The following is a 962,650-nucleotide window of genomic DNA, read 5'->3' on the forward strand; positions in this document are numbered from 1 at the left end:
CAGGACTAGATGTAACATCTAGGGTCGCTTGAATTTTAGAAAACACGAAGTAAAAATCAGTGGAAAAAGAGAGAATTGGCTTCCAGATTGACCAAAACGCAACTACTTCTGACTTTAAAACACTAATATTAAGACCAGGACTAGATGTAACATCTAGGGTCGCTTGAATTTGGAAAACACGAAGTAAAAATCAGTGGAAAAAGAGAGAATTGGCTTCCAGATTGACCAAAACGCAACTACTTCTGTCTTAAGAACTAATATTAAGACCAGGACTAGATGTAACATCTAGGGTCGCTTGAATTTGGAAAACACGAAGTAAAAATCAGTGGAAAAAGAGAGAATTGGCTTCCAGATTGACAAAACGCAACTACTTCTGTCTTTAAGAACTAATATTAAGACCAGGACTAGATGTAACATCTAGGGTCGCTTGAATTTGGAAAACACGAAGTAAAAATCAGTGAAAAAGAGAGAATTGGCTTCCAGATTGACCAAAACGCAACTACTTCTGTCTTTAAGAACTAATATTAAGACCAGGACTAGATGTAACATCTAGGGTCGCTTGAATTTGGAAAACACGAAGTAAAAATCAGTGGAAAAAGAGAGAATTGGCTTCCTGATTGACCAAAACGCAACTACTTCTGTCTTTAAGAACTAATATTAAGACCAGGACTAGATGTAACATCTAGGGTCGCTTGAATTTGGAAAACACGAAGTAAAAATCAGTGGAAAAAGAGAGAATGGCTTCCAGATTGACCAAAACGCAACTACTTCTGTCTTTAAGAACTAATATTAAGACCAGGACTAGATGTAACATCTAGGGTCGCTTGAATTTGGAAAACACGAAGTAAAAATCAGTGGAAAAAGAGAGAATTGGCTTCCAGATTGACCAAACGCAACTACTTCTGTCTTTAAAGAACTAATATTAAGACCAGGACTAGATGTAACATCTAGGGTCGCTTGAATTTGGAAAACACGAAGTAAAAATCAGTGGAAAAAGAGAGAATTGGCTTCCAGATTGACCAAAACGCAACTACTTCTGTCTTTAAGAACTAATATTAAGACCAGGACTAGAATGTAACATCTAAGGGTCGCTGGAATTTGGAAAATAGAAAGTAAAAATCAGTGGAAAAAGAGAGAATTGGCTTCCAGATTGAACAAAACGCAACTACTTCTGTCTTTAAGAACTAATATTAAGACCAGGACTAGATGTAACATCTAGGGTCGCTTGAATTTGGAAAACACGAAGTAAAAATCAGTGGAAAAAGAGAGAATTGGCTTCCAGATTGACCAAAACGCAACTACTTCTGTCTTTAAGAACTAATATTAAGACCAGGACTAGATGTAACATCTAGGGTCGCTGGAATTTGGAAAATAGAAAGTAAAAATCAGTGGAAAAAGAGAGAATTGGCTTCCAGATTGACCAAAACGCAACTACTTCTGTCTTTAAGAACTAATATTAAGACCAGGACTAGATGTAACATCTAAGGTCGCTGGAATTTGGAAAATAGAAAGTAAAAATCAGTGGAAAAAGAGAATTGGCTTCCAGATTGACCAAAACGCAACTACTTCAGTCTTTAAGAACTAATATTAAGGTCAGGACTAGATGTAACATCTAGGGTCGCTGGAATTTGGAAAACACGAAGTAAAAATCAGTGGAAAAAGAGAGAATTGGCTTCCAGATTGACCAAAACGCAACTACTTCTGTCTTTAAGAACTAATATTAAGACCAGGACTAGATGTAACATCTAGGGTCGCTTGAATTGGAAAACACGAAGTAAAAATCAGTGGAAAAAGAGAGAATTGGCTTCCAGATTGACCAAAACGCAAACTACTTCTGTCTTTAAGAACTAATATTAAGACCAGGACTAGGTGTACATCTAGGGTCGCTGGAATTTGGAAAATAGAAAGTAAAAATCAGTGGAAAAAGAGAGAATTGGCTTCCAGATTGACCAAAACGCAACTACTTCTGTCTTTAAGAACTAATATTAAGACCAGGACTAGATGTAACATCTAGGGTCGCTTGAATTTGGAAAACACGAAGTAAAAATCAGTGGAAAAAGAGAGAATTGGCTTCCAGATTGACCAAAACGCAACTACTTCTGTCTTTAAGAACTAATATTAAGACCAGGACTAGATGTAACATCTAGGGTCGCTGGAATTTGGAAAATAGAAAGTAAAAATCAGTGGAAAAGAGAGAATTGGCTTCCAGATTGACCAAAACGCAACTACTTCTGTCTTTAAGAACTAATATTAAGACCAGGACTAGATGTAACATCTAGGGTCGCTTGAATTTGGAAAACACGAAGTAAAAATCAGTGGAAAAAGAGAGAATTGGCTTCCAGATTGACCAAAACGCAACTACTTCTGTCTTTAAGAACTAATATTAAGACCAGGACTAGATGTAACATCTAGGGTCGCTGGAATTTGGAAAATAGAAAGTAAAAATCAGTGGAAAGAGAGAATTGGCTTCCAGATTGACCAAAACGCAACTACTTCTGTCTTTAAGAACTAATATTAAGACCAGGACTAGATGTAACATCTAGGGTCGCTTGAATTTGGAAAACACGAAGTAAAAATCAGTGGAAAAAGAGAGAATTGGCTTCCAGATTGACCAAAACGCAACTACTTCTGTCTTTAAGAACTAATATTAAGACCAGGACTAGATGTAACATCTAGGGTCGCTGGAATTTGGAAAATAGAAAGTAAAAATCAGTGAAAAAGAGAGAATTGGCTTCCAGATTGACCAAAACGCAACTACTTCTGTCTTTAAGAACTAATATTAAGACCAGGACTAGATGTAACATCTAGGGTCGCTGGAATTTGGAAAATAGAAAGTAAAAATCAGTGGAAAAGAGAGAATTGGCTTCCAGATTGACCAAAACGCAACTACTTCTGTCTTTAAGAACTAATATTAAGACCAGGACTAGATGTAACATCTAGGGTCGCTGGAATTTGGAAAATAGAAAGTAAAAATTAGTGGAAAAAGAGAGAATTGGCTTCCAGATTGACCAAAACGCAACTACTTCTGTCTTTAAGAGCTAATATTAAGGCCAGGACTAGATGTAACATCTAGGGTCGCTTGAATTTGGAAAACAGAAAGTAAAAATCAATGGAAAAAGAGAGAATTGGCTTCCAGATTGACCAAAACGCAACTACTTCAGTCTTTAAGAACTAATATTAAGGCCAGGACTAGATGTAACATCTAGGGTCGCTTGAATTTGGAAAACACGAAGTAAAAATCAGTGGAAAAAGAGAGAATTGGCTTCCAGATTGACCAAAACGCAACTACTTCTGTCTTTAAGAACTAATATTAAGACCAGGACTAGATGTAACATCTAGGGTCGCTTGAATTTGGAAAACACGAAGTAAAAATCAGTGGAAAAAGAGAGAATTGGCTTCCAGATTGACCAAAACGCAACTACTTCTGTCTTTAGAACTAATATTAAGACCAGGACTAGATGTAACATCTAGGGTCGCTTGAATTTGGAAAACACGAAGTAAAAATCAGTGGAAAAAGAGAGAATTGGCTTCCAGATTGACCAAAACGCAACTACTTCTGTCTTTAAGAACTAATATTAAGACCAGGACTAGATGTAACATCTAGGTCGCTTGAATTTGGAAAACACGAAGTAAAAATCAGTGGAAAAAGAGAGAATTGGCTTCCAGATTGACCAAAACGCAACTACTTCTGTCTTTAAGAACTAATATTAAGACCAGGACTAGATGTAACATCTAGGGTCGCTGGAATTTGGAAAATAGAAAGTAAAAATCAGTGGAAAAAGAGAGAATTGGCTTCCTGATTGACCAAAACGCAACTACTTCTGTCTTTAAGAACTAATATTAAGACCAGGACTAGATGTAACATCTAGGGTCGCTTGAATTTGGAAAACACGAAGTAAAAATCAGTGGAAAAAGAGAGAATTGGCTTCCAGATTGACCAAAACGCAACTACTTCAGTCTTTAAGAACTATTATTAAGACCAGGACTAGATGTAACATCTAGGGTCGCTTGAATTTGGAAAACACGAAGTAAAAATCAGTGGAAAAAGAGAGAATTGGCTTCCAGATTGACCAAAACGCAACTACTTCTGTCTTTAAGAACTAATATTAAGACCAGGACTAGATGTAACATCTAGGGTCGCTTGAATTTGGAAAACACGAAGTAAAAATCAGTGGAAAAAGAGAGAATTGGCTTCCAGATTGACCAAAACGCAACTACTTCTGTCTTTAAGAACTAATATTAAGACAGGAATAGATGTAACATCTAGGGTCGCTGGAATTTGGAAAATAGAAAGTAAAAATCAGTGGAAAAAGAGAGAATTGGCTTCCAGATTGACCAAAACGCAACTACTTCTGTCTTTAAGAACTAATATTAAGACCAGGACTAGATGTAACATCTAGGGTCGCTTGAATTTGGAAAACACGAAGTAAAAATCAGTGGAAAAAGAGAGAATTGGCTTCCAGATTGACCAAAACGCAACTACTTCTGTCTTTAAGAACTAATATTAAGACCAGGACTAGATGTAACATCTAGGGTCGCTGGAATTTGGAAAATAGAAAGTAAAAATCAGTGGAAAAAGAGAGAATTGGCTTCCAGATTGACCAAAACGCAACTACTTCTGTCTTTAAGAACTAATATTAAGACCAGGACTAGATGTAACATCTAGGGTCGCTGGAATTTGGAAAATAGAAAGTAAAAATCAGTGGAAAAAGAGAATTGGCTTCCAGATTGACCAAAACGCAACTACTTCAGTCTTTAAGAACTAATATTAAGGTCAGGACTAGATGTAACATCTAGGGGTCGCTGGAATTTGGAAAACACGAAGTAAAAATCAGTGGAAAAAGAGAGAATTGGCTTCCAGATTGACCAAAACGCAACTACTTCTGTCTTTAAGAACTAATATTAAGACCAGGACTAGATGTAACATCTAGGGTCGCTTGAATTTGGAAAACACGAAGTAAAAATCAGTGGAAAAAGAGAGAATTGGCTTCCAGATTGACCAAAACGCAACTACTTCTGTCTTTAAGAACTAATATTAAGACCAGGACTAGATGTAACATCTAGGGTCGCTGGAATTTGGAAAATAGAAAGTAAAAATCAGTGGAAAAAGAGAGAATTGGCTTCCAGATTGACCAAAACGCAACTACTTCTGTCTTTAAGAACTATATTAAGACCAGGACTAGATGTAACATCTAGGGTCGCTTGAATTTGGAAAACACGAAGTAAAAATCAGTGGAAAAAGAGAGAATTGGCTTCCAGATTGACCAAAACGCAACTACTTCTGTCTTTAAGAACTAATATTAAGACCAGGACTAGATGTAACATCTAGGGTCGCTGGAATTTGGAAAATAGAAAGTAAAAATCAGTGGAAAAAGAGAGAATTGGCTTCCAGATTGACCAAAACGCAACTACTTCTGTCTTTAAGAACTAATATTAAGACCAGGACTAGATGTAACATCTAGGGTCGCTTGAATTTGGAAAACACGAAGTAAAAATCAGTGGAAAAAGAGAGAATTGGCTTCCAGATTGACCAAAACGCAACTACTTCTGTCTTTAAGAACTAATATTAAGACCAGGACTAGATGTAACATCTAGGGTCGCTGGAATTTGGAAAATAGAAAGTAAAAATCAGTGGGAAAAGAGAGAATTGGCTTCCAGATTGACCAAAACGCAACTACTTCTGTCTTTAAGAACTAATATTAAGACCAGGACTAGATGTAACATCTAGGGTCGCTTGAATTTGGAAAACACGAAGTAAAAATCAGTGGAAAAAGAGAGAATTGGCTTCCAGATTGACCAAAACGCAACTACTTCTGTCTTTAAGAACTAATATTAAGACCAGGACTAGATGTAACATCTAGGGTCGCTGGAATTTGGAAAATAGAAAGTAAAAATCAGTGGAAAAAGAGAGAATTGGCTTCCAGATTGACCAAAACGCAACTACTTCTGTCTTTAAGAACTAATATTAAGACCAGGACTAGATGTAACATCTAGGGTCGCTGGAATTTGGAAAATAGAAAGTAAAACTCAGTGGAAAAAGAGAGAATTGGCTTCCAGATTGACCAAAACGCAACTACTTCTGTCTTTAAGAACTAATATTAAGACCAGGACTAGGTGTAACATCTAGGGTCGCTGGAATTTGGAAATAGAAAGTAAAAATCAGTGGAAAAGAGAGAATTGGCTTCCAGATTGACCAAAACGCAACTACTTCTGTCTTTAAGAACTAATATTAAGACCAGACTAGATGTAACATCTAGGGGTCGCTGGAATTTGGAAAATAGAAAGTAAAAATCAGTGGAAAAAGAGAGAATTGGCTTCCAGATTGACCAAAACGCAACTACTTCTGTCTTTAAGAACTAATATTAAGACCAGGACTAGATGTAACATCTAGGGTCGCTTGAATTTGGAAAACACGAAGTAAAAATCAGTGGAAAAAGAGAGAATTGGCTTCCAGATTGACCAAAACGCAACTACTTCTGTCTTTAAGAACTAATATTAAGACCAGGACTAGGTGTAACATCTAGGGTCGCTGGAATTTGGAAAATAGAAAGTAAAAATCAGTGGAAAAAGAGAGAATTGGCTTCCAGATTGACCAAAACGCAACTACTTCTGTCTTTAAGAATAATATTAAGACCAGGACTAGATGTAACATCTAGGGTCGCTGGAATTTGGAAAATAGAAAGTAAAAATCAGTGGAAAAAGAGAGAATTGGCTTCCAGATTGACCAAAACGCAACTACTTCTGTCTTTAAGAACTAATATTAAGACCAGGACTAGATGTAACATCTAGGGTAGCTTGAATTTGGAAAACACGAAGTAAAAATCAGTGGAAAAAGAGAGAATTGGCTTCCAGATTGACCAAAACGCAACTACTTCTGTCTTTAAGAACTAATATTAAGACCAGGACTAGATGTAACATCTAGGGTCGCTGGAATTTGGAAAATAGAAAGTAAAAATCAGTGGAAAAAGAGAGAATTGGCTTCAGATTGACCAAAACGCAACTACTTCTGTCTTTAAGAACTAATATTAAGACCAGGACTAGATGTAACATCTAGGGTCGCTGAGAATTTGGAAAATAGAAAGTAAAACTCAGTGGAAAAAGAGAGAATTGGCTTCCAGATTGACCAAAACGCAACTACTTCTGTCTTTAAGAACTAATATTAAGACCAGGACTAGATGTAACATCTAGGTCGCTGGAATTTGGAAAACACGAAGTAAAAATCAGTGGAAAAAGAGAGAATTGGCTTCCAGATTGACCAAAACGCAACTACTTCTGTCTTTAAGAACTAATATTAAGACCAGGACTAGATGTAACATCTAGGGTCGCTGGAATTTGGAAAATAGAAAGTAAAAATCAGTGGAAAAAGAGAGAATTGGCTTCCAGATTGACCAAAACGCAACTACTTCTGTCTTTAAGAACTAATATTAAGACCAGGACTAGATGTAACATCTAGGGTCGCTTGAATTTGGAAAACACGAAGTAAAAATCAGTGGAAAAAGAGAGAATTGGCTTCCAGATTGACCAAAACGCAACTACTTCTGTCTTTAAGAACTAATATTAAGACCAGGACTAGATGTAACATCTAGGGTCGCTGGAATTTGGAAAATAGAAAGTAAAAATCAGTGGAAAAAGAGAGAATTGGCTTCCAGATTGACCAAAACGCAACTACTTCTGTCTTTAAGAACTAATATTAAGACCAGGACTAGATGTAACATCTAGGGTCGCTTGAATTTGGAAAACACGAAGTAAAAATCAGTGGAAAAAGAGAGAATTGGCTTCCAGATTGACCAAAACGCAACTACTTCTGTCTTTAAGAACTAATATTAAGACCAGGACTAGATGTAACATCTAGGGTCGCTGGAATTTGGAAAATAGAAAGTAAAAATCAGTGGAAAAAGAGAGAATTGGCTTCCAGATTGACCAAAACGCAACTACTTCTGTCTTTAAGAACTAATATTAAGACCAGGACTAGATGTAACATCTAGGGTCGCTGGAATTTGGAAAATAGAAAGTAAAAATCAGTGGAAAAAGAGAATTGGCTTCCAGATTGACCAAAACGCAACTACTTCAGTCTTTAAGAACTAATATTAAGGTCAGGACTAGATGTAACATCTAGGGTCGCTGGAATTTGGAAAATAGAAAGTAAAAATTAGTGGAAAAAGAGAGAATTGGCTTCCAGATTGACCAAAACGCAACTACTTCTGTCTTTAAGAGCTAATATTAAGGCCAGGACTAGATGTAACATCTAGGGTCGCTTGAATTTGGAAAACAGAAAGTAAAAATCAATGGAAAAAGAGAGAATTGGCTTCCAGATTGACCAAAACGCAACTACTTCAGTCTTTAAGAACTAATATTAAGGCCAGGACTAGATGTAACATCTAGGGTCGCTTGAATTTGGAAAACACGAAGTAAAAATCAGTGGAAAAAGAGAGAATTGGCTTCCAGATTGACCAAAACGCAACTACTTCTGTCTTTAAGAACTAATATTAAGACCAGGACTAGATGTAACATCTAGGGTCGCTTGAATTTGGAAAACACGAAGTAAAAATCAGTGGAAAAAGAGAGAATTGGCTTCCAGATTGACCAAAACGCAACTACTTCTGTCTTTAAGAACTAATATTAAGACCAGGACTAGATGTAACATCTAGGGTCGCTTGAATTTGGAAAACACGAAGTAAAAATCAGTGGAAAAAGAGAGAATTGGCTTCCAGATTGACCAAAACGCAACTACTTCTGTCTTTAAGAACTAATATTAAGACCAGGACTAGATGTAACATCTAGGGTCGCTTGAATTTGGAAAACACGAAGTAAAAATCAGTGGAAAAAGAGAGAATTGGCTTCCAGATTGACCAAAACGCAACTACTTCTGTCTTTAAGAACTAATATTAAGACCAGGACTAGATGTAACATCTAGGGTCGCTGGAATTTGGAAAATAGAAAGTAAAAATCAGTGGAAAAAGAGAGAATTGGCTTCCTGATTGACCAAAACGCAACTACTTCTGTCTTTAAGAACTAATATTAAGACCAGGACTAGATGTAACATCTAGGGTCGCTTGAATTTGGAAAACACGAAGTAAAAATCAGTGGAAAAAGAGAGAATTGGCTTCCAGATTGACCAAAACGCAACTACTTCAGTCTTTAAGAACTAATATTAAGACCAGGACTAGATGTAACATCTAGGGTCGCTTGAATTTGGAAAACACGAAGTAAAAATCAGTGGAAAAAGAGAGAATTGGCTTCCAGATTGACCAAAACGCAACTACTTCTGTCTTTAAGAACTAATATTAAGACCAGGACTAGATGTAACATCTAGGGTCGCTTGAATTTGGAAAACACGAAGTAAAAATCAGTGGAAAAAGAGAGAATTGGCTTCCAGATTGACCAAAACGCAACTACTTCTGTCTTTAAGAACTAATATTAAGACCAGGACTAGATGTAACATCTAGGGTCGCTGGAATTTGGAAAATAGAAAGTAAAAATCAGTGGAAAAAGAGAGAATTGGCTTCCAGATTGACCAAAACGCAACTACTTCTGTCTTTAAGAACTAATATTAAGACCAGGACTAGATGTAACATCTAGGGTCGCTTGAATTTGGAAAACACGAAGTAAAAATCAGTGGAAAAAGAGAGAATTGGCTTCCAGATTGACCAAAACGCAACTACTTCTGTCTTTAAGAACTAATATTAAGACCAGGACTAGATGTAACATCTAGGGTCGCTGGAATTTGGAAAATAGAAAGTAAAAATCGGTGGAAAAAGAGAGAATTGGCTTCCAGATTGACCAAAACGCAACTACTTCTGTCTTTAAGAACTAATATTAAGACCAGGACTAGATGTAACATCTAGGGTCGCTGGAATTTGGAAAATAGAAAGTAAAAATCAGTGGAAAAAGAGAATTGGCTTCCAGATTGACCAAAACGCAACTACTTCAGTCTTTAAGAACTAATATTAAGGTCAGGACTAGATGTAACATCTAGGGTCGCTGGAATTTGGAAAATAGAAAGTAAAAATCAGTGGAAAAAGAGAGAATTGGCTTCCAGATTGACCAAAACGCAACTACTTCTGTCTTTAAGAACTAATATTAAGACCAGGACTAGATGTAACATCTAGGGTCGCTGGAATTTGGAAAATAGAAAGTAAAAATCAGTGGAAAAAGAGAGAATTGGCTTCCAGATTGACCAAAACGCAACTACTTCTGTCTTTAAGAACTAATATTAAGACCAGGACTAGATGTAACATCTAGGGTCGCTGGAATTTGGAAAACAGAAAGTAAAAATCGGTGGAAAAAGAGAGAATACTTCGTCACAAAATTTTTCCACATCTTGCAAGAAATGTATTATAATTTATTCAAGTTATTGAATTGAAGAAGAAATGATTGAACCTAATTTGGATACATTGCAGGGTTTTTATGATCTATTTAGAGCTAGCTATACGAAGGTATTCTCAGAATGGTCATGGTGATTGTAGTGAAAGACAAAATGAAATTGTCTCCAACTTTGGTACTTCTTTTGAAGTTATGTCGCGTCTTTCTTTTGAAAGATAAGAATTTTCCGCTACATTATATTTAGTAATGAAAAGAAAATATCTAAACAGTGGAAATGTTGCCGTCTTTTTTTTTTTCACAAAACAGTTTTCCTATTGAATAACAAAGGGGCTTATCTTATTACTTTATAAAGTGGCAAAAATACAGAGACGAGAAAAGTTAAAGAGAGCCAGATAACAGTGGAAAGTTGACAATTTAAGGCTTGTCAGGTGTGGGTGTGTGTGAATAATGCACGGTGTGAACAGACTGTGGAAGGGCATAACCCTTTTGAGCCCAGATTAGAGGCTTTCACTTGTCTATGTCCAGCCCCTTTTATACTCTTTTTACCCTTCAACAGTAGAACTTGGCAGAAGGAAAGCTCTTTTCCAAACTTTTAACACAAGAATCAACTTAATTAAGAGTCAGTTGGCCTATGCGGGTGTTCATTACACTATCTTCTTTTACATTTATAAAACATACAAAGAAAATTCCCAAAATATATTTGTACAACCATATGTTTGCGAGGTTACTGAAATATAACGTTATATTTTCTTAAATTATTTTATAATAAAAGATAAAAGAGATTGAAAAAATGTGAGAAAGAAGAGAAACAACCTTGAAACTTTCTCTTACTGGATTTATTAAAGTTCTAATTTCTAAAGATTATGAAAGCTGATACAACGGATTGGTGATAATCCATGGCCATCTTAAAAATCCACTGAGACTCCCCTATGAGGCTGAATATGATCATTAACTCTTTGGTAAACCCCATGGTCAACTGTTCCTAGGTCCAAGTTTAACTTAGCAGCATGAGAAAACATCGTCCTATGATCGGGATTATGGAAATCGCCCCCAATCTTGCATCACTTCACGTTGCGGTTGAGAGAAGTAGGCGCCACGGTTGAGGTATGGCCCGCAAAGGTAAGATTTATTGTGGTACTGGGTTTGATTCGAGGTCTAAGCCTTGGATTTTATTTAATTGTTAATATAAGAACTTTATTGTAAAGTATGTTTGCTAGCTGGCTTCGCCCGCGACATCTAATTAGATAGATGGGACTTAGAGCCCTTCCTGGCGTAACATAAGCATTACTTTACTTTACTTGATATTGCTAGAAATACGCTAAAAAACCTGAGAGTACACTCGTATAGCTAGCTCTAAATGCATCATAAATGCCCTGCAATGTATTCAAATTAGGTTCAATCGTTCCTCTTCTATTTATTAAGTCGAATAAATTATAATACATTTCTTGCAAGATATGGAAAAATTAAGTGACTAAATATTCTCTCTTTTTCTAGTAGTTTTAACCTGCTCATTTCCAAATTAAAAGCAAAAGGACAACAGGCCAAGCATGGACTCAAGAAGCGATGCAATCACTGGAAGCTGAGTATTTCTACAGTTTTCAGCGCCTGTGCGTTCTCCAGAGATTAATGCTGGAGCGTTGTTGGCGATGAGCAAGTGTACCAGTTAATTTGGTGTAGTAAGTGTTTTCAAAGATCACTGTACTGAACTGTGCGTTCAGTTAGGCGCTGGCATCAACTAAGCCACTTGAACGTGGCATAAAATCAGTCTTATAAGCGATTTAAACGATTTGTAGACGTTTAAATACTTACCGCAACGGTTTAAAACAAAATCAGTCACCCAAATAGTTTGTGTTTACCATCAAATGATTTCCAATTAAATTTGAACAATGGTGGATGGTTAATTTAATATAATCACAGATTAATGTTTAAGCCAACCGGAAATTGAGATAATCTTGTCTTTGCGTCCACAGATATCCTATTGACAACAATGAAGTAATGCTGGGGAACAGATCAAAGATGCTTTGATAACCAGAATACCGGAATTAGATAAGCAGCAGTCTCTCTCTGGTTCGAGATAAAATCTTCAGAGAATGATAGCTTCACTTTGTACGGTACGGTGCATGTATTAATTTTGTCTTTGCTGCAAATGATAATTTTGTGCTTTTAAAGTAGCTCCAGTGCAATCGTAGTTTATCAAATTTGTAAGAATTGCCAGAGACTAAACAAGACCATGTTTCTGATGCTAATCCAATCAAAAGATTGGTGTACATCTAGAAAGACAGTGTAGCAACATTCTTTTCCATCAAGAAAGGAAGCGATGGAGTCTTTAGCACCATCTTATACTTACGCGATGGTATTCATTTTTTTTTAAATATATTTGTGTATGCCATGAGCTTCCCCACGTGACAATGTGCCGTCCTGTTCTGACCCTACCAGGGGCAGTATTTTTAATAAGTGAGATAAATCGCAATGTTACGCTTGGATAATTAATAAATATGTGGACGATCAATGCGAGCCATGAAGCGTGACTCTGATGAGCCGGTCATGTCAACAAGCTAGCACGAATTCGCCACTCTACTTCCTCTGGTGGAGTTCTTTAAAAATAATGATAGATACAACGTCAGCAGCCGAATTAAATGGACACAACCTGGCCCTTGTTAAAGGGACCATTTTCAGCTGTTTCATTCCACAGGACCGATCCCTGTCTCTCTCTGCTCCCAATCAGTTAATGCTGAATGAATTAGAATTAAATAGAAACTGATGGGCGGCCAGTGTAGGTGAACTTAGTGATGAACAACTGTTGCCTGTTGGCTACGCTAGGTAATCTAATTTGTCAAGAGTTACGGAGGAAGGAAGGGTGGTACAAAGTGGTCTACCAAGTGATGATTTGCATCGCGACCGGCCAAACAACATATGTACACGCCCCTGCTGCATGCGGCGACATGTGCTTCTAGAGATCCCTATCGCCAAACAGAGCAATCATATGGCACACGACTTCATGGTCGCTTTATCTAAATTGTCTGCCAGTCGACCGTGTCTTCTATACATACACTTCATTTTTTAGTTTGTTTTTTTTTTCGTTTTTACATTTTACGTTTTCTGTACGCCAGTAGCCACGCGATTTTCTCTCTTCTGAAGAGAGTAGATCTCTCCTGGAGACGACTAAGGGAGTATTGTCACTGGGTAACTTCTTCCCACAATTAGTGAGTTTGTAGTGGTGTCAGTTATTGTCATTGTTACTTATAGTGTATCTAGCGCTGGTGTAACTTAACAAATAGGTTTTAAAAAAATTTAGGATGGAAGATTTGAGAAGAATCGGTCAAATAAAACAACTCGTCTTTTTGCCAACGTTTCTACAAATATATTGTCCTCTTCAGGGCCTGGATATTACAAATACAAAACAATTTACAGAGTCAGTAACATAGAAAAACAGTAATAATCAGTAATACAAAAATAAACAGTTTTTTCTATGTTACTGACTCTGTAAATTGTTTTGTATTTGTAATATCCAGGCCCTGAAGAGGACAATATATTTGTCGAAACGTTGGCAAAGAGACGAGTTTGTTTTTATTTGACCGATTCCTCGCTAATCTTAAATCCTAAGTTTAACAATTTACGGTCTATGAAACCTATATATTCATATTTACAAAAAATAGTTCTCTGCAGATGACTCCTTATAATGTCTAGAAATTAAACATTCTGGACCAAACAGGAGAAACAGGACAAAAAAAAAAGGACTATTTGTTCCCTTAAAAACCCAACATTAGATCTGAACGGCGGGACGAGACCCATGCCCCACGGCACCGCAGCCACCAAGAGGCTTATTGTGCCTTCCCTCTAAGTCTAGTAGATGGAACCTCCTCTTCTAAGAAGGTTGAGGGCTTTCCCTACCAGTTCCTTCTGCGCCTATAACCTCCTTTGGTCTCAAGGTACCAAAGATATCGTAGAGCAGTCTCTAGATTTTTTTTTTTTCACTTGTCATATTTACACCTACAACAAATGTTGCATCGAGTAAATTTGATGAAACTGGTTAAATTTTCACATGAAAGACACATGTAAGAGTAACCACCCATTGATGGAACTCATTCTCAGTGGATTGCACTCACAACAGTAGGTCCCTAGGCCACCTCCGCTTCAAGCGACGGGGAGGATTGTCTGGAAGGTGAGGAGAGGAGAGTTATTGTACAAGAGGATTAGGATGGAGAGCTAGGAGGCTGTGAAAGTTGTGGTAGCGAGACTTTATTAGATCGGTGACTAAAGGGATATGGAGGTCAGTGTGAGGTTAGAGATGTAGTAAGGAGCATTCAGGATTTTCCGTAGGATTTTAGACTCTGTAGTGGTCTGCAGGCGCTTTTGGAGTTAGAGAGAGTTTGCTTGAGCCCCACACTTCTGCTCTGTATATCCATATGGGTTTTAAACAGTGTCTTGTAAATTGTCAGTTTGTGATTCAAGTCGAGTTTGGATCTGGCGGTCAAGTAGTCTACTAAGTAGCTTGTAGTGTCTGGTTCACGTCTTGTCGTTTCAGTCGAGCATGTGGGTTCCAGGTGAGTCTCTTTCCAACATTAGTTTAAAAGATGTCAGTTAAAGTCGTTTCATTGTTCAGATTATATAGGGCTCTCAATATATCGTTCTAAATTCATCAGATCATTATGAAATTCTAAACATTTGTTGCCGATATGGGTCTCCCATAAACGATAGTAATATAAACCCAAATGATGAAGTAGTTTAGGTGATAATTGATGCTAAACTTTTTATACTTCTTATCATTTTCTAAATTTTATGTCTCAATATCTCGTTTCACAGTGGACGAACGACCAAATCGGCTAACCTGACGATAACGCGCCTGTTGAATAACCATAACTTTTTAAATACCTAAAAAAAAAATTTAATGACCTAATAAAATCTGTTCAAAAACAATAAAAATATACGAAAGATCATAAAATATAAAAGAAGAAGCCCAATTTTTTTTAAAAATCTATTTATGACTAATATGACCAACCATTCAGTTAATAAAGTTATAGGTTAATGTGACTAAATTGAAGATGAAAATAATTACTAACTGAAAATTAGTTGTTAACGTGCGGTAGGTCTCTTCTTTGGGACCTCCCATGTACTTATAATTTTGATTATTACAGGAGATACAGGATCGCCTGAAGGATGGAATGCTCCTGTAATATGGGACACAACTATTTACTTAATTCTATTAAGGAGAGAGAGAGAGAGAGAGAGAGAGAGAGAGAGAGAGAGGCTTTAATTATGACCTTATTACTGAATGCTGCTTGTAATTATGTAATTAGAGATTAGTTATTCTCTACATTTAGAAACTACCACCAAGGTAAGTAGCTGATTAAGTGAATATGTTCGGTTAAGAAGTAAGTCCGAGTGGAGGAAGTATTAAGTCATAATTTGTTTTAAGAAAAGCCAGAAATGAAAGAAGATTTCGATTTCCAAGCGGACTGCGCAGCATCCCAGCTCCAAAAATCTGAAACACACATAGGCTTTCTGTTCACCATGATTCTCACAGAATTTGAAACAAAAATTTTGTACAGTCCTTTTTTTTCAAGAAGATAATAAACTTGTTGATTATAAAAAAATGATTTTTTTGGAGAGAATCGATTCATCCCTCCTCCTAATCGAAATTTTCCCGTTTCAAATAAAACTTGTAGATCTACATTATACGAGGTGTGGCTATTAAAATAACGAGACTATCGCTATAAAACATTTTATTTTAAATTTAAACATATTTAGTTATTATCACCTTCAATATACACCCCTCCCCTATCCCTATAACGCTCCATGCGAATTTACCATTGTTCGAAACCATTGCCAGTCTTTTTCTGCGAGCTCCAGAATTACGCGTCAGCCGCTTTTTCTTTCACAGCTTCAACTGGACTGAAATCGTGTTCCTTTTAATGCAGATTTGACTTTGGGGAACAGATAAATGGGGCCAGGTAAGGTGAATGAGGCGGTTGGCCAAAAACTGGGATGTTGTACTTAGCTAGAAACGTCTTCTTGACACGACAATGCAGTGTGAGCTGGCGCGTTGTCTTGATGGAGAACCCCGTGACTTGTACTTCCACAAATCGGGTCCGTTTTTTTCCTTACTCTTTCATGGAGTTGAGCAAGCAGCTCACGGTAGTGATGTAGATTATAATCGATATTTTCATCCGTTTTGGACGTGGAATGGCGACCTGGGCGGTCATCATCTCCGACGTCTTCTCGGCCATCTTGGAATAGCTTGGATCACTCAAAAACTCGCGCACGTAATTAACATTCATCACCATAAATCATTCTTTTAATAAAAGATAAGTTTCAGTGGCAGTTTTATCAAGTTTTGATGTGAAATTTCACGACAATTCGTTGCTCTACTACATGTGTAGTATCGATGTTTTCGGCAAAACGAAACTAACACCTCTTACACAAACGACGGTTCCGGTCAGACAGATCTCTCTACTAACACGCATGAGACGCTGCAATCGAATTAGAAGGCTTTACGCTGCACAGCTGTCGCGGTCGTTAAGATTTGGCGCATGCATAGTTTTTCTGTAGCAGTATCAGTCCTCGTTATTTAATAGCCACACCTCGTATTCAGCTAATGCAACATGTTCAAAGGAAAAACTTTAAAGCCACTTCAGAGAAAATTCTATGAAGAAAAAAACTGAAAAATTTGACAAACAGTGAAATGGTAAATCCGATTAATCGAAACATTACGTTTGTGACTTCCTCTGACCGCACCTGATGAAATTTCAAATTTAAATTTTTAGCTTTTGAGTTGTGGTGGATAAAAATAAACGCACATACAAACTGATTTTTGGGGAAAACTAATTTTTCCGAATACTGGAGATCTCAAAACGGATATTTCGAGCGAAAAAAAAAAAATAGAAAATCCGCCCAATTACAGTATCTTCTTTTACACTTATTTGGGGGAAGAGAAAACAACAAGTGAATACTTGGAGGATGGTTGAATAAAATTAAGGTAATAAATAGACGCTAAATAAGGATAATGAAGAAATAAAAAAAAAAGAAGGATAATACTAAGTGAGGCTGTAAAAGAATTATGTTATTGGTAACTATCAATAATTACTTAGCCGTGATTGTAACACACGCACACACTGTCAGCCCTGAGAATGTGTGCATGCTAGAATTGCTACTATAATTGGGAGCAGCCCACCTGGGACAGCAAAGAGAGAGAGGGAGCACCCAGTCTGGGTAGCCACTTAACCTTACCACCTTGTCACTAAGCTCAACACCTTCGGTTAACCAAGATTTCACCAGATACTCTATTATTAGATGGACCATCCTCACTACCCCACTATTCTGATCTTAAGAACTAGTTTAACAAAATAGTTAATAGTTGATGATATACTGAGTTATCTTCTTTTTTCTTTTTGTTTTTATTAACCAAGGAGTAACAGTAAGGGTATTTCTGTATTTATTACCTCAAACTACGAAAGTAGGCCCCAATCATAAATCTTAATCACAAACTTGAAATTATTACCTACATTTGATAAGCATACTTAACATAATTGGTTGTAAATGTGGTTAGGTCCGCATTGATAGATAATATCGCCGATTTTATACGAATAAAGCAAAAAAAAAAATCAGTCAGCAAGCGTAATGCGTGACGGTGACGTAAGTGAAGTCGAAACCTCTAGCCCAGGGATTGGCAACCTATTTTAAGTAGAGAGCCATATTTCCTTAAATAATTTTAATAAATCTTACCAAGAGCCGCAAGTATGATAGAGTGTAAACAAACTCTGTAGATCATTTGTATTCACAAATAATTATTTTATGATATTCAATAACATTTAATTGTTTTATATATTTATTTTCACTTATTACAAAGTAAATAAATAAATAATAACTTAAGGAATGAAAAGGCGGCAGTCTTACAAGTACTTTATTTAGATATTGTATAATTCTATTCAATTTCGAACCTATCACATTTAAAATTATTTTGAAAAAGTACCTTTAACCTTCCAGCGGGCGCGCGTATCTCACAGATAAACTTTGGTATTTTTAATTTTTTCTCTCAATAGAAGAAATGAAATTAATTAAATAACTCTATAATTATTAATAATTGAAATAACAAATAAAAAAAGACTCAGAAAACGACAGTACTTTTTATTTTTTACAAGCCAATAAGTGTAATTTTACAATCACCATGTTCAGCCACTAGACTGTCTAAAAGTGTTCGCAGTTATTTCCTCCTCGTATCTGAGATATACAATGTCTTTTTCTGTCAGTAGGAAACAATATTCTTATAAACAATGTTGAAAATAGTTCAATTTGATGAACACGTATAAAAGAAAAAATATAAATAATTGGTAAATCTGGAAACTTACTCGAATGGTCGCGAGTATATGTCAGGCACGGATCGGCAATTGCAAAGAAATGTACAACCCCCAAACAAGATAACATTTTTACTGAAGGAAACTAGTCATGAGAGTGTAGCATTGCTTAAAGGACTGCATCCTCCGCCGCTCCGTCTCTAAACTGCGATTATTTTAGTCTAAGCTTGTATCTGTGAGATACGCCCGCCCGCTGGAAGGTTAATAAACGGAATTTTCATTCGTTTCAATAAAATTAAAATATACAATATATTTTGGGCAGGCTGAAGAGCCACACAATTTGGTTAAAAGAGCCGCGGGTTGCCGTCCCCTGCACTACCCCAAACTGATCATTCTACCTCTGATAATGGCTGAAAGCTCGAAGCCGGTCAGAGATACAATGAGCATGCGCACTTCGATCGGATAAAATCAAAGGTACTATCCAGCAGTGTGGATCTAACCGACTAATTCTTCAATTATTAAACCTTTCTTAATAGAACATCTTTGATTAGATAAAAACTTTTTCTTTTTTTTCAGCGCACAGCCAGCCTCCGGATAGAGTTCTGTACCCAGACGAAGAGCTGTAAGAAGCTGGAGAAGAAAAATCTAGGAGCTGGATTCAAACCTGGGTGTTCTCCGCTGAACACAGTTGGAAAAAAATTAATTTCAAAAAATGTGCACGATTACAATATCTGGAGTTAACTCCAGTAGTTTAAGAGAAAGTCTAACTTAACTTAAACTAACTTTAGTGGTATCCAAAAGAACTAGGAACTGTATAGAATAGAATAAACTTTATTTAACAATTGAAGGTATATACCGAATTTTATCAAAATCGGGCCAAGATTTACAGAGTATTAGTAATAATAATTTTGGAGAGGGCTTTACATAAAGGGGGCTAACTTCTCTCCTATTTGATGTACAGCATCGAGACCCCCAAAAGGCACATCTACATAAAATTCCGAATCGAATGACATCTCATTCATGAAAATCGGTTCACGCGTTTAGGCGCTACGCAGTTTACAAAAAAGGTAACAACAAGAAGAAGAAGAAGAAGAAGAACATTTTTTGAAAAAGCCGTTTTTGCTCATTTTCGGCAACTTTTTTCTCGAAACCTATTAGATCTGGGTGGTTGCAAAAAAATTACAGCTATAAAGAAGGGTTTGCCCTTTATTTTAAAGAAAATTTGGGACTTTTATCTTACATAGAAAAAGAGAAAAAAAAAAATGGTCAAAGTTGGGTGTTTTTCAATGTTACGCTTTTTCGTGCAGTTTTTGACGATCAACCCTTATACAACTGTCCTACCTGGACAGTTTTAATGCAAATGTATATAAGGAGTTCCAGTATAAATACTATAACCTCCAGCTAATTACATAAGTTGTTACTATAGAATAAAAGTAAGTATGAGGGGAAAAACAAAGAAAAACCCTCAGCCTCCAAGGAAGGTTTTACTTCAGGGAGTCGCTTAACTCTTCTGTGCACCGTGTCCAAACTATAGTCCCCTATTAGTCTGCATAGGTGGGCTGTGACTTGATTCACACTTACTGAAGAAACCAGTAGCGAGGTACTTGATGTAGTGTTCTACATAGTCCATGTTGGTGTTAAGAGTTTGTCTATAATACGCGTGTAGCGGGGGGGGGGGAGTTGTCACAAGCCTGAGGAATTTATTTTGTATGATCTGCTGCAGCGAGGCGATATTAGAGCGACATGTCCAGACTCCAGGAGGGACAAACATAAAGTAACATGGGTCTAACCACTACCTTAGGATCTGTATTGTGGCTTATAAAAAGAGAAAGAGAAGAAATGTGGCTTTAAAGTGGAGAAGAAATAACTTTAAACTAGGTCACCACAATTAGTTTACAAAATGTGATAAATAACTTTTCAATAAAAATTCATGTAAATTGAAATGAGGAAACTAACAAGTATGTATCTTTTTTATTTAAGAAAAAAAAAAAAAAAATGAATCCAGAAAATTCGATATTCCCAGATAGAGGTTGCTTCCTCGCCCCCAGTAGGCACCCAGGATAAGAACATGTCATTAGTAGCGTCCCAATGTTTTTTTGGTCTTCAAGACAATCTTGGGCCGGCTCAGAATAAATTAGAAGGTAACGTTAAACAGATACACTAAGTATAACCTTTGGACATTACTAACTACCATGGACTGGATAGACAGGATCCCTCCTAACTACTTTCCTGGCTTAAAAGCCCCTCTCCACTTCATACAAAAAAAAAAAAAAAAATATTCTAATTATATTTTAATTCTATAACTGAAGCGCCTAATCCTTCAAATCATGTTAATACGCCCCTCTTAAGGCAAAACAAGAACTGCCTAATAATAACAACCTTGGCATAACTTTTAATTTTATGAGATATCAGAAAATAAGAGATACGTAACCTTAATAAGATGATTTGATTGAAAATTTAATAATTATGTAGACTTGGAGAGAGACAATTAACACCTAACAAGGCTTCGTTTAAAAAATACCAATTTTTGTTTTTCCCCACCTGGTTCACACCTTTAAAAATTAGAGTTACGTGTGTAGATTCGTTTGTCCGTCTGATTCGAAACCCAGATCACTTCGTGTGTGTGTGTGTGTGTGTGTGTTTCTGCTTTTGTCAAACATCTACGACTTCTAGAATCTTCTAAAGGTCGAGCGGTTATAGGCTAGACCCGCAATGCTAACATGTATTGTTGGTTTAGTGGGTTCGATTCTCTCGGTCTAGGCTTTGGATTTTATTTAATGGTTAATATGAGAACTTTATAGTAAAGTAAGTTAGGCGGTTATAGGCTAGACCCGCAATGCTAAGATGTATTGTTGGTTTAGTGGGTTCGATTCTCTCGGTCTAGGCTTTGGATTTTATTTAATGGTTAATATGAGAAATTTATAGTAAAGTATGTTTGCTAGTCGCTTCCGTCCACGACACCTAATTGGTGGTTGGACGTAAATAATAATAATAATTTTTTTTCTTTTTTTTTTTAATGAAAGGAGGTGAAATGCTTTTTACGCACGGAGTGCCAAACTCCCAACAAAATGGCCTACCGGCTAAAACACCCCCCCTTCATCCCTGGACCTAGCCTGGATTCACTTATGCAGCATTACATCAGGCTAGGCCCCCCAACCTGACCCTAATTAGGGATTCGCTTCCTCCTCATCCAACTCCCTTTTTTTACCCATTAAAACTTCTCTGGCAAAAGTGGTGACCGCACTCCAATTCGCTCTGCTTGTGAGCACTATACTTTGGAATCGGTCAGGAGTCCACCGGCCGACGCTCCCCTCCAAATCCCTTCTGAGACGACCCCACCTTTCACACTCAAAAAAGGTGTGATGGGCATCGTCTCTCATCCCTATACAATGGGGGCCGTCCCCTTCCGGCCTCTTGCCCATTTTCCGCAGATAGTCTCGGAAGTAGCCGTGACCAGTGAGGAGCTGGGTGAGATAGTAATCTACGTCACCGAAAGACCGTCCGGTCCAGCTATTCACGTCTGAGACTAACTCTGCAGTCCACCTTCCTCTGGTCTCCTCCAGCCACGCAGCCTGCCATTCCGACATAGTACGCAGCCGCTCCTCTCGAGTAACTACTGCCTTGTCCACTTCCCTCCTTCTCCCGAAGATTCTCTTTCGTTCGGAGGCGAGAAATGAAATAGGAATGACCCCCGCAATCACCATCACAGCTCGCTCCGAAACAGTCCGGTAAGCAGAGGCTATCCGGAGAGCACCGAGCCTCTGCACCCGCGCTAATCGTTTCCTATATGTATCTCTGTTTAGGGCGTCCCCCCAAACTTCTGCCCCATACAGCAATATTGAGTATGCAACACTTATCAGAACTTTGCGGGTGCGGGCCCTAGGTCCCCCGACGTTGCTCATCAGCCTGCTTAACCTTCCCACGGTTGTAGGCGCTTTTTCCGCGGCCCTCTGAATATGCTTACCAAAATTTAGCTTGGCGTCGATCGTCACTCCCAGGTACTTAACTGCCTTCGTAGAAACTATTGTCTCCTGCCCAAACTTCCATGGCATGCACACATCTATACGTTTTTTGTGAGCATTAAAATCTCCGTCTTTGCCAGCGCCAGGGTTAAACCGTGTGCAGTCATCCACTGTTTACCTTCCGCATAACCTGGTTTAATTTTATTTGGGCTAATAATAATAATAATAATAATAATATTTATTTTTTTTTATAAGTGAGGAAAACCTTCCTAAAGGTACCAATGCGAAAGGTTATGTGGGATTCCTACCCACTAAAAAACCTCACTTCCTCGTTTTCCTTGATGGACCCAGCCCGGGACAGATACTTCCTGAAGCAGCCATGACTTGTTAGAAACTGAGTCAAGTAGAAATTTACTTGACCATGTTTCCTATCATACCATCCTTCAATCCTGGGAATCATTAATAATAATAATAATAATAATAATAATAATATATAGTGAAGGGGTTAGCTATGAGGTTAGTATACTGGACTACCAGCTGACCCTTAGATTTTCTTTTCCTAGGAGCTTCTTACAGCTCACTGTCCGGAGGCCGGCAGTGCACTGAAAAAAGCTCCGGGCGCCAATAACTTTAGATGTTGACGCGTCTTAAATCATTAAAAATAAAAAATAATAATAATAATAATAAATAAGCAATTGGAATATTCAAATAATTTAAAAAAAATACCCTACCGACTCGCATCCCAAAAATTCAGCATCAACTAGTTTTGACACAAGTCACACATTGAAGACATAGATAGATACATCAATCTTTGTTATTTAACTGTCATATAGAAATTATTCAGTAGCCTGTGTAGTACGATTAGGTACTTGTAGATGGCGCACACGTGGCACAATGGCTTGCTTGATTGCCAACATTATGCTATAACCAACTAATACGGTAATTGCTATACCATGGGTATAGAGTTACCCATATCCGTGGGAGATATTTAGAATAATGATGATCCAAGTAACTCTAGACTAGTTATTGTCTATAAGGTTTACCAGACGGTAATAGATTGATTATAAGTTCCGTGGGATAATAATTGTAGATTTTGTTTTTTTATTGGCTATGCTTAAAGCGTTTTTCCTCCCGCTTTGTTAATTTTTTTATAACAAGTTTATGCATTTTAAGGGTTACTTTGGGCTATGGGTTAAACAACTTATCTTTTTTCTTTCTCTTACCTCACTAAGTATACTTGGTAAGTTAAAAATTGTTTTTCGTGAAATATTTTGTTGTGAGCATTTATGAGTAAGTAAAGTAATGCCTATTTTTTCAGGCGGGCTTTACATCCAATTACCAAATTAGGTGTCGTAGACGGAGGCGACTAGCAAACATACTTTACTGCAAAATTTCTTTTATTAACCATTAAATAAAATCCAAAGCCTAGACCCCGGGGAATCGAACCCATTAAACCAACAATACATCTTAGCATTGCGGGTCTAGCCTATAACCGTTCGGCTATCGTGGCGTCTAAGGGTGAGCATTTATGAAACGCATGACTAAGCTTGCACAAAGCTTTCGAATATTTTTTTATAAATACACCGATCATGCTTTCCCTTTTAACATGACATTCTATGGAGTAACTTGTTATAAGCCCTCAAAAACATTGGATAAGTTCCCATTGGATATAAAACAATTTTGTGGCCAGTACCCAGTTTATCTAATTCAACCAAATGTAAACAATAACCATCCATCATATCTACTTAAAAAAAATTGTTAACAGAGAACAATATTGGACAGATCAATAACCATCGGAAGAAGGACATCATTGCCGTACGTTTTTACCAACATAATAAAAACAAACTTGCACTGATATCAACAGCCATCACTGGATATTGACCGAGAACTTGCCTATTTCTCTTCTTCCTTGTACTTTGCAAGCGGCTAAGGAGCTTAGAGCTAATGTTGATTGTAACTGGGGTATCCACAGGAACTCCTTGAAGATCCCTTAAGTCCACTTCCCCTAAGACTTACCTAGGTCTTGGTAAGTCTGGATTCTGTTTCAATTGTTTGACTAGAAAAGCCCAAGAAAAGTTTAGCAATTCCACAATCGTAAGAGCATTTATTTAAAGTTGATTTATAATCTTCTTTTTTTTAATTTCTAGCTACACAAAACTAATAAAAACAGAACCTGATTATCGAAAAATCTTAATCTAATTCTCTGATTCAGCATAAAAGGTGAAAGACCATCTAATTAATGTTTTTTTTTATATATATATATAAACACCTACTCGCATAATCAATTCAAATAAAACAAAATTATTATTAAGATTGCATAATACAATGCATAAATCACGTACACAAAGAGAAAACGAGGGAGATATTATGTTAAAAAATAAATAATGCATAAATAATATCCCCTTTGACAAAAAGTTTTATCTAATCAATTTTTTATTGTTAACTTTATTATTTTTTAAAAAAATCTATCGTTAAATTTTTTTATCGATTATTACTGCTTTATCGATACTTACTGCCGACAGTTTTAAACTAAAAAGAAATGTATTGTAAACAATATAGCTGTAGACAGTAATAAATCCATAAATATAAATTTATACTTATTTAGTAATAAAATACTTTTATTAGAAGTCTCGACCGCAGATTTATTACCCATGCTGACATAGTGAATGTTTAACAGGAATAAACAAAACAAAATTCAGTGGTGGGGAGGGAAACACACACAAAAAAAAAATCGAACGTCAAATTCGATTGTATTTTATTTATTTTGTCAACAATAAATAACTCAACTAAATGTGTGTGTTTTTTTTAAATGAATAAATTGTGTGTGTTTAAAGATTTATTTGTTTCGATATTCTCTGAGTTCGAAAAAAGATTTTAGAAAATGATCTGCATGTATAAGGAACAGTGTAGCTCAATAAACTCAACTCAAAAAGTGGATATTTCTTTTGAGTACTCGTTTAAGAGCTGACAGTAACTTAGTGATGAAAATTCCAGTACCGCAAGTACGAGGCTTGTTTTTTTTTTAAGTAAGCACCTACTTGAAATAATAGAAAAACAAGTACACTTTTCTTAATAATTTTACTTTTTACTTTGATCTGCTTTCCCACATGATCGCCACACTAATATTGCCGACCGCACGAGTTGCAACTGAATATATTACAACTGAAGGGAACTATAATATTTGGAGTTGATTATAGTCATCGAAGTGCGAAAAACTCTCGCAAAGTGAGCTTACAATGCTTAGGGCATTCCATTGATTTAATGCTCTGATATTGATCCTTTTATAATTGTAAATACTATAGTTAAGGGCTAAAGGTGTAAATAGTTACTCCAGACAAAAAAAAAATGTATATTTGTACAGATATTTGAACAGAATGTACTATTCAAATAATTTGATAGATCATTTGCAGTATCTTGCGAAGACCTAAAATGACGAAGAAAAAGAAAATAAAAAATATATCCACTGTTATAGGCAGAACATTTATGCTGCAACTCTTAGCTACATTTCTTGACGACAAATCGTCATTGTTCAAATTCATGTTCATTCAACTTAGTCGCGAGAGCTGGAACTATATTTTCTCATTAGTTTGAATAAATGCCGCTATATATCTTAGGCCTGCATATACTTAAGACCACGTATTCAGTACTCCATTGCATTGCATTGTCAAACGGGGGTCGTGCACTGACATTTTACAAAACGGGGAGAGTGGTCGGCAATGTGTTAAGGCACTTATCGTATCGTACACATACCTTTTGAATCACATCCTCATAGAAGTCTGCTGAATGACGTTAACACGATTGTTTTGGTCCTCATCATCGTCGATGTGGCGCTGACCATCCAGTATGCATCTTCAAATGCAAAAACTGGGCGCTAGATCGGGACTATACGGAGGGTGATCCGATGAGATCATTCCGGAACCAAGAGTGAACAAAACTTTCGATAATTTAGGCGACCGGTTGCAATTTCCACTAATAATAACTCACTCATCGTATTTTACAATCAACTTTTGAATCACATCCTCATAGAAGTCTGCTGCATGATTTTGACAATGACTGCAACTCGGTTGTTTTTGCCCTCATCATCGTCAACGTGGCGCTGGCCACCCAGATGCATCTTCAATTGCAGAAACTGGGTGCTAGATCGGGACTACTATATGGAGTGTGATCCCAGCCAAATGGTACACTTCTTGACACTTGACTAAACTCATTTGATGCCGATGAAATCATACAAGCTTTTTCTTTTTTCTTTTTTTCCTAACTCAGGGAACTTCATCAAAACATGGGTTCCCGTGGAAAACTCAATTGGTAGCAAATTTATAATATGATCTTAGCAAAAGAAAATACTAACATTCTATTACATCAGTTTAATTGCTGTAATTTACCAAAAAACTTATAACACATAATAAACGTGTAGAATGCCGCAAGGCCAAAATAAAACTATTTTAGCCACCTTGAAGGCTTGTTCGAAAAATAATTACAGTTTGCGATTCTTGCACCTGCCAGTGTGTGTTTTATTTTTGTCTTTGCAAAATTAAGGTTTAATATTTAGAAAAAAATTAATTTGCCTGGTTGATGTAAAATAAGTTGTTAACAGACGTAAGGAATTATAATTTACGACATATCGATGTATATATATTTAATATTTTAGTGTTAATTAAATACACATGCAGGTAAAAACAAAAGACAATGTATCTGTCTGGAAAAGCGTAGTCAAATTAAATTGTGAATCATTACCTGAGCAATTCACAGAATCGAGTTAGGCAACTAAATTGCATTAAAGGCCAAGAAATTACTATATTTAGATGGCAAATTAATCGTAAAATGCAAATTCATCTTAAATTTACGATATAGTATGATTGCCAAGGATAAACTACCTAGTCCTGATGCTCTAGCAGATCACGTAAGGATGCTGAGGCAATCTTAGTGACCTCTAAAGTTTAAGAAACAACGAGTGTGGGTGTGCATGATGTCTTTTGGGTTCGCTAAACCCAAAATAGTTGAACCCAATTACTGGGCACCTTACATAACTCCGTTGAAAAAAAGAATTTATTGAAATTTGGGTATTCAAGTTGAAAGCGGTAGCATGGCTAGAAGCTCAACAATTTCATCTGATTTTGTTTAATTACAGTAATCATAACTATTTTATAACACTATTCATCGCAGAACCGAAACATTTTGATTCATCTATTTTCTTTGTGAGCATGTTAAATTGTTGAAATTCAGTTTTTTTACCAAAAATGGATCTTTTGAGTCCTTCTGAATTTAAAAAAAATTTCTCCTAGTAAGAAACATTTCTTAGTTAATATTTGTGCTGCTTTCAATCTTTCAGTTTCCTGGTTTGCTGGGAGTTCCAGGATTTTAGAAGACGAATATGCTGGATTTGGCACAGGAAGGGGCTTAGGTGCCACAATCACACTTCAGTCAGTTTACCGCTGTATCCTGCCAGCGTTGCGGAACAGAGGTTTTCGAATTCAGGAAGAATACCCACAATGATGGTGAAAGCTCTTGAGGACAACTTTGCTTTACTTTTAACATCCCAATTAATCCAGGTGTTGAGTGGACTCTTCTTACCCAGTCCTGAGTCTGCCTTAGGTAAGCTTAAATAAAACTACACGCTACTTTGTTGCACTAGATTATAACGCTTATTTTAGAAACAGAGTGCTGTTCTTCTGAAAGCTGAAGATCTCCCTTCTTGTGATAGTCTGATATTAGTTTAGATTAGATTAGACTAAGGCGGCCTCAAGGCCTACGTTCCTGCGACCCCTTTGTATCTATTGTGGCCCCCCTCACTCTAAAGCTCGCCCTCCAGGCCCGTCCTTTTGATCAGACTCCTAATACTGGAGAGCGGCTGTTGGGTAAAGCTCACCAGGCCTTGGTTTTTTCCTCCTCGAGAAGTAACATCCTCACACTGTCACAAGCTTGCAGTGCCGTTTCCTCCTCCTCTTCCTGACAGAACCTACAGAGGCTATCATCTGCCAGTCCCATGCGATGCATATGTTTTCTGAGCCTGCAGTGGCCGGGTTAATTAGGCCTACAATTATCCTTATAGCCCCACGCGGCCTTGACGGATTAATTCTGCAGTCAGCCTCGGCGAATAGCCTCTAATGAACACCTTCGCCTGTCTCTATCCATTGGTAGCAAGCCATCAACCACTCTATCTCTGATACACACAATGATGGTGAAAGCTCTTGAGGACAACTTTGCTTTACTTTTAACATCCCAATTAATCCAGGTGTTGAGTGGTTCGCCACGTCTTCTAATATGTTTTTAATAGTCTTAAGATGCGGTCATTTCACCTTCAGCATTTTATGGCTGGACCATTCTTCTTGACCTTTTTGAATCCTTTTTTTTGATGTGTAGGATGGAGGGGAATTCATCACCTGTGTTCCTTTCCTAAAAAGAGCCAGTGCACTGCAATGTAAGTCCTATGTAAGCCCTAAGTGTATTATGTGACTGTAAGAAGTGTCCAGCTGTTAATGTTGTTCATGTTGTTTAGACTCGAATACCCCGCAGGGACGTCAAGCTCCTTGAAGAAGTGGCTAGTCCACTTCCTTCCTACAGGATATTAGAAATAAGGGAGAAAAAAAATGTTCTCCACAGCTTTGACTTCACAGTAAATTAAACGCAACTTTATGTTACCATAATTTTGGTGTATTCCACATAATTTATGATGCATTAACAATAAAAATTAATCGAAAATGATAAAAATCTTAACTTTTTTCTTTTTTTGTTAACACTATTAAAGTTAGCTGTCAAGTTGAACTGCATAAATATGCAGTTTTACAGCATGTAAATCGACCATATGTTACCACAGTAAAAGGTCATCCAAAACACGTAAACTTTTCAAGCATATGGTACATACGCACACGCCCAAAAATAAGTACGCATACCATAATTATTACATATATAGCACAAGATAGGACAATTGACCGTCAATTGTTGACCAGAGGTAAGGGTCAGAGGAGGGGGGACGGAGTGTATTTTTTTAATTGTTGATTCATTGTTTTAAGTGGTTCCGACACGCTGCAGATGACATGCTCATCTTATATCTAAGTGTGGGTGTGTGTGTATGTATACATACATTACAACATTATCATTTATATCTGAACATCACAGCTAGCCGTCCCTTTTCTGAAGTACCAGAGTGACTGCACTGTGTTAGGGTTTAGTGGTCACCCCTTCTGCTTATCCAGATCTTACTAAGATACTAATCAAGCTTTATAATTCATTCCTATTTTTGCAGCAGCTTATTGATCCAAAACTATAGCCACAATAACTCTTCTCCAATAGTTTTTTTTAGAAAAATATCAAAACTGTCCGGTAGGTTGCACTTTGACAATTTTTTACTCTTTTTCTATAAAAGATAAAATTACCAAATTTTCTTTAAATTGTAGGGCAAACCCTCCTTTATAACTGTAATTTTTTTTTGCAACAACCCAGATCTAATAGGTTTCGGGATTGAAGCATTTTCAGAAAATGTTCTTGTTGTTGTTCTTCTTCTTCTTGTTACCTTTTTTGTAAACAACGTATTAAATTAATTATTAGTTTAATAAAAAAAAAAACTTTGTTATTGTTGAAACAAACAATAATTTCATCTGATTTTGTTTAATTACAGTAGTTATACCTGTTTTTTAACACTATTCATCGTGAAACGGAAACATAAATGCTGATTTTGAGTCATCTATTTGCTTTGTGAGTATGGGTAAAGTATTGAAATTCAGTTTTTTACCAAAAATGCATGTTTTGAGACCTGGAATTAGAAAACAAGAAGATAGTTCGCCATTTAGGTGTATTAAAACTGATCGGTAGGTCACTTGCATGAAGGTTGATCGTCGAAAACTGTACTGTATTTAGATTTAACATCTCCGAACACTTTTCTTGTAAAATTTCAGGTAGCAAGTTTTCAAAGGGAATCCTTAGGTTCTGAAAAAAGTTGGTTTTCAGAAAATGATGTTCGTAACTACACTATCAATGCTTCAAAGTAAATCGCAGGATGCTCAAACTCGAGAAAGTTAACAGCCAAAAAGCTCTCTACCGTAAGTAGAACTTAACTGAAGGAATTTTCCCTGGAATTAAGGAATGTTCCTTAATTTGACACACAGTGATCCATACTTTTACTATAATTAATACTTTTTATATATATATATATATATATAAATTCTCGTTTCTAGATAATTCTCGAGGAGAATGAAGACATCCTTAGAGATTACTTCAGTGTCATGTACAATTTTATAGACTATAACTTCAGTAAGCTAAGTAGACTGCGTTGGGCAGGACATCTAGCTAGGATGAGTGAAGATGAGATTCCTAAGAAGGTGCTGGAAGGAAGGAGCTGCAAGGATCCAGGAGGGTAGGCAGACCAAAGTAGCGCTGGCGAAGGATGCTGCACGTACATATGTTGGGACTTCGAAATTGGAGGGCGGCTGCGCAGGAAAGAGACGCCTGGCGGGCACGTCTTGAGGAGGCCAAGACTCTGCATGAGTTGTAGCGCCATTTAAGAAGAAGAAGAAGATAACTTTAGTCAGAATTGAATATTTTATCCAAATATTCGGGATTTGAAGACACGTTTTATGCGGGAGAAGGACCTTGAGAATAGTAAAACCAGAAAGCAGTGTTAGTGTTTCAAAGCTCTGGGTTTTTGAGCATAAAAGCTACAATAGGCTTAGGCCCCTGGGTCTTTAAGCACGCCATTAATTCTGATTGTAATACGGGAGGTGCAAGTTGGTAGCTTCATTATTCTATCCTCAGTAATACAATTTTAAACAGTGTTTAGTTATAATCGGTAATGTACTACAGCTTACTTAGTAATAGAATAACATGGAATTATTTACAGTTTTCTCTTTTCCGTACTGCACCATATGCTTTAGGCAAAGCCCGATGTACAGTAGGTATACTGTTTATGCAAATTAGTTGGTACACTAAGTCAAACAACCACATAGAATCTCCCCTATCCAAGATCGTTCTACTGAACTAATCGGTAGCTAACATTCGAATAGACCAGCCCGAACTTTAACTATGTCAATATTATTTTTACATTTTCAACACTTGTACTTTGAAAAAAATAATAGTAAAAAGGTTTAGAGGGGGTTAACCGGTCGACTGCGTAATGGTTAACTGAATAAATACTATTAACTGAATCAGTTAACCAGTTAAGCTGATCATACAAAGCTTGCTTTCTTTTTAATCGTCTCATTTTACTAATTGATACATTTGTTTCTACTTTATTCAATAAAGGCTTTAATGTATGTCATTCTGTTGTAGGATTAATGAAGATTTTAACCCGCAAGGAAGAGTGATTGTTGCCGACAATGAAGGGACTAGGTCATCTTCAGGGCTTATGCTTGGTTTTAACATCAAAGATTGGCGTGTCTTCTCTCCTGACTGTCTAGGACAGGAAAATTTAAAACGTTTTATTATTATTGTTAAGTAATGCGTGTTGAATAAATGAGAAAAAAAAATTACTTCATCCTAATTGGTAACAATAAAAATGAAGATAGAAAAGGCCCATCAAACAGAAGTTAGGTCAAACATCAGCCATAGTGTAAACCGAGTGCAGAAGATAAAGAAAATTTTAACTAAATCACAATGATGACAATATGATGGTCACGTGTGTCAATCACCATCAAGCGTTTTATCTGCTGGCTGCTTAAAGTAAGTACCAGACGCAATCAGTGTCTAGTGATCGCTCATCATCATCATCATCAACAACAATCAGTTAAAAACCCTCTAGAATCCTGGCTGGTCGCCCGTTTTATAGAAATGATCGTCCGCCGGGCTAGAGAAATGACAAGTCATGTGAGGCCAATGAGGCGTGAGCTATGGGAAACGTAGTGGTTAGCATAGTTCGTGTGAACCTCTTCACAAGCGCTTTAAAAGCTGTCCTGCCGGAGGGGGCCCCATAGAGTTTCTGATCCTTATCTTCCTTGGGCAGCACAACGTTGCACCAATATTGCGGCTACCCTCTTACCTAATTTCTGGGTTCCTGTAAGCCCAGGGGGTGGCGGGCAATATGATCGTAAACTAACTTCAAATTCATCTGTTCTTGTGCAGGGAACATTGTCAAGATATTTATCTAAATTTATTATGTCCCATTACGGGTTTATCATAAAGATCAATACTTTTACTTAAGTAATCAATATGAAATGTTTAAAGTATTTAATACTTTAAACAGATATATTCCACTTCCTGTAAAGGTCGTTAAATTCTTTCAACAATTCAAGGTTAAATTATGTAGGTTTTGTAAACCGTTAAAATTTCAAACCTCTATATCTCTCTCCGTATTGATCAGAATTCAAAGATTTCTTTACCCAATTGTAGAGAATAGTAAGCTCTATAGCTTAAATAAGTCGCAATGTTTTGATCATAATAGTTATCGAGATATAGAAGGTTAAATTTTGTAGGTTTTGTAAACCGTTAAAATTTCAAACCGCAATATCTCTCTTCCTATTAATCAGAATTCAATGATTTCTTTACCCAATCGTAGAGAATAGTTAGCTCTACAGATGATAAAAAGCGCAATGTTTTAGTCATAACAGTAAATGAGATATAGAAGGTTAAATTTTGAAGGTTTCGTAAACCGTACAATTTTCCAACCTCTATATCTCTCTTCCTGTTGATCAGAATTCAATGATTTCTTTACCGAATTGTAGAGAAAAGGCTGCTCTATAACTGGTATAAACAGCGTTGTGTTAGTGTTTATAGTTATTGAAAAATAGAAGGTTAAATTTTGGTGGTTTTGCTAACCGTTCAAATTTCTAACTGCTATATCTCTCTTCCTATTGATCAGAATTCAATGATTTCTTTACCCAATCGTAGAGAATAGTTAGCTCTACAGATGATAAAAAGCGCAATGTTTTAGTCATAACAGTAAATGAGATATAGAAGGTTAAATTTTGAAGGTTTCGTAAACCGTACAATTTTCCAACCTCTATATCTCTCTTCCTGTTGATCAGAATTCAATGATTTCTTTACCGAATTGTAGAGAAAAGGCTGCTCTATAACTGGTATAAACAGCGTTGTGTTAGTGTTTATAGTTATTGAAAAATAGAAGGTTAAATTTTGGTGGTTTTGCTAACCGTTCAAATTTCTAACTGCTATATCTCTCTTCCTATTGATCAGAATTCAATGATTTCTTTACCCAATCGTAGAGAATAGTTAGCTCTACAGATGATAAAAAGCGCAATGTTTTAGTCATAACAGTAAATGAGATATAGAAGGTTAAATTTTGAAGGTTTCGTAAACCGTACAATTTTCCAACCTCTATATCTCTCTTCCTGTTGATCAGAATTCAATGATTTCTTTACCGAATTGTAGAGAAAAGGCTGCTCTATAACTGGTATAAACAGCGTTGTGTTAGTGTTTATAGTTATTGAAAAATAGAAGGTTAAATTTTGGTGGTTTTGCTAACCGTTCAAATTTCTAACTGCTATATCTCTCTTCCTATTGATCAGAATTCAATGATTTCTTTACCCAATCGTAGAGAATAGTTAGCTCTACAGCTGATAAGAAGCGCAATGTTTTAGTCATAATAGTTATCGAGATATAGAAGGTTTAATTTTGGTGGTTTTGTAAAGCGTTCAAATTTCTACCTGCTATATCTTTCTTCGTATTGTTTCGATTTCAATGAATTCTTTACCGAATTTGAGACAAAAGGCTGCTCTATAACTGGTATAAACAGTGTTTTTTAAGTCATAACAGTTGTATAGAAATAGAAGGTTAGATTGTCTGTGATTTTAACTGTTTGAAATGTTGGGTACTTGCTGATTTGTGCACCTTTTGGCGTTTAATCAACCCTTACACTTGACTATTTAAACTGTAAGTTTTTGTTAAGGAGATAATTAAGTAATGTTCGAGCTGAATTTCAAGCAGGAAGAATAACATTTCACCGGAAATGCTACACTAAACTGCACTTCAAACACGTTGGACCAAAATCTGACACGATTACAGTACTTTCTGTTCCTAAATAAAATTTATCTGACATAGATAATTTACGTTGAGACATCCTAGGTTATGTTAAACACGAGTTCCACCTCGTGAATCCAGTATCTCCACTCTGGAAAGGCTGGAGAGAGACGTGTCCTCCTTAAATTGGACTTAATTGATATTAAATTATAGAATGGTTTACAGTTCGGCGATGATGATTCATCAAGTAATCAGTCTGGAGAAGGTCCTCTGTCGGGTGTTATAGTATTAAATTGGTTGTAATACTCTCTCTCAACAGCAGATATGTTGAGGGTGAAGGATACTAGTACGGTGGGAACTATCTTCTATAGTTAACTATGGTATAACTATTGAAGCCAATGAATGGATCTCCATATAAGTAAGTGACCATGCTTAACTATCATGCCACTTTAATATTATACTATTGTCGCTTCCATCTTATTACATTTATTAGCTAATAATGGACTACTCGAAGAAATATTGTAACTTGGAAAAAAAGAAATTGACCATTTTTTTTTGGTTTGGTTCCCAACCAATGATTTTAATTTCTTAACTTCCTGGTATAATAAGCGGTTTCCTGGACTGTCAAAGTGTAATTGAATTAATTTTCATTAATTAAGCAAAAAGAAAAAGACTGGTGACTTAAAAATAGTTTTGGAAATGGTTCCACGAAAAGAAAAATATCGTGTGAACTTTACCATGACATTCTTTTCCTCTTTTTTTGGTTTAGAACTTAACAATCTGGGGAGTTGAGAACACAGGAAGTAAATGAGATGAATAGCAGATGTCTGTTAGACGTGAGTAGCAGGAGGAGAGAAACTACCCATGGGTAGCACTCTCGACTTGGATCACCATTTTGCTGATCAGTCTCGAAGGAGATCTCAGGCCGCTTCAGTCGACGTGGAGGATTGTTTGGGATCGTGAGAGAGACTGTACGAAAGGATTAGGCCAGTGATGGCGAACCTATGACCCGCGGGTCAGACACTGTCCCGCGCAAGCTTTTTCACTGACCCACAATTGCTAGGCAACCATTTGTTTGTTTACGCGGGTTGATTTAGATTTTCTAATTGTGTGGATAATTTATATTCTATCTGTATTTTTTTCAATCACGTATTGACACAAAAGCAATTTAAATGCTATCTACAACCTTTAGTTTGATCATTACAGTTCTAAAACGCAAATGACGACAAATGCTTTTGTAGTATTTGAAATAAAGCAAAAATGTTTACAAAATATCAAATAAAATATATAATTTTACTCATATTTTGTTTGTTAAAAAAAATCGACAACCCAAAGCAAATAACCATATTTAGATTTTTCTTAAGATAAAACACACTTTTGTAAGCTTTTGTTCAGTTATGTTTGTAAAAAGAGAGACTTCCATAGTACTTGTTTCGTCCCGTTTTACCCGTTAACTCAACTGAATTTTAAAGATGTTTAGTTTTGAAAATATTCAGTTTAAAATTTTTAAACTTAACTCTTGTGCCAAATGGGCATTAGTGACCCAAGAGCTAGTACTAAAAAAAAATGAGCAAAATTTGACCCACGTTTCAAAAAGGTTCGCCATCCCTGGTTTAGGGCAATGAGAGAGTGTAGTAAGGTATTTCCGGTATTTTTCATCAGCCAGCTGCTTTACGAAAGGAATGTCCAAAATCAGTGTGTAGTGTCAAGTCGGTGACGTAGAACCGGGCTACCTTCAATATAGATTGAAATGTCTGCATCCAACCGGTCTCTTTCAGCGGCTTTTTTCAGCTTTGGAAAAAGCAGCAAGTCACTTGGAGCATCAAGCACTACGAGCACCATGCCCGTAGTGTAGAAAGACTGATGAAGCTAAAGTGTGTTGACAGACGGCCAGGGCTGTTGGTGTATTTTTAGTGAAGCTGTAGGCTATACCAGAATGTGTTGTAGGGTGTTTGGGTTATGAGTGTGCATGGTGATGAGCTCGAGTTTGGCCTGTGGGTTCGCTAAATCCAAATAGTTGGCACACATCAACTACCTCTGCAGGCATTCCAAGTGTTGGGGATGTAAACGTAAAGTAAAGTCTGGGATACCCGCAGAGACGGTAAAGTCCTTGAAGAAATGGCTAATCCACTACTCCCAAAGGGATGCATGGCCAGTAAACCCTTTAAAGAATGACCGGGTACATTATCTTGATGCAGCATCTACGACGACAAAGTCAAGCGTTGTCTGACTCCAGTGGCGTGGCTCTGGATCACAAGTACGATCAAGACGCCGGAAATTGCTCTACCCTCCCCGAAATGCCTCGTAATAATTTCTGGCTTTTCCCCACAGCTGAAAATGCCCCCGAAAATAGGATTAGATTTCAGACCAGAGAATCCAAGCTATTCAATGACGTTTTGCTTTCGTGGTTGCGCCATTTTCAAGATGCAGCTTCTTACGTCCTGCTTTTTAATCTAAAAAAAAAAAAAAAAAACACTTTTTGCTTAGTGCATTTTCATATTTTCACGCTTTTCTTATTCTGAATATCATAATTTAGCTAGATTAATTTATGGAATGAAATATCATAGCTAACAGCAAACAACATCCTACCATTTATCTAAACATCTATAAACGTTATGATCATAAAACACACCGTAGGAGGAAATAGCATGGTGCACGTCACCGGAAGTCTGCAGAGACACACCCCAATAGTACTTAAGCGCATTTATTAAACTTTCAATTGATCCTGTCGTCATCCCCTTTACTTAGAGAGAAAAAATAAATAAAAGTTCTCCGCGCTTTGTAACGAATTCTAATAGATTACAAGCGCTTCTCTTGAATTGTCTCCCAATTAACGTTCCCTCTTTCTTATTAACATAACAATCAATAAACGTTAATTGATAGTCTTAATTAATAACGTTGAATTAACATCGATAATAAACAATTTAACTTATATAGGTTTTAATAAAGATTATATTAGAGAGGATGGTAATTGGAATGGGGATGCTGCAGTGGAAAGAGCTGGAGGCGATCTTTGAGCAATGGATTTTAAGCATAGGAACGAGGGGGAAAAACCGCTTCAGGGATCACCGACGGGAATCCTGCGCTAATCCCTCTTCCTCCTTAAATCTAAAACCCCAACATCTAAAAAAAAAGAATCGTATCAGGAAAAGCTAGAAAATAGAAAAAAATAAATAATCAAAATTTATATATTTAAATACTAAAATTTAATGCATGATCGCCATTTATTTTAAAAACGCATAATTTTAAACATTTTTATCACAAAGAACATAAAAATTTTAACAAACCAAATTAATAATTCATTAACAAATATTTATCCCTGTAAATAACTAATAATTATTCCTTCAGCACTTTTAATTGGCAGATTCAATATTTATTTATTTATTTATTTTACTCCTTTATTTTGTTTTATTTTTATTTTTTTAAAAAATACCTCAAGAATCAAGGTCAGATTTTGTTTTTCAAGGGAGGGAATCTTATTTACGGCGACTCAGATTCTTTGATTTTAGTAAAAATGTTGATTATTAATTAAGAATGCCAAAAAAAAATGTATAATATATTTAAATGAATCCATTGAACATGACATTTAAATTAATTAGGAACATAATTTAGATTTGGGTACACATTTTTTTTGGTAGCCTCTAAAGGTCCCTGGGTAGTTAGTTGATCTTGTTTAAAGCGCGAAGTTCATGGAAAGATACGTACAAAAATATGTCCTGAAACTTACACGACTTCGCATACCGTTTTCGGTATCTGTTCGCCAGGTTTTGACTGAACAGTCAATACTTCCTGAATAGTCAGGAAACAAAACACAATAAAGCTTTAAGGTTTTTCAACAACCAAAATCTACAAAAAGTCGAAATTATTTTAGGTATTAAAATAAATATAATGGCGCCACTGTAGCTGAGCGGTTAGAGGCGAGACCCGCAATGCTAAGATGTATTGTTGGTTTAGTGGTTTCGATTCCCACTGGTCTAGGCCTTGCATTTTATTTAATAGTTAATAAAAGAAATTTACAGTAAAATATGTTAGGCGGTTATAGGCTAGACCCGCAATGCTGAGATGTATTGTTGGTTTAGTGGGTTCGATTCCCGGTCTTGGGCCTTGGATTTTATTTAATGGTTAATAAAAGAAATTTACAGTAAAGTATGTTTGCTAGTCGCCTCCGTCCACGACACCTAATTGGTAGTTGGACATTAAGCCCCGCCTGAAAAAATAGGCGATTACTTTACTTTACAAAATATTATAATAAAGAAAATTTTAACCAAAATTGGGAAATAATTTTTCTTCCTTCCAGTTTTATCCAGTCGTAGCAGCCATGTTTATTGTAACTATATCCGGTTCCGGGTTTCCATCCGCCCCCCCCCCCAATGGTACATTAATTAGTTTGGTGTAGAGAGTTTGACGTCATTTATGTCTACGTCTAGCATTACACTTGCTGGCCGGAAAGTGCGAGACGGATTACAAAACTGAATTTAAATTCTGTACACCAAACTGACTAATCTCTATCTCTGATGATGGGCAGAAGTCCGAAACCATTCAGGGATACAACAAGCAGATGTGCCTTCGACGGATAGAATGGAAGGTAGCCAATAAAAAAAAATATATATACAGTACATACCTACTCTGTATATTTATTAATTTATTTTTGAATCAATATCTAGATACCAACTTTTAACGATCTATCAACACGGACCTGCTGATCTCAAGTTAAGAAACCATGGACTTAACGAAGAAAATCATTCAACCCAAAAGCAACCAACTTAACTAAGTTTCATGTAATTACGGCATCTTGAGAATTGTCGTAATGTAAAGTCCTTGAGAGTTTTTACCTAAGATTTGCTGTTCGGGCAATTTGTTGAACCATGACGTGTGTGCATATAAGTACACATAGAGAATTTGGACCAATAACGAACTTTCAGATTACCGTTGCCAAAATGAATGATGGACATTTATGAATGAATCTAATAATGAATGAATAAAGTAAACAAATCGACTAACAAACTGGGAAATATGTCAGAAAAGTGTCAAAAGTGGGTGCTAGTGTAGTGAGAGGGCGGACTGGAGGAGAGAACTGACAGAAGAGATCAGAAGATGAGTGCGTGGGCGTGTGCCAAGTGTGACCCACCAGGAGGAGGACACAGATGTTGGATGTCAACTGAGATGAACGATTGGCTGCTGAGTATATTATTGTGCCCTGGTTGTTACACAATCTGTATGCAATCGGGCTGGTCATGGGAAGTGAACAGCTAAGGGTTCTTTGTTCTAAAGTGTTGGTAAACAACTCTTAGCTACTGTGTACCGTACATATGCTTTCTGTGATTCAAGGGCTCCACATCGAATGTACAGAGTGGTGTGTCGAAGATGGTAAACCACGCTAGAGCTGGTATTTATTTGTGGTTCATCTTTCTATGAAGCTAAAATAAGAAAAAAAATCAGGGAACCATTAATTTGATATTCGATTAAGGTACCACCAGAGGATGCGACAATCAAATATTGACTAAAATCAGACAAAACAGAAGTTTCAGTTTTTCTGAATACATTTCCAAAAAAATTAAAACGATTTTCCTTTAACTTTGTACTATCTCTTTGCATTTTCATCATTAAAATTCAATATTCCAAGCGCCCTTTTTCATAAATTCTAATTAAGATCGTTTAAATGCAAAAGTTAGGCGCCACGATAGCCGAGCGGTTTTAGAGGCTAGACCCGCAATGCTAAGGTGTATTGTTGGTTTAGTGGGTTCGATTCCCCGGGGTCTAGGCCTTGGATTTTATTTAATGGTTAATATGACAACTTTGTAGTAAAGTATGTTTGGCGGTTATAGGCTAGACCCGCAATGCTAAGATGTATTGTTGGTTTAGTCGGTTCGATTCCCAGGGTCTAGGTCTTGGATTTTATTTAATGGTTAATATGAGAAATTTATAATAAAGTATGTTAGGCGGTTATAGGCTAGACCCGCAATGCTAAGGTGTATTGTTGGTTTAGTGGGTTCGATTCCCAGGGTCCAGGCCTTGGATTTTATTTAATGGTTAATAAAAACATTAACAGTAAAGTATGTTTGCTGCTAGTCGCCTCCGTCCACGACACCTAATTGGTAGTTGGACGTAAAGCCCGCCTGAAAAAATAGGCATTACTTTACTTTAAATGAAAAAGTTTACGACAGATTTTATAAACTTTAGGGTTATTTGTAAAATTAGCTTTTTAATTTTCTTTAGAAATGCACTTAAGCTCCAGTAAGTGCTATCTTATGAAGTAAAGTCCTAAGTTTCCGAAAAACGTATTGGTCCAGTTCCCGTGATCTAATTTCCAATAATTTTTGTCGAGATTATGCAGAACCTCATTATTATTAAAGAGTTGTTGATATTTATAATTTTCCTCTCACAGAATCACTTATTAACCCTCCTTAAACATTTTTTTTTTAATTCAGTAATAAATTTAAACGCATAATAAATAGCCTATTCACAAGCTATTGGATATGCCGTAGAAAAAACAAACAAATACAAAAAGACAAAAGGAGCGTCGGCAGGAGTGTGTCTGTTATGGTATCAAATGACACCAGGGTCTCCAATAATGACCATCATCGTCTTTCTAGAACAATAGAAAGTAGTGTTGGAAGGGTAGCCGGGCTAGAGCGGGCGGTAGGCCCTTTCTGGTGACTTCCCTCACCACCAGTTACTGACCTATTCATTAGTTTAATAGGCTAGAGAGAGATGGACAGGACAGTTACGGCGCTTAGAGTGAGCAAGAGTGATTGCAGGAGAGGGTAACACCCCCCACCCACATGGTCGAGCGGTACGTCAGACCTCATTCAACAAAGTACGCCGCCAATACAAAACGGCTCTGCTTCTTTCATAAAACAAAGTATCTCTAGTAAGAGAGTGGTCCTTCGAGGTCGCGTGGCGTGGAGTGGCCGTTTTGTTTTTGTTTTTTGGACTTCACGCTGGTCATTGGGCAGGCTCGTGGGATTTAAAAGAGTGATTTATAATCGGCTCTTCACTCCCACTACCACCAGCAGCACACGCTCTGGAGAAACCGGCTACTGTCAGAACGGATGTGGGTCACAGGGACTAAAAATCTTTCCTTCAACTTGTTCAATTCTCTTCCTGGGCTTTCATGGACCTTCGTCACCCGACGACTTTCTCTTACTTCTCCAGTTTCTAATTCCAGGACATTGTTTCGAAATGCTTTAATCTTTCGCTTACAGATTGTAAACAAAAACTGCACTTTACACCCAGAATGGTATGTTATAAATGGGAGCAAATCCGTCCAAAGAATTTCCCGAAAAAGAATTTTGCTAGAAACATTCAAATTAAAGTTATTGAAGGCGCCACGGTAGCCGAGCGGTTAAGAGACTAGACCCGCAATGCTAAGATTTATTGTTGGTTTAGTGGGTTCGATTCCCATGGACTAGGCCTTGGATTTTATTTAATGTTTAATATGAGAAATTTATAGTAAAGTATGTTAGGAAGTTATAGGCTAGACCCGCAATGCTAAGATGTATTGTTGGTTTAGTGGGTTCGATTCCCGAAGTCTAGGCTTTGGATTTTTATTTAATGTTTAATATGAGAACTTTGTAGTAAAGTATGTTAGGCGGTTATAGGCTAGACCCGCAATGCTAAGATGTATTGTTGGTTTAGTGGGTTCGATTCCCGAAGTCTAGGCTTTGGATTTTTATTTAATGTTTAATATGAGAAATTTACAGTAAAGTATGTTTGCTAGTCGCCTTCGTCCAGGACACCTAATTTGGTAGTTGGACGTAAAGATGGCCTGAAAAAATATAGGAATTATTTTTACTTTACTTAAAGTTATTGATCTCAGGTTTCGAACTTTCATGTATTATCAGAGGTTAATTGATCAGTGAGATGATCAATGAAAGTTGGAAACACGTCAGGGACACGATAAACATGCTGGAATATAATCAAACATAACTTGGATTAGTTTGTGTTTCTGATTGTATCCAGATTGGAATTCCTGCTACAAGAAAAGACTGTGCTTAGACTTACTCGCTACCATCTGGACTCACAACAGACTTAAATTGTATAGAACGACAATCAAGCCTAAATAATGCCCAAAATCCATCAATCAATAGTCATCCTTCGATCAAACACTGATTGCAAATCCTATTTGTTTCTCTCTTTACTCAATTCAAGTTCCCACAGGAAGGAAACAATATATTTCAGCTTTCTGTTAATTTTTCACACTCACACATACTTACAGAAACCATTTTCTTACGACTTCAAAACTTATTCTTACTCGTGAGGATTCAATTACTAATTTCTGCCTTTGTTCAAGGAATACTTTTGCTTACATTAAATGGATTATGAAGGCAGTGGAAGATCTTAAATAACGAGGACGGACGTGTGCTGTGACTTCCACTTCTTCCCTCCAAATATTATCGACTAAATGTTCAATGTGGCAGAACCTACTCACTTACCCAGCTGTAAGCTTCAGGTGCACGCTAAAAATATGCTAGGAACTGAAGCATAAAAAGTTAAGCGTAGCCCATCACTATTTAACAACAAATACTACATAAACCGGAAATATAGAAATACACACACACACTTTGAGCACACAATGTGTGGTAGAGGTGGTCACAATGCATATGTTTACTTAAAGACTTGTGCCACTCAAATGGTATACAATAAGTAGCCGATCTAAATGGCATATGGTTAGAGCCACGTTCTGCTGCACATTGCACAGTCCACATTGACATCTTCTGAGGGTTTATTTACAATATAAAACCAAGCCAATGGCCGGTGCCACTTTACAATCCACGTTTTGGGACTATTATCAAATTATTGCTGATTTCAAATGAATCTGTTCCCCCTCTTTTTGGCGGGGAGAGTGCTGGGCGATCTTCCTCGGCGCACAAAGTCCTACTTTCCGTTCCATCTGTCATATACTGCTAAGATTTCATTCTTAAAATTTAAGGGCATACTTTTCAGTATGTAAACGCATCTATTTTTGGAAATCTATTCTGTCTTTCAAAAGCCTAGATAATCGTGCTTTAGAATGCTCATCATCAAATGCTTTTCTGTAAATTTCAACTCTTTACTCGTAGATTTATAATTTCACTTTTATTATTTTTTCCTCGAAGAAGAATTGAAGTGGACTTTTCTGAAAGATTCAGTATTATGTCCTGTTATAAACTATACAGTGTTGCTAACAATTATATATAAGTTCAAAAGGCTGTGATTTGAGAGTAGTAGTAAGGAAACTAAGGATTCAAAATTGGCGAGGAATTGGTCCAAATAAAAACAACAACTCGTCTATGAAATTGTTTGTATTTGTAATATCCAGGCCCTGAAGAAGGCAACAATATGTTTGTCGAAACGTTGGCCAAAAAAGACGAGTTGTTGTTTATTTGGACCGATTCCACGCCAATTTTTGAATCCTTAATTTAATAATTTACGGTCATGAAACCAATATACAATATTCATAGTTTTAAGGAAAATTAGTTGATTCTTTAAATTGATGAGATTCGATTCTAAAATTCATACGCAGTTATGAGGGTGGAGCTCTGTGGTTAGCGTTCGAATCTAGCTGCTGATTTTTTTTCCTTTTTAGCTTCTTTACGGAGCTTCTTGCAGCTTACTGTCCGCTCGCGCATTAAAAAAATAAATAAGTAAATCAGTTGCAGTATAAAATTAAAGGAAGAAAGATAAATAAGAAAAGAAGTGATTGCATTTTTCTTGAGGTTTAAGTAATGCATCTGATCTGTATAGAATTGTGTGTGTTTGAGAATGATTAGGATTGGGTGGGTGGCAGCATCTTTGGGATAAGGAAAACATCAGCAAACGGCCGCACAAAGACTGGTGTGTAGTCTGTGTGCGTTTGGGGGTTGTTATGGATTTCTGTGTGATAAGCGAGATCAGTGTGGTGGTGTCCTCCCCCCCCAAAATCAGATAATGGAATCCCCCAGAACAGGGAGAAGATAGATAGATAGTGTGTGTGTGTGTGTGTGTGTGTGTAAGGATAGGGAGGTTAGAAGGAATGGACCAACCAGTTTTGTATTGTCTGTACGTAATCATTGGCTGACTAACGAGCACGCGCGCTATTCATACGCACGAAGGCACACAGCTTGGAACGGTGGCTGCTCGGTACCTCTTGTCTCTACCTCCAACCCCCCTTTTAAAACTCATCCCTTCCCGATCCCTTTTGGAAAACTAGTGTATTTTCCCTCTCTCATCTGTTCTCTAGCCAAGGGAAGGAAGAAGAAGGGCTTTTTGCAGGTACTTTGATCAATTAAAGGGTCGCTCTTTTGCTTTTTGGGGGGTGCCTCAGTGTGCAGTTCAAACATTGATCTTTGTTATTTCACTTCTTATCGTAGATTTGTGTCGTTTAAGGGGGGGTGGGGGAAATTGCTCTGTGTTATAAGTGAGAGGCAGTGAGTAATTGAGGAACAAGAGAGGAACAAGAGAGAGAATGGAAATGAACGTGATTAGAACAAGAAAGGAGGGAACCAGGAGAACAAAACCAGGAGATCTGTTTGTGTAAATTTTCCCATTCAAAGTAATTAGCAGAGATTCGACTTGTCACTCAATTAGTAAAGAGAGTTGTCCGTTCTCTCTCTTCTACTCGCTCGTTCATCTCTCTCCTGCTCTCTCACTTACCTCGTACTTTATTTGTGCGTCAGTACTTCATCTGTACAACTCGTTCTGTATTTAACTCGAACCCTTTTGTTCGCGACAGTAGTCTGTCCGTTCATGTTTGCCTTAAAGAGCTCTCTTTCTCTCTCCATTATTATTGCCACTACAAACTGTACTCACAAACTGTACTCACTTCTAGAACTAAACTCTAAACTAAACTCCTCCTCTCTTTCACTGATATTCCCTCTTTTTTTTAAATAAAAAAAAACCTTGTAGTGGTTTGTTTTGTTCTATCACGAGACTCAAAAACCACTTCATCTTGTTTTAACAACATCAGCATCGCCATTAGTGAAGTACACCTCTGGAAATGTCATCATTAAGCTCAAATCTTTAATTTTAAAAAGAATAAAATTAACAAAGAAATGAAGTTAGGGTGCTTATATCGTATGACTATGAGTGACAATAAGAAGCTGAAGATTGACAGTGGGTTCGCTGAATCCAAATAGTTGTACATAACTATCTCTGTTAAGGACCCTAAATGAGTTTAGTGTGGATTGTTGGGAGAGACAGAGTCAGGGATACTCCGAGCCTTAGATACCTGGAAGAAGTGGCCTAATTTCCCTAATCATAATGGGTGAGAGGAGGTATCCCTAGCCTAACTAGCCTCCTACTTGCCATCCAACACACTTAACTTTCAGGAACATTTGGAAACCACATAATGCTCCCATGACACTCCTGTTACACTTTCGAAACAAGCAACAAAAGATCTGCACTCTTAATCTAAAACCAGCGTTTCCCAACCTTTATTTTGGCTCGCCACTACCACTTGGTAGTACATCATGCTAAATTGTACCACTTCGTGAAAATGATTTCGTGAAATTTGTTATTCTGTGTTATTTTTTTTTAATGATTTAAGGCGCGTCAACATCTAAGGTTATTGAGCGCCCGCAGCTTTTTTTTCAATGCACTGCCGGCCTCCGAACAGTGTTCTCTCGTTACAGACAACACTGTCCATCACCGGACAGTGAGCTATAAGAAGCTCCTAGGAAGAGAAAATCTAAGGGTCAACAGCTGGATTCGAACCCGGGACCTCCGCGTGGGAGTCCAGTACAATAATCGCATAGCTAATCCCTTCCCTTGTTTTATGTATCTGTTACAAAACAGTTCAAGTTCATGTTCACTTTATAAACTTTGTAAAGTGTAAGATCTCAGTTTTAAAACATTTTTTAAATAATTAAACATATTTTTCTCTTCAAAATTATTAATTAATTTACAAAGTTCTTCCTTTAGGATTATTATATTTGTGCCTAAAATCTTCTAAATTAATTTCTTTTAAGCATTCAACTACCTGTAAGTACCAATTAAATTTAATGCTGCTTGGATAGAAGCTTACTCATTACAATCAGTCTCTTTAAGCAGATATTTACACAGTTATCATTTAAGTTCTGTCACATGATAATTCTATTAAATTTTCTTTATCTTTTTATCGATAATGATGTAGCTTTTCCACAAATTTTCTTTATAGAAAGGGGGTTTGAAATCCAATTATCATTTGTGTTTTCGGATTTTGGGAAAATACTCCATGAAAGAGAATTTTAATCCTTGATAAATGTGCTATTATATTTTCTCGTATATCTTGAGACAGACTAACCTTATTACTGTGTACATATTAACAACTTTACTGCTGTAATATTATTAATTAAAATAACGATTTTATGATATTTTTATGCTTTTTTTTTTAAGGTCCACCATTATTGATTATTTTTCGTGTACCACCGACCATCAACTGGCGTACCTTAGGTTGGGAAACGCTGCTCTCGACAATAGGGAATTTGGAAAGATTTAAAATTCAATGTAACACATTCTAATCAATATTAAATAATCAATTTAATTAGTATTAATTTTTATGGTCAGTGATTTCAATCAAAACTGGATTAACTGTTATTAAGGACAATCAAACATATGGCATTCTTAATCCGAACTAAATTCTAAGAGTCACGAATGATTTGGGGCTAAACTCATTAGAATGGCGCTTTAAGTTGATAAATCAGTTTGAATTTAATGAAATCCTTATTGCAGTAACTAATCTTACTTTATTGTTTTGGGAAATATTTATTACTTTCTCTTACTTCTAGAAGAGAAATCTGGAGTAAATGCTCAGAGTTTAAGCTGACGAAACTCTCACAGAAGAACTACATCTGCTCTAAGTGATAAATCTAATAATGAACGGATTTCCTCTATTCTTTTTACCTCGACCAATAACTACAATTACTTCCTTGGCTGGTCAAACACAAAAATTGTGTACTGACCTAGAAGACTCCTAGATACGGAGTCAATATTGATCCCGGAATGAAGATAGCTAGTTGTAACTGTAATATAGGGTAGATTCCTAGGGGAGGTCCCATTATTCCTGGGCTAGAATTCTGCGGGCTACAAGAAGTTGGTTAAAAGAGTGGCTGGCTGGCCTGGGAAACCTTGTCCTCTCTGCCCGTTAGTCAAGGTTACCACCCGGGGTACCCTTCTACTATTACAAAAATAATGATTAGTGCTATTTAAATATAAGGGGGGTACAAAAAAAAACGCCTGGGTTAGTAGGGGGGTGGTTTAAAAGCGGGGCCGTGTGGGAACACCCCCACTTGAAAGTAGCAATGGCCGGACAATTAACCACTGTTTGGGACAGGGGATGTTCCTATTGTCTGGCACTAAACTTAACGCAGACTCTTCCTCTGTGTGTGTGTGGGGGGGGGGGACTCCTCTGTTACTCTGTACAAACACGCGTATTAAGAAACGTACGCACCAAATCGTCCGGAAATGTTTAGACACCGTCATTGTTACATATCTGTTTGCTTTTTATTTTCTATTTAAAATAAAAAAATATTGATTGCCATGACTTCCGCTTTTAACCCGGATCATTGATCACACGTGATTTTTCACTTCCGTCTACTTCCTACTTGGAAAGGTTGCAATCTTTCTATGTACTTCAGTTACCGAAGTCTGTTTACATGAAATGTAAAACAAATTATAATTGTTAATATGTGTAAGCCCTGCAGATAACCTAAGTCCACAAGTAGAAAGCTTGCCATTAAATCAAATAAAGGAATTAAGACTGAATGAGCAATAATCTTTCTTCCCTATTTGGATCAGCCTCCAAATTAGGTGAACAATTCCTAGACTAGAAATAATGACTAGAAATATTAATTATTTGTGAGGCACCACGGTAGCCGAGCGGTTAACAGGCTAGACCCGCAATGCTAAGATGTACGAGGTGTGTTCAAAAAATAAGGTGAATTTTCATTTTTCTCAAAAAATATTTATTTATTAATCGATTTTTATTTGGTCTCCTTCAAAGTAGTCTCTCTCAGATATAATAGATTTGTGCCAGCGTTTTTTCCAATCCTCGAAACAGTTCTGATATGCACTTTTTGGTATGTCCTTGAGCTCTCTCAGCGATTCGGTTTTTATCTCCTCAATCGTCGCAAAACGCCGTCCTTTCATGGGTCTCTTCAATCTTGGGAACAGGAAAAAGTCACAGGGCGCCAAATCTGGTGAATACGGTGGCTGAGACATGATAATGTCATTCAACAATTCCTGAGCGATGCTCATGCGACGGTTTTTTTTTTTTTTTATCAAAATTCAGCAATTTTGGAACGAACTTCGCTGCCACACGCTTCATGCCCAAAATTTCAGAAAAAATTGCATGACATGTGCCAACCGATATGCCGACATCCTCAGCAACTTCTCTAATTGTGATTCGACGAGTCTTCATAACAATTTTCTTTACTTTCTTAACATTTTCATCGGTTGTTGATGTACTGGGGCGTCCAGGGCGAGCGTCGTCATTCGCATCTTTTCGACCTTCTGTGAAAAGCTTGTAACACTTGTAAACCTTTTTTTGACCCAGAGTACTCTCACCGTACGCCACTGTCAACATTTCAAGTGTTTTTGAGCACTTAATTCCATTTTTTACATAAAATTTGATGCAAATTCGTTGATCCATTTTTGTCGACAGAAGAAAATCGCCGAACTCGCAAAACACTTGCCTTATTTATGCCTCTCACAAACAAACTAAACATGCTATATAGCTACAACTTTGAAAATATGTTCGAGACAAGTGTACCAACATAAAAAAAAAAACATTCGTAATTCGAATGTACGTAGCCCGCGAAATTTGAAAATTCACCTTATTTATTGAACACACCTCGTATTGTTGGTTTAGTGGATTCGATTCCCAGTGGTCTAGGCCTTAATATGAGAAATTTATAGTAAAGTATGTTAGACGGTTATAGGTTAGACCCGCAATGCTAAGGTGTATTGTTGGTTTAGTGGGTTCGATTCCCCCAGTATAGGCCTTGGCTTTTATTTAATGGTTAATATGAGAAATTTATAGTAAAGTATGTTAGGCGGTTATAGGCTAGACCCGCAATGCCAAGATGTATTGTTGGTTTAGTGGGTTCGATTCCCAGGGGTCTAGGCCTTGGCTTTTATTTAATGGTTAATATGAGAAATTTAAAGTAAAGTATGTTAGGCGGTTATAGGCTAGACCCGCAATGCTAAGATGTATTGTTGGTTTAGTGGGTTCGATTCCCCTCGTCTAGGCATTGGATTTTATTTAATGGTTAATATGAGGAAGTTTGCTGTAAAGTATGTTTGCTAGTCGCCTCCGTCCACGACACCTAATTGGTAGTTGGACGTTAAGCCCCGCCTGAAAAAAAAGGCGATTACTTTACTTTACTTTACTTACTTTTAATTACTTGTGAATAACTTGTTTAAATAATTCATTAAGTGAGATCAATGTTAATTACGGTTAAATCCGCCGCAATCTCAAATCTCATCTCCGCTTCGTAGATAAAGTTTAAAGTAATAATAATAATAATAATAATAATAATAGGCCATAAAACAGAATGAAGCCAAATCTCAAAACATTACCTTCACTTTTCGTCGCGTCAATCCTGTCCTGTCTTTTGCAATGCAAGTCTTCAACTAGTAGTCAGCGTAGTCCGCTACCTTGAGTTATACCTGGACAAAAGGCTTACAATTGAATCCTCATGAACCACGACTTAAGAGAACAGAACTCATCAGACGCTTACAACAATTGAAAAGACTACTCGACAACCCATCATAATCCACTCTGGACAACAAAAGACTTATCTATGTAAGCGCTATAAAGACATCGAGCCGTGTGGTTCTAAAGTCCTTGCAGTTCGAAATTCTTTGCTCTAAAATTGACCCCTCTCGTGTCCCACGTTTCCCCAACAAAATCATTCACACAGACCTTATCATCCTCTATTTTTTTGCCACTCGATGTTCCTGAAACCCGTCACCGGACTTTTCTATCCAGGACACTTCAAGATTAACAAAAAAAGACGCCCTGATTCATGAATTCAATAATAAATCACAATCCCACGACTTACAACCTGTTGAAGCTGTAGAATTCCAGTAAAAGTAATCAGTTTTGTCAAAATTTAATTTAATAAATAATTAAAAAATAAAATAAAATGCATAATACTTCCAAAGTATTTAATTATTACGAAACTGCCCATAACTTATAAATAATGAACATTAAAACTTAGAAAGAGAGAGCCAATGAGAGAGAAATGCACTATAGTAAATCACATGCAGTTAATGAGATATATATCTCAGTTAGCCCCTTAATATTATAAATACATATATATATATATATATATATATATATATAATGCACTACATAAAACTGTTTTTCACTGGGCTAAACTTAACTATTCTACATGTAAGACCGCCCTTCACAGCCGCCTCTCGGCGTACTAATACTATTACTGCCCAACTTACAAGTTGGTAAACCTGACGACCTCCTGTTGACTGTTTGCTTCTTGTATTAAACTTTCTTTCGACTAACTGTTTATATATGATCATATAATTTTAGATCGTATCTTTTTATTTAATTTATATTTATATTCCAACAATATTTATTTCATAAAGTTTCTTTCTATAGCCTTTATTATTTTTTTTTTCTCTTTATTTATTTATTTATTTATTTAATATCATTTCTACAACATTCCTTTGTATTAATATTATTATATGTATATTTTTTTTTTGTACTTGTCGTACATATACTTCTTAACATTAATATCCATTATTCGTAGTGTTAACATTAATTTCTCTTTTGTTTCCATTTAGAGAATCTGTAATCTCAAAAGTAGCAGTGGAGGAAAGGTGGACTGTCTAAAGATGATTGGATTTAGTGATGAAAAAATATAAGCTAATGAAGTTGTATGGAATTAAGGAATAGTGTGAGAAGGAAAAGAAGTAAGAACTGGAACTTAGTTCTGGATGTTTGGTTGGACACTACGTAGCAGGGGGGATGGAGAGATCTAGAATGAATGAGAGAAATTAAGAGAATGAAGAAGAAGAAGAGCGATTCGTGAAGAATACAAAGGAAAACAAAGAAGAAAAAGCTGAAGATGCAGAAATAGATCAGCAAAAAAGATGAACGAAATGATGATGAAGAAGAATTGGGAGAAAGACAACAAGCAAATGATGAAGAAGATAATAAGTACATGATGCCAGGCGCCACGGTAGCCGAGCGGTTAGAGGCTAGACCCGCAATGCTAAGATGTATTGTTGGTTAGTAGATTCGATTCCCGGGGTCTAAGCCTTGGATTTTATTTCATGGTTAATATTAGAAAATTTACAGTAAAGTATGTTTGCCAGTCGCCTTCGTCCATGACACCTAATTTGGTAGTTGGACGTAAAACCCCGCCTGAAAAAATAGGCAATTACTTTACTTTACTTTTAATAAGTACATGATGAAGATAGCGGACAAGTAAGTGGACGAGGTTAGGAGAAGGTAAACCAAGAAGTTGTTGAACTTTGTTGAATATATGTGCCACCATTAAAAGGGTTTCGTTAGTAAAGTAATCGCCTATTTTTTCAGGCGGGCTTTATGTCCAACTAACAATTAGGTATCGAGGAAGGAGGCGACTAGCAAACATACTTTACTATAAATTTCTCATATTAACCATTAAATAAAATCCAAGGCTTAGACCCCGGGGAATCGAATCCACTAAACCAAGAATACATCTAAGCATTGCGGGTCTAGCCTATAACCACTCACCTACCGTGGCGCCTCCAAAGTTGTTTGGCGATCTTTTTTTTTTTATTGTAAGAAAAGGCTGCTTCTTATTTCTTCAATTTTGAGAAGAAATGGACGTCAAGACTGTAATCGTACTTTTCTTGTAGATGAAGAATAAAAAAGAAGAATCTTAGTTAAGTTAAGTAAAGCCATCAATTCAAAAAAATAAAAAATAACAGTTTTAAAATATATATATATATGTAATTATCTAGTTTGAATAATAATAACGGTAAAAAAAAGAAACAGTCTGAAATAGTTACGCTGTCAAGTTTGTAGGTTCAATCAATCGTCTGATCAGTCGAAAAGTATTTCTTCCTTTTTATCAATCATTACTACGTATCTCTACCATTAAGAAAAATACCAGAAAGAAATTTACGTATATACATACACACACAAACATACATACCAAAAACAAAAAAAAAAGAAACACGCACAAATCATTCATAAATTATATTGTCAATTATGTTAATGAGACAACAATTTCACTTCCATTTCAATATATATATATATTATTAAGATTGTGGTGATTAAAAAGAAATAGAAAAGAGATTTCATCCCGTTCACTTATAACTATATTATAGTTCTTGATAATGTGTGTAATTCTTTTTTAATTTTCAGTCTTGCCACTCTTTGTAACTTTATTTTTTTAAATTCTTGGAGCTTCTTTATCTTCTTTTTTGATTTCTGTTTATTAGAAATAAGTTCGCCCAGATTTACCTCATTTAACTGTAACTTTAATAAAATATTCTTTAAATCAGATATAGACATAAAAATGAATTTCTCTTTAAATACGAAATTTAAAAAATGAAATTAAAAAAATTAAAATATTTAATGGGAAGAAAATAAATCATGTTCCAAATGCTCTAACATCATTTCAGTAATAATTTACATAATTCTACAGTTTGCATTATTTATAAATGTACACACACACAAAAAACAAAATAAAGTTAGAATAGCGGTCAGCCAAGATTGATAATCTATGCCAGTTTCAAGGTAGGGTGACGACAAGATCATGATTTCGATAATCAACCATTTCGATGCAGTTAATCGGCGTAAAAGAGGATTTGAGTTCAGTCCAGAAGGTTTCGATATGGTCTGACAGTCAATAAAGTAAAGTGATTGCCTAATTTTTTTTGGGCGGGCGGAGGCCTCTAGCAAACATTCTTTGCTGCAAATTTCTCATATTAACCATTAAATAAAATCCAAGGCTTAGACCGGGGGAATCGAACCCACTAAACCAACAATACGTCTTAGCATTGCGGGTCTAGCCTATAACCGCCTTACATACTTTACTACAAAGTTCCCATATTAAACATTAAATAAAATCCAAGGCCTAGGCCTCGGGGAATCGAACCCACTAAACCAACAATACATCTTAGCATTGCGGGTCTTCTTCTAACCGCTCGGCTACCGTGGCGCCTGACAGTCAACACTTATATAGTCATTTCTCTGATTATTCAAAACAGAATTGTACTAAAAAAAAAAAGTCAGAATAAAATTGGATAAAGAAAAATGTATAGAATAAAATTCTTCATAGTGTCTCCTTCCAACAAGCAGCCATTTCTGCCATCCTGAGCATAAATTATCACTGGTCCTTCCACTTTTATGCCTTCCATGAAGATGTCAATTAAAGTTTTAGAAGCCATCAAGGCTTTCAATCAATTCTTTCTGAAACTGATGCTTTTTCAATCAAGGGCGGTTTTTCTTTAACCACCTTTCCCAAAATACTACTTTCAAGGGATTTGTGGTACTTCGTAATATATCTAACAGTGTCATCCCTTTTGTTCCGTATACTTTTCATTCGATCATTCCTTCCTTCACATTCTATACATTCCTTCTATACATTCATACATTCATTCTATACATTCCTTCATTCGATCTATATCGATTCTTCAATCTGTTACTAGACTTGCCAACTTCCTTGTGGGAATTCACCGAAAATCAACGTTCTCAGAGCTCAAAATTACTTTCAAATAAAATCGATGAATTTAATAAAACCAGGATACCAAGAATGCGCCATTTGACCTTATAATCTTCAAGGTTAAAAATAAGTCTCTGTAGATCTAATTTTCTCCTCCTCAGAGTTATTTTTATAAAAAAATAAATAAATTGTTTAACAATTCGATCTGATAAATAAACTCAGATGTAATTTTTATTTTTATTTTTTAATCGTAATTCTAAACAATAATTATTGTTCTATAACACTGTAATAATTTCTAATTATATCAAAGATTATAGACATTAGAAGTACGGTTTTCTCGCTTCTGTTTTCAAATTCTTTTTTTGATCATAAATAATACATTTGTTTCTTTGAAGTTTCCTTGCATTCTAAAATTGCGATTTCCTTATTCAAATACAAATAGCATTTATTTTATAAAGTCAGTACTTTGATGTTTCTAGAAGCAAACAAGTTTTATTGAAGAATTTAAAATGTCAATTATTTTAAAATTGCCAACTTTACAGTTTACGAAGTGTGTTGATGAGGTAGAGTTAGCTTACATTTTATATACCAAGCTCTGGTATTGATTGATATCGTTGCTGAGTGCAAAAATACTGTACATTCTACACTGTAACACTACAATGTAACACTTTTTCCTTCGTTTTTTGAAGTTCTAGTTCAAAATCAGGGCGACCCAGTAAGTATATTCTAGCTCTGGTATTGATATCGTCGCTGAGTGCCCAAATACTGTAATTTACAGGCCATTCTAGCTAATATTTTCCACTTTTTCCTTCGTTTTTTGAAGTTCTTGTTGAAAATCAGGGCGACCCAGTAAGTATATTCTAGCTCTGGTATTGATATCGATGCTCATTGCCAAAATACTGTAATTTACTGACCATTCTAGCTAATATTTTCCACTTTTTCCTTCGTTTTTTGAAGTTCTAGTTCAAAATCAGGGCGACCCAGTAAGTATATTCTAGCTCTGGTATTGATATCGTCGCTGAGTGCCCAAATACTGTAATTTACAGGCCATTCTAGCTAATATTTTCCACTTTTTCCTTCGTTTTTTGAAGTTGTAGTTCAAAATCAGGGCGACCCAGTAAGTATATTCTAGCTCTGGTATTGATATCGTCGCTGAGTGCCCAAATACTGTAATTTGCTGGCCATTCTAGCTAATATTTTCCACTTTTTACTTCTTTTTTTGAAGTTCTTCTTCAAAATCTGACTAATCGTATTTGGATAAGTAGCCTTGGTTCTTGCTATTCTTAATGGGAATCAGTTTTCTGGTCCATTGTTTGAGAATTTCTTTAATAAGCAAATTTAGTGATAAGAAGATTTGAAGATTAAATTTAGTATTTACCAAATTTAGTGTACTAAAAAACAACAGCAACTGCAGCAGTTGCAACCATACCAACAACATTTCTAGCTTGCGTATATCTTTGCGACAAACAGAGAGAAATACTACAATCACACATAATCCACCATACTGTGACGTCACTTTGCCCTTGCCCTACCACTCACTCTGTACTCTTTAGCAGAGAGAGAGTGAGAGAGAGCACAGTCGCACAATATCCACCGCATAGCTTGATTAGAGGCTTTCATGTCCTGGGAACCCAACCAAATTGTGGCAGTCTCTCTCTTCTAATTAGTTGAAAAATATTTGTTTCCAGTTTGTTTGTCAGTCGTCAGTCGCAAACAGTTAAAAGGGGAATACAATAGATCCCATCAGGACGAGGACGAGCGGATGGGTTAAAGTGTTAGCGCTAACAGGGCGAAAGGAAGTGGTAGGTCCAACACAAAAGATCAACTCAAAGTAAGAAGTAACAGGCAACTCAACTAACTTATATACTCCTTGCTTTAAGATTAAACGTTAAGATTAAACAGTTAAGAAAGATTTTGTAACAATGAAAAAAGAAAACGGATAAATAAAATAAAATGAATTAAAATTGAAATGATGCCAAATCGATATCTTTACGGATCGATTACTGTTATTAAAAGTGATAGGAAATGCCCAGTTAGTAGTATTACTTCATTTTCAACGTCTTAACATTATAAAGAACTAACAATAAATTGACCAGAAAATTTAGATCCAATTTACCCGATAATTCAACAATCTAAATGAGCTGCTGTTTTATAACAAAATTTTTGTTCTTAGAGTAATCATAAACGCAATCAGCGATTTAAAAAAATAAAATCTTTATAGATACCTTTTTCTTTTGGTTAGAATTAAAGATTTAATCTTAATTATATTATTGTTTGTGTATAGAATTAATTATAATTATAGTTCTCTATTAGCAAACACATTCGCCCTCTCTCCCTTTCTCTCACAGACATAACCACAGAGAATAATAATCTAGTTCATGATGCAGTTTCAAATATGATGACATCATGTATTTAATCATAATTGTATTTGTAATATTATTTTCAAGTAAAACAAAAAAAAAAGAAAAAAGAAAAGTACAACAACCAGCTGAAAATTTGCAAAAATGATTCTCAAAAACGATTCTGAACAAGTGTAAAGTATAAATTAAATTATTGCCTCATTTTTTAGGTGAGCTGTACATACTTTACTATAAAGTTCTCATATTAACCATTAAATAAAATCCAAGGCCTAGACCAGTTGGAATCGAACCCACTGAACCAACAATACATCTTAGTATTGCGGGTCTAGCCTATAATCGCCAGACATACTTTACTATAAATTTCTCATATTAACCATTAAATAAAATCCAAGGCCTAGACCAGTGGAAATCGAACCCACTAAACCAACAATACATCTTAGCATCGCGGGTCTAGCCTATAACCGCCAAACATACTTTACTACAAAGTTTTGATATTAACCATTAAATAAAATCCAAGGCCTAGACCAGTTGGAATCGAACCCACTGAACCAACAATACATCTTAGCATCGCGGGTCTAGCCTATAACCGCCAAACATACTTTACTACAAAGTTTTGATATTAACCATTAAATAAAATCCAAGGCCTAGACCAGTTGGAATCGAACCCACTGAACCAACAATACATCTTAGTATTGCGGGTCTAGCCTATAATCGCCAGACATACTTTACTATAAATTTCTCATATTAACCATTAAATAAAATCCAAGGCCTAGACCAGGAATCGAACCCACTAAACCAACAATACATCTTAGCATTGCGGGTCTAGCCTCTAACCGCTCGGCTATCGTGGCGCCTTATAAAAAAAAAATTAAACCAACTATTCCGCAATACATGTGTTGTTAGCTGTAGATTAGGTTGTTGTCGATGAGTATAGCCTCGAAAGGCAGCAGCTAGGTAGTGGCTAGCTTTAACACTAACTTAGGAACAAACGTAAATTCCAAAAACTAACTTGGCTAAAATAAATATAAATTATTTCTAAAAGAATTAGTTAAACTGGATGACGAATAGAGTAATGCAGTAAAAAGAGACTAAGAATGATCAGATTAAAATAAAATTAAATCTGAATTGGAACAAATTTAATTGGACCTCTTCGAACAATTTTAATATAAAACATTGAACCACTTTAAACAAATCTAAGAAGTGAAAAAGAAACAAAAAAAAGTCTATGATAAAAATAACTACCACTCTGAAAAACTATAGAATCTTTAAAAATAAAACATCCTAAAGAAAAATATATGCTTATAGACTAACTGACAGTTTGGACAAGATAAAAGCAACTCATAACACTTTCAAGAATTAAGGTATTAAAAGAAAACAAAAAAAAAAAAATAACCTAACCTCTAAGTACTAATTTTTAAAAGAGGTAACTGATGTTAATTTGTGAAGAGAAGTGTGAAGAAATTAGAAAGGAAAATGAGGATAAGAAGAAGAAGAAGAAGTAGGATAATATTTTTTGGGAGATGTTGATGTGGTCAAAGAGTTCAAAGAGTTGTTATCGATAATTATCTACCTGAATTACTTTCAACAGGTAACTATGTGTGGCCATTCAGAACATTTTTTTCTTAATTATACTTAAGTAGTTGTACATTAAGTATATTATGTGCCTTAAGTATGAAGAGAACCGTTAGATGTCGCTAGAAATTGGATCAGTGGCAATAATGCTTGTGGATAAATGGCATTTATAGCGATTAATAGAATCGATTTCAAGCTTGCAAGGCAGGATTAAACATGTTTGCTTTTTAAGACGTTTTTCAGAATGAAATATATTCTTACTCCTCAATAAAAAAAAAAACTTGCAGTTTAAAAAAGTTATGTAATAAAGGATGATCAAACGACTGAACAAATATTTTTTATAATGAATATGGGCTAGCATTAATCGGTCTTTGACATTTAATAAATTCTAAACTATATTAATGAAAATTTAATGCAGTAAATCATATCAATTTGAGTAAAACACACAAGCTTTTCCGTACGTTTCTAAATGGCTGAAATTTACGAGCTGAAATATGAATGAAATGTTGGGTGTACCAGCTGATTTGTGTACCTTTTGCCTTTTAAGCAACCCTTATCCTTAACGTTTTAAACTTTAAGTTTTTTGTTAAGAAGATTTTTGAACCCTTTTGGATACACTTTTTTTTGTTCCACGATTTGAACTACTGTAAATAAATGATAGATAAATATTAGGATGTCTAGGAATAATTAGGCTGATTTACGATTGCAATAAATCCCCTGCAAAAATTCTTCTTCCTACCAAATTTTATGTAATCATATGTAAAATTCTTCTCTTAACTAAAAAGACTTCACCCGAACATAAATTTCACTCATGAATATATAAGTAAGAACGAGAAAACTCTTAACTTCCTGGATATCACACTTACAATAAGAAGCGTCAGCTATCTGTCGCGGGTAGTTTTGATTGGAATTGCATGAGGATTAGAGCAAGTAGAGAGAGCAGTATGGAACTAGTGATATTTCGTCACGGCGAGATGGTCTATGACGGGAATGTTGAGGTCTTTGTGAAGAGTGAGGTTAGTCACGTAGAAAGGAGCGTCAGCTATCTGTCGGTGGTAGTTTTGATTGGAATTGCGAGAAGATTAGAGCAAGTAGAGAGAGCAGTGATATTTCGCTTTGGCGAGTTGGTCTATGATGGGAATGTTGAGGTCTTTGTGAAGAGTGAGGTTAGTCACGTAGAAAGGAGCGTCAGCTATCTGTCGGTGGTAGTTTTGATTGGAATTGCGAGAAGATTAGAGCAAGTAGAGAGAGCAGTGATATTTCGCTTTGGCGAGTTGGTCTACGAAGGGAATGTTAAGGTCATGGTGAAGAGTGAGGTTAATCACGTAGAAAGGAGCGTCAGCTATCTGTCGGTGGTAATATTGATTGGAATTGCGAGAAGATTAGAGCAAGTAGAAAGAGCAGTGATCTAGACACCCATGGTTTAAGGGAACTGTCACTAATAAATGGGTTGTTACGACAATAAGCAGGCTGAGAGCGAACCACGCGGTGTGCGGATCGTATCTACACAGGATCAACAAAAGGTCCTCTCCTCTTTGCGTAGATTGCAATGAGGAGGAGGATTTCAAACATGTAATAATGATATGTCCACGTTATGTGGTAGAAAGGAAACGCATGTTTGACGATATATACAGGTATTTAGATGCACCATTTCGCTACGAAGACATTATATTCTCCACCAACATTTATGTGCTTAAGTCGATAGCAGAGCTAGCAATGAAATATGAATGTATTTAAAAGTGATAGCCGAATTAGTATGAATGGAAGAAAATGCTTAGAGAAGGATTACGTGATTTTAATTTTGGTTAAGCTCGTAGAAGGATGGTAGGAGCACAGAGTGCTGCTCCATCCATTAGCAGTAGTTTATGTAAATAGCGGTATATAGTAGAATGATGAATGTGTGAAGCGAATGTATCTATAAGTAAGAATGGAGAGTGAGTGATATTCTAGTGATAAGCACCTAGACGATGCTGGCTGTATGGCGGAAGCCAATGCCAAAAAATAAAAATAAAAAAAAAAAAAAAAAAAGAGCAGTGATATTTCGCTTTGGCGAGTTGGTCTACGAAGGGAATGTTGAGGTCTTGGTGAAGAGTGAGGTTAGTCACCGTAGAAAGGAGCGTCAACTATCTGTCGGAGTAGTTTTGATAGGAATTGCAATAGGACTAGAACAAGTAGAGAGAGTAGCAATATTTCGTCTTGGCGAGTTGCTGTACGAATGGTATGTTGAGGACGTTGAGAAGAATGAGGTTAGTGACCGTAGTAAGGAGCATCAACTATCTGTCGCGAGAAGTTTTGATTGTAATTTCCAGTTCTGTCCGTATGTTTCTAGGTTTTGCTGAACCCCATAACTCTAGTCCGTAAGTTTGTGAGAATATTATCAATAGTTTCGAGTTCTCTAGGCAATTTTGGGGCGTCGTCCTAGTAGTCTGTAAAGAAGTTTCGCAAATGTGAATGACCTCTCCAAAAAAAAGAAGTTCCGCCATGTGGTATACCGCCACTTTTCTTAGAAATCCCGCCAATAATAAGCAGCTTCATATTACCAACATAAATTCATTTTAAAAACAATTTATCGTATCCATTTTCTCATTAAGTAATTCGCTAAGAATTTCATCGAAAATGGGATATTTATTTACTTATTTATTTACTTATTTATTTATTTATTTTTTTAACCATAAAAAGTAGTAAGTATATTTTGGTTAAAGGAATTATTGAATATTTTGTTTTGATTTATAGAATCAATATTGTTCTTTGAAAACTACAAATAGGAACAAAAAACAAAATACTAAATAAAAATCGTGATCAATCGATAACATTTTCATGAAACGATTCATGAAATCTGATAAAATTGAACGGAAATGGTGAGATTATGTTATCAAGGGAAAATTCCATACGATCAGGAAAAACATAACTGATATATTTTACTAGAATTTCACTAATCACGTTTTCTTAATTTTGCAGAATTTCCTTTTTTACCAGCACGTTTATCCTATTAATCGATTGAATGGTAATATCAAGGTCTTGTTGTCCAAGTGGCATTGGCATGATTGAAATCGGATAGCCGATGGAAAAATTTATGAAAGAAAATTTCTGAACAAAAATTTTCTTCAAGCTTCCACTAATTTTACCTCTTTCCTGGTTGGGAAAAGCTGATGTGACCCAAGAATTAATTTAGAAGTTCATTAAAATTCCTGTGGACTATCGAGGGTAGAATGAATGTCCCTGGAATGAAGATTGGATGAACGAATCCCTAGAAAAATTAATCTCTCTCTAAAAAACCAATTTCATGAGGAAATCCTTACAGGTTTTCCATCTGATTAGGAGGCGGTAAAAGGAAATCTATGGACAAGCGGAAGAGGGATTCTACAAACTCACTCAAAAAAAAAAAATCCTATTTCATCTTCAGGAAATCTGCAGGCAACGCACCCTATAACTCTCATAAACACAGCCTTCAATACTATTAACTTCCCTAAATATTTCCTTCTCCCTCCCCCCCACCACCCAAAAAAGAACGCCCACAGGGATGCAATTTATTTTTATGGTTTAGCCAATCAACTGGTCGACTGTTGCTTAAATTATATCGAAGTGTCATGCAACGACAACAAAAATAATATCTATTTTAAAAATAACAATTTTTTCGTTTCAATCTTTAAGGTTTAATAAAATGTTAAATTTATACTTTTCTTTTTGGGATTTGTTTCCGAATTTAATGTTAAATGACATTAAATATAATACTTTGATATTTAAATTAAAAAAAAAAAAAATAGCACAAGGAGTTTAAGTTTTATTAATATATTTTTCATGAAAGGAAGCAATCTTGATATCTACTAAATTTAGGACAAATTGCTGCAATTTCCGTTTGTTTACTTAAGTTACGAGAAATATTCTCATCTGTAAACATCCTGTACAATCTTTTAAATGTTGTACACTTTTTGTTTGTTTTGTTTTTATTCATTTCCGTTTCCTTTAATAATTCTATTGGCTTAAGCTTTTCATGTTTAATCATCAAGTTCTTCACAAAGTTCTTGTGTATTTCTATAGTAAAGTTGTTCCAAATGAGGAAACACCTCATCATGCCTAAATCAAGTTCCTATTTCATACACTCGAACACTAGTAGTGTTTGTGTGCTTCTCCAATGTGGAAGACTTGGTTGAACCCTATAGTTCAGCTCGTTAATTCCAGAGTTAGGACGTATAATTCCTGGTTTGTTTTTTTTTTGTATTGTAGGGATTACAATGTAGCCAAAGTTATAGCTATAATCCCTGAAAATGTATTGGGATTTCAGTGCGATTACACTTCTCCTTTAAAGTAATGGGAGAAAATGAAGCATTTACATCTAGCAAAAATACAACGTATTTATTTATCATTTAGTCTTTCATATGGATATCTGTATGTACTTAGGCTGTGTTATAACTATATATTAAACGCCCGGAAGTGAGTTTAGAACGGATGTCCCGCATGGCAGCTAAAACATAACTGACACGCGTTCATGCAAGGCTCGTTTATTGAATACTCAATATCAACGCGCTTAATCTATTAAAATTTACACCTGGAATATAATTGTTTATTTTTCTACTAGAATAAAGCACAGTTCATAGTTTGTGAAAATGGCTTTTCTCTGGACAATAAAGGGAACTATTTTCACTTTTCCTGTACTAGATTAGAGGAGGTATTCGGATCAAATTTTTTGACATCACGTTTGAGGTTCTCCGAAGTCTTAAAAAAGAAGGATTGGTAATTAGAGAATTGTGCGTAGGTATGTGAAGTTTTTGATGTTCCAAACAGGATAAAGAGCAGGACATCGAGTCAGTCAATTTTGGGGATTATTCCTCAAAAATGGATTAAACGGTTCCTTAAAACCTGTGCTTATTTTTCACAGTGATAAAGCTGCACAACATTCAACTGAAACATTCAAGGAGGTACCCCTTGTAGTCGCCTCTTACGACAGGCGGGGGGGATACCGTGGTGCTATTCTATCCCGACACCACATGGGAACTTCCAACAATGGCTATGATCTTCAGAATTTGCAATGATGAACAATTTACAACAAAACGAGGATTCTTTTTTTTTTTTTTTTTTTTTCAAGGAATCTCCCACAAAGCAGCTGAGAGATTTAAATCAGCATCACGTACAAAGACGGAAAGATATTTTGGTTGATCGATTCTCTGGATCGATTAATGGAGTTCTTCGCAGGGGGGAAAAAAAACAGGCACGAATTCATACATTCAACTCAATATTTTCTAGACCACGAACTTGGGCGGATGTTTCCCACTTTTCCTTGTAAATAAAACCTGTACATGTGAACTTAATGTAGAAACTATAGGCTAAGTTCATTACGGAGAAAAACCTTAGAACTGGAAAAACGAAAAGAGAAAAGTTGCACTTTCCACTGAAAAAAAAAAAAAAAAAAAAAATTAGCGTACAATTAGCGGCGTGATAAGAAATTTGAACTATTAGCAATTATTGTGTTCACACGCACATTATGACGAAATATTGTGCTAGCGGACATTGGGTGGTACCTGTTTTGTTTTCGTATTCACTATTTTCGGTTCAGAAAATCTAATTCTCGCAAAATTTGGCCAACCTCAAAAGGTTTCCCCTCTTACTGTAAATCAGGAGAAAAAAATCTAATAGATGGTTACACAGTTATAAATTACAGTAGTCGCTAACTACCAATTAAGTGTTGTGGACGGGGGGGGGGGAAGCTCATACTTTTTCTATAAACAATTTTTTTTCTAACAAATAAAAAGTAGCCATACACGGGATTTGAACCAGCGATCTCCCACACACAAAGCCATTCTCTTGACCACTAGACCAACACCCAACAGTTATAGTTCGACTTAATCCATGGTGATATAAGGATGGATTTCTGAAATCTAATTTAATATAATAATCAATTTTTTTTTTTTACATGATAATAGTGCACAGTAATTAAAAAAAAAGGTACATTAATTGCTTTTCCACCTACAATAATTGATTTACATAAAATTGCACGTGCGCACGTATTGAATTTCATATTGTTTATAAAATTTTTCATTTTTGTTTCTTAATTTTTTTTTTTTTTGTTAACAACAATAGAAAATAATTTTCTCATATCGTCTGATTAGCAGAAAAATATTGATAATCTTCGTAAGAAATTATCAGATTGTTTATATTTTTATTATCTTTTTCATTTTTAGCTCATTTAGCTAACTGTTTTCGGAAAAAAAAAGAATCATTTTTTTTGTCAATTAATGCTATTAATTAATTAGTGCTGTCCTTGTTGCTGAATCAGGTGTTCTTGAAAACAAAGTGGCACGTAGAAGTTGTAATGTATACGAGTAAGTAAAATAAAAAGAAAAAAGTATTTGATTTGGTTGTTTATCTTATTAAAATATTATTTTATATAGTCATTACTTTTTCGACTCTTTCGTCTCTGCTAAGTTGGGGAAGTTGCTGAAATTGTGCAGCATTACCATTTACAGTATTCACCGGAAGTCTCTGTTTTAAGGTCCTCTAAGTTCGAAAAAGTGGTTTTTATGAATCATTCTCTCATTTTTTGTTCATCCTCTCCTTCTCCTTCTCTCTGAGCTTCGTGTGTGTTTGTGCATCCACTGAATCTCAAATATAATACAAGAAAAAATGAAAATACAAATTTGCATAAAGTTCAACTTTTAATATTTCGCTTAAGTGCTAACAGAGAGCGCTGCAATGAGCTTTTAGTCGAATTTTCATATCAGTTGTAAATGGTTATGTAAAAAAAAGGAAGCTTTGATTATCTAGCTTTTTAGGGATTTTAGAGTGTTTTTAGGTTGAGATGCGCGAAGTAAGTTTCTCCCTTTGGCAGTCACCGCATAGTTTCAGCTTTCTCAACAGTTGAAAGCACCACACGATTGTCGATTGTATGCAAGTAGTATTGTTATACTTTGTCTCTTTCTAAGAAATTTAGGAAATATTTAAAAAAATCTATGTTGTATTCATCTTCTAAAAGTATTAGTTATTTATTTCATTTATTTTATTATATTATTATCATTATTTTTTGGTTTTTCTTTCTTTTTCACTTTTTATAATGTAATTAAATTGTTTTCATTTTGTAATATGTATACAGATTTCATTATTTCGTTATTTCATTTATTTTAATTTTATTGTATTATTATTTCTCTTTCTTTTTCATTTTTTTAAATGTTAGAAGTTAAATTGCATTCATTTTTAATGTCCGCTACATAGACTCCTCCGACGATCAATTGATCAGAGATAAAATCTTTATTATTACATTATATAATGCATATTTATTTTAATTATTGTAATTTATTTGTTAAATAAAGTCTACTACTACTACTACTACTTTGTCTCTTAATACGAGCTGCATATGCCACCTCCTACAATATGTGATTACATTCAAGCTGGACTTTAAAACAAGAATTATGGCCGCCAAATAACTAGGTGCTATTTTGGCCTAGTAAAGTACATCAAAAGCAAGCTTATCTCCCGCAGCAAGAAAATTCAAATGTTTAAGACGTTGATCCGGCCAGTGCTTATGTACGGCTCCGAAGTATGGACCATGTTTCAAAAGTAGATGAGAGGGTCCTTGGGCGGTATTCGAGCGGGAAGGTTCTCCGTAGAATTTATGGCCCTGCTGTACATGATGGACAGAACTGGGAGAATCAAGGAAAAACCGAAGAGGTATATGCTTTTGTTCAAGGAACCGGATATCGTCAAAATTCAGAAGACTGTGATGGGCAGGGCACGACCGGCAAGTATGGGGGGATGAAGAAATACCCCCAAAAAAAATTATGGATGGTAGCGGAACTGGGTCCCCCCCCCCAGGAGGGTAAGCAGACCAAGAACTCGATGGCAGGACTGTGTGGCAAGAGAGTGCTTTGGCAATGCTTGGGATTCCGTAACTGGAGGGTGGCTGCGCAGGAAAGAGACGTGCCTGGCGGGCACGTCTTGAGGACTCTTCATGTGTTGTAGCGCCATTTAAGAAGAAGAAGAAGATTCAAGCTGGACTACCTGAAGATGAACAAGTAAATCGAGGGAACATTCTGCGGGAAGTGCAAGAAACAAGTAGATTAGATTAGATTAAATTAGGGTGGCCTCAAGGCCTGCGATCCCTATGGATCTATTGTGGCTCCCCCGGCTTTAGAGCTCACCCTCCAGACCCGTCCGTTTAATCAGACTCTTAATTCTGGAGAGTGGCTCCTGGGTAAAGCTCTCAGGCCTTGGTTTTTCTTCCCTGAGAAGTAACATCCTTAGCCACCAGACAAGCCCCTCACACTGACACAACACGCGCAGTGCCGTTTCCTCCACCTCTTCCCTGACAGAACCTAAAGAGGCTATCATCTGCCAGCCCCAGCCGATGCATGTGTTTTCTGAGCCTACAGTGGCCGGGTTAATAGGCCTACAATTATCCTTACAGCCCCACGCGGATTTGACGGATTAATTCTGCAGTCAGCCTCGGCGAAACCCTTAATAATGGCTACCTGAAACTTCCCTGGCGAGCCTGGATCTCCTTAATTTAGGACTTGATATGAAGGTTGCAATGTTTTGTACATTGATATTTCGTATATTTATTTATTTATTTTTTTGTACATATTTATTGTAATAAAGATTTATTCTATTCTCTTCTATAAAGCATTAAGTGCAATGCCGTTTACAAGTAGATGCTTTTTAATTAAAAAAAAAAAAAGCTAAAAGTTCCTATCTTTCGAAAGACAAATTTTATAAAAACACGTATCACAAATAAATTATTTGATAAAGCCGAACTGAAAAACATGTTGAACTTGGAAAACATTAACTTTTAATAATAATTATCAACAAAAAAATTGATGACCTTCAAATTTATTAATCTTACCAAAAAAAAAACTGTTAATTTATTACAAATATATGTATAATACAAAACATTCTGGGATCTACTATTGATAATAAATAAATGTGCAAAAGAGACGATTTCTTTTTTGATCGGTTAGAGGGAGAAGAGGGTGGTATTATGCGGGCCCAATCACCAGACTGGCGGGAATCTACTTAGAAAATCTTTTTAACCCAATAGTTCGCCTCAAACAAAACTCTGGAACGTGAATTTTCCCACATTGACAATCAATTTTTTTTTGCTTTCCATTCCTTTTTAACAAAGTAAAAATAAAAGGTCAATGAAAATCGCCAGAGTGGGCGGGTAGAAGAAATTTTGTAAACACACGTAATTTTTATCGTAAATGTTTTTACTTTTCTCTGTTAGCCGGTTATCAGTTTTCCACAATTATGTGGCCGTGTATAACAGTGGAAAATTAATTGCTTGGTTGGTGTCCAATCCAAATATGTATTATTCCAAAAAAATATTGAAGGGAATTGGCACAGTCAGCTGCTGTAAAAACTGAGCACATAATGTAGCTTTGTGTCGCTGTACATTACAGTGAACTTTTATTTTATTTAAAAAAATATTAAACATACCTTTAAATATTAGTTAGGCGCCACGGTAGCCGAGCGGTTATAGGCTAGACCCGCAATGCTAAGATGTATTGTTGGTTTAGTGGGTTCGATTTCCCTGGTCTAGGCCTTGGATTTTATTTAATGGTTAATATGAGGAATTTATAGTAAAGTATGTTAGGCGGTTATAGGCTAGACCCGCAATGCTAAGATGTATTGTTGGTTTAATGGGTTCCATTCCCGGGGTCTAGGCCTTGGATTTTATTTAATGGTTAATATGAGGAATTTATAGCAAAGTATGTTAGGCGGTTATAGGCTAGACCCGCAATGCTAAAATGTATTGTTGGTTTAATGGGTTCGATTATCTAGTCTAGGCGTTGTATTTTATTTAATGGTTAATATGAGAACTTTATAGTAAAGTATGTTCGCTAGTCGCCACCGACCAAGACACCTAATTTGGTAGATGGATATTAAAGCCTGCCTAAAAAATAGGCAATTACTTTACTTTACTAAACTCTTAGTTGCACAATCGATTACCGGTAGATCCTGCCATCAACTCCTTCATCTGATCTTTCCATGTCCCTTCCTAGGTCTTCCTATTCCTTCTTCACCGTCCGCTACTATCCTAAATTATCTTCCCAGAAATCCTCTTCACGTGTCCGTCCAAACCATGCTAGGAGCTTCACTTAAAGAAATTTTTGCTGGATTCTCTGCCAAGTTACTTTGTAAAAGTGATGCACAGCGCTTTTAGTCTTCTCCCTAATTAACAATGAGGGTATCTTGAAATCCAACTACTGTTCAGTTATCGTGAAACACGTGGCGAACAGCTAACACATAATTTACTATAAATTTCTCATATTAACTCTTCAAATAATAAAAAAAAAAAACCTAGGTTGACAGAGAATCAAACTCATTTAATAATTTGTCCTACAAATAGGATCTACCTAAAACGGAACAATTGGGTAACCCACATCGTTTCTTAATAAGGTGTTCGGCCTACTACAATATATTCTTTTTGTTAGAAATCTAATCTTTTTTTTGTTTTTAAAGATATCCCATAAATTTCATATTTGCCAAATGTGGGACTTCATTAAATAAGACTATAGCAGACTGAATTAGCAACCAATTAATCACAGCTCAATTAAACTAATTTAATAAATTCAATGTATAAACACCTTTTTAAAAAAAACCAAAAACACTGAACTCTCAAAAGGAATGTACTTTTATTGTAATCACTTAACGTTAACTGTTTAAATTAGCCAAAAACCAAAAACACCATCGGTAACCTAGCAACCATAAAAAACAAACACCTTTAAACAGCTGTGTACTACTTAAATCAAAAAACTGTCTTCAACTCGTAACATACAAATTAATAACAACTGCTTAACTCAAGTGGATTTCTTTAAAAAAGATTAAAATTAGTTAATAAAAAAATTCTATGTACAAAATGTTCACCTTTCCTTTAGGAAGCTACAGAAACCTAAAAAAAAATCTTTAAAATTACATTTTTAATGGGAAAAATATGTTGAAAGTGTGGTTTTAAGTCCGCAGTGTGGGGATAATATGCCTCTTAGCAGGGATATTCATGATATCCTCTTTCGGCTTCGAACTTTCATCCATTATCAGAGTTTGGTGTAGAGATTTCCTACTTCATTTATGTTTTTGACTCATTTGAATCGCATTCTCTACACTAATCTGATCAATCTATGTCCAATGATGAAATTAAGTCCAAAAAAAGGTCAACGTTTCGAATAAAAAACATTTGAATTGTGAGCAATGTTTGTTAAACAAAATCTAGTTCAAGAACCAGAAACCGGTTATTGTGATTTATAGCTGTTTTTCTTTTGGCTTTTCTATTTTCATAATTTTCTGCGAAAAAAAAAGCACAAAAATAAAGCTTTACGTTATTAATATACACACCCACGTACTGTAAAAGTAAGTAAAAGTAAAGTAAAGTAAAGCCTATTTTTTCAGGCGGGGCTTAACGTCCAACTACCATTTACTAGGTGTCGTGGACGGAGGCGACTAGCTAAACGTACTTTACTATTTCTCATATTAAACATTAAATGAAATCCAAGGCTTAGACTAGGGGGAATCGAACCCACTAAACCAACAATACATCTGAGCATTGCGGGTCTAGCCTATAACCGCCTAACATACTATACAATTAAATTCTCATATTAAATATTAAATAAAATCCAAGGCATAGAACAGAAGAATCGAACCCACTAAACCAACAATACATCTTAGCATTGCGGGTCTAGCCTATAACCGCTCGGCTATCGTGGCGTATGCTGATTTTTCTTTTGACGAAATATTAATTTCCGGCGGATGCTGTCACTTTGAAAATGTGAAATTACTTTCAAACTTACTTTCTATTAACAGGAAAATAAAGAAATATCCTAAATTTATCAACTTACCTTCATAAAAATACTAAAAAAAAAAAAAACTACATTGAGAAAAACAAATGTACGAGAGTATCAAAATTACGAAATTAAATCTTAATTCACTTGTTTTTCTTTGCTATTATTAAGTAATAACTTGCAATAATATTAAATAATATCTTATTCTGCAAAATATGTGTTTTGAAGGTCAATTATTCATAAACGTAACTCCTTTCAATGGTACGTACATATTTGCTTTTATAATAATCTTCTTTTTTTTTTCTTTTTTTTTTTGATTGGAATATTTGATTGATAGATTGATTGGTTATAAATTTTTATCAATGGGGGCAACAAACCGTTTTTTATTATTTAATCACGTTACGTGAATATTTACATAAATTAATCGATTCAAGCAAAAATAAAAAATTAAATAAAAAAAAAATTGAATCAAACCGGAATTTCAAGGGATGTTTTTTTATTCAAATAAATAAATAAATAAACAAATAAATAAATAAATAAAAAGTTTATCTAATGTTTTTTTGGAGTTAAAATGGAATCCAGTTCTTGTCAGCTAAGATGAATGAAATTTTGGTCGAACGATAAACTATGGATTCAATCTGGCTTGAACACACGCCCCAGTTCGTATTATTGCACTTTACATAATTTATTTTTTTTTAAACCTGGAGTTTTATATTTCATTATATTACAAATATATAATTATATTGCAGGAAGAAGAATGACCTAGCAGCTATCCCGTTTTAAAATCGATGTTTAATATGAAAATAAATGTCAATTCGAAAATCCTGACAAGTCTTGCACAGATTATGAAACTTGTGGTGCACAATAACTGAATGATAAGGGTACTAGAAGGTAGCTGAATCGCCGACTACCCAGACCATTCAGGTCGCCATCTAAAAGGTTTGGAAGCGCACTGTGCCAGTTCGAAGATCTTCGACGAATGATGCAAAGAATTGGAGGCCCTAGCGAATCACAACAGTCTAAGGACAAGTTGGGTGAAAGGGTACAAAGGTGAAGGTGAAGAGAGAAGCAAGAAAGGCTGGTCAAGCTAGGAACCTTGCGGGGACCCTTTCAGGCCCTTGAAGAATGGCTAATATCTATGCTATCTAGTTGGAGAAGTGTGACGAAGATGAGGCATTCCAAAATGTTTCTGTCCAGTCAAAGTCCCGCTCACATTGACTTCTTGGAAAGTCGAACTGAAACTGATTAATGAGAGCCTGAGTCTGTGGACCATTGTTTGAGAAAAGTCTAGATTGGTCTAGAAGGGTACGAAGAGTGGACAAGACAAAGATACGAAGCAGCAGTGATTTATAGAAGAAGACGAAGAAGCGCTCGCGTACCCATCATTAAGATGTTTTTCACGAAAAGTAGAGGATATTAGAATACAAAAGATTGATCGACGAATGAAGTGGTTACTGAAAATGATCGAGTTAAAGAGAGAGAAAATAATGATAATAATAAATATTTATTATTTAAAAATTTAAGGACGTCCGAATAACGTTGTAATTTTTTTGTAACTCTCATTTTAAAATAACTTGACGTTCATTATAAACCTTACTTAGTAAGTTACAGATTACTTAGTAAGTTAAAGCATAAATCAATTATTTCGTCGGCAGAGGACCTCAAATCATGTAAAGTAATATCTTATATTTCAGGCGGGCTTTACATCCGACTATCTAATTAGGAGTCATACACAAAGGCGACTAGCTTGCAATACTTTACTATAAATTTCTCATATTAAGCACATTAAATAAAATACAAGACATAGACCAGGGGAATCGAACCCACTAAACCAACAATACATCTTTAGCATTGCGGGTCTATTCTCTTAACCGCTCGGCTATCGTGGCGCCTACCACAAAATTTGTATTTCACTATTATTATACGTGAAAGGGTGTTCAAAAAAAAGAGTAATAATATTAATTTAGATTCTACTACAACGGTGAAATTTTAAAGATAGCTTTTTTTTAATTTCCAGTTTGTCTGAAGTAATTTAGATATATTGTAATCGGTTCTGGAATATTTAATTTCTTAATCCATAATTCTGATCCTGTTTAGTATTTATTAATAAAATAAAATAATTAATGAAACACGTATGATCCATCAAGTGTGACTCTAAGGTACTGAAGAGTTTTTTTAATTTTTCTTTTTTCATTCACTATTATCGGACAGCCAAGGGTGGAGCTGGAGAACAATTGTCCCGTTCTGGTAGTGGGGTAACTAATAAAGCACCCGGGGGTGGTATTCCATCCAATGAACGTCCTGATCTTCCTTCATTGGATGTTAGCTAGGTAAAGTGGGAGGCGTTGTACATAGAGTTGTCCTTGACTCCCTCTTTTTTTGACAATAACCCCTCAGTCCAACCCCGGCAGTCTGTATGACCGGATGTCTCTATAGTTCGCTGTAACCTTTTATCCTTTCTTGCGTTACTTTTATAAGACTACGTTAATATTTATTTTTTATTTTTTACTGGTGGACATTTACAGCTAACGACAGGGCCTGTTTGTTCTACAATTACTATATTTACAGAGTTTCTGGATATGGTCGTTATATTGTAAGTAAAATTTAAATTTATTTAAATAATTAAATAATTTAATGTCATTAATAGAGTACTTAAATCCATAAATTACAATTAAAAGAAAACTTTACGAGTAAACTCTTTCTTATCTTTAAACTAAGCATTTTTACTAAGCATTTTTACTAAACATTTACTTCACATTTTCAACAAGAAAAACGCGGATAATTTGAAGAGAGAATAGTTGACGTAATAATTAATAGTTCTTGTTGATGATCTTTTAGGGAAAGTCAGTTTTCCAGGAAGTCGCTCTAATTACGTCATATCCTGAAATCTTTCTAGCCCCAATCGGATGATGCAAAGTTTTTTTTTTTCTTTTAAAGAAAAATCTTCTGATTATTTTTCTTGAGAAATAAATAATTAAAAGATGAAATATGATCAATAAATACTCCGGAAAAAGTCTTAGCTTTAATTGAGATCAATTTGTTTCCATCCTCGTATCGTAGATAATCTTCGAATCGCATCCTGTTTGGTGGTACTTTACCCTCCCCCCTCACTTGATAATGTCCAAGAGCTTTTTTGCAGTGTAATTCATCTTTTTTTTAAAAAATGATCCTATTGATAAATGATCTTACATTACGTACATCGAAATTTAAAACCTAACCTAAATTAGGAAATGCGTCATTCAAAATTCAGCAGAATCTAAAAAGCAATATCATTGTGTGCGCGCAAATGATATATCCGTTTTATTGTAGTAGATAAGAATACGAAAATGTTATAATAGATATAATAGAAGTTAAAAAAATCTGTTAACTAATATTTGAAGCTCTTTCGCTGATATTCTTCCGCTTTCACGTTTGAACGCTCACACTGTTCATGGAAATATTTATTGTCCGCCGGAAATTGATTCCGCGTGACGTCTGGGAAAATCTGTGAAATTCTATGGCAAATTTATATCTTTAATGCATTTTTTTTTTAATTTCAATTTTCTTTAACAAATTTTGAAGATAATTTTTAAGTTAGAATCATTAAAATGTTTAAAATTAGGTTCTAAAAAAAAAAAAAAAAATTGATATATTATTTTAAGACATAATTTGTCTCTGTTATCAAATAATACGCACAAAAATAAAGATACAAACATACGAGCATTAAATTCATAATTTGTGCAGAACAGATCTTTTAGTGACCTGAATGCCTGTTAAGATGTGATATTTTTCTTATCAACTATTCTTTTTTTTCCCCATTGAAAAACTACTTCTTATTAATTTGTTACTCTGAGAGAGTTGAGTTTAAAAAAAAATTAATCAATATAAAACTGTTACCTAAGTGGTTAGCCAAGTGAATTTCCCACCAGCTGCTGGCCCTTAAATTTTCCCTTCCTGTCCGATAATGGAAAGTGTAACAGACCGGAGGCCAACGGTGAACTGAAAAAGGGCTCCAAGCTCCATTCACTTATAGAGTCTCGCGTCTTAAATTTACATACAATTATGCTTAAATTTAAATATAGAATAAAAAAGCGGGTTTAATTTCAGGAATGCTGAACAGGGAAGACAGTAATCCACTTACATTTTAAGCTACACGGGAATATACAAAAAAATTGTTGTCTATTCATAATTAAAGTATAAATAAATTACTAGTGAAATTCGATTATGTAATCGATATAAAATTCCTGTACAAAAAAAAAAAGAGTCGAATATTTGTTTGGATCCGGTAATGTGAAAAATATAATTATTTTTACTGTGTCATAGTGAGCTTGTGTTCGGTCATTCAGTTGTTCAAGTTGATTGTCATTAATTTTGAGTTGATAATAGATAATCTATTATTGGTATTCAAATTTATTTTACAACCCTGAAGATGGATGTAAATTCGATATCGGACTGAAATAAGGGCATATACGTGAGGGCTTCTTTTACTTAATAAGGTTAAAATCAATGTCTTGTGAGTGGGAGATGTTTTTTTATTTTTTTCTTTAATAAAGTTGAATAATCACAAGGCCTAGACCGGGGGGAATCGAATCCACTAACCAACAATACATCTTAGCATTGCGGGTCTAGCCTATAACTGCCTAACATACTTTACTACAAAATTTCTCATATTAACCATTAAATAAAATCCAAAGCCTAGAGACCAGGGAATCGAACCCACTAAACCAACAATACATCTTAGCATTGCGGGTCTAGCCTATAACCGCTCGGCTATCGTGGCGTCTAAATTTTTAGTTCAATTAAAACACTAGGCAGTTACAGTTTATTAATTTGAACAGTTTAAATGACAAGAAATTTAAAATTTGCGCTGGATAAAATAAATGTACAAAACAAAAGAAGCAATTCAAAAATAACTATCTTGAAAAATCTGCAACAAGAATACCTTCTCGTACACGCGCAACAATGCCAATTAAAGTGCAGTTTTGCACTTCTACACACATCTTTGCGATCACTAACCTACCTGAATGCATGAGGTCCATCCTTAGAGAGAGATAGAGACAGTGTGTGAGATGGATGCTCTGTGTTCTTGTCTTCACTAACAGACAACTGACCATGTGTATGCATAAAAACCGGAATGTACCAGTTTTAGTTTTGGTTTTATTCCATATGTGTTGTTTTCAACTTTTATTTTCTTATTGTGTAAGGTTAGGCGCGTGCCACGCGGACTGATGCCCTACACAAACCGGTTCCCCTCCATTTTTCCAATCAGGTTGAATTTTTTTTGTTGAGGTGGACGTTATTTTGTTCTATTTTTTGGGCAGACATTCTTTTTATTTTTTTAAATTTACGAATGACCACAGTTATAATTAGTAATAGTCGAGTGAGGAGGGAAACCCTAAGCTATCCAAAGCCATTCTGGATCATTATAGCTAAAGCAACCGATTTAGGAGCCATCTAAGAATCAATCACACAGCTGCCCCTAACATCTTGATGAGAGACACCCAAAGATCGTTAATCTATTCAGGCCAAAGATGCTAAATCTAGCCTGCTCACACCATCAACTATTCGTCTGTAACGAGAGAACACTGTTCGGAAGCACTGAAAAAAGCTCTGGGTGCCTAAGGCCTCATACGTAGATGAGCCTTAAATAAATTTAAAAAAACACACATATCTTAAAGCATTACTTTTCCTCTCCGCCGCATCGCTCATCCTCCGATCTACCACGATTCAATTCTCCATTCCTCCTGCCAATGTCCGTTACCTATTTACCTATTTTTTCAGGCGAGCTTTGCGGCCAGCTACCAATTAGGTGTCGTGGACGGAGGCGACTAGCAAACACTTTACTGTAAATTTCTTTTATTACCCTCTAAATAAAATGTAAGGCCTAAGACCAGGAATCGAACCCAGTACCACAATGCATATTAGCTTTGCAGGTCTCGCCTCTTAACCGCTCAGCTACCGTCACGCTTCTCGGCCTTTTGGCTAAAATCAAAGTGTATGTCCGTTATCCTGGAGCTGTTTTTAGAACAAAAGATTGACTTGAAACCAGCAATCATAACTTAAACATGGTGAAGTTAACAGGTGCTATCAACTACTTATAAGACTACTAGACCAACGATCTGATCTTTCATTTAATAACAAACGACTAATATGCACTTCTATACTAAAACCCACCTGGACGTACAGGTATTGAACTGTATGGGGTTCAACGGAACGCTCCAATCTTTAAAGAATTTAATCTCTTCTGCCGTAAATTCTCCGCACTATCGTTAGCGCTCTATTCTTAGCTTTCAAATCTAATCCATCCACAGAAATTCCGATTGTAAATCCTTGAACTCGCTATAAAAAAATCTTATATCAGAACTTACAGTCTCAGGCGCCACAATAGCCGAGCGGTTGAGAGGCGAGACCCGCAATGCAAAGATGTATTGTTGGTTTAGTTGGTTCGATTCCCCGGGGTCTAGGCCTTGGATTTTATTTAATGCGGTTAATATGAGAAATTTTGTAGTAAAGTATGTTAGGCGGTTATAGGCTAGACCCGCAATGCTAAGATGTATTGTTGGTTTAGTGGGTTCGATTCCCCGGGGTCTAGGCCTTGGATTTTATTTAATGCGGTTAATATGAGAAGTTTTGTAGTAAAGTATGTTAGGCGGTTATAGGCTAGACCCGCAATGCTAAGATGTATTGTTGGTTTAGTGGGTTCGATTCCCGGTGTTTAGGTCTTGTATTTTATTTAATGCGGTTAATATGAGAAATTTTGTAGTAAAGTAAACAGGCGGTTATAGGCTAGACCCGCAATGCTAAGATGAATTGTTGGTTTAGTGGGTTCGATTCCCGGTGTTTAGGTCTTGTATTTTATTTAATGCGGTTATGAGAAATTTTGTAGTAAAGTAAACAGGCGCATCACCTTCCAGATCATCCTTCTAGGCGATTGATTGTCATTGTTACTAATAAGTTCATCTAGCGGCTGGTCTTACTTTCAAAATTAATAAATAAAATAAAACTCGACTCCATTAGAATTATAATTCTAAACTTAATTTGATTTGTTAAAAAGAAGACTTTCACGCTTAAAAGTAAGACAAGAAATGGCCTTAGATTGTAGATTTAGAAAGAAGAAACATTGAACATTTAGGAGAGAGTGATTTCGAAACTAAGTCAGCTACTTTTTTTTTTTTTTAAATTCTTATAAAAGCGGTCATATCTCCTAAAGTTAGGAAGTCCAAAGTATATAAGTGTATATGAAAGAGTTGTGTGTTTGTGAGACCGTTATAAATCTTCTTTTTTTTTATTGGATAGATCAGAGGGGGATTCCTATTGGTTACTTAAATTTTACGTAATAAATAAATTTTGGTTTTTTTAATTTATTTTGTTTCCCGCGTTTCTTTTTATCTTAATTTTTATTAAAGACGATCTTTAACATTTCATATATTTTATTAAGATAAATATTTATAAATAAATTAGAATCTTTATTAAAATTTATCGATCTTTAAATATTAAAGATTTATTTTTTGAGTTCAATAAGTTAAAAACTAGAGATGACTTTTTTTTTTTTTAAAAAAACAAAATTATAATAAAAAATAAATAAAAATATTTGTTTTAAACAGTTACCAGACTTTCTCTTAATTCAAATTATTAAAATAAAATTTCTTTGGACTTGGAATGTTTACTAAATCTTTGTGTTTAAAAACCGAATATTTAAACGTTTAATTACTTTAATATACAAATTGATTAAGCACAATTTATGGACAAGATTTTTGTTCCACTTTGTATTAAAATCATAAAAAAAATTTATCAGCTTTTTTTTTAAATAGTTGTTTCAGCGGAAAATACATTTTTTCCGGAAAAATATAATACCGGGAAATAATGCCATTTATATGAAATTGTTCCCTGGAATTTCTGTTTTTTTTTTTTGCGGGAAGGTTCTTTGGAATTCCGCTTTGTTAAACTATCCTTTAACTCTTTGAGGCGCACGATTTTAAAGAAAATAAAAGCCCTAGTTGCACAGAATTTCTTTTATTATAAAATAATGGAAATGAACATTCATTTCCGTTATTTTACATATGTAATCATCCGTCTCAAACAATCATCACTCTCGAAATAAGAAAAAAAGAAAAGAAAAAATTAATACCATTTCAATAGTCCTTTTTTAGTGTGGGGCGCTGGTATTGTATAATACCACTGTGCAACTAATGCTTTATATGATGTTCATTCAAACATAACTTTTTACCAAAACAAAGCGGGAACTTTGCGGACAGTACAGCACTGTCCTTCAGCGCACTATTCCTTGAAATGTTTTAGTTCCATGTTTTGACCCAATTGTTTATAAACAATGTATGAATTAACAACAGCTGCATCTAAGTTATAGAACAGTATGCGGTGCCACCATATTTTTACTATCAGTCAAGTTTATAATAAATATAAAAATTATTTCACTTATTTACGCATTTACCATTGGTGCATAGCACTGCCAACTAAATGGAAAACTTTAAATAACATATTAAGCTGTATGTATGAATAACTTCAACTTTTCGAAGTGGGTTAAAATATATCCCACCGTGCAGCAAAAGCTAAGCAAAAGGTGGGACAGTTTTTAACCCACCTAGCCGCAAAGAGTTAAGTCATAATTTTTAACTAGTTCTTGCTAAGACTATGACTCAGGGTCCAGGACACCATCTTCAGGGCTTATGCTTGCTGAAAATCACAATAGTTTTAACAGCAAAACTTGTTGGGTCTTCTGTTCTGACTGTTATGGTACTGAAAATAGTACTGAAATAGTTTTAGGTTTAGAAGAGTACCTAAACAGTCAAGGTTGAAAAATACACTTATTTTTAATGTTAAAAATGTAAAAAAAAAAAATTTATGATTTTCAGCAAGTGTAAGCTCTGAAGGTGATGTGGCAGTCCTTGAAGAATAGAATAGAATAACTGAAGTCGAAATCTCTACAGCTAAGTCCGGAACTGGTACAGGATCCTATAAACATTCGAGCTATAGACCAATAAAATCAAAGAGATTATCCAGCATTTTGGTGCCTTATCACTTCTTCATAATTTGTTCAATTAAAGGAGTTTACACCAAAACTTGTCAGTTCTTCATTAGAAGTATGGAACTCCATACTGAACACTGAACTTCTCAATCATGTTCTTTGAGATTTTAAGTTCACACTTAAAATGTGTAACATTATAATAAGTTCCTATTCATGCTGATATATTGTCGTAGTAACAAGCCGAAGTATTTACTAATTGTCGCATGTTTAAATTAGTATGGTTTGTAGATTGATTGTAGATTGTATTAAAAGGGCGGTTCCTCCAAAAAAAAAAAAAAAAAAAGGACAAGGAAAGCAGGCAATCCTAAATGCCCATTGTTCCCTCGCCACACACTTCATCTCATGAGAGATACCGGGTCTTCAAGACCAATAAATCCGGATAAGAGTTTCCAGATAGCAGTACAATAAACTAATAAAATAGTGACAGGACACTAGGGAGCATGGCGACTCAATCGCCCAGTGCACTGGAATAAACCTAGAGAGTTCTGGGGTAAAGATTACCAGATCTCCGGGAGAGGAAACATTTAACCTCCTCCGAAAACGAGGAATCTAGTTTTAGAATAAACGGGGCAAGTCAATAAAGTAAAGTAGTTGCCTATTTTTTCAGGCGCGCTTTACGTCCAACTATCAAATTAGGTGTGGTGGACGAAGGCGACTAACAAACATACTTTACTATAAAGTTCTTGTATTAACCATTAAATAAAATCCAACGCCTAGACCCAGGGGAATCGAACCCACTAAACCTTAGCATTGCGGGTCTAGCCCTATAACCGCTTGGCTATCTTGGCGCCTGGGACAAGTGAGTATGGTTGGTGTTATGTGTTGTCAGGATTGGGATATCCAAAGGGACGCCAAGATTTCTGAATAAGAGTAGCTGGTCCACGTCTCCCTAAGGGTTTGATGAAGTTGATGAGCGCTTTTCCTGTTCTCTAGTTCCAATATTTAAGGTATAACCGGAAGCCAATGCTGACTGGAGTAAGCCTCTCTAGAATACAATACATCTTCCAGGATATTCAAGCACAAATTTATATTACGTACAACTTAAAAAAAATTAATCTCAAAAAATAATTTGTGAAATAAGATGGAGTTAAATGGAGCGACAAGCGCGTAAAGTTCCGTTAGATTTGATTGTGTATATTAAAAAAGAAAAAGAAAAAAGAAGAATGAATTATCTTTATCTGTGTAGGCAGATGACATATGTTTTTTTTCTGAGACAAGATGGTTTAAATAGATAGATAGATCCTTGTAAAAGAACTGCAGCCAAACAAAGCAGGTGCAAGACCAGTGTGTGTGGTATATTGGTATAAAGTACCAAATCGGCCTGCTGTCCAAGAAGTTCTGTGTAGGCAGTCATCTCCTGCAGAATACTAATATGCCCACCTGAAGAAAGGCAGGTGTGCAACATCCACGCTGTGCCGTACATTGAATACACCACGATCGACAACTCCCTTTCGGTTGCTGTGGTGACAAAAAAATCGCATCACGCGCTAATCCTTTCACATGCCTCCTTTTTATTCCTGTAGAAAGCCGGGTGTGATCGTAATGTTCATAAAAGGGACAAGCAATAATCATGTCTTTACTTGTGAGCTTCAAACTTCATGTTCTATTTAACTTATTGCTTTATTACTATACTAGGTAAAGCGAGTTTTGGTGTAATGGTCACGAATGTGGATTTGAAAGTGCAAGATCACCAGTTCGAATCCCGCATTGTGTGTCAGCACCATTAGAAACAGCAAAAAATCTCAGAAATACTTCAAATTAATTTAGGTACCACTATCAGACCCGAGACTAAACTTTAGATCGATTTACTCTCGTGAAGTATCACTTTATTGAATCGATTTTACTCCTACAATATTCTTTATAACTTAATAGGCCTCTCCAAAATACTGAGTAACTAGCCACAGGTGAGCATTCGGGCCTAAATACCCCGTAATTTAAAGTTAACTCAACCCCGTAACGTTAACCTTAAAAAACTCAACATAAAGTGGATATTACCCTCTTTTAGTTTATATATAGGTATATTTAACTATCAAATTAGGTGTCGCGGATGGAGGCGACTAGCAAACATACTTTACTATAAATATCTCATATTAACCATTAAATAAATCCAAGGCGTAGACCGGCAATCGAACCCACTAAACCAACAATACATCTTAGCATTGCGGGTCTAGCCTCTTACCGCCTAACATACTTTACTACAAAGTTCTTTATATTAAACATTAAATAAAATCCAACGCCAAGACCAGGGAATCGAAACCACAAAGCCAACAATACATCTTAGCATTGCGGGTCTATATATTATAAATTAACGATCAAAAATGAAAACTACAATAGGAACAAAATACTCTGCAAAACCCTGATTGGTTAACACAGTGAAAGTAGCCATGCTTGTATAGATGAAAGGGTAAAGAGGCAGGGTTGCTAAGCAACAAATTAGCTTGCCAAGTCTAACTTTAATGGGCTTTACAAACTGTTCAGTTTTGTTCCCTAAGCTTATCTTTTTTATCTTTACATTTGAAATTTATCCAACTTTATTATAAGATTGTCTGTATCAATTACTTTAAAATAAAGACTGAAATATAAGTTTGAAAAGAATGTTTTGTTTTTGATTTTATTTATTAGCAACTTTTATTTATTTAACTCACTTCCGGATTCCACGCGTATCTTCGAAAAAACTATTGTAAAATTGACGCCTTGTTTAACGAATTTATGGGCATAAATAGCGTAGTGTCGAGCTCTGTCTGCTTGAAGGACTTGCCTTTTTTTGTTACCGATTGATTAAGTTACATTAATTATATCATTACTTGTTATTTGTTTAAATTTTTTTCAACGTAATCAGTACAAAGAATTCCTTTTGCAACCTTAAAAGCACTTCGATTATTACTTTCTGTCAGATAATGATGGATCCACTTTTCACCAACGATAAACACAAATCGATATATTAAATCAAATTTTCTTTCCTCAGATAAGTCCATGGGGCTGTGTAACATCTCGTAAAACCTATAAACGCTAATTTTCCAATTCCGTATTGTCCATCTTATCGATGTTTTTCCTCTGTGGTTCTAGTTTCGGGCCGCTCTTTACGTGGATCATCAACAAGAGAAATACGACCATGTTTACTTTTATTACGGTAGAAACCAGGAGACGCCCTTATTAAACCTGCATCAACTTCGGATGAGTTTCCTTTCTATAAAAAAACCTCTTTCAATGAACAAAACTTTAAAAATTCGAATAAAACTATTCATCAGATTCAAAGTAAATCCTATGTTTTAGACAGACTTTACGTCCAACAACCAAATTAGGTGCCGTGGAAGGAGGCGACTAGCAAACATACTTTACTACAAAGTTCTCATATTAACCACATTAAATAAAATCCAAGGCCTAGACCAGGGGAATCGAACACACTAAACCAACAATACATCTTATCATTGCGGGTCTAGCCTATAATCGCCTAACATACTTTACTACAAAATTTCTCATATTAACCATTAAATAAAATCCAAGGCCCTAGACCGGGGAATCGAACCCACTAAACCAACAATACATCTTAGCATTGCGGGTCTAGCCTCCTAACCGCTCGGCTATCGTGGCATCCCACTTGGTCCACACTAAAAACCATGAACATAATTTTGAACATTTTCTTTCATTATTTTCTCTTAATATTCAGATTGGGAAAGTTATCAATTAAAATTGATAATTTGAAAAAGATAAAATTTTTTAAAGATTTTTATGATAGAAGTTCGATTGTTGTGACCAGCCAGTATAAGATGTATTGCTTGTAAACTGAGTTGTTTTTTAAAGTTGCTGAGTCTGTAATTTATTACTAGCTACAGCTAAATTCATTATTTGACAAGTTAATTATGTTAGTAGTAACAGATTTTTTGTTTTTTCAATAACGGAACTTCCTTCAAATAGTTACGTCACCTATCAAACAAGTTATTTATGACTACTGTAGAAATATAAAGCTTGTAAACTACGTCACCCAAAGATCCTAAACTGAATTTTTTTAATTTTTTTCTTTTGGAAAATTTTTTTGAAATAAACGTAAATGTTGATCATGGATGGTAATGGCACGTTAGAGAAAATTAACTTTCTCTCCTATGAAAATGCTTCTACTAAAGCTATTTAAACAAAAAGGTAACAGATCTACGTGCATTTACTTAATCTAAAATTATCTTTTTTCACAATAATATTTGCTAATTGTATTAAATAATCACAATAAAAATTTTACTATATAACTTACGAATATGGTAAATCTGTAGGTAAATAAAGAATGAAATGTTAAAACAATAATTGTTAAGACTTTATTCTCTTTTAATTTCTGTTGTAAAAAAAAAAAACAAACGTGTTTAAGTTATTGTTTTTACCTTTTACACTTTACCATATTTGTAACTTATATTTACAACATATGAACGTTACAAAAATTTTATTTTGATGTACTGCGTAATGATTTTTTTTTTAAACGTGACAACAATCAATAAATATTGATGTTAAATCTATTAACTAAACTAGTCCGATTATCCGAAAAATTAAAATTGAATTAGCATTGCGGGTCTAGCCAATAACCGCTCCGGCTATCGTGGCGTCCCACTTAGTCCAATTATCTGCTTTCAAAAAGTAATATTTTATCACACTAAAAAACCATGAACATAATTTTGAAAATTTTCTTTCATTATTTTCTCTTAATATTCAGATTTGAGAAAGTTATCAATCAAAAATTGACAATTTGAAAAAGATTGTGATAGAAGTTCGATTGTTGTGACCAGCCGTCTGCTGGTCTGTAATTGTTAAAATATATGAGTAAAATACTAAATTTTAAGATAAATCAGTTGAAAGCAAAAAGTGCCACAGTATTGAACCAATTTTGTGGTTATTAATTCGATTGTTTTGCACAAAAATGATTTTACCATTAAGTCAATAAATTATTTCTAAGATTTAGAAAAATTAGGAGTTAGGAGGGGATATTTTAAATTAGGAATAAATTATTTGATTATAGGAAATTGTTTCTTCAATATTTATGAATAAATATTTCAAAATAACAAAATATATTTCTCACGATCAATAAAATAATTATGACATCCAATAAAATTAACTTTTTATTTATGTATTTTTATTTTAAGTAAAAAAAGATCTATCTTCTTTTTTTCTTTTCTTTGACATTGATTAATGGAGTTTTAAAACGGTTTCGTATTTTTATTTTTACGATGTCAGTATTAAATAATAATTTAGATTTTCCTCGTCACATATAAATTTTGATTATTAACAGTTCAAAAACAATATTATTTAAATTAAATTATTGTTTTATTGTTACGTATAAGGAAAGATTTTCAAAAACTGAACATTGTTTAGAAATACGTATAAAATCATTCACAAAGATTTAAGTTATACGCTTCAGTAGACAAAAATGTATGGCTAATGAAGACAAATAGCTGAACGCTTATCTCGAAGTCTAACCTTAATTTGATGACTTAAATTCATTTTTACAAGGGACTAATGTTTCTTTAATTAAGGCGGCAAGCTGTAATTATGTCAGTTCCTATGTTTCTATTATTCTGTTCAAAATTTTATACCGTCTACTGATCAAATGAAAGATATAATTGCGAGTATAGATTCCATTACATTAAAAAAGTAAGGGCTATAGTTTCTTTTTTGATAAATGTCGAGTTTTTTCCGAGAAAATTGCCGGAAACTTGGTCAAAATCTTTCACGTTTCCGGTCAAGTTATTTACTTTAATATTGTCAATAACTCATTTAATCGAGTTTAATATTGAAAATAAGGTAGATTGCTAGATGGACATATTCGAAATGTGTTTTAAGATATTTTCAAGAAAATCGCTGGAAACTGGAAAAAAAATTTGCCCTACGTATTTTTTGAAAACTTTCCACCGAGGATTTCTAGGAATAGTGAGGAAATTGTATCCAGCTTCTTGTTTCCCATGGACCGTTCTACATAACGAGTCTCCTCTCAGATATTAACTCAAAATTTGGTAACCTAAAATTAAAAGATTGGGGATGTTCTAAGAGCTACATGAGAAGTAAGTTGTTGGACAGAGCAACCAAGCTAAGAATTTATAAAACTCTTAATTCGCCCTGTCCTGGATGTATGCCTCTGAAACCTCGGAGCATATCACGAAAGCAGACATCGCCTTTTAATATTCGAAAGGAAAATACTGCATAAGATCTTCGGCCAAAGACGTGAGAAAACACGACTTTGGCTTCGCAGAATTCATCAGAGAGCTGTATGCTCTGAAGAAAGAGACGCGAATATTATAGCGTTGCTTAAAGCTAATCAAGCTTAGAATAGGGCTGGACATGTCGCAAGAATGGACCAGAAAGAGTCAGGAAGTCCCTGACCGCAAAAGGTGAGTTGGAAGATCAAAGCTAAGATGGTTTGACGATGTGACGCAGGATGGCAGATGGTAGGCAGCTATTGCGTACTAGAAACTGGGATGGCGGCTGCAAGAGACAGGAAGTGAGGAGGCCAGGACCCTTACTAACTGGGTTGAAGTGCCATTGAGAAAGAGAGAGGGATGTTCTAAGAAGGATATACACCCCTCCATATCCTGGTAACCAGCCAGGGAAATTCCACAGATTAGGAAGCCAAATAGATTGGATAAAATATGGAATATCACACCTTAAAGTCAAATGTTACTTTACCTTTCTGTTTTGGGCGAGAATTACCTCTATTTCGGATACAGAATCAGCTGACTTTGTTAGCCTGCGTCCAGAAGTGGACATCCGGGAATAAGAGATAAAACTGTCACCCATTAAAAAGCTTCGGTTAGTTTCCACTAAGGTTATTGGCCAATTCGTTCGTACTTAGAAGTCTATGTCCAGATTCCAACCGTAGGCGCCACAACATAAATGCTGTCCTATCTTCGGGCCAGATATTTCAGCCCAGAAGGGCTTTAGAAGAACCGCAGAACTTCTTGCTTCTCTCTCCATCTTCTTTGAAGACAAACTAGTATTAGTTTTACAAAAATATGGAACTACCAATGAATAAATAAACTTTAATAATAAAACCAAAACAAACTAGAGCACCACCAATACATAAATGTTATTTATTAATTAGCAGTTTGGATGAACGTATCTATATTAGGTAAAATGTATTTAGGCACATATATGGTAGAACTTAATTGGTAGCCAGAGATATGTAATTATTGGAAGGATGAGATATTTCCGCAATCAGTAAAGTTAAAAAACAGTAGTGGTCTCTCTTATAAAACCGGAAAAAGGTAAGTCAGCATTGCCTAGCGGATGGACTTAATTACTACGATTTAAATAAGGCTTGTCAAAGAAACAATTTTTGTTTCTATTATATTAGCAATCGAATATAATCAGTTATAAAGTAAACAAACCATTTATTAAAAAAATAAATAAATAAATAAATTATTGTTCCCTGTATTGTTGGAAAAGGAGGGCGGATTTATAATTTTGTGGTAATAAATATGTAATCTACAATTAATAAGATTTGAATTTTTTAAAGTCCCAGGGAGTTAAATTTACAACTGGGAGCCACAAATTATTGAATGTCCGTCCAGTGAATTCTCCTACTTGTTTAAAAGTAAGTAGAGATTAGATTAGGGCGGCCTAAAGGCCTATGCCACTGCGACCCCTCTAGGGATCTATTGTGGCTCCCCCAACTTTAGAGCTCGCCCTCCAGACCCGTCCTTTTAATCGGAACTCTTAATTCTGGAGAGCGACTCCCCGCTGGTTTAAATTCTGTTTTTTTTTTTTTCCTCCCCGAGAAGTAACATTCTTAGCCCTAGACAAGCCCCTCACACTGATACAACACGCGCAGTGCCGTTAAAAGTAAGTCAGAAGAGTAAAGTAAAGTAGTAAAGTAAAGTAATCGCCTATTTTTGCAGGCGGGGCTTAACGCCCAACTACCAATTAGGTGTCAACTAGCAAACATACTTTACTGTAAATTTCTTTTATTAACCATTAAATAAAATCCAAGACCTAGACCCCGGGGAATCGTCACCCACTAAACCTACAATACAGCTTAGCATTGCGGGTCTAGCGTATAACCGCTCGGCTACCGTGGCGCCTAAGTAAGTCAGAAGATGCGATCATTGTGAGCCCCAGAATCTGTAGAACACGAAATTTCCTGATCAAACTATTTATTAATCCAACCTGGGATAGAATTAGCTCTAGTGGTTAGCGTACTACTGGGTTCTAAGAGGCTGGGTTCGAATCCAGCTGCTGTCCCTTAGATTTTCTCTTCTTAACAGCTTCTTACAGCTCTTTAATACTCGTCCAGTAACGAGAGAACACTGTCCGAAGGCTGACATTGCACTGAAACTTCAGACTTTTGTTTTACAATAAAATAATCACTACCAATGTTTTTTTACTCATGTACACTTTCATATTTCCATTAAATAATACAAAACATTTACTCACACGATCCGTAACATTTCCGTAACTCAGATTAGGTAACAGTATTTTAAATAGATAATAAATATTTATGGATAAACTATATTTGAAGTGTATAACAAGTGAATGTGATGGAAATAAATAAATAAGAATTTATTACTTATAATTCAGCACAAAGAAAGGTTGTAAGTTCGATTCCCAATCAATTATACAAAAAAATAACTTTAAATTATTGAATTTATAAAACACAAACATGAGAAATTGTTAAAAAGAAAATTGACATTTGATTTTTAATATCATTTAAATGATATTTAAATTTATGGTAATTTCAAAGTACATAACTTATTTATGTAGTCGATACTATGTTGTATTCGTAGAAATATTGAAACAAAAAAGGAAGTAGTATTGTGATCGAGTCTAAAGTTTTGGAATTCAGTATTAAAACGGAAATGATGTTTTATTGAATTTTTTTCTAAGTTAGATCAGATTGATTGCAGAGTTCTTTAGGTGCTGGAGCCCTCAAAAAAAGAAGTTTAACCCCTTATTAATTCTGGAAGGAGAAACCTCTCCTTATTGCAAGAACCAGGGCCTCTTATTTGGCTTGCATCTGTTTATCATTGTCAGACTGCGTGCCGAATTCTTGTTCTTCTTCTCCAGTCTGGGCGTCAAAGTATTAAAGAGATTAGACTTCTTCTATTAAAGATATTCTTCTAGCCGGGAAGACGAGTCACATGGGGGATTTCGAGTAACTTTGCTGGAGAACAGGCTGACCAAATGTGTAAACCAGCTTACGGGTGAGGACAACCTGGCAGCATATGGATGAGCTCAGTGGGCTATTGGCTGGCTAAAATGCCGATTCCAGGTAGTTCCAGGGATTAAAGTGAGACGTTGTTGGATCTAAATGGAAGTCCTCTAATTGGTTTTGCATCCTAGGCGTTGTGATTTAAGGAAACACCTTTGAAAAAAACGATGCCAGGTCACTTACAGAAGGAACCACAAATTCACCCTCGACAGAATATTTTGAAAAGAGAGGAAATCACGTCCAATAAATTCGGTGGGAACAGGTTGACCCTGTACGAGCTTAGGTTGTTTACAGGGTTCGAGTTCTCCAGACAGCTTTATTTATCTCAAGTCCAGGACCGAATTTTCGACTCAGACCAATTATTTTTAAAGTGGCTATTACTGTCCTGAGATACCAACAGTAATGTCCCAGCTACATCTTGGGACCTACAAATTTCTTACCCAGAAATGGTTTTAGAATATAGAATTTCATTGGCAACCAGGATTGAAAGATATAAAAACAGGAGAGTAGTCTGTTCAAGTAATCCTCGGTGAAGAAGCGTTAAGTAACAAATCCAACTTGAAGAAATGTTAATTCTAAATAGTAACTAAATTTTATTGTACATAAGATGAGTTCTCAATTCGCCTAAAAATATTAAAATGTAGTCATGATAAAAATCATTATATAGATCCAGTAACAGAGGCGCATGAATATCAAATAGCTGAATTTAAAATTTAGGAACAATTTTGCCAATGATAAATATTGTAAAATGTTTAATAACATATTTCAAAATAACTTGTAAAGTCTGTAACTATTGGTTTGTTGATAATAGGGTGTAGCCCTTAGATTGGGTTTATTGATCAATTTGGGTACTATAAAGAAATCACAGGGTCCAATAAATGGTCAGAACAAAATGGATTGTAATGATTCTGTTCTGATAACTTGTTTTATAACCTTGGCTCCAGCCGCAGATTGGTTTTATTAGTAAGATATCTTTTGAAGTTTTTTTTTATTGTAAGACTGCTTCCTTTTGATTGGGTTATAATTAGAGATTTGAAGGAAGTAGATGCTTTATACTAACTTGATTGGTGTACTGCTTATTAAATAACAGTACAAGTTCTTCGTGATCTTTTCATTTATAATACTGGCTCTATCTGACAGGAAAAGGAAATACTGTGATCGTATTCAACTTTTAAATTGAGTTTTACCGGAAATAAACCTTTTAAAGACCCATGACAACGAAAATCTGTGACGACACTAAATTTATTTAAATCGTAATCTGTTACAGGAAATATGTTCCACATTACTGAAGATGACCTAGTCTCTCTCGGGCGGAAGCTTGGCAAATAAATAAATATAGCTGAAATTGGCAATAATCGTTCTTCCTTTTCAAATATATTGCTTACATTTTAAATACAGTTTGTAAATTAATTCCATTGCTTCTTTTTTTTTTTTAAGGAATGAGTCCGAGTCCCCTGGAATGAACTACTCCAGGCTTCCTAGACATCACGACTGGGACATCAACGACTCTAACGTACCTCGAGTAAGTTGATAATATAGTATTATAGTATTTTGTGTTTAGTTTATTTTTAATCAATGGCAACATCTTAGTAGTTGAGCGTTTATAGGCTAGACCCCGCAATACTAAGATGTATTGTTGGTTTAGTGGGTTCGATTCCCCTGGGTCTAGGCCTTGGATTTTATTTAATGGTTTAATATGAGAAATTTTGTAGTAAAGTATGTTAGACGGTTATAGGCTAGACCCGCAATGCTTAGATGTATCGTTGGTTTAGTGGGTTCAATTCCCGGGGTCTAGCCCTTGGATTTTATTTAATGGTTAAAATGAGAACTTTGTAGTAAAGTATGTTAGGCGGTTATAGGCTAGACCCGCAATGCTAAGATGTATTGTTGGTTTAGTGGGTTCGATTCCCCGGGGTCTAAGCCTTGGATTTTATTTAATGGTTAAAATGAGAACTTTGCAGTAAGGTATGTTAGGTGGTTATAGGTTAGACCCGCAATGCTAAGATGTATTGTTAATTTAGTGGGTTCGATTCCCGGGGTCTAGGCATTGGATTTTATTTAATGGTTAATGTTAGAAATTAATAGTAAAGTATGTTTGCTAGTCGCCTCCGTCCACGACACCTAATTACTACAATTGGACGTAAAGCTCGGCTGAAAAAATAGGCTTTACTTTAAGGGCGTCATTTGGGGGGGGGGGTGAATAAATTTCCATTTTCTGTGGAAAAATATTTAATTATAGTTCAAAAATATTTACATCAGTGAAACTTCAATTTAAAAAAAAAAACAGCAATTCTACAACAAAGAGATAAACTTTGTAAAAACAAAATACAAAAGTGGGGGGGGGCAATAAGTACGGACGTCTTTTGAGTGAATGAATTGCCGCTGGAATGGTAGTGACCAATCTTCCAATTAAGTAATGAGTAATTGTGTTGTAGCGTATATGAGGACTTTAAAAAGTTGTAGTAGTGGAGAAGTAATATGTTACTTTTGCCATATGTAGGGGTAAAAAAAATAGGCTCCCCCCCACCCATTACTTCTTTTAATGATCCCAATTAAACAATATATAATATAAGCCGGACAAATGCAACGTAACCAAGTGTTAATATGGGAAGAATAAACTAAACATTCTTTTGACAATTTATTTCTTATTTAATTCTTTTATTTCTTTTTGAGCTTTAATTTCTCTGTTAGTTTATTTTAGAGTAGTTTAAGTTATTCTCCTTTTACTCTCCTTCTTGGACGGCAAAATTGTAAGCACTAATCGCAATTCCTTAAGACAGTCCATAGCCTTTTAATATAGGCGACCTAGGCAGAGACCTAGAAATGAAAGTATAATACATGATGAATATAAAATAATATACTCGTACATCCGTGTAGTAAAGAGCCAAGAGGTAAATATATATATATATATATATATATATATCGCTCCAAATTTAAGGTAGGCGTGTTTAAGCGCTTGTATATTTACATGTGAACATGAGAGGTTAAGTCAAACTTAGTATTATATACAGCCTTAGGCTGCATGAAGAATAATATCTACATGTGGTGAAGTTGTCACTTTTTGAGAAAGAAGTACTCTCCAAAGAGTATTGATTTCTCTTTTTTTCTCTTATGCTTTCTCTTTTCTCCTTTCTTGCACGAGTATTTACAAATAATTAATATTTATAACAATTAAAAATATCTCGAAACAAATTTCAGATACATTTCAAGTCAACAACATATTTTTACTTTATTAAAATTAATTTTTTTTTACCTTTTTTAAAAAAAAGAGTTGTTTTTTTTGGAAGTGTTCTCGAAAACAGGCGAACAAAGAAGCGCTGATAGTGAGAGTGCCCCAAAATGAATCTCAATTTCCGGAAATTTCACGTAATGTCTCGAATGCTAGAGCAAGATGGCCAACATGATAAACATAACTCAGCGCATACTTTTTGACAGTTTTAGAAGTTAGGATTCATTAATGTACTCGTATATTGTACTTACCTAATATGTAGAAAAAAATTTCGACACATACATTCGCTGCAGCACGCAGTATGTAACTATCATACAATTTTTTTGTTGAGACGATAATGTTTTTATTCTCAGAGTTAATTAATAACGCTTTGACGCAGACCAAAATAAACTCACTGTTCATCACTTGTGAGGTCACGCAGCGCCGTCGGACGACATTACCGGTTAAATTTCGGCTGTTGGCCATCTCTCCCGATTGGCCATCTCACCTTAGACTTTACCCTACTTTGCAAATAACAAATAAAAATCATGTTCTTGTTCTTGTTCACTCTACGTACATTATTGTGACCACTTTGCGCGCGGATGGATCCATTTAGATATGAAAATGTTCAATTGATCCTCATCAAAAAAAAAAGTTTGGTAGGCAGAGCTTAAAGCAGGGGGTCCCCCAAACTTTTTACACTGGGGGGGGGGCCAGTTCACTATCCCTCAGACAGTTGGAGGGCAGGACTATAAAACAAACTATTTCAAAGTAAAAGAAACAAAACGGGAACAAATAGGAATATTTCAAATAAAGAACAAGTAAATTTAAATCACCAAACTGCCTAGTATTTCTGTGGCAATTATGGACCTGCTTTTGGCTAATGAGATGGTCCAATGTCCGGTTTAGTTATAGTGCTTTCCTCTTTCTTCCTACTTCTGCTGTTATTTTACACTGTTTTCGGAGCCCGTGACGCGCGTCATCGGAAGTAGTACTGTACTTGAGCGTAGCAGCGCTTTGGCGGCACCGCCACATATTGGTGCTCCTCTCACTGACCACCAATGAAAGAGATGCCCCTTCCGGAAGTGTGACGGGGGCCGGATAAATGTCTTCAGGGGGCCGCCGCATGTGGCCCGCGGGCCGTAGTTTGGGGACCCCTGACTTAAAAGTATCATTGTTATTGGAAAAAACAAAAATGTTATCTTCGGAAACGGTCAAACTGATTTCTTTTTTTGGCTCTCAAAGTATTTTGATGAATTGTTTCATCGCCAGGGATGCTGTAGAATCTCACCTGGCTCTAATTAACGAGACAATAGATTTAATTAAATTAAGCAGGACAGAGTACTCCGTCAAAAAGAAGTATACTATAAACATATAACATGCGTTGCATTTCATAAACTAAGCATTTAAAGTTAGCCAGTAAAACATCGAAAAACGTCAAAATTGCCGAACGAACCCGCTAAAAATCTAAATCTAAAGAATGTTACCCCCCCTCAAAAAAAATAAAATCAATCTAAAATATTTATATTACCTGTAGAGTCATTAAAAACGAGACAAGTTTAGAATAATTTAAAAAGCGATTTGATTTGATGAGAACAATACAGTAATATTTTGCCAGCCTGTAAAGCACCAGTTGGGACGTTTAACGGAACAAGTTTTTTTTTTGTTCTTTTTTTGTGTTCCATCAGGTTTGTCTTTGTGTATAACAAATCTGCCAATTAGGTTCCTCCAATTCATTGAAGCTGTACGTGAGTGAAATCTTTAAAACGTTTGATTGGCTTTAAAAATGTTTATTGGCACACATTTATTTATTTAATAAAAAAATTGTCCACCGCTCAAAAATATTCCAATAACAATTAGAATTGAATGAATTACTTTTTTAATTGTTACATTTATTTAAAATTAATTTATGTAAGAACCTTCAAATTTAAACATTCTTTATTACGGATTTTGTAATGACGTTTGCGATATTACGTCATAATGAAAGAGCACTCTTTTTCTACTGATGTTGTTAATATATACTGAAATCGGAGCCACCAAGGAACCGGGGGTCTTCTTGGAGAAGATAGCCTTTTACAGTTAACCAGCAGCCTTAGGAGGGCATTTCCGCCTTTGTAGAAAACGGATGCTGGATGGGATATAGCTTTCTTGGGGGGGGGGATTTAAAGCTTCAGGAAGTGATACGGCTCCCCGAATTCAATTATTTCCTTAGAGAGCACCGTATTTTCCTAAGAAAATTCCTAGTCACATAATTTAGGTGCGATTATTGGAAAATATGAGTGGAAGACTTTGCACGAGGAGGTTTCATGTATTAGGGAGATTATTATCGATTCCTCTCTCTCTTTTCTAGAACTTCCTTGGCTAGCTATGGTTCCTTTAAATCTGGGAAAGCTATCCCTTAAATCCTCTGTGAAGGGTTTGAGTTGAGGTGTGCGTGGTTACCCCATATCTAAAATCCTCTTTAGAGAGTTTTCTTCAACAGGTTCAAAGAGGGCAATAGAAAGGAAGGTGATTTAGCTCGGAGAATGATTATCCTATGCTGTTGGTTCCCACTTTTCCTCCCTGAACTTCCCTAGAATACTTGGATGAATGGTTCTATCTCCAAGGATGCTGCAGAGTCTCTACTCTGGTTTTAATGACAAGACGATAGATCTAATTCGAAACAGCCTAACAAAAAAGTAGGAAAAATAAGTGTTCCTTAATTTGTGGAAACACTCTGACAGCCCTCAAGTACAAGTACCCCTGAGGATGAAAATCCTTCCAGACAACTTTAGAAAAGATAAAAAAGAAAAACCCTACTAAAAAAATTGTACTCCTGATTTTTATAATATTACAGACCATTCGTTTCTACTGGGAAATTTTTTCGTCTTTTTGCGCAGAACTCGAAAAAAAAATATTCCGTTTCCGGTAAGACAGGAAATACTGAAAAATCATTATTTCGTTTCCTATCTATTCGTCCAAAATTTATAGAATACATAAAACTAGATAGATAATTTATTTGTCATTGTGTTCTGTATTAGGTATTCTTTAACTTTTTTTTTTAATTTGTTTAAATGTCTGGGTGGTATATATACATATATAATTATGTATTTATTACGTATGCTCAACATATGGTTAATTTATTAACCTATTTTATTGTAAACTGACTCTCTGCCTTGTCTTGGTTTTTATTAATGAAAGTGGAGGTTGAACATTTATGAATTAACAAATAGATTTACTATTATTTTGAATAGAAATAATTTAATTGGTAAATTTAGTATCCTTTTCTGAAGCGGACGTACTGATTGGCCCAGTAGTGGGCAATCTCATACGATTTTTCCTGGGCAGCAATTAATACAGATTATGATTATCAAAATAAATGCTGAAGTTGTAAGAAAATTCGGAGGATATTTCCCTCTTCTTCGTTATTCTCTCTCCGTAGATTTCTGTTCCATCTACTCATTTCCTTAGAATACCTCAAGCTTAAGCATGTTAATACTTGCTGCTGATGATGAAGTAATTTGGAATTACACAGCATGTTGCTACTGATGATGATGAAGTAATCTGGAATTACACAACATGTTGCCACTGATGATGAAGTAATTTGGAATAACATAGCATGTTGCTACTGATGATAAAGTAATTTGGAATAACACAACATTTTGCTACTGATGATGAAGTAATTTGGAATAACCCAGCACGTTGCTACTGATGATGAAGTAATTTATGATAGAAATTTGGGTAGGCTTCACTATAAGGGTACATTTTAGTATAATGTACAGTTTTCACCAACTGTACTGTTGTTGAGAATTAATATGGGTCACAATTTTATTCAACATGGACTAGATTATAGACTATGTTAATCTCTATGACTGAACTTGTCTTTTGATTATAGTCTATTTGCTTTGCCTTTGAGGTGGGTGTTAAATAGCTTTGGCAGAAAGTTTTCATCATAAAGCTTACCTTAAGGACTTTATAAGCAACGCATTCCTGGCTCCTTGATCCTCCTTTTTTTTCAATTACATTTTGATGAAATCATTTGAGTACCCTTAATTTTGCTAGCCGAGCGGTTATAGGCTAGACTCGCAATGCTAAGATGTATTGTTGGTTTAGTGGGTTCGATTCCCCCGGTCTAGGCCTTGGATTTTATTTAATGGTTAATATGAGAACTTTGTAGTAAAGTATATTTGCTAGTCGCCTCCGCCCACCACACCTAATTGGTAGTTGGACGTTAAGCCCCGCCTGAAAAAATAGGCGATTACTTTACTTTACTTCATTTTACCTTAACTTTGCATTAGATCAAAACGAATCATTATTATTGCATCAATAATGGACCACTACCGGGTTTCAGTTCAAAGAAATATTGATCAAACTGCTGGTAAAATATTGATCAAATTTCTATGAAATCATCAATACTTTTGACTTTACTTTAGCTTTATCTTGATTTTGATAATAATATTGACCTCGCAGATCCTGCTATTTGTCCTAAGAATACCCTGCTATCTTAGAATATCTGTCACTGAAATTGTGTTCTTATCTAATATTATTGAAGGTACTAAACATCCAAATGGATATTTTATTGTATTTATCCTGTTTATTTGTAAGTATTGTTAATCTTTTGTTCTTTTTCTTTTTAACTCTCTCCCTCTTGTCCAGGTAGTTGAATACAATCGTTGGGAAGAATGGGCGGACGGACATTGTCGTCTAGTATATCCGCCGGAAAGTGAAGAAGCTAAACGACACGCTTCCGGCTGGGCGATGCGAAACACCAACAATCATAATGTGCACATATTGAAGAAATCCTGTCTTGGCGTGCTAGTCTGTTCTAGAAGATGTGTCCTGCCGAACGGTGAGACGGTGCACCTGAGGCCGGCCATCTGTGACAAAGCGAGGAAGAAACAGCAAGGTACGTCTACACGTACGTAATAAAAGATTATTTCCTTTGAACGTAGTGAACGTATTTTTACTAATTTTTGTTTTTTGGTATGACGGATCGTGATTTTGAACTAAGTTATGTTCCAAATAGTGAGAGAGAGGGGGGGAGTTCGAGTCACGTCAATGGGTGGGGTTAACACAATCAATCAATCTGCTAGAAATAAGTCAATAGATTGGAAATCGTTTCTGTCACTAAACGCTAAGCATGACCATATCGATTTATCATTTTTATTTTTATTTTTTCTTTCCGATTTTTTTTTAATTTTCGATTTCTTTTTATTTATCTTTGAAATCTCCCGTAGATTTATCTTCATTCACATGTTTAATAGCTTCAATTCTGAAAATAAATTAAGAACATTTTTATGAATTATTCAAATCATTCCAAAGATAAATATCTGAAAGGAATTCTTTTTTGAAGTCTGGCAGTTTATGAAGCTCTGCAACAACCACTAACATAGTTTACTTCCATGGGTCTTTTTGTTAAACTTACAAAACTTACAGTTATAGAAGCTTCTTTTTGATGCCCGTCAAAATTAGACTTAGGAGTTTTAGAAGTTAGGAGTTATCTGTTCTTAGATAATTGTGTCACAGAATTGGGAAATCCAATGAGATGGAAAAAAGATGGCTGAGAAAGATTTAAAGGGTTAAAGCCCAGGTAGGGCTCAGAGCAGTAGAAGCTGTCCAAGTATCAGAGTGTATAAGGACTCCAGACCTCCGCTCGGGACATTCAATTGCATTCAGGGCATTGCATTCACTCACTGAGGATTCATTCTTACACTCTCTTCACGACCTTAACAAAAATTACTCCTGTCCAGCGATATTCAACTTAGTTCGAGTATTCAACCACTTAACTGGGTACAAACTCTCTTGCGTTTCAGTTCGAAGAACAGGTACAGATTTCCGTACAAGTCTCATACTGGTCTCTTGGATTAACCAGGAAAAGAAACAATAGTACGGAGCCATAAACTACCTTTGGTCCTTAGAGTTTAGTCCACAGATGTTGCAGCTTCATAAATTTAATTTCCCTTTGTCAGAAGAAGAGGATGGACTAGCCATTTCTTCAGGTAACTTGGCGTAATCCACGAACATCCCTTTCATTGACATCCCAAATACCCTAAACCATGTACTTAAGGGCCAGATAGATAAATGGGCTCAAAGCCCTAAGGGAAACTCTTGCTCATCACGCACTCGTTAACACGTTAGATAGATGCTCACATTCTAGGTACAGTTGATACTTAAGGAAGCTATCAGCTCTTTTAGGTCGCAATGGATTTAGACTTTGTTAGATCGCACTTAACATGGTTTATGGTTCTAATAACTTGTGCCAACAAGTCCCCTCAAATTCGACCTCAAATTTAAATGTTTCTCCGGTGCAAGTTTACTAACAAAACAAGAGTTAATGTATAAGAGAACTAATAATTTATTAAATCGATTATTAAATTTTTAGGTAAACCATGTCCAAATCGACTTTGTAGCGGTCGGCTGGAAATTCTTCCATGTAGAGGTCATTGTGGTTATCCAGTCACACATTTCTGGAGGCATACAGAGCACGCCATCTTTTTCCAGGTAATAATAATTTCTATAAACTGTTAAGAAATCATTTTAAAAGCAATGGTAATCAGCTGGACTTAATCCTGACTCAACGGAGGAAATCTAAAGGAGCTTCACTTCCTCTAGATTCTAACAAAAAAAAATAAAACTTCTATTTCCTGTTTTCTTAAACTTCAAAACAGCTGATTTGTCCCTTTCAATTAGATTAAATAAAACATCTGATTTTAAATAAAAGATTTTAGACGAATGTAGCACAGTTCGGTACTTCCTTCTAAAAATTGTAGCTTTCTTTCAGGCAAAAGGTGTACACGATCATCAAAGACCTGAAGCTAAATCCACATCAGAGGCAAGGAGAAGTCTAGGAGCTGGCCGAAGAGTTCGAGGTCTTGCAGTAATGTTAGCCAAAGAAGCTTCCCTTGGAAATAAGGTAAGAAACAAAAAAAGAAATGTAGTTTCGAAACTAGATAAGTGCCAGACTTCCGGGTTTAATAGATATAAAAACTAAACTGTCGTTGTATGGAAAGCATAGTTCGTAGATGTAAATTGGGGGGAGGAAACAAATCTTTAAACTTATAATCTTATATGAGCAGTTACGTTTAATATTAAGCTTAAGATAGAGACTTCCGGTATTACGCGAAATCCAGAAAACTTGCAGTTTTTCCGAAAATTTTTTTGTTTTGTTGAAGAGATTTCCATCAAAGTAGTTATTTCTTCCTAGTAGACCTCGATAGAACGTTAGAACGTTGGATATGAGGGTCTAAAAGCACCTATCCAATGTAGTTCTGAGTTACCAGTGATATTTCAAACAATATCAACAGATATTTGACTCTGACACATTATTCGCTTTTAAAGATAAAGTTAAAAAAGATGCACGAAATAAAAACTTATAAAATACTTCGAAAACTTCTTAACGCACCGTTCTAACCTCACTACCCATAATGTCCTCAAAATCCCTTTCATTACAGATCTTGCTAAAACTCGTTTTCTTAAAATTTCATTCCTTTACAGCAGCTCATCCTAATCCTTTAATTGAACACCTAGCCTCTTCCACATTACCAGGTAATCCTGCTAAGGAGATTGAAGAGTAGATGGCCCCGCGATCTACTCTCCTCATAAGAGTATAATAGTCCACGTTAATGGAGTGTAGCCACTGGGTGCCTTCTCCAATCTTCAATCAAGACCCTATATTACATCACATTTGCTTGTTGCAACAACCGTTGCAGTCGCAAATTTCAATACAAGATTTAAATAAATAAATAAAATAGAAATACATAATACATAATTTTTTTTTTTTTAATGATTTAAGGCGCGTCAACATGTAAGGTTATTGGCGCCCGGAGCTTTTTTCAGTTCACTGCCGGCCTCCGGACAGTGTTCTCTCGTTACAGACAACACTGTCCATCACCGGACAGAGAGCTGTAAGAAGCTCCTAGGAAAAGAAAATCTAAGAGGTCAGCAGCTGGATTCGAACCCGGGACCTCCGCGTGGGAACTCGTGGGGGTCCAGTACGCTAACCAATCCCTTCCCTAATACATAAATTGATTAATCAATTAAATATTTATTAGGAAAAACGCCATTACGACGTGCATTTTACGGTGAAAATGCACTAGAAGTACGTACTTGAGCGTAATAATCTGAACATAGAGCTGTTTATACACGGGCGACTTGAGTACATAGAGTGAGCACCCTCGAACCAGGTGGTCCTACATAAATCAATTAACCTGATAGGCTGTGATTTAGTCGGCTGTGCGGTAGAGGAAGTAGAACTGAGAGAAAGAGAGAGAGAGTGAGAACGCGGTACTGGAGATCGAGAGGAGTGTATCATCCCACGTTTCTATGCCAACAACATCCAAATAATCACTGCAGACTCGCCGGCCCCTACTCCATCATTCCCAGCATCCACGCCCCATTCATCTATTATTATCTTTATCAAACAATAAAACTCGAGTCTCATTAATAAACACATCCTGCTAGTCTTTTTTATCTTTTTTAATTTCATTTTATTGATAAATCTCCAAATTTATAAAAGCTTAAATTTTATTTGTAAACCTGGGGATAAAATCAAGCTATTTTATCTCCTATCATAAATCGTGCTATAATGAAACTTGTCAGCTACTTGCCAATGCTTGAAATAAACATTTAGTTGACTTATTAATAATTGCTTTACTTCAAAGCAGGGCTGTCAACGTTGGCGGCCCCCGAGGTAATTTTTTGTAGCCCACGATGTTCTAAAATAAAGTGATAATATAAAAAAGTAGTTTCGAAGAAAATAGCGCTTAGTGGAATTCCTTGTTAACCCTTTAACTACCGAAGACAATAAATGTGGCCCATTGCCTTTAATCGGGGGGGCCTGTGGAGGACTACTTCCGGTAACGTTTAGAGACTCACTGGATTAAGATGTTGTGGATCATACCTATCAAATCTTCTTCTTCTTCTTAAATGGCGCTACAACTCATGAAGAGTCTTGGCCTCCTCAAGACGTGCCCGCCAGGCGTCTCCGTCCTGCGCAGCCGCCTTCCAGTTATGGAATCCAAGCAATACCAAAGCATCTCTTGCCACACAGTCCTGCCATCGCGTTCTTGGTCTGCCTACCCTCCTGGGACCTTGTACGCTACCATCCATAATTTTTTTTGGGCATTTCTTCATCCCATCACAGTCTTCCGAGTTTTACAATTTTGACGATATCCGGTTCCTTGAACAAAGCATATGCCTCCCGGTTTTTCCTGATCCTCCAGTTCTGCCCATCACGTGTACAGGGGCCATAAATTCTACAGAGAACCTTCCGCTCGAATATCGCCAAGGACTTCTCATCTACTTTTGACATGGTCCATGCTTCTGAGCCGTACATAAGCACTGGCCGGATCAACGTCTTATACATTTGAATTTTCGTGCTGCGGGAGATAAGCTTGCACCTATCAAATCAAATTTGTAAATTTAATGAGGCTTGCGTGAATCTTGCCTGTTGCACCTGATTGCTCGTCTTTTAAATGATTTTTTGACAACCCATGTCTAGATTTCCACTTTTTCTGCCTTTGACACCTACTTTTATGGCCAGGGCTAAAATAAACAGAAAGGGTAGACTTAATTTGGAGAATGTAAGGTAAAATACCACGAAAAAATACAGAATTGGGTTCCAGTTCGTCTAGATTTCTACTAGTTTTATCTCTATTATCTAGTTTTGAGACCAAAGCTAAAACATGCACAAAGGGTAGACTTAATTTGGAGAATGTAAGGTAAAATACCACAGAAAAATACAGAATTGGGTTCCAGTTCGTCTAGATTTCTACTAGTTTTCTTTCTGTTATCTATTTTTGAGACCAATGCTAAAACATGCACAAAGGGTAGACTTAATTTGGAGAATGTAAGGTAAAATACCACGGAAAAATACAGAATTGGGCTCCAGTTCGTCTAAATTTCTACTAGTTTTATCTCTATTATCTAGTTTTGAGACCAAAGCTAAAACATGCACAAAGGGTAGACTTAATTTGGAGAATGTAAGGTAAAATACCACGGAAAAATACAGAATTGGGCTCCAGTTCGTCTAAATTTCTACTAGTTTTATCTCTATTATCTAGTTTTGAGACCAAAGCTAAAACATGCACAAAGGGTAGACTTAATTTGGAGAATGTAAGGTAAAATACCACGGAAAAATACAGAATTGGGTTCCAGTTCGTCTAGATTTCTACTAGTTTTCTTTCTGTTATCTAGTTTTGAAACCAAAGCTAAAACATGCACAAAGGGTAGACTTAATTTGGAGAATGTAAGGTAAAATACCACAGAAAAATACAGAATTGGGTTCCAGTTCGTCTAGATTTCTACTAGTTTTCTTTCTGTTATCTAGTTTTGAAACCAAAGCTAAAACATGCACAAAGGGTAGACTTAATTTGGAGAATGTAAGGTAAAATACCACGGAAAAATACAGAATTGGGTTCCAGTTCGTCTAGATTTCTACTAGTTTTCTTTCTGTTATCTAGTTTTGAAACCAAAGCTAAAACATGCACAAAGGGTAGACTTAATTTGGAGAATGTAAGGTAAAATACCACGGAAAAATACAGAATTGGGTTCCAGTTCGTCTAGATTTCTACTAGTTTTCTTTCTGTTATCTAGTTTTGAAACCAAAGCTAAAACATGCACAAAGGGTAGACTTAATTTGGAGAATGTAAGGTAAAATACCACAGAAAAATACAGAATTGGGTTCCAGTTCGTCTAGATTTCTACTAGTTTTCTTTCTGTTATCTAGTTTTGAAACCAAAGCTAAAACATGCACAAAGGGTAGACTTAATTTGGAGAATGTAAGGTAAAATACCACGGAAAAATACAGAATTGGGCTCCAGTTCGTCTAAATTTCTACTAGTTTTATCTCTATTATCTAGTTTTGAGACCAAAGCTAAAACATGCACAAAGGGTAGACTTAATTTGGAGAATGTAAGGTAAAATACCACGGAAAAATACAGAATTGGGCTCCAGTTCGTCTAAATTTCTACTAGTTTTATCTCTATTATCTAGTTTTGAGACCAAAGCTAAAACATGCACAAAGGGTAGACTTAATTTGGAGAATGTAAGGTAAAATACCACGGAAAAATACAGAATTGGGCTCCAGTTCGTCTAAATTTCTACTAGTTTTCTTTCTGTTATCTATTTTTGAGACCAATGCTAAAACATGCACAAAGGGTAGACTTAATTTGGAGAATGTAAGGTAAAATACCACGAAAAAATACAGAATTGGGTTCCAGTTCGTCTAGATTTCTACTAGTTTTCTTTCTGTTATCTATTTTTGAGACCAATGCTAAAACATGCACAAAGGGTAGACTTAATTTGGAGAATGTAAGGTAAAATACCACGGAAAAATACAGAATTGGGTTCCAGTTCGTCTAGATTTCTACTAGTTTTCTTTCTGTTATCTATTTTTGAGACCAATGCTAAAACATGCACAAAGGGTAGACTTAATTTGGAGAATGTAAGGTAAAATACCACGAAAAAATACAGAATTGGGTTCCAGTTCGTCTAGATTTCTACTAGTTTTATCTCTATTATCTAGTTTTGAGACCAAAGCCATGCACAAAGGGTAGACTTAATTTGGAGAATGTAAGGTAAAATACCACGAAAAAATACAGAATTGGGTTCCAGTTCGTCTAGATTTCGACTAGTTTTCTTTCTGTTATCTATTTTTGAGGCCAAAGCGAAGACATACATATAGGTTAGCCTTCTATTGGAATATTAATGGTAAAATACAAGGGAAAATTACCGTTCCTTTAACAGATGTTCTACAGTTAAGATGATGTAGTTTAACATGAAACTCCACAAATTTTACAATACCCTGAATTTACCGAAACGTTGGTTATGAAGAAACAAAAATTATTTGTGAATTTATTGACCGTACCTCAATATTCCCCAAAATCACCTAATATAATGTTAACAGTATTCTTTAAGAACGGCAATTTTTCAATATTAAAAGAAAAACCATATTGAATAAATGCTACCATAAATTCTTATGATTAAATGGATGTATGTATCCAAAAGTTACTTATAAATTAGTAAGAAAGGAATGGGGCAGTGATTTAGAGCCTAAGGCCGTGGCTTCCACCTCCTATTGTTCGTTCAGATCGTATTCCAGATTTAGTCAATAGTTGTAGTTTTCGGCCAGTCTCGGGTACTATTCGGGTAGCACCGGCTACAAAAAAAAAACTTCGGGTCCTTAACTTTTTGAAACTATTCCTCAAATTATTTAAATGGATTCTTTGAATAAATATTTAATGGATAACATCCATATATTCCAATCTGTAAGGATTGAACTGGATAAAAAGAAGAAATATGAATACCACACACTACATTCAGTATTTGCATATTTAAAGTGGGATGTCCTGAAACAAAAAATTTCGATAGAGATTAATGGCTTCTAATATTTACTAACGGAAGTATGGTTATTGTTTTTAATTGTTTCAAAAAAGCAGGAAGTAATTTATTTCCTAACTTTAAGAAAGTCCTCTTCATTGTAAATTTACTTATCTGAGGAAGCAATTCAATCTCCATTTATTGTAATTCACGTAAAAGTTTGCCAAAAACACTCACACGACTTCCTTTAGCTATGATTCACCGTAAGTTTCCTTCAAATAAAGAGTTTTTATTGTAAAAGTTAATTAACTTCAACGTTGGTTTAAAGATAATTCAATTTTACAATCAAAATTTTTAAAAAAAGAGTTACAGGATGTTAACATCCTTTAATTAAAAGAGAAAGGGATATGAAAAACTAGTAAAAATTCCTGTTTTTTTTTTCTTTCAATAATAATATATCCGGTTTTAATAATTTACTCCAAACTGGCCGCCAGCGATGATTTCTTGTAAATATTCTTTTCCTTATTACAATAACTGAATTCCAAATTATATTTTGTATTCTTCGAACTAGTGACCTTTCAAAAGTATTGTTACCTCTGGACAAGTGCTGTCTTACCTGTACCTTTCACTTACAATATTGTAGTTTTATTTGCCTATCGAGTTGTAATATTAATAATTTAAATCAAATGTGAGACACAAGAATTTATAGATGGGCAAAAGTAATGCTTACATTTTTGAGGGGTAGATTAACGTGAGAGTTTTTTTAGGTATTACAATATTTTAATTTAAACTGAAAAGTTTAATAAAAAAAAAAAAAGGAAAAGCAGTTGAAAGGTTTTCATTATTTATTGGATTAATTGTAAATTTTTTAAGGCGCCACGATAGCCGAGCGGTTAAGAGACTAGACCCGCAATGCTAAGATGTATTGTTGGTTTAGTGGGTTCGATTCCCCCGGTCTAGGCCTTGAATTTTATTCAATAAGAGAACTTTATAGTAAAGTATGTTAGGTGTTATAGGCTAGACCCGCAATGCTAAGATGTATTGTTGGTTTAGTGGGTTCGATTCCCTGGTCTCTAGGCCTTGTATTTTATTTAATGGTTAATATGAGAAATTTATAGTAAATTGTGTTTGCTAGTCGCCTCCGTCCACGACACCTAATTTGGTAGTTGGACGTTAAGCCCCGCCTTAAGAAAAATAGGCATTACTTTATTTCGTATAATTAAAAAAACCAAAAAAATAAACGAAACAATCTTTCGACGCTTCGCTGACCTCTACTATCCAGCCATAGAAATTACCACGACCATAAAAAAATAGCTCTCGCCAAAACCATTTACCGCAAAGCTTAGCCAATCTTTTTTCAAACGATTTCCTGTTGAAACAAGATTAATGTGAAACAATTTTTCCCAAAACTTATTGTTTCACATATCGTTTAAAATCATGAGAAGTTCACCTTGGAATATTCAGCTCAGGTATTTACAAATAGATATGTTTTATGTTTTCATTAAACATAAAGATCGTGAATCGTTTCAGTTTTTTTTTTTTTTTTTTTTTTTTTTGAGCTAGCCTAATATGTCTCAAAAATTGCAACATTCTAATAATTTCATGCACGTGCAAATGTAAACAATGATGGTATTTTATTTTTCAAGTTTTGTAGTCATAGAATTAGGTTAAATTATTCACATGTATGCGCAGGCTATAATCAATTTTGATAATTATATATTTAGACGAGAAATTTATTCACTTAAAATGATGTATTAAAGAATAAGAACGTTAGATGTATTCTGATTGAATAATGTAGGATAATAATTTTTTTCGTTTTTTTGATGTTTCGTTCGTTCAAGTTTATTAGATTACATAAGTTTAAGTTTTTGTTTACTTTCTCTCAATCAATTTAGTTGATTGTTATCGTGCAGATTTTCGACTTCAAGTTTACACCAGAAATATCCGGTTTAGATGTTCCCTGAACACGGATTTTTTTTGGGGGGGAAATTCCTCATCAATCTCTCTCTCTCTCTCTCTCTCTCTCTCTCTCTCTCTCTCTCTCTCTCTCCTTGTGCATGTGTTGCGTAAGCAACCGCCTGACTCAAAAAATCGATAAACTTGTACGAAGTTCAAATTTGATCAGTTCATTTGCCACACAATCAGATTTAGGTCGAAATTTGTCAAAACATAAAATATAAATAAATATTCACGTTTAGTTGCAAAATGTCAATGTGAAATTGAACATGCGAGGTCTGTAAATTAAGTAATGAGACTAATTTTTTTAATTTTTTTTATTCAAAAAGAATTGCAATTCTATATTGTCACCTTCAAAATAATCTGAAGCCACACAACGCTGGAGACCTTTCTTCCACTCCTCATAGCAGTGCTCGAACTCCCTATACTGGAATAGCCCTCAGCTGGTCTCGGTTACAGCCGTTTGAATGTTTTCGACTGTCCCAAAATGAGTTCCATTGAGGTGATTTTTCCAACTTCGGGAAGAGAAAAAAGTCACAAGGGCTCAGGTCAGACGAATAAGGAGGCTGAGGAACCACAGGAATGTTCTTTTTTTTTTAATGGCCAAAAAACTCCGTTTATTGAAATTGGCGAAGGATGGTGAAGTCGAAGATCAAATGCATGCTGATTTGTTTTCTTCGATATACAAAGAGTTTCTACCACAAGGTCAAACGGTCAATCAACACTTTTACCGAGAGAGGTTCTTGAAAAACTTCTCGAAAAAGGGTCATTCATGTGAGACCAAGAACATCAAGAACAAGTGGGTGTTGCATCACGATAATGCTCCTTGTCACACAGCAATTTCAATAAACGAGTTTTTGGCCAGTAAAAACATTCCTGTAAAACAGGACTACTTACGATTCAACGAAATAACTATTAATGGGACGGTCTATTTCTGATAGTTGTGTGTGTGTATGTATAAACTGAGTACTTTCTAAAGAATACTTGGTTTACTGTTTAAGTACTTCCGTCCAATTTGATTGAAAGACCAGTTGAAATCCTTCGACCATAAATGTGGCTTTTACGCATGCGCACACAATAATTTTTTGCTAAATACTCAATGAATGAAAATAAAAACAGGTTAATCGAAAGTTTGAATTTAATCAATCTCTTGTAAAAAGTGAAAAAAAAAAGGTAAAGTAATCGCCTATTTTTTTCAGGCGGGACTTAACGTCCAACTACCATTTACTAGGTGTCGTGGACGGAGGCGACTAGCAAACATACTTTACTATTCCTCTTATTAACCATTAAATAAAATCCAAGGCTTAGACCAGGGGAATCGAACCCACTAAACCAACAATACATCTTAGCATTGCGGGTCTAGCCTATATCTGCCTAACATACTTTACTGTAAAGTTCTCATATTAACCATTAAATAAAATCCAAGGCCTAGACCAGAGGGAATCGAAGCCACTAAACCAACAATACATCTTAGCATTGCGGGTCTAGCCTATAACCGCTCGCTATCGTGGCGCCTAATCGGAAGTTCGAATTTAATCAAACTTTGTATATTTTTTTTTATATCCTGAAAACTGTATTTCTAATAAATATATTTTGGATGTAATTTACGAAAAATTTTAATTGGAAATATTAAAAAATTAAATGATTTTTTTCAAATTTATTATTTTAAGTAATCAATTTTTTTTGTTTTAGCTTTTATCGTTGCGAGATGTAAAAAGGCCAGCTTGCGACTTAGATCTCATGCAAAACCAAAGATCCATGCCTCCTCCATTAATTCCGGATGATAAAGGTAAGTAATGAGAGATAACAGTACGGATCTAGTTTTTTTTAATAACGATGTATAATACAGTCTAAATATTTTTTATTCTAAATTCCAGGTTATTCTTGTTCCTGTCCACCTTTTGAATGCATGTGCCACCATCACACACATCCGGTGCTCGCCAATACCACCAACATGGTCGCTACTGTTGGCCACCAAGTAACAACAGTATCGCCACCACTTCCGCTCTTACCACCAAACGTACACAACAACAATGACAACAACATGTACCTACCAGAGGTGGTGGATCCATCAACGACAGCCGGAAATGAATGGTACACACCACCACCGCCAGAACAATCCTACATCCCGGATCTATCATCGGCCGCCTATGAGACAATGCCCAGCCTGGGCGGTGATCTTTTCCAGCCGGAAGAGATGTTCGCAGAACCGTCCGGTTCACCGCCTACCCTACTAGATCTTGGCAGTGGAACAATTCATCGGCCGCCAATTACCGAAGCACAGCAGCAACAGCAACAACAACAACAACAACAACACCACCATCATCATCATCATCATCAAATTAAATCTGAAAATGAATGGTGCAGTCTAGCTGGACAAACGGATCCGTTAAGACATCACCAACAACCAATTGCTCAATATTCGGGTGATTGGTACTGTCCAGATCCGTTGTCAGAATTGGATGCTTTGACCGGTGATTCCTCACAAGAAAGTTCTCTTAATGATTTTAAACAAAATGAACTATACTTTAGTAATCAATTCTCTTACAATTACTATCAACCGATATCTTCGTAAAAACGGTGCCCTGGAAATATTAATTTACGCAAAATATTTTGTATATACTCGCACAAATTGTAAAAAAAAAATATTTAAAAAAAAAGGAAATGTTGGAAACGAACAAACTTGCCTCGTTTTAGTGGCATATAATAATAATTATTTGAAATTAAAAGAATTAAAAGAACAATTACAAAAGACATTAAGTTTTGAGTTATAAAAAAAAATAGCAACTACGTCAGACCCAAATTATGACGCAATTCCCAAATTAGGCACCATCTTTCGAAGAAAATGTACAATTGTTCATCTGCAACAAAGCCCTGAAGTTAATTTAATACTTTTCATAAAAAATCTCAACACTTTCATTCAATAATAAGTCTTCAATGTACCAAAGTAATAATTACGGATTTAATTTTACCATTAGTTCATTCAAATATATTAGTTATTTTTTTCATATCTCTCCAAACTTACTGAATGAACAATGAAATTCATTAAAGAATAATGCAACTAAAAATATTCTAAAAATATCAAAACACACCTGAAGTATTTTAAAAACAGAATTCAAATATGCGTTAACTGTTGATGGCCACACTAAAGCCAAGAATATTGTTTTGCTCTGATTGATGTAGTGGTCAAATGGACCAAAACTATGAAAGAAGCTATTTAAGTCAAGTCACAATAATTTGCCAAAAATAAATAAATAAATAAAAATAATTTTTAAACAAAAAATATTACTATTTCATTGAGAATATTTCATACCAGAATTATCAGTATAATAAAAATGCCATTCATTCTTTTAAATTTTAAAAATGAATGAATAAAGTAAAAAATAAATAAATAAAAATTATTACTATTTCATTGAGAATATTTCATACCAGAATTAAACAGTATAATAAAAATGCCATTCATTCTATTAAATTTTAAAAATGAATGAATAAAGTAAAAAATAAATAAATAAAAATTATTACTATTTCATTGAGAATATTTCATACCAGAATTAAACAGTATAATAAAAATGCCATTCATTCTATTAAATTTTAAAAATGAATGAATAAAGTAAAAAATAAATAAATAAAAATTATTAATATTTCATTGAGAATATTTCATACCAGAATTAAACAGTATAATAAGAATGCCATTCATTCTTTTAAATTTTAAAAATGAATGAATAAAGTAAAAAATAAATAAATAAAAATTATTACTATTTCATTGAGAATATTTCATACCAGAATTAAACAGTATAATAAAAATGCCATTCATTCTTTTAAATTTTAAAAATGAATGAATAAAGTAAAAAATAAATAAATAAAAATTATTACTATTTCATTGAGAATATTTCATACCAGAATTAAACAGTATAATAAAAATGCCATTCATTCTTTTAAATTTTAAAAATGAATGAATAAAGTAAAAAATAAATAAATAAAAATTATTACTATTTCATTGAGAATATTTCATACCAGAATTAAACAGTATAATAAAAATGCCATTCATTCTTTTAAATTTTAAAAATGAATGAATAAAGTAAAAAATAAATAAATAAAAATTATTACTATTTCATTGAGAATATTTCATACCAGAATTAAACAGTATAATAAAAATGCCATTCATTCTTTTAAATTTTAAAAATGAATGAATAAAGTAAAAAATAAATAAATAAAAATTATTACTATTTCATTGAGAATATTTCATACCAGAATTAAACAGTATAATAAAAATGCCATTCATTCTATTAAATTTTAAAAATGAATGAATAAAGTAAAAAATAAATAAATAAAAATTATTACTATTTCATTGAGAATATTTCATACCAGAATTAAACAGTATAATAAAAATGCCATTCATTCTTTTAAATTTTAAAAATGAATGAATAAGGTAAAAAATAAATAAATAAAAATTATTACTATTTCATTGAGAATATTTCATACCAGAATTAAACAGTATAATAAAAATGCCATTCATTCTTTTAAATTTTAAAAATGAATGAATAAAGTAAAAAATAAATAAATAAAAATTATTACTATTTCATTGAGAATATTTCATACCAGAATTAAACAGTATAATAAAAATGCCATTCATTCTTTTAAATTTTAAAAATGAATGAATAAAGTAAAAAATAAATAAATAAAAATTATTACTATTTCATTGAGAATATTTCATACCAGAATTAAACAGTATAATAAAAATGCCATTCATTCTTTTAAATTTTAAAAATGAATGAATAAAGTAAAAAATAAATAAATAAAAATTATTACTATTTCATTGAGAATATTTCATACCAGAATTAAACAGTATAATAAAAATGCCATTCATTCTTTTAAATTTTAAAAATGAATGAATAAAATATATTCATAATAACCAGATCATTATTAGATCATTGTAATTTTATTCTAATTGAATTTGGAATTAATTATTCGTTGTAATTTTTATTTTTATTTATTTTTTTGAACCTGAATTTATTTATTTATTTATTTTTTTGAGTGAAATTGTGGCTTGATTGACTTTTAATAACATCTTTAATGAACACTCTAATAACATACACTATTATACGCAACCCTATTGTAAAAAGTTTTTTATTAAACGAAAAGAAAAGAAAACTTTTAAGAAGGCTGAGGTATTTTTTTTTTTGTTTGTTTGTTTGTATGTCTAGTCTTTATTTGCTGTTATCTTTTTTTTTTTTTAAGTTATAAATTTCGCCAAGACAATTATCTAATTTTTTTGCACCTTGTTTTTAATATTTAGTTTTATCTCACTAAAGTGAACAAGGTTATCTTTTTTTTAATTGATTATTTGCAAAATTTGAGTCAAATTGATACTTTTGTCTATCTCTATCTCTCTCTCTCTCCCGCTCTCTCTCTTAGATAAATAAGGATTTCTCATGGCGCACCATAAATTTATGGTATTGGGAAAAGATTCGCTTATGAAATACTTTGCTTTTTTACCAATGAAATAAACTTCTTGATAAGGGCAACAAGTGGTATTCAAATAGTAGAACAATATATGATGGTCAACTCTTCGGATTTTCACCAAAGATCTCATCATCTTAGATTGCTCATCTTGAACCTGAGTCAAGGATGAGAAATCTCCGGACCACCATCATCTCAGTGAGATTCCTGAGCCGGCCGTATACAAAGCTGCTAAAGCAAAATTTTAATGAATGATGAATTTCTTAAAATATTTTCACAATAGCTGAAAACTATTGGAATCCTGAAATTTTTCAGCGTTCAGAATTCCGTGTTAAGCTAATTTTTATTTGTTACAAAAGAGAAAAAGAAAAAAGTATTAATAGTAAAGTATGTGTGCTTTCGCCCCCCGTCTAACTTGGCAACCAATAATTCTTAAAATATATTGGTAATGATAGATTTGAAGGTCACACTGAAATAGCTCTCGAAGCGGAAGCTAATCCCTCCACTCATCCACCTGTAAGAGTTCTATAATACATTTTGCCAGGAAAACATTTAAAAAAAATAAGTGTTATAGATCTTCAAGAATGTATTAATACATTTGGTAGACTCAATGGTGTTGGCTACAACAACCACCTAAATCATTTTTGGTAGCTCTCCCTTTAAGTTTTCAAAAAAAAAAGCGTCTTGTAAAAAAACAGTTCTAATGTGGGTATAGTAGTGAACTAGAGTTTGATCCCAGTGGGGTACGCTATAATTATTCCAACTAGTTGTAGTAGAAGTCGGTAGAAGTATTTGTGGTTTTGTATTGTTAGGGGCCTAGGGTGGCCGCAGGGGGGAAGGGCCAAGATCCCTGAAGAAGTGGCTAGTCCATTTCTCTCCCACACCCCTACGGTTGGTGTTATGCATTATTTAAAGGAAAATTTGTAGCAGACATCTACAAGAAATGTTGACTACAAAAAGGGCTACTTTGTGCATTAAACTAAGGATACTCAATCTATAAAGGTGCATAAAAACTATGTTAACCAAAATTTGTTTTAAGAATACTATGAAAATTACAAACTTCTTTGGGTTTCACCATCGCTTAACACCCAACCATTGAAGAGTTGACCTCCGTTCTACAACAGTTTTTTTAAGAAATCCACAGTGACCATTGCTAAAGAACAAATAACCTTCTCCTGTAATTTAATGCCTAACGATTTAGAATTTAATTACCAATATATATTCTCCTACATAAAACATAATTGTTCTATTTATGTGTTTAAATAACTTTTTTCGCCAAAAATTACTCATAATTTTTGGCGAAAAATCAGTGAAGACTTTTAAAGTACTTAAAAAAAATTTAATTGTAATTCTAATTAGATCAGTAAAGAGAATTAAAAAAAAAACAATTAGTATTTTATAAAAAAAATATTATTAAAATTAAAAAAAATAAATTTTCAAAACTTATTTAAAAAAAAAAAAGAAGTACTGACTGAAATTTATTCGATTGATTTATTTCGATTGTAATTTAAGCTTATAATCACGAAAAAACGTTGATTGATATTTACACTTTATACAACTAGTTAAATAAAATGAATAAAAAAATTTAAAGGAAAGCAAAAAAACTTGTTACAGAACACTAGCATAGAGACTTCGTTACTGGATTACCCAAAAAATACTTTAAATTTACATTGCTGTTAAATGAACAATATTATATGCTAAAAACAAAAAAAAGAATAGTGTAAATAAAGATAAAGATAAATTAAAAGAAACTTATATATACATATATATAGATTATATTTATTGTAAATTATAATAGGTTCGTGTGATAATCGAACCTTTCGCACTTGTAAATGTAAGCAAAATTTTATTGTAAATAGTGAACAAATTTTGGCTTGAATATTGTTATTTATTTAATTTTTTTTTTTTGCATTTTGTTCCCCCCCCCCGCCTAAAATATAGATAATTGACATGAACAATAGAGGAAAATTATAGAGTCTATATGTTGGACTTCAAGAATATATGACTACATAAAAGTCTGTGATAGAAAGAAGTCGCCACGGTAGCCTACCGGTTAAGAGACTAGACCCGCAATGCTAAGATGTATTGTTGGTTTAGTGGGTTCGAGGTCTTAGGCATTGGATTTTATTTAATGGTTAATATGAGAAATTTGTAGTAAAGTATGTTAGTCGGTTATAGGCTAGACCCGCAATGCTAAGATGTATTGTTGATTTAGTGGGTTCGAGGTCTTGGGCCTTGGATTTTATTTAATGGTTAATATGAGAAATTTGTAGTAAAGTATGTTAGGCGGTTATAGGCTAGACCCGTAATGCTAAGATGTATTGTTGGTTTAGTGGGTTCGAGGTCTTAGGCCTTGGATTTTATTTATTGGTTAATATGAGAAATTTGTAGTAAAGTATGTTTGCTAGTCGCCTCCGTCCACGACACCTAATTTAGTAGTTGGATGTAAAGCCCCACCTTAAATAATAGGCGATTACTTTACTTCTTTTACTATGACAGAAAGGGATTTCTAGGCGCCACGATAGCGGAGCGGTTTAAGGAAATGCTCGCTTAGCGCTGTTGAACTGGGTTCGATTCCCCCGGTCTAAAGCATTGGGTTTTATTCTTTTCTTTATTTCTTAATTTTGAAATGTATATCTGTATTAATGTATGCAATTTAGAAAATATGATGATTATGCATCAAATGTCATGTACAACATGAAGCCGTCCAATGGTGATTCTCTCCTACTCAAACAAACTCATGATGTTGTTTACAGATTTTTCCAGTAAAGCACACAAGTTAGATGCCTCCATCAACGACATCATGCACTAGCTGGACCAAAAAAAATAGGCGAGTAGTGAAAGAAAAAGATGAATAATAGTCAAATGAAGTAGAGAAAAAAATGAACAAATATTAAATGATTCTATGTCAGAAGAAACTGACAATATGGATAAAGGAAATTCCACTTCATAAAGGAGTATTCCTTTTTCCAGATACAACTACGAATTTTCCAAAGCAGGGAAGACGAATTGATTTTAAGAAATTATAATTTTAAAAATAATTTCCAAATTATAATTCAATTTTAGAAAATAAAAAGTTGAACGATTGCTCGAAAAAAGATGATTAAGTATTTTTTTTTGTTTATAATATATCTTATAAAACCATTATTTAAGTTTTATTACTATAATAAATAAATACAATTTAATGAACAATAAAATAACAACAATAAAGTTGAATTTTGCCACAATTAGTTGAGGGAATAAGTTTGAAATAATCCCTGTAGGTAGCAACACTATGCAGCACAACATGGAGCGTCACTTTACCATACAGCAGTAAAGTAATTGATTTGCGTTTAAAATCTACTGAATATTTAATAAAGGCTTATTTGACCTGAGTTCCAAGAATGGATTACTAAATAATTAAACGTTTTCTTTAACAGCGCAATTTTGATTCCTAGAACAGATCTATTCAAAGATTTTTTTCTTGATAGACTTCACTTTTAGAAGGGGGAAATCAAATTCAGATCCAGCTATTTACCAGTTTCCAGGATTATTTTTTGAACAGAGAATGGAACAGAACGGAATATTTTAATTAAGGAATTCTAGGATAATTCACTTGAAATATGTCCAGGGTTTTCCTGGATATTTGGAAACTTAACATGACTTTCTCTGATTTTGGATTAAGAGTACACCTAGACGCCACGGTAGCCGAACAATTAGAGGTTAGAACCAGCAATGCTAAGATGTATTGTTGGTTTAGTGGGTTCGATTTCCCTGTTCTATGCCTTGGATTTTATTTAATGGTTAATAAAAGAAATTTACAGTAAAGTATGTTAGGCGGTTATAGACTTGACCCGCAATGCTAAGATGTATTGTTGGTTTAGTGGGTTCAATTCCCAGATCTCTAGGCCTTGGATTTTATTTAATGATTAATCTGAGAACTTTACAGTAAAGTATGTTAGGCGGTTATAGGCTAGACCCGCAATGCTAAGATATATTGTTGGTTTAGTGGATTCGATTCCCATCTCTTTGCTTTGGATTTTATTTAATGGTTAATATGAGAACTTTATAGTAAAGTATGTTATGCGGTTGTAGGCTAGACCCGCAATGCTAAGATGTATTGTTGGTTTAGTGGGTTCGATTCCCTATCTACTAGCCCTTGGATTTTATTTAATGGTTAATATGAGAACTTTACAGTAAAGTATGTTATGCGGTTGTAGGCTAGACCCGCAATGCTAAGATGTATTGTTGGTTTAGTGGGTTCGATTCCCTATCTACTAGCCCTTGGATTTTATTTAATGGTTAATATGAGAACTTTATAGTAAAGTATGTTAGGCGGTTATAGACTAGACCTGCAATGCTAAGATGTATTGTTGGTTTAGTGGGTTCGATTCCCCTGTCTTAAGCCTTGGATTTTATTTAATGGTTAATATGAGAACTTTACAGTAAAGTATGTTAGGCGGTTATAGGCTAGACCCGCAATGCTAAGATGTATTGTTGGTTTAGTGGGTTCGATTCCCCTGTCTTAAGCCTTGGATTTTATTTAATGTGAGAAATTTACAGTAAAATATGTTTGCTAGTTGGAACCATCCAAGACACCCAAGTTGGTAGTGGGATGTAAAGCCAGCCTGAAAAAAAAAAATAGCCAATTACTTTACTATATTGTTTACCCAGGTAATCCTACCGACCATAGATTAATTTTTCCAGACTCAGACCACCGGGAAATTCCCTCATCTCACCTTGTAAGTAACCATTTAATAAAGAGTTAGATTTTTAAAGCTCCTATTTATAACGTTATTAATAATAATCACCTAACCAACAGTGATACAAAATCTTTTTTAAAAGAAATATAAAACTTTTCAACCTCAGTTCAAAGAAACGCCGCTAGATAGTAGGGCAATGCAACTTTCTATTGAATGCAACTGCAACTGACCTTGATTCCAGTCCCCCAACAGACCGGCTTGCACGTACATTAAACCTGCATCATTGCGTAAGACGATTAGAATATAAATTGCTGTTTGAAATTACTTCTGGTATTTTTTTTTTTTTTTTTTTGTTTTCTTTTTTTGGCATTGGCTTCCGCCATACAGCCAACATCGTCTAGAATCTGGTATTTCAAATTTTAATTGAATAATCACTGAAATATAATGCAGGTTTTCTCAACTGAAAAAATCAAAGTTCATTCAGTCCTCAGGTTGCATTTTTTCTTTCTCACACGCTAAAGTGCCAAGTTAAAGTATTGTATCCGAATATGTTGACATACCATGTATCAAAACTCTACGGTAGGATAATTTTAAGGGTTGTTTGTCAAAAATTAATTCACGAGGATGTTAACAAAGCATTGTTATATTAAAATGGTATTATCGGAGTTATGGGGCATTCAATGTCTGGAGGTATTGGAAAAAAGTCAAATTGGTTTTTTTAAATCTCTGTTAAAGCTTCCAATTACCACCCCAAGCGCATACGTTAGATTAGAAGTGGGGCGGGTTCAGCTTAAGTATAAAATATTTAAAAAAATGCTGAATTGGTGGGCCAAACTATTGTCAATGTCGATGGATAGGATCCCCAAGTTATGTTATTTGCGTTTATTAGATTTTGTAAATGACTGTAATATACCCTTTAACTGGGTTTCCGAGCTTAGAAACTGCTTTTATTTGTTGGGTGCTGACAATGTTTGGTCGGAACAGAATCCTGCTCTTTTTAAGAAATATAAAAGCGACATTTTGTCTAGAATGAGAAACCATTTGGTCAGTACAGACATTGAATTTGTGTTGAACTCCTCTTATAATCCATGGTACAGGAATCTTTCTTCCTTTGGTTTACCTGAGAGTTATTTGGCATTAAAATGTCACATAAATAAAATCAGACTAATTAGCCAGATCAGGTTAGCGTATAAGAGGCACTCTCGAGTTATTTGTGGTGAAATGTGGTACACATTTTCTGAAGAGAAACCTTGCGAACTCTGCCAGGCCGATCAGCCAGATACCTTACTCCACTTTCTTTTCCACTGTACGGGTCTATCTGCGCTCAGATCAAAATATATTTCTAAGAATATATTACATGTAACTGAGGCAGAAAATTTAGAAAATCTGATATCCTCTGTCACTCTGAATGAAATGAATAATATATATCTTTTTGTTATGAGCAGCCTGAAATGTAAATTATATAATAGTGTATGATTTTTATTTTTTGAAGTTTTGAAATGTATCTGTAAAATATTACTTACTTTATTATTAATATAAATCCATATTTATGTATATAACTTTCACTTAATTATTATTATTATTTTTTCTTTCTTTTGACGCGAATTTATAATTAGATAATTTTTTAGTTCTGTATGCTTTGTATTTTTGTTTTGTATTTTTTTTGTATTTTTTTTGTTGTTTTGTATTTTATTTATTATTATTATTTTTCTGTGCGAACTGAAACACAACTCCTTGCTTATGAGTTGACTTGTAAAAGCAATAAAGATTATTATATTATTATATTAAAATGGTATACTATTTGTTTAAGTAAGTCGGTAAGTATAGAGTACGGTAAAGTTCTGTGAGTGAAAGTCAAACTTTACAAACGCTGTTGATGGTTGAAAATCTGAAACTGGTTAGAACATGTTTGCTTAAATGTAAAAGACATAATAATATAGCAATAGGTTGAACTTTAAATTGTGGCGCCACGTTAGCTGAGCGGTTGTAGGCTAGACCCTCAATGCTAAGATGTATTGTTGGTTTAGTGGGTACAATTCCCAGATCTCTAGGCCTTGGATTTTATTTAATGGTTAATATGAGAAATTTATAGTAAAGTATGTTAGGCGGTTATAGGCTAGACCCGTAATGCTAAGATATATTGTTGGTTTAGTGGATTCGATTCCCATCTCTTTGCTTTGGATTTTATTTAATGGTTAATATGAGAACTTTATAGTAAAGTATGTTATGCGGTTATAGGCTAGACCCGCAATGCTAAGATGTATTGTTGGTTTAGTGGATTCGATTCCCATCTCTTTGCTTTGGATTTTATTTAATGGTTAATATGAGAACTTTATAGTAAAGTATGTTATGCGGTTATAGGCTAGACCCGCAATGCTAAGATATATTGTTGGTTTAGTGGATTCGATTCCCATCTCTTTGCTTTGGATTTTATTTAATGGTTAATATGAGAACTTTATAGTAAAGTATGTTATGCGGTTATAGGCTAGACCCGCAATGCTAAGATGTATTGTTGGTTTAGTGGATTCGATTCCCATCTCTTTGCTTTGGATTTTATTTAATGGTTAATATGAGAACTTTATAGTGAAGTATGTTATGCGGTTATAGGCTAGACCCGCAATGCTAAGATATATTGTTGGTTTAGTGGATTCGATTCCCATCTCTTTGCTTTGGATTTTTTTAATGGTTAATATGAGAACTTTATAGTGAAGTATGTTTGCTAATCGCCTCCATCCACGACACCTAATTCGGTAGTTGGACGGAAAACTCGCCTGAAAAAATAGGTATTACTTTATTTTTTTTTTTACTTATTATTAGATTTAGATTCTCTAATAGCTCTTTAAATGTTAGACCAATACTTTGCAATCTACTTATTTAATTTCTAAATGAACCACCCATAAAGATTAAGGCGGCAAGAATGGTTTTTTTAAGAGAAAGTATATTGTAGATTAGTTTAGACAACTGATGCTGTCTAGATTAATTTATTCAACTGGAACTGTCCCTTTTAACTTTAAACAATCCATCATATTTCCTCTCTTCAAGAAGGGGGAGATAAGTGATGTCAACAATTATAGAGGGCTATCTTTTCTAAATTGTATGGGTAAATTATTTTGTGGCCTTTCGGATAGATTAACATCATTTGTTCAAAAAAATGGAATTCTCAATGAATGTCAGGCCGGATTCAGAAAAAATTATTCAACAATAGATTGCTTATTTGTTCTGTATAATATTATCAAATTAAGATTAAATAATAAAGGTAATAAAGTATATGCATTCTTCGTTGATCTGAGATCCGCATTTGATACCATCAATCGTCAGTCCCTTTATTTAAAATTGCTTAATGCGGGCGTTTCTTCCCGATTTGTAAACGTGCTGCGGAATATCTACTCTGGATCTGTCTCTTCTATCTGGACACCTGGCGGAAAATCCGAGTCGTTTGGAGTGCAAAGTGGCGTGAGGCAAGGGTGTGTTCTAAGTCCACTATTGTTTTCGTTATATATTAACGATATTGTAGATGAATTTGAGTTTGGTGTAAATGTGGGAAATGAATTAATCAAAGCCCTACTTTACGCGGACGATTTGGTCTTGATCGCTAGAAATCCCCAGGGCTACTGTGAGAAATGGAGTCTTGAGGTTAACTTGGAAAAATCCAAGATCATGATATTCCGAAATGGTGGTCGCCTTAGATCAAATGAAAAGTGGTTTTACGGATCACGGAAAATAGATACTGTTAACCAGTACAAGTATTTGGGGGTAATATTTACTTCGCAATTATCGCTACAGCCCCACTTCCAGAATAAAGTAGCCTCTTCTAAACAGGCTTTGAATGTTGTGTGGAGAAGATTGATCAGTGACCCTCTGGTAAATTTAAGCTCAAAGCTACAGGTTTTTAATGCTGTCTCGCGGTCCATTCTTTGTTATGGCGCACAGGTATGGGGTTCAGACGAATTTGAGAGCGTTGAAAGGGTTCTTTGGTTTTTTGTTAGGAAGTTGTTCCAGCTTCCTAATTATTCTCCTTCGTATATTTTACACTTGGAGACGGGACTAAACCCTCTTTTTGTACATACCTTTGAACTTCATGCCCGGTACATAGGAAAAGTTCTGAGTATGGACCTTCATAGATATCCCCGGATAGTTGCTGAGGAAGTTATAAAAGAAGGTATCCCCTGGGCTGGTAGATGGAGGGATTTGGCTGGTAAATATGAAGTGTCAATTAATTTTAGCACAACTGATGGCGCCACCCTCAGTTCTCAGATTGGGAGCTTGGTAGACCAAGTGAGGTTGAACGCAAAAAATAAATTTAAGGAAAGAGCAAGCTCCACTCATAGATTTACAATTTATAAATTGTTAGATCATGACGTGAGATGTGCTAATTTACTCAGTGAGGGGGTAGACACTCTCAATAGTTTATCTTCTGTACGTTGGGCTCTCAAGCTGAGAGGAGAACTGATGAGACTTAATTATAAGCCCTAAGACCAACAACAGTCTGGAGTAGAATGCCCTCTATGTGATCTTGAGGAGAAGGAAGACACTTTCCACTTTGTTGCTACCTGCCTTGCCCTGTCGCCTATTCGTTTGGCAGTTTTTGGAGAGAGATATCTCTCTCTAGAAAGATTTTTAAGTTTGTTGAATGGTATAGATTGGCCTCAGCTCATCCATTACGCAACTCATTCTTGGAAGTTTAGAGGAAAAGTCCTCAATGAGCCTGTTTCCTGATTTTGCAATCATCTGAGAGGAGCTTTTGTAAATTCATGAAAGTGAATGAACTTTTGAAAATTCATATATTTTCTCTCTTTTTGTTTTTTTTTTTAGTCAAACCTGTATTTAAAATGTTTTTTATTTATATATTTACGTAAAATTATTAATTTCAACTTTTTTTCCCCCCAATTGTGTAAATAATATACGTGTCAAACTCCGGTAGACGGTAGAAACCATGCCGTTTAAAGTTTGTTTTTTGTTCTGTCTCAAAAATATTATACCTTGTATTTTGTTTTTCCATTTAAATAAACTTTATTACTACTACTAGTTTAGACAGAGGTACAGTGGCCACCGGATTATCTGGCTGATATGGATTACGAGACAAAACTTTTGCAGAAGTTTACAGACTAACTGGGTAGCAAGACGATGCAAAATCTACATCTGCAGTGGGCGTAGAACTAAAAAAAATTAGACGAAACTCCCATTTTCGTATTGCCAGCATACTTCCGGTGGCAATTCAAAATCGAATAATATGTCCAAACTAAAAAGCGACATACTCTCTAAATTACACGAATATTTTGCAATAAAAACTAGTTAATTTTCCATTCATTATTCTCTTTGTTAAAGGACAATTTGACAATTGTTAAAAATGATCACTGTCATTTTTCTGTAATTCTCACGTTAGTTTAAGTGGCCATAGTTAGTTCTAACTACGTGTGGACGAGCCGAAAAGAAAAGGAGAACAGCTGCAGGACGAACAACAGACAGAACTGTCGGTGAGTCAGTCAGTGCGTTTGTATACGTAACTACAGGGCATATCCTGTCTGTAATCACGGACGAGCACATTCTCGCCACGCTAGGATTCAAGGAGCAGTGTAGCGCCGCCAGCTCCCCTCCAGATCTCACTGAACTAATCTTTTCGTTTAGCGTGTTCCTATAAAACAGGTCGTGTCAAGTCATAGTACATTGTCTTGATTGGCTATAAATATCTATTTAATCTCATTTGGAGAGTTATGATTCTGAGCTAATCTGATGAATCTTTAATCTCCTAATATATGTACTAAGTTTGATTTAATGATATTTTGTTTGCTTTTCCTCTTTCTCCTATTTTTGCTTTCGACCTATTCGGACCAACTGGACAATTGGTGTGGGGTTCCTCTAAGCTTTTCGACCAGTACCAAATCCAATTCTTACAATCCAAAGGGTTGAACTAGATCAGAATGAGGAAAGAGAAGGGCTATTTCACTTGAGTTGGAAAATCGGACATCTACAGAAAGAAAAGAATAGAGCCAAAAGAAACAGCCTCGCTACGGATGTAAAGAAGAATATGTCGCATCTTTATTAAAAGAAAAGCATTTATTCGAATGACATAACGAGAATAAAATAAAAGGACAAAGGTAGTAGATGCGAAAGAATTTGTTTAAGCTTTCTCAGTTTAAACCCCGGGGGACAATCATGAAGCTAGAGACAGAACGTTTAATTTAATTACAATTTTATAGCAACATGTGCATCATTCAACATTAAGGCGCCACGGTAGCCGAGCGGTTTGAGGCTAGACCCGCAATGCTAAGATGTATTGTTGGTTTAGTGGGTTCAATTCCCAGATCTCTAGGCGTTGGATTTTATTTAATGGTTAATATGAGAAATTTATAGTAAAGTATGTTATGCGGTTATAGGCTAGACCCGCAATGCTAAGATGTATTGTTGGTTTAGTGGGTTCGATTCCCCTGGTCTAGGTCTTGGATTTTATTTAATGGTTAATATGAGAAATTTATGAGTAAAGTATGTTTGCTTAATCACCTCCGTGCACTACACCTAATTTGGTAGTTGGACGTAAAGCTTGTTAGAATAATAGGCATTATTTTACCTAATCTGTGTAGTTTTCTGTTCAATTAATTTTACAGTATACAAATAAAATGCAGAAAATAATAAACAGATGTTCACATTTTAACTTTTATAATAAAACGACCATGAATTAATAGGCTGTCTTGGAAATGTTATTAATGCTGCTTTGTAACAACCAGCAATGACATTAACACAATCATTGTCGCTCTTAGTTCCTGGTTTCTGCATAAAAGGTCACACACTTGATGACGTCTACGATTAGACGTAAATGGTGGGGATGTAGAAGAGATGCAGTCACGTGACTCACTGAATAGAAAGATTTACGACCTCTTTTATGGTTTTCTTTTTGTTACTTTCACTTACTGCAAAAAGGAAGTTACTGCATTCGTATTGTTTTTTATATTAATTTTTTTTTTCAGTTGGAGGTTGAAAGAGTTCGAAAAATGTACTAACCGATCTGTCTGGTTATATTGACTGGATGTTTGTATGTAGTTAACTACCCATTCTATTTAGGGAGTCCAGAAACAACTGGGGGAGTTCCCGGAGGAGATATCCTTCATAGAATCCTCTTCAACATTTGGAGTGTTCTCTTTTAATATAGACTCGAGGGGCAACGGGCGAGATTATCCCTGTCAGCAGGCTACAACGCTAGCAAAACTTCTTTGGGAAGACTGGACTCGTGCAGTAGAATTTGAACATCTTGGGGTTAGTGGAAAGGATTTATTGATTGGCACAAATCCCTAGGGTCCCTATGGAACCTGAGCGTGTGGTTTCATCACTCTCGATATGCTATAGGATGAGTAGTCTTATGATTGTACAGATCTATTTTGGTCGTAGTGCATGCAGAAGTCTTCGTTATTAAGAAACAATACAAAAACCGGTGAAAGAGGGAAGGAAATAAGCACGGATGCCACCCCACTCTGTTAATAAAACAGAATAAAATTTCCCTACTAAGAAAGCAATATGTCCATAAATGCAACAAAAAAAATACCTCTTCAATGCCGCTACCAATTATTTGAGGGAAACTAAACGTTTGAAGAAACACTATCATAAATAGATTAATGTAACAGCACAAAGTCTTATGATTTTAAGCTAGATTTTTTTTTTTCTTTTAGTTTATTAAAGCTGCTTTAACGAATCGATTCCATATCGATAATTCAAGGAAATTCGAGCAAGAAAAGAAGCACAAAAGTGGGTACGGGTAATGACCCGTATCGGACCTTAGCGTACATGACAACTACCTAACTTGTCCAAGCAGGTATACAGGGACAAGAATTCACGTTTCGTTCTCAACAAAACTTAATTTCAACATAATATTTTATTCTCGACGAATATTTGTCGTTCGCAATTTAATTTATTTATTAAACACCTAAACCGGAAATGCCAATTTAATAATGGGTGTTTTTACGTCGTTTATATAACGATATCAAGTATTCAATTTGTTTTTTTAATTTATTTGTATTTTAATGTTTTGGTTTTCCGCGATTGAAAAGTTTTGGTTTTCCGCGATTGTCTCGAAAAATATTTAAGCGGGACGCGTATTAAGTGAATTTTTCGCACCTTCTCAGATGGTGGGTTAGAGCCCGTCTTATCCACTGCAACGTGTTCCGCATTGTCTTTATTATACATAATTGAAAACTTTTGAACCAGTCGTCTCTTTCTTTGTTCATAATAATTTTCGCATCTCCTTGCATTTTTTAAGTTGTTTAATTGACACTAACGATACGTTTACAGAGGGAGGGGATCAGCTGGGTGATTACTAGTAGCTTATGTGCTGATAAAGATATATGTGGTAAGGGGCCGTACTTAAATTACGTAACGAACGCAAGGGGGGAGGGGGGTAAGGCTCGATTGTTACCATTCGTTATGGTTCGGGGGAGGGGTTTTTTTTAATGCTTGTACGTAATTTTTCCAATTGAATCTATAATTTTTTGGTCATTAATGGAAAAATACTAACGATATTTTTCGCGCCAAATTCTACTATAGCCAACCTTCATACTAAGTGATAATGTAATTAAATAAGTAATAAATAAAAAATATATGTTTGATTTTAATTAAATACTATGCAATGACGATATTCCATAACAAAAAATTACGTACATTAGGCTAGGGGGGAGGGGAGGTTGACATTTTGTTACGATCTGTTACATCGGGGGGGGGAGGGATTAAAAAGCTCTTTAAATTGCGTTACGTAATTTAAGTACGGCCCCTAACTTACTTCAAGTTCGGCGTGGATAGAAACTGCCCTTCCTTAAAGCATTCTATTTTTTTCAGGCGTGCTTTACGTCCAACTACCAATTAGGTGTTGTGGACGGAGGCGACTAGCAAACATACTTTACTACAAAGTTCTCATATTAACCATTAAATAAAATCCAACGCTTAGAACAGGGAATCGAACCCACTAAACCAACAATACATCTTAGCATTGCGGGTCTAGCCTATAACCGCCTAACATACTTTACTATAAATTTCTCATATTAACCATTAAATAAAATACAAGGCCTAGACCCAGGGGAATCGAATCCACTAAACCAACAATACATCTTAGCATTGCGGGTCTAGCCTATAACCGCTCGGCTATCGTGGCGCCAACATTTCTTGAATCATTTAATACAAAAACTACTTAGACTAAAACATTGAAATTGGCAATCATTTGCGAGAAAATTAATCTAAGGTTTTTCAGTTAGGTGATATGAATTAGGGCTTCCCTCTAACGTGTCATATCTGGAAATTCTGCTGTTTTACCATGTCACCAAGAATTAAAAAATATGTACCATTATACTATTACTTACTACTGCAAGAATTGGCAGCACTAAAACTCATGCAGCATTTCACAGCAGGTAAATAATCTTTGTGTAGATATTCTATATAGAAAAATATAGGAACTGCTCAGTTTAGAAGTTAGGTCTGTGAACCACTAGTTCCCTTGGATAGTTTTTTGGCCGTACAGAGGTCCAAGGACGGACTCCCCTCCACAGTCCGGGTGCAAGAGCTCCTTCCTTATTCCATAGGCCATCATAGTATCTACACCCTCTACACAGAAGGGTGGGTGACTTATTATGTTGTTGGGTGCCATGTGCAATGGTTTGGTGTTGTTTTCCATTTTAGTTTTAAGTTTATAATTTTGTTTTTTTGAGGGGGGGTTCTTCAATATTTTGCAAGTAAGTATTTTTTTATTTTACTTGATTATTTTTATTTTCTTCTATATGGTGTCCTCTGAGTTCGAAAGAATTATTATTATTATTTTTCTTTCCGTGCACAAATTGCAGGAAGTTAAAATCGGGCAAATGGAATGGAAACGCCACAAACCGGGCTAATCTATTTAATGCCATTTTGAAGGAATGTTTTTTTTTTTATTATCCCGACTTTAACCTATAAGTTCCCAGTTACCAAGGAGTGGGAAACCGGGTTACTGGTTACTAATCAGAGCATAAACTAACATCTCTCATCCGGGTCTTTCTATTTTCCAGTCTCAAGCTCCACTAGACAGAATTACAAAGAATAATATTAACTTTTTTTTTTTTTTTTTATTGAATTACGAGCAAGTTTGAACCTGTAAATGTTTGTATACAGGGAATGCTCATGGTACTTCCGGGTTAATAAATAGATACAAGCACGTGCATAGGTACTAGCCTAACTATTCAAAAACTATTATTTTTTTTCACAAAATATTTTTTGGTAGCAATGAAAAGATAAAACTAGTTGAAGGTAGGGTAAGCCCTAAATGCACCTGAACAAGTAGAGGGTATGTGCGTGTTTAGTTTGCCCTAAAAAGGAATACTATTTCCGTTATAAGAATGAATGGAATGAATGTTTTGAATAGCAGCTGGTGGAATCTGTAATCTGCCATTTTGTAACCTTCTCTATGAGTCCTGTTTTGAGGGGACGATATTCAGAGTTTTTGGGTCATAGCGGCTTTATCGCAAAGGGGTTACATTACGGGACGGTGTTTTGGGCTAATATCATTGGGTTTTACAGTAGGCAGATTCAATGATGAATATCCACTTAGTTTTGATAATCTTGTCCATCATATCACTTATCTACAACAGAGATATGTTCGACCGCATTTTCCGCATCTTTCCTACGCCGATTTTGTCATTTTTCTGGTTTTTACCTAACAGATTCCGGGATATTTCCTTTTGCTAATGGCTCCGTCCAGCTCAATGTCCGGATATCCTGTGATGGATCTACAACAAGAGAACACTGTCCCACAGGACTACGCTCTGAACAAAGAAATCTCTGGACGCTAATGAACACATCTATGTTGGTGGACGTGCCTTACAAATAAATATGCACGCACATACACAAAGTTTTTATGAATAGATAATCTCACAGCCAATGGGAATTGTGGTTTTATGAAGGGGGTAAAAGATATATAATAAAGTTGTTCTTTGTACTAAAATAATTCTTATTTTAAATTCATGTTTAACTTACATTTTTATGAGGTTAATATATTATTTTAGTCTATTTTATGTGAAATCATCTACCACATGTTTATTTTTAACGAAGTATTACACGAAAAATTTAAATTATTCAATTTAATAAATAAATTTAAAATAAAATCTCGAGAGGAACACTCCTACTAAATTTCATGAATCTAAATTCTAACTTATGTATTTTTAACCAATTTTTTTAAAATTTATTTATTTTGCAACTGTACGCAGTACAATAAGCAAAAGAGATGAGTGATAAGGATACCGCAAATACACATGTATAATATACAGGGTGTCCATTTTAAGACGGCTCAAATGCTTAAACAGTTGATCTGAGCAAAAAATGGTAGAGGAAAAATTAATTGCTAGTCACCTCTAGTTTCAGAATATGTGACTTGATTTTAGATTTCTGCCTGCATACGCGGCTGCCGCGCGACCAAAAGTGAGGGTTTGCAGTTGACCCCCATTTTCATGTACACAGTTTTAAAGAGTATAAAAAGTTATAAAAGAAACCGGAAACCGCAATTCGATATCTTTAAAATTAAAGGTGCTAGGCCATTTCAAAATCTGGTATTTATTAATCATATTTCAATTTTTTTAACTTGTTATCAAAGAGAAAGAAGAGCACGCGATAGGTTATTTTTATGTATTTTTTCATCCCCTTTCTAATAAAAATATTGCCAAGGCAGTAAAGCTAGTATTTTTCTCAATATCGGGAAGTAAGTCGTTTTCCGAGTGATTTTTCTAAGAAAAATCAAATGTTAAGAGCTTTAGATGTTCTCAAGCATACACAAAATGGCTAAAAAATAATTTTACATCTGTTACAAACAAGGTTTAATAATTTTTTGGTGATTTTGGGAGAGTTGGGATTAATTACCCAAAAAAAATTGGAAACCTCCTGCCACATATTTAAGTGATCAATATCTTTCATGTAAAGGATCAAACTTATTCCTTAATTTATCAAATAATGCACTTTACTCAACTTGTGAAGCTTGTGCTGTGCCTTTAAAAGTGCCTCCTCTGGCTCGCAAGCCAGGTTAGCCAGGAGGTTATCAGCTGTTCTCTGTATCTGAGAAGGCACAGTAAAAATGTATGATTTTTCTGAAAAATCAATGTTGATTTCCAGCTTTTGAGAAACAAATTTAACATCAGCACTTCCAGAATATTCTGCTGAGAGAATCTAATGATTTAGATAGAAAAGAGGGGGGTAAGGACAATTTCAGCGAGAGAATCGCCCCCCCCCCCCATGTGATTGTAGAAAAACGAACAAACACCCTTCATTTTTTGTTACAGATTTTAACGCCCTGCTCTAAATATAGAAACCCAATATGCTAAATAGCCGTGCCAGTTGGTCACACTTCCATTCACCGTGGTAAGAACACATTCTTCGTTGACCCCCCCCCCCCCCCGAGTATTTACAGCAGTATTTACACTAAATGATGTCCCTATCTAAGACTTCCCTCTTGTAGCCCAAGGTTATAATAGGGACTCGTGTAGTCTCCCCCTCCCTTCTCGCTCTATCTCTATCGCTCTCTCTCGTTTACATTTTGCATGATCTCTCATCGTCTGCAAGATCATCATCCCCTCTTTAACGCCTCTATCAGTCTGTCGGTCCACTACATCTCTAACGCGTTTAGAATTCCTCTTTTAATTCTTCACCATCCGCGGAGTTTTTCTTTTTGTTTTCTTCTTAATTTAATTTTAGTTTTAGAAATCAGTGTTTTTTTGTGTTATTTACAGTTTTTATGTGTGTGTGCATTTTTTACAGGAGCTCACAACAACAATATGCTGTTCAAACAATTGTGAGTACAATCATTTTTTTTTTTTTTTTGACACCCAATTAAATTGCTGAATTAGTAAAATAGTTAATTTCATTTTCAAAGAAAAAACGCTTTTTTGGGGGGAGTGATATCTTACAATTTAAAGTATAGACTGGGTCTAACTTCTCAGCAAAGCTAAGATAGTAGAGAAAATTAGTTAATACAATTTAAGTGCTAGAAAAATCATGAAACAATAATACAAAAAGAGAAAACCCAAAAAAAAGAAATTATTTTCTTTTAAAACAATTTTCGGATGAACAAAAAAAAAATTCTTACTAATTTTAAAAAGTAAAAGCAGAGGAAAAAGGAAAAACAAAAAAGAACATGAACATAGTTCAATATTATTATGTATGATAATGATATGCAAAAATAATGATAATGAGTGAATCATAAACAACAAGCAAATCATTATTATGTATATTTCAGTATGTGACAGTAATATTTTACCAAATGTTGACAATTTCTGGAATTCTAAAAAAAACCCTCCCCCATCAATTGGTAGCATTGTGGCGCCGATATTCTTTCATGCCTTTAACAAAAAGAAGCTGTGATAGGCGCCACAGTAGTCACGAGCGGTTATAGGCTAGACCCGCAATGCTGAGATGTATTGTTGGTTTAGTGGGTTCGATCCCCTGGGGTCTAGGCCTTGGATTCTATTTAATGGTTAATATGAGAAATTTACAGTAAAGTATGTTAGGCGGTTATAGGCTAGACCCGCAATGCTAAGATGTATTGTTGGTTTAGTGGCTTCGATTCCCCGGGGTCTAGGCTTTGGATTTTTATTTAATGGCTAATATGAGAAATTAGTAGTAAAGTATGTCAGGCGGTTATAGGCTAGACCCGCAATACTAAGATGTATTGTTGGTTTAGTGGATTCGATTCCCTCTGGTCTAGGCCTTGGATTTTATTTAATGTTTAATATGAGAAATTTTGTAGTAAAGTATGTTAGGCGTTTATAGGCTAGACCCGCAATGCTAAGATGTATTGTTGGTTTAGTGGATTCGATTCCCCGGGGTCTAGGCTTTGGATTTTTATTTAATGGCTAATATGAGAAATTAGTAGTAAAGTATGTCAGGCGGTTATAGGCTAGACCCGCAATGCTAAGATGTATTGTTGGTTTAGTGGGTTCGATTCCCTTGGTCTAGGCCTTGGATTTTATTTAATGGTTAATATGAGAAATTTACAGTAAAGTATGTTTGCTAGCCGCCTCCGTCCACTAATTGGTAGTTGGACGTAAAGCCCATCTGAAAAAAATAGGCAATTACTTTACTTATTTACTTTTAATCATCCAATCATATTCAAAGAAACTGGTTAAAATCCTTTTTTCGTGAATAACTATTCAAAAGAATTTATCATTTTCATGAAAAATTCGTTTTAGGACGATTTTCGGGTATGAATTAGGTATTGGCTTCTATTCTAATTTGTGAAGAAACTTTACGAGTTAAAACTTGTATGCGTGACAGGAAGTCATGTGAGTATATACAGCTGATTTTCTTTTAATAATTGGAGTTTTTCATTTTTACAAAAATATTTGCTAGAAATATTTGTAAATAGATTTGAGAATAACAAGATTGCTGTTTTTTTTTTGTATATAAATGATAACATCTGATTTGCCAAATCACGTCAGCTGTGATAACTCCAATCAGCTTCTTTTTGATAATGAGATTATGCAACCAGTAAGAGGAAACAAATAATAAAATTCTTAACTAAAAAGAGAGAGAAAAAAATTAAATACCGAGGCCCAAAAGGGCCAACTGAAGTCAAGTTATGTCCTTGAAGGATGTGATTTATTTGCAAAATAAAATCCCCCTTTATAGTGTGTTTTTCTTTTTAATTTCTCTTACTCTGTAAGAGGCGGTGGGCTAGCCACTTTTTAGCTTATCTTGTGGCTAATAAAGTGGCTCAGGCGTGTGGCTAGTTTCTACTAGCCACTCCAGCCACCCCTGCCACTCCTTTCTTAGTTAGTTGCCACAATAAAAGAATTCCGTGGCCTGCTAAAAAAAATTCAAGAGAAACCCTCCCCCCGTAGTTTTTCCTGAAATTTCAAGAGAACCCTGACTTTGCAAGACTTTGTTTACTAAATATCACTTCCTCCTGAACACTAAAAGGAAGGAGGTTTTAAAACTGGCGGCCCCTTAGGTAATTTTTTTGTGGTCCTCCCTCAATGTTCTGAAATAGAATGAAAAAAAAAATTGTTATGAAGAAAATATCGCTTAGGTGGGGCGGGGCCATCAAGGCAATACCGCACACAACAATTCCCTTCCATTGTTAACCCTTTTTAGCTACTGAAGAAGACGAGTATTCACTTGGCCCCTGAGTGCCTTCTTACCTGGACGCTTCCCGGCCGTGTACAAAACACGTTCGCTCAGTTCTGGCGATGTTTGGAGAAGCGATATGTCTGCCATTCTCAAGTGGAATTCCAGAATAATTCGGTTTTAAAAGGCAAAAAGAAGTAGGAATTCCCAAAATATTTTCTTAAGTTCTCAGGCTTTGAACCCCAGATATAGCAAAACTTACACAAGAAAATCGCTGGCCAAGTTTCGGGTGAAAAAAAGGGTAATTTTAGTTTTATAAATACCAATTATGGTGCTTTGATAATCCCATCCATATTCCAGAATCCTCACTACAGAATATAAATTTAACAAAAATTTGTAAATGTGATGTGTGGCCCACGTGAATCTTGCTTGTAGCAAGAATTGGCTCCTTGCTTTTGACACCCCTGACATAAGGCCCTTTACAAAGGAAGTTGACATGTCTGTTCAGAGGATTCAATTTGTAAATTAGAAAAAGTTATTATGAGCGAATTACCTGTTCCGTTATCTCTTTCTTACGCCATTAAATGAATTTCTTTTTCAAGCAACAGGCCATTCCATTTTATCTCGCCTCATTCGAGCACTCCAGTTCGGCAATTCCTTCTACACACACCATTTTAACCATCTACTCTTGGTCTTAAATTGTTCTAATTAGTTCCCTAATTTAATAATTATGATTATATCTTGAGTTAATGCTAGCAATTAAAATTCCTAATTATTATTTTTAACTTTTACTCTATTTAGACGTTCAGCTTTCCTAATTGAAATCCTAAATTAACCATTTCTGCCTACTAATTGTTAGCTACCTTTATTCCATTTCTACGTGGTTATTACTAATATCGTTTAGCTCATCCACTGCGACATCACAGCCTCTGTGATGCCTATTTTTCAGGCGGGCTTTACTTCCAATTACCAAATTAGGTATCGTGGACGGAGGCGACTAGTAAACATATTTTACTATAAATTTCTCGTATTAAACATTAAATAAAATCCAAGGCCTAGACCCCGGGAATCGAACCCACTAAACCAACAGTACATCTTAGCATTGCGGGTCTAGCCTATAACCGCCTAACATACTGTACTACAAAGTTCTCATATTAACCATTAAATAAAATCCAAGGCCTAGACCCCGGGAATTGAACCCACTAAACCAACAATACATCTTAGCATTGCGGGTCTAGCCTATAACTGCCTAACATACTGTACTACAAAGTTCTCATATTAACCATTAAATAAAATCCAAGGCCTAGACCCCGGGAATTGAACCCACTAAACCAACAATACATCTTAGCATTGCGGGTCTAGCCTATAACCGCCTAACATACTGTACTACAAAGTTCTCATATTAACCATTAAATAAAATCCAAGGCCTAGACCCCGGGAATTGAATCCACTAAACCAACAATACATCTTAGCATTGCGGGTCTAGCCTATAACCGCCTAACATACTTTACTGTAAATTTCTAATATTAACCATTCAATAAAATCCAAGTCTTAGACCGGAGGAATAGAACCCACTAAACCAACAATACATCTTAGCATTGCGGATCTAGCCTCTTAACCGCTCGGCTATCGTGACGCCTACATGATTGGATGATAAGTATCAATTATGACTCAAATTTCCGGAGTTTGAAGTAACTATGTGAGTTAGAAACTTGAGAATAGTAAGAGGATGTCGCATGCGTGTATTCTGGGATCCCAGAAACATGTACTTCCGGCTTAAAGATAATTTCAAAGATTTGATACTAATTCTTACTTGATTTTAAAAAGAATAAATTTAAATTTGCACGATACAACAATAATAATTTGAAATACTAAAATAATTTAGCATTAAAAATTCTCACGACAAAAAAGCAACTACATATGTCTGTCTGTAGGATAACTCAGGTAATAGTTGTGGTAAAATCAAGGTCAGATACAAAGTATGCAAAGTTTCCTCCTAGAAGGGGGAAAGGGAGTAGACTGTCTAAACAGCACACGTGACTAAAAGCTAACGTCCTGATGTTCATCTCTTTGTGACCACCTGTTTCCTTTGTGGGTGTCCAATGTCCAGAAATCCTTGGTATTTCCGTTAGTACTCACTCCACTGGATGTTATTAAACCGGGCAAAGTTGTTAAGGTCAAAGATGTTACTGGGTTTTTCTTTTTACAAAATATGAGTAAAGTTAGGCCAGGAAAAGTATGGTAATATCCTCTTTCCTCGAGGAGCTAAACACAAATACTTCCGGTGATATCTAAATTTTTTAAAAAAAAATAAATCATATCATCCCAAAAAAACTCACTTCAGGCACAATATTATTTCTCCTCAAAAAAAAAGAAAAAAAAAAGTTACGCTTTTTGTAGACATTTTTGACTTCCTGTTTTAAGTACGAGAAGGAAGTGCCATCGAATCAAATAACAGTTAATACGTTTACACCGGAAATACGTTTTTTTGGGACTTCCCATTTGTAACAAGGTTAGTAGTATGTGTACGCAAACTCTAGCTCAAAATAACTAAAATCACCACTAAACGGAAGGTTCCAACTTTAGTATACTTTTACGTATAAAGTACCACCTGCATGTGACATCCTAAATTTAACTTAATGAAGACAAACTGTGCGATACTTGTTCCGATTCCTGGCCGAGCCCTTTTGATTTTATTTTAGGACTATATCGTGAGAAATTGAAAAAAATAGGAAGTACGGCAGTAAAACCTAATTTGATGGTTTCATTAAAAGCCCAGCTGAAAAAAAAGCAAATAGACACTACTTTGTTTACAAGTTGAAAGCTTAATGAAACAAAGTCGCGTTAAGCATCCAATCCTAACTAAATCCTTGGTGCTAGATTAAAAAATAAAATTAAAAATATTTAAAAAAAAGGAAAAAGTGGCATGTGAAATTATTTTCAAGAATTAGGAGATGTGCTATCTAAAGATTGCCCAATGTCGCATCCAGGAAGTACTTACTACCAACCTAACAACTAAAATTCCCATGATCTAACCGGAACGTCTAGAAATAGACGAAGTACGTTGTCTCACTTCCAACAGTGACCACAGAGATAAATTAACTGTTCTGGTATTTTCCACTTAATATATCTATAATAAATAGATTGCTTTGACCTAAAATTTCCATGATAGTTCCTAAATATCTGTATGTAGTTTTACATTATTTACAAAACTAGGAAAAAAATGTAGAAATTATTTTCTATGAAAAATCTTTGTAGAACCTGCATTCTTTGTGGTAGAATTTTATTAATAGAACTAGGTGGTAGAAATTTAAATTATACTGAAGAGGTACTTTAGAGGACATCAACGTTTTTATGAAAAATATTACATTTAAATGTATGAACATTGGACAAGTAGTAAGTAGTTTACAAAAAACAAAAACAATAAAGTCGTGTCATTTTAAAACAAAATAAACGTTTTATCAGATGGAAAATAGAAAATTCTTTTTATAAGTAAGAATTATTAAATTGTTTACATCAATTTTACGTAATATTTTTTTCAAATTTATTATTTCTATTATAAATTGGAATAAGAACGTCAGACGAAGATGAACGTGGTCAGCTGCTGTGCTATCTTTTAATAGCGAATTAGGCCACCTACTACAACAATTATTCCCATCCTAAGACGCAGTAAAAATGACGTACATGACGTAGGCATGTTTGCTGACAGTAGAGTGCACTTAACATTCTGCATGTTTAACAAGAGTGATGTAATAAACATCTTGTGCAATTAGCATTCGTAAGTATGTTTATCGCATTAGAAAATCTATAGTGCAACTATTCGTTACACTGAATAAGAAATAGTATTTAACTAATATAGACAAAAATGTGGAAGATTACTGGAGGTAAATTTTGATGGGTTAAGGTCAAGATGGAGGTCAGGATACTGTAGGTGATCTCTGGGATTGAGGTCTGAAGGCATGGAAAAAATAAGGATATAAAATAAGGATATAAATAAAAAAGTAAGGGTAGCTGATTAACATTTCACTTCCGTTACCTTAATGGTGACGTCACAATGTGATAGCAGGGACTTAGTATTTAGAGGAAATAGGTTTTTTGTCTAAGGGGCAAAGACACTTGATTTAGAACCGATGTGGGAGATCTCTTGGGAATTGGCTTCCAGTTTGAGAAGAACGCACCTACTTCCGTCTTTAAGAACTAATATTAAGGGCAGGACTAGATGTATCATCTAGGGTCGCTGGAATTTGGAAAATAGAAAGTAAAAATCAGTAGAAATAGAGAGAATTGGGTTCCAGTATGACCAAAACACAACTACTTCAGTCTTTAAGACAGTGATGTGGGAGACCTCTTGGGAAGTGGTAGGAAATCCGGCAAGAACCTGACGGCTGTTTCCGAGAGGAATCTCCTCCTCCTTTCCACTAGTAGCCCCTTGGAGCATTTGAACTGGAGAGGTAGTTTCTTGGGGATAATGTGGGTCATACAAGTTCTTCCCGGGATAGCCACTGCTGGACAGTGCGGACGGAACTCTTCAAAGTGGTCTTAATCTGGTCTTATGCATTCTTCAAAAGCACGACAGATCGGAGAGCAACTCCAGTGGGTATTTGCCACTGTAGATGGCTTCTGCCACTGTGGAGACTTAAGCAGAAAGAGAGAAAACGTCTTCTATACTCGGTCAGATTGCACAGTAATCGCTTCTTTGCGATAAGAAGTATCTGCACTCGGCCAGCACCAAAAGAGATAATACACCAAAAAATCTGGTAAAAAAAGGCTAAGTTAGCCACTTTCTGTTCATGCTAGGCTTGATTAAACAAGATCTTCTGTGCAGATTGAGTCTAGGAAGTTGAGGAAGTTAAGCTGCTTAAATGAAGGCGATGTAAATTGCTGCTCCATTGGAATAAGATCTCTGGCAAGTTTGAGATGAGAGCAAAACAAAAAAAAACGACTAGTTGGTTGAATCCTGGAGAGAGGTAGCTCTGTATCGGTTCAGACTATTCAAGCCACTGGAACAATAAGCCTCCAAGACAGCAGAGCTTTGGTGTACAGGAACGGACTCTTACTTCTTAAGAAGCTATCCGAGTAATCAGTAACTTACGGTTACCCTAGTGATTTGGTAACTCTCTCCTTCTCTTCCCATGATAAGGAAGTAAGAGGAAGTAGAAAAGAAAAAAGGGTCACTACCTTCCTCTTTGATATCCAGCAAAAGTACATCCGGTTTAAGTACAAAGTTTAGAAGTTGTTGGAGAAGAAAAACAGGAAACAGGAAAGTTTCCTAATTTTGTAAAGACATAACCTTAACAGTTTAGCTAGTTCATAAACCGGAAGTTTAAATTTCTTAATTAGATTTTTTTTTGTCCTGTTCTTATAGTATAACGCCAGCAAAATAATAAGATCTTAGGAGAAGAAAGAAGAAGAGAAACTTTTAGTGAAGAAGAAAACACACAATGTATCCCCAGGGAGCACACCGTTGCAGGTATCGATCATCTTGCTCTAATTACGTGTAGCAAACAATGTAGGGATCAAATGTATTATCTCCCAAAAAAAAGAGACACACCTTTCCCAGCCACCCTCTTAAAAATAACTTTGACAGTTACTTTTACATTCTCTTTAGTAAGTAAGAGAAGTTGTGGTAATCTTGCAGATTTGCACCGGAAATCTAATAATTTTGATACTCCTGATTACAAAAAAAAAGATAAAAAAAAGAAGGTTTATTTCACAACTTAATCTTCTAACTTAACTCTCTCTTTCTTCAATTTAAAACTACCTATTGGCAACAAGTAATTCTGATTACGTAAAATACATAAATAGAATAAAGTACAAGAATCGAATGAGGGCTATCCAACGATGACCAACATTAAAAGGCTAACATAGGAGGAACCGATAAAGTGAAGTTTGGAAAGCTATCGATGCTTCAGCCTTCGAGGAAGATTAGAGCGAAGAAGTAGTTGTATATGAACGGAAGTGCGCTGGGAAAGTCTGGACCATAAAAAAAAACACCAGGAAAACAGAGAATTGCACTAAACTTTGACCAAACAGCTGTTTTTGCCGTCGCTTTTCTGAGGAAAACTGACGTGAATTTCCATCTAGTCTAGACAAAGACTACTAATTCTGTTTTTTTTTTACTCCTAATATTTGAAGACAAAACTACATAGATCAAGAACTGTCACATTAATTGGGAAAATAGAACGTAAAGAAGTACTAGAAAAACAAGAAATTGCCTTCAGATCCAGACCAGAAAGCTGATTCTGTGGTCTATGAAAGCTAATAATTATCCCATTCAGTTAAGAACAAATATTAAGGCCAGGACTATATGTAACATCTAGCGTGGCTTGAATTTGGGAAACCGAAAGTAAAAATCAGTGGCAAAAGAGAGAATTGGCTTCCAGTTTGACAAGAACGCTCCTACTTCTGTCTTTAAGAACTAATATTAAGGCCAGGACTAGATGTAACATCTAGGGTCGCTTTAAATTGGGAGACCGAAAGTAAAAATCAGTGGAAAAAGAGAGAATTGGGTTCCAGTTTGACAAGAACGCACCTACTTCAGTCTTTAAGAACTAATATTAAGGCCAGGACTAGATGTATCATCTAGGGTCGCTTGAATTTGGGAAACTGAAAGCAAAAAACACTGGAAAAAGAGAGAATTGGCTTCCAGTTTGACCAAAACGCACTCACTTCTGTCTTTTAAAATTTTTGAAAGAAAATGAAGAAAATTAAGCCGAACATCCGGGAAATAACTCCATGTAACTAGGCTGCAGTATAGTACAGGAAAAGCGACTAATTTAATTGTTACCCTAGCGGAAAACTTTTGAAGAGGTTCCGACTGTTTGGGTGCAGAAAAGCAATTAAAGTAATCAATGCGAAAAACTGATTTATTGTACAATTATTCTCAATAAACCTTTTCAACTACAAAAATACTGTTGAAGTCGAAAAGTCGACGGAAAGGTCCCATATTTATTTGAATGGTTGAAAGTTCAGCCCTCTATTCACCAGTGCCCTTATCACCAGTCCTATAATTGGTTGAATGATTAGTGCCCTAGTATTGATCTACTATAAACCAGCTGCCACAAAAGCTAGTCCTTCCTTAACCAATCCATTTGTCCCTACGTAAATTTTGTACGTAAACATACATATTTTGAAGTAAAAAATCACACTACTTTTTGTTACTTAGTATATTCAAGTTTCCGACTTGTAAAGTTACTTTTAAACTCAAGAACCTTTGAGTCATGTTTACCTCTTACCAACATTAGGTATACGAGGGTCGTTTGAAAAGTCCGTGCAAAGTCAGAGAGATAGCACTACTGGCGCGTATCGAGGTTATGTTTAGTTAGTAGCATCTCTTGGAAGAACACACACCAAGATTCAGCCAGATCGGTCTATTTCTTTGTGTTTGGCATTCGTTTGAATCGAGGAAGTCAAGTGATTTTCAAAAAATGGACGAAAAAGAATTTCGTGTGTTGATTAAACACTACTTTATGAAAGGCAAAACGCCTCGAATGAACAGGTACATAATATTTTGCATCAACATTTGGACATGACAAAGCTATCCGCAAGATGGGTGCCGCGATTGCTCACGCTTGACCAAAAACTAAATCGAGTGAAGTGTTGCAAGGACGGTTAGCAGCTGTTCCAGAAGAATCCGCATGACTTTAAGCGTCGTTTCGTCACTGTGGATGAAACATGGATACATCACTACACTCCTGAGACCAAAGAACAATCTAAACAATGGGTTACCAAGAGGAAATTAATTGAAATAGGGTTCCAACTCATTTCACATGCCCCCTATTCTCCACACTTGGCTCCCTCGGACTACTATTTGTTCCCCAATATGAAGAAATGGCTGGCGGGAAAAAGATTTTATTCAAACGAGGAGGTGATTGCAGAAACGAATGGCTATTTTTCAGACTTGGACAAATCCTATTATTCGGAAGGGATCAACAAACTAGAGCAGCGTTGGACGAAGTGTATAAGCCTAAAAGGAGACTATGTTGAAAAATAAAAAAGGTTTACCCCAAAAAATTAAGTAGTTTTTATTTTTGCACGGACTTTTCAAACGACCCTCGTACAGTGTAAACCCTTAAGTTACACTGATAATGTTAACTTAGAGGAAAGCCAACTCTACAATAATTTTCTATGAAAAATGATAAAATTATTAAAAAACGTTGAATTAAGAGAAAACTGAAAGTGATATTTTATTATTCTAATTTTTCTTTCGTCAACATCTTAAGTTATTGGCACCCGGTGCTTTTTTCAGTGCACTACCGTCCTCCGGACAGTGTTCTCTTGTTGCAAACAATATTGTCTATGACCGGAAAGCGAGCTGTAAGAAGCTCCTAGGAAGAAAAAAAAATCTGAGGGTCAGCCGCTGGATTCGAACCCGGGTCCTCCGCGTGGGAATCCAATACGTTAAACATATAGCTTAGCCCTTCCCTGAGATATTTTATTGTTTATCATACTGTGTGGTTAACCATAACATCAATTTCCAATATGATCCAATATAAACTAAGTAAATGAAACAATGAAAATTCAAAATGTAATTACAGGTTAGGCTGAACTACCAGACAAGGTAGTTGTTGGTAGCAGTTGTTGTTACCTTTCAGGTCAGATGTGAAAGAGAAGAAGAAGGACAATCTCTTTATCCACCCCAATAGTACACTTACGACGTTAACCTTCCGAAAGTTAGAGATCTCTGTATAAAAACCAAAGAAAAAGAAAAGGAAAAAAACCCTTTTTCATTTTAGAAAGGAATCTGTCTGGTGCGGTCAGGGACTTAACTACAAAGTCAAGTTGATGGGAGGGGGGGAGGAGGAGAAAAAAAGAACTAACACAAAGTCTGGCCTATTGGATAGCCGCACTGCCACAGACTGGTGTTCATTTCAGAACTGCCCCCCGCACATGAAATATTATATCTGCAATAAGAAAACTCTCTAGAGGCCTTTTTTAAGAATTTTATATTTTATCTACAAGGTAATCAAGTTTTTTAATTTTTTATACAGATTTAATTCAATATTAACAACAATCAATTGTTAATGTTAAATATCTCACGAACTATAATCACTAAAACGCTGCCATTTGTACTACGTATACAGCTAACTTTTCTCTATATTTTGGTAATAGAATCACTCAAATCTGATCAATAGAAACCGAGGTATAAGTGATTGAAGTTTGTACGAAGTCGAAAACCTCTAAAATTTAACCTCAGATATCTCTTAAAGTATTACGTCTACAACAATGCAATCTATACCACTTATAAAGCTCTCTATACTCTACAATGCGGTAAAGAAATCGTTCAATTCTGAAAAATATGAAAAGAGATATAAACGTTTAAAATTGGGAACGAATTCGAAACGTATTAAAAACGTCGAAAATTCAATCTCGAATATCTCACGAACTATTAACACTAAAACGCTGCCATTTGTACTACGTATACAGCTAACTTTTCTCCATATTTTGGTAATAGAATCACTCAAATCTGATCAATAGGAAAAAAGGTATAAGTGACGGAATTTTGAACAAAGTCGTAAACCACTAAAATTTAACCTCAGATATCTCTTAAAGTATTACGTCTATAACAATGCAATTTATAAAGCTCTCTATACTCTACAATGCGGTAAAGAAATCGTTCAAATTCTGATAAATATGAAAAGAGATATAAACGTTTAAAATTGGGAACGAATTCGAAACGTATTAAAAACGTCAAAAATTTAATGTTACATATCTCACGAACTATTATCACTAAAACACTGCCATTTGTACTACGTATACAGCTAACTTTTCTCTATATTTTGGTAATAGAATCTCTCAAATCTGATCAATAGAAACAGAGGTATAAGAGATTGAAGTTCTAACGTAGTCGAAAACACCCAAAATTTAACCTAGATATCTCTTAAAGTATTACGTCTAAAACTACGCAATTTATACCACTTATAACGCTCACTATAGTCTACAATGCGGTAAAGAAATAATTCAATTCTGATAAATATGAAAAGAGATATAAAAGTTTGAAATTGGGAACGAATTCGAAACAAATTCAAAACGTCGAAAATTTAATTTTGAATATCTCACGAACTATAATCACTAAAACACTGCCATTTGTACTACGTATACAGCTAACTTTTCTCTATATTTTGGTAATAGAATCAATCAAATCTGATCAATAGAAACAGAGGTATAAAAGATTGAAGTTCTAACGTAGTCGAAAACACCCAAAATTTAACCTTAGATATCCCTTAAAGTATTACGTCTAAAACAATGCGATCTATACCACTTATAAAGCTCACTATACTCTACAATGCGGTAAAGAAATCATTCAATTCTGATAAAAATTAAAAGAGATATAAACGTTTGTAATTGGGAACGAATTCGAAACAAAATAAAAACGTCGATAATTCAATCTCGAATATCTCAAGAACTATTATCAATAAAACACTACCATTTGTACTACGTATACAGCTAACTTTTCTCTATATTTTGGTAATAGAATCACTCAAATCTGATCAATAGAAACAGAGGTATAAGAGATTGAAGTTCTAAATTAGTCGAAAACACCCAAAATTTAACCTTAGATATCTCTTAAAGTATTACGTCTAAAACAATGCGATCTATACAACCTATAAAGCTCACTATATTCTACAATGCGGTAAAGAAATCATTCAATTCTGATAAAAATTAAAAGAGATATAAACGTTTGTAATTGGGATCGAATTCGAAACAAAATAAAAACGTCGATAATTCAATCTCGAATATCTCACGAACTATAATCACTAAAAGACTGCCATTTGTACTACTTATACAGCTAACTTTTCTCTATATTTTGGTAATAGAATCACTCAAATCTGATCAATAGAATCAGAGGTATAAAAGATTGAAGTTCTAACGTAGTCGAAAACACCCAAAATTTAACCTTAGATATCTCTTAAAGTATTACGTCTAAAACAATGCGATCTATACCACTTATAAAGCTCACTATACTCTACAATGCGGTAAAGAAATCATTCAATTCTGATAAAAATTAAAAGAAATATTAACGTTTGAAATAGGGAACCAATTCGAAACCAATTAGTAAACGTTGAAAATTTAATCTTGGATATCTCTCGAACTATTATCACTAAAACACTGCCATTTGTACTACGTATACAGCTAACTTTTCTCTATATTTTGGTAATAGAATCACTCAAATCTGATCAATAGAAACAGAGGTATAAAAGATTGAAGTTCTAGCGTAGTCGAAAACACCCAAAATTTAACCTTAGATATCTCTTAAAGTATTACGTCTAAAACTATGCAATTTATACCACTTATAAAGCTCACTATAGTCTACAATGCGGTAAAGAAATCATTCAATTCTGATAAAAATTAAAAGAGATATAAACGTTTGAAATTGGGAACGAATTCGAAACAAATTCAAAACGTCGAAAATTTAATTTTGAATATCTCACGAACTACAATCACTAAAACACTGCCATTGGTACTACGTATACAGCTAACTTTTCTCTATATTTTGGTAATAGAATCAATCAAATCTGATCAATAGAAACAGAGGTATAAAAGATTGAAGTTCTAACGTAGTCGAAAACACCCAAAATTTAACCTTAGATATCCCTTAAAGTATTACGTCTAAAACAATGCGATCTATACCACTTTAAAGCTCACTATACTCTACAATGCGGTAAAGAAATCATTCAATTCTGATAAAAATTAAAAGAGATATTAACGTTTGTAATTGGGAACGAATTCGAAACCAATTAGAAAACGTTGAAAATTTAATCTTGGATATCTCTCGAACTATTATCACTAAAACACTGCCATTTGTACTACGTATACAGCTAACTTTTCTCTATATTTTGGTAATAGAATCACTCAAATCTGATCAATAGAAACAGAGGTATAAAAGATTGAAGTTCTAGCGTAGTCGAAAACACCCAAAATTTAACCTTAGATATCTCTTAAAGTATTACGTCTAAAACTATGCAATTTATACCACTTATAAAGCTCACTATAGTCTACAATGCGGTAAAGAAATCATTCAATTCTGATAAAAATTAAAAGAGATATAAACGTTTGAAATTGGGAACGAATTCGAAACAAATTCAAAACGTCGAAAATTTAATTTTGAATATCTCACGAACTACAATCACTAAAACACTGCCATTGGTACTACGTATACAGCTAACTTTTCTCTATATTTTGGTAATAGAATCAATCAAATCTGATCAATAGAAACAGAGGTATAAAAGATTGAAGTTCTAACGTAGTCGAAAACACCCAAAATTTAACCTTAGATATCCCTTAAAGTATTACGTCTAAAACAATGCGATCTATACCACTTTAAAGCTCACTATACTCTACAATGCGGTAAAGAAATCATTCAATTCTGATAAAAATTAAAAGAGATATTAACGTTTGTAATTGGGAACGAATTCGAAACAAAATAAAAACGTCGATAATTCAATCTCGAATGTCTCAAGAACTATTATCAATAAAACACTGCCATTTGTACTACGTATACAGCTAACTTTTCTCTATATTTTGGTAATAGAATCACTCAAATCTGATCAATAGAAACAGAGGTTTAAAAGATTGAAGTTCTAACGTAGTCGAAAACACCCAAAATTTAACCTTAGATATCTCTTAAAGTATTACGTCTAAAACTATGCAATTTATACCACTTATAAAGCTCACTATAGTCTATAATGCGGAAAAGAAATCATTCAATTCTGATAAAAATTAAAAGAGATATAAACGTTTGAAATAGGGAACGAATTCGAAACCAATTAGAAAACGTTGAAAATTTAATCTTGGATATCTCTCGAACTATTATCACTAAAACACTGCCATTTGTACTACGTTTACAGCTAACTTTTCTCTATATTTTGGTAATAGAATCACTCAAATCTGATCAATAGAAACAGAGGTATAAAAGATTGAAGTTCTAACGTAGTCGAAAAGACCCAAAATTTAACCTTAGATATCTCTTAAAGTATTACGTCTAACACAATGCGATCTATAGCACTTATAAAGCTCACTATACTTTACAATGCGGTAAAGAAATCATTCAATTCTGATAAAAATTAAAAGAGATATAAACGTTTGAAATAAGGAACGAATTCGAAACCAATTAGAAAACGTTGAAAATTTAATTTTGAATATCTCTCGAACTATTATCACTAAAACACTGCCATTTGTACTACGTATACAGCTAACTTTTCTCTATATTTTGGTAATAGAATCACTTAAATCTGATCAATAGGAACAGTGGTATAACAGATTTAAGTTCTAACGTAGTCGAAAACACCCAAAATTTAACCTTAGATATCTCTTAAAGTATTACGTCTAAAACAATGCGATCTATACCACTTATTAAGCTCACTATACTCTACAATGCGGTAAAGAAATCATTCAATTCTGATAAATATGAAAAGAGATATAAACGTTTGAATTTGGGAACGAATTCGAAACAAATTAAATACGTCGAAAATTTAATCTTGAATATCTCTCGAACTATTATCACTAAAACGCTGCCATTTGTACTACGTATACAGCTAACCTTTCTCTACATTTTGGTAACAGAATCCGTGAAATCAGATCAATAGAAACACAGTTATAAGAGATTGAAGTTCTTACGTAGTCGAAAACACCCATAATTTAGATATCTCTTAAAGTAATACGTCTAAAACTATGCAATTTATACCACTTATAAAGCTCACTATAGTCTACAATGCGGTAAAGAAATCATTCAATTCTGATAAAAATTAAAAGAGATATAAACGTTTGAAATTGGGAACGAATTCGAAACAAATTAAATACGTCGAAAATTTAATCTTGAATATCTCTTGAACTATTATCACTAAAACACTGCCATTTGTACTACGTATACAGCTAACTTTTCTCTATATTTTGGTAATAGAATCTCTCAAATCTGATCAATAGAAACACAGTTATAAGAGATTGAAGTTCTTACGTAGTCGAAAACACCCAAAATTTAACCTTAGATATCTCTTAAAGTAATACGTCTAAAACTATGCAATTTATACCACTTATAAAGCTCACTATAGTCTACAATGCGGTAAAGAAATCATTCAATTCTGATAAAAATTAAAAGAGATATAAACGTTTGAAATTGGGAACGAATTCGAAACAAATTCAATACGTCGAAAATTTAATTTTGAATATCTCACGAACTATAATCACTAAAACACTGCCATTTGTACTACGTATACAGCTAACTTTTCTCTATATTTTGGTAATAGAATCTCTCAAATCTGATCAATAGAAACAGAGGTATAAGAGATTGAAGTTCTAACGTAGTCGAAAACACCCAAAATTTAACCTAGATATCTCTTAAAGTATTACGTCTAAAACTACGCAATTTATACCACTTATAACGCTCACTATAGTCTACAATGCGGTAAAGAAATAATTCAATTCTGATAAATATGAAAAGAGATATAAAAGTTTGAAATTGGGAACGAATTCGAAACAAATTCAAAACGTCGAAAATTTAATTTTGAATATCTCACGAACTATAATCACTAAAACACTGCCATTTGTACTACGTATACAGCTAACTTTTCTCTATATTTTGGTAATAGAATCTCTCAAATCTGATCAATAGAAACACAGTTATAAGAGATTGAAGTTCTAGCGTAGTCGAAAACACCCAAAATTTAACCTTAGATATCTCTTAAAGTATTACGTCTAAAACTATGCAATTTATACCACTTATAAAGCTCACTATAGTCTACAATGCGGTAAAGAAATCATTCAATTCTGATAAAAATTAAAAGAGATATAAACGTTTGAAATTGGGAACGAATTCGAAACAAATTCAAAACGTCGAAAATTTAATTTTGAATATCTCACGAACTACAATCACTAAAACACTGCCATTTGTACTACGTATACAGCTAACTTTTCTCTATATTTTGGTAATAGAATCAATCAAATCTGATCAATAGAAACAGAGGTATAAAAGATTGAAGTTCTAACGTAGTCGAAAACACCCAAAATTTAACCTTAGATATCCCTTAAAGTATTACGTCTAAAACAATGCGATCTATACCACTTATAAAGCTCACTATACTCTACAATGCGGTAAAGAAATCATTCAATTCTGATAAAAATTAAAAGAGATATAAACGTTTGTAATTGGGAACGAATTCGAAACAAAATAAAAACGTCGATAATTCAATCTCGAATATCTCAAGAACTATTATCAATAAAACACTACCATTTGTACTACGTATACAGCTAACTTTTCTCTATATTTTGGTAATAGAATCACTCAAATCTGATCAATAGAAACAGAGGTGTAAGAGATTGAAGTTCTAATTTAGTCGAAAACACCCAAAATTTAACCTTAGATATCTCTTAAAGTATTACGTCTAAAACAATGCGATCTATACAACCTATAAAGCTCACTATATTCTACAATGCGGTAAAGAAATCATTCAATTCTGATAAAAGTTAAAAGAGATATAAACGTTTGTAATTGGGATCGAATTCGAAACAAAATAAAAACGTCGATAATTCAATCTCGAATATCTCACGAACTATAATCACTAAAAGACTGCCATTTGTACTACTTATACAGCTAACTTTTCTCTATATTTTGGTAATAGAATCACTCAAATCTGATCAATAGAAACAGAGGTATAAGAGATTGAAGTTCTAAATTAGTCGAAAACACCCAAAATTTAACCTTAGATATCTCTTAAAGTATTACGTCTAAAACAATGCGATCTATACAACCTATAAAGCTCACTATATTCTACAATGCGGTAAAGAAATCATTCAATTCTGATAAAAATTAAAAGAGATATAAACGTTTGTAATTGGGATCGAATTCGAAACAAAATAAAAACGTCGATAATTCAATCTCGAATATCTCACGAACTATAATCACTAAAAGACTGCCATTTGTACTACTTATACAGCTAACTTTTCTCTATATTTTGGTAATAGAATCACTCAAATCTGATCAATAGAATCAGAGGTATAAAAGATTGAAGTTCTAACGTAGTCGAAAACACCCAAAATTTAACCTTAGATATCTCTTAAAGTATTACGTCTAAAACAATGAGATCTATACCACTTATAAAGCTCACTATACTCTACAATGCGGTAAAGAAATCATTCAATTCTGATAAAAATTAAAAGAAATATTAACGTTTGAAATAGGGAACGAATTCGAAACCAATTAGAAAACGTTGAAAATTTAATCTTGGATATCTCTCGAACTATTATCAATAAAACACTACCATTTGTACTACGTATACAGCTAACTTTTCTCTATATTTTGGTAATAGAATCACTCAAATCTGATCAATAGAAACAGAGGTATAAGAGATTGAAGTTCTAAATTAGTCGAAAACACCCAAAATTTAACCTTAGATATCTCTTAAAGTATTACGTCTAAAACAATGCGATCTATACAACCTATAAAGCTCACTATATTCTACAATGCGGTAAAGAAATCATTCAATTCTGATGAAAATTAAAAGAGATATAAACGTTTGTAATTGGGATCGAATTCGAAACAAAATAAAAACGTCGATAATTCAATCTCGAATATCTCACGAACTATAATCACTAAAAGACTGCCATTTGTACTACTTATACAGCTAACTTTTCTCTATATTTTGGTAATAGAATCACTCAAATCTGATCAATAGAATCAGAGGTATAAAAGATTGAAGTTCTAACGTAGTCGAAAACACCCAAAATTTAACCTTAGATATCTCTTAAAGTATTACGTCTAAAACTACGCAATTTATACCACTTATAAAGCTCACTATACTCTACAATGCGGTAAAGAAATCATTCAATTCTGATAAAAATTAAAAGAAATATTAACGTTTGAAATAGGGAACCAATTCGAAACCAATTAGAAAACGTTGAAAATTTAATCTTGGATATCTCTCGAACTATTATCACTAAAACACTGCCATTTGTACTACGTATACAGCTAACTTTTCTCTATATTTTGGTAATAGAATCACTCAAATCTGATCAATAGAAACAGAGGTATAAAAGATTGAAGTTCTAGCGTAGTCGAAAACACCCAAAATTTAACCTTAGATATCTCTTAAAGTATTACGTCTAAAACTATGCAATTTATACCACTTATAAAGCTCACTATAGTCTACAATGCGGTAAAGAAATCATTCAATTCTGATAAAAATTAAAAGAGATATAAACGTTTGAAATTGGGAACGAATTCGAAACAAATTCAAAACGTCGAAAATTTAATTTTGAATATCTCACGAACTACAATCACTAAAACACTGCCATTGGTACTACGTATACAGCTAACTTTTCTCTATATTTTGGTAATAGAATCAATCAAATCTGATCAATAGAAACAGAGGTATAAAAGATTGAAGTTCTAACGTAGTCGAAAACACCCAAAATTTAACCTTAGATATCCCTTAAAGTATTACGTCTAAAACAATGCGATCTATACCACTTTAAAGCTCACTATACTCTACAATGCGGTAAAGAAATCATTCAATTCTGATAAAAATTAAAAGAGATATTAACGTTTGTAATTGGGAACGAATTCGAAACAAAATAAAAACGTCGATAATTCAATCTCGAATATCTCAAGAACTATTATCAATAAAACACTGCCATTTGTACTACGTATACAGCTAACTTTTCTCTATATTTTGGTAATAGAATCACTCAAATCTGATCAATAGAAACAGAGGTTTAAAAGATTGAAGTTCTAACGTAGTCGAAAACACCCAAAATTTAACCTTAGATATCCCTTAAAGTATTACGTCTAAAACAATGCAATTTATACCACTTATAAAGCTCACTATAGTCTATAATGCGGAAAAGAAATCATTCAATTCTGATAAAAATTAAAAGAGATATAAACGTTTGAAATAGGGAACGAATTCGAAACCAATTAGAAAACGTTGAAAATTTAATCTTGGATATCTCTCGAACTATTATCACTAAAACACTGCCATTTGTACTACGTTTACAGCTAACTTTTCTCTATATTTTGGTAATAGAATCACTCAAATCTGATCAATAGAAACAGAGGTATAAAAGATTGAAGTTCTAAAGTAGTCGAAAAGACCTAAAATTTAACCTTAGATATCTCTTAAAGTATTACGTCTAACACAATGCGATCTATAGCACTTATAAAGCTCACTATACTTTACAATGCGGTAAAGAAATCATTCAATTCTGATAAAAATTAAAAGAGATATAAACGTTTGAAATAAGGAACGAATTCGAAACCAATTAGAAAACGTTGAAAATTTAATTTTGAATATCTCTCGAACTATTATCACTAAAACACTGCCATTTGTACTACGTATACAGCTAACTTTTCTCTATATTTTGGTAATAGAATCACTTAAATCTGATCAATAGGAACAGTGGTATAACAGATTTAAGTTCTAACGTAGTCGAAAACACCCAAAATTTAACCTTAGATATCTCTTAAAGTATTACGTCTAAAACAATGCGATCTATACCACTTATTAAGCTCAATATACTCTACAATGCGGTAAAGAAATCATTCAATTCTGATAAATATGAAAAGAGATATAAACGTTTGAATTTGGGAACGAATTCGAAACAAATTAAATACGTCGAAAATTTAATCTTGAATATCTCTCGAACTATTATCACTAAAACGCTGCCATTTGTACTACGTATACAGCTAACCTTTCTCTACATTTTGGTAACAGAATCCGTGAAATCAGATCAATAGGAACAGAGGTATAAGAGATTGAAGTTCTAACGTAGTCGAAAACACCCATAATTTAGATATCTCTTAATGTATTACGTCTAATACAATGCGATCTATACCACTTATAAACCTCACTATACTCTACAATGCGGTAAAGAGATCATTCAATTCTGATTAATTTGAAAAGAGATATAAACGTTTGAATTTGGGAACGAATTCGAAACAAATTAAATACGTCGAAAATTTAATCTTGAATATCTCTCGAACTATTATCACTAAAACACTGCCATTTGTACTACGTATACAGCTAACTTTTCTCTATATTTTGGTAATAGAATCTCTCAAATCTGATCAATAGAAACACAGTTATAAGAGATTGAAGTTCTTACGTAGTCGAAAACACCCAAAATTTAACCTAGATATCTCTTAAAGTAATACGTCTAAAACTATGCAGTTTATACCACTTATAAAGCTCACTATAGTCTACAATGCGGTAAAGAAATCATTCAATTCTGATAAAAATTAAAAGAGATATAAACGTTTGAAATTGGGAACGAATTCGAAACAAATTCAAAACGTCGAAAATTTAATTTTGAATATCTCACGAACTATAATCACTAAAACACTGCCATTTGTACTACGTATACAGCTAACTTTTCTCTATATTTTGGTAATAGAATCTCTCAAATCTGATCAATAGAAACAGAGGTATAAGAGATTGAAGTTCTAACGTAGTCGAAAACACCCAAAATTTAACCTAGATATCTCTTAAAGTATTACGTCTAAAACTACGCAATTTATACCACTTATAACGCTCACTATAGTCTACAATGCGGTAAAGAAATAATTCAATTCTGATAAATATGAAAAGAGATATAAAAGTTTGAAATTGGGAACGAATTCGAAACAAATTCAAAACGTCGAAAATTTAATTTTGAATATCTCACGAACTATAATCACTAAAACACTGCCATTTGTACTACGTATACAGCTAACTTTTCTCTATATTTTGGTAATAGAATCTCTCAAATCTGATCAATAGAAACACAGTTATAAGAGATTGAAGTTCTAGCGTAGTCGAAAACACCCAAAATTTAACCTTAGATATCTCTTAAAGTATTACGTCTAAAACTATGCAATTTATACCACTTATAAAGCTCACTATAGTCTACAATGCGGTAAAGAAATCATTCAATTCTGATAAAAATTAAAAGAGATATAAACGTTTGAAATTGGGAACGAATTCGAAACAAATTCAAAACGTCGAAAATTTAATTTTGAATATCTCACGAACTACAATCACTAAAACACTGCCATTTTTACTACGTATACAGCTAACTTTTCTCTATATTTTGGTAATAGAATCAATCAAATCTGATCAATAGAAACAGAGGTATAAAAGATTGAAGTTCTAACGTAGTCGAAAACACCCAAAATTTAACCTTAGATATCCCTTAAAGTATTACGTCTAAAACAATGCGATCTATACCACTTATAAAGCTCACTATACTCTACAATGCGGTAAAGAAATCATTCAATTCTGATAAAAATTAAAAGAGATATAAACGTTTGTAATTGGGAACGAATTCGAAACAAAATAAAAACGTCGATAATTCAATCTCGAATATCTCAAGAACTATTATCAATAAAACACTACCATTTGTACTACGTATACAGCTAACTTTTCTCTATATTTTGGTAATAGAATCACTCAAATCTGATCAATAGAAACAGAGGTATAAGAGATTGAAGTTCTAAATTAGTCGAAAACACCCAAAATTTAACCTTAGATATCTCTTAAAGTATTACGTCTAAAACAATGCGATCTATACAATTTATAAAGCTCACTATATTCTACAATGCGGTAAAGAAATCATTCAATTCTGATAAAAATTAAAAGAGATATAAACGTTTGTAATTGGGATCGAATTCGAAACAAAATAAAAACGTCGATAATTCAATCTCGAATATCTCACGAACTATAATCACTAAAAGACTGCCATTTGTACTACTTATACAGCTAACTTTTCTCTATATTTTGGTAATAGAATCACTCAAATCTGATCAATAGAATCAGAGGTATAAAAGATTGAAGTTCTAACGTAGTCGAAAACACCCAAAATTTAACCTTAGATATCTCTTAAAGTATTACGTCTAAAACAATGCGATCTATACCACTTATAAAGCTCACTATACTCTACAATGCGGTAAAGAAATCATTCAATTCTGATAAAAATTAAAAGAAATATTAACGTTTGAAATAGGGAACCAATTCGAAACCAATTAGTAAACGTTGAAAATTTAATCTTGGATATCTCTCGAACTATTATCACTAAAACACTGCCATTTGTACTACGTATACAGCTAACTTTTCTCTATATTTTGGTAATAGAATCACTCAAATCTGATCAATAGAAACAGAGGTATAAAAGATTGAAGTTCTAGCGTAGTCGAAAACACCCAAAATTTAACCTTAGATATCTCTTAAAGTATTACGTCTAAAACTATGCAATTTATACCACTTATAAAGCTCACTATAGTCTACAATGCGGTAAAGAAATCATTCAATTCTGATAAAAATTAAAAGAGATATAAACGTTTGAAATTGGGAACGAATTCGAAACAAATTCAAAACGTCGAAAATTTAATTTTGAATATCTCACGAACTACAATCACTAAAACACTGCCATTGGTACTACGTATACAGCTAACTTTTCTCTATATTTTGGTAATAGAATCAATCAAATCTGATCAATAGAAACAGAGGTATAAAAGATTGAAGTTCTAACGTAGTCGAAAACACCCAAAATTTAACCTTAGATATCCCTTAAAGTATTACGTCTAAAACAATGCGATCTATACCACTTTAAAGCTCACTATACTCTACAATGCGGTAAAGAAATCATTCAATTCTGATAAAAATTAAAAGAGATATTAACGTTTGTAATTGGGAACGAATTCGAAACCAATTAGAAAACGTTGAAAATTTAATCTTGGATATCTCTCGAACTATTATCACTAAAACACTGCCATTTGTACTACGTATACAGCTAACTTTTCTCTATATTTTGGTAATAGAATCACTCAAATCTGATCAATAGAAACAGAGGTATAAAAGATTGAAGTTCTAGCGTAGTCGAAAACACCCAAAATTTAACCTTAGATATCTCTTAAAGTATTACGTCTAAAACTATGCAATTTATACCACTTATAAAGCTCACTATAGTCTACAATGCGGTAAAGAAATCATTCAATTCTGATAAAAATTAAAAGAGATATAAACGTTTGAAATTGGGAACGAATTCGAAACAAATTCAAAACGTCGAAAATTTAATTTTGAATATCTCACGAACTACAATCACTAAAACACTGCCATTGGTACTACGTATACAGCTAACTTTTCTCTATATTTTGGTAATAGAATCAATCAAATCTGATCAATAGAAACACAGTTATAAGAGATTGAAGTTCTTACGTAGTCGAAAACACCCAAAATTTAACCTTAGATATCTCTTAAAGTAATACGTCTAAAACTATGCAGTTTATACCACTTATAAAGCTCACTATAGTCTACAATGCGGTAAAGAAATCATTCAATTCTGATAAAAATTAAAAGAGATATAAACGTTTGAAATTGGGAACGAATTCGAAACAAATTCAAAACGTCGAAAATTTAATTTTGAATATCTCACGAACTATAATCACTAAAACACTGCCATTTGTACTACGTATACAGCTAACTTTTCTCTATATTTTGGTAATAGAATCTCTCAAATCTGATCAATAGAAACAGAGGTATAAGAGATTGAAGTTCTAACGTAGTCGAAAACACCCAAAATTTAACCTAGATATCTCTTAAAGTATTACGTCTAAAACTACGCAATTTATACCACTTATAACGCTCACTATAGTCTACAATGCGGTAAAGAAATAATTCAATTCTGATAAATATGAAAAGAGATATAAACGTTTGAAATTGGGAACGAATTCGAAACAAATTCAAAACGTCGAAAATTTAATTTTGAATATCTCACGAACTATAATCACTAAAACACTGCCATTTGTACTACGTATACAGCTAACTTTTCTCTATATTTTGGTAATAGAATCTCTCAAATCTGATCAATAGAAACACAGTTATAAGAGATTGAAGTTCTAGCGTAGTCGAAAACACCCAAAATTTAACCTTAGATATCTCTTAAAGTATTACGTCTAAAACTATGCAATTTATACCACTTATAAAGCTCACTATAGTCTACAATGCGGTAAAGAAATCATTCAATTCTGATAAAAATTAAAAGAGATATAAACGTTTGAAATTGGGAACGAATTCGAAACAAATTCAAAACGTCGAAAATTTAATTTTGAATATCTCACGAACTACAATCACTAAAACACTGCCATTTTTACTACGTATACAGCTAACTTTTCTCTATATTTTGGTAATAGAATCAATCAAATCTGATCAATAGAAACAGAGGTATAAAAGATTGAAGTTCTAACGTAGTCGAAAACACCCAAAATTTAACCTTAGATATCCCTTAAAGTATTACGTCTAAAACAATGCGATCTATACCACTTATAAAGCTCACTATACTCTACAATGCGGTAAAGAAATCATTCAATTCTGATAAAAATTAAAAGAGATATAAACGTTTGTAATTGGGAACGAATTCGAAACAAAATAAAAACGTCGATAATTCAATCTCGAATATCTCAAGAACTATTATCAATAAAACACTACCATTTGTACTACGTATACAGCTAACTTTTCTCTATATTTTGGTAATAGAATCACTCAAATCTGATCAATAGAAACAGAGGTATAAGAGATTGAAGTTCTAAATTAGTCGAAAACACCCAAAATTTAACCTTAGATATCTCTTAAAGTATTACGTCTAAAACAATGCGATCTATACAACCTATAAAGCTCACTATATTCTACAATGCGGTAAAGAAATCATTCAATTCTGATAAAAATTAAAAGAGATATAAACGTTTGTAATTGGGATCGAATTCGAAACAAAATAAAAACCTCGATAATTCAATCTCGAATATCTCACGAACTATAATCACTAAAAGACTGCCATTTGTACTACTTATACAGCTAACTTTTCTCTATATTTTGGTAATAGAATCACTCAAATCTGATCAATAGAATCAGAGGTATAAAAGATTGAAGTTCTAACGTAGTCGAAAACACCCAAAATTTAACCTTAGATATCTCTTAAAGTATTACGTCTAAAACAATGCGATCTATACCACTTATAAAGCTCACTATACTCTACAATGCGGTAAAGAAATCATTCAATTCTGATAAAAATTAAAAGAAATATTAACGTTTGAAATAGGGAACCAATTCGAAACCAATTAGAAAACGTTGAAAATTTAATCTTGGATATCTCTCGAACTATTATCACTAAAACACTGCCATTTGTACTACGTATACAGCTAACTTTTCTCTATATTTTGGTAATAGAATCACTCAAATCTGATCAATAGAAACAGAGGTATAAAAGATTGAAGTTCTAGCGTAGTCGAAAACACCCAAAATTTAACCTTAGATATCTCTTAAAGTATTACGTCTAAAACTATGCAATTTATACCACTTATAAAGCTCACTATAGTCTACAATGCGGTAAAGAAATCATTCAATTCTGATAAAAAATAAAAGAGATATAAACGTTTGAAATTGGGAACGAATTCGAAACAAATTCAAAACGTCGAAAATTTAATTTTGAATATCTCACGAACTACAATCACTAAAACACTGCCATTGGTACTACGTATACAGCTAACTTTTCTCTATATTTTGGTAATAGAATCAATCAAATCTGATCAATAGAAACAGAGGTATAAAAGATTGAAGTTCTAACGTAGTCGAAAACACCCAAAATTTAACCTTAGATATCCCTTAAAGTATTACGTCTAAAACAATGCGATCTATACCACTTTAAAGCTCACTATACTCTACAATGCGGTAAAGAAATCATTCAATTCTGATAAAAATTAAAAGAGATATTAACGTTTGAAATTGGGAACGAATTCGAAACAAATTCAAAACGTCGAAAATTTAATTTTGAATATCTCACGAACTACAATCACTAAAACACTGCCATTTTTACTACGTATACAGCTAACTTTTCTCTACATTTTGGTAATAGAATCAATCAAATCTGATCAATAGAAACAGAGGTATAAAAGATTGAAGTTCTAACGTAGTCGAAAACACCCAAAATTTAACCTTAGATATCCCTTAAAGTATTACGTCTAAAACAATGCGATCTATACCACTTATAAAGCTCACTATACTCTACAATGCGGTAAAGAAATCATTCAATTCTGATAAAAATTAAAAGAGATATAAACGTTTGTAATTGGGAACGAATTCGAAACAAAATAAAAACGTCGATAATTCAATCTCGAATATCTCAAGAACTATTATCAATAAAACACTACCATTTGTACTACGTATACAGCTAACTTTTCTCTATATTTTGGTAATAGAATCACTCAAATCTGATCAATAGAAACAGAGGTATAAGAGATTGAAGTTCTAAATTAGTCGAAAACACCCAAAATTTAACCTTAGATATCTCTTAAAGTATTACGTCTAAAACAATGCGATCTATACAACCTATAAAGCTCACTATATTCTACAATGCGGTAAAGAAATCATTCAATTCTGATAAAAATTAAAAGAGATATAAACGTTTGTAATTGGGATCGAATTCGAAACAAAATAAAAACGTCGATAATTCAATCTCGAATATCTCACGAACTATAATCACTAAAAGACTGCCATTTGTACTACTTATACAGCTAACTTTTCTCTATATTTTGGTAATAGAATCACTCAAATCTGATCAATAGAATCAGAGGTATAAAAGATTGAAGTTCTAACGTAGTCGAAAACACCCAAAATTTAACCTTAGATATCTCTTAAAGTATTACGTCTAAAACAATGCGATCTATACCACTTATAAAGCTCACTATACTCTACAATGCGGTAAAGAAATCATTCAATTCTGATAAAAATTAAAAGAAATATTAACGTTTGAAATAGGGAACCAATTCGAAACCAATTAGAAAACGTTGAAAATTTAATCTTGGATATCTCTCGAACTATTATCACTAAAACACTGCCATTTGTACTACGTATACAGCTAACTTTTCTCTATATTTTGGTAATAGAATCACTCAAATCTGATCAATAGAAACAGAGGTATAAAAGATTGAAGTTCTAGCGTAGTCGAAAACACCCAAAATTTAACCTTAGATATCTCTTAAAGTATTACGTCTAAAACTATGCAATTTATACCACTTATAAAGCTCACTATAGTCTACAATGCGGTAAAGAAATCATTCAATTCTGATAAAAATTAAAAGAGATATAAACGTTTGAAATTGGGAACGAATTCGAAACAAATTCAAAACGTCGAAAATTTAATTTTGAATATCTCACGAACTACAATCACTAAAACACTGCCATTGGTACTACGTATACAGCTAACTTTTCTCTATATTTTGGTAATAGAATCAATCAAATCTGATCAATAGAAACAGAGGTATAAAAGATTGAAGTTCTAACGTAGTCGAAAACACCCAAAATTTAACCTTAGATATCCCTTAAAGTATTACGTCTAAAACAATGCGATCTATACCACTTTAAAGCTCACTATACTCTACAATGCGGTAAAGAAATCATTCAATTCTGATTAATTTGAAAAGAGATATAAACGTTTGAATTTGGGAACGAATTCGAAACAAATTAAATACGTCGAAAATTTAATCTTGAATATCTCTCGAACTATTATCACTAAAACGCTGCCATTTGTACTACGTATACAGCTAACCTTTCTCTACATTTTGGTAACAGAATCCGTGAAATCAGATCAATAGGAACAGAGGTATAAGAGATTGAAGTTCTAACGTAGTCGAAAACACCCATAATTTAGATATCTCTTAATGTATTACGTCTAATACAATGCGATCTATACCACTTATAAACCTCACTATACTCTACAATGCGGTAAAGAGATCATTCAATTCTGATTAATTTGAAAAGAGATATAAACGTTTGAATTTGGGAACGAATTCGAAACAAATTAAATACGTCGAAAATTTAATCTTGAATATCTCTCGAACTATTATCACTAAAACACTGCCATTTGTACTACGTATACAGCTAACTTTTCTCTATATTTTGGTAATAGAATCAATCAAATCTGATCAATAGAAACAGAGGTATAAAAGATTGAAGTTCTAACGTAGTCGAAAACACCCAAAATTTAACCTTAGATATCCCTTAAAGTATTACGTCTAAAACAATGCGATCTATACCAGTTATAAAGCTCACTATACTCTACAATGCGGTAAAGAAATCATTCAATTCTGATAAAAATTAAAAGAGATATAAACGTTTGTAATTGGGAACGAATTCGAAACAAAATAAAAACGTCGATAATTCAATCTCGAATATCTCAAGAACTATTATCAATAAAACACTACCATTTGTACTACGTATACAGCTAACTTTTCTCTATATTTTGGTAATAGAATCACTCAAATCTGATCAATAGAAACAGAGGTATAAGAGATTGAAGTTCTAAATTAGTCGAAAACACCCAAAATTTAACCTTAGATATCTCTTAAAGTATTACGTCTAAAACAATGCGATCTATACAACCTATAAAGCTCACTATATTCTACAATGCGGTAAAGAAATCATTCAATTCTGATAAAAATTAAAAGAGATATAAACGTTTGTAATTGGGATCGAATTCGAAACAAAATAAAAACCTCGATAATTCAATCTCGAATATCTCACGAACTATAATCACTAAAAGACTGCCATTTGTACTACTTATACAGCTAACTTTTCTCTATATTTTGGTAATAGAATCACTCAAATCTGATCAATAGAATCAGAGGTATAAAAGATTGAAGTTCTAACGTAGTCGAAAACACCCAAAATTTAACCTTAGATATCTCTTAAAGTATTACGTCTAAAACAATGCGATCTATACCACTTATAAAGCTCACTATACTCTACAATGCGGTAAAGAAATCATTCAATTCTGATAAAAATTAAAAGAAATATTAACGTTTGAAATTGGGAACGAATTCGAAACAAATTCAAAACGTCGAAAATTTAATTTTGAATATCTCACGAACTACAATCACTAAAACACTGCCATTTTTACTACGTATACAGCTAACTTTTCTCTACATTTTGGTAATAGAATCAATCAAATCTGATCAATAGAAACAGAGGTATAAAAGATTGAAGTTCTAACGTAGTCGAAAACACCCAAAATTTAACCTTAGATATCCCTTAAAGTATTACGTCTAAAACAATGCGATCTATACCACTTATAAAGCTCACTATACTCTACAATGCGGTAAAGAAATCATTCAATTCTGATAAAAATTAAAAGAGATATAAACGTTTGTAATTGGGAACGAATTCGAAACAAAATAAAAACGTCGATAATTCAATCTCGAATATCTCAAGAACTATTATCAATAAAACACTACCATTTGTACTACGTATACAGCTAACTTTTCTCTATATTTTGGTAATAGAATCACTCAAATCTGATCAATAGAAACAGAGGTATAAGAGATTGAAGTTCTAAATTAGTCGAAAACACCCAAAATTTAACCTTAGATATCTCTTAAAGTATTACGTCTAAAACAATGCGATCTATACAACCTATAAAGCTCACTATATTCTACAATGCGGTAAAGAAATCATTCAATTCTGATAAAAATTAAAAGAGATATAAACGTTTGTAATTGGGATCGAATTCGAAACAAAATAAAAACGTCGATAATTCAATCTCGAATATCTCACGAACTATAATCACTAAAAGACTGCCATTTGTACTACTTATACAGCTAACTTTTCTCTATATTTTGGTAATAGAATCACTCAAATCTGATCAATAGAATCAGAGGTATAAAAGATTGAAGTTCTAACGTAGTCGAAAACACCCAAAATTTAACCTTAGATATCTCTTAAAGTATTACGTCTAAAACAATGCGATCTATACCACTTATAAAGCTCACTATACTCTACAATGCGGTAAAGAAATCATTCAATTCTGATAAAAATTAAAAGAAATATTAACGTTTGAAATAGGGAACCAATTCGAAACCAATTAGAAAACGTTGAAAATTTAATCTTGGATATCTCTCGAACTATTATCACTAAAACACTGCCATTTGTACTACGTATACAGCTAACTTTTCTCTATATTTTGGTAATAGAATCACTCAAATCTGATCAATAGAAACAGAGGTATAAAAGATTGAAGTTCTAGCGTAGTCGAAAACACCCAAAATTTAACCTTAGATATCTCTTAAAGTATTACGTCTAAAACTATGCAATTTATACCACTTATAAAGCTCACTATAGTCTACAATGCGGTAAAGAAATCATTCAATTCTGATAAAAATTAAAAGAGATATAAACGTTTGAAATTGGGAACGAATTCGAAACAAATTCAAAACGTCGAAAATTTAATTTTGAATATCTCACGAACTACAATCACTAAAACACTGCCATTGGTACTACGTATACAGCTAACTTTTCTCTATATTTTGGTAATAGAATCAATCAAATCTGATCAATAGAAACAGAGGTATAAAAGATTGAAGTTCTAACGTAGTCGAAAACACCCAAAATTTAACCTTAGATATCCCTTAAAGTATTACGTCTAAAACAATGCGATCTATACCACTTTAAAGCTCACTATACTCTACAATGCGGTAAAGAAATCATTCAATTCTGATTAATTTGAAAAGAGATATAAACGTTTGAATTTGGGAACGAATTCGAAACAAATTAAATACGTCGAAAATTTAATCTTGAATATCTCTCGAACTATTATCACTAAAACGCTGCCATTTGTACTACGTATACAGCTAACCTTTCTCTACATTTTGGTAACAGAATCCGTGAAATCAGATCAATAGGAACAGAGGTATAAGAGATTGAAGTTCTAACGTAGTCGAAAACACCCATAATTTAGATATCTCTTAATGTATTACGTCTAATACAATGCGATCTATACCACTTATAAACCTCACTATACTCTACAATGCGGTAAAGAGATCATTCAATTCTGATTAATTTGAAAAGAGATATAAACGTTTGAATTTGGGAACGAATTCGAAACAAATTAAATACGTCGAAAATTTAATCTTGAATATCTCTCGAACTATTATCACTAAAACACTGCCATTTGTACTACGTATACAGCTAACTTTTCTCTATATTTTGGTAATAGAATCTCTCAAATCTGATCAATAGAAACACAGTTATAAGAGATTGAAGTTCTTACGTAGTCGAAAACACCCAAAATTTAACCTTAGATATCTCTTAAAGTAATACGTCTAAAACTATGCAGTTTATACCACTTATAAAGCTCACTATAGTCTACAATGCGGTAAAGAAATCATTCAATTCTGATAAAAATTAAAAGAGATATAAACGTTTGAAATTGGGAACGAATTCGAAACAAATTCAAAACGTCGAAAATTTAATTTTGAATATCTCACGAACTATAATCACTAAAACACTGCCATTTGTACTACGTATACAGCTAACTTTTCTCTATATTTTGGTAATAGAATCTCTCAAATCTGATCAATAGAAACAGAGGTATAAGAGATTGAAGTTCTAACGTAGTCGAAAACACCCAAAATTTAACCTAGATATCTCTTAAAGTATTACGTCTAAAACTACGCAATTTATACCACTTATAACGCTCACTATAGTCTACAATGCGGTAAAGAAATAATTCAATTCTGATAAATATGAAAAGAGATATAAAAGTTTGAAATTGGGAACGAATTCGAAACAAATTCAAAACGTCGAAAATTTAATTTTGAATATCTCACGAACTATAATCACTAAAACACTGCCATTTGTACTACGTATACAGCTAACTTTTCTCTATATTTTGGTAATAGAATCTCTCAAATCTGATCAATAGAAACACAGTTATAAGAGATTGAAGTTCTAGCGTAGTCGAAAACACCCAAAATTTAACCTTAGATATCTCTTAAAGTATTACGTCTAAAACTATGCAATTTATACCACTTATAAAGCTCACTATAGTCTACAATGCGGTAAAGAAATCATTCAATTCTGATAAAAATTAAAAGAGATATAAACGTTTGAAATTGGGAACGAATTCGAAACAAATTCAAAACGTCGAAAATTTAATTTTGAATATCTCACGAACTACAATCACTAAAACACTGCCATTTTTACTACGTATACAGCTAACTTTTCTCTATATTTTGGTAATAGAATCAATCAAATCTGATCAATAGAAACAGAGGTATAAAAGATTGAAGTTCTAACGTAGTCGAAAACACCCAAAATTTAACCTTAGATATCCCTTAAAGTATTACGTCTAAAACAATGCGATCTATACCACTTATAAAGCTCACTATACTCTACAATGCGGTAAAGAAATCATTCAATTCTGATAAAAATTAAAAGAGATATAAACGTTTGTAATTGGGAACGAATTCGAAACAAAATAAAAACGTCGATAATTCAATCTCGAATATCTCAAGAACTATTATCAATAAAACACTACCATTTGTACTACGTATACAGCTAACTTTTCTCTATATTTTGGTAATAGAATCACTCAAATCTGATCAATAGAAACAGAGGTATAAGAGATTGAAGTTCTAAATTAGTCGAAAACACCCAAAATTTAACCTTAGATATCTCTTAAAGTATTACGTCTAAAACAATGCGATCTATACAACCTATAAAGCTCACTATATTCTACAATGCGGTAAAGAAATCATTCAATTCTGATAAAAATTAAAAGAGATATAAACGTTTGTAATTGGGATCGAATTCGAAACAAAATAAAAACCTCGATAATTCAATCTCGAATATCTCACGAACTATAATCACTAAAAGACTGCCATTTGTACTACTTATACAGCTAACTTTTCTCTATATTTTGGTAATAGAATCACTCAAATCTGATCAATAGAATCAGAGGTATAAAAGATTGAAGTTCTAACGTAGTCGAAAACACCCAAAATTTAACCTTAGATATCTCTTAAAGTATTACGTCTAAAACAATGCGATCTATACCACTTATAAAGCTCACTATACTCTACAATGCGGTAAAGAAATCATTCAATTCTGATAAAAATTAAAAGAAATATTAACGTTTGAAATAGGGAACCAATTCGAAACCAATTAGAAAACGTTGAAAATTTAATCTTGGATATCTCTCGAACTATTATCACTAAAACACTGCCATTTGTACTACGTATACAGCTAACTTTTCTCTATATTTTGGTAATAGAATCACTCAAATCTGATCAATAGAAACAGAGGTATAAAAGATTGAAGTTCTAGCGTAGTCGAAAACACCCAAAATTTAACCTTAGATATCTCTTAAAGTATTACGTCTAAAACTATGCAATTTATACCACTTATAAAGCTCACTATAGTCTACAATGCGGTAAAGAAATCATTCAATTCTGATAAAAATTAAAAGAGATATAAACGTTTGAAATTGGGAACGAATTCGAAACAAATTCAAAACGTCGAAAATTTAATTTTGAATATCTCACGAACTACAATCACTAAAACACTGCCATTGGTACTACGTATACAGCTAACTTTTCTCTATATTTTGGTAATAGAATCAATCAAATCTGATCAATAGAAACAGAGGTATAAAAGATTGAAGTTCTAACGTAGTCGAAAACACCCAAAATTTAACCTTAGATATCCCTTAAAGTATTACGTCTAAAACAATGCGATCTATACCACTTTAAAGCTCACTATACTCTACAATGCGGTAAAGAAATCATTCAATTCTGATAAAAATTAAAAGAGATATTAACGTTTGTAATTGGGAACGAATTCGAAACAAAATAAAAACGTCGATAATTCAATCTCGAATATCTCAAGAACTATTATCAATAAAACACTGCCATTTGTACTACGTATACAGCTAACTTTTCTCTATATTTTGGTAATAGAATCACTCAAATCTGATCAATAGAAACAGAGGTTTAAAAGATTGAAGTTCTAACGTAGTCGAAAACACCCAAAATTTAACCTTAGATATCTCTTAAAGTATTACGTCTAAAACTATGCAATTTATACCACTTATAAAGCTCACTATAGTCTATAATGCGGAAAAGAAATCATTCAATTCTGATAAAAATTAAAAGAGATATAAACGTTTGAAATAGGGAACGAATTCGAAACCAATTAGAAAACGTTGAAAATTTAATCTTGGATATCTCTCGAACTATTATCACTAAAACACTGCCATTTGTACTACGTTTACAGCTAACTTTTCTCTATATTTTGGTAATAGAATCACTTAAATCTGATCAATAGGAACAGTGGTATAACAGATTTAAGTTCTAACGTAGTCGAAAACACCCAAAATTTAACCTTAGATATCTCTTAAAGTATTACGTCTAAAACAATGCGATCTATACCACTTATTAAGCTCACTATACTCTACAATGCGGTAAAGAAATCATTCAATTCTGATAAATATGAAAAGAGATATAAACGTTTGAATTTGGGAACGAATTCGAAACAAATTAAATACGTCGAAAATTTAATCTTGAATATCTCTCGAACTATTATCACTAAAACGCTGCCATTTGTACTACGTATACAGCTAACCTTTCTCTACATTTTGGTAACAGAATCCGTGAAATCAGATCAATAGGAACAGAGGTATAAGAGATTGAAGTTCTAACGTAGTCGAAAACACCCATAATTTAGATATCTCTTAATGTATTACGTCTAATACAATGCGATCTATACCACTTATAAACCTCACTATACTCTACAATGCGGTAAAGAGATCATTCAATTCTGATTAATTTGAAAAGAGATATAAACGTTTGAAATTGGGAAAAAATTCGAAACAAATTAAAAACGTCGAAAATTACTGTAATAAGGTTAGTTAAGATGAACTTAAACTCCTTTGTAACAGATACATTGTATCTCTATACCATTAAACGCATTAGCAATATAAAGACACACTCGTAATAACAAATTTCAGGAAATAAAATCATTTTTACGAAGTAGTACAGTTTAGTATGATCTACTACCAAGTGGTACGCGTGCCATAATAATGTTTGGATACGCTGCACTAAACCAACAATACATCTTAGCGTTGCGGGTCCTCTAACCGCTCGACTACCATGGCTAAAAAGTATGGATTTTTAAATTTTATAAATTGCCTAAAAAAAGTTTCTCTAAACAATTTAAAGTGCCAATAATTAAATTGGCAAGAACATGAGGAAAATATAAATATAAAAACCTCAGACATTACACTGTATTTGTTAATATTCGACCTACTTTAGCAATAATATAGAGTTTAGAAAGTGTAATATTGAATGTTGTAATATGGATGAAGGTGTGCCATCTATGGAGCGGAAATTGAGTTAGTTTTAATATATATATATATAATGTATATATTGAGTGAGGCTGAAGGTAAATAGATTATATACAGAGACCAGCTAAACATGTGTATGAGAAGTGTAGAACTAGATGGTAGAACAAACAGCTTTTCTACAATCTCACCTTGTTATTTTTAAGGCGCGTCAATATTTGAGGTTATTGGCGCCCGTAGTTACAGACGTTACTTCCAGCCTCCAGACAGTGTTCTAGACAACACTGTCCATTACAGTGTGTTGTAAGGATGGAGACAATCCGAGGGCCAACAGTCTGATCACTAGTAAAAAGTAGTAATTGCCTATTAGGTGTCCTGGACGGAGGCGACTAGCAAACATACTTTACTGTAAATTTCTTTTATTAACCATTAAATAAAATCCAAGGCCTAGACCAGTGGAAATCAAATCCACTAAACCAACAATACAACTTAGCATTGCGGGTCTAGCCTATAACCGCTCCGGCTACCGTGGCGCCTTACCTGTGATCACCAGTATTCAGTATCGCAGCTAATTATTGGTTGGCAATAAATCAGCTAGTAGATAATGGTAAGCTAATGACTTGGGAACGGATTAGCTGTGTGGTTAGCGAAGATCCAACGCGAAGAACACAGGTTCGAATCCAACTGTTGCGCGCTTAGATTTTTTTCTCTTCTTATGGGCTTTTTATAGCTCATTGTCTTCTAACTGGGTTGTCTGTAACGAGCGAGAGAGAGAACACTATCTTGCAGGCAGGCAGTGCATTGAAAAAAAAATAGCCGTCAATATTAACCTCAGATATTGACGCGCCTTAAATACTAAAATAAGAATAAGCTATACAATGAACAGTGTAATGGTACTTTTAGAGGAAAACCTAATTAGCTGCCCCCTCTCTTGAAAAGTGTCCTTTATCGATTTTCATGGAAAAACATTTTTAATTTTAATTTTACAGATCTAAATATTAGCACAATAAGATTAAAGGAAATCGTTGGAGCCGTTTATTTGAGAAAATCGTTTTTAAAAAAAACTGGAAAATCTATTGCGAGAAAACGTTCACTTCCGGTGGACCGATTTCGACCTAGACTTTATTGTTGCATCATTTTTTTTTTACACTTTTGGGCTAAATATTCAATTTTAACTATCTGCGATTCGCCGATACTACGACAGACTCCACACTCACCAATTTTTCACAAAAAAATTCGAACTCAAAACACTACAAAACCGAAAATTTTCCAATGAAAACTAAAAAACTTAATTCGATAATCTGCTCAATACCCAATAACAGCAGCGAAAGATAAATTGTAAAAATGCATATTTATTTGCTAAGAGAATTATTATGTAAAAATTTCAGCCCAAGTAAAACCAGGCCGCTGCCACATATATATTACTACAATTTAAATACATGGATAGATGAATAGGAAAAAAGATGATCAGTGATTTTTAGAACAAAGCTCTTTCCTGTTTATGAGCTTATCTCCACACCATGCGAGAGCTACTTCGCACTTAATTACTGCCATCTAGAAACTCATATCGATCATTTTATTTATGATTAGTCATTTATTTGTTGATTTCTATTGACAATCAACTTCTGTCATTTTTTTTTTTTTTAATCAATATTTTGCTGACTTTCTTGGTACTCATTATTTATTACTTTTTAATCACGACAATTTTGAGATTTCACCAGTTTTGAGGTCGCCTTGAGTACCAAATAAGTGGTTTTTACAAAAATTGTATGTGCCTATATGTATTCGCACCAATTGAGCCAACAAAAATCGAGTAAAACTCATATTTAATATTAAACATAAGTACATGGCAATAAAGTTATGCTCAAAATTTTCATCCGGAAGCACATCAGATTAGATTGAACTAGGGCGGCCACAAGGCCTACGCCCTTTCGATCTATTGTGGTTCCCCTCACTCTAAAGCTCGCCCTTCAGACCTGTCCTTTTGATCAGTCACTTAATTTTGGAGAGCGGCTCTTGGGTAAAGCTCCTCAGGCCTTGGTTTTTCTTTCCCGACAAGCCCCTTACCCTGACACAACACGTGCAGTGCCCGTTTCCTTCTCCACTTCCTGACAGAACCTACAGAGTCTGTCTCATCTGCCAGGCCCCCATACGATGCATGTGTTTTCTGAGCCTGCAGTGGCCGGTTTAATAGGCCAACAATTATCCTTATAGCCCCCACGACCTTGGCGGATTAATTCTGCAGTCAGCCTTGGCGAATAGCCTCTAATGAACTCCTGGATGGCAAGCCACCACACCTGAGATCTACTCTGCACCCATAGTAAAAAAAGTAAAAGTAAAATAATCGCCTATTTTTACAGGCGGGGTTTAACGTCCAACTACCAAATTAGGTGTCGTGGACGGAGCCAAATAGCAAACATACTTTACTGTAAATTTCTTTTATTAACCATTAAATAAAATCCAAGGCCGAAAGACCGGGAATCGAACCCAGTTCCACAATACATATTAGCTTTGCAGGTCTCGCCTCTATCCGCTCGGCTACCATGGCGCCTTACTCTGCACCCGTAGGTTAATGGCCGCAGTATTAAGACACTTGGAGACCCCCAAAATAGGGCTCTGGGCCAACGAAGTGTCCCGCAGAGCCTTCCCTGGCCAATAAATCTGCCACTTCGTTCCCCCTTATGTCCTGAATGACCAAGCACCCACACTAGAAAGACACCATATTTTGGTCACTAATTTCCTTCAGGGCACCCAGACAGTCTCTGAACCAGCCTTGTCCCTTATTCCTTGTCCAACTATCTCGGCACCATAGAACCTTAGCTCAGCAGCGCGATTACTTCTGTGGTCATTGGCGCCCTGTGCTTTTTTCAATGCTTTGCCGGCCGTACCGGATATGGTCACTCCACGTTACATCAAAATGGACAATGTCACGTGCATTTATTCAGTTGACACATTTTACGGACAAACACTAGAATTTTTCACTCCTAAAGACGTGCTTACGATGATCTCATGTTATGGGCATACACGTGATTCACAATAAACAGGTACTTGATGGTTGATTGATTGGCTGGTTATCTACCAATCAGCGATTGTCTAATCTCTAACACTCTTTCATTCAATGCTTCCTAGAATCTCAATTAGGCATTAATTTTCATTGCAAAAAGATTAGATAAAAATATACATAAAAAAAATATACGTATATTTGTTAAACAATATTATGTAGATGAATTTTCATTGCTAGAATAACATTAGAAAATTAATTTGAACCAAAATTAAAAAATGAAATTGTATGCCAAAATATGGGCCTTGCCAAGTTATGGGTCATCCCAAAATAGATCAACCGGAAGTACCCCCTTCCTGAACAGTTTTTCCAATTTTTAAGATCGTTTTTATCGGATTGGCTAGAACGATTTTCTTTAACTTTGTGCACTAATAGTATATTTGTAGATTTATAACTATTATTTGAAAATATTTTTTTGTTTTTCTTCGGAAAATTCATTTAAAGGGCTCTTCCGGGGAAAACGGTTGGGTAGATTTTGTCTAATGTACCACTTTCCGGTAAAAATGCTGCATTCCTAAATCTTGCGTACTGTTAAAGCGGTAAATTTGTTGCCCCAAATGGATTTTAAAGAAAAGTCCTCAATCAGGTTTCCGTCAGGCTTCCGTCAGCCTGAGGATTGAGGCTTCCGACGACGGTGAAATTCGCTCTGAGATTCGTTTTCTCTGTGTTAGCACTCAGTGTTAGAGGCGTGAAAACGGCTGAAATTCATCTCTGAGATCAGTGACGTTTTTATAAAAAAAAACACATCTGGAATGGGTACGAAAATGGGTTTGTGCTTTATTAAAGATGGCCGCATGAATGTCCATGATGAGGAAATCAAGATCTCATCGGATAATTTTGACTGGGAATAACTTGATTACCCTGCCGTAAAGTCCCAGATTTACCGCACGAGCTTTTGCAATTGAAGATGCATTCTGGGTAGTCAGCGCCACGACGACGATGATGAGGTCAAAACGACCGTGTTGCCAGTGTTTACCAAATCATGAGACTTCTATGAGGATGTGATTCAAAAGGTGGGTGGTTGTACGAGAAGATAAGTGCCTTAATATTAGTGTGGCGATCATGTGGGAAAGCAGATGAAGATATAAAGTAAAATTGTTAAGAAAAGTGTACATGTTTTTCTTTTACTTAAAATCGGTACTTACTTAAAAGTCACGTCTCTTATGACTTCAATGTTCAAAGTTGGAGACAATTTTGTGAGTTGAAACCTGAAGAGGAAGTCGTGTGAGTGGTCATACCAGATTATTTTATAGTTAGTGACACCAGAATTATATAGACAATGGATATAACTTCATCCGTTATTATAGCTACGTATTATAAAGTTACCAGTTGGTGTACGGAGCTACCAGCTGTTCATGATGAACTCCCTCCTCTCTCCTGTTCTACGTCGTTCACTCTCTCTCTCTCTCCCTTCTCCTCCTCTCTCTCTCAAACACACACCCCCCAACACAGCACGACAACTATGCCTCAACAGTCCGGCAGAGTATGATTTGTAGGGGACCAAGATTAATGCATTTTAATGCATCAGCTGGCCCTGTCAATATTGAATGCATTCTCATTGCATTAGTTTGTCCAATATAAGCCATATTACCACTATCTAAATATACGAGCAGAAAATTATCAATTTTTTTGCTTTCATCATAACGAACAATATACATTGTGAAAATCTCTTTAACAAAAACTTACAGTTTAAAATGTTAAGTATAAGGGTTGATTAAACGCCAAAAGGTACACAAATCAGCAAGTACCCAACATTTCATTCATGCTTAGCTGATATAATTTAAGTAATTTTGCTGCATTAACTTTTTCTTCACATTTTTTTAGAAATTATTAGATGTCACAGACCCTTATGCTGGCCATTTTCATCTACAAAATATTTGTTCAAGTAGCACTGTAGATTGACTGTAATATCTAGTTATTTATAATAATCAAACTATTAATTACAGGTGAAAAAGAAAAACGTTATAAAAAATAAAAAAAAATTATGAGGCTAAAAAATTCAAAACCTTTTTTTAAAAAATGCTTATATCAACATACATCAATGATTTTGTTTATTTTATTTTATTTATTTTTTTAAATCGTCGGTTTAAGTTCATTCTTCGATTAAAGTAATTGTTATTTTATGTAGTAGTCAAACGTTTATAATAATAGGTAATAATTACCTGGCTTTATCGCAAATAATATAGTTTTCTTCAATTACATTCTCAATGTAGCTGTTCTTCTCACAATGTTGAATACATGTAATATAAAATAAATAAGATATGCATATTTTTAGGGCAGCTAATTATTCCAGTATTTTACTATAAGTAAAATTAGGGAGACTAAATTAAATTACAATTTATTGAGAAATGAATAATTGTTGAATAATCTACTTGTTATTAACTGTGAGTTATTTGTGCTCACGAATATTTCGGTAAGACGAATTCAAGACTGAAATATTCTGTTAAATCCGTGATTCAAATTTAAACAGTAGCCGACTCTAACTTTGTTTTTCTCTACTTTAACATGAATGTATATGTGACTACTAAAAATAAAGGGCATATTAAAGATAAATCCAAAGAATAATTTGAAATGGAGTTAAAATAAAGTACCTATATTTAAAAACGAAGATATAATATACATTTTATCATGATTATAACAAAATAATATTATGAATGATCTAGCCAGCATAAGGGTCTGTGACATCTAATAATTTCTAAAAAAATGTGAAGAAAAAGTTAATGCAGCAAAATTACTTAAATTATATCAGCTAAGCATGAATGAAATGTTGGGTACTTGCTGATTTGTGTACCTTTTGGCGTTTAATCAACCCTTATACTTAACATTTTAAACTGTAAGTTTTTGTTAAAGAGATTTTTGTACCTTTTGGATAGATTTTCATTTTTGTCTATTTTACAAAGTTACTTATCTGTTTCACAGATTTTTTTTAAAATTTAGAATAAGCAATTCTATCATTATAACCTGATAAGGTGTTAAGTCGGAACTGTAACTACCATTGGAGAGATCTTTTTAAAGAATGATTATAGTTGCCATCCTCAATAACAATTTTTTTGAGAAAGCGTTTTGAATAAAATAGGAAGGTATTTGTACGTAAAAAGCAAAATTAAACGGCGATTTCAGTACTTCCTCTTAAGAGGAGTAAGAAAAATAAACTGCGATTACAGTACTTCTCCCTAAAAGGCAAAGATTTACAATTCATTAATGTAAATAGGTTCACCCATTGATAATTTTAACGATTGCAGTACTTCCTCTTAGTAGGTGCAAGAGCTTGATGGCCCTGCACAGCCAAGTAGAGGAGCTTTAACAACTTATTCGAGCTGAATTTTATCAAAATCGGACTAAGCGTTATAGAAATATTGGTAATAATAGTTTTAGAAAGGGCCTTACTTGGGTGGGGCAAACTCCCCTCCTTATGAGGCACAGCGTTCAGACTTTTAAAGTGCAAATCTGTACAAAATTTCGATTCGAATGACACTTCATTCATGACAATCGGTTCACGTGTCGATAATTTGAAACGATTGCTATACTTTCCCTTAACAAGTGTAAGAGCTGATCGCCGCTTTAATGTTACGTAGAGGAGCCCTAACTCTATCATCCTACCAAATTATATCAAAATCGGGCTAAGATTTACAGAGTAATTAGTAATAATAATTTTGGAGGGGGCCTTACATAAAGGGGGCTAACTCCTCTCCTATTCTATGTACAGCGTTGAGACCCCCAAAAGGCACATCTACATAAAATTCTGAATCGAATGACACCTCATTCATGAAAATCGGTTCACGCGTTTAGGCGCTACGCAGTTTACAAAAAAGGTAACAACAACAACAACAACAACAACAACAACAACAACAAGAAGAAGAAGAAGAAGAAGAACAACAACAATTTCTGAAATTGCAGTTTTTGCTCATTTTCGGCAACTTTTTTCTCAAAACCTATTAGATCTGGGTTGTTGCAAAAAAATTACACTTATGAAGGAGGGTTTGGAGTAAGATTTAAAGAAAATTTGGGAATTTTATCTTTTATAGAAAAAGAGAAAAAAATTGTCAAAGTTGGGTGTTTTTCAACGTTACGCTTTTTCGTGCACTTTTTGACGATCAACCCTTATACAACTGTCCTACCGGACAGTTTTAATGTAGATTCACACGATTTCTATTTCGATGTAATTCATAATCTTTTAATTTTATTTTAAATTATTAATTTATTTATCGTTTGTTAAAGTTCTTCTTTCCCTCTCTCTCTCTCTCTCTCTCTCTCTCTCTCTCTCTGCTTTCTCTTACAACTTAGCAGTAACAGGAAATGTGGAGATCGTACAGCAAACAGTGAAAATCCTTCAACTAAATACTATTTGACGTGGGCGCCACGCTAGCCGAGCGGTTATCGGCTAGACCCGCAATGCTAAGATGTATTGTTGGTTTAGTGGCTTCGATTCCCGCTAGTCTAGACCTTGGATTTTATGTATTGGTTAATATGAGGAATTTACGGTAAAGTACTTTAGGCGGTTATCGGCTAGACCCGCAATGCTAAGATGTATTGTTGGTTTAGTGGGTTCGATTCCCCCGGTCTAGACCTTGGATTTTATGTATTGGTTAATATGAGGAATTTACGGTAAAGTACTTTAGGCGGTTATTGGCTAGACCCGCAATGCTAAGATGTATTGTTGGTTTAGTGGGTTCGATTCCCAGTCTCTAGGCCTTGGATTTTATTTAATGTTTAATAAGAGAAATTTGTAGTAAAGTATGTTTGCTAGTCGCCTCCGTCCACGACACCTAGTTTGGTAGTTGGACGTAAAGCCCGCCTGAAAAAAAAAATAGGCAATTACTATACTTTTTACTATTTGACGACCGGATAATTTGTTTACTTTTACACCGGGTACGAGGGTGTCTAGGAAGAGGAAATCTAAGGGCAGCCAATTGAACCATTATTCCCACGAGAAAATCCCTTGCGCCTTGAATCTAATCCTTTCCCTTGAATACATATATTACTCCAAAATTTAATTAAATTAAAGAAATTACATTAGCTCCCCAACTCCAAAGAAATAAATGTACTTTCAAGTTCGGGAAATGACCACTAGAAATTGTTAGCGGTGTTGCTCTTAAACTAATGCAGATGAATCTAAAACAAATACTTTGAATACATAAAATATATAACACTTTTTACGGAAAAACCCCTTTTTAGAACAGCTTTCAGGAAATTGTTCCCACATTCCCACAGAATGTAGTTTTTCTAGCAATAACCAGTTTTATAAACTATATAATTTCAATCACGCCATTATTATCGAACTATTTAATGTTTGGAATAAAAGTTACTTAAGAATGCTGCAGAATTTAAATGTGATATTTAAATTTTAAAATTATAAAATATTTATCTTAAAAAGTCGTTGTAGTGTTTCAGATAGAATATTATATAGAATATTATATATTATATCATATGATACATAATAATGTGAAACACATTCCACGCCCGTTAGAGACAATATGCGATAACAGTTCCGTTACAGCTGTTTGCTGTTAACTCGTTACTAATGTCATCTAGATAACAGAAAAGTTTTATTTACTTTCTTAATCTTCTATTTTTTCAATTTATTATCAATAAATTATGTATTTAGAATATTTTAAATTGGAAAGGTGTTTCATATCATCGTATGTAAATGAAATTTTAAAAAAATTTATCCAATCACTGACTAGATCTTTAAAATGCTTTATTTATTTAAACTGGTGGGGATATATTAAGGAAATTTAAATTTCTTACTGGTAAGTAAAGGGACTATATGTTATCTATAGAACTGTGTGCAATATGTGATTGATCTTATCAGTAAGTTTCAAGGATTTTTCCCTCTTACTACTCTTAAAGTAGGAGAAAGAAGAGCGATCAATGTCAAATGGATTCTTGATCAAATTTTCATTGATTCATTTTTGAGATTCTACAAATTTTAGGGGGGGAAATCAAAATTACAAAATTTGTGTGTGATTGTATATTTATCAGTGTACCATATGGCTAACTTAAAAACTGGATTAATTTCCTTTATTTTACTCTTTTTTTTTTATCAAGGAGAAAATGACTGAACAATTAATCTGTAGTAGATACACCACACGAGGCGTCACGGTAGCCGAGCCGTTAAGAGGCGAGACCCGCAATGCTAAGATGTATTGTTGGTTTAGTGGGTTCGATTCCCCCCCTGGTCTAGGCCTTGGATTTTATTTAATGGTTAATATGAGAACTTTGTAGTAAAGTATGTCAGGCGGTTATAGGCTAGACCCGCAATGCTAAGATTTATTGTTGGTTAGTGGGCTCGATTCCCTTGGTCTAGGCCTTGGATTTTATTTAATGTTTAATTAAAAAAATTTGCAGTAAAGTATGTTTGCTAGTCGCCTCCGTCCACGGCACCTAATTGGTAGTTGGATGTTAAGTCACGCCTGTAAAGTAAATAGGCAATTTACTTTACTACTTCTTTACTACTCCACATGATCTACTCTTGGCGCAAATCACTTAATTGAACGTTACAATTTTGTACTAAAAACGTTAATTGACTTAAGTTGTCAATAAACAGAACTTAACTTTCTGGAAAACTTCTCCCTCCACTCTCAAGAAAAATCATTTTCAGGGGGATAAAAGTTTTAAATAAAAGTTTATCTGCATTTACGTGTATAAACACGTCAGTGTTTATACCGCAGTACCGGAAGAAGGTGAAAAATCTATTAAAATTTTTTTTTTTTTGAAAAAACGAATTCCTATAGTACTAAGCATATGGTATTTAATAAATAAATAAATAAAAAATCATTAAAAAAAGGGGAAAAAAAAGAAAAAAGAAAAAGTATGAGCAGAATTGACGGTTGTACACGCTGGTATTCGGGAGGCGTGGATCAATAGACGGCAAAGTGGGGAGAGGCCGGTAGCGGCACTCCGTCGAGTCGGAATACTGTTTGATACAAGTTGGGGGGGGGGAGCCTGTGGCTATGGTTTAACGTTTGAAACGTGCGTGAGCCTACTCAGTGTTTCTTAGCTATTCACTCCGACATCGTGTACACGTTTTCTAACTTATTGTGTGTGTGCTTCAAATAAGATAATAAAAAAAATAATCGTGTCTTTCTTAACAAGTATTTTAGGTGTTTGGTTTTCTTTTCTTGGTTTTCAATAAAATTAAAATAATTTATTTTTATTAATTTTTTAAGAAAAGAACAGATTGTTTTAATATGTTCTTCAACAATTGACACGTCAAGACACAATTTTTTGAAAACATTATCTTCTAAAAGTGAGTACTTTTAAAAATTTATTATGTTTTTTTTTAAGATATTATAAGAAAAAGAAACATAACAAAATTATGTTTAAAAAACATCGCCCAATTAACAGCATTTCATTTGTTTTTATCTGTTATGGATAACTAAAACTGAGTAATAAATATAAAATAGAACATTGCAACATCAAAGAGATCCCCCCCCCCCATTAAAATGCACTTTTAACAGAAATAACAGACAGCTGCACATATGTTATGTTTCAAGTAAAATAACGCTGAAGCAAAGATGTTTTAAAATAAAATAATGTGTTCTCTTAAAATTAACAAAAGGGGGGGGGGGAAATACAGGTTCTTCAGAAAAATGTGCTTTATTAAGAAAAAAATAAAACACAGAATAGTATTTGTGAATATCCATTAACTTCTCCCTCAAAGTAGTCTTCTTCTCCTGGACTGGAATTCCCCAAAATGCAAAATAAGGAAACAAAAAAGAAGATTTACAGAACTACATACAAACACGTTTATGGTGGAAAACAAATCTTTGATTTCATGAATAAGAACTCCCCCCAACTTTTCCTTACACAAAAAGAAGGAAAAAAGTAAAACTATTCAGGTTAACCTGTTTTTCTACCGATTTACCAGATTTTCTACGAAAACATTTCTTAATGTTTAGGTGCTACCTAAATTTAGATTGAATTGATCTAAAATGATTTCCTATTAAAAAAAAAAAAACCGTGGCCAATAAGATCTTTTAAACTTCCGGTAAGAAGTCGTAATTTCAAGTAAAAAAAAAAAATCGATTGAAAATACGAATTTATAAAGTTTTTGTCGACCTAAAAACCTAATTTCAGGGTTTTCATAAAATGTCCTTTTCTAAACGAAATATCAAATTCAAATTCCCTTTGGTATAATTTGTTTTCCATAGGATGAACAAATTAATGCCAGTTTCAGTCATTATAAACTTGATTATGCCGGAGCTTTCTACCTAGGGACTAGGTCTCATCTTCAGAGCTAATTTACAATATACTGTTTTAATCATTAGAGGATTGGGTGTGTCTTCTGTCTTGTCTGTTCATCGACCGAATGTGATCGGTTTGTGTGTGATGGATTCAGTCCATGGACAGACAAGACAGAAGACACATCCAATCCTTTAATGGGGTAAAACAGTACATTGTAAATTAGCCCTGAAGATGACCCAGTCCCTAGGTCGAAAGCTCCGGCACAATAAACATATATCATGACTGAAACTGGCAGTTTATTTTTCCATCCTATTGAAACTATGAATCAGTCACCACAAATAATGAACAATAATAATTTCTTTTCTTTTCTTGTGTTACACTCTCTACACCGTAGACCAATATCAAAAAATTACTTTTCTGTAATTAGGGCAGTATAAAACCTTTAAATAAACAGAGGAGAGGAGATCTCTAACCTTTAACTGAGATCTTTCGTCTGGTAACCTGTAAGAAAAATGAAGAAATCTACTGATAGCAAGTTTCCATGAACTTTACACTAAATTCAGATAGACGCCACGATAGCCGAGCGGTTATAGGCTAGACCCGCAATGCTAAGATGTATTGTTGGTTTAGTGGGTTCGATTCCCCTGGTCTAGGGTCTTGTATTTTATTTAATGGTTAATATGAGAACTTTATAGTAAAGTATAGTTTGGCGGTTATAGGCTAGACCCGCAATGCTAAGATGTATTGTTGGTTTAGTGGGTTCCATTCCCGCTAGTCTAGGTCTTGGATTTTATTTAATGGTTAATATGAGAAATTTACAGTAAAGTATGTTAGGCGGTTATAGGCTAGACCCGCAATGCTAAGATGTATTGTTGGTTTAGTGGGTTCGATTCTCCCTGGTCTAGGTCTTGGATTTTATTTAATGGTTAATATGAGAAATTTGTAGTGAAGTATGTTTACTAGTTGCCTCAGTGTATGACACCTAATTCTTGGAACTTCTTCGAAATTCGAACATATGTAAGAAATCTTAGAATCTGGATTGTTTCTGGGTTTGATTCTAGGGTATTTTCTCCTTCAACACCTGGTGATAACTGCTACCAAAGTTGATGAATTTTAATGAATCTCATCCATCAACTTACAGAATCGATAGTTTTTAACATTTGCAAGATCCAGCTTTCTTTTTTTTTTTTTTTAAGGTATCTATTGAGTATGCAGTGCTGCAAGTGAAAATAAGCTTATTCTTATCAAAATCACTGAAGCACGCTTACCTAGAGAGGTTGGTTACTCCCTGGGTATGCTTGATTTTCTCCTCAAAGGAGACCAATCTAAAGTATAGCCTAATTTTGCTGGGGTGCTTTACGCTGAACCACCGAATTAGGTGTTAGGAGAATTGAAGGTTGTCATACTAAATCATGCTACAGGGTGACATAAATACATCTGTTACCCACTCTGAAAACAGCTGCTCAAAAAATGCATGGTTTTTGAGCAAGGCTTGTTTTGTAGAACAGATGTAGACCATCAATACTTCCGGATATGACAGACCGACAAACACAGGGATTGACACAATACCACTCTCTTTTTTTTCTTTTTAAATTTAGAGAAATTAAAATAACAATTGCCAACAAAATAAATATTTATTAACTGAGACGTATTTAAATAATAGAAATACGTACTTTTTGAAATTAAAATTAAGATTTAAAATCGTTCTGATTTGAAAAAAAAACAAACATATTTACATCCTGTTTGCATTTTCTATCTCTCTTCGTCCCAGCTCTAACTCTAGTTAACCTCAAGTTTAAGGAACATCCCTTACTTCTATTGTTTGCTAGTTTTAAGGTTCATAGAAAAAAGGTTGAACATGTGCAAAGGATTGTCCCTAATTTTTTCTTTGAAAGGTCCCATTGTGTGAGAGCATGTCAGTAGGTTGTTCTACGTAGGGCTTAAATATCTGTTATTACGTTCTTCAAGGGCTGTTGATGAAGTTCTAAAGGGAGTGTGTTTGAATATTTATAAAGAACGATATTCATATTCTAAGAGAAACAGATTCAACTAAGGTCAGGACGAGAGTGGTTATTATGACTCACAAAACCCACTACAGACATAACTTCAAACTGGTTTCATAGATGAGAAATATCTCTATTCTACTGTAAGTTGTTGAAATGAAGAATTCTATATTGAATTTATATTCATTATTGACTCCCAATGTGACAAGCACACTTCCACATCTGTCCCTGTCATAAAATATCAAGGTCAGAGCAAGATAAAAAAAATACAGACCTGAAGAATTGGCTTCCAGATGGACCAGAACGCACCTACTTCTGCCTTTAAGAACTAAAATTAAGGCCAGGTCTAGATGTAACATCTAGGGTCGCTGGAATTTGGGAAACAGAAAGTAAAAATCAGTGGAAAAAGAGAGAATTGGCTTCCAGATTGACCAAAACGCAACTACTTCTGTCTTTAAGAGCTAATATTAAGGCCAGGACTAGATGTAACATCTAGGGTCGCTTGAATTTGGAAAACAGAAAGTAAAAATCAGTGGAAAAAGAGAGAATTGGCTTCCAGATTGACCAAAACGCAACTACTTCAGTCTTTAAGAACTAATATTAAGGCCAGGACTAGATGTAACATCTAGGGTCGCTTGAATTTGGAAAATAGAAAGTAAAAATCAGTAGAAATAGAGAGAATTGGCTTCCAGATTGACCAAAACGCAACTACTTCAGTCTTTAAGAACTAATATTAAGGCCAGGACTAGATGTAACATCTAGGGTCGCTTGAATTTGGAAAATAGAAAGTAAAAATCAGTAGAAATAGAGAGAATTGGCTTCCAGATTGACCAAAACGCAACTACTTCAGTCTTTAAGAACTAATATTAAGGCCAGGACTAGATGTAACATCTAGGGTCGCTTGAATTTGGAAAATAGAAAGTAAAAATCAGTAGAAATAGAGAGAATTGGCTTCCAGATTGGCCAAAACGCACCTACTTCTGTCTTTAAGAACTAATATTAAGGCCAGGACTAGATGTAACATCTAGGGTCGCTTGAATTTGGAAAACAGAAAGTAAAAATCAGTGGAAAAAGAGAGAATTGGCTTCCAGATTGACCAAAACGCAACTACTTCAGTCTTTAAGAACTAATATTAAGGCCAGGACTAGATGTAACATCTAGGGTCGCTTGAATTTGGAAAACACGAAGTAAAAATCAGTGGAAAAAGAGAGAATTGGCTTCCAGATTGACCAAAACGCACCTACTTCTGTCTTTAAGAACTAATATTAAGGCCAGGGCTAGATGTAACATCTAGGGTCGCTTGTATTTGGAAAACACGAAGTAAAAATCAGTGGAAAAAGAGAGAATTGGCTTCCAGATTGACCAAAACGCACCTACTTCTGTCTTTAAGAACTAATATTAAGGCCAGGACTAGATGTAACATCTAGGGTCGCTTGAATTTGGAAAACACGAAGTAAAAATCAGTGGAAAAAGAGAGAATTGGCTTCCAGATTGACCAAAACGCACCTACTTCTGTCTTTAAGAACTAATATTAAGGCCAGGGCTAGATGTAACATCTAGGGTCGCTTGTATTTGGAAAACACGAAGTAAAAATCAGTAGAAATAGAGAGAATTGGCTTCCAGATTGACCAAAACGCAACTACTTCTGTCTTTAAGAACTAATATTAAGGCCAGGACTAAATGGAAGTTGTAGGGACGCTTTAATCTGGAAATGAGCTGGTTAAAACTACTGGAAAAAGGGAATACTTAGTCACAAAATTTTTCTATATCACGCAAGAGATGTATTATAATTTATTCAAGTTATTAAATAGAAGAGGAAACAATTGTAACTAATTTGAATACACTGCAGGGCATTTATGATCTATTTAGAGCTAGGTGTATACTATACTATTTTAAAGTGAATTCTCTCCTGGGAGCTTTGCAAGAGCTTTATTATAATACTTAAACTTTATGGCTTCATTTAGCTTTTTCTGATGTAATTTTTCGTGTGTGCTCTGAATTATTTAGCATTGTAAATTTTGTTGTTCTAATTTAAGAGAAAACTTTTTAATACACTTTTATTTAATAGGAAAAAATCATTCATGTGAAAAGCTTCTTGTGGGAAAAGGAAAACTTAATTTTCATTATATACATATATTTGTTGAAAATGTGCTTTTATTTTTCTCAATAATGGGGGTGGTATTGCCCTGAGCTTTGATGGATATCGCTTGCAGGAAAAGGCAAGGACATAAAGCTGGAATAAGAAGCTTAAGTAATTACGAAAGTAATTAGTGTATCAAGGTTAGCCTTGTTCCCGCCTTGTATCTAGCCACGCCAGTTAAGTAGACGAACATAAGAAGCTGATAAAATATGTAAGTAAAAGCTCGTGGTAGACTAAGACTAGTAATCGTCTTCATCGCTTACCTGAAGAACGCTTAATTAGTTCTCCACATCAAGATGAAGCCATGTTTCCTTTGCTTTATATCTGCTACCCTATATTACATCTTACATCTTATAACTATTTCTCACGACATTATAAATAAATATAGATCGTTAAAAAAAATAAATTTCTATTTTGAAAGTGCTGCATTTAATTCATATCACTGAAGGGTGGGCTAATGAGGGTGAGTGGAAAATCCGGATGTTCCTAGAGTGGATGTTCGTCGAGACTTCCGCAGCTTTTGGAAGTTTTTAGGCTAATGTGGTTAAATTAACTTAACTAATGTAGCTCGCAGGCATGCGAGCTTGGCCTTTAAAGCTAGCCAAGTCCTACAGGCATTGCCTAATTGCAGATCTAAAACCTAAGGCCCGAAGTCAGGTCTACAGAAGACAGTTTTGGGTCCACTAGGATGATGTGTATCTAGTAGACTGCAAAAATGAGGCCAAGGAAATGGGTCAAATAAATCTTGTCTGATTGCAGTATCAGAGACTTTTGATCGACTTTGAGGCTGGTAGAATAATTATGGGGGAAAATGATTGCTAGTAAAACCCCCGGGACCTTATAAAAGAAGAAGAAGAAGAAGAACAGTTTTCTTCTGATTGCAATTACAAAAAAGTCGCCCTTCTAAGCCACTTTCCGTTGCATCGCTTGGTGGCCACCCCCTTTCTAATTTAGCTCTCTAAAAGTATCGATACTTATCTACGGAAAACCATAGTCGGTTACCCGTCCTTCGTAGTCTGGACAATTATTTACAGCTCTTTGCTCCTTATTATTACTGTAATTTCGAATTTAACTCCTAACTACTGTTGCAGTATTTTGGCATATAATATCATAACGATTCAGGTAATCCAAACCAGATGATAGATCCCAGTGCGAACTTGATAATATCATCAATTTAAAGGCGTCATTCTCCCCCCCCTGCACACCTAATCCTTTCAGCTATTTCTACTAGGTACGCTGAATGGCCATCACAGATTCCCTCCAAAAAAAAATGACTTATCCTGAACCCAACAAATATTCTGTAATCCTGTGGTCCTAACTACGTCAAGTACTTCGGCTTTAACTTTGGGATCACTAACTGACCTCTAACCTCGTTCAGGACAACTCCGGTAAACTGGCTACAAGACTTCTTTTCCCACCATTTCGTCGGGTCACGAGATGACTGTGTTGTCAGAACAAACTCCTCCTATACAAAGTTGAAGTACATCAGGCCTTTTGTTACTTCTACGCCCGCCTGGAGCCTCTGCCTGACCTAAGGCTTATCTTGGACCCCCATCAATGGAATTCTCTACGGCATTTTCGATGGCGTAAAGTCACTTTTGGCTGCGGTGCCGTGGTGTACAGATCCCGTCCCGCTATTGAAATCCTCCTAATCTTTGATGGCGTAACTCTATTGGTTAAAGAGAATGCAACAAAATGGTTATCCGCTAGCTACAGCTTAATAGCTTCGAAACCGTATGAAACTTCTGCTCTCCAAACAATGTTCTTTGCTAAAGCTTAATAGCTTCAAAACCGGATGAAACTTCTGCTCTCCGAACAATATTCTTTGCTACAGCTTAATAGCTTCGAGAACTGGATGAAACTTCTGCTTTCCGAATAATATTCTTTGCTACAGCTTAATAGCTTCAAAACCGGATGAAACTTTTGCTCTCTAAACAATGTTCTTTGCTACAGCTTAATAGCTTCGAGAACTGGATGAAACTTCTGCTTTCCGAACAATATTCTTTGCTACAGCTTAATAGCTTCAAAACCGGATGAAACTTTTGCTCTCTAAACAATGTTCTTTGCTACAGCTTAATAGCTTCAAAACCGGATGAAACTTCTGCTCACCGAACAATAAGCTTAATAGCTTCAAAACCGGATGAAACTTCTGCTCACCGAACAATAAGCTTAATAGCTTCAAAACCGGATGAAACTTCTGCTCTCCGAACAATATTCTTTGCTACAGCTTAATAGCTTCGAGAACTGGATGAAACTTCTGCTTTCCGAACAATATTCTTTGCTACAGCTTAATAGCTTCGAGAACTGGATGAAACTTCTGCTTTCCGAACAATATTCTTTGCTACAGCTTAATAGCTTCAAAACCGGATGAAACTTCTGCTCTCCGAACAATATTCTTTGCTACAGCTTAATAGCTTCAAAACCGGATGAAACTTCTGCTCTCCAAACAATGTTCCTTTTTTTACGAACTGTACTGTTCTTCACCGGAAATTAGCTGTAATAGACTCGTAACGAAAAATCAAATGAATAATAAAAAATTATTATTAATAACAAGAACATAAAAGACAAGAACCTCTACATTCATTAATAATCGTAATAATTGTTACTATTTATTACTTTAATTTTTCCTTGAAACCAGTTGATAAGTAACAAAAATATTTACATTTTTTTTGGTTAATTCTAACCGTAAGAAATGTTATCATACTAAGGAGGGAACGAAAAATTATCTAAAACTGATTATTTTAACTGACATTGAATTATTTTCAACGAATCGGTATCGAAACTGTTTCGGTGTCGTTTGAAACTAATACTTTTTTTTTTGTGAGCATTATTTTTATCGCTAGATTATTGCGAAGGAAATATTGAGTGGTGTTAAAATTAATTGAGTTTTCGTGTAAGAAAATTGAGTATTTTTTTCTTTTTTTTTTTTGAGTGTTCAATGGATTTTCTACTTAAGATTTTCTTCGATTATCTTTTTTTTTTTTTAAATACGTTTTAAATTTTCTCTAAACTTTGAATTTATTTAAATAATTTTTTTGAGTAAATTCCCAAATTCTTTTTAGGCATTTCGAGATGGATCAATTTGGATATCTCTATCCATTAGCAGCAGGCGTTCCTCAAAGTTTCTATCATCCTGTTCATCACGTACAGGATTTTAATCTTCATAAAACTGTTAATTAGGGGAGGGATTAGCTATGTGGTTAGCGTACTCGATTCCCACGCGGAGGTCCCGGGTTCGAATCCAGCTGCTAACCCTTAGATTTTCTCTTTCTAGGAGCTTCTTACAGCTCACTGTCCGGTGATGGACAGTGTTGTCTGTAACGAGAGAACACTGTCCGGAGGCCGGCAGTGCACTGGATAAAGCTCCGGGCGCCAATAACCATAGATGTTGACGCGCCTTAAATCATAAAAAAAAAAATAAAACTGTTAAAATATCTTGTCCCGTTCGCTGATGACGTGGCTTTGAAGAAGACATCATGTAGAATCGAAACTACAACAGTCTTACTTTAGTAACAGATGGTTTTTGTTTGTTTTTTTTACCGTTGTTGATAGATGATTTTTTGGTAATATCGAGGTGCAGTCATCAATAAAAACAACTTTTTTGCTTTATACCAACGTTTCGGTAATTTTTACTACCTTCTTCAGGGTATTATACAAAAAGTTTGTGAAGTTTAATATAGAGCTACATCTGTTGAACAGTTATAGTTATGATGATATAGCTCAACATTAAACTTCACAAAGTTTTTGTATAATACCCTGAAGAAGGTAGTCAAAATTAACCGAAACGTTAGGTATAAAGCAAAAAAGTTGTTTTTATTGATGACCTCACCTCGATATTACCCAAAAATCTTTTAGTAACAGTCTAACTGACTGAATACTTTTACCCAAATGGAAGATCAAACCACGAGAAGACTAACGCCATACTCTTTACTACAAGTACGAGACCCTTTCTCAACAGACAAATTAGACCCAACAATATTCTAGGATCCTGTGGTCTAACTACTTCAGCTATAACTTTGGAACCATTTGAACTGTTGAACAGTTTTTGAACTGACCTTTAACCTCGTTCAGGACAAAGTGAAAACTCCGGCAAAACTGACTACAAGAACTACTTTTCCCCCCATTTCTCGGGTCACGACACTTGAAGATTACAGTACAGAACAAACTCTTCTACAAAGTTGGAGTACATCTGGCAAGGTTGTTACTCCTACGCCCGCCTGAAGCTCTTGCCTGACCTGTTGTTGTTGTAATAATAACATCACAATACTCCAGCAGACATGATAGAACAGTTTTTCCCAAATTTGTCATCCTAAAGCGCTCTCCCGCGAAATTGCACACCATTCCCTACAGGGCACAAAACAAAACCCATTCCTAAGTTTCTCCTTCAGCTCCAAGAGATCTTTATCCTCTTTGCTATCCTTTCCTTTCGGCAAATGATATTCTTATACCATTTTTAAGCGTTCCCTAAACTATGCAATAAAGGTTGTAATGTAATGAAATTGGAACTTGTTATTTTTGTAATGTACATTTTTTGTAATAAAATTTATATATGTTATATAAATGCATAAGTCTTCATAGATATCCCCGCATAGTTGCTGAGGAAGTTATAAAAGAAGGTATAAGGAAAATTCATGTATTTTCTCTCTTTTCCTGTTTTTCTTAGTCAAATCTATATTTAAAATGTTTTTATTTTATTTTATTTATTTACGTAAAATTATTAATTTCAACTTTTTTCCCCCAAAATTGTGTAAATAATACGAGGGTCGTTTGAAAAGTCCGTGCAAAAATAAAAACTACTTAATTTTTTGGGGTAAACCTTTTTTATTTTTCAACATAGTCTCCTTTTAGGCTTATACACTTCGTCCAACGCTGCTCTAGTCTGTTGATCCCTTCCGAATAATAGGATTTATCCAAGTCTGAAAAATAGCCATTCGTTTCTGCAATCACCTCCTCGTTTGAATAAAATCTTTTTCCCGCCAGCCATTTCTTCATATTGGGGAAGGGAGCCAAGTCTGGAGAATAGGGGGGATGTGAAACGAGTTGGAACCCTATTTCCATTAATTTTGCGACCACAACTGCTGAGGTGTGAGCTGGTGCGTTGTCGTGATGGAAAAGGACTTTTTTGTGGGCCAATCGTGGGCGTTTTTCTTGCAGCTCGCGTTTCAAACGGTCCAATAACGATGAATAATATGCACCTGTAATAGTTTTACCCTTTTCCAGATATTCGATGAGGATTATTCCTTGCGAATCCCAAAAGACAGTCGCCATAATCTTTCCGGCCGAAGGAACGGTCTTCGCCTTTTTTGGCGCAGATTCTCCCCTTGGTAACCCATTGTTTAGATTGTTCTTTGGTCTCAGGAGTGTAGTGATGTATCCATGTTTCATCCACAGTGACGAAACGACGCTTAAAGTCCTGCGGATTCTTCTGGAACAGCTGCAAACCGTCCTTGCAACACTTCACACGATTTCGTTTTTGGTCAAGCGTGAGCAATCGCGGCACCCATCTTGCGGATAGCTTTGTCATGTCCAAATGTTGATGCAAAATATTATGTACCCGGTTCATTCGAGATGCCCACAGCACTAGCAATCTCACGCACCTTCCACTCTTCTGTCATCCATCACCATATCATGGATTTTATCAATGATTTCTGGAGTAGTAACCTCAACAGGGCGTCCAGAACGTTCAGCGTCACTTGTGCCCATATGGCCACTCCGAAAATTTTGAAACCACTTATAAACTGTTCTAATCGAAGGTGCAGAGTCACCATAATGTTTATCAAGCTTCTCTTTAGTCTCCTGAGGCGTTTTGCCTTTCATAAAGTAGTGTTTAATCAACACACGAAACTCTTTTTCGTCCATTTTTTGAAAATCACTCGACTTCCTCGATTCAAACGAATGCCAAACACAAAGAAATAGACCGATCTGGCTGAAACTTGGTGTGTGTTCTTCCAAGAGATGCTACTAACTAAACATAACCTCGATACGCGCCTGTGGTGCTATCTCTCTGACTTTGCACGGACTTTTCAAACGACCCTCGTATATGTTTCGAACTCCGGCAGACGGTAGATACCATGCCGTTTAAAGTTTGTTTTTTGTTCTGTTTCAAAAAATCTTGTACCTTGTATTTTGTTTTTTTCATTTTAATAAACTTTATTACTACTACTAAATCCATAAGTCAACAATTTAAGAATTTTAGTAAGATGCTGGTCCTTAAAAGTTGTCCTTAAAGTGGTCCTTAAAAGCAACCCAGATTTGTTATTCTCAAAATTAATTAAAAAATTAATTCACCTTTCAGTTTCATTCATTCATATTCAATCAAAGGACGAATCAAAGGATTCACTCACAACCTTTCTTTCTAATTTCCAGTAGACATCGTCTACGATCTCTTTTAGACCTTAGAATAGAATGGGAGGTCAGTTGAAAACAACGAGGGGAGAAGGTTCCAAGAGTTCGTTCACCCGAAGTGGGGCAGTTGATGTCATCTCTTATTCTCTGTCTCGCTCTCCCTACTACTTTCGACGCGGCGCCCCCCCCCCCCACAAATACGATATGGGATATCCTTACACACATGATCGGTCTGACACACTCATAAAAAGTATACAAACGCGCACCATGCAGAGTGAATGTGTTGTGCATGACTCATACACTCTCCATGGTATCGGCCAATTCTACGATACGCGTACATGTGGTGCGTACAAATTATGTTCTTCTTACTTTGGTTATTATTGCTTTATATAATTTTTTTTTTTAAATATTTATTTTAATGTTGGAATTAATAATTTTTCTACTTTCAATACTACTCCCTAATAATTTGGAAGTCAAGGACTTCCACCGGAAAAGAAACCTTAGTTTTCCGGAATTCACAAAAACAAAAAAATTGTCTTCAGCCCTTGATCTGTTCGTATGTATGTTTGTATGTGCAAATGAGAATGAATATTTCAGCTACTGAAAACTCAAACTTTAATTTAAATCCGTTCTGGTATTATTATTACTTCCGGTATTTACGTTTAGACTGTCATTCAACACCAAGAAGTGAAATGTTTTTCCTGATATCCGTAAAACAACTTTCTTTAAATGTTGTCCCACCATTTCACAATCTTAACGCCTGCTATTATAGTTTATTATTTTACATTTTCTCAGAGAAAGTTTTGAGTCTCAGAACTTAAAACTTTTAAGCTCCCCTGAGAAAGCGGCACTTTAATATAATATACCGTTTCTACACTAAGATAACAAAAACAAAACATCGCCAGATTATCAAATTCTGTAAAACCTGGGAAGTAGGACTTTACCTAACAAGTTTTTATTATCTCTTAGCAATGTTACGGAAAGTATTTCGTTCGAGATCCAATTCTGGATATCGAGTATGCAGCATTTAAGTCCTTAAAAAAAAATCTATTTTATTAAATTCAAATTTTAAATCACTATACGCCCAGGAAACTTTACAGAAACTTAGCGAACAAAATTGATGAAGACTGTGGACTTAATTTTAGGCCAGGAATCATGGTTTCGAAAGCCCTGAAGTCCGTAAATTTGAGCTCTTGTAAAGTTAAGGTAAACTTAAGTACGCGTCCATTATTTTAGAATCTGTAAGCTGCCGCCGAAATAAAGCGGTTTAGTCCGCTTTCTCAGATGCTGAAGGCAGTGCAAAGACGACGAGGTTGAATTCCTTTTGAATGCAGCTTCTTCTGCTCAGATAGGATCTGCGTATTTGTTTTCAAGATTCTAAAATAAAAGAATCACAGCCTCTCTCCAGTTTCACACTTCTCTGAACTTCTCCGTTAATAAAATACTCATTATCGTAGCCTCTAATCTTCAGCAAATAGAAGAGTATTTGTTTGTAAAAATTTTCCAGCATCTTAATCTGTATTCGTTTGTAAAAAACCACACTTTCCACACGTGTTCAATAAAATGAAAAACAAAGTATTTTTACAATTCGTAGAACTGAAGAGCGTTCTAGTAAACTCGCGCAGCTGAAGGACATTTCTTTTCCCCTCTATTATAACGTTACGTAGTTCCTAACCTCTTCCAGCTGAACATACGGCGGAATGTGCTCAGACCACGTGGTCACTTTTATACCCAATAATACCTATAGTTTCTACCTTGAATTGATGATTAATTTTATTAAACAGGTATCAGAATCTGAACATCTTTTAAGAAAATGCTTCGGTGTTTCGCGACATTTCTTTTTACTCCTTCTATATTATCTCGTAAATTGCACTAAGAAGTTTGATGTAGATGTATTTAAAATTTGTGGATATTGTATAACATATTTTTTTTGAAGTAAAAGTAAATTTACTATAAAGTTCTCATTTTAGCCATTAAATAAAATCCAAGGCCTAGGGTCAGGGAATAGAACCCACTAAACCTACAATACATCTTACCATTGCGGGTCTAGCCTATAACCGCCAAACATACTTTACTATAAAGTTCTCATTTTAAATATTAAATAGAATCCAAGGCCCTAGACAAGGGAATCGAACCCACTAACCAACAATACATCTTAGCATTGCGGGTCTAGTCTCTCTAACCGCTCGGCTACCGTGGCGCCCTCAATATTTTTTATATTTGGACACACTCGCTGATGAGTGACGTCATTCACCCTGTTCCGCCAATGAAGGCCAACGAACTCAACCACAAAACTTCCGGTCTGCTTAATTACCCATTCATTTCCAGTGTCTCATTTCATAGACCACATATCTGGTTGCAATTGTGGATTGTTGTTAAAGAAAGTGTAGATGTTGTGGTGGTTTTTCTTTGTTGCTAATGATCTTTTGGAATGTTGATGAGGTTTTTCCGTTTTTTTTTTGTTTTTTTTACTACCAGAAACTCTTTCTCTCTTTTGTTCTCTCGTACGAAAAATTTGTATCTTGGGTTTTCCCAGCAAGTTTACCTCTATCGTTAAGATATTCACAAGATACATATTTATTAAAAATGCAGTTAGGTTTAAGCGGTTGGATACTATCTGTGATTTTTTATCTATCATAGCTTGCCCGAATAGATAAAGCGGTCTCTGCTGGTGGATGAAAGCACGAAATCGGTCAGGAATGCAATAAAAATGCATGTTACGACGGATATTATCAAACAGATTATTGTTATTCATAAGTTTAAGCCCTGAAGATTACCTAGGCATTAAACGAGAGCAAACAATTGTGACTTCTTTCCCTTGTATATATAATTCCAAAATACAGAATTTCCTGTATATAAAACGGAAAGAGAAGTTACGATGAACTACAATAGTTAACAGTACATGAGCACAAGGATATTGTTTTACCAGTTTCTACAATAGAGTAGATTAGATTAGATTAGACTATCGGGGTGGGACCTATGCCCCACGACACCGCAGCCAAAAGAGGCTTATTGTGCCCTCCCCTGCGGATCTAGTAAATGAAACCTCCCCTACTAAAGAGGTTGAGGACTTTCTCTACCAAGTTCTTTTTGTGCTACTATCTCCTTTGGTTTCAAAGATCCAAAGGTTTCATAACGCAATAACTCGTTTGCAATGCAATCGAACAGCCAGTGAGTGGCCGTTTCCTTCTCATCCTGACACAATCCTGCACCACGGTTTCGAACTAATAAGCCCCCCTATCCTTGTACCGATGACTATGCTCTATGTGTACTGTGTAATTGTATTGGGGGGTGTAAAAGTCTATGTTGCTCATGTTCATGTTGTTAGGCTGGAATACCGGGCAGGGTCGCCAAAATCCCTGAAGAAGTGGCTAATCCACTTCCCCCTACGGGAATACACCCAATTAGATTAGATTATCGGGGTGGGACCTGTGTCCCAAGGCACCGCTGCCAAAAGAGGCCTTTTCTTTTGGATCTAGTAGATGAAACCACTCCTACAAAAGGAGGTTGAGGACTTCCCCTACTAGTTCTTTTTGAGCTACTATCTTCTTTGGTCTCAAAGTTCCAAAATCTTTCATAGCGCAATGCAATCGAACAGCAGGTGAGAGGCCGTTTCCTCCTCATCCTGACACAACAGTTCCGAGCTAATAAGCCCCCCCCCCCACCTTGTACAGATGACTATGCTCCATGTGTACTGTGTAATTGTATTGGGGTATGTAAAAGTCTATGTTGCTCATGTTCATGTTATTAGGCTGGAATACCGGGCAGGGACGCTAAAATCCCTGAAGAAGTGACTAATCCACTTCCCCCCCCGCCATGGTTCTACGTGATGCTGAAACCTATAAAACTCTATAGAAGTATGACGTAATTAGATTAGATTATCGGGCTGGGAACTATGCCCTACGGCCCCGCAGCCAAAAGAGGCTTTTATTGTGCCATCCCCTTTCGATCTAGTAGACGAAACCTCCCCTACTGAAGAGGTTGAGGACTTTCCCTACTTTACGCTACTACCTCCTTTGGTCTCGAAAGTTCCAATGGTTTCATAGCGCAATCGAACAGCCAATGAGAGACCGTTTCCTCCTGATCCTGACCACAATCCTGCACAACGGTTCCGAGCTAATAAGCCTCCCCTCCTTATAAAGATGACTGTGCCCTATGTGTACTGTTGTGTAAATTTATTGGTGTGTAACACACTATATGTTGCTCATGATCATGTTGTTAGGCTGGGAAACCCGCAGGAACGTCAAGAACCCTGAAGAAGTGGCTAGTCCACTTCCTGCTACGGGCAATTTCTATAATAACTAGCCATTTATTATTCATTTACATAGAACCATAGAACAAAGATAACCGACAAGGATGCTGAGCAGTTAACGAGATAATGAACTTCATTGAAAGATAAAGGCATTTAGAAAAACTTGTATTTTTATTTCATTTTTCAGTCAGCTCTCTGTTCTCTTCTTGTTGTGTACGTAATGCACGTAATTTTGGATGGAATAATTTTGTTGTTAGAATGTGTGTTCACATGCTCTAAATGTAGTGGAAGAACGTTTTTCTGTAATTACGATTACGTTAAGAAACTAGAGGCATTGTTAGTTTTAGTTCTATCTGTCAATATTCATAAGTAAATTTAAGTTGTTTTTTTAGAAAAAAATCGCCATTATATCAAATCTTTATTTTGTTTTTTAAAGTCTTTAAAGTAGGCACGTGCTAGATACTTAAGTCGGTAGTAATCTTAGAGGAAATCAAAACGACTGATGTACAAAACTTTTTCTTTTTTTTAAATATAAAAGTAGTAATTGCATTTTATAAAGCAACTTGTGGTTTTAAGGTTATAAAGGTTTATTGTAAAGAATTTGTTGTAAGAAAACAAAAAAAAACATTTTTATTTACAACCTTCTTTTTTTATAACCCTTTAATATCGTCCGCGACCTAAGGTCGTCATAAAAAAAAAGTAGCTCTTAAGATGGTCTGTCTGACCCCGCAGTCTCACTCGTTTCCTCTCCCACAAGCTGGTAATGATCTGGCCATCTGATGGACAGTTTTCTCGATGTTCCACCATTAAGCCAGCTATCTAACCAGGTTTTAACCGCTTCCAAATAGTCCAATCTGTCTTGTTAAGAATCGATCCTTCAGTTTGTTGCTGTGCATCACATCATCCAATCTAAAGTTTCTCAATTCTGTTAACAATATCGCTGAACGTTTTTCAAAATAAAAATGTCTAAAATTTCTATAATACGACTGATGCACTTATCTCTGAAGTTCAATCAAAAGTTGTGCTTTAATCGAGACAGATTTATAGAAAAACTGTGAAGCATTGCGGGAGCTAATCGATTGTAAAATAGGCCTCCATCGATTTTTTTAACTAAAAAACAAAATGGAAATGAGAAAAGACAAAAACAGAACGAAGCAGAAAGATCAAGGAAGTTGTACAGATCAAAACTAATAGTGAGTTAGTGAACTAAAATAGTTGATACCCTTACTGTTCACCACAGATAAACTACTCATATCTTTAAAGCTCACAGCCATACTATCCTCAAGTTCAAGCTCATCATCAGCCTCTCACAGATTACAACCAAACTTGGACCTTATAAAATCTTACGTAAAAAAGAGTGGAGAGTCAAAATGGAACCGGCAAAAATTCTAACATTACTTCCCGGAAGGAGCAAATGTTCTCCAGTTCTCCAGTACAGTAACAGTCCTCTGCCTTGTGCAGACTTAATGCGCTACCTTGGGTTTTTCATGGACAAACGACTAACATGGTGGAACTCATTCACATCCAATTTGACTTCTCGGAAGAGGAGTACAAAATTAACAACGGAACTGAAGATTCTTAACTTATACAGTATAATTATTACGTACATAGAGACTACAGCTGTGTGGGGTTCAACAAAATTGACGTAACGTACGTGCTGTACAGACGTTTTAAACTTAAGTTACTCCGACAGATAGTTAATGCACCTTTTTCTCTTGATACTGATCTCAGCATCCCTGACTTAGATAGATTAAACTAGGGCGGCCTCAAGGCCTACGCCACTGCGACCCCTTTTGATCTATTGTGGCTCCCTTCACCCTCCAGGCCTGTCCTTTTAATCAGACTCTTGATGCTGGAGAGCGGCTCCCTGGGTTAAGCTCACCGGCCTTGGTTTTTTCCTCCCCGAGAAGTAACATCCTTAGCCATACGAGCCCCTCGCACTGTCACAACACGTGCAGTGCCGTTTCCTCTTCCTCCTCCTGACAGAACCTGCAAAGGCTATCATCTGCCAGGCGCCCATGTGATGCATGTGTTTTCTGAGCCTGCAGTGGCCCAGTTATAGGCCTACAATCATCCTTATAGCCCCACGGCCTTGATACGAGATTAATTCTGCAGTCAGCCTCGGCGAATAGCCTCTTTAATGAACTCCTTCGGCTGTCTCTGCCCAGTGGTGGCGCAAGCCACCACTCCTGAGACCTACTCTGCACCCATAAGTTAATGGCCGCAGTCTTCACACACTTCGGAACCCCAAAACAGGGCTCCGGGCCAACTAAGTGTCCCGCAGAGCCTTCCGGGGCCAATAAATCTGCCACTTCTTTTCCTTTATGACATGATTGACAAGTTTACCCAAACCAGAAAGACCTTACATACTCCGGCGGAACTCTTGTCCTGCAGCCTTCCACAGTAACAGTCCTCTGCCTTCTGCAGACTTGGTGCACTACCTTGGATTTTTCATGGACAAACGACTAACATAAATATCCAACTGACTTCTCGGAAGAGGAGATCAAAATTACTTGGCGGAAGTAAAATTCTATAACTCGTACACTAGGCAAGCGATCAAAATTTGTTAAAAATCCTCGGTTTTTCTAAATGTACATATTGAACAAACAATTTTAGAATAGAATATTTGAAGTGCAATGGCTACGAGTAAAAATTTGATTATGTATTTACCAGAGTTACGCAATAAGGGTAATTGCGTAATACTAATTACGTAATTCTAATGGGTCAGTTTACAAATACATGAGATAACCGTGGGTCAAACGAAAAATCAAAGTCGGAAAAGCTATTTAGCGTGAAAATTATACAGTTAACACATTTATTAAGATTATCAGGAGATGATAAGCTATCAAAGGAGAACATTTTTTTACACATTGCTGAAGTTAAAAATCAATATAAACATATCGCATAATAATCTCTTTTTTAAAAATAAAACTGATACGACCAGTTAATGTGAAAATGAAGTGCCCTCTCTCTTCATCAATTTCCCATTACTAAGCTTAAACTGATGAGAGAATTCTGATATAGGGTTTATGCTTAATTTCAAACTAACGTAAAAGATAAAGAAGAAACCATTCTCAAAAGAAAATAAAAACGCCATGAAATCAATAAATAAGAAAGAATCCAAGTTGTAGAGACATCGATTTTGTAATTACTGTAGCATCGAGAATCGATCAGACTTTGAACATCTCGAAATGGAGACAACCCAACGGCGTCTATTCCACTATTATCGATGGTGTAAATTTTAAAAAAAAAACAGCAACATTTAATTTAAAAAACGACGACCTAGTTTGTGGCGGCCCCCCCCTCATAAATATTAATCAGTTACTGGGCTTCCATGATTTAAGTAATCGTCTAGCTTCGTAGAGTAGTGAAAGTCTGAAAGAGTTGATGATTTAATGGTTTTGGGATGGCCAATAAGAGTCTTGGTGAGAGAGAGAGTGAAAGAGAGTCTTTTTTTTTGCGGCGATCGAGATATGAAATTGATAGTCTGAGGAAGAAATTTGTTTTCGATTTCTCTTAAACGATAAGATGATCTCAAAAGTAGATTTTACAGCCGTAAATTTGAATGTAGGTTGTCTGAAGTAGTAAAAAACCAAATCTATTGCAATCTAAAAGATTTAATCTATACTGTTTGCCTAGGTTTGTGTGCAAGGAATAATAGATTAGCTAGAGTTCAGTTATAACTAAAACCTAAGCAGTTTGTAAACACCCAACTTTCTACATAAATCCACCTAAGTGTATTGTAAAAATGTTGAAGATAAGGGTGAGTAAATGATGTTCGTATTGTTAAGACTGGGGATACCCGCAGGGACACCAAGATCCCTGAAGAAGTGGCTAGTCTACTTCCCTCTACTTATAAAAAAAAAAAACCGAAAACTCTTTTGGTACGAATAGCCTGCTTTAAAAATAAAAAATGTAGTGACGTCATGTGAGGTTTTTTTTCCTTAGGGTGCATGTAAATGATAACGCCAGTGGGTTCCTAAATAAATGTAGGTACATAAAACAATCTTCTGCAAGCCCTATGTGTTTTGTGGTGTTAAGCGTTAAGGCTGCTGGTATTGGAGTGTTGTTCGTGTTGTTAAGACTGGGGATACCCGCAGGGACGCCAAGATCGCTGAAGAAGTGGCTAGTCTACTTCCCTCTCCTATGGGTATTATCTAAAAAACTTTACATAAAATCAAGAACTTGTTTTAAAAAATAAACTAAAAAAACTAATTGAATTGAATAACAAGAACATTTAAAACAACTTTTTGCAGAAGTTTACTTGAAGTTATTTATACCATTCCAATGTTAATAAATAACTTCTAGAATTTATGATTAAATCTAAAACATGACTGATGGAAAAATAAAATTATGCACGAATAAATATCCATAATTTCCTCATATGATTTCCTCTGGAGCTGCTGTTTAGAAATACTAAAATAATAAATTATATTTTAGTCCTCGTTGCTGTGAGTTTACACTTATTTTTATTTAATCCGTAGTTAATTTTTTTTGTGTATAAAAGTTGTTCACAATGGAAGAAGAAATGAACACGGATTATAATGAATTCGTTGCCTCTAAAAAATCCATCTAGGTTTTGACTGAGCACTGACAACGAGGCTACAGAATCTACCTATCATTCTTTAAAAGTCAAGTGACGAATCTCATACAGGGTTTTACGCTCAACTACCAAAGGCAAACGAAGGCGACAAGCAAACATATTGTTCTACAAAATTTCTTATATTAACAGTTAAATAAATCCAAGGCCCAGGAATCGAATCCACTAACCAACAATACATCTCAGCATTGCGGGTCTAGCATATCGTATAACTGCCTAACATACTTTACTACAAAGCTCTCATATTAACCATTAAATAAAATCCAAAAGGCCTAGACCAGGGGGAATCGAACCCACTAAACCAACAATACATCTCAGCATTGCGGGTCTAGCCTATAACCGCCAAACATTCTTTACTGTAAATTTCTCATATTAAATAAAATCCAAAAGGCCTAGAGCAGGGGGAATCGAACCCACTAAACCAACAATACATCTTAGTATTGCGGGTCTAGCCTATAACCGCCAAACATACTTTACATATTAACCATTAAATAAAATCCAAAAGACCTATACCAGGGAAAATCGAACCCACTAAACCAATAATACATCTTAGCATTGCGGGTCTAGCTTCTTCTAACCGCTCGGCTACCGTGATGGCTTAGGTACTGCACACTAATTCTTGTCTATTCTTCTATTAACTTGCAGATGAACGTAATACCAAGTTAACTTCTTGTTACAATTAGTGAAGAGAATGAAGCAATTAATAAATTGCTTCATTACCATGAAGAATGAATAATCTTCTCTCAAACCTAGTTTGCTCTTCATTTGGAATTCATCCAAACGCCTAGGAGAATATTCAATTTGGCTCAAACTACTACGTGGCAGTTTTCAAATAGATCTGTCCAAAGAGAATGTTCCAGAATATACATATTTTTTTTACGTCTTCTACATGTTATTGTTAGTTAGTTTGTTTTTTTTTTTTTTTGTACGTCTATTAAAAAGAGGTATTGAAATCGCGTAAAATCATTTATTTAACGTTTTTATAGGTAACATACTATTTATATGTGTTAGTGTGAAAGATTGTGAACATTATCACAAAAATAATTCAACAATAAACAAAATCATCGGAAGTTAAAACTTAGATTCGTTCGAGTACTTCCGTAGAACCTTAACAAATTATTCAGCCATGAAAATCCCTATACCTACAGGAAATACTGCTTTTGACAAGAGGATTTCCACCCCCCACTTTTGCTTGTAACGTTTTCTATGAAAATAGATTTTAGAAGGATTCTGCAATTAGAAGAAGTATCTAGACATTCTTCCAAAAATACGATAGCTCATACTCGTAATGCTGCGATTTGTACCGCCTAATGTGAAATAATGTTAACTGAAGTGAAATGAAAATTTGTATGGATTTTAATGAAGTTGCGAAGAGTATGAATTAGTTTTAAAAGAGGAAGTCGCATGTAACTTGCTAACGAGATGTTTTTTAAGAGAATTTCACAGAGTTATAATTTATTGATTGAACTGGCATTGATTGATATTTTTAAATGCCAAAAAAAAAATACATCAACTTAGATTATTTATAAAAAAGACAATTAATACAGTTTAAGCATCAATTAAGTCCCTTTATTTATTTACACGCTCTTCACATAAAATAAAGATAATAATTAAAAGATTTATTACGAAATATGATGGCACAGGCTGTAATAAAGAAGCTGTAACAGTCTTAGAAGATGATGATTCTTTATTTAGGTCATTCAATTAAGGGTGAGAATTAGGCCTGGAGTTCTTAAAATAATTCTTATTTATATAAAAAAAAAGCGTCCATCTTGGTTTTATTAATTAGGTTATTGGTAGTCTTTTTTAATTAAAATACAGTCAAAATTAATTTGGGAACATTTTTTATTACCCACAATACACTTAGGCACTTTCTACGTATACTGTTAGCAGGAAATTAGAAATATTGATTTTTTTTTTTTGGAATCGATTGATCGAAATCTCTCGAAAAAAAAATCTGATGTGAACACTCACACGACTTTCACTTCCTGTTTTGTCTTGAGGATTTCACTCACAGTTTTCCTTAGATCTCCAAATTATGGACATTACTTACTGATACACCCTGTATACTGCATTTGTAGTTAGATAACACATAGCGATGAAAAAAACCTTTATTACATTTTATTATTGCTTAGAAAAATCACTTGGAAAACTACTTATTTCCCGATATTAAGAAAACTACTAGCTTTACGGCCTTGGCAATGTTTGCAGTAGAAAGGGGTTGAAAAAATACATAAAAATGACCAATCGCGTGCTCTTCTTTCTCTTTGATAAGAAGTTAAAAAATATGATTAATAAATACTAGATTTTGAAATGGCCTAGCACCTTTAATTTTAAAGATATGAAATTGCTGTTTCCGGTTTCTTTCATAACTTTTTATGCCCTTTAAAACTGTTTATATGAAAATGGGGGTCAACTGCTAATCCTCACATTTTGTCGCGCATCTGCCGCGTATGCGGGCAGGAATCTAAAATCAAGTCACATTTTCTGAAACTAGAGGTGATGGGCAACAAATTTTACCTCTACCATTTTTTGCTCAGATTAATCGTTTAAGCATGAAATGCATTTGAGCCGTATATTGAAAGTGAATTATAATTACACCTAATTATCACAAGCAATAATATCTTAAATTCATTAAAAAAATTATTGATGTAATATTTTTATGAGGTTAGTATCGATAGATGATACGGCTCCATTACTGCATTAAACCTTTCCTTTTATTCTACACGCGTTACCTTCCACAAATCGATAGTTGGCGTTAAAATAGCTACTTTGTGTTTTAAAAGGAAAACTGGTCTACGTTGGTAATCAATGCTTTTCTTTGGTCTTCATTTTCTGTTGCATTGCTTTTTTTTACTTTTTCATATCAAAGAGGAAGTAGTGCAATCGTGTAGCTATTTTTATTCACCGGAAATAACACACAGTCCACAGTTAGCGTATCTCAAAAGCGGAACATCACAGATATTTCGAAGCGCAAGTCTACTAAATCATATATTTCAATTTTCTCTTTTTTTTTTGCGATGTTCTCTCGACAATAGTTCTAATGATTTTTTTATTTTATCTCAATTAGATAAGGAACTACCGTCAGGGGGGCCTGCAGTATCACCGGAAATGGTCACAATAGTTTTTATCACAGACGCGAAGCACTCTACAACCGTAATGGTCATGAATGCTAGTTTTTCTTGAAAGAAAAACAAAGCAAAACAAATGAAATTTCCAAGGTCATTTTACTAAGACAATTTATGGATGACGTAGAAAATAAAATAATCTTTACGTATAATTAACTACAGTTAGCAGTGGTGCAATTAACTGCCACAATAGGTTCTTATTGTGCAACGAGTGAGACAGATATATAGACTGTTTTACTTTAGATCCATTTACCTACCTGAGGGATCCCATTAATCAGAAGTATTGTGCAATTATGCATTGTTTATTGAATACTAGCACCTCTTATAGAATCTACTTCTGTGCTATTTATTGTTACTTTAGGGGCATACATTTAGCTCAAGAATTCTTCACTTAATATGGTGAAGAAAGTGATCAACTTATAATCATCGCTGGGCCTCATATGGATTAGATAAAGATGAAGAATGTGATCTTCAATAATATTAGGCGCCACGGTAGCCGAGCGGTTATAGGCTAGACCCGCAATGCTAAGATGTATTGTTGGTTTAGTGGGTTTGATTCCCTGGTCTAAGCCTTGGATTTTATTTAATGGTTAATATGAGAAATTTACAGTAAAGTATGTTTGCTAGTCGCCTCCGTCCACGACATCTAGTTTGGTAGTTGGACGTAAAGCCCGCCTGAAAAAATAGGCAATTACTTTACTTTACTTTTTACCTCCAATAAAATAACCTAGTTTTTATTTCTTTTGGTTACTTGAAATAGTAAAGTAAAGTTATTGCCTACTTTATCTGGCCGAGCTTAACGTCTAAGTACCAAGTTAGGGGTCTTGGACGAGAACGGAAGCTAATAGTTAGGGGTCTTGGACGAGAACGGAAGCTAATAGTTTCGTATTAACATTATTTTCTAACAGATAAAAAGTAGCTACACACAGAATTCGAACTGGAGATCTCCTACCGAAATCTACGCTTCATAATCACTGCACCAACATCCTTTGAAATAATTTGAATAAAAAAAAAAATCCTTTATTCCCAAGAAAGTAAACTATTTCCTCTAATTTCCTTTTAAATAATAGCCAACTCTATCCTGGAGAAAACCTGTATTAATTTTTGCAGGAGTTGGGAGGAGAATATTTATAACCTATCCTCCTTCCTGCGCTTCCTCCTTCTGGAACGGATACCTCCTCCTGCGCGGGAGTTTCATTCCAGAATATTGAGATAGGACAATGGAAAGGAGTGGTGAGTTGATTTCAGGGGAATAGTTTTCTCAGCTTGTCTGCTCGCCTATTCCTCTTTAGAAATTACGCAGAATACCAAGATGAGTTATTTTACGAGTGGGAGGCTGACTTGGACCCGCTAATAGTCGAGGGAACTGTAGATCTAATTAGCAGTTGCAGGATAGAATCCTCGGTGCCAGTTTGTGACGTAATATTACCTCTTACTATAAATAAATAAATGAAAAATCTAATTAATTTAATACAATTCACAAAACGTAACTCTAAATAGGGTAAAAATGTAACAGCAGTTAATTTTTTTTAATTAACCTTATTCAGGTGTAATTAAGAGAATGATATAGTCTCATTACAGGTAAATAACTGTCAGCTGGCAATATAAATTACAGCCCTCACTGTAATTAGAAACTTAATCTAAGGAAGGAATTAACGCTTACTGGATTCCCACGTGAAGATTCCGGTTTTAAATCCATTTGCCGGCTCTTAGATTTTCTGTTTTGAATTTCTGTATGGCTGGAGTTTTTTATAACCCATATAAAAACGAATAAGGCGCCAGGTTAGCCGAGCGGTTATAGGCTGGACCCGCAATGCTAAGATGTATTATTGGTTTAGTGGGTTCGATTCCCTAGTCTGCGCCTTGGATTTTATTAAATGGATAATATGAGAAATTTACAGAAAGTATGTTAGGCGGTTATAGGCTAGACCCGCAATGCTAAGATGTATTGTTGGTTTAGTGAGTTCGATTCCCTCTGGTCTAGGCCTTGGATTTCATTTAATGGTTAATACGAGAAATTTATAGAAAATACGAGTATGTTTGCTAGTCGCCACCGTCCACGACACCTAATTTGGTAGTTGGAGGTAAAGCCTACCTGAAAAAATAGGCTATTACTTTACTCTTTTCAATTAAATTAAAGTTTTGTTATATAACTATGATATACAGAAATTTTATATTCTATATTCTATAAAATTGAGACCATTTTGTGGCATTCATACTTTAACTGCAACAAAATTTAAGTAACTTAAAACAATGTGGTTATAGGAGTAAATTCATTTTTATTGGCTCATTTAAATTCAAAACATAACGAGTACGTGGCTAGTGTTTTTAACTCCGGAGTTCTTACTTAATTTCCATTGAAAATCAACGTTTTTTTATTTTATTTTATTTTTTTTTCTTCTCTTCAGTTTTGTTAGAAGTTAGGTTCTTCATCTTTTTTTTATTTGCTTGTTACTTGGAAACAGCTGTGGACTTTGTGGCGCCTTTATCATTAGTCTAATTCAGATAGTAAATTTATTTAAATTTCAATGTTGGAATAAAGGGGAAAAAAGTACCAAAAATAACTAGTTTAGATTATACATTCCAAAATGAACATTCCATCTTCAAAAAGTAAATTTATTAGATATATTTGTGAGCAAAACCAACCAGAAATAGAAGAATCGATGGGATCACTATTCATCGATGTTATTTTTAAATCGATAAATATATTAGATATTTGAAGAAATTTTTTTTAAAAAAGTAGTTTTATTAACGTGATATTTCTATTTGATGGATTTCAGCCGATAACTATCTATAGAATGGGATAATAGTATGAAAAAGTTTCTAAAGTTTATGGGTTCGAATCCAGCTGCTGGCTCTTAAAACATTTTTTCATCCTTAGGAGCCCTCTTACAGTTCATTGACTTCATTTGGATGGAAGTCAATGGTCCTAAACTCATGGTGATAGTATGCTGCAAAAAAACAAAAAAACATGAACTGGCGATAAGCCTGTACACTGGATCATAGCCTGAACATGGCTAGGCTTATCTTCAAAGTAGTGTCCTTAAAACCACTAGAGATGGAGCTTGCAGAAACCCTTGAAAGAAGACTTTTACTACATTATGATAAGATTCATCCGCCTTACTAATCAAAAATATGAAAGAAGTCTGCAGATTATAAGTTCAATTCGTAATTAGACGAAAATTGATAAAGGCACCATTTTGAGAGCATTTTATAATGTAAAAAACTTTAATTAAAACGAGTTATCTGTTTCCTGCTATCCTGTGCCTAGGGTTTTTTTTTTTTTTTTTTAAATCAAAGGCTATTGATTAGAAGGAATATGGAGGAACTGGGACATCAGTAAGTTTGGTAAAGTTTGAAATTTTATAAACTGCACTCAGTTAGAACAATGTGAGCGTTTCATAGCAGACTTTTAAATATATATATATATATATTTATACTTGATAAATAATCGCTATCACCACCGGCACCACACGCTGTACACACAAGTAGCAGACAGCTGGCTATTTACATTGTACATTCTGCCTGTTAATGTAGTGAGAGGGCTGTGACCTCACCGTGCGGCTTGCTTACCCTCTTACAGAACCGGTTCTCGTCACATAGAGATAGCTCTCAATCCAGCACATAGAGGGGAAGGCTGGAAGACGACAGAAATAACTTCTCCCCTATTCAGGTTAATTTTCATCGAACTATCGTTTTGCTATTTAAATTTTTTTTTTTGCTTCCCAACTATTATTAGAATAATTTTAATATTATACTAAAATTAAATGAAAATTTATTACACTCTGAGAGCTCTACACCATTTGGCGAATTATCTTAACAGTGGAGAGGAGTTAGTTAGTTTAAGTTTTGTTCGCGTTGTTTGATTGGACTACACGACGTAGGAAGTTGTAAGATCCCTGAGGTTAGTCTACTTCTTTGTCTAGGACAGTGAATGGCGAACCTATGACCCACGGGTCAGACACTGACCCGTGCAAGCTTTTTCACTGACCCACAATTTCTAGGCAACCATTTGTTTGTTTACGCGGGTTGATTTAGATTTTCTAATTGTTGTGGATAATTTATATTCTATCTGTATTTTTTTCAATCATGCATTGACACAAAAGCAATTTAAATGCTATCTATAACCTTTAGTTTGATCATTACAGTTCTAAAAAACGCAAATGACGACAAATGTTTTTTGTAGTATTTGAAATAAAGCAAAAAGTGTTTACAAAATATCAAATAAAATGTATAATTTTACTCATATTTTGTTTGTTAAAAAAATCGACAACCCAAAGCAAATAACCATATTTAGATTTTTCTTCAGATAAAACACACTTTTGTAAGGTTTTTTTCAGGTTATGTTTGTAAAACGAGAGACTTCCATATCACTTGTTTCGTCCCGTTTTACCCCGTTAAGCCAACTGAATTTTAAAGATGTTTAGTTTTTAAAATTTTTAAACTTAACTCTTGTGCAAATGGGCATTAGTGACCCAAGAACTAGTACTTAAAAAAAAAATGAACAAAATTTGACCCCCGTCTCAAAAAGGTTTGCCATCCCTGGTCTAGAATAACGCTGGGATTTCTGGGCTACACAAATAGATTGTAACAATTAAAAAAAGACAATTGAATTTTAATAGATATCAAAATATTACCTTTGCTGGGTGATCTATTGATTATCAATAGATTGAATCGGTAAAAAAAAACCTCCATTAATAATTAATTAAATTAAACAAGAGGAAGAAAAATCTTTACCTCAATAAAAGTGATAACGTCTGACCACAAAGAAAGCAAGGAGACAACAAAGACAACAAAAGGAAGTCCTGTAAAAGAAGAAAGACCAAGCGCGACAAAAAAAAACAAGAAAGGAATAAAAAGGAACAGGTTTATAGAGGGAATTCATAAATATGAAACAGTTGGTCTGACGGGAGAACTGCGGGCAAACACGAACGGAGGGAGCCACCATGTGTAACGATCAGTCCCAGGGCAGTTCTGCTTTCTATTTTATTATAATATTGTTCTATGTTGAAGATTTTATTATATTTAATGGGTTTATTGTATTTGTATTTGTAGTGTATTTTTGTTTTATGTTTTAAGCATTTTTTTATTAATGTCCTGTTAGTCCGAAAATAAGGATTGAAAAACTTACATACTCTCTCTAGACTTTAAGGACTAGAACTAAACAGTCGCTTTCAACAATTTAAAAAACTCTTAGCTGATAAATCGAAACTGTCTCAAGACAACAAAAACTCTAATCTACATATATCTATTTTAAAACCCATCTGGGCGCATGAAATAGTCCTATGGGGAATAACCAAACGTACCATATAATCCAATCTCTACGTACAATCTAAAATACTTCGGTGAACGCTCCTTTTTACGTCTTTACTGATAAAACTGATACAGGAAAACTCCTCCTCAGCCTGCAACCACTCGCAAATCCTCTAGCTCTTTCTTCTAGAAGATAAGAAATGCCTACTTTTTCAAGCAGACTTTACGTCCAACTACCAAACTAGGTGTTGTGGACGGAGGCGACTAGCTAACATACTTTTCTATAAAGTTCTCATATTAATCATTAAATAAAATACAAGGCCTAGACCAGGGGAATCGAACCCCTAAACCAACAATACATCTTAGCATTGCGGGTCTAGCCTATAACCGCTCTGCTATCGTGGCGTCTCTTTCTTTAAGAACTCTATTCCAAAAAGAAGTCTAACGAAATCTTTCTTCCATTTACAACCCAAGATTCTTTTTAAACTTATTGCTATTTCAAACTTGCAAGCCTCCCCACAAAGAAATGCGTATTTCCTTAACAAAAAATTAATATCCAATGTCTTACCACAATCGATAACAGCCGCACTTGATAATTAGTAAAAGGAAATAATATTTTATTATTCACAAATTTTTTTTTTAGATAATTTACAAAATAATAATAATAATATCTTTGTTTACACATACAGACAAGCATCAGTCAATGAGTCAGCTGATATTAAATTTGCGCCATAAGAAACAGCTGATGTCAAATTATTGAAGTGCCTGCCTAAAATTGCACTTGAATGCAAGTTCGTATTTATTGCTATTCATTAATTAGGAACAACAAAATAACTCCCGCACAAGTACGGTAATTAAGCTGAAAATCTTAGTAAATGGATATTTTGTGAATAGATCACAATTTTCTTAGGTGTCGTGGACGGAGGTGACTAGTAAATATACTTTACTATAAATTCCTCATATTAACCATTAAATAAAATCCAAGGCCTAAACCGAGGGAATCGAAACCACTAACCAACAAAATCTTAGGAAAATCTTGCGAAAACTCATTTTTTCTTATTCGATCCAAGGGCTAACTTACAGATTTTGTTTTCTTAGAAGGTCCTCCTCGATCGTCTGGATTCTTGGTAGCTCTTCTGCATCTTTTCACCTTTAATAGTTTAGAATCAGCTTTCGACGGTGTCCACGTCCAGCCAACTCATTCGAGGACTCCCATGCTTCGTACCTTCATCCGGGTGAACTAGCAAGAGTCTTTCAACTATTCTTTCATTTTCTAAGCGTTCCAAATGCCCTAGCCCTTTCAGTCTGCTATTTATAACAAGGCTTATCAAGTCCTTATTAGCGTGTAGATTCTTGACTTCTCTGTTGTTCCATTTCCTTCATTTTCTCATCTCCTTCTCGACTGGGGTCATAAGTTCTTCTCAAGAATATAGTAAATATGGCATTTTTAAATTCCACTTAATATGATGCCACTGATCAGAACGTACATTGCATCTAAATGGGTACTTCAGTGAGAAGCCACCTTAATATTATAAAAAAAAAAAATATAGAACCGTACATATTACTAAAGATTGCAGTCAAGTGAGAAGGTCTGCCCTCATCCGCCACTCTGTAGAAGTAAGAACAAGTAAATCCAAAGAGTTCTAGATACCCTAAATTTCCCTTTAAAGTACACAATGCCCGTTGGTATAACTCCCTAGCCCTTTATAGTAGTTCTACTATAAAGTTTTCCCAAAGTAGTGCATTATACTCCTTCTCAACCTTAGATGAGCATATTGGCGGCGGAAAATAGTAAAACTTAGAATGTTTAGTTTTCCAAATTATTGGGTCTGGATTCAACTTTAAAACTTTACTTCTTTTTTTCAAACTTTTCAAGTAAGAGGAAGTTTTGCGTCATGGAAAATTTTCAAATCAGGAAATGACGTTGAATTCGAAAGAAAATCTTTTTATCCATTGTTCTCTTTGGATATACAGGGTGAACCAGTAAGTATTGTCCATAGGCCCAGCGTGTTTAGTACATCTAAAGTGGAGTTCAATGACGTATTGGCCAACTTCATATTTTCTACTGTTCTTGAGTAACGTCACTTAATTTTATTTTTTTTCTAAAATCATTACTTTTTTGCAATAAAAATGTTATTACTCAGAAAGTTTTAGTCCTAATTCGATTCTGATGACACGGTTAGAAAGACAGATAATCCTAAAAATTGACACTATTTTGAAGCATAAGTTATTCTCCAAACTGCCTCAATCTTCCTCCTGGATACTGGGAAAAAATAAAAGTAATCGAAATTTTTAAGAAAAAACTCATTAGGCCCTTATGTGAACATTATCAGACCCAGGTGCTGGCACTTTTTATAAAAGTTTCCTTGTTTAATGGGCTTTCAAATGGTATATCATTTTCCAGAATACCTTTTATCTTCGTATGAGAAATTACGTTTGTTTTACAAGAAAACGTGTTCACGAGCAGTCAACAGTGTTAGTTATCAAGTTGTTTAATTCATTGAAAACCCTTTTAGATGGACCAGTAGTCAATTTTTAAAGTAGATTGTCCTAAAATAAGGAAGTCAAAGGTTACAAATTGCACTGTAAACATTTATTTCTGATAAATCTGAAATATTTGAGAAAATATTAGGAAATAGAATCAAATTAGGACTAAAACTTTCCAAGTGATAACATTTTTATCGTAAGAAAATATGAAGTTGGCCAATACGTCATTGAACTCCACATTAGATGTACTACACACAGTAGGCCTATGGACAATACTTACTGGTTCACCCTGTATATGCGTGAACATACATATTTCCGCTTCAAAAAACTGAATTAGTTACCTCAAATTGACGGCTCCTTCTAGAACCTGGATATGAGGTCCCCGATCCCCCCCGAGGGTGGGTGCTGCAGTCTGAATGATCTCACCTGTGACTCTAAATGTGGGGCAAAGCACATTAGATTTAAAGAAAGATTCGCAAGAATGATTCCGGCTGGTAAATTTTCCGGATCTGTAAAAAAAAACTTAAATTCACAAAACCCTAAAACTTGAACTTCCGGTGAAAATACTCAATTTTCATTGAGTAACACGATTAGCACACTTCCTCTTTATCAATAAGACATTTTCTTTGAATGAAATACTTAAATTTATAGTAAATTTAAGATCGAAGAATTCTTTTTTTGTGAATGAAAATTTGCATGAATGGGAAATTAGCCATTATTCTCTCAGCTTCCCAGATAGATGTAATGGTGCTATCTACGGTTTTAAAATAGATCAGCTACACACACACACACACACACACACACATAATATACTTATGTTATTCGACTGCCAGTTTGGTTGTTTTGAATTTCAAACCAGCATCCGTTGAGTTGGCAATTTGACCTCACCAGTTTCCCTTAAATAGCCAATAGAAATCAATGCCACACATACCTCCGCCTTCAATGCATTAAAAATTTATCATTTTAAAGGTCAAAGATGGAAAATCTCTCTCAAATTTCAGAGATTACCTCCTCTTAAGTGGAACAAGAGAATGAAATTGACCACAAAGCAAGAGAAATGCTTCTCTTTGAAGTCAAGAAAAATTTTCAGAGATATTTACTCTATACACGGTCATTAAGCGATCAAAACGTTTAATAGTTTCTAACACAAGAAAAGCATGAATGGTATTTTTCTTTCTCTCTCTCTTATTTTTCCTTTTTCCTTTTCTCTTTTCATTCACAATTAAAAATGGCCTTATGTGAGAAGTTCTCCATAGTTTGCAATTTTTCATTAAAAAGAACGGTCAAAAGAATTATAGTGTTTCTCTTTTATAGTGAGATGCAAACATCAACAAACTATTGGCAAGCGATGTTACAGAAGATATTATTGGATTTCTGATTCAACGCCTCCCTTATTTTATAATCAAGTTTTGAAGTAATGAAGCTTTATTTGGCCTAGATCATAGCTTTCATTTTTAGCCTTTAACTTTCACTGTGAAAAGGGCGCCACAATATAGCCGAGCGGTTATAGGCTAGACCCGCAATGCTAAGATGTATTGTTGGTTTAGTGGATTCGATTCCCCCAGTCTAGGCCTTGGATTTTATTTAATGTTTAATATTAGAAATTTATAGTAAAGTATGTTAGATAGTCGCCTCCATCCACGACACCTAATTGGTAGTTGGACGTTAAGCCCCGCCTGAAAAAATAGGCGATTACTTTACTTACTTACTTACTACTATCACCGTAAAATGTTTTGTCTTAAGCCAATGGTGGACCAATAAAACTTGCTGAATGAAAAAAACCAAAATAAAACTTCAAATTCGAATTTATTGTCTACTTCTTTGCTGTAAATATTTCTTTAAGTAAACCTCATTATAAGGCAAGGCTCTTTTTCATAAAGAACTTGAAGGAATCTCTAAGAACAAAAGGTATATAAGTAGCTTAAGAAAAATAAAGAACTGAGATATCATAAATTTCTATATAAAATATTTAGAGCCCTTTTTATTTTTACATTGAGAGAAATATTTTTAAATTCACGTACCGAGAGGGGTTGCAACATCGCCGCTACTCTCCTACCAATGCTCCGCACAAAACGTAACCCACTCAATAAGGCTTCCGGTGGGGATATGTGCGTAAAATATTGGAAATCTCTTTTCATCATCTGCTGTCACAGTTGTACCAACTTCTTGTTTTTTTTTGCAGTTATTTTTATTATAAAACACTTTTTAGAGGTCTACCTTTGTTGGAACTCTGACAGAAACTATTTATGGAAACTGCAATTGCTTAGTGGAATACGTGCCAAACGCGGAATTGGATGATTTTTGTACTTATACACGTGTTTGCCTTCTCTCACTTTTTGTTTTATATAAAATATATTAATATTTAATTTATGGTATTTTTTTTAAAGTACCTTGTAATAATTCTAATCATTTAGTAACTACTTAGTACTAAGACGCCACGGTAGCAGAGCGGTTAACAGACTAGACCCGCAATGCTAAGATGTATTGTTGGTTTAGTGGGTTCGATTCCCTGGTCTTGGATTTTATTTAATGGTTAATATGAGAAATTTGTAGTAAAGTAGTTGAACGTAAAGCCCGCCTGAAAAAAAATAGGCATTATTTTTCTTTTACTTTAGTGGATACCCAACGGAATAGATGTTCCAATAAGACTGAATGACTAGTTCAGTTAAGGCATTATGGTTCTAGAAATTATAGTGGACCTGCTGACTTGTCACTGCAGGCTCAGAAAAGATACAAGCCTTCTCGATCTGGCTATGGTAGTCTCAGCTTTTGCTGAGAAAGAGACACTGCTCCAAGTTCTCTGCTTCTGCAAAATTCTCCCCTCCCCCTCCTACGCAAAAAAGGGGAGTTGAAACCCTACGGCAGTGAGCCATTAAATCTGTTAGTGGCCATTAAACTTGCTTAAGTGTTTTAACGACGTACCTGTCAGCCTGAGTAAAGATAAAAATTCTATCGAACTGGGCATTATGGAGTAAGAGATGGATCTAGAATGTGAACAGCATTTGCAGTCACTGTGTAGGGAGATAAAGGTAAGCCTAATCCTTCTCCTTCAGTGACTGCAATACCATCTTATCCAAGGAAGATTCAGACACCTGCGGAATTGCCTGAGGAGGTATATACTCTTAGAGTACTCTCAGAGATTTGTTTTGTAATTTACAATCTGTATAAATATATACAATAAGTAAATAGGAGGTGAATGAGATGAACTGGTGCGGGAAGAGCAGGAGGAGACAAGCTACCCAGCGGTAGCACTCTCTATATGAGAGAGGAGAATGTGAAGAGGAGAATATTAGTGGGAGAGAGAAGAGATTTAGTTCTTCAGACTGTAAGGAAGTCGCGGGGCCACTGGCGATTCAGTCGGCGAGTAGGATTGTTAGGATGTCAGAGGAGGCGAGAGAGACTGTACAAGAGGATTTGAGCAAGTAGAGAGAGCAGTATGGAATTTTTGATATTTAGTCTTGGCGAGTTGGTCTATGAAAGGGAATGTTGAGGTCGTTGTGAAGATTGAGGTTAGTCACCGTAGAAAGGAGCGTCAGCTATCTGTCGGAAGAGTTTTGACTGAAATGTCCTGTACTGTCCGTATGTTTGTAGGTTTGGCTGAACCCCACAGCTCTAGTCCTGTAAGTCCACATAGGTTTAAAGGATAGTATTGTATAGTAATCGTTTGAGTTCAATGGGTAATTTGGAGCGTCGTCCTAGAAGTCTGTAAAGAAGTTTCGCACGTTTCGTCATTGCTTGTCTTTTAAATCTAGTGTGTGGGTTCCACGTGAGTCGTTTGTCTATATAGAGCCCAAGATAGCGCCCCAAAATGAAAATCCACAAATTTTTTTTTACAAAAATTAATACACCAAGGATATTTAACCAATTGCTGCCATACGTGCTTTGCAATCATGAAAGAGTACATGTCAATGATTAGACCTTAACATTTTCGTTCAATGCAGAAGATTACGAGGTCACTTTGCAGGCGTTTTTCAATGGTCCGCCATATTGTTTAATTACTTTGTCAAGGTGATAACTGTAAAAAAAAAATTATCTTTGAATCACTTTCAATTACAATATGCACCTGGAGTAAAGCAATTTATAGGTGGAAAAAAAAAATTAGTTGTCCTTGAGACGTTTCCCACGGAGTTTTATTAATTTTTATTATTGCAGTTAATCAAAATTATTAATAAAAACTCACACATATGATTATCTTGCCAAAATTTAAATAATGAAATTTTCTATTTAAACGATTTGAGCTTACAATAAAAATTGCTAAAAGCAATAAAAATTAATGCAATAAAATAACATTTCCGCCCAAACCAATTTCATTAGAATAGAATAGAATAAATATTTATTTCAATAAAAAACTTGTAACCTTCATAACAGTGCTAATTGGAAAGGTTAAGATGAGCAGGATAAGAATGCTGGGAAAAAAAGAAAAGGAAAAACCAGCAGCTAGTGTAGAGAGTTGAGAGGAGTATCTGTTTTACTCTTTTGTAGGATGTAGAAGGATCTGCAGGAGGCTATGTCGCCGCAGAGTGGATTGGGATGGCAGTCTAGGATGGAAAGGAGTTTGAGCAGACGATTTTGGATATAGGAGTGTACCTTTCTCCGTGGAGTGAGTCAACTTTAGTGCGTCGGGGGAGAGTCAGTCGCCAAGTCTCAGAAATTTGTTCTGCGTTGTCCTGGAGTTTCTTGATGTGACCAACTACAAGTCCTGGCTCCAAAGCGGAGCAGGCCTAATAGAGCAACATCGGCCTAAAATTTCATTTGGATTTAGAATTTCATTCATGGGTTTACTAAATAATTGATTTCTTAGTGTTATTTAGGTAATTACACTTATATGGATGGCTCATTAAATAAATACTTAACTCCAAATTCTTTCCCAAAAATTGGGGGAAAAAATATTACAAGTAATCGTTACTACTGTTATTTAGGTAATTACACTTATATGGCTCTTTAAATGGATACCTAACTCCAAAATCTTTCCCAAAATTTGGGGAAAAAATATTACAAGTAATCGTTACTACTGTTATTTAGGTAATTACACTTATATGGCTCTTTAAATGGATACCTAACTCCAAATTCTTTCCCAAAAATTGGGGAAAAAATATTACAAGTAATCGTTACTACTGTTATTTAGGTAATTACACTTATATGGCTCTTTAAATGGATACCTAACTCCAAAATCTTTCCCAAAATTTGGGGAAAAAATATTACAAGTAATCGTTACTACTGTTATTTAGGTAATTACACTTATATGGCTCTTTAAATGGATACCTAACTCCAAAATCTTTCCCAAAATTTGGGGAAAAAATATTACAAGTAATCGTTACTACTGTTATTTAGGTAATTACACTTATATGGCTCTTTAAATGGATACCTAACTCCAAATTCTTTCCCAAAAATTGGGGAAAAAATATTACAAGTAATCGTTACTACTGTTATTTAGGTAATTACACTTATATGGCTCTTTAAATGGATACCTAACTCCAAATTCTTTCCCAAAAATTGGGGAAAAAATATTACAAGTAATCGTTACTACTGTTATTTAGGTAATTACACTTATATGGCTCTTTAAATGGATACCTAACTCCAAAATCTTTCCCAAAATTTGGGGAAAAAATATTACAAGTAATCGTTACTACTGTTATTTAGGTAATTACACTTATATGGCTCTTTAAATGGATACCTAACTCCAAAATCTTTCCCAAAATTTGGGGAAAAAATATTACAAGTAATCGTTACTACTGTTATTTAGGTAATTACACTTATATGGCTCTTTAAATGGATACCTAACTCCAAATTCTTTCCCAAAAATTGGGGGAAAAATATTACAAGTAATCGTTACTACTGTTATTTAGGTAATTACACTTATATGGCTCTTTAAATGGATACCTAACTCCAAAATCTTTCCCAAAATTTGGGGAAAAAATATTACAAGTAATCGTTACAGTGCTTTTAATTTACTAGCGCACGAAATGTTAACCAAAATCTTTGGAACTGTTTTCAGTAAAATTGAGTCAGAAAAGTGACAACATCTCGCAAGATGTCCTCCAATATTACGTATCTTTGGCTCCAGATTATCTAACGCTCACTGTTGCCAATATTTTTTTAATTTAAAAAAAAAAATGTAAAAAATGTATATGAAGGTACAACGGCTAAAAATGTTCATTAAAGTATAAGACAGATTATGCAATGGACTGGTATTTTTAGAAATTTGGCAACAAATAATGTTTTTTAAAAAAATAAATAAATAAATAAGATACCAAAAATGTTAAAAATATGATTTTCCATTGGAAATGCAGAATCGATGTTTGCGTAATTATTACGGAAGTGCGGAAGTGAACTTTTTTCTGTTTTTTGCAGAAGTTAAGCGCCCAACCACACGAGTAATAATAAATCACTTCCGCTTTCTCTCTTGAAGAGAAAAGCGATTAAGCTTTTCCACTCGAGCTTGTTAATAAGAAGGAAATATGTATAATCTAAAAAGTACAAACATTTACAGATTATCTTTGATTTTCAAATTATGCTTTTACTAAGATTAACGGATGCTATTTTCTTTGGAAAGGTAGACCTGTTTTCTTGCTTTTTCTGCATAGTGTATTCATAATATGACAGAGGGATAGATTGTAATACATATACATCAAGCTTTAGGTAAAAATTCATGGTTGGATCAAAATTATTAGAGGAATATGAATTTTTTAGTGTGTGTTTATTTGTGCTACAATCAGCGCGTTGGTGCTATAAGTAACCCAGTGGTAACACTCCCAAAACATTAAGACTATTAGTCTCATTCTCTTCACTACAGAGGAGATCACGAGGTGACACTGTCTTTTAAGACGTCTTGGCGTCGGGTTTACTACAATGTTAGAAACAGAAATTATGGAAATTCCAGCAACACTAATGAAGATTTTGTAATTTTCCTTATTTTCTGAACTACTGCGCCCGTAAATAGTCGTCCTAATGTGTATAATCCACGCTTGGCATTAAACTACAATGTTAGAAACAGAAATTATGGAAATTCCAGCAAAACTAATGAAGATTTTGTATTTTTCCTTATTTTCTGAACTACTGCGCCCGTAAATAGTCGTCCTAATGTGTATAATCCACGCTTGGCATTAAACTACAATGTTAGAAACAGAAATTATAGAAATTCCAGCAAAACTAATGAAGATTTTGTATTTTTCCTTATTTTCTGAACTACTGCGTCCATAAATAGTCGTCGTAATGTGTATAATCCACGCTTGGCATTAAACTACAATGTTAGAAACAGAAATTATGGAAATTCCAGCAACACTAATGAAGATTTTGTATTTTTCCTTATTTTCTGAACTACTGCGCCCGTAAATAGTCGTCCTAATGTGTATAATCCACGCTTGGCATTAAACTACAATGTTAGAAACAGAAATTATGGAAATTCCAGCAACACTAATGAAGATTTTGTAATTTTCCTTATTTTCTGAACTACTGCGTCCATAAATAGTCGTCCTAATGTGTATAATCCACGCTTGGCATTAAACTACAACGTTAGAAACAGAAATTATGGAAATTCCAGCAACACTAATGAAGATTTTGTATTTTTCCTTATTTTCTGAACTACTGCGCCCGTAAATAGTCGTCCTAATGAGTATAATCCACGCTTGGCATTAAACTACAATGTTAGAAACAGAAATTATGAAAATTCCAGCAAAACTAATGAAGATTTTGTATTTTTCCTTATTTTCTGAACTACTGCGTCCATAAATAGTCGTCCTAATGTGTATAATCCACGCTTGACATTAAACTACAATGTTAGAAACAGAAATTATGGAAATTCCAGCAAAACTAATGAAGATTTTGTATTTTTCCTTATTTTCTGAACTACTGCGCCCGTAAATAGTCGTCCTAATGTGTATAATCCACGCTTGGCATTAAACTACAATGTTAGAAACAGAAATTATGGAAATTCCAGCAAGACTAATGAAGATTTTGTATTTTTTCCTATTTTCTGAAGTATTAGATCCAAAAATAATCGTCCTAATGTGTATAATCCACGCTTGGCATTAAACTACAATGTTAGAAACAGAAATTGTGGAAATTCTAGCAAAACTAATGAAGATTTTATCAGGAAGAGTTCTTAAAAATGATTTTGAGCTAAAGGGATTTATATGAGATTGCAGGTTGTAAATGAAGTTTTCTGTATCGTGTTTTCAGCAACTTGTGCGATAAAAGGAATGTTAAAGTCAGTGTGTATAGTCCAGGTTGGGAGACATAAAATGGAGCGTTTACAAATAGTTTGAAGTATTTTAGATTGAAGTGATTGAATCCTTTAGAGATTGGTGCGTTTGGTTGAACCCTACATCTTCTATTCCGTACGCTCATATGGGAATAAGAGTAAGTTTTTTGTGTGTTTACTTGTTTTAAGATCGTTTATCGATCATAAATGATGATAACATGACGATTGGTGGTGATAGATTAAGAAGTTAAAGGGTTAGCGTACTTGATTCCCTACGCGGAGATCCCCAAGTACAAATCCAGCAGCTGGTCCTTAGATTTCTTCTTTTCATAGAAGCTTCGTACAGCTCACTCTGTCAGGTGATGGTCTGTAACGAGAGCACACTGTCCTGAGGCTGGCAAAAGTGTAGAATAGCATAAAGAAGAAGTAGATGATAGAGAGAGAAGATGGAATAAAAAATCTTTACAACGATCTACAATCATTCTATGACTTGATGGAATTTCATAATTTCCGTTCCTTAAAATTAAATTTTGAAAAAATAAACAAAAGACAAAAGAAATGTGAATTGAAAAAGATTGTTAAGATTGCTACTAGATAAGATGAAATTACTACATTTATAAGATTTTATGTGCAAACATGTGCTACAATGATGGATTGAATCAGGGGAGCGGAGAAAAGCGTAATTTATTCAACCAGCTGGTCGTGAGCGTTGCTACCTAGATATATTGTCGTCACTGTATGCGCCGAGAACAGATGTATTGAACGGATATGGCGGCACTATTCTCCCTCCTTTTTTACTTCTTTTTTGTATCTTCTGTTTGATATGATTCAAAGCAATAGAAGATAGATATTTTAAGAATAACAAGAAAACCAGATAAAAAAACGTTAGGTGTGAAATATTCACACAAATTGTGTCTTGTCACCATTCTCAAGATATCGGTGACAAATTTACTTCACAACTTCTACGCTAAAAAAACCATTTGGCTTTTACATTTATTATTTAGGTTCACGATAATCAAACAATACAGTTGAATGCAGGGTACATTTATCGTGAACATCGTTCTAAAGATCTTACGTGATAATCTCTAATTACTATTCTCGAAGTTCTAACTAAAAACGTTTCTTTTCCCAAAATCGGAATTTTATAACTCATTTCACCCACCTCACCCCCCACCACTAAGATCATTGGAAAACTATTTGAATAAAACTTATATATCTACGTTTATGTAGGACATAAATAGTTTAGAGAAAATTCTAAGTGTATTTTTCCCTACTTTCTGAACTACTGCGTCCAAAAATAGCCGACCTAATGTGTATAATATACGCTTGGCATTAAACTACAATGTTGGAAACAGAAATTATGGAAATTCCAGCAAAACTAATGAAGTTTTTGTATTTTTCCCTATTTTCTGAACTACTGCGTCCCAAAAATAGCCGACCTAATGTGTATAATATACGCTTGGCATTAAACTACAATGTTAGAAACAGAAATTATGGAAATTCCAGCAAAACTAATGAAGTTTTTGTATTTTTCCCTATTTTCTGAACTACTGCGTCCCAAAAATAGCCGACCTAATGTGTATAATATACGCGTGACGCGTACACGAGAGAGCCAACTTATAAAATGCCAAAAGGAAGATTTAGGTATTTAAGTTTATAGCTTATTATCTTCCAATCTGGGGTTAAATCCTACTTTGACTGGGCTATATGTATATGTATATTGAGCGACTGTTAAGAGGAGTCAGCGTAAGTGTGGTTAGGCTAGGGTACCCGCAGGGACGCCAAGATCCCTGAAGAAGTGGCTAGTCCACTTTTCCCGTACGGGGATTCCATGTTAGCATAAAATAGATGAATTTGTGAGTATCTAAACAGATCAATTTGTGGACTATGTCTACATAAACATGCAGACACACCAGCTGACCTTCGTGTATGGAAAAACTACTATTTCCTTCTTTACTTGTGAAAAAGAGGAAAATTATGATTGTGACAAATTTTGCGGAATGGAGTTTTCACCAGAAGTATAAAGGGTGGAAAGCTAAAGATCGGAAGATTTTTCCCTTTCTTTCCGCAGCTCGAAAAAAAAACTATAGAAATTTTCATGTGAAAAACTGTTTAAATGAAATTGATAGTCCTGGATGTTTGAGTAAATTTAAGAAATATTGTAAAGCAAATTATTATTTATTTATTTATTTATATTTAAATTACATAAAACTGAAAAAGCCCATTTAAAAGGATAACTCGGAGTTCCGGTATATAACTTGTGGGGCCGAAATCTATCATACCGGAACTATTTGATATTTTTTGGGGAATTTAATTTCCTTCTTTCTGGTGGAAAATTGAAAAGTAGACTTGATCGGAAAGCTCTCTTCCTAAGAGGAGTAAAAGGATGTTAAACTTTAGGATGTTTTACTGAACTACTGGCTCATTAACTACAATCAAGTACAATTACATCAGAAATCACATCTTTGTGAAAAGATATAATTTAAAAATTACAAGAATTTTCGTAAAATTATTGATTTAAAAGGAAACTATGTTCTAGCTCACCAGAGATTAGTTATCCTACTATATTCCTAAAGCCTTCTTATTTCCTAAAATAGTAACAACAACTGTACAGGGTGTCAGTCGGTTCAATGGCACCAAGTTCACACGAGTTCAAGGCTAGAGTTTGTTATAGTATACCTGTAGAATACTATCAACAGTATTTTTGGCTTCCGTCCAGCCCTACTATATGCCCTATCCGGTCTCGCTATTGCGTTAAGTTAAATAACACAAGCGTAAAATATGATTGCATGTTTTATGTAAAGTAGAGTAATGCCTTTTATTTCGTGGGCGGAAGCGACTAGCAAACATACTTTACTGTAAATTTCTCATATTAACTATTAAATAAAATCCAATGCCTTGACCGAGGGAATCGAACCTACTAAACCAACAATACATCTTAGCTTTGCGGGTCTAGCCTATAACCGCCTGACATACTTTACTACAAAGTTCTCATATTAACCATTAAATAATATGCAAGGCCTCTAGACCAGGGGAATCGAATCCACTAAACCAACAATACATCTTAGCATTGCGGGTCTAGCCTATAACCGCCTGACATACTTTACTACAAAGTTCTCATATTAACCATTAAATAATATGCAAGGCCTCTAGACCAGGGGAATCGAATCCACTAAACCAACAATACATCTTAGCATTGCGGGTCTATAACCTATAACCTAGCCAATAACCGCTCAGCTACCTTGGCACCTTCTATGTATTGATTATTGAATCGAACTGTATGTTGAATTATTGAAATTCTTCTTGTGAACTGTCTGTTTGCCTGGATGAAGAATCAATAGAAGAGTATCAAATACGAATAGTGTTAAAGAAATTCCTTCTTGAAATAAATTTAATTACATAAATGCAGTAAGAGAAAGTTTTGCGGGAGAAACAAATCTTGAATAATAGATTTTTCCCGCATTTGTTAGTGCCTCCATGTCTCATATTCTAGGTCAGACCGTGTTATCAGTACCAACGAAGGCCAACGTGGTTGCTGTTCCTGTCAGGCTTCACTGAACGGCGGAGGAGGAGTCTGTTGAAGAGAGAGAGAGAGAGAGATCTATTCTAACTAGAGGAAGTGGCATGTCAGCCATCTCGGCTGTCAATAAGCAGAACAAACGCACACAATGTAAGCGCCTAATGCATGAACGCTTTATTCAGTTTCCCAGGTTGCGCTGCAATCTGTTCGCCACACTTTACATCCTCCTAGTTTTGGAGAGTGTCGACCAAGCTTTCGCTATTGTTCCATTCAATTGTTACCACTCCTCTACTAAATATGATGTCGGAGTCTGTCTCGCCACACACTTTTTAGAAAAAGTATTGACATCTCGTAGTTTTTGGTCACAGTTAGAGTGACTGCGAGATTGTCGAGTTGGTTTCTATTGTAGTTATGATTTAATTTTATTGTTAAATCCCAAAATCGATTCCCTTCCAACCAATCACCTTATAAGGATTGTTGCGGTGTACAGGATAGGCAGAGTACAGGATATTTGATGGCTATTTCTCCTTAATTATGCAGCTCGATTTGTTCGGACCACAGTAAATATATCTCAGCTGGCATAAACACAGGGGTCTGGAACTTATTACAAACTCGCGACTATGGCTAGTTATAATTGGCTCTGAGTGGGCTTTAGATGACTTACCGCTAAATATAAGAACAATAAGAATATACTTTAAGATTCATGACAGCTTTTTTCGGCTAGAAAACTGCTTTAAAATGTTTGCAATTTAAGCTTTAAAATGAAAACAGTGCACCAAAAACCTAATTACTACGATTAGCTTTACTTTGTAGTTTATTTCACAAAGTAAGCCAGAACTACCAAAAGAACTGGTTACTTAAATTGTTGTCTCACTTAATTGTTAACTTTAAAAACAGTTTAACTGTACTTATTTCAAAGTACTTGTCAGTTAAATTAGCTAACATAGCCTGAACTTAACTAGAAAGTAATTAACATCAGTTAATAATTTAAAAGAACAAATTAACTTCAACGTTAACTTAGTTTTCTGTTTTAGGAAGTCGAAAAAATGTAATGAAATATACGTCTTTATTTTGGGCAGGAAAAAAAGAAAAATTTATAAAAACTCCCAGAAATAAATTTTTCATATTATCAATTCTCAATTATTTTTGAGAAATTGGTCTTCATTTTTATTTATTGCTACACGTTTACCCCCTCTCTCCTTTAAAAAAAAAAATCATTGATTAAAAGAGAATCAAAATTTTTTGATCAAAAAGATGATGTCAAATTTATAATGATTTTTACAAGCGTGTTCTTAATTTGAGACCTTAAAAAGCTAAATATAATTTTCAAAATGTGAAACAACTACATCTCGCACTATCTTTATCTCATTTTGAGCAATTAGCTTTCGAATCCTGTTAAATATTCGTCAATTTATTTAAATGATGAAATAAAAAGTAAAAAAGTAAAGTAAAGTAATCGCCTATTTTTTCAGGTGGGGCTTAACGTCCAACTACCTATTAGTGTCGTGGACGGAGGCGACTAGCAAACATACTTTACTGTAAATTTCTTTTATTAACCATTAAATAAAATCCAAGGCCTAGACCAGGGGCATTGAACCCACTAAACCAACAATACATCTTAGCATTGCGGGTCTAGCCTATAACCGCCTAACATTACTATAAATTTCTTTTATTAGCCATTAAATAAAATCCAAGGCCTAGACCAAGGGAATCGAATCCACTAACCAACAATACATCTTAGCATTGCGGGTCTAGCCTATAACCGCTCGGCTACCGTGGCGCCTAAATGATGAAATATCGATTAGAAGTTACGCCTTGAATAATTAATTTAATTTGATAAACAATTTTATGAATGATATGAGCCAATAATAGATGGCATAGCAATGATCGCTGGGTATTCAATGGAAATGTAGGAAATCAAATGGCAATTGGTTTGGGTTTTTGACGTAAGAATTTTTTAATTGACGTCATCATTTGATGCACTGTCAGTCATTAGTTTAAACTAAGAGTAAACTTTTGTTTTTTTTCTAAGTTCAGTACGTATCTGATTTTATTTATTCTCAGTTTTTTTTCTCGGGAAAATATTACGATAATCTAACATTCGGAGCTTTAACCAGAAATATTGAAGTTAACTACATTTTCCTACAAATTAAAGTTTCAAGAAAAGTTAATTAAGTAAACGACGGAAGTGAAAAATCAGATCTATGTTCATCCAGACTTTTTTTTTTTATTTTTGTTTAATTTATACCTGTCCCCTTTTTGGGATTGAGCCCACACATTCCACTAATTAATTTCCTCAGAGTTATTAATTATAAAATAATGAAGGAGTTAAAAAAAGGAAGTACTAAGCAAGGGGGAAAAATTGGCTTTCATATTCTTTGAACTGATTGGGTTTATTTATAAGTAAGGAAAAAAAAAAAAACAGAAATCTAGGGGAATTGAATAAACCGACGTCATTTCCTCAGTGGGGGGCCACGTCTTCCCGCCGTTATGATTATATTCAGCTGGCACACGTGCCATCTTGGCTCTCTATGTGGGCATCTTGGCTATGGGAAATACGAGGAAAATCTTAAATTTATATTATATGGTTTAGCAGTTCAGAATATAAAAACATTTGATTTTCAGATCGTCTTTACTGTCGGTATATAGAGAAAATATTGTTATTGTGCAGATTTCAATTTTGGAAATTTCACCGTGTTTAATATCTGAAAAAGTTGTATTTTTACAAAAGACGCCACGATAGTCGAGCGGTTAAGAGGCTAGACCCGCAATGCTAAGATGTATTGTTGGTTTAGTGGGTTCGATTCCCCTGGTCAACCCCTTGGATTTTATTTAATAATTAATATGAGAAATTTATATTAAAGTATGTTTGCTTGGTACACGACCCCTAATTTGATAGTTGGAACAGAAAGCCCACCAGAAGGAAAAGGCTTTACTTTACAAAATGGTTTGTTTCAGATTGTGTCTGTCTGCATATTGGTCCATATCTACTGCAATTTAAAAACAGAATATCGTAGAATAGTGTTATTGTGCTTAAATGCTAACAGAGAAATTACAATAAAGTTTTCTTAAAATCAGTTAGCCGAAAGTAGATTTAATTAAAAGTTCAGTTTTTAATTTTCTCAAAAAAGGCTCTGTTTTTCTAAATTTAATGCACCAATTGCATACATGTAGATCTATTATAATTTTTGGTTGTAACATTAACATTAGACGCCACGATAGCTGAGCGGTTATAGGCTAGACCCGCAATGCTAAGATGTATTGTTGGTTTAGTGGGTTCGATTCCCACTGGTCTAGGGCCTTGGATTTTATTTAATGGTTAATATGAGAAATTTATAGTAAAGTATGTTTGCTAGTCGCCTCCGTACACGACACCTAATTACTTTACTTTAGTTGTAAAATTTTTCCAAGAAAGCTCCATTAAGGGCATTTCTGGGGGAATAGTTAGATTTTCCCTTTAAAAAAAACGCAGAAGGTGAAAATTTGAGACTTTAAATTGGTGCCACCTTAAGCTCATATTGACAAAATTTCTGTAAGAAACAGTCATGAGAGTGGTGAAAACAAATATCTAACTGTTTATTTGAAGTTCATTATTTAAGAAATAAAAATGACAATTTTTATTAACGTAGTAAGTGTAGTAATTTGTAGTAATAGCTGTTAGTAATATTACTATGGTACCACAGTACTATTATAGTAGTACGTATTTCGCATGTTGCTTATCAGAGATTCAGTTTTTCATAATGTCCAAGGACTCTTGTAAAAAGGGGGTGGGAAACCAAGGTCGATTTCTTTGTCGATTAATGTCAACTATGCTAATTTATCCTTTCATAAGAATATTGAACACTTTGCAGAAAACCACCACCAAAAAAATACAGGATCAGTATTATCCCTCAGGAGTTACAAAGCAAAAACGAAAAATCAAATCCTTACAGTTTCTAAAAAAAAAAAAAAAAAAATGGGTCAAATCTGATCTGAATCTACAAACTTTATTTCTAACTTGATAGATTTTTTTTTTTTTTCTAAGTTATGTGCATATTTGTGAATGATACTTTTACAGGAAGATGGTCATCTTCGGTGGCTGTGGAACATATTTTTTTGCAGAAACATTGATTTCGTGGCGTAAAAAATAGTATACAATTAAGTAAAGTAATTGCCTATTTTTTCAGGCAGGCTTTACGTCCAATCAACTCTAATTAGGTGTCGTGGAAGGAGGTGTCTAGCAAACATACTTTACTACAAAGTTCTCATATTAACCACTAAATAAAATCCAAGGCCTAGACCAGGGAAACAAACCCACTAAACCAACAATACATCTTAGCATTGCGGGTCTAGCAGCTAACCGTTTCACAATACTTTACTGTAAATTTCTCATATTAAACATTAAATAAAATCCAAGGCCTAGACCAGGGAAACAAACCCACTAAACCAACAATACATCTTAGCATTGCGGGTCTAGCCTATAACCGCCTAACATACTTTACTGTAAATTTCTCATATTAAACATTAAATAAAATCCAAGGCCTAGACCAGGGAAACAAACCCACTAAACCAACAATACATCTTAGCATTGCGGGTCTAGCAGCTAACCGTTTCACAATACTTTACTGTAAATTTCTCATATTAAACATTAAATAAAATCCAAGGCCTAGACCAGGGAAACAAACCCACTAAACCAACAATACATCTTAGCATTGCGGGTCTAGCAGCTAACCGTTTCACAATACTTTACTGTAAATTTCTCATATTAAACATTAAATAAAATCCAAGGCATAGGACCAGGGGAATCGAACCCACTAAACCAACAATACTATACAATACTAGGGTCTAGCCTATAACCGCTCGGCTACCTTGGTGCCACAGTTAAGTTTACAATTATTTAACTTATATTTATGGACAACTGTGATATGTATTACATTGTGGGTGTTTGCCTTAAAGGTTGGTGTGACTTAAGTCTTGGCTGCTGACTTGTTTGCTTAACTTGGAAAGTTTACATAAATGTGTATACGTATGTCATGAACATACGATATATGTTGGGTACATAACCCAAAAAAAAACACCCAGCTTCAATGCCTGTTTGTTAATAGGTGGGTGATTTAAGTCTCAAAATTTTGGTTCTTAGCATCAATTTAACATCATTATATCTCAATTTTCCTAAATTATACAATTATAGAAAATTAATCAACTTAATTTTTCTCCCAACAATTGAATGTTCACTTGATGTTTTGGTGTTCTTAAATATTGTTAGAAGGTGGGAAAAACCATACTTAGACTTCATGTTTGTTCACAGCAAATAGCACCAGAATGGGATTGATTACATTGCCCACCAGGCTGAGCCTCTATCGATTCTCAACACTTGAGTTCACATAGAACTTTCAGATTCTATCCTATGTTGTGCTCAATATTCAACTAGTTTGTGTGTGTGTGTGTTTGTATAAATAGAAATAGAAATTCACGATTCAAGAAAATTCTAGTGTGAAACAATCACACACTATACACAATTAATGTTATAAGAATTCATTGAATTCAAAAGAACATTTCAATTCTTATTAATGGGTGGATCTTATTGTGGTCAAATGACGCTTACTGTGAACCTTTTTTTGTAGATGAACAAGGACAAAAAACCTCCGTTTATCGTAAAGTTCAGAATTTTCAAGATTCTGCTCAGTATTTCTTCTGATCTCCATCTCCTGGTGCCGGAGATTTCATTTCGAGAAGTAGCGGATTGCAATGTAATTAGACAGGACAAAAAAAAAAAAAGAACGGCTGCTCTCCTCCAATTACAGTCTGCATGAGTAAGGAACACCCTGAGGGGATGTAACCCTGTAAAAAAAAGTTAAGGGCCCATCTCTATAGCCTTTAAAAGGTTTAACTATTGCCAGACTTCCTAATGGGAAGGAATTGATGAATGCGCAGCCTGTCCCTAATAATATGCCTCTTCAGCTAAAAAAAAAAAAAACTCCTAATAGCCTTTGCGAAAAACCTAGTGTCCCCCAGGAACATCTTCCAGGTTTTCGCCACTGGGTCAGCCTGAAATTTTAGGCAGCAAGCATCTCAGGCTAAAAACATCTAGCCCCTTAAATCTTAGCGTCACACCATTCAAATAATTTTTTTTCTTTTTAATTTATTTTGTAATTTACAATTTGCATACATTGTATACAATCAGTAAATGAGAAGAGTATGATGAACTGGTGCGGGAGGAGAGCAGGAGGAGAGAAACTACCCAGCGGTAGCACTCTCTATAGGAGAGAGGAAAATATGAGGAGGAGAGTGTGTGGAGGAGAGTGTGAGGAGGAGAGTGTGAGGAGGAGAATGTGAGGATGAGAGTGTGAGGAGGAGAATGTGAGGAGGAGAATGTGAGGAGGAGAGTGTGAGGAGGAGATTACTGGCGTTTAGTTCTTTAGACTACAAGGAAGTCGCGGGGCCACTGGCGATTCAGTCGCCGAGGAGTATTAGGGATGCCAGAAGAAGTGAGAGACAGTACAAGAGGATTAGAGCTAGTCGAGAGAGTAGTGTGGAATTTTTGGTATTAAGTCTTGGCGAGTTGGTCTATGAAGGGAATGTTGAGGTCGTTGTGAAGAGTGAGGTTAGTCACCGTAGAAAGGAGCGTCAGCTATCTGTCGGCAGTAGTTTTGACTGAAATGTCCTGTTCTGTCCGTATGTTTTTAGGTTTGGCTGAACCTCACAGCTCTAGTCCTGTACGTCCACATAGGATTGAGCATAGTGTTGTATGTTAAACGTTTGAGTTCAATGGGTAATTTGGAGCTTCGTCCAAGTAGTCTGTAGAGCAGTTTTCGCACGTTTTGTCATTGCTTGTCTTTTAAGTCTAGTGTGTGGGTTCCACGTGAGTCATTTGTTCAAATAAATAAAAAGCGAAAACTTAAGAACGGAAAAGCTAACCATTTCCCGTTTAATTCAGGCAGTTCTCCTATTTCCTATTTTCTTTTTCCAAATTTTTGACAGACTCGCAATTCTTTACTTACAGAAGTTGAAAAGAGATAGTAGTATCCAAAGTAAATAATAAAAATTTACGATTACTTTTATTGCGAAAAAGAAGAAGTCAAATTCAGTTGGCCTGATTTGTTGTAAATACTTGTGTAAATTCTACAGGTAGAACAAAATAAAATAAAACAAGGCATTATTTACACAATTACTTTACAATTTGATAAAACAACATTTATAACAAGGTTTTATAACAAACAGAAATAAATTAAATAAAAAAAATAAACAAAAAGTAAATGTTTTGTACCTTGGCAGAGGTTATCAAATTTCTAGATATGCTGTTTGCATATGATAATTTCTTTTCTTGTTTCTTACATCACCTTCATTTCTTTAAAAAAGATGTGATAGTTTATAGTTGAATATGTGTGGAGATGAGCATGTACTACCCCCGTAAGTAATTTACTCGTATAATCTCGTTAACTTTTAGACACTTGGGAAAAGATTAGATGAGAGTTTAGCGGACACAGAGTTCGTAGGTTCGAATCCAGCCTGCTGGCCCCTTAGGTTTCTTTTTACATTTTTAGAAGCTTTTTTTTTTTTGCAGCTCACTGACACCGGTGATGGTAAGATAAGATAAGATTCTAAGAATAGGGCGGCCCTTGAGGCCTACGCCACTGGATTTATTGTGACTCCCACTACTTTAGAGCTCGCCCTTCAGACCCGTCCGTTTAACCAGACTCTTAATTCTGGAGAGCGGCTCTTGGGTAAAGCTCCTCAGGCCTTGGTTTTTCACTCCCCGAGAAGTAACATCCTTAGCCAGCCAAGCCTCTTACACTGACACAACACGTGTAGAGTGCCGTTTCCTCCTCCTCCTGATAGAACCCACAAAGGTTATCATCTGCCAGGCCCCCATGCGATGCATGTGTTTTCTGCAGCCTGCAGTGGCCCAGTTAATAGGCCTAAAATTAACCTTATAGCCAACGGATTAATTCTGCAGCCAGCCTCGGCGAATAGCCTCTAATGAACTCATTCGCCTGTCTCTGCCCAGTGGTAGCAAGCCACCACTCCTGAATGACAGATAGTACAAGACAGAACAAGTAGAGAGTAGTGTGATATTTCTGGACTTGGCAACATTGGGAATGGGATGTTGAGGTCGTCGTGAAGAGTGAAGTTTGGTCACGTAGAAAGGTGTATCAACTATCTGTCGAAGTAGTTTTGATTGGAATTGCGAGAGGATTAGAGCAAGTAGAGAGAGCAGTATGGAACTAGCGATATTTCGTCTTGGCTAGTTGGTCAATGAAGGGAATGTTGAGGTCGCCGTGAAGAGTGAGGTTGGTCACGTAGAAAGGAGCATCAACTATCTGTCGGAGTAGTTTTGATTGGAATTGCGAGAGGATTAGAGCAAGTGGAGAGAGCAGTATGGAACTAGCGATATTTCGACTTGGCTAGTTGGTCAATGAAGGGAATGTTGAGGTCGTCGTGAAGAGTGAAGTTTGGTCACGTAGAAAGGTGTATCAACTATCTGTCGAAGTAGTTTTGATTGGAATTGCGAGAGGATTAGAGCAAGTAGAGAGAGCAGTATGGAACTAGCGATATTTCGTCTTGGCTAGTTGGTCAATGAAGGGAATGTTGAGGTCGTCGTGAAGAGTGAGGTTGGTCACGTAGAAAGGAGCATCAACTATCTGTCGGAGTAGTTTTGATTGGAACGTCCAGTTCAGAACCCCCATCTTTTTGTAGTTTAGGTTGAAACCTACAATTCTAGTCTAGTGAAACCTAGGAAGTACTCATAAGTTTAAGGTTAGTATTGTAGAATTATCGTTTCGAATTGTATGGGTAATTTGGAGCGTTGTTCTAGTATCTTCAAATAGTCTTTCCTTTTAAGTTTTCTAAATTTCATTCAGAAAAATTGATATTTCCGGGTAACGAAATTTTGATCGATCACTAAAAGTTGCTGTTTTACAACAAATCCCAAATCTAAAGCTTCACCCACTTCCAATTCTTCTTTTATGAGGAGAAAAACCAAACTTTTTCGGGACTCTAGAGTCCTAAAAATGAGCACTTCTGGGGAAAATGACGATAGCAAAAAAAATTAACAGTTCTTCTTACATGGTAATAAGAGGGAGGCAAGAAAAATAATAATAATGACTCAGTTGCCGGAAAATAACCACGTTTTTCCTGGAAGCAATAAAAAATAAAAACAGCTGAATGCATTTCCCAGTGAAAAGCGTTGGAAGATAATATAGAAAATTCTGACGGAAAATACGAACAAACACACTTACATTCATAAAAAATGAATCTCCTATTTGAATAATAACGTTGTGAAGGACTACGTTTATGAATAGTTGATAAATATGGGAGGTGTCAACTGGATGATATCCAGCCATTCTACATTAAAAATCTAAAAATAAACCTCGCAGGAGCAAGTGTCATTCAAATATAACACCGTCCTGTAGATATATGGCCACCTTTATCTATAATTCATGTCACGACTGTTTGTCAGTTCGTAACGAAACTTTTAACAATATCCAACCAACCAGTAAATCCCATTCATCTGATTCGTGGAAATCTGTTTCTTTTGTATTTTTTTTGTTTTTATTTAATACTTTTTCCTTCCTCCAGGAAGTAGAAGTTGTCGAAATTTCTGACCGGAAATTCTATCAGTGACGCAGGTTTTATGGTCTCTCTATGGAAGCCGGAAATCAATGTTTATTATAAGAGAGAGAAAAAACTAATCATGCGTATAAACGATACCATTTCGGGATTCGGGATTTAAGGAGCATCAACATCATTTGACGCCCGAAGGTTCCGCCACATAGTGCACTTCCGACTTCTAGACAATATTTTTCTTGTTACCAACAACAAACCGGTTACCATCACCGGTTTCTTGATTTTCTCGGACAGCCAGGCAGCTCTGCGAGCTATCGACTCATACCAGGTCAACTCAAGGCTGGTAATGGGACTGTCTGGGTGCCCTGAAGGAAATTAGTGACCAAATTAAGGTGTCTTTCTGGTTTTGGGTAACCTGGTCATTCTGGACATAAGGGGAAACGAAGTGGCAGATTTATTGAGCCCGGGAAGGCTCTGCGGGACACTTAGTTGGCCCGGAGCCTTGTTTTGGGGTTCCGAAGTGTGTGAAGACTGCGGCCATTAACTTATGGGTGCAGAGTAGGTCACCCACTGCAGGTAGATCCAGTACGCCGGCTGCATCTTCAATGGCTACCCGGGACTTTCTTGACACCTCAAGATGATCATCTTCATCGATTTCCTGTAGAGTGAGCTGGGTAGTTTCTCTCTTCCTGCTCTTCACGTACCGTATATACCTGTTGTGTATTGACTATACATATTTCTCACCTATGTTACTCCTATTACCTATATTTTAGGAAATAAGAGAATGCGAAGAGAATCAAAGGCACCTGCAGGGTAATGTTTGAAAGAATGGATTAGGAAATATGAGTATTCACTTATTGCATATAATTTATGTACAGATTGTAAATTAATAAATAAAATAAGATGTACACATCAATTTTCTTTGAACCATTGGTACACCCATTACTCCAATGAGGATCTAATTTGACTCACGTTTCCATGAAAAGCTTACTAAGTAAAAAAATTGACTCAACAGATTAAAAATCGATTTACATCGATTTTAGTTTTACTTCAGTTCGATTTAATTAAATCTAGTGGTTTAAAAAAAAACTAGAAAATGCAAACTAAAATGGGCTAGAAAGAGATTCAAAACATCGTTCGGTGACTTTAAAATTAATCGTGACTAAAATATGCTAGTAAAAACTCTCTTGAATTTTAATTTATGAGTAGGATGGTTAATTGACTGTAATTGAACTTAATTGACAATGAAACCACGTTTAGGGTAACAACACTGTAATTGAACGTGTTAAAGAAATTCATCTTCTTGTTGTTTTTACAAAGAACAAATATGGTAGGGGAAATAGTTAATTTTTAGAAAAATAGTTGGATAGAATTTAGTAAAATAGTGTCTCAGATATTTGGGCAACTTTCTAATGATTTCTTTTTGGCCTTCTTATCCATGAAAATTAGTTTTTAAGGAGCCATTGTGGGTCCGCCATTTTCCCTCCAAAGTTCTTATATAATGAAAACTACGATTTTTGATGAAAACTCCGGAAATTCTTTTAAAAAGAGGAAGTTCTAAAGAATGTTTCACAACATTTAGTTTTAAAATAAATTTGTAAATGTATTGTCAGAGAAAGGAATTTTGTATGTCCAATGGCCCTCTTCTTTTTAGGGGAATAAAGGAACTGAATAGTGAAATCGGGATAACAGTTAAAGATCTCTAAGGAATACAAAATGATACCTTCTAATATACGTGCATATTCATGCGAATAAGTGGTCCAATAAGACAATTCAAGCTAATGATGATGAAACCAAGATTAGCTTTATGGTTGAACAGTTCAATCCAAATTGAAGATTAAAATTAGCAATTCAAAACACTTCGTACATTGTGTTAAGTAGTGTATGAGGGGTCAACATGAGGGTAAAAAGGTCATCGTATCATCATCCTTATTGGCTAATTCTCTAGGACGTACTCAACATTGTCCAATAAAATAACTTGCCCTTGACTTTAGTGGCCGACTCTAGAAGGTCAACAACAATTTAAGACGCTGTAGAAGTAGCAAAAAAAAAATTGAAGTCACAGACGTTTGAGTTCAAAAGACTCATTCAGGGTCTTGTAAAAGAATTTCTTCATTAAATCTTAAACTCATATTACTTTCACTACTTTGTGAATAGTTTTTAGGAAGTTATGATTTTCTCAAGTTTTTGACATCGAAAATATCTTTTCGAAGATCATTTGAAACGGGGGAAAAAAGTGGCTTTCACACATTATTCTGGACAAATAACGCATAACTCTAAAATAATGGTGAGTCCCAATATTTCGAAAGAATGGATTAGGAAATACGAGAATTAGAAGAGAATCAAAGGCACCTGCAGGGTAGTGTTTGAAAGAATGGATTAGGAATTAAGAGTATTCGAAGGGAATCAAAGACACCTGCAGGGTAGTGTTTGAAAGAATGGATTAGGAATTAAGAGTATTCGAAGGGAATCAAAGACACCTGCAGGGTAGTGTTTGAAAGAATGGATTAGGAATTAAGAGTATTCGAAGGGAATCAAAGGCACCTGCAGGGTAATGTTTGAAAGAATTGATTAGGAAATACGAGAATTCGAAGAGTATCAAAGGCACCTGCAGGGTAATGTTTGAAAGAATGGATTAGGTAATACGAGAATTCGAAGGGAGTTAAAGGCACCTGCAGGGTAATGTTTGAAAGAATGGATTAGGAAATACGAGTATTCGAAGGGAATCAAAGACACCTGCAGGGTAATGTTTGAAAGAATTGATTAGGAAATACGAGTATTCGAAGAGAATCAAAGACACCTGCAGAGATTCAAAGGCACCTGCAGGATAATGCTTGAAAGAATGGATGAGGAATTAAGAGTATTCGAAGAGAATCAAAGGCGCCGCAGAGAATCAAAGGATTTCAGCATACCCACTCATTCTCTGAAGGATTCCTTTTTCTGTACAGTGAGCACCAAGTCGAAGTTTAATCACGACTTAAGTTCTCCCCACTACTGTCGAATAGATATCCAGGTTGATCAAAGATATTCGAACCCACAAAATACCAAAATCAAATCAGTATACAACATCTTAGCCTGCGCGGAAGGATCGGCTATGATGTCACTTCAAAATTGAGGCAACAGAGACACTTCCTCCAAAAATAAATAAATAAATACTGTAACTTCATTTTAAGTACTTTTAAGGTATAAAATAATTTTTATTGCATTTCTGAGGACACGCATTTACCCCACTTAAGTGTCATATCGATGAAATTTACACTTTTACAATCTTAGTTCTGGATAATGTTGATTAAAATTAAATAGGATTTTAAAAAAAATTGCAGTTTAAACTGAAAATAATAATTGAGTACCTTGTTTAAGAACTGAAAATCGCTTGGATACTCCAATCAGATTGTTTACGAACAAAATGGTAACCTAAATAAACTAAAACAATTTTTGATTAAAAAAAATAACGGTGCATTTCATTTCTGTGGGTGCACTTGATTGTTGTGTGGGCTACTTGAATGTGTTGATTATCATTACAATTTCTTGCAAGAGATTATGAAATGATATCGTTATCATAAAATAACATGTTGTCCCACATGATTTCCTGTTCTTTATGTATATAATAGATATACTTTTCATTGGAACTCGCTGTTTTAAGGGAAAAAAATGCGCATTTTCTTGCTGTAAATAAATTTAATATGAAGGTCACATTTTTGTTTTCGAAATCAGTTGTATTTTTGTTTAAATTGAAATTATTACTTATTTTGTTTACTTAAATTAATTGGATTGAATGATGTATCAGAATATTGGTGTTTTCCTGGTGCAAAAATAAAGTACGTTATTTTTATTTATCTATAAATCTTCATTCCGTCGGATATAATTAACCATTTCTTGCAGTTAACTGGGCTTAACAAGAAATAACACCAATCTATCAAACTAATTCCCTGATAGTTCTTATCACAATAAATGAATAATTGTAACAAAGTGATTTTAGAGTTGATTAGAGTTACATTTATTTGGTTTTTGGTATCAAAAAAAACTGGGCCACTTAACAAAGTTTTTAAACTCATGAGTTTGTTTCTAATTAACATTACACAGTTTGTAAAGCTAGAAATTACACTGTAATTACACTTCTGAAGAAAGTAACTCACCTATTTCTCGAATTTACAACTGTTGCTCTTCTAGTGAAGGTATTAAGTAACCACCAAATAAATCAATCCTATCTATTTCCCGTGAACAGTATCCAAAATCAACACTAGTTCACTGTTGTAGCTTAAATAAGGGTCACATTGGTTTCTGTCAGGCGCCACGATAGCCGAGTGGTTAAGAGAGACTAGACCCCTCAATGCTAAGATGTATTGTTGGTTTAGTGGGTTCGATTCCCCTGGTTCTCTAGGCCTTGCATTTTATTTAATGTTTAACATGAGAACTTTGTAGTAAAGTATGTTAGGCGGTTTTAGGCTAGACCCGCATTGCTAACATGTATTGTTGGTTTAGTAGGTTCGATTCCCAGTGTCTAGGCCTTGCATTTTATTTAATGTTTAACATGAGAACTTCGTAGTAAAGTATGTTTGGTGGTTATAGGCTAGACCCGCAATGCTAAGATGTATTGTTGGTTTAGTGGGTTCGATTCCCCTGGTTCTCTAGGCCTTGCATTTTATTTAATGTTTAACATGAGAACTTCGTAGTAAAGTATGTTTGGTGGTTATAGGCTAGACCCACAATGCTAAGATGTATTGTTGGTTTAGTAGGTTCGATTCCCCTGGTTTTCTAGGCCTTGCATTTTATTTAATGTTTAACATGAGAACTTCGTAGTAAAGTATGTTTGGTGGTTATAGGCTAGACCCGCAATGCTAAGATGTATTGTTGGTTTAGTGGGTTCGATTTCCCAGGTATATGCCTTGGATTTTATTTAATAGTTTAATAAGAGAAATTTTGTAATAAAGTAGGTTTGCTAGTCGCCTCTGTCTACGGCACCTAATTTGGTAGTTGGACGTTAAGCCCCGCCTGAAAAAATAGGCATCACCTTACTTTACATAAAACAAATCATCATACTTTAAGCTTGTGTTATTTAAAGCAATAGTGAAACCGAGAAGTAAATTGCAAAATATACTGTCCCAACTTAAAATTCAAACCTTCGGAAACTGCTTGGAAATTTGCAGGTAAAAGCTGTGACACCTGTCTAGGTAGACTACCTGACTTCCACAACTCGTAATTTTGGCTGTTCAACTACTAATAAATATTACGAGCGTGAGAACAGTCCAATAAATTACTTTTTAGGTGGAAGAGCGCAACTACAAAATCTTTGGAGTTGTTTTCGAGAAAAAATAAAGTTTTGAGTAAATATTGGGAAAAAAATGTGATACAATCCACATATGGTTTATGTGATTAAGTTTCAAATAAAATCGATTGAATGTCGATAATCAATTCTAACCAATAGTTTAAATCGAAAGCTTATTATCAGGGACCCAGGATGGTAACTAAACTTAAATAACTAAACTCTAACTTTCTGCATAGACCACATTGAAAATCCACTTTTACTAAGTTTATCCGGTGATAACTTAAAACCGGAAATCCATACGTTTAATGGGAAAGTAAAATAAGTTTCTATTTATTTAATTTTAAAACAAAATTATCATTTAATACAATATTAATTCAAAGTATAAGTAGTTCATATAATTTCATTTATCACATGGCAATTCAATGACTAGTTTTATATTTTTATCCACGTCATGGAGTTTATCAGTTGTATTAAATAATTTAATTATTGATAAAAATAATAATCAATTCTACTGATTGATTCTGGTTAAAGTTGAAAATTATCTTTCATTCGTAAAAAGTATGAGTGTTACATCTTTAATTATATTTTTTGTTTTCTTTTTTAAAAAAGAATTTTTGAAATAAATTATTCTTGAAGTAGTGAAATTTGGTTTCGAATTGAAACCCTTGAAATTTGAAACTAATCTAATACTCTTTCTTATGATTTCAATTATAATTATTTTTCGGCCTTCCGATTTCAGTTCTTGGTTATATTTAGTGCTGCACGAGAAACAAGACAAATCTCGGTCTCGGTCTCGGTCTCGCTACCGAGACCGAGACCGAGACCGAGACGAGACTTGAGCAACCGAGACCGAGATCGAGACATGATATATATCTCGTCGAGAAATCTCGGTCTCGTCTCGGTTTTTCAAATATTAATTTTTAGCTACAAAATTATAAAATTGTGTTCTTTATTAATAAATAATCATTACGGGTATTGAATTAATTATTAAAAGATACGATTTTATTATATATGTTCAATATTACTACATCTATTTGACTTCGAATTACATAAATAAAGTAAGCAAAGTAAAGTAATCGCCTATTTTTTCAGGCGGGGCTTTACGTCCAACTACCAATTAGGTGTCGCGGACGGAGGCGACTAGCAAACATACTTTACTGTAAATTTCTCGTATTAACCATTAAATAAAATCCAAGGCCTAGACCAGGTGAATCGAACCCACTAACCAACATTGCGGGTCTAGTCTCTTAACCGCTCGGCTATCGTGGCGCCTTCATCACAACATAATGTATGGTTTTAAATAAAAACTGGAAAAAGTTATTAAGAATTATGTTTTAAAATGCAGAATTTGAACAAATTTATGAAGTTAGAAGATCGAGAATAATAGTGAAAGGAAGTCGAGTGAGTGTGAAAAACTTAGTACTTGACAAGACAATGCAGTGTGAGCCGGCGCGTTGTCTTGATGGAGAACCTATGACTGGTTCTTCCACAAATCGGGTCGTTTTTTTTTTCCTTACTCTTTCACGGAGTTGAGCAAGCACCTCACGGTAGTAATGTTGATTAATTATAATCGATATTTTCATCCGTTTTGGACTTGGAAGGGCGACCCAGGCGGTCATCATCTCCGATGGTCTTCTCGGCCATCTTGGAAACGCTTGAACCACTCAAAAACTCGCGCACGTGGTTAACATTCATCACCATAAAGTTCTTTTAATAAAAGATAAGTTTCAGTAGCGGTTTTACCAAGTTTTTATGTGAAATTTCACGACATTTTCGTTGCTCTACTACATGTATAGTATCATGTTTTCGGCAAAACGAAATTAACACCTCTTACACAAACGACGGTTCCGGTCAGGCAGATTTCTCTACAAACACGTGAGACGCTGCAATCGAAAGAGAAGGCTTTACGCTGCACATCTGTCGGTCGTTAGGATTTGGCGCATTCTTCTGACTTCTGTAGCAGCATCAGTCCTCGTTATTTAATAGCCACACCTCGTATATTTGAGGTGAAAGTTACCACGATCTGTTGCATCCGAATACTTATTGATACAAAACTTGGCATTCGAATTTATTGTTATTGTGTTAAATCCTTTACAAATATTTTGAATGTTGTTTACATTCGCCACCAGTTGCCCTAAATTGAACTGAGAAGATTCATTTTTTCTAAAAGCATCTCTATTCTTATAAACAATTAGCGTGTTGATATTCACAATAAAAGAAACAAGTTTATTCCTGTCCAAAATTAACAGTTATTGTGATAATGACGCTACGAAGTGGTAGGGGTCGCGGAGAGAGTGAAAATAAAAAAAAAACAAATAATATCATTAGAGACAGTAGTAAATTCACTAAAACTCAATTCTCAGTTTGCCATCACGTCATCATATTAAAGGCATTAATACGTAAGTACTAAATAAGCCAATTAAAATCCTTTGTATAACAGGAAAGATCAGTGCATGTACTTCCCAATGATTAGATCATTAAACCTCATTAAAATTAGTTACACACACGTTTTGGAACATTAAATAAAATCATTTTTAAAACAATGAACTTTTAAGAAAATTACAAAGTTAGAGGGAAACAACAAAAACAACAAATACTGTAATTTAAGTTGTACCAAGAATTCAGTAAGATTCTTTTCCATAATCCTGGGGTTTCCCTTGTAATGAAAGGGGGAAAAGAAGTCAAGCTTGGGGATTCAGAAACTCTCCTTATTTCCTTGACTGTATAAATATTGGGATCACCTGTTATTTCTCTCCAGAGGATCTTGACTGTAAAGTTATGTATTACTTTCGTAGTTTTATAAAACTCTTTTCTCGTTGAGTGTTTGGTGTGACGTAATGTATTTAATAATATCTTGAAAAGTATTCCAGCATTTACCTATTCTTTTCTTTTGTTTTTTTGTGAGTGTAATATTTGTGTTTTATTATATTTTAAAAGGAACGGATTGATTTCCGGGAAAGACTGAGGAAATGAGGTGATTATTTATTGGTTTATTGTGGTTGGACAATTTACTAATTTTCATTTCTTATGAGGAAAAGAAAAAAAATCAAGAAAATTACCATGGAATACGCGCTACTCTTGGTATAAGATTCCAGCTTCGTTGAAACTTTTTACAGCTTGGACATTGCTATCTTATAGCAAGAGGAAACCGTCCGAAGTCCGACAGTTCCCTGAGAAGCCTTTGAGCGACAATCGCCTTAGTGTTGAATGCTTTAAATTAAAAAAAAAAAACTTTCGGACACCTATCCATTGACCAAAAAAAAAGATGAACTTTCGGACACTATCCATTGACCCAAAAAAAAAAGAGAAGAACTTTCGGACACCTATCCATTAACCCCCCAAAAAAATGAACTTTCGGACACTATCCATTGACCAAAAAAAAAGATGAACTTTCGGACACTATCCATTGACCCAAAAAAAAAAAAAGAGAAGAACTTTCGGACACCTATCCATTAACCCCCCCAAAAAATGAACTTTCGGACACTATCCATTGGCACAAAAAAAATGAACGTTCCGACACCTATCCATTGATCCATAAAAAAAAAGAGAAGAACTTTCGGACACCTATCCATTGATCCATAAAAAAAGATGAACTTTCGGACACTATCCTCTGACACTCAATAGAAAGAACTTTCGGGCACTATCCATTGACCCAAAAAAAAAAAGAAAGAACTTTCGGACAGTATCCATTGACCCAAAAGATTACTCTAGTCTCTTCGAAAGCTTAGCAAGAAATAAAAAAAAAAAAACAATGTCTGAAATTGGCAATCATCTTTCTTCTCTTTAGATTAATGAAATCAGTTACCAAAAAAATCAATGAACAATATTCTACAAGATATATTTTCATTCAATTATACATAATTAGGTCAAATTATGTAATATATAGCTACTCATCATTAAATGAATTTATGTGATTATGTAAAACAGCAGTTACAATAACAGCTGCTTTTGTTACCATTTTTCTATTCAATTGATGCACATTCACCTTCTTCTTCTATTTTGTCGTCACTTAGAAAGTAGGTCAAACTGTTGAACACGACTCGCATTTCACTTCGTGGCTTAGAGAGTGTATTGTAATTCATCACTCTTTGGATACAATGGCTTTTTAAACAATTAAACTTTACTTTGCTCTGGATTCAAAGAGTTACAAAGTATCTGTTCTTCTTGTACCAGGATACCTTCATGGGTCTTACATTGTTTACTGCAATTGGGCGCACAGATTATTCAGTAGCGTAGTGTGTTTATTTTGATTGGCTCCGCTTCAATATTAGTAAAACATCTCTTACGACTTCTCCAAATATTGGGACCTTGACCGTGTCATAAAATTCAAGACATAAGAACTTATGAGAAGTCGAGAAATAGAATACACACACATACACAGTAAAGGAAGAAAACGCTTGATACGCTTGTTCTGGGTTGTTGAACGAATTTAAATGACTGGCCACTGGACAAATAACAGAGAACCTCCGTCGAGACTGGAGTCAATGGTCAAAAAGGTTGAAGAGAGAAGATGTGCTCCATACTACTTCTGGTGGAAGCTGTAAAGGATGCAGCGAGGGATGAGGAGGAGGTGCCATCCGAGCACCTGACGAGACGGCGCTAATGACCAAGATGTCGATGCGCCGAATTAAAAAAAAAAATAACAGAGCATTTAAATTCAATTTTTTCAAGAATCCTGCAATTATCCCTACCTAGAAAAGCCAAGAAAGAACTAAACAGGTAGAGGATGCCTTGGGAGAGGTTCCAAGACTCTCACAAATCACAAAGAACTGCGCAGAAAGCCTTATGCAATCTACTTTGGTTTAGTTAACCCAAAATGGGCCAACTCTAGCTCATCAACACACCAAAAACTCCTTTACTTATTTAAATAAATTAAAGAAGCCAAAACAATCTATGAACATAATAATATTCTTAGCAAAATATCATTGTAATTTGTATTTCATTTTTGTTACAGACCTTGGGCAATGGACACTTCGTCAGGTGACGATGAAGCTCCTAAAGATCCTGGAGCCCATCAAGCCCATCTTCAGGGATACACAGAGCTTGATTTTCAAGGTAACTTACAAGAAAGATGTTTTTTTTTAGAGCTTTTTTTTCACTGGTTTTATCCAGGGCGCTTTTATTTAACGAGCTTTCAACCAATTTTTCCTTTTAATTTTTATTTTGCTAATCTTTCCCCACAAGACACAAAAAAAAAAACTTCCTGTTTTGTCGCTTCCTAACTTCCAGCCTCTTCCGGAAGTGATATTAAACCACTAATGATCGTTAGGATTAAATTAGATTGTATGCTTTACTTCCAAAATTACTGCTTAGGAAAAGCTCACTCGAGGATATTTTTAAAGTTATGTAGTAAATGGAAAAACTAAATAAGTTTTATTTATTTATAATCTTAAGAACTTTTAGTACGAATCAGAACGCGGAAATGATGCTGATTTCCGTATTTGCTAGACTAGTTGATTTTAGCACTACATCAAATATCCAAATGATGTTTACAGACACTAATTATTCCAGTTCACTTGTAACCATAGGAACTATAGTAGTTGATTAGAGAGCCCAACACGGTTACCAGTTACCACGGTAACTTAATATAATTCAACCTCTTTGATTAAAGACTTGCAAACTTTTTCTTTCAAAATAGAGAGAGATTGAATTATTTGTTTATTTAAGGATTCTTTTCAACCTACTACGTACTTATAAATTTGTTTTCTATGAATAAAATATTAAATAGGATTTAAGGAGGGGTGAAGAAGCCATAGATAAACTAAAACTTCCAACGACTTCGAAAAACATCTGAATGTAAGTTCTATGTGAATCATTATAGAAAAGTACGAATGAAGTTGTCTTCTGGTAAAGCTAGACTTTGGCTAAGGATTTGCTTAACCCAACTAGTACAACAGATAAAACTATTACTACAGGACCTATTTCATGTGTATTATGTACATAGCTTCAGGCAGTTAATGTAAGGGCTGGTTCTATAATTATGCTTGCAGGTCGCCAAGATCTTGAAGAAGAGAATAGTTTAGCAGATCTAGAATTTACATATTAGGATGTTCAGATTTTGAACATGAACTTCCAAAATTAAGGAGAAAGAGGGATATATTACTTAGAATGTCCAGCAAATTGGGGTATTTGGGCACTCAGCATCGTTATCAATACCAGAGCTAAAATATACTTACTGGGTCGCCCTGATTTTCAACAAGAACTTCAAAAACGAAGGAAAAAGTGGAAAATATTAGCTAGAATGGCCAACAAATTACAGTATTTTGGCACTCAGCATCGATATCAATACCAGAGGTAGAATATACTTACTGGGTCACCCTGATTTTGAACTAGAACTTCAAAAATGAAGGAAAAAGTGGAAAATATTAGCTAGAATGGCCAACAAATTACAGTATTTGGGCACTCAGCATCGATATCAATACCAGAGCTAGAATATACTTATTGGATCGCCCCGATTTTCAACAAGAACTTCAAAAACGAAGGAAAAAGTGAAAAATATTAGCTAGAATGGCCAGCAAAATACAGTATTTGGGCACTCAGCATCGTTATCAATACCAGAGCTAAAATATACTTACTGGGTCGCCCTGATTTTCAACAAGAACTTCAAAAACGAAGGAAAAAGTGGAAAATATTAGCTAGAATGGCCAGTAAATTACGGTATTTGGGCACTCAGCATCGATATCAATACCAGAGCTAGAATATACTTATTGGATCGCCCCGATTTTCAACAAGAACTTCAAAAACGAAGGAAAAAGTGGAAAATATTAGCTAGAATGGCCAGCAAAATACAGTATTTGGGCACTCAGCATCGTTATCAATACCAGAGCTAAAATATACTTACTGGGTCGCCCTGATTTTCAACAAGAACTTCAAAAACGAAGGAAAAAGTGGAAAATATTAGCTAGAATGGCCAACAAATTACAGTATTTGGGCACTCAGCATCGATATCAATACCAGAGGTAGAATATACTTACTGGGTCACCCTGATTTTGAACTAGAACTTCAAAAATGAAGGAAAAAGTGGAAAATATTAGCTAGAATGGCCAGCAAATTACAGTATTTGGGCACTCAGCATCGATATCAATACCAGAGGTAGAATATACTTACTGGGTCACCCTGATTTTGAACTAGAACTTCAAAAATGAAGGAAAAAGTGGAAAATATTAGCTAGAATGGCCAACAAATTACAGTATTTGGGCACTCAGCATCGATATCAATACCAGAGCTAGAATATACTTATTGGATCGCCCCGATTTTCAACAAGAACTTCAAAAACGAAGGAAAAAGTGGAAAATATTAGCTAGAATGGCCAGCAAAATACAGTATTTGGGCACTCAGCATCGTTATCAATACCAGAGGTAGAATATACTTACTGGGTCACCCTGATTTTGAACTAGAACTTCAAAAATGAAGGAAAAAGTGGAAAATATTAGCTAGAATGGCCAACAAATTACAGTATTTGGGCACTCAGCATCGATATCAATACCAGAGCTAGAATATACTTATTGGATCGCCCCGATTTTCAACAAGAACTTCAAAAACGAAGGAAAAAGTGGAAAATATTAGCTAGAATGGCCAGCAAAATACAGTATTTGGGCACTCAGCATCGATATCAATACCAAAGCTAGAATATACTTACTGATATTTATTGTAAAACAGGTACACTTTTGTGATGTAGTCATGAATGGTTAAAGTTCTAAATCTTTGAGAAACTAATCTAAATATGTAAATATGAATAATTTATAAGTTAAAATGGATTTTATGCTAAACTTTAGCTTAATAATTTGAATCAGTAATGTTTATTACAAAACCAGTGCGCCTATTAAATAGCCGGGTGCATCTAGACTGACAAGTGAATTTAATCAAGACAATGGTTGTCAAGAGCATTTCATCGGCAGTGCATTGAAAATTGCATTTAAGAAAATAGACTATTTTCATTGTTTGATCTAAATGAATTTTCAGTATTTATAATTAGTTTTTAGACAAAATAACATAATTATAACAAGGATCAATTTCGTTAATGTAATGCCTATTTTTTCAGGCAGGCTTTACTAACGTCCAACTACCCAATCAGGTACCGTGAACGGAGGCGACTAGCAAACATATTTTACTACAAAGTTCTCATATTAACCATTAAATAAAATCCAAGGCCTAGACTCCCGGAATCGAACCCACTAAACCAACAATACATCTTAGCATTGCGGGTCTAGTCTCTTAACCGCTCGGCTACCGTGGCGCCTTCATCACAACATAATGTTTGGTTTTAAATAAAAACTGGAAAAAGTTATTAAGAATTAATTATGTTTTAAAATGCAGAATTAGAACAAATTTATGAAGTTAGAAGATCGAGAATAATAGTGAAAGGAAGTCGAGTGAGTGTGCACAGCAGGTTTTTATGAAACAGAAGGACGTAAAACGGTGTATTGGGTTTCAAAATCCGCGGGATTTAGCAGGTGTGGTGATCTGTCTCTGCTCTAATCTAATCTATTTTAGGCTAACCAGGAAGGCAGACACATGCGCAGAAGAACTAGCTGATCATTAATACACATTTGGAGGCTGAGATTCCTTTTTCCATTGCCATGGTGACATCCGAACTCATTTTTCAATTCTATCACTGTCCAAACGGAAGCATAAATATCTTTAAAATGCTCTTTTAAGTAAAACCAAAAATAAAAAAAACTAATGAATACTATCATGTCAGCCTTGACTTCGATAAAAAAAAAAGAGTGTAGACTTAGCTCAACTTATTCTCAGTTTATACTTAAGATCAAGTCCTGCTTTAAGTAAGACTGGAGACCAAACTATTCCAAGATAAAACTGTAAACGCCCTTTTTTTAAGTGAACTTACGACTAAATACTAACTGGATAACTCACACATCAAGGGATACATTTGGCTCATAGATGGTTCTGTTAAGACAATGGGATGAAGCCAGAAAGACCTTTGTTGAAAGATCTCGCTTGATACACAGTCTTCCAGTCAGGCAATTACTAAGCTGTGAAACCATGCACTGAGGAAACCTGAGAATGTTCCTTAATAAAGATAAGAAGCTGTTAATTTTCTGGGACATCTAGGCTGCGCCCAAAGTGCTAGAAATTTGTAAAACAATCTCATCCCTTGTTTGGGAATGAAGCAAGTTCCTATGAGCGGTTCTTTCCCGGTGCCATTAGGTAGTCCTTGAGTGGTTGCTTGATCTAGTTGGCATTAGGAGTAACGAAGTTGTTGATCACCCAGTCCACTCTGGGTTATCCACTCTGTTCATTGGTCCAGATTCTGCTCTTTGTATTACAAAACGCACTGTGAGCGAACTACTCTCAGAAGTGGTTCAGGAATTGTTCAGGAGTGAACAAGACAAATCCTGGAAAGCTGTTCCAGAAAATTAACCATAGAAAAAAGGAAAAAGTGCCAGTAAAATCAGAATCTGTTAGGTAGGAATCTGATTATTCTGGAGACTGGTCTGAATTACTGGGCACCGGAAGGTTTTTTTAGAAAATACCTTCCGGTGCCCAGGACCTAGGGTAGGTTTTATTTCTATAACCCGGAACCTGAGTGCATGCTTTTACCAGGATGGTAGAGAAACAAATTCTCATATCCTGTACGATAGCGGTGCCACCGTAAGGATACGTTATGAGGTATTTGGCTCTCTATGGCCAGAGGAGTTCATATCGCTACAAACACAGGTAGGGAAGATTCTGATCCTTGTAAGGAGAGGAGGACATTACTTATGGACTATATAGGAATGGTACTTTAAGCCACTGTGGCTGTATAGAAAAGGTGAAACGTTAAGATTGGCTAGATTTCTCTATTGCGGAACTCATTAGCTCTAAAACATTTGAAATGGAGCGCCATTATCTTATCACTCAATAGTTTATAAATTGAATCTACTTTAATTCCAGCTCATAAATTTTTCTTAATCTTACCAACCGCTACAAGAATCTTAAGGTTATTTTATTTTTACAGCCACCATTCTTCTGCTAGCTCTTGGTTTCCATTTATAATAAAGTGGTATTTATGGTAAATTGATATTAACAGGAACATAAATTTTTTACTGTCTCTTACGTAAGAGGAAGTATTTCATATTTGTGATTTTTATCGGAAATTCCTTGATTTCGAGCCCGATGTGTTCGAAATGGGTAAGGAATATGATACGTGAAAGGGATTGTTTAGTTATTGAGTATCATCTGTGAAGTTATTTTGATCTGGGATACACGCAGGGACAGGCCAAGTACTCTGGAAAAGTAGTTATTCCCCTGTAGTGAAATTGCATTGTTAAGTATCGCTTTAAAGTTTCAACTTAACCAGTTAAGCCTGTTTGACGTATGAATATACACGTCAAACTAAATCTCTATTACGGTGCGTTCGACGTGTATACTCATTGTGAAAAATATAAAATTGCCATTAACTATAAAAACTCGAAATTTTAATAGAATACAATAAGAATATTATTTGGTGGGTTGTTTCCTTTATCTTACCAATAGAACTGCCAAGTATTTTATACGGAGGGGGGTGGAGGGAGCCAGTCAAATGATAAGTGGTTGGTACTTGTTTGGTCTCCGCATTAGAGATTGGGGAATTATGCACACAAATAGAAGCTCTCAACCCTTGTGCAATGCCGTTTTTTACCTTAGATAGAGGTTCAGACCTCAGTACGAGCATGATTTCATTCAGAGCTCTTTTCTTCCTTGTAAAAGCTCTTGCGTCTCTAGTTAACTGGGAGCAATGCATACGTGAAGCGGTGCAAGATTTTGAATGAGCACTGAATACTCTGGTAATCTCAAGCCCCAGAGATTGCAGAAAAAGTCGCTCGAAGTGACTATTATAACGTAAAAGCTTTTGGTTGTTTTGCCCTGCGTTCGACGTGTATACTTTGTCATTGTCTGATTTTAATTCCGCACACTGTGGGGGGTGGGGGTTAAAATTATATTCCACACTTAACTGGTTATTAAGAAATATTATGGTTATTTAATTGCTAGAATTACAAAATTGGGGGGAAATCGTAGAACTTAAATCAAAGTTCTGATATATACATTTTTCCCCTTCAAAACATGTCGCAGCGATTATTTGCCATCACTATTACCAATCCCTGAGGCTCGTTCCATTCCCTAAGGAACTCTTGTCAATGAGTCTGGTTGTATCATGGCCCTTTTGCTGGGGGTCCAGAAACGTCCCCCAGTAGTCTACGTTGTGAAATGATTTCCTCTGACCACAGTGGGCTAAATGTCTCGTATAAAACCGGATATGAGAATTCGTTTTCTCCTTTTACGCTCCAAGAAAGATATTTCCTGATTCTCTATCAAGCCATTTTTTTTAGAAGGCTAGTAACCAGAAAATAATCTGACATCTCCCTAACTTACTTAAGGGTCACACCTACATTCTGGAGTTACCACAGATCGGGAGGTAAGCTTCTTTTTTTTTACTACGTTTAGTTCCAAGAATAACCTTCCAGGATTTGTGAAGCCTCTCTCCAAAGTTGTTGTTGTCTAAGAGTTGTTATTCGCAAAATGTTCTTGCTAAATGCTCCAGTCTCTTCTGGGGGAGTCTGAAATAGATCTGATATTCAATTTTCTAGGCAGCTCATCACTCCTGATGCTATACCAGTTACAGGAACCTTGTTGTTCCTGGAACCAGGAAAGCCACCACGCAGGATATTCCCAACGTTCCCAAACTAAGAATAAGCTTCTAGGCCGTAACTGTCTAAGTTTTTTAAATTGCTAGAAAGAGAAGTTCTTTTGCTTTAAAGAACAACTTTGCAGGCTTAGCAAATATTTCCTTCAATAAGAATTGGTATTGGTAGGAGAAACATTTGTTAATTGAGAGTATTATTATAATTAAAAAATAGAAAGACAGTCCTGTTAAGTGTATTACATCTTACTTTGTGTCTGTTTTAATCATTCATCACTTGACGTACAAATATAAATACTTTATCATTATTATCAGACAGAATTGTACTCGTAAAGCTTGTAAGATAAACTACAACCGCATTACAAAACCTGATTTGTATTTCAAAGATAAGCTAACGCTCTAATTTACCTCTAATCAAGAAAAGGAAATCGTGAAGAGTCTTATCTAAATAGATAACCTAAATGCAAGTTTGATGCAACGTTAAATGCTTGAAAATAATTTTCTCTTAAAAATAAAATTTAAAGAAAAATCTCTAGTTATTTTCTTTTTAGTCCAGTTTTCATGTTTCTAAATCTATTTTGGAAATTTTGATGGAACAGTTTTGAAGGAATCTTCAAAAAAAAAGAAAAAAAACTGTAAAAATTCTTCTTGACGTGTTAACTTCAACATTTCGCGATTATCACTACAGCAAAATGCTGCCCTTGAAGCCTAGCTTAATAACGTCATAGCTCTCCCAAAACCTACAATTATCAATATTCTCATTCCATTCCGAAAAACAAAAAAAAGACCCAAACAGCAATGACGTATAAGTGTTCAGACAAGGTGTACGGACGACGCTTTTATAGGAAAGAAGTCCTTAAAAACTAAGACTGAGTGAAATCTAAACTTATAGACCTTAGGAATACCACTCTTATTGTAAGTTACTTGTCTAATTTCCATCTAAAGTTGAAATTTTGATGAGGCACCTCAAGATAATATAGTGAATTAGAATTTAATCAAGTTAACCATTAGTTTGACGGCCGCTCATATAGTGTTAAGTTGATCACGAGAGCTTGGTGCTTGGCCCAAAATAGAATAGGTTTCTAGGTCAGTTGCATCATCCACCTTGGCTTGTGAGTAAGTTTCAATATTTCCAAAAGGGGTTGAATTAAAGTAAGTTGTAATCTTCAACTATTACTTTCTCTTCGAACTTTTGAAGGACTCGAAAAAACTTCTGAATGTAAGTTCCATATTGAATGCTTATTTTGTAAGTAAGAATATGGATGTCTTTTAGTATAGCTAGAGTTTCGCTTTGGATTTGCTTACCCCAAATAGTTGTACACAAAGAACTATTATTTACAGTATTATATAGCTTCACACTGTTAATGTAAGGTCTGGTTCTGTTGTTATGCTTGAATACTTGCAAGGCCGGCAAGAAGTAGCAGATCTAAGAATATACTTACTGGGTCGCCCTGATTTTGAACTAGAACTTCAAAAACTAAGGAAGAAGTGGAAAATATTAGTTAGAATGACCAGTAAATTACAGTATTTTGGCACTCAGCGAAGATATCAATACCAGAGCTAGAATATACTTACTGGTTCGCCCTAATTTTGAACTAGAACTTCAAAAACGAAGTAAAAAGTGGAAAATATTAACTAGAATGGCCAATAAATTACAGAATTTTGGTACTCAGCATCGATATCAATACCAGAGCTAGAATATACTTACTGGGTCGCCCAGATTTTGGACAAAAACTTCAAAAACGAAGTAAAAAGTGGAAGTCAAGCAGATGGACTGCTGTCCATGCTTTTGTGTAAATATGTTTTGTTGGTTATAAGATTATGTACATATTAATTCAAAATAAAACACTTAATTATTATTATTATTATTAAGCGGAAAAGATTAGCTAGAATGACCAGTAAATTACAGTATTTTGGCACTCAGCGACGATATCAATACCAGAGCTAGAATATACTTACTGGGTTGCCCTGATTTTCAACAAGAACTTCAAAAACGAAAGAATAAGTAGAAATATTAGCTAGAATGACCAGCAAATTACAGTATTTTGGCACTCAGCGACGATATCAATACCAGAGCTAGAATATACTTACTGGGTTGCCCTGATTTTCAACAAGAACTTCAAAAACGAAGGAATAAGTAGAAATATTAGCTAGAATGACCAGTAAATTACAGTATTTTGGCACTCAGCGACGATATCAATACCAGAGCTAGAATATACTTACTGGGTTGCCCTGATTTTCAACAAGAACTTAAAAAACGAAGGAATAAGTAGAAATATTAGCTAGAATGACCAGTAAATTACAGTATTTTGGCACTCAGCGACGATATCAATACCAGAGCTAGAATATACTTACTGGGTTGCCCTGATTTTCAACAAGAACTTCAAAAACGAAGGAATAAGTAGAAATATCAGCTAGAATGACCAGTAAATTACAGTATTTTGGCACTCAGCGACGATATCAATACCAGAGCTAGAATATACTTACTGGGTTGCCCTGATTTTCAACAAGAACTTCAAAAACGAAGGAATAAGTAGAAATATTAGCTAGAATGACCAGTAAATTACAGTATTTTGGCACTCAGTAACGATATCAATACCAGAGCTAGAATATACTTACTGGGTCGCCCTGATTTTGAACAGGAACTTCAAAAACGAAGGAAAAAGTGGAAAATATTAGTTAGAATGGCCAGCAAATTACAGTATTTTGGTACTCAGCGACGATATCAATATACTTACTGGGTCGCCCTGATTTTGCAAAAGAATTTCAAATAAAAAGAAAAAAATTAACAAAGAAAATTCTTCTTGAAACTTTTAAGAAAAGATACATTTTCTTATTTAGCAAACTCTCTCTCTCACTTCAACTTTCTCTCTCTTTCTCTGACATATTTTCCTTGTTCTGAAATATTATGACCTAGAATTGTCCTTGACGTCATACTGCATAATATTAGGTCAGTTTGTGCAGCAATTCACAACACGTTTTTTTTTGTTCTTAATATATTTTGTTAGAGGATAGTTTTATAGTTTTTTTTGTTTTTTTTAATCTTTATTTATAGATTGCACAGCTGGAATGAAAGCGAGATGTCCTTAATTCTAGAAAGCACATAAAAGATACCCCACCTGTTTGTTTGCTTTTTGGAATACACATATATGAAAACGGGGTCAAAATCCCACTTTCGACAGACATACATATACACATGTTTATGCAACCAACTGACAACAATCCCACATCATTATTAAACTTAACAGTAATTGGGGAGCAGAGCCCTTGCAACCTGTTGATTTTTTTTTTTAATCATTATTTATTTAGGTCATATTTTATGTATCATAATTATTTTTATAAGTATACATTACTAAGTTTAAATTTAAATATTGCAAAATACGCAAATTATGTATCATTACTTTCACTTAATCAACAAGTAACTAGGGAACACTGTCCGGAGACTGGCAGTGCACTAAAATAAGCTCCTTAATACCAATGACGCGCCTAAGATAAAAAAAAAACTATATTGGATAAATTGAGAAATACATATAAGAAAATATTAGAATAGATTTTAATGTTGCGAATTAATGAACGAATAGTCAATTATAGGAATCATTGGGGTAAAAAACTAGAAGAGGGTACGGAAGGAACTATTACCAAGACAAATAATGAAAGATTAAATCAGATTTTAAAAGAAGATAAAGTAAACCTAGAAAAAGGTGGAAAGCGTAACCACTTCATGAGAGAGAAGGATCAAGCAACTAATCCCTGGAGCTGGAAAAACAAGACGGAGAAGACTATATTGGTTTAAAAAAGTTAAAGAATGTTAAGCTGGGACCTTTTTTTAGAAAGTTGGTGCTTCATCTATTGGGTAATCCTGTTTTTCTAAGTGGTTTAATAAAGTTTGAAGCACGTGGGTTCAATTTTTTTTTGGAGTTAAATATAAGTCGTCTGAAAAAAACGAATCGAAGAAGTAGAAAACATCATCTTAATTGTTTACTACGAAGCACCGTTTTGCTAAAAAGTAAAAAAAAAAGTACAAGTAAAGTAATTGCCTATTTTCTCAGGCGGGCTTTACGTCCAACTACCAAATTAAGTGTCGTGGACGGAGGCGACTAGCTAACAGTACTTTAGTACAAATTTCTCATATTAACCATTAAATAGAATCCAAGGCCTAGACCAGGAACCGAACCGACTAAACCAACTATACATCTTAGCTTTGCAGGTCTAGCCTATAACCGCCTAACATACTTTACTATAAATTTCTCATATTAACCATTAAATAGAATCCAAGGCCTAGACCAGGGAATCGAACCCACTAAACCAACAATACATCTTAGCTTTGCGGGTCTAGCCTATAACCGCCTAACATACTTTACTATAAATTTCTCATATTAACCATTAAATAAAAATCTAGACCCCGGGAATCGAATCCACTAACCAACAATACATCTTAGCATTGCGGGTCTAGCCTATAACCGCCTAACATACTTTACTATAAATTTCTCATATTAACCATTAAATAAAAATCTAGACCCCGGGAATCGAATCCACTAACCAACAATACATCTTAGCATTGCGGGTCTAGCCTATAACCGCCTAACATACTTTACTATAAATTTCTCATATTAACCATTAAATAAAAATCTAGACCCCGGGAATCGAATCCACTAACCAACAATACATCTTAGCATTGCGGGTCTAGCCTATAACCGCCTAACATACTTTACTATAAATTTCTCATATTAACCATTAAATAAAAATCTAGACCCCGGGAATCGAATCCACTAACCAACAATAGATCTTAGCATTGCGGGTCTAGCCTATAACCGCCTAACATACTTTACTATAAATTTCTCATATTAACCATTAAATAAAAATCTAGACCCCGGGAATCGAATCCACTAACCAACAATACATCTTAGCATTGCGGGTCTAGCCTATAACCGCCTAACATACTTTACTATAAATTTCTCATATTAACCATTAAATAAAAATCTAGACCCCGGGAATCGAATCCACTAACCAACAATACATCTTAGCATTGCGGGTCTAGCCTATAACCGCCTAACATACTTTACTATAAATTTCTCATATTAACCATTAAATAAAAATCTAGACCCCGGGAATCGAATCCACTAACCAACAATACATCTTAGCATTGCGGGTCTAGCCTATAACCGCCTAACATACTTTACTATAAATTTCTCATATTAACCATTAAATAAAAATCTAGACCCCGGGAATCGAATCCACTAACCAACAATAGATCTTAGCATTGCGGGTCTAGCCTATAACCGCCTAACATACTTTACTATAAATTTCTCATATTAACCATTAAATAAAAATCTAGACCCCGGGAATCGAACCCACTAACCAACAATACATCTTAGCATTGCGGGTCTAGCCTATAACCGCCTAACATACTTTACTATAAATTTCTCATATTAACCATTAAATAAAAATCTAGACCCCGGGAATCGAACCCACTAACCAACAATACATCTTAGCATTGCGGGTCTAGCCTATAACCGCCTAACATACTTTACTATAAATTTCTCATATTAACCATTAAATAAAAATCTAGACCCCGGGAATCGAACCCACTAACCAACAATACATCTTAGCATTGCGGGTCTAGCCTATAACCGCCTAACATACTTTACTATAAATTTCTCATATTAACCATTAAATAAAAATCTAGACCCCGGGAATCGAATCCACTAACCAACAATACATCTTAGCATTGCGGGTCTAGCCTATAACCGCCTAACATACTTTACTATAAATTTCTCATATTAACCATTAAATAAAAATCTAGACCCCGGGAATCGAATCCACTAACCAACAATACATCTTAGCATTGCGGGTCTAGCCTATAACCGCCTAACATACTTTACTATAAATTTCTCATATTAACCATTAAATAAAAATCTAGACCCCGGGAATCGAACCCACTAACCAACAATACATCTTAGCATTGCGGGTCTAGCCTATAACCGCTCGGCTATCGTGGCGCTCACAGTTTTGCTAAAGCATCAATCATTAAACAGTTTCTTTCGGTTTTACTGTAAACTGTACCATAGTGAACAGGACACTCACTGAAAAACCGAAAAGTTTCTAAAGGAGAAAAACCTGTTCCTATTTAATCCTGTGATTCCCAGAAATAATGCAGTTTTGGTTTGTCGATGTATCCCCACGTTACGTAGAAACCAGCTTCATCACTTCATAACCAAATTGTTTTTATCTTTGGCTAGTTCTTGAAATCGGATGGCGTATAGGAAGCAGAATAGTAAAATCTGGTGAAGTGATTCGCTGGTGATGCTTAAATGAGCAAGTGCAACGACAGGTGCAGTCAGATTAAATCCTCAGCTTCCGTCCCGGAGATTCGCCCTCTGATCCAGTTCTTTTCCATCTGGCGATTAGGTTATGCATCATGTTATCGCAAGCGGATTACTTGTTGCTGATAATTTGGAAGGATTGATCTTTTTTACTGGAATATAAGTCGTTGGACTTAATCCAGGTAAAGCTCTACAACCTATAAAACAAAACTTTTTTTTTTTTAAGCCCCTCGAGCCTTTTAGTGGCCACCCTATAAGGTTGTAATTTTGGAAAAGACGACAACTTTATCACCTTCCCATTTCCAGAAAAGCTAATTATCTTTAACATCATCAATTCTCTTTCTCTTGATATGTCATCTATCTTAAATAAGGGCAAAATGTGCCTATTTCCAGGGAGTTTGGGAGTGTTAAAATTGCTATAGTAACTGACTTAACCTTTTTTTTTTTTTGTTAATCCTTCATCTCTCCTCTTTTCTCCAAAATAATCATTCATATCCCGGAAGCAATCTGTTTTTCTCACACCACAGTCTGCAGTTTCATTTCCTCCTAATCTTCTTGGCCCAACTGGATTTCCGTTTTTTATTTATTTATTTATTTATTTATTTTTAAGCTTACAAAGGCTCCAATTAAGATGGTGCTCATATCCTCAAGGATTATGGTCAGAGAAAAATCTCTGCTAATTAAGAGTGTTTTTAACCATAATGTTCTTCTTTGTTGGCCACCCTGGAGAGTCCATTCAACTGGATCTTGGCCCTTTGCCAGTGCACATCGCCTGGTTCCGCCCATTTAGCAGAACCTCTATCATTTCTTCTAAACTGGTCCCAGGACAATTTTCTCCTTCATAACATTTTTTCTTTTCTTTTTTTTTTACAAGCAAATCTGACTTCCTGTTAATTTGTCATGCTCATGTTTTAATTTATAAGCCTAATGTTAACTAACTTTCAGTTAAACGGAGTGCCCCTCTAAAAAACATTTCAATAACCAGGATCTTGTATTCCTTGGCGACCCAAACCCAGTAAACCTGGTTTTGACGAAATGGCATCTCTGACGTGATGTTTTCCCAAAATCCTTCCATGTACAATTCTGATACTCAAGTGGATTAACTAACCGACTTTCCCTTTTCTGGCTACCCTTCTTGCATCTTCAGCTTCTCCCAGTTTGAATTCTTTTATAATAATTTTAGCCACTAAGTTTCATTCTTAATCACAGGGGAGAACAGAAGGAGTTTTCTTCTGATCCTGCAAAATCCGTACTATGGAGAAAGGGAGTACTTATTTACTCTGGTTTCTCTTCAAAAGCCCTTTCATCACCTCTTTGCCATTCCTTCTTCAGCAACTTCTAGAGAGAGCACCTAGCGTGATTAAAAAGAAAGAGCAGAAATCATAACAGTCGCAGGTCCTAAAAAGCTTTACACTTATTAACCCATTTGCATATCTTTTATGAGAAACAATTGGATTAGATTGGATTAAAACGTAGGATGAGTTCTAATCCATCCCCCCAAAAGTGTACTGCCTTCAAATGAAGATTCACGCTGTGCCAATCCCACAAGGGCCTAGAAGATGAAAACTTCCTTTTATAAAAAGGGCCAGAGAATATTACCCACTAGTTGTACTAAGATCTCCTTTGATCTCAAGATGTCCAAAGAACTCGATATCACAAACCTCCAGGAATTGCAGTGCCTACAGGAAGTTAAAAGAAAAAAAAAACCTCTCTTCTCTTATCTTAGTCTACATAGAGGCTGCTCAAGAATAAGAAGTCAACGTCCCTTGCCCCAGATAATACAATCTGCTGCCCCCCAAAAAAAGATGAGAACTTCTCCCCTCTAAACCTTTTAATTAAACCTTTTTCTCACTTAAACTTAAACCAATCAATACTCTCAAACCTTAAAATATTACTACCTCTGGTAGTTACATCCTTTTAATTGGATAATTCATCTATCCTGATTATCTAACATTAAGTTTATTGTCAGTTGGTACACATCAAAGCAATAAAACTAATTTCCGTTATCCAATAAAACTGACGTACATCGTTATTCTATTCCTTTATTGACAGTTATAATTTTATAATCCTGTGCACAAAATGCATTTTAAAAGCATATAAAATTTCATTAAACTAAAAACATATAAAATCTTCTATCCTGATAGAAAACAAATCAATGTTAATCTAAATGGTAGGTAACAGGATTCTAGCAAAATAACCTTCCTCTTTGTTTACGTTAATCTCTTCTCTCTTTTTTTAACTACTTAGTAAACTCAATTTTATTGGGTACGAAGTAGTCATTTATTGGATTCTCATTAATATGCAATATCCTTGTAAATCGCTAATTTATGAGGGGGGAGGGGCCAGGGACTTTGTTTCCATTTGAAGTTAATTTTCGTTACCTCCTTTTCATGTTAAGCTCCTGTTTCGTTTATAAGGTAATGAGTATCCGCTTCTTTTTTTATATACTAGGATTAGCTTTAATTAGTTTTTGATTATAGAAGTTCAGCGAGCTTTTAAAGGGATAGGTGCCCTTATAAGGTCTAGGTAAGGCGATACGACAGCCGAGCGGTTATAGGCTAGGCAATGCTAAGTTGTATTGTTGGTTTAGTGGGTTCGATTCCCGGTCTATTTTATTTAATGGTTAATAAAAGAGATTTACAGTAAAGTATGTTTGCTAGTCGCCTCCGTCCACAACACCTAATTTGGTAGTTGGACGTAAAGCCGACCTGAAAAAATAGGCAATTACTTTAATTTACTTTACTAATCGAGTTTTAGGGAAAAATTTGACTTAGTCACAATAAACTAAAATTAAAAACTGTTTTTTAATAATTTTACAAAAATACGAACTTAATAAATAATAATGATACATCTGTATCAAGGGCTACAGAGTTTGAACACAATTCACCGTTGACAGACAAACTTACAAAATTGTAAGATGCGAAGGCACCTACACCTAGAAGCGGAAGACGCGAGAATTTTAGAGAGGGTTAATCTCTAGTGCCCTTAGTGCGTAAGCCCCACCACCTCGTCAAGATTGGACACCAAGTGGGGTCAAGGCCTGAAGGGCCAGGGCCTTAAAGAGGGCAAACAAAAGACACCAAGATAACCCTTGCAGATGTAGATGGAGCAAAACTGATGCTGAAGAGAAGAATATGTAATGTAAATGATACAGGAAGGCGGTTGTGCTCCCTCTTCTTGCCGATGAACGAGGTACACTGTAGACTAGAAAGAACAGAAATGAAAACAGCAAAGGTTATAAGATGGGAGGCTACAGAATTTTGGCGGGAAACAGAAACGCGGGAAAAAGCATGGCGGGAAAGTTAAAAGGGCCGCCAAAAAAGTTGTGTACGACTGAACAATCGGAAATGGTCATTCTAAGGAAATAACAGCAAAATAATATCATTATGGTTTACCTAATCACAAATTTAATGATGCACTATATTTCTATTTTGCAATACATAAGCGTAGATTTATTTATTACATTCTCTACAAATACCTTGAAAATAGATTGCGTGAATATTAGCACTATTTTTGTGGACTAGTGTGGTAGCCAGATTGTCTAGCTAAATATTTGGCACATGTACTAGTGAATAGTGGGTAACATAACTTGGGGGAATTTCAACAATGCAGTGTGTGTCTGGGTTTGTGTGCGGACACAAGAGTGTGAGCAGTTATTCAACGTAATGTGATCTCCGGGATAACAATACATCTCCCTCGCCAGCATTCGGTCTCCAGACTGAAATGCTTTGAATGCCGATGGTCGTTAACGTTATCAATACTTACCGAATTATACCAAACATTATAGTATTTTTTTTCTAATCCAATTAAAGTCGTAAATTAGTTTTAATCAAACCAAGCTAACATCTGGACCTTCGTTTTTAGAATTCTTTTTAATAATAATTACGTAAGCCGTACTTTGCTTTCTAAGAAAAATATTGAAATATTTTATCGATTTTGGAAAATGGATTAAATGGCCAAAATTTTCTAGATTTTTTTTTCTTCTAACTAAGAAAATTTAGTGTGTTTGAAAAGCATAATCTACTTGTAGGCGCGCGAAGACGCCTACACCCAGAAGCGGAAAACGCGATAGTTTTAGAGAGGGTTAATCTCTAGTGCCCTTAGTGCGTAAGCCCCACCACCTCGACAAGGTTGGACACCAAGTGGGGTCAAGGCCTGAAGGGCCAGGGCCATAAAGAGGGCAAACAAAAGACACCGAGATAACCCTGCAGTTGTAAATGGAGAAAAGCTGATGCTAAAGAGAAGTGTGATGTAAAGGATACAGGAAGGCGGTTGTTGCTCCTTCTTCTTGCCGGTGACGAGATGCACTGTAGCCTGAAAGAAGAGAAGTGAAAACACTATGAAGGTTACAAGATGCGAGGCTACAGAAGTTTGGCGGGGACCAAAACGCGGGAAAAGCATGGCGCGAAATTTAAAAGGATGGGGGCGCCGCGAAAATATGAGTTCGACTGAACACTACTGCTGCTTTAAAGTCCTAGAGTCCGCACAGGTGGCTCTAGCCTAATCCAGCCTAGGAAAGAGGCTAACTGTAACAACCTTCTACAATTCTAGTAAAAGCTCACCTACTCGTATTTACAAGATACAGATTCTTATCATTCAGAACCTCAGGAGAAAGAGCCGGCCCTAAGATCTCCAAAAATGATCTCCGACTTTGGCTCAATATTAGTAATTAGCAAGCGTCTAAGACTCGTATAATTTCTATAACCTAATCCTTGCTACCTTCTCAAGACAACATAAATAAATGAAGAAACTGAAACGAGGATATTGAATTTGTGATTAGGCCCATAGTAATATCGTTGATTTTAGCCATCGTAGTGCGCATAAGTTGATTGCGCATCCCTTTTGGCCGATTGCAGCTACTTTTATCCATCAACAGAAGTACATTTAGTTTACAAAACCATTTTCCGACCTGTAGTAACCTGTGGCTGTGAAGGCCTGGGTAATGACCATGGATAATAAGTGCCTTCTAAATATTTGGGGAAGAAAGATCTTAAGAACGATGTTTGGTCCAGTAAAAGTGGATAATATTTGGAAAATCAGAACAAACAATGTGCTTCGGGACTCATTTGGCGAACCAGATCTGGTCTGTTTCATTAAAGCGGCCAGAAACATAGTGGAGCGGCGAGCAAAGCGACGAAAACAAACACTCTCTATAGATAGAGTTGCTCTATCTTCGCTTTGCTCTCCACTATGCGCGGTACCATATGTTAAACTTGTGTTTGTTTTCGCCGCTTTGCTCGCCGCTCCACTATGTTTCCAGCCTTAGGGATGCTAGAAACAAGAATTCCATAACAAACAAAAAAAAACTATGGAACTCCAGGTGGAAGAATAAAAAGAGTACGTCCTCGCTTGAGATGGGTGAACGATATAGAATAGAAACAGATATAGAAGGCATGGAGTCAGAAAATGGGGTATCCGTGCTTTGGACATGGACGAGCGGAATGCGGTGCTGAAGGAGGCCAAGGTTCTTACAGGATCGTAGTTTCCGTATAGTAAGTAAGTATCAGAAGTAGAGTAATCAATTTGGTGTAGAACCTCAGCAAGTCAACAAGTTCAAAGACGGAAACGCTATTAACGTCAATCTCTCTGAACCAAGCTGATGAAAAAACCTTTGACGATTTATTAAAGTCCAAAACCGGGTCAGGGGGTACAAAAAAAACAAGCGAGCTATGGCGAATAGAATCAGCGCTACATAAGAGAAAATAATACCTACTTCCCGTCGCTGGAATCAAGAACCGTTGCTTCCGAAATTAAAAACAAAGTAGTACATCAAGAAAAGAACAAAGAAAAAATACTTTTTTTCCTCTTTTTAAAATAAAAACTGCTTAATTTAGCCTTGCTTACTCATATTTTGCACGCTTAAACGGCGCCGAGAATTTCTAGATGTAAACGACCTGAGCCAGCAGATTATTGTTTACAGTCCCCAACCTTGATTGCATTCGTAGACTAAACTGAACGGGCACCAATCTTCTATATCCTTCCTACAGTCATTTAAATACTAAAATTAAAGAAGTCTAATTATAGTCTGTCTCATCTCTGTTCTGTTCGTAAATTTTTAAAAAATTTGAACAAGAAAATATATAGTTTTTAAATATAATAGTAATTTTTATTTGCGTAAAACTATTAGCAATTTGACGAGAATATTTGGCAGTAAAAAAAGAGAATTATCACTGGCAAAGCGGCCAAATTTGTCTGGTGCCAAATCGATTTTACAAATACGATACTTGTACACTATTTGTAAAATCGAAATTAATTTTAAAAGAATTCTAGATTGTGCAACAAAAGTTTTTTGACTTTTATCCAAATGCAGTTTTCATGCAAGCAATTTAGCTCCCTCACCTCACCTTCCATCTCTATTGCACTTTTCACAACTTCCAATTGACAAATTGCAAAAAAAAAAAAAATTGAATAAGCTGAAGCCAAGATTTTGAGTCTAACTTTAAGCTTGGTTACCGTACTTATATATAACTTGACTTTAGTTTTGTTTGATTTAAAAATAAGGTAACTAAAACCCCGTTTAGTTTGAATGATACAACACTGCTTTAACGAAACCACGACATCTGCTGCCTCTGAGAACATAGGAATTCAATCTCTTTTTTCTAGGGATGAAGAAAAGAATCTTTTGATGACACCCTATTATAGAACTGAACAGGCAACACTGGTTTTTGGTAGTTGAGGTTACTTTGGGGTTACCATCTATCGTGAGATGATAATATTCAGGTTCTAACTACAGGTTTCTACTTTTTGAGAGAGTGGCAATGAATTCGGGTTTTTGATCATCCTCAAAGGGTTAGGTAGATGGTCTTCAAAAGAAGATTGGTTCAAGATTGGCGTGATAGATGTGACAATTCAAGTTTAGGTTTCAGTATGGATGCAAGCTACTTTGTGTTTTAAAAGGAAAACTGGTCTACGTTAGTAATCAATGCTTTTCTTTTGTCTTCATTTTCTGTTGCTTTGCTTTTTTTTTTTTACTTCCTAATAACAAAGAGGAAGTAGTGTAATCGTGTAGCTTTTTTTATTCACCGGAAATAACACACAGTCCACAGTTAGCATAACTCAAAAGCGGAACATCACAGATATTTCGAAGCGCAAGTCTACTCAATCATATATTTCAATTTTCTCTTCTTTTTTTTTGCGATGTTCTCTCGACTATAGGTCCAATAACGATGAATAATATGCACCTGTAATAGTTTTACCCTTTTCCAGATAGTCGATGAGGATTATTCCTTCCGAATCCCAAAAGGCAGTCGCCATAATCTTTCCGGCCGAAGGAACGGTCTTCGCCTTTTTTGGCGCAAATTCCCCCTTGGTAACCCATTGTTTAGATTGTTCTTTGGTCTCAGAAGTGTAGTGATGTATCCATGTTTCATCCACAGTGACGAAACGACGCTTAAAGTCCTGCGGATTCTTCTGGAACAGCTGCAAACCGTCCTTGCAACACTTCACACGATTTCGTTTTTGGTCAAGCGTGAGCAATCGCGGCACCCATCTTGCGGATAGCTTTGTCATGTCCAAATGTTGATGCAAAATATTATGTACCCGTTCATTCGAGATGCCCACAGCACTAGCAATCTCACGCACCTTCACTCTTCTGCCATCCATCACCATATCATGGATTTTATCAATGATTTCTGGAGTAGTAACCTCAACAGGGCGTCCAGAACGTTCAGCGTCACTTGTGCCCATATGGCCACTCCGAAAATTTTGAAACCACTTATAAACTGTTCTAATCGAAGGTGCAGAGTCACCATAATGTTTATCAAGCTTCTCTTTAGTCTCCTGAGGCGTTTTGCCTTTCATAAAGTAGTGTTTAATCAACACACGAAATTCTTTTTCGTCCATTTTTTGAAAATCACTCGACTTCCTCGATTCAAACGAATGCCAAACACAAAGAAATAGACCGATCTGGTTGAAACTTGGTGTGTGTTCTTCCAAGAGATGCTACTAACTAAACATAACCTCAATACGCGCCAGTGGTGCTATCTCTCTGACTTTGCACGGACTTTTCAAACGACTCTCGTATCTTCTACTAAGTAAACTGAATCTGCTTGGGTGATTAGAAAGGGCTGAAATCACCTAGGTTCTTGTATCTTCATCTCGATATTGGTGCTGGAATGTTCCAGTGTGGAGGAAGTTTCTTCTAGTCCAGAACGGTCTTCTGGTTTGGATGTTTCGAGGAATGAGGAGGTCTTTAAGTAGCCAAAATTAGGTGCCTCTTCTTCTTTTATGGTCCTGCCGGTATTCAAAGATAGTTGGAGACACATACACCAAAAGAAGCATCGCAGAAGAAATTATCTTTGGTGATTTGGTGGAGGCTACAACAATGAATTCAGTTCACAGCACAAGTCTTGCTCTGAGTTTATTCATTGTAAAGTTATTGTAAAGAAGAAGAATCGATAAGATCAACGCTCTCTACTCATCACCCCACCAAAACTAGGCGAACAAACTCAATAACAATTAAAAAGTAATAGAAAATTTAAATTATCCATTTCCAGCCTTGAACACGCATTCAGTCAAGTGTCTAAACGTCAATTAATTAAGTGGAAGTAAACTGAAAGCTGACGCAACTAAAAACCCTAGAATTGGACATCATCCTTGTTAAACCATTATCACAGAGTTTGAGAATTCCACGTTCTCTATTCCAGAGTGTTATCGATGAATATAATCGAAAATTTGCACCATTACAATTAAAACAGCTGATTCATTGTAAACAAAGTTCCCCCCCCCCAAAAAATAGTGACAGAATTCATGACAGTGAAATTTTTGAAATCTCTTGACAATGGTTTCTTTAGAACAGATAACTAAACATATTGATTTTAATTTCATCATATCAAATACTCTATTGAATATGTCGTTGTAATTTATGCAATTGAATTACTAAATCAAGAAGCGGTTCCTTTTATGGATGAATCGAGAATATTCATTCAGTAGTATTGGTACACCTGTGTTTTTAACCAATCAATCGTAAATAATTTATCACGCAGAATAAAGAATCTAGGTTATCTATCTCTTGAATTTATTTTTACGCAGAGTAAGTTCCAATATTTATCAATTCGTGACGTAAGTATTGTGTACAATGTGCAATACAAATATCCAAACTACTTGCTGTATTTACTGTTCATATACTTCTATTAAAACATATTGGTAAGTTTCAAATGATTTAAGATATAACGTACAAATTATTTTTCGTAATTTAATTCTATTTTTTAGGTTCACTTTATCCGTCTAATTAGAGTGTGCGATTAAGTTGTGTGCCAACAACAACTTAAAAAAAATGGGTGATGCTCTCAGTAAGTCCCAAAGATGTTATTTGGTTTAAGGAATGCAATAATAAGTTTCTGGTGGAAAAAAAACAACAAAATTTCTGGAATTTAGTGTCATTTTTGCGACATAATTATGGTTAGCATCCAAGTGGAATATCAAAGTTGAAGTTACAGGGATATCCAGACAATTTGTGAAGACTCCTGGCCATGTACAGGTAACCTTAAAACAGATATTGTATTTCCCGTTTGGAAAATCAAAAACTCGGAATGTAAAAGCCACTCGATTGCAATACTACCTCTAAAAGTATATCAGGAGCAAGTAAAAACGTTTGTTCAATCATTCAGTGGAATAAAAAAAGCTCCACAATAGCGTGTCTAAAAGCGGACAATACCTGTCCCCGAGGAGTAACCAAAGTATTATTACCCATTGTTGACCGATGTCTATCCTATAAATAAGTTAGAGCTTTAAAAAAAAACCTTGAATAAATACTTCTTTATCGGGATTATTATAGAAAGGGATGAGATTTATCATTTCTCTGCCACTGCCATTGTTATAGGATTCTTTTTTTCCTTAAGGGATGAGAATGCTTGTTATTCCTCAGTCCAGAACACCCTCCACCCGCCGCTTCAACAGTCTTCTGTTTGCTCAAATCCAATAAATAACACAGATTTTTTTTTTTCTCTCATTTTCCAGTTATGTTTATTTTATTTAAGGAATTTTTTTTCTGTAACTATACTCCAAGAGAAAAGTTTGTTATGCGTAGATTTTCATTTTTCAATGTTCACTGGGCTGGAAAATATGCTTCAGTCCTTATCTTTCTAACCAGTTACTTTCAAGAAATGGTTGGATCTTCTTCTCGAGATTCCTTTCCGAAGGGCTGAAGGGCTGGTGTACCTCAAGGGAGCATCTTAGGCCCTATTCTATACTTAGAGTACACAGCAGGCTTCCCAACAACCCGATAAACTCTGTAACTCTGCAGACAACTCTGCTGTACTCCACTCTGATTCTGAACCAATTGTTTCCCACAAAAAAGTATTCAGAACCATCGCAAATCTTTTGGACCAATAGTTTAAATAATTTGGGATTAAGTTAAGCGGAAGTAAAGGTCAGCACGTTATTTTTACACTCAGAAGATTGACTTAACCTCCTGTTATTTTTACACTCACAAGAGTGAGTTAACCTCCTCGTTATTTTTACACCCAGAAGAATGACTTAACCTCCTCGTTATTTTTACACTCAGAAGAATGACTTTACCTCCTCGTTATATTTACATTCAGAAGATTGACTTAACCCCTCGTTATTTTTACACTCAAAAGATTGACTTAACCTCCTCGTTATTTGAACCAAATCTTTTGTTTTCCTGCCTCGGTTGAAAGCTCGCTGCCTTGGGGATCTACATGAAACCCTTCACTCGACGAAACAGACAGCAAATGAACACTAGCTACATACACTAACAAATACTCATAGACAACAGTTCCAGAATTTTTTTTTTTTTAAATATAATAATAATAAACGTGCACTAATTAATATTCCCTTGAATGAGAAAAACAAAAAGGGAAAACTTTTCTTGAATGAAATTCTCATTTCAACACGTGTGACCCAAAGGCATAAAAATATCCGCACGTGCTCCACATCCACCGACCGCCGCGCTTCATTCATATTACTGTTCAGGAATGGAGATTACCAATTTACCGTTTTGGTTATATTGTGGTTAATTAGGTCAAATACTGGAATGAAGAAATTGTTTTTTTTAATTAGTCTCTTGCAATTGATTTTAATTGCAACTTTAATTGCGACTTGGTAGTTTTTTATTCATTCGCTTTACCCCGACACACATCTGGCATCCGTTTAAAACTGAACTCGTTTCCTTTTCATCATTCTCAATTTCTCTCAACTTGTTAACTTATTAACGAATCGAATATTCTAAGAAGGACTTTCATTAGAATTTCAAAAGCACTCAGAAGGTCTTGGTAAGTTCGCATAGATAGTTTTATACTTCCGGACAGATAATACATTATATTCTCTCATTAAACTGCTACTCAAATTTTCTCCTTGGAGCAAATAATTATCTTACGAATAAAACTTATAATTAATTATTCTTAATAACGTTTATTTTTAGTCTAAGGTGAAGTCAAGCCCATAGTCTACTTTCATTTTGCAATAATTAATTATGAACTGAATACGTTTTAAGGTGTTGGTACCCAATCGTTTGATTATAGTATCTAATTATAGTACATTTGTTTAAATATAGATTTAAAGATTTAACATGACCTCGCTCTGGAAAAAAAAAAAAATTATTCAGCTTAGATACAGTCAGGTGTTTTCCTTCCAGTTTTTAGGTCATTGAAAAATAGAATATGCTGTGTAAACTCTTACGATTTCCCCAACAAAGATGACGTCATTAAATTTTTCTTGAAACTTACAATATGTACTAAAAGGTATTTGATTTATATTTTACGTGTACCTTTAAACTGTGACAGCCATTCGCGAAAAAATAGTCAACAAAAATAACGATATTGGTACTATATAATGGCAATTTTTGAGGCGCCACTGTAGCCGAGCGGTTAGAAGCAAGACCTGTAAAGGCTGATATGTATTGTTGGTTTAGTGGGTTCGATTCTCTGGTCCCTGGTGGGATTTTATTTATTGGTTAATAAAAGAAATTTACAGTAAAGTATGTTTGCTAGTCGCCGCTGTCCACGATACCTAATTTGGTAGTTAGACGTAAAGCATCTGAAAAAAAATAGGCATTACTTTACTACTAATGGCCATTTTTGGTCAGCAGACAATTGTAACCAAAATTTGGAATTTTGGTTACATATTTTTTAAAAAAAGGGTACACATTACACTTGAAATAGCATTGTATATGGAAAGCGCATACCATCACTTTTGCGTAGAAGTGTCCTTAAATGAAATTTCCAGTAAGAGTTTTCAAAATGAGCTTGGTACTTAAGGGCAATAATTACACTAAGTTTACGGAAAATCTCAGGAGGCGGTTTTTTTTTTTTTTGAGGAAAAATCTTCGGTGACAGGAAAATCTACTCAGTTAACTGATACTCCTGTTTGTCCAAAATTTTGTATTCAAAAAACGGGTTCGATGGTGTTAAATAAAACGGACATCAGCGTTGAAGTTTCTGTAATGATCCTGTTTTTGGGCTCTTACTGACCCCTGACTCCACAGAAAAGGCAGCCAATCAAAACGTCAATGGTAATATAATACAAGAAAGCCACTGATGAAAGCACACTTTCATGCTGAAATTTTGGGCAAATAGAGAGAGAGAGAGAGAGAGAGAGAGAACTGTATTCAATGACTCATACCCAAAATAAATGAAGGGTTCAAAACCAAAAAGAAGCAAGAGAAACGGATCAAGGAAAATTGAACTACCCACATATTCAACCCAGTAAATTGCAGTTAAAAAAGTCGTGTGAGTCAGTTCAAAGTAAACGTCATTTTTTTAATTTTGTGTGCGCATTTAATAAAAAAAACACTGTGCCATTTATATGGTTAATAATAAAAGGAACCGGTTGTCGTTTTTATAATAATTTTAAATGCCAGCAATAAAAAAAATGCTTTCATTTATTTTCTTCCTTTGTGCAGTTTTAATTAATTTTCTTTTCATTTTTTTAATTATTTATCACCTTGATAAAATTTTGTGTTATTAAAAAGATAAGTTCTTTCTCTTTTATGAATTTTAAAGTAAAAACTTCGTCTAATTTACTATTTTGTGGCAAGTGAAAGATTTCAGAGTCAAAAACGATTACCAGGTTATCTGAAAGCAAGTTCAAATCGCTACTGAAAGTACTTATCTGTCTGAATGACTATTTCCCCGTTAATTTTTAGAATTTTTGTCGAAAGCGGTTCCCTTAATATTCTTCAGATTTTGTTATTAAATGTGATTGTGGACTCAATCACACAGGTCTATCACATTTATATAGGCAATATTTTTTTTTGTCTTTTTTGGGAAAATCTATTTTTGAGTGATAATAGAATTTAGAGATAGAATCGTTAGTTTTTCCAAAAATTCCACTTCATCTGTACGTTTTGTAAGCTATATATTAATAATAATAACAATAAAACAGCGGAAAATTCAAAAGTTTGAGTAAAGAAAATTGCTTGAACAAGAAAAAGGCGTTTCAAAAAATGTTTTATGGTTTTTTGTGTGCGAAATCTTTGAAATTCAACAGTAAGAGATACCAGTAAGAGATGATAATTGGCTCTTTCAAGGCCAGAGTAGATCACTTTCATAATAATGTCTGTGAGAGAAGAGATTATCTCAGTGGTTAGTAAAACTAAAATCCCACACCGGAGAATCCAACTACTACACCTTTGGTTTTTCTCTACCTAGGAGCTCCTTTATAGCTCACTGTCCGGCGATGGACCGAGAGAAACTGCCAGAAAGCTGGCAGTATACTGGAAAAAAAAAAAGCTCAGAGAGCCCACAATGTTAAGGCGCCTTAAATTACAACAACAAAGTCAGGAAGCAAAGTTTCTGGAACTTGTAAAATCCGAGGATTTATACACCTAGGAGAACTTAAAGGAAATGGCACAGTAAGCCTTTGTAGGAGGAACCAGTGCTGTGCGGAATAGAATCCGACATATGTTTTTAAAAATATTAAGTCATATTTTAGTACGCTAAAACTTCGTGAAGTACCATTTGTAATCATTTGACAAACTGTACTTAGCTTAGACTGCCTGACTATACTTTTTTTTTTGGTACTTCTTATTATACAGAAGTCCGAAGTCTTCACTTCCAAACTAGGCTAGCCAATTCAACAGATTAGGGAGCTCCTGCTACCTATTGGGAGAATTCGGTACTACATTTTGTCACGCCAGGTTATGAAGTTTTAGAACATCACCAATTTATTTGTGTTCCTAGCTACAGTACTTTGTGTTTAATAACATTGTTTAGCTTCATTAATATGCTAAAACTTCGTGAATGTACGTTTCGAAATTATTATGCAAATTGCCCTGAGACTGAGTCTACCAATTCTATTTCTCAATGAGTTTTAGAAAATATTCTTTATGACTTTAAGTAAAGAACATGGATAATTAAATTCTGCGAAAATGGATCCTTCAATTAAGGTAAATTTTTATCTATTTAAAATCGCTAGAAGAGTTAAAATTCCGGAAAACAAACAGTTTGTGAAGTATTCGAATAATAAATTTGACACCTTTGGTCCAAGATTCAAATACGCAAAACATGAACTAGCTTTGCGTAAAAACCAGAATTTCAAATTCTAGATCCTGCAAAAGTTCTATAACATTGAGGCATTGTGTTGCCCTTTTAGGGTACTTAGGTTCTGTAGGCTAAGGAATCTATAAATAGGCCCAAACAAGCGAACTAGGCTGTAAAACTTGGTTTGACGAACGTTATTTTGAAGAAAGAAAAAGAACTAGTGTTTTTTACCAACAACATAAATGTGTAACCGCTTAGTTTGTTTTAAATTTACTAAATAATAAGTAAGAGTAAGTGAATAAATGATTATATGTACAATGATGATTGTTACTAATAAGGAAAAAAACGAAGAAAAATAAATAATATTCTTCCAATTTCTTCCTTCAAAATATAATTAAAAATTTAATCATTTTCTAATTTTATGTTCTTTTTAGGTCACCGAGCCCATTCCATGTACGTCGGAGTACACCTTCCAGGGAAGAAACGTCACAGAAGGCATAAACATCATCACAAATTACCGTCAACCAAAGGCGGTCCGACGGAAAATGAAGTTCCAAGTAAGTTTGACTTTGTTTTTTTTCAATCTTCTTCTACTCCAACTTGATAATATTTTAATAATGATAAGAAAACAAAACAAAAAAAATGGAAAAATAATAATTTTTTGGTGTTCTTGTGTGGTACTTTTACTCATTGATTAAAAATTCTTAGTTTCAATATCTGTGTGTCAGGTTTCTTCAGTTTTGGTCATTGTGCAAACTCATTAATATGAATTATTAATACCTATTTTGGGTTCCCCAAGAAAAGCATTTTACATCCGCGTCATATTTTCAAATTCTTGCCTCCGCACTGTTGCTAAGACATACTAATCCCATAAAAAAAAAGTTGGTATCTTTCTATAACTCTGCAATAATTGTATAAAGCCATGTGACAGCTCACCCATTAGTCTTTGTATTTATTGAAGCTATCGAATGAATAAGTACTACATTAATCAAACTATAATTTTGGTAACAGTCTGGTGAGTGGAACTCTATTATTCATAGTGGCACGTGAGTATGAGTAAATTAAGCGGCGACAGATTGAGTAATTGAAATGATATAGTGAGTATGAACCCACTTGTTTGATTGAATCAATTGGTTATGTTGAAAGATTTGATTTAACTTGAATCAACCAAGATGCAGTTAGCTGTAATGGCTAGTTTTTCGCACTTTCTTTTTCATTTTCTCTCTCTTTAGAACGGGAAATTTTAATGTCGAGTTTCCCATTAGAGATCCCATAAATCCCCCCCAAAAAAGGGTTTTCTGTCAATGGTTTTTCATGTACTTATGGTACGAAAAGCATTAATTTTAATAGATTAGCGCAAAATTCGTCGCGGATGGTTATTTGTTTTTAAATTAGCTGCGTGAGCATGTTCTAATTTTATTGTGATAAACACAGCATCTAAAGTGAAATCATGGTGAATGAGTCACAGATAAGCTTCAAAAGCGAGTGCTCAGGATGCTGGAATGGGTAGAGCGTGACGTAATCATTATATCGACTCCGGGAGTTTGATGAAGAGAAGTCTCTAGTGATTGACAAAAATGGAAAAACGCAATAGTTTTCAAAAAAAGCTTGAATAGTTAATTTTCTGCAATACTACGTTATTTGAAGGTGTGGCTGCTGAATGAGATTTTATTATTCAAGTCTCAAATTGGGTATTCAAATTGACTATACCGGTAATGCAAGAATAAGGATGTTTTCTCGTTGTTTCCATCAACATTTAATTAATTCAAGGTCAAGATCTGGTGCATCTAAAACTGTAATAGAATAATTGAGACAACACAAGCAAAAAAGTTTGCAACAGAACGATTATGTGATTGCTTTCAGCGAAATATGCTCTATAAATTGCATTTAGTGAAAGCAATGCTGTGATACCTAAATAAACCAACTTGAATGACCTTGTTTAAACATTATTTGAAAGTAGGTCTTATTTCGTAAAACAATTATAGAATGGGTACAAAGTCGATTAAACCTGTTTGTATTTTCAACAGCTGTTCAGATTATGTAAAAGTGACATATGAAGCCTAAATCATAATAAACTATGTAACGTCTTAAATTCCATTATTTCCTCTTTATTCTCTAAAAGAGAAAGTATTGCATTCTTATGGATTATAGAAGTTAAGTTTTCAAACCAATAACTGTAGAACTATGAGTAAGCAAAAGTAGAGGTTACAAATTGATCGATATTTGCGAGCTATTGCGATCAGCAGTCATTACTTCGGAATATCAGTATTCATCATTTTCGCAACGTTTAAATTTAAAGATCACTTCCACATCTCCAATTAAAACCATTATCTTAACGTGTAAATATGAATATATAGGTTTCGTGACCGTAAATTGTTAAGCTTAGGATTCAAGATTGGCAAGGAATCGGTCAAGTAAAAAACAAACTCGTCTTCTTGCCAACGTTTCGACAAATATACTTCAGGGCGTGGCTATGCGGGTTGGTTGAGTTACAGAAACTGTATTTGTCGAAACGTTGGCAAGAAGACGAGTTTGTTTTTTATATGACCGATTCCTCGCTAATCTTGAATCCTAAGCTTAACGTGTAAACTAAATATGCGTACGGTGACTCTAAAAGGCTAAGAGTTGTAATAAGTGTTGAGGTTCAATCCAATGAACTATGCCTTTAAAGCGAAGAAAGAAAATGGCTAAGTGCAAGCCATAAAAGCAATCATCTTTTTTAAGTTGAGCGGCATTGCCAAATAGGCATCTATAAGGGGATTGGATTGGTCACTTCTTGAAGGATCATGGGTGGTTGTGGCCATTCTAGTCATAACGCACAATACTGACAAACAATATACATATTACGCGTAAAAAAAAATAGTTGATAAACACAGGAACTATTTGGGAAACTCGAAGGCTAACTGTAGCTCAGACTAACCTAGGTGTTAAGGGACTTTGCCAAAGAATAGATGGCACTGGGGTAACTATATTGAGAAAGGAGTCTCTGAGACACTAGGAGGCCTCTCAGAGTGTATAGCCTTTTTTTGGGGCTAACGTGGGCTTTGGGTGGTGACTTACACAAGAGGCCTACGTCATGCGATAGTTGAGGATTTATTCGCTCTTGCTAGGGATAGCGCTTAAACATGGTGTGATTATCCCAAACTTAACCACGTGGATTGTTGAAAGCATTAAGTAACATTAAAATGGTAATGCTTGCGTTATAAAACAAGAAAGAAAATCGTTTAACTATAATATTTTCCTCTTTACAAAAAAAAGTTTACTTTTTCTTCAAATTTTCTCGATATTGGCTTAAACCATTTTCATCCAAATCTTAACAAAGCAGACTGCTTACGTAAATAATCAATCATTTTCCTCGGTACAAAATATCTTAGAAGATTTCTTGTATAATAATTAAATGATTCGTGAAAACATCATTTCGAATTTAATATTGACGCTCCTTGTGGTGGATGTTCACTCTACATAATAAATAATAAATTTTGCCAAATAACGCTATCAAAATTGAAAATTGAATTTTTCAATCATCTTTGGACGAAGTAATGGCCTAAAAAGGTGATTTCTAACTGAAAAATAAATAGTTAGAATAGTTCTAAATATTTAAAATAGAAATTTAGGTTTATTAAAAAATAATAAATACAAATTAGAAACATTATCTGTTAGAACGGACTCTGTTCTGTTTTGAAAACATTCGTATAAAATACTTTTGATAGATACTTGTTAGATAACTTCAGTTTAACTAGTGCTTATCCCACAATTCACTCGTTGGTTTGTGATAATTCGCACTCTGAATTTAGTTACCAAGCTTATCTTTATTTAAGCTTGCATTTGTTCTAGTCAAAATATTTTTAATAAATTATTTTATTGATCATGAGTGATTTTAAAAAGAAATTAATTGGCAACGGAATAAAAGAACGGATGGTTGTGAACGTTTTTTAAAAATTGAAGTTTTTTTGAAAGAGTTAATCAGTGTAATGAGTTTAAGATGATAATGTATTTATCGCCTCCGAAGCCTAGATTATCAAGTATTATTGTGGGTATGTAACATTTTGTTTAATAATTGATTAAGAATATTATTTCACTGATTAGCAAGTTTAATTTACGGAATTTAGTGTTATAATTATTCGCTAGAGGTCATGATCGAAGCTCTTGAAGGTAGCGCTTTCTACTGTTTCACATTTGAAACATTAATGGGTTAGTGTGGAATGTAGTTGGCTTTGAAAGAAACAATACTTATATTATTACTATAATTTACAGTGAACCTTGAAGAAAGAATGAGTGTAACCAAGGTGCAGTATAACTTTAATTGGTTTCGTGACCGTAAATTATTAAATTAAGGATTCAAAATTGGGGGGGGGGGGAATCGGTCAAGTAAAAACAATCAAAACTCGTCAAATAAAGACGAGTTTTTATTTGACCGATTCCTCGCCAATTTTGAATCCTTAATTTAATATTGTTATTATTTTTATTTATTTATTTAACGAAGTAAACGTACCAAGTTAAAAAAAAGGTAACATTTGCTATCATATAACACTTCTGTGCTATCACATTCAAACTTCTAAGATTTCTTTGTTTATAACAATTATAAATTTGGTTCAAGGTAGCTTAAGACGTTTGGAAGAATATTTGATTCCTATACCAATCGAAAGAGGATTAAAAAATGAATACCAGAAAGATCAGAGTAAGAAGTACTCGCAGACCGGAATATAGCCAAATTTAGACAGCTCAAAGCATGTCAAAAAGAAAGCGATCAAATAAAATGTTTAAATTGGAAGAAATCGTAAAAAGAAAATGAATGAGGAAGCACTCAAAGAAGGGAAAAAGAAAAACAGGTGATAAAGTTGAAGTAAAGGATGAATGTTAGGGATGAAATCAACAATAGAATTTTTTTTAAATATTTATTGTCCTTACTGAGTTGTATGGTTTCATGTTTTAAGGTTTATGAAGCAAAATTAGCTGTTTGTCCTGATAATGATGTTTACCATCAAAACTTGAGCCTTATTGGTAAAATTTTAATTTTAGAGAAATTACAGTTTTCTTTAAGGAAAAACGAACTAAGAAATATATTTTTCCTCCTTGCTCGTAGCACTAATGTGTAATCATTTTTAGAGGAATGTGCTAAAATACTTATATCCTCGGTTTTAGAAAAATCATTGTTATACTATTGCCTTCATAAAAAATTCTTATTATTGTAGGCTCTTGAGGTCCTAAACTTACCTTTTATTAATTTAAATCATTTTAGCTAAATAAGTTAACTAATAATCTTTTCATTTTTTATAGTATCTGGATGAAATGAACATAGTATATACTTTAAGGCTCATGTTTTTGATCTTAAACATGAATTATGGTGAACAGGTATGCCCATACATATTCAACATTCAAACGGTGATATCACAAATCTTTCGCTTACCCTAACACTGACTAAAGGTAAAAAAATAAATTAATTAACAAATAATCTTTATTATCAATATCAGTGAATCTACAATCTTCATTAAAATAATAAGTATTAAAGAAAGTTTACAATATAAAAACAAAGCTAAACGAGCAACCTCAAAATTAATTGTACATTTAGGTCAGTTTATTGACCATATTATTATCAAAATTATCATTAAATTTAACTTTTTTAAAGCTTCTTCTCTTTTCACTTTCTCTGCACACTAACAAATCAGATAGAATTTGATTTTATACATACATACACTGGGCCAAAAAAGTCTGTGAACACTAACCTAAATTTTATTACTTTTATTATTATCTTATTAGAAACTTCTTTTATTTTCAAATGAAATATACTATTCGATAGAGAGAAACCAGAATTTTTCATTTTATATTCAATCTTTTATTTTTGTTCAACAGGAATATCACAATTAAATGTTTAACAAAACAACACCCCAAACGAATGCAAAAAAAGTCTGTGAACACTTTGCAGAAATAAATCATTCTTACACATTGTACGTGAATTATAAATTTTAAAAACTTGTAGGACCTCCTATGTTCCTAATCACTTCCAACAAGCGAGCTTTCATCGATCCTAATAATTTTGTGGTCGTCAATGTTGGAATTTTATCCCTTCTCTTCTAAAATAGCGTTTTTTAGTTGTTCACGGTTTCTTATTCCTCGTTTATTTATTTCGCGGCTGATTTCATCCCACAAATGTTCTATTGGGTTAAGGTCTGGCAATTGTGGAGGGGTGTTTAGGCGCCAGAGTGTATTATTTAAAAGCCATTCCCGAGTTTTTAGTGCGGTATGTTTCGGGTCATTGTCTTGTTGAAAGACAAACGTTCCCTCCAACCCTAATTTTTTTGAATTTTCTTTTAAATTGCGTCTTAATATATCCACATACACATATTGGTCCATCATACCATTAATTAGATCTAACTTGCCCACTCCTTTAGCACTCATGCACCCCACACCAGAATGTTGCCTCCCCCATGCTTAAAAGTAGGCTTCATATTTTTCATTTTCATAGCTTCATTTCTTTTTCGCCACACTTTTTGTCGTCAATCAGACCCACATACATTGAATTTCGACTCATCTGAAAAGATTACGGTTTCCCAGAAACTAGAAAGCTTAGAAACATATTCTTTCGCGAAATCCAATCGGCGGTTACTATTTATTTTATTGATTAAAGGTTTTTTCCTCGGGACTCGACCGCAATAATCGTATTCATGTAATTTATTTCTAATTGTCTGTGGTGTTACGCTTACACATAACCACTTGATAATTCTTGACTGATTTTTTGAGCGCTTGTCCTGGGTTCTTCTCGAACAGACTTCAGAATTTGCAGTTTATGAAAGGAATTAAGTTTTGGTGGCCGTCCACTGCGTGGCCTACTAATCACATTTCCGTACTTTTTAATTATATTATGCACCGTTGAAGGGTTTTTTTGAACTATCTTCCCTATTTCTCGAATACTTTTTCTTTCATTTCGCAACGTCACAATAAGTTCTCGAATTGGTCTGGGAACTTCCATATTAGTGGTTAAATATGTACTAATTAGATTATTTATTCACAAAACTGACTGTAGTGGTTTCTACAATACAATAGAGAACTTTGAAACTTTATTCAATCGTTTTTCTGTTTGTTATCTTAATGTTTTTACATATTTATACAGCTGTTCACAGACTTTTTTTGCATTCGTTTGGGGTGTTGTTTTGTTAAACATTTAATTGTGATATTCCTGCTGAACAATAAATAAAAGATTGAATATAAAATGAAAAACTCTGGTTTCTCTCTATCGAATAGTATATTTCATTTGAAAATAAAAGAAGTTTCTAATAAGATAATAATAAAAGTAATAAAATTTAGGTTAGTGTTCACAGACTTTTTTGGCCCAGTGTACATATGTAAACAAATTTTTAACCTTCGTTACGCTGTGAAACATTGAAATAATTTTTAAAATTTCCCGGTATTATGTGATTTATAAAAAGTTAACTCCATAACTGTAAATTTGTTTACATATATCAAAATAGAGAAGTTTTTACTAGTTTTATTCCAAGGAAGTTAAAAGTAATCTAATTTCCTAAGTATAAACTGATATGAAGTATTTAATTTTTACAATTGTTGGTTATACTCTTGTTCTGCAGTTGTTTACTTGTTTTTATTCATAACCTCTCTCAATATTTCTATTTGGTAAGGTCTTCAAAGTCATATCTGAGATTAAGCTCTGATCATCCTTCTATTAATCATATCCATTTTTAACAGTTAATTTCAAGTGTTCAGTGCACAAAATAAATTACAATATAATTACAAATGTTGCTAACCTTTGCAGAGATTTGCTGTGGTTATCCAATATTAAAGAAACATTGTTTTTAGATTGAACTTGAACAATTTTCTTCAAATAAGATTAACAATCGCTTCTTTCCATTTCGTCCAGTCGATAATTTCTTATACTTAGCTAATTAAGCAACTACTTTTGAGTGATACCTGAAGTTTCTATTAAGTTATTAAAATGAGATTATCATGACGAGATTTATCAGCTAGAAAAAGTCAGGTATTTATAACTAACAACTAATTATAATTATTTTTTTTTATTATCAAAGAGTTTAAAATCTCTTATTCCATTAATTCCGGATTAGATCGTTTGTTTGTGTATAAAATGTTGTTTCTTCTGATTTAATAAAGGGGGTGTTCTTTATAAAAGTAGTCTTATGCTTAAGATTTACTTTTAGAACCTCTTTCTGGAAAGTTTAAAGTAAAACCTAACTTAGTTTTCCTCTTTTTTTTTTTAATGTGGATGATTTGCAGTTGACATTTTTCTTATGAGCAGCCCTTTCATATTATTAATTTATTTTCTCTATTAATTTGTATAATGATCCGGGCGAGCTTCCATCAGTTTTGTCATGGAAACCTCTTACAGTATGAAGCTGATAAATTTTTCAGGGTCGAGAAAAAAAATCTTCACATTTAATCATTGTACTGAGGGATTCATTGTGAGTGTTTCGAAATAGATTTAAACAATGTTGAACCTGTGAGACGACTAAAGAATGACTGTTAGTTAATCAATTCAAAGCTATCTGGTGTTTGATTACCTCTTGCCAATATTTATATATAAAGTTATATGTGCATTGTTCAGCTCAATTTACTAATAGCATTAGTAGTGTTTTGGTGCTTACAATGGAAGAAGTGCCTCGAGTTTCAGTTTACGATCATAGCCTTCCGAATAGGAGAATTTCTGACGGACATTTCGAAGATGTTTACATCCGATTTACTATTAAAAGTAAGAATGATCCTTTAATAAATCATTATAATTAGATAATTTCGTTCTAGGGTCTGAGAATTTAAGTTTTGGGCTTTCTTCTCAGATTTCATTAGATTAAATAGAATTAGAAGTGCATTTAATACGCACGTTTAGGGCCTATGAATTAGCACAACTGCCCAGTATCCTTTTGGTTCTTATAATGGTTCTAAATTGTTATTATAAATTTCATTATGTGGTTATTATTGTTAGAATAATAGAGCTCCTCTGTTATTGTTATGGTTTAGTTCAATTTTTCCAAAGCTTTCTGTTATGTTTGGGTAAAGTAAGTAATTTTAGATTGAGACGAAACTTCTAATAACTATAATTATTGTTTATTGATTGGTTGAATAAAATTCTCATATAATTAGTTCAACGAACTGTTTTATGTGTTATTTTCTCCGATATTCTACTTTGGTCATTTATTACAGATTATTTGATCTTCAATCTTTAATATATGTATAACAAACAATTAGGGAAGGGATTAGCTATGAGGTTAGCATACTGGACTCCCACGCGGAGGTCCTGGGTTCGAATCCAGCAGCTGACCCTTGGATTTTCTCTTCCTAGGAGCTTCTTACAGCTCACTGTCCGGTGATGGACAGTGTTGTCTGTAACAAGAGAACACTGTCCGGAGGCCGGCAGTGCACTTAAAAAAGCTCCGAGCGCTAATAACCTCAGCTGTTGATGCGCTTAAAAAAAAAAAAAAGTTTATACTGAATAAGTGAAATTATTATTGTTATTTTTACGTGCAATTAATGAAAGTTCTTCTTCCCTCCAAATAATTGAAGATCCAATTGTGTTTCTATAGAAAAGGTTATTTGATGTTTGAAATTAGATAGACAGTGATTGCAGTTTGTGATTGTATTGTTATTGTTTGAGATGAGATGTCTGAAAGGTAGTAGGACAGATTTATGTATATAAATATAAGCAGGTCAATCTGGCAGACTTTGCCCAGTTGGCAACTGTTTAGTACACAGTGCATTGTTAAAATTGCTTCACCTTACTGGAATTTACATTACCTTCAATTTCGAAACTCGTAGTTTCATTAAATGATACTCTTAACAATTAGCAATCAACATTCAATCTTCCTTCTTTAAAAATACTTTTTCTTAACAAGGTTTTGGTGAAATTAGAGTTGGGTAGTATTGTGATCGTGTTGTTTTTGGTATCGGTTAATCGTTTTCACAGGAAATATACGTTTAAGTGTCTCCTGAGTCAGAAAACGGTCTCCTTTTTTTACAATAATAGAAATGGTGTTTGTTTGAATGATTTAACACAAAACTGCGAAATATATCGGTTAGGTGTGTGCTTGAGTTTACGACACCGTGGTGTTGATGTAAGGAACTTATTCTTTGCACTTTCTCTACGTTTGACTATAGCGTCTTTAATTACATGCTAACTACAGTAAAATTGGCAAAGTTTTAAATTCCCTTATTTATTTTCTGACTGTGGGTTCTTTTTCCCAGATTCATCCGCGCGCTACCAAGCTCATTCCACCGGTTACTAATTTTTGAATCAGCTAGCTAAGATTATTTCCGATTAAAAGTAGTTCTTGACAACAGGTGACGCTGACAGTGTCTTCACAACTCAAGAAGCCATTCTGCCAGTGGGTGTGTAGGCCTGAATAACTTTGGACGGCTGTTATCTAAGGGAAGAAAATCTCAGCTAGGAAAACCCTGAACCTTTGGGCTGGGGTTTCGGCGTTGGGTTTACCCTGAAAAATCCTATCCTTACAAAACTTAAAGGGAAGAAAACAAAATCAGACTGATAGTAGGAAAAAAATACAAAAGACTGCATGGAAAAGGTATATTATGATATGAAAATCACGATCTGGAATTTATGTTCCTAATGTGGGAACGTCCTAAGGAACCTATTTTGATTGTTCTGTCAAAAGTTAATATAAAACCCATTCCCCAAGGACAAGATTAGGCAGCAGTTGGGTTAGCCCAAGGAAGCAGTGAAGTTAGGGACGTTGAAAAGTTGACCCAAGGGTGAAAGGGAGTCCAGGACCCGGGAACTGGACACATTAGTTTAATTCCTTTGCTCTGTTGTGGAATACAGGGTTTTTAATTGACTTATATGATTCTTTAAGGATTTTTTTAGACGCGAAGAAAACGTATTAACCGAAGTTAGTTCTGGCCTTCATATAGGTCTACTAAGTAAAGTAATTGCCTATTCTTTCAGGCGGGCTTTACGTCCAATTACCAAATTAGGTGTCGTGGACGGAGGCGACTAGCAAATGTACTTTACTGTAAATTTCTTTTATTAACCATTAAATAAAATCCAAGGCCTAAGACCGGGATTCAAACCCAGTACCACAATACATATTAGCTTTACATGTCTCGCCTCTAACCGCTCAGCTAACGTGGCGCCTATATATAGGTCTACTATAGGATGTGCAAACTATATCCTCGACCTATCTTGGAAGATCGTTCTTGAATTCTTCGCAACAGAGGCGACAGTAGTTGCCGCTAGACTTGCTTTTTAGGGAAAATTAACCAATCTTTTTACATGATGAGTGAGTAAAAAAAAGTTTTCATTACAGATAATTTCCTTCAAAGAAAAGAAAATCAAAAAAGAAAAAGTAAACTGAAGTAGCACAATTTGTTACTGTGAAGGGTAGTCTAACGAGACAGTTGTTATTAAAGGATAGAAACTGGCCATTAACACTTCTAAATCACTGGGCTGAGATCAAAGGAAAGCTTGGATATTGCCAGTCTTCGTCATAAATAGACAGCATATCATCAAGTAAAGTACCCATTTTCATTTTATTGTATTATTATCTCAGAAATAGTTATTCTTTTTTGGAACCAAACATACGCCAGTCAATAGTTTCTTTCTTATTTTTCTTTCGTTTATATTATTTTCTTCTTGGATCTATACTCTTTGAATGTATCTTGACTGAATGTTCATAAAAATATTTTTCAAGAATCATTTTTCTTAGAAATTTTGACCAAAAAGAACTGATAAAGGAGAAACCATTGTAAGATTGAATTTTCTACTGAAATTTTTAGTTTTTAATTTAATTTAATTTTAATGTACTACTGAAAAAAATGACTCAAAAAACATTTGTTGGCGCATTCAGGGGATTACAAAATATATTTTGAGAAAGCACGATCACAGTACTTGCTCTCGTTTAACTTCTATATTGTCTTATATTGTTTGTGTAACTTTTAAATAAGTTTAATATATTATATTAAAGTTTGTATTAAGTTATATTAAGTTGTATTATTAGTATTAAGTTTATATTAATATTTGTATATTATACAAAGAACTTTTATTGATCTATAAAATGTATGAACGTATATATTAGTAAAACTTGGGATTCAAGATTAGCGAGGAATCGGTCAAATAAAAAACAAACTCGGTCTACTTGCTAACGTTTCGACAAATATATTGTCTTCTTCAGAGCCTGGATAGTACAAATACACAAATACAAACAATTCAGTAACACAGAAAATCAGTAAAAAAAACAGTAATATAATAATAAAAAAACTAAAAGTACAATAAATTCAGAATATTGCTGGTTTTTTTTACTGATTTTCTGTGTTACTGAATTATTTGTATTTGTGTATTTGTACTATCCAGGCTCTGAAGAGGACAATATATTTGTCGAAACGTTTGGCAAGAAGACCGAGTTTGTTTTTTATTTGACCGATTCCTCGCCAATCTTGAATTCTAAGTTTAACGATTTACGGTCACGAAACCTATATATTCGTATATATAGTGTGGGATATGTATTGTCTTTATTTAAAATAAGTTTTTACATACCAAAACTTAATACCTATGGTCTTTTATAAAGACATAATGTGACTTGACTGATTGTAGAAACTAAAAGTTTTTCAGGGGGGCTTGAGATAAACATCATGAATACAATTAACTGATTGGATGAAAAATCTGAAATCCCACAAAAGTTGAAAAGAGGGAAGAAACATTCCTGAGATATAAATATCAAACGATTTAATACCCTTCTATAATTTTAAACATTTGGTTTTTATTAAATATTTTTTAAAAAAAAAAAAAAAGATGGTATTTGTAATTTTATCATTAAATACTTTATTAATGGCTAAGGGATATGAGTTAAGCACAATGACCTTTAGATTTATAATTTCAGTACATATTCTATAGTTTTACTATAGATACAGGACTATGTTTGTGATATGTCTACCAGGCCTGCTAGGTCTGGCTAAAGGGAGACGTCGAAGTAGGAGCTACAGTATTAGTGAAGATGGAAGCGAAATATGTAAGTGTCTTATTTGAAAAATGGTACACTTTGGATTATAGAGCTATCATTAGTTCATTCATAACAATTCGCTTAACAAAAAAGCTTCATCACTTTAAAAGTCCCTAACTCCTCTTCACTCAAAGGACCAACTTATATCTCCTTATATCTCTTTTAATAATAGCGTTAGAACGGTGCAACTTTGCATAATTGTAGAGGTAAACGAGTACTATAATTGTACATAGTTCCGCAGAGATAACACCAATACAACAGGAGTTTCAGCAAATCGAAATTTGAAGCATACGTAAAACCTTCCTAACTTCATCACCATATATCTCCTTTTATAATGGCGATAGAAAACTGCAACTTTGCACAATTGTACTATAATTGTACATAGTTTCGCAGAGATAACACCAACACAACAGGAGTTTCAGCAAATCGAAATTTGAAGCATACGTAAAACCTTCCTAACTTTATCTCCTTTAATAATGGCGATAGAAAACTGCAACTTTGCATAATTGTAGAGGTAAACGAGCACTATAATTGTACATAGTTTCCCAGAGATAACACCAATACAATAGGAGTTACGGCAATTCGAAATATGGAGCATATGTAAAACCCTCCAAACTTCATCACCATATATCTCCCTTAATAATGGCGATAGAACGCTGCAACTTTGCATAATATTAGAGGTAAACGAGCATTATAATTGTACAAAGATAACACCAATTCAAGAGGTGTTACAGCAAATCGAAATTTGAAGCATATGTAAAACTACCAAACTTTATCACCTTATATCTCCTTTAATAATGGCGATAGAACGCTGCAACTTTGCATAATTATAGAGGTAAAGTAGTACTATAATTGTACATAGTTTCGCAGAGATAACACCAATACAACAGGAGTTACAGCAAATCGAAATTTGAAGCATATGTAAAACTACCAAACTTTATCACCTTATATCTCCTTTAATAATGGCGATAGAACGCTGCAACTTTGCATAATTATAGAGGTAAAGTAGTACTATAATTGTACATAGTTTCGCAGAGATAACACCAATACAACAGGAGTTACAGCAAATCGAAATTTGAAGCATATGTAAAACTACCAAACTTTATCACCTTATATCTCCTTTAATAATGGCGATAGAACGCTGCAACTTTGCATAATTATAGAGGTAAAGTAGTACTATAATTGTACATAGTTTCGCAGACATAACACCAATTCTAGAGGAGTTACAGCAAATCGAAATTTAAAGCATTTGTAAAACTATCAAACTTTATCACCTTATATCTCCTTTAATAATGGCGATAGAACGCTGCAACTTTGCATAATTATAGAGGTAAAGTAGTACTATAATTGTACATAGTTTCGCAGAGATAACACCAATACAACAGGAGTTACAGCAAATCGAAATTTGAAGCATATGTAAAACTACCAAACTTTATCACCTTATATCTCCTTTAATAATGGCGATAGAACGCTGCAACTTTGCATAATTATAGAGGTAAAGTAGTACTATAATTGTACATAGTTTCGCAGAGATAACACCAATACAACAGGAGTTACAGCAAATCGAAATTTGAAGCATATGTAAAACTACCAAACTTTATCACCTTATATCTCCTTTAATAATGGCGATAGAACGCTGCAACTTTGCATAATTATATAGGTAAACTGGTACTATAACTGTACACAGTTTCGCAGAGATAACACTAATAAAACAGGAGTTACAGCAACTCGAAATTTGAAGCATACGTAAAACTACCAAACTTTTATCACCTTATATCTCCTTTAATAATGGCGATAGAACGCTGCAACTTTGCATAATTATAGAGGTAAAGTAGTACTATAATTGTACATAGTTTCGCAGAGATAACACCAATACAACAGGAGTTACAGCAAATCGAAATTTGAAGCATATGTAAAACTACCAAACTTTATCACCTTATATCTCCTTTAATAATGGCGATAGAACGCTGCAACTTTGCATAATTATAGAGGTAAAGTAGTACTATAATTGTACATAGTTTCGCAGACATAACACCAATTCTAGAGGAGTTACAGCAAATCGAAATTTAAAGCATTTGTAAAACTATCAAACTTTATCACCTTTAGTAATGGCGATAGAACGGTGCAACTTTGCATAATTATATAGGTAAACTGGTACTATAACTGTACACAGTTTCGCAGAGATAACACTAATAAAACAGGAGTTACAGCAACTCGAAATTTGAAGCATACGTAAAACTACCAAACTTTATCACCTTATATCTCCTTTAATAATGGCGATAGAAAGCTGCAACTTTGCATAATTATAGAGGTAAAGTAGTACTATAACTGTACACAGTTTCGCAGAGATAACACCAATACAACAGGAGTTACAGCAAATCGAAATTTGAAGCATATGTAAAACTACCAAACTTTATCACCTTATATCTCCTTTAATAATGGCGATAGAACGCTGCAACTTTGCATAATTATAGAGGTAAAGTAGTACTATAACTGTACACAGTTTCGCAGAGATAACACTAATAAAACAGGAGTTACAGCAACTCGAAATTTGAAGCATACGTAAAACTACCAAACTTTATCACCTTATATCTCCTTTAATAATGGCGATAGAAAGCTGCAACTTTGCATAATATTAGAGGTAAACGAGCACTAATTGTACAAAGATAACACCAATTCAAGAGGTGTTACAGCAAATCGAAATTTGAAGCATATGTAAAACTACCAAACTTTATCACCTTATATCTCCTTTAATAATGGCGATAGAACGCTGCAACTTTGCATAATTATAGAGGTAAAGTAGTACTATAATTGTACATAGTTTCGCAGAGATAACACCAATACAACAGGAGTTACAGCAAATCGAAATTTGAAGCATATGTAAAACTACCAAACTTTATCACCTTATATCTCCTTTAATAATGGCGATAGAACGCTGCAACTTTGCATAATTATAGAGGTAAAGTAGTACTATAATTGTACATAGTTTCGCAGACATAACACTAATTCTAGAGGAGTTACAGCAAATCGAAATTTAAAGCATTTGTAAAACTATCAAACTTTATCACCTTTAGTAATGGCGATAGAACGGTGCAACTTTGCATAATTATATAGGTAAACTGGTACTATAACTGTACACAGTTTCGCAGAGATAACACTAATAAAACAGGAGTTACAGCAACTCGAAATTTGAAGCATACGTAAAACTACCAAACTTTATCACCTTATATCTCCTTTAATAATGGCGATAGAACGCTGCAACTTTGCATAATTATAGAGGTAAAGTAGTACTATAATTGTACATAGTTTCGCAGAGATAACACCAATACAACAAGAGTTACAGCAAATCGAAATTTGAAGCATATGTAAAACTACCAAACTTTATCACCTTATATCTCCTTTAATAATGGCGATAGAACGCTGCAACTTTGCATAATTATAGAGGTAAAGTAGTACTATAATTGTACATAGTTTCGCAGACATAACACCAATTCTAGAGGAGTTACAGCAAATCGAAATTTAAAGCATTTGTAAAACTATCATACTTTATCACCTTTAGTAATGGCGATAGAACGGTGCAACTTTGCATAATTATATAGGTAAACTGGTACTATAACTGTACACAGTTTCGCAGAGATAACACTAATAAAACAGGAGTTACAGCAACTCGAAATTTGAAGCATACGTAAAACTACCAAACTTTATCACCTTATATCTCCTTTAATAATGGCGATAGAAAGCTGCAACTTTGCATAATTATAGAGGTAAAGTAGTACTATAATTGTACATAGTTTCGCAGAGATAACACCAATACAACAGGAGTTACAGCAAATCGAAATTTGAAGCATATGTAAAACTACCAAACTTTATCACCTTATATCTCCTTTAATAATGGCGATAGAACGCTGCAACTTTGCATAATTATAGAGGTAAAGTAGTACTATAATTGTACATAGTTTCGCAGACATAACACCAATTCTAGAGGAGTTACAGCAAATCGAAATTTAAAGCATTTGTAAAACTATCAAACTTTATCACCTTTAGTAATGGCGATAGAACGGTGCAACTTTGCATAATTATATAGGTAAACTGGTACTATAACTGTACACAGTTTCGCAGAGATAACACTAATAAAACAGGAGTTACAGCAACTCGAAATTTGAAGCATACGTAAAAATACCAAAATTTATCACCTTATATCTCCTTTAATAATGGCGATAGAAAGCTGCAACTTTGCATAATTATAGAGGTAAAGTAGTACTATAACTGTACACAGTTTCGCAGAAATAACACCAATACAACAGGAGTTACAGCAAATCGAAATTTGAAGCATATGTAAAACTACCAAACTTTATCACCTTATATCTCCTTTAATAATGGCGATAGAACGCTGCAACTTTGCATAATTATAGAGGTAAAGTAGTACTATAATTGTACATAGTTTCGCAGACATAACACCAATTCTAGAGGAGTTACAGCAAATCGAAATTTAAAGCATTTGTAAAACTATCAAACTTTATCACCTTTAGTAATGGCGATAGAACGGTGCAACTTTGCATAATTATATAGGTAAACTGGTACTATAACTGTACACAGTTTCGCAGAGATAACACTAATAAAACAGGAGTTACAGCAACTCGAAATTTGAAGCATACGTAAAACTACCAAACTTTATCACCTTATATCTCCTTTAATAATGGCGATAGAAAGCTGCAACTTTGCATAATTATAGAGGTAAAGTAGTACTATAACTGTACACAGTTTCGCAGAGATAACACCAATAAAACAGGAGTTACAGCAAATCGAAATTTGAAGCATATGTAAAACTACCAAACTTTATCACCTTATATCTCCTTTAATAATGGCGATAGAACGCTGCAACTTTGCATAATTATAGAGGTAAAGTAGTACTATAACTGTACACAGTTTCGCAGAGATAACACTAATAAAACAGGAGTTACAGCAACTCGAAATTTGAAGCATACGTAAAACTACCAAACTTTATCACCTTATATCTCCTTTAATAATGGCGATAGAAAGCTGCAACTTTGCATAATATTAGAGGTAAACGAGCACTATAATTGTACAAAGATAACACCAATTCAAGAGGTGTTACAGCAAATCGAAATTTGAAGCATATGTAAAACTACCAAACTTTATCACCTTATATCTCCTTTAATAATGGCGATAGAACGCTGCAACTTTGCATAATTATAGAGGTAAAGTAGTACTATAATTGTACATAGTTTCGCAGAGATAACACCAATACAACAGGAGTTACAGCAAATCGAAATTTGAAGCATATGTAAAACTACCAAACTTTATCACCTTATATCTCCTTTAATAATGGCGATAGAACGCTGCAACTTTGCATAATTATAGAGGTAAAGTAGTACTATAATTGTACATAGTTTCGCAGACATAACACCAATTCTAGAGGAGTTACAGCAAATCGAAATTTAAAGCATTTGTAAAACTATCAAACTTCATCACCTTTAGTAATGGCGATAGAACGGTGCAACTTTGCATAATTATATAGGTAAACTGGTACTATAACTGTACACAGTTTCGCAGAGATAACACTAATAAAACAGGAGTTACAGCAACTCGAAATTTGAAGCATACGTAAAACTACCAAACTTTATCACCTTATATCTCCTTTAATAATGGCGATAGAACGCTGCAACTTTGCATAATTATATAGGTAAACTGGTACTATAACTGTACACAGTTTCGCAGAGATAACACTAATAAAACAGGAGTTACAGCAACTCGAAATTTGAAGCATACGTAAAACTACCAAACTTTATCACCTTATATCTCCTTTAATAATGGCGATAGAAAGCTGCAACTTTGCATAATTATAGAGGTAAAGTAGTACTATAATTGTACATAGTTTCGCAGAGATAACACCAATACAACAGGAGTTACAGCAAATCGAAATTTGAAGCATATGTAAAACTACCAAACTTTATCACCTTATATCTCCTTTAATAATGGCGATAGAACGCTGCAACTTTGCATAATTGTACTTTGTAAACGAGTACCATAATTGTACGTAGCTTCGCAGAGATAACACCAATACAACAAGAGTTACAGCAAATCGAAATTTGAAGCATACGTAAAACCTTCCAAAAATTATCACCTTATATCTCCTTTAATAATGGCGATAGAACGCTGCTACATTGCACAATTTTAGAGGTAAACGAGTACTATAACTGTACGCAGTTTCGCAGAGATAACACCAATACAACAGGAGTTACAACAAATCGAAATTTGAAGCAAATGTAAAACCTTCCAAACTTCAACACCTTATATCTCGTTTAATAATGGCGATAGAAAGCTGCAACTTTGCATAATTAGAGAGGTAAGCTAGTACTATAATTGTACATAGTTTCGCAGAGATAACACCAACACAACAGGAGTTACAGCAAATCGAAATTTGAAGCATATGTAAAACTACCAAACTTTATCACCTTATATCTCCTTTAATAATGGCGATAGAACGCTGCAACTTTGCATAATTATAGAGATAAAGTAGTACTATAATTGTGCATAGTTTCGCAGAGATAACACCAATACAACAGGAGTTACAGCAAATCGAAATTTGAAGCATATGTAAAACTACCAAACTTTATCACCTTATATCTCCTTTAATAATGGCGATAGAACGCTGCAACTTTGCATAATTATAGAGGTAAAGTAGTACTATAATTGTACATAGTTTCGCAGACATAACACCAATTCTAGAGGAGTTACAGCAAATCGAAATTTAAAGCATTTGTAAAACTATCAAACTTTATCACCTTTAGTAATGGCGATAGAACGGTGCAACTTTGCATAATTATATAGGTAAACTGGTACTATAACTGTACACAGTTTCGCAGAGATAACACCAATACAACAGGAGTTACAGCAACTCGAAATTTGAAGCATACGTAAAACTACCAAACTTTATCACCTTATATCTCCTTTAATAATGGCGATAGAAAGCTGCAACTTTGCATAATATTAGAGGTAAACGAGCACTATAATTGTACAAAGATAACACCAATTCAAGAGGTGTTACAGCAAATCGAAATTTGAAGCATATGTAAAACTACCAAATTTTATCACCTTATATCTCCTTTAATAATGGCGATAGAACGCTGCAACTTTGCATAATTATAGAGGTAAAGTAGTACTATAATTGTACATAGTTTCGCAGAGATAACACCAATACAACAGGAGTTACAGCAAATCGAAATTTGAAGCATATGTAAAACTACCAAACTTTATCACCTTATATCTCCTTTAATAATGGCGATAGAACGCTGCAACTTTGCATAATTATAGAGGTAAAGTAGTACTATAATTGTACATAGTTTCGCAGAGATAACACCAATACAACAGGAGTTACAGCAAACCGAAATTTGAAGCATATGTAAAACTGCCAAACTTTATCACCTTATATCTCCTTTAATAATGGCGATAGAACGCTGCAACTTTGCATAATTATAGAGGTAAAGTAGTACTATAATTGTACATAGTTTCGCAGAGATAACACCAATACAACAGGAGTTACAGCAAATCGAAATTTGAAGCATATGTAAAACTACCAAATTTTATCACCTTATATCTCCTTTAATAATGGCGATAGAACGCTGCAACTTCGCATAATTATAGAGGTAAAAAGTAGTACTATAATTGTACATAGTTTCGCAGAGATAACACCAATACAACAGGAGTTACAGCAAATCGAAATTTGAAGCATATGTAAAACTACCAAACTTTATCACCTTATATCTCCTTTAATAATGGCGATAGAACGCTGCAACTTTGCATAATTATAGAGGTAAAGTAGTACTATAATTGTACATAGTTTCGCAGAGATAACACCAATACAACTGGAGTTACAGCAAACCGAAATTTGAAGCATATGTAAAACTACCAAACTTTATCACCTTATATCTCCTTTAATAATGGCGATAGAACGCTGCAACTTTGCATAATTATAGAGGTAAAGTAGTACTATAATTGTACATAGTTTCGCAGAGATAACACCAATACAACAGGAGTTACAGCAAACCGAAATTTGAAGCATATGTAAAACTACCAAACTTTATCACCTTATATCTCCTTTAATAATGGCGATAGAACGCTGCAACTTTGCATAATTATAGAGGTAAAGTAGTACTATAATTGTACATAGTTTCGCAGAGATAACACCAATACAACAGGAGTTACAGCAAATCGAAATTTGAAGCATATGTAAAACTACCAAACTTTATCACCTTATATCTCCTTTAATAATGGCGATAGAACGCTGCAACATTGCATAATTATAGAGGTAAAGTAGTACTATAATTGTACATAGTTTCGCAGAGATAACACCAATACAACAGGAGTTACAGCAAACCGAAATTTGAAGCATATGTAAAACTACCAAACTTTATCACCTTATATCTCCTTTAATAATGGCGATAGAACGCTGCAACTTTGCATAATTATAGAGGTAAAGTAGTACTATAATTGTACATAGTTTCGCAGACATAACACCAATTCTAGAGGAGTTACAGCAAATCGAAATTTAAAGCATTTGTAAAACTATCAAACTTTATCACCTTTAGTAATGGCGATAGAACGGTGCAACTTTGCATAATTATATAGGTAAACTGGTACTGTAACTGTACACAGTTTCGCAGAGATAACACTAATAAAACAGGAGTTACAGCAACTCGAAATTTGAAGCATACGTAAAACTACCAAACTTTATCACCTTATATCTCCTTTAATAATGGCGATAGAAAGCTGCAACTTTGCATAATTATAGAGGTAAAGTAGTACTATAATTGTACATAGTTTCGCAGAGATAACACCAATACAACAGGAGTTACAGCAAATCGAAATTTGAAGCATATGTAAAACTACCAAACTTTATCACCTTATATCTCCTTTAATAATGGCGATAGAACGCTGCAACTTTGCATAATTGTACTTTGTAAACGAGTACCATAATTGTACATAGTTTCGCAGAGATAACACCAATACAACAGGAGTTACAGCAAATCGAAATTTGAAGCATATGTAAAACTACCAAACTTTATCACCTTATATCTCCTTTAATAATGGCGATAGAACGCTGCAACTTTGCATAATTGTACTTTGTAAACGAGTACCATAATTGTACGTAGCTTCGCAGAGATAACACCAATACAACAGGAGTTACAGCAAATCGAAATTTGAAGCATACGTAAAACCTTCCAAAAATTATCACCTTATATCTCCTTTAATAATGGCGATAGAACGCTGCTACATTGCACAATTTTAGAGGTAAACGAGTACTATAACTGTACGCAGTTTCGCAGAGATAACACCAATACAACAGGAGTTACAACAAATCGAAATTTGAAGCAAATGTAAAACCTTCCAAACTTCAACACCTTATATCTCGTTTAATAATGGCGATAGAAAGCTGCAACTTTGCATAATTATAGAGGTAAAGTAGTACTATAATTGTACATAGTTTCGCTGAGATAACACCAATTCAAGAGGTGTTACAGCAAATCGAAATTTGAAGCATATGTAAAACTACCAAACTTTATCACCTTATATCTCCTTTAATAATGGCGATAGAACGCTGCAACTTTGCATAATTATAGAGGTAAAGTAGTACTATAATTGTACATAGTTTCGCAGAGATAACACCAATACAACAGGAGTTACAGCAAATCGAAATTTGAAGCATATGTAAAACTACCAAACTTTATCACCTTATATCTCCTTTAATAATGGCGATAGAACGCTGCAACTTTGCATAATTATAGAGGTAAAGTAGTACTATAATTGTACATAGTTTCGCAGAGATAACACCAATACAACAGGAGTTAGAGCAAATCGAAATTTGAAGCATACGTAAAACCTTCCAAAAATTATCACCTTATATCTCCTTTAATAATGGCGATAGAACGCTGCTACATTGCACAATTTTAGAGGTAAACGAGTACTATAACTGTACGCAGTTTCGCAGAGATAACACCAATACAACAGGAGTTACAGCAAATCGAAATTTGAAGCATATGTAAAACTACCAAACTTTATCACCTTATATCTCCTTTAATAATGGCGATAGAACGCTGCAACTTTGCATAATTATAGAGGTAAAGTAGTACTATAATTGTACATAGTTTCGCAGAGATAACACCAATACAACAGGAGTTACAGCAAATCGAAATTTGAAGCATATGTAAAACTACCAAACTTTATCACCTTATATCTCCTTTAATAATGGCGATAGAACGCTGCAACTTTGCATAATTATAGAGGTAAAGTAGTACTATAATTGTACATAGTTTCGCAGAGATAACACCAATACAACAGGAGTTACAGCAAACCGAAATTTGAAGCATATGTAAAACTACCAAACTTTATCACCTTATATCTCCTTTAATAATGGCGATAGAACGCTGCAACTTTGCATAATTATAGAGGTAAAGTAGTACTATAATTGTACATAGTTTCGCAGAGATAACACCAATACAACAGGAGTTACAGCAAACCGAAATTTGAAGCATATGTAAAACTACCAAACTTTATCACCTTATATCTCCTTTAATAATGGCGATAGAACGCTGCAACTTTGCATAATTATAGAGGTAAAGTAGTACTATAATTGTACATAGTTTCGCAGAGATAACACCAATACAACAGGAGTTACAGCAAATCGAAATTTGAAGCATATGTAAAACTACCAAACTTTATCACCTTATATCTCCTTTAATAATGGCGATAGAACGCTGCAACTTTGCATAATTATAGAGGTAAAGTAGTACTATAATGTACATAGTTTCGCAGAGATAACACCAATACAACAGGAGTTACAGCAAATCGAAATTTGAAGCATATGTAAAACTACCAAACTTTATCACCTTATATCTCCTTTAATAATGGCGATAGAACGCTGCAACTTTGCATAATTATAGAGGTAAAGTAGTACTATAATTGTACATAGTTTCGCAGAGATAACACCAATACAACAGGAGTTACAGCAAACCGAAATTTGAAGCATATGTAAAACTACCAAACTTTATCACCTTATATCTCCTTTAATAATGGCGATAGAACGCTGCAACTTTGCATAATTATAGAGGTAAAGTAGTACTATAATTGTACATAGTTTCGCAGACATAACACCAATTCTAGAGGAGTTACAGCAAATCGAAATTTAAAGCATTTGTAAAACTATCAAACTTTATCACCTTTAGTAATGGCGATAGAACGGTGCAACTTTGCATAATTATATAGGTAAACTGGTATTATAACTGTACACAGTTTCGCAGAGATAACACTAATAAAACAGGAGTTACAGCAACTCGAAATTTGAAGCATACGTAAAACTACCAAACTTTATCACCTTATATCTCCTTTAATAATGGCGATAGAATGCTGCAACTTTGCATAATTATAGAGGTAAAGTAGTACTATAATTGTACATAGTTTCGCAGAGATAACACCAATACAACAGGAGTTACAGCAAATCGAAATTTGAAGCATATGTAAAACTACCAAACTTTATCATCTTATATCTCCTTTAATAATGGCGATAGAACGCTGCAACTTTGCATAATTATAGAGGTAAAGTAGTACTATAATTGTACATAGTTTCGCAGACATAACACCAATTCTAGAGGAGTTACAGCAAATCGAAATTTAAAGCATTTGTAAAACTATCAAACTTTATCACCTTTAGTAATGGCGATAGAACGGTGCAACTTTGCATAATTATATTGGTAAACTGGTACTATAACTGTACATAGTTTCGCAGAGATAACACTAATAAAACAGGAGTTACAGCAACTCGAAATTTGAAGCATACGTAAAACTACCAAACTTTATCACCTTATATCTCCTTTAATAATGGCGATAGAAAGCTGCAACTTTGCATAATTATAGAGGTAAAGTAGTACTATAATTGTACATAGTTTCGCAGAGATAACACCAATACAACAGGAGTTACAGCAAATCGAAATTTGAAGCATATGTAAAACTACCAAACTTTATCACCTTATATCTCCTTTAATAATGGCGATAGAACGCTGCAACTTTGCATAATTGTACTTTGTAAACGATTACCATAATTGTACGTAGCTTCGCAGAGATAACACCAATACAACAGGAGTTACAGCAAATCGAAATTTGAAGCATACGTAAAACCTTCCAAAAATTATCACCTTATATCTCCTTTAATAATGGCGATAGAACGCTGCTACATTGCACAATTTTAGAGGTAAACGAGTACTATAACTGTACGCAGTTTCGCAGAGATAACACCAATACAACAGGAGTTACAACAAATCGAAATTTGAAGCAAATGTAAAACCTTCCAAACTTCAACACCTTATATCTCGTTTAATAATGGCGATAGAAAGCTGCAACTTTGCATAATTATAGAGGTAAAGTAGTACTATAATTGTACATAGTTTCGCAGAGATAACACCAATTCAAGAGGTGTTACAGCAAATCGAAATTTGAAGCATATGTAAAACTACCAAACTTTATCACCTTATATCTCCTTTAATAATGGCGATAGAACGCTGCAACTTTGCATAATTATAGAGGTAAAGTAGTACTATAATTGTACATAGTTTCGCAGAGATAACACCAATACAACAGGAGTTACAGCAAATCGAAATTTGAAGCATATGTAAAACTACCAAACTTTATCACCTTATATCTCCTTTAATAATGGCGATAGAACGCTGCAACTTTGCATAATTGTACTTTGTAAACGAGTACCATAATTGTACGTAGCTTCGCAGAGATAACACCAATACAACAGGAGTTACAGCAAATCGAAATTTGAAGCATACGTAAAACCTTCCAAAAATTATCACCTTATATCTCCTTTAATAATGGCGATAGAACGCTGCTACATTGCACAATTTTAGAGGTAAACGAGTACTATAACTGTACGCAGTTTCGCAGAGATAACACCAATACAACAGGAGTTACAACAAATCGAAATTTGAAGCAAATGTAAAACCTTCCAAACTTCAACACCTTATATCTCGTTTAATAATGGCGATAGAAAGCTGCAACTTTGCATAATTATAGAGGTAAAGTAGTACTATAATTGTACATAGTTTCGCTGAGATAACACCAATTCAAGAGGTGTTACAGCAAATCGAAATTTGAAGCATATGTAAAACTACCAAACTTTATCACCTTATATCTCCTTTAATAATGGCGATAGAACGCTGCAACTTTGCATAATTATAGAGGTAAAGTAGTACTATAATTGTACATAGTTTCGCAGAGATAACACCAATACAACAGGAGTTACAGCAAATCGAAATTTGAAGCATATGTAAAACTACCAAACTTTATCACCTTATATCTCCTTTAATAATGGCGATAGAACGCTGCAACTTTGCATAATTATAGAGGTAAAGTAGTACTATAATTGTACATAGTTTCGCAGAGATAACACCAATACAACAGGAGTTACAGCAAATCGAAATTTGAAGCATACGTAAAACCTTCCAAAAATTATCACCTTATATCTCCTTTAATAATGGCGATAGAACGCTGCTACATTGCACAATTTTAGAGGTAAACGAGTACTATAACTGTACGCAGTTTCGCAGAGATAACACCAATACAACAGGAGTTACAGCAAATCGAAATTTGAAGCATATGTAAAACTACCAAACTTTATCACCTTATATCTCCTTTAATAATGGCGATAGAACGCTGCAACTTTGCATAATTATAGAGGTAAAGTAGTACTATAATTGTACATAGTTTCGCAGAGATAACACCAATACAACAGGAGTTACAGCAAATCGAAATTTGAAGCATATGTAAAACTACCAAACTTTATCACCTTATATCTCCTTTAATAATGGCGATAGAACGCTGCAACTTTGCATAATTATAGAGGTAAAGTAGTACTATAATTGTACATAGTTTCGCAGAGATAACACCAATACAACAGGAGTTACAGCAAACCGAAATTTGAAGCATATGTAAAACTACCAAACTTTATCACCTTATATCTCCTTTAATAATGGCGATAGAACGCTGCAACTTTGCATAATTATAGAGGTAAAGTAGTACTATAATTGTACATAGTTTCGCAGAGATAACACCAATACAACAGGAGTTACAGCAAACCGAAATTTGAAGCATATGTAAAACTACCAAACTTTATCACCTTATATCTCCTTTAATAATGGCGATAGAACGCTGCAACTTTGCATAATTATAGAGGTAAAGTAGTACTATAATTGTACATAGTTTCGCAGAGATAACACCAATACAACAGGAGTTACAGCAAATCGAAATTTGAAGCATATGTAAAACTACCAAACTTTATCACCTTATATCTCCTTTAATAATGGCGATAGAACGCTGCAACTTTGCATAATTATAGAGGTAAAGTAGTACTATAATGTACATAGTTTCGCAGAGATAACACCAATACAACAGGAGTTACAGCAAATCGAAATTTGAAGCATATGTAAAACTACCAAACTTTATCACCTTATATCTCCTTTAATAATGGCGATAGAACGCTGCAACTTTGCATAATTATAGAGGTAAAGTAGTACTATAATTGTACATAGTTTCGCAGAGATAACACCAATACAACAGGAGTTACAGCAAACCGAAATTTGAAGCATATGTAAAACTACCAAACTTTATCACCTTATATCTCCTTTAATAATGGCGATAGAACGCTGCAACTTTGCATAATTATAGAGGTAAAGTAGTACTATAATTGTACATAGTTTCGCAGACATAACACCAATTCTAGAGGAGTTACAGCAAATCGAAATTTAAAGCATTTGTAAAACTATCAAACTTTATCACCTTTAGTAATGGCGATAGAACGGTGCAACTTTGCATAATTATATAGGTAAACTGGTATTATAACTGTACACAGTTTCGCAGAGATAACACTAATAAAACAGGAGTTACAGCAACTCGAAATTTGAAGCATACGTAAAACTACCAAACTTTATCACCTTATATCTCCTTTAATAATGGCGATAGAATGCTGCAACTTTGCATAATTATAGAGGTAAAGTAGTACTATAATTGTACATAGTTTCGCAGAGATAACACCAATACAACAGGAGTTACAGCAAATCGAAATTTGAAGCATATGTAAAACTACCAAACTTTATCACCTTATATCTCCTTTAATAATGGCGATAGAACGCTGCAACTTTGCATAATTATAGAGGTAAAGTAGTACTATAATTGTACATAGTTTCGCAGACATAACACCAATTCTAGAGGAGTTACAGCAAATCGAAATTTAAAGCATTTGTAAAACTATCAAACTTTATCACCTTTAGTAATGGCGATAGAACGGTGCAACTTTGCATAATTATATAGGTAAACTGGTACTATAACTGTACATAGTTTCGCAGAGATAACACTAATAAAACAGGAGTTACAGCAACTCGAAATTTGAAGCATACGTAAAACTACCAAACTTTATCACCTTATATCTCCTTTAATAATGGCGATAGAAAGCTGCAACTTTGCATAATTATAGAGGTAAAGTAGTACTATAATTGTACATAGTTTCGCAGAGATAACACCAATACAACAGGAGTTACAGCAAATCGAAATTTGAAGCATATGTAAAACTACCAAACTTTATCACCTTATATCTCCTTTAATAATGGCGATAGAACGCTGCAACTTTGCATAATTGTACTTTGTAAACGATTACCATAATTGTACGTAGCTTCGCAGAGATAACACCAATACAACAGGAGTTACAGCAAATCGAAATTTGAAGCATACGTAAAACCTTCCAAAAATTATCACCTTATATCTCCTTTAATAATGGCGATAGAACGCTGCTACATTGCACAATTTTAGAGGTAAACGAGTACTATAACTGTACGCAGTTTCGCAGAGATAACACCAATACAACAGGAGTTACAACAAATCGAAATTTGAAGCAAATGTAAAACCTTCCAAACTTCAACACCTTATATCTCGTTTAATAATGGCGATAGAAAGCTGCAACTTTGCATAATTATAGAGGTAAAGTAGTACTATAATTGTACATAGTTTCGCAGAGATAACACCAATTCAAGAGGTGTTACAGCAAATCGAAATTTGAAGCATATGTAAAACTACCAAACTTTATCACCTTATATCTCCTTTAATAATGGCGATAGAACGCTGCAACTTTGCATAATTATAGAGGTAAAGTAGTACTATAATTGTACATAGTTTCGCAGAGATAACACCAATACAACAGGAGTTACAGCAAATCGAAATTTGAAGCATATGTAAAACTACCAAACTTTATCACCTTATATCTCCTTTAATAATGGCGATAGAACGCTGCAACTTTGCATAATTGTACTTTGTAAACGAGTACCATAATTGTACGTAGTTTCGCAGAGATAACACCAATACAACAGGAGTTACAGCAAATCGAAATTTGAAGCATACGTAAAACCTTCCAAAAATTATCACCTTATATCTCCTTTAATAATGGCGATAGAACGCTGCTACATTGCACAATTTTAGAGGTAAACGAGTACTATAACTGTACGCAGTTTCGCAGAGATAACACCAATACAACAGGAGTTACAACAAATCGAAATTTGAAGCAAATGTAAAACCTTCCAAACTTCAACACCTTATATCTCGTTTAATAATGGCGATAGAAAGCTGCAACTTTGCATAATTATAGAGGTAAAGTAGTACTATAATTGTACATAGTTTCGCAGAGATAACACCAATTCAAGAGGTGTTACAGCAAATCGAAATTTGAAGCATATGTAAAACTACCAAACTTTATCACCTTATATCTCCTTTAATAATGGCGATAGAACGCTGCAACTTTGCATAATTATAGAGGTAAAGTAGTACTATAATTGTACATAGTTTCGCAGAGATAACACCAATACAACAGGAGTTACAGCAAATCGAAATTTGAAGCATACGTAAAACCTTCCAAAAATTATCACCTTATATCTCCTTTAATAATGGCGATAGAACGCTGCTACATTGCACAATTTTAGAGGTAAACGAGTACTATAACTGTACGCAGTTTCGCAGAGATAACACCAATACAACAGGAGTTACAACAAATCGAAATTTGAAGCAAATGTAAAACCTTCCAAACTTCATCACCTTATATCTCGTTTAATAATGGCGATAGAAAGCTGCAACTTTGCATAATTATAGAGGTAAAGTAGTACTATAATTGTACATAGTTTCGCAGAGATAACACCAATACAACAGGAGTTACAGCAAATCGAAATTTGAAGCATATAACACCAATATCAATATTGCTTACCTTTGAACCTTCTTATTTAGTGATAACTTTTGTTGGGTCCATTTGAAGTCTTTAATTTGAGACTGTTAAAAATTGCCTACACACATCTTCGCCTGACGCTATCATTTTAGATTTATTTTTCTTATTGTTTCCTGCGATTAGTAAGAATATGTTTTATGTCTCTATGTGATTTTAATGTACATTTTTTATTTAATCCAAAGCGTACCATTTGGTAGGATTCGCTGCAGTAGGTCTCACGACACAGCAATCAGCATCACGGAGTTCACAATTTTTTTGACAGGGCTTTGCATGATTCTGCTCGTACTAGATTAGCATGTAAATTTAATAAAGTTATTTCGATGCTGCTTTTTCAGCATGGTAAGTGTAAAAAAAAATAATCAATGCCGTAGGAATAAGCTTTTACTTAAAATAAGTTATGGCAATAAGTATAATCATTTAGGTTTAAGTAGACGCTGTTTTTTTTTTGTTTTTTTTTAAAGAACAGATATGGTTAACTGAGTTTAACTGAGAGTATTTTATTTAATAATATGTACGTTTTCTAGGGTTTTTGGCTTCTGTTTTTATTTTTAGATAAGCTTGTGTAAGTTAAGTTGCCTTAGGCACTTGGTCACTGCTTAAACTTATGTTCTATTTAATAATGATTTTAATAACCACTTAAATCCACGCATAATTTCCTTCATTTTTGTGTTCTTAAGAGGTTGGAAGAAAGTCGAAGAAACTGACAGTATTTGGAACCGAGAGCGCTATATCTTGTTGTTAATCAGATTAACCTCTGCGTTAGTTTTCATCCCAAGTTAGAACGAAGACCTAGTGCCATTTATCGTTTCAAAGCAATTAGAAAGTACATACTTTTGTTTTGTCGAGCCCGAGGCTGCTGGCTGTTTTCATAAATCGTGTACTGCCTGTTACCGCGATATCTCTTTAGGCAGGGTTATCTCCCAGAACTGGGTTAATAATGCAAGAAAAGGTTTGAGGTCACCCTAATCAATGATCATTCGAGTGGATCTCTCTTCCGAATTAGTTCCTTCTACTACTGTGATTTCTGTACGGTCACGATGATGAAGGGAGGTATTTTGGCCACGAAATCGTAGTTAGTTTCTGCCAGTTATTAGTAGGAGATATTTAACTGGAAGCTGCAAGGTATTTGTTCGATCTGGATTTTAAAAAAGAGGTTTGAAGTTCTGGTGGCTATGATAACTGAGCATGCTATTGAGGCTAATCACTTGATACAATCACAGGGAGATCATCAGCCATATCTGTTCTGGTATGAGGTGTGGAATATTGAGTATCCATTATCTGGCAGAGTACCTTCACTATCTAAGGTTTAGGTAATGGCTAGTGATTAAGCGAGGAACTTGAACACTTGAAGGGAAGTTTTTTTTTAAAGAAAACTTAAGTCCTCCAAACTTGGGGATTCTATCAATCTCAATTCTTGTAACTTTACAATCTTTCCGACCAAAGCCTTTGTCCATCAAACCACCAAAGCACTCAATATTACACTGCAAAAGTACTAATAAATTTTCCTGTAATTCTTCTGGTATATATATATATACACTTTTATTTTTATTTGTTACAATTAAATTTTTAATTTAATTACAATTTGCTTTATATGTACATCTTCTGCCGCAGAAATATTTCAGAAACTGCTAGTTGAACATTTTTCAATTAAAACTTGATCAAAATTGATTATTTTATTAATTATACTTATTAAAAAATTGTAGATTACAAATATGAATATATAGGTTTCGTGACCGTAAATTATTAAACTAAGGATTCTAGGTTAGCGAGGAATCGGTCAAATAAAATACAACTCTGTAACTCAGCTAGTTTCTGTAACTCAACCAACCCGCATAGCCACGCCCTGAAGAGGACCAAATATTTGTCGAAACGTTGGCAAAGAGACGAGTTTGTTTTTTATTTGACCGATTCCTCGCTAACCTAGAATTCCAAATTGTAGATTACCTTCGGTTTCGAAATTTAGTTTTTAGGGAAGAGATGTAGAATTTGGGTTAGACTTCCTTAATCCAGTTTTTTTTATGTTCGGTTATAAAGAATCTTTAAAAATTCAATCTAGCATAATTTGCTGTTTTTTTCCTCAACAAATGTTTTGTCCAACCGAGGAGTTATATTCATTTTACGTTGAACGATTGAAGAAGAACGAAACAACTCAAATGTATGATGTAAGACATCGTGATTAAAAATAAATAAATACATGAACAGATATTTTTAGAAGATTTATTGTTGAAGGTTCGAATTACTCCGAAAAAAAGATTTTTCTTTTGTTTTTTTTATAATTAATTTAAATGACTTCACTGGGGAATATAGGAAGATGTACATTTTTTTAGTTAATGTAGTAATTAATTTCCTAATAAATCTATTTAAAAAAATTCACACTATAATAAATTATGTGTGGATTTATTTTTGAAGAGAAACTAATCCGAAAATTGTATGTTACAGTTACTCCACCAGCACAAAGGGTACAATTTATTCTTGGAGAAGATGCAGATGATACAACACATGAGAGTCATCCACTTTTCTCCGAAATGGAAGAACTGGTACAGGTGGAAGGTGATGAGGTTCCAGTTTGGAAGGAAACTGCTAGGTGAGGTTGCTGGAAAGCAATGGAAAATAATTTTTTCAAACCAATGTTGAATTTAAAATAACATTTTATAGGATTCGATTGGGAAATTTTTGTGAAAAATAAAGAACTAGATCTTAAAAAAAAATCATTGAAACGTGAAAGATTTCTGTAACTTTTGCATTTTATTTTTTTAAAAAAAGATAAAATTAGTTTTCTTAGGCGTTGGCCAATTATTCCAATGGCCCCCTCGTTACTCAAATATTTTATTGCGGCACTAAATTCCAGTTCTGTCATTTTGATTGGCTTAGAAGACTATTCTTCTATAGACTTAAGAGCGAGTCTTAGGCAAAGCTAAGAAGACAAGAGTTGGTTTGTTCCGAAGAATCGAACTCTTAGTCTCATACATTCCTTAACATAATTATTTAATAACTACAACTGATGATTGCCTTATCTTTCTGAAAGAAACCTGCACAGGGTATCCATGCAGGGATGACGCGATCATATGCTCCATTAGCCTGCTGTCTCTGAAAAGCCATATTGTGGTATTATTGGAGTAATTACAGATTTATTTCGGGCTAAACTGCGAGTAACTTACCGTTGAACGTTCTCCCTCTTTGCCCTGCGATTTCTACACAACAATCTTGTGACTTCTTCGAAAAGAAGGAATTGTTATTTTTGCTATGATGACCTACACCTATCAGACTCAGAATGGTTCAATTAAATGAAGCCTCAAACGGTAATTTGCTTCCACTTTATCTGTTCGCTCTGAGAGCAGATATGGACATCCATTTTATCTCTCTCTCACTCACTCTCTCTTTAAAATTACCTTGAGTACTCCTGCAAATGTCTAAGCAATCTTCACAAAACAATAGATTAAATTTACGTTTCAGACAAACTGTCAAGGACTGATCTAGCCATTGTCTGATCGTTCAACATTTAAATGACAATTAGACAGCTTGGAAACAGTCATGTAAAACGTGAAGCGAATTGATATCCTCAGAAAGATAGTCTGCGAATCAATAGCTCTCTCTCTTCAATCGTCTTTGTGCAAAGTCTGTTAGAAACTAAATTTATAAGGAACAACGAAGATCTGGATGCAATACAAAATTTCATTTTAAACTTAGGCGTCAGCTACTCAATTTAAATTAAAATTTGTACATAGTTGAGAGAACCAATTAGTATTCTTTGGTAAGCCTTTAAAAAAATTTACAATTCAATAATTAGGGAAAACGTGATTTTACATCCAAAATAGAACTGAAAATGGATCATCTACATAATATGGAGCGTTTGTTTATATTTATCAATGGAATGCAATTAGTGAATTATCTACGTAGTATTTTGTTTTTTGTTATTCTCCTACGTAATGTGAAATATGAAAAAGATCTCATTCAGTCAAATGCAAGTATTATAATTAATTTATGGAAGTTATGATTTTTAATTTATCGATTAATAATTGCTATTATTTGTAATACATCAAGTTTTAGTTCTGAAGCAAACGTAAAAAATACTCATAAAAACAGTTAACTTTATCTATATTATTAAAAATTAAGTATAACCCTGAGAAGGGATCGTTCGTCATCTCGTTAAGTACAAAGTACTTAAGTCTTTAAAGACTTAAGTTATTAAACAATTACGGACAATATGTTGCTAGAATTTCAAATTCTTTTTTACTCAATTGATATTTCATGGTTCTATTTATGTTATAAAGTTTTTTTAGCTTGAAAAATTCTCAACAACTGTCGAATATCACATATAAACCTGGTTTTACTAAAATGAGGTATAAATTTAAGGGATCGTTAAAATTCCCAAAAATAGGAGTAGATCGGTAAATTGAGCTATATTTTGAGTTGGTGGCACCAATTTATTCAAGCTTGAGCTTTACTGAATTTAAATTTTTATCTGGCCACAAGTTGTTCAGCACTAACCACTAACCAGCAAGAGACGGCAAGGATGTTACTCTACGTCTGTCCTGTAGTTACTACTCAAAGAAACTCCAGAGAACCTAGAGGCGACTCTCTCTTCCTTGGGGAACAGCTTCCATAATCCCTGGATGCTCCTTTATCGTCAAAATTGTCAGCTGAATTTTCTGACCCACTCTGGGCCGCGAAATAGCCACCTACCATCCTTCCATTCCCTCCAGACACTAAATACTTAAACACGTCCTTCAACTAACTTTCTTCACTCGCTGCAGGTTTTTTTTTCTATCCTTTTTCTTTGCAAATAAAAATTAAGTTACGTAAAGTAATGGCTAGTTTTTTTAGGCAGGCTTTACGTCCAACTACCGAATTAGGTGTCTTGGACGGAGGCGGCTAGCAAACATACTTTACTATAAATTTCTTCTTCTTTTTTTTTTATTTTTAATAGCATTTTTATAAATACATTTATGTACAAAATACAGAATACAAATAACAATACTATACATCTTGGATTACTCCGTCAGCCGGGGTCGATACCCAAGTACATAACTGAATTTAGGATAAACGCTGGTAAAAAATTGAATTTTAACATTAAATAAATGTTTACAATATAATAAACGAACAGAACATAATAAAAGAAACTAAACATTTTTGTTTTTACTGTAAATTTCTTTTATTAACCATTAAATAACATTCTCGTTCGTAATGTGAAAGATGAAAAAGATCTCATTCAGTCATTGCAAGTATTATAATTTTAATATGTAGTAAACCGGGAATCGAACCCAGTACCACAATACATAATTAGCTTTACAGATCTTTGCAAATGATATTCTTAACGCATCCAAAGCGTTCCCTAAAGTAGGTTGAAAAAAGACTAAAAATTAAACTAATTTTTAATATAAGAAAAACCAAAATGACATTTATTGCTTTTAACCTTTTGTATTTGTAATTAGTTATTAACTTTCATTAAACAAAAACAAAAAATATCTTTATTTGTGACAATTTACTTTTTGAAACTAATAATCTTAAAAACAATAAACTTCCAGGTGGATAAAATTTGAAGAAGATGTAGAAGAAGGTGGTAATAGATGGTCTAAACCCCATGTGGCTACTTTATCATTACATTCGCTTTTTGAATTAAGAAGTCTACTACTTAACGGCACAGTACTTCTTGATATGGAAGCTTCCAGTCTAGAACAAGTTGCAGATCTTTTCCTCGATAATATGGTTAATGCTGGCAATCTCTCTTTTGATACTAGAGAAAAGGTAAATAGATAGAAACGGAAGGTTTTTATATTTTTCTTCCTTTTCGAGAATGAAAGCATTTTAATCGTACAGATTTTCATTTTGACTTTTCACCAAGAATTGATTGAATCCAAAAATATTGAGTGTAATTTAAATTTAATTACGCACTTTCTTTGCGTAATTCATTAAGGTTGAATTCATAGTGTTTAAAGTAATTTACTTAAATTCTAAAATCAAGAATATTACATTGAATACTTGAGAATTAATTAACTTTATTTAGCAACCTTGATATTAAATTTCCAGCGCCATCTTGACAGGAATATTACACTTAACTGTCACTATTCTGTCTCTGAACAGAAGAAAAGAGAGGAATACCAAGTTTTCTTTCCGGCTCTACGTCTTTCTCTAATGATCTTTGTACTATGTGAAGAATTTTGTGATTGATATTAAACATTCTTAAGACAGTTATAAGATTCCCACACTTCATACGATATCATACGATCTGCATTACAACATTCTGTTCTGGTTTAGTATACTGAACTTTTGTAGCAACTTGTACAGCACAGTGTACAACCTTTGCAGTACGATTTGATCGTTCTGCAGTTTGGAATTCCATAAAATCTGTCAAAACGATGAATTGTTGATGTGTTGAGGGAGGCCAGGTTTGTTATTGGTAGTTTCTGATGTGGCGTTCATGTTAGTATAGGTTTTGTCTATCTTGTTTTTCTCAAATAAAAGCATAATTTAAATTTAATTAAGTTCAAAATAATTAATTTTTGAATTATGAAATTAGATTTAAAAAAAAAAACTAGATGCTTTATGTCAAAAACGGCTATAGTTAGTTTTAGCAGGTCCCGGTTCCGCCAGTTGGGTCAGGTGTACCAGTAGACATGCGAATTTAGCGTACCCAGCTTTTACAAATGCGGCCTTACCCAGTCTCGCCAATTTGCGCTGGCTGTGGTGAGTCCAATGAGACTGTGCGGCACTTTGTAGTGGTGTGTCCAGTTTATTCTAAAACTTTGATTTCTCGTCTTCGGAAGGTCAAATGTCTCTCCCTACCGGAGATTGTGGCATCTGGTAATCTTTACTCCAGAACTTTCTAGGTTTATTCCAGTGTACTGGGCGATTGAGTCGCCATGCACCCTAGTGTCCTGTTACTACTTTATTAATTTATTGTATTGGCATCTGGCAAACTTTAGCCGGATTTGTTGTTTTAAAGCCTCGGTATCTCTCATGAGATGAGTGGTGGGCGGGGAACAATGGGCATTTTGTATACAGTTTTTCATTCAGACCATTTTTTGGATTTTCTTTCGAACATCAGAGGTAAGATTAATAAGTTTGCCTGCAGTGTACGAGGTATGTTCAAAAAATAAGGTGAATTTTCAAATTTCGCGGGCTACGTACATTCGAATTTCGATTGTTTTTTTTTTTTATGTTGGTACACTTGTCTCGAACATATTTTCAAAGTTGTAGCTATATAGCATGTTTAGTTTGTATGTTAGAGGCATAAATAAGACAAGTGTTTTGCGAGTTCGGCGATTTTCTTCTGTCGAAAAAAATGGATCAACGAATTTGCATGAAATTTTGTGTAAAAAATGGAATTAAGTGCTCAAAAACACTTGAAATGTTGAGAGTGGCGTTCGGTGAGAGTACACTGAGTCAAAAAAATGTTTACAAGTGGTACAAGCTTTTCACAGAAGGTCGAGAAGATGTGAATGACGACGCACATCCAGCACATCAACAGCCGATGAAAATGTTGAGAAGAATCGTCGAATCACAATTAGAGAAGTTGCTGAGGTTGTCGGCATATCGGTTGGCACATGTCCTGCAATTTTTTCGGAAATTTTGGGCATGAAGCGTGTGGCAGCGAAGTTCGTTCCAAAATTGCTGAATTTTGATAAAAAAAAAAAACCGTCGCATGAGCATCGCTCAGAAATTGTTGAATGACATTATCATGCCTCAGCCACCGTATTCACCAGATTTGGCACCCTGCGACTTTTTCCTGTTACCAAGATTGAAGAGACCCACGAAAGGACGGCGTTTTGCGACGATTGAGGAGATAAAAACCGAATCGCTGAGAGAGCTCAAGGACATACCAAAAAGTGCATATCAGAACTGTTTCGAGGATTGGAAAAAACGCTGGCACAAATGTATTATATCTGAGGGGGACTACTTTGAAGGAGACAAAATAAAAATCGATGAATAAATAAATCTTTTTTGAGAAAAATGAAAATTCACCTTATTTTTTGAACACACCTCGTACATGTGTAGCTTGAGACGGAAAAACTTGGTTCAAATCGAATTCTCTACACTAAACTGGTTAATCTACTTCTAATGATGGGTGAAAGTTCGAAACTGGGCGGGAATATAAATAAACATGAGATACAACGAGTAAAAAGAATGTATTTATTAAATGATTTACAAAATTCAGAGAATGAACCTTGTGAAATTTGTGATTGTATTATAAATATCAGTTTTGTATTTTATTATTTATTTTTTGCTCCTTAGGTAAAGGAAGCTTTACTAAGGCGTCACAGGCATCAGCATGAAAAAAGGAAAGATAACCAAATGTCCCGTCTTCCAATTATACGTTCCCTAGCGGATATAGGACGAAATCACTCTTCTTCCAAAAGTCAGTATTTCATGTTAATAAATTAAGAAGTATCCATAATATTGTAAACTATTTTTAGATATAAAACAAAAACATTTTTGTACAATATACAAAAATTGCTGCATGCCAACATAAAAACAAGAAATTGTGCAATTTTTTACAAAACAAAAAATTTGTTGTATTTTTGGTTTTCTTTAATTATTTGTATTCCCTATATAGATGATTCACTACAAAATATTGTTGGGATCACAACTTGGTTTACGTTGTGCCAGATAGTTCAAGGTTTGAACGTGCAATAAGAATATTTATGCATACGACTTTTCTTATTATGTATAATTATTTAATTTATTTATTCTATATTAGAATAAGAATAATGCATAAAACTGTACTCTTTCTCTATTATTCTCTTGTAAATAATAATTATGGATACAAAAATTTTTTCTTGGTGTCTCTCTAAATAAAGTTTTCTCTGAATGAAAATGAGATTTCTCTAATCGAATCTTTTTAAAATGAGAAAACTATCCAGGCATGAAGTTTTCTTTTTCTCTTTTTTGTTAATAATGAGAATTTTCTATTAAATCTTTTAAACTATATTCTTAATTTAATGTTTCAGTTTTTTGGGTCTCATTATATTTTCCCTGTCTGAAACCCCCCAGTAAACATTTTTTTGGTGTTTCATTGAATGTATGAATTTTGAATTTGATTAATTTGCAAATTATCTAAATATTATTTTGTTTGCATGTTGAAAGAAAAATACAACTTTTAGTAACTCTTTTTTTTTAAAAAAAATAACTCGTATCAGTCCATAACTATTTGTCTAGACCAGGGGTTGGCAACTTATTTTAAGAAGAGAGCCATTTCTCCTTAAATAATTTTAATAAATCTTACCAAGAGCCGCAAGGATGATAAGAGGGTCGTTTGAAAAGTCCGTGCAAAAATAAAAACTACTTAATTTAGTATGGATGCAAGCTACTTTGTGTTTTAAAAGGAAAACTGGTCTACGTTAGTAATCAATGCTTTTCTTTTGTCTTCATTTTCTGTTGCTTTGCTTTTTTTTCACTTCCTCATAACAAAGAGGAAGTAGTGTAATCGTGTAGCTTTTTTTATTCACCGGAAATAACACACAGTCCACAGTTAGCATAACTCAAAAGCGGAACATCACAGATATTTCGAAGCGCAAGTCTACTAAATCATATATTTCAATTTTCTCTTTTTTTTTGCGATGTTCTCTCGACAATAGTTCTAATGATTTTTATTTTATCTCACTTGATAAGGAACTACCGTTAGGGGGGGCCTGCAGTATCACCGGAAGTGGTCACAATAGTTTTATCGCAGACGCGAAGCACTCTACAGCCATAATGGACATGAATGCTAGTTTTTCTTAAAGCTCTGGTGTTGCTGAACATTTTTAAGAAGGATCTTTGTCGTATTGCGGATGAGCTGGTACGTAATTTACGAGGGTCGTTTGAAAAGTCCGTGCAAAAATAAAAACAAGGAGTTGTCGCCAATTTGCGCTGGCTGTGGTGAGTCCAATGAGACTGTGCGGCACTTTGTAGTGGTGTGTCCAGTTTATTCTAAAACTTTGATTTCTCGTCTTCGGAAGGTCAAATGTCTCTCCCTACCGGAGATTGTGGCATCTGGTAATCTTTACTCCAGAACTTTCTAGGTTTATTCCAGTGTACTGGGCGATTGAGTCGCCATGCATTCTAGTGTCCTGTTACTACTTTATTAATTTATAGAGTGTAAACAAACTCTGTAGATCATTTCTATTCACAAATTGTTATTTTATGATATTCAATAATATTTAATTGTTATTTATATTTATTTCCACATATTGCAAAGTAAATAGACAAGATCGTTTAATTTTTAATAAATCTTTCTTTAATTAATGGAATTTTCATTCGTTTCAATAAAAAATTAAACTGTACAATGTATTTTACTGAAGCCACAAGGCTGAAGAGCCACAAAATTTGGATATCAAAGAGCCTCATGCGGCTCGTGAGCCGCGGGTTGCCGACCCCTGGTCTAGACCAATTTTCCTCACAAGAAATTATTAAAAAAATTTCACCCCAATTTCATTTCGTTCCCATCCCAGTAATTGAATTTTTACTTTTTTACCATTGTAAACCAAAAAAAATGTAACAAATTAACTTTTTGTTTTTTTTTACATAAACAAAATTTGTGCGTTGGGTGTGTATTAACATTTACAGCTACAGAGATGCCTTACAAATGAAAATAATTTTTCTCTTTTTTACTCTCTTTCTCTTTTTCTCGTAGAAAATGTGTGTGTAGTAGATCAGAGAATTGTAACGCTTTAAAGTTTAATTTTAAGTTATTTTCAGTCTGTTTTGGAACAAAAAAAAGTAAATGCTCAAATTTCGTGTTTCGCTTAGAGTTTTTGTTATTATTATTTTGGTTCACTAAATTTAAAAATTTTTTGATGCTCTAAGACAGCGTTTCCCAACCTTTTTTGGCTCACCGTACCACTTGGTAGTACGAGGTGCATTCAAGTTATAACACCTCCGAATTTTTTTCTCAGAACTGTTTCCAGATAAAAACATGCAGTTTGTTTTAAAATAAGCGAGCACTCTTTGTTAATGCGTGAAAGAAATGGCAGCACTGTACGGCACACAGAACCCTAGCCGCAGCGTCCGAGAGTAAGGACTGTTTTTTATACTAAAAAATGGCGACGTTTTCTTTACACGATCAGCGTGTAATCATTCGATTTCTCCATTTGCGTGGTGTGACACCAATTGAAATTCATGGCCAGTTGAGTGAGACATGTGGTGATGGTGCAATGGTTGTGTCAAATGTGCGTTCCTGGGTGCGACAGTTTAAAGAAGGAAGAACGTCGTGGGAAAACAAACCAAGACAATCTCGGCCTCGTACCAGTCGGTCTGTTGACTCGATCGACCGAGTGGAAAAAGTTGTTTTGGAGGATCGCCGAAAGAGTGTGCAACAGATCGCTTCCGAAGTTGGCGTTTCCGTGGGATCTGCGCACACAATCCTTCATGATGACTTGAAAATGCGAAAAGTGTCCTCCAGGTGGGTGCCACGAATGAAGACTTTGAAGTGATTGCTCAAGCTCCCTACTCGCCTGATCTTGCTCCTAGCGACTTTTGGCTCTTTCCAACAATGAAAGACACTCTCCGTGGCCGCACATTCACCAGCCAGTTATTGCATCAGCGATTTTCCAGTGGTCAAAACAGACTCCTAAAGGAGCGTTCGCAGCGGCCATGGAAACTTGGCGGCGACGTTGTGAAAAATGTGTGAGGCTACATGGAGATTATGTCGAGAAGTGACAAAAGTTCCAAATTTTTGGTGTGATTGGTTAATGAGAAAAAAATTCGGAGGCGTTATAACTTGAATGCACCTCGTACATCATTCTAAATTGTACCACTTCGTAAAAATGATTGTATTTCGTGCATATTTGTTATTCCGAGTGTGTTATTTTACTATTATTATCTTTATTTGTTTAGAGATACAATGTATCTGTGAGTTCATGTTCTTGTTCACCTTATAAACTTTGTGAAGTATAAGATCTTAGTTTTAACCCTTTTTATTTTAAATAATTAAAAATTGTGTACATATTTTTCTCTTCAAGGTTATTATTAATTTACAAAGTTCTTCTTTAGGATTATTATATTTGTGCCCAAATCTTCTAAATTAATTTCTTTTAAGCATTCCAACTGCCTGTAAGTACCAATTGAATTTAATGTTGCTTGGATAGGAGCTTACTCACTTACAATCCAGTCTCTCTTTAAGCAGATTTTTTTACATAGTTATCGTTTAAGTTCTGTCATATGATAATTCTATTAAATTTTCTTTATCTTTTATTGATAATGATGTAGCTTTTCCTAAATTTTGTTAATAGAAGGGGTCAATTATCATTTGTGATTTCGGGTTTTGGGAAAATACTCCGTGAAAGATAATTTTAATCCTGTTAAATGTGCTATTATTTATTCTCGTATATCTTGAGTCAGACCAACCCTTATTACTGTGCATATTAACAACTTTACTGTATAGTATTATTAATTAAAATAATTTTCATGTATTTTAGGAGAAACCGTTTCTATGATATTTTAATTATTTATTTATTTATTTTAATTTTTATGCCCGCCATTATTAATTATTTTTTGCTTATACCACAGGTTGGGAAACGCTGCTCTAAGATATTAATTTTCAACTGGATCTTTTAAGTAAAGTATCCTCAATTACATTCAGAGATCATATTAGGTACTGCGGTAGTTGGATAGGTAACCTAAGGTTTACCTATCCAAAACAGAAATTGGTCCTGAATAAGTAAATCGAATACTTGTCACAAAGCGTTAAAAAAAGACCACTTTTCAAAAATATCTGCGACATTTTGCAAAGTACAAATTTTTTAATTAGAATTCTCTGATGTTCTACCTGAAGTTCGTGGAGTATGGTAATATTTAAAATTATGCTCATTGAACCTAACATTTAAAAAAACAAAAGAAAACAATTGTCTTATTTCTTCTTCTTTTTGTTTCTGTTTATTCTCTCTTTCTTCTTCTTCTCTTCCCTTCTTCCTACTTTGGGTGGGTGCTCTCATCATAGTGGAGGAGACCCAACAAGGCTGCCCTTCCAACAAGCAGGAGATGGGAAAATATCTCTCTATACCATCAAGTGGTAAACTTAATAAAATTAAAAGAAACAAATATTTTAATATTAGGCGAAGGTTTTTTTTTTTAATATATTTATTGTTTTGTTTGGCCGATGTACCAAAATATAATTTAACCCTGGGTATCTTGCTTGTGTGCTTTTCATAATTTTTATTTTTAATTTTTATTGGAGGTGATCCTATTTAATTATATTGGAAATTTAATTTTTCCTCCTTAAATCCTTCAGGATTTTTTTGGTTTTAGTAAAATTTCACTTTCAATATGGTGCAGGTAAAGTTGTTCACTGATAATGTTTCTTTGAAATAAAGTACTACTTCCGCGTGTACGATTGCTGTTACTGATTTCCCTTTAAAACGTCTTTGATCCAGAAAGAAAACAGCTCAGTACATCAATTAATTCATTTATTGTTTGTTTTACTGTGCCTTATAGTACAAATTAATAAATAAACATAATAATTGCAAAACATAAATACCAAAAATTAAAATAATCTTTTCCGGAAGATACTACCAATTATAGGTAACAAATTCAGAAGGCGAGATCTTCTGACTTCTGTACCTAGCTTTTATTATTATTCAAAACGCGTAGCGTCTAAGGCAAGGGAACTAGGTCACGCAGTGGGCGCCTTATTCTAAGCGCTGAGAAACCCTAATTCTCACATTGAATTTTAACACGGGTAAAACCAGCTTTGTTACTAATAACTTTTCAAATCCATCATAGGTATGTTTATAAACTTATCCCACTAGGTTATCTCCACTCTAAAGACGCTCAGTGTCACATTCTCCAAGACAGAGCCGTCACCTTCTCTGTGCTCTCTTCACTTTTACACTGATGACGTACTGCCTGCGGGAATTACCTTCATATTGAACATGTGAAGTACCAATAAGTGCATACCCAGAAGTCAGTCACTATGTTTCTCTGATATTTCCTGTTCCTTTTAGTAATCTCAAGAGGAGCCATAGGCTTAAGATAATTTAAGAGATTTATACAACACCATTTCATGTCCATTTTTTATAGTTCCCACTCTGTGGCAGCCCAAAAAGCAGCTATTGATCCACAATAAGGGCTCTTAGGCGTACTTAAGGTTGAGAAGAACTCAACTTCTCCTACTCATCAGTCTTTACGTCAGTATTCTTTAATGTCCTGAAAAGATTCACTGATTTCTTCTCACCTAATTCATGAAATCTTTTTCTACATTTCTTTACCAACTTTGATGAAGAAAGGATTTCACTAGAGTTTTTTTTCCAAGGTAGCCCGACTACCCGAGAAAATTCTTATTGCATTAACCCTGTTTACTCGCTAGTTATTTTCAGCTATGATTCTAGAATCACCATCTCCTTTAAAAATCTAATAAGAAAAATATTGTCCTCATTCGCGGGTAATCTGGAGAAGGAAGCTTAAAGCGACTCAACGGTCTCTTCAGTACATGTCTGGCATTGCTTATACATTTATGGATGGATCCTGCTGTAAACATTTTTATATCTTAGATGATTTAGTAAGCTTCAAATCATTCGGAAGCTTTTTTTCTTTTACGGAAATAGCTTAGAAAGAAAATCACTAGCAGAAGCTTTATGATTAGACAATTTTACCAGCAACCAGAGTTTGTCAGCGAATTTTATTACTAGAAATTTATGTTATAAATTAGGTTGATCATTAAACCTTAATTTAAAAGTTACCTAATTTATTAAAAGTAATTAATATCCTATTATATGATCACCTCTTGATATTTTGTTCATAATCATACATAATATGAGGTTTTGGTAAATATACAATTGTTCCAGAATGAACAAAACAACATTCAAGAATATATCAAATTTTATAAATTTTTTTTGGGGCATACATCCACATGTTTTGTTACCTATAATATTAGTGTAGTCATTTGTGCTTTTATCGTGTGCATGATTATAGATTTACTCTCTCTTTAGATATCTTTTTTCCCATTTAATAAACAATCAGTTTAATAAAATTTTTAATTTTCTCAATCATACAAAATGATTTCCAACTGTTTATTCAAAGAAAGACAAATTCCTTTGTTTACAAAATTTTATTTATCTGTATTTAATGAACTTATTACTCTTTGAAAAATGTTATACTCTTTAGGCATTTTGTTGCATTCAAAGGTTTGTACTGCATAAGCTTTGTACGTTAAAAATTATTTCTATAATCCCTTAATATTATTTTAAATATTGCTTAAAACAACTCCAATCTTTGTTTAGATATTAGATTTTAGTTGATTAGAGATTAATTTTTAGAGTTGGTTAAATCGAAATAGCGAATCTAATTAGTATTTAATTATGATCTCTCAAAACTATTACATTCTATGTCAAAATTTAATCTTTCAAGTTTTATTAGGTAATATTAGTGGAATGGATAAAAAAAAAAATACTTATTTTTAAAGTCACCCATTTAAAAGTTTAGATTATTCCAATTGTTCACTTAATTTTAATAAAAGTTGTAAATGTTTCCTCCAACCTAGCCGAAGTTAGAAGCTTATGGGTAAAGTTCTTAAGTTCGATATAAGTGTCCTGGAAAGAAATTTAAGGAGTTCGAAATACATTACTTAGATTGCCAACTTTAACTTCTTCTTGAGATTATGCCCCGTACAAATCCGATTTAAGCCTGTTATCGAGAAACAGCTTTTGTAATGATCAGTTATTACCATTAACTGGGATAGTCCTTTTTACTGACCAAATCTGGCATTTTGTGGCTGTGACGATATTCTTGGATCCGTCTTCTGCTCAGGATGGACCGTCCTGCCGTCTTGGGCGTATCCAAGTATAGGAGCGTAGAAAAACAAAAATAATGATTTTTATTTTATGAACTCAGTTTATTTTATCTAAAATACATGTTCCATTGAAAATGTGGATAGGACCGCAAGGCTGAATAATCTCATTGATTTCATCTCTGACCAGTTTCGGACTTTGATGGATCAGAAGTAGATTAATCAGTTTAGCGTAGAGATTTCGACTTCACTTATGTTTCAGTCTCGCACTACTCCTGCTTACTTGTGAAGTTCACAAGACGAGACTATTAAGAAATCTTAATAAAAATAGAATACTGCAATCTTAAAGAAATACTTTATATTATTACCAAATCTTTCGTCTGTTTTGATGTGAGATTACTCTAAAGAAAACAAATCTCTCAGTAATTTCACCCTTGTGAAGAAACTGGGTATTCCTGTGCCCTTAAGCCTGCCTCAAAACAGGAGCACGCATCCTGCAAAATTGCTGATATTAATGGATTAATTAATTCGTCGGCACGGTAGCCCAGCGGTTAGTTGTGCACGGCCCGCTAAACTAAGATGTATTTTGATACTGAGTTGGCCTAGAATTTTACTTAATTGGATTAAAAATTAATTTTCAGTAAGGTACATATGTCAGTTATCAATCTCCATGCATGTGACATCTACTCAGTAGTTGGGCAAAAAGTCTGCCTAAAATGATAGGCATTACTTTACTTATGTCATCTTAGATTTTATATGGATTCGTTTTTTTCATTTTATAAATTGAAATTTACATGAACATCTTACCTTCTTGGTAGTTTGACGCAACGCCCCATCTGTTGAAAAAACGATTATGGTTAAACGTACAATATTTTTTTTTTTTTTAGGACTTGAACCATATATTTAAATTGTCACACTCCAATCTGAAGCGAATTCAAAACCTCTGCCATTTCATCGCTTGTCCATACTAAGTTTCCAGCCTTTCAATCCACATTGATCACAACGATTCCATTCTCCTTATACTATCCATATCCTGTAACAGATTTCACTCCAGATTCTAAGCTACTTATACCCTTTATTAAGACACTTCTAATGCCTTCCCTGAAAGTCGATGGATTGTCCAAGACAATTAGGCTATTTACTCACTTATAATGAACATATTTAGTATTGTATTCAATACAAAACCGTTTTAATTTTCAAAAAATAAAAAAAATTAGGTCAATATTTTACTATTAGTTAATTTTATTGCAAATTACTTTTTTAGAGGGCACGATTATTTATACAAATATTCTGATAAGGAGATAACCTAATTAAATATAATTATAAAGTTTATTTTGTTAATCACTTTCGTGATTGACTATGATTCTCTCTTATCTCTCTCTTTTGTCAATGTAATTGGGCTTTGTGCAGTTGTCGGAACAATTTATGATGCTTTTGTCTAAGTTGGAAATACATTAATAACTTTAATAGTCATTTTAAATTTAAATTTTCTTATTTTCTATTGGATAGTTGGTGAATAAACGGTATCAGGACACCGAAGCAATAAATTTTAAATTCCAGAAAATAAAATAAGGGAATATGTAATTGACTGCATGTACCTTGTGACTTCTGTTCTCATGTTTAGTTTCTATTTACTATCAATTATTGTAATGAAGTATTTTTATGTAGATGAAATGTGATACTTGAACTTTTAAGTCTCTATCCTATTGCATTCGTCGTGCATTACAAAAATAAAAATGAATTATTTCTATTTATGTTTGTTTAACATTGTATCGCATTTTATTTAAAGATGTATTTTAAATCTATTTAATGAAAGTTAGTAATATGAAATATTCTCACTTTTCAATCAAATGTATACATTTTTAATTCAAATTAAATTAAAACCTAAAATCAAATTCAGAAAAGATTTGTGAATTTCTGATAGCAATTTGCCTTTTTTTTTTCTTTTTTCTCAACAAAGAGAAATATGTTTGATAATATCAGAGGTTTTGAACACTCAATAGCGTTTTAAGTAAGAGCGTTTTCAAACATGGTTAAGAGAGTCAGTCATTTCTAGAATAATCGCGAGAAATAATCATGAAGGTCAATGGCAAATAAGTGGCTTTAGGTATAGTTTGATAACGGTACACGATATACCAGGATATTAAATTATTTTTATTACATTGCCGGGTCTAAAATTATTAACGTCGTGCTTTTTAATTTTTAATACGCTGTTTCCTTGAAGAACATCACAACCATCTGCTGTCCAGATTAAGAATCTTCGGCTAATTGGGAGAATTTGACTTTTAAATGATGAACATAATAAACTAAGTAGGCTGTAGTCTGATCACTTAATGAAGATTTTTTTTTTTTTTTTTATTCGATAAGAAACAACAGTATTTCAAGATGCTAGAGGTTGATAGGGCTAAAGTTATTTTAAATTTAACAAAAAGCAATAAAGCTGAAAGGAATCGGCTTTAAATACTTCTTTTTGTAATTGTAATTTTGTACGTCCAAATTTGAGGTCTTTGAGAACTTTTTTCATTGCTCTGGACAGTGTTCTCTAGTTACAGCAACATTGTTATCAATGTTCAGTGAGCTGTAAGAAGAGAAAATATAAGGTCCGGCAGCTGGATTCGAATCCGCGATTTCCATGTGGGGAAATCCAGTGCGCTAAACCTCTTTACAGACGTTTTTAAACTTAATTTTTTTTTTTTATGAGTAAATCGTAGATTATGTAAGCAAGTAAAAGAACATGGTATCAGTTTGCTAGTAGCTGGAAAAATTGAAAACGTTCATTCATTATAAAGTTTTCATAAAAATAATAGAAGTTGAACAATTTTGAACTTGATGTAGACCTGAATTTTGATAAAGACCCTAAAATCACAAATACTTATTCTTCCCTTTACTTTCATCTTATTTTTATTATAAAAGTATTTAATTTACTGGATATTAGAAGTGAGAAGATTTGTTACTATATAATTTTGGTACTTGTATCACTTGCATTAAAGAAGTATCTTATTAATTTTTTATCTTAAGTTATTTAGATTTATGAAATGTTTGTTTGTTTAAGATATTTATAATTGTTTTATTTGTCTAGGTGGGCCACAAATTGAAGTTATGGAAAGGAGTCCTAGTGCAGTATCGATGTCAAGAAATCATAGTGCCGGAGAACTGAATGGTGATCATAAGGTGCTTAAGAGTTCACTTAAACATTGTTGGAGACAATATTATGAGCTTTAAATAAGCAAGAGTATTTTAATTAGTATCTCGGTTCTTATCATTTTTATTTCTATGTAGAAAAAGTCTAAAGTATATTTCCTTTTGTCTACTTTACTCGTTTTATACTGGAACAACTTATACATGTTTGTTCTCTGTCTTAATTTATTGTTCGTTCTGTGACAGGCAAATCTTCACTTCATGAGGAAGATACCTCCAGGAGCTGAAGCGTCTAACATTCTAGTTGGTGAAGTAGAATTCCTTGACAAACCTTTATCCGCATTTATACGTCTCAACCAGGGTACATACTTCGGCGATCTAACCGAAGTACCTGTGCCTACAAGATTTCTTTTTGTCCTGTTGGGGCCTACGGTAATAATATTCCTTTTTTTTTTTTTTTTCTGTGTTCTTTTAAAAAGCAACTGTGAGGAGCAAAATTTTGTTTTGCCCTTTGATATAAAATGATGATATTAGAAAACCAAAAAATGAACCATGATGAATTTGGTTACATTGTTAGGGAGGAATTTCCAGTTTCCACGAGATTGGTAGAGCTATGGCTACGCTAATGTCTGATGAGGTATTTCACGAGGTTGCGTATAGAGCTAGAAATAGACAGCATCTTTTAGCTGCTATTGATGAATTTCTGGATGCTGTGACGGTTTTACCACCAGGAGAGTGGGATCCTGCGATTAGAATAGAACCTCCTGCGGCAATACCTTCACAAGTAAGTATTTAATATCTTTGATTTTATCCAACCTAACAAAATTCGTATTTATATCTTTATTAATAAGATTACAGCTGTTCATAGTTCATACTCGTATGTAGACGTTATTCTGTAAATGATAAATTTTAAAAACTCTTTTACTTTTCCTCGTTTTTTTTCTAACACTTTGCAGCAGTTCTCCTAACCAACCACAATTGCCACACAATTCTCTCCTCTTGTAGCGGAATTTGCCTAGAAATATTTGATATGAGTTATCACAAAATCAAAGAGTCCCGGCCACAGGGGGAGATTCCTTTAAAAGGCATACAAAGTTATACCTACCTCATCACATATACTTATTACATCTTTAGTTTGTAGTGGTAAATCTACAAATACGAGCCAATAAACAATATTGTAACTCCTTTTACTAATTTTGTTTTTTGTTTTTTTCACATTAGTTGAATCAAAACTTAATAACTTCATAAAATAAATCCTTGGTAAAAGATAGTTATTGTTCTATGTGATTGTCCAGGATCCAAGAAAAAGACCACCGGAGAAGCCTAAAGAAGATTTAGATCCTGAAAAAGAAGAGCAAAAGCTTAGAGAAGAATCTGGGTTATCACGTTCTGGTAGATTATTTGGAGGCCTAATTAATGATATTAAAAGAAAAGGTCCTTGGTAAGTGCTGGGGTTGAATTTTTTAAAAATATTTATTTGGTGAATGAATAAAATAGTGGTCCAGTTTTCATGAAAGTGACTTGGAAACATTACAGTTCTTGGTTTAAATTTATTTATTTATAAATGTAATTCCTTAACACTAAACCTACCGCCATTTATGCATAACTATTCCTACCGTGACCGGTCAAATGACCGCACTTTAAAATCACTTAAATTTCTTATTTTAGAATGAAGATAATAATTATTTAACTACGAAAAAGCATAGTTTCTTTTGATTAAAAATAAATCTCGTAGAATTTACTCTTTTATGCATCATTTTTTAAAATTATAGGCTTCTCAATTGCCAATTTCCCGCTTACTTACTTTTTACATTTTAAACAGCATTTTTTAGTCTTATTGCCTTTGCAGTATCTTATTTGGCTATTTTCCGACCATTTGTTCGTGTACTAATATATTTGTCATGCTTTTGCAATGGTAACACAAATTTTGCCTTGAAATTTCGCTTCCGGTAGTTTTTTATACAAAATCCATGGATTTATCCCGGGGGCTAAGTCTAGGATATTGAAAACTATTAGTTGAGACCATCTCCGAGATTTTCCACGGTTATATTTCTTCCACGAGCTGTGTACATTTCTGCTAATTTCAGAGCGACAAACTCCCCAAGCGGAACTGAAGGTTCTCTGCTTTCACGTTTTCCCAAAAATGGAAAGCCTTTTATTGCATCGAACGCTAGCCAAGATTTGATACCAAATTTGTCCGGTTTATTTGGCAAGTACTGAGTAAATCTGCATCTTGACTTTGTTAAGAACAAATGTCCTTGGAAGAGATATATGCTCTTGGTTATAACAGTTTTGACTGTTATCAACGAATTTGTTCCAAAACTTAGAAATCAAAGCAAATTTATCGGTTTGTAAACGATTATTTCTTTGATCCACTCGAATAAACCTCAAAATTTCCGTCTATACATTTCTGCTCACAGTGTTTGAGAAGAATGCTCGTCCCTATTTTTGTTCCAGTGAAAAGGGCAATATCGTACATTTTTCGCCTCATATGCACCACATGCAAACAATAATCCGATAAATGCATCATCAAATTGACTTTTCGAGAGAATTCTGTTACAAAAATAAATAAATAAATAAAATATTAAATAATTAAATAATAAGTAAATAAAATGAAAATATTCAGCCGGTCAAATGATGACTGGTCGCGGTAGTTAAGACGGACTACAAATTTTTCTCAAAAATCAAATATTAGGAAAAGAAGTGAATATTAAAAAAACAATTGTATACATATTTTAGGAAAAGTCGTGAAGTTTAATGGCGGTATGATAACGCTGTAATTAGAAAATTTAAATCAAATTTAAAAAACAGTCAATTGACCGGTCGTGGTAGGTTTAGTGTTATATTGTTTAAAGTAATTAAATACTAAAATACAAAATGATATGAAAACAGCACTTAGATTCAGGGAAGGTTAAAAAAGGTTATACATATAAAGGAGTGCAGGTTGTGTTAGTTAATGGATGGTAATTCTGTGCAGTTTACAGAGGAACATGTATGTGTTAATATTACTTCGAGTTATTACCGCAAGGCATTATTTTGTAAGTATTTTTGGGTCATCCTAAAGTTTAAAAGCCTCTCAAAATAAGTATGATTGTATCTCAGAAAAGTTGTTCTAAATTTATCTGAAATTCGTTCAAACGATAACTTCGTCAACTCTCCATAAAACTACATCTAAATAAGCCAAATAACTTACACTTTAATTTTAATAAGTAACTAGATGTGTTAATAGAAGTAAATTTATATTTAAAAAAAAAAAAATGACGTAGTGAGATAGTAATGGGTTTTTCTTTTCAAAACAGTTATAACTTCTTTCTAGTTTTAACTATTACATTAATGAGTTTCTGATCACTTCCTTTATTTTGTGCTAATAAGTTCTATTTTTGCGAAATAATTATGGAAAATTTGAATCAACAATATCGTTCATCGTTCAATTTCAATCGTTGTCAGATGTGTCAATGTAATTGCTTACCAAGTTTGAAGGTATATCTAAGAAAAAATCTTTTTTAAATATCTAAGACTGTTAAAATAATGTATCAAAGCTAAAAAAAATAAATGCGTTTTTCAAATCGGAATAAATATATATTTATGTATTTTATTGAGAAGATTACTTCAAAACTAACTAACCCTAAATATTTAGGGGCCCATCCTTCAGAGATTAAATTTAAAAAAAACAATCATAATTTCTTTGTTATAACAGGTATTGGTCAGATTTCAAAGATGCATTGGCTATGCAGTGTATCGCATCTTGGATTTTCCTGTATTTCGCCTGTCTCTCACCTATCATCACATTTGGCGGCCTCCTCAGCGTGGCTACTAGTAAAAATATGGCAGCTATGGAGAGTCTTGTTTCTGGATTCGTCTGTGGTATCGGATATGGCCTTTTTTCAGGACAGCCTTTAACAATCCTTGGATCTACGGGACCAGTATTGGTTTTCGAAACCATCGTACATGATTTTTGCAAGTGAGTTATTATGTCGATTAACTTATAGTTTCTTTATTGATTAGTTAAATCTGTAGGAATAAAGTTGACTAAAAGTGAATTATATAAAACATTTTATCACTCACAAAAGGCAGTTATGGTTTAGATAATACATTTTCGTTTAATTATTTTCATTGCATTGCATACCTAAGCAGGTTATGGAAATCTATACGAGAGTTATTGATGAAATTTTATAATTAAACCTTAACATTTCTGTCGCCGAGCATGCCCTAAAATCAGTTTTAAAGAAAAAAAAAATTATTACACATGCAGCTAGTATGTACATTATCTACTTTCTCATCTCCTTATCTATACATTCTTTTTGTATAGGAAGTGGTTTTTTTAAGAAAGGTATAAACTAGAAATTAGGCAATTTTGAGGACTAGATTAGATTAATTTCTAAGTCAAAGAATTGATTAATGTTAAATCCCTACAACTTATAAGTTCCATTGTTGCTCTCGTTAGTGTCAAGGTTTAGAATGAAGTTGTAGATTATGTGTGAATTCGTCCTGAAATCTGGGCTTAAGAATTGGAATCTGTTCAACCTTAATTTCTAAAATATGTCTCCTAGCTTCCTAAAAACTAAACTGATTTTCTGGTTAATCTTGAATGTGCAATTCATAACGTGCTTCATGAAATAGATAATATAACATATGTTATATAAATATTTTATCCTCAAAACGGGATGGTTGTTGGTTTTGGTGGTTTGGGTTCGGATTTTTTTCTCAATTTTCAGTGATTGATGTATCCATGTCTGTGTCATTACTGACAATTATTATGTGAACTAAGACATAAACTTTTGAAGTGAGAGTCTTAAAGTCTTTATAACAAACTTGCGCCTTACTCTGCAGATGTAGAAAATTCAAAATCCGGCCAGATTAGACAAAAATAAATAAATTAATTAATAAAAATAGAAATATGTGACATATTTTTATAATTGCTTTACAATGATTTTTCCCTAGGGACCAAGGATGGGATTATATGTCATTTAGACTGTGGATTGGCCTTTGGATAGCATTTATACTTTTTATACTTGTTGCGGTCGATGCAAGTGCTCTTGTATGCTATATCACGAGGTTTACTGAAGAAAATTTTGCTACACTTATCGCTTTTATATTCATTGTCAAGGTAAATGAATTTATTAGATCAGGCTTTATCATATACATTTTTTTTTTTTTTCAAATATTTAGTAGTTTAATGCTAATTCTCTATTTTTCTTTTGCAGGCTGTGGAAAATGTTATAAAAATCGGAGAGAGAAACCCAATAAACCCTTTAGGATATAAAAATGTTTGTCACTGTATTCCTCCTGTCAATGCCAATCTCACCGAAAACTGGGATCCTTTGAACGAAACTTATTGCACGGTGAGAATTTTTTGGTTCATTAAACTAGGATTATTGTTGAAGTTCTTTTTCTACTTTAAACGCTGATCGGGATCTAGAGATTGTGATGTAAAAAAAAAATCAGCTCACTGGTTTGAAAAGTAATTCTATTTCGGCGAGATACTGGCGGATTTGGTCGGCGAAGAAATAGGGATTAATCCTTAAAATGAGAACAAAATCCTTGCTACTGTTCATGTTCTAGTTGTTACTACTATTTTCTACTTTATAAGTTTGGAGGAACAGGGACTTGTCAGATTTACTGGCGTTACTTTAGGTCTGAAGACACTTTTCGTATCAAATTCAAGGTGTTATGTTAGTTAGATTTAAACTACCTTAAATGTCGAAGCAGCTGAGGTTGCCGACAATAGAATTCCTCTTCATTTTAAGATATTACCGATATGTCGAGGGCACAAGGTTGAGGTAATTTCTTGAAAGTTTTCCGACCTTTACCCAAAGGCTTCATTTTGAGTTGTTGCTCAGTGATTTTGTCTATTTCCATTTCGACGAACTGTAAAAACAAAACGCAACAGAAATAAACACAACTGGCACAGTACGCACACCTCGACATTCAGACCGAATACGGACGGCTCATTGGCTCTTAGGACTCTCGAGGAGTGAAGTTTAAATCTTACGTGACTGTATAATTAATAGGTTACGATATTGACAGTAGCACTTCAGATTTGACATAGTGTTCCGTGGCCAACGTAGAGCACTCGACTTAAACTCAAGGTTGTTAGCAACAGAGCTAAGTAATTTAATTTTACTTTTATTTAAGAACTATTTTTCGAGAGCACTGGCAATGCGTAAATTACATTTTTCTAGTTCTAATTATACATCCGAGTAAAACAGCTGTATTTCAGTTGTACTTATAAACTTTATTATATTTTTCACTTATTATCAAGGTCGGCTTAAGGTTTTGATTTTGTTTAATTACAGGATATTGGTGGAACATTCCAGACAGAGATGTGTGCATCTACAGCTTCAGTACCAGATGTATTTTTGATGTCAATTGTCTTATTTCTGGGTACATTTCTCATCTCTGTACATTTAAAGGATTTCAAGAATGCTTCTTTCTTTCCATCTAAGGTAAAAATTAAAGTTTTTCAGAGTAAAAGAATATTTTTATTTGGACGTTGATTAAGTTCTCGCTGTTTGCCAAAAGTGGGCACCACTGTACAACGAAAGTTGCAGTTGTGAGATGGGGACTCAATCTATTAGGAGGTGATGTAACTAGTCTTAAATTTAAGTGTAAGTTATTGAGCCCTCAAGGGTAAACAGCTTGTTTCAATACTTAATTAAACATGTCGAATTTCGATGCTTGCATTAGAAAGAATACTTCTTCAGTTACTAGTTTGCAGTTTAAACTTGACTCTTTACTAGTTTAGGTTGATTGCTTAACGAATGAGAAAAACGTTTTTGAAAGTAAGGTTTCTGAGTTACAGTCAACTGTTGTGTTACTCAAACAGGCAACACGAAGCAAAACAGTAGAAATACATAATATACCACATTTGCAAGAATAAAATTCAGTCGATTATTGAGTAAAATAGGCACTACTCCACTAAGAGTGAAGTGGATGTAGTGTATAGAATAAAGGCCCATGTCGAGTTAGTACGCCTCCTAAAAAATTTTTTCTTGATTTTATTATCATTAACCTTTCCTTATAAAATCCCAATTCTTCAGAAAAAGTAAGCAGAGAGTGCTGTGTGATCATTTCAGGTCTGATTTTCCCGATATTGGAAAAAATAAGCAAATTTCTGATTAAACGATTCACACTTTTTTTCTCCTTTTCCAGGTGAGGCAATTTATTAGTGATTTTGCTGTCATTATTGCAATTGTTTCAATGACATTACTGGATTATTTATCAAATATTGAAACGCCAAAATTGGAGGTATGAGGAAAAATTTTACTATGAAAATTATCTGTGGTAATGCCTCTAGAAATTTGTAATGAGAAATTAATTTTTGTTTTTTGTTTTTGTCCTTCCTCGTAGGTTCCAGCAGAATTTAAGCCTACTTTACCAGATCGAGGATGGATAATCTCCCCATTTATGAACAAAGTATGGACCATACCTTTGGCTATAATACCTGCACTTTTAGGTACTATATTGATTTTCATGGACCAACAAATTACAGCCGTTATTGTCAATAGGAAAGAAAATAAATTAAAGGTAACGAATGGTTTTTTTGTGATCAGTCTGTACTTGTATCAAAACTTATTTTACAGAAGGTATAAACTCGGGTGCAAAAACGTGTATAAATTTCGTAAATAAATAAAGTAAATTAGTCCCCTAATTTTGTTTTTTTAGTTTTATTTTTTAACACGTGTTTTGTAATAAAATGAAAATTGCCAGGCAGGGCCGGATTTAGATGAAAAGAGGCCCTAGGCTATTCCACTTATGAGGCCCTTTCGCCTCCCATTTTTAAGTTTGTAAATTACATGAGAAATAATAAAATACATCACTTCTGTGATATACGTATATCAATATGTTAAATGAAACATGTTGTTATTGGTACTGTTTTTAGAATAGTGTAATTTTAATTTTGCTAACAATTTGAATGTAGGCCCCTCTTGATCTTGAGGCCCTGATGCCTAGGTTAGGCTATAGGAAAATCCGGCCCTGATGCCAGGCTTGTAGAATTTAGTGTGCCGAAACAGGTAAAAGTTTGCGGAATTTGGTGCTATGGTAAGAGACGTTTAACAACATACTGATACTCTACGATACTGATACCTTCGTCAACCTAAGTAACACCTTTTTGTCCGAACTCCATTAACTTCTTAACCAGTTAAGCGTGTTTGACGTGTATACTTGTTGTGAAAAATATAAAATTGCCATTAACTATAAAAACTCGAAATTTTAATAAAATACAATAAGAATATTATTTGGTGGGATGTTCCCTTTACCTTACCAATAGAACTACCAAGTATTTTTTACGGAGGGAGGTGGTGGGAGTCAACCAAATGATAAGTGGTTGGTACATGTTTGGTCTCCGCATTAGAGATTGGGAATTACGCACACAAATAGAAGCTCTCAACCCTTGTGCTATGCCGTTTTTATCTTAGATACTGGTTCAGACCTCAGTACGAGCATGATTTCATTTTGTACAGAATTCAAAGCTCTTTTCTTCCTTGTAAAAGCTCTAGTTAACTGCAATGCATACGTAAAGCGATGCAAGACTTTGAATTAGCACAGAATGCCTTGTCTGTAATCTCAAGCCTCAGAAATTGCAGAAAAAGTGTGCTTGCAGTGACTATTATGACGTTGTAAACTTATGGTTGTTTTGTCCTGCGTTCGACTTGTTTACACGTCATTGTCTGATTTTAATTTTAAGCACACTGTGGGTTTTTTTGTTAAAACTAAATTCCACGCTTAACTGGTTAAAGGTGTTGAGATTGATTGGTAAAGCTCTGTCTGAAATTAATGTTTAACAAATTTTTCTTCGGCTATCTATTCTCCTTAAATCCCGCACTCTGTTTCTGTAAGATACAAAATATTCATTATATAAATGGTCCAATTAGAGAAAAGCTTAACCAGCCCTCCAGCCCAGATGTGCCCTTAATGGAATTTTCCGGGGGAAAAATGTTGGGTTACGTGGAAAATCGTTAGAGTCATTTTAGAAAAAATCTCCAAAAAGTAAAAAAAATCCTTCAGTAAAGTGGTACGTCTTGTTAAAGGATCTTGGTGCACAAGGTTGCAGCCAAGGCTCCCTGGTAGGATCCTATCTGAATATGAAGTTTCAGCTTCGTCCGATTTTTTTTTTCAACTTTTGGGATATTTATGTTTTCTTACACACATCTCCACACTTAAAACGAATAGAATATTTGAAAGCGAAAAAGGTTTGATAGGATCGGTAATTCTTTTCTTACCTAAGTAAGAGAGAGTAAAAGTAAATTTGAAAAATCGTTTAATTGTCGTATCTCATGTAACCAGATTATAACCTTCTTTTTTTGTTGTTTTTTATTTTTGCACCCGAGCGACTATTAATTTTTCCTAATTCATTCAATCAAGATGGTATACAAATCATTGAAGATGAATTTAATTTAGTAAACAAATATATTTTATAACTTGTATATAGAAAGGCTGTGGTTACCATCTGGATCTGTTTGTGCTCGCCATTCTTATAGTTATCTGCTCCTTGATGGGACTCCCTTGGTTTGTAGCTGCCACCGTACTATCCATAAATCATGTGAATTCTCTAAAACTAGAATCTGAGTGTGCAGCACCAGGAGAAAAACCACAATTTTTGGGAGTAAGGTAGGTGTTTAATTTTTCTTTTTTTTTTCTTTTCTTTTCGTTTATATCTAAGTTGCTGTTTGTGTGCTGGTTAATAACCTGGTATTTTATTTATCTTTGTTTTTATTTATAATTTATGTTTTTTTCCTTTATTTTCTTGTTTATATTTTAAATTAGTTTTTATAGTTTAATGTTTTTCTCAACATTAGTTTATATTTAATTCAAAGAAAAGATAGATCATTCATCTTCACATCTTCTTCTTTGACATCAATTACTGTAATACAGCTGTCTTTTATTTATTAAAAACTCTAAGTTTAATTAGTGGTGATGTACTTCATACCGTGAATGCCTTTTGAACGAAGTATTTTAATTTAAAGCCTCCTGCTTTTCTTTTACTTCCTCGTACCGTAATAGTAAGAGAAAGTGTGTAATCGTTCAGATTTCTTATTCTGAGTTTATATTACCGAAAATATCCGTATTGAGGTCTCCTAAGTACGAAAAAAAGTGATTTTTACAAATTTTTAAGTGTGTTCATGCAACCCATAAATGAAAAATCTTAGAACTTTCTATATTTCGCTTAAGGGCCAGTAGAGGTTGCTTACAGAGATCTACTTGGTAGATCTAATAAGTTTTGTTTGGAACATTCTAAAAGTTTGATTTCGGAAACTTTTGTGAAGGGTTAGATAGATTCGTTCTGGGCTGGAATTATGTTATTACACGATTGTAACACTTACTGTTTTTCTCTACCGAAAACACTTCCAAATGGATTGTTTATTCAAAAATGGCCTCTAAACTTTGTTTAAACTCCCGTCTATACTCAACATACTCTCCTAAATGTATCTCTTTATCTTATTTATGTTTTAATCATTTAATATTTCTTCCAGAGAGCAGAGAGTAACGCATGTACTTATATTCTTAATGATAGGCCTGTCAGTATTAATCACGCCGGTACTGAGGAATATCCCCATGCCGGTTCTGTTTGGTGTATTCCTATATATGGGTGTGGCTTCACTTAAGGGACTACAATTTTTTGATAGGATGTTGATAATGTTTATGCCCGCCAAATATCAACCGGATTATATGTTCCTGAGACAGGTAATTTCATTTTATAAATGTCTTAAATTTTGTTTTATAAATTAAAAATTAAGAGCTAGTTTTTCAATGCATACAAAGCATTATGACTGTCAATACTACTGAGAAGTGATTAATCTTAGTAGTGGTTGCGTAATGGATTTTGCTCTATATTTCCCATAATAATTGTTCGTCTTACCTTTTTTCTTCTTTTTTCTCACTTAACTGTTCTAATTTTTTGTATATTTATCGATTTACAGGTGCCAATAAGAAGAGTTCATATGTTTACATTAATACAGCTCGCTTGCCTTATCATGCTTTGGCTTATCAAATCTTTTGGAAAAACTTCAATACTTTTCCCGCTTATGGTGAGTAATTTTAATTGTGTGTAAAATTCTAAAAAATAATAATAATAATTGTTAATAATTCTGCCCTAATTATTATTATATTTATTATATATTATTATATTAATATATTTATTGTTTGCAATTATGAGATTAATTTCGTCTATAAACAGTAAAAATAAGTATTGGAAAGGAATTAACTCATCCTTTTGCGTTCTGGATTCTCTGGAAGAGATTTCAGTCCATTAAGATAAAGCTCAATCTTCTTTGAGTTCCCACATATAAGTAGATAGATAGATAGATAGATAAAGTCTTTTATTTAAATATGTACATAAATTTCAAAATTAACAGATCAACTTATTCAATAATTATCAAATAAAGGACATACGCTTGGTACAAAACCATCAGCGGGGGTGCTAGCTAGCAAATACAAAATAAATGTTCTTTAATAATATACAATTCCCAATAAAGGACAAATAATAAATAAATAATATATAAATATACATAATATATCAATAATAAATCATATATATAAATAAATATTCTTAACTAAATAAGTATGGAAAACATTGTATACGAGTAAATAATATGTATTTTAGTAAATCGATAATAAACTAAAAGAAATACTTTTTATATTAAATAAAATGAATTCTTTATTTTACACTAATAGATTAATTATGTATCTTTTCATATCGTAAGATCCAAGCACGCTTGGTGTAATTCAATAAAGAAATCCAATCACCATTTAGATACTGTATTAATTCTTGTTGGGACAATATAATCTTATTTAAAAACTTCAATCGGAGATCTCTATAAGCAGGGCAAATACAAATGAAGTGAATGATATTTTCTATTTCTTCCCTACTGCATAGCGAACAGACTTGTGATTCATTACTATTGTATCTTTTATAATTTAGATTCAATAGTTCTCCTCTTATTTTAATTATCCAACTAATATTGTCAGTTGTATATTTATCGCAGAAATAGAATGATTCATCACCGAAACTGAAATTTAGATATTTATAAATTATACTAAACTGAGAATTTTGTGCTCTAATTATGCATGCTTCTATATGATTTCTGTGAATTTGTTCTCTTAATAAATTTAACTCCTTTTTACAATCATCTACATTATCAAAATTGATTTTTATTATTGAGCCATTTTCAGAATTTACATTACAAAGATCCTTATACCAATAAATTTGTCTTTTAATTGTCTCTAATGCTACTATCTTAGGGTACCTATAATTTGGCATACTTAGTACTTTTATAATGTAATTATGGTGTAACTGCAATGTATGGATGTACAATGGAGGCATATTTGTTTCCAAGGTGATAATGTAATTTGGAGTGTTCCTAGGCAATCTTAATAACTTTTTAATAAAGTACGTGAATAACTGTTCTCCTTGCCTATAAGACTTTCCACCCCAAACTTGCGCGCCATAGCACATGATTGCACGAGAAACAGCGTTGAACATTTCTAACTTGGCCGAAACAGGAATTTTGCTATTTGCTATAAATGATTTCCAAACGGAATTTAGACCTATTTTTGCCTTTAATAATTTATCATTTAAATGTTTATTTAAATTTAACTGAGGAGTTATGCGCAATCCAAGATATTTGTAACAATTAACTATTTCTATATTTTCATTACCTAAAGACCAACGCTCTTTATTAGACGGTCTTCCGCCGTTTCGACATACCATTACTTTTGATTTATTTGTGTTAATCTTTAGGTTCCATTTGAGGCAATACTTTTCTAAAACATGAATATTATATTGTAACTCAACAGGATCCAATGCAATCACCGCTATGTCGTCAGCAAAGGCTAACAATTTAATTTTATTTCGGTTAATATTAATTCCTCCTATAAGATCATCTTCAATATCATTAATAAAAAGAGTAAACAATAAAGGGCTCAACAATGCCCCCTGTTTTACACCCATTGTTGTCTCAAATTTATCAGAATATTCATTTCTATACCATACCATTGCTTCTGTATTCTCGAAAAGTTCCCTTATAATACGCACTATTTTTGTAGAAATTCCGCCCACATATAAGTATAAGTACTTGGTCTTATTTTCATTAATAAACAGTCCTACTTTTTCATTTGCTAAAATCCACTTTAAAGCATCCTTCGAATCCTTGAATGAAAAGAAAGTCTTTAAAGGAAATGATTTATTTTCTTTAAAAGATGGGCGACTCACTAAAAAGTATTTTGTGAAAATTGCATTTATTTCTTTTCAATTATAATGTATAATGATAGTGGTTATTTTCAATTACAATAGTTAATTAAAGGCAAAATTGTAGGTGATTCGATATCTTTATTATATATAGACTAAAAACATATAACTAACTTGAATGTATTTCTTGACTTTCTAAATGTTCAATTTGATTTATTTTATTGCAGTTGGTTGTAATGATTGGAATAAGGAAAAGTTTAGATTTTATTTTCACCCAAAGGGAACTGAAAATATTGGACGATGTTATGCCAGAAACAATCAAAAGAGGTGAAGAAGATGAGGAATCGTTAGGAAATGAGGTAATGATGAGATTTCTTTATTTTGCCTTGTACGCGGATGCTGTAGTTCGTTTCTGTGTGGTGTCCTCCTGGAAATTGTAGGAATTTTTAATCCGTACGGCTAGATGATCCAGTTCTCTTCTGCTTTGGGGGTCCTCGCATTATAATTAGCGTTTGTAAAAGAGCAATGAGGAAACATAGTTCGAATCAATGGCCTTTCTCAAGACTAAAATTAGGAATCTCTTTCAGAATACTATTCTGGAACGCTGCAGGATTATTAAAATGGGAAAAGGTTGTTGATGTTGCTTGGTATTGCAAAGGAGGGAATCTTGTATGGCTAACTTTGAACTTCGATAAGTGAACACTTATCAGTCCCTTTCTGTAGAAAATTGGAGCCAAATAATCCAATCTTCTGTATTGCAGCATTTGCTTTAAAACTCGCCTACAGGGCGCTGTATGACTGATTCTGTTTTTAAGGGGTTAATTTCTTTGTGGAAAGGTCTTTTAATTGCATTCAATAATAGGAGGGACTTCAACGCCAGTAAACCAGTTGCAGCGATTACAGTTCTATCTTCTACGTTAGTGTAACACACAAGTTACATCATGACCTTCTATAGGTCAGACTAAATTTTATCTGTGGCGGATTTTCAAGAATTTAAGAAGCCAAGGATAGCAAATTATAGAAAATTCAGCCACTTTTTTTAAAGAGATGTTGCGTAGTTTACATGTGATTAAGATTAAACACGAGTTCAACCAAATGCCATTACTATGAAATGGAAAGGTTTCTGCTTGCAATAGCTTGCGCAGCCTGAATGGCGAATATCTGCAAAAAGATATTTTTAAAACACGGCCGCCAGGAAAATGATGCCCACAATGCTTTTTATAAAAAACTTTCATTTACAATTATATATCTTTACTAATTCTTATTCCTAAATTTATTTTTTTTATAATTGTAATAAGTTCTTATTTTAGGACAAAAGTAGTGAAGGTGGAGGAGTTGGAAATCTCCAGATACCACTTGCGAATGGTAATATAATTAAAATTCCATTGGCCTCAATAAATATATCAGAAGAAATGAATAAGACTGGAATTTGGAAACAAGTCAATAATGAAAAAACTGATAAAAAGAAATCGCCCGGTAAATCCATGTAAGTATTAAATTATAAAAATAATTAAATCCATAATGAGTTGAAATATTCAAAAAGATCTAGAAATCCGAGAAATACACTGATTCTCTTTCTCTAATTCACTTATCAGCTATACACAACGTACTCTGCACGCCTTAAAGGTTTTTTTTTAAAGTTTGTTTGATAAAAAAAAATTAAAAGTATTTAATTAGTTCAATTTCATAAAGTTTTGTTTTGGCTTTTTAAAAAGTTAGACTAAGTTATAATACATATTAAAAGAAATTAGTTTAATGCCATCACTTTTAATTAGGTACTTCGTAAGAGAAAAAAATGTTCATTATCATTTTGTAATGCTCAATTCAGGAGTGCGATTTTTTCAATATACATCTACTATATGTATATTTATAACGTAATAGGCTAAGTAATATTTATAATTTTTTTAATTATATTAAAAATTTATTTTATTTAAAAAAAATGTTAGTGGCGCCCACGATTTTTTCTTGTGAGGAAGTTGCCTCCCTGTTTGGAAACAATTGCTGTAACCTTCCTTTAATTTCATCGGGATGTGCACTTAAGTTCAATCCAATGATAATAACTTGTGTTCCACATTGATTGGTTTCGTTTTTCTTGTTATTAATTTATGTAATATCCCACTTAATCTTAAAATCTTTCTTTTCTTTTTTTTTGTAATTTTTAAGTTTTCGCAAGAATTTTTTTTTTGCAACCTAATTCTGGTTAAATATTTGTGATATAATTGAAGTTATCCTAATCTTTGAAAGACAAAGGAGTGCGAAATTATTAGAAATGAATTACTTGCCACTCAACACTTTTAATTTAGTTTCAGTTTCATTATTTGAAAGTGTTTTATAAGATGCTCTTGAATGTTCTTATTTTGTTACGAAGATGTGGTAAGGAAAACTTGAATGTTACTACATATTCCATAGTATTAATCTAATGGTAAAAATGAGCAGTATTTTAATGATCACTAAAAGTTTATGGGATATTAGTAGTTTTATTTTGTACTATGAAAAGTTTAATGAATTCACTGCCTATTTTTGATATCAATACTTTTATAAATATTTATTTAACTTAGCTTTTATGTTTTCTTTCAATTAAGATATAATGTTAAGGTAGTAATAATACAAGATAAAAGATATATTTTTTTTAATGTATTTTTTAAAGTAAATGAAAGATATAATTTGTCCTTAACATATATGTCACATGTAAAAAGACATAATTGTTTTAATTTTTTTAAAATAAATTCTTGAAATAAATTTAATATTAGAAAAACGTATGTAATATTGTTTTAAACTCTTTGTCCCCCGTAGTATTGTTTAAAAAGCAATCTGCATTTGTTACGTTTCTACAATTCTCTTGAAATCAGATTTTTGGCTAATGTCAAACAAAAAATATGTTAATCGTTTTTTTGTAATTTTTTGCTTATTTTTACTATTAGATGACTCGTTTACATCATTCCCTTGGTGCTGCAGATATTTCTGTCAAGACTGAATTTACATAATTACCTATATCTTTTACCTTACAAGAAATAATTTTTTGTGATTGTCAAGTATGTAGTGCATTTTAATCAGAACGGTTTTCAGCATCATTCTCATGCCTAATTTAATTCCCTACGGAGTTCTGTGATGGATATTAATGGTTATTTTCTCCTTCAGTACGTAGTAATAAAAAAAGAAAGGATATCTCGTCAAAAGGAAGCCAAATAATCATAAAGGATCATTTGTAAATAACTTTAGTTTAATACCGGAGTGATTCAAATACTACTTACTAGTCTTAAGTTTGCTTTTAAAAGTCAAATATTGGTCTCAAGGTATTTTGTTATAGTTTTCAATTCAACTGCGATTCCCATGCATTTTAAAGGTAAGAGTTTGTAATAAATAGCTTTGGGAATGTTTTTTAAGGGTGGTCTGGATTTATAAAAGCTTCTCCAATGTAGTTCGTCTTCTTTGGGGAAATTCTTCGATTCAGAAGTAGATTTTGCTCAGGTTAGTATAGTTTCGTATCTCATTTTCCAGTCTAGGGTAACATCTGATTAGGTTACAAATCTCTGATCACGTTTATTCGCCTCTTTTTCGAATTCTTCCCATACATGAATGTGTCAGGGCCGTTTGCCAAGATCTGTCTATTGTTTTCACTATTCTTTACAGCTTTTATTGTTCCTTACACTATTCTTTGTGCCAGCAAAATTAACCAAACTGTATTCCAAGAGGAGAACCCTTTTTTCTTTAACCAATCTTGAAGCAAAATTGTATAACACTAGTTTTTTTTTTTTTGTGATGTTTTAGGATGAAAGTGATGAAACGTGGTAAGCACAAGGATGCAATAAGCGAGGACGAGAAAGCCCGCCTGTCGACAATGGCAGAAGAGGAAGAGGAACATGATCAGCCGGTCACAATAAAGGTGGGCACCCCACCAGCGCAGACTGACAGCAACCGCTCTCTACCAAGTCCTGTCTCGTTATAACCCTCTCACCCGCTCGTTATCTCTATAGGTTCCTGTAAGTAGCTAATTAAATTGTTCGGCCAACGATAATTGACACAATGTCCAACTGTAACGCATCAAAACTACCTCTACCTCTTCTTCTACAACTACTGTCAGTTTCCATACAGAATTTCTGCCGACCTTTTTGAATTTTTACGAAATTGTCGATTTCTTAAAAACATTCCATTGCCTTTTTTTTTTTTAAATCTTCAGATATGTTTTGTAGATAGTATTATAACTAAATTTTCAACATGTATCTGAATAAAAATTAATTTTTGGAGCATTGTAGCGAGTATATACTTGTAGTATAGTATATACGCACAATGCCCTTAGCGTAATGTTCGTGGTAAAATACACATTGCGGTTCTATTTGTTAAGTATCAGTTTCATTTTTTTTATTTTATTCGTCATATTACTTATTTTTTTCTTCCAACTTTAAGAAGATACGTAAAGTGTGTACTGTAGTTGGAACATTTTGTTTTCTATTTTAGGAGTAATACAAATTAAACTCATGTACCTTTTTTTTAAATAGAAACGAAGTAATGAGAATTACTGGAAATTCTGTGTGGAAATGCATTTTCTGAAGAAAATGCCAGTTCGGAGCTGCTTCGACCAGGGAATGTGTGGTACCTTGCATGAAACAGTTCTTTAGTTTGCATATACAAGTTTTGCTCTGGGCATGCTCTTTTTACTTTCCTCTGACTGTTCCTCTTGGGGAAGAAAACGCTAAATAGCAGATAATTCAAATTATAGAGATAATCGTTTGTTTAATTATAATAGGTTTTGGGCAAACGCAATTACTGGCTCGGATTTTTCATTTCTTTTTTGTTGTATGTTTTTAAAAGAACACTAGCGATTTTCCTTAAATTAAAAGTAATTAATTGAAAATAAAGTGAATGACAGTTATGGGAAAGCAAGTAGTTTGGGGTTTTCTTTCTGAATTGCTGGTTCTTGACTTGAAAAGTGAGTTGCAGATCGGTACGATAAAACTATAGTTAACGTCTTAAGACCTACGCGCTTAATATTGTTCTTTAAGGGATACACCTTTCCCTTTAAACAGGGGGAGTTAACAGGAAGTCGTCTTGGGCTTTTTTTAAAAATTAAATTCTTTAATGCAAACAGCTTTGCTTTTTCTAGCTTTAATTGTTTAGCTTCGTAATAAAATTAATATTATCTTTATTGAATTTAATAATATTGAAATCTATTTAACGAAAGTTATTTCTACTATTTCAACAGATAGATAGCAGGAGAGGCATAGCGGAATGTAGACTTATACCGGAAGGAGGCGCCTGTGATAGAGGACCTGGTACACAAGTCTAAAAAAATTCTGCACCATTTTCTAGTAAAAACAAAAAAAACAACAGACTGATTTGATAAAAGAAGAATTGATAAAAATGGACACCAAAAAAGAAGAAAAGAAAAAAAATAAGGATTTCATTTGTAATATCTCCTCAGAGAGCCCCCTCTCACCCTGTTTTTATTTTTAAATGATGAGAGAGTTAATTTTGTTTTTAAAATTAATTTTGAATTGTATAGTCTATGTTGCTGTATAAAAAAAAAAAAAGTATTAAAGAATAAACAAAAGAAAGTTCAATTATTTTTATCTAATAAGATTATTTTCAGGATTAAATGCTGCATAGTGCATACTCCAGTTCAAAAACTGATTAAAAGAAATTCGATCTTAACTATTTGCGAGTTAAAGGTAATTATTGACAGCCGTTATTAAATCTGGTAATACTTATGACGTTAAGAGATGTATGAGCGGTTAAGAGGCGAGACCTGCAAAGCTAATATGCATTGTGGTACTGGGTTCGATTCCCGGTCTTGGCCTAGGATTTTATTTAATGGTTAAATGAGAAATAGTAAAGTACGTTTGCTAGTCGCCTCCGTCCACGACACCTAATTTGGTAGTTGTACGTTAAGCCCCGCCTGAAAAAAATAGGCAATTACTTTACTTCTTTTTTTTATATGATGTTCTCTTGCTACTATTTTCAAGGTTATTACTCACTAATTTTCCTTCCAGTATTGGAATTTACATAATTTTTTTTCTGGGCAAGACAACAATTCAAACAAAAAAAGAAAAATTGAAACTAATTCTAGAGGTTTTGGTTGTTAAGGATAAACTCAATATGATGGCTTAAGTAACATTCTTTCTACAGTCTCAAGCTAATGAGATCAGCAACAGGACAACTTTAATCCTGGAATATGTATCATTTTACTCGTCTACTTACCAAGGAAACCACTTTAGATGCTAAAACTGTGATTGACAACAAACGATATTTAATTAAAGTACTGAATCTGTTAAAAAAAGGATTGTAAGTGGAGAGGACTCCATTTGGATGGTAATTCTCGTTTTTCTTCACCCAATTAGCCTCCATGTAAGTCGAAGAATGTTATATTTTTTATATAGACATGATAAATTGCACATACTACTCACATCTTCCAAGGTATATTTGACATAGTATACACAAAACTTATCAAAGAAATCAACTAAGGTTAGAATGAGGTACATATTTGTGGCAAATTATGAAAAGTTATCCTTACGAGATCTTCAGTATTAAGAAAAAAGAAAACACTTATCTTGGCAAAACTTTTATTGAAATTAAACATCACTATTACAAAAACTGACTTAAAATGGCAACATCAAGACAATACAATTTGTAAATATGTATGTTTACTATATTGGTAATACTAGATCTTGGTTCTCAACTTCACGCAGTTCTTCATTAATGCACTCTACTGCATTACACCCCTGACACCAACAGGTTTTGGATCTACATCTCAATATAAAGCGACAAAAAGAGGGTTCTCGGTTTTTACTTGATTTAAAAACTACTTCCTGCTTGTTAAATACACACATTATTTTTTTAACTGACTCTTTTATTATTGCGTGCACTAAAATGATTGAATGTATTAATATCAAAACATAACCAAAATTAGCATTTAGTTTATTGAAGTTGAAGGTAGGTAAATTTTAAAAGTAAGTTTTTATATAGCACCCCTTTCAAAAAACAACTCCAACTTAAATTATCCTAGTATAAAACAAACGTTCGTTAAAAGCAATAGATTTACTCACATAATATGTTCATAAATGCATTAAAAAAAAAAAAATTGTTGATCAAAGTAATCTTTACTTGTTTAAATAAGTGCCAACTGAAAATATATGTACGTATTTACTACGGTAAATGCATCCTCTAAAAGGACAAATTGAAAGACATTTTTCTCAGGTTTTCCATATTTTAACATTTAAAACTTTATTAAGGAATGTCACAAATTTACCAATATTAATTTTACGAAATTTTCTACAAGAAATGAACTTGGTATAATTCAGTATTTTGTACTTCCATAAAGCGCCCCCCCCCTTATGTAAAATACAATTCTAAAACATTATTTACCTGTGAAACGAAAATATACAAGAGTTAAAATTTAACTCTTTTAATTAAATTTAATTATTTAATAAATACTTAGTTTAATTAATTTTTAACTATTTTTCAAAAAATGTTTTGCAGTCCATTGACATTTTAAACATTACACACACACATGTGATATCTTATAACCACGTGTGTAACCTCCCTCATTAAGTCTGCAGTTGTAGTGTGAGTTAGGGACGTTGTTAAAGTAGACTTCACCAACCAATGTATATCTTACATGTATACTGATAATTCGTTGACTGATGGTGGACTGAAACCTTTAAGGGATGCAACAGTGTACTGCGATGGACAAAATATGTAAGTGATACTACATTTTACTGGCGAAATAAATGTTCATGCTAGTTATATTTCAAAATAAGCATGTTTTGAGGTATTATTAAAAAATAATAGTGATACTAGATCATCGGTATGGACCCCTAACGGATTAACTAATAAGTTTAAAACTCTAAATGGGCTTAAACAAGGATGTTTATTATCGCCGTTATTATTTTCATTGTACTTCTATTATATCGAACATTGTTTGGGAGGTGGTATACGTGTGGCCAGTGTAACTGTAAAATGTTTGTTATACGCCGGTGATGTCGTGATTGTGGCTAGTGACCCAATAATCCTTCAGAGTATGATTAATAGATTGTCCACTTAAAACGAATCTTGGAAATCTTGCGAAACTTGGAATTTGTCGGTTAATCTTGATAAGTCGAAGGTTATGGTTTCAGACGAGGAGGGAAATTAGCCAGGAATGAGAAGTGGTACTTCAATGGAACGGAAATAGAAGTAGTCAAACAATATAAATATTTGGGTATTTGGTTAACTCCACAATTAGCTTTCCGAAACCACTTTGAAGATCGACTTCGAGCGGCTAAAGCAAGTACATACTATGGCGAATTGCAGTAACGTATTCAATGAAAATGGTATACCGGTATTTATGTAGTAATGTAGGTTTATGTAGTAAAAAGAAAAAACTGTGTTTTCAAAGATGAAAAATATCTGTATTAATGAATAATTTTTGTAAGTGAGGTCAACCTCTGCAGACGGACATTATGTCCATGCATTGTGTAGCAGCCTAGTATTGCTCAGCTTTCATCAGGAAATGATTACCTCTATGGCTCTTCTTTACATTCAGCTGCATGCCCATAATATTATTGGTGATTCTTATTATGTCTGATATGGAGTATTGGAAGTAAAGGATATGTACTTACTACTCTGGGGCTATGTTGGACTGTTCTTCAGGTATGTTATCTATTTTTATTTAAACGTTCTGAGTATTACAACATTAACTAAAACCTTTTTCTCTGATAATGTTATCCTTTAATCAAAATCTGAATACTGGCGAATGCTGCAGCATTTTCAGTAAAATGAAATCATTCTTCAGCCAGATTAAATCTTTTTCAAAAATAATCATTCCGTATCCGATCAAACTATATTAAAAAATAAATTTTCAAAAAAGATGACAATTAGCCATTTTTATTGAAAACAATATAGAGTGGTTTATTTTGGTTTCTAGTACTTGAACTGTTTGATAAGATATTAAGTTTAACAGAAAAATGCTTTGATTTCTAAAACCTTATCCTAGATGTGAATTATGTTCTAATTATTAATGTAATATTCTTTTCCATTATCTTGTATTCATCTATGGCCATGCATCTATGTGCAACAGTACGCTGGGAAATATAAGTTATTCACATCCGTTCTATTCCGGAGCATAAAAAGTAAAGGAAATCTACCTACCAATACGCCTGTGGAACTGTTTTTCAGGTAGTCTTATCTATTATTTCATATCTATTATAGCAGAAACTAAAACTTTTTTTCAGATAAATTAAATTTTCCATTGGATCTGAAAAAAAGATGTTTTAATTTTTGCTGAAAGAATGTTTGAATGAAAAATTCAACTTTAAAGTGTATATGAATTATGAATATTTTTTCAATTAAATTAATCTTAATTGCTTATGATATAGCAATGAAATGAAATATGAATGAACAGGTTTAGGTTCTTTAAAAAATTATTTTAATCTACATATCACTGCTTTAGTTGAATTTTTATGAATAATGTTTTCCCATAGTTGTAGATGTTGTATGTATTTCTATTGCATTTATGATTAAAATTAAATATTTTGAACGTCTATCCTGGAAATTAAATGAAAATGGTTTATTTCTGTTGTAACAAACTAAGTAAACCAATGGTTTAAATTTATGGCAATAAGTGTAACTTGACTAGAACAAGTTTAATATCAAAGTAAAATTGAATCATAGAAGTAATTTAAGTTCAATTAATTTGCTGTCTCAATATTTTAAAATGCAACGAGTTGCATTCTAAAAGGCTGGTCCGTTTTAAGATTTAAACATTTATCTTTTTTTTCAATTTATTAGTTTATTCCTGTAAGATAAAACTGTATCTTTGAAAAAACAGTTAATATTTGTAGAATCATTGAATAGAACGCTTTTTTATTTAAGATTAACTCTTATAAACATTATTTCATTGAATAATGATTTTCAGATTGAAAAGAGCTAATACTGTGAATACTATCTGCAAAACCGTCCATCAACTGAAGTGGAAATGAAAAAGACGTTGAGAAAACATCAATCAAATGAGTAAGTACAAACAACTTTTGTTATGAATCAATTACTGTACCATTTAGGTGTACGTAATTTGCATGATTGTATCACAGTATTATTTATTATATGATGTTTTTACTTTCGTTTAAAAAAAAAAAAATGTATTAGGAGAATAAATAAAAATCTTTAATTAACAAAAAAATCTATTTATTTGCAAACATATTTTGTTTTTACATAGACTTAGTATTTTACAATCTATTATTAGTATAGATGTTTTAGTAAACATGTATATTAATGAATAAAGTACAATAAGAATAGCTAAAAAACGTTTAAACTTAACATAGAAGCTTAAAATAATAAAGAAATTAAGGTAAAGAACAAAAATAAAAAATTAGTTCCAAAAAAATCCGTCAGAGGGCGCCACTTATCAAACAGGTGAGAGAATAGTTCCAAAAAATTCCGCCAGAGGGCGCCACTTAACAGACAGGTGTTAAAATAGTTTCAGAAATAGCCACCAGGTAGCAGTGCTGTAACCTTCCACTATATAAACGGCAACAGAATAAATTCTCGTCAGTACGACTTGAGTGATGCAGGGGAGTAGATCGCTCGTCGCTCTCAAACATATCTATCTTATCTAGTCTAACATCCATCACCTCTCTCTAATAGAATCATGATGGTAGGGAGATGTTGTCGCTTCGACGGTTCTCCCCACCCTGCCCCGCCCTTCCAACGAACTTAGTTATATACCCACCCAGAGCAAGATGGCGGACAGTTCACTCACCTGATCCACTGGCCACTAGATCGCTCCAGCTGTCTATTGCTCTTGCACACTCTCACGACTGCTGCCAGCCATCTTTAACCTTCCTCTTTGGTTATCTTTTTTACTTCTACCACTCTCTAGACTCTGTAACCTTCCTTTTAGGTTATCCTTTTTATTTTTTCGCATTTTCTACATAATTTTGAAATATTAATCAAATATTTTCAATTTTTTTTTACTTTTTCATATTCATTAACAAATTAAATGGAAAATAATTTTTTTTTTTAAAGACTAATTTTTTTAACATGCAACTCTTAATTTTGATGAAATCATGCATTTCACGTATAATAATTACTTACTCTTTTTTTATAGATTCCTATCCAATGTTTGTTGGTACATTCATATTGGATTGATCTTTTACATCTTTATCACTTTGGCTTCCATGGATGACGGTTTTGCAAGCAGTACTCTGGGTATCACCAGTATTGATTCTGAAAATTATTATTTTTTGGAAATTTAAATTAAATTAATATGTTTAGTAAGTTGTACCTAGCATTAAGAAATTTATTTATAACACTTTATGTATATTATGAAGATTAAATAAAGGCTGGAATTGAACTAAAAAATGGATATTTTTTTTTTAACCGAAACCTTTTTGGAAAAATATAACACACCTAATCCACTAACATTATTATTATAAAATTATTTTTATGAAAATGAACTGAAAAATTATTAGCTCAACTAAAATAAGTTGTTGTATTTTTCAATTAAAACTTTATCCACAATCAATAAAAATTAAAACTATTTTTTCAGTAATAAAAAAAAGTATAATATGAAAAAAAGTTTTAGTTTTTGTTGTATTACTCTGAACATAATAAATAATAAGATAAGACTTACCTGGATGCGAATCACTTTATATTTATGACAGTGCTGCTGAAATTATAGAAGGACCCTTAAAAATTCATCTCAGGTAAAAGCTGAGCTTAACGTGGCTGCAAGTTGACAAAAGGCCCATTGATGTTCAGCATGAACTGAAAAAATACAGCGTAATTTATTAATACTAATTATTTGTCTATTTCTTTTGTGTCAATCTGTCTACTAGACATTTCTCTATTTATTATGATGTGCTAATGTAACAGGCATCTGTCCAATAAGTGTTCTTTGAACACACACCAACAAGCACCAAATATATTCGTATTAACAAATATTATTTGTATATTTTGAGTGAAATTATGAAAAAGTCAACAATACAAAGCCCTTATTTATAATAATTCTAAATCAGTGAAATGTCTAAGAAAAATTTTGGAATGCAATTGGTACGATTTACAATAAAACCTTACTTTTAAAAAAATAATTACTATTTCATTGTTACAATTACTTTCAACTTATCTTTTATTCAATATATAATTTATGCATATATTTAAGTTACCTAAAGTACGAAACATTAATGCTGAAATAATAACAAGGTTTCTTTGAAATAAATTCTACATACCCATGCGATCTAGCGGAAGAACTGAGAACTAAAAATTGCTGAGTAGTTCTCGACCTTGCCAGTAGAGCGCTCTTAACAGCAGTTTTTGTCACTTTTTCAAGTTGGAATTGACTACATACCTCTGCAATCATTAATATTCAAAATAACAGTGGTGAGCATTAGTTGGCAGTTTAAACTGCTGCATTCAGATCTACTTCAAATACAGCTGAACTATAAAAATCATTTTAAAAGAATATTACAATATTTTATAAAACAGTACCCCGGAGGTACCCAACACTATGTCACATTTTAAATTTTTTACAGGAGAGCAAGTGAAAGAGTTTTTTCTTACTTATAAGCCCACGGGAGTTATTTTGCTTCAGTCTTTGGTCGATAATAAGTAACAAAGATGCACCATCTAAGTGATGGTTGGGTAATAAAAAATAAATTTTGAAAAAATGGACTTAGTGTTGTGTACCTCCGGGGTACTGAAATAAATTAAATATTAATACCTACAAAATTAATACCTTACTGAAATGTATGAAGTCCAAATGTTGTTAGGCCCGCAATTCTGGATAATAACTTTGATTTTATCCAACATAGCACGCGTGTTTATTGTATCTATTCATTTTCTTCATCACTTCGAAATATTATTAATTTTATTTATATGCTTTTTTTTTTACTTTTTATTAATTTTTTTAACATGCAACTCTTAATTTGGATAAAATCATGCATATTACGTATAATAACTACTTACTTTTTTTCTTCCCGACCTGATTCCCAACCTGATTTGTTGGAATATTGACATTGGATTGATGTTTTACGTCTTTTTTACTTGGGTTTCCATTGATGAACAGTTTTGCAGGCAATACTCTGGGAATCATCAGTATTGATTCTAAAACACATTATTATTTATTGTAATTTAAATAATTAAAATGTTTACTAAGTTTTACCTAGCATAAAAAGCTATAGAAACACATCTGTGACAATTTTTGTACATTATAAAAATTAAAGAAGACTGTAATTAAACTAAAGATTTTTTTTTTTTTTAACTAAAATCTTTTTATTCAATGATAATGAAATATATTTCCAAAAACCACACTTATTCCTACGGAAAAAATTAATTTGATTGGAAAAATATAACACACATAAACATGCATATTACTTACAGTAACTTCCTACTTGTTTTACGAATTGATTTCTAACAAAAATTGCGAATGTTCATTTGATCTAAATAAATCTAAATAATTAAAATGCTTACACTGTTATATCTTGAATTAAAAACTAGAGAGAATCACCTAACAATTTATAAAAATTAATGTGACTTTAATTAAACCAAAGCATTGTTATATACATTTAAATCATTTTTTAAATGGCCTAAACCTGTTTATTTAAAGAGAATAATCTAAATTTCCAAAAAAATACACATTTTATCAATAAGACTAAATTGATTAAAAAAAACAATTAATTTAATCTTATTTTTGAATCTATTCAACACAAGATATTTCTAAAATTTCAGATTTGTATAATACCAAAGCGTAAAAAATGTATCATTTGGAAGTTAATAATTGAGATAAAGGAGATTTAATCAAACTAAGTTTGTATTATATTATTATTGAGAATTAATACATACTTATTCTAATTTCTAGAAGACTATTCCCCAAATTCCCTTAATTGAATCTTCGAAACTTTTTTTTTTTAAACGATCTGAACCAATTTATTAAACGATTAACAATGTAAAATGTGTTAGTATATACGTAAAGTATATTAAAGGGTTTTAATATAATAAAATGTAATAAGGGCTTTAGCCATAAAACATGACACAATAAACTAATACTTCAATAATAAAACTATAAATAAAATATGAAATTCATAATTACTTGAAGAATAAACAAGGTTGAAATTTTTTATTGCTGTAAAGAAATAAAATAAAGGTAAAAAATAGAACTTTCAAAGTAAGAAAAAAGTATAACCTTGAATTATTTATTTATTTAATACATTTTATTGCAAAGTATGCAATAACACTTAACTAGCTAATATTCTAATTTCCATGCATTAATTAATTAACATGCATAAAAGCATAAAAGACTACCTGAAAAACCGTTGTTCCACAGGCCAGGTGGTAGATTCTATTCTAGCATCCCTTTGGTTAGTTCATTATCAAAAATAGTATGTATACGAATCACATCATATTCGTGCTGCTGGAAGTATAGTGGGACCCTTAATAACAATCATTTCTTGTGAATGCTGAGTTGCAAAGCAAGTTAACAAAAGAGTAAAAGCCCAAAAGACTAATAGATATTTCTATAGTAATATAATGAATTTGGTTGAAATAAACCTTCAGAGTTGTACTACTAAATAAATGTTTAAAAACTTTTTTATCAATAAAATTGAATTCAATCTTCAAAAAATTACCCTTATTTTATTGTCAATTATGTTTATAGGTCTAAAAAATGAAAATTAAAAAAAAATGGATTTCAATAAAGAAATAATGTCATCGAAAAAAGGTATAAATTGGCTAACAAATAGTTTCACTTGATGCAACAGCATTTACATATGTACTCGTTTAAATTTTTTCGGTTGATGTTAAAGTTTTATCAAGCAGTTTAAGTACACGTAGCTAGCGAAATGAAACCATTCAATCAATTTTTCAAGTTAAATTTGGTTCAAAATGATAACCTACTTCTACTTCAGCACTGATCCCACCACGAACTAACCTTGCAGAATGAGGAAGGTTACACATGGATCATGTGACTTAATAAGTAAATCGTAAAATTTTTTGTAAAAATAAATAAAAATTAATGAAACTTAGTATTTATTAAAGGGTTCTGTATGTTTAGTGTATTTTTAATTTTTTAAAACGTAAAATTAGAGTTTTATATCATACGGGAGGGGGGTGCGAATTTAAGTAAACAACTGGTAGCTATGGGAAATTATTTTTAAATGAAATGATTTATATATGATTTGAATAATATAGCAAGGGCATAAATGAATTAACTCTAAATAAGAAAACCATAAAGAGCGTGCAACATAAATGCTTTTTTGGGGGACGTAGGAGTTGGCCTATGTAAATCTCTTAATCGAATACAATATCTATTAATATGTATCCACCGCATTGTACGTAGAACATCGCTGACAGTAAATCATTTTATTGGAAATACAATTTAATTTTCAAGGATATAAATTTTATTTCGTTGTTAATCGGGTAACTGTGACAGAAAAATAAAATATCACCTTTTATATTGGCATTTTTAATTAGTTTCAACCACAGAAATTACATTTAAAAATATTTAAACAAACTAGCAAGCAATAATTAATGGATAAGAGTACCTGCAGATCAGCGCCTTAAAACAGCGTGGAGATACGTTTGATTTCCTTGATAATTTATTGACCGTAAAGATGGATTGCGAATCACCTAAACTTTACGCATTGCTGGAGAAAAAAAAAAGAAGCGTCAAACTAAGTGGCATGTCGATGAAGGAGAAAAAGGATTCTTAATGAAAAATAACACACAGACCTAAAAATGATCTAGGTTTAATGATTAAAAAATAACAAACGCAATCTCTAATAATTTTCTGCCTTCACAGATAATTAATTAGAATGGTGAGATGGGTACATACTGAGGAAGTTATGGCGAGGTATAAGTAAATTCTAGTCTTACCAAAATGATAATTGACCCATTAAAAAAAGTTTGTTTTTATTACATAAACTGAACAAATAAATTAATTACTGTATAAATATACACACGTAGATATATATTATATATATATATGAACAATGGGAAGCTAGATTTCATTTAATCTGTACATTTAATCATTTTGTTTGTTTAGGTGAGTAGTTTACCAGTTACAATTTCATATATCATTTTTTGCCTAATCTCTGGCATATCTTTTTGTAAAAATGTAAACTTGGCTCGTCGTGAAAGAAATTCAGCAAATGTACAACAGAATACTCCACAATCGCTTCCATTCATCTGCTGGGGTATATCCTATGAAAAAAATAAAGAAAAAAAATCTTTTTACAAATATTCAAAGTCAACCTGTTAATAATTTGATTAGTTATTTATTTAAAAATGATTGCTATATATCGATACAGACGTAGCAGGCATAAAACAAAGATTTTTTTTTTTTTCAGATAGATATGTGAGAGAATCGATATCTAACGATGAGTGATAGAAGGTTATGTTAGCAGGATACGTTTCAAAAGGTTCTAATTACTTTGTGCGGGAAACACTTATTTACAAGGAAAGAAAGTAAAATAATGGTGTGCAAGATTTTATTGGGTGTTTTTAATTGAACCTCTTATTGGCTAGATATTTGTGTTTGTTTTGAGATTTACTACTATATATATATAATATTTTCTATATACATAGAAGTAGAAATGCACTAATTATTCAAACATCAAACAATCTAAACAAAAACCCAATTATTCAATCTCAGAAGATGGAGGAAAATCCAAGAACAGACCGGCAAGGATACACGGACGAACTCATCTAGCCCAGAAAGGGAGGTCTCCGAGGGCAAGTCGAATCTAAACCTCCCAATTACTTCCTTAAAATTTAACTGTAGTGGAAAAAAAAAAGAAGCAAAACTCCTTTAATAACTGTGGTAACACTTAATGTAAGGACTTTGATGAAGATAGATATATTGAACTTGAAAATGCTTTGGATGAAACGAAAATAAATATTTTAAGAATCTGTGAAATTAGACGAGGATCGGGAAATAGTTTATAAAAAATCAGGATATATTTTCCTTCATTACGATTGTACTGATGGTGTTACAGCTATTGGATTCCTAGTAAGAGAATATTTAATGCATAATATAGAAAGGTTTCACAGCGTAACAGACAGAATTGGGCTTCTAAAAATTACATAAGAACAAAATAGAAATATAACTATAATTCAAGTTTACACCTACAGCACTTCTAGAAAATGCGAAGAGGAAAGCGATCGTTTCTATAATGAGTTGGCCAACATCTTGAATGGACAAAAAAAAAAAAAAACCGACTATAGGATAAGGAATGTTGAAAGAAAGAGAAAACGTTGCTTAGAAGATAGTGCAATTTGCAGAAATCTCGTGGTCCAAACATATTCAAGACATACAAAAGTGTCTTATCATTGGGAGAGGCCTTTGCTCGCTACGTGCCTGGTTTCAAGCTGAGTGACTTTAGTTTCTTTTTTATTTTTCGGCTTTCTATTCTAAAAGGGTAGTTTTTGTCTAGTAAAAATGCGATATATTTAACTTATAATGAAATTATGCATGAATAATTTATTTAATTATTTTATTGAAACCAATAAAGGCCCAAGAATCTGTTAGTGTTAGTTTCGTGTTTAATTATGTTCCTTGTACACATCGCCAAAATCCAAGAATCTAAACAAAAGCCTAATTCTCCAATCTCAGAAGATGGAAGAAAATCCAAAAACAGATCGATGATAGAAAATAAGCTTAGCGAAATTATTGATTGTGCAGTGGCTAACTCTGCGAATCCAACCACTTGTAGGACTCCAATAAAATGATTTCTGACCTAAAATGTTGAAAGACAGAGAAAATATTTAGAATTTGAAAAACAGAAACCTTAAGGATGACAGATAAAGAAAGAAAATGGGAAAATTCGTTTACATCAGAATTTTTTTTTTTCCCAAAGAAAAACCTGATAAAATTAATAATGGTTTCTACAATAACATGAAACTCCACCCATACCTTAACGTTATTCTTGCTCCAGGCCTCCATGTTGAACTGTTCACCTTTTTTATCTTTGTATTCTTCAATTATATACTCCTCAAGTTTCTGAAATTAAAAAAAAGAAAAAAAAAAGACCTACATTATTATCACTACTAAATTCTGTCAATAGAATTCTCAGAGATGACGGAAGCTTTATGAGGCTGGCTGAAAGCTAGATTAGTAATTATATCTGATATACGCAAATTGTTAACTTAAGAAATGCAGCTAGTATAAAAGCAGATAATGCATCTTAAAAGGCCTTTATAAAGTTTCTGCCAGCTTTAACTCATTTTCTTGAAAGAGGTTAACTTTATTTACTAGGTAAGAGAGTTAAATTTTCTATTTATTCCGTTTTCATAGATAACTGCCATTTTGAGGCCCCCCTGAGTGTTTTTTTTAAAAAAATAAATTGGTATCTATATAATATACAATTAGTGTATTAAGACTCTAGAGGGAAATCTGTTTCTCCTCAAAAAGAATTCTGCTAAACAATTATTCGAATAGAAACTTAAAAGTCAACGAGCATGGTAAGTAAATATAATTAGGTACTAAAGGAATAATTAAAGATTATTGCCAATTCCAAAGTTACTAAACATTCAGGACAAACAAACCCCGAAGCTTATTGTGAACAATGTTTTATTAGTCCCGAAGATGAACTGGTCCTTTAGGAGGAAAGCTTGGTGGTAATAATAGTTCTTTCCTTTGGAATAACGATGAGATAATTTACTCCTTATTTAAACAGTACCATTAAACACTATTTTGTTCAGAGCAGATGTAATAAAATGTTTTCGATACTATTACAAAATCTTTTTAATGTTACGTTTAATTGATACAACGTTCTTTGTTCCCAAATCTTCTAAATTTATTTCTTTTAAACAATCCATTAATTGTGACCTAACTATTTAAATGCTTCGGCGGAAACTATGCTTTCAAATTAATACGATTTTAGTCCCTTCCCTACAAACAGTTATTAGAATTGCTTTACTGAAGCTGGTAAAAATCTAATTCGTGGTACCAATAGCCTAAAACATTTTAAAATTTACTTTTCTTTTCTACTTTTTCACAACTTTTTTGCAGTTAAGTATAAGAGAATTTGTACAGAAATTTTTTGAAACATAAAAAACAATCATGCAATGGACGATTAATTAATTAAACAAAAAAAAAATGTAAGACACTTACATTTAAACACTGATCGTTGGTAGTTCCCATACTGTCATAATAATTTATGGTACGATTAACGAAATCTATTGCTGCTAAACACCAATGCATTTTAAGATGCACAGGAATCAATATAAGATCATGTGCAAATATATCGATCTATAAAAGAAATATAAATTAAACTTACTTTATGGTATTGGATTTGGATATTAATCATAAAGAAAGTAAGCATTTAAAGAATGAAGGTGACTTGAACTTGCCAATCGAGTTGTGGACAATGCACTAAAAATGGCAAGCGAGATTTGTCGACTACAGAGGGTTTAATAAAGTTGTAATAAACATACAAAACAAAAATCCAAAAAAATGTTTGAATATGGATTGAAATAATAATAATTATGTTCATAACTACCAATTAATTTTTTTATGATAACTCACTTTTCTTGTCCACCGTCTAACTCCAGAGTATCCAGAATTTAACAGCCTTAAGTAGAAGAAAGTACTGAAACTGTAGCATTTTGGAAGACTGGAATTTTCTTTGGACCTCTCCGTGATTAACGTTATATAAAAGTTGATAACCTGAATCACACAGAATAACAAAAATCTATGATTTGTTTGTTGTTGTTTTTTTTACTCCATTTAATTGAATAAATTGTGTTAAACATCTTTATATTGTAGTTTCACCAGGTGGTTGGTTACACGACAGACCTTCACTCTTCAGTAACTAACAGTAGTACATAACTGAGTTTACACTGTAGAAGCAGCTGATTCCTCCAACATGAGGCTAATGCTAAGTCAATTTTTTTTCCCTCGTAGTATTGTTTTAAAAATTTATGAGAAGATGTGGGCTTTTGTAAAAATAAGACTAAACGACGATTAAGAACACTTTTGAGGAAAAATGTGCTTTTTTCCGTGTTGTACAGTCTAATTACAATTGAATTGGGATTAAATTTTCAATTTCACTACAGAAAAACAAGTAAAAGCAGGTTTTTCATATTATATTTGTATTCTCTGCCTCCAAAGTACCTACGTGGTACCAAAGAAGAAATAAATTCCTGCCATAATCGGAAAATATTTTTCCGTACTTTTTTCTTGTATACAGTTACTATGATTTTATTTAAACGGCAATGTGATTACAATAAAAAAAAAAAATCTACAACTTATATTAGCAAAATTCATTTCAGAAAATTCGAATTGAATTGAAATTGAAAGAAAAATTCAAAAACTATTTCTTATTTTCCTTTTTCTGAAAGGGACTACTCTATCTCTTGTGTACTGTTAAGGACAGTTAAATATTTTACAAACATTAAATGTTAATGTTAATAATCATAATTACAATATTAATTAATATTAGTCAAATATTCCGATTTCGAAAAATATTAATGAATAGAAACTTGAGAATAGTAAAGTATAAAAGAGGAATGAGCGTTTACGGAAGTCGATTAGTTTCTGAGGTATTTTACTTTGCAGAAATCAAATCAACTTTGATTCAACTTCAGCCTAAAATTTTCTCTTTCAAATTGAATACAAATTTTGCCACCATTTTTATAAACTAATTTATAAGAGTATTAATAAAAAAAATTTACCTCGTCATTCAGCCAATTTAAGCCAGTAAGTGTGTGCACATCCGCCCGCTTAATGTTATAATTGTATTTACTAATCAGAACTTCATTAGCCGGGTCTTTTCTTGTTGCTTTTTTCACAACGCACTGAAAAATTTATTTAAAGATAAATAAATAATCTGATGAAAAGTCCACTTATTGACAATAATTAAGTTTTGGAAAATAAATATATCATATTACAAAAATTAAAAATACAATACCAGCATTTCTTGGGTAAGCTGAGGTAGAGCTTCATCAAGAACTGATTCTGTGATTTCTAGATGCCTTGACAATAGTCTAACTGTGTAATCATTAAAGTTGTTTCTATTCCTTTCTGAGGCGATTTTCAATTCCATGGAGAGCATTTTTATCATTTCTTCCATTTCTGCTTTTTTATCTTCATATTGACGCATGCTGAAAGAAAATTGCAGGGAATGAGTTTAATTTACTAAGTTTTGGTTTCACTTGTAAAGTTGTGTAAAACCTTAAAAAGAGTTACAGTCTGTAAGATATAACTCTGTTTAAGATTAGTAAATTGTATTTCATAACCAAAAACTTCTAACCCTTCATTTTCATGTATGTAATTACGAAGAGATAACAGATTGGGCGACAAGCCTGGCTTGCCGGTAGTTATGAGTGAACTAGAAACGAAAAGGCTCCGACGAAAGATGGACGACTTAGGGTACGTTTACAACGGAGCTGTGAACATAGATGATAGCAGTGATGGTAGCAGTGAGGCATCAGCGCTTAAAGAAAAACATAATACATTCAAATGTGAGCGTGCACAACGAAGCTGCGACTAGTAGACTCATACGCGCTGGTATAAACGAGCATAGATGATAGAATTAAATTTTTCATTTTTCTGCTAGCTGAACTCCAGTATCGGAGCTTCAAAATGGACGTAGAAAAATTAATTAGTGCTGTATTTACTCATTATTTTTTGTTAATATTTTATTATTTACTTTTAAACAATATTTTGTTTTTTAAATCGTGCTTACATTTATTTTTATGTGTATTTATTTGTTTTTTCTCAATAAAACCATTACTTACCAGAGTAAACACTAGTTTTACTCCTGTGGTTATAGGATTTCCATGACAATTTTTCCAAAGTTTTCTTAATTTTGACCTTATTTTTTCTAAAATATAGTCGAATGTGGGTGGACCCAACCTCACATATTCAAAAAAACGATCCGGATAATTTCTAAGTTCCTTATATAAATAGTGAAATTCACCCAGAGTACTTCGTTTTTTATTTATGGGATGTACATGATATTTTATAAAGCGTTTTTTCTTTAAAATATACCATTTCGTTGCTGCTGAACATAAAACCTCTTCTTCACTACTCGACATGTTGCATGTATCACAGCTCCGTTGTGCACACTAATCAGCGATTATATTTTACTCTATCAGTTATCATCTCTGCTATCATCTATACTCACAGCTCCGTTGTAAACGTACCCTTAGGCTGGAAACATGGAGCGGTGAGCAAAGCGGCGATGATAGCGAAAAGCAAAGCGGCGACGATAGTGAAGAGCAAAGCGGAGAAAACAAATACTCTCTATAGATAGCGCTGCTCTATCTTCGCTTTGCTCTCCGTTATGCGCGGTCCCATATGTTAACTTGTGTTTGATTTCGCCGCTTTGCTCGCCGCTCCACTAAGTTTCCAGCCTTAGGTGGAGAGTACTCCTGTACACCTGCTATCTGTGGAGCTTTTGGGCTTAAGATAGTTAACTACATGAAGAATCAATCTATCGTTGCTAGCCAGGCCATATGGCAAATCCGCATTCAAAGATTGTTAAAACGAAGATAGTAATCCAAGAAAAGAATTTGTGATAAAGGCCTGGTTAACAAAGCTGTATGTCTCAAGAGACAGAAATGCTAGACTTATTAAAGCAAACCAAAACAGGATATACTGGGCCAAGAGAAATAATCCCGTGAGCAAGCAATCTGAAGCAGGCCACACCGTCCTTTCTTGTCAGGTTAGGTGGCATTCGTCCACCAGGTTCAATCAATATTTGCCATCGTTTGCTTACTGGCAGCACTTCACTTCTGAACGGAGACGTACAGCAGAACTCAAAAAATACGAACGGGGAAATTAGTTGCCCTCTTCAAGAAGTTGGGCTCAATGTACAATACTTTAAAACAAAAGTCAATACTTACATATCTGAAGTCCAATCTTGATCAGCAACTAAGCTCTTTGCTTTTATTTTATCTTCTAAGGAATTTACTTTTGGTACTGAAGGAGTTTTGATAAATTGTACAGAATCATCGTCATCCTCTTCATCATCATCATCATCATCATCTAAAATTTTGGAAAAATTAAAAAAAAATGAATTAAAAATCTACGTACATGAAATTTAAATCAAAAATTAGGAAAACCGTAGGAATTTCATTCGAGTGAAACCACTTTCGAATAAACTAAAAAATTGAATCATCCTCTTGATGAAAGTTTTACTTCAGGGCGAGGGAATGGTTTGCTCGGTTTATCGAAGTACAAAGTTTTTAGCTTTTTAAGATTTTTGTTTTGTTTTTGAAAAATTTTTAGTCATACAAACTGTAAAGCTCCTGCTTTTCGTATCAGAAAGAGCATTAATTCAGTAATTTGATTTTCAGGGTTAGTTTTGTATTTTGGTTTCATTACTTTATTTTAGAATTAGCGTTATGTAAATATGTAAGTCAAATTAAGTTGTTTTAAGATTTATGAATTGGGAAAAGTTAAATAAAATTTTCTCAAGGAGGAAAATGAATAAATGAATTACTGTACTGGTCAGCGGACTAAAGGTGTGGGAACCGCTGAGTCGACACCGTATATAAAACTGGGCTACTGCCCCGCCAGGGCCTCACTTGTTTTTCGGAGGGGCCAGTTTTCTTGCGGAGGAGCCCGTGGTCTTGCGAAGGAGCTCAGTTGTTTTTCGGCGGAAGGAAGACCCATGCTGCCGAAGGGGTTCGTCGGCTGGCTGGTGGCAGTGAGTTGTAGCCCAGTAGTATTTTAATTGTGGTATTTGTTGAGCCCCAGAGTGGTCGACTCAGTGGTTGCAAGGACGGAATTGGTAACTTGTGTGTGTATGATTGCAATTTTAACTTATTGATGTGTTAAGGCACTTATTGTAATATGTAGAGGCGATGTTAGATATATAATTGTATGGTAATATTCAATTGGGTTGGTTTATGTAATAAATAAGGGATGAATCATTGGGTATAATTCAATTTGGTTATTTGTAGATAATTTGTTTGTGGATTTTGTTATTTAAATAAATTCTGTAGCCAAAACTGTAATTCTCTGGAGTTGTGATTGGAGTGAAACCACTTCCGTTTCCTCAAATTGCGCGAGTCAAGGGCGGCCAGACCCTTACACAAACCATTTCCTAATAAACAATTTTTAAGACTTTCAGGATTTGAAAACGGATAATGCCGGTGAAAATTCATTCGGCATCATCACTTTACTTACTAGTAAGAGCAAAACAGTAAGAGAAAAAATAAAAAAGGAAAAGTATTGAAGCCCTTATCAAAAAATAGTAACTGAAACAAAATCATCGAAAATTATCCCAAAAAATTATTGTTTTATTAAGTTTTCAGAAAACTAACCTAAAGATATGATCTGCCTAGATCTAGAAATGTTCACTTCAATGCCAGCCAGTGAAGGTCTAACCCTTCTCCTGTTAGGCCCTTTCTTATCCAAAGTGGAATTACTAACTCCAGCACTGTTGTTATCACCTTCTAAAAGTTTTGCAACCCTATCAACACTTCTGGTTGTAACGCCAGATGAAGATGCTAGTTCTTCTTCACTATCGCTGAAATAGGGAAAAATTATCCAATTTTAAAAATTGTAAAAAAAAAAATTAATAAAACATTTGTCTGTAATAATAATTATTATTAAAACATAATCTGCTTTGACCTTTCCCTAATCGCAGTGTAAACATTTAATTTTTTTTTTTTTTTTGAAAAATTAGAATTTGTTCGTTTGTTTCTAAATTTTATATGTTAGCTGTAATAAAATTATTCTGTTGAGGGAAGTATGACGTCGCAGCTTCTCAAGAACTTCACTTAAATATTAGTTCTGTAAAAAAGATGTTTTTACTTATTTGGCAACTACCTCCATAGTTACAAAAAAAAAAACTGGAAAAACTGTATTTGTATAGTATATTTGAAAATCTACCACCTCATCATTTTGGAAACTTAAGCATTATCCAGAACCTTAGAATAGGAAAAACTTCGCTCCTTTCTTAGAACAGTCATTCATTAAATTCGATGTTCCTACAAAAATCGTTTCAACAGTACTAAAAAATAAATGACGTGTAATATTTAAAGTTCAAGAAAATCATTGGCACCATTTTCCACAACAGTAAAGAAGCATACAAATGAGTAGATAACTCATTCCATTATAATTTTTTGAATTTTTGTAACACATTTAATTCCTAGCAGAATATGTATGTTAATGTTATGACAAGATCGTTTTTTAAAGTGAATTGACACTCTGCTCTTCTTAGAATTCATTAAAAAGTGCCGCTTATCAATCATAAAACAGCAATGGAATCTACTGATCAGACAGGTCATAATGTATGGAACATAAAATGCTTATTTTAGAAGGTACCACAATAACAGAAATGATGGACAGTTACTCCTCCAGTTATCTGATAAAGAGAGTACATGAATAAACTCGTCTAATTATTTGTAGAATCACTCACGATGACAAGCTTCGCAGCAGCACCTCTCTAAGCGGCTTTGGCGCATTTACTTGCACTTTCAGCTATTTTTAACGTTTTTTTTAAAATAAAACAACTTGAAAATAAATAAATATGACTTACGCTGTTAAATCAACCGTTACGCCTGTGTTGGTAGCAGTCTGTAAAGGCTGTGGTTCCTTACGTATGTACGAGTTTAACATCTTGGAATATGCATCATGATCCAGCTGGAATTATAATAAAAATAAATAAATAAAACTTTACTAAGAATTTTGTGCTTCTTGGCTTTTTCTTTGGTCATAATCATTAGAATATTAACGAAAAGATCAGTAGGTTTGTGACCATAATACTTCATTAACTCTTTGCGGCTAGGTGGGTTAAAAACTGTCCCACCTTTTGCTTTTGCTGCATGGTGGGATATATTTTAACCCACCTCGAAAAGTTGAAGTTATTCATACATACAGCTTAATATGTTATTTAAAGTTGTTCATTCAGTTGGCAGTGCTATGCACTAATGGTAAATGCGTAAATAAGTGAAGGGATGATTACATATGTAAAATAATAGAAATGAATGTTTATTTCCATTTTTTTATAATAAAAGAAATCCTGTGCAACTAGGGCTTTTAGTTTCTTTAAAATCGTGTGCCTCAAAGAGTTAAGTGCCGAATTTATAAAGGGATAGGTCCCCAAGGGTTTATCTCTGCCTAACAATATATACAGCACTTTTATTCTTGTCCCTTGTGATTACAGACTTTTAATGAAGCAAACTCACAATGATGATAAGTCTGAAGATCATGTACTTACAATTCGTTGTAATCCAACATATGCACTGCCGTATTTAGAGAACATTAAAGAGCCCAGAACAATACTGCAGTACTTATACTGAACAAGGGAGAGGAATTTATTGTCCGTTATAATAACAGAAAGAGAAAGTAATTAAAAACAAAACAACAAATCAAATGATTTTATCCATCATAGCAGGCATGTTTATTGTATCCCTGTCCAATTTCGGACTTTTATGCAGCATCAGAGGCAGTTTAATCAGTTTGGTAAAGTGATTTCGACTTCACTTGCTCACTGAGTGAGGGAGGTTACATGGTGTACCATGTGTTAAATGAATCGTAAAACATTTTGTAAAAATAATGAAATAAAATTACTGGAACCTCGTATTTGTTTAAGAAATCTGTATGTTTTGTGCATTTGAAATGTTTTAAATTTGTAATTAATCAACAAGGGTAGAGTTTTTGTATTTTATACAATACAAAGAGGGGGGACGCTTACTGAAGCAGAAAAGATTAAATTAAACTAATTTCATTTGTCCTGGAAAATAATAATTGTTAAATAAGATATTGATGAATATCGGATTCTTAATAATTTAACAAACAATGCGTATATAAGTAAAATCTTATTAAGTATTTAAAAGTATATGCAACCCGGCAGTAGTATGAATACACTAAATGTTATAATTTTTTTTTTTCTTACAGTGTCTGTGTTTATTAAAGTCTGCTTTTAAAGATGGAGTTTGTTGTGCATACTCCGATTGATGATAGTAGGGAATTTTCAAAATTTATTGTTAGCAACCTTTATAGTAAAGGACTTTTGATACGTAGTTGTGCAAATTGAGGGTATTACTAGTTTAGATAAACTAACCCTTTAGTAATAGTGGGATTTATTTGTAAGTAAAGTAATGCCTATTTTTTTCAGGCGGGCTTTAAGTCAAACCACCAATTAGGTGTCGCGGACGGAGGCTGTTAGCAAACATACTTTACTGTAAATTTCTTTTATTAACCATTAAATAAAATCCATTTATTAGTAGGTGAGTTTTTAAGATAATTAGGAACGCCAGTAATGAGAAGTGAGAAGTACATTACGTCTAAGAAATATTTTCTTCTATTTTTACAGATCAACCAATGGATAGAGTTAGTGTGAGCTAAAAGTCGGTCTTTCTTCAAATGAAAAGTAAAACGAATGCATAAATTTAGCGTTCTGTATGACTTCGAGGTCGTTGTACACAAGCAATAAGTAGTCAAGTTGAAGAAGCGTTACGAGTGTGCAACTTGCAGAGATCTGTAGACAGAATTTGTTTTAGATTAAAATGAACAATGTTCAGTAAATTCTGTTTGAAATGTCTTTTATTTGTTCAGTCCAGGAGCCAGCTTACGTGCCGATTAAGGAATAGGTACTAAATTTACTTCTCGATTAGACAACCAGGTTGTTCGAAACGTTTACTAACTGGATATAACATGAAAACTTGACACGAACCACCAATGTGAATTTAAAAAAAAAATCCATTTACGAAATGCTCATTTGAATAAGTTCAAATGATTGCAATACTTTCTTTTTTTGCAGCACTAAGATTTTTATTAAGAAAATGCAATTTAAAAAAAAAAATTATAATACCTCCTTTTGTAAACAATTTGATCGTTGAAAACTTGCGACAGCATCATCATTTTGACTTAAACTGGAACGTGATTGTTTGTAAGCCATTGTAGTTAGGTCTGTAGGCCAACTGTTCTTCAAAATATTTTTTGGATTAATACCTAAAAAATTTTCAAAAAAAATCAAATAACAGCTCTAAAATAGCGATGAAAAAAGTATATAGATTTCTCTTATTACAAATTCAACTAAAGAAAGAGTCAATATCAACGTTTTTATATGAATACAAATCAAAACTTTGATTATAATAAGAGCAAATTTGGGATTGGTAAGATTAAAAAGTCTAACTAAGAAAGAACGACTTGTTTAAGATCATAATTATCTTTAGTACTGGGAGGATGTAAAGATTATTAATTAAGCATTAGAAGGAATTCTTTCCAAACTTGAGATTTTTACAATGACAACTTGAGAATAAAAAGTTCAGCAAAAGTTATTTTATCTCCATATACACTTAACAACTAAACAATTCGCTTAGAGCATGAGTTCTTAATATGGGTACACCCGTACACAGATTTCAAGAAGTCCGTAACGCTACATCCTGACGTTTGGAGGTACAAACGTTATGAATGAAAACGAATGGCTATTAAAAGTAAGCGCAACAATACTTCAAAACTATAACCTAACCCAAAATTACTAATTATTAGTTCTATAAAAAAAATCTCTTTTAATTTTAGTGTTTTACGTGCATTAAATAACGAGATAGGGTTCAAACTGACTGATGCCTATAAAAATAAAAGAACACCTCACGTCTGCCCAAAGTAAAAATTTATCAAAAGGCATCGAATTTTTTCGCACGAAAACTCAATTCGATAAAGCAGAGATGTACATAAACTAATTTTAGTTTGTGCTTTAATTATTCTTACATAGATAGGAAACCGTGGTACAAAAAATGTTTACTCTTCACTTAGAATGAAGAGCCTAAAATTATCTACCTAAAACAACAAATATGTGTCTTCATTTGCATAGTATATAAATTCCCCTCCCAAAGGCAGAAGACGAATGTATTCTAAAAGCTGAGTATAAAATAAACAAATAATACATTAAAGCTGAATCTTATAATTTTTTAAAATATTATTCTGTCATTAGTTTTTAAAATGTAAATTAAAATCTAAGAAGCTTTTTAGCAAAGAGAAATTATTGCCGATTTTGGTCTAATTTTTTTACTTATTTTTGCCAAGCTTTCAAGCGAGGGGATTGGATCGTCTTCAAGAGTCATACTGATTAAATTGAAAATGTCAATTTGCTTTTTTTTGTAGGGCAATTTTAAATTAATCAATATAAGCCCAGAAGACCTTGTCTTCGAACGAAACCTTGGCAAAGATAAATAGAAAAATTGGCAATAACTTCTTTTTCTTAGGTGAATCAGTTATTCACCTAAAAATAATGATCAATTTAAATAATAGAAATGCACTTACTTTTGGGCGATAATTTATTATCATTTGAAGAATTTATGCCATTATTTATTTCAACTTTATGTTTAGTTCCACCAATAGACTTTCTTCTAACTCTGTGTGGAGATCGAACATGTTGAGGGGGACGATATAGACTTTTAAATTTATTTGGCGTTTCTTCAACAAGCTGAAATTCAATTTCACAGTTGATCAGCACACAAATGTCAAAAATTCTTGTAACAATTTAAACAAAAATTGTTTTATTAGTTGTTTAGAAACAATTAAGAAGGCGTACACAATATAAACTCAAATGTAAACGAACCAACTCGCTTAAGCTTAAAAGTTCTCTGTTTCTAAATATTCTGAAACAGAATTTTCTAATTTCTCGCATATTTCCTCAGATATGAAAAGAATTAGAAAAGAAATTAGAAAGAATTGAAAACTGCCTCAGTAGAAAAATTTTGGTCTGAATACAAAAAAAAAGAAAAAAAAAAGCGTAAACTCACCCACTAATTTCACATTTTGTTGTCCAAGGTAAGACGTACGTATATTGTACAAAAGTATTAAGGAAAATTAATTATAACTATACGAAAGATTATATGTGTGAAACATTTCTTAGTTCTAAAGCACATGTTAAATAGTTAACAAGTATATAAAATTGAAAATGGTTTAGAGCTTTTCCAGAACTAGAACAGTAAATTTCAATAATCTTTAACTAAAATACAAAGAAAAACAAATTTAAAGCTTCAAAAATTCGAAGAAGCTACTAACTACAATTGCTCACATTCCAAGAAATTTATCAGCTGATGCTCAGGCATTTACAAGTAACAATTCTCTTATAAGTTATTTGAAAAACTTCGAACCATATATTTCCATAACCTATTATTTTTTTTTTTAATAATTAACTGACATTGAGAAGTTATTAATTAATATATATTATTCAATAAAACAAAAAATTAAAATAAGTACATACATCAACAACTTCGATAGGTGCTTGCCAATTTTCTTTTGATGACAACTGAAACCTCCATGGGCGTGCTTTTTCAGCTCGCTTTCTGGTCATTCCTTCCGTCTAAAAATATTTTTTTAAATCAAAGCACACAAAAATTTATGATAATTGAAAGCAAAATTTTAATCTAATTTTAATAAGGACTTCAAGAAAAATAGAAGCACAAACAAATTATTTTTGCATAATACCCAGAACACAATCTAACCAGAAACGGGTTCTAATTTCAAAAACAACCTAGAAACCTAGCGTCTGGAAATTGTTTATCTAATCGATATTTAATTTTTTTGGGGCCAAAAAAACATTCTTTTAGACGACGAAAAATATTTTGCTAATAGAGGGGGGACATTCAAATTTTATGGATAAACAGATTAACAATCTTAAATTTATAATAACTTTTGATCAACTGAACAGAAATTATTAGGAGCGAAAAATTCAATACTACTTTGTCAATACTGCGATAACTGATAATTTTTCTTCTAGAAAATACTGAATGTTTACTGAATATTGTGTAAATATTTTATCCTGTAAAACTACGTAAGGATCTTGTGAGGCTGTAATAACCAAGTGTTGCAGATAATCTAAATTCATGATGCTAAATTGTAGTTTTCATTCAACTAATTTCATAAGGTTAAGTGACTTTAAAAAAAAATAAATAGAAGTTTTTTGCTTTTATTACAGTTAACGAAAATGAAATGAAAAAAGCGTAAAGTCAAGTGATTGAGGCGTGGTGCATAATATTTTCGGGTCTTTAGGTAGAGATGCAGATCAACATTGGTGAAAACAGTCATTGATTCGATCGACGGGGACTTGGTCTGTCTTATCAGACTGAATACATTTATATTTTCCAGGAATATCGCTATTAAATGGTTTTTTTTTTTCTGTCTGCTTTTAATGTAACAATATAAGATTGTTTTTAAGTACACTTTTCCTTCCTTCTAAAGGCAGAAGTTAAATACCCTTAAAAAGAAATTCGATACATGTATCTTTTTCCATTTCCTACATTACAAAATTATAATTGACCGAGCTCAGTCTAAAAATTGGGGGAATTTTCTTAGATTTGTATAATGTGCAGTAATGTATGTCATAAATGGAAACTAATGAACATACGATTTTTTTTTTGTATGCCACTGTAATATTGTTATATAATAATCAGCACGTACATTACTTTTATCTTACTGCATATTATTATTATTATATAAATGTTTTTTGCCCTACGTTTATCTTGCACTGCTTATGTTCTTTTATCACACTAAATAACTTTAAGATTAAAATTACCAATTTCACAGAGCTAGGAATCTTCTGATTCTTTTGCAACCAATATATTATCAAATTCAACCTATTTAATCTTTAAAATTAGATCATAGCAACAATTTACAACATCTTGACGTGGAAATTAATTACCTGAGTTTTTGCACTTTTCATGTGAGATGTATCATCTCCTGAAAACAATAAAAAACTAAAATAATAGATTCTCTTTTAAAGGGGTTAATTATGAACAGGCTTTAATGGATATGATTCAATATATATTAGTTTTGTATTTAAATAAAAGCTTAATATTTGATAAAATACCTGGTAAATGAGTATTAAATAACTTCAATTTCTTGGAACTGCATATTACCACATCGTCGTCATCATCCTCTGTTATATCTACTATTTGATCCCTGTAAATATTTAAAAATGAATTTGAAAAGTTTTAATAAACAGTTGACTTTAATAATAATAATATAATGAGTTATACATAATAAACATAAAAAAATTGCAAGTTAAAAAAAGAACATTTCCTTGTACAAATCGCCGGCTAAAAGAAAATCCCTCAGAAAACAGACATGAAATAAAAGTCATAGTGAAGTCTGTTATTTCAAAAGTTACGAAAAACAAAATGTTTTTCGTTCACCTATTTCAATTACCTATTTTAACAAATTCATGGCACACTTTACGAAAAAAATCACCCCCAGAGCAGCGAAACATTGCGAAAATAAAAGAAATGAAACATAAGAACAATCGGAAGGTCCTCAGATCAACGCTTTTGTCTTCTTTATAAGAATTATTAACCATTTTTTTCGAGAAGGTAAACATCCTAGTATGAAACTGACCTTAATCTACATTTTAAACACAAAAATTCTAGGGCCTTACATTTTTTTAAGGCAGTTTTACAAGGGTTCAAAAAGTGTTAAATTCTAATGTTGAACTCTTCAAAAACTCAAAAAACAAATTGGACAGTTCACAATAAAATAAATGAGAAAAACCTACTAAATTAAATTTTCAATGCAATTAAAAAAGAAAAAATAAACTTTCCGTACAATACAAACTGCTGTTCTGAAAAAAAAAATGTTGCAAATCTTTCAAGTAACTTCATGCAATAATCAGCAACCCTAACACAGAATTCTGAGCGTCCAGTTCAGATAGTACTGCTTTCTAGAACACTATTATTCTCTCCCAATTATGATTTATAAGGACAACCAAATAAAATTACATTTAATAAAAAAAAAAACTTCTCTTGTCAACAGATCTTTATTTAAGAAGTTTCAAGTCCTCATAGATGATTAATTTTTTAATGAAATATCAAATACTTAAAATCAATTACCTTGGTCTCTTGGCAGTGTTAACTAGTCTAGTCTGCGGCCAAAAAAAAGATGAAATATTTGTTATAGTTGTGCATACTCTTTGAAAGAGTTCGTACATTTGAACGTTATTATAAAATATTAAATGTGAATATCAACTTTCTGGTCATTTATTCCTTATTCCAAATGAATGCATAACATGTCAAATATTTCCTTCTAGTGTAGTCACAAACAAGTCACAACTTAATCCATCATAATTCGATACTGTATAACCTGACGCCCAAGCTTAACTGGACCCCTTACAATAACCATTCTGCCATCTTTATTTCTGGACTTACGCCCTTTACAAAATCAGAATAGAATTCTAAAATTTTTAATGTACTTTCCAAATAAATTGTTCACAGTTCGCAACTAATTAAGTTATAATACCCATTTTGTTTCTGCCAATGCCTAGTAAAAATATTTTCAAATTGATTATGATCGTTCTCCATTTTTAAATTTAAAAAATATGAATTAATTGGATGACCCTTTATTTCTGAAATAATTGCATAAATATGAAATACTATAGAAATATAAAATTGAATTTTTACACTCAGAAGAATATCTTTTGTAGAAATTTTCAGGTTGTGAGAGTGATAATTGAATAAAAGTTCCCTTCACAAAACCTCTTTGACAAAATAAAATTAGTTAATACCCGTAGGTTTTTGTGCATATGTAAGTAGTATTATTTAACAAAAAAAAAGTGTAGCTTTTAAGAAAAACGCATACAAAAAGTAAAAGACAAGCAGAATGAATTTGCATTTTTTGACAACCAACTTTATTCAAATAATTAATTTAAGCAACATACATATGTACTTAAATGGAATAAAGAAAACTTACGGCATATTTTATCGAATGAATACTATTTTTGGACAGGAAAATAGAACTGGATCCAATTATTGAGTTGGGGTTTGAAGTGTCAGTGTTTCTGCCATGCACCACTATGGTACAGATAATTTTGACGATATTAAGTTGTAAAAACTACTGCAGAAGTGCATTATTGCGTAATTTGGGTAAAACTAGAAGAGATTGTATAAGTACTACGATTAGAAGACCTAAAATTACAATCAGCACAACAAATTGGTTGGCCACGTTATGAAATTTGAAGGTGAACGTAACTTCAAACATTCCTGGTATCTAGGCCCACGGATAAAAGGTGAAGAATACAATCAAATGTTGGGCAAGTTAAAAGGAAAATCCCTAGCGAGGATTAGAGAAGCGCCTTATAATTGAAAGGAACCTATAGAACGGAACTGCTTCTCCATGCTTCCATCATTATGTAGAAAAAACTTGTCTTCTTCCAATAAAATGTAATATCTTCCACTAATACAATAAAAGCGATAGACGTAAAGGGCGCTGAAATGACACTTGATGAAGTATAAAATATTCTCCGAAGCCCTTTTAAAATCAATTTTCACAGAAAAAGTTTTCAAAGAAAGTGATGGCTTCTTGTATTAGTTTTTTTTAGTTGGATTTTTTTTTTAAATAATGAAAAACCAAAAACAAAACTCGCAATTTTTGCAACATATTTAATATATAATTTATAGAAGCAGATCTGTACATTTAACAATAATGAAACTTAAAAATATAGTCTATTATCGCTTCCAAAATCCATCCAAAATAAATTTTTATTAGTAAATGTTTGAAAATACAAGTTACGAGATCATTTGGAATTCAAGAGAATACTAAGTTTAAAGACATTCTTGTGAAACCATTTCCGAAAAATTAGTGAGAAAAAAAAATGTTCACAATCTAATAAAATATAAAAAATTAAGTATTTCGATAATTTTGCCTTAATAACCTATGAATAGTTTATACTATCGCAAAAATTGATTTAACGATAAAGCAGAAATAAATCCAAATGACTAGCATGTATATTTTAAATAATAATTACATAGAAAACTATGATGAAGGGTCTATAATGGGTTACTAAAGTAATTATTATTTATAAAGGATTTCTCAAACATTATGGGTCTCCTGCATTATGGACACGTTACCAATTAGGTCCATCAATTTACGAATTATAAATCACTATGTATCCAGGATAGAATTTACAGAATATTGACAAATATTTAGACTAGAATATTGTCTCTTTTGGCAGGTAAGTTAATTTCTTTCTTAAGCAATGTTTAGTAAAGGATACATTAAAAAAATTTAGAATGTTTTTATTTCAGAGAGAAATAATTAATGTTTCTTTGAATTGAGTTACCTATATTTACATAAGTACTTAACATGAAAGTACTGTATTAATGAGAAAAGATTATGTTTAACTTACTTTTTCTATTTTCATTTATGAAAATGTTTAATTGAAACCAAACACTGCAAATCGAAAAAATATACAAAAAACATAGTTTTTCTTGTAACATTGTACTATTATTACCGATGGTACTCTTTTCTAAATAATAAAGAAAACATTTCAAACAGAAAGTTCGAAAAAGGCGTTTCTAGTGGACAGTTTCAATAATTATAGAAAAATTAAAAGTCATATTTTTCAGTTGAACATTTGGCAAATCGACAATTTAAGAACTGTAAATTCTGACCGTATTTAACGTTGGACTTGAAATATGAAAATAGAAAATCTATAGGACTGCAATTCTTTCCCTTACTAAGTGACTGTAAAATTTGCCCATTGTCGACTACTACCTCTCTTTAAATTTTCAGATTTAACAACACACATGTAATTTAGATGATAGAATTGTACAGCCCACTGAAATAACTTGTTAAAAAGAAATTTAAGCCTATATCTACCCTATAAAACATTTGTTTGTATTTTTCTTTCAGTAAAAAAAAATTCCAAATAAAAGTATTAATCTATTTGTAGTTAATCAGCAAGCCATTTTTAAGAAAATCGTTGTGTTGTTTTCAAGAAAATTGCAGAAAACTTAAACAATCGTAAGTCTCCGGTTGTGAGATTTTAACTGATAATTTTCAAATATATGCTCAAGCAGTATGTATTACTTCAGATTATTTTTGTGTTTGTTTTTTGCGATTTCTTGAAGAAAACTCAATGTGGAAAATGTGACCAGCTCGTAATATTGCCTCTCGCAAAGCTGAAAATTTTGTAATTAAATTTTTTTATTTTTATTTTCAGAGAATCTACGCATGAAAATAGTACAAACAATCGACAGTCTTTCAAGCAATTATTTTCTTTGTTTTATTGCAGATATTAAGATAATGGCAATACCCAAGGATGATGATGATGAAGAAACAGATGCCTTCATACCAATGGGGTTTATGCTAAAATGCATGGAAATTTCTGGCGTATTATTTACTAAAGAGAAAAGATCTACCAGAAGGGCTCGCTTTTTATCAGCCTATTATGCCATATCCGTAATAGTAGGCTTTATACCTCTAACTTTAAATCTTGTCTTCAACATAGATGACTTTTTCAATCAAGCAATGGAATCACTACATTTTATTCTCGCTGGAGCACACGCTACCTCAAAACATTTCAATATGATGTTTAAACAGGATGAATTCATGGAGCTATTTGATGAAATTAGAGCACTGTGGAAAGAAGCGGAAAGTAAACCATATCTTAGAAAATATGCACGCAAAAAGAGTAAAAGGTGAGATGCTGGAATTTGTTTTTATTAACAATTTACCTTTAAGAAAGCCTAAGCTTAACAATTGAAATTGAGATAAATGGAAAATAAAAGGTAATCTTTAGAATTTCTATACAAATTTTAACCGTAGATTTATTATAATGTATTTTTTAAGTAATAATTTATACAGATCCGATTTAAAGGTTACAAAATAAAAAACTTTTGGATTTTACGTTTTTTATAAACAATATCTAGGAATTACCTAGTTTTGTCCAGTACTTTGTTGATAAAGCTCTGAATGAGGATATGACAGGGGAGAAGATTGATCTTGTTGCAATTTACATCATCATAATTAATATCAATAAACTTTTTTTCCTTAGGAGTTCAAAAGTGGTTAAACTTTTATACAGCACCTTGCCATTAACATTCGTCGTATGTTCAGTAACAATGACAATCTTCAAAAATACATTATTAGGTAAAAAAGATTTACCAATACAAGTATGGATACCACTTGATTTGGACCGTCATGGAATGATTCTATGTTCAATACTTCAATATTATGTAATTACAACCGGCTTTATGGCATATCTAACGAATATATTCCTGATGCTAACTATATTTGATCATATCACTCTTATCATGAGACTATTCATCAAAGAATTAAGTATGAATAGAATCTGGACAAGACAAGAGAGAATCAATGTTTACATTACACATTCCAGAATAATAAAGTTAGTATTTTTAATTTTATTTTTGAACCTATGATTTAAATCATAATCGTTGGACAATTTCTAATTATTTCTTCCTTCGTAGCATGCTTGTTTCTGACCAATTTTGAACATTCATTTTATCTTCAGAGATTGATTGTCTAGAAAAATGTGACTTTCAGTTAATTATATAACATCTGTTCAGTTTCATTAGAATTAAGACAAGTCATAAGCATGCAATGAAATCAGTGAAGAATAGTTTTATTTAATTAATTGCTTTAACTGGTTTCAGAGATTTTACTAAAATTTTCTGTTTTTACATTTGAGATAACATAACGCAAGTGAAAAGTTCTGCTGTGATCAAATCAAGTCGATCAGTAACATTTTCGATGCCAAAATTCTCAAGCTTCATACCTATATTATGAGGCAAGAGAAAGTTACGAAACAATACGATATCCATGTGCTCTCTTAAACTTAATTAATCGTCAGCTAGTAAAATTGAAGCATTCACAAGGCAAGTGAAATAGGCTTCTTCTGAAATCAGGTTTTCAGCTTTCTTCCTAAAGAGACGCCAGTTGTGTGAAAGAGGGCTGTCTAAGAAGGTAGAGGGCCTTTGATCATGGATTGATTTCTTGGTTCGTAAATTTCTTATTGGCTAGGAAATTCAATTTTGAGAATTATTGGACCTTCCAGAATTATCTCGGTTTGTCTCGACATCACAAGTTACTCCCGTTTAAGGATAGTTCCTCTATAATGAGTATACATATCTTTCCCCATGTAACAGATTATACCTTCTCTTTAAGATGAAAGAGTGGTGGTTCAACAATCAATTTATTTTTTGAAGCAGTTAACTACAACTTGAGAAGCATTTCAATGCTTCAATCTTAAAGCATTAAAAATCATTCACCTCACTTTTCAATGAAATGATTCCTTAATTTATTACGTTTTTAGGGTTATAATTAAATTAAGAGACCTACTAGCAGCACAGTGGCTCCTGGAAACTCTGCTATCAGCTGCACAGATTACCTTAAGGGGGTACATGTGTTTAAAGGTAAATTACATTCTAGATTAGAATTCATTAACACCAAATTGATTGTAATTTTATTTAAAGTTGATTTTGAAAGATTTTTTTTTTTTTTTTTTCAATTCTTAGACAGCAAAAGAGCATGACGTAATGTTTCTTTATTCGTTTATTGTTCTAATTGTAATAATTTGGGCCATTTCACTTACATATGTGGAAGGAAGTGAGATAACTATATTGGTAAGTTATACTCATTTTAATAAACTTGACATGAATCAAACGGTGTTTCTAGAGAAAAAAAAGTGGTTTCATGAAATTGGTCTCAGTCTTCTAAATGTGATAGGCAAGTTACTTAAAAAAATTTCGCATACGGCTTTAACGATTTTCAATCTTATTATAAACATTTAGGGTCTTTCACGTTTTTTGAAAGTTCAGCAGTGAGAATTAATTGTAGGAGTTTTTTTGACAAAGGGTTCGTAACTTGTACTTCGAATTAATCAGAATCCATTTGTCAGAAAAGCTATAATACAGTATTTGAACATAATCATTGACGGTAACGATTTGTTTGTCTGTCTTTTCCCGGGTGTATGTAGGCTCCGAATAAAAGACGACCAGAAATTGATTTCTTAGAACAGAAAGTTTGATCTTGCTAATTAGATAGATAATAAGAGCTGTTAGGGTTTGTGGGGGCCCCGGAATCAAGGAAGGGAACCAATTAACTTAGAAATACTACGTCTTTGATTCTTTTTTTATAATGTGACGCAATACCTTATAGAAGGGAAGGGATTAGCACAGGATTCTTACGCGGAGATGCCGCTTGAAGCTTCAGTCCGGAGAAGGTCAGTGTTGTCTGAAACGACAGAACACTTGCCGGAGGCCCGCAGTGCATTGAAACTAGCTACAGAAGTCAATGACCTTGAATGTTGACTCGCGTTAAATTAAAAAAAAAAAAATAATAATAGATCAGTCTTGTTTGTTAAAATGAAATAAAAAACTCCTAATCTACAAGGACATAAATAAAATGGCGTAATTTTAATTTGTACCCTCACCAATACACACTTCATAAAAACCACTTTATCTTAGTTAAGTCATCAACTTAAAACGGATATTGCTGATAAAAATTCAAAATAAAGAATCTGTACAATTCTTTCTTTAGAAAAGATAAGTGTAGGTTAAAAATTCCAAATTTGATGAAGGTTTGCTAGGCAGAACTTTGAGAGTTATTGTAACACTAGTTTCTATGTATTCATACTTCAGATACCAATATATTTCCCCACCAAAACCTAATTATTTATGAAATATACATGCTTTCAGGGAGAAAGTATTCATGATGCAGTTTACGGTTTACCCTGGTACAATGAAGACATCCAAGACAGAAAAGAATTAGTATTCATGTTGACAGCAACCAGCAAACCGTTGGATTTAAATTACAGATCATTTGTATTATTTGACAGAGCTCAGTTTCTGAATGTAAGTATTAATATTTTCAAAATGATTTATGTGAAAATTTTGTTATTTAAACTTGCAAAGCAAATAAAACATTTGTTTATTTATTTTTCATGCTTACCAGATTGTAAGGGCATCATTTTCATATTTGACTATGCTTCAAGTACTAGATTCTTCTTAATTATGGCAATGTTTATTCAAAGAAAATATTGTTACTGAAATAAATAAAATTATATTAATCACTTTAAACTTATAAATGCATTTAAGAAAAATGCAATTTGTATGGAATAAAATGTATATATTAGTTGAAACTTTGAACTGTAAACACTGCACTGCATAGAATTTAAAAGTGACGATTTATATTAAATAATAAATAGATTAAAAACAATTTAATGCTTAAAAAATGTAGCTTGTTTATTTCATTTATTTTATTAAAGTAATAAATATGCAAAACACCATTTTTTGAGTTGTATTTATTTATTCTTTTGAGAAACCTGTTATTAAATCTCTTTTATTTCATTTTTCGTTTAAATCGAAGATTTGTTTTTAATTATTTACAGCTAAGAATAATCTCTGTTACGAAAAAAACAAGTTAGACGTATCTCCAGCTTAAATTCCTTTGAAATACTCTTAATTTAAATTGCATTCGTAATAATTACAATTAAGAGATTATCTTTTTAATTACTTTCGCTTTAGTAATATGAATTAACCAGAATAAAAATTAAAAAAAACCATAAAAACTTTTCATTTTTAAATATTTACTAAATCCTTTTCTCTTTTAATGATCACAGATCTTCCAGTAATTATTCTCATTAATTCGGTTATTGCTTCTTGATCTAAAAATGGTCCGAATGAAGTTTGTAAATAAATTTCTGCAAGATTAACTCCTGGTTTTGTCGCTAAAGCATTTTGTGTAAAATAATTATTTATATCCATTATCAGTATTATGACAGACTGTGAAGAAATACAGATAAAAACAGTTAATTGTATTAATTCTTATTGAACTACTTATTATACTAATTCACATTATCACCAAAGCAAAATAATAAAATAAATACGCAATTTTGGCAGCTGCCCTAAAAAAGATTTTCCCTTGAAAAAAACTTCGTGTTTTTATTATGGATGTAATTTTTAAAGACCTATAGTACGAATAATAAAAATTAAAAAACGAAAAATCACTTCCGTAAAACTATTTTTTGAATTCAATACGTTGCTCCTGATGAAAAAGACAGTTTCGAATGGCTGATTCGATTGTAAGAATTCTGTTTGCTAAAATAAGATAAAGTGGTTATGAAAGTTGAAATTCTCAAATTTTCTTTAAAATAAAAAGCACAAAATGTGGAATAATTATTATTGGAAGATTAAATCTTTAAATAAAAGAAACATCAACTTTTGAAAAATGTAATTATCAAGCTTTCTTAATCCTGTAGCTTAAATCTTTAAATGATCATACAATCTATAAATTAAAATAATTTAAAAAAGGCCATCAATCAAACTTACCCTAGGAATTGGTGAGAAAGCATCATCAGCGATATTGCAAAGAACGGTGCTGACTTGAGGATGTACTGCTTCAAATTTGTCCACAACAACAACTTTATAAGTTTGTATCCTTTTCAATAGTTTCTTGTGAAATATCCAATAATCTTCAAATGCTGAATATCTAGATCCTTTAATAAAAATTTTTTCTAGATCATAACTAGTCCAATTGTAACCATAAGTTACTAATATAAGAAGTGCGATAGTTTTAGCCAGATTTAATGCCGTGTAGTAAGCATCGCTTGGTGCTAGTAACAATAAAACAGCTGGTCGTTCAACATGCTTTTTCATCACAGTTAGTACACCATTCATCAGTATGTTCAATGTGTCTTTTGTCTGGGCTTTGTAGATAGGCCTGGAGAAAATTAAATAAGCATACTAACAACGTGCAAGTTTCTGATTGGTAACGTTGGATCAGTGGCACAACGAGCGTGAGTCACAAATGATGTTAGACGCATTAGAAAACAAAGATATCATAAGCACAGAAAATCACTTTTATTTAAATGTTTCTTCTAAAAGCACATACTATTTCGCCAATAAAAGAGAAAGCATTCATCCTACACCTTCCGCCGTTCTTCATAAAAATTATAAAATCCGCATACTTCTCTTGGGAAAACGATTGCCATTATTAAGTTTATTTAAGGGTACATGAATATGCAATTTGGGCTGACAACTTGAGTACGGAAACATCTAGAACAGTACAAGAACCAGTGGTTTAGCGCCAGTAGAAAATAGAATAATTTAAAGGAAATTGAATTTAATGCTTACATTAAATTTTACGAATTATAAACTGAGTAGTTTTGAACGTATCTTTTGGTAAAGCACTCAAAATCATTAAAATGAAAGCTACTGGTTTCGTGTTTTAAGGTCGTACCAAGAATACTTCAAATTGAGCAATGAGTTGTCACTTTACGTCCCTCAAATCCCCATAGCAGCAAGCAATCCTTTTGTAAGAACAGTTCCCTTTTAAAGAAGTGCAGGATTTTTTCACTGATTCAAATCTTTTCTCTGCCATTTCATGAACTCCCGTCGCTTTGCCAATGTCCATGATTCAAAATAACAAATTATATTTAACAAACTTACCTCACATTAAACTCATATAAAACGTAAAATATTATATGCTTGTTATTATGGCTACTGTTGTTGCAAATATTGAGATCATCAAAAAATAACATAAGCAATGCTGCCAGTACTGTGAAAGCAAAGATCACCGCAAATGTACTAATTATCTCGTCATTTGTTGCCACAGAAGAACCAGTGTAATAGTCTTCATTGTGCATGTCCATACTAAAGTAACTAGTCTTTGACAGTCTTTTTAAATAAACTATTGCCTAATTCCTTTTCCAGTTGCAGTTTTGGTCCTTGTACCTACATTTTCTAGGCATATAATTATAGTATTGCACAATGAAATACTACCATTTCTTTTTCTTGTAATAAAAATTTGTTTCACTGACAATAAAGAATAAGAAATAAAAAATTTCTCGAAAAATGATTGTAAATACTAGAGAATTTTTCAAAAAAATAATTTAAAAAATTGTTCACGTCATTTTTGTAAATTTAAGTATTGGTGTCTATGGCAAATTTAATTTTATAATTGATTTAAATTTATCATCTTTTTTAAAGTTTAGTTTTGTTTTTTTACTGTGAGACATTCTATTTTAATTTCTAAATAAACAGTATTTCAAATATGGTGCTTAATGCTTAAGACTAACAAAATATCCAAATGTTAATGTTTAACTCGTGAAACACGAGTGTAAATAAATAGAAAACATATGTTACAAAATAATTTTAATACTTTATTAAATGCAGTTTATCGGCAGAACTCTTTGGAAGTAATAGAGGTACAGTTCATCTTTATCTGTATTTTATCTATCTAAATATGAAGGAAAACTGTTAAGTGAATTTGCTATTTTACTGAATAAATTTGATGCTTTTCAAAGATTTTTTGTTTTTTTTTGCCAAAATTCTAAATTACATTAAGCAAATTGCGGTAGAAGAAAATTATCTGATTGTTTGTACCATACTTTTACAAGTATAGAGTCATTCTGTGAGAGTCACATCTTAAAGGCATTTATTACTTTATATTTAACATTAATGTACCACAATTAACAGCACCTAATTTCTCTCACCTTACAATTTTAATTATACTAGTTATTTTTTGTTGTTAATACCTGTCTGGAGTCTGCTAGGCTCAGCTTCTATGCATCAGTATATAACACAGTGTTTCTAATCCTGGAGAGAATAATACATAGCCTAAATGATGGGAATTGACCCAAATCGCAATTCCATATAAATCTGTAAAGTACAGATGGAAGAAAAAAAAAAAAAAAAAAAAAAAAAAAAGTGGAAGACAAAGCTCTAATAAGTTATCTCTTTCTAAGAGCATTTTATCTTTGACTAACTATAGCTTATTGTTTAAGGATCTCTAGTTGTGCTTACATAAAAGAAAAAAATGAAGAAAACTAATTAAATATTAAGTATTTTTGCCTTGCTTAAATAACAGTTGTCAGCAAAGGATAGAAAATGATAACTCGTAGATTTAATATACGGAATGTTTCTACTTTATTAGGCACATACGTATTTGATAATTCGCTTGAACATTTAACTTTTCATTCCTTATCACAGATCAGATGACAAAAATCTAAATAAAAAATTATAATATTGTTGCTGAGAAAATTTCTCAATTCCATGTACTTTAAACAGAATCAAGTGAGTTATATTAATAATTCTAAAAATTTAAAATTTTCTTGAGTTAAATCTGATTACTTTTCTTTTTATAAATGGTAAATCTAGGCTTAAATTTTCAATTCATCTGAACCAATGATTTTTTTTTTAGTTTAAAGCACTTAAATATAAAATCAATTTAAATACAATTCATATTATAATTAGCTTATAATAAAATTTCATTCAACTTAGTTATTATTAATACAATTTATATTTACAAAATTCGAATTTAATACATGGTAAATTGCCGAGAGAACATAATATTACGTTTCCATAGCACTTTAAATATTATTAAAATTATTAGGAGCGTATTTTAATTTAAATTCATATTAAATATGCTTTAAAAGCTAGATTAATTTTTTTTCTGAAATTACAAGCATGTTGAAAAGCAATTTTTAAAAAAAATTGAATGTTTATAAATGATATTCCAAATAGTGTCATAACTATAGTTCACGTTTTGTGCATGTATACAACCTAATATTGTATTCATAAAATGCTTAAAAGAATTAACTAAAACATAGCAATTTAATTTTTTGTTTCTTATTCTAGACATTCAAAAGAAAGTTTAGTGTCCAGATTTAACGCAGGAATTAGTAGAATTTCGCTTTTATTACATTCAATTTTGACTAAACAAAATTCGATAATAAAGATTTGACAATGGTCTGCAAGGAATAAAAAAATACAGAATAATTTACACGAGTCTGTCAAAATTGCTGCTTCCGTTATAAACAAAACGGAAACCCCACCAGCTAGATCTTTCGATTGACAATCAGCAGAGATATTTTCAAGAACCATTTAAAATATATAAATGATCAAACAACTCTACCACTAACCTTTGAATTTCCTTGATCAATCAACCAGTGAATTTCTATAGGAATGTGTGAACGCTAAAGACTCTTTTAGGCCTCCTAAGACTAGAATTTCCTCTGTCACAAATGATTTTCTCGAATTATAACTAGCAAAATTCTCTCTTAGTCAACTTTCATCAATATAGATGCTTCCTGTGGCACTGCCAAGCGTTTGCATTGAAAAAATGCCTGAGATGTCGAGAGGACTAAATATTTTAAGCCTTTAAGAGTAAGGCGCCCAAGGTTTGAATTTTTGATTACTCCAATCGCTTGCCTTCCTATCAGCGTCCTGGACTGATCCAATCTTCAGATGCAGCAGGCGCGTTTGAAGAAATGATGGTAACAGATTGGCCTTATTCAGCCCAATTACATAAATATATATGTACAAATTTTATAAATGCAAGCACAAGTGACTTATCTAAGATTTTCCGATAAGCACATATCCTAAGGTTGCTTTTGATATTGTTGGATTTCTTTGAAATGCCCATCTTATCAGTCATTTTTAAATTTTTGTTTGGAGAGGTTTTCTTTTTTGTCCGGACTACTGCAGGTTTAATGTGTTTTCCGTCGAATATTGAAGAGAACTTGCAGATCAGAGAAAGCCGGTGGAAAGTACCGATGTATTTGTTAACGGCTAATACTCAGATAAGAAGTGTTGAAAAAAATCTAAGAAATTCATTTGAATAATTTTTTGAAAATCTATTAACGTAAAATAGATGTGTTTCTTTCTCGCTGGACTCAGTGTTAATTGAATGAGTAGAAAATCCAGTATTTACACAATTGATTAAAGTTAAGAATTGTGCAAGAACTCGGAAGTAGAATTTTCTGTTTATATTAAAATTTATATAGTAAGTATATTATTAAAAATAAAACAATATTACAACTTGTACAATATTAATAACTATGATATTATTCAGTTAAGAATAATAATTAAAAAAAGAAATCCAACCAACAAATTTTCGTATAACGTTCATGCGACAAACTAGGTAACATTCATTCTAATTGAAATAGAGCATTATTTAAATTTATGGTATAACAAAATTCTTGCAAATTAAAACATGTTCTCTAATATTATTAAAAATAATTATTCATTATTAGTCAACTACTAGCCATTTTTCTTCCAAATGTTCTATTTGTTTGGTAGCAATTGGATTTCTCATTCGAGCTTTAATTTCTAATTTTCCACCAACTGTTCGCCTACCGTCCATTAGCTGAAATTAACCCAAGAACACAATTGAATTAATTCTATCAATAATGTTTGTTTAATAATCACTTTTCACGGGTGTAGTATATTGTCAATGTTTTCCTTGGTCTCGGCACTTTTTATAGGATTTTAATATCTCATGCTCCAATGAGTCGCCCAAAAGAGCTGTACGAGGGTCGTTTGAAAAGTCCGTGCAAAGTCAGAGAGATAGCACTACTGGCGCGTATCGAGGTTATGTTTAGTTAGAAGCATCTCTTGGAAGAACACACACCAAGTTTCAGCCAGATCGGTCTATTTCTTTGTGTTTGGCATTCGTTTGAATCGAGGAAGTCGAGTGATTTTCAAAAAATGGACGAAAAAGAACTTCGTCTGTTGATTAAACACTACTTTATGAAAGGCAAAACGCCTCAGGAGACTAAAGAGAAGCTTGATAAACATTATGGTGACTCTGGCACCTTCGATTAGAACAGTTTATAAGTGGTTTCAAAATTTTCGGAGTGGCCATATGGGCACAAGTGACGCTGAACGTTCTGGACGCCCTGTTGAGGTTACTACTCCCAGAAATCATTGATAAAATCCATGATATGGTGATGGATGACAGAAGAGTGAAGGTGCGTGAGATTGCTAGTGCTGTGGGCATCTCGAATGAACGGGTACATAATATTTTGCATCAACATTTGGACATGACAAAGGCTATCCGCAAGATGGGTGCCGCGATTGCTCACGCTTGACCAAAAACGAAATCGTGTGAAGTGTTGCAAGGACGGTTTGCAGCTGTTCCAGAAGAATCCGCAGGACTTTAAGCGTCGTTTCGTCACTGTGGATGGAACATGGATACATCACTACACTCCTGAGACCAAAGAACAATCTAAACAATAGGTTACCAAGGGGGAATCTGCGCCAAAAAAGGCAAAGACCGTTCCTTCGGCCGGAAAGATTATGGCGACTGTCTTTTGGGATTCGCAAGGAATAATCCTCATCGACTATCTGGAAAAGGGTAAAACTATTACAGGTGCATATTATTCATCGTTATTGGACCGTTTGAAAACCGAGCTGCAAGAAAAACGCCCACGATTGGCCCACAAAAAAGTCCTTTTCCATCACGACAACGCACCAGCTCACACCTCAGCAGTTGTGGTCGCAAAATTAATGGAAATAGGGTTCCAACTCGTTTCACATCCCCCCTATTCTCCAGACTTGGCTCCCTCGGACTACTATTTGTTCCCCAATATGAAGCAATGGCTGGCGGGAAAAAGATTTTATTCAAACGAGGAGGTGATTTGCAGAAACGAATGGCTATTTTTTCAGACTTGGACAAATCCAATTATTCGGAAGGGATCAACAAACTAGAGCAGCGTTGGACGAAGTGTGTAAGCCTAAAAGGAGACTATGTTGAAAAATAAAAAAGGTTTACCCCAAAAAATTAAGTAGTTTTTATTTTTGCACGGACTTTTCAAACGACCCTCGTATGACTTGCTATATTTATATTAGAAAATTACAAAGTATCTCTTTAGCTAAGTGATCCGCCCTCTCATTGCCTCTTATTCTATAACAACTGGGAATCCATTGAAGTAAAATGTTTCATCCCTTTCCAGGACGCAGCAATAATAGCCCATATTTGTGTCACCAATGCTGATAGCATCAATATTTTTTTGCGAATATATTATGTATATTCGACTATCTTATTCTGCACTATCATTTGGCTAGAAGTACATATCGAAATTCTTAAAATGCATAAGGGCTTCCACTCTACAAAAAAAAAGCCGCATTATCCCCAAAGCCGAATATATTCTGGGATCTTTTCATGATTAATTAATTAAATGATTCAAATAAAGATTATCTGGCCTTGTTCAGGATTAGAAGCGAAGGAATAGACAGGACAAAGATAGGATAGTAGCGCAGTTTTTCTCTTAGAAAACGAAAAAGTTGACGAAGTTATATACCGTAAGGTAGGTAAATGTCATGATCAAGAAAAACCAAGTCTATACTTACATCGAATGAATCATGTATTGTGCATTTAGTTTCTAGAGGTTGAAGTTTCATGCTAACTGTTCCTAGTAGGCTATCGCCTCGGAAGAACCCTCTAAAAATATAAATATAATCAAATATCTGTTTAAAAAAGAAATAAATGTTTTATTTAAACAATAATTAAAACGAACTGTACAATCATAGTGAAAGAAATGCACTGTTTTATTGATGATGTATCTATGAACAATCAATGTGCATATTATGCCATTTTAATAAAAAATATAAATCTCATCCTACCTCCTTTTTCCTGAACTCTCATCATCTGTACACAAACCACAAAGACAACTCAAAAAATATCTAAAACAAATTAAATAAAAAAATTCTATCTGTAATCACTTTCGTCACAAGTTCTATGAATTACCTATTTCATTATTATTTCTTATCAGGAAAACTAGTGCATCACTTTCAATTATTATTATTACTTTAAAGAAAAGTGTTTTACCCTCACCCTTTAGACCAAATTTCAAATTTTATTGAATGACGTTTAAAAATTCTCTGGAAAGATCGATTCGTCCTTTGGATATCTATTTTATAAATACTATTGTAGTCAGGGTTATTTGTGTTGTATACGGTAGGAGTTCTTTCTCGATATGGGCTATCCTGAAAGAAAATATAATTGATTTTTATTGATGAAGAATGTTATGAACGAATTATTGCGTTGAATATTGTTACACTATTAAATAGTAAATACAGATGCTAGGTTTTTAAAAATTTTGTCCTTCTGCTTTTTAAAAAATTCATACATCTGGTCTAGCGATTTTCTTAAAACTTCGAAGTTAATCAGTAACATTAAAAGGGTAGTAATATCGTACAACTCAGTTAAATGATACATTAGAGAGAAATCAGTTGTCCATTCTCACTGGCTTCGAGAAATTCTTATTTTTGGAAATTTTCTTCGAAATTTCAACAAATCTCTCTTTTCGATACTATTAAATAAAACCTTACGTTTCACTGAATTGACATTTTAGAGAAAAGTTTTTCATCTATACCAAAATATCAAACCATTCTTATGATTTTTGGTTTGTTATTGAATTTACGCTTAAAGTTGTTGACTAGACAAGACAGACAGATAGACTGATCATACATGATTTAATTAAAGAAAGGAAAAATACACAGGAGCTCTCAAAACGAGCTATTTTCAGTGAAAACACAAAATCTGCACGACTGCACCATGTCTTCTTATGAAGACAGAAAGTAACAAGTTGTTTTCTAATTAAAACAAAAATGAAATAATCTACTAGTTTCCGTGGTACTTACCGTTGGAAAAGGAAATTCAAATTTTACATAAGTATCTATTTCCCTAGGATTTGGTACGTTATAATTTACGCCCTGTATTATGCTTATTTCAAATTCATTATCATTTAAATCCGTATTGCACCTGAAAAAGATTAATATTTGATTTAATAATTCGTAGTGAAATAAATTCTATTTTTGAATTCTAAGATTCGAGAACCTCGTAATTCCCAAAAAAACACTGGAGTGTAAAAAAAAAAAGTAGTCTGACTATGGTACTTTGACTGCTAACTTTCGTAACATTCTTTCGAGCTACCTAATAAAATAACAAATTTCCTTGTAAAAGTTGGAATTTCCTGCCATTTTTCTTTCATATAATACAAGCGTTAACTCTTTATATGTATGTAAAGACTACTTTATTAAAGCCATTATATCGGGCTCGACTTCAAAGCGGATATTTCCAATAGAAAGCACCCAATATTGACAATTTTGACCGTCCACACATGTAAGTGATTCAAAATGAAAATGAACTTTTAGAAAGGGATAGACCCTTAATATATTTAGACTCTGGCTTCTCTTCGTTCTGAACTTTTATAAGGAAAAGTTTTGTCACAAAAGCTGTAGTAACGTTGTTTCTATTAATTTACAACTCCAACTTAAAGTAGCAGGTTTATTTTATTAAATTTTTACAATCAGTCATTTACATATGCCGTAGATACCATTTTTAATTTTAAAAAACTAATCTCGTATAGCAACTTTTTAAAAGAGCATAGAATAGACAACACAAACTGGAAGAGAAGAAAAAATATTTACCTTACAATAGCAAAACTTCGTTTCTCATAGTGGAACCTAGGCACAGGATCATCTTTATTGCAAGCAATTTTTACAGTATCCAAATCTTTTTTTGTATTAATCGCTAATTGTTCAAATTTATTAGCGCTACCTACATCGCCGATAGCCTTAAAATGAGCTCTTGTCTCCATACACATCTATCACAAAATAACATAATGATTATGAATACGCAATATATAATTTTTCTTTTCAGTTTTTGACGATCAACCCTCATACAACTGTTATGACGGATAGTTTTAATAACTATCTGATTTAAATTTTGTTTGGATGGTCCTTTACGTTGTTTGAGCCACCCATTATTGCGCGAAAATGGGAGTAGAGTAGGGTGCTGTATGAAGGTTATAGGCTGTTACCCTCTTTAAAGATGACGTGCTTTGGCGGTAATTTTGAATATGATTTGACTAAGACTTGGATTTGGTTAACTATTACAAGTTCGAAAATCAGTTACTTATTTATTTCAGATTTTTTACTATGTTCATCTTCTTAAATAATACTTATTATGTACAATAGTTATTTCTTTATTTTCTTTGGTAGTAATTTATGGTTGCCATCTAATTTCTTTTTACTTTCTGAAAGAAATTTTAATTGTTCAGGGAGAGTTATTTGCATTATTTATTTGAGCGCATAATACAAAAGATCATTAATTTCAGAGTCGTTATTTTCGCGTCAGTTATGATATTCTTATAGATAACAAGCTCTCCGAAGATCTTGAAGGCTAATATGGTACTGTTTGGAAATAATGACGTAAAATAGTAGCCAAAACAAGCTCTTTCTCTACAACTGGACATTCTAGATATAGGAACAATTAGGCGACCTGGGATTTTCTTCAGGACCGGGACTGTTTTACCATGAACTTTAAATATTAAAACCAAAAAACTATTTTTTTAAAAATTTGAAGAAAATTATAAGCAAGAAATTTGAGAATGTCAAATATAATTCGTTTATTAAATAAAAAATAATAAATGAACATTATACCTGAAGTTGTTTTTGAAGATCAGAAAGTAGCTGAATATAAATTTCTGAAGTTGTACCAGGGATACAGTCGCTTATTTTAATAATTTCATATTCTTTTTCTAAATTTTCTTTACTTCCGGGCATGGTAGGTAACTAGTTGTCCAAAATTAAACAAAATTAACGACTTAAAATTTGAAAGCTGTGAGAGATGTCATTATCATTTATTTGACAAATTTGTTTGATAAGAACTTAACCACTATACAATAAAAAAAATATTTTATTACTTACGGTTGACATATCAACTGGTAGGCCATTTAAAGAAGCTTCGATCAATGGATCAAAACATTTTGAAAGACGTAGATATTCTTTGGCTAGTGAAATGTTTCCATTTTTCTTAGCACTCAGCGCAGCTTCTTTAAACTGTTTTTGTCGAGCTCTAAGAATTATTAATTGTTTTTCTACTCTTGTTCCACTTGTTCTAGAACCTAGAAAATATTTTTGAAAAATCAATTTTTCTTGTAAGTTTACTTTATCCAAATATCTCTAACATTTATAAATTCTGTAAATAATTTCCATTAGCTACTGAAGATGAGCAATAACAGAACTCGAAACATAGAGCACCACAAAAAAAAGGTTTCTATAAAGAAGACTTTCTCTGGCCATTGCCAAACACCTCTCTTATTGTAAGTTTAAAGCCTGACAAATTATGAACCTGATACAAGAATTAATAATGCTGGATATTCAACCAGGATTATATGCTTTGTAGAACCATCAGGGACAGAGTGTTTGTGCGGTGGACAAATCTATAAGGTAACAATAGCAGCGAAAAACAGCACAGTTTTGAAGGGGAGATGAACGAGCGATAGTAAGTGATATCCATATCGATTAATATTACTCCTAATATCTTTTCATATGACCGATAACAGTGAAGTAAAGTAGTGATGAAATTGATGACAGTTTAAACAGTAGTAACGTAAAAACTTAAAAATTGTAAATATTATTGAGCAATAATGTTGACAAGTTTCATCGTATAAAAAGATAAAATTCTTTTACCTAAATTCCAATAAAATTGATAATATAATTAATCAAAAATTCCAGAAATAAAGTCTAATGGAAGAAACTTTAAGCTCTGAAAATGAAATGCTCTGTGATACTTAAGATGTGTACAGGTTAAATTTACCAGATGGAACATCTTGAGGTTTTGGCAACCTGGTCGGAGGTAGCATTGATCTGGGCGGTGGTTGCGGTGGTGGTGAAGATACCTCTGGCTTAGGTGTTGTTGCTGGACTGGGCGAGACCGGACTAACTGGTTGCACTGTTGAAGCTGCTCTTGACGGTACTGGGCTTGGAGCTGGCGAAGGTTTAGGAGCAGCTGTTTCTACAGGTATGGGAGGGAAACCTGGAAATGGAAAATTGAAAGAAAAAGTTTTTTATTTTAACAAATTCTGCTCATTAATTTTTACTTTATTCTTTTTAAGGCGCGTCAGTAACTCAGTTCATTGGCGCCCGGAACTTATTTCCGGAGTACTCTACCGGCCTCCAGACCCGTGAGGTTAGCGTATACTGGACAAACAACAATCTCCATCACCGGACAATGAACTGTAAGAATCTCCTAGGAAGACAAAATCTGAGGGTCAGTAGCTAGATTCGATTCCGGGATCTCCGCGTTGGAATCCAGTTTTTTTTGTTCAAATTTATGTTATTCTTTATTTTTAAGATGAACAATAAAAACTATAAAAATAATAAATCAAACCTGGAGGAGTAGGTAGTTCGTCTACTGGAATTGGTTTCCCAGCTTTGTGCAATTTTATCGCATCCTGATATTGTTTGACTATTCGTCCCATTCTTCTTGCTTTGCTCATATTGCCATCCTTTTTTCCAGCTTCTTCTTGTTCAAGAAATTTGTTTAATCTTGCCTCCAGCGCCTCCAGAACAGTCACAGGTGTATCATTATTTTTTTCGTCTGCAATAATTTTTTTAAAAATTTTCTTCTTTTAATTACACAACTTCGTTTCCAAAGTAAAATGTTTATTATTTAATTATATCTAAGATAGTCAATAGCGCCGAAATATATTCAATCAGAAAAAATCGATTGTCACTCTAGATATATTCTGTAAAGTGTACCTTATTGAACTTGAAATGAATACGAAATAAATTGTTTCATTTTATAAATAATAGCAAGAGAAAATATTTTGAATTATAATTAAAAGAAAGGACAAAAATGGGACAAAATAATCATCCGACCTATGTTGGGCTACAAGAAAAAAAAATGAAAAAAGAATTTCCTAACGCCGATAAACTGAAGCAAATTTTTCTTCATTCTTTAGGATAAAGGATTAGCATTTCTAAGGGAAGGCAGATCAAAAAAAATAGATTGCGCTATAGTACTGCTGGGCCTAAGTATGTAAGAATTAACGAGAAGTCCAAACTTCAGCTACGAAACTATAAATATATATAAATAAGGTAATACGTCCGCCTAAACATTACTGATGTGACAAAAAATCGTTACAATTTGATTCTTATATTAATAGTAATGTAAATTTGTTTTTGAATAATGCAAGTTTAAATTACTTCACCTTTCTTCAATGAAGTCTAACAAGTCCTTCAAAAGTAAAAAGTAGTGGAGATGACTCCAGTCATTTAAATTTAAATTTTATACTTTATTTTATTAAAAATTGTAAGGGACCACCCTCAAAACATTATATAACTTTAACAATACTAAGAATGGAGAAGGGAACACTGAAGAGTAAGATATTATAAATCTAGGATTTCTCTCTTCCTGGGTATACCAGGAAAATGAATATTTAGAAGAGTTTCCAAGAGAGAGGTTGGGAGTTGCGAAGGAGGGTGGGTGTAAGAAAGAGAGAGAAAGATGCCTCACGAAATGTAGTGAACAAATGAGATGTTATATCAACCTGTAGGTAAAAAGGATAACAGAAATTCAATTTATTACCTGATGACTGGACGGCCACTTCAGGAATTGGAGGAGCTTCTCGAGTTGCAGGACTCTGTGAATGAATTATCACAGGCTGTTTATCTCCTGCCGAAGTAGTATTCAGATTTTCATCAAGTGGCGGCGGAGGCATTGTACTTAAGTCGACAGGCTGTCCTTCCTCGGCAGCTGCTATTACCTCGTCAAATTGCTATATCCACAATTAAAATACAATAATGAGAGTGTAAACAATATTAAACGATGCAAAAGTAATTAGAACGAAAATTAAGAGACATATATTTATTTTGTTCCACTTTATAAGGCTTCAAGCCTAAAAATGTAGGAATATGTTAACAACTGTTTTATCATATCCCTTGGATAATGAACAGGGCCGCCTTTAGCATTCGTTAAGGCAAAGAAAACCACATTGTCCCTAAATACGTATAAATTATTTTTCTTTTTTCAACCTTGTTTCACCTGTTTTACGAAAAATATGAAATCAAGACAAAAATAGTGCAACACTCAACAAATTTTTACAAACAAAACTTTTGGTATATATGTAGATTTAAAATTAATCTAAAAAACATGAAATAATAAAGTTTAGATACATCAACGTACGAAAAATAATTAATATTTATAAACGAATATTCAAATTTTAAAACTATAAAATTTTTTCTCAGCAACAACGTTAAGTAATTTGTGTAGAACTTCACGTAACTCCTAATGTATTGATAATTATTTAAAATAATTATAACTATAATATAATCTAAATTGGCTCACTGACGACCGCGAATAGGTTTTTTACTAATTTCATCTTAGAAAAGCTGTTAATGGTGTAGTACATAGCAAGTATCTTGAGAAGTTACGCAGAGAATAAGACATTCTAAACTAATTTTCAAGCACTCTTTTGAGGCCTGTTATTTGCCTAATTTCAGAGTGAAATCCAAAATGTACCTAATGTTTTGGTTCACCTCTCCCTTTAATTTTAACACTAATACATTAGAAAGAAAATGGAATAAAGGCTATATTGTTTTAAAAACAAATTAAAGTACTAACGTAAACATCTAGCGCGAGGATCCAGAAAGGCGAATGCATGCCCTCACTTGACCGAGCCCTAGTCAATGATCTACAAGCAGGGAAGGACACCGACTTATGTTGACAGTATACAAGTCTGAAGATATGATCGTATCATTTGAAGTTCTTTTGAGTTATGTAAAAAAAAGATGGTGGTAGACCAAGGAAAAAGTGATAGGAGGATGGTAAACTTTGTAATGGTCCGAGAATAAGAACTCAGCCAGAGCAGATTTGAAGACGATTGATTTGAACAATTGGTACCTCTCTGGAGCAATTTCACTTATTCAACGATCTTCTTAAGACATTTACTTACTAAACGGATATCTTTTGTTTATACATATACAGGGTGTCCCAAGCTATATGGATAACGACTTTTTCTCGGAAACTAAGATAGCTAAAAAAAAACTAAAAAATACCAGTTCCCTTAGTTTTTTGTTAGAAATTCAAATTTAATTTGTAAATTTTTTTCGGTGTTTCCAGAAGCGAAATACAGGCACCAACTTCATTTTTTCAGATGGGAAGGTGTGGTTTTTATTTAAGAAAGATTTACTTGGTTTTTTTCTGTGAGCGATATTTTACAAGTTATAAATGAAAACATGATTCTTATAAGAAATTTCAGAATGATATTATAACGGTTTTATGAGTGAATAAGAAGAAAAGTACTATTTTATTATAACTTTTACTCCTCATTAATATTACAGATAATGCTCGAAATGGCCACCACCATTAGAGAAGCATAGACATGCTCTTTCCTGCCAATTGTCCCTTACTGCCAAAGAAATAGATTCGGCTTTAACCGAGATACAGGCACATATCGACATGAGGGGCGATTCTGCTATACTGAAAAACACTATTTACATTTTTGTTTACTAATTTTTCCCCCATAGGTATTTGAAAATTATCGAATAATGCAATACAAAATGATATCGTAAAAATGTCCAAAATAAACATGTTTTCAACATTATATTTCCGGTTTCATACTTCTATTGTAATGCAGAATCAAAAAAGTTAACGAAATATTTTCCTGAAGTAAAAGAAAGTAAAATCTAGACCATCGAATGAAAGTGAAAGAGCACCATTTTATGTACTAGATAACTGTGCTTTTATTGGTGAGGGAGTGGCTTACGGTGTCACTACGTCATCAGCTACATCCGCCTACTTCACACATCCCGTTCGCCAATGAGATTAGTCAATCGTTTTTGGTAATTATTTTTAGGAAAAATACTATTTAAATTTTTTTTACTAATTTTTCCCCCATAGGTATTTGATAAATTATCGAATAATGCAGTAAAAATTGATATCGTAAAAATGTCCAAAATAAACATGTTTTCAACATTATATTTCCGGTTTCATACTTCTATTGTAATGCAGAATCAAAAAAGTTAACGAAATATTTTCCTGAAGTAAAAGAAAGTAAAATCTAGACCATTCAATGAAAGTGAAAGAGCACCATTTTAAGTCCTGGATAACTCTGCTTTTATTGGTGAGGGAGTGGCTTACGGTGTCACTACGTCATCAGCTAAAGCCCGCCTACTTCACACATCCCGTTCGCCAATGAGATTAGTCAATCGTTTTTGGTAATTATTTTTAGGAAAAATACTATTTAAATTTTTTTTACTAATTTTTCCCCCATAGGTATTTGATAAATTATCGAATAATGCAATAAAAATTGATATCGTAAAAATGTCCAAAATAAACATGTTTTCAACATTATATTTCCGGTTTCATACTTCTATTGTAATGCAGAATCAAAAAAGTTAACGAAATATTTTCATGAAGTAAAAGAAAGTAAAATCTAGACCATTGAATGATAGTGAAAGTGCACCATTTTATGTACTGGATAACTGTGCTTTTATTGGTGAGGGAGTGGCTTACGGTGTCACTACGTCATCAGCTACATCCGCCTACTTCACACATCCCGTTCGCCAATGAGATTAGTCAATCGTTTTTGGTAATTATTTTTAGGAAAAATACTATTTAAATTTTTTTTACTAATTTTTCCCCCATAGGTATTTGATAAATTATCGAATAATGCAGTAAAAATTGATATCGTAAAAATGTCCAAAATAAACATGTTTTCAACATTATATTTCCGGTTTCATACTTCTATTGTAATGCAGAATCAAAAAAGTTAACGAAATATTTTCCTGAAGTAAAAGAAAGTAAAATCTAGACCATTCAATGAAAGTGAAAGAGCACCATTTTAAGTCCTGGATAACTCTGCTTTTATTGGTGAGGGAGTGGCTTACGGTGTCACTACGTCATCAGCTAAAGCCCGCCTACTTCACACATCCCGTTCGCCAATGAGATTAGTCAATCGTTTTTGGTAATTATTTTTAGGAAAAATACTATTTAAATTTTTTTTACTAATTTTTCCCCCATAGGTATTTGATAAATTATCGAATAATGCAATAAAAATTGATATCGTAAAAATGTCCAAAATAAACATGTTTTCAACATTATATTTCCGGTTTCATACTTCTATTGTAATGTAGAATCAAAAAAGTTAACGAAGTTCTTAAATAAAAACCACACCTCCCCATTTGAAAAAATGAAGTTGGTACCTATATATCGGTTCTGGAAGCACCGAAAAAAATTTACAAATTAAATTTGGATTTCTAACAAAAAACTAAGGGAACACGTATTTTTTAGTTTTTTTTTTTTCTAGCTATCTTAGTTTCCGAGAAAAAGTCGTTATCCATATAGCTTGGGACACCCTGTATATATAAATTGGTAACGAAGAAATGATACTTTTATTTTGCTATCGATATTTATTGTTCGACTTACCTTTATAAGTTTTACGTGCGCCAACGCAGTCTGCATGTTCCCACTGCGTTTTGCAAGTAAAGCTGCTTTTTTATACTCATCTCTTCTAGCGCACAAGGCTGATAGTGCCTCTTTCTGTTTATCATTTAATACTTTTTCATCAGTTTCTGGTAAACAAATTTCTGGTGATTCTATGTTTTCTTTAGGTTTATCTATAGGTGTTTGCTGTGCGTCCTCAGGTTTGGTAGGCTCTTCGAAATCTATAAAAACAAAGAAATATTAAACCAATGAAATCTTCAATATGGGAGCGATCTTTATTTAAATGGAATAATACCTATACCGATGGGCTTCAATACTTCTGGTGGTTTCTTAGCACCGACTGATATTGGCAAAGGTATATCCTCCTCATTAATAACTAATCCAGCCTGCACTTTTCTTGATAATTCATTAAGTGTTTTTAATCCTCTTGCTATTCTAGAATTAAATATAGATATGAAATCGGAAACAAATCTGACGTCTCTTGTTATATCTAAAATTTAGAAAATAAAAGCAATAAAATAAAACTAAAATAAATATCTAAACTGGTTCCTAGAACGTCAGACCTTGAATTATAGAGAGAACATTGTCTCGCAAGACCTTCAAAACGTTGCTGTACATTTCTACTACCGTTGGTGCTCTTTATCAAGAACTTCTGAAGGTGATTTCGTGGTCAGTGCATAGCACAGGTATTTTTGCTATTTCCTCGTGTTGATCCACGATAGATCACATGTTACTAAAGTTGCAAGACATTACGGATTAGAATAAAATGTACCGAATTGTAATTTCTGACTTGTCTAAGTAAGTTGTTCTTAATAAAGAATAAATAATAATTGAAGCTATATTAAGTTTAATTGCAAAAAATGAGCTCTTAAATGATTCTTCTTCCCAATTTTAACTACATGATAGAGCATCTTCAAGGAAGCAATTATAATGTTAATGTTTTTTTTTTTATAATTATGTCACGTTTAATTTAGGACAGTCCTATTGTGTAGTAAACATGACTATAAATAATTCACATTGAAAAATTAATAAATAATATTTAGTATATTTCTTCCATTTCAACATGTAAGAATACAAAAGTAATATTGTTGAACAACATGAGTTTGGATTCAAAAGGCACGGGAATGTCCTGCTTTCTAGTATGTTGTATTATAGTTTTTTTTCCTTTAATCTTAAAAGATTTTTGCCTATTACCCGCAAAAGCTTCTGTCCAAGTACCCGAAAAACAACATATTTAATATTTTAATTAATTATGATATACTCTGCTGAGCGTAGAAAAATCAAGTACAGACAACCATACCAAAGCAGTTCCAGTACTACGTTTTTTCCCTTTTTTATTCCTGATAGACCAAAAGCTCACAAAATAAACAATTTATGATACTAACTCACCTACGAGCCTTACTAGTATCACCAATCGAATTAGCATTTGCTTCTGCCTCCTTGTACATACTAATTCGTTCAGTAATTATCGCCATGTAATTTGTGTGCTCCACTTTAACAGGCATTAATGGCTTGTTATCTGGAATCATTTCTTCAGTTTCCCCGGTATAAATACTTAATTCTGCCTTTATGTAAAAATAATCTGTTAGCAATTTATAAGATTTAAATATATATCCAAGATAATTAATAAAAATTACCAATAAAGATGGGTCATCTTCATCTCCTGATAATGAAGCATCTGATGGAATATCTTGAAGACTGTCTGCCACCATTTTATCTAATTTTGAAGGTTGAGGTTCTACATTTTCTACAATAATAATGTCACTTATAAATGGACATTACCAGTTGGTATTATTAAAATAGCCGAATAATTATAGCGTTTTACATATACTGTATACTTTCTAAATATAATTTCAATAAAAGATTACTTTTTCTAGGTGGTCTTGTTGCTGGTTTATCCAACGAAATAATACTCATTAATTCTGCTTCCAGATCATCATCCCCAACAGATTCATCGTCACTTCCTGCCGTATCAGGTACAGCGAATATGCCGAACTGAAATAATTTATCGAACACAATTAACGTAATAGATATTTACTTCATTTTATTTTTTTACTGATTAAAGTACAGTGGCCGAAATTTCCCAATACAAATGACATTTACAGACTCCATGGACGGTTTTAATGGCCAAGTAATTTGTTTTTTTATCTAACATTTAATACGTGAAAAGTAAATGAAGTTTATTATTTATTTCTTTCAGTTTTCTCTCAATACAAATACTTTTTGTTGTTAAATTAATCTGTATACTGTTATTAAGAAATAAAGCAGTTTTAATACAAAAAATCTTACATATAAGTTATTCAGAAATTCGTTAAATTCACACCAATTAGTGAAAACAATCATACCTGTGAGAGATCACCTCCTGTTCGCGCTTTCTTCTTTTGATCTCTTTTTGACATTGTATTAACAGTTAATATAATTACTGTAATTGATAAATTTGCTATTTTCGGAACGCAAAGATAAGAAAGTAATTACATAGAGATAACCACTGCTTCTGATATTTGTTTTGCCATAACCTGACTACTTTTAACCATTGCAGTTATACTTTTCTATCAATGATTGGAACCTAATACTCGATATCTACGATTGTGGGAATCGATACTTTTAAGTAGATACTGGTGTATTTTCCACGAAGCGTAAGAATTTCTGGGTGAGGTTGTTGTATTGTTTAATAATGCTAGACTTCATTATTTTCAGTATGAAATTAGCAATAAAACAGGTTTCTAAATACCTATTTACTTATTAGTTAGCGTAACATAGTTTTGCTGTTTTTGCCTTCTGCAGCTCATGGTAGCTTTTAAATCCAGCACTTTATTTGAGGATATTTGCAACCACTTCAACATTCCTGTCTGTAAACAAATAACTAATTGTATACCTACTGCATTATCGTACAGAGGTGAACTTCAGGTTATCTTATCCATAATTTGAAGTGCTTTGATTGAAAAATCAAATGATGGAATAAATGTTAAACTGCTATTTACGGAATGCTATTTATTATTTCTAGAATGTTGGTTAGGATAGAAATATTCATACATCTGATGTATGTGCTAATTATTCAGAAATATAGATTTCTATCCCCAGGACTTAAAAAAAAAGAAGAGAATTCTCGTTATTAAAAAAATAAACCACAAATCAAATGTAAATAGTTTTTGTACCTTCAACTTTATAGAATCGAAAAAACAATGATTAATAAACAAGAAGGAAGAGATACAATTTTGTGTACTACTTACACAAACTTCTAGACGCATTTGTATTTGTATATGTACATGTACTAATGTACTTATTACATGTCATGCAACGTTACAAATTATGTAACAGAAAACATTCTAATCTAGAAAATCTTGTACATCAACATATCGATTAATGATCAACTATGCAGTTATGTATTTATGTACTATATTATACTTTAGTACTATATTTTCGTTCCCATAAAGTTCTGAAGTACAATAAGCTATTTTATTGAAGAATGTCCAAAATCTGGACTTCTCGGAAGAGATAAATGATAAAAAAGAAAGAAAACAAGAGATTAGAAGAAATATTAATCTGTTTTTCAAATTAACAGTTCCTTTTTTTTTCATTTGAATGTATTTAGAATAGGCAATGTGGCATTCATTATAAAATCTTTTAGTCAGAGAAATGGACTTAAAATTTATTTTAAGCCATCATTCACAAAAAAAAGTAAAAAAAATTTAAAAATAAATGTTGAAAATATTGTTTCGACAATTTTTAAAAATTAAAGTCATTATTATTTTTGTTTAATAGAAACAATGGCAAAATTAATAACATTTCTTTTTAAATATAACTTATTACGAATAAATAAAATGAACACACTCATGGAATGGAAATCCACCTACTGTTGTATAATTCAACAGTAGGTGATAAAGAAAAGAAAAAGAAATCTGAGGCAGAAACATTGTTTTTTCACATACTTTCAGTTTGGTTTTTTTCTTTCGTTATAAACTTAGATTAATTTTGTTTTCAGTTTTGAAATACATCATTTACTTCTAATCTTCAGCTGACCTTCTCCGCAGATAAAAAGACACACCCTATCAACTAGATATGAAAAAAAGAAATCCGCACACAGTACTAGCAGTAAAACCGTCCGGAACTGAAACAAACAAAATTAGAAAATAAAATACAATCCTTTAAATGTATGATATGTATTACAACAACAATAAATTTATTATATTTTTAGCACAATAGTTCTTTATTATATCCTTTAATTATAGATAATTAGGAAAGTATTGTGATCAAATCAAATTTCCAATTTTCAAGAATAAATAACTTGCCTCAGGATCGAATTCTACTATTTCAAACTGATGTGCAAAATCTGGAATAATCCCTAAAGCCAGGGCAAATATGGCTCCAGTAGAACCAACGACGCTGTACATTAATAGTCTGTTTTCGTACAAACTTTCCATAAAAGGATGACCCTAAAATAAAAATAAAAAACAGTGAAAAAAACAAATATAAACTTGGAAAGTTCATCTAAAATGTTTAATATTTATGATTACCCTATAATTTATAGCAAAAGTAGAAACTTGAAGTGCCATGGATATTATATAGACAGTACTATTAAGTAGACTTGGTTCAAATTCTATTTCTTCATCAGGATCCGTAGGTTTTTTAGGCCTGAAATAGGTACAATTGTCTAATTAATAACTTATTACGACTATAGCCTAATTCTTAAGTTAGAATTTGCATTATCTGAAACTAGATATTCAAATCTACTTACTCATCTGGAGAGCTTTGTTTCGCTTGTTGGACTAGGAAAATCAAACAGCAAAAGTGTACAGCAAACTGTAGTAAAACGGTCAATACAGAATAGATATTGAATATGTTTGGAAGAGGCCTCTGTTTGGATAATACCTTTAATGGCTGAAAATGTTTGAAAATTAAAACACATAGAAATAGTTATTTAACCTCTTTATAAAATAATTGTCGAAGGAATTAACACTAGAAATTTTCAAGATATGAAAAATTAGTACCTAATATGTCTGAATAGCGAGGGACCTGAGGCCTAATAAGGGCTCTTACACCCACGTCCTGAGGCTCTCCCAAGAAAAAAAACAATTATAACAGCTTTCGTACAGAAATATTCTCACGATGAGTACCATTTCGTGAGATTCTTGAGCTCCAAATCATTAAAACATTCTTTTAGTTAAAAAAAATGTGACGTTCACATATATATTAAACCGACTTAGTGAAATAAAATATGCGAATCTTTCGAAGGATCGTAATAGGATCTTATGAAGGAGCTTAAAAAGAAGGAAAAAACTAGCAGATCTAAGCTCTGGTACGACCTTCCAGGGTTGAGGCAGGCGCAGATTTGCCTAGGCAATCATAGAAGATCTAAGGTTGGTTCAGGAATTAGTAAAATTATGCAGCACCTGCTGACAAGTTTTCTCACGAGATATTGCTGACTCGAAAGACACCCGAAGAAGCTAGGCTTGGGAGCATGACGGCTATTGCAGATTCTATGGGAAAATGGAGCAGACTTCAATTCACCTCCTGATGGAATGAAGCAATGAATGTGAAGCCTTGTATTCGAATGAATAACTTTGAGATTTCTTCAAGTTGAGGAAAAGATGATTTAAATAAGTGCAGTGAGTAACCGCTTCTTCATATCCCACAACATTCTAAGCGACCTTTGTAAAAAGAGATTTTAGTTTGAAACAAAAAAAAGACTTACTTTAGATCTTGAGATGAAAAGAAAGCACATAGCTAAGAGTAGTCCTTGTAAAGTAGCCTGCATATCACTAAATCTTATCCCATCTAAATACAATACTGATTGGCTGTACGCAAGTATCAAAGCATTTAGTGCTAAGATTTTGAACATCTGCAGTGTGGTAACTAAGGTGCATCTTCCTTGTTTGATAACGTGACAAACTAAAAAACAAGAAATTTTCACATTTTCTAAAATATTTCAAATAAAAGTTCTAGATTATATGTATATATAAAATTAAATTTAAAAGTTCAACTTAGAAATCGTTTTTTTAAGAAAAACATGCAAAAAACAGAAAGATTAATTCATGATTTGGAAATTACGTTCAACATTTGATTCTTATATCTATATATGTAGATGGCAAGACAGTACAATATACAAAAATGAAATTAAAGAAGGAAGGCTAACTTTTTAAGGAGGGAGTAGCGTTCCCATCTCCCAGAAGTACCCGTAATTGAATTTTCCTGAAGAAACGTTTCAAATTAAAGTTATAGTTCGTGTCTATTTAAAATTTGAGCACTCAGTTGAAAGAAAACGAAGAAGCCATTTTTATTTTTTCAGAAAATCTTAAAAAAATGAATGAATGTAGTAATATCTGCAGTTGATCGATTTGATCAAAACCTAATTGTGGCATACTCTAGAGGTATCTAAATGAAATAGCAAATTGAATTATTTGCAATTTTTCATTTTTGAGTTACTAAGGATACAGATATATATTACACACACATACCACTTTCTAAAAAACACTTTTTCGGACTCGGGGGAACCTCATTATTTCTGGTGAAAGTCAAAATCGGAAATCCACACGATTATGAGTAAGAAGAAGTAAAAAGAGCGCAATAAAATTACTGAGACGTTAAAAAGCAAATATCTTTTTTAATTCTCATTCCCAAAACTGATACTGCGAACACAATAAAAAAAAGTAGTTTAAGAAAAAATAAAAAACTTACTACACTGAATGGACGACCGTTTACTTGTGAATGGAGCCGCTATACTAGCATCTCCAAGTTTAACAATCTGCGCTTGTTCACTTTCTTCTATTTCTTTCAACAATTTCTGTATCTTTTCATGAGTAGCGTTAATGGTATTCTAGAGAGAAGGATATTTAAATAAAAAGTAATTAATTAAGTCAATAATTTTAAAGAAACCAAAATCTTACTTACAGCTTTCTGATCATTGCTAATACCTCTTTGAGGATTAGCTAACTTTTCCGTCAGTGATTTAATTTTTTCTCTATCTTTTTCTATTTTCCTCCGATCCAACTTTGATTCTGGTGCGTTGGCAAGAATAGCCACACCTACATAAAAAAAAAAAAAAATCTGTTGTGAAATCTCATTTTAACTTTTTCTTATTCTCGAATGCACCAATTTTCTTCTAACAACAATAATTGAAAATATGATTAGGTCTGCAGGGCTGGATAATACCTTAAATTTTAATAGTCGTATCACGCATATTTACTATAATCCTGACTGGTTTCTAGGACGTACATCCATCACTGAATGATCCAACTGTGATAATGGATGAAAGTCAAACCGGTCAGGGATACAAATAAACGTGCGTGCAACGAGTGATAAAATAAAAAACAATATTCATATTTAATTGTTACGAACACATTAAAGGTTGTACCAATATTACGCTGTAAAGTTACAGAAAATACCAAAACGTATAAGGGATGACCAAGTACCCAAGAAATATGTCTTTTAAGGCATTCGAGAGAAAAGAAACAGGCAGGCCAACATCCAAGCGGGAGAGACGGCTATAGAAATGGATGCGTCGTCATGATGGTTACTGGCGTTGGATTGAGAATAGTGGGACAAGTTCCTGAAGGAAGCTAAGGCTTCAGTTGGGTTTTAGCGCCAGCTGTGTACGTGTGCTCTCTACCTTATCATCATTAAATAGGCCATACGATCCTTTAAGGGCACTAGGCCTCCTCAATTACTTCCTGATTTGGGCACAAGTTCACCTCTTTATTTATGCTCAGGGTTTTTCAGATCGGATTCTACATCATCCAGTCTTACAAAACACAGTATTTCTCTAAGTTTTTACTTCCCGGCATCCAGTACAACAACTACTTGGGATTCTAGAACTTGAATCATTAAACAAGACGACTTTGCTACCAGATCTGGCTCAGCTTTTAATCGCCTCCCACCTTCAGGGAACTTTAACAAGGGAAAAATAGATCTTAGGATTTAAGAAAAATGCAGTAATTACAATCCTTCCTTAACAGAAGTAAATCGAAGTGTAATTGTTTCATCTAAGATTTGTGTCCTTATAATTTTTTTTTTTTTTATCTGGCGCATCGACGTCTGTGGCCATTAGCGCCTGCTACACATTTTCTTTTCTTATTCAAAGGCCACTAGAGCTGGGAAGGTACCCTATTGTCCTATCAGGCTGCCACACACATATCTTGCTCAGCAAGGCAGGGTGGAGCCTAGGCAAACGGAAGCAGACCGCGCTCCCCTCTTACATCATCGGTCTAGCCGACGTGGGGGAATGCGGTTTCGCCGATGGTACCATCCCTTGTGTTCACAAGTTGACATTTTCTAAAATACATGCATTTAAAAGTACTTTGGGTTTTGCTTTAACAATTATAAACATGTGTGTAAGACTTATATAGTAGTATATGACATATGTAACAACGACTTAATCTAGTTCATGTATATAGTCTATCCTAAGGAGGCTATTTCGTAGAATCTAACTCAAGTGTGCAGTACTTTTAACAAATGTTCCTGCACACTCTCTTATAAATAAATAAAACTAAATTCAATATACATACCACAATCTGCATGTTTCAGAGCCCCGACATCATTGGTACCATCGCCGCACATCAAAGTTGTAAAACCTAACGCCTTTAATCTAACGATAACATATTCCTTTTGTTTCGGTGCTACTCGAGCAAATACGGACACATGTGGCAGAATAGCCAACAATAGTTTCTTATGTTTTTCATTCAAGTAAGAAAGTGCCTATAAAGTAAAGCAAATAAAAATTATTTGTATAGTTCGTTATCAATGAATATTTTGTGAAAACGGAAATTAATTTTCGACTACTTACTTCACCAGTGATACATAAATCGTGTTTACCGACCAGACTTCTGTAATCATAATCAACAGGATATTCTGTTGTTTGTTCAATATCTTCCCAGACCCATTCAGTACCTTTATCCGTTAAAATTAGTACTCCACCAGATTTTCTAGTAAATCTAAGTTCTTTGGCAACATGACAAGCTGTAAGTGGATTGTCACCAGTTATCATCATTACCTAAAAAGTTTAAGAAAAAGTTTAATTAATATTTATTTATTTAATTTTTACTGAAAGATTTAAACAAAATCATGAATGTAATACAACTTACAATATGTGAGGCATTAATTATTTCCTTGATAACTATTTTAGAATCATTTTTTAAAGGACATGATATAATTATGAATCCAACAAATTGTAATTTACTTTCAACTTCTTCACGTGTAAGTTCTCTTAATTCTTGATGTGAAAGCCGTCCTAGGGTTCTCCAACCTAAGGCTAATACTCGAGCGCCTCTTCTAGAAAGACTTAGATAGACTTTCTCATAACATGCTGGTACTTCATTAAACTGTATGCAAATCAATTAAGAAAAGAAAAAAGTTATTATCACTTTGTATCAATTTTTTTCAATAAATAATAATTAATTAATTTCATTCTAAAAGTGTTGCATTATTTTATAAAATTCGATCCACATCCAAATCCGCATGAATAATGACATAACAGGCTGAAAAATCTCTTTCTTGTTTGGGAAAGAAAAGTGCTGCGGAAAATTTATTGCCCGCTAGTGGAATCGGGGAAAGCGAGTTTCGCACAAATAAGGACATTGTGAATAAAATAAAAAAACAACCAAGATGAGATAGTTGGCCCACGTTGAAAGAATGCCAGAAGTCCCAGAAAGATAATGTAAGGCAAGTCTGGAGGTTAAAGGAACATCTATACTTTCCTGGCTGCTGTTGTCGAGGATGATCTTAGCAAGACGGGCGTGGGATGATTGTAAAATATATCGCAACATTGCCGCGAGTTGCTTCAGATTGTTGGCGAGGCCTAAATCCCTCAAGGATTGTAGTAGCAATCATGAAGAATTGAATTTTGTTTTAATATACGTATTATGATCATGCATTACAATAAATTAGCCTTTAGAAAGTACCATTAACCATCATCTCCTTAAGTGTTCTTAATTACATTTTCCTGGAAAATTTGTTAAAGAAAGTGCCACTATTAAGAAATAAAACCCCACCATTGCTTTGAGAGTTTCTGGAGCTCCTTTAACCGTGGCAATGTATGTTGTTTCTGATGTACCAGGTACAGTGTAGCCGGCAATCACTGACATTCTTTTCAATGCAGAAGAGAAGTGATGCCTGATGAATATCTTTAAACCTGGAGCTTTTCCCTTTTTTGGTATAACAGCGTCTCCTAGGAAAGAAACAAAAAATGTGATTAATTTTATTTCCTCAAGAATAATTTTTGGGACTCCGCTTTAGAAGAAATTGATTTTACAGTGAAGTTCATAAGCCTAGCTTAACCGTCAAGTGTTAATTGGCATTGCTTCCAGTATACAGAATAGAATATAAATTATTTTACATAAGTAAAAGTGCATCACATATTCTGACTGTTTAAAGCAACAAAACCACCTCGATGATTTATAAATCGTCTGTGGGAGTCCAGTTGTCGGAAATATGTTTTTATTTACATGATATACATTTTTTCTCCAAAAATTCCAAAAAATAAAATAAAACAAAAAAGAAACAAAACAAAAGTAGAGAACACTGTAATTTCCAGTGAACATCGTCTGTTACAGGAGATGAATCAGAAAGAGTGAAAGTTGGATAGACATAGAATAACGAAAGAGTTAGGACAAATGAGAAATCAGTTATGTTAGAGAAGTCAGAGGAAATTTACAGTTTCCTGGAGAAGATTTTTTGAACTAGGATGTCAAATTAGAAATACCTTTTGTGAGATTCCAATCGATTGCCAAAAGTGTGGCTTTCTCTAGAGGGTCGCCAACAATACCGTCATCAAGTTGGGCTAGACTGTGACAGGTTGCTAAAACTTGAATGCTTTCATGCGGTACATCAGTTAGAGCAGTAACTTCTTGAGGTTTATTACTGAATGAACAAAATTTCAATAGTTGAAATTCATTACAAAGATGAATAAAATGTTTACAAAAGCATAACAAAAAATTTAAAACCTACCCAACACCCGCAATTCCTTCAACAACTAGATCATCACTCGTTAACGTTCCAGTTTTATCAAAACAACAGATCTCAACTTTACCAGCAAAAGGTATCCTAAAAGGTTCCGTGCAATAGACCGCTGAAATGGTATAATTAAAATTATTATTATCAAAATAAATACATTTAAGTTTATACATGCCCTACGAAAAGCAGTCAACTTCAACCAGAGAAAATAGTTTCGTACTCCACTAAAACCCCCTGACAAACCTGAATGAACAGGTTTCGAGAGTTACGGCAAATACTGGCCAGAAAACATAACATTCTCCAATATGTTTCAGCTATAAAAGACAATAACATAATATGATTGTACGGATGCGAAGTTTGGGAGTTCTATCAAAAGCTTCAAATATGTACCGTATAGAAAATTTCCATTCACCATTCTATGGTATCAAACCACACTCTACACTCTTGACTTACACATTACCGAGATAACTAAAGAACAGAAAGTTCCATGACACACTAATACCATATATCACAACAATCCTCACATCACAGAATGAAGCACACATTCACTCTAAGAAAAAGAAGAGGCCCTCTACCTTGTAGACTGAATAAGATCAAGCCGAACCTAAGAGTGTTATCTTGGATAATTTCTCTATTCTGCTCTTAGTTCTCAGCGGTAATAATGACTGTATTCTAAATTGAAAAAAAAATGATATATATTACCTAGTTTTGATAAAGATATTAATGAAGTATTTACTGCTAAGGACAGTTCAATTGGTAGTTCTGGTGGAACGACTGAAGTCAGAATCAACGTACACTCCAAAAACAATTTGTATTTATTTCTTAAAGGATCAGCAGAACCTGAAAATTAAAAATTATTCTTAAGATTGCGCAATTTAAACAAGGTAAATAACTATAATAAAATATTGACATAAACATAAACATTTATTATTACCTTTGATCCACACATAAACAGCTGCTGCTACTGCAAATATTAATAAAAATAAAATAAAGCCAAAAGTCTCAAGATTATTGGCAGTAACTCTTTTAACCCCATATAATATAGTCCTCAACAATTTCCCTTGAGAAGTATTGAAACCGGTTCTTAGCACATAAGCTACACAACCATTGTCTTGGGCTGTAATAAAAATAATAAATTTGTAATGTGAGCCCGCATCCAACGAGCTTCCATATTTTCAATTCATCCTCTTAAGTCTAAACACTAAAACAATTCAAATGGCACTTTTTTTGAAAGACATAATTCAGGAGACACGATTGTTCTGCGGTAAAATAGTAAAAAAGTCAAAATTTTGATCAGCATAAGTGAATCTTCTCGAATCATAATAAATAATTAAAATTACAAATTAACTCAAGAATTAAACTAAAAATAAATAACAAAATAAAGCCTGGGTTCGAACCTCAGCTAGAAATGCTCATTTCTTAGAAACCCTGAAGAAACATTCAATCTCTAGAATTTACAGTTTCAAAAATTTACATGACGCAATATTTCCAAGCTCACAGTTTCAAAAAAAAAAAAAAAAAAAAAAAAAAAAAAAGAAATGGAATATACCTCTTAAACCAGAAGACGTTTTGCTAGGCGGAGTATGCTGAACTACTTTAGTGCCACCAAAAAGAACATGAAGTTTTCCTGGCCCATCAATATCTAATTGAATATGATTATCTAAATTTTCTATAGGCTCCTTCATTTGTGGTACAGACTCACCTGTAAAAGTTTTAAATTTAAATTTGGGTCACTAGGTTCATGTTAAGCATTAAATTTAAAGCGCAATAAAGATATTAAGGAAAGGATGACCGCTCCCAATAAACGAGAAAGATAAGCATGCTTGGGAGATGCTTTAAACAACATTGAAAAGTTCGGGACATATTTAGTTCATTGCATTAATAAAGCATTCACCTGTAAGCATACTCTCATCAACAATGCAAGGGCCTCTAAGTAACAGTATATCACAAGGAACTAAATTTTCATTTTGAGATCTGGTAATAGATACTATATCACCTGGAATTAATTGGTCTGTCATAATTGACCTCCATCTTCTATTTCTATAAACCTAGACAAGTAGATTTCCTTGAAATACTGTTTGAAAACAAAATAATAATAGCATAAAAGAAATTTGAAATTAATTAACCTGTATTGAATAAGGCTTATTTCCCATTTTACGAATTTCGGCCATATTTTTGAGCTGTTGTTTAACTAATGTGCATTCAAATAATATTAGCATAAAGAGAGTAAAAATTGAATAATACCAGTATTTCTCTAGGCACCATAGACCAACACAAAATACCTGAAATACAAAAAAGGGAGCAGTTGCCCTTTCTTTGAATAGTTCCATAAATTCTGGCACGGACATGTCCAGGCTGGAAAAAATAAATAAAAGTGTAAATAAAATATTGTATCAAATATTGAGAGAATTTATTTACTTTACAAGTAATTTTTCAATAAAACTGAAAATCACCTTCATAACAAAGTGATATTAATTCCTTTTTTGTGAAATTTAAAAAGAAAAAAAGAAGTATAATTTTTACTTTAAGTGGTTGTTCGTTGCGTTAAAGATCAATCTCTAACTATTGGACAATGATCATATCAAAACGTGAAGGGCGCTAGTAAAGATCTGCATTAATTGCCCCTCAAGTATATTTTACAAATAAATAAAATTTATGCGCTTACAGTTATTTCAACCAAGTTAAAGAAAATCGTTTCTGATTAAGATTCAAAGGGAGAATGCGAACAAAATGTACGTTTTTAGATTCCTGTGTTTGTCTTTCTTATTTTCAGCTAAAATATACATGAAGTAAAGAACATTTTCCAAAAGCCACTTTATGATGGGGAAACTGGGGCACCTAACAACATGAGTTTACGGAGAAAACTAAAAAATAGAAAATGTGCTCGAATAATTTGGAAAATTTACTCTTCCTTGGATCAAGGACAAAGTAGCTAGGCTGCAATCTCAGCAGCTACCATCTAAAAATGTTAATTTAATTTTTTAGACTTATCAAACTCACATGTTTTTGCCATATTTTGTTTCAGCTTTATTAAGTTCAGTTTCATCTTGATAGCCTTTCCACTGCATGTATTCACCATATTGTAAATTGACTGGAAATTCTAAACCACGAAATTGCTTTTTTTCTTCACTCCATACATATTTAGTTTTTTGAAAAAGAAACCATTCTGCTGTATCTCCTATTTCCTGTTTTTTAGACAGTAATCAAAAAATATATAATTATTATGGGAAAAATAATATTCATAATTTTTTTTAAAAAAAAGGAAATTATTCAATACAAACCACTGGATGATGTAAAGTAACAAGTTCGGAGGATCCGTTATGCTCTGTCGGTATAACTTTAACGAGTTCAGCATCTTGTGGATTGTTAGTCTGCAATTTTAATAAAAACACATACTAAATTGTTAAAATACATTTCTGAGTGATCATTGCAATACATTTTACATTGCACAGAAAATTTTGGATATGGCATTTCAGGATAAGTAAAAAGAAATCAAAGAAAAGATCATAATGAATATTTTATAAGGAACCATTACTTCAAGAAATGGGTCAGTAAGCGATAGGTTACAAAATAGCGAGTAAAATCGCTTGCGCATTGCCATACAGATTTTGAAAAAGGCTTAATGGCTTGCTTACTTTTATTTTTCTTTATTGTATCATACCAAAAGTCCAATAATTTGTCCACCTCAAGAACCAGATATTATGGCATTCTATCCAGATAATTCTTGTACAGCGCCTTTCATTTGATCTCTATCCTCCAGTTTACTACTTTATTACAATTCCTCTAAACAGTTGGCTGTTTAAAAGGCTTCTCATATAAGTTCATCATTTTCACATTAAAGTCAACTTAATTTACTTATAACCTACACAATTCATTTTAATATAATAATTGTTAATCCATATTATGATGGATTCTTCTTCCTCCTTATTTTCATTTACTCCAAAAAAAAAAAATCTGCCCTAAAAAGTAGAGACTTCAAATCACAATGTCCAATAATTCGGTTAGAGTGGAATAAGGCGCCATATTTGACTAACCAATCCCACCTACTCGAACAGAAAACCACTTTTTCAGGCGAGCTGCGAACTACTATAACAAAGATTAGCAAAAACGTCTTGAAAAACACAGATACACCCTTTAAGAGGAATCACCAAATTTCCATCCATTCTGGAACCATCCGTTACAACAGATAATTGTTGAGTTTTATTCCAAGAAGAATCTAAAGATTACTTCACCACTCAAGTCAATACTATCTAATTCTTTCTTGTAAGTGGCCATAATATCCCTTGTCTACCTTGTCTTTTTGAACTCATATTCTTTCTGATTCTCTCTTTTCTTACTTTCTTGCCACAACCCATTCTTTCTCTCAAGTATCTTCTCTGGAGTCCATTGCTTTTACCCTTATCTGGCCTAATTTTCTTGAAGAACAACCGATCTCTCAACATTTTCTTAAAAAACACAAAATCATAAAAAAAAAAATTAATAAAACTCGATGTAAATTAAATTAAACATATCTTGGTAGGCAGTGAATACAAGCCAAGGTAGCTCAATTTTCTTCAAATAAATCACGATATTGATATCACCTAACCTAATATGTCTGGTATATGGCAGTACATAAGACAAGAAAGAATATACGTTATACAACCAATTGTAAAATCGAGTACGTGAAATTCATTTCATGCACCTGTAAGTGTAACTAAATCTGATTTGTGTAAGAGGAAAGAACTTGTCATAAAGAAAATGCATCCACTCATTCAGAATGGCTAATGAAATTTTAATTGGTAGCTGCAAAATACCCTATAAAAAATTATACGATATCATAAATTGTGAGATCGAAGAACACTTAAGAAAAATAGGTCAGACTTTACATAAAAGTTTAATTTATATTTATTAGTTTACTATTGGTTTTAATTCAAATTTGAGTTAACTGATACGAATATTCATCAAGAAAAGTTACATAACATTTACCAATTAGAAAAATTAAATAATCTCTCCGGGCTGGCTTTCCCTGACCTTTAACTTTCTCTAATGTAGAACACTGCAAAATAACAAAACCAGAAAGGTCAATTCTTAAATTTGTCCCCCTTTTTTCTATTAAATAAATAAACAAAAAATTCTGATCAATTTTTAGGGCTTTTACATTAAAGTGAGGTCTACTGAACATAAAACGCCCACGATGTATGTTAAATTAAGTGATATTAAGTGGAAGATATGATGTTTTAGTATAATTTAGTTTAAGAATAATTACACATATGCACATTTATACTGACCTTTGTGATAAATGAGTTACACACAAGTCAAATTCAAATTTAACATCTGGTTTATATTTTAAGAAGGTTCGCCTTTTGTTTTTAATGAATTTATCGGCTTTCTATATGCATTTAGAACAATCATTTTAATAAAGGCCTTAAAACACGGAAAATTCGTGATGTTCAATCACGTACGAAAACTAAGATAACTTTTTGGCCTACAAAATGACAGTTTCAGCTTTATACCCTAACATCTTTAAATAAGTATTCTGGCACGAATTACATGTTAACTGAACTAGAAGCAGGGCAGCAAAAAATCATGACCTGGCAAAATGAAGCAGATTTCTTTTTTCAAATTTGACGCTTCAACACTGTTAATTATTCTACATAACCTCTCATAATTAAATTCTTTACATGAGCTTAATACCAATTTACGTAAATATGGACAAGTTTCTTATCAGAAACGTGTCAACAAATGAGAGGTTATAACCTGAACACATATGTTTTTTTTCTATTGTAATGTTACTAATTACTCACCTTTTTACATGTTAAAAAACTTTGTACATGTACCGACCAATAGCAGCATAGACAACTTAATATCTGTACCACAGCAATTCCAGCCGTACCGACGAAACCAGCTTCAGAAAATTCATCAATACCATAAACAAATAGCCAACAGTAAAACCACCCCAAATAGGGGAATATAAATGGAAAAATTGTTCCATGGAAAATAATAGGCCTAAGTTTGTGTAAAGATACACTTTGCACGAGATCGTCAATCCGTGGAACCATTTTACTTTCTTTTTTTTAAAAAAAAAAGTCTCTGTTACACCATTAACATAATAGCACACGTACTCTTCCCAGTTCACCGAAAACAAAATATAACAGTATGGGTTGGTTAAGTTTATAGTTGAGAGTAAGTTCACTGCAGCGCTGTAGTAGCTTCTCCTCCATTAGGACCACTTTTTTTAAAACAAGTTCATATAACTACCACTAACACAATTTTAACAAAATAAAACAAAACACTATACATTACTTTATTTTTGATTTAACTTTAATTATGCTAAACAAATCCTTGAATGTGTTATCGTTTTGTGGACTGTCCACCCAAAATGACCCATTAAATGTTTTATTTCTCTTCAATTCCGTCGACACATTTTCATATTCGTAGATACACTGTGAAGAAATAATAAAATGTGAAAAAATAGTAATAAGTTAATTTTTAAAATAAAATTTACTATAATAAACTATGGTTTTACTAAGCCCATTCGTATACAAATGCTTAAAAACCAAATAAGTAGGCGTTTTCTCTTAAGATCGCGGGCAGTTGCCATCGGGAATGCTAGATGGTTTACCTCTGCCTTAACTACCAATGAACATATGTGTCGCTTCCCGGGCGTAATTAATTACCTTCCCAACTCAAACCCAAAAGGTAACTAGGCCTGTAAGTGAATAGATTTCTTTCGTTCCCATTTTTTGGTAAGAGTAAGATGATTTGAGGAATCTCACCAGGTCTTCATTCCGTTGTCTCAGAGACTGGGACTCGCCTATTGTCAGATAGGAACACTCTTTTTCCCTCAATATCGGCACAAATTTAGGTTCAAGCATCCAAGTAAATGAAAACGCCTTCTGAATGGATAAGAAAGGCTCAGAAAAAAATACAAATATATTATGCAACTATAAATCCTATAGGAAGATTTGCAAAGGAGGCTGCAAACTAAATTAAAGGAGAACTCTGTGAGCCAGGGGCTGAGGAAAACAGCGGAAAATCTGATGATCCGCATCCCACCCAACTTGTACTTGTGGAGAAGTTATATAATAATGCATTATCCAAAGGGCGACACGAATTTAAAATTAAATTACATGCCACATAATTATCTACTTTTATTTTTTACAGTTTTAAAAGCAATAAATCAATAAAAAATACCCATCTAATTATAAAATAAGAAAAATACTCACGTGTCTACAAGCTTCCCCACAACATTTTTGTTTTAGAAAATGATTATATCTTGTCCAAATTTTAGCAGCAGTCACTGGATCGTTATATGTAAAATAACCTTTGCTGATGGCCTCTTGATGGGCATTATGAATGGCTAATTCTTCTTCTGAAAGTGTTTTTAAATCTAACTTCGATTCTTTTAGTTTTTCTTGACGCCAAAATTTTGTACGTTTTTCAGCATATTCTTTTGGTACTGTACAACAAAAACGAGCTGTAAATATTCTTTTAGGAACTAAGTACCAATTCATGGCTTAAATTTTCTTAAATGATCATATGTTTTATCAAAATGTAAATAATATTGACAATATATGTAAATACAGGGTGACCAGAGTTATATGCTCCACCCACTTTTTTTTTAAACAGCGGAAAATTTCGAAAAAATAAAAAACACGTTTTTAATCATTTTTAGTCCAGTTTCTTTTCAGTGATTGACCCATTTTTTTAAACCCCAATATCTCGAAGATACAGTATCCAACATTATATTTTTTTGCATATTTTTATAGTACTTGAGCTCCTAAAAACAACAACAAAAAAAAATTTAAATCGGTTAGGTTTTTCAAAAGTTATGGTAATTTAAAATATGAAAAACAAATTTCAGTTTAATGTCAAAATTACATTTTTTTTTTTAAAGAAGCTGTTCAAACTGTCAACGGATGGACACCATCAACGGTTAGGCAAGCCAAAACTCTGAACTCCCACGCTCTGTTTTTCTAGCAGCACTTATGGTGGCAAAGTCAAGATTTAGGCAGGCTAGTTATTCGACGTTCCAGATCTTCGACTGAAGCCACGGGATTAAGGTTACTGTACACTTTATTGTTTAGATATCCCCACAAAAAATCCATTGGGGTTAAGCCCAGAAATCGAGGTGGCCATTGGATGGGACAATGAGTCCCTACCTAAGCACTTTTCATGGAAATTTCTGCCCAGGTAACGTCGAACAACTCTCGCATTATGTGCCGGGCAACCATCTTGTTGAAAATACATATCTAGCCTCTGGTCACCCTGTATATTTCATTGAAAGATTTCATCACGTGAATTTCTAATTGATGGCTTTATGAATATCTAGCATTTTTGATAGTTTTTATTGAGTCAAAGTTTCATTGTTATATTTTACCAAGAAAATATCAGCATTTTATATTTTTTCCGAGGTATCTGCATTCATCCTTTGGTTAAGATTAATAATGTACTCTATCTGAGCCAGGCGAGAACCAGGAAAATCTCCTGCAATACCTCAGATGATCAAATAACTCACCAAGGTACTGTAGTATGGTAGTTCGTGGAGGAAAAATAGGAGCCGGAATTAAATGATAAGCTGACTGCCCCAAAGAATGGGGTAGACCTGAATATGACCTGTGGTAATTACCCATGCTCTCCAAGATGCGGGAGGATCTCTACCTACGCCACGCCCAACACTGGGGAGGCACCCCTAGAACAAAAGCAAATCAAGTCCTCCAAGGAAGTTCTCATCATAACTTATCGTAAACTCATCCCCAGAATTTTGAAATTAGCTGCTAATTAAAGGTTGAAGGTGTTCTAAGGAGGATAAACAACTCTTCAATATAACAGACTAGGCTCTCTCTACGAAAATCCCAGGGATCGAGCAGATTGGTGATCATCCATCAGCCTCTTTTAAATTCTAATTTTAATTATATTTATTATAATAACAATGTAATTAGATCAGAGCAACAGAGATTATGTGCACTGTGTAATAGAGAAGAACAGGAGGATTTATATCACTATGTAGGTGTCTGTCCAGTCCTGACCGAATATAGAATAAAGTTATATTCCTTTTGAGTGGTGGAGGATGGAAGCAGTTATTCTGTTTCCACATTACCGTTTACAAGGATCGGGCTTTTCTCATAGCTGAATACAACATATCAATTGTAAATCAGAAAAAATATTATATTTTAGGAGAATTTTGCCAATTTTTTTATTTTCTCAGTTATGTAAATATGCCAGCAACTCTAGGCTGACGGTAATTTACCAAGCCGAAAATGCTTTCTGTTTTTCTGTAGATTTTTATTTATTTAATATAAGATTTTATAAATATTTTGTCCAATAAAGCTATTCTATTCTATCCTAATTATATTTATTGTTCTTAAGAGTGCAACATCTTTTAACATGGAGCTAATAAAAATCTATGAGCAGGATAAAATATAAAAAGTACAAATTTAAATTTGAGTTTTTATAATAAGAGATAAAATTAGGAGTGAATTCTCACACGAATTATTTACTACTTATTAATATTTCTTAAGTTTAAAATATTTTACTCATATTAATTCTCATTAACATAAAAGTTTGTAAAACCGTATGTTACACCGGAATATAAAGTTAAAGAGAAACCTATCCTATCCAATAAGTAGTTGACAGAATAGCCCAGGAGCCGTTTTGGAGAAAATGAACTATTATTGAATTAAGGAGTACTTCCTGTTCAGTAAACTCTTCGTTTTATTTTAAGAAGTGATCTAACCAAGGAACTACAAATAATTTGATAACTAGCATTAGGAATCGTCGTCCTTGCTTAAGGGAGTTTAATGAACGTTCTTTACTTGGTTTCTCAAACCCGGTGTAGCACAAAATGAAGTTTGTGAAAAGAGTAAATTAGGAAGCAGCGAGTACCGTTGGTACCTTTCTTTACCATCAAACTTCCATTCCTTATTCAAACAAATAATTAACATCAAAAAACCATCATCGAATGAGTCAAGGTTTTTGACGGAAATGTAAACGCGTGCTAATTGTGAAAATGTTTTGAAAAATAGGGAATATTTGTCACTTGATGATAGACGAACCGTCATTCTTGGAGGTGGTTGGAAGAAAGGCTTAGAGTTTACTAATTTTAGGATACTAATTGGGAGATAAGGTTGGCAGAGTTAATACTGACATAAGTTTGCAGGTATCTACTAGATCGCTACTTCACCCTTATCTAGGCTGAGTGGTAGTTATTACTTGTGTAGGAGTTATAAGTGCACTCTTCCCTTCTTCATATTGACCGCCTCTTCTACTCTGTTGTAGCTTCCTTTTCTAAAAGGACTCTGGTACTTACTCTGTCCTCTTTGCTCACTCCCTCTCTCTCTATTTCATTCTATAACTTCCACAAACCTCACACTCTGGCAGATTCTCTTCTCCTAGCCTCCTACTGTATAACTACATTGCTTTAATTGTTTACATTCCATTACGTAGTATGTCATGTTTGCATTGTCGCGCTGATTCTATACAAACAGAGTGAATAGGAAGAAGAGCTCCGGATAGAAGGGCCTCCTAGCCCTTTATTTGCAGTGCAAGGGAGAGAAAGAGACTATGCTGTACTGTGGCTCTACACCAATTAGGTATTATGGTGCTTCTAACTGTGCAGAGAAGCGTTCTTCCCACTCATGCTTCTTCCACAATATTACATACCATTCTAACAACTAACTCCCCACTACCAACTTCAAACTACTTCAGCCCACCAAAACCAACCAACCAACCACTATTCACGTACAAACATTTAGCATCATGAATGCGTGTGCGATTGTATGTGTGTAAGAGAGTCCGTGAATGTAGGTTGGAAGTGTGTTGACTGTTTGCCTCGCCTCACATAACTCACCTAATCATACACGTAATTGTCTTCAAACATACTAAGTGTATGTTTTTACAATATTTCAAAGGAACCCTTATTACGCCTATCTTACAATGAATATATACAAATTGACAATAAATTAATTTAAAAACGCAAATGTACATACTGTTGAAATAGAAAAGGTGGCCGATTTTATTTACAAGTTTCTGACCAAGATTTATGTATGGGACTAAATTTTCAGGCAGCGAATGACCTCTTGTGAACGCGTTGTATGTATTCCCTTCATAGAACATAAACACGGCTTTCAAATAAAACACTCTCGAATCTTCCAGAAAATCACATCCCCCCACCAAGCAAAACACAACGTAAATAATTACTACTGTTAGTATCTCCAATGAGATGAAAGGTAATGCCTCAAATATAAATTTTGCGTAAGCAAGAAATGAGACAAAACAAGGTGTCGAATTCCCTCTTAAGGGGCCTGATTGAAAAAAAAAAGAAGGAATAAGCGACAGATCTTTTCAAGAAGAGGTCTACAGAGCTATCCTCAGGAGCCGTCTCTCAGGATGTTCTCTTGAAGTTATAAATGACAATAATACTACTAGCTATTTGACGGGGAGTCATTTATCTGTAAATTGATCGCACGTATGCCAATATGAAGAGGGAGAAATGATTTTTATAAATATATATATAATAGAATCCATCCTCTTTTCAATGTTTAATAATAGTTATTTTAGATAATAGCTCTTATATACAATATTCTACAATTTAGACGACGCTCAATCCCTAGATACAAGAAGGGGGAGTAGAAAATAAGTATAGAGGTACTTCAGGTGTGTACGCGAAAATTACAATTGATTTCTGAAGTTAATTCTCCAACAACCAATAACAAGTACATCTTGATTAACCTATACTTAGTTTATAATGATCCCAATTACATATAAGTTGGTTTACAGCTCCATCTAAAGGATATTTGACATTTTTCTCTGATCGATTTAAGCAGGAAAAAACTGGTGAAATATATAGGAAGACATACATGACTTACTTGGATTCTTAAAAGTTTTACAAAATTTCTTTAAATTCTAGAATTTTTTTAAATTTTAGTCACCTTCAATGTTCTGCAAGGCCATTAACATAGCAGAATAGAACTGCTGAGGAAAACTAATCTCTCTAAACATCCATGTTTGCTAAGAAAAGACAATCCCTACTGAGGGCTTGACCTACCTTATGCTTAATGTAACCAAAACCTGGTATCATAGAATATCTACGGAAGGCATACAAAAGAAAGAAAGAGTTTCTTGACATCAGGTAATCCCTAACAACCAGGAATTTCTCTAAAAATGGATTGTCTAGGAAAGGCAGCTTCGATAAGTACGTTTTCTTTGAGAATGAGCACTAGGACTGAGTTTATTTTATTATTTATTTATTTATTTGTCTAAAGTAAATGCATACTTATGACAAGGAGTCTTGCTTGAACAGAGATTACATAAAATATTAAAAAAAAAAAAAAACTTACATAAAAAGATTAATATTATATAGCTTATGAAAAATATAATATAAAAGTACAAAGTATTAATGTATGTATATAAAAATAAAACTAATAATATTTATTTAATGGAAATCTTTTAACTTAAATTATTTCTCTCTTTTAGAAATGCAAATTATTACATATGCAGAATAAAACAAAATATAAATAAACAAAATACTTGATGAGAAACTATCCATGATAAATATCCTTAGAGGATTCAGAGAAAGTATCTGAAAAACTAATAAAAATATTATAAAATAAAAAATAAACTATAAAATAAAAATAAAAATAATAGTACTAATAAAAAATATATATATAAAAATAAAAATAGTGATAGAATTACCAAAAAAAAAAAAAAAAAAAAAAAAAAAAAAAATTGCCCATCCATTAGAAATAAACTTTTCAAAACCCTATTTATACAATCGACTGCTGGTTTAAATAATCATTTCTCAGTTTTAAGCAATCCTTAGTATAAATAAATAAATCCTTAATTTTCTGCAAGGATTCAACCATCAATAGCTTTTCCCATTTCACTTCAGGTGGGAATTGTAAATGATCTCCAATATGTTTGTTAATATATTTGGTTCGTAAATCAGCATACAATCTACAGCATAAATAAAAATGTATTAAGTTATCAGTCTCTCTCATACACAATGGGCAAACATCTGCAGAGTTAAATACATACTTTTTATCTTTTATATAGAATCTGATATATTTCTCTCCCGCCAATCTTAATTGAATAACAAACTGTAAAAATGTTAGATTACATTTAATTTGTAAAATTGGGTTTTTCAAATTGTAATTACATATTACTCTATATAGAGGGTTATATTGAGAATTTATTACCTTCTCTATGTCCCGGCTATGTAAGTGATTATTCATTTTAATTACTAAGTTATTCATTTCACTTTTTATAAGATTAGAATTCTGTGAGTCCCAAATATCCATAGCACCGATAGTATATAGAAAGTTCTTAAGAGAATCAACCCAATTGAAAGGAATATTATTATTATAAGAAAATTCACACAATCTTTTGTAGCAAATATTTGGCAATCGGTTTTCCTCCATTTCCAAGATATGTAGCCACCAGGAGAGAGCCTGCTTAAAGACTTGTACCTGAATATGATTTCTCCCCATTTCCAATCTGACATAATAGTCAGGAGTAGAGCGCGAGAGTAAAAAGAGAGATTTAAAAAAATATAATTGTACCCTCTCAATTTTTTCCACATAATTAAGCGCCCATATCTCGCAACAGTACAACACAATGCTCCTAACAAGGGCATCAAATAGGCGACATCTGCTTTCCCAGGTCTCCGGTTTCCCCATGTAAATCAATTTTCTCACTTGGGGAATAGCCATCATTCCTCTACAGTGCAATGTATCAGCAGCTTTTCTAAACTTGGCTGAAGATGCGAAGGTTACACCTAAATAATTAAAGGAATTTGTCAGTGGCAGTTTACATTTATTGTAACAAAAATCATGCAGATTACCCAGCTTACCTCTGTGAAAGGGGACTACCATAGTTTTAGAGATATTTACTTCCAACAAATTTTCACTACAATACTTCTCCAAAATGTTCAATTTCTTTTGAGCATCCGACCATGACCAGGCTAAAATTACTAAATCGTCCGCATAGAGAAGGAGATTTATCTCTCTATCCGAGCTTATGCTTAAACCCTTCGCACCGTTCCTCTCAAAATATTCAGTAATATCTGAAATGAAGAGCGCAAATAAGAGCGGGCTCAATTTATCCCCTTGGAGAACCCCCTGGCTAACTTTAATTTCATTTGAGGTCCATCCACCAATATCAACCTTAAAGTAAGCCTTCTCATAAAGATCTCGAATACTCCTCATGCACTTACCATCAAATCCAAATGAGTGCAATTTTGCCCACAATTTTGGGTGTGACACAGAGTCAAACGCCCGGCGGAAATCTACAAAAATACAAAAAACTTTTCTCCTTTTTAATCTCAATTGTAGATTAATCGTTGCAGAAAGAGTAAAAATGGCATCTCTACACCCCCTTCCCGGTCGAAACCCCATTTGCTCCTCTGGGAGCAGCATTTGATCTTGTGCCCATTTACTCAGCCTATTGTAAATAATTTGCGTAAATATTTTAACTACGGAGTTAATTAATGAAATACCTCTATAATTGAGGGGATCGGAAGGATCACCTTTCTTGAAGAGCATCTTTAACTTTATCTTTCCCCAACTATTCGGTATACTTTCTTCTTCTAAAATTTTATTAAAAATATTCAACAAATAATGTGTCCATTTTGAAGGCAAGTATTTGAGGGATTCATTTATAATGCTATCACAACCCGGGGCCTTATTGGTTTTGCTCATTTTGATACTTAGCATTAAATCTTCTATTGTTATGGGAGCGTCCAATTCCTGATGTGACACTGTAAAATATTTAATTTCTGGCGAAACTGGAAGAACCTGGATATTTCTTATAAACTTTTCCCATTCTTTAAGAGAAATGTGGTTAATTATTCGACTGGATCCCCTAAGACTTTTAATGGTCTCCCAAAAATCCTTACTATTATTAATATTATTTAATTTAAGCTTTTGAGTTTCAAAATAATTTGTTTTGGAGGAATTTATTATTTTCCTAAAATTTTGTTTAGCTTTAAGAAAATCAGTTAACCTGTCCCCGATAAAGTGAGATTTTTTGGCTTTCTTGTAGCACTCTTTTACTTCTTTATTAGCCCTGTAACAATTCCCATTAAACCAGGGTTTATTTGAAGTTTTTTTCTTAGTGACATCGACAATAGAAGATTTAATAATCCCACTCTTCTCCATACCCATGTTAATTATATTCACAAAGTTCTCATACAATTCATCCGTGGAATCACTGTGAAAATATATAGAAGGAGATTCATTTACAAACCCATGAAATTGGAAAAAATTTGCTTCATTTCTATTAAATTTTGTTAACAAATTATATCTATCACTAACATACAAACTGCTATCAACTACATTATTACCAACATTAATATCCAGATATAAAACTATTAAAAGGTGATCAGAATGGGCAGACACAAATTTAACTTCAAATTCTAAGCAAGCATTAATTAATAAAGAATTTATCCAAATTAAATCTATTACACTACAACCTAACTTACCAATGAATGTGAATCTAGCTGGGAGATCCTTATTAAATCTGCCATTACAAACTATAAAGCCCACATCTTCCATTATTTTTAATAATCTTTCACCTTTTTTATTAAGCACTTTATCATAAGATTCTCTTATTCCACTAAGTTTTGAATTTTCAAACATTACATCCTCATCAAACGAGTTCAAAGAAGAAATCCTACAATTAAAGTCACCGCCTACAATAAATTTTGTATTCATATTATTTAAATAAAGATCGGTAAGCTCTTGTTTAAATAAATCTATAATAGAACTATCGACATTGGGTTTCCAATAAACACTAACTATAATATATGATTCATGATTAATTTTTACTTTAATAAACATCCACCAGCTAGTTGAACTTAGAACCTCAATGTTTGTAACTACAGATCTCTTTAAAAATATCATTAATCCACCACTTGGTCTACCAATAGATTGCTCTCTAGTGGCCGGTGTTGAAATTACATCAAATATATCCAATGCTTTAGGCAAATAAAATTTCGTAGTTGCGAGCCAAGTTTCACATAAACATAAAATATCTAACTGATTAATCAATTCAAATTCCTCATTATTCATAGAAACAATACTATTATTATAACCATTACAATTCCAATAACCGATTTTTACACTATTTACCAAAAATGCTGGATCCTTTATTCTCTCTTCCCTATTTCCTCTCTTCTTGTGCGCTTTGTTCTGAGGGTCGAAAAAACCGCTGAATAGAGCCAGCTTGTGGTCGAGTTCTTGAAAACACCTTAACTTTCCTCTTTTTTCCAGACTTCAGAATTTGACCACTTCTCACGGATGAATCGGTGTCAATCTCTTCATATTCGGAATGATCATCGCCCGTAAAACATTGTTCAGTAATTTTACTGAGGTCTTCGGTATTGTCAATAATATGAGAAGGAGAATTCTCTTTAACTCTGACAAACAACTTATTATTTCTAAACCATGCATATCGCAAAACGTTATTTCGTACCAATTCTCTTGACATATTATATAACTTCGCATAATGCGGGGACATATTTTCAGTTATGAAAATTTTTTTATTTGGAGAAACATCAGAAAATAGATTTGAATTGAGTACATCATGTTTCAATTTTTTTAATCTCAAAAATTCAATTTTATCGTGATTCTTCATAAATTTTAGAATAATAGGAGGGGGATTGCTATCGTTTCGTCTGTTCAATCTAAAACATGTAGCTATAAAGTCTTTATTAAGATTAAACTGTATCACTTCACTCAGTTTTGAGATTATATCTAACAAATTTTCATTTTCGGTGACTGGGATATTTAGGATTCTAATACCATTAAAATAAAACAATTGCTGCATCTGATTTATTTTAGAATTTAAATTGGTACATTCACCTTTCAGAGACAAGTTCTCCTTTTTAACTGCCAATATTTCCTTGTTGTTATCAATCAGATTTCTTTTCATTTCTATAATTTGTTGCTTTAAAGTTTCTTCACAATTTGAAACAGCCTTTATGACACTTTTATTTTCGTTTTTAGCCGAACTTACTTCGGATCTTAGACTACTTATATCTGATCCAATACGTGACAATTGAGCTTGAAGATTTGCTAATACATTATTGATACTATCAGAGCCCCCTCCACACCGCTCTACACTACGATCTTCAATACTTCTATCGTATGTACTTTGACTTTGTTGAGCCAATGCATTATTACTAGTTTTTTCCATTTTAAATCAGCTTTACTTTCCTTTTTTTATTCAAAATAAATTATAAGAACTCACTTTTTTATAGTTAAATACTTCCACAATAGATCACCTAACTTTTAGATAGAGAAAAACTATAAAATCTACACTTCAAACTACTTAAAAACCAAATCAAATAGCTCACACAAATAAACGTCCGTTCACTGTGACTGCTCGAGCCTGACTCCAGGACTGAGTTTAGTGTGAGACTCTTTCTTTCTGGCGTTAAAGGACCACACGATAGTGTAATACACGGACGATTTGAGACCTTTTAAGGGAAATAGAGCTGGAATATTTGGGGCCAGAATGCAGTCACTGTCGGTGTCTGTAACTTTTTCGGAAAAGATAATTATGTTTAGAGAGATAGGTCCGTTAAAGCAGGATTTGATAAGATGATTTGTAACTGTTATGGACATCTCTCACACATTGGTTGGATGAACCATTTTTTAACAGAAATATGTTTGTTTTATGGAAACAACTTTACTACAATATGTCTCACCTAATACAAGGCCCCCTGAGAGAAATGGAGAAAACAGTGACTCACATTTTGGATATAGCTGAGAAAATTGTAAGCTGAATATTTTTCATACAGCAAAGACTGTTTTCTTGGGATGATGACTCCTGCTTAGGAAAATGATGCCACTTGGCCTGTGGTTTTCCACCTACCTTTTCTACGCTCTTCCAGCAATGAGGAAAATTCAAAATCAAACCAGGGCAATTTCTAAAAAAAAAAAAACCTATTTCAAAATTTCCAAGACTACTTTTTCTTAATAAACGTCAAATTATACAGAGGCGCATTAAAAGAGCAGAGAACAATGTTCTCCGCCATTGCTATTGAAGTGAAGAAAACGTCCAATCAATGTAGTAACTAGGCGTGTACAGGACGGAAATTGATTGTAAAAAGGAAGTCTAAGAAGGAAGGGAAGTTATTCTTACCCTTTAAAGAGAGAAGATTACTCCCTTAATTACCTGTATTATTGTTATTCTCCTTTAATTAGCAGTACAGGTTAATTATATTGTTGAATACCTTGAACAGGAGTGCCTGTACAAGATACTTATTAGTTTGAGCCAAGACTCCACTGTTTTTGTTGCCCATCAAACTGCCCTAGTAAACTCTCCCCTCTCAAATATCACACAGATATAAATCCTTTGTTAAAAGCTCTTCTTGCGAACTTTACCTTTATCCTATAGATAAAAGCTACCTTCCTTTTGCTACTCCTCAGTCCATTAATTTACTAAAAACTTTGGTATAAAAACAGTATCTATATTGTTCATTTAATTAAATGGGAATTTTTCTTAATTCAAACGGAAAATGGCACAAAATTTCCCAAAGAAAATATTATGCTACATTTTAAAAAATGTTGTAACTGAAAATTCAGGGATGTATCTATTCATTGGTAAAATGCAGGACCAAGTGTGAACTTTGAACAAGTCTCTCACTACCCTTCTAAGTAAAACTTATTAAACCCTTTATTTTCCATTTTTATGTATTGACGTAGGGTAATCGGAACGACTCCGGTAATAATTAGTTTCAATTATAGAAGTTTTACTGAATTAATCTAGTAAAGATTTAACCGTTGCTAAGGACTTGGAACTTTACGGTTAAGTCAGAGGTTTTCATTGAAAGTTTTACTGGCAGTTATTTTCCAGGTTAATGCTATTTTTTTTTTTTTTTAATGATTTAAGGTGCGTCAACATCTAAGGTTATTGTCGCCGGCAGCTTTTTTCAGTGCACTGCCGGCCTCCGGACAGTGTTCTCTCGTTACAGACAAACTGTCCATCACCGGACAGTGAGATGTAAGAAGCTCCTAGAAAGAGAAAATATAAGGGTCAGCAGCTGGATTCGAACCCAGGACCTCCGCGTGGGAGTCCAGTATGCTAACCTCATAGCTAATCCCTTCCCTCGCTAATGCTATTAAAACCTGCGATGTGGAGAGAACCTGAGGAGTGGCCTTAGAGATAAGGGAAATAGATAACAGTAGCAGCTTGTAAACTAAGCTCACCTCTTTTTAGATGAGAATATAGGAATGCCTGGGGCGACTTCTCAAACTTCTCTATAAAGTATTCCTTGAGAGTTGAGCTGGGTCATGCTGTTATCTGAGATAGTAAAGTTGTCGAATCAGCTGATGGCCAGGATGGAGCATTCACTCTATTCATTGATTCAGAACCTGACTTTAGTATTACCAAGGATAACTGGGTGAACGGCTCTGAAGCAATGAGTTTGGTGAGAGACGACAAACGGTAACTAACACTCTTGAGAAAATTGGTTATTCCAAAAAAATTTCTGATTTTTGGGAGGAATATAATTTTCCATAATCAAATTTTCCTCACTGCTTTTCCCTAACGTACTAACTGCGAAGATATTAATAAAACAGTCCGTACGTATTGGGGTTGATCAACAAAAAGCGCACGAAAAAGTGTAATCTATAAAAACGCCTAAGTGAAGTCGAAATATCTACCTCTGATGATGGATGAAAATCCGAAACCGGTCGGGAATGTGATAAATACGGGAGCTATGACGGATAAAAATCAAAGAAATAAATACATGATTGTGTTGGTAGCTTTGTATTATAATGTAATTATTTATCGTAAGTGAAAATGATTGTGCGATGATGTGATGATAATTTATTTATCAATTATCAATTATAATTGGTTAAGAGAAAGTCTTGTGAGGATTTACAGCGGAATTTATTATTTAAATAATTAAATTTGAATGGAAGATTTAATCATCAATCTCTAGCATCCTACAATTCTGAATTAATACGTTCTTATTTGGACCGGCTTTGCAAATGTTATTTGTAGGAAAGAACCTGCGGAGGGAAGAACACCTCATTTAGAATAAATTGTTTACTCTCAATCGTGTTTCACTTCAAACACTCACACTAACATATGTACAAACACAACCTACACACCAGATGAAATACCACTTTATGTTCCCTTTCTTAAACCCTACCACTGCTAGAACAAGTTAAGGACAAACAAGAACCTTTATTGTCTATGTGAATTCACCCAATTAGCGTCGTATCTGGGTGCGGGGCGCTTGTTACTGCAATATTCATCTACTGACACATACACATAGGTTTTATCTTGTTGTCATTACTAACACGGTTACAATTTTCAAAGTATTCTTATGTATAGAGACGCATTTATTATGTGCACGTGTGTGTGTGTGTGTGTGCGTCATTGTTGGAATAATTCCGTTTAATGTTTCATTTAATTAGAATCGTATCTACCGGCTGTTCTTTTCCAGTCTCTAATCGTAAACAGATCAATCTGAATCAATGTCTGATCTTTTTATTCTGAAACAATAATTGAATTAATTGGTTTTTTGTTTTATTTTTCCACTTTTTCTTACTTCTTAGTAAACACCACAGAGATTTCTTCAAGGGTCTTGGCAATCCCATGGATATTTCAGTTTAACAATACTTTTAAGCACACAATAATGACACTCCGAAATACCTAGCCGTGTCTGACGAATCGTTCTCGCTATCGAACGTCGAAAACCTGACGGCAACTGGAGTCCTCTAGCCAATCTTCGAAAATACAGACCACTCGGTATACTCTGTCACATCGTGCGTTACTTCAAACTTGTAGAAATGCTCCTGAAATTATGAATACCTTTAAGTTAAGTGCACAATGTTGGGGCACATTTTATAAAAATAATTGTTGGAACAGATCCACAATTTTCTTTTCAATAATTCTCAATATTACACTTAAGTGTTGTGATCGTACTTGTCATTCAAAAGATACTTTAGAGAGGGGCCTACCATTTTCTCATAAGTGCCAATTCATCGAATTTTCATGACTTGAAAACAAAAAATTATATTAAATTTCAGTAAAACTAGTGTGTTTAACTATAGTTTAGTAGCAGAAAGCAAAAGCCCGGAAATACCACTTTCACTGATTGGATCTTTTAGTTTTTTTGAGTATTTATCAAACATGGCTGCTACTTTTTAATTTTAGGACCTTTTGGGAGTGAGAATGTTCAGATTTTCCCCCTAAATTGAAAATTTGATGCTTAACTAAAACATATCTACTAGCCTAGTTAAAATAATAATAAAGATTATTAGTTTATTAATTCTTTAAAGCAGTGTTTCCCAACCTTTTTTTGGCTCGCATACCACTTGGTAGTACATCATGCTAATTTGTACCACTTGGATAGAGCTTACTCATTACAATCAGTCTCTTTAAGCAGATTTTTACATAGTTATCAATTATCATTTATGTTTTCGGGTTTTGGAAAATACTCCATGAAAGAAAATTTTAATCCTGTTAAATGTGCTGTTATATTTTCTCGTATATCTTGAGACAGACCAACCTTATTACAGTAAATATTAACAACTTTATTTTATAATATTATAATTAAAATAATTTGTATGTATTATTGGTAAAAACGTTTCTATGGCATTTTTTTAAAATTGTTTATGTCCGCCAATATTGATTATTTTTCGCATACCCCCAACCAGCAACTCGCTTACCACAGGTTGTGAAACGCTGCTTTAAAGCACAATCTATCCAACCCAACTTTGTGCTTGTAATTCATTCAATTGTTTTTAGAAAATCACAAAGGTTCTTTGGCAACAAAGAATTAATACAATCTGCAATTACCTTCTCTTCCGTAAGGACATTGTATCCCAAAACAGTGAGCAATAGACCAAAATACAATCTCGATTGGAGTCTGAACTGTGACCAGGAAGTTGAGAGAAGTTCAAATTCCCGTTTCTGCAAGTGCAGGAACCAGCTCTATGCATACAGTACTGAAACAAACAAAAATAAATAAATCAGACTCAGTTAAACTCGGTTATTAACGAAAAGTAATTTCTGGTACTCTTGCAGAATATTTTCTGAACTATCTGTAAACTAACTTTTTCTGTAACTATCTTTACTGAGTAAAGCCCTGCAATTCTAATGAATGAACGAAGCAAGGAATTTATTTTTAACAAAAAAAAAACAAAAACAAATATAAGATGTAAAAATTATTCCAGTGAGCTACTGAAAATTTAAATATACACATGAATACCAAATGCTAACAACACAATTTGGTTTTTAATCTTGAAATTCAACCCACTGTTCCGCTCGTGTTCTTGGGACCCAGATGTCTTGTAGATGAAAATACAAGACAAGGTAGACAGAAGAAGAAGAAGAAGTGATAGGTGGAAAATAATAATACAAAAGTATTAAACATGAAACCGTTATATTTGTGTTACCGTTTACTTTAGGTGAAGGTCCGCTAACTTCTCAAATATTTTGGTCTGAGAGTTAATTCCTGGTAAATAGTATAGGGAAGGCAGGAAGTAGAAGCAGTAAGGTTAGGGTTAGCCCGAACCTCGTGGATAATAGTTGAAATTAAAATGCGTATAATTTTGTTTGGCCCATGGTGAAGAAGAGGAGGAGGGAGACGAAGCTGGGAAGTGTGGTGAGGCTTTGGAGGGATGGCGAACAGTTAGCATAACAAGTTGGCCGGAGAAAGAGGGCCTATTGCCAGAATTTCCCCAGGGTAAGGCTACTTCCAACAGTTTCAAACGTGGAGTTTATACCGGTGGAGTTAGGCTTCTAATGAACAACAATACACTTGCATCTCCTTGCAAACATTTACAAATTGCACAAACAAACATCTACTACGATATTAAACAATTATCATTACGTACTACACAACTAATTAAAGTACTAAACTTCCAAGGAGTGATCTCCTAATACAAGCATCTAATCTTCACTTCAAAGTAAACATTTCAATTTAGCAAAACAGTCTTAGTTTAAAAATTCTTGAAGGCCAAGCCTCACACAATTTTCTTTCATCGAAATTATAACAATCATTTATTTAAATTTAAAGCTAAATTGAAAATATGATATATGTGTTACGAATTAAATATGCCCGAAAAAGAAATGGCCTCCGAATATACCAGACGAAGAAATTATAAAAAGAACAATATTTTAGAACAAAGACTGGTTTTCAATAAAAATTAACTGCAATTTGGAAATTTCATTTTTTAAAACGAAGTCTATAAAAAAATATTTTCTGAAATTAATTCAAAATTCTGGCAACAAACAATACCAACAAAAATACATTAGATCATCTTCAGGTTCTTCAGGTTTCCTCTGAGTTGACAATGTATTTTGAAGAAACAATTGCCAATTTACGGAATTTATCTTTGCTTCTGATCAGTTACGGTTGTAATTAGAAAAAAGAAAGAAAGAAGATCTTTGCCTATCTCAGACTATTCCAGAACGAACCTCTAGAAATCTCTTTCTCGCTGTAAAGCTATAGCTCCTCGCGGAAAAAAAAGAATACCATCGCCTTAAAAATAGAGGTTTTAGCCGAAAAATCCCGGTACCCATTGAAGGATCACTGTTTTATCTCTGCCCAGTTTCCTGACCCCTTTTTTAAGTCTACAACGCCTCATTGGTAGCGGTTTCAGAAAGAACCTCCCAATTCCGATAGCCTCTGTAGAGGTTGATTGCGAGGGTTTCCGTCCAAAAAAAAATGCTAAAAACACTTTCCCATGGATTCGTAGTTTCTAAATATTGTCCTAGAAACCACAGCCCCAGTTTCCTTGGGTGTTCTCGGTCCATTCGTATTCCAGACAATAGCTTTTTTTTTTTTTTTAATATCAGAGAGTAACGTATTCCGGTTTCATTCCCTCTTGTTGTTCATCTCCATGAGAAAAAAATTAAGACGATATTATATTTCGTAATCATTCCGTTCTTGGAGGAGGTTCCAGTTCTTTAATTAATTATTTGTAGTGAAGAGAGCAGCACAATGCAGGTACAGGCTAACTGTGGAGTCAGTAGTTTTTCAAGCCAACCTACCTAATTCTGGATACGCCGTCGCTCTTACTTTCTCGAGAACGTGGTAAAGTAAGATACACAAGTGAAATGCTAGAGAAAATAAAAAAAAATCGTTAAAATGACCACCATGGCTAATTAATAGGTTTCAAAAAAAAAAAAATTTGAAAAAAGTGATCAAAGAAAAGGATGTTTTGTGTGACAAGAGAACATATGTCCAGGACGGAAGCGATAGCCTCAGGGAGTTGGCCATCTGTCTGTCTGTCCGACCAGTTAACATAATTAAATCCAACTGTTTCCACAAAGGCGCACTCTAACAACGAATGTTTGCGGCCGATACGGCTTACTGGCCAGAAAGAGATAGAGCACCCCAGTCGTGACAACAGACTTCCTTCCCCTCTTTATCACTCCTTTGTGTACCCACCCAGGACCACTAACCTGGCCGCAATGTCTTTTCCTGACAATTAAATAACAAAGGTGGTAAAGTGTACGATGTCGTCCCTATCCAAAACATTGGTATCCAACTTGTTTCTGATATCTCCCTCTGTTTTTTTTTTGTTTTTGTTCCTGAGCTAACAAGAGAACCCTACTTAGTCCCTTGCAACCTTTTTTTATTTAAAAAAAAAAAACCACTTAAAAAACACTGGTCCCTAGTGGTCACAGGAATAGCTCGAATTTGCTGACACAAGTCCTCCTAGTGGTTACAGTTTTATTTAGTAATCTTGTTACGCACATACTAACTTACAAGCCAACTATACTGCTAAGACCTTTTTGTTAGCTTAGAAAAAGTCCAGATGTCTACTAAAGAGGCTAAAGAAAAAAATGTAAACTTTTAATCACTTAAAAATCAAACGCACCACTAATCATAAATTTCTAATATACTTAAAGGAGAACATTTTATGAGTCACTCCTTCTTCTTAAAAATGCTGACTTTAAAAGTCACTTGAGTAAACATTTGAGAACAAAAAACTTACAAGCTATGGCATTTATTTCACTCCTTTCTCTCTACCCTCTTTATTAGGAGGTATTGTGATCTACAGATTATCAATTTTGAGATTTTCGCTTCTTTGGAGGTTCCCCTGAATGAATGAATGAATAAAAAACACAAAAAAGTATAATTGGTTTAGGTACCACCTGAGGAGTCTATAAAAAGGTTCTGGTAAAAAAAAAATCAACTAAATTTAAGTACCGTTTTACTAAAAGGATATGTAATACTTTCTCTAAAACGATTTCAACGATTTCGTAACAAGACCTAACCAAAAAAATAGAAACAGAACTATCTATCTATCTAATTGGCGTTACAACCCTTGGGTGGGTCTAGCCACCCCAATGGGTCTATTCCATAGTTCTCGGCCATTTGCAGCCGCTTTCCAATTTCTCACCTTTAGCAGGTTTCTTGCTTCACTGATGACACCATCCTCCCATCACAACTTTGGTCTGCCTACTCCTCTCTTTCCGCCTATCTCCATCTCGAGCTTTTCTTCTGGGAATCGATCCGCCATCCATTCTCATGCCCTGCCCAGCTCAGTCTTCCCAACCTTATCACACGTATCACATCCACAGAACTAAATAATAATACTTCACAACTGTCCTTACTCAACTCACTCAACTCCATAAAAAAAAACTAGCAACAATTCTGGAAAGAAAATCCTCCAATTGATTAACCACTTTATACTTACCAAAGATTTAACCATGCACAACAGCAATCACGGAATGTTTAAAAGATGGGTGTACCAGAAACTATACGTATTGCACAGTGCTTTTCACTAAACACGGTTTATGATGCTCCAAATTTTTCTCAGCAGTACTTTCTCTAAGTTATGAGAATCCATGAGAATGATTCTGAAAAATGTGAAAATAATAAATGATAAGCAATTAAACAATAACGTATTCTACAAAAAAAATAAAAATAGACAAACGCTTTGACAAGTAAACATGTTAAAAATCTGCAAAACTTTCCATGAAACCTCAAAATTTGTACATATCACAATTTACATTTTATTTACACAATTTAGTACTTTTCAAACTGTATTTCTTCAAGAACTTGGTGCAACCCTGTGTCGTGTAACTGGTTACCAATGATTTTTTTTTTTTTAATTTTATCTTTAAACAATTTCAAATCTCTCTTGGTTTTTACAAATTTCTTTTAATCAAAAACCAATTAAGAAAAACAAACATTTAACCATTTTGATTTTTTTTTATTTGTCCACCCACAATTTACCAATGTGAAAACTGTATTGTGACCAACTCTTCTGCTACCGACTTACGCAATCAAATTATTTATTTTACGGTGTCTTTCTGTTAGATGAAAAAGAGGAAGGAAGAGAGAGAGAAAAAACCTTTTTTAAAATTTTTCCTAAAGTAAACAATTCTACAGAGGGAAGTTCATTTAAAACGGGGCGAAAACGTCCTGACATATCTTCCGATTCGTTTGATTTGGACAATAAAAAAAAAAAAAAGCTGTAGCCATGTTTAAACATTATACTCAACTGACAGACTGACTAAAAATGAGTTAGAAAGTAACTCGTGACAAAAAAATAAAAAGTCCTAACCAGTTGTTTTGAGTCGGGAGCAAAAAAAAAATTTGTATACTCAGAACAAATAACTAGTCTATCTGTCGTCTGCTGTGAAGAGGTTGCCTCTGCGTACGTACGAACTTTTTTTTTTTCTTTTTTTTAATGTTCCCATGTTTGGCCAAAGAGTATCCAAATAGGTTAGTGTATTTAAAGCTGTTCGAGCTTTGTACATACAAGTACTGGAAGGGTTTGTTTCGTGGATTCCTCCGCTAGGTATATAGGGAAAATGGTGATGGTCCGAAAACAGGTCTATATTAAGGGAGAGGTTGGGGGTAGATGCGTTAACAGTTTAGCTGAGCGAAAGAGACACGACGACACAGGTACGGGGTATAAGGTTGAAGTAGTATTCAGATCGACGCGGAACTGCCAGCAATATTTGTTCCAATTACTGGTTTTGTTTACACATGTCTTCACAGTAAATATAAAGGAAAACGATGGAGTATAGGCGGGAGGAGATTTGAATGGCCGACTATTTGCGGTACGCACACACACATTCACTTCTGTTAGTATCCAGAATTTGGCCCATATCTCCCCAATCCTCCGCGAGTATGTAAACCATGGTTGGAGGAGAACCCAACATGGAGGTTACTCACAGACACAGAAATATAGGTCCTTGATAAAATACACGAGACCAAACCCCCGTAAAAGCCATCCTAGCTAGGCTAACAGAGTTATACCAAGTATAACCAACAACATGGAGACAAATAATGGAGACATCTTGCCACACTGTCCATCCTGTAACTGTATGTACCATTATACAAACATTAGTAGAAAACGTTTTTCCAGAAGGGCATAACCCACGTAGTAGGGGGGAGAGGAAGACCTCTATCCAATTTCTCTGCGCCACAAACCATCAAACTCCCCTTAATTAAGAGGGAATTCTGGCCAGGACATCGGGGCCACTGAGTAGTGACAACAACTGAGTACTCCAGACTAAACTCTGTCCTAAAGAGAGCTCTTCAAACATTAAATTATTAATAAGACTTAAATGAGATTCCTATTTCAAAGTGTCCCAAATAAAAGAGAATATAAACATGGGCATATATGTACATTTAGTTACATACATAAACTGAATTTTAAACCTTCTTCTACGTTCATACATAATATATTACAATGTACATAATTCCCTCTTCTTTTTGGTAAAAATACCTATTAGGACACAAATTACAAAGAAAATACAAACTCACAGTTTTTGGATAATATTTAATCTGACATAATTAAAAATTTAATAACCCATGCTAATTATATGTAACATAAAATAAGCGAGATGAGAGAGATATATTTTACAATAAAGTATTTACTTATTCAAAGATTTTGTAATAAAATTATAATTTTTGAAATTTTATACAGGATATTGTGTGTGTTATATGTTAAATATATTGTATAAAATTATGTATAGTATGGTTATTTTTAGAATACTATTTGTTAGTCAAATTAAACCGAAATAATTTCAGATCAGGATAAATTAGGGTTACCTCTAATCTAATTAAGGGGGGTGGGAAAATCAGATATGAATACCCAAGGTAGACTAGGCTCAGATGGTGCAGGTCAAAGTAGAAAACTTTTGCCGTTTAGGGATAAGACAATGGAAAAAGAAAAAATTAATATAGATTACTTCTGTAAATAGGTAAACTGGCTAGACTTTTACTACAATCACTGCATTTTACAATAGATAAACGATAAGCGTTCTCAAGGTGTTATGGGTGGTTGAGTGATATTGTTAGTGGACCTCAAATAAGATTTTCAGTTGAAAAATTATTTTTTTTGCTATCATTTTACGTCTTCTTCTTGGAAGTGAGATACAGTTGGAGAAAACCAATATAAGCTTATTTTGCTATGAGCTACCATAATTATTCTTACATCATTAAGGAAATGTCCCCCGTCATAATTTCTAAACAGAAAATGTTAAAAAAGTTCTACTAATACCTTCTTTAATAGACTTTTTTCATTGTAAATAAATATTTCATAGAAGGTATTGGTAATTAACTTTATTTATGATATCATTAATTGAAAAACAAGCGAAGAGAATGTAATAAAAAAAAAAAACCTGTCCAGACCATAGGTTTGTGTAAATCAAGTCCCGAGATACTCAGCGATTGGAACATCATCGCAAGCAAAACCAACAGTTCCTTAATAGCGTTGCCTTGGCTACGAAGAAGTGAGGAAAAAAATATCTAAATTAAAATTGTTTTCCATATATGCTTGCTGGTTGATTATGGTTTTTTCCCCATATCCTCGCAGTGCGCAGTTGTCGCACGGTAATCGGAATTTATTATAAATTATTGTTTATAACCAAGTAGCTTAGTAATACGATCTGATTGTATTTAAATTTTTTTTTTTTTTTTTGATTAGCAAGTTGGTTAAGTTTTTACAAATTCCTATTCCTTTTGTACTCTGTTAAGGAGGGGTTTAATTGAATTGTTTTAATCGAATTGAAGTTTCAAGTCCACTTTCTTGAAAAATGGTTTCCAGGCTATCACTGTAGAACTGTAGACATATTGTTTGGGATAGGCTTCCCAAAGTTTCAGTGTTAGGAAAGGTTTCAGTGTAATGTTCGATATTTACAAACTCAATAATGTTGGTGAGGATTAATATGGGTCATCTGTTCCCAGTTTGAAGTATAGCAATGAGTTCGAAACTTGAGAATAGTAGAAAGAGGAAGTCATGAGAGTCTTTAATTCAGAGTTTTTTTTTCCCCCATGAATGTGTCAATCAAGTCTCCCCTACCTTAAATGACGAAATCATTTTATGTACTTTTTGAGCCACAATTTACAAACTTTTCATTCGTTTTGTAAAGGCTGGCGAATAAAAAAAAAAAAAAAAAAAAATGGAGCGAGTGAGGTGGATAGTACAAGGGGGTGGAGGGAACCGTGAATTCGACGTTTATACAGAAAGTGTAAAAAGGCCAATTATGAAGTATTGCCTAACAATCCAGTCGGTTTGAATTGGTCTTGAATTCTTCGCTACCCCTCGCGTACAGCGTACCCACAGGACATACGAGAGGGTAGAGGTAGTGAATCACTTCAATTGAAGTTTGAATGTGGAAGTCTTTGAATAGTACAGTAAATTGTTGCTTCTCCCCAGGGGCGGTGGAGGAATCCTTCTCTCTCTCTCTCTCTCTCTCTCTCTCTCTCACTACCGCCCCTAAACACTTGTCATCGCTCCCGACCATCCCAGCTTTTGTATACTGGCACAGTCCTTCTCCGAGGAGAGTCCCTCTTTTTCTCTTTTCAACCACCTCTCTCTCATCAGCATCACCACTGTCAGCAGACAGCCATACTCTGGCCTAGGAAGAGGTAAGAAGCACGTCTACAAGTTGGTGGTTCCAGTTTTATTCGGTCTCCCCTACATTTCCTACCACTTCTTGTACCACATTGTCTCATCCTCTCTCGCTTGTCATTTTGATATCTTCCAACTCCTTATATTCTCACTTTCTTTTAACACCAAAATACCCTATAGAAAAAAACTTCGACTACATGAATTGAAATTCTCTTTCAATTAATGTTTAATAGGATATAAATTCACCTTTTTTTTTTTAACTCATGAGAAAACCTTTACCAATCATATTTTTTGTATTTTCCTTTTGGGAAATTCCCTTATAATTCCAATATACTTCTTATAAGATTCTAATATTTATGATTCCTTTAGTGAAATATCCTTTTTATGTAGAAGAAACGTTCTTTTTCAAATTATTGTGAAAATCCCCCGTAAGATAAGAAAGAGCAAAAAGAAAAGCGGGTCTGAAAAAATTCCTCTCAATTGCAAAATTCTTTTTGAGAAATTTTCTCTCAATGCTTCTAATACCTGAGACAGCCCTAAACACAAGGAAAAAAGAAAAATCACACCAGATTCTCTCCTCCATCAACTGATATAAAGTCGGACAGGTAGAAAATTTGAAAAGAAAGAGACATGCCGAAATCTGCTATTTCCTTTTTACTTTGAAAATATTTTTTATAATTACAAAAAAAGGAAAAAAAAAAAAATCACGGCAAATTCTTCCAAAACAAGGTTGTAACATTCCTGTTTCAGCACTCAACTCTAAAAGCAGGACGCACTTGCCTCCAAGTTATTATATTATAATCATTTACCAGCCTAATATTAAGTATTCTAAAGTTAAAAAAAAGAAATGTAAGAGTAAAAAAACCTTCAAAACTGATGAAAGAGAAAGTCGTTGTTTCAGTGACCACACCAAATTTGTTTTCCCATCAAACTCGAAACCCATTTAATTTGTTGCTCTGAAAAAAACAAAATTAAGAAAAAAATTTGTACTTATTTAATAATAACTATTATTATTAAATAATAATACGTAAAATCCCAGCGTTACTACGGATGATGTAATAATCTGTAGAAGATAATCAACATAACATTTGTAGATTACAAAAAACATTAAAAATTAATGAAAACCGTAATCGATAAGTATAGCAAACCTATAATCAGATGTAATCATGGTTAATACAACATAATTTCTCTACTACTAAAAAAACTTACATTTCAATTTAGAATATTATAGATAACAAAAAAAAAAAAATGTTTGTAGGCTTATTTTAATTAAATATCTAGATAATACAATTTAATTAAATCCTTCTTCTTTAATTTAAAATTAATTTCTTGATAGAAATGAATATTTTTGTTTCACTTTTCCTGTTTTAGAAAATATTTCGAAACAGTTTTAGAAAAAGTGAAGTTAATTTAGTTTTTTTAAAAATAAATTATTTTTTTAATTAGCAATAATTAATCTCAGAAGCCCCTTCATTGGTTAGAATATTGCCACTATGCAATTGATACATCACGATCGCTGTACTTTCCTTATCTAGCAAGAGAAAGGAAATAAGTAGATCGCTTTCTTTGTAAGTGTTTTATCAATTAATAGTTTACTTTTGATGTTATCTTTAAGCTCTCACATTTTATCCTCTTTCAAGTGTTTCATCCATCTTCTCCACCTTTGAAACCTTCCAGAATTGCAACTCAGGAATGAAATCTATTCGCTGAAGAAGCACATGACGAAGTACAACTAACTAAAACGGGAGAAACTACGTAGAAAAAGCATTTTGGAAATGAAAAAAAAAAATCGAACTCATTCATAAATCATTTTCTATTTCTCTTTTGAATTGAAAAGTGAAATATTTTTATATTAGTTAACATTTTAGGGTCTAGAATATATCCAAATTTAAAGAAGAAGTAAAGTGATCATTAAATATTTACCCATTAACCTTACTCGTGGACTTAACGCTGAAATAAAAAGTATACATTATGCAGCATTTAAGAGCATTAAGCTAAAGCAGAATGGTTTATATTGTTGGTCCGCTCATTCCCCAAAACATTGTGCAGAACTTTTCCTGAGACGAGCCCAGTTCCCCACCCCTCCATATTCGCGTTGCGTGTAAGTATACACTGGAAGGAAGTAAAAGGCGGTGTGTAGTTAATCTTGTACAGGAAGGAGGCTTTTTATTTTTTTTTACTATTGTCCGGTGAATATATGTGTTTTTACATACTAAAGAACTAGAATTGGTTAAGGTGTACCCCCTATTGTGTGTGTGTGTGTGTGTGTATGTCTGGTGACTCTCGGTTTTTGGCTTGTGTTTAAAGTCTACTGTACACATAACAAACGCCCAGTCACGGGGATTAGAATAGTAAAGCAAGAAGGTCTGCTAGTCACAATACAAGCATACCACGTTCACAATTTTCATATCTTATTTATGTTAATATTTAAAAGCTTTACCTAACAACAACAGTATTGTTGAAAGTAAACCTTGTATGTGCTTATAATGCTTACTGGGGGGTGGGCAAGGAGAAGGAGAGGCAAGCCCTTTCAGTTGAACGAGGGTTTCACTTCGTAATACCTCTTTTCAAAAAACGAGAGCAGAGAACCCTAAATAACCTAAAAACGCAAGGTATTATAGGAGACGAAAAGTTTTTGCCAGCCTTCGCTAGCAACCGTACATACACACAGTCTCTCTCATCCCTTTAAAAACATACTTGAAACAATGAACCAACCAGGAACCTTCTTCTGTTAACTCTACCATCCGAAACGACTTGTTCAAGTTCTGAAAAGGCATGCTGAATGGGTAGGTAAGCCACTTGACCCAATGTTTAAGCTTTTGCTCTTAAAGCTGTTCCCTGTTGAGCCCAAGAGATCATAATGAAATATGAAATGTTCCTCTCTCCTCTCACTCATTCATTCATAATTTCTATCACTCTCTCTCTCTCTCTCTCTGTCTTTCATTTCTCACCCACCTAAATACCTATTTTGAATAACTTCTTGCTAAAAACTGTAAATGGTTGTATTATTTAATGCTCACAAGTGAAATTTTATTCTATTGTTATAAATTTTAAGTAAAATCCCTCTCAATTTACGTATTCTGTTGAAGAGAGAATTGTTAATAAATTTTATTAAAATTAAATAAATTGAATAAAGTTAATTTTGCAAAATTTGCATCTTGAATTAGTGTAGCGTATTTGATATCAGGTCTTTGCAGTCTTTACTGAAGGTAACTTTTCACGATTTTTTTTTTTTTAAAGATCTATCATTTTTATTTGAATTTTTTTTCCCTTCCCTTTAATTCTTCCAAAATATTGCATTGGGAGAGAGAGGTTGAATGCACTTTGCAATGCATCCCGATCAAGTACCAGGTTTTTTTTTTTTTTTTTTAAATAAAATCAGATACCCGAAAATGCAATTTTAGGGGACAGACTCTCTAGATGATTTCTGTTTGAAATATATTTTCCCGGACGCCAGGATTAATCACTGATGATGTTATCTAATTTAGAACTTAAGTGTTCTATTAAACACTCACCTAGATTCTTCGGAGAAGTTTTAGCCGACAGTCAGTGGTTATCAGATCTGCGCCGGCTTAAGCTTCTTCTTCTTCTTCTTCTTCAATGCACTCCAAAATATTTTGAAGAAGATTTCCCTTCCATCGCCTAGCTACTAATCAGGCACTCCAGAAAACTATAGAAATGAGCCGCCAATAACTACTTCTTGAAGCCAATATCCTCCTCTGCACATCGCCAACATAATTGCTAAGGGTTGCTCCATCAGAAGTTGGGAGTCGGCAGACAAGGATCAACCCTCTCGCTGTATCAACTAGCTCTTGTACTCCAATGTCTTCGCAGATATTCTGAGAAAAAGAAAAATGGATGAATAATAATTTAGTCTCTATTTCTGACAATTAAATTTATTATTTAAAGCAAGAAAAAAAAAAGAAGAAATAATTATAGGCAACCATTAATTCTTGACACTACTAATGGCCTTTACCATTTCTACCCGACTTGTTCAATGAAAATTTTAATAAGAGGGAATTAATTGAAATTTTTGACATAAATGACTACCTACATGTTTTTTATTTACTCACTAAAATTAATTATAATTTATTTTTTTTCTGTAAAGATATTTATTGAAATTTGTCTGCAGGTGTACTACAATTGCACCTGCAACAAGTAATGGTGTCACTAGTTCTTATCTTGAATCATGCATTAGTATTTATTGAATTGTTTGAATAAGTATCGATATTTGATGAATACATATTGGAGATGAATCATCACATGATTGGAGCTACTTAGTGATTATACCAAAGATTATCCGTCATAGCACGATTGTTCTAAAACTTATGTCGAACTGTTTACGGTGTGAGGAGGCTAGGTTCCAGCTCTTTGGTAGTAATGGATTGACAGTGGTCTTTTCTCTTTATGTATCTTAAGACAGAGGATCTAGGCCTCGAGTGGGTCTCTAATAAGATTATTTCGTTATAACCTTAATGCTCAATTTGTTTCTACAGATTTGAAAATTAGGTGGCTAAGACCTGGTTCTGGATTTTCTTTCCAAGGTTTGTTACTATTGTTGGAAATCTTTAGAGGTAGCTATGCGGTCCTAAAGGGTCCTCTGATCGGGTGCAGCGTTTTCCTCCCCAATGATGAATAATAAAAACACCAAACAGATCACGTTAGAAAACCCAAACAGAAAGATATCAATCAATTTTTCAAATCTTCCCAACTTATAAAAACATTTTACAAACAAAACCTTATATCATGCAAACCTCCCATTGTCAAGGGTAACATGACGTCGTTTAATTTCCTTCAGCCGGAAAATTGTATTTAATAATTGTGCACACGTGCATTTAAAACGTGCCATTGACACTGAATCTTATGAGTAGTACACATTCATTATATGCCCGTACATTTTCATAGCTTCAGTGAACATTGTTTCAATTTATTTTTTGCAAGAATAATTAAAATAAATACGCTTCATAATTATAAAAAGAAAAGTATTTTTATTTTTAATTGGTAGATTGTTTAAAGATCGATTTTAAACGTTCATTCTATTTTCTGTTATCGCAGTTAATGTAATTAAATTCTCTTCAAAATCACTGTTCTTACTTCCTCTTCCTCCACTGCGAAAAAGTATTGCAATAGTGCAGATTTTTAGATTTTGGATTTTCACAGGAAACATCCCTTTTGACGTCTCCAGAATCCTAAAAAAAAAAAAAAAAAAAAAAAAAAAAAAAAAAAAAAAAAAAACTGTTTTTACAAATTGCTACGTCACATTAAGGTTCTGGTCTAAAAACGATCAACCGCAATTACCGGGGCTGTGAGTTTCTGCGAGATTCCTGCAAGTTTAGCGTAATTTACGGTTTTACAAACTGTGTAATACCAATATTTAACCAATATTAACCAATTAATTTTAGAATGACTCTTAGATACGTGCCACTTATGTCATTCCCCCACACCCCCCAAAAAAGGTAGCTACAAGAAAAGCTGCGCGTAAATGAGGCACAAGAACTTCACTTCTTACTTCATACATGATGAAAAAGATTAATAAAATTGTATTAAATATACATAGATAAGAAACAGTTCGGTGAAATGAATAAACAAACCAATTTAATCATGATATCTGTGAAATTAGATGCCATTAATGTTTGTGAAAGTTCGAAGTTTGTTTCATTTAACAAGTAAACATAATTTAGTTTATAACAAAAAAAAAAACTATATTACATAGAAGATATAGTATAGAGTCGAACATTAGACTGCCAACACGAGGAACTTTGATGTGCTACAAAGGTAAATATCGTAGTGAAATGAGAAAGGTTTTCTATTTTTTTTTTTTAATCTATTCATTAGTGAGTGCAGAGAAGAAGGTAGTATGAGAAGATTTGTCAAGAAACATTTCATGACCCTGGATCATTTTAAGAATTAACCTTTTTGTGGGTAAGTATGATTAAAGAGGCTACTCATTATTTAAATAGCGCCACGCCGTGACTTCTATACATACTCGTAACTTGTCTAGCGGGTCCAGAACGAATTGTCTACCTCGACTCTGGGCTAATCACTATCGTGATCTCTCTCCTCTTTTAAAGCATTCTTCGTCTGGTACTTACAAGCCTCTTCTTATTTCAACAGAAAAAATAAACCTGTAAAGAAAGAAAATTAACTTCTTTTTTCCCATATTACAAAATATTAATATAGTATTAATTTCATTAGATGGTAAATATAATAATAAAATCCAGTTTAACTGCTTTTCACAGCATAAACCAAAACTAATTACTTCAGAAGCAACTGATTATTTGCTGCTATTAGTATAATGAAAAGTGAAATAGCTAATATAATATTAAAATCTTATAATCATTGACAATGAACATAGATTCAGCCCTTAATTCAATCTATAATAAAATCTACAAAAATGTAGATGTAGAAATATATGTTAGATATATAGCACAAGATAATGATTTCAACATAATTCAAGATGACAATTACATTACCATCAACTTAATCACTGAATTTAGCTATAATTTGTTAAAATCTTTTGTTGGAAAAATTGTGCAATATTTAAATATTGAAAGTAAAGAATTGGTTGCGCTCTGCATGGTATGTTTCAATGAATTTTCGTACAGTTTAGAAAACTTTCACAATCATATCATGCAGTCGACATATCAGCCTCGGACTAATGATCATTTTTCAGCTTATTGAAAATTTTGCCAACTTTTGCTGTATAATAGTGATATTAAGAGCATTTCAATTATCATTCTCTTTTGATAAACATAAAAGACTGTATAGTTGAGACATCTGATAATCTCAGACCAATATCTAATCAGGCAACAGTACCTACTGATGTATTTAGCATAGAATCATAGCACAATTAAGATTTTGTCGTCCACTCAATTTTATAATTATTTATAAAAGGAATTTATTTCAATATGATCAAACCAAGAACCGCAGTCTATTTAATTTAAATGCCCCACTCACTAGATACATCTAATTTCAATTTATGGTACGCTGCCCATTGTTTTCTTCATACAAAAATTAGTATAGATCTTTTTATATTTCTCCAAATTCAAATGAAACAGAAAATCTAAAAAATTTACTTTATGGTAGATACTGAAAGAAAATTTAATAACTAGTATTTTTATGTAGCATGTTCTTTGAACTACAGTCGCAATTAAATTTCCATAAATTAAATTCAATAACATAGAATTATGAATCAGAAATAATATGTATAAATTATGTTCGAAAAAATTGTTTTACTCTTTATTTGAGTCATGTGCAAAGTCTTATTCTTTTCTTAAATTGTACTGCTTTAGTTTTTCTTTAATATGTTGAATTCAACTCCTTTGTATGAATATTCCCCAAAAATAAATTAAAATAAAACTGCAACTTCTAGGATTATTAAGGGATCTTGGGATTTACACGAAAATGCTACATTGATCCATAACCAGGGAGAAGCTGCGATGAATCTAGAAAGGAGTCTTTGAGAAAACAAGCAAGGATATTCAGGATATTATGGTCTTTTATTTATTTATTGTTTAAATCCATGTCTTCAGTTGATTCCTAGCTTTTGCAAGATTAATTTCCCATAGAATCTTAAGCCTTCAGATCCTAAACCCTGCTAGTAGATCAGCGCTACTCCAAGGGTTGTGAGATTTATATTCTCTATAATGGACTATCATATCTAAGAAAACCGTCGAAACAGGCAACCATATCTGAAGATTTGTTTCCGTGATCCGTAGTTTGTGAACGCATTTGGTGGTGTGACTTTAAATCTCAGCAAGATTCTTACTTGATTTAGTGAAGAAGTGAAATGATATTCATTCATTTTGTTCACCAAGAATTCTTGAATAAATGCTATTTTAAAGTAAAAGCTCTTTTTTATAAGAAGTAATATTATTCTTTAGTACTAAAAAAAAAAAAAAAAAAACTAATAATCGAATATAATGAGGTAGGTGAGAGAGAGAGAAGGAAAACTCAACATACTTTATTCGTAATTGCTTTTCATTTGACTTAAATTTGGAACGTGTAAGGGGCGACTGGATGTGGTATTAAACAAGACCAGCTATTTGATGAGGAGCTCCCCCCTCTCCGGTCGAAGAGGATTGTTAACCTCTAGGTAATCACTTTCGTGACCCCTAAACCACTCTCCGCCCAAGTATTAATTCATGCCCGGGACTAAACACAATCTCGTGCAACTCTTTTTTCCCATTTAAAGACCAATCTTGGCGATCCCACCACGGCATTTGAGATTTTTGTTTTTTGGTGTGTGTGTGTGTACTAGAGTGGGAGGTTTTAGTGTGGCTCTGGAGCGCGATTCAATCAACCTACAAAATTGCTCTGTTGTGATGAAGCGAAAGGTCGATAATAGCTTAATCAGAAACTTAAATTACATATCTATATTCTTTGTGTTAAAGTCTTTAAAACAGATCATTTATCAATATACATAAGATGTCTGATTACTTTTTTGAAGCGGTGTAGTTGATAATGTTTGAAATCGATATTATACTAAATATTCATTAGCAACATAATCACTCTGGTTTCTCTATAGTTCCAGACTATTCTTCGTAACTTTGACTTATTTCTGCAATATGTTTTCATGTCTACTCCTGCAAGCCTACAAATATGTGTTGACGACGAGAAATGTTAACAGTATATTGAAAACAGTGTTCACTTGCACCAACATGAAGCTCGAGCGAGAAGTGGCGTTTTATTTCGCACAACGTTAAAACAACACTTATGCAACTCATTATTACAATTTTCTACTAACACTAAATCTTACTGGATGCATTTAGTCACCTATTATCGACAATTAGGATATTTGCGCCGTCTTGCGATCTAAATCCGACACAAGCTGGGTCAACATCTCCTAGTTACATCATAATAGTTTCTTTTCCAATCTCAGATATCCTGGTATACTGGTACAAAGGTTACCAGCCAAGCACATTATTACTGATCACTTGAAATTTGCGGAAAACACTGCCTGTGCTCATGATCACTGCTTTTATGGCCGTTAGATGTACAATAATATTTGGGTCCAATTCCAGAGCTGGTGAACTAATGTGTGTAGTTGCTGGGACAGTTGCCGAAAGTACTATCCGAACAGTACCTACTTCCTTTTCATTTTTTCCTCCCCTGAAAATAAAAGGAAATGGTTAGTACTGGGAACAAGCTATTTCCACCATCATTACCGTCATGCAGTAGAACTTCAGATGATTATGTTGAACTGTTCGTCCAGTCCGAAGTACCTCACTTGAATAGTTACACTGTCTGTCCACACTGTCCATCACTGAACTGTGAGCAGTAAGAAGCTTCTATAAAAAGCAAACTTTGGGCTGGCAGCAGGATTCGAACCAGCGATCTCTGCGTGCAGCCTCTTCCTTTCAATATAAATATTGATGATTCTCTTGCTTTATCAATTATTATTTAGTTCATCAATGCATTATTTGTAAAGAGAGTGGCTGATAACTACTGTCTGGCTCTGCGATTGGAAAAATATATTGTGGCTTTCATTCATCGAGGAACAAAACGCTGCATTTGATAGCCAACAGATGTAACTGATCTCAGTGATAGTTCGCAACAGATTTTGTTTTCTTTTAATTAAAACACTAAATTTCTACAATTCGCATTTTGTTTTTAAATAAAAATTATAAACTGAATTTTTAATAGAGAATATCTATGATAGATAACAATCAATATTAGCTCCAGGATAGCGCACAGGTGTTTATTAGCTAGAAGGAGACCCCCTAGGTAGTTGGACGTGCTAACTGGAGAGAGTAGGGAACTTGGTGCGTATATCATCATAATGTTCCTGGGGCTTCTCTGCACGCTGGAAGCTACTCTATGAAGAGAGACCATTCCAGCCACTGAAGAGGCTGGTCAGATCTTAAGCACCAGGTCACTCACTATCTCCGTTTTATTTTCAAGGTCTTCTCCAAGATATTAACTTGTAATTTTATTAACTGTTTCTAAATTCTCCATTCTAAATCTTTTGCTCTCTTTTAAATTCTCTTTCTCTTCTAGGTAAAAAAAAAAAAAAATAATAATAATAATATAAAAGCGGAATCACATCTCCACCCTACTCACACCTTGCCGCCCTAGGCTCATTAGATAGCGGTGACTACCACAAAGATTGTCTTCTATACTTGTATATATTAAGAATTATGCATCTTCTTCAGTAAACTTGTATTATTATTATTTTCACTCTTCCACTTCTTCTCGTTTACATTGCCACTTGGCTCTAACCACCGCATCTGCACGATTAATAATATTAACTCCAGCTATATGGAAGTCAACGCTGATGTATGAACACCTATTAAACCCCTTCTCTATCGTTTAACGGAATTTTGGAAGGAAGGAGAACTTATGCTCCTTTCCAATTATACTTTCCATACTTAATCTTTTTATAAGAATTATAATTTATTAATCTCTAGGTGGCTATGATTTTTTATTTTCTAGGTGGCAGGTTGATTTAAAAATAACATATTTGTAATGTTTCCCTATTTCAATTTTATACATGTTCATATTATAAAATGAAGAAAAGCTAAAAACATTTACTACAATCGTGAAACTATTAAAATTCTTCGTTTAATTTAAAAATAATGGAGAAAGACCATGTGATTTCATAACGCTCACCTAATCGTTTTCGACAATTTAACATATCTCTCATTATATATAAATATATATATATATACGCATTTATTTATTTATGTTACATAAAAAAGGTGCTTTTCTTTCAAATTAAAATATAATAAAGCACACCAACTTTTTTAGTTCAATCACTCAGAATAACGGAGGAATGTTCAGAAAACTGCAACCAAATAGACCTTTTGAGGCTCCCATAAAAGCGTCCAGATTATACAATGATACAGTCTGCAAATTAATGCATGGTCATAGTTAAGTGTACGTTCCACTGTCCTTTTGCAATCTCCGCGCACCAAGTTTTCTTTTTCATTCCTATTGCCCATCAAAAAGTTTCAGCTTGTTACTGATGATGCCCTTTCAATAAAAGGACATATTTAAAATTGGATACAATTTATCATGGACTTCATCTCTGTTTTACTAAGCAGAGAGAACCGCGCTTCGGAGTTCTCTCTATCAACACTTTTCTCTTCTTCATTTGTAACATTTTTTAAAGAAAAATAACTTTTTTTTGGAAGAACCTGCAATGTAAAGTTTTTCTCTGAAATGTTATGTAAATGAAATAAGCGATTCTGTTTCTTAAGTTCATACTTACTTGGTGGATATTGCGGACAGGACCGACGTAAGATGTTTCTGAAACTTTAAAATGTACATTAATGGGCGACTTTTGTGATTCATCATCCGCAAACGGTTTCTTAGTAAGGGGCACTTCGAACCAGGGATCAAAACTGCATCTTTCTATAGTCCTGGAAATGATTTGAGAGCTAATGTAACAGAAACTAGGAACCACACTAAATTAACGCCTACAATCCACGCTTTACGCCTTTACGATCTCTAGAATATCTAATAAGTAATATTATTTACTTCCTTTTAAATAAATAATTACAATTATTACAAGTTCAACATTACTTAGTAAGCACGAATATCTATAATCAAGTATATTTTTATGAAACACGAACTTAAGCTAGTAAGCTTTCTTAATGGATCTGGTTGTAAGTTTATAAAACTATGTCTAGCGTGTACGTTCCTTATCGTATTATAAATAAAATCTTACAGACGATTATCGAAGTCTAATGCGATGTTTACGTGAGTAAATATCATTTCTAAAAACTAAACAAAAATGTTTTAGTCAATTTAATAAAAACAATTTTTTTTAATGAGGTTTTTATTTTTAAAATGTATGTGATTTTCAAATTTTTATCACTTACATTGATAATTTTTTCCAGATTCATCTGGCCTAAAAACAAAGCGCATTTTTCAAAAATTTAACCATCCAGAAGAGGTATAGTTACAGACTTGAAACTTTCAAAGTTTCTTGAACTTAATCCAATGATTTGTTATCCGAACTTGATGATTTCTATTATGTAAAAATGTAAATTAAAGAAGAAAAATTAACAATGCGATTTGTAACCAAGTTTAATCATTCATTCTCTAACACTCGATGTCTTCTCTTGTCATACCTTTACCTCAGGTCTGCTAACGGTGACAACTACTCATTGAGGGAACACCTTTAACGCCAACCTACTACATCCCACACGTGTTCTTTGGGGGATTAAATCGGGAGACTGAGTTGGCCAAAGCAAAATCTCTATATATTTTTTCTGTAGATAGGTGAGAAAATTCTTGTAACCACCCCTGCAACATTATCATGTACGAAGATGGCAACAAAATGAAAGTTTCAGTAAAGGTATTAAAAATGATTGTCTCAATTATGGATAAGCATTAAATTTGCCTCGGAGTAAGATAAGAAGAAACCAGAACTTATGCATTTTTTGTACAGCGACTTGGAGAAGCCAACTCAAAATGCTCTTCATAACGGAAACCTTGTCATCGTTAACATTCGTTCAGTTTGCCCGTCACTTAGAATACTGTGGTCCCAATGGATGATCTGCTGACATTTTTGTTGATCACTCCTGCATCCTGGATACCTTATAAAATCTTTTAAAAGGTAGACTTCGACATGGTCGTCAGAATTGAAATGACCATACATAGTGGTAAACTTTCACGTGGGCACCCATTGTCTCTACAAGAAGGATCTTCGCGTTGATTACTTCCCCAAGTAGGTATACTTCTTCCAAAACCACCGTGTACGATGCACTGTTTCTGGTTTTCAGAGAAACGTAAGATTTTTTTTTTAGAAGGAGATACCCGCTTCATGCAGTTAATTCTTTCTTTTCCAAAACGGTTAACTGCTTATAAGGCAGTAATATTGAGCGTAGTGTAAATTCAAAGCTCAGCTTTAGTATCAAATCTGTATTAAGACTGAATATTTTAATGTATAAAACCTTTCCTAAATTTTATTACCTTTTGCAGCATAAACTTCTTTAATTGTTGCCATTGCACCACTTCATCCCAATTAAAATCATCTCAGGTAAATAGTTTCAAGATGTAAGATAATTTCTTCTGAGTGAAGCACTTTTATGATCTGGAAAAAAAAAAAACAATAATAAATAAAAGGCGGTATGACCTTAGACGTCGATGTGCCGGAAAAAAAATAAATGTTGAAAATTTTCAAAAACCTGATAATCGTTTCATTTTTTGTCCTCTTCTTGTGATTAAAAGAGAACACATTTAAAAGAAAATAATTAAGATCTTTTAGGTGGAGAGAGAGATAGGTTGAAATATGACCTAGCAAAGAAGTAACCACACATCAAAATTACATAGCAACTCGGGCCGATCCTGCACAGCATTACATATACAAGTACACGAAATTTGAGCACCATAAAAACTAGCAGAAAGCAGACATTCTATGGGATAAGAAGGTAGAAACGTTTACTGTACTTGCGGTACGTGGTCTCCAGTTTTATATTTGAATACCATTGATAATTCAAGTAAAAACAGCTATAAACTCGTAAGTAAAAAAGGTCCAGAAGGTTCATGTACTAACTTTTTAAATAATTTACTGTTTTTAGCTATGCATTAATAACACTTTTATTCCGTTGAGACACTCAAATTTCTCTGTCTGTCTGATATTCCTCTCTATATATATTCTGTGTCCGTTTTTTTTTTTTCTTCTTCTTCTTCTTCATCTTCGCTACTTCTTCCAAAACAAGTTTCTGGAGCTATAAAATAACCTTTTGCTACCTTTCTTTTTTTTTAGTCCAGTATACGCTCGTAAAATGATGTTTTTCCGTTCTTATCATTATTGTATTTGTAAGAAGTTTCAAGGAAAATGGTAAACATTGAAATTATTCATGCTGCTATGTTATATGAAAGAAAGCCGTTGTATTTTTCCTTCCGTTTTTCCGGCCGATCTTAAAAATAATAAAAATGAACTTTTTTCTCATTCTCGTTTTCTTTTTTTTTATTGTAAAAAATAAAGAAAAAAAAATTCTTATGTTGTTTTGTACTTTAATTCATTCATTATTATTTAAGGCAGGCCGAAATGGAAGAATCATTATTTATTTTTTTGTACAGATAAGTTGATATTACTTATACTTTTCTTTCTAAGATCTTCAAGTCTGATAACTGTGGAAAGAGAATTTAGGGTTTGCTTTCTTCGAGAACTTGCACGTTGCCGTTACAGCCTTGTGACTCTAAGCGGAGAGCTGCAAGTTAATAGCCTCTGAATGAATATTGCGACGAGAACACAGAAAATCTAGGTCTACAGCGCGAGAATGTGAATTTAAAAGTAAAAAATTAAAAAAAAATTCTTTGCATAATTACCATCTACGGCCGCTATCTCACCTCTTCATCAACTTAAAACGTTTTCCAGTCACGTCCGATGAAAATTGGATGGTGCCAAATCTGGTTAATAGACAGTTAATAGACAATTCGCACTTCGAATTCCTCTGTATTACTACAGTCAAAACACCTTTGGTATGCGGAAACATTTTCCTGAAAATAGTTAAATTTTTTTTATTAGCAATCCTAGCCCAATCATTATTCGCTAATTATTGCATTGTGTTTTGCAAGATAATAAATAAAAAGAATCCCTGTTGCATCCCAGAAAACCCTAAACATGACCTTTAGGTACTTCTCTTTACTGGCTTCCACTCATTGTTTTGATTAAGGACCCATTTCTGTAGAAGAGGAAGAAAATTGTGAAGTAAAGATTGTTTTACAAATTTTATAGCAGAAAGTAAAGAACAGTGATGGTAAACGCTATTTAGCAAAAATATTGGTGCAATACAAGGGAATGTTATGAGAATAAGATGGCGTTGGAAGACCACGATACAATGATTATGATTGAGAAGTGCAAGATCCTAACATTTTCCTGCCATTACCAATGTTTACCGCTTCACAAAAAAAAGAAACAAAAATACGATAAATCAAAGATTGAAAGTGAAGGTAACGCGCGAGTTATAAAAAGCAATTTTGTTCTTTAAAAAAAAAAAGAAAAAAGAATTATTGTTTGGATAAAAGTATTGGATAGTTTGAAGACGAGAAACTTATGGTGTAAAGAACGGCTCGTGGCTTCAACAAGATAGCAATTTACAATTGTGCAATGATTGTATGTGTATAGTTACAAATATTCTGTTGTATATAATGACACCTTTGGGTTATTGAAGAAGTACGCGGCTTGTGGTTGGAGAAAAACAACACCAATTCTCTACACTGCCATTTTGACTGATTCATGATGACTAAAGTGGTAAGCTGGACAGACTTCTATGCACCCCCTAAGACGTTATAAATTATATACAAGTCTGAACGAGGTTTTTCCTTTTTTTTTTATTGGATTCTGTGGTTAAAACATAAATCTTCATTTGGTCATTTTGTGGTCGTGTTCGTAAATACCATTTGTAGCCTATACCTTCTTATATGTTTACTAAAGGTTATCCGTTTGCACATTATGTTAACACGCTTCTACCACTTTAGGTCGTAATGTTCAATGTGTGGTGGAAAAATTGTCTAAAGCCTACTCTACTACTAGCTGAAGCATTGCAGTGACTTCCAATGGTGTGTTTGTGTGTTTTTTGTTAAACATAAAAGGGGTCTATGTACTCGAAGTTGAGCTAGAGTTCGCCAACTCTAAAACGGATTGGTGGGCTAAAAACCATGTAGATGCATAACTCAATTACCTTTTAAACAACCAGATCTTTAGCGTTACAGATATAGTTTCTACAAGGGTTGGCCAGAAAGCCAACGGCCCAGAGGGTCTTTTGTAGCACCCCTTGCAGTCAACTAGCCCTTTACGCTTGCAAAAAGGTTGCAGTACTGTAAAGGTACCCATATTTGCTTATGGTCTTGTTCAGACAGCGGATGCCATTTGTGTTTGTATTTTAGTATCAGAACACAAATAAACTGAACTCGTTACGATTGTCGTTGCGAAAATACTCTTTTGTCAATTTCCAAACTATCGCCGCCTATACATTTTTGAGTCTACAACTTAATTAAGATTACTGTAAAGGTGACGAATACAATATTTAAGAAAAATAAAGCGTTTTTTCTGCTAAATTGGAATAGATTCACGAACGAGTTAGCTAAACCCAAACCGTTGAACTCATCAACTATCTCTGCAAGCATTTTATGAGTATTATGTATGAGTGTTGTTTTATAATACTAGGCTGGGATACCCGCAGAGAGAGATTCGTAAAGAAAAGGCCCTACAATTTTCTTCTTCTAAAAGCCTAAAATGTATGTACTATAAAGAAGGATTAAGGGAGGTTTCTCACATATCCAGTAGAAAGAAAATTAGGGAAATACATTTTTTTTTTGGAAGTTCTGGGGGAGGGATCGGAGTGCGCTTCCCTCTAAGGTGTCATTTCAATGTAATGAACAGAAAGCATGTAGAATACCTTTCATGGCGGTCTTTCTGGTGATATTGAAGCTAAGCTTAAGCGCCTCATGAACTGCTTCATAAGATTTATTTTCAGCATTTCCAGAGACTCTCGCATTTCGCACTGCTACGATGAGTTGAAGTGGCTTTTTCCTGTCTATCGCCGCCAATATTTTTTGGCTTCTTTCCTTTTTCAAGTCATCCAGTCTCAAAGGCCTTCCTATATTTTTCAACTCCTTAAGTTTAAATCCTCCATCCATTCCCGTAACACTAGATCTCGCTCATCTGATCTCTATATTCCCTCTCACCGTACCTCATCCTTTGACAAGTCCTTCCTCATACGTGCTACCTCTCTCTGGAACTCCTTGCCTTCATCTGTCCGCCATGCTCCTACCCTATCCATCTTTAAATCCCGTCTATTCAGTTATCTACTTTCTATTCAGCTTCCTCCGAAATTCTAATTGTTTTAATTTATTTCCTTAATTTCTGCTGTTTTATTATTTTATTTTTACTTTCATTTTCACTTATTATATTTTCACTTTTGTAAATATTTATTTATTTATTTAATTTCTGTATAATCACAGGCCAAACTGCTAAGGCCTCTATTTGTTCCTGTATTTATTCTTAGGGGACAATTGTCCCAGAATAATAAATTTCTTTTCTATTTCTATTTCTATTCTATTTCATTCAAAATTGGAATAAAAGTTATGGGTTACTACTTTGATAACAGCAGTTAAAGTCATATGAATGTTCTCTCCTATGATTTATCAAATCTATGTTAAATCATTTTTTTTTTTTTCCTTAATGAATAAATAAATAAAAACATCAAGCAATCATGTTGAAAATGTTACAATCTTTTTTATTGTTTTACTATCAGATTTACTGAAAACAAAGCAAAAAAATAATTGATTCCGCATTCTTGGTATTAAGTTTCTTTGCTAATTAAGTCTTCATTCCAAGAGATGTTCAGATATTTTCTTCATCTAGTCCCTTTACTTTGTATAAAAACTGGTTATCTTCTCTAAAACATTGCTTTTTTTAACCTTATACTCTGGATACCTAGAATTTCTTGTATCCATCCAATCGCTGTACATATCCAACATTAATTAAATACATTATTCTTTTCTTTAAATAGTATCTGTGTTCATTTAATTTATAACAATATACTTTGTAAAGTAAACTACATCCCCTTAATAATAATTGATCAGATCTTTTTGCTCGTTAGTTCTTTAAATCAACATAACTAACTTTTTCTAAATGACAAAATAAATATAAATGTATGCTTTTAAAAACATAAATTAAAAGCGATGCCGTTATCATCTTTTAAAAATCCACCAAGGACAAAGGATTCCCCATGATTGCGGTTTTACCTCTCTTCTTGTCACTTTGATCTTTAAAGTTGTTCACGCTCCCTTGTGAACTCTTCATTGCCTGAACGCTGCCTAAAGTTTCGGCCTTGACGTCATTTTTGACCACATCCCCATCATCGACCTTCTTTTCTTTTTTGGCCAAAGTTTCTTTCGTTCAAGGGTTCAGCAGCACAATTTTGCTTTTTCAAATTTCTCCTCTTCTTCAGCATCTTCTATGTTTTCCTTTACCGATTTCTTCAACCTTTCACTTCTCCGTCTCCGCATGTTTATTGTCTTCAAATGTTTTGCTACCTACACTTTTATTCTCACCAGCTTTACTTTGTTTTCTTGTTTCTTAACTTTTATTTTTTAGACACCGTTTGCTTTCACATTTAAGATCTAGCTCTAAACCAGGTTATAATTGATTAATTCTTTATATAGACACTTGCTTCAATTTTTTTTTTTTTTTTTTTAAGCGATGTCACTTAATGTGAGCTGCGACCATTACATGCTCAAACATCGTAAGGCATCTTGTGACGATTTGATGCGATGTAATTAGCTCAGTCGCAGAAGATATGGTGTTTTATTTAAAAAATCATTGACTTCTTTATCAAATAAAATAAATTTACCCACTGATTTTAAATACATAAACTAAAGGCAATACCATTACTATATTTTTAAAACTACATGTGAAGAGGATATGCAATCCTCTATTTGCTTATCAACTATCTCACATGTAAGTGCTTTATAATCACAAGTTTAACAGATTAAGCTAACATGAAAATAGTCCATATAAAATTTAAACTACATAATAAATTAAAATTATCAATAAAATAACAATTTATCATTTTTTCCAATTTATTTATAAATTTAGATATTTTGTTTTGATAAAAATGATTTAAAACGTTCGTTATTTTTTATAAATAAGTGACAAGCATCTGTTTTATTATAAAGATATAAGGATGTTTTGTTTATTTTTAAAAAGCAGATGTGTTCAAGGTTTTTTATTTTTTAAGAAAGATGACAATTAAAATTAGATTGAATAAAACATCTATTTCCATTATATTAAGATAATGAAAATTATGAATGCTTTAACGTCTTCATTGAGTACTTATAAGTTTTAATCTAGAGTGCTAGCTAATTATAAGATGACTATGAATCAGTACCAAAGAATTGTTCTTTAGTGGAACTTTTGCTCTACTTAAGACGTTTCAATACCCAGAATCATCACGAGTCAATCTCTTTAAGTGGTATTGAACCTAATTGAATCTAAATAAAACAATCAATACAATATGGTGAGAGAAATTTACTGACATCAAACCCTGAGGAATGAATCATCTGGTTGATAAAGGAAAGAAAAGTTATAAATAAAAAATAAATCTTAGAGATCAAATTCTTGGATTATAATTGATATTCAGCCTTTTCATCCATGGACTTAGGTCTGTGAAAAGGAAGCGAGGAAGAAGTTAGCTGAACTTTCTAAGTAAAAGCAGTTGTATAACATAATATACAAATCTAAATCCACATTACAAGGAGAGAATAGTAATGAACCGCTAGAAGTTCGAGAAAGGCAATTTAGTTAGTAAATTACAAAAAAAAAAAAAAATGTCACAATGCTACGGAATGAGGAAACGAACAAACGCGAAGGCCTAAAAATAATTTTAATTGAAAAACAGTCCGGATAAAAAAGATTTTATAAAGGAAAATGTAGAATAATTAAGATTATTTATGAATTTTAATAAATTACTGATTAAATTCATTAAAACTTACTTTCTTCAGAAACACCACTTTCTTTGGACATATTTTTTAATATCAAAGCATTACTTTAATGTAGTGCATAATGTAATTTAATATGCCAGTGTATTCAACCAAGAGATAAGTTCAATTTTCAAAAAAAGGACTTTGAAAAACTTTTTTTAAATTTCCTTCCTTTAAAAACTTAACAGTAAAATTATGTGAGGAAAATTTCTTAGTTCTACAATCTCGGTAAGGTATACTTCCCCAGAAATTCAAAAATGCTATTGACACCTTCTCAACTGGTATGAGAGTTTAACAATAACCTTAAATGAGGAAATTCGGACATAATTTCACTAGATGCAGATTTGAAAATGTTTACAACACTAATATCGCCATTCTACGCTAGCAAAAATTCAATTGGCTGTTACTTACAATTGTGAGTGAATAATTTGCCATCGCAAGGGACTGGAAGAATCTTGTCTTCAACGACTATGCAGTCAGTCCTTCAATGACTTCTTTTCTTTGTATCCGCAAAAAGATTTTAAACTGATTCCTCTTCTAACTAAAAATTATAGCTGTATTCTTTACAAAATAAGTTAACACCTGTTGGAATAATGTTTGAAAGTAATATAGAAATTTTTCATAATATACATAAGTCTCAAAATCAATGGGCTGAATAATGCACTTACCTTTCTCATTCCACTATAAATTGCACCTAAATGTTACGGTGCTATGTTTATAATAGTTTTTTTTTTTTTTTGCAAAAAAAAGAGTAAAATTCTTAGAGGATACAGAACTCTTGGACGAAATACATCTAGTCATCATCTGAAGCTAAAATTAACTGCCTCCCAAAAAATATTATCTGTAAAAAAGAAAAAATCAAACTAATCTTATAAGAATAAATTCATTATTCCTTTTCAAGTCATAAAATGTTTTCAAATATGTAATAGCTTCAGTGTAAATTTCTTTACAAATACATGGCGCTGAATTGAGAGCAATGAAGCTAAATAAGTCGAAACTATTTTTCTGATTGTCTCAGTAAAATTAAAAAATCCATGTATCTTGGTACTAAACGTCCTTTTATTCTTTTTACAAGATTGAACTTCAATCTAAGGGTAACCTTTCTCCAATTTAGTACCTAATAATCCCGTTTGTGCTTAGAATTTGTAACCATTAACAACTGTAACTAGTTTAAAACTATTAAAAATACGATAGATCGTGCTATTTTGAACTCTAAAAGTAAAATACAAAAGAGGAACGATAATGGTCTAGTAAAAATGGTTTTTTAAGCTTTTTACCGTGATCTACTAAATAAAAAGTTAAAAAAAAATACGCAGTAATGCGGAAAAGCGGTCTCAATGTTGATTTTCGTTTAAATTTTGGTTTATCGAGTGATAAGAGAGATAACATCAGCTAGAGACCCCTTTTCGGATGTCATGATTAACGATTAAGATTAAATGCAACTGGTTGCGACCCTATAGATATAATAAAAAAAAATCTATTACTTCTCATGCAGAGCCGAACACTACAATTCAGTTTGTAGAAGCGTCTTTTTTCTGCAATTGATACACCTCACAGCGTTCAGTCACCTACAGTAAGGTGTGAGGGTCATTCCATGTCAAATCAACACAAAAAAAGACCATTTTTGACCTCACCATCTCGGATTTTCTTGAAATTTGGCACATGTGTACTATTGGTATAGACTTGGAAAAATATGAAATTTTACTGTGATATGTCAACTGGTTTATGAGTTACAGGGCTGTAAAGTTGCCAAAAATGGACTGAAAAACAGGGAACCCCGTGTTTTTGAATTACTGTAGAAGCTTTCCTAATTGAGCTACAGACTTGGGATTGGTGTCATTTTATAGCATATATGATGCCCTTTCCTGTGATATGCGACACCATATGGGTTAGGATAAATAAAGTTTGTTAAATTTAAATTTAAAATTTAAATTTTAAATTTTTTAAAAAGTACATATTTTAAAATTTTAAAATTAATTCTATGAATAGCTAGTAGTGTTATGAATCACTGGCCAAAATATTAATTTGGGACGACAATGGCTTCATTGTTAAAAAAATTTAAGACTAAAGCTCCTTTTCATGGAAAATGTATTTTAATAAAATTAAAGTGATAAATAAATTGAAAATAGTAATAATGAATCAATGAATCATAATTAATAATTATTAAGATTTAAAATATTGATTTTGAAATCATTTTTGGAATTAATAATTATGATTACAGTAATTATTCATATTAATTAGAATATATTATTTTAATGAAATTATGCAGTTAATCAAATTGTACAAAAATAATTCAATTCAATATCTTTGTTCAAGAACAGTCTTCTTTGGCTGAGATATCAGCCTCTTTAAGTTGGTTTAAGTCGGCAAAGGGCCTTGTGATTGCGTAGAGGGTTCGGTAAAGAGTCTGGCAGCTCATGCCAGTTTGCAACGACCCTATGAAAATCAAATTCAAACTTCACTACAACTTTTTGAGTGGGCAGTAGAAAACATCACCAACAGAGACTTTGCATATTCAACCCAGGAAGACTATGTTGAATCTGAGTGTTTTTTAAAAAATCGGTTTGCTCAAGCATTGGCTATTAAAGGAACACAGCAATACCATGCTTTCATTCCCTGAAGTAAATCCAAAATATTGGTTAAAAACTTTTCTATGAACTCAGAAGCTTGCGAAATGGAAGTTTCAAAATTCCCTGATAAACTAAAAATTAGCCGACATATCAGGTTATATCAGTGTAGTCTATAAAGAAACTGGTGGCTTGGATATTTTTTTAGAGAAAAATGAAGAACTTGATGAAGTAAAAGTAACTTTTCTTCATCCAGCTGGACCCTCTAAATCATCTCGCATCCAAGAAATGCCGATATTATTTGGGTCTCAGTAGTGGATGTTTTGATAAAAATTGATCCTGTGACTCTGACTGGAAGAACTTACATATGTCCCTCTAGAAAGTGACGCATGTCAAACAAATGAAGCGTTTTCAAGCTTAAAATAATAAAGAGATCCTATTACTTAATAGTTTGTTTTACTTTGGACTTATTAGTGGAATTATTATTAGCATTATTGTATTAACATGAATTCAGAGTTGAATTAATCGGATTGGAGCTTTAGTCTTAATTTTTTTTAACAATGAAGCCATTGTCGTCCCAAATTAATATTTTGCCCAGTGATTCATAACACTACTAGCTATTCATAGAATTAATTTTAAAATTTTAAAATATGTACTTTTTAAAAAATTTAAAATTTAAATTTTAAATTTAAATTTAACAAACTTTATTTATCCTAACCCATATGGTGTCGCATATCACAGGAAAGGGCATTATATATGCTATAAAATGACACCAATCCCAAGTCTGTAGCTCAATTAGGAAAGCTTCTACAGTAATTCAAAAACACGGGGTTCCCTGTTTTTCTGCCCATTTTTGGCAACTTTACAGCCCTGTAACTCATAAACCAGTTGACATATCACAGTAAAATTTCATATTTTTCCAATTCTATACCAATAGTACACATGTGCCAAATTTCAAGAAAATCCGAGATGGTGAGGTTCAGACCCCGTGTTGATTTGACATGGAATGACCCGTGAGCTATCTCACATCAGCCTCATATCTATGGGCAAGGGAAGAGAAAATGAGACAATGATTTCTATTGTGTTGTAAAGAAAAAAAATGCAATCAGTAAATTGTAAAAGAAATTTCTTAATACGAAATAAGATTTTACTTCTTACTATTCTTGAATGTCATCAACAGGATCTTCCCTGCGAAGAATATTACATGCTTTTGCTTACCTATTATAAATTCAGCCTTGTTCAATAAATTTTCGATTCTAACATTAGCTGGAAAAGCTGTCACTCTCTTACAAGGCTGTAATATGTTAAGATAAAGTCGGAGTTATTAAAAATAACTAGTAACTGCTTCTTATCTCTTAAAATAAACAAGATGATCAAATGTAATTGAGAAAATAAAAGTGAGAAACATAAATTATAAATAAGGTTCTACGAAGATTAAAGTAAAACTTAAGCTCAAATTCCTTACAGTGCCGACATTTTTCTTTAAGTTATGACCCTATGCATACCACGACAGAACACTTTTCATTAATTTAACTCACAATACTTATACACTTGCAAATTAAGTAATACTTTTATGGAAAAAGTGAAATTTCTTCAAACTTATATATTTTCCGATTAGAATTTAATTCTTAATTAGTATATTTTGATTTCTAGTAAGTAAAACTTGTAACGGAATCATAAAACGTCGATACAAACTTACAGGAAGTTCTCATGATAAGTAAAAGTGTTTAAAACGAACATAATTTAACAAGCAATCGTTACCAATACAAAAAAAAAAATTGGTTCCTCTATTTATATGGAATAGGAATACTCAAAGGACCTATCCGATTGTTTACGATCAACCATTTATAAACCTATATCCAAGATATGACGTACAAATAATGACAATAATGGCGCTCATTAAAAATCTAAAACAATACAAATTAATATTTACTACAAATATAATATTTTAATAAAACAACTCAGAATAAATAAAATAATAGTCTAAAAAATTAATAAGTGATTAAAATATCTAAAACATTTAAAAATTAGAAGATAGAAAATAATTTTAATCACAATGCTTACGTTTTAAATAATAATGTAAGCAATTTAAATGTAAATTAAAAAATGTAAACATTCCAATCATTAATTTTAGAAACTTTAAATAAATATTGCACAAAAGGAAATAATATATCTCGTTTTCCCTAACTACTTAAGTCTTAAAGATGGCGGTACGAGTTCAACTTAAATCTGATGTGTAAGTAAATTTGATATATTAATTTCTCGGTTAAATTAAAAAGATTTAAGCTAATTTATCACACAATTTGCTAAATAAAGTATGAGCAACAAATCTATGTAAATTTTTTTAAAGATTAACTCTGAAAATTTTAATTAAAGAATGAACCACATGTGAGCTATTGTATGCTTCAAATTCAAAATGGTTGATAATAATTTTAATTAGATTTCAATGAATTTTCTGCTCAGTTATTAGTTTTTTTTTTTATATAAAAATGATATTTATTCTCTTTATTATATTTTAGGTTTAAGAAATGATGTAAAGATAAGTAAAGAATATAGTAATGCCTAGATGAGATTTCTTTTAAATAAAGTAGTGACGTCACTTTTCCTATTAAGAGTTCTAACATCTTTGTTCGATAGATTCCTTGTTTTTGAATTACTTAACAGTTTGAATCATAATTGAAATCTCATATTGTAAACTCATGGAAGTAATTTTCTTATTATTTCATTATAAATTAAATTATTTCAAAATTGCTTTTATTAATTGTGACGTCATAGCAATGGCAGAATTTTCTCAAGGGCCCCAATTACAACTAGTATTTTACTTTGATTTTTTTTTCATACTTTTATTCTACTTTTAACTTAATTTTATTTTAAATTTATTACAGGATTTAATAAATATCTGTACTTAAGTTATTGTAGGAAATGAACTTTAATAATTTTAATAACTTAAATTTTTTTATACATTTTATAACATTTAGGAATGACTTTTATAATTTTTATTGGATTAAAAAGTCGAGGATGTTCAAAAAATGCTAATTAAACTTGAACTTTAAAACCCAATTTAATTTTTTAGTATATCAGTTAATTAGTAATCATTTGATAAAATGTTTCATTTATGATCTCAAAGTAATTATTCATAGACCAAATTTCACTTTTATTAGTTGATCTTTTGAATTTAGTTTACAGAATGTTCTTTTTTTAATCTTTAGTTTTGATTATTAATCATATCTTTTTGCTTAGAGACTTTTAGATACCAAAAATTTTTTTCTCTTAATTTCAGGCGAGGAGTGATCGAGTGCGGTTATTTGTGGAGTGTATTCAGTGCGCAGTGTTGTCACTAGAGTGTCCAGTGCTGATTATAATACAATTTGGAATGCTAAGATTCCATTCGTTGAAAAGGTAAAGAAAATATTCTTGATATACATACGTTACTTTTTGATATTAGCTTAATAGGTTTGTTTTTATCAAAGCCCTTTCAGGTTCAAGTTATACATCTTGGTAAAGATATTTTGTAGTATCTTGCTCTTTCTATTCAGATCTTTGTAAATACTTATCATTGAAAATCTTTGAAAAACTTGTTTTACTTGAATTTGAAATATTTTTAAGCATATATAATAATAACTTAGAACGAACCCTTACTACTTATTCGGCCAGTTTAACTTGCATTCTGTTTTTAGGTTTTCTATTGGTTGATTATGAAAGTATATATATTTTCATAATCAATTTTAAACTTGAGCATTTTAAATGGCTTTGAAAATAAATAAATTGAAAAACAAGAAACGAAGTAGCACAATTTATTAAAAATTATTTGAACGGTGGCTTACTTCGAGGAGCATGAGTATCATCTTCAATTATAGATATGCGATTCAGGATTCAGGTTCTGAATAAATAACTAAACCCAAAATAGATCAACTTTCAAAATCAATGATGATACATTAAGTCAAGAAGTTGATCGATCAGAATCGATCTCTAGAATTTTATTTCAGATTATTATATAGGTTGGGTTAAATCAATAACTTATTTTAAAACAATTACTTCTACCAAATTATTTTTAAAAAGTGGCTTTAAAATAATCTATTCAAAATAATACTAGAAACCCCTTTATCACCACTAACTTGTTGGTACCATTCCCTTTTAAATTTCTGCACTTTTCTCTTATACTGATCCCATCAACTTTTCTCATTCTCCGCGTCTTCATCTCTCCAGCTTTCTGGCTTGGCCCAATCTCACCAACTTAGCACCACTCTCCTGTAACTATCTGCTCTTTTCTCTCACTCATAATCCAACCAACTTAGTTTCTTCTCTTCAATTTTTTTTGCAATTTTCTCCTTCTGTGCAATCTCAGCTCAACTTGGTGTACTGAACCTCTTAAATTTTTTCTCATGCTCTACTCTTCATAGCACCTGCTTGGCATTACTCCCTCATAAATTTTATCCTTTTTACCATTTTATCTCACGAACTTAGTACCGATTACTCTTAATTTTTATCGTACTCTTTTTCTAGATACCACCAACATTAGATCTTTTTCCAAATCATTGCTCAGATACCGGATAGTTTTTTGTAGATTTTCTGAAAACGGCTTTTTCTTTAATATTGTTTTAATACTTGTATAAATGAAGATCTATTACTTTTAACTGAAACTTTTTTACTGTAAATTAAGGGCACTACTGGAAAATAGGGGGTCAAACATTCCTCTAAAGTGCTGTTTTTGTTCACTGTACGGTCTTGCCGTTCATTAATGTTAATTAGAATCAAATGTGGAAGTGAATTTCTAAATTTGAAGAAAATCATTAGACTAAATGCTACTTATGAATAGATTTTTTAGTATTTTTAAGTTTTCTCCAGAATGACTTCCGCAATTTTCTCTAAACTGGTGTTACTAATCGTGTGTACATAGATCTATGACTTTTATTAATAATATCTTCCCCGGATGTAGTACTTCTTGGAAAGTATGTGGGTAGATTCCGTGAAAAGAGCCATTTTCCTACAATATCTGGTAGTAGTAGTAAGAAAAACTCGTGTGAGTGAACAGTCAGATTTTTAATATAATTTCTTGTCCTTTTTTCTTAAAGATGGTAACAAAAGTTTTGTTTGCTCTATTGCAGGATACGCGTGTGAATGTGTGTGCCCGACAAATGATTTACAGTCAAGAATGGGCATTATTCCAAAGATTGGAATAACAAATAAATTTTTATCTTTAGTCCCAAGAATGGGATTAAAATAAGGATAAAAAATTTATTCGTCTTTCTAATCCTTTGAAGAATGCCGATTCCCGGTTGCAGTGATAAGTGTCCGGTGTGCAGTGTCCAGCGTTCAGTGTCCAGTTCCACTACTAAGAATGCAATTTTCAGGTAAAAATTCAATTTTTTAAACATACTCTAAAGTTTCCCCTCTGAACAATATAAGTTTTATTTATAATTTTGAGTTTCAAATAAAATTTAACATAGATTAAAAAAAACAACATATTTAAACATTCCAAGTGGAAATAGTGTGTCTCAGATGGTTCGAAACGAAAATTATAAATAATGTAGCGCGGGGATTAACTTTGTGGTTAGCGCATTGGTTTACTTCGCAGAGATTCCAGGTTTGAATCCAACTGTCGGCCTTTAGATTTCCTTTTTCCTAGGTGCTTCTTATAGCTGAACTATCTGGAGATGATGAACATGGTGGTGTATATACAGTAAACACTACAGGTCTCTGTAGTCCACTGATAAAAAAGGTTCCAGGCGCTCATGACCTCAGATTTCGATGCACCTTAAATTAAAAAGAAAAAAAAAAATTAGTACCCGTTAAATGAATTTGACCAAAACCTCATTGTTGAGGCCGCTAGTGACCTACTGATCGCCTTTGCTGGTACTATTGCTTAGCGCGAATGTTGGCAATACTATGTACTGTTAGGCTGGGATGCCTACAGGGTCAACATAGTCCATGAAGGATGGCTATCAAATTTAAACAGATGTAATTACATTTCCCTGACACCTTCCTGGACTCCACCCTCAACATCTTGCTACTCAGCAAAGAACATCCATTTCTTTTGTCTTCTTCTATTTAATTAACGTCTTCTGCAAAATAAAAGAAGCCTTAATTTATAAGATTTCTTTTAAGCTTTACATACAATCAAACTAGATCTGAAACATTTTTTCCATAATTAAAGGCTCTGCTTGGAGTTTTTTCAAAAAATATATTAGAATATCGATAATGAAGTAAGAGCAAAGTCGTGTGAGTGTTTACACATTGCATTTTATTTTATAAATCCCATTAACATAGATTTTTTCCTTAATTTCAGATGCGCCTGGGTTTGGTGTGTTCTAAATCAAGTTTTGGTGTTAAGTGCCCAGTGTCCTGTGCCCAGTGCCCAGTGAGCAGTGTCCTGTGCCCAGTGACCTGTGAGCAGTGTCCTGTGTCCTGTGCCCATTGTCAGGAATTTGAAAGTGCCAATTCCAGTCTGCTGAATAAGGTAAGAATTTTTTTTTTTTTTTAATTTAGTCCTTAAATTATATATGTATATATGTTCGATTGTTCTATAAATTCTGACATACATCATTAGGCCGATGTTGCTTTACGCCTGCTCCGCCTGGAGCCTGACTTGTAGTAGCAACATCAAGAAACTCCAGATTACGCAAAACAAATTTCTTAGACTCGCAACAGACTCTCCTCGACACACTAGAATTGACTCACTCCACGAGACTGCGTCCATTATCCCCCGGTACACTCCTATATCCAAAATCGTCTGCTCAAACTCCTTTTCATCCTAGACTGCCATCCCAATCCACTATGCCGCGGCATAGCCTCCTACAGATCCTTCTACAACATACAGGACACAGAAGACTAAAGCATATCCTACTCTAACTCTCTACACTAGCTGCAGGTTTTTCCTCTCCTTTTTTCCCTGCATTCCAATCCTCCTCACCTAACTTTTCTCTTTCTTCACTAGATAAGAAGGTTAAATTGTATGATACATTTACACTTCTGTATTTATTTTATGTATACATTTATTGTAATAAATATTTATTCAATTCAATTCAATTGTGACACACATATAAATAGAAAATCGAGTGTTAAGAAAATAAGACTATTCTAAGTGGCTTTCGCCATGTTCTGGCAACATACTCGTATAACCTAAAATATTATTTCTACAAGTCAGTTTATGTCCGCTTTGCGCCTAATTTTAATATAAGAAATTTAACATCTCATTTACAATTTTATCGTTTACCGTTAGTGTTATGCTATTACATTAAGAATGATAGAAGCAAAGAAATGTTTTAATAAAAAATATTGGACTTACTCCGTTGAAGTCGAGATGGGTTGCTGTGTTCAGTTCACTACAGATCTTTGAATTTAATTATACAATTTATGATCAGTTAGTTTTGGCCACTGCATAGCTCAGGTGCAGCTATCCATCCTAAAAACAAGAATTCACCAATTTGTGAAAATGTCTTCTGATTTTAAATAAAATTTCTACTAATAATATTTAATTACAATGGCACAGCCTAAGTTGAACTTTTTCTTCCTAAAACTGATGAAATAAGTAGTTTTTGTATAGACAAGAGACTTCTTTTTGGAAAATACCATCTTAAAGACAAGATTAAATGGCTTAACAACTATGAGTCTATGTTATCTGCATTCTTAACAAAATTTTCTGAACTATACACTGGACGTCTCCACCAGTCGTGACTGTTTGATTGGACTTGAGAGTAAGAGCAGGAGGTTATATACACACCTTGTAACCTCCCTTAGTCGGTCAACAAGTGTAGTGTACGGTAGAAAGATAGTTTAAGTCAAATTCTCTCTACATCCAAACTGATTAATCAATATCTGATGATGGATAGAAGTCCAAAAAAAAAAAAGGTTAGAGATATAATTAAACTTGCATGCAACGACGGTTCAAATCAGCGGTACTATCCACTTCTACGGATCTAACTACATTTTCAACAATCTGGAGCACTTAGTATGTATTTAAACAAACAAAAATCTGCTATGACAGTTTCGAGAAAATGAGGAAAACCCTTCCACAGAAATTTTCTTTACTAGTAAAGCAATTTCCTTTAAATATGGATGGATTTAAGCAACAAGCTTTAATTTTCGTTTCACTATATGTACATATATAGATAATGGTCCAATTTAATTCTTTTTAAACTTTTTTCGATCTACGAGAACCTTGAAAAACAGATTTTCCGGCTCTATACCAATCTCTAACTGTAAAAGAAAATAAATACAGCGTAAGGTTGCTAATGTCTGATACCCATAGTGTGTTTAAAAGATCTCTATTTATTGAAATTCATTACTTGAACAGAACTCCATTAGTTATTCCTTAAAAAACAATATTTTTTCTTGCAAAATAAATTATAATTTTGCTCTTGACACTTGAAGAAAAATTAATTAAAATTCTTTAAATGTTACGATAATACTACAAAGTGTATAAATTATTTTTTAAAATTAAATTATGCAAACAAAAAAGATAATATTCTACTTACAAAAATTAAAATTATAATTACCATATTCAACTGTTCGTATTTTTTTAATGAGTGCAACAAACAATTAATTATAAATTATAGTTCAAAAATTTTTAATACTTACGGGAATAATTATTTGTGATGTGCAGTATTTACTTTGTAATAGAACTTTATCCAGCATTTTAAAGTAATAGTTGACGTATTTCAAGATCGTTTCACTAAAAATTAGGAGACGGGTACTGGAAGTGATTAAATTTAAGAGTTTGATCGATCCGTGACACTTACTGTTTTTGAAATTATTTCGGTGGCTTACACAAAATATTTTTTTGGGATGACCGGTTCAGTTTTACGAATAAGTACTTGGGCTTTCGCATGTTGTAACGATAATTTTACTAAAATAGAGGGAGGTTATTTGGTGAGTGTTATAACCTCTCACACTTAGCAATGTGACGATAGGTTACATATTATGTACCTTATACATAAAATCTGTTAATATCTGTTCGTTCCGTTGATGCCACGCGAAGCTCCGTTCATAGGATCCAAAATGGGCAACGCTGTATGGAGGATAAGGTAGGAGCTTCCAATTCACTTTTGTTGCGACCGTCAGTTGTGCTGCATGAGATGGAGCGTTGTTTGGAAGAAGTCCTCTACCAAAGCGGATATTTTCTCATCAGCGCGAGCCTGACATTCTTCCCTATCATGTACGTGAGTGGTACAGGCTGTTGATAGTGCGTTGCTCCTTCAAAAAAACTAAAGAAAATCGGACCTTAAGCCACTTCCGGAGCGGTGCTCGTCGCTTATACTTTTAGAGCCACTTTTAAACGTTTCCACCCACGTGTAAAAAAACTCGCCAAGTTCTTGGAACTACTGCCCCGTATTGTTCCTTCATCCGAGAGAGTATTTCTGATGGTTTTACACTTTTTGAAAGTAAAAAATCGGAACAAAGAACGATGTACTTCAGAAGCACTTTCTTCCGGCGTACATGCCATCGAAACTAAAACCTTGAAAAGGTTATGTTTGCATAAATATTTGTGGAACAGCTAACCGATACTCTTTGCAAGTGTTGCCAACTAACCCAACTGTTTCAATTCCTTGCATTTAGCGTTGCCTTCACTAATATCTTTTAGTGTTTATTTACTGGAATGACCCTCGAGGTTAAAAGGAAATCATGTAACTGTTCATGACAAATGCTCATGTAGTAGTTCCCGATGATTCTATAGTTATCCTGGGCTAGTACTCTTCGACAGTATGACTGCCAGTTCTCGTATGGGCGACATATTATTTGATGTACGACTTAGTTTTAACCAACACCACCAGAATGCGTTTGTTTTACTTGTCACTAGTGTTTGTGGTAGTAACCCATTCAAACTAAATATGCTGCTTCTCTGTGGTTGTGTATTTGTGTATTGTTTATGGAAACCGTTTATCATATTCCATGTGGTAACAAAATTGTACTGTAAATGGTTACTGCAGTTATATGTAGCTATAGTATTCCATGTATATTATAAAATGCTGCGTTGCGGATCCATGTATGTAGGTATGCACACATATTCCCTGTTCCGGCGAGGACATTCGAGTTTGCCCTATACATCCGCCGAAGCACTCAAATCCATTTGTCACCTATTGTATTCGTTCATCTCACTCAATTACTCCCGCCCTCTCTTAAAGAGTCGCTTAGCATGGTTACCAAAACCTCCTTTATACATGGGTTTTACAGGACATTCAATGTATGTGACGTGACATTCACACGCGTGTCGTAAAGTGGAAATTTAACACACGATCGGTTCCCTTCAACAGGGACACATTAACCAGGACTACATCACCCCTTCTTTTCTTTCGTCATTTATGACGTCAGTTTTGCTCGGACCATAACATTTATTCATGCTTACACGTAAATTGTCAAATTTCTCTTCGCATAAATAAATTTATAGAACGTAGGAGATTTTATTTTTTCGCAAGGAAGTTCGAAAAGGAAGTTCTGTATTGGTACACTTTATTTTTTTTACGTAAATACAAGTTTTTAACTAACGGCTTCAATGGCCAATTGGAACGTTCCCCCCCCACACTAAAGTGGACAAAACTAGCATTTTGTTCGCTCGTACTTTTCGTAAAGATGTATTGAGATCCTGTCAAATTTTTTCACGAGAAACATCCGGTTTTAGTTCCTCTGAGTCTGAAAAAAGTGTTTTTTAGAAAATAGTTTTTATAAAAGAAAAAGGAACAGGAAGCTCAGGCTTTATTTTTTTAGGAACTGGAAACGGAAGTGCCACTATACATATTATTGTTTATCCATTTTTCTTTATTTTAATTTCCTCGTAAATCGACTCCGACGATTATCGATTCTTGACGTAATGCACACACACACACACATCTACAACTTTTATAAGAAACGTTTTTCCATTTTTAATTTCGGTTAAGGCACTTTTATTTAGACTCTCTCTCATTTTAAACATCATTTTAATGTAATGTATCATCCCATCACAAATTCTGGCCCTATCTTTGAATGTACGTCATTCTTGACGTCATTGTCGACTTACCAATCATTATAAGGATCGAAGAAAATTACGTACATAACCGGAAGTATTCGTATCTTTTGATACAATTATTATTTTTTTTAAATTTTTTGGAAACTTATTTGGAAAAAAAATATAAAAAACTTTTTTATTATTTTGAGAAAAGTAATAAAACGGATTTTCACATCAGCTGATTGTGTTTGTGATCTTGGAACACCGTAAATTTTTTTGTGAGGAATTGAAGAAAAATATTTGGCAGAATCATTTATGATCTTTTTTTTTCCCTTTTGTTTTTAATTTTTTTTAAAAATAAGTGTGACGTGTATTTTCGTCATTTAAAGAGAAAAAACTGTTACTGATAGAGTTTGGCATCTGGTGATACAGAATCTTTTCGATTATTTAACTGTAGAATAAAAAACAAAGTCTTTACTAATTTACAATAATAATACCAAGGGGAGTATGCGCTACATGTTGAATATATCATAGCCCGACTGTGTAACCAAACGCAAATTCTACCCTATCTTCGAACATACGTCATTCTTGACGTCATTGACAAGTCACCGGTCATACGGTCACCTATTCTCTGCTTTATAATTCTCCCTCTATTTTTTTTTTAAAATAGAAACTTTGAATTAAAAAAAACATAAAAATTCTGGCTATTAGTAAAATAAAATTGTTGGAGCTCGTAGGATTGTTAATATTATACTTTAATCGCCTTGGAGGTTTTATCTGGAACGGTGCGGGATGAGAGAGGTATGGCAGATCAGGGGATTGTTGTGGGATTACAGGGATTGGTGGAGTTTTTGTTTTTGTTTTTTTTTTTAAATAACGGGATCAGGATACCAAAAGAAATTTCAAGGTCTTTGTGGATGGTTAAATTTGAAACGTAGGAAAATTAACTGTTGTTTAATCGGATTTTGGATTGCAGGGATTTTATTCTCAAGGGGGTTGGAACGTTTAGTGGGACCACAAAGTTCAATCCCGTACATCCCTGGTAGGTTTTAAAATGGTGTTGAGAGTCTGGAGCCTGTGTTCAAGTAGTCTTTTCAGTTGTTGTTAACGTCTGTGGAGTTCAATTCTTTTTGCCCCTGTATGATGATTCCAATTTAGTAGTTTTTCCAAAGTAGCGGACTACACTAGGGAAAGGAATTGAGGAGGAGAGTGGTTCGACGAATGAGCGTTAAACTAATCTTTTGGGATTTGGTTTCGTAAAGTTGACCACCCTTCTAAGGATCTTTAAATGGCATTGAAGGATTCGAACTTCACCACTATTAGGTCACTATTTCGAGAAAGAATTACAGTGTTGCCTGCAAATGTGAGAAGAATAGTTCCTGGATGAGTTGGGGATGTCTGCTGTGTACAGGGAAGGACCAAGGATATTGCCTTTCGAGTCCATCCACATCGGATGAGATTAAATCCCCCCCCAAAAAAATTAACTATTGACTAAAAAGCAGTTGTCCGCCATTCTTGTTAGTTCTTTTTTTTTATCTGTACATTCACATCGCCCACTTTAGGTCTTCGTGACTTCCTAGACCTTGCATCTTTTCGTCGGCTTATTTGATAACTTCATTGCATTGTGACTTCTTCTAATACGTACCGGATTTCCACTCCTTTTTCTTTCTTTCTTTTGTCCTGTTCTCTGAGCAGTTCTGATTTCATTTTGACAGACGTATCATCATCCTCTTTACACGATTCATCTACAGTTAGCTCTTCCTATATTCTTTTATTGCTTGCAATCATACAAATTTTCTTTTTAATTAAAGTGGTTTTCATCAAATTCTCCATTGCTTCATTTTAATATTTTCCTGTGTCTACTATTTGTTCAGTCTTTCTGACAATTCATTCGTCATAAATTTGGTTTCCATCTCTTTCAATGTACATTTTAATCTATTTCTATCAAAAAAAAGGGGGTTCCCTAGTCCTGAAGTTGACCTAGTCCCTAGGCGGCTATTCAATTGATTATTTCTTTAAAATACCTGGATATCTTACACTGCAGAAGAGTCTAAGGCAGGGGTCCTCAAACTTTTTACACAGGGAGCCAGTTAACTGTCCCTCAGACCGTTGGAAAGCCGGACTATCAAACAAACTATTTTAAAGTAAAAAAAGCAAAAACAAAACGGGAACAAATAGAATATTTAAAATAAAGAACAAGTAAATTTAAATCAACAAACTGTACCAGTATTTCTGCGGGAATTATGGACCTGCTTTTGGCTAATGAGATGGTCCAATGTCCGGTTTAGTTATAGTGCTTTGCCTTTCTTCCTACTTCTGCTGTTATTTTTCGGAGCCGTGACGCGTGCATCCCGTGCGTCATCGGAAGTAGTACTGTCCATGAGCGACGCAGCGCTTTAGCGGCACCGCCACATATAGTGCTCCTTCTCTCACTGACCACCAATGAAAGAGATGCCCCTTCCGGAAATGCGGCAGGCTGGCCGTAGTTTGGGGACGTCCTGGTCCTAGGTATTCTAAACCCTACAAGTAACAGAAATCTTACTTAGATTCATGGATAAACCCATCTCAACCTGTTTGTAGGAAAATACTAGAAATGAAATTGGTAATATTCCTAATTTCTGATCCGCGGTTTAGATCATACCTGCTGCCCAAAAGTTCTTTGCAGCCAAAAGAGGTTTATCATGCCGACTCCCCTTTACAGTGCACTGGGTTTTTTAATGATGTGATTATAAAGTGGGCAATCTCTTGAAACGGTTCAAGATTGGATCGTAGTCTGTAGGGACTTTTCGTGCTGCAGAAAAAATGCACTATTACTTCCTTGTAAATGGGGCTACTTCACCGTGTTGCAGCCCCATAAAGAAGCCATTTTCGGGTTACGTCTTGCCAGATTTTGGAGGTGATAAGAGTCGGCTAGTTATTAATATTAACTGTTTTTTTTAAAAAAACAATCTTTTACTTTTCAATTGGCTTTACACTGCACTGGCGGCCAGTGATTAGAATTACTTTCTCTTTAGTTCATGTTGTTCTTTGTGTTGGCTAGAAGAGAGAACGAGAATGATTGTGTAGGCGGTATTGGACAATGTATGCGCTGGTAAAAGAGGCAAGCATGAATGATAATGAAGTAAAATATAGCTAATTAGTAATAGGAAACGAAAGGTGGGAGTGTGCTTGGGACAAGGTTTCCTCGTCGAGAAGGCGGAGTTCCAATCGGGGACCGCCTTCCCAATTCTTGGGCACTGTGATCCCATCGTGCGCAGTCTCTCCCAGTGCGGGAGGATCCGCCCCTTAATCCAAAACAAAAAAAAACAAAAAAAAAACGGGGGACCAGGCCCCGACCCCAGTAATACCCCCTTAGTATATGATATTTAGTAGTAGCCGCACAACCTACCGCCAGGTTCGCTTCAGCACAGCTTCACTGGCTATCCCCACCACAAGTTTCGTCCACAGTTCAGTCTCTCACGAGCACCCGTACCGTGAGTATCTGTTGGGGAACAAAAACTGGCCGGTTGTTTGTTAACATTTTTGATTTGTATTATTTTTCTTCACCTGGACACGATAATTTTTTAAGCTCGTGCGATTTAAATTCTTAATTTGTTTTTGGTTTTTTTTTTTTTTTTTCAAAGATTTGTGTTTTATTTATTTTTAAATAAAATTAGTTGCGTACAAAAAGTCCAGATGAAAAACGCGTACTTAATAAAATTAACTTATTTTCATGGTGATTTATATTTTCTGGTGGTGTAAGGCCTAGAAGAGGCGGTTTTTTTTTTGGAAGAAGCGTGGACTTCCGCTATAGTTGTGTCCGGTGTTGGCCAGTGTTACCAACAAGCTCTCCACACACACACACACATACTCTAGGACACCAGGCTCAAGGAGAACTGGTTTCAGCAAAGTGATCTCTCTCCCCACCTTCTTTTCCAGAACCTCATCACGTCATGGACTAAAAAAAAAAAAAAAAACCGCTCAAAAAAAACCACCAAGTAAGTTTTTCATTTGACTAATCTTTTTTTTTTTTTTTTTTTTTTTTTTTTAAAAAAAAAGAGATTATTTTGATTAATTTTTTTCTCCCACCCCCAACATTTTTGGGCCAATAAAAAATAAGTACCAAACGTTTATTTAATTGTGTTTTTTTTAAAGTGGCTAGTGGTTGGAGGGGAAAAAATCGTGCGTACGTTGCTTACCTACCTGTGGAACCTAAAACTAACCTCGTGGTTTACCCCCACTTTGCTTCAAACTGAGCGCTTTTATACTCGCCGCCGTACTACAATGCCTAGTTCGTCTTTCCAAACACTACGAGTTTACACTCATTAAGCCGCTTAATCTACCATGATTCTATCTATAATAGTGTCAAAAAAAAAAAAATCTTAAATACATTTAGTCTTATAAAAGTTTCAAAGTAAAAAACAAAAAAAAAAAGATAAAAATACATCGATGCAAACACATGCGACTTCCGCTTTCCGTAATTTTCGTATTATTTATTTTTTTTTGTGTGCAAAAAAACTCATTAAAACACCAAATTTTGGTAATAATTTGTCACTTTTAACCCCATTCCCAACAAATTTAGGGATTTATACAGTATTAAATACGCGTGTTAATTGTATCAATCGATCAGAGATAGAATTTATCAGTTTAGTGATGAGATTTCGTCTTCACTTTTGTTTACGTCTAGCATTGTTCCAGGTCAGTCAGTTAGTGTAGTGCGTCTATTTATGTGAAATCAAAATTTCAGTTTTAATCTACACCTGATAATGGATGAAAATCCTGAACCGGATGCCTTGCTAGAGTGTGGATAAAATCAAAGATATTTCCCAGGCACTGTGGATCTAACTGTATTTCTCAAATACCAATTAGTTTTATAAAAATAATTGAGCCTTAAAAAGCAATTCTCTTTTTTTTGAAAATACATATATCAAATAAAAAGTAAAGATCTTACCTGTACGTAATGAGCATGCGAAGTTTTTGTGAGTGAATCGCTCTCCACAAAAAAAAAACCTCGAAAATCGATACATTATGATCGATAAAGTGGAAACTTACAGTAAAGGGGTTAGCAACTATTCGCGGAAAAAAAAAAAATCGTTACAGCGAACCACAAATTGGTCATTTCCGGTTGTAAAACTCAAAATATAATATGTGATTGTTCATTATATCATCCCTGAATAGCCGTAAAATTGGTTTTAGTGTCCCGTGAAGGTGAAAAACAAATTTGGGTGTTGTGTGTGTGTGTGTGTGTGTGTATACGTGACGGAGTGAACGTAATCAAAATATCTCGTAAAATATTACGTAAGCAATGCCGCAGCAGGATACGACTGACTTCCTGTCTCAAATTGACGATCAAAAAATTTTTAAACCGCTGCTTCAATGAATTCATGTTCGTTCACTTTTTATTTTTTCCTAGGCCTTTTTGCTTCTAAAAAATCTCATTCAGTCTCGAAAACCTAATTAGGATGAACACGTAAAGAGCTCTTTTATATGTTATATTTGTTTTTAATAAAAAAATAATTGGAGGTACGCTTCCCTCTAATTTTGACTGTTTCACTGGAATATAATCAACTTATTACCTGTTGTACGATATTTACAAAAAAAATGAAATGTTGGATTGAAATTTCTTAGTTTGATGAATATAGGAATAGTTTTAAATTATCATTTATAAATCAACATCTGATGATGTATGAAGAGAGGAAAAACTGATCAGAAGTCTCTCGCTACTCTTCTCCGGAAACTGAATTAACAATTTGAATTTTCTCCAAAAAAAATTTCAAATCAAGCTGTTGATTTGTACGAATACTCTTATTTCCGGTAAATTCCGGAATTTAAAGAAATTCCTGTATTTTTTTTTTTATTTTTACGTAAAGCCCCTAGTAAAAATGCCATGTTTACTAAAAGAAAGAATATCCACAGAATTGGTGACTCTTTATAAGATAAATTTTTTATATTTAGAAATTATTATTTAATTTTTTACTTTTTTTAAACGAAAAATCAATAATCAATCAACTTTTTGATTATTGATTTTTAAAAGTACGATCTACCAAAAATTTCTTTTCACTCAATCAATTTTTTTAAGCTTATCTTTTAATTGGAGGAAATGATTTTTCTTTTAATTTTCCATATTCATCGGATACGTATAGATTAGAATATATTTTAAAATTCATTGTAAAGTGGTTTTTTTAAGGGCAGAATTTGGGTTAAGCACGAACTTAACATTTTTATATAATCAAAATGTATTGGTTAAAAATTCGAGATTAATGAAATTAGCAAGGTGAGAAATTGCTTCTATTCTTTACCATTTTATAAGATTTTCTTTCTTTCTATTCTTTTAAATTTGACCGCGCGAAAAGAAAAGCTAAATTTTCTTTTCGCGCGGCAAGTTTTTTGCTCGGAAAAATTTATTATAGAAAGTTTCTGTGGCAGGGCTTTACTTGGGAATTTCTTTTTGAAGGTACTATTTTGGTATATTGTACGATTTTACCATCTATACTGTGTTACTAAGTATTAAATGTGTTGAGGAAAAAAAATGGGGTATCATAAAAATGCTTAGCCGGTAGTATACGATTTCTTGGACAATTAGTTCTTTGTTTTCCTCTACTTTGCAAACGTCTACTCCAAAACCAGTCAACGAAAATTGATTTTAAAGGAAGTCCTGAAAAGTTGTGACTATAGTGTCTAAAAGTGTCGCTTATAATATGAAAGCGCTTGTCATTTCCTCTTATATTTCGCCTAATCTTAGTTGCTAAGACTGTTATGGTGGTTGCTGGGAAATCTGCGTCCTATCCGCATCCCAAAAACAGGCAATACTTTTCATCATTTTTCCCAAGTAAAGGCGAAGGTTTATCCCGGCTGTTGTTACTAGACGTCGTTTATAGTAAGATGATCAGTCTTGTTGCTAACCAATCATGTCAACACTGTTTTGGACAGCGGCACAACTTGGGCATCCTTCTTTCTAATGAAACACGACCTTTTGCACATCATTTGCATATTGTTTTCCACTGTAGAGATCATAATGTTGGAATCACTCCTAAAAGACTGCCAACAGTAAAAAGTGAATTAAAAGGACCAGGTCTAAAGGACTTTAAGATTCATCGGCAATCTCTGGTTAAACCTCCTTTAGATGGTCAAAAAGGTCGCTAGTATTTTCGTATAACACCCCAGGAGGAAGGCCAGATTTAAAACTGGGCGTTTTCACGGAAAATATTTGTATTGTTCATCCAATGAGTCCTAAAAAAAGTAGTGAAAAACTGAAAATCGCGGGAAAGTTACAGATTTTAGCCGATAAACAGCTTTGTGGCAAACTTGATCTACCGGAAGTGAAGTTTTAATTTTTTGTTTTTAATACGATTTTTCTGAAAATATTCTGATAATTTTCTTAACACATATACGTGTAGATCTAATAACCTTTCTTTGAAACATTCACTTAGGAAAATTCATTTTTCTATTCTACAGGGTTTCTGGTTTTGAAGTGTGATTTTATAGTTTCGTCTAAAGAGCGATTTCACTAGCTAGCTGCGAAGATGGGCGTATCTCGATATAGTGAAATGAGTTTCAGAGTAGTTCGGTGCAGGAGTCTCTCATCACGATTTTCTTTTTTGTTAATAAGTTCGTCGTTAATTGTAATTGTCAACAGTTATGATGATGTAGCTTAAGCTATTAAACTCCACAAATTTTTTACAATACACTTGAAGAAGGTAACATATGAGTATTTACTGAAACGTTGGTGTGAAGAAACAAAAATTTGTTTGTGAATTTTTTGGAGCGTACCTCAATATTCCCCAAAATCATCAATTAAACCCACGGTTTAGGCGCCACGATAGCGGAGCGGTTATAGGCTAGACCCGCAATGCTAAGATGTATTGTTGGTTTAGTGGCTTCGATTCCCTCTGGTCTAGGCCTTGGATTTTATTTAATGGTTAATATGAGAACTTTATAGTAAAGTATGTTTGCTAGTCGCCACTGTCCACGACAACCTAATTGGTAGTTGGATGTAAAACCCGCCTGAAAAAATAGGCAATTACTTTACATTTAACCCGCGGTTTAAAATCAAATCTATCTTTTTTAAGTTCATTGCAACTTTAAAGATTTTTGCGCTTAGGGAGTTTTGCCTGTGGGTAACTTCTTTCTTCAGTTAGTGTCAATATTATTGTCATTGTTACTAATAGTGCAGCTTAAGCAAAAAATTGAAATGTTTTTTGTTTCCGGCGTTTAAAAATACATCGTCAATTCTCAACATCCTGTCCAGCTAAATATCAAGCCAATTGATCATATTAACTGCAGATTAAAGTATAACTGGACTTCAGCATACATTTTATTCGGGACTTTGAACTTGTAATTAAAAATTTAAATCATTTAAACTAATCATTATATCGAAAAATTGATTTGGGCGGGTACTTGTAAAGTAAACTGCAACGGAATCGCTTAAGTATCTTTGGAAGCCCTGCGAGAGAAGAAGTAGGATGTTCCGTCCATCCGGTTTACATTTTGGAGAGTGCCACTAAACGTTCAAAAGCAAAGATAGCATTTATAGTTAATAAAATTACCGGAAGACAGTTCTGATGGTGTTCAAGATAGATTTTTCCACTTCCTTTCGGATACTTGTAAAGTTTTAGATTAAATGCGCTTAATAAAACTGCGAATTTACTGAAATATTCTTCTGCATTGTCTGCAGATGTTGTTCTTTAAAGTTTCGTACAATGTTTAAATGCTTATTTCTTTGGGGATGCTTAAAAAACTGTAGCATTAAAGCTCTCCATCTTAGAGTGGCGCTTCAAATATTGTGTAAGGTTTTATATGAAAATGTTAAGAGTCATTAAATCGATAGTTAATATTCTCTGTATTTGAGATTGACCATCTTTACAGATGACTTAATCTTTTTTGGAATTAGCTTTTATTCGAAATATATGATGGAAAAATGATTTTCGTGGTCTAGACAATGGTTCTTTGCTAGATAGCGGATAGATAATTTGTATTTTTCTTTTACTGTAAGTGTGATTTATGGCAGACTTAACGAGGTACTTAAACATATTTAGTAAAGTTCAGTGTAAATAGTCAGTTTGCGAAATGGAATTGTTATTACTGACGAAAAACTTAAAAAATTTAAAAAAATTAAACTAATGATTAGTATGATGTACTATATTACCAAAAAAGTCGTAAAGAATTTTGAGTTTGTATAGAAATAAATAAAAATAAAATAAAATAAGTCGCGTAAAATAAATTTACAAGACAAGGTTTACAACACTGAGATTTAGGAATGGGGTGACCACGTGGCGCCCAGTTTTAACGGCGTCGTCTGCTTTTGCCGCTCCCGAGCTCTGCCACTAATCCTTCTACACACTCACGATTTATTCCCTGCTGCCGCCCCATCTCCTGCGTTCTGTATACATAATATCGATCTATGCAAATGGTCTGCGGGTCGCCTTCCACTTCTAAAAAGCCGTGCTTTCTCCCTCTTAGTGTAGCCGCCTCCAAGAAGAGAGAGAGAGACAGACTGAACAACACTCTCATACCCCAGTTTTGTCATCACGTCAGTTTGTATTCTTTCTCTCGCTTCCCCTTGCTCTCTGGTGAAGGTCGTGTGAATAGGGGTGGAGGTCTGTTGTTCTTGAAGGAATAATGTCTTAGACTAATTGTTTCCTTCTTGTATCTTTTCTCTCTCTCCACTTCATCATTGTGTGAACCCAAAAGCAAAACAGTTTTATCACCAAGCTGAAGGGAAACTGTGGAAAGATTACACGCAATGGTTATGAAAAAAGGGGAAGATTTGTCTTGTCATCGTAAGGTTACGATATTTGATTAAAACTTGCTCCCTTTAAAGTTGTGGCTAGACTGGCTTAGGGGGGAATTTATATCCTGAATTGGAGGGAGTATTCTCAGGGTTTACAAAATAAACTTACTGACCGCGCATTCTATACTGCAGAAACTATTATAATACTATCAAGAAGTTGTTACAGTGCAGGGTTTCATCTTGTTAACTGAGTTGAAGTGCAAATTCTGATGAAATTTCTATTGTCGAGAAGAGATGTAGGTCTGCTTCCAGTCTGTAAGCACGCTTAAGCTTCTCAGATCTTCTCCAACGTTCTCGTGTTACCTCAAACGATGCCCTCAAAATGAGGACAATCCTCTTTCTTGTACAGACCTGGAACGCTATCTTGGGCTGTACATTGACAAACGTCTAACATGCATCCTACACAGAGGCTTGAAAGACAAACCAATGACAAAAAAGTGCGAAACTTCTTTAACTGACTTCTTGGAGGAAGATGTGAGCTGCTGACGGATTTAAGAAGACTAATACACAAAACACTGTGATCAAATCTAAAGTGGATCTATAGACTAGAAATCTGAGACTCGGCCAAAAATATGGACATTAGAGAGATTTCAATCTAAGATACTACGATAAAAGGTGGCCCGTACTACGTCACCAATCCGATACTACCCAATGATCTCAGACATTCCTTTCGTAAAGCAGTTACTCGAGGGAAAGGAATCAGGCAAACAGACGAACATGCGAACAATTCTGACATTTCGATCTAACACACAAAGATAAATATTAGTGCCCCATTCTATGTCACCAATCTGACACTACCCACTGATCACGGACATTCCTTTCGCAAAGCAGCTACTCGAGGGAAAGGAATCAGGCAAACAGACGAACATGCGAACAATTCTGACATTTCGATCTAACACACAAAGATAAATAAATATTAGTGCCCCATACTACGTCACCAATCCGATACTACCCACTGATCTCGGACATTCCTTTCGTAAAGCAGTTACTCGAGGGAAAGGAATCAGGCAAACAGACGAACATGCGGACAATTCTGACATTTCAATCTAACACACCAAGACAAATATTAGTGCTCCGTACTACGTAACCAATCTGACACTACCCACTGATCACGGGACATTACTTTCGTAAAGCAGCTAGCCGAGGAAAAATAACGGAAATACCATACTGCACTTTCTCATTCCCCTAATCCTTTCAGTACAGTCTCTCTTACCATCCCAGACAATCCTCCACGCCGACTGAAGCGGCCTGAGATCTCCAGCGGGGACTGACCAACAAAATGCGATATAACGCCCGAGATACTACTGGGTAGTTTCTCTGCTCCTCCTGCTTCTCACGTCTAACAGATTCCGCTGTTCATCTCATTCACTGCCTGTTGTTCTCAACTACCCAGATTGTTAAGTTCTAAATAAATTGAAAAAAAAAAGAAAAAGAAATTTAATATTAATTTTGGAAAAAACTTGTCCAAAAAGTAATTATTGAATTTTCTTAGAATTAATTAATATTTGAAAATTATATATCATTGTCTGAACACTTTAAAGTATTTACGTTAATTGAAATATTAATACTTATATAACAAATCATGTGTATTATACTGAGAGACGGTAAATGAGACAGAGAGAGAGAGTAGATCTTCTATAAATTATTAAAGTGGTATGAGAGATTTCAAGAAGGTCTGTCTGTAATCTCAATTTCATTTTGGAAGGATTTGAAAGCAGGATTTAATTAGCTGTCATTGTTTTACTAAATAAAAGGCTCCTCCACTCCTTCGCCCTTGCTCTAGCTCTGCCCCCATTATTCCTTCCCACTTTAGTGCGCTTCCTTCTCCCAACCCAGAGAGAGCAGACTTTACCATGAAATCGCATAATTAATAAACAAGTCAATTTGGACGCGACTCTCCTATTTGTCTCGTCGCTCACACTGGCTCGCACACAATATCTAATAAATTTTCATTCCGTCACAACCACCACTGCCGTCATCATTCTCATCATTAAACTCTTTCCTTTTTTCCCTTTTATTCTTCCTATAATTGTTTAATTAATATGTATTAGTTCCGTCTGCCGGTTTTCTCATATCCGCCCTGTACAGAAATAAGAAATTCATCAGTAAAACAACCTATCCAGTCAATCTTCTGATTCACGAAAATAATATTACCAGAGAAATCACAATTAAAACATAATAGGATAGAAGGAGAACAAGAAAAAGTTACCGGAAACTCCTTTTTGCTCACGTTTGACGTCGTTAAACTAAAATTACACTTATAAGACGAAGGCTCTTTTACTTTAAAGAAACTTGGGGTAGAATTTTAAATTTTAACAGTATTGGCTTTACAAAAATTGGTTAAGTTAGGTTTAGGCAAAGGAATTGTTACTAAATACTGGATTCCAGCGCGGAGATCAGTTGCTGGCCCTCAGATTTTCGCTTTGCCCTAGGAGCTTCTTATAGCTCACTGACCCGGTGATGGTAACGAGAGGAACACTGTCCGCCAAGCCAGCTTTGCAATTAAAAGCAGCTCCGGGCGCCAATTACCCTTAGGTTATTGTCGTGTCTTAAATTCATTCATTTAAAAAATAAGAAGAGGAAGAAGAAGATAATTTTGATCATTTTCGTGCAGTTTTTAGACGATCAACCCTTACACAGTTGCGCCCTACCGGAACAATCAGGGAGCGGAAGGTGTTTTTTTTGTGGGGGGGGGAGGGAAACGGAAAATGATCACCCCCCCTCTCAAATTTCAGCAATCCATTTGTAATGATCCATTTTTCTCCTCACTTGCAAAGTTTTTAAAACAAAAATTTCATGCAAACTCCAGGTGGCTGCTGTTGTACTAAAAGAGAACAGGTGGTGACGCTCCTGTATTCAAGGTCCGTACGGTCACACACTGAAGATTGTTGTTGTGCTCATTCAGACCTTGAGATGAACACGGTTTACTGTTTATTTGCTTTACTTTAATCAATTGGTTATTTTTTTAAAAAAACTAGAATAACTATCCTTTTTTTTGATAGTTCCAACTAATTTCGATTTCTATTTACAATAAGATTAAGAGGGTGGCGCAGGCCTTGAGGTCACCCAAATTGAATCTAAGAGGGTCCGAAAGTGTCCGTGTGTTATGTTTTAGTGAATAGCCACCTAAACATTCTGAATACCTAAAAGGAATTGTCAATGAGATTTAAAATAATAATTATAATAATAACAATAATTATAAGGGAAGGGATTAGCTATGAGGTTAGCATACTGGACTCCCACGCGGAGGTCCCGGGTTCGAATCCAGCAGCTGACCCTTAGATTTTCTCTTCCTAGGAGCTTCTTACAGCTCACTGTCCGGTAATGGACAGTGTTGTCTGTAACGAGAGAACACTGTCCGGAGGCCGGCAGTGCACTGGAAAAAGCTCCGGGCGCTAATAACCTCAGCTGTTGATGCGCAAAAAAAAAAAAAAAAAAAAAAATATATATATATAAAAAAATTACAATAAGAAATTCTAATTAAATTTTAATTGGCTTAAATTTTGAAGGATGTCACGTTAATAATAGTAATAAATCCTATTTGGAAGTCAACGTATCAATATTGTGCAGGCCGTGGCGTAGCGAAGTTTCAAAAAAAGGGTTTTAAATGAGAAAAAAGTGATGTTTTACTAATTTATTCAGTGCTCTTAGTGTATAAACCCCCATAATGACTCCGGAAATCTTGACGATACAGTTCTACAGGAAGTTGCCACTTAACCGAATTGAATTATTTTAGAGGAATTCCTTTATTTATTTATTTATTTTTTTAAAGGGTTCTCCACAACTCGTGGTTCCTTTCAGCCATCGCGAGTAAAATGTCTTCTTCCAAGCGCCACGATCCTCGGCCTGTTCCTCTGTCAGACCATCAACTGGCGGGACCTTCACCTGGTCCCTCCACCCACTTTTGGGTCTTCCTCTCTTCCTCCGGTCATCCACCTCGCTGTTCATCACCACCACCATTAGGGCAATCTCCTCTCTGAACCCATTCTCCTTACAATGTCCATACCAAGTGAGTGCCTCAGTCTCTCTAATCTCCAGGACGTTTCTCTCCATTCCCATTCTTTCCCTAATATCCACCATTCCTTCCTCACTTTGTCGCGCCTCGAACATCCTACAGATCTCCTCCAAAAATCCATTTCTCCACTGCTAGGAGTCTGTCGCGCTGTCTTCTATTCAAGACCCACGTTTCTGCGGGGCTACTTTGGAGAATAAATGTAAAGATTGGGCTCTTGGTTCTGGGTAACAAAATTTCCGCTCCATAGCGCACTGGGTTCAATAGGCCTATTACTTTTTTCCCCTCCCTGATTCTCCTCTCTACTAGGAATACTTGGAAAACAATAAACAAAAAAATTGTCCCCTAAAAAATTCAATTTCCTCCCCCTCCGTATAATTACCTGAAGCAATAATTTTTTCTAAAACGGAAAAACCAAAGTTCATGCTATATTAAGACTTTTCATTGTTTAAAATTGTCTATTAAATGCAGACGCATTAAAAAAAAAAAAAAAAAAAAAAAAAAAACTGCACTAAAAGCATATTTTTCGTGTTCAAAATCGCACTTCCGGTGAAAGGTAAAATTTTTCCTTTTTTATTTATTTATAAAGACGATAGTCGTAGTTACAGGAAATCCTGCGAGTGATATTTAAAAAGCATTCCTACTTATAGAGTTCTAATATTTTACTATTTTATTCCCGTTTTTTTTATATTAATTTAATTTAAACAATGACCCTCGTCTCGACCTGCAAGATTAAAAACAGCTGCTTTTAAATAAAAGTAATTAAAATGAAAATAAAAAAAAAATTTAAACTTTACAACGAATTGAACTCTTGTATTTTTTAATTAAACAAATGTGTAACAAACTGTATTTTTTTTAACCATTTATTTATTTTTTAAAGTCAATTAAACTAATTGAATAAATAAAATTTTCTGTTTACGATTATTAAAATTTAAAGAAAAATTAAAAGTTAAACGCAGGGGGGGGGCTATTTATCTCAAAATGTTTAGTGCCAAAAAGAGATTTAGAATTATGAAGTTTTTAATTTTAATTTTGTAAAAACAGGAAGTGTGTTTTTATGGTGTCATTTACGTGTTTTATGAATGATCAAAGAAAAAGCATTTCCTTCTCCCAAAACCAAAACATTCCTAAAACCAAAATTACAGATTACAGATATTCTACGTATTTGGAAGAATTTTGCCAATAGTGGGAGATTTCTCTGATTTTTTTTCTTTTTGTTTTCAACGGGAATATAATAAGTTTCAAGAGCTCCTGTGACCGATGGGTTTGATGGTATCTCCACCACCTTAACCCTCGCCCCCAAAACGAGAAATCGTAGAAAATTTCAAATTTCACTAAAGTAATCCCTCATAAGGAAGTCACACATTAAGTTTTTTGAATGAAAATATATATTTCCTGAAGAGATTCACTACGCTAAAGCGTGTTTTTCCTCCATCATTTTCTTTAAGATTTTCTCTTGAAACAGTCTTTCCGATTTTTTCCTTTAAACTTGGTGTAGAAAATTGTGTGTACATTCAGATCTAAAACATCTGTCTTGGAAAATTCGATAAAATATAGTACTGTGATGGGGAAATGGTTGGGTCCTTCGGAAAGGCCCATGTAGGGTCCTATATCTTGTGTACTGCCAAGGAAAGGGAAGGTTATATCTTCTGCTAATATTTAGTTTGAAAAAGATTCTTAAACCGGAACTCATCAATAGAGATTAAATCACTTTGTCGAAAATGGCTCTTAGGGTTTTCTGTAAAGTTTTCGTATAACATTTTACGTTTACATAGGATGAAAAATTAATGCCAGTTTCATTCATGATATATTTTTATTATGCCGAGCTTTCGGCCTAGGGACTAGGCAATCTTCAGGGCTAATTAACAATGTACTAATTTCATCATTAGAGGGTTGATGTGTTTTCTGCCTTATAAATATACATGTTATATCATAACTCTGAAACTGGCATTTATTTTTCATCCTATTGAAACTAAGAATCAGTCACCAAAAATAATGAACAGTAATTACGTTTACTCATGGGTTTTTTTTAAAATTTTCGTTTTGGAGCAGTTCTCGGTGAATGGGTGGGTGTAGGACACCCTGTTAAGGATACATTTTAGAGTAATGTACGGTTATTAAAACTGTCCGGTAGGGCTAGTTGTATAAGGGTTGATCGTCAAAAAGGGCACGAAAATGCGTAACGTTGCTAGACCCGCAATGCTAAGATGTATTGTTGGTTTAGTGGGTTCGATTCCCACTGGTCTAGGCCTTGGATTTCATTTATTGGTTAATATGAGAAATTTATAGTAAAGTATGTTAGGCGGTTATAGGCTAGATCCGCAATGCTAAGATGTATTGTTGGTTTAGTGGGTTCGATTCCCTGGTCTAAGCCTTGGATTTTATTTATTGGTTAATATGAGAAATTTACAGTAAAGTATGTTAGGCGGTTATAGGCTAGACCCACAATGCTAAGATGTATTGTTGGTTTAGTGGGTTCGATTCCTCTGGTCTAGGCCTTGGATTTTATTTAGTGGTTAATATGAGAAATTTTGTAGTAAAGTATGTTAGCTAGTCGCCTCCGTCCACGACACCTAATTAGAGTTAGTTGGTCGTAAAGCCTGCCTGAAAAAATAGGCTATTACTTTACTTTACTTTTACTGTATAATGTTGGAGAGCTTTAAATATATAATATCTCGTTCAGAGTTGCGAGAACATTTGTAAGTTAGAACTAGATATTTGTTGGTATGAAAAGGTCATGCGAGTGTTTCAAACTCCATTTTTTGCTTTAAAAAGTCAGTCCAGATTGAAAGCTAGCTAAGCTTGCTCCAAGCTCTGTACTCACTTACTAGTTAACCGAGCTTAACTCTTTTGTCACCTGCAGTTGGTTGTCTGGATAATGTAAGGAACAGAAAACTTTTTAAATTCAGATTGAGTTAATACTTAATATAGGAGTTGTTAATTATCTGCATAATGTCTTTAAACCACGACAATGACTGGATCTTCGATAAATATTAGGAGGGAGGGGATTAGCTGAGTGCTTATTCTGTTAGCGGAGATGCTGGGTTCGAATCCAGCTGCTTAGCTCTTGGAATTGTCTCTTCCTAGGAGCTTCTAACAGCTCACTGGGGATGCACGGTGTAGTCTGTAACGAGAAAGTACTGTCCGGAAGCCGGCAGTGCAATAAAAATGAAGCTCTGAGCGCCAATTCACTCAGCTGTTGGACCTCCTTTTATTAAGGATATCGTGTGACTATGTGCTCGTTCGATTGTTTAGTAAGACGATATGATAAGTACTATCGAAGAATAGTGGTGATTTTTTCTTATTAAAGTCCAGTTCTACAGGACGATGGATGTTGCTTTTGCAGAAGAAAGAGAGGATGAATTTTTTTGGGAGGGACAAACAGGGGGGCCGACTAGGGGTATAACAATTCTAATTAAATAACGAGCTTTCAGAGAGTGGCTGTTTGGTGGTGGGTGGGGGGTAGAAGAAGAAGCTTTTGTTAGGCACCCGGTTTGGACGGGTGCTGTTTGAAGGGTGCCGACGACACCCACCCACCGACCTGGTCTGAAGGGCGAACAGAGTAGACACAGGGACAGCACCACCTCGTACCCATTACACCCTCTGTGGCTGACGTAGATCCATCCCTCCTCACCCTCTTCATCCATCCCTTCCCCCCCCCCCCGCAAACCATGACAATGTATGTGAATTTCAATATTCCTGTCTGCCAGTTTAATAAACGCAGCACACACACACACAGACAGACATTGACTTGGGAAACTGCTGCAGACAGTCTGGTGAGCGCATCGCCACGCACTGGCTGGCTAAGCCCTGACTCATCCCCCGCCCTAACCTAACCCTGTCCAAGGTGATTAATATAGACGATTTAATGTGCAAACAATGGATGTGTAAGAGAGAGCGCACCGAACAGAGTAAGAGAGAACACTGACTCATGCCAAACATGCCCCTTCACCCCCACCCTCCCCTCCACACGGCTCATTATTCATTCATGTCTAACAGAAAACTCTATATTAAAACTCATTCTACCATTCCCGCAATATGCGCGCTAGTGTGATATTTCATATTTACGTATTTATCTGAGAGCGAGCGATTTAGTGAGAAAGTGAATCATTTTGGATAAGAACAGATGTCAAAATGTGTGTTTCCGGTATAAACATTCGACGCAATTACTGTACGTGCTCTTATCTTGAGTGAGAGAACATGAAAACCGTACTTATAATGGAGGCTTATAAACTTGAAAACTGCTTTGAAGAAATGATTTTGCTAAGGAATTGCATTCAGGACCATTGTACGTACTGTACCGGGATAATTAATGCATATAATTAATCTATATTAAAGGAAATGGAAAAGTTATATTAAAAGAAGAATAAGAGGGGGAAGACTTTACTTGAAAATACTTTTAAAAGTTCCGAGACTTAGGCAACTTAAAAATGGGGGATATATAAATAAAAAGAACTACTTTAGATAAATAATTCAATTCATTCAATATAGTTTAATGTATTCTGAGTCCTTTTTTATTTATTATTAAAAAATATGCCTAATAGAAGTCCTTTCACTTCCTCTCATCCTTCGTCAGAGAAAGGATTTGTTGTTCAGTCCCAGATTATCGTTATATCGCTGATTTTTGTATCTCGCTGTTTGTTTATTGTATCCTGTTGCAAATTGTAGATTAGATTAGGGCCTACGCCACTGCGACCCCTTTAGATCTATTGTAGCTCCCCTCACTCTAAAGCTCGCCATCCAGACCCTTCCTTTTGATCAAACCCTTAATTCTGGAGAGTGGCTCCTGTGTAAAGCTCTCGGGCCTTGGTTTTTTGCTCCCCGAGAAGTAACATCCAATAATTGTAGATTACAAGGTGGGAACTTTTTTCGGTTTAATCTAAAAAAAAAAAAGATGGAAAATCGATACAGAAAAGAGGGGTATTTCCGGTTTATGGGTTTTTTGATCGCTAGGATGCAGTCAGATCTCCTGGTAGGGTCTAAAACAATGGGTTCAGCTTCCGGCGATGTTTAGTTTTTGAGGTAATCTTGTTTAAATACACTGAGACATAGCGAGAAGCGACTTTCTAAAACTATTTCCGGATTAATAAAAAACACGGCCATATTTACGGTTGAACATTCATTGAAATAGCCAAAAATTTGACATGATCGCCCAATACTTTCTTTGCCCTGGAATGGGAGAGAGAGAGCGAGTGGGATTGGCGCTAAACTAGGATGCATAAAGATGACGGTGTCGCCTCTATCGAAAGTCCATGGCGTATTTATAAAAAGGTCAACCTAAGGACACTAACCTCTGGCCTATACGATGGAGGAATTACTCACCTCCTTTCTTGAAATCTCTCTCGCTTATTCACTCCATAGAGTTTTGTCTGTCTGTAAGTAGGCCCCAACAGAGCGAGTAAGGCTCCCGTAGACCATATCCTAGCCCTCTATCAGCGCCCCACAACACTACCTTGTATCTGTAACCTATCACCTAGTTTCTCTTTATAGGTCATCTTCTTCTTCTACTTGTGGCATTTACCTCATTTCTCCTCGACCTAATATGTTAATCTTTATTTTGTTTGAAATCTTATTTTTAATTAATTCCTTAAATAGAGATTTCGAATTAGAAGGACAACGTACGATATATTTATTTAACATAAATTAATGATTTGTGTTTCTCCCTTTTTTTTTTCCTTGTAATTAGAGGAAGTCGTGTGAGTGTTCTTGAATAAGTTCTCTTTCTCACGGCGGATATCTCGATTAGGAGTTTCCGGTGATTTTTCCGGTGGAAATATGTACCTCCGTAGAGATTGTTGGCAGGTTTAATTCTAGTAAGTGCTTATAGACAGGTTTAAGAGAGGATATAAAATCTACTTGAAAATCTATATGGATAAAAGTATATTATTTATTTATTTATTTTTTTCATTTTAAATGCAAATAAGCGTTGCCACATGTAAGGAGGGGGGATTGAATATCCGTGCGTACAAGATGGTGGGTATTTAGTGCTTCAAAGACGATAGCAACACATAATTCATTGAAATGAGTTTAGTGGCCTAAAAATGAAGCTTAAGATGGGTTTGCCGTAGAGGAGGGCTAATACAGAGGATATGGCCGCTACACAATTAATAAAGTGGGCCGCCTCCCTGCTGTGAGGTGGGGGTTTTCTGATTTCCGAATCAGAAAATATTTCATTTTAATCAGCCACACTCCTCTCTCTTGAGTGTTGTGTGTGTATATAATCACTGGCGAGAAGCTAGGGTAGGTGAACTTTGAAGAGTTTTATTGTAGTTGGTTGGGCGGGGGGTGTTGGAGGAGGCGGTTTAAAGTGGAGGCGGCAGGGTGTCCGAGAACTCACTCTCTGTGTGTCAGTGAGGTGGGGGTGGGGTGTAATTGAAGCTATAACCTGGCTGTTTCGTTCGACGGCGGCTTCTCCAGTCTGGTTGTGCGCGCGATGGGTCGATAGGCGGCCCGCTGCCTCCACTCTCTGTTCAACTTGGTGCCTAGTCTATTGCCGCCTTCGCCGCCGCCGCTTCACTGTGTGTGCCACTGTTTCTAGAATTAATTGCCCTCAAACCTAATACAACAATAACTCGTGCATCCCCCCCCCCGCCCCAACACAAACCCCACGCAGCTTTGGGGTAATTGAAGGCAGGCCTTGAGCAAACAATTAGAACCCTCTTAGCTTGGGTTTGATTCTCTTTCTCTCGACCAGTTTTCAGACCAGAGTAGAAGGGAGGATGCTCACCGCTACCAATGGCAAGTCTCGGCTCTTCCAACTATTCTTCTACAGCTGGGACTCTTCCAGCACCTCCTGGGACACACACATACATACACGCACCACTATAACTCTTCTTCTCTATATATCCTGCACACACATCTCATTCCCTCAGAGCCCCCGTGCGATATAACACTTAAGCACCCAGGATGGGTGCCTGCTACACACCTCTTCTCCCACTCCTTACACACAATCGATCAAAAAAGACGTCCACTTCTCCTACTCTCCTTGTACTACCAACTTCACAAAACCCAGCCAGCGAGCGACAAACATTATTTCCCTTCATTTAATTATATATTGTCCTTACTCCTCCAGCGCGACTTGTACAATTAATTAAAGTTCGCCGAGTATGATGTTTGTTTAGTGAAATTACGAACTTCACCGCCTCCGTACCGCCTCCAAGGTACTATCCTCTCTCCAACAATACTATCATCCCATCACAATACCCATTTCTTGACGCTTCATTCTCCAAGCTGACTTTCTCACTTTACCATCTAGACTAGAGGGTTCCTTCCGCTTTGTTTTACTTTTAAACCTTTACTCCCTGAAAGAATACAAGCGAATCCTTTACTACATTTAGCCTATAGATCTTTCTGTACTAATTGAAAAAGAAAGTAGAAAGCCTAAATCGTGTTCATCAGAAATATCCGTCTAAATATGTTCCGTTAATGCAAAAGAATTATCGCCACGATAGCCGAGTGGTTATAGGCTAGACCCGCAATGCTAAGATGTATTGTTGGGTTCGATTCCCTGGTCTAGGCCTTGGATTCTATTTAATGGTTAATATAAGAAATTTACAGTAAAGTATGTTTGCGAGTCGCCTCTGTCCACGACACCTAATTGAATTGGACGTTAAGCCCCGCCTGAAAAAAAAGGCGATTACTTTACTTACAAAGAATTATGCTCCACTTAGCCGGAAATAGGTGTTTACGCGGGGAAATGCTAATTAAAATGAAAAATCGCCGGAAGCTCATGCTTAGTTTTTCCAAAATCTCTCAACCGGAAGTATCGCTGTACATTTTGGTTTTTATCCCTCATAGCGGCCATTTTTATTGTATACCTGACCGTTTCCGGTCAATGGGTTGTATTAATTAGTTTATTGAAGTGATTTCGACTTCAGTCAAGTTTCCGCTTTGCACTAGACTTTATTTATTTTTAGTTTTTGGAAATCTACATTCATTTGAATCATTTTTTTTTAAAAAGACATTTCATTAAGGGCAGCTTTATGACAGAAGTGAGTGTGTAAGCTTTCCCTTTATTGTGTCCATAGCCAGTAAGATAAGATCATACTTTAAAGCAGGGTGAAAGATGTTGCTATAATTACGAGTTCTCAGTAAATCTGGTACTTGTACATAAATAAGTGTTTGAAGTTAATTTCGAAAAATTATTTTTTTATTTAAAAAGGTGTACAACATCGAAGGTACTTTGCACCTGAATTATATCGGAGAATAGACACTACTATACTATACTACTGTACAGCCTATTCTATACCAACCTAGTCAATCTAGTCGAAACTAACCTATTGGTTGTCCTAACTCGTCTTCCTTTCTAACCTAACTAACTAATGTTGGGCTGGAGTACTCGATATTCCTTGCACCCCATACAGGTGTAGCCTAAATTTTTAAATCATCTATTTACAACAAAGTTTATACACAAGCTCATAACTAATAAGTACATTCATCCTAATAAGTACATTCATCCTGATAAATGTATATAACTGAGTGGAGCACCCTATATTCCTCTCACTTATTTACAATCCTAAACCATTCACGTAACCCATTCATACGGGAGCCAGGGTGCCCAATCCCGACACAGACCCACCCCCATTCTAGGAAGCAGTGGCTTCCGAGAAAATTACAGGAAGACGTCCTGCGGAACAAGAAGACAAATGTAGAGGGGGGAATCAGTGATCTCTCTTACGTATTAAACAAATAAATGTTTCATTCAGAATAAAATTAAATGCCTTTAAAATTTTTGCCACCATTTTTATTTCATTTTAGATTTTTTAAAAAAAGTCCCGATTGGAATATAAGAATGGTAATAAAGAAGCGTAAATAAATTAATAAACTCCCTCTCTCTTTCTCTCTTTTCACTCTCTCTGTCGGTCTGTCTGTCTGTATGTTAGATTATAAGATGAATATTAATTATTATAATTCATATCCAGTTAAAATACTTTTCTATCCAGTAATTAATTTAAAAGGGTTAAAACATTTAACACATTTAATTGCTTAGAATATTTATATAAATAATTTAGTTAATTTGATTTAATTAGATGTTTTAATTGTAATTATTTTATTTGCTTATTTTTTTTTTTAAATTTTCTGCTTTTAATTTACCAAGTCCCTTCAGTAATCTTGGTTATTTTTGCGTCTAGGTTAGGTCGATTATTATTCATTACTTAAGTATTATTATTATATAATTATATGATCATTATATTTGTTAAAATTACTATTCTATTTTATTTTATTTTTTATTAATTTCCCCCCCTTCCTGTTAATAAAAGGAAGTTGATTGTGTCTGCGTAGAATTTCAAAATGACAGACTTACAACACTACAATCACAATTTCTACTACATCCTCTTTACTAACAACAACCATTAAATTCTGATCTTAAAAGCAACTTTTTGTATTCAAGACCCAAATCTCCGCCGGCCGTCGTTACAAGAAGTTCTTCATTCACATCCCAACTCTTTTATGGACTAAAGTAAAGTAATCGCCTATTTTTTCAGGCAGGGCTTAACGTCCAACTACCAATTAGGTGTCGTGGACGGAGGCGACTAGCAAACATACTTTACTGTCAATTTCTTTTATTAACCATTAAATAAAATCCAAGACCTAGACCCTGGGAATCGAACCCACTAAACCAACAATACATCTTAGCATTGCGGGTCTAGCCTATAATCGCCTAACATACTTTACTGTAAATTTCTTTTATTAACCATTAAATAAAATCCAAGACCTCTAGATCGGGGGGAATCGAACCCACTAACCAACAATACATCTTAGCATTGCGGGTCTAGCCTATAACCGCTTGGCTACCGTGGCGCCTCCTTTTATGGACTATCTTTCGTATTTGTCTCTTCCTGATTATTCCTTTTTAACCATCGATTTTTTTGGGAACAGCAGCCCAAAAAACAGTGGGTAATTCATGTCACCATGTCCAGTCATCTGATTTTACTTTACGCCCAGCAAAATGGCGCCCTCTAGTTATAAATTTCAATGAAATTATTACAAAATAAAAAAGGAAAAACACAAAAACCGTTTTTTTTCAGCGAAAAATTATGTTCATGCAGGAAGTTGTTATTAAACTATACACAGGAAGTGATTCCGTCTAAACTTCCTGTATAGATTATACTTTCGCCCAGACTTAGTTCCGCTATTTGAATAATTTTTCTAGGATTTCCTTTTTTAGGCGAATTCTCTGGATAGAATTTTCTGTAGCCTATGCTTCATTCTAACTGAAGTCCATTATTTTAATAAGAGATAAATTTTACTTAAACATGCAGATTTAACACCTTAGAGAGGAAGCCATAAAACGAGGCAGTCGTTTGAGTTTATTTTCTGGATAAATTTTATTTTCAAATCAAATCGTGTCACTTATACGAGTAATTAGTCTTAGGATATCAAAAGAATTGTTTGTGTAATCTGAAATATTATTATTACAAACAAACGAACAAATAAACAAACAAACTTCTTATTTCCTTTTCACAATTCTCAACAGCTGTTCTTAGTTACGCTATTAACTGTTAATTGAAATGTAGTGGATTAGATAATTGTAGGCGGGAATAATTAACGACAATGTTTGTTATGTAATTGAACACGCTAGATTAACTCCTCATAATAATGGACCCATTCTACGCGCCGTTACCATGGTTATTATCATGCAATATTCCTATTAATCTTGGTAAGATTACCAATAACGACTAATTAACAATATTTTTTTAAAAATACTTTTATGTAATTTTGCAATAATGTGGCCAATTATTTCAATTAAAAGTAGAGACCAAAGTTAAACTTTTTATCATCTAGTTCAGTGATTGTCAAACCACTTTTCCGCGCGGCACTTTTAAGTTTTTGAAGTGTGCCGCCAAATTTTAGAAATGCATGGCTATAAAAATTATATATTAAATGTAGAAGACGACATGAGAGTAGCATTATCATTTTATACGACCAAAAAATATAAACTGTAATTATAAAAAAAGAACATCAAGCTCAAATTTCTCATTAAAGGTGTTCTTATTATTAACTTGTAATTAATCCCTTAATAAACAGATACTGTTGTTTTTTGTAGTACAATATTATTTTAATCGAACGACACCTCATTTATGAAAATCGGTTCACGCGTCGATAATTTGAAACGATTGCCATCATTCCCCTAAACAGGTGTAAGAGCAGAACATCGCTTTAATGTTATGTAGAGGAGACCTAAACCCTTTCATCCTGCCAAATTTTATCAAAATCGGGCTAAGATTTACAGAGTTATTAGTAATAATAATTTTTAGAGAGGGCCTTACATACATGGGGCGGCTAACTCCTCTCCCATTCGATGTACTGGGTCGAGACCCCCGAAAAAGGCAAATCTATATAAAATTCCGAATCGAATGACACCTCATTCATTAAAATCGGTTCTTGCGTTTAGGCGCTACGTTGTTTACACAAGAAAAGGTAACAACAAGGACAAGAACATTTTCTTGTAAGAATGGAGAGTGAGTGATATTCTAGTGATAAGCACCTAGACGAAGCTGGCTGTATGGCGGAAGGTAATGGCAAAAAAAAAAAAAGAACATTTTCTGAAAAAGCCGTTTTTGCTCATTTTCGGCAACTTTTTTCTCGAAACCTATTAGATCTGGGTTGTTGCAAAAAAAATTACAGTTATAAAGGAGGATTCGCCCTATATTTTAAAGAAAATTTGGGAATTTTATCTTTTATAGAAAAAGAGAAAAAAAATTGTCAAAGTTGGGTGTTTTTCAACGTTACGCTTTTTCGTGCACTTTTTGACGATCAACCCTTATACAACTGTCCTACCGGAAACAGTTTTAATTTTATATTGAACATAAACAAACTATTTTACTCAGTGTTTTATGGGATAAGTAAAATACTATTAAACTTATTGTTAGTGTGCCGCCAAATTTTGAAATTGTTAAAAGTGTGCCGCCGCGACAAAAAAAAGGTTGAGAATCACTGATCTAGTGGGTTAAAAAGTGTGGTCAGAAATTCAACTTTATTCAACTAGTGAATTTCAGCTCCTTTATTCAATGCTTTCCTGTTAGAAGTTTGGACTTCTTAATTTACTAGGTGCAGAGGTATACACAGGAGCCTTTTTTTTTTTTGGCTCCATCTTCCTCTATAGTTACAAAGTATGACTGGCTCCTCCACAGCAATCAGACCGGATATAAGCGGTCGTTTCCGTTTTTCTGATGTCATAGTCTTCCCCAAGAGTTGAACAGGCCACACACCAAATTGTGTGCTGATAAAAACAAAAGAAGGGTTATAAGATCAGGATTAAGTTAGCAAGAGTACTCCAGCTCTGTTTTCCGCTTAATCTCAATTTGAATTTCGGAATTTGAAAGTTTAACTGTATAAGTATTGGTGGTTGTACTGTTTGTTAAGCTTGGATATCCCTAGGGATGCCTAGAACTTTGGAGAAATTCTATTGGGAAATTGTAGGATGGACCTACAATTCGCAGGTCCCCTCGTAAGTGAAAGATACACACACATCTATAGCTATTACTGGAAACACTTTTCCAGAATATTCTGTTAAGGATATATCTAATTGAGGTGGTAGAACACTTCTAAGTTGATCAGAATCGAATCACTTTATCAAATCAAATCGAACATTAATCAATCGTTTCAAAGATTTTTAGGAATTTTTTTTTAGGAGTTTAGTGTTCACTCCAGTAAGTGTAAAGGAATTTGACTTTCAAAATAATATCGTTCTTCAAATCAATTGATTATAATGTTGCCAAATTTAGTTAGGTTCGCTGTACTCTGGATAATATATTCGATTTTATTATTAGTAGTGGCCTTGCATGATTATATTCCTGACCTGGTTTCGTACTTTCATCCATCTTCAGGGGTAGATTGGTGCAGAGATTTCGACTTTTCTAGTGTTGTCCGTCTTGCGCTACACTTTCTCTGATTCATTTCCTGTGCCATAAAAATGGTAGTGCTAAACGGAAACCACAGTGAAATGGATTTCTCTACGCTCTACTGATTTTATCTACTACCCCTGATGATGGATATATATAAGTCCAAAAACCAGGTTAGGGATACAATAAAACATGGCTACTATAATGGATGAAAATCCATGATTGAAACCTTTGCCCGTTTCCACAAAGCGGCCGTGTGGAATGTTCTTGAATCGCCAATTGCGCTGATTACTACTGTAATTATTCTGTATAATTAACTAAAAGTAATTATTTTTTATGTAAAACTGTGTATTAATTTAAGTACTAACCCAAACTAATAATTCTATTACCAACCCTGTTTCCAGCTGTAGCCAATCTGTTTTGTTGTTAGTAAGGTTCCCAATTAGTCTAAATCCCAAATTGTGGAATAATTGCTCCATTTCATCGTAGCCAATAAATTCTGTTGTACGTGTATGCAATTTTTCGTTTGTAATAAAGTCAGTATATCCTCATATTACTCTTATTATAAAGGTTTCAATTTGTTCGCTTTTAATTTGAACTTGGATGCTGTATTTTTTAATATGCGTTTTTTATTACAACAATCTTCTATATCCAGTTTTAATTGAATCGAAAAAATTATGCTTCAATTTTTTTGTAAATTCAGTCCCTGTAATACTTCTTTATTGTTATTGTTAGAACATTTAATTATACTTGAAGTGTGTTCTGTTGATTTCCGGCCCGCCCCCCACAGCACTATTTTACTTCCTCTTCCACGCTTTCGACTTAGGGACTAAACTAAGGCTTTCGGCAACTTAAAAGACTCTCAGACGATAGATCTAAACTGTCTCTTGACTTCTATTATATACTGCTATTTTAAAAATCCATCTGGGCATATGGAATAGAGCTGTAGGATTCAACCAATCGCACTAATCTACAAAGAATTCTATCTCTACAATCTAGAATAGAATAGAATTAATTTTATTACAATAAATATATATATATATAAAATATTCGAAGAATCAATGTACAAAACATTGTAACCTTCATACCAAGTGAGGATAACAAGATAGGTTAAGGTGTAGGATAAAGAATGCAGGGAAAAAAGGAGAGGAAAAACCTGCAGCTAGTGTGGAAAGTTAGAGGAAGGATGTGTTTGAGTCTTTCAAGCCTGTAGGGTATAGAAGGATCTGTAGGAGGCTATGTCGCGACAGAGTAGATTAGGATGACAGTCTAGGATGGAAAGGAGCTCCAGCAGACGGTTTTTTGGATATAGGAGTGTACGGGGGAGAAGGATAATGGATGCAGTCGTCTGATGGATTGAGTAAATTTTAGTGGGTGGGGGAAAGTCAGTTGTGAGTCTTAGAAATTTGTTTTGTGTTGTACTGGAGTTTCTTGATGTTACCTTCTACAAGGCCAGGCTCCAAGGCGGAGCAGGCTTAATAGAGCAACATCCGCCTAATGACTACTTTGTAGAGGGAGGAGTTTGTTGGTCATACGTCATTTTGGAGTCACGTGAGAGTAGAGGAAATCTCTATAATCTAGAATGATTCTGCCTTGAAGTAAACGCTCCTTGTTACGTCTCTAACCGGACTGTACAGATCTTAACATTCCCTGTATCGCCCAAGTCGCCGTTAACTCGCTTCAGAAAACTCCATTTCAACCTGCAGTCAGACGCAAATCCTCTAGCTCAAAATCTTTCTCCTAGAACACTTCCTGACAGTCCAACAGTTGTGGTGTTCAACCAAACGCACCAATCTACAAAGAATTCAATCCCAACAATCTAAAATTTCGCTCCTTTTTTACGTTTCTAACCCCGGACTATACTCACAGATCTTAACATTCCTTTTATCGCCCAAATCGCCAAGACCCGATACAGGAAACTCCATTTCAACCCCTGCAATCATACGCAAATCCTCCAGTTCAAAATCTTTTTTCTACAACTCTTCCTGATAACCCAACAAAACGTTATAAAAGACAATACTCTCGTGATCTCCTCTTGATTAATTCTTATTATATCTATTGATAGGTATGTTCGTTAATTATTAACACAAACATATTTCATGTTAATGGTTAACTAACACTACCAAAGCTTTATTCATTTTTGTGATTTTAGTAATGAAATATTGTATACTGTGTTTATTTGGAATGTAGGTGTTGACTGTGGGCGTGGCATATTTACAATACAGGAATTTTAATGAATGTCAATACGCTCTGTTAATAACCATCTATTATTTAAATATATATATATATGAGAAGGTGGAATTGTAGTGGCTTGGCGGGCGGGTGGCTTTTTGTACGTTGACACATTGAACTGTTTTATATTAGGGGGCCATTTTAATCAACCTTTCGCATTAAATTGGCCTCTTACAACTATTTCTACTTTATATTATTGAATGGATAATGGATAATATGTCAGAAGCTCTCCGTCTGATTCATTATTCCGACAATAGAGCTGTCCTCTGTGTTAATGGTACATTTGGATTATTTATTTACTGAATTACTTTATTGTTCAATCAACTGCGATATTCTCTCTCTCCTTTCTGCAAACATCATGTCTAATTCAATTTAAATTATCTTCCATTCTGTCTTCTCTGGGATGTACATTCTGTCTCTGTCTCTCATTATTAGACTCGTTTTTCGTTCATTAAATCAAATATTAATAATTTAATTAGTTGTTTCATTTGAATTTTTAGGCGCGTCAATATCTGACGTCATTAATGCCAGGACACTGCCAGTTTTGCGGAGAATGTTCTCTCGTTAGAAAGGAAAAAAAAATCCGGGAGTCAACAGCTGAATTCCAACCTGTGATCTCCACATACGTCTAGTATTCGCTAACAATTGAGCTAATCTCTTCCGTCTAATTTACTATTAATTTCCTTAATCATGGCGAAGAATGAGGTTCCGGTCAAATTCACTTTCCTGCATTATTACTGGATATAGCATTGGCGTTCTGCTGGTCTAACTTAGCTGCAAGTGTGTGCAGCATTGATGCTAACTCCTAGGGTTATCTTCAGTTTAGGGGAAGCACTCATGCCCATTAAAGAGCGGAAGTCTTTGTAGAAGTTAACATTCCCTTAAGATCTCACAAAACTTCTTAACTACTTAATTTTTTGGGGTAAACCTTTTTTATTTTTGAACATAGTCTCCTTTTAGGCTTATACACTTCGTCCAACGCTGCTCTAGTTTGTTGATCCCTTCCGAATAATAGGATTTGTCCAAGTCTGAAAAATAGCCATTCGTTTCTGCAATCACCTCCTCGTTTGAATAAAATCTTTTTCCCGCCAGCCATCTCTTCATATTGGGGAAGAAATAGTAGTCCGAGGGAGCCAAGTCTGGAGAATAGGGGGGATGTGAAACGAGTTGGAACCCTATTTCCATTAATTTTGCGACCACAACTGCTGAGGTGTGAGCTGGTGCGTTGTCGTGATGGAAAAGGACTTTTTTGTGGGCCAATCGTGGGCGTTTTTCTTGCAGCTCGGTTTTCAAACGGTCCAATAACGATGAATAATATGCACCTGTAATAGTTTTACCCTTTTCCAGATAGTCGATGAGGATTATTCCTTGCGAATCCCAAAAGACAGTCGCCATAATCTTTCCGGCCGAAGGAACGGTCTTCGCCTTTTTTGGCGCAGATTCCCCCTTGGTAACCCATTGTTTAGATTGTTCTTTGGTCTCAGGAGTGTAGTGATGTATCCATGTTTCATCCACAGTGACGAAACGACGCTTAAAGTCCTGCGGATTCTTCTGGAACAGCTGCAAACCGTCCTTGCAACACTTCACACGATTTCGTTTTTGGTCAAGCGTGAGCAATCGCGACACCCATCTTGCGGATAGCTTTGTCATGGTCCAAATGTTGATGCAAAATATTATGTACCCGTTCATTCGAGATGCCCACAGCACTAGCAATCTCACGCACCTTCACTCTTCTGTCATCCATCACCATATCATGGATTTTATCAATGATTTCTGGAGTAGTAACCTCAACAGGGCGTCCAGAACGTTCAGCGTCACTTTTTGCCCATATGGCCACTCCGAAAATTTTGAAACCACTTATAAACTGTTCTAATCGAAGGTGCAGAGTCACCCATAATGTTTATCAAGCTTCTCTTTAGTCACCTGAGGCGTTTTGCCTTTCATAAAGTAGTGTTTAATGAACACACGAAATTCTTTTTCGTCCATTTTTTGAAAATCACTCGACTTCCTCGATTCAAACGAATGCCAAACACAAAGAAATAGACCGATCTGGCTGAAACTTGGTGTGTGTTCTTCCAAGAGATGCTACTAACTAAACATAACCTCGATACGCGCCAGTAGTGCTATCTCTACTGACTTTGCACGGACTTTTCAAACGACCCTCGTATAGTTAAAAGAAAGTCGTTGGGAGCTATTTAAAATAAATACATAAATAACAGATCTGTTTTTTTGAATAAAGTTGATACATTCACTGTATTATATTAAATAATATTGATCGATTACTTATTTATCGATTTTATCGAAGGTCCCTCCATGAAAACATAATCGAAATATGCAATTTGAAGTATATGCTCGACAGAGAAACAAACTGCCCCTCCAAAAAAATAAATTAATAAAATGCATTACTTCCTGTTTTGAGAATTAAAGAGAAAATTAATAAATAAATGCATCATTTATCTTTCCGGTTAAATAAAAATTACATTGAATAAAGAATTATATGCAATTGAAATTAAACTCATTGAAGCATATTCTTTATTAATTTGTGGTTAATTATATAAAGAACCCAAATGAAATTTGCCAATTAAAATGAGTAGAAAAAACAAAAATTAAAGTTGAGATTGATTTTGAATAGGAAATCACATTTTCCTCTTTTTAGCTTATTAACTGTTATATTGTTTATAAAACTAATTATAAAACCTAAACCAGTTTAGTAAACCTGTTGATTAAATAAACCTTTTTTTTTTTTTTTTTTGTAATGTCCAGTTTTAGTGTGTGTGTGTGATTCCAGGCGTTTTTATTGGCTCTTTTATCCCACATGCACCGTGTCTACCTTTAAAATACCATACACAATCCATCTATGTATATATATATATATACCATTCATTAGTGTGATTGAATTATTGTAGAATGGGGCGGAAATACATCCCACTTTGGTTTTATTTTATGGTGATTGAAAAAAATGATGCATTTATTTGGTTTTTAATGATATAATTAGGCTTTTTCTTTTTTCCAATTATATCGAGTTAGATCGATAATTTCAGTTCATTCAAATATTTTTATTATTATTTTTTTGTAACTTTGATTTCATCCGCGGTAGCTCATGTTTATTGTATTCCAGACCAGTTTCGGGCTTTTATCCATCATTAGAGGTAGATTAATAGACTACACTTATACTAAACTGAATAAATATTTATTTAAATAAATATATACATAAAATAAATAATGAAGTATAATGTTCAATACATTTTAAACTTCATAACAAATTAGGAACGGGAAAGGTTAAGATGAGCAGGATAGGAATGCAGGGGAAAAAAGGAGAGGAAAAACCTGCAGCTACTTATCCTAAACTAACCTAACCTTCACTAACTAACCTAACCTAACCTAACCTAACCTCATCTCACCTAACCTAACCAAACCTAACCTAACCTCAACTAACCTAATCTAACCTCAACTAACCTAACCTAACCAAACCTAACCTGACCTATCCCAACCTTACCTAACTTAACCCAACCTAACCTAAGCTGAAGTCGAAACCTCTGATATTCCAACAACATTCTAAATAAAAAGCGATAATTGTAGAAAATTCAAATTCATTATTTTGTTGATAAATTATTTGACTTCCGCTCTTGAATATAACTGCAAGTTTTTGGTACTTTTAACAAAAAGAAAGAACAGGATACTTTGAAATTTTTCACTAAAAGTGCCATTTCAATATATATATATATATAACAAAAACTTACAGTTTAAAATGTTAAGTATAAGGGTTGATTAAACGCCAAAAGGTACACAAATCAGCAAGTACCCAACATTTCATTAATACTTCATTGATATTATTTAAATAATTTTACTGCATTAATTTTCATTAATATTTTTTAGAATTTATTAGATGTCACAGACCCTTATGCTGGCCATTTTCGTCTACAAAATATATGTTCAAGTAGCACTGTAGATTGACTGTAATATCTAGTTATTTATAATAATCAAACTGTTAATTACAGGTTAAAAAGAAAAACGTTATAAAAAATTAAAAATAACTGTGTGTTATTTGTGCTCACGAATATTTCGTTAAGAAGAATTCAAGGCAGTAGCCGACTCTAACTTTGTATTTTTCTACTTTAACATGCATGTACATATATAAGTGATTTATCATAATTATAAGAAAAAAATATTATAAATGAAGTGGCCAGCATAAGGGTCTGTGACATCTAATAAATTCTAAAAAATATTAATGAATATTAATGCAGTAAAATTACGTAAATTTTAATGAATTAATGAAGTTGGGTACTTGCTGATTTGTGTACCTTTTGGCGTTTAATCAACCCTTGTACTTAACATTTTAAACTGTTAGTTTTTGTTAAGGAGATTTTTGTACCTTTTGGATAGATTTTCCTTTTTGTCTATTTTACAAAGTTACGTATCTGCTTTACAGATTTTTTTTAAATTTGGAATAAGCAATTCTATCATTATAACCTGATAAGGTGTTAAGTCGGAACCGTAACTACCTACCACTGGAGAGATCTTTTTAAAGAATGATTATAGTTGCGGTTCCCCAAACCATGCTCAATAACAATTTTTTTTGAAAATGGGTTTTGAATAACATAGGAAGGAATTTGTACGTAAATAGCAAAATTAAACTGCGTTTTCAGTCCTTCCTTTTAAGAGAAGTAAGAAAAATAAACTGCGATTGCAGTACTTCTAGGCAAAGAGGCAAAGATTTTTTTATCGAACGACAATTCATTGATTTAAATGGGTTCACTCATTGATAATTTAAACGATTGCAGTATTTCCTCTTAGTAGGTGCAAGAGCTTGATGGCACTTCACAGCCAAGTAGAGGAGCTTTAACAACTTATTCGAGCTGAATTTTATCAAAATGGACTAAGCGTTATAGAAATATTGGTAATAATAGTTTTAGAAAGGGCCTTACTTGGGTGGGGCAAACTCCCCTCCTTATGAGGCACAGCGTTCAGACGTTTAAAGTGCAAATCTGTACAAAATTTCGATTCGAAGGACACTTCATTCATGACAATCGGTTCTCGTGTCGATAATTTGAAACGATTGCTATACTTTCCCTTAACAAGTGCACGAATATGTCCCACTCTCCCCCTCGTCGACTGGATCGATGGTCAAGAGGGGATGAGTGGGATATATACTCCAATATACCTGGGCTCCACCCTACCTTGCTCAGCAAGGTGCAGTATGTGGAAGCCCGAAGGTGACGCGTGCCGACCCAGCTCGAGTGGATAAAAGATGAGAGAAGATTAAAATGATTAGGGGCGCTAATGACCTCAGCAGTCGATGCGCCAAAAAAAAAAAAAAAAAAAAAAAAAAAAAAAACAAGTGTAAGAGCTGATCGCCGCTTTAATGTTACGTAGGGGAGCCCTAACCCTATCATGCTACCAAATTTTTTCAAAATCGGGCCAAGATTTACAGAGTAATTAGTAATAATAATTTTGGAGGGGGCCTTACATACAGGGGGCTAACTCCTCTCCTATTCGATGTACAGCGTCGAGACCCCCAAAAGGCACATCTACATAAAATTCCAAATCGAATGACACCTCATTCATGAAAATCGGTTCGCCCGTTTAGGCGCTACGTTGTTTACAAAAAAGGTAACAACAACAAGAACAAGAACATTTTTTGAAAAAGCCGTTTTTGCTCATTTTCGGCAACTTTTTTCTCGAAACCTATAAGATCTGGGTTGTTGCAAAAAAATTAGAGTTATAAAGGAGGATTTGCCCTTTATTTTAAAGAAAATTTGGGAATTTTATCTTTTATAGAAAAAGAGAAAAAAATTGTCAAAGTTGGGTGTTTTTCAACGTTACGCTTTTTCGTGCAGTTTTTGATCATCAACCCTTATACAACTGTCCTACCGGACAGTTTTAATATTTTTTTTGGCTTTATCACGTGCAATGTATTCGTGAAAATAAAATATGTTCCGGAAGTTCCGATGTTTTGGAGGAAACCGGAAGTGCGAAATATTCTTACCTTTTCCTCCCCTCCCCAGTTTTTAAGTGGACTTGGGGTCGCTTTGACATCAAGAAAAATCTCAATATGTGTAACCTTTTTATTACCTCTGATATTTCTTTGCGGCCTGGAGAATCACTAAATAAATTATTTATAGTCGTATGCAAATTTTACAATGATGTATACAGTTGATGAATAGTGGAGATTAATATTGTGAGACCTGACTTGTTTTGCAGTCATAAACTTGACTTTAAAAAACAAAATGGAAAAGTAGATAGATTGAAGATTGTCTATTTATGTTTTAAAAGTTTACTGGACATTGTTAATGAAGTCCAAGCAGGGAATTGGAGGTAATGGGTGGAGTTTAACATGCTGAAAACGGAGAGAGACAGAGAGTAGTTTAATTGACTGGAACTTCAAGTTTGATGAGGTCGAGTGGAGGTTTTTGTGTGGACAACGCAAAGGGGAGTTATGTGGAAGAAGAGTAAATTACAAGAGTAGACTAGAGATTAGGGATTCAGGAGTAAAATCCATAGTTTATATTTTGCAGTCTTCTTTGGATAAATTGGCAATTGCCTGTTGGGGGATTCAAGGAGCACTGCTGTGTAATTCCTGGAGTCTGAGTGTTGGATAGAGAAGGTGATGGTGGAAGAATCGAAATATAAATAAGAAAAGAAGAACAAAAATCAAAATGGTTGGGGGGGCCGGTTGAAGTAAGCTCAGGGGAAAGGGAGGGGCGGTGGCGAGGGAGAAAGAACAAATTTAAAAGCACATTATCCCGGGTTTTATAGCTTTCTAGAAATGCTGTAGCCTATTTCTCTGTGGGACAAGGAGCGATCCTGTTTTATGAGCGCCGCACCGGACTCACACCCCGAACCTTGATGGAGCATCTTATCTGTGAATAAATCACTACAAATATGAACGGGGCCTTGCTCCCTTCCTGCTATATAGCTATATCAATCATTCCCACTCCAATATTCTCCCTGGAGTTCTAACTCTAGCTCTCCCTTCCCTCGGCTCTGTCTCTTTCACTCAACTCCTCTTGCATTCTTTAGACCTATCCAATATCAACTTTACCCTCTAATACTGTACTGTCGAATATCATGCCGTATAACACGAATTTTATTAAAGTTGCCCTCGTCTCAGATTGATTTGGCCCACGGTCATAGCTTACACACACTGTTATCCCTCGGCTAAGAGTAGAACATTTTTCCTCCTACTGATTTGACAAATAGTCTTTTTACCCTAGGTTGGCTAACCTGTATTACTTTTTTTTCGGAAAATGGGCCTTTCCTTCCTTTTAAATAAGCATCAAATTATTAAACCTAATAATAAAATATAAACTTCAAAACTTGCTGGACCAAATGGTTCAAAACATCGTGAGAAGAATCAATCACTTGACTTTACTTTACGTACTACCATTCTCCAGATTGTCTTAAAAGAAGTTGTCCTGAAGAAATATAATTTAAATAATAGTTTTTGGTCTACCAACAGCTTTAGAGCTTTGAAACCATAAGCTTATTAAATAGATTAGTAAACTGAATATAACAATAATAAGAGTAGAGTAAAAAGGAGGCTTTTGGCTCAGTAAAGATGGCGGACTAGGATGAAGTAGGGGTGGCGGGTGCAGTTTATTCCTGCTCTATCCATCTCTCCACACTCTTAAGGTGCATCTTTCTCTTCTCTCCACACTCTTAAGGTGCATCTTTCTCTTCTCTCCACACTCTTAAGGTGCATCTCAAGGGAATTTACTTCCGGGAAGGGATTAGCTCAGCTGTTTAATCTCCAAAAAAACGAACTTCCGGTAGAAGAAATTGATTCCCCCCTTTTTTGCGGGGGTTCAGCCAGTAATTTCTTTTCTACATTTTATTGGAGGTAGTGTTGTTCAGTTGAGGTCCCCGAGCTGAAGGCTCAACCGTGTCAAGCTTCGACTCGAGCCTTTACAGCTTGAGCCTTCAAAGCTCGAGCCTTATAGCCGTGAAGCTCAAGTTGGAGGCTCACAAACCTGGAGTTTGAAGGCTCTCACAAAGTGCAAGCCTTTTTAAATTCTTAAGGAATGACGAGTAATCAATGAGCAACGAACATTTTAGAAATTATTGTATTCATTTATACAAAACTATGTTGAAAAATTCATTAACTACTGCTAATGAATTTTAAGAAATGAATTTATTAATTAGTACAAAATACTTCATATAAAAAACAAAGCTCCAGTCTTTTGAGCCGATCCTTGGAGGCTCAACGAGCTCTCTGTGAGGCTTCAGCTCGAACTCTGACTCGAGCCACCCGCTGAACCCTGAGAGCTTGAGCGCTCAAGGCTCGAACCTTATAGCCTTATAGCTCAGCTCTTGAACAACACTAATTGGAGGAGGGCGCTAACAAAACCAGATGAATTCTTTCCAATACGGGTCCAAATATTGCTGTAAGCTTGGATTTTGCGTCAGCATTTAACATATTACTCTTCACTTTCACAAGAGAAATACGCCCACTTTATTGTTCAGTTCGATCTTTCTTTTTAGCGTTAAAAAAAGGACAGAACTGACAAATGGACTCCTCTTAAACTTTCACCAACTTCTGAATGAATAACCGTTGACCATGAACTGTCCAGTCTGAAGAAGATTATGTCCAGTTTCATGGTCTAGTTTATCCCTTTTTATAACGAAACTACTTCAAACAAAAGCTATATAAAGAAAACTACCAACGTTTCCAGATTTTCCGTGTAAAATTCGCTTTCCATTTCTACTTCTTCAAGTTCTTGTTGTGGGTCTTACCTGTACAGGTTAGGGGAACAGAAGAACGCCACCTATTTGCAAAAAAAGGGGAACAACTTTAACCATATTACTATGAACTGCTCATAGTATATCTCATCCCGTTTAAAACCATTGTACAACTTCCTGGGTGGCCCATTTCTGGTTTGAAGATAGAGTCTATCGAGATGCTGTAGGCTTTGGTTGAATTCATTAGAAACTGCTAGCATATTGCTCAAATTCCAACTTTTTACTGGCCGCCAGCGCTGTCAATTAACATCGCATTTACTCGTACGTTTACGGAATTGAGCTTGTCCATACATATGTTTGCACATTCATGTTACTTATACCAATACAAATACTGTTGTAACAGTTAAAATACGCAAGAAAAGAAAAAATGATAGAAACAAGGTTTAATTGAAAACTTTTTGGTTCTCTAGAGGTTTCGAAACTAAGTTTATGATGAACATAGATCAAAAAAAGTATATGTACACCTAAGATTTCATGTATATGAATTATTTCCTTCACTTTCTCACTCACTCACCCCAGATTGAAATAATAACGTAACATATGTGAGTCTGTATGTCTATATACGTACATAATATTACAACGCTTGACGAGAAAATGTTAATATTAAATAGGGCGGATATAGAGTGGGTTTGGGGAGCGCCTCATTCTTGTTGCTTTTTCCGGATGTAATACTGTCCGCATTTCTTACAAATCGTTTTTATTAGCCTCTAAGAAATTTTAATATTATTAAAATTATGAAAGCTTTATGTATTATTTATTATTTAATACCCATTATTAATTTTTTGCTCGTTTAATAAAATTTATTCATTTATTAGAATTTTGTAACAGATATTAAATTTACAAAAAAATTTAATAACGTTCCCGCGTTGTTATACATTTTTTAACGGTATTTTATAAAATTATGAAACAATTTAAAATTCTAAATCTCCAATTTAGTGAGGAATTAATTATGGATTTGGCCAAACATTAAGAAGTTTTGTAAGAATTAAAGATGTGATTTTTTTTTTAGTTAAGAATTTTACGAGAACTCCTCCTAAGGTGAATCTATAGAGCCGTTCTATGACAATAGCAACATATGGAGCTAAGGGATGCTTTGTAGTTTTCTATTGACTAGTAGAGACCCAATAGGTAAAAACCCCCTCCCATTAATAATAACAACTACCTTATGTTATACCTGCTGTATATAACATTTCAGATAGCAGTCTAGGGAAACATATTTTAGTTAGAAAAAAAAATTAAAACTTGTACTAAATATATCGTAAATTTATGATTTTCACGTGAATCATTTAACTTCCTCTTACTTTTCTTAGTAGTAGTAGTGTGATTATTCTAAAATTGTCTTTGTAGTGTGTTTTCACTGGAGAAATACTTTGGAGGTCCTTAAGCAAGTGTTTCATGGAAAAAAATTATGTTTTTGTGTGCGAACAAAAACGAATAAATAGCAAAAAACTATGTAACTTTGGGCACCAATGAGGGTATCTCACTAAAAAGTAAAGTAATCGCCTATTTTTCCAGGCGGGGCTTAACGTCCAACTACCAATTAGGTGTCGTGGACGGAGGTGACTAGCAAACATACTTTACTGTAAATTTCTTTTATTAACCACATAAAATAAAATCCAAGGCTCAGACCAGGGAATCGAACCCACTAAACCAACAATACATCTTAGCATTGCGGGTCTAGCCTATTTTCGTCTAACATACTTTACTACAAATTTCTCATATTAACCATTAAATAAAATCTGAAGCCTAGACCTGGGGAATCCAACCCACTAAACCAACAATACATCATAGCATTGCGGGTCTAGCCTATAACCGCCTAATATACTTTACTACAAATTTTTCATATTAACCATTAAATAAAATCCAAGGCTTAGACCAGGGAATCGAACCCACTAAAACAACAATACATCTTAGCATTGCGGGTCTAGCCTCTTAACCGCTCGACTACCGTGGCGCCCAGGTGCCTCACTATATTCGTACAATGGAACGAAACAATAACCTCCGATATGCTCTCAATATAAAAATTTTTTACACGATCGTTGTACTTTGATCACTCCTTTAAACAAGAAGTAAAAATACCTTTTTTGGGGAGGGGGGTTTATTGTCCAGCTATAACTTCCGGTACCATTTTTAAGTTACGTATTCTCTCGGTTTGTGAAGTTCTTGTAAAGCGCAAAATTTTAGAGTTTTTTTTACCATTTGAAAAGTTTTTATTATCCATGTTAAGCCTTGGATTACAGGGTGTGGGGAATAGAAGAGAGATAAACTTGTTAGGAAGATGAGATAGGTGAGCTTGTATAAGCAAGAAGGCACACAAATAGTGGTAAGAAGGAATAAACATGATGCACAAAAAACACAGTGATGGGTACTTTGTAAGTCCTCCTGGTCTCATTTAAAAGCCTCAAATAAAATGAAACCTGCACTTTATTATTATGCAGTTTTGCATATTTCTCTCCGAAGTTTTCTTCTTCTTCTTCTTCTTCTTCTTCTTCTTCATGTGCTTGGCTGTTTTATGATGATTATTATTTTGTTGTTTAATTCAAGGTGTGTGAATATCTGTGAGCCCATTGGCGCACTGAGCTTTTTCCTCAGTGCACTGTCGATCTATGGACAGTGTTCTCTCGGTTCTTTCTTCTGCTATTTAAGAAGCTCGTAGGGCCAGCAGCTAGATTCAAATCGGGAATCTCTGCTCAAGAAACCACCGGTTATTATCTCCTATTATCCAGAGGGTACCTAGTCTAGCGTTCTTGACAATTCCTTGGATTAAACCATGAGTAGCATGAGTTTTTTCCCAGTGCACTGTCGATCTATGGACAGTGTTCTCTCGGTTCCTTCTTCTGCTATTTAAGAAGAAGCTCGTAGGGCCAGCAGCTAGATTCAAATCGGGAATCTTTGCTCAAGGAACCACCCCTTATTATCTGTTATTATCCAGGGAGTACCTAGTCTAGCGTTCTTGACAATTCCTTGGATTCAGCATGAGTAGCATGAGCTTTTTCCTAGTGCACTTTCGATCATCGGACAGTGTTCTCTTGGTTCCTTCTTCTGCTATTTAAGAAGAAGCTCGTAGGGCCAGCAGCTAGATTCAAATCGGGAATCTCTGCTCAAGGAACCACCCCTTACTATCTCTTATTATGCAGAGGGTACCTAGTCTAGCGTTCTTGACTATTCCTTGGATTCAGCATGAGTAGCATGAGCTTTTTCCTAGTGCACTTTCGATCTTCGGACAGTGTTCTCTTGGTTCCTTCTTCTGCTATGTAAGAAGAAGCTCGTAGGGCCAGCAGCTAGTTTCAAATCAGAAATCTCTGCTCAAGGAAGCACCCTTTATTATCTCGTATTATCCAAGAGAGTACCTAGTCTAGCGTTCTTGGATTAAGCACGGGATAGCAAAGTCTTGTCTATCCGAAAAGAGCTTTAACAGATCTTTGCAAGTACAACTTGGATTTAGCTTTAAAGCTACTTCTTCTTCTTCTTCTTTCTAAACACATCTAAATTCTGTTTTACCATTATTAGAAGAATGAGTTCACTTTTGTTCTAACAATAATTATACTGTAAAATTATTGTTCTGTGCTTTTAATGTTAATCATTTACTTGTAAGATTATAATTAAATGTGTAAGGCGTCAGTAGGAGTTTGCTTTCAGCGTTTGGTTCTCGTAAATAAATTAAGTGAAAAGCTTTAATTTGAAATTTTCTTAGTTTTTGCAATCACCTAATGGTTTTTCCACACATAATTAGCCTATTTTGGTTTTTTGTGTTTGTGTATGTGAGTAGGTTATAGTTATTCAGGTTATTTTGCTGTTACTTTAGCCATATTTATATTTTAGACGTAGTATGCTACTGTTAAGGTAATAGAATATCCACTCGTTAGACGAACAATTTTATTTGCTTTCAAATTTATTATTTGAACAAGAGAGAGTATTGTTCAAAAGTGTAATTAAATTAATTCAAGGGCTTTTCCGCCCACCCCCCTCTTCTATATTATTTTCCTGGAAAATTTAATTTACCTAAAATGATTTTCTCTCTTTTCTCTTCTCTTTCTCACGTTTTGTACGGTCACTCTCTACAGATTTACTTTTTCAATTAAATTTTTTCTTTTTGTGTTTTCTTCTTAGTTAGTTTGGTTTATCCGGTCGTGTGTGTGTGGAAGTATTGCCGTCGTGTTTGTATGTCTGTCACGAATCAGCATAATTTAACTCAAGGAGTCCTTCTTTAGGCCAAATTTAGGGTAAGGGAAGTCCTACTTTTAAAGGAAGAACAGTCCCTGCTACCTTCATATTCACAGAAATGGTGGAACATTAGATTTAGCTTGGAGAAGATAGTTGTCTAGTTCGCATTTTTTCGTTGTTATTCTATTATTGACCAGTTTCGGATTTTCATCCATTATCAGAGGTTTGGTGTACTGATTTCCGCTTTACTTAAATTTCCTTCTCGCAGTACTCTTACTGACGATATTAACCGGGTTAAGGTTTGTTTATATAAATACAATTTGCATTAAATATTTGAATTAAAATTGTGAAAAAAAAACTTTACCAAATAAAGCGTTAAAAACTTAATAAATGTTTACAAGATATTGAGATTATAATCTGGTTAAACATGGTGGCTATGTTTATGTAGGTGTTTCTTAGCGATAAGATAGTTTGAGTATGTTATATATATATATATATATATATATATGTATACGAGTATATATATAATGGCAATATGTGTTAGTGGAAGCTGTTACTGTATAGAATCATCTATGGTTGCCTCTGTGTACGTATGTGTTCGAGAACATTTCCTAAAGCTTACTAAAGCGCCGACACCCCTAACAGCCGAACCCAATTCTCCACACCCATCACACCCCAGCCAATAAGAAGAGTGCAATCTCATTTCCACTAAACTCTCCAACTTTATTCAATATGAACAATCCAGCTGATGCGCGTACATTCAAATATTCATATTTCTAAATATTTTATCAGCTTTTTCAATTGTTAAAATAAATTTCTGTTGAGGCGCCCCCCCCCATTCACTCTGATGAATAAATAAAATTTATTATTAATTATTTATTTTTTAATGCCAAAGAAGGGTGCGCATTACGTTAGGGGAGTTTATTGGTTTAGTTAGAAGTCACTGGATATGGCTGGTTCAAATTGAACACTACATACAGCGGCTGTAGTCCATCCCTAAAATAGTGGTTTCCCACTTTTAGCTAGCTCAGTGCCCGTAAAGTAGATCCTAATCTACGTAGATCTCTGAGTGAAGATAACAAATTCCAGGATAGTTCAAATTGTGCGGCGAGTGCATACTGCTTTTATTATATTTACTCGTGATTGGGGTTCCTGTAATGGAAGTATACTCACTTTTTGGTGTTCCGCGCTAGGAATTGGCTCTAATCCGGGTAACTATCCAGTTTCTTTAGTTGAATTCCAGGAATCCTTGGATTGGTAGATTGGTATAGGCACTTCTTTCTCGATATCAGTCATTTTCTAATGATACCCAGTGAAGATGTATTCCGCCCTAACACTACCCGGGCTTTAAGCACCGTAATAAAGAGAACTTGGATAAAATCCTCTATTAAGCTTGAACATCTCTCCTCCAAAATGAGAGTACATCCTTTCTTTAAATGCCCGGTTGTTACACCTATTTTCTGGAGAGGTCAGAAGCTAGGGAAGTTCTTTCCAATCCGAGTTTACTATGATAGTTAACTCGTAGAAGTTTAGCTTTAGCTCGGAGTATGATATAGTTATACATCACGGATCGCATGATCCCTTAGATTGAAATAAGGGGAGCAGTGTTCAAGAGACATCCTCCATCCACTCCATCTAAACATGTTTCCCAGGTGTTCTGAGGATAATTCCCGTTTTCTACTTTGTAGCAAGATTAGGTTGACGATTAAGAACGTTCTCATCGTCGCTCCTTGCAACAGTTGTCCTTTAGGCACCACATAAAGTTTTGACACCTTTCCTTAGATTCACAATGCTAGGACAAATACCATACTTTTTCACCAACTAGTTTGGCTTTTTAATCAGTTTCTGCGGCGCCACGATAGCCGAGCGGTTAAGAGACTAGACCCGCAATGATAATGTGTATTGTTGGTTAGTGGATTCGATTACTGGTGTCTAGGTTTTGGATTTTATTTAATGGTTAATATGAGAAATTTACAGTAAAGTATGTTTGCTAGTCGCCTCCCTTCACGACACCTAATTTGGTAGTTGGACGTAAAGTCCGCCTGAAAAAATAGGCAATTACTTTACTTTAATCAGTTTCTGAAGTACTGAATATACAACTTCCAACACTGATAAGAACGGTGCATAATTATATTTTTTGGCGGGAGATCATTTTGTTTTTGTCTTGATCTTAAAGAGGATTAATTTATGAATTATGGAAGATTTAGAATTCAGGTATTTGGCCCCCCCCCCTGTAGTCGATCATCTTCTTAGAAATATTAGTAATGAATTTGACATTTTTTTCCCTTGTTTTGGCCTCTTGAGCTTAGAAAATCAGCCATTTAAATTTCTTCTTTCGAAGCTTCTTCTTTAGTATTTTGAATATTTACAGAGTTATCCTGTTGTTTTTTTATGAACTCAAAGAGTCCTGTGTAAATGCTGTCATCATTAGATGCAAGAATAGTGCTTAGATTGGCAGTGAAAGGACATCCAGTCGCTAGAACAGCCCTCCAAAATAGTTCTTTTCCTTTAGAGTAATTAGCACATTCCAGGATCAGATGGTTGGTGTCTGCTAATATTCCAGAAATACTCGGAACACTGGTGCGTTGTTTCCACACCATTCCTGGCTAGATGGTCCCATGGCCTTTTGGGGGACACTAGATTTGTATGGCTGTGTAAAATTGGGCCTTTTCTCGTCTTTGACAATTTGTATATCCGCTGCCATTCCGGTATAGCACTCTGCTTTGCATAATTTTTAATAGCGGAGACCAAAATTGAGTATGGAGATGTATGTTGTAGAATTTGACATTTAAAAAGAAAAACATTTTATAAACATAGCCACCATGTTTAACCAGATTATAATCAAAATGATCGAACAATCGATTTATCCATTATCTTAATGAGCAAATTGAATTTATTAATGAACTTCACTAATTATATATTTATATAATTATGTCTTTATGTCATTTACTAACATATGATTTTTATTTTGTTTCAGGTATGTTATTGGATAAAGTTTTACATAACTTCATAGAACTGGATTATGCAGTAAGATTTGCTTGCTTTTATTTATAATATAGCATTGCTTAATATTGATTTAACCGTTACAAGATTTTTATATAAGGTTCCTCTTTTACTTTCTCTGATTCTATGAAATGAGCCTGTTAAATGATCTCCTATGTTATCCTGAAACTGTAAAATTAGATTTATTATTGTTAGAAGCGCTTTTTTAGTATGCCTTCTTTAAGATGTTTTTTTTTTATTTTCTTGCATTTTAACCAGTAAGAGATGATATTTGAATCGTGTTTTTGGGGACTATAATAGTCCTGTACAGGAGAGCCGAGTCCTTACAATCAATCCCAAGGACTTTTCCGCATTCATAGTAAGGTGTAGCCTTCCTCGGCATCATTAAGTTTCAAGGAAACCTTCTTCAAGTCCGCTTCTCCTTAGGATTCTTTTTATTGATGTCCACTTTTCATTTCTAGTAAAAATTCAAAGTTTTAACGAAAAATCTTGCGAGTTGCACTAAGAGAAAGTTGAGGGCATGTTTTTCCAGTTTCTCAGCAGTTGTACGTTCATAATAATCATCTTTTTCCTTCCTTTTCTTTTCTTGTTCTTTAAACATGATAGCATTTTGTTAACATATGTCACCTTTAAAGAAGTAGAAGACTTATAAAATTAATCTTGATAGAAATGCTTTTAAAAGTCACTTAAGATAAATGAGAATACCACTTTTACTGTTTAAAGATTTTTTTCCCCATTGTTGTTTACCGCCCTCTTCTGGGCATGAGAGGAAGAGGAGAAGGAGAAATAAAATAAGTGGGTGTAAGAAAGACAGCAGCTTTCAAAAGCGACAGATATTATGTTGTTTTGTCGCAAAGCTATATATCCAATTACCATTTTAGCCTGCTGTACCCTCCTGGCCAAATGATTGGATAGTTCTCTTGAAACAGGTAGAGAGGTTTTTTTTTGGGGGGGGGGCGGGTTCGTAGGTATGGGTTGTGTGTTTGTGTGAGTATGGGTAAAAGGTATGGGTATAGTTTAAGGTAGACCGCAAAAGTGGTGCATGTTTTGTCTTGTCAACTTACATTAGTGTTCCAAAGTTATAGATGATGAGCGGTGTACAAGTGTAGGTAGGATTCTCTCTCGCTCTCTGTATCTTCTCTTCTCTGAGCTCCCTCTCTCTTCACTGAGCGATACTGTCGAAAAAGAGATCAGCATCAAGAGAAAAGCTCTCTCTTTACCACAGGTTAAACACCAGGTAAACAGTTGGGACACAGCCGGCTCAATTCATTCCACAATAATAACCTGCCAATTTATAATTTCTACCTGCGTTCACTCTCCTTTCTCAAGCTTTATTTTGTTCTCTTTCAGCCTTCTTTATTCTTTTTTTTTGTTCCGTTGTAAGATTTGTTTGTAAAATTGTATTAGCCACGTTGTTATTGGCCGCTTTCTATTTATTTATTATATTTCTTGTTGAACATTCTACTTTAATACTTCTTTATTATCTCCTTTTGATTGCTAAAAAATGTGTTTATTGAGAGGTCCTGATTTAAAGGTTAATACTCCATGGCTAAGGAATTTTCGTAGACAGTTAACACCTGGTGTAAACAATTAAGTAAAGTAATTGCCTTTTTTCAGGCGGGCTTTACGTCCAACTACCAAATTAGGTGTCGTGGATGGAGCCGACTAACAAACATACTTCACTACAAAGTTCTCATATTAACCATTAAATAAAATCCAAGGCCAACACCAAAGGGAATCGAAACCACTAAACCAACAATACATCTTAGCATTGCGGGTCTAGCCTATAACCGCTCCGCTATCGTGGCGTCTAAGATGTAAACAATTGATTCAAAAAAAGGAAAAAAAAATACTATTTTTTTTTTATACAAAAATCATACATTATTCTTTAAAGATATCTTCCAGAACGGAAGTAGTCCATTCACTTAGAGCAAATGATGCTTCCTGCTTCTGGGGTTGTGGAATTTTCCGCGAAATCGACGAAGTACAGTGACACCTTTTTATAATATTGAATGAAGACGTACTGAAATGATTCTTTAAATTTAACAGCTTACACTTTCGATCTAGATACGGCCATTTTTTAATCAGAATTTTGGGAATTGATTTTTCGAAAAATGGGGGGGGGGGAATTGTGTGAAAAAAAAACAAATACAGTGCAGTAACTTCCTGCTCAAGGATTTTGGTTCCAATTCCAAAATATACAAATTTTCTTTTTTCCTTCGTTTTTTGCGTGTTTCAATACATTTTTTCCAAAAAAAACTCATTCACTCACAGTGCGTGTAAGTAAACCAAACAATTTTCTAAGTATCACTTTTTCGAACTCATGGGCCATTTCAATCCAAATATTTCCTTGGTGAACTCGAATTATTTTTCTGCTCTAGATAATGAATTTTCCTAGATTTAGATCTCTATAAAAGACAAGAAAAGTCATTGCCAAATTTCGATAAAATCTCAAAAAGTGAAAGATTCATCCCACTGATGGCTTCCACTTCCGGCTGGAATTTTTTTTTTTTTTGCTTTAAGCGCGAAATTACTGCAAAACATTTTACGTTCCTCAAAATACTATAGGGTTATCCGGAAAATAATGCTGGATTATGGTTTTAAAATAAAAATAAAAAATTAATGATTTATAACTGTTTTTATTGTATAATATATTAATCAAAATAGAGTCTCCATTAGTTTCGAAATCTCTGGAACCACCGTTTGACAGTGCACACTCACTTATATTGTACTGCCTTCGCCCCAGACATCATTTCTGGCCGTTTTGGGCCCCGTTCCGGCCGAGTTTGAACTCGTAAAATAAAAATTATGCGAAAATCACGCTTTGATATCTTAGTAAAGACTGAATTATTTCTAAGTAGCAAAATGTTACAGAGGTATGCGAAAATCACGCTTTGATATCTTAGTAAAGACTGAATTATTTCCAAGTAGCAAAATGTTACAGAGGTATGCGAAAATCACGCTTTGATATCTTAGTAAAGACTGAATTATTTCCAAGTAGCAAAATGTTACAGAGGTATGCGAAAATCACGCTTTGATATCTTAGTAAAGACTGAATTATTTCCAAGTAGCAAAATGTTACAGAGGTATGCGAAAATCACGCTTTGATATCCTAGTAAAGACTGAATTATTTCCAAGTAGCAAAATGTTACAGAGGTATGCGAAAATCACGCTTTGATATCTTAGTAAAGACTGAATTATTTCTAAGTAGCAAAATGTTACAGAGGTATGCGAAAATCACGCTTTGATATCTTAGTAAAGACTGAATTATTTCTAAGTAGCAAAATGTTACAGAGGTATGCGAAAATCACGCTTTGATATCCTAGTAAAGACTGAATTATTTCCAAGTAGCAAAATGTTACAGAGGTATGCGAAAATCACGCTTTGATATCTTAGTAAAGACTGAATTATTTCCAAGTAGCAAAATGTTACAGAGGTAAACATACATTTTGGTTTGAAAGAGGATGAATAAGTGTTTACAATTTATAAAAGTCAACAGTTCAACAAACATAAACAGTTTACTATTTGGAGGGGTATTTTTAAAGAAAACTGAAAATCCTGCATTATTTTCTGGACAACCTTTAATGGTAAAATGGCACTTTGTAGGGTCTCCTCTCCCTCTCTCTTCCCCAAAAATGACAAAAATTTAGGGATATCCCTGTCCCAGTAATTAGAATTGGAAATTCCACTATAGCCAATCCAGTTTCATATTTGTTAATTATAATGTTTTGAATTTAATCAAATTCTGAGCATATATGTTATCATATTGCTAAGGTTTGATATTGTGCTTCTGTCGATGTTCTAATTATACTTACACTGTCCAATATAACAGCTGTACCATGTCATTAAGTATCAGCTGACAGGTGTCCTTTGTAATGATAAACAATTTACTTGACCTAGCTAATAATTAGCAATGGAGTGACTATTTTGACTACTCTCTCATCTTGTAAAAAGATGTATTAGAATCGTACAGATTTTTTTGTTTTGTTTTCTTTTTATCCTTTACCGGAAATTACGTCACCTAAGGTCGAAAAAGTAGTTTTTACCAGTTATCCTGTTTCTTGGTTTCTTATTCACAACTTTAGAGCGTACAATGAGTGAAAGAAATCGCAAAGATGAAACTAACAAACTTGACGAAGCCCACCTCCTTTTTAGTCCCTTCCAAGCTAAGATCTTTTCATTATTGGCTCTCTTGGCCGCTTGCGCTTCAAAAGAAGGGTTTTCAGGAAGTGTGGTAGGTGGAAATTAGAAGGAGAAGGTTGTATTTAAATGTAACCAGATCAGAAAGGTTGGCTCTACGTCCAACTATCTAATTAGGAATCGTGGGCGGAGGCGTCTAACAAACATAATTTACTGTAAATTTTCTAATATTAACCATTAAATAAAATCCAAGGCTTAGACCAGGGGAATCAAATCCACTAAACCAAAAATACATCTTAGCATTGCGGGTCTAGCCTATCACCGCCTAACCTACTTTACTACAAAGTTCTCATATTGAACATTAAATAAAATCCAAGGCCTAGACCCCGGGGAATCGAACCCACTAAACCAACAATACATCTTAGCATTGCGGGTCTAGCCTATAACCGCTCGTCTACCGTGGCGCCTATCCGAAAGGGTATTAAGGTATAAAGGGTAAGATTGTAGGCATAAAAGGGAGCGTCTTTGATACAGCGCAGGGTTTCGGATAGGGCTGACTGAATGTTACGGAAACAGGAAAGCTCCATAGTTCAGCTTCGTAAGATGAACAATCAGGGCACTTACTGGAATCAGGTGTAACAACTCTCAGGCTTCACTTCTCCTCCAGGAATACTTCCGCCCAAATTCTAGACTGTAGATCGTGGTTTCCAGGTCCACGGTGATCGTTTTCTGAGATGGTAGGATCCTTTGCCCGCAGTTCACAGTAGTATACTTCCTAATGGTAAATAATGTGCTGTGGAGGGGTGGGGAAAGTTTGGTGCCCTCCTTTCCGGATAACGCTCCTCTAGTTCAAGATGTGTTCTTCCTTATATCTCCGACAAGATGGCAGTTACTAAGTGTGGAAACAAGAAACTTCTTTCTAGCACGAATATTAGCATAATTACCTTGGAAATTTGAAGAAACGGTAACATCCAACGCGTCTTTTTATTACCAAGAATGTACATACTCGTATATACATAAAATGGTGACACTAAATATCATAAAAGTGGTTATATTATTGTTGAAAAGCCAAACCGGAAGGGCCCCCCACTCTTCACCACGGTGTACTTAATATTCATTACATAATTTAATTAATGCAAATATTTGACGCTGTTAATTACATATGAAAATTCAACATGGTGAAGACCAACTCTTCCGCCTCACTTTCTGGATTAATGTGCTCACTTTTCACACGTTTTACAATTTATTAAAATTTATTATTTTATTAATATACGAATAATATTCATGTAATTTAAATAATATTATATAATAATTTATCATTTTTAGTTTCACTTTATTTTTCAATCCATTAATTACTTTTTATTCGTTAGGGGGTCGCGATAGAAAGGGGTATGAAACCGGATGTTAAGGAAAGTAGATGTTTAATTTGATTTCAACTGAGCATGTAATGTTTCTGGGATAAAATGACAACTTCAGAGATACGTTCTTGACGTCATAGTGAAAACTTATGGCTAGAAAAGCTTTCCAGTGAATGGTCCTTTAAAATGGCTGGAATTCCATGATTATTAATTGGGGGGGGATTGTAGGAAGCTGGAAATTGTAAATTTGGATTTGAGCTCAATAGGAGACCCAACGTAATTTGAGGAAATTCCTTCTTTTTTTTAATTCTTAACTATTTACCTTAACAGCTCCTAGGAGCTTCTTACAGTTCCTAGGAGCTTCTTACAGTTCCTAGGAGCTTCTTACTGTTCCTAGGAGCTCCTTACAGTTCCTAGGAGCTTCTTACAGTTCCTAGGAGCTTCTTACTGTTCCTAGGAGTTCTTACAGTTCCTAGGAACTTCTTACATTTCCTAGGAGCTCCTTAAAGTATGATCCGTTGATGTCTGTAACTAGAGAATACTGTCCAGAAGCCGTCATTGCTGAAAAATGCTCCAGAGGCAGGCTTATGGCCAGATGTTGACGCGACTTAATTTTTAAAAAAAGAACAAAGTTGGGAATTTAAGAATTTCTAAGTTAGTCCTTCAAGAATTATTGCAGGCAAAAATCATGTGATTGCTTCCGAAAGTTAAATAGTAGGTAATACTAGTTTTATGGTAGATAAATATAATGTGTTAGTTGTGATAAGGATAGTTTGTTCTATAATGCTATTGCACGAGTTAACATCAAGGGGAGAATCTAACCTTCCTCAATATTACCCTCCTGTGTCCCATCCCCTTCGGCATCACATTTAAAAGTTTAGAAAAAGGGGAGAGCAAAACACACACACACCCTGGAGCCCATAGAATGAGGGGAGACAACAAACTGGTATAGAGAGAGGGAGGGGATTGATCTACCCCTATTATAACTGTCTGATACGATTAACGTATCTACCATGTGCAGAGAGGAACTTAGTAAAATAAAGGGAATGGAATATGTCCGACTGGATTCATCCTCTAGTCAGGCGTAGTTCTTTATACATATAAAATTATCCATATTGTGCAAGTCTCACTTACGTGTTATTTCAAAACCTAACTATAATATTAGTGTCAGATTTAGAGCCCTAATAGTTTTATTACTGTCAATTTTTGTCCCAAAATAAGGGTGCATTTTGCCCTATGGAATTGTTCAGGTTTAGGCTATGGTCTTAATTGTATTTTGAGTAGCATTTCAATTCTGTTTAAAGTGACCGGAAGAGAGGAAAAAAAAAATAGTGACGATCTCCTCCTCGATCGTGTTAGCTGGCTAAGAATAGTAGTTGGATAAACTGTGATTTTACTCACTATTCACGATTTCTAGACGTCAAAATATCATTAAAAATTGTAATCGACAAGGTTTTCAATTTTTAGGTTTTTCTCAGAAAATTTTTTTAGGACATCTCAGAAAAAAATGAAAAATTAATTTAGTAATATGGTGTTACTTCCGGTAGTTCGGGAATTTTCCACAGACTCAGAATTTAATGAAGACATTTAATCGCTCTATACAGGGGGAACCAGTAAGTATTGATGTACTGTGTGTAGTACATCTAAAGTGGAGTTCAATGACGTATTGGCCAACTTCATCTTTTCCACTGTTCTTGAGTGACGTCACTTTAAATTTTTTTTTCTAAAATCATTACTTTTTTTTGCAATAAAAATGTTATTACTCAGAAAGTTTTAGTCCGAATTCGATTCTGATGACACGGTTAGAAAGACAGATAAATTTTCTAAAAATTGATACCATTTCGAAGCATAAGTTATTCTCCAAACAGCCTCAATCTTCCTCCTGGATACTGGAAAAATAAAAGTAATAGAAATTTTCAAGAAAACTCATTAGGCCCTTATGTGTGATCATTATCAGACCTAGGTGCTGGCACTTTTTATAAAAGTTCCCTTGTCTAATGTGGGCTTTCAAACGGTATATCCATTTTCCAGGATTCCTTTCTATCTTCGTATGAGAAATTACGTTAGTTTTACAAGAAAACGTGTTCACGAGCACTCAACAGTGTTAGTTTATCAAGTTGTTTAATTAATTGAAAACTCTTTTAGATGGGCCAGTAATCAATTTTTATTTTTATTTTCCAGCATCCGGAGGAAGATTGAGGCTGTTTGGAGAATAACTTATGCTTTGAAATGGTATCAATTTTTAGAAAATTTATCTGTCTTTCTACCCGTGTCATCAGAATCGAATTCGGACTAAATCTTTCTGAGTAATAACATTTTTATTGGAAAATAAAGTAATGATTTTAGAAAAAAAAAAATTAAAGTGACGTCACTCAAGAACAGTGGAAAAATATGAAGTTGGCCAATACGTCATTGAACTCCACTTTAGATGTACTACACACAGTAGTCCTATGGACAATACTTATTAGTTCACCCCGTATAAAATAAAACAGTACAGTCGTACATTGTACTGAAATGGTTCATTAGAGGGAAGAAGGAAAGCCACCCTCTCTCTCTCCGAAGAGTTCCTTTATCAAAAAAGTGGTAGACCAACACAAATGCAACGAGAATAAGTTTAAAAAAAAAATTGAAGTTTTTTAAGTCTCTCTCAAAAAAAAAATTCGGACCCATTTTAATCTTTCTTTGTAATATATAGTTCACATAACCATATATTGTACTCAAATGGTCCTTTAAAACTATCTTTCTTGCCCAGATGTGTTCTTTATCGAATTTCCTTGGTGAATTTTTTCCAGTTTTTCAATAAAAAGTGCTAAATCCTGACTAGTATAATGTGGATAGAAATTTTAAAGAAAATCGGTGCTGCCATCTTTAGAGAAAATTTCAGAAATGAGAACACTTCCGGTTGGAGTGGTTTTGACCGCCAGATTGCAGTCAGGTGCCCTGGTAAGGTCCAATCTGAATATCCAGTTTCAGCTTCCGGTGATTTCCAATTTTTGAGATATTTTGGTCACACATTATTTTCAAGTTTCCAAAAAAAAAGAGAAGCTTTTTCGCTCTAAGAGGAACTCAAAACAGATATTTCCCGTTAAAAACACGAAATACCAAAATCGACATGATGACGCACTACCTTTTTTACCTTGTACGAGCACATAAAAAACTGATAAAACAAATTCTTGAAGATATATATATATATATATATAAATCTATATAAGTATTACGTGTCAACGGAAGTTACTTCAACTAGCTAATATATAAGGGTGTTGAGACGATATGCTAGGGGGTTTTTGGGCCAGGATATTTTTCTAGACCAAAGTAATGAAATGTCTTGACACTAAAAGTCTGCAGATACGTACACTTTTAACCAACGACAGTGCAGCAATGTCAGATACTGTCCAAGATGTCCAAATGTTTTGGCCTCTGTTAACGTGTGGCTCTTATTCCTCATGTCACCAAACGTATTCTGAACGATAAAAGATGTTGAGAACAAAACATACTTTTGAGATTTATTCTTTCTGGTTGCTGTGGTTACATCATCGCTCCACTATTGCTGTTCGTCTTTTTTGTGCTTCTATTGCATCGCTGTTTTCCATTCTTTTACATTATTAAATTAAATTATTTAAAATTAATTAAAAATTTTTAAAGTTGTGTAAACAACACTTGATTTGAAAGTACTTCGCCCTAAATTTGCACTTTAGAAGTCTCCATTAGTTTTAGAAATCTCCCTAATTTTTTTACGATCTAAACTCAACCTACAAAACAAATGACTTTTATACCTGTTTGTTACTGCGATCTATTTGGTCATACGGCATCGAAGTATGGGGATCGACTAAACGATCCAACTCTTTACGCCTGCAGACATTACAGTTCAAAAAATACTACGAAAACTACTCAACGCTCCATTCTAATATTTCTAAACTCACCAACCATAATGACCTCAAAATCCCTTTCATTTACGAACCTTACTAAAACTCCTTTCTTAAAATTTTCATTCCTTTACAGCAGCTCATCCTAATCTTATCTTCTTATCTTCTCTTCCACATTACCAGGTAATCCTTCTAAGGAGATTGAAGAGAAGATGGCCCCGCGCGATCTACTCTCCTCATAACTAGGGAACGGATTCGTATGTATTTACATATTTTTTTCTAGGCAATTTACAGACGTTTTTCAACTAGAAGTATTCATACTGACACTCTTTAAGCCGTTTGAGCCTACTTTTATTCCACATATTTCCACATATTTGGATGTTATCGCATATTTATACATATTTGAATAAAATAAATAAATATTTCTACATATTTAATCAAAATATGTACATATTTTTCATTTTGGGCATATTTTCATAATTGGGAGGTGGTTGACAGGAACTGTGAATCACAGACTGTAGGGCTGTGAATCACAGTGGTTAAAAAAGTGTTCTTAAAAGCACCAAGTCGCATTAAAATGCTAAAAGATCTCTATCCAGACTTGTGCCTTCCACCAGAACCAATATTGACAAGATGGGGTACTTGGCTGGAAGCAGCTCAGTATTACTATGAAAACTACAATAAAATCAAGAATATTTCACATCTCGAAGACGGAGCAGTAGCGATAAATACAGCCAAGTCTTTATTCGAGAAACCTAATTTAAGGAACGACCTTGCATTCATTTCTGGCAATTGCGTATTTCTTGCACAAGCCATTACCCAACTTGAGTCCCAAAATGTTCAACTGACAGAAAACGTGTCCAACGTTAAAAAAGTCATCGAAAAGGTGGAAGGAATACCTGAGAGTAAGGGAGATCTGATCAGATCAAAACTGGTAGAAGTACTGAGCAAGAACAAAGGGTGGGAGACCATCTGCCAGATTTCTGATATTATCAGTGGAACAGAAGTCACCTCAGAACATCGTGTACCCTTTACAACCAACGAGATAACTTCTTTCAGCAAGGCACCTATAACATCTGTAGATGTTGAACGATCTTTTAGTCGTTAGAAGTCCATCTTACGCCCAGATCGTCGTCACTTTACGTTCCAACATTTGAAATTTCATTTGGTTGCAAACAATTTCGAAGAGTGAAGTTTTCAAAATTGAAAATTTAACACATCTTTTTATAAATAGTAAAAATGTTCTTTGTTGTATAAATCATTATAACTTGTAAAAACAAATTATTTTGTTCCTAATAAATTATTATAAATTGTAAAAATATTCTTTTCTTGTATAAATAATTATAACTTGCCAGGCGCCACGGTAGCCGAGCTGGTTAAGAGGCGAGACCTGCAAAGCTAATATGCATTGTGGTACTGGGTTCGATTCCCGGTCTTGGCCTTGGATTTTATTTAATGGTTAAATGAGAAATAGTAAAGTACGTTTGCTATTCGCCTCCGTCCACGACACCTAGTAAATGGTAGTTGGACGTTAAGCCCCGCCTGGAAAAATAGGCGATTACTCTACGTGACTTTACTTTATAACTTGCCCCCCCCAAAAAAAATTTCATTTTTATAAAAAAATGTCCATTTTACTTAAATATTCCAGAAAATATTTTAAGAAAATCACATATTTTCCACATAATTGACGAAAATAAATGCATATTTTAGTTAAATATTTGGCATTTTTAAATACATAAAAATCCGTTCACGTTAATGGAGTGTCGACACTGGGTGCCTTCTCCAATCTTCATTCAAGACATTATATTACATCACATTTGCTTGTTGCAACAATCGCTGCAACAAGCAAATTTCAATAAAAGATTTAAATAAATTAATTTTTTTAAATTTATTTTGATATTTAAAATCTATTTAATAGATATATAGATCTATATAATATAATATCCATTAAGTAAATAGGAATATATTAGATAAATGAATGCTTGGATGGCAGGAGGAAAGAAACTGGCTAGCGGTAGCACTCCTTACAGGATATGATTTTTAGGTCTTCAGACAGGGATAAGTCGCGGGGCTACTGGCAATTCAGTCTGCGAGTATTATTTTGGATGTAAGAGGAGGCGAAAGACAGTACTAGAGGATTGGAACAAGTAGCATAAAAATCTAAAATAAAGAAAAGGCATTAGATCTAAAGTTATGCTATAATTATACTAAGTTCGAAGACAAAGAATTCTGTAAGAACTCTGATTGTATAATATTAAATAAAATCTGGCATTTATGGTATATTTATTTATGGCATTTATTGAAATCGTTTTCGTAGTATTTTTGACCGTAAAGTCTGAATGCGTAAAGAATTGGAACGTTTAGTCGATCCCCATATGACCAAATAGGTCGCAGTAACAACAGGTATCTTTTGTATTGTAAGTTGAGTTTAGATCGTTTGGCAAGTAGACTGGCGAGAAGTTTTGTAGCATTGGTTAGTTTCTTGTCTTTTCAGTCTAGTATGGGGAGTCCATGTCAACCGTTTGCTTCTAGGTACAGTCCAAAGTAGCGTACATTGTCCACAGTTGGTACAGAAGTTTGGTTCATGAAGATGGGAGGTAGGATAAGAGTAAATAACATAGGTACTATATTATTTTGATTTCGTAACGTTATTTTTGATTTGCCATTTGATAAGCCAGTCCTGTAGGAGGTTGATGTGTGTTTGTAGAGCTCGTGTAGCGATAAAAGGATCGGAATGAGGAGATAAGATTGTAGTATCGTCAGCGAAGGTGGAAAGAATGGTATTTGGATGTAGAGAAGAGGATCTAGGACACTGCCCTGAGAAACACCAGCTCTGGCTAAATGGATATCAGAGCCTGTTTTTCTTGGAAGTTCGTTTAAGATAGTTGAGGTTATAAGATATAAGTTAAAATCGAAAATCTACACTACCATAATATTATTTCTTACGAGGGTTTCGAAAAAAAGAGTAAAAATAACTTGAACTTAATGGATTTCTAAAGAGATGTTTAAGTTTCATGTTAAGAACTGGAAAGTCTGGATTTTTTTTTTTTAAGCTTCGTGCAAGTCTTCAAGAGAGAACCCTTAGGGCAAGCGCAAAATAAAATCGAACAGTTGGGAGGTTCCTCGTGTTATTCGGAAAATAAATGTATAACATGCAATCTAGCAAGAATTCAGGGCTGTTGGTAAAATCAAAACTGAAGTTCTATGCAACACAAAGTTGTAAATTTATTCTTGCCTCACTGTCTTCATTTTCCCTAAGTCTGGGTCAAGTAGGTATTTGTCAGAGAGTGGGGCTGGAGGAAGAATGGGAAATATGGCTTATCATCGAGGTGAGAGAAGGACAGGACGAAGAGGTTAGGTTTACGTGCCTAAGTTCCATTAATTGTACGTGTAGGGGTAAGAAGTGGGGGATATACACTGGCTTTGGAGGGGAATAGCGTTTGGTTTTAATTCATCACCCTCTAGCCAAAACCATCAGAGTCGCTCCCCTGTCTCTCAGTTGGCCTTCCCCCCACTCCTCTTTCACTTCATCGCATTAGTTTTATTAAATAGAGAAACCCCGTACCCCATTTCTTGTTATTATCTTGATGAAGGGATGAATGCGCCCGAACGGTGCACACACGACCCTACTTCTTTCATTCAATCGATATATCTCTCCTCTGTCGGGCTTGTTCGCGAATGTGTGTGTGTGAAAGTGGCGGGGGGCAGCATGGATTTTGAGAGGTACGAGAGGCGGCGGTGGAGGCGGCATACTCCTTCTCTCTCTCTCTCTCTCTCTCACAGACTCTCAGCTTCCACTCTTCTCCTACAGTTCTTAGTTTGATTGAGCAATATTTGCCCTTGTTTTCTAGAACTAGCGCAAAACTTTTCCAATAGCTAGATGATGACTAGTCTTTGATTAAATAGCCTCTTCTTCTTCTTCTTCTTCTAGTCTTTGTATTCCTCCAGAGTTGAACCTGCTCTCCTTATACCACACTCCAGTCCATGCAGTAGCTTCCTCTTCCATCCAGGGGCGTCCGTTTTTCCACCAGCGCCACCCAACTGGATTATATACCAAAACCCTCTACTACTATCTAACCCGTTCGCTATCAACCACCCCCCTCGCCCCGTCTCTTCTCCCAATAAAATTGAATCGTCTTCATCTTTCTAACCCAACTGACTGACTGCCGCCTCCTGCCACTTTCTTTCCTCAAGAAGAATGAGAAACGTTGACATTGCTCTCTCTTTCTCTGGTTCCAACCAGCTATTACAACCTCTAACTATCTTCTATCCCCCTCAATTTTTACTCTTTCTCCTTCTTCATCGTGGGAAGTGGTGCTATATAAATGAAACTTAACTCTCCAACAACAATAACAACAACGACGAGACGACGACGAGACTGTCCTTCTCGTCTTCTCCTACCATCATCCTTGTCTATATTCTTACCCCCCTTTATACTCCTTATCGAAATCGGAATGAGAGCCTCACAAAACTGTGTCTACACCCATGTTTCCTTATATGTATGTCTTGTGTATATTACGATATTGTCTCGTCGTACCCACACATACATACAAATTTACTCGTATATAAGTGGTTAAAACCAATTCTCCATTACTAAAAGCGATTTCTTTTGTTGGTCTGTTAGACCCATTCTCATCTTATGTATGAACTCTGGTTAACTATAACTCCAAGTTATAACCATCAAATTCCGAATTTTTCCAAACCTGTTTCACTGGTATCTTTGATTGGATCCGTTTTAGCAAGTACGTTTATTGGATCCCTGACCGGTTTTGCACTTTCTTTTCGGAAATTAATCACTTTATTGACAGCAGAATTAATCCGTCAAGGCCGTGGGGCTATAAGGATAATTGTAGGCCTATTTACCGGCCACTGCAGACTCAGAAAACACATGCATCGCATGGGCCTGGCGGATGATAGCCTTTATTAGGTTCCGTCAGGAAGAGAAGGAAACGGCAGTCCCACCAGTGTTGTGTCAGTGTGAGGGGCTCGTGTGGCTAAAGTTGTTACTTCTCAGGGTGGAAATCCAAGGCCTGACAGCTTTACCCAGGGAGCCGCTCTCCAGAATTAAGAGTCTGATTAAAAGGACAGGTCTGGAGGGCGATCTTTAGAGTGAGGGGAGCCACAATAGATCCAAAGGGGTCGCAGTGGCGTAGGCCTTGAAGCCGCCCTAGTCTAATCTAATCTAATCTACACTCTATAGTTTGCCGACTCATCACCCGAGAATTTCCTGAGTCAGCAGGTGTAGCGCGAGACGGAAACAAAATTGAAGTCAAAATTACCACATTATACTGATTAATTTACCTCTGAAGATGGATTAAAGTGTGAAACTGGTCCAAGGATATTGAATGCATAAAATTAAAATGTTTTATTTTGATTTCGAAGCTGACTTGGCATATGGACAGTTTTGTCCTGTGTCTTAAAAGGGTTTATTTTCACTTTTTTAGGGGAGTTTATGTAAAATTATGTTTCATTTGTGGTGTGTGTGAATAAATCACACTTCTATTCTCTATTCTGTACTTATTCCACCAAGGCGAAACCTGCAAAGCTAATATGCATTGTGGTACTGGGTTCGATTCCCTTGGATTTTATTTAACCCTCCAAAGCCGGAGTTTTTTTGGGGGGGGAATTTTCCAAAACTTTTTTATTTTATCTATCAAACAGGTTGCTAATAATATATAAAACATAAATTAATTAAGATATTATTAGCCAATCTCTGTTAATGGCCTGTGACCATATGGTCGCATCAGGTCAGTAGGGTACTAGTATACAACGCCATCTTTTTTCAACAAAAATGCCTTATTTACTTGATTATAAATACGGAAAAACTTTCTTTATTTTAAAAAATGTTTAACATAAAAATTGCACCTGATTGTTTCGAACGGAGGGTTTCAAAACAAGGTATTCACAAACCTACATCGTCTTTTCTGCATTGTGACCACAGATGAAAATCCTTCATTTATACATCTCCTTCTTTTATTATTTGGTACCAGAATCACAAAGTGTCCCAGATCATCAGATCATATCTCAGATCTTCATCTAATGTGTATATTGAAGGATGCCCTGTTTTTTTGAAGCCGTTTTATAATTTGTTAGGTAACTCAACACAATCGTCCTCGGAATTCTATTGGTACATTACATTACATCGATAATTTGGTACATTACATGACGTGATTTTTATAAAACACCCAAGCATTATGAAGCACTGCACCCACCCACCACGTGAATATGGGCCACCACCATTTCTTACCACGTATATTTATTCGGTAAGCCATTATATCTTCATCCTTCAGTCCCGCCCATGTTACAGTCACATTCGTGCAAGAAATGCATATCTTTTTGTTTCCGATGGCAATTCCTACTGACTGTTCCAAGTGGAAATATCCTTGCTAAAGTAACTGCGGAATGGCCATTCCAACGTACCACCTCAATTCCGCTTTTCCAATCTAATATGCTTCCCCCTCCCCATTTCGTTATCGCTGTAATTACAGCCGCTTCAGGTGGAACAATAAAAAATTCCGGCTCACCAACAAATTCATCATCGGATTCGTTGTTATTGTAGTAAGTCTAAGGCCTCCTCGAATATCAGCCCATCTTTGACTTTGAAATGTGCAATATTGGGAAAAAAAGAAAAAATGAAATAGTAGTCCAAAGACCTGATGTGACCAAATGGTAACACAGCTTTTGAATGTGATTTTATAAGTATAAATTTAAGTCTTGAACTTTGTTATTGATACATAATTTATAATAACTATTGGTTATTGTGTTTCATATAAAAAACAAAAATTATGACATATTTAATAAACTAAAAAATTGCTAACAATAAACTAGTGTCCAAGCTGATTGGAACAGGTTTTTTTCAAAAAAGCGTAACTAACTGAAAACACTAGTTATTATGATTTTCCATCCCTTATTACGAATAACATACACTAACGTATACAATAGTAAAGAGAAAATCTAAATTGATTGTCTAGAATGAACAGAATTCTATTAAATTTGGCAAAATTCAACTGTGACCATATGGTCACTTTAGGCTTTGATGGGTTAATGGTTAATAAAAGAAATTTACAGTAAAGTATGTTTGCTAGTCGCCTCCATCCACGACACCTAATTGGACGTTAAGCCCTGCCTGAAAAAATAGGCAATTACTTTACTTGCTTATTCCACTACAAAGGTTTGTCCTGTTTTTCATGTATTTGTCATGTATGAACAGTTCTACGGGATGGTATGCAGTTCCACTACAAAGATATGTCCTGTTTTTTTATGTATTTGTCATGTATGAGCAGTTCTACGGGATGGTATGCAGTTCCACTACAAAGATATGTCCTGTTTTTTATGTATTTGTCATGTATGAGCAGTTCTACGGAATGGTATGCAGTTCCACTACAAAGATGTGTCCTGTTTTTCATGTATTTGTCTTGTATGAGCAGTTCTACGGAATGGCATTACGCTTTCCTTATAGTGTCATGTGTAATACCAGTTTCACTAACTGTATTGATGATAAGAATTAAGTATGTTTCGAAAATTCGGAGCCCTTAAAAAGCATGAGTGAGTTACAAGCTTGAGAATCGTGGTGAGAGAAATTAAATGAGCGTTTCAAAGAATCTGAAGATACCTAGTCCTTAAAGTAGAAATAGCCTGCTTGTTAGAATTGTTTTGGGAATCAGTGTGTTTGAGAAGAATAGAGTCCCTACCTTGGACACACACACACAGCCACAAAACTTGCCCACGCACCTGAAACTAAACCTGAGGATCAATGTTTAGAATCCACCCTAGGCCGAAAGTTAAGACCCTAATTATCCTTAATTTTCTCCCAAACATCTAAGAACGGGGTTTGAATATTTTATAGGTCTTTGTAAGGATGTATGATGAAGAGAAGTGGGGATGATATCAGCTCTTTCTCTTTCTCTTGGCCCATACTGTCTCCCTGATTTTTCCAGCTATGCATTATATTCTCCACACTCTTGCGTTGAAGAGAATAGAATATGAAATAAAAACATGAAGAGCAGAGTTTCGAATTAAAAATCAAAAAAATCGACCATCCTAATCGCGTAATTATATTTTTAAATCTGCTCCACTAAAAACGTTAAACATAAACCTAACCATTGGCTTGTCAGCTTGATTGAAACACATTCTTGCTTATTAGAAAAACAACAACATTCGAAACTAATAACAATGGCTACCTGAGATCAACTCTTTCACTACAATCTTAAATAAAAATTAAGTCCAAATAAGTGGACCTTTGCCTACCAAACAACCAGTGTTACACTCGTAGAAACGCACTATTTTAAACTATAATAATAAATAAAAACTTAGTTTTATAATAAAACAAGGCGCCACGGTAGCCGAGCGGTTATAGGCTAAACCCGCAATGCTAAGATGTATTGTTGGTTAGTGGATTCGATTCCCCGGTCTAGGCCTTGGATTATATTTAATGTTTAATATGAGAACTTTACAGTAAAGTATGTTTGCTAGTCGTCTCCGTCCGACTAGGATTAGAGTCAGTTGGGCGTAAAGCCTGCCTAAAAAAAAATAGGCATTACTTTACTTTACTATTATAATAAAACAAATTTAGAGCTCAATCTCTATTTTGTAATGATAGAAGAGGATAATTTTTTTTTAAATTAGTTCCCAGGTTGTGTTAAGAATTATCTGAGCACAGGGATATTTAGTGTACAGATTTTGGGGGTATTTACTTTGGCATTTCCCCACCAAAAAACCTTGGTGTAATCCTACATCCAAGCATCTCAAGATGGCTTATCTTCTTTACTCACCAACTCAAACAATCCACCCAGAAGATTGAAACGCCTGCTGACCTGGCGATCTGTTCTTTCTTCATGGAGGAACATCACCATCCTGTGTTCTGAAGGTCTGACGGTGTTCCTCGAGGTACTCATGCCATTTTGTATTGCACGACTAAACAAATTTACTTATATTTTTTTCTTTGTATAATCGTGATGTCTAAATAAAAACTGAAAAATATAAAGTGTACATAACATGCAGCGCCATAAAGTGCTTTATTTACAATACCACAATAAAATGTGCACTTTTTTATTTATTTTATTTATTTATTTTTAAATAAAAGAGTGAGCTATAAGTTAAGGGGGAGAAGATATAGCTGGAAGAAATCTGGTGTAAACACAGAAGCCGATATCCTGGAGGAAAATATCTCCTTTGTATGCATAGTTTAATTTATAAGCTATAAATACTGGGAAGACCCCCTGGTGATGATGTTGGTGGGATTGGAGGGGAAGGTAGGGGAAATAATAAATGTAGTAGAGAGAGAGGGGACACCCACGCTCTCCTCTTCAAGGAATATACAAAGGTTCGTTTGGTGTATGAGATGCGACAGGTCAGGCCAATCACCAAGGATGTGGAGCCAACCGGCCAGTCCAGTTCCGACTTATCTCCTTGGAGACATCTTCCCCCCTACCACTTACGCCTCCATTTCTAAATTAAATTAAAAAACCACTTCTTGGATTGTGTTCCCTCTATATTCATTGTTAAAGAAAAAAAAAAAATTGGACGCTGTTGTATTTTTTTTTTCAAAAGGAAGTAACGCGGTGAAGTCAAATTTTCTATTTCCTGTATTCACCGGAAGTATCTATTGTGCGATGAAATTATTATTTCTGGAAACCAATTTTCCGCCCTCAGAAACCGGTTATTGTTTTTTATGTTCCACTCATTCTAAGAAAACTTTTATTTTCCTTTATATTTTCCTTTATTTTATTATTTATTTATTTTTTACTGAAAAAAGTATCAATAACTCATATCTAAACCGATAATCAAATTAGTACACTTTATTTTAGGGAGTGGGAGCCGTTCAAAGGAAAGACAGATGGTTTATCACAAAGACTTGTACCTGATAATTACGAAAAAAAGACAGCACTATCTTTTACTTAAAACTTATCGGCATCTTTGTTCTGTAACCACCTGCCTTATTTTTTTTACAAAGATCAATTATCTAATTACGTTATAAATTGATTTCTATAAAATTATTTAATTTGAATCTAATATAAGTATTCAGTGAACAGTTGGAAGACTGGTGTAATCAATCAATCGGTTGTTATAAATTCAATGAGAGAAAATTTCGTCATGATTGAAATGATGCTTTAACCTATCTGTAACCTTCTGCCTGTTCCTTAAAATCCCTTAAAACGAATTATGGAAACAGGTTTTTGGAAAAACTGCTTCTTCTCACTTGGAGGCAATTCCTCCACTTCATTCTCTCCCTCTCGAGTCATCTGACTCCAGTTTCTCCTGTTCCACGTCATCCAGCCAACGTTATCCTCCCCGGATGGCCTAGTAGACTTCCTTAGGACCTATCCCAGTTTTTTTTCCAAGCGCTCATTCTCCCGGATTACCGCCCATGCTACCGTAGATGATAATTGTCCTTAATTTTTTCTTATGCAATATTAACTTCGCGTCCCTGGGAGCGCTGAGTTCTCTTTGCGGACAATAGCATTTATTACCACCTGTTATTACCGGACTTCATTCGTATTTGTAATAATAGCCCCTAGGACCCCCTAGCAGTGTTAAACCACTTCAAGTCCATAGTTTCCTAGACCCAATTTGCTTCCTGGTCGTACCTTTTTTTTTTGGTTCGAAAATGCGCTGAAAAAGTGAAAGAGGAACTTCCGGTGGTGGAATTTTCGGAATTTTATTAACCAATTGCAACACTCTCCTCAATATTGATTACTATTGGTACTCCAAGAACCATACGTATATCGAAATGGTCCTCTGTAGTGCCCTTAAAAGATTTACAGATACGACAAGTTGTCGACCTATTTAGGCCAGGTATAAAGGAAATCGTTGTAGCCTGAGAAAACCTACATATCTTGGAAAATTCTGCTCCAAAAAGCAGTACTTCCGGTTTAGGGCTTTGAGACCTATTCGGGTCCTCCTACTGGAACCGATTCGAAACATTGATTATTGCGGGAATTATGGGAAAGCCTTGATGTAATGAGAAAAATTTTCATACAAGGTTTACTTTTAAGAACATTTTCCGAAAGAAAATATGGATGACATTAATTTTTTAGTAATTCCACCATGCTGTGTGGCTTTCAATTTACTTTAAAACATAACTAATCAATAAATTTACCATTTTATACGTTTTCATTTAATTAATCAGTTCTGATTAATGAAAATTACAAATTAGCTTTATTTGTTACTTTGTATTCCATTTAGTTAATTACAAAAATCTTTGAGTAGTCCCTTTAAGTAATTAGTTTTCCCACCCTTCTGTACTTTGTTATCCCAGTATCGATGGGCTTGCACTATTTGTGCTATCTGGTTAAATTTTTTTGAAATCGCTCTTTTTTTTTTGTAATGTTTGACTAGTTGAGGAGCATGATGAATTGTTTTAATCAGCAAAGCGGAACAGGAAGTTTGTAGTTTAAGACAGGGCAGCAGGAACCATGATTCTTTTGGGGAAGTTCTAGGAATAGTCAGGGCGGGATTGTAGTCAGGATTAAACTCCTCTCCCTGTTGTAGAAGAGGTAAGAACGGCCGATTAAAGGAAGTAGATCCATCAGTGAACTCCTTGGAAGAGATGACTATCAGTTAAGGATGCAGCTATCCCAAGATATCACCCTAAATTCAAAATCTAGGTGGATTCTAGGAAGAGTAGGAATAAACTTTTTCAATCCTGAGTCCCCAAGCTATCGCCAAGGAGGACTCTTTTTTAGAGAGTCTTCTATTAGGGATGACTACACCTTTGGATACTAAAATATCCTCCCCTCAATGTTCCCCAGGAAGGAATATCTCTCCCAGCACTTGGTGACTTAGCCAGCCTCTCTTAAAAAAAAAAGCTCTCAGTAAGAGTAGACAGCTACGGTCAGAGAGATAAGCTTGCATGGTATAAACATCGGAGGTTTTTAGTTTTATAGTTCTGTTTTCCGGAAATGGTTTTAAAGAAAAAAGTATGCTTGAAACTTATTTCGAGATTTACCGAGCGTAGTCGCTTTTAATTTGCTATAGTGTGATTTATGAACTTACTACCTATTCTACTACACTATGAAAGAATTCAGTTTAAGGCTAAAATTCTGTCGTGATTTTGGAGAAATTCTGAATAAAAGAATGGGGTGTTACAAAACAAAAAATCGGGATGAGAGTGTTTCAAGCCAGATCTTTCAGCTTAACAAGCACTTCCGGTCGCGATACTTCATCCTAAATGTGTACGTATATATATATGTATATCCGGCGCTACAGCCCAGTTCGAGTCTTAGCCTTCTTTAGGGAACTTGTTTTATTTTTACACCATTTCCATTGTCCTTCCAATTTGGTTTATCTCGATCTCTTTTTTTGGCGTTTTCCCTAGTATAGTTTCTTTTTTTGGGGGATATGAGGATATCTCCCCGATGTTAGCTAACACGTTGTAAGAGGAAATATACCAACAGATAGCTTTTTGTTGCAATTTTCTTTCTGGCAGTACAAATTCAATTAATCTTCGAGATGAAGTGAATCTTTATTCAGTTAAAATATAATCTACATTATCCATAAATACATTTTAAAGGAAGGAAAGAATCTCGGAAAGAAGTAAGAAATAAAGGAACAGCCCACAGTGGCGAGCGAATAGTGTGCAATCTGTTTCCTTATATAACACCGTATTCAGTCTTCTTTCTTTCAGTCTCCGCAGCACATGACCAGCACATTATATTCCCTGACTAAAAGACTGGATGGACTTAAAGAAATATTCATCTTGTTGTTGCACAGCTCTCTTTTTACTTCAGTTTACTCTTGGTGCTTTTATATATAAAAAAAGACAGTACTGCAGACCAAGGTGAACCATTGTTGATCGGCCTTTATTGTTTTGTAAAACTGGTTTCCCACAATGATCTTCACAGTTTTATTTCTTATTTTTTGGCCATTCTTATTTTTGACTTTTTCTTCGTCTTCTACTTTATTTTTTTTAAAATAAGAACAAAAAATAAAAATAAATCGTAAAAAATAATAATTTAATCAACAATTTATACTTCATTCGTTTTTACTTTGCTAATATTCTAGTCGTGCAGATTTTATATTTAGATTTTCCGCCGGAAGTGTTCCTACTTCTTCTTCCTTCATTCCCCCCCCTAAATCTAGTGCGCCCTCTCGTAGAGATCTATAATTTTAGTTTGAAACATTTTTTGGGTTTTTTTGGGGGAGAAAAATTCGAGATTAATTGCACTTTTTTGGGATAGAAGGGTGGTTCTTGGAATTCCCCTTAAAAATGTCCTCCTTAATGTTGTTTATTGTACTGGCTTGCCACCTGTTTAATGTTAATAACGATCTAATGATCGAAAGGGATAAGCTCTGTGATTAAATCAACGTGGAGAAACTGTGTCCGAATCCCTAACAGAGGCTATCGACTACTTTAAAAGACTCTTAGACGATAGATCAAAACTCTCTCGGAAAAACAAAAGACTGATTTAAACTTCTATTTTGAAAACCCATCTGGGCGTATAGAATAGAGCTGTAGGGTTCAACCAAACGCTCGCAATCTCCAAAGGATTCAATCCCTTCAATCTAAAATACTTCGAACTATTTGTAAACGCTCCATTCTATGTCTCCCAAACTGGACTGTACACACTGGACCTTAACATTCCTTTTGTCCACACAAGTCGCTGAAAACACGATACAGAAAACTTCACTTCAACCAGCAAATCTCATATACGAGGGTCGTTTGAAAAGTCCGTGCAAAAATAAAAACTACTTAATTTTTTGGGGTAAACCTTTTTTATTTTTCAACATAGTCTCCTTTTAGGCTTATACACTTCGTCCAACGCTGCTCTAGTTTGTTGATCCCTTCCGAATAATAGGATTTGTCCAAGTCTGAAAAATAGCCATTCGTTTCTGCAATCACCTCCTCGTTTGAATAAAATCTTTTTCCCGCCAGCCATTTCTTCATATTGGGGAACAAATAGTAGTCCGAGGGAGCCAAGTCTTGAGAATAGGGGGGATGTAAAACGAGTTGGAACCCTATTTCCATTAATTTTGCGACCACAACTGCTGAGGTGTGAGCTGGTGCGTTGTCGTGATGGAAAAGGACTTTTTTGTGGGCCAATCGTGGGCGTTTTTCTTGCAGCTCGGTTTTCAAACGGTCCAATAACGATGAATAATATGCACCTGTAATAGTTTTACCCTTTTCCAGATAGTCGATGAGGATTATTCCTTGCGAATCCCAAAAGACAGTCGCCATAATCTTTCCGGCCGAAGGAACGGTCTTCGCCTTTTTTGGCGCAGATTCTCCCCTTGGTAACCCATTGTTTAGATTGTTCTTTGGTCTCAGGAGTGTAGTGGATGTATCCCATGTTTCATCCACAGTGACGAAACGACGCTTAAAGTCCTGCGGATTCTTCTGGAACAGCTGCAAACCGTCCTTGCAACACTTCACACGATTTGAAAATCACTCGACTTCCTCGATTCAAACACAATGCCAAACACAAAGAAATAGACCGATCTGGCTGAAACTTGGTGTGTGTTCTTCCAAGAGATGTTACTAACTAAACATAACCTCGATACGCGCCAGTAGTGCTATCTCTCTGACTTTGCACGGACTTTTCAAACGACCCTCGTAAATCCTCTAGCACAAAATCTTTCTTCTAGAACTCTTCCTGACAACCCCGACAAGATGTCTTAAAAGACAGTGGCCTCGTGATCTCCTCTCCAGTGAAGAGAGTGACTAACTATCTAATATTTCGGAGTGTTACCACTGGGTAACTTCACCACTCGTTACCTTATCATTTGTTACTCGGTTATCATTGTTACTTATAACGCTAACGCGCTGATTGGAGCAAAAATAAACGCCAAAAAAAAAAAAATTGTTAAAATTAATTAATAATATTTATTGTCATTCATTACTTTAACTTTCTCTCATTGATCGTTAAGTATAATGGTTTTATTAATGATTTATGCCTTACATTCATAATTTCTGAAAGATATGCCAATGAATATATCTAAAACTTTTTAAGAATGGTTTGATAATTCGTAATGGTAGATGACTGGGGAGGTAACATTACGAAGCCAACACAAGTCCTCCTCATTGATGGCAATGACTTGGCAGAAAAAAAAAAAAAAAAAAAAAAAAAATACCACATCATAATCCATGAAAGTTTCATTCATGTAAATGTTTGTCTGTGAGTGTACGCGCGCGTTTATGTTGCGATGTCATTGTATTCTTCTAGGTTTTGTTCTGTGTTTGTGTGTATATATGTGTATTTACGGCATTGATGTGTTAAAGTGTGAGTGAAAGGTTTTTTTTGATGTTTTTTTAAAAAATTTTAAAGAATATAATACGCATACATTGTTGAATAAAAAAGTTCGTGGAGATTTTTAGTCAATCGCATGTTCTCTCTATAGCTTTTCTCTTTCACAGTGTGTGTGTGAAAGAGAGAGAGAGAGAGGAAGAATTGTCCTTTAAAGAGAGTAAGGGAGACAGAGTGAGAGTTCAGTTTCCAGCTCTTCCTAAGCTAGGACCTTCTACAGCCGTTTTTATATACTAGAACTAACTATATAATAGTGAGCCAGGACACCGACACTGTAGATAACACAAAATACTTTTCTCTCTTTATGTCTCTCTCTTCTCCATTCTGTTCAGATATATTTATATATTGTGAGAAGGAGAATATGTGTGTTAGAGAGAGAAGAAAGGATTTCAGCGGTAGACAGTATGGTGGCATCATTCCCTCTCTGTCTGTATGTGGGTATACTATCCAGCAAGACCAGGTGATCGTTGCGCACATCCAGCCGGCAACAGGTGTCCTCTCCTCCTCAACCTCCTCCTCCACAACCCACCCTTAACCCCCTCATCGCTCTGTCTTCATCCACTCTATAGTATAAGCCAATTTTCAACTATTTCATTGTCCAGAATTTATCTTTTCTCGCTTTATTCTTACTCTATTTCAAGATTTTTCAGTTTCACCGGAAGTGACTGTGTTTCTTGGCGCGCATTTCGCTTAACTGACTGAATGTGGGAGGTTACATAGAATATGTTTGGGTTATTTTTACAAAGTTAATGAATCACAAAAATTAATGAAACCTTAATACTTGTTTATTCTATATAAGACACTACTAAGGACCCATCTGGACCTAAGGAGCTGAGCTGTGGGATTCTGCGAAACATCTTCCAACATCCAAAGAATCCAATCTAATCTAAAGTCCTTCGGCAAATCGTCAACGCTCCTTATCCAATTTAACCCTCCATACAATACCTCAATATCCCCTTTTGTCAATGACCTAATCCATTCTCCTGCTTCCTTAATTTCCATAATAGCCTATAACCATAAATCCTGATCCCAACAGCACAAGCCTTAATCCACCAACAACCCATCCCGACAGGCCTCCACAGAAGCCTGAAACGACGTTGGCCTCGCGACCTTTTACCTATTTCCTAAACTTCCAACCTCTAGAGAGTCTCCAGCATTGGCTAGCCCCTCTCAGCATGCCTTCCCGAATTGTGGCGCTGGATCCTCCAGGATTCAGCCTACAATCTGTACATAACTCAAGCACACATTTACTTGATGTATATGTATATGTACAGGTTAAAAAAAAAAATACTTGTTTATGGGTTCTGCATTTTTAATGTTTTAGCATGGTAATGGTAGAGTTGAATTTTATACGGAGAGGGCTTCGAGAATTTGAGCTGTTTGATATATATATTGCTACATATTTATAATAAATTTTCAATCAGAAAAATAATTTTGGGTAGACTCACTCCTTCATTGTAATTGCTGTTAATTGCGCTAAAAAAAGAAAAAGGTGGTTTAGATTTAAACTCAAGTCTATTCAAAAAAAATTAAGGGCGGTAAAAGATTGTTTTAATTTAATTAAATAAAAAAAATAAACCGTGACGAAAGTTCCGGTGTAACAGCAGGTTTCATCCTGTTACGAAAACACCTAGAACACCTGTCCTTTTTTCGCTACGCACTAGCTGACTGTGTACAGGGGAACTGTGTAATAACAGACTTCCTCTGGACAGATCAAAGAGTGAATGGACGTATTATTTTAATTTTTTTCTAATTAATAGGTGTCTAATTTTCCTGGGCTGTTCGCACTAAGAATGTCTATGTCGTCATGACGTTCGGTTTTCTTAGTAAATACGAGGTTGTTCATCGGAGCCTGCAAATCGTTCTTCTGGACGTTTAATTATCAATAAATATACATATATGTTATATCGAAACCCTACGAATGGAAACTCGTAAATAGTTTTTGCGATATATCTATGCTCACCTGACGAGAATTGGGAATCTGGGCCCATGATCTTACTTAGCCTGTTCTGAGTAAAGCAATACTGGGAACTAACTCTACATTTCTATTGGTCGCTTAAGAATGCTTTACGTGGTGAAGAGCACATAAAACGCTACAGGTGGTATGAACATAAGACAAGCTTCTTCACCTCGCTTTCCGCTGATGGAAGAATTTTGTATGTAACGAGAGAACATTGTTCGCAAGCAGGCATTACTTTGGAAAAGTGCTTCGCACGTCCAAAGACCTCAGATGTTGATGCGCCTTAATTTTCACAGTTCTCCAAAGACGTTGCAGCCAAAAAGTGCTTCTTCGAGTTTAATTCCCAACGTCAGTTTCTTTCAGGATTTTCTTCGCTAAGTCAAGTTTTTTTGAGTGGGTTAGGGTGGGGTTAATTACAAAATTTGGGCTTCCGGTAAGTTTTAGTTTTTGAGACAAACACAGATAGTTTCTTAAAAGAAACTGTTTCTTTTGGTCTCTTAGGACCTCTAACCCTGTGTTTTTGGTAGAGACACGATAGGGAAAATTTGAAATGATCCCGGAACTCTCCTTGCTAGTTGTAGAAATAAATAAAAAGGAAAAACTGTTCCATCTTGGAGATAACAGCAGATGTAGTTACGGCTGACTTAACAATTCATTGCACTTCGTTCAGTCAACTTGCGCCGGCCTATGACTTGTCGCTAAAGTAGAAACCGTGTAAAAAAAACTTCTCTTTTAAAAATCAACTACAAAATCTCCAGCGCTACCAATAATCATACTAAGTCAAAGTAAGCAACATTTGTCACTTCCTGTGGGAAGGAAGTAACATAATTTCCATTCAGCTATACAATTATCTTACGTAATATTTACAATCGAGCCCCCCCCATAAAGGACACTCTCACTCCATTTACGGACAGTTTTTGGATTTCCCTATTTTACCCCTATACACTTTCTATTTAAAAGAACCTCCGTCTAACGGACGCTCTACATAGCGACCGCGGACATTGATTTTGGGAAACAGATTATATGTTTCACCTCCCACCAACGACCACCTTATTATTAAAAGTTCCTTTGACGCGGTGATAAAAATAATTATCCCCTCTCAAGTTTTTTTTTTTTTTTTTCTGGTTTTTCCTAAAGTTTCCTACATAAGCTCCATACATCTTGTACCATTTTAATCATTTTTCAATATTACTTTGGACGAACAATATTATTTTTTCCGATATGTCTCTCAAATAAAAGTGGTTAACTCTAAGAAGAGAAAATGAATGTGTTGGAAGATTTTGCAAAAACCAAATCGGAGAATTAAGAAAAAATTGATGCATTTCGTATAGCTGCAATAATTATGCAATTATGTACGTTTTTAAATCTATTAATAATAAACAATTATTAAATAAATGTTTGAAAGAAAAACCCATAACTTTTCATTATGAAACTTGCGCCTACCTCCTTCTAACGACCACCTCCAAATAGCGGCCACTTTGCTTTGATAGTATATGTCTTGGGAAATTCCAGGTGAAAGAAAAATCGTAGAAAAACTAACAAAATCTATTTAGTAAAGGCATATTTCCGGTTTAACAGATTTTTCTTTTTATAAAAAAATTTAATTGCGGGCATCTAACAAAATGTCAAATTTCTATTTTTACGCTTTTCCGGTTTTTGAGTTACTGTATATACACACAAACATATTCATAACGCGGTCACTTCCGGTGTATAATTCAATACACGATAATGCGGTAATCTTCTGTATTAAAATTCTTTCTTACGAAGAAGTTAGAGAAATTAAAAAAACAAGTTTAATTATTATTTTTAATTCAAAAAATTTAATTTTTTAATAATTAAATTCTCTCGTAGCTTTCTCTTTTTATATTTTTGCGTTTTATATTAATGAAATTGGAATATTAATTAGACGACATATAAAGCAAGAAATCTCTCTCTCGTAGTATTATAATATTGGATAAAAACTTATGAAATTACGTTGAGAATAGGAATGGCTAAATTTAATTATCTCCCAAGTTAATTTATTTTTTAATATCCACCTGGTGGATATATAAATGATTAATTACATTTACTGGTTTCTTCTTCTCCTCCTTTAGTTATCTGGGCCAACTTATCTAATTAACTAGAGAAAGTAATTATAAAAAAATTAATTTGAATAGTTTTGAAATGATTAACTACACGTAGTATAATATTATGTCATTAATTATTATTAGATTTTTTATTATAATTAATTTTTCTATTAATAATTCTTACACTATGAGTAAGATAGATAGATATTGCGATCTGGCTGCTTTAACGTGTTACAGGAAATATCCGCTTTAGAGAGCTCTGGGTTTGTAGAAATTGATGGTTTTTCCGTTTGTGGGCGTGGTTAGCATAAATAGTTAAAATAAAATAGCCGTAACTTCAAATTTACCTTCCGGAAGTACCTTTTTTGCCTAATGAGATTTCTGTAATTTTTCTTTATTAACTTAGCTCGTTAGCATTTGGAATATAGTACAGAAGAATATAGTCAATTGCTTATGTTTAGATCTATAACGCTTTTTCTACGTGTAGAGGCCAGTTTCTGGACAGTGTTCTCTCGTTAAATACAAAAAATTCATTACTGGAAAATGGGTAACTAAGATTTTAACCAGGTATTTCCGCAATAGAAATCCACTCAGCTGATTCCTTCCCTATTTCCGACATTATATTAATAATATGCATTATAATGCAGGCTTTATTTCAGCTGCTAATTGTCCTAAGAATTTCTTACAGATTTTTACTGCCTTTATTAACCCAGTTAAGCGGTGGAATTTAGTTAAAAAAAAAAAAACACGCACAGTGTGCGTAATTATTAAAAATTAATAGATAGGATGTGTGATTGTGGTGTGAATGAAGTGGGGAGGGGTATCAATCCCGGAGCAGGGGTTGCAAACTTCCGGTCTTCGGGGAGTGACTTCCTCCGCTTATTTCAGGAGCCACTGTACTCTGGAAGGGAAGGTCTGTGTCGGGATTAGCTCCTCGACATAAGTGTGAATGGTCATATGAATGTTGGAGTAAATAATTATGTAAGTATGTAAATAAGTTTTCATCTTAGATTTGGTTATTAATTTGATGCGAGCAATATCAAGTACTCCATCACAAATCGCGATTAGTGAACGAGAAAATGTATTTTAGCTAGATTTAATGTGATTGTATCTATTTGGATGAATGTATTTATATGCATGAGTGTTTTTTTAGTAGAATGATCCTGTTAGTTTAGAGTGAACTAGTACAGTATCATCGAGCAACATTGTCAGGTGCGAAGGACCTTAGATGTTGAGCACCTTTAAAAAGAACACAATAATAATAATTATAAAATCAGACAATGACGTGTATACACGTGTCGAACGCAGGGCAAAACAACCAAAAGTTGTTTTGGAACTTTGGGGCCAATATCTACAAGAATCCAATCCTTCCAGTCAAAAAACTCTCCGTAGAATCGCTAATTCTCCTTACACTACCTTGCACCGAGATTTCCTTGTTCCCTATGTTTCCAGAAACTGTAAGATCCCCGTTACATTAAATTCCATACTTCAATTACCTCTCACATCCCTAATCCTCTATTGTCTCAACTTACTACTCTACCAGGAAATTCTCCCAGGCGGTTGAAGCGCAGGTGGCCACGCAATCTTTTAAATGAAGTAAGTGCCAGTCGACAATACAGTGAACTGTACCTCTTTGGGAGTTTCACCAATAGGTGAATCCTCCCCTCATGCTATTCATGTACTTTATCTATTATCATGTTGTATCAGCTTCACTTGTTGAAGTTGTGAAAATAAATGAAGTAAAAAACAAAAAAAATAAGTTATCTGGGTGAATGTTACCGTAGATTTAAATAGAAATTAAATCTCTTTAAGTAAATAAATATGGTGCTACCTTTCCACATTGAATGGAAGAAAACGAAATGATATGTGCCTAAGATTTCATTATTTAAATATCCCCACCACACATACTGGACCCAAGATATCCAACGAGTATGGTCTACTCTTACACAATATTCTCTTTGGCTCTCTTTCTAAAAAAAACCTCATGAGAGTATAAGTTGTATAGTTTAATTAGTTCGTGACTGGATTAAAAAGTTATTAGAGACGAATGTTATATTTGTTAAAAGAGGCTGTGTGTGTGCGCGCGCGCCTGTATTAGTGGTGTTGGTGGTGGTGGTGGGGGTAGGCGAGCAGTTTGGGAGGGGGGAGAGCGCGTCCAGAGGGGGTGGAGGTGAAATAGCTTTGGCTGCAATAACAGGAATGAGCGAGACTTTATTAATTCGAACAGCAATTTAGATAAAGGACTCTCAACCCGACCCCTTGGCCACGTGAAACATGGCATTAATTAACTTGTTATCAGAGTGATATATATCTCATTTCCTAAGGGAATTAATGAATAAAGAAGGGCTTGTAACTGGCTAAGGAGTGGGGGGGTCGGCCGGAGGGGAAGGGCATACTCTTACTACTAACTGCTAGCCCCGCTTTCTACTCCCTACTCCTGCCACAATCCTCGGGAATTAAATTCTAAAACCCATCCCCACCATTACCGCTTTATTTCCTCCCCTTCCATCCTCTCTAACCCCCCTCCACCCCACCGACACAGGGGGCCCTATACTCGAAATTAAAATATATATATATTTGCTCCCCATATTCCAGCATTCTTAGCGTTTTCAATTTTAATCTACAGTCCTGAATTAAAATCCTCAATTCTTTATTAAATTTTCTCCTCCTGCCGCCCGGCCAGTCCCTTCTACTGGAGATAGTGCTCCAGAGTACGGCTGGAGTACATTTTTAACAAAGCGCTATAATGTTCGCACAAAATAATTTTCCCTTTTATATAACAAAACCGGAATTAATCTTATCGTACCCTCTTATCATCATATTAAGTTATACTGGGTGTGGGTAGTTGAAAAATAAGTTCATATATATTTAATTGCATTTTAGTTTTAAACGTATTATATGTTCGTTTTATCTGTTTCCAGGTGAGTTTTGCGGATATATTACTAATAAAACATTAGAATAGAAGCGAGTTTGTGGTAAGTTATTTTTGAATATCTATTCTTATTGCGTCATTATTTTTGTGGGAGCCATCTTAACCTTCTTGGACTCCCCGGTCTTTGGGTTCTCTCGGTGTAGATTACTCTGCCACTCTCTCTCTAACAGAGAACTGTCCTAGCACCTCAAGAAAGAGAAATATAAGCAGAAGCATTGGCCACCCTCTCTGAGAAAAGAACTGGAAGACCATTGAAGTCCATGGGGTCCTGGCAGGATCATCCTCAGTGCAAACCAATACCGTTTTCTACCTTCTTTGTTTGCATTCCTTGTCTCCTGGTGGGAAAAAAGGAAAAGAAAAAGCGACCTGAGCACAGTAATTATCAGTAATTATAACTGCGTGTTCTGTACTGCAGCACTTTAGCTTGTCAGTAACAATCTCCAAGTAAGAGATGATTTTCTTTTAGTGCAGATTCTTGATTTTAAGTTTTGAGTGACCGTTGTGAGGTCCCGAGTGTCTCAAATTATTCTTTCCCTCTCTCTCGTCCTGTGCGTTGTTCTTGGGAATAGTCACAATTCCCTTTCTCTTACTTTAGTGTAAAACAAAGGTAAAAATATTCTTAGCCCTTAAACTTAGATTAGATACCAACTGTTACTAAATGCAGCTCTCCCTTAAAACTACAGGAATGTGAATAAACTGTGATTTTCTGGAGTATATATGCTTGGTCATCGTTTGCAATAAGGTGTACAGATGAATACAAAAGAAGAAATCCCGCCATGAATTGACAGTTTTATGAAGTAATCTTAACAGATTTTATTTTGGTAATGGTTCTCTAATTGAATGGGTCATTTTCTTATTTTTTTTTTAGAATCAACAAATGTCCCTTAATTGTAATTGTTAAAGGCGCCACGGTAGAAGAGCGGTTATAGGCTAGACCCGCAATGCTAAGATGTATTGTTGGTTCGATTCCCGGGGTCTAGGCGTTGGATTTTATTTAATGGTTAATACGAGAAATTTATATATGTTAGGCGGTTATACGTAGACTAGACCCGCAAAGCTAAGATGTATTGTTGGTTTAGTAGGTTCGATTCCCATGTTCTGGGCCTTGTATTTTATTTAATGGTTAATAAAATAAATTTACAGTAAAGTATGGTAGGCGGTTGGAGGCTAGACCCGCAATGCTAAGATGTATTGTTGGTTTAGTGGGTTCGATTCCCGGGATCTAGGCCTTGGATTTTATTTAATGGTTAATATGAGAACTTTATAGTAAAGTATGTTTGTGAGTCGCCTCCGTCTACGACACCTAATTCGGTAGTTGGACGTAAAGCTCGCCTGAAAAATTGTAATTGTTAGGGAAGGGAATAAAACAGCATTTTCAAGTTCCTTGGTTTACTAAGTATTAAGGAATTAGTAGGAAAGTAATCGCTTTAGAAAACTGAAATCATGTGGCCAGGAAGGTGCTGGTATTGCGATCTCAATACACTTCTGCTACTTCTAGAAAGAATAAAAAAAACTCCCAAATATTGCATCCTTATTTATTTTATTATATTAATTTATGAGATAACAAAACTTGGTGTTTAACGAGTGGGGGGCGTACAGTCTTACAAGAAAATGTTTGTCCAGTTAATGGTATTAATTTATCGTCGCTTGACTACGGGCACTGAGAGAAATTAATGATATTTTATTGGTGACGTGAAAGATTATGATAAATAGTGACGTTGGAAAAGAGAAGCCAGATTGTTGGGAGGGAGCCGCTGGGTGGGGGTGGACAATTGTTGAGGTTGTTTTTTTCTCCTCTCTCTTTCCTCTTGCTCTCTCTCTCTGTCCCAAGTCAAAAAAAAAATTCCAAACTGAAGTGACACAATTTACACCTGGAACTCTTGAGATTTAATTGCCGGTTAGAGGCCCTCTCTCTGTATTTCTCTCTGGTGGGAACCAGTGAACTGCCGGGTGGGCGGACTGTGTCAAAGAGCATCGTAGTCTCTCTCTCTCCCACACCGTCTCTCTCTTTCTCTCAGGTCTGGTACTGTATGATGTCATACGTACGAGCGGGGACCTGCTCACGGCTGTACTTTTTTGTATCCTCACTGGTCACCTCAATCTCCCATCTTTCTCACACTTACAGCCTTGCCGTACTACCTTACTTTCTCATTCCGTCTCTCATATTCACTGGAATGTTTCCTCCTCCCCACTTCTTCTTCTACTTCTTCTTCTCTAAACTGAAAACCTAAGACACTTTTTCTACCCACATTCTGTGTGGAGGTCGTCTTTATGTTCCTTCGTCCACTACCACCTCCCATTAACCTTGTTCTCCCATCCAGTTTTGGTTCACAAATCCTGTCAACAATTTTTACATTTTCTATATTCGGTTTTATCTTATCTGTTATTTATTCTTTTAATTTCTTTTCTTTTTTTTTTTGTATTTGTGCGAACGGAAACCATTTAAATCTTAATCGCCTTTATCATAAACTCTTCTTCCTTTTTCTTAAGCTTTATAAAGGAAGTATTTAGATTACAAGAAGTGTGGCCTCAGGCATAGGGGAACTAAACCACAGATGGGCCCCTATACCCTAACACTTCCGCTTCTAACGCACTTATCCTTTACTACACTGGTTCCTCTTAAATCTGCAAATCTCGTTACACTAACTCTTCAACTCTGTTACACTCCATGGCGCTAATGTCTATGACCTTGGCCTTCTTCGTGATTTCCTTCTAGGGTATCAATATCATTCTCTACTTCTTCAGTATTAAGCGCGACTGTTCCTTCTCTATTATCCTCAGCCCCATGGTCTTCCTTTGCGGTTCTCCAAATTAATTCTACTTCATCCTATGCCAATGACACAGCTATTCTTGCAGTTTTAACAGCCACCGACCATGTCTTTTTGTTCTTATAAATTTCCTTTAGTTCTCAATTTTTCTTAAACTCCGGTACACGCCACGTTCTTTCTACCATCGGGTCTAAGATAGTTCGTAGCGGCTTCCTCTATTGAACAGTCCAGCTGAAGTACCTGTACCTCCAGTTCAAGAAATTACAAGTTCCGTCAAAAAAATACTACTGGTGTAATCACAGATTTGTAGGTGATGGCTACTCAGCATCTAGCTCCGATTAAAGCCTTACCTGAATGTCTTTTGCGATCGTGTTTCTTTATAGAACAAGAAAGATCGCTAGTATTTAAAGTAGGGAGACTACTCCACCAAAAATGTCACCAAAAAATCGGGCCAAGGGTCATTTCTTCGGAGCCTCGTTTACGCTTTTCTGTCCACGAGTGAAAAACTCGCCCGCTTTATGCAATAACCTCCCCGTATTGTTAGTTCAACTTAGAGAATATTGTTGACACTTTCCCAAAGTAAAAAATCGGATCACAAAACTTCAGAAGCACCTTCTTCCAGCGGACACACCATCGTAACTAAGACCTTAAAGGTTATGTTTTCCTAAATATTATTTGTCTTCTTTGCAAGGTTGCCAACTAACACTTAAAAATTCCCTGCATTAAGCATCACTTTGTTTATCTATTAAATAACCCTCATAAAGCTAATCCAAAATTGCTGGCTTACTGGCTTACAAAATTACGTTAGCTTAGTGAAGTATCAATAAAGAACTCTGTTACCATGTTAAACACAAATATAATGTTAGGTAATTTAAAATATAAATATAAGTGTTTACATATTAAATTACATAAATAAAAATTTACAAAAGAAGTCATTGTTATTTATTGTTAGTACTTGTACGGCAATAACTAAAATTGTACACTAGCTTGAATAATAGAGCAATTATAGTGCTGTAGATAAGTATAACTAAATATTAGTTAGCTACAACTAAATATGGAGATATCCTATTTAACGTGCTAATTGAAACACTATTAGGAATGAATTAGATGGTTTTCAACATTATTTTGAAGTTAAGTATTGGTGAGCCTTAGATGACGCTTTTTTGCAGCTTCCTTCCCCTTCCCCAAATAATCAGTGAAATGAAAAAAAAAATTAATCAATGCAGGGACTCGTGTAAAAAAAAAGATGTTTTATTGATTTTTTTTACCTGCAGTAGTTGTTTACTATGTGAAACAAAAAGTCGGTCCGAATCCGTCACCGGAAAAAGATCTACGTCTATTTAGCACCATCTTACATCCAGTTAAATGAAGGGAATAGACTTCCAACGACTTGTGACTTAAGCTGTACAACCAAGGTCTTTACCGCTTCAAAACATCGTTGGAACAACGATCTAAAGATCAAAATCACCTTTTTCAGAACTCTGGCCAACAAAAGCTCTCTGTGTGTGAGAGAGAGAAATAAATGATGATCAGTCGATACTCTCGCTAACATCTAAGTTGGCATCACCACACTCTGCTGTAATAGTTTCCACCCAATTTTGATTGTTCACTAATCTGTGCTATTTGTCACAGAAGCCGAGCGGTTAGAGGGCTAGACCCGCAAAGCTAAGATGTATTGTTGGTTTAGTGGGTTCGATTCCCCTGGTCTAGGCCTTGGATTTTATTTAATGGTTAATATGAGAACTTTGTAGTAAAGTATGTTAGGCGGTTATAGGCTAGACCCGCAATGCTAAGATGTATTGATGGTTAGTGGATTTGATTCCCCTGGTCTAGGCCTTGGATTTTATTTAATGGTTAATATAAGAAATTTATAGTAAAGTATGTTAGGCGGTTATAGGCTAGACCCGCAATGCTAAGATGTATTGATGATTAGTGGATTTGATTCCCTGTCTATTTAATATGAGAACATTGTTGTATAAGTATGTTTGCTAGTCGCCTCCGTCCACAACAACCTAATTTGGTAGTTGGATATAAAGTCTACCTGAAAAAAAAACAGGCATTAATAATTAATTATTTACTTAATTTTTTACATTATCTCAAATTTGGAACTTATAAAGAGAATTTTATTCAAAGTATTTTTTTATATAATTAATTTTTATTTGCAACATTTAATTTATTTATCCCATTAACATAGATTATATATCATTTGTTAATTGTACTTTTAATACCAGTTGACTTGATACTTCCATATATGATCAGGGGTTATTTGTATCGACATCAATATGTTTACTTTTATATTAGTGAAAGTTGTCCGACCTTTACTATAAAAAGAAGAAAATCAGTTATATTAGCGATTTATGATTAACACTTTTTTTTACATTCTACTAAAGATAACGGAAATTGATTCTGTTATTTATGTTAAAATAGTTATTTTATTTTCTTGTATTAATTGTTTTGAGCTCACTGTAATCATGTCTTTCAAAAAATCAAATAAACTAATTATGGTTTAATAAGAAAACTCTCTTGGAATTAAATTTTTCAAAAATTTGCTGGAAGAATAATCCGCCAGACCTATCTGTTGAATCCGAATTTCCTTCGACATTTTTTTTAAACAGGAAGTGAGATACTTTATTTTGATTAAGTTTTCTTTTCCTCCTAAGAAAAGAAATAAATTTGCAAAATTGTGTTTCAACTCCCTAATCCTTGGACGATGAGTTTCTGAAGCTTGTCGGAGCAATTCTTGGTACCTGAAGAGGTTATATATCTTACAATGTTATATTACCAGTTAAGGACTCCAAAATATGTTCGAATAAATCATTTCAATTATTAACTTATCGATCGTCGGGGCTCATCAATAATTGAGGTCTTGTGTTTTAATTTCACGTCGAGAAGTGGAATAATTAATCTATATTTGTTCAACTAAGGAGTAATTTAAAATTATTGATCTTGTAGGCTCTGTCAATACCCACTTATTATAAGTGTTATTGGAGGAAATTTTTTTCTAGTAAAAACACTAACATAATTATGGAGGTTGTGGAACCATTCTACGTCACTGAAACTTCCGCACTACGTACACCTTTCTGATGAATTAATTTCATGAATACTCGGTCAGCGCCTTGGTTGAAGCAGCATAACCCCTTTACAATATTTAATCTTGATGTAGCCCTTTAGAAAAGCCAAGGGATATATAAACCCTTAATGGATTAAACAACTTGATAAACTAACACTGTTGAGTGCTCGTGAACACGTTTTCTTGTAAAACAAACGTAATTTCTCATACGAAGATAAAAGGAATCCTGGAAAATGATATACCGTTAGGAAGCTTATTAAACAAGGAAACTTTTATAAAAAGTGCCAGCACCTAGGTCTGATAATGATCACGTAAAGGCCTAATGAGTTTTTTCTTAAAAATTTCGATTACTTTTATTTTCCCAGTTTCCGGAGGAAGATTGAGGCTGTTTGGAGAATAATTTATGCTTCAAAATGGTATAAATTTTTAGAAAATTTATCTGTCTTTCTAACCGTGTCATCAGAATCGAATTCGGACTAAAACTTTCTAAGTAATAACATTTTTATTGGAAAAAAGTAATGATTTTAGAAAAAAAAATTAAAGTGACGTCACTGAAGAACAGTGGAAAATATGAAGTTGGCCAGAACGTCTTTGAACTCCACTTTAGATGTACAGTAGGCCTATGGACAATACTTACTGGTTCACCCTGTATATCGCACAAGATAAAACCCTGGGGTTTTCCTCCACCTACCAGTTCCTGCGACTCATGGATACACCCATTCTTTGATGGCCGCACAAACAATGCACTAGCAACGCCACAAAAGGGTTTAAATCCCGTGAAAGTTGCTCGCTAACTAACTCTTCTTCTAGGCCTTACTACTCCTGTAACCCGAATGACCAGTTAAACAAAAAAAAAAAAAGGATCTTATTCGGGTCACCAATTCACTTCATTATTTCCAACAGTCCTTACACACACTAGCCTTTGAACCATAGAACTTAATGGACTTTGCTAAGCTGGACCTGGTTGTGCGAGAAGATGATGACTCTGGAGTTCTTTATTCCCCGAGGTAGGCGCCACGGTAGTCGAGCGGTTAGAGGCGAGACCTGCGAAGCTAATATGTATTGTGGTACTGCGTTCGATTCCCGGTCTAGGTCTTGGATTCTATTTAATGGTTAATATAAGAAATTTATAGTAAAGTATGTTTGCTAGTCGCCTCCGTCCGCAACACCTAAATTGGCAGTCAAGCCCCACTTGAAAAAATAAGCGATTACTTTACTTTACTTTTTTTTTTACTTTTTATTCCCCGAGGTCTTAAAATAATTTTGAGGCTCGTACAAGGCTTGCGGTCGAAGCTTAAATTTGCAAGGTTATGATTGGTACCATTCTTGATGATGTATTTTTTCTGTAACAGGGATAGTCATTGTTCTTAGGTTAAATCATAAAAAATTAGTAATGATTTAAAGAAAAACTAATTGTGTTGGATCGATAGAATTGCCCTGTATAACTGTTGGCTAAGCGGAGGAATGTGTGGCCTATGTAGTAATGTGTGTTTATGTATGTGCTATATATACATAAAATGGTATGCATGTGTTAGTAGTAGCGGTTCCACAGCATCCAGAGTTCTGTTATTCCGGACAAAAGCAGTATAGTCGAGCAGTTTTAAACAAAGACCATTTGCTGGAGGAACACGAGTCCCGTCCATTGCAAATAATTTCCGCCACATCTATTAGGATGTTGCCCACAATGGTGGTGACCGCTTTTCCTGTCACCGCCGCACGAACAGATATGCCTACGTTCGCCTCATACCTCGAGAGTTCTCCAGAGGCCCCACACTCACACACGGTCTGGTTATTGGTATGGGAATATTCCATATCTCCTGCACTGTTTGCTCCATCCTGTGGGTTTCTTAGTCCATACAATTTCTTAGCCGCACTTATTCAATAAAAAAAAAAGTGGAATAAAATGTTGGATTTTTTAGTCTTTCACTTGAATCCCACTTGTTAGTCGTTCAATTTCTAGACTCAATTTTATTAACTCAAATTTAATATTCGCCCCCCTCTCACTGAACATTATACTTCGTTTGTTTACTTCTTTTTTATGGCCTTGACCTTCCCCCCTCAGTATCATTATATTATAGTAAATTAGTTAGTTTTTTCAAGTTTGTGTTGAACAATCTCTTCGTGTGATGGCTACGGAGATTTTAATTTTAGATCAAATATTACTAATTAATTTTTTTAAGACGGATTTTTAGATAACTTCAGATCAACTTCTAAAAGTGCCATTTTATCAAGTCTATCAAGCTCGAACTTCCATTAATTTTCCGTTTTAATAATCCTATTAAGAGGAAGTAGGGTGATCAAGTCGAATTTTCAATTTTACCGGAAGTATCACTACGTCATAAAGATTGGTTTTTAGAAAATGGTGAAAAAAACTGAAACTCTACATGTATTTCGATTGGGTCCCTTTTAGTGAACTTAAAAGAAATTTAGCGAGCAAAATCACTTAACGGAAACTACTACTTTTGCTAACCGGATATTTCACCTTTTCTTTTTTTTTTGAAATTTTCTCGTGAAAGGCTCCAAAAAATTTTCGTTAAACAATCTGTATGTACTTATGTTGGTTTACAGCTTTTTTTTTTTTTTTTATTTGAAATATTTCCACAGGAAAAATTTGAGTGAGGGCACTTAAAAACGAAGATATGCATTTAATTTTAAAGAAAATTTGGAAATTTTAACTTTAAAATATGGTGGAAAGAGGGGGGGGGAAATTGACCAAAAGTGTTTAGCGTTTTTCAACGTTACACTTTTCCGTGCTGCAGTTTTTGGACGATCTTTCATAATTGCCCTAGCGGAACTGTTTTAATAAAGTAAGGATAATTTTATTATTAAAATTCCACTTCCTGAAGTACCAGTTCACTCGTAGATATCTTCTTTTTTATGAAATATCTCTCCAAAGATTGTCTCATGTATAAAATAAAGTTATTGCCTATTTTTTCAGGCGAGCTTCACGGCCAACTACCAATTAGTGGCCGGAGGCGACCAGCAAACATACTTTACTGTAAATTTCTTTTATTAAACATTAAATAAAATCCAAGGCCTAGGACCAGGGGAATTGAACCCACTAAACCAACAATACATCTTAGCATTGCGGGTCTAGCCTATAACCGCCTAACATACTTTAATGTAAATTTCTCATATTAACCATTAAAAAAAATCCAAGGCATAGTCTAGTACCGCAATACATCTTAGCATTGCGGGTCTAGCCTATAACCGCTCGGCTACCGTGGCCCTTTAGGGTTATTTCTTTTGCGTACGCAGGTTAATTGGTATAGGGTCTCCCATAAATTGTTATTACGGTTTAATGTACACATTTCATTATCTCAATTATTTTAAAATTGTTAAGTTTAAACTTGTGTAGTTAGAGATAATCATTTGAAATTTCGCCCCAGATTTTGCGCGTCTGTATTTTTCTCTAAATGATATTTAAATAGGGGAAAGTGATGATAATTAAATAACAGAGAAACAGCGGCCTCCATTTATAGTTCTGACCTTATTCTCTAAAATTAGAGTACATTTATATTTGTAGATTATGTATAGATATATATCTAGCTTTAATTGCCAATGATTAATGATCTGTGTTTAGATTCGAGACTATAACTTTAATATAAACCACTTAAAAATGCTCTCCTTACTATTATAACTTTCTGATATTTATTTCAATTTTATAAATATATCGTACTTAAATAAAAGTCCAACCAAAAACATTAATTTCGTTTTCTTAAGTTGGCAATGGTATCTTCTTTTTTGGCTAAATTACAAAAAATTTTGTTCAACATGTGAATGTGGCGGCCAAGATAAGCTTCTAAACTAATTTATATCATTCACTATAAATTTAGTTTAATTTAAAACTAGCACCAAACTACGGTAGCTAATTTGGAGTGTTCTCAATTATAGTGTATTTAGAGTTTTAGTTGTAATTTGTGGTGAAAGAAGGTGTTTTTTTGTGATTTTTTTTTAATTGATGCGCCTTAGATCCAACTTCTGAGGTCATTGGTGCACGAATCTTTTTTTTTGTTAATACGTTACCAGCCTTCGGACAGTGTTCTCTCGTTACAGACAACACTGCCTATCACTGGTCAGTGTTTTAGGGAACAGATAGGGTTAAGCATTTTCTTAAAATACGTATCATTTAAGTGTAAACTATCACCCCATTATCTGTATGATATAAGAGGAATTTTGATCTCGTTAAGTTTGGATGTAAATGAGTTTCAGTTCCCCACAAATAAATATACCAATATCAATGGTTATACTAAACCAACAACACTTATATGTGTTGCATTTTGAAAGATGTGTGTTAAAATAATAATGGACGGAAAAATAAGTGAATTCTCCGCACTAGTCTTATCTACCTCTGATAATGGATGAAAATCCGAAACAATTTAGGGATACAATAAAAATGCGTGCTACCACGGTAAAAATCAAAGAAAATAGTAATAAAATTAGGCATGAAAAGTCTTTCATGACATGCCCAGTTATTATGCTCAATTCCCCAAACCGGATGTTGTAAAAAAGCGAAGGTCGAAGAAATCTTTAAGACTTATTGTAAGCAGGAGTTATCATTTTTAAGTTTAAGTTTGCCTCTAACTAAGCTATTTGTTAAGCAAAGGGACTTCTTAACCTGTTAAGCTTGTTTGACGTGGATGCACGGTCAAACCAAATCTCTATTACGGTGCCTTCAACGTGTATAGTCGTTGTGAAATATATAAAATTGCCATTAACTATAAAAACTCGAAATTTTAATTAGAATATTAATTGGTGGGATGTTTCCTTTATCTTACCAATAGAACTGCCAAGTATTTTATAAAGGAGGGAGGTGGAAGAGTCAGCCAAATGATAAGTGGTTGGTACATGTTTGGTCTCCGCATTAGAGATTGGGGAATTACGCACACAAATGGAAGTTCTCAACCCTTGTGCAATGCCGTTTTTAACTTAGATAGAGATTCTCAGACCTCAGTACGAGTATGATTTCGTTTTACACAGAATTCAAAGCTCTTTTCTCCCTTGTAAAAGCTCTTGCGTCCCTAGTTAATTAGAGGCAATGCATACGTGATGCGGTGCAAGAATTTTTGAATGAGCACAGAATGCTCTGTAATCTGTAAGCCCCAGAGATTGCAGAGAAAGTGTGCTTGCAGTGACTATTATGACTTTGTAAACTTTTGGTTGTTTTGCTCTGCGTTCGACGTGTATACAACGTCATTGTCTTGATTTTAATTCCGCACATTGTGGGTTTTTTTTTTTTTTTTAAACTAAATTCCACCGCTTTACTGGTTAAGTTACAGCTTCTAATTTGTTACTTTATAACCCAATTTATGATACTGGATTATTGCAATTTAATAACTTTTATTTAAACAGAAGAAGCTCTTGGAAAAGCTAATCTTAGTGGGAACAAAGTCCATATACAAAGACTATTTTATCCCTGAATCAAATCAATGAAGTTTATGCAAGAAGCATTTTATGCATTTTGTTTGTTTGTAAGTAGTTCTGTCCAATGTAATCTTATTTTAAAGACCCTCTGGAGCTTGAGTGGGTATGCACTTAGAGGTACTGTAGGTTGCCCATTTTGTGCTTTCCCTGTATATACTCTCCAGCAGCCCTGTCTTATTAAATGAACTTTTCAAAGAGCCTTATTTTAGCCATCTTGTCCTTAAATGAGAGAACATCAGTAAAAAGTAAGATGGTAAGGAATAATGTCAACTTCTAACCTGCTGTCACGGGATCAAAAGAAAGGATGGGTGGAAATTTTTATTGTTGATGGAATCACACTTAGTTTCATAGCATAGGCAACGATCCCAGTGAATTCAATGAAGGATAGTCCGGTACATCGAACTTATTGTATTATACGAGGGTCGTTTGAAAAGTCCGTGCAAAAATAAAAACTACTTAATTTTTTGGGGTAAACTTTTTTTATTTTTCAACATAGTCTCCTTTTAGGCTTATACACTTCGTCCAACGCTGCTCTAGTTTGTTGATGCCTTCCGAATAATAGGATTTGTCCAAGTCTGAAAAATAGCCATTCGTTTCTACAATCACCTTCTCGTTTAAATAAAATCTTTTTCCCGCCAGCCATTTCTTCATATTGGGGAACAAATAGTAGTCCGAGGGAGCCAAGTCTGGAGAATAGGGGGGATGTGAAACGAGTTGGAACCCTATTTCCATTAATTTTGCGACCACAACTGCTGAGGTGTGAGCTGGTGCGTTGTCGTGATGGAAAAGGAATTTTTGGTGGGCCAATCGTGGGCGTTTTTCTTGCAGCTCGGTTTTCAAACGGTCCAATAACGATGAATAATATGCACCTGTAATAGTTTTACCCTTTTCCAGATAGTCGATGAGGATTATTCCTTGCGAATCCCAAAAGACAGTCGCCATAATCTTTCCGGCCGAAGGAACGGTCTTCGCCTTTTTTGGCGCAGATTCCCCCTTGGTAACCCATTGTTTAGATTGTTCTTTGGTCTCAGGAGTGTAGTGATGTATCCATGTTACATCCACAGTGACGAAACGACGCTTAAAGTACTGCGGATTCTTCTGGAACAGCTGCAAACTGTCCTTGCAACACTTCACACGATTTCGTTTTTGGTCAAGCGTGAGCAATCGCGGCACCCATCTTGCGGATAGCTTTGTCATGTCCAAATGTGGATGCAAAATATGCACCCGTTCATTCGAGATGCCCACAGCACTAGCAATCTCACGCACCTTCACTCTTCTGTCATCCATCACTATATCATGGATTTTATCAATGATTTCTGGAGTAGTAACCTCAACAGGGCGTCCAGAACGTTCAGCGTCACTTGTGCCCATATGGCCGCTACGAAAATTTTGAAACCACTTATGAACTGTTCTAATCGAAGGTGCAGAGTCACCATAATGTTTATCAAGCTTCTTTTTAGTCTCCTGAGGCGTTTTGCCTTTCATAAAGTAGTGTTTAATCAACACACGAAATTCTTTTTCGTCCATTTTTTGAAAATCACTCGACTTCCTCGATTCAAACGAATGCCAAACACAAAGAAATAGACCGATCTGGCTGAAACTTGGTGTGTGTTCTTCCAAGAGATGCTACTAACAAAACATAACCTCGATACGCGCCAGTAGTGCTATCTCTCTGACTTTGCACGGACTTTTCAAACGACCCTCGTATAAAGTAAATAAATATTTATGATCTTAAAAGCTGATTTTAAGGGAGTATGTTAGGTCATTTTAAGCTATACTGCAAAAATAGTCGGGGTACTAAGCATAATAACTAGGCATTTCATGAAAGACTTTTCATGTCTAATTATTACTATTTTCTTTGATTTTATCCGCCATAACAATGCATGTTTATTGTATCCCTAACTGGTTTCGGATTTTCATCCATTATCAGAGGTAGATGAGTCAGTTAGGTGGGGAGCATTCCATTTCACTTATTTTTCCGTCTATTATTATTTCCAACACACATCTTTCACAAATGCAACACATGTAAGTGATGTTGGTTTAGTATAACCATGGATATATTTATTTGTCTAATAAATAATTCCGATTTATTATTAGTAAACCACCTGTTACATTATTGAAATAAAATGGTCAAAAATTATTACACTATTTACTGCCAAGTATATTGTTTACAGATGACAATAACCTTTTTTTTTCTTTTTTTTTTTTTTATTAGCAAATATTGTTACCTATTGTTTGTTTTATGGGATAGTCTCATACGTTAGCTTGTTGCCTTTAAGACTATACTGGCTCTTCTTCTATTAGGATATTTAATGTCACTTCACAGAGACTTTCACCAGCAAACTTATTTCTGGGGAAAAAAATTTTTTACTTTAGAAAATAACCTTTTATTGAAATATTAGAAAATGAAAATTGTTCATATATTTAATTTTCATCATATAATTAATTAAATGAATGGCTTTGCAATTTACCTGATTAAGCTTACTCCCACTTTTGCATGTTTTATATCTGTATAATACGCATATAGTATATATATACATGATTAAGGTAAAAGCAGCCTCCATGCTGTTGGAGTATATTACCTTAATTAATAAACTTCATAATAATCGCATTAATTAATTCCTATCTGTGCCTGCGATATCCCCAGGTACACGACAAACAATTATTCACTTTGGATCCCGTTGTGTAGCTGTTTCTGTTGTGCACGCCGAGTGTGCGGTTAGGGCGATGCAGGTTTGTGGCCGTTTATCTATTACTTGATTTGTGGCTTCCACGGCAATATCTGGTGTGTTTGGTCTCTTTCTGCCCTCCAGTTTGCTCTCATTTCTCTCTCTCTCTCTCACACACTCACTCACACTCACTAAGTCTCCTCTGTATTATTGCTGTATCCTGAGGAAGATAACTGCATGCCTTTGTCTCCTCCAGAATAGTCCATCCCCTCTACTAACCTAACAATTATAACTATCAGCGCTTTTACAACTTTACCATTAATATTTATTTATTAATTTAATGATTTAATTAGAATTCTATTTTCTTCTTTTTGGGTGCATTTATTAATTTTCTTAGCTGGTTAATTCAGAAAATTATCGTGGTCTACGAAGTATTAATCATCATTAATTAACATATTTAGTCAATCATTTTTGCTGTTTGACTCAACATATTTTTCTGATGTCGAACTGTGATTCAGTTAAAAAAAAATGAAATAACAAATAAAATACCATAAAAAATAACATACTTCACTACAATGTTCTCATATTAACCATTAAATAAAATCCAAGATCTGGACCAGGGGAATCGAACCCACTAAACCAGCAATACATCTTAGCATTGCGGGTCTAGCCTATAACCGCCAAATATACTTTACTGCAAAGTTCTCATATTAACCATTAAATAAAATCCAAGGCCTAGAGCGAGTGAATCGAACCCACTAAACCAACAATACATCTTAGCATAGCGGGTCTAGCCTATAATAGCCTAACATACTTTACTAGAAATTTCTCATATTAATCATTAAATAAAATCCAAAGACTAGACCGATGGGAATCGAACCCACTAAACCAACAATACATCTTAGCATTGCGGGTCTAGCCTATAACAGCCTAACATACTTTACTATAAAGTTCTTATATTAACCATTAAATAAAATCCAAAGCCTAGACCGAGGGGAATCGAACCCACTAAACCAACAATACATCTTAGCATTGCGGGTCTAGCCTCTTAACCGCTCGGCCATCGTGGCGCCTTACTATTTATTGATAATATTCCTGTATTAATGCATTGACTTACACATTAGATATACCCAGAAATATATTTGTTGAAATATTTCCATTTCCGGCTAAAGATTCTACACCTAGCTTGCTTTTATCCTAACCAAACTGTTGTAACATGGATGGTTATTCTCTCCACAGTCTCACTTTCTCAGGATCATGATGTAAAAGCTGCGATTGTGTAGAAGGAAAACTTCTTCTAAAACCACAAAGATCCAGTGAAAGGACCAAATGATAAAGCTCACAGCATCTTACTCATGAACGTGTACCACAAAATGCACATTCCCAATTTATTTATTTATTTTATACCTAATTAATAGAGGTGCGATTAGCTTGGATGGATTCTCCAGGGTTTCGAATCTAGCTGCTGATCTTAAGATCTGTCCGGTGATGGACAATGTTGTCTCTAACGAGAGAGAGAACACTGTCTGGTTACGCAATTATTTACTACAGAGTTTAGAGGAAGTTAAAAAATAAATAAATAAATAACACTTTTTAATAAAGCAGATCGTTGGCCGCCCTGAAAATGTTATTTTCTATTTCCTTCCTACAAATTAGACATTTAGTGTTAGTAGTGTATTAGTAGGAGACTGAAGAAGAAGAAAGCAATCTTCTCAATTACAATCCAATACAATCTATTACCACCTGGGGTTGCTGATGAACTAATTCTCCCATTGTAGCCTAACTGTGTTAATTGTGTCTTTAATTCATTCTTTTCTTCACTGATTTCTAATTTCATTTTATTGATTTAAAAAAAATAATTATTTTTTACTTTTTTTCACTCAAGGGTGAAATTCAACCCTTTATTTATTTTTGGGGAGAGGGAATTTTCCTAAAAACGGCTTTTCTTTCAAGAAATGGTCGTAGAGATGAGAGAGCAAGAAACAGCTGTTTAGTATTTATGATATTTGGTTTTAGCAAAGTGTTGTAGGTGATATTGAGCTCGTTTTTGTTGATAGTAACTTGGATTGATAGTCAAGTATGTTTTTGTCGGTTTGATTGTATCGCTCTATATTAAAGATATCTAAGTTTTACAGTATTACTAGTTTCGAGTTTAAGAAGGTTTCTATCGTTTAAACTGATTAGAGAATCGACAGTACCTTCAGTTATGATTATGATGACAAGTTCTTTTGTTGCTTGAGACGATGGCGAGTTGTTCATTAGATTGCACGTGACTTCCTTCATCGTCAGCGACTAATTAGTGTAATTTCGATTGAATGGTCTTCGTAATCTCAACATTTCATTAAGAGAATAAGGCGCCACAGTGGCCGAGCGGTTATAGGCTAGACCCGCAATGCTAAGATGTATTGTTGGTTTAGTGGGTTCGATTCTCTCAGTCTAGGCCTTAGATTTTATTTAATGTTTAACATGAGAAATTTGTAGTAAAGTATGTCAGGCGGTTATAGGCTAGACCCGCAATGCTAAGATGTATTGTTGGTTTAGTGGGTTCGATTCTCCCCGGTCTAGGCCTTGAATTTTATTTAATGGCTAATATGAGAACTTTGTAGTAAAGTATGTCAGGCGGTTATAGGCTAGACCCGCAATGCTAAGATGTATTGTTGGTTTAGTGGGTTCGATTCTCCCCGGTCTAGGCCTTGAATTTTATTTAATGCGGTTTAATATGAGAATTTTATTTTAGAAAAGTATGTTTGCTAGTCGCCTTCGTCCACGACACCTAATTTGTTAGTTGGACGTAAAGCCCTCCTTAAAAAATAGTAATTACTTTACTTTACTTTTTTTTTTACCAATAAATAGTATATTGTTCATTGACTGTTTTGGTGACTGCTCCATTAACCCAAACAGCAGAAAGTATTGTCACTTTCAATCACAATGATTTGGCAAGCTTTCGCCACCTAGGAACCAAGTCTCTGCAGGGCTTAAACTTAGTAAAAGCTCTGAAGATGACTTAGTCCATCTGGCCGAAAGCTTGGCAGAAAATTAATTGAACAAGAAATGTGACTGAAATTGGCAATTATCTTCCTTTTATATAAATAGATCGTTATTTACTTTTCATAATCGTAACATACAGGTGCACATTTATCTTTCTATTTATACAATCGCCACCCCTCTTTCTCTTGGTCCATATTTCCACGTTCTATGTGCAATATTTACCTGGATTTCGTATCTTGGTGACGTCCATGGTCCATATTTTGGCAGATATGTACAAGAGATGATATGTCCCCATATTTATATATATATATAATTCCTTCCCCTCTTCTACATTTTGCAGTTATATACTATATATATATGAAAATGGCAGGCTTTTAGTTATGCAAACAACAATTAAGTCAGAAACCGGGCGAGCTAGCTAGGTTGAAACTTTACCATTAGTTCCATCGTAAATACGTATCTATGTGTACGTATGTTTATGTTACATGAGTTCACACTTTTGGTTAGCATATATATATATATTGTTGTCAGCCATACGTACGTTAAACTGACAATATACCCGACCGACCAGTTTCCGCGTGAGGCCAATGTCTTTTAATTGTCTCTTCTATTTAGTTCATATGTACGTATACAGGGAATTTATCAATGTATATGTAAGTGTACAGGTATGTGTATTGTGTGTATGAGCTAGCATATGTATATCTATGGCCAATTGTATACATATATTGACATGTAAATAATAAGTGACATACTATTACTATTTACTATTAAGCCAAGTTATACTAGAAGTGCATTCAAATAATATATAACTAACAAATATGTCATACTAAAACCAAAACTGACAAAACCGAGGTGCTCTCTAGCGGCTGCATGTCAAACTATTGTATTAATGAATATTATAGGAGATAAAATGGAAAGTCTACCCTCAGGAAACACTCTCATTTATCAATTATTAAAATTTTTATTAGATTGAATAATAGATAAAATTGAGGGGATTCTGTTATTTTTTTTCATGATTTTTACTTATTCTTTTATTTTTATTTTTTTTCAAATAGGAAATGTCAAAAGAAAAAACACTCGAAACCTCCAAGTTTCGGAAAAAAGTGGTTTTCTAGAAAGTGTTCTGTGTTTGTGAACGAACTATCTTGATTTTAGATTCTTGCCCGCATACGCGGCTGACGCGCGACCAAAAGTGAGGGTTCGCAGTTGACCCCCATTTTCATATAAACAGTTTTAAAGAGTATACAAAGTTATGAAAGAAACCGGAAACCGCAATTCGATATCTACAAAATTAAAGATGCCAAGCCATTTCAAAATCTGGTATTTATTAATCATATTTCAATTTTTTTAACTTGTTATCAAAGAGAAAGAAGAGCACGCGATAGGTCATTTTTATGTATTTTTTCTTCCCCTTTTCTACTAAAAATATTGCCAAGGCAGTAAAGCTAGTATTTTTCTTAATATCTGGAAATCAAATCGTTTTTCGAGTGATTTTTTTAAGAAAAAGCAAATGTTAAGAGCTTTAGATGTTCTCAAGCATACAGAAAACGGCTAAAAATTAATTTTACATCTGTTACAAACAAGAAGGTTTAATAATTATTTGGTAATTTTGGGAGAGTTGCGTTTAATTACCAAAAAAATTGGAAACCTCATGCCACATATTTAAGTCTTTCATGTAAAGGATCAAACTTATTCCTTAATTTTTCAAATAATGCACTTTACTCAACTTGTGCAACATGTACTGTGCCTTGAAAGGTGCCTCTTCAGATACAGAGAGCAGTTGATAACCTCCTGGCTAACCTGGCTTACGAGCCAGAGGAGGCACCTTTGAAGGCACAGTACATGCTGCACAAGCATGTATAACTTTTTATACTCTTTAAAAGTGTGTATATGAAAATATACTTTACCTTTTAGCCTCGACAGTAAACTTTCTTGGTGCCCTTAAACACGACTTAAGAGGCAGATCGCAACTAATTTTTTAAAAAATTATTAAGTACTTAATGGGAATACCTAATCAGACTAAGGGACAAAACCCTTAAACCCCCAAAATTAAGCCCTTAAACTTCCTTGCAGTCGTAAATTCATTTGCTCTACAGTTGGACGCTCCTTTCAATGTCACCAATCAAACCATTCACGCTGACTTAAACATTCAAGTTGTCAGAAAACTGGGAATACCAAATCGAACTATGGGATGAAACACTTAAACCCCCAAAATTAAGCCCTTAAACTTCCTTGCAGTCTAAAATTCATTTATTCCATAGTTGGACGCTCCTTTCTATGTCACCGATCATACCATTCACGCTGACTTAAACATTCAAAAGCGTCAGAAAATTCCATCTTAACTTACAATCTCATCGAAATCCAATGGTACCAACACCTTTCTTTCTGAATATTTTTCAGTTAATACACCTAGACGTCTTACAAGACAGTGGCCTCGTGAACTACTCTCTAACAACCATGAATCATTTTCTTTTAATTTTCTTGAAAAGCACTAAACTTTTAAAGTTTGTTCATTTGGTCCAAACAAAGAGATTTACCTTTATTTAATTATTGACTATAAATTTTTCATCATGAACATGTTTTTGAGTGGGGAAATGTGCTTTCCCCTCCGTTGTACGTAGCTTCCCCCTCCAAAAAAGTAGGGGATAAATACGGTAGTGATTTCATAGCTACCAGAAAATGACACACAGTACTTTAAAGGGAATTATTTACCTAAAGGAAAATGTTTGGTTTTCCGCTAAAACGAGCAACGAACACTTTAAAATGGATTGGATTTGGTCTATATATCCAGTTAGGGAGGGGGGCTAGGTAGTGGGCGGAAACAAACTGGAATTAATTTCTTCAATTAATACAACAAAACAGAAGGCGAACTGTAGAGGCTGGATTATTTTGGTAGCGTGCAATAGCCTGGAATGGATTGTTGGCGAATTCGACTAGCAAAAGCCTGGTAATGCTGTTTTTGTGTGTGTTTACATCTTCTATTATTGTTACACATCGCTGTTTTCCAGTCGTTTGTGAACAGTTCGACTATATTTTTCGAACAGATCTAAAAACGCTTTGATCACCGTGACCAACAATAACAAAATATTCCCACCCCCTTCGTTTTCGCCAAATTTTACGCCTTTGGGTTTGATTTTGTTGGCTATAGTTTTGCAAAACGTAAAGGTAAAACTTACCCAATAGGGTTTTGCAAAAGGGCCGACTACTGTTAACCCCCCACCCCCCCGTAAAAGATGGGAGAGGGAAAATCCTGAAAGCCCTGTTTCTATTCCCGTTTTCCATTCAAAAACCATTGAACAATGTGCGTTAAAACTCTGTTAGCAGCACCCCTTTTGTAAATTATCGGGTTCTTTGTCCATGATTTTTCATGCAACTTAGAGTCTAGAGTTATTTTCACTATTTTGATTATCAGTTCAGGGCGCTGTTAATTTTGAAATACTTTTCGCTTGAAGCAACAGAATTAATGCGCCTAAATAATAAGAAATTGCTGAAAATATGGTAGAGACTTCGATGCTTCATATTCGTACTTCAAATGTGGAGTTTAATTTAATTATTGAAATATATTACTATAATAATAATAAAAATTAGGCGCTAATGGCCACAGACGTCGATGCGCCGAGAAAAAACTAATAATAATAATAAATAGGGAAGGGATTAGCTATGAGGTCAGCGTATTGGATTCCCACGCGGAGGTCCCGGGTTTGAATCCAGCTGCTGACCCTTAGATTTTTCTCTTCCTAGGAGCTCCTTACAGCTCACTATCCGGTGATGTACTGTGAGTCTGTAACGAGAGAACACTGTTTGGAAGCCGGCAGTACACTGAAAAAAGCTCCGGGCGCCAATAACCTTAGATGTTGACGCGCCTTAAATCATTTTAAAAATAATAATAATAACACTGTAAAGGGTTATACCTTCCTTTTCTGCTTCTCGATAAGACCGATGAGATAAAAGAAAGCAAGGAATGGTGTGAGGAAGACAGAAGGCTGCAATCGTGGCTGGAGCAGCCACACAGTCAGAGAAGAGAAAAAAATATTTGGGGCGCTAATGACGTAAAGAAAAACATGTAAAGTTAACTCGTAACTATACTGAAGTGATCATTGAACTCATATCCAGAATAGGTTAAAATTAATTTTACACTCTTGTGGCTAAAAAAATCTTGAAGTAGATATTTCCGGTGAAAATTGGTGTATACGATTGCAAACTTCTTCTTTATCCAGGTCAGAGAATGTGAAAATTGTGGGATTTTGAAGAAAATTGACAACAACAACGAGGATCGCAACAAACAAACTAGTGGGTGAACTAAAAAACACTATTTTTGAGTTTTTTTTTAAATATTCAATTATAAATAACCGGAAGCGGGGGTGTTTTTGAAAGTAAGAGAAGTGTCCCCGTACTGTCGGGGGCAGATTGGAGGCGGCGCGCGCGTGGTAGACCAAGATGGGAACATTAAATAGGTTATTACGTGGGTGAAGTACTGAAGAAGTGGAGCTAAGTAGCTGGCCCGGAGCTGGCTGCGATACAGATACGAGCGAAAATCGGTCCTTTCTATTACCTATAGCTCAACCAATAACAAGGTAATATCTAGCCATGCCTCTTACTGCCCTCCAATCTCCAACTTCCTATCTCACTGCAGCTTCCCTACTGACGCGCGTACGCACACAATTCGCCTTACCCGTACACTCTGTATAAAACTTGCAATTTACTTCTCTCTCTCTCTCTCTCTCTCTCTCTGTCTCTCTCTCTCGCCTTCTTCTTCCATTAATCACTTAACTTTTTAATATTATTGGCGATTGATCGGCTTCGCCATCTTTGTTTTTACCAGTTTTACCAACTTCCTTTTATTTTCGCCCGCTAAAATGTACGTATCAACACTTTTAACGTCTACTTTTCACCGGAAATATCTGTTGTTTTTTAAAAAGCCCCCTCCCCCCAAAAAAATTATGTATACACATACGAATTGGAAGAAGTTCAAAATTTATATTAATTTTGGGCACGAATAGAATTGACCGGAAGTGTCAACTTATAAAACAATTATAGTATTTATATTTAGTATATATATTGCACTGCTACGATGAGTTGAAGTGGCTTTTTCCTGTCTATCGCCGCCAATATTTTTTGGCTACTTTCCTTTTTCAAGTCATCCAGTCTCAAAGGCCTTCCTATATTTTTCAACTCCTTAAGTTTAAATCCTCCATCCATTCCCGTAACACTAGATCTCGCTCATCTGATCTCTATATTCCCTCTCACCGTACCTCATCTTACAAGTCCTTCCTAATACGTGCTACCTCTCTCTGGAACTCCTTGCCATCATCTGTCCGCCATGCTCCTATCCTATCCATCTTTAAATCCCGTCTATTCAGTTATCTCCTTTCTATCCAGCTTCCTCCGAAATTCTAATTGTTTTAATTTATTTCCTTAATTTCTGCTGTTATTTTTATTTTCACTTTTTGTAAATACTTATTTATTTATTTATTTTCTTTTTAATCACAGGCAAAACTATTAAGGCCTCTATTTGTACCTGTGTTTATGCTACTCTTCTAAAGCTCTAAATCAATGCTCCTATCGCATACCTACTCAATATTAATAAGTATTAAGTATGTGCTCAAAATTCTTAATTTGAAGAAAATTGGCCTGCACTTTCCTAAATATACGTATTTATTTTATTTTTTTAAGTGAAAAATTTATATTATTCAACATTCATGGAGGTTAAATCCTCTCCCATTCGATGTACATCGTTGAGACCCCCCAAAAAGGCACATCTACATAAAATTCTGAATCGAATGACACCTCATTCATGAAAATCGGTTCGCACGTTTAGGCGCTACGTTGTTTATAAAAAAAAAAAAGGTAACAAGAAGAAGAACAAGATATGAATATATTTAAAAGTTATAGCCGATTAGAATGAATTCAAAGAAAATGATTAGAGGAGGATTACGGTGATTTTAATTTCGGTTGAGCTATAAGGATGGCAGGAATATAGAGTACTGATCCATCCATTAGCTGTAAGTTTGTATGTAAATAGTTGTATATAGTGGAGGGATGAATGTGTGAAGCGAATGTATTTATAAGTAAGAATGGAGAGTGAGTGATATTCTAGTGATAAGCACCTAGACGATGCTGGCTGTATGGCGAAAGCCAATGCCAAAAAAAAGCCCCCCCCCCCAAAAAAAAACAAGAACATTTTTGTAGAAATCTATCAGATCTATGTTATTTCGAAAAAATTACAGTCATAATGGAGGATTTTCCCTATATTATAAAGAAAATTTGGGAATCTTACCTGTTATAGAAAAAGAGAAAAAAAAATTCAAAGTTGGGTGTTTTTCAACGTTACACTTTTTCGTGCACTTTTTGACGATCAACCCTTTGTACAACTGTCCTACCGGAAACAGTTTTAATTCATTTCTTTTCAGTTACAATTAAAAATAACGATTTAGTTTATTTAAATCGTTAAGAGAGAATCGTGTGTTCATTCCCTCCAGAATTCTAATATTCATTTCAATTATAATTTGTAGCCCAAGACCAGGTATACCAACGTAATTTTCAATTATAAGCTTAAAGAACTCAATTAATGCCAGACATAAACAGATTTACGTATTAAAAAAAAACGACAAAAAGACAGAAGTAATTTAATTGAAAATTTGATAGAAAGAAATGGGAGGAAAAATTAATTAAAATTGAATTGGAGTAAATAAATTTTTCTTTTGAAATTTAATAAAAGGAAACTTTTGTTAGGAGGAAAAAAAGAGAAAGTATGATTTCATTTCCTAATGAATTACCTTGTAAGAATTGATTTAATTAAAAACACTATAAATTGTAATAAGAGAGGATGAGTTCTCTGGCTCTTTCTCTCCTTGTTTTTTAGATTTAAATTCTCATTTTAATGTAAATAAAAAATTAAATTAACTTTTCACAATTGAAAACAAACACACAAGCCCCTAGGGTGGTGTAAAGTTATATCCCTAACAAATTAGTTGATTTTTATACGTGTGTGTGTCAGTGTGACTGGTTAGAGAGGTGCTGAGAATGGGTGGTCTCTCCCCCCACCTCTCTGTGATCTCTTGGAGGCTTCCAGTGTATAGGAGCCTACTAAAAGGTGTAAACATACTGTGGAATGTTATTGTGTTAAAACGGTGTGGCTTTTTGGGGGGCGGCGGCGGAGGGGGCTTAATGAGAAACTCCGCAGATGTAATTATACTAAAACCTGCTTTGTTACACATACACGCCACCCTTTTTGCCATACTGCCGCCTCTCTCTCTCTCTCTGCGTCCACTTCCGGAGGCAGTATAGCCTAAGCTAGACATCTAGGAAAAGTTGAAGGTGTAATTTTCTTTTAGGAAAATACAAAAAAAAAAAAATCTGTTGGAGGAAGTTTCACAATTTACTTTGCGTTTATTGAAGTTACTTTGAACTTGGAATTTTTACTATTGGGTTTCAATAACTACACGTTTAATAAAGGTGCATCCTAAGAAGAATGGTGATGCCAAATCTTATGCCAGAAATGACTTATTAACTGGCCACTGCAGGCACAGAAAACACATGCATCGCATGGGCCTGGCAGATGAAGATAGCCTTTGTAGGTTCTGTCAGGAAGAGGAGGAGGAAACGGGCACTGCACGTGTTGTGTCAGTGTGAGGGGCTTGTTTGGGGCTAAGGATGTTACTTCTCGGTGAGAAAAAACCAAGGCCTGTGAGCTTTACCAAAGAGTCACTCTCCGGAATTAAGAGTCTGATTAAACGGACGGGTCTGGAGTGTGGGGGAGCCACAATAGGTCCAAAGAGGTCGCAGTGGCGTAGGCCTTCAGGCCGCTCTAATTTAATTTATTCTATTCCGCCAGAAATAGTTATTCTCTGACAAACTTTCAAATCTAAGTAGTAGGTTCAACATTAAGTTATGTCCAAGTGGGAATGAAAGAAATAAAGGAATTTCCTATGTTTTCAGGCGGGCTTTACGTCCAACTACCAAATTAGGTGTCGTGGACGGTGGCGACTAGCAAACATACTTTACTATAAATTCCTCATATTAACCACATTAAATAAAATCCAAGGCCTAGACCCCGGAGAATCGAACCCACTAAACCAACAATACATCTTAGCATTGTGGGTCTAGCCTCAAACCGCTTAGCTATCGTGGCGTCTAATTCTCCTAACTCTACATAATTAAAGAATTCTGGAAAAATCCGTATCAGACCGTAAAGTGATTCGAAACCCATATTCTAAAAAAAAAAAAATTCTAGAAACCATTAAAGATGTTTTCAAAACCAAAATAGAAACTAAAATATTATTTAGAAAATGTACACTTCCGTTTCGGCGATTTTTTTTTTGAAATTTAAAATTTTCTAGTTTTATATTAGTTCTTAATAAAATTTTATATTTATTAACATCTATAATATTCAGAAATGGTACTTCTTGAGTGAAGCTTAAAAAAAATCTATTCATTAATATCGCATTTTCGGTAGCCGCAATTCGGTCACTGTTACGAGCGATAGCGGTAACGTGTCGGACTGCTGAGTTTGAGCACCAGAAGCTGAATTTTTTGGTTCTCAGCGGATGCTACATTAAGGTTATCTATGAAGTTTTACTTTAGTGTAACTTAAGATTAGCCTCCTTATAAGCATAGGTGTTGGTTGGTTTTGATTTAAGGTGTGATTGCACTTCACTAATTTACACTCGTCTTAAATTGTATCATTTTTCTTTTATTTAAATAAAAATAGATCAACTAATTTAAACTTTCTTTGTTTCAGGTAAGTGAATCAAGTGCTTTGGGTAAGAATTTATGCATGAACTTTATTTACAATATTTTATTTTAACATATACTTAACACAAAACTGCCAAATAATAATCTATGCATAAATTGCTTATTTTCTGCCTCATTTTTATGAAATGCGTTAAAATGGCAAACCTGTCTTGGCGGATCTCCATGCAGCTTGCTTAGTCTCACCTCATTCCATTAGATACTGAATATTACAGGGCGAACTAGGCGAGACACTGCCCACAGTGTTGGGCATAACAGGCCTTAAAAGAAGCAATATTCTTAAACCTGGACACTTCCTGTGATGGCAGAATTTCGGCCTAAAAGCTTTAAACCAAGAAACGTAAAATCGCTGTAAAGTTTGTGGTTCTGTGTTTTTTCCACCCTTAATTTTCCTTCTGTAGAATCGATTTGGAAGTTACGGAGGAAAAACGCGGTTCTTCATCTTCATCTAATTACGTGTTCTTCCCTTTTCTCGAATTGATCCTTAACTTTTAGTTATCTTTGCTTACTTCTAGATACCTGGGAGATCCAGATATCTATTGTTCCCTAGCTTTGCCAGATTCCCACACTTTTTGCACCAGGAATGTGCGTCAAGTTCAGTTGTTCCTTTTGTCTCAGATTTAAATTATAAATGTACAATTCTCTTTAATTGAAGCTGTGTTGTTGCTAACTGCTGCTGCACTGTCTCAGTACTCTGCTCCCCCAACGCGCACCACGTTTCCTTCAAGATTACCCTTCTCCCTTCTGAAATAATTGTGTGCTTTGGAAAAAAAAAATAAAAAATAAATAATGGTTGAAACCCATTAAAAGATATATGCGCTATATATATATTTCTTTTATTGCTCAAGCGATAGAACTAACTCGTTCTCTGAACCCTATAGTGATCACATCTGGATAAACGCCCAGTTTAGGGTGCAGTTATTGTCTTCTGGCTGAAGATGAGAGGAGTGTAAGCCCATTAAGGGTACAGTTTGTATGTGTGTTCGGTGAACGTCATATTTCTACTACGTCATATTTTCTAAATGGTATTAACAGATAAACTATATCATGGGAGGATGACATTTGTACATATATTTGTTACCATATCGTTATTTTGCTGGTTCCTTTATTTTAGGTCATGTTTCTCTTTTTTGAGGTTGAGATTTCTCTTACTTCCTCTTCTTTTATCTTGGTCCATATTAATGTAGATGGATCATGTTGTAAACTATGCTGAAAGTGCTCTCTTGGCGATTACTTGTGGTAATGTGTTTGCGACAATATGGGAACAGATTATGGGGGAGAAGCATATTTAAGGAGACGTACCATGGGTACCATAACCATTATTTAAACCGCCACCCCCCAAATCCATAAATTTGATATTATGTCCTTTTCCGTCCAACTATTAAGAATATTTTCATAACTTTGATTCGAAACTGTTTTCTTACGTAATACTGATTCAGTTGGGGTTCGAGGAGAGCTCTGATGTCACGCTTTCTTCAAATTCAATAGGATGAAAAAAATAACTGCCAGTTTCAGACATGATATATTTTTTTATTATGACGAGCTTTCGACCTAGGGATTAGGCCATCTTCAGGGCTAATTGACATTGTACTGTTTTACATCATTAAAGGGTTTGTGTCTTCTGTCTTGTCTGCTCATGGACCGGTGATCGGTTTTATGTGTTTGGTTGTGAGGAAGTCAGTGATGCCAATTGTCAAGTATTTCGTAGTGAGTTGTCGTATATATTGTTTAAAGAACAGTAATTGTTATTTTATGTAAATTTATAAATTAAAAAAATAAACAAAAATTGGTTCTTAAATTAGTCAATGCTCCAATATGGACTTACGGACTCGAACTTTACGGAACAGCTAAAAAAACATCAAACATCAATAGACTGCAAACACTCCAATCCATGCTATGTTAGCAACCACACACAATCCATGCAGATCTCCAAATTCCACTCATCTCCGAACTTGCCAAAATCCGATATAAAAATTTTCATCAAAAACTCTCACTTCATCCCAACCCTTTAGCTGCAAACTTGTCTTCAACTACGCCTGCCCTCCAAGACTCCTCGAAGACGGCTGAGGCGCCGTTGGCCCCGTGACCAACTGGGTGATTAATGGCGGCCATCACTGGATGACCGTCATTCACGTCGCCACGCTATTTATATTATATGCATACATTTATCTCATTTACTTATTGTGCCCTATGGGTCAAAGAAAGTATTATTTTTTTAAAGATAATATAATAGCAGAAATATTAGGAGTTTATAAATGTTACTAGATATAACATGGTGAAAAAGTGCTTGTTTTTGTACCATTTTATGTAAAGGGTGTTTGTTTCACATATACTGACAAGGGTGTATGTATTTCAATCTCAGGCATTGCTTTGTTGTTTGTTTTCCGATCAAAACAGAGTGAGTTGGAGGAGTTATGTTGAAAAGAATATACGGAGTTTGGGTTGGTGGGTGAATGGGTTGGAACTGACTGGGTTGACAATGGGGGCGGTCAATGTTCAAGGGAGAGAAAAAGCAACCGCCGGCGCACTCACACACAGGACTTGGGTCCTTGTGTCTGTCTGTGTTCGCGACTCAGGATATTGGGCAGAGGGGTTGCAGGCCGAGGCAGACCTGTTAAATTGTTCACAAGTCCTGTTTCCCTTTCTCTCAACCTTGCTTCAGCTGCCTATCTCATTCACTCGGTCTCGAAATGAAATGGATTCCTGAAATTGGATGTCTGGATATATAGAGGAGAGCCGCCGCAGTGAGGTGGTGGTAGCGCGGGCGATTGGATATACTGTATAAGGAGGGGGGTGTTGTTGGATTGTAATAGAGGAAAAACCATCAGCAAGAGAAAGTGCCACATCACACTCCACCCCCAGAAGGGAGAGCGCCAGTTAAACAGGGGAGAGCTTCACTGGCTGGGAGAATTGATGGCCACAGACCGGATCTCTGAATCAAGGTATCGCTTTAGAGTAATTACCGAGAGGGTAGTAGCCAGCCTCCATCTCTACCCTTAACCTTTTCCAGAGGGTCGCCACCCTGTTCTGCCCAGGGTTCCATCATCCCAGTCTTACTCCAATTACAAATAGTAATTTGCCTGTGGAGAATTAGTGGAAAGAAGAGCTCCAGGAGGCAGTGTAACTCTCTGCACTGCTACGCGCGTTTTTTTTTTTTGAAGTGTTACATTGCGCAAGTCCGTGAACGCAAGTGAGAAAACGTCCACTGACCCGCCTCGCCACCCCAGGCTAACCTACAGAAGCACAGCCGCCAATCTAGTAATGGAGCACGTATACACAGATATTTCTGACGTCAATATTTGTTTGGAGAGCCGCCGTTTCAATTTATAAATTGCCCATAATCCGCTGCCACTTCCTCCATCCCCCGGGCGCACTTCCTCTCTCATTCTCTCTGGGTATATTGTGTGTGTGTGTGAGAGAGAGAAACCTCTACCACCTCCATGGAAAGGCAAGCTTGTAACAACCACCCGCCCCCCACTATCAGGAGCAAGAGCTCTTGCCAATCTGGTTAAGAACTAATACAGTAATGGGATACAACTGGAGCTGTTATAAGTCTGAGTTGCTGTCAGTCAATCTGGACTTGTCCGCCGCCCCCAAACTGCTCCCTAACACTCCAATTCCCTTCAATTCTGACTCTTCCACTTCTCATTTATTAATTAGATTTCTTTATCTTCATTCTTCTTTCCTATACATTTATTGTTATTCGTTGCAATACTTTTTATTTTATTTTATTTCCCTAATAAATGTGGTTGTCAAACAAACAAATACTCTAGGATACAACCATCAAATTAAAAAGATTAAAAAATTTAAATTTCTGACTTTTTCCAACAACGATAATCTCTATTTTGGGTGTGCATTAAATGAAAATAATTATAAAAGCAAAATTTATTTATCAATAAACATTTTGTTATTTTATTTAATAATCACTACCAAACTTCCAAATTAGGTGCCGTGCACGGAGGCGACTAGCAAACAAACTTTACTATAAATGTCTCATATTAACCATTAAATAAAATCCAAGGCCTAGACCAGGGGAATCGAACCCACTAACCAACAATACATCTTAGCATTGCGGGTCTAGTCTATAACCGCCTGACATACTTTACTATAAATTTCTCATATTAACCATTAAATAAAATCCAAGGCCTAGACCAGGGGAATCGAATCTACTAACCAGCAATACATATTAGCTTTGCTGGCACAGTGATGGTTTAGATACTTAGAGAAATATTTGATGTGTGTCCTCATCGATTGTTTTTTGTATGCAACAATGCCTGCACTTCGAATTCCCTTATTCTTTTCGTCTCTTTCAAACATAAGCCTTTTCCTATTTTCCTACTTTATCATTCATATTTTTCTATTTTACGCCTATCTCTTTCTTGAAACCAAAAAAAAGTAGAAAAAATAAGTATTTTCAATATTCCGATTACCAGATTTTTAGTTAAAACTTGACTATCCAAATACTTATAGAATCTAAAACGGTAATATAACGTTTAAACTTACTGTTTTTCATTTCAGCCGACCCGGAAAGTTATTTCCGTGGTGGGAAAAGTCTGAAAATAAATAATATGATACAATTACTGCAACAAGCATTCTCTGCAATGGACATGTTTGTAATATCGATCTAATCTAATCGATTTTTGGCGATTTTCCTTTTTTTTCGATTACATGACTTTAATTTGGTGTACAATTTTTTATATCCCTCGTTTCGTGCAACACAATAGTTACGTGAAAAAATAAAACTTTACCGCAGAATTTTGTACCAAATACGTAGATGATCCACTTAAATAATCTATTTAAGCATAATACCATGTACATGAAGAAATTAATAAGTGCGTATCTTACCACAACATATTTTATGTTTGTTTGAAAAGTAAGGTGGGAGACTTGGCTAGCTTATTGTGGAATTTCCCTTATCTAAGATTATCTTGTGTAAAGAAGGTTCCGTCATAGAAATTTAGTATTATTGGCTTACATGTACATTGGGTTGTTCGTCTTTGAGTGCCAAAAGCTGATTTATAGTATTTAAATCATTTATTCAACAAGTGATCTACTAATACTGGTGAACGTTCAGGAGGATACAGGAAGTGTGTGGTTTCTTTTCTCTCTCTCTCTCTCTCTTTCTCTTCCTGTTTTTAAATTCATCATGCGCAAATTTAAGATTAGGTGAGTGACGTTTCTATGACTATATTCTGATGGATCCTAAAATTAATCCATATTCCTCACTTCTTTTCCTGTTTTCTTGATAAAGTGATGGTCTTTCCTTCTGACGATTCAAAATTTGGGTGAGAAAAAATTTAGACTACGTATTTTTTACTAAATAAAATAAGGATGACTCTTAATATTAAACATGAGTACACTATCGCGATAACAGACGTAATTCTAATAAAAATAAATAAGAATAATAATGAAATTACCCTAAACTAATCAATTATTTTTGGAAAATATATTGCATTTCCGGTCAAATAATTAAAAAAAACGGTTTTTTAAAATTTTATAATCGAAAAAACTAATTATTAATTAGTAGGGCAAATCCGTTCCTTCAAAATCTTTCATTCTACAGCATTTAAATTTGTTAGCATTTTTTTTGGAACATTTATGTCATTTTATTTCGTCATTTAAACCACAACTCATTAAAAGGGTTATAACTCATTTTTATTATTATTATTAGAAAAACATGGTTTACCTAAAACTTTATTCAATCTGAAAAATTATTTAAATTAATTGGTACATTTTCATATAACATTAGACGAAGATACATTTTATTATTATTCTTTCCTTCCTTTTATTGAATTAATTAAATTAAAAATTAGTTACAAAAAACCCAATTGCGATGTATTTTTGTCTGTACGAGGGTCGTTTGAAAAGTCCGTGCAAAAATAAAAACTACTTAATTTTTTGGGGTAAACCTTTTTTATTTTTCAACATAGTCTCCTTTTAGGCTTATACACTTCGTCCAACGCTGCTCTAGTTTGTTGATCCCTTCCGAATAATAGGATTTGTCCAAGTCTGAAAAATAGCCATTCGTTTCTGCAATCACCTCCTCGTTTGAATAAAATCTTTTTCCCGCCAGCCATTTCTTCATATTGGGGAACAAATAGTAGTCCGAGGGAGCCAAGTCTGGAGAATAGGGGGGATGTGAAACGAGTTGGAACCCTATTTCCATTAATTTTGCGACCACAACTGCTGAGATGTGAGCTGGTGCGTTGTCGTGATGGAAAAGGACTTTTTTTTGTGGGCCAATCGTGGGCGTTTTTCTTGCAGCTCGGTTTTCAAACGGTCCAATAACGATGAATATTATGCACCTGTAATAGTTTTACCCTTTTCCAGATAGTCGATGAGGATTATTCCTTGCGAATGCCAAAAGACAGTCGCCATAATCTTTCCGGCCGAAGGAACGGTCTTCGCCTTTTTTGGCGCAGATTCCCCCTTGGTAACTCATTGTTTAGATTGTTCTTTGGTCTCAGGAGTGTAGTGATGTATCCATGTTTCATCCACAGTGACGAAACGATGCTTAAAGTCCTGCGGATTCTTCTGGGACAGCTGCAAACCGTCCTTGCAACACTTCACACGATTTCGTTTTTGGTCAAGCGTGAGCAATCGCGGCACCCATCTTGCGGATAGCTTTGTCATGTCCAAATGTTGATGCAAAATATTATGTACCCGTTCATTCGAGATGCCCACAGCACTAGCAATCTCACGCACCTTCACTCTTCTGTCATCCATCACCATATCATGGATTTTATCAATGATTTCTGGAGTAGTAACCTCAACAGGGCGTCCAGAACGTTCAGCGTCACTTGTGGCCCATATGGCCACTCCGAAAATTTTGAAACCACTTATAAACTGTTCTAATCGAAGATGCAGAGTCACCATCATGTTTATCAAGCTTCTCTTTAGTCTCCTGAGGCGTTTTGCCTTGCATAAAGTAGTGTTTAATCAATTCACGAAATTCTTTTTCGTCCATTTTTTGAAAATCACTCGACTTCCTCGATTCAAACGAATGCCAAACACGAAGAAATAGACCGATCTGGCTGAAACTTGGTGTGTGTTCTTCCAAGAGATGCTACTAACTAAACATAACCTCGATACGCGCCAGTAGTGCTATCTCTCTGACTTTGCACGGACTTTTCAAACGACCCTCGTAAAAGTGTGTATTTTTTTTTTTAATTAAAAAAAATATCGACCTATCCCATGCCAATTAGAAGTTTAATAGTGTTTATTGAACGGAAGTTCGCGTGACCTCACCACTTCCTCCTGTTGTATTTTATTGATTATGTTTTTTTGTTAATTACTTTTGGAATACTTTATCGATAACTTATTAATAAACTCATTTTTGAAAATAAAATCATTTTTAAATTGAATATTGGATGAATTCGATTCGATTTAGAATATAAAGGGAAAGGAACAAGTCAATAATGATTAAAATAAAACTAGCCTAACCAATTTACAAACTATCGTTTAGGCCCTTCTTTTAGTTTTGACAGAATAATTCTATTAAATAATCTAGAAATTAGGCGCCACGGTAGCCGAGCGGTTAAGGGGCTAGACCCGCAATGCTAAGATGTATTATTGGTTTAGTGGGTTCGATTCCCCTGGTCTAGGCCTTGGATTTTATTTAATGGTTAATATGAGAACTTTATAGTAAGTATGTTTGCCAGTCGCCTCCGTCCACGACAGCTAATTTGGTAGTTGGACGTAAACTCTGCCAGAAAAAATAGGCGATTACTTTACTTTACTTTTACTTACTAATCTAAAAATTATGAAACTTAAAATTTGTATCGTTGAGTTGACTTCAAAAAATAAATAAAAAGTTTACTGTATAAAATAAAGACGTCCAAGCTCCTTCACTAAAACCAATACTCAAAACCACAGGGATAGACCTGTGCAGGGGAAGAGAACATTAGATACTCATACTGTTGTGTGTGTGTGTGTGTGTGTGTGTGTGTGTGTGTGTGTGTGTGTGTGTGTGTGTGTGTGTGTGTGTGTGTGTGTGTGTGTGTGTGAAATATTTACAGCGCTTTAAGAAGTCCAGAAAGGGAAATCGAGGGAATTAGAGGAGGGAACAGACATGCCCACTTCTTGATGCGTCGGTAACTATACAGGTAAAAAGGATATAGCAGCTAGGCCTTGTCCCATTCAGTTTGTTACAATTCTAAAACAAAGTTACAGCTGTAACTATGCTTGATTATGGTAACCAGGACACCACATTTGGTCAGATCCATATTTTTCAAGTCATCAGATCAGTTTCCAGTTACTTCATTATATAAGTTTAAGTTAGAATACAGTTTGTGATCATCCATCTTTATATAAGTGTTATCTTTAAGCATATAAATAATCTGCTTATATTATTGTATTATCTATTTTTTAAAAGAACTTTTTACGCCCAAGAACCAAATCAAAATCAAAGCCATGTCCACGGGAACCCAATAAATTTTTTCTACTCTCTAATCGCTTGATTAAGGTGGCACCCTCTAAGCAAGTATATTTTCACCCCTTAGCAAAACGAAAAACCCTTAGCGAATTCCTGGAAAAATTAAGAAAAAAAAAAAAACGTTTCATTTTTGAGTTGTGCATCATACATACTTCCGGTCGAACCAGTTTGTTGAAAACCAAATTTTTCCAAAACTAGGAGACCTCCAAACTTGTAATTTCCGCCAAAAAAGTGCACGATAGGTTGTTGTTAGGGTGAACCTAAATAAATAAGTATTTCCTTTAAAGTGAGATTTCCGGGGCACCTATGCTGTTTAGGCAATCAATACATTGAGCATGAGGGGGTAGGGAAATGGGGGCCAGATAATACATCTGACCTAGGACGGGGGGCTAGGGGAGATGGTGCATTGTAAACAGAAATGGGGGGGGGGTACTTCCCTTTTTCACAGTTTCACACGTACAAGCAATGTGCATTTACGTGTATTAAGTCGTAATCAGCGACTGCTAGCTGGCAGGCCAAACTAGAGCTACTGCGTTCTCGTAGTTAGTTGGTATGTGCGCCGTGTGAGTTCAAACAAACACCCAAAATGTATAATGGACTAGCTTACTTCCCGTCAACTCCTCAACCTACCACATATTGTACTTCCACTTCAACGCCGATTCGGCAATTCCCAAGCTGTTCTATATATTATTTCAGTGCGCTGAATCATTCATCAGAACATATACTCACTCATTCAAAGAAAAAGTGCATTGTTTGTGCCTGTGACCCAAAAAGAGATACTTGCATTGCAAACGGCTAGAAGAGGAAAGTATGAGTGCATTGACACGTAAAACAAAAAAAAATGCAATCCGAGAGGATGTAACAGACAATAATTATAATACATCAACCTTTGCTAGGCCAAATTCTACTTATTTTTTTATTTTAACTTACACCTGTGAGAGGAATATGGATATTAGAGGCATTTCTGGGAAGAGAAGTGGTTTAGTTTTCCTTAATTCGAGATTTCACAAGAAAGATTCGTTTTTGGGGTGCCCGGGGGCTGGCACAATAAGCCTTTTGTAGATTTATTTTTCTAATGAATATTAGAACTAACCGTTTTTTTAAATATATATTTTATACTTAATTTTATCAGGCGGGCTTTACGTCCAACTACCAAATTAGGTGTCGTGGACGGAGGCGACTAACAAACATACTTTACTGTAAATTTCTCATATTAACCATTAAATAAAATCCAAGACCTAGACCAGAGGGAATCGAATCCACTAAACCAACAATACATCTTAGCATTGCGGGTCTAGCCCCTTAACCGCTCGGCTACCGTGGCGCCTTAATTTTTATAGTTAAGCCTACAACGATTATTCGATTAAGGACATTTCTAGGGTTGAGAAGAGGGTAGACTTCCTCTTTAAAGTTACGAATTACAAAAGGACATTTAGCTTAAGTTACAAATTGAAAGAAAATTCACTCAAACGCAGGTAATACTTTAATAAATGGATTTTTCACTTTTCCGAGATTTCCTTTTTTTCAAATGTCTCCTAGATCTTTTCCTTAACTTCCTGTTACGTGCTTAAATTAATAGTTTGTTATTGAATGATTGTATAACAATATTTTGTTGGTTTTGACGCCAAACATGGAGAACGTTTTATTGTGGTGTTCGTACTGAAATGAAAGAAAAGTTTTACCCCTAGCGCAATAAAGGAGAAAGTATAATAAAAGAAAGCCTATTAATATTTGAGGGTGAATGAAATTTGGGGGCAGGATGTGAGGGATACAAGTGAACGGCAGGAAGTTACAATCAGTGAAAAAGACCTCTCTTCTTATAAAGGTTTATATTTTGCCCTAATATTTAACATCCTCTCAGCCACCCCGGACAGTCGTAAAAAACTGTAAAGGACGAGTGGGATACAGTTTGTTAGGAGTCAAGTTGGAGTGGGGCTGAGTGAGAATTGGATATTCTTGATGCAGTTGGCGGTCGGAGGTGGAAGTTTCATTACAAACGGTTTTGGAAGATGGCAGCCCCAGTGCCTTCTTCACCTATGTGCTGATTTATTAAAATAAGCAATCACATCCTGTCCGCTACCATAGACAGCTATATAGCTATATATCCCAGTTTTTTTAACTAAACCTCATCGCAGTTCTGCCACCATGAAGCCAATTATATAAATGGAGGATGTGGACTGTATCAAAGGCTTGATTAAAATTTAAAAGAACTTGCATCCATTTTTATAGTTTACGATCTGTACCGCACAGCTAAGTCCATAAAGTAAATTAAGCGCCGCCTCTCCAACCAATATGATGTTTTATGCGCATGTGTATGTACGAGCATTTCTATAGTGGGGCGTCTACATTTATGATTTCTAAATCATATTTATCCCATTTCTTAATTGAATGAATAAAACTGGATTAAGTTATTATTAGAATTTTTTTTTTTTTTTTTAATAAAAAGACGAAAATCTGGTGTGTGAAAGAAAAAAGAAATTCTGAAAAGTGTCACTTCCGTTCAGCCAATTCTCTTATAATTTGGAATTTTGGATCTGTATTTAATCCCTTATTAATATTTTATACCTTGTACGTCCATACATCACACAGAATGGGACTGTTCCCCGGGAAATGTTTCAAATAAATGTTGACAGAACTAAGGTTAAAAGAAAAGACATGGAAACAAGACGCCACGATAGCCGAGCGGTTAGAGGCTGTAGACCCGCAATGCTAAGATGTATTGTTGGTTTAGTGGGTTCGATTCCCTGGTCTAGGCCTTAGATTTTATTTAATGGTTAATATGAGAAATTCAATAGTAAAATATGTTTGTTAGACGCCTCCGTGTACAACACCTAATTTGGTAGTTGGACGTTAAGCCCCGCCTGAAAAAATAGGCGAATACTTTACTTTTACTTTTTACTGAATTCTTAAGTAAATTCTTAACGGGAATCCCATCATCCTCTCATCTGGGAAGAACGCTCTATCGAATTTTCGTGGAAAAACTGTTGAGGTATAGCTTTTACTTTTATGCGTTTTTAAATCATTATAATTCAATAAAATTCTAGGTACCGTTTTCTTTTTAGAGAAAATTGTAAAATACGGAAAAATCTTATTCCAGCTGATTGTCATCAATTAACACTTATTAACACTGTAAAACCGTACAGTATACAGAAATGGCACATTAGAGGTATGCCTAACCACCTTCTCTTTCCCCAAATGGCCTTTAATCAAATTTTTCTGCGTAAATGGTATAGATCTTGTAATTAATACAGGAAATAGCATTTTCGGTTTTCATTTAGCATAAAATGAAATTTGAGGTTAACATTGTTAAGTTCTATGATCGGACACGCAGAGATCCGAAAAAAAAACACTTTTTCGTTCTCAGAGGACGTAAAACCGGTTATTTGTGGTGAAATCCCAAAATTTAACATTTAGCACCAGTACTTTACTTTTTCTTATTTAGAAACTAGACTGACGTATGTATATCTGTCTAACTTTTAGACTTGTAAGAGAAAATTACAGCCGTGAATACATAAGTGTAATGTGGCGGAGTTTGGGAAATAACACTTTGGATAAAAGCATTCTTAAAAAAAGAACACCATATAGAAGGATAATGTGTTTTAATGCCCAATTGAGCACAAAATATCGTATAGTTCTAGACATAAAATTGATAAAAATATCCGTAAGGCCATCATTTTGGTTACAAAATAAATTTGCAAATACTATATAATACATATATATTATATGATGAGGTATCGCTCTATATTAAAGATATCTAAGTTTTACAGTATTACTAGTTTCGAGTTTAAGAAGGTTTCTATCGTTTAAACTGATTAGAGAATCGACAGTACCTTCAGTTATGATTATGATGACAAGTTCTTTTGATGCTTGAGACGATGGCGAGTTGTTCAGTAGATTGCACGTGACTTCCTTCATCGTCAGCGACTAATTAGTGTAATTTCGATTGAATGGTCTTCGTAATCTCAACATTTCATTAAGAGAATAAGGCGTCACAGTGGCCGAGCGGTTATAGGCTAGACCCGCAATGCTAAGATGTATTGTTGGTTTAGTGGGTTCGATTCTCTCAGTCTAGGCCTTGGATTTTATTTAATGGTTAATATGAGAAATTTACAGTAAAGTATGTTTTGCTAGTCGCCTCCGTCCATGACACCTAATTGGTAGTTCGTCGTAAAACCAGCCTGAAAAAATTGGCAAATATTGTTTTACTTTACTTTCATCAAGAGATATGTTAAATATTTTCATTTCTTTATTTCCCTCTTTCTATTGAGATCATGTCCAGAAATTCTCCTGAACTAAATCCTCCTGTTGACTTGTTAGGTTCTCGATGCAGTTTTTTTTGAAAGTTAGGATGTGCAATGAACATCTCTGCAATTTCTGGTTGAACTCCTTGCAGGGGGTTCTATTTTGAGGTTTTACTGGATTTCTCTACGCAATGGGGCTTTGCAGACTTTTTTCTCGTTTTGTAGCTTGTTTTGTAAGGGAGCAGAGGCTATCCTAAATGAACTCTGACTGCTCAGGGATATGAGATCAGATAGCTATGTAGTTAGAATTGGGTTTTTCATAAATTATTTTTCGTTCAATGTTCTATAATTATTTGTAGGATCTGATATCCAGTCAATCAATACTTCAATTACATGTCTAATCAATCATCTGTTGGGAAAACCAGTTTTTATTAAAAAGTGGCATCCACCACAATAAAATGAGGGACTTCTTTCTCCTTACCCACATCTAAGCAGCTTAAATCCGCTCATCCAAGCTCTGCCAGTGTCCACTGTACCCAAGTAACACGGCAAGACGTCTGAGACGTCGTTGACGTCGTCTGGAAGCCTGACGATGGCTTTCCAGAGACACCACTCCCTAACACCTTTTACTATTGAAAGAAATGTGAAAATTTGGAGATTTCTGTGATTTTTCTATTTTTTGAGCTGTGGGTATTCATACATGCATAATTTTCCGACGGTTCTTCTCCTGATAATTGGTAATGACGGGGAAAACTCAATGTAGAAAACTGACATGGCAATATTTTCTCTTATCAGTTGTAGGCAAAGTAAGTGCATTATTTTAAAGAAACTGGAAGGGGATGATGTAATGAATAGCCAAATAATGGATGACGTTGTAGGAGAGAGTGAGAGTGAGTGGGAGAGAGAGCGAGCGAAGTGACAGTTGAGTGAGAGGAGAATGGGGAAGCGTCATTTCTCCAGCAGGCTCTGATCTCTGCAGTATTAAATCCGATAATGGGGCACCAGTGGGAAGGCAGTGAAAGACGGTTTTAGTAACTCCGATGGTAATCCGCAAAAGCGGCGGTGGCGGCCAAACGCAATACATCACCAGCAACAGCAGCAACATAGGCAATGTGCAGAAATCCATTTGTGCTGGGCCATTATGTCTCGTATTGCATCGCCATTAGTGGCAACACACCAGCCCAGCGTGCCTAGAGTGGCGTGCCGACGAGCGCCGCCCGGCTAACTCCAGCTTCCAGTCAACATCAACAAAACATTCAGCCAAAAAGGGCTAATTGCATCCCTTTGCAGCCATTCCATTAACTAAAATATATTTGGAGTCCTTTTAATAACTCTTGCATACAGATTTAAAATAATATCTAAAAAAAATAGAAACACGCACATTACGCCTTCCATTATAAAAAAAAAAGAAGTAAAAAGTAATGTAATCGCCTATTTTTTCAGGCTGGCTTAACGTCCAACTACTAATTAGGTGTCGTGGACGGAGGCGACTAGCAAACATACTTTACTGTAAAGTTCTCATATTAACCTTTAAATAAAATCCAAGGCCTAGACTCCGGGGAATCGAATCCACTAAACCAACAATACATCTTAGCATTGCAGGTCTACCCTCTAACCGCTCGGCTATCGTGGCGCCTTACGCCTTCCATTAAATTAATAAAAAATAAATAAAACAAAAACAAAATAGCCCCCTGGGCGCCAACCACCTCAGATGTTAACACTTTCCTTAGTAGTACATTGGTGGTAGGACTGTTTACTACAATTTCGGCTCCTTAGACCGAAGCAACAACAGTCTTAAGATCTCCTTTCAACGGGTGACTAAAGGATACTAAAGTTTACAGACTTCCATCCATCATCAGAGGTTTGGTGAAGAGATTTCGACTTCACTCTGCAAGACGGTGAGGTAAGTGCAGTGGAAGTCTCAACACCAATCTGATTTATCTACCCCTGATGATGCATGAAAATACGAAGCCGGTCAGGCAGATGCTGCTACGACTGATAAAATTAAAAGCAAGAAAATATCATGCTCAAGATTTGTATTCGTTGGTCATTATAGATTAGAGTTGTAATCATAAATAACGTACGAGAAAATTTTGGGCACATTTAAATTCAAAAAATTTGTTTTTCTTTAAAATTTAATATGACGTATCTAAAACTTAAGATATTTTCCGGGCATAAAATGGCTTTAATTAACTTGAAGAGAGAAGCTGTTTGTAATGGACTTTAAAACTTCTCTCTCTTCCTGATTTTTCAAATAAATTTTTAATTTTCGAGGAACCATTTTTTTTTTCCTTTTTACATCGCAGGAATGGTTAAATTTTTTCTATTTAGTGCACGAAACCAAATATCCCGTGGGCCCCATATTAATGGGAGCAAATTAAAAATAAAAATTTCTGCCTCAAAATATCAGATTGCTCTGGGCTGTACTATTTACCCAGTAACCGGGGAACCCATCATTAAATTCTGTGCATAGCCATTGTTAGCTAGGGAGTTTAATTAATAAAGTTTTAAATTGCGTTTCCTATTAAAATTGCAACAATAATCTGTCTAGAGAAGGGAACGCTGTTAATTACTTTATTATTAAAGATTCTAATTATATTGATGGTCAGTTTTGATGATTGATGTATCTATAGCAGGAAAATTACTGCAAAAGATCATTTTGGTTTTTAAATATTGGGTGATTATCAAACAGTTTGAGGACAAACTGTTCGTCTATCCCCCCCCACTTCGTCTATTTCCTCTCTTTCTTGCACACGCTCTCTAAATATCGTTGGAATCAAGGAGGGGCGTCTCCTACGCCAAATTTCTCAAAGTGTTAGAAAATGGTGTACTTATCCTGACTATTTTTTTTGAACAGAACTTGGAAGAATTTAATTTTTTTTTAAATATTTTTTTCTTGCATAAACGTGGGTCATTCAGCTAATGATATCAGACTGGGTCCTACAAATTTCAATTATTATAGACTTGAAGTTACCACTCTCCAAAACCGATCGTACAAATAGGCGACTCTAATTAGGTTTCGTGGATGGAGGCGACTAGCAAACATACTTTACTAAAAATTTCTCATATTAATCATAAAATAAAATCCAAGGCTTAGACTAGAAAATCGAATCCACTAACCAACAATACAACTTAGCATTGCGGGTCTAGCCTCTAACCGCTCGACTAACGTGGCGTCTTTTATATCGTCTATATACAAACTCAATGTTCCGATCCAAAAAACACACATACATGCGTACTTTCCATACTATTTACACTCCCAATGAATTCCACCAAGGTAGCCTACAACACCTCGAGGTTATTAGAAAAAATATCTTCATACCGGAAAGGGGCCTCTAGGTTACAAGTTGTGTTTCAAAAATAGGATATTTCTTTCTTTGTCCATACTTGATTGAAATTATCCTCTACTTTCCGTTTCGTGCAATTAGATGACGTCCTCTGATCTATTATTCTGTGCAGATACAATCCATATAATTAATTTTTGGTCATCAAAAAAGAAACGATCTTATTAAGGAAGTGATCGTGTTGGATCTTAAGTGATAGAATAATTTTGAAGTAAAAAATTATCGATTTACTTCTCGAAACAGCCATATTACTTACACTTAAATCTGTAGTTATTTTATTTATTTGAAAAAATTAAGTTTTTTAGAAGGTTATGTTGAGAATAGTGTGAATAGGATGAACGGAAATGTTAAGTTTAGTGTTCGCAAGAGCATTCGCTGCAAAACCATTCTAAGAACAACTAAAAGAATCCCGTTTATACCACTAAACGAACATAGAACATAGTAAAATGCTCTTCTTCTAGGATCTAGTTCATAGTAAAATGCTCTTCTTCTAGGGTGTAGTTCGTTTGTATTGTAAACGTAGCTTTAGAGCGGAAATACACTGACACACGCACAAACCAGCGTACGCTTACTTTTTTTTTTTAGTTTTTAAACGTATTCACATACACGTACTTTAATATGCATTAGTGCAATTAGAGAATAGTTATGCCGTCACCCACACTCTATTCTCTCCACGATCTTCTCGCTTAGATTCCATTAAAGTTAATGCAGATAATCCCCCAGTTAAGATAATAACCCCATTGTTCTTACAGCGGTGTTTTCTGTAGACAGAGATATGGTGAAACCGAGAGAGAGAGATAGATACAGAACAATCCAAGTCTATGGCCCAGTCTATTTTATAATTATTTCCTATGTTTATTTTCTACTAATAGATTAATAGGCCGTATTATTTATATTAAAATGCATTTAATTTCTTAGTAACTACTTCGTAGCCATAATTGGATATGTATTTTTTGTTAATTCATTTCATAATTAATTTTTTTAATTTCTCTAAGTGTTATAATCGTGGCCATTTTTGATTTTGTTTTGACGGGAAATACTCGTCTCCTTAGCCCGGAAAAGGTATGTACGTCTGGCTTCCTGTCGGAAACAGAAACAGGAAATCGCAGTAAATTTAAATTTTGATATTTAGCTTAGATGCCACAGATTTTGGTCAGCATCGAAAAACCGGAAGTACCATGGTATTAATATTACTACTCGTACGTGATTAGTAGCAAGTAATATTTCACAGATCAGCTTTAACTAAAACTGTTAAAACATAAATAAAATCATCTTTAAAAAAAAAATAAAAAAAAAAAGTTCTGTTACTGCCCTTCTCAGAAGGAAGGAAGCGAGGACTGGATTAGGGCCAAACATCGCGCGCGTTTCTTATTAGGGCTGCGTTTATTTAAGAACAAATCTTACCTAACCTGATGAAGACGATTTACTTACATACAGACACTCTTGTCGTCTCTACACTTGTTAAGATAAATTAGTTTAACTTTCCTGCTAGACGTTTGGTCCAGCTTATCTATCCATCTGTCTCTCTCTATACATTTGGATTGGATGTATTCCAATTTCTCTCGCTCTCGCTCTTCATATTGTTTTCTCAAATTCAAAATAGCGTTACGTGAGGTAATTGTACTCTAATATGTCTACCCGAGCTTTTTGAATCTTCTTATGACCAAGATTATGTCATAAAATTTTCTTGAACCTATTTTGAGCGGAAAATCGCTAAAAAAAAATCCACAAAATGTAAAGCAACACTTCCGTAAAACCGATATTCGTCAAATTTATTTACGTAATTTCTAATTTGACCTTTTTACGGTAGCCGAGCGGTTAGAGGCTAGGCTCGCACAGCTTAGAAATGCGCCAAAATTCATATCTGAACCTTGAAATTGGCAGGCTTGTCCATGGGACATATTTTTCTGTCCCATCCCATCCCATCCCATGGCAATTTATGCCTGTCCCATCCCACGGGATTCCCATAATATTAAAATGGAATACAGTTCAAATAAAATTATTAAATTTATGAAAGTTTACGTTTAGTGTCTACTAAATAGGACTACATGTACAAAGAGACATGCAAAACGACTAAATTTATTAACTTTATTAACTGTTACCGCTCGTTAAATTGAGAAAACCTTGACAGAGCCTTTAAAAAATCTAGGAAAACCTTTAGACTCGAAATCCTTCTCATAGCACCATGCAGTTACATAGATGATGAATGAATTATATTTTGTTGCACTTACGCAACTGCGAATTTTAGCCTAAATTTATTTTACAATATCAAGTATTAAAATGCATTTAATTTCTTAGTAACTACTTCGTAGCCATAAATTGGATATTGGATTTTACCATGGGAAATACAAATGTGTGCTGTCCCATCCCATCCCATGGGACGTTTCCCAAGGGAATAATATTCCTATGGACAACACTGGAAATTGGTGAAAAACTTGACATCTGCGCCACGAGAAGGCTTACAAAGACAATTTGAGGACTTATCTCCATAGCCGGGATTTAGTGATCATCAAATCTTGCCTCTTCATAGCAAGATTGAAGGATAGGGAACAGAAATCATTCTCAAAATGCATTGGAGAGGCTATCTCTGATTGCCGGCTCACCCCATTCCTCCTAGAACTGTCTGAAGGAAGGTATCAGTTGTTGGAGTTGGATACAACCGATTCTTACATCCTGACAGACATTTTTCAAAAGGAAGTGCTGTAAGGATTGGCTCTGATTTGGATACGCGCAAAGACGCCTGAAAGGATGCAGCCAGAACGTCTGAACTAAAAATTTGTTTAGAACTTATAACCTGTTGAAGTTCAGTTTCGTTTCAATCGAGTTTCTTGTAAAATTTTACCAAAGCACAAATTTTATCGAAGCACAAATGAAGCTTTCTTTCGTATTCACTAACCGGACATCCTGTCCCATACGTTAGACCAAAATAATGTACCTTCTATCTCTTCATAAGGTATTATAAAACAACAATTACCTTAACCTTACCTTAATAAAATGTAATTAAATAAATGACTATCCAAAAAGATTGGGCCAATTTCCGGTTTTTTTGTAATAATAATTAAAAAAAATGTATAAAATTATATTAATAACATTTAAAGTTATTATGTAATTATATTTATTAATATTATAATTAAATATTTTACATGTTACCTTATTTAGCTGTACCCTATTTGAGGGTTATTTCGGCTCTCACAAATTATTAATTTAATAATTACGGGAATGGAATGATTTCTCATTTTGGTAATTAAATAATTACACTTATTATATGTGTAATTTTAATTTTATATTACTTTTATTTTTTAAATATCACTTATCACTAGAATATCACTCACTCTCCATTCTTACTTATAAATATATTCGCTTTACACATTCATCCCTCCACTATATACAACTATTTACATAAACCTTACAACAAATGGATGGATCAGTACTCTATATTCCTGCCATCCTTATAGCTTAACCGAAATTAAAATCACCGTAATCCTTCTCTAATCATTTTCTTCCATTCATTCTAGTCGGCTATAACTTTTAAATACACTCATATTTCTTAATCTAGCTCTGCTACAGATTTAAGCACATACTAGTAGGTATTGGAGGAGAATATTATGTCTTCGTAGCGAAATGGTGCATCTTCCGAGTTAGAAGAATGAGATTTCAGCCTATTGTCCATTATTGAAGGGCTTTTTTTTTTTGAGTTATTGTTACTTTTCCTGGGCACTTGAAAGGGGTATCAAATGAACTACAGATGTAATACTGCAAGTGCCGCAGAAAGGCCGAAAACCAGCGCATTTTCTCGCATCCAATCGCCTCTAACCGCTCGTCTACCGTGGCGTCTAATTCAGTATTGCAGAGGCTATATAAGCATAGACTCATTGGTAATAACTAGCCAATATATGTACTGTTAATTTATACACTTCGTGTTTCATCCACTTCATTAATTACCCTTTAATTCTAAAAAAAACGTGGTAAATTTTATTATATTTGACTGATTGGTACACTGTGCTGTAATTCAGCGCCTCCACCAAGTTCAGCAGCGATACTGACTCAAAGATTTAGCAGTTTTCTTCTTGTTAGCCCAATTACTTTAACTTATAACGCCTTTTTGGTGGGATTTAGAGGTAGCCTACACCACAATTTCGGTATCATAACCTCTTCCCATTTACAAATTTGGGATTTTATAACAAACTATTGTGCAATTTATGCCTGTTAAATTGATCATTTAGAATTGTGAATGCAAGTGATTGCTATATTAGAAAATTGCATGAATGTGTTTCGTGAGTAGAAATTTCAATCTAGTGCATACTCGAATTATACCTATAAAGCAATAAATCGGATGGTATATCTCTGTGATGGTTATTGTTCAGTAGAACTATTCTCTAGCTGGCGATGCCATTGTGAATATGTCCAGCATCATAAAGAGATATCAATTTAAGTAAGTGAAATGGTGGCTAATGACTAAGTGTGATATCAATGACGTGGAGCCCTCAGGATGGGGAAGTGGACAGTGGGTTTATGGGGAGAGAGAGGGGTGGAGGATATCACCCTGGGTTTAGCACAAGTAGCAATCAATTACTGTGCTGAAGTGGTGACGGAAGTTCCGCTTGTGACAATACCCCTGCCTCTGGCTCTCACTATTTCCTGTCAGTGAGCTCCATCCCACCAACAGCCACCTACTCGTACTCTCATCCCATTAAATGTCCCTGCCCTTCTGTTTATCTTTGAGGCTCCCCGGACAAAACCCCCTCGGATAGTACCGGCCAGCTGAAACTATTCATCTCTTTTTATTTTCTATGGTTAGCGTTGATTTCCCAAGTTTCTGTCGTATGTTTGGCAGTGTTGCCCGCTCCCCCAAGGGGATCATCGTGCGAACTTACTCATTTCCCTGCTATACAATATAACTAAGTGTCTACTTAATTTACTGTGACAAACCTAGCATTTACTGCTGTAAATATATTGAATTCCCCAGTCATAGTTATTAGCCAATCATTTTAAGAGTCATTTAATGGCTTCTAAATTGATTAGATTATTTTTATTGAGTAAAAATTTTGAATAAGATCAAAAAACTTTTACTGGATGCCTCAAACTTTTGTATTTATTTAGGGCACTTCTATGAGTAGACTTTTCTATAAAAAAAAGTTTGTCAGTTCCTAAATGTGTTGCTAAATTTTAGATTTGTTGGAAATTTCACAACTGTAAATAATATAACTTTACTGAGTGAATGTATTTGTATTACGGCCAATAAAATACTCCCGATTGGTTCCAAACTTTGCACATCTGTTACTTGTAGACCAATAACTATGATTTCAATACATTATTTTTGAAGATTTTTGGCCATTTTGAGGATAGTTGACCCTAAAGTGACACTTATATTTTTAATGTGTAAGTTTTATTAGATTAATTAATCAATTTTTGCGTGTCATCATTAAGGCGCCACAGTAGCCGAGCGGTTATAGGCTAGACCCGCAATGCTAAGATGTATTGCTGGTTAGTGGATTCGATTTACTGGTCTAAGCCTTGGATTTTATTTAATGGTTAATATTTTTGAGAACTTTGCAGTAAAGTATGTTAGGCGGTTATAGGCTAGACCCGCAATGCTAATGTGTATTGTTGGTTAGTGGATTCGATTTCTTGGTCTAGTCCTTGGATTTTATTTAATGGTTATATGAGAAATATAGTAAAGTATATTTGCTAGTCACCTCCGTCCACGACACCTAATTTGGGTTAGTTGGATGTAAAAGGTAGGCCTTACTTTACTAATAAATTCAATGTTAGATCGCTTTGGTAAAAAGAATCTTTTTCTTGAACAGCACAGGTCACTTTTCATTGTGAAAAAATTTTAAAATTTAACCGAAAAAAGAAAAATGAATTAAATTATTCTTTTGGATGGGACTTCTTATAATTTAAATTTTATTTAATACGCAAATACAAAGGAAATAAATTGACTGCTGATAAGAAATTAAGAGAGGGTAAAAACCTACATTTTTCAGATTATATTATAAAACAATAAGTGCTACTAGTAGGGCATTTATAGTATTATACATGGAAAACCACATGCCATTGATAACTCAAGATATATAATAAATGTATATAATATAATAAATACGGCAACACAACACGGAAACTTTGTGGTTTTATCATGGTTACTATAGCAACTTGGAAGTCATTTACTATCTTTTTTTTTCAATTTTTAAATTGTACCATATTTACTGCATAAAACCTTTTCGCCTATATAAAACTCATTTACATATTTGAACGGCCATCTTTAAATCTTGCTTATGTAAATAAAGGTTAAAAAAAACAAAAAAAAACTGTGAATGTGGGTGTCCTGAATGTTGTGCGTCTTTAGCAGCCAATAGCATTTAGGAGTCTGCATAACACGAAGATTGGAGGTGGAACTAAGAGGTGGTTGTGTTATATATATATTTTTTTTTAAATAACTTGAATGTTATTGGTGAGATAATCTCTGTAGAGTTATTCTGTTCTCAGTACATAAAATAAAAAAGGGATCTGATGTGACACACTCACAGGACTTCCTTCACCACTATCTCCAAGGTTCTAACTTCTAAAGTGGTACTTCCGATGGAAGAATTTATATTCAGAATCTATTCACTCCCACTCTCAGATAAAATTTTCGTCTAAAATGTTGCAAATAAAAGTTTTAGCACTCCAAGTTTCTTCAATTAGTACACCAAGAGAGAAGAATTATGATTTCATAGTTATCGTTTTCGAGAAAATTTTGTTAACTGAAAAATCGATTTATTGGTGGTGTAGGCGCGCGAAGATGCCTACACCCAGAAGCGGAAGACGCGAGAGTTTTAGAGAGGTTTAATCTCTAGTGCCCTTAATGCGTAAGCCCCAACACCTCGACAAGGTTGGACACCAAGTGGGGTCAAGGCCTGAAGGGCCAGCCAGGGCCATAAAGAGGGCAAACAAAAGACACCGAGACAACCCCTGCAGTTGAAGATGGAGAAAAACTGATGCTGAAGAGAAGAGTATGTATTGTAAAAGATACAGGAAGGCGGTTGTTGCTTTACTTTACACTTATTAATGGTAAGAGCAAGAAAAAAAAATATTTTAAAAAAATGAAAAAAGTTTTGGGGCAATTAGTGAGTGAATAGTTTTAGAAAAATTTTTGATTGCTATTGGGTGAGAACTATTCTAGTGAATAGTCCAGTCCCAGGAACTATCAAACTAGCTGCAGTATCCCGCCAACGTTGTCTTAATGGTCTAACTTGAGTAATTCAGGGTTTTGTTGTCTTTTGTCGTTTGTTTGTTGTAATGTTGGTGGCGAGAGAGCTGTAGAATCCGACGGGTGGGGGTGGGGGGACTGGAGAGCCGGAGAACTATGTTTGTATGGGAATGAGTTTAAAGCGTAGGGGGGGACTTTGTAATCAAGGCGCGGGGGGGGGAAGGCCGCCCATGTATTATCTACTGACGAATTATGGGCCACTTCCATTGTCTTAGTACCGCTATTCGCCGTACACTAACCCACTCGTCTCTGGCTCCATCCATACATGCGAGCTTTGCAAACAGTGGAACCAACAGCTCTGCAGGATATCCCCCCGCTGGTTCTACTTCCACAGGGCGTTCCACCCACGTTTAGAATTAATTAGACAACTTTTACCCCAAACAGAAGCTGTAATAGGATAGCATGAGTTATCGTAGACGACAAGCTCGAATTCTACAGGAGAGGGAGCGCTACCATGGTCAGAGCCTCCATCCACACATACCGTGGGTGTCCTTTTCGCTTTAAGTGATGATGCTTTTCATTTTTGGCTTAATTTCATGACTGAAACTAGTTTAGTATTTAGCAATCTGAAGGTGTTGATCTTACTTCGTGCAACATGTCGAAGCACGAGAATCAGTTGAAAATGTAGTTACACTCACCTACCAGGATACAATAAACATGCTTTGCTTCACGGAGAAAATCAACGAGAACCCAATATTTGCTGGGTCCATGTCCAAAATTCTGTCTTTATTTCCCTAATTGTGATGGTGTAACGAATAGCGTCTTTTTGCATCCAGAGTGTTAATGATATGTCCTTTGGTCCTTTGGTGGCAGATGTGATTCTGTAAAATGGAGATGGTAATCGCCCTACAGTTAATTCTTCTTTCCAATAAAAGTAAAGCCTATTTTTTCAGGCAGTCTTTACGACCAACTACCAAATTAGGTGTCGTGGACGGAGGCGACTACCAAACATACTTTACTATTAAATTCTCATATTAACCATTAAATAAAATCCAAAGCCTAGACAGAGAATCGAACCTACTAAACCAACAATACATCTTAACATTGCGGGTCTAGCATCTAACTGCCTAACATACTTTACTATAAACTTCTCATATTAACCATTAAATACAATTAAAGGCCTAGACCAGTGGAAATCGAATCCACTAACCAACAATACATCTTAGTATTGCGGGTCTAGCCTATAACCGCTCAGCTATCGTGGCGCCTACCTCACTCCAATATCCAAACTAATAACCTTCTAGATTTTTTGAATGGACATTCTTTACTTTCTACGTCATATCAGTTATTTAAGAAAAGTGTCTCCAGTTCATTCACTAATTCAATCGAAACATTGGGAAATTGGTGGCTAATTTTTGTTTGTAAAGACACGTAAGACTTAAATAAAAAAAAAAAAACCGGAAGTATATTCTCGAGTATTTTACACCACGATCGGTAGTAGCATAGACCTTCAAAGTGGAGTTTGGATGTAAAGCTGGGTGTTACCATGGCAACAACCTCCACCAATGGACCACGCCATTGTAGTAGAGTTTTCATTCACAAAATTTTCTATCTCATTCATTCTAAATTGGTGTCGCTTGTTTATGTTTTATTTTTATTTTTGTACTTACTACATCGCTTAGCATCAAGAAGGGCTTCAAAGGATTTTGAAAATATGTAATCCTAATGGATATTAGAATACATCACGTGGATTTTGAAGCTTTTGCATGAAATATTTTCCTCTTTTAATATGGTTTTTGAAAGGTATCGCTGGAGGCTGAGGAAATCGAAATTAAACTCTAAATTGAATAGATCTGCTTCTATAAACTTACAGCAAACTATTGCTGATGAAATTGAATCCATATAGTTTACTGAGAAAGGATTCAATTAAACTGATTTGATTTCCGCTACCGGGCCTCTATTGCTTTTCCAATAAACTATCATTTCTCTAATTATTTGTTTGAAAATTAAATGGGAAATTTTGCATACATATTGATTGCATAGATGAAATTGTTATTACAATTTTCAGTTTAATCAATTGTTTAATTAAAATATAATTTAATTGGGAAAAACTGAGGTATCCAATTTGCAAAATTTGCTAAACTCCAGTTTTTGAGGTAGGGTTATTGAATTTTCCTCCACAAGCCAAGTATGGCTCCAGGAACCTGTTCAGCCACTTCTTCAGGGATTTCTGGCATCCCTGCGTGCCAGTTTTTCAGTTCTACGACATTCAAAACAATAGACATACTTCTTAACACTAAACCTACCGCCATTTATGCATAACTATTCCTACCGTGACCGGTCAATTGACCGCACTTTAAAATCACTTAAATTTCTTATTTTAGAATAAAGATAATAATTATTTAACGATGAAAAAGCATAGTTACTTTGGTTTAAAAATAAATCTCGTAGAATTTACTCTTTTTTGCATCATTTTTTATAATTATAGGCTTCTTAATTGCAAATTTCCCGTATACGTATTTTTTACAATTTAGACAGCATTTTTTAGACTTATTGCCTTTGCAGTATCTTATTTGGCTATTTTCTCGACCATTTGTTCGTGTACTAATATTTGTCATGTTTTTGCAATGGTAACACAAATTTTGCCTTGAAATTTCACTTCCGGTAGTTTTTTTATACAAAATCTATGCATTTATCCCGGGGCTAAGTCTAGGAAATTGAAAACTATTTGTTGAGGCCATCTCCGAGATTTTCCACGGTTATATTTCTCCCACGAGCTGTATACATTTCTGCTAATTTCAGAGCGACCAACTCCCCAAGCGGAACTATAGGTTCTCTGCTTTCACGTTTTCCCAAAAATGGAAAGCCTTTTATTGCATCGAACGCTAGTCAAGATTTGATACCAAATTTGTCCGGTTTATTTGGCAAGTACTGAGTAAATCTGCATCTTGACTTTGTCGAGAAAAATTGTCCTTGGAAGAGATATTTGCTCTTGGTTAGAACAGTTTTGACTGTTCTCTACGAATTTGTTCCAAAATTTAGAAATCAAAGCAAATTTATCGGTTTGTAAACGATTATTTCTTTGATCCACTCGAATAAACCTCAAAATTTCCGTCTATACATTTCTGCTCAGTGTTTGAGAAGAATGCTCGTCCCTATTTTTGTTCCAGTGAAAAGGGCAATATCGTACATTTTTCGCCTGATATGCACCACATGCAAACAATAATCCGATAAATGCATTATCAAATTGAGTTTTTGAGAGAATTCTGTTACAAAAATAAATAAATAAATAAAATAAAATATTAAATAATTAAATAATAAGTAAATAAAATGAAAATATTCAGCCGGTCAAATGACCGGTCGTGGTAGTTAAGACGGACTACAAATTTTTCTCAAAAATCAAATATTAGGAAAAGAAGTGAATATTAAAAAAACAATTGTATACTTATTTTAGGAAAAGTCGTTAAGTTTAATGGAGGTAGGATAACGCTGTAATTAGAAAATTTAAACCAAATTTAGAAAACGGTCAATTGACCGGTCGTGGTAGGTTTGGTGTTAAGAAGGTAATTTTGCTAGTGCCTGTGATTTCGTAAACCCATTGGCAAAGTCTAGCTCATCACCACAAAGGTAAAAGTAGAAAAAGTAAAGTAAATGAATCGCCTATTTTTTCAGGCGGGGCTTAACTTCCAACTACCACATTAGATGCCGTGGACGGAGGCGAATAGTCGCCAACATACTTTACTATAAATTTCTCATATTAACCATTAAATAAAATCCAAGGCCTAGACACCTGGAATCGAATCCACTGAACCAACAATACATCTTAGCATTGCGGGTCTAGCCTATAACCGCTCGGCTACCGTGGCGCCCCAATCATACTTATCGCCGTCACCACAATCATACTTACAGATTCACGGTGTCCAATCTTTCAAACACTATCATTTAAAGGAGCCAATATAGTTTTAGGTGGGAGTAGAAGGGGGGGAGCTCACTGCGGATATCGTTGACAAATCTAAATCTTAGTTCGCTATTTACAGAAATCAGCTGGAGCCTAGGCCACAAATAAGGTGGTTCAAAGCCATCACGGAGGAATCTTGCAGGATCCTGCTTGTTACTAAGAAAAGTTAGGAAAGCCTAAGATATTGTTCAGTTAAATTTACATCTGTTAAATTTAGAATTAATTGGAATTCCCTTGGAACAAAATTGCGATTCATTTACTCCTTCTTTGCTTCATAAGTCGCAAATCATGAATTTGTTCCCCCAAATTGTTCATTTGCACCATCGTGTACTCAAACCATTGATGGCTACTTCTTCCAGTTTTTCTCTACTCTTAGTGTGGGCGACATTTAATGGTATTTTTAAGACTTTCCTAGTTCTGCAAGAAGGTAGTTTAGTATTTTGTATGGGACTTAGCTGAAGAGCTTTCCAAGCCGTCTTACCACTGACTCGTGATCCTTCAACCTCACTTCTTTCATGTGATCGTTCAGATTAATTGAATTTTACGAAAATTACGAAGAAATCTTATTAATGGCAGTTGCTCTTTCTTCAGCAACTTCTGTATCTACTGTATAACTCTTAGCCAATTGAATTCGCAAGGCTGATACTGTCCTCTGCAACATCGCAAGTACTTAGTTCACAAGCGCAAAAGATATCCTAGAATATAGGCTGGTGGGATTTCTTTCTAGTTCTTCTTTTTTTAAAAACAACTATAATAAATAACAGCATATCTACTTTTACTGCTTAGCTTTGCACAATATTTTGTAACTAATTATTTCATTGGTTTGCTTCATTCCAGAACGGGACCTCTCCCTAATCCTGCTCTCTTCTACACTGAAACTGTCAATCAGGTGAGTCTATATACGTATTATTGCACGATGTTTGTCTGTATAGTTTCTAGAATACGATTACTGTTGCTTTGAAACTCATAGTTTAGTTTAGGTTCCTGGGGTAAACTTCCTTCAATTAAAGTAAAAACTCCCAGGTTTCAATCAAAATTAAGGGAGGTAATAAATAATATCGTATTACAAAATTGGCTGTAAATCTATTAAGTAATTTTTTGTTGTAATTTTTTTAAAAAAAGGGAGGCACATTAATACCCTGAAGGGAATGGCCCCCCCCTCTTAATGTTCTCTATTAGCCCTAAATCTTCACCAGAGTAGAAATGCCCTCCATTATTTCACTTTCCTTTTAGTCTATTGTTCCTACTTCCGAAAGTGGAGATTTTGCGACGTAACTCTACATGACACTGGTTTCTACTTACCTAGCTAAAACCACTCCTACTATCCACTTTTCATCCTTTCAACAGTCCCTTAAAACAACCATTATACCAGCCCCTAGATACAATTACCATTATGGATGCTGCAATCTCTCCCCTACTATTTTTTTTTTATTTTTATTTTCTTTTATTCATTGTTTGTGCAGTTATTGTGAACGTCGCTTCAAATTTTCGAAACTAGTTGCCATCAATAATAAATGTAAATTTAAAGTGAAATATTGTAGAGAAAACGTAATTAACATCAGAGTTATTTCCTAGTTCCGGTTTGTACGGTAGTAAAAAATTATTTCGTACAAAATTTATATCTTGAAAAACACATGAATTTTTCATTTTTTAAAAGTTTATTTTTAGACTTGGTACAATAAGTAAAATAGATGGATATATACATAAAGTATGTGCCTTGGCTTAAAGCCAGCGCGCACACACAATGACTTGGACTCGTGAACGGTAGCCATCCAGCTGTTACAGCCGTATTAGGCGATTATGGCGTTATGGGGTGGTTACTGCCTATCTAGAAAGCCGTTATCAGGCTTCATATTCGCGTGGCCGCCAACGATGCCTCGGACGTCTTTGTCCATGGGGCATAGGATTTTCTAGATGCGGGCGCCACTGTAGCCGAAGCGGTTATAGGCTAGACCCGCAATGCTAAGATGTATTGTTGGTTTAGTGGATTCGATTCCCCTGGTCTAGGCCTTAGATTTTATTAAATGTTTATAATATAAGAAATTTACAGTAAAGTATGTTTGCTAGTCGCCTCCGTCCACGACACCTGATTGGTAGTTGGACGTTAAGCCCCGTCTGAAAAAAATAGGCGATTACTTTACTTTTTTTACTTTACTAGATGCGAGTCCAAGATCGGATTTGAGTGACTATTTTAAGAGGAATATGGCTGAAATATCTATTTTTTTTTTTGAAAGCGGAAGTCTAGATTTATAAAAATTTGTCACGATCATTGCCATTTTCCTGTTAGAGAAAGTGAATAAAATCGCCAACAATTTTTTTTGCGGCTTAGTCCTACTAGTTTAGAATGGTGATTGCTGAGTTGTAAATGATTAACATTCATGAGTTTAAAATGGTGGGGGAGCTCGCAGACATGTGACCGAAACAGCTGTGGGGGGGCCCAGCAAGCCAACGATATCGTGTGACAAGGAGACACCCGTCCCTTGCCGCCAGGGGCGATCAATATCGCGCTCGCAATGAATGGTCCTCGTCCACTCTTTATTCTCCTTATTATAATCATTTCCACAAATAAAAAGAAAATTTATAAACAAGGGAATCAATTTCATTTTTACAACTTTTACCACACACACACACACACACACTTAGGCTGTTGATTTTCCTTTTAATTTTCTCAATGAATGGTTTTTTTTAACCTTTTTTTACCTTTTAAGAGAAGCCATTGTGTTCGAGTTAAATTTTTCACAAAATAAAATACCAAAGTGATTATATATTCTTACTTTCATAACATAATTGTAATAACAGGTATAATACCCTTGAATACTTTTTATGTTATAATAACAGCTATTGTTTTGGAAGTTTCATCTATCAATATGGACTCTCACGGCATCTTAATACACTAACAATTTGCCTTTTCTTCGTCTTACAATCCAATACACAGACAAAATTACAATAATGTAATTTCTGGATGTATTTTGATACAACATAGTTGCTAGAATATTGTCTATTATTACTCTCTCTTTTTACGCTAGATTGGAGGAACTATTCCAGTTTTCTATTTCGAGTCTACACCGGAAATTGTCGTTTTTGAGGTTCTCTGGTTTCGTAAGTTTCTCTCTCTCACTCCCTCTTTCTCCCTCCATCTTGAGAGTGTTTTCGTGTCAGTCGGTCTGTGGCCAGTATTTTGAAAATGCCACTCTACAGAATCAATTTCCCAGTTTGAGGGGGGGTGGAGATTTGCCCAAAAATGGCTGCTACGATTTCTCCTATAATCTTTATATACTTGTTACGTATATATGGGAAATAGAATTATGGGCATTTTTTGGCCCAGTTTGGGGGCTTACGTCTTTTAAGTTCCCATTTCAGTGTAATGTATGGATTTATCACCTATTAAAATATGATCTAGTAATCATTAATTTCATTCTGGGCGATTAATTGATCGACTGTGAAAAAAATAATAAATAATTGTAAACAGATATTTGTTTCCTGTATGGGGGCACCCATTAATTCACATTTCCTTAACCACACATTCATCAGCCTTTCCAAATAAATTTTAAATATGGTGGGAGATCTACTGCAACCCTACTTTACCCTGTTAGAGGCCCTTCAAAGGGTGACTGTTGCCTTGCTTTACCTGATGTCTAAAAAATGTTCGAAAAATTTCCTTTTGAACCGCTCGAATTCAGATCCTCTACTCCACCAATTCACTTCTTGAGGAAAAAATATTGATGTTAATAAAGTTTTTAACGTTAAGTTTGACGAGACCTAAAGTTGAAAAGTGAGGATAATGAGATGAAGGCTCCACCAGTAGTGCCAGAACTAGTTTGGTGCACCATGTGCAGAAGACTCCCTACACAGACTTCCTACCATGTATCAATAGTTCTCTCCCTCCTACTGTCTCTGGGGACAGTAAAGCAAGCAATAACTCTTTAAACTACTAAATCCACATATAAACCGCATTAAATAAAATCCAAGGCCTAGACCAGGAGGAATCGAACCCACTAAACCAACAATACATCTTAGCATTGCGGGTTTAGCCTAACATACTTTACTACAAATTTCTCGTATTAACCATTAAATAAATTTCAAGCCCTAGACCCTGGGAATCGAACCCCACTAAACCAACAATACATCTTAGCATTGCGGGTCTAGCCGCTCTAACCGCTCGGCTATCGTGGCGCCTTATAAAAAGATAATTTAATGAAACCTGTTTTGGAAATAAAAAAGTTTTAATTCAACTCTTCGCTATTATTAGCGCCTGATCTTTTTAATAGGGCACCTTTTAAAAATATCTAGATTTAACTTAGAATTGGCGGCATTAGGTGGGAAAAAAAGAAGGAGATTATCTGTTTCAGCAAAAATTAATCTTTTACTTTAATAACTTTGAGCTATAAATTTGTTAAAAGGTTGTGTGTGTGTGTGTGTGTGTGAGAGAGAGAGAGAGAGAGAGAGGGTGAAAGAGAGTGAGAGAGAGGATCTTTTAAAAGAAATATTATATTAAATATTTTGATGGATTATCTAGATGTTAATATGGGTCATATTTTATAAAATCTATTTGGGAGTTTCAATATATATCAGTTATATTGGTTTTCATGATTGGAAGTTTAGGGCGAGTAACTAGAGTTTAGCCGCGCGCGGGAGCGGTGAGTGGAGAGGGGGGCGTGTTATATGAGAGGATGGGTGTTCTAGTTTAATTTGCGGCGGTAAATGTGTAAGAGTATTGTAGAGTGGAGGCGTGGTGGGGAGATGGTGCGTAATGTTCCCAAGTATGTAATTAGTCAAGATCGTTAGGAGTATTGATCTCTGGGTAGATATTTGTTTAATTAGAATGGCCAGCACTGATGGGGTTCAACTTGGCTTGATGGGAGGAGGAGGAGGGGGTTCTGGGGTTTGTGTTACACACTCATATTGCCTCTGTGTGTATGTGTGGGTGCCATAGAGAGGGAGCAACAAGCTCTCACAGCAGACCGAAAACTGTTAGTTGTAATAGTAGTAGTAGTAATAGTAGTAGGCTAGAACGTCCTGTGTATATACACATGTTCCTTGGCCCTGTATGTGTGTGTGTGCCGGGGGCGGGGGGGCCGCGCGTCTGTCAGTTAGAGTGTAATTGGTCTATAAAACCTTGTACCCCCCTGTAGGCCGGGGAGGTAGTTGCGACGTCCAGAGTTGTTCCCTCTCTTTCTGTATTGATCCCAACTTCTCTCCGCCAACTACTACATACATACATACTCGTACATACACTCTCGGACCGAGCCAGAAGAGAGAGAGTCCATTACATTGCACTGGGAAACTCGTTAAATATTTCACCCCGGGAGTACTGGCGACCGACCACTGGCTATTACCTATCTCTCTGTACACACTTTTAGATGAGTAGAGGCCCATTTGTCTATAAATAATTGATGTTGGCGGCCGCCTCCCACTAGCTACTGTCGGTGGGTGGGGTGGTGGCTGCCTCCAACCTCTCATACTCCGGCAGTGTGGGTGGGAACTAGGGATGCATGGTAGGAAGTCTGTGTAGGGAGTCTTCTGCACAAGGTGCACCAAACTAGTTCTGGCACTACTGACTGGTGGAGCCTTCATCTCATCATTCTCACTTTTCAACTTTAGGTTTCGTCAAGCTTAACGTTAAAAACTCCAATAATATCAATATTTTCCTTTAAAAGAAGGTTTTGTGATTTAAAGCTAAGCTTTGAACTCGAGAGGGTCTCCTGTTCTGGAAGGCGCTGCAGCTAAAAAAGACTTTATTCCTCCACCTCTCTGAAGTTTCTAGCTACAGCTTCTTTTCCTCCATCTCCCTGAAGTTTTAGCTAAAGCTTCTTTTCTTTTCCTCCACCTCTCTGAAGTTTCTAGCTACAGCTTCTTTTCCTCCATCTCCCTGAAGTTTTAGCTAAAGCTTCTTTTCTTTTCCTCCACCTCTCTGAAGTTTCTAGCTACAGCTTCTTTTCCTCCATCTCCCTGAAGTTTTAGCTAAAGCTTCTTTTCTTTTCCTCCACCTCTCTGAAGTTTCTAGCTACAGCTTCTTTTCCTCCATCTCCCTGAAGTTTTAGCTAAAGCTTCTTTTCTTTTCCTCCACCTCTCTGAAGTTTCTAGCTACAGCTTCTTTTCCTCCATCTCCCTGAAGTTTTAGCTAAAGCTTCTTTTCTTTTCCTCCACCTCTCTGAAGTTTCTAGCTAAAGCCACATTTCTTTATCAAGTTCAGTGTTTTACCTGACTGACTAGATTCTCAGTTACAATCTGCAACCTTGATCCTACATCTATATTGCCCCCAATTGTACCAGTTAAGATCTCGTATCCTACAGCACTCCCAGTTGGTGAAACTATTCACCCAGATTTTCTAAGAAAGATACCCATTCATAATTCCTACAAGGGAGGGGATATATTGTGTGGCTTAAATCCTAGTTACTACTCAGGATTCTGTGGAAGCTGGGATAACTGATTCTTAAGGGCATAAAACTCTTACATTTTTTTAAGGGTTTATACTACTCCAATACCTCAGAGTTGGCGGCTCTATCTTTGATTCTTATGTAATTCACTCTTAATGCTTGCAACTCACTTTTGATTGGGCTGGAGAAGTGCTGGGATGCGAGGATCCCCCAGTAATATCTTACTCTTTAGAACTGTGCCAAGAACAATTTTCCTTCGAGGTCTCTCTCTCTCTTTTCCGAGAAGTTTTGAAGATTTAAATTTTCCTTAAATCCCTTTATTTTCACTGGATGCTTCGACTTCTAGCACTTTCCACAATCCCTTGGCCATACAGGGTGGCACCTGTTACATGTGTGGTGTACATACGCAATATCTTGTCTTGCAAGCCAGGATATAAGGGAGCGGATGTCATTTTGTGCCATCCCCTTACCTCACTAAAACTTACTTCTATAAATCAGAGGCAAAGTAAAAGCATTTCTGTATCTTATACCGCAGTTGCAAGACATATTATTTAAAATTAATTAATTTTTTGTATGAATCTCATATTTCATTAATATTTCAATTAATAAACTTAACACTAATTGGTTAACAAAAAAAAAAAAAAAAAACGATAGAAATGTATTGGGTTGGTTAAACAGGAAATAAGATAAATTTTAATCTAAACGCCTTTTTATTTTTCATTTTATCCTGGTAATAGAAAGGGGTGTAAATATATTAAGAAAGAATGAGGTTTTTGTGTAGATAGAGGAGTATGGGCGGTTGGTTTACCTCTCCAGGAAGTTCAGCTATTTAGGGTTCTCCCTGGAATAAGGATAGCTGATACATCTTATCTGCTAAATAAACAGATAACATTCAAGCTTCTGTCAATTGCCTTTTTTAAAAATCTAATATCATTTTGGCATTGAATTCTTTCTTATATCCTGTATAAATAATCAGTATTTTAAAAATCAGGCATTCATTCGAACCGGTTATTTTAAGGATCACGGTCGTGGTGGTTAGCGTTGGGGAGAGGGCAAGATGTTGTAGTTGAGATTAGCGGTAAGAGAGAGTAAGATGAGGAGGAGGATTTCAGGACAATATAATAATGGATAATGGACCACGTTATGTAGTAGAAAGGAAACGAATGTTTGACGACATATACAGGTATTTAGATGCACCATTTCGCTACGAAGACATAATATTCTCCACCAACATCTATGTGCTTAAATCTTTAGCAGAGCTAGCAAAGAAATATGAATGTATTTAAGTTATAGCCGATTAGAATGAATGGAAGAAAATGATTAGAGAAAGATTACGTGATTTTAATTTCGGTTGAGCTATAAGGATGGCAGGGATATGGAGTACTGATCCATCCATTAGTTGTAAGGTTTATGTAAATAGTTGTATATAGTAGAGGGATGAATGAGTGAAGCGAATGTATTTGTAAGTAAGAATGGAGAGTGAGTGATATGCTAGTGATAAGCACCTGGACGATGTTGACTTTATGGCGAAAGCCAACGCCAAAAAAAGAGAGAGTCATGCGAGTCTAGACACCCGATTTTATTATTATTATTTTTAGTGTTAAACAATTTTATTCTCTAGTAATTGTTATTTCCAAATATATTAACTATAACATTACAGTTCTCCATTCTCCAGACTCTTGGCTACTCTCTTGTGAAGCTTAGTTTTATCTTCTACCACCCTGGAGCATTCTCCCAGACGCATTAGTTGTGTGACATTACCAGTTTTAATGATCTGCACAGTGGACGGGCCCGTAATGTGGGCGAGTGCACTACTATACGTACTTACATCCTGCAACCTGGATAGTTTCCTAGCTAAAATAACTTCTCCATTACTTCCAAGTATAATTCCCCCATAGGAGGAACGTAATTTTAGTTCCCTTTATGCAAAAACGGAACTCATTTAATTAATTAAAACTTGTGTGGTAATTACTTTTTCAGACCACAATAGTTTTTATGGTTGGTGTGGTAAATTCAAATTTGTTATTTTAAAAAAAAAGTAAAGCGGGTGACGAACTGATACGATAAGATTTTTAGTCGTATACTAACGCCTCTGGTGAGTTCTTCCTCAACTTTCCAAGAATTTTCATCTTCTCTTGGTTAAAATTTGCGAAATACGATTTAGACCAAGATATGAATTGAAAAGACGTAATAGCAACCAGTATACTGGAGAAGAAAGCAATACATTTAATCCGCTTTATCAGTACACCAATCAGAAGGCTATAAACTGCATTTCCGGTCTGCCAATTTTTGTAAATTTACTCCCACTTTTACGTCCTAATGGTGGTAAAAATACCCAATAAACAGTAATGGATGTCTGTAGGTGGGAGGTCTAATCCAGCTCTTCCGTAGAAGTATCCTTAATTGATTACTTCCCTCAACTTGTTAAATTAAAAAATTATTATTGGTCAACAAGTATCCAATAAAAATTTCTAGTTTTTAAATTGGAACCCCTCACACATGTTTACAAAAAAATTTAAATCCATAGACGATACGTATTATTGAAAAGACTAACTACTTGATCTAGTCTTCCAGTCTCTCAATGAATAACAAACCACTTACAAGTGTGGCTACTAAAGTAATGAGACTATTGCTGTAAAACATTTTATTTTAAATTTATACATATTTAGTTACTATCACCTTCAATATACACCCCTCCCCTATCCCTACAACGCTCTACGCAAATTTACCATTGTTCGAAACAGTGCTGGAAGTCTTTTTCTGTGAGCTCCAGCATGGCCCGTGCCACTTTTTCTTTCACAGCTTCAACGGACTGAAATCGTGTTCCTTTTAATGCAGATTTGACTTTGGGAAACAGATAAAAGTCACATGGGTGGCTAGGTCAGGCGAATAAGGCGGATGACCTAAAACTGGGATGTTGTACTTGGCTAGAAACGTCTTCTTGACAGACAATGCAGTGTGAGCCAGCGCGTTGTCTTGATGGAGAACCCCGTGACTTGTTCATCCACAAATCGGGTCGTTTTTTTTCCTTACTCTTTCACGGAGTTGAGCAAGCACCTCACGTATAGTAATGTTGATTAATTTTAATCGACATTTTCATCCGTTTTGGACGTGGAAGGGCGATCCGGGCGGACATCATCTCCGACATCTTCTCGGCCATCTTGGAAACGCTTGAACCACTCAAAAAACTCGCGCACGTGATTAACATTCATCACCATAAACTTCTTTTAATAAAAGATAAGTTTCAGTAGCGGTTTTACCAAGTTTCATGTGAAATTTCACGACAATTCGTTGCTCTACTACATGTGTAGTATCGATGTTTTCGGCAAAACGAAACATCTCTTACACAAACGACGACGGTTCCGGTCAGACTGATTTCTCTACAAACACGTGAGACGCTGCAATTGAAATAGAAGGCTTTTTCGCTGCACAGGTGTCGGTCGTTAGGATTTGGCGCGTGCATAGTTTTTCTGTAGCAGCTTCAGTCTCGTTGATAGCCACACCATTTAAAAAAAAACCTACCTGGACGTACCGGAATAGAATTTTGGGGTCCAACGTTCCGAACTCCAGAAAATACAATCCCTTGATTCCAAAATCCCCTTTAATATGTCAAACTCCCGTCTACGTTTTCTTTCTTTTCAATTTAATCCATCCACAGGAAACTTAAAAATTCCTTTTGACAATCCCAATCCCTGCAATTCCAGGCCTAATCCCTTAGTCCGTCCACCTCTCATCTCACATCAGACCAGACGGGTAAAAACGCCAGTGCACTCGCGATTTCCTTTCTATCAAGTAACGAAAACAATTAGATTGGCATTTAAGAGAAATATAGTTGTTTTTTGGATTCATTGTATCATAGATTACAGGTGGATAGTTCTACACAAAAACACATTCTCACCAAATTGTAAAAAAAAATTTTTTTATTCAAATTTTCATTATACAAATTAAAATTTTTAAAGTGAAAATTGCAATAAGAGAAAATCGTGAAAATTTTCACACAATAAAATTTATTATATTGTGCTCACACTGACAGTATTTATTTATATTTATATTTTGTAATGATATCGATTCATCAGAATATAAAATCGACACACGCTTCATATTACACACGCAAACCACTTATTTCTATTTGATTGAATTCGACTTCAATTTCACAAATCTATACTCGTGATGGTTATAAATTTTTTTAACGATATTTATTATTATCCTGTCATCACTAGACTTGGTTTTAATGTAATTAAAAAAGGAAGTAATATAATAATGTATTAACATTATATAAACACTATAATAAAATATAACTTTGGTCTCGCTTTGGAATTATCGTTCGTATTTACAGGAAGTCTTAATTATACTAAGGCAATTTTAACTGGTTTAAATTAGATATTAATTGAGTCTAAAACTTTTTTTTAAAAGACAGAACAGGAATTCATGTATTGAGTAATCCGAGAATGCAGCGAAATGTTACCAGCTTACAATACTATGACTTCCTGTTGTGTTGAAAGAGTAATTAATTAATCCTTTATTTTTAAAATAAACAAATAATAATACAAAATACAAAATTTGGAAATTGCATGGCCTATAGCCGTCTGCAGAAGTTAGCCTTTATATAAAGAAAAAAAAATATATATATATATATATATATAAATACATTAAAATAAGAAATACATGAAAATAAGGACATGATACAAAAAAGAAAAAAAATAAATAAAATGAGGTTTGAAGTAAATACAATGGAGAGGAAACCAAATTCTAAAGCTAAACAAAAAAATAAAAAAAAGAAAAGACAAATTTAATAATTAAAGAAAAATTTAATAATAATAATAAAAGATATTTAAATTGTACATTCTACATTTATAATTTTGTGTCTTACAATCCAGGCTCTCTTAGCAAAAGTGATCAGCGGAACATAATCCAGGGTGGACAGTAAATCAACAATATAATGACCAGAAAGACTAAAACTCCCCATGATCTGGAGTCGGAGTTCACCTAGAGTAGGACATATAGCCAGGAAATGATACAGATCCTCCTGTGCCCCTATGGAGCACAGAGGGCACATGCTCTCATCACCCTGCCGCTCCAACCATGGAACACTATTCAGCCTGAGTAGCTCGGCTCGAATTTTAAAGAGCCAGCTAAGGTCTCTAAAATTTAATTGCGCATTGGCTATATGTCCAAAAAGCGAACTGCTATCATCTATGTCCTCCATTAGTGTCCTGTAATGTTGAAAGAGTATTTAATGGGATATACAATATATAGAAGGGGTGGTTTAAATAAAAGGTAACCATAACTATTTCAGAAAACACAGTCTTTGCCAGTGTTCGGCAACGGTTATTGAGATATAGAAGGTTAAATTTTGGAGGTTTTGAAAACCGTTCAAATTTCAAACATCTATAACTCTCTTCCTGTTCATTAGAATTCAATGATTTCTTCACTTAAATGTAGAGAATAGTTAGCTTTTTAACAGATATAAATACAGATGTTTTAATCATAATAGTTAATGAGATATAGAAGGTTAAATTTTGGAGGTTTTGAATACCGTTCAAATTTCAAACATCTATAACTCTCTTCCTGTTCATTAGAATTCAATGATTTCTTCACTTAAATGTAGAGAATAGTTAGCTTTATAACAGATATAAATACAGATGTTTTAATCATAATAGTTAATGAGATATAGAAGGTTAAATTTTGGAGGTTTTGAATACCGTTCAAATTTCAAACATCTATAACTCTCTTCCTGTTCATTAGAATTCAATGATTTCTTCACTTAAATGTAGAGAATAGTTAGCTTTTTAACAGATATAAATACAGATGTTTTAATCATAATAGTTAATGAGATATAGAAGGTTAAATTTTGGAGGTTTTGAATACCGTTCAAATTTCAAACATCTATAACTCTCTTTCTGTTTATTAGAATTCAATGATTTCTTCACTTAAATGTAGAGAATAGTTAGCTTTATAACAGATATAAATACAGATGTTTTAATCATAATAGTTAATGAGATATAGAAGGTTAAATTTTGGAGGTTTTGAATACCGTTCAAATTTCAAACATCTATAACTCTCTTCCTGTTCATTAGAATTCAATGATTTCTTTACTTAAATGTAGAGAATAGTTAGCTTTATAACAGATATAAATACAGATGTTTTAATCATAATAGTTAATGAGATATAGAAGGTTAAATTTTGGAGGTTTTGAATACCGTTCAAATTTCAAACATCTATAACTCTCTTTCTGTTTATTAGAATTCAATGATTTCTTCACTTAAATGTAGAGAATAGTTAGCTTTATAACAGATATAAATACAGATGTTTTAATCATAATAGTTAATGAGATATAGAAGGTTAAATTTTGGAGGTTTTGAATACCGTTCAAATTTCAAACATCTATAACTCTCTTCCTGTTCATTAGAATTCAATGATTTCTTCACTTAAATGTAGAGAATAGTTAGCTTTTTAACAGATATAAATACAGATGTTTTAATCATAATAGTTAATGAGATATAGAAGGTTAAATTTTGGAGGTTTTGAATACCGTTCAAATTTCAAACATCTATAACTCTCTTTCTGTTTATTAGAATTCAATGATTTCTTCACTTAAATGTAGAGAATAGTTAGCTTTATAACAGATATAAATACAGATGTTTTAATCATAATAGTTAATGAGATATAGAAGGTTAAATTTTGGAGGTTTTGAATACCGTTCAAATTTCAAACATCTATAACTCTCTTCCTGTTCATTAGAATTCAATGATTTCTTCACTTAAATGTAGAGAATAGTTAGCTTTATAACAGATATAAATACAGATGTTTTAATCATAATAGTTAATGAGATATAGAAGGTTAAATTTTGGAGGTTTTGAATACCGTTCAAATTTCAAACATCTATAACTCTCTTTCTGTTTATTAGAATTCAATGATTTCTTCACTTAAATGTAGAGAATAGTTAGCTTTATAACAGATATAAATACAGATGTTTTAATCATAATAGTTAATGAGATATAGAAGGTTAAATTTTGGAGGTTTTGAATACCGTTCAAATTTCAAACATCTATAACTCTCTTCCTGTTCATTAGAATTCAATGATTTCTTCACTTAAATGTAGAGAATAGTTAGCTTTATAACAGATATAAATACAGATGTTTTAATCATAATAGTTAATGAGATATAGAAGGTTAAATTTTGGAGGTTTTGAAAACCGTTCAAATTTCAAACATCTATAACTCTCTTCCTGTTCATTAGAATTCAATGATTTCTTCACTTAAATGTAGAGAATAGTTAGCTTTATAACAGATATAAATACAGATGTTTTAATCATAATAGTTAATGAGATATAGAAGGTTAAATTTTGGAGGTTTTGAAAACTGTTCAAATTTCAATGCTTTATATCTCTCCTCCGATTCATCAGAATTCAATGATTTCTTTACCCAAATGTAGAGAATAGTTAGCTTTATAACAGATATAAATACAGATGTTTTAATCATAATAGTTAATGAGATATAGAAGGTTAAATTTTGGAGGTTTTGAAAACTCTTCAAATTTCAATGCTTTATATCTCTCCTCCGATTCATCAGAATTCAATGATTTCTTTACCCAAATGTAGAGAATAGTTAGCTGTATAACTGATATAATTTTAATGATAAATTGAGATATAGAACGTTAAAATCTGTGAAAGCCGGAAGTTTGACATCACGGGTCGAAGTGTCTGAGGTTTTTTTTCCCTTTAAATGATTCATATTTTCACTTAAAAATGAGAGATATAATAAAAATATATTTATTAGATCGTTAACCATTGAGTAAGTGGAAGTGGTTTGGGTCGTCAGTATGCTTACTTCCGTTTTTATTTTTAATAATTATCTGTGTGCTATACAGTCGAGATAATTGTAGTAATTAGTGCGGGAGCTGGTAATAAGGTAATTATATGAACTTTTTTTTTATATGAAATATATAAAACACAAAACTATGTGCATTATTATTTTATGGCCCCAGGGGGGGGGGGCTCGCAAACGGAGAGGAAAATTTATGGGCATGGGAGTGCCAGGCTAATTTTTTTTGGGACACTCCAGTTCCGGCCGATACACACCAGCCATTCCACGTGTTATTGTTTCTTTGGCGCTGGCTACTCCTTTATCTAACGTTTAATTATATTTATACCTCCGCGAAGGTGAGAACTTGGATACGAATTTACATTCAACAGCGACTCGCGCTATTGTTTTTTTTAAATTTAAATTAATTGATGTATACGAAAATTGTTGCTAAGCAGTTTGGTGGCTTTATCAGATGTGAATAATGATCGCCTAAGGGCAAGCAATATAGGCCCTTATTTGGTTTTATACAATCATTTTTGCAGCCTTTTTTAATTTGTTACAATCTATCGGAAGTAATGTTTGATACAGCTCGCTCACTCAGTTGCACTCTACAACTCAATTTCTCCGTCAAACTCAACTCTAAAAAACTTTCTGCATAAACACGATTTTTACCAGCTGATATCTAACTATTATTGCGTTCGTGTCAAATGTCCTTTTTTTTTAAAATTTTGTAATTTACAATCTGCATACATTGTATACAATCAGTAAATATGGAGAGAGTGATGAACTGGTGCGTGATGAGAGCAGGAGGAGAGAAACTACCCAGCGGTAGCACTCTCTATAGGAGAGAGGAGAATGTGAGGAGGAGAAGGTGAGGAGGAGAATACGAGGAGAATAGGAGAATAATGATTTAGGTCTTCAGCCTACAAGGAAGTCGCGGGGCCACTGGCGATTCAGTCGGCGAGGGGTATTTGGGATGTCAGGGGAAACGAGAGACAGTACAAGAGGATTAGAACTAGTCGAAAGAGTAGTTTGGAATGGAATTTTTGATATTTAGTCTTGGCAAATTGGTCTATGAAGGGAATGTCCTAGTTCAAATTTTTACCAAGTTGTTCCGGATGGACATCGGAAGCATCCATTTTAAGGTTCGCTGAATCAAAAGCGTCTGTCAAAATTTGTCCTGTCTGTGGCCGTGTGTGGTGGACAGCATAATTCAAAGATAAATTCATCGCAGTACCTTCAAATCTATTATAAGGTTGAAGCGTGCCACTATCTCGAACCAACACTAGACTTTTGGCCAAACTCAACTTGCCGGAAATGTCAATTTTTCCAGTTTCCCCCCCCCCATTTTCTCGTAAAATGTATCTACGATTTTGGATATAATTATTGCGAAAAATTATTTCTACAATTTCATTTTCTAAAACCTGTTATTCCGGTGTAAATCCAGTTAAGGACACAGAAATGATTGGACTTCCTCTAGTTTTCCCAATTCTGTGTAATTTATGGATTATAAGCTATTAAATATTAATAAGGATTATATATGTAACTAAAATCTTATATTAAAATAAAAATTAGCTTATCGGAAGTGCCATAATTTTTGATTACTTGCCGGAAGTTTTCCTTTGCAAAAAAAAAAAAAATGGAGTTTTTAGAAAAATGATTTTTAAGAAAATATTTTGTTTAAATAATATCTCCAAATTCAAAACTTTGTATTTAGCTAATAACTTTAATACTTCGATTCATTCTTACTAGAATATTTAGTAGAACCCTACAAATGTAATCATTCTTATCAGAATATACAATATTAGGGCCCTACAAGTGTAAAAGTTAACTTGATCAAAGTTTCCCTACCGGATGTATCATTTTAAAGATTAGATTTTTCACGTTATTTTCTTCAGATTTTCTCTTGAGAAAATGGCTCCAACAATTTTCTTTAAACTAATTATAGATACTGTTCACGTGCATTTTCCTTGTGATAAGGGATAACGGCTTTTCTGTGTGTGTGTGAGAGATAGAGTGAGAGATTGAGGGGGTTAGGCTTCCCTCTGAAAGCGCTATTTCAGTAGAATGTTCTGGTCCTAATTCTAAATTATAATGTAGTACCCAGTGTAATGTTCGTAAAATTAGTAAATGCTACAGCTAAATTCTATGATTCATTAATTTATATCTAACTAACCATACAGACAAACTAAAAATTAAAATAAAGAAAACGTTTAAATAATAAAGACGTTCTTATCAAATTGTTTTGAATTACGTGCTGAATCTAAATTTATAAATTCATTCAACTCTTGCACCCAATAGCGTGTTTTACGTAATAAAAGTAACGTATCTGTTTTATCCGATATCAGATAATGGCTATTTTATCAGTTATTCCTTAAATATTAACTATTTCTAGTCTATAACAGTCTTTTGTTACACATTTTTTTGCCGTTAAACTAAAAAAAAAGTAAAAAAGTCACTGAATTTACTTAAAACTTCGCTTATTTCCGGCTAAAATTAGGTGAGTTTTTTGTTAAATCTATTTCATTAATTTTGTTTTGGCGGCATTGTTTTAATTAATTTTCTTTTGTATATCTATTATCAAGTTTTAATTAATTATTTCCTTAATTACAATCGTTAAAACGGGTAGGTAACATTAATTTTAAAAATATCATTGACTTCGTTAGAATTACCATCTGTTAACTGTTAAACTGTTAACTGTTTCCTTTATTCATCGTTTCAAGTTTTTTTTTTCTATATCGCGCTTTTTCCACCGGAAGTACTCTTATTGAGGACAGAAAATAGTGGTTTATTAGAAGTAGCCTCTGTACGTGTGGAAAACTTTGCGCAGGTCCAAATTGTACATCTCGTTTGTGTATTAGTCCGTGGGAATGTGTCGCAGCGGAAAGAGAACGATCAATATTTTCTTAAACGGAAGTAACATTAAATACTTTTTGAGTTTTTTTTTTTTCTCGAAAACGGCTTCAGCTTAGAGATCGCTGAAGAGAGAGAGAGAGAGAGAGAGAGTGTGTGAGAGTGCGTGAGAGAGATGACATCCCTCTAAAGTGCCACCTCAGTGCAATACACCTGGTATTACCATTTATCTACAACTTAACAAGGGTTAAATATTGTTAGAGCGATATTCCGCGTTTGAGGACAGAATCACCGGAAGTATCCCACTCTACTGAGCCTATAGAAAAACAAACCGAGTTTGTTAGTTGCCTACATCTTCTACAAATAGAGCGCGCCCTGTGTAATGAGAACTTAAATCTAACCAGTAATGGTTTTTTTTTTAAAAATGATTTAAGTCGCGTCAACATCTAAGGTTATTGGCGCCCGGAGCTTTTTTTTTCAGTGCATTACCGGCCTCCGGACAGTGTTCTCTCGTTACCAGACAACTCTGTCCATCACCGGACAGTGAGCTGCCATAAGAAGCTCCTAGGAAGAGAAAATCTAAGGGTCAGCAGCTGGATTCGAACCCGGGGGACCTCCGCGTGGGAGTCCAGTACGCTAACTGCATAGCTAATCCCTTCCCTAACCAGTAATGGTGATTTTTCTACTTCTAAGTTTCCTGCAGAATTTATACTTTTTATTCTCTCTCTCTCGGAAATTATTTACATATTTTTTACAAAATAACTACAGGAAATAAGACTATTGGCAAGTCCATTGGCACCTAAATGCTAATTAATGCTTACTACGTACATACAGGAAAAATCCTATTTAAATTTTTCCTCTATAGATATTTCCTGAATTATCTAATTATGACGTTAAACAAAAAGAAAAAAAAAAAAAAAAAATCGTGCTTGTTTCTAGACAGCGTCATAAATTTTTAAAATATTTTTTTATAAAAATAAACTTTGAAAAAGTTATTTTTTGAATATATGTATATTAGGGTGTTCATTTAAAAATGATGACTTAAATTTTAAAGAGCGCCGGGCGGAAAATCAAAGTTCATTTAAAAACAAAAATTTTCCTCCATATTAGAGCAAAATCGATTAATTTACTATTAATCAATCAATCAAAAATAAATAAATAAATTGTTATAATTTGAAATTGATTGATTAATAGTAAATTAATCGATTTTGCTCTAATATGGACGAAAATGTTTGTTTTTAAATGAACTTTGATTTTCCGCCCGGCGCTCTTTAAAATTTAAGTCATCATTTTTTGAAACACCCTAATATATTTGTATATTTTGGATTTTATTAATGCTGCTAAAAGTTTTGGATATTATTAACTTTCTTTCAATAATGTAATGCTGCTGGTAACAGTTTGTTCCTGTGTGTTCTTAATATAAATAATAAATAATAAATAATTAAAACTTTTGGTCTATGAATGACTTACTGATAAATTACTTCAAAATAATAAATGAAAAGGAAACGGAAAAAAAAAAACTTGAAAAGCGAGTCAGTAAGAAAGCATGGAAAAGTCAAGTGAAGTGAATAAGCGCTGGACGAGGACTGTTAGAGCAATAAGCCCAGTAACTGCTTCTAATCTTTGAATAATAAAATGAACAGCTTAGAGTGAAATAAAATCGAGTAGAGAGCAGAGTAATAAAATTTGGGCCAGCGGAATTAGTTTAGATTTGAGTGAAGTGGAGGAGGGTGCGAGAAGATGGGTGGTGGGGAAAGGGCCGTTTAAGCTACAGCGGGGGGGGGCCACAGCTCCCTTAATTAAACTTTCTGGGGGACCCCCTCCTTGTTATTAGTTTAAGATAAATAAGATTTAGTATAAATTTATACAGGCTACATTCTTCTGTTATTCTATATATATCTGTACACTTCCGTCTCTCCAAGCTTCCTGTACTGATGTAATGTTAAGCACACAATGTTTTATTAGCTTAAATTTCTGTCTAAACTTTTGGCATAAACTTCTTAGCTTTTCTTTATTATTTATTTTTATTTTGTTTTATTTTATTTATTTTTTTTTAGATCGCAACCCAAGTAATAATTTCAAATACTCAATATTTTCTTGAACCTGGTAGTAACTCCTGTCAGGCTAAAGAAATTTCTAATATTTTGGAAAAAGTTAGAAACCACAATCTCTCAGTTGGCATATCTTCTGCTTTGAACTCTTGTTTTCATCCTTTATAATAGGAAGGTCCGTAACCTAGGTAAAAGAGAATACAGAGGTACTAATCTTTTAAAGCAGAGGATTGTAAATCAACTGAGGCTAGAGCATCCTAATAATTGTCTTGTGATCTATAAAGGCAATCTTTTCAGATTCAATGTGGATAATCACTGTATTTGCTGCAATTTAGTTGCCCCAGACACTCTTACATCATTTTCTACTGGTATGCCCATCATTTAGATCTGCCAGGAACGAATATTTATCTGAATTTATTAAAGTTGAGCCAAGATAATGAGGAAAATTTACTTAATTTATTAGTAGGATGAAAAAAATAATTGCCAGTTTTCAGCCGTGATAGATTTATTCTGCCGAACTTTCGACCTAGGGACTAGGTCCATCTTCAGGGCTAGTTTACAAAGTAGTATTTTTACGTACATTACAGGGTTTTGGTGTGTCTTCTGTCTTGTCTGTTCATGGACCCATGAATCGCCCACGCTTTCTTCCACTAATCCTTGTAAATAACATGATTAAACTTATGTCGAAATTTAATGATTGACATAGAACGTTGCAAAAATACTTTTTAGATATCTCGAATCGCTGTGGTATATCTATATTTTTTTTTACACTTGAATTTCAGCCTAAATATGACTAGCATGTCAATGTCGCATTTATCAAATGATACGTCTATCAGTTACATAATTCTACAATTATTTTTTTTTTTTTTTTTTTTTTTTTTTTTTTTTTTTTTTTTTGGCGCATCAACAGCTGAGGTCATTAGCGCCCGGAGCTTTTTCCAGTGCACTGCCGGCCTCCGGACAGTGTTCTCTCGTTACAGACAACACTGTCCATCACCGGACAGTGAGCTGTAAGAAGCTCCTAGGAAGAGAAAATCTAAGGGTCAGCTGCTGGATTCGAACCCGGGACCTCCGCGTGGGAGTCCAGTATGCTAACCTCATAGCTAATCCCTTCCCTAGATTCTACAATTATTATTAGTATTTAGTTTTTATTTTCCTTGTTTATTTAATTTGTGGTTTCTCCTTTGTTTCAGGTATGTAGTGCATGATTTACTCGTATTTTCTTCAATAGGTATGTTCTTAATGCTATATAAAAGTTAGAAAGTACATAATAATCGTTTCTGTTAGAATTTATTAAATTAACGTGCATTTATATGTAAATAATTTGTTCGCTTCATCTTCAAATGAACATAGGGCAGGCAATTTAAGATAAAGTCTTGAGAGTGTGTGTCACGCTAGATAGTTGTGGCTATGACGTATTTTATAATTTAGGCGCCCAATTTCCGTTTAAATTTTCGAAGGCACAGAAGTAAATTACACAATATATTTCTTTACTTTTTTTCCTTTTTGTTTATAGGGCATTTATAAGGCCCTATTTATACGAGGGTCGTTTGAAAAGTCCGTGCAAAAATAAAAACTACTTAATTTTTTGGGGTAAACCTTTTTTATTTTTCAACATAGTCTCCTTTTAGGCTTACACACTTCGTCCAACGCTGCTCTAGTTTGTTGATCCCTTTCGAATAATAGGATTTGTCCAAGTCTGAAAAATAGCCATTCGTTACTGCAATCACCTCCTCGTTTGAATAAAATATTTTTCCCGCCAGCCATTTCTTCATATTGGGGAACAAATAGTAGTCCGAGGGATCCAAGTCTGGAGAATACGGGGGATGTGAAACGAGTTGGAACCCTATTTCCATTAATTTTGCGACCACAACTGCTGAGGTGTGAGCTCGTGCGTTGTCGTGATGGAAAAGGACTTTTTTGTGGGCCAATCGTGGGCGTTTTTCTTGCAGCTCGGTTTTCAAACGGTCCAATAACGATGAATAATATGCACCTGTAATAGTTTTACCCTTTTCCAGATAGTCGATGAGGATTATTCCTTGCGAATCCCAAAAGACAGTCGCCATAATCTTTCCGGCCGAAGGAACGGTCTTCGCCTATTTTGGCGCAGATTCCCCCTTGGTAACCCATTGTTTAGACTGTTCTTTGGTCTCAGGAGTGTAGTGATGTATCCATGTTTCATCCATAGTGACGAAACGACGCTTAAAGTCCTGCGGATTCTTCTGGAACAGCTGCAAACCGTCCTTGCAACACTTCACACGATTTCGTTTTTGGTCAAGCGTGAGCAATCGCGGCACCCATCTTGCGGATAGCTTTGTCATGTCCCAAATGTTCATGCAAAATATTATGTACCCGTTCATTCGAGATGCCCACAGCACTAGCAATCTCACGCACCTTCACTCTTCTGTCATCCATCACCATATCATGGATTTTATCAATGATTTCTGGAGTAGTAACCTCAACAGGGCGTACAGAACGTTCAGCATCACTTGTGCCCATATGGCCACTCCGAAAATTTTGAAACCACTTATAAACTGTTCTAATCGAAGGTGCAGAGTCACCATAATGTTTGTCAAGTTTCTCTTTAGTCTCCTGAGGCGTTTTGCCTTTCATAAAGTAGTGTTTAATCAACACACGAAATTCTTTTTCGTCCATTTTTTGAAAATCACTCGACTTCCTCGATTCAAACGAATGCCAAACACAAAGAAATAGACCGATCTGGCTGATACTTGGTGTGTGTTCTTCCAAGAGATGCTACTAACTAAACATAACCTCGATACGCGCCAGTAGTGCTATCTCTCTGACTTTGCACGGACTTTTCAAACGACCCTCGTACATTACAGGGTTTTGGTGTGTCTTCTGTCTTGTCTGTTCATGGACCCATGAATCGCCCACGCTTTCTTCCACTAATCCTTGTAAATAACCTGATTAAACTTATGTCGAAATTTAATGATTGACATAGAACGTTGCAAAAATACTTATTAAATATCTCGAATCGCTGTGGTATATCCATATTTTTTTTTTTTACACTTGAATTTCAGCCTAAATATGACTAGCATGTCAATGTCGCATTTATCAAATGATACGTCTATCAGTTACATAATTCTACAATTATTATTAGTATTTAGTTTTTATTTTCCTTGTTTATTTAATTTGTGGTTTCTCCTTTGTTTCAGGTATGTAGTGCATGATTTACTCGTATTTTCTTCAATAGGTATGTTCTTAATGCTATATAAAAGTTAGAAAGTACATAATAATCGTTTCTGTTAGAATTTATTAAATTAACGTGCATTTATATGTAAATTTGTTCGCTTCATCTTCAAATGAACATAGGGCAGGCAATTTAAGATAAAGTCATGAGAGTGTGTGTCACGCTAGATAGTTGTATGACGTATTTTATAATTTAGGCGCCCAATTTCCGTTTAAATTGTCGAAGGCACAGAATTAAATTACACAATATATTTCTTCTTTTTTTTCCTTTTTGTTTATAGGGCATTTATAAGGCTCTATTTATAGACTCTTGAAATTGGAACCTCTAATACTGCAATACATCTCTGTTTTGCGGGGGTCAGATAGCTCCTTCAACTGTTGTTGTCCTGCTCAAAAAACTGTTGTATCAGGCGACCATAATTTTTTTACTTCTTTTGCAATTGTATAGATTTTCAATTTTTTGGTATCAATGGAAAATTCCTCTAAACATTTTAAATTGCAGGAAGTATATTGAACCAACAGACGCGGCAATTGCTATAAATCGATTAGCCGGAAGTACAGCTTTTTGTTTTTTAATGTACTAGCTATTGTTTTAGGTCTACTTATTTTAAAAAATTCCACTGCCATCAAATAGTTTTTTATTCACAGGAAACGAGTTCAATTTAATATTTTATTGACGTTATTTTAATGGAATTGCTTAATTGTTTTTTGTACAATCTAGATATGGTATTTTTATTTTAGCGGAATAAACTCAGAATATATGAGCTATGATAGTAGATGAATAAAATGTTTCATATTTTTCTTTATTGGGACACTCTGAAAAAACCCTTTTTGCGGTATTATTGTTTTTATTATTCTGTTATTATTTTTAGTTTTTATTTTTATTTTGAAATATAATTAAAATTCATTAATTACTTGTTCGTATTCCTGGCAAGGGAAGTTCGAAATAGAGTTTTTCGAGAATTTCCGATAGTCAGGTATGATCTCTCTGCGGTCCCGTTCATCGCTCTCCATGCATCCCTACTTAGATATTCCAAAATTAAAGTGTAGGACTGCTGAAAGAAAGCCTTTCAACCTTGGTAACAGCCCAAGCATTCTAGGGCAGTGTGAGGATCGGGGAGCCAGTAGTAAGCGTCTCCCTAGGCGTCAAAGCCCTCTCTTAATTGCCCAGGAAGGACTTATCCTGCCTAAAAAACATCTAGGAACCATTCAGGGCTCTGCGAGGAATGCCCAGGAAGAGAGCCGGAGCCAACTGGCTGGGATGACCACATCCTATACTTTAAAAAGGGAGGTTATGTTCTCCTTATGTTATGGCCCTAAATTCATGTTGGCTTGCTTGTGAGGGGTGGGGACAAAAGCCCTCTCAATCTCAGGACAACTAGAAAAAAAAGGCTTCTGTCTTGGAGGTTCCCTTAGTCAACACGGTCACCTCTGTGCCATCAATGCTTTGCAAGACTCCTCGGTTTGGGCTAGGAAAGTGCTGAGAAGAGCATCAGTCTGGGATATCTTACATTTCCCTCCCTTTTCCAATCAACCTCCCTAGATGTTCTGTGGATGATTCCCTTCACGCACCTCTCAGCAAGATGGAGAGCTATGAGACTGAAGAGTACCTTAATCCCTAGCAAATGGACTGGTCTTCATACCGTCTATATTGGCCTGCTCTTTACAACAGTTGTCTCGGAGCAACACGTTGAAGAAGAGATGAGATTTTGATCCCCAACTAATGTTTATAGACCAATTTCCAAAAAAAAAAAAAAAACACTCGGTAAAAAGGGACATTTCCGGTGTAAACTTGAAACCGGAAATATGACATCACAATAGTTTCCGCAGAGTTGGCAATGAGAAGGGTTATTTGAACCAATGATTTGAGCTTCCCCAGCTTGTACCCTTCTAGGGGCAATTATTTTATTTTCATTTTTATTATTTTGTATCGTTTTGTTGTTTTATCGATTATAAGATACTTTGTTGAACTAAAGTAATATGTGATGTATAAGTGATTAGGGTCATATGTTTATATAACTTCAAGGTCGTATGTTCAAAATGCATAACTAGTAAGAGTGTATAATATAGTTAAAAAAAATACTTGCGATAGATTGTAGTTATCGGACTCACAAGCGCATTACTATCGATAGTTTATTGTATTCAAATTATTTATTAATAATTCTATCATTCACTTGTTATAAATTTTGGTTAATTTAAATAAGTGTTATGGCCTTCATCAGTGTTGGTAATTGTGCAGTATAGTTTGGCTTCTGTGAATCTATGCAGTCGGTTTATACTGCGCTTTCAGGTCTGATTTTTAATACACGGATGCATTTATGCAATTATAAATGAACGCAGTTATTTCTTTCTCTTACTAGATAAAAAAAAATACTAAGATCATATCAAATTGCCCCCAAGAATTGCCTGGAGGTTCCCTGAATTGCGATAAGTAACATGTCGGATGAGGCGCTTATGTCCTCGTGTACACCTCCAACACTACCTATAATCAAATCCAGTGACGCCTGTGGGCAGCACCTTTCCTACAGCTGATCCCGTTTACACAGTTAAGACTTTTACATCATATTCCCTTATTACGTTGCCCTGTAGGATAGTAAATATTTAAATAAAAATCTTGAGCGATTTTATAAATCAATTAATTATGTATAACCGAGGTAAGGGGTTTAGGGTTATGTTTGTAAAAAAGAACTCCTGGCGAAATAGATATTTTTTTAAAAATATACATAAGTAAAAATAAAAGATGTGTATGTTGATGTACATGATGTTTGTTTTGAAAGCGGAAGGTGGGAAAAGAGAGAGGTAATGCAAGAGAGAGAGAAAGAGAGAGGAGAAATGGCTCCCTAACTCGCTGCAAACATTTTACACCTGTTGAATGTGGCTCTGTTAGGACTATTCCCAAAGGTGCCTTTAATTTCTAGCGTTTAATTATTCGTCGTCATGTAGGCTTACTGTCCATAATTATCCGGCACAGGTGATTGGATTGTTTCCATTCATCTCATAATTACCACAGATATAAATAAATTAGTAATTAAAAAAATATCTGTAATTATAAATGAAAAACCAATAATAATAAAATAAAAAATCATTTGCCTGTTCGTGATATATCTCTTTATGTGACTTTAATTCCTTTCATTTGTCACTCGCGCTCTCTATCTAAAATGGCCTTTGCAAAAAAAAATATTTTGTTCTCTTAATTACTATTAGATTAGGGCGCCACAATAGCCGAGCGGTTAAGAGGCTAGACCCGCAATGCTAAGATGTATTGTTGACTAGTGGATTCGATTCCAGCCTTGGATTTTATTTAATGTTTAATATGAGAAATTTTGTAGTAAAGTATGTTAGGCGATTATAGGCTAGACCCGGAATACTAAGATGTATTGTTGGTTTAGTGGATTCGATTCCCCCTGGTCTAGGCCTTGGATTTTATTTAATGGTTAATATGAGAAATTTTGTAGTAAAGTATGTTTGCTATTCGCCTCCGTGCATGACACCTAATTTGGTAGTTGGACGTAAAGTTCGCCTTTATTTCAATTATTGAATAGTTAAGTTTAGGGTAGGGATTATCTGTGTGGTTAGCGTACGAGATTCCCACTCGGAGATTACAGGTTCGAATCACAGCTCACTGTCCGCTGTTACTGACACAAGACAACACTATCTAAAGTCCGGCAGTGTACTAAAAAGAAAAAAACCCTCCGGGCGCCTAGAACCTCAGATCGTTGACGCGTCTTAAATTAAACAAAAAAATTTGAAGATCTATTCAGACATTAAAAAGTGGCAAGAGCTTAAAATAACCTATCTTGAGTCTTACAAGAAGTATGTATGAATGACCTTGGACTTCTAAACCGGGTGATACATGAGTTTAAAAACTTGTTTTCTTAAGATGTAGCCTAACGTTCTCTTTTGGAACTTGCGGCAATCGACATATACTCTGTGAACATAACGTGAAGTTATAAGTTTAAAATTCATTTTTTGTGATAACTAACTTTGAGTGCTGGTTAAGATGGTTCAGTTTTTGGTTAACATTTTTACGTTTACAAAAAACTTACTAATCAATTGATAATCTTTATTTTCTGTTGGAGAACGCACAATTTTCTTTTAAATTTCTTCTTTGTAAGCGTGGTAAAGTATGTTTGTTAGTCACGTAGTCCATGTCACCCAATTTGGTTGGTGGATATAAAGCCCGCTGCCCCAAAAGATATTACCTTCTTACTAAAGTAAATCCTAGACGACTTAAGGTACCAACCACCCAAATTGAATGGCAGTTTCTAATTAGTATTTCCGTTTCATTTATCTCTAAATATTTGAGACAAAGGAAACGAGAGTTATTTAGCTTCAATAAACAATGACTTCTTCAATCAATTACAAACAAAACTTAAGTAAAGGCATCTAATTTTGTCATCATTGGGGGGGGGGGGTGCCATCAATCATGTGAAAGATGATGGTGGTCCAGTGAGCATGCAGGAAGAACCCATGAGAATGAGAGAGAGAGAGAGAGAGAAACCTTCCTCATTCCTCCCGCAAGAAGAAGAAGAACACAAGAAGAAATGGAGAGTTCATTGAGCTGTGTATGACTGAGCTCTAACTTGAGGAGAATAGCTCATAATGATATTATAATGACATTCTATTGCTCACTATTACTTCATTTTCTTTTGTTGTTGTTGTTGTTGTTTGGTGTGTTTCTATTTTCCTCTGCGCCTATCTTTAGCCTCTCCTTCTTTTCGTGTTTGTTGAAGTAAAGCTTTATTAGTTGTGGAAATTCTTTTTAATATTTATTCTCACATTACAATAGAAATAATACCTTTTTATAACTTTTTTTTAAAAAAGGACCATGTATGATGCAATTGATAACAGTCAGCCGTGAAGAGATTGATCAGAATAGTAGATAACCTGCTCAGTTTACAAGTTCCACACGGCATTAAAAACGGAAATAGCCATGGTTAAATATTTTTATTAAAAAAAAAACTTTCAACATCTTTTTCCTTTATTAAATTAATATTTAATTTTTTATTATTCAGTGGGGCACCTTCGTTGCACATTTTCCAGGCAGTTTTCTGTAAAGTTTCCGGGAATTATCAAGATTTTTCCTTGTTGAAGAACCCAAGCGTTATCGCAGTTAGTCGGGAATTGTAGTCTAGTTGCATAGCAACATTTGCCACTCTCATCATTTGGGAGAGGAGTTATTCTGTCAACTTCCGCAAAGGCTAGCTTAAAGATTTGGTTTTTTAAAAAGAAATTTAAAAAAACAAATGCGAGAATATTTTGTGACAGTCTTAGTTATGCTAAAGGTTTTCGAGATAACCTTATTGGTACCCCAAATTAGTGGGAGAAGGAAATATTGAAGAGAAAAATCCTAAGTAACTTCCGTCTAGAATGCTCTTCTAAAGAAGAGAATGTTTAGAATGTCAGGGGTCCCCAAACTACGGTCCCCTGAGGACATTTATCCGGCCCCCGGCGCACTTCCGGAAGGGACATATCTTTCATTAGTGGTCAGTGAGAGGAGCACTATATGCGTGGCGGTGCCGCCGCAAAGCGCTGCGTCGCTCATGTACTGTACTACTTCCGATGACGCGCGTGATGCACGCATCATGGCTCCGAAAACAGTGTAAAATAACTGCTAGAAGTATTAAGAAAGGCAAAGCACTATAACTTAACCGGACATTGACCATCTCATTAGCCAAAAGTAGGTCCATAATTCCCACAGAAATACTGGAACAGTTTGTTGATTTAAATTGACTTGTTCTTTATTTGAAATATCCTATTTGTTCCCGTTTTGTTTTGTTTTTTTTTTTTTACTTTAAAATAGTTTATTTTATAGTCCGGCCCTCCAACGGTCTGAGGAACAGTGAAGTGGTGGCCCCCTGTGTAAAAAGTTTGGGGACCCCTCTGCTCTTGCAAGCTCGATCACGGCTTAACTTCTCTAAGAACTTATGTTCTTTATCTCATCTTTTTGTTTTACACTAGCCGAACTAGAATTCCAATAAATTTTTGTGAACGTTCGAAGTGGGTGAAAAATAGAGGATTTTTGGTTCTAGTGGGTTTAGAACATTTTTTTTCTGGTGCTCTATGTAAATTCTTTATCTAGCAGGAGAGTATGAATGGTTGATAAAAAAAAGTCTGGATATCAAGGAATTTTAGCAACCAAGACTGCTTTAAAGGATGTGACTGCGAGCCCATAATTCTTCACTTTTTATTTATTTATTATGTACAGTCATTCGCAAATAATATATTTGAACATTTATTTCTTCGTTCCCTTCCCTTTAAATAAATCATCTTGTATTTAATAAATATCATGGTCCTTATTTTAAATGGTTATAATTTACAGAAGCTCCAAGGAGATATGCTTAATTGTAATCCTTAATCCGTAATCCTTTTATCTCGTAGAATGGCTCAGCTGGATTTGAATAAGCATTATTTATTCCATTTTGGAGGCACATAATAATTAAAAGGGGCCCCAAAATATTTGTAATTGCTTCGTTTATTTCATTAATGAACAAAACGCTTTACAATTTTTTAACAAGGCTTAGTGTAAATTAAAGAGAATTTAGAGCTTACCAAAAAAGTGGCAAAAGTTCGAGTTTGATGTTTTTCAAACTCCTAACCAGTTAACTGTTTCGACCTTGTTGGAAAAATGTGTCCCCTTCGTGCGTCGTACAAAAATAAGCGATGACGAATATATTCGTCAAACCCAGAGTATGTTTTTGATATGAAATTGGGTTGCTGCAATTATCCCGAGTAGGGTCGCAACATTACAGACTGGTATTTATGGAAATGAATCCCTGATCACAGATGATAAATCCAAACAATGCAGAGAAATATCTTGGCAGGTTAGTAGCCCACAACTCAGCAATTTGGATGATCACTAAATCTTGAAACCCGCACGTGAGCCAAAAAGAAAAAGCTCTGCCTCTTGAATACAGGTAAATAGGGAACAAAAGGATCCTCATCCCGTCTTTTATTACCAGGCGCGCCACTTACTGCATAGTCTAGCCTAACACAATATATTCATGATTCGTTATTGATTCAGTGATGACTAATAAAAGACAAGAATACAATTACGAAGACTAATTCATACTATATCTATCTATTAGTTCTTTTTATTTCGAGATGGCCTCAAAATGTTCCAAACTTCTTGCAGTTTACAAATATATTTTAGTTATAACTAAAATTTCAAAATTAACTGCATTGAATGGTCCCTTCTGAAAACGCGTGACGAATATAACACAAAATTTTCCTGTCTATCGCCGCCAATATTTTTTGGCTACTTTCCTTCTTCAAGTCATCCAGTCTCAAAGGCCTTCCTATATTTTTCAACTCCTTAAGTTTAAATCCTCGTTACATTCCCGTAATACCAGATCTCGCTCTTCCGATCTCTATATTCCCTCTCACCGTACCTCATCCTTTGACAAGTCCTTCCTAATACGCGCTACCTCTCTCTGGAACTCCTTGCCACCATCTGTCCGCCATGCTCCTACCCTATCTATCTTTAAATCCCTGCTATTCAGTTATTTCCTTTCTATCCAGCTTCCTCCGAAATTCTAATTGTTTTAATTTATTTCCTTAATTTCTGCTGTTATTTTTATTTTCACTTTTTGTAAATACTTATTTATTTATTTTCTGTTTAATCACAGGCCAAACTATTAAGGCCTCTATTTGTACCTGTGTTTATTCTTAGGGGACAATTGTCCCAGAATAATAAATTTCTTTTCTATTCATTCTATTCTAAAATTTAACACTTTTTTGATGACGAATATGTTCGTCATAAACAATTAACTGGTTAAACCCGATCCCGGATGTGGTATTGTTCTCATAACTTCTCTATTAGCCAACTGTACCGGAATGGCTCTAAGTAAACGCGTCTCCAGTACCCTGCTGTCTTGATGGGTCATCTAACTAAGATCGCAAAGTTTACAGAGATTCCTTTTTCGAACTTAAGAAGTCCTTCCTAAGTTGGCCCCGTACTTAGGCTGAAGATTAGTAGTCTCCAAAATTAAGGGAAAAATTCAGGCAAAGAGATAACCTACTTCCGGTCTACCTATATAGAAGATTTTAGAGCCAACATTAAAAAAAACAAAACACAAAAAATTGAATAAGACCTGTCTGCGAGGTGTTATTTACTTGCAGCAGGATTCAGTGTTATTGTAAAAGGTGATTGTATGTTCGGAGGGGGAACACTTGCTCCCCAAGTGCCGAAGTGATTGGCACTCATCGAATAACATCCAACTGGCATATACATCTTTTAATTGAAAAAAATAAAATACAAAATAAAATAAATCCACTTTCATTCTTGACATTTAGTGTGCGGCCGAGGCAGCGTGAGTAGGATATGAAGGTGAAATTCTTATAGGAGGTGCTAAGAGGAGGCGGTGGTGGGGATGGCCAAGAAGTAGATTTCTCTCTCTCTCTCTCTGGAAGCTCCTCTATTTCTCTCTCTTTATATTTTTTCCTTGATTGACAGACTTATCTGTGAGGTGGGCCGTTGATACTAACAAGAAATGACAGAATAATTGATTGAGTGGCCCGGAAATCGCTTAGAACAGACTCTTACTAGTGCTGTGGTGGGGGTAGACGGCCTGTTAGTTGATAAATGGAGGGGGGAAGAGATAAGCTTTTAAGGCTTTATTTCTAATTTAAAATAAAGCTCGCCCAACCACAATAGTCTGTGTAAAATAAAGTAAAACTGATTGAATAACAGTACATTATTTGTGCCTTTTAATTGGTCTAAAAAAGAGAAAGGAAATACGATCGGTCCAGTTCTATTTTTAAATTCAGTCTAAATTGGAAATCTATTTTTAATTTAAATACCTTTATTGGTTAAATACCTTTATTAAAGTTGGTTGATTACGAAATTTTAACTGTTAACAGAAAAATGATGAATCTAGTCTTAAGAATATCAGACGAAGTCTTCTAAGTACAGTCGAACCTTTCACTGGCGGGGGAAAGCAAAGTGGCCGTTAGAAGGAGGTAGGCAAGTTTCTTAATGAACAAATATGTGTTTTTTCCAAACATCTATTTAAAAATTGTTTATTATTAATTAGATTTAAAAACGTACATAATTGCATAATTATTGCAGCTGTATGATATGCATCAAGTTTTTCTTAATTATCCAAAAAAAATTATCAAAAAACTACATATTATTGACTTAATTAATTATTTTTATAACAATCATCCCATTTATTCATAACAATAATAATTTATGGTTAAATTATCATCATACCATCATCTATCATTAGAAAAATAGAACAAACCTTTCGGCAAGTTGACAATGGGCTCGATTTGGTTTTTGCAAAATCTTCTAACACATTTATTTTCTCTTCTAGAGTTAAACCACACTTTCGTTTGAGAGATATATCGGAAAAAATAATATTGTTCGTCCAAAGTAATATTGGTACAAGATGTATGAGCTTACATAAGAAACTTAAGGAAAAACCAGAAAGAAAGAAAAACTTGAGAGGGGATAATTATTTTTATTACCGCGTCAAAGGAACTTTTAATAATAAGGTGGTCGTTGGTGGGAGGTGAAACATATAATCCGTTCCTCAAAAATCAATGTCCACGGTTGCTATGTAGAGTGTCCGTTCGACGGAGGTTCTTTTATATAGATAGTGTATAGAGGTAAAACGGGGAAATCCAAAAACTAGACGTAAATGGAGGTGGCCGCTAGTGAGAGTGCCCTTTATTGGAGGCTCGACTGTATTCACCAAATTTTTATTTATTTATGTATTTTCCAAAGACACCAGTTGCAAAAAGTTCCCATATTTGATGTTTAAATTTAAAACTGATGAATAAGTATGTATATGACTAAAATAGTTCGGTAGCAATAGGATTTTCTTTTTTTGAGAGAGGGGGGGCCCCCAGAGATTGTATTATTGTGCACAATTGCAAAGCTAGAAAGGTTAGGTAGAGATTTTATTGTATTGCTGCAGTCCCATAACATTCTATACGAGGACAGATGCAGGTGTATATGAGGCCAGTTTGGAACACCTGGCCACTTCATAGAAACTTTGACAAATACGAGAGAACACCTAAGGCCCACTATTCTAATGGATAAAGGGCATTCCTCTTGTTCAGTGGCCGCCCTACCAGCCTCTACAGAAATGGCCATAACAACACTTTAGACCTTTAGAGTGTACCTTTCTATTTGGAGTCTTATGGTCACCTTACTTTACTGTATAATAACACAGCAAGAAACAACAATTAAAATTAAGTTATGATAAAATTTGTGATGTATCATGGTTGGGCTTGAAACTCACTTGACTTTGTCTTACCACAGATTTACGTAATTAAATTTTTCTTACAACTTACCATTTTTATTGGAAAAAAAAATTAGATAACTTCTATATGAATTAGTATTATCTTTTAGAGACCGTAAACTATTAATACTTAAGATAGGAATAGTGAGGATTTGGTCAAAAGAAAAACCAACAACTCCGTCTACGTTTCGACAAATTTATTGTGTCTTCCTCAGGGCGTGGTTATGTGAATTGGTTGAGATTGCACGAAGAAAAACTAAGATGTCTTCAAGATTAAACATGGTCTCTTTATGGGCACCAATCATTTTCTGGAAGAGATCAGTAGAAACTACAAAAGAAAAAAGCTTCTAAGTTGCTCATCTAGAATTGCCAATTTTCTTCAAATTTAAGATTTCTTTTTCAACTTAGAGATTATCTAAGTGGGTTAATGATTGAACTATATTTGAGTCTAGGGTGCTTCCAAGTATGTGATTTGTACCCTGAGGACTATTCTGAGAGAGAACATTGTACCGGAGGCTGGCCATACTCTAAGGAAGTCTCCAGACTCCGTCTACTTAGTTGGTGATAAGTACATATATTACACTGTAATGGAACTTTAGAGAAAGGCCAAACTTTGCTCTCGCCAGGAATTGCTCTTAATACAATTTTAACCGAGAACATTTTTTTTAAATAATATAGAATCATAGAATGAATGGATTAAAAGATATCAAGTCCCCTGGACTTTCAAAGAACTTTCCGTGGACAATCACAGAAGACTTGGGAATATTTTGATGTGAAACAAAGGCACGTCTAGGTATCCTTTGAAAAAGGTAAAGTAAAAAGTAATCGCCTATTTTTTCAGGCGGGGCTTAACGACCGACTACCAATTAGGTGTCGCGGACAGAGGCGACTAGCAAACTTACTTTACTGTAAATTTCACATATTAAATAAAACCCAAGGCCTAAGACCGGGAATCGAACACACGAACCAACAATACATATTGCGGGTCTAGTATCTAACCGCCTAACATACTTTACTACAAAATTCCTCATATTAAGCATTAAATAAAACCCAAGTCCTAAGACCGGGGGAATCGAACCCACTAAACCAACAATACATCTTAGCATTGTGGGTCTAGCCCTATAACCGTTCGGCTATCGTGGCGCCTAGGTATCCTTTGATTGTGGAACATGATACGCAGCAACGGTATCACTCGTATCCAACTACCTTTAAGAGGCAGTAAACATTATTCGCTTTAAAAAAAATCAATAAGTGGCTAAGTTCCACTAAGCTTGTATTAATCTCTAGCTCTAGGTAATGATCTACATTCAGACGAAGTTTAGTGAATTAAGGGGCTAGCTAATACACAGTATCCGCTTTCGTACGCGGCAAGCTCATTTCCTATCTTAAAACCATTCCGACTATAGTAAATAAACCCCAAACAAAATACTAATTTAAATGTAAATAAGGCTATTTCCTTATTACAGTATGTTAATAGCTCCTTCTTTTCCAATCTTCATCTTAAAGTTTTTTTTTTATGTTTACTACAAAATAAACACCAAAAGAAAACAGTTTATTAAAAAATATTTCATTAAATGTGTGTATAATAGTAACATTGAAAACATAATTTGTGTTGCCATTATCTCGTTGTCGTTACAATTTGTCGAACTTTTGCAGTGGTCAATAAGTTGATGATTTTTTTTTTTTTTTTTTATTGCTCCTCAATATCTGATGTAATCAGAGTCTGGACCCTTCGTACAGTTTAGCCTGCTTCCGGTACAATGTGCTCTCAGAATAGTCTTCAGGACTCCAGTCACCTGTATAGGCTTCTACATACTTGGAAGCAAAATAGGCTCAAAATACAGTTCAATCACTAACCCACTTAGATAATCTCTAAGTTGAACTATTATTTTTCTCTTGTACCTCGTAATGAGATCGATGTTAGGGGATAATAGATTAGTCGATTCATCTCAGGGATCTTGGTATCCCAGGTCCAACAATTTGGATTATCACCTTCATCCCTAAAATACAACATATAATACACTTAAGAGTTTGCAGCATCTAACTGTGGTTGATCTTTAGAGAGCCGCAATAGTCTTACTGGACCGCTTACTCGTTCTTATCAGGTGTGGATGCTTCATACTGATTGTACTCTTTTATTACCTAATTTATACCTTAGCAATTATATGAGCCGTTCACTGCGCAACTCGAATATCTACATAAAACAAAACAGTGGAGAAATACGATGAAATTATATACCATTTAGTGGATAATATAGATTTATCGATATCAATTAGCGCTTGAATTATTGCAAAAATTTACATTAGATCATTGAGCCATCAAAATGGCTCTTGAAATAAATTATTTATTATTTAATGGCCAAAAAACTTGTTTTGTCTTTTAATGGTGTTAATCTTTATTATTTGGGAAATTTAATATGACTAGAAAAGCTATGACTAAATCAAAGGCTTTGACACTTTAATGTAGGATATTTCAAAAAGTGGAGTTGATCGATTTGTTCAGTGTACGGCTCCATATAGAGAATGGCATTAAAATGAATAAATAAAAATGTATTAATACAAAGTACAATCGTGATAATGTTGTATTAATTGTTGTAACTGGAGTGTTACATTCACTCTAAACAATAATTCTTGTTAAGAAAATCACTTAACACATTGTGATGACAAAACAAGTACTTGAAAAAAAATAAGTGCTTATTATATTTTGTAAATAATATAATTTATTTATTATTATATTTACATATAATATAGTTGTAATTTGTAGTGGCGATTCAATTAGTGGCTATGTAATCAAGGTCTCATATCTCTGACTCATATAATAACATCGCTGTCAATTGCGCATTTAATTAATTTTATATTTCTGTTCTAACCATTGGCTATTTAATTGACCAATAATTTTAGAGCTATATTTGTTTTTTGTAAGGGTATATTGATTGACTCTAATTGGCCTGAATTTTCATTCTGTTAGACCATATTTCCTTTGGATTATTTTTTATCTAACAAAACAAAAAACTCTGTACTATTAATCTTTTACTACCTTATTTTTCACTAATTGGACATATATTTACATTAATTGGATAATTTAGGTACAAATTATTTATTAATAGTTATACGAGGGTCGTTTGAAAAGTCCGTGCAAAGTCAGAGAGATAGCACTACTGGCGCGTATCGAGGTTATGTTTAGTTAGTAGCATCTCTTGGAAGAACACACACCAAGTTTCAGCCAGATCGGTCTATTTCTTTGTGTTTGGCATTCGTTTGAATCGAGGAAGTCGAGTGATTTTCAAAAAATGGACGAAAAAGAATTTCGTGTGTTCATTAAACACTACTTTATGAAAGGCAAAACGCCTGAGGAGACTAAAGAGAAGCTTGATAAACATTATGGTGACTCTGAACCTTCGATTAGAACAGTTTATAAGTGGTTTCAAAATTTTCGGAGTGGCCATATGGGCTCTCAAGTGACGCTGAACGTTCTGGACGCCCTGTTGAGGTTACTACTCCAGAAATCATTGATAAAATCCATGATATGGTGATGGATGACAGAAGAGTGAAGGTGCGTGAGATTGCTAGTGCTGTGGGCATCTCGAATGAACGGGTACATAATATTTTGCATGAACATTTGGACATGACAAAGCTATCCGCAAGATGGGTGCCGCGATTGCTCACGCTTGACCAAAAACGAAATCGTGTGAAGTGTTGCAAGGACGGTTTGCAGCTGTTCCAGAAGAATCCGCAGGACTTTAAGCGTCGTTTCGTCACTGTGGATGAAACATGGATACATCACTACACTCCTGAGACCAAAGAACAATCTAAACAATGGGTTACCAAGGGGGGAATCTGCGCCAAAAAAGGCGAAGACCGTTCCTTCGGCCGGAAAGATTATGGCGACTGTCTTTTGGGATTCGCAAGGAATAATCCTCATCGACTATCTGGAAAAGGGTAAAACTATTAAAGGTGCATATTATTCATCGTTATTGGACCGTTTGAAAACCGAGCTGCAAGAAAAACGCCCACGATTGGCCCACAAAAAAGTCCTTTTCCATCACGACAACGCACCAGCTCACACCTCAGCAGTTGTGGTCGCAAAATTATTGGAAATAGGTTTCCAACTCGTTTCACATCCCCCCTATTCTCCAGACTTGGCTCCCTCGGACTACTATTTGTTCCCCAATATGAAGAAATGGCTGGCAGGAAAAAGATTTTATTCAAACGAGGAGGTGATTGCAGAAACGAATGGCTATTTTTCAGACTTGGACAAATCCTATTATTCGGAAGGGATCAACAAACTAGAGCAGCGTTGGACGAAGTGTATAAGCCTAAAAGGAGACTATGTTGAAAAATAAAAAAGGTTTACCCCAAAAAATTAAGTAGTTTTTATTTTTGCACTGACTTTTTAAGCGACCCTCGTATTAATGGGTTTACGATCGTGTGTGAAGAGTCTGTTTCGGCTGATAAGGGACCTTAAAAGATCGCAGTGCATCATCATTAATGCAATCATAGTTTTCATGATTTTTCATTAAAACTAAAAGTACACACTTTGTAGTTCTATTGCTTTTATGTAAAAACAGTTTTCCGGAAACTTTCGTTTATTCCTTAGATTGAGGGGAAAATCTCTTTTCTATGTGACGTTTCGGTGTATTTATTAGGATGAAATTAAAACGCCTAAGTAATTTTTGATGGTTTAACCAGTTAAGCGTGGAGTTTAGTTTTGAAAAAAAAAAACCCACAGTGTGCGGAATTAAAATCAGACAATGACGTGTATACACGTCGAACGCAGAGCAAAACAACCAAAAGTTTACAAAGTCATAATAGTCACTGCAAGCGATTTTTTCTGTAATTTCTGGGGGCTTGAGATTACAGACAGAGCATTCCGTGCTCTTTCAAAATCTTGCACCGCTTCACGTATGCATTGCTCCCAGTTAACTAGAGACGCAAGAGCTTTTACAAGGAAGAAAAGAGCTTTGAATGAAATCATGCTCGTACTGAGGTCTGAGAATCTCTATCTAAGGTAAAAACAGACATTGTACAAGGGTTGAGAGCTTCTATTTGTGTGCGTAATTCCCGAATCTCTAATGCGGAGACCAAACATGTACCAACCACTTATCATTTGGCTGGCTCCCTCCACCCCCTCCGTATAAAATACATGGCAGTTCTATTGGTAAGATAAAGGAAACATCCCACCAAATAATATTAATATTTCTAGTTTTTATAGTTAATGGCAATTTTATATTTTTCACAACGAGTATACACGTCAAAACACGCTTAACTGGTTAAACAATCGATCCGTTGTACAAGTTATCGATGATCTCGAATAGTTTGGTTTCTTAATTCTTTTTTTAGCCTTTGCCCATCTTTTTCGGAAAACTTCCGATTTACAATTTTTTTTTTTTTGCATATCGACTTTGCATATATCGCTAAAGGGTCTAGGAATTTACATTTATTCGTTTCCAACTCACAGGCTTTAAATAACCACTCCCATTGGCGAGGGTTTAGAGTTTGAATTATTGGTTAAACTCTCGTGGTATAGAGTTTGGCGGGTTTCCGCGTTTTCCTAGGACTTCCTCCGCTACCCGCCACCCCCCCAAATCCTTTCTTCTTTTCACACACACACACACACACACACACCAAAAAAAATGTAATAATGAAACAGAAGGCATAAAGTAATATGAAATAACAATGAGCCGTCGACACTGTTTTGTAGTAACCCATCCCTTTTTTGGTACGATTCCAAGTCGTCTGGTGGGGGGGGGGGAGGGGGTGAGAAAGTCGTGAACATCCCCGAAGTTGGATCTGGCCAAGTTATGGGCTTCTGGGACACCAGTTTCAGCTTGTTCTATGCGCTGGCTTCTATCCCCGTTCCTGTTATAGTCAAATATATTAAAATAATTTATATTATCATTCCCTCCCCTCTGTACAAAGGGCGAAGGGTCGCCCTCCAGAAGCCCCACCACCACATTACACTTCCCCTACCATCAACTTCTCTTCAACTACATTCCTCTCCAATATCCTTTCTAATACCATTTCTTCTGCTTCTTCTTCTTCTTCTACTATTTTCCATGTTTCTTTTGATGAATGTAGATGTTTATATATTTTCCACCCCATGGGAAATACATAATAAAATTGGCAAAATATTTTATTTGCACCAATAAAAAAGCTTTATAAAGGTACTACCAAGTCTAATATTATATATAATACATAAAATTTTATATGTATTCATCTATAACTACATATTATATATATATATATATATTTCTCTACTTTCAGTTTAAATGGATTGATTATTTCAAAATTTATTGGTATTTAATTCTGTATGCAACACTAAAGAAGAAAGATATTTTGATCTAAGCTTTTAAGTCCGGAACTGGTAACATGTGGGTAACGACAGAAAAAAATCTAAGTTCATATTTTGCACCAAAAAGGAAGGCGCCTAATATTGATGGGTGACCCCTGTCCAATGAATTCTAAAGTTAGGAATATAAGCTGCAATTTCCCTTTCTTTAAGGATATCCAAGTTTAAGTAATTCGTTGGCTGCTTGGGACTATTAGTTACTATTTTCATACGGTTTTTACCAGTCACTTCTATGTTCAATAAATCATCTTTACAAGACATAGATGTCTTTAGTAGCCACTCTCCTATTGCCATACGATGGACCTTGCCCAGATTACCCTTGTTACCCTCTAAATTCACAATATAAGGACCTTTATCGCCTACTTTGTATCTATTATGTAGCGCCTTTTTTAAGTATTCAGTTTTATATTTTAAGCTACCTGAGTTAGCCTGTTGTTCATGTACTTTAGACTTGCTATATGCAATATTTTCCTCATTCGGGCGTTTATTTGCCTTTAGAATACTTTTATTATCATTATTAGTACTTATCACTTCCATCAAGTTAGCAAGTAAGTTTGTATTATTATAATTGGTTGATTGATTGGTAACATTCGGGTTAATGGTTGTATTATTTAAAGACAACTTATCTGACTTTAAGATGGTATTATCCGGGGGCCCTTGGACCCCGCTGTCTGCCAACCATTCCACTTCTCACTTCTTCAAGATTTATGGGGAAAAGTAACACTTTCGGAAAATAACTTTACACCAAAGCGCACTGACAATATCACTCACAACCGAGTTTCAACTTTGGTCCGCCCGCACTCAATCGCAGATACATACAGTCTCAGAAATATAGATAATAAATGTTTTTTAAACCCAAAACTAGCACAAAAGCGATTAAACTGATTGAAATTAAATACTGAACACTGAGAAATTTTTTTTTTTGTGTATTCACTATTATAGCAAACCATAGAAACAGAAGGAAGTGTAAGTTTAAGTATGCAGGGTGTCCCAAGCTATATGGATAACGACTTTTTCTCGGAAACTAAGATAGCTAGAAAAAAACTAAAAAATACGTGTTCCCTTAGTTTTTTGTTAGGAATCCAAATTTAATTTGTAAATTTTTTTTCGGTGCTTCCAGAAGCGAGATACAGGCACCAACTTCATTTTTTCAAATGGGGAGGTGGGGGTTTTATTTAAGAAATAGATTCCTCTATTTTTTTTAAGAAAAATTTACTCGAACGGTTTTTTTCTGTGAGCGATATTTTACAAGTTATGAATGAAAACATGATTCTTATAAGAAATTTCAAAATGACAATATTATAACGGTTTTTTGATTGAATCAGAAGAAAAGTACTATTTTATTATAAATTTTACTCCTCATTAATATTACAGATCATGCTCGAAATGGCCTCCACCATTAGAGATGGATAGACATGCTCTTTCCTGCCAATTGCCCCTTACTACCTAAGAAATAGATTCGGCTTTAACCGACTAACAGGTATCTATTATTCTCTGCTTTAGTTCATCTACAGATGCAGTCCCGGCTTGATTCTGATACACCTAGATTTAGAAATGCTTTTAGATAAGCAGAAATAAGGAAAGAAAGAAAAAAGTTATGAATAATCACCTTGTTTTTCAGATATCCCCAAAGGAAATAGTCCATAGGTGTCAAATCCGGTGAACGAGGTGGCCACTGAATCGCCCCTCGTGTCCATATGACACGCCCATCAAATTTCCTATCGAGATATCTCTTTAAATGCCTGATGGTGTTATATCGACACAAGGCATGATCTGTAATATTAATGAGGAGTAAAATTTATAATAAAATAGTACTTTTCTTCTTATTCAATCAAAAAACCGTTATAATATTATCATTTTGACATTTCTTATAAGAATCATGTTTTCATTCATAACTTCTAAAATATCGCTCACAGAAAAAAACCGTTCAAGTAAATTTTTCTTTAAAAAAAATAGAGGAATCTATTTCTGAAATAAAAACCGCACCTCCCCATTTGAAAAAATGAAGTTGGTGCCTGTATCTCGCTTCTGGAAGCACCGAAAAAAATTTACAAATTAAATTTGTATTTCTAACAAAAAACTAAGGGAACACGTATTTTTTAGTTTTTTTCTAGCTATCTTAGTTTCCGAGAAAAAGTCGTTATCCATATAGCTTGGGACACCCTGTATGTAAGGATTATGGGGTAACTTAGCAGGAAAATGAAAATCTCCCTAGAGTACTATCTGAGACTTTGATCATTTTATTTTCAAGGTGGCCACATTTATAGAGAACGGAAGTTTCGCAAAGAAACTTAAATTTACTTTTACAATCAGGTAGTTGGAAACAAAAAGAAAATAATGGAAAACTCCATAGGCTATAAATCTCATCAATTGTTTACGAGCTTGACATTAATTGCATTATACTCATTGGTAATGTGTATAATTTAGGTAATTGCATCTGATATTAAATTATTTAGAAATATGATATAAATGACGTCTAGTTTTGTGCGTGCGTTGGTACTTGCTATGTACAGTGCTGGCTATGGTGAATTATCTAAAATAGCATGATTTACGATCCAGAGTTATTACTTTTTATCAATTACATGTAATGCAAGTATACAAGAGGGATGTGTAATAGAATGCAGTAAATCAGTTTAATGCAATAGAGAGAAAAGGGAAGGTTTCCTGTAGTGTGTGTGTGTGTGTGTGTGTGTGTCTTTGTCGGTGGTAGTAGTAGTGGGAGGGTGAGGTGGCCGCGGGGGGTGGTGGTGGCAGGATGACAGCGATGGGCTTGGTGGAGAAGTGAGGCACAAGGAATCCAATAGACAAGCTCTGTACCCCCAAAGTCTGTATGTTCGTGTGTAAATGAAATGGTCATGTTGATGTTACGACGAGGAGCAAGACTGGGCTGAGGGAGGTAGAGACTTGGAATTAAACATGAAATAGACTTAGAAAACTTAAGTGCATTCGCAGATATATTACAAGTGCTAAGATGGGATGTGCAATTTAGCAGCAGCCAGCCGGAGGCAATGTCATTGCATTTTGAAAGCAGAAACTTCTTCCCTCTTTTACTTTTGTTCTTTACTTCCTGTCTGATATACGTACAGCGCTTTCATTGGTGCAGACCAACTTACGTGTACCCATTTCCCTCATCTTCTCTTCACTACCTTCACAAATGCCATCCTCTTATTAGGCTGATTTTCTTTTCTTCTACTGTCTCTAACAGGAAGGTGGTAATCGTGCAAACTTTCCATTCGGAGTTTTATACAGGAAATAACCACCTTTCACTTCCATATTATGAATTACCTAAATCTTAAGTATTATTTAATAAGCATTAATTATTTTTTTGCATTCGATCTCTTAAGATGGGTCCTTTCCTCTTTGCGTAGATTGCAATGAGGAGGAGGATTTCAAACGTATAATAATGATATGTCCACGTTATGTGGTAGAAAGGAAACGAATTTTTGACGACATATTCAGGTATTTAGATGCACCATTTCGCTACGAAGACATAATATTCTCCACCAACATCTATGTGCTTAAATCTATAGCAGAGCTAGCAATGAAATATGAATGTATATTTAAAAGTTATAGAATGAATGGAAGAAAATGATTAGTGAAGGATTACGGTGATTTTAATTTCGGTTAAGCTATAAGGATGGCAGGAATATAGAGTACGGATCCATCCATTAGTTGTAAGTTTATGTAAATAGTTGGGTATAGTAGAGGGATGAATGTGTGAAGCGAATGTATTTATAAGTAAGAATGGAGAGTGAGTGATATTCTAGTGATAAGCACCTGATGCTTATCACTAGAATATGACGATGCTGCCAAAAAAAGAAAAAAACAAAAAATCTCTTAAGATAAAAAATGTTATTTATTATATTAATCACCTTATAATTAAAACAGTCCAGGTAGGACAGTTGTACAAAGGGTTGATCGCCAAAAAACTGCATGAAAAAGCGTAACGTTGAAAAACCCCCAACTTTGACAATTTTTTTTTTCATTTCCTATAAAAGATGAAATTCCCAAATTTTCTTTAAAATATAGGGCAAATCCTCCTTTATAGCTGTATTTTTTTTGCAACAACCCATATCTAATAGATTTCGGGAAAAAAGTTGCCGAAAATGAGCAAAAACGGCTTTTTCAAACATTGTTCTTGTTACCTTTTTTTGTAAACAACGTAGCGCCTAAACGCGATAACCGATTTTCATGAATGAGGTGTCATTCGATTTGGAATGTTATGTAGACTGTGCCGTTTTGGGGGTATATCGAATGAGAGAGGAGTTAGCCTCCCATTTATATTAAATTAATATGTGCTTGTTAGTTACATCACACCTGTCCAGGATATATGAGAATCATTCAATAATTAAACAGACCAATAGCAGTACATCAAAAATGGTTTATTGAATCAATACTGCGGATTTATCCCACCTTCTTGCGAGACTCCGTATCCCCTCAACGCAGAATTCCTTGCCTTGATCTCGAAGCCACTTTTCTAGTTTTTTTTCTTGTAGCTCCTTGTTGCCGTTTGAACCTGGTTGCCATGCAAAGCTTCTTTCATTGGTCCAGTCAGACCAAAACTTTAAAGGGGTAAGGTCAGAGCTGTAATGAAGATAAGGTTGGAGCCCCCAATTCACTTTAGTTGCCACCGTCAGTTGTGCTGCATGAGGAAGAGCGTTGTTTGGAAGAAGTCCTCCTCCAAAGCGGACATTTCCTCATCAGCGCGAGCATGACATTGTTCCCAGTCATCGTGAGTAGATCACAGGCTGTTTATAGTGCGTTGCTCTTCCAAAAAACTAAAGAAAATCGTACCTTAAGATACTTCATGAGTGGTGCTCGTCCCTTATACTTTTAGGGCCACTTTTATACGTTTCCACCTACGTGTAAAAACTCGTCCCAGTTCATACGACTACTTCCCCGTATTGCTCCTTCATCCGAGAGAGTATTGCTGACGGTTGGACACTTTCAGTAAGTAAAAGAATCGGATCACAGAACGCTGTACTCCAAGAGAACTTTCTTCCAGCAGACACGCCATCATAACTAAGACCTTAAAGGTTATGTTTACGTAAATATTAATCCAACAGCTGACTGAAACTCTTCGCAAGTGTTGCCAACTAACACTTGTAAAAGTTTCAATTCCCTGCATTAATCGTCGTCTTCACTAAATATGTTTATTTAATTTGTTTTGTCCCTTAAAATCGATGTACTGACGGAACGTCTTGTTTGGTTCTAGTAAAAATTAAATTTAACTGGCATTTCTAAATCTTAACGAAATTATAAATAGACAAAGATATTTTTTTTTTGTCACACATTTTTACTCCTTTAATATAACTTAAAAATAACTAAATTACTCTATTAAACCATAACTTTATTCTTTATATGATCTAGAAGAGTCTTTAACTGTTTAGGCTAAAATTACCTAAAAGTATTCTAAAATAAAATTATGTTTATGCTCTATAAAATTTGTTCTTTTTATTAGGCTACGTTTTAGAATCATGTATTTGAGTAGTTACTACCTCTAGCACTAAAGTTATTTCTGTTTTATGATATTGCTTCTAAAATATTAAGAAGTTATTTCAGTGTATTGATGTATTCATATTACCAAATTTACCCAGGGAAAATAGTTTTATTACAGCTGTTATTCAAAATTTTATTGCTTATTACGAATGTAATGAATTCTATTTCGGTAAGTAGTTAGAGAATGAAATAACTTCTAAGTAAATTGCTTTCATGCAGATTTTGAATACAGAGTTTTCGAAAATTAAAACAAGTTTTTGGTACCTACAGAACAGGAAAAATGTATGTGACCACAAAGAGAAAAAAAAATAACAGGAAGTTAAAATTATATACTTCATTTAGATGGCACCAGGGAATAATCTGGTAATAATAGGGTTGGACAAAATCATTTCAGCGGATGTGGTGATGTTGAATCTGTTTTTTTCCTTTTTTTGTTAGATTTCTCGCGAAAACGTCATTTTTAAAATAGGCTTTTGGGGGGGGGGATTATTTGGGAATTTGGGATAAAAAGTGTAGGGAACTTATAGTTATCGAGCTGGAATTCCCTCGCGTAAATCTCGTATTTGAATCCTGTGGATGGCTCGGGTATTGGGGATAGTAAGGTAAAGTAAAGTAATCGCCTATTTTTTCAGGCAAGGCTTAACGTCCAACTACCGATTAGGTATCGTGGACAAGGAATTGGGGATAAAAAGTGTAGGAAACTTATAGTTATCGAGCTGGAATTCCCTCGCGTAAATCTTGTATTTGAATCCTGTGGATGGCTCTTCTCTTCCTAGGACTTTCTTTCGGATCACATTAAAGGAATATTGTTTACACATGGTACCCTTGTTCTAAACACTACTTCGTAAAGTGCACACATCGCTTTAGCTCTTAGCGATCCTGGTTTCTGAGCACCTCTGCTCTTGTGGCGCCTGATTTACATCGAATTCAGGATAAAGTTAATTATAGAATACTCTCAGCGGAAAGAGATAATTCTAAAAGACCAAAATTTTTATAGTTTTACTAGTTTAAGTTTTGTTTTTAGAAATTGGCCGGCCAGTTGGTTTACATGGAAGCCTGCTGTGTGGCTGTACAAGTTTCTTTTACGCGAGGATCGTTTAATGAAGAAGACGCAAGAGGACAGGTTGGCCTGGTGTGTTTGTGTGAGTGTGTGTGTATTTTCGAAGTCGGTTTTGTGCCGGTCATCTGAGTAGACTAATGAGGGGAGAAGGAGACCAATCTCTCTCTCTCCAGAGAGAGAGAGAACAAGTATAGCGTGCTCTAAGCGGGATGAGGGAGAGCGACAAAGAGAAGAGAGAGACCATGTTGCCAGATCTCTACGTGTATAAGTCGGCCCCCAGACTTACCTGACCTTCACGGAGTGCACGAGTACATACGTACGCACAAACTATTGTACATGCTCTCATCAATTTTCTACTCCATTATATCAAATTATCATACTCGGATAATAAATACCTACACATACATATACATGTATATGTATAGATTTATATACAATATAAAATACCTACAATTTCTTTTAATATTCTTTATTTATTTTATTATTTTTTTTTTTTAAATCATTAGATTCGACTTTATTACTATTATTGTTTGTTTCCCCCTTTGGCGCGTCGACTACAATGGTCACTAGCTCTGTGTCGATGGCAGGCTCTTCGCACGACATCTTGCGAGCATCAATCTCAGCTTCTTTGTGAAATCAGTGGAGCTGGAAACGAAATCGTTAGCCTCGCTTCTCGAAATCGATGGGTGTGGAGAAATGACGGAAGTATGCTTATGTCGTCTCCGATCTTTTATCTCCTCTTCTTATTCTGTACTCTAGGAGAGGAGTTTTGACTATCTACATCAGGGGGGTGTCATACTCAATGAAAACACTGGCCAATTGCTACAGGTAAGATTCACGCGGGCCACATCACATTTACAAATCTTGTTAAATTCGTATTCTGTAGTGATGATTCAAACACTATTTAATTGTAATTATAAAACGAAAATTACCCCTTTTTTTTCACCCGAAACTTGCCAGCGCTTTCCTCGTTCAAGTTTTCCGATATCTGGATTCAGAGACTGAGTACGAGACAATCTATCTTTAAAGCAGATAGATCTTTATCCAGTCAATCTTGATCTGCATGCCGTTTTATCTAATTTCATAGACGGAAATAGTTGCTCAAACCAGTACGTACTCCCAAAATAACATGAAATTTAAGCAGCAAACTTTAAGTTCCGAATATTTCTCACCTAAGTAATAATATATTTTGGGAATTCCTACATCTTGATATGTTTTGCCTTTAAAAAAACGAATCATTTCTGGAAATGAATCAATTCCAGTTGTATCGTCGAATTGTGGGAGCATTAGTGTGTACGGTATTGCCTGGATCTCCCCTTTTTTCTACTGTCTATTTTTTCTATTTTTCTTTCATTTCAGATCATCGGGGGCCACAAGAAATTACCTCGAGGGCCGCCAGTTTTCGATCAGTTCCCGGATCTGCACCCTTTTCTTTGTTTTTCTTGTTCGATGAATTAATCTAATGTACGCAATAATTCTCTTGAATTCTGTAAATAACTATAACTACATTACCGGTGAAGAAGGACTTTAAAATATGCCGAGGATTTTTTTTTTCTTTTGGATGCCGAGAACTACAGGAATTGCAAGGAGTCAACTCACAATGAAGCTCTTTTGGCTGCGGTGCCAAGGGTACAGTATCTGCCCCGTTTTTTGTTTTAATTTAGACACGTCAACATCTAAGGTCATGGGCGCTCTGAGTTTTTTCAGTGTATAACCGGTCTCCAGACTGTGTTCTCTCATTACAGTGCTGTCTATCTGTGTGCTGTAAGAAGCTGCTAGGAAGAGAAAAATCTAAGGACTAGCAGCCAAATTCGAAACCCGGGAATCCAGAATCACAGAGCTAAACCCTTCCCTTTCACCCATATGCTCTTTATCCAATCCGTTCTAATTATACGCTTGCGGTAGCGTTGGTGTTGTTTTTTCTTCAAAGTTAAAACCGTTTTTTTTACAAAAATCAGAAATCTGCAACAGCCTTTCTGCACACCATAAATTTACTGCAGCTCCTGATATTTTTTTTCAGGAGAAACCGCCAAACCATATTTTCATCACTTGTCCGTGTACAGTCTATGAACGCTATCCACGATAGACGTTTTTATTTTACAAATTAATAGCCTAGCCCAAGCTAATTTTATCATATTTGAACTTAATTATACCATATTATTCCAAAAAAAATCATGCACAATATTAAACATATTACAAATCATTAATACACATTTCTGTGTAGTATAGTACGATGATTTCTAGGGAATGCTGTGACGCAGTAATATTACTATTTGTCCACAGACCGTTATAATTATTTCCGTTCAACCTAGATACATATTTTGTTAAGAATTGAGAGACCTGTTACAGTTGTAATGTTCTCTATCAAAGTATTTTTTTTATTATTATTATTATTAATTATTTCCGGTAACTTGTTTTCTCATTTGATATTTTTTAATTAATTTTTATTTATTAATTAAATTTTTCAATTTTATTGAAGTTGATTCAATATTATTTTTAATAAAGTTTATAAAATCTACGGTTTCGCAGTTGAGCGATTTTTTTAATGGCTTTTACAGAATCGTTACATGGCGCCATTTTGTGTGTCTATCTGTTTGGATAGTGCTATTCTTTTTTTCTTTTTAAATTTACTTAGCATTTGGCAATCTGGGTTGTTAATAAATCAATAAATATTAAGGAATCAACTAAGCGAGAAATCGGTCCAAATAAAATCAACAACTCCACTTTTTGCCAACGTTTCGACAAGTATATTGCCTTCTTCAGGGCGTGACTATGCGGGTTGGTTGAGTTTCAGAAAACTTAGGCAATATACTCGTATTTGTCGAAACGTTGGCAAAAAAAGACGAGTTTTTGTTTTTATTTGGACCGATTCCTCGCTAATTTGGTACCTTAATATAACATTTTTACGGTCACTTAAAGCTAATATAAATTCAATAAAGTAAATGAGATGAACAGCAGAATCTGTTGGACGTGAATGAGGAGGAGAGAAACTACCCATTGGTAGTTCTCTCGACTTGGTACCCACATTGCTGGTCAGTCCCGAAGGAGATCTCGTCTAACAGCTAACGATTAACGTCAGGCGCCACAATAACCGAGCGGTTAGAGGCTAGACCCGCAATGCTAAGATGTATTGCTGGTTAGTGGATTCGATTCCCTCGGTCTAGGCGTTGGATTCTATTTAATGATTAATATGAGAACTTTTTAGTAAAGTATGTTAGGGGGTTATAGGCTAGACCCGCAATGCTAAGATGTGTTGTTGGTTTAGTGGGTTCGATTCCCGGTTTCTAGGCCTTGGATTTTATTTAATGGTTAATATGATATAAACCTGCCTGAAAAAATAGGCATTTTGTTTCTTTACGATTAACGTGTAAGTACACCAATAGCGGAAGCACACACTTTGCTATTCAATATTTTTTATAAAGAATAAAAAATACGCTGAATAAGAACTCGGGATCTTCTAATTACATCCGTGATAATGAAATCAACACTACATAACCACCGACTGAAGTAATATTCCTTATATTACAGATAGTGTGATAATGCAAATTGAAGAATCAAATCGAGTTGTTGCCCTAGTCCGATTTTTCAAAAATCGATGTTCAATTAAAATTTAATTAAATTATTCTAGATAATAATTGTATTTGCGAAGAGTGGTTAATCTAGGCAATACTGTAATAGTTGGAGAGCTAGAGCATCCAGCCACCACTAACACTACCTGGCGTTCAGAGCTGGAGTTACTCTGAGTAGCAACACGTGCTAGAAATACCCACCTGGGTTAACTGTCAAGCCACGTCAAAACCTTCTCATTACTGTTTCTGTTACTGCCGCAATGTTAATTACCTCTTGTTTACAATTAATTTCACTCCAAACCTTGGCTTAATTAAATTGTAGTTACTTTTGGTTTTGGAACTACCGCACGCTCCTGAACTCCTGGTTACACCCCGCCCCTCCACGTCCCTCACCAAACATCTCCAGTCCACAACCCAACGCCATCCTCAGATGCTTCCAATTATTATTATAACCTCCAATATATGGTGCTATATCCATGCTATGTGCAGTCTCCTCCTCTTTGCCCTTCTCCATCCTTGTTATAACCTTTCAGTTATGATTGCGTTTCATTACTGAACATTTTGCTCAGCATACTATATACTTGGAAACTAATTACAATTTCCGTCAGCTAAAGTTTTCTGCCTAGAATTACCTTATTTCATTTCATTTAATATTGACCGCCTTTTGCTAGCTTTTATGTACGTTATTAACTCACTTGTTTTCATTTACTCTAGAGTTCCCTGAGAAGGGCCGAGAAGGATTGGTTTTCCTTGGAAATCTATTTACGGGAAATTCATTCAAAATTAATTTTTATTTTTTCCAGTCAAAAAAATGACTACTCTCTCCTCACGAGTGTTACGTCATTACGAAAAACCTTCTCTTACCCCTTATAATCGTTATATTTTCTATTTTGAGTTTTCCCCTCATACAAAAATACATGTTTTAGCCATCTTTTGGCCTGGAAAAACAGTTTTCACCTTATGATCTTTGAGTGTATGTAGCTACCTTAACTCTAAAACTATATTTGCTGAAGGTTCAAACTTCTTATAATTCTTACTGTTCATTATTTTTGGTGACTGATTCATAGTTTCAATAGGATGAAAAAAATAACTGCCAGTTTCAGTCATTGATATATTTTTATTAGGCCGAGCTTTCGTCCTGGGGACTAGGCCATCTTCAGGGCTAATTTACAATACACTGTTTTACAACATTAGAGGGTTGGTGTGTCTTCTGCCTTGTCTGCTCATGGACTCACGGAGAAGACACACCCAACCCTTTTAATGATATAAATTATTACATTGTCAATTAGCCCTGAAGATGACCTAGTCCCTAGGTCGAAAGCTCGGCCTAATACAAATATATTATGACTGACACTGGCAGTTATTTTTTCATGCTATTGTTATAGTTCAGTTTCTAGTCTGGGATCCTGCTATCTGGGTTTTGAGGCGGTTGTTTAGCATCCAGCACTGGCAACGACCCTTTTTTTGATTCTGATCGGAAAAAACCGGTGACTATTCCGAAGCTTACTACTACCCTTAAAGCTTTTGAGCTAAAGAGAAAATTCTTTAGGTCCAGCAGGCGACTTACAAAGTTCTCCTAATAGTCTGGAATTCTCCAGGCCCACTAGACAAGATCCAGAGCAGGCTAAGTGCTTCTGTGAACTGAACTGGCCTTAGTCTTATGTCTAGAACTTGATATGCTCGGAAAACGTAGTACTCTGGCAGGATTTTCTTTTTTCTTTCAGCTTTCGTGTGCAGACTTTCCTCGAGGAGAGCAGAAAACGACTTTTTTACTTCCTGTTAGCGTTACAATCTTTAGATTACTGTGGTTCTTGTAAGAGATGGTTGTTTAAGTAGATAGGAAACGCTGGACCTTGCTAAAGGAGCGGTTTTTTTCTTTTACAAGAACTTAGAAGGGAGTCTACTCTTAATTGTTCCTTTTGTCTCTACAATACCTGAAGAACCTTTGCAAATAGTCTGTGTCTCCAGTGATTTCTTCAGCTTTGATGCTGCAAACTTTCAACCGTCCGGACGGACACTGTGTTTCTTTCTTAGAGCCAGCTCTGGTGGTTTGCACGAAGAGAACATTTAATAACAGCGTTGGAGGGGAGAAGCAATCGGTACCCCTCACGTGCTAACTTCCATCTCCACTACCTTTGGGGCTAATCCCTTCCCTAACTTTTCAAGTTGATTTTTGCGTTAATTGTGGTTTTGAATTAACCAAAATACCTTCTAAACAATTTGGTATCAAGTTTCCCGTAATTAAGGATAATTAAAAGAAATGATTTCAAGTCATCAAGATGCTAGAGTGGCTTGTGATTATCAAAGTCTCAGGTTTACACCTTTAGGAATAATTATAATTGTTATCAAGGAACTGTAGTAGTAATAATTCTAGCTGTGCAGTAATTTATAAACTTTTATCAAAAAAGAACAATTTTAAAATTGGTGGGGGAAAGTTATTTGTATTAGAAATTATTAAAAAGATTTATATTTACTTTTTCCAGATAGTCGATGAGGATTATTCCTTGCGAATCCCAAAAGACAGTCGCCATAATCTTTCCGGCCGAAGGAACGGTCTTCGCCTTTTTTGGCGCAGATTCCCTCTTGGTAACCCATTGTTTAGATTGTTCTTTGGTCTCAGGAGTGTAGTGATGTATCCATGTTTCATCCACAATGACGAATCGACGCTTAAAGTCCTGCGGATTCTTCTGGAACAGCTGCAAACCGTCCTTGCAACACTTCACACGATTTCGTTTTTAGTCAAGCGTGAGCAATCGCGGCACCCATCTTGCGGATAGCTTTGTCATGTCCAAATGTTGATGCAAAATATTATGTACCCGTTCATTCGAGATGCCCACAGCACTAGCAATCTCACGCACCTTCACTCTTCTGTCATCCATCACCATATCATGGATTTTATCAATGATTTCTGGAGTAGTAACCTTAACAGGGCGTCCAGAACGTTCAGCGTCACTTGTGCCCATATGGCCACTCCGAAAATTTTGAAACCACTTATAAACTGTTCTAATCGAAGGTGCAGAGTCACCATAATGTTTATCAAGCTTCTCTTTAGTCTCCTGAGGCGTTTTGCCTTTCATAAAGTAGTGTTTAATCAACACACGAAATTCTTTTTCGTCCATTTTTTGAAAATCACTCGACTTCCTCGATTCAAACGAATGCCAAACACAAAGAAATAGACCGATCTGGCTGAAACTTGGTGTGTGTTCTTCCAAGAGATGCTACTAACTAAACATAACCTCGATACGCACCAGTGGTGCTATCTCTCTGACTTTGCACGGACTTTTCAAACGACCCTCGTATGTCGCATTCAATCCTTGCACTCCAGAAATCCCTGTACATCCATAGTTAATGCTTCCTTCTTAAGTACCTAATCTAATCATTCACTACGTCAAGATTGGGGTGTCTTCTATCCTGACTGATTTGGTACTTTCTGCCAATCTTTCTGCCTTTTGGATCAATGAACCAGTCGCTTGAAAACGATGAACAATATTCTACAATCAATGCTTTACTTTTATAAGCTTAAGAACTTAGCCAAAAAATTAGAAGTTTATAGAAAACTTGTTAGTTAGGACATTGTGAATAGTTAGGGAGGAAGATGTATGAATATTTATTTTTATTTTATTTTATATAAATTAAGAGAATTTGATCTTGTTTATCGAATCAAAAATGTTATTGATTCTGTAATTGCTACGTAGTTCCAAGATGTTTATGTAATCCTAGCTGATATCTAGTGCCAATAGTGACGTACATCTGTACTTGTTAGATGTGTTCAGATAAATAAGTGAGATACAGAAAATACAAATTCAAGAATTTATACTATATATCTAATGTTATATTGAGAGTAGAAGATTTTAGTTTAGCTAGAGAGGAGCGTAGGTAGAGTTATTGGCTAGATATATATATATATATATATATATATATATATATATATATGTGCTGTTGTATGTATAGATTGATTGGCATTGATTAATTCTACCTTTGATTATCATCATGATGGTAACTGACAATCAACTGACAAGATATGTATATATATATATATATATATATATACAAGCTCTGTTGTTTGTATGTTTGTACGTACGTTTGCGCACAACACTAGCATTATTTCTTACTGATTGACTGATTGGCCAACATTTTCTCCGTATTCAAACTATAGTGTGGTCATTTCTCAAACTTGTTTCTCCAGTCTTACAATCCAGTCTATCTGAAAGGCTTCTGTAGACCTAGGTTGTCCTTTCTCTCTCTCTCTCTCTGTCTCTCTCTTTTTCTTTTACAAGACATAGTCTCATCTCCTTATTTGTCAATACTATTTGTATTTAACTGTTGTTTGTTTGTATGTGTATGTGTGTTCATTTAATCATTGAAGTTAGGCGCCATTAGTTATAGTAATTTGTAAACCAGTCTATTGTCTTATTGCCTTGTGACTTGGACATCACGACAGAGTTTTGCAGACGGATAACAAATAGACTTGTAGTGCTCCTTAATGACACGTTTTACTAACCTTAGATAACTTATTCACCACGAATATATATGTAAATACCACATATCTACGAAAATTTAGCTAAAATTCCTTCTTTTTATATCCTTACAAAAAACAAACGAATAAAATCCATAAAAAGATTTACACGGGTAGAAAGAGTAAAATAAGGAGACTTTGAGGAAGTCACTCCTGCTTTATACTTAAACAAATAGCTGAACATCAATGATGTTTAATTACGATACATCAATACGATTTGTTATTTATTTTTCCACGTAATCCCCACCAAATTCTATGCACTTATCCCATCTTTTTGCGAGTCTTCTTATCCCTTCAGCGCAGAATTCTTTACATTGATCACGAAGCCAGTTTTGTAAATTTTTTTCTTTTACCCATTCATTGCCGTTTGAATCTGGTTGCCATGTTAAGTTTCTTTCATCGTTCCAGTTAGCCCAAAAGTCCGAAGAGGTAAGGTCAGGACTGTATGGAGGATGAGGTAGGAGCTCCCGACCAACTTTGCTAAGAGTTTCCTGCTTGAGGTCGAGCGTTGTCTTGAGGAAGAAGAAGCATGCCTTTCCTCTGTCATCAACGCGAGGTTGACTTTGTTCCCTATGATGTCGTGAATAGTACAGGCTGTTGATAGTGCGTTACTCCTCCAAAAACAAAATCACAGTAAGTCGGTCCATTGGCACTTCCAAGCGTGTGCTCGTCGCTTACACTTTTAAAGCCATATCTAAACTATTCCACCCACCCACGCGTAAAAACTCGTCCCAGTTCATGCAACTACTGCCCCTGAGTATTGTTCCTTCATCTCAGAGAACATTGCGGACGGTTGTACACTTTCTGAAAGTAAAAAAATCGGATCACTGGTCGCTGAGCTTCAAAATTACCTTCTTCGGGTGGACACGCCATCGTAACTAAAACCTTAAAGATTTTATTTTTCTAAATATTAATCGAACAGCTGACTGACCTTTTCGCAAGTGTTGCCAACTAACACTTACAAAAGTTTAAATTCCCTGCACTAAGCATCGTCTTCACTAAATATGTCTGTTTTTTAAATGACCCTCTTATTATCCCTAGCGATAATCTATATATCAAAATTTGACCCTCCTATCGCGATACTTGCTTCTACCTAGTATTAGAGAAATTATCAATTGCTGTAAAATTAAGTCTTGTGATTCTTTCACGCGACAAAACTTTCTATTTTTATTTATTTATTAATTTTTTTCAGTGGCCATACTAATTTTGTGTTATTTCTCTTTTGTTCCAGGTAAGCTTCGCTATTCCAGTGGTATGATCTTTCACTTATTACCTAAATTTAAGGGTTCAGCACATAATATAATATTAGTTAGAGTAAATACACTTTAATTTTCACATACTTAATTATAGTTTTAGCCATTCATTTATTTCAATACTTAAGAGCTCATTTATTATTGAGTTAGAATCATCCAAGCTCTCTGTTGATTAGTTGATATGTTTGTCTTCGAATGGAGAAGGGCACTTGGTAAATCATTATTCAAAGAAAAATGATTTTTGACTGGAGTAATTTATTTTGTATATTTCAAAGCTGACATTTAAACTCTCTTCTGTTTTCTAACTAATCTTCTTTGCCGCCCACACGCTTCTTCAGTACGATATATAGATAGATGGCGTGTGAATTTCTGTGTGTGTGAATGATTAGAGGTTTTTGTTCTTTGCTTTCTCGGCATAGAAAGTTCTTTTAAAAATACCTAGTAGTTCTTCACTAAAACTTGATATTATTTTAAGTACACATCTTAAATCAGCTTCACTCTAAGTTATAGACCCGCTGATATAAAATAGGGCAAAGAAGTGGCAGATTAAGATGAACCCACAGAAATACCATGTTCACTCCTCGGAGAGTCTCTTCTTTAATAACAGTCCTCTTCTTTGTATGAGACCTCGTAGACCTGAGGCGGTCATTTTGGACTCTTCATAGACGAAACAACTCTCATGGAGTCCAGACAGCCTTAAAAGACAAGCCAATGACAAAACGTTGCGAAACTGCTTTACGGGCTACTTGGATGACGCTCCCAAATTGTCCATAGAATTCGACCGTTTAATATAAAATGCTATCTTCAAACCTATGTGAACTTACGGACTAGAGCTCTAGGGTTCGGCCAAACCTAAAAACATACGGTCCAAAACAACAAAAGTACAAACATTTCAGTCAAAACTACTTCCGACAGATAGAGTTGACGCTCATTTCTACGGTGACTAACCTCGACTCTTCACAACGACCTCAACATTCCATTCGTACAAACAACTCGCCAAGACGAAAACTAATGTTATTTCCATTCTGCTCTCTCTACTTGCTCTAATCCTCTCGCAATTCTAATCAAAACTACTCCGACAGATAGCTGACGCTCCTTTCTACGGTAACTAACCTCACTCTACACAACGACCTCAACATCCTATTCGTACAATCAACTCGCCAAGACGAAATATCAAGAGTTCCATATTGCTCTCTCTACTTGCTCTAATCCTCTCGCAATCAAAACTACTTCCGACAGATAGCTGACGCTCCTTTCTACGTCACTAACCTTACTCTTCACAAAGATCTCAACATCCCATTCGTACAAACGACTCGCCGAAATGTCACAAATACCATACTGCTCTCTACTTGCTCTAATCCTCTTGTAATAGCAATCAAAACTACTCCGACAGATAGTTGGCGCTCCTTTCTACGTGACTAACCTTACTCTTCACAAAGAGCTCACTTGTGTGTCTGCAGTTGTTGACTCTTAATATCTTTGATTTTATTGTCTTAGCATCTATTTTGGTCTAGATTAGATTAGATAATAGATGGGACGGGACCTACGCCCCACGGCACCGCAGCCACAAAAGACTTATTGTGCCAGCCCCTTCTTAGTTCTAGTAAGCGAACCCTCCCTCCCCTCCAAAAGAGGTTGAGGACTTTCCCTACTAGTTCTTTTGGCGCTACTATCTCCTTCGGCCTCAGCGTTCCAAAGGTTTCATAGCACAAATACTCGATTGCAACGCAATCGAACAACAGGTGAGAGGCCGTTTCCTTCTCTTCCTGACATAATCTACACAACGGCTCCGAGCTGATAAGCCCCACCTTGCGCAGATGCGTGAATCTTGAACCTACCGTGGCCCGTGAATAGGCCAGTAATCAGAGTAATCTGAATTCTGCCCAAATATTTTCATTTAATCTCTGACCACATTTCTTCTCACCGCTTTCACTTTTTGTCAATGTGAGTGCTCAAATGTATATTTCCGGCGCAATCTCGAAATCATAGATTTGTGCACAAACCAATACTTCCTTTTTATTGGTGAGAGAAAATGAATGATCTGACTTGATTGCGACGGTTATCGATCTCCTGCTTGCGCAACATCACGGCCATTAAAACACCCACACACTCACTAACACACTCGCACGAGATTTTTGTATATATATTTTTGTTGAGGCTAATACACGGATACAAACAAGAAGCTGGTTAACAAATAGGTAAATATTAATTATACCGGAAGAGACGAGAGTTTGCTGCAAGTTTAATATGCGCTTAATAAGCAGTCAAGTAGGTAATAACATATTTCATATTGTTAGGATGGCAGTGCGGCAGGGACAAGGAATCCCGTACCATCCCACTATAAGACTGCTGCGGGAGGTTGAACCCTACATTCTGTGGAAGAAACGGCGAGGAGGGATGCTCCCTTCGGCAACTGGGAGGAAGTATGAGGTACACAGCTTCTACAGCGCGCCGAGAGCATCCTTCGTCGCCACTTTGTAAATGACACCATTTTGTAATTTTGAGTTCAGAACAAACACCCTATAGAGAGGAGGGGGAGTCACACCCGTGCTGGGGGCCCAGGGTTTGCCAGCAGCCCATCCCCCATAGCCAGGCAACACTATATTTCATTTTAATAAAAGTTTTAAAATTAATTAATATCAAGAAAGAGACAGAGTGATGTGTCTGCTGAAGAAAGAGGATGGGGAGGTAGAATTAATTACAAGACGGGAGTTTAGGTGTCGCTTGCTGGTGGCCCCCGTTCTGAGGGTAATTAGTTTCCACACAATATTACGGCAATACCCCCAACAAGGCGCCCGTTCGGCTTCCATAAAACCCGCCGCGCCAGACGGGGTTTCCACTGCACACATCCTAGACTCTGGAAAAGCTATCACTACAGCTTCACTCAGCCCTGATCTATCAGTAAAAGGTATACATACACACGCCTACCTACTACCTTTCTTGTTTAATTCAATTTTCTTGACAGTTTTACCCATATTTCTGCAATATTCTAATTCTAGTATTGTTCCATACATTATTGACCTAGTTTTATTTAATTAAACAGTACTGTTTATAAAATTTAATCTGTTTAATTAAAACAAAAAATCAATATAAACCTAGTGCGGTCATTACGATCGTGGATTTTGGAGCGATCTTCATAGTTCTACTGAGGCCAAGTCAAACAAGGTTCTTCTTCTTCTCTTATCCTTCCAATACTCGCTGGAGTTCCTCAAGGAAGCATTCTAGCCCTCTTACTTTATATTCCCTATACTGCCGACTTAACAACTAACCCGACTGCAATTACTTTCACATTCGCCGATCCTGTAATAGCATGCCGTGCACTCCAATCACACCTCAGTCTTCTAGAGCCTTGGCTGCAAAAGTGGAGAATCAAAATGAATGAATTGAAATCTAAATACATAGTATTCACCTTAAAGAAGACTCAAACGAACTGACCTCAATCTGAGGTATAAAATGTTGAAAAGACTACTCGATCAAAACTGACCCTGACGAACAAACGATCACTATATACCGCTCTAGTTGCCCCAATATGGACTTACGGGATGTAACATCAACCGACTTCAGACCTTACAATCAAAATTCTAAGAACAATAGTTAACGCTCCCTTCTACGTCTCCAATCATACTATTATTCACTCTGATCTAAATATCCATCTCGTTTCTGAAATAGCCCAATCTCGTTACACAAAACTCTATTCAAATCTAGACACAGTCATTACAACCCTCTGATCCTCAAACATGTCTACCACAACACTTCCTTCTAATCCTCAACGCAGACTAAAGCGGCGGTGGCCACGCGATCATCTCAACATTTAACGCCGACCTCCTAGGATGGCTGCTGCGTAAGCTTGCCAATCTGGCGAACTAACGGCTTCCATCACTGGATGGTCGTCGTTCACTCCAATCACGCCTCTTGGCGCACATGCATATGCGCGTATAAGTATGGATATACATATGCGTGCATGTGTATTTGTGCCATCCCTTATCACTCATCTCTTTTGCTTATTGTACTGCATACAGTTGCAAAATAAATAAACAAAAAAAAAAGTTCTACTGAGGGATATCCGGGAATAGATTGCTGTAGTTTATATTTCTTAATTCTTAAGTTAAAACTTCTTTTTGAGTTTATAAGCAAAACAGTTTCCGCTACCACAAATCATAAATTTATTCGAATAGAGAAGAAGAACTAGATGGACATGGGGACCTGAGGTTGACGATCCTGAACAAACATGAGGACAGGAATGGACCGTGCTCCAAGTAGGGCGCGTCCCGAGTGATGTTTACCAGTGCTCTCCTAACTGCCCATTCCTCCTTTTGGCACCCTCCTTCTCCCCGAACGAACGTTCCAAAACATCAATCCTCTTTCTCACTTCAGGCCTGACTCTCTCACTCTCACTTCAAGCCGTTGTAACATTCATCTCTCATAGAGTCAATATTTGAACATTTCCTAAGGTGTTGGCCATGACTGAATCCAAACCATACAAAACGCACATGCACATGAGGACATAGGTTAAATAAACCAATAATAAGTGTGATTAGTTTGTATTTTAACGGCATATATTTCCTCCCCCTCCTCCTCCTCCTCCTCACCACACTGTTTGTCTGTTTGTTGTCACCTTTCTCTGTAAATTTGGTTTTGAACTTTGTGACAACTTTATATTATTGTTTGTTTTCAATTAATTAATTTGTGAAAGTTTATAGTGAGGACATTGGCACCAAGAGGTTTTTTCCTAGTTGCACTGCAAGTCTGCAAGCTATACGGAAATAGTGTTCACTCGTTACAGATAACGCAGAACATAATCGAGCTGTAATTTTTTTTTTGCTTTTTTTTTGGCATTGGCTTCCGCCATACAGCCAGCATCGTCTAGGTGCTTATCACTAGAATATCACTCACTCTCCATTCTTACTTATAAATACATTCGCTTCACACATTCATCCCTCTACTATATACAATTATTTACATACAAACTTACACAACTAATGGATGGATCAGTACTCTATCGTATATTCCTGCCATCCTTATAGCTTAACCGAAATTAAAATCACCGTAATCCTTCTCTAATCATTTTCTTCCATTCATTCTATAACTTTTAAATATCCCTTCATATTTCATTGCTAGCTCTGCTATCGGCTTAAGCACATAAATGTTGGTGGAGAATATTATGTCTTCGTAGCGAAATGGTGCATCTAAATACCTGTATATGTCGTCAAACATTCGTTTCCTTTCTACTACATAACGTGGACATATCCATTATTATACGTTTGAAATCCTCCTCCTCATTGCAATGAAAATGCAAAATGAAAGATTCGAACCTGGGATATCTGCGTGAAAAAAAAAAATAATTACGCTGTAATTACGTGAACCGAGGGTCTTAAACATAATCCCAGATATCGTACCTTGTCCGGGATTGGGATTTTGGCTGAGTTACTCGTTACTAATCCGAAACTGTCCCTGAAGAAGAGGCTCGAACCACTTCTTCCTAATGATGGTTGTAAGTTATACCATAGTTTATCCTTAACAAAAGAAACGGAAGAACTCACCTCAGTTTTCAATTCGATCTGGATTAAGAACACATACTGTATCCAAACGGAAATAGACCAAAAGAAATCTGAAGAAATTTTCTTACCAAAAAATAAAAGAAAATAAATAAATAAAAGTAACATTGAAGTGTGACGAAGTTTAGAAGTCCCTTGTTTAGTAGGCTAGCCGAGAAAACCATTCAAGTGAAACATTAAACGGTACTATAAAACTGATATGACAGGTGTACTTATTGATCTGAAACCGACTGTATAAAAATAAAAAATAAAAAAGATAGATATAAACTGCATTAGCAACATTATTAGAAAAGTATTCTTGGCGTTAATAACTGTTTACAAACATAATTGCATAAATAAAACGAATTACACAAATAATTACCAGGCCGTATAATTCAATTATTGGCGGAGGGGGGGAAATAAATAATAAAATAAAAAAAATGATGTAATTATGAGAATGCAATAAAACGTTTTTATGAGTATTACTGCATGCGAGAGAAATGCATTAAATTATCATTTAGACAAGAATAAGTATTGCAGAAAACCAATTACATCGTCTCTTATTTTTAATCATTTGATGCAAGCTTGACTGATAGCGCTGTTAAGATTATTAGCGAGAAGCTGAGGAACTGCAAAATTGCATAAAATGAATGAAATGTACATGGAAGTATTCTTTTGCTAAATATATTAATGAAACACAAAATATGGTGTCTACACTCTCACGACTTCCTGTTCTACTACTATTTATTGATGAAAATGTGGGTTAGATTGGCAGTGCTGGATATTATCGCTGATTACATTCGGCCCGTAGAACTTTCATCCATCATCAGTGGTTTAATTAATCAATTTGGTGTGGAGATTTCCGCTTCACTCATGTTTCCGATTTAGGGAGGTTACGTAAACCAATTTCATGGGGGAAAAAAGCCATGAATATATTGGTTCTTTACTGTTTTAAAGTGGCGTCACGATAGCCGAGCGGTTATAGGCTAGACTCGCAATACTGAGATGTATTGTTGGTTTAGTGGGTTCGATTCCACTGGTCTAGGCCTTGGATTTTATTTTATGGTTAATATAAGGAATTTGACAGTAAAGTATGTTTGCTAATCACCTTCGTCTACGACACCTAATTGGTAGTTGGACGTAAAGCCTGCCGGAAAAAATAGGCATTACTTTACTTTTACTGTTTTAAAGTTTTCTTTATAAGATTTCATTTATGTACGCATTTGTTAAGTAATTTGCACCATATTTATCAAATATTCTATTTAATAAAAAGTAATTAAATAAGTACTATACAAAGTTTTCTGCTTAAATTTGCGCCCTACCCCTCATATAAAAATACCGCTCCACCAACTCTAAAACATTACCCATGGCTTAAAACATACAAAACCCTTAGATTAGATTATCGGGGTGGGACCTGTGTCCCATGGCACCGCAGCCAAAATAGGCTTTTATTGTGCTATCCCCTTTGGATCTAGTAGACGAAACCTCCCCTACTAAAAAGGTTGAGGACTTTCCCTACTAGTTCTTTTTGCGCTACTATCTCCTTTGGTCTCAAAGATCCAAAGGTTTCATAGCGCAGCTAGTGAGAGGCCGTTTCCATCTCATCCTGACACAATCCTGCAAAACGGTTCCGAGCTAATAAGCCCCCCCCCACCTTGTACAGATGACTATGCCCTATGTGTACTGTGTAAATGTATGGAGGTGTAGCAGTATATGTTGCTCATGTTCATGTTGTTCGGCTGGGATACACGTAGGGACGCCAAGTACCCTGAATAAGTGGCTAATCCACTTCCCCTCTAAGGGGTACAAAATCCTTAAAGGAATATTAGTTTCCATTAATAACTGTCAGGCTGAATATTTCCTTATTCATGAAGTGTAGTGCGAACGACGGGAACGGGAAGTAAAGTCGAAATCTCTCAACCAAACTTATTTACCAACCTCTGACGATGGATGAAAGACGCTACAGGCGGTTAAAATCAGCGATATAATCCAGCACTGTGGACCTATTTTTAGCATTCCTATCCCGTCTCCTGTACAGATCGCTTTATCCATGAGAATTTTGAATAGAAATTAAAGATTTGGGAGAGAAATCTCGAGGATACTGATGAGAAAATCCTGGAATTAATCATCAGATTTCTAAAAATCATTGCCCTCATAAAGTCATCTTTGCAAAAGGAGACCAATTACCTCTCACGGGAATACTTAATTTTTCGAACAGCTTCTTGAATAGAGAAATATCGTAGAGCTCCATAAATATTGTAGTTACATCTTTATGTCTAAATTATAATCCTAAATTATTGTAAAAATTAAAATGAGAAATTGTAAAAGTCTGTATAAATTTTTCCCTCAGCGTGTTCAATTTGATAAAAATGGTGCAGACCTTGTAAATATCAATTGAAATTATAGCAATGATCATAGTGCAAACCGACCTTGAATTATGTATCACTTTATTATGGATAAAATAGGTATTATATAAATAATCTATTTTTACTGATCAAAATATTCAAATTATTATTTATTGTCGTGTACAGCAATTGCAAAGAAAAAAGTATTACATTTCTTATTTGTCGAGGGATAATTTTGATTGCTATAAATATCAGATAAACTGTTCGCGTTTTTGCATTTTACATCAATTGATGATAAAATATTGATTATTGTAGGAAAACATTAAATTATTACATCCTGTTTGATGAGCTAAAACGTGTAATCTTCATAACCACAACTGCATGATATCCTGTAGACAAATTCCTCTCCAATTTATATTCCTCTATCTGCGGCTTTTCCCATTGAAAATCCTGTAGATCTTGAAGATTCTTTGCGTAGGAGACGGTCCGAATTATACAGGACTTCGACAGTTGGTAATTGGTCTTAGGTTCTTAGTTCCACATTAAATTTGGTGCTCTTGCCGACATAATTAGGAGCTTCTTATCGCTTACTGTCCGGTGATTGTAATGGTGTTTGAGGAGATGTTGGTTGTAGATGTTGATGGATAAATAACACCTTGTATTGGTATAAGATATTATATATGTATTTGACTGACTGCCAAGGACTGTATACTTTACACTACAAGAACAGAACAGACTGACTGACGTGGCTAAAACGATGTGTACAATTAAAGTGCAAGACTTAGAACAGAATCTCAGAATCTCCTTTTTGACTTTCCTCTCGTTCTTATATACATTCGCCGAGCCTCCCTTCTCTGTGTGTCTCTTTCTCTCTGGCTAGAGTGGGTGAGTGGTGGGGTTTCACTACCCCTACGCTAGAGTGGATGAGTGGTGGGGTTTCACTACCCCTACGCTAGAGTGGATGAGTATTGCTACAAAAACATTTTATTTTTAATTTATACATATTTAGTTATTATCACCTTCAATATACACCCCTCCACTATCTCTACAACGCTCCATGCGAATTTACCATTTTTCGAAACAGTGCTGGAAGTCTTTTTCTGTGAGCTCCTGCATGACACGTGCCGCTTTTTCTTTCACAGCTTCAACGGACTGAAATCGTGTTCCTTTTAATGCAGATTTGACTTTGGGAAACAGATAAAAGTCACATGGGGGCCAGGTCAGGCGAATAAGGCGGATGGCCTAAAACTGGGATGTTGTACTTGGCTAGAAACGTCTTGACAGACAATGCAGTGTGAGCCAGCGCGTTGTCTTGATGGAGAACCCTGTGACTTGTTCTTCCACAAATCGGGTCGTTTTTTCCCTTACTCTTTCACGGAGTTGAGCAAGCACCTCACGGTAGTAATGTTGATTAATTATAATCGATATTTTCATCCGTTTTGGACGTGGAAGTGCGACCCTGGCGGTCATCAACTATGACGTCTTCTCGACCATCTTGAACCATTCAAAAACTCGCGCACCTGATTAACATTCATCACCATAAAGTTATTTTAATAAAAGATAAGTTTCAGTAGCGGTTTTACCAAGTTTTGATGTGAAATTTCACGACAATTTGTTGCTCTATTACGTGTGTAGTATCATTTTTTCGGCGAAACGAAACTAACACCTCTTACCACAAACGGCGGTTCCGGTCAGACAGATTTCTCTACAAACACGTGAGACGCTGCAATCGAAAGAGAAGGCTTTACGCTGCACTGCTGTCGTTGTTAGGATTTGGCGCATGCATAGTTCTGTAGCAGCATCAGTTTCGTTATTTAATAGCCACACCTCGTATATTCTACTTTCTCACCCTGTATTTGCAACTAACTTAAAGTAGTTGGTTCATTCAGCCACCTTTCATCTTCTAATTCATCGATTTTTTTTTACAATTTCGGCTGCAGAATTCCCTTTACCCCCTGAATATCCCCAGTCCCCCTCCATGAAATTTAGTTGATTCACCCAATTTTGATTTGAAAGAGGAGTTTATTGATATATACTTCATACTGTATCCAGTACTGACGAGATTTTTTTCAAAAATCTAATTGTTGCCATTAAAAAATAAAAATAAAGCACTTATAATTGTCAGTAATTATCCGCGGATTTATCTGTAGCGTATGGGGTGATATGGTGTGCTCTAATTAGGAAGGAAGTTTAACTAATTCCCTTGAAAAGGAAAGATTAAGGAGGCCCTTGTAATTCTAAGGAACCGGCACTGTGGGTGTATACTGAGGACTAAAGGGCATAGCATCTCCCTCTCTCTCTCACTGCCTCTCTCTCCCTCTAAGGGGCCATGACTAAGAATGGGGTCCCGGTGTGGACTATGAGAGAGGGTCTATATTAATTAAGACTGTCAATAATATTATTAAAGGGTTCAAGTTTGCCCTAGGGACACATAGTAAGGTAATTAGATGGAGCATTCATGTAGCCCCTTAGCCTCTCTCCATTCCTCGCTCTCTTTTATCCCCACTCCCGGGGTTGGGGGCGGTACTGCTCTCCCACCAGCTCTTTCCTTCTGCTTATAATCCTTGGTACTCATTACTCCACTCAATATTCATTTAATTAGCTCATTAGTGCACTAATTGACGCTGCTCTCTCACTCTCTCTCACTCTGTTCGGGTCGCCTTCCCACCATTACTGTACCAGCACGCACGCCACGTGGAGGCGGCTATGACGACAGCGGGGGCAGTACCGACAAATCCCAGTATACACACACACACACACAAACACAAAACGCTCTTCTTGTGTTTCTCTTTCTGACTGTAAATAAACTCCGTTGGGAAACTCTTTGCCTAATTACCAGACATTACTAATTACCTCTATACTTGGCTCCTCCATGTACATATATGTGTTCTTCTGCGGGGAGAGTGTTCTGAAGTACCTGCACATTCTGGAGTATTCCTCTAGTTCTTCTTCTTCTTCCACCACTTTTCTATCTTCAGCTACTTATTAACTTAAAGCAATAGTATTTTTCTAATTATCATTTCCCTTTTATTCTTTCAGTCCTTCTTTTAAGAAGTTTTCCTGCACTTTGATTCTTTTATGTTTCTTATACTATCAACTTGATTCAGCTAATAGCAATAAGCTCAGCGAGGAGTATTGACGAAGGTTAATCAAATAATTATTAGTAAGTAATAAAAACTGCTTGAAGAACATTAATGAACTTACAGGCTTAACGCCTAATTGGTGAGTTCATTCTCTCGGTCCTAGGGGATGATTTGACTTTCCTTTTAGGTTTTGTCTCCTTTGACCACATAAAGGAGGATAATCAGGGCACCTAAAATACTGAAATACCATTTTTCTCAATAGATTAATTTGAAAATATTTCTTAAAATTTTTCCTGTTTATATTATATTCGAATCAGGAGAATTGTAACAAGATAAGGTCGTGTTAGGGTTCATTCTAGATTATTATATAGCTATATATTTTTTTTTGTCCAGGAAATTTAGAATATATCGAATATTTTCGATGAATAATCGATTTCCAATATTTTGTACTAGTAAAGTAATCGCCTATTTTTTCAGGCGGGGCTTAACGTCCAACTACCAATTAGGTGTCGTGGATGGAGGCGACTAACAAACATACTTTACTCTACATTTATTTTATTAACCGTTAAATAAAATCCAAGACCTAGACCGAGAGAATCGAACCCACTAAACCAACAATACATCTTAGCATTGCGGGTCTAGCCTATAACCACCTAACATACTTAACTGTAAATTTCTCATATTAACCATTAAATAAAATCCAAGGCCTAGACCAGAGGATTGAACCCACTAAACCAACAATACATCTTAGCATTGCGGGTCTAGCCTATAACCGCTCGGCTAGCGTGGCGCCCTCAATATTTGGCACTATTTCACAATATTTCCTCTTAATTAGGAGTTAATTTTAGATACAGCTATACCTGTCCCTAGCCATTACATCAGAGCAAGTAAAGTTTCATTAATGTTATAGTGTGCTTTTAAAACTTAAATGTTTAATTAAAAAATAATAACAATAAAAAAGAAGAAGAAATAATTCATTTAATTTAATCTAATGTAATATACCAATTTCATTTAAAAGTGGAAGTTTGTTTTATTGAAAGATGGCTACCCTCTGATTACATTTAATCTCCACAGATTAAAAAACTTTCTTTACTCCCTACAGATTAAATGTACAACTTTATTCACTGATCTTCCACTGAAATAATGTTCACATTTTTCAACGTTATTTTAGATATCGTCTTTTTTTTTTTGTTTATAATTGCAATAGCGGCTGTTTTGAGTAGCTTGAGTTTATCTCGTAATAGCTCTATTGTTTTTTTTTTTAGCTCATTGAATATTCCAAGATCGGATAATTGCTCAAAATTATTTGGAAACCCATTTTGAGTTCCGGTATTGAACTTTTGGCTGGGCTACGACAAGCGGAAAATTTACTCAGCCTGCTTGATTATTATTTCGGAATATCACTTACTGTCTCTTTCATCCTCTACGAGAGAAACGGGATAAGATAGTTCTGAAGACGGCTAGGATATGCTGGAAACTGCCCATAACTTCTAAGAAATTTACTTCTCCAGCGTATCTCCTAAACGTAACCATTTTGCTACAAAAAAAAAAAAAAAAAAAAACCGCCTTAGGGCAATTCTATAGGCGGAAGTCCAGGATAGGTTTCTCTGCAACGTAACATTTCCGTTTAATCTACGATTTAACACGCGCTGTATTTTTTTTGAAAATATTATATAAATATTGTTAAAATATTTAGATATTATTTTTGAGAAACGCCATCGTATCGTGCTATATTTAATTCACATCAAGGCGCCACAATAGCCGAGCGGTTATAGGCTAGACCCGCAATGCTAAGATGTATTGTTGGTTTAGTGGGTTCGATTCCCTGGTCTGAGCCTTGGATTTTATTTAATGGTTAATATGAGAACTTTGTAATAAAGCATGTTAGACGGTTATAGGCTAGACCCGCAATGCTAAGATGTATTGTTGGTTTAGTGGATTCGATTCCCCCAGTCTAGGCCTTGGATTTTATTTAATGGTTAATATGAGAAATTTATAGTAAAGTATGTTAGGCGGTTATAGGCTAGACCCGCAATGCTAAGATGTATTGTTGGTTTAGTGGATTTGATTCCCTGGTCTAGTACCTTGGATTTTATTTAATGGTTAATATGAGAAATTTATAGTAAAGTATGTTAGGCGGTTATAGGCTAGACCCGCAATGCTAAGATGTATTGTTGGTTTAGTGGATTTGATTCCCTGGTCTAGTACCTTGGATTTTATTTAATGGTTAATATGAGAAATTTATAGTAAAGTATGTTAGGCGGTTATAGGCTAGACCCGCAATGCTAAGATGTATTGTTGGCTTAGTGGATTCGATTCCCCCAGTCTAGGCCTTGGATTTTATTTAATGGTTAATATGAGAAATTTATAGTAAAGTATGTTAGGCGGTTATAGGCTAGACCCGCAATGCTAAGATGTATTGTTGGTTTAGTGGATTTGATTCCCTGGTCTAGTACCTTGGATTTTATTTAATGGTTAATATGAGAAATTTATAGTAAAGTATGTTAGGCGGTTATAGGCTAGACCCGCAATGCTAAGATGTATTGTTGGTTTAGTGGATTCGATTCCCCCAGTCTAGGCCTTGGATTTTATTTAATTGTTAATATGAGAAATTTATAGTAAAGTATGTTAGGCGGTTATAGGCAAGACCCGCAATGCTAAGAAGTATTGTTGGTTTAGTGGATTTGATTCCCTGGTCTAGTACCTTGGATTTTATTTAATGGTTAATATGAGAAATTTATAGTAAAGTATGTTAGGCGGTTATAGGCTAGACCCGCAATGCTAAGAAGTATTGTTGGTTTAGTGGATTTGATTCCCTGGTCTAGTACCTTGGATTTTATTTAATGGTTAATATGAGAAATTTATAGTAAAGTATGTTAGGCGGTTATAGGCTAGACCCGCAATGCTAAGAAGTATTGTTGGTTTAGTGGATTTGATTCCCTGGTCTAGTACCTTGGATTTTATTTAATGGTTAATATGAGAAATTTATAGTAAAGTATGTTAGGCGGTTATAGGCTAGACCCGCAATGCTAAGAAGTATTGTTGGTTTAGTGGATTTGATTCCCTGGTCTAGTACCTTGGATTTTATTTAATGGTTAATATGAGAAATTTATAGTAAAGTATGTTAGGCGGTTATAGGCTAGACCCGCAATGCTAAGATGTATTGTTGGTTTAGTGGATTCGATTCCCCCAGTCTAGGCCTTGGATTTTATTTAATGGTTAATATGAGAAATTTATAGTAAAGTATGTTAGGCGGTTATAGGCTAGACCCGCAATGCTAAGAAGTATTGTTGGTTTAGTGGATTTGATTCTCTGGTCTAGTACCTTGGATTTTATTTAATGGTTAATATGAGAAATTTATAGTAAAGTATGTTAGGCGGTTATAGGCTAGACCCGCAATGCTAAGAAGTATTGTTGGTTTAGTGGATTTGATTCCCTGGTCTAGTACCTTGGATTTTATTTAATGGTTAATATGAGAAATTTATAGTAAAGTATGTTAGGCGGTTATAGGCTAGACCCGCAATGCTAAGAAGTATTGTTGGTTTAGTGGATTTGATTCCCTGGTCTAGTACCTTGGATTTTATTTAATGGTTAATATGAGAAATTTATAGTAAAGTATGTTAGGCGGTTATAGGCTAGACCCGCAATGCTAAGAAGTATTGTTGGTTTAGTGGATTTGATTCCCTGGTCTAGTACCTTGGATTTTATTTAATGGTTAATATGAGAAATTTATAGTAAAGTATGTTAGGCGGTTATAGGCTAGACCCGCAATGCTAAGATGTATTGTTGGTTTAGTGGATTCGATTCCCCCAGTCTAGGCCTTGGATTTTATTTAATGGTTAATATGAGAAATTTATAGTAAAGTATGTTAGGCGGTTATAGGCTAGACCCGCAATGCTAAGATGTATTGTTGGTTTAGTGGATTCGATTCCCCCAGTCTAGGCCTTGGATTTTATTTAATGGTTAATATGAGAAATTTATAGTAAAGTATGTTAGGCGGTTATAGGCTAGACCCGCAATGCTAAGATGTATTGTTGGTTTAGTGGATTCGATTCCCCCAGTCTAGGCCTTGGATTTTATTTAATGGTTAATATGAGAAATTTATAGTAAAGTATGTTAGGCGGTTATAGGCTAGACCCGCAATGCTAAGATGTATTGTTGGTTTAGTGGATTCGATTCCCCCAGTCTAGGCCTTGGATTTTATTTAATGGTTAATATGAGAAATTTATAGTAAAGTATGTTAGGCGGTTATAGGCTAGACCTACAATGCTAAGAAGTATTGTTGGTTTAGTGGATTTGATTCCCTGGTCTAGTACCTTGGATTTTATTTAATGGTTAATATGAGAAATTTATAGTAAAGTATGTTAGGCGGTTATAGGCTAGACCCGCAATGCTAAGATGTATTGTTGGTTTAGTGGATTCGATTCCCCCAGTCTAGGCCTTGGATTTTATTTAATGGTTAATATGAGAAATTTATAGTAAAGTATGTTAGGCGGTTATAGGCTAGACCCGCAATGCTAAGATGTATTGTTGGTTTAGTGGATTCGATTCCCCCAGTCTAGGCCTTGGATTTTATTTAATGGTTAATATGAGAAATTTATAGTAAAGTATGTTAGGCGGTTATAGGCTAGACCCGCAATGCTAAGATGTATTGTTGGTTTAGTGGATTCGATTCCCCCAGTCTAGGCCTTGGATTTTATTTAATGGTTAATATGAGAAATTTATAGTAAAGTATGTTAGGCGGTTATAGGCTAGACCCGCAATGCTAAGATGTATTGTTGGTTTAGTGGATTCGATTCCCCCAGTCTAGGCCTTGGATTTTATTTAATGGTTAATATGAGAAATTTATAGTAAAGTATGTTAGGCGGTTATAGGCTAGACCCGCAATGCTAAGATGTATTGTTGGTTTAGTGGATTCGATTCCCCCAGTCTAGGCCTTGGATTTTATTTAATGGTTAATATGAGAAATTTATAGTAAAGTATGTTAGGCGGTTATAGGCTAGACCCGCAATGCTAAGATGTATTGTTGGTTTAGTGGATTCGATTCCCCCAGTCTAGGCCTTGGATTTTATTTAATGGTTAATATGAGAAATTTATAGTAAAGTATGTTAGGCGGTTATAGGCTAGACCCGCAATGCTAAGATGTATTGTTGGTTTAGTGGATTCGATTCCCCCAGTCTAGGCCTTGGATTTTATTTAATGGTTAATATGAGAAATTTATAGTAAAGTATGTTAGGCGGTTATAGGCTAGACCCGCAATGCTAAGATGTATTGTTGGTTTAGTGGATTCGATTCCCCCAGTCTAGGCCTTGGATTTTATTTAATGGTTAATATGAGAAATTTATAGTAAAGTATGTTAGGCGGTTATAGGCTAGACCCGCAATGCTAAGATGTATTGTTGGTTTAGTGGATTCGATTCCCCCAGTCTAGGCCTTGGATTTTATTTAATGGTTAATATGAGAAATTTATAGTAAAGTATGTTAGGCGGTTATAGGCTAGACCCGCAATGCTAAGATGTATTGTTGGTTTAGTGGATTCGATTCCCCCAGTCTAGGCCTTGGATTTTATTTAATGGTTAATATGAGAAATTTATAGTAAAGTATGTTAGGCGGTTATAGGCTAGACCCGCAATGCTAAGATGTATTGTTGGTTTAGTGGATTCGATTCCCCCAGTCTAGGCCTTGGATTTTATTTAATGGTTAATATGAGAAATTTATAGTAAAGTATGTTAGGCGGTTATAGGCTAGACCCGCAATGCTAAGAAGTATTGTTGGTTTAGTGGATTTGATTCCCTGGTCTAGTACCTTGGATTTTATTTAATGGTTAATATGAGAAATTTATAGTAAAGTATGTTAGGCGGTTATAGGCTAGACCCGCAATGCTAAGATGTATTGTTGGTTTAGTGGATTCGATTCCCCCAGTCTAGGCCTTGGATTTTATTTAATGGTTAATATGAGAAATTTATAGTAAAGTATGTTAGGCGGTTATAGGCTAGACCCGCAATGCTAAGATGTATTGTTGGTTTAGTGGATTCGATTCCCCCAGTCTAGGCCTTGGATTTTATTTAATGGTTAATATGAGAAATTTATAGTAAAGTATGTTAGGCGGTTATAGGCTAGACCCGCAATGCTAAGATGTATTGTTGGTTTAGTGGATTCGATTCCCCCAGTCTAGGCCTTGGATTTTATTTAATGGTTAATATGAGAAATTTATAGTAAAGTATGTTAGGCGGTTATAGGCTAGACCCGCAATGCTAAGAAGTATTGTTGGTTTAGTGGATTTGATTCCCTGGTCTAGTACCTTGGATTTTATTTAATGGTTAATATGAGAAATTTATAGTAAAGTATGTTAGGCGGTTATAGGCTAGACCCGCAATGCTAAGATGTATTGTTGGCAGTGTTCCCTCTAATTTTTTGTGACCTGTGTGCGCACTTTTTTAAGTGTGTGCAGTTTTCCCAAAATAAACAAATTTTGTGCGGCAATTTAAAAAAGTGCATATAATAAAAAAAAAAGACAATACAATAATAGTATTAATATTCAGCCAAATTTTGTTCCTACTTATAAGCATTGACTCGATCTCACAGCATACCACACATTACAACGGAACACAATTGAAAAAACTACCCTAAAATCAAGTCAAATCGTTAGTTCGTGAAGACAGAATTTAGCTGATTACTGTGGCTTCCCTTTTCGGAAAATAAGAAAATTTAAATACTTAACAATGTAATAACGTTGTCTGCTTCTAATTTTTTAAATTAACACATTCGTCAAAACAAACAAACAAGAACCACAATTCACAATTACTTATTATTGAACTATTTTAGTATTAAGGATTACAATTTTTATGAATGGCATTTATTTTATAACTTCTCTCTCCTGTCTTTTGGTTTTAACCATTCTGCATAAACTTTACTTAAATTTACATTGTATCCGTCATTCATATATGATTTTACTCTCATCAGCATATCCATATGTTCCTGCAATCGATTTCTTTGTTTCGTTTTAATCAAAAAATTTTTGTGCGCGCAAATATTTTTCATGTGCGCTATGTTTAAATTTATGTGCGCGCGCACACGCGCACAGCTTAGAGGGAACACTGATTGTTGGTTTAGTGGGTTCGATTCACCTGGTCTAGGTCTTGGATTTTATTTAATGGTTAATATGAGAAATTTACAGTAAAGTATGTTAGGTGGTTATAGGCTAGACCCGCAATGCTAAGATGTATTGTTGGTTTAATGGGTTCGACTCCCCCGATCTAGGCCTTGGATTTTATTTAATGGTCAATATGAGAACTTTATAGTAAAGTATGTTAGGAGGTTATAGGCTAGACCCGCAATGCTAAGATGTATTGTTGGTTTAATGGGTTCGACTCCCCCGATCTAGGCCTTGGATTTTATTTAATGGTCAATATGAGAACTTTATAGTAAAGTATGTTAGGAGGTTATAGGCTAGACCCGCAATGCTAAGATGTATTGTTGGTTTAATGGGTTCGACTCCCCCGATCTAGGCCTTGGATTTTATTTAATGGTCAATATGAGAACTTTATAGTAAAGTATGTTAGGTGGTTATAGGCTAGACCCGCAATGCTAAGATGTATTGTTGGTTTAATGGGTTCGACTCCCCCGATCTAGGCCTTGGATTTTATTTAATGGTCAATATGAGAACTTTATAGTAAAGTATGTTTGCTAGTTGCCTCCGATCACCACACCTAATTTGGTAGTTCGATGTACAGTCTGCCTGAAAAAATAGGCCATTACTTTTTTTGTACTTACTTCATCAAGGCTAAGATTTTTTTATTATTATCTAGAGATACATATTTTTCAAAAATAAGGCGCATTTTATTGTTTACTATGAAAAAGAGATTCTGTAAATTCAGTTGAAATCAATTCTCAGTTAACTTTTCTTTTTTTTTTTTTTTTTGACGTTACACCATCTTAATCAAAAAAATCCTAGCCCAGAAGATGTACTAAAATGTAGTTCGAAACTTTGGTATAAATATGTTTTTATTCCTAAACTGTTTAAAATTGAAGATTCTTTAGAAACAATACCAAGAATAGAGAATTTTCAAAATTTCGAAACTAAGTTCTCAGCGGAAACAGTTTGAGACAAGAAAAAACGCGCAATATTTGATTTAAATAGGGGGTTAAAAAAATTTCAAAGATAAAAAATAGAAAAATATATCGCTAGGGATCTGTCGGAGTACTTCCCGGTCACATTAGGGTGTACTTAAAGCACTAATAATTTTCTCCAGACTGGGTCAAGAACTGCCACCTTCAAATATTTGAAGCTGGTAGAAGAATTATCAGTAAAAGAGCTTGAAGAATAGAAGTAGGGGAAAAGTCGTGCGAGTGTTCACAACATTTTTAAATTCTAATTACAGAAAATTCACAACTGAATACCTTCAGGTACATATTTGTTCATTGGACTGTTTATTTGTCAAAGATCTATGTAGTAGTAGAAGAAAAGAAAAAGCGCCTGTGATAGTTCTAAAAAAGGGAAAAAAACACACTCACACAAGTGGGCAAGTTCTCTTGCATTTAATAAGAGGATCACGTACCTTTGTAATTACTATCACAGCTGGATAATTGCAAAAGAAAAAGGAAATAGGTTATAAAGAAGTTAAAACAGAAGAAAAAAGTGGAAGAAATTTATAGTAATTTCATTAAACATAATTTGTGTTGTCAGTTTTTTTTATAATGTCTATTTTATTTTTTAATTTAATTATTTTATAATTAATATGGTTTAATAAAAAATTAAACAAAATTTTTCTCATTAAAAACTTGAGTGATAACAATTTGCTTCGATGGTTACGCACAAAGTTACCTTGACGAGGATTGCTTATTAATTATAATTAAATATAATTAAGTATTAAAAATATATAATCTGTAAATTGTTAAGAAAATACAAGAATGCCAATTGTAAATAAATAAAATAAATAAATAAATATAAAGAAAAGAATGGAATATACAATAACGGCTACAATTTGTGAGAATGACTTTTTCTCGTGACTTTAAGCTCTTATTATGGTGGCCATTTTCTGTGGCTATAATTTTCATTTTAGAAACGCTTAATCAGCGAACTTCAAACTACTTTTAAGCTTTCTTTACCTCGATTTTTAAATCACCCAAAATAGCTATTCTCATTATTATTAATTTTTTTGGAAAATAACTTAATAAGAATTTATAGAATTATTTTTATTATTTTTGAAAGATTTTAAGGCTCGTCAACATCTGAGGTTATTGGCGCCCGGAGCTTTTTTCAAATGCACTGCCCGTCTCTGGTTCTTTCTCGAAAAAGATCCTTTTTAGTTCTCTTGGTACAGCCAGCAGTGTTCATCACCGTATTGGCATAGTAAGTCCAAGCTGACACCAGGAGGGTGCGGAGAAACCGAAAGTCATGTTAATGACTGGACCAGTGAACATTCTAGGCCTTTAAGTAGGAGACATAGTCTCTCTCTCTACATAATGGTACCACGGGATCGTGAGTCAGCCCGCTGGAGTTCTGTTTCCTCCAGTCTCACCAGAGTTGAGGATAGGTTTCTTGGTGGTCGAGGTATTGCAATGATGATGGTACAGTCCCTGTGATCTATTTAATGGGAGGAAGATGGTTGTTTAGCGTTCGGGAAGAGTTACTTAATCACAACGAGAACATGTCCATTACCGGACAAGAAGTGCCTGGGTGGTGGTGACATCCTCCTCTTGTAAAACGCCCCTGGGCTTGCACAGGGGTTCTGGTATATCCGAATGGATAGGAACGAATCTTAAAGAACCCTAAGTACTGGAACAGGAACGGTTACGACGGGAAGAATGTCCATCACCTGGACAGTGAGCTGTTAGAAGCTCCTAGGAAGAGAAAATCTAAGGGTCAGCAGCTGGATTTTGCAAGCACAGGGGTTCTGGTATATCCGAATGGATAGGAACAGACCTTAAAGAACCCTAAGTACTGGAACAGGAACGGTTACGACGGGAAGAATGTCCATCACCGGACAGTGAGCTGTTAGAAGCTCCTAGAAAGAGAAAATCCAAGGTCAGCAGCTGGATTTGAATCTGGGACCTACGCGTGGGAATCCAATACGCTAACAGTATAGCTAATACCCTCCTTTTTTTATTATAATTATTATTTCTTTTTTAGGTGGCATGTCCAACAAACGTCTGTGACCATTTTAGAGCAGCTGTAGGCAGTGTTCTCTCGTTATGTAGAAGATGGGTCTCATTGGAGAGGAGTGGTAAGGTTAAGGGGAGATTAACCTACGACTAGGGTGTCTGTGATTGTTTTTCTTGGTAGAAGTCCATCCTAAAGTGCAGTTCGCTGGAAATAACTACAGAACTACAGAGTTGTCAATTGGGATTTTTAGTCAGGATGCTTTGAAAACCCTGGAAAATATCAGAGGTTCATGAAAACTATTAAAGAAATGTGAATATGATTTAAAGAATAAGGACAAGTAGAAAGGAATCCCCCAGGGTAGCGAAGGAGCTGATAAGTTGAGGAAAATGGGTATTTTTTAAACCCTTCATAGGACTAGAACCCATGTTACCTGTCTCAGAATGGGAAACACAAGAATTGAACAGAAACACTTGCGTTCAGCTGAAGAAATGTTTACAGAATGTTAAGCTCAACGACTTCCTTGAGATTATCTTAAGGAGCATAAATGGCTTTGGTACCCAAAAATGTCTTCAATGATAACATATTCGGTGATACGGCTGGCTAAGTGACCACTACGGACGAGTCCGCTCAGTCTGGGGCACATTAACTCTGGAGGAAATGCTTGACGCTTTGTGTCCAAAATGATGATCCTTGGGTCTTTGTAGGGGATGTAATTCTTGCAGTGAAGACTGACCGACTGACTAAGGGTTTATTATGAATTCAGGTTTTTTATGAGGGAGTCTGCTCCGAGACCTAAGTTTTGCATTAGGGCACCTGTCCCGAATAATGGCAACATTACTAGCGCTCCCTTGACTCGAATCGGGAGCTACTTAGTTCTGCATCCCTGCAAAGAAAATAATTAGTTTCAATTTAGATTTCCTCTTGAGGTTTGATTCTTCAGCATTATGTTTCTTTGGTCGAAGTTATTTTTCCAACATCTTATCGTTTGTATTCTGCTGCATTTATTTAATCTCTTAAACATTCTTTGTAAAGATTTTTTCTTTTTAAAGATGGACACTAATTTATAAAGTACTTCAATAGCTGGCTGCCATACCAATGAAATATGTCCACAAAATAACAACCTAATAGTCTCAAGAATCAAAAGTTTTTTCCTCCTGTTATTTATTGAAACATAAAATTAAGATAATCGTTGTAGTAACAGCAGGTTTAGAAGTCTCACTGGATATAGGTACATATTCTGGAGTTCAATAAAAAGTAGACGCTCTGACAGGGGGGATAATGCTACAGGCATCTGTAACTATATAATTATCTACTTAGAATCTGACTCCATAATCAAGCCTTAGGGAATGCCGTTGATAAATCAAAATTCTGGCGTCAAAAATAAAAAAAATAATTCTCGCTAGATTGTCCCGGCGGATCACAAAATCTACATCCCGTTCTATTCCAATCACTTTTGAATCACCTAAATTTACTTTTTTTTAAAAAAAAAAGATTTTGAGAACGGTTTCTCCTCCATTTTACATTCCTCTAGAGAATTTTCAAAATTTTGCAACTAAGATCTCAGCGGAAACAGTTTGAGACAAGAAAAAACGCGCAATATTTCATTTAAATAGGGTTTTAAAAGAATTTCAAAGATAAAATATATCGCTAGGGATCTGTATGGTTCTTAGACACCGTGTCGGAGTACTTTTCAGTCACATTAGGGTGTACTTAAAGCACTAATAACTTCCTCTCCTTATTTCCGTGTCCGGTACTTATTTTAAAAGAGAAATAAGGGGCGGCCTTGTTTGCTAAGGCACTACAGCCTCAAAGCCTTACTTTACCGCCCCCTTGAAAGGTCTAGAAGAGCAAGCCTCCATTTTTTTTTGCAAGGTCTAAGCCTAAGTCGTTTTTACGTATTTTCTCCTCTTCAGAGTGCAAGTAACCTTCGGTCTAGGTTTCCACAAAAACTGGACTCTCCTAAAAACGAAATATCCATGGAATTAGAAGGCAAAAGATCAAATTTGGTCGGCATGTACCATCGGTTTATTCCAGAAAGTACGCAATTATCAGCGAGACCTTTGGAGGTGGGCCAGTTGCCATGATCAATAGGGCGTGCTGGCTCAAAGTAACTTAACAGTTAAAGGTCCAAAGCTTCAAGAGCCACAGATATAAAGGAAGGGTGCTTTTAGGAACAGTCCAGATCTGCTGGGTCGAGTACATCTAGTCGTACAATGCAGGAAGTCTCTGTTACCTCTTCTTGATATAGCCAATAGCATGCACAGAGTAAGGATAATCCCACCTGACAGTCCAAGAGCCAGGGAACATCTGTTTTTTTTTTTAAAGTTTTAATCGAACGTTGTTTTGGTCTTGCGCAGAACAGATTTCGACTTGCGACAATTTTTTTAGGAGGTCCTGCTGGAAAGCTAAGATTTCCATCGCTTGAAGCCTTTTCACTTTCCATCTTTTGAAAAATTTGTCCTCCTTTGCTCTCTCTTTTAGAAACCTCCTTAACCTATGTGGAGGGTGTTGTCTTTAGTGAGAGAACACTGGGCAGTGTATGGTGAAGCAAAGTTCTTATTGGCTTTTGAGTTCAGCTGTTGACGTTTTTAATTTTAAAAAATAAATAAATAAATAATTTCTCGACCCAAAGTTATGTGAGATTAGATTTTGTACTCACTATGTGATTGGCTAGCGGGCAATTACACTTGGACAATTTTTTAACTATATTAAAATTTATATATGTAAGTATATACATATATACCTATAAATAGAAAGAATATATCTATAAGGATACTAGGCTGAATTGCACCAATAACGGTTAGGGAAGTATGTTGTTGCGTGCGCTCGGTTATGCATGAATGTGCCTGCCTAAATATAAGTATGGTGGAGTTGTGTCGAATGTTATGTCTGCAGGCATTGTTAGTGTTTTCTTTCTTTTTTGGCCGACCAGCGAACGCTAATATGAAGGGAACCATTCCGTGGCTTTGTGCCTTCTTAATGTTGTTGATTTCTTCTCACGCAGAGTACTTTAAAGAGTTTGGGCTCTCTCTCTGTCTCTCTCGCGCGCACCTGGTCTATTAGAGAGAGAGAGAGTGAGAGAGAGAGATGTGTGGGAGAGGTGAGATGTTTTATTTTTTTGTAAACGCGAAAAACATTAGCTCTTATTGTTTCATCATCTCCTGGTGTGTAAATATTAACTCCCACCAACTACTTTACCTTTTTTCTTTTGATGTTGTTTGTTTATTAAGTTCAGAAAAAAAAAAACAAACTAAATCTGCTAATCTACTGTGAAGTGACTCACGTGATTTCATTTATTTCTGCAAAAAAGTTTTAATTACAACTGAAAAGTGTTTTCTTCATAAGTTTGGGTTCTAACCAATTAAATGATGGAAATGAATGCGATTGGTTGATTGGCAAGTTCAGCGAGCGGTGGGTTAGACAAGGAATTCCACCATATTCCTCAATAAGTTATAACTCATAATCTTACTGCAAATCTGGATGTGCTAACTTCTAGCTTTAACTTATAACTCAAAATGCCCAAAATGAATTGTCTCAGATTTTCTCAGAAAAATTACTGAACAAATGAAAACTTTAAGATCTGTCTTCCCTGTCGATGGTTACACTTGGTCATACTTCCTTTTGCATCGATATTCACCAGGAAGAAGCTGGACATTTACAAATAATTGCGGACCCAGCCTTCTAATATCCCCCTTTCAAGGGTCCATGGTCCATACATATTCCTTAATCAAAAAGTAAAGTTAAGTAAAGTAATGCCTATTTTTTCAGGCGAGCTTTACCTCCAGCTACCAAATTAGGTGTCGTGGACGGTGGTGTTTAACAAACATACTTTACTACAAAGTTCTCATATTAAACACATTAAATAAAGTCCAAGGCCTCTAGACTAGGGAATCGAACCCACTGCAACCAGCAATACATCTTAGCATTGCGGGTCTAGCCTATAACCGCTCGGCTATCGTGGCGCCTATATCCCTTAATCATCGCACTTTTACACGAATAATGGATTCACATTCTTTAATCCGAAACTAGTACTCAACTTTGACGGGGACTAGTACTCAAAAAACTCTCTCGTTCTTACTCATTTCTCTTAAGAGAAGTTTCACATTATTTTTATAGTTTTCATTTTTGAGCTTTTTTGGGTTTTCTTTCCCTCGCCCCCCCCCAATTTTTCTATATCTCTCCGTCATACACACAAATACAATTTGGCAGGAAGTAGTATGGTTGTTATGATACCTCGCGGGATGGTATCAAAATGACCAAATTTTTTGTTCTCTTAGTCCATTTTAGAAAAACTTATTATCTTTCTAGACTCAATATCATCATTCAGATCTCTTCTTTCTCTGACCATCTGTAAAGAAGAAAGTGGCTAATAATTCGATTATACTTTTATTTAGTTTCGATTCTTTCAATTAATTGAATGTTAATTATGTCCGCTTTCTCTTTAATTTATTTATTTATGGCCCCAAGTGTTATTTATTCTTAATGGCCTCTTAATTATATTAATAACAATTATATTTTAATATTCAATTACATTCGCCTAATTATATACAGTAGTAATAAATTATTTACTCCAATTAATTTTGTAGTTGTAGATCATTAACATTTGTTCGCATAAATTTCTAGAAAGGCCACAGTGTGAGAACAGAAACACTTTTTTGAAAGTTGTAATGTGCGTCCTCAAAACGGAACAAAGATACAAAGTAGGCTTGTCCTCTTTCAGCTTCCGTTTATTTTTAAAGTAGTATTTTGCTCTTTTTTGAATTCGAAATTCTGTTACATTTCTTTAGAATTAATTAGTTTTCCCACTGCCTATGGTGGCTTATCTAGGCGTCAAAAGAACAAAAAAAATTAAACAAATAACTGCACAATGTACCCATACATATTTGTGTTCTTGGTTTCGAAGAAGCCCCAAGAAAAAGAAGTCTTAAGAACTTATTTTGGGGGAAAACACATCCTCAACTTCTTCTAAAATTTTTTAATTTTTGCCCCAACTTCTTTTATGGAAAACTAACGTTGAAAATGATTGTTCATTGTCGATTTGGCCCTTAAACGGAAATTAGTTGATCGATTTTACGATATGATTTGACAGTTGAAGGTACTACGTCCAATGTTTTTCTACAGAACAGTACCTAGTGTTAGTTCAAAATGTGTTTCGATTGAATGCATTGTTTAACTCTTTTTTTGTTTCAATATTTACACGAATGAGGTTAAACAGATGCAAACTCGCAGAAAACTGCACTCGAATGTTTTGTAGGACAAATTTTATAGAGGAACCATTCCATTGCATGACTGTGTCCCACCTCCTAAAAAGTTGCGGTTAAAAGAGAAATGAATGTCAAGTTACTCGTTAACCCTTTGAACTCATAATTGAAAGAATGGCAAATAAAGACTGTGGAGTTGATTTCTAGTAAGTTTAACGTGTAGCTCACCAGGTAATTTCAACAACAAAAAGTAGCTCGCTAACACACACACTGATTAAGGTTAAAGAATCCCTGTCCCAGAGTTTGGCTGTCTAGCCAGGTCATTTCTTGTAGGTCACCTTATTTCTTCTTACCAAAGGACAAGGCAAGGCTTTTTATTTTCCTAAATAGAGTGCCAAGTCGTTTCGAGGTAACACTTAAATGGACTGCATCTTTTCTAGGTTAGGAATACTGTCGAATGTTACTTCTTTTCCCAGGTTAAGTTCTTTACAATGTTCATAATGCGTTGGCCTGGACATCCCAGTCCTCTCAGAAGTCCTCCTTGATCGTACAAGGAACTATTCAATCGCACTCATTTAATAACAGCAAGGATGAATTCATTGGTTTTCTTTGTTCTGATATTTGGATTCGATGTCGAAATTCCTGAACAAAACTAATACTATTTCAGGCAATACTTTCGCTTAGCTAATTTGTCTGTAGCCAAGTTCTTCATTCTTTTGATGAAAAGTTAGTAAAGTAAAGTAAAGTAATCGCCTATTTCTTCAGGCGGGGCTTAACGTCCTACTACCAATTAGGTGTCGCGGACGGAGGCGATTAGCAAACGTACTTTACTATTTCTCATTTAACCATTAAATAAAATTCATGGCCACGACCGGGAATCGAACCCAGTACCACAATGCATATTAGCTTTGCAGGTCTCGCCTCTCAACCCGTTCGGCTACCGTGGCGCCTCTTCTTTTGATGAAGACATTCCGTACTCTCTCTCTCTCTCTCCCCCCAACACACAAACAGATTCCATTTTCAGTCGACTAGAAGACGCAGAATTTCCATACAAAACGAAATATGAACTGTAACAAGATAAAATAATAAAAATTTGTAAAATCCATTGAAGAGTACTTCCGTTTGAAGAATTTTGACCGGAAACTCACGTCTTATTAGGTGTGAATATTAAGTTGAAAATGTAGTTAGGTTGGCAGTACTGGATAATATTTTGGATTTTAACCGTTCTAGCCGCTTTTGGACTTACATCCCTTATCCAGCAAGTGTAGTGCGAGAAGGTAAAGAAAATGAAATTAAATCACTAACTCAGATGGATGAAAGTTTGAAATCGATCAGAGATTACAATAAATATGCGTGCTACGATCGATAAAATCAAAGATATAATATCAAGTTATTCCTGAGATTTTCTTTTTTTGGGTGGAGAGGAAGGTGCACATGTTCTATGTTCTTTGATACCATAGAGACGGGATTCATTGCTCCATCTTTTAATAATGATTCAACTGTGATTAAATTAACTAAAGAAGCTGGAGAATGTCGATCTTGTAGTTTTATCAAAATTAAATTAAAGTTTGGTTACGAAAAATAAATTAGAAAAAAAATGAAATAATAGTAGAGTCATTTTGAAATGAAAAGGAAGTATATAGTTGGTATAGACTATTATCCCATGGGTTTATAGTTCAGCGGGAGAGCCAGGTATCTCTTAAATTAAACAAAATTAGGGACTTAGTTATAGTTATATGTGTGTATGTGTAAAGTAATTGCACATAATGTATGCGCCCTTTTGTAGTCTATTTTTATTTATTTATTTATTTTTTTGTAGATCTACTTCCCCTTTATTATAGTTCTATTGGTGGATAGATTATATAGAACGTGTCATTCCATATGTAGGATTATTTTAGTAGGGCTGAATAATTTGGCCCGGCGGAAAGGGGCTTATTATTAATTCGTAGTTGTGGAAGATTTTTTTATTTGTAAGTGTGTTTGTTGTTGTAGGCTGTAAACAGAGATTTTTGTGTGCGTTGTGTGTGTGAGACAGAGAAAGAGAAGTGCTTTTAGGTGGGAGTATCAGAGAGAATAAATGGTGGTAGGCTTAGGAGCGGCTATCTAGTTGAAGTGAGAATGGAGAGAATCATCTTACGCTGTAAGAGAGATAGATAATGAGCAGATTGATAGGGATCTTACACAAAGTTTTTCCTCTCCACGACGGAGTATTTTGTAACCATAGAAACAACGTATTGGTACTTGGCCACACAGGTACCTAGCAATTATTGATGATCCTAAGGCGAAACCTTTACATAATTATAGTTATTCTGTTGTCGTTGTTGCACACGCGCATTCTACACTAGCCCCCTGGTCTGCATGCATAAACATTAACAGACAGGCGCACACTAAAGGAGAAATGTTCGTCGGCCCCTCTAGCCACTAAACTAAACACTATATTGATGGTGAAATGGTAGGTTTTTTTTTTTCCTTTCTTTGTCTTGTTTTTGAAGTGGAAAACAGAGAGGAAAGAGGTTATAACCTAAAGGTCGTGTTCTAGACACCTTAAATTATACCTACTTCGTGTATACGTAACTGTTTGTATGCTCGTATGGGTGGGTGTTAGTGGCCAAACATATGTATTCACACAAAAATTCTTACTTCTAGTTATTCAAACTTGTTTAAGAGAATATTCAATCTGAATTTTGTTTTCTTTGCTCAGAACGAGTTTTAAAATTTTCAAATTTTATTAAATTTTAAAATTTAAATTGAACCCCCACACTAGAATAAAAAGAACAGACGCTATCCACTACTTGAAAGAATTTTAGACTAAAGATCAAAACTCTCTCTGGACAACAAAAGACTAATTTATACTTTTATTGGGCGCCACGGTAGCCGAGCGGTTATAGGCTAGACCCGCAATGCTAAGATGTATTGTTGGTTAGTGGATTCGATTCCCTTGGTGTTGGCCTTGGATTTTATTTAATGTTTAATCTGAGAAATTTATAGTAAAGTATGTTAGACGGTTATAGGCTAGACCCGCAATGCTAAGATGTATTGTTGGTTTAGTGGGTTCGATTTCCTGGTCTAAGCCTTGGATTTTATTTAATGTTTAATAAGAGAAATTTACAGTAAAGTATGTTAGACGGTTATAGGCTAGACCCGCAATGCTAAGATGTATTGTTGGTTAGTGGATTCGATTCCCCCGGTCTTAGGCCTTGGATTTTATTTAATGTTTAATCTGAGAAATTTATAGTAAAGTATGTTTGTTAGTCGCCTCCATCCACGACACCTAATTGGTAGTTGGACGTAAAGCCCCGCCTAAAAAAATAGGCGATTACTACTTCTATTTTAAAACCCATCTGGGCGTATGGAATAGAGCTGTGGGCTACAACCAAACGCACAAATCTTCCAAGGATTCAGTCCCTTCAATCTAAAATACTTCACGTTTACTAACTATTTGTAAACGCTCCATTTTACGTCTCCAACCTGGACTATACACACTGACCTTAACATTCCTTTTGTCGCACAAGTTGCAGAAAACAGAAAATATACAGAAAACTCCACTTCAACCTGCAAATCTCATATAAATCCCTCTAGCTCCAAATCTTTCTTCAAGAACTCTTCCTGATAACCCGGTCAAGACGTCTTAAAAGACAGTGGCCTCGTGATCTCCTCTCAAGTGAAGAGACTGGACTAATAGTCTAATGTTTTGGAGTGTTACCACTGGGTAACTTCTCCACTCGTATACTTCTGTTATTCAATGTTACTCTGTTATCAATAACTGTTACTTATAGCGCCAACGCGCTGATTGTAGCAAAAATAAACGCCCAAAAAAAATTGAACATCCTACATGTTTATTAATTATTTGCAGACCCATTTATTTTTCTACGTCTTTGATCGCTTTCTCTTTCTCTCAATAAGAGTCAGTATTTTTTTTTTCTCAATTTAAAACGCGTCAACATCTGAGATTATTGGCACCAGAGCTTTTTCCAGTCTGCGGACAGTGTTCTCTCGTTACAGTCACTGTCCATCACTGCCTATAAGAAGCTCCTAGAAAAAGAAAGAAAAAAAAATCTAAGGAGATTAGCTGGATTCGAAGCCGGGATCTCCGCGCAGGATTCTAGTACGCTACCCTCTGATCTAATTCCCATCCCTAAAAAATAAAGGAGTTAAAAATCAATTCCCCAGAGAATTTAATAAAAATGTAAGATACTATTCAATGCAAAAATTGTAGAAACCGAATTTAACTGAAATCGCAGAACTACGAATATCTGATTGGTGAGCTGCATAAATGGAATACCAAGATTATTCTCTGTAGATCCTAGAAGAAGCTAATGTCGCTAGTTGAAGATCTAATAGAATGTAATACATTCATTAGTAACAATACTACCAAACAATATAATATAGTTAGGATTCCGCCCAATGCTTGTATAATATAGTTTCTCATTAGTAAATCGTTGAAACCATCCTACTTTTCTATTCTAGATCCTAGCAATGGAAACGTTAATCTGAATAGATTCCAAAGTAAATGCTAGAATTCCTAATTACTTTATAGAGCTGTTCTTTCTGGTTATGATACTCGAATTCACTGGGTATTCAGCATCCGAGACTCATCCAATAAAAATTCAAATTACTTGTCTAATTGAAGTTGGAGGGGGGAGATTTGAATATAGATGCATATAGTTTTAAACTAGGTGAGAGAATGCATCTATGTGTTTGTGTAGTTTTATATATGTATATATATGTAATAAGTAAATGACACTTAATTACCATACTAGTGGGAATCCCGAGCGGCGAAAAACATGTCTCTTTCAACACACCGGAAATTGACCTCCCCTCCCGCCTAGCGTGTCCGGCGGCCGTGCGCTATCTTTAAAAGATCAAATATAACAAAAGCAACAATGACGTTCTAACCTTCTCCTTCTCTAGCAAGGTTTTAATTGAAAATTATCATTATTTTCTTCTTTTCAGCGCTTTTTCTTCTCTGGAGGGGAGAGTAATTTTCTCTTTTTTCTTTCTGTAGCCCCTCTTAAGATATCCGTTTTGAAATTGAGTACTTATCAGCTGTGGCTTCGTATTTCCTTTAGATGTAAAAATAATAAATAAATAAATAAAAAATAAATGAATAAAAAGTATTTAATTGAATAAATGTATACATGCATTTTGCAATAATCACTGACCTAATAATAATCTACAAAACAAAATCAGAATAATCCACAATTAATAAAAAAAAGTAATTTATAATTAATTAATTAAAAAAATGTATTTATTTATAATTATTGAAATCCTTCCATTTTTTTAAATGCTACTAATTAAAATGGTTCCTAAACACTGATTCAGCTCATTAAATAGAATAAAAGAGATGGAGTGGGGGGTGAGAAATAGCGGGAGAGAGAGAAAGAGCGGGAAAGAATTAATTAAAATACCGCTAATAACATAATTGCATCAATATTTACTTCTCGATGGCAACACTTTAATTAAGTATAACGAGATCTATAAAAGAGCGCTTTGGTATATATATATATATATATATATATATAAAATAATAACATTAAGAAATACCAATATTCCAACTTTAGTTGTAATTGCGAAACGTTTAATTTAGTTCTATTAATTCAAGAATTTGCAATATTGTAATTCTGAAGCAATACTTAAGTAAACTTAAGTATTTATTTTACATTTGTAATATAATTTTTAAAAATATCTTTAATATTTAAAAATGTCTTCTTCTCTCGCAGGAAGTCTTCCTGCACTTTCTCGGGAGCCACTGCTTTCGGGAGACACTGGGTCTGTGTCGGGATTGGCACCCTGAGTTGAGTGAATGTAAATAGGTTTAGGATTGTAAGTGAGTGAGAGGAATATAGAGTACTCCACTCCAGTGTATGTATAGGAATATATCTATCAGGAGGAATGTATTTATTAGGATGAATGTACTTATTAAGATGAGTGTATGAGTGTAAATATAAACTTTGTGTAAATAGGTTATTTTAAAATTTAGGTTAGATCTCTATGGGGTGCGAGAAATATCGAGTACTCCAGCCCAACATTAGTTAGTTAGCTTAGAAGGAAAGGCGAGTTAGGACAACCAATAGGTTAGTTTCGATTAGATTGACTAGGTGTAGATTAGGCTGTGTAGTAAAGTGTCTATTCTCCAGTATAGTGTAGGTGCAAAGGACCCTTGATGTTGCGCACCTTACAATACCAAAAAAAAAAATATATATATATCTGGAGTTACAACGCAGTTTTCGTAATTATTATTATTTTTTATTATACAGGGTGATCCATTTAAGACGCACCAATCGCTAATAACTTTTAGGGAAGCGGAATTCCGGAAAAACCCATGAAGTAAACTATAGGTTTTTTTTTGTTTAGTTTTCCAATTTTCCACCCTCCGATCCTGTATCTTTATTTTTGGCGGGGTTACGGCAAAAAAAAACCTGATCGGGGTTTCATAAGGACCACAAGGTTTTTGACAATGATTATAAAAACTACATAAAAAACTGTAAAAAATGACGTTAATCCCGTTTCGATATCCGTAATATTAGTCGAGATATTTCAAGATCAAAGTTACAATTTCGTCTCCGCCAAGAATAAAGATTCAGCAACGGGGATGGAAAATTTGAAAACTAGAGCAAAAAAAACATAGTTTATTTAATAGGGTTTTCCGGATTTCCGCTTTCCTAAAAAGTTATTAGCGATTGGTGCGTTTTAAATGGAACACCCTGTATATTTATTTATTTATTTTTTTTGGTACCCTAAAGTGTTGTAATAAAAAAAATAACTCTCTTCAAAATTATTCATGTCCACATTAATCTTCTCTTTCTCTAATCCACCTCTGATGATGGAAGGAAATTCGAAATCAGTCAGAGATACAATAAACTTGCGTGCTACGTTAGATGAAATCATAGATAGTGAAAATATGCATTTATCAAGTAATGACAGATAATTATTTATAATTAAATATAATCTTACATCTAAGTAAAATTACCCCCCCCCCCCATATTGTAAACAAATCAAACATTGCAATTTATAGTGCAACCGTGTTAATAACGTTGTATTTATGCACTTTCACTTTTAACGATTAGCGATAAATTATCACACGCCATATGATCGTACTCTCTAGAATGCATGTGATCTTAGCGACTATGAGGTGTTAAGACTTTCCATTCTAAGCGTCCTTTTAATGTCACGCTTCTCAGATCAAATCAAGCTAGTTCCTTTGGAGGAACTATTTTCACTAGAAGTTTGCTCACGATGTGTTACCACTTCCGGTGTAAATTAAATCCGGTTTAAACACTCCGAAGACTTTCACTTAATGATATTCCTCAAGGTTCAAACTAATTAATTAATTCTTTAATGGAAGGATATTTGACCCCATACTATAGTTGGTAAAAACTATCTATTACCCTGAAAGGTTACCTTACCAATGCTAAATTGATAGAAAAGGCTAAGGAGTCATTTCCGGGAAAGTGAACTATCCATTGAATAATGAGGTACTTCCAGTGGAGGGATTTCCCTCAAACTCGATTTTAATAAAACGTTCAACCACCTCCTTAACAGCACACGGAAGGTAGCCCTATAAAAAAAGAAAGAAAAAGATATTTCACTCCGTCTCGACTTCCAGCCTCTGACTGAAGTCAGCAAATATAGAGAGAAACGGTACCGGAAGTGAAGTCAAAATCTGTACAAACAAACTGATTAACTCTGTTCATAGTTTGAAAGTCCGAAACCAGTTAGGAGTTACACTAACCACGTGTGCTGCGATGGTTAAAGTCAAAGATATTTATCCCCAGCACTGCGAACCTAAACCACACTTTTCAAAAACAACGAAAGGTTGCTTAGGATGTGGGGCAAAAAAGATGCTTTAGGATTTACAATAGATCTTTTCAATCCACTACTGCGCACAGCTAGCTAGAGTCACGGACATCACTGTGGACGGATTTAATGTGAACTAGCACACAAGATTGGCGTTGATCGATATTGAGAAGGCTTTCGATTGTGTTTAGCATGATGGCCTAATCTATAAGATGATCCAGAATGACTTCTCTAAATAAAGCTATTTGACTAGCAGGAAATTCTGCTTTGCAGTTGATGATGCTACTTCTAAAATCTCAGGCCGATCTTAGCCGGTGTGCCGCAAGGTTCGGTCCTTGGACCAACTCTCTCTTTAACATTTTTATTAATGATTTTACCAAAATTAAACTTAAAGCCAGTAGAGCGCTGTTTGCCGATGACATTTCCTTTTTTCATATCTTCCTTCAGAATTGACACTATAGCCAATCATTTATCAATAGCTCTTGCTAAAAGTTTCAAATACTTTAAAAAGTGGAGAATCAAACCTAGATTAGATTAGATTCAACTAGGGTGGCCTCAAGGCCTAAGCTACTGCGACCCCTTTGGATCTATTGTGGCTCGTTCTCCAAACCCGTCCTTTTGATCAGACTCTTAATTCTGGAGAGCCACTCTTGGGTAAAACTCACAGGCCTTGGTTTTTTTCCCACTTCAAGGAGTAACATCCTTAGCCATACAAGCCCCTCACACTGACACAAAACGTGCACTGCCATTTCCTCTTCTTCCTGTCATAACCTGCAGAGGCTGTCTCATCTGCCAGGCCCATCATGCGAGAATCAAACTCAACCACACTACAATGCAGTTGTGAACAGCCAATAACAGGGGAGCATTTGATGTGAAATGAAGAATTCTCATCTGCTGTACGCGAAAGAAAACCGTTGCATAGCGCTTCATGCGACGAGACGCAAATTGCCCGTAAAGCACAAGGCTTTAAGGGGATTATTGTCGTGCGAGTTTTTTGGTGCCCTATTTTTCCCGTACAATATAAATTAATTTGTGTTAATTAGAAGAAGCTTTAGAAATTATGCACTTCCGCCCTTTCGCCTACCCTCCAGTTTCTCTCTGTTCTTAGTTCTTAGTTCTTGTCCTGATTATCCGATTGCAAGGCATACTCTATTCATGTCCGGGAGAAAAGAGCTAATTACTCTAGCAGTGCATCCAACGTGTACCTAATTACGGAGAACCTTAGATGCAACCTTCCACTTCCTCTGCGTAGTCCGCCCTTATTACCTCACTTATTCTCCTCCTTTTTTTTAATTTCAACATTTATTCCTGTGGAATATCACAGTGTAGTCGCGGCCCTCCTCACACACCCACCGCAAGTCTTCCTTAATGACAATACAAGCACTATACTGGGATGTATATATGGCTTTTTAATCAACGGTCAGGAGCTTTTAATCAGCCAAGGTTCCTTTTAGCTCTTATGAGGTATGTACGTCACTCTCTCTGTGTTAGATCCCTCAGCAACGGACCTACTTCCCTCCTCATATATGAGTCAAAAGGATAAAAACAAAGAGTTATATTACCTCTTAACAATAAATACCGCTACCAAGGTGCCACAAATTATTCTCAAGAAAATGCCAACTAAATATTATAATACTTGGAAATCTTGCAACTAAATCTAAACGTTAATATTTCGAAGAAGAAGAATAAATATTTATTATAATAAATATATACATAAAATAAATATAGAAGTATAAATGTACAATACATTTCAACCTTTTTAACAAAGTGAAGTAAGAGAAAAGTTAGGTGAGGAGGATTGGAATGCAGGGAAAAAGGAGAGGAAAAACCTGCAGCTAGTGTAGAGAGTTAGAGTAGGATATGTTTTAGTCTCCTGTGTCCTGTATGTTGTAGAAGGATCTGTAGGAGGCTATGTCGCGTCACAGTGGATTGGGATGGCAGTCTAGGATGGAAAGGAGTTTAAGCAGACGATTTTGGATATAGCAGTGTACAGGGGGATAATGGACGCAGCCTCCGTGAATTGAGTCAATTCTAGTGCGTCGTGGAGAGTCTGTTGCGAGTTAATGTTTTATATCTTCAAATGAAACTGGATACAATTCACAGATTATATTTATACTTTTGTGTGCAGAATGGAAGGATGGGGCTCTCGGACCCAATCTTTTTCAACGTGATTTAGTTTTTCGGTAGTAGTTTTTTTTTCGTTTTTCACGTAGCAGAGGAAACAGAGCGATGAAGTAGTTCGGGACATGGTGACGGACAGGAACAGCAGGCGGCGAGCGGGGGCTAGCCACCGAAACAAGCAGCGCTAATCTCATTCGACTTGGTGGTTATCTTTTGTTTCCCTCCTCATTCCTTTACTCTATATTCTTCTCTCTTCTAATCTCCGGACCACTTCAACTCCGTCCCTAACGGGTCCCTCAGACTCTGAACTATGTTCTCTATTCCAGGGGGGGGGGGGGATTTTATTCTCTGACCTGGTGTGTGAGTGATTTTTTCTCATTCTTTGTGTTTTATAAGTAAAGTAATAGCCCATTTTTTCAGGCGGGCCTTAACGTCTAACTACCATTTACTAGGTGTCGTGGACGGAAGCGACTAGCAAACGTACTTTACTATTTCTCATTTAATCATTAAATAAAATCCAAGGCCTAAAACTGGGAATCGAACCCAGTACCACAATGCATATTGTGTTTTATATATTTACGTATGTAGTAATAGTAACAATTGTTGTTATGAAATTATCAGTAAGTTTTGAGTTTTTCACCAAAATTGTGTGCTTTTCACCGGAAAATTCATGTTTATGTGAGTCCCGTGAATGGAAAAACCCTACTTCTCCTGAAGGAGGGATCCCTAAAAACTAAATAGTCACAAAACGAAATTCAAATTCCAAAAAAATGCGAGTAAAAAGTTAAATATATTTGGGAAATTCCAAGTTATGGGAGAGAATTTGGGATATTTCAAGTGAAAGTCGTTGTGAGTTTGATTTATTTAAAATAATAATAAATTGAAGTTGCGTGACGTGGATGAGTGGATGCAGCAGATGTTGGAAAGTTGATGATGAATGCTTGTTTTAGGTCAATAATTAAAATATGCTAAAATGTGAAAGTTGTTATAATCTGGTAAGAATAAAAGTGTTTTTTTTTTTAAATTCTATTAATTATATAAATTCAAGTATTAATTTGCTGTTATTCTCTCTTAATTAAATTATTATGAAAGAATTTGCAAAAATTAATTTTTTTCTTTTAATTTATCTTTTGGAATAACGTTTAACATAATCTTTAAAAGGCAAGAAGTAAAAGACCTCCGCTACGTGCTGGCAAGAATCCTTGACAGATGATCACAAATTGACCCTAAACAACAAAGTACTAGTATGTAACGCGCTGCTGAAACCGATTTGGACTACTTAAATAATAGAACTTCGGGATTCAGGCTAGCATTCCAATATTTACCGGCTCACAACACTGCAGACACAAATTCTATGCCTTATAGCCCAATGCTCTAACCGGACCATTCACCTACCTATCTAAAAGTAGCTAAAAGCCCTAATCTCCGCCCGATACAGGATGCTTCGGTGTCGCCTTCCGCAAATCCCAATCCTCTCATTGACCAGTTTTTATCTTTTGTCTTTGACTTCTCATGACAATTCCAACCATCGATTGTTACAACGCTGGCCCTGCTATTTACTCGGTGGTGCAGTTCAATAATTATTGAATTGGAGAGCCATCGATAGGTGGTAATTCCTCTCAAGTCACTTGTCCAATCACTTGCGATTTTGGTTTTTATTTAATGTAATTTTATTGAAGAAGTTCAATTGATATCTAAAGAGTGTTCGATAATCGTTCCTTGAACTGCTGCTGTTTCCCCCCACCGCTTCCATTATTTTTTTGTCTTGTTTTTCCCACTTGAGTGTTGCTTCATCCACATTGACGAGACCTCACTGAATGGCCGGGTCGGATCGTCTCATTCTCGGTTGTTCCATCTTGCCACGCTCTGTGCCTCCAGTAATAGCTGTACATAATCATATTATTATTCATAAACCTGGCCCGTGTCTCCTCCGTCTTCAACAGCCGCATTGCTTCTTCTGTTGGCTATCTCTCACTCTCTCTCTCTCTCTCTCTCTCCCTCCCTCCCACAAGAATTCCTTTCTCTATGCATTGTGAGGACTAAAAAAGAACATTGGTATTTGCGTCCATAGTATTGAACTGTGCGGACTTGATTCTTGTATGTTTGTGCATTGAACTCTGTCCACAAACGTTCTTTATCTCCTCATAGCTTCTTTCTCTCCCCTCCCTTCTTCTTCTTTGCTCCTTCTTGCTTTGCCCTGTACCTTCACCGCCACAGCGACCTATCTCGATGCTATCTAATAAACAACTTTGTCTCTTAGTAAACGATAGGCACATATGAAGCCAGCGTGAATATAAGAACTGGATCGTTAAACTGTTGTAATATCAGTAGGGAACGAAGAGTTGAAGAGTCTTGAAGGGTTAAGAAATACGAAGGTGCCTATCCAGGAAGTACCTTCCATTGGACACCAAGTCTGTTCTGTACCATATATCTAACATATCAAAGAACCCCTTAGCCTCAGCGATATCAGTTCCTGGCAGCATCTGAAAACTGGGATTTGTCTAGGCCATATTAAACTATGCGTTATGTGAAAACAACTAACAAACAAGGTAGTCCTGCCTCCACTCTAGCCACCTAGCCAGATGTTTTGAAGCTGATGGCCGTGCACTAAAGAAAAGTACAGCCGCTTCTGAGACAGTCTCAAATATTATTTAAGTGGTTTTATAGAGATTAATAGTGATTCCTCACAATTAAAGGTATCAACATACGCGATGGAACCAGAAGAAATTAAACTGTTATACAAAACCAACGTCAAGAAATTATCATACGTAACATATGTTAAAGAAGATGTATTGATCAAAAGCTGTAAGTGAATTGGCGGCCTTTTCAGGCGTGTTTAATCAGGTGTCGAAGACGGAGGCGACTAGCAACCAATACTTTACTATAAAGTTCTCATATTCACCATTAAATAAAATCCAAAGCCTAGACCCCAGAGAATCGAACCCACTAAACCAACAATACATCTTATCATTGCGGGTCTAGCCTATAATCGCCTTACATACTTTACTATAAAGTCCTCATATTAAACATTAAATAAAATCCAAGGCCTAGACCCCGGGAATCGAACCTACTAAACCAGCAATACATCTTAGCTTTGCGGGTCTAGCCTATAACCGCCTAACATATTTTACTATAAAGTTCTTGTATTAACCATTAAATAAAATCCAAGGCCTAGACCCCGGGAAACAAATCCACTAAACCAACAATACATCTTAGCATTGCGGGTCTAGCCTCTTAACCGCTCGGCCATCGTTACGCCTAGGTAGCAAAGTATATAACTTTAAGAAAGAATACAATTTTTCCTCTATTAATTTCCCACGCCTACGTCAGTGGGGAATATAAATGAATCCTGTTTTAAATGTTTATTTCGTTATGGCTTGTTTGTTAGTTCGTTAAAAAAAACCATTTTGGTTACATTGAATTACAGTAAATTAAGCTTGAAATAATGTTATCACGAGCTGTGCGTTTTTAATTAAAAAAAATAGCATTTCCCTCAGTTTTTTTTGTATTTAATTAAGTTTATTTGATTTTCAGTTTGGTTTTTTTGAACGTATAATTAAATAAATCTTATTTACTTCATAAACAAGAATGTGTGTTTTTTGTTGGACAGACAAACAAACGAGTGATATGATTTGGCTTGTAAATGACAATTTTTATGTGATTTTTTCCCCTCCCAATTTATTAGCTTTTATGTTCACAAAATTGTAATTATATTATTTACCAAAATACTAATGGTTACTTTTGGTTGGAGTATTACAATTTTATTGTTATATTGGTCTAAAACCACCAGTTGACCTTTTCCATTTTTTTTTTTTTACACAATCATCAGTATCATCATTCCCTGCAATCATTCATGTGAGTTTTTTTTTTTTTAAACTGATACTGATTGGTTTATAAGATCGTGACTAGGACATCATGGCCGCATCACGAACCAATAATCATGAACTTATTGACACCTACTTAATTTCTCTTAAACCAAAAAGAAGAAAACACCATATAAAGATAATTGCATTTATTTAAAAAATAATACTACATACTAGGTATATCTTTTAATGTTAATACTTAATTAACAAATTAATTGATTGAGATCGAGTTAAATGAAGGGGGCGAAAAAATCTAGGTTAATTAATCCTGAGTTAATCTAATTTATTTATTAAGCATTAAGTATGATTTTCTTCAGAAGATAATTTTCTAATTTCCTTTTACAACTTAAATACTTGTAATTAATTCATTTTAATAGCGTAATACTTTTTTTGAATTTTAAATTAACCTCTTGATTATTAAAAAAACATTGTTTAATTAAGATTCTGGCTACCTCACCATTTTAGGACTTATTCAATTCTACTTGTTGGTTACATCATTTATTTAATCTCTAAAAGTTTCTTAAGAATACAAAAAAAAATTAATGAATTCAAAAAATGTATGAGAAAAAAAAACAAGATTGTATTGGGATTATAATATTTAGATTTAGATGCTGAAGAATTGTACCCGTATTTATTGAACCCAATTAGGTATTCCAATTGAGGGACAGCCGGATAGGCTAAAAAGTAAGACGATTCTCTGTTTTCCATGGACATCTCACTGTCTTCTGGGATGGCTTCCTTTACTGTTGGGACAGTATAGTGTAAGGAGACATCCTTCTTCCTGTCACATCCATTTTATGTTCTGTGAACGTGTCATCATCTTAAGACGAATTGTTTTTGGGTGTTGCAAGAGTTTTTAGTTAGCTGGTCTCGGTACATGTGAAAACCGAATTCGTGTTTAAACACGTTATTGTGAATGGGATCTTCGTTTGCCCCCCCCCCAAAGTTTCCAGTATATTAAAGTCAACAGTTAAAGAGTCAAGACAGTTAAAGTCTATTTAAGGAAATAGATATTTCAGTTAAAGATAAAGATGAAAAGAAGGGAGTAGTGGTTAATATAATAATAAGCGCCCGAGTGCAGCTGCTGGTCTTTAGATTTCCTCTTCCTAGGAGATTCTTTCATCATTTGTTAAAGAAGATGTATTGATCAAAAGCTGCAAGTGAATTGGCGGACTATTCAGGTGTGTTTAATTAGGTGGCGACTGGCAAACATACTTTACTATAAATTTCTCATATTAACCATTAAATAAAATCCAAGGCCTAGACCAGGAGGAATAGAACCCACCAAACCAACAATACATCTTAGCTTTGCGGGTCTAGCCTATAATCGCCTTACATACTTTACTATAAAGTTCTCATATTAACCATTAAAAAAAATCCAAAGCCTAAGACCGGGGGAATCGAACTCACTAAACCAACAATACATCTTAGCATTGCGGGTGCTACAGTTCCGGTGATGGACTGACAACACTTTCCGGAAGCCTGCTATGCACTAATAATTGGCCCTGGATGCCAATGACCCTCAGCTGCACCTTAAATTAAAATTAGAATGATAACAGTTAAAAGAAATATTGATGATTGGAGAAGTCCCGCGTGTAGAATATTTAATTAACCCCCGTTGTAAGGCTGTCAGATTGTATATATTGCGCCTTAGAACTTCTAATATATATCTTGCTGGACACCTGTTGTTATAATATTAAGGTAACGTCAGCCTATTAAATGCGAAAAATAAAATACAAAAATTTTTGTCTTTTTATCTTGTTCAGGATAACATATTAACGGTTGGTATTACCTATTTAGTTATTATTCACTTGTAAGGCAGATAGCATAAGTTTAATCCCTCGCAAGATTTATAGATTAACTATGATATGGTATTAAAAGCCGACATATTACATTTATATGTAATGTAATCCTCTTGTTTGAGGCATGTTTTAAATGTTTATACCTCTAATTTGCGTGTAATAAATAGGAATCTAATTAGTTGCAGCTAAAACTGTTTGATGTTATTAGATATGATTTTAATATAAGATTATATTAATATAATATTAATAGTTAATATAAGATTGGGAATTGACAGTCAGCTCCAAACGAAATGTTAGTCAGGGTGGGTATTATCGGTTATTATTGTTGCTAACTTTCAGCGATATTTTGCCTCAAAAGATTTTGCAACATTATATAATTATGCTTTCACTGTAAATAAATGGTAATATCATCGAAATCTGTGTTCAACATGAAAGCATTAAGATCTGTATTATCTCGTTACTTAGATACTAAAATACCAGAGTAATCCTGTCGACTCTAAAACCAAATCCATGGCCATGATCTGTTGTTTATAGGACGATTATTTTGGATGCTGTAGAAGGTACAGAAAACAAGGTTTTTCGCTTTGCCAACAACAGAGAAAGTGCTACAATAAGGTTTCCGTCAAAATCAGTTATCCGGAAGTATCACTTTACAAAGTTCAGTTTCTCTCAAAACGGTTGTTTTTCAAAGAAAAAAAAAAAAAATCTAGAATAAAATTAGCTGTAGTATTTTTTAAAATTCAAAGTTTTGGGGCCTTAAAATTGATCAAGTTCAAATTCTCGATCCATTCTCGCAGTACTAGATCTCGTTCCTCTGATCTCTATATTTCCTCACATCGTACTTCATACGCGCTACCTCTTTCTGGAATTCCTTACCATCATCTGTCCGCCATGCTCCTACCCTATCTTTAAATCTTTTCAGTTCAATTATCTCCTTTCTACTCAGCTTCCTCCAAAATGAGTGCATTTATTTCCTTAATTTTAATTCTTATTTTTGTAAATACTTGCTTAATTTTTTGTATATAAATATTTAAAATACAGGCCAAACCAGTAGGGTCTCCAAATTGTACATGTATTTATTCTATGGGGACAATAGTCCCAGGATAATAAATTTATTTTCATTCTTTTCGTCTTTCTTTCTTTCAATTTTACTCGTATCCACTCTGGTGCTGATCAATGCGTGCTGGATCAACCCATGTAGGTTCTCTAGGAGAATTTTTCTTGGAGCCGAAAATTCCCTATCTCCCATAGTGCCAACACACCTCCTAACTTAGATTCTCCCCTCCACCACTAAAAGCTTGCTTAAGTTAAAAAGACAGATAACACCAGGTTGGGTACATTCCTGTTCAACTCCTGAAATCTAACCAGGCTCTCCTGGAAGTCCTGGGAAGATAGAGGAGCCAGTAATTTACATATTCCAAGCATGGGTTCTTAAATTAGGAAGTGTAGGTGGCATGATCTAATTGTGATAACCGTTAAGCTCTCCTTAAGGAAATTAACAAGGGATGGGGGAGCCGGATGTTTTTTTTTGGGGGGGGACAATAACTTCCTGGTGCAACTCCCTGCTGTATTAGTAAACGAGAATATTAGCCAGTCTCTTGTATTCTGCAAAAATTTAATATTACTATTACCATATATTATATATCTTCAACTGTTTCTCATATAAAATATTGTACATTTAATTTGTAACTGAATGTCCTTATAAGGTAAAATATGTGAAAGTCATCTGAAGAACGCAAAACTCTGTCCCGGTTTCTATGTAGCAGTGTGCGTCCATTCCTTCAGGAAGTTAGAAGGGTCAATCTCTTTGCCCACAGAGAACTTGGGGTGCTCCAGCTTCTTTTTTGTTTTTAATAACTGCTAGGAGAATGTTACATTCCCTACCTGTACTGATCTTGCGCAGTACAATCTCTCTCTATCTGCATGCTCACCATTTAATTAAAATTTATTTTTTAATAAAAATAAATAAATTTATCGCGATCACCCAATCGATTTTTCTCTCACTGCAATTTCTTCAACCTTTGTACTTACTCCGCCATATTGAAGAAAGCGTGACGTCAGTGCTTCTCCCCTTCCCAGGATTCTACCTGAAGACAATATTCCCTGAGAAAAATGTGACTTTAACGAGAGAATATTGTCCAAAGGCCGACAGGGCCACGGAAAAAAAAAGCACCGGGTGCCTATGACCTCAGATGTAGACGCACCTTATGGATACAAAAAAAAATTAATGATATTAAATTAAATCTTATTTATTTATTTTAATAGTTTTTTTGCCCTAAGCAACTTCAGCCTAACTAATAGTTCTCTCTTTGTTGCAGGTAATTGAACCTCTTCTTCTACTTCTTCTTCTTTGGGTAAGAATTACACTTTGTAAATAATCCTCAGGAATATTGAATGACTACTTTTTTTTGCAGCCGATTTCGTCCTTATATATGTGGTATACCTTGTGCACGTTTGGTTCTTATGTTAAAACTTAAGAAATACATACTTATTATAATATTATAATTGGAATTCTTCTGGAGTAGTGATAATTCTTATAAGAATTCAATCACGTCAAACTTTAAAATTTGGAGCTTGAAAAAAAGTCAAAATGTCTTGAAGAGTGAACTTTGTCAAGCGATGTCTTTTTTTCTTTTTATTTAATTATAAAATAATTACAGTTGGAAAATTACTTAAAATTAATATTAAAAACCGATCACGAATAAGATAAAAATTGTAATTTGGATCTTAAATATCTCGACAAATATCAGGGATATCGAAACGGGGTATGTAGTTTTCACAATCATTGTCAAAACCAGTGGTCCTTACGAAACCCCGATAAAGTTTTTGCCCGTAACTCCGTCGAAAATGAAGATACAGCATCAGGGGTGGAAAATTTGAAAACTAGGCAAAATATATATATATGTATACGAGGGTCGTTTGAAAAGTCCGTGCAAAAATAAAAACTACTTAATTTTTGGGGGTAAACCTTTTTTATTTTTCAACATAGTCTCCTTTTAGGCTTATACATTTCGTCCAACGCTGGTCTAGTTTGTTGATCCCTTCCGAATAATAGGATTTGTCCAAGTCTGAAAAATAGCCATTCGTTTCTGCAATCACCTCCTCGTTTGAATAAAATCTTTTTCCCACCAGCCATTTCTTCATATTGGGGAACAAATAGTAGTCTGAGGTAGCCAAGTCTGGAGAATAGGGGGGATGTGAAACGAGTTGGAACCCTATTTCCATTAATTTTGCGACCACAACTGCTGAGGTGTGAGCTGGTGCGTTGTCGTGATGGAAAAGGAATTTTTTGTGGGCCAATCGTGGGCGTTTTTCTTGCAGCTCGGTTTTCAAACGGTCCAATAACGATGAATAATATGCACCTGTAATAGTTTTACCCTTTTCCAGATAGTCGATGAGGATTATTCCTTGCGAATTCCAAAAGACAGTCGCCATAATCTTTCCGGCCGAAGGAACGGTCTTCGCCTTTTTTGGCGCAGATTCCCCCCTTGGTAACCCATTGTTTAGATTGTTCTTTGGTCTCAGGAGTGTAGTGATGTATCCATGTTTCATCCACAGTGACGAAACGACGCTTAAAGTCCTGCGGATTCTTCTGGAACAGCTGCAAACCGTCCTTGCAACACTTCACACGATTTCGTTTTTGGTCAAGCGTGAGCAATCGCGGCACCCATCTTGCGGATAGCTTTGTCATGGTCCAAATGTTGATGCAAAATATTATGGGACCCGTTCATTCGAGATGCCCACAGCACTAGCAATCTCACGCACCTTCACTCTTCTGTCATCCATCACCATATCATGGATTTTATCAATGATTTCTGGAGTAGTAACCTCAACAGGGCGTCCAGAATGTTCAGCGTCACTTGTGCCCATATGGCCACTCCGAAAATTTTGAAACCACTTATAAACTGTTCTAAATCGAAGGTGCAGAGTCACCATAATGTTTATCAAGCTTCTATTTAGTCTCCTGAGGCGTTTTGCCTTTCATAAAGTAGTGTTTAATCAACACACGAAATTCTTTTTCGTCCATTTTTTTGAAAATCACTCGACTACCTCGATTCAAACGAATGCCAAACACAAAGAAATAGACCGATCTGGCTGAAACTTGGTGTGTGTTCTTCCAAGAGATGCTACTAACTAAACATAACCTCGATACGCGCCAGTAGTGCTATCTCTCTGACTTTGCACGGACTTTTCAAACGACCCTCGTATAGTTTACATCGTGGGTTTTTTTTTGGAATTCTTCTTTCCTAAAAAGCTATTAGCGATAGATGCGTTTTAAATGGACCAGCCTGTATGTACATCTTTTACTCGTACCTACAGAAAAATAAGCGTCGTTTAGAAATAAAGAGAATTGGTTTCTTCTCGAAAAGCAGCTGAAAATTGGAAAATTGGATTAAATTAGCAGTCCTGCATAATATTGCTGTTTTCATCCAACGCGACACGCATGTTTTGCAGCATCCCCCCCTGAATGGTATTGGACACCATCAGAGGTAGATTGTTTCAGTATACTGTAGAGATTTCGACTTCACTTGTGCTTCTATCTCATAGTCAGCTAGCAAAGCTTGAGAAATCGAATTCACTACACTATACTAATTAATCTCTCACCACTGATGATGGGAGAATGCTCGATAAACGGTCAGGGATACAATAAAAATGCATGCTACGGTGGATAAAATCACCGATATCAACTGAAATATTGCAGATCATAGCAACCAAACAGGGACTATAAATATCATTTGCAGGTTTAAAAATTATTTCTCATGAAAATTGGCTTCAAGAGAAGCTGAGACCTTGATCTCACTAATTAAAGTTAGAGTAAGTTGGAGGGGGAGTTCTCACCTACCTCTTTTATCTCGTATATTTACTTAATTTGATTCAGATAAAAAAACTAATTTGAAAAATCTGTAGACATAAAATAAGAAGTGACCATCAGCTGTTAATTATTAAAGCCAATGCTAAACTTAGATTCAGATTGAGACGTACCTACTGGTGGTTCTCCGGATGACGTAATGAGAAGCACATGTTTACTGAGTTTCACATGTTACAAGGCTATTTTTATTCTTTTTCTTTTAATTAAGTTCCATTCATAATCACTCAATTTACTCTACAATTAACCTTCAATTTAATATAATTATATTTAATTTTTATAATACAATAATTGTTAATTTTCTAATTTTAATTGCGATTTTGGCCGGAACAAGTAATCAAGAGTCGGAGAACAAAAGATATGAGAATTAACAATCAAAATTGTTAATAAAAGATAATAAAAATGGATTAGTTTTTCTTATTCGCAGATACGCAGAATAATAGAATAAATATTTATTATAATAAATATATACAATACATAAAATAAATATAGAAGTATAAATGTATAAAAACATTTCAACCTTCTTAACTAAGTGAAGTAAGAGAAAAGTTAGGTGAGGAGGATTTGGAATGCAGGGAAAAAAGGAGAGGAAAAACCTGCAGCTAGTGTAGAAAGTTAGAGTAGGATATGTCTTCTGTGTCTGTATGTTGTAGAAGGATATGTAGTAGGTTATGTCGCGGCAGAGTGGATTGGGATGGCAGTCTAGGATGGAAAGGAGTTTGAGCAGACGATTTTGGATAAAGGAGTGTACGGCGGAATAATGGTCGCAGTCTCGTGGAGTGAGTCAATTCTAGTGCGTCGTGGAGAGTCTGTTGCGAGTCTGAGAAATTTGTTCTGGGTTGTACTGGTGTTTCTTGATGTTACCTACTACAAGTCCAGGCTCCAGGCGGAGCAGGCGTTATTAGTATTTCTAAATTAACCGACCGCACTTAATTTTAAATAAAAAATACTAAAAAAATAAAATTTTTAGTTCCTCATATTTTTTGGGAGGGAGAACTATTGTGATCTTTTCTAGAAATGGTTCTCTGAAATACGAGGAAAATGTTCTAGGAGCAGGAAATCTGGAAAACAAAAAGATGGCCGAAAGCCTCAAGAAAAATTCATTGATTCTTATTTGTTTTCTCTGTATATCCTAAAAAACTTGCCATTTAGTTATTAAACTGAATGTCCTGGGGACCTGTAACATATGCCCTTTAACTAACATGCGAACTGTATGATCGCCAAGACATCTATGCGTATGAAAGGGTAGTTTTGGGGCAGGTTTTAGTGTAGGCACAGTTTAGACAAGAAAATTTGGTGTTTCAATGTGTTTGATTATGTCAACTACAGAAGGGTCAGTGTGCTTATGAAAGATGCTTAACAATGGTGCTGACGATTTTCGTTTGGTAAAGGATCGAATATGGTTCAAGATTGAAGCGCTTCAGCTCTTGGGTAAAGATCCTAGCGGATGGTAGGGCTGTGTAGAGTTTTTCTCTTTAGTGTTGACGATTCGGTAGTGTAGTTCAAGTTCATGTTGCAAGAGTCGGATCTGGAAACTTCACGTGAGGTGTTTGTCCAGGTAGGGAATTTAAACTCTCGGAAGGATCAAAATAACAAAAACTAAATTTCATTGATAGCAACACCATTTCCGTTCGGGCACCCAGTCCTATTGAACCTTTCTATCATTTGATCCGTTCCCCCTAGAATTGCCGTCAGATTACGGTTCTCAAGTTAAAAATGCTGGAAACAGGAAATTGGTCCATACATTTGGATTTATACTTGCTGATAGAAGAAGATAACTTCTAATTAGTATTTCACCATAAAAATGGAACGTAATTTTTGGGCACCATCATAAATTATAGTTCTTTCAAATCATAAAAGTGATAATTTAGTTTTTATTACACTGGTATTTACCGTTATTATTGGACACTATAAAAAGTAGTTCAACGTTAAGAGACGCGTAGATAAACAAACTGCTGACTGACGAGCAAGTTCCTCATCTCACTGTCATTTTGTCTGTCTGTTGCAAACCTCTCACTTCCCCAATCTCACTATTTCTAATATATAAAAAATACATTAATCAAAAAAATAAATGCCATAAACATTTTTAACGTTCAAAATTCTTGAACAGATTGTTCCAGGTAATTTGGGCGACAGAATTTCTTTTATTAGTTCTACGCTGGACCGGTTTCTCTGCTCTTGTCTCTTATCATGGTTTGAAAAAGATATAAAATAGCTGTAGGTAGTAGGGAGTGGGGGCTTACCGGTGCCCAGTAGTTGAATGGTTAGCGAGGTGCATGTCCTCCGCTCTACGCTGTTGAAGAAGAGGCTCTATGTTGGACCAGCTGGCTGACAGATCGTACCCTCTAAGTATGAATAGTTTCACGATCTCACAGCAAACAAAGACAAAGACCTAACCCAACTGTTGGCTAAAGAATAGGTTAGCGGGGGCAGAAGAAAAAAACTACATTCTTAAGACTGGGTTATATAACAATTTAATTTGACAATAAAATGTGAACTACAGCAACATCATGGGTGAATTCACCATGAATGCAATTCATGCCCTTAATTTTATACTATAATTTCATTAATTTTAGGTGAAATTATTATATACGAGTACGAGTACACTGAGGTGGGGATGAATGAGTAGATGAGGTATTGAATATAAAATGGGTAATCAATAAGTATTTATAAAGGTATCATCTGTATTCTTATGTATTACTTATCTATTCTTATACATGAGCTAACTAAATTAAAGAATTGAATAAAAGTAAAGTGAAGTAATGCCTATTTTTTAAGGCAGGCTTTACGTCCACCTACCAAATTAAGTGTCGTGAACGGAGGCGATTAGCTAACAATACTTTACTGTAAATTTATCATATTAAACATTAAATAAAATCTAAGGCCTAGACCAGGGGAATCGAATCCACTAAACCAACAATACATCTTAGCATTGCGGGTCTAGTCTCTTAACCGCTTGGGCTTGGGCTACCGTGGCGCCTTGAATTGAAGTATTGAATACAAGTTATCTATTCGAGCGTCAAGCTGGAGGTTCAGGGTTACTCGCCAAGTATCTGATCCTTGAGTAGCGCTTTACTATCGGTTCCTAACTTTCCTCCGCAAAGGTGCAAGTGATGTTGAGAAGTATCACTACAACTTCTCCTCATTAGACAGTGAACAACTGTTTTTTTTACCACTACTGCAGTTAACTACTGACAGAACAAAAATATTAAGCCAAAATTTGTATTAAAAAATAAAGCATTGCTATTAAGTAAAAATCTAATGAGTATTTCAAGCAGAATTTTGCTTTTCCTGACCACCTAATTTCTTTTCCTGTTTTGGAGTGGTTTCCTTTGTTTCCTTTTTAGACGTAAAAGGAAACTACATTGAATAAAACACAACTCCTCTTATTGTACATTTATTGTTAGGTGTAATTTTTTATAATGTATTTCCAGTAAACGTTTTTGTAATTTGTAACAGCTGTTGTTTCCCCTTTTGTCTTCTGGCTGAATATTTGTACTCACCAAGAAAGAGATCCCAATTTCATTTTTATAAACGTCCCGTCACGAACACTGTTTCATGGTGAGTTATGCATCAGGTTTTGTCTAATATTCTGATTTGGTTACTGCAACATGATGTGCCTACGATGACTCCTTGTTTAAGCTTTACTTTCTCTTGTAAGTAAATCTGTTGTTAGACTTTATAAAGTAAAAAAAGAACCTTTCAAAGCGCAGGGATTAGTTCAGATCTCAGTTCTAGCTATCCTCTCCTTGCTAGGAGTTTCTCACTGTCCGGAGATTGACAGCACTGTTTGCAACAAGAGCTGATAACAGCAGTGCACTACAAAAAAAAAAAAAAGCTCCGGACGTCAATAACCTCAAGACGTTGATAAAAAACAAACTAAATGAACCTTCAATATTGGAAGAGGATATTGGGACAACGGATTGAGGAATCATTACAACTAATCTCTCACCTATCAGCGTACTCGTCACCCTAGAATTCTGGAGATCCACCTTGCCCCTATTTACGGCTAGAAAATAAACCTATTATCTCATTGTTGCTAGGAATCAGATCAGGAGAATATGCTATATTCATAGAGATTAACATTAAGATAGATTGTTACTTTTTATGCCGCTCAGTCATTTGTAAACCAATCATTACATTAATTAATGATTAATTATTATTCGTCCAATGATTCATTATTGACTTACTCCCACAATAGTTCATGAAAATAAATAGTTGATTTTCAACGCTAACACTAAAAATAAAGCGTATTGAACAAAAACAAGGCTTTAGTTATGTAAATCTCCAAATGCAGTTTTTAACAATACTGTAATTGAGAATTCCCATAAGCCTATCTAATTAAGATTCAAAATGTGTAAATAGCCCACTTTAGATTTGTTAGAAGACAATTATGGAATGTTATTTTTTTCATCATTTGTTTTTAGAAAATATTGTTCATTTCCTTATTAGTATTCTCACAAGTCTGTGTTTGTTTGTTGGTTTGTTTGTCTGTACGTCTACGTCATTGTTTTGTCCTCATTTTAATGAGTTCATATTATGTTATAGTATCAGATTCTAGAATCCTGGAGTATGCTGTCTTTTGGAATTATCCTAGGAATGGTGTAAAAACTTATTCATGATCTTCCCCTAACCGTACTAACTCGGATAATTTTTTTTTAACTCAGAGTAATTGACCCATACTATAGTTGGATAAAACCGTACATTATACTGAAATGTAATTTTACAGGGAACTTGGCTATATCAGAGTCTAGGAACCATTTGCCAGAAAGTTGTACGTGGTTAGGGGTGCTATCGATAGCAGAGGAGTTTTCTCCAATAATCGATCTTAACAATACTCCCGGAAGTGCCGATATTTTAATTTCCCCTAGAAAAGAAAACATTTTAAATAGGAGTTTTTGATCTAAAATTTGATACACCACTCAATAGGATGAAAAAAATAACTGCCAGTTTTCAGTCGTGATACATTTATTCTGCCGAGCTTTCGACCTAGGGACTAGGTCCATCTTCAGGGCTGTGGAACATCTTTACAGATAGTTAACAATAATTCTATTAAAATGAATATGTAAAATGTAACGAAATTTACAAAAAAAATTATTTACCTAGTTAACAAAGCGATTACAGGGTTGGTGTGTCTTCTATCTTGTCTGTTCATGGGCTGAGTGTGATCGGTCTGTGTGTGATATGTGCTAGGTTTTGTGGAAATCAGTGTTGCCAATTGTCCAAGTATTTTGCAGTAAGTTGGCAGTATATGTTGTTTAAATTGTTCGTATCAGTTTCTGAAATTTAAACTGTTTTCTGTCTTAGATATGTATATCTATTTCTAGCACTCTTATAAAAAGTATCTTTGTGTTTGGGAAATCGAAAGAAATTTCACAACTGAAAACTGGCATTCATTTTTTTTTCACCCTATTGAAACTATGAATCAGTCACCAAATATAATGAACAGTTGGTACGCCACGTTTACAGGAAATCGTAGGAGCCATTAATGATGATTAGACTGCGATCACGATACCATCTCTTACTAGTAGAGGAAGAGGAAATACTCTAAGCCTTCACCTACCTCCAAGTTCACCGATTTGGCCATCATCCTCTGTGAGACACTTGTCTGTACCTTCTTAGACTTACCGTCCACACAGTTCATTGCTCATATTCACGATGTAGGCTCCCCGTTTGTTTCAGTCAAACTAGAGCAAGCTATGAAATAATCTTAAGCATCTATAAGTTATCTTGAAAGAAAAGGACGGAAATTCTGTTTTTGTTTTTCTTTTAAGTTTTACCTCCATTCATTCCATTTTTATTACCATTTGTTTGCTTTATGCTAGTTCTAAAAATGGTTGAAAATGAAAGGAGTAAAAAAGTAATTCTATAAGTTTATTGCTTTGTAATTAAATTATATTACTTAGCAATTAAAGATTAATTCACCATTTTGTTGGGTAAATAAAGAAACTTCAGTTCTTCCTCTTTTTTTTATGGGAACTCCTTCTATGGCTAATACAAAAATTCCCAATAACCTTACTATATAAAAGGAATCAGAGAAACAATTACAAATAATTGCAAAACGTTAAAAAGCTATTAAGGGACGACGTGGAGGAAAAAAAAGGCAGGAGAAGCTGTGATGTGAATTGTAGGGGGAATCGAGCGAGAGAGTAAATTTAGTTAAGTTTTTCTTTTGTCCGGTTTGGGTGGTGGAAGTTATTGTGGAAGTGTTTCCTCTTGGTGAGGAGGGTAGATCTCGCCCAATACACCAAGCCTTCCCTGCAGAGGAACAGACCAGGAAGAAGTAAAGGAGCTTTCCAATCGTCTGTGCACGGGGCCCTCCTAGGTACTTCTTCGGGATAACTCTTCTTTCTATTAACTTCTTCATTTTCCATACCCCCATGCCCACTTATATCGTCTACGTCCATTTCCGTCTTCTTCTTCTCACGGACTCTGCTCTCTCTTACATACACAACCACTACAGGAACAACAAAGACAACTGGGGGACACATTCTTTTTCCTTTACCCCACATAGTCCCAAAAAATTATAATATAAATAAAAATTATGGATCAACTTTTTTTTATATTTCCGGTTTTTTTTTTTTGCATCAACCTCCCTCAACATCCTTTCTTGTAAAAATTATTATTGTTATATTTTTTATTTTTATTCACATTTTCTTTTACCAACTTTAAAAACAATTGCCTTCTTTGTTCTACCAAACAAGAAATGTAAAATGTTATTTTGCATAACACTAAAAATTACGTTCATTAACTAGGATTACAGTTGAGGATTCTGGTCGCTATGTTAAATTTGGTTCCCCTGGGATCTAATCAGAACGAAAAGTTTACTGTGTTTTTTTTTTTTATAAACAGACACATTATTTTCTAAAAAAAAAACACTGCCCTATTTTTAGGGGATCTTAAAATGGACATTTCTAAGGAAAACTTAATGTAGAAAATTCGAAACGGTCTTATTACTGTATAGCGGGAGTGAAAAGCAGTTGCTTTCCTTCTGGTGAAATGCCGCTTTTTAATGCGAGTGCATTGTTGAAAGTTATTCTTATCCATGGTGCCATTTTGGTTACCACATTTCTGTTGAGAGGATGAAGCTGATGAGTTAAAGAGTTTTCCCTATTTGAATCTAAGTATTCAAGGCAAGGTAGTAGCCATACGCAATCTTGCAGTCTAAATGGACCCATATGCCCATATGCAGTGTGTATGAGTAATTAATAAATAAAGTAAAGCTTATTTTTTTCAGGCAGGCGTTACGTCCAAGTACCAATTAGGTGTCGTGGACGGAGGCGACTAGCAAACATACTTTACTGTTAAATTTCTCATATTAACCATTAAATAAAATCCAAGGCCTAGACCAGGGAATCGAACCCACTAAACCAACAATACATCTTAGCATTGCGGGTTTAGCCTATAACCGCCTAACATACTTTACTACAAAATTTCTCATATTAACCATTAAATAAAATCCAAGGCCTAGACCAGGGAATCGAACCCACTAAACCATCAATACATTAATATTAATATTTACTTAGGTAAGTGTAAGTGAGCACGGTAATGCACGGTGAGGTTTGCTAATCCCAAATATCTGCCTTTAGAATAATTAGCGTCCTGGGTTGTTGTGAGGTTTCTAAGTGTTGCTGTACTCTTCCCTCTAAAGCCGGGATTAGCCTTGAAGTCATTTCTGTGTGTATATCTCAAATTAATTAAATAAAAAAAAAATAGATTTCAATAGCGACCACTGGTCGCTACGGACATTACAGTTTCAAAGACTGTTCCCTAATTATAATAGATTATTGCATGATATCACTTTCCTGGTTAGATAATTGATTTTTTTTTTGGTTAAATGCTCAGGAACAGCAATGTTATTCAATGAGAATTAGGGTTAAGTTTGAATTGGCTGTTCTGGATAGGCGAGAGAGGCAGAAGGTGCTCCCCCTAATAAATTTGATAATTGAATTCCATAGTATTAATAAAGCTATTAATGGTTAAAATTCTATTAATTGTGGCTAGTTGAATGTAAATAATAGAAATTGATTTAGTGGACGAAGAGGAGTAGGTGGGGGTTATGTTGTAAAGTTGGCGGAAGTTATTGTTTGTGGCATAGTATACATGTATACCAACTGTAGTGGCGTACTCTATAGTGGTATTAGTTGTGCTCACTTCGGCTCTGTCCATTACCGTTCGCTCTCTCTCTCTCTCAGTTTTGCACATCTCTCCGTTCACTATCTCTATTTGTCTAACTGTGTGGACGATAGTTCCTACTAAGTTCTATTCCATTACGCTCCTGCGATGTACTATATATTCTACAACTGTAAATTAATTGCTAATTGAATTTAGGCCTAATCGTATATTTAGCACATTTATTTTAATTAAATACCACCAATTTTAATAATAATTATTTTTCAACTATTTCAATTAATACTAAATCTAAAATTACAATTACCCGCTGCTGCCTAATATTAATTTCGTTGCATATTTATCATCCCTAATTGGTCTATAATTAATTTATTGTATTTATTTGTTGGCTACTAATGTCTTATTTGTTTGTTCCCCTGCTAACAATGCGGCCCTTTGTTGTTGTTTATTTTGGTTTGTTTAATAGCAATGAATCGTTTTGTTGATTCCAATTCAATCTGCAGCAAAATCGCTTACCTTGTCCAAACCCAGCAATCAAGTACGTATCAACTCCTTAAGTCGATAACTCTAGCATTGACTCTGATCAATGTGGTTACAATATTACAATGGGCGATAGACATCACTTTTTAGGCGGATCTCGAACAACCACTCTTCACCTATGAGAATCATGATATAACATTGACTCTGATCAATGTGGTTACAATATTATAAAGGGCGAGTAGTTACTCGTATATAGACATCACTTTTTAGGCGGACCTCGAACAACTACTCTTCACCTATGAGAATCATGATATAACATTGACTCTGATTTAGTTACAAATATTAGAATGGGCGAGTAGTTATATTATAGACATCACTTTTTAGGCTGACCTTGAACAACTACTCTTTACCTATGAGAATCATGATATAACATTGACTCTGATCAATGTGGTTACAAATATTACAATGGGCGTGTAGTTATATAGACATCACTCTATAGGCGTACCTCGAACAACTACTCTTCACCTATGAGAATCATGATATAATATTGACTCTGATCAATGTGGTTACAAATATTACAATGGGCGTGTAGTTATATAGACATCACTCTATAGGCGTACCTCGAACAACTACTCTTCACCTATGAGAATCATGATATAATATTGACTCTGATCAATGTGGTTACAAATATTACAATGGGCGTGTAGTTATATAGACATCACTCTATAGGCGTACCTCGAACAACTACTCTTCACCTATGAGAATCATGATATAATATTGACTCTGATCAATGTGGTTACAAATATTACAATGGGCGTGTAGTTATATAGACATCACTCTATAGGCGTACCTCGAACAACTACTCTTCACCTATGAGAATCATGATATAATATTGACTCTGATCAATGTGGTTACAAATATTACAATGGGCGTGTAGTTATATAGACATCACTCTATAGGCGTACCTCGAACAACTACTCTTCACCTATGAGAATCATGATATAATATTGACTCTGATCAATGTGGTTACAAATATTACAATGGGCGTGTAGTTATATAGACATCACTCTATAGGCGTACCTCGAACAACTACTCTTCACCTATGAGAATCATGATATAACATTGACTCTGATCAATGTGGTTACAACATTACAATGGGCGGAATAGTTATATAGACTTATCACTTTTTAGGCGGACCTCGAACAACTACTCTTCACCTATGAGAATCATGATATAATATTGACTCTGATCAATGTGGTTACAACATTACAATGGGCGGAATAGTTATATAGACTTATCACTTTTTAGGCGGACCTCGAACAACTACATGAATCTTGACGTATCCAAGAAAAAATCAGCCATCCAAAAATGGCGCATTATTGAAACGGTTTTCCATTTTCTTTTGAGCCATCTTTTCTTTTTCTTAAATAGCTGCTAAGATTTTTTTTCTTTCAACTCGATTCTCACATTGCGCTTGCGTGATTCCCAAGGCTGATTTACATCCAATAACAAACATTTTGGCTTCATATGCCGTGAAATACATTTCACACCTAGTGAGAAAAAATTAATATAAAGCTTATTTAAATAGGTAAACAGAATTATAGAGAAACATCTGTGCAAATCTGAACAGTTGGTTTTAAAATAATGCCGCGTTTGATTTAAGTTTAAATGTGCCAAGGAATATCGCCAGGTTTTTTTGGGGGGTTGACGATGAAAAGGTTTTGAAAAATCTGTTGGACACAACTTACAGGAATTTGTATAGTTTATCGTTAAACTTACTTAAAATCCAAAAAATTGTTGAATAATATTGAGTTTATGTTCATTGTTAGAAATATGCCGCGGGTTCCACAGCAGAGTCTATGGAGTATATGAATAACAATAAATAGATACCTTTAAAAGAAAGCGTGACGTCATTGTTCCGGAATTTTACTGGAAATATTAATATTTTCTGGTTAAAAAAAAAAGTTTTGAATCAAATTGATACCAAATTTTTAGCAGCATCCTGTCCAGAAGCGGAAATCATAGGATATTAATAGATTGGAGGTAATTCAGTGTTAATCTTACATCGATAATCGCACAAATCCACTCGGCATCCTTATTATGGCATGGTTCTCTTCTATTTGGTTGTACCACAAGCGGAATTCACGTTTTTTTGGGCTAAATTTCCGTGTTTTGTCTAGGCGAAATCCATTTAAGCGGGTAACCTAGTGGGTAGGGGGGTCACATGTAAGTCTCCTTTCTATTGGCAGTCGAATAACCTATCCACTTTTTTTTTGTGATTTATTTCTAAGATACATGCAGCACAAAATCCAAGTAGGAAGGTATATCAGTCCTGGTAACTACGCAGGCGCAATATTGTTACCAAGTTTAAAGAAATATGTAGGAGTCATTTTTGAGAAAAATTACGAAAAATCAATTCAGTATCCGGAATGTTATTGTCGGGTCTTACATCAGATTGGATTTTTGCACCACTGTCTTGGATTTAGCTGATCTTAAAATAGATATTTCAGATGTAAACTCGATTTTGAAACTTTTACACATTCTCAATACTTCTTTTTTGGTTACTAAATACATATATACATCGAGTAGTTTATTTATAAAATATATGTGGGAGATAATAAAGAATAATAACAGTAATTTTCTAATGAACAACTTGGTAACGGTATGGATGCGGAGGAGGAGGTGGTTGTGATAGATTGGATAAAAAAAAAAGCGCATGCGTAGAGTTAACGTGTGTGGGTGTGAGAATTGAAGGTAATAAGTGTAAGAGAGAAAAGGTTGTAACCTAGATAATTAGTGCGGTAAGTAGAAACGGCTGTAACGGTACGAACTGGTCAGACCAGCTCTTTATGTTCCCTCTGGAGTGCTGGTGCCCCAGAGCAGATCGCTCGTGGGAATGATTGCAACAGCGTCACAATTTAACAACCTAGTCTACCTAGAAATATATTTTATCTATCCAAAATATATAATTGGCCAATATTTTTTTTATTTATCATACAAATACCTTCAATGTATTGTGGTACTGGGTTCCATTCCTGGTCTTAGGGCTTGGATTTTATTTAATAGTTAATAAAATTTTACAGTAAAGTATGTTAGGAGGTTATAGGCTAGACCCGCAATGCTAAGATGTATTGTTGGTTTAGTGGGATCGATTCCCTCTGGTCTAGGCCATGGATTTTATTTAATGGTTAATATGAGAACGTTATAGTAAAGTATGTTAGGCGGTTATAAGCTAGACCCGCAAAGCTAAGATGTATTGTTGGTTTAGTGGGTTCGATTCCCTCAGTCTAGGTCTTGGATTTTATTTAATGGTTAATATGAGAACGTTATAGTAAAGTATGTTAGGCGGTTATAGGCTAGACCCGCAATGTTAAGATGTATTGTTGGTTTAGTGGGATCGATTCCCGGTGTCTAGGTCTTGGATTTTATTTAATGGCTAATATGAGAACTTTATAGTAAAGTATGTTTGGTAATCGTCTTCGTCCACGACACCTAATTTGGTAGTTGGACGTAAAGCCCCGCCTAAAAAAATAGGCAGTTACTTTACAAATACCTTCAATAATAATAATTCTGAATTAAAATATAGCTATTTATAATACATAACTCTAGTAAGAGAAGATATTGAAATCGTGCAGATTTTCTATTTTCTACCGGATGTATTCATTTTGAGGTCTCTGAGTCCCGGAAAAGTGTTTTTTTTTTTTTTTTTTCAAAAAGTAGGTATGCGTGTTTGTGTCCGTTCGTGTTTGAAAAAATCACCTTAATTCATACATAAATCGAAAGAAATTAAAATTTTGGTATTTCCGCCTGAGGTTGCGAACTAAAAGGCGGTCACTATATAGTTTTTTCTGGTTCAACATCAACTCTGTAAAAAATTGGTAATGTTGCCAGACATTGACAAGAGACTCACCTGGAACCCACATGCTCGACTTAAACGACAAGACGTGAACAGACGCTACAAGCTACTTACTAGACTATTTGACCGCAGATCCAAACTCGACTTGAATCACTTTTGAGGTCTCTGAATCCCGGAAAAGTGGTTTTTTTTTTTTTTTTTTTTTTTTTTTTCAAAAAGTAGGTATGCGTGTAACTCCAATAACTCCAAACGCCTGCAGACACTACAGTCCTAAAATCCTACAGGAAAATCCTGAATGCTCCTTACTACATTTCTAACCTTACCATGCACACTGACCTTCACATACCTTTTGTCACCGATCTAATAAAGTCTCGCTACCACAACTTTCACAGCCTCCTAGCTCTCTCCATCCTAATCCTCTTGTACAACAACTCTCCTCTCCTCACCTTCCAGACAATCCTCCTCGTCGCTTAAAGCGGAAGTGGCCTAGGGGGACCTACTGATGTAGGAGTGTAATATCCACTGAGAAAGAGTTCCATCAATGGGTGGTTGCTCTTAGATGACGTTCATGAGAACTTAACCAGTTTCATCAAATTTACTTGATGCAACATTTGTTGCAGTCGTAAATGCACTAATAAAGTTTTTAAAAAAAAGTTGCCAGAGATTTTCCAAGTTAAATTTAAAAAAAAAAATTAAAGTAGTTTAATAGGAAGTAGTATAATACATACAGGTTGACCAACATTGTATTATTCTCATTAAAAGTCTATTACAAATTTACGAACTGGTTGAGCGTAATAACGGTAGTGAAGGTTCACAATTAAAAGCGTCCACAGACAATTAACAGGTAGTACAGCCAGCAGGTTGTTGGGGGGGCCATTGTGTGTTAATTAGGAATTAGAAGCAGACGGGAGAACACTAGACATCGTAGTCAAGGAGGAAAAGAACGTAGTCAACTTGTGAGTGGATGGGGGTAGGAGAGGGAGGGTATACCCATTAGGCATCAAATTATATTTCCAATTAAAAGCAACGAGCCCGCACTTTGCAGCCCGTATTAGTGTGCCATTAAAGCTATTAATAAAAGCACAATACTTAGGTAGTGAAGCTTTCAGCTCAAAGTCAAGAATTGGAGTTGCAGGAAGTTACTTTTTCTTTCTTTTTTTGTAAAATATTAATTGATATACGTGGATATAATTGGCAATTGCGGTGTAAACAAGGTCCCACAAGGTTACCTTCAACTTGTTATTGCGGTAAGGTTATGTTAACAGATCATGATGTTTACACTTTGTTTACAAAATTTATTTACTTGTTCTGTATCGCTGCCACTATAATAGTGCGGCTCTTTAATACAACTGATTACACACGAACACTTGTACACATTTCTAAATAAGATATGTACTTCTACCGTGGACCATTTACGCGTTTTTTTTTTTGTATTTTTTTCTTATTATAAATCATTGCAATAGGTAAATTTCCTTAAAAATATAGAATTTTTACTAAAAGTAACCAAACAGACTCTCTTAGTACGATTCTCGAGATGCTGAGTTATTATCATTAACTCTCAATCGCCAGAAAACGATCCAAACTTAACCTACAAGACAATAGACTCTTATACCTGTTGTAACTGCGAGCTATTTGTTTCATACGGCATCGAAGTATGGGGATCGACTAAGCGTTCCAGCTCTCTACGCAAATTTTGACGAATAAAAGTTGTAAATTTATTTGTTTTTCATCAAAGTTTCATCGTTGGAGTCGTTATCGAGATAATTTTCAGGATAATCATGAAAAACATTTAGTAAAGTTTCGAAACAATTTATTTACGTTAACTACATTAAAATGTTACGATTTTATTTTTCTTATTAATGTTCAAACACCAAGCTTTTGATCTTTAATTTTATCCGTTTTGAAATTTTCATCTTCCAGACATTCCAGTACGAGGCGGTAAGATAAACGGAATTGAGATATCAGCACCAAACTTATTTATCTATCTCTAATAATAGATGTAAATCCTAAATCAGTTTGGGATGAAATCCAGCTGTGCGTGCTGCGATGTTTAAAAATCAAAGATACGTACTATTCAGCACTGCCAACTTAACCACATTTTCACCAAGTTAAGTAATGTAGACATTGGTTTATCATTAAGTTATTGATCCATCCTCTAGAAATCTTCGCACTGTGAGAGCCTTACTTTTATCAGGACGATTACATTGAACATCCTCTTAAGACGGGATATAATAAAATAAAAAGAAAACAGGACAGTTTATTGCCATAACTTGGGTATGCAAAAAAGTATATAACTTTCTAGTTAAGATAATGTGTTTCGAGTTATCATTTTGAAAATGGTTTCTAGTTGTTCCATATTGATTATTACGCCCACTTATGAGTGTACGTATAAAATACACAAACACACATTGGATAGTCTAGTCATTACGTGTTATATATACTAAGTGATTTACAATGTTCACAGATGGTATGTCACATCTGTTATAATTTACACATCATCCCGTTAAGTGGTTCATTTGTTTTCCTTTTACGCGCCACACTTCTCTCCGTCTCTCTCTCTCTCTTGCACTTGCACAGCCTCCATGGACCACTTCTCTTAATGTAAGATCACTTCATCTCCACAGATCGTCCTATTAACTATTACGCTGTTAATGGGCAACGAGTTTTCTTGTCATTTCATTCATTTCTCTATTGAAAGCGTGAGTTTTTTTTTCCACTTAAACTTCTTTAAGTTTTTAGTTTTAAATGTTGATCAATCTTTGAATTTTTCCCTTTGACTTACCTAGTACTATTAATAGGAAAATATTACGTTCAAGTTCAATTTAGAAAATTCAGTTTTTCTCGAAAATTAGATTGGAAACGGGTCAAGTATGGTTTGTTTGTTTGTTTTTGTGTTTGCTCCGGAGCTTTCCGCAGTGCACGGCCGGCTTCCGGTCTGTGCTCGCCAATTACAGACAACACTGGACAGTGAGCTGTTAGACTACCAGCTGAATTCGAATCTAAAATGCGGGAGCGTTCAGCTACTTTAATAACAGTCGATCTAAAAACGGAAACGTTTCCGATCGAAAACTTGGAATTCAAAATTTTGAAATTATCGTAACCCCATTCTACTTAATTTTCAATTTCAATTTAGCCATTCATGATTTGTGAATTTAGTTGGCCTTGCGATCTCCTAACCTAGGACAATTCCAATCACTGTAATTCCTAAGATTGGCAGCACGGGCTGATTTCCCTTTTTCTTGTGTTCACCTACGGTTGCGTTCTGCATAGGCTATACTGGACAGTTTTTTGAACGTATAATCGTTAACCCTCTTTGCCTGATATGTATATATCGTATATTTTACTGAAAGCAAACAAAATCTAAGAAAATATCGATTAACATATAAAGAGGCTGGTATATATTGTGGTACTGGGTTCAATTCCCTGGTTCTAGGCCTTGGATTTTATTTTATGGTTAATATGAGAAATTTACAGTCAAGTATGTTAGGCGGTTATAGGCTAGACCCACAATGCTAAGATGTATTGTTGGTTTAGTGGGTTCGATTCCCTGGTCTAGAGGCCTTGGATTTTATTTAATGGTTAATATGAGAAATTTATAGTAAAGTATGTTAGGAGGTTAAGAGACTAGACCCGCAATGCTAAGATGTATTGTTGGTTTAGTTGGTTCGATTCCCGGGGTCTAGGCCTTGGATTTTATTTAATGGTTAATATAATAGGTATAAGAACTTTATAGTAACGTATGTTTGCTAATCGGCTCCGTCCACGACACCTAATTTGGTAGGTGGATGTAAAGCCTGCTTGAAAAAATAGGCAATTACTTTATAAAGAGGCAAATATCTCAGTTTAATAGAATTATATCTTTTATATCTATTGTAGTATATCTTTTCTTAATAAGCCTATATCTTTTTTGATAAAATAGTTTTAGTTAAAAAATTCCTGTATTAAATTAGTTGAGTTACATTGCTCTGGTTAAGACGAGCTATTACACCAGTTGAGCTCTCGTAAACATGGACTCTTTATTATTTGATGGGACTGTTTTAATTAAAAGCGCAGAGAGCCACTTTTCATCTTCGTCTCATGCCTCTGCCCCCATTCGGCGCTCCATATTGCCCTTTAATAACCATTACTGTTGTTAATATTTACCATGTAACATAACCCACGGCAATAATTAGTCTATATTAATTGTATTTACTACAATAAATTCTGCTCAACTAATTTTCATTTTTAATTAAAAACTGGGAATAAATGAAGAAATCCTGTTTTTCTTCTTTTTTTAACTTGTTATAGTTTTAATTAATGTTTTTATTACTAGTAGGGGAAGTAGCGTTTTATGACGAAGTATCGCAGTTGTGCCAGATTGTCGATTTTTCTATCGAGTTTCCACTGGTATAGTTTAGGACCATCGCCCTTCGTGGATCCCCCTCCACATCAAACTTGACTTGACAAGCTGTTTACTAGGAAAAAGATTACAAAAATAAAGACGGATTTATTCGTCAATTATTCGACTTATCTGGGACTTAGGGAGTTGAACTTTGGGAGCCTTCCAAATTCCCGGTGAATCCAGTCACACCATTCCAATCCCTTTCCATAATGATCCCTTTCCTTTTCCAGCCTGCTCCACCATGTCAATATCTTAGCATCCTCATTCTTCCTCAAAAACACCCAGGCTTTGCCTGAACCGCCAGTGATCTAGAGATCGTCTCTTATACAATCAAAACTTTAGTTAGAAAGGCATTGCAATGGTTCAAATTCCAATAAATTGTTGGAATTAGTTGGTGAAAACTAAAAAATAATTTTCACCAGAAATACATGTTTTCTCATCTCCTCAGAGTCCGGAAAAGTGTTTTCCAAAAGGAGATGTGGTGTGTGTGTGTGAGAGAGAGAGAATGGCAACTTTCTCTCTCTACTATTCTCAATAACTGAAAACATTCATTTTCCTCTCTGAACATATAAAACTCTTATCAACATTATTCAGATTTTAAAAACGTACATTACGCTGAAATCTAACTTTACTGGCAAGCCTGTTGTTGGGGCCCTGAATTAGGAAATACCGAAGAAGGAAAAGAGAATTTAAGCCTCACTACCTATTTTATGTATTTATATATAAATATTAAATTAAAAAAAAAAAAATTAGCTCCTGCCAATATTAATATGCAACAATAAAGTGTAAATAAAGGCGCCACGTTAGCCGAGCGGTTTATAGGCAACACCCGCAATGCTAAGATGTATTGTTGGTTAGTGGGTTCGATTCCCCTGGTCTAGGCGTTGGATTTTATTTAATGGTTAATATGAGAAATTCACAGTAAAGTATTGTTAGCTAGTCGCCTCCGTCCGCGACACCTAATTGGTAGTTGGACGTTAAGCCCCGCCTGAAAAAATTAGGCATTACTTTACTACTACTACTTTAAAGTGTAAATAAGAACTCGATAATTGAAGTGAGATCGTACAGTAGCGGACACGCAGGTGTTAGGGGGCATACCCACACCGAACATTCCATTAGCAACGATACATTGATTATCGCCCCTATTCTCGATCCATAGTAATTATAAATGCATAGTTACGGTAAAGTTTTAGATACATGGCTATTATCGATATCTCTGCATGTTGCATCCTATATACATTAACTTTATCACTCAAAAAGTGCCTTCTGTGTTAATTATCTTATGTATATTGTCATTTTAATGTTGTGCTTAATTTACATTATTATCTGTACTAACTATGCCGGCAGTCGTATGGTATATTTAATATTAAATAAATTTTAAGAATATCTTTTTTGGGTATAGTTTTCTTAAAAGGAACTAAAATATGTAGTGGGCCCAATCAAATATGTTAAAGAAAAGAGGGTTTTCCACTTACACGTCAAAAAGTGACTGTTTTATTTCTTTCCTTTGAAATTCCGAGGTATTGAATTGAATTTTTGCCGGAATTATGTGATGCCAATTACAATACCAATACCATCTCTTACGGTAGTAAGAGAAAATAGAGAAAAGTGAGGCAAAAAGTCTCACTACTGAGTCCTTTCTCCTCCTCGTTTTTCTAGCAATCCACCTTCACCGTGAATACGCGTCCTGCAATGATCCTGCAAAAGAACAGCAAGGATTTTGTGGATCAATCAATTCATAATCAATATGATATGAATGAAAATCCAATATCAGGACTAAACACATTTTTAGGAGTTGTGCGTAGATGTATGGTAACCGCAGTTGGTTACTATAATATCGATTGCTTTTCTTTTTTGCATTAAATGGAAAAGTTTCATTAGACAAGAATGCTGCCAATGGTAATGTGGAGACAGATGTATTACTTTACATGTAAGTTTAGTGGCATTTCCAGCCGAGTGATTTAAAGCGGTGGTCGATGTGTGTGTGTGTGTGTGTGTGTGTAGGAGGAGGAGGCGAAGTGAGCGTGTTTGGAAAGGAGAAGAAGAAGAGATGGTAAACGTTAAGAAGGTGGTGCGCTACTGTACCGAAGGAAAGGCATGGAAATAAGGTTTGGAAAGGTGCCGGAGGGGTGGTGGTGACGCTCTGGTCTCGGAGGCGGCCAGGGACCAACTGGCCCCTCACCAAACTTGCATTATTATTTTTTCATCAAGGCGGCTGGCAGTGCCTTCAGAGAGAGAGTGAGCGAGGAAGTCCGCGGGGGGGGGGGCTAGGGGATACGCCGGCCCAAGTGGTGTAGGTATAATATAAACCAGGAGGCTGGAGGGAGGGGAGACCCCAGCACGGATATATTGCGTTCCACAAGGCCTGTAGGACGCTTATTGGAAATGCTGCGAAACAGAGGGCACGCGTGACAGAGGGGCAACTTGCTCTCTGCTGCTGCTGTTTATGCCAACGGTCACCGCTGTGTGCCACACGCCAGAACCGCCTCCACCTCCACCCTCGCCGCCGGCGGCGGACATTACCGTATTTCTTTCTCTTCAACGTTTCACCTGCCTTCTCACCTTATAAACACCTCCTACATATTTCCTACTTTACTTAAATATAATTCATTTAATATTGTCACTCGCCTTGAACATTTATCTAAACTTTATTAAGACAAACCTCAGATAGTCTAATACCAACAAATCAAATCTACTCTTCTCGAGAAAATCGACGTTATTGTAACCGTTCAGATTATCGATTTTGAGTTTCCGCCGGATATATCCGTTACTCCAAAACAAAATGCAGAAATTACTAGCTTAATTTTTCGATTAGGTGCAATAAGAGGGCGCCACAATAAGTATCTTGTCGAAATCGACCAAAGTGCTACGATACTGAATCGATTTTCAGGTTTCTTACCATTGATTCTTCTTGATCTAAAACATTTATTTGGAAAACTTCATTACTGATTAAAACCTGAATAAAACGTTTTTTATTTTTAAAAAGTTCTTCTGGTCAGTTTAGAAATAGGAAATTCTTTACAACAACGCTACGAACTAAAAACTATATATTTAGCTCGTCATCAGAACTATAAAACGAAAAATAAAACATTATTCACTATTCAAATTAAAACATACGTAGTATAAACATTGTTGTATTCGTAAGATAGTTGTAAAGCCCCAAATCACTGCTTACTTCCGTCTTCTATTGAGCCTATTGATAATAAGATGATAGAATTTCTGGACCAATCGTTGTTTCTAGATATTAATGACTGGTGACAATGAGACCTGCAAACCTAGTATGGGGTACTGGGTTCGATTCCCGATCTTTAGGCCTTGGATTTTATTTAATGGTAATAATAAAAGAAATTTACAGTACAGTACTGTTTGCTAGTCGCCTCCGTCCACGACACATAAATGGTAGTTGGACGTTAGGCCCCGCCTGAAAAAATTGGCGATTACTTTACTTAACTAATGCATGCTACCTCTCTCTGGAACTCCTTGCCATCATCTGTCCGCCATGCTCCTACCCTTTCTATCTTTAAATCCCGTCTATTCAGTTATCTCCTTTCTATTCAGCTTCCTCCGGAATTTTAATTGTTTTAAATTATTTCCTTAATTTCTGCTGTTATTTTTATTTTCACTTTTTGTAAATACTTATTTATTTATTTATTTTCTGTTTAATCACAGGCCAAACTGTTAAGGCCTCCATCTGTACCTTTTTTTTTTTTTTGCCTACCAACAGTAGCCCTGCTGATAGGGAGTTTATTTACAGTATCGCATAACATGTACCACTGTCTATCTGTACCTGTATTTATTCTTAGGGGACAATTGTCCCAGAATAATAAATTTCTTTTCTATTTCTATTCTACTTTACTTTACTATGACTGGTGACAATGTTAGTACTGACTCCAAAAAAAAACCCTGGACATGTATCCCGGGAGCTACTCTATTTCTAATATCAGGACCATTGCTCATCATTGAAAACAATCTCATCTTTTACCAACTTTTTGTTTTTTTTTTCTTTTTCTTTTCAAGCGTCTGATATAATACAAATTGTGCATATATTTAGATTCAGAAAACGAGCAACCCATTGTTTAACACAAAATATCATGGTGGTTGAGAGCATGCCTTGGGTTTTTCGTCGTTACCGCCAACTCTTTTGCACAATGTATTCCATTAGCGTATATTCCACAATGTGCAGCCAGTTGCTGCCTCTACATCCCGTCCAAAATGCTTCCCTTCCCCTGCCTCTACTATTTTAATGTTTTCCGATAGCCTGTTTTTATTATTTACAGATGGTACTGGGTAACTTTCCTCCCTTGCCCATCCAATCCCGCCTTCACTACCTAGCATTTTTCCCGCGACTGCCAAAAAAAAAAAAAAAAAAAAAAAACCGTTCAATTCCTCTCACTTGTAGCCACTTTTCACCCGTGTACGTACTGACGCTATTCCTCTCTTCCGCTTTCCAATCGTCTGAATAAATTCACGAAACTGCCGATCGTAAGTGGGGTTTTGTGAAATACGCTGCAAACGTGGCCATTTTTTTTTTTTTTTTTTTTCTTTTACATCGATGAATCCGTAATAGAAGCGGGCGAGTAACAGCGATAAAAACAGATGGAATATTGCCCTTTCCGCTTCTTCATTTTTTTTCTCTCTTTCTAGTCGAATATATTCAGGGCAGACCCTTTTACTCTTCCCGTAGTTGCCCTATATAATTTACATTTCCTATTTATTTATTTTGAATAATGAATTTATTAAAAGAATATACAAGAATTAATCAGTGTGCAAGGGAAAAATGATACTTGCAGGGAAAACTTGTTTTTTATGTGTTAAGAAAATCAAACAGAATTTTAGTTTTAATCAAAACGAATCATTTAGTTCTTTACGACTCTTAATACTTTAAAAGGAAATCTAGTTATTCTACTTCGTTTAATTAATACATTAATAAAAATTTCAAGACCATTTCGTGGACCATTTATGGTTGCAAACGTGATTATCCACCAACAGCGCTATCTGAAAGGGAGAAAGATTATTACCAAGTTCAGTCACAATTTGTTTTTTCTATTTTTTAGTGCTGCACGAGAAACGAGACAAATCTCGGTCTCGGTCTCGGTTTTTCAAATATTAATTTTTAGCTACAAAATTATAAAATTGTGTTCTTTATTAATAAATAATCATTACGGGTATTGAATTAATTATTAAAAGATACGATTTTATTATATATGTCCAATATTACTACTTCTATTTGACTTAGTACAAATGTACAAACAGAAAGCCAATTCGCCAAAACACTATGAATGACCAAATTAACCTATAACTCTGACACACTCTTTAAAGTCATTCCATAACACAAACACAGCTTAGTAGCAAACCTCAATCAAAATCACTACAGTATAACGAACACAAAAGTGCGTGATCTGTACTAAGTAAAGTAAGCAAAGTAAAGTAATCGCCTATTTTTTCAGGCGGGGCTTTACGTCCAACTACCAGTTAGGTGTCGCGGACGGAGGCGACTAGCAAACATACTTTACTGTAAATTTCTCATATTAACCATTAAATAAAATCCAAGGCCTAAGACCGGGAATCGAACCCAGTACCACAATACACATTAGCTTCGCAGGTCTCGCACCGCTCGGCTACCGTGGCGGCCCCCTTCGAATTACATAATTTTTACATAAATTCACTAAATTTCACTATTCATATCATTCATTCATTCAATTTCATAAATTTCACTATTAATAATCTAATACATTGAACTTTGATATTATTTGAATGATATTTTAGAATTTTGGAATTAGTGAATTTGAAAAAAAAGACTATCTATGCACCTAAAAAATATTGCCACAAATTTTCGTTTTTAAGATACTCTTTGCCCAAGCATTGATACATAAAAGAGCTTTTACTGAGTCAGAAGTTAGAGAAGATCTTCTATTGGTCATTATCATCGCAGCTTGCGAAAATAATCTTTCCGATGGCACTGAAGTTGCACAGATACTAAAAATATCTTTTGCCATTCTAGACAAATTTTTGAAGGAATTCTCAAGTGTTTTCCTTCATTCTAAAATGTCAACGTCTACTGGTGCTTGGTCTAATTTGGTGTAATTAATTATTTCTGTCTTCCATGCTTTGGTGATATTTGCTGATTTTTGAGCAAATGGTGCAAAAATATTGATGCAGTCGTCGTCGTCGTCAAAAGGTGAATCATCCGATTCTTTATCTTCACCATAACAGCCATAACTAATGGAGCGGGAAGTTTGTTGGGAGGTGTATTTTTTATTTCACGAATCGACTTGTTATAGGAGGCAGATATGTTATTTGGGTCTTTCATTTGGCGCATTTTTAACATCTTTTTGAAATTATATAAAGATATATAACAGTAATAGTAATATATGATGCATTGAAGTGTAAGTAGTTGTCTTCTTTTACACACATTTTCATTACCAATATATAAATTAAAATAATTATTAGAAAATTATAACATTTTTTGAAAAGATTATTAATAGCAAACCGCTTTTAATACTTAAACAAAAATTCAAAAAACCGAGACCGAGATATCTCGACGAGACCGAGATATCTCGACGAGACCGAGACGGAGACTTGAGCGACCGAGACCGAGACCGAGATCGAGACTGCATAAAGTCTCGCCTTGTCTCGGTCTCGTGCAGCATTACTACTTTTTTGCCTAGCTTTCGATCTAGTAGCTAGATCATATTCAGGGCTGAAGAACATATTTTTTTTGGCAGGAAGTTAATGATAAAACAATTTAAAAAAAAATAAATCTTTTATTGAAATTTGCAACTGCAACGATTGTTGCAACGAGTAAATGTGATAAAATATAATAATATCGTGAATGAAGATAGGAGAAGGCACCCCAATGGCGACACTCCATTATCGTGCTCTTGCTATTCTGCTCTTATGAGGAGAGTAGATCGTGGTGGTCCCCTTCTCTTCAAATCTCCTTGGAGGATTATTACCTGGTGAGCTGCTGTAGAGGAATGAAATTTGAGAAAACGATTGTGATTATCCGAAAATGATTCCTACGTGTTTCTCGTAACTTCCTGTTTCCAATATAGTGCTAGTTCTCAGGGATAGCACTTCCTGTAAGATGACATTTCAGTTTAATGCACCGTTTTACAAACTGTATAGTGTTGGTAAAAATTAAATATAATTAAAAAAAAATTACAAGTTTTTATTTTTTTAAATCTTTTATTGAAATTCTTAACTGCAACAACTGTTACAACGAGAAAATGGGATGTAAGATAAAAACATGAAAATGGGATAGGAGAAGGCACCCAGTGGTGTGTCACTCCATTAACGTGAATATAACTATACTGCTCTTATGATGAGAGCAGATCGCAGGGCCATCTTCTCTTCAATCTCCTTGAAGGATCATTAGGTATTGCAGAAGAAGATAAGTGTTCAATTAAAGAATTAGGATGAGCTGCTGTAGAGGAATGAAATTTTAAGAAATGAGTTTTAACAAGATCTTTAATGAAAGGGATTTTGAGGTCATTATGAATGGTGAGGTTAGAAATATAGAATATAGTTTTCGGAATATTTATGATTGTAAAAGACTGAATGCGTAAAGAATTGGAACGTTTAGTCGATCCCCAAATAGGACGCAGTAGCAGAAGTTATAGGAGTCTTTTATTATGTAGGTTGAGTTTCGATCGTTTGTCAAGTAGTCTACCGCGAAGTTAAAACTATTAAAAACTGAATAATAGTTAATTTTTTAAATGTATCCATAAATTTATATATATTAATATAAATATATATAAATTTACATTTATATTTCTGCCCTACAGTAACGTTTTCGTCCATTACATTGGACATTTTTCGTTTGATTTTTTTTTTTCTTTTTAAGGTGAATATCGATTCTTATCAAATATCGGGTTTTAATCGTGTAATATAAATAAAACACGAAAGTTTTTGTGGTCCTAAGAGTCCAGAAAAATATGTGCAAAAAAATTTGAATGAAGATTGAAGCTTTATGATTTCAAATTGTTTTTATTTTGTTAAGTATTATAATTTAGTGATTGGAATAACCGTGCGATAAAGAACGCTTTTCTACACAGCTAAAGGAAAAGTCAGTTTTATGCGGTAGTTTCTCTCAATCCCAACTCCCATATTAATATTGTTTGATTAAGGATTTGATTTTGAAAAAAATATATTTATATAAACAAAATATTATTGAAAATAAACTAAACTTTTACTATTTAAACACATAATTTACTATAACACTATAAGTAGCCAAATTGGACGTCTAGCTAATGCCAATTTGGCATGTAACAGTTTTAGAATAAGAACTTAAACTAGCAGGTGCATTCTCCTTATTCGTTCTATTTTAGAAAAGGAACTAGTATCATTCCACAACTATTTCTTACGTCATTTACATAATTGCTCTTTTATTATTATTATTAATATTACACTTAATTGAACAGTGGCAATACCATAATCCATGGATTAGGTAGCGTACGTATTTTTTGAAAATCAAAATTACTTTAATAAGAGAGACAGTCGTGTGAGTGTGCAAATTGTTTAAAAACTCGTTCGCAAGAAAGTAGGTGTTAAATAGAACTTCCTCTCTTAATAATTTATTATTAATAATTATTAATTATATCTTTAAACATTTTCATCCATTAACGAATAATAATTTATCAGAATTTTTCCTTCTCACCAACCTTTCCAAAAAGCCTTGCATAATTAATATTGTTTAATGCTCTTAAGAATTTTTTTAAAATGCATTTTTTTTCCTAAAAATAAGAAAAAACTAAGATATTACATTAGTAGTAGTATTAGTACGTATTTATTGAATATTGATACCTTGAATATTACATATTTTACTCATCTACAGATATAAACAAGATAATTACCACGGTTATAGAACGTCGCTGGAGTCATGTTAAGAAATAATGCAAAATTGATATTAAATTATAATTTATTACTTAAAGAAACACACGTTTTACGTGGGCCAAATCGCTGGACAGACGAAGTATTTTGTGCCTAAAAAAAAATTATGTTTTACCGGAAAGAGTTCCGTTTCAAGAACTCCTGTATCGGGATATTGTTGGGTGAAATAAATTGCTGAAAAAATGTAACTTTTACTTATTTCTTCTCTCTCTTACTCTTCTAATCCTCTAGATATCCTATTTTGAGTGGTTTTCTAAGGAAATATCCGTTTTCCAAATAATCCAAAATTTGATATTTCACGTAGGCAATAACCGAGAGTGTCCATAATATGTCGGTCTAAATAGGTTATTCGTAAAAAAGTTTTTTACTTATACTCTCAAAGTGTTAACTTACAATTTTCTTTAAAATCGTATTGGTTCGTATTTAAAAATAAAGTAATGCCTAATTTTTTCAGGCTGGCTTTACGTCCAGCTACAAATTAGGTGTCGTGGACGGAGGCGACTAGCAAACATACTTTACTATAAACTTCTCATATTAACCATTAAATAAAATCCAACGCCTAGACCGGGGGAATCGAACCCACTAAACCATCAATACATCTCAGCATTGCGGGTCTAGCCTATAACCGCTCGGCTATCGTGGCGTTTAAGGTTCAGATTTAATGATCAAAAGAATTATACCCACTAACTCTCAGAAAAACTTTAATCCAAATTTGGTAACTGATATTTCCGATAAAAACTGAGCTCACAATACAGTACCACCTTCCCTTACGGGTTAAGGAAAAGGAAAAAATTCAGTTTAACGAAACATATCCTTTGGCACTTTTATTTGATATGTAATATGTACTTTCCAAAATGTGCAACATTTAGAGGAATTTCCAAATTAATTTCCACTGTAAATATGTTTTCAACATCATCATCATAATCATGGTGTAATTTTTAATAGATCTTGTAATAAACTATTTATAGTTGAATTGTAATTATTTAAAAAAAGGCATCACATTTCATAAATTTATATTATATTCATTTGCATAATATTGCATATGCACTCATCCCTTACACATGCATTGCAATTAATGAATGGTCTAGTGATGTTTACTTTTCTGATCTGTTGCATCATTCATTCTATTTTAATTGATTCAATTAGAATTTAATTAAAGAATATATACGTATATATATATATATACATATGAGCGTCCCCATTTTGTATTTCTTCTAAATGGCGTCCTGTTTATTGCATCACTTGGCGTATTACATTTTAGATTTATTACGTGGAATAAGTAATTAAACATGGTTTCTTAATGAAATTGATTAATATCGCCATTCTTGTTTAGTCAGGTTTTAATTAAATTGCTTTAATAATTATTTTGTCATTTTATGAAAAGGGCTGTTCCCTATGTAAAATCAATAATTTTCAATTTAATCTCTGGACTCTCCAAAAATGGTGGCATTATATGGTGGATTAATGCTGGAATATATAGTACGTCATATTGTGAGTTCTTCAATCAGTACCTTTGCATTTTCTGAGCCAATCAGAATATATCATCTCTTAATATTAAATTTCTGCGAGGATCATTCAATAAATAATAAAGAGACAAACATATTTAGTGAAGGCGACGCAGGGAATTTAAACTTTTATAAGTGTTAGTTGGCAACCTTGCGAAGAGTGTCAGTCAGCTGTTCGATTAATATTTAGAAAAACATAACCTTTAAGGCCTTAGTTGTGAGGGCTTGTCCACTCGAAGAAGGTATTTTTGAAGTACAGCGTTTTCTGTGATCCGATTTTTACTTTCAGAAAGTGTATAACCGTCAGCAATATTCTCTCAGATGAAGAAACAATACGTGGCAGTAGTTGCATGAAGCGGGCGAGTTTTTACGTTTGGGAGGCAATAGTTTAAATATGGTTTTTAAAGTGTAAGCGATGAGCATTGCGCCAAAAGTGCCAATGGACTAACTTTTTGGAAGAGCAACGCACTATCAACAGCCTTTACTGCTCCTGACTTCTTCTTCTTCAAGACAACGCACGACCTCATGCAGCATAACTGACCCTGGAAACTATTGGCCAAGTCTATTACCTCATGCTTCTCCCAGCTTTGGATTTTTATAGGTTTGTTCCGATGAAAGAAGCTATACGTAGCATTAAGTTCAACGGCAACGAATATATAAAGAAAAAACTAGAAAAGTGGCTTCAAGATCAAGGCAAAGAATTTCTGCTTTGAGGGGATACGGAGTCTCGCAAGAAGGTGGGATAAATCCGCAGTATTGATTCAATAAACCATTTTTGATGTACTGCTATTGGTCTGTGTAATTACTGAATGTCCCTCGTATTTTCTTTATCCTTTTCACCTGCACTCCTTACTTCCTTTTGGAGAACAAAGGAAGAGTTGAAAGGTTACAGAAATGTGTAATTACTTAAAGCGGAAGTCTGATAATTCATAATTAGTCTAATCTAATTAAGTTTATCGCAAATATAGGTATCGGATGTTGGGTGAAGTGGACTCACTGGATGTCAGAAGAACGAAATTGACAAGAAAGTAACTGGTGAAAGGTGTAGAATACGGGAAATAATTCCGGCTCGGCCTCCTTGGCACCCGCAGTATGTGGGATAGTGTGTGGTACAAGGTTTAATTGAAGGGCCATGAATGGTCTCGACATCCTAGTATGTGTCCTTTTAAGCCTTCAGGAACTCCATCCCTACTATACCCTACTCACTTCTCCACACTATTACAATCTAAACCCTTTTCTCTCTCCGCCCCTCATCGCCCCGCGTTCAGATTTAAATTAAATGTGTCAAATCGCCCTTTGCCCATAAATATCAGGTCGATTGAGTTAGCCATCCTGTAGAGTGTACTGAACGTACGGTACACATAAAACGGCACTGCCGCCCCTGTACCCAGAGTGAGAGAGGCCTCTATTCCTCTCTCTCTCTCGCGCGCGCACATCTGATTCCTCCACTTCCATAGCGTGCCCACAGTGCTGCCGGACTGTGTGGTGGGAGCCGGCAGTTCTCACTAACTACACACTCCTACTTTTCACTACTTAGAGGCGGCAGTGAACCCAAAGTAATTTAGAAGCCAATTGCATGGGACAATTTCTCCTCCTTGATTTGGAGCTCAATGCCATCAGAATGAAAGGTAATCGCTTCCGTTACCTTATTTATTCCTCCTACCTTCCATTTTCTTCTTTTTTACTTACTGGCCTATTATGAACATGTTATTGGTGTTGGGTTAATTCAATTTAGGCAACATCTGCTGAATACTCGTCCTTCACTTCGAAGGGAATTCGAGAAATAATTATGAGTACTTCACGTGTAATTGGACGTTCGATTCCATTCTAAAACAATGTAAAACTCTCCTTGAATTGGTACTGTAGGCGCGCGAAGGCACCCACACCCAGAAGCGGAAAACGCGAGAGTTTTAGAGGGGTTTAATCTCTAGTGCCCTTAGTGCGTAAGCCCCACCACCTCGACAAGGTTGGACACCAAGTGGGGTCAAGGCCTGAAGGGCCACGGCCATAAAGAGGGCCAACAAAAGACACAGAGACAACCCTTGCAGATGAAGATGGAGTAAAACTGATGCTGAAGAGAAGAATATTTAATGTAAAGGATACAGGAAGGCGGTTGTTGCTCCATCTTCTTGCCGATAAACGAGGGAAAAACCTAGGAAGAAACAGAAATGAGGACACATCAAAGGTTTATTAAGATGGGAGGCTACCGAAGTTTGGCGGGAACTAGAAGCGCGGGAAAAAGCATGGCGGGAAAGTTAAAAGGGCCGCCGAGAAACGGTGTGTACGACTGAACAGGTACCGAAGTACCCAGGGGCAAGAATGGTCACTGTATCATGTTTCTTACAGTTTAAATGGAACGGATCAGAGATAAATATTGTAAAAAATAAAATAAAGGGATTCAAATCCTTTGGACACACTACTCCTCCAGTCTGTTTGGACTACTTGCCTAGCCTAATCACTTGCCTAGCACAGTCTTAGTTCCTTGCACGAATTAAGTGCTCAGGACTTCCCTGAAACATTCTTGGTTTTATCTTGACCAAGTTATATTAGATGAACTGACTCGCTACGCACAACTGTTTATTGGACCCCAATATTTGGAATTAAAAGTAAATATGTGTTTAAACCTTTAGCATAGTCGTAACAGAATGTCTTGTTAGTTTTGTCCTATCAGATTTTTTGTATGTAGCGGAGGGGGGAGTCTTTTGAAAGAGAAAGCGCTATTCGGCTTTCTTTTTCTTTTTAATTTCCAAAACTGCGTGTTTTGTGTAGACACGAGTATACACCACTGGCAGGCGCCAGGGAATATAACAATTACATACGCCACAATTAAGCGGTTTAATTAATTCTCTGTTTTTGTCTGTTTTTTTTGCTTTGCTCTTCTACACTTCATGTATACTTCCGTCTCTTACGCATACGGGACACATAGTCGCACTAGGGGATTGTGGTGGGTTAGTTCTCGGCGTGTGGACTTGGAAACAACAACAACAACAGCAAAAAAAAAAATTGAGGCAAAAAGACACCTCCCTAGTGCGGGGGTGCCAAGTATGCAGATGGCGGTTATGCCCACCACCTATATATGCTTGATTGGACTTCCTGTTTAATTAATAAAACGCTGAGCTCCACCAGCAGGTATGTGCATGAAAGTTGGCGTGCCCTCTCCATTCTATCTTTTCATCTCTTTCTCTGCTGGGTGTTGGCAGCGAGGTGGGCTAGTAGAAGCGTATTCTGCTAAAACGACTACTTTAATTGCGTGTTGTCCATCTTTTGCCAAGTTTATTATTGGCATTCACATGATGTATATATCAGGCTGTATGTTTTGTATACAACCTACACAAATTCTCCACTCTTCATTATTGCCCTTTGCGTTTTTTTTCCATTCATACTTCCTATATACTAACTGAATGGAATCCCAAATATTAATTATTAATTTTCTTTTTTTCTTTCTTATTTAAGCATTCAAAGGAAGTGCCGGCACTTTCTTAATAAAGTTCTTCAGGCTAAATTAAAAAACAAAAAATAAATTTTTCAACTTTTATTACCTGACGAGAATAATAATTACAATTAATTAGTTAATTTGAAGTTTGTTTCTTAATTAATTTCGTCATCTGATGACCTTTTTATTTGTCTTCCGGTACTTAATAGATTTTGTAACGTCTAGCTTATTTTAAGTGTTCTATACAGTTCGTACCGTTATCTAATTAGAAGAATCTATAGGGAAATAATAGGGGAAATACCATTAATTAATATAGATACGTAACAGGCGCCATGGTAGCCGAGCGGTTATAGGACCCGCAATAATAAGATGTATTGTTGGTTTAGTGGATTCGATTCCCCCGGTATAAGCCTTGGATTTTATTTAATGGTTAATAAAAGAAATTTACAGTAAAGTATGTTTGCTAGTCGCCTCCGGCCACGACACCTAATTTGGACGTAGGGCTACGCCTGAAAAAGCAGACGATTACTTTACTTTTTTCTTTTTTTTTAGATACATAACGATACTAAAGTGAGTCAAAATACTACTAAAAATATACTATACTACACTAGATTGTTTTATATTTATTTATGCGATTATTAGAACACAATAATTTGACCAATAATAATAAAATTGTTTTGTACAAATATTAATAAAATTAATGAGGGCAGAAGCTACCCAATGGTAGCATTCCGTATAAGAGATTTGATAGCTTTAGTCCCATATATTCACTTGATCAAATCACAAGACCATTGGTGCACTTAAGACTTTTTGGGAGATCCGTTATACTTGACAAGAGAGGCGACTGACTAAAGTAAGATCTGATGTGCAGATAAGGGGGATTTTTTTTTTTTTTGGAGCAGATGCAGGTTACGTCGAATAAGAAAGTAATATTGTGTTCGTTATAAAAAGGAACGTTGGGAATTGTGCTTTTGGCAGAACATCTTAGTTTGATTTTGTTTTTCTGTAGTTCAAGTAAAGAGTATACCAGTGGTTTGTTCACTAGTTTGGTTAGTCTGGATCTGTTGTCTAAAATAGTCTTTTGAGCTATCTTTGTCCAGAAACTAGTCTTACATGACCACATCTAGCTGAATCAATGATGGAATGATGTTCGATTGCAATGAATAATGATATTGCAGGCAGAGTGTAGAACAAAGGTTTCAGTTCATAGTTTCGAGCGGAACTATCTGCTGGAATGGTCCTTTCTTTCTCCAAGAAAATCCTCCAGCCAGCCTTTTTATTGGTTAATCCCCCCACACACTATTCGCCAGCGGAAGCTGTGATAGGTTGGTCTAAGCACCTATATCTTGTACAGTGTAAGAAGCTTGGATTTTATAATAAGAAAAGAACTCTTTCTTAAAGTTTGGCTTAACACTTATACTTACAATATATCTGTCTTTTCACACTATACAAAAAAGAAACTTTTGATGAAGATCAACACAAGTAATTCAGAAACTTTAAATAAATAATGAAGAAATTCATTTCTTAAAATGGCCAGAGCTACGAGAATTTATTATTTGCATAGAACATTTAAAAATGAGAAGTAAAATTTCTGTGCTCAATTACATATTATTATTATTATTATTAATACATTATTTCTTTATTATCGTTGATAATACTCTTTGAAGTGGAACAATCTCTTACATGATAATAACGGACGGTCTTGAACAAGGAAAGAGACCTGAGTGAGCGAGATAGAAAACTGGTTTATTCTTAGAGGAGTAAGAATAGAATTACCCATTGGAACGTGTTGTTGGAAATCTAGTATTCAGATAAGAACGGAAATACTTTTTTAAAAAATAAACCAAAAAAAAAACAAGAATTGTTTTCTTTTTATCTGCATATATTATAAAGATTTTATTAAGAAAAAATATTAAACCTTATTGTGAATTATTTACACTATGTTCTGATGTGAAACGTTCAAACGGCTTTTTCTAAATCTAGTAAATAAATAGGAATAAATAATGAATGTCAAAGGCGCCACGATAGCCGGAGCGGTTATAGGCTAGACCCGCAATGCTAGGATGTATTGTTGGTTTAGTGGGTTCAATTCCCTGGTCTAAGCCTTGGATTTTATTTAGTGGTTAATATGAGAAATTTACAGTAAAGTATGTTTGCTAGTCGCCTCCGTCCACTACACCTAATTTGGTAGTTGGACGTAAAGCCCGCCTGAAAAAATAGGCAAATACTTTAATGATTGTCAAATTAATACTGAAAAGTTAGGTGGAATTGATGGACCATTTTGTAGGTGTAAATAAAGGATCGATATCATTTTATTGCAGTCTAGCAATCGTGAAAATTCCTTAATACTTACGAATAATTTCTTTAGCTCATAGATTCTGAGAGTCATGAATTCATTATGGCCAAGAACTCTATTCAACTTTTCTTTTTTTTTTTTAAAAAAAAAATTATTTAATTTAAAAGCAATAGGCATTTAAAATATTTCATTTTCTATCGCCCATGTTCTATGGCCAAAGTTCACGTTAATGTTGAACCCACAATTGATTCGTATTTTCACGATAAAGTTTTACATATTCATATTGTGAATCACTTGAAAATCATGATGACTAGGTGATGATTCATGCCCACTTCATGGGTGACTGTACTTGTGTAGTTTTATCAGTCTGTAATGAATTCGTTTTTAGAGTTATCTATATTCGAATACAGCTTGGTCTATGCTGGCAATATGGTGCAACTCAGAGATGGGGAAAATTTTTTATCAATTAAATTCCAATTGAATTAAACCAAAATTTAATCGACCAAAATTAGTTGATTGAATTAAATTTACTTTTAATCTAATTGGAATTTAATCAATTAAAATTTTTAATCCTACAAAAAAATAAAATTAAATAATCAGAATTTCAATTGATTGGATTTAATTCCAGATTTAGTTTAAATCACTTTTGACGATTAAATTTTGAAATTTAATCAAAATTTAAGTGATCAACTTTTTATAACCACAACTTTGCCAATGGTTGAACCAGGACCATGCACCTTGATTCTGTCCAACTGGTGCCTTCTCACTATCAATATTATCACTTTTCTTAAACATGGCATCTTCATTCTACTCAATACGAGTGCTGTTAATTGTAGAAAGTGTTTTGGAGTATCTCGGGAAAAACTTTTGTAAATATCCTCTCTCTTAAAACTATTTATTCCATTTCTATTCCCAAAAAGACCTTCTCCTAAAATTGTGAGGTTGACTTCATTTGTCCACCTCTCAATATCTTGGTTGAGGAGAATGATTAAGAGGATTATGGCAATTCTATCTTTGGTAAAAGTACTGATGACGTCTCTTGCTGGAGCAATTGTTTGGGGGTGGGTCACCATGATCAAAAGGATTTTTGTCTTTGAAATCTGTAAAGCAAATAGCCATAATAGATAGTTTACTGAAGGAGTAACAAGTAATACATTTATCTTGCAAAGTGTTACCAGCTCATGGAAATACTGAATAAAACACATCCTCTCTATCCGCATTGAGTAACCAAGTCGGTTCAGAAAGAAGAAAAAGAAGGTTACATTAAAGTAGTATTCGACTTTCTTCTTTCGTAAGTAGCAAGTCAATCCAAGGTTGGTTCAATGTAACATAAAGTGAGATTTGTAATGTAAGCATAAGTCTGAAATGATTACACACAAAATTAACTGACGAATGTAACCTTACATGGGATCTTACAAGTTCAAGAACGTCCTACAAAACTTGGTTCTACCAGAGTAGATTAGCAAAGGTGAAAAAGAAGTAGCTCAAATTACTTACTTCACATGGAGATGTGTAGTAAAGATATTGACAAAAATAAAAATATACTAGTACACAAATAGGTTACATGTAATGCGGTAAAAAATAAGTTTCGGGAGCCACTGCTTTCTAGGACGGGTGGGTCTGTGTCGGGATTGGCACCCTGGCACGCGTATGAATGGGCTGCGTGAATGTAAATAGATTTAGGATTGTAAATGAGTGAGAGGAATATAGAGTACTCCACTCAATGTATATACTCGTATAGGATGAATGTATTTATTAGGATGATTGATTGTATTTATTAGGATGAATGTAATTATTAGGATGAGTGTATAAGTGTATATATATATATAAATTTTGTGTAAATAGGTTTTTTAAAATTTAGGTTAGATCTCTATGGGGTGCGAGGAATATTGAGTACTCCACCCCAACATTAGTTAGTTAGGTTAGAAGGAAATAGGAGTTAAGCCAACCGTTAGGTTTGTTTCGATCAGATTGACTAGGTGTATGTTGGGCTGTGTAGTAAAGTGTCTATTCTCCAGTATAGTGTAGGTGCAAAGGACCCTTGATGTTGCGCACCTTACAATACCAAAAAAAAAAAAAAAAATAAGTTGAATATGAGAGTAAGGCGGATCTGTATAAGTCTAGTGAGTCATTAACATGGTTAAATATGAGAGTAAGATAGTCCTACACAAGTCTAGTGAGCCGTCAACATGGTTAAATATGAGAGTAAGATAGTCCTACACAAGTCTAGTCAGTCACCAACATGGTTAAATGTGAGTGTAAGGTGGACCTATGTAAGTTTAGTGAGTCGTCAACATGGTTAAATGTGAGTGTAAGGTGGACCTATGTAAGTCTAGTGAGTCGTCAACATGGTTAAATGTGAGCGTAAGGTAGTCTCATATAAGTCTAGTGAGTCGTCAACATGGTTAAATGTAAGTGTAAGGCAGTCCTAAACAAGTCCAGTGAATCGTCAACAAGGTTGAATGTGAGTATAGAAACTGCATTTATGTTTCCAGAAATTGCCACTAGAGTACTCCACCTGATGGAGTATAAATTAAGCTCACAGCCTATTTAATGGCGGCTTACAAGCCTATTTCTTTAATATCTATTTCAGGATTAAACAAAACAAATTCTCAACTTTTATGATTCTGTTAACGATAATTGTGTAAAACAGGAAGTATTATCCCAAAAGAAATATTATTTATCGTATTTTTAAAGGGAAATTTTTTTTCTTGCTTTAATCGAAAGTTTATCAAATACCTATGGGAGAAATGTTGGAGAAAATTTTTTAAATTAATTATTTCATTGAAATTATTGAGTTCAAAGTAGTGGCCAATCAGAATGCAGTAAGGTTATAGACTATGGGCGGGTCATGCCCACCTCTAGTGTAACCACACCCGTCCAATGATAACCAGTTGTGGGCTGGTCAAAGCGTATTTAACAATGGTGCATCCATTTTTCTAAATCATTTATTATTTTCTCATATTTTATTAACTTTTTATCGTATTTTTAGAATATATTATTAGTCTTACGTAAATAACGAGAAAAAGTGCTTACAAATTATTCAAGACTAAATTTTCATGCTATCTTTTCACGAGTTAAGATGGTTTACGAATAGTTTTCGCCAATAATCGACAGTTTCACTTTACTTTCTCATGAAAAGAATCTCGTATGAACACTCACATGACTTTTTCCTACCATAATTTAAGAATATAATTGAATTTTCTTGTAACTTAGAATTGCATAATAAAAAGAAAAAAGAGATCAAATTAATAATAATATTGATAGTTGCGACACTTTCCCTCTGTACCAAACTATTAATTAAGAAAAAATTACAAGCCAAACTGACACTTCTTATATTCTAAATTTTGTCAAGGGAAAATTACACGTACAGAATTACACATCGGAATAAGTAGGTCATTTAAGGTTAACTTTATGCGTAAAATTGAATATTAATTAAAATAAATTTGGAATAAATAATAAAAATAATAATAAAATAACCAAATTACCGTTAGATATTCTCGTTAACATTTAGGAATATTGTAATGCTAAAAATCCATGGTAATGACTAAGTATGTATATTATGTAGCATATTTAAAGAGGTAAGTAATGATGCTGTACGTATGTGTGTTCGTTTGTAATGTATGTTTTTTAAAGCTCGTGTGTAGGGATACAAGCTCATTATCTTAATTAGGTAGCCAAAACTGTATCATAGAGCCACATAAATTTCTTTCCACTGGCAGCTTATTTATTTAAATGTTTCCTGCTCCATTCCCTCCACCAATTCCCTCCCGATAGTGTATCGGGTTAAGCGAATCATTATTATTATTTATAATTTTTAAATACTTCTCTCCTTGTCACTGTCTGTCTCTTTCTTTCATCATCTCTCTATCTCTTTGCTTGTAAACAATTACCAACTTTACAAAAATACAAACAATAATTTATTTTCAATACTGCTTCATGTTCATAATTTTTGAACTAACAAACTGACTGCTTAATTAACATGTTCAGTTTTAACTGGCTAGATTTAAGGTTAATTGGCTGGGTTAATCTAGCTAGAGTTCCAACAGCCTGAATTTCAGCATTTAATTTAACTGCGATGCCAATTGATCCATCGGTATTCGGTTCATTTCTGGGGAAATGTTTTGCTGAGGAGGTAATCTGGTTTTCTTTTAAGATCGACTCCTAGCTATCGTGAAGAATTTCTGGAACGATGTAACTCAACGAATTGGTGCCTGAATATCGTCATTTTTTAGGTTAGTAAGGGAGGGTTATCAGATCTGGAGAGTGCCCAATAGACTGCAACTAAGCGCCACGATAGCCAAGCGGTTATAGGCTAGACCCGCAATGCTAAGATGTATTGTTGGTTTAGTGGGGTTGATTCCCAGTGTCTAGGCCTTGGATTTTATTTAATGGTTAATATGAGAAATTTGTAGTAAAGTGTGTTAGGCGGTTATAGGCTAGACCCGCAATGCTAAGATGTATTGTTGGTTTAGTAGGTTCGATTCCCAGTGTCTAGACCTTGGATTTTATTTAATGGTTAATATGAGAAATTTGTAGTAAAGTGTGTTTGCTAGTCACCTCCGTCCATTACACCTAATTTAGTAGTTGGACATAAAGCCCGCCTGAAAAAATAGGCATTACTTTACTTTAATGGACTGCAACAAGAAGACCTGTTATCATCTCCAGCACTGTTTAATCTCGTGATGGAGACTCGAACGAGAAACTTGACTACCAAGCCCCGGAAAATATGGTTAGATCCGCTGAGTAGGTTAATATCGTTTGACTTTATCCGTCCTTAGCACTCATGTTTACTTATTGTATCCATGACCCGTTTTGGACTTTCATCGATTACCGATTGTGGGATTAATCGATTCGATGTGAGATATCGACTTCACTTATACTCGTATATTCGTCTCGCGCTACACTGCTGATATTTGGTATTGATATTAATTCAACTTGAATATTTTGAATCGGGGTGCCACCGGGGGACTAAATAAGCTTTGGCACAAAATCAACCAATGGGAGTACATATTTGCATGACCGTAACTCTTGCCCCCTTCTCATCTTGCCCCCCACCCTCCAGGAATTCCTGTTTTTTCTACAAGCAACTTTCTGTGACGTAAAAAAAATGACGAACGAAGATTGCTTGCAGTTCCAGAGTCCCTGGATGTTATTACTTTAAAAGTGTTTACTTTATGATAGCTCTAGAATTGTATTGGATATGTTGAAATCATGAATAGATAAAAAGCAATAAAATAGAAAAATATTCTATCAATTTAGTACATTTTAATGTAGTGGAGTATAATAAATGCTGTTTAGTAGATTAGAGTGTTAGTTATTGTGTTGTTAGATAAGGCATGCCATACAATACGGTACATTGTGTTTTATTGGCGAATAGTTTCAATTTTAAATATAGTGAACACTATATTCTAGTTGTGTTTTTTTTATCTTATCGCTATAGTGTTACTGAGAATTTTTAAGTTCTTTTAAGATAGAAAATTACTAGCAACAATTTGCTTTCTATCGCTACGTTATTGCAGAAGTATACTGCAAGAATTCTTTGAGCAATTCTTAAATTGTGGGCGTGGTTTTTTGTTTATTTCTTTCACTTCCTACTTCCTAGAGGAAGTAAATCGAATTGATATTGGGAAAGGGTTTCTTTTTTGGGAATGGGGGATATATTTCTGGGCAGGAAGTTTCCCTCACATTATTATTAACTTAGATGAGATGCTATAAGATTCAGAATGTCCTGTTCTATTCAAAAGAGATTTATTGTGCCGACCTTGTTGGTCTAACAGGAAAAAAATCTCCCTCTCTAAGCAAGAGTATCCGGGCAGAGTGTCCAGAATCTCGTTACAAGAACTTAGACGGGAAATAAGAGGTCGTTTTTTTCCTCTTGGCACTGTGAGATGAATCGCGGTGTAAGATGTACTCAGAGCCTATCTTCTCCTAGCAAATCAAACTCTATAAGTAACCAAACAAAAGAGATTTGTGGCATCTGTCTGCATCTTTTGATTTTTGTAAAGGTTTCTCAAGGAAACTGTCATATTCCAGCTTCCTTTACGCTACTCACGTAAATACCACTTATGAAAATAACTAGGTCATTTAAAGAATTTTTAAAATTCAGAGTAAAAACCAAAGATCTTGCGAAAACTCGTTTTCTCAAATTTCATTCCTCTACAGTATCTCATCCTAAATTCTTAAGTCTATCCTCTTCCGCAATACCAGCTCATCCTCAAAGAAGGATTGAAGAGAAGATGGCCCCACGATCTACTGTCATCATAAGAGCAGACTAACATGTGTCCACAATAATGGAGTGCCTTCTCCAATCGTATATCATGATATTTTAAATATCATGTACCACATTTGCGTGTTGCAACAATCGTTACAGTTGAGAATTTCAATAAAAGATTTAAAAAAAAAAATTAAGTTCTTTTGAAATTATCTCATTCTGTACCAATACTTAAGTTGAAATTCTAATTGCACATAGATATAATATGTTATCTACTTATTTAAAATACTTAACTGAAAACGTATTTTTTTGGATTTCTAGGGAAGTTGAGTTTTGGTTTAAGTTTGATTGCTGTTGATTTGACGTTAAAAGAGAGAAAAGTACACGTTGCTTGTAGATTTTTAACAAAAATGGTTGTCGCTTTAGTAAATCACGGTTAATGAAGTGAACAGTTTTTAAAAAACGCTAAGAATATTGTGCGTAATTTTGGAATGTATTTTCTTGGTTGTTACTTCCGGTCAAAATATTCCAGTTACTTGGTATTATTTGCTGATGGAATAGGTATTACTGAGATTCCATTGGAGCTGGAGTTGAGTGGAAATAACAACGACCAATGGTATTCTGAACTGCAAGCCCTTGTTTCAGGCTTATATATATGTGTTCTTTGACGAATTAGCCTAGCGATGGTAGCCCTTGGTTTGAGTTTGTATAGTATGAGATTGAAATTATCCTGCATGCCTAGGATATCCTCCATACTGGGAATAGAGAATGTCAAATATTTAGTTAAACAGCGTGCTTGCTGCTGGCTCTTCTCTAAACCTGGAAAACAAAGCAATGCTTAACTCGTGGTTTTGGGTTGTTGGTTCTGGTGCACTTAAATAAGAGATGTGTGTGTGTGTATGAGTAAAATGCCCTAAATAGTCCGATCTTTGGTGTAGAAGAAGGGAAGCTGCTAAAGTCATCCACCTGTACTTCATTGGGCAGAAATCTTTGCTATCCAGTTCATCTCTTCTAAAGTATTCCATTAGTAAGGTTGGAAGGCAGTTAGGGAATGTATCGACTGTGCGTATCGATCTAATATTGTTGTTATATGGGACGCGCTCGTCCGTCTGATTTCCGTTCCTACGCTCTCTCTCTCTCTCTCTACTGCGGGGAGTTGGGGTGCGAAAACTCATAAAAGTTATTGCTACCAAGAAAGAGACGTCATTTCCATTAAGTTTGTATCCTTGGATTTTCTTCAAATATTTTCATACGATTTCCCAATCGATTCCAGTATTTCAATTTCAGTATTAGATTTATTATGTAAATTTTTTCCGACAAGGATGGGACGTTTTGTCAATTTTTTTTTATATGTGCCGAGCTTTTATTATTATCATATTTTAAGAGTAATATTAACTATCTAATATCGATAAATTTTATTTTTTGCAGCTCTCATGTTTTCTGTATTACTGACCGGTTCGGGTTTTCCTCCATCTTCAATCAGTTTGGTGTGTAGACTCAAGTTGAATTAACATAAATATAAGGACATCAACCTCATCCTATGCTCACGTATCCTCCCTCCTCTTTTCTGGACTCTACCTAATATATATTTGATACATTATATTGGAATTTAACATTCTACTGCACTCCTTTCCCTCTCTAATCAACCTAGAATTAATAATTCACTTGCTGATTGTTTAATCTATCCCCTGAAGATGAACGAGAAACCGAACAAGCTATTTCTTCATAAAGTCCATTCGCTTACCGTGAACTTCGCGAACGTGGTAGGACAGAAATTTAAAGTGATTCCAAAACTGGAACTGGAATGTTCAACGTAGCACATTCGCTTCTTGAGGATGGCCTGAGTATTCTGCTGCTTCTTTGAGTAAATCTTTAGTCCTTCTTGCAGCATCACTGCGACCTGAGTCCAATCTTCTTGTAAACGTACGCTGTTCAATTTGAATTTTTAGTTGGATTATTTGACAGAAAAAATTGCTTGGTCAAATAAAGGTTTGTTTAATACACTTGATTGTTTGTAATGTGTAAAGTTATCATAGGATACCACCATTATATGTGACGGATAAACCACGTTGAGGAACCTAACAATTATCGTACGCCAAACAAGGGCCGTTACGACACCCATATCAATGGCAATTAAAGCGATAAAACGTTGTGCATTTACATGTTCAATTAGTTGGCCGGCTTGTGGTCAGATCAGGGGTGTAATTTGTTTGGATTTTCTGTTCTCACGCGGACAAACGGTAGCGAGGCTACCGGCCACAGTCATCTACTACCACCAAACAATTATTTCATTCTGTTGTAGAGGTTTGGGTGTCAGTGTATGGCTCCAGGGCTTTTGCGGCCACTGTTACTAGCATATTTCACGTGTTTTAAATGCATACATTTATTCTTTACACGTGTGAGTTTGGCACTGTTGCCAATCTTGTTTAAATCAGTCGAATACCTGTTTCCAGTAGCTGCCTTTAAAATAGATCCTTTTTTTTCCTAAAGATTTCGCCCTCGATGGAGCATCAGTCGACTTACTACTATGTAGTGCTAGGAGTATCGCTTTATTACCAAAGCAAAATAAAAAAGACAGCAATATATTATTTACTTATTTATTTATTATGTTTTTGGTCTTGCCGGCGTATTAACCATCCATTGTTTTAGGGGGTTGGAGAAACCAGCATGATTGTTTCCATTCACAGCTGCTGTTGGCTTCTAATAGCTCATTTTAGCATTATATTGGGTCCAAAAAACCAGCTCCATCTTATCTAACGTTCATTTACTTTGAAGGAATAGTTACTTTGCAGCTTCTTTCTTCTTCATGGTTTCCATGAGATAAGGGTATCTTGAGTGCTGCATGCAGGTCTATTCCTTCCAATATCGCAATGGTAACTGAGTGTTTCTTGCGTATACTGATGTCAAATAGTATGCAGTCTAAGTGCAAGAGGACTTAATGCAAAAACTATGAAGTCTCTATGCTTCGTAAATTATATATTTGTATTTTATTCTCTTTAATGAATTTAGGAATGCTTTATATACGGATTCATTGTAGATAGAATACTTTTAGCGCTTCACGGAAATCGTGCTGAAAGTACTTTTAGAAACTGGTCTCCATTTCCACTATTCCAGCTACATCTAAAGAGATGATTGATGTCTCCATTCTCTCCACCAGCGCAATCACACTATTTATTGACTTTATTTGATGCAGATTCAGATTCGTGAGAATATGGTTGAAACTGATTATGGTTGCTGGAGGTCCTAGGCAGGATATCACAGCATAACGGTTTCCATTTCCTTTTCCGGTATTTAGAGCCGTGCTTTGAAACAACGTAGTCTCAAAGAACTGTCAACTCTAAGCTCAGCATTGGGGAAAGTTATTTTTCAAATAACAAAAATTTGCAAATTTTTAAAACCAAAGTTATAGTGGAAAACAATAGTGCAGATAATATTCGTTGCCTCAAAATTGATTTACACAAATATTGAAATAATATGTGAAATTTTTATAATGATTTTGTCTATTAAATAACATTTATGTAATCAACTAATTGCAAATCCCTCTGTTTCAGGTAAGAGCGCCTTGTCTATTTCTCCTTTCGGTAAGAACAAAATTTCATTTTAACTCAGATGTATGGAATAACATGTCCTATTTTAATGAATTATGGATCTAAGTTATTTTTAATTAAAATCAAATTCGTCAATTTTGAATATTAACCTTTATTTTTCTAATTTTTTCTTCGTCCGGATGAATAGCTTCCATTTTAAGGCCTAAACCAGGGAATCAGACCCACTAAACCAACAATACATCTTAGCGCTGCGGGTCTAGCCTCTAACCGCCTGACCATACTTCAATACAAATTTCTCATATTAACCATTAAATAAAATCCAAGGCTTAGACCAGAGGAAATCGAATCTACTAACCAACAATACATCTTATCATTGCGGGTCTAGCCTATAACCGTTCGGCTTTATTCATAAAAAATTAAAATGCATTTTAGTAATGTATTCTTAATTTTTACGCTTTTCTAAACCTCTAGTTAATCCAATATACTATAATCTGGTTTAACCTTAAACGAGTAGCCTTTACGACTAAAGTTTGGAATATTAAGCTTCTAAATTGTTAAAGAATAGAATTAATAAAAATATTGAAATCTAGCGAAATAAATAAGGAATTATTTGTCTTAAATTTTAATATTACGTATATTGGGTTATAAGGGTTGATAAGTAGAGAAAAGGGAGTACAGTAGAATGTTAAAATTCTAATATAATGGCAAATAATGTAACAAACGTATATTTGGTAGAGTCCAGCTAAAGATAGGGTAGGATAAGGGAGCAAGGAGTCCGGGACGAGGTTGGTATCCCTTGACATATTGGTCTGTCTGCACACTGCTTGTCGCCCTCAAGTTCTGCTATCCAAGACTTGCCCGTATCCCAGTGCTGTGGCACACACGCACAAACTGGAGCTTCACTTACAAGGTCCGTCTGTGCAGCAGGAGGCTGGCCCCGAGACGAGAGGGAACAACTCTACATTTTATTACTTGCCACCAATATTACCTCGTCTTCAGTCAAATGCTCGCCTGGCTCTCTCTACTGCCGCTCACTCTGCACCACTTCACTTTCGGACAATTTCTATTTGTTACCTTGGTAGCACTGTCTGTTCACAGCTCTTATATCCTTCTCTTTTTTTTATATATTAACTTAGCGCTTTGCAATTCCTCACTTGTTCCCTTTTCTTAATAACTTTTATACCTTCTCCCACCATCTATCTTTTATTAATTCAATTTCAATTTTATGACACACTTAGCTTTTATTTATCTAGGAAAATTCTCAATCAGATAATTATCTTTACCATTCCAAAGTAATTGATTCTCTTGGCGCTGGATGTCGCAGATATTACATCCCTGATCGGTTCCAGACTTGCGTCTATCACAAGTAGAGGAATAGTAAGGATCAAAAGTAGACCCATTGAATTTTGGGTAGATTCCTTTTTTTAAGTGGGAAAGAAATTTTAAAATTAAACGTTGAGTACCATTAAATAAAATCCAAGGTTTAGACCGGGAGCGGAATCCACTAACCAACAATACATCTTATCATTGCGGGTCTAGCCTATAACCGCCTAACATACTTTACTGTAAATTCCTCATATTAACCATTAAATTAAATCAAGGTTTAGACCAGGAGCCGAACCCACTAACCATCAATACATCTTAGCATTGCGGGTCTAGCCTCGGAGGACAATTATGAGTTAGAACTTTGATTATAGTAGTAAGAGGAAGTCATGAGAGTCTTTACATTAGATTTTATTTTCGTTCGTGACCTTGAACAAAGTAGTGTTAGCGTCTATTTGTTTGTTGTTTTTTTTACTGGTAAAGAATTTTTCGAAGAACGCAACTTTTTTTTTCTTAACTTCTTGCTGGCTTTTCTGGGTTTCTTTATCATAGCTTCCTGAGGGAGGCGTAGAACATCTTGAAATGAATCTTGAGCGTTTGATTCCATTTGAAGGTCTTATCTTCGTCAGAGAGTTTGCCTTTTTTTTAAATGATGTAAGTAACACTCCAGCGGTAACACTCCTAATTGCTAAGCTAAGATGGAAGGAAATTGCCAAGCCGTTGGGATGATGAGGGATGAGAGGTGATGGACCAAGGGATCAAATTAGGATTACTAGGACTTTTTTATTTATTTTTATCAATTACTTATTTTGAACAAAATTCATTTTTTTAAAAGTTGGTTCTTTTTATAATTTTCTTGAGTTTTTTTTTTTTTTTTTGCCGGGTAGTTGTAAAGATTACTGGCAGTACAACAATGGCAGTTGGAGGAGAGAGAGGACAGGTGCTCACAGTGTGGAGGAGTTAGTGACGCAGGCCGGCCGGGGTGCCTGTGGAGGGTAATGTTAGATGTAATCCGAATTGAGTTCCCTTATACTATAATATTTATGTATTCATTAAAAAGCTAGCTTCCTTTTGGCCCGCGCTCTTTATGTGATACACCTAAAATATAATAACTTGAAATAAGAATGCTACCAACCTTACTACTTTTGGTATAAACTTTATTGTGATGGCAGTTGGTAAGGGGGAAAAAAAAACTTTACTGACATCCGCACAAAACATCCCCGCAAGGATACTAAACAACAAATACACACACACTCAGAAAATAAACTAAGGGCAACTTTCACATTGTAGTTGATTTCATTCTGCCACTTTTCATTGTTACAATGTTACAATTATATTAAGGTTTGTTAACGATTAAACCCAAAAATCACATGATATTGACAAAAGATATTCTGCAAATATCTGGTATTTTGCAAAAACCCAATCAGGCCTAGTATTCATTTTGATTTCTTTTAAATACCAAACCCATGTTCTTTAATATCTAACATATTCACTGTTACGTCTATCTCTTATAATGAATCTTCAAATTTTGTCAGTTTACTGAACGATTAACACAAATTGGGTGCCCAGAATTATTATTACTTTCATTCATTCTACTGTTGTAAACAAAAAAGAAAAAAAAGTGGTAATCGTGTAATTTTAGACGGATTTTTTTACCGGAAATTTAGGTTTTAAGTCTAAAAAAAAGTGATTCTTTTTATGAATTGGTTTGTATAAAAACGTTGATAGTTCAAATTAGATATTTCAAATCAGAATCAGGGCCACCTTAGAGGGATCCTCAAAAATTGTTCTTTGGTTAAATCAGCTAACTAAAAGCTATTTTCTAAAAATGGCGATTTAACGATTTTCTTTAAATTGGTGGGTATTTTTACTGCTAATTGAATTGTGGTACTGGCTTCGATTCCCGGTCTTAGGCCTTGGATTTTGTTTAATGGTTAATATGAGAACTTTGTAGAATGTATGTTAGGCGGTTATAGGCTAGACCCGCAATGCTAAGATGTATTGTTGGTTTAGTGGATTCGATTCCCCTGGTCTAGGTCTTGGATTTTATTTAATGGTTAATATGAGAAATTTATAGTAAAGTATGTTTGCTAGTCACCTCCGTCCACGACACCTAATTTGGTAGTTGGATGTTAAGCTCCGCCTGAAAAAATTAGGCAATTACTTTACTGCTAATTGCAAATATGTTAACCATTTATTTTTGTTGCACATTTTTCCCCCCTAATAAATTCGATGAAGGACATTTCTGTGTGAGTGAGAGAGGGTGATGCTGTTAGGCTTTTTCTCTACCGTGCCATTTTGGTGTATTGTGCTGTATTACCACCTATATAATATAATAATAATGGAACGAAATTCCATAATTTTGAAAAGAAGTGCCACTTTACAAAAAAAAAAAAAAAAAATGTTTTTACAGTATTTTAAGATTTCCATGAAAACAGCTGGTACGATTTCCTTTAAACTTCCTTCCTATATTGATTACAAACATACAAATCTACAAATTATATTTCAAAACAGTTTTTCCCCGGAAAATTTTGTTGTAGGCTACTTCTGAGTGATGAGACTGGATAGATCCTTGTAAAATGCCACTTTTTTTCCTGTAAGGGACAGTCCTATCTCTTGTGTTCTGTATACAGGGGGTTAAATGTATTGTTCAATGGGAGTTTAGAGAAGATTCCTGTACTGGAAGATCCGGTACATTCAATGGATAGTTCACTTCCAGGAATATGGCTCCCAGGCTATACTGTAAACTTCATCTTTGTAGGGATTGTAAAGCAGTAATTCAGTATAATTTACAGTTTTCACAAATTAAAACATGGGTCAAATATTCCCAGTTTGAAATATAAATGAATTTATTACTGCCTTGTTAAATAATAGTAAGGGTAGGTCGTGTGAGTTGTCATGCACAGATTGTAGGATTAGAACACAATAATCCAGATTGCTGAATATTTGGAAATGCTCGGTTTATTTCCAAATAAATAAATATTTTCCTCCATTTATAAATCTACCCGATAATAACCATTACAAAAGTGGGCTAACGCACAATAAAGCGTATTTTCCAATATTATACCCTATTATTAAGTAAAATAATCGAAATAATTGTTCTAATTAAATTGTATCGATGTAAATTTTCGATATAATTAAATTTAATGAACTTATTCATTGAAATTGTACTGTCTATATATATGTCCTGGGCTGGAATCATGTTTATCGATTATAATTGTTACCTGATCTAAATTACATACCAACTATATTAAATTAATTATTGTACAATTGTTGTAGCAAACTACACCAGACATGAATCATGATGCTGAACATCTCCCACTTATATTGAAGTAACGGTTTTCTAGATACATTCATAATTATTATTCAAAAGCATAAATCAATTTATTTTATCGATAATCGATAGTTCGACAGTTAGATATCGATGTATCGTAAAGTATTACTAAGCATTCGGAAAAGTGGAATTTGATTGATCAAAGGGAATGGAAATTTTAAGAATAGAAAAAAATATCGTGGTATTTAGTAAATATCCTGATAATAGGGAGGTTATTATTTATTGTAATATAACATATATATGTAGGGAGAGACAGAGAGAGAGAATATGCATACATGTGAAGAGAGAGAGAGATATTGCGAGAGGAAGTGGAGAACTTGAAGAGCGGATGAAGGTTGGTCAGTTGTTCCAGGTAGTCAAATTGGAACAAGCTTGTTAAAACTGCCAATTTGTATGTAGGTCCAGTCTTGTTGGCAAGCTCTTGCCCCGCTACGGCGGAAGGCACACTCCACTGTATGTACCAGGCCCATTCAGACATTCACAAACTACCGCTGCTGCTCCTCTACAAGTACATCCAATTACTAAAGCCTTATTACACACTCTGGACCCCAGCATCCCTCTGCCACCCATCTTTACTCTTTCTAAACAAAAATATATTTTTCCCAACCTTTTCTTCTTCTTCCTTCGATGTTGTTAAAAAAAAAAAAAAAAATCATAATTAGCGAATTTAAACTTTGCTGCCTCATCCCTGGGGAATATTCAAAAAAAAAAAAAAAAAAAGTAAAAAATAAAAAGTTTTTTAATTAACCTATAAATTTTATTTTCTAGAAGGCCGTTGCACATTACTAAGGACAATAAACGAAACTCTATATGTTTCTAATTAAAAATTGTTCGTTGCTTTTTCCCCTAATATTAGTTTTTTAATTAATTCCACCCCTTCACCAAGCCGGGCGCTCACAATGACGGAGCAAGTGAGAGAAGGCCAGTAAACTGAAGTGAGATAGAAGAATAAGCTTCTGCAACCGCCCCCGAACCAAAACCAACCCCCCACCACCACCACCACCACACCCTACATGGGTTACTATGGGAGTAAATTGCCACTCAAACTCTACCAGCCCCCACTCTCCAGTCCCGGAAAGTGATTTAATTAATATTCTTTATGAATTTTTTAATTATACTTTTTATGCAGAGAAGAAGTGTAATTAAATGTAAACCGGTCGCCGCAGGGATAATATAGAAAGAGTGAATGAGGAGTCCTCCACCACCCAATTCACCGCCCCCCAGGTTGTGGATGATAGGAGGCGAGAAAAAAAAGGAAGTAGTAAGTTTTGTTGGAGGCGGAGAGAGAGAGAGATTGAGGTAGTTGGTTCAGGAGTGTTGATGGTAAACTCTGGTATGGATATGTGACGGTGTGTGTCAGTGTGTGTGTACACACGTAAGAGATTTCGGTTTGTTTGGTATGGTGCGCCGCCTTGAATGTGATGGAGGAGAATTTGGTGTATTACAGCTGGGGGCGGCCAAGCAAGAAGGAGGTGGTACCAAACCATCCAGCGAGCCGAGAGAACAGTCTGGAGGTTTCGCCCGATCTCGTTAGCAGAGGTAAACCCTCCCACTATATATATATATATATATATATATAACTAACCCCCTATATATATATATATATATAACTAACCCCCTATATATATATATATATATATATATATATATATAGCATACACTTTGGTCCCTTATAAATGTTTAAATTACATTAATAATGCTATTTAGTAATTTGTCGAATGAATGAGTTTAATTTACCAGTCGTCTTTGTTCCACATAATGATGCCTTAATGCGTATTTGCATTCGGCGGTACGCTCCACTCTCTGTGTATTTCTCACTCAATCTACTCTTTCTCCTGCTTTCCGTAAAATAGACAACTCTACTTTCTCTTACTACAATCATTCTCACACTTGTAAGAGAAATTTTTTCTTCTCACTTTCTGTAAACTTGAAGTATATGGAGCAACATATTTAATTTGTAATAAACTGTTTAAATGGTAAAATAGAGAAAAAAGCGCTTCAGTTCGTTATAAAAATAATTAGTTGAGGGATTCCTATTTTTCCAGCCGTTCAAATTAGGTGTCGTGGACGGAGGCGACTAGCAAACTGTACTTTACATTAACCGCATTAAATAAAATCCAAGTCATTGACTGGGAATCGAATCCGCTAACCATCAATACATCTTAGCTTTGCAGGTCTAGCCTCTGACTGACCGCCTAGCAAACTGTACTTTACTATACATTTTTCACATTAGGGGGCATTCATAAATGACGTAACGCCACTATGGGGGGAGGGGTAGAAAAATTGTGACACTTTGTGACAAGAGGGAGTTAGGGGGATGAATCAGCGTTATATCATGCTTTTTTTAAATCACTTTTTCATTTCCTTTTTTTGAATAGCGCGCGTTTTGTGTACCATATGATTTTCGTTTTCATCGACTGGGCTATCGATATGTCGGTATATACAAGAGCGCTACTCAGACTGTTGTTTTGCATTAGTTTTTATGGCTGCCCGCAGTGAATTCGTTGAACTAAAATTATCGCCATTGATTCCACCGTTTGTTGACAATAAGATCGGAAAATATTATAAAATGTCAGAAAATGCGAATTTATAAGGGGCTCAAACAAAGATGTGACGTAATTTTTAGGGGAGGGGGAGGAAAAAATTGTGACTCAGTGTGACAAAGGGTGGCGGGGGGTCGAAAAAGGAGATTTTTACCGTTACGTCATTTATGGACGTCCCCTTAACTGCATTAAATAAAAATCCAAGGCCTAGATCCTAGGAATCAAATCCACTAACCAGCAATACATCTTAGCATTGCGGGCTAGTATATTCTGGATTAAACACTCTTTTTATGTATTTATTCTATGATTGTCCAATATACTTATGATGGTTATCGTTGGATGGCCTTCATTCAAATCTTGCAAGCCATTTTTTTTAAATTTTATTTTATGTATTGTACGCAATCATATTTACTTGTTGGCAACAGGTAGTTGTAAATTAAATGAAGAAAGTTAAAAGAAAGACTACAACAAACCTAGCTGATAGTTGTTGATTAAATAAAACACTACAGTTCTTAGACATGCCCTTACACCTTGAACATCTCGCGGACGTCTCCTAAGAGTGTTGGATTGGAAGTATAAGGGTGGATAGGATGCAAACAAGAACGGTCGAAATATGTGGATAGTTTTTAGGGAATTTATTTTCTTTACGTAATTGGGCTAGATCTTGGATGATTGGAATATTGTAAGGGTTGGAATGGATTGTGTGATTTGATACGTAGAATGGAGCATAGTGTAGGGTTTAGGAGTTCAGTGAGGGTTGGAACGTTTTGGTAGTTCCGTAGAGTTTACTTCTGTATTGTCAGTGGAGTTATCTTATCAGGCCAGTTTTACAGCCTCTTCTAGTTAATGAGAGTAAGTTTTTTGAGCAAGTAATCGTTTTAAATTTTGTATCAGTGATTGCATTCTTGAGTTTTTTGAGTTTAGTTCGATGATTGCACGTTAGAGAGCATATCTAGGAAGAATTCAAGGGGTATTTTACTCGATTTGTAGTGGGAATGAGCCTAATTCAAGGTTCTAGAGTAGTAGTAGATAGAATTGCAGGATAGCTGGATGCTGTGGTAGGATTGATTGATTCATTCATTCATTTCCACTAAATACTCAGTTCGATTTCAGTACTTCTTATCAGTTTTATAAGCAAAATTCAAACAAAAATTGCATTCATTGAATCATTAATTAATTTTTGTTTATCCTATTAAATCAAATTACCACAAAACAGTATTATTACAGAGTAAAATTTCGTTTATACGCATATTTAACCATATAATGGGAATTATTAAATATAAATTTTAATAAAGGAAATAAAGCAGCCAACATGTTCATGCTGGAACAAAATTAGTATATGTTATATATGGGTAAATAAATGATTTAATTAGTATGTGTACATGTATATATATGTATATATGACGGGTTTTGGTTGACCCTGGATTTTAATGTAATTTAGTAATTATCTGGGTAATAATTAATATTATAAAGTGCCTTCGGCATCTGTATGTATATTGTTTGGTTTTTCAAAGGGCCGAGAGCCTGTACATTATATACGTTTGCGCCCTGTAATACCATTGCTTCCATGTTTGTAACAATGAATTGTTCAAAAGATCAAAAACAACAACCTTATATCCCTTTTGAACCGCTCTGCTCCTCTGTACTGTCCTCCACCCTCTCTCTATTCCTTGCACCCTCAGGGGGTACCTCTGTAATTAGTTGTATGTAGAAATATATATATATATAATACATAAAATCTACCTAATTAAACCTTTAAATCAGCTTATTATTATATCGCTAGTTAATTAGATTTTATAATATAATAAATTATTAATGTTACATAGTCTTATTAGAAATCTCTTTTATTAATAAAATATCTGAATAATGTATTTATCGTAAAGCCTCAACATGAATATCTCTGGAGTATTTAATAATATTAATTATTTATTAATTAGATTTTTTTTTATATATATATTGGAAGTTCCGGAAATGACATATAATGCTCTTCTTGTTATTTTACAAAATTTAGGGGAGGCACACCCTGTCTTCGAAGCTCAAATAATTCTTTATAATTTCAAATTTAATTTTGGGTTGGAACTCGCACACACAACTTAAGTGTACTGAAGTTAACTGGCGTTATCGTCTACTTAAAAGACTGCTAGACCAACGATCAAAACTTTCACTTAATAACAAACGACTGATTTACAATACTATACTAAAACCCGCCTGGATTGAACTGTGGGGTTCAACGAAACGCTCCAATCTTCCAAAATTCAATCGCTTCAGTCTAAAATTCTCCGAACTATTGTTAAACGGCTCCATTTTACGTTTCAAATCTAACCATCCACACAGATCTGGAAATTCCTGGTTTGTAGGTCCAGGTTGCTCGAACTCGCTACAAAAGTTTTCATCAGAACTTGCACTATCAATCCTCTTGTCCGCCATTTATCATCTTATCACCATCCAGATCATCCTCCTTGGCGATTAAAATCAGCCAGTGGCCTCGCGATTTTCTCTCTTCTGAAGAGAGTAGCTAATCCTGGGAGACGACATAGGGAGTGTTATCACTGGGTAACTTCTCCTCTCAATTAGTGAGTTTGTAGTGGTGTCAGTTATTGTCATTGTTACTTATGGCGTTATCTAACGTTGGTCTAACTTAAGAAATAAATTTAAAAAAAAAGATTTGGGAATTTTCAAATTTCAATTATAAAGTAGAAAAGTAATTGCTGACCATTAAGTCGTATTATAGGGTTCCATTTTAGATGACTGTCTTAAGTAATGCGGAAATAGAAGTTAAAGAAATGCTTTTCTTATTTTCTCCTACAAAATTGTGTTAAAATAACGCAATTCAATACGAATAAATCTGATTCGAGACCAGTGGTTCCCAACCTTTTTATGACCAGGGACCACTTAATATTTTTGTTGTTAGCAGGGACCACAAGGTTCAAAATATCACAATAAACTACTTTTAGATTTTATAAATAAACTTCAATTAACATTGTGATTATGTTTTCAGTTATATTAATTAATTCTGGGATTGATGAGTTTGTTTAAAGCGACACGCACATGATCATTTGCTTTTAGTCGACTCCTCGACTTGTTTTTAGGCGCTCTACGCTCGTTCGATGTTCCACTCACCGTGCCGTCGTCGCATACGCGGCCGCATGTCAAATAATTATTATTTTAAAAATGTTGAATATTTCGCGGACCATATTTTAGTTCTTGCTGACCAATGGTTGGGAACCACTGCTCTGGATTATCTCGGGGGGTCAGAGGTGTTGGTTACTGTCAGAACTTAAATTGACATCATGTATGACAAACGAATGAATGAAATTTGAAAATGTGTAGTTGAATTTTGGCTGTACAGTTTGTCACATTACAACTAGGTTTACCAAAACCACACCATATTGTACACAATTTCTACATGTTTGGACATGTCCCCAGAGGTGTTTCATTTAACTTTGTATATCTAACATGTCTGATGACAGGCTGTGTGTGACCTTTTTATTGGATTTAAGTACAAAACATATTGTTTTAGTTTGAGTTCCCTTTCACTTATGGAACTATTCGAATAGGTTGACAGTTTCGAAATTTGTCTGTAACATGTAGGTACGTATGATGCGAAATTTGTCAAACAAAATTTCCGTTTGGAGTGATGTCACAATGTCATTTCTATCTAGCAAATGCTCAATTAAAATGTGGTGATGACGTTGTGGTGATGTGTGACGTGGTTATTATTGGGAGTGCAGGAAGTAGAGGCTGAAGGAAAGCAGATGACGTAATTTCTAAGTTTAAAAGCTTAGCTTTATTAGAAATTAAAAAATTATGATTATTATTAGTTGTTAATCTTTCTCTCTTGAGTCAGAAATACAATAAACATGCTGATACGACCGATAAAGTCAAAGATATTATCCAGCACTGCGAACCTAACAGCATCTTCACTCGTTCTCCTCTTTAATCAGGTTGTAGACGCGAGAAGGCACCTACACCCAGAAGAGGAGGACGCGAGAGTTTGAAAAAGGAAGAAAATTATTACTTAAAAAAAAATATATTATTTATAAATACAATATTTAAATATATTATTATTAGAGTTGTGTGGCTGTTGAACCGAGTAGATTTGCTTGTATAAGTAAGGAGTTTTTTGAGTTTTTAAGTGGTATTTCTGCGATTTTTTCAGTTTAAATTTTTGTATTTTATATTATTATTAAAATCTAACATTCTAAATTCAATAGAGTACCCTAAACTTTGGAGGGTAACTTTTCCGTGGCAAGGGGAGTGCAGGAAGTAGAGGCTGAAGGAAAGCAGATGACGTAATTTCTAAGTTTAAAAGCTTAGCTTTATTAGAAATTAAAAAATTATGATTATTATTAGTTGTTAATCTTTCTCTCTTGAGTCAGAAATACAATAAACATGCTGATACGACCGATAAAGTCAAAGATATTATCCAGCACTGCGAACCTAACAGCATCTTCACTCGTTCTCCTCTTTAATCAGGTTGTAGACGCGAGAAGGCACCTACACCCAGAAGAGGAGGACGCGAGAGTTTTAGAAAGGGTTTAACCTTTCCTTTCCTTTTTAGAAAGGCGACGTCTGTTGAATACTCGTCCTTCACTTCGAAGGGAATTCGAGTAATAATTATGATTACTTCACGTATAATTGGACGTTCGATTCCATTTTAAAACAATGTATAACTTTCCTTGAATTGGTACTGTAAGCGCGCGAAGGCACCCACACCCAGAAGACGGAAAACGCGAGAGTTTTAGAGAGGGTTAATCTTTAGTGCCCTTAGTGCGTAAGCCCCACCACCTCGACAAGGTTGGACACCAAGTGGGGTCAAGGCCTGAAGGGCCCCAGGGCCATAAAGAGACACCGAGACAACCCCTGCAGATGAAGATGGAGAAAAACTGATGTTGACGAGAAGAATATGTGTAATGTAAAGGATACAGGAAGGCGGTTGTTGCTCCTTTGTCTTGCCGATAAACGAGGAGCACTGTAGCCTAGGAAGAAACAGAAATGAGGACACATCAAAGGTTTATTAACATGGGAGGCTACCAACGTTTGGCGGGAAACAGAAGCGCGGGAAAAGGCATGGCGGGAATGGTAAAAGGGCCGCCAAGAAAAACTGTTTATTAATTTGGATTAATGAATCAGAAACCAAAAAAGAAAAAAAGAAAAAAGAGAAATAAATAAAAAATTACAGTATTCTACGATTTTCCGTTCAAGTTAATTTTTCTAGATTACTGGAAAACCAATCATATTGCTCAGGTTTAAGGGAAGTGTAGTCGCTTTCTCGTCCAGTTGGTCACTCGCTACGCTCTTGTGGACAAGACCATGGTTTTTCTTAAATGAAAACTCAAAATTGCCCATACTTTTATAATAAAACAAATATCTTTCATATTCAGAGTTTCTCTCATTACAAGTACTTCCGGTGTGAAACCCCCCCCCCAAATTTAGAAAAATTTACCTCGATCCACTTTGCCAAGGAATAACCGGCTAATCTAGTTACACTTGTTACCACAAGCACGTCGTGAACAATATAAACGTAGGGTTTGAATTATTATCGATATGATATTGCCAGTGGTTTTTTGTCGTCTTTATTTACATTTAGTAAGTGCACTTTGTCACGCCAATAAATAAATAATATATTTTGTTGGCCTTCGTCCTGGTGAGAAAGTATATTATGGAGAAGAAGTGGTCACTGTTTTTAAGGACTTGGGGGGGAGAACGGTGCTTTATGTTCCCACAACAATCTTTGATTTTATTAGCCTGATAACTGATCTTACCAGCGCCTCTCCTTTGCATTATGCAACAACACCTATTTGCATACAACAGTAGAAAGTATGAAAAGATTTATTGTAGAGTGCTAAAACTTACAAGCAATACAACATTAGCTGTTCCGTTTATTGTACAAATGGGCCAATGATAAGTTCCTATTTTCTGTCGCAACTTTTTATTAAATTTTAATTTTAGGCGCATCAACAACTGAGATCCCAAAAAACTGAAAAACTCTATTTAGTCTATTTGATTTTTTACTAATACACATATTTGACATCCTCTGTTAGTACTTAAGCTAAATTTCAAATTTGAGTAGATTTAAGTAAATACTACTCACTCTATTTCCGGACACTGGAAACCGCCACAAATTTGATCATTTCCAGAAATCTACAATCAACAATTTCTGCGTATTGGCCCATTAATACAAAATTTATTTCTCACATTTAAATACAGAGTGAGCTTTAAATTGGTAAATATTCATGATAAATATAATGGATTTCAGTCGTATTACGTAGATTGTGCATTATGATTCCCAATTAGACCTGAGTGGAGTCGTAATAAATTTAATAACTGAACTGACGTAAATTAGATCCAACTCAATACACAAATTTATGAGCTTCGTTTGATTTTTTAAATTCTACATCTGGAGGAATCTCTATATCTATCATTTAAATTACGTTTATTTATATAGTATACTTATTTTGTTAATTCCTTAGTATTTTACTTCATTTTTCATTTATGAAATATATTGCGTAATTTTTTAGTAAATTAAACGAATAAGTCATGCTTCAACAACTAGCTTTTGGGGTGAAAAATTGGAGGTTACAGATTTTTTTAATTTTCGATTACACCACTTAAGAATGAAGCAATCGATTAATAGTTTTCCATCGGGAACACACTAACTCCTGATGATGGGTGAGAGTCCGAAACCGGTCAGCCGGTCATGCATGCTATGACGAATACAAAGTCAATGAAAGTAATCCTCTTTATTTAAATGAACACAATATAACTTCTCGAAGGCTTTGGGCCCCCCCCCCAAAAAAAATCACCTTACATGTAAGGCAACGCAATTACCTTTAACACAGTAATAATGAACACCAATTAAAGTAACTAATAATAGTTAAAAGTAAACATGGAGATTGGTAGGTACATAATATTAAAACCTGAGGAGCAGCAAGGCTGTTATTAAAGGAAATGGCAGCTAAATAAAGTGTAGTTTGCTTATTTTGTACGAAACATCGCGTGACAAACAGTTCTCGAATATACTTGAAAATCAAAGATTAGAAATGAAGTAATTACTTATTGCAGGCATCATTCTCCATCCACTTGTAAGTAACTACTCAACTACTGAAACCATCTTCTTCCTCTTTTAAGCTCTTTTTATTTAATTTGCAACTGCCTAGAAAAATATGATTGCATATAATACAGAAAAAAATAAATTGAAAGAATTGAATGATGACCATTATGTATCGACTAACTCAGGTACACCGATGAAGTGATTTTGAAGAACCCTTTTCTATGATGCGATCAGGTAGGAGAAGATTGGGCATTTTGGATCGCCTGCGTTTCTTCCATTTGGGACAGGTTAAGAGCGGGTGGAAGTTTGGAATGAAATTTGGGGTTTTGGCGAGGGAACAAAAGGAATTTATCGTTTTTGAAGATTTTTATAGTTTCCACCTTTTCTGATTAAGGGCGGCCTGAAAAACCGATATTTCCGGTAAATAATCGAAATTGAAAAAATCAAATATAAAAATTCGATACCTTTACTATAAATGCCTATAAGGGAAAATAGGAACAAATTTAAAACGCTAAAGTCAAAAGTAAAAGTCACGATAGCCGAGCGGTTAAAGTCTAGACCCGCAATGCTAAAATGTATTGCTGGTTTAGTGGGTTTGATCCCCTGGTCTAGGCCTTGGATTTTATTTAATGTTTAATATAAGGAATTTATAGTAAAGTATGTTAGGCGGATATAGGCTAGACCCGCAATGCTAAGATGTATTGTTGGTTTAGTGGGTTCGATTCCCGGGGTCTAGGTCTTGGATTTTATTTAATGGTTAAATATGAGAAATTTATAGTAAAGTATGTTAGGCGTTAGAGACTAGACCCGCAATGCTAAGATGAATTGTTGGTTTAGTGGGTTCGATTCCCGGGGTCTAGGTCTTGGATTTTATTTAATGGTTAAATATGAGAAATTTATAGTAAAGTATGTTAGGCGTTAGAGACTAGACCCGCAATGCTAAGATGTATTGTTGGTTTAGTGGGTTCGATTCCCGGGGTCTAGGTCTTGGATTTTATTTAATGGTTAAATATGAGAAATTTATAGTAAAGTATGTTAGGCGTTAGAGACTAGACCCGCAATGCTAAGATGTATTGTTGGTTTAGTGGGTTCGATTCCCGTGGTCTAGGTCTTGGATTTTATTTAATGGTTAAATATGAGAAATTTATAGTAAAGTATGTTTGGCGTTAGAGACTAGACCCGCAATGCTAAGATGTATTGTTGGTTTAGTGGGTTCGATTCCTGGGGTCTAGGTCTTGGATTTTATTTAATGGTTAAATGTGGGAAATTTATAGTGAAGTATGTTAGGCGTTAGAGACTAGACCCGCAAAGCTAAGATGTACTCTTCGTTTAGTGGGTCATGCGAGTTTACACTCTTATTTTTCCCCCTGTTGCTTTTTTTTCTCCTTTTGTTGCTTGGATTTAAAAACAAAAAACAAAAATCCAACATTGATTCCTTTTGGAATTGTTCCGACCAAAATGCCAACCAAATATTTTTAACCAGTCACCAGATTTTGCACCATAATACGGATCATCCGTCCAGTTTGAATGCCGTAAAGCTCAAAAATTAGTTTATTTGGTGTTGTGGTTAAGAGCCAATTGCGGTGGGTAAATCCTGTGATGAGAGGAGAAAATCAAAACACCAAAATGAAAAGAGATTTATTAAAAACAAAACACAGTAGCAATCATAATAAAAAAAAAGAAGAAAAAAACAGAAGCTTGCGTTTAGATTTCTATCGGAAGCGATGGAGGTTTTAGAATACTTCAGGCGATCGGCCGGTCAATGTAGCACAGCCCATCGTTAGATCGCTTCTCATAATATTATTGTTAAGATTTTTTTTTTTTTTCTGTGGAATAAAAACCAAATCCCCAAATCAAGCCACAGCTTCCGTTGAAATAATATTTTATTTATCAATAATCTCTTTCATCGACTTTATTCTCACAGAATTTCCTGTTTTTATTCACTTTTATTCCATTCTTTTATCAAATTCTGTTTTGGTATTTAAAGAAGATTATCGGATGAAAAAAACGTTTATTTTTAAAGGGGTGTTAACTTGTTTTATTATATTGTTTATTGGTAAATATGTTTTCGTCTTTTCAGTGTGTGGTTAGGAATAAATAATAACTTGATAATCAATATTCCCACTGATTGCAGGCTATCTGCAACAGGATGTTAGATACATAATATTTATGATCATGAAGTGGCCGTGAAGCCAAGTCAACTGGGCTCTAAATCACAGGAGATTTTCTATCTTTTCTTTTTTTTTTTCCTCCACCGACCGAGAAAACAAAGTATTGTAGAAAGATTATCACAGACTCGCGATTGTACTCAGAGGTACAATCAACGTGCTTGCTACGCCCGAAATCGATCAGGGGTACAATCAACGTGCGTTCTACGCCCGAAATCGATCAGGGGTACAATCAACGTGCATGCTACAACGGATAAAATCAACGATCTTAAACCTTACGTATACTAAAGTGTGACCCCCAAACTTCCTCTGCTTTGGGAACAGTCTTATCATCTCATCTTAAAGCAACACAAAGCTCCTGAATTACTCCCAAGTATTTGTTGTTTGGATTTCTCAGAGCTCTAATGTGATTGGCTACATGTCTCCTGCATGGTTCTAATATTAAATAGGAGCGTAGTTTTGTTTGCCGAGATGTATTATAGTTAAACCACGACAGAATCGTGAGGGTATCTGTACCCAGTATCCGCACAGTATGATGAACAATGTGCCCTAAATTATGTTTACACATCGGAAATACCGCAACTGTTTAGCGAACATCGTATCCCTATTTACTTCATTCACCAGGAAGCCATCTAATAAATATATAATTTGATTGATTCTATAAAATCTTTATTTTTCTGCAATCGTTTTATTGTAGGCCCATTAAAATAATAAATTTGGCTTTTTAAAAACAAAATAATTAATGCTAAATTCACTGTAAATAAAGTTAGTAATAACTTTTTAATTTTTTTATAAAATTGGAATCCTGTTCCGTAACCTAAGAGAACCCTTAAACTAGTCAGATTGCTGGGATTAAATTTCACGTGGAGACCCACTTACATCATTGTCCGTGCTGAACAGTCCGTTCTTGTAAAGCAGGGATCTCTAATCTTTTTACACAGGGGACCAGTTCGCTGTCCCTCAGACCGTTGGAGGGCCTGACTATAAAACAAACTATGAACTAATCCCCACTGCCCACATATCTTATTTTAAAGTAAAATAACAAAACGGGAACAAATACAATATTTAAAATGAAGAACAAGTAAATTTAAATCACCAAACTACCCAGTATTTCTGTGGGAATTAAGGAGATGGTCAATGTCTGGTTTAGTTATAGTGCTTTGCCTTTCTTCCTCCTTCTGCTATTATTTCACCCTGCTACCGGAGCCGTGACGCGTGCGTACCGTGTCACCGGAAGTAGTACTGTACGTGAGCGACGCCGCCACATACCACCAATGAAAGAGGTGCCCTTCCGAAAGTGTGGCGGGGTCCGGATAAGTGGCCTCAAGGGGCCGCCGCATGTGGCCCGCGGGCCGTAGTTTGGGGGCTCCTGTAGTAAAGTAATCGACTACTTCGATTCAGGCGGAGTTTAACATTCAAATGCCAAAAAAGGTGTAGTAGATTAGACATCTTGACCTAGAATATGACAACTTGGACTTGAGTTTCCTTCTTCTTACGATCTTATCAGTACAGATGATTATGGACTAGTTTTCTTTCAGGCATTTTCATCCTCTTCTGGTGTGATGTTTTAGCTCTTTGATGAGCTATTTGAGGAGTCCATTATATCGTATGCGGGTCCAAAAGCGGGTTTCACTTCCAAACCTCCAAATAAACAGTATCTACAAGCAAAATTCAAACTGGGGATCTCTCACTTACAAATCCGTGCATCATTGCCACTAGATCAACTTCCGCCCCGAGTATCATTTTTGTATAACTTGGTAGGAATTCATTTAATCGCAGAACAGCCAACCTAACAAGAAAATTACTTATTAAGTAGTAAGACTTATTTTATTTTCAGCCATATTTGTCGTGAAATTAAATTCTAACATTAAGAGCTACCACATTAATCTAGCTTAAATATAATAAAAAGTTTAGCCTTTAGCTGTTTTGTTCTGGACGATTAATTAAGATCTGCCAACAGAGAAATCGTAAAATCGTTAACTTTATTACAGCTTTTGCGCTTAAAGTCGTCAAACAATTTTAAGTAACGTTTTTGATGTCATTTTACTTTTTAAATTTAAACGTTACATAACATAAATTTTTCAATATTATACTTTTCTATTAGCTAGTTCGTTACAAATTACATTAGTCCTCGCGTTATTTTCAAGAATATTCTTCGATTTATTTATTACATACCGTAACTAAATTTCAAATTAAAGTTTACAATTATGGTGCTGCTGGGGGCCGCCCGCATGAAGTTAATCTCTGCGATCTCTAAAAGATCATACAGGGGAATGCGGCGGAGACATTCTAATACTGCACTGTAAAATCAGGCTAATTTGATTGGTTCTTCGCTTAGGGTTTTTGTACCAATTTGACTTGACTTTGTAGAATATTGTTCATCGTTTTTGGGTGGCTAATTCATTAGGAAGAAGGATTATGTCATGAATTTCTATCACGTGTTTCTTATCTATTCAGAAAATTTACTAAATTATAAATTTAAATATTTTCAAATGTTTTATTTGCTAATTTAATATCCACTTTTTAATTTATGCGAATTAGTGTTGAATAAAATTTATTGATACCTCTTTCCCTGTCTGCATTTCAAATATAATGGCGTCTTGTATTGTCAATATCAATACTGGTAATGAAGTGAACTTGTTATTTCTTAATTGGGGACATAAAACTCCACAGACTGTCGCTCACTTTTGAATGTTGGCAAAGGTGGACTTCTAACATTCACGCACCAGTAAGTATGTGTGTGTAGTGTTTATTTTAAGTATTTCGACTGGTTTTTTTGATCGTAAATCACACTTTTAAAAAATATGTCTGTTCCACTCTTAATAACGGCCCGTTTCTGTCTGATTTCTTCAAGGATTACTTTAAAGAAGAAACTTGTCTTTTTTTATTAAATATTTTACTCTAATTCTTATTTATTTTTATTTATTTAATAATTTATCACATTCTGATATGTTATGGGCTTGTTTGTTCGATTAAGGAATGCTATCTCATTATATACTTGAAAATTAGTACATACTAATACTACGTCATAAAGGAGATGATTTGATTTAAGAAGGGCTCACCTCTAAAAAGTGTAATTTTGGGCCATTTTTCAGCCCTAAAACTGGTGTAATATTTTATTATGATATGCCTAACTTAAGTTTCGACTAAAAAATAGTTCAGCGGAATTGAAGGCTTTTTCACGATTTTCCGTAGTGGCAGTTATAACAGGAATTCATGTAAATGTGGACAAATCTTGTGCTGCTAATTATCAGTTAGATTTACAACTTCTACTCAAAGAATATATATTAATCATATACTTGACATCGACTACAGTTTTTAAACAAATACTAATTTCATGATTAAATACAATTAACTAAATTATTTTAACAGAAAGTTGTGACGCCACATAGCCGGAGCAGTTATAGGCTAGACCCGCAAAGCTAAGATGTATTGTTGGATTAGTGGGTTTGATCCCCTGGTCTAGGTCTTTGTATTTTATTTAATGGTTAATATGAGAAAGTTAATAGTAAAGTATGTTAGGCGTTATAGACTAGACCCGCTATGCTAAGAAGTATTGTTGGTTTAGTGGGTTCAATTCTCCTGGTCTAGGTCTTGATATTATTCACTGTTAAATATGAGAACTTTATCGTTAAGTTTCGATACCTAATTTGGTAGTTGGACGTAAAGTCTGTCTGAAAAAAATACATTAATTTCATTCAATCACTTTACCCCAAAATTTACAAAATTACATGTTACCTTTAGATTTTTATCTATTTTTTGCAACATTAATGTTGCTTTCGTTGCAATAATTTGATAAAATAATAATTTATTGATTAAAGGGTGTAAAAATAGGATGCTGTAAGAGAAAAAGTATGAAAAATATGCTTAAAGAAATATTAATTAATAATAAAGTCAAAAAAAGTTGACTTATTAGTTAATGGAGGTATTAATTATAAAAATATTAAGGTAGGATTAAAAGATAAAGCGTCAAGATGTTCTCGGCTGGTCTGGTTGATCTCCTGAGGTCCCCGCTTCTTCCATATTCTCGCGCATCTTTCTTTTTTAATATCACCAACCTTCTAAACAATTAACTGTTTCGTCTCTTGCCTACAGTCACTTGGACAAAGTGTTGCACACCTGTGTTCATTCGCGCCATGGTGGCGCTTTCTTTTTTAAAAAAATCTTTAATTAACCTTTTAGAACGCCTTTCTAAAATCAATTCAACTTCATCTCTTCATTAAACGTTTATCACCCATGTATTACCATTTATATAAAAAGATTAGAAATAAATAAATATTTATATATAATTGTTTATAACCTATTTTTCATTGTGCTTAATTTAAATTTTGAGAACAGGATTCCGTGTCTTAAAATTGTTAAAATTAATAGGGTTTATATGTTTTAATCTGCAGATCGTCTTCTCAAATCGTATTTTCAGCCTTTGCAGATGGTTTGATAACTTTTCAGGGTTGGATTAATATTTCCTTTTTGCTCGTATCAAATTAGTTGATTCTGGTTTCTGTTGCTCTTATTTCAGTTATCTGAACTACATTAAGTTGCAGATATCTCATGTTACAGTAAGAAATAAACCAAGAAAAGTCTAGTCAGTTTTATAGTTACACATCAAACCCATCATTTTTATGATCAAACTCTCGACAGAGCTACAGTTGAATTAATTAAACCATTTAAAGTCTGCTTTTAGTAAGAGATTTTCCCTTATCCAGTAATTTTCTTTGAGTCATTACGTAATTATCAAACAATTTTGTTTTTCTACAAGTCGCCATTTTGTTTGTTTATTTTTTTTTTTTTATTAGTTTGTTGTTGGTTTCTTGATGGTGTTGTTTTATAAAAGCAGCAGCATTCGTAGGAATGTCTCGACAAAATGACGTTTTGCTTTATTTATTTTAAGCTCAAATGACCTTCTAATTTTTTAGATCGTTATATTGATCGCCTACGTATGATTTACAAAAAACATGAATAATCCATTTACTTCTTCTCATATTTAATTCTGACAGCTCATAATGAACTTCATTAAACCTGCTACTAATCAAAGTGTTGTGCAGTACTAATTAGCTAAAGTATTCATTCTATCCATCAAAACTCTCAATATATCCCACTAGATTACTCATATACGAAAACCTAAGCAAATGTAGACAATATCAGTCTCTATATACAGTACGAGCAAAATTTAAACTTTATCGGTGTATTAGTTCAGAAGATATTCGCTGCTAAACATATATATCCCGTTTCAAAATAATTAGATTCTTATGTATATTTTAAAAACAACATCTACTCGTATGTTGCTGATTTCAATCCGTTTGTTTCTGAAGGAGGTTTAAGAGTGGTAGTTATTTGCACGTTAGCAGTTCTTACCAATAAGGGTTGGGTGAGACCAAAGAAAGGAAGCGAGAACTGAGGAAGAGGTGGAGCAGGTAAGTGGACTGTATCAATAAACACAAATAAGGACGATTTAATCCCGGTCCCTGAGGGTGTACTTTAATAGTCACATCACAGTTGGAGAGATATTAAAACTGTCCGGTAGGACAGTTGTATAAGGATTGATCGTCAAAAAGTGCACGAAAAAGCGTAACGTTAAAAAACACCCAACTTTGACAATTTTTTTCTCTTTTTCTATAAAAGATAAAATTCCCAAATTTTCTTTAAAATATAGGGCAAACCCTCCTTTATAACTGTAATTTTTTTGCAACCCCCCAGACCTAATAGATTTTGAGAAAAAAGTTGCCGAAAATGAGCAAAAACGGCATTTTCAGAAATTGTTGTTGTTCTTCTTCTTCTTCTTCTTCTTCTTGTTGTTGTTGTTGTTGTTACCTTTTTTGTAAACTACGTAGCGCCTAAACGCGAGAACCGATTTTCATGAATGAGGTGACATTCGATTCGGAATTTTATGTAGATGTGCCTTTTGGGGGTCTCGACGCTGAACACCGAATTAGAGAGGAGTTAGCCCCTTTATGTAAGGCCCCCTTCAAAATTATTATTACTAATTACTCTGTAAATCTTAGCCCGATTTTGATAAAATTTGGTAGGATGATAGAGTTAGGGCTCCCCTACGTAACATTAAAGCGGCGATCTGCTCTTACACTAGTTAAGGGGAAGTATAGCAATCGTTTCAAATTATCGACAAGTGAACTGATTTTCATGAATGAAGTGTCATTCGAATCGAAATTTTGTACAGATTTGCACTTTAAAAGTCTCGTCGCTACGCCTCATATGGAGGGGAGTTTGCCCCACCCAAGTAAGGCCGTTTCTAAAACTATTATTACCAATATTTCTATAACGCTTTGTCCGATTTTGATAAAATTTAGCACGAAGAAGTGATTAAAGCTCCTCTACATGGCTGTGAAGTGCCATCATGATCTTACACCTACTAAGAGGAAGTACTGAAATCGTTAAAATTTTCAATTGGTGAACCTATTTACATTAATGAATTGTCGTTCGATTCAAAATCTTTGCCTCTTTGCCTTTTAGGGAGAAGTACTGTAATCGCCCGTTTATTTTTCTTACTCCTCTTAAAAGGAAGGTCTGAAATCGCAGTTTAAATTTGCTTTTTACGTACAAATACCTTCCTATTTTATATAAAAAGGCTTTCTCAAAAAAATTGTTATATTGAGGATGGTTTGGGGACCGCAACTATAATCATTCTTTAAAAAGATCTCTCCAGTGGTAGTTACGGTTCCTACTTAACACCTTATCAGGTTATAATGTTAGAATTGCTTATTCCAAATTTAAAAAAAACAGTAAAGCAGATATGTAACTTTGCAAAATAGACAAAAATGAAAATCTATCCAAAAGGTACAAAAATCTCCTTAAAAAAAACTTACAGTTTAAAAAGTTAAGTATAAGGGTTGATTAAACGCCAAAAGGTACACAAATCAGCAAGTACCCAACATTTCATTCAAGCTTAGTTGATATAATTTAAGTAATTTTGCTGCATTAACTTTTCCTTCACATTTTTTAGAATTTATTAGATGTCACAGAACCTTATGCTGGCCATTTTCATCTACAAAAAATTTGTTCAAGTAGCACTGTAGATTGACTGTAATATCTATTAATCTATAATAATCAAACTATTAATTACAGGTTAAAAAGAAAACGTTATAAAGAATAAAAAAAATTACGAGGCTACAAAATTTAAAAACTTTTTTAAAAAAATGCTTACACCAACATACATCAATGATTTCGATTATTTTATTTTTAATAAAAATCGTCTGTTTAAGTTCATTCTTCGATTAAAGTAATTGTTACTTTATGTAGTAGTCAAACGTTTATAATAATAGGTAATAATTATCTGGCTTTATAGAAAATAATATAGTTTTCTTCAATCACACTCTCAATGTAGCTGTTCTTCTCACAATGTTATATATATGTTATGTAATATAAAATAAATAAGTATTGCATACTTTTAGGACAGCTAATTATTCCAGTATTTTACTGTAAGTAAAATTAAATTACAATTGAGAAATGAATAATTGTTGAATAATCTACTTGTTATTAACTGTGTGTTATTTGTGCTCACGAATATTTCGGTTAGACGAATTCAAGTCTGAAATATTGTTTTAAATCCTCCGTGATTCAAATTTAAACAGTAGCCGACTCTAACTTTGTCTTTTTCTACTTTAACATGCATGTATAAGATGTGACAACTTCAGAATAAAGGGCATATTAAAGATAAATCAGAAGAATAATAATTATTTGGAATAGAGTTAAAATAAAGTACCTATTTAAAAACGAAGATATAATATACATTTTATCATAAGTATAACCAAATAATATTATGAACGAACTGGCCAGCATAAGGGTCTGTGACATCTAATAAATTCTAAAAAATGTGAAGGAAAAGTTAATGCAGCAAAATTACTTAAATTATATCAACTAAGCTTGAATGAAATGTTGGGTACTTGCTGATTTGTGTACCTTTTGGCGTTTAATCAACCCTTATACTTAACTTTTTAAACTGTAAGTTTTTTTTAAGGAGATATGGATGTTTTGCTGCATTCTCTTTGTTATCACTCTTCTCTAGTGCTTCTGCCGGTTCTTTTCCTTTTATTCTGTTTACACAGATACGGAAGTCGGGCATGTCAAGACAATTTCGGGAATTATGTCTTTAATATTAGGGGACAGCACTGGGTAACATAACCTTTTGTTTCTAGTGGAATTCGGTACTCCTATTTTATAGTTAATGGGCCGATTTTTTTTAAAAATATGTATACATATTCTTTAGATGTGCATTACTTTACTTAAGGATATCAACAGCATTGGATTATCCAGCAATGCTTAAGTAACACATCGCAAAAGGTGACAAAACTGAAGCTACAAAAACTTGTTTATTGTTACTTATTGTTCAACTTCAACTGATTATAATGAAGAATTGAGCCGCATTTTATAGCATTTATTGTTCTTGAATAAAGTCACATTTTGGTTTTAATTACATTTTCTTTTACATTAAGGTGGGCAGTTTTCTTTTAAAGTAAATAGACAAGGAACGTAGTAGATATCGGGAAATTCATTCACCTTCATTCTTGAATTAAATTCAACTCAATCAATAACTAGAGATATGTTCTGAATTATTCAATGAAAGAACTAGATCAAAACTAAGTAAACAAAGGATTAAATCATACTATTAAAATAGTTTTAAAGAGAATGCATAAACTTAACAAAAAAATATTACTGTTCATTATTTTGAGTGACTGATTCATAGTTTTAATAGGATGAAAAAAATAACTGCCAGTTTAAGTCATGATATATTTATTATTATGCCGAGCTTTCGACCTAGGGACTAGGTCATCTTTATTAATTTATAAAGTACTATTTTACATCATTAAAGGGTTGGTGTGTCAGTGTGTTCAAGGGTGATGAATATATCAGAAATTAAAGTTAATGTAAGGTATTTATCCTGCGGCTTCCTGCAAAACTAAGGTATCAGGGCGGAAACCTGCTCAAGCTCACAATCGTACCTTAAGTACATTAAGTGTAACGGAATCTAGACTAATAACTAGATACCAGAGGGAAGAGATTACCTATGCCAGGGGTCCCCAAACTACGGCCCGCGGGCCACATGCAGCCCCCTGAGGTCATTTATCCGGCCCTCTCCGCACTTCCGGAAGGGGCATCTCTTTCATTGATGGTCAGTGAGAGGAGCACTGTATGTGGCAGTCGCTCATGTACTTCTTCCGGTGACGCAGGATGCACATTACAGTACATTGTAAATTAGCCCTGAAGATGGGCCTAGTCCCTAGGTCGAAAGCTCGGCATAATAAAAATATATCATGACGGAAACTGGCAGTTATTTTTTTATCCTATTTAAAAAATAATAAACTATTAAAATCGTTAATTAATTCCATTTAATGATAGCAAATAATCAATCTGTATTAGGCAAACAATAGTATAGATACCAGTTGAAAGTGGCATATAGTTTCGACCTAAATGATGAACATGCATCCCAGATCTAGGAGGAATGCTGCATTAGGCTAGAGAGTTGCGTTTAGGCTTGTCACCTTAGTGTTTGTCGTTAATTAGTAGACGGTAGCTAAGATGATAATAACAGATAGACTCACAAAGTTATTTACTGATTGTCCAATTAGAATATTGCATTTAGTTGGCACACATATATGTGTGTATATAGTTGATAAGTGAGTTACTGTTTAGAGTTAGCGACTGTCCAGTAAATACCAGCACAAGTTCATCATCATGATCATTGCTCTACTAACATACAGACAGACAGTCCTCTATGAAGAGATCGGTGATTGTAGAGGGGAGTCATATTAGAGTATTTGCTGGACCCACTCACACACACACTAAATGGCGGTACAATGCATCGTTATAGGATAAGCCCGGGGAGCTCCATATCCGCCACACTCCACTGTGGCACTCTGGTGGTGCTCTGTACAGTTCTGTGAATCCTGGCAGCGCCCGCAATCCACCCGCCATTACAACCCTATTCACCTGACAATTCTTCATTTGCCTATTTCATTTGTCATTTGTACCCTATTGTCGGCTCTAGTAATTCAGTGTAGCCGGGGTCTCCAGGAACAGGCAGTACACCTCGTTTACCGCCCCTTTCACCAAGCACCCTTCATGCTCGTCCTAAGCTTCAACACTTCTGATTACACCCTGCCCATGTGACACCTCCACCGACCTAACAAACAGACACATTCTATGTTACAAATTTTGCAAAATTCATTAAAACTAGAATTTAATTTACTTCAAGTTTACAACAATTTAATAAATTAAAGATGTCTGTTATGTTGTTTTAAAATCTGTAGCCATTTCTTTCTTTTTGATCGTTTATTTACTGACAATCAACAGGGGCGGGTGTAGGTCTAGTGGTTACGTGAAATTTGGCTTTGTAAGTGGGAAATCCCCAGTTGAAATCTCGCGTATAGCTTACTTTTATAAGACATAAATGTTTATAGCAAAGTATGACGTTTAGACCCCCTGAAATTAATAGGCGATTACTATACTTTATTAGTTACAAATCAATGCATTTATCGCGATAATGTTCACAACATAATCAGAGTGAAGAAGTTACCTTCTCACTCCAACAACATTTCACTGTTGACTCTCATTGTCTGAGAGGTGATCATAGGGCCGCTGTTTTTTCTAAATCCCTAGGAGTGACATCTGGAAACGTTTCTGGAAGAAAGGTCTTGGTACCAGTGAATGATTGTGATGAGATTGTCAGTTAATATGCAGTGTTTTGTTTCAGCAACTTGTGTAACGAAAGGAATGTTAGGTTTGTGTGAATGGATTGATTGGTTACTGCAATTGGAAACCTGCTCAAGCTCACCATTTTACCTTAAATAAATTAAGTGTAACAGAATCTAGACTAATAACTAGATACCTGAGGGAAGAGATTACCTATGCCTGGGGTCCCCAAACTACGGCCCACGGGCCGCATGCGGGGCCCCCCTGAGGACATTTATCCGGCCCTCGCTGCACTTCCGGAAGGGGCATCTCTTTCATTGGTGGTCAGTGAGAGGAGCACTATATGTGGCGGTGCCGCAAAGCGCTGCGTCGCTCATGTACAGTACTACTTCCGATGACACGGGACGCACGCGAAAAATCGGAGGGCAGAAGTAGGATGAAAGGCAAAGCACTATAACTAAACCGGACATTGACCATCTTATTAGCCAAAAGCAGATATACTGGGCAGTTTCGTGATTTAAATTAAGTTGTTCTTTATTTTAAATATTCTATTTGTTTCCGTTTTGTTTTTTTTACATTAAAATCGTTTTTTTTTTTTTTATTCTGGCCCCCCAACGGTCTGAGGGACAGTGAACTGGTCCCCTGTGTAAAAAGTTTAGGGTCCCCTGACCTATGCTATTCCCGGTATTGAATCCAGCTGCTGGCCCTTAGATTTTCTCTTCCTAGAAGCTTCTTACAGCTTAGTGTCCGGTGAGATGGACACTGTAGTCTGTAACAAGAGAACACTGTCCAGAGGACGGCAGTGCACCGAAGAAAGCTCCGGGCTCTAATAACCTCAAATGTTGACGCGCCTTAAATCATAAATAGAAATAACTAGGTTCCATCTTAACCTTAAAGCTGCCAAAAGCCCCTACTGGTTCTTTAAAAAACCAGAATTGTTTCTTTAGAACCATATTTCATTAAAGAAATTACTGATGGGCGAGTAAAGAAAAGAAAGAAGTAATTCTTATTTTGAACTCATTAATGACTTAGTGCTTTCCCTCCCCCCGCCTCCTTTTTTGTTGTTACTATAGTAACATGCTTAATGATGAAGTCAAGAAATAGGTTCTCTTTTATTACCTCTAATGTATAATAAAAGTGGAAACGGTAATCAGTGGAAATGGTAATGGATTCTGGGAGTGATTCTCATTGCCTCTCCTTGCCTACGTCACACTTACCTACACACACACACACACACACACACACACACACATACGAATTGAAGAACACGTTTTAGAAATCACACATAAAACTGAAAAAGGAAAATGTGTTGATTACTGAAATTACAAAAGAATAACACTAATTCGTTTCTTTGTTGTGTTCAGATTAATCTACTAGCCAGAGCTCTTGACAGATCTGAAATTGTTTCCTTCGTCCATTTCCTACACACAGTACTCTCGAACCCATTACTTCCGCCCCAACACAAAGTGAGAACAATGTGAGATAGAACGAAAATACTTCCTTTTTTTTTGAAACAGGAAGGAAGGACGGAAGAAAAAACAAACTCCTAATCAAGTATTTTTTAATTAAAATCTCAATTTCACACATACACATTCACAAGAAATATAAACATACACAAGCACACTTATATATATATACATATCCATTTCAAGAACTCATTTAAATACGCTTTAACTACGCAATTTAAAAACATTAATAACGTTGAGTACTAAGTCTACACACTCCCTTCTCCCTCTTTTACCACACGGCCAGCGGTGGTGGTGGGAGTGAGTGAGTGAGGAGCAGGGCGCTATTATAATTGCTAAAAAGGGTAATTGGAAAAGTTAATTACTTTGAAAACAATTAATTATATTGTAATTCTCCGTGTGGAAACAATATCCGTCTGTTCCAAAAGTTAATAACCTATTTTGTGAAGATAAATAACAGATTGTATCTATTGGTTGGAAAATAGACAGAGAAGTTGGAGTCCGCGGCCGCCCTGGGCTTCTATCAAGCTGTGAACATAACTAATTAATATTTTATTAAAAATTAATCTAAATATTATATTAATTATTATTTTATTAAATTTAATCTTTATTATTATATTAATTATCAATTATTATTTTATTAAATTTAATATAAATATATTAATTATTATTTTATTAAATTTAATATAAATATATTAATTATTATTTTATTAAATTTAATATAAATATATTAATTATTATTTTATTAAATTTAATATAAATATATTAATTATTATTATATTAAATTTAATCTTCATCATTATATTAATTACTACTTATTATTATGTTATTAAATGTAATCTTTATTATTATATTAATTATTAATTATTATTTTATTAAATTTAATATTCATTATTATAGTATATTAATTATTATTTTATTAAATTTAATGTAAATATATTAATTATTATTTTATGAAATTTAATCTTCATCATTATATTAATTAATAATTATTATTATGTTATTAAATGTGATCTTTATTATTATATTAATTATTATTATTTTATTAAATTTAATATTTATTATTATATTAATTATTAATTATTATTTTATTAAAGTAAATCTTCATTATTATATTAAATGTTATTTATGATTATTTTGTTAAAGTTAATCATAATTACAATATTATATTAATTACTAATTATTTTTATTTTATTAAATTTAGTCTTACTTATTGTAATACAAATGGTTTTGTTTATTTCTTTTTTTATATATTTACTTTCTCTTAATCTAAGAGAAATTATTACGTAAGAGAAAGTTATTGTCATCGTGAAGGATTTTCTATTTTGGATTTTCTTAGGAAAATGTATCAATTTTGAGGTTCCTTGAGGTAAAAGTGTTTTCAAAAAAAAAAGGTCCAAACTAAGTTGGGACTTTTGACTGAACTTGGTAGAGTGGTTCGTATTTACCAGAACTTATTTCTTTTGGAATAATATTGGACTTCATTTTGACTGTGGCTAGCTCTTTTTATTTATTTACTGTGAACAACTCGTATAACTTCGCTTGGAACAACTATGACAGCTCGCATTTGACGTTTGCCGAGGAGTTTAAACCTTTCTTGTAAGAAATTTAGTATTGGTTCAGAGAGGTGCAAGAAATTCGGTGGAGAATATGGTTATCAAGAGTATCGTGAAAGAAAAAAAATAACATTGTTATCGGAAACGATAGAAACGAAGCTTGAAAGGAAACCTTGGACAGTTAAGTCTGCCTGTTTCATAACCACTAGGTTCATCTGTTTGGGCGAAGCATTCTCTCAAATGGATTCTTAGGAGAATTAGAAGCTCAAGGATAAGATATTGTTGGCAGAGTGGAAGCCACGTTAAACTCAGATCCTATGCTCTTCAGTAACCACTAAATTAGTTCGTGATTGTCCAGTGCAGTGTTCCCTTGCTTCCCTCCTTTTCTGAACTCTTCGGAGGCTTCCCCATAATTAAAATTCCAGGATTATGGTCTAGAATGCTAAAACCTTTCTCTTTTTTTTTTTTTGGATATCGGCTATCTCTTTAAAAGCTAAACAATTTCTGGCTACTCCAAAATAGGTAAATTTCACTATTCTTAACGAAAAGATCGCCTAGCTATATCTGAATCATTTTCGAATTGACATGTTCAAGTTTTTACCTTAAACGGCAGATCAACTGCTAGATTGGCTTTAGGATTACAATCACCTAAATGTCCCCTACCTTGATTTAATTGGCACAAATATTTCTAATTATTTTAATTTCCACATTCGAGAGAGAGCGATTTTACGTCCTCTTTTAATTCCTTGTAGATTTTTTGCTTTGTAGCCACTTCTTGTAGTCATCCAACAATGGCAGGCGGAAAATAAAATTTAAAAACAAAAAAAATTGACTTTAATAAAATTAAAACACCATCTCTTTCAGAAAGGTTGGATATTTAATTAACCTTCTCTTTTAATATTGCACCGTTTTATGTAATGTATGGCCCCCGTTATTTATTTAGAGTTTGTAGCAGCATTTAGTAATGAAATCAATACGGCAGTGGCATTTAATCAGGATAAGTGATAACTGGCCAGGAAGGAAGGTTCTTGTCTCTTAGTGGCCCCACCGCGCCTGCGCATCCACTCCACTCTTATATTACTTTCAACTATCTTAAAACACTAATGTATATATATATATATATATATATATATATATATAAAAAGTACTTTTTTGCCCTTTTAACTAATATACATAATGCACCGTTGTACCCTTTTCATTTTTATAAGTGGTACCTGTAATTGTTCTGTTTTTCCCCTTTTTAAAAGATGTAATTTCTTGTGACAGCATTTTTTCCTAATTAATTCTAGCTAATCTAGTCCTGAAGACTTTGTTTGAATTAGTTAGTGGTGGATTTAAAGTAACTTGATGGCTTGATTATGTACATTCTCTTTTCTGCACTCTTAGAAAAGCACTCAGTAATTAAGGTAAGCTTTTCTAATGGGGGGCTGTTTATGTGAGACAGGATTATTTTGGACCTGAGCAAAGTAATGGGACTTTATGTGCACAGAATTCTTATAGTTCACTGGCTAGCATTTAATTATTAATTAACCATTCCCCACTGACGACTGGGTGTGTTTTTTTTTTGGGTCCCTGGGACGAGTGAGCACATTGTGCTCCAATATAATGAAGGAGAAGACATCTTTTCGAGTGACCTATGGATAGACTCGCGTTCAAAGTTGTTAAGGGAAACACGAGATAAGTCGTGCTTATTGTGTGCTTGCTTGAACTGAGTGACCGCTCTCACAAATATGGACAACATGTGACTTTGTACTGGTGATTCTGAGGTGCCATTATCTGCTTGATCATTTAGTAAAGTAAAGTAATGCCTATTTTTTCAGGCGGGCTTTACGTCCAACTACCAATTAGGTATCGTGGACGGAGCCGATTAGCAAACAAACTTTACTACAAATTTCTCATATTAACCATTAAATAAAATCCAACGCCTAGACCAGGGGGATTCGAAACCACTAAACCAACGATACATCTTAGCATTGCGGGTCTAGCCTATAACCGCCTAACATACTTTACTACAAAATTTCTCATATTAACCATTAAATAAAATCCAAGGCCTAGACCCAGGGGAATCGAACCCATTAAACCAACAATACGTCTTAGCACTGCGGTCTCTAACCGCTCGGCTACCGCGTGGCGCCTCTGCTTGATCATTTAAATTCTCTTGTACTGTCACATGGGAAGTGACAACAAGATAGATTTATATCCATTATAAACAAGAATTCGATTGCAACAGTAAAATAAGCATTTGTCAAAGTTACCAACCCAAAAGAACTTGGTTAATGCTAGTCTAGGAGGAGCTGTATTAAGCATAAAGCTGGGAAATCTGCCCGGCTAATCCTGGATGCCATAGGATGTTTCCATCTGGAGTATTGGGGTCTCTTCGGGGGAGCATAAGTGATAACTGTGTGCCCTGCTTTTAATGGCCAAAAGTGATGTTATAATGTTATCAGTGGCCAGTTTTAGCATGTAATAGCTTACATTATTGGTTGCCCAATGATCAGTAGTTTTAAGCAGTGTGTCTAAGCAGTTTGGTTAAAATCTCGCAAGTATTGTCTGTCGAAATTAGAAGATGTTTTTGATGGCTATTAGCCTCTTCTTGGCGAAGTTAGACGCTCTCCCTAGTTCGCTTATACCAATGGACTCCTCCTTTACAATGATCTCCCTTAATATTCTGTACTTTCCTTGAAAGATGGTGTAAGATTGACGATTACCTTAACGCCGGCTGGGCGACGAACCCCTTCACCATCCCTGTTATCTCTGCTTTTAGGAGCAGTTATCTAAAGATCGGATATTGCCCAGATTTTCCCTTCTCAAAGGTAAGAATTTAATGCAGTGGAGGGAATTCCAGGTTGGTTTCAGAAATAAATGTATATTGCTAATTTAAATTGTGGCGTAAACAACTAGAAAGACATGTGATTAAACAGACCGATTATTGTTAATCCCTAACTGTTATGCTAGATCTATACTTGATTATGAATAATTAATTAATATTCCTTTTAGTTAATTAATCAGTGGAACTGACAAACTGATCTTGTCATTTTAACGATAATTTGAAATTTATCCAATTAAATTTGTAATCCATCAAGGGTTTTGTAATTATTTAGTAATAAACTTAAGTAATTCTTATTTTTATTTCTTGGTACGGTTATATTATTGTAATGAATATTAATTTAAACTATTTCCGCTTGAATTATCAATTAATTAAAAATCGCTTAAATGAATTAATATAAGAGAAATTGGCTTAGATCGTAGATAATTAACATTTAGTAGAAGATATTAAGCTTTGAACGGTTTGTCTGTTATTCCACATAATTGGCTGATAACTACGTGTGTGAAGCTGGGCTGGGTGGTATATCGCCGAGGGTAGGTGGCTAAGTTAACAATAGATTACCGACCGTAGTCTCATAGAGCTTATATAGCCACCAATATCTCTGTCTCACTCTCCCTTATTATATACATATATATTGTATATGCGCACTATTATTCACAGCTTATCTTACTCGGACGTATGTTGTTCATCTTGTTTATTATTGTTGTGATTATAAGGATATTGTTTTATTACGCTAATACTGTTTTGCCATCAAATTAATTTATTACTGTAATATTATTGTTAATAATTTGATTAATCATTAACCAAACTCGGGTGTTAGCGTAGTGGTTTTATGAAGTTCCAATTTGTTTTTTGGGAGTTCGAATCCCGCGTGAGGCTAGTTTTTATTTGTTAAAAGGGATGAAATCAGCTCAGTGGTTACTGGATTCCAACGTGGAGCTCCCTTCCGGCCCACAGATTTTCTCTTCCTAGGAGCTTCCGGTGTTGGGACAGTGCTATCTATAACCACTATTCGGAGACTAAAACTGCACTGGCAAAAAAAAAAAAGCTCTGGGCGCCAATAATCTCAGATGCACCATAAAATAAATAAAAATCAATTATAAGTCCCGAGGAGTACATATTACACATTACATTATGTTTGTAGCAAGCACACATAAAGTGGGATATTTCGTCTGGTGCTACTGAACGAATCGCAATCAAATTTTGAATCAGAATCGGTTCAACCGGAGTCTCATATTTCTGAATCAATTTGGTCCATTTTTAGGAATTAAAGAAATATATGCACATGTCCGGCTTCATTGATTCTCTTTAAACAGTAAACACTCATTGCTTACGTGCGGATCTATTACTATTAATTCCAATATTTTCCGCGTGAATCGCTTCCTTAGACGACTGTTCTACCGAACATGGAGGAACTGTTCTATTTATTCCTTTGCTAAAAGATTTAATTTATTCGCTGAATATTCCCATTTAGAGTTCTTGCTATATATACGCATTTGGAAATCGATAAGAAAGTGATTTGTATTAAAAGGTTGAAATGAGAACAATCGATAAATTTGGGGGTGTTAAAACTTCCCCTCTATTAACAACCAAGACAGTTTAATATAATATGGCCCGCAATAGTTATACACAGGTAATGTTAGACTGTACGCTAGACGCTCTGTGATTAGAGTTGACATTATTAGACCCTAAGTCAGACTATTATGCATTCTCCGTCTAATTACTAGGTTCATACAATTTCACAACAAAATTGGCACTTTATTGCAAGTACCCAAATATAACTCATTTACTAATTACTCTACCTGTTGTTTGGGCCTAATATTGATTGCATTGGAATTGAAATGTTAGTGTTTATATTGGCTAAACTGGAGACCAAGTCTCCAGCACTGATTGCAGTGCTGTTTATCTATTTTCCTCATTGGGTTCCTGGTCATTCAGGACACAAGCGAAACGAAGCGGCAGATTTATTGGCCAGGAGCCCTATTTTGGGGTCTCCAAAAGTCTTAAGACTGCGACCATTAAAATATGGGTGCAGACTAGGTCTCAGGAGTGGTGGCTTGCCACCACAGGGCAGAGACTGGCGAAGGAGTTCTTAACGGGCTATTCGGCCGAGGCTGACTGCAGAATTAATCCGTCAAGGCCGTGGGGCTATAAGAATAATTGTAGGCCTAATTAACTGGTCACTGCAGGCTCAGAAAACACATGCATCGCATGGGCCTGGCAGATGATAGTCTCTGTAGGTTCTGTCAGGAAGAGGAGGAGGAAACGGCACTGCACTGGTGTTGTGTTAGTGTGAGTGGCTCGTGTGGCTAAGGATGTTACTTCTCGGGGAGGAAAAACCAAGGCCTGTGAGCTTTACCCAAGAGTCGCTCTCCAAAATTAAGAGTATGATTAAAAGGACGGGTCTGGAGGGCGAGCTCTAGAGTAGGAGAACCACAATAGATCCATGGGGGGTCGCAGTGGCGTAGGCCTTAAGGGCCGTCCTATTAAAAACTTATTTTCCTCGTTCATTCAATTTTTCCGCAATGCAGAGGCAGACCAAAGTTTAAGAAGCGTCCAGAAGGATTCAAGTCCGAGCCTCATTACCCGGAAGAAGTTTAAACACTTCCGTCCTGGCAAGTTCATTACTGTACCAGCACAGTCCATTGGAATAGAACGTAATATCTGACAGGGTTCGTCGTTACTAAGCGAGTACCAAAAAAGGAAGAAAACTAGAATGCATAGGTTGAAACGAAATTAATTTAGAAAGGCGTTTTACTTCTCACTTTAAGAGCCCCGGAACAATACGATCCGATGCTGAATCACGTCTGGATCCTAACCTATACGAGTGATTGTTCCTTTAAACTAGAAGATTTCCAGGTAAGAAAATCCATCATCAATTGTTTTCCATTTCCGTGGCCATAGTGCGTACGATAAAGGAGATGGAGGACAGAATGAAGACAAACAGTCCAAGAATTCAGCTTATGGACTTAATTTCTTAATTAACAGGTCCACCTAAAAGACCACGGGCTAGCATATCAAGACATCAAACCTTGGATTTAGCCCTGAAGTTCATGGCCAATCGACTGTCATTGGTAGCCAAAGCTTTGAAATCATGCTGAATTGTTGTAAAGATTGGTTGTGATTTAGTGCAGCAATGTCTCCAATAGTGGCAATCAATCCCGCTTCCTTTCAAGATCGTTCAAGATGGTCTTACTCGTATAATAGAGCTATTAAAATAGTTAAAAAAACACACCTACCATCACGCTCAGAACTGATTTATTCATGATGTGCGAAATTAAAAAGCAAACAATTAAGAAATAACCAATTCCCGATTTAATTAAAAAAATAATAAAAATGGAATCATATAAGAAGAATTGTAATTAATTTTCTGATTGTATCCTAACCTGAATCAAGTTTTAATTTGATCGGTTTGTATTTCAATTAATGTGGAGCGGGTCAAAACATTTTTGCGGTTATTTTCATTATTATCTTTTTTTTCCAATTAATTCCACTTTTAATAAGTTTCTTCCTATTATAGCTATAAAACCAATTTCATGCCAACTTCTTTCCTTTCATATAAATATCTTACAGAATAATGATATTATTTAATTAGATATTTTTTTTTCAGAGTACAGAGTTAGTTGAGTTAATTAAAAGAACTATTTTTTGAAGTTGTTATTTATAGTATTTAGGTCAGTTATTTCATATTTTCAGTCAAGAGAACCGTTATAACGACTTTTGGAAGATTGAGGTAATATAATCCTCAAGGAATTGTTGGACCGAGAAAATTAGCCGAGACTTTCTTTTGAATCCTTTGAATCCTGTTCTAATTTTTCCCCACAGTATTAATATTATAGTTCTGTGGTAAAATTTAAGTAAACTTATTTGAATATAGAAAATTCTTCATGTTGAAGGAAAAGCAATTTGGTGTGTACTCTCATACGAGGGCGTTACCTCCAAACTCGCCTAGTATTTCGCTTAATATTTTTTTTTGTATCACCGTTTATTTTGACGACTGTAATGCAATAAAAGAGTTGGAATGACAAGGAATGGTGAACAGAGGCACGTGAGAGTGGGAGTGAATGACGGCTATCCTGGATGATCCTAGGAATGGCAATTGATAGTTCTTGCTATACAGATAGGCAAATCTTTTACAGCAATCAACCTAGGAGATAAGCGCTAAGTTAGGAGATAAGAGATTTGAGGGAGGTACAGAGTTAGAGGATTCGGTCTAGATATGAGGGAAGTTTTATGAATATTGGTTTGAAATCGATGGATGCTGCATCTCATAGAGCTGTACTAATAATTTTTAGATATTATTTTAAACTATTAGACTCCCTTGTTTGGGATGAGAGGAGGCCAGGACCCACTAAGGGTTGTTGAGCCACGGAGGTAGGTAGGTAGACTCCCTTGTTCCGTAATAACCTCCTTACATACTTGTTCTAATTGCTAACTTCAAGATGCGATTATGTAATTTCATTAAAATCCTCCTAAATTAATTCAATTGGAGAAAAGTAAAGGAAAGTAATGCCTACTTTTTAAGGCCGGCTTTACATCCAACCACCAAATTAGGTGTCGTGCACGGAGGCGACTAGCAAACATACTTTACTATAAATTTCTCATATTAACCATCAAATAAAATCCAAGGCCTAGACTCCAAAAATCGAACCCACTAAACCAACAATACACCTTAGCATTGCGGGTCTAGCCTATAACCGCTCGGCTATCGTGGCGTCTTAGAAAAAGAAAGAGATAACTTACTTAAAATCTAATAACTTTATAACAACAACTTGATCTTCAGCATGCATAATACAGCCGGTTAAGGAATTTATAAGTACAGCTGATTTTATTCGTCGTTGCACTCATGTTTACCGTAATCCTGAACGTTTACGGATTCATCATCAAAGACGTGGAGGATTCTACTTTAATTGTGGTTTCATATCATACTACCTATGCTGACTCCAGAACGGAAATGAAGAGACGAAAACACAATTGAAGTTGCATACTCTGTTCCAAAGATACTAAACCCCTCTCTAGTGATGGATGATAGTCGAAAAACCGGAAGTCTACAGTTTATGCGATTCCAGATACTCACTTGAGAAAAGTGAGCCACACTTTCTTGTTCAGCCGTGTGTCCAAAATCCAAATTAAGGTGATTGAAAACTTAACTTCCCCACACTTGTACAATAAAAGTCTGTTAGACTTTCTGTGAATAATAAATTGTACGGCTAAAAATTTTGAACATTTACAGTTTGGGATGATTTACAACACTCGGTTAAAAAAAAAAAGGAAAAAGGGGAAAAAAAGTCCAGTCTGGATTATAAATAGTTAAATGCGCACGTTCTGTTTAGTACCTCAACCTGGCCGCTTGTAACCTCTCTCTCTCTTCTCCACGAACACATTCACAAACATCTCAGCTGGATCTTTTACCTTTTATTTCACTAACATGACATTTCTCCGAGTAGATACCGACTTCACTGATTAATCATATAAAATTAACCGATGTTATCTATCTTTTTGGTACGTGGAGCAGGTACAAAGGTCAAAACGCCCATAAAACTAATATAATATAGTTTCTATGTCTCCGGCCATTTCTATCATAGTTTAGTATGGCCGTTAAGAATAGGAATTAAATGGCGCACCGCATCACATGATATAAATGTTACCTCCCCCCTCCATCTGTAATATAAACTTAAGAAGTGAGGCAAAGTTAGAAATTGTACAAGTAAATGTGTTTAGGAGTGTGTGTGAAAGATTGTAACCCCTTACTTGTAGTTTACACAACAGTGTATATATATATTGTTAAACCTGGTGGGACAACAATGAATTATGTGTTCTGGGACAATAGTTAATCAAGGGCCCCCCTCCAAAGAATCTTGATGCTATCTTAGAATTCTCAGTGTCAACTTGGACGTCGCCTCAAGATGGTGGGATGGTGTACCTTTTTATACAACACTTCAGACGAGAAACCGTTGCTTTTTCATTCCTCAACAGTTAGTAATTGATTATACTTTTTTCTTTTTTTTCTATTCCTTACATTGCTTTAAGTAGTTCTTCTTTATTTTTATCTTTTGTAAATACTTATTGCCTGTATGTTTGCCCTTTTGCATTGCAACATTAAGTGTGCATTAGCACTTAGTATAATGCATTTATTTATTTAATTTAAGGGATGTCAGCAACTGAGGACATTGGACCCCGGAGCTTTTTACAGTGCACAGCCCCTTGGTACACTGTCCTTCACCAGACAATGAGCTGTAAGACGCTCCTAGGAAGAGAAAATCTAAGGGCCAACATCTGAGTTCGAACCCGGGACCTCCGCGTGAGAATCAGTGCACGCTAAGTTCTGTGTTGATTTCTACCCTGATTTTCCATTAGTTAATCTGATTTCACAGATTTTCTAGTACTGTTTTTAAACATGACTGTTCCCTGAAAAAGAAAACAAGAGAGGGAAGTAGCTCAGTAGTAAGCGTCCCAAGCGAGGATCCGAGGTTCGAATACAGCTTCTGAGCCCTTAGATTTTCTCTTCTCCTAGAAGCTTCTTACAACTCACTGTCCGGTGAAGGACATAAGAGTTGTCTGCAACGCAAGAGAATACTGTAGGCCACAGCAGTGCACTGAATAAAGCTCAGATGCCTTAAATTATAAAATAAAAAGAAGCAAAGCGCCACGGTAGCCGAGCGGCCAAGAGACTAGACCCGCAATGCTAAGGTGTATTGTTGGTTTAGTGGATTCGATTCCCGGGGTCTAGGCCTTGGATTTTATTTAATGGTTAAAATGAAAAATTTATAGTAAAGCACGTTAGGCGGTTAGAGATTAGACCCGCAATGCCAAGATGTATTGTTGGTTTAGTGGGTTCGATTCCCCCGGGTCTAGGCCTTGGATTTTATTTAATGGTTAATATGAGAACTTTGTAGTAAAGTATATTTGCTAACAGCCTCCGTCTACGACACCTAATTTGGTAGTTGGCCGTAAAGCCCGCCTGAAAAAATAGGCATTACTTTTCTTTACGTAAATTAAGACCATGCTTAAATGATATCCTTTGTTTATCCTATACTTCCGTTTGCCTGAATTTTTCGATTAGCCTATGAACCGCCCCTGAGTAGTTGGAGACGCGCAGGGCTGTGCGTAGAAGCTTCCATACAGTAAGATTTTATTAAGTTACGATCCACACTGCTACGCTTACCTTTGGATGATGGTAAGACTTGATGCTTACCTATAAAGTGATGCATGTTTTATTGTACGAGTAGAAGGAAGTCAGTATGATTGATGTGAGATGAAAGCACAATGGGCACCCTAATTACAGAGACAGCTACCGTAAGCTCTGTGCCCTTCACAAGCCGCGCTGTATATAGTACCCTCATTCTGGTTATTGTTGGGTACCTCTATGCCTAGGGTGGTCTACACTGTGTAGCCACTAAGCCATTCTTACCTTTCCAGCCACTCACACAACTGTATATCACTTCGCATATCAGATTACCTCTAATGGTGTCAGATAGTTAATCCTTCATTATGGTTTTGCCTGCAAGATAAGATCCATATGGTTTAAGTTGCAAGGCTTGCAGTATTATCAGCGCTTAAATTCAACTATTTCATTCATCATTCAAAATATAGCAATTATTTAACTAGTAATTTGTTTCAATTAAAATATTATCTCTGGTTTTGATTATATTTTTTCTTTTTCACTTTTTATTCGTGCTTTTAATTAACGCTCTGTAGATAATGTTCTCTTGTAAGCATTAAATCATTATTAATGATGGTAAAAGGTTTTAATTAACAACTAGCGGTTATCTCACAATCTTATTTATCTCAATCTCTTGATTATACTCTCTTCTTAGTTTGTTAATCTTAAATTTAGATCAGTTTTCTTCTAATTCTATTAAATATTTGCATGAACAGTATTGCATTGTAGGCTATTTTTGCGTAGATGTTGACAAAGTTTTTTATTGGAGTTTCAATTCACGTTTTGATGTTCTCTAGTCTTAAGATGAGATGACCATTTTGTTTATTCTCTTCAGTCAAAGAAAGTAAGTTCTTATCTCATCGGATAACCTTGAAAGCTTTCACAGCTTCTAAAATCTACACCATTTCTTGGATACAATCCAAAGAGACTTGGTGCAGCTCAAGCAGACGTGGGATAGCTGCCACGTGGAATGATGGCGCACAGAAGATGAACCAATCAATCATTAGTCCAGAACTGGTCCTAGGCACAAGGGAAGTGGGCATACCACGAACAGTTTTCTTGGGAAAACAATGAACGAATAAAAAAGTGTATACACCAAAGCTGTGCAGCAAAAAGTTAAAAGCAATGGTTGAAGAACCTGCGAAATCCTTCAAAAATAAACAGTAGGAAGGAGATTAGTCTGTTGGGCTTGCAGTTCCAGGTGCGTGAAATAGGGTAGAGACAGGTGGAAGGAGTTCATAACGGGCTATCACGCCAAGGCTGACTGCAGAATTAATCCGTCAAGGCCGCGTGTGGCTATAAGGATAATTGTAGACCTAAATAACCGGTCACTGCAGGCTCAGAAAACACATGCATTGCATGGGCCTGGCAGATGAGACAGCCTTTGTAGGTTCTGCCAGGAAGAGGAGGAGGAGGACACTACATGGTTTGTGTCTGGCTAAGGATGTTACTTCTCGGGGAGGAAAAAAACCAAGGCCTGTGAGCTTTACTCAAGAGTCGCTCTCCAGAACTGAGAGTCTGATTAAACGGAGTGTGGGGGAGCATTCAAAGGGGTCGCAGGGGCGTAGGCCTTAAGGACCGCCCTATCAGAATCTTAATCTCTTAACCTCTATTGCTAGGAGGTAACTTACAGCTCCTATAGGAACGCCTAACACATCCTGTTGCGTTGGTTACCCTTGTGACTGTGGAGATTATATTCTTAACTCTAAAGTTCAGCCAGTACCTTAGCTCTTTCTTTTAATCGGAATCAATCTCCAATTAATACCCCAAGATGTTTTCTTTTTGACTTCTTTGTTAATAAAAAGAAATTAATATTAAATCTTAAATTCATAATCTAGCATTCAGCTTCCGTTTCTGCGTCTGGTGGTGGATATTATTCGACCAAGACATCGGAGGCCCGGCTAGTAGAATACGTAAATAGAAATTTCTTAGAGGAAGAAGGACCTGCGGGATAGTTTATGATAATGCAACCATAAAGTATAGTTAGGTTAACCAAGGTAGCCCCCTGCGGTCATCTAGGCCTACTCTCAGGCAAGTCTTTCATTAAAGAAATAAACTAACTAAAAACCGATGTGTCTTCATCAATCAAAGATTTTATTTACATTCTTTCCTCTTCGTAATATTCTTCTTAGCTTTCTTTTTTTTTTTTTTCTTGTCCTTATTACTAAATTGTTGTCCACTCATTCTTTGATTTTTAGATGAGATTACAATTTTTTTTTTTTTTCACCACGCTTTGACGTTGCTTGAATTTTTAAGTCGTTTTTAGTCTCCAGCTACCATAGCTTAGAGGTAAGTACAAAAACTAGTCCTACCGAATAAAGGCAGTCGAAGTAATTTATTTTTTGTTCTATTTTATTCTAAAAGTTTCGACCATTTTGTTTATTTTTACTTTAAATCTAAAGTCACTTTTATAAAATCACAAATTTAATCATTTTAAGATTAAAAAATATGATATTGCCCTTCAGGAAATATTTATCTTCATATACATAAATGCATAGAGCTCGGTTAGCTGGTTGTTTACGCAAAAGGAAGGGCGACAGTTCCATGTAGAATTGTCGTGGAAACAGCGGTCTACCATCTTTTAGATGAAGTTGTCCGGTTCATTATCACTAAGTTTTTATATTTATAGAAGGCATATATTCAAGGAAACGCTTCGAAATAGAAACTAGGAGGTTACTTTTTTTGGCAGAGTTTGGTAGTATTTAGCGAAGAAGTTAGTTCTTTGGGCTCCCTAGAGGAGTTCCCTGATTCGAGTACTGCTCTCTCTTCAGATTCTCCGTTTATGGCCGGGTAAGAATAGTCCCAAGGTATCCCCTACCTGTAGTAAGAGGCGACTAATAGGGGCGCCGTACGGAATACCGGGAATGGTGTAAGTCCAAGCTGACACCAGGAGGGTGCCTAGAAACCGTAAGTCATAGAATCCATGACTGGGCCAGTGACCATTCTTGGCCTTAAGTAGGGAGACATAGTCTCTCTACATAATGGTACCACGGGATCGTGAGTCAGCCCGCTGGAGTTCTGTTTCCTCCAGGCTCACCAGAGTTGAGGAAAGATTTCGTGGTGGTCGAGGTATTGCAATGATGATGGGTAGAGTCCCTATGACCTATTGTGTGGGAGGAGGATGGCTGTTTTACCCCTCGAGAAGAGTTACGCCACCTTCTCAATCACCACGAGAACATGTCTCTTCAGATTACCCTTAGAGACTCTTACAAGATCGCTCTCTGGTGATGAACAGCGTTGTCTGTAAGGAGAATACACTGTCCGGAGACCACGTAGTACACGGAGAGCTCCTATGGCTTCAGATATTGACGTTTTAATTAATATAAATATTCTAGTGATCAACTGGCAATTATCGATGTTTTTAAAAACAGTTTTTTGTTACTTAGATGACTTCAAACATGTATCCGCTCCTCTCTAATCCGCTCGATTGCAACACTTCCTCTTGGGAGAGGAAGAGCAAATAATCATACTTACGTAATGTACGATCTGGAAACAATTTCAATTAAAATTAATAAAACATAATTTATGCCTAGCTGAACAGCCGCGGAAGGTTTTAGTATTCTGTGAAAGAGTTAGACTTTACAGGAACAGTTGTAAAATAGATAATACTGTGGGACTTATCATTAATATTAACAATTTCCAGTGGTTTTACTTCCTCTAGTAGATTAAGTGGAGAGAGACTAAGAGAGAGTCTATGGAACACACAGAAGGACCAGTTGTCGAACTCTAAGGGAGATAGAGAAAGACGACCTGATGCTGGCCACAAGTTAGCAGATAATTTCTAGGCTGCAGTTCATCAGTGCATTAGTGATTTGCGGTGTGATGCTAATGCCCTAGTCCCTTCCGTCCATGGCATTATCAGGGCGCTAGTAAACCTCAAGAACTTGGAACATTCCCAGCGACCCTGTCATTTCCGTAACTTCTTCTTCTTCATGCGCCCACGAGGTCCCTCCTACTAATGAACTTAGAGTGTGCGCTACCAGAATGGACCTCCGTTCCATTATTAACGTCTGGTTTCACTAAGGGCCCTTTCTTATTACCGGCTCGTCCGCCAGTCTAAACAGACTGCCTAATTTTCAAGAATGTTTAGCTCTTACTGATGATTTATTCCCGCTACTGGCCTCAGCATCATTTGAAATTAAGAGTTCATTATTCCATGTACCATCAGACGGAATTACTGTCATAAAGTTTCTCTAGTTAAAGCTCAGATAATATATTCTCAAAGCAAGTTACCTTACACTGTCTTTAAGAACTTCTAATAAAAACGAGCTCAAATAACTTATTTATGTTTCAGGTATGCTCCAGTTCTAGTTCTGTTAATGGTTCGACTAAGACAAGTGCGTATAACATTATTTTTTGTTATTTATTAATATTTATACATTTTCCATGCATTCCTTTTCTTACTTTCTATTACCCAACAGCAGGAGTTCTCAACCTTTCTTGTATCACACGGGCTCATTTGAGTTTCCAAACAAATAATGGCGAGCGGAATCAGATTTGAAAGAAAAATGTCATAATCATGATAGCATAAAAAAGATGATCAGTGTTGCAATTTGGCGTGTTTTTTTTTTTTTTGTCAAGGAAGTCCCAGGGCTATTGGCGTTTCATCAGCATGGGGTCGTGATAGGGATGTCAGAGGAGGCGAGGGACTGAACGAAGAGACCAGAGCAAGTAGAGAGATCTTGGCGAATTGTTGTACGAATCTGATGTTGAGGTCGTTGTGAAGAGTGATGTTAGTGACGTAGAAAGGAGCGTCAACTATCTGTCGGAAATAGTTTTGATTGCGAGAGGATTAGAGCAAGTAGAGAGAGCAGTATGGAACTCGTGATATTTTGTCTTGGCGAGTTGATTATACGAATGGGATGTCAACTCTATCTGTCGGAAGTAGTTTTGACTGAAATGTCCAGTTCCGTCCGTATGTTTGTAGGTTAGTTCGAAACCTACAGCTCTAGTCCGTAAGCCCACATAGGTTTGAGGATAATATTGTGTATTAAACGTTTCTGTTCTATGGGCAATTAGGAGCGTCGTCCAAGTAGTCTATAAAGAAGTTTCGCAACGTTTTGTTATTGCTTGTCTCTTAAGTCTTGTGTGTGGGACTCCAAGTGAGACGTTTGTCTATGAAGAGCCCAACAAGGTAGCGTACCAGATCTAATATTATTTTGGATTAAAAAGATTTTGATTAAATTTTGCCGTTTGAATAAAAAACCTGGAATTGTTGAAACATCAATAACTCCACAATGGGTTAACCACATGGGCCCGCAAGATATTTCTTAAATTCTCCAGCTAATTGAGAAGAATATGAGCAAGCTGTGGCTACCGGAAAATGGAACACTAAATCCTGCTAGCAGGAAATAGAAGGAACATTCACAACACTAAAAAATCCGGCTAGATTACAGCCTCCTCATTGCTACAGATATACACAAAACTTCTAATTCAGCGTATGTTATAGCTACACTAGCTCCTCACAGCGGCACACACAGAATTAAGGTGAAACTTACAAAACTGCTCCTCCAAATAGTGCAATAGAAAAAATAAAACTTATATTAGATTTTAAGTTTTAATAACGCATTTTCCCCTCTTCTACTTTCACCGAGTAATTAAAACTTATTGTAATAATTATTTAAGTGTTAATGTGTATAATATATTTTATTTCTTATATTAAAGTATAAAAGGAGAATTAGGTTAAGAAGAGAGCGCTAGGAAAGAGTGGGAAATGGAAGTTAAGACTAATCAACGTATCCCATTTAATTCCACCTTCATTATCTCTGTGAACTCCCTTACTTCTCTCTGCTGCTCCCCCTTGCGTACACATCTATCCAGGTCTCCTCTTTAATTACTGTTCGTGTTCATTTAACGTGCACAACGCACTCTCAGTCTAATTTCTTCAACAGCCTCTTTTATACATTTACCCAACACTAAATGATACTTTTATAAAACAAAATTTCTTATTATTTGAGATTATTGTGAAGGTGATGTCTTGGTATGAGTATTTGGTGTGAGATTTTATTCTCAAATTTCCACCAAATAGGGTTGAGCTATATGTTCTAAGTTTAGAGCTATGGGTGTTTTTTAAAAAGAATATGTAGAATTACATATACAGGGCGATCCATTTAAAACGCACCAATCGGTAATAACTTTTTAGGAAAGCGGAATTTCGAAAAAACCCACGAAGTAAACTATATGCTTTTTTCGCTCTAGTTTTCAAATTTTCCACCCCCGATGCTGTATCTTCATTTTTGGCGGAGTTACGGCTAAAAACCGGTTTGGGGTTTTATAAGGACCACTGGTTTTGACAATGATAATGAGAACTACATAAAGAACTGTGAAAAATGACGTTAATCCTGTTTTGATATCCCTAATGTTAGTTGAGATATTTAAGATCAAAGTTACAATTTTATCTATTCACAATTTTCAGTATTAATTTTCCACCAGAAATACACGTTTTGGGAGGTCCTCTGGCTGCGAAAAATGTTATTTTTGACGCTAAGAACAAAAATAATAATAATATTTGAAGATTTTACAGAATGTAGAGTAATGTAATGGTTGTGGGTGAATCAGGATAAATTTGTTTTATCATCAAATAAAAGCAATCACCACATCATTTTAATGCACCCAGTATGCAAGAGTTCTTGACCTATGATTACGGTAAGAATGTCTTGCTTTTATTTGATGATAAAACAAATTTATCCTGATTCACCCACAACCATTACATTACTCTACATTCTGTAAAATCTTCAATTATTATTATTATTTTTGTTCTTAGCGTCAAAAATAACATTTTCCGCAGTCAGAGGACCTCCCAAAACGTGTATTTCTGGAGGAAAATTAATACTGAAAACCGTTCGCGAATAGGTAAAATTGTAACTTTGATCTTAAATATCTCAACTAATATTAGAGATATCAAAGCGGGATTAACGTCATTTTTCACAGTTTTTTATGTAGTTTTCGTAATCATTGTCAAAACCAGTGGTCCTTATGAAACCCCAAACCGGTTTTTAGCCGTCACTCCGCCAAAGATGAAGATACAGCATCGGGGGTGGAAAATTTGAAAACTAGAGCGTAAAAAACATATAGTTTACTTTGTGGGTTTTTTCGAAATTCCGCCTTCCTAAAAAGTTTTTACCGATTGGTGCGTTTTAAATGGATCACCCTGTATAAAAGGAGTGATATTAATGGCTAAATCCAAAGCAGTCTGAAACCTCAGGGTACAGGCCTTAGTTATTTATTTTACAAGTGAGGGATTTTACGCACTCGAGGTTTAGAAGTGGCCCACAAAGTTAGTTCCGGCCAAAATCGGAAGTAGCACTTTAAAGAAAGAGATATTTCAATTGGTTAGGTTTTAAAGAAAATTTTTGATTTGATATAAGTTCTAGTCACAAAGAATTCCACACCAGCCTTCTCACCTATACTATATTCCCCTGGTATTCTTTTTATTCTTCTTGAGAATCCTAGACGTCTCTTGAAGAGCAAGTGGTCTGGAGACTAACTAATACAATCAAATCTTTAGCTAAAAAGCCACTCCAAGGTGGGTTTCCAATTTACGTTTGATTGCCATTTACGTAATAATAATAATAATAATTAAGTGTTTAATTTTTATTTAATATATACATATTATAACTAGTAAATCATATTTACAAAAAGCATGGACAGCAATCCATCTGCTTGGATTGCCATTTACGTTTGATTGCCATTTACGTCTTTAATTACAAATATATTAAATGCTGAAAGTAGGCAGAAATGAGTCCCGCAATACACAGTAGTATTGAGGGTTCAAGATACCCGGCAGTTACTAGTTGTCCAATAGATTCTAGTTTGACCATAAATACACAAGTGTAATGCTGATTAGACTATGCGAACACTAGACAAATATAAATACCAACAGTTGTAGTTTAGTCCTGATTGATTCACCCCCTAAGGTGGGGGTGGCATGACGCAGCTCACCACTTTGCTGTACCCTTCGCGCTGGTAAACCCTTTATTATTACAATATCTTCGTCCTTTCCATCACCCTTGGCTAGGGGACCCCACCCAAACTCCGCATTGTATTCCTTTTAACCCTTTCCTCATCCAACCCACCACTGTAAAAACAACTCACTTAGCAATTTCCCCAAAAACTGGGTCCCAGGCTATAATAAAGAATTAATAATGAAACTTAGGTTTTCTTATTAAATTTTCACTACGACTAGTCTCCGGGCTCCGGCCCCTCTACACAAAACATCGATCCAGAAAACTTTCCTAATATCTATACACTTAGCACACATTGTTTCCCCCGTCGTGGGGGGATGGGGGCAGAGTCCTTCGTCTTTTTTTTTTAATACCCGGCGCCGCCCACTCTTTCTAATTTCCATTCCAACAGTTCTACTTATCTGTTACCTAATGTTTTTCCGATTATTTTATTGCCCCTCTCTTATCGAATTTACAAATCAATACACTTCACCAAACTATCAATTACTAATATCCCATATTGATTTAAGCAATATCGATTATTCAATTTAAACGCTATATATCTGCCACTTAATATTTTGTATTAGCTCAACACCGGAATACTTAATTCCTACTTCTCTTAGTAGAACGTTTTGTAGTCAATTTTTTTTTATATTTCATTTACCCAAAAAGTGTGACGTCTGCTTTAAGTCCTCGTAACTTAACAAAGACTTATAGCGCACTACCTTTCAGAATAGCCGTAAGGGATAGTCGATAGTGTGTTCAACAAAAATTAAGAAATGATATTTAAACATTTTACTTCTTAAATGATTCCCTTTAAACCCTTTGCACTCCATTTTAAAATATCCCTAACTGGAATTTATTATTTTTATTAAATTTCCTTTAAATTGATTTAAATTTTGTGGGGGGCAGATGACAATTAATGGATTAAATGGAATTGAATTTAATGAAATAAAATAGAATTAAGCGTATGAAAAATTCAAATACAGTTTTATAAATTGATGATACAGCTTTCCATTTGGAAAAACCGTTCAACTTGAATCATTTTATGAAAACATTGTTATGTGCGGGAAAACGGCGATGTTTAAATGGTAGCGGGAGAATAAAGCGGTCGAATCAAAAGAGAGATGAAACTAAAGGCTGTATTTTTTTTTTCTGTGTTTAAAGGGAGTTTATGAATGACGTCAAGCATAAGGGGAGCTAATTTGGACGGAGTAAAAAAAACAACCACCCGTAACCGTGTGGAGTTGGCGAAAATGGACTTTTTAAAGTGATTTAAGTGTCAGATCGTGTTTGTTTGGGTGAAATCGTCGTATCTGATGGGCCGTTTGGTGGAGACAGAGTGTGTTTATTGGCGGAGAGAGAGAGAGAGTGAGGAAGACTCTCCGACCAAACATTGGCAAAGTAAGCCTAGAATGGAGCTGGTAGAATGTAGTATCTGTACTGCGTTGGATAACCCTTCGAGCACCTGCAAATTATGGCTGGCTCGATTGGTGGACTTCGCTACCGTACTGGCTGTACAGGAATAATATGGTTGTGTGTGTGTGTGTGTGTGTGTGTAAGAGAGAGAGAGAGAGAGACAGAGAGCGAGAGAGAGAAATATATTTTTTGAGAGTGAACAATTTTTTCCCCCCTAAACAAGAGGAAGTAGGTGTAAGTTAGTAGAATGACGACACCGGAATCAATGGTGGTAGAAGAGGTTTTAGTTACCGCAAAGTCTGTGTACTCAGGTCCGTTTGTATGTAAATAATGAACTATAAGGGAATAAATCGAGGCGTGGACCTAGGGACTGTCACATACAGCACAGATACTCCTCGATTGCTGTTCATGGGGTAGGATGGCTGAATGCCGAACGCTGCAAGTGGAGGAACCCTGATACATAGACAGACAGACAGGCAAACGCTTCCAATTCTCCCCAATAAAATAAATCAACTTTGTGAACGTACCTCCATCGGTGCCACCTACGGGTGGTTTAGAATGGCCAGAAGGGGTGGGCTAGCCACTTTGCCGTGTATGCACCAACTCCTCCTCGTCTATTGTAACGTTTCGCTACCACAAACACCACCTTCTTCTTTCAGACATTCACTTAAACGGATTTCAATTTAGGGTTACAAAAAAAAATAAATATAAAATAACCCGAGTTCGAATCCAGCTTGCCAGCCCTTAAATTTTTTCCTTCTAAGAACTTTCTGTTGTCTGTAACGAAAGAACTCTTTCCGAAAACCGGTTTTTCGCTGGAAAAAGCTGCGTACACCATTGGCCTCAGATGTTGTACCCCTAAAATTTAAACAAATATGTATATATACCAAAAACCTAAAAATTCTGTTAAGGGATACATTGATTTACCCGGGCGCCACGATAGCTGAGCGGTTATAGGCTAGACCCGCAATGCTAAGATGTATTGTTGGTTAGTGGATTCGATTTCCCGGTCTAGGCCTTGGATTTTATTTAATGGTTAATATGAGAACTTTTTAGTAAAGTATGTTAGGCGGTTATAGGCTAGACCCGCAATGCTAAGATGTATTGTTGGTTTAGTGGGTTCGATTCCCCGGTCTAGGCCTTGGATATTGTTTAATGGTTAATATGAGAAATTTGTAGTAAAGTATGTTTGCTAATCGGCTCCGTCCACGACACCTAATTTGGTAGTTGGACGTAAAGTCCGCCTAAAAAATAGGCATTACTTAACTTTCTTCTTCTTCTTAACTGGCGCTACAACTGAAGTAGAGTTTTGGCCTCCTTAAGACGTGCCCGCCAGGCGTCTCTTTCCTGCGCAGCCGCCCTCCAATTGCGGAATCCTAACATAGATGCAGCATCATTATTACTTTACTTTACTTACATTGATTTACCCACTTTGATGCCTCCATTTTAAAATTGATACAGTTTCCGATTACAGAAATTCATTTTTGGGGTTCTCAAAAGTGTATTGTAACTTTAATTACCCCTCAAAAGTTTAGTATGGCCATTTTAGTATACTTTCATTTCTAAGTACTATTTAATTTTAAGGAGTATTTAAAAGCGTTATTGAGATTCCAAATTTGAAGAACATTGGTTACCGTACTGGTTAATTGAAGTGCCTTTTTAAATACTACATCAACTACGTACTTCCAGTTCTGTGTAACCAAAATATGCGGAGTTATAATTAAGGAGCTGGATAATTTCTTTGACAATTCTTAGTAAGATTCAATATTATCATTATATGGTACAATTAATAAAAGTTGGTAAATGTATTGGTGCTAAATTAATCTAATATTTATGGTAATGCATACTTGTGGAGGGTGCCCAGAAGTCTGGCCGGCAAAAAGCCAAATGCTTATTTACACGATATATAATGTAACAAGCGACTGATAGATCTCCAACACAGTTGGCAGCTTGTAACTTGCTCGTTAAGTTCATTAGCAATATAAAATATCTATTTCTGTAAACTCTAATCCAGATTTATTTGATTATTATTGCATAATTTATAAATTATTTGGCATTATAAATCATTGTATTTATTTGATACTTAATCGGTTTTAGAAAAAAGACCCGACTAACTTAGATAGATCAGTGTGCAAAGGGGCGGAACAACGTATTTTTCTGTTAACATTTTTTCTAACAAATAAAAAATTATCTATATGCGGGGATTCGAACTGGGGATCTCCGTCTTACAAATCAACCATTAAGATTGAGATAAATCGAGAACAAAAATATAAAACCAAGGAATAAAATAACCACGAAAAATTTGCTTCCGGAATTAGGCCCATTTCTGGGCAAAGGCCTCTCCCAATTCTCTTCATATCTCTTTGTCTCTAGCCCTGGAACTCCAGTTAGATCCAACGAATTTCTGGATCTCGTCTCTCCCATCTTAAGAACTGCCTACCTCTATACCACTTCTTATCCAATGGACACTGTCCAGGTGTTTCTAGCTCGAGACACGTGTCCTGCCCACCTCCGCTTGAGCTTTTTTGCCGATTTGCACCACTTGTAGAAAGCTGTAGTCCTGCTCTGAATCTCGGTGTTCCTTACTTTATCTTTCCTTTTAATATTTAGAACACTTCTTTCCATAGCTCGCTGCGTGCTTCTCAGCTGCTGTTCATTTCTTCTAGTAATAGACCAAGTCTGTGACCATTACAGAAAGGCAGGTAATTATACAGGCACCTTCCTCTAGGTTGCTATATTCAAATTAGATTTGAAAATGTGCTTCATGGACCAATACTTACTCCAACTGATAGAAATCCTCCTGTTAATTTCCTCTGTAGTTTTATTCCTAAAAGAAAAAGATTGAGGAGATACGGTGAACACCAAATCCCACTTTTGTAAAACTATAACCTTAATTTGAAACCAAACTTTGTTTAAGGTTACTTTTTAAGTTGGTTTATGGAGTTTCTCCTAGCATGCCATTCCATGTTCAGTAATCTCCGGGCAGTGTTCTCTCATTACTGCCCAATCACCGGGGACATTGAGCTGTAAGATGTCTTCCAGGAAAAGAAGGCAAATTTTTGTGTTAAATTCCCGAATTTTAAAAAAAGACATATTTTATTTTCAAACCGCTCTGTATACCTCTAAAATATGTTTATTTTCAAAATTTAGATTGGACGATTCATTCCATAATTTTTATAACGTCAAACGAATTGACTATATTGGGTAAGAATTATGGTGTAAGTGTTCCGTTATGCGAATATATATTCGACTATGGATTTCAAAATAATGTTTTACCGTTCACCGCCCCCGAACGACATCACCCTGACTCTTAGTCTCAAAAGTTCAATTTTCGAACATATTCAACAGTTTAATTATTCTTGATGGGCAGAGTGGTGGTGGGGGACCAGCGGCCGTGGTCTGCGCTATACAAACCTGGGGCACATTGTACATGTATATATTTATTGTTTATAGGACATATATATGCCCCGGCACCCCCCCGGACACAGGTAATTTTATGTGTGTAAGCATAAAACAATGGCCTCTAATGTTTATTTTGTGATATTGGTTGAAACCAGAGAAAGAGCTAGGCAATCTGTGGTGGTTTGAAGTTGCGGGAGGTGACCCGTCTCTGTTCAGGTTACAAGTGTGTGGGGTCCCATAATACAAGCACAGGTGGAGCAGTCTGGTGAATTATAACAAAACTACCCCTGGAGAATTTACCAACAAACATTATGTAATTAGATAAAAATTGGTTACAAACTCCCTCGGGAAGAGGAAAACTTTTAATTACAAAAGAGTTTAATGGGGGGAAATGTGCTGGCGGAAATGGACTAGAGTTTCCATTAATTTAATTTTATCGAACCTTGCTTTTTTTTTGGTTAATTTAAGGCGTCCTCACAATGAAACTAAGTCTCGAAACTTCACCTTCATACTTCGTTGCATTACTCTTCCTCCAGTCGTCTATAATCTCTACCAAGTAGTGATCGTCACCAGCTTCCATGGGCTTTACTGAGACCGGAAACTTCCTTGGATCTCCACCACAAAACACTTGAAAGTGCAGAACTAAACAGAGGATTTCGACGACCCAAAAACACTATAGATGACAAAAGACTTAGATTAGATTGTATTAGAAGGGTGATTCCACCAGAAAGGGGAAGGAACGCAGACAATCCAAAATGCCCATTGCTCCCCGTCCACCCCTTACCTCATGAGAGATACCGTGGGCTTTAAAACAACAAATCCGGCTAAAGGTTGCCGGACGCTAATACAGTCATCCCTCGCTACTAAAGCGGTTCATTTATCGCGGCCTCAGTTCATTGCGGATTGTTCAAAAATTCAAAATTGAGGAATTATGGCGCGAAAGTTGCCCGCACGCCAGCAGAAGGCCGGGGGAAGTGCCCACACAATTCAAAATCTAAATAAAAGAGTTCTAAAAACATATTTACAGTATGTACACTTTAGTTATATCTACGTATGTTATACTCACACGTATCATATTAATATAATTTATACATTATTTTATGTATGCTATTTGTACTATTAATATTTTATTTAAATGTTTGAAACTATTCTTTAATGTTCTAATGATAATGGTTTCATATACACTTATTGATATTACACATACACTAAAAATGAAAGGGTGACTTCTACTTCGCGGTTTTCATTTATCGCAGCCGGTTTTGGTCCCTCTTAACCGCGATAACTGAGCGATGACTGTCTAAAATAGTGACGGGACACTAGGGAACACGGCAACTCAATCGCCCAGTGCACTGGAATAAACTTAAAAAGTTCTGGGGTGAAGATTACCAGATGCTACAATCTCCGGTAGGGAGACATTTGACCTTCCGAAGACGAGAAATCCTAGTTTTAGAATAAACGGGGCCCACCTCAACAAAGTGACCTTAGTGTCACTTCCCATTTTGGTACTAATAGCATTTTCAAGCCCTTTTAGCCTATCATTTTCATTTTGTAACTGTGCGTCTATTTTCACTAAGTGACACAGCTAACAGAGCAAGACCAGCAACTACAACAAAGTTAGCAATATTGCCATTTACTTTACCAAAAACGCTTGATGGATAAGCATTCGCTGAAAATCGCTGGTGTTAGCATAAGAAGACCAATAAATACTCCAACAGTCTCATCGGACTCACCACAGCCGGTACAATTTGGCGACTAGATAAGGCCGCATGACCAAAAGACTTATCTGTACTTATCTTTTTTTAAAAACCCAATCTGGGTGTATGGACTAGCATTGTCGGGTTCACCCAAAACTTTAGCCAAGAAAAGGTAACCAATTTTGGAAGCTTAAAATTTTAAGTGAGTGACTTTAATGACTGTGTAGTTATGGATAGGATGATCATCCAGATCTACACCTTGCTGTAGATATTACCATGTTACTTGGAGCTGCTGTTACAGTAGAGGCTCCTCAGCGAGTACCCATTGCCTCCATGGATGTTGTTGCTCCACCTACTACATAAACATACTATTAATTAACGACCATTGTCTTAATAACATCCATGTAATTAATTTAACCCAGGATTTTGCCATTGTCTCCCGGCTAGATAATCACGGTACTTCCTGGCCACGGGTTACCCGCAGTCTCAACTTCCTCTACAATGTGGCAGTGGCCACATTCCCTCCCAAGCTAATACCGGCACATTCCCCTCTCTCTCCACATTATCCTCTTATTACCGCCACTTTCTCTAATAAATTAATTTCCCCTTTTGTGATTAATGTCCGCATAATGCTTTCTGGTTAGAGCAAAATGTATTTTACATTCAGGATTCAGGGCCTAAATGCTTGCGCCGGTATTCGGAGACAATTAGTTTGAATTTGGGACTGGTTACTGCAATCTTTGTTTGGGAAGCTTCTGGTATACTGAACAAGACTTGAATATTTGTGCATTCGTCACGAAGTACCGGCGGAAGTCGCTCTGAATGTTTGGTAGCTGCGCGAAAAACAATTTATAGATTCTTTTTGAATGGAAAAACTTTATGTATTGAAGTAATATCTTTTATGGAGCTTTTTTAATTAATATTACGCTTATTAAATAACCGTGGTTTGTGTCCAGCATCCAGCCTAGCTCTCTCTCGATCTCTCTCTAATAAAGGATATGCTGGTGTTCTTTGTCTCTAACCGCGGCTTTATTCTTCTCAATATATATTTTAATATCCTGAGAAAGAGGCTATGTTGGTAGGCTCTATCTTGTTGCACCGCCATACCCTTCTCTGAGGGGTCTGTTCCCTGCGGGCGTTCCTCCATTTTAACAACACACCGCTCTTCCCTCACCATTAGTAGCCCCTTGTGGTCGCTCCCGCTGTTTCCTCTTTTTCCAGTTATTCGTTAATTTAGCTACAAGTTATTGGATTACCACAACATAAAAAAATTCTCTGCTTCTCTTGATGGACGATGTTTGACCTAAAAATCCCATAAGAGCCCTATAGCTGATAGGTCTTTGTTCAAGATTGTAACTGGCTAGCAACAATCACTACCAGTTAGGAATTCACAAGTCTTCATCACACTGAGCAATCTAATCAATTTCTCTCTTGTTAAAACATCTTTTAGATTTCGCAAAAGCCCTTCTGAGACCACTAAGTCTTTTGGTTTTTATTAAAATCTCAAACATTCCAAACCGAGTTTTAGTTCTACAAAATGCTAAACAATTCTATCTAATTTTTACGCTAATATCGTTTCTATAAATTTCATCACGCCGATCTCGAATTTAAAACCAACATCCTCACTGATCCACCAGAACCTTCTGGAAGAAAAGGTTAAGGAATAAAGTTAGGGCATTTTTTAAGTTATTAGAAAAACGATTACCAAGTCCATGATGTAGCTGCAATGTCCAAGTCTAAGTTCCTCTTTTTAGGCTCATAGACAGATTCCCTGTCGCTATTCCTAGGCGATATCCCTTCATCTTTGGCCCTCTAAGTGGGCTCGCTATGTCCTAAACCAGGGGTCCCCAAACTATGGCCCGCGGGCCACATGCGGCCCCCTGAAGACATTTATCCTGCCCCCCCGCACTTCCGGAAGGGGAATCTCTTTCATTGTTCAGTGAGAGGAGCACTATATGTGGCGGTGCCGCAAAGCGTTGCGTCGCTCATGCACAGTACTACTTCCGATGACGCGGGATGCACGCGTCACGGCTCCGAAAACAGTGTAAAATAACGGCAGAAGTAGGCAGAAAGACAAAGCACTATAACTAAACCGGACATTGACCGTCACATTAGCCGAAAGCAGGTCCATAATTCCCACAGAAATACTGGGCAGTTTGTTGATTTAAATTTACTTGTTCTTTATTTGAAATATCCTATTTGTTCCCGTTTTTGTTTTTGTTTTTTTACTTTAAAATAGTTTGTTTTATAGTCCGGCCCTCCAACGGTCTGAAGGGACACTGAACTGGCCCCCTCTGTGTAAAAAGTTTGGGGACCTCTGTCCTAAACTATCCCAAACTATGCTGGTCACAAGTGAAATGGCACACTTAGTTAAGAGCCCTCAGGAAACAGACCTTTGGATCTTGACCACCTGAAGGACCTAAATTTTTTTTCCCCACCAACACCTCGATGGAAAAGGATGAGTTTATGACTTTTTGAGAAAAATATTTTTCAAAAAAAAATTTTCCGTTTTTAATTTGTGATAAAAGAATATAGCGTGACTAAATATCCAGATGGTTGCGTTTTTAAATTTTTTTTAAGAAAAAATGAATTTTAAGTCATTGAATTGCAAATAAGCATTTCTTTAAAGTAACATGCACATTTGGGCGACCTAACCATAATAATCTGCAGTAATCATATATTGGATATATATGCTGATAAGTGTAATTAGGCATGACCCCCCGGGGGTGGGGTCTTAGATGAGGTCCCGTCTCTAATGTTAATCTAATTGTAAGTATGCATATTTGCATTTTATCCCCTTGGAGCTATAAAGGTGTGGTTAGTTATTTAAGGAAAAAGAAAGAAATATGAATAAATTTCTTGGGCTAGAATTGATATTCTCCGTGTTCGGCATTTGGGTCTTATTATTATCTCTTCCATAATGAATACCTAATTGCAATAGATCATTTAATAGAGGCTGCTTTTTGGTTTTATTAAAAATAATTTTTCAAATTTTCTATCCTATGTTTTTTTTATGGAATGAATTATTTAATACATGAACTTATTTTGCGGTGAGGGGGGAATTAATGTAATCTTAAACTTGATTAATTTGTTTACTAAATTCTTGTATTAACTTTGTTCAAAGATTATATATTCTCTTGATATTATATATAAAACCACCACTACAGCCAGCTGTGTATAACCCTAAAAGAATGTAACCTCCCTGTATAAACCTCTTCAAGTTGCTTATTTCATAAAGAACTTGCTGCTTCTTCAAAGGTTGTCGCTATGAACGTCCTTGCAGCTAGCTTGCTACCTGATATTCTGAAGTGATAGTTTGTACGCCAAAAATGTGTCCACATTAAGTGAGTCGAGTTCTAGATTTTTAATCGCTTTTTAGCCGGACAAGGAACTATGAGAGGGTCTTCATTTCATTGGGGCAGATGATAGATTTATGGTAATCTAGGAACTGTAATGTAGAAACGGAATTGGGAAACATCCTTTGGTTAAAACTTTTAAAATTAACCCGGATATGTAGGTATATGTATTTTTAAATTCCTCTTTTACAAACAATTGCTCATTTCATTTAAAAAAATCCTTATTTATCCTTCAAATGCCAATAACTAGGATCGTATCCCAATTAAGATCAGCCTCCGAGCACTGTTAATTTTTTTTTTTTAAACAAATAAAGTACCTTATATCTTGCTCTAAATATCACTGAAGAAATAAGGAAGATTTAGCAGTCCAATTGTTACTAAACTGTCCTTAACTCCTGGAGAAATATTTAAAATTTTATAGGGAACGACGAGGATATTACTCTAGTTATAAACAGTGTTGAAAAGTTCAAATCAAGTTAACTAGAGTCTTCATTTACAGAAATCTTCCACTTCACCGGTAGTTCACACCAACTCTTCTCCTACCACTAGTCTGAAGTACATTTCACGCAGATTTCATACCTAGCAAACATAGGCGTCACGATAGCCGAGCGGTTAAAAGGCTAGACCCGCAATGCTAAGATGTATTGTTGGTTTAGTGGGTTCGATTCCCCGGGGTCCAGGTCTTGGATTTTATTTAATGTTTAATATGAGAAATTTATAGTGAAGTATGTTAGGCGGTTATAGATTAGATCCGCAATGCTTAAGTGTATTGTTGGTTTAGTGGGTTCGATTCCCGGGGTCTAGACCTTGGATTTTATTTAATAGTTAATATGAGAAATTTATAGTAACGTATGTTAGGCGGTTATAGGCTGGCTAGACCCGCAATGCTAAGATGTATTGTTGGTTTAGTGGGTTCGATTCCCCTGGTGTAGACCTTGGATTTTATTTAATAGTTAATATGAGAAATTTATAGTAACGTATGTTAGGCGGTTATAGGCTAGACCCGCAATGCTAAGATGTATTGTTGGTTTAGTGGGTTCGATTCCCGGGGTCTAGGCCTTGCATTTTATTTAATGATTTTATTATTAGTTTGTAGTAAAGTATTGTTTGCTAGTCGCCTCCGTTCACGATACTTGGATGTTAAAGCCCACTTGAAAAAATAGGCATTGCTTTATTTTTATTTTTTCACGGTATCTTATGTTTTTGAGTTTATGAGAAACAATTTTTCATGTTGATTCCTGTCAGCTTCTACAATCAACTTTACTGAGGCTTAAATATAAGTAAATAAATATTCGATTCTAATCTTGAAATAGTAATTTTCGTCCTGTCCATACGTATTTTTAGATTTAAAATTTATTTCTGTACAGTTACTGCTAACTAAACTAGGCCAACAGTTCTGCTAAAATGTTGAAGTAAATTGCTATAAATCTGTGAAAAACATTTTCAAGCTGTATTAGAAAGAAAACAGCTCTTAAAAAATAAATCAAGTGGAATGAAAGAAATATAGCAAAAAAAAAATGTGAATAGTTTGAGTAAACATAAATATAATATAAAGCAACATATTGTACGTTAAACATTAACTACCAACGGTTTGAATTATTGAACATAGTTACAACTTGGTGGTTGGGAAAAAAGAATGAATTGAATAACTTTATTGTTTGGTAGAAAAAAAAAATTATACATACAACGAGAGAACAGCATTAGTAGGTTTTTTGTATCAGAGCAGAAGTTAGCGTGATGGAGGTAGGAGCAGACACAGGAATATTGTTGGGAGAAGTGGGAGCGTGTTTGTTAAAAACCCATCAAAACTCGGTTATCATAATAAGAAGGGTAACCAGAGAATAGCTGTGTGTTATCTTTAACTTGTATTCATCTATATTAATGCGGCGCACAACTGGCCGACACTAGAAATATATTCCAGCATCCCTCACACAGACTCATGTAGTAACTTCTATCTACCCTCTGCTGGTACTTTCCACTCTGGTATTCTGCTGAATTTTTATTGGCTCCAGTGTTGAAGTTGAAGTTTTGTTGGTTTGTAGATCTTTAACTAGTCTTTTATGACGGAATTGCCAAACGATTGGACAAAGATGTGCTATCCACAGTACTCTGAAGATGCTGGATTAACAGCCTAGACCAGTGGTCCCCAAATTACGGCACGCGGGCCACATGCGGCCCCCCTGAGGACATTTATCCCCACATGCGGCCCCCACTTCCGGAAGGGGCATCTCTTTTATTGGTGGTCAGTGAGAAAAGCACTATATGTGTGGCGGTGGCGCTGCGTCGCTCATGTACAGTACTACTTCCGGTGACGCGGGACGCACACGTCACAACTCCGGAAACAGTGTGAAATAACAGCAGAAGTAGGACGAAAGGCAAAGCACTATAAGTACAACGGACATTGACCATCTCATTAGCCAATAGCAGGTCCCATAATTCCCACAGAAATACTGGGCAGTTTGTTGATTTAAATTTACTTGTTCTTTATTTTAAATATTCTATTTGTTCCCGTTTTGTTTTTGCTTTTTTTACTTTAAAATAGTTTGAGTGTGAAGTCTATGTATTTAGACTTAGTTGGGTTAATTCCCCGCGTCAATCTCCACCACCTGTCTTCTTACATCATACACCTATCCCACCTTGGAATGTACCTAGACAAGAGACTTACCTGGAACCCCCCTAAACGTACCGAACTAAACAAACGATACAAACTTCTAGCCAGACTACAGAACAAACGACGACTCTATACAGCTCTTCTCATACCAATATGGACTTACGGACTCGAACTTTACGGAACAGCTAAAAAAAAATCAAACATCAATAGACACTGCAAACACTCCAATCCAAAATACTCCGCCACATAGTAGACGCTCCATTCTATGTTAGCAACCACACACAATCCATGCAGATCTCCAAATTCCACTCATCTCCGAACTTGCCCAAAATTCGATATACAAATTTTCACCAAAAACTCTCACTTCATCCCAACCCTTAAGCTGCAAACTTATCTTCAACCCTCCAATTCTCGAAGACGGCTGAGGCGCCGTTGGCCCCGTGCCAACTGGGTGACTAATTGCGGCCATCACTGGATGACCGTCATTCACGCCTGCCACGCTATTCATATATACTTATCTCATTTACTTATTGTACCTTGTAGGTACAGGTGTAAATTTCAATAAAAGGATAAATAAATAAAAATATTTTGTTTTATAGTCCGGCTCTCGAACGGTCTGAGGGGCAGTGAACTGGCTCCCTGTGTAAAAAGTTTGGGGACCCCTGGCCTAGACTGATGCTGGTGATTCATTTCTTTCACATCTCGTAGCAATAAGATAGCAAAAAACAACCTCTAATAATCAGTTTTTATTGACTTCTAATTTCAATAAAAAAAATTGAAATATCCGAATGAATGGCCATCAGTAATAGTGTAGTTGAAAATGAAGACAAGTCTGTGCTCCTGATGTGTTACTCGCCGAGTGCCCATTATATTACTACAACTGTTAAATGCTATTCCTTTAAAAACTAACTAAGGCCGTCGTTATATCTTGGCTCGTAAAACTTCAGTTAAGTGTTAATAAAACTCGCTCATCGCTCTCTCTCGTTCCCTTTGTATTAATAGATTTCTATTTCCGTTTTCCCTAGTTTTTACAGTGGTCGTTTGAACTCTTATTTCTCTTATTAACTGGAAATAGATTTTAAATTGTGGTAATTGTTTATATTTCTATTTGTGTAATTTCTTTTATTGGTTTTACTTTACTGCTGTATATTAACAACTTATTGAGCGGTCTTTACTCATAATGACAAATTACTGAACAAAATTACTTGAGTACGAAAAACCCAAAAACAATTTTGTGCCAAGATTTACCCAGCTTCCTCTTCAAGGTACTGATTAATAATTTCTTGGTCGAATACCGATTTGTTCAAAAGTCAAGTCGTTCGAAAACCGAGGTACCACTGTATTTTATAGAAAGTGGACGTATTGTTTTAGTCTAAAAGAATTTTCCTGGAGAGGAAAAACTAGAGAAAATTAGAATTTCCATGTTTCCTTTGCATTGTTGCATAATTCTGTAATAATTTTCATTACCTCAAGTCGTAGCCTCATAAACTAGGCCGGAAGAAACTCCTTTTTGTCAATTACTTCCTGATTAATAAATTAAAAATTCAACTTTATTCAAGGAAATAATTAAATATGTAAATCTAATAAGAGAGAGATTAGAAAGAGGATCATTTGTTTAGAGATTTGTATTAGAATTACTTTAGTATTCAGGAGAAAGGGAGGAGGAGTTCTAGGATGTTACTGAGTGTAGTGGTAATTTGAAGTTGCTCACCAGACCCTGGAGCTTCCTGCGGGCGCTTGTTCTCATTAACATTGTCTCCCGAAAACTCATTATCCGACATCTTAATGAAACGGATGCCGGTAATAGGGAACGTTGCGAGGGTAGAGAAGGGATGCTGTATAAATGTTGTGTTGGAGTCGTGGCGGAAGGGGTACTGCTAGAAGAAAGTTGAGATGGAGAGCATAGGAGGGATAGTCTGTGCGAGAAGGAGAGAGGGATAAAAGAGGAAGGGATGCTGTTTGGAGCAGTTCTTTAATGAGCGTGTAGATATAACGAGCCATATAATGGTCACCCAAGAGTTCCCCTTCTTTACCTTACGGGGGGGGCCCCTTTAGGCGCGACAACAACCAGAGTTCTGACGATGACAACTTCATCATCCTTGGGAGCTCCTATCCTCCAAGTCTGTGCTCCACATAATAATCACTAAATTTTGCCTATTTTAGCTTTGAATCTTTCATTGCGTTTCCTCTTAATTGGGATAAGCCTTTTTTTTATTTAAATTGGAATGGATAGTGCATTTACAGCCACCGAGAAATGCCAGTTTTGGGGGGGGGGGGAGGGAGAGAGAGAGTGACAAAAAGAAGAAGAGGAAAACAAAACCAGTCTCTGCACTTTCCATCATTTGATCCACTTGTTCCGGACTGTTGGTGTTTAAAAACGCGGATACTTATAGAAGCAAGGTTAGACGGTGGTTAGCAAGGTTAGGTGCCCCTCAGGCAGATAGTTTCTGCGTTTTTTTTTATTGTCTTTCGATTAGTGTTTTATGATGTAAGGATATCTTTGCAAGCACTTCAGGATTCCTGAAGGACTAGACCACTTCCCTCTTTGGGCCGTACTTCCTGTTTCAAGAGGATATAAAAAGGAATTAATTGTTTGCTCTCTCTTTCTCCAAAAAGACGAACTAAATCTTTAATTACAAATTCCAATATTGAGGGGATTTGAGAAACAAGATTCTAATACAATAATTATTATTACAGGTAGAGAAAGTCACTCCAGACTTTTTCACTTTTTCCCCTCTGAAAAAAGTTTATAGGGGGGGAAGTAACAAGTTAAAATTCAAAATGGTACTATATGTACATGGAAAATGATTAGATAGGAGACAGACGTGTTGGGAAGCGACCAGGAGAAATTGTAATTCAGGTGCTAGCCTCAGTTAATATGACATAAGTGGCTAGATTGGGAAGAAGAGCAGGTCGAGCGCCTCTAGTTCTTGGTTAGCGTACTAACTGGCAACATCTAGCTTGCCGACTCGCACTCGAATATTGCCTAGTCTGCTCACGTCTACTTATACATGTCACTCTGTACTGATTGCTTTCACTTGCTCACACCGACATCCTAACTTTCATTCTATCTACATCAGCTTCCATTCAATACTCTCCAACACACGTTCATCAACTCCCAACCATTTCTGATTCCTTTAAAGAAGGGGGGAGGTTTAAAATTATTGATACAAATTCAGAATTTATTTTAGCACCATTTTCCGGGATAAGTTGGGTTTTACTTCTCAATAACGTCATATTGTGTAGTAATTTACTGTAACAGAGATAAAATCCAAGGGCTATACCAGGAATCGAACCCAGTACCACAATATTTCTTAGTCTGGCGGGCCTCACCTCTAACTGAGGTGGAGTCCTGGTTACATTTTAACTAGGAGAGCAGGAAAGTCAAATCCAGGTAACTGAAGGTGCAGAGGTAAAAACTTAGTGGGATTGTGTTAGTAACCACCTATCATAAAGGAAATTAAACTACTGGTCATCTACTCAAAGGCTGTAAGAAGAGCAAGGGGTTGACTGAGGTCCACAAATGGGTTTGAAGAGATGTCTTTCGAAAGACGGACATTGAGAATAATTTGACCTGGGACAAACAGGAAATATATAAATTGGAATTTTGTAACTTTATACCCAGAGGAAGTCAAGTCAGTAAAAAAAGTAAAGTAAAGTAATCGCCTATTTTTTCAGACGGTGCTTAACGTCCAACTACGAAATTAGGTGTCATGGACGGAGGCGACTAGCAAACGTACTTTACTGTAAATTTATTTTATTAAGCATTAAATAAAATGCAAGGCCTAGACCAAGGGAATCGAATCCATTAACCAACAATACATCTTAGCATTGCGGGTCTAGCCTATAACCGCCTAACATACTTTACTACAAAGTTCTCATATTAAACATTAAATAAAATCCAAGGCCTAGACCCCATGTTGAACCCACTAAACCAACAATAAACATTAGCTTCGCAGGTCTTGCCTCTAACCGCTCGGCTATCGTGGCGCCCGTACATGGGGATTCGAACTGGGGATCTCCCAAATACGAAGCCACGCTCTTGTCCACTAGACCAACACCCGCCCCATGAGTCAATTCAGTACAGCCAACTGATTTTTGATATTAACTTTCGTTGTTCCGAGCGAGTTCTCTTCTTACAGACTATGGTCCATCTCCGAGAGTACGTGCTCTAAGATGCTGTTGGAAACAAACAAAATCTCTTCTCTTGTTAATAATTCTATTTCTGACTTCCATTGGATATCTTGATAACAACCTATATGCTTAATTCCAGACGATTCCAAATATACGTATTTTCTTGATTTATATTAGATTTCCTTAAAGAATTTTTTTTTATGGTTATTATTAAAGGACAATACTTCCTGATTCTCTGAATTCAGGATCTTGTTTTTTTTCCCCCATTACAGTAATTAGGTCTTTGGTCGGAGTAAAACTTTTCAAGGGAGCATGTACGGTACCCTCATTATGGCTTTTACTCAAGTTTTAGCAATTAAAATTGCTTTGTCCCTTACATGTGCTCTCTTTAATGAGCACGGTTCGCACAAAGTACTCGTCCACATCATGTGTTCTTATTAATTTACCTGTTTATATCTTTGTATTATTTTTTTTCTTTTCTTTTTACTATTATTATTATAAAGTTTTCTGTTCTAATGATTGCTGATAATTGAAATAAATGCAATAATATTACATTCTCCCTAAGGCGAACTATCCTTCTACCAGTTTACCTGAACCACACTCAGTGACAAGTACCTTCATGGACAAACGCCTAACCTGGAATCCACATTCTAGACTTAAACGGAAAGAACTGAAACAGATGATTCCAACTTCTTGACAAACGATCGAAACTTCCAAAACAATCAAACATATCTGGGAAATACGGAACAGAACTTTGGGGTTTAAGTCAGAGCTTTCAGTATCTACAGAATCCGATTCTTCTGATCAAAGAACACTCGCCGACACCTTTGTTTCTAACCCTATCTCGCGTCGAGATCTCTCTGTCCACTATGCTTCTGAAGCAGCAAGATCCCGCTAGGCTAAGTTCAGCGCCTCAGTTTCCTAACTTACTAGATTGCCAGGTGATCCTCCAAGCCGGTTGAAGGAGCCAATGGCCACTAGTGATCTCTTGTTAATGAAGTAACTGCGCAGTAGTGTAAATACTCTTCTTTGGGGTGTTTCACCATTGGCTTAATTCATCCCTCATGCTACACATCTATATCATGTTGCATCAGCTACTGCAGTACTGCAGTTGTGAAAATAAATGGGAAATACCTTTGAACACTGACACGACTCCCTGTTACTCTAGGTTCCTCCTCATTAATATACTTCTTACGCGGAATATTTGAGTCATCTTTATTTCTTAATTATATTATAATTGTGCGAGACTTTTGGTAAATAGACAGCAGTCGTCCCGGTCTAGGAGATCCGTTCTAATCCTTTTTTACAAATTTATCGCTTTATTTAATTATTTATTTTTTTTAATTCTTTCTGGGAAAATTGATTTTAAGAATGTCATCCATGGCATTGTTTCTTTAAAATTTCTTTTATTGTATAAAAAGTAAAGTAAAGTAATTGACTATTTTTTTCAGGCGGGCTTTACGTCCAACTACCAATTAGGTGTCGTGGACGGAGGCGATTAGCAAACATACTTTACTACAAAGTTCTCATATTAAACATTAAATAGAATCCAAAGCTTAAGACCGGGAATCGAACCCACTATACCCACAATACATCCTAGCATTGCGGGTCTAGCCTATAACCGCTCGGCTACCATGGTGCCTCTTTTATTGTATATTAATGCCATTTAACGTTTCAGTACACACAAGATGACTAATTTTAATGAAATTTGACAGTAGTTTATATAAATTGGAATAAGGGATATTAGCAAAATAGTACTTTATTGGTGTTTAAAGAAGAGATTGGAAAACTAAAATTGGTTGGTACACTTGGGTGTAATAGATTGGCGGGAGTATGAGTGTGTGAGAGAGAGAGAGAATCGGAGATTTTGCTATTGTTACATTTAATTGGTAAAGAGCCGCGGATGTTGCTGCGACACATCGCCTACGCCCAGCCTTGCTCGTAAAGACTGAATGGCGCGGGTAAGAGAGAGGAGAGAGAATGCAAAGAAGAGTAGAGAGAGAGCAGCAACTAAGGATATACAATTATTTATAATTGGACATTTGAGAGTAACAGGGTGGTGGTAATTAGTGTATGTTTGTGTATGTGTGTTAAGGGTAAATGGGCGTGGCGCGTTGGTAGGTCTCTAGCATGGCGCAGGGCCGGTGCGTGGCCACGCCGTTCGTCAGTACGAGAGCGTCTCGTTAGCGAACCATTGAGATGTCGGCCTCATCCAAAGGGAACTCTCTTTTACCCTTCATACTCATACATGAACACTGATGCGCGAAATGCTCGTCGTGCACACACACTACGATAAACACTCCCGGTAAAGCTCATAATAAAAACACCCACACTAAAAGCGGGCTGGCTAAGCATGTGTATGTTCGCTTTATCCTTGTACCCAAAGTTGATTGTTTCTCTTCTAACTAGTCCAATAACCATAAATCATTGCTTATTAATGATTTACTTTTATTTTTATTGTCTTAATTTATACTATAATAAAAGTAATAATCATCCACAATAAAACAAAAAAATATCGTCATCAGACGGTTCATTAGTTATTTTTACAGTTAATTGTTTCCAAATAATAAAAAAGGAGAGTGATAAATTTAGATTTTATAGACAACCCAATCTTTTTTATTTTTAATGAAATTCAGTAACAGTCTTCTCATAAAACTGCCATAAAAATGGTTGCTGTTCACCTAAACGGAAACATCAAATGTCTCTTATCAGTGTAAGCAACACTTCCTTCGTGATAATAGCGGTAGTAGTAAGTAGCCTCTAGTAGAATTCAGAATTAATCACAAATAAAGGAATTGATTTTACTTGATCGATGGATTAGCCCACTGAAACTTGATTAACTTACCTGCTTTTAATACTACGCGAATAGGGATTAAAATAGCGGGATAGGCCCCACGGCATCGCAGCCAAAAGAGGCTTATTTTGCCTAATACTACGAATAAGTAAATAAATACAATTTCCCTGTAATAACTGCACGGAGAAAACTATTTGAAAACCAAAAACATGGTAAGGTAATAAAGGGAGATTCTATAAAACTATGGCAGATCAGTTAACTAGACAACCATGGGGTTTAAGGGAATTGTCACTAATATATGGGTTGTTACGACAATAAGCAAGCTGATAGCGAACCACGCGGTGTGCAGATCATATCTTCACAGGATCAACAAAAAGGTTCCCTCTCCTCTTTGCATAGATTGCAATGAGGAGGAGGTTTTCAAACATATAATAATGGATATATCCACGTAATATAGTAGAAAAGAAACGAATGTTTGACGACATAAATACAGGTATTTAGATGCACCATTTCGCTACGAAGACATTATATTCTCCACCAACATTTATGTGCTTAAGTCGATAGCAGAGCTAGCAATGAAATATGAATGTATTTAAAAGTTTTAGCCGATTAGAATGAAAGGAAGAAAATAATTAGATGAGGATTACGTGATTTTAATTTCGGTTAAGCTATAAGGATGGCAGGAATATAGTGTACTGATCCAGCCATTAGCTGTAGTTTATGTAAATAGTTGTATATAGTAGAGGGATGAATGTGTGAAGCGACTGTATTTATAAGTAAGAATGGAGAGTGAGTGATATTCTAGTGATAAGCACCTAGACGATGCTGGCTGTATGGCGGAAGCCAATGACAAAAAGAAAAGGCAAAAAAACATGGAAAATTGAAGTTGACGTTAGCGGTTTAATATTTTATTCTCGTCCAGGGAGTGATTTTGTACATCAAAAATCATTTTAAACTCCTAAAAATTTCATTAAGATTGGTTGAAAGATGTAGGAATAGAAATTGTTTTATAAAAGCGAAAAGTCGCTATACAAGTCGACTTATTTTCGATCTTAGAATAAGTCAATAAAAGTTTAAACAAACTTGGAGATGCCCCGTTCAGTCGATGAGGATTTATTCTTGCCGAAATAGGTTTTTTGTTTAAAGCTCTCGCTTCCATTCTCTGCGAAACTTCGGCCCCTCAGAGTATGGGGTGGAAAAGCTCTACCTTAATCCCTTAATAAAACTGGAATCACGAATCGAAACTTATCTATATAGAGTAACAAAATAGATTACGATTACGAAACACAAGTTGCGCCTTTAACAACAACGTGCATAAATTAATTCTCTTCTTTAGTAATAAACTAACAGCAAGAAGAATTATTAAATGAAAGAACAGAGCCCATGTTCAGCTAAGAATGTAAGGGGAGCCGTGATGCTGTAAAAAATCATTAATTATCAAATCAGCGCTTTGTCGTGCACGCAAAAGATAGAAGGTAATGGAGCGGAACACGTCTCTGAACAAGAGGAGAGAGAGAGATGAAGTAATTAAATGAGGCAATCAAGATTTCAAATATAGTCGGCGGGGGAGGTAATTAAGAGTATGGTTGTGAGAGATAGTGGCTGAGATAAATTCATCCCTCCTAGATTTAATAAAACTTATATAAGGAATTGTGTCATGGTGAAGGGGTTATATGGGGTTGGTTTAGGATAATATTGAGTGATGCTCAAGCAGATAGCGGAGAGAGGATGATATTAAAGTGGGAAGGGGAAGTGAGAGGCTGGAGAGGAGCTGATTGCAGCTGGAGTGCAACGTAGCAGAACCTTACTGCATCGAAACTTCAATCACAAGCAAGGGACTGCGTTCTTGTTGTCTGATGAATTATGACCAATATTTTTAGCTGAGATGCCTTGAATATGTAAACCACCTGTTTCCACCTTTCTCAGGGCTGGTGACATCCAGCTCTGTTGACCCAAGGAGCTTCTAAATCGGTCCTTTATTTCCTTCAACCATTCCTGTCTGGGCCTGTTCCTCGGCCTCTTAGCACCAGGACGCCCACGTAAAGATGTCCTCTGGGAACTTCTCCAGTTGTGGTACATAAGTCTAGCAGGCTTTTCAATGGCTACTACATCTCCCTCACCGTGCAGTTCGGTGAGCATATTGCGCACTTCTTTCACACCTGCACACTCCTTTGCCTGACCACTTTGGTTAACCACCCATACCTTATGATTAGCTGTAATATCATTTGATAATTTCTTAATCGTTACCGCTCGGGATAAACACTGGCTGCCACCACCCAACTCCTTCAAAATAAGAAAAAAAAACTCCTCTCCCTGCAAATCCCAAAATATTTTTCTTTCCCTTCCAGCTTAGAACCCGTATATATACCATTTCTTGTAGGGAACTCCAAAATTGTAAACTTTCTTATCCAGAAATATTTAAATATATTCATAGTGTGGAGCAATTTCCCGGACTGTAGACACACCCTCACACTCACACTTGAAACATTTTTCCATGCAGCAACACTCTTACACATTGGCTGCCTGTTGTTGCTCCGCCAACCCCGCCCCCGCCATTCCTTTATTTAATTAAAGGATGAAGTTACCAGTGTTTTTAATTACCTCTTATTCGCCGCATAGATAACCCTAAGAACATAACAAGGGCCCCTTTAACTGTGCCTTTAGCGTTGGGATTAGCCGGAGGATGTATTCCTCCCTGGTCGCGCCCAATCTCTCCAGCAACTCCTCCTGGATACAGCCTTAATAAGGTTTTATTTTATTAGGGCCTTCAGTTTATTTCTTTAATTAAATAAACAGTTTTATTTCTTATTAAACCAGCAGCAGCGCTAACTTACTTATAATGTTCAATTTAGTAAAGTGCCAAAAGAAATAATTGAGCCATTATTCTCTCTCACTCTTGATGTTTTCCTCTCGCTTTTTTTCCATACATTTTCTTTAGCTTTAGCTCTTTTTTAGATGGATATTTTTGCTTTAAAAAATCTTTATACAATATGTTCTGTGCAGAATCCGCACAGAATCTACTGTTTCTCTTACTGCAAATTATTTCTCCTCCAGTTCACTTTATTAAATCAATTATTTATATTTTTAATTCTTATATTGACTCTTTACAATACACTATTAAGGACCCATCTGGACCTTCGGAACTGAGCAGTGGGGCTCTGCGAAACCTTCCAACATCCAATGAATCCAATCCTTTCTATCTAAATCTAAAGTCCTTCAGCAAATCGTCAACGCTCCTTATCCAATTTAACCCTCCATACAAGACCTCAATATCCCCTTTTGTCAATGACCTAATCCACTCTCCTGCTTCCTTAATTTCCATAATAGCCTAAACCATACATCCTAATCCCAACAGCACAAGCCTTATCCACACAGCAACCCACGACGCCTCAAACGACTATTGGCCCCGTGACCTTTTACCAATTTCCTAAACTTCCTTCCAACCTCTAGAGAGTTCCAGCATTGGCTGGGGCCCCTCTCAGCATGCCTTCCCGATTGTGGCACTGGATCCTAGGACTCAGCCTACAATCTGTGCATAACTCAATTACGAACACATTTACTTGATGTATATATATGAATATGTACAGGTTGTAAATAAATAAATAAAATATTTTTATTTAACGTTCATCGCGTGTTGGGAATATACAAGCGGTATTTGGATTGACCACAATTCTGCCCATCTTGAAAGACAGAAACCCAGAATTGTAATAATGTTATGCAAGCCACACACACACACACATGTCCCAGTAAATCACAACATCCTATTCTAATAACAGGAAATCTTAGATATTACTTTACAAGTGACTACGTGCGACAATTTCTACGTGACCAAACTTCCTTCAACACCACCACCACCTCTACTTCTTCTTCTGCAGCATCAACAAATGGGATTGCTCGAGAAGTATCTTAGAATTGGAACACTAATAATTTTCGTGGTCGCCAGATGATAAAACAGGAAACAAAAAACAAGGGAAATTAGAGGATGTGGTTTGACAGACCTGGTGCTACGTGTCTTTATGCGACAGATCTTTGTCTCATCTTTTCTTTTTTTTTTTTGTACCAATACTCTGGAATTATCGAATTGATCTAACAGTGTTATAAATCTCGTGTTATTCCTTCGCAGCTTCAATGGGCATTATATAGCAATTGGATCAAATTTTGGAGAAATTAGTGATTTACAAAGGAAATGAGTCTAGATGCGTGAAGATTCTAGGGAGTGTATTCTGCTCCAACACCTTGTTCTGACTCTCCAGCGAGGAGCCACGTCAGATAAGGTATAATCACTCTCCGGCGCCACCCGATGCAGTCTCCTCATTTTAATCCCATATTCTCTGTGGGATGACTTCGTCACCAGTTTGCAGTTTCAATTTCCGGCTTCTTGTTTGATGCTTATTATCCACAATTTAGCATATATGTTAATTTTTTTTTTCCTTTTGAAGTACTGACCTCAGTTGTTGATCTAAAAATTGATTTTGCTATCGATTGCAAGGCTTTTATTTCCAAATTTTTTTGTTTTTTTTTTGGCATTGGCTTTCGCCATACAGCCAGCATCGTCTGTGTAAACAGCCAGCATCGTCTAGGTGCTTATCTCTAGAATATCACTCACTCTCCATTCTTACTTATAAATACATTCGCTTCACACATTCATCCCTCTACTATATACAACTATTTACATAAACTACAGCTAATGGATGGATCAGTACTCTATATTCCTGCCATCCTTATAGCTTAACCGAAATTAAAATCACCGTAATCCTTCTGTAATCATTTTCTTGCATTCATTCTATAACTTTTAAATACATTCATATTTCATTGCTAGCTCTGCTATCGACTTGAGCACATAAATGTTGGTGGAGAATATAATGTCTTCGTAGCGAAATGGTGCATCTAAATACCTGTACATGTTGTCAAACATTCTTTTCCTTTCTACCACATAACGTGGACCATATCCATTATTATATGCCAAATTTTGTTCGTAGTGATCAATGCCTAATGTTTTAGAGACCCGATTTGGTCTCTGGTTTAACCCACTATAGTTTTGTAGATGTAAATGTTAACTATCAAGAGTTAAACCACGTGGTGTTACGTTTCCGTTGGCGGTTCCACTAACGTCTTTCTATGAAACGTTTCCTGCAGAGAGTGTCACACGTTTCTCTGAAACGTCACACGCTTTATTAAAAACGCTTTCCTCAAATTTAATTCAGTATCATTCCAAGTTAAATGAATATAAAAGAATCAATTGTAATTTTAATTCGATGCAATTATATATTTGTCTATATGCATATGAACTCTTACCTGCACAGTATTCAGGTCTAGGATAACCCCTCCCCTGTGCAAGGTACACTCCCCTACAAACCACCTGTCTGATTCACTTCCCCTTCTCAGCCAGTTCTCTCTCTTGTTTTCAATCTGCACACTGCTATCTATCCCATCTTGGGATAATCGATACATTTTCTATTTAAACTTCACAACCTTTCTTCGGCTCCTTTCAGTTATATACATTATAAAGGATTTTCTATTTTTTAAAAAAAGTCTTTTTACTTCTTGTTTTCCACGTTTCACCTACTCAGTGCAGCCCTTCAGAGCTTTGTAAGGAAAAGCTACTGCTAGAAAATCGTTTCAGATTGTTGTAGAGTTGTCACTTTATGCAGTAAGGTGCCTGTGTACAGGTGGTGCTTTCCGGTTTCGGAAGATTATTATTCTCTTCCATTTCCTTCTTTCGATTATCTATTCACATCTTCTTTAGTCTTAAAATTTTAATCACTCATTTCATTTTCCTTAATATTGGAACAAGTTTAGCTTTCGATCTAAGGCTTAGGTCATCTTCAAGTCTTGTAGTTAAGAACAATCGCAATCATATAGTCTTTGAAGATGGCCTAGACCAGTGATGGCGAATCTATGACCCGCGGGTCAGACACTGGCCCACAATTGCTAGGCAACCATTTGTTTCTTTACGCGGGTTGATTTAGATTTTCTAATTGTGTGGATAATTTATATTCTATCTGTATTTTTTGTCAATCACGTATTGACACAAAAGCAATTTATATGCTATATCTATAACGTTTAATTTGATCATTACAGTTCTGAAACGCAAATGACGACAAATGCTTTTGTAGTACTTGAAATAAAGCAAAAGTGTTTACAAAATATCAAATAAAATGTATAATTTTACTCATATTTTGTTTGTTAAAAAGGTCGACAACCCAAAGCAAATAACCATATTTAGATTTTCATATAAAACGCACTTTAGTAAGCTTTTGTTCAGTTATGTTTGTAAAAAGAGAGACTTCCATAGCACTTGTTTCGTCCCGTTTTACCCGTTAAGCCAACTGAATTTTAAAGATGTTTAGTTTCGAAAATATTCAGTTTAAAAATTTTAAACTTAACTCTTGTGCAAATGGGTATTAGTGACCCAAGAGCTAGTACTAAAAAAAAAAATGAACAAAATTTGACCCACGTCTCTAAAAAATTCGCCATCCCTGACCTAGGCCCTACCTAGATCGAAAGCTTGGCAATAAACTTAATTTCAATATAAATCTAAATTCAGTAATGGGGTTCAGAGGGGTTATTGATTATCTGGAGCACAGAAATATCCTCTTTTATAACACTCTGATGAATTCACTGTTGTTCTCAATGAAATGTTGACTTGATCCAAAAAAACTCAGGTTTTTTAACCACTTATTCTCACCAAACCCTAAGTCTACTAAACCCTATATTGTACAGGTGTCACTGTAACTGGGAATATACGCAATAAAAGGGTCGTAAATTTGTTGTTTACGGTCAACTTTGTGGTTATGGGAATTATGCTTAGGCATTACTTTGGTGAATGTATTTAGGTTATGTGTAAAACGTGTTTGGTTCGCAGGAAATTGTTTTGTTGCATCAGTCAAAGAGTGTGTGTGCTTTAGTTGAAAGCGAGCGGTTAACGTTATGGGCACATCATCACCAGGTATATACCCATTATGGTGATGATAATGGAAACGTATACTAGGCTAGGTACTTTCCGCCCACGGTACCATTGTGGGGATGACCACCTGTGCATGCTGGTCTGTATCAATGGGTACCTTACTTCCCGTTACGGCTTTATAGCTAACTTTTAACATCCTATATCTGTTTATTGCATCTATTTGCATCTTGCACTTCTTGTCGAAGTGATAAGTTTATCTGTATCTTCCTAGACAGATATCTATGTCATCTAGTGCTGCACGAGACCGAGACGAGGCGAGACTTTATGCAGTCTCGATCTCGGTCTCGGTCTCGGTCGCTCAAATCTCGGTCTCGGTCGCTCAAATCTCGGTCTCGGTCTCGGTCTCGTCGAGATATCTCGGTCTCGGTCTCAGTTTTTTTGAATTTTTGTTTAAGTATTAAAAGTGGTTTGCTATTAATAATCTTTTCAAAAAATGTTATTATTTTCTAATAATTATTTTAATTTATATATTGGTAATGAAAATGTGTGTAAAAGAAGACAACTACTTACACTTCAATGCATCATATGTTACTATTACTGTTATGAATCTTTATATAATTTCAAAAAGATGTTAAAAACGCGCCAAATGAAAGACCCAAATAACATATCTGCCTACTATAACAAGTTGATTCGTGAAATAAAAAATACACCTCCCAACAAACTTCCCGCTCTGTTAGTTATGGCTGTTGGTGAAGATAAAGAATCTGATGATTCACCTTTTGACGACGACGACGACTGCATCAATATTTTTGCACCATTTGCTCAAAAATCAGCAAATATCACCGAAGCATGGAAGACAGAAATAATTAATTACACCAAATTAGACCAAGCACCAGTAGACGTTGACATTTTAGAATGGTGGAAAACACTTGAGAATTCCTTCAAAAATTTGTCTAGAATGGCAAAAGATATTTTTAGTATCTGTGCAACTTCGGTGCCATCGGAAAGATTATTTTCGCAAGCTGCGATGATAATGACCAATAGAAGATCTTCTTTAACTTCTGACTCAGTAAAAGCTCTTTTATGTATCAATGCTTAGGCAAAGAGTATCTTAAAAACGAAAATAGTGCGAGACCTGCGAAGCTAATGAGTATTGTGGTACTGGGTTCGATTCCCGGTGTCTAGGCCTTGGATTTTATTTAATGGTTAGTAGAAGAAATTTACAGTAAAGTATGTTTGCTAGTCGCCTCCGTCCGCGACACCTAATTGGTAGTTGGACGTAAAGCCCGCCTGACAAATAGGCGATTACTTTACTTTGCCTACTTTACTTATGTAATTCGAAGTCAGATAGATGTAGTAATATTGAACATATATAATAAAATAGTAACTTTTAATAATTAATTCAATACCCGTAATGATTATTTATTAATAAAGAACACAATTTTATAATTTTGTAGCTAAAAATTAATATTTGAAAAACCGGGACGAGACCGAGATTTCTCGACGAGATATATATCATGTCTCGATCTCGGTCTCGGTTGCTCAAGTCTCGAGATTTGTCTCGTTTCTCGTGCAGCACTAATTTCATCCGAAATGGAATCCGCATAGTTAGTCTTGCTTCTTCAGTAAATGACCCTTTTCTTAGTCTGTTCTTCGCGAGCAGCTTAGCAGAGTGAGCTGCGTCTGTAGAACAACCTCCAAGTGTGGTACAAAAGGAATTATTAACGTTTCCATGGTGAAACAGTCTGTATCTACAAAAGATTTTGTTTAAAATTTCCGATTGCATAAAGGCGGAAGAGGAGATTACGGTTAAATGGCTGCACAGGAAGTTTAGTGCGGGTAGAGCGGGATTAATGAGGCGCATGCACTCTTGACGACATGCCAAGCGACTCCAGCGACCCTGGAGCTGGACCCTCTCTCAGCACAGTTGTGCAATTCTTGGTCTTCCGCTCCCTCCTTTATCTTGACCAGAAGTCAGAATGGCGCGCATGTATTCACTTTTTCCAGATGCACTAAGGGCGATGCGGTTCCCTGAAAGGAGATCAAGTTTTCTTTTTGTGCTTAAAGATAATTACTGAATGTTCGATCGTTCAAGTGCTAAATGATATGTTAGCGCTCTCTTAATGCAGCCATGTTAAATATATCTTAAAGATATGAAACAGCTAGCAGTACAATTTGCAGGTTTGCCAACAGTACGCTTATTACTGTTATACATTTCGCTGCCGGTGCCAAATGACGGCCCCCACGTGGGTGTTTGCAACTGCGCGTGCGCGCGCACACATTCAGTGAATTGTCGGCCCACCGTCGTCGGATAACTTGTCAATTAAGGACCAATTATATTTAATGAGCTCTCTTGCTGCTCCCCATATTTTGAACTCTAAAATAATCTTCAACAACCACTCTTCCTTCCTTCCTTTCTAACCTCTCTTTCTTTGTCTTCATCGTCCGAACGTCACGTAGTTTATTAATACCGCCCCTTTTGGCACGCTTCTTCTACAAATTAACAACTTCACGTATCCCTCTACTTGCCTGTATCTCCATTTTCTTACATACACAATAATCATCGTCTATCTGTACCCAAGTTATATTTAGTATACCTGTAAAATTACTTTAGAAAAAGTTTCATTATAAGGCATCTTTAATTTACAAAACTATTTGTTATTGATTTCACAATCTCATTTTCTCTCCACAATATGTGTTGTCAATAATTGATGCAGTGTTTTCATTTTCTTTTTTTTCTAATTTTCCTTGTAATTACTTTGTTTAAGCTCTTTCAGAATTTCTTTTAAATTTTCCCATTTCGAATTTTCACTTAGAATATCCGTTAATTAAAAAAACTTTGTCGATTCTGTAATCGATAGACTGATATTCTTTTCCATTTGGCATTTAGGCTACTTATTTCACACGTATATTATCCTGAGAAAAATATAGTAGTGTAGTCGATCGTAATGTGTCTGCGAAGTTTATAGAGAAAATCTAGAAAAAAAATCTGTAAAATCGATTTAATAAAGTGATTTGGTTGATCGATTTTTGGCCTTAACTTCATTATTGCCTTCTCTAGTTTACCTAAGCGAAATATAACTATTTGAACTTACTTGATTTTTGATTTTGAGTTAAAGGTAAGATGCACCCAAGAGACCAATGTGTTTGTTTAGATAAGTTTTTTTTAAAAAAAAGCATAACGATGTTGAAGTTCCACAGGTCAACATTCTTCATTCGATTAACACTTCAGACATACCAACTGATCCTAACACTTCGCCTTACCATCCACTAATCATGATCCTGTGATAGCTCATAGAAATCAAGAAATGGGCTATTAGAGCTTACTGAAACTAAGTCTCGGAACCTTCACCTTCACACTTCGTCGCATTACTACCTCCAGTCTTCTACAACCAAATATTCCTAACAGTTGTAAACATCACCAGCTTCCATGGGCTTTACTTAGACCGGAAACTTACTTGGAACGTACTTAGGCATAGATCTAAACTTTCTTTAGACAATAAAAGACTGATTAATAATTATCTATTTTAAAACCCATCTATAGAGCTGTGATGTTAAACCAAACGCACAACTCTCCAAAGAATTCAATGCCAACAATCTAAAATACTTCGATCCTCAAGTAAACACTCCTATTTACGTCTCTAACCGGACATACAGATCTTAACATTCCTTTTATCACCCAAGTCGCCTAAACCCAATACAGGAAACTCCACTTCAACCTGTAACCACACGCAAATCCTCTAGCTCAAAATCTTTCTTCTAGTACCTCTTTCTGACGTCTTAAAAGACAGTGGCCTCCATGTTCTCCTCTCTATTGAAGAGAATAGAATAATAATTTAATGTTTTCCAGTGTTACCACTGGGTAACCATCTACTAATGTTCAGTGTTATCATTGTTACTTCGTAGAGCTGATAAAACACAAACAAAGGAAGGAAAAAAGAAGAGGTTTTTCGTACTCTAGGGCGCCAAAAAGCTAATACTTCCGGAGTAAAATCGAAATAACAAATCCACACGAATAAATGATAGCTATTGGAGGTTCTAGACTAGTAAGGTTATCATAATTACATCAGCTGTGTAGTTTAGTTTTATTGCCTCTCTCTCTCTCTCTTCTCAGAGACGAACACACAAACTAACTGAATGATTAATGGTAGAAATGAAGTATTATAATACGAAACAAGTCAACTAACAGGATGAATCATGCTCCGTAGTCATGGCGAGCCTTACTATATATATACAAATACACTTGGCACATATGTTATCTCCCATTCTTCACCATCATCCTCCTCTTTCCTTGGTTCGTTTCTGAATAAAATTAATTACATCCGCACACTTTGTGTCGTTAATTAGACCATAAATAGATATTTATAGCTAATAATAAGGGATATAATAAAATAGTAAGTTTATATATGTATATAAAAAAAGAAGCTGTATTTTGTACTAATCTACATTTACGTCTGTATATTTATTTATTTTTAACAAGTCAAACTATTTTAATTGTACACCTCATTAGGTGATCATTAAAATGTTTCAAAATATATATTTAGAGACATCCCTGGGGTGTGAGAAGGAGGATAACAAGTGCCAAGTCTGTCGCAGCGTCGGTTCGATCAACCACCTTCAATCGTAGTGCATCCAGCTTATTAGTTGGTTCCCCTAATTAGGGGATACTAAGTTTAAAAGGCGATTTATATAACCTGCTTTGTTGTTGGGTTTTGGTCCTCAATTCTTTATGAGCCACACGATTTGGTTGTGGAGCCTTTTTTTCCAGTGGCTAATGTGCTAAACGAGAGGTTCATACTCTGTTATCGCAGCCAATTTTGATTGAGCCTCTGCTATGTGCTTGTATATTTGTTTTTTTAAGTTATACATCCGGAGTGTGTTGGTAAATGTTTGAATCCCCCATTTCTGTAATAGCGTGAACTATTCCTAGACACGTGCAACAAAAACACGTTTCCACTACTCTCTAGACCACTTTGTGAACGCTATAAATTATTACTGCAGTTCAGCTCCTTACTGACGCACGGGGACCAAGTACTGGGCCAAGGGCTGCAAAGCGTTCTAATCTAAACCGTATCCGTATCTTCTAGTCCAAACTGTTTCCTTACAGTACTGAACGCTTCTTTCGTTACTCCTAAAGTATTGTAAGTTTCGAACTAAGCTTCAATCACTCCTAAATCGTTTAGCCTAAACCTTCGGCTCCAACTACTTCCTCGAAAAGCTAAATAGACGCTTAAAGCGCCCACTCTTACTCAACTACTTTAGTCAACTAATATAATTATTACTGGATGTCCACTGTACACTTTCGCTCTAACACTGCACACTTTGCTGACTGTGCATATTGACTCAGCTAGTGAAGTTATGTATTCTGAAAATTGATCTTATAAAGTTAATATTTAGGAAACTTACAAATTTGAAGAGTTTTAGATAATTTATGGTAAATGGTGTGACAGTGGGCGCCACGATAGCCGAGCGGTTATAGGCTAGTCCCGCAATGCTAAGATGTATTGTTGGTTTAGTGGGTTCGATTCCCCTGGTCTAAGCCTTGGATTTTATTTAATGGTTTATAAAAGAAATTTACAGTAGAGTATGTTTGCTAGTCGCCTCCGTCCACGACACCTAATTGGTAGTTGGACGTTAAGCCCCGCCTGAAAAAATAGGCGATTACTTTACTTTACTTTTTTGGTGTGACTGTACTCAGCAGATTTTTGTAAAAATTAGAACTGCTAGGAAATGAGTATGATTGGTTATAGTTACATTCTTCTCGCGATGAAAGCAAGGCCTTCTATATATGGGAAAGGAGAAATAAAGTGAATTAATATTGTTAGAGGCAAGTCAATTATAAGTTCCCTTTTTTAATTATAAGTTTGATTTGGTGGAGCAGGCTCCCTTCCACTGTAAGTAATTACTGTTGTATCTTTTGGCCTCCATCATCTTCTTCTTGCTGGACCATCCTGACGCTGTACTTGCCAAGGCGATCTTCCGTGGCCAACAACCACCCTCTAAACTTTCATCATCATACCTGCTGCCACTTTTACTTTCTATCGCTGCCCTTAACGCCGCTTTTGCCCTTCAACTTGCACCCTTCAGACTTGCAGATAAATAACAACAATTCCAAGAATGAAACCTTCCCAGTTATTATGTTGGTGCCATTATTGAGGGTTCCATTATTTCTTACCGAAGATGCTACCCTACAATTATTTGGTTTTCCTCTTTTTCTTTCATTTCTACCCTCAAACCTGAGGAATGTTTTGGGCAATAATGGGAAAAAAGGTTCTAAATAAGACGCTTAATTATATAACAGCCGATTTCTATTCCTTTTACAAATCTTAGGGTACATCAAACAAACTTTAGTTTGTACAATTTGTTGCCTATAATTGCAATGCCTGTTTACCTATGTCTAGAATAATGCAGTTTTCGAATTGTCAAAGGTTCTAAAACATTAAACAAGCACTAAAAGCCCAACGGACCCTTAAACAAGTTCTAGGTTTCATTAACTTTACGATTCATTAACGTTTTGAATAAAACACCTTGTAACCACCTCTACTCAGAGGTGCAAGACGGTAAACGGAAGTGAAGTAATATACCTCTGAAGATGGATGTAAGTTCGAAACCGGTCAGATGAAATCAAAGATATTATATCCAGTATTGCAAACCTAAACCCCATTTCAACGTTTCATAATCGTTTTAGGCTTTAAATTAAGAGTTGTTGAGTTATTAACGTTTTCAGCTTCTGAAGTTGGACCAGTCATGATACCCAAAAACCTAGAGCAACAAAGAAACAAAGGAAACGGCACTACACGTGTTGTGTCAGTGTGAGGGGCTCGTGTGGCTAAGGATGTTACTTCTCGGGGAGGAAAAACCAAGGCCTGTGAGCTTTACCCAAGAGTCACTCTCCAGCATTAAGAGTCTAATTAAAAGGACAGCTCTGGAGGGTGAGCTTTAAAGTTAGGGGAGCCACAATAGACCCAAAGGGGTCGCAGTGGCGTAGGCCCTGAGGCCGCCCTACTCTAATCTAATCTAAACTAATCTAGAGCAACAAAAATATTAATGTTCTCTAATTAAAAGTGCCCAAAGTTCCAGCCTGTAATTTTGCTTAGCTCTGCATCTCATATTTTCTCGAACTGGAGCTCTGGAGTGAGTCAAAGCTAGCATAGCGTTACCGAGGTAACGCTTGTCGAATTCTTCTGCGTTTTATCTTGCAGTGCAGTGCTCTCTTCGGTTTGGCAAACAATCTTAATCTAACGTAATGATTTACATTATTATTATTATTATTATTATTAAATCAAGTACCCATAATCATCTCTGCCTTCAAGTCTAACAAATTGCTGGATTGCAAGCACCTCCTATCAACACCGTCCTCTTTAAGAGCAGCAATAAATCTCTGTTTAGTTTCTTTTGATCACTCAAGGAGTTCCAGAATTTGCCAGATTATTTTTGTCTCAGTTTTAACCATAATTTGTTTACTATATTTCTTAATAAATTAATTAATATTTCGATTTCTTGGCCAAAGATGTTATTTACATTTTATACCATGAAATTCACCGATGCCTTCTGTATTACCTAAGTAATTACTTCCATATCCTTGCTGTTTCCTGTTGTATATAAGTTTATACTAATATAGGTGTATTCTGTGTGTGTGTTTCAGGAGGATATCAAGCTGGCCGCGACAACAATGAACCCTCATTACCACCCGTACACGGAACTATCTCCACACTCGCCTCCGCCAGACGGGGGGGCCTACAGTAACGGCCACCACGTGATGGGGGCCGGGCCGCCCCCACACGAACACCACCATCACCACCACCCCTTCCCGCCCCCGCCACACCTGCACCACCATCATCATCACATCAACAGCAATAACAATAATAATAATAATAGCCAAACTAATAACAATAATAATAATAATAACCAAACAAATAATAATAATAATACAACTGGGAGCGGAGGAGGAGGCGGCGGAGGCGGCATAAGTGGTGGGGTGAAAGTGTGCGCCGGTTGTGGTAGTAAGATCTTAGAAAGGTTCCTGCTGCACGCCCTGGACCGCTACTGGCACAATTCCTGTCTGAAGTGTAGCTGTTGCGGAGCTATGTTGGCCGACATTGGCTCGTCCTGTTTCACCAAATCCAATATGATACTCTGCAAAAACGATTATATAAGGTAAGCTAGCAAATTCAATTCATTCATATCCAAAAAATTTAACTATGTTTACTCATAATCTGAAAATCACAGATCACAGCATCCTTGTTTACATTTACTCTTCGGCTATTCGTATGACGTGTAACCAGTGCCTTCTTTGATTTGTTGACGCTGTTTTTTACCTGTATTAATTTTAAATCTGGGAAATTACGGGCATAATAAAGAGAATTAGGAAATTACGGGCATAATAAAGAGAATTAGGAAATTACGGGCATAATAAAGAGAATTAGGAAATTACGGGCATAATAAAGAGAATTAGGAAAATACGACTAAAGAGTATAAGTATAAAGGAAATCTGAACATTTAAACTATTTTAATAAAATCTTTAATTTAATTTATTACGTGTATTATATTCATAAAATCTTATATTATATATAAATATCTAATACATATAAATAAATATATAATATATAAAATCTAATGAATATATGAATATTACATACAAATTGAAAATGAGGTTAGGTTGGCAGTGCTGGAAAATATTGCTGATTTTATCCGGTCGAAGCACGCATCTCTTATTGCATCTCTGACCGGCTTTGGACTTTCATCCATCATCAGAGGTAGTTAATAAGTTTTATGTAGAGATTTTGACATAACTTTTGTTTCCTACACTTGTTGACTCAATATACATACATACATACATATATAAAAGTGGTGCAGTGAGAGTGAGAAACATAAGTGAAGTGAAAATCTCTACAGAATAAACTGGTCATTCTACCTCTGATGGTGGACGAAAGTGCGCTATTACGGATAAAATCAAAGATTCGATTATCTTCCGACAGCTTAACACCTCTTTAATATCTTTCTTCTCGTTCTGTTTGACGAACTGAGCCTAGAAGAACATTGGAACTTCTTGTACGGCTGAATCCGTCTAACAGTTCCATTATTCTGGTCATTAAAATTTAATATTATAATTACTTTAAACTGGAAAAGGATTCATTCCGTGATTGGTTATATGTGCACTATTATTCGCAGCTTATCTTACTCGGACGCATCTTGTTTATTATTGTTGTGATTATAAGGATATTGTTTTATTACGTTAATACTGTTTTGCCATCAAATTAATTTATTACTGTAATATTATTGTTAATAATTTGATTAATCATTAACCAAACTCGGGTGTTAGCGTAGTGGTCTTATGAAGTTCCGATTTGTTTTTGGGAGTTCGAATCCCGCGTGTGGCTAGTTTTTATTTCTTTAAAAAAAATATTAAAGATTTTCTCTTCCTAGGAGCTTCTGGTGCTGGACAGTGCTTATCTATAACCACTATTCGGAGACTAAAACTGCACTGGCAAGAAAAGCCATATAAATAAATAAATCAATTATAAGTCCCGAGGAGTACATATTACACATTACATTATGTTTGTAGCAAGTACAAGCAAAGTGGAATATTTCGTCTGGTGCTACTGAACGAATCGCAATCAACTTATGAATCAGAATAAGTCACAACCAGAGTGTCATTTTTCTGAATTAATTTGGTCCGTTTTTAGGAATTAAAGAAATATAAATATCCGGCTTCATTGATTCTCTTTAAACTTTAAACACTCATTGCTTACGTGCCGATCTATTACTATTAGTTCCAATATTTACCGCGTGAATCGCTTCCTTAAACGACTGTTCTACCGAACATGGAGGAACTGTTCTATTTATTCCTTAAAAAAAAAATAATTTATTCGCTGAATATTCCCATTTCACTTTATTTAACTCTGTCTTAATACGGGCGTCAGTTTTTTTAAAAAGAAGACTTGAATATTAGCAGTCTTTACTTGTGACAGCATGTGCTTATTGTTCAATAAAATTAAATAAAGTAAGAATACGAAAGGGAAAACGTTGTCTAAGGGAGTTATATAAAATTGCGAGACCAGCGAGCAATATACTAGCATTAGAAAGAGATGAACAGACCGACTACAATGTACAGCAGAGGGACGAGCCAAGTGGATATTGTTCATGTAATGCAATAATTTATTAATATACTGGACAGTTTTATTTCCGGCCATCACTCCTCACATAGATCCGCAATACTTGGCTCATCTCTTAACTGATTCCCCTCTTAACGGCCGCCCTCATATTTAGGTCATCCGACTAAAAGTTCTTTTATTGATCCATAAGCTGCATTCTTATTGGCAGAAATCGGATACGATTAAAAATATTGCAGTAGCTAAGATGAACGTCCATAATATTTAAAGCTTTTTTAATTGTGCACATATTCCATGATGAGTTCTTTATCTTTTTTCCTTGTTTTAAAGCTCTCTAAATAAGATAATGTGTTTTTTACAGTGTGTACCTGAGATTAATGGATCCAGCATAACTTAAAATAATAATCACAGTGCTAAATGCAGAGAATATCTCAAATTGTAACCTCGAGATAGCTACTCTGTCAAACTGGATATGAGAAGCCGTTTCTCCTCCTTCTCCTTGCAGAGTCTTTGGGCATAACCCCACTCTGTGAAGTTTGGTGCCCTGAAAATTGAGGCCAGTTACCAGAATATACTGATTCCTGCCTAGTTTCAGGGCCTCCACCATTCTGCTTTACCCAAATGCTGAGTTTAATTTCCTGGAACAGCTTTTTCCTCCAGTAGTTTTCTCTCCAGAGCCATTGTTTAAGAGCTCTGGGTAACACCAAGGTTCTGGACCAGTGGTTGCTCCATTTCTGGCCAGTAACTCCATTACCTCCGATGCTAGAATGACCAAGCACCCTCTTACTGGATTAGTACTAGTAGATAGTCACCTATGATGTGCACATTGCTCAGCTTTTGGAACCCTAGAACTTCTGTAATGAACTATAACTGTAAGCGTCCTGCCTTATGCCTTATTCTACCATATTCTGACATAGAATGAGTCTTCAACCCAGAATTTAGGGTAGTTAACCAGAACTGCCAGTTAACTGCCAGTCAAGTAGTTCCTAAATCTTAAATATATCCCATATAATCCCAAGAATCCTGCAGAACGCATCTTATATTTGCTTTGGGACATATGTTACTGTTTGTCCCATTCTTTTGCCCCTTGCTTAGCAGGGTTCGAACCTAATCATCTCATTGCTATACAGCTCTGAACTGGCCTCTTTCCATTCAGTATCAATTTGATGTATGAAATTGTAGAAATTTTCTAATTAATGAACTTAATTTTTTAAATAATAAAGTTAATTTTTATATCTAAAAAGTATACATTGTAAAATAAATAATAAAAATAAAAATATATATTTTCAAATAAGAATGCAAATAAGAATATCCATTTATAAATCTGTAGTAAAAATTTTATAAATTTAAACAAATTAGTAAATTAGTTAATTTTTTTTTTCAATAACTAATGCTTAAAAATAATTCTTTATAACAAATTTAAGCTTTATTTCATTTTGTATAAATTAAGCCCAGCAAACTTATCATGCTATTTCTTTCATCAAATTAAATTTTAAATGTAATCTTTCTTTTGATATTTAAATCTTTATTATATTATTATTGAATTGTTAAGCATTCATTGCATTAGTAAACATTTTAATAAGCTTGTATAAGCAATGTTATCTTGAATAGACCTTTTTACTAAGTGTGCTGGCAGTAGTATTGAATTGTAAAAAAATTAAAAACTAAAAATAAATAAATAAAAAATCAAATAAGAATACAAATATTTATTTATTAAACTGTAATAATAATTTAATAAATTTAAATAAAGTGTAATATAAGAAGTAAAAAGGCATTAAATTTTTAACATGAAAGTCACCATAATTCCACACACTTAAAAAAAATTAAATTAATAACAAAACATATATACAAACAAAACATACAAAAAGTATGTTCATTTAATGAAATAAAAAAAACAGACACAAAAAACAGCCCCCACAAAAACTAACTTAATATTAACTTAATAAACATTAAACAATACGATAATAACAAAAATATATTCTATTTCAAATATATGAGACAATCTACCTTTTGTGAAATCCAGTAAAATGTTACTTTTTTCTACAACTGGTGCGAATACTGGTAGCTAACTCTTGAACTAACACTCATTTTTTTTGGAGTTCATTGTTTTTTCGTTGTATCTTACATCCTAATGATTTTTTTAATTAATAATAATTATAGTTAGGTGGTATTAGATTATTGTTAATCGATTTTAATTGCATTAAGCAAAAATAAATTTAATTAAGCTTAAAATCGTCCAAAAATGAAGTTTGCTTCCCGTACGGACACACTGTCATAGCTGCTACTTAAGCAAGTTGTGTTCGCAGGGTGAGGTGGGTGGGGCGTTTAATTCTTGTTTATTTCATTGAGATCGACACATATTCATCTCTACCCTTTTCAAGATATTTCATTTTCTGTTGATTTATAGTAGTTTAATGTATATATAGTTTTATTAAAGATTTTTATTATTTTATGTAGTTTTTATTTTTTCTAATATTTACATATTTATTTAGGTACTTTATTTTTTTATTTTACAACAGTGCAATAGGTGATTGACATATTTTATCTCTACTATTTCATTATATTTAAGATATTTCATTTTCATATGAAAGTTTCGTGTATGTTAGATATACGTAGTAGTTTTATATAGTTTTTTTAAAATATTGTTTATGGACCATCGGAGTGAACACATCTACTATTAATATCATTATCATGATTCTTTAAAAGAGAGAATAAAAAGATATATTTGGAGCGACGAGCGACAAAGCGATCTATCCCCCAGCATCACTAAAGTCGTACTGAGGAGAATTTTTTTTTGTTGACCTATATATAATGGTCCAGCAGTGCAGTCTGGTGGTTATTTTTGGAACTATTTCTTTAACTGTTTTTTATTGATTATTGCCACTCTCTGACGGATTTTTTTGAAACTACTTTTTTTTAATTTGCCGTTTTTTAATGCTCTCTGACGGATTTTTTGTGTAACTATTTTTTAACTTGTCTAATTATTGGCGCTCACTGATTTCTTTTTATGAGAGTGACGTTTTAATCGACTTTTTTGTTTTTTAATAAATTTTTTGATTTGTTAGATATAGCAGTTTTAGATAGTCTTTAATTTAAAAAAGAGAGAGAGATGATGGATATATAAAAAGATATATTTGGAGCGACGAGCGACAAAGCGATGTATCCCCCAGCATCACTAAAGTCGTACTGAAGAGAATTTTTTTTTGTTGACCTATATATAATGGTCCAGCAGTGCAGTCTGGTGGATATTTTTGGAACTATTTTTTTTAACTGTTTTTTATTGATTATTGGCGCTCTCTGACGGATTTTTTGGAACTATTTTTTTTAACTGTTTTTTTATTGATTATTGGCGCTCTCTGACGGATTTTTTGGAACTATTTTTTTTTTAATTTGCCGATTTTTAATGCTCTCTGACGGATTTTTTCTGTAATTATTTTTTAACTTGCCTAATTATTGGCACTCACTGATTTCTTTTTATGAGAGTGACGTTTTAATCAACTTTTGATTGAAATAAATTTTTTTCGTTTATATTTTTTTTGTTTTATTATTAATTCAACTTTTATTTTAACTTTATTATAATTTTTGTTTTAATTGCTAGGAAAGAAAACACGATAAATATAGATAAATTATTGAAAAAATTTTATTATTCTTTTTTCCATTTCATGAGTGTTTTGCACTTTTCAGTATTTCATTTACATTTTATTTGTTCATTGTATGTTTTACGTCTTGTTTCACTTGAGCTTCTATTGATGAACAGTTTTGCCAACGGTACTCCAGTATCAGCGGTATTTAATCTGAAAATCAACAATATTTTATTTAGTACAACTCTGAATACTGTTATATCTTTAATTAAGAAGCTACAGAAAAATATCTTTAACAATTAATGTGACTTTAAAAATGTTTCTCTAATTAAAATAATTTCTGAAATCCAACAGAAATACAAATAATGGTAAGAGACATAACATTAATAGGCAATCCTTATCAATAGAATCCTGATCAATGCTAATTCATTATATAATATATATAAGCAAGAGAAAGCTAAATATTGTACAATACGAGGGTCGTTTGAAAAGTCCGTGCAAAGTCAGAGAGATAGCACTACTGGCGCGTATCGAGGTTATGTTTAGTTAGTAGCATCTCTTGGAAGAACACACACCAAGTTTCAGCCAGATCGGTCTATTTCTTTGTGTTTGGCATTCGTTTGAATCGAGGAAGTCGAGTGATTTTCAAAAAATGGACGAAAAAGAATTTCGTGTGTTGATTAAACACTACTTTATGAAAGGCAAAACGCCTCAGGAGACTAAAGAGAAGCTTGATAAACATTATGGTGACTCTGCACCTTCGATTAGAACAGTTTATAAGTGGTTTCAAAATTTCCGGAGTGGCCATATGGGCACAAGTGACGCTGAACGTTCTGGACGCCCTGTTGAGGTTACTACTCCAGAAATCATTGATAAAATCGATGATATGGTGATGGATGACAGAAGAGTGAAGGTGCGTGAGATTGCTAGTGCTGTGGGCATCTCGAATGAACGGGTACATAATATTTTGCATCAACATTTGGACCATGACAAAGCTATCCGCAAAATGGGTGCCGCGATTGCTCACGCTTGACCAAAAACGAAATCGTGTGAAGTGTTGCAAGGACGGTTTGCAGCTGTTCCAGAAGAATCCGCAGGACTTTAAGCGTCGTTTCGTCACTGTAGATGAAACATGGATACATCACTACACTCCTGAGACCAAAGAACAATCTAAACAATGGGTTACCAAGGGGGGGAATCTGCGCCAAAAAAGGCGAAGACCGTTCCTTCGGCCGGAAAGATTATGGCGACTGTCTTTTGGGATTCGCAAGGAATAATCCTCATCGACTATCTGGAAAAGGGTAAAACTATTACAGGTGCATATTATTCATCGTTATTGGACCGTTTGAAAACCGAGCTGCAAGAAAAACGCCCACGATTGGCCCACAAAAAAGTCCTTTTCCATCACGACAACGCACCAGCTCACACCTCAGCAGTTGTGGTCGCAAAATTAATGGAAATAGGGTTCCAACTCGTTTCACATCCCCCTATTCTCCAGACTTGGCTCCCTCGGACTACTATTTGTTCCCCAATATGAAGAAATGGCTGGCGGGAAAAAGATTTTATTCAAACGAGGAGGTGATTGCAGAAACGAATGGCTATTTTTCAGACTTGGACAAATCCTATTATTCGGAAGGGATCAACAAACTAGAGCAGCGTTGGACGAAGTGTATAAGCCTAAAAGGAGACTATGTTGAAAAATAAAAACGGTTTACCCCAAAAATTAAGTAGTTTTTATTTTTGCACGGACTTTTCAAACGACCCTCGTATACGAGGTGTGTTCAAAAAATAAGGTGAATTTTCATTTTTCTTAAAAAATATTTATTTATTCATCGATTTTTATTTTGTCTCCTTCAAAGTAGTCCCCCTCAGATATAATACATATGTGCCAGCGTTTTTTCCAATCCTCGGAACAGTTCTGATATGCACTTTTTGGTATGTCCTTGAGCTCTCTCAGCGATTCGGTTTTTATCTCCTCAATCGTCGCAAATCTCCGTCCTTTCATGGGTCTCTTCAATCATGGGAACAGGAAAAAGTCGCAGGGCGCCAAATCTGGTGAATACGGTGGCTGAGACATGATAATGTCATTCAACAATTCCTGAGCGATGCTCATGCAACGGTTTTTTTGATCAAAATTCAGCAATTTTGGAACGAACTTCGCTACTACACGCTTCATGCCCAAAATTTCCTAAAAAATTGCAGGACATGTGCCAACCGATATGCCGACAACCTCAGCAACTTCTCTAATTGTGATTCGACGATTCTTCTCAACATTTTCATCGGTTGTTGATGTGCTGGGGCGTCCAGGGCGAGCGTCGTCATTCACATCTTCTCGACCTTCTGTGAAAAGCTTGTACCACTTGTAAACATTTTTTTGACACAGAGTACTCTCACCGTACGCCACTCTCAACATTTCAAGTGTTTTTTAACACTTAATTCCATTTTTTACACAAAATTTGATTCAAATTCGTTGATCCATTTTTTTCGACAGAAGAAAATCGCCGAACTCGCAAAACACTTGTCTTATTTATGCCTCTCACATACAAACTAAACATGCTATATAGCTACAACTTTGAAAATATGTTCGAGACAAGTGTACCAACATAAAAAAAAAGACAATCGAAATTCGAATGTACGTAGCCCGCGAAATTTGAAAATTCACCTTATTTTTTGAACATACCTCGTATAACAAAAAAATTAGAATCAATCAAGTATATTGATTTAAGACGTGGGATTTAACTTTGTAATTTCCTTTATGTGGGCTTTAAACGAGATGTACGTGCAGGATGGAAGATTCGAAAGAGGGTGTTCAATTAGAATATTTCATTGCGATGGCGGAAGTGCAGTGGATGAGGGGTGGGACAATGAATGCAACGATTGGTGGAGGGGGGACAGGAATACATAAAGACAAGTGCGATCGAGAGAGTGCAGCCAATCAGTGGCTTCTCTTCTACACCACCTGCAACTCGCGCCGGAACCCGTCATCACACGTGGCTTGTCATCCTTACTAGCTCACTGCACAATCTACAGTTAAATCCTTGTTTGCTTTTATACAGGCCAGACATTCTGATTTTATTATTGGCTTACAGTACAGCGGACATCCCCGATGTTCGTTTGCATACCCGCGTCTAGAGCAAGAGATCTTCCACTGCTGTCACTGCTGTTCAAATAGTGCAGCAATTCATTTATTTATAAAAAAAAATTTGTTTGACACGCAATAGTTGCATTATGATTCTCACCGTTTCAAATTTATGCACTTTTACCTTATATAATGACAACTATATTATTCAGTCTCTCCGGAAGTAACCAGACATTCAACTTGTTCAATTGAATGTGATCATTGAAGATATTGAAGGTAAAATTATTGCGACCGTATCAAATAATCGATTTCGTTTTCACCGGAAGTCTCCATTTTGTGTTCTCCTGAGTTCGTAACATAAAAAAAAACGCTTTTTGGAAAATGGCCTGTGAGTGCTGTATCCCGTACTGGCTCAGAAACCAAAAATCACATGTAGCTGTAACTTGGTATTATGAAATCCGTCCAAGAAAAGCGAGTGTAACTCGCTCTTCCCTCCACCGGAAGTAGCTCCTTAGCTGGGGGAAGCTTTCTAGGAAATGGTTTCGACGATTTGCTGTTTTTGTAGATCATTGCCTCTTTGATCCACAAATTTTATCATTTTTCGAAGGCTATAAAATGGTAGCAAAAAGTAGATGCGTTCAATTTGATTCACAGAAGATTTTGAGCATTCATACATCGACTACCCAGATGAAAAAGAAAAGCTTTATACTTCAATATCCTAGGACGTCACATTGTCCCCAAAAAGTATTTCTGTTTATAGTGAATCTAAATTAGAGCTAATATTTGTTAAAAATGAATAAAACTATAAGCATTAAGGATTCAATTTAGCGAGGAATAGGTCCAGAAAAAAGAACAAGATAAAAATATAATTACAAATTCATGCAAGCATAAGTTACGTCAGTATTCGCGGCAGGTTTATAAATCTTAATGAGTAAACCAGGATGCCTGAGTATGGAACCATGGGTGTATCAGAAGGTGGAAGAACAGGTGGAGTGAGCAAGAAAAAAATGATGCTACCCATAACTAAGTCGAAGAGTTTGCAGGCAGCATCTCCTGGCGCTTGTTGGCGTATTGGATCAGTGTTAGCACTCAGACATAGTGAGAGAGAGTAGTACAAGATCCGTTTTTCTGATTAATTTGCTGGACAAAGAGTTTGCTGGAGAAGGAGACTCCAGCTGAGAGAATGGCCGAGAGAAAGGAGGTTTTGCAAAGAAGATCTCTGCGCTCTCTCTCTCTCTCTCTCTCTCTCACAGAGAGAGTCCAGTTCCCCAAGAGCAGGTCTTAACCTGCACACTCCCCTTAATTAATGACATTCAAGGTTTAACCAACTACAGCAAGAAGTTGCCCCACTTGGTCCACTGCTCCTTCATCTCCTGCTGCTTCCCCCCCACCCAGAGAGAGACGCACAAGAAAATTCTTCACTGTTTACTTTCACAGAATCGCCTTTTCAAAGCATAATCAAGTGTCTCTCCTTAATTAGTACTCAAGTGGAATCGATAACAATTTTTTTTACCCCTTTTGCCAATTCGTTTAAAAGGAGATGAATAAATAAATAGAAGAAGAAGAAGAAGAAGACTTTTCACCAATTGCTTCCTCTGTTTGATGGCTGGTTTACCATGCTTAATTGATTTTTACAATAATAACCAACTGTTTCTTAATAGAATTCACTGGGGCGCCACGATAGCCGAGCGGTTAAGAGGCTAGACCCGCAATGCTAAGATGTATTGTTGGTTTAGTGGGTTCGATTCCCCAGGTCTAGGCCTTGGATTTTATTTAATGGTTAATATGAGAAATTTTGTAGTAAAGTATGTTGGCTAGTCGCCTCCATCCACGACACTTAATTTGGTAGTTGGACGTAAAGTCTGCCTGAAAAAATAGGCATTTCTTTAATTTAATAGAATTCACTGAGACAAACTAATGCACTGAAGACTTCGAACTGAACTGAATAGTTAAGTGTCTTTATAGTCGGTTAAAGTTCAGTGCGTGTTCAGTGCGTTATGCCAAGCCTAGATAACAGCACAGTCATTTAAAAATTGTTGACACTATTTAATTGTAAGGAATTGCAGTATTATTGCCGTGATTTTTGTTTTTTTTATATAATCAGGTAATAAAATTAACAAAAGGTAAGCCACTGTCTTCACTTGCTTAAGATAATTCAAGCAACAAGAAATTTTCTTTACAAAACCTCAAGTGTAAGGCTTGATTAAACGACAAATGGGTACCCAATATTTAATTCATACGGGTTCAAAATATACTATTAATTTACGTCTCAATATGTTGCTCTACAATAATCAGATCACTATAAAGTATTGAACACTCATAAACCATATCAATCTCTATATACGTAGAGATTAAATTAAAATTCTGTGGTAAATTACTTTTAAGAGATAATACAAGGCAAACTTTTTGGAGTTTGAAACCATAGCTAGCCTAAATTTTAATATCTCGTTCCGGATTCCTAAAAGTACGAAATCTTAAAAACAATGTCAGTCTGTATAAACGAGCAAAATTTAAACTTTGTCGGTGTATTAGTCTAGGAGATATTCGCAGTTAAACTTTTTGTAGTTTCAAACTTGCCAAAATTAATCTCTCAATATCTCCCACCAGATTACTCACATCTCTGCGAAAACCTAAGCAAATGTAGACAATATAAGTCTCTATAAACGAGCAAAATTTAAACTTTGTCGGTGTATTAGTCTAGGAGATATTCGCAGTTAAACTTTTCGTAGTTTCAAACTTGCCAAAATTAATCTCTCAATATCTCCCACCAGATTACTCACATCTCTGCGAAAACCTAAGCAAATGTAGACAATATCAGTCTCTATAAACGAGCAAAATTTAAACTTTGTCGGTGTATTAGTCTAGGATATTCGCAGTTAAACTTTTCGTAGTTTCAAACTTGCCAAAATTAATCTCTCAATATCTCCCACCAGATTACTCACATCTCTGCGAAAACCTAAGCAAATGTAGACAATATAAGTCTCTATAAATGAGCAAAATTTAAACTTTGTGGGTGTATTAGTTTTGAAGATATTCGCAGTTAAACTTTTCGTAGTTTCAAACTTGCCAAAATTAATCTCTCAATATCTCCCACCAGATTACTCACATCTCTGCGAAAACCTAAGCAAATGTAAACAATATAAGTCTCTATAAATGAGCAAAATTTAAACTTTGTGGGTGTATTAGTTTTGAAGATATTCGCAGTTAAACTTTTCGTAGTTTCAAACTTGCCAAAATTAATCTCTCAATATCTCCCACCAGATTACTCACATCTCTGCGAAAACCTAAGCAAATGTAAACAATATAAGTCTCTATAAATGAGCAAAATTTAAACTTTGTGGGTGTATTAGTTTTGAAGATATTCGCAGTTAAACTTTTCGTAGTTTCAAACTTGCCAAAATTAATCTCTCAATATCTCCCACCAGATTACTCACATCTCTGCGAAAACCTAAGCAAATGTAGACAATATAAGTCTCTATAAATGAGCAAAATTTAAACTTTGTGGGTGTATTAGTTTTGAAGATATACGCAGTTAAACTTTTCGTAGTTTCAAACTTGCCAAAATTAATCTCTCAATATCTCCCACCAGATTACTCACATCTCTGCGAAAACCTAAGCAAATGTAGACAATATAAGTCTCTATAAACGAGCAAAATTTAAACTTTGTCGGTGTATTAGTCTAGGAGATATTCGCAGTTAAACTTTTCGTAGTTTCAAACTTGACCAAATTTCGAAATACTCAATATCTGGCATAACTTTTACCAGATCTTTCTGTCATTTTAATTTTTTTTTTTTTTTTTTTTATTGCAACTTCGTTAAATTTTTATGGCAAGTAAAGTTAACGTGTAACAATAGTGTAAATGTGTTGCAACACGCTGCCAATTTCTTTTAGAACAGGAAGTCTCTATCTACGTCATTATCAAGAAAAGGCAAATAATTTTGTTGATTTTTTTTTTTTATTTAGCTATATTTACTTTGCTTCAATGAAGTTACAAGAACGAAGTTGGTTGCAAAAGAATGGTTATTTGTTGCTTGAAATGCCATAAGTAGTTTATTGTAAATTACAAATAAATATTAGAGATGGTAAGTAGATGGAAATGATTACAAATAGTATGTCAGATAATTGGTGGGAGGTTCAAATTACAGTGCTAGTTGGTAATAACGCGTTGTAAGGTTTGCGTCGGCTGTCCGATATCCCCCATCCCATAGTGGGGCGGCCATTAGTTCCACGCGAGGGTTTTTGGCCGCGGCGATGGACCCCACATTGCCCAGAAGGGCTGCATAGCGTGCCCTTGCCCTGTATAAATCCTTCTTATCTTATAACCTTATCGTTACCTTTATTAATATATGCTCTAAGTTATCCGCCGGTACACAGTTGGGGCCCCCCACCGCCACTATCTGGCCATTACCGGAAGCGATAACACGATTCCCTTGCATAAAAATTCATTTACTATTTTGCCGCTATAAATTGTTATTTTAAAAAGGTTGGAAATAATTTTTTGTTTAAAGTAAAATACAATCACTCGATATTTCCCCCAATTTTCCTGAAAAGTGACTGTCGTGAAAATGGCATTTTAGCTCATCCGATATTCCTATAAAATATAGAATTTAACTTACACATTGAATGACCGTATTATCAAAGGTAATGAGGCTATAAATGGTACTTTAGAGGCAGGTTAACATCCCCATTTTTTCTCCAGAACCGCATTTTAGGATTACTTTAAGTAAATGTTTCCTGTGAAAGTCAATGCGCATAGAACGAGACTGGAGCCATCCTGGAACAATCCATTGAAGCGAGACTTCGGCTGCGCAGATATTGTCGGAGCTAATGGAAAATATTATCCTTTAAATTTCTGCCAAGTTTCCGGTTATGAAGTTACGCTGACGACAAAGTTGCATGCAAATAACTATCACAAATAATGCTATCGAATTGGCTCCCCTCGGTCAAGTTCCTGGGAGTCACACAAGACAGATCTCTCGTATTCACTTCCCATATTAACACATCAGTACAAAAATATATATAAAGGTTAGTACAAGGTGTCCTGGTTAGACCTATACTGGTCTATGCAGTTCCATCCATGTTGGAGTTATAACATGCGAGACTTACTTAAAGAAATCACAAAGCATGCAAAACAAGTTCTTAAGGTTAGGGGTTACCATATAAGTTAATTTTTGTATCCGGTCGCGTACATTTTGTAAACAATTTTCCATTGCTTTCCTTAATTAAATTGGAAAATAGGGTGTTAGTTGAGTTAATTATTTGAAAATGAAGGTGGTTCGAGAATAGAGGTGGTAGAAGAATAAGGGAAGGCTTATAGGACGGCTTAATTCAGGGCTCTGAAATGGAAATAGTGAGCCCTAAGCGACTGATATACAGCATGCTTTTTGAAAGTACTGTACGGTGCAGAAACCTAGTCTGGGAGCTACAAGAAAGAAGCAAAAGCGGAAGAAGATCTAGAACAAGGTGGTTAGTTTGGATTCCCCTCGCGGAGATCCCGGATTTGAATCCAACTGCTGGCCATTAGATTCTCTCCTCCAAGGAGCTTTTTACAGATCACTCTCCGGTAATGGACAGTGTTGTGTGTAACGAGAGAACACTGTCCGGAGGCCGCCGGCAGTGCACTAAAAAAAAAAAAAAAAAGCTCCGGGCGGCAATAACCTCAGATGTTAAAAGCGCCTTAAAAACAAGGTGGTTACGAATAGAAGTTGATCCTTCTTTAAAAAGGGATACTTAGTTTTATATGAAGGGCCAAGCTAGATACACCTGGAACATCTAATACATCAGGTGTTGATAATGTCACTAAGTATTTATCTTCGACAGAAGTTGGAAAGCTTTTGATTTACTCCCGGAATCTGCACCTGTAGAGGTTTTTTTCTTAAGCTCAGGGTAACCAAAGATAATTATTCCCTGTGGAAACTTGAAATTGAAAGGAATGGAGGCGTCTGCCCTTAGATTTCCTCTTTCTAGGCGTGTCAACTCAATGTCCGGTTTATGGGGCACTAGTTTTGGCAGTGAGAGAACACTGACCGAAGTCTGGCAGTGCCCCAGCAAGAGCGCCAAGCGTCAATGACCTTTTAATTTGCTTTAATTTAAAAAAAAGAAGCAAAGGTGAAAGTTCGGTGCCAAGTAAAGGTTGATTGCTTTCATTCTAACATAATTCCTTCAATAAGCATTCTGTCCTACAAATTGCCCATGCTTTATTGTTCATCCCCAACTCTTGTTACCTTCAAATCTCCGGGTTGCGTTTCATCAAAAAAAAAAAAAAAAAAATCTTCCCCTCACCCTAACACCCAAACTCCTAATTCAAAGCTTAATCTCAAGTCGAATGCGTGACTCCTAGCCTCCTTTCACGAAACTTTACCAATTTCCAACTCTGCATCCCCCCCCCCGGCCTAGTTAGTTCTCTAGCCCCAAACAACCTTGATTTTTACCTGTGCGCCAGTCCCAATCGTGCTAATCGAAACTTAGTTTTTCCATTAATGAGGAAAAAGGGAATTTACGTGTTCGATATTGCACGTTCCTTGTGGAAATCACTTCCTTTTTTTTTTACAAAATTGCTTAATAAATTGTTGCTAAATTACTTTCTGCTTCTACTTCGAGTAAATAAAGAATTCAATTTCCGTTAATTTGGAACAGTATTCAGGGGTTCCTGAAGTTCAAAAAAATCATCCCTTCCTCCTCATTTCGATCCCTATCTCAGATTGAGTCACAAACATCAAGAAAGGTGTGCAATTCTATTGGCCATAATTTAAGGGAAATTAAACCGGAAGTCCCATTGTACTGTAAATATAGTTTTCTAAATTTTAAAATTCCTGCCAGGAATAAATTTTTATCACAATATTTTACAAATTTCACAAAGATTTTAGATTTATTTTAAATTATATTCTAATTTAACGTTTGATAGAGCAAGAAAAAATCATCAATTTAGAAAACTAGAAAAACAAATAATCGCTAACATTATTTAAAATTGGAAAAAAGTTAAGATAATTTGGGATAATTCTGCTAGACACATTGACAATTTAAATTGCTGTCTTAATTACTTCCAAGTTTGCTTGTTAATGGAATTGTTAAGAACGTTAAATGATACACATTTTCTCATGTTTTTAACTTATAATCGAACATTTATTGATTGCGAGATCCCTTATTACATTTCTGCAAATAATTGCTTCCAATCAGCGATTTCTTGTGCTCATAAAATGAACATTTAATGATTTATTGGCATCTGATGGAGTTGATTTCATTATCTATTCAATCATAACTTCTGCACAAAGATGACTGCAACAGTAACAATAGGATGGAAAAGTTAATGCCAGTTTCAGTCGTTATAAACCTTATTATGCCGGAGCTTTCGACCTAGGGACTAGGTCTCATCTTCAGGGCTAATTAACAATATACTGTTTTACATCATTAGAGAGTTGGTGTGTCTTCTGTCTTGTCTTTCAACAGACTAGTCCATGAACAGTATATTGTAAATTAGCCCTGAAGATGAGACCTAGTCCCCAGGTCGAAAGCTCGGCATAATAAACTTTATAATGACTGAAACTGGCATTTATTTTACATCCTATTGAAACTATGATTTAGCCACCAAAAATGATTTACAATAATTGCAACAGTCCGCCTGATTATGACCACCACAACAGAATATTACCTCCACTAATTCTCACCACAAACTAGCGTACCTTCAGCCACCGATAAGGGCACACACTTGTGCTGCCAAAAATAAAAATGTTGATAAGCCACAAAGCAGATTAGAAAGCATAAAACTAGTAAGCCCACACCACAGACTATTGTTTGGTCTTGAAAAATTTGCGAACTAGATATCTCTTTCCTAACAGAGTGGTTATTTAGCGAGTGAGTGAGATAAGTTTTTTTTGTAATGTTAGAGTTCGGATTTTGGGACGTGTCCTCCCCCATTCAACACTGTTCTTCATCAATACCCTTATCCCATCAGCTGAAATGTTACAAGGGACTAACCTGGATTCCCCATACTAGGCCTAATGGACAAGCAACAAATCGACGGTTATAAACCTTTCTTAAGACTACTAGATGATCCATACTGACAGACTACTTATATACAAGACCGGGAATCACGGAATTGAGCTGTAGGGTTCAACCAGTCTCTCCACAGTCCAAACTTCTTGTAGGTCGGAAAAAAAAAAATGGAGAATGTTAAGAAACGCTCAGTCTTGGCTAAATCAATAGCGGAAATTAATTTTTCAAATAATTTGAAGTTACAGAACTTTGCTGTTATAAATAATCGAGCCGAAGAGAAATGAATTGATCGATACATCTAAGTGTATATTTTTAAATATAATCGATTGCTATAAATCAATTGAATTTATACAGAATAAATGAGATGATGAAGAAGAAGAAGAAGAAGGAGAAGGAGGAAGATGAAGAGAAGACGGGGTAAGTGTTGATTGTAAGGGGGCCACAGGGTGGTAGTGCTGATTGGGGTGTACTGGGGCAAGCAACGGCCCTAGCATTCACTTGAATGGGGGTTGTTAGAGAGGTAGTGAACACAAGTTCATCAAGCTGCCTCCACCGCTGGCCCCATCTGCCGCTCTAACGGAGGCGGCACGCGCCGCCTTCAATTCAATCCTTCACTTCATATGAAAATAGCGGGAGACATTCTCAAAACCTAATCTCCTCCACTATTTCTCTTCATTTACAATATGTCCGCCATTCAATAGGAATTAAACTTTTTAGTGGACATTTCTGATTACTTTTTCCGTTAGAGGGGCTCTATTTGGGAAACTAAGTTTTTGCAACGATTTACTATTACTATCTGGGGGTCCTACAGATAACTATCCCTATAGAATGGAAATGCAACATTAACATTACTTAAACAATCTTTCTGATACGTACAGTCCTGATTTGGCACCAAATGACTTCTTTTTGTTTCCGAACGTCAAGAATAAATTACGTGGACAACGATTTTCGTCGGCAGAAGAAGCCGTTGGTGCATTCAAAAACCATGTTTTGGAGGTGTCTCAAGCGGAATGGAAAAAATGCTTTGACAAGTGGTTCGAACGCATGCAGAAGTATATAGATAATAAAGGAGAATATTTTGAAAAACAATAAAGTCATTTTCAATGACAAATTACTGTTTTCTTATTATTAGGCTCAAAATATAAATAGTGCCCCTCGTATCTTTCTTAGAGTTTCTTATTAAATTAAAATTAAAAATTATACAGTCTTTGCATAAATATAAATCTAGAAATTAGCCTTAGTGATTCTTACCTTCCAACTTCTCTATCGAGGGTCCGTGGTCTCTGTCGGGTGTCCCAGTTCTCTGTCGAGTATCCCCACTATTACGGGCCCTAGACATCAGAAATTTGTCATTGGTTAATTATTATTCCCTATACTTCAACCAAAATTAGTTGGTCTTAGCATGTCCCTCCAGGACTAGCAGTTTCTGGTCATCGAAGTATAGTTGGTAAATGAACTATCGTTACTTCCAGATTCCAATCATCGTGTCTTAATAATGGTAAGTTAATATCATAAACCCATCTGGGCGTATGGAATAGAGCTGTGGTGTTCAACCAAACGCTCCAATCTCCGAAGGATTCAATCGCTACAATCTAAAATACTTCGAACTATCGTAAACGCTCCATTTTATGTCTCCCAACCTGGACTATACACCCAAGTTGCTAAAACACGATACAGAAAACTCCACTCCAGCCTGCAATCTCATATAAATCCTCTAGCTCAAAAACTTTCTTCTAGAACTCTTCCTGACAACCCGACAAGACATCTTAAAAGACAGTGTGGTCTCGTGATCTCCTCTCCAGTGAAGAGAGTGACTAACCATATAATGTTTGGGAGTGTTACCATTGGGCAACTTCTTCACTAGTTACCTTGTCATTTATTACTCTATTGTATCATTGTTACTTGATTGTACCACAATAAACGCAACAAAAAAAATATAGGTATATAAAACAATAATTTTATTATTTCTTAAATTTTAATTGCAAACTATCTCCAAGTTATTAGATAATAATGGAAGCTGGAATAAATAGACAAATGATGGAATTAAATTTTAAACGTAGTTCCGGAAGCTGATAGGTAACGCTTTCCTCAGAAGCACTATTTAATTCCAGAGAAAATTGGCATTATGTAAAAATTCATGGTTTAAAGAAAAGTTATGAGGAAAATAGAAAAATAATTTTCATGAGTAAGTCGTGTGAGTGTAAAAGATAGATTTGTTTTCGTCTTAAGTGAATTGGGCTGCGATTGTCTGATGAAGTTGTTAAACCTCATAATGTGGCCTAATAAGTGTGAAAAATTAAATATTATCTGTTTTTTCGCCAACTTAAACGGTACATCAGGAAAGAATTGTAACAGTGTTGGAAGGTTAAATAAAGTCGGCGGTATGTCTGTCTGTGTGTGTGTGAGTGTGTTAGGGCCAGAGATATGAGATAGATGGTAGTGGTAGAGGATTGGCACTCGTTAACCACTATGAAAAGGGGGTTGGTTGATGGTGAGGTGGCTTAAATCCATCTTCAAACATCATCAGTGTGACGAGCCTGATGTGCACCCCGGCGGTGAATCTCTATCTATCTTTGTCTTCTAAAGAACGAGAGCAACTCCTCGTACCTAGCCTAAACTGGCAGAGGAGGGGCCAATTTAATCGACGGCCAACTCTCGTTTGCCTCACATTTGTCGGCAATTTGGCGAACAGCAGCGGGGGAAAGAGCGGGACTTGGTGCGGGCGCCAAGACTGTGTAAGCGGCCGGAAGGAAAGAGAATGAGAGCGAGACAGAGATAGAGTAAGTATTTGCAGGCATTTATTTACCGCACGCGCCAGACTTGATTGGACAGGGCCCGCCTTTTTTTTGCTTCACAAACCCCAGCGTTTTGCTGATTAGGCGCTCTGTTTGTTGAGAGCAGCTCCGGCTAGATTGGGTATGTCAAGAGGAAGTCGCAGCTATCGCAACGCAGGAAATGAAAAAAAAAAGAAACGAGCATTTCACAAATTAAGAATTTAAATCGAAATACCCTTTTCGCACTTTTGCTCCTAGTTAAACAGAAACCTCCAAAAGACGTCCCTTTTTTTTTGCTCCCATAATTCAATTAAAAACTCCGTGTTTGAAGAACTAATATTTCCGGTGATTTGATTCATCCTAGTACCCCTAACTTGGTTTTCCTACTTTCATCCATCATCAGTTTGATGTAGGGAATACGAAGTGAGGCTATTATATAACGAGACTGATGCTGCTACAGAAGAACTATGCATGCGCCAAATCCTAACGACCTAACAGCTGTACAGCGTAAAGCCTTCTCTTGCGATTGCAGCGTCTCACGTGTTTGTAGAGAAATCTGTGTCTGGCCGGAACCGTCGTTTGTGTAATAGAGGTGTTAGTTTCGTTTTGCCGAAAACATGATACTACACATGCGTAGTAGAGCAACGAATTGTCGTGAAATTTCACATGATACTTGGTAAAACCGCTACTGAAACTTGATCTTTTATTAAAAGAAGTTTATGGCGATGAATGTTTATAACGTGCGCAGGTTTTTGAGTGGTTCAAGCGTTCCCAAGATGGCCAGCGAAGACGTCGGAGATGATGACCGCCTGGGTTGCCCTTCCACGTCCAAAACGGATGAAAATATCTTTTTATAATTAATCAACATTACTACTGTGAGGAGCTTACTCAACTCCGTGAAAGAATAAGGAAAAAACGACCCGATTTGTGGAAGAACAAGTCTCAGGGTTCTCCATCAAGACAACGCGCCGGCTCACACTGCATTGCCTGTCAAGACGTTTCTAGCCAAGTACAACATCCCAGTTTTAGGCCATACGTCTTATTCGCCTGACCTGGCCCCCATATGACTTTATCTGTTCCCTAAAGTCAAATCTGCATTAAAAGGAACACGATTTCAGTCCTTTGAAGCTGTGAAAGAAAAAGCGGCACGCGTCATGCAGGAGCTGGCAGAAAAAGACTTCCAGCACTGTTTCGAACAATGGTAAATTCGCATAGAGCGTTGTTGAGATAGAGGAGGGGTGTATATTGAAGGTGATAATAACTAAATATGTATAAATTTAAAATAAAATGTTTTACAGCAATAGTTTGGTTATTTAAAAGCCACACCTCGTACTACTTCAACTACGTCTCTCGCCACACTAGCCAGTCAAGCTGGACTTTTCTGCATTTTTTGGGGGAAAAAAAAAATACAATTTTTTGCGTAAAAAGATCTGATCAAATCAAAGATCTGATGACGAACTTTATATAAATATGTTAACAAACTTAAAAAGAAAGGAACTTAAAAACTTAGTATATTAATAAAGGAGTTTAAGAGCAACCATTAACAGATTGTACTGTTCTGTATCGCTACGAGTGAAGACAAAAACCTTTGCCCTACCCTAACTGGAGATGATAACTGACTCCTTGTTCCCCTTCACGGATCATTATGTTAATACTTTGCCAGAATTTGAATAGTAAAAGAGGAGGATGTACGCCCTCGAGGAGTAGAAATTATCATGGCAAGTACCTGCTGCTGCTGCTCTCTATTCCTAACCTAATATGACCGGAAGGAAACGAAATGTACAGAGTTTATAGTAAGTTATGTCCTCCTTGAATAACTCCTTAACGTTCCAAAGTTTTAACGAAACTTCTACAAGTGTTATAAATATGGTTAGCATTTTATTAAAAAAATATGAATAAATATTAAGTATTTATTCTTTTATTCAACATTTATTTTGGAGAATTTTGAGGTTAGAATATAATAACTCAATATTTGTTTCCGGTTTAAATATTAATAAAATGCTGTCTCGGTTCTAAAACGTAATTGTTGATGAAACATTGGTGACTCCACAATAAGAGTTTGAACCGCTCAAAAACTCGAGCACTTGTTAGACATTCATCGCCACAAACTTCTTTTAATAAAAGATCAAGTTTCAGTAGCGGTTTTACCAAGTTTTGATGTGAAATTTCCCGACAATTCGTTGCTCTACTACATGTGTAATATCATGTTTTCGGCAAAACGGAAACTAACACCTCTTACACAAACGGCGGTTCCGGTCAAACAGATTTCTCTACAAACATGTGAGACGCTGCACAATCGAAAGAGAAGGCTTTACGCTGCACAGCTGTTTAGATTTGGCGCATGCATAGTTCTTCTGTAGCAGCATCAGTTTCGTTATTTAATAGCTGTTAGCTCTTTAACCTTTGCAACCCTTCTCTGAATTTAACTCCTAACTGTAAAATCTTGGGGGAGTTTACTTGTTTGGGCTAACTGATCCGTAGAAGGCGAACATTTGAAATAGTTCTAAACAATGTTGGTAAGCCTTTACCGGAAATACGATAAAAAATATTAAGAAAAAAAAAACGCGACAAAATCGCTGAAGTAAAAAAATTGTGCACCACAAATTGGCTGATACAGATCAGAACCATCTTGGAAGATCAAGAACGTAATATCAATTTAGAACTGCTTTATTTTGAGATGTGAAGATTTTTTTAAGATATTCTGCTCACTGATCGAAAACCAAAAAAAACAGTATACTTAAAGGATCTTAAAACTGAGTAAAAACTCGTAAATACTCTCCTTAACAAAAATTTACAGTTTAAAAAGTTCTGTATAAGGGTTGATTAAATGCCAAAAGGTACACAAATCAAATCAGCAAGTACCCAACATTTCATTCATATTTCTTGTACCTATCATATTTTTTAGAATGTATTAGATGTCACAGACCCTTGGTGCTGGCCTTTTATCACCCTTTAAATATTTTTCTGTTAGAATATTAAAAGATGTATCTCATCATCATATTTAGTATTGAAAAGGCACTTCATTTTAACTCTATTCCAAATTATATTTGGAAACTCAAAACCTAGAGTTTGTATGAGAAATTAAAGAAAATTAAAAGAACTGGTTTATCAAACCTTAAGCTCAATTCGGCTCTTTAGGCTAATTTAGTCTAGAAGGCAATGAACAAACATTTAATCAAAAAGGCTAAAATATTTACCCAATTAAAGAAGAAACAATAATTGATAAATAAACAAATTGGATAGAGTTTCACTCAATAAAGACGAATTGGATACATATTTTATCTTTTAGGTTATAAAAGAGAGGTTATGCTACTATTCGCCAGTATTATACAGTTTAGCTGTGTGTGTATATATTTGTAGAGACAGTAGTTTTGTCAGTGTGTTTAAGTGTGATTTGAGTGTATTTTGATGTAAAAAAGGAGGGGTCCAGTATACTGGGTAGGATCTCTTAATGGCCGTACGCTGTATACCACACTCCACCATACCCTGGCATAGGCTGCTGCGTTTCTTCTCCTCTCCAACTCTAATAGAGAGATGCTCTCCTCCAACTTGTCACTCTGGGACGAACGCTGCCACCTAGTTTCTCTCCAGCCGGGGATATACAGTGTGACAGCTGTGCTTTGTACTTGAGAGCTTAGTTATATATATATATATAGAGAGAGAGAGAGACTTGATTTCCCCCCGACCCCTGCTCTGCGGTAATGCCAACTCTGGTATGAAGATTCCGGTTATTGGTCTACTCCGTCTACTCACTTCTATACCTGATTGATTGTTGTTTGATTTACATCCTTGCTGTCCAACTAATCTTCTACACTTCTTTACCCTCTCTATCTCTCTCTCAAGCTCCTCCAGCATTCAAATGGTCTTCCACAGCATCCTCTCTCTTACCAGCATCACCAGTTCCAATTTCCAACTTGACATTTAATTAAATTATTAACCTTTTCCCATTTCACAGCTATAAAACCCTAGCACTGCTACCTTCATTATCTTCTAACGGTTCTTCTGTTCTGCTGCTGCACCCCACATCTTTCTATCATCTTGACTCCTTTTTAGTTCCTTTTTCATGTATAAACACAAAGCTGAGCTTTAAATGTTAGCAAAATTATTCCTTTTGTTATTGATTATTATTATTCTCTTTTACGACTTTATCGATTACTTTTTCTTGGATGTACATTCTTTTTATTGATTACCTTTGGTAGGCGCAATTGAAATCAATTGGATGGAATATCTCTTCATAAATCCATTAACACCGTTACTTTTAGCAATACCCACATCCTTATTTAAGGAAAAAACCCTTACACTCATAGGATTTCATTACTTGTGAATTAGAGGAGTTTTTTAAGACACTGATAGCTCTGCGACTCCGAAAAAAAGAGAAAAGGCTGAAGTCGGAGAATTTTTCTAAACTGTTAAGTCACTTCCGCTATTCTTGGATAATACGAGAAAAACTGCAGAAACATTGAGGAAGAAATTGCGGCTATAGCATTGGTAACAAACAGGAAAATCCTGCTACTAATCATAGAAACAAAAAGGACAACTGTTACGTCACCCTAGTTAACCCTAGTTGAAATATTAAAACCAAAAAACAAAACAAGAAAAGCTCCAGGCGGGGCTTAACATCCAACTACCAATTAGGTGTCGTGGACGGAGGCGACTAGCTAACGTACTTTACTATAAAGTTCTCATATTAATCATTAAACAAAATCCAAGGCCTAGACTCCGGTAATCGAACCCACTAACTAACAATACATCTTAGCATTGCAGGTCTAGCCTATAACTGCCTAACATACTTTACTGTTAAATTTTTCATATTAACCATTAAATAAAATCCAAGGCCTAGACCCCGGTAATCGAACCCACTAAACCAACTATTAGCTTCGCAGGTAAGAAAAACTCCAAGAACAGTTAGAAGATGCCCTTGCAGTGGATATCTGCACATGGAGAATGAAAAAAAATCCAGCTAATTTCACTTGTTAAAAATCTATCCAAAAAGTTATCGGAAGTTGCCCTCTAAGCTGGATGTGCAAGCTTGCGTAACTGCAAGACCTCCTCCATCTGGAAGAAGCTTGCTTGGAAAGAGAATAGGAACAGCTTGCAGTTCTGGTTCATCACTGGACAAGATTAACCACCTGTTTCATACTATATCTCTTGAGGTTTGTGATTGCATTGCTGAGCATTACGCATCGCATTGTTGATCAGCCTTTTGTAGATGATCTAAAGACTATAGTCTGTATGGCGCCAATGGTACCGTCACCACTTGTGGAGTTTTGGATTGAGTAATCGAAGTACTTACGGCAGTACCAACTTAATGTGATTTTTTAATGAGAAAACTCTAATTATCCCTTTTTGTTTATACGATATTTCACTTACTAATTAGTTTTGCCTTTTTAATTAATTTTAATATTTTTAAAAGCAGTTAATTAGTTGTCCAAATTAATTAAACGGCTCGATTTTCATCTTCAGCTTCTAGGAATGCAGTTTTAATTAGGACAAGCATTCCATATTAGATGCGTATACTTAATTATGTATGAATTGGATTTATTAGTGCCCCACTATACTTAATTAATTTAGCTCTATTAATTATTTTAAAAACATTTACTAATATTTAGATTTGACAAGAAATTTTAATAGAGTTCATTTAATATTTTTAAGTATTATGTACTTTCACAGCCTCCTAGCTCTCTATCCCAATCCTCTTGTACAACAACTCTCCTCTCCTCACCTTCCAGACAATTCTTTTCGTCGCTTAAAGCGGAAGTGGCCTAGGGACCTACTGATGTGAGTGCAATCCACTGAGAAAGAGTTTCACCAATGGGTGGTTGCTCTTACATGACTTTCATGAGAACTTAACCAGTTTCATCAAATTTACTTGATGTTGCAGTTGTAAATCCACTAATAAAGTGAAGAAAAAAAAGATAGTATTACGTAGTATCTATAATTTGATGAAGTAGTTAGCGTATTGATTTACTTCAAATAAATTCTCTCTGGCGGAAGTTTGTGCAGATGTCTTGGTTTTCTTGCTTTCCGCTTCCGAAGCCTTAAGATTTTCTATCCAATGAATGCATTTCATTTTGATATTTAGCTCGGCATGTTTATTCTTGTCCCTGGACTGATTTCGGACTTCCATCCATCCTCAGAAGAATTAACTAGAATATTGTGAGATGGAAAAACATAAGTGAAGTCGAAATTTCTACATCAAACTGATTAAAGTACCCCCCTGACGATGGCTGAAACTGCCAAAAACTGCTTAGGAATACAATAATAGCCGGAGACATTGACATTTCCGCAAAGTCCATTGTCTGCTTCCTTTATTTTCTTCTTCTTTTATGTAAAATACTAGAGATTCCCGAACTCTTAGCAGCTTATCCTTTCGCTCTTTCCCAGGTTCCCACTTCTTGGCGACCATGTGTTTAATGACTGTAAGGTCCCTTCTCTCAGTTTCTCAAAACACCTGAATAGCAATATCTTCCGGGGGAGCAAAATAACACCTAATTTCCGCAGCAAGGGGTTATTTGCACGTCACACTTCCTTTAAAAGTCCTTATATTTTATTTTTTGGTTGGCATCATAGCTCTTATAGAGCCTTGAGCGAGCTTCCGCAAGCACTGTCTTCCACTGTTCTCTGGTCTTGGACCACCTGTTTCCATCTTCTGTGAGCAAACGACTTCCAGCCATCTGTAAACCGCCCCGGAGTATTCCTCTTTTCTTTCAGCCCTAAACCTCGAGATGGCAGTTGAAAAACTTTTCAGTTACGCTGTCTTCTTCCAATCTTTGCTAGTTACTCTTCGTAACCAATTATTATTTAGTAAAAATGCGAAGTTCAAGGAAAAATCTTAATTCAGAGAGAGCAGTGCGACCTGTTTCACACTAAAATTGAATTGAAATAATTAAAGAAAACGGAAGTTGTAAGAGTATTTAAACCCGGAACTGATTTTATTTTTGTTTTTTTTAATAATTTGACGAAGTTATGTTAACATTTTAGTTAAATGAAATGAAATGCTTCAACACAATTTAAAAAAAAAAACTCATTCACACAAAAACAATCTCATCATGTAAAAGTAAATCTCCGACAAATTTATAGTCACCCATTTTTAATTATAATTTTAATTGAATTCGTATATTTTTCTACCAGATAAATTAATTAATTAATTTAAAAAACAAAAAACAAAAATGGCGACCGTTTGGTTCTTGTGTATTAAAAATATAACCGTCTTATTTCCTAGTGTTTATGTTCACAGTGGCGCCCGTCCATTAAATGTGGAAAAGTAAATTACGCGGTCAATTTACCACCCTGTTTGCCTTGCAATTGTTTGCAATTATGATGGCTAATTAACACGCCTACCTAATTAAGAGGTAAATTGCAGGCAATTTAATACTTTATTCCTTTGTTTATACAGGATTTTTTTTTTGCCACATCTTATTTTCTAAAGAGATTGAGGATAAGTTCAAATTGAATTATTATTTAAAGTTTGTGTCGGTATTCAATTAAAAAAAAAATGACATTTTTTTAGAAAATATTGAGAATATATACTTCTTTCCATTTAAAATATTCGGTTGTGATTCTTCGAGGCGCAAAACGTGAACACTACCTTTTAAAATACGAATAAATCACAGTAAGGCGAAGCTTTAAATTTTAATTTACGTCACTGTTAACCCGGAAATAATGGTTTCGTTTTATTCTTAAATCTACTCCCTCCTATAATGAATTTTTCTGGAAGAATTAATTATTCAATTAAAATGTGATTGTAAAATGTAATGGAATTTATTAAAAAAACATAACAAACTTTTGTTTCCCACTTGTATTTTTGACTGTAATGTCTGGAGGCGTAGTGAGTTGGAACGCTTAGTCGATCCCCAAAAAGGTATAAGAGTCTTTTGTTGTGTAGGTTAAGTTTCAAACGTTTGTCAAGTAGTCTTTGTAGCGTTGGTTAGTTAGTCTTACAAACTTAAATTTATATTCTTAAATTTCTAAACAGTTAACCCCCCTTCTTGTGAAAGATTTTTTTCTAAAATTTAAAATTCCTATAATGCTTTTTAAAAATAACCTGATTTAAAAATTAGTAAATAAATTGTTTCTGAAGGCACACTTTATTGAAAATTTAAAATGACACTATCAAAGAACCCCCAAAATAAACAATTTTCCGAGGAACAATCTATACAATAGACATTTCCCGAGAAAAAGTGGGAAATTTTTCATAGTAGAGACGGTCGTCTATTACGGCGAAAACTTTAATAACGGAAGGAGGCTGCAAGACTATATTAAGAACTAATTTTGGTATTTCTGGTATCCTAATACCATACAGAGCATACAGTAGAAAAAAAGAAAATACAGCTGTTCTGTACAAAAATTAATAATAATAATTAATTTAGGGGAAAAACTACCCAGTGATTGGATAGATAATAAGAGATCTGATAGCTTAAGTCCCATATATTAATTGGAGCAAATAACGAGGCCAAAAGACGTATTAAGACTTCTAGGAAGATCGTTAAGAATTACTCGGAATGAGAGGTGAACAAACTAGAGGATTCAGATGTGCTGAAAAAGCGCTCGTGGGATTGTTTATAGTGGATTGAGGTTATATCGGTCAGGTTATTATGGTTCGGGTGGATACAATAGAAGGGAGCCCTGTGCGGGAGGATTTTTGATTGGAGGATTGGAATTCTTAAGAGGTTGGACCTCATAGTCCAGATCCTCATAGTCCAAAGTAAACCGGTTGTTACTTAATTTTCAAAATTTGAACAAGACCGTAACACTTCCATCTGGCTGACTGCAGAATTAATCCGTCAAGGCCGTGGGGTTATATGGATAATTGTAGGCCTATTAACCCGCATGGCCCATGGCTAGCCTTTGTAGGTTCTGTCAGGAAGAGGAGGAAACGGGCACTGCACGTGTTGTGACCAGTGTAAGGGGCTTGTCTGGGACTAAGGATGTTACTTCTCGGGGTGGAAAAACCAAGGCCTGTGAACTTTACCCAGGGAGCCGCTCTCCAGAATTAAGAGTCTAATTAAATGGACGGGTCTGGTGGGCGAACTTGAGAGTGGGGGGAACCATAATAGATCCAAAGGGGTCGCAGTGGCGTAGGCCCTAATTTAATCTATTCTATTCTAACACTTCCATCTGGAAGAAATACTGAAAATAATGCAGTTTGCCAAAACGAGTAAATCTTATTTTAACCAAATATGAACTAACCTTATTAAATGTTTCTCCTTCCTCTGTATTAATGGAACTATGGCAACCAATTCTTGAAATGTACGGCCAATGAAATTTGTAAGTTGTGGCGTCCCAGGCTTGGATTTCATCCTAAATTAACATAACATTTAAATTAGACTAAAAAAAAAGAAATTTGAAATCCAAAAATTGTAAAGAAATATTAAATATGGTTGATTTTTTTTAAATCATTTAGCGTAGAGGCGTTGCTTGTTCATCTAGACGGGGGGTCTTTCGCATAATCCCCAATCCCCTTATAAGTTATTGGGTACTTATAATCTATATACCATTGCTCATTATTCTAAACACTTCCTCTCTTTAGAAACATGTAGATGAAATAAATGTTAAAAAGCTGAAATTACTTGAGAATAAAACTCGAGGCGTTGAAGACACCTTTTTGATGGTCGAAAAATGGGAAAGCTTTTCTTAAAGAGGGAACCTATCTTGACTAATCTTCGGAGAATATTTCTGTTCAGTTGACTGCTATATTGGAAAGTGTTTGCTTCAAAAAAAAAAAAGAAAAAGAAAAAGAACCCATCAAAGTACCCTACAGGATCGATTCTGTTACAGTAGATTCATGCGTGTAGTTGACAAGTTTTTTGTTTGATATTTAATCTCAAAGATTAAAGGGTTAGATCTGGGTTATTTTTATAACCCCCACTATTTTTCCAACCCAAGATTAGAAAATGCACCCTTTGGTGGGCAACATACCCAGTTTGTACTTATACCCATACCTTTGAATATTATACTAGTGGTTACAATATGGTTCTTTGAATGTAATTTATTTAAAAAATAATTATTCATTTTGAAGAGAGACCAGAGTATGAGGGAAGGGATTAGCTATGAGGTTAGCATGCTGGACTCCCACGCGGAGGTCCCGGGTTCGAATCCAGCAGCTGACCCTTAGATTTTCTCTTCCTAGGAGCTTCTTACAGCTCACTGTCCGGTGATGGACAGTGTTGTCTGTAACGAGAGAACACTGTCCGGAGGCGGGCAGTGCACTGAAAGAAGCTCCGGGCGCCAATAACCTTAGATGTTGACGCGCCTTAAATAATAAATAATAATAATTATTCATTTTTTACTCCTATTTTAAATTGTAACTTGAAAAAATAAATAGTAAACCAACTGGTTTTTCTGAAAGTTGGGACAGATTAATGTTAGGTGGTGGTTACATTCGGTGGAACAAAAGTTTTATTGTTTGAAAGGATATATAAGGGCTTTCTATGGTAAAGGTTAATTGTGTAAAGGGTGCTATATCCTGCCATGAATGAGTTCAAATATGAGTACACAGCTGTGAAGTAAAGCAACTGCCCAAACCTTCAGTTACAAATTTACACATTGTTCTTATGGGGAGTCCTATGTCCTGCTTAGTGGAGGAGAAGTCCACGATGAATCCACTAGCGAACTAATTTAGCGACACCGAAAATAGTTTTCGTATCTTTTTTTTCTCAGGCCAGCTGCATCTGTCTTGCACACTGCTTTCTCTAATTTTTGATGAGAAAATCGTTGCTTTCTTGACGCTTTCAGTGTCAGCTTTTCCGATTGCCTTTAGCCGCCGATTGTCCAATTCAGTATTGGGCTCACTTTCTCGCAATTTCTTGCTAGCTGAGGTAGAAATTCTGTGTAGGACTTCTTCGAAAGAATTACGGCCATCTTGGAATTCAGGTTTCCTGATTGTTGAACTGCTGAACATGAAAGAGGTTGTTTTCCTTCATTAAGGCTTCACCAACTTTCTGTGGTCTCCCATTGGCGAAAAATCGTTCAGCATTCAAAATGAAGATTGTTGATAAAGTTTGACCGTTAACGATGAGTAAGGTACGAGAAGTGATGAAATTTTGGGAAAAAAACTAAGGCGCCACGGTAGCCGAGCGGTTAAGAGGCTAGATCCGCAATGCTAAGATGTATTGTTGGTTTAGTAGGGTCGATTCCCGGGGTCTAGGCCTTGCATTTTATTTAAAGGTTAATAAGAGAAATTTATTGTAAAGTATTGTTAGGCGGTTATAGGCTAGACCCGCAAAGCTAAGGTGTATTGTTGGTTTAGTGGGTTCCTGGGTTCTACTTCTGGTCTCTAGGCCTTGTATTTTTAGTATTTTATTTAATGGTTAATAAGAGAAATTTATTGTAAAGTATTGTTAGGCGGTTATAGACTAGACCCGCAAAGCTAAGATGTATTGTTGGTTTAGTGGGTGTCGTGAATTTGATACATGTACCAACATAATAAAAAAACAAAATGCATTGATAACAACACTGTCAGCGTTTTCATCGTGAAGTTTTACAGGAAATGAATTAAATTTTAGGAAATCTATATTAAACTGTAGAAGAAATAAATAAAGAGGAGTTGGAACAATATTAATTAAGATATGGTTAATATTAGTAAAAGAATTGAAGTGGGGGTGGAGATATGATAAGGGCAAAAGAACAGTAGCTGGGAGCAGGGTGGGGAGGACTGTTGAAGGAAGAAAGGGAAGTGGATGCAAATAGAGAAGGGCAGTGCGTGTGTCTCGAAGTACACAGCCCGAGAGAGACAGATATACCAATTAAAAGAGAATCGATTTAAACCCAACACATGAAGAGTGAAGACGAACTCCAGGGCTCCAGAGCCAGACTTCCTACTCTTCAGTTTCACTCATTACCCTAGATATTGGCAATTCCAGAGCGATCTCCCTTAATTAAGCATATTTCAGTCTCTCCGTGCATGTATGTTGCTAACAGGGGAAGGAAGTATACTATATGGTTACCTTTTTTCCCCTCCCTTTTTGATAGGCAGGAATGAATGGGGGGTGTGGCAGAAGCAACTCTTGTTGTAATGTAGTAAAGTGTTAAGGGCAAGTAGACTGAACTGGGAATATTGCCGGAGCAATGCTGGCTGGCTCTGTTTGCGAGTGTGCTTCACGTTGTTGCAATGCTGCAGAACGAATGAGCTAACGAAGGGACTTGAAGCTCTATACCTATAGCTGGGGGTGGGGGACGCGGTGCGTTCAGACTGAGTGACATTCCAATAACCGAGTCAGAAGAGCTGTAGCAATGAACCGTGATTAATGGTTTAGGTCGGTTAACAAGGGGAGAACCTTTCTAATTACCACCCACCCAACAATTTATTGGTTATACACAACCACTACTAGCCTAGGCTTGCTCCGCCAACCGCCCCCCCACCTTCAAATCGTTCCGTGTTACCCCTTTTGCTGCTGCCTCCAGTAAACTAACATAGTATTGCCAGACGGAGGGAGACGCGCGGCAGAGACCTCATTTGCCTTCCCCTATATTGAACTTCAGATCTTCTCTCTCTCACTATTACTGCTTTTACTTTACAGCCAGAGTGGTATATAGCCATTGGCTTATTCCTTTTTACGCAATACGTTCCCCTCTTTTATGTTTCGCTTCTTCCAAACAAACAAAAACTCGTCAAAAAAGGAAAGAATTGCTGTTGTAATTGAGGCTGGAGATATGTGGTCGGGACAATACGAGTAAGCTGATATGAATAGCTAAGAACAGAAAATTCAGTTTAAGTCCCTAATGCTATATATACAACTTCCTTGTAAGTTTGTAGGCTGCTATCTAAACTTGTACAATGATTATGATGAATTCAAAACTGATCAGTCTCCTCGCTTTGCTTTATTTCTTCAAATTAATTAGATTTTAAAAACATTTCAGAACCATATTCAATCTTTTGTCCACATTAAAGGACCACGTAAAGTTTGAAAATGAAAGTTGAATATGGTTCTAATGGTACCATATATGTCTTTAGAATGTCAATAAAAGAAGACTGAAACACAGTCTTAGATTCATTGCAAATATTAATATTTAGACAGTAATTGATTCTGTATGAATTTATTGATTCGGAGACGTGGCTTGAAACAGCTGAGCTAAGTTTTCAGAGTTCAAAGTTTCGCTAATACTAATTCTTTTATAGAATTTTCTGACCGCTGGAAGATGTCTGCTCCCACTTTAAGGAAAAGAATGTTTATTCTTCCACTTCTTTGGCCGTCCCTGACTTAAATTGTTTAATTCGTATAATTCATGTTATGAGTTTAAGCTAAATCACTTGTGTAGTACAATATTAGAAAATGAGTCACTTTATTTTATTCTAGTTTTTCTCTAAAGTAAAGAGTAAAGTAGTAAAGTAATGCCTATTTATTCAGGCAAGCTTTACGACCAACTACCAAATTAGGTGTCGTGGACGGAGGCGACTAGCAAACAATACTTTACTACAAAATTTCTCATATTAAACATTAAATAAAATCCATGGTCTAGACCTCGGGGCATCGAACCCATTAAGCCAACAATACATCTTAGCATTGCGGGTCTAGCCTATAACCGCCTAACATGCTTTACTACAAAATTTCTCATATTAATCATTAAATAAAATCCAAGGCGTAAGACCGGGAATCGAACCCACTAACCAACAATACATCTTAGCGGGGTCTGGCCTCTTAACCGCTCGACTACCGTGGCGCCTTAGTTTTTTTTTATCTATTTTTACCCTAAATTTCATCATTTCTCGTATCTTTCTACCACCTCATTATAGCTTAAACCTCATTACACTAGATACTCTGAATTCTGGGCTAACCACATTAATGTCTCTATTCCAAGCTGTAATATTCCGTTTAATTGCTATGTACACATAACAGCATAAATCTAGACACCGGCATAAAGCAATATTATTATTAGTTAAGTAATGCAGCTTACAGTATCAATATTATACTTATTTAATGTAATTAAAAGGTTAAGACAGTTTGTTTATTCTGAATACATTAGGAAGTTTATTCAGAAAATATTGTGGTCCAAATATTATGTGATTGTGTATGTGTGTATAAATACGTTTCTTAGAACAAACACAGATATACCTAAACAGAATGAATTTTCTGTCTAAATTTTGAATTTATAAAACAAATTATTCCTGGTTGATGTTGTCTAGGCAAACTGTGCTTACATCTTTGAATTGCTGGAATAGAAATTTATTAGCGCCTTTTTTTTTTGCTTTCTGCTAACAGGGCAATGAAGATTAATGCCAAATTCAGACAATCTTTTACTCATCTTTTCAACGTTGGGCATAGGTCATCTTCAGGGCTTATACTTATTTGTTTTACATTATGGCTTAAAGGTTAGTGTCTTTGGTTCCTCAAATCCTTACAGGTATACTCCCATAGTCCTTGGGCACCATATTAACCAATCCGTATTGATTTCCATATTGAGCTTTATTCATCCCAATGAATCCCGGAATATCCAAGTCGTGGATTCTCGGCCATTGATCGCCCAATCATCAGTGAGGAATAAGAGAGGAATACTTTACTGGTGTCAGACTCCTGCACCTTACGCTTAACATCAGCTTTGATGATCTTGTCTTCCCAACAAATAATAGAACTCGAACTTGGGGAGGGAGGCTACCACTCAAGACGACTACACCCTAAAATGACAATGTTCAATGTGAGTACCTGTTAAGAGTGCCAAGATGAATTATTCTGTAGAACATTTTCTAAAAGATTAAAACCTTAGGTATGTAGTTAGATTGCATTGTGTACACAATGGTGTTCTTCTCTTGCTGAAGAATTGTTAATTAAAGAAAATGAGCGTTTGTTAGAGTTTTAGAGTCGGGTTAGTTATAGAGAGAAGGAGCGGCGCAACGACTGACGTCTAATTAAAGTGCAAGAGTAATGGTGGAACACTAATTTGCCGAAGGATCAGATGCTAATACCACGGTGCACCTCAGCACCCTGCCAGATAATAACAGGCGCTGGAATTCATCCCTTCCTCCACACACACACACAGTGTATCCACAGTGTGTCTAAAACAATCCCTTAATTATCTTTATAGATTATAAACTCCTTCCTTATTGGTTCAATCAGTTCTGTCCCTCACGTAACTAGATATAGCGCGTGAATTTTTTTAAAATGCTTGGCCCTTTGAAGTAACCCTCCAATCAATTCTTTTCTCCTAGATCTATCTATCTCTCTCTCTCGGACACACAATAAATTTGCAAACTTGGTCTGCAGTGATTTGTAGACTGACTGTGCGAAGATTTAATATTGTAATCTAAAGCTGTTTGGCGGAAAGTTGTAGTTTTCAGCGGTTTTCCTGAAAATGGGTATCCTAATTATGGAGCATTGTTCATTTTTTTATTTAATGACTGATTCATTAATCCAAGGAAAAGAGATATTATTATAAGCCAATTTCAATCATCAATACGAGTATTATTTATTTTTTTGCTAAGCTTTCGATCTAGGGACTAGGCCATCTTTAAGGCTAAACTTCTGAACTACTGTAATTGGCTTTACAGTAAGGGCATAGGAGACACCAATCTTTAAGGCAAACTCGCATCGTAAGCGCTGAAGATGATCTTCAAGTAGAACCCTTGGCGTTAATACAGATAAAAAGTAATGTCTGAAACTGCCAACAATCTTTCTTTCGCTTGGTAAAGTAAAGTAATGCCTATTTTATCAGGAGGTGGGACAAATTAGGTGTCGTGGACGGAGGCGACTTGGTAACAATACTTTACTACAAATGTTCTCATTTTAACCATTAAATAAAATACAAAGGCTTAGACCCCGGGAATCGAACTCACTAAACCAACAATACATCTTAGCACTGCGGGTCTAGCCTATAACCGCTCGGCTATCGTGGCGCCTCTTTCCCTTGGTGTAATTGGTAATTAGATGTCTTAAAAAGTAGGCATGACTTTACTATTACTTTAATTTATACAGTGTTGGAAACCTAACCATTTCTTCAACTCTAACAACACTTCACCTTTCACTATTAGCTCGCATTGTAGCAAAGTTCACTATCTTATAAAACGTCTGGAAGTGTCTTGGAAGAAAGATGTTAACTTCTGGAGTGGGTTTAAGCAACTTGTATGACGAAAGGAATATTTAAGTCTATGTGAATGGTTGGACAGATGGCATTGAAAGGAACGTCCAACAATAGCGCGAAGAATTTTAGTCTGCAATTACTGGGATCCTGGGGTTTGGAGAACAGCTCCATCCCAAAGACGAGCTTTAAACTTAAGGATAATTTTACTTAATCGCAAAACTTCCCCTTATTAGGAGTAAGAGAAAATGACGTAATTAGTCTTAATATTGTCTGACTCAGTCAGGTGTCAATGTCCTGTCACCTTTATGGTCGAAAATCCATTAAACTCCAATCTAAACAGAAAGAAACTATTTCTTTATTTGCTAATCCATATTAAAATCCAAATGATCAACTAACCTATCATCCAGGTGGGATATTTAATGGAAAATTGTAATAAAACTAAATAAGAATTCCAGTTATTCTAAAAGTGTCTTGATAGGGAGGCAGCGGAGTGCCATAAATATTAGCCAAGTGTGCGCAGGTATATACAGACAGTTTTGCTTATTTCTTGAGTAGCGGTGGATGTTTCACTTGTAGAACACGGAGAGTGCATTTCGTAGTTAGTATAATACATATATATATATATATATATATATATATTTATTCTACGCTATATAAATATTTATTACGTTAACATTTCAGTTACACGATATTCCACTAGATCTACAGAGAGGTATTGCATCTTTATATCCTTTATAACACTCAGCCTTAAAGTTTTACATTATCACACCTCATCGGTGTTGGCCGTTAAGCTTGATTAGCATATTTCATTTTCAACTTGGCTGAGGTTGAGGTGAGGATGTTTTTCTTAAGAAAGGTTAAGAACTGATCAGCTAAGATTTACTGCTGTCAGTTAGTTTAAAACATTATTATATAAAAATTTACAAAAAATGTTTTTATAAATTTCATAATTTAACTAAATAACTAAGTCTTAATTACAAATAATACAAATAATTTGGTGAAAACATTCTCTTAATAAAACTGTCAAGGTTCTAACTTTTACATTTTTTTCGAATACACTAACTTTATATCTACCACGGTAGCCGAGTGGTTAAGAGACTAGACCCGCAACACTAAGATGTATTGTTGGTTTTGTGGGTTCGATTCCCCTAGTCTAGGCCTTGGATTTTATTTAGTGTTTAATATAAGAACTTTGTTAGTAAAATATGTTATCTATCCTCTTACAGTCAGAACAAAATCAGTGGGTCTCCTCATCTGGGCTATTGATTTTTAATCACTCATATCACATCATTATTAGCACTGCTGGTGCATTAATTAATTATCTTATGGATTCAGTTTACTCCCTGTTTGGTAAGCGAGAGAATGAGATTAATTTGATGTTAAATCTTTTTATAGATGCTAGTCTTTTTTATAATTCCTCTGATGTATGGCCAACATAAAATTTAAAGAACAAAACAGTACAGAAAATAGGACAGAAGAGTGAAAACAAAACAAAAAATTAAAGAAAAAAAAAGCAGAACATCTACGGTTGTAAATCAATCAGAGAGGTGGCCAGCAGTTTGTTTACGGGGGCCTACAGGGGCGGCGAATCTGTCTGATTAGGGTGGCCCATTGGCGGCACTCCAGCAACTCTGTGCCCACAACACTTTACCTAATTGTCCCAGTGGCCTTGTCACACCCTGGTCTTCTACCACTTCAACACACACACTGGCACCAAAACCAAATCCTCTACTGGTCTCTTGTTTTCAACCGGTAAATTTCACACCATTTCTAAATTGTTTTGGGCGGCCGTCGTAAATTATTTTAATATAATTTATCACTTTGTTCTCTCATTTTTTTTTTCCTGACTTTGTTTGTACATGAAATTTTCAAATAATTTTTAATATCTAATCATAGGGAGAGGAATTGCGTTAGAGATAACAACCACTTGCAAATTTGTGGAAACTAAGTAGAGCAATTATCCTGGTTATTTACGGTTTTTACTGCCTAAAAAGAAGTAAAGTAATGCCTACTTTTTAAGTCCAAAAAGCTTCAAGTCCAAATTAGGAGTCATGAACGAGGCGACTAGCAAACATACGTAATTTACTATAAAGTTCTCATATTAACCATTAAATAAAATCCAAGGCTTAGAACCCGGGAATTGAATTGACTAACCAACATCTTAGCATTGCGGGTCTAGCCTATAACCGCCTAACCTACTTTACTATAAATTGCTCATATTAACCATTAAATAAAATCCAAGGCTTAGACCAGGAATGGAATCCACTAACCAACAATACATCTTAGCATTGCGGGTCTAGCCTATAACCGCTCCGGCTACCGTGGCGCCTATTTTTTACTGCATAATAGACAAACCAACCAGTCCACTTTACATAGAACCTCTAAACTTCAGTCTTAAACGAACTCCCTACCAAAAAAAAAAAATTCTTTTCAGATTATCACTTGTTACACTCAATGACGTTGCATGAAACTCAAATTACAAAAAGACGTCATCATTTCTCACTGCTTTCTTTTCGATGTGCAGGGCTAAGAATACAGTAGAGTCACTACAATATACACTAACTAACCACAATAGTTAATTTTGTTTCTTGACTTAAACCCAAAATCCTGGTACAACAGATTCCAAGTAGATGTTTCCCTTCATTCGCGAAAACTACACCACAGAGGTTTCACATTTCCAAAATAAACCACTGCTGAGGAATCTGAAACATCATCACCTCCGCGATCTTTTGCCTTAACAATCGTAGTCGTTTAAGAACTACTTCCGTTCAAGAAAGTTACGTCATTTCTCCCTTAGAATTTCACGCCAGATTGTTTTTTTTACCACCCTAAATAAGATTTTGCTTTTGTTTCTGTTAAGTTTTAATTTTAAAAGAAAAATGAGAGATGGTGGAAAGTCAATAAAGTTTACCAGTTGCTTAATGGATAATTAGCTAAGCGATAAAGGGAAACAAAACGTAGGTAAAAAAGAAAATGGCGCACCGAAAAAGAGATTAACTTAATGAAGAAAATGCTGCATAATTGCTAAGTTGATTTTTAAAGTTTTTTTTTTTCGTTTTTCTTTTGCAAACTTTGTGCTTATTTTACTTTGCGCTTATTTAGTCTTTGTTTTCCATGAGTGATTCCTTTTTTCTTTTTTTTTTAATTTCACTTTTTTTATTCCTTTAAGAGGAAGTATAGAGTTTCGAGCAGATTTCCGATCTAGAGTCAAACTCACTAAACCAACAATACATCTTAGCATTGCGGGTCTAGCCTTTAACCGCCTAACATACTTTACTATAAAGTTCTCATATTAACCATTAAATAAAATCTAAGGCCTAGAGACACGGGAATCGAACCCACTGCAACCAGCAATACATCTTAGCATTGCGGGTCTTGCATATAAGCGTTCGGCTATCGTAGCGCCTAAATATTAAAATAATATTTACCCAACATTTAAAATTTAAGAAAATTATCTGAGCGGAAGTAACCACTATCCTGGAATTGAGTTGATTTTTAGCAATTTTTTCCCCAAAAATAGCGTCTTTAAAGTGACAAAATTATAACATATTGAAGTCAACTTCTTTTTGTAAAAAAAAAAAAAAAAAAAAAAAAAAAACAGCTTTGTACATATTTTTCTTGTTTTAATGTTTTAAATAAATGGAATACATTGAGCGTACCAAGCTTCAGGGAGGAAATCATGGGAGCCATTTTCCGGGATTACGTCATGAAATGAAAGATTTTCCCCTGGTGGTCATTTAGTGATTAAACTTGAACTTCCAGTACTTTTCCGAATGAACTAATTTTCCCCAAAATAAACCAAACACTTTTTTTTCACACCTATCGATCCTGAAAATCTCTCTAAGAGGAAGTAAAAATACCGGTTTAAAAAAGAAAAGCAAACTACAAATAAGGAAAGTAAGTTTGTCTGTTACCTTCATATAAATAGCTTTAATTAGCGCCTACCAAAATTTGGAAAGTAACGTAAGATTGACAAGTTTTATGTTAAAACTGGAGTGTTTTAATTAGGAATCCAATTTAATTGGTTAATTGGGATTTGGACAAGAAGTTATATATTCTTGTGTTTGTGTGTGTATTATATGTATATACGAATAGTATATAGTATGTAGGCTGCCACTTCCTGTATATCGTATAATACATGCATACATACACAGACACACAGATCTACTTGAAGAAGAGGAGATCTGAAAGAACGTTCAGCAGGAGAGAGAGAAAGCGAGCCTAAGACTTGTGAGGGAGAATTCCTTAATTAGTAGAACAGAGCACCCATTCGTTTCTTCCAGGATTAGTAAGAAAGGAAGACGAAGAAGTAGTGAGATGGTAAAGGGAGAGAGAGGGATTGGAGAAGAAAGTGGTAGAAACAACACCCACTTGTACTCTGAAGGGTAAGCTGCCGCCCCCCACACGCTAGACAAGAAGATATAGAAGAGGAGGGCGAGTTTTAGGAGAGCACCAAGTAATTGGCAAGTGTTTGCTCTAGAGCTAATCAATGTCTGCGCATGGCAAAGATTTCCTGATTTCCTTATGTAATTAGCCACCACCACCGCCCCCGCCACCACTCAGTACTGCAGAGCTACAACCCCCCTCCTCCTCCTCCTCACACCTCCATGCTGCACCATTTCTAGTATTTCTTTTTGCTCCATTTAGAGCTACTTTTATCTCCTCCTTATCAATACAAGGAAAAGATTCCCTCCTTTTGCCAATTCTATTCTTAACAGCAGCAATTATCTTCCATTTCAATCAAGTTTTATTTTTTATTTATTTTTTTAATTTGTTAAGTGTTTATTTATTTTGAAAGGAACCTATATTTCTTAACATCCTCTTTTACCCTCGCGATTTCCTGGATCGCAAAACTTTAGGAGACAGTAAAAATTAGTTTCAATGGCGCAGCATTTAACTTAGGATGGCAATTTCACAATTCAGTTTAGCTCAGGTTTAACCTAAGGTAATATCTCAGGGATGGTATTAACTTGTTTAGGTATAAATTGTAATTTTATTTATTGCTTATAATTATATTTATTAATTTAATTTCATTTAAAGTTTAAATAAAATTAATTAATTAAACTTGCTCTTATAAATTACATTAAATTAATTTAAATTAAATTAAAATGTCATTAATTTAATTGTAATTAAAATTAAATTAATTTAAATGTAATTAAAATTAAATTTATTTAATTGTAATTAAAATTAAATTTATTTAATTGTAATTAAAATTAAATTTATTTAATTGTAATTAAAATTAATTTCATTAATTTAAATGTAATTAATATAATTTGTATTTATTGCTTATATTACTTGTTTAAGTGCAAATTAATTTATTACTATTTATATAAATCTAATACTTATAAACTCAAGGTGATAGATTCATTAATGTTAAATTCTTAATTAACGCTTACTACATTTATTTTTACTTATATTTATTTGTATATTTTCAATTTAAAAAGCTGTCTTTTTTTTTTTAAAGTCTATTTGTGAAACATCTAGTCTAATGTTCTGCCTGGATTGAGAATGTGTGAAATGTCTAATTTTTTGGTATTTTAATGGAGTCTATTTTAAAAAGAAAAAAAAAATACTTGATAGATAAATATATCACAAAGTAGTAATTCTAATTCGACCTCGAATCCATTAAATACTGGTGTAACATGCTCAACGTCTAGCCAAAACAAATTCTAAAGACTTGGTCTCGTCTAATGCAAACAAACATTATGGGTTCTCTTTATTTTTGTTTGCTAAGCTGCCAATCTTTTTTTTTCTAATAATTAGATTTTTAATTTCTCTGACTCTAATTATAGTATAATAAAGAATGTAATGTATGTAGCAAGTAATATGAATGTAATAACAATTACTTGTCAACAGGCAGCTATAAATTCAATAAAGAGATTCAAAATATGATTAGATCCGCAGTGGCTGAATGATATCTTTGATTTTATCCATCGTTGGCATATTTATGGTATCTCGGACCGATTTTAGACTTTCTTTAATCAACGGAGGTAGATTAAACATGCAATACATGGACGTCAGCATGGTTTGCCTATTCCTAACTTTTTCTATTGAAAATGGGGTTTAGGTCTGCAGTGCTGGATAAAATCAAAGATTTTATCCATCGTAGGTAGATTAAACATGCAATACATGAACGTCAGCATGGTTTGCCTACTCTCTGTACCTAACTTTTTCCTTGAAAATGTGATTTAGGTCTGCAGTGCTGAACAATATCTTTGATTTTATTCATCGTAGCACACACGTTTGCTAGTATCCAACGTGTAAAGCGAAGACGGAAACATAAGTGAAGACAATATCTCTATACAAACTAATCTGCTTCCGATGATGGATGGCAGTTCCGGTTAGGGATACAAAAAAATAAAAAATAAATAAATAAATAAAATAAAGTAATTGAATGGTATTTTAAACGTCCAAATTTTCGATTGTTTGTTTGTTTTTGTTTTACCGGAAATTTCCGTTTAGAAGTTCCGTAAGTTAGAATAAATAGTTGTCTGTAATTTTCGTCTGTTTGCAACCACAAAGTAAATTTAAAAATGAAAAATCTCAGAAAGTTCAAATCTGATGTTTAGCTTAAGTGCCAACAGATGGTGTCACAAAAAGGTTACGAAAATCGATCAACCGGAAGTTGTCCTCTTAACTAAATCAATTTGTTCAAATTTTCTCCTGTGAGTATCCCAGCCTGGATGAGAAATAGTTAATTGAAGTTGAATGTCAGAATGGACAAGCCTTATCATTTTGGGGGCAGATAAGGAAAATAAATTTTTAAAAATCTCTTTAAAAAATAAAATAAAACAGTAAGATGGGAGGAAGTTCCGTCTTAGTTGTAAGAGCGTCGGCCATTCATACAATTGATCGCCTCATTAACTACCCTTTATCAATAACTACTTCATCTTTTATATAAAGTTTAATTGCGTTTTGGCCATTCATTAAAACTTACTCTGGTACAAGCTTTTTTTTTTTACTTCGCTCAACCAATCTTTTGTGAATTTTTCTTTTTCTTTTCTTTTTTTTAGAGAGAAGGAAAACAAACTGGATAATTCTTTTTCTTTAATTTTCCAACAATAACTTAGTTTTGTTTGTTTAATTTTTTTAAATTTATTTTTCTAATAATTGTTTCCCAGTGATTAATCAAGGCTTATTCAAAACGTGAAAATATTGTTTCGTCTTTTGATTGTAAAAGAATTTAAAGCGTTTTTTGTTTTGGAGGAATTCTCTTCATAAAAGACGTTTTTGATCATGTTCATAACATCCATCGCCTCCTAAGTACCTGTATAAATATAGTAAAAAAGTAAAGTAAAGTAATTGCCTATTTTTTCAGGCGGGGCTTTATGTCCAACTACTAAATTCGTTAGTGGAGGGAGACGACTAGCAAACATACTTAACTGAAAAAATTTCTCATATTAACCATTAAATAAAATCTAAGGCCTAGACCAGGGAATCGAACCCACTAAACCAATAATACATCTTAGCATTGCGGGTCTAGCCTATAACCGCCTAACATACTTTACTATAAAATTCTCATATTAAACGTTAAATAGAATCCAAGGCTTAGACCTGGTGAATCGAACCCACTAAACCAACAATACATTTTAGCATTGCGGGTCTAGCCTATAACCGTTTTTGATCATGTTCATAACATCCATCGCGTCCTAAGTGCCTGTATAAATATAGTAAAAAAGTAAAGTAAAGTAATTGCCTATTTTTTCAGGCGGGGCTTTACGTCCAACTACTAAATTAGGTATCGTGGAGGGAGACGACTAGCAAACATACTTAACTGAAAAAATTTCTCATATTAACCATTAAATAAAATCTAAGGCCTAGACCAGGGAATCGAACCCACTAAACCAACAATACATCTTAGCATTGCGGGTCTAGCCTATAACCGCCTAACATACTTAACTGAAAAAATTTCTCATATTAACCATTAAATAAAATCTAAGGCCTAGACCAGGGAATCGAACCCACTAAACCAATAATACATCTTAGCATTGCGGGTCTAGCCTATAACCGCCTAACATACTTTATTATAAAATTCTCATATTAAACGTTAAATAGAATCCAAGGCTTAGACCTGGTTAATCGAACCCACTAAACCAACAATACATCTTAGCATTGCGGGTCTAGCCTATAACCGTTTTTGATCATGTTCATAACATCCATCGCGTCCTAAGTGCCTGTATAAATATAGTAAAAAAGTAAAGTAAAGTAATTGCCTATTTTTTCAGGCGGGGCTTTACGTCCAACTACTAAATTAGGTATCGTGGAGGGAGACGACTAGCAAACATACTTAACTGAAAAAATTTCTCATATTAACCATTAAATAAAATCTAAGGCCTAGACCAGGGAATCGAACCCACTAAACCAACAATACATCTTAGCATTGCGGGTCTAGTCTATAACCGCCTAACATACTTTATTATAAAATTCTCATATTAAACGTTAAATAGAATCCAAGGCTTAGACCTGGTGAATCGAACCCACTAAACCAACAATACATCTTAGCATTGCGGGTCTAGCCTATAACTGCTCCTGCCATCGTGGCGCCTCAGAAGTTAAGTAATTAATGCCTACTTTTTCCAGGCTGGCTTTACGTCCAACTACCAAATTTAGGTTGTCGTGGACGGTGGTGACTAGTAAACATACTTTACTGTGTAAATTTCTTTTATTAACCATTAAATAAAATCCAAGGCTTAGACCTGGTGAATCGAACCCACTAAACCAACAATACATCTTAGCATTGCGGGTCTAGCCTATAACTGCTCCGGCTATCATGGCGCCTCAGAAGTTAAGTAATTAATGCCAATTTTTTCCAGGCTGGCTTTACGTCCAACTACCAAATTTAGGTTTTCGTGGACGGTGGTGACTAGTAAACGTACTGTGTAAATTCCTTTTATTAGATTAGATTAGATTAAATTAGGGCGGCCTCAAGGCTATGGATCTATTGTGGCTCCCCGACTTTAGAGCTCGCCCTCCAGACCCGTCCGCTTAATCAGACTCTTAATTCTGGAGAGTGGCTCCTGGGTAAAGCTCTCAGGCCTTGGTTTTTCCTCCCTGAGAAGTAACCTCCTCACACTGACACAACACGTGCAGTGCCGTTTCCTCTTCTTCCTGCAGAACCTACAAAGGCTATCTTCTGCCAGGCCCATGTTTTCTGAGCCTGCAGTGGCCAGTTAATAGGCCTGCAATTATCCTTATAGCCCCACGGCCTTTGGGGATTAATTCTGCGGTCAGCCACGTTCCTTTTATTAACCAGGTATAGATTGATTTCCTAGGAGATTGGTACATTTGGTTGAACACCCACAGCTCTATTCCATACGCCCAGATGGGTTTTTTAAAAAGTAGATATGTCTTTTGTTGTCTAGAGACAGTTTCAATCTTTTTCCTAAGAATTTTTTAAGTCGTCGACAGCATCTGTTCTTTTTAGTCTAGTTTGGAGATAACTTTGCACCATCAACTTATTTTTTAAAAGTTACCATTTTTTCGCCATACTGAAATCATTTACTACTTAAGTTAATGTAAATAATCTGAGAAGTTTCGAGTCTGTTATTTTAGACTCTCCCTTCCAAGATATTTAACTTATTTTTAGCACATGATTAATATTATATTTAAAGCACTACACATTAGTTACGTACAATATAGTATGGTAACATTATCCAGTAATTTGATAGAGCTCTCTGCTTTCACCAATGTTTGTTTAGGTCTGTAAAGGCTGTAGGGGTGGGGGGTGGGAGATAAAGGTTTAGATTTATAGAGATTAGCGGAGGATGTTAGTTTACTGCTCTCTGAGTAGGAGATTGGTGAGCACACAGATGTTTGGTAATGAGTATGTTAGATATTTGCGAGAAATAGTAAACTGAAGCGAGTTGCTAATGTTTGTGAGTAACTCTATCATCTTCTATGAATTACTCTCTCTCTCTGTACTAATTTAAGTGACCTCTCTAAAACCATTAAATGTTAAATATATATACATCTATATACAAGCTCTAATATATTAAAGGTTTATACAGGACTGTTAAAGGTAAAGGTAAATTTTGGTCCATTTCATCTAGCCGCCCAGTTTCCATCTGTCTGGGCTCTCTTGGACGATCCCCCATATTGGTTAGCTTGGTACTTTGTGCTTCTAGGTGCTGTTTGAAAAGGGGTCCAGAACTGTTGCCAGATAACAGTTTACCATATACTTGGGTAATAGGATGAACTCTGGATGGGTGTGTATGAATATATTCACTGGGTATCCCACTTCCCTTCGTCGTCCGTCCGCCCGAGCGCCTTTAACCAGGTACATCCTTCCTCTTCGCCGTGCAATGTATTCCTCCATTGGTTTAAATCATGTATAAGACTAATTACCTCGTATGAGCAATAATTAATTAGTATATCAGTCTAGTATACGGGGGGGGGATAGAGATAGAGAGCGAGAGAGATGAGGTCTTTGTGTTGCCATGTTTACTGATAGTAATTGGTACTCGTCCCCTATCAACCATGACGTATGCTGTAGCCACAGGTAAACTGGCAAGTCTATAATCTATCTCTTGTACAGCTTAGCTCCATGCTGTAGATTACTGTTGCTGCACACACACCACACCTGTCCCCCCCCCCCCACTGTAGCACATCTAGGCGCAGATATCTGCCTACAAAACCCTTTGTCATTGTCCCACAAATATAATTAGCATTTATATGTCTATATATATACATATATCTTCTCATTCTATGTGTGTGAACGCCTGCATGTGCAATAAGCGCACATCAATTAAATGACCTCCTTGTTTCTATGCAATCTCACGTTAAAAGATTTTCTATTATTTCTCAAGTTAATGGTACTAATGGTGAACTTTTTGCTGACGTAATGATGGTGACAATTTTTTCACTCTAATGGAGGCACCAATTCTAATTCTAACACCTAGTAGGATCCATAAAATTATAGGATGCTGGCCAGTGTAACTAGGGTATCATCCTCGTATCTTTCTTAAATATTAAAGTAATAAGTAAAGTCTAAGCCTATTTTTTTAGGTGGGCTGTCACAAATTATGTGGCGATCACTGAGGCGGCAAACAAACCTACATTTAGCATTAAACCTATTACCACAATTACCTCGCTAAGTACCCTGAAAGAAGTGGCTAATCCACTTTTCCCTACAGGGAAAACGTGTAAATAATATACCTAATTCTTCAACCTAACAACTTAATCTACCCCAATAATTTTGTTCAAATGGATAAATTGATCATGCTGACGTAAAATTATTTACTTTGGACGATTAATTGTCAAAGAAACCAGAGCCACGATTCGCTGGGGTTTATAAAGAGCCTACGCCTAGATTTCCCATCAAGAAATCAACGTCCTGAAATGGTCGTACTTTTTTTACTGAAAGTGGTCAGTTGTAAAAGTGGCCCAGAAATCTGCAAACTGATGAAACATTGAGACGCTTTTACACGTTCAGATGATCGGCGATTAACGAAGTGCTAAAGCGATTTAAGGACATTTAGAAAACATTGAAGCACATCAAAGAAGAGTAAGGTAGAATAAATCAAGAAAATGAAAGAGTTTTGTACTAAAAACAATGAAAATTACATTTCAAAAAACGGGAAAAAATGTGTACAGTGTTTTCGAGGAAGCAAAAGGGATTTGTTTTTTTTGGTTACCATGCAAAGGGTTATATAGTAAATGGTGGAATATCACTGGATGATGAAATTCTGCATAAGATACCATCTACTTTTGGTATCCCCAAGCATTCTAACGTGCCCTTTACAGGTACGCGATAATAGCACAATTCTGTAATAGCCTAACTTTCCATCCAAAAGCCCAACTCCGATCACACTAGACCTTGGTCATCAAAGTCTAGACTATTCTCCGTCAATACCTAAACAACAGGCCTATTATTCCACCGCTAACCACGTTCGTTATATCTCTAGATAATAACCGACTAACTTGAAAAGCACAAATATAACCAATAATACAAACTTTCTTTACAAATCTATCAGAACTGATTGTCCAAACTCACCGTTTAGAACCAAAGATGTCTTAATGCTAACACCCTTCTGGATGTGTACTTCAAGATCAGCTTTCAGACAATCGGATTTACTCCACTTTCTACAGGACCTGAAATGAAAAATAAACATAATTATGGATAAATAAGATTACAAAGGAAATAAGTTATTCATGTCCCAGGTAATGATGGGTGGGATTGTAAGGATTGCTCAATTTGAGGTTGGATTTCTTTGCTGAACCCCAAATTTCTACGTAGATCCAGTAGTATTTAAAAAAACGATATGTTGTTTATTTTATTTTTTTGATTTTTAAGGTGCGCAACATCAAAGTCCCTTTGTATCGGAATTGTATCGGTGAATAGACACTTCACTATGTTGGCTGATCTACACCAACATCTTATCTAGTCGAAACTAACCTATTGACGGCCCTAACACGTCTTTTCTTACTCCGGGTGGAGTACTCGATATTCCTCGCACCCCGAACAGGTCTAGCCTAAATTTTAAATCAGCTATTTACAACAAAGTTTATACACAAGCTCATAACTACATTCATCTTAATAAATACATTCTTTCTAATAAATATATTCACCCTAATAAATATATTCACCCTAATAGCCACATTCAACCTAATAAATCCATTCATCCTAATAATATGTTGTTTAGTAATGTCAGGTTTTTAGAACTATTTTCATACAGTCTTTTGTGCGTTAGAAAATGGTTATTAAATTCATCTCATCTCAGAGCAATTTGAAGATGCTGAGCAACAAAGTAGCGTACATAGAACAGAACCAAGGTTTGCGCAAAGTTTATGCCCCCCCAGTTTGTGAAATTGTGATTGTTTCACTTTCTTCTGTTCATCTTTCAAACACATCTTCCCAGGTTTCCAAGGCTGGAGTGCGGATATTGGATATGTATTATTGGGTGGTGGGTGGGGGGGGCTAGGGTTCAAGACTCGGAACGCTACACTGCTTCCTGGAAGGAATGGGTTTTAGCTTAACATAAAACTGTGGAGAATAATTTAAAAATAATATTAACTGAAATATATACGTGGTTGGGATTAATTCTGTGCGCATTGTACATGAATCCGTAATAATATTTACACTAGACTAAGTTCAAACATTACACTAGAGTTAATATGATGTAATGCGCTCTTGTATTATCTCTTCCGCATAATAGAGCAATTACATTTTCTTGATAATGACTTGGTTGGTAAGTAACTTCGCTAGTTCTTTGGCCAATGTTGGCTTGTTAACGCTTAATCTTTCTCATTCCCTCCATACCTGTATTAAAACTGTGCTTCTGTTTCTCAAGAGTGTGTACAGTGCCAAATGATAGTAACGCTACTGCAATCTCCAGGATTATGCTCCTAATAGTGTTCCAGAATTATACTAACAACTCTACTGTTTTTATTTCTTTCAGTAACTTCAGTAAAAAAAATAATAAAATAATTGTCCCCAACTTTGTGAATTAAATGTAAAGTAATGCCAATTTTTTCAGGCAGTCTTTACGTCCAACTGCCGCCAGTTAGGTGTTGTGGTCGGAGGCGACTAGCAAACATACTTTACTACAAATTGCTTATATTAACCAGTAAATAAAATCCAAGGCCTGAAGACCAGGGAATCGAACCCACTAAACCAACAATACATCTTAGCATTGCGGGTCTAGCCTATAACCGCCTAACATACTTTACTGTAAATTTCTCATATTAACCATTAAATAAAATCCAATTTCAGTGTTTTGTTTCAGTTGATTGACTTATCGAGTTTCTTAATGATTTGTCTGATTAAATCATATATAATATAGTGGATGCCTAATTAGTAATACATAATTGGTAAACAAATACCACAGTAATGTGTGGGTGTAATTTAAATTTTAATCATCATTATGAAAGTGTAAGATAGATTTAATGAATTCAAATGATATATATAAATTATCTCTAGATATGTAGTGGGAGTTAGGTAAGACAAAAAGATGCTGAATATGATGGAGATTAGTGGGTGTAGACACACACGGACACACAGACACTGAAATCAGTGTCACTCGGCTATCTACTGAATTATTCATATACTCATTTAGTCGTCAGTGTAATGGTTTTTTACCTTTCTTTCAGAACCTCTCTGTCTCTCTCTCCCACACTCTCACTATCTGCAACAGCATCTCCTCTTTACAGAATTAGTAATAATTCTCTTTCTATCATTTACCAAGCACCTAGACATGTCTATGCAAGCACACAATAAATACAATTGTGTCATTATAAAGACAATTGTCGTCTTATACCAACCAATGATGGTGAAACTTTTTTTAGAGCTCAACGTATCAAAACTTTGATACACAAATTTGTGCCTTTGCCTGTGTAGTTGTGTTTACAGCATAACTCAAAATCGCCGGAAGTTCAGTCCGATGACTAGTCTAGGTGGACATCAGCATCACATCAGACGAACACATTCCAAACAAAACTTGGGCACATTATTCAAAGAAAATTGAGATAAGGGGATTCGTGAATGGTGAGGGAGGGGTTTGTGCGTCACTTCCTTTGAGAATATAATTTTGTGTGAAGTATATGTGGACTTATTTACCAGTTAAATAGTTTTAATGATTACATATTTTCAATCTCATCCTTGTTTTAAATAAGTCAGTAAGGAGGGGGGGCACATGGATACATCGGATCCACTCTGATCTTTTTATGGTATTTCAGTGTTTTGTTTCAGTTGATTGACTTATCGGGTAGTGCGGCACTTTGTAGAGGTGTGCCCCGTTTATTCTAAAACTAGATTTTTGGTCTTCGGGAGGCCAAATGTTTCCTTACCGGAGATTGTGGCATCTGGTAATCTTAACGAACTTTCTAGGTTTATTCCAGTGCACTGGGCGATTGAGTCGTTATGCTCCCTAGTGTTCTGTTACTACTTTATTAGTTTATTGTATTGGTACCTGGCAAACTTTAGCCGGATTTGTTGTTTCAAAACCCCGGTATCTCTCATGAGATGAGAGGTGGGGCAGGGAACAATGGGCATTTTGGATTGCCTGCATTCCTTGCCCTTTTTGGTGGAACCGCCCTTTTTTAATACAATCTACAAAGATTACATATATAACCAAAATTCAGCCAAATTTGAATTAAATTGATTGACCGATCAAGTGTTCATTTTAATGAATAGATGATATAAGACCGGTAGAGCATTGAAATTGCCTCCGAGCGCTTAAGACCTCAGATGTAGTTACGCCTTAGAGATTCCCGTGCGAAGATCCCCCGGATCGAATCCACCTGCCGACTCTTAGATTTTCTCTTCCTAAAAACTTTTTACAGCTTACTACCCTGTAATTGGCATTGTTGTTTCGAGGGAATACTGTCCGGAGGCCGGCAGTACATGCTCCGGGCGTCCTGGTATTAGAATAAAAGGTGGTGGTAATAAATAAGTCTTAATTCAATGAAAAGTGAAGGATGAAACTAAATCTGCTGTAAAGTGAGCAAATGAGAAAGGTATGTTAAGTGAGGATACAGGTGACGTCACTGTGGAAATGTAGATGACGCAACTATTGGGGGCTCTCTTGTGAAAGCAGCACGCACACTAACAGACACACAGAGGAGAAAGTGAAAAAAAAAGCTAGGCTAAACGCCGAGGAGACATAGCTCATGGCTCTTACTTCTTTAAGCTGTGCTCAAAGACTACATGAATAAGAAAGGAAATCTTCTCCTAGCTCTAACTTCCCCCTTACTTACTTCCGGCCGCCACTTCCACACAGAGTGGCTGCTTTATAACACGAACACACAACAACAACAAGAAGAGTAGTAGTAGCGACGGTACTGTAGCACTCATCTCTCCCACTTGGTAACCAACCAACTCCTTCTAAACCGATCTTTTCCTTTCGGTTTGACACCGAATCTTCTTTTGCTCGACAAGTGTTTGTTTTTATATTGAATTAGGAAGTGGTGGCAGTCGGAGAGGGAAGGAGAAAAAAAAAGAAGAGAAGAGAAGAGAATTAGGAAAGCTTACCGCCCCCAAGTGAAGGCGAACTAGGAGGCGGCAACACCCCATCGCTGTGCTTCTTTTAAGCTCACGTTTATACTAAACAATCCTCTTACATCGACTGCCTCTTCGTTACTCACTACTTCAACATAATTATCTCTTATTATCTCTTTATTCGCTGTTAACTCCCTTGTATCTCCTCTATATCCGACTCTCACAGATTTACCATCCTCTGAATACGAAACAAAAGATCTGCTGTGAAGACTCACACGACTTACTCTTACTGTTTCTTAACTCATTAATATTCTTCATACTGCAAACAATTTTCTAATTATTGTATTTTGTTTTTATGTGTTACAGGTTATTCGGCAGCACGGGAGCGTGTTCAGCCTGTGGCCAGACAATACCAGCCAGTGAATTTGTTATGCGAGCATCTTCCGGCGCCGGAGGACCACAGCACCATGTATTCCACCTTAAGTGCTTTGCCTGCTCAAAATGCGGTGCTCAATTGGTGCCCGGTGATCGTTACTACCTTTTAGGCGGAAGTCTAGTCTGTGAACAAGACTGGCATAAATTGGTTAAAGCTAGCGGTGGTACAGGAGCCGGCCAAAGCGGGGCAGCACCATCGCCGGCGCCAGGAGTACGTAAGGGCAAGGTTGGCAGACCTCGTAGGAGCCGGGACTGAGCACACGGTGAGAATATCTGTATATATTCTCCACAGTGTGTTTGTGATTGTACCATTTTTGATTTTATTTTATTTTTTTGTAATTTATAATTTTGCATGGTTATTACTCCCTCTACGCATTTCCTTTTGTTCTCAAATCAACCTTCCGTCCATCCATTAATGATTTTTTTAATTAAAAGTTTTTCTCATATTATTACTTCTATTTCATAGTAAAATGAATATTATTCTTCACATAGATTAACCATTCATAGTGTTGCATCTAGGATTCAGTCCACAGAGAGTACGCAAAACATACTACAAAAATATAACCTTCCACAATCTACAATCATGTTTACGTTCATTGATAAAAACAAAACAAAAAAACTCTTTAGCTCAAAGGATTACGGTGGGGATTCCATTCATTGATAGCCTTCTTCATTTTATTGATTATCAACGGGTCGCGATTGTTCATTCATTTTCTGGCTGTTTTGTTACAACAAAGAGATTACATAGACTTCTTTGTAGCGGATAGTGTTTGTAGAGAGAGAGAGAGAGAAAAAAAAATCTATTTAATACTTCCATTGATAAACGTGTGTTACTTCTTCAGTGGCTCTGATTTTATTTGAATTCCTGTTACGAGTGCTTTAATTTAGGTTATACTTTAATTTAACCGCAATGATCCCTTAAAGATCCCATCATCTTGATTTAGATTTGATTATAATTTGCACACATATCCGGTTTAGATTATTTTTTCTAAAAAGTCACACGTTGGACAGACTAACGCTTTAGTTAGGAACAAAAATAGAACAACGTAAGAGGGATACAATTAAAAGCCCCAAAACTTAGCCTTAATGATCCAGTCCATTACCCAAACCCAGATGTTCAACCCCTAGGCAAACCCTTAATTAGCGACCGAAGAGTATAGCTTCATAATAAATAGTACAGGTGTTACTCATAAAAAAAATAATTATAGAAATCTATGCGGTAGTAGCGACTACCTTCGAAACTATCATCTTTCTATTAATGTCTGCGTCACTGAAGAAAACACAATAAGATTCGAAACTTTTGGTATACTGAAGATGGAACAGCGACTTCCCATCTAAATGGTTGTATAACAAAAATTTCAAAAATACAGAGAAAAATCACTTCTTAAGTTTTAAATTAATATCTATGGATATTTACAATTAATGGACTATCGATTGACTGTGTCGATTTCACTAATGGTTAGGCAATAATAAGCCACAATAATAAGAAAAGCTATTAATGTCTATATTGACGGAAAATTCGATTGGCAAATTTTTGACTTTTGGGTATCCTTTTTTAGAAATGTGAATGCAAAATCATTTATTAAAGATATATTCAAGAATATTTGTCCAAACATAATTAAAAAAGACTCTGTTTTGAAAAATTATCAAAAACTTGAATTACACGTAATTTCAATTTAAATAATAAATTGTTAACAAAGTAAAATGCTATCGGAATTTTCGACCAACGGCTAATGAACTCGAAAGCAATGTTTTCAAAATTTAGGATAACTTAAATTGATTTTTTGAAACAAACAGACAAAAAAATTGAATCACTCCCGGTGAGAGAGCTTTACCAATCCAGATTTTACGTATTAAAATAATGTTGTACATTAAATTTTAAGAAAATAACATTGTAAAATAAAAATATATGTTCATAAATTTTTAGGGAGGAGGGGAATTGTACAGAACAGAACTCCAAATTCTCATTTTTTGTTTTTTAATTAAAAAAAAAATTCAAAATGTAAATATAATAATTAATCGTTCTTTATTTCTTTTATTAACATTTTATTCGAATTAATTTTCAACTAAAAAGCGAATAAAAAGAATTTTTTTTTTTTAAATAAAAAAAGATCTCTTTAATCAATATTTAAATTGTAAATTTGAAATATAATAAATAAAATAAAAAAGAGAAAAAAATAGTTTTCACCGTCTTTATGATAATTTTTTTTACTATTATTTTTTTCAATTAAGTTTTAATATAAAAGAATTATTTTGTAAATATTTAATATAAAAATATGGGCGGTTGCAAAATTTCAATTTTTGTTCCCATTCATTTACGTAATTATTACAAAAACCATTTGTTATTATTACTATTATCATTTTTTTAATTATTATTTTTTTTTTTGTGTATATTTTGTAACACTTTATATAAACAAAAAATAAATAAATTGAATAAGAAAACTTATTGTATTTTATTAATTTGTTACGTTAAGTTTATTTATATATGTAAATTTTGTAATATAAAATACAAATAATAATAATATTAATAAACTTCAATTTAATATGTTATTTTTTATTTTAATTTTTTTCCTTTTTGTTTTGAATTTATTATATTTTTATTATAAACTTAATATTTCTTTTTTTATTAATATCCCAAAAATAATTGCTGACAAAGATTTCAAAATAAATATTAATAAAAGATTGGGATTGTGCAAAACACTAACTTCGTAGTTTTAGCAAACGTGGTTAGCTCAGGAAATATGTATTTTTATAACTGCCAAACTGGAATTAATTAGATGAGTAAACCGTGCATAAAAATATTAAATAATTTAAATAGCAGTTTGTACTAGGGGAACTTAATGCTAAAGGAGCTCAAAGGCGCCGTGGTAGCCGAGCGGTTATAGGCTAGACCCGCAATGCTAAGATGTATTGTTGGTTTAGTGGGTTCGATTCCCCTGGTCTAGGTCTTGGATTTTATTTAATGGTTAATATGAGAAATTTGTAGTAAAGTATGTTAGGAAGATATAGGCTAGACCCGCAATGCTAAGATGTATTGTTGGTTTAGTGGGTTCGATTCCCCTGGTAATCACATAATCTCATAATAAAATCTCATAATGAGTCAATATGAGAAATTTGTAGTAAAGTATTGTTTGCTAGTCACCTCCGTCCATGACACCTAATTTGGTAGTTGGACGTCAATACAGTCTGCCTGAAAAAATAGGCATTACTTTACTCTAGTTTACTTTTAAAGGAGCTCAAGCTAATAAATGAACTTGCTTGCCTCTCTGACTTGTCGGTTCCTCCCCCCCCCCCATTACGCCTGTTACTTATTATGAACCCATTATTTTGATGGTCACACTTCAAAAAAAAAAAAAAAAAAAAAAGGATTCCGCAACGCCCACAATAGGATTTAGAATATTCCCATAGTAGCTGTACAGGACCATTTTTTTAAAAAAATTTTTTATCGATTTCCTTATTAAATCTGGTTTATTGAATATTTTTAGATATGTACTTTTTTTAAAAATATTTGTTTTTTTACGAAAATTCGATAGTTCATGGACACTTCAGGGATAACGGATTTGATTTCCATTTTTCTTTAATGAACAGACCTATTTCCTGAGTACTGTTAAGAGGAGTTAAATTAGTTCGTAAAACCTGTTGAAGTTAGGGAGGATTTTTTTTCCCCCCCTTAATTTAAGGAGTAAAATTGGATGTCACATCCTGTTTGAAAGCCTGGGCGATGTTAAGTACCTGAATAGTCGTTAATATTTAAGGAATTTGGTTAAAGTTTTCTTGCCAGTTTAATACCTTAAAGTTGTTTGTATAGAAGCTTTTTAGCTTTAAGTTCATTTGAAAACGTTTTTCTAATGAAGTAACTTTGAATGAGGAAAGATTTATTTATTTTTATTTTTATTTTTTTTAAGAATTCAAATAAATTACATTGGTTACAAAAAAGTTAGTTAAGCAAATCACTTTAAAGGTAAAGATAACTAGAGGGGACCTGTTGGAGGGGGATTCTTTAGAAGTTTATTTATGTTAAAAGGTTAGAATTGGAAAAGTCAATTCTAATTTGCACTAAACTCAAATGTTTATGGTTGGCCCTTTTCCTTTTCTTTCTTTAAACAGGAATAAGGGGAGGAGATGTTGGGTAAAAGCGGAAGGGCCGAAATCAGATTACCAAGGGGAACAATTCTAAAAAGAAATTAGTATAAACATTTTTATTAGGTTTTATTACTGGTTGTTAACTTATATTACAGTGACGTAATGGAAGAAATTCAAGCGGGGGGCGGGTATACAAATGACGTCACCTGTGTGTTAATCTTAATAATGTTTCTACATAAAAGTAACATTTGCCTAGGAAGAATTTAAATTACATCCGACTTTTATATCCTTTAGACTTTCTCTTACAGTTGTAAGAAGTCTTCTTCAAAAAGTAAGAGAAAAAAGAATCTATTGTGAACACGCAATGGAAATCGTAAAAAAAAAAAATAGTATAAGGTAATGGGGAGAATTGATGCAACTTCTTCAATTCGAATGATTGAGTTGATCACGTTGGCAGTGCATTCTTCTTAATTCCTCGAACAGACCAACAAACTGAGCACATTCAGATTAATCAGTACTCCCAGAAGGCTATGAGGACATTTTCTTCTTGTATTAATTCTTGCAGAGAAGGAATTAACTCCACTTTGGTTAGTGTACTGGATTCGCTCGTGGTGATCCCGGGTTTGAAACCAGCTAATAAGCGATAAGCAAACGTACTTTACTGTAAATTTCTCATATTAACCATTAAATAAAACACAAGGCCTAGACCAGGGGAATCGAACCCACTAAACCAACAATACATCTTAGCATTGCGGGTCTAGTCTATAACCAGCTATATACTTTACTATAAATTTCTCATATTAACCATTAAATAAAATCTAAGGCCTAGACCCCGGGAATTGAACCCACTAAACCAACAATACATCTTAGCATTGCGGGTCTAGCCTATAACCGCTCGGTTAATGATCCAAAGATTTTCTTTTCTTAGGAGGTTCTTACAGACAGCACTGTCCTTCAATGGACAGTGCTGTCTTAAAGGGGGTGGGGAAACATTGTCCAGGATCTGGCAGTGCACTGGAAAAAGTTCAGAAGAATAATGGAGTAACAATCAGATAATCTACACTACCGGTGATGACATTTTCCTCAAATTTGGGATTTTTAGCAATAAAGTCCGCCCTCCCTTATTGTTATTTAGGTAGCCCCAACCAAAAATAAATCACCAAAAAAAAAACCTGCCCATTTTGAAGCTTGGCTGTTCCAAACCAGCGTCACCTGTGAATGTGTTCCTCAAATTGGTACCTGCACATGGCTACCACCAAAGAATCTGTTGTTCACCGAGCTATGCAACTTATGACTTGGGCACTAACTACAGACATAGAAGAATGAAGAAAGCTCTCTTTATTATAAACGTGGCGTACAGCTTAGGATTTTTCGTTGGTTTAAATTTTTTCCTTTTATATAATGATTCCCTAATATAATATTTCTATTTTATATAATTTGCTCTTTTATAGGCGCCACGATAGCTAAGCGGTTGTAGGCTAGACCCGCAATGCTAAGATGTATTGTTGGTTTAGTGGATTCGATTCCCTGGTCTTCAGGCCTTGGATTTTATTTAATGGATTAATAAAAGAAATTTACAGTAAAGTATGTTTGCTAGTCGCCTCCGTCCACGATACCTAATTGGTAGTTGGACGTAAAGCCCGCCTAAAAAAATAGGCAATTACTTTACTTTACTATAATTTGCTCTTTTATGTTATAATGTACTGGCATTCACTGTTATCAGCTAATACTCCTTCTTTTATGAACATATTGCAGTTATTGTAACTAAAGATCGAACTATCTAGTTTTAGTTGCGTTAAAACAATATTTATAATACTGTCCTAGTATTGCATACAAAGGGGGGGTGTAGTAAGTGAGATTTTGTAGAACAAAATTTTGTTCCTGTTAAGGAAGGCTAGAGTGAAGATTGTTCAATATGCAGTAAATAAAGCATAAAGATGATGTCAGTCGCAGCTCCCCACCCACCACACTAACAACTAACGGAACAATTAAAAGCCTGGCTCTTCAGCAAGGAAGGGCAAACGGTAATGGGGTCCTAGTTCTAACAGTTTTACCAACCCTTCCTTTTAAACTGTTGTTAATGGACATTGAGGGAGCTGTCCATTGAACAGTCAAAGGAAATTCATTTAGTGCAGAGTGATGTTGGTCGAAGTCTCCAGAAGAAGTACGGTTAGTCAGGAGGGGCTAATTGCGCCCTGATATAGGAAGAGAGGTTTGGTCGTTGAGGATCAAAGGTGAAGCAAGTTAAGTGAGAAGAAAGGACCCTAAAGGGAGGAGGACGCATGCGCATTAAATACACTTAGTAAAACTGTGTATATAGTGTATTTACCCGGAGAGAGAGAGCTCAGGGAAGAGAGAGATAAAGGGCTAACATCCTGGACAACGCAAAACTTGTCCTTTAGTTCGCAGTCAGACATCCCACTATTAGCTCTTTAACATCTAACGCCCATGGAGTAGAACGCAATTGAGGTTGTAATTAGTAATTAGACTCACAGTTTTAGTTTGCTGGAAGACAGTTCCCATCATCAATGAGAGCAGAATCCCTCTCTCTCTTTCTAAACTCCCACTTTACCGTAAATCCTTTGTAACAAATTAGAATTTAATTTGTGCATCTCTCATATCCTTAGCTGCACCTGGGATGCCTTTATCTAGCTAAATACACAAAGTGAGTGGGATACTGGTCCGGAAGTAAATAGAGAACGATAACTCTATTTGCGAGCCTAACTTGTTTTGAACATCTTCAACAATTTCATTGTTTGTAACAAACATAAACTACCACAGTAATACCTAGTTCACTTATGACTAACCAAAGAGCTCTTATTAGAGAGTAATTTTCGTTTTTTAATTCACTCTATAAGGGAGAATATTTTAATCGTGCAGAATTTAGATTTCGATTTTTGAGGTTCCTTAAGTTGTAAGTGCCTGTCTGTGTGTTTATATCCAAATTAACTCAAAAATGAAAAAAATCTTAGCTTAAATTTGTTATTTCGCTCAGGATGTTATAATTAGGTTTTGGTCAAAATCAGTCAATCAGGAGTAAAACTTCATTAAACAGTTCTGGGCTCCTGATATCAGGAGCTATTAGTCTAATAGTGACCCGCAATGCTAAGATGTATTGCGGTACTAGCATCGATCCCCTTATGCGGCTACAAGTGTTAATAATTTTTTTTTTTTTTTCAGAAAATGAACACTATTTAACATTAATAAAAAAAAAACTCATCTGAGCATGAATCATTCAGTAAAAATTCATTTTTATTCTCACAAAACATTTTGGAGAAAGTTAAACAACGAATGTCTAAACTTAAAGTTGTCTTGTTTTGAGTTTTGTAGGAAAATGTCTTAAGCTTTACAATTGTATTCTTTATTTTTTTTTGTTTTTATCTTAAGTTACTTAATCACTGTAGCATATATAATTGGATTACAAAAAAAAGAGGGGGAATAGAAATGAAAGAAAAGCATGACCTCTAAGGGCCTAAGAAAGAAAGGGTTGACTGACACAGCCGCAAAGGGAATAATGGGTGAATATCAAATAATGAACACAACTTGGGAATAACTTGGGGCTTAACGTTCCACCATTTAAAAACTTAATAATAACTTTGTTAAAGATATATTTTTCACTTTTTCGTATTAAAAGGAAGATTTAAACAAGAAAAACACAGGAATTGGCAGAAAGCAAATTGAAAGAGAAGATGCCTCAATAAAATTTGGAATATCAGGCGCCACGATAGCCGAGCGGTTATAGGCTAAGATGTATTGTTGGTTTAGTGGGTTCGATTCCCTGGGTCTAGGCCTTGGATTTTATTTTATGGTTAATATGAGAAATCTGTAGTAAAGTATGTTAGGCGGTTATTGGCTGGACCCGCAATGCTAAGATGTATTGTTGGTTTAGTGGGTGCGATTCCCAGTGGTCTAGGCCTTGGATTTTATTTTATGGTGAACATGAGAACTTTGTAGTAAAGTATATCTGCTAGTCGCTTCCGTCCACGACACCTAATTTGGTAGTTGGACGTAATGCCTGCCTGAAAAAATAGGCAATTATTTTACTTTTACTAGATAATATCGTTGTTTTTATCCGTTATAACAACGCATGTACTCGTATATTGCATCCCTGACCGGTTTCGGACTTACATCCATCACCAGAGGTAGATAGATGTTTCTCACACTACACTTGCTGACTGAATGAGGTTCAGTTTCAGTGATTAAAAATAGTTAAGTTTAGAAGTGGAAGAAAAGCGTGGAGGGGGAAAACCGAAGAAAAACCGAGAGGAAAGAAAAGAGGAAACCAGAAAGGAAAACAATCAGGGAGACACTCCTGCTACTCCTGCTGTACTGTCTGGCGATAAGCAGGGAGGACGACGCCTCTGTTGACAGCCGTTTGGGAGAAAAGAACCTTCTAGTGCCTGCTGAGCTCATTAGAGTGCAGCACTCTCACTCTCTCTCTCTCTCCCCGCCAACCATTAGTACCGCCAGAAGTTCCTCCATGCGCAAGGCTACTAACCAGACTGAAAACATTGCTGCACACCTGTTGACTTGTCCACACTCTCACCTCAATAACTTCCGGTCCGTCATACAAATTGGTCTTACACAGTTAAACATACATAACATATATATTTATATATGGAGCTATGTTTGAGTATGTGTTTTAAATGGAAAAGGTGCGAGATCAAATAGAATATAAATCCAACCATTTTACGTCTACCTTTTGAATTAAATAACAAGGTGACAGATTGTAAAGAAAATCAAAGGCTATAATCAGCCTGAACTAAGCTAAAACAAAACTCTCTAATTTTGGACCCAATTTTGGGTAAAAAAATGGTAAAAATGACCGTAATTGTGTTGAAGTTTAAGTTGCAGGACATATTTATTGTAATCATTGTATAAACTTTTAAAGAAATCGTTTTAGAGAATGTTTTAAATATTTATTCAGTAAGATTAAGATTAAGATTCTAATAGGGCGGCCTTTATTAAATGAACTCCTTCGCCTATCTCTGCCCTGTGGTGGCAAGCCACCACTCCTGAGACCTAGTCTGCACCCATAGTTTAATGGCCGTAGTCTTAAGACACTTGGAGACCCGAAAATAGGGCTCCGGGCTAACGAAGTGTCTTCGCAGAGCCTTCCCGGGCCAATAAATCGGCCACTTTGTTTCTATTTATTCAGTAAAGTAACGCTTTTGGTCGATCGATTTGGTCTAAAACGTTATTAAAGCATCTTTTTTTTTTTTTTGGTATCTAAGGGAAATACCAAATTTCAACTTCCTGCGATGTTCAGCTTTTCAGCCAGACTGAAAGAGCCATTTTGTAAAAATCACTTTTTCAGCCTCTGGGGACCTCCAAAATGAGTGTTTGTGGGGCAAAAAACTCAACACAAAAACCACTTTTTACGCACCCTCTCGCCATGTTGTTTTTTTTTTAGAGTGCCACAAACACGATTTTACCCACTAATCGTGAATGACGCAATAAATTAGCTACACCAAAACATATGTCCTTGCTGACTATGCCTAGCAAACCTCCCAGACGTTTAATGGTCTCTGTCAGAAGAAGAGAAGTAGGTGCCTAGGTAAGTAGGTGTCAGTGGCCAATCAAGCAGGTTTAAGCAAGCTTACTTTGAGCATATCTAGGAATGGCCTCAGATTGAAGCTTGAACATGTCTGTTCTCTGAGTTATAGACCATTCTTTCTATCACCCACACACATTTTCCTATTCACCGGGACATGTTAGGGTTCAGGAAGCATCTGTTCAAGTTGGGGGGCTTATTACCTCGGATCTGTTCTGCAGATTGTGGTCAGGAAGCGGAGGAGAGGCCTCTCACTTGTTGATTGATTGCGTTGCAATCGAGTGATTGCGCTACGGAACTTTGAGACCAAAGGAGATAGTAGCGCAAAAAGAACTAATAGAGAACGTCTTAAACCTCCTTAGTAGGGGAGGTTTCATCTAATAGATCCAAAAAGGAGAAGGCACAATAAACCTCTTTTTGCTGCGGTGCCATAGGGCGCAGATCCAGTCCAGCTATTTTAATCCTTAATCCCCCTTAAATCAAGCCGAAAATGGCTCCTTAATAAAGAAAATCTATTCAAATACAGACCTACACATGAACACATGGCACATAATAAGTCTCAAGAAAATCTTTGGAGCCAACTTTGAGGAAACTTAAAAAAAAAAATCGGGAAAACCGATGAAAGTAAAGATAAAGAAACTTTTCCGGTTAGCTGGTTTCCAAAAGCATTTCATCAGGTCCAACGATGGTTCAGAGTTCTTAATTGAGTTATGCACAGATTGTAGGCTGAATCCTGGAGGATCCAGCGCCACGATCGGGAGAGGGATGCTGAGAGGGGCCAGCCAATGCTGGAACTCTCTAGAGGTTGGAAGGAAGTTTAGGAAATTGGTAAAAGAGCGCGAGGCCAACGTCGTTTTAGGCGTCTGCGGAGGACTGACTGGATGGGTTGTTGTGTGGATAAGGCTTGTGCTGAGGGGATTAGGATGTATGGTTTAGGCTATTATGGAAATTAAGGAAGCCGAGTCATTGACAAAAGGGGATATTGAGGTCTTGTATGGAGGGTTAAATTGGATAAGGAATGTTGACGATTTGCCGAAGGACTTTAGATTGATAGGATTGGATTCTTTGGATGTTTGTAAGGTTTCGCAGAGCCCCACAGCTTAGCTCCTTAGGTCCAGATGGGTCCTTAGTAGTGTCTTGTATAGAGTCAGTCGTATTCAATAGATCTCATAAAGAATATTTCTGATGAGTGTTCGAGATAAGAAAATTTAACAAGATAGCAACAGTTTCTCATGCTCCTAATTGGGATAAATATCAGTAACAATAATTAATGTGTTGAGAATTCCAAATAAAGAAATATAAGAGAGAATCCAATGTAGAGTGTTGAATAGATAAATTTAGCGGTCGGCGAAGTTAGGCTGGGAATTGCGGTATTGAAATAATAAAATCTACGTTAATTGAAGTGCGCTACGTTGAAGACGGGGGCCAAGGTGACTTAATGAAAGAGGTGTAATCAAGTTAGGTGTCTTGAAGTGAGATGAAACAAGAAGTAGAGAAGAACTCGGATGGCCGTGGGGGGGTGTGGAGGGGGGAAAACAGCAGAAACAGTAGGATGAAATTAGCCGAGATTGGATGAAATATTTATAACTGGGAAATGTAGTAAAAGGGTGGTCCAAAAAGGGCAGAAAGTTGTGTGTTGTGGGGGGGGCGGGGGGTTACTCATTTAGGATTGCTGGAGAGAAGACTATAGGGGCCCAGGGCCCACGCCGCCAATGCTAACAGATCTGGGTAGTCCGGGGTTAAGGTCTCCTCGCGCTATTCGGCTGCACTCAGACTAATGAAAAGAAGTAATCCAGGCTACCTTCTCCATGGCCACTCCAGCGCTGGAGTCCAGTCCATCCTCCTAACACCTCCACTTTCTCCAGACACTCCACACCATCCACTCCTCCAGTTTACTTTTCTTTTATTTTAACTTTCATAATCTACGTCTCTCACCTCTACGCTGAATAAACTCGTTGCTTTTTCGCCCCCACCCTCCTCTATTTCCGTTTTCTTTTTTTCTTACAACTTGTGAGAAACAGAGGCCGCACTTTATCAACACGCCCCCCGCTTCCTGTCAAAATTGTTTACATTTGCTAAAGATCAAGCTTAAGACTTTTTTTCTTACTTTCTCTTAGCTCTTAAAGTACCTGCGGATCGTGCGGATTTTCTATTTCGAATTGACACCGGAAGTATCCCAGTATTTAGAGTACTTAAAAGTGGTTAAAAAATTGTGTTGCTTCATTTCCTTGATTTTATTTGTTGTAACACTCGCGTTTTATAGTATCTCTCACTGGTTTCGAGTTATCATCCATTATCAGAGATAGTTTTATGAAGTTTGCTGAAGAGATTTGAGAGATGTTTCCGTCTTCGGAACCTTGTCATTAGTAGTAAGAGAAGAGCGTATTTTGCGGGGGTTTTGCAGCAATATTTTTTGTTTGCATTTAATGTAGGAGGCTGAAAAAGTGATTTTTACAAAATGGCCTTCTCTCTTTCAGTCTGACTGAAAAGCCGAACATCGCAGGAAGTTGAAATTTGGTATTTCCCTTAGATACCAAAAAAAAAAAAGACGCTTTAATAACGTTTTAGACCAAATCGATCGACCAAAAGCGTTATTTTACTGAATAAATAGAAACGAAGTGGCAGATTTATTGGCCCGGGAAGGCTCTGCGGGACACTTCGTTAGCCCGGAGCCCTATTTTTGGGGTCTCCAAGTGTCTTAAGACTGCGGCCATTAAACTATGGGTGCAGACTAGGTCTCAGGAGTGGTGGCTTGTCACCACAGGGCAGAGAGACAGGCGAAGATGAGGAGGAAACAGGCACTGTTACTTCTCGAGGAGGAAAAACCAAGGCCTGGTGAGCTTTACCCAGGGAGCCGCTCTCCCGCATCAAGAGTCTGATTAAAAGGACAGGTCTGGAGGGTGGGCTTTAGAGTGAGGGGAGCCACAATAGACCCAAAGGGGTCCTTGAGGCCGCCCTAGACTAATCTAATCTAATCTAACTTGAGCCTTTATTAACCCTTTTTTTTTTTACCGTCCAGCCTTCCACAGGAACTTGACGGAGTAACCGGGTATAAAGTATGATCACTTCCGGCCTATCTCTATACAGAGTACAAACGACAAACAGACTTACAGAAGATATTTAATATGCAACACTTCCTCAGCCGTTCCTGGAATATTGCAAGTTGCAGTTACTACTATTATCGCTTCTTTTAAACGGGGTTTTGGTTTAATAATATTGAAGTACAAAATTTGGAGGCCGTAAAGAAGAATTGGAGGTGTGGTAGCTAATTAAAAGCACTGGAGAAAGCGGGGGAGGTGGTTTTGGAGCGCAGAAGAGAACGCCAAGTCTTAATAACCACGATGACTGCCGCTCCAAACTTCTACGACGTCCTAGAGACGACTTCATTACTTCATTACAGTCTTGATGAGAACTCACATGAATTGTGTATCATCCTTACTTGATTGCATAGCAGTTAGTTCGCTCCCACCACCACACGGGAGCGACGTGGCCAGAATGTAACTATCAACAAAACAGCTGCAGCAGCATCAGCTGCGGGTGGGGGGGTCTTTTAACCTAAACGTTGGACCAACCATGCTAGCGCACTCTGCGCAGAGAGATGCTGGTTGGCGTTTTGTCGTTTTGCCCGAAAGAAGGAGAAGGTAGGAGTTAGGCTAAAGTTAATGTAAACCACACGACCACTAAAACGTTCCTACTCAACTACACACGGACAAAAAGCCCTTGCCCTAATTATGGGCTAGGGGGGGTCTACATCTCTAGCTGAGCTCCTTGTGCTCGTCATACTGGTGTGCTTTGACGTAACCCTAGTTACCGTGGCTGATTTTAGTCCACTGAAGAACTAAATCATGTATGATCTACTAAAATTTACCGAAACCACATTTACTTTACGTCAACCCATAAAAACGGCCCCCCGCTAAAGCCAAATATGTTCTATTCTTACATCTATCGTTTCAACTTCTTTTGGGTCGTAATGTTTATCAGTTTCTCTTAGTTTCATATTTTCTATTTTGAATTTTCGAGGGAAGTTCACGCTTTGAAGATAGATTGAGGGAAGGGATTAGCTAAGCGCTTAGGGCTTACTGGATTCCCACGCGAAGATCCCGGGTTTCGAATCCGGCTGTTAGGCTCCTCAGAGTTTCTCTTCATAGGAGCCGGCCGTGCGTTGAAAGACGCCAAAGATAAAAGATAATTGACGCGCCCTACATTTCAAAAAAATAAAATCAATCAATTGTGCATATTCTCCGGAAGTTACCCAAGATTACCTGTTATTTATTATCCAATACAGAATACGAGGTGTGGCTATTAAATAACGAGACTGATGCTGCTATAGAAGAACTATGCATGCGCCAAATCCTAACGACCGACAGCTGTGCGACGTAAAGCCTTCTCTTTCGATTGCAGCGTCTCACGTGTTTGTAGAGAAATCTGTCTGACCGGAACTGTCGTTTGTGCAAGGGGTGTTTGTTTCGTTTTGCCGAAAACATGTGATACTACACATGCGTAGTAGAGCAACGAATTGTCGTGAAATTTCACATGATACTTGGTAAAACCGCTACTGAAACTTATCTTTTATTAAAAGAAGTTTATGGCGATGAATGTTAATCACGTGCGCGAGTTTTTGAGTGGTTCAAACGTTTCCAAAATGGCCGAGAAGCCGTCGGAGATGATGACCGCCCAGGTGGCCCTTCCACGTCCAAAACGGATGAAAATATCGATATATAATTAATCAACATTACTACCGGTGAGGTGCTTGCTCAACTCTGGTGAAAGAGTAAGGAAAAAAAACGACCCGATTTGTGGAAGAACAAGTCACGGGGTTCTCCATCAAGACAACGCGCCGGCTCACACTGCATTGCCTGTCAAGACGTTTCTAGCCAAGTACAATATCACAGTTTCTAGGCCATCCGCCTTATTCGCCTGACCTGGCCCCCATATGACTTTATCTGTTCCCTAAAGTCAAATCTGCATTAAAAGGAACACGATTTCAGTCCTTTGAAGCTGTGAAAGAAAAAGCGGCACGCGTCATGCAGGAGCTGGCAGAAAAAGACTTCCAGCACTGTTTGAAACAATGGTAAATTCGCATGGAGCGTTGTAGGGATAGGGGAGGGGTGTATGTTGAAGGTGACGATAACTAAATATGCATTAATTTAAAATAAAATGTTTTACAGCAATAGTCTCGTTATTTAATCGCCACACCTCGTATAATCTAGTATGAAAGTGAGCCAGATAATTAATTTTTTTGTCCCTATTATTGTGTTAGCATGAATTTAGTATTTAAACTGACATTCTTAATAACTTCTATTTTTTAAAAAAAAAAATTTATTAAGAATAATAAAAGCTCATTAATCTTTCTGTTAGATTATTCTTCATTTAGGAGGAGCTTTTAATCTAAGTTCAGCTTTAAAGCCTTATCTTTTCGCTTTTATTATTTTTTTTTTTTTAATGATTGTTATCTTTTTTATAAAAACAAATCTAATATTTTCTTCTTTAATGGCTTTAGTCGTTTAATACTCGGCAGAAGAACGATGCGACAGCGTGTTATTGATTCTGTGAAAATGAGATCTTTTTCAGGACAAAAAGGTTTTTGAAACCCGCTAAGTATGATCCAAATGGTTCTATATACAGGGTAAACCAGTAAGTATTGTCCATAGGCCTACTGTGTGTAGTACATCTAAAGTGGAGTTCAATGACGTATTGGCCAACTTCATATTTTCCACCGTTCTTGCCGGCAGTGCACTGGAAAAAGCTCCGGGCGCTAATAACCTCAGCTGTTGATGCGCAAAAAAATAAAAATAAAATATAACTACCTGTTGGAAAAGAAAAGAATGTGAATTAACCTTTAACTTTTTTTTTTTTAAGTGCTATTTGTGACCTTAGACTTTCTTATTTTAAGACAATCTACTGTAAAAATTGATTACTGGCCCATCTAAAAGGGTTTTCAATGAATTAAACTAACACTGTTGAGTACTCGTGAACACGTTTTCTTGTAAATCAAACGTAATTTCTCATACGAAGATAGAAAGGAATCCTGGAAAATGGATATACCGTTTGAAAGCCCACATTAGACAAGGGAACTTTTATAAAAAGTGCCAGCACTTAGGTCTGATAATGATCACACATAAGGGCCTAATGAGTTTTTTCTTAAAAATTTCAATTACTTTTATTTTCCAGCATCCGGAGGAAGATTGAGGCTGTTTGGAGAATAACTTATGCTTCAAAATGGTATCAATTTTTAGAAAATTTATCTGTCTTTCTAACCGTGTCACCAGAATCGAATTCGGACTAAAACTTCTGAGTACAGTAAAAGCTCCTTATTCGCGCTTCCTTCATTTGCGTTTTCACTATTCGCGGATTAAAAAAATGCGACCCAATTCCTATATTCGCGGATATTCGCGGAAGTACACTATGATAATAAAAGGATTCCAATAGGTATCCAACCCAATATCCTTTGTAAATGCCGTCAAATGGACTAATAAAAAAAGTAAAATAGATCTTATTACAACTTTGCCTAAAGTATGTTGTTAAATGATATCGCCGAGAACTTTGACATAAGCCGCCTTCGCCGCGATCGGTGTTTTTGAGAATGTAAACGCACAGAATGAAAGCAATTGTTCGTGATCCAGCAATAGAAAAAATGGAAGTGGCGTTGTCATTATGGATCGAAGACCGCAACCAAAAAAGGGTGCCCCTGAGTGGTCCAATGGTCCGGGAGAAGGCAAAGTATCTTTACGCTCATTTTAAAGAACCTGATGGTAGTTGTAGTGGCAAGTTCAAACTTTGACTGCAAACAAAAGCTTTTAAAAACTGCCAAGCAAGAGAAAATTACAAAATTCTTCAAACCATTGCCTAAGCCTTAAGATAATTAATCAAAATGTTCAAAAACTTCAATTAAATTGACTTTTTTATATTTGTTTTTTTTTTTTATTTTGTCAGCTAGGAACGTATCCCCTATAATCCCATACAAATTACCATTCCGTATTCACGGTTTCTGTATTCGCGGCATATTTATGGAACATATACCCCGCGAATAAAGAGCTTTTACTGTAATAACATTTTTATTGGAAAAAAGTAATGATTTCAGGAAAAAAAAAATTAAAATGACGTCACTCAAGAACGGAGGAAAATATGAAGTTGGCCAATACGTCATTGAACTCCACTTTAGATGTACTACACACAGTAGTCCTATGGACAATACTTACTGGTTCACCCTGTATGTGCGTATAAGATCAACATCTAAGGTCATTGAAACTTGGAGCTTTTTTGGGGGGGGGAGGGGGTCTCTGAACGGTGTTCTCTCGTTACATTCAACACCATCACCAGACAGTGAGCTGAAAGAAGCTCTTAGCTTAGGGAAATTCTACAACTTATATTCGATAAGTCCTGGAAAATTTAATTAAAAGTACTTTCTGAGAGGAGGGAGTGAATTGAATCCTGAAATGGTGGGAATTAAATGGGACCCAAACAATCGCGAGTCCTTTAGGAGACCTTAAAAAAATTTGGAGATTGAATTTCAAAAATTTGCATGGAAATGAAAAGAAGAAATTGTTTTGTTGAAAACCGTTTTTTTTGAATTTTCATTTGAATTGTTTTAACTTTTTATTTTTTCATTTTTTTGGGGGCTTAAACTAAACATGGCGCGCTTTTGGGAGGGTTGAATCGTCGTTCGTCGTTGATGTTGTTGTTACTGTATTGTAGAGTTAATTAGAAGAGTTCTTTCGATTGAATAGCGCAATATAGTTAGAAAATATACTGGGGGCTTCTAGACGCGTCGGGGATACGAAGGGAGAAGGGCCCACAACAACCAAACACTCTTTGGGGCCCAAAAACCCTGAACAAATCCAGTAGAATTGAAAACGATGGCTTGATTAACTTATTGTTTCACAATTCCCTACGGACAGAAAATTAAACAGGATGACGATGGATGGTGTGTGTGTGTGTGTGTCTAAGGGAGAGTTTCAGAAGCTGTTGGATTGGCCGTGCCATGCCCCCTCCAACCACCCCCTCTCAAAGGGGGCTCCATTGTACTAGAAGGGTGTAGGGCATAAAGTCTGTGCATGTAAGTTAGTATGGGTTCTAGGACAGGGAAGGGTTCGTCGTCCTTTACCCAAGCGCCGCTACTAGTGCTACCCGCACTCCCAATAGGGGAGGAGACTCGTTCACTTTGTTCCAGATGAGATTTTGAATTTTGTACGTGATTACTTGGGAAAGGGTGGAGCAGAGTTATAGGGCTTGTATAGGGAGCAATGGAAGGTCAATTTCAATGAGTATTCGACTAACATGAGCCTTTATTAACCCTTTTTTTTTTTTAACGTCCAACTTGAAGGAGTAACCGGGTATAAAGTGCGATCACTTCCGGCCCATCTCTATACAGAGTACAAACGACAAACAGACTTACAGGAGATATTTAATATGCAACACTTCCTCAGCCGTTCCTGGAATATTGCAAGTTGCAGTTACTACTATTATCGCTTTTTGGAGAGGTGGGGGAAACTTATAAGTCAGATTTACATTATTCTAAAAGTGTTTACATGATGCAATTGCACTTTCAATGAAACTTCATTCAAGCGGCTTTTCTTTTTTCAATCTGGCCCAACTAGTTTTCTGATTTTCCTCCACTTTTTGTAGTCCTTCGTAGTTGTTGAACGTCTAATTTGGATTTCCATCATAAATCGACAGACAGACATACTAGAGTAATGAAAACCTCTAGGGCCGGTAGTGAAAGATTTTTTTTTTCTGTTTTTAATTTTCTAAATTTAATATAAGAGCTGAAGTTTGAGCGTTTTAAGACGTCTGAGCGGAAGTTACAATCACTTTTTAATTTCTAGCAATGTTTTTAGCGTAAAATAGTTGCATCTAAAATTTCATGACATAAATTGCAGTAAGAGAAGGTCATGAGAGTATATAGTGTCATATGAGAGAAATTCCAAGGAGGGATAATTCCAACGATAGATAATTCCATGGAGAGCTAATTCCAAAGAGGAACAATTCCAAGGAGGCATAATTCCAAAGAGGAATAATTCCAAGGAGGGATAATTCCAAAGAGGAATAATTCCAAGAAGGGATAATTGCAAAGAGGGATAATTGCAAAGAGGAATAATTCTAAGGAGGGATAATTCCAAAGAGGAATAATTCCAACGAGGAATAATTGCAAAGAGGGATAATTCCAAGGAGGGATAATTCCAAGGAGGGATAATTCCAAGGAGGAATAATTGCAAAGAGGGATAATTCCAAGGAGGGATAATTCTATGGAGGGATAATTCCAAGGAGGGATAATTCCAAAGAGGAACAATTCCAAGGAGGCATAATTCCAAAGAGGAATAATTCCAAGGAGGGATAATTCCAAAGAGGAATAATTCCAAGAAGGGATAATTGCAAAGAGGGATAATTGCAAAGAGGAATAATTCTAAGGAGGGATAATTCCAAAGAGGAATAATTCCAACGAGGAATAATTGCAAAGAGGGATAATTCCAAGGAGGGATAATTCCAAAGAGGAATAATTCCAAGGAGGAATAATTGCAAAGAGGGATAATTCCAAGGAGGGATAATTCTATGGAGGGATAATTCCAAGGAGGGATAATTCCAAAGAGTAATAATTCCAATTAAAAAAAAAAACAGGCCTCAACCGGAAATACCTCTTTACTCAATTGCGTTTTAATATTTTTTTTTTTTTTTTTTTGAGATTTTCTCCCAAAAATGGCACCCAGAATTATCTTCCTACATACGCTTACATTTATTTATCACTTTTTCAAGGAAGATTTCGTTCTAGGGTCATTCCTGGAGAAGGGACTGGAATAGGCTTCCCTCTTGGGTTACATTTCAGTGTAATGTACGGTCTTACAAACTGACCCTAACTGGACCGTGAATTTAAAATAAATAAAAAAACACTCGAGTTAGAATCTTGCGAAGTAAGAAAAATTCGTCGTGAGTTATTGCAGCAGATTTTTTTAAAAATATAAATAATAATTATTTAATCTTTATAATTGTTTAATTAAGAATAATTTAATTTGATAAAAGAAATATAAATGGTACGATCAATATTTAGGGAAATATTCAAATTGAAGTGGTACCAATCTGCTGATGGCCGGCAGTGGGGTTGAAAATATACAAAGCAAGATTGGGTATAGGGGGGGGGATACTGGGAGCGGCCGCCTCCCGCGGGAAATCTGACTGAAATCTTCCTCTCTGGGGGAATATTTAAAAAAAAATCACATCCACCATCTTTTCGTATCACTTTCTATCTCATACATTCTTAAGATGTATCATCTCTTCACCATGGATATTAGACATTACATTTTAGACACTCATTAGCGAAGTGGGTGCCAAAAAAAGAGGGGAATTCTCCTGCTATCGTTATATTAATGGTCACAATATTACACTGAATTTAGCAAAGCGTATTCATAATTTTTAAACTAGTGACTGAAATTTTCTTTATTAATTAGTAAGATTGCATCATTCCGTACGGAAACGTTAGGCAACTCTCATTTATTCCACAAAATGGAGAATAATTTTATTACAAAGAATAAAAGTAATATAATTAATAAATTAAAAACCAATAAATAATAAATTAAATGGCCAAAAATATTCATATAATTATGCTAACTTTAGAATTTAAAATTTTATTGCCTACAAAACAAAAGACTCTTATACCTGTTTGTTACTGCGGCCTATTTGGTCATACGGCGTCGAAGTATGGGGGATCGGCTAGACGTTCCAACTCTTTACGCATTCAGACTTTAAAATCAAAAATACAACGAAAACTACTCAACGCTCCATTCTAATATTTCTAACCTCACCAACCATAATGACCTCAAAATCCCTTTCATTTACGAACCTTACTAAAACTCCGTTTCTTAAAATTTCATTCCTTTACAGCAGCTCATCCTAATCCTTTAATTGAACACTTATCTTCTCTTCCACATTACCAGGTAATCCTGCTAAGGAGATTGAAGAGAAGATGGCCCCCGCCACCTACTCTCCTCATAACAGAGTGTCACCACTGGGTGCCTTCTCCAATCTTCATTCAAGACATTATATTAAATCACATTTGCTTGTTGCAACAACCGTTGCAGTCGCAAATTTCAATAAAAGATTTAAAAAAAAAATATTGAACTTTTTGACTTTTAAAATTACTAAGTAAAGCACTTAGAAATTCATTTCCAATATTAGGCTATATCTACATATATTTTGAGGCACCTCTACAATCTTTAATTAGTGATAACCATCCTAAATAGGCCCGGAGATTTTTCATGAGCCGATTTAGTAGGCATATCTTAATTTCAGTCCAAATTAGTCTAATTTCAAGTTACAAGCAAAAAGATATTTTACACCTCTGCGCTTTTTGATTGCTACATTCGGAAGGATAATCGATGAAGCGGTTCTAGAAAATATACTTTTAACAAAAATCGATTCATTACTTCGATTTGGTTGATTCTTAATATCCGGAATATCAAAGATATTAAAGTTTGAATTTTTGCTGACCGGATGCGGAAACATATTTTGTAGCCATCACTTCCTCCTTTTCAGGAACCTCAAAACGGTTAAAACTTAGAACCGGAAATCCGCCCGATCATAATATCTTCTCTTTTGCTAGTTTTTTTCCTTAGTGCGTCTTCAAGTTTGGACAAATATTTAATTAACAAAAATCAAATTATTTGTAATTAGAAAATGGGATAAAGAGACATTTAGAGAATTTAGATTTTCCTCTTCCTAGGAGCTTCTTACAGCTCACTGTCCGGTGATGGATAGTGTTCTCTCGTTACTGACAATACTCTGCGGACGGCAGCAGTGCATTTAAAAAAAAAAAAATCTTCGATCTGAGAGAAAACTTACTACATTTTTAAAGAAAATAGAATATTATTTAGAGGTATAAGAAAAAAATATATAAAAATGAATATAAAGTGAATTTTTGTGGTTGACTTTAACAAAAAAATAAAAAAATAAATAAAAATAAATAATAAAACAATTCTAAATAATAATAATAACTATTCCGTCTAAGTGTATACCCCATGGGGCGTTCCCCGCGGGCGGCCAGACTCTAACTGGCTGCTTAACATTCCAATATTATGCATAATTACCAGGAGGTAAAATAGCTTTAGCAGGACAGCATGTAGAGGAGGAGGCAGGAAGAGTCCCCAGTCTGACGATCCCACTGGTAAGTGTCAGAGCTTCCGTTCATTATATCCACTCTCTAGACACCAATGGGCGGTCCACTACCAGTTGATGTTTGGAAATTGAATGAACACGAACAGTGTGATTCCCCATAGAGTTCTGGGATAAGGTCGGGTACCCCTACCCGTGTGGCAGCTTTACTGATATGTAAATTTACGGGGATATTTGATTTAGTTGATGGTAATTACTTTTAAGAATCAATTCACTTTTTTTTAAGATCCCACATTTTATTGCCATTTCCAAGTGCCCCACAATATCCGGCTGAATTATTATTACTTATTTATTTTTTTTAAATACAAGTAGTGAACACAAATTCTGAGTATAGTTTATATGGAAGTAATTGGCTTCGATCTCAAGACAAAACAAAATTTGTGAACATTTCGGAACACTAACCTTACTGAGGATACATACACTTACTGATTTTACAATTAACCAGGAAAACATAAATCTTGAATATAAAGAACAGATATTACGATTAATTAAGGCCAAGATCAATGTGGTTTACTGTTTGAAGGCCAAAAGAAGTGTATACCCCCATATGGATGAGGGGTGGGGGTAAGAGTTACCAGAGGAGAGGGGGGAGAGAGAGAGACCAGCTTTGTTTCGCCCACTCGCTAATTGGGGCTCTGCGCTCTCAGTTTATGAAGCCGTTATTTTTAATCAAGAGCTTTTTGAATAATTTACTCACTTACTACTCTATCTCTCCCGGAGTAGAGTTTTTTGGAGTGGCAGGCCTCCAAGAGTGTGGAGTGTTGTCGGCAGTATTCGCTAGGAGGGCGCCACCAAGCTTCACTCACAGTGTGGTGCGGGCGGGGCAGGAGGGGCGAGGCGCGCGATGAGGCACCGTCAAATTAGTTAAGCAAGCCATTAGTAGATGCAAAGAGGCGATAGCGGCTTTTAGTACTAATGATCCATTACTGGCGTAGCGGGGAAGCGGGACATCACTCTGTATACAGCTCGGCTGGGGCTATACCCCCACCAGCAGTATAAAACTCATATATGCCCTAGAGTACTTTTAGTTCACTTAGAAAAAAAAATGGGGGGGGAAAGTAACATAAAATAATTATAACAGCCATTAAAAAATTTAAACTTTCTAAAACATAAAATGTTCACTTTAAAATGCTTTTTTGATATTTATGTGTTTTAATGCGTTCAACTAAAGTGAGTGTGGATGTACGTCATGTACAGTTTACTAAGTAATGGCGCCTAATTTATTCATTACTACTTGTTCCATCTTTCATTCATACACCCTTCCTTTCTGACTAAATTAAAGTAAGCAGATGCTGAGATAATTGAATCCCGCCAATATCCAGAGATTTGAATCCAATCTTAAAGTAAAGTAATTGCCTATTTTTTCAGGCACGCTTTACGTCCAACTACCAATTAGGTGTTGTGGACGGAGGCTACTAGCAAACATACTTTACTACAAAGTTCTCATATAAACCATTACATAAAATCCAAGGTCTAGGCCCCGGGAATCGAATCCACTAAACCAACAATACATCTTAGCATTGCGGATCTAGTCTATAACCGCCTAACATACTTTACTATAAATTTCTCATATTAACCATTAAATAAATTCCAAGGTCTTGACCGGGGGAATCGAACCCACTAAACCAACAATACATCTTAGCATTGCGGGTCTAGCCGCTTAACCGCTCGGCTATCGTGGCGCCTCCAATCTTACTAGTTAATCAACGAGGATAGACGCTTTTTCAGAGTTATCCTAAGGAAAAATTATCGTACCCATTACTTCCTATTATAACTAGTAAAAATGAAACTATCGCTACCGGTCTAATACTCGATTTTGACTCTATCGAAAATACATGTTTTGAAATCTCCCCCGCCCAACTATGCGAAAACAATAAGATTTAAAAAAAAAATCAATCAACCGGAAGATACTGAATCGATTATCACGATCCCAAATTTCAATTAATAAGAATCAAATTTAGAACTAAATTTTTTAACTTTGATGAAAATTGGTCGAACAATGAGTGCCATTTAATAATGTTTTCCAAATATTTTTAGATTTTCTTGAAAACGTTTTTAAGGGTTTTCTTCCTAACTTAGTATAGTAATAGTATATTTCGATCATACTAAACGTTTACGATAATGAAATCAGCTTTCCTTAAGTGCGAATATCAAAATTTAAGAGCATTTAAATTAACTTAAATCGGGTAAATAATCTAACCAACAAAAACAAAACCCTCCGTAGCCTAGCAACGCTTAGAAAAAACAAACTCCTTTTAAACAGCTGTGAACTACGCAAAACAAAAGAACGTCTTCTTCAACTGGTACAACTCGATAAGAACTGCCCAACTCAAACTGATTTCTCATTCTAACATCCTCCCTTCACCCCCCCCCCCTTTGTTCTCCTATCCTATTCTCCTGCTCTTTCATCTCTTCCCACTTATTGACAGCAATCTCACACAGAGCTTACGTAAAACCCATTTACTTTACCACCAACAACTTAGCAGCTCAGCACAGTTTATATATTCTGATTTCTCTTTTCTACTTTTTAAGAAAATGAAACAATTTACCTCTTTGTTTGTACAGAGAATAAAAAGAGATGAAAGCGTCCACAATTTTGAGGACTTATTGCTTTGGTCCACGCCCCCCCCCAAAAAAGAAAGTAATTTAAGAATAAAATGAAAATGGTTCCAAAAAAAAGCTTAAATTTCCACTGGCTAAGTCTGGTATCGTAGGTCCTGTACACCTGTCAGTTCATATATTATATATAACAATAATAATTCATTTTCTTTTGTATATGGTAAATTTTCTTTTATATTTTAAATTTTCACTGAGTTATGAGTTTATACCACGTGTATTTATTTATATTAAAAGTTGGACCTAAGATTTAGTTTTGTTCCTTTTTTCTCTCTCTCTGCAGGACCAAAAATACAACGATCAGGCCAAATTTTGGTACATGCGTCTTCTACAGAATAATTGATCTAAACACCAAACACGATTTTTTTGTTCTAGTATAATTTGTAAAACCGTACATTACACTGAAATGACACGTTAAATAAAGGTAAACTCTTATCCTTGCTCAAAAAAGCTTTAAAAAAAAAAATTCATGAAAAATGGATGAAATACAGTTTATAAATTTAGAATAAATATGTAGGAGAACTTAAAACGAAGAAGATAAGAGAAAACTGACGCTGATGGAGTCCTATAGCTGAAGTGAAGATAGCTCTGCTGGAGGAAGGAATCCTTTAATTCAAATTCCCTGATGCTCCAGGTTGGGGATTAGGCAAAAGAGCTAAGAACCCTTTTTTATACTCGTTACTAAACCAGAGGAGGTCCAGGCCAAAAACTAAGTTTTCTAGATGGAAAATCTAAAAAATATAAATAAATAAAAGTGAACAAGAATTTTCTTCAACTTTGGAAATTTTAGCTATATAAATTTATAAGGGCGCCCCGGTAAAATATTGCTTACGAGTACGACTAAACATTGATCTACAACTGGAGAGAGGAACAGTCTCGGTGCAGAGCTAAAGACTGAATTGTTGGGACAGTTCTAGCCACCTCTCCCAAAATTGTCAAACCGAACTGGGGGGACAATTTTCGGCTGTTGATCTCTGCGGAGGCGGGTGGAGTTCCATAGCTGGAATGCCCTAAGTGTAATGTGTAAATGTATTATTGTGTAACGGTTGTGGGAAATGTTAATGTTCATGTTGTTAGGCTGGGACACCCTCAGGGATGCCAGGTTCCCTGAAGAAGTGGCTAATCCACTTCTCCCTTTCGGGGAGGAAGGATACGATCATAACAGGAAGGGGAACAAAGGAAGCCGATGGGGGAGACACACCGACCAGTCAGAGCCCCGTTAGCCGCAGCCTCAAATGCTGCGTTTCACAGTCCACACTAACTCTAGGGAAGTGAGGGTTGACTTGCCGTTTGACTTCCGGACTTGCATAAGCTTTCAACCGGAGTCACCACGACTTTGTAGACCAGGAAGAGGAAGAAACGGCCTTCTCATCTGTTATTTTTCATTGCGTTGCAACCGAGCGGCTGCGCTACGACATCTTTGGTACCTTGAGACCAAAGGAGATTGTAGCGCAGTAGGGAAAGCCCTCAACCTTCTTAGAAGGGGAGGTTTCATCTACTAGACTTAGCCTCTTGTGGCTGCGGTGCCGTGGGGCATAGGTCCCGTCCCGCCATTTTAAAATCTAAAATCTAAAATCCAAAGCTGAAGTAGAAGAGGTAGCTCTTCTGGAGAAAGGAATCCTTTATAATTCAAATTCCCTGGTGCTCCAGGTTGGAGAACCCTGTTCTATACTTGTTACTAAACCTGAGGAGGTACAAGCCAAAAATTAGGTCTTCTAGTAGGCACGAATCTAAATAAAAAGTGGCCGTTGAAGATGTGGTTAGTGGTACGCAGTGCTGGTGTAATATCTTTGATTTTGCCCGCCCTAGCAACATGGTATACCTGAGCTGATTTAGACTTTAATTCATCAAGAGAGAGAGGCGCTTTTTTGTTCAGTTTAATTATTTTATTAAGTGAGAACATAAACTGTGCGCGTATATAAAAATTCTTGCTTGCTTTACATAATTTTGTATTTATTTATTTATAATGTTTTTAAAAATCATGTTTATATCTACTATGTAATCCTAAGGGTTCAGGTTTTTACTGCCCTGGCAAAGATTTTTACTTAACACAAAGCCCCATTTCCTGAAGAGAATATTGTTATGGCAGAGAGAGAAAGCAATATAAAGGACTATAAAACTGAGTAGAATGAGATGGCATGAGTGGGCGGGGGCAAGAGTGAAGAAGGGCCTACTGCCCTTAATGAACAAGATGCAGGATTGTGCCTGCCCAGATACACTTCGTACTCTTTACAATACGTCTTCCTATATAGACCGGACATCTGTAGCTCTCCAGAAGAGAAACAGAGCCTAGCGAGAACTTGAAACACTCACTGATTAGCCTCTCCCTAGATATTGCAACTGCACATACCGCCCTATGAACACAATTCTCCTCAGTTTCCTCATGGCCCTTAATAAAATCTGCCACCCACAATCCTAGAGAACCAACACATAGCGTCATGTGCTACGTACTGGGAAGGTATCGTCTAGTACAGCTTTCTAAAAATTACTTTCTATATACTTCCGGTGGTTATTGTTCTGCAAGCGTTAATTTCCTTTTTTTCTCTCTGCACTTTTAATGAGCATCACCTGTGCTGACTTTATTTCCCTTTAATTTACCTGCCCATAATTCGTATTAAAATGCAGAATTTACTTTCTGCTGAATATCGTAAAAAGTAGCGAACGTGAAGTTAATTTTAAGCTTTGGGCGGAAATAACTCAAAAATTGGAAGAAACATAAATATATATAGGTTTATTAGGAATATAATCGTACTAGAGTATGAAAAAAAGTAAACTAATCTCTGAAGATGAATAAAAATCCGAAACCGGCCAAAATAATAAAAAGCAAGCACACAGATTATCGCAATTATTTTTGGTTAGAGTTAATCACAAGCTGAAATATTGAATCCCTCCGAATTCGAATTCGGCGACTCTCAATGATCATCTAAAGTGATTTAGATCTGTAGCAACGACTTTTATAATCCAGAATCAAGGTAGAACGACAGAGCGGAAGTCTCAATCATACTTTCAGTTTCAGACGTCAAATCCTCGTTGGGCTGCTGCAAGGTGCAATCATGAGTTCTATAATCTTTAAACTGCTCCGACGTAACTAACTCTGACCGCCAGTGACGCCATTGTTAGCAGCATCCAACACGGTCATCACTGGCTTACAAAAACATCAACTGAACAAAAGTGGAAATTTCTAAGATTAACCTGACCAAACCAGGAACAAAAATGTTCCATCTTTGGAGTTTCAAGATGGAAGAACTTCTTTTTTGCCTGCAATTTAACAATCAAGAAATCCCGTGGAAACTGAAAGACCAAGAAAGGTGCTAACCTCGGCAATCCAAGACATAAGACACACTTGGAAGACTTCACATCAACACCAAACTGTTGCCAGAGTAATTGACTGGAAACAGTCCATCAGAAACAGTCCACTGTTTGCACCATACTGTTTAATACGTCTCCAGAAATAAGCCTGCCCAGTTTGGATTACAGCTAGCGACTCACTTTACCAGCTTGTTCTACAGCTTTTTGGGATACCAGAGCACAGATTCAATCAGTAATCAACTTACAAGATATCCAAACACAGTCCTTATCACTTCGCACTCTACCATCAGCAATAAACTGCTAAGAGAGCTATTTCATATTTTAGTTTCTGAATAAATAAATAAAATCCCCCACCTAATCCTTGCATTACTGCTAAAATTCAGCGTAAATTGCTCAATCATTTGTAAATTAGGCGCAGCAGAATAATCATAAATTTTGTGATTGGCTGGACAATCTCTAATTGTTGTAAATTTGATACCAAATATGGTGGGTTTGATTGTCAAAATTTCGTGCAAATCATATGCCTACGTAAATCTTATTTTCAATAAATGTAAATCTCATTATTATCTACATTTGTGTCAATAAAATGCATGAATTATAAATGCATTAAATTGATGAAATATTCAAGATTTTTATTAGAGATTTTCGTAATCTCATTTAACATGAAACAGTAAATAATTTGCAATGTATAATTTCAGATATCCCCAGTATTCTAATCTCATCCTGACATAACTAACCCAAGGACATGGCAATAAAATACTGCGGAAATACAGACTGTACACTACAAGCGTCGCATCCTCTCCCAAAGCATTTAGTTGTTCGGGTGTAAAATTTGTTAAAAATCTTGCAAATCTCCAGGGTACGACCTAATAACCGCTAGAGTGCTTAGACCGCTACCAAGATGCGAACTGATATTCTTGAATGACATAGACAAAAACCATGCTGAGAACTCAATTTACAATGTTGGTCTTTCTTTTGTATCCTGGAACAGTAACTACGATCTCTCTCCATGCCGAACCCAACTCATCCTCCAGATATCTTCCAAAGCAACCGGTCCTCACTAGAAAGTTGGTGCCAAAAATGGGTGGATATTCAAAACACTTTACCGTTCCAGCACCCTAAAATTGTACTGCTGTTAAATACAATAATACGTTGATTCCCACTTCTAGCAGAGTACGTAATTTTGGATTACATATGAACAAAACGACTGATTTGGAATCCTCACAACAGACTGAAAACAATGGAGTCTTAACTCACATGCTATCAAGACTAAATCCAATAAATGATTCAAAAACTTAAGTTACAAAACAAACTTCAATCTACGGATTGAAGGTGTGAGATTCCCTTAAGCGCTCCAATAGAAAATCCCATGAACTATCGTTTAAGGACCTTCGCCTAAAATAGAAAACTTCCTTTCAACCTAAACATTTCCTATTATACTTGACCCAGCCAACTCTCGCTACATCAAATTTCATTCCTGCACTATTCTGCTCATACACAACAAGTCCCGCAATACTTTCCCCGCAAGCTGAAGCGTCTATTGATATAACACACGATATAAAAGAACATCCTGAGTTAGCCGCCTACTCATGACGATCGTCGTTGGATAGACCTCATTCAATTTATTTTGTTTTATATATATACGCAATTAAGGCGCTACGGTAGCCGAGCGGTTATAGGCTAGACCCGCAATGCTAAGATGTATTGTTGGTTTAGTGGATTCGATTCCCCTGGTCTAGGCATTGGATTTTATTTAATGGTTAATATGAGAATTTAATAGTAAAGTATGTTTGTTAGTCGCCTCCGTCCACGACACCTAATTTGGCAGTTGGACGTAAAGCCCGCCTGAAAAAATAGGCAAAAAAAAAAAAATTATACGCAATTACATTTAACTTGTTTGCCATTAGGCAGTTGTAAATTAAATTAAAAAAGAGTTCACGAAAAAATCGTTAACCGTGGTTTTCGAAGGAAGTTACTGTAGAAGAATCTTGATACATCGTGATGGATACAATCTCCTCGCTCTTTCCCCCATTCATCTATTCTAATAACAATTAAGATTCAAAGTTCTGTATCATTAGATCCAACCCAAATCGGATAATAAATCATGAGAATATTCAATTCCCCCGGTAATGAAAGCCTTGATTCCTGACTGAAAATTAATTAATTGAAAATAAAAAAAAATCTATCCTAAATGGATAGACTTCATTTACATTATTTGGAGAGAATGTTAGCTAGTGAGAATAATGGGTAATACACAAGTAAATTGGGTTTAGACCCGAGGTGAGTGGGTTCGTAATAAGAAATTGTATACTTTGTGTTCACATTCGGCCATAAAGCGAACTAATCAACAACTTTAATACACAAAAGCAATTTCCTGTTCTCACAAGCTTGGCTTTAATGCTTAACGCCAAGAGAAAGAGAGACAGTGAGAGGGTGAGAGGAGAGAGAGAGCAAACTGTAATAAAAATTCAAATATTTTTTAATTGAATCACTTTCCATGTCAGAGGACGACTCTTAAGTTCAGTACCTGATTTATGGTTAACTTTGGCAGGCGACTAAATGGAAATTTTAATAATATATAAATTTCATTTTTCCGGTTACAAAGAAAAAAGAGGAAAACTTATTAAAATGCTTGGAGAAGTTTTCTCTCACTTTTTTTTTATGTATTTTTCTCCTTAAGATCAGAGTTAACTGAGCGAATTTCTTCCAGTCTTAATAAATGACACCTGTTTTATGTTGCTTCTCGAGTTAATGAAAATTCAAAAGGAATTAATTAAAATATTTTCCTTCAACTATTCCTGTAGAAGAGAGATTAAATTTTAGCTTTTCAAGTGGAAATTGTAAACAATGAAAAATTAATTTTTATTTTTTCAAAGATTTCAACTAATAAGTGCTGTAATTTTCCGCATTTCACCTAGAATTTTCCAGTTTTGAGGTATTTAAATCTGTCTTGGTGTTAACGCTGGAAAATGGCTCCAAAGATTTCAGGAAGAAAATGAGCGTTTAGGCATCCCTCAAAAGTGTCCATTTCACTAAATTGGAAAACCCTCAAACATGGGCTAAGAAGAATTGAACTCAACAGGCGTTACTAACTTCTACTTAAAAGACAACTTCACCACAGAATCCAGTCTCTCCTTGAACAACAAATAAACCTATTTGGACGATTGAACTTTAGGGTTCCACCAAACATTTCCAGTTCCAGAGATTACAATACCTTCAGTCCAAAAAATCATCCTCCGTACCTACCCATCTAAGTTTCAAATTTAACCATCCACAGAGATGTTGAAATTCCTATTTCAACTGTCTAATAGCCCTATCCCCATTATAAAACAAACTATCCACTGCAAACCCACCCTAATCCTTTGGATCGCCATCTCTCATCTTGCATCATCACAGATGACCAGACCAGGACGGTTAAAACGTCTGTGGCCTCACGATTTCCTTTCATCGAGTGACAAGAGCAATTTAGTTTATCAATTCGGAAAGTTACCGCTGGTTTTAGCTTCTTTCCTCGAAGTAAGCATGAATTCAGTGCTTATAAGTGTTACTTACAGCAGTAAAAATGCTGGTGTAACTAGGTATATACAAAAGAAAAAGAAAAATATTGATTATTCCGTTCTAATTAGATTGAAAATTAAAATAAGAAAAGCCTTGTAAATTTTTCAATTATTTTTTTAAATTTTTCTTTTAATACATGTATTAGATTGGGGAAAGTAATTTTTAGAAAATTTAATCTGGAAAATGGTGAAAATACTTTTCAGTTATTAGCGAGATAAACGTAGAGGTCAGAACATTCTGATCAAGTAAGTATGTGTCTAGGACCACTTCTCCTTCCTGGAGGAGGAGAAAGAGGATGTTGACAAAAAGTATTACTAGGGGTAGTGAGTGAAAATGAAGCCCTGGGTCTGTGTGGATTTCTGTGGAGATCTTGGGCTAGGCATGGTCCAGAGTTTTAACGAATTAAAATACAGAGAGAGGAAGGTTGGGCCAGAGTTAACAAAAATTGTAATTGTGTTGTTAAAGTATAAAGCGTTCATTGTGTGTGTGGGTGTGGGGGGTTATTTTATCCAGCATCCCTGCAGAGAGAGAGAGAGAGAGGAGTGGGTGGGAATGAGATGGGAATCAGTGCTACTGTCAGAGGCTCATCCCTAATGGACAGGCACCCGTTCATTTCGGGTAATGTTTTCGATTAGTATAATGAAACATTTGCATTTCCATCAGGATTCTCCTTGTTAATTGTGTTCCTAGCGCCACCTACTTAGACTAATTGCTGCCTGATATCCATCAGGAGCTCTATATTTTAATGTTTGTTTATGCCAGACAGAACTCCCACTCCTGATTCCGAAGCCCCCGTCCTAATACTAGCCGCGGTAGTGTACGTACTCTGTCAGCTCTTTGACTCTTACTATTATTTACCCTCTTCCATAACCTAAATTGCCTTTCCTCCCGCCGCCCCGTCCCTACGCTTCTACATCGTCCAACTTCTCACTCCTGTTCTCCTCCTCTCTCATCCCCTCCTTGTTTGTTTCCAGAGCTACCCCCTCCTAGCCTGGCACAAGCTTTTTACCGCGTATTTTCTCAAAAAAAAAAAAATCTTATCCCGCATCCACCACTCATCCTGCTCCAGCCAGGAATTTTAGCAGACTTTCCTTAATTTTTGTTATTGCTGTTTGACCTGATTTATACTTCTGACCTCTTACACATTTCCCATTTAGTGTGATCGTTAAAATCTAATTCTGATTACCTTGATTTATATTTAGACCAGCGCTGCTAAACCTTTTTTGCCGGGCAACTTTACATATTTCTTTGAGGTTATCCTGCCAAACCGATTGTTTATTGTATAATCTTGTATTATATTGTTTAATATAACATTTTTTTAAAAAAAGGTATACCATATTTACTCGGATCAACTAGACAATACTTAGGCTAACCTGTAGTCCTATTATTAAAACAGGTTCCGGCGTCACTTGCTGGTTTATCACTTTATTCAATTTATTTGTAGACGCCACGTTAGCCGGAGCGGTTATAGGCTAGACCCGCAATGCTGAGATGTATTGTTGGTTTAGTGGGTTCGATTCCCTGGTCTAGGCCTTGGATTTTATTTAATGGTTAATATAAGAAATTTCTAGTAAAGTATTGTTAGCTAGTCGCCTCTGTCCACGACACCTAATTAGGCAGTTGGACGTAAAGCCCGCCTAAAAAAATAGGCAATTACTTTAATTTTATTCCATTTATTTAAAAAAAAAATGCAGGAAGTTTAATGTAAATTTAATTTTAATTGCATTCAATTTGGATATTAGATTATTATATAAAATAAGTGTAGATATAATATAACTCAGATAGCGAAATTATAATTTATGAATAACAATAATATTACATGTGCGTTTAATATTTTATTTAAATTTATTAACTTCGTAAATAAGTATGTGAATATAATAAATATAGTTGTAGAATATATAATATAAAATAACTAGGGCTCATATTATCATTAAAATGTATACGTAATGTAAACAAAAAAGGTATCGTTTCGTTTAGAACAGGTTCTAACAAAACATAATATGTAAAATTGTATGACTAATTAATGTTTGCCTAGGCAAAACTAGCGAATATGCGCACATTTATATTTTAATAAACAGAAAACTAATTAACTTTGGACCGGTGGCGGTGGGGGTGCCTATTCTCTCCCCCTCCACGTTTTTCACGCACACACGCGCACATACCAACCCAACCTTCGCTTGGTAAACAATGGCATAATAATGTGATGGCGGATAATGACGAGTGGTCATTCTACTTCAACACTGTGTAAAAGGAAGTTTACTACGATTGTGCCAAATTTTCGTGTTTATATATATTGATATAAACTTGATCTGAGCAAAAAAATGGTAGAGGAAAAACTTGTTGCCCGTTACCTCTAGTTTCAGCTATTCAGCCTCCTCAGGTACAGAGAGCAGTTGATAACCTCCTGGCTAACCTGCCTTGCGAGCCAGAGGAGAGCCACCTTTGAAGCCACAGTACATACTGCACAAGTTGATTAAAGTGCATTATTTGATAAACTAAGAAATAACTTTGATCCTTTCAAATGAAAGATACCTATTGATCACTTAAATATGCGGCAGGAGATTTCCAATTTTTTTTGGTAATTAAACGCAACTCTCCCAAAATTACCAAATAATTATTAAACCTTCTTGTTTGTAAACAGATGTAAAATTAAATTTTAGCCATTTTGTGTATGCTTGAGAACATCTAAAGCTCTTAACATTTGATTTTTCTTAGAAAAACGACTTATTTCCCGATATTAAGAAAAATACTAGCTTTACTGCCTTGGCAATATTTTTAGTAGAAAGGGGATGAAAAAATGCATAAAAATGACCTATCGCGTGCTCTTCTTTCTCTTTGATAACAAGTTAAAAAATTGAAATATGATTAATAAATACCAGATTTTGAAATGGCCTAGCACCTCTAATTTTGAAGATATCGAATTGCGGTTTCCGGTTTCTTTCATAACTTTTTATACTCTTTAAAAGTGTGTATATGAAAATGGGGGTCAACTGTAAATCCTTACTTTTGGTCGCGCGTCAGCCGCGTATGCGGGCAGGAATCTAAAATCAAGTCACATATTCTGAAACTAGAGGTGACGGGCAACAAATTTTTCCACTACCATTTTTCGCTCAGATTAACCGTTTAAGCATGAAATGCATTTGAGCCGTCTTAAGATGTACCGGAAGTAGCCATTTTTAAAGTCCATGAATTCAAAAAAATTTTTTTTTTTTTTTGCTATTGTTATTTTTTCAATTTTTGGGCTACAATGTTCTTCTAGAAAACTACATTTTTATCGTTCTGCTTCCGAGTATGCCAATTCAGATTTTTCCGGTTGAAAAGTCACATTTGAAAATCTACAAGATTTCAATATCTTCTCTTACTGTATGAGTAAATAAAAAAAACCAAGTGTTTGTGAGATTTTGGTGTGGGTTTATTGGACCCACACGAATAATGGTAGAGAAAACTATTGTTTTTTTGGTTATTTTTTGTGGGTTACATGGAGCCAACAAAAGGAAAAGCAAAATCCAAACTATACGCAAGCGCAGTTTGGACATATCCATGTTTATTTTCAATTATACTTCTAATCACTTAGCTTCACGTCAAATAAATTGATTTTCCATCCCCACTCTCCCTCTCATTCTTTTAACTTTTCCATTAGTTTTTTTTTTTATTTGGTAAGCTGTGGAGAATGATTGTCGTCAAAACCATGTTGTCCGAACCATTCTGGGATTGGATTTTGTAATATTTTTTAAGAGAATTTGCAACCACAAGTCCAACTCAGTGCTTTATTTTATTTTTTCCTAAGTTCGTCCTGACTATTTATTCGTCCTGTTGTTTAATGAAATCTATGTATCTCTATCATCCCCTCAGCACCCCCCCCGGTTTCTCCATAGAAATCTATTGGGGCAAAACCAATTGTTTTCTTTCAATCAACTGTGACAAACAAAATCTACGTATTCTGTCTCTTTCTATTTTCTCTATCTCGCACAGTATATCTTCTGCATATGTAGACGTGAAAAAAGAAAGAAAAAAAGATGTCGTATATATTTGTATTTATGCAGAAGTTTTGACTTTTTTTTTACATTTCCCCCACTAGGTGAGGAAAGTATAGCGATTACGTTAAATTTTCCATTTCGATTTATGAAACGGGCCCCTGCGATAAGAAAGAAATAAAGAAAGAAGTGAGTTTTTTTTTTAAACACTTTAAAGTTTGGAAGGCGCCACGGTAGCCGAGCGGTTAAGAGACTAGACCCGCAATGCTAAGAAGTATTGTTGGTTTAGTGGGTTACGATTCTCTGGTCTAGGCCTTGGATTTTATTTAATGGTTAATATGAGAAATTTGTAGTAAAGTATGTTAGGCAGTTATAGGCTAGACCCGCAATGCTAAAATGTATTGTTGGTTTAGTAGTTTCGATTCCCTGGTCTAGGCCTTGGATTTTATTTAATGGTTAATATGAGAAATTTATAGTAAAGTATGTTAGGCAGTTATAGGCTAGACCCGCAATGCTAAAATGTATTGTTGGTTTAGTAGTTTCGATTCCCTGGTCTAGGCCTTGGATTTTATTTAATGGTTAATATGAGAAATTTACAGTAAAGTATGTTAGGTAGTTATAGGCTAGACCCGCAATGCTAAGATGTATTGTTGGTTTAGTGGGTTCGATTCCCCTGGTCTAAGCCTTGGATTTTATTTAATGGTTAATATGAGAAATTTACAGTAAAGTATCTTAGGCGTTATAGACTAGACCCGCAATGCTAAAATGTATTGTTGGTTTAGTGGGTTCGATTCCCCTGGTCTAGGCCTTGCATTTTATTTAATGGTTAATATGAGAAATTTACAGTAAAGTATCTTAGGCGTTATAGACTAGACCCGCAATGCTAAAATGTATTGTTGGTTTAGTGGGTTCGATTCCCCTGGTCTAGGCCTTGCATTTTATTTAATGGTTAATATGAGAAATTTATAGTAAAGTATGTTAGGCTAGACCCACAATGCTAAATTGTATTGTTGGTTTAGTAGTTTCGTTTCCCTGGTCTAGGCCTTGGATTTTATTTAATGGTTAATATGAGAAATTTACAGTAAAGTATGTTAGGCATTTATAGGCTAGACCCGCAATGCTAAAATGTATTGTTGGTTTAGTGGGTTCGATTCCCCTGGTCTAAGCCTTGGATTTTATTTAATGGTTAATATGAGAATTTTGAAGTAAAGTATGTTTGCTAGTCGCCTCCGTCCACGACAAACTAATTAGGGTTATTTGAACGTACAGTCTGCTTGAAAAAATAGACATTACTTTACTTTTTACATTAAAGTTTATAAAATTAAATTATTTACGAATTCTGGGATGAATAAGAAATGATTTCTCTGAAGATATTATCAACACAATTATCTATCCCTGATAATAATAGTGCTTAATTATTAAAAAAAGTGGTCAGCCAATAACATCACCAGCAGTTGTCAATTCACATCATAAATGATGAAATTAAAACTGAGGGGTGGTAGAGGATATATATGACCAACTACATTGGTGGATTTTTTTGTTTTTTAAATTATTTATTCAAGAGGAGTGTTTTTATTGATTGGACTAGAAAACAGTTAAGCTTATTTATTTACACAGTGCTAAGAAATAGTTTTTATCTTGAAAACCATTGGAATATATGTTACGATATGTGTACTATAACATTTGTATAACAAAGAATAGAATTTAGTTCATCTCTAAATCAACTCGTAAAGGGCTTCAATATCTTGCAGCCAATCTGCAACTGGCTATACAGGGTGAATCAGTAAGAAATAGTAGCACTTGTTTAAAAATATTTCCTCACATTTTGTCAAATATTTCAGTGAGATCAGAAGTAAATTTTTATAAGACAATTTGCAACCTTTGATTTCCTTATTTTAAGACAATCTACTTTAAAAATTGACTACTGGCCCATCAAAAAGAGTTTTCAATGAATTAAACAACTTGATAACTAACACTGTTGAGTGCTCGTGAACACGTTTTCTTGTAAAACAAACGTAATTTCTCGTACGAAGATAAAAGGAATCCTGGAAAATGATATACCGTTTGAAAGCCCATTAAACAAGGAAACTTTTATAAAAAGTGCCAGCACCTAGGTCGGATAATGATCACATAAGGGCCTAATGAGTTTTTTCTTAAAAATTTCGATTACTTTTATTTGTCCAATATTCTGAGGAAGATTGAGGCTGTTTGGAGAATAACTTATGCTTCGAAATGGTACCAGTTTTTAGAAAATTTATCTGTCTTTCTAACCGTGTCATCAGAATCGAATTCGGACTAAAACTTTCTGAGTAATAACATTTTTATTGCAAAAAAAATTAATGTTTTTAGAAAAAAATAAATAAATTAGTGACGTCACTCAAGAACAATGGAAAATATGAAGTTGGCCAATACGTCATTGAACTCCACTTGAGATGTACTACACACAGTAGGCCTATGGACATTATTTACTGGTTCACCCTCTATATAACCTCTTGATTTCATTCAAAAATGCTTTCCGGTCACACTTCTTTTTTGTGGGTGAGGGGGGAATTCGTAAAAGTGTGAAGATTTAATGCAGATACAAACGGCGAATATATACCCACAAGTTGGACTTCCGTTTTTGCGGATTTATGCGTCTTAGCCATGCTTGGGAGTTTTTTTTTTTTTTTTTTAACCTATGTTCCTCCATCGGCAATGGTTAGTTGAATTCTCTACACCAAAGTTTTGTTTCACTAACCACTGACGATGGATGAATGTGCGAAACTGATCAGGAGGCTAAATATTTAGTTTCTTACTAGAGTACTGCATACTTTTTTTCCCCAATTCCTTCCGAGAACAACCCCAAAATTTCATTCTGTAATTTAGAAATAGGATATCCAAATATACGTAAATCTGTGGTATTGTCGTCATCATTTTAATTTCATTTGCAAATTGGTTTAGGTAGGCCCTGCCCTCTTGGCGGTTAACAAGAATTTCGGGGCGGAAGAATAATTAAGAGAAATCTATTCTGGAAAAGAATATTTAGGCGGCTGTGTTATGTTCTATGTTTCATTATAAAAAACCGCAATGCTAAGATGTATTGTTGGTTTAGTGGGTTAAATCCCCTGGTCTCGGCCTTGGATTTTATTTAATGTTTAATATGAGAACTTTATAGTAAAGTATGTTAGGCGGTTATAGGCTAGACCCGCAATGCTAAGATGTATTGCTGGTTTAGTGGGTTACGATTCTCTGGTCTAGGCCTTGCATTTCATTTAATGGTTAATTTGAGAAGTTTGTAGTAAAGTATGTTTGCTAGTCGGCTCCGTCCACGACACCCTAATTTGGTAGGTGGACCTACAGTTTTCATATTTTCGTGAAAAATTTATAGATTATTGTAAGTGTAATTTAAATTGTACAAATCAATTAAATAATACCACTACTACTAAGAGAAAATAAAAATTGTATGAAGTGAAGAATTGTGGCCGAATATATCGTTACCTAGACAAAGGATTGGCTGTATACAATGCTAAAGGCAGTAAGTAGGATCGTCACCAGCTGTGGAAGTAGAGAAACTACATGGGTATTCGCAACAACCTCACCTAGGTCCCGGTAATGGACAAAAGTTGTCTTCATATATTTTCCAGCAGGTGTCACTCCGACCCTCTTGTTTGGCGCCGTCACTTTCTCACTCTCCCCGCTGGTTTGCTCTAATTGTTACCTCGCCATCACCCATTCTGATACTCCCAGTAGTAACGCCGTCATCAGTAATCTCTTGTCCGCTCCAACCCGTCCCCCCCATAAGCAATGTTACTGGGCTCTCCTGTCCTCTACGTCCTCTTAATAATTTCATATCGACCTTCCTCTTTCAACCTCTCTATACGGTTCTATAATCGAACTTCAACATCGACAGTCCATGTACGTAAGCTAAGGTAATTATTAAACAATCTGCTAATGCTTTACCAAGCCTTCTCCCCCTATTATTCCTTCATCCTGTTAATTCTTTATACATGGATAATCCCTTAATGCTGATCTGCAATGTACCGAATAATAAATCCTTCCAAGTTTGGCAATTTCCCAGTTTTTACCGGAAGTAGGAAGTATCCATTTTGAGATTCCCCTGGGTCTGTAAAAGTGTTGTTTTATTAATGTATGTGTGTTAGTGTGTGATCAGAGTAACTTAATCGTGGAAAGTTCAATCATTTTTTTTTCAGGGCAAGCTTTACGTCCAACTACCAAATTAGGTGTCGTGGACAGGGGTAACTAGCAAACAATACTTTACTATAAAGTTCTCTGATTTAACATTAAATCAAATCCTAAGCCTAGAACAGGGAATCAAACCCACTAAACCAACAATACATCTTAGCATTGCGGGTCTAGCCTATAACCGCCTAACATACTTTACTATAAATTTCTCATATTAACCATTAAATAAAATCCAAAGCCGAGACCAGGGAATCGAACTCACTAACCAACAATACATCTTAGCATTGCGGGGCTAGTCTCTTAACCGCCTAACATACTTTACTATAAAGTTCTCATGTTAACCATTATATAAAATCCAACGCCTAGACCAGGGGAATCGAACCTACTAACCAACAATACATCTTAGCTTTGCGGATCTAGTCTCTTAACCGCCTAACATACTTTACTCTATAAAGTTCTCATATTAAACATTAAATAAAATCCAAGGTCTAGACCAGGGGAATCGAACCCACTAAACCAACAAAACATCTTAGCTTTGCAGGTCTCAAAAGTTCAACTATGATATTGATTTTGGTTCAGGGGAATACGACAATATAGTTTAGGACAAGATTAATTAGCTGAATAGATGCGTTTATTTCGAAATGTGCTGGAAAACCTTGAAGCTAACGATTTTCTTGGGAAACGTTTTTCCAGAAAAAAAAAATCAATCTTAAGGCGATTCTGGGAAACCCTTGCGTTTGTAAATAAAAAATAAATAAATAAAAGTTTAAAACTTGATCCTCAAACTTCCGTTTTTTTTAAAGTGGGTTCCTCAGCCGCAAAGACTATTCGATAAATTCTGCCCTTGATCTGAAGACTCCTCTGGGGAGATCAATGGGCGAACAATGAATGCCCTTATATTGGGTTAGACAATAGAGAAGGTATCAAGCCATTAACGTCACATTGAATTGACGAACAACTTCTTCGTGTTTAGGAGGATGATCCAAGAAAAAACATCCAAGTCGACAACAGGAGATTATCAACCTATCCAACATCATAATGACCGCCGATACTGTGCGACTAATTAGCCATTCAGGAGATCCTTCCCCAACCGGCCTATTCCTTTAATTACCGCCCTTTGCGGTTTGTATTCTTTCTCTTCCTTTCTTATGAAGGAATTTATACTCCACGATTTTTTGTTTAAGGGGGGAATGATGCGTAGATGTCCCAAACCGTACCCAATCTCCTTTTGTCTTTAAGTTCATCCTTCGTAACAATGCATGTTTATGGTATTCCAGACCGGATTTGGATATTCATCCATCATCAGGAGTAGATTTAGTAAAAATTAGACTTCACTTATGTTCACGTCTATATGTTTAGTGTAATAAAAAAACGGAAACCTAAATGAAGTCGAATTTTGTACGTCAAACTAATTAGTATACCTTTTAGGATGAAAATCCGAAGCCGGTCAGTGACGCAATAAACATGACTGCTATGACGTAGATCAAATCAAAGATATTATCCAGCACTGCGGGCCTAACCTCATGTAGTTGACTGATTCAGTGCCCACTTTTGACTTAAACGATTGTGTTCCGGTGGGACAGAAAAAAAAAATGTATGCATCTACTTAATTATGCTTTAAGAAGGCCAACTTAACTGCAACTTATTGCAATAGATCGGCTTAATTAGAGATACCGGAAAGGCATTTTAAATTTATGCGGAATGAAACCATTTCCTCTCTCTCTCACACACACTCCACCACCCTCTCCTCTGCGTGTCTTGCAAAAGAGCCAGACTGATAGATGTACCATAGTTACCGCTGCAGTTTGTGCAAAGCACTGGGAAGAAAGACTTAAGTCTGTGGTTACCTTAATTGCAACACCTCTTATACGTTCCAAACAGTTAAATAGTAAGAATATTAGCAGCTTTATATTGCCGTGGACTTAGCGACGAGGCGTACCTTCACATACTTTGTTTGGTCGCTTTATGCACCCAGTAAAGCGGAGAACTTAAGGAGGGACGAACTAAGGTTACTGTGTAGGCAGGAAGGGGAGAGGAATACTTAACCTGACCAATGCAAAAGTAAAGAGCCCCTGTAATTGGCCGCAGTAATGAATAAGTGACTCACTTACAAGACCCGGTGGTGGGGTAAATGTGGTGACTGTTTGCTTACATTCGTAACTTAGCCCAGCATGGGTTAGCGGTTTTTACATCAAAGACTGGGGAAATAGAGTGTGCACAAGGAGTAAGGCCTTCTATAGTTTGCAAGTTGTACCATCCAAAGGGCCTTATATTGTACTATATGTACTTACACACATATATAACTCTAGCCCTTCACTCTATGTGTACACAAGGTCCCTTTATATTCCCCTTAAGAAAAACAATAGCCAACCTTCCTCCAGGTACACTCTCTCTCTCTCTCTCTCTCACCTAACAATCCGTCCGTGTCCCCGCATTGCTTCCGAAAAAGGGACTTTAGATTAAACACTATGCTTGCTTAATGAAGCCTTTTAAACAAGGCACCACCTTCTAATAAGCTGCAGGCCTGCTTAATTACGCTCCGTACCTATTTACTTTATTTATGTATTTAAACTTGACTATGCTTAACTAGGGGGGTCCCCGAACCATTTCCCGCCCCCGCTAGACACATTCTCGCTCCCTCTTTCGAATTCACTCTGCTTCTCTTTCTACATCTTTATCCTTACACACAGACACACACACATTTTTTTTAAAATTTATTTCATTATTTACAATTTGTATAATATAATATACAATAAGTAAATAGGGAAAATGAAGTATAAAGGCGTGAAAGGCAGGAGGAAAGCAACTGCCCAGCGGTAGTACTCCTTACAGGATATGATTTTTAGGTGTTCAGACTGCGAGGAGGTCACGGTGCTACTGGCGATTCAGTCGGCGAGGAGGATTGTTAGTGATATCAGAGGAGGCAAGCAACTAGAGGATTGGAGCAAGTGAAGAGAGCAGTATGGAACTTTTGATATTTAATCTTGGCGAGTTGGTCTATGAAGGGAATGTTGAGGTCGGTGTGAAGAATGAGGTTAGTCACCGTAGAAAGGTGCGTCAGCTATCTGTCGGAGGAGTTTTGACTGAAATGTCTTGTACTGTCCGTACGTTTGTAGGTTTGACTGGACCCCACAGCTCTAGTCCGTAAGTCCACATAGGTTTGAGGATAGTACTGTATATTAAGAAGTTTCGCACGTTTCGTTATTGCTGAATGTTGAAGAGATGTTGAAGAGAGATATCTCTTTGTCTTAGAACATTAGCAGAAGTATTTCTTAAATTAGCTTTAAATATACTGTTTAGAAGTTATAATAGTATTTTATTTATACCCCCAATCAAAATTTCCAAGAAAAACGATTCATACAAAAGTTATCGATTAATCAGTCATCTAAGTTTAAAGAAAATCGTTGCAGCCATTTTTCCCCCCCAAGGAAACTTTAAAAAACGGAAAAATTTATTCAATAAAGTGGTTACAACTGGCTGATCCAAAATTTTCACAAAAAACTTATAGTACCGTGTTCTGGTAGCACTTTTAAACGCAATATCCGAACATGAACTTACTGACAACTTTTTCTGACTTGGAGGGAAGAAAGATCTCAAGACATTTATTTCTAGTGAAAAAACTCAAAACTTTAAGAAAAATCAGCACGATTATAATACTAGCAGAAAAAGGGGAAGTTACTAATATTAAAGCGGAAAAGTATTAGTTGCGCAATATTTTTGAGTTGCGGGGAGGTGTTTGGGAAAGCGGAAGTGGAGGGGGAAACACGTAACATACGTCGGAGGAGACGTTGATTACGGGAGGGGGAAGCTCTGTACAGGTTAGTTACGTGTACCTGTATTTATAGAGATCAACAGTGGTTGTATTGTTTGTGGCTGAATTGGCGTGGTCATAGGGGCAAACTGCAGGGGGATAGTTGAAGGGTTCAAGCTTGATTTTTGGGCCCCCCCCCCACACACAACACGTGTGTGCACGTGTTTCTAGCTAATGCATTTTGGTAGTTACAAGTTTACCTAGATTATATATTCTAGTATTAGTAAAACTTGTGCACAGAAAACATACACCAGTACAACTCTTTACATTCATTAAACCACCCCGCCCCCAATCTAAAAAGGGGCCCCCAATATAGTTTCAATTATTATTGCTGCCAACAAGAAGGGAAACCTAAACTAGTCATTGAAATTGGTACTTTGATAAAGTATAACATTTTAATAATTAATAAACATGCATAGTGAATAAGTGTAACTACACCTCCTCTCTCCGTCAGTTTGGGGGCCTCAGTATGTTTGAATATGGTTAACAAAATTTTCCCTACGAACAACATAATAATAGGCGTATAATGTGGGGAAAATGGTTTAAAGGCTAGCTCCCAAATTTTCCAGCTTTTTCCTCCTCTATTCATCGCCCCCAAAACCTGCTGCCGCTAAAAACACATCATAACACAACTAGCTTGTTTTGTTGGTTAGTGGTATATACCACAGTTTGTTTTAGCCAGTAGTTTGTTTTGTTGTTATATTGTAAAAGGTGGGCCCCACCTCGGTGGAGGTGGAGAGAGCCGCAAAGGGATCTACAGGAGAGTAACTGTCCCCCTCTCTCCACCTCCACCGCCCCCACCTGGACCGCCATTACATCAAGTGTAAACAAGAAAACAATGAACTTTGACCTTGTAATATACATAACATAGTATATGGTTAAGAGTAAACATAAATTTTATCAAAACTCGACCCTTCTCTAACTATATACTGTTATTTACTCTCGAGTAAAACAATGTTCTTTTTTTTTTTTGTTTTTAATTCTCGAGTTTACATAACTTTATACCCACATTCACTCACCTGGGAGGCTGCAAAAGAAAGTACCCCCCTACCAAAATCAAGGACTTAAGGAATCGCTCCAAAGTTTTGTGGGAGTCTTCTAATTCTTACAAGACATTGAATCCAAAAAAATAAATTTTTATTTAAAATATTAAATTTAGACTCGAACTTTTTCTTTTTTTTTATCACAAAGTGTTGAAGATTTGGCTGGCCATCGCTAGATTCTTTTTGCTCGCCATTACTTCCTGTTAGAAGTACGAGGGTTGGCTGGAAAGTAATGCAGAGCACGAACGAAGAGCGAGGTGGCATTTGGAAGTCACATTTCCTCTTATTAAGTATGCGCAGTTTGAACTCGCTGCGTTCAGCCAGTATATTTTTAGAAGCCGAAGTATGGACACTAGATAGAGGTGACTGAAATGGATTTCTGGAGGCGTTCCGCGAGAATATCCCGCAGAGAGAGGAGGAGGAATGCGGAAACAAGAAAAATAGTGAAGAAGCACAGCACAGTGACGGAAGAAATTGAAAAAAGGAAACTTATATGGTTCGGCCACGTGTTGAGGATGCCAGAAGGTAGAATGCCGAAGACTGTGATGCAATGGAGCCCGCCAGGTACGCGGAAAAGAGACAGGCCTAGGAATAGTTGGCAAAATGGCATCGAAGAGCTAATGGCTGGACAAGGGCTGTGCGAGCAAGACGCGATGGATAGAGTGCGCTGGAGAAGTAGTATAGATGGAGTAGGGTATTATAATTCCTGCAGTGCACTACGTTATTGGTATATGTGTGAAGTGTTTCCTTTAATGTAGGGAAATTGGTCTGAGAAAACCTCAAGGTTGAGGAAAAATCCTAAAAAAAAAAAGTATGAAAAAAAAGTACAAGTGTACTGGTGCTACGTCACTGCAAGATAAACAGCTTGCTGTTAACGACTTTTCCTTGTGACAGGGGACGAATCATAGGTCCATCATTCCGACACCCAGAAGAGAAAAGCCAGAGCACTGAATATCGACTTGCGTCTTCTACTCGGCCGTAAAAGTTCAAAACACAACCGTCCGCAGAAAAAAAAAACATTCTTCTGTCTGTGTTTTGGGATGCTCACCAAGTTTATGTGACCGATTTTCCTGGATCCAGGAGCAACGGTAAATTCTTCTCAGAGGATTCTAAGAAACCTCCGACGTCGAGTTTGTCATGTTAGAGGCAGCTTGGCACCAATAATTGTTGCAACATGACAACGCTTGTCCTCACCATACCCTCCTTATTCCCCGGATCTTGCCCCCGCGATTTTTATTTGTTTCCTTTACTCAAGAGAGACTTCAAGGGCAATCACTACTCCTCAGACGATAAGGCAGCTGTCAATTCCTGGATTCAAGAATTCTTCAGTGACAGAATGCAAAAACTAGTTTCACGTTGGGAGAAATGTATTAGCGTTAATGGTGACTACATTGAAAAGTAATACATAATTGTGAAGCTTAAGAATTGCACTTTAATATACTTTCAGTCCGAACTTGATTACTTCTTTCTTTCCCCCACTCCTAGCATGTGTGCATTACTTTTCAGCCAACCCTCGTAAATAAATGAGAATAAAATATAAACTAAAAACTCTTCTGAAGTATTTTAACACTTTCCTTCCGATTTGATCAAGTAGCGATCCATTTACAGTAGTGGATTACTTTGCTTAAAAACAAAAATTTGTTACCGAATATTTCTTGAATAGACAGGGCAAGCAAAATAACCCTTAACCTTTATACTCACTCGGTAAAATAAAAAAAAAAATATATATATATTATATATACGAGTATAATAAAATCTAGAGATAAAATGATAGCGCGTAATAATAAATTAGACATGAACTTTCAACCTTTCTCCAATAGATATTGTATAAAATTCTAAATCTAATAATGATCTATATATATAAGCATACGGAAACGGAAATAAGTAAGAAGAGGAGATATATGTATAGATTATTGATGGTTAGCGGAGAGTTGTAAACCGGAATAAGATCAGTAATGTAGAGAGATAAAATAATGCGTTTCCACTTGACCCTTCCTTCAATAAGCTCTGAAAGAAAAAAAGTTATTTCCTCCAATACATTTCCTAAGTGGAAAGCCCTTTCCTGGCGATGTGTGATGGAAACCTAACATGATTTAAAGAAACCATTTTCCTACAATTACTGGGAAAATACTCTCGACTTCAAAAATAAATATATATTATAAACTAGAGTGTTGCGTTTAATTTTTGATGTTCGTTGTTTTTTCCCGATCTATACGGACTACGCGGAGCTCCTCGTACTATAAGCCTTAGGAGAGCTGTTTTGATAACGACGTCAGAGCTTAACTTCTTGAACGGTGATCATACTCTTTACTGTCAGTCACAGAATTAGGGTACACATCTTGGAACTTGGCATTAGAAAATGCGCAGTAATTACCTTGACTAGGGAAGAAAAAAAAAAAACGCCGCATTTAGCCACTCTTACTCTCTGGAAAGTGTGGACCTTGGAGTGATCACAGACCAGGAAATCAAATTCAAGGAACACGTTGATGAATTGTCTAAGAAGGCTGGTAAATCTCTAATAATACAAGGTGGGGCTTATGTTTGAGGCATTGTAATGTATGTTTCCATTATTTGAAATGTGTAGTTCGTTGCAGAGAGATAAACCGGTTTGAAAAGCTACAAGAGGAATTTGTCCGCGTTCTTCAAGGCTATGTATTGTCGCTGAGGTGAATTTGGAATCCCACGATGATAGGCTAATGAGCAATGATTTGCTTTTTTTTAAAAAAAAAAAAAAAAAAAAAGATTCTAAAAGATGAGGTCGATTAAATAAGAAATCAAATGTTTAATGGATTAAAGATGGCCGATAATTTGCTTAGGAATATAGTGCAGTGACATTGGGCTAGGTTGGATACGAACGATATGGATAGCATGGTTGGAGATGTAGAATTCGATTAGTGGATTAAAGATGGCCGATAATTTGCTTAGGAATATAGTGTAGTGACATTGGGCTAGGTTGGATACGAACGATGTGGATAGCATGGTTGGAGATGTAACTAGAATTCGATTAGTGGATTTAAGTGGGCCGATAATTTGCATAGAAATATAGTGTAGTGACATTGGGCTAGGTTGGATAAAAACGATGTGATAGTGTGATTAGAGACGTAGAATGAGTCGCATTTCCTTTTGATCTTAGGAGCTTGGAGAGTTTGAATTCGTAGATAGTTTAGCTGTCCCATACAGTTCCAGCCTGTATGTCCATATAGGCGCCAGCAACGCATTGTACAGTTTTTAAACACTTCTTATCTGAAGTTAAAGTCTCTTCGTTTAAGTCGAGTGCGGGAGTTCCAAATGATTCTTTAGAGCCCAGATAAACTCCCAAATATTTTATCTTGATTCACAAATCTTATATAATAATAATAACAATATATAATGAATGCTATTTTTTTTTTTTTTTTTGTCTATCTGTTCACAGGTCCGCAGGGCGTGTGGTATGGTGAAGATCTGAATGTTTACCATTCAACAGGACCTGCAACTGCAGCCGTACACGGAGGCATTCCTGCACAGGCTCGTCATGCAGGTCTGTTGAAGATTGCAGGACCTGAACACCATTATTATTATCCACCGCCTTGCACACATTAAGGAGACTGCGCCACAGTTCGTCCCAGGAGGGAGTGGTCTCCTGTTTTTTTAAACCAGTCCCACAAATTGTAAATAATGAGTTTAAACAAAAGAAAATCAAAAGATGATCCCCACTAATTTCGTAAAATAAATGAAGTGGATAAAGGTTTACAAAAAAATATTTAAGGGACATAAGTAATGAAAGAAAAAAGAAAAAAAAAAAAAAAATTGTAAATATCCCATTCTATTTTTAAGGGTTCAAGGTGACTCCCCAAAAAAATAATGTCCCAAAATTCCCTCAGAAAAAAAAAAAAAAAACTGTTCACACCCCACTGTGCCCTAATCCCGTCCGTCATCTGTACATAGTTAACTCAATCTTATTTTATTATAATTTTGTAAATTGGATATTTATATTTTATGGCAAATAACTTTTTATGGAAAAATAAATTAATTAATTAATACCATCTTTTTGGAAAATATGTGGTTTGACCCGCTGACTTTGGGTTAATATCGTTGATTTTGTCAGCGGTAGCAGACATGTTTATTGTATCCCTGAAAGTTTTTGGGGACTCTTTTATCCCATTATCAGAGGTTGGTCACATCAGTTTTTATGAGAAGAATCCAATTTCACTAAACTAACTACTCTAACCCTAAAAATGGGATGAAAGAGTCCCCAAAAAAGTACAGGAATACAATAAACATAACTGCTATTGTGGATAAAGTCAAACCTAACCATATTTTTTCTTATTTTAATTTTTTAAAATAAAATATAATACTAATAATAATAATAATAATAAATCTTGGTTGTGATACCGTGGCAATATTTTGGAAAGGAAAAATAGAAAATTTGTAAAAAATGAAAATATCTTTTTTGGGGGGGTCGGCGAAAGAGAAAAATAAATATATCACTAAATATATTTGTATTATTTATTTATTTATTCATTTTTCTGCAACCGTATTAAAAGAAAGTTAGTGACTAAAGTTGTCTTTTTGATCACTTGTGTCAGAAAGTAATGGCTGCCATTACTTTCTAACATAAGTAATTTTAAGCCAATTTAACTCTTAATAATGCTCGGTGGTTCAAAAGTCTTTAAGTTTAATTTAAAATATTGTTTTTAATGTAATGTGCAATTATAACAAACAAATGACAACTATGCAACAATTAAATACGATTGCAGAAAAAGTAATGATTAAAAATGTTTTTTTTTGCAGTTGAATAAAGGATTCTTTTTAAAACACTCTTTACGCTCAAAATTGATCATTATTTGAACTCTCATGTGTCATAAATTAAAAGTAACTATTATTCATTTGCAAAAATCCAAAAATTAATATATTTTATAAGAATAATTACTTTTTTCCTTTCAAAAAAAAGAAAAAGAAAAAGTACATAATTTGTGTACAGAGAGAGATTTGCTCAAACAAAATTAAACAAAAAACAAACAAACAAAACAAAAAACAAACAAACAAAACAATAAACAAACAAACTAACAAACAAAAAACAAAAAAAATGATTGTGGCAAAAAACTTTTAAAAAACAAATTGTAAAATCAATCCCCCTCTTGTAAATTACTGTATATTTGTTTTTAATAATCTAATTATATAATCGTTAATATTGACGTTGATTGTTGATTGATTATTATTAATAATAATAATTTTTAAAAAAAAAAAAACCCTATTAAATTATATTTTAAAAAAAATTATGTAATAATAATGAAAAAATAATAAAATAAAACAAAGACAAAAAAAAATGAGTGCAATAATAAATAGTAAAAAGTTTGTTTATTTAATACTCATATTATTTATTGTTATTTTATTTATTATTAAAAAATAAAAAATAAAAAAATAAAATAAAAATGAGGTAAAAAAAACTCTATCGGAATGGTTTGATCCGTCAATACGGGAATATCCATGATTTTATCTGTAGCAGCCTCTCTATGATTTGGTTGGTTTAATTAAGACACGTAAATGCTGTTTGAAAAATTATCCTGGGTAAGGTAGTCGATGAAAATATTTTTGGGGTGTAAAGCTTGGTCGGTATATAGACGAATAGAAATATTAATAAAGTACTTGACAATATTGTCAAGGAATCAATCAAAGTAATGGAAAAATTAAAAAAACTAAAATTAAATTAAAAAATCTCGGACTACATCTTGACAAACGACTCTCAGGAACCCTCACACGAGACTCAAACGAACTGACCTCAATCTGAGGTATAAAATGTTAAAAAGACTACTCGACAAACGATCAAAACTGACCCTGACAAACAAACGATCACTATATACCGCTCTACTTGCCTCAATATGGACTTACGGGATTTAACGTCAACCGACTTCAGACCTTACAATCAAAAATTCTAAGAACAATAGTTAATGGCTCCCTTCTACGTCTCCAATCATACTATTATACACTCTGATCTAAATATCCATCTCGTTTCTGAAACAGCCCAAACTCGATACACAAAACTCCATTCAAATCTAGACACAGTCATTACAACCCTCTGATCCTCAAACATGCCTACCACAACACTTCCTTCTAATCCTCAACGCAGACTAAAGCGGCGGTGGCCCACGCGATCTTCTCAACATATAACGCCGATCTCCTAGGATGGTTGCTGTGTAAGCTTGCCAATCTGGCGAACTAACGGCTTCCATTACTGGATGGTCGGTCTTTCACACCAATCACGCCCTTGGCGCACATGCATGTGCACGTATATGTATGGATGTATATATGCGTGCATGTGTATTTGCGCCATCCCTTATCATTCATCTCTTTTGCTTGTTGTTCTACATTCAGTTGCAAAATAAATAAACAAATAAAAAATTTAAAAAAGAAAAACAAGTTAGCGATTAGAAAAATCCAGTTGCAGAAATATATTTCTATTTAAGCTCATAAAGCTAACTGCTGTTTACCCTTAAAAGAGCACGTCTCGGATGAATTAAGCTTAGATTTTGGATTTCATTGTAAACAGCTTTTTACGAATTTTAGAGAAAATTTGATTTCCACTACACCTTGTAACACCTGTCCGGATACTAGTCCAAAATCTTACTTTAGGATGATATCTTCCTCATATAATCAGAAAGCATGATTTGGCAACAAAATCTAATCAAAATGAAATTATAATCCTCCTCTACATAACCTTGAAGGTATTATTAATCCGTAAAAAAAAAAAATCAGTGTAAATAAGAAATCATCAATAAAGAATAAACAAGCTAAGCTTTGACGGATAGAATGAACTGTTCATCATCATTTTGCAGATCTAAATCATGAGGATTCAATATTTTCCATCAATGGATCCAAATTTTCAAGGTTTATATAAGCGAATATGATTTCCAGCTTAAAAAGCTTCAAGCTCAACCGGCCAAGATTTTTTTTGAGTACATTAGGTAATTCACATTTTGTAGAAAATTTGACAATAATCACCTGGAGATTCGAAATCTGAACTTAAAAATAAAATAAGCAAGCTATGACGGATAATGTTATGGATTTCATATTTTGGCGGAAGAACCTAGAAAAGTTTAATAGATTTTCTATCCATAGATAGCGGTGATGTAGTTGAAACTTATTTGGATATTTTTTTTGGTCTTCTTTCGTCGAAATAAGCGCCCATCAAAACTTGGAACCTTTTTTTGGGGGGGGGGACTAGAAATGAGTCTAGATTTGAGTGTCATCTAAAAACCAAATAACTGTACCGGTTAAACTCATTTACAAAAAGAGCTACCACAAAACCATCTAGCAAGTGTCTGAAAAGTCGCCAAAACTAGTGAAGTAGCAAACTGCATTTTCAGACTGATAACAACCAATCAAGCCTATCCCTAAAATCAACGTCCACCCAAAACTGCATTTTAGAAAGACGAAAACCAATCAATCTGATCCCCTAAAGATGAAACTCCACCTCAAATTGTATTTTAAACTTATAACAACCAATCAGGCCTATCCCTAGACTCAACGTCCACCCCAAACTACATTTTAGAAAGACGAAAACCAATCAATCTGATCCCCTAAAGATGAAACTCCACCTCAAATTGTATTTTAAACTTATAACAACCAATCAGGCCTATCCCTAGACTCAACGTCCACCCCAAACTACATTTTAGAAAGACGAAAACCAATCAATCTGATCCCCTAAAGATGAAACTCCACCTCAAATTGTATTTTAAACTTATAACAACCAATCAAGCTTATCCGTAGAACTTCGGGCGACGAATTGTTGATGCACCTTAAATTAAAACAAAAAAACTGGATTAATCTTTTTTTAAAAAAAAACCCTAAGAACTGTCCCTAAGGACTGGTAAAAATCTCCAAGAGTTTCAACTAACATATAAATATTACACCGTTTTTCTACAACAATAGGACATCCCTTAAAAACAAAATCAAAAAAAATATTTAATAAAAAGAAAAAATGAAAAAATAATGAAAAAGCACAAGAATTTGTCGTCTTAAAAGAAATAATTAAATAAAACTGCGCACAGAATATATACACATACATAGAATTTAAATTACATATATATATATATATATATATTAATATATATATACAAAAATGAATGTAATAATCTATTATTGAACTAAATTATTGTACATCTCTCAAGTACCCTACTTTATTTGCTGTGACCAATCAAGAAAAATAATTTATTAATTAAAACAATCAATAAAATTAATTAAAAAATAATAATTAAAAAACACACCTCCCACCTTCTTCTCTTTTTTAAAAATATTTCAAATTCATCTCTATTTGATTCATTAATTCAAATTTATAGAAAAAAAATAAATTAATTAAAAAAGAATAAATGATTGATATTTTCAAAAAAAAAAAAGATAAAAAATAAAAATGTTTCTTAATATATTTAAAAATTAAAATTAATTGAAAAATTAATTATATAATTTGTACAGTTTAAATTCACAAAATTAAAATAAAAATTGCTGTAAATTTTTAAATTGTTTTTTTTGAACTAAAAAATAAAATGAATCAATAAAAAAATCAATAAAAATTGTAAACAAATGTGAATTAATTAATAAATAATATAAAAGCAACATAATAAAACAATGTATTTAAAAATTAAAAAAAAAAAAACTCATTTATTGTGAACACATTAAATTCTGTAATTATTACATTCTTATCTCATTTGATGTGTTTATCAATTTGGACAAGAATATGACATTCTTCTTCCTTTAACCCTTCGTATTTATTTTAATTTTTTATTTGACGCAAAAAAAAGGCATTTTGCAGAGTATTGGGAGGGAATATATTAAAAAGAATAAAAAACATTTAAATTATTATAAATAAATGAATTTAAAAAACAAGACCTACCTTTGCTTTGACGAGGGAGATGAGGAGAAATCTGCGCAGCAAGGAAGTGAGGTGAAGATGATGCATTGAAACGTACAGATTAATGTACGGAAATACCTGAAATTAAGAAAAAAAATTATTAATTTATAAAATATTTATTAAAAAATATATTTTTAATTTAAGGCGCTTCAACAATTAGGATCATAGCGCCTAGTATGTTTTTTTTAATGCCCTGCAGGGTTTCGGACAGTGAACTGTAAGAAGCTCACTTAGCAAGGAGAAAATCTAAGGGCTAGCAGCTGGATTCGAACCTGCGATCTTCGTATTGGAAACCAGTACGCCAAACGTTCAGCTAATCCTTTCTTTAATTTCTTCAATGAAATTGTAATGGATTACAAATTTTATTAAATTACATTTATGGATCATTATTTGTAGTTTCTCTAAGTTACAGGCAGTATTAAGATCGTATACGTAGTCAATTCTCTATTGAGCAATCAAACTTGCTAATGAATGAAAATTCACGAAATAGTTGGAACAATGAAAAATTAGCTACAATCGAAAATAGTACCAAACTTTTCCCCAAAATCAAACAGTCCAAAATATGCAAGATTTCAGATTAAATCAGCTAAGTTGATGGAATGTTCCAGCTAAGATTGTAGCTGGAATATTGGGCATGAAGCAAGGAGTCTTCCCCTCTGCAAAAAAAAAGGGATTTCCGATGAGAGGTAAGTGCGCACTCTAAAAAAATAAAAATAATTTCCAAGAAAAGGTATCTTCACAAAGTCCCGATATCCAGACTCCTTTTCGGTCAAAGGGTTCATACTATTTTGTGCTATTTCCTCAGTATCTACACGCGGATATCCAGAGTGTTCATGGCCAAAGTATGGGAGAAGAAGAAGAGCTCAAGGTCCATTTCCAAATTTAAGAAAAACGTAACAGTGCAAAAGCTTAGTCCCAATTAATTTAGCCCCAAAGTACCCTCAATATCAGGGGCTTTTCCACCGACACTCTCCCTCATTTGGGGAAACGTAGCATGGGATAACGCGACAACACGGTGGGTACTTGCAGTTATTTTATTTTTATTTTTTGCACTTAGAATAATGAATAAATATTTATTTCTATAAATATATTTATATATAAATGAAATAAATAATGAAGTATAATGTTCAATACATTTTAAGCTTCATAACAAGTGAGGAACGAGAAAGGTTAAGTGAGCAGGATAGGAATGCAGGGGAAAAAAGGAGAGGAAAAACCTGCAGCTATTGTAGAGAGTTAGAGGAGTATGTATTTAATTCTTTTATAGGGTATAGAAGGATCTGTAGGAGGCTGTGTCGCGGCAGAGTGGATTAGGATGGCAGTCTAAGATGAAAAGGAGTTTGAGCAGACGATTTTGGATATAGCAGTGTAACTGGATGCAGTCTCCGTGGAGTGAGTCAATTCTAGTGCGTCGTGGAGAGTCTGTTGCGAGTCTCAGAAATTTGTTCTGGGTTGTCTTTGGAGTTTTGCACTTAGTTACACCCTAATCGGTTTATTCTTTGCTAGATTTATTTCAGCGGTCAATTTCTTATCAAAGTGTGGATTCACAGAGAGTGTAGGAGTTCAAATTACACCCAAATATTTAAATTTAACAAACTCTACATGCTGGTGATTAAACTTCTAGTGATTCCCAGTCTAGAGAGTCTATCATAGTTTCTAAAGATAATTTTAGTCAGAGAAGAGCGTGTGGTAGAGCCGGAAATCATGAAAAACAACTTCCTGGAAAGAAAATAACGATAAACTTTAAGCGCCTCTTTCGAGCAAACTTTAAACTGAGAAAAACAAAATCCACGGATTAAAGCCACAAAAAATAAAGAGAAAATAAAATAAATAAATAAATAAATATCCTAAAAGAGAATTTTAGAAGAGCAAAAGGATGTGATTAAAATTAACACGCACATAGCACTGAGAGTAAGTTACGAAATAAGTAAGTACTAAGCTTGTCCTAAATCATTAGTGTTCTAGCCCAAAGTACAAGAAATAGATATGGGAAAGATATAACACAAATGGAGACAGCAACTCCTTGCCATGCAATATGCACTAAGATGGGAAAAAAGAAGAAGGAGGAGGAGGAATGTCAGCCCGTAAAGGGAAACTGGGATCTGTGTGTAGCCTTGGGAGATAGGCGGGATACTTAAAAAGTTGATGGTCGGGTTTTTGGGATGGCATGAGGAACGGGTGGTTGAGTTTTACTGTCAGTATGATGGGCGTCAAATGGATATCCAGCAAATTGCATTACCTTCCCCAGGGAATTACACTCAAGCTTTAGTTTTATTCCCGACCTCACGCATCTGCAGGCATTGCCATTATCCCTCTCCTTCTTGCTTCTGCTCCCTCTAATAATTTATGTTTATTTCGCCGATGGAACGTAATTTTACTGATATCCAATTACTTTTAAGAAGATTAATTATCAATTGTTTAGTCCTAGACACGCATTTTTTCCCCTTATTTTCAATTAAACTTACACCGACATGTTTACTTCAACTTACTGTTTCTTCAAAGAAGTACACCGATCTAGTCAAAGTGACAAAATTGAAATTTATACCGGGAATAAAGAGTTTCGAATTCTTTCTAAGTGAATATGCTCAAGATTTGTTTTTATCAGTTCTTCCAGGACAGACATTTATTAGGATTAGTTATTGATCTCGTTTACAACTCCAACAACAGTTCGAGAACACAGAATTCCCCTGCAGCTAATCCAGCGGAGAAAATGGAGGTAAAGGAAAAGGAAAAAATAGTGAAAACCTTAAAAAATAAAGTTAAATAAATGAATGAATAAAAAAATTGAGTAAAGTAATTGCCTACTTTTTCAGGCGCGCTTTACTACCAACAACCGAATTAGGTGTCGTGGACGGAGGCGACTAGCAATCATACTTTACTGCAAAGTTCTCATACTAACCGTTAAATAAAATCCAAGACCTAGACCAGGGGACCGAATCCACTAAACCAACAATACATCTTAGCATTGAGGGTCTGGCTACCGTAGTGCACAAAATATCTCCTAAACTAGACATCACAGGAAGCTGAAACTGAAAATAAAATTTGTCTATTGGGTCACAAACTTTGGCTAGGCTAGCATTCAGTAAGTTACAATCAAATATCTCTTGACTTAAAAAGAATCATTTTTTTGGATGGATTTTTCCACTTTCTACAATTTTCCAAATGCCTACAATTTTCTCGAAATTTAATAAGCTCATCTTATTGTACACATATAAGACTGAAATTTTGAATCTCTTTTTCAGGAATATTCAATCGTGAGCACACCTTAGAGGGGAAGGTTGATTTGCAATCCCTTTAATTTGTACATTTCGTTTTAATATAAAGCCCTATCTATCCCTTACATAGCCCTATTTATCCCTATCTACTCCTTATATGTTTTTTTTTGCTTTTTTTTTTTTTGGCATTGGCTTCCGCCATACAGCCAGCATCGTCTAGGTGCTTATCACTAGAATATCACTCACTCTCCATTCTTACTTATAAATACATTCGCTTCACACATTCATCCCTCTACTATATACAACTATTTACATATACTACAACTAATGGATGGATCAGTACTCTATATTCCTGCCATCCTTATAGCTTAACCGAAATTAAAATCACCGTAATCCTTCTCTAATCATTTTCTTGCATTTATTCTACAAACTTTTAAATACATGTTCCTTATATGTTAAGGAGGGTTAAATGACCACACTATTGTAGAGCCTCCACTACGTTACCCTGCAGACTAATCCATAACTTGCACGTAATGTCTACTACTAGCAGTGATACCCTAGGTGATATCTTCGTGATACTATCCAGGTCATGGAAATAAAAAGAGAAAACATGCCTGGAGACTCTCCAATGGAGAGGGCAGCCCCGTTTAGTTTTACTATGTATATAAAAATCCTATTAATTTTAATAATAAAAACGCACATTTATACGTCTTTGGCGATTATAAAAGTAATAATTTTTTACTCGAAGAAACAAAATTAAGAAGAAGAAAATGAAGGAAAAGCTGGAAAAGTTTCCTTTTATTACAGAAGGCGGTAGGCATGTAGGCGGTGTTAGGAGTGTGTTCACTTGAAGGAACTGATGTGTTTGAAGGGTATGTTGTTCATATAATATAGCATAAAGGAGGTAACTGCTAGAGTTAGAGCAGGTAGATCCTTTGGATGGGAGTTTTCGGTTTGCTAGAGTGGGGTCCAATGTGAGGGTGAGGGAGTTTACCCAGCTCCTGCTGTACGTATGGAAAACTTTGCTCATTGCCATTGTAAGATATTAGATCCCTTTTCTTTTTCTTTTTTTTTTTTTTTACTGTTCTCAAGACTGGCTGGCGTATTCTGTGCCGTGCGGGGGTCGCTGGGTTCGCCTGTGGAGATGAAGAGCGGGCACCTTGTCGGGATATTACTGGCAGTAACTAGCATAAAGTCTGGTATTGGCTAATTCCATCAGGAGATGGTGTCTGTGTTAGAGCGAATGAGGAGAATTCCCTAACTTTGCTCACTCTGGCAGCGCCAACTACCCCCGAAGACTCATTCCAGTTACTTGGGCAACTACTAAACTGGGGGGCCTCACTACTTCCTCAGCCAACTCCCACTTAATTAACTCTGCCACTCTTACTCCCGCTCTCTTCTACCACTGCGCTTGGTTCGTACATAAAACGGAAATAAAAACTGGAAATTAAGGGCAGCTAAGTGGGCGCTCGTAAATCCTGGTTTAAGTGGCAACTGGTTAAATGCCTTTCAAAATATTATAAATTTATATCCTACCACCTCTTCGTTTCCGGGACTGGCACGTAACAAACAGACAGTTTTCTTCCCAGTATATGCCTGGGTGCATGCACAAACATGCTGCGTGTTGAAATAAAAGAGAGTCTCCCCCTCTCACTCTCTCCCACTTCACCCACTATAATCATTAACATTGTTAATAGTCTTGCAGTATGTGAAAACATATTTCATAGTAAACTGGCCCTTCAGTTGCTGTGAGTTCAACTTTTTTTTCCACACTATTTAATTCTTTATTTTATTTATATAGTACATAAATGTAAGCAGTGAATCTAAGTAAGAAGATTACAAAATTGTGACCCAATAGTTATTTTGAGTTTCAGCTACCAGTGATGTCTAGGAGATATTTTTTGCATAAAAACAGGCGCTACGGTAGCCAGACCCGCAATGCTAAGATGTATTGTTGGTTTAGTACTCGTAGGTTTGATTCCCCCGATCTAGGCCTTGGATTTTATTTTTTAATAAAAGAAATTTTGTAGTAAAGTATTGTTAGGCGGTTATAGGCTAGACCCGCAATGCTAAGATGTATTGTTGGTATAGTAGGTTCAATTCCCCCAGGTCTAGGCTTTGGATTTTATTTGTTTAATAAAAGAAATTTTGTAGTAAAGTATTGTTAGGCGGTTATAGGCTAGACCCGCAATGCTAAGATGTATTGTTGGTATAGTAGGTTCAATTCCCCCAGGTCTAGGCTTTGGATTTTATTTGTTTAATAAAAGAAATTTTGTAGTAAAGTATTGTTAGGCGGTTATAGGCTAGACCCGCAATGCTAAGATGTATTGTTGGTATAGTAGGTTCAATTCCCCCAGGTCTAGGCTTTGGATTTTATTTGTTTAATAAAAGAAATTTTGTAGTAAAGTATTGTTAGGCGGTTATAGGCTAGACCCGCAATGCTAAGATGTATTGTTGGTATAGTAGGTTCAATTCCCCCAGGTCTAGGCTTTGGATTTTATTTGTTTAATAAAAGAAATTTTGTAGTAAAGTATTGTTAGGCGGTTATAGGCTAGACCCGCAATGCTAAGATGTATTGTTGGTATAGTAGGTTCAATTCCCCCAGGTCTAGGCTTTGGATTTTATTTGTTTAATAAAAGAAATTTTGTAGTAAAGTATTGTTAGGCGGTTATAGGCTAGACCCGCAATGCTAAGATGTATTGTTGGTATAGTAGGTTCAATTCCCCCAGGTCTAGGCTTTGGATTTTATTTGTTTAATAAAAGAAATTTTGTAGTAAAGTATTTTTCTTAGTTGCCTCCGTCCACGGCACCTAATTTGGTAGCTGGATGTAAAGCCCGCCTGAAAAAATAGGCATAATTTTACTTTTGTTGGAGGTACAAACACACAGCACACTATTTTATTAAAATAAAAAAATAATAATTAATAAAAAGTACACTATTTTTTTTTTGCCTCTGGGGATCTTATAACAGCAGTTTTTAGGTGAAAATATGAAATAAAAAAAACTGAAAAACACGATCGCAATAGTTAGTTGTAACATGTAAGAGAAATAATATAAAATATACTTTATAATTTTTTTTTTAAATTACTTTAATTAAGAATACAATATCAAAGAATTGATCTAATTGGACAACAAAGCAATGTATGGGATATCGGTTTTATATCTAGAGATAGATTGTACTACAGAGCCGATGATTGGCGGACAGCAATGCAGTGCTGCACTCTATAACCACGTCTAAACTTAACAATAATATGTGTGCAATTGTTTTCAAATGTTTGGGTAGAGGAGTGGGTTTGGGAAGGGAGGGGGGCTTAATTTAGTTTAGAGCGCCAATAAGTTTGTGTATGTGTGTGGTGTTCTCGTATCAAATAGATCGTTTCTACATATACCGTATGATGTAGTTGGAGGATGCAATGATGATGTTGATGAAGAGAAAAGGGTGGTGGGGGTAAATGATGATGATGGTGGGTGGGGGCTAGAGAGGGGCGGAAAGAGGGCTTGTCATATAACATTCAATTTGTGTTGAATGAAGTAAATTGTTCTGATACCTACCTCCGCTCATCCCCCACCCTAATGTATACATAAAGTGTTTTCTAATTAAACTTACAAAGGCATTTCATTAATAGAATAGCAATTCTCTCTATTCCCAATTTGTATGTTATCAATTAAACAATAGCCCCGGCCCCTCTTTTCAAACAAAACACCAATAATAATGTTATATAACATTCCAGTAAACATTACTATTATAAAATTATATTATATATGTGTGATTCTATCAATTATACCTTTTTGTTATTTTGATCAAAATGTTTTGTTTGTTATTGCGGTAACATATATATATATATGGGTATAAATTGTTATTCACTCTGTCCAATCTCTCGGCTCTTTTAGTCCCTCTTCATAATTATTCAATGTAATAAATTAATTAAATTTTAATAGAAAATTTAAATTTTGAATAAACTATTATTTTATTCAATATAATTTGTTCTTTAGAAATTATTAATCAATAATTTTTGTTTATTTAATTTAATTATTTCTCATTTAGTAAAAGTAAAGGAAAATTAAAGTAATTGCCTATTTTTTCAGGCAGGCTTTACGTCCAGCTACCAAATTAGGTGCCGTGGACGGAGGCAACTAAGAAAAATACTTTACTACAAAATTTCTTTTATTAAACAAATAAAATCCAAGGTCTAGACCAGGGGAATCGAACCCACTAAACCAACAATACATCTTAGCATTGCGGGTCTAGCCTATACCCGCCTAACATACTTTACTATAAAGTTCTCATATTAACTATTAAATAAAATCCAAGACCTAGACCAGGGAATCGAACCCACTAAACCAACAATACATCTTAGCATTGCGGGTCTAGCCTATACCCGCCTAACATACTTCACTACAAAGTTCTCATATTCCTCAAATTAACTATTAAATAAAATCCAAGGCCTAAGCCAGGGAATCGAACCCACTAAACCAACAATACATCTTAGCTTTGCGGGTCTAGTCTCCTAACCGCTCGGCTTTCGAGGCGCCTATATTTATCTAAGTAAATAATTTAAAAATGAGGAACATCGCTTACATTTAGAATATTAAACATCACTTTTAGATTTAAAAAAAAATATATATATAAGTAAAATTCTCTAATAGAACTCAACTAGAGATTAACAAAAGAATAACCCCTCTACTCTTTGCCCTCTTTGTTTCAAGATTGAATCTAGTAAAGTATTTTTGGCAAGCGGCCAATTTAATGGGGTCGAGATGGTTTAATTTATTGTAAAACCATTTCTCACATATCTAGACGACTACACTCATAGTCACACAACTGTATAGTGACTAAAATAAATTTTGTCCCCACCATACACATTGTACCACTAATTCTGCTCCCAAGTGGTCACACTTAGTGGCCAAGACGTAACACTATTTCTGTGCCATTAGTTGCTAGTTAAACTAACGTCAAAATACAGACAGACTCACACACACAAATAACTTTTATAAATAGTCAAATTAGAAATAGTAGCGATTATCTATTTTTAAATTGATTTATAGCATTTACTATTAATACATAATTATTTATTATTATTTTTTTTTACAAATTACGTGATTATGTTTGTTTCAAAGTTTAGAATTAAACTCTAGAAAAGATGGATTAACTGCAATCTTAACGCACGTTCATTTTAGCAACAGAATTTTGTTGAAGGAACGGTGACGTCATAGCTCCTCCACAAACACATTATATGCTCTTAGTATAAGATTTTAAACCAAACAGTTAAATCTAACACAATTTAAGTCTTTCTTTACAAATCAACTCTTCCGGTGTATTGATATTTCCGTTGTATGTTTCTTATTTTTGTTAAGACATTTTACAATCAAATTATTCAGTCAGCTGTAAGAACCGTACAATAACTAGAAACTATAAAACGTTTTTACTAAAGCTGTCGACTGATTTCTTTTGAATTTCGGTATTCATTTACAAAAATTATAGGATGAAAAAATAACTGCCATTTTCAGTCATGACAAACTTTATTATGCCGAGCTTTCGACCCTAGGGGCTAGGGTCATATTCAGGGCTAATTTACAAAGTTTACAACAATGTTTTACATCATTGGTTGGTGTGTCTTCTTTCTTGTCTGTTCATGGACTGAATGACATGGACAGAAGACATACTAACCCCCTAATGATGTAAAACAGTATATTGTAAATTAGCCCTGAAGATGACCTAGTCTCCTTAGGTCGAAAGTTCGGCATAATAAAGTTTGTCATGACTGAAAAGGCATTAATTATTTCATCCTATTGAAACTATGATTCAGTCACCAAAAATAATGTACAGTACATTTAATTATATTAATATATATTAGTAAAAGTAAAAAGTAATCGCCTATTTTTTTAGGCGGGGCTTAACGTCTAACTACCAATTAGGTGTCGTGGACGGAGGCGACTAGCAAACATACTTTACTATAAATTTCTCATATTAACCATTAATAGGGAATAGAACCCACTAAACCAACAATACATCTTAGCATTGCGGGTCTAGCCTCTAACCGCCTAACATACTTTACTATAAAGTTCTCATATTAACCATTAAATAAAGTTCAAGGCCTAGACCAGGGGGAATCGAACCCACTAAACCAACAATACATCTTAGCATTGCGGGTCTAGCCTATAACCGCTCGGCTATATTGTGGCGCCCATATATACTAGTCTTTTATCAATATATAGCAGACGTCAACATGGAGTTTGCAAATGTTAGAGAGAACAGGAAGTATTCAAAATTTCTAAATAAATACAAATAAAAAAACAGATAAAAACATTATGAAAATGTTTATAAAATACGAAATTTGCATAATAATGTGCATTTGTGGCACACACCCCACCCCATAGAATGTTCGGATTGCAAAATGTAAATAAAAAAGGTTTTGATGCCAGCCAGGAAATGTGTGCAGAACAAAATAAAACAATATTAAAAACAAAAAAACAAAAAATATTGTTCTGATCAATGTTGATGCTAAAAAGTATTTTTGAAAACATTTTTTGTAATATCAGAGAACAACAACATTTTGCGGTGTTTGAAAAACATGATTCTCACATTGACCCAAAAAAGTATTGTCACAGGCATTAATGCACTGGCCGTGTCCTGGTGGGGGAAGAGAATGCACCTATATAATGCTGGGGACACTGTATAGTACTTTGCTACATTAATTTACATGTATAATATTAGCACTTTCCACCCTCTCTCTGTCTCTCTCTCTCTCTCTTTATAATAATGGTGGGGATAGAACGTCCTTAAGAGCATCAAGTGTTGTAAAGTTAGTGACCGCTGATGTAGGACCAATCAGGGGATGAAGAAAACCAGTCTTACAAGAAGATGTACACCTCTTGTCCCAAAAACAATACAGAGTTTAAGTAAAGACATTAGTAAGGCCTGTAGTGACATGCTCAATAGAAAGATGGACCCTATGTGCTAGCGCAGTCAAACACGCTGAAGGTATTTGAGCGTAAAATATTAAGAAGAATATTTGGACCTGTGCTGGAGGAGGGTGCATGGAGAAGAAGAAATAATAAAGAGCTGTAAGTGTTATACGAGTCCTGTGATATTGCACAGTTTATCAAAGTGAGGAGGATTGATTGGCTAGGAGATGCCTCGGAAGATGTTGTTTGCAGACGTGTTCGGTACGAGAAGAAGAGAGCGACCGAAAAGACGTTGGCTCCAGGATGTTGAAAGGGACCTTGGAGTGCTGAATGTGGAGAACTGGAAGACAAGGACCATGTATAGAGAGGACTGATGGAGCATTGTTAGGGAAACCAAGGCTCACTATGGGCTGTAGAGCTGCTTAGTTAGTTTGTTAGTTAGTTAAGTAAAATCGCAGAAGCCGTTTGCTAGAAAATCTTAAAATACGGAAAATTCTATTCGGTAATACGTCACTTCCGGCTTTTTTAAATAGCAGTAGGGGAGAGGGGGGCACCTTTGAACAGTTTTAATTTCTCGCCAAAATATTTAAAAAAAAGTATGATTGGCAATTACCCACCATATTTTGTGGTAGACCTGTTGTATAACTGGCAGAGTTTCCCTTCGTTTTCATGGTTTGTAAAGTCCAGAATTGAGGAATGTTATATTTTGTAAGGTGGAAGTAAAATTTTATTGTTGCAACTTTGGGAAGTGTATTGTGAAGATTGTAGTGGACAAGGTGTAAGTATTGTTAGTCCATATTTAACATTTAGAATCCGTATTTTTAAATCTAGTATTTACAAAAGTCTATTTGCTTGCAAAAAGTGTTGGATATTATATTTTCTTTTATGGAAGGAGAGGGGGCACATTTCAACTTCTCAGTTAAAATGTGCCGCCCTACCGACCACTGCAAGTATGTGACTTTTTTTTTGTTTAATCGTAGTGAAGGGGAAAGTGGTCCGTACCTATCATTAAGACGCACAACAAACCCGAATATTTTGTTCAAACTTCCTAAATCCATCACCACTTCGGGTACAACATCCCGAACTGAGGTTATTCTTGAGTTTTTGGACTAGATTTCATTGGTTTAAAAGAGAAAGTAATGTGGTAGTGAGAGAAATAACTGATAGAAGGTAGATTCAGCGTAAAGTAATATCATTTCTTTCTATTTTATATTGTGTTCAAAGGTACCCCACCAGTGGGGCAGATATTAACATTTTACACATTTTAAAATTAAAAAAAGTAGATATGTACGTAAAGTAATAACTGTTTATTGATATAGATCTGTTAAGAAGACTTGAAAGTTGTAGAAAACAAAATAAAAAGGTTCAATAATACGATTCTGCGCACTCTGTAACAGAAAATGTAAATTCTGTTCAAATGTGCCCCCCTTCTCCCCCACATTCATAAAATTGTAATAAACATTAATTAATCGTACATTTCACCAAAATGGGAAAAATGGGAGACATCTACTGCATCTTCTGCCGAGTACAGTAGTACGGAAGAGTTTTAAAAAAAACACTGGAAGTATCCTAAAGACTGTACATTTCCGTCCCAACTTCCCAGTTTGCCCGTGGGAGCTCCAGTTAGAGGAGTTCTTCCCAGAAATCCCGTTGTAAATAAACAGTAATTAAAAAAAAATGTAAAATTATTGAAGTAAAAAAATAATAATAATTTTTTACGGAACATCCTGATGAATTAACAAAAAACACTCTTTGTCAGAATGATGACCGAAGAGATCGTTTTTTCTGTGGATGCTGGGTAAGTTAAATATTACAACAAACACATCTGTGCAATACATGCATATATAATAAACTAGATATATCAAATAATATTTATGTTATATTAAACAAAGAGATGCATTAGGTAATTGCAACTGTTCACGTCATATCCGTCAACCGGTATTTTTGTTCATCTCTCATCCCACATTTCAGTCAATCATCCATGGAGTGGCTGCCCTTACCCCCACCCACCCACAATTCAGTCATCAGTCTCCAGGCTCTCTGTTAAATTAAACAACACTTTCAAACTAATAACCCTAAATCTGGTGGGAACATCCATCGATCTTATCTACACTTATCTACACGACATTTCAAGGTTTTCTTTTAAAAAAGCTTACAACTTTATTGGTTACTGTAAGTTGGTTTCAATGTGTAACACCACTATCAAAGAAAAACTGTCAAAGACATCAAGACGTCTCAGGGCCCATCTTCAAAATAAATTTCCATGAAAAGAATTTTGCAACCAAAGTGCTTAGTTCTTCATCTGATTCGACCGATTGAGCGCCTTATGGGGAAGGCGGAGTCCCAGAAAAATGAATCATTACCAGTCACACGACTTTCACTTAAGTTCTAATTCCAAAATTTTCTTAAACTCCAAACTTTATTCTTAACAATAAACTGTGCAGTTTGTAATCGTACATTATACTGAACTGCAGCATTAGAGGCAAGCCAATTTCAACTCGTGCCATAATATTTGCCAAATGCACATAAAATTAGTAAATGCAGAATTTATTTAATGAAGAACATGCTCTATTTTCGTTTAATATTTTTTCCCCCGAAAAAATGAAAATATTTATTTATTTTTTTTAAATTTTTATATTTACGTCCAACTACCAAATTAGGTGTCGTGGATGGAGCCGACTAACAAACATACTTTTACTACAAAGTTCTCATATTAACCATCAAATAAAATCCAAGGCTTAGACGTGGAATCGAATCTACTAAACCAACAATACATCTTAGCTTTGCGGGTCTCGCCTATAACCGCCTAACATACGAAATTTACTAAAAATTTCTCATGTTAAACATTAAATAAAATCCAAGGCTTAGTCCTGGAATCGAATCTACTGAACCAACAATACATCTTAGCATTGCGGGTCTAGCCTATGACCGCCTAACATACTTTACTATAAATTCCTCATAATAAACAATAAATAAAATACAAGGCCTAAACATGGGGAATCGAACCCACTAAACCAACAATACATCTTAGCATTGCGGGTCTAGCCTATAACTGCTCGGCTATCGTGGCGCCTAACATTTTAACTATTATCCTACTTTCCTATTTTATAAATGTTTCATTTAGAGGCTAATGAATTTGTATAATACATATAAAAAATGGTTTACATAAAAATATTGGAGGAAGCCAGAAGGTGATTTTTCTCAAGACTTTAACTTCTTAAAGAGGAGAAATGTATTGAGGAATAAATAACACTGAATTGAATGTGCAGGCTTGAAGGTGTGACGGTTTAAACAACATAAGGTGTAACATGGTAGTGACTTCTGTTTCAGCCCTGAGGAAAAGTAGAAGAAACAGCTTTTGCAAAGTTAAAGCTCATATCAAGCGGGAGGAGTGAATTGTGGCTGTGTAAAGGTTGAAGCCGAGAGCTCTGGTGTAGTAGAGTTAGTATTGCGCTGAATGGTTTCGGGGATGGTGGAGGAGGGCAGAGTGCAGGCGCACTTAGAGAGAGAGAAAGAGAGTGAGAAGTAAGCGTAGGAGGAGGTGGAGGGGAGCTTGCAATGTAGTTTGCGGGTAATGCTTTCATGAAGCAAAGCTTAATAGCAGACTAAAAGCACTCCGGCCCTAGATTTACCAGCTTTCAGCCCGGAAACTGCTACAAATAAAATTAGCTGGCAGATTTTTGGGCAGAAGGCCACGAGAAAAGTGCTTGCTCGTGTGATGGTGGGGGGTGAGAGAGCCGCATTAGAGAGTGAGAGCGCAAAGCGATGCTCCGGGGGGGTGACTGGGGCGCTTAAAAACCGCCCGATGCAAATTGCCAAAGTGCCCTTTCTCCGCGCAGTGCCACACTAGGCCGGCACCTACACGGGCGCCAGTGTTTTTGGTGAGATCACTTACACACATATCTGCCCCAACCCTCCCCCCACCCACCAAAAAAAACACGCACCGTTTTTGTAAACAAAACACCAAAATATTTTCACCTTTTCTCCCTCTCTCTCTGTCTCTCTCCAATTCCACTATACGTTTCTCACAACATCACTACAATCACTAAACTACACAACGTCACTAAAAAATCTACGAACATCTACGACGTTTCGATTTTCACGTAGCTTACGGAAGTATCAAAACTGTGCAGATTCATCCAATCGTGAGATTTCAAGGATTCATGGCGCTGTAAATGCACCCACTAAAGGATTTAGCTTTCCTTCTAACCCGGAAATACCAGTTCATAGAATTCGATTTTCACTTATTATCCGCAATTTCCTCAAAGTAAACTCCCACGACTTCCTTTAAAGTTGTTACCACTAATTACCTCAAGTCTTCTTGAGAACCTTAAACTTTTATTGGAAACTTTTTTTTCTTCCAGTTAAATTCAAATTAAACAGTAAAGTAATCGCTTCTTTTTCAGGTGTGGCTTAGCGTCCTACTGACCAATTAGATGTCTTGGACAGGGGGCGGAAGCTCATACATTACTAGCAATTTTTTTCCCTCTAATAAATAAATAGTAGCTACACGCGGGATTCGAACTGGGGAAACTCCCACTCATGAACAAACCCTTGGCTTCATAACAATAAAGGAAAATTCTGAATAATTTATTTAAATAAATATATACATAAAATAAATAATGAAGTGTAATTTATAATACATTTTAACCTTCATAACAAGTGAGGAACGAGAAAGGTAAAGTAAGCAGGATAGTAATGCAGGGAAAAAAGGAGAGGAAAAACCTGCAGCTACAATTCTAACAGAGGTTGTGGATAGGTTTTACTAATAAAGTGTTATTTTTTTTATAATGTACTCTCAGACGCCAAGATAGCCGAGCGGTTATAGGCTAGACCCGCAATCCTAAGATGTATTGTTGGTTTAGTAGGTTCGATTCCCAATCTCTGAGATTGAGGTTAATATGAGAAATTTGTAGAAAAGTATGTTAGGCGGTTATAGGCTAGGCCCGCAATGCTATGATGTATTGTTGGTCTAGTGGATTCAATTCCCAATCTCTGAGATTGAGGTTAATATGAGTTTGTAGAAAAGTATGTTAGACGGTTATAGGCTAGACCCGCAATGCTAAAATGTATTGTTGGTTTAGTAGGTTCGATTCTCAGCTAGGCTTTGGATTTTAATTATTGGTTAATATGAGAACTTTGTAGTTTAGTACATTTTGCTAATCGCCTCCGTCCAACGCACCTAATTTGGTGTTTGGACGTAAAGCCCGCCTGAAAAAAATAGGCATTACTTTACTTCCTTTACTTAGTGTACTCTCTTACCACCTGTATAATAATAATAAACAATCAAATATGAATCTAAATTTCCAAATTTGAAGACATTTGGAAATGACCGGATGTGTCTCTTATTGAACAGATTTTTCAATATTTTGAGATTTTCTTAAAATTATACTCCTATGATATACCAAGGAACTAATATTTATATTTATAATTTTCGTTGAAACTTTATTTTGAGAAGAATTCGATTAAGGTTTAGTTCTAAGAGAGGAGGTAGATAGATTCCCTATAAAGTACCATTATCATGTACTGTCCAATCTCTTGTGTATTGCCGAGAAAATGTGCAGAGAAAATTATGTTTGAAGAAAATTTCTAAACCGAAATCTTTATTTTTTTCCAGTTTAAGAGTCAAAATGGGCCATTTTGAGCAATAAAGTGCTTAAATTGGCTAGCCAGCCAATTCTAGGATAAAAATAAAGAGAGAAGTAAGAATTATAGTGCGTTTGAAGTAACAATGAGGAGGGGATATTTGTAAGAATGAAAAAAAAAAAGGGTTGGGGAGATTAGGGTGGATTCTGTTCCCCCTATCAGTGGGAGGGGAGGAAATCTTAAAGAAAAGTGGTCCTAGCTGCAAACTTCCGCTTCTCTTTTAACTCTTCGCACAAACAGTGTGAGGCTTTTTCAGCGCGCCAAAAGAGCGTTAAGCGTAACCCTTGGCCAGGAGCCTTGTACTTGTAGTAGTAGACCTGTATACAACATTCTCTCTCTCTCACTCACACACTCACACATCGCTCTAGTGTACCAGTATGTGTTCGTAATCCACAATTTAGTGTGGAGCTACTCACACACACGGTCGCACCTAAAGCCCGTAATGGCTTTAATTGCCCACTCACCAACCGCCCTTAGATTCCATTAAAACCCATTAGTGAAATTAAGATGACTATATGAGATATGCACTTGGCCTGTGTTGGTGTGTAAGTGTGTGGTGTAGTGTATATGCAGTGTGCAGATGTGTATATGTATTGAGAGTGTGTGAATAAGCACGTATATATATATTAATAGAGCCCATATAAGAGTGCTTAGTTTTATAGAAATAACGCATTAACATGTCATCCGTTAAAATTGAACCAAATATCATTTTTTTTAAAAAATTATAAAATTGATTTTCCACGAATGTCAAGTTCACAGATATTCTAACTTTGTAACCGAAAAAATATTGGTAGCTGGCAGGAGCTAGTACATACTATAAATTTGAACTTCGGACTGCAAGACCAGCTGCTATATACAGTTAATACTCCAGAAAAAAAATATTCATTCATTCTCTACCGTGCGTTCGGCCTGGCCAGTGCCCGCTTATATTAGCTATCGTCTGTGAGTTATATAAATATATATATATATTTTTATTATTATTTTGTATCATAAATCTTTAGCATAAATTTTCCTTATTATATCAAATTTTCCTTAATTAAAGGTATTTTGTTGGTTCTAAGCACAAGAGAGAATTTTATTTTACTCCCTATCGCCCCGGGTGATTGTCTCCAGGACCCTCCCTCCTCTCACCAGTGAGCTATCCTGCCAAAGGCACCCTTAAGGGTAATTTTCTTTTGAGGCTGGTTAGGGATCACGTATCTGATAGCGTCGGCTATCTGGCGCCCGCAAAGATATCGTCCCTTTCCCCTGACCGGTCACAAGGAATAAATGGCGCCCGCGAACAGAGACCAGTAAAAGGAAAAATAAATAAATTTATTTTTAGTTTTAGTAAGTTTGTTTGTGTGTATAGGTTGTCCCTTATCTGACTTATTGGTCGTATTAGTATAATAACAATAGTCCAATAGTTCTTTATTCACATTGGCTTTTGTTTATCTTTTGCATTAATCTACTGTTATCTTGTGCTTATAGCAACTTTTACCTTACATTTATTATTTATTGTGTCGTCAGTATTATTTCTTTTCAAATTAAACTTATTGTCCATTTAAATTTAAACATTTCTGATACTTGCTATTTTTCTATTTTTTATGCACTTATACGATTTTAAATGACCTATTAATTGATTTATTATTTTGTTATTACTATCTAATTAGACTAAGCATATTCTTTAGATGTTAAAACTTTTTAGTATAAATGGTTCTGAACACTTGTCACAGAGCACTTCCTATTTAATTTTTTTTTATGTCCGAGGAATTAAGTTCTGAAGAAGGGGCTAGTCCTCGTGTTCCGCACTTGAGTTGGATTTACGAACTTAAAAAGTCCGAACTCTGTTCACTCTTTGATACATTATCACTTCCGCCCACAGGGCGAGTACGAAACTTAAGATATCGGTTGCGGAACTTTATTATTACCCATCCCGAGCATTGGATTTCGGCCATTCAGAGTAGAAGTGATCTAAATAAGAGATTACCAATGGCACCAACAACTGATTCAGACCCCTCAGAAGGTGTAAACCCGGTTATGTCGCCACAAATGTATTTTCCGTTACCCTATTTAATCTCGTCCTGGAAGTTAAAATTCGATAATACCACCGGTTTGAGTGCTGTCGATTTCCTTACACGAATTTCAGAAAAGAAGAAAACTTTCGGATTATCTGATTCTGATTTACTTAAGTGCCTGTCTGAACTATTAGAGGGAACACCTCTCAACTGGCATCGTCTTAATTGCACTTCCTGGCAAAACTGGACCGACTTTGAAAAAGATTTTCGTGCTACGTTTTTCCCGTTCAATTATCAAGACAAATTAAAACGAGAAATTGATAGACGAACCCAGGGAGAGTTTGAAAGGATCACTGATTATGTTATTAATATGCGTGCCTTGATGTCCAAATTAGATAAACCCCTTACCGAAGAGGAACAAATATCTAAAATTTACAATAATCTTCTGCCAGCGTATCAGGGATACTTTAGACGTTCAGAAATCCGTACCTTCTCAGACTTAATTAAATTAGGCGAAGAATATTGGTCTTATGCTGAACGTAGTAAATCTTACCGGCCTCCTCCTCCTAAAAGTGATGCCTTGATACCTGAAACGGCCTATATACCTCCTCCAATAAATAGAGGAAATAAAATTTCCGTACCATACAGTCCGAATAAACCTAAAATGACTAATTTTCAAGGAAATGTAAAACCCAAACTACAAGATGGCCCTTCCTATTCTAAAGGTAATTCCATACATTCTATCACAAATACTCAAACTCCCGCTAAGTTGAAAAGTAAAACTATCCGGCTTGAGACTACGACGAACACTTCTACACCGGAAGTGACCAAATCTATCTGCTGGAACTGTGGTAAAAGTGGTCATACCTACAGTGACTGCCAAAAGGAAAGATCACGTATATTTTGTTACCGCTGTGGACATCCCGAAGTTACTGTTAAGTCTTGTCCCACTTGTACTCGGTCGGGAAACGAGAAAGGAGTTCAGAAAGAGGGATCGATCAGAACTCCAACTTAACTAAGGATCCCGCTCTCGCCCCTGAACTTTTCGGGACTGGTGCCGCAACTTTAGAGACTTTTGGAAGATCCCCGTCTCCACCGATCCCAAACTCTAATTCGCGACCAGTAAATGGCTGCCTCTATATTCCACTTAATATTAATGGCCAAACTCATGACGCGTTAGTGGATAGTGGATCGGCTTATTCATACATCAGTCTTTCCGAATCAAAGGGTCTGCAACAGACTCACTTAACAACTATCGACCGTATAGCTGTCTCCTTTGCCAACGGGACACGTGAGATTACCGAAACATTAGTATCTCTTCCGGTACAAGTTGCCAAGCGTAACTTTACCTTAAACTTGTTCGTATTGCCTTCCCTCACAGTTCCCTACTTAATTGGCTTGGATTCATTATCGTCTATGGAAGTAGTAATAGATTTTTCATCTCATTCCTGGCATTTTAAAAGGTCAGCGGATATTTTCATTTTCTATCACGAATCGGTTAAGCAGCCACAGATTTGCGGCATTCAGCGCCTCACTCCTATCGAAAATAAAACATTAAATGACTTTCTCGAATTGGAATTCGCGAAATTCAACACTTCTGACATTGGAGTAACTACCTTGGTCCAACATCAAATAGATGTGGGCGACCAGACTCCTATCAAACAGCGAGCGTATCCTGTATCTCCAAAAATCCAGGAGGCGATCGACCAAGAGGTAGATCGTTTACTTGCCGAGAACATCATTGAACCCTCTAAGAGTCCATGGTCCAACCCTATTGTTATGGTGAGAAAACCTAACGGTACCTACCGCTTTTGCATCGACTTCCGCAAAGTCAATGCTATTTCAAAAAAAGACGTTTACCCTTTGCCCAATATGAGTTCTTTATTGGACCAATTAAAAAACTGTCGATACATGTCCAAATTGGATCTGGCCCAAGCCTATTTACAGATACCTCTTGCTCCAGAATCTAGAGAAATCACTGCTTTTATCGTGTTAGGCAGAGGACTTTTCCATTTTAAGAGAATGCCTTAAGGGTTATGTGGGGCTCCTGCAACATTTCAAAGGCTTCTCGATTCAATTATAGGACCTGACTTGGCTCCGGCCTGTTTTGCCTATCTTGATGACATTATCGTCGCTACAAATTCCTTTCAGGATCATTTGAAGTATCTAACTATTGTCTTTACCCGCCTAAGGGAAGCGGGGTTGCAAGTCAATCGAGATAAATGCGAGTTTGGCTGTTCCGAACTTTCCTATTTGGGCTTTTTAGTAAATGAGAATGGATTACAGGTAGACCCAACTAAAGTTAACTCTGTATTAACATTCCCGCCGCCGAAAGATGTTAAAGAACTCCGTTCTTTCCTAGGCCTAGCATCTTGGTATCGGCGTTTTATACCGAATTTTTCCACTATTGCCTCTCCTATGAATAAGTTACTCCGTAAGAAAGAAGAATGGTATTGGGGAGTTGAGCAAGATGAGGCTATGAATACCCTTAAATCTATTTTGACCTCCCCACCAATTCTATCGCGTCCAGATTTTTCAGTTTCATTCTGTCTGCAAACAGACGCTAGCTCCTCTGGGCTTGGTGCTGTTCTTACACAAGAAATCGATGGAAAGGAGCGAGTGATCGCATTCGCGAGCCGCTCTTTGACTAAGCCTGAAAGCAATTATAGCGTTACCGAAAAAGAATGCTTAGCCGTAATTTGGTCTATTAGAAAGTTTAGGCCATATCTAGAGGGTTATCATTTTCATGTAATTACGGATCATAGTAGTCTGAAATGGTTGCAAAACCTCAAAAACCCTTCAGGACGTTTGGCGCGATGGTCGTTAGAGTTGCAAGGTTTTGATTTTGAAATCCATTATCGCAAAGGTCCTCTACATAAAGTGCCAGATGCCCTTTCTCGATTGAACTCTGAAGAAACTTCACGTACTATGGGAGTAGATATTCTCACTATCTCGGTTTCTCCGACTGAGCAGGACACTTGGTATACTAGAAAACTTCACCAAGTTCAACAACACCCCGATCGATTTCCGGATTGGAAAGTGTCCAACCAACAACTTTACCTTCACCGAATTGATCCTTTAAATTTGGAAGATGAAAGTCTCGATTCTTGGAAACTCGTGATACCACGAGATCAAATTAAACATATCTTGGAAGAATGTCATAATAGGCCTGAATCCGGACATCTGGGATACGATAAAACTTACGATCGAATCAAATCTAACTACTTTTGGCCCGGAATGGCCCGAGATATTCGTAGCTATGTTTCACGCTGTTTGGTGTGTCAACGTCATAAACCAGAGCAAAGAGCTCCCGCAGGTCTTATGGGTCTGCGTAATCTATCTTCACCTTGGGCTACCGTAGCGTCCGATATTATGGGTCCTCTTCCCAGATCTACTAAGGGATTCAATTACCTGTTAGTGTTTGAAGATCTTTTCACAAAGTGGGTCGAATTGATCCCAATAAGAACTGCTAATGCAGCTGCCGTCGCAAAATGCTTTAAGGAAAATGTGTTATACCGCTGGGGTACCCCATACACCTTGATTACGGATAATGGCACCCCGTTTGTTAACCGCACCATAAATACTTTGTCAGAGACCTTTGGGATTAAGTTCATACGAACACCGCCCTATTGGCCTCAAGCCAATCCCGTGGAACGGGTGAACCGAACAATAAAAACCATGATTGCCTCGTACATCGACTTGGACCACCGACATTGGGACAAGTATTTGGCGGAGTTTATGTTTGCCTTGAATACTAGCAAACATTCATCGTCCGGTTTCAGTCCCGCTTTCGTCAATTTCGGTCGCGAACTTCGACAACCCGATTCCTACCGTAATTCAGTGGAACAGAGTGCTGACAATTGGTCTGAACCATCGGCCTGGATACATTCACTCACAAAATTACAAGAACTTAGGACCTTAGTGGAGAAAAACTTAATAATTTCTAATAAAACACAATCTCGTTTTTATAATACTCGAAGACGAAACGTTACGTTCCAAGTAGGCGATCAAGTTCTACGGAAAAGTCATCATTTATCGTCAGCTGGGCACAAGTTTTCGGCTAAACTAGCACCCAAATTCGATGGTCCATTCCTCGTGTCAAGGAAAGTATCAACCAATGTCTATGAGCTACAGACAGAGGAAGGAAGGGCGCTAGGAACCTGCCATGTCGCCCAATTGAAACCTTACAAGGGAGAGCCTCCCGAAGAAGATGTCTTGCACTAGCCAACTGCAGAGGCAAATCCAGTTTCCCAAACTCCAGACCCGGACGGGTAACTGCATCAACGGCTCGACAGGTCTACGCCTCCAAAGAAGAGGGGGTGTAACCGAAAAAATATTGGTAGCTGGCAGGAGCTAGTACATACTATAAATTTGAACTTCGGACTGCAAGACCAGCTGCTATATACAGTTAATACTCCAGAAAAAAAATATTCATTCATTCTCTACCGTGCGTTCGGCCTGGCCAGTGCCCGCTTATATTAGCTATCGTCTGTGAGTTATATAAATATATATATATATTTTTATTATTATTTTGTATCATAAATCTTTAGCATAAATTTTCCTTATTATATCAAATTTTCCTTAATTAAAGGTATTTTGTTGGTTCTAAGCACAAGAGAGAATTTTATTTTACTCCCTATCGCCCCGGGTGATTGTCTCCAGGACCCTCCCTCCTCTCACTAGTGAGCTATCCTGCCAAAGGCACCCTTAAGGGTAATTTTCTTTTGAGGCTGGTTAGGGATCACGTATCTGATAGCGTCGGCTATCTGGCGCCCGCAAAGATATCGTCCCTTTCCCCTGACCGGTCACAACTTGGACTCTCATATTTCCTGTTCTAATTGTTTATTAAGCTGACTTCCTTCTACAAAGAGAGGAAGTACGCATTACAATCGATTTCCTTTATTGAGTTTTTTTTACAGAAAAATTTACCGGAAATTCATGATTTGTGATAACAAGAACATGAAAACCACTTTGACCAATAAGAACATAGTATTCCTGACTGGCTTCATCCTTTCATCCAATATCAGAGATAGGCTACTCAGTTTGATGTATAGTTTTAGACTTCACTAATGTTGCAATACACTTGCTGAATCCATTTTAGTCAGACTGATTTTCAATCGTTCATTTTATTGCAAATTCTATTTGAATTGGATGTATCCAGGCTCCAGGAAGAAGGCTCCTAGATACTCTAGGGCAACATCGTCAGCGTCACATTTTTAGATCTTAGATCTTAAGGAAAAGTACCGAATATGTACCTTATGGGCGTTAAGGGTAGATGCATCACAAACTTGTGAGGCCAAAATGGGGTTGATTGAGAGGCGAATTTTTTCCCATTGGGTGAATCGTTTTAAATGAAATTTAACGGGAAACTGTTCTTTTCATTAACCTGTTTATTCCTGCACAATTTATACAAAATTGTATGATTTTTTTTTTTTTTTTAAATATTGCACGATTCATTTAGCATTTGGGATAACACACCATGTAACCTCCTTCACTCTGTCAGCAAGTGCAGTACTAAACGGAAAAATAAATGAAGTCGAAATCTCTTCGACAAACTGATAAATCTACTCCTGCTGATGGATGAAAGTACGAACCAACTCAGGGATACCAACAAATATGCGTGCTATGGTGGATAAGCCGCCAGCACAGCCAACCTAACCATCTATTTCCTGTTAATGTGATAAAGACAGACGCTGCATTACTGTACTACTTCACTGTCATTCTGCAGTTTTTTTTAAAACTGTATTCAAATTGCCGTGAAAATTGCTTTTCAGAGTTTTCAGAGTTTCCCAGAAAAAGAAAAAACGGTTTGAATATAAGGGGGGGGGGGTGTTTTTCTTGTCCTTCCCTCTCTCCTTATTGGCCAAAGTACCCATAATGCCAGGGAATTTCCTTGCGAATAACTTAACGGATATCTACTATTAACCGGTAGTGACTACTTTAAAATATAAATTCAATATACAGGGTGATCCAATTAAAATGCACCAATCTTTTTAGGAAAACGGAAATCCGAAAAAAACTCATTAAATAAACTATATGTTTTATTTGGTCTAGTTTTTAAATTTTCTACCCCCAAGGATGTATCTTTATTTTTGGCGGAGTTAAGGCCAAAAAACTGATCAAGGCTTTACAAGGACCACTGGTTTTGACAATGATTATAAAAACTACATAAAAATCTGTGAAAAATGACGTTGATCCTGTTTCGATATCCTTAATATTAGTCGAGATTTTTTTTTTTTTTTTTTTTTTTTTACTTTTTTTTGGCATTGGCTTTCGCCATACAGCCAGCATCGTCTAGGTGCTTATCACTAGAATATCACTCACCCTCCATTCTTACTTATAAATACGTTCGCTTCACACATTCATCCCTCTACTCGCATATAGTACAACTAATTTTGTCGAGATATTTAAGATCAAAATTACAATTTCATCTTATTCGTGAACGGTTTTCAATATTAATTTTCCACCAGAACTACACGTTTTGGGAGATCCTCTGACTGCAAGAAATGTTATTTGTGACGCAATGAAAAAAAAAAGAAGATAATAATTGAAGATTTAAAAAAATGTAGTGTAATGTAATTGGTTGTGGGAAGGAGACAATAAACATGGCTTGGTGCGATGATTTTTTTACTATGTTCTTGTTGGTCAAAGTGGTTTTCTGTTGACTTTTCTAGCTCGAGATAATTGTTAGTTTTGTGGCAGAAAATCTTCGACACTATCAGCCTTTTTCTTACCCATAATTCTATCAGCATCGCAGAGAAAGACGATGAATTATTCAAATATTACATGAGAAACAGGTAACGCCCTAAAAAGTACATATTCTGTGAATTTATTTACGCTTCACTAGTTCCCTTCATATGCCCAAGTTTCCTTCAAGTCAGGGGCAACTCACTTTTCATTCGATGTAAGTACTTTGTGTTTTGTGTTAGGCCCGTGTGTATGGCGGCATAGGCGTTTCCCTTCCAATACCCAGAGGTGGACGACGAGAGACATTCTTTGAGAAAGGTCGAGGAGGTTCTTCTCTCTCCTTTTATCGTGTAGCCTGGCCGGCCACGTACGGTGTTCTGTTTAAAGGATTTACATGGACCCCCACAACAAGACCACTTGACCCGTTCTATATACTCACTCTGTGTGTGTTCTCAGCTATATTCTGTTAGCTACAGCTTCCAGGTACCCCGCCCAGTAACACACAGTCATCCTCTCTCTGATGTAACGAACCGTTCCTTCTGCTTATTAGCTCTGGACAACCCCCGCCTAGGCGATCGGCCCCCCAGTTCTACTTTTCCAGCCCAACAAAAGGGTCTTGTTCACGATCTGAAAGGTAAAACCTAACCACCTTTATTGATTCCTTTTCTACATCTAAAACGTTTGATATATTAGCGAACTCCTGTTTGGACCGACTACTCCCACTTCATCCAATTCTGACTCCCTTCCCTAATGTAATATCTAATAATATAAATCGAGATTTTCTTTTATATACGTATATAGTATCTTTCATACAATCCTTTTTACATTCTCGATATAATACCAAAAGGAAGTATTTGTAATCGAGTCAAATTTTCAAAATAGAATATTAGCCGGATGATACCAAGAACACTCGAAAATCGTAGGATTGTTTTACAAAATATTTCACGATTCATTAACACAACATGTAACCTCCCTCACTCTATCAGGAAGTGCAATGAAGTCGAAATCTCTACGACAAACTGATAACTCTACTCCTGAAAATGGATGAAAGTACCAACCAACTCAGGGATACCAACGAACTTGCGTGCTATGATGGATAAACCGCCAGCACAGCCAACCTAACCATCTATTTCCTGTTAATGTGATAAAGACAGACGCTGCATTACTCTACTACTTCACTGTCATTCTGCAGTTTTTTTTAAAACTGTATTCAAATTGCCGTGAAAATTGCTTTTCAGAGTTTTCTTTTGGGAAACTATTTTATATCTTTTCTCTTAATTCCCAGTTCCAGAAAAATTTGCACGCTTAACCAGTTAAGCGTGGAATTTAGTTCTAAAAAAAAAACCCGCACTGTGTGCGGAATTAAAATCAGACAATGGATATGTATACAACGTCGAACGCAGGGCAAAACAACTAAAAAGTTTACAAAGTCGTAATATAGTCACTGCAAGTGACTTTTTCTACAATTCTGGGGCTTGAGATTCTGTGCTCTTTCAAAAATCTTGCACCGCTTCACGTATGCATTGCTCCCAGTTAACTAGAGACGCAAGAGCTTTTACAAGGAAGAAAAGAGCTTTGAATGAAATCATGCTCATACTGAGGTATGATCCTAGTATCTAAGGTAAAAACGGCAATGCACAAGGGTTGAGAGCTTCTATTTGTGTGAGGTAATTCCCCAATCTCTAATGCGGAGACCAAACATGTACCAACCACTTATCATTTGGCTGGCTCCCACCACCTCCCTCCGTATAAAATACTTAGCAGTTCTATTGGTAAGATAAAGAAAACATCCCACCAAATAATATTCTTATTGTATTTTATTAAAATTTCGAGTTTTTATAGTTAATGGCAATTTTATATTTTTCACAACGAGTATACACGTCGAACGTACCGTAACAGAGATTTGATTTGACGTGTATACACGTCAAACACAGTTAACAGGTTTTAATGAGAATCCTTATATTACAATAACTATCTAAGAATAGGATGAAATGTAAATTGTACCACCAAGATGCACTGCCCAGCATCAACTAACAAATTAAAGTACGAGTAACGGAAACTTAGAAAAAAGTGCAGACATATTGTAAAAACATTTTCCCAGTTTCATAAATCTAATTATCTCTTTTTACCATTACCTTTATTTCCTGTATTCGAAAAGTTTTTCTTTTAAAATGAACTTATCGCAAAAAGAAAAATTTTTTTATGCGTTATTTACAAGATTTTCACAAATTAAAAGTTGTAATTTTGAAGTAGATTCTGAGGCTTGATTTGTTTTTAAAAAAAACTCAATTTACTAGAAATAGTAAAGTAAAGTAATCGCCTATTTTTTCAGGCGTCCAACTACCAATTAGGTGTCGTGGGCGGAGGCGAATAGCAAACATACTTTACTATTAAATTTCTTTTATTAACCATTAAATAAAATCCAAGACCTAGACCAGGGAATCGAACCCACTAAACCAACAATACATCTCAGCATTGCGGGTCTAGCCTACAACCGCTTTACATACTTTACTGTAAATTTCTTTTATTAACCATTAAATAAAATCCAAGACCTAGACCAGGGAATCGAACCCACTAAACCAACAATACATCTCAGCATTGCGGGTCTAGCCTATAACTGCCAAACATACTTTACTGTAAATTTCTTTTATTAACCATTAAATAAAATCCAAGACCTAGACCAGGGGAATCGAACCCACTAAACCAACAATACATCTTAGCATTGCGGGTCTAGCCTACAACCGCTTTACATACTTTACTGTAAATTTCTCATATTAACCATTAAATAAAATCCAAGACCTAGACCAGGGGAATCGAACCCACTAAACCAACAATACATCTTAGCATTGCGGGTCTAGCCTACAACCGCTTTACATACTTTACTGTAAATTTCTTTTATTAACCATTAAATAAAATCCAAGACCTAGACCAGGGGAATCGAACCCACTAAACCAACAATACATCTTAGCATTGCGGGTCTTGCCTATAACCGCTCGGCTACCGTGGCGCCTTACTATAAATAGTTGAGCTCACATTTGTCACCTCAAAATCCCTATCATAAACATCATGTTATTTATACTACGTCATGTTCAGAAAAAAAAATTTAAGAAAAAAGGAAATCTATTTAAAAAAAAAAAAAAAAGCGAAAGAATCTACATAAAAAGTAACGGAAGTAGGTATTACAGCATTTGTAAGAATGATTTAATAATATATTTAGGATATTGACAGACGGAAGTTTCGTTTCTCTTGGATCAAGTGTAAAACTGATTTCCTTTTATATTCGTTCACAGCCACAACTTTAAAAACAAAAAAAAAGAGTTGCAAAATAAAATAAAGTGAAAAAAACAAAACAAAAAAAAATCACTCTACTTCCGTCTGTCAATTTCCGTCCATGCTTTTTTTGTGCGGTGTGTTTGTCTATACATATATTTTCATTGCAGTTTTTCAACTTCCTGGAGTAGTGTACAAAGCTTGTTGAAGCGTTGTGGAAACATTGTGTTCCAGTCTGGAGAGGACATATACGTCCCTTTTGGGGGTCGGGGGTCGGGAGGGGCAAAAAAAAAAAAAAGCGGGAAAGGAAAAGCGGGGCCAAAAACACTTTTCCGCCCCTACACTCGCTGGCGCTGACTGGGTGCAACCTACAAACTTAATTATCTGATATACTGGGTTCCGTTTGGCGTGTAATTCATTTTAGCCTGGTCCAGCTGGACGACATCCAGGATATAGAAGCTGTGTGGAAACAGGAGAGAAGGGATACCAAAAAATATATATATATATATATCAACAGAACTAGAACAGAAAAATGGTGGTGGTTTTTTTAAAGCTCCGGAGTTTGAATTGCTTAGCTACATCACCGGGGTTGTACACCCGCGCATCAGTTAGCCAGTATAAAACGAACAGTTTGTCAGGCTGTGGAGTACATCCTCTGATTTAAAACAAATACTTCCGGACAATATAGAATACTCTTCTATTTACCCCTCCCTTTGTCCATTATCGCCCTGTCGCCATGTTTGGAGGGGTACAACAAGAAAAAATAAAATAACTGTGCAGAAACTCGTTAATCAAGTTAGCACCAATTGTATCAATTCAAATCTGCCAATATTAACGAGGAGAAATTTCTTATCCGATTGCTCAAAAAAAATTTTTTACTCTATTACATTTACAACTACCTATAACACAGAGGCCCCAATTTTTAAAATATATTTGATACTTTAAAGGAATACTAAAGAATGGTCCATTCAATGCACTGTATAAATTACAAAAGCATATTTCAATAAACACTGAAGCTGCAAACTTTTCAAACTTTAAAGTTGCTCTCCTGAAAAATCTATAAAATGGACTTAACCCTTTCTTCCCGTGTAGTCTTCATTTTGATTTACGGACTAGAGCTGTCAGGGGTTCAGCCAAACCTAGAAACATACGTACTGTACAGGTCATTTCAGTCAAAACTACTCCAAAAAAATATAGCTGTGACGCTTCTTTCTACGGTGACTAACCTTACTCTTCAAAACGACCTCTTTCGTACCACAACTCGCCAAGATATCACTGCTTCTTACGCTAAACCTTTCGTACAGTCTCTTTTATTCCAGACAATCGTCCACACCAACTGAATCGCTAGCGGCTCTGGGACTTTCTATGTAATCTGATAACCAATAACCATCATCATAGATATCCTGAGAAGAGTGTTATCATCGCTGGGTAGATTCTCTCCTCATCACCATCACAATTATAAATTTCTTTGTAAGCAAGGTAGCAAATTTAAGGCAAAATTTATGAAGAATCCAATTAGTTAATACAACATTATGGATTATTCTTTGAAGAATATCAGCCTGTTGACAACAATAAGGACAATGTCTCCAGCCGCACTCCAACAAAAACATTTAATAAAGTGTAATATTAATATTGAAATCCGATTATGCACGAGATAATATTGTTCTATTAGACATAATATAAAATATATATATCTATATAGCTGTGGCAGTGGGACAGAGAGGGCTGAAGGAGGAGTGACAGCGAGAGAATGAGTGAGAGGCTGGATATTGAATGTGATGCAAAGTTAATTAGGGACATATTGCCAGTTAGGGCTGAACTCTAAAATTAATCATTTCAATATTGCTGAGGAACCGTAATGAGTTCCTCCCATCTACTCAGTGGCAGCCCCCCCGTAATCGCACACATATTTCCAGGAGTAGCAGGGATACTTGCCAATTTAAAGTACCCTAAAATTAATTAAAATAACATTAGATCCCTCCTTCCCTTATCATAACCCTCTTATCCCTTAACTTATCCCTCATAACTCTAAAGATTGGAATCGTAGAGAAATTTTTTTTTGTATTTATCTTATTTTCACCAGAAATTTAAACTTTAAAATATGCCCTAAAATATGGAAATTTATTTAAATTTTAATTGACGTCATGCTTCCCCAATTAGAGCTCTTAATGAAATCAGAAACCGAAGTTTTGTTCATGTTAATGAGGAAATAACTTTTAACAGAACAATTATCAGCGGACATACTATAGATTACAAATAATGTTGGATTATTGCAGATTACTGTAAACATTAATAACCACTGTTAATGTGCAAACATAATCTATAAATAATATTTGTACAGGAAATGAAAATCTAAAAAAAAACTATAAAAAAAATAGATTGTTTTAACACAAACAACAAAATAAAGAACCAGTAATTTGGAGATTCGTATCTTTTCGGACAGCCAGGCGGCACTGAAGGCTCTTATATCCTTCAGAATGAGCTCTTCCCTGGTTTGGGAATGCAGGAAGGCCCTAGAACTACTGCCACGGCACAACAAAGTTAGGTTGAAATGGGTGCCGGGTCATGTGGGTATTGAAAGGAATGAAAAAGCTGATCATCTGGCCAGGAATGGAGCTAACACTCTTTTCATCGGTCCGGAGCCTGTCCTTGGGATCACCAGGGGTTCGGTTCGTGCGGCTCTCAGAGATTGGATCTGGCGGGAGCACGAAAAGAACTGGGTGATGTGTCCTGGGGGTTAAACACATGATGCCTTGGTTGTGCCAAAACAAAGTGCCGAAGTGACTCTGTGTTTGGGCAGAAATCAGATTACTCTGATTCAGAGGCCTATTCTCAGGGGCATGGTAGGTTCAGGAAGCATCTGTAAGAGGTGGGGGCTCTTATTAGCTCGGAGCCGTTGTGCAGATTATGTAAGGAAGAGGAGGAAACGGTCTTTCACCTGTTGTTCGATTGCGTTGCTTTTCGAGCGTTTGCGCTATGAAACCTTTGGAACGCTGGAAGCCGAAGGAGATCAGTAGCGCAAAAAGAACTAGTAGGGAAACTCCTCAACCTCTTAAGGAGGGGAGGGTTCGCTTACTAGAACTAAGCAGGGGCTGGCACAATAAGTCTTCTGTGGCTGCGGTGCCGTGGGGCGTAGGTCCCGTCCCATCTACTATCTAATCTAATCTAATCTACTCGCAAATAAAATCTAAAATTTACAATTTTAAATTATTTCTATTCCCTAATTTTGTAATAATAATATTAAATTTAATCAAAATTTAAATAAACTCATAATTAATTTGCTTCATTTGTTCACTTCCTTAATCATTATCATTAATTTTATTTCACGATTATTCTTCTTTTTATTCATAATTACTTTCTTTTTATTGCTAACAAAACTAACTCTGATTTTGGCAAAAATTTAGAAAAATATACCTACAAGGAAAAATAACTGCACTAGTGGGTAAAAAAAAACCATATCATAAAAATGGTCCTAAATTATGTTTGATTTTATTGTGTTCTGTGATGGAGAAAGTCAAAAATGTTAACAAAAACTTTTAACATGCCAAAAATACAACATAAAATGTTGTGAACTATAAAGTAAGTGTAGTTTAGGCAACATAATCTCTCTAAATTTAAAAAATAATATTGACAGTCATTAATAATTAAGTAAATACTTATTATAATGATTCTAAGAAGTTTTCGAATAGTTCTAAGACAGAAGAATAAAAATTCCCGGTGACGGCGCAAGTCCGAGGTATGATATCTTGGTTAAGCCCATGGTAACTGGTTAGACAGAACTAGTTGCAATTCATTTGTGCTGCTAAGTTTTTAAGAAAAGGATAATCAATTCCAGAATCATAACATTATCAGACATCTAGGTGGCATCTACTGGCTATCAAGTCCTAGGTAGTGAAGTCTAAGCAATGTGAGACCTGTCTTGATGGAGACTCTGTTGGGAATTACAGTACATGTCTGGAAGACAGAGAATACAGAACAAAAATGAGAAAGCAGCATCACTAGATCAGAAGATTCCCATTGTAATTCACCAAGAAGCTGTGGTTCATTTATAGAATCTTTGCAATTACTACCCACTGCAAATAACGTTTATCACTTCATGACAAGAGTGTCCACACACTTCTTGCGGAGTTTAGATTGAGATTGCCTAGCTCCTAATATTTAACTGCTTAAAGTAAAGTGCTTAAATCAGCTGAATGGTTGGAACTGACCCGGACTAATAACGTCTCCACGTAATGCGTATAATTATAGAATATTGAATTTAACACAATTTAGATAATAGTTTTAAACTAAAAATTTAAGATACGTAAGCAAATAAGTAAGTATTAATAGCTTTTTTAAGGCTACTATTTGAATTCCAAGTTAGTCTTTTTGTCTATGAAAAGTCCAAGGTACCGCGCCAGATCTGTGCAAGAAAGAGGATTTCTGTTGAAAAGGACAGGTGGACAGGAGCTCCGCCAGAGAGTAAACGTGGCATGCAGGCCATTTCTTTGGGTTCATCTTAATCTGAGCCACTTCTTTGCCCAGGATTCTAGTATAATGTAAGAGTGTTCTGAAAAACCTGTATGTAGCTGCAGCAAGGTGGGTACTTGTAGCCAGTATGGCTGTATCATCTGCATATCTGTATAGAGTAGTTGTGAAGGGATGCATAAGTATGTCTGATGTGTATACTGTTCAGAGGACACAGCCAGAATCTAAACTTAAGTCTAATTTTTAGATTATACAATGATGTTTAGAACGCAGTACACAGTTAGATTCATGTTTCCACGCAGATGTTAGAGAGTCTAAGAGCTGGAATTTCCTATTGTTAATTTAACAGTCTACGTTTCGATGAAATTTTTTATAGCACATTACAGGAAAACTTTTATTTTTTCTTACATTTTATCAGGGGATCTAAGTTCTTTTTTATGGTGTCCTTAAGGTCAACAATGTTGTAAAGAAAGTGAACTCATAAAGCTATATGTTAATTTTAAGAGCTACAGTTTTACTAATACCTTAGACTAAAATCTACTGCAGAGTTTGTCCATTAATTGAAGACAAGAAATAGTTATAACTGCAGTATTTCAGCTACAGCAATATCAAAAAAATTTAATAAAGAAAGAGATTTTATTGTAGGCAATGTTAGAAGAAGTTCTGATACATGACACTAGATAGCTTACTATGTAGTATACAAATAATCCGTTATAATTTCCACATTTACTATGAATTCAAACCTTGCCAATATGGTGAGGAACTACATAATTCCCTCGTTTGGAAGCTTTAAGGTTAGGTTTGTGTAAAGTGTGTTGTTTGCTTCGTTTTGAATCTATTATTTCTTATTTTTCATCTTAAAATCAAACTAATACTAGTAAAAGTAAGTAGTGAAAATCATTCCAACCAATTATACTATTTCGATGTGACATAAATTAACGTTCAACATTAAAAATAACAACATTGCACATGTTATAACTAACTGCACTAGTTATAACAAAACAATAAAGGTATGATTAGCTTGTAGAATATGTGGAATTGTTTCTTTATAAACTCTTTTCAATCAGTAATTCTTATTAACTTGTTAGTTCTTTTTAAAATTCAAAAATTATCTGTTCTTACCTAAATGCATTTCTGCCAGGTTAGAGATTGCATCACAGATAAGTTTCACTGCACTAACTAATCACTGAATCACTGCCCGAAGTTAACACATCTATTCAGAACAAAGAAAAACATTTTATTATTATTTGAAAATAGTTTTGTGAAATTGTGAATCCAAAAAAAAAAAAGCAAGAACAAAATCTGAATTGGAAAGTACAAGGAGAACACATCAAATTTGATTGCCTAACAAATAATTTGGGATAAATATCATACCAAAATAAGGTAGGTTTGTAGAAACTATTTCATTAAGTAGTGCTTTGAAATAAAAAAATAATAATAATTGCAGCTTATTTATTGATAAAACTTTGGGACTTCTTGCTGTTGAATTTGAAACTAGATTGCCCTTGTTTGAAATCAGAGATTTTCACAAAAATTAAGTGATAAAGAGAAGAAAATTGATCTAGTACAAATCAGTTTTATTCTATTTCTTGGACTAGAAAACAGCGAAACACTTATTGTCAGAAAGAAGAAAGATTAAAACCTAAATCATCTTACAAGTGAATTGTGAACAAGTTAAAAATGAACAAAAATTATGGAAATGGAAACGTTCAAACTAAGGTAAGCTTTAATATAGTTTCAGAATTATGTTTTAAAAAAGTTTTATTTGTATTATACTTAGTATTGTTCATCGTTTTTTTTTTGGTGACCAATTCATAATTCCAAAAGGAACATAGAATGTAACCCAATTCCAGTGATTCTTTTTTGCTTACACACAATCTTAGATGTAACTGTGCGAAAAATATAGTAATTTTAAGTAAGTATAAGCCCAGAAAATGATCTAGCCCGTAGGTCGAAATTTTAGCAAAAAATAATACCAAATTATTACTGAAATTGGGTAATATTCTTTCTTCCTTTTACTAATTTTATGAAAATTTTCTGACTGAATTAACGTTTCTAAACGTTCACTTTACATTTAAAACACTAGCTAAAACACTTAATTTATCTTATTTAATCAATTAAAAGTTTCATTTAATGGCCGTAATAAAATCTTTAAAAAAATTGAAAGTGTATTAGAAAAAGTAGGTAAAAACCTACTTTTTGTTTCCTGAGAAAATTCCCATAAAATGTATCCCTGGTTTGGGATTAACTATTAAGGAACGAACATATTTATAGTTATTTTTAACTTCCACGATATTGAAGTTATTAACATTTCAGATAAAAAGTAATTTTATTAGAAATCACTTAAAAATGAATCGCCATATTGAATTTTTCTTTCAATCTAAAATTAAGCACTTAACAAATATTCTCTTCAGAGATTATTACAACTTACAAAATGTAATAAAACTGGAAAATAGGAAATGACTTTTCTTTTTTTGAACATAGAATTTCTGGATTTTAATTCTTAAATGTTGAATAATCACTGAATAAATTATTCTTTTTCTTTTTTTCAACCATATTGTGAATTGGAATCTCAATGCTCCAAGAATTTCTTTTAAGTTATTTCACCAATTAATCCACAATAAATTCTAACAAATTTTATATATTTTTAAACGATATTACCTATTTAATAAATTTATGAACAATTTGTTGAAAGAATGTTTAATTTTTATTAATTATTAATGAAATAATTTTACTTACACGTAAGAGATGTTCATCTAATGGCTTCCGAGAGCACTACGTGGACCAATAGGAAGCCTGTATTTTGAGATGCTGTGAACAGCATCCAATATCTTTTTACATGAATTTAATTTTAAATGTATTTTAAACAATTAATAATTTTTTAAATACAAATTAATGAATTTTATTTTTCTTTTTTGTTAAATATAAATTATTTGAGAGAATTTTTTTATAATTTTACTTTCTCGTCTTTTATTGGTACAGGACTTGGAGACACCGTGGAAATGACGTCACTCTTTGTAGAAGGTCTTGGATTGAAGTGATTTAATTCTTTTTAAGGTGAAACTTTTTTTTAAATGTAATTTGTTAATAATTATTGTTAAAAAGTTAATTTAATTTTGTATTTCATTAATAAAAGTAATTTGGCAAATTCTTAAAATAGTTTTTTGTAATGTGTTTAATGATTTAATACGAGAAATAGGTATTAGGTTCACCTAAAAATAGGGCTTCCACATCTTACCATATGGTATGTATTAGTTAATTTTTACTTTTTTTGTAGTTAAAAGAAAATGTAATTTTATACAATCAATAAAATATTTGATGAAGTTTTTTGAAAGATTTTGAAGTAATTGTCTGTTGTAAAAGGGAACGTTTTTTTTTTTTTTAACTTAGACTTAAACAACGTTTTGATTTTATACTCAATCAACTTCAGAAGAGTTGAAAAGAGAAAGAAAGTGAACAAAAAAAGAGTACAGAAGTTATAAAAACACAAAAAATAATGTAATTTGATTGGAAACAATTTTATGACTTGATATAGTTATAATCACAATTGGGGGTCTGAAAATACTGATTTGATTTTCTATTTCCAATATATTCACTTTTAATTCATTTTCCATTGTAACTGTTGATTTATTGGTTCATTTAAATTTTTCCTCCTGAAAAAGCAAACTAATTAACTGTGGCACTATTTGAAGCATGATTTACCCAAATATGTTTTTTTTTTTTTTTGTAATAACTGGATAGAAAATAGGAATAATTTTTGCATTATTCTTAGAGATAAATGGTATTTAGATAGTTCCTCTATTCTATAGGCATGAGAAGTATCTGAAATTGAAGAGCTTGGTGCAAAAAGGAGTTATCTACGAGGGTCGTTTGAAAAGTCCGTGCAAAAATAAAAACTACTTAATTTTTTGGGGGTAAACCTTTTTTATTTTTCAACATAGTCTCCTTTTAGGCTTATACACTTCGTCCAACGCTGCTCTAGTTTGTTGATCCCTTCCGAATAATAGGATTTGTCCAAGTCTGAAAAATAGCCATTCGTTTCTGCAATCACCTCCTCGTTTGAATAAAATCTTTTTCCCGCCAGCCATTTCTTCATATTGGGGAACAAATAGTAGTCCGAGGGAGCCAAGTCTGGAGAATAGGGGGGGGGATGTGAAACGAGTTGGAACCCTATTTCCATTAATTTTGCGACCACAACTGCTGAGGTGTGAGCTGGTGCGTTGTCGTGATGGAAAAAGACTTTTTTGTGGGCCAATCGAGGGCGTTTTTCTTGCAGCTCGGTTTTCAAACGGTCCAATAACGATGAATAATATGCACCTGTAATAGTTTTACCCTTTTCCAAATAGTCGATGAGGATTATATATCTCTGACTTTGCACGAACTTTTCAAACGACCCTCGTACACTTTTTTCAGAAAATGTGTATAGTGGCGCCCCCTATTGTATGTTGAATTCTACATCTTTTGGTGCATAAACGAGTCTTTTTTGCGACTTATTCTCTAGCCTAGGTTAGATTTGGAGCAAAAATGAGTTTTCTACTGCAGATAACTTTCTTTTGCTCCAAACAGAAAAGATGACGCAATCAATTTGTATATTAGGTTTATTTAATGTTTATATTAGGTAGATATTATTTATTTTTCTTTTTGACTGCCATAATAATATATCTAACATTCGCTTCGACAAGAGACACAAAATGTCCCTTTAAAGCTCAAAAACAAGAAATCTGTGGACTAAAGTACTCAAGTTTTACTGAAAATTATGATTTTGGTGCAAAAAAAAAAGCTGCAAAATAACTTTTGCTTATAGCAAACTTAAAAAATGCCTTAGAAAGTTCAAATTGAGCCCCAAATGACCCCATCACAATATATTAACTAATCCTTACAGCAGACACAACATAAGGAATACATCTTAAGGCATATTTAGTTTTTTGTCCCTACTAAAAATTTTAAAAAACTAGATAACTCCTTGGCAGCACCAAGATCTTCAATTGGGCAAGTATCATTTTAGAATATTTCATTTGAATTTTATGTTTTCAGCACAAAATTCTGAATTGATTATTTTTCCTTAGTGTATTTTTTGTAGTCCACCTTTCAGTAATAATAGCCGTTTATTAGGCCATTACTCGTACCAAGATACGCATACAGGGTCACTCTCCATTCTTACTTATAAATACGATACATTCGCTTCACACATTCATCCCTCTACTATATTCAACTATTTACATAAACTACAGCTAATGGATGGATCAGTACTCTATATTCCTGCCATCCTATGATTTCTGTTTACGTAAGTTCAGTATAAAAATCACCCTCTTCAAGTCAGGGTGTAACTTCACTGTTGGATATCCCTATATATAATGGATTGTCCACTGCTTCTTAACCCCAAATTCGCCTTTGCCTATAGTACAGATGGAACTTGACCTGCAGGTCCTATCTTCTTGATCGCGACCTTGAGCAACTTTTCTGTGATCCTCGGCTAATAATAAATGTTCAAGAAACTAATTGCCAACCCATTTTCCTGTAATAGTTCTTTAAGGGCCTTTTTAATATTAATTTGAAATAATGTCTGGGACCAAATAACATTCCTTTGATTGTTTCAAATTCTGCCGACAGTTCTGAACCTACTTTTATCCAGCGCCGGTTATTTGCAGAAGTCCTCTGTTGGAGGCCAATCCAGTGGTTTGCCGGTGGCGACCGTTTCTAATACTCATAAAAGGTTGCAACAATACTGTTCTTTTTCCAGTCTGAAATGCCAATCCTATTTCGACTTGGCGTCACATTTTTCAAGGAATTAGTAATTTTTTTTGCACATCTTGCATGAGCTTCTTTAGGTGACCTTTCCCATAATAAAAAGACTGACTTAGATCAGGTGACTTTATTGGCCAAGTGAAAAGGTCCAAGTGAAATGATCTGTCCACCTGTCAGCGTAATTTCTATTTAACTTCACAGTTATGGTATGCTGAAGCTCCAGTATTTTGGTGATTTGTAGCCTCATCAGAAGTGGAGTGCCCGCGAACATATCATGAAGATCTAACCATATTTTTCAACGAAACCTTACATTTATGAAAGTCCTTCAGCATTGACTTTACTGCGTAAGTCTTCTATTCCAAGTGCAAGTTGAAAATTTACGCCAATTACCATTAATTGTTAGCCTTTTACAGTACATTTCAATAAACACAATAAAAATTTAATTTATAATGGAAGTTAAAGAAAAAGGGCTACATAAAACATAATTATAATTAAACCAAATAGCAACATTAAGGCCCTTAAATATTAGAGTAAAGGCAAAGGCTCCAGCCTAACTAAAACAAGGAACTTCTGTACAAAATTTTCAATCCTATTTAATGAATATTAAACCTTACGGAAAACAAATATTTAAATAACGATAACATCCTGTACCCCCGCTCCTCTACCTTTTCCGGCTGCCACTCGAGCACCTCCCAGCTTCATTAGTCATCATTTACGTCTATCTAATTAATAAATATAAAAGGAAACCTTTATTAATGAATTAATTTTAATGAAATGAAAAATAAACGGAAACTATGCTATATTTCCGCTTGAATGAATGTTTTCTGTATATACGATAATTTAATTTCTAACCAGCTTATAAATTCTAAATAATTAAATTGCTATTGGTTCTTTTCCTGTTTAAATAAATATTTGTTCGATAAATGAAAGTTAAATATTATAAGATTTAAAGATGAAAATTTAATATTATATCACGTAGCATTATTAAAATCTATTTCGGAAGTTTCAGAAGATACATTGAAGAGAGAGAGATATACGAAACAGGAAATAACAGTTTACTATCTCTTATTTCATGGTATTGCTCTCTTTCCGCTGATATTCCCGTACAAATTCCAAGTTTCTGGGAAATCTCAGGGAGGGGGAAATCGTGTGTTTTTTCGCCAAATTTTCCACGTTTTCTTTTTTTCTTGTTCAAATGAAAAGCGCGTCATCATCTGATTGGTCGCCCAGAGTTTTTTTTTTTTTTCAGTGCACTGCTGGTCTCTTGTTAACACTATCCAATCACCGGGCAGTGAGCTGTAAGAAGCTCCTAGAAAGAGAACAATCTAAGGACCAACAGCTGGATTCGAACCCGGGATCTCTCCGCGTTGAAATCCATTATGACGCAATAGTTCCTTTCTACCTGTAATATCGTCACCAGCTTTCTGTGTCTATTATCTAGGGAATATTCAAGCAAGTGAAGGATTGTATTGATGACGTTGAAGGGAGCATTTATAAGGGGAAGCAGGATTTTGTTTTGGAAAGATTTGATTCGTTATAAGTCTATGATTCCTTAGTATAGCCTCACAGATAGTGCTGCACGAGACCGAGACGAGGCGAGACTTTATGCAGTCTCGATCTCGGTCTCGTCGAGATATCTCGGTCTCGGTTTATTGAATTTTTGTTTAAGTATTAAAAGCGGTTTGCTATTAATAACTTTTCAAAAAATGTTATTATTTTCTAATAATTATTTTAATTTATATATTGGTAATGAAAATGTGTGTAAAAGAAGACAACTACTTACACTTCAATGCATCATATATTACTATTACTGTTATATATCTTTATATAATTTCAAAAAGATGTTAAAAACGCGCCAAATGAAAGACCCAAATAACATATCTGCCTCCTATAACAAGTCGATTCTTGAAATAAAAAATACACCTCCCAACAAACTTCCCGCTCCATTAGTTATGGCTGTTGGTGAAGATAAAGAATCTGATGATTCACCTTTTGACGACGACGACGACTGCATCAATATTTTTGCACCATTTGCTCAAAAATCAGCAAATATCACCGAAGCATGGAAGACAGAAATAATTAATTACACCAAATTAGACCAAGCACCAGTAGACGTTGACATTTTAGAATGGTGGAAAACACTTGAGAATTCCTTCAAAAATTTGTCTAGAATGGCAAAAGATATTTTTAGTATCTGTGCAACTTCAGTGCCATCGGAAAGATTATTTTCGCAAGCTGCGATGATAATGACTAATAGAAGATCTTCTCTAACTTCTGACTCAGTAAAAGCTCTTTTATGTATCAATGCTTGGGCAAAGTGTATCTTAAAAACGAAAATTTGTGGCAATATTTTTTAGGTGCATAGATAGTCTTTTTTTTTAAATTCATTAATTCCAAAATTCTTTTTTTTTTTTTTTTTTTTTTTTTAGATCTTTTATTGCAATTTACCACTGCAACAGTTGTTGCAACAAGCAAATACGGTGAAAGGGAAAAGAAATAACGGGAAATCATGATTGGAGAAGGTATTGTGGTACTGGGTTCGATTCCCGGTCTTGCCTTGAATTTTATTTAATGGTTAATATGAGAAATTTACTTTGAAATTTAATTGCTAGTTGCCTCCGTCCGCGACACCTAATTGGTAGTTGGACGTAAAGCCCGCCTGAAAAAATAGGCGATTACTTTACTTTGCTTACTTTACTTATGTAATTCGAAGTCAGATAGATGTAGTAATATTGAACATATATAATAAAATCGTATCTTTTAATAATTAATTCAATACCCGTAATGATTATTTATTAATAAAGAACACAATTTTATAATTTTGTAGCTAAAAATTAATATTTGAAAAACCGAGACGAGACCGAGATTTCTCGACGAGATATATATCATGTCTCGATCTCGGTCTCGGTCTTGGTTGCTCAAGTCTCGTCTCGGTCTCGGCACCGAGACCGAGACCGAGATTTGTCTCGTTTCTCGTGCAGCACTACTCACAGAGTAGAACCTTTGTCCCATATACTTTCTGATTGGACAAATTTTGATTTAGCTTCCGCATTCTAGTTGATCGCATTGTTTTATTTAGTGATTTTCTTATGAATTAAGTTTTGTGGATTCGATCAAGTCTGATTTTCATCTGGGTAGAGGTCATGCTGAAGAAGCCATTACAATTGAATTTTCACTTTATTTACCTGCGTGACTTTATCACTGGATTCGACTCCAAAAAAAAAATAAATCGTTCCAAATTACCTCCACGAAATTCCGCAATGATTCTGGACAAACCAAAAATTGAAGAAAACGACTTAATGAAAATAAAAAAAATTGGCTAAAATGGCGTAATTAGTTTCATTCAGCAAAACGTTTTGGAAATTATACTTGTCAAAACCTGCAAACCTTTTTTTTTCTGCTATCCTGGTAGAAAGCAGGACTTGCCTAAAGGCTAGTCATTAAATTAAACAATAAACAATCATTAAATTAGTTTTAAGAATTTTTTAATTAGACCAAGAGAATGAGCGAGATATAGAGTAATGCGAGAAAGAAAGAGAGAGAGAGAGAGAAGGAGAAAGAGAATAAATACTTAATAAAAACAGAAAGGAGAATTAGTTGAATCACGAGCTCCTTATCACTGCCAGTTTAATTGGAAACGTTTCGACGGAAGGAGGTACAGAATGCATGAAACCAATTAAAAAAGTCACGAAACTTTATAATCAATTGAATCCGTTCAAAACACCGAGAAAATTAGCGCGCGGCCACTCAAACATCATGGGGGTAAAAATAAAAAAAAAGTTTTCCCAGAGCGGAGGGGGGGCAGGGTGGAAATAAAAAAGTTTGAAGGAAAATAATTAATTTAAATGGAACATTTTTTTTTGAGCTCTTTTTACTTTTATTTATTTATTTATTTATTTTTTACCAATTTATTTCAACGTTATATATTTATATCGTGTATTGTATCAGTAAATTGAAGATTAATACAGTTTTTCCGGTCGAAAACTTTTTTTCCACGTTGTTTTTGATCGTTGTGATAACTTTACTTATTTTGAGAAAAAATTGTTTTGATATTTTAATAACGTATAACATCCTGTAATGGGCAAGAAGTTTTATCAACCCATCCTGGTACATCCAGGGTAGTTCTAAGAAGTGATGGAAGCCTTGTTGTTAGAGGAAATTCGAGCTAAGTTCTTCTCAGATAGTCCAAGGGTAAAAAAAAAAAAAACCTAAATTATATTCCCCACTGACGTAGGCGTGCCGCCTCATACTCCCTGATGGGAAATTAATAGAGGAAAAATTGTATTCTTTCTTAAAGTTATATACTTTGCTACCTAGGCGTAACGATGGCCGAGCGGTTAAGAGGCTAGACCCGCAATGCTAAGATGTATTGTTGGTTTAGTGGGATCGATTCCCCCGGTCTAGGCGTTGGATTTTATTTAATGGTTAATATGAGAACTTTATAGTTGAGTATGTTTGCTAGTCGCCTTCGTCCATGGCCCCTAATTTGGTAGTTTGACGTAAAGTGTGCCTAAGAAATAGGGCATTACTTTACTTAAGAAGTTGAAAGGGTTGTAGGAATTGGTATATCTAGATAATCTCCTAGATTTTCTAGGGTAATTTCAGAGTGATGGGGATCCACCTATTCTATGTTGGATGCCCTTCTACCGACAATCCCTAATATAATGATAGATTCCGCTAAAACTCTTGGTAACTGCCTGCTCGCTCTGGTCAAACTCCAGGAAGAAAGGAACTGGCAGAATGGGATGATCGAGTTAAATAGTAGTTGCAATAAAATTGTACTTTCGGCCCTATATCTTTATTGCAGCATCCTTTACTGTACCTTAACAAAAATCAACTTTTTTGCAAATAATCTCTTTTGAGGCACACTCAAAATAAAGGATTTTAAAACTTGTATTGACTGTCAAAATTAAAAAAAAAAAAAGAGAATATAATTTAGTAAAAATATAATGTAATGTGGGGATTATCCATGAACATTGGCCATAACAGAATCAGATTCTCAAAGTGATATTACAGTCAACAAGGGAAATAATGC

At 34.9% G+C, this 962,650-nt stretch overlaps 8 protein-coding genes and 4 long non-coding RNA genes across 45 annotated transcripts; 6 read left to right on the forward strand and 6 right to left on the reverse strand.

Moving 5' to 3' along the window:
- Positions 1–71,952: 71,952 nt before the first annotated feature.
- On the forward strand, positions 71,953–112,790 carry LOC141455599 (uncharacterized). Of its 3 annotated transcripts, none has more exons than XM_074130771.1 (7): positions 71,953–72,383; positions 89,428–89,512; positions 95,834–96,095; positions 97,560–97,678; positions 97,959–98,090; positions 107,144–107,240; positions 107,329–112,790. In XM_074130771.1, the coding sequence occupies exons 1-7, from the start codon at positions 72,370–72,372 to the stop codon at positions 108,024–108,026; spliced, it is 1,407 nt and encodes a 468-aa protein (XP_073986872.1). In that variant the 5' UTR covers positions 71,953–72,369; the 3' UTR covers positions 108,027–112,790. The 3 variants fall into 3 exon arrangements, with proteins under 3 accessions (XP_073986872.1, XP_073986873.1, XP_073986874.1); XM_074130772.1 differs by having other exon boundaries at positions 71,956–72,383; positions 95,834–96,083; XM_074130773.1 differs by lacking the exon at positions 71,953–72,383 and having other exon boundaries at positions 95,838–96,095.
- A 15,549-nt stretch (positions 112,791–128,339) lies between these two features.
- Positions 128,340–333,032, forward strand: Ndae1 (Na[+]-driven anion exchanger 1). 10 transcript variants are annotated; one of them, XM_074130750.1, is made up of 25 exons: positions 128,340–128,371; positions 237,715–237,815; positions 265,579–265,701; positions 278,050–278,121; positions 297,887–298,031; positions 300,973–301,192; positions 303,680–303,803; positions 308,364–308,435; positions 314,227–314,318; positions 314,532–314,717; positions 314,863–315,069; positions 315,581–315,726; positions 317,983–318,246; positions 319,227–319,392; positions 319,490–319,627; positions 320,582–320,731; positions 321,438–321,533; positions 321,636–321,812; positions 323,719–323,897; positions 324,761–324,971; positions 325,208–325,315; positions 327,702–327,833; positions 328,785–328,960; positions 331,243–331,357; positions 332,675–333,032. In XM_074130750.1, exons 1-25 carry the CDS (start codon positions 128,355–128,357, stop codon positions 332,756–332,758), a joined length of 3,501 nt encoding a protein of 1,166 aa, XP_073986851.1. In that variant the 5' UTR covers positions 128,340–128,354; the 3' UTR covers positions 332,759–333,032. The 10 variants fall into 10 exon arrangements, with proteins under 10 accessions (XP_073986851.1, XP_073986853.1, XP_073986856.1 ...); XM_074130752.1 differs by lacking the exon at positions 128,340–128,371 and adding an exon at positions 174,813–175,082; XM_074130751.1 differs by lacking the exon at positions 128,340–128,371 and adding an exon at positions 225,282–225,337 and having other exon boundaries at positions 331,243–331,454.
- A 982-nt stretch (positions 333,033–334,014) lies between these two features.
- LOC141455602 (uncharacterized) lies at positions 334,015–335,127 on the reverse strand. Of its 2 annotated transcripts, none has more exons than XR_012459357.1 (2): positions 334,834–335,127; positions 334,015–334,333 (listed from the first exon to the last, which is right to left on the reverse strand). It is a non-coding gene; the product is annotated as an uncharacterized lncRNA (long non-coding RNA). The 2 variants fall into 2 exon arrangements; XR_012459356.1 differs by lacking the exon at positions 334,834–335,127 and adding an exon at positions 334,515–334,807.
- Positions 335,128–338,141: 3,014 nt separating this feature from the next.
- On the reverse strand, positions 338,142–342,406 carry LOC141455601 (uncharacterized). 7 transcript variants are annotated; one of them, XR_012459355.1, is made up of 6 exons: positions 341,743–342,377; positions 340,408–340,545; positions 340,178–340,290; positions 339,672–339,792; positions 339,077–339,210; positions 338,142–338,670 (listed from the first exon to the last, which is right to left on the reverse strand). XR_012459355.1 is itself a non-coding variant. In XM_074130778.1 (5 exons), the coding sequence occupies exons 3-5, from the start codon at positions 340,532–340,534 to the stop codon at positions 338,556–338,558; spliced, it is 363 nt and encodes a 120-aa protein (XP_073986879.1). In that variant the 5' UTR covers positions 340,535–340,545; positions 341,531–341,563; positions 341,743–342,406; the 3' UTR covers positions 338,142–338,555. The 7 variants fall into 7 exon arrangements, 5 of the variants coding, with proteins under 5 accessions (XP_073986879.1, XP_073986878.1, XP_073986881.1 ...); XR_012459354.1 differs by lacking the exon at positions 340,178–340,290 and having other exon boundaries at positions 341,743–342,382; XM_074130778.1 differs by lacking the exons at positions 339,077–339,210; positions 340,178–340,290 and adding an exon at positions 341,531–341,563 and having other exon boundaries at positions 341,743–342,406.
- Positions 342,407–343,168: 762 nt separating this feature from the next.
- On the reverse strand, positions 343,169–367,224 carry LOC141455598 (uncharacterized). Of its 4 annotated transcripts, none has more exons than XM_074130770.1 (15): positions 367,085–367,224; positions 359,214–359,305; positions 359,046–359,080; positions 357,609–357,707; positions 356,660–356,822; positions 355,209–355,348; positions 352,932–353,035; positions 351,712–351,917; positions 350,287–350,428; positions 348,348–348,540; positions 348,112–348,234; positions 346,964–347,104; positions 346,550–346,687; positions 345,350–345,436; positions 343,169–343,638 (listed from the first exon to the last, which is right to left on the reverse strand). In XM_074130770.1, exons 3-15 carry the CDS (start codon positions 359,064–359,066, stop codon positions 343,477–343,479), a joined length of 1,719 nt encoding a protein of 572 aa, XP_073986871.1. In that variant the 5' UTR covers positions 359,067–359,080; positions 359,214–359,305; positions 367,085–367,224; the 3' UTR covers positions 343,169–343,476. The 4 variants fall into 4 exon arrangements, with proteins under 4 accessions (XP_073986871.1, XP_073986870.1, XP_073986868.1 ...); XM_074130769.1 differs by having other exon boundaries at positions 359,046–359,083; XM_074130767.1 differs by lacking the exon at positions 367,085–367,224 and adding an exon at positions 360,229–360,507 and having other exon boundaries at positions 359,046–359,083.
- On the forward strand, positions 360,725–367,235 carry LOC141455600 (uncharacterized). The gene is made up of 7 exons (XM_074130774.1): positions 360,725–362,345; positions 363,408–363,813; positions 364,170–364,520; positions 365,448–365,547; positions 365,650–365,757; positions 366,832–366,987; positions 367,088–367,235. The coding sequence occupies exons 2-7, from the start codon at positions 363,419–363,421 to the stop codon at positions 367,142–367,144; spliced, it is 1,167 nt and encodes a 388-aa protein (XP_073986875.1). The 5' UTR covers positions 360,725–362,345; positions 363,408–363,418; the 3' UTR covers positions 367,145–367,235.
- Positions 367,236–371,037: 3,802 nt separating this feature from the next.
- Positions 371,038–388,736, reverse strand: l(2)gd1 (lethal (2) giant discs 1). 3 transcript variants are annotated; one of them, XM_074130764.1, is made up of 17 exons: positions 387,499–388,736; positions 387,022–387,148; positions 386,791–386,900; positions 386,543–386,718; positions 385,455–385,588; positions 385,136–385,374; positions 381,296–381,485; positions 380,096–380,305; positions 379,523–379,741; positions 378,631–378,827; positions 378,364–378,495; positions 377,350–377,525; positions 376,561–376,681; positions 375,752–375,903; positions 375,541–375,600; positions 375,268–375,358; positions 371,038–373,282 (listed from the first exon to the last, which is right to left on the reverse strand). In XM_074130764.1, the coding sequence occupies exons 1-17, from the start codon at positions 387,550–387,552 to the stop codon at positions 373,166–373,168; spliced, it is 2,505 nt and encodes an 834-aa protein (XP_073986865.1). In that variant the 5' UTR covers positions 387,553–388,736; the 3' UTR covers positions 371,038–373,165. The 3 variants fall into 3 exon arrangements, with proteins under 3 accessions (XP_073986865.1, XP_073986864.1, XP_073986866.1); XM_074130763.1 differs by having other exon boundaries at positions 385,449–385,588; XM_074130765.1 differs by lacking the exon at positions 375,541–375,600 and having other exon boundaries at positions 385,449–385,588.
- Positions 378,859–379,581, forward strand: LOC141455603 (uncharacterized). The gene is made up of 3 exons (XR_012459358.1): positions 378,859–379,025; positions 379,109–379,207; positions 379,441–379,581. It is a non-coding gene; the product is annotated as an uncharacterized lncRNA (long non-coding RNA).
- A 315-nt stretch (positions 388,737–389,051) lies between the features above and the next one.
- On the reverse strand, positions 389,052–402,312 carry LOC141455596 (endoplasmic reticulum transmembrane helix translocase). 3 transcript variants are annotated; one of them, XM_074130760.1, is made up of 21 exons: positions 401,881–402,312; positions 399,379–399,468; positions 399,098–399,282; positions 398,224–398,452; positions 397,992–398,145; positions 397,647–397,799; positions 397,032–397,214; positions 396,800–396,937; positions 396,092–396,212; positions 395,847–396,004; positions 395,137–395,312; positions 394,231–394,467; positions 393,933–394,139; positions 393,655–393,844; positions 392,042–392,175; positions 391,829–391,967; positions 390,846–391,042; positions 389,889–390,031; positions 389,668–389,785; positions 389,443–389,586; positions 389,052–389,261 (listed from the first exon to the last, which is right to left on the reverse strand). In XM_074130760.1, exons 1-21 carry the CDS (start codon positions 402,133–402,135, stop codon positions 389,148–389,150), a joined length of 3,465 nt encoding a protein of 1,154 aa, XP_073986861.1. In that variant the 5' UTR covers positions 402,136–402,312; the 3' UTR covers positions 389,052–389,147. The 3 variants fall into 3 exon arrangements, with proteins under 3 accessions (XP_073986861.1, XP_073986862.1, XP_073986863.1); XM_074130761.1 differs by lacking the exon at positions 401,881–402,312 and adding an exon at positions 401,365–401,775; XM_074130762.1 differs by lacking the exon at positions 401,881–402,312 and adding an exon at positions 401,063–401,081.
- Positions 402,313–453,444: 51,132 nt separating this feature from the next.
- On the reverse strand, positions 453,445–457,931 carry LOC141455905 (uncharacterized). 4 transcript variants are annotated; one of them, XR_012459529.1, is made up of 5 exons: positions 456,510–457,931; positions 455,218–455,334; positions 454,472–454,736; positions 453,899–454,380; positions 453,445–453,686 (listed from the first exon to the last, which is right to left on the reverse strand). It is a non-coding gene; the product is annotated as an uncharacterized lncRNA (long non-coding RNA). The 4 variants fall into 4 exon arrangements; XR_012459526.1 differs by having other exon boundaries at positions 453,771–454,380; XR_012459528.1 differs by having other exon boundaries at positions 453,767–454,380.
- LOC141455902 (uncharacterized) lies at positions 456,846–918,775 on the forward strand. 5 transcript variants are annotated; one of them, XM_074131386.1, is made up of 6 exons: positions 462,194–462,323; positions 588,849–588,900; positions 776,626–776,668; positions 814,237–814,748; positions 866,442–866,773; positions 914,212–918,775. In XM_074131386.1, the coding sequence occupies exons 1-5, from the start codon at positions 462,209–462,211 to the stop codon at positions 866,764–866,766; spliced, it is 1,047 nt and encodes a 348-aa protein (XP_073987487.1). In that variant the 5' UTR covers positions 462,194–462,208; the 3' UTR covers positions 866,767–866,773; positions 914,212–918,775. The 5 variants fall into 5 exon arrangements, with proteins under 5 accessions (XP_073987488.1, XP_073987487.1, XP_073987489.1 ...); XM_074131388.1 differs by lacking the exon at positions 776,626–776,668 and adding an exon at positions 503,589–503,638 and having other exon boundaries at positions 462,231–462,827; XM_074131389.1 differs by having other exon boundaries at positions 462,231–462,827.
- Positions 918,776–952,609: 33,834 nt separating this feature from the next.
- On the forward strand, positions 952,610–955,169 carry LOC141455904 (uncharacterized). 2 transcript variants are annotated; one of them, XR_012459524.1, is made up of 4 exons: positions 952,610–952,880; positions 953,012–953,253; positions 953,318–953,589; positions 954,853–955,169. It is a non-coding gene; the product is annotated as an uncharacterized lncRNA (long non-coding RNA). The 2 variants fall into 2 exon arrangements; XR_012459525.1 differs by having other exon boundaries at positions 953,369–953,589; positions 954,853–955,168.
- Positions 955,170–962,650: the final 7,481 nt, after the last annotated feature.

Source organism: Rhodnius prolixus, unplaced genomic scaffold, assembly GCF_049639745.1.
Source record: "Rhodnius prolixus isolate KJV_2025 unplaced genomic scaffold, Rpr scaffold_4, whole genome shotgun sequence".
NCBI lineage: Eukaryota > Metazoa > Arthropoda > Insecta > Hemiptera > Reduviidae > Rhodnius > Rhodnius prolixus.

What these genes read in the sequence shown, in the direction of transcription:
- LOC141455599 (XM_074130771.1), top strand. An exon ending in ACGACTCTAACGTACCTCGA is followed by an intron (nt 89,513 to 95,833) that starts GTAAGTTGATAA and finishes CCTCTTGTCCAG; the next exon opens with GTAGTTGAATACAATCGTTG. An exon ending in ACAGCAAGGTACGTCTACAC is followed by an intron (nt 96,096 to 97,559) that starts GTACGTAATAAA and finishes TTAAATTTTTAG; the next exon opens with GTAAACCATGTCCAAATCGA.
- Ndae1 (XM_074130749.1), top strand. Translation starts at nt 225,309, where the DNA reads ATGTGTGGAGATGAGCATGTACTACCCCC. An exon ending in CTGCGGCAATACCTTCACAA is followed by an intron (nt 315,070 to 315,580) that starts GTAAGTATTTAA and finishes GTGATTGTCCAG; the next exon opens with GATCCAAGAAAAAGACCACC. An exon ending in TTGAAACGCCAAAATTGGAG is followed by an intron (nt 321,534 to 321,635) that starts GTATGAGGAAAA and finishes CCTTCCTCGTAG; the next exon opens with GTTCCAGCAGAATTTAAGCC.
- LOC141455601 (XM_074130778.1), bottom strand. Translation starts at nt 340,534, where the DNA reads ATGATTCCCAGAGTATTGCCTGCAAAACTGTTCATCAATGGAAACCCA. An exon ending in TCAGGTCGGGAAGAAAAAAA is followed by an intron (nt 339,793 to 340,407) that starts GTAAGTAGTTAT and finishes TAATGATTGCAG; the next exon opens with AGGTATGTAGTCAATTCCAA. An exon ending in TCTTCCGCTAGATCGCATGG is followed by an intron (nt 338,671 to 339,671) that starts GTATGTAGAATT and finishes AATAATTTTCAG; the next exon opens with AATCAATACTGGTGATACCC.
- LOC141455598 (XM_074130767.1), bottom strand. Translation starts at nt 360,326, where the DNA reads ATGTACGAACTCTTTCAAAGAGTATGCACAACTATAACAAATATTTCA. An exon ending in CAAGATTGGACTTCAGATAT is followed by an intron (nt 348,541 to 350,286) that starts GTAAGTATTGAC and finishes ATTTTCTTTCAG; the next exon opens with CATGCGTCAATATGAAGATA. An exon ending in AGCTTACCCAAGAAATGCTG is followed by an intron (nt 348,235 to 348,347) that starts GTATTGTATTTT and finishes TAAATTTTTCAG; the next exon opens with TGCGTTGTGAAAAAAGCAAC.
- LOC141455600 (XM_074130774.1), top strand. Translation starts at nt 363,419, where the DNA reads ATGGCAATACCCAAGGATGATGATGATGAAGAAACAGATGCCTTCATA. An exon ending in GCACGCAAAAAGAGTAAAAG is followed by an intron (nt 363,814 to 364,169) that starts GTGAGATGCTGG and finishes TTTTTTCCTTAG; the next exon opens with GAGTTCAAAAGTGGTTAAAC. An exon ending in ACAGAGCTCAGTTTCTGAAT is followed by an intron (nt 366,988 to 367,087) that starts GTAAGTATTAAT and finishes CATGCTTACCAG; the next exon opens with ATTGTAAGGGCATCATTTTC.
- LOC141455596 (XM_074130760.1), bottom strand. Translation starts at nt 402,135, where the DNA reads ATGGTTCCACGGATTGACGATCTCGTGCAAAGTGTATCTTTACACAAA. An exon ending in TCTGAAACATGCAGATTGTG is followed by an intron (nt 392,176 to 393,654) that starts GTATGTATATTG and finishes TTTTTTATGTAG; the next exon opens with GTGTGGCTATTCTTGCCAAC. An exon ending in AAACAAAGCTCTCCAGATGA is followed by an intron (nt 389,786 to 389,888) that starts GTAAGTAGATTT and finishes TACCTATTTCAG; the next exon opens with GCCTAAAAAACCTACGGATC.
- LOC141455902 (XM_074131386.1), top strand. Translation starts at nt 462,209, where the DNA reads ATGATATTTAGTAGTAGCCGCACAACCTACCGCCAGGTTCGCTTCAGC. An exon ending in TAATGGTTCGACTAAGACAA is followed by an intron (nt 776,669 to 814,236) that starts GTGCGTATAACA and finishes TGTGTGTTTCAG; the next exon opens with GAGGATATCAAGCTGGCCGC. An exon ending in TGCAAAAACGATTATATAAG is followed by an intron (nt 814,749 to 866,441) that starts GTAAGCTAGCAA and finishes TATGTGTTACAG; the next exon opens with GTTATTCGGCAGCACGGGAG.